Source organism: Tauraco erythrolophus, chromosome 9, assembly GCF_009769465.1.
Source record: "Tauraco erythrolophus isolate bTauEry1 chromosome 9, bTauEry1.pri, whole genome shotgun sequence".
Classification (NCBI taxonomy): domain Eukaryota; kingdom Metazoa; phylum Chordata; class Aves; order Musophagiformes; family Musophagidae; genus Tauraco; species Tauraco erythrolophus.
In genome coordinates this window covers 25,415,898-26,288,865 of record NC_141473.1, presented here as the reverse complement: position 1 = coordinate 26,288,865, position 872,968 = coordinate 25,415,898, and the positions used below count along the sequence as shown (strand labels likewise).

Below are 872,968 nucleotides of genomic sequence, written 5' to 3'. Positions count from 1 at the left end.
GATGGCCTGTATGTTACACATTAGGGAAACAACATAAATTGGAATGCCAGATTTATATACAATTAGTTCATTTTCCCAGTTCCCTGAATACAAGCAGAATGGCCTGACATATAGTATTTTAAATCAAGACTAAAGAACAAAAAGGCATCTTGAGGTGAGAAGAGAATGTGTGTATACATACTTCAGAAGCCAAAATTCAGCTTTCTGAGCATTTTGTAAGGTTACAGATTTATTATCTTTTATTTGGTGGTGGGATGCTTGTTGAGCAGCAAAAGCTGACGGTGGGCTGTAGCATTGATATGCACTACTTGTTAGACGAATACATATGTGTTGGATGGGTTGGTAGTACAAATGTGAACTCCCTGCTTGTAATCAACATTGACTTGTGCAGCCTAGCTACAGCTATGTGCTTCAGAACGTCTTTGAAAAATTCATATATCAATTTAATCCTGCAATCTTGAGCTCTTAAGTACAGAGAACATCACTAAAGTATATTTAAATACAAAGAATATAACAATAATAATGTGAAAACTATTACTGGGCATTATAATGAGTGACAGATAGCCCACCACCTGCACTATCGGCTGCAGACTACCTCCTAGAGTCACCTAGAGCTAACATGGTCCCTCTTAATCATAACATTAAGCCTTGTTGTGAGGACACTTTTGTTTACTCTTCTTCTGTAATACATTAGAGGGCTCACTGCACTGATGTTTTTGTAGTAAAAGTTTTTGGTAGAGGCCATTGGAACTTTTACTCTGCTTTTTTGTAAACATCACTAAAGGGCATTTTGGTCCTTTAGTCATTCTGGACTAAAGGGCAGTACCTTTTCTTTTTACACACACATGTATATATGTCTATCTATACGTACATAAATACATGTATCTTGCAAATAAATGGCTGTTTACCACATCTGTAACTTGACTAAAGAATTTTTCCCCTTTAGAAAAGTAGCTGAGGCAGGGGAAGGAGGCAGTGAGGAAGCCTTGGTTTAACAGCATGGCTCTTTCAGCTAGACAACTGCGAGGAGCTTAGCAGCAATGTGCACTTTGGCATGCAGCTGTCCTGTAATGCAGAGCCAGGCTAGTAAGTTCTATGCTTAGAAGAGAAGGCAGAAACAGGGCAACAGATGAGTGTGAAGGACTCGGATATCTTGGGACTAGACTGCCTGCCAATGCCACAGTATTTGGCTGCAAGGAGCTCCTATTCCAAACAGAAATACGAATCCACTCCATGATCTGAACAAGTTAAAAAAAAAAAAAAAAAAGAGATGAGGAGAAAGATGAAAGTATCCGAAAGTATTGGCTCCTGCCACCTTATTCTTTTGTAGATGTATGTAAGAGCTGTGCTATAACTTGCAATGAAGTATCTGAATAGCCTCAGAAAGCTTGACACGTTATTGCCTCAAAAGCTGCGTGCCAGGCAGACAAAAGACATGAGCTAATCCTGTGACTCGTGTTCAATGGGACCTCTGTTGCCCTGCAGTGCAAGAGATAAGTTACTCCTGGACAGAACGAAAAATGCACGCTGCCCCAGAATTGCCTTAAGCAAGCTGGGATGTGAGGCACTTATCCATGTGCATCTTGCTCAGGGCAGCAGGTGGGTGGAAGGAGGGAGGCTTTGGGCCCAAATCAACAGTGTGGTTTCTCATCCAGAGCCCTTTTCTTGCTACCTGGCTCACTGTTTGCTGGCTCTGTCATGTCTCACCACACCTGGAGAGTCTAGGGAAAGGCTGCCTGGCTGGGACCTGCACCTTCTTAGCCTGGACTTGCTACCAGAGAGAATTTATCATGTAGTTGCATCCTAAGGAGCTAGATAAATTACAAATGTGAGTGAAATCAAGTGAGACAATATTTACAGTTTATTGAAAGAAAAGGAGTCGTGCATTCATGGTGAGTATTTGATAAAACTATGTGAGTTTTGATCCTGGCGCCTCCCTTCCTCTTCATCCTCTTCAAGAATAGTGACTGACAGGGGATTGAAACATGTTACTATCCCCATCAAGTGACCAAAAGGAGAAAATATAGAAAGTGATAGCTTCATGGCTATTCTGTGTCACTTAACTGTCGTCTCATAACTTCCTTCTAAAGAGGAACTCCATTTCTGAAGGAGTGCTTATTCTTAAAATGCAACTGTGCTGTCATACACTGGCCTTTATTAAGTCAATTGATCTGAATTAATATTCAGACTTTGTTTTCTGTAATGGTTCTATTTGTTCTTTACTTTTTTATACAGTAAGTGAGTGCACTATGCCTGGCTGCTTCATAAGCTAGTACAAAGACCTAATAGGCATTATGTATCTAATTAACTCTAGCTGTGAAAGAAAACAAGGAAAGAAGAGCAGGGGCAAATAACTAAACAATATGCAAACATAAAAAAATGGGAAATAACACAGGCAGATTTAAAGCAAAGATTTTGTGCGGTCTTGGTTAAGTTAGAAAAAAATTTTCATTATCTATCCAAGAGGACTTCAAGTATGTAATGTTTCTGCAGCTAAGCTAGGTCCTAAGCATGATTTCTGACTATACATACTCTACTGACCTCTTTAAAAAGCACTCTCCCTCTCCCAAGGCTCAGGCCTGAAAATACATATATATTTTTATAACTTCTTTTCAGGACATCCATTATGCAAAGATTTTCCTCTACCTCTGGGTGCAGTTTGCTTGTTTTACTTTCTCATTTATTTCCAGCAACTAGACACTAGTGTCCAGTAACCAGACACTTTCAGTCTCTGACAAAAAGATCTTACAGTCGTTGGACAGCAAGTTCAAAGCGTCCCAGTGGATGTGTTAGAGAGAGATGAACTCCAGAGCACTTTTTTTTAATGACTTATTCAGTTTTCACTTTCTTTTCCTGCTTGGAAGAAGAAACTCTGATTTCCAACATTTCTGTCTTATTAGGCCCTGCAGAGAGGTTTGCAATCAAACCACAGTGAAGACCGGCAAAATAATAAACTGTATTTGAAACTTCTGATTCTTGAGAAACTGTAAATGTATCCATTTATTTTAGTGCAATCACTGAAGTTATCCAGCAAACTCTTCTATTTAGACATCTGATAAAATACAATATATATTTGAAATACATTATCTCAAGGGACAGTGCAAAACAAATCAATAAACGTTGGTTTTATCATGGATCAAAGACTTTACATGTAGGCTGCATAATCTATGTGTACAGGCTGAATTAGAGCCCTCCACCCCAGCCCTACAGTTTGAATGCAAAGCTTTTTTTAAAAGCCAATACCATAGTGGTTTAATATTCAGAATTGATGGAAACAGGACTGAGTTCTTTACTTCAAAGATAACTTTGGTGATATCAGTTAAAGCCAAGGAAGGCCATGATTTGCACATATATAATATTTTCTCACTGAGAAAGAGATCACTTCAAAGATAACTTTTCTTTATGATAAACTTTCTGAAGTGTGCTGTAAAATTCATTTCCTATCCCCCCACTGCACATGATCAGCCACCTCTGTTCTGTCTTTTCATGATGTGCAAACTTCATTGCTTCTTCTGCAATATTCTTGCGTCAGATAACACAAGCTCCCATGCTTTTATCATCCTGTAGGTGGACATAGCAAAAATGGAGAAATAATAAAAATGTACAAGACAGTGGAATTTAGGGAAACCCAGAAAGTCACCAGGTTAGGCTACCATATAGTCTCCCACACTAATGAATTACTTCTTGAGAAACAGCATTTTACAGAATCAAATCTAAGCAGATTATTAAAATTATCAGATTGTTTAAAAAATTATGGACTGACTGGGAAACCTGGAAGGAGAAGAAGAAGAGATGTTTAAGTGTGTAGACAATTATATTTGATTGATAGTGGAGCTGGGGAGGTTTAATAAGAGGGGAGTTGCAGCTGGGTAGAGATTTGGGGAGCTGGGTAGTCGTTTGCATGGATGGCAAGTATGACAAAGAAACCCTTTTAAATTCACTGATTGCTTCAGCATTCATCTTCCCCTGCAGTGTTGGATCAGTTTCTGCAAGGATACATTACTTCATCACTTTAGGTTCTGCAGATGCTTTCTTGTACTTGGACTCTGTCCAAAGAATTTGCAGGGAAGATCATAACATCAAGCAATGAAACTCCTTACAGCCATTTGATTCAATTTGTTGTAGCTGGACTTTCAAGAAATGGTTCTGCTAATGTGTGCTTGAATGCCTGCAGGGTGTTTTGTGGGGAAATCAGCAGGCCGGGCTTTGTAACGCTTCTTTGACACCTCAAATCTCACTGAAAAGCATTGCTCTGCCCAGAATTAAACCAACTGCTTGCTGGGTGCAGGAGAAGCTCAAAGTAAAGGATTATTGTCCTTTCTAGTTTACATTCTTTATTCAAGTCAATTGTCAGCCTCACGCCCTTTGCTTGCAGCTAACAAATCAGAACTGTCTCTATAAACAATGTGAAAATCTATACTTGTTATAAACTATGCTTTTCATCGACCTTTGTTAGAAATACCCAAGATATGCCTGGAGATCCCTTTCAGAATGAAAAGGGTCAGGGTACGACATGCCTAACTACAGCATGCTTCTCTAATGCAAATAGTACCAAGTACTAACAGCAGAACATGCTTAGTTTTATCCCCTATAACATAGCTCAGTTGTATGTGGTATAAAATTACTAGTACTAAGTAGTAATTATTACTAATTAGTAGTAATTATTACTAAGTAGTAATACAAGTACTAAAATGTACTTGTATTACTACTTCCTACCACTAGGATACACCTGAAGAATACTGATCAGAGAAGCCCCCTACCAAAACAGGACCCTACAAACAGGACCTTTTCCACCTCCGCGGCACAGGATATTAGTCCAAAGAAATGGATGTAAACTTTATTCCTATTGCCCTTTTCAAACATTGTGGTGTGCTGCACAGTGATCACTGGAGAGTTTATACGTGGCCTGGGCTTTGATATAACCACCCTGGCCCCCTCCAACACAAACAACGAAAGTGCTTGCAGTCATGATAAAAGCTGTATCTGCAGTACGATTTGCATAGTTATTGGCTGAAAGTTTTTTTTCTATAGAGTCTCTTGTAATCAATTCAGTGCTGTTGGAGGCTGCAGGATCAGCTAGCTCATCAGCCAGCAGTTCTCTCTTTAATACCCCTCTGACCTGGAGGCCTATTCCTGGTAGGACTGAGACTCTCCAGCCAGTTAAATCACTTGTCCCTTGGCTATAAATGCTGTGAAGACATAATTATAAGGATTAGACTGAGATCATTAATTTAGAGCAAAAATAATACTGTCTGTAAGACTTTGAGGATTTAAATCCTCCAGAATTAGTACAACCTGGTAAAGCTTACGTTTTTGGACAGTGACTTACTGCTCTGTTCAAGTCTCACAGAGCATGCCCCAAAGCTGTGGTTGCTTTCCATGTACTCTACCATTGTCTCATTTCGTAACACCTTTAGTACCTTAGTAATCATGTGAACCATGCTCATCCCAGCAAACTGCAGTTATTTAACATAAACTGCCTTTTGAAGATGATTATCAGTTCTGATTGTCTATGACGGGAACCTAATATAACTGGATATCTGAGACTCTTGAGTTTAGGTAAAATGAATCTATGCCACGTAATCTGTGAGCCCTTTATGGAAGACCAGTTCTGAAGTTCTGTGATGAAAGACCTTTTTGTAAGGTGGTTGGCTTGAGGCTACCTTCTTTTACAGCTCACATATTCAGGAAAATATAATAATTGAAGCACCGAACATGACCTTGTGTTCTAACAAAGTTGTTCTTCAGTTTAGAAATAGGAAGAACCTCTAAAACCTATGATGCCTTTATAATTTCCATGCCTCTGTCCCTCAAAACTTACACTTTAGAGAGATTGGCCCAGAATCCTTTAATGTGACACGGAACTCCTTTCTACTGTACATATGAGACTGTCATGGTTTATCCCACCCGGTAACTAAACACCACACAGCCACTTGCTTACCCTTCCCCACCCCTGGGGAATAAAGAACAGAATTAAAGGAGAAAAGGGATGGAGACTCATGGATTGAGATAAGAACAATTTCGTAATAGAATAATATAAAATTCAAAGTAATAATGATATATAATAATAATAAATGAATATATAAAAAAATAATTATAATAATATATCAAACAAGTGATGCACAGTGTAATTGCTCACCACCCAGTGACCAATGTGCGTCCCATCCCAGCAAGCATTCCCAAAACAGATAAGTCTCAGCACCGCAATCCTGGATGAGTGAGAAGCCTGAAAAGACAGCAAAAGAGAGAGGGAACTGAGAAACTGAGAGTCTAAAAGAGCCCTCCAAAGAGAAATAGCCCTAGGAAGAGCAAGAGAGCTTCCTCCGGGTCAGCCCTCATCTATATACTGTGCATGACATTGCATGATATGATAATCATTGGCCAATTTAAACCCTCAATCCTAAGTCTAGTTCAAATCATAAGAGGAGTTGTGGGCTGTTTGCCCCAGCCATGCTCCCCCCCAGCCCATTGTGCTCCTGCACACTGGCAAAACACGGGGAATCTGAAAGGTCCTTGATGTCTCAGTACCACCATAAACATCAGTGCACTATCAACATTCTTTTCATAACAAATCCCATACTAAGTCCAAACCACAAATTTCTAGCTGCTAAAAAGAATAACTCTGTCCCACTCAAAACAAGGACACCAGATTAAACATCTGATGATAAATTATATTTTAATTGCACCTTATTACCTACACACTTGAAAGTTTTCTTGATCACAGTTTATTTAAAAGGTTTCTGCCTGCATGCTCCTGTTCCCTTTTATCCATCACAGACATATCGTCATCGAAGGAATCAATGTATATAAATTCCCATGGGAATTTGGCAGTAGCTCTACATGCTTCCCCTTATTTGAAGTCTTTATTTAGGTGGAGCCCTACAATATGAATCCATTTAAGAACTTAGCCCACGGGGCATACCTGAAGGAACAATCTGTATTCTGTGTTTAACTTAAAACTAACTTGAAATTTATTACCTAGACTCTTGCTGCTGTTATTTAGAGAAGGTAGATTTCACATGCTCTGCAAATTAAAAAACAAAAAAAAAGTTGTAAAAAACTCGCTTAACAAGACCAACAAAGAAATAAACATTGTTCAAGACATTTAAGGAAGGGGCGAGAGCAAAGGGAGGCATACAAAGAACATCATTAGGAAGAGGTGTGTTGGGGAAAGTGGTATGGAGAAGAGAGAGCAAATAGCCAAGCATTAAAAACAGAAAGTAAAAGTGCTATCTCAGAAAAGGAAACCACTGAAAACACAAGGAAGGAGGCAAACAAGCAAAAGAGTTCAAGATTGGTGCAGAATGATCAGGCCAAAACTAATAAGCTTTTTGTCAGGCTCTAAAATCGACAGATCTAGCATGTGCTTCAGCGAACTGTGGTTCTTTCCATAGCAAGGCGGATGACTTTTTATCAGATGTGTCACTTGGTGAAATAATTGCCAGCAATAACAGTGCAATAGCAGCATACTCAGAGCACAATTTATCCATGTCTATTCTATCTTTCAACTTCAAAGCTTCTACTGCCTCACAGATCACATCAAAATGACACCTCTGTCATTAATGACAGTGGTCTAATGCAATACAGAGAAGTCAAATCACTCCTCCAGATAGGCAGAATGCTCTCATACAGAAACTAGGCATGTGCACGGGTCCTGATGTTCATATTCAGATTTGTATTTGTGGGAAAGAGTGTGGGTTTGACACACAGATTATTTATATTTGAAATAGCTTGATTTCATAAAGCACAAAATTCACTAGAATTAGAAAGAAAAGGAGACAAATGTAGCATGCAGGAATGCTACTAAAGCAAAATGAATGCCTGGATGTAGGAAATTTCCGTTTCCACAGCCTACAGCATGGGTTAGCCAGTGTCAGAGGTCAGAGATGTGAATTGTCTTTAAAGAAACAAACAAGCAAGGAAATAAACAAGTCAAATAAAAATAAACATACCTTAAAATGCACACACTGTCCTTGTAGGCAACCCCACATATTTTCTGGATCTAGTAACAAACCAAGCTGCTATGAAGCCCCTTGTGGTGGTCATTAGTCACATAAAGAAGAAAGCAGGCAAACTGCAGTTCTTAAAAAGAAAGAATTGTCTGTTTATATTCCAGTGCTGTTTGGAAATTACCATAGAACGATAAATCTCTAAGTATGAAAAATATTTATTTTGCTTTCATAGTATACATAAACACACATGCAACCAACACAGTGGCAGGGACACCATTTTTTTAGGTTTCATTAAGATGTGTAGTTAAAAGCCTTACTAAAAGGGTCCATTTCTCACTTCAGTGAATAAATTTATTGCCTGAGGGTTAAGTAATGCTTCAGACGAAAAATGAGGTTTAGGAATATTGTCATATTTTACCAACTTTTCCAAAGGAAACATTCTCTGAAACAGCTGCTTGGGTGGAGGGTTGAGACGTCACCATAGTGCACATTTTCATAGTGCTTTATATAAAAAATAGACAATCAAACAAAATATCCAGCTCTCATACACTCATCCTCCTCCTAAAAAAAAAAAAAAAAGGTGGTTTTTTTTGAAAAAGAAAGGCTCATTATTTTAAACATTTTTTTTTTCCAATTATTGCTATTGCACAAACATGGTAAGGAAGACTTAGTTAAAAAATTAAATAAGAAAAAGATATTGAAAAGAAAAAAAATTTCAACCCCTCCTTTTTCAGTTTAAGTGTTTGGATGGAGAAAAGGAAACATTCTTCCACAGCTATTAGATGTGTACTGCCATTTGCATAGCATATAAAATGTAAATTACTGACTGTGTGTTAGTGCGCTTTGTTTAGTGTGCTGGTGGCCTTGTCATTTATTAATTGTAGGCATATTTGACCAGCCTGACTTGAAAATCAGTACTGTGAATCAGATTTTGTTCCTAGACCATGGTTATGGGCCCAGGGACCATAACGCTTCCATGAAAGTCGCTCATAGAATCACAGAACGGTTTGGGTTGGAAGGGACCTCAAAGATCATCTAGTTCCAACCCCCCTGCCATGGGCAGGGAAACCCTCCACTACACCAGGTTGCCCACAGCCTCATCCAACCTGTCCTTGAACACTTCCAGGGATAGGACACCTACAATCTCTCTGGGTAAACTGTTCCAGTACCTCACTACCTTCAATGTAAAAAATTTCTTCCTTATAAATCGAAATCTACCCTCTCTGTTTAAAGCCATTGCTCCTTGTCTTATACCCTTGTAAAAAGTCCCTCTCCAGCTTTCTTGTAGGCCCCCTTCAGGTACTGGAAGACTGCTATAAAATCACGTCGGAGCCTTCTCTTCTCCAGAGAAGGGTGGAGAATTTTACAAACGTACGAAGAAGCTGTGTACATTTAAATAAAGTGCACTGCAGACTGCACTGTCTAGTGTTTACTGCTTTGTTGTTTTTTTAATCATCTTAAAATGGTCATAGGTAGGAGACAGCAGAAAGATTGACACCCCTCCAGGTCCTGTTACTTTCTTCAGCAACACAAATCAATTTCAAGCAGTGCTCAGTACTTGTTTCCTGATTACTAGATAAACCAGAACAAGGTGACCATATATACGTCCACTGGGACATATCCATATATTTAAGAGAGTGTGTGTGTATATAGTATGTACATATGTAAATAAAATTAGTATGTCATTTCACACAGGGTATCAAATAGCAAGGAAATTCGGTCTCTTGATATAGAAGAGATAAAACAGAAACTAGCAATACAGAGTAAAAAAGTTAGTTGTAGGCCCCTACAGCAGGGACTGGGATCCTATTGGAGTCTGGGACTGTTAGAGCCACTTTTGAAAGAAGTTACCTAAGTTAGGGTAAGGTCATCTTTAAAACGTAGCTATATGAAAAGAAAACTGGAGATAAACTGTGGATGGATGATGCAGCAGTCAGTCTGGTAATAATCATTCGTATGTGTTTGTCAGATATGTCTTTGAGCTATATGAAGACCTGTTTCATTCTCAGTCTTTGTAAACAATTTATTTCTTCAAATAAATAGATGCTTCCATGTATCTTCTTCAGCACTAGTGGCACAATTTAGTTCTTTGTTAACTTAACACTTTCTTCACTTTCTATACCAATTGTCAGCTATAGTACTAGACTAGAGGAAGCACAAGGACATTTTGAGGATTTTTTGTTGTTGTTTAATACTCTTACTTTCAAGCCAACTTATTTACGCAATAATTTTATGAAGTCTTAATTTTGCATTCTGCTTGTGCTTAATTTACGTGCATGAGCACAGACCCTTTCCTCCCCCTCCCTGAAGTCCAGTTCCACTCATGTTACTTGTACAAAAGTTGGAATCAGCTCTTTTCTCTTTCTATGCATAGACTCCTCTCTGTCAGAAATAGCTCCCAGTTATGATCTGAAAGGTGATAGGGAAGTTTTTTCCGAAGTTGTAATGACCATTAATTTGCTGTCAGTCAGCAAGAATTTTTGGGGGTAAATATTTCTTAAACTGACCTACAATTGTAATGTAAAGATACTGTCTTGGCTTTCCTTTTGTTTTTTATTTTCTTTTTTTTTTTTTTTTTAAATTCTTTCATTTTTGCCTGAGTTGTCTTGCCTTCTATCTTAACTTTTTCATACGTGTTTCATCAGGAATAAGTACCAAAGCAGGCTACCAAAGCAGGCAGTTGGAAGTACCAATAAAGGCCTTTTCTGGGCATTTCCAGAAACCATAGGGTGGTAAAGTCTTTTTCTGACCCAGAATGCAGCATTATCATACAAGTCCTTCTTCTTTCCAGTATCTGTCATCATATTGCCGAGAACTAATTAGAAGATTTCCATATAGAACTGCTGGGAAACACCCTTGAACAAGGAAGCACAAAATTCCTTGGAATTCCCTATGAAGACCTGCCCTCCTGTGCCTCTTGTCCCAGGCTAATTGTCACGAGGCACATCGAGCCTGAAATAAGATGTAACACATAAAAGCATTAAGTAAAGATCTTAAATAATTTTATTTTTGGTTTAATTTGTTTAGAGAGCTCTGATAACCTAAAATGTCTGTTTTCTCACAAGGTCAGAAATAGAACATAAGGATCTACTGGAAGTTTCTCCCACTTACCCTGCCAACATGGTTCTTCTCTTACCCACAGTGAATACGACCTTAAGTCCAAAGCAGTAATTTGCCTGTTAGGTGTTTGCAATCAGAGTTTCTAATTTAAATCCTCACACAGACATGATATTACTATAACATTCATTCAGTTCCAACTGGACTGTGCTGGCCAGAACATTTCGATATCAGCTATCATACAATTTGCGAAACTTGTGGTTTTCAATCCATTGTTAGCATCCTGTGTAACGTGTAAATTTAAAGGGAAAAATCTCTCTCTTCCCACACCTATGCCTTGTATTTATCATAAAATTATTTTCCTGTTCGTTTATATATATAAATAATATATATATATTTGCATTTTTTAATACAGAAAAGATTTTACTTATCTAGAAAATGCCAAAAATTCAATTGCAGGTTTTCTGTAAATTTTCAGCATGAAGTTCTCTGGATAATGATTATTTTAAAATGCCCTACAGTTTTAATGCACACAAATTGCTTTCCAAAGAAGAAAAATCATCAACAGGACTGCCATTTTTTCCTCATTAAAATTCATAACATTCTGGCTAAACCTGTATAACAAATGCAAAATCTCTTGTCTTGAGAGATGTTGTAACAATGTGCAAAAGCTTTTTGAATTTTATACATAAAAAATTGTATTTGGTACTCTCAAACTCTCTGTTCAAGTACCTTCAAGTACAGAAACTGAGGAATAAGGCCCCGATCTGAAACTTTGGGAAGGTCAGAGAACATCTGTCTGCCCATTAGTGCAGAATTCAGACCATTGCTGGATTCCTTACACAGTCTCTGGGGTTTTTTTGGTATCACCCATTTGACTGAACTTCAGCAGCTTCTGTACTATCTTCTTTTTTTTTTTTTTTTTTTTATATATTTATGCATACAAAGACTCACTCTTGTAGAATAAAATGGAGATTTTATGAGACATCATTTTTTCCACTGTGAGTTAGGTTTCCCTGTAGGCCAGGAAATTCTGTACAAACTGCACATCAGAATTGGCTTACACGAAGAAGGTCTTTGCTCTGGAGTCAGTGGGACTGTTGACAAGGCTTTAAACTAGACTTGAAGGGGAAGAGGGATGATATCAGGCTTGCCCATGGCAAGCTGAGAGCACCTGAAGGGCAGCAGAAATTCCAGCCACTCCAGCTAGTAAGTCAGCTTCATTGAGGGCCCGACTTAAATGCCTCTATGCAAATACACGTAGCATGGGGAATAAACAAGAGGAGTTAGAGATGTGCGAACACTTGCAGGGCTTTGATCTTATTGGCATCATGGAGACATGATAGGATGAGTTCTATGACTGGAGTGTTAGAATGGAAGGATGCAGGTCTCTAGGAAGGATAGGCAGGGGAGTTGAGGAGAAGATGTCACCCTCTATGCCAGTGACCAGCTGGAGTGCATCGAGCTCTGCCTGGGGATGGAGGAGGAGCCGACTGAGAGCTTATGGGTCAGGATTAAAGGAATGGTAGGTACAGCTGACGTTATAGGAGGGGTCTGCTACAGGCCACCTGACCAGGAAGACGGAGTGGATGAAGCCCTCTATAGACAGTTATTAGTAGCCTCACATTCGCAAGCCATGGTCCTCATGGGGGATTTCAACCACCCCAACATCTGTTAGAAGGACAACACAGCAGGGCATAAGCAATGCAGGAGGTTCCTGGAATGCATTGATGATAACTTCCTTCTCCAAGTTGGTTGCAGGTTTTCTGTAAATTTTCAGCATGAAGTTCTCTGGATAATTATTATTTTTAAATGCTCTACATTTTTAATGCACAAATGCTTGATGATAACTTCCTTCTCCAACTGATAGAGCAACCTGCGAGGAGAGTTGACATGCTGAACTTTATTCTCACCAACAAGGGCTGGTGGTGAATGTGAAGCTCAAGGGCAGCCTCGGCTGCAGTGACCATGAAATGGTGGAATTCAAGATCCTTAGCAGGGGGAGGAGGGTGCACAGCAACGTGCACAAGTCCATGAGACCTGATGAGATGCATCCACAGGTCCTGAGAGAAGTGACAGATGAGGTTGATTGATAAGCTACTATCCACCATATCTGAGCAGCTGTGCGAGTCCAGTGAAGTTCCCACTGACTGGAGAATGAGAAACATAGCCTCCATTTCTAAAAAGGAAAAGAGGAAGAGCCAGGGGAACTACAGGCCTGTCAGTCTCACCTCTGTGCCCAGCAAGATCATGGAGCAGATCCTCCTGGAAATTATGATAAGGCACATGGTAAAAAACAAGGTGATTGGTGACAGCCAACATGGCTTCACTAAGGGCAAATCATGCCTTACAAAATTTGATGGCGTGCTATGATGGGGTTATAGTGTTGGTGGATACGGGAAGAGCAACTGACATCATCTGCCTGGACTTGCGCAAAGCATTTGATGCTGCTCTGCTTGACATCCCTGTCTCTAAACTGGAGAGACATGGATATGATGGATGGATCACTTGGTAGATAAGGAATTGGCTGGATGGTCACACTCAAAGAGTTGCAGTCAACATCTCGATGTCCAAGAGGAGACCAGTGACAAGCGACATTCAAGGGTCAGTATTGGGTCCAGTGCTGTTTATGTCTTTGTTGGTGACATGGACAGTGGGATTGAGTGCATCCTCAGCAAGTCTGCTGAAAACACAACCTGTTTGGTGCTGTTGACACAATGGAGGGAGGGGATGCCCATCCAGAGGGACCTTGACAGGCTGGAAAGGGGTGGGCCTGTGTGAACCTCATGAAGTTCAACAAGGCCAAGTGCAAGGTCCTGCACGTGGGTCGGGGCAATCCCAAGCACAAGGACAGGCTGGGCAGAGAATAGATTGAGAGCAGCCTGGAGGAGAAGGACTTGGGGTGCTGGTTGAGGAGAAGCTCAACATGAGCTGGCAATGTGCACTTGCAGCCCAGAAAGCCAACCATATCCTGGGCTGCAATCCAAAGAAGCATGGCCAGCAGGTTGAGGTTGGTGATTCTGCCCTCTACTCTGCTTTCTACTGCAGGTGAGACCCCACCTGGAATACTGCATTCTGATCGGGGGTCCCCAGCATAAGAAGTGCATGGTCCTGTTTGAGTGGGTTCATAAGAGGGCCACAAAGATGATCAGATGGCTGGAGCACCTCTGCTATGAAGACAGCCTGAGAGAGTTGGGGCTATCCAGTCTGGAGAAGAGAAGGCTCTGGGAAGACCTTCTAGCAGCCTTCCAGTACCTAAAGGGGGACTATAAGAAAGCTAGAGAGGGACTTTTTACAAGGGCATGTAGTGATAGGACAAGGGGCAATGACTTAAAAATGAAAGATTGCATATTTAGATTAGAAATAAGGATGAAATTCTTCACAATGAGGCTGGCAAGGCATTGGAACAGGTTACACAGAGAAGTTGTGGATGTTCCATCCCTGGAAGTGTTCAAGGTCAGGTTGAATGAGGCTTAAAGCAACCTGATCTAGTGGAAGGTGTCTCTCCCATGGCAAGTGGGTTGGAACTAGATGATGTTTAAGGGCCTTTTCAACTCAAACCATTCTATGATTCTATGAAACTGTCTCTCTGTGTATTCACTCTTATTTGGGCTCACTGCCTTTCTACTGTTTCTTCAAGCATTAAATGTTGAGTTTGTTCAAAGGAGTTACCATCACTAGCTTCTGAAACAAGTATATTTTTATCTATTTCAGGCTCTGGATTACATTTATATTAAAAAGTCACTGTACAATATACCCACTAGCTCTAAGTTCTTCACAGTAGTAAGCATAGAAATGTTTTTCTCCTCATGATGACTTTGTAAGAAGAAATACTTCTAAAACCTCTGCCCCATAATCATCCAAGGACTCCATCTAAAAATGCTTTTAGAAAGCCCAAAGATATAATAGTCCCAAGATGAATCTGACCTACAGTTCCATTTTCTGCCATACAAACGTTTGGGAGCTTATCATTGAAGCCACATTAGTCTTGATTTAAGGTCTTTTGACACATTATTACAGTACACTGCCATCACTTCACACCTGCCATTCTGTCAGTCAGAAGAGAGGGAGGGGAAACAATTTTGATGTCAATCAACAAATCCTTTGGGAGGTGTAACCTGTTAAGACATATTACCCTTTGCCCATTGCGATTTACAGACTTTTAATTTAAAGGACATATGCCAGAAATAATTAAAGACTAATCTTTATTGTACTTGCTTATGAATGAAGGCATTTAGCACCACCAGCACATTTACATTGTCTGGAAGAAGAAAGAGGAGATGTGTGATACTACTACTTTTTTCCATTTCTCTCAATCAATTGTTCTGGCTGGATGTTAAAATCCTCTGCCTTCACAGAGACAATATTTATCATAGTAACTGTAACTATTACACTTGTATTAATGTCCTGACAAGTACAGATGATTCCAGCATGCTACAAGGTCTGTAACATTGTTTATAAATCAAGACATTATTTTATACATAGAAACAATGATATGAAATTATTGAAAAATACAATCTAGCAAAATAGAAAAAAAATAATTCTGTCCCACACATTTTAGTGGCTACAAACACCAGTCGCAACCTAGAGAATTACAACTTACATGGGCATGACTTTGGATCACTTTGCAGCTATTCTGTTGTAATTTACTCAGAGGCATCAAAGGAATGATGTAAACCTCCAAATCTGAATTTAGAACCTAAATCCTGAGCTGAAGGAGACATTGTTTTTTCCCGAGCTAGGCTTTCAGAATGACACAGAAGAAAGAAGCATTTACACAGCCTACTTGTTACTGTTCACAACTCATCTCTAGAAGGAACATCTTGTCCTTAGACTGACCTTAGAGCTACAAGCTAAAGGAAATAGCTACAAAACGACAATAGCTATGGAGTAAATAAAACAACAGACAGGGACTATACAGCCCAAAGAGAACCAGAATAAAAAAAAGTAATTATATTGTAAATTTTTTTACAGTATTGCACAGTATTACTACACATACAGCTTATTTGGTCTAGAAGTGAGATGGAACTGTGGAAGCTCTGACTTGCGGTTGCCACCGCATATTACCAAATCACTACTGGGGAGAATAGTTTTGGAAGTTAACCTGAAAAAACTTTAGGCACATTGTTCAATAGGCAAACCCTACGTCATTAACTCATCATCACTGAACTAAAACAAGAGATATTCCTTTCCTCTAAGGAAACATTATTTTCTACATCTTCCTTCTGCCTTACCTCCCTCATAATACACACATACGCACTGAAAGAGATAAGGCGGAGTTTGGGAGAAGAAAGCAATTGCTCTCATCAGTGTCGCAGGCCTTTAGGGACTAATATATCACCCTCCTAGAGAAGCAGATACAACATGGCCTTCTCTACTGATAGATAGTGTGGGTATCGAGATCACATAGGTGATTAGGAGACACATGGTACCCTCGGTTTGTATTCATAAATAATTTTCATCAGGAGGGTAGAGATTCACTTGCAGACAAAAGCATTATGCACACATTTTTTTATTAATTTGATCTGAGGGAATGGAAGGACTAAATTATTTTTAGCTGGTGATAGTGACAAAGGTGTGCACTGGTAGCTGTTCATTTTCTGTTTCCCAAAATATGGGAATCATCTTTTATATGAAAGGCTATGCCTTCTCAGCTCTCGTAATTTAAAGAGGTCCTCTGAGGAGGGTGGGAAGTTGAAAGACAGGGAAGTCAAAATGAGAGGTGGATTTTGGTTTACCGTTTTACCCAGAGGAAGGAGAAAAACAAGTCCTTCTTCAGCATCTGTCTCCTCTCCCTTTTAAATAAGCCATCTGTCTAACTAGATACTTTTGCCTCTTTTCACACTTTCATGGTACCTCAGCACCTCTAGCTATTACATTTTCCCTCATCTACACTGCTTTCCTCTCTCTCTGGAGGTGGCTCACACATGACCATGCCAGCCAGTCCTTTTGCCTCAGATTCAACTTGCTGTGGCATTCATTAACTTAACATACAACATCAGCAACTTGTAAGCTATAGTGGAAGTGGAAAATAGTACACGAGTTTTTACACAAGAAGCCAAGATTTTCTAGGACAGACCAGAATTGCTGATTTCAGGAGACATCAGCACTCATAGCCATGCATAAACCTGAAGCCGAATAACTATATCTAATACAAGAGCAAAACACTATAAGCAGTGTCTTGTCTCACATTTTGTGGTAATAATAACATAAAGAAGCTGTGTGTTTCCTGCTGGCAGCCGATGGCCAATTCTGCTTTTACTTTCATAGGTGTAAAGCAACACTGGCAATGGAGTAAAGCTGGTAGAAAACGTGATTTGAATCAGTCTCCTAGTTTGAAGCTGGTGAGGATAGAACCCTGTCAGCCTGGAAGATTGTCGAATATGCTGTGACATTTAATCAACTGTTTGACTACAGGCTCACCTCTAGTATCTGTGGTGAAGTGAACATGATTCCCCTCACCTTGCCTCACATCACACATCACTTTTCAGTGTGCTGCCATGGAGAGCTGGGTTATAGCTTTTTTTTTTTTTTCCCCTTAAGAGGAACACAGTAACCGAGGTCAGCTACAGTCATGAATTTTATGAAAGGTTTGCTGGGAAACCACATTAAATGGCAACATCCGTCCATACATCAGCCCTGCAGTGCTCTTATTCCAAGACTCTGCAGAATGATTTGCAATGTACTTGCATTTCATGGCTATCATTTTCAAGCAATGTCATTTGCCTTGGTATCAGACACTTCAGCTGCACCAGAATCCACCCAGCTATTCATGATAAATTTCCTTCAAGAAAAAAACTTCACCAGAAAACACACTTCCAGGATCACCAAATTCCAATCTTAGAAAGACTTGGATATAAAATCAGGTACAGATGCTTCAAAATACAATAGAGACTGGAGAGGAAAAGCTGAGAACAAAATTAGTATCCTAGGATTCAGGAATGTAACAACTTCGGATTCAGAAATGAAACAGGACAATTTCCTTGTATTTACTGTTTGGACTAACCTATGCTTCATTTAGAGCAGCCAAACAAAACCATGCAAACCAAATATTTGTACTTCTGAACAGTGACCATCCCAAAAATCTCTATCACTGTCCCAACCCAGAGACTCATATATTTTAGGCAAACAAGCAAACACTGTCTATCTAGCATTATTCCAGTGTATATATCTCCAGATCAGAGCATGGTCTTGACCTTGCCATATATGATACAGAGGCATTCAAAAACATGACTGAGGTCAACAGGATGCTACTAAAGCATAAGATGAGGTCTATATCCTCAATGTGGCAAATACAATGCTTTGTTTGTAAGTTTTCAAAGGAAAATCAACGCTAGTGATTTTTTTTTTTTACCAGAGGAAATTTTTTCCAGGAATAATATTGCCTCTATTACCATCATGATATCATGTATTTTCTTCTGTGTTGAATCGTATTATTGGTACTGGATGCCAGTAAAATTTTTAGTATTGTAAAACATTCAGTTACAGAAGTAACATCATGTCAATCACATCACAGATCCACTAAATCTGTCAATATGCAAAAGCGATAAAACAATAGGCCTCTTAGTCCCTTCTGAGAAAGGGGTTACTCAAAAAGTAACGATAAACGACTAAAAATTGTAAGAAGTTCTGGCAACATTTCCACATCATAGTCTCTATCACTATGAGTAAACTTAAGTATAACAAAAGTAATACTCCTACTGGAATGTCTCAAACTGTTAGACATTAGGCTGTAATGTTTATGATGGTCTTTCTCACATCTTGGAAACTTTCTTTACTAGTATATTCAAGAAGGTTCTCCATGAAATTTGCCATGTCCATTACCGACAAACTCATTATTGTAACTGCAGACCATAGAACCATAGAATGGTTTGGGTTGGAAGGGACCTTAAAGATCATCTAGTTCCAATCCTCCTGTCACAGGCAGGGACACCCTCCACTACACCAGGTTGCTCAAAGCCCGATCCAAGCTGCCTTGATCACCTCCAGGGATGGGACATTCGTAACTTCTCTGGGCAATCTGCACCAGTATCTCACCACTCTCATCGTAAAAAATGTCTTCCTTATCTCTAATTGAAATCTACCCTCTTTCAGTTTAAAGCCATTGTCCCTTTACCTATCACTCCATGCCCTTGTAAAAAGTCCCTCTACAGCTTTCTTGTAGGCCCCCTTTAGGTACTGGAAGGCTGCTAGAAGAAGTCCCAGAGCCTTCTGCTCTCCAGGCTGAACAACCCAACTCTCTCAAGTTGTCTTCATAGGAGAGGTGCTCCAGCTGTCTGATCATGTTTGTGGCCCTCCTCTGGACTTGCTCCAACAGTTCCATGTCCTTCTTAGGCTGGGGACTCCACAGCTGAACACAGTACTGCAGGTGAGGTCTCATGAGAGCAGAGTAGAGGGGCAGAATTATCTCCCTCGACCTGCTGACCACGCTTCTTTGAATGCAGCCCAGGATACCATTGGCTTTCTGGGCTGCAGGCGCACATGTCCAGCTCATGTCGAGCTTCTCATCAACTAATACCCCAAGTTCTTATCCTCCATGCTGCTCTCAATCCATTCTCCACCCAGCCTGTACTTATGCTTGGGATTGCCCCAACCCATGTGCAGGATCTATGAGATCCATTAGATACCATGACGTATCTAACGGCCATGTTCATTTTAGACCTTTTTGTTCCTCATGCTGCAATGCAACAGGGATCAAAATCTCTTTCACCTGTTCAGAAAGCCATTTTTCACCTCAAATCTCATGTTCATTTTAGTTTGTACAGACTAAAATGTGTCTGTCTCTCCAGGACATGGGACAGTCCAGAACTTCAGCTGAAATCTTGGTTGGTAAAAATATATTTTTAGAAGCCAAAAAGAGAAACTTACTACAAGCCTACATTACAGAAGAGTCTCATGTATGAAGCACCAGCACTCAGAAGGAGATGTATTATGGAAAGCACATAGAAGACAGACAGATTGACCCTGGAGGTACTCAAAACTAGAGGGAGGAGAATGCAAATCAAAACTCTCAAGAAGGGAAGGAGTAAATTATTCTCACAACTCAGGAAGCCTGCTCCCCAAGTGGCTTCATAAACTTGAGTTTTAAATATCAGATGTCTTGCAACAACAGCAACAATTATATACGGATACACAGCCCTCTTAATTCACTTACAGATCCTTAGGCCTGAGGTCTGTGTCTGCAACTCAGAGGAAACAGAGCACAATGTTGCAGGTGTGATAACAGCACATTATCTGGCCCAGTATTTAGGAAAGAGTTGAAATTGTTTCCTTTTTCAAGGGAGAAAGAGGAGAAAGGCACTCGATAGCTATGGACCCTTTACAGCTGGGAGAAACAGCTGTAAGGCTTTTCTTGGTCTTCCTGCTCCCTGCTTCCACATGTATCATTTCTATTCCAGATTTTCCAGTAATCACTGTAAATGCCTACAACGTCACGTATCTACTATTCTGAATCAAAGCTGCTTTACAAGAAGGACCTATGTTGTCCATTATCTCCACCTGGTTAGGCAGGCACTCTATATCCATGACAGGGAGAAATTGCACCACTGAACTTCACTTTTGTTGACAGTGTAATGGTTATGAAACCCTGCTCTAGTAGACCCATTGCAGCCATGGTTTATTGACTCACCTTGCTTTTGTTCCTAAGTCTTCACTTTACCTCACTGACTTGGCAGTCGGTCTACAGAGTGCCTTCTCACCAGGACCGAGGAGACTGTGAGTGACTGAGCACAGTTCATTGGCTCAGTATCTAGAAAGTAAAATTGTACACAGAATTAGTCGTAGATAACACAGCAAAAACGGAGAGCTACAGCCTTACAATAGACGCATCTTTAACCCAGCATCTCATCTTCTTTTTCTAAGTGAAATATCCCTGCTCCAGGAGTAGGAGTTCAAAAATGCCAACCAAGTATGCTAAGGCAGTTGAATGAAGGAGTCAGTAAGACAGGATCAAAAATGACAGTAAGCATCCTCTCCATTTATACCTTAAGAAACTTTGTATAAAGAGTAACTGATTGCCTCAAATTTTATCTATATCCTAGTCATGGATCAAGAAAGAATTGGCTGACCTCTTGACACTTCTGATAAAGATTAGGAGCAAGTGTTTACATGAGAAAGTTGAATCTGACTGTGTTATTTGAGCCAAAACCAAAGGAAGTTGTACAGGAAATTTGAGTGCATTATAATACTTCTCAGATGTTAAACTGTAAGACTGAATCCCTTCCAGGTCATATGAAAACCAAGTAGTCGTCTGATGATGCCTGACTGGCACCCAAAAAAGGAGTTCTTACTGTCAGTTCAAAGCTTAAGGTAGAAGACTCCTCATTCGAAAATGACCACCAGAGTAAATGCTACCTGTGGTCCTTGTTAGTTGTTACTAAACAACAAGGAAAAGCCCCCAAAAACAGGCTTGGGAAAAAAGCCTGAGTTCTTTTTCACTCATTCTCACCTCTCTACTTGACAAAGAGAACTGATAGGGCATCTACAGAAAAAAAAACATCAAACAACTGCCTTGCTTCTCTTTACATTATAGTTTTCTACAGACCTAGAGAAATGCAGTCTCCAGCACTGCTGTTCTGATGTTCTTTGCAAAAGAAAAAGTAAATGTGCACATCCGTAAATTTCATCAGTAGAAAAAGTTTAAGAGTGCTGTCACTTTCTTCATTGTATATATAGCTTGGTAAATAAGGAAGAGAGAGTGCGCTCTTGGCAAAACCATTGGGCATTCTGAGCTCAGCCTTCCCTCCTGGAATAAAATACAGCTTTAAGTTTTTCACATTGGTTATTTGATGTATGGCTCTGTTCTACCTCATCATTCTAGTACGATTCAACAAACATTAGAGAGAAATTCTTCTGTTTAAATCCTTTACTGCAACAGAAGTAAATATCTTACTTTTAGAAAACACATTTCTTAAAGATAAAATACAATTCTACAATACTCTTTCAGATAGATTTGCCATAAGTCAGATACCCTTGTTCAAATAATGGACTATGAACCTAATTCATCTTGTGCCTTCAAGAAGTACAGAACTTGCTCTTATTAAGGTGCTCCATTATGAGAGCCTGTGACTGATACAATGAATTGTTTTTCAGCTGCACTGTGGTTGCCGTTATAAGTCTTCTGGTTGAATGAAAAGGTAATTAAGGAGGAAAGTATTTAACAAGAGACCAAAACAAAATGATACAGTTTTAAGGACAGATCATGATTACAATGACATTTAAACTGTCATTCAGCTAAAATAAAATAACAATATAGAGCTGCATAGGACTCTGGCAAGGGCGATGGGAACAAGCCTATTAACTTAGCAGAAAAAAAAAACACTTCATGCTGTAATAATACCTTTGAATCAAGAATATTGTTTTTCACTTCCCTTTCACTCCTTCCTAATTTACAAGTGCAAATCGGAGCAAATATAAGCTCCTTATTCAGATGACCTGATCAAATCTATAGATGGACCACTCATATATCAAGACGTAATTTTCTAATCTTCGTTTAACAAAGACAAGCCACCTTCTAAATGCCAGAGTTTTAAATATATCATTCAAATTTAGAGGAAACTATTTCAGTGCGTAATAAATCCAGAAAAACTAGCTGAGTTCTTCTATTGCTTAGAGAATATAACTCAGTCATGTGAGGAAAAAGTCCTTGTATTATGCACAAATATAATATATATATGACAATACTGATCAGTATGCTATATTGTAAAATAGGTAAGGGGAAGGAAATAAAAACAAAGCTGTGAAAGGCACTAAGAATAGATGTTCCTGCTAGAGCTGGACTGTACATTACACAATGCAGGTCTCCTGAGGTGTAGATATCTGACATCTTATTTAGTTTTTCCCCAAAGCATCAAGATATTATGCCTAATTGTTGCTCTTCAACATATTGTTCCAGCAAGGTACTTACAAGAATTGATGTATCTGATACTACCTGTAGCATTAACATGCCAATTCCAGGTCTTACTCTGTTTGCTTGTTGACTCTTATCTGACATTTCAAAGTTGTTTGCTCATTTAATTTTATGTTAGTGCCAGAAATTGGACCAAACCAGGTCTGAGCAGGTAAAAAATTTTGATTATTCAAAAGTTATGTCCAGGCGCAACTTGGTTCATCTCTGGATTAGTTCATGCCACTTTTAATGACACTGTTTAATATCTTTCCCAGGACGTTATAGGAGGGCTTTTTGAAAGACTGATCAAAACTGAAGCTCCTACTTTTTGCTTCTAATTCTGCTCAAGGCAATAAATACCAAATCAACAGAGTCGTGTCTGAAACTTTTCTTCCTTCCCTTAGCATCAGTAATGCTATGAAAACCAGCTACAGTTCACTTATTAAACTCACTCTTTCTTCCAAAACAATGACAGAAATGATAATTATTCAACAAATCTCACTAGCTGCCCTTACAGGGCTTATCTTTCCTGAAGATTTTTTCTGGATTTTAATGCAAATCTGAAATCCTTTCTCATACTAGGTCAACTTCACTCTCTTCTTTTCCCTTCCATCCTCTCATACCCCAAAGTTCCACTTAAGTTGTGAACTTCATCTGTTGTTCACATTGAGTAGGGTCACGTAGCACAGTTCTTAATGATTAACAGGCTTTTCTGTTTTATCAAAACATGTATGTTAGTTTTAAAAGATATCTTACAAAAAATCTAACAACATTATTGACAAAAATTTCACTCCATAGATCCTTAACCTGAATTGCTACAGAGCAAGCAAAGGGGAAATTAATTGTGATTGCAAAATCACCATGGGACCAATTCACATCTGACATGAATCAACTTCCACAGCAAGCATGAGAGTATCTCTATGAACACTGAGTACTGTATTTCAGAGGGAGTAGAAAAACCTTTAAAAATTATTTTCCTACAAAAGATAAATCATTTAAAAGTCAGGGGATTAGTACAAAAAGGAACCACATAACTTTAGTCAGAAAAGCATTTTTTTTTTTTAAGAACTATAGAGTAAAGAGATGAGGGACAAGCTGAAATTTTATTTACCCTTATTAACAAAAGGATACATTTAAAATGAGTTTTCTAATTATGTAGGGACATAACACACTGATGTAGTGGTTGTTAATCTCACAAATTAAAAGGGAAAAGCTGAACTGCAACCTAGAGTTTTTTAGAGCAGTCTCAGAGCTTGGAGAATTCATAACCAAGTAAACCTTCTGACATAACTATAAAATGTGGTATAAACCCTAGGAAAAAATAGCTATCTTGAAAGGGTAACAGCACTTTTATGAGAATTTCAACTGCACCATGGCAACATCAACCCGTCAAAGCAAATGAAGGGCAGTAAAAATAAAATTAAAAATGATGAAGGAGACACCAGCTTGCTAACAGCTTTCCAAGCTGTAAAGCTTTCAAATGTTATCTCTTCATTGGTTTGTTCAATCACACATGCCGGTTACCAAGCTTTGTCATGTTATGTATCTTTCCCATCACTGCAGGCTGCCAGGTTTTGATGGACCTATGCAAAAAAAAAAAAAGAAGAAAAAAAATCTTTTCCCTCTTGATGCACACTCCTCCTTCTTTCGCCTTATTGGCTCTTCTATACTGGCATCAGTGATGACATCCCTTGGTATTAACTAAAGCTACAAAAATGATGAGATTTAGTTCAAAGGATTCCTCTCTTGCTTCACTCACATGCCCCAGCATCTGTTCCCATGGATCTCAAACCCCAAACTATGGGTAGCTGCTCTCACAGGTGTGCCATGTATCACAGCACCTACTGTTTAGGTATCCTCTTTAAATGTGCTATCAACTGTACAAGCAAATGGCAATTTACTAATTTGCAACTCATTAATTGCATTGTAGTCAATTTGTTTAATTATATTCAATTCCTTGAAGCATTTTGAGACAGTTTTTAACGTAAGAATCAAATGCAAATCCAGATTCGCATGTATTGTATGCATCTAGTCTGAATCTCATTCCTCCTGTATAGCTCTTGATAAAGAATTAAAATATTAGTCCCTGTGATTCATTTAATAGCATCACACAATAAATATTTCTGCATTAAAAGAGGCACAGCTTTCTGACTAGGCCTTTGCTCCTGTGATTCCTCTCATTTTTTATTAGCTGCAACATTTTTCATGTTTTAATAACTTTTTCTTTAAAAATTGCATTAAATCAGATCATAAACATTGCATATATGTTTCATTGCCATTAAAAAGATCTTATACTGTAAAAGGAGGTGTGTTAAAAGAAAACATTAATAAAGTTATAAGTAGAAGTGTGTTTTTTAATTAAAATCACTCATTAAAGGACCTCTACCTTTCAAAATGAAGAATTATTAAAATGTAGATTCTCAAACTCTACATGGGACAGCTCCCTCTTTTGGGGCAGAAAGTCCTTGGAGTCTTTCATATTTAAGCTGTCATTAATGGAAAGGACTTGTGATTAAGCCATTGCATGTACTGTGTAACACATGCTCTATTTCAAGCCCAAAACAAAAAGTTCTCTGACAACGTCATCACTAAACATGAACAATATTAGATCTATTAATTTTTTTGTTTCTGGAGGGAGAGAAAAATTTTGATACTTTCTCCAACAGATCAGATCAGTATGACTACCATGGCAGGATATGAATGACCGCAAAAAGATGTTTGCACAACTCTGTCAAGCCCAATGGGGCAAAACCAGTCTTTTTTTCTTGATGGTCCTACAAGGTGATAACTTGGCAGCCACAAGAAGGTATATTATTAATTGTTGACATGTAAGAAAAGAATGAAAAGTAGGACTGAAAGTTTATAGTGGAGGTTCTGCCCCAGGCTGTACTTTGTCAAACTGAATTTTAGTATGTAAGATTTTCCTCAGTGAAACACTGCTTTTTTACAGTGCAAATTAGAAAAAAACCCCACAAATTATCATTTCTAAAATAGTTGATATCTTATGCATATGCAGGCTGGCTCTTGCTTGTCAGTATTTTGGATCCACCATTGCTAAGCCAAAGAAGACATCCAGGTGGACCAGGATCTGCTCCTTCATGATCATTCTACCTCAGCAAGAACCTGAGAGCACCCTTTATTACACTTGCTACTGCTCTGAGTATACCCTATCAAGTTAGCCTAAACAAACCTCCGTGAAACTTTTGCAGAGACACAGAACTACAGAATGGTCCCAGAAATCTGAAATGCAATTTCCTTTAACAGGTCACTGAAGTAATAGAAGTTTGTTCATATCATAGAATGGTTTGGGGTGGAAAGGACTAGTCTAGTTCCAACCCTCCTGCCATGGGCAGACACACCTTCTCCTAGATCAGGTTGCTCAAAGCCCCATCCACTCTGGTCTTGGACACCTCTAGAGATGGGGCATCCACAGCTGCTCTGGGCAACCTGCACCAGTACCTCACCACTCTCATTGTAAAAAAAAATTCTTCCTCATATCTAATCTAAATCTACCCTCTTTCAGTTTAAAGCCATTGTCCCTTGCCTTATCACCACACACCCTTGTAAAAAGTCCCTCTCCAGCTTTCCTGTAAGGCCCCCTTTAGGTACTGGAAGGCTGCTAGAAGGTCTACCTGCTCTCCAGGCTGAACAACGCAACTTCTCAGACTGTTTTCAGAGAAGAGGTTCTCCAGCCCTCAGATCATCATTGTAGCTCTCCTCTAGACCCGCTCCATGTCCTTCTTATATTGGGGGCTCCAGAGCTGAACACAGTAAGCCAGGTTTATCAGTGTATTTGCACCAGAAAAGTAAGCAAAATCTATTGTAATCTTTATAATCTATCTAGAGGTAAAATTTCCATCTATCAGTACACACAGTCAACATAGTATTTCTTCATGGTGACTAATATCCCAGCAAGAGTATTTAATGAATGTTAATGAATGTTTAATTAATTTAATGAATGTTTGCAATTGCTAGAAAATACATTCAGGAATCTGTTTCTTTCTGGTTTTCCATTGACTTCAAATTAGATCTGAAGCCACAAACATTAGTATTTTTCCAATATGTTTTGAGTAAGAAAATAAGGTTTTTAAAAAATTAATAGCTTAGAGTTTAAACTGTCTTGATGAGGGAAAAAAAACCAAACATGTTTATTCATTATCTCCAGTAAAATAGATTTGCTATTTTGCATGTGCCTCTGATATCTACAGAAGGAAAACACAGTTTCAAATTTGGAGAAGTCAAACCTACTGATAAGCCTTTCGGTATGAATGTTTGCTTTATATTGCTGAACAAAAGAATGCACTTCTTGAAAAGCTCACCACCTTCTTTTTCTAGACTGCCACCTGGCATAAGCACTGCTTGCCTGGATTGTCATCTGTCTGGTGAACAGTTTCTAGGATTGAACTGTGCGGCTCAGACAAAATTCACACAACAGAGTTAATGCAGTTTGGACTAATCTGTTTGATGAAACTCATCAATGGTCATGACTTGACAGATATCTTTGTTCACTCAGCATCTATGCAGCCTCTGGGTTCATACAAATAAAGACAACTGAAGGTAACAGATTGTTCAAGCAAACATAGAAGAAATGTCAATGAGTGCTGAACCTGAGGAAAAAGATATTGATGGAGAGCTCTATGGAGCTTATTGCTTATTCATTGTACCTGATAGTTGACAAAAACATTTCACTGAGCATGGAAAAGAGGGTTGCTTTTTTGGTTTTTTGTTAGAGAATCAAAGACTCCCACAGCTGCTTTGTCAATCAGTTCAGGATTGAGACAGCCAGCTGAACCATTTGAAAGGTTCATGGCCATAGGTTGTCAACCCATGCTACATCTGAAGGATAGACACAGAGGAAGTTTGTAGCAGTTGGTTAGCATACAAGCTTCTCCAGCTGCACCAGTATCACAGATGAGGTGTAAAGCCACATCTGTTGACCTTCAGCCTCAGGAAGTGTTTGATTCAGTTTTGGTTTCCCTGATTTTGTGTAACTAGGACCCATAAAATCTAGCTCAAAGTCTGTGGCAGTCTCCAGACTCAGGGTCTGGCCAATTTTGTCTGGCATATTCTTTGTGTTTCATGGTGCTGAAGTTAATGACACACAGGCTTTGAGCCAAGAAAGCTTTGATTTCTATTTTAGCTGTTGCTACCTGTCAGGGAAACATGCTCTCGGTTGCCTGAAGGGAAGACGGAGGCTCTTTGGGGTCATTGCCAAGGAGCTTCATATACTTCTCTTGTAAAATTTAAAAACTTGAATGAATTCAGCTGTCAGTGTCTGTATTCTCACTGGTCTCAATCTGCTATTGCAGGAAGCCCTATAACTGTTCCTACTGCCATTCTGGAGATACCATTACTCAGAGCTTTATTCTAGCTCTTTTCCTTACAGTGTGTCTATTCTAGAGTTCTCGACCATGGACAGACGATATAGTTGGAGCTCCCACTGCATCAGCTCTTGGTGAGACAGCGTCCGCGCTGTCTAAATGCATGAATGAGACAGACTTAGATGTCCAGAAATTGTATTTGCTTTCTGTCTAAATACAGAATTGCTTCTACTAGACACTAGCAGCAATAAAATAAATTACACTCAGAAGAAGTATCAGTTATTGGTTCTGACACACTTTTCAGGACCTTATGGCTCAAGTGTTTCCTTATCAATGGAACCAGAAAAAACTGTGCAAAGAATTACATATTAGAAATGTGGAAAAAAATCACAATCATATTCTGTATTCAGTAAAGACCCATTGTTCATGACTTCATATTCCAAATAATAAAATAACTACAATGAACTCCATTCAGGGCTCTTTCTCAGAACAGATGTTGGTGTACACTTTCTAGCAATTACAGTAAGGAGCCCATAGGAGTCCTCCAATAGCAATAATATCTCTCAATGTTCCTGCCCATGGCAGGGGGGTTGGAACTATATGATCTTTAAGGTCCTTTCTAACCCAAACTGTTCTATGATCCTATGTAACACTGCTGGTAGTAGATTGCTATCCATTAGCTTACTTGCATAAGCTTTCAACTTTAAAATCACAACTAACTGAAAATTAAGAATTAAAAAATTCCAGTAGTTATCATTATTATGTCACAATCCTTATTATTATTATCCCACTGCATTTATGAGAGGTCATTCATAAATGTAAATATAAACAGCTAGCACATGACTTCAGAAATCAAGATTTTGTCAGAAAAAACCTGCTTGATTAAAAGAATCCTTAAAGATTTTTAAGAAACAACAAAAAAGCCTAAACCGAAACACCTCTTCCCCCCCCCCCCAAAAAAAAAAAAAAAAATCCACCAAATCCCCCCGAACATCCAACCAAAGAAACCCAAGCGAAAAAACTTGCCGGTAACAGCTTTTACATTCCAAAATTCATAACTGCCTAGTGTTCTAGCAAGAAAGAATCTAGATTCTAGAAAGAATCTTTCAACTCTTCTGGGCAGAAAGAACTACTCAAATTAAAATCATCACTGACAGAATTTTATTCCACAGCTTGGCCCACAATATTACAGTAAATAATTTTTGAAGATATGTCCCTCTCTCGAATGACAGGAATTGATATTTGAAAGGGAAAACTACATTTCACATAAAGTTTTTCAAATGTTAAATATTCCTACTTAGAGCTTGGCTGAAGACATCTACCAGTCTTGTAACTATATATTATTTCCCTTGCTATTCAGAAAGTATCTGCAAAAAACTTTGTGTATATTTTTGCTTTACATTTTTTAATGAAATTTGCTTATGAAATTGAAACATAAAGAGTCAACAAAACCCTGCTTTCCATATATTAATATTTTCTTTACCTTTGAAAGCCACATTGAACTAATTTGTGCTTCAGTTTAAATTATAAGAAATTTACAAGAATGACTAATAGAACTTTTTCTCTCCCAACTCATGCTGGTGGGCAGTGGAATAGATCATTAGTGATGACATTTTCTATATCTAAGTCTCTCCACCTAGCAGATCTGCCAAGCGGAAAACTGACACAGTCTCTGGGGTGTCTACTCTTGCATATGAAGAATGGAGAAAAAGGTTTGTACTTGGGTTTACAGACATAATTGCATCACACAGCTGGATGCAGGACAGGAATCCAGTATCAACAGAAAGGAACTTGGGGCTGAGAGAGCAGGAAAAGGGACAGAACTGTTTTGTGACTTGATACAGTCGTATAGTAGAACCATCTGCATGAACCTGAAGCAAAGACCGAATGTAGTACATCAAAAGAGAGAGAAAACAGATAAATTATCTGAGCTAAACTCTTGTACTCTTCATCAAATTTAAGGCATTATTTCTACAATCATGAATAACCTTTTGGACTAGAAGGTGATAATCATGTTCTCTAAATCAGTTTCAATCCAAGGTTTCAGGCACCCTATTCTGTACCATGCCAGAACAAATCTAGAATCACTAAGAAAAGAAACTGTCTCCAGGATATTAGTACTAGGCCTCTGAAGCAATTCCTAAATTTTATGCTAGACCTCAAGAGATTAAGGTTTTTTTTTTCATTAAGCTTTTAGGAATAAGGATCAATGATTTCCCTTCAGTCAAGCCCACAGCTCTGTTTGATTTCATTTTCCTACGTTTTTATTGTGTGATGCCTTGAGATGTTTGCTTGATAAACTGCCCCATAAATGAGGATTTTTATTGTTATTGTCATTGCACTTCTTAGGTCCCAAACTATACATTGTTGTCATACTAGCATTTTAGACTGTCTGATTTTTCATTGCTGAGGAGGATTGATCAGTCTTGTTTCTCTTGCTAGTGAGACCAATATATTTTGTAATTAATAGAGCAGTCTTTTGTGGAGTACTATGTTGGACTGGATGCCTAAGCAGAGAGTTATTCTTCTTTACATCCAGCTCTGCGTTTAGTCCGATAATAATATCACATCAGTAAATAACAGAAATTCAAAGCTTCCCAAGAGCAGTTCTGTTTCTTTGCTTTTAAATTCAGTGAGCAGTCCATCTCATCCAAAAAACTACTGGCTGAGACCTGAGAAAAAACAAAATCTTCTCAAATAAGCAAATCAAAGTGCTTCAATGAAGGTCTCCATCAGACATAAATATTACATTTGAATTTCTAATACAAGCACAGGATATGACAGAAAATCTTCTAAAGACACCATTTGGCACCTTTTTAAAATTAAACAGATTTCACAGTCATCTTATCTTATTCCCTATCCTATCACCTTTATTCTATCTTCTTTAATTCTCACTGCCCTTCAACCTTCAGTCCAAATTCTGTTAAACCACACAATGCTGTTAAGAGTACAATGTAAAAAGGAGGTTGAGGTGGCCCACTTTAAGTCAAATTTGGTAAAACACAGCCCGGAATAAATGGCTACGTATGCTAGACATTAGTCTGGGTCAAAATGTGCCAGGACGTGAATAGCATTGATAAGAAGTTCATCAAGTGTTGGTTGATCAAAAAGACATTATAAATGGTCAAGTAGTGTAATTTAGATCATCATTCACGTCAATGCAGAGTTTTACTTCACAGACTTAAATGTTATCACAGTTAGACTGGTATAAGTCTGCAGAAATTCGGTTTAAATCAATGGAAAAATAGAAGACTTAAGTAAATTCTGTTTTGTTACTTTGGTTTATCTCTTCTTGCACATGTATCCTAAATTAGATATGCTCACTTGACTGATACAAATACATTTTAGCACTTTTTATTATTGTAGCTCAGCTGGCTCTGAAATACCATAGTGACTGGAGCACAATCCTTTTTAGTTCACACATAATCCATATTATTTTGAAATATGTTCTCTATTTAGACTTTGGACCTGAGAATTGCTTCAACTGAGCTATGGAAATTTCTGCCAATTCTCAACTTTTATTGCCAGGGTCAAAATACTGTTCCAAAAAGAAACTGTTATTCCCTGTTCCCAAGTCAAATTTGCAGAATTGGCATCTAAAGTAAATATAGTTTATTTTGCTTGCAAACTGAGCACAATTGATGATGCCAGATAATAAATACGAAGCCCCAAAAGGCATATAATGGAGCCACTTTCAATGCTATACTACATATGCAGTTAGAGTGTGGGTGAGCTACAACAGAAAACGTTCTAGCCACTGATGGGTAAGTATAGATTAAAATTATAGCAGTTTTTCACCATTTTACTTATAAAAAGTAAAGCGACTTTACTGTTACTTATATAGAAAAAAACTAAGCAAGCCAACTGTCTCGGTTTGAAAAGACAGGGGTCTGCTAAGGAAGGCAGGAGCCTTCCTTGAAATGGAAACGTAACCCCCCCCCCCCCCTCCCTCCGAATTACTAGAATTTTGAAATTAAGGGGCTCTCAGGCAAAGATATGGGAGTAGGAATAACAGTTCTTTACTAGGAAGATTAAAGAGAAGGAAAAAAAAAAAAAACCACACACAAATGCAATAGTACACCAAAAAAAACCCCACTGACAGAGTCAGAATACGAGCAGACACCCTGCTGGTGAGGGTGCTGGCAGCAGTCCGATCAAAACGGTGGCTGCGGTCCTGCTGCAACGGCAGCCGTGGCTCCGCAGAAGCCGCGATCCTGCCGAAGGGCGCGGGCCTCCTCCGAAGGGCCGGCGGTGCTGCGGGTGGGCCCGCGCTTCTTCCGGGAACCCGGCGGAGAAGAAAAAACTGCTCCTCTCCATTGTCAACGCCGACCGACCCAGGCCTCCCAGGTCTGAGAGGAAGGCACACAGCCGGCCTCGAGTGGCTGCTCTGTTCCAGCCGGTCAACCAGCAGCGAGAAGTGCCCGTCTGCCCCGGTGACTGCAAGAGCCCGACCGACCGCCGCTGCTGCCGCTCCTGGCTGGAGCATCTCCCAATGGGGTTGATATTGTTCTGTGAGTCTGGCGGTAGATCCTTGATTGCCCATTAAACAGAGATAGCTCCTGGAGGGAGTTATCCATGAGTCACGCGGCAAGGCATTGATGGGCCCATTAACGGAAGATAGTCTGGAAGGAGGAGGCAAGGCAAAAACACTGCCCCACCTGGTCTCAACAGCTCATGAAGATGGTGAGTTATACATACTTTTGGGCACATCTTACATTGTAACCTAGGACACCAACCAAGGGAACATACATCTTGTGTACTAAATACAAGAAGAAAGGTGTGATTTTTCTACTTTGATTCCTTTCGGCAAGAACAGATGGAGCTGTTCTCATTTTTCAGCCCTTTGGTCCCTTGTGTGCAAGCTATCGCCATGCTAATAACTTTCACTGTACCTGCAATGCAACTCCTTGCACTTTGAGCTTTTTTATTTTGGTTAAATCAGCTCTTCCAGACTCTGGCAGCTGTTGGAATGGTAGATGTACCCAGGGCTTTGCTTTATATTAGGGAAGTCAACACCTCATGCCAAGGAACTCTGACATCTCAAGAGAGATCTGCAGAGTCTCACAGACTGCCAGGGTGCACATCCTGTAGTGTGATTTTGCATACCAGGGTCCCAAAAAAATATGCAACTTGTTATGCTCAATAAAACCACATTACCCCTCACACACATTATTCTGTCTTTTTGCTAGTGACCTCCTTACTTGTTTCCTGATCAAAAGCATGAAAAAAAATCCATAATGCATCAACTATTTGATGTGGAAGGGAAGATAGATAGCTCTGCATATTACACTGTGTTCAGTTGTCCCATTTCATCCTGAAATGCACAGAAATACAGACAGTAAGACAGCCTCTAGGGTCAGACTAGAGCCTCCAGAGGGACTTTGCAAATCAGATTTTCAGAACTAACTACTATGAGCTAGATGCTTACAGATATCAACCATCTCCCTCAATAAGCTGATGACAATTCCTTCTACTAAAATATTTTTTCACCACATAATAGTTGTAATTTTCATCATGTTTTTGGCTGTTACATTTGCAATTCAGTATCAGTTTAATATGGGCAGTACAACTGTAGTTTATAACTCAGTGTCCTGTTATAATGAAATGAAGTAATCTGAAAGTAATCATGTTTGCGCTTTTCCTCATCTTTATCTTCTAGTTTAAACACTCTAGAAATTGCTGTCATTAACAAAAAAAGGATCTTTGTACCAAGGTACTTGCTGAGCATTCAGTCCAATAATATCACTGCATAACATTCATACTAAGTAGTAGAGACACGGTAGTAAAAAATACACTAACAAAGTAGTGCAAAGCACTTAACACCAACAAATAAACAACACATAGGAAAGAAGTCCTAATTAGCTAGAAATAACTCAGGAAGGACATACTGAAATGCATTGTTCATTTAAGCATTTGCCTTATTTTAAAGAGCACAAAGAGAAACAAGATCCTTATAAGCACCCAGCAGTCACTGCATAACTCACGCAACATGCCAAAGATAATTTGCAGAGCTACCAATAACAGCCCATTAGTACATTTTCATCTCATAAGATGACCAGGGGGATGCCACAGCTAGAAAAGCTATCCTGTGTCCATGTTTCATTGATGTATCAGTATTTCTGCGAGCTTATGCTATCGCCTTATTAAGCCCATGCTTATGTACAAAGCTTAGCTTTCTTTAACCTGTACTGTACTTTCAGAATCTGAATTGGACTGCTTTAAATTGCTTTGCATGGGATTCCACTGTACTGAGTTTAAGCTGCATAACTGTCCCGGACAACCTTTTTTCCTATTTCCTTTACACTCGGATCACTACCAGCAGACAAGTCCTTGCTTTGTAACATCTCCTCCTTCCCTACATCTCCAAGAGACAGCTTTTATGATGATCTTTGAGTGTCTATGTTGAGGCATTCCATATGTAGGATCAAGTGAGTACATACTCTAAAATCATCAGGATTGTTGTATTAAATTGGCATTAATAAACCAAATTGGTAAGTAAAGTTATATTCTCCTGCACTGACAGGACACAGAACTCAGTGTCAGATAGTAGGCAACTGTATCAGAAAGCACAGAATTTGGGAAGATTATTGGCAGTATTATTTTTGTGAGCTGAAAAACCAAAATTAGTCATAGGTAGCAATGTGTTATTATTTCTGTTATTGTAGATCCTGGGACCCCTAGTCGCAGACCAAGTATCTGTAGCATGATTTCATCTCAGGAGTCAGAATATCAGTGCCTCTATAGTTAGGTTATGATTTTTGCTACCCAGTAGAACTATTTGTTTAAACTCTTAGAATGTTCTTCTGAAGACATTTTCACAAAGGATAAGAGTAACATAATCAAGTATTTAAAGAAATGTCATCCTTCTGGTCATTAGACGTTTCTATTTGCAAGTTGTTTTTTTTTTTTTAACTTAAAATCATTATTGTAGATGTATGATTTAGCTTCTTTTCTGTAAGTATATTTGCTTCACTGGATAACACAGATTATCTTCTGGGCAACACTGATGGAATATCCAGATTTTCATGATTCTGAGGTGAAGAAATCCACTACTATGGGCATGGAAACATATACTGGCTGTATCCATAGTTGCTGGCTCATGGGGAATTTACTTCAAAAAGTGCTTTTTACAAGTTTCAGGAGCTGCAGGAGGACTAGGTAGAAGTAAAGATTCACACCCTGATGGTAGTCCATGGAACAGAGGTAAGGATACACAGCATAATTCTGTGAAGGGAGTGGGCAGACAATAAATGCTATACATACAGAAATCAATTATTATCCTAACTCGTAAAAGTCTTTTTTCCCTTATTTTTACATCTCTGGATTGAAATCATTCCACTTCCAGGAAACCATAACCATTCTTGCACAGTTTCTATCTGGTTCTAATGCTTCACTCAAAACCTGTCATTGTAAATATCACAATGACAAATGAGCTCAGGGATTTGGTTGATGATCAGATAGTATAAAATGAATTAAATAGAAATCATAGCCATCACCAACAAAAATATTACTTGTGTGAAAATGTAGCTGACTGATTATACCAAACAGTAGTTATCTTGCTTGTGTAGCACAAGCCTGTCATACTAGAGGAAGTCATTTAAACAGAGCACCTTCAAAGACTCAGCAAACACCTGGACCAGCTCTATCTGAAAACAGCACTGGAAGTCAGCTGAGGAGCAGGAGTCTCATTTAAAAGAAGCCGGTTCAGAAAGACAGATGAAATTCCTTTGAAGAAAGGTGAGAAAGCCCTAACACCACAAAATTCACATGGGAACTTTGTGTACAGGAAAGAGAATCTCACACACATACTGTCCTCTGTCAGCCCAGAAAACAGCTCACTTACCTGCCAAAGTAGTTTCTCTTGTGTGATGGCTTGGATTAGAAATCAATGAGCTTTGGCACAGCTTCCCAATTTAAGTAATATCAATCCTGCCACAGTTTCAGAGCATCTTGAGTCCAACACCTAAAGACATGATTACTGCATGTTTGGTTTTTTTTTTGTTTTGCCCTCTGAGGGTGATAACGCTGGGGGAAGGCAGCTGCACAGCTTTTCACTCGTCTCCCTAACAGACTGCTGAAGGAAATTTCTGCAATAGAGGAAGAAGAGACTTCTTGAACTCCATGAGACCAACGGGCAAGGAAAGGCAGGGTTTGTGCGCAGGAAGGGAGCATTGTTACATTCTGCAGCTTAAATATAGAGGCATAGCCTGTCCCCTCAGTGACAGCTGATTGACATGTAAATAGGTGTTAGCAAAGTACATGTAAAAGACATGTCACCCAAATTCCTAGCACTCCACTTTTTAATAGTAACATGATCTATTTAGGGAGAATATCCATATAGTCAAAAGGTAAAGTGGATTAACAGCTGATGTTGTCTTGTTCATATTTATAACTTTTTTAGAAATAAGTAAAGCTGGTTAGAGAGACTAACTGCAGAAATCACATGTGTGGGCCAGAACACAGCAAGATGTACAGCCAGATTAAAAGTATGAAACCCCCTCACATTCAAACCCTGCAAGAGGAAGAAGCTGAAGCTCTGAACTTGCTGTGAATACTCTACACAATTTGATAAGAAATATCTCACCAAAGTATCCTACAATAAACGAGAGCACAAATGAAAGGATTTCAGCTGAGGTTAATCAAAGACAGATCAGACCCAGCATCATCTGAGTGTAAAATTAGTTTCCACACAATCACATGAGGTTTCACTTAACTTTTATTTTGACTATTTCCAAGAGTGGGACACTTGTTTAATATGCAAGTCTCTGAGAGGCTTTGTATCAAAACTAGTAACTAAGCAATTACCTTGTAATCAGACATAGTGTTGACAATGCAATCATGTGGCAATGTGTAATTACACAGTATAACATCATACACAGAATTTTGCACTACACCTTGCAAACTAAGTGCTGCCATAATTTTTCCTGAAGCCGAATAAGACTCCAGAGATTCTAAACAATGCACTCAACCTGAAAACATGATTCTCACAGCTTTTTTGTTGACATAAGTGAAATACCCAGACAGGCCAATAAAAAAAAAAAAAAAGTAGAATATACCTTCTTCACTCTCTTTTCACTCTCTTTTATTTAGGGTAGCATGAAGCGTCTTAAAGGAAGAGTTTGGAGACCAAGCCATATATCTGTATCTTCCCCCTGGGGCAGCTTCTCCAACCACTGCCAGCTGGAAGACCCACTCTCTGCACAGGCAAAATTTAGCAATTCATCATGTCAAAGAATAAGGAGAACTCCTCTGACTCTGGGGATCGATCTTAACACCCAAGGGCAGGATATAAAGTCTCTGAGTTACTGTTAATGTTGCCTTCTAGTAATAAAGGCCATCCATTCCATCCATTGTTGTTAAAATTCTCAACCTATTGTTTTTTCCTAAGAGAAAGCACCCACACTTTTGGGATGTCTGAAAAGTGACCCGATGCATATAAATAATATTTTTTAAAAAAGTAGTAAAATCACCACCAGCACCAAATACTTACAGACTGCAGTTTTGTGTGTTTTTTTTTTTTTAAAAAAAAACAAACAAAAACACAAAACAACTTCTCCATAATTTTAGAATAAATGTTTGTTGCACTTCTAATTTCTAGAGTGCTCCAAACAGACAGTTTAAATTGATGGCTTGTTAGTGAGGACTGGCCCCTTTGTGAGATGTTTTCAGAATGATTGATTTACAATAAAGTGGCTCCTGGTGGGTGCATGCAGGTGGAACTGATTCAGATCGATTCCACAGAAGCTGACTAATCAGCTGTTTAAACTGGCAGAGTGCTCAATGACAGAAACAGTGCAGCTATCATTTTCTATCTAAGATTACAAATTAACTTGTTCTGTTTATCCTGTATGCCATCAATATGGAGAGAAGCAGCTGAGAGGGAAGCGGGGTTCCGGACTGATGGTATAAAGCCTTCCCTGCAGATGTGCTTTCAAACATTGACAATAAAGGCACGAGGGGAAATTTCATTATATATTAATGAAACCAGTGGACAGCACCATCAAATGAGGAGGACTCCTCTAATTAATTAACTGGAGTGGGAAGTCAACAATATTTTTTAAATGTGACCACAAAAGAATAAATCAATGCCAAAATAGCCAAGAGTAAACATGTATTGTTTCTTCTTTCTCTGTCCCGTGCACTCCCACACACCCTATCAGTCTGTCCCTCTCCATGCATACTATATGCACACCAGAGGACTAGCATCTTTAGAGACTGGCATTTCCAGAAATGATTAATGCAAGATAATCAACATTTCAGCTTCTACAGTCATATCCCCAAAAGTGTCGTTTTTACAACAAGATGAAAAACTCCATGGGGAACACGATGTATGTGGATAAGTGAAAGGTGTCAGAGAGAATGTGGGTAAGTGAAAGAAGAATAGATATTCCCTGCCTCAGAGCTGATAACAAGAGCAGGGGCACAAGGGTGGTGGGGGCTTAGCAAAATAATTCTAACCATCTCTCATACATAATGCTTCCTTCATACAACATCCCTCTAGCATTTGAAAAATCTGTGATTTTTTTTTTTTCTCCTTTCTCCCCCATACCACATATCCCATATGTTAATTACATTTAAAGCTGCAGGAAAATACTGAGTATGTCCCAGTGTAAACAGCAGTTCTTGTCGTGTTCACAACAGGAGGGTGGAAACAATGGTGTTAGCAAATGAGTTTCAGCTAACTTACCAAACAAGTCCCCCTTCACCACCCTTTTCAGACTTACCTGGAAAAAGGAGGGAGACAGAAAAAAGTTAAGCTTCTCTGAACCTGTTCTGTCCTTAGTCTTTATGCAGAGCTTCACTAACAACAATAATTGTTAGCAATTTTGAGGGTCCTTTTTATGTGCCTATTTATGGTCTGAGAGAAACTCATGGCACCTGGGGTTAAAACCAACCAAACAAAATCCACCTGACAACTGTTAATACCTACCAAACTGATTCAAATTAAAAGCAGCTGTTGAAAAGTGCTGCTTTGACACCACTATTTGCTGCACTGACACCAGCATTTACCTTATAGAAATACAGCACTTAGATACATCGGTCCTGCAAGCATTCAGATCACTGTCAATCTGACTTATTATTCACACACATTTAAGGAGAGACCCCAAGATGTGTCACAAATTAAATTATTTTATTGTAACTTGTGAAATGCATAATGTAGTCTTACTGGCATCTACTTTCCTCTAGTATTGATAACATAGAAATTAAAATACTAAGCAGATACTGACATCAAATTTGGTGGTCTAGGAGGTAAATATTTTGATAGATGCACTGCTAAAGCTACTTTTTATTGCTACAGAAAGGAAAGTAAATCTTGATTGTCAGTAATAAAGGAAAACGATATATTACCTGTATTGCTACGTGCATGCTAAGTGTCAAAAATAGTCGAGCATAACTTTATCATCAAATAGGTTTGTGAAGGGCAATACATTTGTGTATAAAAAGGAAAATCAAACCAAAACTCTTTTGAGATGATCAACCACATCTCTGGATACTCACAGAACAAATGCTACTATTTACCAAGAAAGGTAAATAATTTAAGAGAATGCAATTTTTAAGTAGGATGATCAGGAAGCCACATGCAACCTTTGGATGTGTCACATTAGTTTCTATGATCATCTGTTCTTGAGAAGATTAGCCTCTTGACTTTCACTGTTTTAGCCTTGAAAAGTGTTGAATGCCCAGCATACTCAAGTAAAATTTAGCTGCCTCATTGCTGGCTTCCTTTTGAGTCCTCAACCCTGACCTGAAGGGATCTTTTCTGACTCTCCGTCTCCAGAGAGAAGAAATAATTCAGTGCTCCTGCAAATGTAGGCCTAGCTCTCTCTTGAGCAAACTGCCAAAGCCAGCTGAATTATGTGTGCTGGTATTGTGATGTGGTCTGCTCACAGCAAATTGATCTGATAGCACTGAAGTCATTTCACTTCAGACCTCAGGTTGATGTGCAGTCTCAGAGGTGAGATAAGCTACCTAGTTCCGAACTGAACAAGACGTGTTTCTTCAAGATAAGATTGGCAATTCAAAACCAGCAGCTGCTTGGACAACCAAGCAGAGGCATTGAGTATGATCTATCACACAGAGTTTGGTTCACATGTATGTAGCACGGAAATAAAGACACACTTCAAACTTTTGCTGCCTGAGTATCTGAGACAATTAATGTATGGATGTATTGCACACAAAAAAATCTAGTGGGAAACTCAAGAAACAGCTTATATCTGTTATCAACTGCTATCTGATCAACTGATAACAACTGTTATCAACTGAAGTCTTGAGAAAGGAAGAAGAATCCCAAGGCACAACCAGTTTCATTCTGAGTTTAGATGAGAGCAATACCAATTCCAAACTAAGCCAGTGCATATTGCCAGTTTCAGTGTCCTTACACCTTTACATCTTCTGGATACTGATTATGTCACTTGATTCCCACACTGAGTGCAAACCCTCCTCTGAGACTTCCTTAAACTATTTTTTGACTGAACTAGGACATTTGGGGAAAGATTTTAATTTTTCACTATGAAAAATCCATTGCGGTCTGAGAAATATTATTAAATTTAAAAAAAAAAAAAAGTCAAAATTCATGTTCAGTGATTCTCACTATACTTGTGCAGTTAGTCTGCATAAGTTAATCTGTTCTGACCAGAGCTGAAGTTCTGAGGAGCTCAGCAACATTGCATCTCCTACCAAACTTATTTCCTATGGGTATACTCGCAAATGATATCAAACAGTCCTTTAGCCATGTTCCTGTAAACTAAATGGATTCTTTTACAATAAAGCATATTTTCTAATCCTTTCATTGTTTGTCTAGCATTTCTTTTCACCTTCCCCAGTTTTTCTATTTTCTTAACTGACATGAATTTCAGACATATGTTCCAGAAGTAGCTGCATTAGTATCCAGAGAAGATTTTGCCTGCCCTCTCATTGAATATTCCTCTTATAGATATCACTCCTTTTGATCTCAGTACTACAGTCTGTTAATTTAATCAAGTCCTACGTCAACCAAAACCTTATTTTGCCCAGGATCAGTGTAGGGGCTGACAGTACCTTTTGTCCTCTTCACCCTTTCTAATGATGAGCATTCTTCTAGCTCTCTGGAACTTCTGCAGTTTCAAAACCTATTGAAAATCAATCTTTACTGTGCAGAGGTCTCAGCTAGCTCTTGTTAAACATTCGGGCAGTAGATAGAAATTTTCCAGATCTTTTATGACACGTACATTATACACATACAGATACTGGTCGTAAACTAACTTATTGCCATAAAAAAAGGATAGTTAACACTGATTTTAGACCAGAATAACATATATTCCCCATCATCTTTCTGATTAATATTTGCATAGCATCTGTTTAATAAATTACTAGTATGTTGTGATATACCAGCACCAATGCAATTGCATTACCTTTGCCATGTGTACTATGGATCAATAGAAGAAACAGGGACAGAGTGCGATTTCTTCAGAGGTACTTTTCCATCACAAACAAAAATGTGGTTCATGACTCTCTCCAGACTCATGCTCCTATTTTGGTCACCTCTCCCAGTATTACCGCATTCTCCCACAACCACTCTGATGTCCTTGGAAATAAAGAATCAAGGTATCTTTCATTTCCACTCAAAAGAAAAAAAATTATTTAAAGTATGAATATGTAAAAATAAGCCACATCTCATTTGTTAGCAGCAGTTGTATGCTTTGAAACATGAATTGCAAATATAGTTGAGGTCTCAAATTCTTTAATGCAAAAACTCTGTTGTAATTTTCCAGTCATACATCTAGGGAATATCTTTCAAAGTGAGGAAGAAGTCAGCTGAAATACAGCTCTAATGAACATCTTCCTCACCACATCTGCTACTGTGGGCATGATTATCAAGTCAGTTCTGAGCTACCACAGCCATATGACTTGATGCAATAAGTCTAGCTCTATTCTACTAAGCCTTGCTATCAACCAGTTTCATATCTATGAAAAGTCTGTTTCAGCTGGTAAAATCATTTTCAAAATGGTTTAGAATTGCACAACAACAAGGCAGTACTAGTGCTGCCCGTGTGCTGTGGCTTGGAGTTCCTTTTCTCTTGTTCATAGCCCTTTACTGTATTTTGAAGTCAAATTTCCTTATCAAAACAGCTGGAAGCACATCATCACTTTCATATTTCACAGCTTACACATATTTTACAGCTTTCACATTTCTTATGCTCTTTCTTGAGTACTGTTTGAATATAGCCTATTGTCATTTGAATACTCAAAGGATAACGCCGAGCATGTTAAACATGCTACAAACAGAAGCATGCGGAGCTCTGGGCAATCACCATTGCACAGTGTGTAAGTGAGGCTAAGGCTCTTCTGCTCAAGAAAGAGTGGAGTCTCAAAAATGCTTTTCATTCTATGCAAACTCACTCAAACTATGGTGAAATTTCCACTTTTTATATCATTTAGCCACCCCAGCAGTGTTTGTTTGAACTGTATCAAGCTGTCTTTTATTTTAATGAACTTCAGACACATGCAAGGATACTCACAGAAAACCACTTAATAGAAAACCATGGGTTTTTGTTATTAGTCTAATATATTACATTTTAAGTACGTAAGTATAGGTTAAGTACACAGGAATTTCTATCTGTTCCCTGTAGGTTACTAGCAATCATTTCCCTTGTTCAAAAATGTAATTGCTAGGAATTCCAGAGGAAGATTAAGTATTCTGTAGTTATTTGCTATTTGCTAAGGAAAAAAAATAGTAAATGAGGTCAGAGGAGTTAACAAAACTACATAATCACTGTAAGCAATGATCTATTTATGTACTATGACACTGGGCCATTTTGAATCTACTAGAATCTTCCTTGCCAAAACAGCCCCTGTGTTAACTAGCCTATGAACCTGTGACCCTCTGTAAATGATAGTTTTACAAAAGCAAAAATATCAATAAAACACATTCCAGTAAAACTACATGTTTAAAGAACTAGATTATTCCTCATATCTTTTGGCTGCAATCAAAAGACCCACATTGTCCTCCATTTTGCTTTCATAACATCAGTCAAACCACAAATCAAATTCTACAGTGAGAGGTGTGGTGACATTTCACCAGCCTTTTATAAAATTTCCCCAGATCCAATGTACAAAGGGGAACTAACAAATTACACTAGAATGTTTTCATATACTAAATGCAAGCCAGTGGGGAAAAATATTAAATAATATACATTTCCTGTCTGTCAATTCAGAAGAAACTTAGCATTTGAGAAGATGTCAGCATGAATATTTCTTTTCTGTTCGTGGCAATAACCTTAAAATCATGTAAATAAGCTGTTAAATATGGGCAAAGGGACAGATATATAACCAGTCCAAACCTTTAGGCTAAAGCCCCATTCTTACAGACCTGTCACTGAACTGTTTTTTTTCAATGGATCCTTCCTTTCAATAGGATCACTTGGTTCCTATTTTGCTACATATACCTCTTTCAATGTCCCAGACTAGCTAGGATTAAAGGAATTGTCCTTATGATAAATCAAACATTCAAATTTTCACTGACAGGAGTGTAAGTCCTCCAATAACTGAACATTTATCTAAAATAATTTCTCAATAAAGAAGAGTTTCTTGGACTTTTAGGGATGAGAAGTTCTCAAGCTAGGAAGAGAAGGAGATAAGTTAATTTTTGAAACAACTGAAAGAAAACTGCATGTCAAAGATCTTTCTTTAGATGTGTATAAACTGATGAGCAGTCAATCATGAGTGGGTTTTCAGTACTGCTTTTAATCTTGAAATTGCATATGTACAGCTTAATTGCCTACGGGCAAGAACTGAGGGAGCTGGTTTTTTTTTTTTATTTAAAGGAAGACCAGCTGTCTTCTGTATTCAAAAACTGTTGGTCAAACCAAACCTTTCATTTAATATTTCTCACTGCTGTGTGTACAAAAGACAGAAGAAAAGAGAGAGTAAGTATGGAATTTTTATCAAAGACTTGCACTTCAGGGAACCAGCTTTAGATCTAAATCTACTCAAGAATGCAATAGGGGTTTCCTCCCAGGTGGGGAAGAGGATAATTAACATAATTCAGGGAAGGAAATTAATTATGATAGATTCGAATATTTTATATCAAATGCAAATTTCCCATTGATTTTTGTACTTGAATTCTAATAGCTATAACATATTGAAGATAGGGAAGTGTAATAATAATGACATTAATAGCACTCTAGTGAAAAGAATTGTTAAGACTTAAATGTGATACTTTTCAATAATGGGAGATGAACTGAATTTGAGGTATATTCAAGGAAAGCTTCAAGCATTGATTTAATTTAGTTTTACACCTAGAAAATTAGACTAATGTCATGCAACCATGCTTATGCTTGAAAAATACGAAAATAGAAGATTTTTGCTTTCTTTTTTCCCCATAGCCCTTATAGTTAAATTGTTTCTGGGCAGTAATTTATATTTGGTACTACCTTTACTATAAACAACATCATAAGAGAGCAGTTAAGATATATTGCTTTGGCACCAGGAAGAGAAATATGCCTGTCTTCTCAGAACTGCTCAGGATGTAATATGAACTGAGACTTTAAATGGGGAATCTGCACAGAGCTGGCCACATCCCATTCTCGTGTGCCGGAGCTACAAAAAGACGTTTGTCTATTTCTGTTAACCAAATGAGCTGGCCTGATTGGGAAGGCCCTCTTGTGTTTTGTCACTGAGCATTGGAAAAGTTAACCTTACCAAGGTCTTAAGAGGCTCTATGTATGTCATAGTATGTTACAGTTCTTTACCGGAAAATACTTATCATATAAGGAGATAAAAATAATAGAATCTGTGGCATTATGAGAAAAATTTGTAATATTTTAATCCCCCTTGAACATTTTTTTCACATTTCTGCGTGATACTTTAAAGAGGAGGAGTCTCTTCCTGCTACGAGAAACAGAGGGAGGATGGGTTTAGAAACAGAGCCTAAGTGGACCATCAAGCCCTGAAAAAGACAAATGAACAGGGATGTTTCTTGCTTTGTCAGCAAGAACAAGAAAGATCAGCTACCAGTCACTATTTTTATAGCATTTGAGTTATAACATATGAGCTTCATGAGAAAAAAGTAAACACAAACAGATCTTAAGACTGGTGCAAAAGCCTGTGTTTTTTGACATGGGTCAGTAAGAGCAGTACGTCACTCCAGATGCTACAAGGCATGAAAATAAGTTGCCATAGATTTGCTGCCTTGTTTTATCTCAGAGAATAAAATTCGTTTACTTTGGTATGGAAGTAAAGTTATGTTAGTGTTAAGTTTTCATGCCCAGCATCAGCAATAAAAGGATGGAAAAGTTTGCCTCTCCACAGATATTATCCCAACACCACGGTAGTGTCTACGTAAACCCCTGAGATCTGCAGTAAATCACATGGGGGAAAACATGCATGACATATTACGTATTTTGTATTCTTAACGGGAGGCAGAGGGAGTGAGTTTTATTTGGTTTTATTTTTACAATTATAAAATAAATTGTTCTGTGTGGCAGATACTGCATTATTATCTCATGTTTAACTAAGGCCAGCACAATTCCCTTATATCTACTTCAAGCAATTTACTATTACAATTTGTGGGGGTTATTTCTCTAGTAAAAGAGTAACTTTTTTTTTTTTTAATGTGGTTCTTGAGATACTACTATTAATGAGGTTTCAACTATGGATAAACTTGTGTTTTGCACAAAATAATGGGGTTTTGGGGTCCCATTAAGCTCCTGACAAAAGAAATGAGATGTCTGCAGTTTCTCTTATAACTGACAAGCTGTAACAGCCAAGGGCTCCAAAAACGGGGCCTTAAGTGTGCTGCTGGAAGAAGTCACAAGAATAGAATGGAACAAGCCCTTATGCTCAGTGGTTAAAGAATGCTGACCCGTGGGTACCGAAATGGGCTGAACCATACCACGCATTTTGGGATTCTGTAAGGAGGAAGCTTGCCTCTGTCAGCCATATTCCTGCTTCTGAAAGGAACTGCCCAATACTCTCTGAATGTGTTAGCCTTCCTGGAGTAATGAAGTCACACGTATATTCTTTTCCCTGTGCTAAATGTGATTTTGAGCTGACAGGCATGTTAAGTATTCAGCTCAGGCAGAGTCAACTGAATACAGACTTCAAAATAGACAAGTTGGAGTTGAATAGAGCTGAGCAGGAAACCTAAGTTCTTAAAAGGCAGTAAATATTTGATATCGAGGACAACTCTGGATCTAGGTTATTGAGACTCTTCGAGTTGGGACTGCTATTACCTGGGGAGATTTTTTCCCCAGGAGGGAGTTTACCAGAGTCTCTGCATTTGCCAGGAGACAGTTGTGGCTGGGGCTTAGTCGCTCAGCAGACCTGCCACCAGGAGAAAGCTTTCAGTTTTGGATAGACTCTTCATGGTCCCATGCTGTGAGATCACATCAGGCTTTACAAGAGCTGACACGAGGTGGAACAGAGGTCAGAAAACCAGTCAGGCACAGCTCTCTGGGTCAGTTCTTCAATTTCAGCTGTGAAGTTACAATCTCTGCAACACTGCAATTTCCAGTATTACTTCCCACTTTAAATAACAGGTTCAGATGCCAAGGGAGGACTATATACTAGTTAGTATATTCTAACTTAAAAGCTGAATAGAGATCTGAGATTCTGCAAATATATTTAGAAATCAGCCCTATCTTGTACTGTGGTTAATATCTTCCTGCAAAAGTACTGACCAGCATTTGAAATTTGTGATTTAACAAACTATTTTTTAAAATCAGCTATACTGTATAAAAAATGTATAATTAATATACACTGTTTTGAAATAGAAAGCTTGCAGTCTTACTAGGTGTAAAAAAGAAGGCCTATCCATTTTTTTCACAGCATTAGCATGTGGCTATATGACATCTCTATGTAAATAGCATCCCTTTGAAATATTATAACACTTATTAATCAATGCTCACATAAAATATTGCCTTACAACTCCAATCTGAAAAACTGCATTGCTAAATATGTAAAAAAATTAATCATATAATTAAGAGGTGTATTGATTCAGAGCAGTTGGTCAGAGAAGTAAGGTGAGTAGTTTTTAAAGCGATTGTTCAACCTATGGTATCAACATGAAATTACTTTACAAAAAAAACCAACCACCTGTTATTAACTTAAATTGCTTCCAACCTTATACTGCATGTGCAAACAATATAGGTGAAAATTCATCTCACCTAATATAAGACATTTAAAATTAGCCAGTAACTGTAAGCTAGTTGTCAAGTCTTCCTCCTGAACTGAGATATAAAGAGCGCTACGGAGCACAATTAATTCTCCCTACGTCTTAAACACCTCTTTAAGAAACAGGTAAATTAACTTTTGAAAACTCTCCCTTCCTACAGGTGAAACCTGAACTCAGTTGACAAAAACACCTCACGTGTATAACAAATGGCACATGAGTGGCATGCACTTATTTCATAATACCAAACAGGCATCATTAAAATATAATTTTAAACTCCTGTGATGTCAGAATTTTTTATTTCTTACCATATGCTTGCAGCTCTTCCTCAGACAAAATATATGATTCATAAAGTATGAAAATAAACATCAACTTTATTCTGCATAGATAGAAATTATTTTTAAAATTCATTTTACTCTAATTTGATATTATTAATTTAACATCCTGTGGCATGCTTTCCTTAAAAAGCAAGACCGAGCTAATTCTTGGGAGAACTACCTAAGTTACCTTCATATACCTCTTTAAAAACTATTTCAACTCATTTGATATGGACTTGTGTGTATAAGTTGTGGTATGGTTCAGTTTTATATAAGAATATTATAGGGTTAGTAGAACTGACTGGGGTATTTTCTGCCATTTTTTTTAAAATAAGCAAAAAAGTTTTCACTGAAATGATTCCCTTGAAATGTAATTTTCCATTGAAACATGACCTTTTTAATCAAAAGCCCTGCAAGTATTTATGACCCAAGATGAAAAACAACAACAACAAAACTTTGAAATTTACAATAGAATCATTAGATTTGGCTCAAAGGGATCTAAATTGAAGTATTGCAGCTCATGGAACTGAGCCAAAATATTTAGTCTGGGGTCAGTGCAAGTGTAAATCTATTTCCATTTCTGTTGCCATGAAGCTTTATGGAAGTTTGGAGAGTCTAGGTGAGGCACAAAACATCCTGATTCCATCTTGTAGGAGATGTCACCGACATTCAGGAGAATTTTTATTTTATCACAGTTTTATATAGCCTTTTTTTTTTTTTCAGTTGTTACACTCAAAAATCTTGTTATGGGAAAAAAGGTAATTCATTTTGTATATAAAGCCAGGAATTAATAGAATCATAGAATGGTTAGGGTTGGAAGGGACCTCAAAGATCATCTAGCTCCAACCCCCCTGCCACAGACAGGGAAACCCTCCACTACACCAGGTTGCCCAAAGCCTCATCTAACCTGGTCTTGAACACTTCCAGGGACGGGGCACCTACAACTTCTCTGGGCAACCTGTTCCAGTGCTTCACCACCCTTCAAGTGAAAAATTTCTTCCTTATATCTAATCTGAATCTCCCCTCTTTCAGTTGAAAGCTGTTGCCCCTTGTCCTGTCACTACATGCCCTTGTAAAAAGTCCCTCTCCAGCTTTCCTGTAGGCCCCCTTTAAGTACTGGAAGGCTGCAATAAAATCACGCCAGAGCCTTCTCTTCTCCAGGCTGAACAACCCCAACTCTCTCAGCCTGCCTTCACAACAGAGGTGCTCCAGCCCTTGGATCATCTTCGTGGCCCTCCTCTGGACCCTCTCCAGCAGCTCCATGTCCTTATTGTGGTGTGGACTCCAGAGCTGAATGCAGTATTCCAGGTGGAGTCTCACGAGAGCAGAGTAGAGGGGCAGAATCACTTCCCTTGACCTGCTGGCCACGCTTCTTTGGATGCAGCCCAGGATACGGTTGGCTTTCTGGCTGCGAGCGCACATTGCTGGCTCATGTTGAGCTTATCATCCACCAGCACTCCCAAGTCCTTTTCCTCAGACCTGCTCTCAATTCTTTCTCCGCCCAGCCTGTACTTGTGCTTGGGATTGCCCCGACCCACATACAGGACCTTGCACTTGGCCTTGTTGAACTTCATGAGGTTCTCACAGGCCCACCTCTCAAGCCTGTCAAGGTCCCTCTGGATGGCATCCCTTCCCTTCAGCGTGTCCACAACTCCACACAACTTGGTGTCATCTACAAACTTGCTGAGGGTGCACTCGATCCCATTGTCCATGTCTCCAACAAAGATGTTAAATAGCACTGGTCCCAGTACTGACTCTTGAGGAACACCACTCATCACTGGCCTCCACTTGGACATTGAACCTTTGACTATAACTCTTTGAGAGTGACCATCCAGCCAATTCCTTATCCACTGAGTGGTCCATCCATCAAATCCATGTCTCTCCAGTTTAGAGACAAGGATGTCGTGTGGGACAGTATCAAATGCTTTGGATAAGTCCAGGTAGACGATGTCACTTGCTCTTCCCCTATCCATCAATGCTGTAACCTCATCCTAGAAGGCCACCCAACTAGTCAGACATGATTTGCCCTTAGTGAAGCCATGTTGGCTGTCACTAATCACCTCCTTATTTTCTATGTGCCTTAGCATAGTCGCCAGGAGGATCTGCTCCGTGATCTTGCTGGGCACAGTGGTGAGACTGACTGGCCTGTAGTTCCCTGGGTCTTCTTTTTTCTCTTTTTAAAAATGGGGGCTATGTTTCCCCTTTTCCAGTCATTGGGAACTTCACCAGATTGCCACGACTTCTGAAATATGATGGATAGTGGCTTAGCATCTTCATCTGCCAGTCCCCTCAGGACCCGTGGATGCACCTCATCAGGTCCCATGGACTTATCCACCTTCAGGTTCTTTAGATGGTCTCAAACCTGATCTTCTCCTACAGTGGGCAGTTCTTCATTCTCCCAGTCCCTGCCTTTGCTTTCCGTGACTTGGGCTGTGCCACTGGAGCTCTTGCCAGTGAAGACTGAGGCAAAGTCATTGAGAACCTCAGCCTTCTCCATATCCTGGGTAGCCAGGTCCACCATTTCCTTCCGGAGAGGGCCTACATTTTCCGTAGATTTCTTTTTATCACTGACATATCTATAGAAGTGTTTCTTGTTGCCCTCGATGTCCCTGGCCAGATTTAACTCTATCAGGGCTTTAGCTTTCCTAACCTGATCTCTGGTTGCTCAGACAATTGCTCTGTGTTTTTCCCAGGCTACCTGTCCTTGCTTCCACCTTCTATAGGCCTTCTTTTTGTGCCCGAGTTGGTCCAGGAGCTCCTTGTTCATCCATGCAGGCCTCCTGGTGTTCCTACCTGACTTTCTCTTTGTTGGGATGCACCGCTCCTGAGCTTGGAGGAGGTGATCCTTGAATATTAACCAGCTTTCTTGGGCCCCTCTTCCCTCCAGGGCTTCATCCCATTGTACTCTACCGAGGAGATCCCTGAAGAGGCCGAAGTCTGCTCTCCTGATATCCAGGGTAATGAGCTTGCTGCGAACCCTTCTTTCTTCCCTAAGAATCTTGAATTCCACCATTTCATGATCACTGCAGCCAAGGCTGTCCTTGAGCGTCACGTTCCCCACCAGCCCTTCTTTGTTGGTGAGAACAAGGTCCAGCAAAGCACCTCTCCTCATTGGTTCCTCTACCACTTGGAGAAGAAAGTGAGTATTTCTTGAAGAGAAATATTTTCCTAAAATATTTTCACAGCTTCCTCTTTCTTCATTAGTTAGAATAAAGAATTTATCACATTACATCTGAATTTAATATGTACATAGAAAGTCTTGATTATGTAGTTCTTTGCTCTCTTTATTAGCTCTAAGATTGGTTGCATCATTTGAAAGGCACATTCCTTTGATGACAACTAGCTAGTGAGTTACTTGCAGCCCTGGCACGATTCCAGGCCAATACCTGTGCTCTCCTGTTTTGCTCAGTCTCCTGGTAAAGATGCACCTTCTGAGTGAAGATTCTTCCATGCTGCATTTTATTCTAGGATCATAGATGTTTCATCCTACATAGAGCAATTACTTGCTATTGCTGTCTACCAGTTACAAAAATAAATAGAATAATCAGAATTAAAGTACACCTTTGTTGTGCTAAGCCAAATTTAAAACAAATCAGAAAAAATAATAACCCAATTGTTAAATAAGCTGTTATAAGCTAGAAGATTTCTCCAGGCAGGCCAAAATAAGTCCAGAGAGGTCCTGACAAGTCTTGATGTCTCCGTTGTGAGCTTAACACAAAGGTGGTGGGCTGTAACAAGTAATGCCAACACAATATTTACTAAGCTACAGTTTTTAACTTCTAACAAAAAAAACCCAACATCCAACCAAACAAAAAACAAACCCCAGCAAACAAATAATCAAATTTGAAGATATTTGAATACAGCAGAAGAAAAAAATCCACTGAAAATATCAGCAACTGTCTAGACCTTTGCTAGACATCTTAGAGTACATAGTGCCTACTCCCACTCAGAAATGCTCCCTCTCCCTGAAGTAAAAGATAGAGTGCACTGACATCTGTAATTTGTTCCAGTATGAAACACTGGCCTTCAACGACCACCTTTCTTTAAAGGATATATAACCTGAACCAATCACCATCAGCTTCAACTGACTAGATTCCTCCTTCCTATTCTTTTTTGCATAAAGCCTGAAAAAAAATTTCATTCTTATTTATATTTGGGAAGGATTGCATGCTCTCAAGATTGCTGAAGGTCTTCTAATAAGCAAAACCAACAGAACAGCTATCAATGTGTTTCAGCTAAAGAGAGGCAAAACATTCACATTAACTCAACTTAAAAACTTGACGTGGATCCAAAATAGGGGCTGCACTTGGTACCGGATATTCATCATCATGAACCTCTCAATCTTCCATCTGCTAACTATGGCTGAACTTCATTATGAAACACACTACTATTCTTCATGACAATTACTTAACCTTGTAAAACTTCATTAAAAATTGTTAATACACAATAATGAGGTTTTAATTTAAGACTCTCAGTCTGAGAGTCAGATTCGTACCCCAGCTTTTGTGCTGAACATCTGGGAGTAGAATGATTAGGATATCCAAGGAAGAGATTGTATTTTTAATTACAAAACTTTATGGATTTGCAGTACCTTGCTAATAATAGTCACTATTAAGTCAAATAATCATTAATATCACAAACTGTAATGAATTTTCAACATACAGGAAACAAAGAGTATTATTCATTTGGAATTTAAAAGTTTAGCAAATGTATCAAATTAGCAGTGCCACTAAATAGCAGACTCATGGGTAAATTCTCATAAAAAATAATTCACAATGGACAAATGAGATAACTTCATCAGTATTAATAGAACATACTCCTTAATAAGTAGGATGCCTGAACGATGTGTTGGTGAGATGATCCAGCTTTAGCTGTGGAATTTCAGAAATACTTCCATTATACATAATCTTTTCAAAGGCACATTTTTCAAGTATAGAAAATATTTTTTCACGTGACTTCATCTCATAGGGTTTTTTACATATCTGACTCTTAAAGGTTAAAAGAAATCTCCTGCAGATTTTTATCTCGTTTCATACATTTGCTACATGACTGTCAAAATGATTCAGGACTGCATTTAATGTGTACTTCAGAGTCTCTTTGACAAACACTTTAGTTTTATACATCTCCTGTATATGCATAAAATAGCATGAACTAAAATTCCTAACAAACTTATTAATGAAAATTTAAATATGCAGGTGTTAATTATGTGGTTTTCAGTTAATTATATAGCAATATTTTCTCATATACTACGTAATTAAATTAATTATTGATTCGTGCACTTTCCACTGATATTTCATTAACACACAATAACTGTCTCATTATATCTGGATGAAGTTGTAATTAATTAAATTGTGGCTGAAAGGGCAAAGTTAAGGAAACAAATTCAACAGCAGAATTGTTTAAATTCAAGTAACTGAGTAAGAGTAAACATGTTAATTACATCAAAAAGGAAGAATGAGATGAAACTACTTCAGAAGTTTAAAGTAATTGATTTAGTAAAGATAATGACAATTTCTAAAGGAATTGGTTTTGTTTTGTTTTGTTTTTATGTTTTTTAACAATAGTAAGAGCAAATTTGTCTATGTGGCAAAGTAGGAGAATTCTTGAAATATTATTGTTATACTCATAGGATTATGTCCTTGGTTTATTCCAGGCAAAATCTCTTACATTTAAAGCAGCATCGCAGATTTCTAAATAAGTCATTATGACTGTTTATTTTCACACTGATCAGCCATGAGCTATTTCAATAGGTTGATGCTGCAATTCTCACAAGATCTGGCAAATAATTCACAGTACTTTTATGTTGTCATTAACTGTCACATTTCTCGAGTTAAATACGAGCCCTGTCACTTGAAAGTCAGAAAGCTGCTTCTAAATTTCTCAATTTCATTAGCAATTGATTCAAATCACTTCCATAAAAGAGCCTGGATTGACATATGAATTGCAATGGTTCTACAGTTTAGTGATTAATTAATCAGGCTATTGGGCTCATGTTCAGCTATTTATTAATCTTAAAATTCTTGCTTCATTATACAAGGCTTTCTAATTATTATATGTAATTACTGTATTTATCTTTTTTGAGTTTTGAAAAGAGTTAATTGGTGAGAAAAAACTAACCAACTGTTTCTGATCAGTATAGCTATAACATCAATAACAATAATCTATAGGCAGACCTGAAGCAGTGTTAGAACTCGTTGACAAAATGGATTGTGAAAGCAACTGTCAACATAAAATGAAAGTACACATTTCTTAAAAAAAATGGAAAGTAATATCAGCATGTGATGTTCAAGGCATATACAGTGCAACGGTACAGTTTATATACTAAAGCATGTGCTTTGTGCTTGGCTGTATATCCTTCATTATATAATATATAATTTGAATGTAAACAAACAAACATAAACACCCTTCTGTTGTCCTTGCCAGTAAAAAAATCGGAGGAAAAAGTGACTTATGCTCAACCACAAAAAAGCCATAAACAGAAGATAATATACAACAGAGCAGCTTGATGTTTTGATAGCAACTCATTGACTTGAAAATAAAGTTAACTTCTAAGTCCTTGAATAATATAGTCTTTGTGTTTTTTGAAGAAGGATCAATAAATGTAATCTTTCTGCACCTGAATTCTTTTAACTTCCCTTTTCTTAAAAGGATGACACTGACTCAGTGACTCATCTAGATACTGAGACTAGTTTGTTTTGTCTCCTTCATTTAAGAAAGTATCTACAAAAAGAGAGATTCCAGAATTCCCCTTTGCTAATGCTCAGTTCCAGCAGGCTTCTCCTAATAACGTTATTGATGTTACTGACTCATTTTATATATTACTTTTAAATTTTCCAGATGTAATCCAAATTGATCTTGTAGGTGCCAACCTCAAGGTAACGCTTAATCAACATTTTCAATTAACAAGGAGGCTCAAATATTTAATCTTCTCTTCATGCTAGTGTTTACAGAACTGCATTTAATTTAAGGCTAGGTGCTTGTGAAGAAATAAAATAAGCTAGAGTTCTGAGCCACTTGAAAAAACTTTGCATATGCAGCTCTTTTGCTTTTAAGTGCAAAATGCAGCTATGCCCAAACACCAGGTGTAGCAGAGCTTCAGGCGATTTCTGGATGCTTAGGATCTGTATGAAGTAATAACATTTTGTTGCTATTCTGAGAAGAAGTAAAATCTACTCCTTAACTTAATGTGCTGAAATTAAGCACAAATATTTTCCCTGTTTCTTGAAAGATCTGGACAAGGGAAACTGAACATGAAACATATGTAGGTCATAGCTGAATTGAGCAGTTACCCATGACAGACTTCTGTTAGGAAAGTATATGAATCAACAAAGTCTGTTTTTCTTTTTTGTTTTTTTATCCCTCCATTTTTTAGTTTCTCAGCCAATATTTGTTTTATATTCAGTTAATTATTCCACAAAAGAGTTATCGGTTAATGTTCTAAAACAGGCAACCTCTAGTTCCTGCTTAGTTCTTCTAAGATTGACATGATGAGTATATTACATCACGCATGTTCATCATCTGCTGACTGCTGAAACTGCTATGCAGCGATAGAAACAATTCCACAAAGTATTTACTTGTTAATTTGAACAACACACCTGCAAATCTAAGACCCATGTTGTCATGGTTTGATGTGGAGGGGGGGGTGGTTCTGGTGGCAGGAGAGGGATTTTGCTCCCTGCGACCTCCCCGGTTTTGGATCCGGGTTAGGCTTAGTTCTGGCCACCGGATCAGACTGCCATCCCCCTCGGGGTTGAGCCAATAGGGCGCCTCTGCGAATTGCCCTATTTAAGTCGGGACAAAGGGACCGGAAAAGGTGCTTCGCCCAGGATCGACCAGAGAAGGGAGGAGGGCACTGCCCCCGCTCCCTGGCTCCCGGTCGGGTGGCTGCCTGCGTCGGGCCGGCGCTGCCCACGGAGGATGGCGGCGGCGGAGCCAGCTGGGGAACTCGGGGGCACCCCACTCCCAGGGTGCCCACTGGGCTGAGTTCACCTGGAGAGGACTGAGATCTGAGAGAAACAGCTGCATCGACAGCAGGTCAGTGAGGATGGAGCGGGAGGAGGTGTGCTGGAGCCGAGGTTCCCCTGCGGCTGATGGTGAGATAGCAGGCTGCCCCCCTGCAACCAGGACGGCCTCGGTGGAGCAGCGACCCACTCGCAGCCCGTGGGGAGAAGATGCCTGAGCCCGAGGATGGTCGTGTTGGGGGCACGGCAAGGCAGAAAGGCATCTGGAGTCTTCGTGACGACCCACGCCGGAGCGAGTGGCTGCAGCTCCCTAAGTACCCGAGACTGTGGTATAGCCCACACCGGAGCAATCTGTGGGGAAGGATTGTTTCCAGTGGGCTGGACTCACGTTGGAGAAGTTTGTGGATTTTTCCTCGTGGGTAGGGGATCCATTGGAGCAGGGGAAAAGGGTGTAAGGACTCCTTCTCCTTTAAGAAAGAAGCAGCAGTAACAGCACGGAATGAACTGACCTGCACTCCCCCAGTCCCTGCCCCCTGTGCTGCTGGGGGGAGGAGGTAGAGCCGGGAGGAAAAGGAAGGTGGTGGGGGGGAAGGTGTCGGTTTTAAGATCTGGTTTTGTTTCTTTCTGTCCTCTCAAGTAATCGGTTTTTATTTCCCTTTGTCCTTCTAAGTAATCATTAATAAACTGTTTTGCTTTGAGAAAAGCGCTGCCTGTTTTGCCCAGGACCATGGTTGGTGGGTGCTCCCTCTGTTCTTGCCTCAACCCTCAGTCCTTTTGGTTTTTTTTTTCCCTCTCCTCTCTACTTTATTGGAGAAGGAGAGACTGTGTGAGTTTTAGTTGCTGGATCAGCCTAAAACCACGACAGTCCTTTTGGCGCCCAACGTGGGGCTCGAGGAATTTGAGATAAGAATAGTGACTGGGAGAGGTAACGGGCAAAACATGGACTTCACAGTGCTGAAAAACAGAAGGACCTTGGGAAACTTTGATTGTTGTGACTGGTGAAGGGACAAGGGGTGGATTGTTTGTAAAATGTGTGTTGTTCTTCTTCTTCGATGTAGTTGTTGATACTGTGTTCTTTTTCTGTAACTCTGTGTTCTCTTTCTGTAACTAAGGTTGTGCCTAAATATGGAATTCGCAGAGGCGAGGGGTGGAATGTCATGGTTTGATGTGGAGGGGGGGGTGGTTCTGGTGGCAGGAGAGGGATTTTGCTCCCTGCGACCTCCCCGGTTTTGGATCCGGGTTAGGCTTAGTTCTGGCCACCGGATCAGACTGCCATCCCCCTCGGGGTTGAGCCAATAGGGCGCCTCTGCGAATTGCCCTATTTAAGTCGGGACAAAGGGACCGGAAAAGGTGCTTCGCCCAGGATCGACCAGAGAAGGGAGGAGGGCACTGCCCCCGCTCCCTGGCTCCCGGCCGGGCGGCTGCCTGCGTCGGGCCGGCGCTGCCCACGGAGGATGGCGGCGGCGGAGCCAGCTGGGGAACTCGGGGGCACCCCACTCCCAGGGTGCCCACTGGGCTGAGTTCACCTGGAGAGGACTGAGATCTGAGAGAAACAGCTGCATCGACAGCAGGTCAGTGAGGATGGAGCGGGAGGAGGTGTGCTGGAGCCGAGGTTCCCCTGCGGCTGATGGTGAGATAGCAGGCTGCCCCCCTGCAACCAGGACGGCCTCGGTGGAGCAGCGACCCACTCGCAGCCCGTGGGGAGAAGATGCCTGAGCCCGAGGATGGTCGTGTTGGGGGCACGGCAAGGCAGAAAGGCATCTGGAGTCTTCGTGACGACCCACGCCGGAGCGAGTGGCTGCAGCTCCCTAAGTACCCGAGACTGTGGTATAGCCCACACCGGAGCAATCTGTGGGGAAGGATTGTTTCCAGTGGGCTGGACTCACGTTGGAGAAGTTTGTGGATTTTTCCTCGTGGGTAGGGGATCCATTGGAGCAGGGGAAAAGGGTGTAAGGACTCCTTCTCCTTTAAGAAAGAAGCAGCAGTAACAGCACGGAATGAACTGACCTGCACTCCCCCAGTCCCTGCCCCCTGTGCTGCTGGGGGAGGAGGTAGAGCCGGGAGGAAAAGGAAGGTGGTGGGGGGGAAGGTGTCGGTTTTAAGATCTGGTTTTGTTTCTTTCTGTCCTCTCAAGTAATCGGTTTTTATTTCCCTTTGTCCTTCTAAGTAATCATTAATAAACTGTTTTGCTTTGAGAAAAGCGCTGCCTGTTTTGCCCAGGACCATGGTTGGTGGGTGCTCCCTCTGTTCTTGCCTCAACCCTCAGTCCTTTTGGTTTTTTTTTTCCCTCTCCTCTCTACTTTATTGGAGAAGGAGAGACTGTGTGAGTTTTAGTTGCTGGATCAGCCTAAAACCACGACACATGTTCAGCTTCTCAGATTATTGCATAAATTCGATAGGAATAGTGGCTGTTGTACTAGATACTGTGCAAACTTGGCAGAGGGAGAGAGCCCTTCCACTGAAGGCTTTGGGGTTTAAAAAGCACGGGTGAAGACCAAGGAGCGTAGATGAAGAAAACATGCTAATAAGTGTCTTAAGATATCTTTACTTAAGAGTAAGTGCATTCTCAGAGCAGCACAGGAAGCCGGTGGAGTTTTTTTGTGACATGACCACTTAGGCTGCAATCATCAATTTTCACACGGGCCAACACAGAACTGTCAGATGATAATAAGGTTCTGTCAATAATCTCACAGAAAAATTCAAGGTAGTGAGCTAGAGGTGAAATACTCTATATGCCATTATGTTTTACTATTGCATTAGTGCTCAAGTGATATGTATTCCTCTGTACGACTATGAACCCACATATCATTAGTATGGTAATGGAACTCAAAAGCATGAAAAAATGTTAGGGTAAAAAAAAAATAATTGTTATCTGCAATTAAAATGATTCCATAAAAGAAAATGTCTTCACATTCACAGAGCAATCAAAGCATCTTGATCTCATGAAGAAAGACAATATTGTTGTTTGAATTGTAGCTTCATTCAGATGCCATAATCAAAATCCAGGTCCATGCTACACCCATCATAAACCTATTCTAAGATATAGTCTTCACTTTATGAAACTGAGCAATCCAAAGCTGATCTTGTCAAAAGAAAGACCCAGGGAGATATAGGCATTCCGTTGCATGATATAATTCCAGAGGTCATTAAAAACGTTTGCCTAAATAGGCCAATATAGGATGAGTCACAGAGAGAGCTGAAACAGCAGGTCCACAACAGCAGGTCACAGCTGAATCAACAGAACTTAAGTCTCAGTAACGGTCCAGAGTACTATCTGCTGAAATTGGATTTTTTTAATCAAGTGCCAGAGGCATGTAAGAGTGTAAATCTCATAGACTTTTAGTATCTGTTATGCTCCTAAACGCCTTAAGCACTTTTGAAAATCCCACCCTGGACTATTTTGTCCGTTGGCTGTTCTAAAAAGCACCATATGGGGTTTAATAACTATAAGCAATCTGAATTTCAGCCTTTCATCTCAAGATGTCTTCTTGAGAGAACAAATTGATTTTGTGGATTATCGCTTTTAAGCTCATGAAGAGCACAGCTATAGGTTCCTAGCAGCTTGGAGATCTGAACAGTTAAGTAAAGCTATGCTGAACAGGCTTACTTGCTTAGGACTGGAAGTCTCAGGGCAGCAGGGATTTCTTTCTGTACCATTTTTGGTGCAGAGCTAGCAAGGTTGCAGTGAACTGGATGGCTCAGCACTTGTGATCACTTTACTCCTCCAGTTATATGGCTGATGCAGCTTTACACATCTTTAGCATTTCACAACCAGTGATGGAGTTATGTTCTTAGAGGAATAGATATCCCCATTTGCTATGGTTGTAGCAACTTCTGTACAACTTTTAAGAGCCTATTGTTTTCAAGACATTATTTTTATTGAAATGTAGGTATCAAATCAATGTCTTTTCACAGTCAGAAACTTTCAGTCGGACTCTTTTATTTCTACCTCCTAATTGAAGTCAACATTAGTCAGGCTCGCTACATTTCATTGAAATTTGTCAGTGTAAGTTACTTGACAGCCTCAGAGAATGCAAAGAAATAAATTCAGGCACTCATAATCTAGAACTACAATAATTATATTAGCTTGGAAACAAAAGGTATGAATTCATAGGATTCAAAACATTACATGTAACTACATGTGGTTAGCTTCAGGTGCCAAAACGTAGTGTCATTGCCTACAAGATTGTTGTTGCCACCAGACACATCCTATGAGAACTAATATAGCATTTTCATTTAATTGGTCTATATACCAGACAAAGGCAGGGACTGGGAGAATGAAGAACTGCCCACAGTAGGAGAAGATCAGGTTTGAGACCATCTAAAGAACCTGAAGGTGGATAAGTCCATGGGACCTGATGAGGTGCATTCACGTGTCCTGAGGGGACTGGCAGATGAAGTTGCTAAGCCACTATCCATCATATTTCAGAAGTCGTGGCAATCTGGTGAAGTTCTCAATGACTGGAAAAGGGGAAACATAGCCCCTGTTTTTAAAAAGAGAAAAAAGAAGACCCAGGGAACTACAGGCCTGTCAGTCTCACCACTGTGCCCGGCAAGATCACGGAGCAGATCCTCCTGGCGACTATGCTAAGGCACATAGAAAATAAGGAGGTGATTAGTGACAGCCAACATGGCTTCACTAAGGGCAAATCATGTCTGACTAATTGGGTGGCCTTCTAGGATGAGGTTACAGCATTGATGGATAGGGGAAGAGCAAGTGACATCGTCTACCTGGACTTATCCAAAGCATTTGATACTGTCCCACACGACATCCTTGTCTCTAAACTGGAGAGACATGGATTTGATGGATGGACCACTCAGTGGATAAGGAATTGGCTGGATGGTCGCACTCAAAGTGTTGTGGTCAACGGTTCAATGTCCAAGTGGAGGCCAGTGATGAGTGGTGTTCCTCAAGAGTCAGTACTGGGACCAGTGCTATTTAACATCTTTGTAGGTGACATGGACAATGGGATCGAGTGCACCCTCAGCAAGTTTGTAGATGACACCAAGTTGTGTGGAGTTGTGGACACGCTGAAGGGAAGGGATGCCATCCAGAGGGACCTTGACAGGCTTGAGAGGTGGGCCTGTGAGAACCTCATGAAGTTCAACAAGGCCAAGTGCAAGGTCCTGTATGTGGGTCGGGGCAATCCCAAGCACAAGTACAGGCTGGGCGGAGAATGAATTGAGAGCAGGTCTGAGGAAAAGGACTTGGGAGTGCTGGTGGATGAGAAGCTCAACATGAGCCAGCAATGTGCGCTCGCAGCCAGAAAGCCAACCGTATCCTGGGCTGCATCCAAAGAAGCATGGCCAGCAGGTCAAGAGAAGTGATTCTGCCCCTCTACTCTGCTCTCGTGAGACACCACCTGGAATACTGCATTCAGTTCTGGGGTCCCCAACACAAGAAGGACATGGAGCTGTTGAAGCGAGTCCAGAGGAGGGCCATGAAGATGATCCAAGGGCTGGAGCACCTCTGTTGTGAAGACAGGCTGAGAGAGTTGGGGTTGTTCAGCCTGGAGAAGAGAAGGCTCCGGTGTGATCTTATTGCAGCCTTCCAGTACCTGAAGGGGGCCTACAGGAAAGCTGGAGAGGGACTTTTTACAAGGGCATGTAGTGACAGGACAAGGGGCAATGGCTTTAAACTGAAAGAGGACAGATTTAGATTGGGTATAAGAAAGAAATGTCCATGGACAGAGACACCCTCCACGACACCAGGTTGCTCAAAGCCTCATCCAACTTGGCCTTGAACACCTCCAGAGATGGAATATCCACAATTTCTCTGGGCAACCTGTTCCAGTGCCTCACCACCCTCAATGTAGAAAATTTCTTCCTTTATACAGGAGTTGTAATAAAGAAAGAACTGGCAAATCTTTTTGGGAAGAATGATAAAGAATAGATTCATTACTTACAGCAGAAACAAACTTCTGAAAGTAATGAAAGTGCAATATCAAGCTCCAGTACAGTCTAGGACCTTCAAGGACTCACATTTCTTAGGTGCTTGTACTCCAAAAGAAATAATCAGTTAGACATGAGCATGATGATCCCATCAGCGCACCTTCTTGTTTACTGTGTCATTTTTGACCACAAAGAGCTCAGAGATGTTGGTAGGGCATCATAACACCGGGGCTCCACTGAATGGCAGGTGAAGAGACTTCCAACCTCTATAAGAAACATGCAGTTTCCCAGTCTCTTTAGTTTTCTACAATAATGCAAAGGTATCAGAAAAGGGACCAGGAAATGTCCTGTAAATCATGCTAACTCTGCTTGACTGTTTTTAAACAAATCAATATATTAGCATGGCGGACAGCCAGAAATAGAAATTATGGTAGTATAAAATCCATCTAGTCTTGGAGATGCATTTGTAAATTGATTGAAAGTAAAGATGAAACAAGATTGACACTAGAGACCACTTGTTAGTCCTTATGTATCAAAAAACTTCCAAGAATTCTGTTTGACTAAATATTTGTTTGAATAAAAGCCAATGGGTTCTCCATAACATTGAGAAATCATATTCAGTAACTGTTGCTCCAACTACTGCAAATCAAATGCTTTTTTTCCTCTTTATTAAAATACAATATTTCTCAGTTCTTTACACAAACTTTCCATGAATACTTTAGTGTATGATTTTACATCTATCACGGACACGTGATCTACCTAGGAAAATGCAGGATTAATGCACACCTGTATGCCTTATTTAAAGATGTTTTAAATGAGTCTGCAACTTGCACACAATGATCAAACACAAGAAAGAGCTGGAACACGCTCTGGTTGTCATAAAGTCAACTGATTGTCATCTAAATGAGAGCTGGATTTATAAGAAGGCATTAATAATGAAACACTTTCTGCATCCCAATATAAACATATATTTAGATCACAGATGGTAATCATCTTAACTGTTACAGTCAATTGAGTGAATAATGCAATCTGTAACAGGGTTCACAGATGAAATGGAATTTGTAGTTGTTAATTTTTACTAAGAAGTCGAAGATGACTTACATGTCGAAAAAATATGCAATAAAAATGACTTCTCGTGTTTCCTCTCTATATTAATTCATGTTCATATAATGAAATAGAAAAAGATGTGTTTGGTTTAAATGGGGAAAGGGGATAAGGAGAAGTGATTTGAAGTCAGAGTGCACATCAGGAGTTACGAGATACACATTCTCATCAGTGATGTAAAACAGATTTAGCTCTATTTACTGCCACTGTCAGCACAATCAATAAATAACATTTGCTGCGACACAATGTGATGAACTGCAAGTCACAGTATCAGCAAAGGCTCTTTTCCTTTCCTTGCTGACAGGTGTACCACTTTTTGCTCTGTGGTAGAACACACAGTAAAATTCTAAAGGTTGCTACATCCCAGCAAAAAATGTCAAAGGTCCATCTCAAAATGATAAGAAAATGTCTGTTCTCTAGATTGTGTGGTTCATAAACATAGCCAAGAAAAGTCACCAAACATATACTCCCACCACAGAAAAATTCAAAGTGCTGCCAAAATGTGTTAGTAAAACCACAAGTACTTAATCTAAGCAAGTTTGCTCTCAAGAAATTTAGAATATTAAAAGGTATTGAAAATATTCTCAAAAAGAGACTTCGAAACAGAGAGCAGAAAACATCATAATCTGCTCAAAGTGCTACTAACTGATAAAGATCAGGCAATTCAGCAGCAAACAGCAACAAACAAAATGGAAAAGTTGCAAAGGAAACAGATCAAAGTAGTAACAAGACACTTAAAGTAATGAACCAAATAATAGTATTTAGACATATTACTAAAGGAAAAAAATCCACCCACAATCCTCATCATATATAGAATATGATTTACTAACCTTAGAAGGAATCTTGCAAATGCATGGAATAAAAAAACATCAAAAATTTTTTCAATTTCTCAAAAGCATGCAAGCAAAGGTAGTAACACAAATATGGATTGAAACAATCCAAACTTCATCTTGAGTTTGATGTGCCTATTAGTTGCTCACACTGACACAAGAGAGGAAAGACAAGCCAGGAACGCTGCCACAAGAATTATACCAACTCTTGGCTTCAAAATGAGTTACAGCAGACCCTTGGCAACCTGAAAGGTTATTCTACCAAGAATACTTTCAGGCCTCCTGCTTGAAGACAGAAAGGTAGCATATATAAAAGAGTTACATTAAGGTGAGGAAGCACATATGTTTCCCTACTCTTTAGCCAGAGCCACAGCTGTGGACATTCTGCAAACCCCAAATACATTGTCACCTGTCCCCATCACTCAGGGCCTTGAGCTATGTCACACCTACCATGTATGCTAGCAACTACCACAGTGCAACTGCAATTTCATGAGTGCAGTGCACTTGTGTTCACTTTCTGAACACCTGTTGGCATGGTTATGGCTTAGGTTTAAATAACCAAATGCAGGAAAAGGCTAAAGAGTGCACTATGCATTCTGCTGAAAGAAAAACAACAGTGTATTCATCATAATGACTAATGACGTATGAAAAGTACCTTAAGGAGCAGTGTCATAAAGGTATGAGTTGAACTTCAGTCCAGATTCTGGATGCAAAGTTCTACATAAGCTTTTGCAATTAAATACAGCTTATGTTGTCTCTTTACTTAGGCAAAAATGCAACTGAGAGAAAACATCAAGTGTGCTAAAGGAATCAAAAAACTTGGGGAACAGAAAAGAGCATCATATTGAACAAAGGCAAAAATAAAGCTCTGTAGAGTAACAATTTTTTATTGCTGTGTATTGCTATGCAATGAGACTATATGCTGCCAAAAGACACAGGGAGACTTAAGTCTGTTCCCTATGGTTGCCTAAAATAATTTCCCACTGCAATGTTGATTATGGCAGGTCTGGTAGAGCCACAAACAATCATTCACTTATATCCTCTCCTTAAAATACCAATCAACAAAATCCAACTCCCTCTCCAGCTCCCCTTAGCTAAATAAATGCTTTAAGCGTGCCAGAAAAGTTACGATTTCAACGAAATATTCAGAGGAATAATTGCCTGTATTCTTACTCTCTAGGAGCTCCAACCTAACTGTTAGCAGATTTATACTTTCCCAATTGCTTTCAACATAAATATCTTTGGGAAATTCTTATTTTCTGTGACTACTAAATGAAGTGCAATTAATATAGAATAATAATAATTTAAAAAAGCCTAAACAAATTATTTGGAAAAGCCGAGGCTTCATTGTGCTGCACAATAGGATACACTCATATGAAGTATTGTATGTTTTTGCCTCATCATAAGTACAATACAGTGGAATTGAAAAGATTCACAAAAGGGAAATAGAGCTTTTGAGAATCATGATGGAACATACATCTATAGAAAACTGGTTAAATTCATACTCATTCATCTTGGAAAAGTTGGCTAGCTACAGGATATTTGGTTGCAAACAGCAAAATGATAACTGATCAGATTTCAATTTGAGAATATTTAGTACCCCGCTATGAGAAACAAGAGCAAACATCATAAAAGAAAATCCAGAAGCAATTAAATTAGATACTTTGTGTGCAATACACAGCTGGAATGACCTTCATATCTCATATATTGTGAAATACTGCTAAAAATTTAAATCTTGGTATAAGGAATCTTTAATGCTACCAGACTGGTGATTGGAGCTTCTGATTGAAAATGTGGAGGTAGTAGTTTCAGCAAGCAAATATATTGTCTTCAGGAGAAACCAGAAATCTAGTGACTATTGAAGCCTCACCTGAAAAAATTGTTACAGTGGTTGGCCAGCAACAAACAGTTATTCAAATTGGGACTAGTCATTGCAGTTAATGCAAATTCTATCATACCGCAAGAGGAATTTATTTTGAAAAACCTCTGTTGTCTTCTGTGGCTTCATGTTGAGTATTCTGGTCCTGTGAAAGTACATGTTACAGACAAAAATAATAATCTCAAACTGTCACTGAAATTGCGATAAGTAGCCCACTGCCATGCCAGTAAAAACTTATTCACCATTCTACATTTATGAAGTTTATCTCCAGTCTGGTTTTAATTGTAAAAACCCAGCCTTTAACAGTCTGACTGCAGAAATGGTCTAATATATCTCATCAGACATGATAATACAGAAATGTCTTAGTATCTAGTGGCCTATTTACCATTCTCACCAGTTTTACAGTGGAACAAAAACTGGCACGTCTTATGGCTGATCATGCTTTAAAAGGGTACCAGGGGAGATGGAACAGTCCCATGACTACATGGCATAGCAACAGTGTTCTAAGGTTATTCTGAGGTAGAGCAGACCTTTAAAACAGCTGAGACACGGCAAATGAAACACATAATCAATACAAGAGCTGACTCATGCCTCAGAAAAAAAAAAACACAACTTTTTTTTTAACACACAGACTCTTTTTGTACATTTGAGGGGGGGGGGGAGGAGGAAGAAAAAGATTTGCAATTCACAGCCAAGACAAGTTCATAGCTTGATTGTAGGAAGAATCATCTTCTCATCTTTGACTCATTCAGGTGCAAGGCAGCAGCTGTCTGCTTGCAGTTTGTCTTGCTTTGCGTGTAGTGTCAAGATATCTGTTTGTCAGTCTAGCCTTAAAGTTCACACTTTGTACCTAATAGCATCAAATGCTTCACCAGTGCTTTTTTAATGTCATTTTAAACTGTAGTAACAGCAAGATTGCATGAAGGGCAGAAATACCATGATAGAATAAAGAATCTTAATGGACAATTTTGTCTTGCTTGTTTTCCCAGACCTTGCCTCTCCTCAGCAGATCCATCCTGAAGTTTCAGTTGTTAGCTTTTGGAGACAATTTATGGAGTTCTGAAAGATTAGATCTTAGCTGTCACGACCTAGTCTTTCCACACAATACTAGTCATACAACTACTGGCTTTAAAGTTGCAGCAGCAATCTGGTGGTTCCAAATTCAGGTATTCTAATCAAACATAGGAACTGACTCTCCAAGAAGGGACTCAATGAGTAAAGCAAGACAACCTATTCATTAGTTTGTTAATCAGGGTTTAAATTATGACAAAGTCCTTTAATATGCTAGAGCAGAACAATGCCACTTCTAAGTAGTCCCAGGGCCAACCTTGTTACACAATTCTACTGGCTGGTTTAAATGGGAAAGTTACCCCCTTTCCTTGCCCTTCAGAATATCAAACTGTAACAAGGATCACCATTTAAGCCTACTAGAAAAAGGTTGAGGCAGGCTTTAAAGATGTAGAATGCAGTTTTATTGATTTTCAGATCTGGATCTTAAAATTCATCTCTAAATACAACCGTTTTGCGTAAGTCACCAACATCTGAGTGTATTACTCATAGAAGAAAGCAAAGAGAATAAAGAGGCATCCTTGAAAAGGACTGAGTTCTTAAAAGGACAAAAGGTCAACATTCTGCACAAAAAGTCACACAGAGGGTTTACATATCAAAAGTGAAAACCTAAGAACTTGGTTTGATTAGGGAGGAGTCTTTTAAGATGATATTGAATGCTTAGCACTAGAATAGCAATTCTGAAAGGACTGCATCAAAACGATTGATAAATGTTTGTTAAACATCAAGTTAGTTTTAGGGGCAGGCTGCTTTATCTTGACAGATAAAAAAGGCCTCAAAAATGCCTTTACTTTTGAAGTCTCACAAAATCAGGATTCAGAAAAATCTTCTGCATGCAAAAAACATCCATTTCAGCTCTTGAACAAGACCAAGGCAAATTTTAGTAGATAGGGAAGCAAAAAAATTTAAGTCTAAGTATTCTATTTTAGCCTAAAGGGTCTCATTCAAGAGTATGTCTTGGAAAAAAAAGGCTGGTTACACTGCTAATTTCAATGTCATTAAATGTTATTTTTGCTGCATGCAGTATCCCTCTTGGCTAAATTAACATTCTGATGCCATATAGGTATTCTTCAACTATGCTGGGCAATCACTTTGAAATATGTTTCAATTTAAAGTGGTACAATAATCCCATATTCATTCAGTCTTAATTTGAATTGCAGGTAATGCAATAGGGATACAATAGACAACATACTGTCTACTACTAGTTTTACAGTGAATCTTCACTAGAGTCTATAATTTTAATATTTAACTGAACTCCACATAATCTACTTCAAAATAGTACATTTTCTTGTTTTCTCCTGTCTAACTTCACTGTATATAAACATATTTTATTTAGTACATGAAATATGTATACATCTCATACGTTTATATGTATATATTTCTAAATGCATAAAATTAAAATATTTAATATTTAAAAATATATTAAAATATTAAAATATTTAAAATACTGAATACTACTAATTATATTTATTTAACCCCTAAAGAATTTAAAATATTAAAAACTACAAATTATATTTGTTTATGCCTCATTATTCAATGTGGACAACCTAAGGCTGTACTTTTACTAAGTAAGCAAGCATGTGTGGTGTAAGAGAATGGCAGGTTTCTTTAGATCATGGAAGGAAGAATTCCTGATAGAAAGGGAAATGTAATCATAACCATCTTTGACCTTAGTACAGCATTTGAAATAGTTCATCAATGGGAAAAGCCTTAGATGTTTGTATTTTTGGTTCAAAATTATGTTACTGGAAAATCTTCCTAGCTTGTGTTCTGAGAAATAAATCTTTCAAAACCAATGATTTTTGTACATCTTTCTCAAAGGAGAATGCCACAAAGAGCATTCAGCACACTGTGCCATGCAATGAAGTGCTAAGAAACTGTGACAATATCTTACCAAGAAAACTTCGATTCAAGCAGAAGTTTTAATGACTGTGATCAGACGAAAACTGATTGCATGGTGCAGGAAATATTGCTCAGTACTTTCTGAAATATTGTGAAAGGCATTTCATTATTCATTAGGTTAAACAAGGAAGTCAATAAGACACATCTGTCAATAACCCGAACTATTAGCTGAGGACTGGATGATTGTGTGTTGGATTGAATGGAGAGAAATATAAGTGTTATTGCAGGTAGGCACTCATTTCAACGTCTCAGTCAGATATCTTAAGATATAACAGGTCCTAAGCCTGGGTAGCCTTGAGACATATACGATGAAGAGTGAAGAATAAAACTGAAATAATTCTCAATTTTCAAATAAAACCTCCTTTTCCTAAAGTGCTGCTTCTATAGCATCATTCTTTCACTTGCAGCTCATGGCCATTAGCTAAGAGCTCATCTTCTATTGACAGGTTTTCAAACAATATTTCCCAATTACTAAACCATGTATGAAAGATGATTCTTCACGTAAAAAACTTTGGGGATTTTCTTTTCTTCTCAACAAAAATCAATGTTCAGGAAATTGCTTAGATTTGTCAGAACAACCACTTCTGTTGCAGCTTAATCATTAGATCTAGCCTGCAAGAGAGCCTGCTATGCTACCTTTTCCAAGAAATCAGCCATCATGTCTTACCAACTAACCTGCTAGAATTATTTGTTTCATATCAGTGGCTTTTTTGCCTAAATCACTGGTGGAACCATGCTTGTTTCAGTCTGTTCTCAAATGTGGAGTGTACTAAGAAACTAACTTCTTGAGATAGTAAAGACCACGCACTCATATACCAAATGCAAGAAGGAAATGACTGAGAAAAACATGCTTGCACTGAACAAGGGAGAATTGAGTCATAAAGGTGTGAGATATGTCTTCCACATGCTATTATCTTAAAGCTACAAGGAAATAGGGGGAAAAAATATTAGTTACAGGCTGCTACACTTTCAACATGATCCAGAAAAAGTTCTATACATCATCTAACCCTTGCCTCCCCAAAATACTGTTTTTCCTTGGTGGATATATATGTCTCAAGTATGAGTGGTTTTTTATTCCTATCTTGATTTTTCTTGTTTCTTTCTTCAACCAGAAGCATTCTAAATGACTGGCAAGCTACCTAAGTCAAAGAGCAAAAATTAGAAAGGAAAATAAACAAACAAAATAAACAGTGGCATTTTCTTTCTTCAAAGTAAAGCCGCTACCTGGGCTTCATAAAATACCCAAACAAGGCAGGAAGCTGCCCTAAGCATCCACAACCCTTTATTTCCTGTCGGCAAAACTACGCAGAACTAGCTGCAAATTTTGTAAGTCTAATGAATAGTCAGCGATTAGTGTTACTGAAGTGGGATGTACTTCATGAAAATATTCAGTGTCTCCTATCAGTGTCACACACCACAGCATTAATGGGATCAAGATGCAACAATAATAGTTTCCATGACAATGCAGCACATGTGCTCAGCAGCACCTCCCTGGGTAAACAATAATCCTTCAGAAAAACAAGAAGGTCATTACAGCAACTTGTCAAATCAATGCAGAGAGTGTCTGAGACGATTAAGGCGTCTTCTCTCAGCTCTGACACGGTGTCAATAGTACTGGGCTACTAGTGCTCAGTCAGATGACTGAAGTGAAATGCCCATCAGTCAGGGAGCTGAGGTGGACTAATGATTCCCTGTGCTGCCTATTAGAACTACATGACAACTCAATCCTGTTTGCTTAAAAAAAAAAAAAAAGAAAAAAAAGTGACCTTGTTGCTTTGTTTGAAGCTGAATTAAATTGACAACAGCAGCTAATCTTTACCTAGGGCGATTAACAGAATTAAAGTACAACAACAAAGGCACACAAGGTTTTATCGTTTATATTCTTAGTCTGATAATGCTTGCAATCTATTAGGGTCTTTACAATCAAGTACAACATAAATATATATTCTAAGCCAACCTATGTCTGAATGGATCTGAATTAATCTGTTCATAAGAGAATACTATTTTAAGTGAGTAAATGTGCAGAGACAAAGTATGATCTAACTACAGTAATAATCAGCCAGTTTTTTTTTTGTGGTTTATTTTCTTTGTTTTTTTAAAAAAAAGTGAAGGAAATATTCAAAGGAAAAACTATTCTATACTTGCCAGCCTACATATGTGAGTGCTACTCCAGGTAAGGAAAGGATATATTCAGTACGAACATTACTTTAAAGATGGTGTAGGGCTGTAGCCTTTAGTGTGAATATGTAGTGTCACAGTATGTCCCCAAAAATACAGTGCCCAGTATGTACCGTATTATTTTATAGCTATCATGAAAATGTTTAACAGATAGTGATTGTAAAGCAAACATGTATAATCATGTAGGTATACATGCCTTTTACCTGAGGCCATTCTAATCTGATGAGCTTGATGAAAGTCTTCATGTCCACATCATGTTTCTCACCAGTTTATCAGTTTACATTACTGACCTACTCAATCAAGAGGAACACAGAAGTTACATGGAGGAGAGAAGAATCCTGAGCAGAATGTTTCATCTAGGTTAAAGAGAAAATCTGAGCTGTTAGTAAAACTGAGAGATTATCCCCTTTATTCCAGTCATGCAGATATTGCTTTAAACATCTACTTTTACCCACAACATTGGCAACAGAGTTGAATTGACCAGTTAGATTTCCAAGAAATATGCACCACACCATTGAGCTTGAGCTGTGGATTGCACTCAGGAAAAGGACCAAGAAATATGCAACTGCCAAAATTCTTTTCACTGAAGCCTCAAACCCCACAGAAAGCCAGAGTTAATTGATGTTGGCAGACATTGAAACAAATCCTTATTCTAAGAGCACTATTTTTTTTTCAGATGATGTGAATGAGACTAGAATAGGGTTCAAATCTACAGAAAAGCTACCATAAAGATACGATACAAAGCCTGTACAAAACCTGCTGCAGAGTAACAAGCATAATGAGGACAAAGGGAATTCATGTTTACCAAGAAATAAGTCATTGGAAGGACTAAATAGCTCAAGGGACTGGTACTGAGTTTGAAAGCTTTTCACCTCTTAGTATCAAACTCAAATCTAGCCCCAAGCTGTAGGTATTGAAGGTCATTATCATCCAGTGGCTGTTCAATATCGTGAAAATAGCCCACTCCTCACTGGGCAGGGAGTCACATTTCAAAGGCAGCAGCATTTGTGAGGTTCATTAGAACCCATAATTTTGGTTTCAGCATAGAGCACTTTATCAGCTGCTGAGCAACATGCCCTCCAGAGATTGACAGATCAGGCAGGGAAGTTTGCAGTGCTGCTACAGTGTTGGCCATGCTGCAAGTGACAGAGGACTTTTATTGCTATATCTGAAATCTAACAGGTTTGAACTGTAATTGCACAAGTTGGACAATACATTTAAATATTTCAGCACTTGATGCTGGTTTTATTCAACAGGCAGTGAAAATTTTAAACAGTTGCTCACTCACAGAACCTCAAATAGGAAAAGACAACATTGTAAGAGTGAATTCCCAGTAACATTTGCAGTGAGGGCAAGCTTTACACAGGAAATATACAGAATCTTAGACTTCCACCTGAAGTTCTTATTCTGTGCTCTAAACAATTTATTAGTGCCATATCACATGTAGTCATATGTGTCATATAAGTGCAGTGCTTACTTTAATTCTTTCAACATTAGGTTTTATGATATATGTTTCTGTACACCAGTTGACAATTGCACTCTTACCTTGATTAGTTTATGTTGCACAAAAAGTTCACATCAGTGCTCATTATTTTACATAGCTTGGTAAAGCATATAACACATCAGTAAGCCTGTGTAGTTTGCTTTCAGACATAGTAAAAATCTGTTATGTGAGCACAAATTTACCATTGTAGCATGAAATTCCCACTGATATAGATGATCATATATTATTATTTTGATATATTCTACATAAATGCTTTGCATAAAAGATTCTCTGGGTAGAATGATAGACATTTAGAGATATACTGTCCATAGTGTTCCAGCATGCTCCTCTGGAGTTTGGCAAAGTACCCCAACACTGTTCCCTGTGTCCCTGGTGGCAATCTGTGTAATAGGTACTAGATCTATACAACCCAATAGCAAGAATTAAAAAGTATTAAGGTCTTTCACTGGGGAATGTTTTAATTGTTGCTTGTTAATCAACCTGACCATGTTTCACTAATCTTGAATTACTTTCTAATCTGACAGTACATGCACGCATGAGAAAGAACATTGGGGAAAGACGGGATTTTATATATTTATTCTGAAATGTGACTAAGAGCTCTCTCATTTTATATGATGATTGAAACTCCACTTCAAGTTAGCCAAAAAATAATGAGGTAAAACGATCTATTCCTACACGCAAATTAAAGCTGACACGATGGCAGACCATTCTAAACGGGGAGAGGGAAAAAAAAAAAAGGCAAACAAATTAAAATTTCAACAACTGAAAAAATAAAGCAGAATTTCTTAAAATTAAGTGATATTTTCCAATTAATCATTAGCTCCTAGTAGGCAGAAACTGGTATTTATGTTACCACATGGATCTTAAAAGACAAGAAATAAGAGGTATTTCTTTCAGGTTTCTAACAAGCACAGATAACATCACAACTGAGTTACTTCCCGATTGTTAGGCAGGAACCCTTCTGAGTAGTTTGTAATCATCAGTGATGACAATTACTGTCTCTATCAGGATACAATGTTTTAATTTTAATTCAAATGGTGCCCTCACCAACTACAAGGATTAGTGAGAATACATGCCTTTCCTGACATTTGTGTATAAATAAAGGCTGCAATTACTAAACTATCCCATCCTACATCAAACAGAAACTAAACAACAAATGAAGCTTTAAAGAATGCCTATTGGAAAGGATCTTGTGAACGTGTCTCTTGGCATGATGCTTTACATATGCTTATTTAAAGTTCTTGTTCATGCAGTGCTGCTATTTAAAAAATAATCTTAAAAAAAAAAATAAAATCTGTAATATGTAATTCCTCCAAAGGCATAACTGATACTTTAAGAGTGACATCCTATCTTGCCAAAACCAAAGGTCATGCAGACTAAAATCTCGGACCTTTGTTGCCTAAATTGAGAATTAGTTGTTCAGTGTAAAACAAAAGCGCTTAATTTTGAAGACAGAATTTGAGTATTTTAGGATATGCTTTCTTTAAAAGCCTGACCTGACTTTGGGCATTTAAATACACTTAGCAAAAATCATTTTGAGTATATTATTGCTTCAGAAACTCCAAATCTAGACTTCTATTTCAAACATGTCGGTTTTTACTTTCAAGTCACAGAACAAGTTCTGTAAACAGTGATTTTCTTTATACGCATATATATAAATGTGTATGTGTGTATAAACATTTAATAATCCCTTTTAGCAGGGTGTTCTATAATGCAAGCAAATATTTAGCAATGAGTAGCATATATTTTTTAATTTAACTTATATTTTTTTTTAATAGTAAAATATCCTTTTAGGAGGCCTGTAAAGAAGAGCAAACTAACAAGACAAAGAAGTAGTTTAAAGTTAAATAATTAATAATCATGCACATCAAGCTAAAACTAGGACCAAGCATCTTCTACCTGCAGCAAAGCCACACTAATCCTGAAGCACTGTCACAGTTCAAAAGCCTTCAGGAATTGAGAAGTGTGGTACTGTCTCATGGATTAATTTGGACTCTGTTTTCATGACCACCATTGCTGCTTACTGGCTGTCTATGCGACAATAAGGAAAAACATATCTCAATACGTAACTGTTATTAAAATGTTGTGAGCTGTGTGGTCTGACATTCAAAGTGGGACTCATTCAGCATTAGAATAATGTTGAAATTCCACATAGTGCTGTGTTTCTTCCTGAACATATGGCTAATGCTCCTGAGAATTGTCAACACTATCAAGCACTGGAGAGATGGGAGGAAGTGTACAGGAACAACTATGATGTTAATTCTGCTTCACAGAAAAATGGAAGTTCCAGTGAATTTGGTAAAACACTAGAAAAAATTTCCCAGAGAAGTTGTGGATGTCCCAGCCCTGTAAGTGTTCTAGGCCAAGTTGGATGAGGCCTTGAGGAACCTGATCTAGGAGAAGGTGTCCCAGCCCATGGCAAAGGAGTTGGAACTAGGTGATCTTTAACATCCCTTCCAACTCAAGCCGTTCTATGATGGTAATTTTACAAAACCTGAAGTCCTCCAAAGGAAGAGGAAATTTACCTGAGAATCTGTTTCCATAAGTTGTTTGGAACACAAATTCAAATACAAGGGTAACATCTTCTGTGGCAAAAGAATATAAGCTCCATTATATGTGGACAGTGACTGAAAATATTGCTGGAAGTGAAAACTAACCTATAAGCTTATGAAAAGTGGTGGCAAGAAGACAGTCATAAATGGTTTTCAGACTGTTATAGATATTGAAGAAAGAGGAACTTTCTAGATGGAGACACATTTCCGTGAATCTTCAAGAGTTCTGTTAAAAACAGTGGAGAAATTACAGACAGCTATTGATAGAAATGTATCTATTGTGTATGTGTATTAGGGATATAACTCTTATATTAAAAAGAACTAAAAATAAAGTCATTAAGTTCCTAAGAACTTTCTAAATTTGTCAGCTTAAGATGCTATGGTACAAATTTTACTCTCCGTAATAAATCCTCATATGTTCCCATAGGACATGATATAACAGACAATAGTGTTCATGTCCACAAAATCATGTAACCTAATGGGAATCATAACAGAGACCTTGTTAAGCATTGGCAAGGTTTTGAATGACTGTAATTAAGTAACCTACTTCTCCCCTTGTGTTCCACCACAACAGCTGAGGTCAGCTGCAACACTTGAGTCCCTAAACGTAAATGTCAGAGGAAGTTGACAGGAAATTCTCAGCAAAAGCCCGTCACCTCTGGAATTCACTTCTCTTATTATGGCTTTGACAGAGCCCAGGTCAGTTGACAGTCACGATATAGAGCAAGGCCTTTTTCATAATACTTCCCAACAGAGTCATAAAGATGCCTTTTAATATGCTATTAAGCATACTAGACAAATAACAAAACATATTCTAAAAAAATATTTCACTGTATTTTTAAACTTAACATGGCTAGAAATATGGCTTTTTTTTTTTAATGCATAAAAAAATCACTGAAAGAAGCTGTATATTAGAGAGTTGAACGGAAGGATGACTGAAAACACAACAGACAGATGTTTACATCTGTAATGAGAAAAGCAAAGAAAATGTACAGTAATGAGGGGTAATTTAGAGAATAATCAAAGTAATATTGTAATGACTACAACCAGCATATCATGCCTGAAGGGAAATATCCTGAAGGGATATCTTGCCTAAAGGGATATGGTCTATACCACAAAGGCTTGGAGCCATAAAAACCCCTAGAGAAAGATGATAATGGCCGTACATAAAGTTTAATTTATTTACAGTTTGAGGAAGGCTTCCATCAAGTCCCTAATGACAGGCTTACTAGTTACGTTAAAAGCTGTGTTGATTCTGATAAAGGCATGAAGTCAATAAAGTAAGCAAAAGGGATCTGCAATACAAGGAGAAAATGGATGGTGCTTACTAGGCAAGAAGAAATAGAAATCTGGGTAGCAACACAGACTTTTAACAAATCTGTATTAAAAGAGCTCTCAATACAAGATCTCATGGCAGAAGACAGACTGTACTGACTGCGCATAAGGACGTATGATCTGACGTGGATCTAACAGCTCCATTATCTTGCAAATAGTGAGAGATCATTGTAGAGATCCATCTGTGTATCTTTGGTAACACTTTATTCTTACTCATTCTTTGCTTGTCCTTTTAACTGTTTGTGGGAAAGGGAAACTGAAGGGTCTTTTAGGAATAGAAATCTAGCTATTTTCCCACTGCCTCTGAACAAATGAGACATCTATCGATAAATACATGTGTAAAGAGAAAAGGAGAATTTTTAAAATTACTGAAAAAGACAACATACCACATGAAATAAACAACAAATAACGGGAAGGTGAAAAATATTGTGTGAAATTTACTTTGTGCAAGAAATTAGTCTTCTGTCTTTCAGCAATGTAATTCAGGAGATACTCCACTGAAAACAACCTAGTCGTACTGGTGTAAAACTAGTGAATAAGGGGAAAAAAAAAAAAAAAAAAAGCAACACCATCAAATCCAGACTTGTATAAGGTTATGTCATGGCTTAGCCCAGCTGGCAATTAAATGCCACACAGCCACTTGCTCACCCTCCCTGACCCCTGGGGAATGGGGAAGAGAACTAAAGAGGAAAAAGGGTAATAATATATGAATATATATGCAATGATAACAATACATATAAACAAGTGATGCATAGTGTAATTGCTCACCACCTGGTGACCTACACCTGTCCTGTCCTGGTATGAGATCTCAAAACTGATAAATCCCAACACCGCAATCCCGGACAAGCAAGAGGCCTGAAAAGAGAATCAGAGAGAGATGGAACTCTGAGAGACTGAGAGTCCGAGAGAGCCCTTGGAAGAGAATTTTATAGAAGAGCAAGAGTCCAACTTCCCAGTCAACCCTTGTCTATATACTGGGTATGATGTTGCATGATATGGAATTCATTGGTCAGTTTGGCCCTCAGTCCTAGATCTAAGTTCAAATCATAAGGGTAGATGTGGGTCTTTTGTCCCAGACATGCTCCCCTCCAAGCCCGTTGTGCTCCTCCATTCTGACAAAACACGAGAAGCTGAAAGGTCCTTGATGTCTCAGTACCAACTATAAACATCAGTGTGCTATCAACATTCTTCTCATAACAAATCCCATACTAAATCCAAAACACAGAGCTCTTCTAGCTGCTAAAAAGACAAACTAACTCTGTCCCAGTTGAAACTAGGGCAGGTTGCTACAATACCAAAAGAGAAAGACCACCACCTGCTTGACCGAAATTGGTAGTTCATATTAACTTGAGCTTATTTTCTGTCACATTACTCCAGCACTTCAGATCTGCAAATTCAAGCAATCTTTCCTGTCCTGCAATCAGTTCTCTGTGGTGCTTGAAGCCCTGAACAAGCACTGAGATTTTTAAAACCATGCCCTACTCTCAACTGTGACCCTAATTCTAGATCATTACGTATTTTTTGATCCTTGTTTAAATGTCTACCATGAGATGTTAACAGAGGCTATTGAAAAATAATACAAAAAAAAAAAACAGGACAAAGATTCACATATGGTATAAGGATATTGTTTTAAATAATTTTCAGTGTATACTATATAATTGCACACAGAGTAATTGCAAGCTATCATCAGTGCAGCTACAGACAACTCATTCGAACCCATGAAATATTTAAGATGCAAAATCGGATAGCTGGATTGCTCTGTAGATCACACCTGCAAAGGGGATCTCCTTGAAGGAAAAAGTGGATTTTTACAGTCATAGATTGAATCACAACTTCTCTTGGTTTGTGAACTTCTGAATTTCTTATATCCTTGTGTTCCCACACAGGGGGGTAGCTGCTGTAGGTGTCAAAATGAGATTCCTAACATTTGCCATGTATTCAATACAGAATTTGAAGATCTCACTTAAGGCTTTCAGCACCAGTCTAGGAAGGAGGCATCTAAGGATTTATAAAGAACTGTAGCACACAGTTTATACCTATCTATGATTTTAACCTAGTCCCTCAAAAATATATGCAGGACCTGAAAACTAAGCCTAAGGTATTCAAATTTCTACATCTGACAGTTTTTTTCCTTGAGCAGTCAGTAAATTCTAGGTAGAGAAATGTCAAAGGAATAGGATGGGCTAAAGAATAGAAAATTGTGGGTGTCTTGAAAGAATTGTAGCAATTGGTCTCTATGAGGGAAGTATCATGGAGATATGTTACTTTTTCCAAGAAGGTTTTAGTCATGAAACAAGAGCAGAAGCATCAATTGCAACTTATAAGCAGGACTGAAACTTTAAAAAGAAAAACCAGCAAGATAAGACAAAGGAATTTGGTCATAGGTAGATAAGCAAACTGGAAAACTCACCCTGATTCTAAAATTCCAAAAATGGAGAGCATGAAAGAGATTGAAGGAATCTGAGATTCAGAGGAAAGAGATGTAAATGAAATATTGACTTCTCATGATAGTAGAAAAAGACATAACACAAATAGATAGTCTAGCAAATCTGTGAGCATTCATAAGGACTTCTTCACTCATGTGAATGTACTCTTTGGGAGCAGTAAGACAGGAGGAAACAAGGGAGACATTTATTTGAAACTGTAAAAATTGAGAATCAGAAATACTGTATCTTGAACATCCATCAGAGCATAATTGTTGTTTCCCATTTAGTGGCAAAGTATGACTTTCCAAGGGCTGCTGGAAGGATCACCATTTCACAAGGACAGCTCTGATGATGAGCGATGGTCCTTGTGTCCTAGTAAGAAGCTTTAATATCTTTTTTTCTCCCCTTGCCTTCTTCCCTTGCTATGCCATGCTGCCAGTTATAAAAGCTTGGTGTAATCCCCATAGTTTATAGAGAAAGTGCATTAGACTTAAGGAGGGCAAGGCAGACATTGGATCTGGCAGTTTGTGTGAACTGATGAAGAGCAGCAGCAAACTCCCTTGATGGACCAAGAGAAACGTATTCCCCTTTGAATCACTATTCAGATAGTACCAGAACAACCAATCTGAGTTACAAGTTCACCATGTGTGTATGCAAAGGTATAAATTCACATATGTAGTAATATAGACTTCTACTAGAAAATAAATATTTTCACTTTTTTCTTGGTTTGAATTAATTCTGTACATATCCCTACAAACTTCCCTCAAAGTCAATTAGAGTTTAAAAACCTGAGTCTAATAAAAAGAAAATGGAATATTCTTTTTATAGTTATATGATGAAACAGTACACAAAGTGACAGGCAATGAAATTAAGCATTTGGGATTCTGAGATTCTGACTTTGATACACTTCTGGAAGTGAAATCTCATCAGGAAAGGAGCATGCAATTACAACAGCTTTCTTTTGCATTGGTTCATCCACATTAAGTGTGGTGAGTTACACACAGCAAAAAAAATTCAGCCTAGATTAGAAATATTATATTTCAACAATGTGCAAGGAGAGGAAAGGGCAGACAATTAAAACATAGCTTAAGTAAGCACAATCAGTTAGTTCTGAAAAAAACCCCTAGTTTTAGGCAGTAAAATAATGCTGCAAGACAACACAAATAAATATTCACTTTAAAATTTCTCATCCTTTTTATAACATAGCCTCCTCTTACAGCATTGTTATGAAATCTTCTATTCTTGTGAACATAAGCCATCATGTATCTAAAATCTAATAAGATCTACAATGGAGCTTTTGCTAGATTTATTACTGTTTGATGTCAAGTGATGAAATCCATGTAATTATTTTCTGCTAATATCTTTGTGTGCATTCTCTTTGCCATGCTACACTGTATACCACAGCTAGTGAATCCATGGTACATTCAATGGTCCTCAGCAAGTCATTCTATAAATACTAGAAATAAAGCTCCTTAGAAGCAAAATGAAATAATAAAAATCAAGACCATTTTTTAAAATCCTTCTGACTAAAAGGAGTTTGAGTCAACAGAAATTAGCCCACCCTTTGCTGATATTAATGAACTAGTATACTGACAATGATGTTTAGTTGCAAAATAAGAGCTTCACTGAACTATGAAAACAGGCTGGCAACCCATAATTTAAAACAAAAAAAGATATTTATGAATTAGTCCTTCACCATTCCATTTGCATCAAGGAAATTTCTTGAATTTGATCCTCAGTAGCTTTATTGTCATGCCATGAAGATATAATTGTTTTGGTTTTTTTTCTTCTAGATCCTTAGTCACAACTTTACAGAGTTTCCTTAGCAAAGATTCTGTACCTGTGCAAATGTAGGATTCTTTCACTTGCAAAATAACAGTGCTGGGAGACACTAATCACGGGCCACGCAAACATAAACAGTAGTGCCTAGCCTGAAGTCCTTGCATAACTTTAAAGTAAGTCTCAAAAATGTACAGTCATGTATTTGCTTCATCAGTGCCACTTGGATGCAAGTGTGGAGACCCATTAGCTAAATAAATCTGTAGGAAAGACAAGAATTCTTAGAGTGAAACTGTTGCTTGTTAATGTGTTTGAATGGTTTCAAATGCCAACAGAATTGTCTGCCTCTGACCTTAAGACAGTCTTAAATCAATTATAGTCTGATAGTATTCAGTTCTACCTGAAGAGTGACCCAGAGACTGATTTTAGAAACTTCGGTTGGAAGAAAACTCAGGAGGTTACCCGGACCAGCCTCACATTCAATGGTAGCTCTAATGCTTTTCTTCTGGTGAGAATCTCAACAGAAAATGCAGCAGTACGTTTAACACCTGTAGAGTGTGTGTTGTGTGCATGCACTTCCACAAATGCAACAGACACTTACAATGTAAAAGTTTTAAGAGATCAGTATTGTACCAACCAAGATAGTATCAATTATTCTTTAACAACATGAGAAAATTTATTTGATATATGCTTGAATACAGGGGAAAAAAAAAGTCCATTACCTTTTAACTTTTTCCTGCATGTCTCTCTTCACACTTAGTCCTTGCTGCCAAATGCATACTTCTGCAAAAACCCCCAGAGACCTATTATGCAAGCACACAACTTCATGAGAAGTCTGCAACTCAGAGTAACTCTGCAGTGATTAATCATTTTGTAACTCATTACATGTTATGACAAGTTTGTAGCTCCCTCCACTTACAACAGACCTCAACCTCTATAGTGCTAACCTGCCAATGTACAACTAGTGATTCAGAACAGGAACAAGATTTTAAGGATGTTTCTAATATTTTTATTTTGAAGAATCCCACTGATTCCAAGATAATCAGTACTTTGTCTGTACTACTTTGCAAAGCAGATTATTGCAAGAGTAGATTAGGTCAGCTATAGCTTTGTCTAGGCATTTGCTAAAAGTCTTCAAGCAGATTCTCCAGACTCTGTTGGTCACTTACTCCAGTGCTGCACTACTTGCCTAGCAAACATGTTTTTCCTACTGACAAAGAAACCTGCAAAGCCACAAGACATGACAATCTGGGGCTTTTTATTTACTGAACCCTAGCTGGTTGCATTCTGCATTGCTACAGTTTTACTGTGGCTCATACTGAGGGGCCAGATAAAACGTAATTGCAACTGAAACTAGAGAACAAATGCAGTATGGGGTAGAATTGCATTGCCTTGCCCTATTTAAATTATATCTAATAAGAGCTTAAAAATCTGCTGTCATCTGTCCCTGTGTTTACAATTGTGTTATAACCAATGATCCGTGGGGCTAAACAGATGTTGATTACCTTGAAAAGTAAAGCAGCCGCAGACAAGAGTTTTGAAGCAAGCTGGACTCTTTCCTTTTAGTGCACCATACCTGGTGGTGGGAAGTAACATGCCAAATGAGTTTTTCATTTATATTTTTACAGTTTCATGACATCTAATCACGACTTTTCTGTATTCTTGCTGCTTGATTAACTAGAGAGGTATAAAACCAACACAATGGTATAAGGAGTATGAATGCATATTTGTCTTTAAAGCATGTGATACTGGCTTTCCGTATGAGAAAGCAGAAATCTTTTCATGTATTTATTAATACAAAAGTCATACTTAAACAGTCTATATCACCTAACAGACATTGACTGACACAGAGTAAACATGTTTTAAGCTACAGAGAGCATTTAACAGGGCAAGAATGGAAGGGACAGGCAAGACTGTGGGAACTACAGCCCTCCTCACTAGAACTACTGTGTGACACACAACAGGACACAATTCTCTAATGTTCCCTAATTCAGTCTCCCTGTGCCCCAGTTTGCAGGATGCCGTACCACACTAGACTAAGGTGTGGATATGATCTCTCACTTAAGTGAGCATTCCCCAATCACAGGTCTTGTATAACTGGAAATCAAATATGTTCAAAAGAGATTTACATAAAAAGATAGTAACAGAGACTTATGTGAAAAATGCAGTATTTCATGGATTAAACACAAAAATCTTTCTGAATCTGACAACAAAGCTAAGTACTGCATCACTTCCTTAATAAAGCTGTTAAAACCATTGCCACCACTACACTTCTGAGTGTTTCTTCCTCTTACAGCTCCCAGAAGTTTAATAGGCACCATTATCGTCACCTCGTTTGCCTCAATTTTATATGTCTTAAAAGAACTCAAATAGCAATGTTATCCATAGTTCCCTGATGCAGCACAACTCTTACTACACAAATTTTTCTGTTTTTATCAAAGAAATAGCTACCGAATCTCAGAAAGGGCATCCTGGCAAAGGAAGAATACCCAAGATTTCTGAATATCCTATGAAGCTAAATGATAGCTCTTCTAGATACCAAAGGTAAAGTTCACTCTCCTTGCACTCCGCTCAAACATATATCCTGCAAAATTATTTTAAATTAGTTTTAAACCACTACACTGTAATAGCTGATATTTGATATTTGCAGACTATATTATTTTAATTGAATATCAAACTCAAAAATACAAAGGCAAAACAGAGGAAGAGAGAGGTGCGCAAACAATGATCTCACAAAGTATATACACAATTGGGAGAAACATGATTTAAAAATATAGCTAACGTTTAGATAGTGCAATGAGAGACAACATTTGACATGGATGCCTTGCACGGTCTCAGAGAACTGAGGAGCACACAGATATAACAGAGACTATAAGGAGGCTCTTGAGCAATTGGAGTGGTGAAGTTGCCTCTGAAGAGATAGTTACCATTTGATTTATCTAAGATATAGAGATGTGTACACAGATAAAAAAGCTGCAGCAGCTGTGAAAGCACTTAAATACAATACTTAAATGCACTGTGATGTACCATGTTGTACAAAAGTAGGCAACTAGTATTTACAGCAGAGAGTTGATCAAAAATAAAAAGGCTGGAGACATGAATGAGTACTATTTACGAGAAGTGTATGATCATATGCACCTCAGGAACCAAATGGTTGGTGTCAGCCTGTGACATTCATCTTGAGATGGCTATAATAAGTGATAATGATGAATGTAATCCACGCAGCCAACAGCTTTACTAGCAAGGTAAATCACATTTGGTATTCTCCACTTTTGAAGGATGTGCCCTAAATATTAATTTATAACTTTCCATTGCTTTTATCTTATATGCCAATATTATTAATGAACTAATTTTAAGCCTTTATATTATCATATTATTCTTCTGGATACTTTTAAGTAGCATTGAGACTGCTCAAGCTTTCTAGATGTTAGCAGGCATTTCCTGTGCAATGACTTCATACATGCACTAAACTAAACTAGGGCCTCACACAACAAATATTTCCCGAAGAGCAACTTAGCTATATCTTTTAGTTCAACTAGTTATCTCCTAAAAAGGGAAAACAAGACAAAATAAGAGCACTTCATTACAAATATTCTTTCATAGGATTTGAACCTCCTCTTGTAGATGTCAGAGGGAGAGAGAACGGGACTCATAATCTAATAACTTCTGTCTACTACGAGTTCTCACAAAATAATGCAAAGCACAGAAACATCTTTCCATCACATTAATCCACCTTCCAACAAATCCTGAGCTAAAGGCATCATCTTTTGACTTTTCTTTCATGCTATTGGGTAGTTTTTAAAAGCCATATGCAGTTTAGGCAGTCACAACGGCCTATGGAAAAGAATCATAGAATCATAGAATCATAGAATGGTTAGGGCTGGAAGGGACCTTCAAAGGTCATCTAGTCCAACCCCCCTGCAAGGAACAGGGATATCTCCAACTAGATCAGGTTGCTCAGGGCCTTGTCCAACCTGGCCTTGAACGTCTCCAGGGATGGAGCATCCACCACCTCTCTGGGCAACCTGTTCCAGTGTTCTACCACTCTCATAGTAAAAAATTTTTTCCTAATATCCAACCTGAACCTACCTCCCTCTATTTTAAAACCATTACCCCTTGTCCTATCATAACTGGCCCTCCTGAACAGCCTCTCCCCATCTTTCCTGTAGGCCCCCTTGAGGTACTGGAAGACCGCTATAAGGTCACCCCGGAGCCTCCTCTTCTCCAGGCTGAACAGCCCCAACTCTTTCAGCCTGTCCTCATAGGAAAGGTGCTCCAGCCCTCTTATCATCTTCGTGGCCCTCCTCTGGACCCTCTCCAACTGGTCCATGTCCTTCTTATGTTGGGGACTCCAGAACTGGACGCAGTACTCCAAGTGAGGTCTCACAAGGGCAGAGTAGAGGGGGAGAATCACCTCCCTCGACCTGCTGGCCACACTCCTCTTGATGCAGCCCAGGACGCGGTTGGCCTTCTGGGCCGCAAGAGCACATTGCCGGCTCATATTGAGCTTCTCGTCCACCAGTACTCCCAAGTCCTTCTCCTCAGGGCTGCTCTCGATCCAATCACCACCCAGTCTGTATTTATGCCTGGGATTGCCACGACCCAGATGTAGGACCTTGCATTTGGCCTGGTTAAACTTCATGAGGTTGGTACGGGCCCACCTCTCCAGCCTGTCAAGGTCCCTCTGGATGGCATCCCTCCCTTCCAGCGTGTCAACGGCACCACACAGCTTGGTGTCATCGGCGAACTTGCTGAGGGTGCACTCCATGCCACTGTCCACGTCACCGACAAAGATGTTGAAGAGGGTCGGGCCCAACACGGACCCCTGAGGGACGCCACTCGTGACCGGTCTCCACTTGGACATTGAGCCGTTGACCACTACTCTCTGAGTGCGGCCATTGAGCCAATTCCTTATCCACCGAGTGGTCCATCCATCAAACCCATGACTCTCTAATTTAGAGAGAAGAATGTCGTGCGGGACAGTGTCAAAAGCTTTGCACAAGTCCAGGTAGATGACATCCATTGGTCGACCCTTGTCCACCGATGCTGTCACCCCATCGTAAAAGGCCACCAAGTTGGTCAGGCACGATCTGCCTTTGGTGAAGCCATGTTGGCTGTCACCCACCACCTCCTTGCTCTCCATGTGCCTTAGCATGGAGAAAGAAATTCCACAGCTTGGTTACTTTGTGAATAGAAACAATTTCTGTTTATACCTACTATTTTCACTTGATGTAACTTTAGTTCCATATTGGAAGGAAGAGTGAATAATTACTCACCTTTCTATGTCTGCAGTAATTTGACAAGTTTTTTTCATAGTCTCATCTGAACTACCCTTTTCATTTAACTACCATAAACCTCAAGCCTTGATTCTGAATATTATCTCAAAATTTATACAATTCATGTTTTTCCTTAAGAAATGCTTTTAAAAAATGATCAAGCTATTAGCTTCTAAATTTAACAAAAAAACCCCACCTAAATTATCAGTTTCCTTGATATTTAATTTGAACATATTTTGAAAACAGTAATCACTTTTGTTTCATTGTTTGGGACTTTTGCTTTGCCTGCATAGCCATTCCCATACATAAACCAGATAACTAAGAATTTTCACGACATTTTTTTAAAATAATCTTATTCAATGCAAATTCATGATCCAACTTTTTTTGCTGTCTTCTCAGAAACTGAACATGAATGACACTATTTGAAGGTGTAGCATTAGATCTGATGAGTGCCTCCGTTTGTCAACCATTTATGTGGTTTAGTCCTAAACAAAACACTTGCCATTTAAAAATAAAGAAAAAACTGTTCAAAAGGAATATCTTGTCTTATTTCTTCCCTCTTGTGTTCCCTTCATGCGTTTATTACTGTTGTTGTGGACTGTCTTTTTTTATTGGCATTTAAATGGACATCCCTTATGAAGAGGAAGCTACACTTCCTTATTTTGCACACTCTTTGGAATTTTATTCAAAACTTGATAAGACATCTTTCTCAATTCCTTTCTCTTCTTCAGAACCAAGGGCTTACCCTATCTCTTCTTACCATTTTGACAAGACTATCATGCCTAATTTCCCTGGGAAAAGCATTCCAGCAATTCTTTCCAACAAATTCTTCCTCCTGAGATATCACAGGATTGGCATTCATTTCACTTAGGCCACTCAATTTTACAGAAACAGCAGCTCTTTTGATCACACTATATCTAGAGAGCGTCTGAAGTCTTAAATATGTTTCATCACCAGGTCTTCTGACAGTTCGGTTCAAAGGCATAGAAGGCATAGATGAAAATTTGGAACATGCATCTCTGACTCCATGCTGCATTCTGAATGGCTACACAGAAGGAAATATTATAAAGTGAACAGTTGCAAGACTCAGTACTTATCCAGTTACTGCAAGTACACATACCATATACAGAAGAATTACAACAGAACATAACTGATGATTAAATGAATTCTTAATGCAATGACTATACATCAGTGTCATAGCAAAAAGAATTGTATATCTATGGAAGAAGACAAAATAACATAGTTCCTTAAACTTATGTCCAATAACAGTATGATTCAGTGTAAGATTATGTATCAAATAGTGTGTCCTACTCTTTTGGGACATTAATCCTGACAGAAAAATCTTTAGCTTGGTATGGATTAGTCAATGCAAATTCATTAACTACTTGTCATGCTTCTAATACAATCTGCCCTGACCCTAAAGACTTGACAGTGCAGTGTTAATCAAATCTACACGAGATCCCATACAGACAAAACTATCTGTTTCAGGTTAGACAGATATTTTTTTTCCCCTAAAAAAGAAAAAGAAAAAAAGGTTGGAATAAAGTATGCGAGAAGAATATTGAAAAGTATGATGCCAGTTTATATTTTTAAATTCTTTTAGTTTTAATAAAATTATTCAGAGTTTTCTATACTGTAAGAAAAAAAAAAAAACAAGGGCAATTTTAGTTTGGTTATTTTTAGAGATGCGTCTAGAAAACTACCACTTCTTTGAAGTAGTAAATCAGAGTTCTCCCTTACAAAGAAAAAAATGAAAACATATTTTAATCTCAGTTAACGTTTTCTTGGGGGAAAAAATATATTTGTGGCAAATATTTGGAAACTTATATAGTTTCATGCTACGCAGCCGTTTCAGTACTGTTTTGATCAAATTTAAAAAAATATTGATCACTGAACCCAAAGGTACATGAAGGAATGGTGTAGCAAGAGTGTGTAACATCTGTCTGCCTTGAACTCCTAAGCCTAAAAGATCAGATATCTAACTGGGTTAACTAACATCTTTTAGCTCAAGTCTGACTCTCAGACTTGCAATCCAAAGTGGAACATATTATTTTTTTTACTTCTATATCTCATAATAACAAAAAGCAGTGTTAGTAGTCTGCCATAAATGTAACTTAGTCATATATTGTAGATCAATCCCTATGTTTAGTTTTGACTTGAACCATTTACAAATCTTTAAACAATCATCAACAGCATTTTTCCAATCAGTTTTCTCAGACATGTCTAAAAAGAAAAGTAAATAATGGCCTAATTATCAAAATAATTCCACTTAATACAAAAACGTATTTTTCTACACTTTGGTGTGCAAAAAACTTCAATCAGAATAATCATATACAATGGCTTTTCTTTCAGAATTTCGTGTCTAGCTGCTGGTTCCAGGACTTTTGTTTTACCTATTTGACCATGACTTGATATACAAAAGCTTTCTACCTCTCTTACTCTTTCTGAAGTGACATATTTTAGAAGCTGAATACTTTCAGATTTACTAACAACAACTGTATGTACAGCTTCATAAAAAACTTTTATTCCATATGGAGCTAATTAATAAAGAAATATGTCATCAGTTACACCACTCAAAGTTAAGCGTTCTTTATTCCATTGTAGTTATAACAGTTTAGACAAATCAAATATGAAAAAGTATAATTCTGAGCCTGCTTCAATGTGTAGCAAACAGAAATCTACATGTAACATATATAAACAATATTATTCCTATAAACTTCCTTTGTAACAAAGTAAATAATACTTCTCTTATTGCTCCTTGAAATTAAAGGAATATGAGAAAATTATAGTCCAGAATGATTTTTATAATCTTTATTATTTTTACAGGCACGTATCATGTAAGTTACACTTTTCAGCTATACCAGATGTGAAATCAAGCACTCAAAAGTTATAATGTAAATATCTTAATTTTGATGAAGAGCATTCTGCAGTCAGTAATGGTATCAACAATGGTAGTTCTGTATTACTAGTAAGAAGAACATCCAGTACTAAGCTCTCATAATATTGTACCCTCAGATATTATTTGGCTTGGATTTGGCTGATATGATATTTCTTTTGTCAACTATTAAATGAAGCAATATATAGTGAAATAAACAGATTATTGGTTCCTAAGCTATGTATAAAGTATAGTAGATAACAGTAAAATGAAGAATTCAAAATATTACTAGCTATTGTAACTGCAGATGGTTACATACATTCCATAATCTAGTCCAACAATATACCAGAGAAACCTATTAGCAGAAACAAGCATTATTTAGAAAGGTATCAATAACACAAATTTAGATAGGTCTTATTGCTCATTTTAACTATAATCCTTGCCTGTGACAATACTGAAATGCCACTTTGTCCATCTCTTTGAACTTGGAGATCAAGACCAACACATCAATGCTATATTTTCCAATACATAATGGGGAAGAATCTCTACAGAATAACATTCTATAGGCACTCAGTCTCTAGCATCAATGCTGTGATGAGATTAGTTTGCTTGGAAACACCATAGTTTAGTACCAACCATGGCATTTTAGGATTGTGTGGGGAGACTCATTACCAGAAGAAAGATATAGAAATAGTGACAGGTAAGTTTGAAAGAAGCAGTAGGTACTGCAAGTTGGTCCTGAAACTTCAGGTAGGCTGACCTAGCAACAAGAAATGCTTATCTGAACAATGAATAACTATTCTATTGCCTTGAACAACGAATAACTCTATTGCCCTTGAAAAAAGTTTCCTAGTATTTTTTTTCATGACTTGTGAAGATGTAGTACAGCCTTCTTGTCCAAGTGCTAAATTTTTTCCATGGAGTCAGATAACTTGACAATATCAAAAATGTATCGCAAAAATTTGAAATGATGTTAGTTTAAGAAAAATAGAGTTCACTAGCAAATCAAAACATTTATTTAAAACAATCGTGTGGTGAAAGATTAAAGTTGTTTGCAGACAACTTGCAAATAACAGAAGAATGAATGTAACGAAGTATTGGCTTTGTACCTACTAAACTAGTTTTCATTTTAACAACTTGGTTTTAGTTTGCCCTTTGATGCATTTGGCCACAAATGGAATTCACGTTCCTCTTCAGATTTTCATCTGTTTATTCACTTTCTCTGTTTTTATTTCCCTTTACAAAAATATTTAAGTAGCTCCTTTTTGCCCATAGAGCTGTTTATGAATTTATCTTCATAACTGAAGGCTGTATTTCTAAAGTAATTTCATTAGCTTCTGACTTGTTTAGGTGTTCACCCCCCCCCCCTTAATAATTTTTTTTCTTCTTTCTATTCTGCTAGTTATACTGGCTATCTTAAGACAGTTTTCTTCTGACTGTAATTCATCTAGAGCTTTGCCTGAAGGGATTATATGTTTAAATCTCAACCTTGTTACCATCTAATTTCATGGTTTGTTCTACCTTCAAAAAGAAGTGTGCTTAAGCCCATGAAAGTAATTTCTTGCATAGTCAAAAGATCTGCACTTAATCACATGCATGGTTTTAGAGCTTCTGTAACAGTTTTTCTTCACTGCCGAGAGATCTCTTTGACATAGTTAACATGAAGGTATATGGGGATTTCTCTCCTGAACATTTAAAAGATCTATGTAACAAATACCCAGATGATATGAATGGGACTGCTGCTGAATGTTGAAGGTATATACCATGCTTCCCATTTAGACTAGCCAGTTTTTAAGGAATGAAAGGCCAGCACCTGATAAGACTGTCAAATTGCTATCTATAACAACATTTAGCATTTTAATACGCTGCAAAATGGTGTTTTAGAGGTAATAAGAGTCACATAGGATTTTTTTGAAGTATTTAAGTTATCCAGGAGTACTTTATGCTCAATCGCTTTGGCCATTTCGACAAACTTTCCCTGCATAATTTAGGAAAAGGCTTTAATAATCAAAAGCAAATAAAGTACAATATAATCATCTTGTTTAACTAAACTAAAGCAAGCAGACACTGTTGTCCCAATTCTTTACATAGTTTTGATTCCTTTCTGTGTTGAGAACTGCTAACGATTCCCTCTCTCATTTACCCAGACACTCTGAACTTTCATACAGAAAACACAAAGGGCAAGGAAATTGCTATCTGCTTTTTCCCCTTTGCTATACAAGTTACTGCCACGCACTCATTCTCAATTGAAGACCAGAGATTCAGCCTTGCATATTGAGAAAAGTTTTTTGGTCTCTATATAGAAGCTCAGCAAATTGATACTAATAAAACAACACCTCTAACTTGGAGTGGACTTTCCTTTTAACAAATTAGCTCCCCTAGAAAATGATTTTTTTATACCTTGTGTTTCCTTTTCTTTTTTTGTTAACTCAGATATGTTATGTCCGAGACTTTTTTTGTTTATTTTTCCTGCTGTAATATTACTGACTGAAACAAGGTATTCCTTATTATACTAAATACTATGAAGAAGGATGCAATTTGTTCCACATCATGATTTAGATAATAATGTAAACACGAAACAAAGAATGAAAATGCTGCTTTGCAAAACCAATCACTGAGAAGTCTAAAAGCTTATTATACTTATATTCATCTAAAGGATGAAACTTTAAGAACATATTCTACTCTGAACATCCATCATGACACACACATCATGGTCCTACTCTACGTCGCCAAAGAAAGAAGAAAGTTGTGGTTAAAATCAGATTTTTAAAAATTTTACAATAGTTGCTTTTGATATAAAAATGGCTATAAACACTATGGAGACATTTCTGTTTTCAATTTTGTGGAGGAAAAGAAAATGCATTTCTGTTTCACTCACTCTAATGTATATATATGCACTTTTATTTTTTTTTATATTTTTATATATATAAATACATGTATGAATAGATCAAATTGCTAGCCACAAATAGAAATTATTATGTTTTTCTATAAAAAATTGCAGCAGATATAAAAGTATTGATAAAAAATTTAAATAATAAATTTCAAGAAATTGTGTTTAATGTATAACATGCTTCTATTTATTCTCTGCTGCGTTCTGTATACTCATAACAGTCACCAGCTCTGAAAGCAAGTGTCTTAGTAGTTTTCTTCTTATTTTAGGAAATGATGTTTACCCCATTTGAAGGATATTCTTTTGGTCAAAAAAATACAAAAAACCCCAAACAACTTCAATATAAATGTCAGTGTTTTAAAAACTCGATGACTCTGCATTGTCACTATTAAGAAATCAGTTTCTTAACTTTTCTTTTCAAACGCCCACCTTTCCAAAAGATAATTCAAAACGCATCCGTTCTGTCAGGTAGACAGATTATGCAACCCAAATGTGGTATTGGAAGAGATCAGACATATTCAGCTTGCTTTCTTCTCAGCTACACCTCTACTTACTCCATAGGGTAACTTAGGGTTTTCAAATTCTTGATTAAAAGGTCTTAAATAAAATGTTAAATAATAGATTTCAAAATATCATATTAATGTCTGGAAATGTTTAAGCTATATTCGCAGTAACAGTCTGAATCTGTGTGTGGAGTCAGATGAAAAACATTCAAACTTCATAGCACCTATTCCTTCACAGAAAATGTAATTGTAACATTCCTTTCCACAAGAAATTAGAAGGAAACATGATGAAAGTGTTTGTGGAGTAGAAAATACAGCCATTAAAAAAAAAAGCGAAGTATTTTATATTGCACCAATTCAACTGGTTACATCACAAGATTAGGTACCTTACAGGTAACCAGCATTTATCTTCTCTCCATAGGCACTTGTACTACTTCTTGCTATGGCCTGTATCTTACACAACATAAAAAATACAGTTTCATAGCTCCTTTCTTACAGAAGACTGTTTTGTTAAAGAAATATTTTAATAGAGAAACTCTAACCAGTTCTAGTTACATCTATTTATGTGAGATCCATAGTGTGCAGACGAAGAAATCGTCACCATTACATCTCAAAGCAGAACTGAGTCTCCAGCCTTCACCATTTCAATGATGAAATTTGTTAAATTAGGAGAAAAAGGGATTTAGTTACTCATGAGAGTTACCCTACTCTGCTATGTTGAAAAAAATCTCGACAGAAGAGTTGTCGTTAAACTCCTTTGCTCCGGAGATTTCACAGTGCTCCTCCTACTCATCTGTCTTGCCACACTTTCTTAAGCAAATTATCTGTGGCTGAAAACAAATCCTCCTTTGGGACTTAATAGCCACACGTCTAAAGTCTCCTTTGCAACTATACCAAAGCTGGGGGAAAACTTCAGTCTGAGACATCCTGAAAAATAGATACAAGAGATGTCAGAAATCTCTGGGTCCATGTTTTGTCCAAAAAGATTATCACACATTCCTGAGTAGTCCTTTCATTTTGACAGTGGGATAGTCATTACTAAAGGAGATGTAATTTAGTCCACCTCAGATGCTGGTCTGTTACATTTAACAAAGTTTTCAAATGTATTGTTAATTTACTGCTACATGGCAATGAGATGAGCCCAGACATAGGTAAACTGAGGTTTGGAACAGATATGCCAGTGATGGGGATATTTAATGGTTAATAAGGGATATCTAGTTAAAAAGTAACAGAGAAAAGAGTTTATAAAATTATTAACTGAAGACTAGATAATGATTGTAAAGTAGAATCATAGAATGGTTTGGGTTGGAAGGGATCTCAAAGATCATCTAGTTCCAACCCCCCTGCCATGGGCAGGGAAACCCTCCACTACACCAGGTTGCTCAAAGCCTCATCCAACCTGGCCTTGAGCACTTCCAGGGATGGGGCACCTACAACTTCTCTGGGCAACCTGTTCCACTGCCTCACCACCTTCTGAGTAAAAAATTTCTTCCTTATATCCAATCTAAATCCACCCTCTTTTAATTTAAAGCCACTGCCCCTCGTCCTGTCACTACATGCCCTTGTAAAAAATCCGCCCCCAGCTTTCCTGTAGGCCCCCTTTAAGTACTGGAAAGCTGCAATAAGATCACCCCGAAGCTAGTGAGTAACTACCAAGGGAATTAACTAGTAATTAACTAATAAAATAAATTAATTTGTGTAGGTAACCTTATAAATAGTTAATGCGTGAATCTAGTTATGAGTGGTTAATATGCAATGAATTAACAATTAAACAGTGATCAATGAATAAAAAAATTAATGACTTATGGGAGAATACTAGTTAACCCAGGTTGCTAATTAATGAGTCATTAACTAGTGAAACTAGTTAGCTTGGTGAAGAATTGCAGTGATTGAACTGAACAAGATTTTTGTTTGTTTTTTTGTTTTTTTTTTTAAATGTTGTCATAGCTTGTATGACTCTTGGATTTATATTATTTCTGCCAATTTTAAGCAAACATTTTAAATTTTGGAGTGCTGAGATACTTAAAGACTTTATTTATTTATACACTTCACAGCTTATTGTTCGCTCTTGGGAATGTGTATTTGATAAATGAAAACAAAATTATTTTGAAATACATATTGTTATTTTCCCCAATCAAATTAGAAACTTCCTTCCCTTATGTTCAGCACACACGCTAGGATGTTCATATTTAAAGATTTCTTCTTGCATATGTGCAATTTGTCAGTTAGTTTATGAATATTTACATATTAATGGGCCTGACATCTGTCATAATTGCATATTAATTATTTTGGTTTTAATCAGATAATTGATTTATTATACTGCTGTCTGCAATTCTAAAGGAACATTTCTGAGGGAAAAGGCATGCGTACAGAGAAATTTGATCTTCTCCCTACAGCACTCCCCTACTGATGTAAAAGTTTTGCTGTTGTTTTTAGTAGACAGAGTTGCATTTTAGAATTTGATCCAGTGCTTGTTAAGAGTCAGGTGAAAGACTTCCATTGACTTCAGCAGGCTTCAGCTCAGGCTTTTAGTCAATGTGACAAACCATTTCTAAAACAGTGGAATGACAAAAATCAATGGGCTTTTTGATTTTGAATCAATGGAGAATTACAATTCCACTATATAAATTATACAGGAAGAGGAGATTAGGTTACAGAAGTGAGAGAGTAGCAGACACTGCATCTGAACGACGTACTGATTCTGAATAGAGATAGTACATTGCAAATGAACAAAAATAATGTTTGAATTCTTAATTCACTTAAAGTCAACACTTAAAAAGAATTCAGTAAACCGTATGTACTCTCTCTGAGGAGACAAACACATCATGCAGTGTCAGAAAACCAGGTCAGACAAATATAGACTGTAGTGTAGCAATAGGCTATAGGAAATAAACCCAGGAAAACTCTTAGAGTAGGCAAGAAATTACTACAGCCTACTTAAGCCAATTCATCTCAGAAAAATTTGAGACCATTGCTTCTTGTTATAGCAGACCTCTTAACAGTGCAGCCTTGCAAGTATTTAGGTGCAGAAAGGTTGAAAGCAGTGAGACATGCTGACCGCTTGACAGAAGTACAAACGTTTTTAAAACACAGCGTGTATGTGTCCTCAAATCTGACTACTTTCTACATGCATAAAGCCAAATAGAAAAGCCTGAATGTTTAGCACTTCCACACCCTCCAAGCAGTGGGAGGAAACAAGCGTTGGGATTCTTGACACAGGAAAACCAGCCTCCTACTCACATAAAAAGCCTGAACGTGATGTTCACATGACATAAGGCAGATTGGGGTACCCATTTCAAATAGAGTATCCTTTTTCTGCTGGCAGGGCAAGCAGGAGAGGAAGGATGTCAAGCTACAGCTGCAAGTAAGCTGGAGCAGAGGAGGCTGGAGAAGGAAAGCAAATTGCTTCAGAAGGTTTTTTTTTACAGTTTCAAAGCAATGAGCATCTGACAGTTTGCCAGATATGGCACGTCTGATGCCTAAGCCTCCACGCTTCTTCCCCCAAAAAGATTCATTTTATGCAACATTGCCTTTATAAACAAAAAGCTAACTGAAGTTTGAACCATTTGAAACCCAGATGCACCAGTAACTGCTTATCTGCATCTCCACAATCATATTAAAGGCAGGAATGAGAAAAGCCTCAGATGATGTTCTGTCATTATCACATGGCAATAAGACTACTATATATTTCACTTTACATTTCATTGATACAGTCACTTCCAGTAAGTTGCATTACATCTTTGAACTGGCCTGTCCTAACAGAGTCTAACATGGATTTGGACTGACACCAGTATCTCTTCAATCCCTGCCAGGTCCCTTAGCCATATCATTTGTAACTTTCACATCATTTCTCATTCACAGTTTAGACCTTGAGCAGAAAAGGAACTGCATGGCAGCCTGCCAAAAGGAGTGTTTATTGTTTATAAATTATGAACAATGTGTGTATTTCTGCAATTGACAGTTTCTATCTTAAAGAAAGCAAGCTTTATTTATAAAAAATTAGAACATCTTGTTTTGCCCTGTCTTATGGCAGATTGTCTTAGATGATACAAAACACATATGTATGAGCCATATTAAAAACTGAGGCTTAGTTTGTCCACCAAAAGATATGTTCTAGTTCTTATATTATTAAGTCATTGCTACTAATTAGGATAGAGTTTTCAGTTGTTTCTGCTGCATTTTATGGAACAACATTGCATTTATTTTGTCTAACAGTAACATCAGAAATCTGCAGACACAAAATAAGTTCATTAATGTCCTGATTATTTTTTAAAAAAAATCTTTTCTATTATTCTGTTTCTTACAAAGAGACTGGACAGAATCAGAACAGAGAACTGTTCTGAAAATACCTGCAGTAGTGATAGAAATATTGAGTAGCTCTGAAACATTCATTTCCAAATAAAAGCTTGAAACAGTGATTTCAGTCCCTGAGAGCAGAGTCTAGCAATATTTGAAAGTAATGAGAAACAATGACTTACTGTATTGATAAATATCTTCAGAATATTACCACAAAGTATTGTGGCTTTTTAAGAACTCATACAATATGGTACACTTTAAAAGCTAACTCATGTCTAAAGCGTATCTTGACCACATAATTCAAGTTTAAAACAATCACCTATACAAAGAAAGCGCTGGAGCAGAATCGAGAAACAAATGAGATGGAAGGAAAGGAAGAGGAGAATAAAAGGAAAAAAGACAAGGAGAAAGAGGACAAAAGAGTATCTTAAGCCACTCTTGCCCTGTCTTTTTTCAAGTTGTAGAAGACAGATGATCAGGAAAAAAATAGAAGAAAGAAGGGCTGGTTTAGAAGCTTGTGTTACACAGTGTGAACCAGCCAAGACAGGAGTCCTCAAAAAGTTTTGTAAGAAGACTGTTGAGACAGGCAAGACTGTTGCCTTTCATGCTGTCGGGAGGCACGGCCGCACAATGCTGTGCGCCTTGATGGCGTGCTTGTCCTGCCTCACTGCGTTACCACTCTTAACAGCTGCCTGGATAGACAAAAGCAGTGATAGCCACTCTTTCTTTTTGGCGTGGCATCAAGACTATGAGGATGATGGTGAGTGTGGGAATCACTTGTATGATGAGAGAGGGGAATACATGATTACAAAGGAAATTTCTCCCACAGTTTTAGAGTTGAAAGTTACCCAGCCTGGGAGCTGAACATGTTGCCAGTCCAGCCAAAGTACGGTTCTGAGGGAAGGAGAGCAGCACCACACTGAGCACAGATCCTCCCACGAAGGGTGCTGTTACCAATGGGCCCTGCATGCTCCCTCACGTCTCAGAGGAAGGCCCACCCAGGCTCTGCTCAGGGTTGGAAACAAGGCACAGGGAACGGTGGGGCATGAAGCCCAAGTAGAACTAGCTGTAAAGCAGCTGAAAAAAGTCAAGGAGGTTGAATAAAAGTGAAGGAGGGAATCAGAAGTTAACAAAATGAGGGAGAAGATGGGAAAACAAGGTCTGCAGGGATGTAAACACAACGCCACAACCCTTTTTGTACCTGTATTATATTTTCTTCTCATTTAGAAAAGTACGTCACAGCCTGTCCCTCGTATTAAATAAATCAATCCAGGTACAATATCTTCTCTCTGTTTTCTACAACCCTGACAGCTTTCATTTTAACACTGGTTTCACCTCTGCCTGTCTGGAAGGTGAACTCAGAAAGTAGCTGCTCCAGCACCTTCTTCCAGAGATCATTGTGGGAACTCCGTAACACTACTAGGATTAGGAAAAAAGGAACTGCCCTCTCTAAAGTCAAACAACCTCAGTGGTGACAAAGCCAATAACACGATTCCTAATTAAATAAAAAGAATAAGGATAGCATGCAATCTAGTATAAAAAACAAACAAACTCTGACGAGATATATATGTACACATAAAAAAAATTTAGTGTGATTTACATGAAATGTTTTAGATGTATCTTTTAGAAAGATATCGGCATAACACAGTCCGACTTTGCAGGAAGATTTCCAGCCATACACACACACAGAATTTTCTCCTTCTAGTCTCTGACAAATACAATTTTAAGCAACTTCACTCAAAGCTTTAATGCTTTTTAATTTCTATGTATACCAGCTGTTCACACCTAACTTGGAAATTTTGTCTATTCCTCAGTGCACATGGAGCTCCTGAGAGAGTACACAGCACTGAGGCAGTGACATATCCTGCATGTTATTCTGACATGACATGACTAAAATAAGCACATAATTTTAAAAAAAAACAACCTGTGGCATAGCCTTCCTAAATGCCTCAGAATATTCTAATATTCCTGTTAGAGGTTTCTAAATGGCAGCTATTTTGATTCAGACAGCATATTTATAGCCCTTATATCTCTGTCTTCTGATATGTCACATTCTCCAACAGAGAGGTAGCTTCTGAACATATGTAGACTTTGGTCCTATTTTGGCCTTGTATGATTCATTTGATCTCTCAGTAGCCAGTAATTATAGCTATATGTATAACCTTTAGCTTTCCAGTGATATGTATAGTTACACCTTCCCTCTTTTCTGTAAAATCCTTTAGCTGAGTGTTCTGAATTCATTCCTCTTTCGGGGATAATGCATGTCTCAGTGTTTCTGCAAGGGTACAGATCAGGGGCTATGGTGCTAATTTAACATCAGCATCACTACCAGGGAAACAGTTATACTCTGTATTGACTAATTTTTCTCCTGTGACTGTATTGAACCTGCTTCTCAACCTTTTCTTCACAGAATGCCATCACCATCTAAGTAATACATCATCAGTGCAGTTCACTCTGATGATGTATTATACTAACATATCATTAGTGCAACAGCAGAGCAAGGCGCTTTGATGATGTATTAATGCAATACATCATCGGAATGAGTCACTCCGATGATGTATAACTCAAAAGATGGTACTATCCAGGGAAACATGGACATTCAATAAATCAGGAACAACATTAAAGAACAAAATCTAGGATATCTTCTAAGGAAAAACAAAGCTTCAGAAAGCTTTGAATGAATATAGCATGAGGTTTTCCTGAAAAGAAAAAAAAAAGATTGAATGCAAATTGTAATTTTATCAGGAACATAGATTTCTGTTGAGTACAATTACCGTGATACTCAAATTTGAATTCTCTTCTACAGTGACACTAGATATATGCAGGGTATTTTAAGATAGTGTAAGATGTTGTGAAACAATTGGTAATATAATCACTTGAGACTTATCTTATCCTGCCTGGAAGCAGAGAAAAAATGAAGAAAATATAAAAAAACCCAAGCACCTCTCCTGCAAAAAAAAGGTTGAAACTTTTTTTCAAACTACTGATAGGACCAGTTAAAATTTAGTGTTAAGATTTACTAAACATTTTACATAAATCTATCAAATCAGTCTATTGACATTAGTGCAAGGAGAAATGGCAAACTTTAAATAAGAATAGTACTGAGGATTAAAAGGACTTAGACATAAATATTGATATTAATACGCTATTTCTGGTATATATACTTAATAAAAAACAATAATAAAAAGTACATACCCATTGATTTACATCACTGATTTCAACCTACCAAAGCTCAAATCCTAAATACACTAACTGTTCATAAGAAAGCTATTAAATGCAATTCTTAGTTACCTGCAAATTTTTACAGGAAATTTAATTAGCAAATTGAAAACAATAAATCTAAATTTCAACAGCCTGAACAATTCTAATAGAAAACAAGAGAGCTTTCTCTGGTCAGAGAAACTATGTATTTTGAAAAAAAAAAGGACAGATCTTCTTTTTCCCCCATCATTCAGGTTTTATGGCAGGACCAGAAAATAACCGCTGTAAGAAATATCAGATGGCACTCCGATTAAACAGTGAAAAACTCCTCTGCTGTTGCATGTTTATTTCTGGGTTTCTTAGTCAAACAAACACCCAGCTTGTACTCACACACACGCTTGCACATGTAGACATCCTACTGACCACATATCTTAACAGGCTTAAAAGGGGGCAACTTCTGAGAATGCCTTTTATACCAGTAGAGCTATTGCTCAGAGAACAGCTCCGCAAATCCCTGTTTCCCCCTGCCATGAGAACAGGCAGATTTTTTGCTGTTGATGTTGTTGTTGTTGTTGTTGTTTTGTTTTAAATTGGCCTCAGCTGCATTTAATTGCTCCAAGCTTGTGGAGATTCTCCAGCTGAGGCCCTGCAATCCCCGTTAGGGTTTAACTCCTCAGTCTCTCTTTCCCCAGCTCCCTAAATCCCAGCTCTGCTGATGTGAATAATGAATGTGCTCATACGTGTGCGTGGGACAGATAGAGAGGAAGTCTCGGTGTTGAAGTTGTGTCCCTGAGCGCTCGCATTCGGAGCGCAGCCTGAGGATCCCTGCACGCGGTGACCCGCAGGGTTTATCAGGCTCTTAACGTGGCACGAGCACCATCCTCACTCACAGCAAAACCCTATTTCAAGACATCCCAGTCACTTTATGAAAAGAAATCACCTCTCTTGAACCATTCCTACTAATTGCAGTCTGTAGAAGGAAAATACACCTCAAACACCCCTGAAGATGGAGCAGAGGCTTGTAAAAATTGAGGAGAGAGAGGAAGCAGCGTTTCTTTGCAGAGGCTCGCTCCCGAACATCAGCACACTTGGCTTACCTCAGCCTGCAACTGCCACTTTGGAGTCATAGACCCCGGCACACCAGCCCTACGCACACGAAATCAAAGCTGTGGGTGCTCTTCGACTGGAGAACATCCCGGAGACGCCCGGGTCAGCCACCATCCATCGCAGAGGCAGTGTCTGCCCTGAGGGGGCACAGTGCCCCCCGCCCCACAGCCAAAAGAAAGAACAGTTTCTCCCTCCTGTAACCCTCTATGGCTGGTGATAATAATGTGAGTAAATGTCACAGTCTGCAGCAGGCTGCAGTGTTGCTGTTTGTGTTTAAACTCAGCACGCTGGTTCAGAGCTCCAGGCCAGCCAGTTTTAGCCTCAGCCCAGCGTATGCCGGGGTTCAGGAAGAGTCCGCTACATCAACAAAACAAAGTCACCTCGAGGGGTATAAACAGTACACAAGGCTCTTGACTGCCTCAGCAGTAGTTAGAAGAAAAAGAAGATTTTCTCATTCTTCACTAAAGAACCTTTAGACTGAATCAAACATACATCCTGCCAGTAGTCCTAGGGAGCTACAGCACAGCTCCTTATCAGTATTTAAAAGCCTCCCTAAAGTCCACCAGTTTTCTAAGTGCTTTTGCTGGCTAACAACCACAGTTTTACCTTTCCTTTGATGTCCTTGTACTTTCATGCCACCATATGAACAAAAAAAATATGTATTTTTTGTGCAAAAGATTTAACAAACATGGAAGAAAACAGCTAATGTCACTGTGTTTTAACCAATGGTGCCAGGCCATAACTTACCATGTAACAAAGCATCTTAAGGCTGTTGTGTGAAAAGACAAAAAAATGTATAGAAATGGCTCCCTGTCTCACATACCTTATACTAATATCTAGCCCCTTTTCTATATATGGAAGCCAAACACACAGAAAAAAGCAAAGACTGACCTAAAAAGACAATCTCAACTATGAAATAATACCAAGGAATAAGCCTCCGCAACTCACATTTATTTTGCGGAAGTTGATATTTTTTTTCTTTTTTTTTTTTTTTGAGGAAGGTGCTGTAGAAAAGGAAAGTGAAAAAGAGGCCTCTCTAATTGTCTTAATTCTTAATTTGAACCATCCTATGCGACAATACAGACAGTAGTCAAGAAACATAGATGAACAGCTTAATTACAAAATCCTTATCAAATTCAAGTGCAAATAAATTAGGAGTTTTAATTATATCATGCATGAGCCAAGACCTAGTGATTTCAGCTAGAGGTAAGAGGACTCTATTAACAAGACTGTGGTCTTATATTTATACAACAGAAACATCTCTATCGCCTCTCTCTGCAGGACAAGAGCACTCAAAATTATCATATTTTAAGCAATTGCTCACTCTTCATCCCTTAGTCTTCATTACACAGGGCTGAAAGTTGCCCAGTCCTTTCTTTCTTACTTGTAAGAAAAGGATAACATTTTAACTTCTATCTCCTATTTTTTATACAATCAACGATTCTGAAATCATGTGAAAGGATAACCTCAAATAAAGAGTGAGAAAATAGTCCATAAGCTCAATCCTAATCATGTGACTTCTACACCACACTAACTAGTTTCCTGAACACTGTACTCTTGGGTTTGCTGTTCTTTGAGAGGTCTTTTATATTTTTTTTTTTCTTGCAATTAAAACTAATATAACTTGATATTAGGAAGTTGCCATTTTATTGAGACTTTGAAATAAGGAAAAGAACATCTAGAGAGTAAAATGTAACAGTCTTCCTCTTATTCAGCAACGTTGTACTTCCAACGGAGCAAACTATGTAACTGTAGACTCTGTAGGTGGAGCAAATTTACTTGACTTCAAGGAAGAGAATCCTGAATATATATTTAATTTCAAATCATTCTGCAGATAAAACCCCTCTGAAAATTTTTTATTTAGACATCCAAGCTGAGGCGGTAAGTGCTAAGTCATTCAGGGAATTTACTTCAGAATCATCTTTGGCAGTATGACAGTGCCTTTATGTCAACAAGAAACAGTCACTTCAAGTCAAATCTTCTCTCTGGATATTTGTACCTAGAAGTTCAAAAGACATTTTTATTATTTGTTTTTTATTTTTTACATCTGAACAGAAAATACTGGGGACTTTATCCAAAGCTGGCCTTAATCCTCAGAGAGTTATCCCTGCTATGGTAAGTGTTTACACTTCTCGTGAAATTATGTTACTGTCACAGAACATTTTATTATTCTTTTTCATATGTATCACGGCATCTCCTGTGATGCTCAAACAGGAATTACTCCCCACTGCACAGACACCTACACTGGATCATAACACTGCTCTGCTCTGAAAACTGTGCTTTTAAAAAACAGGAAACAGCACCAGGTCCAATAAAATAGTGGGAACTCAAAGGTAAGAAGAATAGAAAGGATCTTCTAAATCCACTAACCATGAATTTCATTAAAAGACAAATCTCTCTTTGGAGAACTAACATAACAAATTATCTAAGTGAATGAGGATATACCTGATTCAGTTCTGATAACACATTAAATACACTGAAGTGGCTCTGTGGGAAAGTCAACTTGTTCAAGAAGTTTCCTACTCTTGTAGCAATAGGCAGACAGTAAGTTTTTGAGAATGGATATTCATAAGTAAGCTACCAGGCAACAGCAATATGCACATCTAACCCTGTTAAACTTTTCTAATGTCTTCTTAAATTCAGCTGCAATAAATAAAAACCTCCCTATGTTATTTTTTTTCCCAGCAGTTTTACAAGATGGAAGTGCAAGTACTAATAAAATATATGGTTTAATTAACTAAACTTATGCTGTAGTGTACATTAGAAGTGGATGATTTAGAGAGTGTTATCCACTTCAGGACAGAATAATGCAAACAGCATAATTAAAAGTTGATGAGAAGTGTATTTATTGAGCACACAGGAAGAATAGACACTTAGATTTATGATAGGCAAAGTGTACCTTTCATTTGCAATATTAACATTTTAAAGTCCAAAGCGTCAGCATAATGCATCCAAACTGTTCTATGCAGCATCTGTATAATTTAGCCCTGTTAATCCTCACACCACTGACAGTAAATTATGTGACCTGAACATACACTAGTGTAACATGATATATTGTGATATCATGATTACGTTCATTGAGATGTCTGTGGTTGCCATATATCACATTTGCCTGTCTGTTAGGACATGTGAAATAGTTGAAGGGCCAATCATTTATTTGTGACACGAATTTCAGGGCTATTAGTCATAGGCCCATCAACGCAAAAGAAGAAGCCACTGTTTAATTTTAATGAAAGTATTTTTAGAAAATTCCAGCTAACATTCATGTGAATCAGGGCCTGTTGAGGCTTGAGTACTTGACAGGAGAGTTCAGAGAGTGCAAAGGTGTTCTAGAAGATGTATATTTTTACCCTGGCAATTTTCAAACATTTAAGCTAGATACACACTATGTCACAAGAAACTTATTTTCCCTTCTGTCCTAATATTAAACCTAGTCTGTGACTCTAGTACTTGGAAAAAACATTTTTTTGGGGTGGAGAGACAGATACTATGCACAACAATTATCATGCAAACATCAACATTACTGAATTCTTTAAAGAGAGATATGCACATCTATCATGGGCAAAATAATGCTTTTTGTCAATATCTAAATCACGAGGTAAATGTACTCCCAATCAGTTGTAACGTGTCTCAGTTATGAAACAAATTATTGTCTTCTTTGTATTTGTTTTGTACTTTCTTGTAAGTGTATTGCATTTTGAACAGTTTGATGCATGAAACAACTTATAATGGGGGCTTGAAGGTCCATGTTAAAAAAATAAAAGTGGTTATAGTTATAAAACCAAATTTGGAGAGAAGGGACAATTTGAGGGCAAAAAATAAACAAAACCAAACTCTTTTATGTAGAACCATCTTCACGTACGCAATCTTTTCAGAAAATAATTTTTTGAAAAGGTGAAACTAGAGGAAAGAAAAATTTGCTGGTCCTTTATAATAAGGAATTTAATTATTTCTGAAAACTTCTGCCTTTTTTTTTTTTTTTTCACTCCTCTCACAAGCAAAAATGTACTTCCAGCAAAACCTTTAAGCTCATTCTATGAACTTAGCAGAACTGGCAAACAGATCTGCTCATAGAGATAAAAATGGTTAGTTATTAGGAAGCTTTCCGTATATCATGTGATTTTCATGAGAAGACAAAACACACTGTGCCCTACTCTAATTAGAACTTTCATTTTCATTACACACATATGCACACACTATAGCAGATTTACTGGGAAAACGGATGGCTAGATTTAAAGGACCAGTTTTTGTCTCTCTCATTAACAATGCTCAATAAAACTTAGGTACTCAATTATGTGATGAGGAGCCTGCAACTGTGGATAGGTCCACTACCAAATCACAAGTACCTTTATGGATGTCATATTTATGCATGCTAGCTTACCCATATATGCTCCAGCCTCTCACTCTAGCCCTGCTATGTGCATGCTTACAATTTAAATGATACTTTAAAGCTCTGTATTAAGATTTTGATAAAGATAGGTAAGTAATCATCATGTGCCCCAAAAACTCTGTTCAGCACACCGTCCTTCCTTTCAATAGAAATCCTAATGGCTAAAGATGCACACCAGATCTTAACTAAAGACTGTCAGTTTTAAATTGATAGAGTCCCATCGTAAAGTAGTTACTAAATACTAATTACAAAGGATTTTTTTCCCCTTCTCTGCCTACAGCTGACGAAAGGCAATTTCCTCAAAAGTTTAAAAAGAAAGTCAGAATGCTCATTCAAGCATGATTATTTCAACCTGGATTCATGTTTTGGTTTGGATTTTTTTTTTTTTTTTTTCCACTGGGGGATGTGTGAGTAAATGCATAGGACCAACAACAACTGCGTCATAAAGAAAAACGTACCACAGATATCAGGCTAAGTACTTCCCAGCTAAGCAAACTGGGATTCCCCTTTTACAATATCTTCATTTCTTCATTATAGTTTGCAGCTAATAGAATGAATAATTTATGGCTCTGGTATGGATTTGATGCATAACCTTGGGCAAACTACTTGAACTCTTTGTATTTTAGCTTCTTAATTTGTAAAAAGCAGATGATTTCTATTAATTTTTTTTACAACACTTGAAATTAACAAAAAGGCAAAAAATCTCTGTGGATTTTAGGTATTACTATTAAGACATATAAATCTACTTACTGTTGATGGTATATTAATTGAATTATTATTTTTGAAATAAAATTTTTAAAAATCTCCAAAGTAGTAAACAACCTCAGGAAAGAGGCATAAGAAAGCTAAATTAAGTACAACAAAAATAATATAAACTCTTATTCACTACCTGTTTTACTACGCTCTTTCAGAGCTTATTCAGTCTTGGTTAAATCATTTCTATTCTGTTCAGAAAAAAATATGAGGATAGAGATGCTAAACTTTACATTACCAATCCCGTTAGAGAATGTTGAGACTTGACAAATTAATTTGTCAGTCTTTTTCTGGGAATGGTCAACATCAGACACCTAACATACACAAGCTAAGCTTACTTTTTCTTAATGGGCAGTGTCCTCTCAAGGGCAAGTCAGGATGTAGTAAAGGACAATAAATTATTTTAAGTGATGATCCCTTTGGGATAAGGCTAATTTTTCCTACAGAGATCTATGAAATGCATATATATTAATGCAGCAGCTAACTCTACGTAAGTTCTCAGGATAACAAGTTTTGTCTTGGAAGTAGTGTCCACACTTCCATTTTAGTAGAATAATCTGCTGATGTCTTTTTCTGAGGTTGTGACATTTTTCATAAAACAGACCTTCAATAAAACAAAGACTTTAGCCAAAGTTTAGAAATTGACTATTACTCATTCTACTTGCTTAGAGTTTGGCATTAGGAGGCTGGTTTATAGCATTCTTTTTCACTTAATTTTCTTATATTAAGGCCCCTTTACAAATTAGTTTTAAGCACCTGGTGTTTGGCAATGGCAGAAACACTGGGCTTTCCATACTGTCTCTTGTATTCCATAGCACATGAGTCACAAGAATCAAGTAAGGGTTTAGGTATGCTGATGAAGATAAACTGACTAACCTACTACTTTATAAATAGCCAAAATCATCGCTACAGCACCTGCTTCAAAACCAATTTCACTTCAATTATACAAGGGTTATTTTAAAGTTTTATCTTTTCACAATGTGGCATGCTCAGGACCTGGCTCAGCTTACTTTCCCTCTGTGTAGCTGGAGCTGTATACTATATGTTCTTATCTAAAAAGTGTTTTTCATCATGCCAGGAGTCATATTCTTGTCACTGCTGCTGATGTCCATCCTCATTGGTGAATACACTGTCATTTAGCATGTGACTGCTTTCCTCTGCTGCAACCTTTCCTGGCTTACATCCATAACCTGAGGTGGTAGTGGTGTCTTATACTATGTCTTAATGCTACAATACAAAGTTTCCAGACATGCAGAAACTGATCTACAAAAAAATAAGTGGCCTATAATATTTTGTGATAGCGAAATAGTTAGCAACAAAAGCAAACAAAGCAAACTGACATAACCACATTAATTGTTTTCTCCATGCATTACCACCTATGCAGGTGAAAGAAAATTAAAATAAGACCTCTGAAAATACTTCTAGCAAGCAAATCTGGAGATGACGGATTTTTTTTACTCTTATGTGAAATTAGGCTACATTATTATTTCATCTGTGTAGATAAACAGAGTTTCTCTCAGGAGCAAACAGATGATGCAACAAATACTGTAAATAGCAACTTTTGCCATTCACTCAGCAGTAGCTCAGTTGTTATGAAACACAAGCGGTAGAGATAAAACATTTTAAATGCTGATAGCAAGACTTGCCTCTGGCAACTGATATCTATATGATTAGCAATATTTGTCAGGAAAGTAGGTTTCCAGAAAGAGATAGTAAATAGAGCTACTTAATACATTTTTACTAAGGCAGATTTAGCCACATCATGGTGTATATGTGGTTTTGGACTTCAGTCTGAAAAGTAATAGGCTATTATGAAGGCTACTATCATAGGAGGCATGAACAAGAAAGTATAGGCAAAGTTACAAGGAAATATATTTGGAGACTGGGAAAGACAGTGATGGGAACAGATACTTACTGCCAATGGAGATCAAGGGGAAGCCAATCTGAAATGAAAGCCGGTGTGCAGAAACGAGGTAGACACATCTGTGTTATCTGGGAACAGAATAAAATGGTTCACCAATTATCCAATTAGGCTTAGGTCATTTTGTATTTCCTTTGATACAGATATAGTGTTTAGCAAATAATGTACATATATTAGGACCTTGATATTGCAGTTCATCACTTAACATGAAGAAGATTTTACAGCATTATTGGCAACAGGGCAAACACAGAATTGCACCATACCTAAACCATAGATGAGAAGTTCCATTGACTCAGTTAATGATCATTTTTGATCATCTGACAAGGTAAAAATGCTGGATTACCCCTGGTGGTCTTATATCCCAAGACTATCATTCAGTCTTTCTAATTACATCATTAAAATATCTTGTATGTTCTATAGATTTTGCCTTTGATTATATTTAGTCCTAGATATTGGTAAAGCAGTTCACTTTTCCTTCTTTTGTTCATTTGTTAACAATTACCATACATAAAGTCAATAGTTCACATATTTCATTAAACATCAGATCTCAAATGAGAATTGGCTGGGAAATAAAGAGAGAGAAGAGATATCAAAGTACAAAGAACTCAATCTAATACTCTCTACTTGCCAAGAATCACTTAGAAGTGTGTGCATTTGTATGTACCTTTAGCTTACTCAGAAAGTATTGAATCAAGAAGTATAGTTAAGTTGGAAGAATACAATAGGTGCAACAGAAGTTAATTTAGACTTCCTGCATCAGGATTGCCACAAGCATTATTAATTTATTATTAATTTTTTTAGTAGAGAGCCTTCTGGAGGTCGGATGCAGGCATGAGATTCATACAATTACATGTGAAGGGAAAAGAACCCAAATTAATAGGAGCTGCATCCAAGGTAGAATTTTATGTATACATACAAAATACTTTTAGAGCAGTGTAGACTTGCTCATTTTTTTGTTTATAATGTCAGATGGTGACGTGTTCTAAGTGTTGTTATCATGTTACTGTAATCCAATTACGAATATCATTTAAACACAATCATTGGAAGTAACATGAGTCCAGCTAGTGAACAATACCTTCATTTTAATTTTGGTTAAAAGAGAGAAATGGTCAAAAAGAATGCTAGATTCAAGCACCTGGGATTTTTCTGACAGAGGCTGGCCGGGAGCCTGAACGTCATGGCTGGCGTTTACCTGCATTTCAGACTGAAGTCTTGTGAAGGAAAAGAATGCCTTTACTCTTTAAAAAGTTCAAACTCTGCTCTACACCCATTTCTGACAAAAAATGAATTACAAATATGAGCTCAAGCCCCTAACTCTGCTTATCCTCTCCTGTCAGGAGTTAGACTTCATTTTTCCTCATGTATCTGGGTTAGATTTGGTTGATTTGTTTTTTTTTTTTTTTGTGATTCTGCAACAGACTAAATCATAGTAACAAACTGTGCTTAGCCACAACTGTTTGTTACATTCTTCCTATGAACCCATAACAGTCCCCGAGTATACCTCCTGCTGTGATCCCACAGAAAGCAATATCAGTCTATGCTTCTGCTCCCTATATTTGTTCTCATCCCAGGTCCACAGAACATCTTTTTGTGAAATGACAAGACTGCTCAATGAGAGTCCAGTGTGGCAGCTGCAACCTGATGTGGTGCATGCTGTGTTCCTGTCTTATAGCAGGGGCACAGAGTGGGCTCAGGGTCTCCAACCTGACAATCCATTACAAATGCATTCCCAGCTAGAGAGGTCAACTCAACACAACATGTAGTGTGAACCACTGAGTCATCAGCACTTCTTATTTTTTTATTAAAAATATTTGAGGAAGAAAAATTTTAGAAAATTTGTGAAGTGCAAATCATTTAAATAATATGGTTAGGAAAAGCCCTCCTTGTAACAAACTCTCTGATAAATTAATGTTCAGACTTGTATTGTCTAGAAGTAGACTGACTAAAAAATCCAAAGGAAATGAGAAACAGAGTGCTTCTGAATGAAGCTGAAACATTTGAAATTATCACCAGGTAGGATATGTCAGCTAAATGTGTTTCAGTTCTTCCTACTTTATGGCCTTAATTTTTTTAAAGCCATTGTGTGGCTATGGTGACCCTAACCCACAGTGAAACAATTGAAAGGAAAAACAGAAGAAAAAGAAGTGAAAGAATACTGGGGAAGAAAAACAAGCAGCTCCTCAAGCCTGGTAAATTGCTGGATGTCTGTTATCTTCCTTTTACCACCAGACAGCTGCTGATAGTCAGACAGTGGAAGAGGAGGACAAGAAAAGAGCTCATTCATTTCAAGGCTTGCCAAACAATCCTACCACCTTGTTTCACTGAGCACTTCTTACTCTGACTCCCTGCAGTTTGTGTATGTTCAGCTTTTCACTTTCAGGTGTTTCCTTCACCAGTCTCTGCAAAGCCCCCTCCAACCTGCCCCCAACTTTCAGGCCCGGGGAACTGCTGTGGGAGGGAGAGAGCACGTTTCCCTTTGTTGTGGCTTTCTCCCTACAGGCTCATTCACCTCAGCAGATGGTAGTACACCAGACTTTTTTCTTTTTTCTTTCTTTTTCCCTTTTTTTTTTTTTCCCCTCTGATGCTGAGCATGATTTACAGGTCTGAGTTATTATTTATCATTATTCATTTTCTGTCACCAGTGCATTGAAGGTTAATAGAAATGCCAGCATGCTCACTGATTTACTTAGTAAAATATTTGTTCCAAGGTTTAGGTCAGATGATTGGTGTCTGAGCGAGCTTCAGGTTTATGCATTATGAAAAGCAAGCTGACTTGACCTTGAGCCACTAGCACTAGCACTATATATTACTTTAGTGGAGTGACCTTCAGAGACCCAAGACACACTAGATGTATTCAACACATGTTTTCTTCTCCCATACTGCTGACATTGTATACATTCCAGCTGAACTTATGTAATGTAAGATGATACTCACTTTTCATCTAATGAATTCAAGCAGGATGACACGTTCAACTAAGCCCCCCCACCTCAGAGGCAACAAACTACCTTTGAATCCCAGACGGACTGAGGCTCAGCAAGTACTTCAAGATAATTGACACACTTGGTCACGCAGAGCATCCAGTTCACCAACCCACGAAGATGACAGAGGGCCTAATTCTGACGTTCACCACCCTGGCACAAGTCAGGAGTAACTCCAATGATGTCCACTGAATTAAGTGAGAGAAACATAAAGACTATGGGTGAGAACTCACAAACTGGCAGGATTTATACCCGGATTATGATACTACTTAATACTTGAATTAAAGTGGCATAATCTATGCCTCTTTCTTCCCTGTCTAAATGGACCCTTAAGTGTGGTATGGTGTTGCCAGACAAGAATACACATATGCAAACAATGGTTACGGAAATTATTTTCTTACCCTTGATTTTCTCATTGGCCCAGTCTTCTTCCTAGTCTTACTTGTGCAGCAGTATATAAGTATCTTCAGATGATTTCTTTTTGTTCCATTTGTTCAAACAAACAATGGCCACTCTAAGCAAAATGAAAAATCTTAACAATGCTGAGATTTAACCATTATTTAATTTGAAAGGTTCTCAGTTTGCCGTCAGCTACACTGGGACAAAGCCAGACTAATTCCAGAGTCTTTAATGGATCTACTCCAAATTTACATCAGCAAAAATCAGACTAGAATTTAGCACAATGTATTTTTTCCAGCTCCACTTTAATTCTTCCCAGGTATCAACTGGAGAAATTGCATCCCTAAGAAGAATTAAAATCAGAACATTTTGCCTCCACACTCTATTAGGACAGAAACACCTTCTTAATTTTTCACTTCCCCCACACATGACATTTTGAGATAGCTGAGATTTATATAGGCAGATTTGGCAGCCTTTTCATATTTACTTACACTCAGAGATAAATCAAATCCAGGGCACTCTCTCCAAGAATAAGTTATTTGTTATCTGACTAAGTATGTGTTAGTGGATCAGACATAGGAAAGGTATTTCTATTATAACTGTGTTGTTTGGCTATGATTTACTGTGGTAGATGATATTATTTTTCATTCTTGATTATACAGTGCATTCTCTTATTGTCTTATGTATTTCAACACAGTAAGTTGCTGGAGAGGGTGAGGGGAGAGGGAGGTGGATTAGTGTTCAACATATTAACCAAAGGAATGAAACTGAACCCCATCAGCAGGAGGAGAGAAATGCTAATATTGAATCAGGAGCAATTAACCTCACCTGAGTCTGCCAAGAAAAAAAGGCACCTCAAGGGAAAACATGGGTGAAACTCAAATTTATTACTGGATACCTGCATTAATCCTGCAAAAGTTCCTGAAAGGAAAAAGTTAAATACTCTGGGTAGTAACTAACACCCTTCTACACTCCACTCTGAAGAGGAACTGGATAAGATAACATCATTATGTTCTCAGGATGCCTTAATATTTTTAGTGATCTTACTGTTCTTCCATTTAGAAGAACAGTAAGCAAGCATTACATCTCCTGAGAGAAAGGTAGCTAGGACTATATTATCAACAGATTCTACTTTTAATGAGAAAAGACAGTCTCAGCATTGCTCTCTTGCACTTCTTTGTATACATTTTGACTGTGCTAACTGTCTTTTTTTTTCAGTTCTGAAAGGTATGAGCTCTCTGAGTCACAGTGTAGCTTCACACTGGAGTCTTACCTCAGAGTAGCAGATTCCTCTGCCACAAGCAAATTTAAGACCACATCTTTTTCATCTTTCATCCAAGCCGACATTGTTTCTCATGCAGAGAAATGTAGGACTGCTGATTCCAAGAATTCAAGTTGTGGTGAGTTACTCCTCTTCAAAAATCAAAACATTAAAAATGTATTAACTTCTGTAACAGCTTTAGAAGGGATCTTGTGGATTAGTTAATTTTTAAGCTTCCCTTTACCAACAAAGTCAAAGCTGTTACAAACCTAAAATTAACTCCAAGACCAGAGTTTTGGTGAGGATATGTAATCTCCTAATAAGACTAACTTAGACGTCCATCCTCTTTACTCAAGAATTGTGGAAAATAAAACAAATTGCAGTGTTTAATAGTATGATTCCTTCAGCTCTCCACAGAGCCTATGCCATCAGCATCAACAGAAGTCCTAGTATCATCCCCCATATCTTAGCTGGTAGAGTCTGGTGCTTTAGTAGACTAACAGCCCCTATGTGCTGCAGTAGACAGCACTCCACACACCTGCCTCAATTTCCTTTTTTTTTTTTTTATTCAGAAAAACTTATTTTCCTCCTCTTTTTAGCCAAAGATATGTTCATCAACCTGCTCACGTTATGGTACATACTAGGTTTTGCTATTATGAGTAAGTAGTGAGCTCTCAATTAACCTGTTCTGTGTTTCCTGTTTTCCTTGACCAGTTTCCTGCAATTTCAAAACTGATCTAGAAAGATTCAGAAAAGTAAAGAAAATATATAGCAAGAACCAAAACATTTTTAGGCACGCCTATCTACCAAAGCCATAAAGTATGATAGATGCTTTAAAACTAAATCTATGTTAGTCTGGCTGCTGGAGACACCGTAGAAGTTAAAACACCCCTCTCAATACAAAAGTGCTAGGGAGAAACTCATATCCTGTGCACTCATGCTGTATTATTTACTGTTCCTATTAAAGTCATTCAGAAAAATCCCTTCAGAAACAGTGCTGTACAAACTCACGTGAAAAGTCACTGCCCTCTGAGCTCATGCTCCAGAGACCAATATTAGTTCCTCAGTTTCAACTTAAGCACTGAATGAAGACCACGTTTTCAAACACCTTGAATCAATGTCTATGATATGTGCAACCAGATTTCAAAGATCTAGATATGCTGAACTAGTAAGACTTTTTTTCATCTGTCCTGTCCCCACCCCCCTTCCCTTCTATCCTCTGCCCACCGTCATCTTGGTTTCTTAATTAGCTGCATGATAGAGAACTGAGCTTCAGAAAAATCTGTCATTGTTTGGACATGCTGGGCCCTTCTGACAAACTAGATCTAAGAAATGCACACAGTGATGCAGCAAAAGAGGGTCTGAGGTAAAAGGCAGAGGAAATCCAACTCCGATGTGAATGGCAGCTAATTAGACCTAAAGGAAAGAGAAGTGTGTTTAAAAATTTACGTGATTATGTAAATCAGTCAGCCATTAAAAAAAAAAGTAACTGAAAATCACATCAATTATATTGATGTCTCAAAGCCTTTTTCATTACCTACCTACTGAAGCTGACTTCTTGTCCCTTTCCCACCTCCGTGTTTTTCTGTGTTGTTACCGCACTAACACCACTGCTCCTGCATTCGTGTTTCAGCCATAGTGCACTGTGTTTTTGAATACGCCAAGGTTAATCCAAAAGGATGCTTTTGCTTGTTCATGATGAAAACCCAGTCATTATTGTATTGTGAGCCCAAATTCACTTAGTTATAATGAGTATGTATAATTTCATTGCTCTCAGTAGTAAATAGCCATAAGAGCTTGAAATTTTAGCGTGCAACTTCAAGCAACTGATAAAAACACGTAACACCCTGATACACACAGAATAAAACTAGATAATACCTCTCATCTTAAGCTAAACCAAGGTACTAAAGTCATTGCATTCCGTTACTTCACCTCTACAAAGAGCTATTTTCAGGCATTTATAGGATAAAGTGTGTTGGGCTTTATGGTGGGGTTTTGGCAGCAGGGGAGGGGCTACAGGGTGAGAGGCTGCTAGAAGCTTCCCCAGCTCCAGATGGAACCCGCCTCTAGCCAAGGCCGAGCCAGCCAGTACCTCTGTGAATAACATATTTAAGAAGAGGTAAAAAAAACCAACCCTGTGCCATGCATGACCTGCAGCAGAGAGAGGAGGAAGCCGCGGGCAGCTGTCTTCACAGGGCCGCCACCCCTCGCCTGGCAGGGAGTAGGGGGCACAGCAGCACGGCTTGGAGCGCCCTGAAGGTCCCCGTTCCTGGGGCACCCGCTGGGCAGAAATTGTCCCATCAGGGCTTCCACAGATCCTTGGGCTGGTGAGGCCCGGCACGGCTGCAGCAGAGAGAGGAGAGGAATGTAAGAGAAAACTCTGCAGACACCAAGGTCAGTGAAGTTTGAGCAGGAGGAAGTGTGCCAGAGCTGAGACTCCCCCACAGCCCATGGGGACACAGCAGGCGGCCCTCCTGCCACGCATGGAGATTAATGGTGGAGCAGAGATCCACCTGCAGTCCGTGGAGAACCCCACACCAGAGCAGGTGGCTGCGCCCAAAGAAGGCCATGACTCTGTGGGAAGCCCATGCTGGAACAGTCTTTTCCTGAAGGACTGCACCCTGTGGAGGGACCCACACTGGAGCAGTTTGTGAAGAGCTACAGCCCGGAAGAAATGGACTCGCCTTGGAGAAGTTTGTGGAGAACTGTCTCCTGTGGCAGGGACCCCATGCTGGAGTAGGAGAAGAGTGTGATGAGTCCTGACCCTGAGGAGGAAGGAGCAGCAGAGACAACATATGATGAACTGACCACAACCCCCATTCCCTGTCCCCCTGGGCAGCTAAAGAGGGAGGAGGCAGAGAAATTGGAAGCACAGTTGAGCCTGGGAAGAAGGGAAGGGATGGGAGGAAGGTATTTTTGAGATCTGGCTTTGTTTCTTATTATCCTTCTCTGATTTGACTGGTAACAAATTAAATTGATTGTTTCCCCAAGTTGAGTTTGCTTTGCCTATGACCATAATTAGTGAGGGATCTCTCCCTGTCCTTTTCTCGACCCATGAGCCTTTTGTTATACTTTCTTCTTCCCATCACACCGTGGGGAGAAGTGAGCGAGAAGCCACGTGGTGCTTAGTGGCCGCCTGGGCTAAACCACGGCAAATAAGAGCAGCAATATTCAAGTGAGTAACACCATAAAGTACAGTTTACCCTGTACTTGCCTTTCAGGACTATGAAATATCTCATAGGATTTTTCACTTCTTTCTTTAGGAATCATTAAAATGTACCTCAAAAAAAGATTATTTAAAACTGTTGAAGAATAAAATAAAAAATCCTCCTGTATTTTTGTAGAAGTATACGTGATGTTACTAGAAGTCTTAGGTAGCATTAACTGCTCTTTGACAACTCACCTTCTTGACGAACGGAGAATTTCTTACTTGTTTCAAGCATATTAGTTGCTCACTTAGCCATAAGTCTCCTGCAGTAGCATCAATGATATTGGCAGTTAGAATAGAAAAGCTGAATTATTGGGGTAGCATCACAGATGATGGTGGGTAAATTAAGCTCATTTAATTTACCATTTCATGCTAAATCATTTGGCTTGTTTATAAAGTCCACTTCACCATGGAACTGATTTTCCCCAGAATGGAGGTCAATAGGAGTTCTGCAGACAAAATAGTAATACTACTGCTAGACCACTCTTTCCAGACTAGATAAAACTGATTATATCTTTATGCTTGAAATCATTCTTATGAATACAAGGAAAGCATTGAAACCTCCTTTCTAATGAAAAGAAAGAGCGCACTGAATGATCTGAGGCATGAGGACTCATTTTGCTAGAAATGCAGAAGCATAGCAAAGAAAATGATGACAACAAGACTGCTGAAGGACTACAAAGCTGACCTGCAAAGAATCTGCCAAAATCTTACCGCTAGCTTTTGCAACAACTCCTGTGAGCTGTAAAAGGTCCGTGAGTTGGACCAAAACTGAGTTTAATTTATATATACTGTAGCTTAACTGAGGTAGTATTGTTTAAAAACAGCTCCTTGTTTTCAGGCTTTGCCGGGCTGCAGAGTAGAAACAGGATATAGTTCCTAATGAGATGTGAAACAGATGGTCTTTCACCTCAATAATACTGAATTTCCAGTGCCCTTTCCTACAGACGATCTCCAAGTGCTTAAAAAGACCTTAAATGCATCAACATGCACACCGCCTTTGCGAGGTGAGCATTCCCTGTCCCTTTGGCGAGGGGAAGCTGTGATGACAGACACGCCAATTTCCTGGCAGTCACTCAGCAGCATCCCTGTAGCAGGGCTTGGAAGGGAACCCAGCTCTCCCAGCCCTGCACTGCTGCACGCCTGGGCTTTGCACACCACAGATCGCTTTCACTCTTTTTCCTATTCTTTCTGCTAAAACAGTGAGCTGTGTGTCCAGAATCTGAAAGCCTTTGCTCCTTGAAAACTCGATTAAACTAATTATGGCTCTATTATCATGGTCTGAAAAAATGTACAGACACAGCAGACACATTTCTGGTTTTAAGTATGGTAAATGTCAGTGTTTATGTTTTTGTTAGCTGGCCTAATTATCATGTGTCCTCTCAAACTCTCTGTTGTAATTACCACTCACCATACTGACACCTACCACTAAGGAGAGAGCTGATCAGCTGCAGGATTTCTTTGCTCCTGGACCCAGCCAGCAAACTGTATGTGACACCAACAGATGTTTCTGGTTTTAAAACAGTGGGAACTTCATGAACTGTTTTCCCCAACCTCCCAGGAGTTAATGCCACCATAGTTGAAAAGTTGGAAACGTTTGTCAGGCTCTGAACAAAACTGTGAACGAATGCTACAGTAATTTACTACTTCTACAGTCCATTTTTTTAAAACACAGCGGATGAGACTACAGAAAAGACTATTAGCAAAAGCAGTACTGGGGAGGTTTTGCCAGTGCAGGCTTTGTGTTATCTACATATGTATTACAGCACATGGAGAAATAGCTAAGGAGAACATTACTCTAGAGAGTTTTTTGTAACTTGGTGTCTTTTGTAAGCCCTTAACTTGCAGGGCAGTTCTGAATTGTGTTTGCAGCATAAGGGAATAGCTGGGCTCAGATTCCATAGCTGTAACTGTACAGGGAGAGGGGAGGTAAAAATCAATAAGTTCAGTGTAAGCAAGTCAGAGCAACCTTTAAAGTAATAAGACAAATCAATTTATTTCACAAATGTCTTTATCTCCAAATGCCATTGTTTGGTGCTTTCTGCTGTCACTGCCTATGACATTTGAGAAAACTTGGCTCTTAGTCGTTTTGGTGCAGCAGAAATTATCATGTAACAGCCATGTGAAAAGATTATATATTCACCTCAGTGAAGATCTGCTCTAATAGCCTTGTCCTATGGGGTAAAGAGTGTTTAGGAGGTGGGGGAAGGCAAGAAAGACAAGTTTTAAATATGGACAGAAAAGCCCTACTTTATTGCTATATACAATGAAAAGTAATTACAGAGAAAAATGAAAGCTGCTTCTTGCTGTTAGCAGGAAGAATAAGGGAATTCTGTTCCTTTTTAAAGCTTGGAGTCCATTTTTATATAATTGGTTCCAGAATTATTTATGACATTAATTGCTGCATTATCGACTGCCTGTCAGCTCTTCTGGCAGTTAGTCCATCTTTCTTACCACAGAAAGCCAGCTCAGCCCAAACTAGACTGACAAGCTAATTATACCCATCTTCCCCTTCAATGACAAATGCTGCTCATCGGAAACCTTTCTAGAAATAAGCTTTCGTTCTTTCCCCTTTTTCCTGAGCCAGACACAACCGATATCTCAAGGTACAGATCGCAGCTGAAACTCTGCTCACAGGGCTATTAGCTCTGAACATCTCACTTGAGCCAAAAAACCTAAGCATCTTATGTTATCAAACTGTATGTCATTCCCTGATGCTAGTTTTCAGTGGATGTGCACTGGGCCATAGCTGTCACTCAAAGCTGTGGCAGACGGTGCAAACCTGACTGCATTAGCTCGGCCCTTCTTAACAGCTGAGGCAGGACTCTGACAGCCATCCCAAGGCTCACAAGAAAGACTTTGTATTTCCCTCATGTAAACTTCCAGAATCAATATTTTACAGCTTTTATTTCCCTTTATTCCACAAAAGGAGGGTGACATTGCTCAGGAAATAATGTTCCTTTGGAGAAAGGAAATCAGGAGTACTACTATGAGGGGGGAGACATCCTAGAAGTATGGGGCAATGCCAGAGGCAAAGAAAGGACATGGTCAACACGACACTCTCACCTCTATTGGAGCTCAGGATCGCATTAAGCAGCCTGGTGTCCTGGACACATACCTGTTCGGAGCCCCTGCATTGTTGTGCCATAACGTGGGCTGGTGTAAACTCTTATACATCACCTAACCTAAAGCCAATTGCTCTTTTTCATTTTTGATATTTTATAGATAAGTAGAAAAACGTATATATTTGCAACCATAAGGGTTACAGGCATCTATGAGGTTTGGGTGTTTTTATTTTTGTTTGTTTTGATTTTTTTTTCTCTCTTTTTTAAAGATTAGGCCCTGGAACACCTACACTGTCACAGAGCCTGACAATTCTTAACAGATTTGGGTCCCATTGACATAGAAGCCAGAGTAATAAAAATTATGATGATCACAGCACCAACCTAGGTATGCAGTCCTCAGTATCTATTAATTTGCCCTCCAGTTCAATTCTTGTCTGTCAAGGAATTTGGCACGTACATGGTGGCTGGTAACAGGACAAGGAGCCAATGTCTCTTCTGAATGGAAACAACCATATGCATACCCTATATCAACTATATACAGCTGAATTGAGTGAATTTCAGTGCAGTTTTTACAGAACAGGGTTCAGCATTACGATTGGCGCCAGCGGTTACCCTCTCACACGTAGTCTCCAAAGAAAAACCAAATACTGAATTATTCCCTGCCTAGACGACTCTCTTTCAGATCAGAGACAAGGGATGCTGGTGGTAGCATAATGCAAGATAGCTAATCTTACCACTTCCTAAATCCATGATCCAATGCACTCAATCTGACAGCTATCAGCAGCACTAAATTTACTGAAATTGTACTGTGAATTTCATCTAAATAAAACTGAGGTCAATATTGCAGCAGGCCTATAGTCAAAAATGGCCATGGATGTTGCAGTTGCTGTGGTAACTTCTCATTTTATTCAACAGCACAGCGAGAATTTGCGTGGACCTGCATAAATGGTAAGAATGTCAATTAAAATGACCACAGGGCTGCCTTGATTTACATCCTGTCCTTTTGTGTCCTTATTTCAGAAAACACTTGCAGTTCCTTGCTTGGACTGAACAGGCTCCTGTTGTTTTATTTTGTGACACCAAGTTGCCAAGCAGAGTGGGAGTTGTAGTTGAGTAGAAGTCTTGTGTATTTTACACTTTTTCTAGGTAAAGTCCATGGGAAAAACAGCACATAAATTGAGTCTGAAGCTTTACAAATTGGCTACTTAAAACCACTCTACACCTGTAAATTGTGCAGTGCTGTAGGCCCTCTTTCTTTAGACACTGTCATGACAACAAGACCTAGAGGAGACAATAGAGAACTTGATAAACAGATAAACTGTATGCTAAAATATTGTGGAGAAAGCAAGAAGAAAGGGAGTCATGTAAACCATCTGCTCATTAGATGGTGCAGCAAAGTTTGTGTCAGTGCATTATGGTTTTCTATTACACATTACATGCTATTGAGAGCAGAAAGCTGCTGCATTTACAGGATTCCTAAGATTTGAAAAGATATGAAATGTGTCCCTGGTATTTTTACACAATTATCAGAGTCAGACCAGTTCTGACAACAAGGATCTCTTCTAAAGTTATGAAATGCAAACACTTCAATTTCACTTTGATTCACAACAGCATGTGCAATATATTATATTTCTGTGTACTTTGTAAGGTAATTTTAGTCCTAGATCATGCTCATATTAAACACAAATAAAACTACAGTAAAAACAAATGACTACTCATGTGCTTGAAGTAAACTCTGTGAGATGTAAATTGTTTATAAATGCAGCAAGATTCCTTTTTGTCCCCTAGTGTTTGGCATTCCGAGAGCATGTAAACCTCCAGGAAGTGTTTATTAATATGATATAATATAACTCTACAGGCTTTGCTATTGCTGACTAACTCTAGACTTTTTTTTCTCCTATCATCTATCATTATAATTTTTTTCTATCATCTTATTGATCATAATTCAGAGTAGTTGATAGAAAATGTCTACTTTTTTATGTTTCATCATTTCAGTGGTCTTTATAAAGCTTATTCACATTAAGCACTAAACACCTTTGCAGAACACTAAATACTCCAAAAGAGAAAAATATATTTCCTGTAAAACCATCAGTAAATATATAAAGTCATACTCAGATAGCGTGTCAGCATTTCTGCCCAATAGCATAATGATGCAATAAGGTACTTCAAGAGCACTAAGAATAATAGCCTACTGGATTTTCATTTGTTGAGGTTAAATGAATAGCCTTATGCTTTAAAAGAGTACCTTCCACCACCAATATCAGTGTATGCTTTAAGGACTCATTGACAGCAGAAATAAAGTCACTAGGGCTTGTATACTGCTGACCTTGATAGCTTTTAAGTTTAAGACATTTTAAAGGTACATGTACAACAACACTGGCGAGGGAGGCAAAAAAAAAAAAAAAAGCAAATGCCAGGAGATGTAATAGAAGCAAGATGCATTTGTTTTTGACTTCTAATTAATCAAGATAACATCTCTTTCAGCCATTAGACAGTAAAATCAATAACCTGGGCATTCCAACTGCCAGTTAGACTTATACACCAACACCCATTATTGGCAAAACTGTGATGTATTTAACCATTTCATCCTTTATTATATTAAAAAAGGTAACCAACCTCTGAGAGAGTGCAGCACCACAGCAAGTTGCTTACCCATTCATCAGCAAATTTCCCACTGATGCTCCTCCAGACGCTCCCCACTGAAACCTTTTTGTAACTGCTACTTTTCCTTACTGGAGTGACTGTTAGAGAAATAAATCAAAACGAAGCACCCCAAACCTCAGCTGCCTCACCACCAGATCTCAAGGGAAACAGAAATTTGATGCTTCTGGGAATCAGTGGTATTCTGAGTTAAGCAGAAAATACTACAAATAATGCCACTATAACAGTGCCGCAGAAAAAGAGATGGCACCTGACCAGAACAAGAGGCAGATCTCAGAAATCACTACACTGGTTTCAGTTCAGAGGCAAGTTAAATAGATTCTTTTAGACCTGCTGGTCAATAATCCCATTAAGTCCATGACATTCCTACAGAAGTACCAAATCCTGAAATATTTTCTCATTAATTAGCTCCTTTCCTAAACAATCTCATTGAATTTAGACTCTTTAATCAACACAGACAAAAATGCTTAAATCCCAAAAGAAGAAAAGATCCAGGCCATTTTATCTAGTTTTAAGAAGTCTTTCAACCTTTGGCCCACCTTAATTTGTGAGGCTTAAAAGGAAAAGGTTTTTCTAAGACCGACACTTCGAACACCACAAAAATTTTGGAACTCTACTTCTTTTCACTAGCCAGACAGCCAATGCTGGTATCAAGGGTCCTCGACAGACCAGTAAAACTAGTAACTCCACTTTGGACCTGCAGTTAAGGCTGCTTCGTTAAACTACAGAATCTGGTCAACAATGTTGTGACTTATTGCTGCATAGCAGAAGACTATTTTCCTTCCTCTTCCCTAGCAAAGACTGTTTTCCAACTGAATCTCTGTTGAACTCAATTTATCATTGGAAGTCTTGACTCTACAGATTAAACACATAAAGTCATTAAAAAAAATCTTGCTAGAAAGTACAAGTCTAGGAAACGGCAAACATTATGGAGTGGCCCCAAAAAAACTTTAAGGGTTGTTTGTTTTCATTCCTTCCCCCAGGTTGCCATTAAAAAAAGGTCTTGAGTCAAAAACATTCCTAGAAAATCTGAGTCTTTGTAATCAGCATAGAATAAGCAAAGCACAACATAGCTCAACACATTAAATCAAATTATTCAGCATATGCATATTTAACAAGGACAATACAAATGGACCAGTAATTACGATATTAAAGTGTTTTCATGCTATATTTGTCTTTTTCTATTATTCACAGTGATCAGATGTACAGTTAATTACACTTAATAATGATAATTATGGCTTTATTTTACAAAGCAGCAAATTAACTCAATCAGGCATTTCATAATGCACAGGATGCTATGGAAGTTATTATAGCAGAAGAGAAATATTTAAAAACAACATTGCTCTCTAGGGGTCTTTTGACTTATCTTCCTTTACTGTGCCACCAATCTATTGTACAGTGTGGGGTAACTCCCATTAAGGCAAATGGGAAATCCCTAGCTTCCATAAATACTCTGGAATTATCTAGCAGAAAAGGAAACTGAGTTTCTGTTACAGAGAGAAATAGTGAACTTCTATTGCTGTCAAGTATGCAAACATGTTCTGCAATGACACAAAAATGAGTGGATGGAATCCAACACAATAACTTGAATGAAGAGTCTCTCTCCTACACTTCAGTTTCTTTGAGATGATAGCTTATTTACAATAGAGGGGAAGAATACCTGTGCTTCAACAGGAAGATGATGCACAATGAAGAAACAAATTTAGGAATAAGCTTGCTGCCACAGTCTTAACTCTGCTCCATGGAACACAGTTACCACCAAAGATCATGAAACACTCATACAGGATTTATGAAGACTGACAACTATAGCCACCAGTATTATAAAAACTTCTAAAAACATTTTTTCCACCTACTATGTCCTTTTATACTGTTCGTCATTTTCACTACTGTAAAAGAATGATGCATTGCCCATGCCTTTTCCGCTCTACGTCTTTCTTCTTACTAGTTTAATTTTCTGTTGTTACTTTCTGATTTACCTGTGTGTAGGAATATAATACATACAAAAGCTTTTGTTGGAGGAGATAGATGCACAGCCACACATTTCTGCAATCTGAGCAGCTTAACAGGAGGACTTTACAGTGTCTTCAAAAAGAGCAAAGAATCTACTATCTCAGCTTACACCATACTCTCCTATTCCAAGTCTTTCGTGCATCAATCTCCATGACACAGAAATGGTCCACAGCCTTGCAAAGTAATTTCAAATGTCATTCTCTGCCAGCAATGGAACCACCTTGAGCCACTGTAAACGGGGACAAAGGGATGTGGTTTGCCTCTCAAGATACAACTTGACTTGTCACAGAACAGTACTGATTTACATGTATGCTCTTTAGTAAGACCCAGCTGAAACATGACCAAAGCTTATTTCTTCTGTGAGGTACCACTGAGAAAAATGTATTACCTGGGTTTTGCTCTGGTATCCCTGCAGGCCTCGACTATAGATCTTCCAGGAGGAGAATTTCGGAGGTGAGCCCAATGTTCCATGGGAGCTCCAATTTACCTGTCACATGCAGAAAGAACAGATCTTAAAGTCAATCTGTTTTCCCCTTCACTGGTAGTGTGGGGCACTCTTCACCCTACACAAAGTCTCTGTGGGCAAGCCAGCAGCTACCTGCTCTGCTCCATCCCTCAGCAAGACTGGTGCCTGCTGCAACCACCCCACTGAACTGTGAGCCTCACCATTCTCTAATTTAGACATAGGAAGAGGTTTACCAGGAAAATACCTCATGAACATACCTCCCAAGGCATAAGAAATCACGTGAAACGGAGAAGTCCAATTCTGAGCATCCTTTTCTTCCAGAGGGCAACCGAGTCAACTAAGTTTGAATGTCAGTGTAGCTAGTATTAAGGTTATCAAGGGGAGAACCTCAAAACTTCAGAGTTTGGGTCTAAGTTAGCTTAGACTTCAAAAGCTATGTTTTACAAGATAGAAAAAAAAAAAAAGAAAAAAAAAAGAGGATGTTGTGGGATACATTGTTTTCATATTTCTGACCTAAGATAGAAATATATCAACATTTTGTTTTTTACAATGTTTTCAAGCTTTTGGTTTTGCTGTTGGATGTAAAGCTAGAAAAGGTTGCTTAAAAAATATTTTTAAACTTCAGACAGCAAAACAATATGACATTCTTTCCCAACAATGTGATGGATAAATGGTGGTAACAAATATATTTGTTCAATCCTCTAATAAAACTATACAAAAAATGTGTATATGAAACACATTCCTTCATTGAACCTTCCCTTCACCAGCATAACATCTAAAATGGTGTGGATGTCTTACCAGTCTGTTTTAACATATAGGAGCGAGTACTGTTAAACTCATGCTTGATTTATCACTATGCTTAGGTAGCCAAAAGATCTAAGTAGAAACCAGTCCAATAGCCTGTAGGTACCACTGACTTTTTAATACAAAGGGTTTTTTTTTTCTTCAGCTTCAACTTGCCAGAGGATTCACTTATCAGAGGCTGATTGTATTTGGAAAATGCTAAAATTGAATCCTCTGTATTCACCTCCCAGGTTGCTAAATGGAAAAGTATCCCCTATGCTAAACGAGAAGTTAAATGAGGAGCAGGCTTTCATCCCTGGCAATCAATGACAAGCTATTGGGCTGCTCACTATGAATTCTCTGGAAATCTAGATGCAAAGCTCTTGATTCAAGGGATCTGTGCTGGAGTCCTTAAGCCATTGCAGACAATCAGTTTTATTTATACAAACTTTTTGGGCCAGCATTAAAAGGTGCACTACTTGAAAGAAGATGCCAACATGATAACCCAAAAAGAATGTTATTTTATGCTGCCTGCACCTCAGCTTTGCAAGGATATAATCAGAAATTAAGGTTGTAAAATATTCAGAGGTAGTACAATCAATAAATTGTCAACTCTTTGGTACGGTACTCACCATTGTTGTCTGGATCCTAATCTGGTGTAAATAAATAACATGGGCCACGCACGACAAGTTGTTTCATCAGTGTTTGAAGCCTTTTGTCTTTATATGTTTTGATTATTAAGGAGTATCTTTGGCAAGTCAGTGCTGTTCTGAGTAAACAGCTCATGTATTTGGTTCACCCTTAGAGAAAGCTTGAAAGACTTATCTTTCTGACTTGGGGGAAAATTGCAGAAAAAAAGGGTGGTGACCTCCTGTCTGTCTACTTGGTGGCTGGTAAATGTTAGCACAGCTTGATAATATCAATTAGACTGAGAAGCTTTATTTTAAGTTTTTTGAACTATCACTACTGCCTGTGTCCATTTGCCTTTTTTATTCTCTAGATGTGCCATGACAAGGATTAAATGCGACACACACCAAACTTTGAATGTCCCGCAGCCAGTTCCAATGGCTTGGATGCTGTCATTTCGAGCTACATCAGGAACAGTAGCTCAATGGCTGCATCTGTGACACATGTCAGAAACTTTTAAATGTCTGCTCTTTTTTTCATCAGGATGCTTCTGTATCCTAGCTAGGGAAGAGATGACATTTTGTGTTTGGGTGGAACTTGTTGTGGTTCCTTCTTCCTGCCTCCTCTAACTGTCAGCCTGAGTTTCCCCTAAACATATCAAAATACAGACAAATAAACCTTGTCATTTAGAAATATATTCAGTAATAACCATGCTTGAAAACAATGTTTTAGGAGGAACTTGGGCACATTTTCTCATAGAATGATGCGCTACACAAAACACAGCGCTAGGCTATTTCTGACCTTTGTTATGTGCCGCCTTAGAAGATTGATGTGCACAACTCGGATACACATGAATTCCTTAACATTTCTGTTCTTTTTCCATTAAAGTGGAATAATTTGGCATATAAAATACACAGTGTATCAGGGTGTTTTTTTCAAGGCTTGGAAGAATTAACATTTTGATAAGAATACATAGTTTAAGGGTAGAAAATGGATCTGCTAATGGACACTAAGGGGTCTCAGGGCGGGACTCCAGGAGTTGAAAACACAATTCAGAAGAAGAAGAGAGCAGTCTTGTATCATTATCATTCATTTAAAATAAATACATATAATTTTTAAGATCGAATTGGGATTTATCTTTCAAAATAAAAAAAAAAAAAAAAAGCCTAAAACTCTGCACTCGTTGATTATGACATTTTCCCTTTGGCTTTAATTGATATAATAAATAGCAATTTTTCTTCCTTTTCCCTGGGCAGCCTGAGTTCTTCAGATTCTCCTAGAGTTATTTGTGGCTGTGTATGGGCAGCCAGACATATTTCACACGGTTAAATACTGTGTAATTTTACTCTGGGGCTCTCTTTGCCCGTTTCAACTGGCCATGCGTCAGCTGGATTTGGCTAGCAGTTGGACGTAAAAAAAATTACCTTCTTAAAATAATCATTTGGGCTCCTGGTTAAACTTCTTTTTAAAAATATAAGAAGAAAAATGCAGTGATCGTACATGAGCTTGCACGTAAGTGCAAACATGCAGTTTAATTTGTTTTTTTGAAAATAAATCATATATGACCATTTCCCTGCTAGTCCTAGAGGGATTCTAGAGGAATTGGCTGCATTTTCAGGAAGCATTCTGCCTATTTACATCTGACAGTGGAGAAAGCTGGGCTCCGATGGAAGATTCTCATTTAGCAGAGGGTAACCTGGGACATTGCAGAGGGCTTTGCCAAATCTTCAACTAAAATGCAGCCGCTCTCCCTCTGGATGGATGAGTGTTCCAGTTCTCAGTGCTGCACCCAGCCTTTGCTGGGTACCCAACACACCATGCATTCAATCCTGACATTCGGGGCCCCCAGATTTTTTTGGTTTGGTTTTCCTCTGAGGCACTGCTTCACCATTTATTTCATTCTTAGATGAAAGACGATAATTCCAAACATAAAAATTAATTAACTTGTATTAAGCTCTAGATCTATTAAACTCCAGGTAAGTTACTTTAAGAGTGAATGCTTCTACAGTCATCTTTTTCTTTGCCGCACTGAAGGCTAAATGAAAAAGTTAATACTGAAAAAATCATTGAATCATATAACCAGAACTATCACTGCACGAAGTCAAGAATTTACTTTAGCATTCCGTATAATTAGAGAATCAGTGAGTGAGTAGCAGAGAAAAAGGTGGGAAGGGTCAGATATGTTTATTATCCCCAACTACACAGCTATGGTTAGTTAAGGATACACAGGATTCCCAAACCTTTCATGACGCTCCCTTTCTTCTCTGTGGGGATGAGGAGAGGGAACCTACCAGCAGGAGATGACTTCTCGTAAAAGGCAGCACTCTGCATTCTAGCCAAGAACTACCACAATTTATGCAAGCGTGACACAGTCATGATAATACACGAAAACATAGCCCTAACTTTGTCACACTTACAGATATGTTTTCAAACACATGAGCAGGAGAGATGCATGAAAATAACTTTCAGAAAATATAGCATACTGTAGCCTCAAATTGAAATTGCTCCAAAAACTGTTATCATTGCTATTTATGTTGGAATATCCTCAAGGATGAATTTTAACAGTGGCATTAACAGTGACATTTATTTAGGATTCAGGTTTACTAAGAATAGAGAAAAAAAGAGGTTTTAAATATAGCATTTTGTACAAAATAAAAACAGAGTGAGAACACAATTCTCTTGGTATGTCACTGCAACAGAGCTGGGAATATTTTAGTTAACTAAGTCTCAGCATCCTCTCAGGTAAGGTTATATTAGCTATATTATTCCAATAGAGAAATTAGGACATATTTTTATTTCAGTAACTTTTTAAAGCAAGCCACTGAAATAGGCACAAACTGAAACCACCTATCCCCTCTTATAGTCCTGAAATCTACACTTTCACCTTCCAGTAAAACATATATTAGCACAATATGCAAGTCTAGAACATTTATTCAGATTTCAAAAGTGTCAGTGAAGCTGGCCTTCCAGTTAGGTAAAATGTGAACTGCTAAGCCCAAAAACCCAAATGACAAATGTAGCAGAATGCCTTACAGACTAAATCCTTCATGTTTTGATTTGAGAAAAAAAACACAAACCAAACGCATCAAACCTTAATAAATTATTAACTATAATTACTTTTGAAATGATTTAAATTTTGTAAAATAATAATTATTTCCATTTTGATAGATAACAATGTTTCCACTGTGTAAAGCTCCAGAAATTTATCAGTCAGCAGCTGCTTCAGAACTAATGAATCTGGGCTTTTTTCTTAGCACAGTGATAGACAATCATTTTTTACATCACAGACTTTGATTCCTTATGTCAAAGACCCTGTTCCTGATGTGTATTTTGAGGCCCCATGAGAAAATGCAAACCATTCCAGCATGAAGCTGAAACTTATACTCGCTTCTATATTGCCACATTCAAAAGTGGATGTGCAAATGGAGCAAAACATTCAAATGTAAAGCATCCTATTTCCTACAGCATGTCTGTGCTAGTTTAAGGCAGACCTCTGTTTTGTCCTTTTAAACTGGGTGTGCATTCCTATGTTTTGTGATATTTGCTTCTACTGCCATTGATGTTGAAAGCTTTGCCACTGACATGAATGGAAAGCGGATAAGACTCAGAATGTGCTTATGATATAAACTTGTGATTAACATTAACAGCTGATAGGTTTTTTTTTACTCTTAAGCCTCATAAATACAGCTGAAAAAGCGTTTATCTGAAAGTGGAAAATAAGAGCTTAGCTAGAGCTGTGCAAACCTTTCATAATGAAAACCAGAACTAGCCTCATGCAAGTGAGTTGCTAGAGGTTTGACATTCAGGCCAGGTTTCCTAACCCCTCAGTGAACGTAGCTGATTTACAGTTTCAGACGAAAACCACATACAGCTCAGTAGTGGTTTTGGCTGAATGATGCTTTCAGCTTTTGCTCAAACTTGAAACTTATTGAGTGTGAACCCACAATAACCAAAACTTATTAAAAAAAAAAAAAAGAGATTAGCATGAACACCACATGGACAGAAACCACCCAAGACTCTCAGAAACCCAAGTACAGTAAGCAGTAGCTGGGGAGAAGGTATGCTAGGCATTACAGATGTTGAGATCTTGCAGCTCCACCATCATCTGAAGTAATGGTGTGGCCAAAGAGGCGTGTAATCAGTGGAGCTCAAGCTAACCATATCAGGCACCAGTTGATAACTGCAGTTTATCCATAGCATTTCCCAGTGCACTGACATTTCCATTGCCTTTTATAATATGTGCATTGTATAGTAGGTGGTGATTTGGTGGTTTGGCAGATAGCCAAGCAAGGAGACTCAAAGTATAGTGAACTTTCTTGCAAAATTGATGTTGAAATTTGGCTACCTGAAACACATTACAAGTCATGGTTAAATCAGTAGGGTATTAAAAAGGAAATGACTCTTGAGCAGAGAAGTTTTGCTTTTCCCCTCTCTTGCATTGTGATCCTCTGACCAGCCCTAAATCGACTACTAAGCTAAAGGAAATTAAAGAAAAGATGAATAAAAAAATCTCAAGCTGGGTCAAATTCATCCCCAGTGTAGCTTAGCTCAAGTAGAGTTAAGTCAATGGAGTTCCACCAGGGATGAATTTGGCTTATTGTCAAAAGGAAATGAAGCAACTGTGCCCTCATTTACAGCTATCAACTTAAACAGAAATTTCATTATATGGGAATTTCTGAAAACAATTCCTAGGTAAAAGAAAATTGCTAAGGTTGAACAGCACGTGTGTTTGAAAATTCCCTGACGTCCACAACTGTCTGCTTACTCGGTAGATACTCTGAATGCTAGATAATTGAGTGCATACATTGTTTCAAAGGTCTTATAAAATCAGAGAAGCCTATAAAATGAATAAGCAGACTGTCTTCAGGAATCTCCTTTCTTTGTTTCCCTATATTGAATCTCAAATACTCGATTTCAAAAATAGTCTTAATTTAAAAGTAGGAAGGCAATTATAGATAAAAACTACATCAGTAGTATTAATTTCAGTTACCTGGATATTCTTTATTTGAATTTTCCCATTCAAATGTAGAATTTCTTAAGCTGCACTCTTCTGCCACTGATTTTCTCCAGAGTATGATCCAAAGAGATCCTGTGAAGCTCCTTTTTACTTCTAAATAAGATAGTGAATTACAACTTATATTTAATACTGACGTTTCCAAACAGATTCCTTTCTATATACTTTATTATGAAACTATAATACCAAAAGGATGTATTTCTGTTCTAAGATGATCTATGGAATTGTGGACAAGAAGCGAGATGATATGTTTAAAAACTCCTGGATAAAGATGAAACTAGGTTTTAAATCTCCTTGACTTTAAAGCTTTGTTTTTGACTTGTCAGCAAAACTTTCAATCAGAATGCAAAATACTTGAAAGAAATTTTAAACTTGTGCTGGGAGGATGTTTTGAGCACATTTAGGAACTTGCTGTCACAGCCCAAACATTGCATGCAATGTGATAACATAGAATATACTTTACATTAAAACCTATGAACACAACTAAACTGGAACTAAACATATTTTCCAAGATTCTGTTTCTTTAAAATGCTGAGATGACGATGATATTTTGTGAATGTGCCATGACCACGACTTAGCTTATCCTTAAAAATATCTGCTCCTTGAAGGCTTGTGAAAATCCTGATCTGAAACCTTAATCTAATTGTCAGCAACTCTTAAGAAAGGGTCAGCTCCAGGTTGACAACACCACCAGAGGCAAGTCCATCAGAGTCACCTAACCTAAAAGGTAACTTTTAGAAAGATTCAGCTGCTTTAGTACCACATACAGAATATACATTAATTCAACCAGCTTTGATGAAGTAGGAGTGCTGGATATATCCTGCACATTCTCACATAACAAACAGCAAAGAAAATACTCTTTAAGACTTCTTGAGCACAATTTATAAACGATTGGAAGAAGCCATTTTTCTTGGGCCTAACACTCATTTAATCCAAGACCTTGGTAGGTTATTCAGATAATATTAGCAGTAAAATGAGCATTAACTGTAGGTAAGACAACATTCTCTAACCACCTGATATTGCTGGAGTGGCATAAGGAAATCAAAGGCTGTATGAGTTCTTCATACAAACAGACGAAATCCAAGAATGTTCCAATCCAGCAGGTGTAGAACATCTTGGTCCTTCAAGCCATTTAGACGTGTTTGTGCATAAGAATGCTCACCTGTCCCATAGAGCTTTTAGCATAAACATGGTCTTACAGTAGCATCTCTAAGTGGTTATTTTCTCGCACTCATGTCTCATTTGTTTTATTTTATTCCCACTACTAGGAGTAGAAAGGAATGCAGAAAACAGATTTTAACTAAATAGTGGAAGAAGACTAGCCAGTGAGATGTAACGGTTACCAGGTATACATATAATAACATTGAAAAAGTAAACTGTGCATTTCAATCGTTGTACTACAAGCAGTGAAGCAGAAATTTCACTTTAAAAACGAAAGGCGAGCACTTATTTCGTGCCATCACTTGCTTGCAGAGCAATGACATGGCAATTGAAGCAGACAAGGACACTGCTAGAGATCTTTAGGAACAGAGGACAACAGCTAGCAAGCCATGCAAGACCCCTGACTTCATATGACCTGATTCACTGTCAGATTCCCCAGACTGAACCTGCAAATGGATACTTAGAAATCTAAGTGCCAAACACGCAGCCTCAATCTTGGCTATATGGTTACACCTCTGGAAAACTGAATTTTATCTCTTTCTTTCACATAAGCCAACCATTTAACAAAGCAGAAAGACAGACAATTGTACACAGAGTAAAGAGAATCAACTTTTTTAAACCGGGCAAGCAGATACTCATGGGCCAACTATCACACCACATAAAAAAGAAATATGTGGTAAGACACAGTGTGAGTCAGGACAAAATGGGCTGATTCAGAACCTTACCACAAAGGCTGCATCTAGCAAAGTTCTGTTGGGGGTAAACATTTCCCAACATACTCATATTGTTGGCAGGAATAAAATATATTAATACATCCACTGGCAGCAAGTGAAGCCTGTAATTTACAGAAAGAATTTTCAAAAGCACAGACAGGTTTGTTTCTTTCTTCTGACTTAAATAGGAGCGACATTAGACCAACATACAGTGCTTTTTCATCTGCAAAGAGGATGTGAGAATTGAACATTCAGCAATCATGTAAGGCTCTACTCAAAGAATCAAATATATTAAAAAGGGAGCTGCCTACCAGCCTTCCAATACTAGCAACCCTAACTCTCACGGATAATAACATGGACTTCAAAGGGACTCACGGTTTGAGTAAAGCAAATACTAGAATAAGTATTGCGAGACTCAGCCCTAACAAAGGAGAACAAAGTGGTTTCAGTAGTAACATACTTTCAGCGATCCCATAAATCATTTATGCACGCAACACATGCAATTACAGCCAGTTTGCTCTAAAGTTAGGTCTGTGTATCCAAAACAGTAGGATTTTCACTGAAGGTCATTTATCTTTAAGATTTCACTTCAATATTAGAGTTTGGATTTTTTTTCTTATTTTTAATTAAAAGTTGAGGAATTAATATTTGCAAGACAAAGTCAGGAATGCACTAAGCACAGCTACTACAGGCAGCTCCTAGTAAAACCATTCACCTCCTAGACTTCATTTGTGAAGACGTGAAGTCTGCCAAAAGCCAAAGTACTGATCATCACAAGATTGAACGTAGAACTGAAGCCTGGATGTTTTTATTTTTTTTTTAAATATAGTATTTGTAGATTACTTATTCAAGCACACCTCGGATCTCAAACCATCAAGAAACACAGCTGGCTAAAATTTTTCGTGTAACAACACAAAGAACTAAAAATGCAGTGGTTCCTTGGAAAGATACACATTTTAAAATCTTTATGGCTTTGTAGGTAAATCTTTTCTTTTTAATAGCCTAGTTAATCTTGAGAGGGGAAAACGTGCCATGTATGAGAAGGAGGAGCAAAGGAGAGCAAGTGGAATCTCTTCTGACATTACTGCAACATTCATCCTAAAAGACATTCTGTTCAGTCAAGATATTCAATGGGGAAAGAACCAAGTGTAGAGAGCAGCCCGAAGTTTGAAAAGTTTGCTTTCTCTTAAAATAGAACTTCAGCAGAAGGCATCTGAAAATAAAATGCTACACATATTAAAAAAGAACATATTAAAAAAGAGTTATGTTAGTATAAACAGTAATAAACATCCATGCTTCTTTTTAAATAATATTCTAACACATGTTAGTAATATAAAATAATTATTCCTAGATTATCCTTTTGATTTTCCAGAATCAGTGACATTTAGCGTGAATTCTCTTTGAGCAAACTTTAATTAGGGCTTTGCCATATTTAACTATAGGTATATAATCCCTCAAGTGAAAACAAAACCCAAAATTGAAGAGACTTTGATCACATCTCATTCCAAAAATATTTTTGCCTCCAAAGCTTTGCTGGGAAGAAAACACTCCTGAAAATGATACAAATGGTTTTGACATTAGGAAAAATAAACAAGCAAAATAAAGATGGAAAAATCATGCGGTCAGTTTGCAAGTGCTGTTTATTGTTTGAGGCAGGGTTAAAGCCTTTTATAAAGACAAGAACATATATTCAACCAGACTGAAAGTGACATTAGGTTATTCTAAACACCCCTATTCAGAACCCTGCTGCCTGTAATATGCCATGCCCAAAATACGTGGAGGCTTCAAAACAGACAATGTGATAGGAACAAACCAGGATTGTTGTTATTTTGGTAACCGAGAGACGACAAGTGCCCTAAATATTTCTAATGATATTTTTGATACAAAAAGAGCCATATAGTTTTACTTTATTTAACATCTCCTCGGTCTTCCAATGTCAATTGGCATTTCATTTGTAGCCATCTACGACATTAGAAGAGGCATTACAAGTGCTCAAAATGCGCTTTCTAGACACCAATTTGCATGGCAAAGAGCTCAGAGCTCAATTTGAAGCACAGGTGGTGTGAACTGGATCATTCTATGCTCATCACTGATTTTACATATCTGTTAAAGATTTATTATAGACTTTCAGAGAGAGTAAGGACTTCCATTTACTGAGTAAGGCCTAAATAGTTCAGCAGCAGGAAGCTTTCCTTTGTCACTCTGCCGGCATCTTGTTCTTTTTCATCAGTCAAACCTGATTTCACAATTGGCTTCAAGATCCAGTTCACTTCCACCTGCAACTCTAGCTGATAATAGCCCCCCACAGTAGAAAACTTCTAAAACCTGACATTTTCTTTAACCTGGAAAGTGAATAAAGACCAAATAATTTCAGACAAGCCAAGAACAGATGGACAGTGACGACTCTCAACTGCGACCAGTATGCATGGGTTTGGAGCAGCCCAGAGGTCAGAATTTTGGCATATTCCTTAGCCAATCCCATTGTATCTAGTAGCACTCAAAACAATACATGTATGAATCATTGGGATTTTTTTTTTCCACAGTAACAAGTTCATGATTCTAAATATGTCCAAACTGTTTATTCAAAAAACTGGAAATACGCCGTGCATTTTTATTTTTTCCACTGAAAATTTGACAATAGCCTTTCTTACACAGACATCAAAAGGGATTAATCAGAACTCTTCTATAGAACATATTAGTAAAGCCGTTAATTATGTTAATTCCATCAGTTACTTTTATTAACTTTTCTCCCCCCCCTCTGAATAATCATATCCATCTGGTGGCAATTTTATTTTATATCACTCTTTTTAAGCACTTTTTTCTTTCCAAATTTAAGCATTTAATTCTAAATGTAAGCTCTATGCAGTTTAAAATATCTTGTGCAACAAACCAGGAGGAATACACACTGTCAATGTCACAATAGAGGGCTTCTTCCAAGTATACACAGGCAGGCTGTGCCACTAATATACAGCATTAAAAAAGGATCTCTTTTCTGAAGGTCAGAGTTAGTGAATGTGGAGATGTAATTTAAGAATTAGCAATTTTTTTTTTGTCTGCAAAATTGGTTAAATCCTTTTCCTTTTCATATAAACAAATATGCAAATTGACAGTACTTTGCATGGCTGAAATATTTTCAAGATATATTTTTTTTCCCTGTTGAAAGAAAAAATAATCCATCTAGGTTTATTTGGGAGGGGAGGGAGGACACCAAACAGGAAAAAAAAAAACACCGTGAAAGGATTTGTGTAAGCATGTATGAGATGATAGAAACACAAGCACTTAATTCACAGGGAAAAAAACAAGTACAGATAAGGGCTTTTTCATCTGAAATTATAGCCTCTCTCTTTTATAAACACTTTGATATCACCAGGCTCTTTTGCTCAACAGGCAAGCTGGAGATAAAAGTGCTGCTTTTGCTCAGGCGCCGATGGATGGAGCATGCTCAATGGAGCCCCAGGTGTGACCCCTGCTCTTCTGTGAGCAGCACTTGGACCAGGCAATCCATCACGGTGCTCCTCCTGTCAGGCCGGGTGCTCGGCTGCAGCTGTCTGTCACGCTGGTGGATGGGACCTGCTTAAAGGCAATCATGTCAATCTCTATGTGACTACTCAGACTAAGATAGAAGGATGATCTTGACAGGCTTGGCAAAGTCAGCAGAAGGCACTAGAGGACTTTAGTTACATGCTTAAAATTTAGATGCAATCTGTGCTTCTTATGTGGAGAGATAGAAGAGGCAAGAAACATGCTGTGTTTTATAGCTGGTCATCTCGGATGAATCTGTTGCCCTCAGAATGTTTTCCATAGTACACATAGCGGCATTTTCCCAAAACGCCTACAAAAAAAAGGAAATAATTACTATTAGGACAGCAGTGGCATAATACACAAACAAAGCACATAACTAGGAAAATTCAAAGGAGGGAAGGGAAGAGTTTTCTCTTGTCCTGAAAAAGAAAGTTTGCGCATTTGAAATATTCACTATTGCCATTTCAACTGGCAGTTTTTAATCCACTGGGAAAACACAAACACTTGCACAACCTATCCTGTTAGGTGATAGTGTCTTCAAAAATGTAACGACCTAACACTGAAACATCATACACTATTTTAAATCACAGTACTTCTCTCAATTGAAGTTACATTTTGTACTCTGTAATCTCTCTGCTCCGTGTTTACAGGGTTTTCCTGATGATTAAAACTAAAAAGAGAAAAGCAGCAAATAGTTACAGTTTAACATGGATCCAGGAAAAACAACTTTCAAATCTTCACAAGGGCATCCTGGAAGCACCTAAAGCCATCCCTGCTTTGCAGTGGCAGAGAACTGAAGTGACTGGCTGAAATCCACATGGGAAATCATTGACAGACATAGGCTAGAACCTGGGACTCCCTAATGGTGTGACCGCCAGACTCCAGCGTTTTTCCCAGACAAATAAACATTTAGTAAAACATTTCCAAAGTAGCTCTCCAAACAACATCCCATGAACAAGACCCAATTATAAATTATGCTACATATTGGTATGTAGAGGATACTTTCAAAAATTAGCCAGAACACTGCTTTTGGGAGACAAGGCACATTATTCTCAGCAGGTACAGGTAGCAAGAAGCCTGAGGAAGCCTTAACTGCTGTGGGTGAGACACACACACCTGCAATCTCTCTACCTTATTCAAAAGCATCCCCTCTGGTGGTACTAAGTGGTATGTGAAAGCGTAAGTTCACAGCCACATCCCACATATGAAAATCCTCAAAGATGCTAAATTTTACTAGCAGAGTTGTTCTTTATGTCTCCAGGCACCTATAGTCAAATTAAAGTCATCTCCCATGTACAGCAGAAAGGTGAAAGAGTGTCCTCTACCTTGGGAGCGTCTTAGCACAGCAGTCACTGAAGTACCTAACTCACTCTTGTAAGGGCAAATGTAACCTAGCCCGAAGGAGACAAACACTGCCTTACACAGAGGGTAAAGATGGGAAAGGAGCAGATCTTCAACTGATTGCTGTTTTAAGCTTTTCAGGACTCACATAGCAAATACTGTGCTCACCTGCAGTATGAATTAATTATGTAAGCTTTTATATTCTGCATCTATTTTTCCAGTATAAAGTGCATCAGATAAGCAACTAAAGCCTTGGAAGGTATAGGCTGTGCAAGATTAATGTTAACCCACGCTCTTCTTTCCTTCTAAGACATTAGGACAGTAACACTCTCCTATAAAAAAAATTAAAAATAAGCTGTCATGTGTTGTGGAAAACACATTCCTCTCCAGGATAACACAAATGGGGACTATATGGTGCAGTGCTTGATACCTTTCCCCTCCTCCATGGAGCTTTCTTCACTAATTTCACTAGTGGAGCCATTTCCACATTCAAGGGATGATATTATCGTTCCTAAAAAAGCATTTAATAAAAAGCAAGTTTATTTCCCCCTACACAGATGATATTCCAAGTCAAACTGCAGCAGGCATTAGGCTAGTAACAAGGCCATTTAGAACTCCAAATGTAAAGGAGACGAACAGTTTATTAATGGCATTCTTCAGACTCCTTTTTCACTGGCATTGATAAAAGTCTTGTTTGAGGTCTGCCGCGTTTCTTAAGGACTGGAATCAAGTCTGTTTATAGAGATGCTGGTGAGAGAGTGCTGTTTGATGAATGCTGGAGACTGTAGCTAGGTGTCAGCGCTTAGAAAATGAGGCAAGGACATGAGGTATTAATATTGTCAATGATCTCTTGACAGGAAAACAGATACTGCATTCACCGTCAGATTTAAATAGACATCAAGTGCATTAATGACAAAAGGGCAGACTTCAAACAAAGGGGCTGTATGGCGCTGCGCTGAGCCGGTCTGCGAGTTGGCAATAACCTGATCTGAAAAGACACTGTCAGGACTACAGACAGGACCGGGATTGTGTGCGGTGACAGAAAACAGAGATGCTGACAGAGATACCGGTGCCACATTATGCCAAGTATATTCTAACACTGTCTCCAGCCCTAACTAAATCTGACATCATTTCCTATCGCTTATAGTATCCTCCACTGCTCCGGCAGAATATTTCTCCCCAGACATCATTACAAACTCCGCCGCAGTTTTAAAGTTACTGGCAGGGCTGTGCTGCCGCGGAGGCTGGGTCTAGAGGCCTAAGGATAACCTCAGTCAATCTAAATTTGGAGTTTGCTGGAGAAGTGCTCTCATTTTCACTGATATCTCAGCTACTTGAGGTGATCTGAACGCTAAAGTGTGAGGAGCTGTCACCTTGAATAAAATCCTTAAAGTAAAGACGCTCAGTTCCCGGGATGTTCAGCAAAGATGTCGGACAGTCTGGCAGTAGGAAATGAAATCCAGCTGCTGCGGCTCGCCTGGGGATAAAGGTGCTTGGGCTAGTGACAGTTAAAGTCAGCTGAAATTTTTGAACTCCTGCAGCCTACAATTGTTTAAATTAAGGAAGTGTTGTCTCCGCAGAGATTCCCTACCCAGGCACACAGCTGTGATTCAATTGCCAGGCATATTACACACGCCGCCCAGAGAGCCTTGATAAAAGCACGGTTGAAAACGTTGCCATGAGACTTTCTTTATCATGAAGGTTATTTGTAAAACAATAATCTTGCTCATAAATTAAATCCTGTGACTGGTTGGTTTTCTGTTTTGTTTTGTTTTTCCTCACCATTCCCCATGTCCCTTTGGCAACTGCAGAAAACTCAGAGAACTACAAAAGGCTTGTGTGCTGCAATAAGAATTTTGATGCTAAGATATGTCACACATGAATTTAGGAAACCTACTGCTTCTCTTCTGCCTATCTGCTATGGTAGTCATTACTTGCAGTGCAGGAGCAGGAGTACGTTTGTGCTTTTGCACACAGACAAGTGGGGAAACAATACATCTGTGGCTGTTGTGGTGTTTTTTAATTAAAATATCCAGCATTGGCCATAATAAGCTAAGTATACCCCCTATACATCAAAACAACACACAGCATCCTGAATGAGGTTTCTGCTCATGGTTCTTAAGAAATGACAACACAAGGTCTCTTGAGGGATCATCTTCCCTGAATGAGGCTTCTAATTTTTCTTAAGTAGCTGCTTCTACCATCACCACAAGCTGTTAAAACTATAATTATGAAAAAAATGCATTGGGAAGAATAATTTTTAAATTCACTCTTTATCTTTTAAATGTTTTCCCCCCTCAGAATGGATGTTCTAATTACGCTGGGTAAGTAATGACCTTGCAGTTGCTTGCATGTGTTGCAGTATCAGTCTTTCCTCACAAACACATTGTAATGTCAGCAACGTCAGCTTTTCCTTAGCTGAGGGAAAACCCAATTATCCAAATAAATAAATAAATACATACATGCATACTAAAGCACATGAAAAATGGTTCAAGTCATGTTTGCTTCTTTTAAATTGTGGACGTGTTGCAGAGAGCTATGGTTTAGCTGGACCTCCATACACTTTACTAGAGCTAAAAAAGCTTGCAGATCTTCATTTTTTATCTGGAAAATGGTAAAAAGAATTTGCAATGGGATATACTAGACCTATAGATCATACAGTCTCAATCATGGGTCAAAATTCAGCTCAAGCCAACAGTGACCTAAGAGAAACATTGTCTGGTAGCGTCTTGTTGCCTTTCTTAGTTTGCTCTTTTTCCTACCAAATAAATGCTCTACATCTATAAAAAAAAAAACACTTCTCAGTCATCATAGCTGGGGCAGCTGTTGGCAATACAGCCTTCTCTGGTAGCATTCAGTTTCCTTTAAGAAGTAATTACTAAAACTAAGTAGTCAAGACAACGCTTTCGCCACCTCTATCAAAACCTATTGACACATCTGCCCAAGATGCCCCTCAGGCACCCATTTTAACATCAAATGTTTTTAATAAACCTCTCTGCAAGTGCAAACAGCAAAGTACTCACAACTAAGTTTGTTGGTCAAGCACATTGGTCTACAGTATACATCAGGGATTACATTTCAGCGTACAGTCCTTTGCCCATCTTCCACATGGGCTAACCACAGGTCCTCCTACTAGAAGCTGTGGTCAGATCACTTCATATGCAGACTCAATATTCTAGCGGAATTCCACTTCGTCTAACTTTAATTTGAGTACAGTACCTACATCCTCCACCGCCAATTTGTATTTGATCCATATTCACCTCTTTTTCCACAACCTGCTGTTGTATAGTTTTGCTACAGGCTATAAAACAGCTGTCATGTTCCACCAAGAAGCTGGGTGCACTTCAGTGTGGTTATACTACCAATCTGTAAATTGTTTTGAGACCCTTCAGGATGAAATATCGATACCATTATCATTTTTTTTTCATAGGCACTTGAGGCATATTCTACAATTAATGAACAGAAGTTACAAAATTCCCTTAAATATTAATATAAACTTCCTTGTAAAGGAAAATAATTCCCTACCTACAACATTTAGAGGAGAATAAACACCTATCTACAAACAGTTTAAAGTCTATAGTGCCAGTGATTTAGGCAAAACACCTCCATCAGTTGAATTAATTTAAAGCCTTTAAAAAATCTTTTCATCTAAGGGATAAGTAAAGCTGGTTTGAAACATAAAATCCTTTTATACAGGAGTTTAGAAAATTTTCATTTTGTATTTATCTTCATGGAAATGCTAACTACTTTATCTAGTTGTCTAGTTTACAACTTCTTGTTTTCAATTCCACTTTCTCTTGTGATGAGAAATGAAGTAAGAGATTTTCAAGAATTTAGGAGCCTAATCCTCTCACCTTCAGAAGCACAGTTGTTTGTTGTTTTTTTTTTTTTTCCTGCTGAATCAGGAGAATTAAATTATATATACTCTCAGTCATTTCAGTTTTTTAAAAAAAATCATTCTAATTGTACCTTAGCTATCTATTTAATATTCATCATTAAAAACAAACAACTGAAAGCTGTAAAAAGTATCACAATATTTCCAGTCGCGCTCCTTCAAAACATTTGCTTTGTAATCCTCTATGAATTGTTAAAAAAACCCAAAAAACCTAAACCACAGAAACATTAGCCTGACATTCAGCCAAATCAGCTCAAAATTTGGGGAGCACAGATCCATGCAAAGCTTCACAGCAGGCAAGCACAGGGGCTGGGGAGAGGGAGAGGAGACCTAAATAACAGTGATAGGAAAATAAAATAAACTGAAAGTTTACCTGGACCCAGGCAGTGCACTTTTAGTTCTACTGAGCCTTGTGGCTGTAACATCACGGACATACTTTAAAAAAGCAAAATAAAAGGATTTTTTTTTTCCAAAAGTGTTGAGTGTTTTTCCAAGTTACTCAGTCTTTTGAGGTTCATTCATCAACTTTAACTTGCAGACATTTATAGTTGGGCCTTCATAACTGTTCACATATAAATACATTTTTATAAACAAGAACAATAGTTTGAGCCATTAGAAATCCTTTTCTTTTGGAGATCTGTCAGGGCCGAAAGCAGAAAAGAATGCTTGTAATGTTGTTGATCCATGTTCTGTAAAATGGACCAAATTTAATAAAAAATTTAAAACTATAAACTTATAGGACAAGAAGGAAGGGAATTATACACAGACTTTTTATATTTCATGTTCACTTTTGGTGTAACAGAAAAATTGTTTCTATTGAATGTGATCCAGACGATGAACTCTGACGCAGGAATCTGAGAAGATCACTTGGAAGATAAGAAAAGGTGTAAAGGATCACCTGGGTCACTAGGTCCTCCCAAAAGCAGCCAGACATGAAACTTTGAGAGGTCCACTCAGACTTTCATTCTGCCCCAGCAAAGAAACCACTGTCAGTACGGGGAAGCGCAAGCTTGAAAACTGCAATGTGACACAGGAAAAGAACAGAGGAGTTGCAGCTGTCCTTGCTAACATGATTGGATCTCTGAGTACTACAATTAAATCTGTTTGTTGCAACTGCAACTTTCAGAATGCTCCAGGTTGAAGTTGAGACGCAGGATCTAGACTCCTTAAATCAGAGCAGAGGGAGCAACGGAAAGAGGAGCACGGAACAAATAAGGAAGTGAATGCCTTTGGCTGCGCTGCAGTTGACTGCTGTAGAAGGGTTATCTCATAAAGACCTGAAATACCATAGCAATAAACCAAGACCAAACAAAAATTCCCTAAAATAGTACCATAAAACAGTTGCAAACGCTCAAATAACAAATGCATAAATACTAACTTTCCTTATGTTATAAACTAATTAATTTAGTTTTAACATGATAAACCCACTAAATGTAAGCAAAAATAACGCATCATTCCTCCCAAACTATCTGTGCATAAAGGGATCAGATTGTGCTGGGAAGGCTGAAGACGCAGCTCACTGTGGCTAAAGCAGAATTCCCACACCTCAGCCACAATACTGAGAGTGGTCCCCAAATACTCCCAAAGAGGTCCCCATGGATTAAGGAACACAGTTCATTGCAGGTTTCCTGAAGGAGGAGGACATTCTTTCACTAGCAAGCTGCTGATCCCAATTCTCCCCTCCCTCTGTGTGTAACAACACTGTAGGAAGGTAACCTTCACATTCAGGAGAGATGAATTACCTCTTTGCTCTGCTCCCTGCACAGGGATGCCAAACAGAGATAACATTTTCCTCTGGACATCCTATAGCATGGGGCACAAAGTGGTCTCTCACACTAAAAGAACTTACCGAAAGGCACAAAATCAAATCTGTATCCAGTCTACAGCAACAGTGTTGGAATTATACACCTAAGCTGGTGCTGAGAGGAATAAGAGCAGGCAAACTAAGACACTGAATTATTGCAAGGATCCTGCACAGACAAGTACTGTGACATGTCAAGTCTCACTGGCCTGTTTGTAGGAAAGGGGGAAAAAGGAGGAGGGTGTGGGGAAGTGAGAGTAGGGGAGGGGAAGGAAAGCAGTCAACAGGGAGAGGATGTTGGAAAAATTTGCAATGAAGGTGATAGGAATACAAAGATGTGAAGTTTGCATGCCGGGCCAAGGGAGCTGCATAAATGTTCAGTGTAAACTAGCAGTCAAGCTGATGTGTGACAAAGTGCAGCCTGCTGTAAATACACTTCAGGGCTCCCAATGCAGCTGGGGATGAAACTTGTAATTTGGAAGGAGAGGAAAAAAAAAAAACAACAAAACACACCAAACAAAACATAAAAGTAAAAAGAGGAAAGAAAAAAATGCACTGTAAGCATTTTCTCACATAATCTGTTACTGGAAAATTGAGAAGCTTGTCCAAGTCCGTGGGAATAAGCTGATGAGCTGATACTTAATAATAAACCATATTGTGTCATGGTGTGGAGTCATCTAGATCCATTCAGGCCACAAACTATATTACTTTATACAGCCCTGGCTGACATACATTTAAAGCCCTCTACGCATTAAGGAGCCATTAGGCTGACAGATTAAAAGTTATCTTGGAGCTAATGTTTCCATTATGTGTATCCTGGCAGTGGAACAATCAACACACTGTTCCTCAGATGTCATACTTTGTTTAAAAAAGGGTAGGGGGGAGAGAAGGGGGAAAGGAGGGTATCTCTCCCTCCTTGAATGACATTGACATGATCAGCTTTGATCTGGGCATGTGCTGTCTACAGATTCTCTACCGTTGGCTAAAATAGGAGCATTATGGGCATAATACTTTTAATTCATTAACCAGTTCCGTACTCCACTGGGTATGCTTGTTACAATTTAAGGTCCTACACTTGGGATTTCTTTGGAATCTTTCCATGCTTATTGTAACCATCATCAGAGAAATATGTTGGAGGGGGGGAATGTCTCTCTCTAGTGAAAATGAAGCAAAAAGCACCAAACAAAAAAAACAAATGCTTTTGTCTCTTCAGTGCATCTTTACCATTTTTGCACTCTCAAACAACGTCATGGATGGAATTAACACCATCTTTATGATGAAACGTTTCTTGTTGTGTATGTTGAAATTTTAAAGCAGATTTTTTTAATTACTCAGACACAGAAATTGTATAGTCATCTAGACACTGCAATCAAAGAAACCTAAGTGCACAGAAAGCATCAGCATGCCAGATATTATGGGTGAACTGATACTTAAATTTGGTTTATATTGAATACCCTTGAAGGAGATAGAGGAAAGGAAGTACGGGTTCACAGATCTTTTAGTCTTTTAAAACACTTCTTCATGTATCTCATTCTATCATATATGGTCTAGATGAAAGTAGTAGAGTAAAAGCAGAACAAATTACTGCAAATATCCAATGCAAGTCTGGTTACATCTGTTAAATACCCTTCATCTCTAAACCAATTTCACTAGAGCTTAATTGCTTTCTGTTAATGACCAAATATCCCAAACCGAACTAGTTGTTTCAGTAACCAGGCAAAAAGCCGCTCCCTGCCAAAACAGACCCGTCTCCCCGGCTTTGCTCCTGCCAGGCAGCTTCAGGCCGAGAGCATCAGCACTAGAGGGCAGCAGGCATTTGTCTAAAAAACGGACCACACCGGCAAACTAAATATTCCGATATGACAATTAAAGCAATACTGTTTGTTAGTTTTGCAGCCAATTTCTTGTTCTGTCATGATCAAAGCCTATATTCATTCAACCTCTGCCTTCAGCCTTTCGCCCAGGAGCCAGACTTCTGGTGGGCTAATCTCAGTGAGCATCAGTTTGCGTATACAGATGGCTACAAAAGGACGTCACCGGGTAGTGGTCTGAACAAAAGGCTTGAAATGTTGTATGGGGGGGGAGGTGACCGTCCGTCTGCACCGCTGGCTTCCACTGCAGCTGGAGTGGCACTTGTTATTCCCTCACAGTCACAATATAAATTCTAGCCCTCTTTTGAACGATCTTTCTATTACTTTTGATAATGTGACAGTATGATCACAGAAGTGATGTAAGAGACACTTCTAAGATATTCAGAGTGGTGGAAGGAAAAGAGGTTGTAAAATCCCATCCCTATCATATATTAATGTTCAGCTGTTCAGTGTATACTCACCATATTAACTTAGGAGATTTTCAGTTAATTTGGCTAACATACGCAAAAATGGCATTTCTGTAGGATGCTCTGTACTTTGGGCTACATTCTACTAATAATACTTATGTTAATCAGCAACAGAATTAAGCCATAAAGAATGACAGGGTCATTAAGAAAACAGAAAGTGTGTATAATTATATTGTACTTCACAAACTTTAACCATGCACAGATTGCATTAGCAGTAAAATACAAGGGGAAAAAAAAGAGGGAAGTAAGCTCTTTTAGTAACTGTGATAGAATTAAACAAATTTACCATGATTTATGGGGCAGAAAGCAAACTTTTAGAATAATTGTTTGGAAAGTCCTCAAGCATTCCAATAAAATTACAAATTCTTATGTGAGGAAAAAAAAAAAGAGCAGCAGGGCCCTTCTGGAGAGTTTAGACATTAATTTGGCTCATCTCATGAGTAAAACTTGCTTTTGGATCTCAAATGTGTTCCTGCTGGAGGAGTTCACATTAGGAAAAAAAAGCCATACAAAATTCAGTCTGGCTCAACTGGTTTGAAATTTCTCCAGAGAGTCATCTGAAATAAAGACAAGTTGCTTTTTATTTTTAAAGCTGGGAAAGAAATCTCTCAAATAAAATTAAAGAGCATAATGAAATAGTGCTGCTGTCACATTGTGAGACAGTTAAGGGAACCTTCTTTGAATGCCATTACTTGCTCTTTTCCATAAGCCCTTCCTCAGAAACAAAGGAAACATTTAACTAATTGCTAATGATAGGATTGCTATGATTTTTCCTAACACAAAACAAACATTTTTTAAGAAGCTGATACTACAAGGCCCTGGATTTCCTTGATTTCCAGTGGAAGCTGAAGGCATTTGGCACTTTGTAAGACACATCTGGGCCCCACGCAACTGGTGAGCTGCTTTCTCTCTTCTATAGCTGTTGCTATAGAGCACCAAATGAAATCAGAAGTGCATCTGGATCCAAACATCTGAAGTGCTCGGCAAATATCTAGTTATCTGGACTAAGTCTGGGCTTGTTTCTTAGCAGAATTTTGTTCTATGCTATATCGCATATAACACCATCTGCTATTGCTAAATTCTTACTGACCCTAGTCTAGTTCCTGAACACCGACTGCCTCCAGTACTGCATGCCAAAACATTGTCATTGTTTCCTGTCCTCAACTCTTTTCCTCCTTCCTCAACCTCCTCTTAAAAACATGCTAATGAGACAGAGGCTGAAGGTTAAATCACAGTAGACAGCAGAACACAGTTTATAAGTGCACTTTTAGCCTCTATGGAAGCTTTTGCTAGAGATAAAAGATAGGGGGCTAAGAAGTAACTCAAGAGAGGCACATTAAAACCCCTCCATTAGGGTCAGAGTCATTAAAGTTTAGTCAAAGCACCAAAGACTTTCTAACAAGTATTATGCTTAGTAAACATTTTCCACTGGAGCACAGATATTGGTGAGAGCTTTTGGAGTGTGACAGTTAATCAGTATTCACCCGCTTTGACAGCTTGAAATATTACTCACTTATTTGGCTGGTTCAGATTTGTCAGACTCGGCTATGTCGTAAGTTAACATGTACCCATATTAAAAAGGAGCCAACTGGCAAATGTGCACATTGGATCTAATAAAACACATCTGGCCAAACAATCTAGCAACACTGATCACTGTATCACTCACAAGCACAAATTAACAGTGATTGTCTTTGAGACTACCAAGCTAAACAGGAAGAAATAACCTGTTACCTACTACTTCCCCAAATATCCTTTAAATGGTTAACTGAAGGATAAAACCTCCACCACATTCTGTTTCCGAGACGTTCAATTGCTTGGTTAAAGCTGCATAAATATTTTAGATGTCTTGGGTCATTCTCTGACACAGTGAAGAAACTCTTAAGATAGAAGTTGTCCCTCAATCCAGAGAATGTTTTTTTTTGGCCAGGGAAGCCCCATCTACCACAGGAAGGTCATTTCGACAACGGTAACACTCTTCACCTTAGTCCTCAGAGTGGGCACCATTAAAACAGAAAGTGCTCTGAAGGTAGCAGGTAGTCCAGGATTAGCCCATCGCACAAATTTGCAGTGGGAAAGCTAGTCACATGCAGTCGCTGTTTGGTTAAACACATCCAACAGTCGGGTACATGAGGGCTGCTGTTAAGCCTGGGGCAGCACTGAACAGTCTCTTTCCTGAAGGACTAAGTACTGGGCACACTGACTTCCACAGCATCTCTTGTGCTCTCTGACAGAAGCAACGCACAGTACAACTGCCCTACTGAAGACCTCAAAAGCAATAACAAAAAAATTATACAAGAAAGATATTTTCAGGGATAAGGAAAGCTTAACCACTTACGTGTGTGCAGCGAACCCTCTGGTCCTTTCAGAGAGGCTCCTGGGAAGCAGTTACATGCTACTGATTTCAGTCTTTGGGCAAAACAAGCTTGACATTCCTGTTGGCATCTCTGCTGAGAACAGACACTGGCCTTGCTCAGAAAACATCAAATGTGACTTTCTGCTAGCTGTGGCTGCGGCTAAGCTGAATACTGAAGGCACGGGGAGGAGAGGTCACAGAGGAAGCAGTAGTTAACGGGGTAAAGTGAGTGTTATAATCCCCAAATTGCAGTTGGACTGAATGTTTTCAGACAATTTGCCTGTCTAAACCAAGACAGTATCATTTTTCTTTCTTCTAGGAGAGGGTTAAGAATAATCTGAAGCTTGGAAAATGGCTGCTGTTGATACTAGTGAGGCCTTCTCTTTAACTAGATCCTTCAGGAAAAAACAAATTAATCAACAGCCAGCTGAAGTGGGTTTAATGATTGCATTCTGCATACAATCAGCTTTTCCCTTTTCAAGGGCCATCAATATGTCAAGGGAAGACATATCTGAAGGATATAGCTCTTAACATCAAGGTTATCTATTCTCCACAAGGCTCCCACTCCTTACTGGGCTGATACTTTACACTGCCTGTGTCTAACATTTTCATCAACTCTGCAATCAATCAAGGTAATAATGTTGTGCAAAAAATCAATTAACAACGCAATTAAACTTTCCTTATTATCTCAAAGGGCTGAAATAATACCTAAAGGGAAGATAGACTCACTGAACGCAGACATCCATAACCCAATGTGAAAGTGAATTATGAGGTTAGACAGATGCAGGCATGTACTGGCGCTGTTATTTTCAAAGGGATATATCTCATCCAGGCAGTGTATCAGTCACCACCAATCCCATACCCTAAAATTCCAAATTACTTTTAAGAAATATACGATGTGCAATATCCATTTCATATTCTCTTTTAGAGATAAACCCCCCAAAATCTGAACAGGAGTATTATTCAAAGACAAAATGATCTTTCAGAGAGAACATAAAATATAAAAGCTATAATAACATTTACATCTGTATACCACCCATGTCTGTAAATGCAGGTCATCAATTATACATAATCTGTAGTGAATAAGGAGCAGAAGAAGCAGCACAACATTTAAAGCCCAAAGGCTCAAATTTGCAAATACCTTGCATCAAGTACACTGAAGGAAGAGCCCCAATATAAACACATACAGCAACAATAGCACGGACTTAAGTATCACTCACTGAAAATAAGACAGAGTGCCTATATTATTTTGTAATTACAATCAACCCTCATGGAAACATCATTCCCAAGAGCTGAGAGTTTTAAAGTGCATTGAAAGCAGACAATTAACCCCTTGCTGTTGGGAGGATTTGGGTTTTAGCATAAAGACATTAAGGATCAGGGGCATTCGGCACACCAACACAATAGAGTTAATACAGTTAGAAATCCAGGTGCAATAGTCTTGTGTCAGAGATGCATGGATGAGGGTTTGGGGGAGGGAGAAGAAAAGAGATGAGGAGAGGAAGAGTACATCTAAAATTAACTACCATATGAGAGGTCTTACTAGTCTCCGGGGACAAACAAAAAAATGTTGTTATACAAAGAATACGATCACGACCAAGCTAGGTGTTCTGTGGGTTTTTTTTGACACCTATCATTTTCTATCACACAACCTGAGCATTCCCCCTCAGCCCCCCTTACTCATTTCCCAACACACACAGCCTTCAGCCTCTGTTGTTTTGATTTAACGTAGGCAAAAAGATAATGAAAAAACATTTAAGAGAAACCTATGTCAGAGTGACAAGCTAGGATCGCATCCTGTAATAAGCTCGGGAAAATTTGGAAGCTGAAAAGGTTTCCCTTAAATGGGGCACTTTGAATTCCTCTATTAAAGGGTGCTCTGCGTTTCTGTGTTAGCAGAGGTGTTCTACAAAGCAGTTCTCCCAGCAGGGTTTGCTTAAGCACATAACAGCTGCAGTTTAGAAATGGTCTATTCTTACAATTAGCTCATGTAGTGCAAGTGGCTTGTTTGGACCAAGAACATCTTTTTTTGTTGATAATTCTCCCTGGTTTTGTCTTTGTCTTGCACTTCCTGCCCTTTCCCCTGCTACCTCCCATGCTGTGGAGTCAGTCATGGGTGAGACACAAATAAGTGAATTCAAAACTAAATTTTTCCAAAATTTTTGAAACATTACACGGTTTTCCTGTATGGATTTGGGGCATTAATATTATTCCAGGATTAGAGAATTCAGCCATTACTATCTTAACCTTTAGGAACATAATTAATATGTTTTCATTTTCAATGACTTCATTGTGTGTCTATCAACTGGAACCATTCCTGCTGTGTATTTGATTCCACTGACGATGGGGTGTGTTGGATTTTAAATGATGTGCTAGCACTTCTGTTCCCTATATACTCTAGTTTATGTGTTATTCATGACTCGCATTTGGAGACATGGATGATACGCAGATGTAAATGTTATTAAAGCTTTTGTGTTTTAGATTCATTGTGAAAGACTTCTTTGTTTTCAGATGATTCTTTTAACCATCTCAAATAACCAGCAATCGATGACATTGTCTTGAGACTTTTTTCTTTCCTTTTAAAATTTTTGACGAAGAGATTCATTTTTTTCTCCTTAATGTTCTCTCTTCATCAAAACAAAATACAGGATAAACTGACAGACAGCAGAGTTACATCTGCAGGATAATGTAGAAGTAAACCCCTTTTTTGTCACACACTCATTATACAAAATCAGAACCAAAAGTTACTTTATTTTTCACTAGCTGTTGGGGCTGTGGGTCCCAGTTCAAGAAGGCTGTGACTGGCATAATTCTCAAACTGCTTTCACCCTTTAACATCACATTGTATTCCTGAGGAATTCAAATGAGCATGTCAAATCATGGTTCCCTATCTTCTTTTTCACTTACTTTAAAATTATTTTAGATTAATAGTTTTGTATCACTATTTAAAGATTTTGACTATATGACAGACATACCGTGTATCTTTGTTGCAGTGGTATTTTGTAGGAAAAAAACGAAACATAAATGTGTACTTAAATGCACTGTACATATCAGCCTTGCAAAATATTATCCAGCCAGTAGTCAGAGGCAATTTTTTTGATGGACAGATAAAACACCATTAAATTCTTTCATCGTCACTTATTAAGGCAAAGGGTGAGCAGGTACATTTGTGTGTCTGGGCTGGTAAATCTTTAAGACAGTTGTGTGAGGCTGCTGTACTTGAGTACATAAATACACCCACGTAACTTCGAACTGAAAGAAACATGCTCTCAAAACCCCATGTTTAATCACTAATAATTCTGTCTTTCGACAGTATTTTTTTCCATACATCCTTAGATACTTCTCTCAATGAAGTTGAACCTCACTTCAAATGTGAAGTCTTAGAGTTCTCACATTTTCTGCTTTATGCTTTAAAAGAAATCTTTTAAAGCAGCTTTTTTTTTCTTTTTATTTCTGTATTTATCCATTAAGCCTATAATACGTAGCAGCAGACTCTCTACAGAACTTAAATATTCAGAAACCATGCTAAAAGGGATTTCTTTGTCTGAAATTCAAGCTGTTTCTTGTAAAAACATCTAACTTGGAGTAATTTAGTCAAATGGTATAATGGATTGACCAAGAAAATAACCTATTATATGTTGTCTTCTGTGGGAGTAGCATGCTGGATAGTGGCAGCTTGCACTCCCCAACATACCATTTTACAGAGAACTTCATATTTTGTTGTGAATAGTTACTGAAAAGAGAGTTTTCCATCTGACAGAGAGAATCAATCTAATGTCATCTACTCTTTACCTCCAATTTTCTACTAGCACCACCTCTGTCTGGTGCAATCTTGTTAATGTTTTGCTGTAGATACCTGCTGTTTTACTTCACATGCCACTAAAGCTTACTGGTTTAGAGCACTTTTGGAAAACTGCTTTTGAGCTTTATGAAACAGAAGACAATTTGTGAAACCGAACCAAACTGTAACTTAATTCAGCAGGACACTGCAACCCTGCTCTAAGTCTTTGATGCTTAATTATGACCATAATAAAGCTCTAAACTTCCCCTTCACCAGACACATCGAAGTCAGCTCAGAACTACTCAATAGACCATTTCTAATGGTCATAAAATAGTACATCATGGCTCTGTTGCCTTGCACTGTGTTCCAGGTAAATCCTAGACATAGTGTAGTGTGGTCATACAATGGGAGGAGCAACCCACTCCCTACTGCAGGAAGTAAGATCAGGAGAAAGTAGCATGACTGGAAGCATCATCAGATTAGGCTCTGCTGGGTCCCTGAGATGAGCGCGCTACTCTATTTGGGACAAATGACACAGGGTCAGCAGGAGAGTGGGAAAAAAGGCCATTTTTGTGTGATTTCAATCATGTGCTGCACTATGAGTTCTTCAGCCTTCACAGTCTGTCTGGCCAATGTACTCATTTCATTGTTTTAATTTTCATAATGTAAACACATAATTATTTATGGGCTTGCTCACAAATTCAAATAGTTCAGCATCTAGGGAGTAGACAAGAGTAACATTTTCAGATGCTGCTTCAACAATTATTTTGTTATCAGGAAGCAGCATGTGATATCTTATAAACCTGACATTATCAATTTACAACATTATTTAGTCAAATCTGGCTTTATTCACAGTATTAGTAGCCACCTTATCTGTAGCAGGACCTGACGCCACACAACAAGGAGATGTTGAGATCAATATTGCCATTAAAATAAAATTGCCTGCCTGCAAAACAGAAGTTAGATAGTGTCATGTGTCTCTGCAGTTACATGAGATTTCTGCCACTCTTCCAATGTACTTGTCTGTCTTAAGCAGCCTTTGGTAAAGCCAACACAATATGCTTGGAGATCATGAAGTAGGAGGTCAGGCATGAAACCTCTACCAGATGATTCACTGCACTGTTATTAAGAGCAATTATTTAACTGAATAGAATATTTTACAGAGATGATGAAGTCAAGAGAGAACCAGTTCAACCAATCACCAAAGAAGCAAATAGTGACCCATAGGCTTGAGACCCTCCTCCCATTTCTGAAGTGGTTCCACAGTATACATTATGAGAAGCTTCATGAGACCACTCTAGACCACCAAGGGTCCATTCAGGTAAGATCAGCCAACAAATGGGGTCTAAAACAGATGATAAAACATAATCTTCCCTTTTTCTTCTATTTATGAAAGTTGTTTAACATGGAAGAAGAACAAGTGATATGACACTAATATTTTTGTTTATTTAAAGAAAATAAATTCATGTGGTCTTTCACACAGCCAAGAAGCTGTGAAGGCCTGGTGAATCTGGCAGTCTTGCATGGTCTCCTTCTCCATTTATAGCAATGATAGGTAAATCTGGACACACATGGCTCTAAGATTTATTGACTTTGAGTGCAATTAATATCCAAGCCTCTGGGAAGCTTATATAAAGCTATTACTCTGTTCAAAGGGAAAAAAAGGGCCATCAAATGGTTATTCTGAAAGTTATTTTTCTGTTTTTCTTTGTCTCAAAAAGGAAAAGAGGGGGGAGGGGACACGACCGCTCTGTAATTATAAATCTTCCAAAATTGTAACTCAGGAAAAGATTTTTCAAATAAAATGTTTCCCAGAAAAGAATATTTGGCAGCAGTTGGCTCTTGTTTTCCCTAATAACCATTAAAAGTCTGCCCTAGTAAACCATTTTACTGCAACGTTTGAAATGGTAAGAGTTTACATTTTATTTAATGAATAGTTGCAGAGCATTAAAGCAACATCTCGTCGGCAAAACAGCTCCTTATCCTCGCTTTGTCTCAATTGGTTTTTTTACATTTCATTTTCAATGACATGTCAGCCGTCTCTCACCAACCTCAAAGGAAAGTTGAATGCGGGGCTTACAAAGTTAAGCTGACATTTGCTCTCTTCCAATAAAAAATATTTAGTCCATTAAACATAAATACCTGTCATTATGATACATGGACTGGGTACAAGCCTCCCGTTTCCCTCTGATGTTTATTACATCCAAACAACTGCAGTGCCTGCATGTTTTCAACTTTAGTGTATTGATTAAACTTTTAAATGGCTGCCATATAACCCAGGGACATCAGGAAGATTAATTTGCGTCAATGTTCATCTGTAATTCATTAGCCATTTATTCTTTACAACCACATGGGCTATCAAGAAAATGCAGGCCATTTTTCACTCTGCACAGGCTTGGGAACAGATCCTGAAATTTGTGCTGCATACAAATAAGCTCCCCAGGCCCGGCCACTTAAACCGCTTGGCTTTTCAAAAGTTAAAGTTGGGAATAACAGCAGAAAAAAGGGAACATAAAAACCCAGAAATGGACAAAATATACGTCCTCAGGGTACTAGGGATTTAACTGAGTTTGTCCACTGTCTTTTCATCCATGGATTATGGTTTCTTATTTCAGTCAGATTAAAATAACTGAAACTTGTTTCTGTGCAAAGGCCATAAATAAAATGAGTTGCACCCCCCTCTAATATCTTCTAAGATGCAGTTACTTGGAGAAAGCTAGAAAGCGGCAGTGAAGTATAAAAAGCTCATGCCTCAAGGAGGTTGTAGCTGTGAATCTAAGAAAAGGATGCCGTTTTAACTAACTCTCACATTTATTGTGGATTCCAGTCCTGCCTTTATTTGGTAAAATGCCCAGCTAAATATTGGTATGTTTCCTTAGGGTAGAGGTAAGCCATCTGGCTCCTTGATTTGTCCTACTGACCCCTTGGCACAGTATGAAGTGCATATTAAATAAGGAAAGGGAAAGAGTACTTCTATAAAGCAAACAAAAATGCACATGAATTTTACATTCACGACACAGAAAGATCAATGAAACGCATCCTGATTTCTTTCCTCTTCGCTACCTATAAATAACATAGTGTCACTGTGCTAGATAAACGCATAGGGGAAGGGCATTAGACTCATTGAGCCTAATAGCAGTAACCTAGATTCCAAAATGAAGATCTCATAAGACAAAACCAACAGGTTCCCTGTTGCAGAAAGGAACGTAAGTATAATAGCACCCTGTAACCAACACAGAAACCTCCACAAAGGCCTAATACATCATTTAGGATGTAATGATTTCTACCTACAACAACAGTCACTGTGCTGTGATTTTAAAATGTGGATATATGCATACATTCAAAAACAAGGGAAAATGAGACAATTTGCTTCTAATATCAGTGATCAACTTACTGTTAAATATCAACCCAGATGAAGAGAACCCTGCAGAGAGCACCCAAATCCAGTATAATTCCAGCCATAGCATGGGTGCGAAAGAACAAATACAGTAAGCTACACAAGAACGTCACTCAAGAAAGTTTGTGGGGCTGAAGACGATAACTAAAAACATGGCCCTGGAACCCTGTGAGATGATTTGCTGACTTGGACAAATACGGATTTTCTACAATGATTTTGAAAAGGCAAACATTATATGTGTGAATGATGAAGCATCTGTTTTGAATGCATTGTTCTGTTTATTGTAACCCTCTCAACTGCAAGGCTGCTGCCACGCTCACCTGCACAGTCTAGCCTGGCCTCTTTACACCCATAGCGAGCCCATGGCGAGACGTTCTCTGCAAAGGCACAGCAGGGAGCAGCAAGCTCTAACCAAGTCCAAGGAACGCGTGGGAGGTGATGGTATATCTGAACCACCTGATCTGTGAAGGAGCAAGGGATTTTGGCCTATATCCCCAGCAAAGAAATAAACACTGCTCTGCCATTATCTTATCAGTCAAAAAATCTGTCATTTGATGCATGCCTCTGCAATTTGTATACCCGTACATATACAGGCAATCTGCATATGGGCTTGCTAAGCAGCATATCTCTGTCAGTTGTCTGGCTTTAAGTGCGCCAAAATAAGTGACCTAAAAATAAATTACCAGATACGCAGGGATATACTCAAAGTGAATTTTGGATATGCTTTTGTGTTTTATTACATGCTTGAAATCTAAACTGAGTTCATTGAAAGATTCATTACGGTTCATCAATCTCAAAGGCAAACCCGAGCTGATTTGTGGTTTCATTTTGCACAAATACTTACTTCTAATAGGCAGGAGAAAATTAAATGAGTTTTGGTCAGATATCTGGACTCCTTTGAATCTGAAAGTTGAGTCAAAAAGAATGTTGGGAAACAAGCCAGTTATAAAGCCACATGTACAAGGAAAAAAGTCAATTTATCCAAATCTGGATAGTTTTATGCTGTACACATAACCTGAGTCACTCTGGTCTGCATCTTGCCCCACTGTACAAGGAAAAGATGAAATCTCAGCTTGAATTTTTATTTTGTTTTAGTTTTATCAGCTTTAGTTAGATCTTCAAAATAATTTAAATATAATTTTTTTTTATAGTGAATTAATTTTCTACTGACAAGAGACATACCAGGAACTTCAGCAATGAAAATATCCGGATAACAAGTGAGTTGGCAACATTGCGAAATTTACCTAGCCTAAGCAGAACAAAATGCAGTGCTAAAACTGTAACTTAATTTAAGAAAGGCAAAGCAAATTGTGGCACAATCATGGAGTTTCCATTACATTGGAAAAAAAAAATCTTAGGTAGCATGCAAAACAATCACAGCTGTCCTCAAATGGAGTCGTCATAAATTCAGTGGAAGATTTTTCAACCTTATTTCTGCAAATATCAAAAGCTATCTCATGATGCTCACTAAAGAGAGTGTTTTCTTAGAAACTTTCACCTTTATTTTTCTGTTTGCTAGCATCAACTTACAGTACAACAAAGTTAAGATGCAGCAAGAACTTGAGGTTCAGTTATTTAATGTGCCCAGTATAACATATATGCAACACCCTTGATAGAGTAAAGGAGTTGAAATCCCAAAAAGGGAGGTTCACCAATCCCAGAATCTAATTAAATCTTGACAACCTAGGTACAGTAAACCAAGGGATCATTCGCCATTGTGCCCAGTCTGTAAAAATTCTTTCCTGGGAACATCCCTTACAGGCTGTGTGCCATGGATCTGCAGCATGGGAGCTGGCTATTACAGCTCACCATCACAGGCGGAATCTCATAGTGCAGGAATCTCCAAACGGGAAGACGAGGTGGCTTTGAACTCGTGCTTACACCAGGGGGGCCTAAAGCAGCAAGCTCAGGATTCAGCCATTTGTTTTCATTTTCATATAATGATGTGTCTAGCTCTCATGGTTGCACAGAAAACTGTATCAACTCGAACCATATGTTAACTGAGGCAGCAATATGTTCTTAAATTGGCAGACAGCTCAAAATGACAGTTCAGCAAGATGTGAACTATTTTCAATCATCTCAATAGGGTGTTAACTCTGAAACCTAAACATTGCCTGTATATATATTTTGTTAACTATTTCAATACTAAATACGTTGAGCAAGATAGCTAATGTGTTCTTCCACACTTCTCCAAGACAAAATATTCCAACTTCTAATTTAAAAGCATCTCTCCATATAAATTAGCCTAGTTACATGCTTGGCTCAATCACTTTGAACATCTCACAATCAATGTGTTTATCCTTACACAACCATGAGGCAGTGAAGTGCTGTCATCTCCTTTTTACAGATGGAGAAAAAAATGCAGGAACATTATAAAAAGGAAACAGAACACAGATCAGCTGAGCTTAAGCCTGTTGTCTGAACCAGTAGATTAGCCTTTCCTTTCACAGGGAAGTTATGCGGAGACAGTGAAAAATCCACTGAATTAAAGTAACAGAGGCTGAATATTTAAGAGTAGTATTACCCATATACGTAGCAGATTTAATTTTTAAAAGGTTGTATGCAGTTCAGTTTAAATTAATTCAGTTCTTTCACTGGATGCCATAGAATTTCCAAGGATTTGTTCAAATTTAAGGCCAGCTTACCACAGAGCACAGAATCTTGTACTCTTTCCTCTAGCTGGTCCATTTTATTAATACAGTGTCTTAGCTTTAAGTCATAGCACACTATAAAATAAATATAAGACAAACGCAAATTTTAAAACCAACAGAATTTGGTCAAATAAACACAGGATCCGGATCAGTAACACTTCTTAAAATCATACCTAAAATACTGCACAAAAAGAAAGTAACGAGACTTAAAAATACATTTGTTTAGGCCTCAAGATCCTTTCTTACACTTTATTTTCTTAGTTTTGTGGCCAGTCAGGAAAACGGAGTGGCAGACAGTACAATTGAAACTGTTTTCCTACGTAGCAAGTACTTCGGTTTTTGACTCATGGCAGTAAATGCATCTCAGACAGCAAAGGAAGTTAGCTATTTATTACCCAGGTGACAATATAGGTTACAAGGAAGTAGATCACATGATAAAGCTTTATCCTGGACAGACTACGTGGACAAAGACAGGTATGTGTCCTGATATCAGCATAAGTCCCTTTCAAACTGACTGCAACAAGTCTATCTAGTTTGTGAAGTATTTTGTGATGAAAGGCACTCTACACATGTAAAATATTATTACTACATTTGCAAAATGAAATTTCTAAGAGAAAAAGCACAGAACACGCCAACAACAATAAAGCAATCAATTGCAATAGGATGCAATAACTCGCAATAAATTGCTTTGTAGACAAGGATTAAATTGTTTCAGCACCAGCCACCCAATCCAACTTAACTAACAAAGAGAAAAAATAAATGAGAAACATTTGCTTAAAAAGCTCATAACTGTCAATGTGTTCAGAACACCAGCATGTCCTGCTACACCTAATACCTTTGTCAAGGTGGCCTATCTGGAACTACTCTTTCCCATTCCCTGCAGACTTCGGTTGCAGAGTCTCCCCACAGACTCTCGCTCTATTTGCCAGCACTGGATCTCTGCTTGGGGTCTGAGTTTGAGACAATCCAGATCCCCACACACAGCCCCCCTTACTCTGCCCGCCTCAGCATCACTCATGGCAGCTTAAGCTTGTCTGGTTTGCACTGGCTGTGACCTGGATGTTGCACATGCTGCAATACAATAAGAGAACAGTACTGGCAATAAGACTGCTCGTGTGATGTTGGTTTTTCATAAAGATGTGCTTAACCTTCTTCCAACAACATTATTGTTATAATATTTTTTCTGCACACTGATTCTACAAATCAGCATTACATTATACTGAAAAAGAAGTCTATTTGTTCTTAAATCCTTGTATTAAGTATTTCCTTTGAACAAAGGCTTTAAGAGCTTTGGTTTGCAATTCCACAAGATCTTTTAATAAATCAGCATCTAAATTCCTAATACTTTCTTCTATTAACACATAAGGTTGTAACTTCCTCTTCTCTACACAGTTACATGCTATTTTAAGTAACATCAAAATTGAGCCTCAAAACAACAGAGTTAGAAATTCAAAAGAAGGCTGATTGTCCATTTGTGCCATGGCCTTTGCTTTGCAGCACATGTTCTACGTAAGACTGGAAAATAAATACAAATAACATTTGGTAGCATACTGGAGAGTTACTGTTCATCATCATTTCCATGGGACAGGTCAGTTAAATCCTTGACTATATAAAGCATTCAAAAATACTTTCACTTGTTAAGTAACAACATGGCACTGTGATGCAAAGTGGTGACTGACCCACCCTTTGGGGGGGCAGTTATAGGAAGGCTCTACACTGAAGCAGGATTGTAGGTGTTTTAATGGTTGATTACTCTTCTGCAACATTATTTACTAAAGCAGCTGCATCTTATACCATGAGTGTCAAAGAAAATCTTATGAATGTTCATATGATTATATTTTCAAATGAATTTAAAGTATTTTATGATTACATTTACAACAGTCCCTAAATCCTGTTTTTAACTAATTTAGGTGCTTGAGGGAAAAAATAAAATAAAATAAATCACACATAGGCCTAAACCCACTGGCAACAAAGAGAACCATTATGCCTTTTTGAGTTAACAGCTAGCACCTAAGATCCCTATAAGGTGATTGTAAAGAAAAATAGCTATCCAGAGACTAAATCTGTGTTCTCCAATGTACTGCAATTCTGGTCCCCACACACATCTCTCTACTGGGAAGAAACAAGCCTCTGCTCCATTTCCCTGACCATCAGGCAAGAAGCGGCTACACAGCCTCTGGTGGGACACACTCAAGCACTGTGGTACTCCACAGGGAACACATTCCCCCAGTTGGGGTGTGGCCTGGGTGCACTTGCTGAAATCAGGACAACTGGGCACATCACTGAGCGTTGTGACCCACAGCGGAAGGGAGAAATAACAGAGAAGATTCTCAGCAGAGGTCATAGTGTAGGAGAGGAAGTTGAAAATAAATTGTCAGATAACACTGAAGAGACAGAAGGAAATCCTGTTTCTCTCCTGGACATTCAGAATACACTCCAACCCTGTGACTAGCGTGTCATTGCCCTTCTGCCTGGTGCTTTTGTGTGAATGTGTCTGTGACTGCCATGACCTCCACTGAATTGCATGCTGCCCACTCACAGACACGCACTGTTACTCTCAAGAGACTTAGAATTTGCAAACCACAAGAGGCCAAGGAAAGACTCAGCAACCAAAGCCTCAGCACAGCCAAAATGGCAGCCTCTGCTGACATGTGCAGCAGCAGAGCATTACATGCTTAGGTAACTTCACTAACAAAAACATAGACAGCTAGAGACCTCCAGTCACTTATGCACATGATCATCATTGTATGCATTGTTCTCTCGCTCTTAAAAGCTTGAACCACATTGATCTTGCCCTTAAAGCCTAGAGCTTAGCCACTTGAAAAACACCTGCCCCTAGAGTTTAGATGTATGTCTGTAGAAGTGAACCCTAAATACTTAGCTGCTTCTACTGCCTTCACAGGGGGTTGGTGCTAGCATTGGAAAATGAGCCCACTTCATTAGCTGGTTAAGTTGGGATTTACAGCTGGAGTTTTCAAAAGAACTTAGCACTACAGCTGTGGACGGATATTCAGAAGAGCTTAACTCCCATTAGGCAATGAAAAGAAGAAGCCAGCATCTCAAAACCCTCTGTGTCCAGCAGCTTATGCTGCTCTTCGTTGACTAAAGAAATCAGAGAACCGACTTCAATAAAATTGCCGAATTTACCTTAATTGCTACGTATCCTTAATGCTCCGTTACTCAAATTCAAAACCATTTGAAGTTTATTGCCTATTCATGGCACTCTGAAGAGGAATTTCATTTGCTGATCATTTGGCAGCTTACAGTGCTCTCAGTGAGAGCTACTATATTAGTTTACTTTTGAAAATACAACTGTGCAAAATTCATTTTAGGCTCACATTTCAATAAACCTAACCTTCGAGTATAATGCAGGTCACAAATGCAGCACACTGAGGGAATGCTTTACTTCAATAGAATGGATTATATCTTCAAGCACAGTTAGCCTCTCCTCCACTCCTTTCCCATGCAGTAGAGGGGACAAAGTGACAGCCTGGGGTGCACAAAAGACACATTCTTAGACAGCGTTTTGCACACTTCAAGAACATCCATAAAATGACAGCACTGCAGTACACATTCACAAATTACAGAGCTGTTAAGACATACTGTGCCCTCTGAAAGTAGATTTAGAACAGCACAACTTGTATGTTACAGATTTTTGATATAAAAGTCCTTTTCAAATGGCTGCATAACTCGAATATCATTTTTTTCAACTTGAACATCTCATTCTACTTTTTGCAAAGAAGCCTAATCTCTATTGTAACACAGCATCTTTAAACATGTAATTTCAAAACAGAGCACAACCCAAAACAAATCCCACCCAGAAAACAAACAATTATTATTTCCTGTAGTCCTTCAGAATGAAGATGCTAGTATGAAATAAAATGGAATTTGCTAAATAAATTTCCTCTTTTCTACCAAAATTTTAATTTCAATGCAGTCTTTGAAATAGGGGAAACATTTATTCCCAAACAACTGTGCATAAGAAGGACCAGTTTAACAATACAGAAATAGTTGGGAATCAGAGCCACCACCTTTCATCACTGAATTCAATTGCTTAAATAAAGCCTGTCTAGTAATGTAAAAATAACTACATTAAAACCTAATGGCAATCTAGCAGCTTCCAAATAGGATTTTTCAATGTTGATATGGTTTCTATGAGAAATGGATTCAGTTTTGCAGACAGATCAACAACGATTGGTATCAACTCTCATTATTGGGCAGAAATCACTGGACATGGACCTTTGCCCCCAGAGGCTGCCCTTGACATCAGCAATTAGAGCTGTCTATACTGTAACTAATTTTGTTGTAACTATTCAGGGTTAAAACTCATTTCAAAACAGTTCTATCATGCTTTTTATATTAACACAAGAGTCTCACAAAAAAAAATGGTGGGGCAGCAACCGGAACTTAATGAAGACTTGCACAGTCAGATTAACAAACAGTTAACGGTCCTTTGGTCACACAAATCAAATGATAAAAAGGCATCAAAAAGTTTTTTAACATCTCTCTAGTACTACATAGAATGCTTAGTGACATGCTTTTTATTCTAAAGAGTCCTGTCTATGATATATGTGGGCAATGATTGCTAGTTGTGTTCATGGATTACATTTTTCACACAGGATGTTTCATCTACGTTGCAGACTACATATTTGAATCTAAGGCTCAGACCACAAAAGCCCACATTACTTGTCAATTTCCTTGTAGTCAAAGTCTATTTTGCTGATAGGTTAACTCTGTAAAAATTCTTAAATCAGGTCGTCACAAAATAAGGCTGCCTCTGTAACACTACTTTGGGAACCACAGATATGTTTAAGGCTCAAAAACAGTGTTCATTTTTCTCTTGACTTTCTTTTTTCCATCGAAGCTACAAAAAGCAGTCTCGACTTAGGCTGAGTATCGAACTATAAATTCTAAGAGTCTGATAAACCATATACCTCAACTGAGAAATAAAAGGCCAATAGGATTCTGCTTCCATGAAACTTATTTTTCATTTTTAAACGTTATATAAGGGGGAAGACAGACTTCTATTTTTCTATTCCTTTACTTACTTATAAATGTCAGCTGAGATTCAGCACTTTTCTAAACTTTAGCAAAGACATATAACTGAAGTCTTGTAGAATCAACAAGATTATTTTTTTTTTTTTTTGGCCACATGCTAAAACATCCTTATTCATACGAATTGGGCTTCTAAACGTCATCCAATATGTGTGTATTTATTTGAAGAAACAAATTCTTTAGATAACTTTACCAAAAAACATTTTTCTTGGTTTTGCCTGAATTTCAAGGTTCAGAGTCAACAGCAAGTAGAAGAGGAAATACCAGAATTCTGGCAAGAAAGTCTATTCCAGCTCAGCTTTGAGAAAAGCTGCAGAAAGGGTATCTAGTTTGGCTGTGGTCTAAAGCATCTATACCTAAAGATTCGTATTCTGACCTACCTAGTATTTCCAAAACTCAAGATTAAAGATCCATATATCACTGGCTGAAAACCTTTCAATGGTGTGAAGAAGCAAGATAAAGAAAAGCAATACAGGACACGCCATAGCAGAAAGAAGGTAGATGCAGCATTGAGGATTTAAAGCATCAAAAATGCATTTTAAAAACTGAGTGCTCCTTTGGTATCTGTGACATGCTGATGTTTAAAAAGTAGTGGGAGAAGAGACTGGTGAGCCAAGAGGAAAACCCGGTCTTCGAATCTACGTTCCTAACAAATTTGTTTCGAATTCTGCCACAGTCTTACATGTGAGAAATGACATTAAGGGCAAAGGGTGACGGTGCAAAGATAAAGCAACAAGAAGGTATTTAAAATGCTTGCCAAGAAAAAAAGCACTCATCTGATAAAAATTTAGACAGGAAGGATGCCAAAAACCAGTAAAGACACAACGGAGAGATTTGATGAGGTGATTGCTCCTGCAGTTGTCAGGCTTGTCAGTAGAAAGGGAATGCCAGATTTTAACTCAACAATAGTGTCAGCTTAAAAGTTGCCTCTTTTTTCACCACGTGTTTCTAATTAAGATGACATTAGGAACTTACTTCTGGCAACTATAAATAAAACCGTTTAGGATTTAGTATAAAAGATTAGATAGAAGATTTTTTCAATATCTTAAAATAGAGAAAGAAACAGAAACCTGTTCTGAAGACCAAACTCCTAACAACTTGTGCAACTGCCACAATGCAACAACAATCTCAAGACGGTTTTGAATTTGAATAATGACGCATTAAAAAAAAAGACATTAGTTAAGTAGAATTTGACGTTAGCGAAGCCATTTTTCTGTTTTACCTTGAGCAACTTCTATGAAATGCTCTTCAGATTAACTGCAATACTTTAGAAAACCACGAAAATGAAGCTTCTCTTACCACTCAAAAAAATGAGACAGACTGAAATCTAATCTCACTTGGCATTCACAGTTTTTGCAATCCAGCCTTCAGCACTTCTGCATATTATTTTTAAACATCCTACTTCTAATTCCTCCTTTGAAGAAAGAGAGGAAACGAAGACATTTACTGCGTTATGTCTCATACATACATCTGCCCTAAGTCTTAGGCACATTGAGAGACTACTGCATTAACTGGGAGAAGTCACACAAAACAAGTTACTGTAATGCCCTTTTATGTTAGTATGAAGATGTTTCTAACACTAAGACCAGCCCTTGGGATTGGTAGAGGCAACTGGAAAAGATAGGCTTTCAATTTACAGCATGGATCTTCAGTTGGGGTTAGTCACAAGACTTGGCTGATTTACACAAGGCAAGGATCTAGAGCCATGTTTTCACTCTAATCAGGTCATAATTAAAAAAAAAAAAAAAATTAAATTTAACAAGCATTTCCAGGCTAACAAGAATGAAGTCCCTGGGGACTAATGAAGTCAATGAGGTTAATAAACCACAGGTTTCTAATACATGCATAGTAAATGTCTTCTATGTAAGAATTGAAAAGACACTGTCATATAATCTAAGCCTCTTCAAATTCAGCAGCCAGCTAGTATTGTGTTTAGTTACTGTATCCAGTGAAGCTATAGACATTCCATACCAACGCAAGCCTGTTAAAATTCTGTTTAAAATTCTATTTAAAATTCTGTAAGCCAAATAAAAACTTTCAGCACTGCAAGAAAGAGATGTCTATTGTCACATGGCATCTCATTTTTCACACAGTAGACATCAACATCTTCACTGAGCATAATTGAGCTGGCTCTGGCAGAACTAGAGGTGGACTAAAACCATACTGGAAATGGCTAAAGGCTGGGGAACTATACACGTGAAGTACCGGGCCTTACAAAGAGTAAGTGCACAATTCTACTTCTCTGATTCCTCTTTGGATGATTTAACAGCAGTAGAAACTATTTTATTAGTACATGCAGGGAATGGCTGGGGCACAGTGGAGCTTTTCCTTTATTGCATGCTAGGGTGTGGATGCAACATGTTCTGCCTTTCAGGTTAGCAGATTACTTCACTGCTGGAAATAGTAAGCAGATAATGAAGCAAAGATCTGCCAATAGCTGACTCACCTACATTCAAAAGAAGAAAGGAACCATAACATACCATGTTTCCTTCAGCCTGTTTGGAAATGAGATACGTGGAGGCAGTTTGAGAGAGTGAGGAATCACCTGCAATCACAAAGCCCCAGGATAACCCTGAATGTTCTCAGGGTCAGAAGGAAATATATTATGACTAATGGCACAAACGCAGACTTAAAAAATGTGACTGTATCTCTTTTCACATTTCCTTCTCCTGAAGAAGCCATAAGCACCATAGAAAAGGAAACAGCAATAGACAAGATGCCCACTGGAATAAGGGAAAGCATAGCTACATCTTGCAACAGACTATAAGGGAGTTCCAGGTCATTATGCTATTACAGAAACATCAGCAGTTTTGACATGCACCTAAACTAGTCAGTCTGTCAGTGAAGAAAAGCTTTTAACTTTGGTGCTGTTCCATTTAAACACAGCTAAACTGCTTTCAGAACTTGAGTAGATTTCAGCATACTTAGAATAGCACCATGTATAGGCAATGGGCTTGGAATATGAAGATTCGAGCTAGCTGTTGCTGGTGAATGTTGGTGAGTGGCTCTACTGAGACAGCCCCTACAAGCCCTTTCCTCAAATATTTCAGATTTTGCCTACTGTTCAAGACAAATGCTCATAACTATCCCTGTACATATGGCACAGAGAAGAATCAACATAGAAACAGGACATTTGATGATGTTTCACATCCAGGACCATACTGAATTTTATAATGTAGTTTTGTCACTGAATCTATCAATCCTGCAAGCCATGATGAATGGCCACTAAAGAAAAGCCTGTGCCTATTTAGGATGCTAATCCCCATTTTCAGTTCCTAACTGCTTTTGACATCCTTTGCTGAGGGTCACTACCATTACATCTGAGCTAGTGGAACAGCCTGTGCAAGACCCATCATCTGCTCAACTACAAAGTCAGCTGACTGAATTTGCAAAATCTTCAACGGTGAGCTAAGCTAACCTCTTCCAGTTTAGCTGTGACCCGGTTTAACCTTCCGACTTCTCCCATAATTTGTAACATTGCAATCCAGTGCAGATGTTTCTGTGGTGACCATTGCACTACAAATTTAGCTTATATTGTTCAAGGTGATGCTGTGCCTAGATTTAGAAAAATCCTGTCTGTTGTCATAGGCTGTCTCTTCGCTACAGAGATATATCCATGTTTGCATAGCCATATCACTGTAAAAGATAATGCAGGAAAGGTTCCCATTACAGCCCTGCCAAGAAAAGGTCAAGAACTCAAATAGAACATAACTCAGTGTCATATGAAATAACTCCCACCTGAAAGTAAGAAGGCATCTCAACACAATGTAACACTACTTTATCTGTGAGGGGCATGAAAAATATCAAACTTGCAGTAAGGAGTCAGTTGTTTCTATTTGCTAAACACGTATATTACATAACATTATGCAATGCAACATTCGCTCTTGAGCACTTGGTTTTGGTCCTGTTTGCTTAGTTCCACCACATATTTTATTTCCTTTTTACAGTACAATTAACTTCCCTTCTTTCCCACCCCATGTTTGTTGCATATATGCATATAGCAAACCAAAGAAAAATGTACTTATATAATTATATCGGCATATACTTTACATACGTTATTCCGTGAAAAGCCTGGTTTTCTATAGGCAAGAAAGTAACATTCCAATTTTTCAGCATTCGCCACACCTTCCTCAATCTCCAGATATTCCCTGACACCTAGCTCTAAATATTTAACAGCCCTTGTGCCATCATACTACAAACCAGCATTCATCCCTATGTCCTGTGAAACCCCCATAGCAATCTTTAAAGACGCTAATGATGAAAAATTAGAGGCCTTACAGAGTGAGAAAGAGAGCTGACCTTTGCCAGTGTGCACTGCCCATGCTTGAATGGAGTTCTGTGCACATTCAGCAAAACTTTTCAAGCCTGTACAGCTTTGGTAGATGGCCAGTTTTATCCTAGCATTGCTTTTCAGAATAAAATTGACAATCTTTAATCCTAATTTGAGTTCATTGCACAGTGCAGACATTTGGGATTGTGCCATTGTGCAGTAAATTGTACTCCTGCTAAGTGAAAAGATGAGAGAAAGAAATACTTGCACTTGGATTTTTAAGGCCAAAACAGGACAATCTTTTTTCTTTATAATCTAGCCTATATAAGGATGAACAGAAAAACAACTCAAAGGAAAAACTAAAAAGGAACAAAGGATAGATGACTAATGTAATAAGGATTACTTACGGTCACTGTAAGAGCTATTCTTAGAAATGATGCCACATAACTCAATCCAGAACATCTCCTAGGTTAGAAATATGCACTTAAATCTCACAAAAGTGATTTTTAACGGGATGTGACTATAACTAAACCCAGTTACAATTAGAATTTGGAAGAAAACATTTAGCATTGCCCAAGTTAGTATGATTATTTACAACCATGAGAGCACAGTAAACACTTTTTAACAACTCAAAATGTATCATTAAGCTAAACCAGATACATATTTTGGAAAATTACTCTTTTGAGTATATTTTAGAACACATAAGAAACATATTTTTATTTATCGTGAACTGTTTGCAAAACTTTGCTATACCTTGGCTCTCAGGTGTAAATTCAAGTCAGAACTTCAATGTGATATTCCATTCCCAGACTTTATTTTTCTATCCTTTCTAGGTTCTCACTTCAATGCACACTCCTGTGGGTTCATAAGTGGTATAAAGACTTCAGTTTTTCCAAAGTTATACTGTCTTCTTTCATTTCTATTAAGCAGAAACAAAGTAAACAACTCTTAAATTAAAACAAACAAAAAACCCCAAACAAACTCCAAGAAAACACTAAAGCAATACTCTTAAGACAAAAAAAAAAAAAAAAGCAAAACCAAACACAAAAACCACCAAACCAAAAAGGGCATTCACAAAGGGAGAAACCGCTTTGCATTTTCAGAATTTGATGGCGGTAGTTGTGGCATTTTTGCTTTTATATAAAAGCAGGGGAAGAAGGACTGGAAAGCAAGTAGTGACTGACTAACAAAAGAGCCCTCTTTTCTACCACGTGCCGTACCAGCAATTGTAGAGATTGATTCAGATTAATTACTTATTCTGGAGAACATACTCCAGGACCACAGCCCTCTTTACCTAAATACAGTCTGGAATAGAACAAGTAACAAACAAATAAAAGATGGAAGAAATTCAATATTTTTTTCTAAATCATTATATAAAAATTGTTCAAGGACACACATATTAAATTTGCCAGAAACCTAGACATGCACATGTTCAGTTTTGCTTAATGATTAACATGCAAAAATCTTGCCATCCTAGATTTAGGCTTAGAATTACTGAAGGCCTACAGAATTGCCAATGATTTTAAAAAAGTTTACGAGATATTAAGTTCCAAATTTCTTTTCCAGTTCAAGAGCTGGGGCTTATCAAGAGTAAGCAGCAGGAAACAGGTTCAAAACAAACAGAAAGATACGGCTCTTTACACAACAAGTAGTAGATCTGTGAAATTCCTTGCCAGAGGCTGCTGGGCCTAGAAGCTTACATGAACTCCAAGTGAGACTGGAGATTCGTTACAGGTGAGTAAACAAACTTAGCTGAAAAAAATCAAATGCTGGAAGAGTGCTAAGGGAAAGTATCATATATACTTGCTCACTTCCTTTCCAGACATCTGCTTCTGGCCATACTTAGAGAATACTGGGCCAGTTGGGCAGCTGATCTGAACCAGGGAGAGCATTCTGCATGTTCTCATGTTATGCTTTGGGAAGCACACGATTCTCAAGGTCTTTTATTCTTCGCCAGCTTATTTCTTTTTTCTTGGTGCAGTTCCCCATTATGCACAGGATTGGTTACCACTTATAGTCCCTAAAATGCTTTCTCGAAATCATTGAAATTATCAATCATTTGGTTTCCTACTTTAACTCAAGAAGTTAGAATTAATTCTATTCTTTGGGAGACTATCCTCCTACAAAACAATTTAAAGTTCAACTCAATTCTACCAACCTGACTGGTATGCTTTCTTTTTTAAAAATGGCAAGGTAGTAACAGTAGACATATTTATACATAGGTTCTAGTAATTTTCCAATGCTCTTCTCTGAGGTTGTATTTCAGCCATTTTATAGGAAAATATCATGATACAGATACAGTGCCATGATACAGATAAATATCAACATCTCAAATAAAAGTGGTGATGACAGCTCTGCTAAACACAAAAGCAATATTTACTTACATACAGATCCTTTCCACAGTCAGAAGAATGACAGACAGTTCTGAATTTCCACCCACTGCAATAATCTAGTAGTGGCTTCCTAGTCCTATACAAGTCTGTAGGATGCCACAAAGAAATGCCTGATTACAACTGCTACAGCTGTTCAAAGTTGATAGAACATTTAATAGATTATTAATGCATATGCTCTGTTTCATTTTCTGCCCTGCTGGCACTAATATTTAATCAGATTTTGGATATATTTTTTTTCTACTAATTGAGTTTACAAAACCTTGATAATCATGTGCAGCTGACAGAGGAAATTAATTCTTTTTTTTTTTTTCCTAGTCATCCTTGTTCTTTATGCTATAGATTCTTAAATGGGAATATGTTTCCAAAAGGCATTTAATAGTTTTTACTATTCCAGCTAATATTGTCCCTCTAGATTCCAATATTTTCAAATAGATTTTATTTATGAACACTAAAAATCTTTCTCCCACTCCCATTTGCCTTATGTTCTTTACTTAACATCAGCTGAGTGATAATTTCAGACAGAGCCTGTCACTTAAGGTTTATCTTTTGAATCCTCCCCTTTTCAATTGCTCCATCCTTTCAGTATCTTTTCTTTAAAAGAACTAGTACATTATAACTTTATAAAAGTTTTTGGCTGAGTTCAACAAAACCAAAAGAACAAGAAATGTAACAGAAAGCTAACAGCTGCATTTTTAAATTATTTAAAAATACATATTTCATTGGAAATAGTTTTAAGGATGCCAGCAATTTAGATAGAAATTGCTGTCACTGTATTGTACAACAATGCCAAGTCTCAATGTCGCCTTTTCAAGGCAGCATTTCTTCCAGCTATACTATTCCTTACATTAAGTATATTTTCCTTCACTTGTATGTGTCCATAATGTGATTAAAAACTAACAAATGCAACTAAACTAAACCATCTAATTACAACATTCCCTTGGATCATCCATCACATGGGAAATCTTGTAATCACATGATTAAGTGCTACCTTTCCTTACAAGCAGGATTTACTCCCTTTTACCTTTTAGTGCCTTCAATATAGCCAAGATGAACTAGGCAGAACCAGTTTGATTCTAAGTATACAGTGACTTAAAAAACTCAATCCTGCAAGGGTCTGCAATTATTAATGAAGGGTAAATTTCAAAATTAGCCACAGAATGATTTAAAAGGCATTTGTTCCTGAATGTTCTTCCTCCTCTTTCTCAAATAAAATAGATTAAGAAGGAAATTAAATTCTTCAAGAAATAAATTTTGACTGAAGTGAGAAATCACACTAAGAAGCTAATTTAAGAAAGATGAAATTAATTTTGGTGACATTTATTCTATTTAGCAAAAATGGCGACAAAACATATAGTAGCTCTGTTACTAAGAGATAAGAGGTTAGTAATTTAAGGCTGGGCATAGCTACAGTCTACACGATTTAATCCTTCTAGTACAACATCCCTTGTGACCTATCATTAAAGGTTTAGAGTAAAACTGACAATTATTATTAGCTGGTAATTGGATTTTGGAGATTCAGGACAAAGTTAGGATAATTAAAACGACTGTTGACATTAGAAAGATTATGTAAACGGTCTGAATCAGCTGTATTTATCAATTTATTTGGTCGAATATAAAACTAAGCTTATCACTATTGTCTGCAGAATGCAAAATGTGCAAGATTACTGTAGTATTCTTTTTTCAAATTAATATATAAAAGCAAAGAAACAGTAAGAAACTCTCCCTTAGAAGAAACGTAGACCATATTAGCATCTATCAAATTTTTTAACTGCTAACTTCAATTACAGTAGGTGAAAAGCAAATTTTTGTAAACACATTATTCTTAAAACAGAAATTACCAAATATGTGTCAAAAATACATGGTATGCTTAGAGAAAAATGAAAAGAGTATATGTATTACTTTATTATATGGATATTTAATTACCTATCCTAAGATATAGAAATTAATAATAGAATTGAGAACACAGCAATCTTTACAACAAACTTATAGGGCATTAAAACCATTTTTCCTTATGGCTCCAACATTCTGGTTTCTGTAACAGTAACATATATGTGCATATACCAGTCCTGCTTATAACTCTGTACATTGGAAAAATCAAGGTTTTTTTTCAGGGTGAATCGCAATTTCTATGCTTGGTTCAAAAACATGGTAACATCTAAGATTTGCTTTCATGCATCAGCACACAGTATTCTCAGCCAAAAGCATGAAGCAACGTTGATGTTTGATTTTCCATCATTCTTTAATAACCAATTTCTTAAATAGGCACTTTGGCATCATCTTGAAAACACACTTGCTAATGTCTGCTACTGAAATAAAAAACTCCAGTCTCAGAACTTGAAAACTTATTTTTTCCTGATATTTCCCTCCCCAGTACTTTTTTTCCTTCTATTACTATTAGCAGTGCCCTTTACTTCCTACATGAATGTTAAAATAGACCAAAATCTCTGGGTGCCATAAATCATATCTGTCCTCCAAGCAGCAAGTACATCATCTAAGAAATACACTCTGAATAAAACTTTTAAGACTTCAGGATCCAAGGTCCATTTGAGAACATCGTAGAACACAAGTCAAATGCATGAATTCACTGTGCAAAAAGCAGAATTCGTTTAATGGTTAAAAAGGAACCAGTATTGGAGTTATAATGTTTTTCATTAAATAGGGCTGATGGAATAGATTACAGTGATCTCCATTAAAAAGCCAACATTCACACTGAGTTACCACATAAAGGTGTATAACACATCACAAAATCATTTCCTATTCCAACTGCAGCAGAAACCTCTTAGGAAGAAATTCTTCCGTACGAGGGTGGTGAGACTTTGGAATAGATTACCCAGAGAGGTTGTGGATGCCCCCTCCCTGGAGGTGTTCAAGGCCAGGTTGGACGGAGCCTTGAGTAGCCTGATCTAGTTGAGAGGCGTCCCTGCCCATGACAGGGAGGTTGGATTAGATGATCTCTAAGGTCCCTTCCAGCCTATGCTATTCTAGGATTCTATGATTATGAATTCAAAGCACGAATATTCACACTGATATTAAATGCCTATAATGCATAAAACCAAAAACATAGTAAGAGTAAAAAATAACGTGGATGAGAATTTAAATTTGAGATGACTCAAAAACACAGAAAAGTGAGCATTTAGGTAGTGATGCTCAGTGAAGATGCAGATTTTGAGAAAAAGTTAGAAAAAAACTTAAAGAAGATCAAATTACTAAATTTTCTATTTACAGAAAAGCAGATCATTCGAAGAGCAACACACTGGAGGATTCATCAAATTGTCTGGAGAGGGTAGGGGGTGTATTGAATTTTCCTGGCTTAAAGGGCTCTCTATTATGGCTAAGGGTATACGCAGCATTGGATTCCTGGATCTCTTTTGCATTCTGTTAGATAGTCAACAAGTTTTTCTGCCTTCATCTTTGCTTGGCTAACAGACAGCATCCTCAGACACTACCTGTTATTCCTATGTTTGTAACTTCAGCAATGCATACCTCAGCATGCTCCTCTCGGGAGCTACTCAAGAGGACCCACTAGAAACTTCAGACGGTGTAGAAGCAGGCTACCTGCATTATTACTGATTCCATTAATAATTTCACAATGAATCATCTGCACTTTGCAAAGTGCAGTGTGTACATGCACGTGTTTCCTGGTCCAAGCAAAGACGCTGCCTTTATCTTCACAGTTCAACGTAATTTCGGTAAGTGACTGTCCTACAGGACCTCATTGTATTTGTGATCTACAAAGACAAGTGACTACATCTGCACAAAATACCAGTGAATCTTAAAGGCACCTTCACTGCTTAGGATGTGGGACCCACCTGCCTTTTTTGTTTGTTTGTTTCTGCTTGCCCGGTTTAATACTACCAACAACATCTATCGACCAATAGGCCTTTATTCCATACCGTATAATTTAGGAGCTAGTAATGACCGTAAAACCATCTTTGTAGCTATTTGAACATCTGACACTTCAAACATAAGATGATTTATTATTTTTTTTCTTAAGCACGTGATGTGCAGTTTCAGGCATAAAAATACCTTGATATCACTACTACTCAATGGCTTATAGCCTTTACTTATTTAATAAATTCCAGTTAGCAAACATTAAATCACTGTGGTTTTCAGTTACTGTCAAGAGCAACCAGAGACTTAGTGAAAACTTTTAATTACCCCAGATCAGTCATTCAGTGACTTCCCACAAAGTACCTAGTCCCTTCTACAATTATGTAGAGAGTCAACAGTGTTTTCTGAACTTAATAACAGAAAGGACACACTCCAGATTGAGGGAGGGAGGGAGGTTTGCACTTCTCTTCCAACTAGTGCTATTATCAGTCATGGGCAAAACTTCTGACTTTTGAAATCAGAAGTATCCTTTGCCAACTTATCCTTACAAATCTGCTTTAAAATTTGGAATGCGGTCAGTAATAGCAAAGTAAATCTCTATACCTGTAACGTGCACAGATATGTGGACCTTGAGATGAAATGACTATGAATAAAGATCTGTCACCACACCTGTTACTGCTATGTCCTCATGTGCTTGGTGGCACATCTGAAGAGTCAGTAGTTTGGCACTCAGTGGGGAAGATTTCAAAGAAACAAGTATCTAAAATTTAGAGACAGAAAAATATCCATACAGCTTACCAGTCCTGCCTTTTTATTTATCTTGTGGTTTTTTCTGCTTTTTCAGTATATTCCACTTCCATTGGAATCTGAATTCACTAATGCAGGATTTCCCTCCAACTTTCTACAGATTCTTCATAGTCCTAAAAGGTTAACAATGTCATCCCTCCTTCTTCTTCTTTCCTTCCTTCTATATAGAAAAGTTTACATGCCTCCAAGAAACTCTGAAACTCGGCACTAATTTTCTCCTCTTCTGATATGAACCTATAACATTCAGATATCTTATCAATGGTACTTTCCTTAGCGTAAAATGAGGACACTGATATCATGACCAACATCAAGCAATATAGATTTTTTGCCTTCTCCTTAGGAAAGAGTAGGTGATCTGTGATGTCTTTTAAAACCTCAGTTGGCTTGAGAACATCAGGAGTAGAATTTAAGTCTTCATAAATCATCAGCAGTCTTAAATCTCATTTTGTCCTATCTGAAGTGCTCTAAATATAATTGCAGAAACTAAGACAGACACACTGGGACACTGGTAAATCAATCTTAAGAGACCCTTTAAGATATCTTGAACTAATGTCTCTTATGTTTATATACTGTTGCTCTGTTTGCAACCTCCATCAGGCATAAGATATTAGACATTTTTAGGGTTGTTAAGCATAACATTTTCACAGCAGATCAGCATGAAGTTATTTGGCTGGGGCACAGGTGTTTCTTTAATTATAAAACATTTGGAAAATTCACTGTACTCAGTGACCTTCAGATCACACTCCTACTTATGTGGTTTTGTAGGCTCATGCAAAGTAACATAAGGACACAGATTGTCTCTGGATTTGATTAAATGTTTTCTTATGTTGCCCTTTACTGTGTTTTCAGTGTTTCTGGGAGCAGCTAGCTGATTCAGTATTCCTGAAACAACATACGTTTGAAGAGCTGTTGACTCCAAGGTGGGAAGTAGTGCTAGCTGTGAACAAAGACTGTTGCAAAATTTAGACCTATTTTATGCTGATGACTTGAACAAGGTGGAAAAAAAATGCTGCCTGAACAAATTTATATACTACATCAACAGCTGAGAGCATAATGATGGAACAGTTCCCACAGCATTTTGATCTTGAAGTGCTATGGTACAGCTTTAGATGCTTTCCAGGTAAGTATTGAGCTGGCATGTACCTGTTCTCAAAATAATCTAAGTAGAAGTTATGCTGTGATAGTTATGTTCATGTATCACTAAATCCTGATCAAACATCTATAGTGGGCTAGGGGAAACCAAAGCTCTAGAGTCAGTTCACAGCTCTATCACTTATGATTTTTACATCAATTCACATTGCCATGAAGCTAGGTATAAGATGATTAATTAAATATACTTTGCAAAGTCTTAGAAACGTTTTGCAAAACATGTTAAAGTCATGTATAACATCTCATATAAATCTCCTAATAAAAACCCCAAAACAGATCACTTAAACACATCTGAAGAAACTGAAGTAAAGCCAAAGAGAAATTCACAAAATAAAAAAAAAAATAATAAAAAAGTCACCTGGACATCCTGCCAACAGGCAGGCAACAGAATAGATAGATGCAATGAGATATTCCTTAATGAGTTGCTTAGATAGTTTCATAGGCGCATGTACAACAAGGCAAGATTCGGTAGAATTCAAGAAGTCTTTCTACCCTTCCCTAAGGTGGTATTTTTCTCCTTTTGAACTTCAGCATATATAATCTAGAAGGTCTGCACTTCAGACACTTTAGGCCAGACAAGGCCAGCTAAGGGATGAAATCAGAAACAAAACGTCACCATTAGGGCTGTGTAAACCTGACAGTAATGGTGACCCTTGGGAAGAAATCTCACATTTTAATGAGAACTCACAAGAATGAAAAGGTTCAGGCTGCAGATGTCACAAAGTAAACTCTTCCTTCTCAGATACTAGTTAAAGATCAGGACCAAAAAAGAATTACTGAACCTTAAGTTACAACAGCCTGATACATTCTGATGCTAAGAGCTGTCCCCCCCAATTTGAAATGACTAGCAAAGATGTTCATTAAGAGTCTATTTCAATACCATTATGCAATAACACCAAAACAAATAGAGCATAACAATGAAAGGAAAGATTTGATGAGCAAAAAAGTTACTGAGCCTTCCTGAGGCAGATACAATGTAAAACTGCACCTTAATTGTGAAAGAGGCAACAGAAACATGCACTATGAACGTTCACTCTAATGTTTTGCAATAGGCAAAACCACGTGATGCCTTTATTAAACAGCATGAATTCTATTTAACGCTTCTTTGGACGCACTAATTAGGTTTTGTATTGTGGGACAGAGCGATACAGTACTAAGGGCAAAATGCTCCACTTAACTAAGTTCCATGCTACTCCTGCTCACACAACACAATATAAGAGAAGTCGGTACATTCTGCAAGAGACAGTAACGAGCTTTTTACTGCTATTTTGGTCCCAATATTAAAACATATACTCTTTTTTAATATGAGGAACACAATATTGGCTTGCAGGAACTTAACAGTCAGTGGAACCTCAATTCTCCAGTGTGTTACCTTTAAAGGACAAACACTACTTCAGCACACAATTTAGCCCTTGAACTCATTGCATTCTGCAAGTGCAGATGGGTTAACCCATGTACCTGAGTTAAAAAACTTTCATGAAGATTTGAAGCTTGCAGCTCTACTGTCTGTTCGTGAAGTTTTGAGATAGCAACAAAACGAAATTCAAAATGTGTTTAAATGTTTTTATTACTTTATCTGCTAAGTAAATACAAAAAGGGAAGTTCAGAAATGTTGAATTTAACATATGTTAGATAAACAAATAAATCATCCTAAGACACTGTAACAAACAACAGGCTATTTCTGTGCTGATTTAGGTAACAAACCAGTTGTGTTCTTTATTCAATACACTAAAGAATACAAGCAGAATGAATGCGTTTTAAAAGGGAGTCTTCAAGTAAAGATGAAACATGGCTAGGAAGTTGCAATTTCACGTATTTCATGAAGTTAAGGCAGCAGCCTTGAAGTAGGGGAACATACACTACAAGCTGCTGCAAGCTGTTACAGAAAGGGAGGTGGCAGAACCTGCCCAAAATCCCACAGACGTTAACAGAGTTCTGCACAGGCAGGTGAGCCTTCCTATACACACACAAGAAAACCCCAACAATCCCACAAACTAAGATCAGTCTCCTTTAAGCATTCAGTTCCATTCAGAGTAACGATCCTTCAAAATATGAACAATTAAATTGTAAACCCACCAGTTCAGCCTATGGAAAAGTTAGTCACACATGTTCCTGGCAACTCTTTGCAGGAATGCAGCTAGCAGAAATTGTGGCTTCATATTCAGAACTGACTACATTAGTTTATATTATACATGTTCCTATCATCCCTAGGTACACGTTTCTGCACACAGCTATACTACATGGAAAAAGAACACGAAGTTTCCTCAGGTTTTGGATGGTTTGGTTTGTTTTCTAGTTTGGGGATTTCTTTGCTGAAAACAAATCAATGGAGCTATTAGCAAATGAATATTATGAAATCTGAGAAAAGTATCAATAAATCACTCATGTATAGAAAAATCAATAAGCTCCTTATTGTTCATCTAAACGTTTACATGTAAGTAAAAAACACAGTGGAGTCCCAAGACTGATAGTACTGGAAATGCAAACAGTACTGAATATTATTAGATAAAATGGCTTTGACCCCTAAGATTTATTTTAGCAGTCCAAATCTTAACCTAGAACTCAATAAAAATCCATATTATCTTCTTATAATCCCTTTCAGCATTCAGGTTTCAAATATGTCCTAAACATGGTCCGGGTGTTGGACAACAGTGCTTCCTGGAAGCAATACAATAAGCTAAAAAAAGGGGTAGGAGGGTTGATCATGCAAAATTCTCCCAGTCTGATATGTATTTTTATCAGAAGTGTCTATTTTCCCCTTCTTTGGCAAGGTACTTCCAAGGCCTATATGAAGCTCGCTCACTTTGTTTCAACTGTATCGCACTAGCTTGCCTGCAGAAAAGTCTGAACTCAATGTTGCTTCCTAAAATCAGCTAAAACCTAGCTGAGAAACATGTAACTGTCCATAACAAGATGAGAACACTGGGTTAAGAATAAGATATGTAAGTCTGGCTTAGAAAGTAAGTGAAATTGTAGTGAAGACAGCTCACAAGACTTATTCTGGCACCACTGGCAGTACAAGTAACAAGCTGGAGCAATGACAGCTTCTGGTTCTTGGCCAGGCATTTACTGGATGTGATAGGCTTCTGCTTTCATTTCCCAGCATCTTACTGTGTACCACTCAAAACAGGATCCCAACCCACCAGTCCTTTGCTGATGAATCCTAAACCCTCTCTAGCTCTTTCATTGCCACCAAAATCATGCCCACTCCTACAGTCCTGCATTTCTCAATTTCCAGGCACATCCCCTATGAAAACTGTATCACATAACTTCACTTAGCTCGTCTGCACGTCTTTCCTACAATGCATCCCCACACGGGGACACTGACATCCTCTGTCACCTACAGCATGTAGCTCTCAGCACCTCCTTGCCCCCCTGTGCTCTGCCCTGAGCTGGAAGCAGGGATCCTGGCATTCTCTGAACTTCTATTCCAGATGCTCCGGGGCACAGCACAACAGGCTAGAGAGGTGAAAGCCACACCTGGGCCCTGTATCCTCTCTGAGGTAAAAGCCCTCATTGGTGCCTCCCTCATGGTGTGGATCAGTGCCACCACAGCTGATGTTACCAACTCAACCATAACCATCTCTGTCTAGACTTAGGCACCTCCACACTTGCAAGTCTATGATTAATATGATGTTAAATAACTTTATGAATCAGGGCTGCAATTAAGTCATCACAGACATAATCATGAGCTGTCAGACTCTGTCCAACATGTGAATAAACACTTTCAAGCATTCACAACCTCAGTCTGGAGACTTTCTGACTGGACTGTTCTACTCCAGCACATTTGCCAGAGACTCCTGCAAGGAAGAATTAGAACGAGAAATTAGACCAAGCAGCACTGTAGTAACACACAACTCCTTGTGATCACTCCATTCCCTCTCTACATGCATGCTAGGTTATGCCTACACAAGACGGAACAGTGAACTGGTCCCATCATAAAACTACCATAGAAACGGTAAGAATGAAGATAGACTCTGAAACGAGTAAAAACTACACCTCCCACAATGTCAAAATTACACCATCCCACAAGGGCACTAGTCAAACATCTTCAGCTGAACATCTCAGCTACAGCAGCAGATCCAAGAGGAGAGAAAAATGTCATCAATCACAACAACAAAAGAAAATACAAACCATCGTCACTGACAAGAACTAGTACAGGAACTAGCACAGGAACCAAAAGGAGTAGCTTAGCTGTGTGTTTCTTTTACTCAATCTGAAATGGTGCCTCACCACACATTTGCATCTGTAACATGAACCTCATTGAAAAGTCTTTCCATTAATAAAAGGCCTTTCTTAACCAAGGTTATTTTCCTTTTACGTATTATAAAAGTATATTAAAACATAGTATATTAAAACATATATTATAAAACATAATATAATATAACATTATAAATATTTTATATTTGTTACATGAAAAGTATAGATGGCTAAACCACAAACATTGATCACTACTTCAACAATTTTTATTATTAAACTGTTACTGGAATTTTCTTTATTCTTATCAATTCATTCAAATTGACCTGAATGAGAGTGGATCTGTTTTCTCATCATGTTAACACTGATTTAGAATTGCTTTAGCAGTTATACTGTAAGAGCTTAAGGCATCACCTCTGCTACTTTAAAGCATCATGAGTCAAAAGCTTCATCTGTTGACTGAAAGCTTTGATATTCATGAAATAACTTTTCCAAGAGTAGTTGTATGTGTTGGGAAGTTTGGGGTTCCAGGACTTGATATTTTGCCTAAATTAAAGTACTGGAAAAGTAATTACCCTAAAGATCTTCTTTTTCCTTAAAGATAAAAAAAAAAAAGTACTTGGAATACCAATGTAAAAACATGGTAGAGAAAAGAGACGTCACCTTTGTAGCAAAGTGGAATTTGCTGATGATTAGTCCATCCCATTCATTATTCAACCATGGGCAATAGTCTTTCCTCTCTGCTGTAACACAGTCTCTGTACTTCATCCCATCAAAGCTCCTTTGGGAAGGAAGCAGTTCTGATATTGTCAATTCCTGTTCAGTTTAGTGCTCCTCATTAAATCTCAACTTCTTGAGTCATGTGGTAACAAGGAATTATTTACTTTCACTAGAAATGCTTTGAGACTAAACTTTTTTGGACTGTGAACCCAAAAGTTCAAGACCCAGTAACCAAATAAAAGAAACTCCAAGTGCACTAGTTAACTCTCAGGAATTTAAAGCCACAATTTTCAATTAAAATGTTTTGGAGATCACTGTTAGTGAACTCCTTTGTCAACCCCAATATAACCTACCCACCATCCCCCTGCCATAGTCTTAGCTGGAAAGCAACAGTATTGTCAAAATGGCAAGTACAGTGCAGTAATAAAATCATACTAAAAACTTTAAAATATCCAGCTAAATTAAGTGGTGCACATAAGTAAAGGAAAAAAATATGGAATGTTTTCTTAGATTACTTTATTTGCTCCTATCTTTATTCCTAAACAACAAATATACAGGAACATTTCAAAAAAAACATAGTTTAAATCACAGATATTTGATACCTTTATAAAGACTCACACTTTATAGTAATTATTGTGCATTATCTAAACTGATATAATTTAAGCACTTGTTTATAGCTAAACAGCAGCTTTTAAGAAGGAATCTAAAAACAGCTGTCTCGATCCTCTGAGCAGCTGAGCTGAGTTGCTGCACAGGAAAGATGAAGCATGGAGAGCTTTTATTCTGCTCCTGCAGAAGCTGTCGGAACATAAGCATTTTCTATATTGTTTCTTTAGCACATGTTCCTCTAGGAATTTTAAATCAATTGTGAAGTGATAGAGCACAGTAAAATTCTACCTTAACCCCCTTCCTCCTGCTATTAGAAACCCATGGCAGAAGAGGGAAAGAATCTGCTGCCCTGAACATCGACCCCAGCCACTTCACATCAACAAGTGTTCCTATAAAAGGAACTCTCTCACTCTTTACCGAAAGGATTCAGCTTCTTTTAAAAGCTGGAGTCATCGGGGAAGGAAGGTCTTCTTTGTTTTAACCAATTAAAAAATGTAACAGGGAGCATGATATGGAGTTATCCAGTATCTGTCCCTATGAATTTTCCATTCAAAATCTCTTTTTTCATCTCCTACATGTGCATATAAATTATTTCACTTGGCTTTTTAACTTTTGCCTATCTGGAACAGACTACAAAAGAGCAATGTATTCTCATGTCACAGGAAGACAAGATAAAGAAACCTGCATTCAACTTACAATGTTAGAGAAATACTGCATTAGATTTTGCCCAGTCTGTTTTGAAGGTGAATTGACGGAGGAGATGAACTATGAGAAGTGGGAGGAAAAAAGCCCCAATGCCAGAACCATAACAAGACAGACGCCCAAAGTACCCCAAAACAAGGGGAAAGATGAAAGATTCAACTTGCCAGAAAAAATGACTCCTGCTGGATACAGAAATTCAATTAACTAATACATAATATAGACACACTTGCCTAATTGAAATATGTGTTCCATCTCCAGTTCTAGCCAAGCAGCTAAAGAGATAAATCCGTGGCTAAGATTAAGGATATGCGTACATGGTTAGAAGATTTCACTCAATCCAAAATGCATTCCGGCATTCATGCTAAAACACAAAATTTGTGCTAATATTTGACATCCACACAAAGTCACACAAAACACATCCAAGGAGAGACAGTAATTAACCACTGAGAGTCAGCACTTGCCTTAAATCACCTTGCAGCTGGATGGGTGAAGCTAACAGTTAAGCATTGAACTTGATGCCCACATTTCACAAAGCCAGTGGTTAGTATTAGGTCTACCGTCCTGATCTATTTTCTCCACCAGAATCCTTCATGCACGCTGGACTTCAGCCTACATATGCATCCAAAGATTTAGATATTCATTGGGTTGCCTTTGTAAAGGTATCCTGAAAGCACTAAACCCAGCAGTGCTCGCTCCAAGGAACATCAGAAGTGATAGAGCAACGACAATACCAAAGCATCCATATGACGTTGGTAGGCTACTAAGTATAAAAATCAGCCCATAAACTGTCTTGTAGAACACATTTTTTCACACTGCAGAACCAATAGATCATGTTAGTTTGACAGCTATGACAAGGTGCAGTCTGAACTCTTTAAACATGTTAGTACAGATACTGTTGGACAAGTAGGCACAACTCAAACACTCTCACAACTACTGGCCTGTTCAAACTTGAGCATCTTCCTATCGGTTTGAACACAAAAATGTTTGTACATCCACCAACTTCCTTGAATACGAACTACTTTGGAACCTATACAAAGGATTTATGACAGTAAGTACCACAACCAGGCATGACTGTTTGCAAGATGTGTCTTCCGGGCTATACATGCAAGCTTAACTCTATCCACAAGTACATTATGTCACAATCTAATTACATGACAGCACACTCTTTCTCAAATTATAAAATACATGATAGCATTTTTTCCCAAATCATGGTATTTTTTGGTTGGTTGGTTTTAAATTTGACCCTGTGTTCTCATACATACTAACAGCAGCGGGCATGGCTTGGCTTAAAAGAATTTCTGGTATCTATGAGCTTAAATATTGGCTTAGAAATGCAACAGGCTGCTTTCTTTATTTAAAACATAAATTTTTTGAATGTCTATAGGAAAAATCACAAATACATAAATTTATGTTTTAAACCAAGTATAAAACATACTGTGGTGGTTACCAGTGCTATCCATCCTCCATGATTTATTCATAAACAGTGTAAAACCAGATAATCCATAACACTGCAAACAAATGTGGTCTGGTTTCATTCACATCTTCCATGCAAACAGATGCTTATCATATTTTTCTCAAAATAAAACAGATGTTCCACTGTTGAAATCCTGGAGATACAGGTTTAAAAAATTGCAATTTACAGTAGGTAATAGTTTGAATATTTACTAGCATTATGAGAAACAGTGTTTTTAATCCAAAACAAGACTGTAAAATTAACCATTGTGATCGCTGATCACTTATGTTTTATTCTTGGCTAGCATCTCTGCTAGTGTAATCATTGTTTTAATGACAGTTGTGGACAGCTGTGAAAGTACTAGGAAATATCAAAAAGTACCATCAAAAATAAAGACTTAAGATTTATGATTAACTGTTTAACACAGAGGTTTTAGAGCAATGACCCAAAGAAGTCATGAAAAGCTTAGGTTTTGTGGTTTTATAAAGGTGGTCAAATCATTAAACAAACAATTAGTGCTTGCAGCTCTTTTAAGCTCTCTCAGGGACATGAACTTGAACACAGTCCAGAAGAAGTGACTGAAAATCATTCCTCACTTTTAGAGCAGCCTTTGCAAACCCCATCTAATAAAATCACATCATTCTAGTTTTGTTCTGAGCAAGCACTTTGTACTAATTTACCAGTCTGAGTTGGATAAAGGCCTTGAAATAAAGAGAAAAGAAGTAATTGTCCTTTGAGACAGCAAAGGCTTTCTAATGTGACCACAGTAGATGAAGATGACCTGACAGAGAAAGGGGAAAAAGCACTTCCTTGATACAGCAGCCCATAACTCTAACAGCAAGAAAGAAGGGGAAAAAAAGTAAGTGCTACTTTAGCAGTAACACTGTGGGCAAGCTTTAAGGACCAGGTATGAAAGACTAGTATCTAACTTACGAAATTATTCTCTTTCCTCCTGCACATCATATATAAAGCTAATTATACAGAAGTATTTCTGGTTTTTGTAACACAGCTATAAAGCACATGGGATACTACACTTTCCAAATTTTAGGGACTTATGTGTTTTTCAATATTGAGAGAAATGGTAAATACTGAAGCGCCAGGTTTGTTTGGATTCCTCACAGGAAAGGAGGAGCCTTGAGCTGAAACACAGATGGATACAAACAGAACACAGTCATGGAAAGTTACCTATGAGACCTTTATAATAAAACACCTCCCCACCCAAAATCGGCTCTGCTCTCTTCATGACCCCAAGTCCAAAAACTATTGTGGCAATTGTTCAGGATACCAATGACTATAGTGTATCTGATGCTGAGGTGACAACATATGGGCTAGATCTTATTCCTACAGCACAAAAGCCACCTCCGTCAGCCAGAATGGTGCTAGCTAACTGAAAGAATGAGAAAGCTACAACACCATATTAGCAATAAGGTATGGATAGTGCAGTAGGAGTATGTAGCAGTCAAATTATCAGGGTCCATATCAGCCTTCAGCTGCATGAATACAGCTTTTAGTTACTAGTGAGCACATTAAAATTAATCTTATCAGTCCTTGCATTTATGCTTCACTAGAAGTATATGAATTGTGTAGTATTATTCAAACAATTACTGTCGACTGTTTCAGTTGCTTTAGTTTCAAGATCCAATCCTACACACACTCCTTAAACACCAAATCAACACTGTACAATAGAGACGGTTAAAATGTAAGTAAAAATATCAAAATAGTAACATTCATTTAGATTTTAAAAAAATCACATTCTTGGTTCCATGAATCTAAACAGTTTCAGATACCCAGAAGAGAACAATAAGCAAAACCTGTAGAGCTGAAGGGGAAGGTGAAGCTACCAACTCAGATAAATAAGAAGATGCAAAGGAACAAGCAGAATTAATAACAGTTTTGACTCAGTTCTGCAATGAACTGGCAAAAGAGAGAATTGATATTAAAGATGACGTATGGTGTTCAGTATTCTTAGCTTTTTTGAATAGCTGAGACAGCAATATCCCGAAGGCAATGGCCCTAGCTGATCCTAGAAACCAGAGCCTTAAAATCACCAGTTTGGGAAGTAATCAAAGTATTCAAAACTGTATATAATGAGTACTATACAAAGTTACATCACAATCATGGCAACATTATGTAAATTATAAGGGCTGGAGAACCTCTCCTCTGAAGACAGGCTGAGAGAGTTGGGGCTGTTCAGCCTGGAGAAGAGAAGGCTCCGGGAAGACATTTTAGCAGCCTCTCAGTATTTAAAGGGGGCCTACAAGAAAACTGGAAAGGGACTTTTTACAAGGGTATATAGTGATAAGGCAAGGGGCAACGGCCTTAAAGTGAAAGAGGGCAGATTTAGATTAGATATGAGGAAGAAATTTTTTACATTGAGGGTGGTGAGGCACTGGAACAGGTTGCCCAGAGAAGTTGTAAATGTCCCATCCCTCGAAGTGTTCAAGGCCAGGGTGGATGAGGCTTTGAGCAACCTGGTGTAGTGGAAAGTTTCCCTGCCCATGGCAGGAAGGTTGGAACTAGATGATCTTTGAGGTTCCTTCCAACCCTAACCATTCTATGATTCTATGATAATGAGGAGAAATCTCATTATTTAAAACAAAACAAGAAGCTTTTATAAAAAATAAAATGAGGGAGATGGGTTGAAAGAAGCTAAATGAATCTAGCTGTGATGAGAAAGACAGTTTATAATGGAAATGGAACAAACAGAATCCTGATAGTGTAGATAAGTGAAAAACTTGCTTAAATACATAAAAAATGCTGATTTGATCCAAGATTTTAAGCCCCATCTATTATTTATATGGGAAAACGAGTATAAAGCTTGAGATAACAGTATGTATATTTAGTATCAGCATTAGTAAATTCTGCAATATACACCAGAAACTTGATAGTTGTTAGAACTTTTAGACACTTAAAATTACTTTCAGATATAAAAACTTTGAGATGCTTAAATTAGGTCAATCCATCAAGATCTGTGTCTGTTACCTTCATATTAACAGTGATTTAACCCAAGTGGTAGATTTATAACTAACAATTGCGCACCTTTAAGTCCTAAAAATATCAGGAAGCTCTATAGAATTGTGAGCTACGAGCAGATATTGTAATTTTCTCTGTTTCTGCCTAAAAAGTACAAAGCTGTTGAGATGCAAAGAAAATTGAAGTCAGTTCCAAATGAGGACTTCCGGAGATCTACACTTCACTCAAGGTGTGGATAGTTCACATAAATAATGAATACACTGAAAATATTGAAAGTGGAAAAGAACAAATTAAAGGTATGTCTCCAAATTAATGCTCCCTGCCTGAAATTTTAATACTGATCTATGTGCTCAGGCCAATTGATTTCATACATCCTGGTCAAATGATACCACACCATTTCTCTAATAATACTGTACATCATCTGAATACTGAGTTACTTTCCAGCTACTTCACATAAACTTTTTTTTTATTCTATCAACATCATAAATAGTGTTTAATATTAGTATTTAAATAAATATTTAATTATTTAAATAATATTTGACCATAATAATATATTAAGTAAACATTTCCTACTTGCATTTGCTACTATTTAATTGGGTTTTTTTCTTACTGACAGTAACAATGATCTCTCTACACACTATGTAAAGAAGAAAGTGAGTAACTGTTAAGTTTTGTTATTAATGTCCCATGTAGATCAAGATCTGAAGAACAAGCTAAGAATTAATTCATTTAAAGTAACAAAACCAGATATGATAAAATCTCATTACTACTCCGTCTAAACAAAAAGTGGTAGTCTGTTTTGTTTAGAACTTCTGAAAAAAGTCATACAAATAGTCAGCACGTTAGAAAAGAATCTCTGTGCAGGAGATCACATCAATTTGCCCTTCAAGTTGAGAAGACTTAGACATAGGAGTAATTTTAAGTGAAAGGACTTTGCTTTCTGCAATGCTTTCCAAATTATTTAGCAAATAACTTTACCTTGAATATAACTATTGTAGAATATCCTAAGATCTTTCATGTCTAAATGAAAAATTACAGGGAAGAAGTTTCGTTTGAAAAACTGAGTACATACAAAAGCAGAAAATTAAGAATAAATATTATTTTTAACATAGTTTTCCTACTTGCGCAATTAAACAATAGAGCCTTTTTTAGATGAAAAGTGAAACATTAACATCATCTGAAATATTTTTGATAGAGAACTCCATATTCTTCTTATTAAAAAAAAAAAAAACAACCACAAAACAAAACATAAATTGCACTCTCGAAGACTTTGAAACTCTTCTGGTTCATAACAAAATCTTACTTTGCAACACCTCGCTTTTCAAATATTTGGCTAAAAGTCAAAGCAATGCCTGGCCCAACACATTAGTTTAAATAGAATAAAGATATTTACTGTGTGGCAAAGGAGAGAGGATTGTAGGAAGAAGTCTCTTGCCTCAATTTATATTGTCTCTTGGATGATTTTTACCAGGTAGTTAAATATGCATAAGAAGATAAATCCTTATTGAAAGAGTTAAACACTTAAAGGATTTCTGAAAAATGCAACTGAAACATCCATAAATGAGTGCAACAAAACCTGTTCCTTGTCAGAATTAATGAGAATTGAGTGGTTACTGTCTGTTTGCACAGATGACTATTGAGTTTGGGAACCCAAAGGGAAGTTTTCACACAAAGGAAACCTTAAAATAATAATAATTCTAGTGTTGTTCTGAATACCGTTTTAACTGCAAGTTCATTTATAGAAATGTAAACAGTCCTAAAGATTAATCCATATCCACTCTTTTTATTGAACCCAAGAGCAGGCTTGTGTGTGAAATTCCATACAATTTAAGGCAATCATGTTCCATTCTGACCCCCATGAAGATAAGGTTCAAATTCAATCTAATTGCTTTTACCAGAATTCCTCTCCTTAGAGAGCCAGCTACCATACTCCACATGCAGAGAGGGGTGCAAACTGATGTACAGTAGATGATTGAGCACAAATTTCTAGCAAGCTCATGAAAGAGAATAGGCATGTAAACTCAAGTCCTCCATGATAGAAGATTTCATACAGATGCTTTTTGAAATCCAGCATAAAGATCTCAGACTTGGATGATAATTTTCCGTGTATAGTATATCAAATCCAACCCGACTTTGGAACTTCCAAAGAAGTTATGTTCTTTCCTTAAGAAAAAGCATTTTCATTCTTTACCCTGCATTCCTTCTCTTTTTATACCTCAAATTCTTTACCTCCCCATGTCACTGAACTTTTTCTAAAATGTTTGTTTTTAAAAAATGCTCATCTTTAGAGAAATGTAACTAAAAAAAAATCACCCAAGCTTGTAAATATTTTAGGTATGAGTAACTGAAAATCCTCATATAAAGAAATCTGAACAATATTTACTGTCACCACCTTGTGCTATGCAAGTATCAAAACAAGTTTTTACAGATTCAACTACATATTGGTACAACATTCTAATCACAGTGGCACATGAAATTTAAGTAATAATAACAATAATGTTAATTTTGTCAGGATTTTTTTTTTTAAATTTAATATATAAAGTAACATCTGAATTTTAGAACAGGCACATTTCACATTTCAAAGTATTGCAAAGATTGAACTGGTCAATTATGTTTCCTACAGTTAGAAACTTGTAAATAATATATACCTGTCTGCTGATGAAGATTTAATATTTGACATACCTTCCTACTAAAACAGGCACTGAAGGGCACGCATAGTTTAGAAACAAAGTTAGCATGCTTAAATTGGAATAGCAATAGCAATATTTTAGTAGATCTTAAAAGTGTCTTATGTTAATTACCCTGCTATGAGCAATTATTTCTCAAACTATTTCTTGTAGCAACTTTCAAAACTCAAATGCAACAAATTACCTTTAAGCTATAACACAAACCAGGAAGTTCAGACACATTTCCAAGCTACAGCTGCCAAATATTAATCTAGATTTCCCAGTAACAGTGTACCAGCAATAATTGATCACTTACTACATAGCTTATTACACTACAAGAGATACTGCAAAACCAAAGCCAGAAAGATACATAAGGACTAAATTATAATCACTGTTGCAGGACTATATTGAAGAGGTTGAGGGAAGAAAGTTGATTACAAGAAGATCCTTCTCTTCCAAGTGAGATACAGGGAATTTTTGACTGAAAGGCAGAGCAAGGAAAAGAAAGGATAGGAGAGAGGTTCTAACCTGCTCTAGATTGGTCATCCACACTTCACTTCACCTACACACCAGAAGCCTCATCTTTGTCAAAGTATAATGTTGGCTATTCCTCAAAACAATTTTCTTCGCAGCGGTTTAAATTGTATATGAGAAATTTCTCTTTGTCAAGTGACACTGAAAAGATACACAAATAATCATTTAATTACCTTGCTGGCACCTTTTGTCTCCATTTCAGCAAGTTTCTGGTGTTTTTTAAGAGATGCTGTAGAGTAATAGATTTCCTTTATCTGTTCTTAGTTTTCATACTTACTGGAGAAGTCCCAACACTTCTCCAACATTTTCACCTGCTGGAATCTGATGAAATATCACTGAAATTATAAAGGGTCTTTGCCTTCCCTCCGGCTTCTCTAACATAACTTAAATTGAGTTTGATATAAATTCCAATGATAATTTTAAGAATGACACAAGCTCTCTCTTTTTATAGTTTCAGATATACATTAAAATTTCTGAGGAAGAATCAAAGCCATGACGTCAGTATCTGAAGATATACTTTCCAAATTCAGGAGCAGACATGATCATATGCAGCTCAACATAAAGACCAGGAGTATTTGGAAAAAAAAACTGTTCTCCATTTTGAGTAATTCCAAATATTGGAAAAAATGAAGTTTGAGTCAATCTTCACTTTAAATATTTGAAATGCTTTTTGTCACTTTAATTCACATGCAGAGAATTATCTAGGTTCTTTACAATATTAGCATCCATGGAGACATACCATGAGAATGCTGGAGAAAGAATCTGGCCTGTTTTGTTGTATATTCCAATTACAGAGTACTTTCCAAGGAGGGTAACCAGCTCAATTTAAATGCATGGGTCTTTTAACATGCAACATAGCACAGAAATAACTTCAAGTAACTTATTTGCTTAATTCAGCATATTCCTTTATACTGCCAATTTAAAATTACTATTTTCTAATTCCTGATTTTTCTATTTTTTCAACATATATTGCTCACCAGCTGTTAATACTAAAAGGGATAAACCGTTACTGAATGTATAAATGCGGTGATGAAAGATTCTTTGGCATCACACGCACATAATACACTTAGATTTTGTTATAAAATTGGTCTCAAAACAAACATTTTATCCAAATTCCTATTGGGGTACAACCTTTCCAAAAAACGGTCAAAGCACATGTCCCTACTATATTTCTGATATGATTTCATCCTAACATTTATTCCCAGTTTAAGATTCGTGTAATAGTCTGAGGAATCGCTTTTTTAACTCTTCAGTAATAAAGAACCCAGAAACAGATATTTTTTTCAATTTCTTTCCATTACATTTTATGTCCACATTTAGATGTATCTGGCAAAATCTGAAAACTGACACCAATGTGAGAGTCCCCAGGGATTCACAAATATAATTTCCATGCCACTCTGAAAACCCAGAAAAAATGGAAAATGTGCACTGTTATAAATTTGAGCTAATCTGCTCCTGCCATAACCTAAAATGATCGTCAGCAGCCAGGTAATCTTATGGTATTCGACAGCATAAGAAGAGCTTGTCTGTCTCAGCCTCAGTAGCTGACCAGTATCTCCTAAAATACTTGCACAAGTAAATTTCTTTGCAACATTTTAATTCTGCAGATGCTTGCTTACCTAGGAGAAGGGGGGCGGAGGGGGGTTGAGCAAAGAAAGCAGTTGTCCTGTAGAATTCCTGATCTCGGCAAGCTTATATTCAGGGTTAAAAATAAAGCGGCTCCAATGTTATACTGAAGGTCAGGGACACACGACCAGTAATCATCTCCAATAAGTTTGCTTTACTTTTCTATTTATGTATCTTAAAATATCATTGATTATATGTGCATAAATTAAATCAAATCTCATCCAATCCCCAGGAGGGTATGGAAAAAAAATAAAACTATCAAAGCATTTTTTCATTGGTCCCATTTTCCAATGCACTGTACATCCTAAGTCTTATTGGAAGTTGATGAGATTTCAATTTTCTGTGAAAATAAGGTGCTTAAGAAATTTTAGCTAAGGATAAAAGGCAAAGATGATTATTTCAAGATATGTTAAACATGAAATTATTCGCTGCAATTCCACTATTTTTAACACTGAATTTCGGAATTCCAGCTATATTGCTATGGTTTCAAAATCTTGATTTTATTTATATGCACTAATTTAAGCTCAGATTACTATTACTATTACTTAGGGAAAAACAAAAACAACCACTTCCTTATTTACACAAACTAGGCACGCATGTTTGATTTGGGTTTTTTTAACCCGCATTCTATAAAATGCGTCAATGAACGCATGCATTAATGTATCTAAATCAGTAATATAGCTGTGTATCTTAAACAGTAGCATTGTAAATCCTACTTCTTTCCAAGTCTGTGTTTGTCTTCAACCTCCAGCTGCTGGAAACATAATATCATTTCTCTAAAGCATCTCTGTAAGCTTTTAGCCTTCTGCTTCTTAACAAAAATTTGAAAAGTGACCTGAATTTATCTTAGAATTTCAAAAAGAAATCTAAAGGAAAGAATCCTATATAAAAAGTTTTTTGGGTGTGTGGGAGAGGGTACTATTTTGTTTTAAAAGTCTCACGGTTAATTTCAGGATCTCAGGGTTCAAGATCTCTTCACCAGTTTTGAAATCACGTCAAGATCAGATTTCAGGTAATTATTCTATTTTGCCAACCCTTATTATTCTGCTGTTTATATTCAGTTTGATATGACCTTTCATTTCCTGTAGCATTCTTAATTCACACATCCTTTAGTAGATATGATAATACCAATGTGACAAACTAATTCACGAGTCTTTGTTTTACAAAGAGCATTACAGTAGCATGTGGAATATTACAGCACCAGCAGCAATAACCTACTGCTAAAGGTAAAAGACAAAATAAAATCATTTAGGCCAGACTAAAGTGACAGCAATGTTATGGTGAAAGGAGATGAAGTTTGCCATGGGTTGTACTGTAAAAATTTTTTAAAAACACTTGTGCTTCACACAATGCACACAGCAATTTAGCTTCAAGAATTCTCATAGAATTTTAGAAAACTTTTCTCATTACTACAGGTGGGTGATATACGCATTGTTATTTTCTCTCTGATAAGGAATTCAGGTGTTGGGTTTTTTTTTAAACAAATAACTGAACTAATAGTGCTTTTACTGATTTGACATCATCATTTTGCTCATTTCTGAAGCCAAATGACCACTGGTCATCAAAGATTAAATATAGTTTTGAGTGGCACCACAAGCAATGCTTCAGAAGAGAGAAATAAATTAAAAAAGAAAAAAGAAGTGTTGAAGTAACGGCAGGCAGAATGATCCTCAGACTAAAGTGACATCAAGACAGAATAATAAGAAGAAAGGAGTTGAGAAAGGCAACAACAACACAAGAACTAGAAAGATTCATGTCAGCAAAGAAAAATATCTGTAATTGACAGCCATCTTATTCTTCCTATATGAAGGCCAGTACTATTAATCTTCTTGTCTGAAACTTCTCAGAAAGCACATACAAGACGACTGTCACTGAATCAATATTTTTTTAAGCAAAGAAACATTGAAAACCAGTGAAAGTAACCATAGCTAATCAAACACAGAGAAGTCCTGCATCAGGCAAATCGCTCCCCAAGTTGCTGAATTAATCAGCGCTCTGAAACACAGATGAAAATGATAGCATTAACTCTTGACTCCACTATTATAAAAAGCATTTTATAGAGGACTGTCTTCTTTGGCTAAGGATGCTACACTTCTAATCAGCCAACATAAAAAATAAACGCTGAATAATAAATTAGACATTCAAATGTTCAAATTTTTATTGGATGTTAGGATTTTATTTTGGTAAAAATTAATAAAAGTTGATGTTAACACACATTTTCAGTCAATATTTTCGATTAACCTGAATTATAAATCTCTAAATAGCTTTCACCTTTCACAGTGAAACTATTGTTTGCTTCACAGGTCCAGCAACAGCAATAAAATGACCAATAATTTTCCAACACCACCTCTCAGGTATTTCATAAAATCATGGAATGGTTTGATTTGAAAGAGACCTTCAAGATGATTTAGTTCCAGTCCTCCTGCCATGGACAGGGACACCCTCCACTACACCAGGTTGCTCAAAGCCTCCTCCAGCCTGACCTTAAACACTTCCAGGGATGGGGCATCTACAACTTTCTCTTGGCAACCTCTTCCAGTGCCTCATCACTCTCACAGTGAAGAATTGCTTCCTTAGATCTAATTTAAATATACTCTCTTTCAGTTTAAAGCCATTGTCCCTTGTCCTGTCACTATATGCCCTTGTAAAAAGTCCCTCTCCAGCTTTCCTGTAGGCCCCCTTTAGGTGCTGAGAGGCTGCTAGAAGGTCTCCCCAGAGCCTTCTCTTCTCCAGGCTGAACAACCTCAACTCTCTGCCTGTCTTCACAGGAGAGGTGCTCCAGCCCTCAGATCATCTTTGTGGCCCTCCTCTGGACTCGCTCCAACAGGTCTACGTCCTTTTTAAGTTTCAGGCCCCAGAGCTGACCACAGTACTCCAGGTAGGGTCTCACGAGAGCAGAGCAGAGGGGCAGAATCACCTCCCTCGACCTGCTGGCCACGCTTCTTTGGATGCAGCCCAGGATACAGTTGGCTTTCTGGCTCCAAGTGCACATTGCCAGCTCATGTTGAGCTTCTCATCCACCAGCACCCCCAAGTCCTTCTCCTCAGGGATGTTCTCAATCCATTCTCCACCCAGCCTGTACTTGTGCTTGGGATTGTCTCGACCCATGTGCAGGACCTTGCACTTGGTCTTGCTGAACTTCAGGAGGTTTTCATGGACCCATCCCTCAAGCCTGTCAAGGTCCCTCTGGATGGCATCCCTTCCCTCCAGCTTGGTTTCATGAGCAAACTTGCTGAAGGTGCACTCAATCTCACTGTCCATGTCTCCAACAAAGATATTAAAAAATGCTGGTCCCAATACCAACCCCTGAGGAGCACCACTCACAAAAGGTCTCAACTTGGACACTGAGCCGTTGATCACAACTCTTTTAGTGTGACCATCCAGCAAATTCCTTATCCACTGAGTGGTCTATCCATCAAATCCATATCTCACAATTTATAGAGAAGAGTGTCATGCGAGACAGTATGATATGCTTTACACAAGTCCAGATAGATGTACTTATCCATCCAAGGATCTTCCCTTATTCACCAACACTATAATCCTCATCGTAGAAGGCCACTAAAGTAGTCAGGCAGGATTTGCCCTTAGTGAAGCCATGTTGACTGTCACCAATCACCTCCTTTTTTTTTTTTCATATGCCTTAGCATAGTTGCTAGGAGGATCTTCTCCATGATCTTGCTGGGCACAGAGGTGAGACTGACTGGCCTGTAGTTCCCTGGGTCTTCCTTTTTTCCCTTTTTAAAAATGGGGGCTATGTTTCCCCTTTTCCGGTTGCTGGAAACTTCACCAGACTGCTATGACTTCTCAAATGTGATGGAGTGTAGCCTATCAACTTTATCTATCAATTCCCTCAGAACCTGCAGATGCATCTCATCAGGTCCAATGAACTTGTGCACCTTCAGGATCCACAGATGGTCTCAAACTTGATCTTCTCCTACAGCAGGAGGTACTTCATTCTCCTAGTCCCTATCTTTGCCTTCTGTTGATATATGTTTACTAAACAAATGTCCATTTCAGGTGTCCCATATGAAGCTTTTAACTTCACTTAAAAGAGCAAACAAAAGCTCAGAGAGATTAAGTCGCACGTCTTGATGACAAAACTAGGACTAATACTCATTAAAAGTTATTTAGTGTAAATCACAGATCACATTTCTTGCACTCTCAAAACCAGTTTCTAACACACGAGAGAGAGTAGCACACAGGAATGAACTTTATAATTCTTTTAATACATTTTATTCTTCTCTAGTACTATCCTGGTTTTACAAGCCTTCTATCACAGCATCATTTTTTTTTTTTTTAAAAAGTGCTGCTTCTTGCTAGCATTGCCCTGTCTGTAACAGAGTCCTATCACTAGTTATCGAGACAACAGCCTTCAAGTTGTCACCAAGATCGTGTAGCCTTTTCTTTCCAGTAAAAAAATCTTGTTGAAAAATTTAGCTTCCTAGCCTTAGGCTGCTGAAAATAGATCCACAAAAAAAAAAAAACTGTGCTCCATTGCTACCGAAACAAACCATCAAAAAAAAGTAGTGTCCTTTAAAATCCTGAATGACAGCAGTCTACACAGATGTTCATCCAAACGCAGAACGACTTAGTTGAAACACAAGAATAGAAACAGTCCAAGAGGCATTAGACCCATTAGCTACCTAAGCCTAACGAATACTTGTCATTGCTGACTGGTTCTGTGAAAAGCCCTGTCTGTACCACAGGCAGGTGGAGCACAGGAGAGTGTGTGGCACCGAGGCTGGAGCATCAACCCTCGAGTGATACGGCTTCCTTTTGAGAGGTATGTCAGTTCATTTTAGGCCTCTCTTTCCTTTTCTGTATTCTGGATGATAATCCTGGCTCATATCCTCCCTTCCTACTGGTCCTTTCAGTGCTGTCTCAGATCAAATTTCCTAGTTGAAGACATTTATTAATATAATTCTTTGTCAAGGTAGCAACCTGTCAGTAGTGAGAGAACAGGAAGCAATAGCAGGTTTCTTTCTATTTTAAGGAAAACCCTTTGCTTCTTAGGTTTTAATATTTCTTTACATAGTAGAGATTAATAATAATGCAACACTATTTCAATTTATGACAGCTAGAAAGGGCTATAAAGTTAAGTCTTCTTGTCCAAGACATTTTTTATGAAGAAGTGAAAACAACGAAGGAAGCAGTCACCTTTCCAGTGGATTATTTTGTTAGGATAATATGTTTTTACCTCTTCTGCTCAAATATTAATACACTTTTATATTTATATTATAAGTAAATATAAGATTTCACCAAAATATTTAATTTCAAAATTTAAATTTCCAAATATAGCTTCCCAGACACTCAACTTGCTCAGAATTATAATTGTCTACAAATTTCTAATATCAAATAAAGACACAGCATCAAAACCACTGCATTATCTCTGAGGTGGATTACAAGACCTGATATGAGTTGCCACATTATGTTCTCCGTCTGTTTAAAACAACACCAAATACAGACAGACCCTTCTCATCTTTACAAGAAAGCTTAATCTGCTTATCCTATAGCAAAGAGGATTAACTGCAATATACCTAGCCATACAGTATATCACAATCAATATTATAGGATTGAATGCTGTCTGAGAAAACTGTTTGCCCCATCTCCCCCTGACTAGGAATCATTCTCACTGAATTTTCAAATGAGATATTATAGGAAGGAAAAAAATGAGGCAAAGAGGTAGAAAAAAGGACCACAAAATGTTACATTTTTGAACATCCAAAATACACCTAAAACAAAAAACATTCACACCCTTTCTAACTAGCTAGGCTCTTGCAACCTAATTTAAAGAGAGAAATCATCAAAAATGTTATCCTCGCATCCAACTCACATCAGTGAGTTTAAAGGAATAAGCATTCATTAGTTTGAATTTAGCACCAGAGGTAAACTGTTATCTGCTGCACTGTTTCCATGCATTTATCAACATGACTGAAACTATATTTGAATTTCTTGGTCAAATTCTGTTCTGGAAACTGACCCCTTTCCAACTGTGACAGGAAGCTTTCTCTCAATTTCCACTTACAAACTAACATCTTCAGATTTCCTGAGCAGAGTTTATTTATTTACACTTTCTTCGAAGCCTATCTGTTTCTCAAATCCCTTTTAAACAATTAATTAAATATTACACATTTTTAAAATATTCTTTTTAAGTTTTCAGTCACATTCAGAAATTCAGTTACCTTCAGGAACTGGTAGCACTGCATTTTTTACTCTACTGTAAACCAGCACTGAATTTTATCATGTCTCCCCCTCCACTATTCCAACCCTGCTACTGCTGCTTTGGCCACCAGAATACTTTACCACCCACGTTTGATTTAATTTAGAAGCTACATGCTCTCAGATGTCAAAATGTCTTTGTACTTGTGCTTTGTTCTGCTGTGCTGGAGGTTGGGTCAGAAAGCTTAAGACTTCTAGCTGGAGCAAGCTTTTTAATCTTCAGATGCCAGAGTACAGAATCACTCTCCTTTTTGGGGCAGTTGCTGCTAGACAGAAAATAATTCAGATAGAGTGGTTTAGAAGGTCCACAGTGATTCTAATGGGGCACATGCTGATGAAACAACAATTGGAAGAGTTTCAGTTCAAGTTTTGACGCTTGAGAACAGAACTTCCACAAGTCACTTTTGCAAATATTCTTCCTGATAGTCACAGTTAGAACAGAACTTCACTGAAAAGACCTAACAGCTATACCCCATAATCTACAGGGATTTTCTACTTCTGTGCATACATAGTATGGTACTTACTATGACGATATACCAGTTGCTTCTATTATGTAAAAAAAAACCAAAACAAACAAACAACCAAAAAAACCACACACCAAAAAAACCCCAAACAAACATTATTCATATAACCTAACTTTCTGCAAAAGCTCCATGGTACAGAACTCTCGCTACAGTTCTTAGTTTGCACTGACACAGAGCTGACATGCTATCTGCTTTAAAATAAAATTAACCAGAAGCGATGTCAGTCAACGTCAAATCCAGAGGAATTCTTTCTAGACTGTAAAGTATTTTGAGAACTCTAAAAAGAGCCTTACAAGTGAAAAGTATTATTTGTCAATGCTAGGGTCCTAACATGGGCTCTTGAAAACATCGAAAGAAGTTGTTCTATTCTATATGTTAAAACTGTGTAAGCAGTCATCCAGATTTTTCAGATGTGTTCCTAAGAAAACGTCATGTTAAAAGATTCCTATATTACCGATAAATATTTTCTGATTATTTATTTGTAAACATCAGCAGGACTGATCCACCTCACTGACTGGGCAAAACACACAATAAACAACCACATATTTCTACTGTAATATGTATTCTCATGAGCTTCTCCAACTCACCTCGAAGAGCAAAAACTCTTAAAGTCTGGAATTGCTACGAACAGATATATCGCTCTCAGTATGATACAGATAGACAGAATATCTTTTCTTACATTTGTCTTCAGAGGACACCCTCCCTATCACCTCTTCCCAGGACAGCATGCAAAGAGAAAAAACTTAGAGCATGTTTTTGCACCGAGTTCCAGGCTCAGTTCATTTCAGGTTTTGAAATACTTATTAATTAGCTCAAGGTCTGGTTTCAGCTGGCTACCACTTAAAGCAGTTTTTTGGGCTCTTCATATCTTTTTGAGTGAAGGAACACTCTTATCAAAGAATTTGACAAATAACGCAAACACATGAGCAAGATCTGGACAATGTTATGGTTGGCAGGCCACAGGGTCTTAGAGTTATAACATGTGTTTTCATTAAATCGGATATTCACACAATCCCTTCTCTGATGAGTAACTACTCTGGCAGGTATCAAAGACTATCTGTGAAAAATTGGTTAAAAACTAAGATTTTAAAAGGAAGTAATAGAGTAGGAACATTTGTGGTTTCTTTCTTTCTAAACCATAGAAGTACTTGGGAAGTGAGGAACAAAGAACACTTGGAAGGACACAAAACAGTAATAAAACTTCTTAAAGAAACAGAATTTTATCTCCACTGTTAACATTTTTAAAATGTTATCTAGTTTTTCACACAGTTAAGTACTTCAAAAACAATACTTATGTTGATAAAGAAAATAGTACTGAATTCCAGTCAACAACTGTTACTAGACAAGGATACCTTGATTGACAAAATACGTCAGAGCCACCAAAAAATGGTCCTGGTAAACGGCTGACTTCTAATGCTGAGTCATGAGAAAAGATTGACTAGCCCTATGTGAATGACTCATTTAAAGAAATCTACAAGTTTTCTTCTATAAAATTGACAGTTCTCCTGCAGATACTTCTAGCTGGTCAGTCTAGCATGACCTTTTTAGCAGCTGTTTTCTACCTCTATTAAGAATTGGTCAGAAGAATATATTTAAGTGAAAGATATAGTCAAAAATAAAAATCCAGAGACGCACACTTGGTGGCCAATATCCTCTTGGCAAAGAACAAATTCTTTGGTGTCTTGTCCTCTTCTGTCTTGTGGATGTCATTCTGTAGTTCAGAGAGCTTAGCTATCAGATAATTAGTGAAATGTCACTACTTCAAATGTTTTTGGAAATCATTCTTTTGGTAACCTTCATGATAGTCATAAAGAGATTTTAAAATACAAATGATGATATAATTAGCAAAACTTAGGGGAAAAAATAAATACGGAAACATAAATAACTTCCCCAGCTAGTCTTTTTTGCCATTCAAGATCATCATCATGTAGAAGTCATTCACTCTTGCAAGGTCTCCATGCTCTTCCAGCAGGGACACAAGAAATCTCAAGGTGGAACATTTTTGGACCATATAGATAATTTCTCTTTAATATCAAACAACTGTAAAGCAGACTTCCTCTCACCATCTTGAAAACTACAGCTATTTCTGTATGTAATTACAGCTCCCGAAATGTGAAAGGCAGTGGCATTGAGATTGGAATTATCAAAGCAACGTTATTTGTATCTCAAAAGACAAACAAGAAAGTTAAGGCATTTTGTTCCTAGACTTGTCTGTGACTAGGCCAAGAGTATTTGATTAATTTTTATGCAGGTTTTTTTTTCAAAATGCAAATTAAAAGTGACCTTTGAGTTATGTTGGATTTAATGAAAGAGTGCATTCTTTCCCCAGTACTAAAAGGCAGAAAAGAAAACAGATGGGTGCGAAGAAAACATCAGTAAGCCACCAATCACTTTTATTTCTGTTACAAACTAATTACATTAAAGACTAAACCCAAGGCAGGCTGCAAGTGCAAGGTAAAAGAAGCAGAAAGGATTGGAAGAAAGAGCTGTTTCATTAGGAAAAACAGGTAACTATATTCATAATTTAAGTAACGAAGGTACAGTATATACTTATATGGAAAGATACATGTTGCTAGAGACAAAGTGAGGCAGATTCTCATTACACACTTCAGCAAAATGAAGAGGAGGCAGGAATTAAAAGCAGCTTCAAGGGCGTTCTCACTTTCTGCCTCAATACAACTCACCTAGTCCCCTGGCACCGTCTTTGGGTGCTTCTGGGAAGTAGGTGAATGAGCACTATGATTGCATTGCGCCATCTCACCTTTTCCTAATTCTGCCTGGGCAGAGAATACCTCGCAGGTTTTGGTGGTGTTGGAAGAACCTGATAGAGACTGGTTTACAAAGATATCCTTATCCAAGCCAGTAGTAATGGATAGCTTCAGTTTCAATGAAAAAGCAAAAAGGAGATAAAAATTCGCTTTGTAACAAATAACTAATAGTGAATCAGTACCATGCATTAGCAATAAAAGTTAAACATATTAGAAATTGGTTGAAATGCCAGTCATCATTGTATCATCAACATCATCTAAGGGTGTTTGTCAGGCATTAGAGGAAGGCCTGCCCATACCCATGAAATGCGAGACTGTGTAACCCAAAGCAGAGCCTGTGAGAATAATTTAGGGAACATGGTGGGCAAGCAATTCAAAAGGAAGTCCTAACAAGATGTTAAAGCAAGATTGGTTAAAGTAATTGCTTTTACTTTGAGGGTTAAAGATATATAGAGAGGAAATGAATAAAGGAACAGAAAAGGCATGGAAAATTATTCAACTTCTGTTCATTCATGAAACTCGATTAGTACATACAGTTCTGCTGGATGTATTTTTTAAAACGTGTTGAAAAATTTGAAAAGGTGATGAAAAGAGCCACAATCCATACTTAAGGATTGGAGAAAATGCCTCAGAGTGAAGGCTTTCAACAGTACAATGCTTTTAGTTTATAAAAAAAAATGACTGGGAGGCTATTTCATTACACTGCATAACTATGCTACACAAGGACAAAATGCTAAATATTAAAGGGCTAATATTCAGTATTAATATTACTAAAGTAGCTCCCAAGGCTGAAAGTGGAAGCCAGACAAAATTATACATATTTTTTACCATTTGGTGATTAACAATTTGAACAGACCATCAGGTAAATTGGTGAAGTCTACGTTTTTGAATTGAGCCAGTGCTTTTGTTGAAGATCAGCATTAGCAAAAACAACTTACTGAGTGCAGTTAAAGGATAATTGTGTGAAATGCAAGGCCTGTAAGGTACAGAACATCAAGCCAATCTGAATAGCTTTTGACTGCATGAATTTATAAACGTGAAAAACAATAGGATTATCTGATCAAATATTAGAAAAAGAAAAAAATACCAGAAAAACCTTCTTCTTGGGACACAAATAAAGGAGTAAATTATCTCATATAGCTAAAAATGTCATATAATTATAAGCAAATGGAAACACTTAGGCCACAATCAATCATCGCTGTTGCTACTGCTGTAAATAGAATGACTGTTGTACAAGCATGTATATAGATATACATCAAGACACACAAAAATGGCTAAAGCTGGAATATTATTCAAACTCATCATCCTTGTCAAACTTTTTGACTCCAAATGGAGCAAGTATCCAAAGTTCCAACTAAAAGCTTACAAAAATCAGAAAGCAAATTTGTAATCAACCCTCCAAACAGGCATACAAAGAAAGCACCATTAATTGATCTGAAATCTGAGTCCCAACTAAATGCTGAAACAGCGTGAGAAAAGAGCACACATTATGCATGTATGTTGAACACATATGCACAGATGTAGACAGTTTGGGATCATAAGGAAATAAGCCTAGTAAAAGCAGCAAGGGAAGAAAATACAGATTCATTCGCTTCAAAGGGAATACAGAAAGGTGAGCTTGCAAGACGCACATAGAAATCTAAAAAGCACAGTACGTGGGGTTTTTTTTTGTTTTGTTTTGTTTTTTTAAGGCTGGCCTTCATACCAGGGTAACCAGATAACCACTGACTATTCCGTTTTCTCAAATAAATATCTTGATGTGTACAAAGTGACAGACATCACCACTGATCTTCTCAGCATGCCCGTAACTGGACCCTGAGACAAGCCAGTCTACACCTGTTTGTCCACAGGATGCACCTCTGGTTCTTCTCTCCAGAATTCACTAACAACACTTATTAGCTGCCTCTTCCCCTGAGAAGTGGGTTTGTGCTGCCTTCTGGTTCTCATTATTATATTAATTTCAATGTGGTTCCTGAAGTCTGATACCTCAGTACTTGAGAGGTCCTGCACGTGCCACTGAACAATGATTCAACATGACATTATGACAGAAAACAGGGAGAAGAGATAGAAATAAAAGAACAAGGGATCAAAACAACTGCATTTGGCTCTCTTTGTGGGGTGTGCCTATCAACACCAATAACTGTTAACAGCAAGTCAGATGTCACATCGATAGAGGAGTCAGATCACTCATGTCAGTCTTCCATTTGACTGGAAGGTATCAGTCTTCCTCCTTTATCTAAAAGGACATATAAAAATATAATGGGCTATTAGCTCTTCTTTTTGCATTGCTATTTAAGTTAATTTCAGTAAGTTTTCATTCCCCTCCAGCTCCTTAGCGATCCCTGTGCATTTTGAACACTTCAGGACTTTCAGTGCTTTATAGACTTTGTTCTACAGCCATATCAGTGAAAGCAACTGACATGCTTGTTAATGCTAGGATTGCCCTAACAGTATAGTGATTTGACTCAAGAAAACTGTCAAGAGACCCTGACTTTAAGTATGAAGTACGAATTTTGCTTGGTTTACCAACAGTTGTGTTCCTAATGCTACATTTATTACCAGGAAGAAGAGGAGAAGCAGTGGTCAATTTATCTAACAGAGAACTCTGGAGACTGAGGTTTGTGCTTCTGATCGCCACTAACCAACAACATGGTAATGCAGATATTAAATACTTCTAGTTTTTTAGGATTCTATTTTCTTACTCAAACATCCATTTTATCTTAGAACAGAGAATATCACTTTTCATACAGTGCATGGAACAACAGGGCCTATATCCCATGGAGCATTACTGTTCAAAAAATCGTTAATAATAGTGAAGATGAATTTGCAAACAAACTTGATTCTGCATTTTTACTATTACATGTTAGGTTATAAATGTGTCCAGGAGGAACTGTAAAAGAATTTGATTTTTTTTTCCTTTTTCATACAAAGATTTCATTCTCTTTTTCTGTTGTTTGTGCTTATAAAATTGTCTTTATGGAAGTCAATCCTGAAAAGATGCAGTGGCTAATTTTAGTTAATAAATTATAGGTTTACCATGTATGGCCAAAAATCATTTGATAAGCTTTTTCTCTGTCAGAGCTGCTATATCTCAGTCAATTTCTTAACTGTGAAGGAAGATTTAAAGACTTCTGAAACTAGTTCTTCAGAAAAGATGTGCTTCCATCAGGATTTTCCACTCACAAAAGGCACTATCAAGCTTCTTTGCTCATCAGCCTTCCAGAACCTACATCCATATTTCATTATATAGCACTCACCAATGAATATTATTTTGGGCCAGCTTTGGTCTTTTTTTATGTATACAACAAAGGTCTGCTACGTATATAAATCATTAGGAATTATTAACTAAATGATTGCATAAATAATATGTTTTAAAATGTATTGCAGATACTTCCAAGATAACGTGCAACAAAATGAGAAAAGTCTCACAGAAAGAAATATACTGTTTCAAACATAATTTCTGAGCTGTTTAAATATGAAACAAAACCTTGTCAAGCTACAAGTTTCCAGCTGTTATGATATCATAAGATAAATTTACAGCTACAAAACAGCATGGTGAGAAAAAGAATATTTGCTTTTACAGAGTATAGAAATATAAATGTTTCAAGCACTACAACTGTCTAAACAAATTAGTACAAGCGAAAATAGTTGAATTCAGTATGGTTTGGGTTTGTACCAGCTTCATAGCACTTGTTATAATTACTTAAAGCTGTAGACAAAATGTGATTTAAAGCTTACCATGATGCATTTAAATTTAATTTAAAACAATGCAATAAAAGTATACAGGTGGTCTCAGTATCTAGCATTTTGTTGTATTTTATTAACTGAAATAGTAATTTATTTGCCTAATTAGGCAATAATGAAGCTGGTTAACTGAGCCCTGAAAGCCTGTTATGTGTTCATGTTTAAATTCTTAACCAGAGCTAAAATGAAAAAGGAGTTTCTTTCCTCCGTGACTTTGAAAAGAATAGAGTGGTGATTAACAGCAATATTTTTTTTAATGAAACACAACCTTTCATCCCTGTCATCTTCTGACCATCCTCGCTTGTACGCAGCTCTCTGACAAGTAGAATAATAACGGTCATACATCACTGCCCTGAAAGTCCAATCATCTAAATCTTCACTCGCTGCAGCCTCTGAGACTCAATTACTTTATTGACATGCAATCTTCATAAGGGGAGAAATATTGTGCATGTAAGGTCACTTGGTTATGAAGACATATTATCATATTATCTGCATGAGGGTTGCAGGGCTAAGACCTGACAGAGCTAATTATAATGGTACATGATAGAGAGCTCAGTATACATTATTTGCTTGACTGAAACTAAAGGTGAGGTAAGACCATGACATCATGGTTTCAAAAGAAAATAATTCCCTTTCCCTCAGAGGATATTACTTTTATTGTTTAATGTTTTATATATATTATATTCATACAATCCTCATAAGCAAGCAAGCAGTGAGAACTTCTGAACTCAACTCTGTTTCCATTTGGAGGTAATTAACTCTTGAAGAAACCAAAGGCTAATCCCTAACAGTACTTTTTACTTGCAAGACTTAAATCACATCTTCCCTGTCCTTGCATGACCCCTCAAAAGTGTATCTATACATAAGCACACACAACAAACCGAAAGGTAGTCCAAAATTTGAACACAGCTAATACATACTGCCACAGTATTTTCGACATAACCAAAACCTGCAGTGACATGCTAAGCAAAGTACATCAGAACAGTGTTACAAGATTCTCATTTTGCAAAAGAAATTAATTTTCATCTTGATTTTGTCTGTAGTAACTCCCTTTCCCCAATGTACCCCCCTACTCTATGCTATGACACTGTCCATTTCTGCTCTGACTGGTCCAAATGCAACTCCTAATCCTTTACTGCCCATTCCCTTACATTATTTATTCGCTCTTCTCTCTTTTAATATATCTGTTGTGACTTTAGATAAACAATCAATACAAAGTACCAAACTACTACACTGAACAAGTAACGGTTTTCTTGGGGTTTTTGTTGTTCTTTTGAGCCTTTGTTGGTATTTTTTAAAAAACAGCTTCACAAACTTCTCTCTTACAATAGTTCCAGAATTGCAATATATGATGCTAGTGACCAAGAATAAATTACATTGTGTATACTTGTGATGGGGAGCATCGCTTACTTTATAAAAACACTAATCAGTATGACATAATGATTCTATGGCAAATCATACTATACAAGGATCTGCATTTTCACTATTTGAAAATAGGGTACAGAAGCCATCCCAAATAATGGATCTCAACTCCAAACAACATCTTTGCTCTCAGCAAGTCTTTGTACCATTGTTTGACTACAGTGAGATTCAACATGGGCATAGACATCTAACTTCAGTGATATCGCCAGATGAGACCTCACATCTAAGCGGTTTCAGTTATCTTATTTACTGAAATTTTTCTCCTGTCAAAAAAAAAATTATTCGTAACAACACATTTACAATCTACCTTTTTGAAAAAAAAAACTGCACTGTGCTAGTATGTGCACTCTTAAAAATATCTCTTTTTTTCCGAATATAGTAAATTTTACAAACTATGATATGTCAGATATTATGCCAACCTTTTAACAGTAGCTTAGTCTCCCCATCTTTTTTATAAGTTTACTCCTTTTATCTGTCTACTGTGTTTTTCCTTTGAAAGAGTCCCATCTGAAGTTGGGTAGCATGTACAAAGCTTATATGATTTTGTATTTGAGTTTAAGACCTCCCACAGTGTGATATTTCAAAAGAATTTCATTCAAGTCTTCACCTCCGTATCAGTAAAGAGGTACAAAAAATTCTTGGAAGATGACTGCAGATGCAAATAGGAAGTTGTTAGGCCCTGCCTCTCTCCAGGATTAACATTCATGGTTAAAAGCATCTTTTGCTAAGGTTAGACTCCAGCAGCACAAAGATAACAGTGAAGCAACCAAGACTCAGAGGAGGAAAAAAAAAAAAAAAAAAATTACACCTTAGAATAGCATCACAATAACTGGAAGACTGGCAGCTATTCAGTTGATGAGAAAGCAGTCAGGTAGTGAGCCATTAAACTAGGAAAGAGAAGCAAAATGTCTTGTGTAACAGCTGTAAAATTCTTCCTCTTAAAGTGAGCTGTTAATTTAAAACTTCCCCCTGTCCTGTAAGCTTCTGGTAACTGAACTATGACTCACATGAAGAGATCCTAACATGCATGCAGGCAAAACTGGTCCACCAAAACTCAGCCAAAGTACAGAGACCAAAACGCAGATTGTGAACAGGCAGCTACACAAGTAATTCCTTAAGCAACTAAGTGAATTCTCAATTTATGGAAATACTAAGGATAAGGTCACCCCCTTGGGCATCAAAGACTTTTTATCAAGGAAATGGAACAAGAACTAAGGGAAAACAAATGTTAATGTCATGCCCAAAACCACAAAACACTTTTATTGCCAAAATTTCTTTGAAACTAACAGGGCCAGGCACATGGTATCAGCTCAATATATTTAAGAGCTATGGATTGCAAGGCACCTAATTCAAGTAACAAAATGTGAGGTACACATGGCTAGGTGTTTTCCACCTAGTAGTAATTAATATGGACAACATGACATTGATAATATCAACCATAGAAAAGATGGAACTGGGACATACTCCAGAAAACACAATAAAAAAAAAACCCGAATGATAATTAAGTGTAGTAGCCAAAAGGGGAACTGAGATCCCAATATTGTGCATCTAATCCTCAAGACAAAGAACCAGTGATAAGGAAATGATCTGAAAGACGAGAAATGAACAGGCAACTGTTATAATAAAATAAAGAAAAAGGTAAAAAAAGATAAAATTGCATCTGTAGATTTTTAGCACCTACATTAGTTAATATAAAATACTTTTAGTGAATGAAATATTCAGTAACGAATACTGAATGAAACATGTAACAAAGACTCTTCATCATGTTTTTCTGGTAACACAAATAACCTTTAGAAGTTTTGGAAGTTGGCAACAACATGTCAAAAAGAATCAAACTCAGAATACCGTTTAGGTACAGAACGGAATAGCCTATCCCAGTCTAAAAAAATCAGTTTAATCTACAATGGAAAAAAAAAAAAGAAGTAAATAAATAATCTCTTGTCTAGCTGAGCATACAGAGATTCTGTGCAAAATAGAAAAGTGTTTTCAAAATATAATAGAAAATATCGGATACTCTCTAAACTCCTCCTTAAGGAGAAGATAAAGGGTGGAAAAATAAATCCTTCTGCTTTGAGCACTAAAGAAATTCTCAGCTACTTTTATGCAGGATGTAAAATTTGGTGATAGCAAAATTCAGCATTTAACAGAAAACTTTTCTGTAACATTGGCTACCAAGTGACGGTCAACACATCAAATTACTGAACAAACAATTTACTGGTACTGTAGAAAATAAAAAAAGAAAAAGTTGGCCTTTGCTTGCCTTTTCAAGATTGAAAGCAAACTAAGGGATGAGTTTATTTTTTCAATACATTTCTTAATATTTCTTTCCTATGAATTAATTATTGTGTCACTAGGATAGAGCGCTCAATGCCAAGCAAAACTTTTGATGCAAAACTTCTTCGGCAACAAAAAGGACACTCAGTAACACCAAAGTGTTTTGTATCAATTTGATTTAAATTTGGTAAAAAGACGGAGACAGATTAAAACAAATCTTGGGAAAAAAAATGTTTGTTATCACTACTTTTTAACTATTTTCTATATTAAAGTGTTTTTTAAATTTCCCAGGTTGTTCACTATTTTTAATTGCCAATGATTTGAAAAGCTACTATGTTACTTTATTGACACCTTTCTGACTTGCAAAGGAGAGAAATGTGTCTATAAAATAGATTTCTAGTCCAGCTGAGACTCATAGACCATCAAAGAGAACGAGGACATGAGGGAACAAAATTATAATTTCCACGTGGCACTGTTCCAATATACCTTAATGTATATCTTGGTCTATCCCATTCTCCTTCTCCACCTCATCTCTCACACACACACAGATATTAAATCCATCATGTGGAAAACACACGGTTTCCAATAAGAATTATTTATTGAAAATAGTTTTCAACCAAATCTTACCTAAAACTTGCCTGCCAGCTGGACATATCTCTGGAAATACAGACTTCCAAAGAGAAAAAGAAAAATTACTAACATGGATTGGGAGGAAGGGTGAACTAAAGGTATTTGACACCTTGTTGCTGTTGAAGGCCTGACAATGGCACAAAGTTGTCTGAATTACAGCTTGAATCTAAATTATTTTACTAGAAAGAAGAAAAAGTAGGATGTTAATCAGTAATGCCAATTGTAGCTTATCAAGAAAGCATTGCAAATTATTGAAACTGAAGATTTTATTAACTTTGGTTGTACCATAAATAGTAACAAATGTATTTTTGCCAATCTTACCCTGTAGAAACACAGACCAATTGACTAATCAATAGGGTCAATAGCAAAACTATTCATTGACTTCAAAGACAACATATTCCAGCTCAAAAGCACTTTAGAGTGAAAATCCAAGCTTCGAGCTATGATGATTACTTCAAATAGTTTCAACAGTTTGTATTTTTGGAACCCTTCTGGCAATAGCTTCTCCCTTTAAACCATTTCCCAAGTCATAGCTTGTTAGAGAGAATGTTAAACGAGGATATAATGTTTTGGGAAAAGGGTAGAGAAACCAAAAGCCATAAGAAATAAATAACAAGTAGAAACATTGTTTTAGTGACCTACAGTCCATTAAATTTTTTTTCAGCAAATATTGTCAGTCTTTTAGGATTTGGACTATAATGATCCCTTTTGTCATGGCTTCAGGGGCCCATGTGCCTTTTTAATGAGTTTGCCTTACACAAACTAGTAGAGAACTGTAATAAAATTCAAATAAAGATAGGGCAGAAAAAGAAAGCGATCTTAAAAAAAAAATTACCTAACAGTATAAAAGAAAATATTGGGAATTAAATTGATAATACTCCTTGTTGCCAAAACCTGGAGATGTAGATTTCTTCTGGATTGTTCCTCAGATTGCTGTAAAATACGTCTATTTACCCTGTTACAGACTGACCACAACAGATCCAAAGTCAAATCTAAACAGGAGTAGAGAAGCATGTATCATACTGTTCCACATCCATGTAAAACAACTTTTCTATACAAATTAAAAGCGTGAATGATCAGGTACCACACAAAAGTATGCATAAGTCACACATGCAAGCCCGAAGACAGACACACAGAATTATTCTGGCAGTTTAAAGGAATTCTGCCGGGAAACAAGCTGCTCCTTCCCTAGCTATACAGCCTCCAGTTGCTAAAACATAATGATACTTTCTCCTTTTCAATATATCAGATTAATAGAAACAAATCTATGGTTATGCATCTTCCACTTTTCTGAACCATCCACCAATATTTCCTTTGCCCACAGAGTCAGGAGTTTTCCAGTGGAATTCAATTTTTAAATAAATAACACATGGGACTGTAAACCAAATGCATCAACTCGATTTTTTATTTTGTAGTTTATTGAGTTCCAATCTTTAATCAGATGGGTTTTCATAAGGATGAAAAAAGGAAAATCTGAGACTTTTGGCATATCTGATCACCTTCTTAATTTACCAGCTTTGCAATGACAGAAAAAAACCTTAAGTGCTAAGGTTAACCACGTAATTACATACTGGTTTGTTTTTTTTTTTTTTTAATTTAATCCTCTGGTTCAAATCAATTCCATTACTAGGCAAAGTTACAGTATTTTAGAGTCAGCTGTTGGATCTGACCTCTGAAATTCATTCATCTGAATCTTCTTGAAGTGACACTGCTTGTCAAAACTCATCAGCCAATCAAACTCTTAAACTGAAGTGAGTTGTCCTCTCAAATTAAAATGATACTTTACTCAAATTTTTCTACACAAAAGTTGCATTGTGCTTTTCTGTCAGGACCAACTTTGTTTTCAGGAACTTTAAGGGATAAATACTTGGATTGTGATAATGTTCCAGAGAGGTAGGGGGCATATAATCAAAAATCTCTTTATCATTCTTTCAAATTGTGTCAATTTGTAAAAGTAGGTGAGTCTATTTCTATTGTATTCTAAGATATCTTCATTTTAAACCAGATGGGAAACAAAGAGGAACTTGTGCAAATTTCTGAAACCTCAGGAGTCACTTCTTCCTGCATCTCCTCCTTTCTTCCTTTGTTCCCAGTCATACTCACATATTAAACTTCAGGGCAAGAAATTCTGTCTTTTTAAGGAAAAGTGCTACAAAACTCTTTGATGGAGATTTTACTGTAAGCAGAATGACAGACCCACATGCTGGTCCCTTCCCAACAATGTTTCTTCAGTGCAGTCAGCCCAGCCCAAATAAAACTTATCTGAAAAGTGAGATCCCAACCCTCCATCCAGTCTGCCAGAAAAACGTCTCACTTCAGTAGGATGAAAGCATATGCTCATGTATCACTTCCGAAGAGATATTTTCCTGTATAGAGAGCTTATGTTTATGAATCTTATTTTGGGCAAAGCTAGAGGAGGGCCCAATTCATTAGGGGCAACAGCTGAGTCTTCAAAAGGAGCAGTTTAGTAATGTCTGTCCATTTAATTTGTTTTTCCACCGCTTCACTTGGTGGTGACCAGAATGTTATGAGTCTAAGGCTCTTAAGACCAATTGTATTTCTAAACAACAACCCTACACTACATATTCTGCATAAATGTGATGACAGAGAAAATGTTGAAAAGGCACATGAGGAATATTTTGTCGAAACACGAACAAACCCATCTTTGTGCCATGGGACTGGAGGATAGAAAGGTAAGGGAGCTTAGAAAAACCATCCACAGTTGAAGAGCAATTCCACTGCAAACATTAGAGACCTGGCTAAGAAATGTGGGTATGGGCTTCCTAGGCTTTCACCTTGCTGTACTAAGAGCCACATAGCCCAGCAGGTAGGAAAGGGGCACTTAAAGAGGTGCATGGAAAGGTGAAGGTAAAAGACCATCTTGAAGATAGGATAAAATTTGCTTGCCTAAATTACACATACCAATCTGTTAGAGAATCCTGAAATACTCAAAGCTATAAAGATAACACCAAACATTAAAGCCAAATAGCAAGATGAAGCATCAGTAAATAAGTGTCAAAGAAACTAGATTATAAAATTAAACAGGTGTATATATATTTTAATGTCTGCTAAATGTTTCTTTCAGGAAACATTAGGCACTAATAAAAAAGAGTGCCTTAAGGCTTCTGTAGCACTGGATATATCAAAGGCGGTTTTTACTAACAATCTGGGGAGTTTATGCCTCTGGGTGCTACTGCTGTGATTTCAAAATAGAATTATCCAATGCTATGTGATTTCTTGAATCATTAGTTTTCCATCTCTTCTAACTTATTTTCCATCTTTCTTTTATTTATACACACATACTGATACAAACTGCCACAAAGGAATAATGAAGACATCCTTGGAAATACTTTCTTAAAATGTATTAAATATATATACATGTGACATGACTATCTAATGTGATGTTCCTGATTACTATTTGCATGCCAAATTCACCTCTAATATATATTGCAGGAGGCATTGCTGCATCCCCGCTCTGCTACACTATCATCACTAGACAAAGTTGTGCATAATACATTCCTATCTGACTTCTAAATACTCTAACAGGAATATCTATATAAGTTATTGAAATCAGCAAACATCACTAGTTTTAAAAAACTACATAGAGAGCTTTGACATTGCACAAAACAGGGCCTTATATCACTAAAATTAGGATTAAGATTCTGACATTCTTTTCTAAATGAAATACTTTTCCATAAAAAACTTGGTACAACTCCTCCTGTTAAAGAACTAATGTCAGAAAGGAAATACAAGGATTAAATGAGTAAAGAGGGTAGATGGAGTGTACACTTTCAAGACTTTTCAGGACTGTGCTCCATAATACTCCATCTTGACTCAAAAATGCAGAAAGTTTTCCACTGATTCTTTAAAGGAAACAGACATAAAAAACTGAAAAATTTCTGCCTGTGTGTTGTGTTGGGTTTTTTTGGGTTTTTTTGTTTGTTTGTTAACATGGAATTAAGACTGTAGTCTTAAGCATAAAATGGTCTGAACATCATCTAAAGGAAATATCTGCTACTGAACCGGGATTGATAGTCAAGAGGTAGCCCATGATAATTAACACACAAGAACAACATGGAAATGTCAATAAAATAACTTTTTTACTTCTGACTTATCAACAAGTACGGGCCTTATCAAGAAAACATTCCTCTCTGGTTTTGCAGTCTGACAGAAATCTAAAACTTTAAAAACCCCTTGCATTCGGAATTTATCAACACATTTCTTATTTTCTTTGAATAAGAAATTTTTGGTATTAAGCAGAAATAATTTTATTTTCCATTCTTCAACTCCCAAAACACATTTAACTATATACCACTGATCTAAACAGAAGAAGAATGACTGCCTTTTGGAAGAAGAAAAAAAAAAAAAAAAGTAAAAAAATTGTCAAATCCTGCTGCTTCTTCTGAGTAAAAAAATATTTGATCCTTGAATATTAAGGTTGGAAGGAAGCATTGACTTACTTAAAGATACATAGTCAGCCTATAGGAATGTATTATCATTTCTTCCGTATTTGTTACAAAATAAAGAATATACATTTTTCTGAATAATCAATCTAATGCTGGTTCTGATCCAGCAACAGATTTTACACACATACTTTACCCCCTCCCTGAGACCACAGAATTTATAAGAAGGCCTAAGCAGGAGGAGAGCTATGAAGTAATTTTGATTAAGAACAGATTTAATTTCAGTCAACTGTGTACAATACAGACTAAAACTGTGTGGAATTTTGCAATCTCATAGACTTGTTGAGACAGTTCATGTGACAAACTTCTTGTGAAATTAGGAAAAAAAGTAGTGGGACTTGGGGAAACAAATGATTTTGAAGACTGGCTGCAATAGGACAAATTATCAAAAATAGATGGTGAAATTAAAAGGAACATTTAATTACTTGAAACTTAACATTCTAATGAGAGGTGAAAACAAGAATTTTCCTATTTACTTAAACTACTCCTTTTCAGAGACGAAGAGTGATATGCCTAGAACAAACAAACTCTGACTTGAAAAATCTTCCAACTGAGAAAGAACTGAAAAATGCTTAAGTGAGCAGGACAAATCCCATGGACTTCAGCTACTTCGCAAACAGAGCATGAGACAGTAAGTGGGAAATGCTACTGCTCAGGTGGATTAGACCTAAAATATATCAGTGACTTTATATATCATCAGTGGTACCCAAGACTGTAAATGTTGAGTAAAGAGTAACAACTGAAGAATGTATCAATCTGCTGTTGCTTTTATTTTCCAAGCAGGGGTGGTGGCAGGTAAAAGAGGAGTTTGGTACTCCCATTTCATACTGCCAGGTGACCTTTTATAATAGATTCATTAATGAAATAGGTCTACCATGCCCCTTTTTAAAAATCTTTCATAGAGATAATATTGTTCTTAATTTAATTTAATTAAACAGTCTCAACTCTAAAGATAAATAATGCAAAAAATAAAAATTCAATATAACACATAAAGACACTAAAAATTTGTCTGCTGGCAGATTAATTTCGCTGTCTGATGCCATTTATCAAGATTCTGTAAATCCAATTGCTGGATATAAAAAAATAAAGAACACCACCCTTAAGGCCACGTATAGCTCATCTTTGACATCAGTTGGGACTTCATACTTACTTTCCTTAATTTCTAGTCTGGGATCATGCTATACAAAAAGCCACTCAAATCAACAGTCCCATTTCCACTGTGATGTGTGTCTGAGAGATATTGCAAGGCTGCTAAGTTTTAGTATACATCAGAGCATTGAGAACACCAGAATTAGAATAGGAAATTAGGGAACAACGAATCAGGTAAAATTAAGGGTAGGAGGAGAAGCAGGGAAAATCAAGCAGATTTGGTCTTTCACTTAAAAGTCACCATTGCCTGTTGTAACGGTAGCGTGGTTGCGGATGTGACTGTAAGGATTCAGGCGAGATATCACTTGTAGCAGGAGGTAACACCCTTTATGAGAGCACCTAATGTAGAGAAAAGAGATAAACAAGCTTTTGGGCACATATGCCTATCTTCAGGCTTGCTCTTGCTCCCAGACCTAGTTTCTTTTATTCATTTTTGTCAGTTGATCAAACAGACAAGTTTTGTGGCCTGACAACAGACCTGAAGAAGGGCGTATGTGTCCAAAAAGTTTAAACATTTCTCTCTTTTACATCAGTTGCTCTAACGAAAGGTATTCCCTGTCATTGTAAATCTTGCCTCAGTTCCTTTTCATATCCTGCACAAGCTCTGCAAATTCCCTCAAGTAATTCAGATGCAAGGGAAGAAATACCTGCTTCTCCTCTTGTCTCTGCATTGTTTAGTCATGCAAAGACCAGAATCCAGAGTACTAAAACGCTATAGGAAAAGATACTGTCATGATACTTCCACTTTGACACGCACCAGGAAGTACCAGAAACCTCACAGGAAATAGTCTTCTCTTGACATTTTCAAACTGATTTACAACTCAGGGTCAAATAAACATTCTCATCTTTGTTAGCAGTAAGTACCAAAACACACAAACAGCTCAAGGTTCCTCTAGCTTTAGTAAGAAAATAGACAGGAGTCTAGTCTTTCATTTGTCTCCTCAGTGCCTTACAATGGCTAGCCTATATCATAATCAATAATGACTTAAAATCTGAATATAGTTTGAATGAAAGCATTTCAAAGCTCACAGGGCTCTGTTCCCAATAAATCTGGTCTCTGTACATATAATGAAATGCATTCTTTCTGGCCTAATACTACAGACTTGGCAAAATAAATACCTTTGGTATGAGCAAAAATTCCAAACTTGAGTCTTGCAATTGCTCCTCTGAAGGGTCATTTACTGCGCATGTTGTTTATCAGCATCTCTCTGAAATGAATGCTGCTTCAATGCAAAGCAACAGGAGGTCATATTATAATTAGAATGCAATCAGCAGAATTGGTTATGACTCGGTTTCCTTTCTAAAACGACAATCTATGCCACATCTGCTATTGTATTAATGTTATCTGCACTACTAAAAAGGAGAGGGGAAAAAAAAAAGCCTTTCCCGTGAGCAGCTGATATAGTTGTCTTTAACTATAAGATCACATGAGCTAATCAAGACCCAAACAGTTCACCTTTAAAACACCAAACCATCTGGCTGGTTGTCCCATGATAAATCTCAATGATAAATGTCTTCGTGTTGATGTTACAAAGGAACAACAGACCTGCTCAGTTTTGGCACAGCTGAAAACACACTGGCAACAGTAGAATAGAACTCATATGTCCAAAATACAAAAGTAAATCATTCTGACCTGCAGGGCACAGTATATTTAGAGAAAAATATGACTGCAGCAGAAAAAAAAACCCAACAATAGCCTCTCCCTATGCCCCCTCCCCCCTCAAAAAAAGAGGTTTTGACCCATCAGAATTTCTCTCCAGAGAAAGATACATTAAAAAAAATAGTAATAATTTTCTTTAACGCATTTTACCAGATATATGGCTTCAGATTAGTTTGTTGAAGTGCAACTAGAGGTCTTGAGTTTTCCAAAGAAGCCTTTGGAGCATGTTTGTTTGTTCTTTGGGTTTTTTTTTTTTTTTCGGGGGGGGGGGGGGGGGGGGAAGTGTCCTTGGTTTGTTTGTTTTTCTCTCTTCATTTCCATCTTCATCCAGACAAAGCAGAAATGGGCATGATAGAAATTATAACATCCTGTGATAATTCATATTTTGTCAGTGTGTCATGATTATTAAGGATAGATTATATTAGACTGGAAAATCTGAGGGGTTATGGCAAAGAAAATAATACAACCAGTTCTAATTTTATGCAGATAAAAAGTCACATAAATTTCACCATATCTGAGCATAAAACTTCTACACTTTGCCAAAGGTATAAAAACAAGTTCTGGTAAAAAATCTGTATTAAAATTTGCATTACTTGTACTTAAAAATTTCAAATGTACCTCAACCAAGCAGAGACTACTTTTAATTACGTCATTTAAAAATAAAATAAATAAAATAAAAGTCTTCTGGGGATATAATCCAAATTTCATAAACTGCAGCAAAGCTGAATAAAATCTTTTAATCTTTCAACATTTTCACCAACATTTATTGCATTCCTATGGATTGCAAAGGGTATTCCTGTTCCTTTTTATTGTTTAGTCAAACAAGATAGGAACTATAATTTCTCAAAACTTCTCTCTGTAATGTCTCAGGCATTTAAGAGATCAGCTCTGAATTCCCTCTCCCTTAGATATTGACCTTTGTTGGCTGAAGTCCATTTCAATGTAAAGGTTCCATAGCTGAATTTAGAAGGGTTTTCTCCAGGTATTAACATTGCAGCTCTTCCCAGTGCTCAGCTTTTGCTCTTACTCCACTAAATTTCTTTCCATTTTCTCATTGTACATACCACAGACAATCATCCCAGTGATAATTCTGTCTCCTTTCACTACACAGTTACAGACTCTTTTTGGCCAACAATACACATTACTTTCACCATTCTTCAAGAGTTCTCTCTGGTAGGCCCTGCATTATTTTCCTTTTTACTTATTGCTCATCTGTTTCTGGATATGATTTTTTTTTCATTCCATTCTACTGTTCAGCTATTCATCAGTACTGAAAAATGGGGATTATTCTTCTATGTCCTTGCTTATATATACAGTACTTAATTACTCACAAATGCATTCCTTCCTATCCAACCAATGCTCCTCCTGTTGCTTAGCAAAGATACATTGTCTCTTGTATTTCTTTTTTTTTTTTTTGGTGCAAAGGCAATTTTTCTATACACCTGACCATTTTCATTGCCACATATTGACCTCTTAATAGTCTACAGGTATCTGTCAAATAAGTTACTACAACATTAGGATCTCTCAAAGACAAGGAAAGTGACCCTGGGGTTTCACATGTCCAGTACCCAACTCAGCTGCCTTTATCTTCCAGTCCTATCATATCATAAACTTCTAATTTTCCTATTAACTCTCACATATATCAGTGGGTGTTGTGACACATATGTATACTTTCTAGGTTTGTCTCTGGGAACCTATTTAAACCATTCACTTTCTCCTAAAATTTTAGCTTGCATTGTTTTCAAGAGTAATTCTATTCTTAGCCTGTTTAATTCCCCTACACCCTCACAAATAATTTTCCCTATCAACAAAAAAAAATCCTCCCCAAAAAACAAACCAAACCAAAACAATAATAAAAAAAAAAAAATCACAAAAGGCTTCCAGCATCACTCAAACCTTGCACTAAGGATTAGGATGTTAAGGGATAAAAAAGATGGAAGTGGTACAGGATCTGGCAAAGACAAACAGAGAAGGAGCTACAGGACTGGACTAAGCAAATGCCATCAAGACAAAAGGTTGTGGGGGCAAATCCAAAGGGCCCATATCTAAAAAAGGGTGGTCTACATTACTACGGCGGACAGAAATACTGAAATAGGCATATGGGAAAGGACAAGTGTGCAGAAAACTTAGGCAGCATCTGAGATTTCACAAGATGATCCATTCATGTTCCCATCATTTATTTCTACATTTTCTTTGGATCCAAGTGCAGAAGTCACCATGCAATTCACGCTCAATTCATGTCCATCAGAGTGATATTCAAGCATTCCAGCAGGAAGTACGTAACTTCACTCAAACTGTGATATTAGCTTACGTTTTTCTTTGCATGTACTGTCATTCTGGGAATTGTGTCCAGAAGAAGGTAGTAGAGAATTGAATCACATCTCTTTCATTGCTCAATTTGAATTTCATGGTGTATGCCATGTGGGTAAATACCTAACATCTCTCAGAAAACTACAATGGGTTAACTCCTTAGGGAGATTAAGTCATTACCCTGTTCCAGTGATTACAGCATGTCTGTGAAAGCTGTAATCCAAATGGGAAGACATTTTTTCCTCAGCAATTACTAGACTATAAAGAGACAGGTGATCAATGTTTGTATTGATGCTCTTTTATAAAATTTACATTTTTATCTTATTGTAAAGACCTGTGCTTTTTCATTTGCTTCAGAATCCAATCTAACTTTTAGTATCCAAACTATGTTATACTATATAGATAGACTTCTGAATATCTTATGAAATGTTCAATGCATTGCATCTTTCATAAGTGGGAAAAATTATTAGTGGAATATAGAACTCTATTTTTTCCTACTTACAGCTAACAAGTTCCACTTACTGAAATATCCACTGCAAGACTTAAAGTAATATTTGATCACTTCATTTTCAATCAATCCCTCTAGCAGTTCTCTAAAAATCCAGAGGAATGGATGACAATTAGCTACACAACAGAACTATGGTAACAGTTTAGACCACAAAAAAACAAGATTAAATAAATCCCTAGGAAAAAAAAAACCAAAACAACAACATCCAACATCAGCAACAAAAAAAAGCCAAAGAGATCAGCATTTAGAGCTGAAGGTTGATTTTCACTTTTTGTTTCACTAAGACCTAAAAGTTCTTTACCAAAGTCTTTGCTGGAGTAGAAGCAAGCACAGTGGATGGAGCAGCTATACAAGTTAAAAGTTCATTGCTTATTTGTTTGAGTACAAAACACGCCATCAATAGTGCTAATTTCTTCAGTGTTCTAAATTTAAGCTTTTTATGTTTATTATCTATTATAAGATCCAATATGAATATAATTTCCTTTCATACTGTACTGACTACTATAAAAGATGGACAGCCAACTAGTTGTTATACTACTATAAGAACAACATATTTGAAATTGCCCTTAGCTTAACACTCTTAATCTTAAGGAGGTAAAAGCCAAAGCAAATTGTAAACATTGGTACTGTAACTCATAAATAACTAAGATTGCCCTTACACCAAAAACAAAGCCAAATGAATCCCCACCTGTTGAGCTAATTTTTATTTATTTATTTACTGTGATAGCAATGTAAAAGTACCAGAAAAATGTTAAGAACTTTTCTGTTGATTCAAATAATGTCTGGGTATGATAACGTTCTTACATACCCAGGGTATTTACAAGATTGAGAAAGATCCCTTCAAAAGTTTGGATGATAACTTTGGAATTTTTGAAGAAAACATTATCAAGCCAAGAGCTTAAAAAGTTCCATATTAATTTTAAAATGTTTTATTCCAAATTCAATTTTTACCATATACTAATTTCATTGTTTTAAACCTTCATTATTTACATTTTTAATGCTATTGAGCTTGATTTTAACTGTATTTAAGAATTTATTATAATTAAATCTTAGTTTTTTAAATTTCAAACATGACCTCAGAATTTTCATTTTAAGATAGAAAATGAGGACAATAAATGTATTCCTAGAAAGATCAGCTTGCATTCACTCCCTAAACCAGGAGTACTCATCCAGCTTTTCTGTGGCAGCTGTTAGCCCTAGCTTGATCAAGTTCTCTGTCGAGCGACCAGACCTACAGCACATACACAGTATGGTAAATTGATCTGTACATGAGCAGTAGGTCCAGACTTTAAGTGTTAACTTTATAGCACATTTACACAGTTAAGTCTTTGCCCATTCCTGAAAGGCTCATGGGAAGACAACTAGCCAGGAGTGGGCTGTCACTGCCAGAACAATTCATCAGGGCTACAACGTACTCCGTGCCAGCATTGGAGGGGCTTCGGAGAAAGGGAGCAGTGAGAAACAGAACAGGGGAAGGACAAATTGGTCTAGTGGGCCACATATGGCTGGAGGCACCATTTGGGTACTCCTGCTGGAAACCATAAAATTCTATAAGCATCATGGAATAAGTACTACTACATTCACAGGGGAACGCATCACATTATCTTTACCCTAGATGTTGTGATCTATTTCAGATCAAGCAGGGAAAGGTATACAATTTCTTTGATGAGTTATATACAGATCAAGAACATAAACAACTGGTAGTAAACATCCTTAATCACACTGTTTTTCCACTTGTTTCTTGCAAGTATGAATGCTGGAAAGAGCACAACCCATCCTTGAAGGTATCTCTGTTCTGCCTGCAGATGTTTGCAGAAAGTTCCTCCTCATTTTCTAGTTGTGGTGGCTTCAGTATGATTTGAAACTAAAATTGCCTCATTTGTCCACGCTTTCTTTGAAAAGTGCTAGACATAGCTCCTACTTAGCTAAGTGATAAAAGGTGATAATCCTTTCTGGAATGTCACACTTGATATCTAGTTTGAGTGTGATAATCACTAAATTCCAAGAGCATTAGCACTGTAGAATCCACTAAACTTTGCTACAGCAAGAGGGAAGCCCAAGTATAAAATTAATGACAATATACGGGAATATTTTGTAAAAATCATCAATTTGTACTCCAATACATGTATCCTATCAGCAAGGTTCTAATAAGCTTTCACACAGGTGAAAAGGAAATTTCTACTAAATGATGCAGTGTTTTCTGAAAATCTGTAATTTGCAGTAATGTGGAATAGAGTGAAAATATTACTTAGTCTCTTGTAAGAAGTCAGCAGTCATAGAATCCATAGCTACCAAGCTGCTGTATAAGAATTTGCAGGCTAAAAGGACTGTAATAAACCTATTGATTTCACATTCTTAAAACAGTCAATACATTGGCTATATGCTTCTTATTGATGCATTGATAGTAAACTAATCTTGAGAAAACATTTATAGTTCTTCAGAATCTAGTTCAGATGAGTCAGCTCAGGCAAAATGTTCAGGGAAACTAAAAGCCAGGAAATGTAAGTCTCAGGGATTGCCTAATGGATATGATTCCACTGGGACAGTTTCTGACCACTGTCAGATCACATTGCATGTCACAGTGGTGCTGTTTCCAAATCTTCCTAGATGAAAAACATTGTCATTTGAAACAGATAGGGAAAATCCAGCATACAGTGCCAGAGCCTGAAGAGATGAGACACAAACATTAAGCTTTGGCTTAGCAAAGACAGAAGTAAAAATCCCAGATCTATTGTAATACACTAATTCACCTGATTAAGTGGAACAACGGGTCGAAAACTTCATTCTGTTTCATAGATTTCAAGGAGAAGAAATGTGAAACCATAAATGAAATTTACCCTTTCAAGCATGTTTATTGAAGGTGAACATATTCATCTCTTATAGTCCAAGGGCTACATTTTTAAGGTTTATATTAGTAAGGCAGCAGCATCTTCATGCAGCTAGATACCTTAACCAAGATAATTCCATGCTATGGAAACAATAAGAACATACAAGACTACAGATGGCATAACATGAATTATCTGAATATGAATATTCCAGAATGGATATAGAACATGGGAATAGTTGTTAATATGACAATTCAGACTAATATTGTGGAAATTTTATGAGTAAGGTGAACATATGACATTCCCATCAAATAACAGGTGAAACTAAAAACATTATAGAGTAAATTTCAAAATCATAATTCATGGACTTTTGAAATCAAATCTAATGCATTATTCAGCCTAAAACCATATTGTGTTCATTTAAAAACAAACACCAAATACCAGCCATATGAGATACTTTAAATTTTAGCAGCCCATGTAGGAAAACCTACATGGGAAGCCACAAGGAAGCAAACTATCTGCCAAGGACAGTGAACACTGCGAGACTGTATATGTCCATTAACTCTTCTAATTGATTTATATTTGGATTCTGCTTCTCAATACACTGTTTAAAATGTTGAACTTTCTATTGCAGAATTCCTTGCACCATAGACACACTTAATTGTGGTATCACAGAAGCAAGAAGGAAGACTGATAATACAGTGTACATACATCATGATACTGTTAGTTTTACAAGTAAATACTTATTAGACAATTATGCAAAGGCTTCCAGTCAGGAATGGAGAGATGTAGAAGACTGAATTAGAGGTGGAAAGAAAAAGACTCTCTTATGAAAGATTAGTGACATTTTGCCACTAATTAGTAATATCAAAACATTCTGCTGAAGTCCAGAATAACAGTACAGAACTTCCCCCCCCGCCTTTTTTTTTAAAAAAAAAAAAATACACTGGTTTAAAATTTCATGGCTAAAAGAAAAGCTCTTCCTGAACAGAAATCAGATCTCTGAATTTTAGTTTCTTCCTTGCAGATTAATAACCCAGTTTAGTACATCCTGCACTTATTGATGGAAACTCATGTTAGAAATATTGGCCAGCATAAAGCCAAGATTTCCTATAATGTCCTAAATTAGTTGGCTACCATAGGTTTATGGATTATTAATGCATCTCCTGTTGGCATTCTGCCTTATACCATTTTTCCATTGAAATATTAAACCAAATTCAATCTTTTCTAGATTTTTAGTAACATAAAGCTTGCAAACAGCATTAACCCCTGTTCCAATAAAGTCTCTCATTCAATAAGTCTTTTAGGCATATGATTAAAACCATCCAAATTCAGCAAAAGACAAAATTCCACATAGTGGAACTTAAGTGACAGTTGAGATGTTTTGCAGGATTACGGTAAGTAATGTAACTGATCCTATTAAATAAGAAAAACCTTTCACAATAAGGAGGATCAGCTTTTAGATAATTATGTTTACATTAGTAAACCGAACCCAGATTTATTTATTGGAATAGATAATCTAAATAATTAAGCATAAACGTTCACAACTGATTTTTTGCAATGAGGAATTAAGACACTTCTTGTCATTCAGACACAGTCATAGAATTGAGTAGTAGGTAGGAACTTTTCCTAACAAATTCACTGTTAAAAAATTCTTAAATTTACAGTGAATTTTTTTTTTTTTTTTCTCTGAAGTGTTACTAAACTTTCTAAATCATTAAAAAGGACAATTATATTCAACAGTAGTAAGTATCTGTTTTGTTTAACCGGAGTCTCGAATGAGGTTCAAAAACACAATAAGGTTAACACACATATATATTAAATAAATATACCCACAGAACTTAACCTCTTACTCCTCATGAAAGGCCCACTAAAGTAGTAATATAGTTACTGAAGTCTTTAATTTAATGATAACACTTAATAAATCTTTCCTGCTGTTTTTTATGCTCTTATTGTTATTCTTATACAATAATAGTTATTTTATGGTTTGTAATTAGAAACTGCAATATAAATATATTTTATAAATAATAGCATTTTTCCTCTTTCATTTTTAAAAATTTGAAGATACTAACACAAAGTTTAGAGAGGTGAAATCGCTATCCTAACAATCTTTCCCTGTTGAAACAAAAAGGCAGCAACATTCCTTCCAGATGTGCAATGAGAAGAGAGAGTCATTCTGTTCCCAGAGGATGCAAGAACTCTTAGAATTTCAAAGGTTCATGCCAAGAAGCTGTGCCAGATACATTTCACAAAAAATGTTAGATGAATTACTATGGTGAGTCTCAGCTTTTCAGATAAATGACTGAAAATAAACTAGTTTATATCTCAATGGAGAGGATAAATTTCCTTTTTGCTTTGGGAACTTGCAGCATGGAGAAAGCTATTGACCATTCCGCCTCTCACTGAACTAACATTTTACTAAAAATGCGTTGCTTTGCAAATTTCCTTTCACTGTGGCTCAATAAATTTAGTTGGAGAGAAAGACATCCATAAAAAAATCTTACACAATAGCATGACAACCGAGTGATTTGTAAACTGCTTGAACCTGTATAGAAGATGGAAATCACTGATCTGCACTGTTAAACACATAACTAACTTACAAATTCTATGAAAGTTCAAGAACAAAAAGAAAGGAAGGTGCAAAATGTGGTTCTGATTAAAACATGGGCTGCGAAAAAATATTTACATGGATGAATGTTATTTAAAAATCAACAGTGTGGCAATTTTTATCAGAGAAATTCTTCTGTGATAAAGCAGAAGCAATAAGTAAGGCCACACATTGGACAGAAGCTTCTAATTCCTCAACTATGAAAGCTGATCTTATGCTTTCTCCTACACTTGCGAGTCTAAGAAAAGCTAACCTTCAGTCTATAACCTACGCGCAATAACGCGTCTACGGAAAGAAAGACGCAAAATATTTTTCTTTTTGACTGGCGAGGACCAGCTGGGAGATACCTTTGAAGACTTGTAAAAGAACTAGCCAGCAATCACAAAGATTCATTTTGCATGTCTACAGTGATCAAAAAACGATTTCTTATTGAATAGAACTGAAACAATTACAACTGCTCAGAATGGATTTCAGAATAGCATTACCACCTATGAAAGAGTCAGAAGCAATATTAAAAAAATATGATCAAGGACAATCTGAATGTAAAGTACTTCCTCTAAGTAGTGCAGACTTTTTATGACTTCTGCCTTCATCTTCCTCCCCTCCTCCCCTTCACGGTCCCAAATATTTCTGAGACTATTCAAAAGACTTAAAACAAATAAAATTTGTGTGCAAGAATCTCTTTTGGCTAAAAACATGAGGGCTTATTACCATATTTCTTTGCTGGCACAAAATCTGAGAAAAGCCTCAAGGTGCAAATGATCTGCAGTCTATTTAACATCATGGTTATTTATTTTTATGGGCACTCATTATTACTCTTTACCCTAAATTATAGGTACATTCCTGGCTCCATTTCCCACTGTTCTGTAATCTTTATAATAATATGGTTTTTCAGATTTTCAAATCGTCCTCAATACTTCATCAATCAAAAATGCATATAACATCCACTAGTTGTTATACTGGGCAGAGACAGCAAACCATGGAACCATAGCTTGGACTCCAGATAAAGACCTTGCTCATATTCCAGGACTGGGATATATGCCATAGTTTGGGTAGCATTTACCAAGAAAACCTGTTTTGCAATATCTTAAACAGAGTCTTTGCACACAAACCAACATGCACTGTATTAGTGTTTAAATACCACAGTTCCTATTTTATTATGGATTATGTGCTGAACTAGTTCTGTCAAGTTTAGAACAGTATGCCATAATTTTGACTAAATCTAAGCACATGCATTTTTTTCCATGGAAACAGTATTACAAGTATGCCCATTTCTCCTGTCACAGAAAATTTTCATGAATATTTTGATAAACAGCTGTTATGCTATAGTAGTTTATAGCCATAATAGCATCAGCTTCAGCAAAGAAATGACACAGCATCACAAGCGATCACATAACACTTAATTATTTTTGTGAAAAAACTCAGAAAAGTATAGTGTGGATCATTTCGATTTGGGGGTTTACTGGACAGGAAAAAACTTGTGCTTTGATGAAAAAGCCCTTGGCTTGCTCATCATCTACCCATTAAAGCTGAACTGGGCTGCTGTCACTCTCTTCACAATATCTTTAGAGAAGAGTGGGTTGGAACAGACTAGATGATATGGTATTGCTCCTTTCCTGAAACTGTGTTTTGTAATTGCTGAAAAGAAAGGCTATTACAAAAAGAGGGATCCTTTAGTAAAATAAAAAAGTCTTTTTAGCAGTACTATATCACATATGCAAATGAAAACCATTTATTAAAATGCAAGTTGTACATGACCAAAAAACCCCAACAACCCACTACAGATGAGATTCTCCTAGAAAGATCTATATGATTTAGAAGATAATAACCTTAATAGGCTACTTTGAAAATTGTAGCATACCTGCACTGAAGGCTCCTTGACGTGTTCAGGAGGATAATGATGTCAGATGCCCAGCATTGTTAATCTCACCTGCCTTGCTACATCTCCATTCACCTGTTCCTTTTATTTATTTTATACATCATAAGACTTATTCATCAGGATTAACAACAATATATTGAAGTACAAAGGCTGCAATGATTACACACTGCTTCTGACCATGCTTAATATGCTCACTTTATCCTGTAGGAAGTTTAAAAGATGTACAAATACATTGCTAGATCACAAAAATAGAAGATTAGTGACATGAGAAAGTCAGAATGATTCAGACAGGAAAACTAACTCTTGATACCACGAAAACAAGTACTTTGTAGACAGCAGTGATAAAGGACATATCATTAAAATTATCTATGAGGCATGTATGCCTTTGAGGTAAACCTTTGTATTGGATGGGGCATTCTAGTTATTAAATCCATAGACCAGGAATTAGGACACTTAAGTCCATACAGTGCCACAGATATTTTGGCTTAACCAGTGTACACAGTGCTTTCTGCCTCACCTTCTCAAATATAAAAGTAAGGAAAACAGTATTTTTTTTCTTTTATCCACTGCCTATCTTGTCCATTAACTAAATAAATGCACTGGGCCATAGATAACTTCTTCCTACTGATGTTTGAAAATGATTTCATGATACTCAAACAAGGTGACAATATAGCTGTAAGAGAAAATTGCTCTTGCTTATAGATTCAAAATGAGAAAGCATAACATCTTTAAAAACAGTAAAGGAAACATAGTAGTGCCCAAATTCCTCAACTTTTCTCCAAAGCAGCATTTATGTCATTAAAATTCTTTCTATGTTTCAGTAAGAAACAATAGTGGCCAGTATTGACTTTTCAGTAGACATGCCATTCATGTCAGTAGCAGATAAAAATAAATAAATAAAATGAAACTTGGTAAATTCCACAATAATCCTGCTGTGAAAAGCAGCATAAATTGACATCGCCTACCTGGACTTATCCAAAGCATTTGATACTGTCCCACACAACATCCTTGTCTCTAAACTGGAAAGATGTGGTTTTGATGGATGGACCACTCGGTGGATAAGGAATTGGCTGGATGGTCACACTCAAAGAGTTGTGGTCAACGGTTCAATGTCCAAGTGGAGGCCAGTGACGAGTGGTGTTCCTCAGGGGTCAGTACTGGGGCCAGTGCTATTTAACATCTTTGTTGGTGACATGGACAGTGGGATCGAGTGCACCCTCAGGAAGTTTGCAGATGACACTAAGTTGTGTGGTGGTGTGGACACGCTGGAGGGAAGGGATGCCATCCAGAGGTATCTCAACAGGCTTGAGAGGTGGGCCTGTGAGAACCTCATGAAGTTCAACAAGGCCAAGAGCAAGGTCCTGCACGTGGGTCGGGGCAATCCCAAGCACAAGTACAGGCTGGGCAGAGAATGGATTGAGAGCAGCTCTGAGGAAAAGGACTTGGGAGTGCTGGTGGATCAGAAGCTCAATAGGAACTGGCAATGTGCGCTGGCAGCCCAGAAAGCCAACCATATCCTGGGCTGCATCCAAAGAAGCGTGGCCAGGAAGTTGAGGGAGGTGATTCTGCCCCTCTACTCAGCTCTCATGAGACCCCACCTGGAATACTGTGTTCAGCTCTGGAGTCCCCAACACAAGAAGGACATGGAGCTACTGGAGAGGGTCCAGAGGAGGGCCACAAAGATGATCTGAGGGCTGGAGCACCTCTCCTGTGGAGACAGGCTGAGACAGTTGGGGCTGTTCAGTCTGGAGAGGAGAAGGCTCTGCGGTGATCTTATAGCAGCCTTCCAGCACCTAAAGGGGGCCTACAGGAAAGCTGGAGAGGGACTTTTTACAAAGGTATGTAGTGATAGGACAAGGGGCAATGGCTTTAAACTGAAAGAGGGAAGATTTAGATTAGATATAAGGAAGAAATTTTTCACTCAGAGGGTGGTGAGGCAGTGGAACAGGTTGCCCAGAGAAGTTGAAGATGCCCCATCCCTGGAAGTGTTCAAGGCCAGGTTGGATGAGGCTTTGGGCAACTTGGTGTAGTGGAGGGTTTCCCTGCCCCTGGCAGGGGGGTTGGAACTAGACGATCTTTGAGGTCCTTTCCAACCCTAACCATTCTATCATCCTATGAAATTCCTTTGTTTGTTTTCTCTTAGATCTATATTTCTGATTTTAAAAAGAGGGGGGAAAAAAAGGTAGGAAAAAGACAAAACAACAAGGCAATTGTCTTGTGAGCTTCAGTGAGTAACCCTTTCCTACCACTCTCACCTGAGTTTAGGATGCATATGACATGTTATTACCACACAGGTATTCAGATAGATTCTGAGCCACAGCGGGCTGAAGCCAAGAAAAGAAAACACATTCCATGAGCAGAATTACTAAATCTTTCTCTAAACAAATACAAAGACTGGAGACGGCAGGTGCCAGACCCTTTGTTAATTGTGCCCCAAGGCTCCAAAGCTCCCTGCCTTATGACATTAGATCAAGCTCCCTCCTTTCCCTGCTTTCCAAATTCCCATTCTTTCAAGCTTTTTGACTTGCTTATCCAAGCTCCACAGATTATTACATCGTAAGTGCCCAGAGACACTCTACATAAAAGATACTTCATAAATGCAGATTACTTTGTTAATCAGAATCTCTTCACTCTCTCTGGCTTGTTAGCCAAAAGAAACTCTTCAAGCCTTTCCCAGTGCTGTTAGTTTTTATCTTGCTTTTCCTCCCTTTTCTTTATTAAGCATCAAGGCAACAACATATGAAGAAAAAAAGAAAAGTAAAAAACTTAATTCAGCTATGCAACAAGCATAGGAAAATGTAGGAGGAGGCTTTAAATCATAGAATGGTTTGGGTTGGAAGGGATCTTCAAGATCATCTAGTTCCAATGCTCCTGCCATGGGCAGGGACACCTTCCACTAGATCAGGTTGCTCAAAGCCTCATCCAACCTGGCCTTAAGCACCTCTAGGGATGGGCCATCCACAGCTTCTTTGGGCAACATCTTCCAGTGCCTCATCACTCTCAGCAAGTGAAGAATTGCTTCTTTATCTTTAATCAAAATCTACCCTCTTTCAGTTTAAAGCCATTACACCTTGTTCTCTCAACTAAGTGTCCTTGTAAAAAGTCTCTCTCCAGCTTTCTTGTAGGCTCCCTTTAAGTACTGGAAGGCTGCTAGAAGGTCTCCCCAGAGCCTTCTCTTCTCCAGGCTGAATAACCCCAACTCTCTCAGCCTGTCTTCAGAGGAGAGGTGCTCCTGCCCTCATATCATCTTCATGTCCCTCCTTTGGAATCGCTCCAACAGCTCCATGTCCTTTTTCTGTTGGAAGTCCCAGAGCTGAAAGCAGTACTGCCGGTGAGGTCTCACAAGAGCAGAGAAAAAGGGGCAGAATCAGCTCCCTCGACCTGCTGGCCACGCTTCTTTGGATGCAGCCCAGGATACAGTTGGCTTTCTGGGCTGCAAGCACACATTTCCAGCTCCTATTGAGCTTCTCATCAGCAAACACTCTCAAGTCCTTGTCTTCAGGGCTGCTCTCAATCGGTTAGAAAAGGTTTTGTAATTGTTCAAAAGCACATCTAAACTTATCAAGTGCAGCTCTATTATTTCCTGGGTCATACAAGCAATCTGTGGGATCGTCCTTAAAGGTCCTCTGGCTTAAAGTACTCATATGTAATTTCTTTTATTTTTTTACAAGATTACACTCAATGCTGCTTGTGTAGGCTTCTCGCAAGATGTTAGAGTTACATGAGGGAAAAGGTAAAAAGAATGAGTTGACTAAAGAAATCCGTGAAAGAGCACTTTTTTGTCTAAATATTGGAGCAATTGTCAAGGAGACAGAAGCTCTGACCGCATTTCATCTTCAAATTATGATTGTCATTGTTCATAGACTAAAAGAAATCTGACAGCCATCCTGAGATTTAAGATTCATAAGTATCTTTTCAATGACATATTTCAGTGCATTTGATTACTGAAATTACAATATGATCTATTTCATACTGCCCCCCTCCCCCTTCTAATTTAAACATGTTATCCATCAAGCTCTCATTAGAGAGTTTAAATCTCATCAAGCTGTTCTTAGGCATTTCCAAGTCTGTTTCCAAATCAAGAATCACCAAAATATTTGTGCTGCTGATGATCAATCAAAACATTTAAACTACTTTAAAAGAGGAGTAGAATGTTTGCATACATAGAATTCACCCATAAGCTTCCATTTATTCTTTTGCCATATAGAGCTTGGCAAAGATCAAAACACCCAAGATCAATAGTTGGATGAAGGCTTCCTAGTATCTATCTAGGCATTACAGGAAATGTTCAAACTTATGAAGAAGTAGTTCTGAGTTACTCTCCTAACATACTGTCAACAAACTTTGAAGCTCCTTGAGGTTACACTTAGAATGTGATACAAAACTGATATATTGCCCAGCTGTGATGCACAAAAATCTGTAGCCAGCTCAGATGACTACATTTTACCCATAGGGAAAGGAACATTTAGATGCTTCCACACAGACCTAAATTTGCTCCCAAGATGCCTGAGCTTAGTAGTAAGGAATATAGCTTACTGAGTAGGCAGGGAAGCTCTATAGAGATGAAGGTGCTTTCCTCACAAGCTCATTAGATAATGGCTGACTAATACAGAGATCATGTTACATATATGCATACATAGCACCTCTCATTCGCAAAGATTTTAAATTAATAGTACACAAATATTGCTCAGCAATTGATTTGGAATGAATTTATGAGAAGTAGAAACACAGCAATGTCACTACATATGACATCATAACCTCTACATGTATATGTATCTTTTTTCCCCTCTTCCTCAACATTTCATTACCCTGCAAGTAAAGACTTGGCTGAAAATCTGAAAAGCCTCATCAGGCATCATATCCAGCCATATGCGTATGACTAAAACACCTGCAGGTAGTTGTTTTAAAGCACAGAAATGCCCAGCACATGTATGAATTTCCTCCCCATAATCTGTGCAGGTTGAACTACAGACAGAGGGAGAAACCGTCTAGAGATTCCCCACTTGTACTAACATATTTGCTTCCAACACAGTACTTCTAATTTACAGATCAGAAAAACCATTCCCTGATGGATTGAAAAATCTTTTGTATTAAGCTTATGAAATTTGGGAATTGACAAGAAACAAAAAATCAGATGTCTTTTTTATTAGGAAATAATAAAATAGTATTTGAAAAAAAAAACTTATCTCAAAATCCATAAATTAGGGTAGTTAAAAATACCTGCAAACTGGTATTAAATAGTTTGCTTTGGAACTTTTTTTAAAAAAAATAAATCTTCTAAACCCCTGAAGAAAAAAAACAGTAACAAAACAAGTAAACACTTAAGATAAGGAAAGCACTAGTTCTTTTACTTTAGAAGTATAAATGTTAGCTCAACTATTCATATTTTGGTTTCTGCTTTGCATTTCACTCTTTGCTCCATCACCACAGTCAAAAAATACTTACAATGACAGGTGAGTTTCACCTTCACAGATCGAAAGGATTATAATTTTTTGTGGCACCTTTATTTAAAAGTACTTTCTGAAGAAAGAACCAGCTAAAATTCAGTGTTATCAGAATAATTCCGTTTGAATTTTTAATAAGTCCTATAACATCAACCAAAATAATTATACAGATTTTAAAACTGAGTTCCTTACTGTTAAGACCTCATTTTATGAATCGGATGTTGTTTGCCTTCCCAAACTGTCCACAGGGGATTGAAGAAGCACACAACATTTTAAGCTAACTTAGAAACCGGCACCTTCTAAACTTGCTGTAGAAAAGTTCTACATTTGGTCTCTTACATACACAAGAACAAATCCTGAATGACCTCCAGAACTTCACAGTAGCAGTATTAATTCTTCACCTTTTCTGCCTATGGTAGCGGAAAAAAAGAATGACAGGGTAAGATTTGACTCCCTGGTGAAACGCTGCAGTTTCTTTAGGGAGTACGTTGACAAGGAATGATTCTAGATCCTAAATCTTAATCTGTCAGGGAAATACTCTTTCTTTTACATGGAACTCCCACTCAGTGCATTTCTAGCCGCTGTAACAGCCACAGCAAGCTGGCATTTATTCTCACTGACCAAGTCACCACTAGAAGTTTTTCAAGTTTTTATTTCAAGTTTTCCTTGTACTCTGCAGAACATACCTGTACTTTGCATTTTTTTCTTTATTCATTTACCAAACTGTAGTTCATACTGTAACTTCTCATGGGAACTTTTTCTACCTGAATGACATTTCCTGTATTTCCCAAACATATGCCATTCTTGCAACTGATTTTAACTAGTTCACTTCTGAACAGCTCTCTTCCCTAAACATGCAGATCACAGAAAATAAGCATATAAGGGCAGGGAGAACAAGAGAATTTACAGACATTAACGATATTTCAAGCACATTCTGCTTTGTGGCATCTCTTAATGCTCATTTGTAGGACCACTGAATAAAACCATTATACTCCTTTATTGCAAAAAGATTTTCAAAAAATAAAATTGAGAGGACAGTTTCTCTTCTGCTTTATTATTAAACTCACATTGGTAAAGGAATTACTTTTTATATGGAAAGAGTAGAACAAAAGTGAAAAGAAAGCAGCACAATGATTAACAGTTAGGAGAGGGACTCCTTCAGCTCTCCTCCACGTTTCTACTGTCATCGTTATCCAGCATCAGGTTATAGGGCAGAGGCAAACTTTACATCCACAATTAGCAGCTGACTGGAGGTCTACACATCTCCTTTCTACCTTACTGTAATTTCACCTGGTATTTCTTCTTCTTGACACATCATCATGTACTTTACATCAGTAATGTTTGGCATTAGACAGCACCAAATTGCTTTTGAATGATCTAATAGCTTATATCTTATCTATTTATTATAAAGTTGCTCTCTTTTTTCCCCTCATGGAATTTATCATTCACTGCCTTTAAGAAGAAGGAGACGATCTGCCAACTTAATTAATTGAGTGGATTTGGAAGGGGTGGTGGGGTGTGTTTGGTTGATTGAGGGGGGCAGGATTGTTTGCAAACCTTTTTGCTTTAAGATAGATTCCAGCTCTTCCATCAGGGCTCAAGGGATTATTTCCGTTGAGCCTGCTTCTTTTATTTCGCAGAAATAAAAACGACTGTTCAGACAGGCTGCTCCCACTCACAGTTCAGCAAAAATACCATCTGCGAGTTGTCTCTCTCCTATGAGAAAGAGGTAGATTTGGGAGAGGTGCAGCTTTTCTAAGCGTACATCTAAATGCAGCACTAAAGCTGCCACAGCTGCCACTGTTGCAGCAGCTGGTGGCAAGGAAGCTAAGCCAGTATAGGGAAATCCAGTACACTGGCATGGTAGCCCTCAAATTTGGGTGTGGCCATATTCTAACTCCACTCAGAACAGATATGAACACTAATTTAGTTCTTTATCAATTGTGAGAAGCCATGCCTACTACTAAAAATGGTTTTGAAAGAGCTAACTCGGGCCACATACTCTTTCCACCTCCCTGTATGTGACACGACACTGAGCAAAAGAAAACAAACTCAGAGATTGCAGTCTTGCTTGGTCCTTAAGTAGACATCACAAGGGTTGCTTGCATCCCCCTCTGTATAGCATTCCTGTGAAAGGACTCTTATTCACTAGCCTTACATTTTTTCAGCCTACTGCACTAAATATCATCATTATGTTGGTAGGCATTCTAACAGAACTGCAATACAAATCTGTTTCACTTGAGAAGCAAAGCCTACGGTTCCTTAGGTTTTATAACATAGTGCTTAGTAGAAATTTGCTGAATTTTTCCAGTGCTTCACTATGTGATTTTAGGAGTCTATTTTCCCCAGTGGCACGCAAGTACTAAAATTGCACTGCATTGCATTTTGCTCTCAGTAGGTGGGAAAGTGCATACTCAATGGGTTATTTTCCATTCTTTATTTCAGTTTTATGCAGCCACAGGTGGGGGGTCTTTCAGGTGGTTTCCTAGGTTTACTAGGCACTTTAGAGTCATAGTCAAGCTTCCTTAAAAGGGTCTTACGAAACACACCAATGTTGTCAATCATGTAGTAAAACAATTCCATCCTGTGTAAACAGAAATAACTTTTTAAATCTCTCAAACTGTAAACGGCAACAGAATAAATATCATTAAAAAAAAGGATCAACCATCCTCTGTTTGGTAAGGTGCACAAAATAATTTCATTTGTTTATACTTATTGTTTACCTCTCTGTCTCCTCCCCAGGTGTGATCTCTCTGCTTAAGGGCATACAAAACTAATGAAGGATGTCATGGTACTTCCTATCGTTTACTTTTCTAGCACTGAGGCTACTAACAAACCACAAAAATATCTCAAAACAGGAGAAAAAAAGAGAAGTTGTCAACCTACTTAACATTTGTTTTCAGAGCTCTGAAAGGAACTTTGATCAGCAAACATATCATTAGATCATGAATACAGATATTCATATCCTACAAAAAGTTGACAGCTTTCTCTTCTTGCATAAGAACACGCAATGAAATCATACAAAGATACCCCTTTCTTTCCTGAAGACAAAATTAAAGAAAGGAACCTTCACCCACTCCTAGCACAGCACATACACTGCACAAAGGAGTGCAAAATGCATTGCATCTTTTTGGCTGTTCATAGTTTGAAAGAAACGTACATGTTATAGCAAGATGTGTTCACCATAAAGCACCAACACACAAGGGGATAAAATAGTTTCAGTGCTATTATGCAGATGGCTGCTCTTCTGACTCTGCAGAAAACTTCCTCCCTTCCCCCAGTTTTAAAGTAGGCTTCTATATGTATTCACCATATGGGAATTACTACTTTGTTTCTGATAAGACCCACGTCCCCTTCATTCAGCTCAGTAACACTAACCATAGGACAGTGGCCAAGGTCACATAAGCATCCTATCCTGCTAAGTAGTCTACTTCCTCAGAGAAATGCAGCTCAAAATGGAACATCCAAACACATTTAATTATAAGCAATATGAAGAATTGTGAACAATATTCAGATGTAGATGTACTTTCTGTACGCATATAATTTTATTTTTCTCAATAGAGAGTTCAGCTATTTAGAAACTGAGATGTACAAGCTCAAAAATAAGATTCTATGCCACGTATGTTCAAAGGCTTATATTTGTGCATCCGAAATGGTAGTAATCCATTAGACAAATCACTTTTCATAAATATTAATCCTGGTCTGCAGAATATTTTGTGACCATACAGTAACATCTCAGATTACACCAAGCAGTTTTGTCTGCAAAAGCATCATGAACATCCTGAAATCTTCCATTAAAAAATGCCTTAAATTAAACAATGAAAAACTACATTTTCATTACAGGCTGCAATTATAATAAGAAAACATCACCTTTCACATTTCCAACATTTGATACACAAATTCTTACCATGGGGCAGGTATTTACTGCCTCTAGAATTAAAACATGCTCATATGACAGAACATTCCAAAGGAACATGTGCCGTAAAAATTTATTTTTTTTGTTAAAACTAACGACATAGAGCTTATCCAGTCTGTGTACTACAGAACAGTGTAGGTGGTATGGAATACAGCAACATGTGTCTATATGTTATTAAAACCAGTAAATTCCCATTTAAACAAGGGTTACAATCTGTGCACTAAACACTCATTAATGGTTATGAATCAAAATAAAGAGGGGGGGAGCTTGTAGCAGGTGTGTGCATCTATGAATTTCAATACATTGTAAAACTGTCTGTAGCCAACGGCTTCATCATTTGGCCTTTCTGAGCTCGGAGACAGGCAATTTTTCATGATTTTACTATTGCTGGCCAAACAAAAAGTTTTTAATTAAATATACCACATGATTCCAGATGTTTGTTTATTTGTTCCAATGAGGCTGTAAAAATGCCTGAATGATAAAAATGGAGCACTCCTGCAAAAAAAGGCTCGGCTGGAGTGCTAACTAAACATGGAGATCTCTCAGGAGACAGTATGTGCACAGCAGTGAGTGTGCTTTGAACCCGATTTCTCTGCAAGGGCTGTAATAGCATGGCCCACGAATAGACTTCCTTATTATAAAAGATTATAAAGCCAAGTGGCACATTTACTGGACTCTTCTTTTTAAATTGCCAGTTGCAGACCCATTGCATCATTAGTTCACCTACATATCTAAAGAAGGCTTTAGATAGGTTTATAGTTTTGGATCCAAAGTTTCCACTTACAGAAGCCAATGTTTTCTATGTTTTTCTGCCTCTTTATAGTCACGCTGCTCAGAGCATGAGCATTCTCATGGTTTCTTATTGCCAGCATGACAAAATGAGCTATGTTGTGAAACATCAGACATTTTCTAGTCTACCCAAAAATATGAAGTTACAGTTTCTTCCTCATTAATAATATTCCCTCTGATGTGACACTTATATGGATGATTAGGGCCCAGGCTGCTAGGTTAGTTTCGGCAAACATAGGAAAAGTTGCAATGAAAACCTCAGAAATTATGGGAATAGTGACAAAATTATGGAAAGCGATCAGGGCTTCAACAGTCAGATTAAGGAATGTGCCCTTGTGGAAAAATGAAAGTGCCTATAATATTTGGAAAAAAAAAAAACGCTGACAAATTTGAAAGACTGCTTGAGTCTTAGACTCCTAAGTCCCATTAGATGCAGAATGGGAATTTTGTGCCCAACTCCTTAGATATTTAATAAAATTCAAATCTAAATTTGATTAAACACTTGATTACTCTTTTTGTCTTTTAAAGTCTTGCTTCAGAGAAACACCTGTATTTTATTCCCACAGAGACAGAGCACCCCAGGAGTGATCCTCCTAGAACTTACTTCTGGTTAGCTTGGTCACCAGCTTTGGGTTCACTTTCAAACCACAGAACACAGAGAAGGCTCACAAATTAAAATATGCTGTCATTTAAAAGCAAATTTCAATTTTTCTGACCTTCAAGAAAGACTTTGTACAAAACAGCAAGTCACTTATATATCATCCCCAACTCATTCACCCCACCCTAGTTTCATACAACTAGTTTCTCTCTTCATTGCAATATACAAGATAATAATACATTTTTATGCTGAAGTTTTAATAATCAACAGTATCCTGATTCAAATCCAACATTTCTTGTATATACAGACAAGAAATCATTGACCCTGTAAGTGACAAGAACATGAATCCAATGACCCAGAAAATTTATTTCTTGAACCATATTAGTCAAGGTCACACTCAAATCCAACCACAATTTATTCCACATTTGGAAAAGTCTTTGTGCATTACAGAGGAACATGCAGGTGCTGGCAGAGACTATCACAAGTGAGGTAAATTGGTCCACAAAAGACCATAGCTTTTGGTAGTGGTTCTATTCCAGTAAGCAATTAGATTATGGCAAAGGAGAGGTACTACATGAGACCCTCCTTAATCTTCTCTTTCATTACTGCCCAGCAATAAACCATTCCACTGCTGAGAGTTGAATGGATCATGTGTTTATGTACCAGACCTCTCAATTCCTTTGAAAGGCAACGTCTGTGACTGTGTCAATTCACACAACTGAGATAGATGTCTAATGCATCTGTAGACTTGGGGCAAATACCAATATATATGGGCTTCTGTTATCAGATGGAAGCATTTCACAGTAGTAAGCTTCTCTAAGGACATGTGCCTTATAGCATTTCTTCCCACCTACATTGTTTCGCTTGTCCCTTCTACCTATTCTTCTCCCTGCAAAGCAATCACATCAGAAAAACTAAGGAGGCAATAAACTAGAGCACAGCTTGGAAGGGAAAAATCACAGTTAGAGATATGAAATTAGCTGCACCACTGGAGAAATAGACATGGGTCAGTACCATTCATCTTATCTCCAACTGTAAGGTTTGGCAGGTCTATGGGCACGAGCAGGGCCATTCAGCAGCGACTGTGAGAAAGACCTGACTTGCCTTTCTCTCAACTGTACCAGAAACCTTGAAAAGAGAAGACTACGGCGGGACCTAATAGCTGCCTTCCAATACCTGAAGGGAACTTACAGGAAGGCTGGGGAGGGACTTTTTACAAGAGTGTCCACTGATAGGACAAGGGGAAATGGGTTTAAGTTGAAGGAGAACAGATTTAGATTAGATCTTAGGAAGAAATTCTTCAGTACGAGGGTGGTAAGACTTTGGAATAAATTGCCCAGAGAAGTTGTGGATGCCCCCTTCCTGGAGGCGTTCAAGGCCAAGTTGGACAGAGCCTTGAGTAGCCTGATCTAGTTGAGAGGCATCCCCGTCCATGACAGGGAGGTTGGATTAGATGATCTCTAAGGTCCCTTCCAGCCTATGCCATTCTATGATTCTAGAAACAGGTCAAAACAGAGTTCTTGAAGTATCTGAAAAGACCTTTTTACATCTTCAGACTGCAAGGACTCCAGTTCACCTCTAATAGATTTTCTCTTTCCAATTCCTTTAACTAAGGGAAACTAAGACAGGAAAATAAAAATCTTCTCTTAACCAAGCCTTCCCTTCCATTGGCACTCATCTTTGCCATCACCTTGCTTTCCATGCCCCTCCCATGTCTGCTGTGCTTCTATTAATGTCCGTTTTCCAAACTAAAACCTAAACAAGGCACTAGAATTGAATCTCCCATTTCATATAGGCAAGCAAAATGAGATTTTTTTAATAGAGTCCTTAGTCTTCTCCCACAGTGCCAAAAGTAGAGGACTTCCACCCACTCCTCTTGGGGCTAAGGAATGAGTACAACTCACTCTTAGGACATATTTCCTGGCATTAATAGGAAATGTCACAGCTTATTTTTGAGTGTTTCTGCCTCTGGAAAATATGACCTTGTCTGTTCCATGCTACTGTGCACTTTTTTTGTTTGTTTGTTTTAAGGTTATTCATCTCATGGTCAGAAGATCCTAGCCTAAGAGATAGGCAGTCTATCATTCATCATAATATCATGCAGCTTAAAAACTGCAGTATTTTCAACGGACGCCTCATGCAAACCAATAAAGAAAATTTCTCACTGTTAACAGCATCTCTGCCTGATACAGAACTTCCATATATTGCATCTGTTTGCAGTTCTCTTATTCATCCTATTAGTTATTAGACAAGTTCAAGCAAATACTTGTATACCTATATAGACATCTTTTGTTAAGAAATTATTTAAGATTCCTTAGATTAACTGAATGATAAAGTACTACCCACCATTTTTTTAATATTATTGCTCTCTTTTTGGACAGCACACAATGAACTGCTTTATGCAGATATACAGAAAAATCAATTGATAAGCATAAAATGCAGTTCACATCAAGAAAACTAACTAATTATGATAAGTTGCTACATAAAATGCTTTATGACTTTCCCAGCAATCAATTTCATACACTAAATAAGCCTCTGGCTTGAAAACACAATGAGTACCGAACAACTGTGTCAATAACAACAACAGAGAAGACTGCAATGATAATATAAACAGGATAATTATCTTTCTCAAAGTAAGTTTTTACACAAATCTATTTCCTTTTCTTTTTACGTCTGTGATTTAAAGACAGCGTAGCTTTTCAGAGTGCATGTACATTGAGTTGAAAGCCTTCAAAAATTAGATCTTTCTGTATTAACTTTTATTATTAAGAAACGTGACAATTTTATAATTTTACTTCAGAAAGTTTAAAGTATTATCTCAAAACTCTATACCCAATTGTTGAAGGATCAATAGACATTATTAGTTCCAGATAAACCTGATAATAAATATGACCAGACTGAGAAAATTGAACAGGTAAATTCCCGGAGGATAGTTTGGGACTTTCATGCAGAACATCAATTCTATAACTCCTTCTGACTCTCCAAAAATTTCACCTCTTTCCTTCAACACCAAATTTTGAAAGTAGTAGGTCTCCTTTGACATCTACTGGATTGTAAATTCCAGCATAACTGGATGGCTCAATGCTTGTTGTGCATTCTAAAGTGCACTTCTGTCTCAACCTAGCGCATATCTCCATTCCTACAAATCTAGTACCTGGTTTTTATGTATGTTATGTCCTAAAAATCAACCAGAATGCTTTCTGTATAGTGAGTCATACCAGTCATTACTGAAAATTTAATATGCCAAACACTCTGAGAACAATAGCACTGTATAATGATTACAAAAGGAAAACAGATAGATCAAGTTCAGGTGTCTTTCTAACGGATTATATGCCTACATGCGTTTACTTGCTTAGGAATGCAAAAGTTTGGAAAGATCTTCATTCCAAAACAAATCTGTACTCCCGTTGGACAAAAAGAGAAACTGAGAGCAGAAGGAACCTCTCTTTTCCTTTGTTCAATAATGCTTTGTAAAATTACCTTTAGAGGGTTAATAGGAAGCTTAAAAATATTCTGTCCCTGGATTTCTAGGCATTGCTTCCAAATGCAGTTTATGACTTTCAATCTCAGATTAGACTGTTTCAGAAAATAAGGAAATGTGTCTGTCAATTGACTCAAACATATTGGTAGAATAAATAAAAATTTTTCATTTCAGCACTCACCATTCAAATATAAAATGAGAAAATGTAATGTCTGTGCATACCAGAACACTTGGATAATTAACTGAATAGACATCAAAACAGGACAGTGAATTTGTGCAGGAAGTTCTTACAAGCCAGAATAGATTGGAACTATTAAACCTTGGCATAAATTCAAGCTAAGGCTCTAAAAACTACTTACATAAATATAGGCTTAGTTTTTAATGGAAACTGCTGCTTCTTCCTTTTACCAGTAAGCTATGGGACAGGCTTATCACTGGTGGTTCCCAGAAACAAGAGCACAAGAATAGGAGTAATTTGTAAAACATTACTGGAAACCAAACGGCTTTGGCAAATAAATAGGTTTTCAAGTAAATCAGGTAATAGACAATGTTACAAAATATATGTTTATACAAAGAGCATCCAGCACTTTTTTTTTTATATGGGAAAACCAGATTTTTACGATAGTCATGATTTAGAAATACTGCTTCTCACAAAATATAATGATAAATTACAATTCGCCCACCAACTAGAAAGCACCGATCTTTTTAGAAGGCAATTTGAATTTGAATGCTTACACATAACAAAGGAACTTCCTTACCAAAGAAGCCATAATGAAAAAGGAATGTACACCTGAATGGGGTGGAGAGTGGGGAGCCTTTTTCCATACATCAAGCAAGTTATGCTTAAAATTACATTATTACAAATTCAAAATTTATTTTTCCATCAATTTCAGCTATGTTAAGAATTGAAAGCTCTATTTTAATATTTCATATGTACCCAGTAAATAAATTGTCTGTAAGGAACACAAGGATACCTAGGCCATACATACAAACCACTTAAAAAAAAAAAAAAGACATAAACAAAACTTTTGGAGCAAGTTTCTACTAAAATGCACTACATTTCATTACTTCTGTGTATTGGGAGCATGGCTATTTCTATTTCTAAACAACAACAATTAACTGTTGTTTTTTTTTCTTAAAGGTAGATCTGGACAAGCAGAAAGAAAGGTGGGGGCATTTTATTTTGTTTCATCTGAGAATTTGAAAACTAGAACAATACAAGAAGTAGAATTTAAAAATAAATGAAACTCGTATGACAGGAAGACTTTTCTTTAAATTGACTCATTTTATCTGAGTATGAGAATTATACAAGTTCCACACAAGTAAATCACTGGTGTCTAAAATCATATAAAATGAAATATAAAATGCTAGTTTAACAAAGGCCAAGGAAAGACCCTAAGAAGTTTAAGATTACTGTTTTGGAATCAAAACAAAAATGAAGCTAGCTATAAAATTACTGCTTTGGAAGGCTTGCCTAATGGGACAGCAATTAGATCTCATAAAGAATCAAGTCATATTGCTGTCAGGTGCCCAAAACAGACAAAGAAGGCCAATACATTTCCTGCTTGAACAGTGGGACCAAGTAAACATTCAACTTAGAAAAGTGGTTCTAAGCAACAAAGTGATTTAAGGGAAAACAACTTTTCCAAGATGGGGAGAAACTTTCTGAAGCTTAAAAAAATGAATCCAATATTTATCACTCTCTTCTTGTACTTATATACTGAAGCATCATAACACTTAATATTTACAGTGATTATTTCATATCATTCCACGCTGATGCCTCCTTGTCATATGCTGTTTCTGTAGGCTCTGAAAGTGAGCCATGTTTACAATTGCTGAATATTGTCTGTACAAAATATGGATTCAATCCAAAAAGACCAGATCCTGTATGGAAATAATATACCGTCTACATGAACACAAAACATGTATGATGCAACACATGGAGAATCAGATGCTTCTGCTCTCCCTGCAAAATTCATAGCTAAATAGAGTGAGAAACGTCCAAGTAAAACTGTACCAATTCAAATACATTGTTTGCTCCTGCTCCCCCCTCCCAATCCCCCAAAAAATCAAATTTATAGCTGTACCAAACCATTTGCCAAACTTTCAGATACTGGTAAACAAGTTTCTCCAGGGACAAATAAAAGCACTCACAAACTTAGAGCATTCTTCTTTCCAGTTTGCACTGAAAATTGCCTATATTTACATACGCAACAGCTGATTCAATAATTTTTTACAACACTGAAAGCATTCAGTGAAGAAAAAACTTGAAGATATTCAGAACCTAAAATAGCATGTTTAAGTATTTCATTCTTTTCTTGGAGATTTTTCTATTGACTCCCATTAATCTTTTATGGGCTTATGAACTCAGAGATTTTTCTTTGTATAAAAGAAGTTGATAGAGTTAATGGGCCCTGACAGCAGCTTGTTCAAAGCATTATTTACAACACCTGGAATTTTGGAAAGTTTTCTTAATTATTTTCATAAGAATATATTTTATACATACATATATATAAACTTACAGGATCATGCTAATAGCGTCTCTTTTAGGGCCAATTTTACCCTCTTTTTTTGGGTGACACTCTCTTCTCCATTCACTTTATTTATAACTGTGTTCCTTGATTTCATCAAAGGAATTTTCAGCACAGGTTTACCATGGAAAGCAAAATATTTATGGGCTGAGTAAAGACAAAAGTAATAAAGAATAATATGAACAGCTAACAGTAAAAAGTTGATAACTTGGGGAATACAGAATCATAGAATGGTTTGGGTTTGAAGGGACGTCAAAGATCATCTAGTTCCAACCCCCCTGCCATGTACAGGGACACCTTCCACTGCACCAGGTTGCTCAAAGCCTCATCCAACTCAGCCTTGAACACTTCCAGGGATGGGGCATCCACAGCTTCTCTGAGCAACTCTGGGCAACCTGTTCCAGTGTCTCACCACCCCCAATGTAAAAAATTTCTTCCTTATATCTAATCTAAATCTACCCTCTTTCAGTTTAAAGCCATTACCCCTTGTCCTATCACTACATACCTTTGTAAAAAGTCCCTCTCCAGCTTTCCTGTAGGCACCCTTTAGGTACTGGAAGGCTGCAAGAAGATCACCGCGGAGCCTTCTCCTCTCCAGGCTGAACAGCCCCAACTGTCTTAGCCTGTCTCCACAGGAGAGGTGCTCCAGCCCTCGGATCATCTTTGTGGCCCTCCTCTGGACTTGCTCCAACAGCTCCATGTCCTTATTCTGTTGGAGGCCCCAGAGCTTAATGCAGTATTGCAGGTGGGGTATTTGCCTACTCTCTTACTATGAAAGAAGAATTCTCAAACTCTAGTGAGGACAGTGGTACTTAGAACCTGGTAAGCTCCAGCTCTGAATAGACACCCATACGAACATGTCAGCAATGCCTAATAGAGCCACACAATTGCAAGAGAAGTCAATCAATAATGCAGGCACATGATTTTTTTGCTTAAAGCTACTGGTATTTCTTTCGCAAAGTCAGATTCCAAAATCAGCCATGAAGCCACACTTGTAATTCACTATCAATTAAAAATAAACATATTTGAGGTTATCTGGCTTTTAATGGTACTTTTTTTGTATTTTATAGAACTTTGGCATTTACAACATTCTTTCATTCTACTTATTGTCTTACTAGACCCTAGCCATTTAATCCAACACCAGAAATTCAACCTCCAAGCAAATATGCTTACCTGAAAAACAAAGCCACAACACACATATTGGGAATTGGCGGTGGGGTGGGCAGGGGGATTGCAGTTATTTTCCTGTGTCTTTTTTTAATCTCTGAAGAGCAGATCTGTGCTCAAATCCAGGATTTTGGTTTGGTCCTTTCTCTTTAAAAAATACCAGTTACTACATGAGCTCAGTCTCAGAACACACCATCACTACGGCACTTTAAGGACATCTGATTTCCAGTACACCATATCAATTTACACTAAGATCATTATGTAGCTTCACAGCCATCTTTAGCCCTGGCACAACAACAGTGATATAGGCTGCAACAAATTAAAATCTAATCAGTTGCTTTCCTCATCCTTCCCATCTGAATCACAGATCCTTGTTCAGTTGCATTGCCTGCCTGATTGTCTCAGAAGGATTCAAGTAATAAGGCATTCTACTAATGCTGCCTCAATCTTTTGCAGTGCAGCAGAATTTGAACACACATTAAAACTAGGTTACCATCGGTTCATAAATGTAAGACCAACTTCGATTCTGGTATCCTATATAAAAACCGTCTCTACACAAATGGTTTATGTGATCAACATGGAATCAGTGTGTAATGTGTGAAATACATAAGAGTATTGTTACTCTGATTTTAAGCTGAAAAATACTGCAAGCTTTACAAATTTCTCCTTTTTGGAACAAAAATGAAAAAGCTTGGAATGCACCCTTTCTGACTGCTCCAATTTTTCACCTGCTCCCTGAACTTTTTGCTCCACAGGTATGCAGAAGGAATTGGAGATTTTGCCCTAGGTGCTTTTTAAGTTCTAAGGAGTGGTGAAAAAGGAAGTTGAACACTGATCTACCTTTAATGTTGAAAAACAGAGACGAATCCTTTTTTATTGCAATGAAAATGTGTTAAAATTTCAAAATTATAGACCTAAACTGTTAAACTGCCAGAAAGCTATCTCTTTACAAATACTAGAAAGTTTACAAATTCTCTCAAAATTACCAATGTTGTATGTAATCATATACTTAGCAATATTTAAGTACTCTAATCTCTTTGCATTTTTCTCTCATACACAAAAAATATCACTGATTGTTATTACCCATAGGTTTATTTGTTTTCCCAGTAGACTACCTTTAAATCCTATTTAACATGAGTAAAAATCTGCAGTCTTGACAGGCATGGTTTTCTCATCAAGTGCTTGAAAGGCACAGTGTTCTCTGTAAAGCACCAATGTAGCAGTAACTAACACAGGAAGGCCTTACAGCAAAGCTTACCATCTTGCAGCAAGTTCATACCAATAAAAATGTAGTTCATACCTCTGTGATTGGTGAGGTCTCTGGATCCTGAAGGCAGAGGTGTATAGTGCATCTCTGGAGAGTTGGAGGCAGCATCACTGGAGACCTGGGTGATAAAACAAATATTATCAGTACTCTGAGTGAAAGCCAGTGATTACGCAAAGAGGATGCACCTGCAAGATGAGTGCTGTGATGTGGTTACAGGTGCAAAGAGTCACCAGCCATGGAGTATTAATTTGTTTTTGTTAAGGCTGCCTGCAATCCTTCAAGGTAGCTGTACTTACAAGAGTTTACACAAGGATACTAGGTATTATTACTAGAAGAATGTTTTCATGCAGCTCACAGCTTCAGAAAATTACTATCTTTATCAGGAAATCTTGGCAATGTTAAAAATGTTCCTCTTGGTGAAACAGATTCATATTTACCTGAAGGAAGTTATGAGTGAGTCCACATGTAAGAAAGGAAACAGAAAATAGAAAGCTGGGATAAGATACCATACTTTTCAAAACTAAGCAAAAATCTGATTCTGCCATTCCACTGTCCTGTGAGATAAATGAAGGGCTCTCTTAAAAATGCATAGAAGTTGACAAGTATATAGAATTGTTAATAATAAACACTTAAACCTCACAACAGAAGTCTAATACATTTAAAGCAGTAAGTACTAAGACGACTTGCTCAGAATACTTAAAAGCAAAATGTTAAGGGAGAAGAGAGGAAACCCAAATCTTTCCCCATAACAAAAATTTCAAAACCTATTATTTCAATTTAAAAAGATTAGATTGTGGAGCTACAGTTTGCCACACACTAATCTTCATCCAGTTGGATGTTTCATCTGAAGGAAAGAGCCATATAAAGCTGAGACAAACCACATTTACCATCTTTTTAGTTATAGAGCAGCCATGTTGCATTGTTAAGAGGAGATATGAAAATTAAGGATCATGTTGGTGAATATGAATCAACATCATAGTTTTTAAAGTTCAGTTTAAGTTAGATGGATTTATATTCCGGTAGTGATATGCCCAGTTTCAGGTACAGAGTCTGCTCTGGAGTGTTTACAATCTACCCATTGCAATGTACATAAAAATATGATGGGTTTTAATAGAAAACACAATGGACAGTATTCACTAAAAGTTGCATGACAATTCCTAATAGAAAAGATAAGGCAAATAAAAAGAAGACATACAAAAACTAAACTATTTCTTGAATCTCTTGATAATTAACTAAAGGGAGTCTTGAGAAAATAATTGCTATCTTCTATGCAGGTTGTTCCCTAATGATATATTGGCTTATAAGCTGTAGAAGTCAAACAAATGAATCCACCTCAGTCTTACTTCTTATTTTGTAATTGATCATATGCTCAAAATTTGTAGGTTTTTTAATTGAAATTAATTCAAAGCCAGATTTATGGTGTCTGGTTAAGATAAAAGTATGAAATAGGGCTATAATGTTTGGGAGAAGAAAAAGCTTAAATACTAATTCAAATCTTAATTGCCAGACTAAACCTGAGAACAACAATCAGAAATTCACAATAACAAAAATTAAACAAGGTAATAATTTATTTAAGGGCTGTAACTTAGAAATCGTATTTTTCACAGCTGTTGGACTCCTAGATGATAGCATACCAAAATGTTAAGAGGTAAGTGACTGAGTAGATTTGTATACTAAACTTTTGCTTTTGGAGACCAGCTGTCAATTTCTATGTCAGATCATGGTTATAGTCCCATTTTTGTTCCTAGCAAAAATCAGGCTATAACATGAAGACACATCATGCATCAAATTCTATGATTCTAAACCAAATATTTAATAAAGATAGATTTGCCTAAACAGCAACAATGCTACTTATCAGATATGAATAAAAATCTAGAAAATCCTGCCTCCACTGACTCACCATGGATAATATGCCGTTTTCAGGGTACCTCCTTTTCAGAGAGTAATGCTATAGACACAACTCTCGCCTTTAGCTAGAGTGAATACTTTGATTTTAGTGAACTGTAAACATGCAGCTCAATCTACCCTGGACTATGAAGTATTGGAAGTCTTCCCTCTGATGACAAATATGAGCTGAGGGCACATAACATCTCAGAAGATAAGACAGATGCCCCTAATACCCAGCAATGTGACATCTGAAATGAATTCCAAGAACAGCCATCTCTTCAAAACATTCTGTTTTCTTTGGGCTGAGTTGTTCTGGGTAAGAGAAGTAGTAAAATGTCACTAACTATTTAACATAAGACTTCATCCCTGTAAATCACTCCCAAAGCTGGAGGAATAAGTGGTCTCATACTGTACACTCTAGATGTTATCTGCCTATTCAAGTGTACTTATTTGGGACTCTGATAATGGTGAAGGTTTCTCTTTGGTACTTTTAATCTCAATTTAGACTGTTGACAGCTTGATGATAGCTTTTCCTAAAATTACTGGAAGAGACTTTGCCTTTTCAGCAATATACCACTGAGTGAGCAAAATTCAAGAGCTTCTAAAAAGGATATTGGAGTGAAGGGGCAATTTAGCTTTATTTCCAATTTTAGGAAAAGCAAGAACAGGAGGGTTTGTTTATTGGTGTTTTGCTGTTACTTTATGTACAATGTATAATTCCCTGTCAAATATAGAACAGTTTTCATTACCTTTGATCTAAGCATTCAGTTAGAGCAACTTTAATTCTATGGAATATCATCCAGGGTCAGGACTGTTTCGCACAAACACTGGTTGGAGTTCTGAATCACGTTTCTGAGTAAACCTCTGCACCAGAAGAAAGACAACTATTCGTTTTCCTTGCCACATACAGGTGTTTGGTCCTGAGCTATGTTCTGAAGAGATCTGTATAGATTGTATTACTCTTAATATTCACAGGAATATTTTGACAGTGATAGCATTGACATGTGACAGTTATGTCTTCAAGTACTGGTGACATATGCATCAGAAGTTCTTGTTGCAGTGGAAAGCAACTACAAATAAAAATAGCTCTGAGGAAAGCTGGTAAAAACTGGTGTTAGCTTCAGTTTTATAGGAACAGGTCACCAAATAGATCAGTAAAGAAATTCTAAAAGTATTACTACAGGAGAAGCTTGTATTCTTGCAAGTGTTAGTCATCCAAATTTTGCAGTATATCATAGTACAAGGCCAATAAAGTTAGACTACGCATAGCCTGTTAAGCACATAACCAAACATTTGTTAAATTGAGGTATTTCTGTCTTCATATTAGCCTGTAAGTTTTGTCCGAGCTAAGAATTGTTGTACTTGATACTAAATAGACAGATTGTCAAAGAGTATCAGATTTTCTAACAATGTTCATCAAAATTACAGGTACTTTAGAAGCTGCAGTAGGAAAAAACAAACAAATGAACAAAAACCCCAAAACCTAACTTTGACTAGTTTGATTAAAGCAATGGTTATCATTTAGAAAATTTTACTTTCTGTTGATGAGTAAGATGTGGCTTGATATTGGGCTATATTTGCTATAATGAAATAGCATTACTACCCATTAATAGCTAATATTCTTCTATTTGTGTCATATAGCTTGAATTGGTATCCTAGTATTTCTCTACATATATTTACCCTTATTTCTAAGGCATGCCACAAGTTCTCAGCACACCTATACACAGCAATAAGCATAGTAGCCATTAATGTATCATACCTGACAAATTTTGCAATACAGGAAGAATAGCTGCATGTTGGCATGTTCTTGACAAGGATTCAATAGATATACAATGCACTTATGGAAAGATGTGGTAAGTAAAATTGTTTCAATATCCACATACATACAAAGGAAGATTTCCTTAGCTAAATACGTTTAATTCCAAAATATTTTCAGAGTTCGTCACAGAGAGAAATCTTATTTTGATCAAGATATCATCCAAAAGAGAGACAGTACAGTGCAGAATGAGATGTGGTAGTAAAAAGCAAAATAATTAAGAAAATATTATTGACTATTGAGCTCAAGACATAGATTAAGGATTCGCTTATATCTGTTACCTTAGCGAGATTTCAAGGGTTTGGGATTTCTCCTCTGCAACACGTTTCTCATCTAGTATGGGAATATCTCAAATCTCCAGCATTTCAGAGTGCGACTTGTTTTGTTCAGGGAACTGATGAAGAAGCACATTTCTTGGAGACAGCATGATACTCATTCTCTAAGTCTGACCCACAATTATCAAGAATTCTTGTGTTCTGTGATACTGTTGTTTATTTCTATTCAGCACAGTTTTAACACTTGTCAAAGTCATCTAGTAAGGTCACAGAGAAATGACCTTAGTAATTTGAAAGCTCACTGCTTCTCATTTGGTGATTCACATTCAAATAAAAATGGAAAACAATATTGTGACATTGCGGTGATCTGCCCAATGGTACATACCACATTATCAGTTAAAATACTTGGATTTAGTAAGAAAGTATGATTTATTTCAAAAGGTTTTTAATATATCCACAGGGAAACTACAATTAAGAATGAAGGAAATCATTGCATTATCCATTTTTTAAACTGACAAAAACATTTCTCCAGAAAGGTATATGATTAATGGGACAATCTGTGGCATAGTTTCAACTTAAAGGATCAACTCATACTTTCTTTTGAAAAACTTTTCCTTTATGTAAATAGTAATATTTTCCTGATAAGGTTATTCTGTCTTGAATGAACTCAATGCTTAAAATTAATTATACTTTAACAGATACATGGCTTATTATAATTTTGAGCAATGTCTGCATAAACATCTACTTAGGCTAAGGACCAATTCTGGATCTCTTGGACAAACAAATCTTCCCCAGGAGACACAATGGTAACAGCCTTCAAAAATTCATATGTTTTGAAAACCTGCCTAAATATCTGTGTACCAATATATCAGCAATGTGTCGATTCAATCCCTTTGTACACTCATGGCAGTAACTCACATGTCTTATCCCATGAGTATATTGAATCATCATGGTTTGTTCACATTTGTGACAAAATGTACAGAAAGTTTCTATGGAACTCTTCCTCAATATTTTTTTCCCCCCAAATTTTAGACATAACTAACTAGAAATTAGTTGTTTACAGAATAAATATATACATAAATCATGTATAATAGTGTGATGAGGAACATAATCTGCCTAGTAATAGAAAAAAATATGAATGTTTTCATTTTGAGTAGAATTGATGACATGTTCACAGAGAGTATGAAAAACACTGCTTTAGAGGGACTTTTTCTTCCCATGAGTTTGCACAGCACCAAGCACAACAGGGCTTTGATTTCATTATGAGGTCTTTGACAGCCTCATGATAGCAGAAAATATTACAGGAAGCAACACTACCCTAAGTCTTTAACCATTTCATCCTAGGGAATGGTTAGGGAAGAACGACTTTATATACAATGTATTTGCATTTCTACAAACTCAGGAACCATACAGAGGGTAGCCAGTGACAGAAAGGGATAAAGTGTGAAAGAAAGGATAAAGAAAGAGACTAGAAAACATGTAAAAGCAGAACCTGACAGGACCACTACATATGGCAGGCTACAAAAGGTCTTGCTTTCTTCTGCCTAACTGTGAACAAGGCTAGAGGTCTCAAATGGGCCAGCTTGTGTTTGCGACCGATCCCAATACACCATTATGTTATGGAAAACCAACACGTGGCACGGCATGCTTACATGGAGAGACAGCTTTTGCTGATGAAATGGGATTTCCCAGTTCCCCTGTTCCACAGCCAAGCATAGTTAACTATGAGTTAGCAATCACCTTTACTAAACTTCCAGGATAAATTAGTCACTAAAATCAAGGGGGAGAAGGGCAAACAAATGTGAGGTGTTATCACAACTTTACTGATCTCTACAGGCTTACTGAGATGATCTCCTAACCTGGTATAGAAATAGTGATTTATTTTAAAATCTGGGTTTATACGTTTGACCACGGTACTGAAAAATAGAAGAACATAGCAGATGAGTATTAGATGAAAGACAGAAAGGTAGGAAAAGAGTATTGCCCACTTTAGTCTCAATCTTATACCTTAAACTGTCCTTCTCATATTTTACTGAATGCCACAAAGATCTGAATTACTTCCTTTCATCAGCAGCCATTTTTAAGAAAATTAACCAATCCTAATAAACAAGGCAAACATAATCTCAACTAATATGCCATTTTAATTTATTTTTATAAAAGTACCTCATTAGAAAGAATTTCCTAGGGAAATACAGGGAGTCTTTTTCCCAAGGTTTGTTGTTTGTTTTTTTTTCTTATTAATAATAAAAAGAATTCACGAGAGAAGAAAGGAAATTAAGTGCAGGTATTGGTAGAATAAGGGATTTTTTTTGGCTTTATGCTTCTTTTGCCTACTAATCTAATACTCACAATAATAATTTTTTAAAAAATCATCAAAAGACTGACCTTGTAAGTCTGTGATGCAGAACTTTTAGTATAATGTGGAAGTGAAAAATGTTTTTCTAGTAAGCAAACACAAAGTAAAGCATGAAGGAAAAAAAAAAGAATAACACTTTGTAACATTTAGAAGAAAATTAAGTCAGCCACGCACTGGCAACTGGCTCTCAAGTTTCTGGGAATCTCATTAGACTAAAGAAAAGTTTCATTTATTTAATCCCTGAATTCCACTTTTCAAGGAATAAAACCCTCAATATTTGGATGGTACTAGTAAGGGAACATCCTGTGTAGTATCAGGATATACTGTACATCTGCTGCCTCAAAACAAACTTGTAGGAGCCAATGGTGCAAAAATACAAACAGTCTGCTATTTTTGGCAACCACACACATTCTTTCAAATACTTCCAAGCTGCTGAAGGAAGTAAAAGGGGGACTGTAATTCAGATAAGCCAATCCTTTTTGAATCATGGTTTGAGAAATAGTAAAATTTAAATGACTCTTCTTTCCAAATTAAATCTCCCTACTGGACATTTCCTTTTTATATTTCTAAACACAACAAAAATTTATCTAATATTTTTATCTAAGTCAGCAAAAAATGCTGCAACCTATTTCTGATATTTTTAAATTGAATAAATAACACAAGTGTTTCTGCTATAATCAAGACTGTGACTTTGAACTTAGCAAATATTCATTCTGGACATTTTAGCAGCCTATTTTCAGACGTGATGCTATTACTACAATAGGCCAAATTATTGTAGTACTAGGACGACTTCTAAGTGATCTTATATTTTGGTTGGCCTTCCTATTCCAATGACCTTTAACAAGAAAAGGCAACAGAATTTTGCTTATTTAACAGAAGAAATGGAGCTTCAGAAGATTCAAAGCATTTCAGAACATATTTCTCTTATTCTCATATAAGAGAGATTATCACTTCTCACTTGAATTTACTTTACCTTTTGGTTTTCACTTAATGTTAAATTGCAAGGTTGAAAGCAGGGTGCAACTGGATCAAAAATGTAAATGAACATCAGATAATTCTTATGCATTTAGGCTTAATTGAGTGTAATCGATATGTCTGGTGTGCAGCCAAATTCTACTATTGTGAAAAGCACCTAATGTATGGACATTATTTTTGGACTACTGAATGCCAGAAAATAATGAGCTGGCATTCAGCTTTGGTGAATCAGACCTTGAATTTTCATCTAAGAGCAGTTTTGAATTATTACTGAAGATAAGGTGTAAATGTGCAAGGGAATTTTATCCATGTTTCTCCCATGAATCATAAATGAGGAAAAAAATTACAGTCTAAATTGCACTTAAAAGGAATAAAGTCTTTTCATGTCATACATGATTTATCAAAATGATCTCATTTTAAGAGTACTGTGGTGTATCTTGATTAATAACATTAGTAAGCATGATGAATGGCCTCTTTAATAGTAACACAGAATTTATTGGCAAAATCCCTACTTCTACCAAAAAGGGTGAGAAGTAAAACACACAGCAGCTAGTAACTTGCAGAAACAGCTTAAGTAAACCCTCACCTATGTGTTTCGCATTTAGACATCTTTGAAAATTCTTAATTTGAGTTTATTCTCAGATTCATGCAGCAGCTTTAACCACTACTGAAGTTCCCTGCAAAATAAGCTGAACTCTGCATATACTGTAAGAGGATGTAGTGTATTAAGGTCTTTCAAGAACATCAGTCCCATCCCCTTATGACCTTTTTCAATATCCTCTTCATTTTGCTTTAATATCCTAAATGCTTCCCTTCTCTCATTACTCCATCTTCCCCCTTCCCCTCCCCCTTTTTTTTAAGCCTGCTCCAGCCTGCCCTAACTAATTTCCTTTTGGGCTGACAGATCAGAGGCCTTCCCACCACTGTTCCTTTTAGACCTGTGAAGCCCTCCTCGTAATCCTGCTGCTTGTCCACAATTAATCTTTCCAGTTGCCACATTATTAACACTACCACCCACAGACAGAGGATGCCTGAGCACGGCTGGACACTCGCTCCCCACTAGAGCATCAAAGTTGTCAATCACGCACTAGTCAGAAAGTTGCCTGCTGTCAACATCAGAGGTTTTCATCCTCTCCTACCCGCTGATCAAACATTTTTCTTCAGAAGATTAATTCCAAGTCCCCACCCATTTCCTCCCATATCCTCTTTCCCTTTTAGATTTACTCAATGATCCATCTTCTGTATGGAAAAGGAAGCAGTGTATAATAGAAATCCTTTCAAAACAAAGTTCAGCAAAACTAAATTTAAATCCCAGCTGTTATCAACCTCTCTTCCCCCCCGTGCAAGTTAAACACCTTAAAGAGCTTGGATTAATACTAGTCACAAATGCCTTTCTTTGATCAAAGGCTTCAAGACTTTACACAAATATAATCACAAGGCAATGACTGCATCTAAGAAGCCTGAATTGATTTGTTCTACTGTAACATATAGCATACAAAAACACCCCTTAGGTTTTTTGACTTCCAAGACCATTCTTTTTCAACTTGTATTTCACAAAACCAAGAATTTTAGCATCTTCTTAACGCCATTTTTTCAAGATCGGTAGGAAAAAAAGTGACTTCTTATCTCATGGCATTTGCCTTGTATCTTTTTTTAAATTGTACCTTAGCTACCTACATGTAAAAGGATGCAGGAGATTCTGCTGCTCACTCAGTTCAGTTTAATGAGTTGAAGTAAAGTAACTTCTCTGTTACCACCTCTCCCTAATCATATACCACATCCTAATATTTTAATTTGTGATGAGGTAAATCTTTCTGCTCAAGTGGCTCAGTATCTTTCATCATGGTAAATAACAGGATCTGTCCCTAAAGGAGCACTTAAACATTCCAGCAATACAATAGTGAATGAAAGGTACACCCATTAATATAATCCAACAAGCCATCTATCCCCTCTAAAACTTAATGCTAGGTTTTAAATTAAGAATAAATACATTTAAAATTACACTACAAAATAAATTCAAAGTTGCTAAATTATACTCATCCCTAAAATGGATTTTTGCATGCTTTTTCTTTTCTTAGACTGGTATTAACGAAAATCAGGAAATTGACAAAAGACCCCCAAAAGTATAGAACTATAAAGGAAAATCTGCTAGCCTTAACTCGTGGTCTGACTTTGGGAAAGTAAGTCCAAGCAAGAAGTACATTTCATCTTGCATTTCTTTACCTTCATCTTCTGGGAACACACATTACCTTTTTCTAATTTACAATATGCAAGATTCAATAGGCTTACATGCTAGCCCTATAAAGTGCAAGGATAAAAAAAAAAAAGCATAAATAAGCCTGTCATACCCCAAACCAGAAAACTCTTAAACTGTTGCTATAGAATTTAGAGTTGCCGTAGAAAACTATTCTTTGAAGTGTCTTGTAAAGCAAACCACAAATGAACTTCTAGATGCTAGCAGATGGTAACCTTTTTTCTAAGTTCCCACCTCACCGATGCCCAAACATGCCATTTACTGTATTTCCCTCATTGCCCAACAGCTCTGCAGGAGCGAAAGAACAATTCTGTGGTTTTTGATATTACAACTTCAACAAAGGTGCAAAAGCGTAAGTAAGCCACTTATGTGAAGTACACTCATAATGTATTAGATTCCAAGTTTCCTTCAGTCATTTCCTGTAATATTTTTCAACCAATTATAGCACAACTACAAAACTTAGCACTATGGGAGTAATTACTGAGATTTATGCTATGCTATGGCATAGTGACAGTATACAAGCTACATATAAACACAGATGCAGAACTCAAACACACATTACATACAATACAGTAACATTATTTTTCATAGACCTGTATTTTGAAACATAGACAAATCAGAACTTCTACACTTGTTTTTGCCAATCTGATGCCTATAAATTCTTCAAAAGTGAAGAGAGAAAGAGCAAAGTAAATTGCTTTTTTTAGATAGGAATCTCTGAGATTGTTCCATCAATTAAATCAGTAACAAAACATCATCACTTGCAAACACATTCAATGACAATCGGAGGAATGCAGAATGGTGTATGTGTTTCACTGACCAAGTTTGCAACGTTAAAGGGTTTACTTTGGTTTGCTATTCATTCTGCTGTCCCCTGCTTGTTTCATTTTTTTCAGAAGTACGGACACTGCCAAAAAATGAAAGCTAGATCCTAAAAATTATACGAAAACAATAGATTAATGACAATTGTTGAGTTGCACTGATCCCCTTGCCTAATAGGCACAGGAGTTAAGAAATGGGAAGGTTAAAAGTGCTTTCAAGGCATCTTCATTCTGTCATGTTGGAATAAAACTGAATTGCTGCGAAAACCTCTTGTCACACTACTTAGCCAGCAGAAGAGGGTGCTGTAGTGTAACCTATTTAAAATGCAAATAGAGTAACTTCTGTAACAGCAGATTAAAACTAGCATTTTACTCACTTGGCATACCCACAGCATACTGAATGTTTGAATCAGACTTGTCACTGCACACGGCAGGTTATTAATAGAGCTCAGAATGGCATTGCTAAATGTGCAAGTTAAAAGCAAATAAACAAAAATGGATTTATCTGTGGTATTTGTTCTCTGGGAGACTTCGGCAAGGCCTTACATTGCACATTTGTTTATCCAAGATCACTGAGGCTCGATTTTTATTTTTTTTTCTTTTTTAAGTATTTGACTGACAATCACTTACCACAGCCAGAAGTTCTGGGATATGTGATCTATAACATTAACATTCTAGAGAAAACACAGTCATTTTCAACCTGGACAAATAAATCTATTAAATAAGACACACAGGAAAGAATCTACGGTTCAGAACCACTACTTTCTAGTAGGCCTTTCTGGATTCTTGTGAACTACCAGCACATGAGAAAAAAAACAAAGTCAAAGGCTTCAGCAGGATCAAATCAACACAACTGAGCTATGGTTTTACACTTCATTTTCTTACAATGTCAGGTGTTAGGGCAGGCAAGTGGGTTTCCCCTCTATATTCAAGCCAATTCCTCTGTTCTTCATCTCCATCTCTCAGAGATTCATCAAAAATGCGATTTAATTACATCTCCTCCTGCCCTCCTCCCCCCCAAAGAGTGTAAACATGACTCCTTTTTATCTCCTGATACATCTGGACAAGTAGACAATGTGCTAAAACAAAATAAATCTGCCCTGACAGTCACATCAAAGGGTTCAGCTAGGGGCTTGCAGCTACTTAAGGCACAGGAATGTTGTTGCTAAGCATCGCTCTACAACCTATCAGTCCCTTAAAGAAGAGCTTTTTTCTTTCAGAGGGAGATGAGGAAAGCTGGAGAGTGGGAACCAGACTGCAAAGGGAGATTGGGGATTTCAGAGGATTCTGAAGCTTAAAGTAAATTGTGTGAAGAAAAGGGGGTTTGTTTTGTTTTATTTTGCCTCTTGACATACAGTCTACATTTGGGGGGGAAGTAGGGGAGGAAGGAGGGGTTAAAACTTGTTGATGAAACATCTTCTGAATTTTCCCCTTGGATAAAACCAAGCAAAGTCTTTGATATCCTTTTTCAAATCCCTGTACTTACTGTAGATTCAAAACAGAAAGATTGTGACCAAAAGCAATAGGGCTGGGATATTGAGACTGTTAAAAGTATATTGTGAAATGCACCCCATGCCCTGCTTTTCTGTCAAGCATTTGATAAATATGTTGTTCCTAATCACATGAAATCAGCAACAATGTCCATCTCTAATAAACATGCTATACAGAGAAAGGAAACATTCGATACATATGCACATAACACAATTTAATGCTCAATTTACCAGTAAAAACTATTCCCTTTAGAGAGAAGCCTTCACTGAAATCATCAGTCTTCCACACCATGCCCTGTAGGACTTGTTTTAAACATGTTTAGTGCTTAAAACTCCATATGAAGCCAAAGGAAGGTAAAACCATCCTAAAATCAGACCTTAGAACTACACTGAATATAAACGCAGCCATGATGAAACGGACAGCCAAAAAATATGAATTATGCCCTCCTCTTACATATGTAGAAACACGTCCATCGCAGATACAAAATCCAGCCTGAAAAGCATGAAACAATTAGTTTCAAAGCTTAACTATCCTGAAGGTAAGCTAAGAAAATCAGTAGTTTGGTTACAGCACCACTGGGAAGTGAATGAACTTCGATCACACATCTTTGGCTTTTAAAATAGTTTAAAAGTTTTAAAAAATCTTCTTCCCTTTTTAGGAATTAAACAAAGAAAATATGAAATGGACTCATTCTACATGGAGGGTAACTATCAAGAACATGAACAATTACTGAGCCCTTGATATTGCACAAATAAATAACACTTAGCATTATCTTCAGCACTATCATATTTATTAAACAGTGACTGAGGGCAGCAGTAACCATTTTTATTGTCCCATATAGCTCTTATTTTCTAATTAAACAGAAGGTTATTTCCACTGCCAATGCAGCTATTTATCTTATTTGAGTGTTACATAATATTTTTTGCCAGCCAAGCCTGACTATAAAGTGGTCTGTGTGGTGAACTGTGGCCCAACTTGCTTTCCTGTTTGGTAATCATAGAAATGGGCCATTTTGTGCTGTGTTAATAAATAAACTTTTTGCAATTTCTCCTAAAACATGATAAAGCTCATACTCTGTCCTACCCTCTAGCTTCAATACAAGGGCAATGAGCTGTATTATTAAAGATATAGGTCAAGCAAACCTGATGATTTCAATCCTGTGGGGTGCTTTAGAAACTGTTGTCATATTATTGAGATCATTCTGCTGTTCCTAATTATTCCTCTTGGTTGCTTCACATTTCAAGTGATTTCTCTCACACTTATGTCAAAATTTATAAGCTGCTCTGTGTAACAACACTACATTATTTCCTCACTTGTTATGGTAATATAGGACAGAAACTAGGAGAACGCTTTAATCTAGCTGACAAGGATAATGTAGTCTAGAAATGTAATAAACTTTGTATTCTACTACAGAGTTGGCGGGTTTTTTTCCTACCATGAAACATTTCATATAGATAGACATCTTAGAAAAACTAATTGCTACAATAACTTGAATATCCTCTTATCTGAGTTGCTTTTATCAGAAAAAATGTATCAGCATTAAAGCATTCACTCCAATAGCTTGTGCAGTCTCCTTATTCCCGTAATCGCTATTCTGCAACATTCTGTTGACTGTACTGTAAAACTACATACTGATGAAGGAAACCTATTTCCAAGAAATCTGTGCATCACACAAACAGTGCAAAACATTTGCAATTAACAGGCTGGGCTTTAACAGTGCTGTAACACATCTTGGGCTGACTGGCACAAAATTTTATTTGCACTAAGTAGCATGAGGCTGGGAAAACATAAAATCAACTTTATGTGATAGCTTCATGTTCTACAGTGTCTTTTGAAGAATTTCAGAGTGTAAGGAAAGCTGCCAGGGGAAAAGGTAGTCTAATGAAAGGTTTGACTTTTAAAGCTAGTGTGAGTACTGCTTACTGTGGCAGCTACCCTACGGAAGCATCACTTCCTTCAGAACATACTAGAAGGTACAAAATGATGTTAAAAACACGCACACAAAAAAACCCCACAAAAATAAAACAAAACAAAAACCAAGCAACAAACAAAATGTTAGGAAGTATTTCTTCTCTGAAAGGGTTGTCAGCCACTGGAATAGGCTGCCCAGGGAGGTGGTTGAGTCCCCATCCCTGGATGTGTTTAAGAATAGGGTGGATGATCTACTTGAGGATATGGTTTAATGGGGATTAGGGATGGTTGGACTCGATGATCTCTAAGGTCTTTTCCAACCTAGAAATCTATGAATCTATGAAAAGACAACACAACTCCAGTTAGAAAATGTCAGATGAGTAACTGAAACATGACAACCATCCTAGTATACTTGTAGGGATAATTTTGCTGAAATAGCTTGTATGTGCAATTTGCTATATTTGTCAAATGTCCAATGGCTTTTTAAGGTACTTTTAGTCATAAGAAAACTGAAAAAACCCACTAACAGATCTGTGAAAAAAGACCTACTGCCTCATAGTGTTGTGGTGTATCATCATCATCATAATAAGAGATTGAGACCACTGTATCAAAGCCATCATCAGGCAATAAACTAGGAATTGGTCTACACTGGTAAATTTTAAAGGGGCTTTTTCCAGATACATGAAAAATAGTATTTAACTGAGCATGCTGATAGAAAACAGAGAGGAGGCAAAAATGAAGCTATGGTTGTTCCAGTTAGAAATACTCACAAACAGCACTGTCATGGGGGGAAAAAGAAAAAAAAAAAAAAAAAAAGAATACAGAACAGATTTTTGTTTTTGTCTCTGTTCCTACGTCTGTCTTCCTTTATAGAGTTGATGACCTGACTCAAGATAAACTTTGCAATGTTTGGGGGTGGCAGGATGGGGAGTGAGCAAGAAGCAGAAAAAAAAATATCTTCTGAAGGGTTTCACATCTGGATTCCAATTAGAAGAACCGGAGTCCCGGTCATGTCCTGACAGTTGGCAGGGTGAACTGTTCAGGTGTTGATAAAGAGAGATTTCCTTCTTCAATGACTTTTTCTTTCCCAGACAGAAGACCCAGCATGTATGCAAGACACATTTTACCTCTTCCTTTCGGCTTTTCAGCTACCACCTGTCAATATGCAAAACCTTCTTGAAAGCTGATGATTTTAAAAATGTGTCTGTGTTGAGGTTTGTTTCCACAGTGGATAGCCAAAAGAAGGCAATGTCAGAGAGAATTTTAAAGCTGAGCTGTGACAGAAAGAGTGTTTAGGCCTTATGACTTAAATGACAGAATACAATACAAATACAGGAATTTGCGGGCTATAAATCACATGGTTAACCAATATATTATTAAGTCATAAAGTGCCTGCTTAGAAAGTAAACTCTGATGGGAATGATTAACCACAGGAACAGGAAGTAATTTTAGGATCTTCACAAATTAAGGCATGAAAGATGAAGAATTCAGATACAAAAGCATTAAACTGCAGTGCCGTATGATGGTAACACATCAGTATATCTACCTAGGCTTTAGTGAATCAAAATAAACTAAAAACAATGAGACACAGTAGACACTATAAGAGGGGGAGGCAATCAAAAATAGCTATGGAAAATACAATTATATAAATTTGCTAAAAACAAAAAACACACAGGCAAGACTGAAGTACACAAAAACCACTATTGCAGCGCTCATGCTTTGGGATTTCTTAACTCTACCTAAAATAAAGAAATGACCTGCATAAAGTAGTTCAGAGCTGTCTGAGACTTCTTGACCATATGAATATATCAGAAATGCATAACAAGAGGGAGGTGAACTCCATAACATGACTAACATAATTAATTTTACAATTACTTTTCTTGAACTTATTCATAAAGTGATGTCAATTTTTTATTTGGAAGATACCTTCACCCTGCATGAGAGGAGAGAAAAAACAACAGAAGAGTTGTTTTATCTGAAAAGTCCTTTTCCACGCTCTGTATGTGGATTTTTGGCATTCAGTTCGGCCATGAAATACCAGTAGAAGAGAACTTTTTGTTTCTATAAGTACTGGATTACTGTCCTAAAATGCATTGAGTTCTGCCTCTTTGAGAGGCTTTCTATTGTCCCACTGAAGAAATGCTCTAACTATTGGTGCCTATCTATAAAATGTAGAAAGCACTTGACAAAGTCCATCCCTCAGCTCCAGAAACTATTCTGCCAAATTTGCATAACTTGAGAACATGCTACAATTCAGGGATGAGGGGAGGGTTATCTGTAAGACAGAGTAACTGCTCATTTAGAGGAATGCTGAACTTTTCTTAGTTTTATCTGTTACTATGGTTTCTTACATGGCTGGTATGTACTGAACACTTCCAGTCTTGGCTAAAAAACTGCCATCTATGTACAGTTTGTCACAATTCTAGGAAATCTGCTCCAACAAATTAGCATCGCCATTAAAATTCTTGTTTTTTCTACCCTGAGTGCATGAGGTCCAGCTACAAGAGCTGGTTCTTCTCATATCCACTGCCCATTAGATGGAAGCTCTGAATCTTATTGCTCATGTTGCTGTTCACTTGTGGTGATGCTATTGACATACTGTGATCAATTCTCCTCTTCATGCCTCCTTGATTACCTAAGATAGACAAAATTTCCTGGAATTTTTCACCATAGCCTGTTATCCAGTCTTCTAAGAAATCACTTGCCTTGTTCCCCTCAGTTCTCTCTTCAGTCTCCCAGCAACTCTCTAGAACTCCAGGCTTCTCCAAATTTAATCATGGTGTTCTAGTAGCGGTTATACCACTAATAAGTACAATGATAATAGTAACATTTCCCCTCATACCTGATATCTTAAAGGAGTATCAGGAGCATGTACTAAAATCTAATGGTTTAATGTTTTATCTCACCAATAAAAAGGTTACACAGCACTGAGCAAAGAACTGGTCTCCATGAAAGATCATAGCTTTATCAACATAAAACCTGTTCACTGGTACTCAATTCACTGAACACGTCATGTTGAATTTGTGCTATTCTAGCTTCTTAATCAAAATAATGTATGCCATATTTGCCTAATTATATTACAAAATTAAATGAAAGTCATTGTTGTTATCAATACTGAAGCCCACAGCTTGCACTGACCAAAGAGAAGATGGACTAAAGGAACAAGACATCCTTCTTCCATTTCTGTTCTCACTTGTCACTCTTGCTTTTCACCAGCAGTTGAATCTACCACTTCTCAGTAAGATGACACTTTCAGAAAAAGCATACGCATTTTACAGAACGTAACAAATGCATTGTGAATCGTAACACTGTTCAAGGAATTTGGAGATAATTTCATTTTAGAATAGTAGAAAGATCAAAGGAACCCTGAAAACTATGGATATAAGCATGGATCATTAAATTGAGTAAGTAGACAGAGTGGAAAGAATATTTCCCTTTCCCCTATCCTGAATATAGAAAGCTGGGTAGAAACAACACTGATATCACAAGCAGACAACTCAGAATTACTCCAGACAAAGTAAAACTACTATGGAACTGAAATTAAACAGGAAGAGAAAATAAGTCTGGGTTATACAGAGGATAATTTCAAGAGTTTCTTGTGTTCATGTTTGAAGTACAACTAAGTGCACAAAACAACAGCGTAAAATGAAAATGATCTAAAATTATTCCACAGTACTTATGTAAATGGAGTTACCTTTTTCCTAAACTACTATTTCTGCATGATCAATAGAGACACTGTGAGTTTAAAATTCACCTAACCAACCAAATATAAAGATTTATCATTGTCTGCAATTCTGCAGTGACAGTGGTTTCCTAAGGCATAGCAGCTTTTCTGAGATATAGTCCTGCCCATTGTTTGAACATGACTCACATATTCCTCAGAAGTCACATTTCCTACACTGCGTTAGCTTTACAAAGGGCAGTTCCATTTGCATCAACATTTGCATTTTTTTTCCTGTTTGCAGAGGGTCAGAATTTAACAGGAAGGATCAGGACCAGAAGGAAGAGGGTACTCTAGACACTCTCAGTTTCTCATCAGTAAGCGCATCTGTAAACTTCTCACAGTAGACTTTAACACAATCCTGATGCAAAATGTTTTCCGGCTCTGTACTGCCCACAAGACCAGCATATCATATTCTGATCACTTTCTTCCATTCTGACAAGTGCCTCAAGATCATAGCCCAAATATAAGTCTCTTACACAGCAACAGAAAATATACCATTGCTATGACATCTGTGGACAGTTACAGTTTGGAGGAGGAGAAGAAAAAAATTTTCAAGTTGTGTCTCTACGAATTTACATAAGTTATACTCCAAAATGCTTATCTGAATGTTGTTTATTTGTTCCTTTTTTTTTCTCTTTCTCTTTTCTAATCTATTAATACAGAAGGTGAAGATGGGGGTTGTTGAAGAAAATCTAACATTCAGGTCTACTTTCTAGAAAACTGAGTTAATTGTTCTATAACCACAAATTCTCAGACAACGTCATGAAACAAAATGAACAGAGCCAGCTTTCATATCTCCTCTGCTCCAGTTACCAGCTTCATGCATGAAATAACAGAAATAAATAACACGGCAAATATCTTCAGACATTCAGATTTAAATGAAAGATTTGTTTTCAGTTATGCTTACTCTCAAACGTTTGGAAGAAATGCTAAAAGAAGATTGGTCGTAACATTCTGTTGTTTCACCACTGGATGTTGGTCTCAGCACCTACATCCTGGCATGACTTTTTTTGTTAATATTGTATCTATAGGCTGCATAAAGTATCAAAGTTAAAAAGAAGATGACGTATTTTGACTATTCATCAGATCTCATTTTCTGTTCTTATACCTTTAGATTAAACTATTAGAAACAGACTGAGGAACTAAATGTTTTACACTTTACAAAACAATTGCTCCAATAGCATTATTTAAAAAACTGAAACTGCTCAGTTCCTTAAAGTACAACTATTCCATCTGGACACCACTCGTTTTCTCTCATTGAAGCACCTTTGTGCTAAACGATATTTTTCCTTTCCTTTTTTTTTTTCTTTTTTTTTTGCCATTGAATCTGGCACTTTAGATACAATATGATTTTATTACTCAGAAATGCTTTACTACTGCAATAAACCCACACTTTCCACTGGAAAATATATTATTAAATTGTGCCTTCAATAACTGTCTCACCTAATAGTGAATGTTAAATCAAAAAACTGAAATCAAAGCTCCTGTTGATTCCATAGGCAGAAGATTAAGTGTTAATAGGGCAGGGCAATATAATGCAGCAGGAAAAGAAAAACGTCCCCTGTAGTTTACATAGTTATATATTCTGAATTTTTGGTTTTAATGTTTTGGGTTTGTTGGGTTTTTTTTCAGTGCCATCATCACAAAGAGTACCTGAGAAACATCCAGTTACGAAGCAACTAAAATGCCCAACATCTGCCATGTTGTATTGCTCCTCAAGAGGAGCACCCAACAGATGGTGACTTTTCAGCAGTCTCACTTCTATGTGATATGGCTAAAGAAAATCAGAAGACATACACCTTTCACTCACAGGTAAACATCTGTAGGCTAGCGTCACTTCATTAATTTCCTATTGAAACATCAAAGGAATTAAGCCTATTCCCATAAACATGATCCTTAAACTGTTGCATCACTTAGCAAATTATTCCCATGTTAATACACAGAGATTTAGGCATTTGTATTTAGCCGAACTGCAAGTACATCAGTATAAGAGAAAAATGGCATGTCTTAGGTTGGTTAAGATGTTAACTTGATTAAGGCTCTTTCATTTGCTATCTCATTTTGCTGTCTAAAGTGTTATTATATATGTAAAATTCTTCTGTATCTTATTATCTTCAAGGTCCTATTTTTCAAACTACTCTGTGGGTATTAAAATTATTCTCTTTTTCCCTATAAAGCATGTCTCTGAAACAGAACTGCTAAGTGCTCTTCTGTACTAGTGAAAGAAGCTAATACAGATGCTTTCTCAATTCATTTTTTAGTTTGAAAGAAGAGAAACAACCAACTAAGTAATGATTGTTGTAAACACAGTACTTAATATATGAACCATTTAAGCTGAATTTTCATCTGAGGAGGAAAAAACCCTCTTACACATTTGAACATATTTTCAAAGTTATATTTTATTGTAACCACGCTTGCCCTCTTTGAAATGAACAGTCACAAATACAGGAACATCGGAAATCTACCTGGAGACAGAAAATAATCTTTTCCAGCTCAGCTATTTAAAATAAAAAGGCAATCATCACACACCACCATTACTACTTGCACAGAACCTCTTTCATCAGGCTTAGATTAATAGAGAAAAAGAAGCGTGAAGCTAAATTAAGCAGAAGACACTTCAGTGAAACAAATACTCCTCTACTGGTTTCTCATCTTGCAGAATGTACTTGACTTTTTCTTTCTGCTTTTAATACTGTAGCATTACCTATCCACTCCCTTTCTCTCCATTTCCATCTACAGAGGAAAGAAGTTGCTTGTTTGTTGTAAAAACTTTTACAGTTTTTTAGTGAATGAATGTTAAGGGAAGACTTCTTCAACTTTACAGAACAAGGAGCACTAAGTATGTTTCTGAATGTTAGATACTCATCTAAGAGGAATTAAACAGCAAAGTCGATCTATCACTAGTTAACACAACTCCAAAATACATTTCCTCGAATAACTAAAATCATTAGAAGACTGATGAAAAAGAGTTATTTTTTCATGCACAGCAGCTGCTTTCTGAAATAACCACACTTAAAGAAAAATCAACCAAGCTAATAAAGACAAGGAAAAATGCTGATTCTAGATGTTGGATGAAATGCATTGCAAAAATTAAAAAACAAACAAACAAACAAACCCAAACAAACAAACACAACAAACCAACTCAAAACAAAATCAAAAACCAAACAACACAAAAACTTTACATGATAATTGAATTTTGTAAAGTACTTTGTAAAGTAAAACACAGAAACCACTTGATCAGGGCTAGAGACCTCAACATAGCTTTATTTATTTTCAGGCCAGCTTTTAACCATATTCTTAGATGATATTCTGAACCGAGGTGAGTTTGTTTTTCTGAAGTAGACCTGATGCAACAGTCATAGTAACTACTCTCATTTTATAGAGTGCGCGTCCCCCACGTTTTAGCTTCTGCAGACACAATTTTAGTCCAAAAGACCATTTTTGCCATGCATTATAGCTTTTAACTAATATCCTGTGCTTTGCAATGGATTTTATACTTTCAAAACTAATTTCGGATTTGAAAACTCTGTTGTTATACCAAGCAAAGCTGCTAATAGCGTTGGACTGGCAACTTAGAGAAAATTATATTATTGTGACGTTCTACTCAGCAGGAACAGTGTTGAACGAATTTTTGCTGATTTACTGGTTCTACTTGACTGAGCTTGCACCCTGTAAATGGATCATATGATCACTTATCACAAGTTAAACTGCTTTTGTTTCTTGCATGGCATGAACCAAGGGCCTGTTGTACAGTACCAGAGGTTCGTGTGCAGCTCTGTGTAAGACAAGGGAAGGTTACATGCAACAGGCAGTTAATGGCTCATACCAGCAAGCCCTCAACTGAATGGAGCTCATGAGGTTGAATTTTAAAAAGGTAGCTGACCTTGCAGCTGGGACCTTTAACTGTGTTTTTACTCATTCATACCTGGATAAGTAAACAGGTACTGAATGCTGAAAAGGCCTGAAAGCACTATTTTAGCCAAAGGCTAATCCCCATTCTCTGTGGATGAAAGGACTCAAAACGAAAACAAAATAAAACAAATATTCTCTGCTTCAGGTAACACAAAGGTAAAACTGCAATAAAAAATTCCATTAATTTTAAACTTAATGTGGCCTTAGCCTGCATTGCTAATGAGTGCTTCAGCCATTAAAAAAATACTTAATTCTTCTAAAAATGATAGAAATATTACAGTCACAACAAAAAGGACAAAGATTATATAAACCAAAATAGCTCAGAAATGTTCATTTTGTATAGATGAAATTAAAATAAGTGATCAGTGAACTGCTAGTTATATAGTTTGAACTTAAAAAAAAAATTCATCATTCATGTTGCAGAAAACACAGGTGATGTTCAAATGTAAGAGACATTATAAGGCAGGGATCCTCAGCCCAACACCTTCATCTCAATATTTTTCTCAGTACTGCTGTGAAATTAATGAAGAATTAATGGACTTCTCTGTCGAGTGTGGCTATTTCATAGCATAAAGACGTGGCACTACTTGGGTAAGGAAGGATGTTACCATCCAGGCCCGATCCCTAAACATAATCCAACATCCAACAGTAAGCTAAATTCTCTCTTTCAGCTCTTGTAGATGCAGTTCATGTTGTCTTAAGCTGAAAAATTCTTCTAGATAGAAACTATTTGGTTTGGGTTTTGTTTTGGTTTGTTTTTTTAAGGTCAAAAAGAACTTCTGGGCTAAAGACTTCTTACTCATTTTACAGATCATTCTACATGAAATGTAGCACACTATCCAAGGTTTGTTTTTTTTTTTTTTAAGGATCCTTAGTCTATTCTGTTTTTTTCCCTTGCAACCTGTATTTCATCTATTTTTTAGACAACAGAATAACAATGACAACACTTTCATAGCTTACATAGCTGTCCAGTATTCTTCCATATGCACACATAGATATATTTTAAGACACATGGTAAATACATGTTGGAGGAGGAGAAGGAAGGCCAAGGGAGATGTCGCCCTCAGCCACTATGCAGCATGCGTTATCTCAATTGAGTGACATGGTAGCTAAAATGCACTTCACTTCACAGCTCAGTTTATTTTCTAGCTGATAGACCAGGATCTGACATTTGATGGCTTGCTAATATCCATGTGTTGTGAAGTCAGACCTTCTCTTCACTCTAAGTACAGGCACTAACCCTTAGAATTATAAGTTTTTCTCTATTTATTTCCCAGTCTGTGAATTCATCCTAGCAGCAACAAGATGTCTATCTCCCATCATAAACCAGTCAGTATTTGTGCTGACTTCTTCACCTCAACAGAGCATCAAACTTCCACTCATTATTTTCAAAATTTAGTAGATAACAGCATCCTGTTTAAATGAAAGAACACAAACCTGTATTTCATGTGTTTGAATTTTGATCATGTAGCAAAGCAGAACATTCCCTTTCTCTTTTCAACATTTCATGTCTGTTTGCAATGCAACCCACAAATTGAACAACTCATTCTTGGAAAATATATTATCTGCATCTAACAAAATCAGGCACCTAAAACCCATAATGCAAAGAATGTTATTTTTGATACTACATGAATAAAAGACAAGAGAGGAGATCCTTGTGTCAGATTATATAAAATCTAAATGTAAAATGCATTTCCTAAAATATTTTAAGTTCTAGTAAAATATAATTGCTGATTTAACAGTTTGTCTTTAATAGTCCAAAACCACTTTACTACATTGTAGATTTTAGACAGGTAAAAATGAAGAATTCTTAACTGCTTTTCAACTTGAAGGGAACCTCAGTATTTAGTTCAAAACTTTTTCACATGTTAGTCTCACCAAAGTTAGACAGCAAAGGTGTTACAAAACATAGAAACTCTAATGCTTTGTTCATCCCCTCAAAAAGAAATATTCTGCTAAAATACTACTATAAAAAAGGCCTGTTTGGATATTGCTTCTTTCTAACATTTACTCATGTGTTTTATGGTCATTGCAAAACAGAAAGATCACCAAATACAGGGGGAAGAGGAAATGTCTTGCAGAAGCATGCCTAAGCAAAGCAACTTGCTGCCACACCTATCATCCCTGAGCATTAGAAACTGTCTGTCTAGACATCAAGAACCTGACAAGATTGTATCCTTCACTGATATTTTGCACCAGGTTTAACAAGAGTATGCTGGCAGGCCTGGAAGACTGTCCAGGTTGTGTCACAAGCAAGGCCACAGCAAAGCTATGAACAAAGAGCTCATGGTCACAAAGCATCCAAAATAAAACAGTTGTACTAAGAGATGCTTATTTGCATCCCTGCTTAAGGCTTAAACTTCTAAAGACACTTCGAAACATGAGTCATCATGGCTGCAGAGGTATTAGATATGAAGTAGAAAAAATTATTAGGATAAAAGAGAAAGATGAGGAGAATTTGGAAAGTATAGCAATCGGACCTAACTCTAGGGACAAGGCAGAAAATGGCACACAGAAGATGAGTGTGTATCCGAACCTCCGAGCAAACGCTCTGACTGGGTTCACCTGGGAACTTCTTGGTAACAGCGGGAAGAGTGTTCAGAAGCGAAGGACAGACTATGACGCAGGAGAAAGGGAAGACTGTACTAGCATTGTCTGTAAACTTCGTTTCCAACATGCTACTTAAATGCTCAGCCTTAAGTCTTGCTTAGTACAGATCTTAGTTTTACCTGTATGACAGTTTGATGTTGGGGAATAAGTAAATCAGACTGTAACTGTCAAACTCATAATACCTTCAGGGAAGGAGGAAACTCAAAGAGAAACTCAATGAAAGCAGTATTGCAGGCAAGCCTGGAGCACCTGCACTTCAAGATTTCTGTAGGGGAACCTGCGAACCAGGTAATGCTCCTGCAAAGACTCTCTGCAAGGAGCTGTTTTGATGAGACCCAAGAGCTGGAAAGAATTTTCCCCATGAGTGTCAGAAAACTCCTTGCACAAGACATAAACAACAGAAACAGTACCAGACAGAAGGCCAAAATCTGAAAACTGATAGCAATATTTCACATCAGGAGAATCTGCTGGAATTTGAGCACAGACTTAATTGTTTTCTGAGCCATCCTACTATTTAGTTTCTAATTAGTCATAAATTATTTGAATACACTTTGAATACAAAAGATATGATGTAAAAATCCCTAAAATTATCAAATGTGTACTAAAAACATTCCAAAAAGAAAATTAAATTCACATTTAATAATCATAAATTAATAACATTTTAAATCATTGATTTATTTGCATGGAGTTGCATAAATAATTCAATAAGCAAAAGCAATACTTACTAGTTGTTGTATGATGTCATCCACAGTTTTTTGATACTTAAATTATTAATGGCAAAAAAAGTCTTCATATTTAAGTTGTGTTTATCACTCTAATATAGCTAGAAAATACCATGATATAGAAAAAAAGTATCTTGGTTCTAATATTATATTTTAATAACGTTTATTAAATTTACATTGATCCATATGCAAAAATAATTTGTTTACAATTTGAACTGAGACTCAGAAACAAAGCCTGACTCAGTCATAAAGAAGACTGGAAAAACAACATCTGTATAGTTATTTGCTCAATAAACTATTAAAAGTATTAAATGTTGCATCTTTAGTTTGATTTGCAAAAGGATAGAATTATTCCCTTATATGTGTTTGGGGGCTGATTCTGAAAATAAACATGCAATTGTGAGAGACTGAGGTCATACAGGCAGTGTTTGTGGGCATAAGTTTTCTGTGTAAAATGCAACATAACTGTTTTAGCATCTCCTTAGAAAGAGAATGTCTGTTGATTAGCAGAAGCCTTAATATAAGGGAAGGTCTGGTTTCTGTCTAGCTTGCTACTAAATCACTGGCTCCTTCTTTTCTTTCTGTAAATTGAGGAATCTAAGGCTTCCCTGGCTGTGGTGTTTCTGGATTCCTAATCAGTCTTGGAAAGCGCTTTGAAATCCATTAAGAAAAAGGCTGTGCAGATACATAATACATTGGCCTTCCAGACTCATGTGAAGTGTGCTATTTCTCTTGTCATTCAACCAAAGATGAAAATTCACTGCCTATTTGCAGTGATCAGAAGTAGTGTTTCCAAAGAAATATAATTAAAAGAAGAAATGTTATTTTCATTACTTTACAGAAAAGATTAAAAGCCTGACTTTCTTTGCTAATCATTATAAATCAGTACATTAGAAGCACATCTGTTTTATTTATAACACATCTTGAACCTTAATTTTAAGTGGTGTACATATAAAAACACTTAAGGTGACAGACAACAACAGGAGACATCACAGAAGGAATTAGAATTGTCAACCTTTCTTGACATCCCAGGACTTCTAACTGTCATAAAGTAGCCACAGATTAATAGATTCTAGAAAATCTAACCCACACAGCAAGAATGAAGGAAAGTAATCATGTGGCCACACTATGCCTTCCATTGCACTTAGCAACTTAACTCCTGGCAACAGATGAGCCAAAATCCAGCATCCCAGTACCTTACACTGAAGGCAGCCAGTAATGTAGGACAGCCTCACTTCCTAGGTGCTCATGGACACTTAGATAAACATTATCTAAAAAAGACTTTTGTCAAAATTGCTTTTGAAACATACATCATTTGTCTCTTTTCTCTATCTGACCAACTACGCATATGAGAGTTTCTACACATCAAAGGTCCACTTCATTTCTGGTCCAAGCTGGAGACCATCTCTTCCACAGCAGGGAAGAGAAGAAACAGGGAAATAGTTTCACAGAAGTATGAACATGGCCAGGGTATGTGGAATTCAAGTAAGAAATAAAGCTTATGTTACACTTGTAAAAGACGATAAAATTTCTTCATTCTTGCACAGACAATTGCTCTGTTTAGATTCTTTTCCCTTAAAAGTAACTGTAATGACAGGGTCATTCTGCAGAGGAAGTGTTTTAATACTGAGGATCAAAAATTTACCATGAAACTTCTCCATAGAGCATGAAGGAAAATATTGTAAAAAACATCTAATTGTGACCATTAAATCACATTTCTAAATACACAAGGCACTTAAATTTGTAGAGTCCAAGTCTATCACAGACCAAATAGCTTGATACAAAGCTAGATGCCGACTTCTCAAATATTTCACCTGAACAACGAAATGTGACAAGGAAGGTGCCAACTGTTCTAGAAACTAGCTATTCCTTGTTATCCATTCATTTGTGTAACAGAAGGTCCAAAAGATAACAAATTTCCTCCCAAAATATACATAAGCAAAACAATCCACCCACATTTCAAAGCTATTTTCTTCCTTGATGCACCTGGCAAATAATGTGATTGTATTTTAGAGCATTCTCTGGAAAAATAACAGTATAATTTTTCCTTTTTCTTGTTTCTCAAAGTATACCTTTATTCCCAATATTTAATAACTCTTCTGTTATTAACACTAGAGTTCTCCTCCCTATCTTTCTGTTTACCACAGTGGCTATAGTCTTCTCAGAAGAATGCCACTACTTGTCATTCTGTAGTTTACAGGACTAACTGCAATATCAACATGCTTGAGAAGGCTAACTACTCAGCTGGAAAATTATAAATGATATGCATTTTTTTAAAAAAAGTTCTTATTAGAAATTTATCCGATGACAGCTATCACTAATCAAAAGGCTGCCGAGATCCTCAGTATTACCTCATAAAAACAACAGTTAAATCCACCCAGAAAGCACACTAAAGCAAGCAAATAAAGTTAGCACAACATGAGTGTATATGCATGTGCACTTATGAAGACAAAAGTCATAGACTTATTCACTTAAAACAAGAAGTTAAGATTATTGCAGTTTAATAATTCTTACACTTTGTACTCTTCAAACTTGAAAAAGGCAGCAGAGTAGGAAATCTAAAAATGCATAAATGGCAAACACGTAACATTTATAAGGAAAAAGAGTAAGGAATAAAAAGTAACAAATATATCGTTTTCATGCAATAATAGAAAGTGGAGTGCCACTGGAGTGATATTTTTTAATTTCAGAATGCAATATTAGACATTCTGTTAGGAGCAGTGTCTCACTGAATTTGCATTGTTGCATTGTTGGCACCTAGGTGTCTAATATACTTAGCAGCTAAGAAGCTCTTTTGGTGTTACAGATGATTTGAGAAGAAAACAGAGACAATGGCACTAAGAGAGAAAAGTCTATAAAAAGATTCAAGATTTCTCCAGAGGCAGAAGTAAAAACATCAGCTCCTTTTGTAATTTCACAAAGTGAAACTAGAAAGGGCATTAAAAAGAAGGGGAAAAAAAACCTTAAGAGTCTTAATCAAACTCTTACATTTAATAGCATTAATGCTAAGTATGCAAACGTTCATCCCACTGATCATTATGGTATCAAGAACTAATTTTCCTCCTTTTAAGAGCTTATATGTCACATCACACCCCTTGGGCCTTCCAGAGATGTATTTAAATGTCTAACAGGGGGAAAAGAAAAGCATTCGAGACAGCCAGGTGTTACTGATTCACCCATTAAAACTTCAGTTATAAAATATCCCACACAATGGTAAAACATTTCAGTCATTAGCCGATCATAAATAGATTAAGATGACATTTTAAATTATTATGACTATATGTGTATAAAATTTACATTGCTCATCACATTATTCCAGGTGTCAGTAACTGATTATCTGAAGTTAAAGATGAAGTGCATGTATTATTTATTCTAAGAACTTAAGGAAAAGAGAGACGAAGCCAGATGTTGCAAATGTAATATCAATCCTGAGACAGGAGAGAACTTCAAATTTATTTGTAATGATGCTCATTCATTTACTATTATATCACTGAAAATGAGGTCTTGTTTCCTTTCATTGCAAGCTCTAAGTCAGTCTTACTATTTCACATAATGAATGTGAAATTGTAAAAGAAATTAAAGATTTTAATCTTTCTATTTCCTAATCTCCTGTTTTCCAAATAGGGAAAAGATCACACATCAAACACTGTATATTTTGATAACAACTTTAATAACAAAAGACACAGAAGGACTTTTCAAATTATATTATTCTCTTTCTAATGGTACGCTGTCTATTCACACAAATTTAGTTGCCTAGGTACATGAAGATGATTTCTGTGCTTATTTATTTTTTCTTGAACTGCACTGTCAAACAAGGTCTGAATTTTATCATTAAAATGTATTTCAGTTCACTTACTTCCCCCCTTTGGCTTTGGCACATAATCAAATTTCTGAGTTAATAAATTAGGGAGCATCACTAGTATTCCCATAACTGTCAGTGGGCAAGCTCTTAACTCACAGTTAGTGTGAAAATATTTGAGTCAACTTAATGTAGATTAGAAAAATTACCTTTCATTTACTACGAGCTAAAACTTTGTCTTGGACATTCACTGTCATGCTAGAGATGCACAATAATACTCTGTGCTAAAAAAAAATGCAACTTCACAATTTGATTAAGCCAGTTAAGATTCATTGCCACCAAGAAAAAAGGCTTTCCTGCCCTCCCAGTCATGCCTGAAAGGCATTTCCATTCCCTCCCACGAGCTGGCACTTGCACACAGCATGTTGGATGAACTCTCTGAACCATCTGAAAGTTTCCAAAGAAAAACAGTACATAAATGAGGTCAATTTTCCATCAGGTCAACAAATTAAACTGACCCACTGTACAGTCATCTGTCCAAAACACAGGTAGAGAAGAGGACCATTCCTTTCAGTGGCAGCATAGTCTTAGAGCACCCAACAAGGTAAGCCAGTATGTGTTTGAAGGAGCGACAAGAAAGGCACGACACAGCAGCGTGTCGTCTAGCAGTTGGCCCACTGGTGAGTGGATGTGGAACCACGAGTCTTACGCTGCACTCCTGGCATTCCCACTAACCACCCGCTCACCGTTTCAGTGCTCTCTGCATATCTGTTTCCCATTCCAGCTTTCGTCAGTCTTGTCTTTTGAATTCTCAGTTCTGCTTTACAGGATTGTTTGTCTCTGTATGTATATACACTATCTACACGCATAGCATGCAAACATACTTTCTGATAAGGCCACAGTCTCCAGATGTACCAAAAGCAAGCAACGTATCTCTCTGATTCACCCTATTTCCACAGGCACAGCTTTTTCTCAACTTTTTGCTTTTTCTTCTTTTTGTTTAATTTTAGGAATGAAATGCTGCAAGTTTGCCACTGACTTGAATAAAAACAGATATCATTCTTCAGTGGTTTTAATGCTCAAGATTAACTAAATACAAACAATGTCAAGTGCTGTCACCAAGGTTCATAACTCACAAACAACTCTATGGTAAAAACAAATCACTCAAGACCAAAGCATCAGCATGCTGCAAACATTACTGTCCTATGTTTCAGAAAATATATTATTAAACAATGAGTTCAAAAACATGAAATCTAGTCAGATCACATCCTTTTTAGCATAAATGCATCCCAGTTTTCTAGCTATACAAGACAAGATTATATTTATTTACATCAGAGACAATCAAGCACCCGAAAGAATGGAATTACTTTCTCTTGTGCTTGAGGATGACAACTGATCCATTCTAGCATGTCTGGTCAAACATATTAGCTTGCTCTCAAGGAATGTTAGGATGAGATTGACTTCAAAAGACCGGAAATCTACACAGCTTTTGCCAAACACCCACTTTTACCATCTGGGCTTCAGGTGTTTCTGCCTTCCCATTTCTTACAAGGCTCTATCATGTTCTAATAACATTTTCTTTGCTGTGATACGCTAGGCTGAGGCTGCTATTCACTTCAGAGAAGAAAACTTTGACTCTGTTTGCAGGCTAAAGCTCACCTGAACACATTGTTTTGTTTATAATCCATTCAAAAGAAAAATAATGTGAATCAAATCTAACAATGAATTTGTAATTAGAAGAAGATCAGAGAAGAATGAAGAAAGGAAGAAAAAAAGAAAGAAAAGGAAAGAAGAAAGAATGAAGAAAAAAGAATAAAGACTAAAAGAAAATTAAAAATAATAAAAGTTTTTTAACATATGGAGAAGCTCAAAAATCTAGAAAGAATTTTTCACAAATAAGATTTTCTTAAGTCTTTCTTACAGTCAAAGAAATCGAGGCACAGGGAAGTGATAAGATTTGCCAAATGGAATAGATTTTGAAACACAAAATTATATTGGAATCATATTATTACAGCCCATTCTGCAAATTGTTTTTATACTGATGCTCACAAATAAGATCTTTGAAGAATTTCTTTTTTTCAGCTGTGACACTGCACTTGCTTGTAGCATTTCACCTGCAACATTCTGTCTTAATCCTTATGACTGAGACTAACACTGTAGATGAGGCTTTATAAACTATACAAGTAAATAATTCAGAGATTCAAATTAGTACAATCACCAATCACCAGAAAAAGGTCCAAACAAACCATCATGTACTCTTGGCCACACTTCTTGGCCAATATATTAATAATAAAAACAGATTCAGAAGCAAAAAAGACCCGCAAACATCCCCTCACAAACAATTTTCTCCAAAAAGCATAGTTGTGTGATACCACAATCTGTCAACTAATCCCTATATCCAAAACATTAAAATTCTGCTGTCCTAAACCACAAAATTTTGGCAAAATTTAACTTCTACAGGACTAAATGCATGTTGGCTGTACTTTTTTGTTATGTCAGGTCCTTCGAAAAGGCTAACTGGAAGTGGATTAGCCTAAACTTAAGAGGATAAAAATAGATTAATTTTTTTTCCAGTAGCTAAGAAATACATGCAGCATTGAGCAGCCTTTTCATGGCATGTTTTCTGTAAGCATAAAATGAAATAGAAGAGTCAGACCTGGCAATAAAGAGATCATCAATTGCAGGCGTGTTGTATAGCCTGAAGGAACCCAAGCATCTGCCTAACCTCAGCAGAAGCCAAGCATTCCTTTTCCTTTCTGTAACTCCACCTTGCATAGCATCATTACATCAGCTCTTCAAACCCTTATGGCACATTCTGGCACACTGGCTTCCTCTAGGAAAAGTGAACCTGGGAGGGAACTTGGCAGGGATGACTAGCAAGAGGGCTGGTAACTCACTTTGGTTGCGAGAAGCATTTTGCAAGAGGCATTCTGTCTAAGGAGCTAATCTTGATTATCCTTCAGCGATTGTCCATCACATGGGGAAATACCAAGCATCTGACAAGGTACTTCAATACATGGCCTCACCTATTAAAAGCAAGGGAAGTATCTTTTCTTATCTTTCTCCCATTGATTAAACTGAGAAGGTAGAATCTGGTGCTTAGTAACTGATAAAAAATAGCAGAGGTGGCAAGTTGCCCATCTTTTTATCTATGAAACAGTTTTTTTCTATAGCTCAAATGCACAGTTTATTATAAATCCTATTTTGCTGACTATCCTCTCTTATTTAAGAAGAAATTTATCATCATCTGGAGCAAAATGGATTAGTAATCTCAGTCACTGCATATGCAAAACAGCTATTGGACTAAGTGATGTCATGAGGTTTTACTTTCTCAAATTTTTATATTGTGGTTTAAAACTTTGGATAAGACTCATCATAGGGCTTATCCAAAATCCATAATAGGTAATATGAGCTTTTTATTTCAAATATTTTTTGATAAAACCCCACATAATTTCAAAACCTTATCACTGCAATGTGAAAAAGTGAGCATTCCCTGAATATGGTCTTCCATTCTAAAATTAATATGTTTCGGGGCGGGGGGTGTGTGTGTGTCATAATTTATCACTTGACTAAAATTTTGAACTTGGAAATTTAGTTGAAAATTTGGGGAGAAAAAATGCAAAGTAATGAAAAATTCCTTGTAAGTTACTTTCTTTTTTAAGCTACAGTCCCTTACGAATGCTTCTTACATGCTACGGCAAAGACATCTCAATTTCTATCATTCTAACAGCTAACTCCAAGCGGATTGCGATAAGAAACAGGTGTGAAAAAGAGACCGTAAAAACAATATGCCTATTTGAGTTATACTTCTCATTGTTAGGATTTCTAACATCTAAACATCTGTAAAAGCATGCGTTTACCTCTCAAATGCCTTATGAGTTTTTAGCACTGATTTATTATAAAGCAATTTAAAGAACAACACTCTCCTGAAATTCCGTCTTCTCCTTCTATATGATCTATTTGATTATTGTTTTATTCAAGGCACAGAAATTTATTCCTAGGAATGTGATGCATAAACAAAAGATTTCAGAATGCAGAAACTGCATTATGAAAAACTTCTCTTCACCACCTCTCTCAATACAAAACTAACCTTGGCCTGCTGACTAGAGATGATGAGAGCCTTTGGGGAGAACAGATGGGAGCCGAGGAGCTGCTCACAGCCCCACAGGAGACGTCTGGCATATTGAGAAACTAGGTCTTCTATTATAACAGCAAATGGAGAAAGAGTCTGAAAGATAACTCACCCCATGGCTTGTTCTACTTTTCTCCTTTTAATGCGTTCACCAACATGAAAGTCTTTTTGTAGCAACAGCTGAAGCCATTCATTTTTATTGGGAATTTCACACTGGACTCTACCCTGATCTTGAGTCAAAAGAGTAATAAACATATCCATGTAAGCCAAATGTATCACAAGCATTTGATTTTCTTTTTGAAGCACTCAGTCCCACAAATCATGATTTAATATTGATGCAAACAGCTTTGCTGCAATGTTCAGCAGGAGTTGCTTATGAAGCATAGAGAAAATGTCATTGATAACACCAATATTTATTCAAACCCAAAGTAGGTTGATATTACTAGAAATAGTCTTGTTTTCTACTGTGTGTAAGAAAAAAGGAATCTAAAAATTATTAGATATAAAATATGAAGAGCAAGATACTAGAAATGGTTTCTTTTACTTATCTATATTTTAACCATTGTATTTAAATATCTGTGTGATTAGAAATTGCCCAAAAGTGTGCTTGATTTCAAACATGATAGCAAATCAAGAACTGCAGCTGAACCCAGTAACCCAGTTCAGCCAAGATGAACCAGTACAAGCTACTAAGAAATGACTCTAATATTTTTTTCTTCTTCTTCTTTTTTTAATAAGAGTGCACACAAGACAGGAAGAGCATCAGTGACTTCAGTTTCTGGCCTTCTAACCAAGAAAGGACTTGTGAAGGTGAATGGTTTGCAGACGAAGAGGATATAAAAGAGACAAAACCAGGATAAAAATTAAATAAAAAGTAGCTGTCTTAAACTGTAATTGCACTTCTCTGCTGAGCATGCTTTCAGATATATAAATGTGATTTACCATCAGCTTGCAACTACAAATCAGGTCTTAAGAAACACTTGTGCTATGAAATTGTTTAATCTCATCAAGCTCTGCTTTCACAGCAAGCCATAAATCACAAAGTCTTTGTTATCATAGACCTCCATGAGCGCCTCTCAGGCAGGCAATGGATCGTGGGTATATATAATCCTGACTGCACAAACAGTGGGGTCGTCGCAGCCTGAAATACTTTCATAATAGCCACTGTGCAGCTGGTGGAACACAAGCCTGTGATGGATATCTCATTTCCTACAGTCGGCATCTATTTCGAGCAAATTATTACCACATAAATTTCTTGTCAACAGAAACGGCCAATTAATTAAGTTAAAAATTTACTCGTGATCACATCTACAAACCAAATAGAACTGCAAGGCAATTTTACAGTTACTGAATATACTGCAGGTCAGTTTAATGAATAATTTTTAACTTTGTCATAAACTCAAAGACAGGCTAATATCTTGAGGAACCTGACTGGAGAGCAGCTGCCAACAGATTTACACAAAATATATTTATGCAGATTTTGATTGCTGACATCTGGGGAAGAAATAAACTTCACACAATTACAGAAGCTTCACAGGAATATGAAATTTCCTCCTTAAAAATACGCAAGTTTTCCTCTAAAACACTGTATTTAAATGTGAACAGTGCTTAAAAGGATATAGAATTGTTCTTGGGGAAAAAATGGCTCATTATCAAAGCTGAGAACTATAGTAAGTAAAATACTGTCGATTAGGCTTGTTTTTAAAATTACTTTGTTTTCAAGCTTCTAAAAGTGCATTCTACATGCATATTTATCACACAAACACAAAACCATATAAAGTAGTCATAATTAGTGGGTGGAGATAATTGGATGTTTTCTTATCCCCAACAATGAACAAAAGTTATTCTTTCCAAGGTGTCTTCACACTGGTTAAAACACTGTCAGCAGTGCGATGCAAAAGAAAATTTAGAATTATGCCCTCCATGCAAATCAAAGTGAGCAGATTGACAGAGGCATGAATACAGCTACTTACTTTGGGTTATTATAGACATAAAACTGGTCTGCATGAGAACATGTACATTTGTAAGTACTTCATAATTTTTATTTTAACCTTCTTTCACCCTCTTCCCCTATGCACACATTCTTCCTGAAGTGAAAGCAAATATATCCCAGTCACAGCTAACTAACTAAATAGCTTTTTTGAACAGATAAAAATTGGAGTATTAATTAAAATATGGAGTGGCTTTTGCCTCTTTGTAGATGGTTCACTTTTATTAGAGGTAGGCAATGACCCTAAGTAACAACATGGATAAAATGATTTGACAGTGGTGGTTATGTGACTTTTTTATTTTTTTAATTTGTATGTTATTTTGTGAGTCTGTCTTCATTAAAATTAAGATATAAATATTATATCTTTTATTAATATACAATGAATCAACTGTAGAAATCTTTGAAAGGTTAGTAATTAATGGCATAATCAACACAAAAAAGCAGAAATTCCTCATCATACAATTCCAAGTGGAGAAAAAATGTCTAAGAAAGAAGAGGCAAATAAACCAATCTGCAAATACCACCTCCCCAGTATTCTCCTCATTGCAAAGAGTTTGAGAACATAGGTGGACCTTACAGAAAAATGTAAAGTACAATTATGGTGGAGCAGTTCAGGAAGCAAGCATCACTGGTCAGAACTAGAATAAAAAAAAAGCACTCTTAATCATACCAAGGGAACTCCAGCTTTAAAATCTACACTAATTGTACCTGTGGCAGAATGGGAAATCATGGTAGAAAACATCTGGAAAAGGTTGATCACTCAAGGGTGACATCAAAATTATTTGGGGAGCTTGGAAATAGAAAAACAATTTATATTGTATTTAGAAAATACAGAGGTGTTACAGGGCAACAGTGAATTTGGAGGGGAGATGACCAGTACTGTTATGGGTAATTGAGCTCATTCAAGAAGGCATAGCTGGGATAAATTTCTGGAATGCAGGTTAGAGCTGAAGGAGGGGGCGAAATTCAGCCATCAGGGAATCTGACACAGGATAAGATTGGCAGATCACTGAGACTAGCCAGGCCTTAAGGACAACAAAAAGCAAGTTCCTAATCAACCCTCAAGGTGTCCATGGAGGTCTGTAAGGATTTGCTAGAACCCAAAAAACCTACAAGTTGTGACAAGAAACAAGTCTGAAGGAGGATCTGCTCCTAAGAATACAGTGGGCATAAGGAGAAATATGTTGACAAACTGCATCTAATTTTGTTTGGTTTGCTTCATGAGTTTCTTTATTGTGTGTTTATTGATCTGACTTATGATCTAACAAAACTATGTGATTCTCAAACTGATAAATGTTTTTTTGGGGGGAACTGTATGAAAGGAAGGAAGGAAAATTTCCCTCAAATTTCTGGTGGAGTTTAGATCCCATCACAGCCAAGGAACAAGATGTCAAGGTGCAAACTGTTGCAAAGATGAAGAGCCTTTTATGGCAGAATTGAGCAAAATTAGTTTCCACATAGCTCAGAGAGCACAATCACAAAGAAATAGTGCTGTCCATAAGCACCTACACAGGTTCACAGGACAAAGCCATACTGTACAGTTTTTTTCTTCCAGTTTGAACTAAAAGCTAAAGTAAAACTATTACTTTCTGCAGATTGTTGGACGCTTCTTTTTGGCTTTGTATTTTTTTTTTAATGTTACAAAGCCACACTCTTAACTGGAGGTCTAATGGTTCTGATCAAAGACAATGTGCGGAGGGCGGGAAGCCTGAAGGACAGTTGTTTTCATTTTAAGGGCTGTTGTTTTCATTTTCTTTTGAAGAAGAGTCAGCTTGGTTTATTTTAGACCTTTTCCTGAGAGTTACGCTAGTCTGACATGAGTTGTGAACTTTGCTAATGACTGATTCAAGACTTTTTTTTTTTCTTAAGTGAGAGAGAGAGAGAGAGAGAGAGAGAGAGAAAAGAAAACAAAAAGAAATGCAAAGTCTAGGAGATAGATGGCTCACAGTGTTTGGAACAATCTTCAAATAGTACACAAGAAAAACATTTCAAAATATTTTCCATTTAGCAAAGAATAACATAAGAATAATAAACCACTTAAATATCCCTCACTGTCTATCCTTATTTCTAAAGTAGATAGATGGTTGTCTGAAGAAAGTAAGACTTTGGAACACGCTTAAAAATAAGCAGATTTTTTAATATCTTTCTGAACTTGCATTTCTGAAATTACTTATGAAAGCTGTTCAAGAATATTATGTGAATATTCTCAATTTTCTAGAAACAGCTGCAAAAAAAAATACAAGGTAAGTTTTACTTTAGCTACTATCAAATAATGAGGTACTTCTGTGACAAGGACTTTCTTACACTTCTGTCATTTATGAAGAAAATTGAACTTTCCAGTAAAATATAGGAAATGGCCAAAGAAGGAAAAAAGGGGCAAAAAAAGTAGATGCAAAATATACAATCAAAAAAACTCCAGAATTTTGTGAAGACAGTACCTATAAAAAAATCCTCTCAAAATTTGAGAACAAAATTTCCATGAAAAAATGCTTCGATTAATTCAGAGTGATTATATTGAAAAATATCTTAGACTTGCTTAAGAATGAGTATGCATAATTAAGAAATCTTCTATCAAAACAATTGCAAAATAGATAACAAGGTACCATACTTCAGCATCAAGGGAAAAAAAAGCCACAGACTTCTCAGGCTAAACCTTATAAACTGGGGGTTGGGTGGGGTGAGGGGGGCGGGGGTGGTATTCTCCATCCAAACTGCATTATAATGGCAAAAGTACTTCTTGTGCACTTTTGGTGCAATTGGTAAACTTTTTTATTGTTTTTATTTCACATATCATCAACAACTTGATACAATAGTACTCCATAGGCTTTGGGTATCCAAAGAGACACTGAGCATCTACTGAATGTTTTAAGCATTCAAGATTTCTGAAAGAATTTATGAAATCCTTAAAGGAAATATGGAAAAACATATTGGGGAAAAGATGCAAAATTCTGTGCATTTGATAATTACTACAAATACATTGAGCTACTTAAATACTTTAGAGAAAAAATTAATTTGAAGATGACTTCACAGTACATGGAAAAGTATTCTTTAGTATGATCTCTCCTTGGGAAGTAGGTAAAACGCAAATTTTCATATTCGGCATCATATTTACATGTGGGATCACTTCTACTTGACAGAACGAGTATATAATTTGGCCTAACAGTATGTTTCTAAAATAAAAATTTGGCTGAAATTTTATTAAACTGTATAGTGTCTTGGTGTCTTCCTCTCACACTAGTCAGGAGAGCCATCACAAATAATTGTATTTACTAAACCACAATACAAATTTTTAATTTTATTAAATAATCTCCTACCAATGACACTATTTTCCCATAGCAAAGTGAAAACTTCGAGAAGCATATGAACACAAAATCATCTAATCCCTTCCTACTGCTCTTTAAGGTAGAGAAGAAAGAAATGGAATGACCAAATAATTGAGTCACTTCTAATGATGCCATATGTAAATTCACTCAAAATTCAAAACACTAAAAACATTAAATTCTACATTCTGGTATTTAATTCATATCTATACAATAGCAAAAGCATCCTAACTTTGACTTGTAGTCCTCATTCCTAAAGTCCAAGATGACTACAGAGGATTGACGCTACTGAAGTTCTCAAAGACTGAGGTAAACTTCCAAGGCTATGTCCCTAAGGTATCAACCAAAATCAAATGACATCTATACTCGCAGTTTTAAGTATTATATTTTCCTTGTTACCATCTCTGTGAAACATTGTCCTTCTCTGCTCTTTACTTTTCTCATTTGTCCACATTTGGGTATTTTACTCTGACACGGGCATTAATTCTGCCAGGAAATTTTTGTTTAAACAGCATGTAACAAAAGTTCAATTCCCATACCACAAACCCTGTTTTATAAGACATTAAGTAGGCCCAAAATAAGCAATATACACCCAGATACTTAGGTATCTTCCTAGCTGAATAAGCATAACTGATTTTGTCCATTAGGAGACAATAGAAAGAGAAATGAGAAACAAGAAATATGACCTTATTCATATACAGGGTTTTGGAAAGCACTCATTCCTTTTGAATTGAAAACATATCTGTTCTAGATATCACATGAAACATCATTAATTTATTTTCAGGTTTCAGCAATGTTATTAAAGTGTATCTAAAACTATGGTAATATTACTGAATAAAATGGATAAAATAATCAGCGCCACATCTTTTTCTATTCTAAGCATGGTTATTATATTTAACGAGGCACTTATATGATGAGATCATATGATTATCATCACTGTGTACATAGATTGTGAGATCATCTACAAGTACCCGTAAAATTTCTCTGCTTTCACTAGTTAACCATTATACACAGACAGAAGGGAAGACAGTGTCTGCTCCAGATACGTAGAAGCTAAATCTCCTTTCCTATTACAGAAGTCCCTCCCCGCAGGAGTATACAATAATACACTACATAACAGCCATTTAGTGATGATATTGAAAATAGGAGTACGGAGCTTAAAGTCCTTGCAGAAAGCAAGAAAAGCATGGAATGAGAAACTATTGATGTGATCTGTTACTGGATCAATTTACTGAAGGTCTCTTAAGATTCATTAGTGTCCTAATGCCTCAAGTAAAACATGCTAGAGATTAATCGGAAGTAACATAGGTAATGCCTATCTTCATAAAGAATTAAAACAATTAGTTGATAGAAATGGTCACATGATTTTTTCTAGACAGTAACTGAAGAACATTCTTTTGAGGTAAGGTAACGTAATATAAAACACCATTTCTGGAGATATTGCTGTGAGCAGAGCAATCTTGTTTTGATTAATTATTCAGTTTGGTAAAATTACAGCTTGTTTAAAGGAGTATAAGCAATCTTTCAGAATGCTTCACTTGCTTCTTTATACATAAGAATCATTCATTCCAGGTGTAAATTTACTTAATTAAGAAGCAGTACCCCATCTTTCTTCATTTGAGTGGATAAATTTAAACCCACAAAACAAATTACACAAATTAAAAATTGGCATTAAAGTCCTGAGCTCTGACACAGACTGTGCAAGCTAAAAAAAAAAGGGAGGGGAGGCAGGGGGGATATACCACACAGAAATTCCTTTCACTGCCTGAACTAATAGAAAAGCAATACTTTAGCCAGTTTATGTAATTTGTGCTTATTATTAATCATCAGTATTCCTTTGCTTTCCACAGTGTTCATATTTGTTGTATTTTATGTTCTTCTAGCACTGTCACAGGCCCCTTCTCTTTTTTTTTCTGAATCACTGAGAAGATCACAGCTGGGTTCTTGAGGACTACAACATGACGGCATCCTTACAGGTAGCACAATGGGACTCTGCCATCACAGCAGGAGTGTTTCCAAAAAAAAACCCAGTCAAGATCCAGATACTTAGGCTGGAATAGGCTGTGGAAAGATAGGTAGACTCTGACTTTTACAACTTCTCTAAAAACATTTTTTGATATATTCCTCACTGAGGTGCTGTGAAATTTCTCAGAAAACATGAGAAGGAGACAAACTGTGGAAGGAGAATCATTAATTATAGCCTTGTCCTATTCACTAGCATTTGAGTGTACATAAACTCCATCTTTACCTCAGAAAGTTAAGTCCAACTTAACTGATCATATCACTACTGATATGTATGAATGACAGCAAAAACTATTTGCTGATTAACACTAAAAGACTACTGCCTAAATGATACATTTTTGCATCTGACAATTTGTTAAAATGCAATTCTAAACATTTAGCCATGTGTAATATTATTTTAAAATTTATAGCTAGCATTGACAAAGTACTTACAACTATTAGAACACAGGCAAGCAACCAGGAAAATCACAATTTCCTCAGGTTCTACCTGAAAAATCACCATGATGGTAAATCAAAATCAACTAGAAACTCAATGCTGCTGTGTAAATACCACATCTATTTTCAAGCTTGTAGATTAATCAAGCCCAAACAAGACATTTTCAGAAACTGTAATTTTTTAAATTACTGCACATATATTTTTCCTTTTTCATCATGATACATACTGAGGAAGCAACAGCTCACAAATTATTTCAATAACCATTCTAGGAAAAAAGTTACAATTTAATTTCTTCCCAGGAACAAGGTACTGGCAGAAAAGAAAAAAAAAAAAAAAAGGCAAAAGAGAAAAAAGATATCAGTTTAAGGAGGGGGAGATGGAACAAAAACATGCTTCCAAATAACTTCAGCAATGTTGGAGTTTACTTTTTTGTTTCATTTCAGCGACTTCAGCCATGAGGAACTTTGTACAGTTAGAGACAGACGCAAAAAAGTAACCCATATAAACTCAGAAAAGGCAGTGTAGTGTTTTCTTATTGTCTATGAGTTTAAGATATAGCCTATTAATCATTTCAGATAGTACTGTTTGAATATTTAATTAATTGTATTCATGATATTATTTAATATATTTCATTTTTAATGTTACCAGATTAAAAAAGTTGTTTATCAATATAACATTTGCTAGTACATTTATAATTAAAACAAAATTAGCTGTAAACAATTTAAAAAGTTTAAATATTAGGCTTCCATTAATATGCTTTATCTACTATATTCTCCTAATATTATATCTAAGTCATTAACAAATATGCACCTAGAAGGATTTGCAAAAGGATTATGTAAATTAACATGGCCTACTTAACACTTGATTTACTTTGTCACTGTTATGCATCCTGTATGACAACTCTATCCACTTGAACAAAGACAATTGACAAATATGAGGAAACAGGTATAAGACTGTTAAAAGAAGAAACTCCAAAAGAGTCAAGACTGACTCACAGTTCTCTTGTAAGAATACATTGCAGCTACTTTAAACTGATTTAAGATAAACTAACATTCCACAACTACAGCTCAGAATACACTAGCTTCAGGTCATTTCTTTCTCTCTCCATGTAGTAAAACACACTCCCAAAGTAGTACTTAGAGCACAGTATTTAAGGATAAATTGACATTTTCATTCATGAAACCAGGACTTAGATATGTTGCTGTCATGGGTTAGGCCGCTCCAGCAACCGAATCCCACACACAGCCGGTCACTCACCCTCCCCCACCCCCAGGAATGAGAGAGAGAATTAAAGGATAAACAGGAAACCCGTGGGTTGAGATAAGAACAATTTAATACAGATAAGTAATACACAGTGTAGATGCTCACCGTCCCCTCTTATCCGCAGCCCATCTCGTCCCGAAGCTGCAATCCCGGACGAACGCGAGGCCCCGAAATAGAGAGGGGCAGAGATAGATAGTACTCCAAGAGTAGGAGTACTGGAAGAAAGAGGAAAAAAAAAGGCAATAGAGCAAACGCGCAGCAAGCGCAAAAGAGCAAAAGCGGCGAAAGAGCCAAAGCGCAAAAGCCCTTCTGTCCGGCTGCCCCTCACTTTTATACTGGGCATGACGCTGCATGATATGGAATACTAATTGGCCAGTTTGGCCCTCAATCTTAAATTCCACCACAAATCACAAGGGGAATCGTGTCCCCCTTGTCCCAGCTATGCTCCCCCCTTATCCCGCCGTGCTTCTGCACTCCGGCACACTGAAAAGTCCTTGGAGTCTCAAACATCAACTTGCTACCAGCATTCTTCTCAGAGCGAGCCTCTGAGTAAAACCAAAACACGGAGCTCTTCTAGCTGCTAAAAAGAAGAGCTAACACTGTCCCAGCTAAAACCAGGACAGTTGCTGATAATGAAAAATGTAAGATATATTTGATAAAATTCAAACATATACTCTTTGATCACAGAATGAATTGGTTATTAATGTATATGTAAACTGTTGTTTAATTTATAAATGAAATAGAGGTGATCTTTAAAAGAATTATCTGTCATTCTACTGCTCTGGCCTCCGTATCTTGTTTCTAAATTGTATTAATATGAAGATTTTCTGAACACATTTCATAACCAGATTTTCTGAAATAGTTTTGGGTGGGTTTTTTATTCTACTGAAGAACAAAAAAAAATGCCAGTGTAAAATCTAATTTAATATTACATTATATTTGAAGATTAAATTAACTGAACATCAAAAATTGACAATAATGTATATATCGCAGGAATGCCAATGTATCCCTAAACAAAGGAATCATTCATAAACAAATTCAGAGATTAAACATAAACTTAGCAGAAACCGAAACATTGTAAAGCACGAAAATGTAAACTTTAATTCTGATCTATTTTGATTCACTGAAGTTGCTATGTGAGCTCTGTTATTGATGAACAAAAAAAATTCTCAATCATACTTTGTCAGAGAGGAAAAGAAAAACACAGAAAAAAAATTTCAAAACTCAATAAAGCAATTGCTATCAAGTATGCTGTGTTGAAGTCACTCACTTAACTACTTTAAGCCACAATAAACTACCTCTGAACAATGTCCTTTTTCCCAGCTCCTCAGGATTCAGTAGTAACAGGAATAAATTGTTGCTTGGCAATGGAAATACTATCCAGGATTTTTGGCCCTGCCACGTACTCCTACTCAGCTTCTGGTTATTTTAAAGATTATATTGGAATACAGCCTCTCATACTGGAGCAGTACTCAACTCCTAGAAGGTTCTTACAAAAGATTAGGGCTGTCAGGGGAAAAATTTCAACATGGTATCATCTTAAGAGATCAATTAGCAATAGCTGGACATAAAAAAAACAATTTTCAAGGACAGTGAACAGCAAACAACAAGAAATACACTGGGTTTATGTAAATTTTCATAAGATACAGAGTTAATTCAGAGATGAACAAGACGAATATCAGCAGGCCGGATTCAAATAGTGCAAATATAAGCAATAGATCTGATGTGTTGCACTACTACTCAGCATCAGTATTAAGTGGCAATCTCCAGGGATGATTGCTTTCAATACAGGAGCTTTGACCTCAAAAAGCAGAGATAAAACATGACAAGAAAGGCAGGAATGGCAATTATAAAAATCTGTACAATTAGCATCTAGTAATACTCTAAAATAAACCCTCAGTTCATAGAGCATTAATGTAATTCTGTGACCTTTCAGAGCCTAGAAGTCACTAGAAGTTCTATTTAATATTTTCAGACAAAATCTAAAGAGGAGTAAGTAATAAAACCTATAATTACTAGCCATAAATAAAGTAAAAATAAGCATGATGTAGCGTCCAAACAAAATAATAATCAGATGTGTGCATTGTGATGAGAGGAAATAGGGCAGTAAAATGAATAACCAGGCTTCAAGCCATGAAGTCAGAGATTTCCCTCATTCAGCAAAGGTTTAAGGACACTTTGTTGATTTACTCTGTGACAAGCTGACATTCTTGTAAGCATAATGCTCAAAAGCTCATTTCAGCAGTTTTAAGCAGCATGGCACTTTTTCCTGATTTATTACTGGTTTATGGTAGTTAGAAATGGACGTAGTCATTGTGGCCATAGTTTGAAATGAAGTTAAGTGATGTCCTTGATGCAGACCCAGTGTCAAAAATGAAAACTACGAAAAAAATAAAAATGATTAAATACACCTTGATAATTTAGCCCAGTGGGAAAAAGGGCAAAGGGAAAAGATGATTCGTAGTGCAAGCAAAGATTACACTCTTTGTAGAAGTAAATTCAAGACTGGTAATACATAATGGCTACATTTTCAGAAGTCAGCAGTCAAAGTCACTGTAAGATTGGCTCACAAAAATTATTACAGCAGATGCATTACATTGAAGTTATGCATATGTCTTCTGTTTGTGTGTTGTTTTTTTTTTTCTTTAACCACACTAAATTTTCATTTACTCCCTCAACTGCTCCAGAAAAGAACAGCTAGATCAGGACACAAACAATACACTCCTCAGATCAGACTTCCAAATCTACAGGAGACGACTTTTTTAAATTTCTCTATATAAATTAACAGCTTTTGAATAAGAGTTTATGAAAGGGACATAGAAGAGATCAAGTAAGCCAGAAAAATTTTTTGTTGTTGTTTAGTTCATTTACTTGTTTTTCCTAAGAATTTACTAAAAAACATCCAATAAACTCACACTGGAACTAAGAGATGGTGGGTCTGTCTTTCAAAGTTACTGAGTATCAACCATCAAATTCATTTAAACCAGGGGGATCAGAATATCATAAGAGTCACAGTTAAAGTGCCATTAAAAGGAACTACTAGTTGTTTAATCCATTACCTGTGAACTTATTAAGTATTTTTTTCGGATTCAAAACATTCCCAGTATGAATACCAGTATGAGAAATGGGGGAAATATTTCAGTCAGAAAGAAATCATGATTTCCACATAAAAGCTGAGGAAGTTGAGAAGTGTGCAACTGCCTGAAATGACTTAAGGGATAACTGTCACCGGAATTAATACAGCTTGAATGTTTAAAAATTACAAAAGATTCCTTTACGTTTCGAAGGCTGTCTGATTCCTGCTGTGAAAGCTTAATGTCTTTGCATTTGATGGAGAGTTGTGGCTGGTTTAGTATACAGTTGACTAATGCGTGTTTAATGGATTGGAATGGTCAACAAGTGTCAGAGATATAAGCACAAAAGTTTAAGTTAGGGGTAGGGTATTTATTCCCTTTTATGTTGATATGCTGTCAGTTGTTCCTCAGAAACAATGGTGAAAGAGCAATGATATGAGAACTTTTAAATACACAATCTACAGAAAGTAATAATAAGGTAAAATATAATATAAAAAAGAAAACTCTTAGGATATCCTAGCAGAAAAAGACAGAGTTGCAAGTGGAGTTCACAGCTCAAAATTGCTTGCTGTTTTATTTGTATAACAGCCCACCTGGGCTCATAAGGAAAAAAAAATTAGTGTTAGGCAGTGAAAGAAAATCTAAGCTGGTAAAAATTACTGCATACAGGACATTCTTCAAGCTTCCTTATGCACCTACTGCTAGGCTTCAAAGATACACAAGAAAACACCAGCTGAAGGTACCTATCTTGACTAACATCCTACACTGACTTTCAAATAAGCCTCTCCAGTGCAACCTCAAAATTAAGCACAGTTAGAAACCAGCTATTTAATTATGTGAAATACTAAATATAGGAGGTCTCTATGCAATACCAAATAACAAAAGCACACAGATGGCTTTCTCATTCCCACGTTTTTTTTCCTAGAATCTGTTTACCTTCAACACTCACACTTCTAAATGATATACTCACTACAACTTTCAAATACAATGTTCCTGGAAAGACAGGGCAGAATGTAACAACATCGTACTTCTCTTTAAATTGGTATTTATTTATTTGTTTATGAGTATATTTCTTGGAAAACATATTAAAGAATTCTGGCTGAATTGATAGACCCACTTGTGTTCTCTCATAAGGTGAAATTTGAACTGTGTACAGAGGAAAGAAATGCTCCGCAAATTCTAACAAACAGCCATTCAATATGGCACACTCTCTATCCAGACACTGCTCTGTGTGTGCATTACAGAGATACAGAATATAAAACAAAGGCCTACCTACGCCTCTCAGTTGCTTCAGCACTCAGTTGAGTCTTCAGCACCAATTACTTTGCCCTGCATATCCTGTTACATCCGAGTACTTGCCAACAGGCATGCCAACTTCATTACTGGAAGAGAAGTTCAGGTATTCTACTGTGATACACACTTTGATGTCCTTTGAAGATAAAAGTTTCATAAATGTTGCTTTCCTTTTAATGCTTTATGACCAAACAGCTACAAAAACTCAAATTCCTTCTTCACAGACACCAATATGAAACAAACAAAACCATGTTTCTATTGTCCCTCTTTCTTTAACTGAGGACTTCCTATGTCAAGTATTACTTCACTAGAAAACTATCAAGTCATCATCAGCTGTGGTTAAACCAGAATGAACACCTCATTTAGAATAAAGATTACAATAAAATGAACTTAATAGGGCAAACTTTTGAAGCCAGTCTTGGCAGGAATACAGTTTTCATTTACAGTCTGAGATTAATAGCTAAGAAATAAAACTACAAAGATAGGAGCTTGTTGGCCTTCCAACTTTTAAGACTTTTAATGGGTGAATTTAAAAAAAAAAAAAAAGAAGAGAAGAAAGAAAAGAAAATCTAAATGTTAAAATCTGTCTTGGCAAAGCTTGAAGTACAGAGTCTTTTTTTTTAAAAGCTTGTGATATAATCAAAACAAAGAATAACAATGAGACCAATGAATCTCTGTACTCAATAACATAGCCAAAACATGGATCATATATTCACAATATGGAGCAAGTAAAATCTAAACCTCAGGTCTGATTTTTATTGCTTGAATTAGAAGAAAAATGCTCCAGGCATATGAATTTAAAGGCTCCACATATGAATTTAAAGCCAAGTTTTGACAAACATGAGAAGAGTGGAGTAGGGAGGATGGCTGCTCAGATGCAAACAAGATAGCTGAGAGCTGTTTTTTTTTTTTTTAATTTCAATTTCTGTACATCATCACCACACAAAATATTGGGATTTTCATGTCTGACTTCAAATCAAGTTTATAGCTAATCTGGTAATGATTTATATCGAACAGCTAAATTGTTTATCTATTCAAACCACAGAAAAACCCAGGATACAGGAATCACTGTTACCCAGACAACATACAGAAAGAAAGAGAGAAAGAGAGCAAATGAGCAAGAGGCACAAAAAAGTGCAAGAAAGACAGGAGGTGTGAAAGGGGGGGAGGGGCGGGGCAGGAGAGAGAGGTAGAGCAAAAGTGAAAGACTGAAAGCATGCAGGCAGTGAAAGAGCATGTTGAGAATGAGAAAGAGCATGCAAAGAGGGTGAAAAGGAGGGAGCAGAGAAGAGGAAAGGGGACAAGGGAGGAAACGAAGCAGAGAGAGAAAGGGGAAGAGAAGGAGGGATAAAAAGCACTTGAGAGAGAATAAGTTATTTTGATAAAATCAAACTAAAAGTTTCTCTGGTAGAGCCAGATATGAATCGTACATCTTCTTTATCCAAAACCCAGTACGTTACTTAATGATCTTCCCTGCTTGTGGCATGCAGCCAAAATGACAAAATGAGTCATGTGACTCTGATGGACTAGTATCCAGAGTTTTACCAAGCTTTATACACTGCATATTTTCTTTATTTCGACTCAGCGTGGTTTAGATTCAGCCTTCTTAGTTTAGTAATTTCAACATAGTTCAATCTATTATATTTTTATTTGATTCAATCTATAATATTGTTATATTTTATTCAGTTCAGTACACTTTCTAATCAATTCTTTTATCTGCTTTATTCGATTCATTACAATGTATATATTATGCTATCTTTTATTAATTTCTGTATGAGGTATATAAATTTTGCTGTATGTTACATTAAGCCTTCAGTATGTTGTATCCATTTCTTCGTCTGTTGCACCCATTTTGTCATGTGTTCCAAAACACAGCGTACCTGCTTTGATATTATTTTACATCCTGCTTCTAATTTATTTTTAAAGCATTTGTGTGGGATTGGTGTGATTTGGTTTTCATCTGCTCCTGCACTAACTTTCTGTAAGCTATCTCATCTTTAAAGATCAGAGAGGTAAAATATAACATGGTTACTGTTAATAGGTATGAACACATTAAATTTAGTCTTTAACTTCATAATGAATGTTTCCTAGAAGACACCATGATGCGCTGTTGAATTCATTTGAATTGTGTTTGAATTTCTAAATGTCATATTCAGTAGGAGTTAAGACTATAATGTTTTTTTTGAAAACTACAGGGGACTAGAATAGTCTCCTATATATTATATTTCACTTTCATATTTTCTATGTTCTTCCTTTTCATTAATTTAAGGAATAAGAAACAGAATTCCATTTCATAAGGAAATAAAACAGCAAACTCCAAGCATTTAAAAAAACATAATCCCTGCAAATCAGGATGTATGATTTTGAAACAGTTCTATATTTATAGCCTTTAGATTTTAAATATTAGTGAAATGTAGATTCTTTCTCTTTTTCTATATTTGTTTGGTTTTAGGGGGAAATTTGGCCATATTTGAGGGATTTTTTGCACACACGAGAAGTAGAAATTTTAAATCTCTGCATCTTTTTATTAAAAAGCACTTGAGATTCTAACAATAATTTGACTCAGAAGACGAGTATATGAAATTATTAAGTATCAACATGATTATTAAAAACTATGATGTTAATATTGAAAATCAGCATAAAATCAAAATTAATTTGCCATATAAGGAGCAGATGAACTTTGGCTTTATCTGCAGCTATACCCCCAAAATTGGGAATGAAGAGATGGACCACAAGACCATCACACTCTTAAAGCAAAGGCTGTTTTTTTCCTACGTCTTCGCATAAATACGAAACACTTGCATACATCATCTCTAACAAATAGTAAAGTACTTCCTGTTATATATCCATATGACTTGCCATTAATTATCCTGGGCAATGCCACAAAGAGAACTCCATATTGCTCTTATCTCAATTCATGGTTTTCCATGTTTAGTACATGTTGGTTCCCTCGTTCTGGGAACTGGCTGGCCTGCTCATCAAAATGGAGCAATTTAAGTTATCAATTTTGGCGCACGCTGTTCTATTCTCTCTTTTTAATTTTGGATATCACCTGAAAAGTTTCCTTTAATCACTCACTACAGAGAGTTTGGTGAAACATATGATGTATGTTGCCTGAGGACAGAGATCATTAAGTGTGCTAGAAACTGCTGCAGGAAGGCCTTGTGCTCCATCCATACCTCCACAGAGGCTCCTATTCCCTGGCTGCTCAACATTCAAAGAGCCACTTTACTGTAGAGACCCACACACATCTGTGTGCCACTGTGTCAAGAAGCACGTTCACCTTCAGAGCTGCTGACCTGGATCATCCAGAGAATTTTCAGCTTCTCAACAGGGAAGCGATAACTTGAGTCTCTTCCTTTTCCTCACCATGCATTATATCTTTCCTCTCCTATTTCAGTAAGCTACTGTATGATCTAGCTGTCAAGAGAAATGGAGAAAGGCCAAGTCCTTAAAGAATATATATGGAGTTTCAATTTCAATTCTAAAATCAATCTGTTTGTAAGTTTGTAAGACAATGTCAGTGTACTAAAAGCAGACAAAATTCCAGCAATTCAGTCTTTTCAGATTTGTAGGATGATGCTTCTGATTTCAAAGCAAATAATTTCATAGCCCTTAAACCATGGGAGAATTTTTATACCTGTGGAAAATCTCAACATGAGGATCACATAGTATAAAAAATTGGTTCGGGATTTTGCTTGAGAGTTTAAACAAGGCTCAGGTCTCGTGCTGGTATGATGTTCACAGAAATTAACATTTTCTATTTAACACAAGTAACATAACACTTTCTAAGTTTTTGTATTTCTGAAAGGTGGAGAGGTGAAGGAACAGAACTACGTTCTTTATACAAAAGACACATAAAAGCACCCCAAATAGTACCTGATCCCCCAGCTCTTTGTTCTAATAATACGAAAAACATTGGTTTGGCTCCATCAACGTATTTTTCAGCTACAGATTTATATGTGTAACATGTCTTAAGTGTGTGTATAAGAGTATCATACAGAATGCAGTTTACATTACACCATTCTGAAATTCTGGCATTCAGTTAGACTACATCACATCTAGAGATACTCCACTGAACTTACTGCAGTTTTGCACTGAAAAACGAATAACCAAAAGCTGGTGCTGTGCATGTTATTTACCTGCCTCTAATATTAGAATATAATATGCATTGACGAAACACATTTGGGACTGTATAACATGACACTCATGTTCTGGGATAACATTAATGAATCTAATTTTAAATATTCTTTTTTCTTTTTTAACAAAAATATGTGCATGTGCTTGCATAAACATATAATCTGTATACTCTGATTCTGCGCATCAGTTTTCAAACCAGGTCAAAAGTTCTTACAGCTGACATCCAAACCACTGAAGCATAATTTATACTGGAAATGCTGACACCAAGCTAACTGTGTTGGTATGAACAATGCTCACATAAAACAAAAAGCAAAGGTTCCTCAAAATAAACTACATGAAGTTCAAAACTCAGATTAAAAGCATACAAACCTGAAGTAATTTTATTGGTGACTGTATTCTGTGAACTCAAACAATCCAGAAAGCAAGATTTTGAGAGTCGTGACTTTTTAAAGTTTTCTTTGGAAAATTCAAATTCTGTAGGGTGTCTAGCTTAACAGCTCTTATTTGTATCTGCAAAACCTATATGCCTTTTTTATAGTATGCATGGTGGCTATTGGTATGCATGGACATATTCTAATATTGTCCCCCACAACAAAAGCCATCATTCTGGCAAAAGGAGACAGGAAAATCTAACACTCTTCTACCATGACCAAGATGGTAAGAGCTGCTGCAGTTGCCAAATACGATACACAAAACATTTAATTTATAATAGTTAGAACTTGGCCCTTGACCAAGCCCAAAGAACTATGTGTTATTTCACTTGCTCTTGAATATGTCTCTTTCAGAGATAAATGACTGTGCTGTTTGCCAGTTCTCTCCTCTGTTTGGCGTTTTGTTTAGCTCCGCTTGTGACAAGCCAAGAGTTGATGCATCTGCTTGAATGTGTAATATACATCTTTGGTCAACTTAGCTTTTTTCCTTGACAATATTATGTCAAACAATCACATCACAACTGGCTCTGATCTCTTTGTTGTTAGCTAATAAATTAAAGAGTATTTATTATCTGCAATCCTTTTTTCCCTTTTAATGGTGACACATTTGTGGTGAATTACAGGGCAGCTTTATAAACTAGGCTGTGGGCCAGTATCAGCCCCTGCGTTCATGTGAATGTTCCCTCTCCCACTTGGCCTCCCAGCCTGGTGGTAAATCAAGGCAGCTGTCACAGCACACTAAGTTAGTGTGCGTCATTGGGGAGAGCAGGAAGCGTTGGGGGTATAATTCTGTCCATCAAACTAATATGTTATATCAGTAGCTTTGTAATCTTCTGCTATAAGTTATGGGAAGTGACACCTAAGAATTCACTTTGAAAGCAATGTGTTCCTCAGACTTTAAGCTAAAACAGACCCAATCTGCAGCAAGAGTTCCTCTGTTTATACGAGTGGATTTGTAGCAGCTAGCCGCCCCATCACTATCAATGCAGCAGTATTTTACACATTCCACTGCAAGCCTCTCTCTGTTTACAGTCTTTGCAGCAGAATTTGTAAACTTTTGAAACATGATTTCTTCCCTTCTCCTTTTTTTTACCCTTGCTTTAACCTCCAGTAGCAGAATAGATAAATATACTCCTTGAATGTTATCATGACAAAGTGAACTCCTGACAGATAGGAATGAATGGGAGACCTATTTCCCTTGTCCATACCCCTTCAACCTTTGCCTTGACAAATGTGGGAAATAGCCGTGTAGGACAGGAGAAGAATACACACAGCACTATGATAGGAATGTCAGCTTTTTTGTTAAATGTTCACATGATACTGAAAGAAATGAGTGCAGATAACCCTAAATAGGAAGCGTGTTTTCTAAACAGCTTCACAGAGATCCAATTCACGCTGTATCTCCCCTAAAAGGATGGCTTATTTTCAGTGACTGTTTTTAATGCTTTTGAAGACCAACAAAAGAGGAACTTGGACTCAATTAAGTGTTTTTGTGAGGTGCGATTTGATCTGAAAGAAGCCTGTGGGGCATCTTCAAAGACTCTAAACCAGGCAAGCATGTCCCACAACTCTAACACGCTGAAATCAAAGATGTATGCTAAAGACACTAAATATTCGTACACTCTTTGCCAAACTATTTTAAAGAAAATTTAGTATTAAACCCCACAGAAGTTTGCTTTGATAATCTTTGTAACCGATAGTAAATGTAAGAAAACCACTAGAAAACAGTACTCTTTTCATCCTTATATCTCATTCCAGAAGCTACTGAAATATAGAAAACACTTACTGGGAAACATCTAACTTCACTTAGTTGTAACGCACACAGTACTATCATCGTCTCATCGAACATTGATCTAGCTTTCTGTTGAAAATGCAGTTTACATTAGATTTTAAAACATGTTCAGGACAGTTAGAGATACAACTGATTCTATTAATCTGTGCAATATACAAATGTTGTTTTAACTTTCATTTCAAAGTCAACTTCGAAATCACAAATGATATTTCAAAGGATCACATGGCATACCATATTGCTTAAAATCTTAAGAAATCTTGTGTTTAATAGTAACAGGTCTTGTTCATATGCCTTAAAAATTTGAAAATGTATATGTCAGACTTGGTTAAACATTAATAAAACGAAACATTTTGTCTTGAAAGTAATCTACTTAGAAACCACTTTTCTTTTATTTGTTTATCCTAGATAATTAAAGCTGCAATGATTTGAGGTATTTCCTCTTTAATAACATTTAAAAAATATATTTCAAAATTTTCTTCTGGTTGTAACCACCAAGATCTGAACAAAACTGTCTATGTTTTTTTTTAAAAAATTTAATTAAATCCACAGTTGATGGGATTTAAAATAAAAAAAGATTCATCATCACAGGAGAAGCGGCAAATTTTAATTGACATGTTTGCACCAATCATCAGACCATACATCTGTGCAGTTGATGGCAAGACAGTAGGGTTTTCCAGTGCTATGCCTTTCATGTGAGATTTACTCACTTGGCCCCTGTCTTATACTCAGCAGTGCCTGCTGCACTTCCATCTCACTTTTTTTTTCTTTTAAAAGGTAAAAGGTCCCTCTCTATCTGCACAACTTCACACCTCAGAGTACCAAAACAAAATTTCTAATTCACTATTTACCTGTGACTGGAGGGGGAAAACCAGAGCTTTGTAGAGATTCCAGGGCTAAACTGCAACAAAATCTCTGTTATTTAGAGGACATCTGAATGGATGGTTATTTTGCTAGAAGTCATGTCCATGATGCCTTCCACCACATCTCCCCTTTACATGGTCCATTCAACACACAGGTGTATGCCAGCATTAAGATACCATTTATTAAGTCTTGTTCCATGCTACAGAGCTCTCAAATATTCACCATCACATGGTTATTTTAATTTGGAAAATGGACTTGTAGCTGTAATACATTGGCCATAACCAACCATTCCCTTAATAAAGTATCTAGTGATTTAATAGAGCCTGAAGAAACAAGGTCTTGTACTTCATGGTTTTTCTGCAGAAGCAGCTAAAAATTCAGTAGCTTTAGCCCCTTTCCCAGGAATAAAACTCTCATAAAGACATTCTGCAAATATCTCTGCTTACGACAGAGCATGAAAGCGCAGATCCTGCAAACACCAGGCATTAAGAATGAAGGGAAAATATCTCTGATCTCCTGATTGATCAAGAAAAACTCCCTATGAAGAGAAAGCCAATGGTCAGAGTTTGGAAAACATGCTCAAAGATTCAATAGATTCTTTCTTTCTTTCCTCTACACCAGTTCAGCCTTCTCTGAACAAATCTTATCGCAGCTGCTGAGCACTAAGCCTCAGGTACAGTTATTTGATGAAGTACTGTAAAAATTGGAATCAAGCATTTGTGATATTTTTCACAGACAAAAGTATTTTTTCCCACCTGTGACTGCTGACTAAGGTGTTTGTTCTGAATACCTCAAGTGCAGCACTGCCAGTCTGGCCATTAACACATTCATTGTTCCCCACTGTTGGATAATAACTGTATTTCTCAAGTCACCTACAAAAATTATAGCAGTTGCACCAGGTTGGCCACCTGAGATTTGGCAATGAAATAGCTTGCTCCTGTTTTCATGAGTACTCATGTAAAGCCATATAAAAATCCATCCAGAGTTCAAAGTACATCAGAGAGATAGACTGTCAGTACACAAAGCTAACATTTGGACTGAACCATCCATCACTAGCTAAGCACTCAGAAACCAAGTAAAGTACATTTTATATAGACAGGGCAGAATCCTGTGACTTCTCCGCTACATGACCTTCTAAACCCAAATGTCACTGTATTCAACAGAAACTTGTTGGCTTTTTTCTTCCTCTATACATACGCTTTGATTAGAATTTCTAAAGAGCATAGGGGAGCGGAACAGTCAAATTTCACTGAAAATGAGCACAAAGTGGACAGCTTATCCACTCAATCTCTTCTGGAATTCCTTGCTTTCACTTCTATTTAGCATTTGGGACATTCAGAAAAGAACATCAAACAAAAGAGCTTATTTTCAAATTAATTAAATACATTAAGTAAGTGTAAGACTATGTCTGACACCAAGACGCACAAATCTGATCCAGCAATTTAGAAATAAAACATTACTATAGTTCCAGCTAATGCAGACTCTGAAATTATATTATTGCTCAAACAAGCCCTTTGACCACGTAGACTTGGCCACACAGGCTATACTTGAAAGGATTTGTCCAGCTTTCTGTATTATGCAAGTGTTAAAATTCTGCAGTCTAAGGTGACAACATGCTAAACCTTATCCTAGGAAATATTACAAATTTCAGTTACGTGTAAGGCACTTGGCTTTCCTCATTTAGTGCTCACTGCATTTTCTTGTCCTTTGTTAAGAAAGAGGAGAAACAAAAGAAAAAGAAATAATGGGATAACTACTTTTTGGCAGTCATACAGGACTACTATCTGGTTTCGAGATAGATGCAAGAAGGCATCTCATATGTGTCTTCCTAGACAAACAAATTTTTGCTTTTTTTTTCCCCCCAATATAAGCAAAAAATTATCACCTGAGTCAAAGTTTTCTTACATTTCGGATAGTTAGGTAACAATGGCAGTTCCTCCAGCTATTAGATATATTTAATAAATCTGAAGTCAATAATACTCAATTATGCAAGACATTGTAAAACAAGCATTTGGTGAAAAATATCATCTCAAGTATTTTTTTTTAAACTCGTATAAATAAATATGGGTTAATTTTAAGGCCTTCTTTAATAGCTCTTTTGCAATGATACTAATTTAAAGAAGAATTTATCATTGAAAATTTCCTCAGCAGTTCTAATGTTTGAATTAGATATGAAAATTTATACTACAAATTTATGGTAAGAGAAGACAATGTTCAGCACTACCAGTGAATAATTTTCAGGACACATTTCACTATAATTTTCTAAATCTAAGTGTTTTTTTCCTACTATTCACCAGGCTGAATAAATAGTTTATTTATTCTATGTTGATTAAGATTTGCTACATGCATAGGCATTTAGTGATTTTCTTTTCCAAATCAATTAGAAGTTCTGCTGGGTCCAGTTTCTGTTTCTTCTCTATTTTAAGTTAGAAAAAAAAAAAAAATCTGGAGTTATTTCTCTGTTGTAAATGATTGTCTTTTTCTCATTTAAACCCATCTTGTTTCAATCTTACACACTCTTTGAGACCGTAATACCAATGACAACCTCCTTTCCTTAATATAAACAGAAAGTATTAGAAAGAACAAACATCAGCTAAGCTAATCCTTCGTTGCGCAGTTCTTTTATAGACTGAGTGATCATAAGCTAGCTTTTCCAATTTGTAAAAAAAGCATAGCAGGCTCAACAGGGCTAACAGTACATACTGGATCACAACTCCACAGTGAGTTTTGGGATTTTGATCACTTCTGCTCCACCCTTCTGTGCAAATTTCAGTCCTAGAAAAGCAAAACACCCCTGGTTCCACCCCAGTCAGACAACAGGCTTGTTAGAAAAAGCACTCCCCAGTAAGTGTGGAATGAAGACTGTTCAAATACCATTCAATTTTGGAGATGAGGGCCATTTTCTTCCACATATCTCCAATCTCATCACTGTAAGAAATGGCATATAAATATAAGCAGAGGTACAGGTTGCACTTGTAAACAGACTGTTTCTCTGGAAGTGTTTAATGAAGACACTGCCATTTTTTAGTTTTCTGAATCTTTACTGCTGTTTTAAACGGGACATAAGCAGTCATGACCTTTTGTGTCTAATGTCAGGGAAATGAAAAGGCCCAGCAATAACTGGAGTTTACATTGGCTTCATTTTCTAGTCCAGAACTAAATACACACTATATCCAGTGCACCATACATTCTTGAAGGCTTAAGATGCGATTCAAGCCCTGCTTGTGTGAAGAAAACAGATAACAGCTGGGAAACTGTGGAGTAGTTCCAACAGGGACTTCTGCTTCCTCGTAGAACCCTGCTCAATGAATTACAATTATAATATCTCTATGGTTGTCAAACAACTACTTACTTTAAAAACACCAGCTGTACTAGGCTGCCTTTTCTTCTTTTCTTCTTGCAAGACTTATCAAACAACTAAAATATTGTATACTTTCCAGTGAAAGGCTGAGCTGGAAACTTTAAAGAAGATTAGAAGAAAACAAAATGGGACAACTTGTAGTTGCTCTATATACGCTAGCTAAAATTATCTAATTCTTCTGCGCTTGGTGTTCGGCAACTGAATAAAACAGTCTGTATCCCAGAGGATTTAAGTACCCATTTGATGTCTTTTGGGATTGCATGGATTTATCTATGCAAGTATATCATTGTCAAATCTATCAAAGATTTGATTATCATGACAGTTTATCACATGCCAGCTATGTGCCCGTTTTCATAAATTTCTATAAAGAATGCTTACTTTTTTTTCCACCTTTTTTAATGTCTCCAGAGTATGTAATCTAACAATAAAGAATCTAAAGCCAAAGGAATACCAGAAAGTTGAATAAAGCAATAACAATAATGACTTATTTTTTACAGGTTCAATTCTTTATTATTAACAGCAGAAAAAAACAGGAGTTTTCATTTATATCTTCCACAGAATTCCTAAGAGTAAAAATAATGTAATACGCAAATTACTGGTATGTTGCTATTGGGATCCTGATTACAAGCACCACTATTACGTGGTGCTTGAAAGAATACATAAATTCTAGGATGAAAATTAAAATCTCTATGGAAGGTGCTCCATCAACACTATTACATTTTTTAAAAATTAAAATCTTCATCAGTTCATAAGGAAGAGTAGTTAATACAACCATTCCTGGGTTTGGCCAATTCCAGCTGGTTCTTAGAAACAATCTTGAGCTGTTTCCATACAAATTTGTTCTCAAATAAAATTTTTACCCCATTAGCTCTGGGTTTCTGTGAAGTGTCTATTTTGTTTCCTTGAGACCCATTCAAAACTCACTCTGTCCCTTGGGCTTCAGACTGCACATTTTTCACAGGGAAAACAAAGCATGGTTTACTCTCCTAAAGAAACAGTCCTAAATTACGACACAGTCTCTACCAGCCTGCATTTGTTTCTTTAAATGTATTTCTAACGTGTGTTTTTCAAACTCAGCTTTAGACGGTATTTTTCTACATTTCTCTATTTTGCCTTCAACTCCATTCTTGGATGTTCCCTGTTCATTTCTCATCCCACCTTTTTTTTTTTTAACACCTCCCTTTGCACTATTTCAGAAGGCAAGCAGGTGACAAGATTTGTTTGAGAATGACAACTTACTTTTCAGCATAGTCAAACTGACAGCCCTGGGACAGAGTGCTGGTGAAAACCGATAGTGATAAAACTTGCCAACAGATTTATACAAAGCATTAAAAAATTCTTTTTTCTCCAGCGAGTTTAAAAAAATTGACTTTCTTTAGGAAAGACAAATCATATTTTGGGAGTGATTTATTAATCACTTGTGATTAAAGTCTGTTTCATCTCATGTCCCATCAAGTCAGTCAAGATCAAAAGGCCCTCTTGCCTTGCTGTGCAAGGCTCAAGCTAGCAGACTCTTTCTGTGGAAACTCTCCATGAACATGTCCAGAGTCTCTCTGAGACTATTTTCAGTCATTATTAATCTTTCCCGAGTCATTTCTATGAAGAGCATTTAAACTTTTCACATTCCCACCCACTTATCTGACAGTGACAGTATTTTGAGTGAGGAACCTGTAGCTCAAGCACTTGTTGAGTTTGTTATTTTTGAATATCATGATTTCAACATTCCTAAAAAGATATTTAGAAGAGACCAAATAGTTTATATAAATTAATCTATTCCAAGTCTCTTCTTCCAAAAAAGAAACTCCACAAAGCACAATGAAAATAACCCACAGAATTTTTTTTTAGTACTAAAATAGTTGAGTAACTATTGGATGCGGGTAGCAACACGACTGTAGACTCATCAGCTTTGCTAACTGGGAAGAGTATCATGTATCTGAGCACAAAGCACACAGCTAGCAGAGCAGCACAACAGTAATTGCATGGCCCAGTGGGAGTCCTTCCTAACAACAGAGTAAGAACTTTTCATTTCCCATTATAAATATTATAAAGGTTTCAAGTCTCAGTTGCATACAGAAATGCTTTGTGGTCATTTGGAAACAGATACTGATGGGTCCTTAGCAAGCACTAATCTCAAGATACTTTATTTGAGACTTAGCACCTACCAGGATGAGAGCATTTCTGCATAGCCTGAGGGTTTGCAATGTGGCAGTCTGTAGCTGAAGAAACTTGAGAAGACTTCAAGCACTCAGGCCATAGAAGGTGAGAACTGGGTTTCTCTACCCATAAAGAATCTGACAGTAAAGAGCAGAAACTTTGCCTTCAGTTTTCACAAAACCATGGACTAGTCAGTGTGTAACCTATCAAGGTTTTAAAAAAAAACAAATCTCGTTTTATAGTCCCTGTAATATTATTTCACTATTTGCTATGATGCCATTGCGTTTTCAAACAATTTGAGATGCCATTGCATTTTCAAACAATTTGAAATGCTCGCTGCTAGAATGCTACATGCTACAAATTCTGTCTATATCTCTTCTCATTCTACATTAAAATACTATTAAAATATTCACCTATTCTTGTCCACACAAGGTTCACGTTACATCTGTACCCGCAACTACAAATAGGCCAAAGAAGAGCCTCTCCATGCTAAACTTATGCTGAAACATAACAGTTAATTTTTTATAGGTCTCTAGCCAATATGGTCTAGCTTCATGAAATAATGTGCACTGTTACAAAAAGGGGAGAGGGAGAAGAAAGAAAGAAAGGAGGAGGAGGGGGAAGAAGGTAGATCTACATTTTGAAATGCTTCATCCCATCCCACTTCAGCTTCTGCTGCTGCCTTCCATTCTTCTGCAAAAATTAAAAAATCAAATGCTCCATAAGATTGTCATTAGATTCCCACAAAAGTCTTACTCTGACTTCCATTAAATAGAATTACGCAAAAGAGTTATGAGGCTCAGCAAATGAAGAAGTCTAATAGCATCTTCTTGAATTAACTTTGGTTAACCTATTATCAAAATTAAAGTTGGAAATCATCTCATGTTAAAATTGAAAGTAAATATCATATTTTTCTTTTGTTACAATAACATTTTTTTTAGGTTTTAATAGAAATAATACTCAAGCATCGAGCATAATATTGCAATTTAACCAATGAGTATAGAGCCATTTTAATCTCTGAAGGAGACAGTAAACACTGTAGGCAGGGGTCCTACTTAACCCACACACTCTGCTAATACATTTTAGATAACAGGCCAGTGTATTTAAATAAAGTCCAGATTCAATTTAATAGTATTTGTTACAAAGCTTTATCTAATTATATTAGTCAATCTTTATTACTAGCTTCACAAGTGCAGAGAACCCCATTATAATCCTTCTTTCTAATGATCTCTTCACTATCATAGTAATAACACTCAGCTATAAATTAATCATCCGTTTGCAATCATGGGTAAACATCAACTCAATTAACAATTGATAAATAAACAGTCGAGTCTGGAGGCTATTTCTGCTATAAATGAAAGTACTGAAGGATTCAGCGCAGCTTTGCTTTTTAACTCAAAAGAGCATTTCTGTGTATCCAGAGAGCTCTGTTCTGCACAGTTTAAATGAAACGTGTTACATGAGCTGAGCAGGTTTCCCATCATAATGGTGCCACCCATCTTTTGTGCTGCTAAGTGTGGGGGAGGATATTGTCTGTCTTTTCCAGGGATTGCTTTGTTCCTCTCAGGCTAAACATAAGGTGAAGTTAAGATATAAAACTCTTTATTTCTATTGTTAATACTGCTTAGTAAGCTTTCTCCTTTCTAAGCATTCGGCTCATTTCTGAGCTCAATGCTAGATCACAATTTTCCCTCTTTAATTTGTTTTTCCTCATTTCAGGTGTTGGGGTTTTTTTCCTCTTGGTTCAGGTGAACAGACATTACTAGAGTGACTGTGAAAAGTGGGGAAAACATTTCCTTTGCTTACATACTCTGACCCGAAAACAGAAGCTCGATTACCGCCCTCCACTTTGCTTGAGTTTTCAGATTTTTGTCTTTTAGAGTGCAATTACAACTGAATCATCCCACAAGCTCAGGGACATCAAACTGTCTCAATGACCAAAGATTCTGGCCTGGGCTAGAACTAGAGGACTTCTACCCCACTGCCTCTTGTCTATCCCACTGTTCCACAACTCCATTTCTCCCATAATATTCCTGCTAAATTTCTACATCAAATTTTCTCATTTCTTCTAGCTGCCATTTATAAACTTGAAACTCTGACAGCTCTCCAGAAGATGACATAAATTCTTGGTTCTGACTCTGTTGGTCAATGCATAGCTAAAAGGCCCTAACTTCCATTCATTTGCTATAAAACACGCTAACCTCCATCAAAGAGTGGGATTACCCCCATTTTTGCAGCTGTACTGCGTATTTCTGTCTCAGCGCTGCAGCTTGCCTTAGGTTTCTGGAAGCTGAAATAAACTGCAATTCTGCAAAAGACTCAGAAATGATCAAGTCAAGGAAAAATACCTCTGTCTGAAAACTGGTATAGCGAAGACGGATCCTCATCATCTGATCAGCCAAGGGCTGATCTGGCACAAAGGTGCTTCTTGGACACCTGTCTGCTACAGCTTGGCCTGCCATTTGCCCAGGAATATGTTCCTATTTTGACAAAGAAGATCATTTTCTCCTGTTGTTAACTCTCTGTATTTCTTATGGACAGACAGCTAGCCCACAAGAAAGCCCAAAAACTTGCAAAAAGAAACAATCATTCTTACTGGAAAAACGTAGGAGTACTTGTAGAATCTGGCAGGAGGAACAGATTACAAGAGCAGAATTTGGAGGAAGCACAAGAAAACTTGTCTGCTCATGGCTGGGATATGTGATACATAATCTATATACCATTAAGAATAAGCTTAATTTTTTAGAAATGAGTACTCTTTTCAGATTAGTACCCTTCCCTAACACATAAAATATTCCAGTCTTGGTGACTATCTATTTTCAGCTCTAGAGGCAGTGCCCAAACATTTTTCATATTTGCCCTACCCTGGAAACAGTCTCCTGAATGAAAGACGAGTTTCTTCAGGAGCTCTCTAGCTCGACTAATGACAACTGAGTTACCAGAGAGACTTGTATTGAATAAACACATGCTTTGACCATAATACATAAAGAATTCTTAATGTTGCTTTGAGGGAAAGAGATAGTGATTATTCCTATTTTCACATGCAGGTCTGTAATGAGTCTACCATCTGTGGTGCCTTTGACTTCACGACTGCATGTTCTCATAAACTGTGGCATACTCTGTAAGGCTATACCTGGTCAGTCCTTCAGCAATTGTTTCCCCAGCCAGCAACACTTCAGTCACTCCAAATATTGGTCCTAGCTCCTGGTTTCAACTTCAGACTTGTTGAAGCAATTTTAAAGCTGTTTTTTTGGAATCCTTTCCATCTCCTGTACCAAAATCATAGAATCATAGAATGGTTAGGGCTGGAAGGGACCCTCAAAGGTCATCTAGTCCAACCCCCCTGCAAGGAACAGGGATATCTCCAACTAGATCAGGTTGCTCTAGTTAAAAAATACCAGCATTTTTTAAAATACCAAGCAGTAGAAGCCTGGAGAGATTCACATAAGAAAAAAACTAAGATAATGACTGTTCATAAAATTTTGAGGAAGGAAACTAGGTGTGAAAATTGCAGAGTATCGTAAAAATAATTTAATCCGTAACAAGACTTGGTTGCAGTTTTTCTATGGTTGTGACTATTTTATAATCCACAATGTACAGAAGGAAGAAAGTCTTTTTAATCAAAGAAAAAAAAAAAAAGGGTCATCATGTCTATTAACTATTCTGTTAAAGTTGAACTGCTACATGAATATACACATCTCAAAATAAAAATGGTGAGGTTAATAAGAAACTAATCAACATTACAAAGTAAGAGTAAAAGTTATAAGGTATAGGATTTTTTGTTGTTTCTTTGGGTGGCCTTTTTTTTCTCCGCTTTAATGAAGTTGGTACTTGCTTCTGCTGCCAGATAACAAATCCCTGTGTCAGTACTACATAAAATGTTCATTAGTAACCCTGAATGACCTTATATTTCAGACATTCTAACTTCTTGCAAAATAAATTGATAGCCTTTAGTAATACATGGTAGCTAGCAAGCCATTCAGAGAAAATATTTTTTTAAAACATACTTCCAAGATGACACTCTGCAAAGCTCAGAAAAGTAAAGCAAAACTTGGACAGAAAACCAAAGGCTTGTTGATTCAGGATCTATCACTGCAAGTCCTCCAAGATCACAGTTCCCAGTAAATGAGTTCAGTCCCACTGAAGAATTCCTTCCACAGGATGTTCTAATGCATGGGGACCTAAAAGTGCTCAGCCCTAAAATGGGAATTATCAGTAAGGATAACTCATAAGGTCAGATCCTGCAAAAGAAGCTTATCTGATGTATTCCAGAAATGCAGTTGACTTGAAGTCAGTCATATGAGCAAAAGTCTGATCCAGCGTTGTGAGACAGCCAGAAACTTAAGCACATATCTAAAATTCAGAAGATAATTTCCCCTGAATGTAATGACTCAATACTGCACTTAAAATCACAGTCCCTCCTCCCCTTTTTATTTATTCCACTGCAGCTTTCTGAAGATAAAGTTGTTCTAATGTGAGGGTTTAGCTGTACTGATTTCTGTAGTTACCCAGTGAAACAGGAGTCATTATGGATGATGACCTTCCATTGTCCCTGGTATGGGAGATATATGGCATATGACTTGATCCACATAAACTGAGATGTTCAATGATGCAGGAATTTCATAACCTCTAAGGAATTCATATTCTTTCTGCAACACTGAATGAACTGGAATTATACTAATCTTCCACTGTCTTACCCTACATCTTTAACAACTGCTAAAGATGGCAGTGGCCATTTTATTCATTCATTAGGTTTTTGCCCTACAATAACTTGGAAGAATTATTGCTAAGTGCACAGTTACAAAGTCTATATATTAATACAAGAGTTTCAGAATTCACAGAAATGACATGACAATAATAAGCAAGTGTTAAAGAACAAGCACAAATGGCAGTCAACCATAGCACTGAATAGGTGCGCCTTCCATCAGTTATTAGGAAGAGAAAAAACGGAGCAAAACAAATTCAGTCCCAGTGAAGTGACAGTGTCTTCAGCAGCAGAATTCCTCATTAGAAAAGTTAAGAGTAAACTGATGCTCTATTTGAAAAAACACCAAGCCTGAGACATTTGGGAGTATGTTCCACTAAAGACACTAACAAAACCACAGAAAATTTGATCAGGAAAGCATAACAGAGGAATAAATCAAACCCTTCTATGAAAGTGCAACTGAGAAACAACTAAGGCCTTACATGAGAAACAATGTCTGAAAAGGATCCTTTGACTCCAGGTTAAAAGTAATGAGCATTCAAGACTGGGAGAAATCCAAAGCCAGAAGTTACAGGCAGACAGTATTACTTGACTAGAACTTTATCACTTAGACAAAAGGAGATTGCTCTTGGAATGCGTTCAAAATATGCGTGTGTCTGTGTCAATTACCATATACACATAATCCTAATGAGAGTATCTGTAAACTTTTTGGTTTTTTCCTTCCCCTCAGAAGTCTAGCCCTGTGACAGACTCAAGCTACTGACTAGCCTTCTGGTATACTCAGGCTACTGGCAAGTTCCTAGTCATCAATATAGTTCTTGAGAGCCTAAAGCACTTGGCTTCCAAGAACTCCTTTTCCTATAGAGTAATATGCCGATCATGTACATTTCCAGTTGGGGTTATATCGGAAACAGTCTCTTGAAAATGAAAAAATAGAAATCTACAAAGCCCTGGTCCAAGACCTCTGCAGATGCCTTAAAGATCTTGCTGATACAGCTTTCACTGCATTGCTAAATACTTTTAATGCAGTTAAAAACTTTAAATTACTTTTTTTTTTCCCCAGAATCAAGGAATAGTTTTTAGAAATAATCTCACTCTATGCAAAGAGGTTATATCAACTCTTTAAGCAGAAGTTTCCTAAAATGCTTTTATGCTCTCTGGTGTGCCTTTTTAGACAGTAGTATCCTATAATCTTCCCCACTTAAAAAGTAAACATTGAAAACAGGTACATAGCTACAGATAAATCTACCACAACCTATCTAAGTATATCTTAACAACAAAAAACAACAAAAAAACCCTCAAACTCTCTACCTTCTGAAAAAACACTGGAAATTCTTACACAATCTACTGCAAAACACCCACAAGATTTTTTGGTTTTGCTCAGACTTTTTCTAAATATTTCAGGCAAGAAATAGCTATTCCATTAAACATTTGGAGGTGGGAGGGGGTAGTAATGAAGCTTACGCAAATGAAGCTATGGGATTCTTCCATTCAGGCTGGCTATAATGATATAAAGATCTCAAAGCCTAAAATCTTTTTATATTAACAATATCACACACAGATGAATTTCCACAATCTATATACGCATACATAAATATAAATAAATATGGGCCACACTGCATTCCTAATGCTCATCAAGCTATGCTATCTTAGCTACGACACCACACATAGACGGAACGCACTGAAGCCCTTGACTTGAAGTCAGGTCAAAAATCTCAGACCATCTTTAAAACTTTTTTGTTTCCATTGCTTCCAAAAAGTCACGTTCCTCAGTATGTCTTATTTGAACAAAGGTTATAATCACCCTGTTACACAAGTTGTCAGATGGTCTTGTCTCTTCACTTTCCCCAGGAACTTTTTCTGTCCACAGTCTCTTCCACCTTTTACTTTAATCATCACTGTTTCTCCTGTGGATAACGTCAGCTGAATGAGCAAATTTTAAACAGCTTTGAAAGGAGTAAGATTTGTGGTCATTCTATCTTCCTCCAGAACTGGGCTCCACAGCCTTGAGCCAGCTGCTGAGAAAGCTCTGTCTGTTACTCTCACAAGCATCATCCTCAAGGTTGACAGTTTCATAGTTCCTGTGAAACGTAGCTGTCAAGGGAACCTGTCACTACAGTCAGAGAAAAGCAATTTCTTAGATAGTTTGAGCCAGTTCCATGGAGGGCTTTGAAAATTGTGGGGAAAAAATGTGAATTTAACCCAATATTCCAGCAGCAATAAGGGTGGAGACTAGCAATGGAGTGTAGACCCAGAGACAGTGTCACCAGTCCTTACTGCTTATAATTACAAGAGAATGGTTTCTCTCGTGACATACAGGCTCCTACTTTAAACCCAAATTAGGAAATGTGCAGGTCTACTGGCAGAAAGCCCGAATTATTTCTGTATATTTGAGTCTCTCAGAAAGGCTCCAAGGGAATTTGGGATAGTTCATTTTAATCCCTATTTTGGTTCAGTTAAGGAAAGAGAAAACACACACATTTACTACTCGCATCTTGTCTGATATCAAAAAGACTGCAGACGTTTCCAATATACCGGTACAATGAAAAATGATACAATTCCTCTTGCATGCATGAAGTTACATATTGAGTTAAATTCTTCCACAGCAGAGAGGAAATAAGCTACATTGACATGTCATATTGAGTTAACTCCTTCCATATCAGAGAGGAAATAAGCTATATTGATATAAATGTTTTTCAAACTGATCAACTGTATTCACCAGTGCAGTTTATTCCCACATCAGCAGATCCCTTTTGTTACAGTGGCATTTCTGATAACAGAAATTACAGCCACATAGACACTTTTTGTTCACCACTAAAAGTGTGATATCTCTGAGAGCAGATGATGCTTTATCACAAAAACTTTTGTAGTTTGGAAAGAGAAGTAGTAAAAGTTAGTTCAAGACTTTTATGATTTCTTTTGTTCAGAGGAAACTAAGAGAGGAAAAACACTGGTGATGTTTGAAAAGATTGCTTGTTTATAATCAGTACACAGATCCTTGCCTTTTTCATGAAAGGAAAGGAAACCAGCAGGAGAATTACAACACGGAGCACCTCCCAGGATCTCTTTCACCATTCTCCCCATTTGTGTATTAAGCAACAAGGCAGCTGTTGAACAAGTACTATCAACAAAGCAATCTTCTAGCCCTTTGATTTAGGCTATTCATATCTTCTGCCCTGAAATAAAATGACTTTCACAATTAAAACACCAAAATCAATGCTGTATCTATTGTCATGTCTGCAGGAGAAAAGCTTTAATTACAACCCTAGTTAGATAACACAATCATTACACCTCCTTAATCTCAAATATAAAACCAGTACCCTTTGAGTGCTATGCCACCCTTTCTTTGATTTTTTTTTATGTGAACAGCTTTTTATCTGAGCACTTTAATTTGCATGCCTTTGCTGCGAGGCAGCTCCCCGTGATATGTTAATTGCAGAGTGCTTTAAGTACTAAAAGATTAACATAAAACCCTTTGCAAACAAGCTAATAGTTTATGATAATTTTTGCATGGCCTTTGTCTGTCTATCACTGGATTGCCTCTAGCTGTAATTTTATAAAGAAGCTGTAAAATATCATTTAAACAAGTTCATTTACACATAATTATTACCAGAATCACATTATTCAATTTAGATACTCCAGCCTATTAACAATCCATGAACTAAAATGTAATTAAACTATTTTCCTTTTATGAACCTATTCATTACAATGTGTGGGAGATGGATCTCTCAGTTTCACTGAGAATTTCAGCAATTTGTTGTTGGAATTGACAAGTCTGGCACTCATTCTGTGCTTTTAATTATATTAAAAGTATTTCAAGACAGCTAAGATAAAGAATATATTTAGAAAAGAATGTGTAGAAATGCCAAAATGGTGTCTTTCAGAAACATATATTTATTTCACCACACACAGTTTGCACCTTCTTATCAGAGAAAATTAAACCAGGATATATCATTTCAATTAAAAGCTCTCAATATTATAAGTTTTTGAAGAAATATCTGGAAAAAAATGTTTATTGCTAACGAGATTGTTTAAGTACTACAATTACAGTTTTACTCAAACCTTACAGTACAGGGACTTGCACTGTGCAACAAAGGCTAAAATCCATGTAAGCTGGTCGTTTGCTTACCTCAAACTATAAGAGTCGCCTTAATAGGCCCAGAAACTAACTGGCAGTCACTCATTCAGATTGTCAAGACACCTTCATAACAATCAAAAGATGGTATAACAGCCTTTCACAAGGCATAGGTATCATAATCGTATGTTAACTTACTGCATTTTTATCCCAGTTATCTCAATTTATCAAAGGAAGAATCTGATCTGGGTAAGAAAAGCTTCAGTCTTTGATCCATGATACAAACTGCAGACTCTCCTACATAAACTACACCTTAGACTTACTGCTGGAATAAACCCAATGGAAACCTAACACAGAGGTAATTTGCTTTGATGATGAAAAATATTTTTGTCAGAAACATACAGCATACAGCCTGACACTAAGCATTTCCTTATATCTTTGAGGATAATAGCCAACACATATAAATCTCACTCCTGTAGAGGACCAAAAAGAAGGTGGATGGACCCCATAATGACCACAAATACAAACTACCCAAGTTTCAGTTTTCTCTCACCTGTGCTAGAATAGGGAACCTATTCAAAATTTAAGCTGATAATTAAAAGATGCCATTTCTAAGACAGACAGGTCAGAGGTATGCTGCAGATGAGGAATGAAGCAAAAATCAGGTAATTCCTGTAAACAGGCATGAAGCTCAAGTATCTCTCTTACTTGTGGTGATCCCATCCAAAATCCATCCTCTACAAATTCACTGTACCTAATGTCTGATGCCTGCTTTTTCAGTCGAACTAAAGAGCTGCAACTTAATTGCATTACGGATACTTCTCTCCAGCACAGGTAAAAATACTGGCTTCAATAAATCTGTTAATATTCTGATGATTGAAGTTTCTTATCCAAAAGATGAAGAGGAGCTTCTACTCAAAGCACAGAATAACCACATTATAACAGTAATAAGAAAAATGTCAACAGAAATTACTACAAGAGCAAGATGCTCTACAGAGAAATTCTGTTGCAAAACAGGATAGATAAGAAAATCCTAACAGATATTTTAGTCTAAACGGCCTGGGATCTGTGAATCATCGAGGCTCATATACTTAATTATTTGTAGCACTCTTTGAGAGCAAATATTTAATCAAATGTCAATCTGACTATTACTGTTTAGATCAGTTCCTAGAGAAGTTAATGACTATAAACTCCATGGGCAACTCTGACAAAAGAATGACAATGAAACCTAAGACCTTCTAATTTTCTCTAAACTCCTAGTCTGAATAGAAATACTGTTTCTCTACATTGCTACCTCACAATTGTTTGTAGTGGACTATGCAGAAGTTGTTGGTTAATACAGTTAGTAAAAAAAAAAAAAAAAAAAATTCTGGTCTGGTGTATATTTTTTCCTTCTTTTTTATTTCAGTCAGCAAGGGTACAACATCAATAGAGAAATAGCAGATTCTAAACAAATTCAAGTTTGACTATCATTCCAGAGCATAGTCTAGCTCTATCAGAACTTCTTCTAGCCCTCTAACACATTTATGGAAGCAAAGTGAATTGCAGTCCCCAGTGTTCTTGATATTACACATTTCAGAGTCTGGTTTTTTTTTTTTTTTTTTTTTTTTTTAAGAAGCATCAAGGGCATGTAAATTATTTTCGCTCTTTGGACTGCCAGCATCTGCAATTTATCTTTATTGACAGACTTGTAAGTACTTTAAAATACAACTGACACTATTCCTTTTATATACATACTCAGAAATTAACAATTCATTTGTGGAGTAAGATTTAAACAGTTTCACTGACAAGAAAAGATGTTAGAAAGGGTAGGTCAGGGATAGCTTCACCTTGTCCTAGATGATTGCACATGCACAGAAGATCCTGTACTCGATTCCTAAAGTATCCATATAGTTGAGATAGAATTGGCAACGCTCGCAGTGTTATTTAAAACCAAAACCAGAAAAACCTCTAAGAAAACACTTTAGCATTCCTGTTGCATTAGTAGCTTCACACTGGTTTAGATAACGGTCTAGGAATAAAATCACTGAATTTCCTTTTCACAACAGCAGGCTTCATCCTCAAAACAAGTTCTAAATAGTTGTTCAAATGTGTGAGGTTTTTTAGTTTCATGCTGTTTTAAATCAAACTGTTCCTTATGTAGCAATAAGTTTATGAAGGAACCACAACGTATGAAGAGAAGCATTTTTTCATTTTAGTATCTCCCTGTTCATTCCAAACTTCCATTATTTGGACTGTCACCCTGACACTGCCTGAGGTGTATTCCAGCTCTCTGCAAGAGAATCTGCTTTCCCACTAATGGGGCTGCTCTTGCAATGGCAAATGTAATTTTCCACTCCATTACGAATAGTGTGCAAAAGGACCTATTTCTCACTGCGCACAGATCAGCTCCCAGTGAAATCCTATTCACCAAATATTACAATAGCAGAAATCACTTCAAATACAGGTGCTTTTTCAGGGCTGGACAAACAGCTCTGATCCAACCTTAGACACACCTGAACATTCACTGCTTCAATATTCATCAATATCAGAGAAAAATATCCAACAGGTTCAGTGAAGGAACAAGTTAAGAAGAAACTGAGAAAACAAATACTGTCATGATATTTCTCAATATACTATTTTCCTACTGGTTTTCTTTAACAGCCAGTCATAATGCAGATTTATTATAGTGACTCTGTGGCGTAATTCCTCCAGATTCACAAATCCATTAAAACACCCAAGAATGACCTAACTACATTTTGAATTTCTTAAAGTTCAAATTAGATGTCTTTGCAGCAAAATAAAACTCAAGTAAAAGAAACTCAACATTCTTTAATAAAAAATAGTTATGTCCAGCTACATTTTATATTTATTAGCCTATATTTATCACCCTGTATCAGTACATCATCAAGACAATCTTACAAAACCAAATGAAAATCATCACAGAAGAACTTATATACATTCTACGTCTCATAATTCAGTATAAATTTTTCTCATGCAATATTCTTCAGAAAGAGTAACTCTGTGCCCATTGATTAAAAGAAATAAAGACTAAGACTGTGAAAAACACTGCATAAAGAATGGCCTTTTGGAATTCTATGCCTAGAGTTCTAAACTGGGCATTAAGTTTATAAATAAAAAGACAGCAGTTTTCAATCAAAACTGAACAGCCTCAAAATGTAAGTTTCCCAGAGTTTTTCAGTTTCTACCATGTTACAAAAATAACAACACTAAAGTAATTTAAATTAATTTTAGGAATCTATCATGAAAGGAATGGAAAAGATACCTCCTATAGAGTCTACAGTATGTATGGTAGCACTATTCACTAGGCATAAAAATTTACAAATCACTCAAATGTATTCACCCATAAATACTTCCAGGACAGTCTACTGAAAGCTAAGAAAATATATTCCAAAATCAAACAAAAAAAAAGTGTTCGCATTAATCAGAGTTCCATAAAAGATGTATAAATATAATGCTGCTCTATTCAGGACCGTATTCACACTTTCTAGTTCATATGGTTGTGCTAGTTCAAGATTTCCAATGGGAACATATAGCAATCTTCTCAGATATGCATCAGCATTTCCTAAAGACAAACACAACTAAGCTAAACAAACAATAGTTTTCCTTTTCAGGAAAGCTAATTTTAAATGTAGCAGGCTTTCCTTTTTTTCTTTTTCTTTTCAATGTGATAATTTTCGCATTTTTTCAGTTTCAAAATAAATTTATAGAGTACTTGAATTAAAATCCAGGAAAATGAGATCTAGAGTCTTGGGGTACAAATAAGCAAAGAACACTATTTTTATTTCTTGCCGTTACTACTGAATAACTCCTAGACAAATAAGTAGTACACATGCCTTTGACTTCTTCCATCCCAAACCTGCAACCTTGGATACCATGTTTTAATCTAACAGTTTTACCATGAAAAATATTTTCATTATAACTCTGAAGGTATGCAGAATCACCGTTGTGACAATACAGCGACATCTGTGTAGATATCTATCGCTGCTGACAGCTTTTTAACTAGGTATTCAAAAGTTCAGAACTGTTAAAGAATATAAAAATATCACATCTCGGGAATCTTCAAAGAATAAGCATCAAATCACTGATCTGAATTATATAGATGACAGGTGACTATAGTAAAAGAAAGAATGGTAATAAAGTGACTACAATGGACACTTCCATAATTTATCATGGCAAGAATAAGAAAAGCACCTTTCTGTAGCTCATGTAGCTCATGCAGTGTATACCATAGTGCTATTCAGCTTCTTTAGATGGTAAGTAGAACAATGGTCAAACACTTCAGGCAGGCACTTCATTGATTTAGTTATCGATGTCTCACAGGCAGACACACTGACACACTCAGTGAAGTAGCATGGAAACGACAAAGCACCGAAATCCTTGACAAACTGCAAATGCAACTGACTCCATAAGTTTGAATGACTACTCAAGCAAGCCCAAATATGAGTGCTTTAAATACCTTTGCGTTTTGTTGTATCTCTAAATTTTAAAATGTTACAGTTAGCAGGACCTATCAAACTGTCCCTGCCAGTTCCAGCCAAGAGGTATAGTAACATTTCCTCTGTGAATAACACTCGGTTCTAAATTTTAATAAGGGAAAACCTTATTCTGGAGATAATAGAAATAATTTCAAACATTTTACATCTTGTAATTTACAAAAGTTTACAGGAATATTCTTATAAGAATGTGTATTTACAGTCATAGAATAATTCGCTGTAAAACAATCACTTCAAAGGGATATCAGCTTTTTTTCCAAAGATAATGCCTCAAAGAAAGAACCTTTTAAAGGCATTTTAAAGTTAGAAACTTGACTTAATAAGCAAATTCTAATTTGATTAGAAAACATGTTTAACCACATATCTCAGCTATAACTTGGTCATTAAGGACGGGCCATTCCTTTGATTTTAAGCTGTTCACAACTCAGAAACAAATACTTTTCCCACTTAAACTAGAGAAACTCCAATTTTATTTCAAGGATTCAAATAAGTTCTTTAGTTAAATGACAAAGAAAGCAAACACCTTTACAATTCAGCACTGTCAGAAATGTACCTTAATATAGGTGAAATAGAGAAGTTATATTTATCAATCTCTCTTAATCCTGATTATTATAGGCTATATGATTATGCTTAGCCTGCTTCCATAAGAAGGTACAATGTAGATGTACCTAACTACCATAAAAGAGTGCTTATAATTCCTAACTCTCATAAAGTTTACTGTCAAATTGCTATTTTATATAGTCTTGCTTGGTCCAACAGGTTAGAATGGACATAACTTCTCTAAACAACTGCTCGTGTATTTATACTGTTAAAGAGGAGCATTACCTAGACAATAGGCTTGAGGCCAGTAAACCTGACCCACTTATGGATCTACCACGCTATCTTTAGACGTAAATTGATACATAAAGGCTTCAGTACTTCAATGTAAGACAGTTACAATGCATCACAGAATAGAACAGAAAAAGGAAAATTATTTCAGTGCTACAGTTGGTTGCTTAAGATAGGGTCAAAAAAACCCTCTAAATAACAGCAGTAACAAATCCAAAGGAGGAAAATGTAGTGGAAATACAGTTATTCAGATATCTGATCAGCCTGAGAATAGTCTTCTATTTACAATGTTTCTGGCACATTTGGATTGACCTCCAAAATGATGTATGATGGAGTTTGCTAAAGAAAAGAATTATGGGGTGGAACAAAAGGAATTATAAACTGTGGAGCATATATTTACAAATTACTGCTACTTTGCATTTTGCTAATAGTCTTAATTCTAACAGAATTGCTATGAAGCTCATTACTTAGGGGAGTCTATCATTTTTCCCCCTCTTGTACTAGGAATAATTACATTAATTACACCATGGTTTAAAGTAAGTTATTAATAAAGATTGAAGGGGTTGGACACTGCGTAAAATACTTAATTTTGTATATCTTTAGCTGACTGACTGTTAGGTTTTGTATTTCAACTGTCAGCCAAATTATGTGTAATTAAGCCAAAGCAGAAATCTGTCTCTCTTTTAACCAGTGATGATGTCAGACATTCACAGTTCTGGGTGGCGGGTGGTAAATCTGCCCACTCTCTTCTATCTGTTGTATTTTCCTATTATGCTTTATTCATATACTGCATGTACCATGTATTCATACTTCGAATTTTTCTATTAATCTGTAATGCAGAATAGATGGTTATGCTGCAGAAATAAAATGCTCTGAATTTATCTAATAACAAAATGGATGAACTCTTGTCCTTATGCAATTTATTCTGTTGCTGCAGGTAATCAGAGCACCAGTGTGAAACTGCTTGCTGTCTCACTGTTCTATTTCCTCACTCAACATCTGTACAAAACTATTTCTAGAAAAAGAAAATTACTTGTGTTTTACTCTTGTTCAGGGCACATACTACATTGAAGCATATAGAACTTGGAAGAGATTGGCATTATTTGTTCTACACACAATCCTGGAGTTGGAAATTGATGCCAAATCTACCTGAGAAATCTGGATCGAGTTTTGGCTGGGGCATAACAGCTAAGGCAATCTGTTGGCATACTGAAGACATTTCTTGAACTCCCCAGCAGTTCTAATGCCCTCCTGTGAAGGCTTCCCGTTATGTTAATGCTTGGAAGCTGCTACAGAAACGTGGACACGTTGTTAGCAGCACTGGCCCACATCACTATTTCATCTGGAACATGTGCTGTATTTTGTTAAACTATTAGTTGTAACTGATTTCAGCAGACTTGAAGCTGTTCTTACATTTGTTTTAAAAATGCTGCAATTTCAGGTTTCAAGGGGAATAAGATATTTGGCTGTATCTTCTTATATCATATCTCATGGATTTTAATCTTTTTTTTTTAAAAAAAAACCTCAGCATCCTTCCAAAACCACCTGAAGAAAAACAAACAACAGAAATATATGGATCAAGTTGATAATAGTTAACAGGTCTTAAAATCATTTAAGGTCTATCTTCTGCAAACAAGCCTTGAAGGCACATGACATTAGGCCATACCCTGGTTTCTAGACAGTCAGGGTCATAAAGCTCTATACAATTATCAGCTGCATCAAGATGTCATAGGGCAGACAGGGCATATAGACATTTCAAAGAAGTGCAAAAGCAAGGGGCTCATATTATGAATGAAACAATTGAAGATAAATTGAAGATTTATATTTGTGATCTTTCTGTTGAGCCCTGATTTATAACTATGTTCTTATAAGTCATTTACTCAAGTAAACAGGCCTTCATCTAGTCAAAAGACAAAGAAGCTCCTAAATATGATATCACTGTCTTGGGCATCTTGCAAAAAGTAACTAAGATAAAGAGATTTACTATTCCTGTTCTTCTACCTATAGCACTTTTTTTTTTCCCTTTTACCGCTATAACATTAAAAGCCATTTTCCAATTCACAAATATAAACTTTCTACACAGTTGCAAAATGCTGTCAAGAACAGTCATTAACATCCCAACACTTTTCTGCTAAATGATATTGAAAGTAAAATTGAGACTAAAGAGAAAGCTAACTTAGCCACTCATAATGGACTTGTAATAAGCCAATGGTTTCAAATACAGCAATAACTGTCAGTGACTGCACAGTTCCCCAAACTGCTAAAACTTCTTCACAGGCTTTTTCTTTAAAAACACGAGGAGCACTTTCAACCTAAATTTACTGTGACAAACACAAGATATAAACACATGACTAAAAGTCTTAGCCAATCACCATTTGTATTTCAACTCCTTGATAGATTTTTTGCTTCTTTTTCATTTCAAGTCATTAAACACTGGGACATTTCAATTCAAAGTGACTGTAGCATAAATATCACATGGAGCTCATGAAGAAGTTTTTTAAATAAAGAAATGTGTATCGAATTTTAAGAATATCCTTTTTATTCAGTGAGAAACACGGTGGACCTTTACCTTGTTTACACTCTTGTAGTCATAAAAGGTTTATGAAACACAGTGTAAAAAGCTGACTTCACTTCTGAGGCTCATCAATAAGAGCACTTTAAGCTATGAAAACCAAACTTTCTGCTCACCCCCACTATTGCCATTAAAGGCTCATGAGGCGCTCTGGTCAATAAAAGCAGTTGGAGATGTCCTTGATCTTTCTATGGCTTTTACAGAAGCCAGATGGCTTGGCTCTGGAACATCTCATAATTTAGTGACATGAAGAATTAAAGGAAGAGTTCAGAATTAGCAAAAGTAAACTGCATGATAAAGAGTTACCAAAAAACAAAACCACTATTTTTTTTTTTCTGCTAGAATGTTACATATACTACAGGCTCTCAAATAAGCTCAGGGAAAAATAATAATGGGATGAAACGGTATATTTCAATAATTCTGAGCAATAGATTTCAAAGCCAGAAAAAAAAATAAACCTTCAAACTTTTTTGCAGTTAGGCATATTTTGCCCAATATGCCTACCAAGCACATTAGTATACATTTTGTACTAGTTTGGTTCAGTCATTATTCAGTCATTCATCCCTTACTCTCATGACTGAAGCACTCCTGATATCACAGCAGAGTCATCAGTATTATGATAAAAAGACAGTTAGTTGGATTATACTATGTGCTAACAGAAGTGAAATACTATTGCTTCATATTTGTTCAGCACCACATTAACAATCACACACCTTTCTCATGCTATTGAAAATTATTTAATAATTATTCCCAAGACAGAGAACTTGTTTTGATTCTTTTATTTACTTTGCAGTTCTGTTACATGTCATACATTGGTGTCATGTTTGAATTTCGTTCCTGCCCTCCAGCAATATCCCATGTGATTTTCTCTAAGATCTTGCGATGGTTATTGAAGACTTTGTTTTCAGAGAAAACATTAGCCCTCAGTTTTGAAGAATTGCTTGAGGTGGAAAAAGAATTTGAATTATACCCTGCTAAAACTGTCATCAAAGTGAATTATTACTGTTTACAGTTGTGTTCATTAATTTTACCTGTATCCGTCCATCTAGATAACATACATAAAGATAGAATACACATAAAGAGACATTCAATAAGAGGCTGCAAAATAAAACAAAAATAATAAAAAAAAACCCTCAGCAATTAGAAATGCCAGGATTGATGTTGCTTGTGCAAGTGTAATTGAATCCTCCTTTGTACAACTTCTCTTCACATTGCAGCAATACTACCAAATCTAATAGCAAAACAGAGTATAAACTTTTTGTATAAACAATAGATGTATAAACATATATTGGTGTTAATTTTCCATTGTGCAAAAATCAAGAGTGCAGAAGAGTGAGTGCTGTCTGCAAAAACTAGGAGAAGGGCAAGACGTGTGTTGCACTACATTTAAAACATGAGATGGACTGATAAATCACATTTAAAAGCTTTTCTTTGACATTCATAATCCACAAATCTCAATGCGATTCCCTATGTAAATCCAGCATTATGTATATAAAGATCCTCTGCTTCAAATGAAAAACGCAGTCACCTATGTCCCAACATGACACATACATCTCTTCAGTTGGTAATACTTACACTTCTAAATGATAACGACTTGGAAAGGAGAAGAAATTTCATCTTCAGTCATCAAAAAGTTATAACAATGTTTGCAATTAGTTTTGGGAAAACATGACAAGATATTCTTGGCATAATTATCTAATGAAGTGAATTATTTTCCCTTAAATATTCAAGGTTATAGCTGTTGTCTGTTACTGTTATTCAAAGACTCCACATGCATCTGAAGAACTTACGGTATTCTTTTTCATCTGTTAGTAAATAGTCAACTGATACGCTGCTCATTTTCCAGATTTCACATCACTAACAGTTGTCTCATATAAGCCTAAGCCCTCAACATAGACTTCAGGTAAGAATTAAAAAGTCATCAAGTGGACTTAGCTATAGTTTTTGAGTGATTTTTGACCCACAAGCTGGCTTGCTTCTTTTTTTTTTTTTTTTTTTTTAAATAAAAAGCCGTCTTTTAAAAAAACTATAGTTGTCATTTCATTGTTTCCTCACATGTCCAAGAGCATTTTAAACAGGAAAACTGGTAAAAAGGAAACAAAACCACACTACTAAGAGGAATGCTATGGAAAAAGAACCCCAACAATAAAATTAAAGAATTTAAATTACTTGCTCTGGGATTGTGCTTTTCATAAAAGATGTTTGGTTCTATCCTGTAAGGTTTTTTGCCTTCCTTGTGATCTCATAACAATACATTAGCAGTGAAACAAAGTTCATAATAACACTGTGAAATACCACAAATAAGGACTATGATGATGGAGTTACAAGAAATGCAGATGCATACTACTGTAATGAGCAAATTAAATAAAAAGTCCTCAAAATCCTCCATGTAAATTAGGTGGGTGTACTCCTGTTTCTAACAGACATATTTGGATATCTGAAAAAATGCTTCTAACTTTCAACAAGACTTAGGCTTGGTAGTTGTTTTTTAACATGTGATTTGAATCTTGTCTATGCCGGAAAGTAACACAAGAACTTAGGCCAGCTATTTGCTTTGAGACTTCTATGCTCCTGGAATGTGCACGCTGCTGACTTCTTGGCTCTCACCATCTGTTCTCACAGAATGCACCATCAGCCTTGGCCTCACAGCTCCTAATACTGTCCCTGCTTCTGGACCTTATCCTTCTCGATGTTTTTGAGCACTACATATTGGATGACAGGCTAGGATGTTCACAGATGACTACTCTGTCACATGTCAAGACTTTAATTTTAAAAGTAAAGTTACAGAACGCTCCTGCATGAATCCTCATTTTTAATCATTTTAATCAAGCTGACTTAAAAGAATATTTAAAGGATAGGAAAGGAGAAAAGTACATTGAAGAGGAAATAATTGTAAGTGATGAGAGAAAATAAGGATTCTATTTCTCAGCTTCAGACCTTCATTTCCTACAAATACAAAATCAGCTAAAAATAGTCTACATATTTACAAGGTGGATGTTTACACTATAGTCCAATGCCTGTGGGAACTATGAAAAACAAAGCAATAAAAAAGAGATTGAATTATTTGCTGTAGAAATACGATTTTCATAAAATATACTTGCTTCTGTTTTGTAAGTTTTTTCCCATCTCTGAAATTTTATATGGAATTTAGCATATTTACATTCACAGCAAAAGATTAACATGATAAAATTTAACAGCACTGAAGCAGGCACTATAGTCTTGGAGGTTAATAATTCATTAAATATACAGCATAATATCAAGACAAGTTTTTGGCTTTGTTTTTTTCTTTATAAAAACAAACATAAGTATTTTTTCCAAGCTTTTGTCTGTCTTATTTTGAAAAATATCCAAGCTCAGCTGCCAATACTTTTACAGAAAAGTTCCCTCCCAAGTGTCAGGGAGAGGAAGCTTTACTTGAAAAAAATATTAAAAACAAAAAGAAACAAACAAAAACATGAACAAAAAAACACAACCCCCAAAGAGCACCAAAAAGAACAAGAAAAAAGGTTAACATAAAATCCGCAAACCTTGACAAGGAACTGAAATAGAAACATTGCAACTCGTCATTACAAAAACCAGAGGCAATAGCCTCCATAACATCCTTGTTGTGGACTTTCCCTTTCCATAAGGTCCAGATTCATAAAGGGTTTTTAATTATGTTTTTGTACTTCTAATAGATAACCCATTACATTTTTTACTGAAAATTCTGTTTTGAATTGGTGATTAACAAACAATATAAAGATAGACATGAGAATAGAGCTATTTGATTTCACTAACTCAACTCGTTAAACAATTTTGATACACAATGGTACAAAGTGGCCTGATTCATTATCTCATCCATGAAATTCATAACAGGAAAGTAGAAGAGGGGATTTAATACTTACTACATTCAACACAGGATGATTCTATGGTCAAAGATTATAAAATCAACACCTAGAATAAGGATGTGTCACATTGAAAAACAAACTAGTGAAAATTACACTCCATTACTTGTGATTAGTGTTTTCCTTTACTTTTCATTACGGAAACATTTCGCAGTTACAGTTCCCACACAAAAACAGTGGTTTGTTTGGTTTGTTTTTTTTTTAATTTGCAAGTACAAAGTTATAATTAAATAAAATTGCCTGTCAACTGTGTGACATTGTGGGCTGAGCGTCATTACATCAGTCCATTAGGAGCTGTGTTTCTCTGGCTGCACTAATGCATAAATGACCATCCATGTTAATACTCCATGACTTTAAGGTTATTGTGACTGTAATCTAACTAAAAGGTGCATTACTTTTCTTTAAAAAATAACATCTATTGTTATTGTGATATAAGGAAAATTGCTTTCTTAAAGCAATTTTGAACAGTGAAGACAATAAAACCTCAAGGCTGGAACTGGATGATAGAAGGACCAAATCATAGAATCATAGAATGGCATAGGCTGGAAGGGACCTTAGAGATCATCTAATCCAACCTCCCTGTCACGGGCAGGAACGCCTCTCAACTACATCAGGCTACTCAAGGCTCCGTCCAGCCTGGCCTTGAACACCTGCAGGGAGGGGGCATCCACAACTTCTCTGGGCAATTTATTCCAAAGTCTTACCACCCTCATACTGAAGAATTTCTTCCTAAAATCTAATCTAAATCTGTTCTCCTTCAACTTAAACCCATTTCCCCTTGTCCTATCAGTGGACACTCTTGTAAAAAGTCCCTCCCCAGCCTTCCTGTAGGTTCTCTTCAGGTACTGGAAGGCAGCTATTAGGATCCCCCGAAGTCTTCTCTTTTCAAGGCTGAACAATTCCAGCTCCCGCAACCTGTCCTCGTAGCAGAGGTGCTCCAGCCCCTAGATCATCTTTGTGGCCCTCCTCTGAACATGCTCCAACAGATCCATGTCTCTCTTATGGTGGGGACACCATATGTGACTAAAAACAATTCAACTAATTATTTTAAAAACTTATTAATTACTGAATATCCTGACCTTCAGGCATGATCAGAAGCAGGAATATCACGTCCTTACTGAACTTCAAGGCCAGCATCCATCTTTAAGAGATCCAAAACATTTTTCATATTGAAATTCACAGCAGACCTCTATCTACAAGTTTGAGCTACCAGTTTGCCTCCACCACAGGGAAGGGGCAGGTGGCTTTAGAAGTTTTTTCCAGTCTTTTTTCTTTAATATAAGCACAAGACAACACTGTAAAATATCTAAATTCTTTAGGTATTTTAGTTATGCATAACGAACCTCACAAGCAACAGAGGTAGAGACCCTGTCAGTATACTGCTGATAGAATGCTGGAAAAACGGAATGTAAAACTCAGTTCTCTGTGATAGCAATGAACAAATGATTCAGCAAAACACAGTGGTCCTGGAAGACAAGTTATCTGCAGGAGATATAAAAGCTATGTGACAATCATGGTGACAACAAGATAACCTTTCACTTTTCACAACAGTTGTTTCCTATTAGACTACTTTGACAGGGATCAAAAGTTAAATTTCATCAACCAAGTCAAGCTTTCAAACAGAAATATTCCGTAGTCTTCATGGGAACATGGCTAGGAGAGTAACCTCAGGAAACTAACCACCACCCTAGTGATCACAGCTCCCCAGATCCAAATGAAGCACAGCTTACATCCTTTCCTATTCAATCACATCTATCTAATTGATATCTCATTGCAGTAAATTCAGGGTTTATAAGCCTCGCCTGTCCCAGATCTTCATAAAGTCTCCTTATTGAACCACTGAGACTGTTTGTCATGCATCTACAACTGAGGCCATTATAAATATTTTGGTCAGATTAGTTTTTATTTCTTCTATCTTATTGTAGAACATTCCCCTTTGCAGGAAAATATCATTGCCTTCACACAGAAAGCCGACAAAAGGAAATCTGTGTTTCTTTGATAATGATGGTATGACTCATGAGTATCACAGTCCTAAACTGAGATCTCAGATGTGTTTTCTCTTCAGATTTAATTGATGTCTTTAGAGAAGAAGCCACAGAATACTTAAAATCTTCTTTTCGTAAGTTTTTCAAGTTGTCTTTTTTTTTTTTTTTTTTTGTTTCGGTTTGTGTGATTTTGGGGGTTTTTCCTAAAAAAAACCCCAAAACCTCAAAACATCCCCAAGTCCTCAGATGACAAAAATTAGATTGTTAAATTTTGAAAAAAAAAAAATTTAAGCACTATTATCAGGATATGGTCTTGAATTTATACTTCTCATGCTCTTCTCAATGTAAAGAAATGTCTTTTGAAATGTGACAAGTGACAAAAGCAAGATACTAAAAATTACAGAAGGGAGTTGCAAACCATGTGGAAATAACTTCTTTTGTAGAAATTATTTATGTAGACTTTTTTTTTTGGTAACTCAATAATGGTATTTTTACCAGTTCATGTTAACCCTTTTAGTTACACCTGAATAAAAAAAGAAAAAAAAACCCAAAACTCTTCTAGTAGCAAACCTTTCTCAAGTTGAGCAATGTATCTAGCTTAACTGTATGGTTATTTCAGTAACCAGAAAAAATATTCAGTTCAAAGTGTACTTCCAATGATTTTTTCATGCAAGTAATTAATCTAAAATTAGATGGTGGAGGGAGACGGGGAGAGAGGGAGGGAGAAGGGCAGTGTGGAAAGGATGGGAAGGAGGAGGAGAGAGAGAGGGGCAGAGAGAGAAGACCATGTCTCTGGAACAGAAGACATAACAAAACAGTACAGAGAGAGAGATTCCGAAATTGTTGAATTAATTCTTCACTTCAACGCTGTAAAGCTAGTTAGCCTGTCAGTTGAAAGACCCATTCTCCCGTTCCTTTAAGTCCCTGGGATGGGTAAACCAAAAGCTGGATAATTGGTACTGACAGAGACATGGTCATGGGATTAGACCCTGCTAGTACCACAGAGGAAAAGCGCTATTTCCACACTGCTCAAGTGTCTCTTGAGAAACAGATGTTGAGTATGTTTAATTCAGTGTTCTCATTTCCCCAGTAAAGGTACAGCCTTCACCAAGGCATAAAAGTAATGGGCAGAGAACTCATATCACTTTCCTTAAGTTTATTTTTCAATCATTATCTACTCATTTTGTCTCAAGTCAAGCAGGGTTAAAAGTTATTAGTTACTGAGACAGTCACATGAGGAAAACAGCAACATCAGAAAATCCTCAGATTGAAAGAGAAGAAAAGCTTATTTGTCAACTGGTAGAGAATAAAGGTAGAGTTCCTAAAGGAAGGCAGATATGAATAATTTTCTGCAGAAGGATGACCATCAATTAGTAATGCTAAGTGAAATGAGCAAAAGATTGAGATTCCTGACAGTCAACACTGGTCTTGTTATCATCTCTGAAGGAAAACTTCTTCCTACTCAGAACCAGGAAGCTGAACGTAGGGGAAAACGCAGCTGTCAAAACACACCTACTGCTGACTTACACAATAAAAAGAAACGTGCACAACTAGAGATGCCCAACATAAAAATCTAGAATCCAAACATATAAAGAAGAATATTTCCCTCCTTAAGTCTCAGAGTATCTTGTTTATTAAGAAACATGTTATTGAATAATCATCTGTAAACCAATATTATAATATATGCACACGTTATACTCCATAATCTCTACCATACATCCATATGGTGGCCACTTGTAACAATTTCACTTTTAAAGACAATTACACGAGATACCACAGTAGTTTCATATGGTTGAAACAGGAAACACTGGTAGAGTTTACAGCACCCTTGTGTAGTAATTGATAACATAAAGCAGTGAGCTATCTACCCCCATTTGCCTATATGTTAAAAGATAGGTGTAACACTTGTCAAAGTAACTGTTCATTGAACCACAGACATTTTCTGTTAACTCTCTAAATGCACCTGTCTTGTCATTCCCAGTATGAGTGTGGAGCTGATACCGAGTTGAATGTTTGGGCAGAACATCAAGCCTGCAACGTCATATGCCAGTGATGAAAGTTCTGTTGGCTCAGTGAGTTTAGTCCCTTAGGTCTCCCCTTGACACACTCAGCACCAGTGGCTTAGAGTAGTGACCACAGTTCACTCAGTTGTTATGGTTGTGTTACAGAAGCAAATACTGTATTATTACAGCAAATAATGTCTCAGTTTCTATGTGCATCTAAAGCTGTGGTACTCACAGCAGCTACCTAAACAAGAATGCTGCAGAAAAGAGGGAGAAGCGTGCTTATCCCTTGCAGAGAAAAGCCTAGAGGGGAGAAGAGAAATATTCTGTGCACATTGTAAAACTCGCAGATTATCAATTTGCCACTCCTTGCCCAAAGTCAGATTTCCCACCCTAGACATTCTTCTAGCCAGGACTCAAAAGATGATCATGTTTGGAGAAAATGGTTCAATAAGATTTATTTTCATCCAACATAACTTCCCTTTAACAGCCTACAACTATTTCCAAATTGGGATAACCACTGTTTTTGTAGAGTTAATTATCTAAATCCATTGCCATGTTTCTCCTGCTGGCTGCTCAATAGCCTTGTATAATTCAACATACAAATACCGCAAGCCTGTCAATGAGTCATCATTCTATAACTATGTTAAAAAGAATACATGGAACTCAAAAGTATCATCTTCATTCAGTGTTAAAGAAGTTCCCCCACCTCCAGCCCAATGGATCTTGACTCCTTTATCCTTGACCCACATTGTCTCTATAGAGTGAAATACCCTTTCTTATTCTTAAGACCAGCAGCATCAATGATTATCTAGGCCAAACAATTTCCTCTCAGAAGCAGCTTCCTTTTTTCTATTACTTACAAAGGCTGGCTTTTTGTTCCTTGTTCCTCCCAACGGCCTCCTATGCCTTTATTCCAGCTGCAAACTCCCTGTTTGCTGGTTATTTTGCTCCTTGCCTGCTTCAGCTTATGCTTAGGTGAGTTTTCTGATGACCAAGCTCAGTTGCTTTCAGGCAAGAACCACATTCTCACTACCTCTAGAGGGTCCTACTTAAACAACAGTGAGAGCAACATTATGGAGTATAAACAAAGATCTTTCCTCTCTCTCTGTTCAGCCACATAGGTGGGTTTTTTTGTTTGTTTTTGTTTGGTTGGTTGGTTTTGGTTGGTTGGGTTGGGTTTGGGTTTTTTTTGTTGGTTTTTTTTTTTTGGTTGGTTGCTTTTTAAAATAGAATATATAGTCCACAGATCAAATTCAAAACAACCCAATGAAACAGTTCAGCCGTGCACAAGATGAGTCTCATTTTCAGAAAAGAATACATACTTTAGTTCACCAACTTCAGATATGCTGGTATTATTCTCCTTCTTATGGTAAATGCCCAGTGTCCTTAGAATATGCAACTCCTGTTCTCCCAGAAATCTCTCTCACAGAGCTTTTAAAACTTCACAAATCCTACTTTTTGGTATTTTATGACTTTTTAGTCATAAATCACATGGCAGTATAAACCTTCTATCATCTCTTAGCTAACACTCATGTGAAACATTTTATTTTGCCTTTTTTACTAATGCCCAAAAGATACCAAGATCCTGGTATGAAATGCTTATATACAAACTGGCCAAATAGCACAGGCAAAAATATGGTGCTTTAACTTTGTGGACTGAAGATTATGAAAAAAAAAGAAAAAAAAATGTTAAAAAAGAAAAGCAATAGGAATGAATGTGGGTGTATACCCACCAAACAATGCAGCAAAATTATATATTTATGATAAAAAAAAACCAAACAACAACAACAAAAAAAGGTTTTTGGAAGCAAATAGACACAGATCCAAATCCAGATGTATGGAGGTCTGTATCAGCATTACTTCTATGTACTTTATCATCCATTGGATTAACCTTATGGCTCTTTATAAGTGAGCATCTAAAACTTTGCTGTAATTTTCAATTCAAACTAAAGGTGAATAGTAAGAAAAGCTCTTGAGGCATTATGAAAAGATACTGTGGTTCTGCTTCCGTCTTTTGAGGGGGTAGGAGGAGAGGATGGGAAGAAGGACAAATCACTAACAAAGACAGAGCACAGATCTTTGCAACTGGTAACTGTAGTTTGCTGCATCAGCTGTACTCGCTCCGAAGGCGCACTTTGTTAACACTCTAAACCACATCTAGCACTTGAGTAACTCTTGTAATTTACATCTCAAGGCACAGATCACAGAATTTCCTCAGCAAAACACTCATTGATGTCACATTAATATGTTTAGTATCTTCTCATCAACATGCTGTATGGCATTTTTCTGTAGTGAATCACTGACGGTGATATTAAACCAAATTTTCTATCCCAGTTTATTTAGTGATATCTTTGAAAAAGTTGTATTAAACTGTACAGGAAACAAGTCAAGCATATCTGCCAAGTAGGCATTAGAAGAGGGGGCTGATTCACAAAACAGTCCTTTAACATGCATGCTTGTTCTTCAGATTCTGTATCATTTTGGTTCTGCATTTTGAATAACTGAATTTCTTAAATGAATCAACGAACATTAAACAAGTTTCTCTTGTATCAAAGTTTTTTCTGTTTTATAACAGCACCTCAGTCTTATTTCAGAGAAGAATGACAGACTTACAGCTCCAGATTGAGAATTTATGACAAACTCATAGCAAAAATTGCAGGTAACAGAAGTGAGAAAACAGATTAAAATTAAGAGGCAAGAATAGGAATTGGAAGGGTCTTATAATAAATATACATAAAGGCCTAAGTTCTAATTTGAGATGCCCAACACAACAATTCAAAAAAAGTAATATTCCTAGAATTTGTTTAAAAGGCATAAGATCACGCTGAAGTTTGTGAGGTGAGCTGGTTGTTCAATTATGACAAACCCCAGATCTTCAACTGAGTAAATTTTAAGATCAAGAAATATATTTAATTCACATCTGCAGTGACTTATCCCAGACAGTTCATGCATATCTACATGAAAGAAAAAAACTGCAACAAAATCTATTTAATTCCCCAGAAGATGATACAATTGGTTTGTGAAGCTTGCTAAGTATCCTTAACAACAGACAGATGCCTGAGAATGACAAAAAATTCTGTAAACCTGTAATTTGTTTCTCTAAATAAGCATATTAGTTTTAGCAGGGACTCTAACATTAGTTCCTTTCTATCAAATTACTGTTAAACTATGGTCTCTCTTACACATTCAAATGCTGAGTACATCATTCATTTCCAGCTATCCCACCAGACGTGAATACATGCACAGTTAGATCAGGCTCCAAGGGAACATAAGCTTTTATGCATCAGTCAACAACTAACTGATGAGGTTAAGTAGAAACTTTACCCAGGGGCAGGAGATTTCAATAACTGTCCTCTGTAGCGTTTCTTTGAGTCTCCGGTCTGGAACTGGCTGGGATCTGATAACATAAAAGCACTGTGCAAGGTAAACATCATCTTGGTTAAATCAGCACTAACCATATATCCACCTCCACTGACCAATACATCTGCAAATTCTCCAACACCAATTTTCTGAAGATTTATTCAAATCAGACCAGTTTTAGAAAAGATACTAGTTATAACAGAATCTATAAGAATAAAAAAAAACTAGTAAAAATAATGCAGCGCAAATAAAATAGTGTGCATGAAACAGCTGTTGGAACTGCAAATGAGGCCAAGACCAAGGTCTTTTTTCAAAAACACAATTAATGTATTTAAAAATTAAAACGTTCTTTCTGTGTTTAAACTTTCAAAAGCATCTCTTACTGTTTCCAGTTTATATTTAAAAATAAAGCAAACCTAAAATATTGCTAATGTAACCCAGACACATGTTGGATTTCAAGAAACAGTCTTATCTACAGCTAAATATTTATGCAATGTATCTAAGACTGACAATGAGCAGCCTACAAGGCTTTTTATAAGACATGCTGAGCAGCAATAAATGTTAAAGAATAAATCTCAGTTTTAAATATTTTTCACAGCATTTGATTTGCTTTTAAATATAAGTTCCAATATTGAGAGTGACAAATAATAGGGCATTTATACTCAGTTTTCATGCTTGTTTTTCAAAATAAGCAGCCCTTTTTCATTAACACACACACTCAAAACTTAGTTGTGCACAAATTACATATCAACTTCAATTTAGGTCAAACCTATACTGGACCAAATTATTGTTCCATTTATGATTCTGTCCATGAACGTAATTTGCAGAGACAAATTTTGGAGGTTTCCTGACTATAATTAACTACCACATAACTATTTAATACTGTTAAAATACATAAGACTACAGTAGATTTATACAATAAAGATTGTTTTTTTTCAATAGTGCCAAATTGAATCAACTTTTTTCTTTTTTCTAATTTTTAAACAAAAACATAAACTTAATGAATATATAACAAAGAAAGGATTACGGTAATATGGCCAAAACGTACATAATAATTAAGGAAAGAGGTATACAATAAATTATTAATCTCACACTAAAAGCATTTATTACATTTTAGAGTGCAGTACTTTGTGCAGACCTGATTCAAGATCTCATGGAATTAATCTGTTCAATGCATTAGATCTTGTCCTTCTAAATGCCATTTAAACTGTTACTTCATAAACATCAAAAAGATGGAATAAGGATGAATTGAACAGACAAAACATGAAAAAAAAATTACATGATACAAAGGCCTCTATGTCTTCAAGAATCAAGATATGAATCAACTCTTTTTACTTACTGCTGGAGTATGAACTGAAGAAAATTCTGGCATCTTCTATACACAAGTATGAGAAAGATTACTACTGTGTTCAGTGAACCCTTGCCCACAAATATATTGAGACTCTCAAGGGGAAAGTGGGTCACACTCTAATCATAAAAACACACTGACTTGTACAAGAAAACATTTTATTACCCTTTAAACTTTTGTTTTTGTAGCTGCAAAACAGCTTTATTAAGAGAGATAACACGTGATCATCTGCCATTATGGTAGCGCCTGTGCAGTATTACACTGTTAACACAGCTTCTTTTCAATGACATTTAACTGAAATGGAAATACACTTCTAGGGACCTCCTATTTGTCAAAAGAGAACAGTCGGTAATCAGTAAAACAGGTACATCTGATGAACTCACTGATTCACTAACAGTTTTAATGCTTTCAGAGGTATATACAGCATATTAAAGAGGTAAATACAGCATATTAAAAGATTTTATTAGGCTTAGTTAGTTGCAAGCTAGAAAAAAATGGACGAAATGGGAAGATTTAATAAAGTTATTGTCATGGTTTGATGGGGGGGGGGGGGGTGGTTCTGGTGGCAGGAGAGAGGCTTTGCTCCCTGTGACCTCCCTGGTTTTGGAACCAGGTCAAACCTGGTTCTGGCCACCAGATCGGACTGCCATCCCCCTCGGGGTTGAGCCAATCAGCGCCTCTGCGAATTGCCCTATTTAAGTCGGGACAAAGGAACCAGAAAAGGTGCTTTGCCCAGGAGCGAGGAGAGAAGGGAGGAGGGCACTGCCCCCGCTCCCTGGCTCCCGGCCGGGCGGGTGCCTGTGTCGTGCCGGCGCCGCCCACGGAGAATGGTGGTGGTGGAGCCAGCTGGGGAACTTGGGGGCACCTCACTCCCAGGGTGCCCACTGGGCTGAGTTCATCCGGAGAGGACTGAGATCTGAGAGAAACAGCCCCATCGACAGCAGGTCAGTGAGGATGGAGCGGGAGGAGGTGTGCCGGAGCTGAGTTTCCCCTGCAGCTGGTGATGAGACAGCAGGCGGCACCCCTGCAACCAGGACGGCCTCGGTGGAGTAGAGACCCACTCGCAGCCCGTAGAGAGGAGATGCCTGAGCCTGAGGATGGTCGTGTTGGGACGCACGACAAGGCAGAGAGGCATCTGGAGTCTGTGTGACGACCCACGCCGGAGCGAGTGGCTACAGCTCCCTAAGTATCCGAGACTGTGGTAAAACCCACACTGGGGCAATCTGTGGGGAAAGATTGCTTCCTGTGGGCTGGACTCACGCTGGAGAAGTTTGTGGATTTTTCCTCGTGGGTAGGGGATCCACTGGAGCAGGGGAAAAGGGTGTAAGGACTCCTCCTTCTTTAAGAAAGAAGCAGCAGTAAAGCACAGAATGAACTGACCTGCACCCCCCCAGTCCCTGCCCCCTGCGCCACTGCAGGAGGAGGTAGAGTCGGGAGGAAAAGGAAAGGCGGGGGGAGGAAGATGTCGGTTTTAAGATCTGGCTTTGTTTCTTTTTATCCTCTCAAGTAACTGGTTTTGTTTCCCTTTGTCCTTTTAAGTAACAGTCAATAAATTGTTTTGCTTTTAAGAAAGCCAAGTCTGTTTTGCCCAGGACCATGGTTGGTGGGTGCTCCCTCTGTTCTTGTCTCAACCCTCAGTCCCTTTATTATATTTTTTCTCCTCTCCACTTTACTGGAGAAGGAGAGACTGTGTGAGTTTTAGTTGCTGGATCAGCCTAAAACCACGACAGTTATCTATAAACCAATCACAGAATCCAAACTCATAAAGATAGGCATGGCTCTTGGTATCATTCTTTCTGAAGAGAACAGGACCGCTTGTTTAAAAAGAACCTTCACAGAAAGTAAGATATACAGCAGCACACTTTAAATGTGTCCTTTACATTATTTTCCCAAAAACAGAATTATTTTAGAAGAGAACAAACATATTTACATTGACCAGAATGTTCCAAAAGGCCTAAAGGCCTTAGGTGAACAATTTCATCCTGCCTTTAAATCATTGCCTTGCATTCCACAGTGAAATCAAAATAAATTCTTATCCAAAGCCCCAGATATCTCCGACATGATTCAAGAGTAAAAATTAATAGCAGGTAGCCCCTCTGCACTTTTCATGCAACCTCAGAACTGTACGCCTGCAAGACACAGAACATTCTTTTCTGCCATACAGTACTAACTCCCATCGCCTTTAACAGCCAACAAAAATACATTCACCTTGCCACACATTTACAAGAGGTCAATTGATCAGGCATATTTTAGACAAGGATAAGGAGCTTAAAGGTCTTTCCTTGTCTTTCTCCCCTCTACCCTTTTTAAACGAAGGTCAATGTAACAAATATAACTCATACAAGGTTTCTACTATTCCAATATCACTTCCAGTATTAAATCAATTCTTAATCTTGTGTGATTTGTCTGCACTTTGTTCACTTAATCCATAACTTTAACTGAAATTAGTCGGTGACTTAGAACAAAAGGCCTTATCTGAGAAAAAAGAAAAAAAAAAACAAAAAACAGAGAAAGAGAATCTGAGTTCAGATGTTTAGGATATGTCAGAGAACACATTTGACTGCTAAGTACTTTTCCATTGTAAGCAGGATGAATTTTCTCTTCAAAGCTAGGGATCCTCGAAGAAAAAAACATTCAGACTATGATGGGAAAAATATAAGCATTCAAAACACCATAAAGGATATATGTATTCTGCTTGATTTATTTAAATTGAAAAAGACATAAGTGCATTTATAAGAATTGCTTTAGCTTTTGTATTTATCAGCATCCTCAATCTTACCTCCATTACAGTCCTGACAGAATAATTAATTTCAGTCAATCAATCATTTAACAAAAACTCACAGGTCACCTCAAAATAACACATAATCCACCAAGAACCAGTCACAACAACAATCTTTAAATTCCCTTGGAATGGAAAATTAAGTCAGCTATGTGTGGCTTGGGGCAACCTAAGCTGTAAATCTCTCTTTTCTGATCTGTTCATATAGATGAAAGAGTAGTGCAGCTCTGGATTACATAGAACAATTATATGTTCTAAAAACTCAGGGAATTGGGTTTCAAACAGCTTTAATCACTACCAATTAACTGCATCTTTTGCCACCCTGTAATCGTTCCACCTATGAACACTCAAGAATCACTTTAAGAAGCCAATCCTTTAAATTTAGGTTTACAGATACTAAAAGGCCTGCTCATATTTGTCAACAAATCCAAATAGAGGTCACTTGACTGATTGAAAAAATATCCACCTTCTCCCTCTACTGCATACTTTAAAAAAAGTGGAGCAGACTTTTAACACTTGAGTAGGCTGCTACTAATGTGAACACACAAAAGGAACGGTGGATGTGGATTTCATGGTTTCCTCTGGCAACCACTTGGAGAACATGGAAATTTAAATTACCATTTTCTTTTTTAAGAATATAAACTTATTGTACTGTCCTTAAAACTAGGAGTCATTCTCTTTAGCAGTAGTGCCTTTGCTATTCTGAAGATTAACACTATGTTTTTTCTAGCTCGCTCACAACAGCTTTTCCTTTGAAATTTCCCACCGGTGCACCACTCCCAACAGGAACAACTGTGGATACTCAAAAAAAGACAAGATATCATCAGCTGCCAGAATATTACAACTATAGGGTCAGTCGGAGAAACAGTAGATGACACAGTGGTAAAAATGCTGATGCTTTTTCTACACTACAACTCTTATCATTGCTACCCATAGCAGTGCTTCACCAAGGAGAAATTTTATGAAAACCTTGGTGTAGATAGCCACTCAGGGTTGCAACAAGATATATATAAAGTCATAACAGTCCAGAAAATGTGAAGCTCCTGAAATACAAAAGGCTCAGCAGTATAAATCCAGGAAGATAAACTGGCCATAGTTTGTAATTCAATCAAGCAATGCAGTTGTTAGCTAGACAAAAAAGCTTAGCGAAATTTACTTTTGTTTTTAATTACTCAAACAAAGTACCTTGTGCCCAAGGGCATCAGACTTTGATTTAGGAACACTAAATTCCTGTCCTCATATTCCCGAGCTGGCAAAAACTACTGGGTAGCAAAGCTTTCACAGCAAACCTAAAAACAAGGAAACTGTTCTCAAATAGACAGCAGCAGAGGAAATCAATCCAACAAAAAAGATGAACCCCACCTCTTCAAGGCTGCTATTATATCAAGAGGCAACTAACTGAGTTGTTGTAAACTCAAGGATACACAATAGGCAAAAACACACTGTAAGCAGAGCAAAGAACGGCAGAGGTAATAACTTATTAGACCAAGGGATATAGTTAAGAAAACTGAACAAGCCTTTTGACATGCATATCATTCTTCACATCTGAAGCAGAATCAGCAACATTTGATCTAAATACTAGTCAAGTATAGCTTCTAGGAATTTAGCCAGATTATGCTAATCAGTGAGATAATCTGAGAGAAAAAATAGTAATATCTGTGGCACAGAAAAGAGTGTTAACAAGGACAGGGTGCCTGGCTCACACACACCTAAAGCCATGATTTTACCTTCCTTGTTTGTCTGCTGCTCTAGGCAAGTAACTACTTTTCCTACAGCTCAAACCAGCCTGGTGAGACAGCTGAACTAAAAACTGAGAACAGATTCTCAATACCTTCCTTATAAACATAATGGACCTTCAGTAGAATGAGCACATTTTGAATTGGCAGCAAGTATTTCAGAATTCAATTTTGTACTGCCCGAGAGACTGTCATGGCAAATAAATACTATTGCTTCAACTGTACAACTTCTTGACTTTAAACTGGCTTCTACATGTCACTGAGTTCATACAAACACTAAGTCTCACAAAAGGTAACCGCTTGAAACCATTTGTTCTGAACAAAAGGGTTGATTACAGCAGCTCCAAGGAGAGTTTGTGAGTGTATATGGGGTGTAGAACAGCAGCATATGCATATGCTACCTCTAAAGCAAAGGTTGTCTTTTTCAAAATCACCCTAGAATCAGCTTCTCCCAGCAGAAGCACATCTGTGTGGAAGACTGTTATATACCTGAAGAAATCTCCAAGGAGTTCTATCTTGGAGCACTAAGAAGCATAATGTGGAGCTCCATTATCACCAGCACAGTTTTCAACCACCAATGTAAAATTATCAACACACACACACACAAATTATTAAACATCCTCTCCAGTTAATAGGCCACACAATCATGTTTCAGAAACCACATGTGGAGGCTACCCAGAAAGTTACTTTTGAATCACCAAGTCTTTCTTATTTCCTGGACAATGAAGAATCAACCAATTGAGTGCTAGACGGAAGAGCTCAGTGATCTTCACCTCCTCCTCTGGTGGAAAAGGAAAAGACAAAGAGACAGACATAGTTTGATCAGTCTGAACACAAGACAGCCTTGAATGCAAGGCAACTGTCATTTCTTAGGAGAAAAAAAAAATTTGAAAAGTACATATGCTAACACTGATCCACATCACACACACACTTATCCCATGCAGATTTGCTGCAGAACTAATTTGCTCACAGTTCTGAGTCCTTTGTTCCACGGCCAGAGTTCCTACCATCACATATGATGCTCTTTATCTAGTTCAGTCACTCAGAAGCTGTGAAAAGCAGCAGTTCAAATCTTAACAGAGCTATACCAGCAACCCAGCCCTATACTCTATGCGACCTTTAAGATTTTTATTGGCTTTCCTAGTTCTGTTTTTGCTCCTTCTTTTTTGATCTGAAAGAGATCAGTATGGCCCTTTTCCAGGACACTCTTCAAATGTGCTTTAGCTTTTTATCATAGCAAATCAACCTAGAAAGGCATGACGTAGGCAAGGGCATGTAAAAGTTGAGAATCATATCCTGTCGGTGCAGAAAAGTAACTTTCATACTCACCAAGACTTCTGTATTTAAGTAAAATAAAATGCCTGGTGGTTACTTGACAGAAACAGGTGATTCTATCTAAACTAGACAGGTTGCAATAAAGCATTTGAGCTACCACTTGCTGACTGCTTACTTCTACGTTCCAACCACAAAATGTTGGTACCTGGATGGTCATTAACCACTTCTAATGCCTCAATGAATCAGCCATGCTGCGACAAAAAGTGAAAACTACCACTTTGTTTCCCCATAAATGTAGATTGCAATACCCAAGACAGAAATAAACTAAGCAGTGCTGCTGGGCTGCACTTCTGAAAATTAAGTACATCTGAGATGACTGAAAATTCCCGCAACCTGTATTTTAGCTAGGCTACTGCTCTTCTCTTTCCACGTTGCAAAAGCCTTTTGGGTTTTCACAGTTTTGATATTTGTCAGTGGGGTTTTCCTATATAGCTAGATCTTTTCCAAAGAAAACGTCTTGTTTTCAATTAGTCTGAGAAGTGATTAACCTTCACTCTTCTGAAGTGATTTTTCAACCAAAAAATATGAAATATATATACACTGAAGGCCCTGCTAACAGTAGCAAAAGGGATAGTACGTTCTCAAGACAAAATGAAAAGCCTAAAAGCAATAGGAGGACTGAGCTGTCTGGGCACTTAAAGAAGCGTCCCTAACCCAGATGTGGACTGAGTTACATGTGAGTGAAGATGTAGTAATACCTTTTCAGTGGCTAAAGAAGACTGCTGCCAGAAGCCTGTCCTGCCCATCTAACTCACAATAAAAACAGCCTCAGTGTAGCAGACAATATTCCACACCTCAAGCCACAGATTATTTTTGATTTATAAAATTTCTCCTGGATATGGTAAATGAGACAATACTAGTACCTCATAGTAATATAAAAGACATCTCTTTAAGAACTATCACATTTTCTGCAGGTATTTTTAAGAAGATGCTCATTGTGTTTGTAAAAGCTATACAGACCATAAGATTAAACAATGTATTTTATTAAGTTGACAGTAAATTCCATTTTAATCAGTTATACTACATGGGAGCCATTGGTATTATTGAATTGTAAGTATTTTAGTATTCCTGGAGGTGAGGAAACAATAAACCTTTTTTTTTCCCTCTTCTTTTTTTTTTTTTCTTTAAGGGTGAAGGAGACTAAGCACATTAAATGTTTAGAACTTTAATTAGAAACAAAATTGACTTTTATAAGACTTGAGAATGCAGATACTGTTCACAGAAGTAGGTATACATGAGATCTGTAAAAGAAGCAACTTGGTGTGTGTATAGGTCTCTTTCTCTGTGCCCAAACTTTCATTAATGTGACTATAAATTTATTATTCTAAATGCAAAAATTCAGAAGATATTAAAATTAAGGATATGACACCTTGCCTACAGTGCATCATTAAGATCTGACTTGCCCTCAAGTTAGATTTACTCCTGAGCAGCAAATTTTACTTTTATACTTTAATGCATGGAAGTTGTTAGGCATAGGCCATGTAGCATACAAACATACATTGACATAGTATACCATGGTCCTATTGAACACTAATATACATCCAGATAAGTCTGGCCTTATCATGATTGATTATTCTTTAAAAATAAAAACAAATTCTTCTTCTAAGTATAACTAATTGTGATTACACTGCAAAGGCAAGAGGTGACATTCTCCAAAGTTAAATAAATAGTTTTGTAGGCTGCAACCATAAAAACATAATATCTCTATGAAAACATATATTAGCACTAGGAACTGTACTAAGACCTCTACACAGTGCTCGTTTAATAAAAATGAACAGCAAAATCTTTGCATATTTGAATAACTGTTCAATCACTTATTTATAGATTCCCTTGAATTTAACATTTTGTCTACTCTTTTCTAGATATTAACAGTCTTCTGATATATTTAATACATTGCCTACATTTTTGAGAATTAACCCAGAGAAGAGAGAGGGCTGACATTAACAAGTGCACAGGTTTAGAGCATTTCAGTTCTTAGTCTAATGGGAAATAAGATATTACTGGATTTTTAAAGGTACTGAGTATCCATAATTCCATGTAGTTCATGAAAGATGCAGATGCACAAAGAAAGAAAAATAACCCTGCATATCTCAGATAGGTAGCCAAAAAATAACTCACAAAAATTAGCAGACACTTTAAAATGTAGGCCTCAGTGATTTGACTCTAATTAAATGGAAGTTGAAGTCAGAGCCAGGATTAGAAGCCACAGGGATCCTTTGATCTCAGTTTCTCAGACTAGGTTGCTTTTGCACTACCGCACTTTCCCTTCACTTCAGCAACTCCTATGCTGCTTCTTTAGCAGAAGAGCCAAATCACCTACAGGCATGTGGTTGGGAAGGAATTTTTGCCATCACTGTAAACATCCACAAATGGCCTTATCTTCAACAAATGAAGACTGATATTCGCAAAGTCACAAGTCCTCCTAAAGCTTTGGTCCACTGGCCCCTCACAGCCTCACAGGCACAAAAAAAATACAGTTTTTCCTGAGTATTTTAAACAGGTCAAGCACACTTTAAATTGTTTACAATTACACAGTGGTACATCCAAAATATATACAATATGGCATTGCAGAAGACAATATATAAAATCTTAAAAAGCTTACAATATACAGCTACTACAAAACTAACTTTCTATATAAATATACTTGAAGGGCATTTCATACTCTGCCTTTATAAATAACCATTTTTCCTTCTGCCACAAAGTCCTTTTCCCAAAATTAGTACACACATTAGGTTCCTGAGAAATAGCACGAGGAATGTTTGGCTTGTGAACTTCAGATATGCATTTCAATAATTTTGAAGGGATGAGTGTAAGAGTAGTCTTTAATGACCTCACAACAAAAAAGGATTCATTTTGTCTTCATATGCCAAAAAATAAACATGCAAAAATAGAAAATTTTAACTAAAAATAATTTGTCAGAAATATGAATATGAATTTACAAGATTTTTCTGCTATTTATTGTGCTGATTCTACACATACAATTATGAAAAACATCAGTAGATTTTCCTCTTGAGAAGTACATTAAACAGTCAACATTCTTTTTTCATAACTTAAAAAAGATATCTTTTAAAGACATAGGAAAGACTAAACACTGTGAGTGCCAATTTTTGCTAGCATTGCAACTTCTGCTGTGCTAAGCAGTAGAAGCAGTATCTTAAATTCAAAAAAATCTAGATTAGCTTTTTTTGTGAACAGTATTAATTGTCCATCTTCCTAAAACGTTGTTGTACCTACAGGTGACAAAAGCATAATTTCAGATCAACAACATTTGGCGATGTCAGGAATGTTTTATGCAGTTTAAACAGAGAGGAACACACATCCCCATCAGAACATTCATGCGTACTTTTGTAGACATGCTTTACACTGTTTGCTTACTGTACACAATACTTAGAAATCTGTTTTCACTTCACCCTGAAAACTCAGTAATACCTGCAGTTGCAGATTTAGGTTATACAAATATATAAAAAAAGTGCTATTTACATGCAAAATAAGTTGACTTCTGCCTTTAAAAATTTAAAGATGTCTTCTCTCTTAGAAGGCTATATCAAAGCTCAGCTAGCTAATCTTGAGAAAGTTAATTCTTTTAAATCTGTACTAGCTCCACTTTCTGGCAATCTATACTGTAAATCTCATTAACCAAATGATACTCAGTTTGAAATATTAATATCATGGTCACAAAAAGCGAAACAAAAACTAAGATAATGCTAGAGTGCTGTGTCCTCTCAGGAGCATAAGCTGTTGCTATGGTTTTGGTGATTTTAAATAAAAATCTTTAAAAGTGACCATTGTATCAAATGAAATGCCTTAAAGCTCTTCCCAACCAACCCAGTCTATTTGCTAATTATGTGTATTTTCCTTGTTTGAAACTAAGAACATGAGTCTAGCTGTGTCAAAAACATACAATAATAAAATCCAAAATGCCTGATGCAACAGACACAGACATTCTCCATAACCAATGGTACACGGGCTTAAGATATAAGATGGCTATAGTCATCATCAGCCAGGGAAAGTTATTCAATCGACCAACATCGAGAGAGGGAGTCACATTACAATCATTCTGTTTGGAATAACTTAAAAGCAAAAAGGAGAATTTATCAGTGTCTCCTGGCCTGTTTTGCAATGGGCTTGGTTTTGCCATCACTTTTAAAGACACTCTTACTATCAAGGGTCACCTCTCTGAAAACTGACCTCTCTAGAGAGAGGTTTTCTTGACTCAGACAGCAATACAAATAAAGGAACGCTGCCTGGGAAAGAAAGAGAGAAACCACAATAAACAGAGTTCAAGTCTGGTATTCTAACAGTTGTATTTAACAGTGAGAAATCAACCAGGGAAAAAAAGAAAATGCTCTGATATGGCCAGCATTCATTAGAACACACCAGTAGATGTCTAATGAAACAGAAATTTTGTAGAGCATTTTAGCACTTTACACAGCACATTTCTAATTACATTTTGGATGTTCATTCTGGGATGCACCATAGCCCTTACTTACTTTTGAATGACATAAGTTCGGAGAAAAAGCAGTAGTTTTGTCTATTATGCAAGACAGTATTTTTAAAATACTAACTGGTGGGCAAAATATAGCGCTATAAGTAGTAGTAAGCCTTATGTTCATAGAGATAGAATAGAATTTTGAGAAGAGAAGCCAGACCTTGGAAAGATATTAGGACTGGTAAGCTGTTTTTCTGGATTTAGTTAAAATTTCATCGGCACTGTGGGTAACATTTCTAGTTTTGTAGCTGTTCTCAAACAATGAAATGTTCTTGTTTCACACAAGTCAAGGCGTTAAATCACTTAAAAAACTCTTAGCAAAAAAAAAAAAAGTGGTTTGAGTCAATGTTGCTCCAGGTAACACTCTCCGCTTTGCTTTGGGACTAAAAATAAAATCGCTCATTCAGAATATAAGTGGGAAAAAAGCAAGCTCTGCAGAGTTTTCAAAAATGCTTCTTTCTTCTTGGTTTGAAGCTAAGCTCACTATTTATGAGAAAACTCAGCAGAACATAAAAATTTGAAACAACATAGTTGCAAAGAGTATCAATTCTTTACCTTGTGTAAAATGACAGGTCTTTCACTATAAGGACGTTGGCAAGTTATTAAAGAATATATGTACATTAAAAAAAATCATTCTGCTTAGTACTCAATCACACAGCTTTTTGAGTTAAGTGAAAGGTGCTTAGCATAAAGTTCCGTAAATTTGATAGGAAACAAAATTGCTTGGCATTTAACTGAAACTGACCAACAAATGGTTTCAATACTCAACTTGGGAATTTGGCAAAGACACAGTGAAGTCAATGAAAATTCATTTGAACAGGCTTTAAATCAGAACTGAAGCCAAAAGGATAGATGGCTAACTTGATTAATTTCTTCAATTCTATGCAATGAAGAAATAACCAGTCTCCTCGCTAATATTTAAACTTAAATGAGTGACTTATTCTGTGTGTGATCCCCAGGATATTAATCAAGAAAACAATAGAAGAATTGAAAACAGTTATCTAGCCTAAAATCTTATCAGAAGTTATAAACTTACAAAACTTTCACATTATGTCCCTACTGCTGTAAAGAAGGATTTACAGAAGGATCCGACTATACTCTCTCAAGTTAGAATGGTGGATTCACATCACTTTAGTGTCTTAATACACCATATGATATACAAGCAAGCAGCTATGCAGTTTCCCCCATTTATTCGTATGAATTAGTGTCTGTGATTTTATCTACAACTTCTCCTTTGTGAATGCAAGTGTGTGTGTTGTCATGCCCCAAGCGGTTCTGTGGAGTTCTCAGGGTTGAAGCAGCTCTTTTATTGTAATCAGTTTTCATTACAGTCCTTTGATCTCTCTCCATTCTTTGTATACAACACTTCATCACCTTTATTTTCTGTCATAATTGCATGTGAAAGATTTCTCCTTTGATAGACCCTGAATGCCAAATCAGTATCGAAAAGAGTGTTGAAAAGTGTCATGTGCTCTATCTGCTTTAGAAGGCATCCCATACACCTGTGGAAGACAAACAATTTTTTAGTGATATGACATATCTATCATCTGTCCACAGGATATGAGCTGTTCTGTCTGCTTAATAGCAAGGGGCTATGCATAGCAAACTAGTAACTGCTGAAAGAAATGCGTAGCACATTGCAAACTGTCTGGCAGCCCTCCCTAAGCCTCATCTCATTCTGGCCTGCTGATAATTCACAGACTGTGTTCCCGTGTGCTCATCACTCCAGCAGTACGAGTGGCTAGATGGGGCCCCCTGTCTCTGCTCCCTGTCATGCTGTCATTCAGGTGTGTCTGTCTGCCATCACCTGCTGACAGAGCCACATGCGTCTCAATTACAGAATCGGCCTCCATTCGCACTGCTGATGAAGACGTTCAATCTGTACTGGCTAATGGCATTCTCCCTTAAAGATGTGTCTTTTGGGGCTTGTGAAAACAGACACCAGGTGAAGCCTGTTGGCTGCTGCAGATTAGTATTTCTCACCATAGTTTTGGTAACAAATTATCAGTGGCCAGTCCTTTTCTCTACAATTGCTAGCTTCTGTCATCCCCTGCAATGGTAAAATACAGTGAAGGGGTACAAAGTTGTTTTTTTTCCCCTCTCTACTTCAGTGTGAGAACAAGCGATTAAGCAGCAAAACTGAAAAGCTTGATATAATACAATGTCAAAGTAATTTATTCCTCCTTTATATTACAAACTCCATTCATTTTTATAACCAAGGACGTTTTTAACACTGCCAACACAGTAGTGATGACATCCATATTCAGCTTATTGGGGGGAGAAAAAAAAGGTGCAAGGAGGGAAAATTCTTGGAACGTAATGTTAGATATATTATTGTTATGTATGTACCCCATATAACCAGGGAGGGTAACACTCAATGGTGTTTGATCAGCAATGATGCATGAATTATTATTGTCTATATGACAGATTTTACTTTTAGTGTTTTGGATACCTCAAGGATCCAAGTTTTAATACCTATATGTGCATCAGGAAGCATCATATTACAAGGATTTATATTTATTTAGAAGTGATTCTGCATTAGGACTATGCAGAATGTGAAAAAATAAATACACAACCACACTGCAGAACCAAGGTTTAGAAGAACAGTATAATACTCGTGTTACTACAGTTACCATTACTAATAGCAATAAGGTGTTACACAGTTTATAAGTGCCCAGGATAAAATGTGAGGCTTCATTCTCATACAAGGTAGGTTATTAGGTAAGATCTTTCATGCATCTATGAAATAGTGTAGCATGTAAGCACAAATTATTTGTATGCAGTCTTGGCTAAAAATCCAGGAACGAGAAATGAGCACTATGGAAAGAAAAGAATTTACAAGCAGCAATTACTATTGTTAGGAAAGTTAAGTCTAGATCTGTTGGAAAATAAAACAAAACAAAAACTACCACAATTTTATATTTTGATGATAATATCAGGTTGCTGAAAATCTCTGTGCATAGATACAATTCACTCTGTGCAGTTCTTCAAATTTTAAAAAAGGCTTAACTTAAAAAAAAAAAAAAAATTACATAGGTAAGAGAAGGAAACCCTCAAGTAAGGTCAATGTTTAGGGCCTTCCTACCTCATATAGTAGGATTAGACTCAGTAAGAACCAGCAAAGGAAGAAACTTTTCAAAGGAAAGGAAACTTGTAATTCCTTGGTCATTGTTTACTCATTTAAATGAAAATGAATGAGACTTGGATAGAATCTTTCTCTCTCTTATATTTGTCCAATTAATCTTCTAATGCATACTCTCTTTTTAGAGCCAAACATTTGATAAGTGTCTCGAATTTCCTTGTTTTTTCCCCATATCTCACACGTGTGTCTGTCCTAATCTTAACAGGTTCTCAAGACTGAAAGATGAACCTCCATTTTCTTCATAGTCAAGTGTCTTTAAGGCACAAAAACTTCAACTATACCTTTTAGCAACATTAAAGCACAAAAAAAGATCTAACAGTTTCTAGTTTTGGTCTCTGTAAATATTTTTATATCAAAAGGTATTACAGAAAAAGCAACCATTCACAATATTTATAACAGCAATTGAGAAGATTTAGTATTTTACACAAAATTATTGTTTAGTCATATTAATGACTAAATTCTTTTGCAAAATACAGAAGTGTAATAGAAAATAGTTTTAGACTTTTAGAAGTTAAGAGTTGAGCAGACAAGACAAAAAAGGAGACTGAAACAGAGGTAGACAGTGATGAAATCATTTGCTGAAGGCTACAAAACAGGTCTAAGGCAGAAATGTGAACTAGAAACAATTCCTCTCCCTTTACAGCACAGTTCCTGAACATCAGACTACCATGAGTTTTAAGTCTGACATAAAAATTGTCTCCAGTGAAAAATTAGTATTAACCTAATTGGCAAAAATCTACAGAACTCCTAATCCTGGCGCTTTGCAATTATTTTAAATATTCTGCATGCACATGTGTGTGCCTGTATCTGTAATCTAGTACCTCTTGACTAATCATGAGTGTTGCCTCACACTTCTATAGGATGAGAGAACTGTAAAGCAAAGCTGATCAAAACTGTCACCCTCGGGTCACACGAGTCAACACTCTTGATTATGCCAGAGGATGTCCAGGGTGCATCTGCTGACATAGTGAAAATCATTGTTATTTATTTTTAAAAAACACTTCATAAATAATTTTAACATGAAAAATGTTCTCTATGAGAGAAACACTTCAGCAAAAAGGTGACATATTAGAATGATTGCATTTTTTAAAAAAATTATTCACTACAGCAGCTAGCATTCAGTGTGATGTAACCTGAGTTATGGACTCATCTCTCTCTTAATACAGTTTTTTCAGTGTACAGAAATGTCAATATTGTGTAGTGGTGTTGATGCAATAAACACTACTAAGAAAATGCAGCCTAGAAGAAATTAAGGGATCCATAACTACATAGCACATTTAAATGAATAAGCATAATAAATCTGTGAATACAGACCTCATTGACCTTGACTCAAAAGCAAACCCAGCAGAGACATCAGTAGAACAGAACAATGTGTAAAAAACTCAGTATCACATACTGCTCCTTCACCTCAATGTTTATGGTCACTTTCATCTTATGGTATCATTACAGCTTTTCTCTACCTCATAAAATCTAATCTACATTTGACCATCTCCACATTTCCTTACAATCAAATCCCAGCATCTTCTGATGCCAGAAGTTCAGCAGCATTTCATAAGACCCTTCTAGCTGTTAAAATACCATATACTTCCACAAGATTGTTATGAACAAACATCTGGTAACTAACATCCAGAAATAAATAATTGTAAAATTATTTCAAAATGTTACCTCGCTAAAACTAACAGCTCTTTGTTAATGAACTAAGTTATCACAAAGTTGGTATGATCTTATCTAAGAGATTGCCTGGGCATGCCATAGGCTCAGGTATTGCATATTTATATATTCAGGTTAGATGAATTAATTGTACTTACCTCTCTTTCTGAAGAGATTTTATCTCTTAGTATATTAAAATATCAAAGACTTTAACCTCATTTCTGTTATTTGGCTGCTGACAGTCTACCTGAAAGACAGGTCCAGTCTTGTACAAACTACTCACTCAAAACGTTAATGAAAAGTCAATAAACCTTGCTTTGTTGCAGCAGAAGACTTACCTACCTGAAGACTAATTTGATTCATCACACTAGGAAAACTTCCTTAAATAATTATTCTTATTTTCAGGACCTTGCTACTGAAAATAGATATGAAATATATCAGCATTCAGGTTGGCAAAATAACAAGACTGAGTGCTGGAAGTTTACTCTGGAAAAGTAAATGTTCTTCCATAATACCATAGCAAAACTCATTTTGTTTAGCTCATTCAAGCTGACTTATAAAGCAAAGGAAAAGAGAGTTGTACCTAGTGAATGTGAAAACAAGAAAATAGCATGAGGTACAGAAGCAACCTTTGTTCTCTAAAAAAATAAAAAAAAAGGGAAAAAAGAAAAAAACACAAACAAACAAAAAACAAACGAACAAGAAAAAAAAAACAAAAACAACCAACACCAAAAAACCCCCACAACATTCTGAAGTGGTTTATTTTTAAGTGTTAAAACCTATTGAGTTACACAGCACAGAAAACACAGATATTTATGCAACACAGTCTACTGTATCACCATACTATTTTTATAAACTGAAAATTTTCCCACCATTCCCAATTTCATCCTAAGTAAGGATTCTCTGTATTCAACATACCGATTTACTAACTGAACCTTGCAGAAAGCAATCTGTAACTATTGATCTACTGTTTTAGCTGGCGCTGTGATCTGCCTAAATTAACCAGAAGCAAACTGCCTTGTCATACCCTCATAACATTATCACTTGTTTGAAATTTTTTGAAAGACATTCAATTTGGCAATAACAAAAGAATTCAGTAATAGGTTTATTCATTTGTGTACAAGCTTGAATAAGAGAGCATAACCTCTTCCTAGTTCTGTTATCAAAGACCTGTCTCAGTGGATATTATGTTTTGTATCCACTCAGTAGGATCTTTGCTCACGCTGAGAGCCAGAAAAACATCAGCTATGACACAAGTCAGGAATGCTCAAACTCTGTTCAGTGGATCACTACTGGACCATACTGTTCCACCCATTGAAAACTTTAGCTGTAACTTAAACTTCAGGCCTCATCTATGGGTTATATTCATGATATGAATCACGAACACATGGCTCCAGTCACAACATCACTCAATGGAAAAGTCACTTATACTTCCAAGTTAATCAAGCTGATTGCAACATTACTTAAATCCTGCAATAATCTCTCTGAACCCATCTCACAGAGCAGCACTTTACTTTCAAGGTACAGAAAAAACAAAAAATCTTGTTTCAAACCTGTAGCAAGTGACGGAATTTGGTGCACATTATAGTTCAAACCAAACACAAATAAAAACGGTTACTGCACCAAGGATATTGTGACATCTTGAGTTCTCTGAAACAGCTAGAACATACACCTTTTCTAAATATTACCTTTTCAAAAAAGTCTTTCCAGAATAGGTGTCATGCTGATATCATGAAATCATGAGTGAGGAGGAAGATCAGAAAGTCTTTGGATAAGCAAGAAAGGTGTGATCAGTGCCAGTGTTTGGGGAGAAAAAAAAAAAAAAAGAAAAAAAAAAACATCAACCAAAAAAATGAAGATCAAACTTCTAATTTCAGGACAACCTCCCAAATAGAAGGGAGTTAGAAAGAAAATGCTAAAAACTCTCACATCATAAGAAATCAAAACAAAAACACATTCCAAGACTTGTGTATACAGAATACTAATAAACATAGGAATGGGACCTTTAAAGAGAAGAGGAAATCCCTCCAACTAAATATCAGCAATTTAAATCCTTGCTTTGCCTGATAAGTTACAAGCTATCCAGCTAAGCTGTCCACAGATGAAACTAAAAAACCTGAGACTGGCAGACTCTCCGGGTTTAACAGAGCTTCTTCATTAATTATCTAGACACTGGCACTGCAACTGTGAACTCCCAACTATACAGAGCAGGAAAAATTCATTTGGCCACGAGCACTTGAAGGTTAAAAAAAAAAAAAAAAGAAAAAAGCTGCATTTCACTGTATGCAGCATTTGTATGCTTATCTACAGGTTTTTAATGTCACTTTACAGTTAATAATTAGCCCTCCTCTGGCCTGCACAATGAGTGCCACTGAGACAAAGGAAAACGTTAAGTGTGTTAGCTATACTTGCCACTGGTATAAATAGTCAAAGGGATGATTAATGAATGAGAGGGAGAATTAAACAGAGCAGTGAACAAAGACAAAGCCCGTTTGCTTGGCTGCCCACAAACCAAGACAAGCTGCATCCATAAAGAAACTACAGAAAGTGACAAACAAAAAATCAGCTTAATAGACAGCTCATGAAGACTTTATTTAACCCCACATTATGACAGCCTCAGCGCTTTATTAACACTCTGACATGTTAAGATGCCAGGGTCATTTGAGGCTAAAACACACATTTGTTGGGGGGAAAGGCAGAGAAAAAAATGCACATTTTTGTGCCACAGAAAGAAAAACAGAGAAGGCCCAAATAACTTGAACAACACCCTTCAGTTCTCCTTTGTGGAACATGCCAAAATCGACATTTTTAAAGAGTTGTTTAGAGATGTCAGACAAAGCAGATGAAGCACTAACACAAGCGACCCAGGAGAAGTAGCTTGACAGGCCTTATCCTTCTTTTCAAATGGCTGCGTTTTAGACAGACACCTTTCAGATTACAAAAATTGTCATGGCTTTTAAATTTAAAGCAAGTTATACTCGCTTTTTTCCCCTTTAAATGAGCTAATGAACATTCCCATCTACTCTCCGCAGATTAATACAGACACCCAATATCCTATATAAGCATCTATAATTTCTGAATGAAAAACCCTGCAATAAAGGTGATAAGCACAATATAGTCCAGTACCTTTACTGCTTAGGTGATTTTCAAAATTTGACTTTAACATAGACAAATTAAATACATACTTTGAGTTATCTTTTTTTTTGTTAGGTAGAGATTTATTTTTATTTATTTATTTTTAAAATAAAAGTAGTAACTTTCACACATAGTCTGTTTCTCTTCATCATCTGCCCAATGCACTGGACGAATCTAATAAAGTTCTAATAAAATGGGATATACAGCAAAGTACAAAAAACGTTAAAAAGAAAATCACAATGAATACCCCACAACACATGAACAATTGCCATAATAAGATAACAAGACAGAGAAAAGAAATTTTTCTTCACCTTATAATGCCATAAGTGCATAATCACATAAGTAATGCCCTAAGTAGCCATATCTTCTAACAAGACAACACGGTATGTAAATATTTTGTTGTTACTGGTAAATGAGAATAAAAACAACTTCTTGTTGCTATGGATTCAATATTGTATATCCCTGCAAAGTCAAAAAAATTCTTTACTCTTCCCATACTGTTACACAACTTCTTTAGTAGAAAAATACAACTGATCTACAGAGCTTTTTTTTACTGAACTTTACATGTTTTTGTAGAGATATTCTTATTCTCTCAAATTTTCATTAATATTCCTTTAAGCTTCCTGTCCCTGCTTTTTTCACCATACAATAGAATCCTCTCATCCATCCTCCTACTGCATAGCTTCTTTTCATATGCTTCACTGCTTGATTTTCTCACTGCAATGTCAGTGAGAATAGGCTGGAACAGAAAGACATTCATTCTACATTACTTAAATTATTCTCTCTATCATTATGCAACACACCCAAAACTGATACCTTTATGACGGGCAAAGTCAGTCCCTTCTAATAAACAGCTTGACGATCTGAAAACTCAACATGCTCAAAACTTAAGGTACATTTATGCACAAAAAGCATTCCATGTTTTCTGCTTAAGACCCTTGTCTTCCTCTTCAAGAACAAACTTGTTCAGCCTTCTACAATAACTTCCATCAAACATATGCCATCTTTACTACATTTAAATTTTCTCTGCCAACTGCATAGTTACTCCTAAGTCACAAAGCAAAACTTCCCTTCAAACTCCATTCACAGAGAACTGTAATTCTGTTTTCAGAAGTGTCAATATCAGATGTATTTTTAACAATTAAGGTAATCCAAAGTTATCAAGGCAACATGTAGAGAAAACAATGGAAAATTTCAATTTCGAAGGACATTTTTATTCCCAAACATTAGTAAAGTTAGAACAAGTAACATGAGAACTATTACAATACCATTTGAACTTTTTCACTATGCATTCAAGATAGTGCTTTTTGAATACTCATAAGGAGGCCTAGAGAAAGATATTTAGTACATGAAGTAAGCAGAGAAGCATATAACACTGTCCTCTTCCCTCTCATTTCTAAGGCATGGCAAAACTCCTTGTACTAAAGCTGCTGTCACTTTGTGAGGAATCTTCAGAAATTCGTTTATTGCAAAAAACTTCAGCTAGAAACTGAATCTGCATTGGTGAGCCCAGATCATACATAGACGTTTTCTGAACCAGCTTATATACTGCAAGAACTTTTTTAATTTACTGAGGGCATTGAAAGGAGAATAAATAGAACTCTTCCTTACCATGCCCAAATTCTCCTGAGTTTCAACATTGTTTTTTTTTTTATGTAATTTCCTATATAAAAAAAATAAATAAAAAAATGCAATCATATTTTGGACAGTCAGAATAATTATTTTCTTTAATATGTTATATTTTCAGAAATAGTTCTAATTCCAAGTCACATCTCCAAATAAACTTGAGTAACTAACTGCTCAGGATTTCTTCGAAAGCTCTAGATGGATTATATATACTTTGAGTTAAAACCTCTCTTGGCATATATCTCAAAATACAGAATGTGCTATACAACAGAAGCACCGTAGAATTTGCATGAACTTTCCAAGTTTCAAGTTCTTAGCCCAGTTCTGATTGAAAATCAAAGGTATTATACATATTTTAATGCATAATATCTCTCAGAAATAGTTTCTTCTCTTGTCCATTACAATTTCTTTGAAAAGCTTTGATATGAAATTTGAAATGCAAGGAAAAAAAGAAAAAAAAAAAAAAAGTAAGCATTCTTCTCCGGATGTCCTAAGAGGTGAGAGACAACTTAAGGAAGTGTTCTGTAACAGTTCTCACACATGCCAACATACTGTTTTAACTTTAGGAATGCAATGAAAACTGATTATCTGAGTAACTAAGAGGTATCAACTTCAATAGTGAAAGCCATATTTTCCTGGGGGACCGGCAGGAGGGAAATAAGTAATCTCCTAATGTTTAAGTGTGATCTCTACAGGTAACTGCCACATGCAATCGTATATCCACATCTAGGGTGTGCAGGCATTTTTAGTGCCTTGTCTTTCTGCAGCTGCCAATAAACTCACTGTTGATCTCCTGTACTACCTCATCATTCATAGAATCACAGAAGGTAGAGGCAGAGGAGACATATTAGGTCATCTAGTCCATATCTCTGCCAGTGGGTGAGATGTACCTAAATAGTGACTGTAACATCATTCTCACACCAATATCATTCTCTCACAGCTGAAGCTTTAAAAATGATAACCAGGTGTGACACACACACTAAAAGCAAGTAAAATACGGTGAAACCCAAGACATTTGTGCCACATCTACACTGTCAAGCACTCAAACCTCTGGAGCAATCAAAACCTTTTCTTAGCCATATACATTCATTCTTGTTAACTCAGGCATGCATCTCACAAATAGTGAGTCATGAGGGTAAAAGATCTTGTGAGAAGAGTCACTGTCCTGTGAAGGGAATTGTCTTATTTTTAAGAAAAGTACCCAAAGGCGCTGTTGCTGGTAATTTATGATAATGCTGTCAGATATATGTGTGTGTATACACAACTATAAACCAAATAATGCTCTTCTTAAAACAACTAGGCAATACTAGTATCAAAGAATGAATACAAGCATTGATCCTCAGTACTTAAAATAGTTTTATATTATACGATAATGTAGTTGAACATAACAAGAAAAGTGAACAGAAATTTGTTCATTTAGTAATCCCTTAACACTCTCTACTGATCTATAATCTCCATTTTCACTTTGCTCATCTCAGAATAAGCAATTTGGGCTAATTTGAGCCACCCTAAAGAAGGAAAAAAAAAAGAGTAAAACAAAGTAATAAAGTAATACAAGGCAAGTTCCATAAACAAAAATAAAAACATTGAAATTTCCTTTTTTTTTTTTTTCCTGATGCACCACCTGCAAAGTAAGCATTTCTTTAGAAAAGATTTAATTTGAACTAACACCACATGCTTGGGAAAAGTGCATGTGCAAGGAAGAATTTATAGATTTAACATTGTTTTCTTAGTAGAGTCATCATACCTCCTCACAGTTTTTAAATCAAATTAATTAGATTAATTAAGGTAGAATTAAACTTTGCACACTCCCAGTCTGCTTGTCTGGCAAAGAGAAAGCCTTGGTGCCGTGCAAGCACTGTTCAGCAACAGCCAAAATATTGGTGTGCTATCAACACTGCTTCAGTCACGAATCCAAAAAAGAACTTAACTCCATCCCAGCCAGACCAAGTACAAGTTTATATACTTAAAGAAATTAGTCAGTCATTTTATGTAGCACAGCTGGCTCTTGAAAAGAAGGTATAGAAAACTGGGAGATGGGAGGGAGAAATCAGTCACTTGAAACTCAGCAAATAGTGACAGTACAGACTCTTACAGTGCCCAGATTAAATTTAAATCTGTCAAAGTCCAGTTAAAATTTAAGATATAAACAAGAAGCTGTATTCATAGCATCTTATTTATTAGAAAAGACAGTAAGAATAAAGCAGTTCCCCAAGTCCTTCAGCAAGGCTAAGCACTCATCTTTGAATTTATTTTAAATTCAGTTATGTACGCTGAGCAATTTAAACATGCAAAGGAAAACATATTTTACATCATTATTTATCATTCCATAAAATAGAACAGTAGCATATAAAATGATCTACTTCTCTATGCATCATTTTCATCCCACTTCAAACGTGCAATCCAATTTTTTTATACTTTAGATTGGAAGGTTAAAACTGCTCTCCTTGCATGCAGGATCTATATCACAATAGACAATGGATTCAGGATGCTGGGTTCTGCAGCTCTCTAAAGTAGAAACTAGAGAGACTGAAAATGAAAATCAAATGAAAGAACTACTCTACTGACAGAAATAACAGAGTTACTTCCATGAAAGTGATCATGCTAAATAAGGGCACCTGTGTTCAATCCAAATTTTCTTGAAAGAAGAGAGAAAAATGTCTCTCTTGACCAGCTAGCAGAAAACAGTATTCTGGATATGTTTTTACTCATCTTTTCAAAAACTGAAGCAGAAAATGCTGTTTATATGCTCATTTTTCTCATGCGTCATTCATTCAGACTTCCTTTTTTAAAAAAAAACTGTTATTGATTTGCATGCAAAAATGATAAGCCATTTGCCTCTAAGGATATATGGTGAAGGAAGATTATTTTTTTTTTTAATATTTTACATTACACACATATATATATTTTAAAAAAATAATCTCTTTATTAGTGACCAAGCACAACAGCACATTTTATTAGGAATTAGTGCATTTTGCTCCTGTGATTTTTTTTGTTACTGGCTACTTCCAGAAATATATTCTAACCTGGCAACTTCAATTTTTTTAGGAATATTCTATGGCCACAGGGCACTAATTGAGGTTCTTGGCCTGGAACTCAAACTACATTTCAAATTGTTACATATTGGAAAATAAATGGGAGCTCAGGTTCTGAATTGCTGTGTCCACCATTTGTTCTAGGATTAAAAGGGAAAAAAGGAAGATGATTCCTCCCTTTCTCTACATAACAAGTTCAGCCTAGATGATGTGCTGTTTTTCTCAGCCTACAGTTATTTCTTATTAGAAAAAAAAAAGAATGAACTTATTTTTACAAATGCAAAGCCAATCAGCAAAATTTATGTAAGACTGGATATAACACTTATCATGCAACCACAGAATCCCAAGGAGACTGAGTTATGCATGAAAACTTCCTTGTAACAGGTTAACACTTAAAAAACTAAATCAGGTTAACTAAATAGGAATCTATTGACTCACACCCATGCATGCATCTGACATCACCAATCCCACCTTTCATTACGAGATCTATTATGATTTTATTGTGTCTGCATTCTGTGTTTTGATGCCCTTGAGAGAAAATATGCACAAAACAAGTAGAGTGAAGAAGCATTACACATCTGTTTCCTCTTCACATCAGCTTTACTGACTGGTAAAGACATTGGGCCAAAAGTGGGGGGTTTCATCTTTTCTTCCCTCCAAAGTGCATTGTAAAGAAGATATTACCTGCAGGTTACTTCAGACAAAAGGAAATAACTTCTTATTCTCAAGATTAAGGAAGATGTGGAAGCTAGTAAGGCCACGGAAAGCTTAGTGTTTAAAGACAAAGATTTAGGGGAAAAACTGGTGGAACATGGTGAAAAGGATGTCTTATGAGAAAAATTTAATAAAGGAAAAGACAAAAATAAAATGCAAAAAGGCCCTGTGAAACTCACACACTCATTTCATGTCCCCTCTCCTCCCTCCAGACTTTTTAGTAGGTAGCCATGTAAGTAGTTTGCATTTGATTTCCTCTGGTGTCCACAAGACAGCTGTTGTCCCTTTAACAGCAAGTCATTTTTAATTGATAAAGATCATAACAAAACTGTTGCAGTAGCAAGTAGCACTCATGAGATGCTTCATAAAGTGAAAAAGAATTGTCAAATCATAGATCTATGTATCTATAAACCCTAAAGCACAAGGTAGTAGAATCACTAAGGTACAGTTAAGTATCATTTTGATTTCTTTATGAAACAAGTAAGTTCAACTTACTTGTTGAACTTACTTGTTCAACAAGTAAGCAACCAAGCAGAAAGTCCACTCATGCTTTCTGCCATCTGAAGTCATTTGTTTTCAGCCTCTAAGAAATTCAACATGAGCAAGTATCAAAAGTGTTTTTTTTAATTTTTCTTTTTTAGTATATTCCAGTGGCTGTAAGATAGGAGTAAGACTAACATTAAACCTATACCTCACTTTCTTCCAAATTTTAACTATAAAATATACCATAGACTTCAAGGCAGAAGGCTAACTTAACAGCAAGACTAAAATGATGCTAACTTCACTTCAGCAAACTTTAATGGTGCTACATGACAACTAGATTCATAAAGTAAAATAGCCTTTTTTTTTCCCCCCAAGAAATGCATTTCTGAAATTTAACAATTAATTCTGTGCTGCTCTCACAGAGAAGGTAAGAACAGTAGGAAATTGCACACTGCTCAATCACCAATTTTGTTTATGAGTCTAGTTCAACACAGCTACAATTTTGGCTTTTTTAGCCTCCTTAATTTGTTCTCATGGTTTTTGTCTTCATTTGAACAGTACTGTTATTTTTACGCTGAGATATTTACTTCTCTAATTTCTTTATGTCAATCTGCAGAAAGCTACCAACATGTAAAAGAATGTAACTACCTCCTCTAGGTGGCAACTCAAGAGTGGTTTAATAATCTTGTGTCTGTTAATAATGATGAGCATGGGTTCAGAACTTACCACTTACATTACCTCCAGTATTTTTGGACATGAGTTGAATACTCAACAAGAATGCTACATTTCTATTGCACTGTCAGCTTTATCAGTACTACATTTCATCCAATAGCTCATCTAAAATAAATTAAGAGCAGTAACAACTCCATTTGACGCCATTTTAATATATATGGCTATTGGGACTGGGAAAGTGTGAGAAATGCTGGGGAAACTCACCACCTTTTATAACAACTATCTAATCAGCAGTTTTTTCACCTCTCAACACAGTGAACTTCAAATATATTTTCTGAGTAATTGGCAATCTTATATCCTCTGAAACCAGAAGATAAAAAAAAAATAATTCAAGACTCTAGTTCATCCAGTATGATCACTAAAGCATTTAAGATATTGCTACAAATGAAATGTGTTGCTCCGTTTTGATGCTTATTGAATATATTAAGTTCTGGGTCAACAATATGTAAATAACTTTCTCCCCCTTTGAGATCCTATTTAGGCGCAATATTAAAATGACAGAAAAATAAAGACGTATTCTCTTAGGAACCTCTGATCTAGTTTGTCATAATTATAGTTTGGGGAATTATTTTCATTTCAAAACAGCTTTGTTCTTGCTGAGGAGGGGAGAGCAGTTTAAAAGCATTTCTACTCCTTTACAAATGCTGGAATGACTTTAATTGCACATATTTCTAGTATATTTTTTCTTAGATACATTTAAAGTTTGAAGACATTGAAATTTTATATAATTTTGTGACGAAGGGATATTACATCTTTATCTCTTCTTGATGTTTGTAGGTTGAGATGAACACACCAAGCTAAAGGGCATTGTGAAGATAAGTTTCCATGACGTTTACAATAATTCTTTTATATTACCATCTGGCTATTTTATATGTAGCATTCAGAGGGAAATATAAAAAAAAATGATGTAAAGCTGAAATTATTTCCTTGATAACACTTGTTTTAAACACCATGCCACTAAATAGCTAAAAAGTCTCAAAAGTGAATGCATAAAGCATATAAAAGCTACAAGCCTTCTTACATAAATTCTTAAGATTAAAGTAATAACTTCTAAAAAAAGGTGGGAGAAAACATACTACAATAAATCTATTTGTAATGGTATTTGGGTTCCAGCAACTGCTTTCATTGTTCTCAAGTGGCTTACATATAAAACAATACATTTGATGTATGATTTCAATTCCTTATGGAAAACTGTTCTATCTACGAGCAGCTTGTCAAACAAAACAACAAAAACAAAAGAGCAGCTCAGCACTAGGAAGAAATAAAATACTTTAAAAAAAAGTAAGGATACCTTTTTTTTTAATTTTTTTTTTTTTTAAAGTCCATTTCAGGTGTCTACGAGGACTGTTTACCACAGAGAACAGAACGTGGGCTTGGGGAGGGGGGAGAAAGGGCAAGAGTACAGGAAAGTAGAGAGGTAACTATGGGAAGGTGTACCACACATCTCTAAAAAACCATTCACAAAAGCTGGATAAGAACACATGCTTTTATAAAAAGCCATAAACATGGCATTACCTGGCAAGGTATATTAGCTTCCTTAGAAGCTAGACTACTCCCAAAATGAAGGACTTCTGCACAGAAGGACGAAAGAGCACAGTAATGAAACAAAGGTGTTATTTTCATAGCTTAGCAGCTATAACCCTAGTAATTAGACAAGATTTTCACAAAGCAGGTTGATGGTTTTTGGATTGCTACTGATCTGTCAATATATAACAGTAACAATGCAGTTCCTATTACCCAAAGACATCGTTATTGTTATTCGTTCATATCAGAGCAACACCTACACACTTTATCCAAGGTCAGATATTGCCAGTGTTGGACTCCTCACAATCACAGAACAGCATGCAGGCCCTGCCTTGAACAGCATACAATCTAACTTGACAAGAAAGACAAAAAATAGCATTAAGCACAGATATAAGTATCTTGCTCAAGGTCATATAGCAGGCTGATGGCAAGGAAGAAACAAGCCTTTCTCCCACACCGAAATCTCTTGCCCTCACTGACTGGCAATTGCTATCTCTTTAACCTGCCTTTGTAATATATATTCTTGTATCTCAAAGCAATATTACATGAAATTCTTTTTCATATTGATCAGTGCATGTTAGTTTCATGATTTTCAGCAGTTTCTCTCTCTAAGTAAGACTCTAATGTGCTTATACACCACATTACAGACAGAAAGGAACTTACCCTGTACACATCAAATCAAAAAATGTCATATACCTGTATTACTCTTCTATTGTAGCTACTCGTAATATTAGTAGCAATATTACAATGCTACTCGTAATCATCAAAATGACCTGCCTGATCAAAACTTTTAATTTGGTTTCTTCAGTCTCAGTTTCTCATATTCTGTAGCTAAACCTGGTTGGCTGTCACTTTATGCTAGGTCACAGCACCGGTCTTGGAATGCAGCCTCTTTCCTGTTTGCTTCTGCATTTACCAATTCTGAATTTTAGGTCTATTTTGGTAACAAGGAAGCAAAACCACGTATATACTGTTATCAGGAAAGCAAAGTCTTCTATTTAGTTAGGATACAAATAGTCATGTTTTTCTAGCAGTTCTATTGAGACAACTGAATAGCATTTTGAACAATATATGAACAGTCCTGTGGGGATTAAACAACCAGCAGTTATTGCGCATACTTAATTGTTACTGAAGTCCATGCGTGACTGCAGGTTTGGGCTTGTGGTAAGTAATTTAATTCTTTGCAATTTGGTAATCTGATCAACTGTTGGATGTGTAACATGATAGAAGGAAGAAAACCGTATTGGAGCATTTTAACGTTAAGAACACGGACAAACAGAACTGTTTGGTTGAAAGCTTTGTAAAGTAAAACTATGACCAGAGAAAATGATGTCTATATCCAGAAGCATTCTTTGTTACACCACTTAATTCTTCAAATACTGAGCTACAGACCAACAGCTTCAATAGTAAACTGGTCTGAAGGTGCCTTATAACCTCATTCAATCCAGACACACTAAAACGTAGTGTCAGAAAAAAAACATAAACATTAATTGAATATTTCTTAGAAATCTGGAAAACATACTGACAAGTCTGGGCAATTGCCTCTAAAAATAGTAAGATAACAAGAGAGGACAAGAGAAGCACCTGAAAATACAACTACACGAACTAAACTTAGCAGTATACTAGCACTGGACTTGCTATACCACAGAGCTATGCAGTGTATGACATTTACTAAAACTTCCAATATTCTGAAACATTGTATCATGAAATTTTCAACTCAGATTGCTTTTGTATTAACCTTTTTTTAATCCTTCGCAATTATCATGTGGGTTCAGAACAGTACAGATGCTTACAATCATACTCTAGGATGAACATGACTTGTAGACAATTTCAGTACAACTTTCCAAGCAAACACAGAGCAATTCCCCTAAAAGACTTATTTTGTTCCCAATGTAGTAGGCACTGAAGAGACAGTATACTATATTATCCAGGTGGAGAAATCATCACATTAAATTTCATCCATATATTAAACTGGAAAACAAAATTTTTGGAAGCCATAAGAGATTTTTGCTTTTCAATTTGAGACACTTAAATGACACTAAATATCAGGTGTTTTGGAAATTAGCCTTGTTCACATTGTCTCAGACTGGCACTGAAACAAGTCCCTTCCTCCCCCTAAATTAATAGCTACTCCTGAAAATTTAGACTAGAATATGAGACTTATCTGCAAGTTCTTAGCAAGTGCTGAATAAAGACTGTGATCAAAAGTGATTCAAGAGCCTCACAGAAATACAAATAATGTTATCCTCCTCAAAATATTAAAAAAATATTATTTTGGGTTCAATTACAGTCTAAGGTCAAAGTTTAAATTTGGTTTCTATGTTACTGTAAGACTTACCTAACTAAAGTACACTCTAAAATTATGTCTGAATGCAAAAGTAAAAGGATCTGATTTCTGTAATGGTTCTAAATGAAAGTTTCTTAAGAAGACCCCACTGTATAAATTATCAATCTCTGTCAGTGGTGGTTAACAGCATGCTTTGAGAGTGCTGATTAAAAGAAAAGGTCAGAGCAAACATCAGTGCTCCAGAGACTCTTTTAGATAGTAGTGTAATTAAAATGTAACTTTAGACTGCTCCATGCTTTCTGTCAGCATCTTTCCAGTAGGGAATGGCCAGATAGCCTAGCAAACCCGGCAGCCACAGCAGAAAGTGGCATATGTCTGATAAGGCACCAAATAGATAGCCATCAATGTTATCAACTCATGCTACATACTGGAACCCAAACTGCCTTCTTTTCTTTCTTTCCTTCTCTCTCTTTTTTTTTTTTTATTTATTTTTTTTTCCTCTCCCTCCCCTTTCAGTGTGCATGCTGTCCTGTCTTTTGTTCTGGCAGAGATAAGATGTATAAATTATGAGTGGTTGACAAAGTATACTCCAGTGCCTAAGGCAGCTCATCAATCATTTTCCACATGTCGACAGGTAATTGATGCAAGCCCTGCAGGCGCATCTCCATCAGGTAAAAGGAGGAAGGAATTAAATCTGCTGTCATGGTTTGAGCAGATGATCTGTATTTAACATTCTTTTTAATTTAGAAGTTGTTTATTTTAAACTGTATTTGGCTGTTCTAGCTCCCTCCCATTCTCTCCTCGTCTTCCTCTCTCTCCCCAAGACCCCGTAGAGAAAGTGGTGAGTAACTGTCTGTACTCAGTGTGTCACATAAAAAAAAAAAAAATCCCTTCAGCAGAGTAAGAGGGTGCTCCAGCATCGGACAGCAAGAGACCACCCAAAGACTGTTGGGGAGCTGCTGAGGAACTTACTTTCTAATTCACTGAAGCTTAACATCAAAGACACTGCTTGTCAGGCAATTATCTGGCAAGCTAGTTAGGTTCTGACCAATCTAGGATACTATATATACAGACTTTTTCCTTTGGTTATTATCTTTATTCCATTTAACTACACCTCTCAACCGGTTTATATTTCTTGGCTTTGAACAGAGCATTTTAAAATTAAAAACTCAGAGCAGAGACAGAGAAAGGAGAAGTAGGAAATTGCACTGGGTCTGGCTGGGATGGAGTTCATTTTCTTCACAGAAGCTTACATAGTGCTGTGGTTTAGATTTGTGACCAAAACAGTGCTGACAACACATGAATGTTTTAGCTATTGCTGAAGCGTTTGCTCGCGTCAAGCTATTCCCTGTTTCTCACTCTGCCCCTGCAGTGAATAGACTGAGTGTGCACAACGGGATGGGAAGAGACACAACCAAGCAGATGACCCAAACTAACCAAAAAGATATTCCATGCTATATGTCGTCATGCTCAGCAATTAAACAGTGAGGAGGTGGGTTTAGGCATGTTAGCCATCTGTTGCTCAGGAACTAGCTGGGCATTGGCCTACCATGTGAGGTGATAAGTGACTCCATCACTTGTTTCTTTTTCCTGTTGCAGTCAAGAACACTACATCAGTTCTTTGTAATTTATGCTAGCTACTACATGCTCTGGAAATCCACTAGAAGATATAAACATGTTAAATCCTGGATGATACAGAGTCTCACAATGTTAGACGCTACCCTTAATGCAATTAAGCATTCTACATAGGCTGGAGCTGAGCCCTTCCACCACAACTGAGACAGTGTTTCTCTGACAAGATGCTGAACACCAGAATTGAGACACAGCGCTGTTGAAGGATAGCATAGCACCCATTGTTCCACTGTGGGTGGAGGTGAAAATTAAGCATTTAAGGAAGTTTTGTGACGTAGTTTGTGTTCTATACCTTCATGATCTTCTATATCTTCCCAGTTTGGGCTGGAAATAATCAGTGCAAATCCAAGCAAACATTGCTCGACAGGTTAATCGACGATTACACAAAAGAGCTTCCTCCATGAATTACTCAATATTGCCAGCTCAAAGGCCCTCTAAATCCATGGCTTACTAGCACAATGTTCCCAAACACAACACAGATGGACTGCAGGGGTAGAAAAGCTTACACTTCATTTGTCACTAAAAACCAGAAAGACAAAAGGTCTAGTCCAAAGTCTAATGGTCCCCATTAGTTTCAAAATCAATCTTAGCAAGGCCCAGAGACAATTGATTATATATTATCTATCAAAAAACAATTGTCATAGTGATTTTCAGAATGGACCAGATTTTAAAATACCTCTAGCATAATTTGAGACTAATCTGAGCAGCAAGGAGAAAGTCAAAGACAGAGAACTGTGAGTTACTGGGGCTTCCATTCTGAAATAGAAGCAGCTCAGGACATGGAGAAGAAAAAAGTGAAAAACATGAAAAATCAAACTATGAAAGTATGATGCCAACCATGAAAAAAAAAAAAACACAACCCAACAACAACAACAAAAAAACCAGATCAAAGTTAAGAAATTCTACACAAGAAAAGGACAGAGTAAAGATCCTGAAAAGACCAGCTGTGTCTCTGAGGGAATAAAACAGGAAAAACAATTCATTAAAAGAAGAGACTACACCTACTAATTTCTAAAGGAATTATTTCAAGCAAAACAATTAAAAAAATAAAGAGGAGGGGTTTGGAAGTGTACTGGGGACAAAGAAATGCATACAAATCATTCAACACTTTAAAGGAAAAGAAATCGCAAATCTTTAAAATAATTCCACTAAGAATTGGAATTTTTCAGGTGTCTTGGTCTACAGAAGTATAAAAAATAAATACTCAAAGAACACAAGAAATATAATTAAAGCTACTGTTGTTAGTTGTCTATGTAAAAGGCCTTTGATAGATCAAAGAAATTTATGTCTTTAGGTTTTATTCTTAATTTTATGCTGCTTTTCCTGACAAAGGAATTAAAATCTGCAGACTAAACATGTCAGAATTTTAAAGCAGAAACATTCTTATAAGAGTATTATTTACATTTTTAAATGGTAAGGCCTTTCCAGATCTTTCTCCTTATTTGAGGAATTTACACACTTTCCATAAGAGGACTAAGATGACAAAAATAATTGTCAAATAGACCTTCAAAAGTGGACTCATTTTCATTCATGCTTATGACACACTTATTTTTGATAAATAAGACAAATTCATTAAATAGTTTCTCTAGAACATAAAGTTACTTCACATAATGTAGGTATTTATCATTCTGGGTTCAATGAAACATTTGCAAAACTTTAATTAGTGTTTCATCTCTGCAGCTTTGTAATAATATAGATTTGCTATGGTGAAACATCTCATTGATTCATTGAACATATATCCCTTTATTCTCCAAAGAAAAGGTGTTCTTCCTATATTAAAGAAGAAAGTACTGAATATTAAATTTTAATCTCATCATCATGTATACATAACATACACTGAGAAAAAAAAAAGAAAAAAATCTGGAAAATAAACCAAGTAATTACTAGGAAAATAAGGATCTTTCCTTACAATCTAAGAAAAAATTAATGAACAATTTCACTCAAGGTCAAAATAATCAGACTTTGATCAAAGTACAAAAATATTGTTTCTGAAACATTTCTGATCAAGTTCTAATGCATTTCGTAAATAATAAACTCCATTTTATAGTATACTATTGGTTAGCATATATTTCTAATTAATTTTTCAAGTCACAAGAGCATGCTTTTGAATCAAATTATCTTTTTAAAAACTCTTTTGACACTGAAATTAATAGATTATAATAACACTCCTGATCTATCTACAAAACTTGCCAAGATCAGTTCACTTCATAAGGGTAATAAACTTTGGTAAAAATTATACACAGTGATTTTGCTGGGAGGGAAAGATAAAAAATAAAGGAATTTATTACTTGAAGGCTCTTTTATATAAAACACAGCACCCACACAGTACAAAGAAACAGAAGTTTAACAATCATGTTTCTGAGCCACTGCTGCAATATATCACCCACATTATCCATTGCTCCCAACAAGACTGAACTTTTTGCTCAGATAACAATATAGAGCTTGATTGCATGGCACACATACATGAACTCTTGTCAAAGCTAATATCAATATTTGCTGTTACAACAGAAGCCAATCAGTGAGTTATCAAGGATGAAGACTAAGAACTTTTGTTTAGCCTGAAGAGAACTCTAATTAAAGTTCTCTAGCCCTAAGTGCTTTATGTTGTTTGCCAGACTCAGACTGGCTGCTGACAACTTGAATCTCCTCTATAGCCCTGAAAAGAGCTTTTTTTTACATTCATTTTGATGTGGAGGCTTTAATCTAGCTGCCACTTCCAACACATTTTATCAGCCCTGAAAAAGCCTTTTTGTTTATTCCACCTGGCAACTCTTTTTCTGATACTGAGGCTTCAAGTTGGCAAATGTCAAAGGTTTCACATACAAATCCACTTTTCTTCATTTCTAACTTGCCTGGTATTAGACTGATAAGTCAAACCCGTATCACAGACAAGTTTTTACTAGCGATTTGACTGTTTTCTTCCATCTGTTGATTCCCAGATCAACTATTCCTGACAATTAAGGGTACCCTTGATCTCTAGCTAAAGCCATCATAAATATACATCGCCTCAAGAATAAACATATACACACTCATATACTGAGAAATATGATTATGATGGATAAAGAAAACTGTTAAAATTATGTTCACCATCTTAAATACATAGGTAATGGATGATATAAGCATTTGACAATGAACATCAAGCATCTTATAAATATATATGATAATAGATATACACATAGCACTCTGCTATAGAGCACTCTCAGGATCCATCTACTGAATCAAATAAAACCACTGAACCCATAGATTTCTACCCTTTCACCAAGATTCTTGCTCTTCCAAACCCTGAACAAAACTCTTCTGGCCAATAAGGCTGGCCAATAGGAATAGATCATACTTGCACAATCTACTTCAATATTTTAATTTTATTGCACTGTATTTAATTATTCATTTCTGAGAGACTGTCCTTCATATCCTGGTACTCCAAATTCTGTGAGACTGACCCCCTGCTGCCTTGAAGTTCAATTCAGTAAATTTGATTACTCTTGGAAAATTATTCTTGGTCCTTAGTGATGTAAATTACTTAACAGTTCTAGGCAGCACAAGAATCTTCTCACTAACTACTGTACTCAAGATTGTGTAGGCAGTAGTTTTTTTCCTAATGGTATGAACCAGTTTTTGCTGGCACTTCAAACAGATAAAGGGTAGAGCATCTCACCTAGAGGCAGTAGCACCTAGAATCTGGTTCCTAAGCTAGTCAGATCCTCTACCTTATTACAAGGTAGCACTGTATTTATTGAACTAGAGAATCAGACTTTCCTCTGATATTAATCATCATAGTTCATAAAGTAGGATTCCGCACCATTAATTAATTTCCAATTTTATTGAGCATTTGACTACTTAGCATGCTTTCTAGACAACTGTTTTGGGCATCATCACCCTTGTTGGCAATTCTCAAACTGCATAAGCTTACTAATTAAATTAAGCTTTGCTGTGTGTAAAGAAATAAGGGAATGTTTTATTCTAACTTTATTTTGGTGAAACAAGGCAGTCACTTGCTCAACCAAGCTGATGAACACGTATTGCCTGTGACTTACAGCCTGTGCTCTGAGCATGTGAACATTACACAGAATAAATTTATCACCATATAATGTAACTGATCAAATCATATAAAATCGTCTAAAAACAATGAAATATCTCAAATGCAGTATCCAAGAGAAGCACTCTCTTCATCATCATACAACTATTGCAAATAAAAAATTATCATCTAATGATTACCACTGACTTAGTCATGCAAATCACTTAAAATTCGTATCATGCTGGTGAAAATGTGCAAGTTGGCATCACCAGCAATTATGCTTTCCAGCATTTTTATGAACCAGTACAGTTTATGGGGAACAAGACTTAAGCTGACCCCAATTACTTTAACAATGTGCCTCAAATCTGATTTGCAGATGGGGGGGTGGGAAAGTAAGTAAAAGAACAACTCAGATTCTATTATTATTCAAGCTTCTATTTTTATGCTGAAATGTAACACACTGCTATTTAAATGGATGCTTATTAGAAACTGTATTAGAGTTATTAGCATTCATACAAGAATATTTAAGATAAAAAGCAATGGGAGCTGACCGGAAGATGAACACAGCTGCAAATGTTTTCCTTTTGGTGTGAAGCAGGGAAAAGCACCATAACTTTATAGAAAAAGACACCAGAAGTACAAGAAAACTTTTAAAAATCTAAACATTTTAATATAGAGAAGTATGTGATTTGTAACTTCTCATTTAAATCAGTTTCTCTTTTGATTTATTAAAAAAATAAAATTAATCTAAAGAAAAATTCAGCATGAATCTGGGGAAGACCAGTTGTGTTTCTTACCCCTGCAAGCATAACAAATTTCCACCAAGATTATAATTTTTCCATGTAAACTTGACTTGGGTCTACTGAATAGCAAAGAGCAAGAAAACTCAATGGAGAAAATGCATTTTTCATACCAATGCTTTTCACTACATATCTTGAACTTCAGAGCTAGTTCACAAAATATTTCTTTCTGAATGAGCACCAGAAAGTTTACCACATTGTCTAGCATTGTAGAGCATTAAAGAGCTATCCTATGTAAAGTACAGAAATCCATATTTCTCCATAGATGTTCTGTTCAGAAGACATAGATTGCCACTGCCTCAACAATCCTTAAAGGACATTTGTAGCACAGACATTTAATGTAGTCATCCTAAAGAGGAAACCAACATGAATCCAATTTTATTTCATAGTATGAACAAAATATTTTATGAATAATTGCCTCCATTGCTATTGTGCTGCTCTTGGGTCTACTCAGGTTTTAAGTTTAGAGGAAAATGTTTCATAAATACAACGAAAGGTACTGCCTTAAATTATTCTGCAGATGGACAGAGACGGGAGAATATATCTGTCTTCTAAATGATTATTTGTCCATGGGAAAAAAAAAAAACCCAAACAAAAACAAACAAAAAAACCCCACAAACAACAGATTAGGAATAGATCAGTAATAAAAAAGATTCTAAGAAAATCTCTATCTGCTTTCAAAGATGTTCTTCCTTGATTACACTGGTATATTTTAAAAAGTACATAATATGCAACCTATAATGTGACTTTTTCTAAGTAAGCTACTACAGCAGCATGACCTTAGATCAAAGCTCACAAGCTATTTGAGTTTAATGAATATAAGTGAAAATTACATTCTTTAGGTGTGGACACACATATACTCACTTGAACTATTTTCAATAAAATTTGTAAACTGCTCTCCAGTCAACAAGTTTGGAAAGTTTAGCTTAACACTTTTCAAGTGTCTTCTTCCAAACCAAAGAGAAAAAAAAAACATAGAAGTTAAGGTCAACTGTAAAACATTTATTAAGCAGTTTGAGGGGAAGCAAAAAGAAAAAAAAAGAAAAAAAGGAAAAAGTAGCACAGTAGCTTGAATTGTGCATTTCAATCTATTACCTGATTTCTAGAAATCTAAAAAAATCAACACAAATTCATATACTTTTCATGAAAGATGGTTTCCACCTGGCAACTGCTAAGAGCAAATGTCTGTTCTATTTTCTTTGCTCCTACTCAATGAACAGGCAATAAAAGCCTAGGATGTGTCTATATAGTAACATGGAGATAACAATCCAACAGAATACTCAGAAATTCAACGCCACAGCTGACTAAAGCAATTTTTCCTTTCTGCCACACAGAAGTTGTTGCTGCATAGGATTAGAGGCATTTCTACGGCAAGAGTTAAACTAAGAAAAAAAACCACCACCAAAAAAATGACTAGTCTTCAAGGGGAAAAAAATAAAAACCAAACAAATCATAATACACTACTGAACCTGTATTACTTATCAAATAGACAATCTCTCAGATTTACTGTGCTTACTTGTATAAATGCATATTTCCGTAGCCTGAAAAAGGATTAGTGCATCTAATTCCCTGGAGGGAAGAGGGGCCCAAGAAAGCTGGTTAATATTCAAGGATCACCTCCTCCAAGCTCAGGAGCGGTGCATCTCAACAAAGAGAAAGTCAGGTAGGAACACCAGGAGGCCTGCATGGATGAACAAGGAGCTCCTGGACCAACTCGGACACAAAAAGAAGGCCTATAGGGGGTAGAAGCAAGGACAGGTAGCCTGGGAAGAATACAGAGCGATTGTCTGAGCAACCACAGATCAGGTTAGGAAAGCTAAAGCCCTGATAGAGTTAAATCTGGCCAGGGACATTGAGGGCAACAAGAAAAACTTCTATAGACGTGTCAGTGATAAAAAGAGATCTAGGGAAAATGTAGACTCTCTCCGGAAGGAAACAGGGGACCTGGCTACCCAGGATATGGAGAAGGCTGAGGTTCTCAATGACTTCTTTGCCTCAGTCTTCACTGGCAAGAGCTCCAGCGGCACAGCCCAAGTCACAGAAGGCAAAGGCAGGGACTGGGGGAATGAAGAACCGCCCACTGTAGGAGAAGATCAGGTTCGAGACCATCTTAAGAACCTGAAGGTGGACAAGTCCATGGGACCAGACGAGGTGCATCCGCAGGTCCTGAGGGAAATGGCGGATGAAGTTGCTAGCCACTATCCATCATATTTCAGAAGTTGTGGCAATCTGGTGAAGTTCCCAATGACTGGAAAAGGGGAAACATAGCCCCCATCTTTAAAAAGGGGAAAAAAGGAGACCCAGGGAACTACAGGCCAGTCAGTCTCACCTCTGTGCCCAGCAAGATCATGGAGCAGATCCTCCTGGCGACTATGCTAAGGCATAGAAAATAAGGAGGTGGTTGGTGACAGCCAACATGGCTTCACTAAGGGCAAATCCTGCCTGACTAATTTGGTGGCCTTCTAGGATGAGGTTACAGCATTGATGGATAGGGGAAGAGCAACTGACATCATCTACCTGGACTTATCCAAAGCATTTGATACTGTCCCACACAACATCCTTATCTCTAAACTGGAAAGACATAGTTTTGATGGATGGACCACTCGGTGGATAAGGAATTGGCTGGATGGTCACAATCAAAGAGTTGTGGTCAACGGTTCAATGTCCAAGTGGAGGCCAGTGACGAGTGGTGTTCCTCAGGGGTCAGTACTGGGGCCAGTGCTATTTAACATCTTTTTTGGAGACATAGACAATGGGATCGAGTGCACCCTCAGCAAGTTTGCAGATGACACCAAGTTGTGTGGTGGTGTGGACACGCTGGAGGGAAGGGATGCCATCCAGAGGGACCTTGACAGGCTTGAGAGGTGGGCCTGTATGAACCTCATGAAGTTCAACAAGGCCAAGAGCAAGGTCCTGCATGTGGGTCGGGGCAATCCCAAGCACAAGTACAGGCTGGGCGGAGAATGGATTGAGAGCAGCCCTGAGGAAAAGGACTTGGGAGTGCTGGTGGATGAGAAGCTCAACATGAGCCGGCAATGTGCACTGGCAGCCCAGAAAGCCAACCGTATCCTGGGCTGTATCAAAAGGAGCGTGGCCAGCAGGTCGAGGGAAGTGATTCTGCCCCTCTACTCAGCTCTCATGAGACCCCACCTAGAATACTGTGTTCAGCTCTGGAGTCCCCAACACAAGAAGGACATGGAGCTACTGGAGCAGGTCCAGAGGAGGGCCACGAAGATGATCCAAGGGCTGGAGCACATCTGCTATGAAGACAGACTGAGACAGTTGGGGCTGTTCAGCCTGGAGAAGAGAAGGCTCCGGGGTGATCTTATAGCAGCTTTCCAGTACCTAAAGGGGGCCTACAGGAAAGCTGGAGAGGGACTTTTTACAAGGGCGTGTAGTGATAGGACAAGGGGCAATGGATTCAAACTGAAAGAGGGCAGATTTCGATTAGATATAAGGAAGACATTTTTTACATTGAGGGTGATGAGGCACTGGAAGAGGTTGCCCAGAGAAGTTGCGGACACCCCATCACTGAAAGTGTTCAAGGCCAGGTTGGATGAGGCTTTGAGCAACTTGGTGTAGTGGAGGATTTCTCTGCCCATGGCAGGGAGGTTGGAACTAGATGATCTTTGAGGTCCCTTCCAACCCTAACCATTCTATGATTCTATGATTCTAAAAGCTCTCCTATTTTTTTCTGTGTCAGCTGAGCTAACAAAAGGTACTATTTTTCCTGATAAATTTGGCCTGTATACATCCTTAGATATCATGCTACAACATCACCACTGTTTAAGCATTACCTTCTAAACCATGAGCCAAGTGCCTAACAGGACAAAGAAGAATGCAGATCCATAATTTTAAAGTATTGAGTCTCAACAAGTATTATGAAAAACGGGAAAAAAAAAAAAAACTAAAAACCAGAAAACAAACCACACAACCCAACACATATCCAAGTAAGGGGAAAGCAAATCTGCCTCAAAAATGCCCAATTTTGTCTAATGTTCAAAATTGACCACAACCTTCCTCATGCTCCATCACATCAAATTCCACCAAACCACTCCCCACTCCATAATAGAGAATGTAATAACTTCAAACTCTTTCCAAACCCTTGTGATTTTCTATTCTGAGATTAATGGGATTCTGGATCTCTTAAACTACTTTGGAGGACTTCGCCTCTTTGAGTATCTCACTAGGACTGGAGATCAAGCTTAACATACCAAACTCTCCCTACTGCTTAAAACTAGACAGTTTTAAAAATCATTTCTTATTCCCATAATAACCAGGACAGCAGTACACTGTGAAAAAGGACTAAAAAAATCCCACTGAACACTTCATCAACTTTGAAGGATCAGGAAGCAATCTTCTTGGAATGTCAGTTCAAATTGTACCTCTGTTACAGGACAGAGAGGGCTGAGCACTGCACTTGGCCAAATCACAACTGCCTGCCTTTAACTCTTCTGATAGAGCTGGGTGAGTTGCAAGAGATGAAGAAAATGTCATTGTTGCCTCATTGTCTCGTGCAGAAATTCAATCAAAAAGCCAAAGGGAGCAGGGGGAGGGGAGGAATAAGCAAACAGAAAAAGTACTTAGGAACAAGCAATCTTACGTGCTGGGACATCTCTAAGGATACAGGATTTAAGGTAGCTGCAATTACATAAGCTAGATTCAAAATGAAGTATTACTATAGTGATGGATGTTGGACACTGCCCTCACTGTTCCCGGTATTAATATAGTATAATAAGAGCAAATTTAATGTACAGTTTATGATTCATAAGGCAGCAGCTACCAGAGGTGCTTTTTACACTGGCTTAGAAACTACTTTCTGCACAAGGTCTTTGCATTCTCTTGTTGTTAGCAATACATTCACATAATTATTATTGGTATAGAAAAAGTCTATCAAGTTCTTTGAGCTGGTCTATAGGTGAAAGCATGACTTGGCTTGCAAAAAACATTTGGAAACAGATGTTTATTGTTGAAGATGAAACACCTCTGAGTAGCATGCTTTTCCTGCATTTATTTTCATTGCTACAGGAGATCAGAGCAAACACAGACAGGTATTCAAGACCAGATGATTTTCTGACCAATAACACCATTCTGCAGTTATACATGTTGAGTATAATTAAATGTCATGATGAAGACATCAAGAAACAGGTCTTCCCCATGCATAATGCTACACTAATTCCCTGTTGCATTTTGGGGATTTGGGGTCATTCTGTGAACACAAGACAGTGCTAGAGGCAGGTAACCAGGACTAAGGAACCAGATAGCTAACTTGTTGGTGTGAATTCAATAAACTCTAAAGAATATTTGCTTCTTCTGACAGAACTCATCCTGGCTTGTCTAAGATATCTATATGTACGCTTACATAATACAATCCTTCACAGATTCATAAATATGAAACATAGATTCCATGTTCCATGTGCTCATATAACCCATAAAATGCTAGTCCTCCTTCTCTTTTTTTCTGTGCTGCTTAATTAAATTGATATTCTGATTAATAATAATTACAAATGCAAGAACAGGAACTATAACTGTTTTCTGGTTTCTAAGCCCTTCCATTGAAAGGCCAAGTCCTGAAATGTTCTTTATGGATTACTTCTGAAGCCCTAGAAAAGCTGTCTGAGACTTTAGAAACAGAAAGCACAAATAGCACCGCTCTAGTATCAAAAATGTTTAGACAGAAACTCAAAATGTTTACATGACCAAGTCAGGTTTTTGCATTTCCTGTCAATGAAGAAGATTCATCTGAGTTTACAAGATTTATCCACTGTGAAACTGGCACTTAGACAATAGTCTCATTCAGCCATGTTTAGTCCTGTGAGTCACTGAGTCCAAAAAGGGGCCTGAGGATACCATGTAGCTTTAATTCACATGCTATTTAAAAAAAAAAAAAAAAAAATAAAAGCCAGGTGTAAAGCCTCTAAAGTTTGGAAGAAAACGGTAAGTAGACAAACACAGGTTAAGGGTTGACATTAGAACAGCAGTTGTGAGGATAGAGAAGCATAAACCCTAACTATTCGGTAGTACTCAGGATTGCCTGTCCTTCACTTTCAGGAGTACTCAATTTCTTTCGTTTGGTTAAATTTTTGTTTTTATTGTGGCTGCTACCAGTAATGGCTATGTGTTTAAAAACTCTAAGCAAAATTAATGTTTGCTTATACATTCATAACGTATAACGAACACAGCAGCCATTCAGCCATTAGTTATGAGCGTTTTCCTGAGCCACAGATATATTTAATGAATAGGACATTTAAGGAGCATTTCAATGGATTTTACAAAGATCTATGAAATTTCGTATCTTTGGTCTTCTGAAAAAGCATCTCCAACTCACATGTGTTAGATTATTTAATCTCTTCCAGTCTCAATCTATTTTGCCAGTAACCATGTAAACCAGGTAACTAATCCAAGATCTGAATTAAATGGTATTTCCTTTATCGACTAACTAAATACAGCAATTGTCATATTTACAACACAGTACTACTTTCTGTGTCATGCTTTCATCGTTACAAATGATACAGATATTCAGTATAACACTCACACAGTATGTCAGAATTTAGTTTTTGAGAGACTTTTTTGGTTAAATAAGCACTCTTAAAGGGAAAATTTATTTATCATCACTTGGTGGAGTATCACAGTGCATTATGCACTTTAAAACTTACCAAAAAATGCTACACCTCTCAATCAATATTTACCTTTTGAGACAACTAACTCTTGACAACAACCTCAGAAAACTGTCATGGGTCTGTCTTCTTTCATTACTACAATAATTAGTACAAAATACAGAGACAGCTGTCTCCAGTGCCAGCAACAGCAGCAGAAGCAGCAAAAACTAACTCGCGAAAGTTCAAATGAAAATATCCAATATGCAGTAGACACATATTTGAAGACCATTAGATAGATAGGGAAAAAAATCTGGTAACTGTAGACAAATGTGTTTTGATGACAGGAATATATAATATGGACACAGACTTTCAGAATTATATTCAGCATATCAATTGCACAACTCTTAGCTACAAGTAAAATTAATAAGAGATAAGTGGGTATGTTTCTGTTCTGTTGATTAACAGAAGTGGAACGAAGAAGGATGTTTCTGATCTTTATCTGATGTGGAAGTTTCAGATTTGTGCCATATTCAGTTTTAAAGCATTGGCCTCTTTCAAAAAGAGTGCAAAATTGCTACATTTAAGAAAGAAATGCAGCTTGGGACAAAAACAAGAGGTATGAGTCTTTAAATACACATCTGAGCAACAAGCTGTCGCAACAGCTTTGCTGCAGCATGCTTCTGCTGTTTCCACACAATGAAGCAAATACATATTGTACACCTCAAAGTAAAACTTGCAAAACTTCCAGTGTGAGAACCAAGCCTTTTACTGGTTAAGTAGAGGGACTAAGCCTTGAGAAACACTTCCAGGTTCAATTCTAGGAGTTGAGAATATGTTAGAACTTGTCTATATTGCACATAGACTTTTAAAAGTTTTAAATCCACTTTAGCAACTTACCAAATTTCTTTGAAGACTCCACAGACTGGTTTACATATAAACAGTTCCAATATATACAACATAGATCAAAGTCTTAGTTTTAATTCTTTCAAAGGACTCTGCTAACAAGAAAGCTAATCTTTACTTGAAAAGAATAGTTACAGTTATGAGACAATGGTCTGAAACAAATGAGACAATTCTCAGTAACTGGAAAAAGCTAGTAATGTAATAGACCAAAACCTTCCAGAATGTGACACACAGGCTGTATCTGTATCAGCAATTCATTCAGCAATACAAGCAGATTGGTTACTTGAAGCAGTTACTGCTTGAGGCTTTTCACACTGTCTCCCAATTTCTTCATCTGGATTAAAAAGCCTTAGAAACAGCCAATATACTTTTCAAGTGGCTTCAACTGAGAGGACCTGCCACTTGGATTACTTGCAAGTAGATCATAATCGATAAACAAATACCATGCAAAGATTTGTGCCATATAAACCCCCTCTTAACACAAACTGCATGTTGTTTCTTTATCCAAATAAAGACAAGTTGTGAAAAATTTACCTAGCTACTTTTGGGGAATAACAAAGCTTTCTAAAAATACATATTTCACAAATCAAAACTCAAAGGGGCAAAGATTATTCCTTGTTTTGAGGAATTACACTTGTTTGTTTTGTATACATACACGGTGATAGGTTTTAATATATAGAAAAGAAGTTTCACAATAGCAAAAAAGTTAAGCAAATTAAAAATATATGACAAAAATAATAATAGGTACAATGAGTGCTGGAAAGAAACAGCAACCAAAAATTAGAAGCAATAAAACTGGAACAAAATCCAACATAAATAGCCTGCTAAATACATGCATTATAAAAAATTGAAACAGATGTAACACTAGCAGCCTTCCGAACATGACTTCATTATTTGTTCAATAGCTATGACATTTGAAGGGCAGTATTCACAGTCTGTAGAGATTCAGCTTGAGAACAACGTTTTCGTTTCAGCTATGATGTACTTGCACACTGCAGTGTAAACCACTGAAGAAACACTATTGCTGAAAATGTCAAAATATGAGCGGCGCATCAAGTTTCCTCTTCGCATTGCCTCTAGAAATGTTATGGATAAGACAGCAAGCAAGAAACACAAGTTCGTTCTTCCTATGCCTTCTCCACATTCCTACGCAGTTCTTTATATGGTAGAGGATATTTACTAACAAGAAATTGCTTATTTATTTATTTATTTTTAACTAATAAAAAGGGTTATAGGATGAAGTAAAACAATGGAATTAAGAACAAAAATATATTGTTAAATAACATTATTAACAACTGTCTCAACAGCTTACAGGGAGAAACTACACAAACTCACACACGGATTTTTGATACCAAATCTGTTCATCATAAAGGTATCAAACCTTGATCAATCCTTTTTTCTTTGTCTAGACAGGGCCACAGCTGTTCAGGCTCATTTATACTTAATCCAGTGTAACAGTTTCCAACCGTAACCACTGTCCTGTGTAGCAAATATTGCAACATCAAATTGTTTCTCTACGTAGTTTGACCTGAGCTTCTGGCAACTTCAGCTCAGTTTCAATTCTGAGGCTTGGCCAAACTTTTGTCCAAGCCCAAAACGAAATGCAAATTTGAGGTGATGGAAAACTCTGCAAATGGCACATCCCAGAAAACGGTTACACAATCCTCTACATAATTCAAAACATCATTTTTCATGGAACTCTATTTAGATCTCTAGTTTGTTGCTCCATTTTTCCTTATTGAGAAAGAGTATTCATCAGCTTTTTGTCCATTATTGACAACATATGTTCCAATGAATGCCAGTTCCAGCGCTGAACTGTTTTATATGTTCACTGGATGCCCCTGCCATGGAGAATAAGAAAACGACAGGACATAACTAATACCAGTTCATACTAGAATGAACTAAGTCACCTTGAGATGCAGTGGTCCATATTCGATCCCTAAACCTCACTCCTCTCCTAAACTACTAAACAGTAAATTAAGCATAAAAGCATCTGTACTATCAGAACAAAAGAGGTCTATTCAGCCACTCTCTGACCGTGGCCTGACCAATTCTGGATGCCTTGAAAAGGCAGAACAGCATAAGCATACTGTGATAACTTTCCATTATATTCTCCAAGGCTTCCTGAGTGTGTGGCTCAAGGATTTCCTTAATTATTAAAGCCCTTTTTTGTGTGTTTGTTTATGTGCATCTGAATTTGAGAATTAACTATCACCAGTTTCGATTAACTATCACCAGTCATATTTTAGCATCCTCTAAATCTTGCAGTATCCGTCACACCCTGTGGCAATGGGATCCACAGAAAGCATATCTGAAAACTATCTCCTGGTGTTCATTTTGCACCTGTCACATAATCCCTTCATTCAAGATATATGCAAGCCCTTGGATTTGCCTCTGAAGACTTCAGCAAACCAGCATTGGCAGGGCTCCACCCATAAGGTCATGTCAAGCTGATTGTTGCTGAAGTGTTGTACAGTCCTTTTAGAATATCACAAGAAGCTGCAGCAAAACACATCATTGTGCAAACACAGCTCAAAAATTATGCACTATAAAATTTTCTGGGACGTTTTTGAGACTGACTGAATAAGTACAAAAATAAGCATGTTAAGAGTCTCATTATCAAAAACCCTACTTATTAGAATAAGAAATTAATGATATGAAAGTGTAATGTGAGACATCAGATTTAACACACATAAGAAACAAAGGTATAAACCACACTTTCTATTGTTTTACATCAGTATACTTTAAAGAAGGCTTTAGGAATACACTATAGTTAATGAGCTTTCCCATCATGCAACACTTTGTGGTACCTCAGAAGTATTGTACAATGACAGGATCACATTGAGAGCTCAGGGCTCATTTACTGTATCAAAACTTATAACTTGATTGGTAAAAGGTTTCCTAGTGCCTCATGAAACTATAAGACAGCAGTAGGTTACCAGCCATTACAGCAAATAGCATCTCATCAAGAGTATATCCACGTGCAGATTAACCAGCATCTACACAGTTAATTTCAACACAACACATATCTTTAAGATATGTGAGGAGCCACTGCCATGTCAAACTCACTTTAAAGCAGAACAAGCTCTCTAAAAGAGATCCATAGGTATAGAATCATAGAACAGTCTGGATTTGAAGGGAGGTCAACTATTCCAACCTCTCTGCAGTGAGTAGGGACATCTTTAACTAGATCAGGTTGCTCAGAGCCTTATACAACCTGACCTTGAATGTTTCCAGGGATGGGAATTTACCACCTCTCTGGGCAACCTGTTCCAGTGTTTCACCATGCTCACTGTAAAAAATTTCTTCCTTATATCTAGTTTGAATCTATCCTCTTTCATTTTAAAGCCATTACTCTTTGTTCTATCGCAACAGGCCCTGCTAAAAAGTTTGTCCCCACCCTTCTTGTAGGCCCTCTTTAAGTACTGAAAGGATTCTAGAAGGTCTCCCCAGAGCCTTCTCCTCTCCAGCCTGCACAGCCTCAACTCTCTCAGCCTGTCTTCACAGGAGAGGTGCTCCAGCCCTTGGATTGTCTTTGTGGCCTTCCTCTGGACTTGCTCCAAGAGGTTCATGCCTTTCTTCTGTTGGGGTCCCCAGAGCTGAATGCAGTACTGCAGGTATGGTGTCACCAGAGCAGAGTAGAGGGGCAGAATCACCACCCTTGACCTGCTGGCCACACTTCTTTTGATGCAGTCCAGGATACGGTTGGCTTTCTGGGCTGCAAGCACATATTGCCAGCTCATGTCCAGCTTTTCATTCACCAGTACCCCTAAGTCCTTCTCCACAGGGCTGCTCTCAATCCCTTCATCCCCCAGCCTGTATTGATACCAGGGGTTGCCCCAACCCAGGTGCAGGACCTTGCACTTGGCCCTGTTGAACCTCATGAGGTTTACATGGGTCCACTTCTCGAGCTTGTCCAGGTCCCTCTGGATGGCACCCCGTCCCTCAGGCATGTCAACCGCACCACTGAGCTTGGTGTCATCTGAAAACTTGCTGAGGGTGCACTCAATCCCACTCTCTATGATTCTATGATGAAGGTATTAAACAGTACCAGTCCCAGTATAGACCCCGATGGATGAGTGGAAGCACAAGGTATAAGGCAGTGTGTGAATGAAAGACAAGGGGTCTAATCCAGGCTACAAGGAAAATTTTTGCTTATAAAACCCAGTAAAATACAGCAACAAGCCCATAACAAAGTAAAGTAAAGTAGGAAGCAGTAGCAGTATATAAACCCACAAATGAAAATCCGTATCTTATTGATAATGGCTGGGTTTTTTTTCTGTGTTGAGATGAAGAAGTAGCTCCAAAAGATAGAGCAGAGCTCTACACTTGGACTGTAAAACTCTGCTCTAAGGAAAGAGATCTATCCAGCCTCTCTCTGACTGTAGTTCTAAGTGAAGCTTAGACTTATAAGCAAAATAAGGCTCTGCAATCATTCTTAATCATGATTATTTTTCAGCCAACTTTCTTAAAATGCAATATTGCATCATTTCACATACAGTATGCCTATGCACTGCTTATAAAACCTATATGTACACACATCCCTCAAGTACATCCATAAGCATCTAAATTCTACTGGCTAGAATCAAGAACTAGCAATGTGTTTTTTCTCTATACTTTCTATTAGCTTCCTAGGTTCTTTAGCATAAATGAAATTTAGTTCTCTATTTTCCACAGATATTGAGCCTGCATATAGGGAAATTTGAAGACACAAATTTTATGTCTTATTTGTATAAAAATCAGTCTGTTTTCAGGTTTTTAGAACATCTTCTGAGATGCTATAAATGTATTTTGAACATTGGAACAACTTTGAAAAGCAGATTCCTTGAGGGCCATTTAAGAACTATGGAATCGTCTGTAACACAGGGATTTGAAGATTCCTTAGTGTAAAACAGATCATATTTATAGTGAAAGACAGCCTACTATGTGACTATTAAACTGAAGACTTTGTTCACTTTCAGGATTAATTTGCCACATGGACTTCAAGCATCATCATTGTGGCTGTCAAATTTTTTTATGACTGTGCAGTTAGCACCACTTTTAAGATACAGACATGAACAACACAATTCCCCTATTAAAATCATGTGGCTTCATAATATGTCACAATATGATAGATATGAATGAATTGCTAACAGCTAAATCAGCCATCCACAAACAAAGACCATTTATCCAAAAACTGTCCTTGAGGTCAGTAAGCTGAACACCAGCAAGTCTTAGTCACAGCTGTCTTTGAAGCGTGATAGATGGCTTAACATCTGACAGATATAGAATAGGACACCATTTCTGCCAAGATCCCCAAACTTGCACCGTCCTGAACCAAAAGCGTGCATGAAAATCTTTGCATGTAAAGCTTTACACACCTTTCCTGGAAGCTATGCCAAATGCCAAGCCCACTTGTATGACTTTCTCCTTTAACAAGTCTATTTTGTTTACCAGGTAGCTCTTTGAACATCTACCTGCTGACATAAACAGTTCTGTGACTTCAAATCTGAATCTTTTGAAAGTTTGCCAGCCTTGAACCTTTTGCTCCCATGTCACTTCATGTATCTAATGTATGCCATGTAATGTCACCAAACTGCAAGTGTAATTTGCAAATTTCTCCTCTCCTTCAAAGAAGTGCACAAAGAAGCTTAATTAATTCATGTTTGAAAAGTCCTGTGATCCTTATATAAAAGTTATTCTGTGGCTGCCCCATAACGAATTCTTAAAGTTGAGACGAGAAGGCAAAGGAGAAAATCTCTGTTCCTTCTCTCTTCCTTTTTCCAGTTTTAACATCATGATAATATTATTTAAAAGTCTTTGTAAATGCTTCCTTCAAAAATTCTGCATTTGGCACCTACACTGGTTAGGCAAAATCTCTTTGCTTTCTCTGATCTTTCCTAAGCTGTATTTTATCCCGAACGAGCCCTAGGATAAGGACCTACACACCGTATAGACACAGGATCCTTAAACGACTAGCTCTGCCAACTAACTGCATTATTAAAATCATAGCAACTTATTAGTCTTTTGCTTCTTGAGAGCTTAATTATCTTTCACTTTCATGCTTTGTTTGTTAGACTTTGAATTTCCAGCTTTTCTTTCTATTCTACCCCAATAAATAACCAGCTTACTTTAAAATGCCAAATTTTCCACTGTGCCTTCTCCAGAAGATAATATAAACGTCCACTGTGGAAGAAATACACTTTCCATATTTTGGACTCTGACATTTTCAAAAAAAACCTCCCACAACAATATTTTAATATGCGCTTACAATGCATCTGGCACATCTTCATTTAGATTCACATTTCTGTTTTACCTTTCCTGTCACACAAAGCATTCGGTGTTTTCTTTTAACAACACCACATAAGCAAACAATGTAATGAAGAAATCTTTCAGCAATGCCTTATTCTGACGCATTAAACAGTCACAATGACTAAATACCTAAATTAAGGATCTCTCTTCCATATGCATACAATTTTCTTTAAGTGTTGCCACTCAAGGAAATATAAAGTACTACATTGATAAAAAGAAACTGTTATAGCCAGTCAGAGATTTTCATGGTACTATTCTTTTCCCAGGATCTCACTGCATTTTTAACTAATTCCATATGCTTTAGTGCCAACAGATCTAGCACCTCCCTAGCAAAAGCAATCTATGCTGCCCTGCCACTTAAGCATGAGGAGCACCAGTGCTATCAAGGCTTGTCATCTTGCCTATTAGCTTGATGTCTTTATTCACAGGCCATCTGCACCACTGAGAGATACCGAGGCAGCTAATGTCAATATGAACAAATGCCTCTTCTATTACAAGAAATGTCAAACATAGGACAGTGCAAGAATGACCCCAGAAATACCAACAGATGTTAGCTACAAGGCTTTAAAAGAAAAAAAAAAAAAAAATCAATCTCTCCTACTGGGACTAATTAAGATGAAATGAAGAGCAAAAGTAAGAAAAAAAAATATGTCACATTATCAAGAACTTCATACATACTTTCTAAGCTCATTATTGGCATATTGCCCTGTGCTCTTGGAAAAACTGCTAAAAGGTGGTATGGTAGCTGGCACAGTATTAGAAAGATTCTCCTTCGCACAGTCCTGATCTGAATTTCAGACTGGATTTTGCCAAGAAATATTATATATAGTTATTAACACAGTACTATTTCAGGTCGAAACGAAGAACAGCAGCATTCACACTATAAACGTATATGTCAAAAAGAACTTCTACCATAAAGAAAATCCAGACATGCTACAGTACTTGAACATCCAGGAATGCCCAAAGTCACATTTGGATTTTCCTGTAACAAAAAGAAGCTGATGATAAAGATCCCCTCTCCCTACTACATAGATTAATCAACAAAGTACAAAATTAAAAAAGGTCATTTTTGTGTCCATGTCCACAGGCTGACAATTAGCATTAGTCCTAATTTGGCCAAGAATACAGGGACAAACTCATCTTCATTACAAGAGAAACTGTCCTCATGGTTATTATATATCGTAAATATGACAGGTGAAAGGAGATGCATTAGAAGTATCTACTTAGCATTAAACTGCATGAAACTTGAAGTTATCTTCCACAGAGCAGCTCAGCTAGAACTCAGATCTGTGGTTAGAGGGAACCCAAGCATTTCAGCCCCGCTGATGGAGCACTATGCTGTCCCTGCAAGCTGCAATATAATGAAAACGCCAACTCATTTTAAGTTCATATTCTCTCTTGGGAAAGGAGGATATGGCTGTGAGGAATAGCTGAGATCTCCTGTGGGAATGCAGCAATGGCAAGACAGACCTAGGTGTATCTTTGAGGCTGCTGACCATTCACACAGACTTTGTCAAAAACTGTGTCTCTGTGTGTACTAGAAAGAATTTACGAGATATAGCTATACCAGAACAGCTCTACACTCTACACACCAGTCCTCTCTGCAGCTATGTCAGCTCAAAGAATTATCCTGCTTGCACAGTTTCAGTTAGTCCTCAATGAAACAGGGTGGTTTTTTTGAACGAGCAGGGGTGCACATTAAGTTCATTTTGAGCTTAGCTACACTAGTGAGGAGCGTGATTCTTCTCTCTCCTCCCACTCTTGGTATTGTCAGTAAACATCTCAAATGAAAACCAGAAATATCTCAGCATTCATTAGGTAATGCAGCAGCAGTTCTCTACAAGGCTCGATACAGGTCAGGAGATAAATATCACTGTATGAGTTGTATGCACAACATGGACAGTCTCTTATGCTCTGTACTATATTCACTAGATTTAAAAATTTTAATGCACCCTTTTGTAGACACATAGGTTAGTGTTTTAACTCTATCACAGCAGCTTCTTGCATTTTCTCTGAATGGTGATGTGCATTCTATTACAGGTGACTTTCCTGAGGAATATTTAATCAGTCTTGGAATCATATGTCTTAATTACAACTATTTTACAAGATCTTTTCACACTATAAGCACACATTCTACATGTTAAGGAAACAGACATCCTTGCAACTCTCTATGGAAATCAACATTAAGCTTTCATTAGTGTTACTGACAATAACAGAAACACACCTGAATGTGTTATGAAATATAACAGATGCATACCTGCACCTCCCTACTCCTAATAATCATTGGGTAATTCTAAATTCAGCTAGAGTGCTACAGATACCAAACTGTCTGAGACAAATTACGCAAATTGTTAATTCAATCACATTCAAAACCACAAGAGTTTTCAAAGCTCTTTGAAGAACTTGGGTCACTTTGGAATATTCCACCATGATACTGATTTTCTGCATCTGATTAGCAGATTACCCCTAGAATTAACATGCCCTTCTTTAACCTCTTTGGATAGTAAAATCCTATGCATTTTGCTTTCTGATAAAGCTTTCTTTTCCCCCCAGGGTTGCACAGAGGGTTAAAAAGTCAGTCTTGTCTCCTCTTGCATCTGACAAGCAATTCATATCCAGGCTGATTTACTGATCAACCTACACGAAAGGATATACAGTGACAAGAGTTTGAAAAACTGATAGCAAAGTTTGAAACAAACAATAGCTAGGCAAACTATTTACAAGATAAGTTGTCACAATTTATCAAAGTCTATCATTTTTGTGGGAACAGTCAGAGATAGTACTTGAAATTGTTATTAAAATCTTTACGCTACCAGAGATTTGTGCATTTGTGGATTTTTTAACAAAAATAGAAAATAAAAATCGAATAGACTTGGACTTCAAAGTCTGGAGTGTTCAAGTGAGGGATTTTGGTTCACTCTCTTTTTAGCTTTTAGGGCTTATTCTTACCTATATTCTCTCTATTTGCCACTCTGTGACTATGCACATAGAGGAGCCTTGCCACCTCCAGTCACTGGTCCACTGAAGCGTGTCAGTTTCCTCTATTGATTCTATATTGGGAAAACTACTCTGAAAAATGACCTTTTGCCTATCCAATAAAGATTCAGAAAGTGTAAATTATAGCATATGGCAGCCGATTTGCTCAAGAGAGCATGGCATTTACCATACCCAAAGCTGGCTCTGACAGCTTAGTGGCAAAGAACAAAAAGTAAGTCTTAGAACCATAGAAATAAGAGCCATTATTCAGAACGGCTCCGCTTAATGTGGTGAAAATACAGACTAAAGAAGTTTAATTAAATATAAAAGCCTAGTGTTGGAGCACAGTAACTTGTGCAGGCTTAACTGTACTATGTCAAATTTCTATACTCCACATTTTCATCTGTAAAATGGAAGGAAACCATTCTTCTTAAAGGTATGTAAAGCTGAGGAAAAAAAAATCATTACATAAAAGAAAATTGACGTATTACAGTTAAACTGAGGAAGATACTCCATATATGCTAAAATAGAAACTGAAGAAAGCAAGGTTATAAATGGCTAAAAATAGTACCAAACACTAATAACAACAGTATAACAGCAACAAAATTTGCACAGAAGAAACTTCTTCATTTGGGGAGAGGGGGGATCCTATTCTCTGGTTTCACTTTTGGTTTTGTTTTGAATATTGACCATGTGCAGAGGTCATTCCAAAAGGACCGCAGTGCTAACATTCCGTCCTCTGCCTCTATGTACTGCAAAGATATTTTTATACCAATCCTATGACAAAATGAAAAGGTCTATTTATCTGAAAGATGATATTTTAGCAATCTCCTTGCTAATTCTGCTTTGAGTGATATTGCAAGGTAGAACATCTCAGGATATTTAAGCCAGGGATTTGAACCTATGACCTAAGAGGTGAAAGTAATCTGAAAGATATAAAATACCTTACTAGATCACCACCAACTAATAAAAAGGAACGAGGATTTTTATAAACTATTTTAACTTCCAAGATTGTCTTGCCCTAAATGGAGCAGTATTGATGAGAAAGAGATAGATTATATATACTAGCGCAGGAAAACGCTAGACTAAAGCATCAACTCTATCAAGTCTTATCTGTACTGAAGCAAAGAATCTTCCCCTCTCATCACAAAACACAGTGTGTGGTATTTTATCTAGTCTATACACACACACGCTAGATCTACAGTCTCCTGTAGCATATCAGAAAGCGTAAACCAGTGGTGATAATACGATGTGTTGTGCATTTTACCAACCCAACTTGGCAATGCTATAATTCTTCAATAACTATGGAACATCTGCAGTTTTTTGATACTTACTATGTTTCATTCCCATGATGCTCTCGGTGTCTGTTCAGAGTACAGAAAGGTCAACCAGCCCATCTGGAATCCTCCCCATTCATCCATTCTTGCGTGCTGCCTCTCCTGCAAACGGAGTTTCTGTAGAATTTGTCACTTCCACCTGTTCTGACAGGTTCTCCCTGCCTGACCTGGAGATAGCCCTTGGGGACATTAATCATATAACAGTCTGAGCTGTGAAAGAAACAAGGCTTGGCTGGATACTGTTACAGGCTCTGTCACCTACTAATCATGTTCTGTGACACAGAGGGGCTTAATCAGATGGTCAGGTTTCTCATTAATCATTGTGGCCTCACAATGAAACTCTTCTCAGGGAGATTAAAGTTTAGACAATCTTCTCCACCCCTGTTCCTGTCCAACTGCCTAAATTTAGCTCAACTCCCAAGTACTATAATTTAAGCTCCAACTCCTATTTCCTAAAATCCAAAGGTTGATTTTAAGTTTCTTATTGTGACTGAGCACACGAACCATTCCAATGAGAAAAAAATGCACATATTCTTATAGGAACAGATAGACAGATAAAGAAACAAATTTACTGATCAAGTATATTACAAAATTTCTCAGGATGCGTATATGAATGAAGATATATGAAGATAACTGAGCCACTATAATAACATTAAGGCAGCATTTAGTTGTACTTAACACGAAATTAAAGGAGCCAATGGTAAAAAAATAAATACATTCTAACAGGCATTTGCTACAAGAAACTTTGATCCTTCTATTATAGTCGATGTTATATCTTCCACTAGTCAAAGGAAATAACTTCAGGAGGTAAATAATAATTAAAGGTAATAATCAAGTGATTCTAGAACAAGAAACAGCTATATCAAAACCAAAACACCAAATTAATTTGGTTATGCACTTTAATCCGGATCTCATTTCTAATTTCCTAAGTTTCAAAAGGCAAACAAGCTCCAGCACAGATTCTGCTGTGTCTTGGCAAGTTGGCTTTGCACTTCCTCCTTGTGTTTACTTTCCCTGCACCATACAATTACAGGAAGCACGTATAATTTCGCCTTCTAAATCATGAAATACATACACTTCATCAACATCGAAATCATCTCTCATCTTGGCTGGACTGGAGGGGGGAGAGGGGGCAGTGTCAGTGGGAGAAGATAGACAGGATGGAAGAATGAAGCTATAGCCACCATATGATTAACACGGTCTCCTACCTGCCTGAACTTGACCTGACAGCTTATTGCAACAAAGTCAGCAAAGAAACACTTAGTTCAAGACTTACTTAAAGACATGTGCTTACCAAGTTCCCCAACAATACACCCCATCTGAAAGCTACCACAAAAGACCTACAACGCTGTCTGACTTAACTTCACAATGCCAAGCTGAGGTCTGGGTTTTTTTGTTGTGTTTGTTTCTATTCAGTGATCCTCCATTGCTAGCCTAGAAATGACAGTAGGTGGAAACGCTATCTTTCATTACACAAAGTATAAATAGTGTAATCTATCAGCACTGTCAATCAAGATGATTGATTACAGGCTGTCATAGAGAAGAGTGACATATTAGAAAAGTTTTGTTAACAATGCCTATTGCTAGTCAGCCTGCCACAGAAGCTGGTGATTAATGTGTTGTCAGCCTGTAATCCCACACCCCTGGCTAATGAGGCAGGAATTTATCATCTTTACAGAGTGACAGATGTCAGAAGGAAAGGAATCCAAGTGCTGGAAACAATATACTTTTTCTTACCACGCCTGACAAGTCTGACAGGCCTAAAAAACCACAAAGAAGCTTTGTGTAAGCACAAACTTAAAACGAGGAACTTTCATTTGGCATCTTTGCTTTAAATAGTGCTGCAAATCAGCCTCTATCCCTCAAAAGGGGGACAATAAAAAGCTCTATGAACTCTGAACCCATCCTTGACAACTAGGAAATCTCAGGAAAGGATTCCATGGCAGGCAAACAGACAGCTTGCTTTGAGAAAGAAGCAGCAAGTAACTTTTAACTTTACCTGTGAACTTGTGAACTACTGCAGGACAAAGATTCTTCTGATCAGACTGCAGAATGTACCCTACTTCATGCTTTATCAATGAAGGTCTTAGGAAATAGCTCTCCAGAAAGTCTGTACCAGTTTTCCATTACAGATTCATGTTGGGACAGAGGATTGTGAAAATTCTGCAAGCTATTCCCGAAGAAAAATAAAACATGACACAAGCATCTGCACTGAGAGGCAGCTCTGGTAATTTGTACTCAAAATAGTTTTACATCTGACTGAGATATGCTCGGATTTGATAACTCTTCCTTCAGAGTTTTTGAAAAATATTTGAAATATTCTCTTTGAGTACTTGAAAGCCACGCAGACATGCTATGCCTTTGATATACCTATGTTACAGTAAATTCTCAATAGAGCATTGGTGATCTGCTAAAGTTTGCTTCTCCAAAATTACGGTGTTCAAAATTCAGGTTTAAAGCAGTGATTTCTCTTTTGCCTTCAAGGAAGGCTCATTTTTCGTCTTCACTGCAGTAAAGACTATATATTATCCTAAATAAGGGAAATATAGGGGACAATTATCTGTTTAGTTAAAAAAAAAAAAAATCAATGTCAGCAAATCTCAGGCAGCTTACACCACGATTGGCTGGCACTGTCAGAAATCAACAGCTTTTCAATTAGATGTATTAAGAGGTTAAATCTTCTGGTTCTGAAATTTCTGATATGCTGCAAAAGGTCTGTATTTTGCAAAAGATTATGTGAGGCTTAGGCTCCTGTCAGTCAGTAAGGAAAGAAGGCAAATCATCTGTCTTAAGTTTTGACTAACGTAATCCTTTTTCAAACACAGATACCTCCACTAATGCAGAAAAATGCAACACAAAAAATAAAATTAGAGAAACAGCAATCGGGGAATAAAAACACTGCTTTCTGTCAACAGCACCCTTGGGCTAGAAACACAGCAAAACATTGAGAAATTTAATCTCCAAAAGGCAGTATTCTGGAGTTAAGAATTTAAGGTTTATGAGAGACTGGAACTTCCCACACTAGTCAGTGAAAGAGAGGTTTACTGGCCTATAATCTGTGCACCCAGGAGGAGACCAAATCAAAACAAATAGCAATGTCATGAAAACCAGACCCTTCCTTGCCAACAATGGGATTCAGTGACAACTTATGACCTCCATGGAAGGCAAAACGTCCCTGACAGCTACCCCAGTGTCAACAAGAGAGAAGCGTTTTCTCTTCCTTTTAAACCAAAGCTCTCTCCAGAGAATTACACACAAGTGGTAGTTGGAAATGCAAAACAAGTTGCATGTGATTTGACTTATAAACGAGGACACAAAAACTGACTTTGAGCCCATACAGTTTTGCATGCTTCAATACATACTAGTTAGCCATTTCGACTGCTGATAAACTGGAACAGCCATATACATTTTCTCCCCGTTTAAAGGGAAAGTAAAAGGCAGACCCCATGTCACAGTTAAGCACAAGTTTGCAGATGAATGACTCATTAACTAATAATGGATCTGTGATGGTGAGTTTTAACTTTGCTTTGGGGGAGGGTAAGGTCAATGTGAATTTATGTTCCCTATTCTGCTTTGAAAAATGCTAACAGATTCAGCACAGACGTTTCAGACCAGATTGGTATAAAACAATACAGATGCTTCAGACATCTCCTGACTGATGGAGCTTTCCTTTCCTCCTCAAACCAGCAACAACAAGCTTCATGTGATTTTCACTTTGCAGCCTCTTCCCAACCTCCCTAGTTAAAGAGAAAATATATCTCCTGAATCTGCATAATTCAAAATGTAATTAAATGTTCCAGTTCTAGCTGGAATGCCTATTTCTTCCAGGGATTAGATTAGACTCATTACTTTGGTATGTACTAACCTTTAATCCCCTTGGCAGCCTCTTCAAAAACTATGACACTGCACAGACTTTTTTTGAAAGAACCCACTGTTCATTGTCCCATGTTTTTGGACTCTACTCTTTTGAACGAAGTTGCTATGAAGAATTCTTCCTCAATTCTACAACAATCATAAAATTTCACTAGTTCACCTCAGTTTCTATCTTGAAAAGCCTTCATACAAACAACTAGGAGTTTAGGATAAGGTTAACTTCTGAAGACATCAACAGAACTATTTACAATATGCCATGGTAATGTCCTGGATCAGGGCTGTAATACTCCATGCTTCATGGGATTTGGCCAAAAGCCTGTAATTGTAAGCAATCTTGTTCACAAATTTATACATGTTTAAAAAAAATACAAATTGTATTAGTTCTAGGCCTACATGCAAACTTCAGATTCTCCCATGGTTAACATACTAAATGTTAAATTCACTGAGAAAGGAATTGTCACTTATGTTCCATGTTTATACAGCTCCGAGCACACATAGAAATCTGGAGAGCGACTATAATATTGATTCATCCAAAAATAATATTTATTGTTGCTACAACTGTAGGTGTCTCTTCACATCAAAGATATGCCTTTTTAAAAGTAAAATTACATACACTGCTTTTTGCTGCATCTGGAAGACATAGCTATTATTAAATTTCTTTCCACTCTTTCAGCCAACATCTGCACAAATTAATTCTTTCTTCAAGCAGTTCATTCTACTAGCACCTATTATAACCCTGATGTCCAAGCAATTTCAACCAATGAAAAAGAACGTTCCTGTGTCTTAATACAGTCTCTAGAACGTAGACCAATAAAAGAAATTAAAACATATTTATGAGCTTGCTTTATGGAGTTTGGATCTAATAAATCATAGCTCTCCATAGAATTACAGTTGAGCTCTTTCTTGCATTGACTTATACAAACTTTTTGAAAGTGGGAGCATAATGCCTTTTTCTGAAACTATGTTATTATTTTGGTCAAAGATTGTTTGTATTAAACAAATCCAATTTACCAAACTTTGACATGTTTGCACAACTGCATATAATTTATATTAGAAACATGACTTTTAAATGAACTTTCTGTAGTCTAAGCTCTCTGGTTTCTAGCCTGCAGTTCTAGATTCTTATACTGCACCAAAAAGCTTGTCACTGGAGTAAATCATATTCTCTAAGAGGTTTCAAATAAGGTAAATAATGACTGTAATTTCAAATTGTTCGTTAATACCTTCAAACAGGCTACATCTATCAAATACTGATTTGACTTTCTTGCCATGTGCAGCATTTCGTCAAGAAAATAGCAATCTCCAAATTAAGGTTAGGGAAAGCAATTCCTTAATGCTGCTATTTCCCTGTTAAGTTTATTTTAGCAAGTTTGATAAATGGAATTTAAATTAGGATTTCATCATCCTAAAGCATCAGAGATTGATTGTAAAATAACCCTTAATAAATCCATACTGTATCCTATAAGTTGATATACTTATTATGGCACACTGAAATTGTATCTGTACTGTCAAATATACTGGGTTGGTTGTGTTTTTATTTTTTTCATTTTAGAAGACCACATCTGTCTAGTAAATATGAAGTCAATCTATGCCATACTATTATGGGGTTTCAACACATTATCTGCCAAGCATTCCCAGGTTTCACTGATGTCACTGGGAACCAACAATGCCTAAGGCTTGGACAACTTTAGGCACAAGATATCAAGCAAAATATAACATTACTCCTAAAATCTTGGGTTCTCAAAGGACTGCACAGTCCACACTTTTGGGGATAAAGGTAGAAAGAAGTGAACCTTTGGAGGATCTGGAAGAACATTTTTTTATTTAAGAACTGTCTATCAATTCTTTAACCACTGCCATGAAGCCATTCCTAAAATTAGTCCTTTTCCACCTTCACGTAGCTTTTGTCAAACCATTTGCCCCACTTGCAACCTTGGTAGAAGACAATATTAATTACAACTACTCCTCCACTGGTAGGAGAATGTTCTGGTTTACTAAGATCTACATCTGTACAGATATTGAAACATATGCCAGACAAGATTTCTAGTAACTCCTCAGGCAGATAGAAACACAACTCCCACTGATTTGGAATAGGTATTGAGAAACCAGGGCTGGATTTCTAAGCCTATCAAGATACATTTTAAAATCTACCTCAACACTTCTATAAATCCAGGCCTAACCATTGTAAGGAAAGGCAATCCCTGCCGCATTAGAGGAAAGACCAGTATTTCATAGTTGCTCAGCTTTGCACTTCTCTCCAGTACACAGTGTGAGTTGAGAGAAAGAACATTCCAGACTGATTTAAAAGTCTAAAGTCACCCACGCTCCCAACCATATATCAACTGCTCTGTAGTGATAGGACAAGGGGCAATGGCTTTAAACTGAAAGAGGGGAGATTTAGACTAGATATAAGGAAGAAATCCTCCACTGTGAGAGTCGTGAGGCACTGGAACAGGTTGCCCGGATAAGCTGTGGATGTCCCATCCCTGGAAGTGTTCAAGGCCAGGATGGATGGGGCTTTGAGTAACCTGGTGTAGTGGAGGGTGTCCCACTAAAATCATCTAGTTCCACCCCTGGCAGTGGGAGTGGAACTAGATGATATTTAAGGTCTTTCTCAACCCAACCCATTCTGTGATTCTATGAAAACTGGACATGAATCTTAAAGTCAAATGTGGTTTTGAAACTTACCTGGCTTTTGAGGCAGAACAGAAGGAATTAGGAATTTTGTGGGGAACTTCAGTCATTTCCCTCCTTTTTTTTTAATTCCTTCAGATTTCTCCAAAAGCTTATTCAACTGTGGCTTTGTTACAATTTGTACTCTTACTGCTTCAATGTTTCTATGTAATAAAAACATATTTCCCTTATTTGTACCTCCTTTTATACTTGTATTCCACATCACTGTCCTTCAGTATTAGTGAAAAGTAAATTCAGGTGTAGCTGATTCACATTTACAGACAGAACATCAAATTGCAGAAAAGTAGCTACTATTTTTATTTTAGTAAAATTTATAGTAAAACCACAAAGCCCTAGGATAAGAAAGAGCAGTTACTCATAAAGTGAATACTTAATATTAGCCCTTTAAAACAGTGTGTAGAAAAAGTAATTTTATTCCAATAAACAGTCACATCTTCTCTCTTCTGAAACTATGAATGCTGTTTGAGGGTGCTTAAGCCCAGTTTACAAGCAATGGAAAAAATAAACGCAACCTAAGATTCCTAAAATGTTAATCCCAAATTTAGGCTAAGTGAACACTGTATCAGCATACTATTCTTGGAGTTACACCAACATTAGAAGCTCTGTAACTCAGCTCGCACCTCTTCTCAGAAATTAATTTTTGTATGGCTATAGCTTCTTTGGTTCTTACTACCATTTGAGTTGTTCCACCATAAAGGAAGCCTTGAAGTCCTCTGGATGAGGTGCCCATTCAAAATTCCAACAGCTTTGTAAAGCATGTGAACGTACAACAAAAAATTACAATTTCCTGAAAATTATATGGTTATAAAATAACTGTTTGAAAGTATACATTAAAACCAGTTTAATTTCAGAAGTTGTCACTCGTACAAGTATCTGATAATGCATAATGATTTCAGCAATACATAAACGTTTCATATGGACATGTATATTTTTGTGGCAAATTTGCTTTCCAGAAAGCTTTACTCCACTCCCCGTTTTGCACCAAACTTTCTAAGAACTTTTAATTTTTTATCAAAATAGTTCCAAATTCCACATTATTAGTTCAGAAACAAGTGAACATGCATTCAAGGGAGGCAAGTCAAACACTCAACTTTTCATCCCAGTTTGTAAAGTCTAACAGGCCTGGACATAAAGAACCCTTGGAAAGGAGCCTCCAAGTGAAGGGCAAGAGGGAATCCTTGAAATACTGCAGTCAAAGAGCATAATAAACATAGCATTTATTCTATATGGCTGAAGTCCAACAGAGGAAACATGCAAAATAAATACAGATTATACTAAACACACTTTCCTAAAAAACGAATGGAACGCACTAGAAATGTGGCAAAAAGCTCATGTAAAAAATACCAAAGATTAATTCATTAAGGCAAGTAATCTAATTGCTTTTCGGATAACACCCAAATCTGTGCAAAGAGTCTGGAATGAGGAAGCGAAAAGGATGTAAAAAGAACCATTTTTGCTGCTGCGATTTTATAATTTTGGTTTCTTTATTATATTCACTTCACAGGTCCTAAATATTTTTCTGTAAAGATACAAACAAGTCAGATGTAACTGTCTACCTATTCTTACTCTGACTTAATTTCGATTGTATCTCTGAGGTCTTCATTTTACAGACAGTTCCTTTACAGTGCTATGCCTTTCTAAGAATTGTCTTAGACAACTTTATCTAGAAAGTGGCTATATTCTTTCAGTCTCAGTGAGTTGATTTATGTTAAAATAAGCAGGACAAATAATTTCCTAGTTTTTTTTTTTCCTGGGGGAACATGCAAGCTATTTTTCTATATTCAATATTTGCCCTTACTCTGAGGACAGATTGTGTCACAGTTTGCACGCTTCTATATTGTTAAACTCCAGGATGTATTCTTCCACCCAAGCCCCTTTCAGCTTTGCAAATCTGAGGGCTATGGTGCTATGCTGAATACTGAGTTTTGATATGCAAAATGGCAAGTCATAGATGTAGAGGTTTAGAAAGCTCTAGCTGCTGCTTCTCACATCAGGTCAGAGCTTGAATGCACACATACTCATTCTTTGCTACATCTATGGGAAGCTGGAACAAAAAGGACCAACTTGGAATCAAGATCAACATGCGCCTCTTTCCAGGAAGAAGTTCACTGTGCTTATGCAAATGGGCTCTGAACTCTGGTAGGAAATTGTGCTGCTATTCGGGCTTCCCAAATCAAGTCAGTGGAATGACCATTCTGTTCTACCAGTATCTTTAAACCAGCTCAGTTTAGAACAAAGCATAGTAGAGGGGACACAGGAGCAGGAAGAAACCATTTTCTACTGGGTAACAACAATGACTGCTTCTCGGCTATGACTAGCACACACATCTTCATCCTCTGCTCCAATGGTATTCAAACATAAGACACTCAATGCTACCATCAGTCTCAGATGAGTCTCCTGCCATCCTACGAAAACTCATGTCTGCAATCAGATAAGCTTAGCCAGAACAGTAGGGAGCAACAGAGGCATGTAAACAGGCCCTGCTGAGAGGCAGTGTTTATAGCAGAATCCCAGTCAGCAGGACTCACCTCCCAGGAACAACTTACAGGCTAAACCCACATGGTCAAAGCTTAAAAATCAAAACCCAAATTAAGCCCAAATCAAAATTACAATGTAGGCACAGCCAATATTGTTCAGATAGAACAGCTAGAGGTTACAGATAGAGCAGCTAGAGGTATCGTGATTTTACCTTACAAAGTGAAAGCTGACTCGAGAGTAATATCTTGAGCACCATAAAGGTGACATATGTCTTCAGAAGATAACAGATCTGAATAGCTATGTACATTTCAGGTGTCTTGTCATCTATTCACAAATGCAGAAATTCTCAGTAACCATTCCACATTTCCCAGCAACGTTGATGCATAAGAGTTGAATAGTAGCAACATAAAATGAATTCTTAACAGTTCCTGCATCTATGCATAATATAAACATTATTAAGCTTTCGAGAAGTAACAATATAGTCCCAAACACACAGAAAAATTGAGATTTCCCATAGAAGTTGAGGCTTCCACTTGAAAATCAGTTGCTCAATACTACTCTTGCCTTGCCCTTCTACCAAGAGGAGGTTATTCTTTGAACTGGGAATATACATGCAGAGAGACAGAAAGTGTATTTTTTTCACCTTGAATTTTTAAATCACTAACCAGCTTCAGACATTTAAGAAATAAAGTAATGACTATAAAAATTGTATTTGTTAAGGTACATGGTCAAAGGGAGAATTTGCTGTTAAGAATTTCTTTCCTTCCCATGCTGCTCACTTCATAAATCGTAGGACTTGTCAGCCATGTCCTGAGAAAATTTTAGGTTGTTCTGACTTGGGAATCTCTAAAGAAGACTGCAGGCCTTTCAACAATAACACAACACTCTGACTCACTGAAATGGGAGAAAGAAGCTGAAAAGAATACTGTGTTTTGTCACAGGAATGTGGCTGCTGTTTCGAGACAGAAACATTACTGTTTGTACTCCACATTTCAACGTGTAAGGCATTAACACTCCAAGGTATTTGTACTTTGTCAAGTACAGACCCAACAAAACAGACTTTCATTTATAAGTCAAAACTACTGTTACTTGGAAAACTATACGATTCAGTGGCATTGATAGCTTCAGGTTTGTTGAACTCATTAGAACAAGATCATTAAATGGTACATTAGATATAGACCTTGCTACTATACAGCAAGTTAGAATCTACTTTGTCTCAATAAATATCTAAATAGCACACAAAGAGACATCCACAAAAACAATTCCTTGGAAGCTGATCTACCAAGAAACTAAACTGGGAATGCAATTCAGTTTCCTCTGAGTACTATGTGGACAGAGATACTCAAGATAAAAGAAGAAAAAAAAAAAAGTAATGAGAGTTGAATTATTCTTAAATTACTGTCTTTTCTGTGCCATATATCAAACTGGGCTATGTTGCTGAAATTATGAAGTTCTGGTTTGTTTACTGCATTCAAAAGATGGACACGTCCCCTCTTTGCCTGACAAAGGGAGAAAACATCCTCATCAGCCTGTAGATGTTATCCCCTGCTACATGCTGCAATTCTGCTTTGCATAAAGTTAATATAAAACATACATTAGCATTCTATTTGTGGTTAAAAAGATGCACTTAACAATTTGACTTCTCATATTCAAAGACTTATAATTTATCCTGTTTCATACTCCTTTTCCTCTGTCCTTAACTGTTAGGCAGCCACCTCATTCAGCTGATGAAAGTCTGGGGAGGCATGCAGTGGTTATTTCTTACCTATGGAATGAATATTTTTTTACTGTAATGAGGTGGGAAGTTCATACAAATCTTCTGATATTAAAAAAAAAATAATGGGACTTCTGTATCTTGGTAAAAATTCTCTTTTACTTTGTACTTTCCTATAAACTTTGAGAAATAATATAATGCTAATGGTTTTCTGTCTCAACACAAGCGTCTTTTATTACACTCCGTAGTTTCCATTTTTAAGTAATATGTATCTATAAATGCACTGTTTATTTATATCAGATTTTACATTATTTTTGAGCAACTTTCTTTACCACATGTACGTGATTTTGTGGTAATTCTAACTGCTAATTCTTTCAGCAATCCTAAAATCACAGGAGTTTTCTCTACATTTGTCTCTGTACAAATAAATCATTCAGGTTTTGCGTTTATTTTTCTGTAATGTCTTGGACAGAGATTCAGGGTGGGGAAGGGAGGGAAGGTGTTTCAGCTCAAAATTATCTCTTATTGGTACATGTAAAGCTTTTGAACTAGAAACATAACTGAAATCCTAACAAGCCTAACTACGAGTTTATTAAATTAGGTATGAAACTTTCCATTCTGTACTAGGTGGGGGCAGCATGTCGCTCCAAAAATAATGATTTCCAACTATCTGCCAAAACCTGGCCACTGAGAGTAATTTCTGGCTTGAATAATAGTAGGCTTTTTCTGAAGACAATTGCTACTCTGCAATCTGATCTTAATTGGGAAAGTAAATTTAACTCTTTCTCTCCTGAGATAGAATCAGGCAAGACATATCCAGGAACATGAAAGCAGAATATTAACTCTGGAAGTTGACTCCCACTGAACCTCCCCATGTTGCCAGTGACCCATCACAGCTTACTAAGACCATCACCAGATAAGGCAGACTGGCTATAATAAGCGCAGTGGGTTTTACTTGAGTGATTTACAGCAAGGTTTATAGGAAATGATTTTTCTACAGTAATGATCCTAGCGTGAGTCTTCTCATGAACAATAGCTCTTCAACTCTAGGATATTATCTCCAGATATCTTACCTACTTCACAAAGAGACTATGAGGTTTGCACAGGAAACAAAGCATAGAAGTACTTAAACTATTATTCAACAGTCTGTGACACAGTTTTCATATTTTTAATATTGTTAAATGAAGTTAATGTTTAAGATATTTCTCATTAAATGTAAATAAACTGAAGAATTTTATGCCTAAAATGTCAATATAAATAAAACTGTGTCTTGTATAATGTCAAAATGCTGGTTTCTTTTGACATTTAGCAAACTCCATCCATAATCACTATCAACTCTGAAAAGATTCAGTTATACAATTGTTTGAACAACTGGTGCAGCTATTCTAGTACAATTTTACTGAGAGAAAAATCACTAAGAAATATACTCTTACAACAAAGTCATCTGATAATTAGATGATTTCTTGAAATCTTCAATATGTACTGCAAACATGCTTTTGGGGATATCTTGATACACTATATAAAAACCTGCTATTTTCAGTAGAATTTTTTTCGTTCCCTTCCCCTGTCCAAACACAACTATCTTACAGACCATCATAAAGTCATTCTTATCCAGTGAAATTCTTATGCAACCACTCTAAAAGCAAGTTCATTTACCTAAAGGACATAGAATCCAAAATCTAACAACAATTCTTTAAAAAGTTAATGTGATTAATTATTTTTTTGCCTATTTCATCGATGGAGATGATCCAAGAGCTGGAGCACCTCTGCTATGAAGACAGGCTGAGAGAGTTGAGGCTGTTCAGCCTGGAGAAGAGAAGGCTCCGGGGTGATCTTATTGCAGCCTTCCAGTACTTAAAGGGCGTCTACAGGAAAGCTGGAGAGGGACTTTTTACAAGGGCATGTAGTGATAAGACAATTGGTAATGGCTTTATACTGAAAGAGGGTAGATTTAGATTAGATATAAGGAAGAAATTTTTCACTCTGAGGGTGGTGAGGCACTGGAATAGATTGCCCAGAGAAGTTGTAGATGCCCCATCCCTGGTAGTGTTCAAGGCCAGGTTGGACGAGGCTTTGGGCAACCCAGTGTAGTGGAGGGTTTCCCTGTCCATAGCAGGGGGGTTGGAACTAGATGATCTTTGAGGTCCCTTCCAACTCTAACCATTCTATGATTCTATGAAACATTATTGTAATAATGTAATTCCAAGTGAAAAATCATGTGTTAGCAATGTAAGTGTACAATTGTGGCATTTCTTTGCTTTTAATGAAGGGTAGGAGGGGTTTTATTCTCAAAACCTAAAAATTTTAAAGAAACTTTCAATCTGAAGAAGAGATTCCGTGAAGTTTTGCAAAATCTTCAGCAGAAATAGAGGCATGCAATTATGAGACAATGTTTGAACTGGAAGCGTTTGATAACATTCCTTCCCATCACTTCATATCTTTTGGAGAAGTTTTCAATAAAAGCCAATCATTATTGCTCACTTCAGTTATTCTGAGAACTTCAATTCTTGCTTGTATTTACACAGGCATAATGTGAATATTTTTAAATAACATATTTTAAAAAAATTAAAAAGCTCATTATATTCAAGAATCCACACAGGATGATGGGATATTCATCCTTTTACCACTTGATGTATCATTTGGAATCTATCACTACATCTGCAGTAGGCAAGATCCCATTACAACACTCTTCAGAGACCAACATCCATGTTATTGACAGTATTCATGTCTGTTCATTACTTGAACATTATGCTTTTAACATTTCCAACAGAGATGCTGAGAACTGAACAGACATGGCTCTTACAACTCTGGAGGTTTTTGTCACTGTAGGACGCAGTGCCCTAGCAGAGCCCACGCGTAGAGAGCTGGGATAAAGTGACATTGGCTATCCGTGTATGAACTGAATATCTAACTTCTCTTTGCAATGCTACCTGTCCAGTACATCTCAAAAGATGTGAATTCATTTAACTGTCTTGAAATTCCACTAATTTTGACATTTAGAACCAGCAAGCAATGCTTTAACTCCAAAAGAGAATCAAACCTATATTGGGTAATATAATCAAAACTAACTGATCTCTTTTTACGTGCATTAAAAGGCTGTGTTAATATTACACTTGGGGCCATTATAAATGTCTTACATTGCACACATTTAGGATACATCAAAGTTTTATCACAGTCATTACAAAAATGTCGCTTCAAACTATTTTTACACTAATAAGATGGTTTTCAGTTGAATAAATTGCAGTTATAGAGTGATTACCACTGTTACGACTTACATTTAGTTCACAGGTTAGTACAGTGATGGATAACATGCAGGGAAAAAAATTAATGCATGATTCAACTTTACAGTTTGTCACTAACCAGGCTGATTTAAGTCATAAGTAAAAGTTGAAATGTCAAATCTACTTGGAAGATATAAGGTAATAGACGTTCCACTTGCTTCCAAAGTGCACAACCAATAGCATACTATTATTTATGCAGATAGGATAACACGTTCTCTTAGCCCACGTTGCAACATATTTTGTCTCAAATTAGCCAGTAAATCACTAGTGCTGAAGCTATTAACAATCATAAAGCCTTTTGAGTTTTACAAGGTGTTCATAACGGGCAATTCCATATGATTTATAAGAAAAAAAACATGACTCAGCTCTTCAATCGCAACTAATCTGCAGATGTCAGGCTGGCTATGTGACCTCTTGTTATCTTTGAGATGATATGTAAAACTTAGAGGGTTTTGGCAATCTTTCTTAATATTAGTGAGAAAAAAAGCAGTGATAAAACACAACGCTGATGGAGTTTCTATTAAAAACGCTTTTATGAATGAGGAGGGCTTACAGAGAAACACTATATTTTAAATGGAACTTAAAGAGGTTTCAATACTAGATGGGATTAAATTAACTCAGAAATACTTTAAAACAGGTATAAGCGGTTATGTTCACCAGCTACCTGGGTCTAGGGACATAGTTCTTCAAGAGATAGAATTCGTTAACTAAACTATTATCTATTGAATTACAATTAACAAAAGTCCCTGACTGTCATAAATGTGCATTATCTTGATGTATTTCAACTGTTGAAGTGGGCAGGAAACATAACGTGGCTTTAACTGAATTATGCTAAGAAGGTTTCAGAGAGGGCTTTCCTTCTGTGCAAGTTCTCTGTAATGGAAACATTTGCATTATCCAAAATTTTCTTACCTTCACTCAAGATGATGTGCTTTTCTGATCCCACGAGATAAATAAATATTAACTGCTTTACACTTCCAGCTTCCTCCCATCCAGTTAACACTTGGTCTTGTTATTTGTGTTTTTCTTGGGTTTGCACAATTTTTTTCTATCACTGCTTCTCAAAGCAACTTTTAAGCTTGTTATTTTAAATAAAAAGAGATAGCAGGCTTACTGTTCAGATTTTCCCAAACACCTCCTCTCCACAGCTACAGCCTGCTTTCACTTCTCATGAGCAGCTGCTGCAGTTCTAGTCTAGTCTACTCATTACCTGCTAAAGTGCAGATCTGAGATGACAAAAAACAGCAGATCTCCTCTTTTCTCCTCTCCAGAGAGAGAATTAGAGAAAAAAAAATAATTTTCTTCATCTGGAAGAACCTGGAGGTATGATTGTACCAAGCCACCTTTAGAAGTGTTCAGAAAAAGAAATTAAGGTAAATAAACTAAAAGTTAAAATCCTACACTTGCTACTTTGAGCCTTACTTCCTGTAATGACCTTAGTTAGAGAATCACTCAGAAATGAAAAAGAGAAAAAAAGCCCAGTTAACAGAAGAAAACTCAAAAGGAACTAAGAGAGGAGTCAGTTATAAAACTTGCAGTTAGCGGTTCCAGAATTGTCTGCAGGAGATTCGTTTTAAAAAAAAAGTCAAATATATGAAATTGGATCAGTCTACAGCATTTATATTCTTAAGGCTGAAACAAGCACATTAAACGGGGAAAAAGCTATTCTTGAAAATAGAAGCTTTTCTAATACAGTCTACATTTCTTCTTGAAAGAGTGGCAAAGGGGAGGCACAGGAGAAGGCAAACTAGTCCAAACTGTTGTGACTGCAAAGAAAAGGTATGTTTCAGCATTATTGCATTTTCTTGCTCTATAAAAGTAGTTAGATCTTGCTCTTCTGACAACATCTTTAAGATTATTCCAAATCCTACCACTTACATGAGAGTCAATCTGCCCTACTTTGAGAAGCAACGACAGATAGAGAAAAATAGAAAGGGAGATCTGACTATCTTTGTTCCAAAGAAAAGAAAAAAACAATATGTGTGGTAGGAGTGGCTCTAAACTGAGGAACTGCAATCATCAATTCTTACTTCAGAGACAGTAATCAGAAGGAATGAAGATTCACGTTGCAACAATTGTCTCTCAAAGCCTCTTTCTCTGAGTGACATAGAAGGCATTTGGGACCAATATGTTCTAGATACAGAGGGAGGGGGGGATGGGGGCGGGGAGAGAACAAAGGAATAGCAAGAACTGTTTTCTGGATTGTATAATCCTCAACTCCAGGGTAAACTTAAAATATGACAATATGATGGTTTCAGGAGCTACAACTCTCTCATTTATATTACTGCCAAGAGAATACTGTAAGATTCTGAAAACATACCAGAGATTCAGGGATAATAAATATATATAACATTAAAGGAAATGGTTGTTTCAGAGGTCTGTGGTTGGTTGATTACTACAAATAGACATCCACACATGCAATGGCTTGTGTCCCTTATGTAGCATATGTGACTGAACCCAAAGTATAATTACCCTTTATATAGTTCTGTAAGAATAACTATGAAGTTACACTTCTGCCTGGGAGATTTGTCCCAAATGCTGCCAGAGGTCTGTATTATGCAAAAAATATACTTTTTTTTTTCTTTATCCTAAAAGCTAACAGTGATACAAGGAATCTCCAGCCTGCTAGCAGAGTTAGATCAGTAGCAGAACAAAGGTTGCCACTATCACTACTTTGATGCTGGTTCACTCCACTTCTACTGTGTGCAAGTTGTCTGTGGCAAATATTCATTGATTTATAGGTATCTGCATGAGTTAACTACAAATCACTAGATACTTCTGCATGAACACCATAAAATCAGGAATAGTATGTATTTGAGAAGGAAAAAGAAAAAAATTAGCACTAGCTGCCATACAATCTCAAACCAGCATTGCTCCATTAGGTATGGGAGTCAAGAAAGCAGGATTGGCTGTTGATGATCTCATCAAGGGTCTGCACACATGGGAAGCAGCTTCGACATTAACAAGCATGATAATCTGCCACTAATCAAACAGGCAATTACTCTGCTACTTCCATGAACTCTGAGGCAAGTATAATTTGATAGTTAGACATTAATAAACCTGTTTCATGAATCTTAACCACTATCTGATAAAGAATCTTTCTTTTACTATCTATTTAATGTTATTAAATAAAGTAAACTCATATCTGGCTGAATAGGCTTCACAAGTGCTAATCTTTGCCTAAAGTATTCTAATGGATTGACTTTTCCTCAGTAGGGCTATATAAATATTTATAAAGACTTTACATGAAGAGCAGATCTGCACAGGGCTTTAAAAGACTTCTCAACATATACATAACCTGGAGAAAGAAGAGATTTTGTAGAGACAATGAAGTTCTTAGCCCTCAAAAAACCCTCTTAAATCCTGGAGGGCTGGTAACAGCACACAAACATATGTCTGCATCTGCACGCAAGATTCACATCAGAGCCATGCTACCAGCCTTCCGATAGCGATATCTTATGCTCGCAGTCTGACACCTTATTAGTATAAGATTTTCTTCTTACCTGGCCCATCTGCTTTTCTTGATAGACAGCTTTTACCATGCCCCTTAGAAAGGAAAAAGTGATTATGCTATTTTTCTGACTTGTTTCTGAGTGGAGAAGAACCAGCACTGAAAGACTACACGAAAGCCAAACATACAGTCCTTTCTCCTTTTTTAAAAAAAATAAGTCTTCTCCAATACAAATTACATCAGAAAAGTGAGCATTTCTTTGAATAGTGCAGAAGAGAAAGGAACTCTCCCGAACTGCAGGCAGAATTTTACTGCAAATACAAAGGGGTTGCCCTTCAGTCTAGGCCCAGAAGTTCAGCCACAGGATAAGTAAATTATTTGGTTTATTCCCGTTACAGCAAGTTTCCACCAATTAAAACTATTTCACCATGGCAATATTATAGATGAGAAAAACAATACACCAGCAATTTAAGCTCTTCTCCATCTTGACATCAAGTAGCTACCATTTTCAATTTACATGGCGTATTATTATTTGATTAATCTATTTCTTTCAGACAGTATGTGAAAGAATATTTTCTGCCACACAGAACTGATATATCATGTACCCAGCTAAACACTAGCCCTGATAATGCTATGTTTTCATCATTGTTCTCAATGCAGGGATTAGAAGAGACTACTCTCATCTTCAGGTAACTACAGCATAGGCAAAATCTTCAGCTGAACCTTTTCTACACATATAAATCAAAAAAAGACATCTGATTTTTCAAATTTGCAGTAGCTGGTCTATCTACATACAAAATTTCAACATCCTCTGACTGAAAATAAACTTGAAATTGACTTCCGTTAACCTTCTTTGGGATCATCGGACAGTCTAGATTGCAATATAATTGCTTCCCAGCTGTAAAACTGCAAAAAATATCAGGCATGTGCCTTGTTCTCCCAGACCATACCATCCCCCATGTTAACTTCACTGCACTGGTATTACATAAGATTTACAGGGCTTGAATTGGTACATTTTAGGTTTAATTAGAGCTCTATAAATTTTCAGTAGTGCTACTATGACAGTGCCTCAGCTAGTGATCATTGGTTTCCCCTGCATTCTGGGCAGAAAATAGAAGACCAGGCTGCAAAGGACAAGACAACCATTTGCTCTGTATACAGCAGTTTTTAAAAGCCAAACCATATTCCACTAGGGGTTTATCAAATCAAAAAACAGACTTTACACTTGCCAAAATATGACCTCAAGAGAACAAACCAAATAAGTTCTCTACCAACAACATATCTATTCATTTCTACTTGGGGGGAGGTGAAGGAAAGGGCAGGAAAAAAAGAGTACTTCACATAAACCACAGTTGTTCCGAAGTTCTCTCCAGAGAAACTGTTAAATAAATGGGGGAGAAATAGACCCAAAAGCTATGGTACTGTTGCCTTGAAATCAGAAAGATGCTACGAAAAATAACAGGCCAGCAGGTCAAGAGAGATGATTCTGCCCCTCTACTCTGCTCTCATGAGATCCCATCTGCAATACTGCATTCAGCTCTGGGGAAGGACATGGAGCTGCTGGAGCGAGTCCAGAGGAGGGCCACGAAGATGATCAGAGGGCTGGAACACCTCTGCTATGCAGACAGGCTGAGAGTTGGGGTTGTTCAGCCTGGAGAAGAGAAGGCTCCAGGGAGATGTTCTAGCAGTGCTTCCAGTACCTAAAGGGGGCCTACAAGAAAGCCAGAAAGGGACTTTTTACAAGAGTGTGTAGCAATAGGACAAGGGGCAATGGCTTTAAACTGAAAGAGGGTAGATTTAGATTAGATATAAGGAAGAAATTCTTCACTCTGAGGGTGGTGAAACACTGGAAGAGGTTGCCCAGAGAAGTTGTAGATGTCTTATCCCTGGAAGTGTTAAGGGTCAAGCTGGATTGGGCTTTGAGCAACCTGACCTAGGGGAAGGTGTCCCGGCCTATGGCAGGGGGATTGGTCCCTTCCAATACAAACCATCCTATGATCTCTAGTTTCACATTCGAAAATAAATCAAGAATACAAAAGCCATTCTATTCTTTTTCTTTCCTTACTTTATAACTGTCAATGACCTTGCTGCAATGCTTCCCAGAAAGTTAGGTGTGTCCTTTACTGAGAAACCATGCACCTGGTACCGGAACTCAATTTAAAGATATTTTTCTATTCACAATATGAATTATTTTCTCACCTTGTAAGAATTCTCTACTGTCAGTCATAAAGAATTAGAAGTACTCCTATCAGCAAATTACCCATACAGTTGCTGCTGAAAATCTTGCCAATGCAATATTTCTTCATATTTAGAGAATGATTGTTTGGTTGTTTTGAAACTAGAATCACATGTCCAAACATTTTAATGAGTTATGCTTTGGAAAGACCATTTGGCATGGCACAGATCTACAGTTCTTTCTCTTCCTCACATTGACACAGCAGACTACTCCTTCAGAGTCTACTCAACAGGAGTAAAAGTGGATTCAAAGGTTTTATTCATATGAAAGAAGAATTTTGTGCCACACATATAGTGCTTTTGCCTAGTCCTGTTATAGCATTCCATCTTTCAAAATTGCTCACATCATCTTTGACTCATTATTTAGAAGTAAATAGCACTGTAGAGTCTTGTTCAGACCATAAGATATGAAAAATCATCACACAAGAGGAAAGAAAAAAGCTGAGGGACATTATACAAAAGCAACATAGTTATAAATCTGAGCAGACCTCGGGCAATGGATTAATATTGTGGCCTGTTAGACATCTCTGGAACAATATGCAATATGAAACAAAGCACAAAACTCATGCCAAAATGCATGCAAAGTGAGCAAGTTCTCCAAGAATAGCTCTAAGACCAAGTAGCACCAATATTTTATGCTTGATGTTCAACAATCCAACGGACTTGGCCTGTACCTAACTGCAAAACATGCAAGAAACATCCTGTTTCAAACTCAGGAATGCTATTTTTCCACAGAACTATATACAGTTTATTCCAGTTCGTGCTTGATGGGCTTGACAAGAACAGGTAGAACAGGAACATTCATGGCCTCTACCACTCCGTTCTTTTTCCTCAAGAGACTACTTGTCTGCTGTTAGTACCTCCATTTTTCACAAACATTTAGTTTGTATTTTCAGTTGGCAATTAATAATGACAATAGGTTGACTGCTTACTCATATCTAAACGTTTTACATAAATTTCCAATCATTGGTGACTAGGTAGCACCCATACACCATAAGAACACATCCTTAGTGGAAAATAACAAAAGCAATACAAAAAGCAAAAGTATTGTTTTCAAATAGATGCAAAACTTTACAGGGAGAAACACAAGCTGCTATCTGGTGGTAAAATAATAGCAGGGAAAAAAATAGCAGAATGCAATAAGAAAAGACGACCACAATATGTACACTTATGCTAGAGAGGATCCACTTCCATGCTTACAATTACCAGTTAAATTCAGGCACATTCACATAATACCATTGGACCAGGATCCTGACTCCACAGTGTGATTGAAGATAGTTGTGTATTATTTCAACAAAATATTTTTCTTCCTCATTCACATACTTTCTGTATGTGCTCACACTAATAGTCCTTTTGACAAAACTCTCCAGAAAATAATTAACTTCAATAACTCTTTTGCAGCTACAGCTACACAACTGGGTGGCAAATATGAGCTTTCTACTGCAAAACTTGTCTTCAAAAGCATTAAAAGAAAAAAAAATTACAGGTTCAGCACAGCTTCTGGGGTAAAATGTATATTTGTGATAAACATATCAAATTCCCTAAAAACTACGCCCATCGAAACTTCATATTTAGACTGATTAGGTTTCCAAATCATATAGGCAGCACAGTTGTGTATACTTTTTTAACAAGTACAACCACAGAGAAATGCTGAGAGATTTAAGAGAAATAAAAGCATGATCAGCTAGCTTGTAATCTTCTTTTCTCTTATTCTCCTCCCTATAGCTGCATTAAATTGCCTGTTGAGAACAATAACATATTTGTGCTTTTATAGGTAGAATGATTTGTATTATGTAAAGATTTGGCTAACAGAGTAAAGAAGCATTCACACTGAGCTGGATTACATGCTGTTAATAATTTTCTGGATGCTCTAGGGGATGCATAATTCTGGAGGACTACAGATTAGCATTTGAATATATGCTTTGTAACACATCTCAAAGCAGACTTTTTCAATTTACTTTTTGCCATTTTTCTAGAACCACACTAACCAGAAATCAAGTAATTGAATGCATTTTGGAGGAAAATGTATACCACAATCAAGTTTTTATCCCCCACCTCCACACACTCTTAAAAGTACACAGAAAATTTGTTTTTTCCCAACTCCCACACTTTTTCAATAGCTTCCATTAGAACGTCAGACTACCTAGAATATGTGATCAGGCTTGCAGCACTGTTCTATGCATGTTGAATAAATGGGTAACTCAGCAAACAAACCAGAACCTGTTGTTCTGAATAAAAGCTCAAGGTATCCAGAAAGCTGTTTTTGCTGTGGGTATGCTTCTGTTTCAGAAAGTAAGGTTAAAGTACATTATTTTAACAAAATTAATAAAACACGTCACATTGCAAAGAAATTTGCCTCAAAATATGCTAATATTTTGTTGTTATTGAGTATAAACTTCAGCATAGACCAGACTCTTGTATTTCTGTTTTCATGAAACACTGAACTCTTTTGGCCACCAATTGCTAAACATTGAAATCCTTTGTAAACTATGTATGTCTTTTCATAATTTTTGAAATACTTAGTACTTTAGAACATTCTTAAAGTATATGACTCTCTAATAAACGTATTCTCAGATAAATTCAACTGGGAACCATACTATAGGGTTTCTTCTTTAATAAACTACTTTTCTTAGCATTATAAGGTTCACCTAGCAAGTACATGTTCACTGGACAAAATAAACTTTTAATGACCTTTGGTCCTCAGTTATAATTAGTTGTCTGGTCCCAGTTGCTTACAGTGTAAACAAAGACTGATAAACCCACATTGGCTGCACGTATTTATTGCATTACAAACCAGCTGCCAACTGTCTAACTGTTCTAATAAAAAACTATTTTCTAAGGTTTATGTTTTATTGCATGTATGACTCCCTTATTGGTTAGCATTTTGGAGTTGTGGAAAAGGTTATGAATTTAGAAACTGACTGCATTCATATCATATTTAAAACTTAATGCTATTTTATTAAAGACATATGGGCCTCCAAAGTACACATATTAAATGTCATGTAAGAAAAGTAGCAGTTTAAATCATGGTCAAATTCATTTTTGACGTGACTCCTGAGGCTTCCCAAGATCTGAACTATTTCTTTGTAAATCTGGCAGTTTAACCACACTCATAAATCACTTTCAAAGCATATTATTTCTTAATTTTACTGCATTAGAGAGCATTTGGCCTACACAGTGAACTGTTTGTAACTGTTATGTGAACAAAGTTGTATATTTTGTCTTACAATGTGGGAAGAAAAAAAAGTCTTACTTTCTCAATCTGAATTTACTTCTTATTTTAACCCAAATGATGTTTCCTAATGAAACTCGCCAGAGTAAGATATGTAGGATAGTTGCTGCATTGACATATCAGAAAACTTCATCTCCTTCTGCTTCAAGCTCATAAATTAGAAACACAACTGTAATTTAATCATTAAGTAAATATGCCACAGGTTCTTTTACAAGAAAGAATGCTTAAGTTTTTCAGGCCCTACCAAGGTTGAAAGAGAAATGAATCATCTTTGAGACAATGCACATATGTTTACTGGGCGCCTTGATATAATAACATTGGATATATCAGGTCTGAAGCATACCTTAAATACACTTGAAAATTCAATGATCATAACTTAAGTCACCAAATCTTAAATGTTCTGTGTCAGCTTCATTGTCTGTAAGACGGGCAAAATGCTCTTCAGTCAAGGTTTTTAAGAAAGCTAAAACATTGGTCTGTCAAGTGGACAGCAAAAATTTTAAAAAGAAAAAAAAAAGAAAAAAATGAAAATTCAAAGTTCAAGGAAATCACAATGTGATTTTTGTGGAAGATTTTTCGAGAGTTTTAAAAAGCGTGCTTAGATCAAGACAAGTTTGTGTATGCATTTCACCTCGATCAATAAAGATTCCATGTGTGGAAACTGACTGTATAAAGACTATTCTACTGTCTCTAAAGTCAATTGAAAATCTGTCGCTTTGTTCAAAACTGAGTAAGATTTTCAATGGTCAGCCTGATTAGGACAAGTTATAATTAGCAGTGTTCTGCTACAAGGCACAGAATTCAATAAAATTATTCTCCCTGTACTTCAACACAATGAGGTCAGCATCAGCTTCAACTAAGGTTCAGGAACTGGAACCAGAATCTGTAAATTCAATATGATTTCAAGGGAGCAGATGAAACTGTGCTGCATCCTTTTTCTTTGACAAAGGGAGCAGTTTTAGAAACTCATTAGGCAAAAAAGTTCAAGATTTCTTACAAAATATCCCTTTGGCCTACATATTTCTGGTAAGAGTGGAGACAAGGGGAGAAATATTAGTCCTTCTCTGAAAACAAATTATTAATTCTTTTTCCTGAAATAAGTCATAAACCAGCTACAAATTGGTCATGTTCTTAGTCATTAATAAGGACTGAATGACTGATATGCTTGAGCTTTTAGGAGATGACCTCATCACTACCAGCCCTGTGTGCCTCTGGGACCACACTCTGGCTGACATTAGTGTGAGGGAGGATTATTATTATAATGCTCTGGTGTACTTGACCTGTAAATATTTTGCAGCACACGGTCTTCTCTTCTAGCACAACAGGAAAGGCGAGATTCATCTGCTTAAACACAAGCTTCTACCACTGTTTTAGCCATCCTACAGTATCTGGGCCTGGCCTCACATGGTAGCTCCAGAAAACCTTGCATCTCCCATGGATACTTATCTGTCATCCCTACAGGGACTTGCTGTATACTTTAGGGTATCTGAAATGTCACTAGACTGCTATTTTTAGGCACTTGCATTGTTTCCAAAATTATTAAAAATATTAGCCAACACCAGGTTCTTTCATTTTACCTCCCCTTTTTCACTTGTCCTCTCATTCCATCCATCTGATTATGGCAACACTAAAAACAATCTAGCATCCATTTCACAACAAGATGCTATATGATGTGCTTGCGTCACATTTATATGATGAAGACATGGTCCTCTATGCCCCGATATAATTTAGGTCTTCACACCTGAACTTGTAACCTGCAGATCACTGTAGACTGTTCTTTTTGACCACAATACCACTGATGTCAAAAGGAAACACATGGAAGAGAAAATCTGTTTCTGTAGAATCAGGGAATCCAGCATTATAACAGATATCATTAAAAGTGTGATTATGCAACCAAAACCATCTTGCTAATAGCAAGCAAACCCTAAGAATACTAGCGGAATAACTACTTGCAGAGAATCACATGTTGAAAGCACTCTATTTCTTATTTATTTATTTATTTGGTTTGGATATAGAAACTTCGCTACCACAAAGTTGTTAACTACATCATAAGAGAAGGTTTCTTGAAAGATTTACATTAATGAAGGAAAGTAGTACAAGGCAGAAAAGAAGCAAAAGAATACAGTCATTTCAATCACAAAGAGCTAGTAAAATGTCCCAAATAAATACTTTCTCTTCTCCCTAAGAATCAAGGAGAGGGGAAGAAGGCAAGAGGAATTAAGGAGGAAATTTATAACAAATAGAAAAGTACTATGAAATACAGAAAAATTACCCTGTAAACACTGGGGGAAGCTTTCAGTAATTTAGATCCTAGGATTTACCAACAAAAGAAGAGGCTACTGAAAAACAGAAGAGTACAAAGATGTAATGACAACAATTACAATAATCTATATAACGTAACTTGCAATTATTCATTTCATGGATGTTAAATTGAATATGGATGTTCAATTAAACAAATCTTATTATCGAAAACCCTATCAACCTTTAAGTTGTTTTTTTCTTCCTTCTTCAAAATATCGGCAACCTAAAACTATGTGGCAACATAAGTTGGTGTGATAGAACAAGTCATAATTGTGAGAGCACGATATAAAAAATTATTTACAATTTCCCACAACGTTACTTTGTACAAAAGAATCACCTTTCTCAAAACCCTGCAGTATAAGCTCTTCCAAGGAGGATGCCAATGGAGTTGGTTAAGTTAACGTAAAATACCACCCTGTTTATGTTGTGATCTTCCTCATAGCCTGTTGTCCCTTACTGCAAGATATGCTTCTAAGAAATCACAACAACAAATAATTTGTCTTCATTTGCAGTGGCCCTTGTGACCACATTTATCTCTAACACCTAGTGACCTTTTGATGGGTCAGCAAAAGAGTGAAGCCAGGTCTTAACACAGCAAACATACACACTGCAGAGCTTGCTGTGAAAACTATATAACATCCAATCATAGTCAAAACAAGCAATAAACTCAGCCATGACAATTCTTTCCAACTTTTGAACCAGGTGCTTCACATTTACAAAATTACAAGTAGACCCTTTGTTAGTGGTATTTTTTCACTCATTTTCTCTCTCAGAAATCTTGCTGTGATAAGCAGCTTTCAGGAAAAAAAAGTATTTTATAATTGGATGGACCTTTGTTTCATGGGTAGGAATCAACATATATTCTAACCATCACATTTTAGACTACTATTAATTCAATCAGAATGACTTATAAACATGATTTACAGTAAATGAGCCATATAGTGCCTCAAAGTCCAGGGGAAAAAAAAAGAATCACCTATAAGGATAAAAGAATAGACTTGGCCCAAAGTTTTGCCAATGCCACGTTATATATATATTTTTTTTGACAAAATGCAATATATGAACAACTTCTATTCCTAACAGTGGTCTCATCTGATGATGAGATCAATTGCATTAGTTGTTCTGTAAAGAGGAACTGCAGAAGAGTGCAGCGAGCTTTGCTTGTACAGCAGCAATGTTTCCATTTCCAAAAGAAAAACAAAACTTACAGGATAAAATTCTAGCCATATCAATCCATTGGGAATTTAAACCAATCATGATTCTTTCCCTACTTTCTGATATCACAGTATTACATTCTGCTGAACGGCATTTTGTTAAGTAGACTGAACAGGCTGATCAGAAGACAAAAGCCAGACCATATGCTTTCAGAATTTAATAATTGAAGTTTTCATAGTTCTGAATCCACAAATCGGAAAAAAAAAAAAAAAAATAAGAGCAGTAATAAACAAGTTGTCATGCTAGTTTCTTCAATTAAATGGATGTGTTAATGATATACAGTGCCTATTGCCATTCATCAGAGCATCTCCAGGTGCTTTACAAATATTAAATAAGTCTTACAAAGGGATCAATTTGCTCACCACTGCTGAAAGACAGACATCTTTCAGGTGCAAAGTAGCAGCTGGTTAACTAGCACACTGCAATACTACATAACAGTTTAGGGCAGAAGGTGGAGAAGAATGCCTTAGTAAATTGAGACTGCAGAGAAATCCATGGAGGCAGAATGTAATTACCTGAATTGGAATCAGGCCAGGGCTCCAGAAGTAACACCCCTTCCTATGCAAAAAGTGCATTGGGATCATTAATGGTTAAAAGGACACCAGCTTCGTGACAATCACATACTTTTTTTTAAGAGGAATAATTTTAGGAAAGAGACATCACCTTTTGCATCCTGTATCTTCAAGAGCAATTAGAAACTGAAATGTAGTCCACATAATACCTTCCCAAATATCTAAACACGTATTAGTTTTTCAAGAATTATAAGCACAAGAACAATGAAGAATAGGCTTTCCCCCTACCCTAACACACGTATCACCCACACGTCTAATCTTCCTCCTTGACAGCTAGAATTACAGCAGGCTAAGCAAAGAGAATACATTCCTTTGCTAGTTCAGCAGCTGTATGTTTGCAGCTTAGCCTCCACTGTTTAAACTAATTGTTTTTCTCTCATTTACTGACTGAGGGTCTTTCTCCCTAATCATGTGACCTCTCACACATGAAGATACAAAGTACAGCATAAAACCCATCAACTCTCTTTAAATGTCTTAGCTTGCAGATTCAAGCATCACATGCAAGCCTCTAACTTTCCAAGCTGTCTGCAGCTCAGATTCCCATCTTCAATTTTACTATCATAACTGTCTTCACTTCCGCTTTGGATACTGACCCTTCTATTCCCGCTGTTGGCTGCTTTTCCCCAAGCCTGCCTTTCAGTTTGCTTTAACACAGCTGCTCTTGCAGGTACTTTGAAGGCAATTCTTTACCAGCTGGCCTTAGCAAACTGCTCTAGATCCTGTTACTAATTCCACCTTTTCCAGGAGCAAGAGTTTCCTCACATGATGCACAAATTCACAGCCAGATCAAATTTACTGTTGTAAAGTGTGTGAAGTGTGATTTCTTCACCATATAGCAAGTGCAACACTGGTCTGCTATTGATCATATGCAAAGACATTAGGATCCACTGCACAATAACTTGAAACTAACAATGGAGTCTATGGATCTCCTTCATATGCACATTGAATTTGATAAATGATCAAAGGAAATGTAACAGAAGCTATTACATATTGCTAATTCCCGAAATATTTCATCCAAAGACTATATATCAGGCAAGATCCAAACTACGGTAGCACTGCTTGTTGACCTGTATTCTTACATGCTGTAACTATATGCTCACAGGTCCACATATCATTCTCTACAGTGTCTCACAGATGTCTTCTATAGAACTTCATTAGCTGTTTGATGAACTACCAGCTTTCTGCTTATTAGTCTAGTATATAACTTTTCAGTCACACCCTTAAGCCCTTTATCACTTGCACGGCTACAATAATTAGATTTCCCAGTTCTTAAAATCTTGTGTCACTAATTTACCCCACAAGCACTGTGAGATGTGACAGCAGATTTTCTTTCTCATCACTGAATCAAGACATACTCATATTTTTGGAACTGATTTTTTGTTGCTACAAAAATTGAGGACAGCTTTAGTGATCTTTTTACCGTCTTCTGAACAAAGTATTTTTGAATTTATGAATATCACAGGATATACGGATCCATTTCTGGATTCAGTGTGCTTCGTGGTGAACTCATGCACACACACACAATACCAAACAGACGGCTATTATTGCAATGTGTCTATCAAGGGGACTTGCAGATATTCTCAGAGACAGAGAGGTAGAAAATATTATTTGATGTTTCAAATACTGGATCATATCCAAGTGTTTCTTCTGGTCTGCTTTTCAACTAATTGGATAATACAAACATACATGCATCTAAACTTCCAAATGAAATAATAATAATAAAAAACCCTAACAAACAAAAAAAGAAAATGTGGATCAGTATACTACAAGGAATCAGAAAATAGAAGTAAAAACCTAAGGTCATTTTTCTCAGTCCTCCAACACTTTGATCACTTCTTAATGTTGGAATTTCACTATGCTTTACTCATTCCATCACATTAATGATCAAACCTACTGCCCTGCAGGACAAAGAAAGGCTTAGTAAAACATGTCATGCCCCAGTTTTAGAAAATAAGTAAAATCGACTCATTTAGAAAAAATATGTGCAAATATTATTCACACACTATTTCATAAAATTCATATATATATATAAATCTATATATAAACAAATGCTTACTTACATTTGTTTTGGATCATGGGATTCGTTTGAAATAATGGGATTTTAAAAATGAAAATTTTTAAATGACTTGACTTGGCTCTGTCAGCTTAGTTCTAGCAAGCACCATTCTTGAATCCGGTAGATCTTACTCAGCAATTTTCTCTTCTAAACCATTAAAGTGTTCATACATAGAAATAGAAATTCTGGCATTTTTTTTCAATTATTCTTTATTTCTGATTTTGATGAGTCACTAGAGGATTAGGAGCCAATCATGTTATGGAAACTTGCTTAAAATACTTCAACTTTCCAAAGACCAAAATGGATACTTCAGCATGTCAAATAGTAGCATGACTGCTACGTCTTTGAAGTCAACATTATTCACTGCATCATCATAGTCTAGATTAGAGTCTGAAATTCTTGACGTTGTTCTGTTTTAGTACGTGAAATCTTGACATCTGGATGATAAGAAACCCTGTTATGCAGAAGCTCTCTCAAAGAAGTATCGTACTAGCTAGTGGTTCATTGAAACAATGATTCTTTACACTTTAAAACCCCTTTGCTCTGTATCTACTTCAAATGCTGTAAGTTCACAAGGCAAGATCTCTACACAATGGTGCTGGTAAAAGGAAAAAAGTTGTGAGCAATGCAGATGTTCTCCAGACTTGTCTCTGTCACCTTTTATTTACTTTTTAAGTCAGCCCATTTTCCTAATTTAGAGAGGCAGGAACAAGGTACATGAGATGCATTAGCAAAAATGTCTTGCACAAATTCTTGAAAGTGGATAGGATATATCTATTTATTAGAGATATTTTATGTATTCTTATTAAATAGTTAAGGACAAAAATTATTCAAATTCCTCCTTATGTTTCACCTGATTTTAAAAGAATTTGAAAAAGCATATATCGGCATCAGTCACTTCGATAATTTCCTATGAGTATAAACACAAGAATACTGACAATGATCCGAAAGCAATACTATAGATTTTTTGCTGACCTTATTGCTTAAGCTGTACTGCCTAAATATTTACTCTTCCTATCAAAACAAAATAATCTCCCTCTATCTTCCAAGTAACAGTGTGAGCAAGAATCACACACACTCAATTACATGAAATACAGATATTGGACTTGCCTCTCTGCTTAAATGTCTCCATCTTAGTTCCTTAGAGAACAAATGCTATGTCAGGTTTTATAATTATAACTTGTGACGAAAACTATGCATCTGAGGGGGGAAAAAAATCTCAAAACACCTATACTGCCATCTTTTGTTGTACAGAGTTTCCTTTATACCCAGAGGACAAGATGCTCTTGGTAAAGTTGCAAGAAAATAGAATAACTCTACATAATATTAAGGCAGCTACTTGGAAGTATACCTATGTACATCTGCTGATGATTTGGTCCTACAAGCTTCAAGACTGTTACATATGACAAAATACACACTGCTTGCTTTTTCCACTATAAAAAAATCTTATAAAAATGTTAACCTTAAAAATGCAGTAAGCTAAAAATAGCTGTTAGGTAGAGGAGTTGCAAAATACTGGGAAATACATGTATTTTATAAAAGCAAGTGCATTGACCCAGTATTAAGCAATTAAATTTATATTTAGAGAGACCTACGACATTGTGTATCTAGTCACACACTTTAGATATAATGGATATATCCACATTTTATCATTTAGATTAAATGATCTTGAATACAGACCTTTCCTTTAACATATGAAACTATGATGTGCTTTGATACATCTTCATTTTGTTTATTGATATCATATGCAACTTAAAAATGAGGAGTCTTAAAATGTAGTCTCAAATCACATTCTGTTTTGCATATCTAAGTTTTAAAGATGAAACAGTTGGAAACACAACTCATACCTATAAACCAAAGAAGGGTACAGTTTTAAATAATTATGTCAAGAAATGACAACTGTACTCTTTGTAGAAGCAGGGTTGAATAATTACAAAGTTGGGACATAATTAAGCAGTTTTGACTGTCGTATTCTTGAGCTGTCATTCTGATGTGAAGTGCTGTCATAGCCAGAAATGCACTTCACACTGGACAGGCATCTTCCACTTTGATCTACACTTATGCCAGTGAAATGAGGTCATGGTCTGGTCATTAAACAAGGCTTCCTCATCTGGCTCAATGCCTCTTATCCAGCCAGGCTTACCCAATCTTTATTAAAATCAGGCATGATACAACATTCAATATTATGACAAAAGAAAATATAAACATCACAGAATAATGAAGTTCAGCTCACTTACATGGAGCGATGGAACACTGCATTGTAACATTAAACTGTTTTCTAATAAATGACTGCATCTTTCCATAAGACAGTCATATCACAAACAGATGCATTTTAAACAAAGGATGAAATGAAGCAAAGCACAAGAAAGTGCAGCGGTCTGTTAAAAAAAAATGAAAAATAGGGAAAAATGAAAGTAAAAAAATTTATACAAAATAAAATATTTATGACTTAGTGATGACTGGTGATTGCTAGATACTTTTGCGTTTGAGTAAACACAAGCTAGTCAGATGGAAATTTCTTGCTTTTATTCTTATTTTGTGTATTTTTTCTTGGTGGAGTATTTTGCTCTCCCAAGTATTTCATGTCAAGGCTAAAATGAAAACAACTCCCCACATCACAGCCTCTTTAGATCATCAGCCTGCTTCTTATGCTGAATAAGCCATACCATCTCCTGCTTATCACAACAGGGGATAAAAAACCACACCCAACCTAGGATTTTTTGGGGTTTTCTTCTGAAAAAGCAAGTCTGACAGGTTCACTGTTGTTACTACATCTGGCAGAACAATATTTCCATGTGGCACCCACCAACATAAATACTAATCACTCCAACTTCATTTCTGGCAAGCACAGGCTGACACAGTGGCTAGTACCTTAGGGGGAAGGAAAATACCATTCTCAGGAAGTTCACTGTCAGCAGGGTTTTATATCACTAGGTCAGCTTCGTAAGGAGTTTTTCTGATGACCAATACTGGATGTGCTGCAGTCTTCCTCTTAGTTTAGATCAAGGTGTATTCTCTTCTAACTAGTTTCAGAAAGCTCCAAATATATTACCACTAGCTATCTGTTAAATTTGGCTGAATCTGGTCAAAAATCTCAACAACTATATGGGAGGGCCACTGATGAACAGACAGAGAGCACAAGATTCAGGAAGCATGAAGGCTGAAGAATAAAAAAATATTAGGTATTCAATATATAACATATGATACAATTTGAAAGTACAGTTATTGTGCACATCATCTTTGTGGTATATAGAGGAATGCTTGTTATAGTATAGCAATAAATATTTATATACATACACATCTGCATCTGAAAACATATGCACAGAGGACTCAATAAGTGTTTTCAGACATAAAAAGAGTTTGCATGCATGCATACTGTAAGCCTGAATATCCTAGGAAACAAGTAAAAATTCAAAACAATTTTAAGAGTTTATAATATCTGTTCTGCATTCAATTTAATATTTATTTTAAATTAGCCACTTCTGTAATATGTATATAATATCATATGATGAGGGTAATTTTGTAGCATCTTAAGAAGCATTAATTCATGCCATGAAAAGCATTTATAATGATTTTCCTATCAGCAATTTGTACCAAACCATTTATAAAGATGAAAAAAACCCTTTACTATGGTAATAACAACAGTAAATTTGAGCCTTCTGCAAATTTGCTGAAATAAACGTACGTTTTATCATCAGACTTAGTGGGTAAATAATTCAAAAGTATACAAAAGGTTCAATTACGGATATAAAAGATGAAGATGTTATCCCTACATTTGTGAAGTATTTCACCCTTAGCGATTGACTTAAATAGAGGTTTCATCCAGAAAAGGAACTTCAAATTAAGAAACAGACACTTTTTTTCTTCTCTTGCACTATTAAGTGGGTTAAAATTCAAAGAGCAGACTCTTAAATGAAAAATCTAATTGCTAATAAAATTTAAGAATCACTTTACCAGATCCAAAATCTGTTTACATAAGAAGAATCATAAAAGAAGACAACATACATGCACTATATCTAACGCATTTCAGCTATTGCATTTGGTCAGATTTAGCAAAGTTGGTTTGCTATGAATAAGATATCCACAACAGCTTAGAAATACATTATTTATTACACATATGAAGCTGAAATAACGACAGGCAGTGGTAAACAATATATCAAAGTTATGCTTGTATCAGAACTGTTAACATTATAGTAGTTATAAATGAATCAGTCTGAATTAATCTGTTATGCACTGCAATTGTACTTGTGATAATGCACTTACCTAGCAACACTGTTATGCTACCAAACAGTGCATTTCCATAACTGCTACATTATTTTTCAGCATTATTGGAAATCTGCAATCAATTATTGATGGTGTATTTCAGAGAATAAAATAGCAAACAGAAAGCAAGTACACTGAAAAGTTGAGTGAAGTCTTAAGAAAGATCTGCAACACTAAACCACTCTGAAACTCAGATTGCTGTTATCGTGTATTGATCAACCATGTAAAAAGAAGGTAAAGCAGAGAATGGTAAAGTGGAGAACTCACATTTGCGATCTGTTTGCGTCAGTAATATGCAGTACGCCTGGAGTTGATGCAAGCAGTTTCAAAAGCTCACATTACTGAAACTGTCTCTCTGATGTTGTCAATGCTCATTAGCAGGACACCACATTAAGTAACATCATACAAAATTAGAATCAGCTGGTCAACTAGAAGCTAATAAACACCATAGGTGTGAGCTCTGCGATAGACATTTGCATTTAACATACAAGACGGGACAACTTGTCAGAAAAATTGCATTCTTTCACAAAAGCATATCACACAGCTGTTACATATCTTTAGACAGGGTAAAAATATTCTTTTAAGCTCAGTGACACATATTAGTTGCTTTGTTATACGAAACAGAGGTTGGAAACCATAAATTTGATAACATAACCACAGTCCATTAACTAGACATAACAGAAAAGTTTGATATTAAACCACAGAAAAATTACTAATGCTTTTGTGCTTCACCTGATCACATTTACCAGTCCTTTCATTCGAAAGGTTTTGTCTGTTACTATAGTGAAAGACGCAGCCAAGCTTTTGGAATTATTTTAAAACAGTGTTAATGAATCTCATTGTTGTTACTTCTTCCATTTAATCTCCTACCTTAGCATCCTTGGGCTTAACCACTTTCATGAAGGCACCTCTCACCAAGGCTTCCTCTCTCTCCCTCCTCGTTACTTTCCGAGTATCAAGAAATTTCAGGTTTGTCAACTTGTGTAGGACAAAATATCTGACAGAGAGCAAAATGCACACAGTTAAAATACAGTAATAAACAAAGACATACTCACAAACCAGATGATTAAAAAAATAACAGCAATAAACAGCAAAACCTTTGTTTCCTCTCTCTGTTCATCTTTCTCATTCAATGCAGCTTATGTAAAAAGTTATAATACTTTACTCTCTGAAATGAAGCTTGTTGTAAGCTGCCCATAACAATTTATTACTGGATGGATCAAACAGATAAGAAAATCATCACCATGGGCATGTATATTCTCTATAGGTATTAGTGAGGTATAAGATATACCTAAAAATAAAATAAATTGGAAATTGGTTTGAATTGTCAGTTTGGAAAAAGGACTTCTGAGTGATTCCAAAGATTCATTCCCATATTGCAGGGGAAAATCAATCCATAACACAAGAAACTGCCAGCTATCTTTTCTAAAAGAATTCGTAGAAAACATTGATCTGCCAACACTTCTTCAGATGATTATTATATTTTCCTAAAAACACAATGATCAGAGAAGAGAGACATGAACAGCAAATCAGGGAGGGGTGTAATTTGCCTTCTACCATACTTGCTAAAACACCATCCTTTGTCTTGAAACGAGTGTATGTCAGTGTTCAAAACTCTTAACATTTAAAAAAAAAAAAATTTCAAGAGAAAGCATGGAGAGTTATTCCTGGTCTTTGCTCTTCAGGACTACATTTTGACACAGGCATCGTTTGCAAGAATTCCAATTTGGTCCTGTCTGAAACACAAGGTGTCCTTATGGCATACGGATCCCAGCTCAGGATTAAATGCAGAAGCACACAGGGAGAGTCTTTTTTTATTAAAAATATTTTAGGAATTCAAAGTTCTTGTTAGGATCCATTAGTACTATATTCTATTTATCTTTTAGAAGATCCATTTAAAGTACAGCAGCTTTTTATCTTCAAAAAAATACCATTGGCTCCTTTCTTGCAAAGGGAAAGAACAGGGCAGATGGGAAAAAAGCCACACAATCGTGGCAAATCAAAACATCTAACCACCTCAAGTACATGCTATTTACATTTAGTCAACCAAACATGAAGCAGATATTGCAAAGTGAGGGAAGTTCCAGACTTTTCCTGGCAGAGTGTAGAAAGGTGATTGAGAATGTTCCCCATGCCTAGCTGCTTTGAATGAAACTCCAGTCAGTCAGAGAGCCTCCTAATCATACCAATCCCCTTTGGCACTGGGAGGAAGAAATCAAAGTAGTAGAAAACTCAGCATAACATAACATTTTCAAAAAGCACCACACAAAAAAATGTGTTTTAACAGGCAAGAGTTATCTTATAATACTGTTCTCAAGACCAGATAAACATGTGGGAAAGACTGTAAGACTCCCCTTCTACACCCAAGCAAAACTTAATGCTGCAAATAAGCCTTTCTCTCAAGTACACCTTTCCTCTTAGGCAACAGCTTCATAAATTGTTAACAAGCAAACTGAAAATGTTCAGAAAACACAAATGTGAATCCTAAATCTATGACTTTCAATGGTATTAGAAGAAGAAGAGTTTTTACAAAACACAACATGTCGCAAGGTCGTTTATTAAACAACAGCTATAGATCTATGAGACTGACACATTCCCAAACTCCTCCCAGCTTTCCTGGCTGCCGTTCCAGTCCTCCCTGGCATTTTGCTGGCCCTTATCTTTCAGTGGAGGAGAAGCTATCTATCTTGCATTACTGGCAGAAAAGCTCTGATGACAACAGATTCTTTCAAATGAAGACATGTACAGAAGGAAACAATATGTCAAGAGCAAAGAAGAGTGAACATAAAAATGAGTAAAGACACCCACTAAGTGTAGGGTGAGAAAAGATGAATATTCAGGTGAAGAAAACATCGGTATTAGAAAAATCAGCAAATGTTTAATGATGGAATGAAATATGCCATTGAAAAGCAGGCTGCAACAGAAATGACAACAGACTAAGACAGCACTGTCATCTATGCTGACTTTGGATCACAGCCCTAATGTCAGTCTCTCAAACATTTCAAAAGAGCTTAAAATTATAATAGCATTCCTTGATACACATGTATTTTTGTATTTTTAAGCCATCCTGACTGCACCTCAAAAAGCAGAATTAGCACCAGTACTTGCCAATTCCAAAAACAAAACCAAAAAACCTTACCCACATAAGCTAAACAGCAGACTACACAAGTCACAGGTTTGAGTTTTCTTTTTTTTTTTTTTTAAACTTGCACTTCTTAAGGAGAGCAAATATTAAAAAGTCAGGAATATAAAAGTTATCCAGTAGAACAGTAGGTATAACTGTGGTTAATTGTTTTAAAAGCTGGTTCAAAATACAGTCCTATTTATTCATATTCCTTTTACTGAATTTGAGATAAAAAGAAACTATATTATATGAAAATAATATGATAAACGGCTGAAGAAAAGGATATATTTGAGCTAGAAATATGAAGAGGCAGCTTCAATCTAAATGTAACACAAGTTTGCTGTAAAAAATACAGGAAAGGATTACCAAAGCCCTGGAATGAACACTTTACAATATAAATTCAACCCTTGTAAATTTAATCCAGGGTTATTTGTTGCACAATATCTCTTTACTGTGATGTATGACATAGTTACTAAGGTTATCACAGCAGTATCCTAAAGTTGCATAGTACATAAAACATTTCAGTTAACAATGCAGGGAGGTTAACTCCCACAGATAACCTACTATCAGAGGGTTAGACCAGATGACATGCCTCTGTCAGCTTTCAGGAGCTATTGATGGTTCAATCAGTTTGTTTTGAAGGTAAAGTACAACAAAAGGGCACTAAACTTATTCAAACTGTCAACAGGGACTATCTGGAATGTTGCTTGCAGGTAAGTAATTTTGGGTGTTTTAAGACTATTATCAAACACCAATGGCTGCAGAAAAAGACAGCTACTAATAACACAGAATGCAGCCATCATAAAATACTTTATGGCATGTACTAGGATCCATAAATTGCATGACACATTGCACCTGTTTTCGACTTGTAAAATCACTAGTTAAGAGAACACCCTTTAATGAAGAAAGATCCATTTAAATTTTACATTATAAGTTTAGAAAGGTTTATTTTAGGTTAGAGGTTGGGGGGGCAGGGCCTCCCTGCCCAAAACTCCTGGTTGTTTGTGGTTTTTTTTGTTATTTTGAAACTTAGCACTGCTCCATGTGCTCTGAGACTGCTGTAACTGGGTTTTAACATCTTTGCAGTGGTGTGAAAAAAGGTTATTATCTTCAGTGATGAGGGTAAAGGTGAGCTCCAGAGAGAGAATAAAACCAGAGACACCAGGAAGGTGCTTAGATATCCATTTATCACTATCTGTAAACTGAGCTTCTAATTCATGATAGATTAAGGAAATGAACTATTTAAGTAAAGTTGTATCTTTTTTTGTTCAGTATTCTCTCTGCTTTGACTCCCAGTACCAAGATTCCCATGAAAATAAGCTAATAACAGATATCCATCACACACAAACAGGAACACTCAGAGATGAAAAAAGACCGGAGAATATCACATTTCATGTTATTTCAGTCTTAGTTAAGTGAAAATGACAATAAAGATCAACAATTCATTTACCAATTTGGTAAGTGTTGGATGTGATTAGTATTATTTTAACAGTTTTTACACAGACCTGTCAAGATATTGGAAAAGGGGGACAGGCTTGAGGGGGCATTTGCAAAGGAATACAGTGAGTTTGGGATTCAGCTGCTATTGGCATTGGCAAAAGCTCAATGGGGCAAAGCCTTTGTTTGCAGAAACATGTTGGATTTCAGAAAGAGACAGAACAAAGACAGCTTTGAGATCAGCTATTGGTATTTATTAAACAATACACAATTATAGCTTTTATATAAAGAAATACTGTCTGATACTGACTCACTCTACGGCCTTCAATGAATCATGTACTTGTTGTCTTAACTCTGCCTTACAAACAGGGAAACTAAGACCTGTCAGTTACCTTGCAGGTATATTCTGTGTATATTTCTAGTTCTCTACTGTGTAGCAGTCATTACTTAAAATGTAGTCCTTGATTAATCCCTTAAGCCCAAAAAATCAGTGATGGTTCACGCAATCTTAGGAGAGAGTTTCACAGGTAAAGCAAAAGGGTTCAAAGAGAATGTGTAAGTGTTCCTTAAAGAATCACATGGAAGAAAGGAACAAACCTATTTTAAACATGTGAAAGAAATCTGTCAGTCTTAATGCAAACATACAGGTGTGAATAACTTTTATGTCGACTTATTTTTGTTAAATAGATACTGTGTAATTTTATTCTGATCTATTTTTTCAGTAGTCATTTAGATTCAGGTATAAAAATTCCTTCAGTTTTAATGAGTTTCGGTACACTACACTCCTTACTATTATCAAACACTTCTAGGAATTTTTTATTCTAGAGCGTGAACACCATAACCAGAAAAAAAAAAAAAAAAAGAAAATAATCACATAATATCATAGCGTCTAAGGGCCTCAATTCATTTATTACCTCCCTTGGAAAAGCAGACAAGTTGTAGAACATGGTTGGCCTTCTGATACTGAAAGATAATGGCATCACCCGTGAGCCACACTATAAGAAAATCTTAAAAGTGGCAATAAATTACTTGGGGAAGGAATGTTTTGGGTTGTTTTCTTCTCCTTCTACTACAAGAAAAGTACAGTAAATTTGTATATGTTAGAGCTACAGAGAAAATAAATTCTTCCACTGAACCTTTAGTGAAAGGCTATGGTAAGAACTAGATTCTGTATCATACTTTATTGTGTACATTTATTAACAAATACTGGAATATAAAACTGTACTATATGAGTCAATATTTAAGTTTAAAACACAAAATTAATCTAGAAATGAAAAACTGAGAAATATTTGCTCAAAGAATGCAGAAACGTCTAGCTCTACTCGTATCATAACTACAACAAATTCTTTGTTTCAGAAAGTGTTTACTTTCATTTTTCTATTTTCTGTGCTATTGTATTTCCTTTCTTTGACAATCACGGAACATAAAAATAGTATACCTATTTCAAACTTTGAAGGACTGTTTATGGTCTCAGTTACATTATTGTAAACAAGAAATCATAAATAACCTGAAGCTGGCAAAGTTACATCGGCATTCAAATGGAAGACATGAAAACAAAAAAACAGAAGGACTGAGCAAACATGTTTATGACACTGAACTAGATTATCTCCTGTAATACTTTCTTCTGCATCACCAAAAAGTTAACCCCCTAACCCCACCCCTTCCCAACCAAACAACATATTACTGGCTGCAGAATTTTGATCTGCAACGAAACTTCCTCAATACAGTTAAAGAAGCCAGGTCACAAACTTAAACCAGTATCTTCCTGAAGAGAGGGTGTGATGTTAGCATAAGGTATGTTAGAGGATCACATATGCTCTCTGCAAACTTGGCGCTGCTTGGTGATGACCATTTAATTCTGAGGGGCTCTCAAGTCACCCAGAAATCCATCCAGATCGCTTCCTAATACTTTAACATCCTCTGCTCCACTTCAATATAGCGAATAGCTTTATGAATTAGAAAAATCTCTGTCTATACATGTAACAATAATTATAGTTATCTCTTGACTTAATGTTTTAATATGAACAAATTGGGGTATTATGGACTTTATTTATTTGGCTGAACAAAAACGTTATAATAGCCCTTGCTCATAAACCCTTACAGTGGCTAATCTTGGATGGAAGTTTTGTGGCTATTTGATGACTATTGAAGACAGCTTTTTTGCTTCAAGGAACTGTAGGAATGACAAGGCCTCATGCAAATAGTGAAGTAGCACAGATTCATAGATTATACAGGTATAATCATCTCATGAAGTAAATAAAAAACATATACCGAGTACCGAGTGAGGACGTCTAGTGTCGTATTGCTTCTTGAATATGTATTTAAGTATTTATATTACCATTCAAATTCAATAACAAGACTATTTAAAATAGATGAGCAGACCATATAATAATAAACCAAAACAAAACCACAATAAAAAAAAACCAGCAAGGATACTGAAAATGCTTCAAGAAGACCCAGCATTTCAAAGAATCAAACCTGTGGGATGGGAATGGCTGATTAAGCTTGAAAAGTTAATCCATACAAAACGCATGCACTTCCTTTCTTGCTGTTATATCTTAAGAGGATTTCATAAGGTTATCACCATTTGCTCCCCCTGCCAAAGATAGCATATCTAGTATACGTACTTCTAAGCTAATTTAAAATAAACTCAGGCATTTGTTTCCACTTGCCCTTGTTTCCATGTCAACAGCGCTTACTGAATGCATCATTCCAGGAAATGTCAATAAGGAGCAAAGAAGAATGAACAAGCACTGAAAACTTCACACATGGCATACATCCTTCACAATAATATCGCTTTAATGAAAATAGGTGAGGTCACCTGCGGCATTAGCAAGCGCTTTGTAATACATTCTGACCCAGATGATTTTTCACAGTTCAGTAACACCACGTTTGAAGTTTTCCCTGCAAACAATACACCCACAGGACTGACCAAGTGTGGGTACAAGAGAAGCAACCAGCAATTACTGTGTTGACTTCTGTTACTTTGATCTCCAGGTCATGACCTTTGCTTTCACGCAATCTTCAAAGTAGAAATTATAGAATAGGTTATTTTAGAACACACACAGTTTTGCAAGCTATTTTTCTGTGTTTGTTGCTTCCTGTTTGAGCCAAAAGCTTTTAAAACTTTCCTATCATCATTATATTTTGGATATTCTGCTTTCCCTTGCCCTCACCCCCAGGATAGCCCTTTACAAAATATCACCTCCCAAATGCAGAAAGCTTAAAAAATACGATAAAAAGTAAGAATTTATACTACAATTTTTTTATTTTTTTTTTTACAGAAAGAAACTAAAGCCATTTTACAAGGATGGAAAAAAACATGAGTTTTTAAAATGAACCACACAACTTTGCTTAGAAAAATATCGCAGAAGAGAACTTGACATTTTCTTTTCTCCAAGCAAAAATTCCAATAACAGAAATGTTTTATCAATTTGTTCTCCTACACACTTGAAAGGTAAGGAGGACTAACAGGGATGGAAAAAAAAATAGGTCTTTCTTTTTCTAAAATAACATCCCACTCAAATGTTACTATGTTTCTTGGAAAAAAAAAAATAACTACCTTTTCTCAAAGTTACAACAATGTTTTTATATAAAACCTATTTTTAGTGAAAAACTAGAAAAAAGCTTTTGTATTGAAACTGATAGAAATGGTATACCAACGGATTACCTGAGGAACCAGATTTTAAGTTCGACATATTTATATATTTTTTCAAGTATTTATGAAAAAACTAATTATTTTTTAAAGATATAATATTAATTCTTATCTCTTTTGCTAATAACACAGTAAATCACTGGACCTTGAGTTTTTAAAAATTTGATTTTCCACTTTTAAGGTTGAGATTTTGAAGGGTTTACAGAGCTTTTCAGTTTGTTGGAATGAGAAGATTAAGTAAAGCTTTGATTTCCAGCACCTTTCTCTTTCTGGTTGAGGAATTAAATAGCCTGAACTCTAATTGAACTCAGTACAAATGAAATTAAAGCTCAATGAAAAATAAAGCTGTGGTTCCAACAGTCACTGCAAAAATTTTCAGAAAAGTTCCTATTCAGAACAAAACAAAACCACTTAATGTTTATAGTAAACCAAAATGTTTACATAATTCAGGTTCACTGAAATGAAATCTTTTGATGTTTTCTATGTGACGAATTTTCTCAGAAAAAGAAAAATCTTATGAAAAAAAAGTTACGTCAAATCATAACAAAAAAGCTGACACTGGCCATTTCAAATGTTTGCTTTTGAGATTTGAAGCAATATTTTTGATACAATTTTCTTCCTCGGGAAAGCTTGCTGCTGTTAAATCTGTGAAATAAGGAGGAAAAGGGGAAGGAGGAAAATAGTTGTGTCCAAGGTGCTTCAGTATGTGTACTCAAAACTGAATTAGCTACTCAGAGTAAGATTAGCAGAGTACTTTTAATCAGTTTCACCATGTAGGTGAATATATTCCCCTGAAGATAGATTAGGTAGGTAGATGCTTTTGTTTTTTGAGTCTAACAATGTCTGGCAAACACATTTCATCTAATGTAACAAATAATTATGGAACGGGATCAGGAAGCTTTCATTATACCAGTAGAATCATAAATCGTTCTACTAATTAGAAGTCAATTCTTCTTTCTTAAAAGAGCTTTAATTAACCTAGTTTAATGAGGAAAAAAAAATACCTAGGTTTTGGAAAAATTGAGGGGAAAGAAAACGGAAGCAACGTTGCAGTTTCCAGTAGATGCAAGAATACAATCACTTCACACTTTGCCACGGTGGTTTGCCACGATGTGACCTAAAACTACCTTGACCTCCCTGAAATCAACATTTTGCTATGAAATGAAACAACAGACATGCTTGTTTTGATGTATGGCTGTGTGACATATTATAAATATTACATCACATAACCACAGAGGATGTCAATCAATAAAGAATTTTTTCAGATAGCACTAAATGAACCATGGGTTCTTGTCTCTGAATGGCTCCTTTAATGTACTACTTTTGCCTAAATGATTAATAGGAGACATATTGTCAGAAAACATACTTAAAGTGAAAAACAGTAAACTGTAGAAATATCATTCATTTTTTAAGCAGTTCTCTAGTGCAAATGCCACATAAATTTACATAGAGACAGCACTATTAGACTCTCATAAACTGGATAGTAGGCATACCTTCCACTTAAGTGTAAAAGAAACAGGAAAATATTTTATTACATCTAGGCTGCTCTACTTGGTGAAAACCAAAATGCTACGGCTAAGCTGGATTCAAAAGTTGAATCATTACAAGGTAAAAGTCTTCAGGCTGATAATAACCTAGAAATCCTTCTCAAAAATTTGGAACAAAAAAAACTATATGCATACCTGGAAGAGCTGTGCTGCTGTTTCAACCTACAGCATTTATGAGCAATAAACTGGTGCATTGAATTCATGCTACTTTCCAATAAACCTGCTTTTAGTCTCTGCCACTTTGTATTGTTTTATACAAACTCCTATAGCAGATTGTGGCTTACATGAAGATAAAATCAGAGTTTTATTGTATAACTCTGAATGCTGCGGGTAATCTGCTAATAAGAAGTAAGCTCAGGCTCTGCAAGGTCAGCAGCATGGTGACCAGTGCTGCTTGGCTCTGACCTGCCGCAGACAGCCATTTTCAGCAGATGTGAAAAATGCCAGCACACAAAGACTGAAATCTTGTATCAGATGTGACCAAGGAAAAAGAAATCCAATGATTGTTTTATTTTTTTTTAATAATCAAAGCTTCCCTTGCCTAAAAGTTATCACTATGAAAATGACGTCACTTCAGCAGACATTACGTAAGTTTTGGATCTGTATTCACAGTCATCATCAGTCATAAGTACTTTTATTTTTAAAAAATACCTTTGCAATTTTTAGCAACATTTCAATTGGACACACAGTATTTTATCAGGCTTCCATATTAATTTCCAGATTATCTCTTCTGCAACCTAGCTCATTAGAATTATGTTACAGAGAGAGCTTGGGGTTTTTTATTTGAATCTAAACATGAACTGCTCTGAGTTAAGCAGCACGATACAGGAGGAGTGAGTTGTTCTGTATTCTTTAATAGTGCCTTGATAACTACAGTAGAAGAAACTAATCACCATAATCAAACGCTAGCAGAAGACAATGCAGCTGGCTATCTGAATGTAGTGTTGTGGAGGTTTTTTTGACTGCCACACTTAGTGTATGTAAATGTTGCCTTACCTTAAAGAAGGAAAGGCCATAAGTAGGCACGTATGAGCACCCACATTCAGGAAATCCTGTGGCCACCTTCTCAACTCAAACATGTGCTGTACACCACTAAAATACTTCTTGAAATAGGGTTCCCTGAGAGTAATCTCATTGAAATGGGGATACTCAAATTCCCAGGTGTTTCATGGCAGAATATGTCACAATGCTTTCAGAATAAAGTAGATGTTTGTTTGAGACTCTGAATTGGTTTTAGTTCAATGCTTTTCAGGTAATAAAACAAAACTAACATGTCTTAATCATATCAACAAGTGAAATCACTAACCTGTACCTCTGGTAGTCATCTTCATCCTTTTCTTTGCAGACCAGTTCATTTGGGCAGGCCATGTTTCCAAGCAAACTGAGATACTGTAGTGAGGGCACAACGTCAGCCAAATGATCCAAAAGGCTTTCTAATTCTGTTATGTGTCAGAGGTTGTGGGTTAAGGATTCAATGACATTAATGAAAAAAGCATTTAGAGTTGCATCACTGCTGATTTAAACATACATTTCAATAACTGACAATCAAATTTAGTATGGCATTCGGGAAAATGTCACATTAATTGTTCCAAGGGCAAACAGGGATAAACTTTGGTCACTTTTTTGGCACGGAATGAAAGAATTTGGCTGTTTTGTCATTCTTTTCTCCTTTCTCTCCTAGGTGGTTCACTACAAAACATTAAAACTTTGACAACATGATGGATGCTGTGTGGTAAAATGGCTAGCAACTGCTGGAGCCATGAAACTTTTCCAGCATGGAAACAAACAGTTTCACAGTACATTCATCACTAATATATTCAGTCCACTGGAAAATGAGTTTAAAAAAAAAAAAAAAAAAGAAAGAAAAAAAAAAAGCCAAACCACAACAACCCGCTTTTACTCCCAGCATATAAATGCTTTGAATGCCGCAGCAACACATTTGTAATTACTCAATTAGTATTTGTGAATTAGTGCTTCACTAAGTGCAACTTAAAAACTTCAGTGTTACCAGTATTTTACACATGAAGTTTTAACGTCTTGTAAAGCATAAAAATCTTTCCTTGAAATAGCCTCATATTTTGGTGTCCATAAAGCTTTTTAACTTAACCATATTCCACAGAACATAAATAATGATGATATAGCTTCGATATTGTAAACTATGTTAAAACAAAGAAGCAAACAAAAGTTAAACTGTGTTTTAATCACTGCAATATTTAAAACCACAGCTTAGGTTTAAGCATAACAATATTCAAACATTTGCACCCAGTTGATTGATCAAATAAAGCAAATTGTTTTGTTAAAGTGTAGTATGACAGTCCCTAAGACTCGAAATATGGGCCTGTGAGAACCTCATGAAGTTCAACAAGGCCAAGTGCAAGGTCCTGCAAGTGGGTCGGGGCAATCCCAAGCACAAGTACAGGCTGGGCGGAGAATGGATTGAGAGCAGCCCTGAGGAAAAGGACTTGGGAGTGCTGGTCAATGAGAAGCTCAACATGAGCCGGCAATGTGCACCAGTAGCCCAGAAAGCCAACCGTATCCTGGGCTGTATCAAAAGGAGCGTGGCCAGCAGGTCGAGGGAAGTGATTCTGCCCCTCTACTCAGCTCTTGTGAGACCCCACCTAGAATACTGTGTTCAGCTCTGGAGTCCCCAACATAAGAAGGACATGGAGCTACTGAAGCAAGTCCAGAGGAGGGCCACGAAGATGATCCAAGGGCTGGAGCACATCTGCTATGAAGACAGGCTGAGAGAGTTGGGGCTGTTCAGCCTGGAGAAGAGAAGGCTCCGGAGTGATCTTATAGCAGCTTTCCAGTACCTAAAGGGGGCCTACAGGAAAGCTGGAGAGGGACTTTTTACAAGGGCGTGTAGTGATAGGACAAGGGGCAATGGATTCAAACTGAAAGAGGGCAGATTTCGATTAGATATAAGGAAGAAATTTTTACATTGAGGGTGGTGAGGCAGTGGAACAGGTTGCCCAGAGAAGTTGTGGATGCCCCATCCCTGGAAGTGTTCAAGGCCAGGTTAGATGAGGCTTTGAGCAACCTGGTGTAGTGGAGGATTTCTCTGCCCATGGCAGGGGGCTTGAAACTAGATGATCTTTAAGGTCCCTTCCAACCCTAACCATTCTATGATTCTTATTTACCTCAATTTATATGCAAAGAAAAAGGCACGATTGTCAAAAAAGACACTATGCATATGCATGTAAAAAGTTTTCAATGTTTAAAAATTGACTGGCTTAGACAATACTAATAATTATTCAAAACTATTAAAGGGTATTTCATTGCTCTGTTTTTATCCACTCCTGCTGTTAGAGACCACAACTACTGTTTCAAATCCTCAGTTCACTTGTGTGGCTATTATTTATACTTGATTTATGTGTTTCTGTTATCTTTGTTATTTTTAGCTGATGGAATTTACTTTATTTCTTCACCTCAATATCTTAAGGGCAACAGAAGCAATACAGAGTGGAAAGAGCAGCTTCATTGTTAAAAACATGTTCTTCCTTTTGTAAGTCTGAAATTGTACTTTTTTTCCAAACATACACGAAGATCATGCTGACAATTACTAATTTTAATGTATTAAAATCAATGCATATACACTCATAATTAATGTTCTGTCCCATAAGGTCTGAGGGACCTTAAAAAAATATTTTGCATGAGTGAGAAAAATAAGGGTTTGAAATTAGTTAGAAATTAATTAAAAAGGTAAAAATGCTAATTTTGAATTTTGCTAAGTCACTTTATGGAATGCTATATATCAGTAAGCAATCAAGCAGACTCTAAGAAAAATTGTCTTTTTGTAGCACCATATGATATACATCATCTTCATTAGCCAGGATGAATTCCCAATCAAAATTTGGTGGTAATTCTTGTCTTGTCACATCTGGAGCTCAAGCTCATACATAATTTTTTTCAGGAAGTATGTGACTGTGATGTCACAAACTGTTTTTACACACATGTTCAAGTGAGAGGCTTTTAAAAAATTTCCCATGACTGTTAGAGAAGTGCGTGAATCTGGCACCCTCCCTCAGCCAGGAGAAACACTTAATTTCTTGTAGGATTGCTTAAGTTGCAAAAAGGTTCCCTGAGAGAAATATTTTATTTTTACAAAAGACAGTTATTTCCATAACAGTAATCACACACAGGAGGTTAGCTATTGCAAGGTTTAGCATGTATCTGACCAATTCCTAGCAAAAGGAAAACACACACACACAAAAAAAAAAATCAACAGAACTTTTTTATTCTTGAATGGAGTAAACATGCAGAATTTTTGCTTGGCAATTCAGTGGAGCTTTTTCTGGGGTAGAAGCTTTTCTCCCCAGTAATTTTCTGAATGTGGAGTATGACATGTGTTCTAACTCCCATCTGACCATGTAGATACAGAGGCAAATATCAAAATGTATTTAGATATGTAATGATGAAGAGCAGTGTCCACTCTAGTTTTGCAAAAAAGTGTAAGGCTACGTATCAAAGTCTTATGGAAAGCAAAACACAGAAACACAAAATTCACAAAGAGTTTTGGGTAAGTAACAGTAGTTGATAATCTGCATCTCAAAAATCTAAATCTCTCTAGATTCAAATATCTCCCCTCTAAACCCTGAGCATCGATTTTACATGTAGAAACATACCCCTAAAAATTATCGTGGGTAAGGATGTCCGGGAATCACACACAGACCTCTTACTGTGCAGTTCTGTGTGAGACTCCTCAGGTATTTTCTTTGTTATCATTTACTCATTTCCTTCTACTGAAATGAATATTTAGCATTCTAGCATCACTTCAATTTCAGCTGCAACAGAAACAGAAACGCGAGCACAGGACAAATCCCAAGAATCAGACATAATCGCCTCAAAAGTAAAAGGTCAATAATTCAACGAAAAGTTGGAAGTTTTGCTTGCTTGGACAGCCCAAAAATAACACAACAGCAACACTTGAGAACAAACCAACCAGTGGCTTATGATAGTCAGCTTTTTGTACCAGAATCAGCAGTTATAGCATAAATAAAATAATTAAGATCTCTGTTCTTTAGGACTTCAACTATCTTTTCTCATCCATCTTAAAAACAAAACAAAATGCAAGGTACAGATTATTTTTCCAGGAAGCCACATCCACCTGCCACCACAGTTATTCTTGAAAAAGCATGTAGGAAAAAATAAATGATATCCTGTTCAAATTCTCATGATTAAGTGTTTCTCAGATGAGTCATGAGTCATGGTGCACTTCCTGTGCACTGTTTAGTTAATTAGCGTGTCATATACTTATTTTAATCACAATATTGGAACTATACGATGCCATCAAAAGTGTAAAGTTTTCCTAAAACAATGCTAGGAAAATGCAGAGGGAGAAAATCAAAAGCAAGTCTGAAATTTTATTGCCAGATTCCTTTTTATGGTTTATTGTTGCAGCCTAAGGAGTGCAATATCGGTGCAATTAGAGCCAAAGAGCTGCAAAATCCTGCTGTGCCATTTCTAAGATCAATTTCGGCTCCATTCTCTCCAATAAGGAAAGCCACAAATAAATCCATGGACAGTGCTTGTGAAAATTTATTTAAAGCACTGTGACAACAGGCCTAAACTGATCTGAAGTCAGTATCACTGGTCACCAGGTAAATACGTAACAGTAATGCAATTACTTACACTATCGTCTATTGTTTGAAAACTGTTTTAAAGTGTCACTATTATGACAATTAAAGTGCCATCATTACCAATCTATTCATGCCTCTCTTTCTAACAGACATTGACTATAATAAAAATTTATAACAGTAAAAATTTTAAACTCTTCAGCTCTTTAGCTCACAAGCTAAAACATTAATTCTCAGCATTTATACAACAGTGGTCCCCTCCAAAAACACAACCTGGCCTCCACAAATAATTAACAAAAGCACACCAGTCTGACTTCAGAATTTCCTCCTCACCAAAAGACTATACCAACTACTTGCACTATTTTTAACTAGGGAGACATTTACAAGAACTTGGTATCTCTCATACTCAAATTAACTTTTTTAAGGCTTTTAATTATCTCACATTTATGTACACCACACATAGCATATTTGTAGTAGACTGTTCACAGCATGGATATGCACAAGGATATGACCATGTCACCATATTTCCTGTTCAGAAAAACAAATGCTACCAGTAACACTGAGACGTTAGCAATAAAATTACTTGAAAAATATAGTACTATGGTGTGTCCAGTTAACCTGCAGAGCAATATAATCTTTTGCAAGTTTTACATAACCAAAAATATCCCACAAATAAGTATGTTCTGACTTACCTATTTTCATTTACTGTATAGTACCCAATACCATAATTTCTGAGGTTCTCCAGAAGGAAAAAGAACCACAAAAGCCCAAAGCAAAGGATGCATCTCTCTTCTCTGGCTAAGAATTAATTGTCTATGTAAAGCTCATTACATTTTTGTTTCTTTCTTTTTTTTTTTTTTTTTTTTAGAAAATCCTGCAGCCCGGAATTAAATTCTAGTGCTAGTCAGAAATACGGCCCCTTACAAACCCTTCAAAGATTAGTTCCATTGTATTCAAGACTACTACACCAAGGAAGGATTGGTGTGAGTCTGTTAAATTGTCCCCAGGGAATATTATAGTTGAACACTGTCAAAGTTGTAAACTCTGAGTGGATGGTATGAGGCCACTTTGCTTAACCAATTTCAGAACCCCATAAGCAGGGACAGCCATTTTGATGCTAAGCTGTGTCTTGTGACAGTCAGCATAGTAAAAAGACCATTCTGTTATACTTCTGAGAGGTTGTGTGGAATTACACAGAGACTACTAGATAATGTCTCACAGGTTCCTCTATACCAGACCTCTGTATTCTCAAGAATCTCTTTAGCTGTGTCCTTTCACTAGTCCTTCCAGCATATTTCAGGGCACAGACACTACATGAATCATTTATAGAGCTTAATATAAGGGCCCAGCTGCTTTAAGTACTAAGGACTGATGCTGGTCATCCTCAAACTCCATACTGTTTCTTCTCTTACCAGTATTCTTGGTAAAACCGTATTCATGATTGCTCTTCAGGGACAACTGCTGGTCAAACCTATGCAGATATACAATCTTTGCTACCAGTTTCTAAATGAAATTATTCTATATAACTGCATAAAAATGCTATGCTAATATATAACTGTCCAAACAAACCTATACGTATTTCCTATCTCACCACTCAATTATTTTTTGCGTATAGTTTGAAGTACGCAAGAGAATCTGGGATTTCTTTCTGTAAACTTTTTCTCTGCCAGTAGTTCTTTTTATTTGAGTTTTTTTACACACACTCAAATACATTGACTTTATAGGACCACTCTTGTTCTCTCTCTCTCAGTGCTTTTCAAGTTGCTCCACCGTTTTCTTTCAAAAAGTTTATACTTAGTCTTTTCAAATTTTTAGCCATCCCACTTCTCCAAGAGAGTCGCAGGAGAGCTTTTCATGTTAACAGCCTTCTACAATTACTTCTTTTAGAAGCTCTTGGAAGCAAAGAGATAAAGTAAAGAGCAATTAGCTTTACATTCAAAATATTTTTGAAATACGTATGTAGAGAATATCAGAAGTATCACACAGAATTCCAGACCGCCATGTAGAAAGACCCAAAACTGTCATTCAAAAGTCTTCTGCCAACTAACCATCTGTCATGCAGGTGCTGCAATAAACCTAACATTAAAACAGCTGGATAGCATTTCTACCAGAGTCATAAATGAACAAGGTGCCTATATTTAGATCCATTTGAAACATTTGCTCCAATTAAATTTATCACAAACACGATGTAGCAACCACAAGCAATTCTACAGGCAAATAGCCTTGAAACAGAAGTTACCAATTCTCCTCTGAATGCAGTGTGAAAAGATCTTTGCCACCTGAACGCTTTTCCATTAGAATGTGCTAGGTCTTAAAGGTTGGATAACCACAGAAATGGCTTGTGATATGCAAGTATGCATCTTCCCCTTCTCTATGTGCAATAGGATGTAACGCGCAGTCATTCGTATGCCACATTCTGGCCTGAACCCTATCCAGTACAGAGATAAGGCCTTGAGATAAGGCCTTGTTCACTGACTTCAAAACCATTTTGCTCAAGAAAGAAAAGGTGCAGTCCAGGTGGTAATTAACTAAGTCTATATATCTCATGGAGAGCTTCCTGCATACTGAACACTTGGGAAAAACATCCCATTCTGCCTACTGGAGTAGCATTAGTTTTCTCTGTCTAGGTGGAGTTGCCAGTGCTTTTAAGAGTATTTCAGAAAGCCCATGGTTCCAAAGCTGCAGATTTGAAGAGCTGGTTTCAATATTTTTAGATATACAAACATGAGAAAAAGGACAAATGGTTCTATGGCTGCAACCACATTACATTTCTGGTTCTCTAGAAACCACAGATCTGGTTCATTATCAGACATGTCTACTTTGAAGTGAGGCAGTGAACACCATCTAATTTTCAGCATACAGGTATACATAATTGACAAACTATCACTGCTGCTTTTTTGAGTAGTCTTAACAGATACTAAAAAGATTGAAATGTAAAGGAAATTGAAATGTCTATACTACATAGTTCCACTGTAACACCAGTCATGTTTAGCACAGAGAAAAGCCATGAAATCTCACACTGCTATAACACATGCAGAGGAATAAATCTATTTGGAAGTTTCCTGACTGATTTTTAGTACCTAGTGAACACACTTAAAAGGAGAAATGAGTCTTCCCGTTACAAGCATAGGTGATTGCAGTCACGAGTTGTCCTCCAAAACCAACTTCCTACCTACTATCCATCCATCTTAGTCTGGATTGCTTTCTGCCATCCATTGTGTCTGATAGAGAAACTAAGATGATATGTCTCCCAAAGTAAATCAGACTTTCATAACACGAAAAAAGCATGTTAGAGATATGTAATCCAATACTGCATAATATTGATAACTACCCTTTATGTATTTCAGCTATATAGGCTGCATTTTAAAATATTTTTCACAGATTACACATTACAGAAAAGTTGAAGCATCACACGAGGACACTGTTTTTAAAATAGTAATTTTTAAATTTGCTTCTTCCGCTTTTAGTAGAAAAACTAATAGTGGCCTAACTGTAACTATTTGAAGAAAAAAATACTTGATGATTCTTCTAAGTATTTTCCTGATTTAGAGATAAGCTTTCACATTTATATAGTGTATCCAGACGTTACATTAGGAGGGGCCAAATGTTATTTACACATAAAACACCACACAATAAGTGAACCATGCAAAAGGAGTAGAAAGCCCTTATCAGAACTATCAAAACAGGATCTAAATCAAAATGAAGCCAAAATAAAAGGAGAGAAATAGCAGAGTACAGTAATACAGTAAAGAGATACTCAGGAAAGCTCTCATATGAGTTTTAAAGTTTACACATTATTCCAGTTTTCACAGGGGTCAGTTTGACTTTTTATTTGTTTTCTTATCTCTCTCCATATGTATATATTTATGTATACCTGGTAATACTCCATAAATTGATGTTGTACATTTTTATTTACTGTAACTAAATGTAATTTAATTTGTAATGTACATTTTAAGTAATGTACATTTTTATTTAAACATTTTTTGAAGAATTCTATAGATAAATCATTCATTAAAAGAAGTGGTTCAAGTTCAAAATAGACCTTTTTCAAATATGCTATCCACATTGAAGAGAGGAATCTGGAAGTTCTCTGTGTTTCTGGAAACTGCTGTAGCTTCCCTGCAAGAGAGCACTAGTCCCTAGGGTGCAAAACGTTAATGACAGACAGCAAGTATTTTTTCTTCTCTGGGCACTTTGTATACATTAGGTGTTTACTAGTATTTCTGCAGCTCTTCTGTTAAATGATTGACAGTACACTACAAAATGTATACATTATTTCTATAACTTGAGTAGCTCAATACTCTCAAAGCTCTAACTTCATAGTTTTAAAACTGAATTTAAAAAATCCCAGGACAGATCAAATCCTTTTTATCATGTTATCATTGACTTCGAGAGCTTACTCACTTGACAATAGTATCCTAAGTACGTCTGTGAGACCAGCAGAAATTCTTTAAAGAATACCAGTAACAGGATAATTTTTTTTGCTCTGATTTTGTTCACTGAATTCTTAGTCAGTACACCTGCCCTCCTTTTGGTAAGTGCAAAGCTTCTTGACACACTCTCAAAGGACAAATATACTCACTTGCTTTTGTGTCTTATGGCCAAATTTACATTTCATGCTCTATAGAAGGATATATGCTGCACCAGACATACCACCACCCACAGCATCAGCAAAAATGTTCTTGTACATTCTTCATCAAAGCACGCCCAGTTCAGATTTTACTGTGGCAGCAAACGATAAAACCAGTTACTCAAATCCAGCCCGCAGAATCCTGGCATTAACCAGAAATCTAGACAAATACCTAGTACAGTAATGATCACCTCCTCTCAAGAGACACTCTTGGCAAATTTCCAGAGCCCCAAGCCCCAAGAATAAAAGTTACTCTGCTGATTTTTATTTATTTATAGAGTCAAAAATAAGTGCAGAGATTGTAGAATCTGCAGTTATTTTTATTCTCCTCAGTAGGAGGATTTTGCTTTAGTAGGAGGTAAATTGCTCTCTGTTTACATTATCTGTAATATTTTGTAATAAAAGCTTGCAGTTGAGCAGCCTCGTCCTCACACTGCAATTACAAGGAGAAGGCTTTCATGGTCTGTGCTCTAAGACTCTGCAGGCCTCAGTTGGCCTTTTGGCCACGATTTGATCACCCTTCATTTTTGTAAAACCATGTATTATGCATCTTCAAATCTCCATCAGGGTCAAAGCATGGGAAAATTATTTAATAATCAAGTCCATGCCCAGTCCTTGCAGATAATTAGTTTTTACAGACCATTATCTATGAGTCTAGAGACCAGGGGCTCTGATTCCGCAGCGTACTTAGGCAAATGCTGAAATATTTATTCTGAATAAACTTAAGCAGGCACTAACTTCAGGCATATGGAGAGGTGCCTGATTGGTTACGAATGAACTTAACCATCCATCTAAATACTTTAATGTATTAAGACCTTGATTTCAACAGTATTATATATGAATTCATACACAGTTGGAATGCCAAGAACACAGTGACTTGCTTTTACGGCTGAGGTTGCACAGCAGCTACCAAATTGTGCATATCACCAACTTGATTAAAATAGAGAAAGGCATTCCATTTCTTGTTGTTTGTTTGGTTTTTTTATTTTATTTTATTTTACTTTATTGTTTTAAGAGCTATTTGAAGTGTAAAAACTTGATAGCGTTTCACTGTGCTCTCTATTCCACTAGAGGTCAGCCTGCAACAGAACCCCAAGCAAACACAGGAACTGCTGCACACTGGTAGCACTGACATTATTTTCTTTCTCTATTTTATCTATTAGAAAGATTTCTTCAGAGCCATAACTTAGATCTCTCACTAAAATGGAGCAACAGGAAGATATAATGGTGCATTTCATTTATGAATGACCTATAATAAATTACTATGAAGTATTCCAGGTGCCAAACGAGAGAATGCTTTGTCTGCACATGAACTATATTTCACATACTTTAATTTGGCTGACACATAAAACTCATTTGACATTTTGCAGGTATTTCTTTGAAAGGATATTTGGTTCTTGTTGAGCGTTAAGGTATGGAGGTGGGGTAACCTCGGTAACAGAAGGTCATTTCCGAGTAGGTTGTTGTCCAAGATCAGCTCTTCCAAGTAACTGAATGTTTTCAGTCCTTCTAGTGACCTGCAAACGACAAAGGCAACAGGAAAAATGATACTCCACTAAATCAGGGAGGCCATTATGAGCTGAAATAAATATTTTAACCTTCCCTTTCAGGAGTGGGAATAGTTTTGGTTTGGGCCTGTCAGAAGAGTGAATGACAAGCATTAGTGGCAAGGGGAGTGCTGGCACTGCAACACATCCTTCACATACTGGCAGGATGAAGGATGGGGGTCACTTAGTGAGTAGCCAGCATCCAAAACAAAAGGCTTCAGATATGGGGCCTGCAGGATGAATTTGTCAATGTCTTGTGCCTTCAGGCACCCAGCCTTGCCTGACCCTAACCTCCATTCCCAAGATAAATAACTCTGTCACAGTTCACCTTCATTCCCTGGACACAAATTTAAGTTGTCATCCATCATTTCTGCCAAGAAATATCATACCCTGCTAACAATAATAAATACAACTTCAAGTATCATTTCTTAGCAGTTACCTTACATGCAATAATAGGAAATGGAGAAAGGATTTTTTTTTTCTATTTTTATTTACCACTTAATTTGCTTCTCGAGTCCCTGCAAATGAAATAAAACGTTCTCTACAAAATAAAATGCAGAATTACTCCAGACAGAAAAGGCATTTGCTTTATTTTCAGAACTTACTGTCCCACTGTCAAGCCACAGGTCAGACTGCAAAGAGCAGCTTTAAAAAGGAGCATTTCACAACACCTAAGTGCAGATGGCTTGTAAATAAACAAGATTCTGGAGGTATTCATTCCTCTAATAGTAAAGTACAGGGAAAAAAAACCTAAAAAAACCACTTTGGTACCTTGTTAAGGCATCTATTCCAAACTTTATTCTTAATGCTTGCACATTCCAACAGGAAAAAAAAACCCACACATTAATCAACTAAGACGCATGGTATACAGAGCATACACACAGACATGCATTCACAGCTCATTCACCTACCAGACACCTAAAGATATGCTGAGATTGCATGACTTGACAGCTGATCTACTATGCCTACCAGTGGGAAGATCATCACTGTATCTCCTGGCTGTTTTATAAAATGTGATGAATAAGGGAGATGCAGTCTATACTATTTATTCAGTTTCCAATGACATTTATACTGAAGGGATTTCCTCACCCTCCTCCCATTTTTTTGGCAAAGATCAAAATACAGCCAAGGTGCCTGTTAGAGAGTTCCGCAGATGCTACTACTGGAGGAAAATAAAAATACCATAAGAAAGTATATGAGTTTCAAATTAGACAATTTAACATTCATCTGTCCAACAAAACCAAGAGACTGCTTCTGTAGATACAACTTACTGACTACTTATAAATCACAGTAGAGGGTTCAAACAAGCCAAAAAAAAAAAAAAGCCAAACAAACAAAAAACCTAATCAAGTCTGTGACCTTTACACTGGGTAGTGTACGTTAAATCTATGAATATTCAAGTAACATTTGCACAACAGTGAAACAGTGTATTTCAGTCCAAGGACTCCAAAGCGTTCACAGCTTGTTGACTTGGCATTCTGAAAGGGGGCTACAACTATTGCTAATGCCATTTTGAGGCTGGGCAGCCAGACCTGAAGAAAATTTGTCATGCCTACACCCTATGGCACATCTATATCATTCCGATGCATTAAGACTACAACTTCTGAAGCTGAAAGAACAAAAGTCTCTATTATAAACATGATACTGAAACAATCGTCACAGTAACAGTCGCACTTTTTGCACTGGCCTTTAACAAGCTGTTTCAGAAAAACTCAGTTCAGCCTACATAAACTGTCCTCCATTAAAGAGCTGTGATAGCACGCTGTATGAAGCAAGCTATTTCAGCAGAGGGTCACAACAGATTTGGTGTTGCCAAAGTCAAGATCAGAAGAGAGATCAGCAAACATTTCAGGCAGTGCTTTCCCCCAGGTAGCTTTAAAAGGCTAAATAAACCAGAGGAAGTAACAGTGAGTTTATCAAGCTGTTATAAGTTTTCATTTCAGTCTATTTGACAAACCTAGTTTAGCAAATTCCCCTTAAATTCTCTTTATTATATAAAGAGTGGATTATTTCCAAACCTCACATTTCAATGTAAGACACTTTGACTTGCCAAAGGAGTTCAGAGAGGGCCACCTCCTTGTCAACACCACAGAGCCTTATGGGATGTTAATAGGTCCTTTGTGAAAAAACAGTGCTTGGGCTCTGGTCAGTGTCAGCATCAAAATACACATTGTTACTGAGTTATGTTATGCAAATATAATACTGTTATCATGAGAATCAGAAAATGGTTGGCAACTGGCAAGGAGAAGAAAGCACACATCCAAAACTGCTGCAGGGGAGGCATAAAACAAAATGACAAACCATGAAGTGGGACAAAAGGCCTTGAAACACTAGAGGGAGTTGCCATTGAAACCGCCTTTCTTTCACAAGCCGAGGCTGAACACAAGGGTACTAGTTTCATAGATAGGCAGAGAAAATTGTGCACAAATCTCCTTACACCTGTCTGATTTTGATAATTTTTGCCATGTAATGTTATTAGCTGCTCAGTTAAAAAGGAACTGTGTTACACAGAGGGTTGCTTATTAATTGTTGTTTTCATGTCATCAGAGCAGTGTGCACTTCGCGATTTAATCACCTAAATTCAAAGCCCAGGGAGATGGGAGGGGTTGCCACAGTACAGAGAGTGTGTATCCATTAACATAAATTTACATCCATATGCTATTTTGCTACTCACGGAATTCTTATGTTTTCATCTTAAATAGAAGAAAAAACTAGCCCCAAAACAAAATTGGCAAGACAGTTGATAAAAAAGGAAAAAAAAATGTGCCTGCTATCATTCAGTGATACTAGCTATAAAATTCAAGGCAACAATCTCTACCATCGTAGTACATAAGGAAATATCGCTCAGCAGTTGTACTCCACAATTTAGAAGTTTTAAGTACAATCCACACAATAGGTTTCATGGTAGAAACTTCAGCAAGTCCCGTAACTTCTACGTGCCTCAGTTTCCTACCTGCAGATAGGAGATAACATCACTTACTCAAGAAAGGATTGCAATCGTGAATTAGTATATAGAAAGCATTTTTGAGAAGCTGAGGTAGAAATGAGTACCAAAAACTGGAATTTTATTTTTAATGAGAGTAAGATAGTTATACTAATGTACTCCAAGTATTTCCATAGGAGCCCGTTATAAAATACAAAAGGAGTGTGTACATATACACAGTAGAGCAAGAAGCAAACAAACACCCTAAGAGAGAGGAGTCTAAAAAGAGGGAAATCCCCCGAGAAAGAGAATCAGTTTAAAATTAAATCTGTGCTGTTTTCTCATAGTTCACAGCAGAAAAATTGTCTCCCTGTACTGGTATATTAAAACAGACACACAATCTTACCACCACAATACAACCAGCACTGAAGGGGCAGTGGCAAGCAGTTGTATTCCCTAGTTTCAAAGGGCTAATAAACATCACTGAGGTGTATTGCAGGTTGCTTTTCCCTGCTCTAATGACATGAAAGCTGCCCATTATCTCACCCACAGGTACCATCTCAGTTACCTCATTGCAGGGCTCACACTGTGCTCCCAGAGGAGAGCAAGTGCTGCCAAGAGATTTCCATTGCAATTTCCAAAGTCACATCAAACCGACAAAACATCACAACGTATTCAGCGCCGCCTCATTCAAACAGAAAAAACTTTACGTTTCCACTGTAATTAACCCTATCCTCGTTAAGATAATTATGATCAAGCTCCCTGTCACAGCTAATATCACAGCATCATTGCCTATGGCTCACGCTCTGCCCTCATTAGCTTACAAAAACACTGCGCTAAACAGGAAACTGACTCCCTCTGCAAAACGACTTAAGATGTTCTGTAAGCAGACAGTAAATAATCCTTTAGAATACAGAGGCCTCAGAAATGTCATTTTATCCATGTCCTTCGGCTAATCGGTATGATTTCTTCCAGCTTTCTTTTCCATAATTCATTCATCGTTTGTAACAAAGTTTTAATCATAAAGGAATGTCATGGCAGAGATTTTTTTCTCTATGTGTACACATGGCAATTGTCAACTACACTATTTCATACAGTCACTCTGGTCTGTCGGGGATTTGGTTACAATGAAATTAAAGAGCAGCTCTTCGCATTTTGGTAATATTTGACAATGAAAATATGAGATTTTATAAATGAAAAAAAGCAGAAGCCTCTCAAGTAATGGACAAACCTTGGTACTTCGCAGTTGTCCTTGTTCGGAAGAACAAGCTGTTCAGAAGTATATGCTGAAAAAGAAGCGTTCCTCACATTTTACCCCACCCCTCCATTAGTAAGACAGCTGCCTCATATCTAATGACTTTTTCCTCCTGTTTAACAGGAAAAGAGAGAGCAGTTAACAATATGTAAATGAGAGAGTTTGGCTTTTGCCTTGAAATTGATTTGCACTCTGTTGACAAGAGATAGCCATTACCAGAAGTTAAAGACAGAGCTGTTACAAAACAAGAGCTTTTTAAAATACCTTTTTTCTTGCCTTTTATGGTTTAACAGATTACAGAAGAGCAGAATCAACTCGAGAACCCTAGTACTAGATAATTTCAGTATTTAAAGAACGGAAATGTAATTTCTATTTCTCCAGCACCTGCCAGCCAAGGAGCACAAAGCATTTTTTAAAAAACATTAATGAATTACTCTTCAAAAACCTGCTGAGCTTAAAATTCCATTTTGTAGTAAAGCAGAGAGAGGTTAAGTGACTAACGAAAGGTGACCTCCAGCAATTTTCTAAGAGACAAGAAATAAAACCCAGAGCTCCTGACTTCTCGTCCTTTGACTTAACCTCACCAAAACAAAACAAAGAGCAATAAATAAATGCTATACATAAAAAACATAAGACAGGCACGTCTGTGAGTTAGTTTTTGCATAACTCCCTGGGAATGCAAAACCGTTTCAGGTTTACTCGCTTTGATTCCTGTTCAATTTTAAATTACATTTAATCAGAAATATCACATACAAATAACAGGAAAAACCCAAGCCATTTCCAGTTCTGTTCTGATGGTGGAAGAGGTTCAGTGAATCTTCTGTGCAAACTCTCTCAGGCTAAGGCCTCTGTCAGAATTCTACTCTCAAACCTGCTTTGGAGGGTTCTGTTCTAAACACTCCTCTCACCTGTGAGTACAGAAAGATAACCCATTTTTTAAAAAATAAAGTGGCTATAATTCAGTTCAAATTCCAGGAAAAAAAAACCAAAAAAACAACCAAACACAAAACAAACAACACTCTTACGATTATAATCACAAAAATACTGTGAAAGTGAAAGGCTTATGTATTTCCTGCACACAGAGATAGCAATGGCAGATAAACTACAAGTAAATATCAAAAAAAATGACCTCCACACTATTGAAGCATAGTAGCTTTTCTTTTCTGCAGTCCTACTCAGTGTTTATACCCATTTTTCTGCATGACAATACATCTAAAAAGAATAAAAAGAAAACAGAATGGAGGATGTAACGGACAGTTCTGACACCACTTCCAGACCAAAGCAGAACCAAAAAAAAAAAAAAAGGGTCCTAGGGAAAGTAAAGATCCTCTAAAATTTCTAGTGTGGGCTAGGCCACAAATTAGACCAGACAAGTCATAAAACAAGAATCACAAAATTCTGTTCAATGAACAACAAGCTTACTAATATTTCCAAAACATGAAATGCTTTATTTTGCCTAATATCAGAGGGAATGTTAGTATTCTGCAGGCTATCTAGAGGTAGCGTTTTCTATCACTTCTGGTCAATCTGTTTCCAGCTTTCTGTTGCTAGATAAAAAATATCTGGAAGCAGCTCTTTGAGTAAAAGTTAAGGCAAGCCTGTGAATATGACCAGTAAAAGCGAAAATAGAAAGAAATAAATGAGCAGAATCATTAAGTACCTGGGAAGAAAAGATTTCCATAAGAAAATATTAAACCTGTGTTATGAACTCGATCTACAATTACTTTCTGAGTCTTTTCATATAAAGATCATACCTAACTTTCACACGTACAATAAAATGAACATCCATCCCTCGTTCTTCCCCTTTCCTTGCATACCAAAAGCATATAAGACTACGTGGGACACTATTACCAAAAAAGATTGGGATGAAAAGATCTTGCACAACAATCACAAGCTAGAGCTATGCAAGCACGTTTGAATAGTGAGGATTCATGAAAACCCAGAATCTAATCTTTTATAGTCTTGTTCTGAGTCTTAGGCAGCAAATTCCATCGCTTAAAAAGAAAAAAAAAGCCCAAACTACTCAACTTCTCCAAGCCACTACCCATCCCCAAACCTCAAAGAAAACACAAACAAAAGCAGGATCAATAAATGATAGACAAAATAGGCCTTCTGAATTCTAAATGTTAAGTTCACAACATTTCAAACCCTTTCCTAGCAATTATAAAACAGAAATGCAGAATTTCTTGAGACAGATTTTGCTATTAAGCAGCAGCTCCTCAGATGATGGTATTACCTGTCAAGAAACAATGCAGATTTATCTCATCTATCTGTAGAAGCTCAGTTACTCATAACTCCTTACAGCCAGTGACAAAAGATGGGCACTTCCAGAAGGTGAATCAGAACTTCAGGTGAGGCTCAGTGAAGTATGTATGTTTAGGAGGGATGAATATAACCTATTTGTCCAAAGTCTTGCAATGAAATTCAAAGAAATTGCCACATTAAGGTAAAAGAAACTGTTACAGCTATGTGCCATATGGGTGGATTATTTACCTGGTGAAATAAAATTAAAATCTCAATTACAGTTTTCACTAACTCACAAAAACTTATTAGAGTCAACCATTCAGTCAGTTTACCACCATTCTCTCCACCAACACTCTAGTCAAAAAAAAAAAGAAAAAAGAAAAGACCATAATTTATTTTCCTGGCCTAACTCTACCATGAAGCCACCAGACCGACTGGGGCGCAGTTCAACTTCCCTTCTAATGAACCTCTTAAAGTCTCAGATTTCACTAAGTGTATTTAATACAGCTCTACTTGAGAGGATATCCCCTTAATACAGCTCAAGCTTTAACCTTTATGTTACGCTTCTTTTTGCTGAAGTTTTTATATTACATCTTTAGGATTAAACATGGCAAGATTTTATATGATATTACTGCTACAATTTTGTGTAAATTTAAATAAAGTGACAATCAGTGTAATACTGTAGCCTCTGGCAAGGCAGTTTTCACATAAGCCACATAAAATATTTTTAAATACAAAATGGATCAGAAAATGAGCTTTTAGTCATCTAATGATCGAACAAGCACTATATAACAAAATAGAGTTTGTAAAACACAGCTAAAAAATCACCAAGCAGAGAGCAACTGACTGTATGCATTGATACTTTATCAAAGGGCATTCTGGAAAAGACACCGCTAGGAAGTCCCTGCAGTTGAATGGTTGCATCACTTCAGTAATATTTCTAAGTACAGACTTAAGCACCCCTCTGGTAAAATTTCTTGAAAGTATTCAGTGAAGAATAACAAGGTTAGAGGAGTTAAGAGAAACACTTTGATGTGAGTGTCTCCTGATTCGTTTGTCTTTTTCCCTAATCTTAATACGGAATTCAGTCTCAATTAAAAAAAAAAAAAAAAAGGATTTTAAAAAAAGATGCAAACACTGCCATTTCTGGAACTGGAAAGAATTTGAGGAAGTGTTAGTGATTAGAAATAGCAAAAGAACAACCCGGGGGGCTTACAAAATATAAACCTACCTGTTTGGGACCAAAAAAAAAAAAAAAAAAAAAAAAGGAAAGAAAAAGGAAAAAGAAAAAACCTTAAACACCTACAATGTATTTATTCTTAAAAGCTCCTCTTAGCTACATGTGCCAAGTTGAGAACCTATTTATAAACCCTCTAAAAAACAGCATTATAATGGAAATATAAGCAAATTCAAGTGCAAAGGCTGTGCCATAATGAAAGCTTTACTGTATCTTAGATCAATCTGTCACTCTGCAATTCAGATAGTAACCTGACCCCTCCCCTTTTTGCACAGAGAAAGGGGGAGTAACAAGCTTGTAGAGTGAGTAGTGTAAAGCCCATTTTGACTACTAGAGTTCAGTGAGAAGGGGGAAAAGAAAAGTAATTTTTCTCCCATCTTCCACAACAACCAAGGCTGAGGATTGACAAGCAAATTGACGCACTGCTCAGAGGGCAAAAGATAAATGTTTGATGAATTGGCCATTGCTGGAGGAGTGATGGGCTTCATATGTGCATAATGGACTAGCTGCCGTTCAATTCAGATTGCCTGCCAAGATAAGAAACCATAATGAATGGACCAAGCACAGCTTGTGCCATAAGAAAGTATAATCTGGCTAGTTTTAATAAACTTAATAAAAAAGATGAAGCAGAGAGAGGCAAGGGGACTGGCCTTTGTGACCAGCTATAAGAGGTGAGAACGACTAATAGACTGCTCAAGCATGATAGCAGAGAATTGTTAATGGACTTCTAACAATGAATCCCTCAATGTTAAAAAATAGCTTTAGAACAACTTAAAATCACAGGGATCTACATATGCACATAGCACAGACACGGTAGTACTTGTTACACAACACATAAATGCCATTTATTTATTATTTCCTTCTGCTACCTACCCTGCTTGTCTGCCTAACCTCCTTTACCTCCTCTGCATGGTATCTTAGTCTGTATTCAGATCCACACAACACACCAATAGTTTTACTAACAACTCCCCAGAATCAAAATAACCCTTTTATTGTAACCCAACAGAATTCAGGCTCAATTTCCAACAAAAAGGTTTTGGCTATGCAACTATAACTACGACTATCACTCCCAGCGAAGAAATACCTTTTACCACCAGAAGTGGTCACACTTCGTGTAATTTCATTTGCTTTTGCAAGCTATATCTCCACCAAATATGACAAATTTGCCAGTATAATTATAACAAAAAAAAAACCAAAACCTTTCTAGCACAGACAAGACTAGGTTGCCAGCAATAGTATTTTTGGTCTGGGATTTGCTATGTTTGATACTGTTCCCCGTCTGTACTCAAAACCTCTCAAGTTTTGACCTTTTGCAGCACCAATCAGCACTATGAAAAGACACAAAAACCAAAACTCCTACAGTTTTTTTCTGTATACAGGTATATAGCAGTGTAAAGTCAGGTAATCACCACCATTTTCACGGTGAGTAGCATATCCACACAGGGCCATTTTTGCTTTTCCTGTCTCGGTATTTAGCCACATGAATAACAGTGGGTCACTTTCTGAAGCTTATCAAACATTGAGACTCAAATCTGTGACAGAAAACGCTAAAGGAGTCAACAAGAGAAAAACCAGACCTGGATTTCAAAGCAGCAGGATTAGACCAACAATCTATTTCTTTGTTAAGAATCAAAGGGCAAAAACATACTCTTGTGCATGCATATAACACACAGGACTTGGCTAGGCAAAACTATTTTTCCCTTTAGGTAGGGGGAAAAAAAAAAAAAGCAGAAGGGTATTGCAGAAACGTCCTCTTGACTGAGGGCAGCTAGAAAACACATTATACAGAATAACATCATTGCTATGCATATGTTTGTTTTCTTGTTTTTACTGTTTTCCTTAGATGATGAAAAATAAATAAGGAAACATAAAATAGTCTACTTGGGTAAGTATTCAGATTACCATCCCCTTGTTGTCAGTTATGTAGCCTGTGTCATATTTTAAACAGAAATGATTATATGCAAGACGGATGTCTAGTTTTCAATATAAATTTTATCCAACTGCAAAAGGAAGGTAACTCATTATCAAGCAGCTCAGCAAGGCTCCCACTACTGAAGAAAATAAAGTTTTACGACAGGAGGGTCTCTCCCCTCTCTCTCCCCCTGTGAGTGAGAAAGTGAGTGCAAGAATAAGACAGAAAGGGAAGGCTCAGGAGTGCTGGGTGAATTATAGACTGCCTCTCAAGATTCACAGCTCTTCGTGGTAGGAGGTTAATATTCTCACATGTCATTAGGTCTGCTGGCTCTACTGATGGCTCATTGAATCAGGCAGCAAATTATTTCCTCATGCTGCAGAGGACACCACACTTCAAAGAGAAGGAGCCAGGGTCAAGACGGCTCTCCAGTTCGATTAATGAGTTGGGATCAGCAGAGGTTGCCTGTAGGTAAGAATGTGACTGAAGCTTTTGACAAAGCTGACTTTTTGAACAGGACTTGACCCAGGCCCCTTACTCCCCTCCCCACCAAATTTTATTTCCAACATTTGCCTCTGACTGACCTGCTCAGGCCTGTTGGGATAGTTTTGACCTCCTCAGTCTTTGTTACTGGACATAGGAGCTGTCTGCCTATATTTGATGTGTCTCTCCCTAAACGCCACATCAGCTTATCCAGGCTCATCAGAATACTTTAGAACTGCACAGTGAAATAAGATAGAGTGGTTTCATTTCAAATTTTTAATTTTCTCATGAAATTTGTTGAGAAGGGAGAAGAAGATGACAATTAAGAGGTGTTTCAGCTTTCAATAACATTAAGAAAGATTTCTAAATGCTGTTAAATGCAGATAAGAAGAACCACAAAGACTATTAGAAGCATACAACTCACATATTAAAGTGATGGAAAAGCAGAAAATATATGTCCTCGCTTACATGAATTTTCTGACTAAGAATATTCCTAGCAAACAATGCATTATATAGAATATTCTTGATTTTATTTTTATTGCCATGGCAGCAAAAGATTAGAGACAACTAAAACTTCACGGCCACTGCATTCATGTCTTTCTAAACGTTCAATGGTATCCTCAGTTTGGAGTCTCTGAAATATTTTAATGCATATTTAAATAGATTTAATAAAGTACTGAAGTGAGATTCATTGTATTACTGTTTTTTGATGAGATCTACTTAAACTGCACACTTTCTTAAACAAATATGAGTAACTGAATCAACATGTAAGCCACTTTTTGGTAAGCTTCCAAAAATCACATAGCTTCAGACTATTGAAACGAGTTTTGTTAATTACACCAACAAAATTGTTCACACAAGCTTCCAAATTTGTTATATTTTTAAAAAATTTGTTCAAGAATATTTTACACCCTTATGTTTCCAGAGCAAGGTTCTAGGTTGCCCATCAACATTGATTTTAATATCCTCCTCCTAAACATTTTCCTCATCAGCATCCTTAATGCTCAAGCACTTGTTACATACTAAGTCCACAGTATACCTAAAAAAAAAAAAATGTTTAAGGTAAAATATCAGTCCAGAGATGTCTAAGGATGGCAAAAAAGGTGACTGTTCAAGCTTTGCAGGTTTAAGCTTTATATTAACACGGGTGCCTGAATCAGGAAGCTACACATCTAGTTTTGAAATTAGAACATTTTTATTTTAAAGTATATGGAGCAAACAACAGTTCTTATAGACCTTAAAACAAAAACCTGGGATGTTAGTGCTTTAAGAAGATCAGATCACATTACTTAAGTACCTTAATAACAATTTAGAAAATTTAACTTTTGATCTGTATTTAAAAATCTTTTAACAACCTCCAAGTAAGGCAAATTTTCATCTGTACTCTTCAATGTTTCTTTTTGCACTCAAACCATTATTTGTAACATATTTCCTTACTGTAACTAGCATTTAAGCCCCAAAAGCTGGTAAAGAGATTATTAGATCCATAAAACTTAGGATAAAAGCATACAAGACATATGCCCGACTGAGTCAAGTAAGAGTAACAAGAATCCTTTCAAGGAGACTACCTAACTGCTAAACAGCACATCTTCCACATGAATGTGCTTTAAACGCAAGTATACACAAGCAAGAGACAACTTTTACTCACGTCTGCACAATCTCCAGTGAATTGTACATTATGCAAGTGGAAGCTTGAAAAGCTGGAAGAGGGGAAACACTTTTTCATGGGCTTGTTTAAACAAAGTAACTGTGTTACTAGGTCTGTCATCAGTGTTAACATTATATCCTGTTTCATCTCTTTCTGGAAAGCTAGTGGCATACCAGGGATCACTTGTGAAATGCATTTATGTGTCTTGTATAATACTTAGCAGGACGGTATGAATCTCATGCAGAAGAACAAGTCCAGCTGGAGTGGGAGGTAACTGGCCAGTTTGACACTCGCAAGAAGAAAGAGGAAATTATTGTGTTCAGGGCAAGGAGGAGCCCCTTAGTCAATACAGGAGAATTACCAACAGTTTCCAAACATCATCACCAAAGATTCTGGTTTCTGACAGCACTAAACCAGAACTGATGGCAGGACTGAGAAGATGCACTGTTGAGACACCTAGACCTTAAGTGGTACCTGCTGGAATCCATTCCGGGAATCCTAGAGAAGATGGATTCAGCTAGTGGAAAGGTGACCTGCTAAGTACAGCAAAGACAAAGTTTTGCGTTTGTCCTTGTTTCCATTCCTAAAACTAAAAGCTTTCAGCTAAGTCTTACTAAACAGAATTTTGTTTTGCTTTCAGGTGTATCTGGTGTTTGCAGGGAAGGTAGTACCAATTATCATGGTACAGTGTTTCTAGAGAGAAGAAACCTCTCAAATTTAAAAAAAAAAAAATCTAAATAAAGACAAAAAGATCAAGAAGTCCTGTACCTAACTGAAAATGAACTAGAAAGGCCCAGCTGCAAAGAGTACTGTTTTATACCAACCCGGATATAGTCCATCTGGGGAACTGTTGGGCCAACTTTGGAGTTTGGGAAAGAACTTGTAAACTCATAAATCACCCTTGCAAAAAGTAGAAAGTAAGATAACACCCCATGACTTTTGGGAATCGTTACCACGCACTGCACTCAGACAAACGCTCTTGCATGATAACTGCTCCGGACTAAACTTTTGTAGAACTTTTTTGTGTTACTAGGCCTTATGGTAATCCTGCAAAGATTTATGTATGTGAGTTTAAATGCAGAGATAAGCATGTGCTTATATCTTTCTGCTTTTTGATAACGCGTTAATATAATAATCTGTTCATTAAATCTGTTTAGTCAAATTGGACAGGTTTGCATTTTAATGAAACTCTTGCAACATGCGTTAAAATTGTTATTTGGTTATCTTCTCCATTGCTCACATTATGCAAAATCATGAATGATATTAACACCTTACCTCAACGATGGAAGCGTACAGTGTGTAATAGTAAAAAACATTTCGTCAAAACAAGACTAGAATTCAGCCTCTGAAATTACAAAGATTATCACTTTTTTATCACAAAACAAAGGGTGGATGAACTACTTAGGAATATGGTTTAATGGGGGATTAGGGACAGTTGGACTGGATGATCTCTAAGGTCTTTAGAAAGAAATCTATGAAATCTATGAAACCACACTCTGAAATGTGAGCAAGTAAAATTTCCTAGAAACATACATGGTAGACAACAAATACACCTTCCAATTCACACATGACTTTTTTAAAAAAGAAAAGAAACATGCACATCACAAAAAACACTGGATAGGGTCCTCCTGTCAGGGTCCTCCTGTCAGTGTCAGTGTCCTCCATTTCTACACAGCACGTATATTTAAAATTGAACCATACAAAATACTGGCAGGGAAAGATAGCAGGTAACAATCTTATAGTCCAAGAGGATGGACTAGAGAATCTATGGCAGGATTTTTTTGTTGTTTTTTTTCCCCCCCTTCAATCTCTAAAATTAGTAAGATTGTCTAAAATTTTTTTACAGTCCAGTACAAATCCCACCTTCCAAAGATATGCAACTGTGAATTTGATAGGCTAAGGATAAGGAAGGTGATGATGAACAACTACTAAAACACAGATTGTATCAATACATTCTTAGTTGGTCACTATGCCCGTACATATTCAAACGCTCTTCACACCAGACAGCAACACAGAAACTCCTAGCATCACGTTAGAGTAAAGGGACCACCCTGACATCTCCTGGAGCAACAGATAACCCTGTAGCACCTTGGGCCCTTCAAAGCAGCTTCACAGGGACACTCACCCACCATGACCCATGATGGAATGCTCTGACAGGAAAAAGTCACCTTGAAAAAACAAGCTAGTGTTACTCTCCTACACTGCCCTGGAAAGAGGCTCAGGTCTCAGTTCAGTTGTTTTTCCATGTCCAGAAAAGTGAATATACTATTTTTCAGTTGGAAGAGACCTACAACAATTATGTAGTCCAACTGTCTGACCAATTCAAGGCTGACCAAAAGTTAAAACATGTTATTAGGGCATTATTCAAATGGCTTTTAAACACTGACAAGCTTGGGGCATTGACTGCCTCTCTAGGAAACCTATTGCAGTGTTTGACCATCCCCTCAGTAAAAACATGCTTCCTAATTTCCAGTCTAAATCTCCTGTGGCAGAGTTTTGAACCATTCTTAAAGACGACAGGTATTCCCAGATTAGGAAAAGGCAAGCAAAAGGAAAAGAACACTGAAATTTGATATCTGGGATTTTTTTCAAGTTTTACTGTCATGCCAATACATACAGAGCCTACTGAAAGACCACAAGACTTCATTCAAAACAGTATTATTTAAAAGTCAACACTGTTTTCTACCACATCAGAATAAAATCGAACACCATAAGAACCTGAGGTTGAAGGCTGAAGTATAAGCAGAATAGGCTAGTAGCTGAAGACGTGCAATTATATGCACCGTCAAAAAATTACCTAAGTCATATACACATTTAACATTTTAAATATAAAAATTGAATATAAAACTCAATAAAGTACATAGTTCAAAGTTTATTTCAAGCTTCAATTGCTGAATAAATGTCAAATAAGAAATTTAAAGGTAAAAGACAGAATAGAGGCCTGATTATTTGTTGCCACTGCCTCTAGATTTTTAGTTCAATTACTTATAAATATACGTACATGGTGGCTGCAACTTGCTATGCTTGAATCCTCAGAGCATTAATAACAACCGTTTGTACAAGTCAAATTACTAAAAAACTCAAACCCTACCACTTCACTGAGTATAGATAACACTGGGCTGCACGAGTTCACTTGTAAACCCAATGCTACTCCAAGCCGCATCTACATTTCCCCTCTTCACAACGGCTGCACCTGGCTGTGGAAGTGCAGGAGATTCCCACACATAAATTTATCCATTTGAAGTCTACATTGCGGCCACCAGCCTATCTTCGGCCGAAGCCATATGCTCACTCTTTTGTCCGTAGAGGAATTTGATGACAATCAGGCTTCTGAGGGGCACATAATCTGCTTCAAGTCACAAAAAATAAAGATGCAATTTATTTCACACATGATCATGTGAACCTGTCCAGAGCGTTTTGAAAAAAAAAACAGAAAAGTGAAGTATCACAGCAAGCATGCCTATAAATTATTCCTTTCTGACGCAATTAGGCAGTTTGTTTAAAACAAACCCCAAAACTAAACAAAAAAAACCACAAAACACACTCAAAACAAAACAAACAAATAAATAAATACGAGGAAGAAGGCTCAGTCATGGCATTACCAGATTTCCAAGTGCCGCCACAGTGGCCACCAGTCTCCTGCCGCCAGCCCCTCCCTGTTTCCAGAGACCACATGAAAGCACCTTTGCTGCCTCATGGCCTTTTACAAAGCAATGTCAGCCACTTCAGAAAAAAACAGCTAAATAAAGGCTTGGACTTAAAACATTAAAAGGAATAAATTGACAGGACTTTGTCTGGAAACCTTGTCTCATCCTTACTGAAGGCTAAAATAAACTTAATTTTTGTTAAAATTAAAGCAAAAATTAAATCATCTTATTATGTAATTGGAACTAGGCCTCGGGCGCTGGCAGTAAAGAAGGGATTAAGGCCTCCACCACCACCTGGGTTGTCATTCTCATGGGCCCCATTACCACCCCCTTACTCGTTTTTATAGCCAACAGATTAAAATGCGAGCGCGGCAATCTTTGATCTTTCACTTGCTGACACAAATCCTTTCAAGCCTCCAACATTTTCTGCTGAGGTAATTAGTACTAATTAAAAGGTTTCCAACAGCCTTTGCTCTACTTTTTCCCTCCAAAGAAATTGCTTTTACAAGTGCCTTCCATCTTTGAAATGTATGCATCGTTCACTTTCTTCTTTATCTGACTCCTAGAGATCAAGTAGATTAGTGACTCCATTATTCTCCAGGACAAAGCCAAACAACAGGTTTTTAGTATCTCCCTGACCTGTTGAGGTGCAGGGTTTATATTCAGAAACAAGTGCCTCTGCTTGTATTAAAAGACAGTCCAATTATGCACCAACAGACACAATGTGGGGTTTCTACATTTAAGAATGGACATCATTTAAAGATGTAGTGTTTTCTCAGAAGAAACAGAGGCAACCATTCACTAATCAAACTGACAAGTTGTAGGTCTTGCTTTGTTTTCTTTTCTTTTTGTGTGTTTGTGTATCAGGCAAGATACAAACAATTTCTTTCTCTTCCCCACTTCTCGTATCCTTTCCTGATTCACATTTACTACTTAAAGAAAAAAAAAAAAGAAAGTTTAGGAAGTACCATTTTGAAAAATTTTGAAAGCATAGAAAGTACTGTCTGAAGAAGTTTTTGTTGCTATAATCAAATAAGGTGTCCTGCTGCAGGCAAACTGATGGCTGGAAAAATAATTACTGAGATGAAAACATTGTTTTATAGTATGTCTGAAGTACTAATGAAAGTCCAAGTTTAAAAAAACTAAAAGCTGCAGCAAAAAAAGAACTACACTTTGCATTGAGAAAGGACTGTGTTGTGAATTTACAGGTTTTCAAATGATCATTCAATCGACATGGGCACTATAAGGATCATTTTTCTTTATGAAAACCTGGGAAGCTTTATGCCTGCTGTGATAAAAATAAATTACACTTCATGCAGCAAAAGTGCTATTCAAAAAAGAGGACAGTTCTCAAGCTCTTAAAGTTCTCACTTCCTATTGAAAATGACAGCAGCTCTCTCTCGTGCTGTAGTATCTCTGGCACAATAGATCAGAAATCATACACAGAGCCGCAAGAGGCTATCTAACTCATCATTACACGCACAGGGGTCTATTCTCCTCTTGCGATGCAAGCACAGGGCTCCTGCTGGCACTAATGGGAGCTGCACGTGCATATCGAGGACAGAAACAAACCGACAATGCATCAACTTTTCTAACCTGAACTAAGTTAGGAAAGTTTTTAAAAGGAAAGTCAATAACTTATCTCCTAATCGTGCCAGCTCTTCTGCTTTACTTTCACAACTATCCTCCTACAGTAGTAATTTCTTTTTGTCTAACTTTCCTCAAGAGAATCTAAAAGCACTATAATCTCATCAATGCAGCTATATCATGCCCCTGTGAAGTAAGGTTTACCTGACATCTTGCCCGAGGTCATATGGAAATTATATGGCAGGGCCAGGAATTGCACATTTCCTTATCCTAGTAGTTCCCTGTTTTAACCAGCAGGCCATACTCCTCCTCTATGCATGCACAATAACCAACAGTCCTAGAAGCAGGAGATCACATTAGCCTTTTAGCCATGGAAATGCTGAAAAAAGTTTTTTCATAAACACGAAACATTTCAAATAATTTGTTGTAGATTCAAAATGCTAAATGAAGAAAGCAAAATCAAAACAACAGTCTGTGAATCACCTAATGTAACGGTACTAGTCTCCTTGCCTTCTTAGTGCATGGTCACCATTGCCTTAAAACGTCAGGCAAACCATACAAAACCAACATGAGTTAACAGAACACCATACACCAGCTCTTAGCACACACAAGCAAAACAGATCACATGGATCTCTCGGTCAAACCTGGGCAGCAGCGTAAGCCATGCAAAAACTTATCTACACAGTCTCTTCCATCACAGTAGCCTTTAGAAAAAGCCCAGCTATTTCTGTGCTCAATAGAACACATCTTGGGTAAAGGCTTTCATATTTACCGAATGTTAAATTCTTCTAATTAAATTCAGAATTACAAATTCTGAAATTTATAAGAAATTGCAATTTGGACCATAGCATGGAGGAAAATAGTATCTGATGAAAAAGAGGTGAATATATACGTATATATGCATCTTTCCATAACCCAGATCAACATTTTATATCAAAGAGAATGTGATACTAAACGTAATCTAATAGAAGCAACATACTATATTCTCACCTATTACTAAAATAGTCTGCGACTTAAGGCAAAATCGACATTAAGACCATACTCTCTAGAAAGTATTTGGGTATTTCACCTTACGAAATCAGAACTCTATGAGGAAAGAGATTTTATTAGAAATCAAACACGAAACAAACAAAAAAGCTACTTCAGAGACAAGGCAAATGCAGAGAAGAGGGGTATATGGAAAGGGGGTGCCTGAGAAAATATTTTTCTCTTTAACAGAGCCACTCTCATCGACAAATCTGAATTATAACCTCAATGTCCAAAATAATTAGACCAGCTTCATAATTATAAGTTCCCAAATTATTGTGTCACTTCCTCCATTCAAGCTTTTGTTTATTCTATTTTGCACATACAAACTGCTTTCATGTTCATCACAGATAGTTTCTTTCCAATTAACAGCCAAAACTGTCTCATGAACAAAAAATTAGAGATGAAACTTTAAGAAAAAGAAAATCCATAATTATGAAGCTCACAATAAAATGACACGCTGGCAGTACAGTAGGCAAAGTTAACATACATTCTAGCAAAAGAAGGAAAATTAGTGTCGCATTTAATGCTTCAGTGTCTGTGCAAATGATGCTATCTCAAGATTTACTAACGAGATCAAAAATAAAATGAAAATATCTGATAGGCTTCTTGATGAACAAAACTTCCTTGGTTACCTTACAAGCTTTTTAGATACCTTGGGATCTAAACAAATTCCAATGTATCAGAACAGCAGAGAAAAGGGACAAAGAAAGTCCCTATCTTCCCTAGGTATTCAGTTGTGGCTCTTTCCAGACTGCAAAGAGTTGCTGTGGCCTTAGGGTTTCATTATTCATCTACTATGGGTTGCAAGGACCACAGCAGCTGGCCTTTTCATATATAGGAGGAAAGTAGGAAAAGCCCTCCCACGAAAGGGATATCAGACCAGTTTTTGGTACTCAGATAAAATCTTTAGTATTTATTGAGGTGGGAATGCATTACATACACTATGCCATAAGTCTTTTCCCTTCTTCTCCCCCAACCCCAATGGGTAAAAAATACATTAATAACTTTCAAATCTGCCCTGCCATCTCAGTACAGTGTGCATGTGATGAAAAACCAGTAAAGAAACATTTCAATTTGAAGTTTCCAAGAGGTAATTATAAACAAGAGGAAGAGAAATATTTTTGAAATTATGAAAAATACCTTGACAGTGACTCCCTTAGACTCACATTTAGCCCTTGAAAAATATTCTGCCAAAGGGTGCATTTTGACAGGGAAAAGATGAAGAGTGGAGAGAAGAGGCAGCAGTCTGTCATAATTGATGACACCGCAATGCAAGCTGAAGTCAAGACTGAATATTTACAAAACTCATTCAGGATGAGATTTTTAAAAGGGGGGGGAAAAGCCAACAAGCAGACACAGACAGACTCAACTTTTTGAAAACATAGTGAGACTACACCAGTCAAGATTAATGCAATACAGTCAATATAACCATGTCACACATACAAAATAATTCAAAGGTCTTTTTCATAATTCAGTATGGTATGAGTTTCAATATAAAATAAAAAGGCTGGAAGAAATAATTTTTTCTGTGGGAATCTGTAAGGCTTTGTTTGGACGTATTTTATTTTAACTCATTTTAGAGTGACAGAGTTGAGCTGGGTGCCTTTGGCCATAATATGACTTCAGTGCCAGACATTTTCACTCCAAACTATTAGTTTAAAACAAGCTCAGATCACTAATTTGCAATGTTGCAGTGTCGTAATAATTAAGCTAATCTTAATCTAGACTACCACATTCTTATTTCCTATTCTTTGCTTTTACTGTTTGACCTTACCTTCTCCTCCCTTCAGCTACACACTGACTCTTGTGCAATCCCATGGTTAAGCAGCTCAGGGATATGATCCAGTTAAAATTGAGCTGGAAGGGAAGGCAAGGAAGCAGGAGAACTGCAACAAGCTAAACCGCCCTAAATTGTTACTGAAGACTATTTGATGGACAAAGTGAATATATTTTTTGTAGTGTTGTTCCACCTGCCAGTGAGGAGCTTCATTTCAAGCAAATTCATCTGGCAGTTTGCCATCAGATTTAAAGCAGAAGACAAGTTCGAAATCAGCTTGGAGACTAAACTTGCCCAATTATTAGAAGTGATGCATCCAAGGTCAGGGCAGAGGTACACCAGTAAAGCAAAGCAATTCTCTTCCCTGTCCCACAGAAATCCAGGAGTTCAGCTTCAAGAGTTGTCAGTCCACCACTTTTCACCAATGCTGGATTCACACTTCATTTAAACAAATAGGACTAATCTTACTCCCAAAGAAAGTGTGATATATCTGTCTTGCTACTAGCAATACAAGTTGGACACTGTTGTATGTGAGGTAACAAGCCATCTCAATGTGAATTGATCTAGTGCTTATAAAATGGATAGGAATTACAAAGACTACAAGAACAGACAAGGTTTGGACTAATATTACACAGGCATCTAAATTATCTCATAAAGTATATTTATTACACAGACAATCTTGAAAATTCACAATTTAGGAATGTAGCTAGTCTCCATGTTTACCATGTGTTCTGACTACAGGGCAAATTTGTAGTCTCATTTATTTATATACAATGGACAAAACCCATTTAAATAAATAATTTGTTTAATCTATTCCTCACAAACCTTCCTCCAAATTCTAACTTCCACGTTACAAAACTATAGAATCTTTCTTTTCCACAAATGTTAGGTCTAAACTGCTTGGGAAAAAAAACACTCTCATACTCATTATTTGCAAAAAGAAAAGGCAAGTACAAATATATAACAATAAAGCATAGAAGTGAACATGAAATATGTTCTCTTCAGTTCTGGGAGGTGTAGAATTTTTTTGTCAAGGCAGCTCACAAGAAAGCCCAGTCACCTGATTTTAACACACTTTGTATTTCTAATTCCCTCATTAATCCACCCAGCTCCAAAACACCTAAAAGTTTTAAACAAATAGAGCTCTGGCAAAACATCCATCCAAGTCATCAGATTGCTTAAATCCACTATAGTGCAACTCCAAAAGTGTACAAGAAGCAGTTGTCCCCGCATTATAGCTGCCGTTTCACTAAAAACAATCCTAAATAAATTCAAATATCGCTGCTTCGCCTGACAGGAAAGGCATACTATTCTACAAAGAGATACTATATTTTTAGGCTTTCCAATTGCTTCTAAATGAAGAAAGGAGAGGAAATTAGCCTTATGCTCCAAGGTAATATTCCAAGTTTGGCAGGAAGAACAACGTGAATAAATTAAAAAATTTTGACTCTTAAAAGGGATTAGAACAGCCTGGATTAAAGTACCTAGGAAGCTAAAGGAAGAGTAATTTCTGCTAAGCATCTCTAAAACTTTTGTTTGCAGATATCTAAGATATGATAGGATTTATTCACCCCCATATCAAAATGGAACATATGTAAGTATAAATTAGGTACGTGTTGCTATTTTTTCAATGCTATAGATTCTTTGCACTAATATTTTAATGGTCAGACTGTCTAATAAACTGGATGGAGCTGTGTGAAATGTTTCATTATTTTCCTACTGATGTCTATATCTCAGATTTATTGTTGTTCAAAATACAATTTTACATATATTCAAGAGTGCATGTGTATTATTTAAAAGGAATAAAAATGAAGTGAAATTTCAATTATTGATGCATACTGGTGGTCTTAAAAATGACAGATGACATTGGAGTTTTTTTTTTAGGAGATTTCAGTTAATAACAGGCATTTTTAATTTAAAGAATGAGCACAAACAAAAGCTAAGAAGAATATGCAGAAATGCCAAATCCATAAAATAAATGCCACAGTTAGTACTAAGATATGTACAAATTCTATAATAAGAATCTTTGCATACTCTTTTCACGAAAACTCGTTATGACAGACATATAACAAGAAGATCTTGCAAAGCAAGATCTTCACAAAAAAAACGTTGCAGTAACTATATTTGAGCATGAAAAGGCAGCTAGTAAGATTTTCAGTCCATGAATAGAATTACACTCAGGATGAAACCGGCATAATTGCATGAGAGGTTTGCTTTTAGGTGCATGCACTGCCATAAACCTGCTCTAGATCCTAAGTAATGGGCATTCTATAACACTTCAGTTATTTGAATTTTAATGTCAATTACTTTCAATTCTAAAAGGATTTTCTTCAATCCGTTATTCTTGATCAAGATAATGATTTTTCAGAATTCTAACATCTTAGCATTGCCCTATATCGGCTGTCCGAGGTAAGAAAGTGACGGGTGTTTTTCCAGATACAGTTTATTTGTATTCCATAACTAAATCAAAGAAGTATTCACAGTGCCACATAGATCTTAGATTCTGCTTACTAGTTGCAGATAGAGTCTCCTTAGTGAATCACCAAGAGAAGTCCGCACCATGTACTACATCACAGAAGAAATACTCACGGATTATACTTTCATATAATCCTTGAAAAGGTTAGAAGAAGAGTAGTAAAGCATATTTATTCAGTGTTTTAAGACAGCTTCAAATGATCTGATGCAATAGACGTTTCCATTCAAAAAAATAAAAAAAGGATGAGATAATGTGTTTCAAGGTCAACTGAAGCAAGGGTGCATCAGGGGAAAAAAAAAGTTTAAACCACAGCAGATTTAACAGCTTAACCAATAAAGCTACTCTAGCCTTCAGTCAATGGGAATCAAAACAATGATTTCAAACTATTTTATTCAATCTACAGGCAGGATTACTGGGTGATAAAGCTTTTTCCTTCTCTTCTTTACTGAAGAAGCAAGTGTTTCTCCTATTTTTAAGGATTTATTTCAGTAAATTATGCACCCTTTTCAGAACTACAGCCACAAGGACATAGAAGTTCTTTAAAGTTTGTAGGTTAATGTCCTTGTATTTATTACCACAGGGATCAAATATTTATATGTATGCTCACTGGAAATCTAAAAATTGAAGAATTTTTTATATTATTACATTTATTAAAACTTATTTTTAAACCTTCATTAAGCCTCTCCAAATATCTGAACAGTGGGGGTTTTTTCCTTCCTCAGATGATGCCATTTGCTAACATAAGCAGAACAAAGGTTGATGACGCAAAATAAAATAAATTACTACATTCAGATTCTTTATGAGCATTGAGGGTTTTCCTTACTAATCTAAAAAGTACCTATGTGAAATTTAAACCATCATATTCATTAAAAGTTTCTCTTTCTTTGCTACCCCCGCCTTCTCACCCTCTTCAGATATATACTTACTTGCTGAAGTCTAAGAATTCTTTAAAATAACATTTCAGGTTTTAATAACAATTAACATACTAAATATCAGTGTACAAGGGGACTGTATAAAGCGATTCTATAGTAAATTAGTCTGAAAATTGTCTTAATTGTTATGCCAGAAGATGTCCTCTACCTTTTGTCTTCGGAGAAAAAGATCTTTCTGTCTAAATGCCATTATGTATCATCCTAACTGAGCCTCCTGCCTAGCGGGGACATTGAAGTTGTACAGCAGGAGCCGCTTCTCAGGCTTCAAGAACTACAGTAAATCTTCAAACTATTTATCCAAACAAAGGCCAGTGTGTGGAGAGAAAAATACACGGGAAGCAGATGAATAAGCAACATCAATTATGGGAGGGTTGACCTTTCTGCCCCACACCATGGCACAGATTTCACACCAAATCGCAGCAGATTGAAGTTGACATGCCTGGAGTGAAAACACTGGTCCACACAATGTTGCCACTCTACATTCACAGAGCTGTAGTAAGGAGAGAAGGGAGAAAATTAAGAGAAGGGGAGGGGTGTGTGAATGAAAAAATCATGCATAATAGGCCTGGGTTTATTTTACAGAGAACAAAATGGCTCAATTTGAGCACTTAGACTGTCGAAATTGGCTAGTGTGAGATACAAGAGGTTCATCTAAGGGGACACTTGAATCAGGTGTCTTCAGTGATATGACCTAGGAGAGAGAATGAGGAGAATAAAGGCAGTTCTTAAAAACTTGTTAACGTTGTTAAAGATCATGACATTTCACACTTTTTTTTTTTTAATATCTGTATATATAGGGACAGAATTTTTTGTACATAATCATAGCAGCTGAGATTTCAATCAAAACAAAAATGACAAGGCTAAAAGTATTTTTCCAGTAGCAAAAAATACTCTCTCATGCAGCACTATTTTGCCACACCAAAAATCCAAACTTGCCTACAGTTATCATATCTGCATTTTGAAAGATTCGCACCCTGCCCCAGGAAAACATTACCTTTACATTCAAGGAAAAGCCAGACTAACTAATATGTACTGCGAACCACCTCAATTAAAATTCAGGTTTTGGCCTTTAGAACAGTCTATTTAAAGATTTCTTTTTCTAGATTGGCCATAGACAGATGATTATTAAATATTTATAAGTCTTTCAAAAGGATTGAGTGCTTTTGCTTTGTTTATTGTATGGAGCTTCCCCTCCCCCTTCTTTCTCCCACTCCTTTCTTGAGGGATCTACAAGTGATCATTTTATTTGAATACTTCATCAGTTGGTTAGTGCAAAGACAGATCAGTCAACCCTATGCAGGCTGCTTCACATCAATGGAATCTGTTAACAACTGCTGCAATAATAGCTTAAGGTTTAATATGCAATCAGATCAACAGCTTTTGTCTCATACCAGAGGACATTAATATACAAAATGCCACTATTTTGTATTGATGGTAACTAAACACCACCAGTTCTGGTTCAGACTGAAAAGATTAAAAATAAATAAGCTTACTAAAACATTTACATTGATCTTAACCTCAGTTACTAGTGTTAAAAAAATTATCAACCAAATATCAATCTACCAGCAAATTTTGCTGCTGAACTGTGAAGTCTAGGTTTAAGGATTAACATTTGTGATGTCAGGCCTCAGAAATGTAAACATTCACTTATTAATGCCCATAACATGCTGAATTAGATTTTTCAGCTCATGCACAAGTTTCACCACTGTCAAGAAAGCAAGCTACCACCTCTCTCCCAGGTATCACATCTGTAACACTCTCAAACTACTCAGACCTTAGACTTCATCCCATTTGGATGAAAAAGAGCTGTGAAGGAAAAGTCACAGCATATGTAAAATATGACACGGAGCTTTCCCAAAAGTCTATGAATAATTTCAGAATCAGTCAATGAAATCTCATAATATGACAACAGGTTTTCGATTCTGTGCTGCTACTAGGAAAAGCCATCTTTTCCTTTTAAAAGTAAAATATCTGCAAACATTTTTCCTTAAAATATCCTACTATTTTAAATATATCACATAGTACAACAAAAGGACTAATTGAGAGATATTAGCACACCTGATAAGAACAATGCTACTAGAGCGTTAAGAGACATTTTCATAAACTTTAACAAACTATCGAGCTGGCAATACACATTTCATGATTTCTACATACAGATAGATTGTAAATTATTTTATTAGACTCCAAGATAGCCATCACCTAGAATATCTCAAGAACTGTTGTTCAACGATGCAAGCATAGGAAGAAAGAATATCTTTCCACTGAGAATGACCAAAGGGGCTCTCCATAATAGGTGTCAGAGATGATCTAGAAAGCATTGTAACTAGACTTTATAATGGTGGCAGCTACACAGTAGACAAGTTTCAAACTCTGAGCGCACAAAAACGTTCATTCCTGTGTTCTGATCGCAAACTCCCTGGTTTCCTTAGACCAACACAGCCCTTGCATCTCTTTTAGGTCTGTGTTTTTTGGTTTTGTTCATGGGGTTTTTTGGAGAGTAAGAATTGAGTGAAGGGTTTTCATCTTGTTTATGTCTGTTGCTAAAACTATATTCTCTCTTCGTCTTTGAACATAGGTAAGAGTCTGACTACTCGTTATGAATCTGAGAAAGGAGGACTCTCAGTAATTCTGTTATTCTCTCTCTTAATTCACAAGAACTATGCATCACTTTTGCTCCTTCCCTATCAATTCCAAACATTGTGCCAGCAGGTCTGCTAGCTGGCTGATATATTTAAATCACTTGAGTTCTCTGAAGTCTACCATGGTGACAAGCATCTCAAAACACATTGTAGCTCTCCAGCCCTTGCAAGTATTGTGAACTAAGGAGCTTCAGCCTCAAATTGTAACTTATAGGCTACAGTCACCAGGTCAGCCTTTCACAATTATAACATAAACGGGACAAGACTAATCATCAGGACTTGTGCAAGATCAATCCTTGTTAGTCAGTCATCCAGCCAGAGGCACATTTGACAGGAGCTCTGAGGAATCCTCAGCTCTGGAAAAACCGCTGAGGAGTGCTCACTGGCAAAAATGAAACTCTGGAAAAACAATGAAGAAAGGAAGACCTGAGTAACCAAATGCTCAGAAATAGTTAATTCTCTTGTGGAGCCTATTGTCTAAGCTACCTCTCATAAAATCATAATATTTTAAGTTTAAAACTATTAGAATTGCTACATCTGTCATGCCCCTAAAACATAGTAAGTAAAACCATCAATGTTCAGCAGACAGAACTCAGACCCTGCTCACAAGGTTCAAGTAAAAACTTTCAAAGCAGGAAAGCAGCTTCCATAATCATATAACACTGTTTGAATCCTTGGCCTCTGATATTGTTCTGTGTTACCTGATCAGATTAAAACTGGAGAGTTAGTGAGTTAAGAAGAGACTACTTTTGTTTCATGCATAGCTTATGCCCTTTATTTTCCACATCACAGAATCACTGAATGTTAGGGATTGGAAGGGACCTCAAAGAATCATCTAGTCCAATCCCCCTGCCTGAGCAGGACCACCTAGATCAGATCACACAAGAAAGCGTCCAGGCGGGTTTTGAACATCTCCAGCACCTTAGAAAGGGCTGTGCTAAGAAAAATGAAAGGGTTCTCCATAGCCTGTCCAAAGTAATCTGCTCTACATCAGTTCCTTGAATAAAATAGTCCCAAGAAGACTATTTTAGATAGACAGTATAACAGTATATTCACATAGGTATTCAATACATACACAGACAACATGCATACACAAGTACACGTTCATGTGTGCATGCATATATTAGTATTTGCCTTACACAGAGAAAAGGCATAGGACTGGCAAACGAGACTCTTTAAGCTACATATATAGTCCATTATTTTAAAAGTTACTAGTTATTTGACAGAACTAATACTTATGCAAGGCATAGTAGTAGAAACTGTCTTCATTTCTAAGATTTCACACATTCCCTAATTAATTCAAGGGGACTTACAGTTTTAGATAACATTCTTCCTTTTATCACTTGCCATCTAGCAGTTGGTATAATGTCAACACTTACATCTTTTTTCCAACTGAAATCGTTTTTAAAACATTTTTATCCTAAAATGTTCGCCTCAATTTTTCAAAAATTATCTTAAAGATAAGAGATTTCTTTCCATTCCAGTCCCACAACAACGAGAATGTCAGCACAGCTTTTTTGACAGACAAATTATTGAATCAAAGAAAGAATATGCCATTAAGCCCACAGGTTAGGAAGTGTCAGGAATGGTTTAAAGAGATATCCCATTTATCTTCAAAACATGCACGGAATGTCACTAATGTGTGTTTATCATGTATAATCAGACAAAGAAAATACCGAAATAAAGTACTCCTGCATACAATAGAAGTCTCCTTCCATCTCTCAAGATATCAGTGCTATTCAAATAGAATAATAATGATGAAACCTCCTTTCTTGAAAATGGAAATCAAGTGAAATGTAGATAGAAATGATTTTTTTGTAGTTGATGTACATTTCTAAAGTGCATTAACAGGAAATCCAGAACTTTTTAGGTCAATTATATTGTCAGTATTGTCAATGCCACTGAAATGAATACCTAAGCAGCGCATATTCTTGCTGGAGCAGGGTTAGAGAAGAAATCCTGTATTCAATTACTTGGAGAAGAGGAACCGCAGGCACACACTTAAAGGCTTGCTTTGTTCCAATCTTATTTTTATTTTTAATCAGTCAAAAGGCATCCAAGAAACATATGATTATATCACTAATGTTTTCCTTTTTAATTTTTGTTTTCCTTAGGGCATCTATTTCTTAAAGCCTACTTTTGGTAGCGAAGTGCATCCCAAAACACTAAGTCACAGCTTTCATAATCAATTTTCCAAGACATGATGTGACAAGTTCACAGAGTTAACTAATACATAGGTTTAGTATAAGAATAGTAGGTAAAGGTTTTTAAACATCTGATAGGTATTGGAAATCAAAATGGTGATGACATATTGATGGCATAGGATGTTTTGCCAAGTGAGCTGAATAAATGCATCATTTGTACCCTTTGGAATGTGCTATAATTCTTCTGCACAAAAATTTTAAACAAAAGTATTCCTGTAGATTTGCAAGCTATAATCCCAGAAGTAGACAAAACATGCACCTGCTCTTTCACTCATTCTCAACACCATATATGTGAAAAAAATTATTTTATTCTAAGCAAAATTTTAAAGAGGTCATACAGGAGGCAAAGTGCTTTATGAGAGTCAAAAATAGGAAGAGGAGGTTACATAAAACAAAGCAAACTAAAAAAAAAAATCACTTGGCATCTTCCAGGTACAGGAAAAAGAAACATTGTAAGAAACCCAAAAAAGCAAGAGGCCTCTAAAAAGACTCATGATACCTCTTGTGCCACCCTCCCACCTGTACCTTATGGATTTCAATGAACAGCTCTGGCCCCTCTCTTAGTCCATTTATCTCACAAGTCAGACACAGGTCAGTGGCTTCACTGGTTGACCAGCTGTATCTACCACAACAGGGCTCGCTCTCAGGTCAGGATCTATGCACTTTCTACCACAGCCTTGTGATCAACAAAGCCCTCATAAGGAGCACACTCTTTAGCTGCAAGGCAATATTTCTACTCCTCCTTGACAAATGCCCCAATATCCAGCTTACCATCTGTCACACAGCTACAGGTACACGGATGTCGCAGTCACTTTCATAACCTTGAGGTTCAACTTCTTCTCCATCATGCACAAATACTACTCAAAGAACAGAAAACCCTGAAGCAGAAATTATGTTCCCCAGAAGATAAAGAGGAGATGTAGAGGGAGAGAAAGCCTGTCCAAAAGAGTAACAATATAAAGAGCAACAAAAACTTCCGAGAATGACAGTAAAAGAACTCAGTAAGTGAGAGACAGCAAGAGATAAAGACAAAGCAAAAGTGGACAAGGAAAGGGAACACAACAAAGCTCTGTTAAACCATGTTTCATACTGTCTGCTGGGGTTTGTGCCTTGAAGAAGGCACTAGCTACAGACGTATTTTTGTGCCTTGAGAAGTTATACCACCGCATTTCAGCAAGAATTTGGTGAGAAAGCTCCAGATGCCTTACCTTAAAACAATCATTATGTGTTTAGCTAGGTATTCAGGTACATTTTGGAATAGTATTCCTTTTCCATTATTTGTATGACTGGTTAAAGATTTTTTTTTTTTTTTTAACTTAACCACTTCAATCTTTTAAGTGTATGCCCTCTCTTTTTCAGCTCAGCCCAAGAAGTGAAAGGAAAAAATAGCACAAGAGAAGAAAGGAGTGATCAAGTAAAAGTTTAAGTGTGTTCAGGAGGAACTTGGCAGTAATATAGAGGCTGTTTTGTTTCTCAACAGTGAATTTTAAACAGTTCTTAATTTCACCCCAGTTTATTCAGATATGCTGCTGACAATTCTTTTGGTCAAAACAGGTCAAATTGTTCTTTTAAAGAGCTCAAAAACTACCCTGTTTTCCCAAGACTTAAAAAACTGAATTATATTCCTCTCTGAACCATATGAAAAGTAATCACAGTAAAGAAAAAAAACTCTGCTTAATGTATTCTTTTGCATTTCTATGACATATTTATACTCTGCACATGCACACACACACTAGTAACACATGGGGGGTTTGATTCTTTAAAAGCTGTAATCAATTCTTGATGGCCAGAGAATATTTAGAGGTGAATGCATGGAAAGTTGAGGGTTTTTTCAATAACAAAAAATATTTTTCCTGTCTTCTAAATCATGGTATATTTGTATTTTATCTCATTCACTTGCAATACACAAAATGTAAATATTTTTAATATAGTAATCATTGGGACCATAAACATACGTTGTGTGGCTTGCAATCCTAAATTCAAAATAGCCAGAAAAATTAGTGTCAACAGCACTGCTGTTTCTGAGGTTCTGACATGTTTAGGTCAAATTTCAGTATGCTGAGTAACAAAAATAACACAATGCTTGGCCTATGCCTGAACGTCTTCACTGAACCATAAATCTGTACATATAGGTAGGGGCTCTGTCTTAAGGAGACAATTCTAACAATTTGCCCCAGATGGATCATTCCAAAAAGGATGGAATTTCAGCATCTATCTTTCTGTGTTTTCTTTATCAAGACACGGTAGAAGGTGTTTGGATATGCATACAAAGATGCATCAATGCAGGCCAGAACACTTATCTGAGGAATAACTTGCAGCAAAGTCTGCAATATTATCATATCTAATGCAGTCCTCTCATTATTCACTAATCCCCATTTTCTCAACTGAAAGTTCCTGTTACAAGAAAAATTGTTTCTTTTGTCACTGAGGAGTCTGCGCTATTAAAACTTCAAGTGAGTCAGTGTATCTGAGACCTTATAAGACTGGAAGATTTGCCTAACATTAAGCGTTTGATTTACAAGTCAGTTCCAACAAGATTAAACTACATTAAGTTCACAAACAAGACTTCGCTCATTGTGAATTTCAAAATTTCCATTTGCCTCAAAATCTCAAAATTTAAGTTTGGAATTGAAGGCAACTCTTCTCAAAGGCCACTGATTCACTCCACATTTTCCTGTGAAGAAATTGCTCTATAACAAAGCAAGTCCATGGTCCTCTGCAATGCTCTAAGAAAGGTGATGCCTCCAACATCGTATGATAAACTCCTAGTATAGGAAGTTCTGCTGTAAATACTCATTCCCTCCAATATTCTAAAAAACAAAGATGTAGAAAACCATCCTACCTCCTGGAAAGTTGCAGGTTAAAAATACAGTGTGTGTGTACATATATATATATACATACACATACACACGTGGTCAAAAAAAATGAATACAGAAGTAAATAAAAAAATAAATCAAAAGAGCTATATAAGACAGCATTCAACTCTTTGCCTCTTGAAAATTTAAATGAATACTCCTTGAGAGCAAACTACAAAATGCTAACCTTGAAGTGTTGAGTGGCAGAAAGAATTATGGGTTATTGTACTGTCAAAATGCCAGACAGCTGTATGTTGAGTTACTGTGTTATTTAGACAATCAGAAACTTGGAAGCTAATGTGACATATTTTTTTTCAGTGTGAAAGCTCCTGACATGCGTCATGATAATTTCTAAAGGGACAAAATGTTATATAAAAAACATAGAGCCTTTATGAAACTGCCTAACAGGTACAACACCGTTGCAAGTAGAATCCATGTTAAATACTCTAGATAAGTAGGATTGATTCAGGACATGACTAAAATTGTTATTACATCATTTGTCTGTTCATTTGTTCTATAAATTTTACTGTTGTCATATTTGGAGGCACTTTCATGTATGGGGCCAAGAATTACCTAGCCACTTATGGCTAGGTAATAGCCTATAGTAATATTAAATAGCCTAAATCAGAAACTTAAACATGTTTCTAATTTTAACCTCAAAGAAAGTCCCTATAAACCCTTCTTTGAATATTTCCTGAGGAGAAAACGTTGCCAGTGTTACCTACTTTGAGACTGGCAAAACCCACTTCCTTTGTAGGAACTGACAACTGACATGGCTCAGAAGGCTCCAAAAGCTTTCATGATTCATTTCTCCCATTCCACAAGACCCAGTATTTTCTGCACCTAAAATTAGCTCAGTCTTAAACATACAAATATTAAATGCTGATATTCTATTACAAGATTGGCCTAATATTAATTGGTTAAAACTGCACTAGGATTGTCACTCTCAGTTCATAGAGTTCCCCACAGCCTTCAGCAACATTAAGGAAAGCCTTCAGAACAGACTAGAAGAGGTTAAGATTTCATGTTAATGTGAGTTTGGTTCAGACTCTGAAACAAGTTTCTTCACCATTTCCAAACACCCTTGTGTCAATAGCTGTTTTTTGTATAATTCATGTAATCTTATCACCACTCTGAGGTGAGGTTTGTTTTTTTTTTCCTATTTCTTGATACCAATGAAAGTCCATACCAACCTGCATAATCTAGTAACCCTTCAAATGAAAACATTTACTAATTGCAAATATGCCTGTTTAACTTAACTCCTTTTTTCATGCTGTTATAAAAACAGAGCTCTGTATCTATCTTTTCTAGACAAATGAACAGTTTTCATCTTATTTTCTTATTTGTGCCCATTCTAACATAAAGCTATCATCATCTCTTCTTGCTCCATTCATGAGTTTTTCCATATATCATGCCATTTATCATCACTGTTGTGTGAAGTCTTTCCTGTTCCATAATATCCCTTTTGAAAAGCAAATGCTTCATTTTATAATATTGTCAAATGTAAATTCTTTCTTGTAGAAGCACAGGACATGATTGACAACACTGCTGTGTGGAGATCTTCCAAATCTCTGAGAAGACCTGAGGGCCATGATGGGTAATCAGCTGTTCCTGAGTTAAACAAAACAACACTGAAGGGATAAGATAAATATACACCCAGTCATCATAAGAATATTGAGGAGTAAGGAATATCTGGCACAAGGGAAAATAAAATGTGAATATTATTTTCACCCAGAGCATCCCCAATTAGAGAAGGTTGATAAACTGAAAGGATTTAGAGAAGAATCACAAGAAAAGTTTAGAATGGTATGTAGCATCTCATATCAAAAACCCAGGGAGATCAGCCTGTTTCAACACTAGTACAATAAAATTAAGGAGTGACTTGAAAACAGTTAGCAAGAGCGTACAAAGAGTTTGAAGTTTCAGTAATGGGTTCTTTAATGCAACAGGCAGGGTAACAAGATTGAATACTTAATGCTTAGAGAATGAAGCTACTCAACTCCAGACTGGGAATAAGCAGCATGCTTTTGACATGGAGCTCTCTTAAATATTGGAGTTTTTTGGGGGGGTTGGTTTGGGGTTTGTTTGTTTTTTTAAATCAAGACAAAAAGACATAATGTCTTTTTCATGAGAATTAACTTTGGAATTAGTTTTATAATTTGTTATACTCAAAGTCAAACTGTTTTTACAACGATCATGTATATTTATAAATCTAGGTAAGGTGACCAGAGTCAATACAGCTTTATAGGTAAGACTACTCCACTGTAAAGTTTTAGTATTCTTTCTTTATTTCATTCCTTCTGCATATTCATATTTTTCACATAGAGCAAGACTCAGGTCAATCCCTATAATTGGACAGTTATTTTTGAATTGTCAAATGTGTGAACAGTACCATTTCTTTCAAACTAAAGTGCATTAATTTCATCAACAATTAATTTCTTGTGCTGTCACATTGCATGCACACCTATCCTAATTATACCTGGAAAAGGATCATAACTAACCTAAAAAACGTCATCAGCAACAAATGCCATTATCTTGCCGCTTACCCCCACTGGTACAGAGCTACAGAACAGTGAATTATCCTATCTCCAATCTTTCAGAACAGTAAAAATAAGCCATTTATTTCAACATTTTGCTTTATAGGATTTTGCCAATTTTTGATCGTGTCAAATTATGCCTATTACACAGCTAATACTTGCAAGAGGGGAGTTATCAACCTCTTAGTAAAGATCTCTGCCAATATAAAACATTCACACAGGAAATGTAAACAAGACAACAGCCAAGTTTGAGAGCAGTCAAAAAGTGAACAAAATAATTATTTGAAGTAGAGGGCTGAAACAGGTTCTTTTAAGATTGCTTATTCAGCTGTTAAGTGAATTTTACCAAAATATGCAGTACATTGCAGCCCATTGTTCTATTTCTATATATACACATTAAGAGAATATTTATGACAGTAATGCATTAGACATTTTCACTAGAAATGTTTTTGGTCTTTTGTCATCACACTTGAAAAGAACAAAATCTTAAGCGTTTATAGTGCAAGGTTAAATAACTTATTTAGCAGTGATATACACGTTTTATAGAACTTTCTGAACTACCAGCATACTGCTTCACTTGATCATTTCTCAGTGCAATGTGATATATTGCTCGTATCCGACCTGCGTCCCACGATCATCAGACAAAATATTTTTAGGTGCTCATTCTTTGCTTGATATCAGAACAGAAATATTTGCTTAATGTTCAAGCTCAGAGTACATTAAGAAAAATGTTTTTGCTTACTTTTTTTATTTTAAATTAGAGATGGAAAGAGACCATTTTCATTTCAGTAGATTCTTAATCATTTGCTTACTGGACAGAGACCTAAGTTTCTCTCATTCTTCAGAACAAAACAGAGAACATACAGTAGCAGCAGTGAAAGAAATATGATATATTTACAACACCAATATGTTCCTTTTAGTTACAAGAGGAAAATTGCTTCTATTATATCTTTAAATGTATTTGCAATAAAAGCTGTGTAAGACAGACAGATCTTGCAGAAATGAGATCAAAACTAGCTTTGATCTTACTCCACATAGATTCTTTTATTTTATAACTTAAACCTGAGTATCATAATTTCATTACAAGCAAGGCACACTCAGCAAATTTAAAATAAATAAATATAAACAATAGGAGAAAAATGTTACATATTGACATTGTCATACAAACGTATTGGAATTATATACAAAATAATTACGATGACAAAACCAAACAATTTAGAAAAATGCAGTCTCAACAGTGATGAACAGGCTGTCCCCACAAGGCTTGAAAAATATGAAATACATATGGTTTTAGTATTTCAAATGGAACATGAGACATGGAATTTGCACAATTTCTTTCCTTAAATGTGCTTGATTTTAGGAAAAGACATTAAAGATATCCCACATCATATTCAACTAAAGCCAAGTAAATAAGAACATAACAATAATATTCTATTGCTCTGATACTTTCAGAGAGTAAATACCTTATCTGGGGTACCTAGAGAACAGAAAAGGAGGAAAAAAGAAAGCAAGCTATACTTCATCTAGTCCTAGACACATATTTAACGAGACAACAATCTATCACAGTTGTGTTAATAGTTATTAAACTGTAAACCAAACCCAGTGTTCAGGTGTTCAGCTCTTCTGCACGTTTTTGTTTTTTTTTTTTTTAAAACGTTGCAGCCAGATTCCCTTACTCCACAATGTCTCTGAGGGACTGAAACAAATATAGCAGAAGAAGCTTGAAAACTGGTGACTGCCTGGAATTTTAAACCTCACTAACCTCTCAGAGCAAAAAGGCAGAGATCTCAAGGTTGAAAGCTCGCCTGGATCTTCTTTAATTCCAAACATATGCTTCTTGTCAATGAGACACAAGGAAGAAGGCTGGACTTTATCAGTATTTATACCTGGTAGTTTTGTACCCCAGGAATTATTGGGCTACCATAAAAACGGTATTGAGAGCTGAGTCTTATCTGAATTAAGCCTAACATTTCTGCTAAAAGACATTTCAATTATGCCAAATCAGTTAAGGATTTTAAATGAGGAATGTCTCCTCTACTTTCTTTTTTTCCAGCTTATTAATTTTTATTTTTATTTGACAGTTAAGCTAATGCTAAGATAATACTGTGTAACTTTAATGCTTAAAATTGATATATAGCCATAGGGCATGCTTTGTGATGGATGGGCTCAGCTTTTATATGAAGAGCCATGGAATTTGATTACTATTGTTCATACTTAGCATTGACGATGAATATTTTCCAGATTAACATTTAATTGAATAAAACACTACTAAAAAGAAAGTTATAAAAACCAGAAATGCCATTGCCTTTAAAGCATTTCTTTCACATGTTCCACATAGCGTGAAAAGTTCAGCCAAATGAACAAAAGCTGTAGTGCTATTTACATTACACAGAATTGCTCCCTTTTTTGCAACATCTCCTGATTTATAAACTCTACAACATTCATCCACTCTGCTTCACACAGCTATCTCTGTCCTCTCCCACTTTAACATCTATTATATAACCACAATTTCTCACTGCTTGATTTTTTTTACAGTGCTCATATAAATAGAATGTATTTCAAATGCACTAATGCCTCTCTCACCCAGTCTTTGCAAATCACTGGAAACATATAGAAAGTATCATAATAGGTTTCCCTGATTTTGTACTCTTCTCTTCCACTACTGACCACTGTCAGAGACAGGGTATTGGCCTCTATGGACCTTTGGTTTGAATCCATTGTTGTAATTATGTTCTATACATTAATTTAAAAAGAAAAAGACGCTATCAAAAGCAAAAAGATGGGTTTTACATAGTGCAAGAGAGTATGAATTCGTCCTGCACTACACTAAGGTAAGCGAGAACAAAATCGAGCCCTTAAGATCAAAACCAAATCGCATGAGAGTTGCGTTTCTCTGGATTAGTTTCAGCTTTTGGACATTCAGATCTGGCACAGGTGGTGCACTTGCTACCTGCTCTGGCATATCACGCAAGCCTAATCCTGCATAGGAACTTGCTGCTGAACACAGAGCAGTATCAGCTTTCTACAGAAAACCAGAGTCCAATGCAATGTACCCCATATACAGCTCATTGAATCAGGTTATTTATTCTTTATTATCTACATAAATATTCTTAATCATTTCTCTTCATAAATAAAGTGCTTATTTCTTATTTATGGTTATAAATAAAAAGCTAGTAAGACTATATTTTATAGACAATTGTTCCTATAGCAAAAGACACTTAACTTTAAGAATCAGCCTTCCTGTTTCTATGCTCATTTCATTACGAAGGAGTTTACCATAAATATTGGAATTTGAATTCCACCCAAGTAATGCATTAATAGATACTAAACCATTAATAATTCCTGTACTTTTTCATAAATGGGCAAAGTCCAATAAATAAACGGGAGCTCTTACATGTCAGAGCAGGGTTAACAAGCACCAAGGAGATTTCAAAGACGAACTGCGGGCAGGGGCTGCCAGAAGGTAAGATTCATAATGATGCCACGAATTCTGGGGACCCATTTTTTACTGTCCACTATGGCAAGTATCTAAAATTAAATGCTAAGCAGAAATTTGTCCTGAGCTCTGACACATAGTAGTTTAGGTAAACAATCTCTAAAATTAAAAGCAGATTCTTGATAATAAATTCCAACATGTATATCTTGATAACAGACAACCTTCCCTTATAAATCAAAAGCTGTTCTTTCCTCAGAGAAACCTTTCCAAATTAGATCAGATTACTCACCTGAAATATTTCACCCATCTCCTATCTTCCATGAATACCAGCAAATAAAGACCAATCAGTAAGGTGACAAAGGGGAAATTTAAATACTAAATGAGAACTGAAAACAAGTACGGTACTAAGAAAAGGAGGGCTCACCCAAGGGAGGCTGTCCTGGATTTTCTATGACCTTAATGAAAACTTACCAGATCAGTTAATGATTTTTTAAATTAATCTCATTTGGTGCTACTATTTGATATGAAAATGTGCCCAGAAAGCACTTCCTCACCAGTCACTTGAATCCTCTTCCTTCAGAAAACAGCATATTCTTTTTCTTTCTTTTTTTAAAACAGTTACCAGCTGGCCACATTTATTGCCTTTTGCTTTGGTCAACTGATGCAATACTGATGCAATGCACCTGCAAAGTCTTCCAAATAAGCTACACTCACCACCAAGTTGAAGTAGATAGCCAGGGCTTTTTTTAACTTGTGTACTTGTTACTAATACCTGATACGTTATATGAGACAGATAAAAGCTCTGTCCTTCTGTCCTAAAGAGATACAGCCCCATTACTATCCCAAAGAATCAGAGGGAGTTTTACTGAAGGGAAGAAGATGTGGTCTCTTCACTATTAACACAACATGCTCACTCTCTGGAACAGCAGCACAGTCCCTTCATTGCGTTCTCTGCTTTTTCCCGATTCAATAGGTTGGGTCTGGCCACGGTGCAGAGTTATAAAATTAAGGTCAATCCAAAGATGCTCTTACCTTGATTCAATCAGAACAGAAAAATTGTCAGAATTTAACTTTGCTAGGCCTAAGGATTTATCCAGATATTAGGTAATACAAACGCTGTTCAGGAAATTGTTTATTTACCCTGAAATCTATGATGTACTACTTCTGCCTTTTTCATCAGAAGTCAAAGTTGTGTTGTGCACCTCATCACCAGAGTCATACGATGTTACTGCTGATCCTTGTTTGAGGAAAACCTTCTGAGAGAGAAGTGAAGAAATAACTTCTATTACTAAATCTGTAATTTTTTTAATATTTCTTTTTCTTCTGTGTACTTGCATTTCTGCAAATGCTGAGTGGCCATCTCAAGTGGTAGAGAAATAAAATTATATGAATCACAGTAACTACTTTGGTGTCTCAGTAGCAAGAAGATCTGCATGTCAGGAGGTGCAAGGAGGGAACAAGACTGAAAGCCTTAGTGGTCTAGTGACAATACTCATTGGCTACATACTTGTTTAGATAAAACACAAAATCTAAAGGAATGGTGCTCTGAACCACCTCGTAGCTACAGCACAGCGTATTTTTGTAACACCAGTTAGTGGATCTCTGAGTAACACTTCGGTATCTGAAATATATATAGCCTTACCAGATGCACTGTCTTTGGAAAGGCTATGACATGCAAACTTAAAAAAGAGGACTCAAAAGGGAAAAATTAAATAATGAACAGTATTCAGCATTCTTACAATAATGAACAGTATTCTTACATTCTTACAGCTTACAAATAAAGCTGGCCAAAAATGCACTATTTCGAGTCAGTGTGACAAAATAAAATAATAGCTGAAAGAACTTAGACCATTCAACCTCAGAGGGGAGAGGGGGGAGTAGTTGGAGAGCTGGAACTATATTTTATCTGAAAATTATATTCACAAGTAATGACAAATACAACTGAACATGAAGAACAATCTTTTCTCCTGCTTCTTAACAGATAATGACTTCAAGGTCATTCCATTAGTGATCACTGCAGCTTTTAAATGAAACACATATAACCCTAATCCAATTAATGAAAGTATCCTACATTTCTTATACATGTTAATATTGAATGAATGTTTAAACCTTGGTCATTCACCAGTGCATGCACTATAAGTCAAAATCAGAGAAGCACAGTAATATTACTGACAAGGTATGGAGGTTGGTGGGAAGCAGGGAAGAAAGAAGGTGCCTTAGCATCTTTAACTTCATTTATATTTACTTGTGTTTATCTTTATAATATGCAATTATGCATACAGTTAGAGGGGTGTTCTTAGTAATTTTTTTCCCCCATGGTTAGTTACCTGAACTATATTAGCTTCAGAGAAACCAGTGGTTTAATCTCACATTTCTAGTTGCCTTACTCTTTCTTTCTTTTCTCTATTTTCTTCTTTCATTTCTGTCTGTCTTTTATTACTTATTTTTTTCCTGTTCTCAGCCTTTTCCAGTCTATGACTACCACTTCTATATAAATCAAGAAAGTGTCAAAACAAAATAAAAGTTTTGCAAACAAATCTATGTGAGGAGCTTTAAAAATCACAGTTTCTGGACAAGAGGCATGGAATGACACAATCTCAGCAGGGACAAGGCTGTACAGATATAGCTCCATTATTTGACACGTAATTTGTGTATTATATTAAACTAGTCCTGTTGAAAGGGCTCCAGTCTATTAATTCCCCTGGAACATGTACAACTTAATAGGGGAGGGACAAATTTATAGCAACTTAAAAAGTTACCTCTCATCAGCTGAGCCATAATAATTGAACTTGTGCCTTCTCTTTGCAGTTGGAATGGGCTAAGACAGATAACTTAGCTTAAAATTCAGTTAAAAAAAAAAAAAAAAAAAGAGAAACTGAAATTTTAGCTTGGTTTTGTAGCTTTGCAGCTAGAATAGATGCCAGGAGTGTTTAAGGTCACCATAATTTTTTCAAGCATTGCAATCTGGTGGAATCTAAGATCACATGTAGTCAACCAGTTAGGCATTAGAACTTACCTATCTAAATCTCTTTTGAAATGAAATATTTTAAGGAACTCAAGATGTTTGTGAAGACTGCATCTATAACCTTACCAAATGTATTTTGTTGTCTTACTGACAGACGGTGTCAAGGAAGGTCTTAATGTCCCTTTCTCGTCACTTTAACATATTTTATTTTAAAACCTAACTTTAAATTCAGCATCTCACACGAAGCTCTACCAGTGAACAGAATCAAATCAAGTCCAGGCATCTTGATCCCATTTAAGCTATTTTAACTCAGATTTCACTCCTGTCAGTGTCCCTGAAGCCTAACCCCTTGTGTCACAGAACATACTTAATTCCCCCTAAATGCTTTAAGTTACATTTTCTTTACTCAAAACTTTTTTTTCACTTTTTTTTAATAAAATAAAAATGCATGGATAGATGAGAACACACCATTACAGTAGTGAATATCATGACATAGTAACCACTGTAAGCAGCTGCAACAACCCACACACAAGAGAGAGAAAGGAGCCTTCCTCCCGTAGTAGCAATCTCCACAGTTGGCTCCGTTCTACTTTCACACTGGAGAAAAATGAGTATTAACTACAAAGAATATTTTCTGAAGCTTCAGCAACGTTACTGTTTAATGGTATAAATACATATTACGGTGAAAGCAGAGGTTAATAAAAGATGCTTCATAAAAACCATCCGAAGCTCATTTTTCAGATCTCTCATTTAAACGATGCCTGCTGAATAACAGGAATAGTTTTGTTCAGAGGCAAACCCAAGATTTATGCTTCCCAATGTGCAAAAAGCAACAATGCTCTTCCTGCATGAAAGATGCTAATGCCTTCTTTCTCTTTGTGTCCCTCATGCAGAAATGTGTATGTTAAGACAGTGACAAATGACAGTACTTGTTAAAGCAGCAGGACCATCAGGTTCTCACCACCTCACTGTAAGTGGGATAGGCCTTACGAAGTACGTACTGACAGGATTCACATCTCTCTTTTTTCTTTCACTCCATGAGTGAAGACTCCATTGCCAAGGCAATGGGTAGCATGGCTCTCTTGCTCTTCTAGCTGTTTCACAACCTCTTGGTTTGGATCCAGAAGTTATCAGAATATTTCAATGTTTGTCTACATAATTGGATATAATGGTTTCAGAATAACATACGTGATGTGTGCAACTTTACAACAAGCAGGAAAAGTTGCTAATCAACCATCAACAGCCTTTAAAAAATAATAGTAATACAGGAATGGTGAGTGCGCATGCACTCATCGCCTGACGCAGCATGTGCTTGCAGAAGACTGAGCTCTTGACAGCAGTTCACAACTAATCAGTGTAGGAAACATCAAGATAAAACCATTTTCTCTACCTTATTTAAGCATTTCTCTTTCACTATTGACCCTTCAGTATTATATATGGAATCTCCAAACTATCACTTCTAATTCAAAGCACTAAAGAGACCACATTACACAAGTGAGAGCAAACACATAAGATTTAAAATAGAAACAGAAGACACATCATAAACAAAATAAAACAAGATATTAATAAAGCTGGCACATTTCTCAATAGCATTGCTGATTAATGTTAGACTTTAAGCAAATTATTTAAAGTCTAAACTACTGACAAAAATAGGGAATTAGGAGTTATGAAGAACTCTATACACCTAATCTGGTTGTATAGACACATGAACAATACTGCATTGCTATATGATTCAAGAATTTGCTGAAATTCATCATGATAATCATAGATTCATAGATTCATAGATTTCTAGGTTGGAAAAGACCTTCGAGATCATCGAGTCCAACCATCCCTAATCCCCATTAAACCATATCCTCAAGTAGATCATCCACCCTATTCTTAAACACATCCAGGGATGGGGACTCAACCACCTCCCTGGGCAGCCTATTCCAGTGGCTGACAACCCTTTCAGAGAAGAAATACTTCCTAACATCCAGCCTGAATCTCCCCTGACTAAGCTTATGCCCATTTCCTCTTGTTCTATCACCCATCACTAATGTAAAGAGTCCTTCCCCTACCTCCCCACCATCTTTTCTCAAGTATTTATAGGCCGTAATCAGGTCTCCCCTCAGCCTCCTCTTCTCCAGGCTAAACAGCCCCAACTCCCTCAGCCTCTCTTCATAAGTTTTATTTTCCAGCCCCTTGACCAGTTTAGTCGCCCTTCTTTGGACTCGTTCCAGGAGCTCAATATCTCTCTTAAAGCGAGGGGCCCAAAACTGGACACAATATTCCAGGTGCGGCCTCACCAGTGCCGAGTACAGGGGCAGGATCACTTCCCTGCTCCTGCTGGTCACACTATTCTTGATACACGCCAGTATCCCATTGGCCTTTTTGGCCACCTGGGCACACTGCTGGCTCATATCAAGCCGGTAGTCAACCAACACCCCCAGGTCCTTCTCCGCCAGGCAGCTCTCCAGCCACTCTTCCCCAAGCCTATAGCGATGCTTGGGGTTTTTACACCCCAAGTGAAGGACTCTGCACTTGGCCTTATTAAAGCTCATGCCATTGGCCTCAGCCCAACGATCCAGTCTGTTCAAATCCCTCTGAAGGGCCTCCCTACCCTCGAGCAGATCGACACAGCCTCCCAGCTTGGTGTCGTCCGCAAATTTACTGAGGGTACATTCAATTCCCTCATCCAGGTCATTGATAAAGATGTTAAACAGAACTGGACCCAGCACAGAGCCCTGGGGAACCCCACTGGTGACCGGCCTCCAGCCGGATTTAGCCCCATTTACCACCACTCTTTGGGCCCGGCCGTCCAGCCAGTTTTTAACCCAAAGGAGGGTGTGCCTATCCAGGCCAGCAGTTATCAGTTTCTCAACCAGAACACTATGAGAAACTGTATCAAAGGCTTTACTGAGGTCTAGGAAAACTACATCCACAGCCCTTCCCTCGTCAACTAGGCGGGTCACCCTGTCATAGAAGGTGATCAGGTTTGATTGGCAAGACCTGCCTTTCATAAACCCATGTTGACTGGGCCTGATCACCCGGTTAACCTGTATGTGCTCATTAATAGCACTCAAGATAACCTGTTCCATGACTTTGCCTGTCACCGAGGTCAGACTGACAGGCCTGTACTTCCCCGGATCCTCCTTCCGCCCTTTTTTGTAAATGGGGGTAACATCCGCCAGCCTCCAGTCCAGCGGAACTTCCCCAGTGAGCCAAGACTGCCCAAAGATAATGGACAGGGGTTTGGCAATGACATCCGCCAGCTCTCTCAGGACTCTCGGGTGGATACCATCAGGCCCCATAGACTTGTGGGCATCCAGCCGGAGGAGCAGTTCCTTGACCCGTTCCTCTGGGATCACAGGAGCTTCGATTTGCTCTCCCTCCCTGCTCTCAGACACCGAAGGCCAGCTCACCTGGGAACTACTAACCTTATTATTAAAGACTGAGGCAAAGAAGGCATTAAGGACCTCAGCCTTGTCCTCATCCCTAGTGACTAACGTACCCCCTGAGTCCAGTAGGGGCTGGAGGTGATCTTTAGCCCTCCTTTTGTTATTAATATATTTATAGAAAGACTTTTTGTTGTCCCTTACAGAGCTGGCTAGTCTAAGTTCCAATTGGGCTTTTGCCCCCCTGATTATCTCCCTACATGTCCTAACTTCCTCCCTGTATTGATTCCTGGATGCCTGCCCATTCTTCCAAGACTTATAGACATCCCTTTTTCTTTTTAGATGTTCCCAAATCTCCTTTGTCATCCAAGCTGGTTTTCTACCCCGGCGGCTCGACTTCCGGCACACAGGGACAGCTCGCTCCTGTGCCTCCAGAATTTCCTTTTTGAATAGTAACCAACCCTCCTGCGCCCCCTTACCCTTGAGAGCTGTCTCCCATTGGACTTTGTTAACCAGACTTCTAAACAGCCCAAAGTCAGCTCTCCCAAAGTCCAGCTTGGCCGTTTTAGTGTTCCCCCTTCTAACTTCCCCTAGAATTGAGAATTCTATTATCTCGTGGTCACTATGCCCCAGGCGTCCTCCAACCTTCACATCTCCCACAAGACCTTCTCTGTTCACAAACAGCAGGTGTAGGGGAGCACCTTCTCTAGTCGGTTCACTGACCAGTTGCGATAGGAAGTTGTCCTCCACACTCTGCAGAAACCGCCTAGACTGTTTCCTGACTGCCATGTTATACTTCCAACAAACATCAGGTAGGTTAAAGTCACCCATAAGGACAAGGGCTAGTGAGCGCGAGACTTCCCCCAGTTGTTTAAAGAATAGCTCATCAGTTTCACTGTCCTGACAGGGTGGCCTGTAGCAGATTCCCACTACAATATCCGCCTTCATAGGCCCCCCTTTGATTTTCACCCACAGACATTCTACTAGGTCATCCCCAACATTTAACTCTAAACAGTTTAGACCTTCCCTTACATACAGGGCAACCCCACCACCCCTTCTACCTCTCCTATCCCTCCTGAAGAGTTTGTAGCCATCCATGGTAGCACTCCAGTTATACGAGTCATCCCACCATGTTTCAGTGATGGCAACTATATCATAGTTTCCCCGGATAACAAGAGCTTCCAGTTCCTCTTGTTTATTGCCGATACTGCGTGCGTTCGTATAGAAGCACGTAAGTTGGGCTTTCGACCCCACTGCACCCCTAGGGGGGGAAGTTTTATTACCTGAGCTGTTATTTTTGGGATTCTCTTTTACCTCTGGGCAACTTGTGTGTTGCTCCTGACTACACATATCACCCCCTACTATCACTGAGGCAGCAGGCCGAAGGCACCTGCCTACACTCCCTTCATCAGACAATGGAGGGCCGTCCTCGGTTGTTAATCCTCTAAGTCTGACAATACCCCCCACCCCCTTCACATCTAGTTTAAAGCCCTGTTGATGATCCCAGCTATCATAATCAATCATATCAATTTTAGTGTTCCCAGACTGCGATGTAAGTGCGTAAGATATCAGCTAGCTCTGTAATGATACACTTAAAGAGGAGCATTTTCCCAAAATTCTGTTTTCCAAACAAATTCTTACTAAAAAGACTGGTCAATCTAACTCTTCCCACCTATAGGTACATTCCTAGTTTTGAAAATAATAATAATTGAAGGTTTTCTTTTTGTGGCAAGGAGATTTTTTTCCCCTTTAAAATTCATTACAGATATTTTGCAAATGATACCAAAGGGAAATGTATTACACTACAGCTCACAAGGTTATTTGGGAGGGTAGAAGGAAAACTTTTTATTTTTGAACTAAACTATGGTTTCAGTACAGATAACTCACACATATCTCTAAAGTATTTTCAAATTTAAGGTGTATCAGGAAATATTAACCTTACTTTCATTAAAACCTGGAGGAAAATAATGAACTTTTCAGTTCAAAAGTAAGACCCTGATAGTCTTCTAAGGAGGCAGCATACATGTTCAGACAGCTTAAGTCCTTGAGGGTTGCATTTTCTTTTGGCAAGTTTCCTCTGAACAACCAGAGACAGCCAAATAGAAACACTGTGAATGAGCTCCTAGGTAGAATTCAGGCTTCCCATGAATCTTCCTTTAGCAAAATCATTAAAGAATTCAAGTCAACAAAGCCATGATAAAGCCATGTGTGTTCTAAACTTCTTATTAGAGTAATTCTCAATGGCTTCAAAGAGATTAGTCAACTATATCCAGTTAAATATGTGCATGACTGCAGGATAGAAGCAGAAGAGAATTCTAAATTGCATCTAAATGCTATTTTAGAAAAGTGTTGATGGTTGTAAATAGATTTTCATGCAGCCTGAGCCAAACACCTTAAGTGTTATATACCAAAAATAGTTTTAGAAATATGTTTTATGCAATAAAATTCAACTTATTTCTCAGATATACATATGTAGATAAATTAATTTTGGGTTAAGAAGTGGTTTTCCACCTTCTGATCATCTTAGAAATAATACAGACTACACTAGTTTTTGCATTAAACAGCTGGCAAATACAAGCAAATTTTTATCTCCCTATTAGATTCCTGTTACAACAATGACATGCTGTGTCTGTGGAAATCAAAGGAAAATCCTGCCTCCCATCTTCAATTTTTTATTCATGTATTTATTGCTTTGGAAATGCAGTAGATACCGAACTGCACATTGCTACAGTTCTATGCAGCACATGAACAATGCTGCTTCATTTTATCTTTTCAATAGAAAAAAGTGATTTAATAACACAAAAGCAAATGAACCCACATTAGTATAAACTGCAGCACAATGTAAAAGACATTCCCCTTTGAATATTAATGATGCAAGTCTAAAGAAACACATACTAAAGAAATCGATTCAGTGGTCATTCCTTTGTAACAAATACAGTTTCAGTTACACTTCTAAAGTGTCATATCAATCAAAATCCACACAGTCTGCTTTTCAAGAAAATACTATTGAAAAATCTTAAATATTCTCATTTTCTTGTTGTAAAATGATTGGAATATGATTGCACATATCATTTTAGTAAACACTGTATTCCAGAAACAACTTCCAGTCAGATTTGAAGCTTGCAGACCAAGATGCTTTTTCCAATTATTTTCCCGCTTACGCTTTTGGGCAATCAGTAACGCCTGAGATCAATAACCCATGCACATCCATGGGGCAGACAGCCCCAAACAGTATGATGCTGCCTGAATGAAGAAGCGTGGGTTGGGCAGCTGGGTCACTGAGAGCCAGAGGCCAGGCTTCTATTGCTGTAGTTAAATGATTAATAAATGATCTTTGGCAAGGTATTTTACTGCTCACCCACTCTCCTCACCTTACGGAACACAAAATGTTTGGTGTCTAGGTAAACAGCCTTATTCTTGACTGAGTCTTCTAGCCACTAACATAATATTATTAAATAAATGCATACTGTGGGGGACACATTTTTCAGTTGCTTGCTTTAAGCAGATCACAGTAGTTACCTATGATTTCAAGTCCCTCTACTTCTCTTAAGATTGGATATAATGACTGTTATAATGAAAACGCTTTACTGAAATCAGGCATGGCACGTTTCCTCCCTCTTCAGCAGCAGCATTAAACCACAACAGTGGAGATTACTGTTCTTAGATGATTTCTGAAGTAGGGTAACAAGTAGTAATGCACTATACCTTCTACTGTCTTCCATCTAAGAATCATAAAGCACATTAAAAAATTTAGAAAAAAAAAATCACTTCTATTTCAGTAGTAAGTAGTGGTACTAACTCAGTCACGTATTGTCAGTCTCCAAACTCGCAGTCTTGGGCTCTAACACAATTCTTCAAAAAACCCCAAACACCACCACTCCCCCCCTAAACCCCCAAACTACCATACTGTAGGTCCATGGCGCTCTGCACGGGCATCCTCTTAATTACTAGAGAAGAAAAAGTTTCCTTCTCAATGTACAGGTGTCAAACTCAAGAAAAACCAAGGTCCCAATTTTGTCCCGATTATCAAAAAGGATTTATATTACCACTTTTCCTCAATTTTCATGACAAAAAATTGGAACAATTTTATATTTTCTACCATAAACTCACCATGGTTGAAAAGGTTTAATATTTATACCTGTATTGACCGTTTTCAACTGGTTGCTAAGCAACACTCCTCCCTCCCCAGTATCACGTAAGGGAAAAGACAAGAGGGAAGCAGAAAATGAGGGATGTTGGTGAAAATAGATTCATCCAGTCTAAGTGAAATTCAATGGGTCATAGGTGCTATTTGTTAGAAAAGTAAAAGGGCACATAATTCCTACAGGACACACCAAGACATCAGTTTATGACATCACGCTAGTAACGCGCCATGTTTCTAGTACAAAAGACATAACAAATCATCTGATATTCATCTTCTCTGGATCCTAACCATGGCACCACTTGAGCCTCACTTGAAATTTCCTTGAGAAACTAAAAGTTTTCTAACTCTAAACTTGTAAAATGACAACTTTTTTTTTTGGCTAGACACTACTTTACCCTATAGCTTGAACAGATATTTAGAAGAGTGTGTACAAGCAATCGTCTGCTCTCCAGAATATTTCACTTCTCCTAGTCCATTACAGTCTTAAGGTACTGAGTGTAAGATTTCTGCACAATTAGGAACTTTATGGAAAGGGTAATACAATTAAACGAATCTGAGGAATATAGCAGTGGATCAGGCATGAAGAATCACTGGTTGATCTGTTATCTTCATTTTATTTAATTTCAGCCCAAAGCTAGCCAGACATCCTCAGAGCAGTTGTGGAGCAAAAAAATAACACCAATCAAAATGCAAACATACTCAGATATCCAAAAAAAGAGCCTTTGGTAACCTGGATAAATACTAAAAGGATTCAGAATTTTCTACCTCTTAAGTCTCATCCCCTTTCAATGGATGTTGGACAATGCTTCATTTATGATCATCTGTTCAAAACAGTTATCCAAAACGCATTCACAGACCCACAGATACAAGTAGGGAATGTCAAGTCAGGTAATTCAAACTCAACTCATTCCTTCAGCCTGTCCTTTTGCCCCACTGACACTGACAGCATTTAATCATGGGATCGCCTGCAATTATTTCCAAGTGCACGTCATGCAAGATGATGATGATGTTTGACATATCTTTTTTATTCATGATTGTCCTCATTTCATTATGTTCTTATGCAAGCATGCTTACAAGCCATCCTTATATATGTCTTTTGAACCATAGCTTTGGGACAAATTCATCAATTTCAACCAAGTTTGAAATCATGTTACATTCCTAGAAATACCACGATGATGAGAGGTTGAACAAGAGAGAGTAAAACACTACTGAATCTCTCACTAACATGAAGAAACATAAATTTAGTCACCAGGCATTACACTGGCAGTAGCTGAATGATCAACAAGCAGGTAGCTCCAGAGTGGAAGAGAATATGACATGACTTGCTCAAGAGAGAGCCCCAAAAAGTATTTAAGAATCCTGGAAGAAAGCCAAAAGCGCCACAGGGGACACAGATGGGAGCTGAGCTCTACTGCATTGCTAACTCTAGGGCATAAATCAGCAGGAAACCAGACTTTCTTACCTCCATTGCCCATGAAACAGCCTGGCATCCCACCTGCAAAATATCCCTGCTGTGGACTGGATTACTGTGTTGAAGAAAAAACTCTCCTTGTGGTCTTTCCAAAATTAGGCGGAACACTAGGGGTGAACCTCATTGTATTTGAGTGCATCCGAGACAAAAAAAATCTTCACTAATCTAAAGAAAGAAATGCTTATTATCATCATCATCAGTTCACAAATAAATTTCTGAAAACAACCCATTTTAAAAATAAATGTTAAAAAAATAAAATCTAGAATTATTATAACGCAGAAAGAAACCTCTTTTCCTGCGTTTAGTCCAGCAAATAACTGGATTTGCATCTTATTTTTTACTTCACATTACTTTTAATCTTCACAAATTCTTTTGGATAAATTCAGCTAAAAATCATTCAGTGGCTAATACAGAGTTAACTAATATTTCCCAGAGTTGGCAAACGTTCAGTCAAAAACCTGGCCAACTGCCTGTTGTTTACTGAAGCTAGGGAAGAAGCATCTGCAACATTACGAAAAGCATATTGTAAAAGGCAACACATGCAAATTAAACCTCTTGAGCTATGAGTAAATTGCTAGGAAAATTTATAACTCATTTAATAAAACTTGAAATAAATACATTGCCTTGGCTCTCAGGGAAAACTAAATATTTCCCATGATTCCATGTTCAAAAAATGATCATCAAACCAGATTTCCACAACTGGAATATAAAATCAAATAGCAATATAAAACAAATCTCCTTTCCCCCCTAACCCTTCTGTTCACGTCTTTAAACAACTTTGTAATTTTTGTGCCAAAGAACTTTCAGTGATTCATGTGTCTAAGATTCACCTTTTGTATTCGCTCACTTAATATTCATTTTTTTAACTGTGTATGTGTCATTAGTAATGTTAGCATTTCTTGAATTTGACTACTTTATTATGAAGTAAAATGTCACCTTGCAGTTTCCCAAGAAACAAGGAAGTTGTTTATAAAAATGACAAGGTCCTTTGAAGAGGGCATTTTTTTTGCATTTCAGCAAACAGTCCCAAGCAAACAAGCTAAGAAACTGAAAACAGTAAGATTTTCCTGAAGCCACAGATCTTTCAGCCTGGAGTACACAAAATTCAGTCCCCAGTGTTGTAGCCCAGTCCAACCCAGATGGGATCGTCTTAAAGATAAACGTCTTATCTAACCTCAACATGAGTTTCACAAACTCCTCAATTTTCAACCAGAATAGGGACTGAAACGGAGAAAGCTCCAAGAAAGATCACGCCACAAAGAGACAAAGTACCTGCTACAACCCATTCCCATTACAGAAGACGCAGGGAATCTATTCCCCATGTTGAAGCTGCACACAATGTCCATTTCAAACAAACAGCAAAGACAAGTTTTTCAAGTTATTTCTGGGTAACACTATAGCATGTTTTAAATTTGTGGCCAGGGACACTTTTAAGACCTATTCGAATGGAAAAGATGAATCTCTACTCCTCTGCTTAGCAGCATTCTTCAAAAAATTTACTGGAATCTGCTCGCCTCTCCCCACTATCTTCACTTCTCATCCCTAAAAGAGTAGGTAAATATCTCTGAGCTCTCTGAAAATCCTAGACTATAACCGTTATAGTCTAGAAAGTGCATCCCTCCACAGCACCAGCCTCCACAGGACCCACATTTAATAATTACTGCACGCTGATGAGTTACATGACAGCTCTCCTGATACACGACCCAGATATAAAAAGGGTTTGCCAGAATATCACTCCTAGATTCAACTTCCTTCTGGACATGCAACTCGTATCAGTAAGAGATCTTTTGCAGGGACAATTTTTATCAGTTCCCTGCTCAGAATAAGTTGTATGTCAAGCAAGACTTCTTTTTTATTTTATGACTGCATTCACATTAAACAATTTGCCTACATAGTAATGTCACTTGCAAGCATTAAAAAAAGGAAACAACTGAATTGTCATGCAACTAGTCATCGTACACAGCAAAAACAGCCCTTTTACCTCATATGGCAGTCAAAAAATATAGTAGATAGATACTGTATATAGATGCCTGTAAACAAAGAAGACTATAGCCATCGTAGAGACAATGTAGTAGTATTAAAGTACGAGTGATATTTATTCAGCCTCAAATATCTCTGTTTAACCAGCACGCACACCAGCTACTGGAATATGTCAATTTTCAAAATTCAATAGGTGATCACTTTGTATAAATGGAAAAATTCAATAGTCATCCTACAGCACTCAAACTCATAAACTTCGGTTTCTTTTTTCCTAAAAATAATTTGTAATAAATTTCATGCACAGGACCAATTGGAAAAAAAGGCTTTCTTTGGTGTTTTTTATCTCATTCTGTATAGAACTTTTGCTGACATGAAAAACTAATAGCCATTTCTCCTTCCTCAAATATGTGTTTTATTTACTTACAATATAGTTGATGTGTTTTACTTTCTAAGAACATATAAAGCTCTTTCAAGGAAAATATGACTCAGATTCTTTTTGCTACTGCTCTCGGCTCCTTGCTTGTCATTTAAGCCCTGGAGTTTGATGGGAAATTAGTCATTTAAAAGGAAATTTGAAAAACAGTAAAACATTGGCAAAATATCATAAATACTGAACTGAGACTAAACATGCAGACGACTTTCAGTACTTAGGTTTATGATCAAAAAAATATTTATAGATATATCTATAGGCATATATCTACACCATTCTGTATAAAGAAAAAAATAAACACAAGACCTACAGGTAAACAGGTGCATTTTCAACTTCTTATTGTACTTACAAAAATAAAAGCATAAAATGATTGTTTTAGACATAATGTTCAATGCCCGTTTTACAATTCTCATATATTTTGTCATCAATCATGATCATCAAGATACTGTGACTGCTGTCTGCTGACTGACAACAGAAAAAGAAATTTAGAGGTATGAGTGAAATGACAGAGCTGTCATGGCTGCCTCAAAAATTACTCTTCTGAAAGGAGAGATAAAACTTTTGAAGAAAAAAAAATGCAGACAGCACTGATGTCCCTGTCAGTATGTGAGGCAAGGGTTACTAAAAGCTCGAGAGGAAAGAAAAAGTTGTCCAAAACTTTGCCTTCTACTCTTAACAAAACCTCATAATATTTTTATAAGGTTGGGTTTTTTAATTAAAAAAAAAAAAAAAACAAAAAAAAACAAAGAAAAAAACCATGCACACACACAAAAAAAAACACACCACAAACAAAGAACCTTTAACTGTGACATACTCTTGTCCTACAACATCAAAGTCATGGTTAAATCCTGAATAAGACATACATATTACTATTTTCTCTATAGAAATAATAGTTAAGAGTCATTGTCTTCCAAAATTTCCCTTTCTATATAACCATAATTTTTAAAACATCAAACCAAATAACACCAAGGATCCTTAAATCAAAAAAAGGTGCAACATACATGTGTTTCGTGAAACCTCTCTTCTCTACCACTCTTCCAAAACTTTAACCAAGTCAATTCAAGAATATTTGCAAAATGGCTTTATTAACATTGCTCTTGGTCTACCAATAAGGCAGATTAAATTTGCTGTGATGTCTTAGCTAAACTCTAGTTTCTTGCTGAAATGCAGCTGCCACTTCTCAGTGCCCACTTCTCCCTTTAAGTAGGAAGGGATTATCAGACTTTGAATTTGGCTAAGAATCAAAATTGACATGACTGCATTCTCACAGTACTGGCATCAGAATTGACGCTTACTACTACTTTCTCACTAAGTACTACAGGAGACATATATCTAGTCAGAACTTCAGTATAATATGGCACCAATATGATGGCAATGCTCTCTACCTGCATGCTAGTGTGTTGTCCCAATAGCAAACAGAAGATCAGCATCTATTACATGCCAGTACCACTTCCTGAAGTGCCCCACTTTTTCCATAGTTCTATTATCCAAATAATAACTGGGAAGTTCACAAAAATGTCTCAAGGTTACAGTTTTCTTCTTTTTGTGAAGAAATGACTACCATATGTAATTGATTTTTTCTCTTTTTTTTTTTTTTTTAACAAAAAAGGTAGATAACATTGTCTAACGTTACTCCAAAAACAGGAGACTGGATTGTAATCATAGCCTATTATATTAAGACAATTCACCTCTTAGTACCTCATTTTTGAATGGGTATAGACTTCTTTGCCAAGTGCACTGAGATTTGCTGACAACACAAACGTGCTGTACAACAAGCATGTATTCCTTTTTGCTGGGGTTGGCAATTACACTCATTGCTGATTTGTTTACTCTGGCATTTTAATATCACACAAAGAATATGGACTTTGGATACTGCCCACTTGTCAAACACATCCTGCATATAATCTCTCTAATTGAGGGAAACGCATTGAGAACCAGCTGTGAAAACGTGTCTGATATCAAGTTATAAAAGTTGAGCATAGTAAATTGAATGCAAGTTCCAGTTTAAGTAGTTTCCATAAGGTCTGGGATAGACATAAATGCCAGACTAGGAAACTACTTCACAGCATGTGAAATGCTCTTTTTGTTAGAACCACAAACTTCTACTACATCGCTGATTGATGTAACGCTTGGATTAGAAATACACAGCATGAAATTCCATTTCCAGCGAGGAACGGGAAGTTCTTGATGAGACTGGTGAAAGAGTGATAAAAGCCTCACTCAAAGCCTCCACTTTAGTATCAGATTGTGGGAAACTTCCATTTAAACAGTCTAGCAAAGCCCATTAGCCATCAATCTACAAGCACTAAATAAACCCATAATATCTCCAAGAAACTACAACATAATCATCTAACCGATGCTGTTAGAATCACCCCAAAGATGCTGATGAATATCAGAGGAAATTTGTAGATAGGACAAATTTCTTCTCAAGCAGCTCAAAGCAACTGTACAATGAAATCACATCCTGTCCCCCTTCCACCTTTACCTTCAACACATAGCTGCCAATGGTACACACAGGAAGAAAAAAAATCCTATCTCACTAAAGAGAAAAGGTGGCCAAAATAGAGGGAGGGAAAGTAAATGTTTTTGTCTGGCTTTCAATGGCTAGGAAAAACCTTCTCTAGTATCCATGTGTCACTGTCAGGTTTTCACAACTAGAACTTCTTTCTAGATTCTTAAAAGTGACTGATATATAGTAGCAGAACACAGAGTACAATTCAAATTAAGCACTCCTTCCATCATGAAGGTAATTGTTTCCTACTCCCTGATGTGGGCAAACAACGTGTTTGAATAAAAATGAATCCTAGTATTACTAAGAGAAGAAATAAATTTCAAATCTAAATCAAGATTTTCTATCAGAAGTTTTCAGTGGTTGGTTTTGAGAGAGAGAAGAAAAGAAGAATGGTTTGGGTTTTTTTAGGTGGGGAGATATAGAGGACTAAATTTATTTTTTTTAAAAGATAGGTGATTTTCAGTCTTCACTGTCCAAGATGTTCCCAGTTCATGCTGAACAATGTTTATGTTGGACATGGTAAAAACTGATATCTGCAAAACTGCAAGTACCTTGACAAAAGCGCAGGATAAAGTAATTAATTTTGAAGTAGTAATTCTAACACACATAAACACAGAACCAACTTTAGGGTCTTGACAGTCACCTCAGTTGCAGTTCAGTTGTCTGCTCCTTTCTTTTGTCAAAGCTTTTCCCTCTGGCTGGGATGGATAACAAAGCTTATCTCAGCTTCCCCCATTCACTGTTTAACATCTTAGAAGAAACACACTTGTTACGGAGTTAATACTGATGTTCTGGAGTGTGTGCTTCAGTTGTTAAGACAGATCCCAAATATCCTATCCAGTTAGACCTTCTACGGTGTTTTGAAACAGAATCAAACTCATTGATTTTTGTGAAACTATCAAAGCCATCCTAAGTGACGTTATCATCTCAACTTCGTCAAGGGAGATTCATTTGGAAGAAGAATCGTCCCCCCAAAAAAAGACAGAGATATACAGGTGACAACTGGATTTCCAGCTTTAATGCAGATGTCATACAGGCCAAAATATCAGATTAGATATTTTTGCTAGGTTATGTTCAAAACTAGTCAAGAGTTCATGCACATCTTCATTCTAAAAGATAACTAAAGAACTACTTTTTATTGCAATGTACTCTCAGACAAGATGCTAAAAATGGAGGTCTAATTTATGTAGACTTTAAAGAAATTGATCTCACTTAAACCAAGCATCTATTGTCTGGTTTCAGACTGTGTTAATTGCAAAAGTGTTAACGGCTGTTCACCAAGAAACAGACTAACATGGCCTACTCGATCCATAGCCAACTAGAAACACCTTTAATAAGCTGGGCTCAGCAGCACCAGTTGTGAAAAAACACCCACGCACTTTCCTCCCATCCCTTCTTTTAGGAATATAAACCAAGGTCTTATCTATCATATGGTACATCAGTAGCATCTTCTATCCTAACTATGAACAAAACTTAAATTTACTTTCCTAACACAGCATTATTCAGGGTTTTACTACTTCTTCGTTCTATGTTGTTCTCTCTCCTTGGGGAAGCCTTTAGAGCAGATTCTCTCTGATACACACTTTGTATGCTAATACACAATTAAAAACAATGCCAGTTTTCTTTTGTATTTGCAGATGTCTTTTGCTGTTAGATATATAGGCAAGTTGATGCAGAGGAACAGGCTGAAAATCAGGCTGCTTTCACTTAATTATTATTATGAATATTTAATAAATGAACCAGATCCCATATTCTATGCATTTTTATCCATCAAATCCATCTTTATTAGTACCTTTCACATTTTTGGAGAACTAATTTTCAAAGTTCAGAGGTTAACTTGTCTTGTTTTGGTACTGAACATGAAGCGACTTCTTATTGCTTTTGGCAAAGTGGAGTCTTCGTCTACTGAAAGTAAATGGAATCTATCAGTAATCAAATGTCATAATTCAGAGAAGGAGTTTGAACATCAAAATGTCCATATTGTGCTGTGCAACACAGCTTAGATACCAGCTCTGATAAATTGTAATAGGTTAGAGTAAGCACTGCAGTCTGAGAAAGTCTTTCCGAACATCACAGTTGTCACACCGAAAAATGAAACATGGAAAAAGCATAAGCAATCACAGATTTGCTTGTTTGTTTTCATTCAGCAACCACTTCTGATTATTATGCTTATTTTAGTCATATATGTAATATATAAATACATATGTACATATGTTACATTGTACGGTACCCTTACAAGCTTATGGTGTTAAAGTCTAGCCTTTCCACAGGTAATTCTCATAATAATAATTTTTTTAAAAAAGACAGTTTTCCATTTTTCCTCAAATACAGCGGTTAGTGTCATTACAACCACCTGACCTGCACTAACAAGCCAGAGACGGCAGACAGCCAAACACATTTCATGGTACCCTTTGGTGTGTTCATGTTGTCTTTTTAAAGAGGAAAAAAACCCAAATCTTTCCCCTTACCAGTATGTGCAGCACCACCAATAGCACTGACTGCATTACTTAACACAGGGATCCATTCAGCCACTGCTGTTTTTAACTACAGTAGTCCTCAGTTTTCAGACACTCACAACTTGTGATTCCTAGGGTCTACATAGGAGTTCCAAGTAGTTGGTACTTTTAAGTGTCAGTTCTTACAATCTTCCAGATGAGCTCTGAAAAGGTCAAAATAAACCCATAAAACACAAGCATTGTTTATACTGTACCTTGAATCTCTGCTAGCATAGTCTCCATAGTCACATCATAGCTTCAGCAATTGCTGTGTGATGGCAGTAGAATTAATAAACAGGTGTAAAATATACAAGAAAAATTGCAGCAGTAGATAGAAGAAAAAAGCAGTAGTGACTTTCATCCAAACAACGCAGCACTAGAAAGATGGTTATTTGGTGCCAATTTCTGTGGTGAATTCTGACAATCTGTTTCGAAAACATATGGGCATATGGACCTCTTCGTAATTCATTACATTAAGATGCTCTCGCATCAAACTACCAGAAGAAATATTGCATGTTCCTCTATTAGCTTTACTCCTCTTCATCAGGTGACTGCTCTATGTCAATAAAGTTTTATCATAACTGATCTTTGACGGTTTGTTCCAATCACAACAATTATTTTCTACATTATTTTTGTCTTTAAAAATGTGAGGGAAACTGCCTTATGGAAACAACTGAACAGCAAACTGATTTGCAGTTATCATTAAGAATATCAGATAATTGGAAGGAAACCCTTAAGCTATTTCCACATGAAACCATTACATTCATAAAATAAATAGTTTACTAACTATAGCAAGGAATGCAGTTAGGACTGTTAAGGATTTGATATGGCTAATTCAAAGAGTCTACATCACCATCAAATCTGCTACGCATCTGGAATATTGTGTCCAGTTCCGGGCCCCTCAGTTCAAGAAGGACAAGGAACTGCTTGAGAGAGTCCAGCGCAGGGCCACGAAGATGATTAAGGGAGTGGAGCATCTCCCTTATGAGGAAAGGCTGAGGGAGCTGGGTCTCTTTAGCTTGGAGGAGACTGAGGGGGGACCTCATTAATGTTTATAAATATGTAAAGAGTGACTGTCATGAGGATGAAGCCAGGCTCTTCTCACTGGCATCCAATGATAGGACAAGGGAAAATGGATATAAGTTGGAAGACAGGAGGTTCCGCTTAAACATGAGGAAGAACTTCTTCCCAGTAAGGGTAACAGAACACTGGAACAGGCTGCCCGGAGAGGTTGTGCAGTCGCCTTCTCTGGAGATGTTCAAAACCCACCCGGACGCATTCTTGTGTGATCTGATCTAGGTGGTCCTGTTCAGGCAGGGGGATTGGACTAGATGATCCTTTGAGGTCCCTTCCAATCCCTAACATTCTGTGATTCTGTTTTGGTTGGGTTTTTTTTCCCTTTTTTAAAGCAAACCAAAACTAAGATCCCACAACCATTTTATAATCTATCTGCTCTGAATAAAATAAATGTATGTGTAGCACATATCTATTCTCATCATCTAACTAGAGAGACATCAAGCAATATGAACCTTCTATGGGAGATGTCACTAGGATGCCCTTAACACATACTTTGCTTTTCATAAAAGCTGTATCTCACTCATAGGATTGGCAGAAGGATTACTCACAATTGCTGTTTGTTTTCATGTGTCTGTGTATTTACAGAAAAACACCATTGATTCTTAAATGAAAAAGGAAAGGTACATAACTACTACTTTGTTCTTTCTAGACAATTGATAGACACACCCCTTTTTCAAAGTTTACACTCCAAAAGTTGGCAAGATTTACGACCATAAAATTTTCTTTCCAAGTTTTCTTCTCATATGTAAGAGCTTATCAGCATTTTTAAATTAGCTGGGAAAAAAAAAAAAAAGAAAGAAAAAAAAAGAAAAAAAAACACAAACCACCACACATAAAAGTAGAACAAGGTCTTGAAGATGCATTCCATTTGATGGACTTGTAGGAAATTGCTAATTGTCCTCTGCCCTGAATTACAGGAATAGGGAGGGAGGGAACAGGCCATGTTTAACCCTCAGGGTATTCTGACCATCCCTCTTCAAGTAATATGAGAAAGCTGCTCTCCAGCTGTTCTGCTCCATCATACTAATAGTATAGGTTACTGACTTGCATTCTGCTGTGTTCACAAAAAAAAAGGATTAGAGTGGATGAACAGTGAAAGACACCTTTATGCATTATTGTGTGCAAGTCACATGTGTAAGTCACAGCCATTTTCTTCATAAGCACAATACTGAAGGTGCCAGCACACTCGATTTTCTACTGGACAGTTTATTTTTAACAAAATATATGTTCCTCTCAATTAAAGCAATCTCCATACTGTGCAGGGTATTTATAGCACTTCACTGGACTACGTTAATATGCTTTCTCTGGTCTTTAAACCATTATGGAAAAGGGTTAATTTCCCCGTGTCCCTGCTAAACAATCCTCTTTTCCTTCTTGTCTCTCTCATTCCTCCTCCCCTCCTTTCTGCAGCTCTGTGTCCTGACCTTGCTGGTTCTATGCCCCATCCATCTTGGGCTGCTTAGCCATTTCGCTGGCTTCATACTGTGCAGATTAACACAATTCATCACCACAATCATCCTCGATTCATCACCCTTTCCAATGAATGTTTTGACATCCAGTTAATTTTCTGCTGATGATTTATCAAATTATAATTACCATGCTCTGAAGGACTCATTTATTATGTTGATACATGATAATGATGCCAAAGTGGATTGAATTTTAAGTAAGTTCTTTGCGATTATAACATATGCGTTATTGTGAGTAATGTTATACAATTTAGTTTTTTACAGCCTGGAAACTCCTGGGACTCTCTTAATGCTATAATAATCAATGCAAAAAAAGTCAGATTGTTAATTCAATTTTTTTTGTACAAATTGTTTGGCTAGGGAGCAAGGAGCATGAAAAAGTTCAATTAAATTCAAAGGTACAGTTTAAGATGCTCTGTAATTAAAGAATACAGTAATTTAATTGGGGGTTCAACAATGGAACAAGTGAATTAGACATACCTGCAAAAGACTGTAGCTGAAACTCATAGATTGAGATTTAAGAAGAGTGTGAGGGAAAGAATATGAAGCAACTAGAACATTTACTCAGCTCTCCTAAGCCTGTGCAGTTATCTGTGCCAATTATACCAACCAAGACATATAATTAACCTCTTCTTAAGGTTCCTTTTGGGCAACATTACTGGTTTTCATAGTTTTGAAATTAAAACTTGAGAAAAAGAGTTCTTACATAAATAGCAAACAAAAATTTAAAATGTTCATTAAAACTATACCATGTCGAAAGTTAGTGAAAAGAAGTTGTACAGAAACCTATTCCTATGCTTCTAATTTATGTGACCACTAAGTTAAAATAATAACCTCCAGCTCCAAGCACATGACCTATTCTCTATAAAACAAATAGAAATACATTTCCTAAGAAAGAAAAGTTCTATAAAATGAGTATGTGAACGATGGCACAGTCAGAAAGAAATTAGTTTGCATACCAAATTGAGTTAATTAGTTTGATGAAAAGCAGCTTGATTTTTATTAAATATATCAAGTTAATAGTATGACCAAAGAAATACAATTCCATATAAAGGAACTATTCAGATCTTTATTTACTACACTGAGTCTCCGTAGTAAGACAAACATATCTTTGAGTAGTTTGGCAAGTATAAAATGAAGCATTTTACTGTAGCTACTGAGAGTGTAGGAATTGGTTTTTCAATTCATATTAGGTAGATAAACAGGAATCTAGATGCTATTAATTTTTGTCCCTATTAAATAAGCAAACTTAGGTTAGAGCTGAAGTTATTACTTAATCGGTATTTTTCCACCATTTATTTCTGTTCTTCCAAGTCCCAGCCACATTACCTATCAGAGAGAGAGACATTAGTATTCAATTCAACAATGCAGAATTGCAGAAAAATAAAAATGCAACGTTAATTATCTTCAGCACTGTCGTAAAACTAACATTAATAAAATGGGGTAAATATCAGTGCTAATCATTACGCAGACCTACATTACTGGGAAATTGCATGCAATATACCAAAGACTTAAATGATGAAAGCAAACCAGTAGCTATTAAATTCATTAGCATATTTGCTGTGCAAACAAATTTAATTAAAAAGGATATAGTCACAACAGTTGGATTTAATTTGAATTTAGTTGCTGAATGTTCAAAGTGTGTGTCTGTTCACACAGAATTAGAGCCCTGCTCATGCAAAATATTTTGGAGATAATACAGCCACAAAAATTACTAGGCTGCCTCTCTAAATCTTCTGAAAGACTGGTGAACAAGAACTGCTCCATGGTGGAGGAAAGAAACAAGATGTGCATCAGAGGTCTACTCACAGAAACAGTAAGCTCCACTTATTAAGATCTTAACTTCTCTCTAAGCTTAGATGTGAGCTTGTGTCTGCTCAAATCAGCAGCTGCTATGGCAAGAATGCAGCCAGATGCCTATCAAGAAACTCCTATATCCTCCACAATGACAGTGAGATTATGAAACAAATCCACCTTTGCATACCCTTCCAGCTGGTCAAGAGAAGCACAGGGGAAACTGTCATTCTGGACATTATCTTCTGCATGTCCCTGCCCTTCCAAAACACTCATGCACGGCAGCGCTTGTGTGTGCAGAGCCTAAGCAACTGGTACTAAAAAGATGCTATGAGCTCTTTCCCTCACAGGATCAGATGCAGAACATTGCAGTAATTTTCCTGTACGCTTAAAGGTAACAGACTTTGCTATGGATGCAGTAGGGAGAATCAAGGGACCTAAGCTGGGCTTCTGCTCTGAACTCAAGGAGCCTGTTGGTGCCCTCTGAAGGGAACCCAGAAAAACTATCTAACTTACAGAGATACCAAGGGTGAACTGAACACTCACCTCTCTAAAGTCTCAACTAACTGTAATTATGGTAAGAGAAGATCTATGCACACACCCACACCACATCACCTCCACAGGGCGATGATATTCTTAGATCTCAACAGCTAATTAAGTAATACCACTGTTTTTTACTACTATGATATGCAATGTTAGTATTGCTACTTAATTAATCTTACTTAAGTAATTACCACTATTCCTTCAAAGAACAGACACTAGGCAGGAAAGACATCTCAAAAAGCAGAAAGACACATAATAGACTGGGAGAAAATTAAGACAGAAGATAAATTTGAGTATGGTAATTGTAGGTGATTAGATAAAAAACTGATTATTGCTCAAGCAGGCAAAATCAAATTGGTTCATTCTTACCATCTTTAAAGAAAAAGGAAACTACCTGTAGAGAAGAAAGCTGCCAAATAAACATTGGATGTGGGCAATTCAGGAAGAAACAGATTTTGACTTCTGTCTCTCATCCAATGAGACCCAGCCTACTGTCATGAAGTACAATTGGGACTCCAAGAGTATTGTTTATAATCACCACTAAGCATTTTAATGCTGTTACATATACACAATATACACACTCATGCAACAAAGTGCACTTTTTTAAGGGTAACAGTTTCTATCATGTAATTTGAAAATTAATTTTATCAATTAGTTTGCTATTAAGTAGCCCATTTAAACATTAAAATGAAACTAAAATAAAAATGTAACACCTTGCCTTGAATATACAGTCTTTCAAAAGGTTTTATAACATATCGAATGATAGTAGAGATCCATCACGAAGCACACAGACACGTTGGTACTTTACATCCCTTCACGGCAGGCATCATAATGGCTTCATGGGAACCATTACAACATGTGCTACCAAATTCCTATACGAATTAGGTGACATGTAATTGTTTACATTTTATATGCAAAAAAATGAGCTCAGAAATATCTTCAGCCATAAGTTTCATAAAGAGCCATGTGTTAAAAAGAGGTTATGTCAGCTACACACGCAAGCAAAAGCTAAGTCATTTATAGTCCTTTTATATCATTACTCCAGGACTTTGGGATCCATTCTGTATGAAACAGAGAAGAAATAATCCTGGTCTTGGCAGGAGCAGGGGAGACATTTCAATGGAAAGGCAGGGGAAATTAGTTTTAATGTTGGCAGTGCAAGACCTTGACTGACACTCATAGGATTTGTTCAAGCTCTTCACCCAATGTTTCTATTGACATACCATTTCTAGCTTAATCAACAGAAAAATAGGAATTCAGATTACTTTTGAAGGCTTTGACAACACTAAACCATCTAGCATCCCATTTTGGTTTCCAAGTATACTTCTTGAAGCTACAATGGACTACTTTTTTCCAGAATTAAGTTCTCCACAACAAGCAAAAGAAATCTTTGGCTCATCCCTGTCTATCTGTTGTGATAAAACTTTCCAAAGGCAGACATGTTCTATGCATAAACAAGAACTCTTGCTGCCCTCCAGCTAAATACTTACATTAAGGAACACAATTCTTTTGTCAAGTTTTTCCTGAGTAAGACACAAAAAATAATCTGGAAAAAATAGAAGTCAAGGCAAAAAATACATTAATCTACAAATCCAGAACAAGAACAATCAGACTTTGCAAGATTTTTATGCCAGAAACTGTTTCAAAAGATGCCTCCTATCCTAAAATGACATTGCACAGAAAGTAATGGAGCGATTTCCCTCTTTTTCACTTTCTACAACTTTGACACCATTTTTCCTTGCCCTGTGTGCAAACCTATAAGCCTCCCAAGTTCTGTATGTTAGTCACTCTTTCTTCCTTCCCTGTTGCCCCTTCCTCCTAACTGCAATGGACAGTTCCCTTCTGGATATCCAAAAAGACAAACATGTGCCTGGTAAGTGGGAGAGGTCAAACATGAGCACAGCTATTTATTACATATACTGCAACCAGATGGAAGTAACTCATCCATCAAGAAACTCATCATCCTCATCACATTATCTTCTTATAAAAAGCCTCCTCCTCCTTCTCTGATCCACATAGTTCAGCTTCCTCTCTTCTGTGCACTTTTAGAAAATGAACCCTCTCTAACCCCATCGCTGCTTTCTCCTTAAATCATTGCTACCTATCACTCCATGGTTATTTTTAAACTTTACTTTTATCAATACTCATCCTGTAGCTCTGGGAGATATTAAAAGTGCACCAGGGCAAGGAAGGGCGTTTCTGACACTTGCTCCCTCATTCATCAGCCCCTCATAGGCCCGTTGGTGACAATGAAAAGATTTCACAATACCGTGCAGCAGAAACTCATTCTCCCACTCATCCATCATGCTCAACCTAGCAGCAGTTCTACTGACCTAATCTGTAATGCCTCGATGCCCACTGGAGATTTCTTAAAGGCACCCTTCATTGTTGTTCGTTACAAAGAATAAGCCTGCGCTATAAGATAAGGAGACTAAACGGTGCAAGAATTAATGCAATACTGTTTCGTCACCAAGTCCTGGGTTCAAAGACTGTAGAGTTAGAGTCAGTGTGGGGAATGTCCTTTTATCTGAATTTTGTTGAAGATCATACCAAAAGGAGATGAAACAAGATTTAAACTCACTTCTGCACGTAGACAGGCATTAAAGGACCGAGTGTGAGCCACTATCGCCAATTCATCACTTTTTGAGTTACAGGCTATTAGGTGCCATGTATTCCACAATAAACCCAAAATCATATTAGATTCAGTTCTTCAGAAAATTACAGTCACAAGTAAGGAAGCCATAGTTGAATACTTGAACACATTTTTTTTCTAAAGTGAATAACCAAGACCTGTGTAAGCAGTTAATATAAAAATACAGGACAGAATGAAAAATGAAGTACAGATTGTGTAAGAAGGGATGCAAGAGAGACAGCTAGATGTATGATTTTATCACATTGACATAACCATAAAAGAATGGCAACACAAATAGTAACTGATTAACATAAAAATAAGTGAATAGTAATCAATGATGAGTGAAACAGTGATTCAGTAAGAGTTCAAAATTTATCGTGTCATTTCACTTAACTGAGTTAACTAGTATTTTTAATGGCGCAATGGATCATTCATTCACAAATAAGCAAACCTAACACTGGAAGGTCTTTTGCATATTAGAATGCTATTCGTCTAAGACATTGTTAGTATGTGGTTTACAAATAACTATACAAAACTTTTAATTTATTATTTAACCACAGATATAAAAACATAGACAAATATTAATTTGTTACTCTGCCAGCTCTTTACCTGCTGTGAAGACTGTCTACATGCCTCAAAGACAAAAACTTCTTTATAGACATCAGCTTGTGGTTTGTATTACAGTCCAAGACCAAGGCCACCATCATTTTAAGAGGCTAAACATAGATCATAAGAACAAGCCCCTGACCTACATAAACATCAGCACAATATACAAAATTGTCACAAATAGAAGTTTTACCTGTGTTTTATGCACAGGAAACTGAGGCAACAGAAATTAAAAGATTTGTCAAAGACAATTATGAAAGCCTGACACAGTAGTAGAAATTGACCCCAGGATAAATTTTAGGCCAGTTTTTTTATACAAGAGTCCATCTTTCTATCTTCATCTTTACCTACTAAGTAGAAGATATCAGGCCTGACTAAAGGATTGATTAGTCACAATCCTCCAATGCAAAGTGTGAAATAAACACATCATACTTTATGCTTGTAAAATGTTTACAATGTGTTTTATGCAGTATATAGAGGACAAACACATGTTGCTTTTCTCTGGTTGTTGTCTAAACGCTAGTGAGAACACAGAAGAGCAGAATTTATACTAGATTTATTTTTTTTTAAGTAGAATACGCTGTTCTGAGCAAAGTAAACTTCTCTAATTACCAGAAGAACAAGGAATCACGCTGAGACCTGCATTTTCAGTAGCCTGAAAGGCTATGCTGCTTAGGTTAGCATACAATATTTACCTGCCCTGTTTAAAATTGGTGAATACTCAATAGTGAGAGGCAATCCAACTCAAGACTCTAAAGTCATGGCAAAAAACCCCAACCTAATAAAGAAGGAAAAAAAGTAAACTACAAAAGCCAAATGAATATACTTCCATCTCCAACATTTCTAGAGTTCAAGCACTATTGAGATCACTTTTGCTCCACATTCCTTAAACAAAAGCAGGTCTTGCAAAGCACTGAGCACCTGCAACATGCAAGATCACTTATCAGAAAATATTCTACATTTTACAGGTCTAAAATGCTCAACAGGGCATACTGCATCCAGCAAAAATCAGGAAGGGAAATCCTCAAAAGAATATTGTAATTATAGTACTAAACACATGATGCACTACACAACTAGCTTTTGGAAGCTTATTGGAAATTCCAAGACTAGAAGAAAACATCCATATCTTTCGCAAGATTTCTGATAGCATTCACAGCCATGACACTTGCAATGCTGTTCACATTTCCTTTTAGCCAATGATCTCTATTTTACTGTGCAGGCATTTCCTCATGTTATCTACTACCAGCAAGCCACCACAACTTTTCTGGATGTATGTACATTTTGGTACTTACTGAAACTCTCTCATCCTATTATGTCAATGTTTTATGCTATTTTTCTTTGAAGCACTGCAAATTAAGAATCCATCTAGCCTGAAACATTTACAGAAATAAGGACTGCTACATACTTTTTTGGCAACAGTAAAGAAATTACACCTTTAGAAAGACAGAGAGCTTCTTTCACAAATAACGGATTTATAGTGTGTTTTATTGAAAGAACTTCCCAGGAGAATGTTAGTCAGCATACTCTGATATGTAATATCTTTAGCTGTATGAGCTTTTCCATAAGTGATTTAGTATGCCCACCCACCTGGTGGGGGTGGGGGGGGGTGGGAATAAAAGAAAGAAAAAAAAAAGAAAAGAAAGAAAAAGAAAAAAGGAAATGGCAAGCTTTTGTACCAACATCTGTCCAACAGTTAAAAAAAAAAATAAACAAAGCAGTGACTTAAGAAGGATTTGAGGTAACTAAGCTCCACACAGAATATGACCCTGAAAAAATATTACTTGTAGATGGTGTATGTTAATCACTGATCCCTGGAAATCTCATCTGAAACATGTCTAATCAGTAATAACCGAACTGTCATACTTTGAGATGACTACATTTCCCAGAATAGCTAAGACCGTTCCAAGGATCAAGATTCATTGTCCCTGTCCTGAACAATTAAGGTCAGGATTCTCCAACATTCAGGTTAGAGCTGCTTCTTTCTCATATGTCAGGACTCTGGCACAAAGCTTCTCTGCATCCTGCAAGCAGAATGAGCAATTCTGAAGACATTCAGACCCCCTCTTAATACTTGGAACTCAGTAGGAGACCAATCCATGGACAATTTTCCTGTCCTGACTTGATGAGCTTAAAATTTTATTAGAAGAAAGTAATATTACAGCTCAAATGAACTGATAGATGAGAGAAAGCCACTACAACAAAGGTATATACACCGACCTATAATTTGGACATCACAAATCATAATTAAAAGGTAAAATCTCCAATATAATGAACATATGGCTAATTTAACATGCTTATAAAACTTACAAGATTTTTCTTAAATGATCTTTGATAAACTAAGGTATATGGAAAATTGTATCTATAAGACTAAGTTTTTTTAAATATATATACTGGGGGCAGGAGGGGCATGGACTGTCACAGTGAGGATGGTATGGTTTTCTACACTGGGGGAAGGCAAAAAGAGACTTTTTATAACCTCAAAAGGCAAAACCATATTTCAGAAAACGTTATTTAACACACTGATGTGATAAGGTTGAAATTCTCTGACCTAAGACAAGCTATTATTGCTAACTATTCCCTTAACCCCATTGCTGTGCTTTGGGCTTGTTTATTTATTTATTTATCAGTCTTTCACTTCTCTAAATCCAGCTGCAGACCACCTGATCTCTGCTTTCCTCTTAATGGCTCTTCATGTTGAAGAATGATTGCTTAGAAAAACAGGTTTCAGTTTTGAACAGTCTATTTTATTAAAAATGAGTTACAGCTGTAAATATTACAGGTACTTTTTAAATATTAGTATTTTGACAAACTAGCTTACAGATCTCATACAAAAAGGGAAAGGTTTTTATTCAAAGAAAATAAGCTGCAATAATTAATTGTGGGTATTCATATATTTATATAGTGCATTACATCTCAAAGTACTTACAAAAAGTACAAATCTGCATAGTATCGCAGATATGCAAAACTCCACACACTAGGACAACTTGATTTTTTGCCAGGTAAGTAAAATCCCTTAAGCTAAAAAATGAAAGGGCACAGGCTTGGCAGAGAAAAAAAAAAAAAAAAGGAAGTATATTTTGTGCCTAGATTGGTAACACAAGCCTGAAACATATTTAAGACTTTTAATGTCTTATTCTGGTCAGCAGAGAAAAGCAAGAAATATCCACACGCTTTTCATTTAAGAATACATGATAATATGAAGCACAAACTCATTTACAACTGTCCACAACTAAGACAACGTCACTTAATATCTTTAGAAAGGCTTGATAATATCACTGTCTAACACTATATGAATTTTGATCTTAAAATGTTGTTCCTCATATTTCCTAATTATAATCTGCAGATTTCTTAAAACCTTTTTCTGTAAAGTCAGGACTCTTAAATGCTGTGGACCAAATGCCAAGGTATAAGAGAAAGTTATATATCTTTTTAGCTACCTTTTAAAAAATGAAATCTTTTTCTCTAATACCTTTACAACAAAATCCATCATTTTTTGAACCTGCAGGACTAAAAGCTGAGAACCTTCATTTACCAGAATTCTAGTAAATATCACAGATTATAATGGTGGTGAATTAAGGAACTCACTTTCCAATTCCCCGAGTTGGCTTGGCAAAATCAATGGAAAACGAGAACATTCAGCATCTTCTGGAAAACTGCCAGCTCCAAGAAAAAAAAAGCTACAGGAAGAATTACAGAAACGGTCTGGGTCAGTGGGAACACTTCCCACTAAGTTGCATTATAAATTGGTTGGATTTGTGAGGCCAACTGGAATTGTGCAACTAACTGCCTGAGGCAGCCTAGAAAATCTCACCTACAGTTCAAATTACCATTACATTAACAAGTAAAAACAAGACACTGAAGAGAAGTTGGTACCATTTTATTTGAACTGTAGTGCACTTAAGCCATCCCAGTATCCAAGATACAGATTGAAGGAAGTGTACGGATTGAAGGAGATTTTTGCATATTTTCAGGTTCACAAAATGCAACATATATGCTAAGACAGAGATAAGGTTCATAAAACACTAATAGCATTGTCTTTTATAGTAAAGCCTACATATAAGACCCGAAATCAAAGTACTCAGACATTAAAACAAGCAAATCGCTGAAATAAACACACTTGCTGCAGAATTAACACCAAACTTCAACCCAGATTGTTACAAATACAAAGCATGCAAGGGTGCTGTACAAAAATAAGTAAGTAATATCATGTCCTGGTACTCTGCTGAATGTGTTTGACACAGGTATCCGCTGGGTATTCTTTTTTTAATCTGACCTTAAAAAAAAATCTGGATAAAGCCATTTCAGAATTTTTCTTCAACACTTATCTCAAAAATGGCCCATTTGATTCGTGAACATCTCTAATGTATATCATCAGTGACTGAAGGAGTTTTTTTATATGATTTTTGACAATTTAACAAGTCCTCCTGACAAATTAAATGGTTGTGTTGACAACTTAACTGTACTGCCAATCAATATTTTCAATTACTTTCATTGTCATTCAGAAAAAATACAACACGAGGTCATACAGTGGTAAAACCAAGTAAAGAAAATAAAATGATGCAGAGTTGTGAGGGAGGGGGCAGTGGGAGGGGACTGAAACTTTGAGGCACAACATGCAGTTTAAATATTCTTTGTTTTTTAGGGGAAAGGTTAGGTGTTTCAGGATAACTTCTCTAATTTTAGATCTTAGTGACATCTCACTGAGAATACAACCGTTTCCTTTCTTCCCATAAGCTATTTAAAAAGTCATTAAACTTGAGCTGCTGCCACATGGCACTTTCAGTGAAATCCTCTTTATTCCATCACTTCCCTTCATAACCTACATGTTCTTAAATACTAAACCAGCTCTACACAAGGTAGATAAAAGCAATTCAAGAGAGCTACGGGTCAATTATAGTCCTGACTGACACAGCTCTGTGCTGAAGAAAGAGGTGTATTTTCAAACATTTGTACCACATTGAAGAAACACTTCCTGCATGTTGGACTACAGTGACAAACTCCTTATTGAAGCTCTGTTGGGAAATTAGCACATAGTGGCAATCAGTTTACAGAAAAAATGGAGTAATTCAGGGCTGGTATAAAAATAAAAATGCACATTAATTAAATGACCAAGAAGTTCAAATTACTTCATGAATTCCCATTGTATTAAACAAAAAGGAAAAGTAAACTATATGGTTACTATTTCTCAAAAAAAAAAAAAAAATTCTCAAAAAAAAAAAGGGGGGGGGAGGCAGTGCCTCTGTGCTTTTTTTCCCTCCAGATGCTCTTATTTTCACAAGTAATCCTGGCAGGTGGAATCACATGGCCTGACTTCCAAAACTTTCTACACCAGAGGCTGGCAGAGTAGAAAGCAGTGCTTCCTTTGAGGGCAGATGAAACTTGCTAATAAGGACCCATGCTAGGACCCACACTTCAGTAATGACCTGGGCCTTCACTAAAGCTGTGGCTGGTTACTCTGAATAATCAGGCAGTTTAATCCTGAATCTCTTTCCTCACAAGATATAAATATAGGATATAGGCATGAAAGCTAAGTGCCAGCAGTTTCCATAATCTTAACATTTTCTGGTTCATCAGTTTAAGGTACATAGAAGGAAATTTGCTCACACATGTAAGGGGAACCCGAGCTGCGCACCCACGGCTGCTGCAGGCTAGAACAGAGAAAAGGAGACAGCCAGAGGAAAGGACATGGACAGGCAAACAGCCCAAAACGAGTAGAGAAGAGTGAGGATTTAAAAGTATGTGCAGGGAAAGAAACTTTTGGAGGCAAAATAAATAAAAAAACACGTGCGTGAGGATGCGTGTTGGAAACCGAAAAGAAGCGATGAAAGTAGCAAGTAGATAAACGTTTGGAGGCTAGGTTATAAAGAAAAGTGAATGGGAAGAAAGATAGGAAGGTGAGTCTAGTTTTCAGTTAATCCGAGCATAAACCTTTTAAAGGGGAACACCTCAAAATCAATAGTCATTTTAGAAGCAAAGTACTGCATATATTACCTACACAGTAATCCTCTCTCATGAGCCTAATATTGTCGTATTTTTGTCAGAATTCCTCTGTTGGAAAAAGAGCTCCAATAGAGATACTTACTAATATCAGTCTAACTCCTCCTTGTTTAAACCATTCTAGAGGTCCAGGACTATTAAAAAACATTATCAATAAGACAAGTAAGGCAATATTACTGGTTACTCCGTTTATAGATTTTATTCTCCTGCTATTAAAAACCAACTTATTTTTCACTGTCATATAGGGGAGGAAGAGCGGGAGAAGCTTTTCAGGCAATTCTGTATCTCTCAGTCCAAATCTGCGAAATAAGTGTGGGGAAACAGAAAGGATGCTTTTACACCAACAAGAAATGTGGAAAAAGGCATATTGATATAGTGATTAAGTATCACAAATAATTATAGTATTCTTGGCAAAAATCCAGTGAAGACTTTGTCCACAAAAAGTTGAAAATTAAGAAAGAGATCACAAAATATTGCCGCTGACCATAATTGATGGTAATTCCTGTAAGTTCAGTTCTAGCATTTTAAGTGAATTTTAAAAGCTCTTCTGTATTAACTCAATATTTACCGATTTATCTTGTTTTTTTCTATTCTGTTCTAATTCTGAGACCTGTTTTAGTATTTTACTAGTTATATTTAACAAGTTATATGCATAGGACATGCTTTCAGTTAGCAAAGGTAAATAATCCCTGACCCCTCCCCCTTCTTTTGACAACTGTAAAAAAAAAAAAAATCATAAAAAAGATCATAAGTGCTGGAATTAAAATATGATGCTACATCATCAGGTCTTTGTCATTTTAAGACACACCGTTTCTATTCAGGTTGATAAGCTTCCAAAGCTCTAATACACAGATATACTTGGGTGCAACAAAAAATAAAATTTGTCCTATGAAGAAGCAGCCTATAGAAGCTTATGTGAAAAGACTGACTTCTTGAGGCAGATTCCATTGCTTGTGTTGCTGCAAAACCAATGGATTCTGCACAGTTCTGTTAACCATCAGCAATTATCTTCCTGTCAAAGCTAAAGGTAACAAATTTCCCCATATCCAGCAAGGCTATATCATCAACCGGACACCAGCATCATTTGACGGAAACTAAATCACGACACAAGCCAAGAGCTCTGACAGACAAATGTGCTGCCTCCGAAAATCTAGGTCTATCACTCAGAGGAGGAAAAAGGTTCTCTCAGCTGGTCTTTCTGAAAAGAGATTAAATGTTGTAGATTCTGTAAGTACAGTACCAAGCAAATCCTAAATATGAGAATTATTAATGGACTTTACTACTGGTCTTTTTTATCTTTTGCCAACATACGCCCATCTATTTTACCTTGGTCTGTCTTGTTTCCTGATGGACATAAAAGGCAGGAACAGTGTATTATCCCAGTCTTAATCAGAGACAGCAGCACAAGAACAATGTACCTCTACCTATCATATGGATAAGATTTTAGCACTAGCTGTTCTTTTATAATGAAGACTATGTAATAAAAGATACCCCTAATACATCCTGTCCTTATGCTTAACAATAACATTCATTTCATGATATGCTACATAATGGGGATATCAGTTCTTAACCTGCTCAGTAACAAAGTACTGCATTATCACAATGCACTTGCAGTTTGGCTGGAATTTCTTGATAATCTGTGGCTGGAACTCGCATTTTTTTTCCCCAAAGGGACATACAGTACAGTAGATCAGCCTGTAACTGCAGAACTACAATTTGAGTATGGCTATCTTTAACCCATGTAATACCCAAGGTATAAAAAATGTGATGTTTTGTAAAGTGGTGCTATATATTGTTAAATACATATCAAAGAACTTTCATTGACAAGTCAGTGAGATACTTCTCTTACAAGATCTGGTGTCACATTAAATGAAATCACAGACACAATTTATCTGGTGGAAGTTCCAGTGAAAAGCCTATGAGGAGGACTTGATGCCTGAGGGGATTGATAGTGCCAGAAAATGCCTTTCACCCCTAGGTCACTGGTTCAAATGTGGGCCAAGCTAGTTGTGACCTAAAGCTGTTACCATTTGACAGCTGTTCGATGACCTACGTGAAATAAGCAGATTCAGACCAGTAGCTATCAGGGAGATGTCCACTCCACATGCAACATACAGCTGTAGCAGTCATCAATTATCATCCTTGTTGGAAGCATCTGAGGAGCTTCTAGCAGCTTGAGGAACTGTATGGACATGATTCCCAGAGGCGCTGACTCCAAGGAGGGGCTGCCATACCATACACGCACAGTCTGTTTTGGGAAAGACCCACTCACAGATCCCACATTTCATAAGTTTGGAAGTTTTAGACCTTTGAGACTGCTTTCCAGTAAAGCAAATGTTTCCCTAAGATAACTTAAAATACAAATAAAACTCCCACAGTACACACTGTAAAATCCATTAATTAGATTTTAAACTCCAGATCGTATTTACCACAAGTGTTTATAATTCACACGTAGAAGAGAGTACCTTAAAACAGAAAGTTCAGTTTAAAAGAGTACTTTAATAATTTTTCAAGTATTCTGCCAAATTGGCAGATTTTATATAAAACAGAAGAACGGGGGGCACAAGGCCAAGACCTGGAGTTAAGTGCGAAACAGTGCAACAGAGGGAGATGGAAAAGAGCATTTCAGCTGTTTCATGCTGATACCTTCTATTCTAAATATAAACCAACAAAGTCAGGGATTTTTCCCCTCTCTGAAAGATGGCGGGTTCAATGGGAGTTCTACAGACAGGTTAAACATAATTCAAATGTTTCCATATTGAAACGAAAGTCCTGGACAGCATAGCCAGAGGAAAGACATCCACTATTCTTTTCCTTTCCTTTTTGATCTCTCTCACATAAAAAGGAAAAAGTACTCTTTAAAATGAAGAGTACAGCAAATATGGATATAGCAACACGAAAGCTTCCAAAACTCCAAGAGCCTGCTTTTCTCTAAGCTTAGCACTCATGGGATAAAGAACGCACCAAGCACCTTCTAAAGCCCAAGATCCACAAAAAAAGAATCCTCTTAATTAAGCTTCATACGGACTTCAGATTAATTAGACATGAAGCAAATGTACTAAGCATTTATTGAAAGTTCTTAATGATTTAAACTGTTTAGTATAAGCAAGCTCTGATACTTGTATGAACTCATACAGCAACAATTTTAGAAACAGAAAAGCTGGAAGCTATTCAACTGGAGAAATTAGGTATTTAACAGCTAGCTAATTCATCACTAAAGTATTCAAATCAAAGAAAAAGCTAACCTGGATAAGTGATGAAAATTCCTAGCTTGACTCTACTTTTAACCTCTGCGATACCTAAATTACCTAAACAAACAGGCTACTCTTACTCATTCTGCGTCAAAATGACGCTTGTGAAACACTACCATTTAATTAGTATGCTTTATAATATGGAACAAAAAGTATTTAAATGAAACACATAATTAAAGCACATGTCATGCTGAATCATCTTCATTTATATCACAATACAACAGTGCCATGACACTGCTGCTACAGCGCTACTGAGGGAGGACATATTTACCTACCAGCAGGAAATCTCATCCGAGAACGCTTCAAATCCTAGCTGTCCGCATTTGTCTAAAACTAATCCTATTAACTTACTTGCCACTGTGCTTGCTCTGAAAGGACCCAGGCACATAGTCTAAGAGTACAGCCCGCGTTTCCCTTCTTCTACGTACTGATTAGCACATGTATGGGGGGATGGTGGCAAGAGGAGAAAGGAAATAAAACAAAACTACCAAATTTTTCAGCCTGTCACAGCATAGTAACTGAAATATGCTTTTTTCTTTTACAAATTAATACTTCTGTTACAAACCATTGAAGGAAGTTTATAATGCCAATAACACCTGAGAAATCAGTCACTACTGTAGTTAATGACTGGTTTGGTAGATTGTTAACTGCCCTTAACTTCCCATGAGTGGTTAACTAACAAACCAGTCATTACCTACTTCATGGGGATTAGAGGTTAAACATAAACTTGATTACAAGCTATAAATGTGAGTAATTTGAAATGTTATTGGTTATTACAAAAATATATGGTAATAATTTCCTCTTTAATGAAAGGGAGCATGTTTTTAGTGGTCCCTAGTTTCTTGTTGAGGCTTAGGAAAAGAGATCAGTGTATGATTAACAGCTACACTCATGATGGGCATCTGGGGCTAGGTGGCAAAAATGAATACTCACCACTTATCTGTGTCATAAAAATATAAAAATATCATTCTATCTGTACAATAAACACTGGGTTTGTAGTCTGCATTCTTAATTTGCAGTTCAAAATGCTTGTGGCTGACAGATACAGATTTTACATGTGTGCATATGCTTTGATGACATTGTGGAAAAATCACAAACCTGGAGGATTCAAATATATACAACTATTAGTCCAGAAGAATCTTCCCAGTGCAGTGGTATAATTACTTGCAGAAAATAGAAACAAAATTCTCCTTTCAAGAGAAATCTCATGTGGTAAAATGTATTATTAAAACATTGAAAAATAATAAACATCTTCAATACAGATGTGTCTATTTCAAATAATGACATGATCAGCTTAAAAATCTTTAGAAATGCGAATTTTCCAACACTTTTTTGCATCTTCAGAACAGTTATTGTACAGCAATGTTATTCATAATATATTACTGTGCTGCATCTTGTATTCTCATCCCCCTACCTCGCAACTCTTTCTCTCAAAATCGGAAGATGTTCCCTACACAAACAATATTTGTTTTGTTTAAAACAAATGTATGCAAAAAAATATATTGCTGTGTTACTGGATAACATGAAAATTGTTTTCAAGAGCACAATAAAAAAATTCATGGGGTACATTAACTATTTCACACAATTTTGCTAAATAGTCTTGTCCATATCAGACTCTACAGTCATCTCTGGAAACACAACCACGTCTTAAAGTCAATGGATCTCTAGCCTTGTCCTGAAATAGGTAGCAGAGTCCAAGGACAAAAATGAAAAGGGCAGCTAAGCACATTTATGAGTCTGCCAGAGAAGGACCTACAGCTTTTATTCCAGCAGGGCAACTAGCTAGATGATGGGAAGCACGCAATACTGTTGCTTCTCTCTGCCTTCCCTTAGAAAGTCTGGTCTTGCAAGCAACAGGATGGAAAACTTAAGTCATGGCTTACCTGCATCAAGGGAAAAAGCATTTGTTTTCCAATGCTGCATAGGATATAGAGAGGAATATTGGATTATGCACAAGGAGAACTTGGGTGGCCGGTTTATGTTTCCTTCACTACTTGGACTTCTAGAAAGAGCGAGGTTATTCAGTAGCTGGAGTAAGGACAGGGTAGATGCTTAAAGCTTCCCAGAGGACTGTAAGGCACCAAGGAAACTACTTATGAATTAATTAGTGCTTATATAGATATAATTAAATGGCAAGAAAAGAATACGGTAAAATGAGCAGAGTCAGTCACCAAGATTGATCAAAATACCCACCCATTTCTGTCCCAGAACTGATGCCTGTCTAAATGATTAACAAGTTAATTCAAATAGACAAATCTTAACTTTAAAGCCTATTGAGTTTGGGACTTAGATCACAGAACCAGGTCCAGAAACAGCAGAAAAGCGCAAGAAGAAACCAAGTCTAGGTGTCTAAACACTAAGAATATGCCAGCTACTCACTGTATCCCATGGTGGCAGTGCAAACTGAAGAAACAACATTATACGATGTTGTGCTGAGAGTCATCTGAATTTTCAGAGATTATCAGAAAGCCTTAAATCATTTGCAAGTACTAAAAAGAACTAAATCGAAGGTGAGGCAGGAATATAATATTCTGCACTTACCCTCATAAGCTCAACATGGGAAATAACCAGCTATGTTCTATGCTAATTAAAGAGTTTGAACAGCCTCTTGGCTTTTCATAATAGTTGAACAATGGAGCGGAGTGGGACAATGGCCAGGGTAAGTAAACCTGGAAAATTCTAAATAAACGGAAAAGCTAACAAACTTAGCTTAATGTGATATGATAAAACACATATCCCATCATGAAAATCTAAAAGCAAATTGAGAAAAAAGTTACAAAATACTGAACGACTGTTTGCCATCACAATTAGTTGTGTCCTCCTTTAGAATTAAATACAAAATGGAAGTTACTGAGGGAATTGCTGCCGGTATGTTGGGCTCAGAGGATCACAGATTTTGCATGTCTAAACATAAGCAATTAAAAGTATGTTATAGCTGGGGGGAAAATCAAAGCTATACAGTTTGTTCAAAGACTAGCACTCATGAAGAAAAAGCATTGTTTCTTAAATAGAAAAGGTCGACTCCTGAAAAAAAAAAAAGCAACTTCCCTTAGCCTGCAGCTTCGATGTTATAGCCCACTGTCAGTCAGCTTCTAACCTGAGGGTCAGTCACCTGTAGTTCAATTTGACATATAGCAACTCTCAAACTATTAAAAAAAAAAAAAAAAAAAAAAAAAAGGCACAGGAAAACTACATTACTCAAGAATGGTAGACAAATGGAGTTGAACAGTAAAAGAAACAAAACAACCCAATTATACTCCAAGTTTTGTTGATACACTTACTTTCATGGTTTCTTTCCTCATTAAGAGTCTCTTGTAACATTGGGAAATTATCTCATACTGAAAATTAACCATTACTATAGCCACCTTCTTTTCTCAAGGTCCTAGTTTGTTTAATATTGTATAAAAATATATTTAATGATATTATAAGCAGTGCAGAATTCCTTCCAACAGATGTCTGAGCCCCAGGGAAAAACATGGCTTCAATAATGTTCTGTGTAGTCCTACTGAAAACAGACTGGTGCTTTCTGCACTCACAATTAAAATGTTTTCAACACAGAGAGGGTTTAGCTCTATGTGTACCATACTGATATACACTAAATAGTATGAAGCATCACATATACAGGCCACCAGCTTCACAGCTCTGTTTCAGCAATAATGCTCAGCATTTTTATGTTATGATTATTAAACAATAAAGACATGAATTTCTCATTATGCTATTGGTGCAGATATGATAGCATTTATACAGATTCTTAAACCTATCAACCAACTACTTTAAATCACTGAAACTGCTGCTGGCTTGTGATCAGTTGAAAAATAATTGTGCAGCGAAACTGTGGGTGCTGCTTCTCATCTTCTACAGGAAAATGCTTCAAAACACAAAGCCTTCAACGACATCATCTTCTAAACCTGCATGGAAACTTCAAGCAGGCTCACGTGCAAAAATTTACAGAATCTTTCAAAACCAGATACCAGGTGCTAGGAATCCTCACATCCAGCCTACTCAGTACAAGTAAGGTCCCCTCAATACTCACACAGTCCTGTAGCAAAGATACACACACCCCAGTCTATCTAGCTCTCCCTCTTTCGTAGTTGCCAACCTCAAACAGTGACAGCACACTACCTACAAAGAAAGAGAGGAGAAAAGAAAGAAAAAATCCAAATTGTGAGCCCTTCCCTGATGTCCCTTCACGTCCCTTCGGCCAGCATAGCACAGGGGACAAGGAATAAGGGATTGCCCTGCTGCTCTCTGAACTGATTGAGTCGAGGATCTGTCAGCCTGGCAAAACAGCAAACACAATATGATGAGAAATCAAAAGCAAGCGTAAAAGAAATAGAAGAGGCAACATGGGAGAGGATATAGGCAAAATTAGTAGGAATGGAGAAAAAGTCCTCTCCTCTGGATAAAAGGCACAGGCCCTTACTGAAGAGAGCTCCTACCAGAAGGTCTGTCACACTGCAGGATATTTCCCAAAAGATAGGTTGAAGTAGCAGCTAACCTCAATGTCAATGCCTACCATCAAGCAACAAAGCGGCAGCAATTATATATGTTAATGCGCTACCGTTCTACCTTACTAGGCATCCCTTTTCACACAGCAGAGCAGAGATTCTCAATAAATTTTCTATAAATCTCCTACTGGCCTTAAAGTCATCAATAACCACAGATACTACAGAAGACACAAGGATGCTCCGTTGGATAGAGCACGGGACTAGAAGATGGCAAAAGGATCTCTTCCTGTGTCTGCCACTGACCTCTGATTCCCCCTTTCTCTGCCCCCGGCATGCACACGCCTGCAGCTCAGCAGGACAGGGTGTTGTCACATCGTTACAGCACTGGTTTGAATCCCCAGTCTACCATCAGCACCCTTGCCTTCACACCCTACCAGAAATCTTTCCTTCGTACAGCTTTTTGCCAGACTCACTCTATATGGACAGATAACGTCAAATGAGATAAAACCGAAAGCAAGTGTAGAAGGAGAGGCATTTAACTACATATGAATTTAGAGTCAAACATCAATTTTTTAGCACACTGTAATTTTGTAAATTACTTAATAATGATTGAGGGTTTTCTCTAGAAGAAATCTGAATTTAGAGTCAAAAGTACACCGAAGTTTCAGGTGCAGAATATGAGTTTTTATTAAAATAAGCCTTCAAAGCTGTCTCACTGGATGTATTTTCTAGTAACTAAAGTAAATTAGAAACAAGAAAATACAAGTTAAACAAATCTTCAATAAATATTGCCAAGAATATTTTCAAGTTTTGAGAGATTTGTCTTTTTTTGGGGGTTTGTTGTTGTTGTTGGTTTTGGGGTGGGTTGTTTTTTTTTTTTTTGAGGGGGCAGTGTGGTGTGGTGGAGAAGGGGATATATGGAAGGGAAAGGATTACATGCATACAATTTACTTCAAACATATCCAGAGCATTTTAAAAGCTGAAAATGAAGGCTTTTGAGAGATACATTTTGGGAACTGAAAGGAGAATTGACACAGAAAGCTAACCTGGCGTGATTTTAGGGAATATATCTAAAAAGCCTAATCATTGATAATTCACAATTTGTGAGCCTGGTGGGATTTCATGCAGAGCACTAGCCTCACTAAGGTAATTGGTGCTATTGAAACAACACTGGCTCAGCAGCATGCTGCTTTCTTCCTCGCCTCTGGGCACAGGAAGGATCAATATTTGTTAGGATTGCTTCTTGTTCCAACAATGTAAGATTTACAATACTTGCTAGGATTCTCACTTTGTCTTCACACAACTCATCAGTGGAACCCAATTACTAACCTCAGACAAACAACATTAACATGAGCCTCTATGCTTCTTTATTGCCCTTCATCCAAGTCTCATTTCAGGGTCTTCAGGCAGTGCCACTATAACAGATACTACACTTTAAAGTGTGCTCCAAGGAATAAATTTTCAGTCTTTCATTACTCGTACCTTGATTTACTTCATATCATCTTGCCGCTATAGACAAAGATAACACACTGTAAATTACAGCCATCCTGTCTTGTAGTTTCAGAAGTAGGGGGAAGGCAGGGAGTGATGCTTTTGCGCTACAATTAGCACTGGGCACCAGAGCTTCATTGCTATCATCGCTAGTGACTGAAACTTGTTTTAGTAAAGACGTAAAGCCATTATTTCATATAAAATCATTTTCTAAATTGCTTTATATTTATTTCGCACTCTGATAAATTAGAAACTCTACAGTAAGAGAAAAATACATATTTTTATATTGTTTATTGAATTAACTTAGGATAGGTAATCTCATTTAACTTTACTCATGGGGCTATTTTCGCAAATTTTTCAGTCCTGATGTCTTAATAACACAGTAGCCTCTGATAGTTTGCTGTTCATTATGTTCTCCTTCAATCTCAATACACAGAAGCAAAACCCCAATCCGGGTAATTCTGTTTGAAATGTTTTAACTATTAGTGCATAGTTGGCAACAGAAGGCTTAGAAAACAGTCATTGGAAAAATTCCTTCAAGTTAGCTGTTGCAGTACCCCCTTATTTGTCCTACAATTTCCTCCATCCTCCATCCTATTCCAGTGGCTGATAACTAAGAACATTAGTTTTATGCGACTTGTCAAGCTCAAATGAAAAGAGAGCTAACTTTAATGACACTGCAATTAATCGCCCCAATAGACAGACAGCTAAAAGACAAGATATTGACTTCATTAAGGATAATGTATTATGTCATTAAGTTGGTAGGGTCACCTTGTGTATCATATATGCTTGCTAATATATTGGCATTTTCCTCAAATAAGATAAATTCAGATATGAGTGATAAAGCTGATTAGAAAATGTTTAATCTAAAGAGGCTAGTTTCCTTATATTCCACTTTGCAGCCCCAGGTATAAGTGGACTAGTAAAAACCCATTATAGATCCAGGTTTACATCAAATAACAGGTCCTAGCAATTTATAACCTTTCAGGGATTTTGTTTGTTTGTTTTGGTGTGTCTTTTTTCTCCTCCTCAAGCTCAGGTAGTATTTGCCCAGATTGTATTTCAGATTTTTTTTTAAAGGTATAATCTTCTTCAGTACATGTAAGGTTAAAATGACCACTGCATGCTAAATTAGTACTTGTGTGTGAGGCATTAACCCTTTACAAGTCAGGAACTTGAAACGAGTTAAATTTGAAAGAGGTACTACAATAATGAGCTATTATAAAGCTGATGATTCTTTCTAATCATGAAATTTCTCTTTTTAGTCCCATCTAAAGGCAGTTTTGTTGGGTGGAGATTTTGGTTTTTTAAATCAATATCATGGAACATTTGTCAAGTAAGATACATCTGAAAGCAATTCATGTCACTTAATACCACACAAATAAAAAAGGTTCCGATATTCACTGCCTTCCTACTCATTTCCATAAGATATGCTGGGTAGGCATATGTCTCACCAATGCTATTTTTTTAGGTTTCCAAGTAAACAGAGACGTGCTCATTTCATTACACCAGTGACTATTTGCATGTTGCAATTTTGTAAATTACTTAATAACATAACGTAAACCTAATTCACTAGACGAAAAATGTTTTATACACACGGTCTTGCCCATTCCACTAACAGCTTCAATAAGCTGAAAAACAAAAATAAACAGAGCAGTGTTTATTTTAAAACATCTTCACTACGAGATTATGCTACTGTGTTTAGATTTACATTTCTTAAAGAGTTCTCAGATAACAGACTTCTTTATTCAGATCTGACCTAACAGTCCATCTAAGTCTCTTATAATCTTATTAAGCATCATACTTAATTTTTTTTTTAATAAATTACATAGTATGTGTGAGACTAGGGTAAAAAAAATAATAAATTTACAGATCTCCTTTATTCAAGGAGTAACAAAGTGATATTTTAAAATGAACATGATTGTTTGCCTGTTGCTATTAATTTATTTCAGCAGTTCCTCAAGAAAAAAAAAAATACTCTAGAGGATAACAGTCTGTTAATGGTCAGTTTGCCTCAACACTACTGTAGGCAACATGCGTGACCTCCTTGAAAAGAACAAACTCTAATTAGCATCGCCTACAATTCCTCTTTCCAAACCATACCTTTTAACCTGTATCCCATCTTTTCCAATATTTCCATTAGGGTTGTCAAAAGCAGAAGTTTAGGAACCTTTCCTTGTGACCTTGGCATTTCTTCTCAGGCTTAACATATTGGCATTTTTTCCTCTGACTGCATCGCTTCTCATTTGTCATGATTATTGTTGAATTTTTCAACTGTCATTCCCGAACGTAAATCAATGGTTGTCGACTTCCCCTTTGTCATATCTGCACTGCCAACAGCCTTTCCCTTCTAAATGAGGCTTCCTCCCTTTCCATCCATTAAAAAAGGCCTGTCTTTTGGAGAAGTCAATCCTTTGTTAGGTCACTCCATTTATCATTCTTCCAATCAGTACCTGACACACTTATTCAGCCAGGTCTTCAACCACACAATCATTGTTCATTTTAGGAGGGGGGAGAAGGAGAGAGAGAAGGGGGTACTTAATTTATGCATGGTGTTTTTGCCATCCATCTTGACCAGTTTTATATTTTTCAATGCCCTTGTATCAAGGGTCCTTACTTGCTTGAAGGAAACACCAAATTCAGAAGAAGAAAACACTCCATATATCCACAGGGGAAAAGGGAGAAAGAATGCCAAGAAAACATTTTGCTCCATTAAGAACTAAGAGAAACTAGATGCGAGAGAAGAATCTAACAAATCTAATAACAAATCCAGTTCTGTTACAAAGAGACTAAAAAAAAAAAAACCTTTCTATTTAAAAAAAAACACAAAAACTTAATTGGAACAGAAGTAGAAATGGATTGCATGACCTTTTTGACAAGGTTTAAGTCATATAAAGTTATATTACAATAAAACCAGTTTCTAAGCAGAATATTGGTTCATAGTGACTTACGGAAGCCTTCAGGACATGACGCGTTCAATAAAGAAAAGGAAGTTAATATCTGTTATTTATGCAGCTACAGTCACGTTTGGTTGAACAAATTCACAGAGCTTCGATCCCCTCTACTAATATTTCAAACAGGCCCACAAACGATGTTATTAAGGTGCTTTTGTCATTGCTGGATATTAGGTAAAAATGCCTGAAGTTTATTAGAGATAACCACAAAAAGCAACTAGTAATAACAAGCTTTTCCACAATAATAGCTTCTTATTATTGTTTCATGTCTCAGGTTAGAGATGAGTCAATATCTAACACCTAGCCATCACACATGCCCACTCCCAGATTTTTAGGGGCATTACAAGAGAGGAAATCTCTACAACAAATTTCTAAGAGACACCCTTCACTACAGTAAACTAGGCCAGAAGTCCTGATCCCAAACTGCTTCAACTACAAAAGCACTGTCCAGTATCATGTGCAGGTCCAGCCCTTTCCTATTAATAACACAAACAGTAAAAGAGTGCTTCACACATTACGCAAGGATGATTTCTCCCAGGAGGTAAACCAGAAAGATGCAAGCTCCTACTACCGTTACTTCTCAATATGACAGAATGCTTTATACTAGCTCACATACCTAAGTTTGGCTAAAACCCTAAGCAGGAATAATTAGCAAGAGGAGCACTTCTAGCCTGGAGAAACCTAAACTGCAAACACAACTGCTACAGGTTCAAACATTGTGCAGACCTCCTTTCATTAACATTCAATACATCTGTTAATCTTATCCTTTATTCCAGCTAGAAATACACAGTTCAGTTCTACCTTCTCCCATCCTTTATTTCTAATATGTGAAAACTTAAATTCAGGCAAACTAAGCAGCAACCATTCTTTTCTAAGATCTTACTAAGCAGAGGTCTGCTGGAAAACCTTCAAAATCCTGCTGCCTTCCAGATCACCATTAGCGGGGCTTTTCTTTATAGTGCCTGGCTCCCTAAGAAAGCCATGAAAGACATACAAATCAAGTTACAGGCAAATCAGCATCTTTTGCTGCAATATCACATGCTACTGTTTTCTGCATGTTTTTTCTACAAAGACTGATACATTTGACCAAACTCCACAATACTGGGACACACACACATATATATGGACACATACCTGGAAATTATATGTTTGGTACAGCAAAAGAAAGTAAAAGATAACCAAACTCTGGAAGTGAAAGAAGAGAGGTGTGGTCTTTGAGATATGCAATTAAAATTTCTTGCTGTGTCACAGACTTAAATTTGACGTGGAGTCATTCAAACAAGAAGCTTGATCTTCTACTTCCTATTTGTAAGTAATTACATACCCCATAGTGTATTATAGAAATGAATTTTCCAAAACTATTTAGATGAAAGTCACACGAGGATCCTGGGTGGGCAGATCAGCAGTAAAGCATAATTAAATGGAAGGTCAGGACGTTTTCAACATCAGAAAATTGATTCCTTGCATGCTAGGAGTTACCTCTTACAAGGTACAAGTTTTACTCTGTCAATTAAATTTATACAGAAGAAATAATTTTGCCTAGAAATAAGCAATATTCTCACACAGGATAACAACAAATACACAACATTTCTATCAAAATTACATACATCATGGTTTCTCAGAGTCCAGTTTAACCACCAATTTCTGCATTCAACTCTTTTAGGTGAACCCCTACAAGCAGCTGAATACCTTAGGATATGCTGGCAAATAATAGGCAAACTCCATATACGAGTAGTGTTATGAGACAAACCCAATCCCTTTTGGGATTGGGGTACAGCATTACAGAAGATAATCCAGTATTTGCTCCCCTTTCTTTAAGGCCCAACACATTTTTATGTGTAACCTTTCTGCAGAAAGGCAAAAGTGATTTCAACAGTTCCTGCTGTCCTTTAAAATTTGCAATATTGCATCTTCCTACAATTTTGGAAGCCAATACCCAAAACACAGCCATCTAAATACCAGCACTTGTATTTCTCATTAAAACCATTTTACTAAACAGGTAACTACTAGCACAATATATACGGTGCTCAAAGCTTGAGATGTCAACTAATTTGATTTATTCTTCTCAGTAGATAACGAATTGGCTGGATGGTCTCACTCAGAGAGCTGCTGTCAACAGCTCAATGTCCAAATGGAGACCAGTGATGAGCGGTGTCCCTCGGGGTCAGTATTAGAACCAGTGCTGTTTAATATCTTTGTCAGGGACACAGACAGTGGGATGGAGTGCACCCTCAGCAAGTTTCCTGACGACACCAAGTTGTGTGGTGCCGTTGACATAACAGACGGAGAGGGACCTTGACAGGCTGGAGAGGTGGGCCCATGCGAACCTCGTGAAGTTCAACAAAGCCAAGTGCAAGGTCTTGCACATGGGTCAGGGCAATCCCAAGTACAAATATAGACTGGGCGGAGAATGGATTGAGAGCAGCACTGAGGAGAAGGACTTGGGAGTGTTAGTTGATGAGAAACTCAATAGGAGATGGCCATGTGCACCTGCAGCCCAGAAAGCCAACCATACGCTGGGTTGCATCAAAAGAAGCGTGGCCAGCAGGTCAAGGAAGGTGATTCTGCCCCTCTACTCTGCTTTCGTGAGATCCCACTTGCAGTACTGCGTCCAGCTCTGGGGACTCCAAGAGAAGGAGGACATGGAGCTGTTGGAGCAAGTCCAGAAGAGGGCCAACAAAGATGATATGAGGGCTGGAGGACCTCTCCTCTGAAAACAGGCTGAGACAGTTGGTGTTCAGCCTGGAGAAGAGAAGGCTCTGGAGAGACCTTCTAGCAGCCTTCCAAGTACTTAAACAGAGCCTACAGGAAAGCTGGAGAGGGACTTTTTACAAGGGCATGTAGTGATAGAAGGGGTAATGGATTTAAACTGAAAGAGGGTAGATTTAGATTAGAAATAAGGAAGAAATTCTTCACTCTGAGGGTGGTGAGGCACTGGAAGAGGTTACCCAGAGAAGTTGTGAAGATCTCATCCCTGGAAGTGTTCAAGGCCAGGCTGGATGAGGCTTTGAGCAACCTGTTCTAGGAGCAGGCATCCCTGCCTATGACAGGGGGTTGGAACTAGATGATCTTGAAGGTCTCTTCCAACCCAAACCGTTCTATGATTCATTGCTCTTACATCTTGCTTAATAAGACATTTTATTCAGATACTCCTGAGGTAACAAAGGAAAAAGCTTTGCTGCTATAAGCCATGGAACCTTTATTTATTTAAGTTGTATGAGGTAAGAGGTCATTTCCTTATGAAAAGAATAAAATACAGCTGTTACTGTTTTAAATCATATCATGTAATCTCATTCTTGTCCAAGCAATAGATTTACAGATAAGAGCAGCAATCTTCCTGAAGTGTAAAAAACCAGTGACCCTCTGGAACCACAAAGCGACACAAAGACATGTTATTTGCAAACCAAAAGAGCTATTAATACACAAAACACTATATTGCAAGCAACAGTATAGACTTTTTGAATGTATAAGGAGTGAGGAAAAACAAGCAGAGGTTGCAGTTCTAGCTCTAACATCGCCATTTTGTGTCTAGAAAATACAGCACATTTTATTGCATTCGTTCATTTCTAGTTAGGACTTCTGCTGACTGCAGAAGGGGAGAACGAAAGTATCTTCTTTGGCAGGCAAATGCTGCTATTGAAATTCTGAAGGAATGTTCTTTTTTTTCATTTTGTCCAAGCAGAGAGCTTGATCATTTCACTTACTTAGACTATATATATTGTAATGTATTCATATGCATCAGCAACAGATAATATAGGAAAATTGCCTGGATAAAGAAATACAATCAGTAAGATCATCTCCCATTTAGAAGCTCGCAAAATATCTAGATATAAAAGGCACAGATTACTTTAATTTCCTTATTTAGTTAGTTTTGCAACTTTACATTAGGTGCTAATGCGAGAAGGGAGAAATGAAGACTCCTATTTGATTTTTTCATTATATAATTTGAAATTGCACCCATAAAAAAACAAAATGCCCTTTTGGTCCAGCACTGGAATCCTGAAGAGCTGGGGCCATCATACAACCGCAAAGCATACACGTTCAGTGTTTAACATGTTTCTGAAAGATAGTAATGAACATGTTGATTTTCAAATGCAAACAATGCTGTCTTTCAATATACTTTTTTCAAAAAATATGTTTAAAATGCCTAGCAACACTAGATTTTTTTTCCTTCATGCTAATATAGTCTCGATTTTCTGCTGCTGTTTTAACAAAGGACTAGTAACATAATGCTTACATTTTAGCTGGAGGCCTTCTACTTCAGGATGCAATACTTTTTTTGGATATATAATATTCAGACCAATAGAAAGAGTAAGTATGCTATGACAGCAACCAATTATATGGATTTTTAGTCTCTGTATTATAATTGTTTTCTATTAATTAGATAATATGTATTTGTAGATGGAAAATGAATTCTCAACACATCGCAACAGAAATTAAATATGAAAGCATGTATGGACTGAAGCATTAACTCCTTATTTGAATTAGCTTGTCATTGTAACTGAGACATAAGCCAAAATCTGGAACCGCTTATGATCAAAAACTGTGACCTTTATTTCCTTTTCTATTGCATGTGAGAACTGGTAACTTGCATTTTACTTCAAACACAGTAATATTCAGAACAATTTCTGTGAAGCAACACCCAGAAATTTAAATGCATTTAATAACTTCTATCACAATTATAAACTGAGTCAAATCCTAAAGTGTTGAAATCTACCTAGCAATATTTCCTTGCAGCTTTCATTTCGCTCATTATTTTTCAAGATCTGGTTGTATTACAGAACTTCTTTAACATGCAGCGTGCATTTTCTGAACGTCTATGTGCAAGCTGTATCTTGCTTTTTGTTTGCATTTTTCTACTGGACACTATTTTTTCAGGAAAGTTAAGGCAGCACACTGAAAAAGTATAGTACGGTCTGTGTTTCTAACGCCTTTCTCATATAGCAGCTACGTAGCACAGAACCTTTTAATGTGTTATCCAATACCAGATATATATATCAGGCATATAAAGGTTTTTAAATTTTTATATTTTACTTTTTTTTTCTCATTTCTCCTTAAAATATATTTGTAACAGATGATTACAGGGAACTGTATTTGAAAAATACTGATTTTATTTTAAAAATCTATATTGATAGTTACTCGGGTTTTTTCCTACAATCTTTAAGATATAAAGAATTCCTGCATTTGTGGAAAACCTTTAAAACCAATAGGTACTGCTATTTGTGTGGCACTGCACTAGTACTAGGTATAAATTGTAATGATGTATAGCCAAATTAATCTCGAAATTTAAAAAATTTTAAGAAAAAACTGGTTAGGTTGATAATCAGATTTTTAAGCCATTCACAAGGTATTAGCTTAGAAGAGACTTCCGAGACAACTAATTTTGGTTCAAACATCAAATTCTCCCAATGCTTACAGGGACAAAGCTGTTTCCATAACAAAACCATTTCTGCCTCTCATAGCAGTGATGGGCCAGCACAGCTACACAAGATGGAAGTGCAGGGAAGGTCACAGGGCTATGCGGCACATTTAAAAATGCCAGAAATAGATGCTGATCATCTTGTATTTCTTTTTCAACACAGCCTTTAATCAGTTCTAAATTTCTTAAGACAGTTTGCTTTCTTGCTGCGCCTCAAAATGTGTCATTTGTCTATTTAAAAACATAACAGCTCACCACCCCTCCTCACCGGCTTTCATTGGTCTCTCTTTTTTCCCCCGTTTAATGTCTCTAACTTTATGCCATGTTCTTTTCCTCTTTCAGCACGGCTGAGCAAGGCTGACAGGCGGATTCCTTTGCTTTTCAGGGTATTAAAGCCACTTTCCCGCTCTGACAGCCTGTTCTACTCTGCCACCTTATAGCTCTGGCTTCACACTTCTCTGGGCAGCCACTGCTTCTTGACAGACCACTGTCACTTCCCATCATCCTCTCTGTATATCCTGTTCTCTCCCCCTCAGCACGCATCCCGACTTTCCAACCAATGCAATTATTTTTTTTGACAAGCCATCCATCAGCTTTAACTTTAAAAGCACTTTCCGCTGATATCCATTGTTAAATCCCTTGCTTTTTATGGAGCTTGCATGAGAGAATATGATATCAGACATTCAAACTACCAAACCATGTAAATTTACTTTGTTCTCAGCTATGTTTCCAATTTCACGTCCAATTTTTCGGTACATTATGCGTAGTTGTTGTGCTTAATATGATGTTGTCAAATCCCATTAAAGTTCACTGCATTGCACGGCTTTAAAAACAGGTTACAATTTGCATTCTATAAAGAAAGGAAGGAGTGCAGTCTGAAGTCAAGCTGAATCTTATTAAAATTATCTGTTCAATTGTTACATTTGTAGATGGAGTAATTTTGAGGCATTAGCTGAGACACATATGAAAATGTCAGTGTGCCAACTAATGACAATGAAAGCAAAAGGAATATATCTGTGAAACTCAATAAAGCTCCTTTGCTGGTGACATAAATTTGATGATAATCCGAGGAAATGAATAAGGGACCATCCAGTTTGAATAGGAATTACCTTTTCTATTAAATCACTTTGCTGTATTTCCACTTGGCCTACATCTTGGTCCTATGCCACAATGCGTGTCTCTCAGTGGACTGAAAAAAAAAATCCCTACAGGAGTAACATTTCTTGAGGACCATCTTTCATGTAAGTCTCATAACCGATTTCAGACAGACATACTTAAAAATCAAGGAAAGAATTAGTCTCCCCACCCCCCCACCCCCCTCACTTTCTGTATATAAGAGCAGATGAAATAATTTTCTAATGTACAGTCAGGAGACATGTCCAGTGATAAACACCGCTGTGCTCTCCATGCAGGGTTTTATGTACAAAGGCTTGCATTCTTACATACAGAAAGATAAATCTATATAAATAGACACAGGTATAAAGGAAAAGTTCACCAAGCTGCCAAAATGCTTAGAAAATAAGGATTCATGTGAAAGGCAAATTTCTTTAATGGCCTATTTATTATAGTAGCTCACAGTCTTTAGATCGTACCCTTGGCAATTGGTAACATGGCTTGTCCTTGTATCAAGAGGGCAGGTAACAGTCAGTGACAAGTAACACTTCTGCAAGTGTCATTCAGTTACCACTGTATATTTTTTACAATTCAATACAATTAAAACCTGCTATAAGTATGCAAACATAGCATGTAGCTCAAGTTGCATCAGTGAAGTTATTCTTCTGACTATAACAAGAGAGAAATAAGTCTGTTTGGCATATCTAAGCTCTCACCTTCAGGTAAAATCTTCTCAGACTTACCCTGCCATTTCTTAAAAAACATGTTAAGAGGTAAAGTTCAGATTTCTAGAACTTATTTAAAGCAAAGAGGCAAGGACAATGCTAAATGAAGTCAGCAACAACTGTTCAGTCAATAGCCTCAACACAAACACATTACAAGGAAACAGTATTTGACAATCCCAAAAAAAGTAGTGAATGAAAAAGACTTGCTCATCTAGAACTGCTAATCTGATTAAGGATTATCATGATTTATCTTTTTCAGAGCTATTTAAGATGAGTTTATTCTGAATGATTTTCTCATACTACCATGACTTTGCATGAAAGCAGGTAAAAGTTACTCTTTACATTCATTCTCCTAATCATGTTTCTCTAAATAGTAATTCTTCCTATTTTGAACCATACACATCAAATTTCCAAGTTCTCTATCATGATTATCAGAGGCCTCCAAAACCTCTGAACCTCTTTCCCTTATGTTAACCAATTGCAACCAAATATTACATTACGTGCAAGTGGACTGTGTCATCTCGGTCCCACCCACTATGTATTAATGTGTCACCGATTTTGGTTCTGTTTTTCAGGGAAAACATGACCACTGGAAAGCATATAAGATATGAGTTATAAACCTGGTTCAATCCCACGTCACTGAGCTACTCTGCTCAAATCCCTCTGCCCTTCTTTTCCTTCCAATGAAAACATTAAGTGAATTTTCTGAAATTTTTTAAGGACTTTGAGATAAACAGATGTATTACTTAATTTTACACTAAGTTTTGTTTAAAAAGAACATGCAGTCACCCAATAAGAAAAAGAGGAAATGTGTGAATGTAAATTAATAAAAAATAAGCAAAAGTATAGGCGATTCTGAAATATATCAATAGTTACATTCATTCTATGTTACTAAAACATTCTTATTTTCTTGTCATATTGAAGAAACTGAAGAATGTACTTCTGATCCAAGCAACCCATTAAAGATACTGTGCCTTCTGTAAAACTCTTTAGTGAGCTACTGTTGTTACCATTTCCAATTTGCAACTCAGCATAAACAAGTTTTTCTACTTGCTTTCTCTAGTAGTGTCCATTAGGACTCTGGCCTTTACCACCTTTCTTCACAAAGTGCACTAAACCCATCTACCACAGCTTTCCACTGCAACTACTTCTTTCGTTATTCTTTTATTTCTTTAATTTCTTTAATCTTTTCCCTTGTTCCACAACTGTTCACTGTACATCTCTATATTCTTAAATTTTCACAACTTTGCTTTTACTCCAGTATATTCCCACTCTGCTCAAGTCTTTTTTCATCTCTATATAAAGGATCCTAAAGAAATTCTTGTAATGCATTGTGGAAGGTCATCATCCATCTTAGAGACTATCCTACCTGTGGAGCAATTTTAAGTGACAAACATAAACCAAGATGAAGTGGACATTAATGATGACATGTACTTAAATATTTTTTTTTAACTGAAAAGCAATAGTAACACCCATTTCATAGTGTCTGGTCATGGTCACCAGAAGAATCATCACTATTCACCATCTACAAATTGGTTCCACATAGATAGACCTAGGGAGGCTTAAAGGGGGGATGGGTTGGTTTGATAATCAAAATACTTATTCTGAGGAAAAGAAAAATAAGCCAATAAGAGAGAGGCTCAACTGACAGTGAAACATGAAATAACTCCACAAGGAAGTGAAAAATAAGAGAACAACTTAAGCTTGGGTTATAATTGGTGTTCAGGAATATTCTGAATTTTAACTTCTATTTGAAGCTATTAACTAAGAAAAATATCAACAAAAAGTGGTTTTAAAGACCACCAACATTTAGGCATTCAGCTTCAGTGAAAGCAAAGCAAGCTTAATGCTTGTGCCCTCCTTTTCTCATTTTAAGTTAGTTTGATTCAATTATGTACAATCGTTTCTTTCAAACTTTCACTGTGACGATACTTCAGTCAGATCTTATGTAAGACAATGTGTCTACCACTTACAAAACCACACAGAAATCTTCCCTTTCAGGCTGTGAGGTAAGATACAGGTACCGGTACTAAAACCTCTGTGCATCAGTTCCACTGGGAAGGTTATTAAAGTTGGGTCCAGAGAATCTCGCTATTTCTTTCTGAACCTTCTGGTCCAAACTTCCCATAGGAAACCACACTGCCCAGAAGACTGAGTATGAAAATCTGTAAATCGAAATTATTCACGTGAATCTGTGAAGTCAATTTTCATGATAAAGGAAGAAGAGAGTGAGAGTTTCCATGTGGCCTCTGTAGTTAAGTACAGCTTTAAACATACCTTCTCTGTTTTGCTGTTATGCTTTTTGTGCATTACATCAGTTTTCTACAAAAAAATGAGCAATGATCTCAAATAGTACAATTTACTAGTAAAGGAGAATGAAGAAGGTCACCTATCTCCCCCTTTTATCCATCTTGCTACTCTACTTTCTAGCAAACTTGTCTCAAAGACACCATCATAAAAAAGAAATAATCAATCTGCTTTTACTCTTTACATGTCATATTACTTTACATGAATACACTGATAAACAGACTAAAAATATATAGATAGACTAGTTACCACAGGGTCATTAGTTAGCAGCTCTGTAACAGCACAGATCTCAGTGGTACCTCCTTGAAATCCATCTCACACTCCCAAGATAAAAAAAGCCTGTTTAGTTATTAAACACGTTTGTTGGCAACATTTAGAACATTTTGCTATTTCTTCTGATAACTACATAAAAACATTATAGTCCTTCAACAATGAAAAGACAACTAATATTGCTGTCACCCACTTCACCTGAAGAGTAGGGGATTTTTCGTTGGCTTTGTAAGCTTTTCTTGTTTGGAGGGGTGGGTGCTTTAGTTTACAGTTTATCAAGCTATGCTCATTGGTCCAAATGGAACGTAAACTTTTCAATACATCATATAAATCATCCCAGATGATATTAAATGTAAACTAAAGCAAACAACCAAAGAAGCACCTGCAGGTTCTTCTATCCTAATCTAAAAAAAAAAAAAAACCTCCAACTCACACATTCTACATACCACTTTCTTTTTAATTTTAAATTAATCTTAATTTCTACCTTATGATACAAATACCATCATTAATATGATGGAAAAATTACCATGTTGACTTAGAGGAAGTTGTCTCGGTTCTTTCATGAAAATGCTTTAAATCTCTGAGAGCTTGATAAACATTCAGCTGTAGAAGTCATCCCCTCCCATCTTTACCCTACTCACCATCCCAATATTTGTAATTAAAGCCCTGAGACAGAAATATATTCCCAAAACCAGACAAAACCTGTCCACTTCTATCATGAAGGTGAGATATACTTTATGAATACACTATGGCTGCAGTAATTTAATTTTTAATAGTAGTTTAGATTCCTGGGTATCTTAAAAAGAGGAAGCAGATTTCTGTAAAGTGAAGCAGATCAAGAATGCACATGGAAATGTTAGCAAAAAAAGATACGAGCTCCTATCATCAAATAAGCATCCATTTACACTTCACAAACATTGATTTTAACCCATTTTCAGATTAAATGCAATAGCAGCCAATCCTGAGAGTGCTAGAAAGAGTTGTGTTCATAAGATTGCAACCTTCTCATCAGTGGTGATGCTCTAAAGACGAAGTAAACAAGTTGGAATTACAAAGACCAATGTCCTTTTAGTTCCCGACACTTATTTGAGAGATTAAATTCGCACATGTACCAGAAAGATGGTGACAGAAAAAAAAATTTACATTCAACATGCTGATGAAAAATTATGATACCTTCTCACTAGCAGAAATTTCCCAAATTTCATGACAGCCTATAACTATGGGTTACAGCAATGCTTTAAACAATAAATACTTCCTCCTTCCATTAAAAAAAAATAAATCTATTTTTCTGCTTATGCAAAAGCCATGCTCTACTTCAAACATATTATGCTTTCAAGACCACAGAACTAACAATCAAATGCAATCAGGAGCTCCAGTTACCCAAAGTTCTCTTTGAAACTTGTCACAGTTTTCTAAATGTGTCACTACAAAAAATAAAATCAGCTACAGTGAATGACAACATGTTTGTTTCCTCAGTTGACTTGTTACCTTTTCTAGTTTCCAGGTAAAACACCTGCTGTGGAAAGAACCCAGTTGATTGGGAACGGTTTTAAATGGCAAGTAAACAGGAGTAGCACTATCTGTCATGAACCAGACACTTAATATAAAATGCTAGTTTGCTTTTGCACTATTTCTTTTAATCTCATTTAACTTTTTTTAAATATTTTATTTATTTTTATAAAAAGGTGCAGCTTCAGCTTATTACGTATGTTGATTTCTACTGTCAACAAGACCGCAGATTAAGCCTTAGATTTAAGGCTCTTTTCAACAACCTTACTTACTATAGAAACTATACATTCATTAGATCTTATTTTTTCAAACCTATCACACACTGACACAAACACATAAATAGGATTCATCCAGGATTAAATAAGAGTTTACGATTTAGTTTCTCATCATCAAAAGGGTTAAAATGTCTTTTTTCCCCACCTCCAAACAGCAACTGCATTTTCCCTTCCTCATTTATCCTATTTTCTATCTGTTAAAAAGAAATACAGAGACTTCTTCAGAGCCAGCAGTTTTGCTTAACTCACTTAAGCATAAAGATTCAAGGCTCTGAGCCTCTGCCCTCAATACCATCAATTCTAGTCCCACCTGAAATTTAAAATACTAAAGTGATTGTGGTGAATTTCTGGGAGTCAATCTTTCTGGCTGAATGGTTGTCGTCTTGATGGAGAAGGGCAGTTGTCCCTGAGGAGAAGGGTAATAGCAGGATTTTGTCTTACCCTCTAAGTCAGACTAACCACATACTGCTGAGTCAGCCATACATACAAGCAGACAGCAATCATAACCTTGTTGCTTAAGTCTACCTTTCCCAGGAGCACCACCAGATGCAAAATAACAGCTAATGTCACTAAAGTGATGTTCTAGGTTGAAAATATTAGGAGATGAACCCAAGGCTTTTACAAATAGCAGAATGTTACAGTTTAAGATGAAAGAGCTAGAAAAGCTATCATACTACAAGAAAACAAAAAAACAACACCAAAAAACTAATGCAAGTATACTTAAAAGGTACTGCAATATTCTACCTCAAGCTACAGAGAAGTTGTGAATGTTAATAAATTATTTTACTGGAAGGCTGCTATTTTTTCTTAGCAATCGGTTGAGAAAGTACGATCCTATGTGGAGTTAACGGATTTCTCACATTTTATACATATCACCACGTTACATACATGAAAAATATAATAGTTTATGCTTTTTTTAAATGCACAGTTCACTTGACTGATCATTATTTCTATATTATACCAGATGCAAGCTTTGCAGTAAGCAAATATATCCATTTAGAGGCCAAACTTCTGAAATATATTGCACCAGAGCATGCTGGCTGTTACTAGGTTTATACAACTTCCGTAGTAACTGTAGCCGTGATATGAAGAGCTTCTCAAAGAGGTAACTTCACATAAGGTCGACAAGTCTCTTGACAAAAATTTTATATAGTGCTCAATCTCGGACATACAGCCAAACTTTTGTTCTCTTCATAACCCTTAGGCAAAAAAACCTAATGAGAATCACAGACAATATATTAAATGATGGTATTTTCAGTACAGCTAGGATTTCATTCTATAAATAATTTTAAAACCATTACCCAACAATGTATTGTGATAAAAAGCTGACAAGGTCTTGCTCAACAAGCAGTTACTGGCATGTTTTTGCTGCTAGGGATGAAAAATTTTCCTAAATGTCTACCTACAGTGATTTTTCAGGTGTTTCTATAAACATGTTGCTGTCACTTATAATCAGTGGGATATGTCCTTCTGTTGAATGTTAAAATTAATAAAATCTTGAGTATCAAAATAGCAAAAAATGCCATAATCAGTCTTCTACGCTTTATAACAGTATTATTCTACAGTAGAAGTGGGCTTATTTCCCTTAAACACAATACACACAAAAAAATTGGTTTTGCTATTCACTGATAAAAGCAAGCAAGAAAAAAAATATCTAATTGTTAACTGCTTCATTTTGTTTGTTTGTTTTTATTTTGTTTGTTTTGTTTGTCCTCATATTGGCCCAACTCAAAACAAAACTTACTAAAATACCAGGAAAAAATCCACCAAAATCCAGAGATTTACTCTTTTTTTTCTACAAAGCAAACATAGTCCATATGCTTAGAGATCCTTTTGATTTAAAGTAAAAGAAGTATTCAAAACTTTTTCCAGAACACTTCCTAAAACCTTGTGCACTACTTGATCAGGAAATTCTATCTTATCTAATCAAAATGCTATCAAAGATAAATTCAAGTGTAATTCTATTCAAAATAACTAGGTAAAAAATGGCAGGTTCAGTCAATAGGTATGCTATCCATGCTTGCTTGGAATTCTATCTTCTTGGTTCTTCATGGGCTTTTTTTATGTGAGAAATACTAAATTGAAAGAGGGACACACAAGGCGTAAAACAAATATAACCACTCTACTCCTTTCTCATCAAGAATATGAGATCTAGACGATCTATATGCAACACTTCATAATAGAGTTCTAGAAGCTTTTTTCACAGTGGAATAATGAAGCAAAAATATTTATCGTTTTTATCACATTCTTATTATTATATAAAATTGTATTTAAAATATTCACTTCTATAGTCGAACAGGAGGAAACACACTAAGTGCATACCTAGAAACCAAGAACCCTCAAACTGTTGCACGCATCTGAATTTGTCCTAGCAGTCTGAGCCCTAGACACATATTCCACAGGTACTTTTATCCAATTGAAGCCTTGAAATAATATTCAATACAATCAAAAGAACTTGGGACAATTACAGAAAACAAATTACTTTTATTTTCAAAGCAGATGTTTGATTTCTAAAAAGTAAAACAAAATAAGTGAAGCCAGGCACTTTGCAGGGTCAGGGAAAGAACCTTAAGAAGTTTCTACCATCTCTGCAAAATTTTTATCCCCTTTAAAGGTTTTCAAAGTATTTTAATATCCTGATTTGCAAATCTGTTCTATCACATCTGCTTCTCCTATTAAGCTCTGCTTCCCAGCCTAGAGGAACTACTAGCATACTGCCTACAGAAACACAACAACTGGCTGTATAACCTAAGAGGCTATACCTCCAAGAGAATCAACAATGATGAACTGCCTTGTCAAAAAGCCTTTACTAGCACCACACCACTATGCAAGAGAGCTAACAAACAGATGCAAGAGTAACTTTTATGATAACCAAGCTGAGCTGTTGTAAGACAAATAACCTCAGATGAGTGAAAGTCTTCCGGCTGATAAATAGTGATTTACCAAACCATCAACGCAACACAAAGCCACTGCATATTAATGTCTTGGTCCAAGCTAAGGCAATCAACAGGTAAACTTCCACTTGATTTAATACTGTAAGCTCTCTTTTAAGAGGAGTTTTAGAGAGAAATCATAGTTAGCACTTCCCAAAAAAAGTTTGGTGGATGTAGGTGAGTGGGAGCAGAATCTATTGATTTTGTCTGTTGGCCCTTCCCTGAAAGTAATACTGATTTACCGTTACTGGAAAGCATGATAACATGCAGAAAAAAAGGAGAGCACACCACAAGAGCAGGTTCTCAAAGGGACAGAAAAAAAGAGAGTTCTTCCCAGTACATCACTCTGATCCTGAGCCTCAACATTCACTCTCTTGGGTGACAAAGTCTAACACATACACTAGTCCAGCACCTCTTCTCTTCCTGAAGTCCATGAGTTTACCCCACTTCAGCAGATTAAACTGACTTACGAACTCCAGAAGGAGTCATCTCTTCCTCAGATCAGAGAAACAGAATCCAAACAGGTCTGCGACACTGCTGACTGCTAATGAAAAGGACAGAGGCTACACAGCACGCCAAGATAAAGATACACATATACTCCTGCAGCAAACACTAAGCGAAACGATAACTCCTTTTGAGCACCATAGCCCTCAGTACATTTGTTGCATTTTCTTTTCAGTAGAAACAAAAGGATTACATTTCATGCCATCAATCCTTCAAAGCTATACTTGTCTTTTCATTAAACAGTAAATGCATTTACCTCAAATATTTTCAGATAAAAATCTCTAGTGATCCTGAAACGTTAAACTGCTCAATCCCCCACAGCCTTGACAATTCTGTGAAATTACTTAATGCAAAGGCTAGAGGCCTCCAGAGCAGGGCCAGTTCCTCCCAAAGGATGGCTCCCCTCCCCAGCTGGGAAGCAGTTCTCTCTGGGAACTATTTTGTGACACCTATCTCTGAAATTATTCAGGTCAGTTCCACTTAGAAGAGAGTGTTAAGAACACCTGAACAGCACAGAGCTAACACCCCAGAAGGCTACACACGTTGCTTTTTATACATTAACGTCTCACAACTTTTACAGTGTTGAGTAACTTGCCTTCCACATTCCAGAGATGTGAAAGCTCCTCAGCACTTCATACGTTGGTTACATTACTTCCATCTGAAACAGCTTCTTTTCTCCCCCCTTATAAAACTGTTATTTGTTTTGGTTGTGTGGGAGAGGCCAGTCCTAGCTGTAGTTATACTCTAATGTTACTGTGAAGCAATATCATGCTGCCATGCAATAGCTCTTTAATGTCAACCATAACCTTCATAAATGGGTTTCTAACGAGAAACCCTTGTTTGTCATATAGTAGGTATGATTGATGCTATACGAGTGAAGTGAAGCCACAGTGACCATCTCAATAACATGAACAGCTGCCAAATACTCATTTAGCAGAATGAGTTTAAAAAACTTTGAGCAGATTGCTTTCACAAGGCTGCTTTCAACAAAGGGAAACATAATTAACGAGCTAATATCAGCATGTGTCTGGCTAAGCTAATGAATATCAAATTACACAGAAACCTGTATAAATCATCATTATCCTGAATTTTAATTGAACTTGCAATTAAACATGACAAATTTTATATACACTAAACCTTTAATTTATACTTTCAAATAAGAAATAATTTATCATTTTTAGTATTTCATAGTTAATTTCCCAATATGTACACTTCTAATTAACAAGGACAGACAGGCATTTTTTTAATAAAAAAAAAGAAAAACAACCTGATGAATAGCTTCATTGGTAACAACAACTTTCAATAGATTAAAATCAAGGGCCAAAAACTTACAGCGGTGCAGCAATCCACTGCTTCTGCAAAACAAATTTAACTTCAAACTCAACCTTTGAATACTACGTGCAGCTAGAAGAGAACTGGGCTACAGCAATGTCTACATGGTAATTTGAAATCGGGACTAGGTTTCTCCAAAAGAAGCAGTAGCTTTTGAACAAATTCATAGTTTTTTAAATTTGCAATGCTCCATCTGATCAAACTTAGACAGTTTGTTAATCTTACTGTCATTGTGGACTAGAGCTGTCATTACACAAAATACTGCTTGATGAAAGGATAATTTATTTCATTATCTAGTTTAATCTTAATTATATATTCCCTCATTTACACTCATGCCCTTTTGCTTATCTCCAGTACATACTGATAACCTCAATAAAGGGATTCCCTCCCCACCTCCCAATACTCATATGCCCATGTTTTTTTTCTGTTCGTTTCACCGTAATATTAATTTAGTTTCTATCCATTTCTAAACAGAAAAATTTGAGTCACTGAAAAAATTGAGTCTTACAGCTGTGAATCTGAAGTTTAGAGACAGAAGCAGCTGCCTTACTGCAAGCAGTCACAAAGTTTTGCTAGCACAGCTAACTCAGTGGGAAGAGTGTGAGGAAAACAATACCATGACAGCTGTGCCGGCAAAACCTGTGATATAGACGTGGTCAGGATGGCATGACAGTGCGTTCATTCAAGGAGGTTCAACAAAGCTAGATGAAAACATCCCTCCTTCTGATATACCTTGCCCTTCCCTAGTAAACTCTGCCAGTGGAATTATGCCAGCACAACTGTCAAGACACTGACCTAGCACAGGCAAGCCCCCAGCTAGGAAAGGCTACCTGCAACTAGATGGCACGTGTGCTGAAAATGTGGTTGAACTCCAACTGCAATTTATGTCTATCTGGCCACAGTGAAGACTTGAACACTTTCAGACAAAAGTCTCATTGAAAGCTCAAGGCAGGTAATATAACAGATTAGAGAAAGTATTCTGTACTCAAGGTTTTAAAAACTTGCTTTGATTCGGTTTGCTATTTATCCTTCAAAAGCAGATGGATCTTTCAAAAGCCTTATTAAAAAGAACAGTCTTCGCGGTGTGATTTGCTGAACCTTCAAGAAAATGTACGTTGTCGAGTCCCAGTGTCTTTTTCCATTAGCTTGCTGACCATAGCAATGAAACAACTGGGGAGAAAAAGAGGAAACTAAAAGAAACTGAAATCTGGCAAATGAGATCAACAGCTATCATATTTACAGCACTCGGCACTTAAGAGTGACATCTCTGATTTAATGAGCAGCAGAATCAGGGATACAACAGACCGCTGTTAATTACGGTAAACATGTCTGGGTGCTTCTTGCAGTCCTTGCCTTTCCTCAAGCTACCTATAAACCCCTATTCTTTTATATTTCTCTACTGTTCTACCTGCTCTCCTAGGCATTGTAGTACCTGGATATGCTCACGATTTTTTGAACACACTTAAGAATAAACATATCTGCCATGGCCTTGCTGATTAAATGAAACCTGGAGATCCTAGAAGTAGCTCAAGTGTTTCCAGACCGCTTGAAAGAAAACCTCTCTCATGCAGCTCAGCAGGATTTTATTCCTGTACATCCATTTCCTCAAAATACTTTGAGAAACGCAAAGCAAATCACAGCAGAAACAGCAGGGAATCAGAGATTGCCCAGAATTAGTTCTCTATCTCGTTGGTACACCTCCACAAGTTACTTAATCCCTAACAGAAATCAGAGACAAAAGCCAATTAATCAGTAGGGTAGTATCCATCTCTGGTTAGAGCTTCCTAAATACTGAGATAGTGTTGCGACTCTGCCACTGTCTAACTGTATGATCTTCAATAACTACTCTGCCTCTCTCTCTCCGCATTTATTCTCTTGGAAAGAAGAATACTGATGTTTAACTCACACAACAATCTTTTTTCTTCTCCTCTAATAAGTCCTTCTCCAGACCATTTGCACATTTTTGCTCCCATACTTCCCCATTCAATCCACATGCAGAGCCCTCACCTTTCTGACATCGCTCCTCCTTGCAAACACGGATTCTAGTCAGCAAAAATAACATTGCCTACCCATCACCAAGAACAAATAAATGAAATAAACTCAGACATAATTCTCCTCTGGGTTTTCCTAGTGCATTTTGCATTGTCTGTCTACTTAGATTACAAGACCCTCAGAGCAAGGACACATTGTCTTGTTTGACTTGTACAGCTCTGAGCACACTGCACATAAATAATATTAACAGCAATGATAATACTGGTTTGGCCAGTCTCAATACACATGAAAATGAGGCAGTAAGTGCTTCTATTTTTTTCCTTTTTCCTGTTTACATAAGGAAATGTCGTATTTCTTTTCATTTTTCAGAGACTTACAAACCTGATGGAACTGCATACACCAAGGCTCTGAATGTTTAATGCTTTTGCTGAAAAGCACTATGTGTTCATGCAGGAGAAACAGCAGGACAAATATTTTCACACATTATCAGATAGCTGAGTGAAACAGGCTCCACCAGAATTTACAACTGAAGGCTACCAGAATTTACAACTTGTGAAATTGTGGCTGTCTGTATTTTCTCATTACAGTGTGCTTGCTAGAGATAGAGAAGGTGCTGCTTTTTTTTTTTTTTTTGCCATCTACTGTCTCACTACTTCCTAGTTAAACCTTGTCTCAAGTTATCAACACTCTCTGGAGAGATAAGCTTCTTCTCACTTACAACCTGTCACTAATAATCGAACTTTCAAGACTCCATCTCGAAAAGAGACTACTGGAGGCACACAGGTCACAGGAATTAACTGCCACCAGTCCTTGCAGAAAACTAAGCTCATCAATCTATAGCGTCTCGTCATAATTAGAATAACGGCTTTGAAAATTTGGGCTGATGTTGACTCAGTCTTATGCCACAAAGACTGCTGATTAAAATCTTGGTGTGAAAGTTAATGATAAGTGCTGGTGGCATTGTCGTGGCGACAGGGACAAACAATTCCCTTGCCGTGACATTTTCAATGTCCTGCAGAAGAAAAACTGTCCTCTTTAGTGTGGCACTGTATGAAGCTTATTTATTGCTACAGGGCTTGCTGGATTGATGACTGTCGTAACACACTGTCAAATCCTTTACTGACACATTCATTTTTTGAGCCCCTGGTGTGGCAGAAATAAAACACAACAAAAATGTGAAAGTATTATTTATCAGTTTCTGTTTGAGTAAATAGTGGATGAAATAAATTTGGTATATTCTTGTACCCAGAAGTGCACGTCTCCCTACAGTTATTAAATACATTAGAAACAGAAAATATGTAATGTATTTGAAGATTCCCTTACAGTTTTTGACTGCAGCTTTGCAATGGATTTTTAATGGACTAAACCCCAAAACAACTAGTGCAGTCAACAAAACTTCAAGAATACAGGTTTGCTTACACTGTTCACATAGCAAAATATAGTGTATTTCACACTTGGCATTAAAATTTAAGAGCTCACATCAGACCTGGTCTCATGTTTGCTTTGATACTGAATTTCAGAAAGATAGGCTGAGGTTTCAATAACCCTACTGACAGTAGCATGCACCATTATTGAAGACATTAATGTCTTCAGTTATTACTTGTATTACTTTTTGAAATGAGAAGGTGCTACTTCTGTCTCCTCTTCCAGATAATCTTTGTTCCCCTCACTTTATATACTGCGAACATTACTTGTTAACTTTAAAGTTCTCATGAACTTCCTGCAGCTTTTACCATCTGCACTGATCAACCATTAGAAGAATAGTACTCTGGACTGCAACAAGTGAATTTATGGTCAGGTCATCACCACAGAGAGATCCAAATGTATGTCTTAAACCTCTGCATTACACAGACTCAAAAGTTTCTGTATAGAGATTTTCCATACTGATCACTTTTTCAGGAATCATGCTTACTTTAGCTTCCAGGTTCAAAGTTATTAAAATAGGATTTCTCTGCTTCTACACTCAAAAGCATCCCTGCCTGTTGAGGGGTGTGGGGAGAAGTTCAAGATAATTTACACACTCCCAACATAACAAAAAAAAAATAAATGAAATCATTGTCCTTTTCTCCTCCTTTTGCCAATGGACTCCTGCCTCTATTTTAAAAAGATTACTGCATCTCTTCTAATTAAAAAATCCTCGAGGAGAGAGGTATCAAAACAGCACACTGTCCTTTAATCATACCTAAAATATGAAGGGAGTGAGGAAAGAGTTGTTTTCTGTATTCAATTATTGCAACTCCATCAATGTTACCCAGAGGTATAGCACAAGAGGCAGAGAAATTTCTACATGTTAAAAGGAAATCCCCACAATCTGCTTTTTGCAATGGGCTGTCCAAACTCCAGTATCTCACACAAACCCAGGTAAAAAAAGCGTAAGTAGGATGCCCAAGACACCAATTGCATAGCACTGACTATACTCTAAATACACTCAGAGTTCATTGTCTTGGCAGACAGATGAGTTAACAGAGGCGTATATTCATAAGTGAAGATGGAGATTGCTCATCATTCAAGGGCCTTTTCTCGGCATTCTCTGCAGCCCCAGGCATATACAGACAGGTTGCTTCCAAGAATAAAAGAAATTTAAACCCTAATGGCCAACAATTTCAAAATTTGGCAACTGAGCATGAGTGAGTGTATGTGTAATTTGAAAGGAATGTGAGAGTTACATGGAAGCTCTTCAGTCCTCAGAAGCTGCCTTGCTTATCTTGCCTACCATCCATGTACTTCCTGTCACTCATCTCCAATTCCACATTGTTCCCATCACAAAACATGACCAACCAACATATACACTTTCCAAGCTCATTTCCACCTGTGAAAATTCCTTAATGTCATCAGGAACACTCTATTCTTTAATTGACTTTAATATTAATATACAACATGGTTCAGAATTATTTTAATTTCTCTGTTGCAGCATTCAAACCTTCAAATCAATATACAGCAAAATAGATACGCCCCTCAAAAATTTCAAGTTTCAAACACTGACATCATCCATATTTGATTTATTCAGATAATCACCATGCTAATTACAATTTGCTGTCTTACCATATAGCAAAGCAGTAAAAAACTTGCCCTTGTGTCGTGGGTTATGTTGAACCGCCCCACACACAGCCGGTCACTCCCCCTCCCCCACCCCCAGGAATGAGGGAGAGAATTAAAGGATAAACGTGAAACCCGTGGGTTGAGATAAGAGTGATTTAATACACATGATTTAATACAATGTAGGTGCTCACCACCCCTCGTATGCGAAGTCCGTCTCGTCCCGAAAACTGCAAATCCCGGACGAACGCGAGGCCCCAAAATAGAGAGGGGCAGAGAGGGAGAGAAAAAGAGAGAGAGAGAGAAAGAAAAAAAAAACAGCAGAGCAACAGCGCAGCAAGCGCAAAAGAGCAAAAGTGCAAAAAGAGCAAAAGCGCAAAAGCCCTTCTTCCCGGCTGACCCTCGCTTTTATACTGGGCATGACGCTGCATGATATGGAATACTAATTGGCCAGTTTGGCCCTCAGTCTTAAGTTCCACACAAATGACAAGGGGAATCGTGTCCCCCTTGTCCCAGCTATGCTCCCCCCTTATCCTGCCGTGTTTCTGTACTCCGCACACTGAAAAGTCCTTGGAGTTTCACTTCCAACCACAAACATCAGCTTGCTATCAACATTCTTCTCAGAGTGAGCCTCTGAGTGAAACCAAAACAGGGAGCTCTTCTGGCTGTTTAAAAAAAAACTCTGTCCCAGCTAAAACTGGGACACCTTGCTAAACTACTCCAGTGATCTTTTGTACATAGTTTTGCCTATAAGTAAACCAAATGCTTTATTCTCTTCATTTGCAGCATCATTTATATATTGATATTTGGACATTATTTTGTTCCTTCTATAAAATACAAGCTAGGTAAAGTACCTAAAGAAATTAACTGTCCTACTAGTGAGAGCCTAGATCTTGGACAAAGGATGCATCAGTCCATGATCTTTTCACAGGTCAAGTTCCATCAGCTAAGCTCCTATCTGTTACAGAATTTTTGAGCATAACTACTGTAGGTACTATTTACTCCATTTTTAAAATATGTCTCGATAATCGCATTTTTTCATTGTTATTTGTTAACAGCAGTAAAGAGTTTACAGAAATAGTTTCAAAAAGTGAAATTTCAATTCTGTTTTAGCTTCTTATTGAAAAGGAGTTGTATATAACAGGAAAACACTAGTCAAGATGTAGACATTTTCTCAACTGTTTCAAAGACAAAATTTTACAATATGAGTTGAAAATGTAAAATGTTGGATGCAAGTCCCAGTGATGTCAAAAATAGGTGTGTCTCTGTGGGGGTTTTTTGACAGCTTTAAGTAGCGTGAGACCACAACAACAGTGAGATTTTGAAATGTCTGCCCAATGACTTAAAATAGCACAACACTCCCTAGCACTGAGTCAACTAGAAATAGGAATTTCCATAGGTCCCAAATTATTTTTCATGGACAATATCCAAAGGTCTAATGTCCCAGCAATTGATTCATGTTAGCAAGAAATTAAAACAATTAAAACTCAAATATGTTAAACATCTATTCTTTAATCGTCTTCAAAACGTGCAGTTTTTGATATGCTCCATTTTGTATTATAAAAAAGTTGTAAACTCAGCATTAATTGGTTCAGATTTGGATTTCATTGTGCTTAGTGAGTGGGCTTCCAATCATATCCCTGCAAGCTACCAGCAATGGCTCCCTGCAGTTATAAACTGTGTAATTACGAAGTAAAATTAATATAACAGCAGTTGTGATCAATTATTCCTTTGTCAACTCTGTAAACAATACAGAGATTCCAGGTTAATGTATCCAGTTAATACTGCAGTGTTTCATGTAAAGATTTGGTGCAAAATGTCAGCCTTTAATTTTCTTTGCTTTGTTGATTTGCAACTCAAACTTATTATGTGAATGTTTTTTAAGGAGGGGGATGTGTAGTGTACTAAAATGGCTATAAAATATTGTTTATACCCTTCTTATGCCTGATGAAAAAGCTGAGCATACCACATGGAAACTCTGGGTGACTAAACAGATTGTCAAATATAGAAAAGAAAAAAAAAAAAAAGAAACTCTAGCAGTCAGTTTTAATTTTTTCATGGCCATCAGCTTTTCTTGTCCTATTAGTTACCATAATATCAACACAGTGTTGAGCAAAATACCAGAAGCTTTCATTAGAACCATTAACATAATTTGATAACTGATGGTATTTGATTTCTGACTTTTGAACTTTGACTTAAAGCTTGGTGTAAGATGTAATCTCACTGATTGGATGTTTTTTAAAATACGAACACTTCACATTACATTGCTTTGTTAACTGTAATTAATGTTCACGTTTGTCACAAATTATATTATTTAAGAAAGAAGCAATAATGATGAAAGATGTGACAATGTTAAACCCATGCCATCTTCCCCCAAATGATTGAGTCCTAATTTTAGGCTTGCTCAAAATAAACTGAAATCATGCATGCAGTAATGGATATATACAAATAAGAACTTTTCAATAAAGTATTACTGCTTTCCCTTAACTTAAAAAAAAAAAAAGACTGGAACTATATCCATCTATGTCGGACACTTCAGAGCTATGTTCAGGACGCTTTACTTGCAATATAGAATTCAGTTACACAGTCTTTTCCTGATATTTAAATACAGAGGCAAAAGTATGAAGAGCTTTTTCAGTTGTCTATATTGGCATGACTAGGGATTTTCAGAGACTGATAGATGCTCACAGTTCTTATAATAATAAACTTGTTCTGCTCCCTCAGCATTTGGCCACATCAGTGTTAAAGCTTGAGCTAATAAGCCTTGCCTCCTGGGAGGGCTCCTCGGTCTGGTACCCGCACTGTGCTGCCTGCGCAGGTAAGATGCTTCCAGTAAATCTTCAAGTCTAGGCAGTGTTCTCTCATAACCAGGCTCAAGAAGCTTGTGTATATCTGCAAATCACTATATGGATGGGTCCAGGTCAATTATTGGAAGCCATTTGCCTCTTCAGTATGGCAAGCAAAGGAATGCAATGTAAATAAAAACAGGATGGCTCAGCTTTTGAAAACTATTTATGGTATTAACAAATGAGTAAGTTGTTGTTTTTTTTTTTGAGAGGGGAAGACTTTCTAGTTAAGTTGGTCAGGTTAAAGACTTGAAAAACGTCCTATGTGCATACAGTGCAATTGGCCTGCAACGATAATGATCTATAATGTATAATCTATGTCATATCACTGACCATCTCTCTAGGCACTGTGTACAATCACACAGATGCTTTGAATGTACATTTAGGGGATCTTTATTACTAATATAAATCCTACCTCTCTACAGTTGCATTAAAACAAATGCAAAGGAATACACACTACCTTCTTACAAAGATTCTAGTTTGTTTCACTGAGGACTGTAAAAACAAAGGCTCAAAATCAGACTGCTTGGCAAAATTTTATATGTCAGAAACATTCCAAATTTACAAAACTTTATGGCAATAGCAATCTAAAATGCTATGGAGGAAGGGAAAAGGTGAAAAAGGAGCAGGAAGATGTGGCTTTTTTTTTTGTCAGAGATCACATTTTCAGCTAGCCTTGAAAAATATATGAAAAAAACGTTGTGATATTGACGTATCATTAGGATGCATTAATCCTTCAAAAGTGAGGAGGGCTTGTAAAATTTTTTAAAGTAATTTTAGACGTAATATACTTCTAAGCAATGTCGCAGTTTAGAATTGTGGTTCTCAGCATAGCAATGAAGAGAGCAAGCTCATCTCTCAGTGACAGTTTACTAGTTTAAGACTCATAGATTGTCTATACCATAAAATACACAATTTAAGCGTGATTATCTTAGCTTTCAGCTTTGTCTCATAACCAAAACAGCTAGGGCACTGGTATATCTGCTCACTCATCAATTGACTGTTTTCTTGAGTCATCAGTGTATGTTTGAGCCAAGGGAACGATTTCTAGTACAAGGATTAAGATAGGAATAATATCTGTTATTGGATTACTGAGTTACCAGATCTCCATCAAAAAGCTATTAGGAAAGTTACACCTCAAGGAAGCATGGGATGCTCTTCATTATAGGAAATAAGAATCCTGAAAGAAAGTTGCACTACTAAAATGACACGTGGTATTGCAAACAAAATACACCTGAATTTGTCACAAAAAATTGAATGGTACTTCTTTCCTACACATCCGTGCGCTCAAAGATACACAGTGTGCCTCCTGAGTATGAACATAATCAGAAAAGTATCCTAGACAGACATGATTTTTTGAGTACTGAAATACTAGTGTTGCATAGAAGTGACTTTTGGTTATTCAGTAAGTCACTAACATCCCCACACAGGCAATGTACACAACATTATCCAAAGAGACACAAGAACACAGAATATCTCATCATCTAGAACACATGGAAGCAAAAAACCCACTGAGTTAAAAAGCTTACAGTTTGTTCTAATATATCAGTTGTGAAGACACACAGAAAAAAAAAACAACAAACATTGCTCTAATGCCTGAATGCTAAGCTGTGAATGAACCAGAGGATGTATTCTGTCCCTAAGTGATAGAAGACACTATCACTATTCTATCATACCAAAGAAAAAGACTATTAAACGTAACGCATAAAATAACATTTAGCAAGGAAATCAGGATAATTACTTCACAAAAAAGACATTCAGTCATGTTCTAAATCATTGCTCTAAATTGAGAATTACTTATGTCTAAGTTAAATCAAGTAAAACTTCCTAAGCACTCCCTTAAAGAACACCTGAAAATAGCAGGAGGAACTACCTAATTCATCATGCTTTGTTCTGTTAAAAACAGTAAATTTCAGGAAGTATTAACATTACTTTTCTTGTCTGCAAATTCAGTCTACTTATTGCCGGAATATTGATAAATATAGTTTGGTTCTATACAAACTCTGAAACAAACATTCAGATTAGCCTGTCTAAATCAGATTATAAACCAGAACAACCAAAGGTCAGGAACAGACTTTGCTATGCACTGTACAAACACAACAGAAAAAAAAGGGCCACTAAAGATTTCTGAGTCAAAGTTTCCAGTAAGGAAAACCTAGCAATGAGACATGTTCAACTGTCATACAGTAAAGTAGAGGAATTACTGTCATTTAACAGACTAAAAAAGGCTAAGACAAAAAAAAAAAAAAAAAAAAGAAAGTTCACAGCACTGCTAAAGAAGAAATACAGAAAACGTGCTGTCCTATTTCTTTGCTACATTATAAAAGTTGGAAGGCATATCTTTAAATGCTGCTCATTAGAAGCATGCTGAATCATTCTCCATCACTTCACAGATCCAACATCAATAACGTACTACTTCATCTTGAGTAGCATAAATTATTTTGCAAAACTTAGAAGCGAGTCTGACAGCTGTTCCTTTTGTGGTCCTCTAAGTAGCAGCACAACATAATATGAAGCTTCTAGATAGTTTTCTACAAGCTATGATTATAAGTGTCCCATTCAGACAAGATGATGATATCCACATTGGCCAGGTGGCATAAGAGAAATAAAAGTAAGTTGTAATAAAAGATTGTCACAGGATCAATGCCTCATAACTTAAAATTGAGCATTTTGGCTCTGCTTCATCATTCATGAGCCAGAACCTATTATCCTATGACAATCTTCCATTTCACTGATATCTGTTCATTATAAAATATATATATTTACAATATTTGGAAGGTGATTTTTAATACTGTGAATGCCCTTTAAAAGGAGACTATTTTAACATTATAGATTCCAAATGACTAGTCAAGATATTCAATTCCTTGTTTAAATCTTTAAATATACTTAGGAATTCCTTATTTCAATAGGCTTTCTAATGCCTGTTCCTTTACTGTTTAAATATATATTACAATGTAAAATGAGAAAGGTCTTCATTAACTCATTGCACTTGGGGAACTCACCTTTTTATGATATTAGTTTCAGTCATTTATCACAATGCATTGCCAGTAACCAAATGACAATAACATTTATGTATGTCACTATATTTGAACATTTCAGGTTTTGAAGAAGTCTAAGGGAGTTGGGTATCCCAACATATTACATTTGAAAACCCTAACTCTGACACTGGAATAACAAACACATTGTATTCTACCCACATCCACCGCATATTCCGAGTCTCAATCTCAGTTAGTTACCTCTATAGAAAAATTATTATTGACAGAAGTCTTGTATCGTTGGGAGATCTTTTTTTATCCTGAAGAACTCAATAGGAAAAATATAGCTTTTTTCTTTTCCTTTTAAGAAAAAAAAAATCTTTATTTAGGCAGTGTATTTAAGGAAAATTTTAAGAAGTGATAAAAGCAGTGAAGTTTAAAAACTGTACAGAGAAAATATCTAGTAGCATCTGAGACTGAGCACAATATTATCAGTGTCGGCATACTGATGACCCAGATGGTATTTGTATGTTTGAAGTATGACATCTTTACTCCTCTGTCATCCAACAGAAGTAATTAACAATAATCAAGTGGGTGTTAATTGGATATAATGGAACAATCTCCAGTCAGCCTGAGCCTACTATTTGCCTCTTACTAGTAATTATGAACACTAAGTACTCACGCTAATCTCCTCCTTCTCACTGAAGCCAAACAGAGGTGCAGTATTTACTCAGCTGATAGCTTGTTTTGTCTGCAATTTAGTCTGTTTTAAGCCAAGAAACTCATAATTGGCAGAGCCGTCACCAGCTGCCAGGATCACACAAAAGAATGCAAGGCCCTAGATGACAGCAATTCAGTACATATCATCCAGGGGAAAAAAAAGGACAATTATTAATTAAAACTGACCTCTAACAACCACAGTAGCCACAACACCTGGACACATAACCACTGAAAATTATCCATTTGTATAACATCTGATAAGTTCACATTTCAGATCCATATTTCTCATCCAGAAAATATGCTGTTTCAACAGAAAACTTCCACAGCTGCAATTCTTTTTCTATGAAAGACTGTAACAACCCTTCTGCTGACAGGAAAGGGGTGAACAATCTCAGCTACATCACTGTAGAATGTGCTTGGCTGTTTGATTACTATTACTGTAGCAAATTGAAAGTATCTTATCAAGAGTGACCATTAGAAACGTATTACCAGCCATTAAGCAGATGGTTAGATGTTTTAAAATAGCTTTTACATAGTAACAGAATCCAGAGTAGTCAGCTTTATTTATGGTTCTATTAAGGGCAAAATGGAAAAAAAAAAATAAAAACAAGGAATTTTTTTGTGGTGAAAGAGGGCATTATTCAGTGGTTTTACAAGACCATTACATAACTAATGTATGAGTCAGAGAATTCATTACAACACTTAAAGCAGACTTAAATGCTATTAAGTTTACTCCTCTTGTAAAAAATAATCTTTCCATCATTGTAAGAATTGGATTAATTCAACATATCAAAACATGTAACAAGGTAGCACACTAGATTAGGCAAACCAGTTTCAGGGACAGCTTTTAGGAATTATTCCAGGAAACTGTTTGCATCATTTAATTCATCCCAAACTTTGCTTCATTTAAGACAGATTGCATTGGTTTGTACTGAGAGAGATTTTTTTTTCCTTATGTTACATGTAGATGTCATCACTATGTCAATAACTAAGATGTGCATTGATTTACAGAAATGATACACTATTTGAAATACGATTACTGATTGATGCAGAAGGCCAGAAATACAGACCATTAAGTACTATTATATTATTGATTCCACGTTTAAATTTGGGAAAATCACTCTATGCATGATGAGAATCTTGCAATTTTCCTGTATCAATTCACATCTGCAGCTGGGGCTTCAACTTACACAGTTTAGATAGGAAACAGAATTATATGGAGCTTTTAAATGAAATAACACAAAGCTAGTTGGCAAAGCAAATCACGATAAACATACAGTACTTTAACACAAATAACAGTCAAACGTTCTAGTGGCACCTTGTAATTCTTTACTGAAAAGAAAAAAAGTAGCCTACCCACGAAATACAGCCAAGTTTAGCTATATCAACCACAATTTTCACAAATAAAATCAATACTTTGCAGTCATCATACCTATCCTTTCCCTGTGGAGTGTTATGAGTGTTATATGTTTAAATCACAATTTCCCTGATGTTTTCTTTTAAAGTAATTTCTTTCAAAATTTACCCAAAAAACAACTTTAGATAATTCTTTTCACACTTCTCCCAAACAACATGTGCATTTTTGAATCCAAAATTTTCTTTTAAATCCTCTCCAAATTTATTTTAGGATTAAACTTCCATAGATTTCTAGTCAACCTTCTGTCATGAAATACAGAGAAAGATCTAGTAGAGTTCATCCAGTGAATTCATACTGTTTAAAGATACTTCTGTGAAATGGACATGCTACTTAGAGGAATAGTTTTTCACCCCTGTTAAGCAGAAGCAAAATCTGCTGCCAGAACAAAGGATTAACTCATAAGGGCCAGACTACTATTCCAGCCACTCTTTAACACACAATCTTTAGAAAAAAAGAATTAGAGTTGCCATGGTTGCACCAATATTACTAGGCTGGAATTGATCAGCATGATTCAAAACTGCACAACTTATCTTTCTGGACAGTGCACTAGCTGGGATGACATCTCCTAAGACATGGCGCACTTTCCACTTCTCCTTTTCTAATACTGTCACTGTTCTGAGGGGCAAGGACAGGTGGTGGGAATTAAATACTGAATTTACTGCACCACAAGAACAACAGAAGAAAGGGAACAAGAAAAAGGAAAGAGCATTCACCTAAGGGACAGGATGTGCTAGTATAAATACTACTTGAAGTAGTATTTATATAATTTATTACAGTCTTTTACATGACAAGAGCATTCCTGATAATTTCATTAGTTTCTAAAGAAAGGACACAGGTGTAGAGATTTCAGTTAAATGATAGTTTCATTTAGGATATACCCATCCATAACACCTTATTTTGATTAGTTCTAATGTGAGCTAGCTTTACAATCATGCACTTCTCAGTTTGCCAGCTGTTTTGGATCCCACTCTGAAGTGCCTCATTCATCTTATACTTGGTAGAGGGTATTCCCATTTGACACCTACATTAGCATTTGGTACTGCACAGGAGGCACTTAGAAAGTAGTCAGCTCAGTCACAGTACTGTGTCATTACTGAATGGCCACTCGCAAAAAGCCTAATTTTTAGGGGTTAGAGTTTAAGAAGAACTGGAAGATTTCAAGAGATACTTAAAAATGGTTTCAGGACAACAGATAACCTGATAAAGATTAATTCCTGCTTTGGTTTCACTGGATTTGATAATAATAGCACATTCATTATTTTGCAATAACTTCAGAGTAAATATGAAACAAGGGACAATCAAAAATATAGGTTGAAAATACAGGTTGATTTTTTTTTTACTACACCTTTTCAGGAAAATGAAATTTAAGCACATTATTTTCTTAATATTTCATTCCTTTTCAAACAAAATGACATCATCCAATCTTGAAACAAATCACCTTTTGGTTCAAAATATAAAACACTTGAGATTATTGAGAAGACCTGGGTATCTCTTAATGTACACTATCATGCCATTTAGATACAAGTTTAAATGAACAGAGATTAAATACGGAAATGATCTACCTACATGAACGACTATCCTTCCACCTTGAGAAAACCAAAATCCTGATGTTATTGCTCTCCTACTTTAAAGAAACCTGTCAGGACTCTCACTGGCACTGTGAAAAGCAACATGAATGGCAGAAATTTTGATTGATGTCACTGCCTGCCTGTCAAGTGAAACAAGCAGGGCCAACCTAATCATGTTAGATTAGCGGATACAGACATGATATAATATTTTTGTGTTATAGATATGCACGTAGAGTGTGCATGCACAGAATCACAGGCATATACACGTATCTTTCAAATAATACTACATATCAGACAAAGTGTGTCATTATCAAACTCTTAAACAATGCCTGTGGGTTTGGGATGGTTTTTTTCCCCTTTTACTCCTGTAATCATATGCAAGTAAACTTGGATTTTCAAGGTTTTGCACAAGACATTCCACATATTTTCTGGAGGCTTGATTCATTAGTTTTCTTTTTGCATTGGTATACTGAACTAGGTAATTTATACTATGAATCTAGAAAGAAATTGATGCAAACACCTTTTCTAGATAACAAACTAAGATGCAGATTTAAATATACAGTCAGACTGTCTTCTGATAACAAGCTGAATAAAAAGTAAGAATATCTGAAGAAACAGATCTTCTGTAAGAAGATCACAGAAAAGAAGAAATCTTATCAGGCAAAGTGTGCAAACCAAGAAAATTTCTATTGCAGGCATGAAATGAGAATCTGACTACTACTGTCTGATCATTCATCACTCAAACACTTCCTCAGTTGATATCTTGTTGACTGATTAGTATAAGAATCAATCAGAAGCATCTCCACACTACCAAAAATTATGCAGGTAGTCCAGGCCTCAGATTATCTGACAAAAAGGTACCCTATGAATAGTTGACAATCAAGATACTGAAATATCGCATGAGAAAACTATAATAAAAGGAAAAAAAAGCCACCACAAAACAAATCCCCTCTCCCCCAACCCACAGAAAATTGAATTAACCTGGACATAAAGAAAAAAAACAAAAACAACTTGTCAAAAGCAGCCAGTGCTAAATTTCAGCTGGAAAGAAGTCAGTCTCTGAGATCCCATGCCTAAGGCTCTAGCTGACAGAATGCTGTTTGTATGTTTTAGACCTTGCATTCAAAATCAAACAAATACAGTGCCCTTTGTTACTGAAGAGCTAAAAAGTTCACAAAAACAAATGTACTGAAACCATTTCAATTGTACGGAAAAAAATATTTTACTCTATATATTTCAAGTTATAAACTGTGATTTTACTTTTTTTAACCTGAGCCCTAATCAATACTAAATCTGAGTGCCCATTTAGAATTTACTGTACAAAACGTGTTCCATAGGTCTGAGAGAAAAATATCATCTTTGGGATTTAGATAATGTTAAATACGAGAAATTGCATTTCATGTTTTCATCAAAAATACTTCCCTTTCTTTGTCTTTGAACACAAAATAGAAATAGGCATAATGCTGGATTTCCTTAATTTTGAGCCCAGTACTGAAAGATACTCAAGTATTTTTCTCTTCTGCTGAGGCAGTCAGATACACCAATTATCTCTAACAGGACTAAGTCTCATTTTTCTCATGTTCTACCCGAACTTCAAACTTAGAACGAGGGAAGAACACAAGTTGGAAGCGAGAGTTTAGTTCTTTGACATAGGTTCCATCTCCAACTAGATTTTAATCTTGAGCCTTGAAACATGACAAAGAGATAGTATCAAAGCACATCCTGAACAATTTGCCACAACGTGTATTATACAATGATCACCCACTCATTGGACAGTAAATTTAAAATAATTTACTCTCACATTTAAATGCAATCTAAATAAATATATCCATACACAATCCCTATCTAGCCATATAGAAGCAGTTACTTGCACGTAATCCAAGTGAGCCTTGGAAAGGCCTGCAAGACAACGCAGCAGGCATCTATTGAAACAAACTTGCATACATATACATAAGCAATACTCACATATTACACTTACAAATACAGCCCAGACAACACTAACCTGGCTCAACAATTGGCCTTCTCAAGTCTGATCTGCTCAATGACTTCACATAGAGCAGCCAGCTCCCAATTTGCTCATTTCATGACAGAACCGTGCAGGTTCTGCATGACCCCTGTTTTTCCAATCTTGGATGTGAATTTTGCTAGCTTTGAAAATGTTTTAGGGCTTACACAGAAATTTGTAAAATGTCAGCTTGAAAATTTTAATTGACTTATTAGCAATATCTCTTCTTTGAATGACCTTTTAGTCCTCCTTATAACATATCACCTACTTTTACTACCTGCTGGCTGACAGCTTTTAATATATTCCTTCCTAGTGGATGATATCATCTGTCCTTGGATGGAATTAACTAAAGCACTACACATTTAAAAGCTGACATTAATCCATATCCACAGATTTTTAACAGCTGCTGGGATAAATATTGTGTTTCCATGCATTAGGTTTTATATAACAATGACTAGTAGAAATAAATTGAGATTAAATATACACTGGCAACATCAAAGCCAAGGAGAAAAAACACTCAGCTGATAAATGTAGTGTTTTAGTAGCTGCATATATCAATGACTAAAAATACTTACTATAATTAGCAAGAATAATTCAGTTATAGAGTAAACATAAGGTATATTCTGTTACTATGGCATTGTTATATCTCTTGATAATCACGTTTATAAAAAACTTCAGCGAAGAGAGCACCGGTTTAAGACTCAGGTAATACTTTATACCTGTTTCGAGAAATATAGCAACTATTACACATCACATTTGTTTTGCAAATTATGTATTTAGGCTTGCACCCATAAACAGATGGGTAATCAAGGGCCCTAGACAGAGCAGGGATGAACACTGCAAGTGGTACACAGGGAGTTAGCACTACATCTTATTGCAAGTGCTAACTGAAGAGTACTCCCTGTGAACCACTGTGAAAATTCACCATTTGTCCAAGTGAAAAACAGGCAATTCAACAGAAGATCTCCCTCCCCCTTTTTCCCTTTGTCTATCAAAAGAAAATAAATTAATGAGAAACATTTGCTAGGAACTTAGACATGCCTGTAAGAGAATTCTTGAGAGCGAACAATTACTTTCACCAGAACCTGTTTAGTAGCCTCTAGAACTGTTAATTACTAGTCTGGAGTCAATAAGTTAGGGTCTGTTAGCCCTGTGCAAATATTTCTGAATATAACAATATCAATCTTCCTCAATACACATAAAAAGAACTTTATAGAAGTTGTTTGGGTCACTGCAGGGGCTGAGTTTTGGTTCTAAATTAGATGTTTCAATCTGATTTTTTTTTTTTTCATAACATAGCTCTATCCGAGATTAACTATGGTTGGGAGTCAGAGAATCAAAACCTTTACTAACATAGCAGGGAGTGCTTAGCTAAGGTTAAGGGTGTACTACCCTGTCAGACAGAGCTATTCCTGTTAACAAAGACACCGGTGCAGAAAACATCTGAAAGAGAGTAATGTGATTTTGTGTTTGACAAGCAGATTAAATAAATATATAAGTTCCTGAGCTTGATGTAAAGTTGTGGTAAGGCATAAATATTTGTTTATTTTTCTCTGTTGTTATCATTTTACAGTTAATACATAGTTTTGCATGTGCTAACATCTTTGAAACCCAGGTTGGGAACTTAAGGCTAGACTTAATATACCAGAGTATGATGCATACCAGCAGTTATTGTGAGCTATATTCTGCTTTAACTTAACTGAATAGGCACTTTTAAAGAACTCAGAGTTCAGATTACAAAGGTGCAATAGAAGGATTAAAATCTGACCCTATAGCTGTAAACTAACACTTCTCTTTGCTAACATAGAAGGCAGAATTCAATTATCACCCCTCTCAAAGCTGCAGTACTAATAGAAAATAAAAAGAATAGAAGGATACTTCTTTTTTGACTAAAGGTCAGCAGATGATACTTTGAATACACCAGAAAACAAGTGTTTATAAAGCCATCTTATGATTTTACAGACATTTCACAAGTCAAAATTTAACTTTTAAACAAAGAGTGCATCTAGACTACTTGTTGCGGATAGGAAAGACTTTAAAGAATTTAAGTAATCCGTAATATCTATAAGAGAACAAAAGTTTGGTACTATTCATCCTTGCAGTGTGCAATAGTTATACAGTTATCTTATGCGTAAGGTTTGGGGGTTTTCTTTGGTGTTCTTTTCCATTCCGATTTTATTCCATGCATACATGAGTTTCTTAGATATTCTTTTTTAAAAAGTCGTGCGGGTTTGTTTTTTGGTTTTGTTTTTTATCTGAAGAGCGTCGAAACCTTAATCCTCCACCCTTCAGCAAGAGTACCTCATTGCTCTTTGTAGGGCTTGCTTTCAGACATAAGATTCTTTTATTCTGTCAGTTTCACATTAATTATCAGAATCTTATAACTTTTAAAATTTGAGAAAGAATATAAATTTCTTAAAACTTAACTCACACAGTTTTCAGTAAAACTGCTGAAAGGTTCTTGCTATGCTTTTCATCCACAATTGGTTACTATAAGATCACAAAGTAACAAGCAGTAACATAAAATTGAAAGAAATGGATTGATACCCCAAATAGTTTAGAGCTCTTAATTTACAGTTCAGTGAACTTGACTGGAAATACTGTAAATTTTGTAGCAACTGAGTGAACTTCTTTTGCTATGAAAAATATTTTGAAAGCAATTTTACACATCTGAAGTATTTAATGTACTTAGGATATACTAGGTCTACATTTAGCAGATAAAAAAAAATGCAAACCACCAACTGCCACAGTTCTATTCATTTAATTCAGTTTATATCTATTTCATGAAACATTGGAGCATCCAAGAGTCAAAGTTCCTAAGTCACAGTTCTTGGACAGTCAGCCATAATGCCATTTTGTATGGATGCAAATATTGAAGAGGTACACAATTACACCATTTAGAGTCTGATTCAAAAATAAATCAAGCCTGACTTGAGTGCTGACTATGAGATCCACTCATCTTCAATATCTATATCCATTCAAAATATTATATGGGAATGAGACTAACTCATACCCACATCATCTTAAAAGAGTATTTTGTATACTCTAGCATGCTATGGAGACACTAACTCACGCAATTGGACTGACACCTACCAATTCTACATCAAATCTCTTAAGCCTCACACAAAAGGCTGCAATCAGCCTGCAGCTCTCCTACTTAAGAGAGGCAGAAGGAAGAAAGGAAATCACTGTCTGTGGTGGCTTCTCATCAAGAAACAGGGACCCAAAAGACGCTACTTACACTCTCTAGAAACGTAGTAGAAGAGTAATGCTTTCTAGGTTCTCTTCCAACTAAACAGATAACCAAGGCTACTTTACCATATATTTGTGATTCAAAGTAGCAGAATTACCAAAGTCGGTTTTTTGAAAGATTGAAAACACTTTGCTTCATAACTGAAAACTTTCTAGACAATTTCCACCAAAGAGCCTATTAGCAAAGTTTTCCCAGAAGTCCTGAATCTAAACAATTCCTCATATTTAGATGAAAATTTTGTGCAGAACATGCAGAGGCAATACATAATAAGAAATTCCTAAGGACACAGACGCCTTTCATTAACACACCACCTTTGCAAATGCAATCTGCACATTCTAAACACTTAAAGAAACCTTTATCATATATTTGTATTTTAACTTGAGATACACTTATATATTACATTGGGAAATAAAAGCTTAAATCTCAGAGACATTCCTGCCATAGCATGCTATTCTGCACAGGTTTTATCAGCTCTGTAGAAAGATTCCAGGACTTGATTGTCAACTGGAAACACCAGCTCTCAATTGATTCAAGTTTTTTAGTATCAAGCAACTTATGTTTCAGGCTGGACGTTTCAGAGGCTTCTTTTTGGAGATTAAGTGTCTTTAACAAGCCAATATCATACACTGTAAGTATTTCCACATATTGTGAAACCGATGTAAAGCAGGAAATCCCAAGAAGGGCTCTGAAAATGATATTCAGAAGGATAGCTTGCCTTAGTCCTGCTCATAGCAGCACATCTGTACAATATAGCCAAATGAACCTTCAGAGACCCTGATGCAAGTGCTTTAAGTCTGCCAGAAAAAAGCTGCTCCCACACTGAAAAAGTCCTGTAGGTATAGTTACATCTTCTGCTCTTTTAAATGGCTGACCATGCCCTTACGGGAGAATGAATAGGTGCTGCCTATTGTATTGATACAAATAGGCCATCAAGCAGTTGAAAAATGTTACAAAGCACTTAATTCTACCTCTTGCGGTGGTACTATTGGTAAAACTTGAGGACTTGGACCACAATCAGTCCTCAACTGGAGGTCAGGGTGAGGGGCTGGGGAGTGGATGGAGGAGGGAGAAGGGAAGGGAGAGCAAGAAAGACCATATTAGCAACTCGGTGCCAGCTAACAATCAGACTTTTTAGTTACATTTAACACATTTTAGTTTTAATAAAAAAAAAAAAAAAAAAAAAAGAGAAGAATGGGCAAGAATCTTTTTATTCACAGACGTTAAACTCACATAAATTAGAGACGAAATAAACCATAGATGAATAAATTATTCCCACAGAATTATTTGCTTTTCTCTTCAGGGAAAGAACAGGCTACAGATAAGAGAATTTAAGATCTTTCCCAATTGACTGGGATCTGTTCATTTTGTTACATAACTTTTCACTCAAAATCTCCACTTGTAGTAGAAACCCCAGTCTAGATATCCTGGGTTTATTATGCATACATACATTTGTATGTATGGAGTATTTCTTCCTTTCTTTTTAGCTGAGAGCTGGGGAAGTTGCATGTTTAGGTAGAACAGAACAGCAAAGGGGTTTATCCAATACCAGGTTGTGAACATCCTGAATTAATAGAGCAGAAAATCACAATGTATGTATGATATTGTTCTTAAATTACATTCCCCTTTTAAAGTGGAAATATATTTATTAATATTTAATATAGAAAGGGAAATGTATTTATCTGGTCTTAAGACAAAGCTTTGGTCTAAATTTAACGATAGATATTTTTGGTTACAGTGGGAGACTTTAAATGTTATACTATTGCCAAACCTTGGATTTTGTTCTCTGGAAGGGATAACTGCTTTCTTACGACAAAGACCTGAAAGATATATCCTTTTAATTTTTTTTTTCCTACTTCACATTCACATGTGTTGAAACTCATTGCTTCTGGAAATGAAGATGCTCTGGTGTCAGCTGTAAAATCTGTATCTCACTTCCTCAGACAAGTGGATATTTATTGACAGGGTGTAAGAGAAAGAGAGGAGAGACTGCCTGTCCTGAAGCCAGTAACCTTGGTAAAGATGCAATGTCACAAACACCAAGCCATCATTCTCATAGATGTACAGCATATTATTTAAAGGGAAACAAATATCGGCCACTGAATGTCACTGCAAGGACACATCTTCTGCCTCTTAACTAAACTTATCAGTGCTGTGGTTTAATATGGTACCTTTTTCATCCTCCCCTCAAATTCATCTTACAGAGTAGCTCTTGACACTACCAGAGAGCAGTCAAGACTAAGATTTAGTGACGTTTGCTTCAAACAGATCTAGATTTATTGACATTTGTTGCCTGCTTCTTCTCTCAGTAACTGCACACAGGATTAATTTTAACCATTTGTTAAACTCTGAAAAACTGCATACTTAACATAAAAAAAGTTCAGACACCCAAATTAGTGTTACTTGTGTATCTCCACTTTTAATTAGAGGACCAGAACTTTAATCACAAGACCTTGAACAAGTAGGAAAGGTTTTGCTGGAAGTTGGATGAAAAAAGCACACAAAAATCCCTTTTCAAAATGAACTATTTTCCAGTAGGGAGGGAAGGATTTATACCTCTTATATCTCAATAGTATACACAAACATGTGATTAACAACTGTATATAAAAATACTGCAGGAAAAAAAAAGCTTCATCTTTTAATAACTACTTCAGTAGCGAAATATTGCTCAACTAATTCAGTCTTTATTTATTACTATGATCTGTACCTTATGTTAACTTCTACCCCCCCCAAATTAATACACTCTTTATGCTTCTGCTTTTCTACAAAAAATGTATCTTAGTGGCTAACAGAAATCTGTTTCTACAAGGCTATCTAATTATCTTGCTCTTAATCCTTATAAATTCTATTAACTGATCGCATTCATGTTTTTCAAATCTAGAAGTGACAGTCAGAACTCAACTGCATAATAATATAAATGCTTTAGTTCGTATACAGTATAGAGACACATAAAAAACACCTATATCTATAATTTAAAAGGATAGATAGGTGAATATATTCTCTTGACTCTCCTAATGTTAGGTAAAAGTATGAATTTGCAGTGTTCTGTAAAAGATTAACTACTAAATGAAAAAGAACTGCTGGATGTAAATTTAGAAGTCCAAAAACACCCAAGAGGCATAACCATAATTATTGCTGAGGGAAGCTGTTTAAGACTAAAAATACATTTCCATTAACAATCAAAATTAGTTTTCATTGCCTTTTTCTCAAGTTTTCAGTGAATAACCTTTGATGATAGCACATGATAATGATTCATTAGAAAAAAACCTAATTTGTATTTCAGAAGTATGCATATTAAAAAAAGTCAAATCATACCAATGAAAATCAAATGCCAGAAGATGCAGAGGACAGTTTGGGGATGAATAATATTCCACAATAAAAGACTTACCATCAGAGTACATCCTGTACTTGCACATACAGTTCTACAGAAGAATGATATTAAGTTGTATTAATCAAAATAATTTATGCTTAGCTTTACAAGATATAAATCCCTCCAATTTGTGCTATCTACTCAGTGTTATCCAAAGAGTATTTGATGAGAGAAGCACCACTGAGTACAGAAGAGCTGTAAAACATGTCTGTAGAGTACACAAAAGATACACATTAGCTCAAAGGTTGGGTGACAAAGCGCAGGTTTTTGCAGAATTTCTACATGCCAAGAAAACACACTTTAGTTTATGGCAAAAGGCTACTGTGTATCCTTATAACAATATAAATCTCCAGAACCCTTGTGATGATATCTAATTTACGTGGCTGTCACTGGAAAATGTGGTATAGTGAATTATACACAATACTAAGCTTAATTATGAACAGTGAACCTAGAAATCTTGATTAGAAATCATTTGCTCACTACACTCAGAGTCTGTAAAAACAATGATGAATTTATATAGCACATTGCAATTCCAAATAAATTATTCCTAGAAAATCAAAAGGAAGGTATAGATTATATAAGAAATTATTTCTTAGGATCACTGCCAGATTTTAACTACACTATCAAATACAGAGTAGAAGTACTACAGTAGCAAGTCTGCTTTACATAAAAACAGCTACCTAACATTCACATAAATTACTTCCATCTTTAAAAGCAGGCATTTATAAACTATGGGCCAGATCCCAACACACTACACAGAACTGCATGTATTTCATTAGTGAACCTATGACAGAAGTTCTCAGATATGTTAGTGTTGACACCGCCATTACCCTACGATTTCACCCAACTCAAGCTACTTGAATTTAGGTTTTCAGAAGGATGTTACCACTGTGGTGGGATTCCTTTCCCAGCATGCTTCAGAAACTCTCAGAAATGCAGGTAAACTTTCAGTACACTTCTAGCTTGGGTTTATTTAAAGCTTTTCATGAAGCAGTTGCAGTTATGTTTGTCAAATCTCCGGGCTTCCATTTCCATTGCTGTAAACAGGACACACAGGACTACTACGTTGTGTCATAAAACTAAATAAAGGAAGGTTTGAAGTGGTCACACGATCATTAAATGAAGGAAATCTGTGACAAATAATCACTTCTAAAGTTGGCATTGTCTCATCTTGAGTGTATAGCAAATGTAAATATAAAATTATAAAGATCACTTGCATCTTTTTATATAAAGGAAAATTTCAACATTACTATTGTGAAGCATTCACCATTTTGCCCTAGAGAAGTCCAGTCACTACTAACTTCCTAAGCAAAACCTCTTTCAGATGAAGAGACCTTTGGAAACACACTATTTCAGAGAAAGACCTTATACTTATATGTAGAAAGAGATTAAATAAATCATGATTACAACAGTAAACATGTAAATTCTGATCAATAAGTACTTGTCTCCCCCTCCCCCCAATACTAACAGCTGCAATAAAGCTTTAAACGTAAAGCTGAGCACAACCAGCCATAAAAGTATGTAAAATAAATGAGGATAACATAATGAGGGAATCCAACATTCATCTCATAAATATAACATAACGACCACAACTAAAATGTCAGAGATTCTAATAAATCAATATGGTAGGACAGAGCTATCTTTACGCTTAGCATACATAAAAATATATTTACATGCAGGCTTTTTTTATTTTTTAGTTTTTTAAAACCAAGGATCAAACCAGAAAAATTATAAGAAACTTAACTCCTTATTCACTTCATCATTCAAAGTTTCATGATATTTTTATTTTGGTTGTCTACCCAACCATAAGGAGCATACAACAGTTTTTCCCCATAAAATAACAAATCAAACACATTATTTTTAGTATATAAATTAAAATGAAAGTATGCATTCAGCCATTTGAATTGACAATTCGGAGATACTGTTTGAAAGAATATCTCCAAAAACAGGTGGGGAATCTTGTATAAATTCAAAATTTTTAGAAAAAAAAAAAAAAAACAAACAGGTGTTTTGAAAAGCAAATCATGACAATGCTTATTTTCTTAGTAACATCTAAGAATTGATATCCAGTATTTAACTACAGGTCATAAAGGTAGATTTCCCGTGCTGTAATACTAAATCTATTTTAGCTGCTATTTTGAAAACATCAAGTGGTATGTATGTACAACAGCTACAATAACAAACAGAACATAGTGCAGACTCAACAAATGCCCGTTTTCAAGCTCTGTCATTGATTCAATTTGTAACAAGTTTTGAGATCCTTAAAGTTTGTTAGCAGTTTAAGGGCTAATAAAGCACATTAATCACAAACAGACCACAATAGTACAAGAAAGTTGTACAGCACACACTAATAAAAACCTGATCTAAGTCTCAGAACCGGATTTTTGCTCAGTCTTTTGCATTTCCTTACCATGATGTTCCATTAACTAGCATCCATGGCGCCCCAGTGGAAACAAGTCTTAGTAATTCCGTCAATAAGCACAAGATGGCATTAGAACAGCTGATACAAGAAAAAAGCAGGTCAACATTTTTCTCTTGGTTTGCTTACACCACTTAGGGTTATCAGCACAGAAGCAAAAGCCTTTCCACCACTTGGCTTAGGGACCAGTCTTAAAATGATCACTTCTGTTGATCATCAAGATTATGTATTATTTGTAGACATACAACATTGTTTTTACTAGAATAGATGTGCAATCAAATACACACTATGATGTCTAATCGACAAGCATTCCAACACATCTCTCTGAAATAAACTATATCCTATGCAACAAACAAAAGTTTCATCTACATTTCTTAAAACCAGACATCTCAAAAAGCTTAGTGAAGACCATGCTTCCAAATTACAGACACTTTTAAAAGTCAGTAAGTAGATATTTACTTCAGAGATTAAATATTGCAGCCAGTATTAAAAATTACATCAAACCACTGACTGTCCTTTGCATTACACCTGCAGGGCTCTACTGCTATAGCATGAGTTCTTTTTCAAGTGCCCTGCAGGTCAATGTCATTTACTATTGCAACACAAAGAGGATTAGCACTGTTAGCTGTTTGTGTCTCAGACTAGTTAGTAATACCGTAATCTGATACCTCCACAATGTTGAAACTTGGATATTATATTTTCAGTACAAATATTCAAAACTTTCCAGTAGATTCCGCCTTACTTACTTGTCAGTGCCTTGTTGGGAAGCCTTACAGTGAAACCTTACTCCCGTAGTCAGGAAATTACTTAACTGCATACTTAAGCTTACTCCTATATTTGGGGAAAAAAATTATTTTCCCCTCTCTGCCAACATTTACTGTTGTTGACCTGAAGAACTGCAGTAGGTCTTGCTATCTTCTAGACTTCTCTTTACATAGCCTTTCTCTTGCAGAGACCACAACAGATCTACTTAAAACATTTATCAAATTTGCCTTACAATGGAAACCACTACACAGATTAAGTAACTGTTCTTGACATTAGTAAGAGAATCAAATTCATCATCTTGTATCAAAGCATAAGACAGCAGTTTACTTCTGAGGATCATCTCTTTCCTAATGAGAAATGACAGAAGTGAGTCAGAGACTTTTCAGTAGCACCCTCTATCAAATAACATATAGGACATATAGGACTTGTTAAGCAGATCAATGCAATTAAAATAAGGTACCTTCTAAAGCAGCATGGGGACTAATGCTTTTTCAGTAGGCACAATGTTGCCTCTTTTGATTGTTAACTTATAAACAAGTCTGTAAAATATGAACATAAGTTCATCTAAACTAAAGGGAAATCTCTTTTATAGCAGGCCACTGCACTCAAAAATAATGATACTAACAATCAAAAATAAGAAACGCTGACACCAGACCACTTCAGGGAAGATGTGAAAGAGGTATCTACAACGATGCCTTGGGACTGACATTTTCAACCAGTTACTGGACTGCTCCCTATGCTCACCCATTGCTAATTAGTACTGACATACAAATCAAATATCTTCATCCAAGCAATCTAATGCAACTTAAGTTTATTTTTATAAGTAACTAAATTACCACAGTAATTGCTCATGTACAGTTGCTTGTGTTTTCTCGACAAAAAACGTCTTTATTCTCTAACAGCCTGGTCATCACCAGATTATAAATAATCATTGTAGAAACATATTGGATGATAAAACTGGAAGTTCAAAGATGGCCTTGCCCACTAGCAGAATTTGCAGACCAACTCATAAATGACATGAATTTTGACTGATCCAGATTTGAAAAGCATTCTTTCATGTAGCAATGTGTAACGTACTTAAACACTGTGTACAAGAACTACTTAAAAATATTACTTTATGTCAGTAGATAAACGAGTTTTTACTATACCTACTATTAAATTCATTCCTCCATACTTCAACCAATTTATTTCATTCTGGGTGAGAACAGCGAAAACTGTTTCTAATTTTCATGAGAGGAGACAGAAGTCCTTTGAAAAAACTGGTTGCTTCATGCAGATTGTTCTCCTTCACTTTTTAACTCAAAGAGAATGACTTATTCCTTTTTGAGCCTTCGCAGCTCCCATGGCTCAAAACTTTTGGGAAGAGAATATTACTTTCTTTGTACCAGTAGTTTAATGGCACTGCTGTTTCCAACTGTACCTGCATGCATTAATCTCTTGCAGTTTTGGGGGGTGGAGATGCTGTAAAACTGCATATATTAGAATGGAGTGGAAATGCAGAGCTCTACAGTTGATCCACAGAATTGAATGTATGTCTCAACAAGCATACGAGTGACAAATCATCAGAAATTAAAACATTACCATATGACAAACAAACCTTTAAATGTATTCAGATCTTAAATTCAATAAACATTTGCAAATTTGTAAGACAGTCCTGTCTATTAGTCAACCCCATCTGGTCTACAAGAACTCTAGTCTCGTTGGACAAAGTTTCAGAATTCTCCAAATTCCTGGAACAAGGAATATTTTAGCATTTGAAGTTGTATTGATTAACCAGAAGTGTTTATTAATAATGCCTATGAAATAACATGAAAACGTCTAATTTTCAGGAGTAAGGAGATAGGCATTTTCAGAAGTGCAACCTTCAGTTTTGTTGCCTTGCATTTTGGTGCTCTTTCAATGCACACAAGTAGCTAAAAACTATACAAGAACATTTCTAGTTACCAGATCTATTTACAAGTGGAAGACCATGTCAAACTGCAAACGAAAATTACCATTGAAACTGACATCATATTTTAAAAAGAAAAAAAAACAATATATACCATATAAGCATGTATAAATAAATAAAGTCAGATGAGAGGAGTTTAGAATACTGCAGTTTAAATGATTTTCATATTCCGGGAGCGCCAAAGCATTTGTGGCAAACTGAGAAAATGTTCAACTCCATTTCCCATCCAGTTTTTCCACAGATAATACGTGTAAGTAAGCAAAGAGTTGTATAGGCATAAGTAATCATAGTAGATGTTTTATGATGCCTTAGTAGAAAATAACATGAAGTCACATCTTTTGTGCAAAGAGGTTGAATTCCCACAGATTACAAATTTACATATCTTGCTCTCTCCATAACTGGTTCTCTAGTACACAGATCATGTATTGACATAAAATCAGATAAGCGTACATGAAGTAAGAGCCTGGTACCAAGTCCAACCTTTTACTACGCTATATTTTTATATATATCATTTATGTATATTTTCTTAAATACATATATGCTCTTCTCCCTGTTTTTCTCTGTTGTAGATAGCTTTATTCTTTTTCTTTTTTAGGCTGAAAGGAAAAGGTTTTCTCACCGATCTATTATAATGTGTTTTCCATATTATCTCAACATCTATAATCAGTTTAGATCAAAGAAGACATGAAAAGCTGAAATTATAAACTGAAACTATAAACTAACATCCTAGACAGTAATGCCATTGTTCTACATTTTCCAAGGAAAGTTCTGTGACTGTTCACCTTCTCTGATTCCAACGGCTGGTGTTATGAATGAGGACACATTTTGGGTGTAATCAGATGACACACATGAGGAAGTTCCAGCAAAACAAAGAAATATTACGAGATAGTGCAAAGAGTGCTCAATTACTTCAGAGAAAGAACGGTCTTTTTTTAAAAAAAATAAATATATATATGTCTTCATATATAAATATGTACACACATAAATGTATAAACTACTACAGAAATATATATACATTTTCCGTATTTAGCTATCATTCCAAGTTCAGAAGGCACAGCTATCATTCCAACCAAATAATTTTCTTACAACAATATCTGCTGCTTTCATTAATCTACACTTTGGGGTGCACTTTCTGCTTTTCAGAAGTCATACTGCAAAAGGTGGGTTACTTAAGGAACAATTAGGTGTGTATACAAAACAATTTGCAGGCAGTCCTACTCTTTCAGCTCCCTAAGTGAAGTGCCTTTCAAGGCTGATTTATAACACTGTCGTCTTCAGAAGGCAAAATAATTAATAGGAGCATGGACTTCTAATTTCAGTGACTTCCAGAGAAAGTGGATTTCATTTGATTTATGATGGCCGGTGACTTTGCATTTTATCAGTTCATTCACTCATTATTTATGCTGATGACCAATTTCAATGGGTCGCTATCATCTAACTCGCTACTAATCAAAGAGAATTAGGGTTCACTGCATTATTTAGAAGCCACTAATTTATCTTCAGAACAAGTATCAAGAATAGTTTGGGGCCTTCTAGACTAAAAAGAAGCACAGCTGGCAAAGTCACAGCATTTGCTCGGTATTACGAATGAAGATCGTTGAGGCTACTTGCAAGAACTAGTACTTTTTACAAAAGTTTTAAAATGCAGCAGACTGTACAGATAGAAAATAAATAGGAAACACTGAAACAATAAAATGAAACAGTTTCTGTCTGACCTCCTATGTCAAAATATTTAAAATACGTGTCTTACATTCCTTCTGCAAGCAATTCAAAGATGTTTGATTTAAAAAAATTTCTTTATCTCTGCTAACTAAATGGAAATCTTCGCACCAAAACTCTCCTAGTTGGCATATTCCACATTTTAAAACCATTTGAATGTATTCTAGACACAAGAAAATAGATCAGATTGAAACTTAAATATACAAAAATGGAGTTTTATCAGCAAGTAATAATACCAAATCATATTCAATCATTTGAGGTGGAAAAAAAAAAACCCTTCCATAAGGGGGTGAGGGAGAAAATTAGTTGCCTATTTTGCTCTTGGTGAACAGAGCACAAACACCTCATTTCAATACTTTTTACATCCTTCCACTTTGATAGGTGTTTATCCTCCAGTTTCCTGGGGACCTTCTATACAGCCCACCTTGTGCAAACTGCTTCACACTGGATTTTGATCTATCAGCGTAGGTGCATGACCTTTCTAAAACTCAGGTGAAATACACAGCCAGAACAGCACTGCCACATACCAAGTAAAAGTTTTGGACCTTCTCCCAACAGGACAATAGTCTCTCCACTGTTTTATCCAAGTTTTAAATTCTAAGGATAGGTGGGAGAAAAGAAATAAAACATTAAATCTAGAGAGATACAGAAAACAACAAATTTCTTGCGACCTCCGCGTACACTCGCGGCATTCTTCCTGAAAACATCATTCATTCCTCCTTAAACAAATCTTAAGTTCAAACGTGAAAAAGCAAAGATATCCAAGGCTTCTTCAAATCCCTAATATCCCCAGGGTGAGAAGAAACCTTTCAAGTCGGAGGAGGAGTGGGTCAGCGACAGTGATTTTCTCTTCTATTACTCCCTCCTCACATGCAGGTGTGGTGTCAAAAGATGACAACAGGATGAGCCTTCAGACAAATTAATACTTTTTTCCCCTCTGTGTATTAAGGGACATGAAACAGCCCTGAGCGGCTGCTGTCCCTGTGTGCCCGCTGCACCCCACCCCACACTTGAAGGAGACCTGCTGCCGCTTTCCCACCTGCAGCCCCACTGTTTTAACAGTCATTTCTCTGACCTTTTAAATTATTTATTCATATGTAAATAAAGTGTTCATTTCTGGAGCGCACCCTCGCTAACCAAATCGGGGGGTTTATTTGAAGCATGTACGTACAGCCTACTGCTTCCAAAGGGTGATGCCCATATAAGTTTGCCCACAGTCTGAGGTCAAACCACTGGAACGTTAAAATGAGAAAAATAAAAGCTGAATAATCATACTGCCACATGACACCAAAGCAAAAATCTAGAAGGAAAAAATTAGGAAAATAATTATATATGGCTACCGGTTTCATTGGATGAAACTGGTATTTTTGTTGCCAAACAATAATTATAAACTGATTGAAATTACTAAGTAGCCATTCAGATTAGTGTTCATCAGAGTTTTGTTCACATAAACACAACATGCTCATCATACTAATGACCTGAAATAAAACTCATGACTTGGCATAGTTTTCTGCACCATAACACAATTTACATTTCATTGCTAGTAAAATCAAGCTGAAACGCTGCAAACCAGTTCGTCTTTACACTGCTTGCATTTTTTTTTTTTTACTGTTAATAAGCATTTAAAGGATTTTTCTCAAATAAGCATTTATAACTAACTTACCAAAATTCAGTCTCTTCTACTTCTGTTACTAAAAATTATCTGTACATTAAAACCTCCTAGGACTATTCAAATTTCTGCATTTATATCAGTAAGGATATTGACTTTTTTTTTTCTATTAACGAATGCATTTTTACAAAAAAAGATGGACATCAATGAAATCTGCAAATAGCCTTCTTTTAATGGAAGTTAAAAAACTGAAGTCTTCAGTCTGATTATAGCACATCAAATCCTTAAAACATAATATTATGAAAAGCATTCTTATGTATACAGTTCTCCCTGCAGGAAACAAATAAGATTTTTTCATTCAGTTGTTTGTTTTCAAATTTTCAACTTGCGGACAAAATTCACAAAAGTTCTAGGATACATAAAACTGCTCATACACTTCAGAAACCCATTTCCATAAGCCAGCACTAGGCCAACATTCAGACTGGATGAAAAAAACCTTAAGCCATAGTAATCAGTTAACACACAGTGGATACTAGTATTAATGTGAAAACGGCAGGACAGTACAAGTTCAGTATCTTAGTAGCATTTGTATCACGTGCTTATGACATAAAATAAGTTTAATTAATCTGTCAAAAATATTGTGCAAGTGAAGTCTCTTGAATCTCTCATTTGTACAGACAATATAAAAAGGTAATTTATAATTTATAATTTATGAAAATTCTGAAGGAAACTCTCAAGCAGACCTATTTAAAAAGTCACCTGAACCTAAAAAAACCCACCCACACTAGTTTACCATGAAACTAAACTCCTCAATGCACAAAGAACAGCACAAGACAAAGCTGTGAAAAATGACCTAGGTACTGGGTAAAACAAAGAGATAATATTTTCTGTGCTGAACAAAATCTTATGATACCTACATGAATATGTCCACTAAGTCCAAGAACTTAACTACTTATCATTAAAAACACAGAGATATATAAAGAAAACGTGCCAAAGACTAGTTTACTTCAACTGTGGCAGCAAAATCACTGAGCATTTGCAAAGCCCTTAGTCCAGGGAAAAAGATCTTTATTGCCTTGGAATTGCCATGCATACTTTCCCTGTGTCTCCAAGACAATGTTTAGTGAAGTAAAAGATCTATGACGAACCACAACCGGATTCATCTCAGCAAAAGCAACAAATTTTATACCAGCCAACAAATTTTATAGGTATTCTGTAAAGGTATATGCTTCAAGACTGAAATCCATCTCTTACCTTTGCACACTAGTATCATCTCCAAACTCTGTAGAGGTCTTCCTTACATATACATATCTGAAGTTATTGTTGCAATCAATCATAAACACCCCCCCCCCTTTTTTTTTTTTTAAGAAAAACAAAAGCAGTTAGAACAGTCTTAAAAGAAGAGGGTACAGTGGGGAGGAGTGTGTCCACAAGAGAGACAAAAAAGGTGCTTCAAAAGCAAAGTTTCTCTTCCCCACCCCGCAGTCTGGCACATTCTCAGAATAAACAAACTGCTGTCTAATTTAGGGGTTTTTTTTAACAGTTTTTAGTAATTATACATTTATCAATGCTATGAATTAACATTGAAACTTTTCATTTTATATTTTTCTCTCTAAACAGCTAGAGACATTTTGCATTTCCAACAATTGAACAAATAGATTTTTAGGCTCTGGTACGACCTCTTCAAGCAAGCAGCTGTAAAACTTCCATTGTTCATAAAATCCTGCATATGTACATCCCCAAGTCCCCCCTTCCATTCAATATATATGAAAATGCAATTTACTGTATGTCAAATGAAAAATGCAGTTTTCAAATGCGTGACAACAGGTGCTAGTTAAATGATCAGACGCTATTTGTTACCTAGTCTCTTACTCTCATTTGCAGCATGATAAATTGCATTTTAGCAGAGTACTGCGATCTAAGGTGTCTTGACATGCTTTTATTGATTTGCATAGGTTATATGCATGTATTCCTGTTTGTAGGCAAATAGTGCCATGAGTAAATTCAAGTCACCGTGCCTCTGTTTCAAGAAAATTGCAGTCATCACAGGGGAGCCAAGATGGAGTGAGGTTGGGTAAAAGAGACACATGCAGCCCATTGGAATCTTAGAACCTCTATTAAGATTTATAGGCTGCAGGATTCTTTTGGGCTTCAACATTATTCTTAGTAAACCCTTTCTGTCTTCAGTTGTTTATAAAAACTGGCAGCTTTAGCAAAGACAGAAGCTTATGTTGTAGGTAGCGCAATTTAACATAATAGTGATACCCTGTCCTCCAAATATCCTGATACTGATTTTGAAAGAGAAACAGTGCATATCCTCCCATTCTCTTTACCATAATTTGAAAGGTTTTCTTACGACTAAACAGTAATCTTCTCACCCGCATTTACACAACACATTGTGGCCTCCGTTAGTTAATCTATGTGTCCTCTTTTACCCCTTCTCAAGTCAGCCAATATCATTATCTCACTCTTAAAAAGAAAAGAATCCTGCATAGAAAGTTTAGATAGCTTCCCTGCAAGGTAATAATGACAGCTCTAGAATTAGGAATTGAAACGTCCATGCTAGCATTTCTTCAGGCTGGGAAAGATGTGATTCACCATCACCACAATCTGCATATAATTCCCCTAGTTTAGTATCAGCACATGCACACATGCCAGCACTCACCCCATTATATAAAGAGAAAGCTGCTGGAACACACACAATACCCCCATGCAGGAAGATTATCTCTGCGCATGCACACACATCATTTTGTATCACAAATGTTGGAGCTGGCATGCAATGTTCAGACTGGTGTCAACCTATACAGGCTACTGATCCGATCATTTCCTTGTAAATTTGCACATTACTGATAAAGGTTCAGGTTACTCGGGGAACCATTAATCTATCAGTAAAAGGATTTAGACTTGACAGGCATGCTTACATCTCAGAGTATACTAGGAGCTCTTATTTGTATGTTATTTTGACACTTAAAATTTATTGAAGAACTGTTTCAGTTTGGCATTAACTTTCATGGAATTCAAGAATTGTGTTCTTCTCTCTGTCTGTATCACAAATCCTAAAGTCAATTAAAATTAATCTAACTGTAAAATTTAAGCTCCAAAGAAGAAACATACAATAAATGTCAGGAAAAACATTATGGGATAAAATTAGGGCAATACAGAATGTAGTATCTCAGGAAACATCCTAATTTGACATAGATACTTCCATTCACATATTACTAATAAATTCTAACTAAAACTACTGCACGTGGGCCACAACATCTAAAATAATTGCCCACATTATCAATTTTACTTCCCTACAGGTTTCTCAGTTTATGAAGACTCTATTGTATGTTTCTCAACAAAGAATGAACTACAGACTGTCTTTACAGACACTATAAAGTTGTGTGGATCAGCACATTGAGATGCATCTGAAAACATTTTTGCCTACTGTTCACCCAGCACATGTTTCCATATAGTTTAGCAGATGAAGATGAGGTACTGACTGAGACTGAGAGGCACAATGTGGTAAGAGTGATATCTGATTCACACTGAACCTGGGAACTCATTATTGAATACAAAGTATGTTTTTTCTAAGATTAAGTCTACTTGGAAAAGCCATCATGAACAACGCAGCATTGCTAAATATTCTTTTAAATTGTACACAGAAAGCTATCCCCCTTTGGAACATCTGTAACAGACAAATGACTATTCCACAAATTTACAACTTCAATACTACATAATTTTGCAGAAGTAGTATTTAGATGGCTCTGCCTAGGAGGTTCATAGTGTAGTTTTAGGAAGACTTTCAGGCCCACTGCCTTCACCTTCAGCTGCTCTTTCATGCCTCCACACTAACCCTCCAATTGAAACAATTGCTTGTGGAGTTGCATGGTAAGCAGCAACAGGGAAATGAGTCAACTAAGAATCCTTTTTTTCTTAGATCATTTTTGACATGGGTCAGTTCTGATCTGGTCCACCATTCAGCTCCAACTATAAGAATAAAACAACTGAAGTGTCCTATGGTCAATAAAAGCGTTGAAACAAATGGTAAGGACTATGCAAGGTGGAACCGCTCATCAGATTACTGCTTATTAATTTACAGTCTCAGTCAGAAGACACAGAAAAATATCTCATGTGGAATAAAAAGCTTAAAAGTGCAGCTGTGAAACAGGAGAAAAACAATGAGCAAAGAAAGATAGGAGAGCAAAAGTAAATTACACGACACCCACAATGGCAGGCCACTGTCAAATCTTGTATGCGCTATGTGTCAGAAGAATTTCAAAAGGAAATTTGAAGATTTAAAAATAAAGTGTCTTGCTAGATGCTTTTGCAAAAGCACAAGAGGCAGCACAGCAAAAAGAATATGTTCCCTCTTTAACACATTTTGTACAAAAATATACGTTTGTACACTTAGTATTGAATTTATACGGACTTATGTTTTCAGAGGAGGAGACCTTGTGAAAATACAAGTCCAGCCATTTTTACCTATCTACAAGAAACATATTCGACTTTAAACTTCATTTAGAGTATTACCATATAAAGGCAGGAAAATCACTGGAACGTCTAAGTAGAGCTGGCTCCCACGATCGGACACTTACATGTGAATGACAGGATAAATGATTTGCAAAATATCAGAACATAACTTCTGTCAATTTGCCCAATAATATTCAAAACCTACTTAAAGCAAATTTATAAACCTGAGCCACTGCTATTCAGTTCCTTCATTTAGTTTGAGAGTGCAAGAATATCTACAGTGTCCTGAATGAATTCTTGTCTCCTGACTTTAAACCTCGAAATCCTTCTTCGCTCTAAGTCTCTTAAAATCATAAACAGAATGAAAAATAATCTTGCATATTGCCACTCTGTCAGTGAAAAAAAAAAAAAAAAAGTACTACTTTCAATATATCAGTATTGCTTCTACTTAGCCTGTTGGGCTCTTTCTGTAGCCCCAAGTTCACATTCATGCACAGCTTATAACAACAGGTCTATGTTCTCAACTTGCCAAAGGTTTTGTGTGTTAAAGCAAACCTAGAAATAGGTCATAATTCAAAAGTTGTGACATTTTACTCAGGTCATTGACATAGGCTGATATTCAAGAACATCCACCAGCCCCCAAGCTTACAAGCATTCCTTCTCTCCAGATATAAAAGATCGGTTTGTATGTCCTTGCCAGCCAGGAGACTAAAAACATGCTAGCAGAAGTGGCCACAAGCACAGCGCATTACCACAGTGTAAGTCTCTTTTTAGGAAGGCAAATAAGCACAACAACTGGCATAGCCCAGCAATCTGACTAGGCAATAATAGTTGCTTGAAATCAAAGCACAAAAAGGTATAATATTAACAAGAACATCAGCTGATCTCTCTTTAATGATAAAACTCTTCAGGCTAAGAAGAATATATGATTTTTTTTTCATTGCTTAGTTATGAAGAAAATCATTTAAACCCTATGTACCTTGCAAAAGACAAATAAAGTTTGCAAAATAAAAACATAGAAAAAAAATAATCAAAGTGTGTTTAGGCTTATATTGTGAAATTCAAAAGTCTGCAGAACCAAAAAGGGCTCTTGGGATTTCTTGTTAAAGACCTTGCCTTTGGTATAAATCACCTATTTGTATTAACCTCAGAAAAGATATGAAAGATCGTTCAGTTTCTCCCTAATGAGAGGAATTTAACACGGCTGGCATAACATTCCATAATAATATTTCTATGCAACATCTTCACTAACACTTCAAAAGCCATCAAAAAATTAACAAAGAAAATGGTAATTAATATTACAAAACATGGCAATGAACAAATTAGTGTAAGTGGCACTATCGAGTTATTGGGGTTTTCCCCCCTTTCCTTCTACTCTGTGATGAGAGAATTAGGATTGCTTGACTTACTATTAATTTGCTGGTGCAAAATACATTAAAAGAGGATCATTTGCATTCTGGGACTTTTCTATAGAGGGAAAGTATGCCTATATATGCCTATATACAGAGAAATATATGACTGATCAGTGTATCACCTCTCATGGTTATGGTACTTCAAAATCATGCTTTTCCCATATTTTTGCTCTATCCTTACCTTGTTTCAAGGTCATCTTTCTACAGCTTTCATGTAAGCTGTAGTCCTGTAAATAATTTTCTGTACTTGCATAAATTCACACATGTGAATAGTTTAAACACACTTGTTGTGCAAGGCTAAGCATATATAAGAAAATTCCCAGGAACCTAGCAGGAACTTCAGAAGTGGAGAGGATGCCTAGCTTGTGCAAATACATGGGAAAACCTTTAAGCACTATTTTGTTTATAAGAGCACATCTATTGCTGTGAAAAAGCCTGCACTCGTTTTTACATAAATGACTAATGATTAACACGAAGCAATATATGTAAAACTTTGATAACTTAAGAATAAGCATTTTAGAGATACAGATGACCATCACAAAAGCAGCTCTCCATTATGAAAAGAAGATTGTTAGGTACTTGTAAAAGTAGACTTGAAAGATACATTAATGTAACAGTTCATCATTGCAGGAGAAAGTATATAAAAGGTAAGAACAACTTTAAAAGATTATGGTAAAGATAAAATGCACTCCTCCAAACCTTTTGGACATGAGGATTTAAAATCTAATGCAGAGACATGCATTTTCATTAACATGCAATACTGAAAATATAAGAAATTCCTGGAAAGATGACAATATATAAAGGAATTTTCTCGCATGAACAGAGAAGCAACAAATCAGCGTTAGCACTTAAACCATCAAAAAGGTTAATTCCACAGATCAAATGGATTTTCGGGGCATCCTTTGCACATTTGGACCTTTATATTGGGAAGTATGTCAAATAAAGGCACTCAGAAGGGAAAGAAAGTAACCACATCAAACCATACGTGCAAGCTCATGAAGCACGCGTAAACAGTAAATCTATTGGCATTTTAGCAGTCCTCTATCTAAACCCTACTCTCTCTGCAAAAAGTGTGTTCAGCAGTATTACAGCACACACACTTTGTTTGTGCTTATTAAATAAAAAGAAAGGATCACCTTCAACCATATTAATGATGGACTGGTGGATGAAGGATGTCTGTGAAAATTCACAACATCTGTTTGCTCCACTCTCTTCTCAGCGTGCTGCACCTATTCCTCATGCTTAATGATGCTCATCCACTCTGCAAGTTTTACGAACAAATGTGTGTTTAGCCACATTCATCATTCTGAATGAGCGTTCTTGATGAAGCATCCACTGGCCTGTTTCGCTCTTTCTGCTACACTTTAACAAATGACAACTGCTCTACGTATTTTTCATTTGTTAAAAATAAAAAGCTAAGTGAAGAATAGGCCCAGCAAATTTTTCTTTTACTCCTCTGGTAACTTTACTAGAAAATGGAATACTACGTGCATTTAAACTGTATACAAGTTCACATGCACAAATCTAAATGGTGCGTATGGATGTATAGTATTTTCAAAACACTACACAGCAGAACTGTGTTTCAACAGCATATCAGAAAAACATTCTATCCTATACCAACAGGAGTAGTTTAATCTTCTCATGAAAGTGATGTATTATGTCTCACTATCATCAACTAGGGGACTGATTCTGTGATGTATACAATGCCTTGACATGAGACAGTCAGCATCTTTTGGTACCAGGTCAGCAATATATCACAAAGGATATCTGCCTTCCATTTTCCAGCTTTCCTCCTTTAAAGCACACCAATATTTAAAGGAAAAAATGTCTTTCCCAGAAAACATGCTTGCTGTAAATGCCATCCTAGAAATGAATTCAGCTGAGTAACAGTGCATGTCAAATCCATGATATTTTTGTCAATTAGAAAAATGGACTATAGAGAATATCAGTGAGTAATCAGAGCTAAAGAATCAAATCTAACATTGAGAAAACTTTAAATGTAGAACATCTTCAGAAGTTATCTTTCAGAATTTAGAGCAACTCACAGTTTTCATTTGAGTTAGCGCACAGAAAAATCAAAATGTTCATCTCAATATTAATTTTCCTAAACATGTCTGTATGAGATTACTGATGCAGTATACAGTGGAAAGTTCTCAAGCTCATCATCTGGTAGTATTTTCTATGTTTCCAAAAACTATATAGATTAATCAAGGTTTTTGTGAAGGCATTCTACCACCGGTTAACGGCATTTCTGTGCTTTAATGGTTGAGCTTTCGCGAGCCCCTTCTGGTTCTCTGGGTTCATCTGTATTACTTATATCCAGGAGGCCAGCGGGTGCATTGGCTGAAGCATGTTACATTCTAAAATATGAACGACCTTTGTTATGAAAAATGTTTATTGCAAGATGGGCATCTAAGATATAGCCAAGTATTGTGGTTCTTGTTTTCATGTTACGCTTTTAATAAATAGGTTGGGGGAAAAAGTGGATCCTGTAAAAAGATCTTACAAAGTTTGCCATAGGTTGCCTTCCTTCTGAGCAGCTCTACAATGATTTTCCTTGAATAACATACTTTATGACAGTCTACAATGAAATAATTACAGACCAAAAGAAGCAATGGAGGAAGTTTTGACTTCTATCCCATTAAGTCAGAAATACTGACTGGCAAATTTACTGCAAAGCAGCATTTGTTGGTAGGTTACGTTCCCATAACAAAAAAGCATGAAATTATGGAATATAGATGAAACTGTACTCAAATTAAATAAAGTTATCATAAATCAGCATGCAACAGTGTACCCTTTCACAAATTAGTACAATGTAAAATGAAGATCATGAATTTCAAGAATCAATTTTTTACCAAAGTTTAGTAAGAACTTCTTGTGATGTCTCAATACGAATAAAACGAAGGGCAGAGAAGAGAACTATATAGTAAATCAAACGAAATACATAAAAACGCAATCACTAAAATTTAATAGAAATTGCAACAAATGTCTATTCAGGTTCCTCTGACGTACAAGTATTCAAGGAATCCATTATTATGCTTAACAGAAAATTGTCCATGACAAATTTATAAGCTATATAGAAAACAGTCCTCTCCAAATATCTACAATGAACACTGTTAAAGAACTGATAACAGCTGGGTATTTTTGTTATAAAAAGGTATTTGCAATCATAATAAAATATAAAAATTACTAGTTTCTCAAAAAGAGTGCCTCTGATCATTTTTCAGAAATTAGGTCCCACAGATGATTTTCTTAATATAAGAAAAAAAAATTACATTTTTTGCTACAAATGCTTTTTTCTTGCTACTGTAAAACAGATCTGTATCTGAAAACAGAAAAGATTTATGCAAAAATAACCTCAAGGGGATCATTACAGAAACACAAAAAGTAATTTTCTACTACAATTGTAAAATGTATTTGCAATAGATGTTTAAAAACATGGACCCAAAATACATAAAACATACAAATGAATGAGATTTAACACAACCATGATAATTTAAATGGTATCCTTATTTAAGTGACAGACTGATTAAGCCACAAAGTAAAGTTTCCAAGGGGGTGGGGGGAGGTGAGGGGGAGACAACGGAGAGACCTTTTGCTAATTTAAAATTGGAGTGATATTGAAATTGATATACGTATTTTGTACCACGTAGATACATCGCCATCACTTTCATTCTCATGACTTATGTATACATTGAGTATAGATAGTTTATTAGACTTCCCAAAATAAACCTATAGACATAATTAATCACTTTACAGAAAGAGAAAAAAAGAATATCAAAAGCAGCAAGTACAATCCCATACTTCTATAAACAAAGAAACTGAAAGCTAAGATGATAGTGCTCTTACCCATGCAGAATAGCAGCGAGTGCTGTGAGCACTCATTCCCACCAGCATTAAAGAGCAGCAGTCTACTTTGCAAGTGGTCCCAACAAGTCCACAAATGTCAGTTCATCCTTCTATGACTGGCAAGGGAGGCTCAGAACTCGAAAGGCAGGTACAGTCTAAGACATACATTAACTCAAACCATACAAGAGGTCTCGAGAAACACATCACAGTACTTTTGAGAAAATCAGAGCACAAATAACCCATAGATTACTGCAAATTACTCTGACAAAAATAAGTCCAAGCATATCTGACAGTAAAATTACACTCTCCTCAACAACGGTATCCCTTAGGTAATCCCCTTTCTCTCCCCATCCCGAGTGCTAAATTGTCTCTTAGTTTTATAACAAGCCAAGGCTAAAAGCTGCATACTGGCAGTAAAGCACTTCCTTTCATTTTACACAAATTTTATTTCTTCTCAGTAGCATCGTGTGATATATTTTATGAAAATTATGAAAAGTACCACAAAAAAACAAAATGTAAATGATACTACAATTCAAAGCATCTGAAGGGTGCCGTTTCTGCTGTCTGCAAGAACACTGTGCAATTTCTTCCTCCATTGCAAGTTGAGTTTATGCTTTTCCATGGAACAACAATGCTTGTGAGCTATGAAGGTTGTATTTTTTCCTTGAGGAAGCAAAAGGGTTAATATATTTTAGACTCTTACAAATAAGATTATCTCAGCTGAAAACAATGCTAAGTCACTCATAAAACATTAAAGATCAGCATCTAGGACAAGATTTAAGTTCTTCAACAAAGGTCCTGTCTTAAGCCTTGCCTTAATTTTCCTCTGGACTGAATCAGAGGTACTATAAAAGTATTATCTCTATTTTTCGGCCTTTTTTCTCTCCAACTAACAATCTCACAAAGCAATGAAGGCAGCTCTTTTTTTTTTTTTTTATCTACAGAGTCAGATTCCTAGTAATCTTACACACAGAAATCACAGAAATGTGAATGGGGACAGGATATGGCAAGGCACTCGGGATGGGGAGAGAAAGGGGATTACCTAAGGGATACCGTTGTTGAGGAGAGTGTAATTTTACTGTCAGATATGCTTGGACTTATTTTTGTCAGAGTAATTTGCAGTAATCTATGGGTTATTTGTGCTCTGATTTTCTCAAAGGTAGAAGAAAGAAGGTAGAAGAACCGCTGACAGGATAGTTGTGACTTCTTCAACATATACTTCAAAAAGCAGTTTATATATCCAAATAACTTAATTCTGATGTTTTCCAATGGGGACAATTCCATATCCTAAATGAGATTTTTTTTAAACTTTTCTTCTGCTTACAGCCAACTAAAGTTTTAATCCAAATGCCCCCCTCCATATTTTCGCTTTAACCTTTTAAAAAGTTCCTCCCTTCTGTTTGTATCTGCACTTCTCCTCTTTCTCCATGTACCTTCAAACACTCTTGAGCATGCTTTCCAGAAATACATCATGAACCAACCAATACAGTGGGTATGTATGGCTTGGTGCCACAGATAAAAAACATTAACTACAATTTGCCTGTATATGGTTCCCAAAATTTCAGTGTTCATGCCATGTTTCATCTAATTGAATGTCCCTTATCAATCATTAGGTATAATTCTCCCCATAACTGCTTTCCAGCTTGTTATCTCTACAGAGAGACTGACTGTGCTGGGGAGACTGTTTAGGAGCCCTCTCTATATGCAATACCTGAAATTTCACCAAGTGAAAATCAGTTTTTTCCCAGGTTCATTTTATTCTCTACCAATCTCTGTATGTCATTTCCCTATCTCCACAAGTGACAGGATTCCTCCAGTTTTGTATCTTATAAACAGTTAATGTGCTGCTTCCTTCCACACAAAGGTGTACAGGTAGCTTTGTCAAAGGGCCCCAGACATACTGAACAATCTGGACCAATTCCATTTATTTACAACCATGAAAAAGTACTAAATAAAACAAAATAAAATAAAATAAAGAAAACTTTGGTACTGGAATTTGGTAGTGGGATAGTAGAACACTCGTAACAGGAGGATACATAGCAAATTCATTTGGCTGGTTCGCTAAGTGCAAAAGTGAACCTATAAAACACTTCAGAAACTCAGACTGGTTTGTCCTAATGCCAACAGGTAAACCTGGCTTTATAAGAAGGGTTTTCCATTCAGTGTTCAGCATTTTCCTCCTCAAGCTCACGAGATCCCCACTGATCTGAAGAAATATTTAAAATACAAATGCACGCTGTTAAGAAATAAACTTGTTATTTAGGAAGTGCCAAATTAAGACCATCCTGTGCAACTTTAATGCAGTCATCTAGCTTATATTCAATATACTGCAGTAACACAATCATGTTTGCTTCTGACATTACTCAATTCTCTAAATAACAGTCTGCCAACTAAGAAGATAGGATGAGAGGATAGCCATGTAGATGAAAAATGGGGGAGAATGGGGATGAGTTGAGCAAAGAAGACACGACAACCAGGCAGGGGTAAAGATCCTGGGACCTGGCAGGCCCCAACACAAGTTAAAGAAAATCTGAATACGTAAGGCAAAAAATGAAAGAGATCTCACATCTGACAACCAAAATGTCTGGGCAAAGATGAAAGCCAGAGAAGTCTGGGAATATGACAGAGAAGATTTGGATGCCTACTCTTCCCAAAGGATTTGATTCTGACTTCTCCATAAAATTTAGGAGGATACGCCGGGAACATGACCATATTTTCAGATAGGCTGCCTGTCAGATTCCCTAATCACATTTGAAAAAAACCCCACAAAAACAAAACCATAAAGAAAACCAACAGAGGTCTGAGTGGTGTGTGATAACAGATGTGCCCCACCCAGGAAATAAAATAAACTTAAAAGGGAGGCCAAAACTGATGAGCAGTATGATGTTACCTTGCTCAGTACTGTTGCCCACAAACCACCTGATGCCCAGCGTCAACAGTGAAAAATTGCACACCACAAGGCATCTACCTACTCAATCTAGTTTAACAACTAAATAAAAGATAGATAACAGCAAGTTTTTACGGGCAAGGTAAAACCACGGGTACTAGGTCTTTTTTGGGTTAGTTGAAGATAACAGCATTTTTAATCCTCGTTTTCTCGTTAACACATAACGATTAATAAAAATAATCCCACTATCGAGATCTAAACTTATTTTTCCGTAACTCCAGACTTGCCTTGTCCAAGCGCAACATTTGTCAGAATTGCCTTAACCACCTCTGGCGCTTGACAAGAGAAGATGAAAAAGATGCAGAATAATGTCAGCTTGAAACACTATCTGTTCATATAAATATATTTCCAACAATATATATTAAAATGGCATAAATATTTTCATTGATTGCCATGCCACATTCTTGAATAAAAACTTAGAAACTTCTTTTCTTATGCTCTTTGGAAACAAACAAACAAAATTTCCAATGTGTTTAACAAAATTTCCAATGTGATTAACTCAAATTAATCTTAAAAAGGTCTATTTAGATCTAAATCTTACAATGCTTTCAAGTTATGTACCACTTTACAAGTAATTTGAGAATGCCCAGCGCTACACCCTTCTCACAAAAATTATACTACTCTTTCCTTCAGCAGAGATTCAAAAGAAATAGGACAATCTAAATATGCAAAATGCTTATTACGCTGTGATGTCTTAAAAAAAAAAATCTTCAATAACATTGTGCTTGCTAGTACTTTCCAGATAAAATTTTTTTTCATCTAGTTTTATTGTATAGTCCTATTTTAAAAAGTCACCACATGAATCTAGACTGACATACATAAGTATTTCACACTGACTAATAAAGGGTTGACATATAAAGAATAAATATTGTGTGTGCTAGAACCAGCCTCTACTTTAAACACACCTGAGTTCACATCTTTTAAATAGGACATGTCAGCACTGTGCATCCTTACAAAAATCAAACAGACCACACACCTGTCATTGACTTAACTGGGCAAGAGATATGACTGGTGCTCAGAACTTCAGCCAGAAATGCAACTATCTGGCAGTAAGAAAATTACACTCAAAGAATGAAGTTTGGCAGAGACATTTTGCCATTGTTGGTCCGTCTCTCATAAAGACGCTATTTTATTTGTTTGAAGGGATAAAGTAAGTTTAAATATATTTAAGAAAAAAAAAAAACAACTTGAATACCAAAACCTTTTTTCCTCTGGAATAATTTTATTATTTCTTTTTTTTTCATTTTATTAATTCAGCACAGATAGCAAATGATTTTCATTACTGCAATAAACAAAGGATGGCATCACAAATAAGCAAGAATTTACAATTTTTAGTACTACTGCTACACTATATGAATATTGCACAGTTTTACACTAGGATCATTTCTAGGGTATGACACCTAAACCTTGCCAATGCTACGTCCATCTTCTGAGTATATATGGCACAAGTACAACATGTTCTCTTGAGAAGGATTTAGCACAAAAGGTTATTTGATATAATTTTCTTCATAATAAAAACCCCTCCAATCACTTTCTCATACTTTGTCTTCCAGGTATCCATATACTTTAGACAGTAGGTTTACTTCCCCCCGCCACTCACCCCACCTCCCCCTTCACAAATTGCAATTAATCAGTTACATATAGCAAGCAGAGAATTATATGTCCAGTTGCCCTGCACGTGTCCTCCTTTTCCATCAGCAAATTTTGCTGGGATAGAATTTGAGGACTTTGGGCTTTTAGAGAGCACTTGGGACAGAACCATGGGCAGGTTTCAGCAAGTCTGTAAATTCCAGAGGTGCCTCCACAGAAGTACACAATTGGTGCTCTGCACATGCAGTCTGTTAACTGCTTTCCAGAAGCATTATTTCACTTTCTAGTGCACTACCTAGAACGGGTATACATTTATTTCTCTCTGAGAAATTCCAGACAAAAAGCAGAAACCTTTAACATACGTAAGGCTTGGTCTACTTTTGGCTGCCCAGATGTGACGCAAGTCTGATCCGTACCTATAATTGTTCAAAAATGTTATTTTGTAATAACAAGGTTGCTTCCTGGTGAATTTAACTTAATAAACTTTGAAAAAATAGATTAAACTAAACTGGAAAAGACATTCATTATGGAGTAAGAACACTCATAGCAAAACTAATCAAGAACATACCTACAGGAAAACAACTATCCAAAAATTGCATTTTACCGTTTCCTAGATAAGTTTTGCATAGCAGAGCACTAGAGTAAACAAATGTTTGAAGTGTGAAGGGATTCCTGTCTTAGTCTCTAACAGACTCAAATTCTGATTAAATGTCTCTTAGTAATTCATTTCAAATCAGCCCAACTCTTTATTCTAGTCAAACTTCTCAGAGGAGAAGGATTAACTCCTCTCATTTGCTCCCAGCATTGCATGTAGCCTTCAACTCACAAGTCATAATGAGTCAAGGAAATTAAATTACAATAACCAGAAGTCAGGAGGACACGTTATCACCTGCCCCAAAGAAGTGTTATACAGCTGTTTTAATATTTGTAAAGCACTGGATTCCCAGACAAAAGCAGCTTTACACACAGGAAATATTACTGCTATTTAATGTTAGGAACACACAGCTCTTTCTCGAGGCCCTGCCCTGGCTGTAACAACACTTGCTTGCTCTTGGCTGTCATTCAGTCAGCCCCAACACCTCAGAAACTCTTTGAGGCTCCTTGAACTAAAGTAAGATACGAAAGGACATAGAAACAAAACAGAACATGGGGGCAGGGTGGCAATCAACAGAGAAGATTGGGGAAGGGGTTGAAATTGTTCTTGGAACTTCTGGCAAGAGAAAAATAAGGGAAAGTACTGGCATGAGAAGAACAACATGAGGAACAAACAACTCAACTCTTGGTACAAGGGGAAACAAAGGTCCAGAGAACAACCAGAGTGCTAAGGGAGAAAAAGGAAGAAAAAAGATTAAAGGCAGAAAGATCTCCTGACATGAAGAAAGATGGTTCAACAGGTTTGAAAAATGAGCACACTGTCAGGTGTGGACAGAAATATGCATATAGCTGCCTGTATAATAAGCCTGGCCTACTGCAAAACCACCACAGCCCTAAGCATATACACACACAATAGACAACTCATCCCTAGAGTAATGTCTGTGTTTTGGGTTTTAGTTTGTTGTTTTTTGGTTTTGTTTTGGGGTTTTTTTTAAACCTGACAAAAATTACATTACATATCCTTTTGCAGTATTTTCTTTTGCAACATAAACACAAAAAACTAGTCAGCAAACTGTTCCAGTAGTGAGACAGAGAAGAGATACGAGCAAGAGATCTGCTAGTTTTGAGTTCTAAATTGCAAACTATCATTACAGCAGGAAAAACCTCCCAACATTCTTCTAGCTTCTTCCTATGTGAGAAAAAAACAACAATGGTCAGACAGATGACATGCACTTCAGGGCCCAGAAGATTTCCAGTCATCTTTCTTTAATTTGGAAGAGTCCATTAGTATTTCTTTATATTTGCCTTTTAACTTCTGGGTATGATTCGTGCAAAATTAGAACATCAAGCCTCCAGAGCCAACATTAGGATCCCAAAATGCAAGGAGCAAAGCACACAAACAGTGGGAGAAAAAAAGAGCAAATTTCTAATGCTAAGATCTGGAACCCCAACTGGTAGCCCTGATTCTACAAGGACACCCATGGGTTCGGACTCCTTCCTTCTTTCACAGGGAAAAAACAGCAGGATCAAAGTCTAAGACTACTAAAGACAGAAGCTCTTTCTTTGTATTCAGATTCAAAACAGAACAGCCAAACATCAAAGATAAAAAGAAAACATCCCAAATAAACAAGGCAGGGCTGGGTTACTCCCTCAAACTCCTGTGGGTTTAGGCATGTAACTTGCCAAAGAACGTTTCGAAAACACAAACAGATGTGTTTCACTTAATTCTCAAGTAGTAGTCAAAACAAACTAAGTTCAAATATTCACAGCATCAATAAGAGTTAGAATGGAATTCCCTCAACCTCAGCCTGCTAAGGTACCTATACAAGGGAGAACACTGTGCCACACAAATACAAGACTAGTTTGTTTTGAATGACTAAACCACAAATTCTGTGACAATTCCACTCTGCTTTGATTTTATCTCATGATCTCCAGCTTGATAGACTGTGTCTCATTTACATTACAAACTTTCTTAGCAAGTCACTACTTCTCAGAATGAATCTTGACAGAACAGGCATACAGAAGTCTGTGCTCACACACTGCTAAGCTGCCTTTTCTAGAGCAAAGATTACTCATCACAGCTGCTCCTTAGTGGAGTCTGTTCAGTTGCAGCTGGACATCCTAACAGAACTTGCAGGAGAGCTCCCCATGTTTCAACACAAACCATGCAGCCTAATCCACTATATTACAAACAGAAGACGCATTGAATTGAAAGGGCATATAACTGCTGTATTCCCCAGCCCAACCAAAATCAGCTCTCAAAAACACATGAAAAGGACAGTATGAAGCCAATGATCTCTTAAGAGACACTCTTCCATTATGTATTTCTGCTACTAAAGAAACCAAACAGAAAAACAAGGTACCATTAAGGGAACGGTATTTTTTAACTTGACAGTGCCATATGGGTTTATGTCAGACTTGTAGTCCAAGTTGTGTTTATACTACTCATTTGTTTTTGCTAAATATCTTATATTGGAAAAGTATGTTTAAGATGAAAAGGTATTCTTTACTTCTCCCAGTGTAGAATATAATTTGTAAGATGCATTCATAAATTTAGAATGCTTTTTTAAGATTTAATCTGGAAGTAAAAGCTAGCCTTGTGTACATTAACCATCTAATACTATCTTCTCAAAGGTGACTAGATGGAGACCAGCAAACAAAACTAAAGGTAAAAAACTGCTTCCTTCAGGATGCATCCTGTTGTTAAAATGTCATTGTTTGCACAATAAAGTACTTCGTGTCTTTATCATTTGGTGTAAATATTGTAAATGATATTTCTTTTTCTGATAATTAAACTTAGTGGGCAAAGAGTGACAACTAGTTATAAAATCTCATTTACGCCTACCATCCATACTGCTTTTAGAATGAATGATAATGCTTTTGACTAGCTTCAGCTGAGAAATACCATTTATAATAGAAAACAGTTTTATAGCCAGACACTTTAATGAATCATTGAAATCACTATTTGGAAGACTACTCACAGAAATAACCCCACTGAAATCCAGGAGATCTGCTCTAACACGTACACAGCAATGTGAGTATGAGTTGCATAATTAGGTCCTCTCTGATCACTCCTAATATAACCTAGAGGCTAAAGCACAGCATATGCCCAGCAGGATCTCCTTAGTTACTTCTTTGGGCATTAAACAAGTTAGGAGCAGATCTATTTGCAGGAGCTGTCTATGGTAAGCTTGTTCATGACCTGTAGCCAGTCAGCTTACAATCAGCTACAGATTTGTCATTATAAAACTCTAGTTTTTTTCTCTGGCCCATCCTTAACTTTTTGCCTTTGTCTATCTGCCGCCACTTTGGTAGGGCTCTGGCTCCGACTCTATACCCCAGACATTTGCCTAGCTGGTGCAATTACCATTTAGAAGAGTAAGTACTGAATACTTATTTTCTGGCTACTATTCCATAACGTTTGTATTCCAAATGAGTTTTGCCACATACATGTCATACAGCATACAATATGCCCGTTCTATGATCTGCAATATTCTTTACATGCAACTCGTAGATAATTATGAAAGGTTTGCTCTAAATAGAATGGGAAAACAAGAATCACTGCCTCAAGACAAGCACATGAAACTCAGTGCCATACAATGACTTTTCTCAGAACTCTGTTAGAAAGAGTCATGACAATTTCATTTTGTAACGTCCCATTTTTAAGCATCATCTCATACAAGTCTTAAAATGTGCTAATTGGAAATCCTCACTATGTACAGAACACTGCTTACAAAATGACAACTGTTCCTCTTTTATCAGAGTACTCAATAGCAGGAGAAAAATAATTTCCAAAATTCAAAGCATTTTGATCTGGTTCTGTCAAAACGCCATGTGTTCTTGGTTGCTAATCTCTCTTGAGTCAAAATATGACTAGTTTTGTTCAGGGCAGTAGCTTTCTGAAAACGATTATCTCCAAAAGTTGGGGAAATAAAATATTAAAAAAATTACTATTGCTACTTTGCCATACAACCCTGCCAGGTACCTTAGGGTGAACCTGTGCAAACATTTCAATTTAAATTTAGAACATTTAAAAAAAAAAAATCTCATCCCAAAGAGACAGAGTATGGTATTTCATTAAATACGTATCCATTAAGCACCGAGATTTTTTAGGAAGAAGAAAGGGGTATCAATAACTAGCAATTAGCTATTAAAACGTGTGGGTAAATAAAAGGCTGCTGTTTACCGGCTTATGTCTCCTAAAAAATACTAGTACCTGCCAGACTTTTTCTAAAATAGATAGCTACGTCACATAAAGAGTATTCTGGATACATTTCCCTATCACAAGTCACAGAACAATCAAGGTTGTTGTCCCAGTTTTAGCTGGGACCGGGTTAGCTCTTCTTTTTAGCAGCTAGAAGAGCTCCGTGTTTTGGTTTTACTCAGAGGCTCGCTCTGAGAAGAATGCTGGTAGCAAGTTGATGTTTGAGACTCCAAGGACTTTTCAGTGTGCCAGAGTGCAGAAGCACGGCGGGATAAGGGGGGAGCATAATTGGGACAAGGGGGACACGATTCCCCTTGTGATTTGTGGTGGAACTTAAGATTGAGGGCCAAACTGGCCAATTAGCATTCCATATCACGCAGCGTCATGCCCAGTATAAAAGTGAGGGGCAGCCGGACAGAAGGGCTTTTGCGCTTTGGCTCTTTCGCCGCTTTTGCTCTTTTGCGCTTGCTGCGCTGTTGCTCTATTGTTTTTCTTTCTTTTTCCTCTCTCTCCCAGCACTCCCACTCTTGGAGTACTCTCTCTCTCTCTGCCCCTCTCTATTTCGGGGCCTCACGTTCATCCGGGATTGCAGCTTCGGGACGAGACGGGCTTCGCATGCGAGGGGGCGGTGAGCATCTACACTGCGTATTAAATCATCTGTATTAAATTGTTCTTATCTCAACCCACGGGTTTCCCGTTTCTCCTTTAATTCTCTCCCTCATTCCTGGGGGTGGGGGAGGGGGAGTGACCGGTTGTGTGTGGGATTCGACCTAACCCACGACGGTTGTAAAGGACCTCTGCAGGTCACCTAGTACAAATCCCACACAAAGTGAGACCAAAACCAATGTTAAATCAGGTTTCTCACACCTCCTACCAGTATTTACAATATTACTTAAAAAGATAAATTAATTTGTGGAATTACTCAGCTATTATTAAGTGTTCTGTTGGTGGCTTCAACATCCATTTCTGCTTGGTACACCATCAGTGCCTAACACTAAAGGCAAGCAGGCTGGCAGCTCCTCCTCATTTCCAACTGTTTTTACAGACATCTAGACTCCTTTTTCCAGTGAAAGCACTAGACATCTGTAGAAGCAGTAGGAAGCAAAGTGATAGAGCCAGAGTTGTGCAAGTTGCCAGATGCATATGGACAACAAGTTGTCTACAGCCTGAAGTATGAGAATCAGCAGTATAAGAATCAAGCTCACTTTAATCAAGGAAAATATTAGAAGAAAGACTTAAAGCTAAAGTAGCTAACAGTTTTGCTTATAACAAAACAGCAGATTGCTGACACAACGGGGTCTTTTAAGTATTCTGAATTGTCTCAAATGGAGCAGAAGACTGGCTAGTGGGTTGCTATATTCAAGACTCCACATAAAAGGTGGGTACTCTGTACATCTAAATATGCCAGGATGTTTTGTCCTGATGACAAGCCAGACCCACCGCTGAGTTACTGCTGCTAGGCTAGACCAGACATTATACAAAGAAAGTTTATAAAACCCTGGCCAACCTACTGGTCTTCCTGAATCTCAGTAGCATACAGTCAGTAGTAAAGTTGCAGTCAGACAACATATAGTGGTAGATATCCTAGCTGTAACCACAATAAGTTATCAGGCATGAATCCATAGAACCATACAAAAGCCGTGACTCTGACTTCACTGACCTTAGGTACCACTGAGGAAATCAAACATTTACAGTCATTTCAAGGTGCTGCCAATTACCACCACCAGCGTCAAATTCATTTCTCTCACTTTTGTCAGAGCAGTAACTCTCTGCAATACTAAGATTAAAGTTTGGGTTTGTGTCTGCTTAAGCTCTTCTTTTCCTACCTGTAACCATGCATCCCAAGGTAGGTGCCAAAAGGGGCAAGAATTATTCATCCTCTCCAGATGTGCACAAATGGGACCTACCATTACAAAGTTACATAAAAAGGTACACATTTTCACTGCTGGAAGTAATAGAAAGCTCTCAGATGGCCCAAGTAAATCGATTAAGAAAATCATCCAGTCTTAAATATAAACTCTTGCAACACAGTGTAGTTTCAGAGGTCTTTCACAAAGGATACCTTGGACATCATAGTTTAAAAGAACAGCTCTCCAAGAGTCCTCAGCATCTACAGGACAAGTGCCAGCAATCCCTTGCTACTACTATGCAAGGAATAATTAAACTGAATGACCAATATGCCATTATATAACTTAAAAAACGTGGAAAAATTATGAAAGGAGGGACTCAGGTCCATATGATATAGTTTCTCGCTTTCCTGCTCTCCAGTTGCTAAGTATCTTGCCACAGATTAGTCTTCTCTGTTGCAACAATTCAAGTTTTCTTGTGAAATCATAATCTAAAACTGGATCAGTAAAACAATCTGGGTTAAAAAAAAGACAAATATGTCTATAATGAGAGAGAGAGATGATTTTTAGAGTACAGATCATAAACAAGATAGCTGCAATAAGGACAGGAGATGGGATCATAAACCTTAATCTGGCTTTATCATCAGTAAATTATGACTTTGGTATAGAAGCACTAAGTTAAACAAGAAGTGAACATCACAAGTGAAACTACTACTCCTTCTTTTTAATGAGTTGGACTAAGCCAACCTCATCTATGCTACCAAAACCACAAACGGCCTTCCTCACAAAAAGGCGTTAGCACTGTAAAATTTTGGCTATTTATGCTGGACAGTAGACCTACTGGAAAGCAGCTCTGCAGAGAAGGACCTAGGGGTCCTGGTGAACATTAAGCTGAACATGAGCCAGCAATATGCCCTTTCAACAGAGGCCCATAGAATCCTGGTCTGCATTAAGAGTGCTGCAAGCAGGTCAAGTGAGGTGATCCTTCCTCTCCACTCAGCACTGGTGAGGCCACACCTGGACTGCTGGGTCTAGTTCTGAGACACGCATGGACATACTGGAGTTAGTCCAGTGAAGAGCCACAAAGATGATTAAGGAATGGAAAACATATTTCATATGAGAAGAGACAGAGCTAGGACTGTTCAACATGGAGAAGGGAAGGCTCAGGCAGTATCTTATCAATGTGTATAAACACACAGACACAGAGGCAGGGGACGGGGACCACAAAAACAACAAAAACCCACCACACAAACAAACTATGTCGGGAAATTTAAATAGTTTTTGTGCTTGGAAGCTAGTTAGAAACCCACAAGTCTCTGTTCTTCATTTTACTGATGGCTACTTTCTCACAAAGACAGTGAGAGATATACAACAGACATAAGGAAAACACGAGACCGAAATAAAAGCTTCTGTGGAGTTGCAGTCATTCTGATATAAATTCTTCTGTTAGGACTTACCCTCTGTCTCAAGAATGGAAAAATCAGTCATATCACAAATAATATTAGACTTAAAAGTGTGCATGCACCTGTGGGAATATGATCTTATTGGCATCATGGAGACATGGTGGGATGAATCCTATGACTGGAGTGTCAGAATGGAAGGATACAGGCTCTTTAGGAAGGACAAGCAGGGGAGATGAGGAGGAGGTGTTGCTCTCGATCTCAAAGAACAGCTGGAGTGCATGGAGCTCCACGTAGGGATGGATGAGGAACCAACCGAGAGTTTATGGATCAGGATTAAAGGGAGGGCAGGGAGAGGTGACTTTACAGTAGGGGTCTGCTACAGGCCACCTGACCAGGAAGACCGAGTGGATGAGGCCCTCTACAGACAGATAGGAGCAGCCTCACACTCACGAGACCTCATCCTCATGGGGGACTTCAACCATTCCAAGATCTGTTGTAGGGACAACACAGCAGGGCATAAGCAATCTAGAAGGTTCCTGGAATGCATTGATGATAACTTCCTTCTCCAAGTGAGAGAGCAACCAATAAGGAGAGGTTCTTTGCTGGACCTTGTTCTCACCAACAAGGCTGAGAGAGTAAGGGTTGTTCAGTCTGGAGAAGAGAAGGCTCCAAGGTGATCTTATAGCAATATTCCAGTACCTCAAGGGGTCCTACAAGAAAGCTGGAGAGGGACTTTTTACAAGGGTATGTAGTGATAAGACAAGGGGCAATGACTTTAAACTGAAAGAGGGGAGATTTAGATTGGAGATAAGGAAGAAATTTTTCACTCTGAGGGTGGTGAGGCACTGAAACAGTGAAACACACAACAGACCCAGAGAAGTTGTGGATGCCCCATCCCTGGAAGTGTTCAAGGCCAGGTTGGATGAGGCTTTGAGCAACGTGATCTAGGGGAAGGTGTCCCTGCCCATGGCAGGGGAGTTGGAATGAGATGATCTTTGAGGTCCCTTCCAACTCAAACCATTCTATGAGTATTTGTATCACTATCCGATAGAATACACTTCATCATTGATATGACGTGATGGAAGAAATACTAATTAAGATAACTATGAATTCATGAACTATATGCTTTCTTTCAAACGCTTTCAGAGTTCATTTACTCCACAGGGCATCAAGTGAGGCCACACTGTCACTGCTGCTCTACTCAGTTGGACTTTCCAAGTGGCAAATATGCTACTAAATGTAGCTGAAAGTATCAAGTATGGAGATCACACTACAGTCTGTTGTGCAACACAAGAACAGATTTTGCTTGAGATAATAACACATAATATTTATCTCCTTTACTGTTTCCTATTTTAATAGTGAACTTCAAATATTATAAAATTAGTTAAAACGCATACAGTTACTAACTCTGTAGTAAAAAAACTACCACAAAACATTTTCTTTCCATTAATAAAGTTTTCTTTTAACTTTAGAGTAAGTGAAAAGTGTTGTGAGGTGATGTCCTATACCACATTTATTTTATCAGTCTAGGTATCTTTAATAACATTAACAACATCCGATATCAATTTTTTTTTTAACACCTTATGGCAAAGACTTTTTGCTAGTTAATTAGGGACTAAAACAATAACAGTCCTCAAAGAAAAAAAAAGGTAGAGGTGTCAGGGTCTTAAGCCATGACTAACTGAATTGTGACTGTAATGTGAATAACCTCAGCCAATGATATCTCATCCTCCATTTAATATCCACTGATTTCAGGTGAAACCACTTGTGAAATTAGGTGCCAGCAAATATGAAGGTATTATGATCCAACACTAATAAGGCATTTTGGAAAATTTCAATAGGGAAATACGTCTCTGGAAAAACTCAGATTAACTGATTCTCAAAAATGAATTAACAAAATTCTATTAATTCATTGGCACACTTGGACAACTGAATGCCTATATTTAATACATTGGAGATTTTTATCTTTTATCTTCCAATATGATTCTCTTGTGCCAAAAATACAACCTTGAAATTTCTATAGTTTTAAAAATGTGATTGTTTGTTAAATACAGAAAAAGTAGGCTTTCCCTCTCCATAAAAGAGCATGCCTTCATCAAATGAATAATTTAAACCCCTCAAGTCATCATATATTCCATTAATCTTTCTGTTCAATACACATATTAGCAATGAGACGTTGTTGTGAAATCTTCAGCAGAGGCACAATTCAAACAAACAAACATGTTTTTATATTTATTTTTAAGAAATGTTGCCTAGATGAAATAGATCAGCCTTTAGAATTAAACGGCAGGTTGCAAAAACTGCATTTACCATATTATGAGCCTGTTTGGAATCATCATAAATACAGGTACATTAGATTTTTCATGTATAGCAGATCAAAGTGCATTACATTAGTTCAAAGACACTGCATTATTCCTCTTCCCATCTACAGTATACTATATGAATTCTTGTCATTATATCAATTTAATCCACTGCCATTTTTTAGGCTACTGTTTGTCTAACCAAATGAAGAGCAGAATAGTTGGCATTTAACGTGACTGCATCGCTTTTTCCAACCCGCCTACTTTAAAGAAAAAGTTTGTTGAGTGCACACAATTCACTTTACAGATCATTTGAAATGCATAAACAATTCCAAATGCAGAAATAACAAAAACAATAATTTGTCATTTTGAAATGCTGAAACGCTTGGAGGAAGATTTGAATATAGTACACTCTTTTGTTTGTAAGCATGGTGATTTGCCAAGCTACACCTCACACTGCACTAACCCTAGGGCATTCCAGTCACAAACACACTTTGATCTGCTGTGCTTTTGGATTCTCTCTCGGAGGGCTCTACCTTTCTTGACAATCCCAGAGGGAAAACGCAGCCTTGCATTCTTTCCCATCTACCACTCTAAAACGAACACTCCATATGCTTGCTGCTAGTTCAGCCTTGCACTGTTTTTCCACAAGCTTGTTTGTATAATAACGACAGCTGCAGGATTCTTCAGCTAAAGTTGTGAATTCAATTTGAAAAAAAAAGAAACCTACAGAGCTTACATGACAAATGATAACTATAGAAACTATTACTTCTGAGTAGTCTTAATATACACAGTGAGAAGTAAAACACAGCTAAAATTTTGTATTGGTGTACCTGGGCAACATATTTTAAAGGGGACTAAATATAGCTAATAATTACTTTGTGACACTAACAGTCAAGAGTCAAACGCCTATGAGTAGGAAAGCTAAAAGTCAGTGGATAACTGTAGAATCAAATCTTTGTTTCAACTCATCAATACTCAGATCTGCTGAGAAAGAATGAATGTTGCAAAGGAATCAACAGTGATACGAATCTATCACAAAATATCTCTATATGTGTTAAAAAAAACGATGGTTGTAGCAGTGTAAGGCATTTTTAGTGTAAATACCTATTTTAATCTGGTTAAAAATATATTGGCAACATATGGAATCAAGCAGTAGCTTGATCTGGCACTATATAATTTAGCATGAATTTGCACACTTGAGGGGGAAAAAAAAAGGGAAAAAAATAAAGCAGTGCTTGGGCCTTTTGTCCATATTGCTCTTAAGAGCATCTGATTATAAGCTCTGATCTTTATGTTCTTAACAACTTTACACAGAGCATTTCCAGAGCATTCCATCAGCACAGTTCAATCAAGTCTTCTACAACGATAACGAAAGCAAAATTTGAGGGGACCGAACAGCATACATTAAACCAACGCGATTTTAAGCTTTCCCCCCCGGCCACCGTTTACTCGCCTATTCCTTGGTGATAGCGAGTAATTGTACTACTGCAAAGGGAGGGAAGGCCAGCATTGGAGTTCATCTCTGGCTAGTGCAATTTCTTCATCTAGTCACATATCAGCCTTCAAATTCCTTCTTCCACCGTGAGTACTAGCGGAACGAAACATGCAACAATGACAATGGAAGAAATATCAAGTATGCTATTTTTCATATTCACTGGGAAAGCCTTGAATGAGATGCTTCATGGTCCCATAAGTACACAAGAAATTGCTTAGAAAAGAATAAAAAAGTACAATCAACACTTTTTCATGGAGTGGGCAATTTGGTTGTTGGCACATAAGGACTCTTCCTACTTCAAGCCATTTCCACTAACCATCAATACATAACATATCATACAAATGAAGATTTGTTATAGATGCTTCACAAAATTCTTCCATTAGTCAAAATACTTTAAAAATTCGACAAACTTACCAAACAACCAAATGAAAAAAAACCACACAACTAGATAAACTTAAATTCTATTTTTTTCTTAAAAAAACCTCTATTCTTAAGATTTCAATCTATTGATTCACTGAACACATAATTGAATACAAACATATCTAGATTATATGCAAACCTCTACATATGCAAAATGAGCACTTTTCCATATATGGTTGCTTCATATTCTCTCTCTAAAGATATAACACTGCAGAGCAAATCAAAACATTGTAACACATTAAATAAATATACCATTTATCAACATTAACGACCACCAACTAGATGCAGATAAAATGCTAAGTTTCACTTTCCAACATCCAAGAGCTGCCAGTTTGCTTCCTTGTCTCAGTGTGCAAGCCACAGTTAGATTCTTTATTTAAAAGTGATCATGTAAACATACCAATACTCCCATCTATAATAGCATTAGCAGCATGACTTTACTAACATAGACATAAATAAATATGCTTCAGATTTAATACTATCTAATGAAAGAAACGCAAAGCAGGAAAAAAATTCTCCAACATACCAGGAAGAAAAATCGAACACTTGAAAATTGAAAAAATGCAAGATGCCAAAAGAGATTCTTCAATGTCTCAGTCATTTACTGTAGAGATCTTTTCTCATTTGCTGATGATTTTGGCAGACCTGGTTTTGTCACCAGTCACTCTATACTTTGTTTAATTATGCAGTACACCAACAGAAATTTTCTTTCTGATTGCATAAATCACAGTGCTTTGACACTAACCTCAATAGGGACTGCTAGAACAATACAGTGAGAGCTATTGACTCCATCGCTCAAGTCCTCAAGGTGTATCATTTAGCCAAGAGTGATAATTAGACACAGAATATACTGAAAACTGTCAATAGGCATGTCAATAGGAGGACTCTTAGCATCTAGCATCCAGTGAATCAATGGTGTTTTTCAGCTATAAAATCAAGAAAATGATAGCTTTCAAATGAATGGTGGAAAGGAAACATGAGGCTCCTTAGGGAGGAATAAAATAGCTCAATTTTCCCTCACTGAGTGGCTCTCCAACTGCCTCACTCAATGGAAAAGGTCACAGAACATTACAGCAAAATACCTCGAAACAAGATGTACAACAACGCTGGGACATGACATGAAGTACAAGCACACTACAAAGGCCCGTATATCTCTGACCTGACAGAATTAAAGCATGGGTCAGCAGATGCCAGGCAAGACAGGAATTGAAAGACAATGATTGATCTGTGTAAAAGAAAATATGACTGCCTCTCCATATCAAATATGTATGTATGCATGAACATGATTATATGTACAGTATGCCCTCTCCCCACGCAACAATTTTAAAAGCCATAGTCTTGCTTTCTTCTCTCTTGTTTTTCAAAATGAATGTAATTTCCAGCTGAAGTTCAAGGAAGACATAAAGCTGGGGTTTTTTATACATAACTTTTTGTTGACATATTCCTACCAAAAATTGTACTAGAATTAAACTGATCCTGGAATATCACTTGCATGTATCTTTTTAAGCAAAAAGAGACAATGTAAAGTCAGTCACAGTTAAGTACAGCTCTGAATACTGGAGTAGTGGTGATAGGAAGCCATTTCCATTTACTCTGAACTCTTTCAACTGAATGTTTTAATTGGCATACAGAGACAAAGGATTCCAATGATAAATAACACAAAGCCTGCTCTGAGAACTGGCACATATCTTACAGAGCCTGGTTTACAACTGCAGCTGTGAAGTAATCGTAGCCTCTGTACCATGGTTAGTTGAAATGGTTAGAAATGAAACTGTAAACAAGAAAGAAGTACAGTGTTGACAGGACAGGGGAGGGAAATCAGAAGAAAAAAAAAGAACTGGTGAAGAGTTTCAAAGTTGCCACAAATTGTTGTATTTTCCTTTGGACCTTAAAAGGAAATTGTCTTTTAAAAGGCAGCAGCTTAGTAGTTGTAAAGCCAAGACTTTATGAAACCTATCTTTGGACATCCAACACATTGTTTACTCCAGGAAATCTTGCTATGAAAGCACAAACGTCCTCAGACAACAACTGCTAAGAGCCCTCATGGCATTCCATGCTTCTCAACTCTTCAGTAATTACTAGATCAGCTTCTTTGATAATTGACAGCCATGCAAAGTGATCCCTGAATCCAAAAGTCAAGCTCAATTCTTTTCTATTCCCATGTCACCTGAAGTATAAAACCACTCGTAATTTAGCTTAGACTCTGGCTTATGCTCTTGTCCGTTTCTGAGTTCCATATAACTAAAAGGAGTTGGAAGTCACCACATTCATCTTCCTATTGAAGCCATAAGAGGGGCACATTCATGAGGCAAAGAGGGAATGGATCTGTTGAATAAGAAGCTGCCACCTTTACCCTCACTTTTCCATAAGTGGTCTTTAACTATCAGTGTGTCTCTTTCAGTATCTTAACCAGAAGTATACAAAACATGAAGCCACAAGTAATATAAATCTTAACTCTCGTTGACAGAACTAACAGAGTAGGTCATCTTCTGCCTTTCTTCATTTGGAAGTTTCAGCACTGAATAAAGATTAGCCTGTTTCCACCCCGCCCCACCCCCCCACCCCACCCCCGCAACAAACTGCTATGTGAGACATTTGAGTTCAATGCCAGATGAAGCATTTCATCCCAGAAGTGCTAGCAGGGGACAGAATGCTACCAATGGTAGCAATAGCACTTCACAGCCAAAAAAAAAAAAAAAGTTAGAATTGCTCTTTTATTACACGATACAGCATTGAAGAGATCCTGTCATAGGCAAAATGTGACCACGACTCATCTGGTGAAAATACAATTTTAAGTATAAACCCTTTGAACGGTTTGTATTACTTCATTCTAGTAAGCTAACAAGTCTTCCTTGTAACATTAGAGTAGTCAACACAACTACCCTAAGAATCCAAAAAGGACAACTGAGCATTCGCACTTCAAATAGAATGTAATCTCAGGGAAGTATCTACTGTTAAGTATAAAAGGACAAGATTTCTCCTCGATGTGGATAATTTATAAACTTTCTCCTCATATACTTTCACAAACCCTGACCGAGACTCAAAAGTCAGTTTCCTAATGCAAATAGCTACACATCTTACAGAAACACAGCTTCTTTTTTTTATGTTTTCACAGTGCCCTTTAAAAACACTAACAAATTAGAAGGATAAATGAGCTGGCAATCCTAGATATTCGAACAGCATGAGTAATCTTGTTTAAAACCTTGGGTGAAAAGTGTTCCAAGAAGGGAGGGAAATTTCAAACCCAAAACAAGCAAATAAAAAAAGAATCACAACTGCATCACGTAGGAAGAACCATCTGTGTGTTCTAAACACTCTCCCAGAACAGTGCATGTCATGTAATGGATTTCAAAACCATATTTTTTTTCTCTCTCTAAATGGTTACATCTACAAGTCTCTGCTTTGTATTTTTACAATTATCAACACAGACATTGTTTTTAACAAAACACATTTAATTGCCAAGGTTGTGGAAAAGCAGTAACCAATGCTTAACACACTAGAAAAAAAGCAAGGGTGTAGATCAAAGGATTTGAAAGAGCACTTGCTGCAGAGGCTAGATCATCAGCAAGGCCCTAAAAGCAACCAGAATTTAGGGAACGGTTAAAGAGATTTAATATTTTTGTTGGTAAACCTGCTTATGAATTTCTTCCTCCTTATCCCCAACCTTTTATTCCCAGTCTCACACCTTACTTTACCTTCTCCTATATTTTTTTGCAGAACTGTGTTATAAACTCAATTACTGCAGAGATCAGGATTTCACCAAGTCTATTGTTGTTAAGCAGTAGCATTACTTTAATTGGAGAACATTCAGTATTTTGCAGAAGTAGGCCTGTGACTTGGAAGATAATACAGCCTCTTCCTCCCTGCCCTCCAAAAATAAAATTGAATCAAAACCTCAACTTTTAGCTTAGGATCTATTATCTAGAGATAACATCTTTTCCTCAAAATAGCCCTCAGAGAGAAAATTCCCCGATTGTCGAGATTAACAACAGTCCAGCACCACGTCTTAGTAAAACAAGCCTGTTAAACTGTAATGTCCTTTATTACTATTCCTGTTATTTTTTGTTTCTCATACCTTTTTATGTCAGTAGAAGCCAAAATTAAAGACATGTCATAAACAAGCAGGTAACAGGATTTTAACCATCCTCAACTCAAACAAAATAAATGTTCCTTAGTTTTACTTAGTTTCTCAGATGCTCATAATTTTGTTTAAAAACTTATGTCATGTCTACACAAAATGGGGAAAACTGACTGTTCCTCTGGTCTCCTCTTCTTCTCTGCGAGAGATCTGCTGAAAGACACTTTATCAATGCAAAGGCATGTTTCATGACAGTTACCAAATAAAGCAACAGCAGTTCCAAAAATCAAAGAATGTTCCGTTGGGACAACATTATTTGCATGTTCATAATGAATACTTAACTACACATCTGTGCAACTCTTTAGGTTTTTTGGTAGGAAGCGATCTTTTAAGCGGACTTTGCCAAATTCCAGCAAACACTCACTCGACCTTTGTTGGGCTGAATAAAAGCTTATCGGTTAGCTTTCAACCTCATTTTAAACAGTTTATAAAAAGCCATGCGATGAATTACTGATTGAAGTGACCAGACTGTTAGGCCAGGATCTTAAAATCAGAGTCACAGTTGAACAGGAATTTTGATGAGGTGCTACAGTTTATTGTTATAATTCATCTGCTAAAAAAATGAAGTATTCAAACTTTAGTATTGCACGTACTGTTAAACTTAAATAATGATCAAGTTGATTTATTCTGAAAACTGTTCTCTATTTTTTTCAATAATTATATTATTTTCAGTTAATAAAAGAACAATGATGATGAGAACATAGACACATATACACCCAGCAATATCTCCTAATATGGCACCTACAATCACTATGTTAAAAAAAGATTCAGAGAAGGTATGGTGTAAGCATATTCCCAAATATTTACTCTGCCACAACTCAGAAATCAATTAATTTAATTCAAACATAAAAAAATGCTTCAAAGTGTGCAATGATACCATATACGCCCCATGCAATATATGTCATGCCCAAATTTTGCCTTATCCTACAGATGCCTACACACACGTGCACATTCATGTTCTGAACAAGGAACAAAGGGGGGGGAGAAAGGGGGGGGAGAAAGGGGGGGGGCAAGGGGGGGCCGGGGGGGGGCAAGGGGGGGGGCAAGGGGGGGGGGCAAGGGGGGGGAAAGGGGGGGGGGAAAGGGGGGGGGAAAGGGGGGGGGAAAGGGGGGGGGAAAGGGGGGGGGCAAGGGGGGGGGGCAAGGGGGGGGGGCAAGGGGGGGGGCAAGGGGGGGGACAAGGGGGGGGGCAAGGGGGGGGGCAAGGGGGGGGCCAGGGGGGGGGCCAGGGGGGCAAGGGGGGGGGCAAAGGGGGGGGGGCAAGGGGGGGGACAGGGGGGGGGAAAGGGGGGGGAAAGGGGGGGGAAAGGGGGGGGAAAGGGGGGGGGAAAGGGGGGGGGAAAGGGGGGGGGAAAGGGGGGGGGAAAGGGGGGGGGCAAGGGGGGGGAAAGGGGGGGGAAAGGGGGGGGGAAAGGGGGGGGCAAGGGGGGGGGCAAGGGGGGGCAAGGGGGGGGCAAGGGGGGGGGCAAGGGGGGGGGCAAGGGGGGGGGAAAGGGGGGGGGAAAGGGGGGGGGAAAGGGGGGGGAAGGGGGGGGAAAGGGGGGGGAAAGGGGGGGGAAAGGGGGGGGAAAGGGGGAAAAAAAATCACTCCCCACCATTTCCATTCATTTTGAAAGTTTTTTTTTTCCTTAAAGTTCATTGCCTCTAAGAGACAGATTATTCAGCAGCTTCATGCTTTAAATGGTTGATGAAATCTAATAGCTAATGGCAATATAACCCAAAGAATAACAGCAAACTCCCTATAGAGGCAGGGCACACTGCATAAATTTCACCAGCAAAACTGAACAGAAAGGTTCAAGAGAGTAACAGAATCAAGGAAGGAAATCTACTACTGTCTTTCACTCTTTTTCAAGCTAGGCAGAGACAGGCTTCCACAACTGGAAGAAAGTAGCTGTGGAAAATCTTGGATTAATCAACAAAAAAACTTAAGTTTTAGATTTCGTCATGGAGCTCTCTTCGTTGATTCTAGATAAAGACATAAAATCAAAGGTTCAACAAATAGCTGATAGGAGAGAGATGATAGCACTAAAGCTTAAGCAAAACTTAGCAGGATACTGGCAAGAACAGCTATTAAAGGGACAAACAATAACTGACCCAGAGTAAACAAAGGCTATGAAATTTAGGTACTTTGGCAATCTAGTAACCATTCGGTAAACTATTGCATTGTTTGCTGAAGATGAAATAAATCTTATCTAAAGTTTGGTACATCAAAAGTCCATCACGGGCATGTAAACAAGCTAAACCACAGAATAATAAGATTGCTGCTGTCATTTGGATAGCAGTTTAGTCAACATCCCAGCCAAATGGGATGCTTCTGACTTGTTGCACCAAACACAGTAAGAGGACAAAAGGTTAAGCACTTGGAAAGGATCAACAAGATCAAGCTTTTGCCACATGTTCCAAGAGGTCCAAAGAAATATAGTTAAAGTAAGAACATGGAAAATAAGCTTCAACAGTCATTTTGCAACGACATATTCAGTTACTTACTATTCAGCGACAACTACTCCAACTGCATTTTAAATACATCAGTCTTAAAACAAAACACATACAAACAAAAAAAAACCACGACAAAAACACATATAATAAAGCAAAAAAAAACCACGGACAAAAACACATATAAATAAAGCAACATCACAAACAGAATGGATTCTCTCCAGCCAAGTTCTTACCAGCACATCTCACTCACTCATACTTATCCACAGCAAGTCTGAAAATCAAGAGTACAAAGCCTCTATGATTAACCAAAGTCTGTATCTGATACAAAGTGTAGATCTCAAACGAATGCAGAACTGAAAAAATTCCAGGTGCACAAGAATGATTTTGGCAAGTCTCAAAGAATACGCTTAATATAAATTTACAACTTCAAGTGATGCCTATGCATGTACTTTATGATGCATGCACACTTGGTTTCATTACTACTGCTCACTGTTTGGACTATTCAGGTACTTGAGAACACATTGCCAGGAATGAGGCAATTGTAAATATCTACACTCTATTCCTACCTAGCCAGATGTATATCTAGTTATCCAAAAACATAGCTGGGAATTACCTTTGAGAAATGTAAAAGGGTCAACAATGTCCTTTTAAACAATTTATTTGATATATCAGGTAGACAGGCAGTGCATAAAGACATATAAAGTACATTTTCAAACACTTTGATACCTAATCAATAAAATTAGGTTTTCAAATGGGGAGCGGGGGGAAGATGGGAAGGAGAGAACCTTTTTTTAGTGTTGGTTGTATTTCTCAGGCCTCCTGGATCAGGTCCTGTACTGTAGTGTAGTGTTGGGGGGGGGGGGGGGGGGCGGCGCAGGGATGGCAGCAGCAATTTGCATAATCTAAATAAAGCGTTTTACAAATAACAATTAAAGAGCTGAAAACTGACTGATGAGCCTCACTGATACAAATTTCTCTGAAACAGGCCTTTTGCAGTCTATTTGTGTATGTGCGTATATATATACACACACATATTTCATTCAATAGGTCCTCACACACAGGAGTGTTATCCAGCTGATCATATGGGCCTTTGGGAACAGGGTGGAGATGGGGAGGTATGCATGTGGGTGTTACTTCACAGGTTTTTCAACATCTGCTCCAAATATAAAACCAAATCTGTGATGTTTTGAACTGTACCCAGAGAATGCAAAATTTCCTAGTCTCCAAATCAACAATTTCTCTTAGTGACCCAAACTAGTATTTATTAAGAGATTTTTAAAGCACAAAAAGTAGCGAGGTGTGAATTGCATCTTTGAAAATCTCCCTTGCTCCATAGCTTTAATTCAAACTAATAGCAGGAATAAGCACTGAACTTCTACTATCAATAGGAGCAGCACATGCTGGGTAACATCACAAAAGTCTAGTAATATATGCCCCAGACACTCCTGAAAACAAAAGAAAACCAAAAAAATCACTACATAAAAAGTAGTGAAATTAAAGCAGACAAACTAACAGAGAATGCACTTTACTGTGACAATAAAACCTTCAGTGTATGAGATTTTTCCAATACTTGGGGAAATTACGTCTATTGTTATTTTTGAAGCAGATAACACAATTATAATCTTGAGGTTATACTTTTAAACCACACTTCTGATTTTTGTCTTTCAAATCAAAAGCTTCTGCAAATCTAACTAAATGATACAGCTTCCTCCTAATTCCTTTACTAACAGTATTTCTCTTGCAGCTCATAAAATCCGTTACATGTTCAACTTTTGAATTTAATTTGCATGGTAATTGCAATAACAATAATACTTCACCATTAGGATAATATAGGTTAAGATCCTATGTAATTTTCACTTTTTAATGGAAACTCTGAGACCAAGGACCCAGCTAAAATACTGTATATTAATTTCAATATAGCTAATACCCCCCAAAATCCACCAATTTACTTTTCACTGACAATGTTAAAAGCACATGATTTATGCAGATCAATCACCTAGCTCATCAAGTCATTCACTGACAGCCAGCCTTCATCATTGCTATTTAAGAGGCACTGCTGACAGAAAGACCGACTCTTTGATTAAGGGCTCTGTCTGGCTAACCTTTTATTTGAAGAATGATTGCTGCTGAGTGACAAATACTTTCCCATTCATTTCAAGGAAAAGATATTGACATTCAAATTCTTGATGTCTACACTGAGCAGATGCCACTGTTGGCAAGTGGCTTGATAGCAACAGCAGGTACACTACTACTCTGGGGGGTGAAAAACAGCACCACTGGCTCAAGTTAAAGGCTCTCAACAAGTGAAAGCCACAGATCTCTCAGCCAAATCCTCTCTCTTCAACAGTTATCATCAAAGAACATCTGTTTGTTGTTTCTCCCTAGTCCTCTTCTTGAAAGTGTCCTAGCCTCACCTTGACCCCCACTTTCAATTGTATTGGATGTTATTACTAAAAATAAAGAGAACTCAGCAGTGAAGTGACCCCTTGCTTGAGAAGGGCGTCCTCCCTTGCACAACATCCCCAAACATCAGTGGGGAAATCCCAAAGCAAGGGCTGCTGCTTCCGTACTTATGTGATTTCTGTTGACAGTAATGTAAATGGAAGTTGCATTTGCAGTATCACATACAAAATCAAAGCCAATATGTTTGTTACTTTAAGCTGATCCTGCTGTCACTTTCTACTTTATTACTTATAACAAATAAAAAAGGAGGGAGAGGGAAAAAGAAGATGAAAGCTGGCCAAAAGAAGCCGTCAGATAATGTGCAAAAAGTGAACGCTCAGTTCCTGTTTTGATGAGAATCCACATCTATAAACGTCATGAAAACACAATTGTTTATTTTTCCAAATAAAAATAAGAAATCAAGATACGTACACCATTCTCACAGCTCTCAATACTAATTGTTTTCAGAAATAAGTCTATCACACACTGAAACAATTATTTCTTTACCTGCGCATTTCACAGATCTCAGTCAGATTCAGCGCACAGATGTATATCACTTAACAAATGGTTTTGGATGCTATTGATGAGAGTTTCCCAACTTATCTATTACAAACAGTAATGAATATAGTGATGTTACAATCAAACATAGCTAGTAAAGTAATACAAACAATTGTCCCTACCAGTGCAGCACTCCTTCACAATTTTTTTTTGCCCAGAGTTGCGCACTGGGGATTAATACTCTGCTGTATAATATATCTTAACGTTTTCCTGATACTAAGACTCAACATAATCTCCCGGTATATCACAAAACTCCTGTTTATCATTGTATTAGGCAGCCATATTAAGCCATCCAAAAAAAAAAAAAAAAAAGATTGTTCATAACAAAGGCGTCTCTCTCAGTTTTCTAATCAGGTAGGTAATCTCAATCACATAACTTCACAAAAATACATTTTTCAGTTAGCAAGGCAGGAGCAGGATAGAAAGTCAACATTATTGCTGGAGAAAAGAAGGGCTTGGAGTAGGAATCTTTGCTTTTCCTACTGTACAAATAGGATTTTCTCCCCAGCTTCTTCCTGTTTCTGAAACCGATAGCACAAGATCAGTAACAACAGAAATAGAAGCCATGCCTACCAGGAGGGAAAACAAGGAAGCCTTGCAGATCCAGAGGGCAAATAGCACTACAGAGGTAAAAGGACAGTCTCATTTTGCCTCTCCATATATAAAAAGAAAGAGACTACGGACCAAGGACAGAGGCACCTTCCTTTTCTGAAGATGTCTGGCAAGGTGGGGGTGGGTATTTATTTACAGTGTATCTGTAATAACACCAAAGTTATAATTGTCATCTAACATTTCATTTTTAGATGCCTACTGATTGAGCAAACTTCATGGTTGTGGAAAAGGTTCCATGGCTGTAGGAAAGAACAAAACCAGCACACTTACTAATTTCTAAATGGACTGTTAGAACAAAATATTTAAAAATCACAAAACAACTAACTATTAAGAACAACCTAGCAGTAAGAACTGCTAACAATCTATAGAGGTAAAAAATCTAGCATGAACATGTATGAGTTTTTGTCTGAAGATATGATCCACTCAGTCTTTCTATCTCATACAAGAAGAAACTAGAATGTAAAGAACAGCTTTACAGACTCAGAGCAAAAGTCTCTGTAGTCCAGCAACTTTTGTCCAAAAGTAGCCAAAAGGGTATATCCAGGAATGAATACAGGAATAAGGCAATCAAATACGATGCTCCCCACCATGATGTTCTACCAGCTTCCTATCGCTTTCAGCTTAGGACCTTCCTAAACCCAGGATGGTTTGCATGTTTAATAACTCTCAACTGATTTGATGATAAAGCAAGCCTTATACTGTAGTTTCTTCAAACTCACATGCAATCATTTCTGAAAAATTATGGTTTTGTTCATGTATCTAATAAAGTGCAGGCCTGTAAATCTGTGTTTGTTTACCATTATTTAATAAACTACTTGATCACACTCTTTCTCTGGCATTTTTCCATTTTAAATAAAGATTAATCTGTGATATAACTCTGTCACTGCAATCAAACGAAAAAAAGTGCTTTCAGATTTTCATTGGCTTCCCTGCATGCTCTAGTAGTATCTTTTTTTTTTCCTTAAGCATATTTGAATGAAATGTTTGAATATGTTTACTCTTTCATCTCTACAGCTTTGAAAACTTCACACTTTGTACCTGATCTACAACAAAGCAATAAGGACTGCAGAGGTTGACAGCATGGACGTAATTAAAGACTACCATCAATAAACTGCCATGTTGAACAATACTGACTTACAATGCACTCAAAGATCAACCATTTACATTTAAAACTATTTCACTGAGAGGTCTAAAAAGGAGAAGCTTGGATTGTTTTCATAAGAGATTTACAGAAAGGGAAATGAACTTCTATATAAATCAGTAAGTAATCTTAAAAAATTCCTGCTCTTTACCACAAGATTTAAGTTTACATACTGGATACATATGTAAAAATGTAAGCAATATTTTGTAGATGTCATTTCCAAATAAAGACCAAGAGAAGAAAGCCTGATCTACATTTATTGTATTTACACAATCACTAAAAGTGTCTTTAGATGGTTTGACATCTAATTCATATATTGTATATGTGACACGTACTAACATACTGTACATCATGCGACTAATCTAGACAATCTAGTTTATAACTGATGATTCAGGCTCTTACTTGGGCAATGTTATTATCAAAACTTTAATTGAGGAAAACTCAAGATCATTCCAATACTCTCACAGCATTAAATAATCTTTCTGACTCTCATAATTTACAACAGTGTCTTCCCAAAAAGGCAATCAATACAGAGCGATATACTAACACATCATATCTTCTGTAACAGAAGAAAACAACCCTGAAAAGACAGAGGAGATATAAAAGTTAAAGTAAATCTTAAGTTTACATTCTGCTAAGCATATAGAATCACAGAATCATAGAATGGTTAGGGTTGGAAGGGACCTTAAAAGATCATCTAGTTCCAACCCCCCTGCCATGGGCAGAGAAATCCTCCACTACACCAGGTTGCTCAAAGCCTCATCCAACCTGGCCTTGAACACTTCCAGGGATGGGGCATCCAAAACTTCTCTGGGCAACCTGTTCCACTGCCTCACCACCCTCAGTGTAAAAAATTTCTTCCTTCTATCTAATCGAAATCTCCCCTCTTTCAGTTTGAATCCATTGCCCCTTGTCCTATCACTACATGCCCTTGTAAAAAGTCCCTCTCCAGCTTTCCTGTAGGCCCCCTTTAGGTACTGGAATGTGTTTGTATAGTGATATAAGTAACCAATATGCACACAGACATACTGTTCAAAACCACCAAAAAAAAAGTATTCAAACATAAATACTTAAAACAAGCCAGTGTGTTTCTCTTGTACCTTTCAGAATAAAGTAGATTAAAATGGAGATTCTATGTCCTGAAGGGTATTACAGACTTAAGTAAACTTTGGAAGTCCAAACTTAAGTCATTCAAAATTACTGCACGCAAACAATTGGAGATGAACGTTCATACTCAAGTGAAGGCCACAATAACATGTCCTTAATACTACTTCTAAACAGATAAGTTATGATTGCTTTATTCTTTCCTGACTACACATAGTTAACTTCTGCTTTTTGGGAACAAACAGCAGAGAAGTGGCTTCACTTTGGAAATCAATTACACCAGCTGATACAAGCCACTACCTCACAAACATCAGTTCTGCAAGCAGATACAAAATATTTTCAGTGACCATGTTTTCTTTATTTTTACGCCACTGATTAATTAGGTGAGATACTGTTTTGTGTCCTAAATCTACTCATCTTTTGTTTTGATGTCAGACATTAAAAAGCTGCGGTTAATTTCAGGATGACATCAAATCATAAATATAGGTGGTGCTGCATCTGAACACGCTTCTGTTTGTTCTTAAAATGGGACTTTGTAGCCTTTGTAGTTCAGACATCTCTAAAGTGTCTCAACTCGCCTGAAATCCAACTGTATCATTAAATATTATTTGTTTATAGTATTTATTTGTAAGCAGCATTGTAAGTTACGTTTCTGGTCAAAAATCTCCAACTATCTGAGCAAGTAAAACACTGCTATTGAAAATAGAGGAACTTCTCAGTTTCACAAGGATTCTCAGTCTTTTTCAAGAGGTATCATACTGAGCAAAACAGTGATATTGACTGAAAGACAGAAAATGAACTAGCAACAAGCAGCAACTCATAAAAGAGATCTCAGTATCACTATAAAACTAATCTTAAACTCTGGAGAAATTTTTTTTGTCACAGAAAGCTTGTAACGTGTTAAAAAAACCCAAAAAAAACATTAACCTCTCTCATACTTGTAATAATGCTAGGCCAAAATTGGAATGTATATACGCATATGTAAGTATAGAGAAGACAGATTTTTAACAAAACAGTATTACAGCTATCGCAGCAGTTTGCAGAAAAATTATTAGGTTTATTACTTCTAAAGTAGTTTGAATAGAAGTGTTCCAGCTGTTACATCTGATCACCAGCATACCGCCAATTTTCTCTGTCAGATAGTCCTTTTATGCACAGGGTAACTTGTTGCAATTAAGGGATTTTCTCACTTTATAATTCTGTGATTTACAACATTGTCTTTAAAATTCAATTGCATGAACCATATGCAGTTCCTTTTATTCAAAATTTGCTGCATACAGGACCAAAGGAAACCACAAAATCCATTTCCAGCAAGAAACCCAGGTTAACATCTTTCTAATTGTGCTTGCTGCATTACTATGTTGCTGCTGGTATGTCTGACACAAATAGCTACATTAAAACTTACAGCGTATTTGTGGGAAGTCTTTTAAATGGGATGCTTTATGCCACAGTAATCCCTCGCTACTTTCAGAAACATTTAAAATTGCAGGCTATTTTACCAAAAATAATATGTTAGGTTTTTTTCTTCAAAACTGTTTGATTTTTAAAAAAAAAAATATCTAAAGACAGAAAACAGTAGATGTCGACCAGCTGAAAAGCACTAATCCTCTAGTATTTTAAAACTCCTCATCAGTAACATAAACCTACTTAATTGCAGAACTCTATCACCATCACATTTACTCAAGTCCTTCCACTCTATAGTATCACAAAATATATTACTTATTTCAAAAGGAATAAAAAAGTTTCATCTACTGCTCGAAGGTGCAACACTAAGGCTGGTAGAGTATATGTTATAGTAGCACACACAGGGGATGAAATGGTTGACTAAAGAAATTAAAATGACTATACAGAATGTGCTTAAGTAGATATGATTTATGTATTTGCTCAGGGTATTTAATCAAAATACATATGGGTTTTTTGATAGCTTCTTGAAGAGTGACATATACTCAAACGATTACTCAGAATATCTGTTAAAGACAGCACAAGGAAAACAGCAGTCTTCTAATGCCCACTGGAACAAACTTCTAAGAGAAGAGCTCACATCCCTAATCACTAGGGCAACTTCCTTTGGAAACACTGGCTTTCCCTAAGGGTTTCCCTTCACAAGGCTAATCAAGCCTAATCTTGCGTAGCTTGTAATATCTGACAAGATACCACTATACCACACAAGGTGGTCTAGCAGGTAAATTTAGAGCCCAATCTACAGTAAATCTGAGGACATTCTCAGGTAGAATATCAGAGAACATTCCTCAAACAAGAAGTGATTTGGCACACAGAGCCAGAAATGCCATTTTGTAGAACTACCCTACTGACTATAACACACAACTTACACAAAAGAGTGCACATTCCTCATCATTTTATAGTTCTGGACATCTAGATTTTTCTTGAGTGATCACAGAATTTTGAAAATACCTCATACAGTTACCCACAGATGTACTGGGGCGCTGAATCGATTCAGGGCCAGAACTAGCTTCTGTTCATATTCACCCATCTCCTGATTCCCTGACACAAAAATGGCATCTCCACTGGAGCTCTTTTGCATCTCTTACCTCAACAAGGCAAGAGGGATCAACTGGTTGCCAACCAGCTGTCTCCCAGTATGCAGAGAGCCACTGCTATGCTACACTATACAGCTCATATATAAGGCAATCCAAGTCAGACAGGAATCTCCCTCTTTCAGTTTATCATCAGACTAAAAAAGATTTTTTAATTTGTTTTAGCCACTAGTGAGTTAAGATGGAGTAATCAAAAATTATCCTACTAAAACATGATCCTTTATCAACTTTCATTCACTAAACAAAACTCAGCTTACACCAACTAAATAATTATTTTCTGATCTCTTCCACTGTACTGCACCTTCAAGGAGAAAACATACACCTGTCTTGCCTTCCAGCAAACAAGCCTTTCCACGTATAAAAGCTGTGCTGAGATCCAAAGGCTCTGCTCAGAAGCCTCAACTTTAAAAACAAAAATCTAAATTTGAAGTATTATTGAACTTTGACTGATCCACAAAAGTAAGGAATTAAAGCAGGTGGTATTTCAAGTAAGTCCACACTCTCGAATGGGCACAGAACAGAGAAGTAGATGATAAAACTAATCAGGGAATAACTCCACAGTCCCTGACCCTTGGTTTCTCACCACCAAGATGCCCTCAGAAAAATTAGCATGAGACGTTCTCAAAAGCAACAGTTTGGCCATTATGATATACCAGATTGTTACTAAAACTCAGAACAGTGAAAACACATCACTAAAACAATAGGTACACCATTAAGGGTCAGCAACTTCTTAAATCTTTGGTCTCTGAAGAGACTTGCTCTCACTAAAGAAAATAAAAAGTTAACCATAATTGGTAGCAGTAGGCAAATCAGAGCCTGCAGAAAGCAAGCAACGCTGAATAATCTGCTAAAGTTTTTAAACATTGTTTAAAAAAACATTGTTTAATAAAGCATCTTTCAAAAACCATAAGGAAGACTTGATAGTCTCTTAACTTTCAGTAAATATCATTGCAAATTTAGAACCTGAAGACTGTGTACTACTCGCATGCAAGTTTCTGAAGTTATCATACTATTAAGAATCAGAGCTCCCCGTTCCATAGATTTCAGAGCACACACAGCTGAAGTGCTTTGCAGAAGGGCTACAGAAACATTAGTCATTCGGAGAGCAACAAGGAGCATCTCAAATACATGATTACCAGTCAAGTACTGTTAACTACGAAAGTGCGTTGGCCATCATTCGCTCTATTTCTGTACTGCAAGTTTGCTCACATGAAATCCTTGGTCTGAGCAACAGCAACAATAGTTAACTTTTCACTGTTTTACACATATCTGATACAGACTCTCCAACATACCAAGAGTTGTGATAGATATTAAATTTTTGACTTTTGGTACAACATGAAGAGGGAGGAAAGAGGAACAAAAATGCATTCCAGTGTGGTGGAGTTTTTTTCCTTTAAAAGAAACCAGAAATACATGCATTTATTTAATTATAGAAGGAAAGACAGGCCATGTCTCATATGCATGCATCCTAAATTGTACCTTGAGTGAATAGTTAATCTATGATGTTTATTCCTTCCCTGTTGAGATAACTATAATGAACAATTAGAAGATCCTGTAAATCACCACTCTGGCATTGCAAAACGTTTTGCTGCGTCACCTGCTGCCAAACTGTGTTCTAGGAGTCCATCAGGAAATTTTAAGAAATTTCTTTTCGATTGGCACTAACATGCAAAAATCAAGTAAACAAAAAATTTTAACAGTGAGAACATACATTAAAATTTTAAAAATTGTCTTTAAAACATACTTTAGAACTCATTACATAATAGAACTCATTACATAATTTGGGGGGTATCACCACACAACTGCAGACTGCTCTTAACACTCTCTAAAGCTGTCTTCTTTCTTCATGCACACTGTTTTCATCTTTATACACACTACATAATTTCTGTAATTCCTAGAATGAGACTACAGCTTGCTAAAGATAATATCACATTAATAGCAAGCAAAAATAAAAGCACAAGTAATTCAACACCAACCCCACAGTAAACAGTACTAGTGTCACATGAGATGCAAGTACCACATTCTGTATACCAAGTCTGAAAAAGGCATATTCTTCATCTGCAGGCTGGCCATGTATTTTACTTGTCTTTATAGCGTGGACAGGTTTCTCTCCAATTTGAAATTTATTTTGTATTCATAAGTTATATTTAGAGTAGCTTATATCAAAGTACGTCTGAAGCAACAGAGTCCCTTTCAAACACTGCTAAATGAGTTTGCAAAAGTTGATTCATCAATCACATTGCTACCACTTCCTTAGTTAGACTGTAATCAATTCATAGAATCATAGAATCATAGAATGGTTAGGGCTGGAAGGGACCTTCAAAGGTCATCTAGTCCAACCCCCCTGCAAGGAACAGGGATATCTCCAACTAGATCAGGTTGCTCAGGGCCTCGTCCAACCTGGCCTTGAACATCTCCAGGAATGGAGCATCCACCACCTCTCTGGGCAACCTGTTCCAGTGTTCTACCACTCTCATAGTAAAAAATTTTTTCCTAATTTCCAACCTGAACCTACCTCCCTCTATTTTAAAACCATTACCCCTTGTCCTATCATAACTGGCCCTCCTGAACAGCCTCTCCCCATCTTTCCTGTAGGCCCCCTTGAGGTACTGGAAGACCGCTATAAGGTCACCCCGGAGCCTCCTCTTCTCCAGGCTGAACAGCCCCAACTCTTTCAGCCTGTCCTCATAGGAAAGGTGCTCCAGCCCTCTTATCATCTTCGTGGCCCTCCTCTGGACCCTCTCCAACTGGTCCATGTCCTTCTTATGTTGGGGGCTCCAGAACTGGACGCAGTACTCCAAGTGAGGTCTCACAAGGGCAGAGTAGAGGGGGAGAATCACCTCCCTCGACCTGCTGGCCACACTCCTCTTGATGCAGCCCAGGACGCGGTTGGCCTTCTGGGCCGCAAGAGCACATTGCCGGCTCATATTGAGCTTCTCGTCCACCAGTACTCCCAAGTCCTTCTCCTCAGGGCTGCTCTCGATCCAATCACCACCCAGTCTGTATTTATGCCTGGGATTGCCACGACCCAGATGTAGGACCTTGCATTTGGCCTGGTTAAACTTCATGAGGTTGGTACGGGCCCACCTCTCCAGCCTGTCAAGGTCCCTCTGGATGGCATCCCTCCCTTCCAGCGTGTCAACGGCACCACACAGCTTGGTGTCATCGGCGAACTTGCTGAGGGTGCACTCCATGCCACTGTCCACGTCACCGACAAAGATGTTGAAGAGGGTCGGGCCCAACACGGACCCCTGAGGGACGCCACTCGTGACCGGTCTCCACTTGGACATTGAGCCGTTGACCACTACTCTCTGAGTGCGGCCATTGAGCCAATTCCTTATCCACCGAGTGGTCCATCCATCAAACCCATGACTCTCTAATTTAGAGAGAAGAATGTCGTGCGGGACAGTGTCAAAAGCTTTGCACAAGTCCAGGTAGATGACATCCATTGGTCGACCCTTGTCCACCGATGCTGTCACCCCATCGTAAAAGGCCACCAAGTTGGTCAGGCACGATCTGCCTTTGGTGAAGCCATGTTGGCTGTCACCCACCACCTCCTTGCTCTCCAGGTGCCTTAGCATGGTTCCCAGGAGAATCTGCTCCATGACCTTGCCAGGCACAGAGGTGAGGCTGACCGGTCTGTAGTTGCCCGGGTCCTCCTTGTTCCCCTTTTTAAAAATGGGGGTTATGTTCCCTCTCTTCCAGTCATCGGGGACCTCGCCAGACCGCCACGACTTCTCGAATACAATAGCCAGTGGCTTGGCAACTTCATCCGCCAGTTCCTTCAGGACCCGCGGATGGATCTCATCAGGTCCCATGGACTTGTGCACCTTCAAGTTCCTCAGATGTTCTCGAACCTGGTCTTCAAGTACAGTGGGCGGTGGTTCATCCTCACAGTCCCTGCTAGTTCTTTCCACAGCTTGGGTGGTAAGACAAGAGGCTTTACCATTGAAGACTGAGGCAAAAAATTCATTGAGTACCTCAGCCTTCTCTATGTCGCGGGTAACCAGAGCACCAGTATCCTTCCGGAGGGGGCCTACATTCTCTTTGGACTTCCTTTTGTCCCCTACATACCTATAGAAGCATTTCTTGTTGCTTTTTATATCCCTTGCCAAATTCAATTCCTTCAGGGCTTTAGCCTTCCTCACTTGATCCCTGGTCACTCTTACAGCTTCTCTGTATTCCTCCCAGGCTATCTGTCTCCGCTTCCACCCTCTGTAGGCTAACCTCTTCATTTTCAGTTGGTCCAGGAGCTCCTTGCTCATCCACGCCGGCCTCCTGGTCTTTTTGCCCGACTTGTTCTTCGTCGGGATGCACCTCTGCTGAGCTTGGAGAAGGTGCTCCTTGAATGTGGACCAACTTTCCTGGGCCCCTTGTCCCTCCAGGGCCACCTCCCACGGCACTTTGCCCATCAGGTGCTTCAAGAGGCCGAAGTCCGCCTTCTTGAAGTCTAGGGTACAGAGCTTGCTGAATGGTTTCCTTGCTGCCCCATGGATCTTGAACTCCACTGTGTCGTGGTCACTGCAGCCAAGGCTGTCCTTAAGTTTCACCTCACCCACCAGTCCCTCCCTGTTGGTGAGCACAAGGTCGAGCATGGCACCCCTCCTTGTCGGCTCCTCTATCATCTGCAGGAGGAAGTTGTCATCCACGCATTCCAGGAACCTCCTGGACTGCCTGTGCCCTGCTGTATTGTCTCTCCAACAGATGTCAGGGTGGTTGAAGTCCCCCATGAGGACCAGGGCTTGTGACCGCGAGGCTGCTCCTATCTGGCTATAAAGCGCCTCATCTGCTCTGTCCTCCTGGCCAGGTGGCCTGTAACAGACCCCTACCGTAACATCCCCTATCCGTCTCCGTCCTCTAATCTTGACCCATAAGCTCTCTGTCAGCTCCTCCTCCGACCCCAGGCGAAGCTCCACGCATTCCAGCCGGTTGCTGACATAGAGAGCGACACCCCCTCCTCGTCTCCCCTTCCTGTCCTTTCTAAAAAGCTTATACCCCTCCATGTTGACACTCCAGTCATAGGAGTCGTCCCACCACGTCTCCGTGATGCCAATAAGGTCGTAGCCCTGCTCATGTGCACGCATCTCCAGCTCATCCTGTTTATTTCCCATGCTGCGTGCGTTGGTGTACATACACTTCAGCTGGGCCTCCGACAAAGCCGACTCGCTGGCTGGAGCGACAGGGGTTCTCTTGGACGGCAGTGTAAGTTCGTTTGAACATACCTGCGATCCTTCCCCAGCCTCTGGACCCTCAGTGCTGGCACTGGTGCCATGCTGACAGCGGTATGAATCTGACTTCTTGGCTGGAGCGGCTGGAATTCCCTTCTTCTGTTCTACGGGTACTTCCAGCATATCTTTATCATTCTTGATATTCCCCCCCTCCCCCTTCAAATCTAGTTTAAAGCCCTGCCAATGAGCCCTGCTAGCTTTTGAGCTAAGACCCTGGTTCCCCTCTGAGAAAGGCATGTTCCATCTGGTACCATCAGACCTGGTTCAGGGAAAGCCTCCCCATGATCAAAGAAACCAAATTTCCGTCGGTGGCACCAGCCTCTGAGCCATCTGTTAATCAAATCTGATTTTCTGTTCCTCTCTATGTTCTTTCCTGCCACTAAAGGGATTGAAGAAAACACTACCTGGGCTCCTGACCCTTCAACCAATTGTCCCAATGCCCTAAAGTCCCTTTTGATGGCCTTTGGACTTCTCTCTGTTAGCTCATCACTACCAACTTGCATTACCAGTAATGGATAATAATCAGAGGGCCGTAGCAGACTAGGGAGTTTCCTAGTGACGTCCCTGACGCGGGCCCCAGGGAGGCAGCAGACTTCCCTGTGGGTTGGGTCTGGTCGACATATTGGCCCCTCTGTTCCCCTCAGAAGGGAATCACCTATGACAATTACCCTCCTTTTTCTTTTAACAGGGGCGGTCAGAAGTCGTGAGGCAGACTGACTCCCCTTAGGCAACCCTCTGCGTGGGCCCTCGTCTATGTTTTCTTCTTTTGATGAGGTTTTAGTACCGATGGCAGTCTGATCCGGCTTTGGAGACACCTCCAAGCAGGGACAGCCATCACCCTCCCTGTCATCTAGTTCCCCTTGCAGAGCACTGTACCTGTTGCATAAGGACACCTGGGGGGGCAAGGGAATTGCTATTCCATTGCGCTTGCCACGCCGAGCAGGGACCTTGTGCCATTGCTCCTTGTCCCCTAATTCCTCGCATTCCCTGATCCCCTTTACCCTGTCCACTTCTTTCTGCTCTACCACAACCAGATTATGGCAGCTGTCAATTTCCCTCTCGCTTTCCCTAATTATTCTTAACCTGCTCACCTCCTCCCTGAGCTCCAGCACTTCATCCTGGAGCTGCGCCACCCGGCTTAGCAGGTCATCGACCTGCTCGCACCTCATGGCAAAGTAATGCATTGCACAAGGAGTACAAGATCACCGAGAAAGAAGTTATCACTGCATAAACAAAAGATAAGCAAATATCTCATTAGGAAGATCTACTTCATATCTTATTGCCACATAACAAGGAAAAAGTTTTATGGAATGAACAGCACTCTACAAAGACCTGCTAGCAACTTAATCTTTGTACATCATTTTAGAGCACTTTCAGATCTTTCCACTCCTGCGTATTTTAAGCATCTGCCTGAAAGAAAACGGCATATAATTTCCATTTAAGAAACAGATCCTCCCCTTTGATGCAAGATTCTAATTGAAAGAAATGAACAGCAATGAAAAAAAAAAAACAACTCTGAAGAAATTATAAAATTACAGTGTGTTCTGGCCATTAAGAAACTTATGTAAAACTCGTGAAGTTGTTATGAAAATATATTTCCTGAATCATAGAATCATTTAGGTTGGAAAAGACCTTTAAGATCATCAAGTTCAACTGTTAACCTAACACTGCCAACTCCACCGCTAAACTATGTGCCTTAGCGCCACATCTACACATCTTTTAAATATCTCCAGAGATGATGACCCAACCACTTCCCTTGGCAGCCTCTTCCAATCCTTGACAACCATTTCAGTGACAAAATTTTTCCTAATATCCGATCCAAAGCTCTCCTGGAACAACTTGAGGCCATTTCCTCTTGTCCTGTTATTTGTTACTTGGGAGAAGAGACTGACACCTACCTCGCTACAAACTCCTTTCAGGTAGTTGTAGAGAGCAATAAGGTCTCTCCTCAGCCTCCTTTTCTCCAGGCTAAACAACCCCACAGTTCCCTCAGCTGCTCCTCATAAGACTTGTCTTCTAGACCCTTCACCCGCTTCATTGCCCTTCTTTGCACATGCTCCAGGATCTCAATGTCTTTCTTGTGGTGAGAGGCCCAAAAGATATGGAGAAATACTATTTGCTGCCAAAACCATTAATATATACACAGTAGACTGTGACTGTTACCTTCCCAGGTTGTACTGTGGCAAAGCAAAAGGAATGACAAGAAAGCTGGATAGAGCTGGATAAAGTCTAGATCCACTCCTCCTTTCCCACAAAAATACGAAAAAGCACAGTGGAAATACCCCCCCACTTCATCTCCCCAAAGAAAGTGACATAATTTAAAAAAGAAAGGACAAAATTTAAGAGTGGGTTTTTTTCATTTTGAAAAAGAGAAAAAACTGACGGAAGAGCTTTTGGTCGAGAATCGACTATCATGTGAAACTATGGGACCAGATCGGAACAAAAAGCAAAATCATAACAGAATTCCAGTTTGCCAGAAGTCACTGTTCTGAGTCCAGAGAGTGTTTAAAGAGATTGAAGCATCTAAGTCTGTGTTGACTATATAATTTTGTCTAGAAAACACACCACCAACATCACTAATTAGGGAGCAATCATGTTTTACAGTACTGTGCAAAGTTTGTCTGCTTGTTTCTATTAACATCTGCCTCTGAGGAGCTAAACTACTGACCCAGAGCACTAACAACAGCTGCAGTTTTGGGAAGGCTATGTTTAAACTGTGGGAGAACACAAAGGGTTGGCACTGGTCCCAGAGGTCTGTTGCTAGACCAGAGAAGGTGCTGCAAAAGGTCGTCCATCCCGATGGTGTTAGAAGGCTCCAAAATCTGCTCAGCTTCCACCAACTGAGCACAGGCGGAGAGACATCAAAGCCTAGGGGCACCTCAAGGAGCATCCACAGTGCAGCAGGGGGGAAGGCAGAGGGGTGAGCTCTGCCAGAGAGAACAGCCTCTGCAGGCGTTCACAGCACCCCTTGAACTATTTAAGTGGATAAATATCTGAAATGACGTGAAGCACTTGAAACTGAAACGTGAGCTACATGAATATGAAAAGAATACTAATAGTTACTCAGAAATGACAAATTCATCAATCACAAATGGAAAAAACAACACAGGAACATAGAAAAAGTCATTAGGCAAAAGTGAAATATTCTGAAAATACTGCTTAATTGAAAGTTGAATGCAAATGAATACCTGCACTTTAAAATCTGCATATACAAGGTGTTAGCCTGTCAGTTTAATCCCACTCCCCCTTCACTCCTCTGCAAAAATAGTCCAGTTGATTGACTGGGGCCTGTGTAGTGTATAGGACTGGTGCTCAGGAAGAAGGTTGCTATCAGTTTTAACAAGATCATCATTTTAGCTATCAAGTCCTGAAAACAAAGTCATATGGTTCTGATGGCCAAGTATTAAATACCACATTGGCATCCTTTGTTTTAAGATAATAAAAATAAAATCATTTTTTCCAGCCATGCTGTTTTTCTCATTTTCTTTTAGAATATATTAATTAATAACACATCAATAGCCAGTCCTATATGAAGGCATGAGATCACTTTCTATCTTCTTGGTATCAAAAATATTTTCCTCCTATTAGATAGAACTACTTTTGGACACACTTTTGTACATTGGGAAAGCCCCATAAAGTATTTCTAGTAAGACTCAGTTAAATAAGTTTCCTGAAAGTCTGAAGCTAAAACAAAGCATCAGCCTATTGCAGATGTTTGGTTTATTATTGTTTTTGTTGACGTTAGTAAGGCTAACAACTAAAAACATTTAAACACGCTACATGTGTTCTTTAACTTACACATTACTTGCTTCAGAAAAGAAAAAATACAACTACTACGGCATAAAGAAAAAGCTGACTATGCAATCAAAAGCCCAAAGGACCCAATTTCTTCATAAAGTACCTGATGGACATCGTGACAGTCTGATTACCTTCTACCACCAATTTTTGGAACATGTGAAAAATACTGTATGCTTCTTGCTGGTATGTGGTCCAAGATGACTCATAAATCTTCCTTTATCTCCTTCGTGGTGTTAGCAGAAAAGGATGAGTTGCTTTTTTCCATCTCATTCACATGTCTTTCTGTCTGTTACCCGTGCCCTTGAGCAAAGATTACTGATGCCCTGCCTTTGATATATGACACATCACATACAGCAGCTTTTCATCAAGTGAATTAACCTGAAAAAATGCAAACCTACCTGCCAGTTGCTTCCCAACTTTCCACTATTCCTTTGTGTACCTCCTTCCTAGCACGCCACACACAAGGCATACAAGAACAAGGTTACCAGACACAGAAAAATAAAAGTGTTATTCAGTGGACACTGATGTAATTTATTGAAATATACTACTAAATATTTATCTTCATAACCGATTCCAATTGTCAAATATCCTGCTAGTCATACTCATAGCCTGAAAAATGTATCTATTTAAAAATTAGAGGATGAACTATCTGCTCAGATCACCCCAAATTACTCCTCTAGGTCATGTATAACTGTGATTCATGCAATGCATTGCTGATACAGCTCCACACAAAATTCTGCGATGTTAATCAATACAGAATGATCACTCAGTATGCTGCATATTCTGTTTTTTTTCTTACAATTTAAAATATATTTTTATGTTCCAAAAGCACTAATATATTAAAATGTTAACTCTCTTCACAATGGTTGAACTGTTCACAAAAGTGATTTTTAATATACAAAAAAACTCCATTGCACTCTTGTTTTCCTTAGTTCAGTTCTTTTAAGAAAAGCAGGCAATAAACGCATCTGTGAGGTGCTCTCTTTTCTACATATAACTTCAATCTTACATTTTAAAAATGCCAATTAGATAACTACTATACCACTAATTAGCAAGATTCACATACTAACCTCTCCGAGACTTTTTCTGCTTGGGAATTTTTTCTACTGTATATTACTAATTGGTTTACATTTGTAACTGATTACTGACAGGATCTCAAAGAAATTTAAGTACAGGAGTTCCTAGATACTCTAACATTTTTCAAGACAAGAAAGTGAAGTCCCAATATAACTGTTCCAGAAAGCAATGCTCTTCAAAACACACATGCTGTACCTTTCATAATGAAAAACAAGAGATTTCTTTTCTTTATCTAAATTGTATTATATCTTCTAATGAAGGCAGTGACTGCAAAATATAAACATTGATATATATTTCCCAATGAATTGGCTTAAGAGTAACGTGTAAAAATAGGATTAATGGTACAAAGCATGTACTATATAAAAATAGCCTGTAGAAAAAAGCATTAAGCAATTACAACTCTAGCACTGAAGGCTCCAGTATTATAGGGTAATATTTCCTTAATGTTAGACTTCATTAACCCTAAGATAATCTCTCATAAATTTTGCTGATTTTTAAGGAGAAAAAAATAAATTATGTTTATTAAACTACTGAATATGTTTATGAAAACAAGACATAATCTAGTGCTATAAACTTCTTGTCTATATCTGAATAATCAGGAAGCTCATAAATAAAATATCATATAACAAAGTGAGTGTTAAAATTCATTACTGTAATAGCTATGCTCATGATCTATTTCATTAACACTCCTCCTTTCTTTGAATAAATGGGTTCTTTGGTCTACCAGAGCAAGGCCATTTACAAGACAAAATACTAAGCTGCTTTTTCTCATTTTCCCTTATCTGTTCTATTCCCAACTTTCTAAATTAATTCTTCCTTTAAATCTTATTGTTCCTTCCAGTGTAACTCACAGCACATTAGAGAAACTTGAAAGAAATATAAGCAAAGAAATGGGTCTGTGGAGTATAAGTTAATTAGGAATCTAAGTGACTGGTGATGAGACTTGATGGCATATGGCTTTAGAATGAATTTAAGAAGCTTAAGTTCATTTAAAAATAAAACATAAATATATCAGAAGTTCAAAAGAAGTCATACCTCAAATTAAATCATGCTAATGGTTCAGCCCAATACCAGCTAAAGATAACAATATATGACGGCATAGTGATTTTATTTCAAAAGTTTGTTCTCACCAACATGAATCAAAAAACCCAGTAGCTGTTAGCAAGGCGATAACACAAACACTTACAATTAAACATTGGAAATGGCAAAAGTCACCATCAGCAATCAAGTCCATAGCTACGGTATTCAGCTTAACACATTACTCATTAATAAACCCGTGCAGAATCTACATTTCAGTCCTCACAGCAACAGACCATTTTAATATTCATGATCCCCAACTTAACTTTTTTTATCCATTTCTGCTCATTTCACCTATAACAAATACGACATGATTTGGATAAACCTTCCACCATAATACTGAGGTTGCAAGAACAGATCCTTGGGAAAGACGCAACAGAATAGTTATGAACTATGGTGCTGGGAGACTTCCAGATGCTGTAGCTGCATGATCATTTGGGGACTGGAACTGACATCAGGAGCGGAGCTAAAGGTTTGATATTGCCACATGGTTCCCTCTCCATAAGAGCAGGGCAGCAGGTCTTTTAAAAGTTCATCCTCAGGGTAATGTTTTTTGCTCCAAGGCTTTACAAAGATGCAAAATGCATAACTCCACTGACTCAAGAGACCCTGTCTAGGGCAGAGAAACGCAAGAAAAGAGGATCAGACTACGTAAGGAGAACTTGAAGTATTTCATATACAGAAAATTTAAAAAAAAAAAAAAAGTATTTTTAGACTAAGCAGCTACCTAAGAAGGTAGGTATGCACAGTAAATTGGATATTGCTTTAAACAGCTTGCTTTAAAAAATGTTTGGTTTCCACACATAGAAAAATCACTGCAACTGTTTCTAATGCAACTATAACAAACTGGGAAGGGGAACAGTCTCACATCTTTCATAAGAACACAGTATTGGTACTCAGAGCCCCTATCCACAGGGAAAAGTAGCAGCATCTGTGAGAAAAAGCATCAGATAAGAAGCACCAATAACCTAGTCAGTGCTTAACTTAAATTTCTCACTTCCTTCACAGAACTTTGAAGAGTACGTAAGGGATAATACAGTACATTATACATTCATTCTAGGCCTGTATATTCATTTATATAGCTTTTTCCCTATGCTTTCAACAGGCAAATTTACAACCAGAGCACATCGGTTTATCAAAGCAAATGATATACAATTGAATGCAAAGTGTAACAGTACCTTTTATCAGGCCAACTGAAAAAACTGCAGAAAATAAAAACAGACAAGCTTTTCAGGCTCTTCTAAATCATTGTTTTTCAACTTGATCAACTAGATAAACAATACGCTGCAATTTTTAAAATAATTTTCATGTGAATATTTAACCTCTGAATCAAGCTGCAATTGATTATCCTTATAAAAATCTTAATACAGAGCAGCAGGTTGCTTTAACATACAACACACAGGCCCCTCTGCAGAATTTCTTGATCATATTGTTTTTGGTACCACCATCATCGGTCTCGTCTAAGCAATCTCGCAACGCGTACGCTTTCCCCTGAATCCCATAATGACATCTACCTGCATTCGCACCCAATATGCATAGCAAGGGTTTAATCAAGGGAGAACACAAATACTAGAGTAGAGATTAGAAATATGTAAACACAGTTTAAGTATCAGCAATGGTTTCAATGATTAGATAGAGACATATTTTGAGAATGTCCCATTTTACAAAGAGTCAAAAACCAAAATACTCTTGAAAGCTCTGACAGTCGTATTTCAATTAGTGTAACCGCATTCAATTCTGGGAACTCCTGAAACCCAGGAATACAGGGCAAGATTCAAAATCATCAATACTATTCATTTTATTCATGTACAGAGATAAAATATTTGGTATAGCAGATAAAACATTAATAAATTATTAGAAGCTGTTAAAAAGTATTATAGATAAGCAGTACGTGCATTATTGAGCATGTAATCTGCTGGACTGTATAACCAGTTTGTATAATGGATTGTTATCCATTCAATTACTAATGCTATGAACTATGCACATCCCCTAATATGGATGGTAACTCATTTTCTTTGTTTTCAATACCAACATAAAACAGCTGAAAAGCAACAACAAAGTTTTCAGGAAACATCAATATTTTTCTTATTGAGGTATTTGAGTTTGGTTTTTTTCTGCTGGTTTGGTATCCAATGATAGGACAAGGGGAAATGGATATAAGCTGGAACACAGGAGGTTCCACTTAAACATGAGGAAGAACTTCATCCCAGTAAGGGTAACAGAACACTGGAACAGGCTGCCCAGAGAGGTTGTGGAGTCTCCTTCTCTGGAAATGTTCAAAACCCGCCTGGACGCATTCATGTGTGATCTGATCTAGGTGGTCCTGCTCTGGCAGGGGAATTGGAGTAGATGATCCTTTGAGGTCCCTTCCAATCCCTAACATTCTGTGATTCTGCTTGGGTTTTTGGAGGGATTTTTTGCCAACCACCTCTCCAGGAAGCAACATTCTGCCTGTGAAACAGCTGAGAGCAAAGTACCTCAGACATCACCTGCCTGCAAACCCAGTATGGACACTGCTGGTCTGCATGCTCTGAAACGGAGATGACTAATGACAGTGCCTGAGGACTGAGGACTATGACATTCAGTCTTTGCGGAGCACCATCCAGAAATACTTGGCACCACAGTTGCAGAAGTTGCCATACAAAGACCGACTGTAATAATGCATCTTTGCATGTAACTTATATTCCATGCAGTGTAGTTCAAGTTGGACAAAACAGTTCTGGAGGAAAAGAAAATTTAAAGAGAGCTGAGATGTCAGTATCAAATCGCAGCTGATAAATGAGCTAATCTACAAGACTTTGCTAAATGGCAGGACTATCTCAATGGACACAAAAAGCAGAAAGGAAGGAAAAAATATCAAAAGGAAAGCTTGCATTAAAAATGTTACTTTAAAAAGATTTTGGATGGCCCATGACATGTAATAAGTCATCTGTCTCTCTTAATAAAGAGAAGTCATTATTTACTAGTGAACTAATACCTGTAACTGTGACAAGCAAAACCAACAAAGCCTGAAAAAACATAAAAAAACTGTTCTATGCAGTTAGGCTGAGAGAGAACGCATTCATTGTTTCAGATGAAAAAGCGTTTAGGCTTACAATCTGTCCTAATGCAACCTCCATTACATGTTGGGAAATGAAACAAATATCAAGAACTAAGCTTTATGCTCAACTTCTGCAGGAAAATCAGAAAACTTGCTCTTTTTCAAAGCATGAATTTAAGTCATAGGAACCTGTTTAATGCTTTGTATTGATACCTATGGATGTTATAATTAAGCCTTTTAAACAAATGTCCTTATATTCGTAAGTACATCATCTTTGAATACTGTAGCTTAAAGAATAATCTCATCTCTTCTAAATATAAAGGACATTTGGAAATTCAGGTTGTCTTTAGTCCATTATCCATGTGTGATTTTCTTTCAAGTATTTCAATCTTCCTGCAGGTGATGCACTCAGGTGTCATGAAACTCAGAACGAGGATACCATTAAACTTTACTGTTTTTCCATGTCAATAATGCATAAGTTTTATCACTACTAGGACAATCTTTACAAAATTACTGTCAAACACACACCATATTCTCTAGGTAATACTACTACAACTACACTTGAAATGTCTAAAAGAACACAAGAATTATTTACCTCAAAAATAAAAATTTACAATATTTTTTTACAATATTATTTTTACAATAAAAAAGCATCAATTTAGTGTAATTAAGGTAGATAAAGTTTCATGTGTAAGTTTTTAATGTTTTCTTGGCTTTTGAAAAATTAACTATCTTAGATAGTAGTTATTACCATGTCCTGTAATTTCTCAACCATAGTAGGATATAGAATCATTTTCCAAATGATGAAATGTATCTAATATGAATAAACACTGGGATCAAAGGGTTTTTGCTTGAAAAAACAAGTATGAAAAATAACAAAATAGTTATATAAAAATGTTGTTGCAACTTTTAAATCAATGACTAACAGGAGAATCTACAAATGCTTATATTAACTTGCAGTTAAAGTAGGAAAAAAGTAATAACCACTAACCAACAATAACTTGGTTTTACTTCATTTTCCTTGACGTGTTTGAACCTGTTCCTATTCATTTGTTTTCCATATAAGGTTTTTAATCAAATTTTAATATGCATTTTCTGATAATATTCCCACTTTATATATTTAGAAATATTACAATACTATGATTTTCAGAATCAGAAATGTCAGATTTCCTCCTCTAAGCTCAAAAGTGAAGCTTATCTGATAAAGGTATAAACTGATATACAAAGCAGATATTTAATCAAACCACTGAATAATTGCTCTAAATTTATATATCAAATCTTCAAAATTATTAACTCTGAAACAATAATCAAACAGATATACTTTTAAAAATTCTCCTGAACAGCTATAGAATGTATTAGTTGATTTCTCACTTGGAAATTTTTTTCTAAAGTCACTACCTATTTGAAGGAGCGATTCCAAAAAAAGCTGCCAAACAACAAATATATCTCTGCTAGCAATTCTGACGGCTGTAAGGCTTTGGGAAAAAGGGGGCTTTCTTTAATTATTCAAAATTTACTCAAGTAATACCATAACTAAATCTATTTTACAAAACCAGGAAACTCACTTTAATTAACTATAATTTTAAACTTAATAGTGATTTTAGCCTCTTAATCAAATTATTTTTTTCCAAAGTCATTTTACTGCTAATAAATGAAAGACATGAAAAACTAAATTGCATAATAAAGCATGAAGGGCATACAGTTATGAGATATCATGCTCCTGAGAGAAGCAAGCAGTCTTTTATGTTCAATGAAAATCTTAAAAGCAACATGCAAAAAAATTAGAGTATTCTTCAAGCAATTAACAAGCACATTTCAAAAGTGAATTTTTGAAATACTACTATTTCTGAAGATATCAGAAAAGCTGTAAATCAGTAGCACAAGGAAGCACAACCATCTTTTCCTTAATGATTTCTAAAATAGTTAAAATAATCATTGGAAATATATCTTCCCTGTCATTTAGGCCCTTCAACAATTGACAATTATGAAGCTAGAAATCCACTTGATTTTGGCAGCTGGTAATGCCCCCAGAGATTTTACTGTCAACATAGTTTAGCAGCTCACTAAATAATATCAAAAGTATTTTTTTACCTTTTATTAAGAACGAACTTGTTATAAATTTCATGGAAAAAATATAAACCAACCATTTTTCACTTCAATCAACTGCAAATGAAACAACATCCTTATAAACCTAAATTCCATCTCCTGGCATGAATATATACTTATTTTAGGCAAGTATATTCAATTAAGTGCAGTGATTTTAAGCCGGTAACAGTAAAATTTTTGGCACCTGCATTAGATCTGTCTTGAAGTCCAAAGCTGAAACAAATGACAACACAGTGAAGATGTTCATCCCTCACGCGTGCAAGGCACGCCTGGGGTTTCCTTTTAGGCAACACTTGGGGCACGCGAATCCCATGCAATAGGACAAGGCAGGCAAGGAACAAGCAGCACAAGGCTCACAGCACTAACACAGGGCACTAATTTGTCTCATCTCAAAACGCTAGAAAAAATAAAATTAGAAAAAAAAATAATTTGAAAGCAACTGAAGAAATATGATTATTCTTTACAGTCTATATACACAGATAAACTCAGCCTGGCATTTTAAAACAACTGCATTTTACAAAGGGGTTCTCCAGGTTTTCCTTAGAATGGGTTACATCCCATTTCTGTCTCTATCCTCTCCCATAAGATGTTTTAACGGCTACTAAATATGAACTGCTTTAAGAGCATCATTATTTCTATATAGCTTAAGTTTATAAGTAAAATGGGAAGCTGCACCAGAGCAAGTGTGAAAGAGAGCAAATGAAGGGAAGAGAAATATAGACTTGTCAGCACTATGCAAATACCCCCACAGTTCTCCATGCATTAGACAACCCTTTTTTGGGTTACCCAAATAAGCCAAAGGCAGAACACTTGTTCACCAAATCCCACAATACTGGAGCTTTGGAATATTCAGTGAAACCAGTACAGATCAGTTTACAATTAATAAAGTATTCTTTAAAAATCGACTAGTGAACTTCTGGAGCTTTCTGCTGCAGGAGGTTGTGAATGCAGACAGTACCAGCAAATACAAACTGGAATTCTACAAATTCATGGATAACAGATCAATAAACACATACGCAGAGGAGGATGTACGTTCTTACATCCTTAATACAGGGAATGCTGGAGAGCTAGACAAGAGTACAAACCTGCCTGTTCCTGCTAACCAGCAATTTGTTGCCACTGTTAGAGACAGAACGATAAACCCAGATGGACTTGGCCTCAGCCACAGAGTGATGTTTCTTAGGAACTAATACTACATACACATAAAGACCTAAAACATTTTCTTTTCAGTTCAGTATGGATTTACACTCAGGCGTAAATAAAGCAACATTCAAATGTTACATCTGAAAACTTCCCCAAATTATTTGTACTTAGACAAGATATGTCACGTTCACAGCTGTTACTAAAATTGGTTCACTACCCTACAGTAAAATATAATATAATTTAACTATAGTGATAAACTAATGCCAAATTAGGATCAAGACTAAGGTAAGTTTGACTCATTTAGAACCAAATGGTTATAACGGAAAGGGTAAAAGACAGACACCAGTCAAACTCATTTATTTTTATCACACAACCATTGGTATGATACATCCTCTTTAAAAACCATGCCAAAAATTTAAAGTTTATCCTTCCTCTTCAATGAATAAAGAGAAAAACAATGCCCATACTGCCCCATTCTGCTGAAGGAATATGCAGCAACATAAATCCTCCAACTATCACACCAAGGCAGCTTTGTTACTTGAGCAAACTCTGGCTTCTGTGCAGTACTTAATACTGTGCAGTATGGCTATGCCCAGATAAAACAGATAAAGGCTTATCAAAACCAGATAAAGCAACTGGCAATCATTTTGGCTTAAGAACAAGCACGAAACAATTACCTGTTTGCCAGACCAACAGGTAAATTCTGCAAGAAAAAGAGTTATGTGAAATAACAGAATAAAATTAAATTGTTCTTGGGATCTTGATCAGCAACACCAGAACCAGTACTTCTGTGCTTGCTTGTAGACCTGATATTGCACCAGAGTATTTTGAGTAGAATAAAAAAAGCCAAGGAAGGTTATTCAGGTGCCAGGATGCTTTCCTGAAGTGCTAACCAGTTCCAACAGAAGTGTATGCTCCACTTATTTATATTTACCTAGAGGTTGACATGGGCATAGTAATTTCCACTTTTCAGCCCAAACACTACTGTAGTCTCCTATATACTGTTTAGCAGATCACAGATTTTACCCACAGTGTTTCTGTGATAAGTTGGGTTTTGTTCCTAGCTCCTTCTCTGTATGGACATACGGGATACGTGCATGCGCAGATGACAATTTAAAGAGTGCAGGAACCTTTCCTGAAGGGACGAATAGATTTAACAGCAGCAAAAACATTACTGCAAGTAAGATTCTTCATTTTTATACACTACTGTGTATTTTTTATGATTCGTGCCTAAGATCCTGTTAAATATTTAAAAAACAATACAATATCAGTAAGTAAACTCTTTAAATCAAGCATCCTCTATACTGTATAGTGGGAACAGATGTGCTCTTATTAAGGCTATATTGTAACTCAACAATAATTTGTCATATTTGACATATAGTTAAATTATGTGCACCTGCCAGAACTGTAGCAGCAATTACAAACCATACATACAGCCCACTTTTACTTTAAATACCTAAACAACTTATATAGATGTGAATACGATGTATGGAAAAATTGTAATTTCCTAAATGTCATCACCAAACAACACCTAATGTCTCACAATTTCTTTTTATGTATATTTTATTATAGCGCCCAACTGTTTCAACACTCTAGTGGCTGGACTTTAATGTGGTTCAAGCAGCCCCAAGTAACATCACCAAATGTTTAACATCTGTGAAAGTTGGACGAACAAATGCTCATATTTTCAGGAGGTCATGCTGGCCAGTTTTCATTAACAATTACTTTAAACTTCAGTTTTCTTTATAGCTTTTAATTCAGGAAGGACATGTAAAGTTCACCTTAGTTAAATTGTTAAGTTTATTCCAAACTCATGTAATATTAACCTTTAGAATATTTAAAAACTTTTAAAAGTTTCTTTTCCTTCCCTCAATACTTGATCTTGTTTAAATCACCCATTACTTTAACATAGGGAAACAACAGTTCTAATAAGGTCTTAAGAGTTCAGCATATTTCCAGAACAGGGTTGGAATCTCTCAGCTGTTATTTCCTTTTACTCTATTTTCCTACTTCCCACCCCCTGAACTACAGTATTCATATCAGATTTATGATTAATTTGCAAAACTCCTGAATGCCATGGATATTTCTTATTGCTGATGATTCTATAATCATGAACCATTGTATCTTGAAAGATCTGTTCAGAGTTTTGAATTTTTCTACCATGTTCATATCCATAGCATATGGCAAGGCTTGAATTTTGCTGTAGACTTCTAAAACAAAGAGCTCCACTATGAGGCTGGAAACCTATAGGCCAGAACCCCATTGGACTCAGGGATGCTGGAATTCCAGGGAGTGGATTTTAGTGCAGGTTCAGTGCTGTAGGGTGTACAACTACCTAATTCTTAAATGTGCCTAACAAATTCTTAAAAGTGTATAGCTGATGGAGAAAATGAAAGAAAGGATCTTCTAATAAAAGCATAAATATAGGAGACAGTGATGGAACGAACAAGATAGACAATCTATTTCGAAGATCAAAAAACCCCGATAACTTGAAAAGAGAACAGATGAGAGAAGACACCACTGACAATCTCAATATTGCACACATGCTAATTATCCCTACGAAAATCCAAATCTCTCTCCCCCTTCCCTCGCCATGTCAGCTTCACATGACTTGCAGCTTTACATTTCTTGCTCTCATCTCTCAGTTTTGGAAGGAGAGATAGGAAATAACCTGTAGGGGACATGCTTTTTATGATTATTTACAGGTTTTAGCAATGTTGCCATCTCTTACACCTTTCTCTATCAGAAATACTCTATTTTCACTGTCTTATAAGTCTAGATATTCCACTATGTGCCATTTCAATAGTATATAGCTATACACTTCTATTTCAGAGCACCAGAGAAGAAGCTTTGATGGAGATAGGTGGGAACTAATCTCCCTTTTCCACGCCTACAAGTTATACAGAGATGCCACTCTATAGACTTCCCAGTGCTGCAACCGTGCTCTCCGATCAAGTAATAGCTTTAATCTGCTGCGCTTTGAGGAGAGTATGGAGCAGGCTGCTCCCAACCCACCAAGTGATGCCAGGGAGACTCAGCTTTTCTCTCCAACAGCTAAAAACTACGACATACAGACTGTTAGACACTCAGCTTCACTCTAGGACCTTGGACCCTGCGCATCCAGATGGGGACCAACGTTTAACACGCAGCTTGTTAGTGGCTGCTATAGTATTTCTCCCTTTTATTATTTATAAAGAGCACTGGTGCAGATACATTGGAAAGGAGGGTGAATATAAAGCTGATTCTAAAGAGCAGAAAGGTATTTCATTTTATTTTGGAAATGTTTGCATTATGTATGGGTTTACATGGAGGGCTTTATAGACTCTCTTAAATGATTTACTGTTAAGGTACATATTGATTATAATCTCCAGTTATTTAAAAGGGGACCTGTTTACCCCACAGCACTTAATACATTGCAACATGTTTCAACTTAACAGTGACACTGGTAAACAAAAGTTACTGATCTACCTAGTGAGTTATAAAACTTGTAACACGCTATAAACAGCTCTGTCACTTTATTTAGCATAATGCATTGCGCGAGTTGCTTTATTTACCTAGCGGTATATCTTTATGTATCAAAAATGCTACAGAAGGCACAACAAATAAATTACAAACAGACACTAACATCTGACTAGTTAATCAAACAAATAGGACATGTAACAAAGAGAAAAGCTATAAATATTGACAACAAGCTGCTTCAGTCACAAAAACATTCAATACTTCAGTTCTCAAGTGTGAGTTTTATATCAGTCCCCTGGAAACAGTTTGTATCCTCCAATAAATTTTTACAGTTGATTCACCTGCCTGATACCCTTCAGCCATTTCCTTCAGAAGCTGTCAAACCCGCCAACAATAATATATGGCCCGACCAACAAGAACAGCTGTAGCCATTCTCTCTGCTGGTTCCCGCACCCTGTTCTGCATAAAATAATACATCAAAATTAATTGATTTCCCGTCAGTCTCACAGAACAGAAAATTAATTTTCATGTAGCTATTTTCCCCAGCATATGAATTTCGAACATGGCAAGTAATTTAAGTTTTTAATTATTCATAAGCAGAAGAAAAAAAGGAAGAAGGAAAAAAAAAAAAAATCACAACACATGATAAAGCGAGCCCCCGAAAGCCCCAAGGCCACGGCCTGGACCTTGATTTGTGCTGAGACAACAATAGCATTCACTAATGCCTATATAAATAATATATGTATTAACATACATCTTAGTACAACACCAATTTCTCTCACCCTGACCCAAGACTACCAGGTCATACAGCAGCAGTTTGTCACAGTCCGCACAGTGGGCTATGTGTGACGTACTACAAGAAAAACATATAACATGTCAGCCATGCTGGATTGACCCCGATTGCCTCCAGAGCATGAACACACCTGTAATATAATGGGAAAGTAATGGTCAGTGTTTGAGGAAAAGAATAAAACTCACTAATCAGCAGGGCGTCATATGTCAGCAAACCTTCTCTTTGCAGGTGACATTGACTTGTGCAAGGAAAATTGCTAATGGAAAATTAAACAGAATAATCTGTCTTGCTCGAGTTAAATCTTTTCCAGATGATTGCTGAAGCCTTAAAGAAAAACACAGGCCACTCAAAAGACAGTAACATGTCATAAAGAAGGCATATTTAAGAAAATCTCATTTGCTAAGGTTCGAATTTCCATAAACAGACATTCTCGTAAGTGGCAGAACAGAATTTATGACCTTGAACTGGGGCCAAAATTGTACAGGTAAATAACCATAACTCAAAGCATTCATTATAATAATTTGTGTTGAAGTACAAACCACTCATCATTTATTTAGTGCAACACATGATCAATAACGTTAGGACTGGATTTTTCATTTTTTTAAAAAACACAACTAACTCGCACTATACAACGCTCATACATGGCTTGGGGGCGAGGGGAAATTACGAGGTGAAGTGTACCCATAAATTGAAAAGGAGCATGTAGATGCTGAAGGCACATCACGGAAAATATTAAGCAACTGGTTTTCTTTTGAGAGCTCTTTCTATTCTTAAAAAGTTTTGAAAAGCTTCACTTCATTAGTTAAACCCCACACTGTTTGACAAGGTGTGCCTGTCCTCTTTTCATCTGGGAAAGAGTTAGTTTTCTTTTTAGCAGCTAGAATAGCATGTTGTGGATTTAGTATAGAATTTGTTACGAGAAGAACGTTGATAACACGCTGATGTTTATGGGTGGTGTTGAAACATCAAGCACCTTCCAGCTTCCCATGTTTTTGCCATTGTGCAGGAGCACAACAGGCTGGGGGGAGCATGGCCGGGTCAGAGACCCCACAATTTCTAGTTTATGATTTGACTTTAAACTTATGATTGAGGCCTAAATTGGCCAATGGAACATTCCATATCATGCAACATCATGTCCAGTATATAGATGAATGTTGGCTGAGAAGTTAGATCTCCTTCAGAGTTCTATTTTTCTCTCGCTCTCTTTTTTGGCCTTCTGCTCTTCCAGGATTGTGGAGTCAGGACTTCGCTGTTTCAGGATCTCTTGCTGGGATGGGACAGGCTTTGGTCACTGGCTTGTGAAAAATTACATTGTGCATCACTTGTTTGTATATATTATTATCATTTTGTATGTTATCACTATTACTTTTAATTTTACTTTAATTATTAAATTGTTCTTCTCTCAACCCACAAGTCTCCTTCTCTTTTCCCCTTTAATTCTCTTCCCCACCCCCTGGGAATGGGGGAGGGTGAGCAAATGGCTGCACAGCATTTAGTTGCCAGCCAGGCTAAACCATGACAGGGCCATAAAGTTACTCCACAGGGAAGTTTCTTGCCACTATCAGTGGCTCTAGATAAATTTATAAAGATGAAAGTCAAGGGAAGATCAGTAAGATGATGAAAGCAGGAAGCACTGTGACCATTTCTGGTTATATATTATGATGAAATGTTAACCAAGGAACAGAAGGAAGTATAACAACTGCCACAAATGTGGTAAAAATGCTCAGTGTAACTAGAGTTTCTGTACTGGATAGCATACTGCTTATAGTATGGATGGGATCTGGTGCACGCTAGTAGCATTGTACCTAAGATTTTTCCAGTATTTCCATGATAAAACTGTTCCCACTATTTTTCCAAATGCTCCTGATTTTCCTATTCAGAGAAGGCTGAAAAAAAGACAGTTTTAAAACCAAAATTTAGCATATTTATATCAAGCCTTTAAAAGCAAGTTTTGAATGAGAATCTTAGGTTCTGTTTTCATTAATACAAAAGAGATTTTCAAAACAGGAACCCAAGCTCAGTATCTTCTCAAGATATGCGCCATAAAACTTTGGTTTGGATGGAAAAAAAGACTTGATTTTTTTTTTTTTTAAAGCCATGATGCTGGTTAAAGGCCTTTATCTCCTGTATATTTAGCTTTGTGAATATATGGGCATCTAATAACAACAAAATTATCAGCAAACAAGATCTAAAAGTGTATGCCATGCATTTTCCCTGTCAATTGCATTTATCAACATCTTGATATACTGATTCTGACAAAATTCCCACTGAAAATAAAATAAAAATTACCTTTACCTCCAAAATGAAAAGAAAGATTATATTGCAAAGTACTAAATTATTCAGAACTCTAGCTCATCTTTATTGTCATGTTTGAAAATAACTACATAGAGGTTTAAAATCTAAATCAGAAAAAAAAAAGGTGTCTAAGTGGAGGAGAGGCTGGGAAGAAATAACTTTTGATGGATTCAGATTTTGTTATTTCCTTTTCATATTACAAGATAGTTAAAAGAAATAGTGTATTAGTAATACCAGCCATTCAACAACTATCTGCTTTAAGAGTTTTTCATGTCAAATTTATCTGCAGTTGTCTTTCCAATATTTACTCGTTATTTCTACCCTTTCATTAAGAAAATAACTTTATTGAGAACATAATGAGCTCATTATGTTCACTGTAAAAATACATGTTTGCAATTCTGTAAATTAAATGTATAAACCAGAGGGGGGGGAAGAAGAAAAAAAACACACCACACAAACAAAAACCACACACACAAACAAAAAAACCCCACAACTTTACAGAGTTGACACTTGCTACAGATACCGTTCCTGGCATAGCTTAAAGGTCTTTGTTTCTGTAAATTCAATTGAGTGGTTCTATTTCTAAGTCTAGCAAGAGGTTCTAATTATTGTTAGAAGCCTAATTAGCATTTAGTATTACATTACAACAACTGCAGCAAAATTGTACCCGTTCTCCAATAAACAGTATTCACAGTGTGCAATCAAGCTGCTGTACGATGCAATGAGAATTAATAGCACTGCACGACAATGGTAAATCCTACAACTCCCGCTGTGTGTGTTTAATAATTTTTCACTCCTTCCAGATTGTTCCCATCAAGCACAATTCCCAAGATCCTAATCAGCTTTCCTCCCCATCAATACTACACAGAGATCTGAGCACTGAAAATTATCTGCAATTTCAAAAAGTGCTTTGTTGCATTATTAGGCCACTGACCTAAGAGGTAATGGGTAAATAGTTTCTGAAAAATGTCCAAAGCACAACATAAATTAAAGCTTATAGTCTTGCCTGCTGTTCTTAACCAGAGCTATAACTGCAAACTCTAACAGTTTTTACACAAAATCTTTAACTACAGTATTATTTTTTTACGAAAAAATTAGTACAAAGATGACAACGTTTATATTTAAATAACTTCTTTCACTATTTTACACAAACAATACAAGTTGGAGAGCCATCAGCACCTTTAAAACGTTTTGCACATATACACACAGAGAGCAGTCAGAGAAGAATCACCATAGTTTTGTCTGTGTTCGTGCATGCAGAATACGTAACTCACTTCTGGAAAGATATGCGCACATATAACCATGCATGCAGGAATGGAACCAGCGTTTTAGTTTTCTTTTTTAATCAAAGCAAGAAACACAAATCCTAACCAGAATGATATCTTGCAATGGTCAGATAAATTGAAAGTTCACTGTGTTTCCTTAGAGCTTATGTATTTCATGCGTTTCTCTGACAATTAAGATTCACCTATTAGAGAAACAGTGGTATTAGAAGGGCAACTTCTTTCTGTAGGAAAATGCCTGATGCATCACTGATATGTTAGCGAGGTACATCCTCCATACGCCCAGATAAATGGACTCACTTCCTATATAAAACTGTAGCTGTGTCAGTGGCGGGGCGCAAAGGAGCCACAAACCTGACTCGTAGGTCCATATGCTGGTTACTGCGCACCAACAGACGTTTGAATATTATGCAAGGAGTTGTAAGTTTGGCAAAGCACTCCCTCTGGCTTTGTCACAGTAATTTGTTTCAGTTAATGGAGTTTCAGCCTTTCCCCATAATCACTATCCCTTATTATGGAAATCTTATCTGTATAATAAACTCATCTTCTCACAGGGGACTTCTCCCTTCCTTTCACAGTTTGTCAGTGCCAGTACCACTTAAGTTTTACCTGGTAGTCTGAAAGTAATCTTATTTTACCTGGTTATCAGGAGACATAAAACACTGTGATATTAATTACCAATTACCACTACCTCTGACAAAACGTGGCATTATTATTTACCTTCAAACAAAAAGAAGATTTGTTCATTAATTCCTGTAACAAAAAAAAAGTGTGCAAAATTCTTCTGCGATAATTTGCATCTGTCCTTGATGAGATGGTTAAGCACTTGAAGATCACACTTGAAAAAAAACACACATTATTACATATCTGGACACAGTGACAAGCACATGGCAAGGAGGGTAAGGAAGAATTGAGACTGAGACAGAAAGTCAGAAACTGAGCATGAGGAAAAAGGGGAGAACAAATTACACGATACCTCTGCTGTGATCTGAGATATTAGTAGCCTTTTAAGAAAAAAGCAGTATTTCTCACATAAAGTCCAAGTTATGCTGGTTGAATAGGAGATGCATCAAATAGTAACAAGGAATTCTGTATTTTTTGGTTAGGCAGAGCCAAGTATGAAACGTAAAGAAGGGCTAGCACCAAGCCCTTTTTCCCCAGTAGGCAGTGTTAATGAGCAGAATCAGTGCACTGTGAAGGCAGCTACTCCTTCTTAATAGACCTACTTCAGATACGTGGATTTTCAGTCTGGTCTGTAGAGGACAGTTTTCCTGAGTACCTCTGAAACAGCTTACTTCACTAAGATTAATTACTTATATCCACAGAATAGAACATCTTGTTTCCATACCATAAGTTGAAGGCACAAAAGCAGCTTGATCGAACAAGAGGTGGGGAAAAAAGAAGGTTCCAAATATGAATTCCTCACGTGACATGCAGCACTTGGTGGCCTTGACTTTGGCTATCACAGAAGATGTCAAACTGTTAGTGCAACTACTGCAATTAAAATGGCACAACGGGTTTATCCAATATAACACAACTGTTGCCTTTGCTACACAACTAATGATCGTTTGCTCTCCAAGATTTCTCTGTTTTTCCCTCATCAGGAAGTGCATAAATCAAACAAATTTACACCTCACAAAACCAAAACCCACATAACTAGTTTTATTACTAGCTGCGGATATGAAAGTTGCAACAGCCAGATGAGAACATTGGTGCAATTCTTATTCTGTGCTGACACTTGTCTCCATGGAAGCCACAATACGCTGTTGGTGACTTTGAACTCGCTTCTCGCCGTCACTTTGTTTGACTGTTGATGAGCTCTCCAGGCAGCTTTGTCCATTACTTCTTATGGGTTTCTTTTCCCTGAACATTCAAACCTGCCTGTCATTCAGCATTAACTCTTTGCTGTATATTCTCTTCTTTCTTTTTTGGCCTCTAAGTTGGTGCATCATCCCCAGTTTTGAAGTTTTGATATACAAGCAGGGATGCCTGATTCATTTCATTTAAAAATATGAACCCAATAGGCTTAATACAGAATCTCTGGCTCTGAACTGGGTTACCATATGTTGTATTTGATTTGTATTTTTATCAGTATCAACCCAAGCATCCTTACACACACCAGCTATGAACATGATTTATAGCAAGTCATTCAAGGCAAAGCCTATACCTTCCCTTCAAAATTTGACGTTATCAGATTACTTCAGAAGCTGGCAGCAGCTACCATAAGTAACAAGCTGTCACTGTAAATAAATCACTCCCTAAGAAATAACAGTTAAAAAATAAAGATTAGCATGAACAGAGGTCAGTATTTTAGGCTTGGTTTTTGTTTCCTCTCTCAGTCAAGTCACAAATCAACCTTTTATCTGACCAAAAGGAAAATCAAAAATAAGCATAAAACTTTTTATTGACATCCAAGACAGAAATTAAACACAAAACAAAAAAAGGTAGGCACCATGCCTTTGGGTAACCCAGCTTACCAGTTTAACCACACAAGGATATAGTCTTTATTTAGAAACACCTATAATAAAAAAGCAGTAGCCAACAACTTGTTCAAGTTAAGTGTGGTCATTAGGGCTTGCCTTACCAGTTTCCAAGTATTCTAAATAAAATCACTACATGATTTCTTTTGGGAATGAGTGGCCTCACACTTCTATTTTCTATACAGATATCCCTGCTCAGATAGCATTTTTATTCCCAGGGCTACTGCGTTCTGCTAATGTAAATCTAGAAAGAGGTACTTGAAAAGGCCATCAACAGAAACACCAATGTGCTATGCTGCAAGAATGTTGAAGTCCCATCAGAATACATTCAAAACTAGCCCATAAACATAACCTACCCCCCTCCGCTAAAAAAAAAAAAAGTCATCCTACATCTACCTGCTTATTCTTTCTTAAGAAACAATGTTTAAAAGTCAAGGAAATTCAAACTTCTGCCTTGATATTAGAAGGCCTTGATTTACTGCAATCTCACAATAAATCAAATTTTAACAAATCTAAAATTTAAACAACTCATTAACTACTCAATCCCCTGAGTCAAACAAGTAGAGGAAGCCACCAGTTTAGCACCTGAAAGCAGAACTTGTTAGTCTATCAAAAGCTGTTTTGGCTTTCTATTATGCAATGACAGAAACACTTTATTCTATTTGACATGACTTAAGAAGTTACATTGAGTACTTTCTGATCAATGAGCAGCTCAAACTTCAGAATGAATCAATGGTAACAGGAAGAGCAGACTAATTTCTCTCTTTCATTTCACCAACAAATGAAATCTGAAATGGAGAGACTCACTACTTCTACAATTTGAAGGTACAGCAACCAAAAACAATTGAATGCAGTTCACCACTATGGGTAACATTAGTTTTCTGAGGCTGCTTTTTCACAAAAAGCATGCTGACATAATTTGGTAAGTTTACCTTGATTTGTTACATATCCAGCATTTTAAGGTAGATTTAACAAATGAACGCACAAATCAAAAAGTAGCTTTCATAGACTTCCAATTCAAATCCAATCAAACTAGTTTTAACTATAACAAGTAAGAAGCTCAAGTAGAAAATAAGAAATGAGCCATTTTGCATGTCTTCACATTTGAAAAAAAAAAAAAGAAAAAAGTAAAAAAAAAAGGCTGAAGCTATCTAGTTTCTTGAATAAACACGAATATAAACACATATCCTCCTGGCTAACACCAAAAAAAAAAAATAGCAACAGTACTATAAAGACAGTGCTTAGCTCTTAATTAGGATGTCTTTATCACTGCTTATGAGAATCTAGTTCTTTTCAGGGGGGAGGGGGATTCATTAAAATTCTAATGGAGAATAATATTAATTTCAGGACTGTAATTCAAAGCATTTACTGATTAAATTATCCTAAAACATTTGGAGTCTTACAAGGAGTTGCACTTAGTGATCTTACCAAAATTTTATTCAATAAAGGTATTGTTTAAACTTATAGTTGTGGTCATCTTCTGCTATTAGCAATCACACAACTGTCAAGATATCCTGTTATCTTTCATGTCAATCATTTTACATCTGACCAACCCATTTATTCTGCTTTTTGCAGTTTGACACTTGAAAAGTTATACGCTCACACATTTCATTATTAGAAGACCCTATGCATTCATTTCCAGAGAGAAAACAAGAATCTGAAATTCTATAAAACAAATTCATTCATTGTAATATTCACAGTGTTTTTGATAATATGACCCTATCAGCTAGAAAATGTTAGGACTTTGAAAAAACAAACTCATTTACTTATACTGCTTTACACCACCCATCCAAGTACCTTTTTTCAAAGTCAATACAGTACAAACACGAAAGAAACTAACTGAAAAGTATATCTCCTACACTTTACCACTCTTTGATATGTAAATATATCACTGCAATCCTTTTTAATATTTTTCCTCTACTGTTATGCTGAAAAAGCATTTTTTGCCATAAAAGAATATACTACATTTATTAGCACACACATGTACAGATGTACTGTGCATGAATACAGCTGAAGAGAGGAAAAGATGAAATACATACATCATGCCTTCAAATGTAATTGAAACAAAACCTTTGAAATAAATTTAAGTTTACTTTGTGGGTGTGCTCTGTTTATCTGTGGGTAACACATGAGCATACACGCAAATCTCTGAAAAGTGGAGAACAGTCCAGGAGAAAAAAGCTATAATTAATGACCAATAATAAATAAAGGTTTCTAGATATTAGCATCTGAGAGAGATGAATCCCAGTATGCAGGACTACATGTGGACAGATGCATTTGGATGTTCTAGAGTTCAGCTGGGGCTCTGTTCCTAAATAAACAAAGTACCTACGTTTTTTCCAGCTCTCATAAGAGGAACATCAGAATCGAGATAGCTATGTGAATACTAGCAATGATGACTGCACTACAACCCAAGGGCCCAAACCAAATTAAGCAAATTGATTCATTACGCATTCTAGTCTATGACTTCTACTGTGAACTTTAAAAGGTAAAAGTTGTCAATTAGCACACAAGGGAGTACATGTACCTCTGCGGAGACAAGTAATAGGAAAAAAAACAGGAGTAAAGCGGAAAAAACGGTTAGTCTTCAAATATTTTGCTACAAAATACAAAAAAAAAAAAAAATCCAGACTTATTCTATGTTTCACGATCAAGGAAAAAAATATTTGTGTCAGTATAGGCAAGAACAGATGTCTCACAGGGGTCTAGTGAATAGCTCTGTAAAGCACACAACAGCCAGAACATGAATGCTCCATTCTTCTAATACACAGTTGGTAGATTTGCTTAGTGAGTCAACAGCTTCGCTGCAAATGCTATGGTATGTTTGGCAAAGGATGATTAAATTATTTGACTTTGCACTTGTAATCTACTTCTGAAATCTTGTAGCCACCCCCCCGCCCTTTTTGAAAGCTGTTATCCCCACCACACGCCACCTCCCCTCTCAGCAAGGGCCTTAGTCGTGAGAAATTACTGTTACCTTGTGCCCGTAAGAAATTGCAGGGCCTGGTGTTAGAGCTATCCAGGCATAACAAGTTATTTCCCAGCATGCTCACTGATTAGCTACCTTCCATAACCATAAAGTCAACAATAATCTACCTACATGCCCTTTCTGCAGGTGGTTGACCTATAAATGTTAAGTAAGTCAGTGGCAGTTCAGCCTAAATTACTTGGAAAGCATTATGCGTAAACATTAATGCTGCAGCATGTCCTTAACTATACAACTGGGACTGTATGCTCTGCAAAATAATGTTACTTGATATGATTTTTTTTTTCCTCTGTAAAAGCCTTTTCCCATTATAAAATTATCCTATGTCCCTCTTACCTGATGTTCTATTCTTTCCTTCAAGTCTTTCCCATAAAAACTAAAAGCAACTTCCTCTAGTTTGGGGCCAATTCCTCCTCTTTTAGCAGAGTCCCTCTTCTAAACATCTAAGGACCTAACATACTGACACAACTGGATATCCAACACGCAAGTACTCTGCACACTGAAACTGAAAAGGAGTATGTACCACAAAGTGGCAGGTAATTACTTTTTTCTAGATAAAAAGTTCTTTTACTTCATTCACATTATTTTGTTTTAACCAGGGATCCTTACAGAAAATCTACTGGAAGATAGATACCAAGACACTTTCTGTTTGTTGGTTAACTCTGTACTGCATCACAGACAAAAAATTATTCACCCTGTTACAAAGACCTTGGGCAAATAAGAGATCCTGTCCTGAATGGAAGGGCAGGAAAGTTTTCACTGGAGGTGCACAAGTTCTGGGTTCCTTGGTGTTCTCCAGTACAGCCTCAGCTCATGCCTCTATGCATTTTTCTAGTGAGCAGGAGAAGAAACTCAGTGGAGGATTAGGCTAGTGATGCAGACAACTTCATTTTAAACACAATCATGGACTTCTTTAAGCAAGGAAAAATTGCCAATACCACCTGCTCTGGCAGGTGAGTTTTCAGCGTTTTTCTTCTTAAGAACAAAATTTACTCACATGCCTCCATTAGCAAGTTTTGCCCAACATAGTATTTAATCAAGATTTTTTTCCTTCTTTCTTTACAACTGTTGGATTGCAGTCGTGATGTTCTAATATCAAAAAGACTGAGGTTGTCTAAAATGCATATTTAATTTTTAAAATATTTCAATCAGTCTTTAGGAAAATGACCATATCTTTAAATGGGCTGGTCTTCCTACCAAGCCCCACTTTTCTGTGAAAAATTTTCTAACAGAATGTATTTTGTACATTCCCCTGACTTCTTCCGCTGCCTGAACAGAAGATTTAGAGCTTAGTACTTAAAAAAAACCCAAAACCTCACACACCAAGGGAACCACCACTATCAAATAAAATGTTATAATATGTACCATAAAAGCAGAGTAGGAGTAACAGTGGCTGCTATGTTCAAGTGGCAGTACTGAAGAGCACAGAGCCTGTGATTTCGTGCAGTGCCCTGTGACTGGAATGATAACAATCCACATTCCCTGTGCAGTCACTCAAACCCTTCCCTTTGGGTATTGCAGCACTGAATGCTCTTTGCTATTAACTACAAGCACGAGGAAAAGAGTGTGTCACCTCCTTGGAAACTCCAAAACGCAGAATTGTCTGACACTGTTCCAAAATGAAAATCCCAGATTCATCAATTCTTTCAGTAGCTTTCCAGGACTAATTCCTTCACAGAAAATGCTAAGGAGAGATAAGCATCCAGCAGATTTAGTAAGCAATATCAGACATATGATTTTGTCAGCACTGAGTTCAATGGCTAAACTCTTCCAGTAGCTTAATTATGAGCAGCCCTAAAATGCAGTCTGCAATTATGAATACTGTTGAATTAGTTTCCAGAATTATCTCCAGGTGGTAGAGGTAGATATATTATTGTAATTTACTTTGAGGATAAGAAAGGGCAAAATCAGTTTGTGGACTTTGGTAAATATTTCTCCAGAGCAGCTTGCACAGACAGTTGGTATTTTACAATCAGGTTAACTTCAGTGATACAAAGTACCAACACAACCCTCCTATGTCTTCTCAGTTTAAACATCAGTTAAGTACTCTTCTGCAGTAATAACTTTTTTTTTTTTCCTTCCTCATTTTGCCACAAAAAAAAAAAAAATCCCAGCTACTTTCACCTATAAAACGAGTAAAATATTTGGAATGCCTCATGGACGTTACAATAGCCAGGCTTAAGAGGGCAAATAGGAGATACCAAGAGAGCAACTCGGCATAGAGTTTAACCAAAAGTAGACTAGTAGATTCAGCCTCTTTACATAGTTCTGCCAAGTCAATTCATTAAATTATATTTTAGGGAGATGGACAAAAATTAATGTATTGTATTGATACTGGTCTTGAAATTACAGAGTGACCATTTTGCTCACCAGTAAAGCAGCCAAATCAGAGTCAGTGTTCCACCACCTCAGACTGCAGGCTCATCAGGTACATCATCACCTGCACAGCCCATGTTTGGCAGATCCTTCCTACCACAAGACAAGGGTGACAAACTCTAAGCATTCTAAAATACTATCTAATACAAATTTTGATGCATAGGCATTTTCCAGTGCCTCTACCTTGAAAGGAACAGTCCACTTTTGCAATGGTATAAAATTCATGTACTGATGAGGATCACAAGATACTGGACCTTAAACTATCTTCAGCCTGACTTAACTATGTGTTGCACTGCCACAAAAGTATTGATTTCACTCTTTGGTAGTACAGTAGTGCTCAAATTGAAACCAGTTTCAATGAGAAGTTAGGAAATATTGTGACCCAAAAGGAAATAAAAATTCCATTCTCAAACAAACAAAACATGCCCTTCCACAGCTGCTCAGAAGTTCAGGATGGTAAAGACCGATGACATGCACATAAGGCAGACAAGGCCATGCCATTTTCTAACCACCACAACTCCCACTTGATCAAGACAGAAAAATAACACACACGCTCAAAGTCTCTTTAAGATATAACACAGTAGTATTTCCAAGTTTTTCACTACTGCCTACTTTTTCTGGGAAAAATATGCCATGCTTTTTTACTTTCATTTGGCTTTCATGTTATTCTTTCAACAGAAGTTAGGACATTGCTGTTCAAGTGTAAAAGAAATACAAATATTTCTGAAAAAACACCCTTCAAAAAATTAGTCTGTCCTGTTATGTCCCTTTTAAATTTAAAAGCCAACACCAAATAGTAAAGCATGTATTATTATTACCCAGTACACATTTATTCTATGCCAGAGCTCAAAAACAGTTAAGAAAATGGAAAAGTTACTCTTTTTCCTACCCACAAATTTGTTAATGGGTAACATAATGGTAAGCCATGTTTGCTGGCATTCTGTGAAACATCTACAAATTGCCTCTGCAAAGCATTAGAGGTTGTCAGACTAATGTAGTTGAAGATAATTTGGCCTTTCAGTGAATTGAACCTCACAGCACGATTATACTCCAGCACCAAGTAGAGTGTCACAATTATTCTTTCATGCTGAATTACCATATAATGTCATAAGCCTACCTGTCATAAGTCCTGCAGCCGAGCTTGAATTTTTTCTAAATCTATGGTTCATGGCAAAAAATGAATTTTTTGCTTCTAATGGAAATCTGATTGTTTTTATCAACAATAAATTTCATAGCAAATCAAAGGATATGCTTGGACAAACAATCCGATACTCAAGGTTAAAAAACACACAAATAATAAATTGCTGGTGTGTCATGTTCAATTTTTACTACTGCATTACACTGCAATAACCATAACAGGATCTAAATTGTTGTCAGAACATTAAACAAACCCTCATACTTCACAAAGGCATCCTGCCTGAGTAATTCTCACAACGGAAACAACTATCACATTTTCCACTGTCCCACCACTGCACCATACATCAGCGCAGTTTATGCATTTGGACAATTTTTTGAATAAATTACTTCCATCCTGGCTGCTGTTGCCACTTCTGTTAAAAGTCATATCAGTTTTAATTGTCTTTTTGTCTATACCGAGCCACTGTTTTTCTGGCTCCTTCCTGCCCTTACATCCTGAGCACAAAATAAACTATGACCATATCAAATTGCTTAATGCTAGGCAAGTCAGTGGTCTAAAAAAAAAATAAATAAATCCATGAGCTCACTTGACATTTCCACTGTTATTAGCCTTCTTCCCTGCATTCTCCTAAACAAAGTTGGAGGAAGGAGGAGGGGATGTTTTTAAGGTAACAAACTAGTTCTGACCTAGCCTAAACAACACATTATGTATATTCCATACATAGGGTTGGTTGGATCAACATTACTGTGCAAAATGCCAACTTTAAAACCTTTACCTCAGATGAAATACCATTCCTGTCAAACTGAGAATCAAAATAAAAAAATTATAAAAATCGTCCAAACAAAAATAATCACAAGACCTTAATAAGGTTGACAAGTTAGGCTCCTTTCAATACTCAAAATAAATGCACCTTTCTTAGTCATTCTTATCCTGACACGAAGATATTGTGGTAACTGCATACCGACACATGCAACTAACTTTGTACCGTGTGAAATGAGATGTTGGATCTGAATAGATCAAAATTAGAAAAAGATACATTTTGCTTATTAAGTTTACTTATAAATACCCGTTTTACTTGCAAATGAAAATGGTTCATCGCCTGATGGATAGTCATTAATGTTATACTACATAAACTCGGCATACTTGTGCTAATTAATGTTTTTGTAGTTAAACAACTGTATGTTAAGGTCCACTTTCATTAAAAATGAGCAAATGCAACAGTATTAATGTTTGGAACAGAAGGGGCATCTATAATTCTTTGTCTCAACACAGAGAGAGAGAAGAAGCAGAGAGAAAGGCGTACGTTCATTCCTCCCTCTGCACAGAAACGTTCACACTTGGACTGTCATTTATTCACCGGTTCCCATCCCACCAAACCACAGCCTGGTGCACAACGAGAGAGAGTAATCGGCACAAATAAGCTGTGTCTATACAATATAGAGTTAATGACTTACCATCACATTTTACATTGCCTTTAATAGCAAACTAAATTGACACAAACTAACCTAAGTCAGATCAGTTTGATCCAAGTCTGTTTTCTAAATAAGACCCACTTGTGATTGCCTGCAGCTCAGCACAGCCGTTTGTGCCAGTGGCTATGTGCTGGTCTCCTCCGGACGCAGAGCCAGACCACTGATGTATTGCTGGGCAGAGCAGAAAAGATCTTCCTCCTATTGGATGACAATCCAAAGGTACAAGCATTTCTCAGCTCCTATTCTCCCATCTTAAAAATAGAAATAACAAAGCTAACCCCCCTCTCCCTTCACCTTCTGAAGTGAAAATACAATGTAATGTATGCCCAAAACGTCAATACCAGACTTACTTTTCCTTGGTAACTAAACCTTTACCAGTTGGTACTATTTATTTATATACCTTCAAAGCAATAATAAACACAGAACTATGATTTACTTCAAGTCTTTCTATTATTAAAACAGTTTGTCTTATTGTTTTATTGATTTACAATCTGTCCTACTTACTTTTTTAGCATCTGAAAACAATCAAGGCACAAAGCTGCAAAATGTTTAGACATTAATTGTTAAGAGACAGCATTTTATTCCAGGCTAGGGGTTTGAGTCCTCGACTGCTAAGCATTCTGGTACGGAAATGATTTATGACCTTGTAGCAATAACGATGCGGCAGAGCCATTAACATATTGGCAGACCCTAGGATGGATTATCGACATTGATTATTTCATGGACCACTGATACCCATTTGTTAAGAGAAGCTCGAAGATGGCCTGTCCCTGACTGAAATCTTTTACGAGCAGACAGCATTTTAAGTATTAGGAACCTGGGATTTGGGCCATTTTTTTTCTTCCTTCCTGCCCCTCCAACCCTCTCCCCAATCTACTTCTGTCTCCTCTTTGACTCTAACAAAAAGTGTCAAAAATTAAAGTTCATTCTTTGCTATGGTCTTAATTTCTCAACTCATCATAACCATGTCTTCTTTAAAAATTAATGATTGCCAGCATTTAGCCACTGGTTGTTGCTATGAAGATCTATGCAAAAAGCAAGGATCCCTATAGAGTGCGTGATATATGGAATTCTCTTTATTACTACAATAAAACTTACTGACATTTCAATACTTCTGCAAATAGCATTATAGTATCAATCTTCTGAATTAGGTTGAAAATTAAGTTGTAAATTAAAAGAAAGTGTACTTTGGAATACAACATGATATGTCACCTAGAAAAAGACCTTTGTGCATAACAGAGCTGAGCAGAAAAACTGAAAGATAAGCCCAGGTGCCTCTAAAGTGCCTATTTCATCATAAAGGATCTAGGTTATATTTTACAAGAAGAATACAGTCTGAAAGCCCTGATATTTCACCTCAGGAGAACAGATTCTGAATCTCTTTAAAAAAAGACGAATTTGACAGCATCAGCTCATTAGCAGAGATGCCAAAAAGCCTTTGCAAGGGACAGGTGGGATTTTAAGTGGGAGGAGGGCCGGGAGGATGGGGAGAAAGAGGGAAAGATGAGAAGGGAAGGAAAAGGGCTTTAGTTTAGTATAGGGCCTTAGTGAGAACACCCTTCCTTCTTCAAATACACCTCTACCTACTTGAGTCACCAGAAAATAACAAATTATGTCCACTATTACACTTGAGTGGTGCTAGAAGAATAAAAAATGTTACATTTCAATCAAAGTATAATTTATAAATACCTTCGCTTATGAATCTATTTGAGACTGTTAATAATGCAGGTTAATGGTTAAAAAATGAATTTCTGTGTCCCCCAAGACAGGTCTTTCAATATTTTCTAAAACAGGAGCTGCTAATGAGGTGATACATCAGGCTGAAATTCAAGCCAATATAAAAAATGTATTCATGCTCACTGTGCATAAACACAACCTAAAAAAAGTTGTTTTTCAATAGGAAAAAGCACATACATTAATACCTGAACAAAGAAGATTATACAGAAGTTATACAGAAGAACAGCTACAAGCATAAAAAACAAACTCGGGCTTCCAGATCAATCCTATACATTCAGCGATCTTAATGGTAAACAGTTCCATTACCAATTCCTCAATTTTCAGGAGATTAGAGAGACCATGGTGTTTCCTGGATATAACCACATGTCCCTTAGAGCAATCAAGCTAATGAGATTGCAGGATTTCTTTTTTAAAAGCATACGATAGTGGTATAAGGATATTAGACGCTAAAATATTTCTATTCACTGAATGGGTTCAATAGTTAGTCACTAAGTGTTATAAAATCAAGTCAGTTATCATTTACAGTTTATAATGCCCTTCATAAAACAGCCATCTCCATTATGGATTGTCACAGCCCTTTCGTACAGAGGGCGCGACACCCAAGAGTGAAAACAGACTTGGCTTTAGTATGGATCATCATCTTCCAAAAACTACCCAAAATATGTGGGAAGAAAGGTGCTCTTGGCCTTACCACACTTGAAAGGGTTGGAAGCACACCTTATATTACGAGAAGTACTTTGATGGTTCAATGTGTAACCAGTTCCCTAAAAGGGATAACACGCACCTGAATGACACTACCACCTTCACCGGTGTGATTTTGTCAGTCAGGGTGAGGAGAAAACACTCGTGTACCCCGGTAAATGTGCCAGTGTTTGTAAACGACACAGAAACCAGGACAGAGAGAGGGTCAGAGGATGCATTTTTCCTAAATTGGAGTTACTTTCTAAGTGGGAGATAATTCCTAAGTTTCAGAAATAAAATGCATGTAGACTATGAACTGCCTGGAAAGAAAAAAAAAAAAAAAATCCCACAAACACACAAATCATGTTCAGAGAAATAAGCACTTTTGTTGTCAAATGCTTGTGAGTAAAGGCCTTGCCTGCCTCCTGCTATCACATCTCCAGAAGGAAGAAACTGAGAAACCTGAGATCCCTCAAGAATCTCAAACCGAAGCTGGCAGAAGAAAGCACTTTCAAGCAAGAAGGTCTCCAATACCTGCTCCAGGATTGACCAAGAAAAGCCACAGTGGTCCCCCACCTGGAACAGTCATAAGCATGGTGTACAGGTGTGTGCTCAAGAGATACTCATTAGGGCAGAGCTACAGCTAATGGTCCTCAGGAACTGCACCAGCATCAGTTAGGTAGTCAATCTGATCTTTTCATGTTGGTACAGGAAGGTACAAAAGTACTTCAAGTCCGGTGCCAAAAATCTGCAAAAAAGGTGTTAATTTTCTAAGCTTCATACAAAAGCAAAATAAAATGAGAATTCATCCACATATAGAAAAACACATCACATGGCTTTACACAAGAAACAATCCCCAAGTATCTCACAATATTGTTTAGTTATAGTACCAGTTTGAAACTGCTGCAATATTCAGTGCAATAACAGAGCCTATACATCATCCATCAATGTAGGCAAAATATTTAGCTGTCTTTGAAGGTTTACAATTTCCTTACGGATAAGATGACTCCCAAATTTAAAGTCGTCCCTGTTCTAGTTTGGAAAGCTAATCACTACCACTCACGCAGCTGGATTTTAAAACATTCCACCCAGGAGAAGAAACACAAAATAGAACAAGATAATAAAATAAAACGTGTCTCTAATAAGTCAAAGACTTGCACAGCCTATATGCATACTTCAAATGAGATTTGTTTTATTGTAATAGAAGTCTGTTTTTACAGTATTTGACATGGCAAAATAAGATCTCAACGATGAGTCACTGAATCTACAGTTATAATTGCAGATTTGTAGAACCACGTTGAAGTCAGTGTCATGTTCATGTCTCTAAATGTGATGCAATGACTACTACTACTGTTTAGCAATAGATCTATACAAATTTAAATGGACCGTGATTTTCTATAGTGAACCCTCAGATGCGCTGCACTTACTGTTGTTCTCATCATCTAAACCCATTAAACCACAACTAGTGTTAAAACAAAGCCTCTGTTCTGTTAGTTAACTTCTAAATGACTAATATACATGGAGAAGAAACACCTTTGAGAGAGTAACAGGAGAGAAAGAAGAAAAGTGACTCAGAGTCATGTTTGTGAGATTTTCACAGCTAATCACACACAAGACTGATTCACTGCTCACCTTGCTCTGTTCACTCATTTTTCATATCATACTTTTCACTGCCCCATCAGCCTGCTCCACCAAGGTCAAATGAAGGAAATGATAGCACACATACCACACTAAGATTTATTATAAACAGATTTGCTTTCTTCTTACACAGAGGAAATATGTTACTGACATTATTGTTTATAAAAATTAAGGTAAGCAGTAGAGGCTATCAGATTGGGTAAATTATAAATCTAAAAATTTCAATAAAAAGGGAATAATTCGTCTCTACTTATTTGCAGTGCCCAAATATTTTTTTTTCAAATCAACAGGATGATAAATTTTTCCAACATGTAATATAAAAATATCACTGCTACAGAAGTTGAGTACTAGTATGCCTTCTCCCTCCCTCTGCCCCCTTATACTTTAATTTAAATATCAAATCTGGGGGTAAATTCCACTTCAACAAGATTGACAAAGTCTCCGTGAATTAACATATGTAACGACTATGAATGAATGCATACCCAGAAAGTCGAGACAGAAGGTAACCCATTAACAAGGGAAGATTTGCAGCATGTTAACTAACAAAGCTAAGTGATTTGGCCATCCCTTAAGTTCTTCCTTAGAAAGCAGAGTGGTATTTCACTGTTTTAAATCAGGAACTAACATGGCAAAGAATTAATGAGTTACCTACGAAACAGCTAGGGATTTGTCAAAAAGGCAAACATCTTACATGCTGCATCGAGGAGCCTGTTTTGAAGATGCCCAAAACTCCTGTGTACTTTAGTGACTTCCTACATTCTACAAGACTGTAGGGAAGAGAACAAATAAAATTCTCTTTTCACATTGCCTATGAATGACCATGGTCCATCATAGTTAAAAATATATATAAAAAAATAAAGAAACCACACATCTAAACAGCCAGGGCACATGACATGGAATTACCAGATCTTAATTTTCCCTTTCTTTCCCAATTCAAAAATTTAAGGAAAATGGAAGATTACAAGTGCAGAATTTGCAGATCAGTGTTTTGGCTTTGTGTTCCATAGAACTCCACTTCATATCAGAACAAGATTAAATCCCCTTTCCCAAGGTAACTTTCCACAGTGTTGCTTCTTTGCTAGAACAGAGGACGCAGCAAATCATTCCCTGATGTTAGCCAAAGTACTTTTAAAAACAAAGTAAATACAAAACATATAACCTAAATCAAATCCTCTTATACCCTAAGAAACCACTTACTACTTGCACTAGGAACAGCACCCATATTTGTCAGCTTAGATAATCACACCTTCCCTGACTGAAGAGCTCTAAAAGACAAAGTTGCTTCCTCTCTTTCCAGAAAGGAATTTGTAGGTACTCGCTGCATACGGGATACACAACTACTTCTTCTTCCATCAGTGTAGCCAGAATTACTCTACCTGATTTAAAGAGTCTTCAAAGAGAGAGTACAGGATAAAGTAGCGGATGATAGAAATAGCTCACACCAGCAATTCCTATGCCTTCCAAAGACACCCGCAATGCATTCAGCATCCGCATCATGAAACCACTGTACGTGACCACAGGCTTCAAAAACAGATTGGCAAATATATCATACAACGTGAACAATACTAGTTTTTCCCACATAACTTCCATGCATCTTTCCAAGTCTAAAATAATTCCCCAGAGATGTTTTCAGACTCTATATTAATAAAGACAAATTCTCCAGTTTAAAGATGGTTATGTGTTTCATGGACATTCTGGAAAACTCATCAGTAAAAACAATATACTATAATTATCTTAATAGTGATTTATACATTGGCATGAGTAAGACTAAACTGCCTTTGTTAAAATTCAATTAAAGGCATTATATTACTATGTAAATAGATGTTTCCAACATACTACTGAAGCCAATGATTGAGGAACAGTTTCTCTTTACTCTGATCAATTGCATTTTTCCCCAGCTGAAAGCACATCAGGGCACTACATGGAAACGTCTTGTTAGCACAGCGCATTCTGTTCCTTCATAATCTGCTGAGAGGAAGGAGGAGGTAATAGTCTGGGCCAAACCACGCTGTCCAAAGTGTCTGTGTGAATCTAAAGGAATCCTACTGGAGCCAACACAACCACTCAAAGTTGCTAGCGGAGAATATTTTGCCTACCATGTTGTATCTAAGCCTTCATTTTTATTTGCATTCTTTGCTGAAATAGTATTTTTCTAAAACTAAAACAGTTCATAAAATTAAAACCTATTGATTTGCTCCAGTATGGTAATTCAGATTTTTCTTCATCTATATAAGCAGTGAAATAACAAAAACCACCTTTTGGTCCTCATGTAAATAAAATCCGGTAGTAGTCTAAAGCTACAGGTCTGTTTCTCTTAAAAAAGAGACAATAATATTGTGGTACTGAGAAGCTACACGAGTGGGAAAGCAACTGATTTTTCTTCTTTAAACAGAAAATGCACATAACGAGTTTATTATTACCATGCATCTGAATGCAGTATTCAAAGGTGTGCCTCCTAGCAGGAGTACAGTTTGTAAGGGAAATAAATATTTTTATTTACAATAGCAAAAGCAACAATAACTGATTAAAGTAAATTTAGTGAAAACATTAAAATAACGGCTGTAGAAAGAAAATTTATTCTGCTCTAGCATACTGTGTGAACTTATTGAAAATAATCAAGTGCTCAGTTTGAATTAACTGAGTGTGAGTGAATCTCAAGGAGAGAGAAATGGCAATAAAAAGCAGTAACAAGAATTTGTTAGCTCCTTCTGCTGCTTGGTTTCTTCATATATTTTAAGAAAATCTGCAAAGATGCAAAGAATCCTCCTGTGTTCGGTTAGCAGTAAGTAAATTGCTGTGGGCTCCGAGTGCTGGAATACTTTAGCAGGCAATTTCTCTCTGTCTTTCATTCTGTTTGTCTGTGTTAAATTCCCCCTCTGCCCTCATCCATTCTCACATCCAGTTCCCAGCTTTGTCCATCCATCAATCCACACACTTTGTCAGTGCTGACTTCATCCTGGCTCTCACAATCACATCCAAGCAAGGCTGCTGCCACAAGGGAGCTTTTCGCCTCCCATCTGTGTCTCCCTGATCTGCTGACTGAGGCCCTGACGCTTGTCGTTTTCTATTGCACAGGCAAGCAAAACCACTAATACTGAACCTGATTTCTATCGTGCAGCTTTTCACCTTTCCTATCGGGAGGAATAGAGAAAGAGAGAGACAGACAGAGGAGGCGGCGGGGGGGCAGAGAGAGAGAGATGTTTGCTGAATTTTCTAAAACAATTCGTACTCTAGTCAGGTTGAGGCTCAATTCATCTTCAGCTCTACAAAACATCAATAGAAATCACAAGGAGAAAATGTATCACTAATTAAGGGTTGATAAGCTCTATGTCAAGAGCAGTTTAGGAAAAAAAAAAAACACACACCTCACACCAGCTTATACAGATTCTCTGTCGGCTGAAATCCATACAGCAGTTTCACGGCAACTTTAAGTTAAAATCTCATATAATTTTCTTGCATAAAGCATGCTGTCTTAAAAGCAACATTCTGGGAAAACAACACACCAAAACCAGATGTGGCTTTATTCAAAAGGTAATTTACAAAAATTTAAATTTCAACTGGAAAAACATAAAAGATGACTAAGGAAACAAATTGTTACCTAGCAATGAAATGATATTAAATCATTCTTCAGTGTTTTGCCCTCTTCCTTTTCTCAGTTCAGAAGTGTGATATTCTAAGCACGCAATAACTCCTATTAGTATTTTTCTTTTAATTACTATCTAGATACTTGCTAAAACATGGTGCTGCTTCTCAAAAAAAAAAAAATCACTTCAGCAGTAGTTACAAACAACAAAGTTCTTCAAACATTCTTTTTGTGCACTGCAAAGTAGAAGCAGGGTGGAAGAGTATATGTTATCACTAAATCAGCAGTTAAGCGAGTAAAGCATTTTATGAAATGGAAATTAACTCATTTTCGTCATTACTGTATACTTGACTCTACCTGTAAAAACAAACTGGAACAAGAATGTTTCTGACAGGTCATTTTAGGAACAGAAATATAAAGCTGGCATGAAATCATTCACTAAGGAACTAAAAGCTTCTTGCAAACAACTTCTATGTCCTCATGTAAATCTTTTTGCCTAATTGTGTTTCGGTGTACAAACAGCTCGCTCACAACAACTTTGTGAACGTGCTATTTAGTTCAATGCTAATGAAATATTTTGATAAGTTTGAATGAAAGGTCCTATTAGCATAAACATACAGTCACTATACAAGCTGTACAACACACTCCAAACATTCTGGGAGGCGTTGGGCTGGAAGAGGTTCTGTTTTCAGTCCCAGTTATGCTAGTAACTATCCCCTTACTGCTAAGTTCAGAGAATGCAGTTGAGTCCCCACTTCCCAAAGACATAGAATGAAGGGGGGAAAAAAAAAGAAAATCTAACAATCAGGCCTAGGCTTTTTTATCTCATCAAACCCCTTCCCTCAGGCATCAAACTGTTCTTTAAGACATACTGACACACCTAAGAATCACATTCTGTCTGCATACACAACACATTTAATTATTATCACATATATAATTTACTCTTACTTTATTATTTTTAGGTAAAACTTGAACATTAAGCCTACAAAAATAAAAAGACCAAAAAAAAAGAAGAAAAAGAGAGACTTGTGGGCCATCTTAGCTAATGAAAATAACGACCTTCTCTCAATACGCTTGTGCTTGTGACCAGGATCTTCCTGTCATAAAACTTGTATTTCATTTCACTTACTAGGAGAGATAGAACCCCAGAGGAACACCCCACTTTTATTTCCTGAACCATTGGTCTCAGATATGTTTCAGGTATGAAGCAGTAGTACTGAAAAGCAGCAGAAGAGTCTTCTTTGCTGTGCTACTATACACATCAGACATCTCTAATTAGACAGCAACAAAATTTTATTAATAGGCTGGACATTATGGAATGAGCTTGTTATAAATGGGCCCTGTCAAAGCCTTATTCAGCTACCAAATGAGTATTCTCAGTTCACTGCTCGCATCTGAAGCATCACCGCTGGTGCCGGATAACAAATGATTGCTATTAACCGTATTGTTAGTAATGATGGCTGAAAACAAACAAAAACCCATAAATAACAGTCTACAGAAAAATTAACCCATAAACTTGATAGATATCCAGCTGAGAAATAATAAATGACACTTTGGATCCTGCTGGGAGAAGCTAGTGGTTTTTGTTTTCTTCTCTGTCATTAACACATTTTCTGTGCTAAAAATTAGATTCTGATATATAATTATCAACGCTTCCAGATATTAATTCTGCTATCGCTCCCTCTGTTTCTCTGCTGGTTGGATGTAATGTTATTCACAGATTACTCTGAGAAAACACATCAAACACTTAACAGAGCAGGTCAAAGTGACAAGCAGCTTTTGCTGACAACACCAACCTGCACAGCCTTTTTTACCAGGGACACAAAACAAATTTCTCATATTAATTAACTGTGGTTTCTTAGCAGCTAGAACAAATCTTTGCTATGTAATGTGAGCTAAGCATATTCACAGCTGTCCTAATGTAGGCTGTATTGAGGGGGAAGAACTGACAATTATTATCCTGCATTTACACAGTATAATCCACATTTGTTAACATCCTAGAGAAATATGCCTATTTTCACAGGCAATTAAAAGAAGTTGCTTTTTACCAGATATAGTATCAGTGGCACAGTCGTGCTTTCTCTCTCCTTTTAGAGGAAAAAAAAATAAACCAACTATAAAAAAAGCACTAGGATGTTTTCACTGAAGACAAAAAAGCAGCCCTACTTTATTCAACAGAAAAAAAAAATTAAGAGCAATTATTCACCTGCCTCTTGAACACAAAAACTTTGCAAGCTTTGCACACAAACACAGCAATGAACAGGTCATTATTAGATATTAATACATCTTGATGAGAAAACATAGGCTAATATCACAAAATAGTTATGCATTACTACCTTGTAAATGTTTGCATACATGAGTAACTTGAAGGAATATTACTGATCATGGTAAATCATTTGTAGCATCTCAAGCCCCAGTCAAACACATCCCTATTCTGTTGCATACTGTACAGAGCAGGTTAGACGACACCTTCCTTCCACCTCCCCCACACCCTCCCCAATGTCTTTACAGTCTAATTTTGCACCCATGGACTAAAAAGCTGCTCGCACACCAAAGTTATGTATGCACGTTACACTGGCAGGAGCACTTTATGTTTTTTGGTTCGTGCTCAGTTTGCAATAATTTTTTTAATACCTCTCATAAGCCTTTTTTATAACACATTTTTAACTATTTTGACATATATTCATATTTGACTTGCTGTATTTATAGTGACATTTAAGCTCACTCATTTGAGCAATGACTTTCAGTTCCTCAGAGTTCGATGAATAATACGCTTCAGAGTATTAAAGAAAAAAATCCCTTAGGTAAACAAAATTAGAGGACATAAACAGATGTAGATCACAGCTGTAAAGCATGAAGAACACATAGTATGAAGCAGACAATTTCCTGGACAGTATTTCTTCCCTTTCCCCCACCTACAATAAAGCATAGGAAAAGAATTGGAGCAACGACTCTGCCAATAAGTTAGAAATTCCCTTAATCGCAATTATTCAAGGGAAATGGCTTGCTCTCTATTCACATGTTCTTTTCCAATTAAGCAGGTCTCCATTATGTTCGTAACAGCATCTAAGGAAAAATGTTTTGAAGAAGTATTTAAATAAAATAAAAATGAAGGTTGGAGGGAATATTTCCTGCTCTGCATGCCTAGCTTTTAATTTCCACATTGCGTCCCCATGGCCATGTTTTGCTGATGACAGAGTCTGACTGCAAATCCCATACCTGCTATACACTACATTTTCTCAGTATCTGGCACTGTGATATTAAATAACTATAAAACTAGAAAGCCAAAATAACTAAATCACCTGGCAGCCAATTTCTGAGAGTTAAACCACAAACCCGGAAAATGGTGGAGTGTGTTGAAATAATGTAAAGGAAACCCATAAATTCAAACTTTATGTTCTGTAAAGAACAAATATGAAAAAGGCATCAAAATAATGAAAGATTGTTTATGTATTCTGGCATGAAATGGGAATGTGTTATGAGAGAGAGCGCAATGGCAGAGACAGATCGACAGAGCTGACAGTGTGGTATTCATCCTGCATGGTACAGCAGACGTCCTGCTAGTGGCAGTCGACAGCGCAATAAATCAAGGGCTCTCGATGCTGTACCTACAGCTTATTACATCCAAGATGACAAATAAATAATAATCCCTGTCACAGCGGCCCTTTGCTCAAGGATTGAGCCTGAAACCTTTTGCTCATCACTCCTGGTCTTAAGTGAAAATACTAGAACAAGGGAATTGAAGGCCACGGTTTACTGAGCTCATGAAACACAAAGCAAGCTGGCCACAGGAACTAGAACCAAGCAGGAAAGGTCAAGTAGCGAGAAACGATAAATATTTAAATAATCCCAGCAAAAAGATGGCAATGTTTCACAGCCATGAAACTGCAAGAGACCTGTAAAATCCCCAAGCCTCCAAAGCCTCAAGTTAAAGACCCAAACAGTTGAGACTGGTAGCATTAACTTCCAGAGTTCCCCTTCTCCAATTACACATTCGGGCACTTACCCGCATGTTTGTTTGCTTCCTCCATTATCACTGGAGCGGGACAGCTGTACCCTCCAAGTGGAATGTTGGGCAGGGAAATCACTGCCCCTTCCCCCCACCCAGCAAGCCAAACACCAAACCTTGAAAAAAGAAACCTGCATCTCTATGTTGCCCTTTTTAATATGAGTTATTTCCTGTATCTACCTTCTTAAAATGTTTTTAAGATTTAGGACATCTTTGAGTTCTTCATTCAAAAGATACTACAAAAAGTAAAAATAGTACCAGAACTAATACTGCAGAGAGGTCTCATTTATCTCCACTGGCCCACCAATCACAAAACCACAATCTTACAAGGTATCCTGAGTCCATCACCAAACGTGACACAGGTTTTTCTTCTTCAAATTAAACATGGATTTTTCTTTAGAGTATGGTAGACTGTTAAAGTTAGAATAAACATATTTCTTTTAGTCATAGTAACAGACTATGCTGTGTGTACATCCACTTCATTGCTTTTTTCTTCATCATTTAAATACGCAATTTTTTAGCAATACAGATAGTGTTGAACTAATCCAATTCCAGTTCCCAGGCTTGTTGTCTCCACCTGTACACACACACTTTTGTCTCTTAAATCACTTGCTCACTTCTTATTCCATTTTAAAAGAAATAATATACATTTCATTAAATCCCTCAACAAAAGCTGGTCAATATAGCAAGTAGTATATACTACACAGTATATTAGAGCAGGACCAGTTGGACAGTATGTCATCAAAAATGATGAACTTACACTGAATATCACATGCTGAGTGAGGCATCCTCCTTGAAATTACATGAGCTACTTGATACCTTTTCTCCAATCACCACCAACTTTTTCATACTTTTTCAGATACATTCCTATTTAATGGGGTAGCCAAGAATAATGGACAGTAAATGTACTTTGTTCATGTGTAATTCGTGCAGCAGTGTCCATCCATTGCTTATTGTCTTCCTTGGAACACAAATCTTTGGCATTTTTTTACCCTTTTCTCTTTGTAACTTTACCAATTATTTTTGTTTACTGGCTCTTTCTAAACACTGCATATGCTAAATCGAGTCTTATGCATCTGAAATGTATTTTTTAAAAAAGCTATGCCAAGACAACCCTTGTTGCATCTATATTATTCATAGGAATAGGCAGAACAACAGGCTTACATGCAGAATTCAGGCCCTATACTGTAGTTATATCAACTACATATCAAGAGAAGGGATCTTTTAACCCAAGCAAGAGAATATTACACAAATATTTTTAATGATAAATAGGAAAAAACCAGATAGATTAATACATAAATGCCATCACAACATTTATATCTGTGGACTCATGCATGCATCAGTTCTACACAACTAGCCAAGCTTGCAGCCATCACCTGGTGAGCTCCCACCATTGCTTGGCAAAGGTGGCAACTATGACCTTTCAGCTATTTTCTGGCTTGACAAGCACTCATCTTCATGGCTTAGTGAGGGACACAGCACCCCAATTTTACTGTAAAATTTACCAATTTATCTTTCTTTCCTTCCCAAGCGCTGTTTTCCCAGTGGTATATCATGAACTCCAGTGTGATAAAGTAACAATTTTTCGTATCAAGGGTACATCTCCATTTTGCATCAAACTAACTGAAAATCATACTTTCTCATGCTTCCCCACCCCCCCCCCCGCCATTCTCACTACTTCATGCTCTCAAATTTTCACCGTTTATATAATCTCATTCATCTCTTAGATACACTGTCTTTAATACAGACCTTCGGGGACAAAATCAGTCATTTTCATTAGTCTTCACAATTCCAAAATCAATGAAATATCTATTCGGCTTAGTCTCTGTTACCTAAACACACTGAGGTTAAGAAAGTATGGTCATGATCAAGATACATAAACCAGGTCTGAACATCACTGTATTTCAGAATTACATCTATAATTTTACGCAACTTCAACAGGCTTCTGAAGTAAAGGGACCAAACAAAAAGCTGTTAATTAAAAAAGAGCAGCACAGCTTGTAACTTGAAAAGCACATAAAATCCCAAACATTCATAGTTTGCATAACTTTTCTAGAGTTTGAATACATACTTGGGAGATAAGGTTTCTTATTAGAGGTAATGTCTGTTACCAGACCAATAGATAATGACTAAGAAAAAAAGACTTAAGTTTTGGGGTTCACAAGCCCTTCTTCTTTGGTCAAATACTTTTTCCAAGCAACACGTTTCAGTGAGAAAAGGTCTGGATCTAAAACTGTGCTCAACGTTGTCCTGTTAAGCCTTTCAAGATCTGTGATGTTTTTAAGAGGGTTTTTCCCTTTCATTTTTTAAAAATAAACCACAATGCACAAAATCACTATCTATACGGCGATAAAGCAGATAACTTCAGCTAGGACATAGCTCCTTCTCACAGACCAGAAGACAAAACCTTCATCTCCCAAATGCATTAAACCTCATTAACACCTGCAAAATGGGAAGTTACCTTCATTGTTACCAATCCGCAGCTGTTGTATAAAATTACAAATCATAGAATCATAGAATGGTTAGGGTTGGAAGGAACCTTAAAGATCATCTAAAATAACCCCAAAAGCACAGTTCCAGTCACCTGGGTCAGTATTTTACAACACAGCAGCAGGCAACTGAACTAAAACCACACTGTGCTTAACGCTGCAAGCTCAGACAGCATTACTGCAATGTTTTAAATACCGTTCAGGACTAGGTCAGAAGTTCCCAACATCCTCGAGAGGAGGAAGCCCTGGCCTTCAGGACAGAGGAAGCCCCTTTTAAATCAGCTTGCTGATTTTAAAATCGTTATGTTAGCAGTAGGAAAATGTTTAAGCCATACTCTGACTTAAAATATTCTAGATATCAAGAATGAAATATTATGACAAGATTTTGATAAATCCCAATTTATAACCTATACACAAACAGCACACGTATGTACGAACAAGAATACTTGGTTAGAAGGATTTGCATTTCCACTGCAGTTCACTGAGGCAGGGAGAATACTTCTTCCTGGTGCTAAAGAGTAATGATTGTCATCACAAAAGCCACAAGACAATTACTGTGGAAGTTGGAGAGCCCCAGAATTGTTTTAAGAAAATAATAAAACACTATGCACATTTCATGCACACAGGTACACATAAATGACAAATTATTTTAGGATATACTTTATACTTAATTACGTCTATGAGTACATTGGGATGTTTTGTCATAAACTCACTGAGTCTGCTGTGTTCGTACTGAAACAGTATTCTGAAAAGTGAACCCCACTGCTAATGTTTTTATTTGAATAAATTATTATCCAACACAGCAACCATCAACATTTTACAGAACAAGAACATGGATTTCTGTAATTTCTCTCGCCCTAATGCCAGTCACTATTGGGAGCATTTAGTTATAAATTGTCTTTCAATAAAAGTAAAAGCTCCCAAAACAACAAAATGAAAAGACACAGCAGCTTAAATCAAGGAAGTCAATTTCCACATGCCGATCCTAAATATTTCATAGCCCTATTTTATTCTGACATTTGTAGATGACTAAAGTGTTACAAAGGAAATAAAATGCTGATTAAAGAGTTCACTGTCATAAAGGTTACTGAATTGTAAATGGCCCTTTCCATCTTCCTGTTAATAGGTACCCAGCTGTAAACATCATGAAGGATGTGACGGGAGGCCTGTGCTGCTCCTTTAGGAGTCGTATATACATTAATCACTGAATCACCAAGCCATGCTTAATTGCAAGTTGTATATCACACAAATCCATGGTAAGTAGAAGGAAACTCATTATTGCTGCTTCATAACTACTGGGTACTTCTCATTTTAACCTTCTCACACCTGGGACACTGTTGTTTTACAATGTGAACGCAGAAAAGGCATTAAGGCACTAATTATAGTAACACTGTATGTTATCCTGCTGTTTCAACATTTTTCAAAATAAAACTAAGTACTAACAATAACAGATTTTTTTTTTTCAGACTACTTAAGTGAATTTTAGAGTATTTTTTCATAGATTACAACACACAGAAATCCATTATTCCTTGATAGTTTAAAGAACTGGTTAAATGATAAAGAAAAAAACCCCCACAACATTATATTCTGTTTTGACAAAATTATTGATTTAAATCCCATCCAATAGCATAATACTATTTAAAGGTCACCTAAAGAAAAATGAGTTTACACTTCAACAGAGCAAGCTTATCTATCATGAAAGTGTAATGATGTGTTTATACTCTCACTACTGTATATATATTTTCCAGAAATATAAGAGATTTTGTACAGGTGAAGTCTGACAAGACAGAAAAGTGAAAAAATTCGAGGTAGGTACAGTAATTGCTAAAGTACTAATATTCATTTCACAGTTTCAATAGCCACCTCCTCCTGCCCATGTGTCTTTATAAACTGTTGAGCATCACAGCACTGGAAATTGTTCTACGCCATTCATCAGATGCTTTATTAAAACGCTTCAAATATTTGCAGTGTACTACACAGCTTATGTGAGACACTAACAAGTGAGATGTCTTAATAGATATAAAACATGTTTCAATTTGTACGTCTTTATATTACAAGCGCGTTAACACAAACAGTTTTGCAATTTTGTTTCACGGTGAAATACCATTACGTGTCCTGGTATATTGCTCAGCTAAAAATATATTTATTAATGGAAAACATTTAAAATAGCTCCTTTATAAATACAAACTCGACACAATCCATACCTATTTTTAATGTCATGTGACTATTTCTTGTTCTCACTGTTTTCAATTCCAATAGCAAATGGAGTCAATGTTTTCTTACACCTGAGATGCATTAAGATGGTCTTTAAATCAGCTTTGCCCTAATATATCCATTATCTGCTATCCCAACCCTCTTGACACTCTTCTCCACTCTGCAAGAGAACTAATAGACTTTTCCATTGCATCCTCAATGTACTAGCATGATATCTTTTCAAATATATTTGAAGGACCTAACAAATTATGCCCTTTCTCTTTCCTTAAAAAAGAATGGGTACAAAGAACCACAATTACTTCTTTTGAATTCACCCTGATCACCCGTACTAGTTGGTATTGATAGGCTACATGCTTCTTGCAGTTTTAGGTGTCAAGATTACATTGCACTGAACTTATATGAACTCCACAAGCCCCACCTTTAAAATACCTCACCACCATTTTGCTTCATCACCCAAAATAAAAGCAACCCTTGATCCACACTAGTTACTTACCAGTTCTATATTCGCCAGTAGAGATTTCTCAGTTCTCTTATGGTCTTCAGTTGTTGAGACGTACAAAATGAAAAGGGAAGTCATGCCAGAAAAGCAGAAAGGCCAAACGGCTTTGATTAAACATGCAATAAATGCTTTTACATGTGCCAATAGAAATTGTATTTTGGGAGGTCACATTTATTCTCATATTATGGGTGCCTATATTAGCACAGTCCTTTGCAAAAACTTGGCTAATTACAAGTGTTCTGGAAAAAATATGCTTTTCTACACTGTTTCAGACAGTAGGAAATCCAAAGGAGTCATTAGTTTCAGAAATCATACACCTCAACAATCCCCAATCCTCAGTCATGACAGCCACAGCCTTGCATGTTGCTGTATCCAGTCCATGGATCTTTTAGCAAGGAGGATGATTTCATCAGAAAAAAAAAAAAGTGGGGAGGAGGGGGAAATAATGAAAAGAGGTTGTAAAATGTGTTCTCTTCCACTTGCAAAAATCAGCAGAAAAGCATCTTGATTGGAATCAAGAGTCAGAATTCAAAGCAGTTGTTATTTCTGTTTTGGAGATCAACAGTAACTTCATTAGAAAAAAGGGGGAACAATGAAAGGATGGTATATCGACTTCATTGCAGGTATCTAAAAGAATATTATACTGGCAAACTATGTTCCTAGTTTGCATGCTGTCCAGAGTGAATAAAAGAGGTTCCTTTTATTCATTTTAAATCAGAGATATTCTTTGATTATTTAAAAGGATAATTTCTCTCTGCAATTCTCAATACAGAACACACAGGAATGATTGAAATAAAAGTTGCTCTGCTCCCCAGATTTCCACTTTTAAAATTTTTTTTTTCCATAATCTCTTTTCATACAATGCATGTGTTTAATACATAAGCAGAGACACACATATGAACGAGAGAACACATTTATACATCTAGAATTCACCACTCTGGAACTGTGCAGAAAAGTTCACATATAAAACCAGAAGCCATAACAATAAATGATACTCTGCTGACTGATACCTAACCCAAAGTCAGCACCTCTGAACTATACCACTGCTCTTTTATTTCTAGTCTCAGCTTTTCAGTATCTCAGTTTTCTCAGGATACAGAAAAAAACAATGCAGTAATAATTTCTGCTAACTGATATGTTCAATTTAAGAACTTAATCCACCATTCTAAAAAAAATCACTTGGAAAATTTCAGATAAAAAGTGCTTCATTAAATCTGAAAAGCAATTTTTCTATGCATGTCTCACATTTTGTCCCATCTTTCTGCATTCCATAACTTTCATCCAAAATTACATGAATTTTAGGTATACGATCCCCTGTACTGAGCCTACCACTGGGACACTGCCAGTTCAGAGAGAAAAAGGTTTAGGCAACATATTGCAGTTTAAAAAAAATTTTAAAACAAAATTAAAAAGCTGATATAATAAGAACCAAAAGCGACATGTAAAAATAATTTCAAAAAAGTTTTTGGTGCAGGGTTTTTTTGTTTGGTTGGTTTGTGGTCTTGGGGTGGGTTTTTTTGGTTTGAGTTGTTCAGGGGTTTCTCTTTCAATAATTTTACAATAGGAAATTATTCTAATGAAACACACTATGTTCTGCACACTATGTAGTTGAACACTTATGTACCAGATGACATACAAAGCACATGATGGTGACTTCCTCTCAGAACACGTGCGGGGATATCTTTTGCTTAAAGATAAAGGCCAAGGCCAGTCTCTCTTGTTTAATTAGCTGTACATGTGTGAAAATACCAAGTACACAAAACCTGGGATTCTAATTGCTGTTATTCTGAGATTTCCAAAAACTCTTCATCTCTTGTATTTGCTGTCACATTATCTAGAAACTTGCAATAGGTTTTTAATTAAAAAACAACAACAACAAAAAATTGAATGTGATACAATAGATGTAGCATCTGCTTATTTTATGGAAGTGATATATTTAGAGAGAAAAAAAGATTGTTTATACCGTAGAGCAACTGGATAGAAAATGACTGAAATTTTACATTCAATGCTACATTTAATTTTCTACTTCATCCTACAAGTTACTACAAACTTGGTTAAAAGAAGGTGAGTTTTATAACTCGGTAAAATTTCTTGAAGGCTATGACAACCTTGAAAAATGAACGAAAATAATTAACAAACATAACAAGACGTTATTCAACACTGAAAATATCTGAAAGTCTGTACAAAACTAAATTTGAAGAATCCTAAAGTTTAGATTAAGTATTTTTTAAATTATTATGTACAAAATATTAGATTTTCCCACATTTCTATTTTTCAAGGTTTGCGCCCCGTTAATCCAAGGACAAAAGGGAGGGGGAGCAAGCAGCAGAGAAAGACTAGGACCCCACAGATGACAGTCCAAAGCATAGCTACTGTTTCTCAGGGGTCTTCTTCCATGGTATATTTGTATTACTGCATTGCAAGCCTTTTTCCTGCAGCTGTGCCAAGGTCTGCACTGTTCACTCACCGACAAACATGGGTGTCACACAGCCTTATCCTGGGAAAGCAGCATAATTGTATAGTTTCTTGTTAAGAATGTTATGTAGTTTTACAAAAAAATGGAATTACTGAACAGGTTCAAACATACTGAAGAATGGAGCCTGCTATTCCCAAGCACAATGGCTTGATGTAGATAAAAACCAAAATAATCCTTCGTTTGGGGTTATTATAGATCAGAGAAAAGCCGACAGTTGAAGTACAGAAAGCAAGCGTGAAGTACATGCTTCTACGAGTACCAATCAAATATAAGGCTTTGTTACGCTCAATATTGTTTATCTCCTATTCAAAGATCTGGTTCATTAAGGAAAGCTTCAACAGGTAGGCAAATCAATGGATCAGCATAAATCAGACATACACAGCAAGATATGATTTAACATTTTGGTTAACATTCATTAACACCGAAATAAGTAGCAATTCCAATGAGCATTTGAGGAAGTGGACACCAAACAAATTTTAATTTTAACCCAAAACTATTTGAAAGTTAGAAACCCACTGCATAAAAATACTATTGTTTTTAGATCATCTAATCAGAATGATTAAATATATATACAGATATATATATCTCAGAGGATAAAAGATGAAGGGGAATTGTCCATTTACTACAAAGCCTCCCTTACTAGAGCACCAGTGCTGCACTCCTAGAGATGGTTTATAGGGTAACAAGCAATAGATAACTTAGATTTAATAGATTTTCTACTGAGTTGTAGAAAATATCACGGACCCAACACTCATTTTGATTGTCATGGCAACGCTGGGTGATATTGTCATCTGATAGCAAGCACAAGTTGCATCGATAAATAGTGGTTACTGTCAGACAACCTATATGCTGACACTTGCTGTTCATCATAGTTTTATTTTCACATGCAAAGAGCAACAAAGTTATGGTCTGTATTTGGTGGTGGTTTGATAATACTGATGGAAAAACGTGCAATTCAATTAGCAGCTAGACAAGTATCTGTCATAGATAATAACTTCTTATGTCAGGGAATCTACATACTGATCAATGTGAAGCCATGTGCAATTGCTTATACCAATCATAAATCACTTGGTATTGATTGGCATTCCAAATCCTTGACGTAATTAGAAGCTACAGAAAGGGTTACAAGATACTGCTGTGCATGAACACAAGTCCTTTATTTTCAGGGCCATTCTGTATTCCATTGCGTTCACGTTTGGGGTGGGTGGGGAGACTATTTTTTTTTTTTTTTAATTAGAAAATTAAGCATGCAACTGCCATCTGAAAAATCCTGAAGTTAGAGGTTAAAATGGGAATTTCCCATGCCTAGATTTGATTCCTATGTGCAAATGCGGACTTGCCTACATGCTGCTCATAATCTGATTTATGCACCAATTTATTTTATACATTAGGCACACTGTATGCAGTCTGACTGATGCATAAAAATTTCATGCAAAAAAGGACTTACTTGCACACAACTGCTTTTCAGTTATTATTACCTCTTCTGGTTAGCATCATAGTGTAGGTAGGACAAATGACTTGATACAGTGCACACATTTTGCCCACTACACAAACATTTTGATCGGTACCTATTTCACTTCACTTTCAGCTGACTCTTGAATAGCTTAACAGCTTTATCTTTAAAGAGATCAGATCTCACATTTTTGTAAAGCCCTCTGTGGTGACAATCCCCTGCAACTCCCACACACAAATTTTCATATGTACACATAAAAGACATGGGGTTTATTCCACAGTATACCTCAAATAAATTAACAAAACATAGTAAGGGAGGATACTGTTGGTAATTTTTTTTATTATCTTCATACATGTATGTTTCCTGTATTATTACCAATCAAACTGAAGATATGTATTTGCACAGCTTTTATTTAGGAAAAAATCAGCAAGAAATACATCTTTCTATATTTTCCATTTATTAGAAGTCTCCTTTCATCCAAGAAATATGAGACCTGAAATAAATTGTACCATCCTGCTTTTTTTTTTATTCAAATCCTTGCCAGTGCTAGGCAGTATGCTAATGAAAACAGGTTGATAAATGACTCCCTGATATTTTCCAGACATTTTTCTCTCAGAAGTGCTCTAAACTGATGTAGCTCAAAGAGAATAAGGCGCATTAAGTCATTATATCAATTTTTGTTACCCAGATACTTCAGTCCCAGTTAAGAGCTGACAGCCAATATAAAACAAGGCAAGGGCATCATACGACTCCATCGATCAAACCTTGTCGTAGATAGATTGCCTATTACACAAATAGAACCAGCAGATTCAGTTTGTAGTTTTATGCTCTCCAATTAAAGGATAACAGGGTACTTTCCCATAAATCTGCTAATTGCAACTGAATTAATTTAACAAATTTTGCCAAGCACAGAAAAAAGTGATCGGTTAAGCTAATACAAACTAGCACAGGTTGTCACAAGCCGAGTTCCATAACAGGCTTTTCCTATACCTTGACTGGGCAAGGTGTCACAAGTATTTAACTCCATTGGGGATCTTTGGCAACAGACAGCTGACAACCATAAAACACTGCACAAATAGGAGATAATTTATTTGCTGTACTTCCCCCCCGCCCCCGAAGCATGGAATAACGCCTTCTTTGCACCTAATTAATGCTTCTCTCTAAGCAGGCTGTTTTTCTGAATCAGTATTATACAAGCAAAAACCCTAGATCACAAAAAGTGCTCCCACATGGGCACTCAGCAAACAATGGCAGTGATCTGCAAAAAATAGAAAACCAGCCTATGGCTTTGCTGTGAGAAGCAGCCGAGGCACTTATTAAACAGCACAATAATGCAGCCATACCATGCTTTGGGTATTATTCTAACGAGTTTATATATTCATATGGAAACAGCTAGACCAACAGAACAGTAGACAATTCAGCTCTATGAAGGAAAAGCAATCGCAAGAGATCTCTAACTGTAACTTATGGAAGGAAATTATGATTGCAATCACCCTTGCAATGATACATTATTGTGATAAAAGCCTGCCTTTATATTAAAAAAATAAAATAGCTATTTGCTAATTAATTTAAAGAAATTTATATCCAGCCCAACAGATATTTTAAGAGCTACACGTCTTACTGGCACAGAAAAATTATTTTTGTGGATGGCAAGTTTTGCACTAAAGTGACACATGGTTGCGTATGCCTATATAAAGTACAAGACTACAGTCATGATTAATATGGAGACACAATAGAGATAATCCCCTTGACATATTGGAATTTAAGATGGAGGGTACTATTAACATTAGGAAGAGTTAAGCATATGAAATGCAAGTTGGATGCAACAACAGTAAGCTTTCTAAATAGTTGGCAGCTGCAATCTAAGCGCACAGTCTAAAAGGAGTACTTAATTCAGCTTGGTTTAGTTGGACCTTTTTTCCCCTCCCTCCTTTTTTTCTGCACAAGTCCACATCGTAGGGCACTCAGATATTCACGGTTTCAACAAAATTACACAAACAGCAAAAAAAAACACAAACACAAAAAAAAAAAAAAAATCTCCCTGAAGTCAGAATTCTACATGTTGCATTTACCTTACAAATCCCCAGACAGTTTTCTATCATTATTAAAAACAGCATTTGAAGACAAAAGGCACTTGCAGTGATGCAGCAGCACCTTCCCTTAGAACAGTTTGGAAAACCTAATTTGCTTCCACCCTGGTGCACTTGCTAGAAAAATTCTCAATTTTACCTATTGTCACATGTTGTTGTTGTTGTTGTTGAACATATGGATGGTTTTAACCTGGAAAGAAAATATAGAAACGCCCTTCCGACTTCAAATAGAGGAAGAATTATAGCTCCACCAAAAAGTAAGGTGTCTCGGCATCAGCATTGAAAAAAAAATTCTTCCGTCATGCAGGGGCCAGCAAACCAACCAACCAAGACAAAGCAAGAACAGAAATGGATTTCTAAAAGTTCACAGTAAATTTCATGCTCTTTACTCTCCTCTGAAAGTAGAATAAAGGCCCTTAGGAAACAAAATACCCCAAAAACATAATTCACTCACTTGTTCCAAATTATCATAATCAGCAAATGCTTTGTGTAATCATTTTCAGCATGGGAAATTTCTGAAAATGAATTGTTCTATCCCACTGTTGTGTGAGGAATGATGACAGTTATGTTACTTATTTATATTTCACATGAAATCAAATATTTCTTTTGTCTTATATCTTTAGAGGCCTTCAGTATGAGGCCATATGTCTTCCTCTTGAACATAATACAGAATACAGTAATGTAATGTAAATGTAATATAGTTATCCAAACAGATATTTTGTTTACTTTCCAGGACTATTTTGCAATGTCTCATTTTTCTAACTATGAGGAAGAAGATGCCATTCTCTTAGTTTAGATATTTTGCCCAAAATTATTTTTATCATAATTAAGGTATAGAATGTGAAGCATTCCTATGACTGTTCCTGTTTTTGTAGCACACTCCAAATATTTCAAGCCATCAACCACACAGTCTGTGCTTAGAAGATATGATGTTCTGGATCGAACTTTGGACCAATGACCAAACAAGTAGGAGCCTAGATCAAATACAACTGTAGTCAGCTAATACAAAATGTGCTGTGATTAAGCTAACAAATATTTCTAGTTAAATTATATCAAGCTGGAAGAACTAAGAAAACTCAGATAACACAGTCCATGCAGAGAAACCACAGAATATGCCACTTTCATTAGACAGATAGGTTCTTAACCTCTAAGTCAGTAAGCATTCATGAGTAAAATGCCACAGTAAGCTTAAGTTACCAAAAGATCATTAACTTGCTTTCCAAAGCTGTTTTCCAGAGGTCTAAAAAAGCCCCACATAAAAGTTTCTATCATATACCCCAACCTAGTTCTCAAAACCTATTTATAGCATATTTAAATTTTACATCAGGGGCAAACCTTCAAGACCAGAATATCCCCTAATCACACAAAGACTCGTGGCCTAAAGACTATCTGTAAAGTTAGAATGCCATCGTACATGTCAAAAAAAAAAAAAAAAAAAAAAATCAGATTAAAGACGTGGCTACTTCTGTAAAGAAGAAAGAAATTGCTAGAACATGTGAGCAAGAAGGAAGCAGATTGTCCAAGCGGACAATATTATTCCTTTAGAACGGCATAGGTTTTGCCTGCGACTGTGCACTATGGAAGTTGGAGGTACAAGAAGGTGCAAAGGCACCTAACTTGCCAAGCTCTGAAAATTTATTTTTGCAACTATTTTGTTAGTATTAAACAATATTAATTTAGTATTGAACGATATTAAGTTAGACAGAAAGCTGAATATTAAGATATTTCATTCCAATGTCCTTGTTTCATTGTTTTCCACTTTGATCTTCTGCCTCTGCACCAGAGTGTATGGTGTTATCCAGAACGCATCTCTGACCTGATGTCCCACAGTGCATATCCAGGACATCGGCAGAACAGACACTGCATTCAATCCTCGTTTTGTGATCTGCCTTCCCCATTTTAGAAATGCTTTGTCATAATTTGTGAATACTGCTACTAGACTCTTCAGAGTTCGTCACTGTTTGACTGCAAAGGGGTAGTTTAATTGCAGGCTGTTGAGAATAAAATACCAGCAAAAGAGAGAAGAGCTGAAGATAAGCTGCCACTTGACAAGAATTCTTAAGACAACGCAAGAACAAAAAGGTCTGAGACAGGGTATCAAAAGAACTCTGACAAGTGTACAAGTGCAAAAGAAGGGAAGAGCAGTTGTTCTACAGAAAGAGTTGACATGTCCAAAATTCTTTAGCCTAGTTTGACAGTGAGCTACTACGCCACACTGGTTGTTGCACACAAATATTCCTGCAGAGCAAAGCAAATCTAGGAGGTTTTCACCTCTAGCTTTATATTTGAGGAAGGAGGGGTAAAGCTGTGAAGCCACACCACCAACGGTCCAACTACCTGTATAACTAGCATAAAGTTAAGTTAAATTTAACCAAGTTAAATAGAAGCAATAAACTTCATGCAGAGACCTTACAGCTATTTCAGATACTGTAAAACACCAAGGAAGTTATTTGAAGAAAAAAAAAAAAATAACAAACACAAACAACAGACATAAAATTGAATAACAAAAAGCCAGTTGAGAAAACTCCCACCTACAACAGTTGTCAAGACCTCCTACAAATAACTCTGGAACACACCAAGACACCAAAATCTCAACCCAAGATTAGTGGGAGATACATGCATCCCATGTCTTGAGAAAGGATAAGTTATCTACCCATTAGAACATTGAATACAAGCAACAGAGTAGGTCCACAATAGGGAGAATCCATTAAGAACATCTTCCCTTCTTTTGACTTCTGCTAAAAACAGTAACAACTCATATAGTCACAGCCCTGTTTCTGCTAGCTGCCTATATTTTTTTCCTATTTTTCCACTCGTGTAAAAATTTTTCATAAATATTCCTATTTAAACAGACATTGCAAAACCATATCTTCAGGAGAATCTCATTCAGAGAATTCCAGTCCCAGCTCCTGACCTCATCCAATTACATTCATATCCTCAATACCAAAATTAGCTTTGCCAGCATGCCAAAAAGAGACTGAGTGCCTGAAATGTAAACCCAGGATTTGCCTTAACATCCTTAGATATCAGGACAAAAGATGTCGCATGCACCACAGAGGACTAAGGGACTCTCCCTTTTTACAAACCAACTAGCCAACATGAAGTGTTTTACATCTTTTAACAAGAAAAATATAGGCTCTAGAAATGCTTTCATGAAGATGCGTCTTCAGCCTCTAGCAAAAACGTCTAAGAATTTCTTTATATTTATTGGTGTCATTATATGTACAGGAATTATCCCAGAAGTAGGGCAGGGCTGAACTAGTTTTAGGTCTGGGTAGAAGATAAGTATGCATTATTTTGAACTCTAGGAGACTATAAAGAATGAATTTTAAGTGGCTAGTCTAAATAGCAGGGGAAAAAAAAAAAAAAAAACACAAAACACTAGCACAAAATCTAAGGCATAAGAAATTTTATATTTTATAAAACAATGAAATACTAAATGTGACCAGAAGGGAGATATGAAGAAGTGTAAAAATCTCATTAATTATGTTTTAGATTTACTTTGGAACTAAGGTACCAATGCAAGTCACCCCATATGAATGTCAGTGAGGTTTCAGACCATCATTTACTGGTTACAGAACAAAATCTCATTAACTAAAATTTAAAAAAGCACATACATATATATATATATGCATTTCGTCTCTGAGCACACAGTGTTTCAGCATAAAAAGACATCTTTTAGTATCTTCACTCCTTAAGCAACTGTAGCTTTAAAAACAAAACAGGTAAACGGGACTATTCTAAGCAGTTTCTTGATTTCATTGTCATTGTGTGACACTCACAACATGGAAACCTGGCAGAAGGAGCAATACAGTTTATTTTAATTCTTTTTCCTTTTCGAAGTATTTTGATTCCTTAAAATACATGTTTTCAAACTGTAGAGCCAAGCAAAATGAATGTTGCCCTTATATATATATACACACACAAAAAAAAAAATATAATCTCTTCCTGTCAGTGAAATTCAGATTCATTTTGAATTGATAAAAACAGTGAGGAAAACTAACTTTTTTTAAGTTTCTTTTACAGTTCTTAAGAAAACAGCATTATTCTTTGACTGCTGAGAGGCAATTTGGCAACACAAGTCAGGGACCAGGCAGCATTTCAAAGTACTGGGAAAACCCATGACTGAATTTCTTCATGCACAGTCACAATAGTGTTACTTTCCCAGATTTTAACTGTCATTCAGATTATGCATCACTGTGGGAAATGTACATTTTTAGCATACACAGTGCCCCTCTCAAACTTTATCTTGAGCTTGATTGGGATCTGCAAGTATAGTCCTAATAAGAACAACAATCTGAGAAAGAAATCTTTTACCTGTAAAGATAGTAGGAATTAAATGAATTTTTCCCCCGTTTCCTCATCAACACACTTTATAACCTTGCCTCAGAGCTAACACTTCAAATAACAAGAGGCCAACTCAGTCATTTGGCATTTATTGTAAACATTTCTCTGAGGCACCATCTCTTTTTAATTGATGCACTCTTCAAAGTTAAAACAAATATTTCATAATGTCAAATAAAAATCCAGAGCTGTCTCTAGCAATCATATTTCAAGCATTTACTAGCCTGATCTGCATTTTGATCAAGGAGTAAATGCAGAAAGCTGAAACTTTCACTGCAACCTTTACTTTTCTTCCTTCTAATATAAATCTTTGAGAAGACACCTTTTTTCTCAGAGTTTCAGATTCCCATTTCAAAAAGGAAACCCTAGCAAATCTCTTCAAGCACCCTACATGAGGTTCTCCTATTTTGAGGCCTATTTTATTTCTTTGTTCCTGTCACACAGTCCCATCTTGGGATTCTAGAACACAAAACCTCCTCTTAGAGACAGCAATAACTAATAAATACAATTTTTGAGAATCATTACATTGTTCAAATAATTTTTCCACTCCACAATTAATCTACTTTTCAAAATCAAATATATTTTCTTACGGAAATGAGTGAATTGAATAACCGTATACATTAATCTTCGGGACACTAAGTTTTTCAAAGTGGTTGGTTCATTTTGCCTCACTTTGAATTTCCAAAAAGACAAATTTTGTCCTTACCTCAGCCAGCCTTCCAGAGGGAAGCTTTCAAAGGCCAGAGAGAAGCCTTTGGCCCTATGTGGCTATGAAGAAGAGATTTTGTGTTGATACAAGTATGCTGCACAAGCTATCCACATCTGTTTGTCTATGGAGAGAGATAAATATGCTGTTCACTGTGCTTATGGTTGTTACCTTCTGCTCTCTTAAAAAAAAAAAAGGTCTAAGATGAAGTTTTTTTAGTGATACAGGCATAACAGCAGCGGCATTTTTAAAGTCTTTCACTGCCCCTAAAGTACAACCGTTCGATTGGTCCAAGTAAATTCTTTTGCTACAACTTTTCTATTCAGAGAAAAGGAAGCGGTTTAAATTTCAGAATTCATTCTGCTGCAGCCTGAGTGAGTCTCATTCATTTTTGTTTTATTTTCCAGGGGAGAAAATGTAAAGTAACTGTTTCTGATGCCCCGGTAGTTCAAATTGGATGTGACAGAAGACCTATAAGCTTATACAGAGAAAGGAGAGCCATCTCTTCCCAATCCATCACCAAAACCCTCAAAAGAAGGTGATAAGGTTCCTAAGAATGGATGCTGGTAACCCTTGGAATGAAAGAAGGTGGGGACTGACAGTATCCACCCAACCGATAAATGGTGACAGAAATCTCCAGTAAAGCAGTGTAGAAGTGCAAAGGAAGCACAATCTGCACAAGGAAAGCTACTGATTGACAGATCCCAGATGTGCTTTATGGTAAAAGCTGTAGCCCTGTAAGCTATGTCACTGGGGTCTTGCCTACTCTTTCTGTCACATCTGGAATAAAAAGTCTATACTGAATCAATTGCCGACTGGCTAAGAATGACACTTATTCTAGCCTTCCATTTTAATGTAATTTTGATTAACAGATATATTCTGGAGGGAGGTACTCTTGCACTCTTACATACACATGCCTCTGCTCTCAAGGTGCTCACCCAAGAACTGAAACATGCAAAATTGCCCATCCTTATAAATAAGGTGTTAAGAACCTTAATAAAGTCTTATGCAGCCAGAATAATCCATTATATCTTTTTATCTCATGATCTTTCTGGTGACCTGCTCAAGACAAGACAGCATGCACAAAGACTGACAAGAGGCTGCATGAGTACTATTTCTGACAGAAAGCAGAGTTCGACATTCATTCATCGTTAATTTGACTGTGCAGTATTACCAAGATTACTGTAGCACACAATGTTCTTGTAAGGTTATGAACTGGTTTGCATCCTTCCACTGCTAGAATTTAATACTGTACTAAGTGTGATATATCTCATCCATTATTAATCCTGTCCAGTTCTGCAGCAAGTTTCTATAAAACCAGTGTTGAAATACTACACTCTTAAGGCTCCTGCCAAATCTGAAAGATGTAATATTAACATCGTTATGTTCCAGATAGGTGCATTTAACCCACACCAAACAATCTGCATGTTCTGCTTGCATGTTCCTGAAGAATATTTATCCTATCACTAAAGTCTAGGAAACAGTGCTTTAGCATAGTTTATTACAGCATTACAAATACTGCTCAACACAAAGTAAAGTTACGGATGAAGTCTCAATAGGTCTATTATTGTTTTAAGAGAGAATCGAATAAGCTATGTAATTTTTCTCGACTACAGAATGCTCTCATTCAAGAACAAGAAAGAAAACATTGATCAAATCCTAGTATTTACTGATAGTTAGGATCACCGGCTGTAGCTATGGGCATTCAGGATTGTGTGAAATACCTGCCTGCAAATAAAGCTTTACAGCATACATCCATCCCTTGAAAATTCTTATGAATTCTACTTTTTATAAAGCAAACATTCTTTTCAGGTGGACTGTGAAAGTTCTATTCTAGCTTCTGTAATTTTCTGCATTGCTTCCACTTTAGAGACTTTCTTAATAAATTCTCTAACAAATATTACTCCCTGGCATCTATCTGCTATGTCTGTAGTACTGAAAGAAAATAAAAAAAATCTTTAAACAGAACATAAGGCAATGTTCTACTTAAGATATGATTCTCTGTAACACTGCTGTAAACCACCTTCTCTTTTCTGAGAGGTCAGTAGGTGTTTCAGCATTAGCTTCAGTTAGAACAGATGTAACTCTGTCTGATTCAGGCCAGTATCCAAAGTAATCTCAAAAAATAATTTTTCCACTCAACACTCTCGGTTTTGCTCTCCTCAGCATGCAAAGTGGTGTGTACATTCATGCACACACACACACACAGAGCCCCTGCTTTGGTGGTCCTGTAGAAGAAACTGTGTTGTTTAACTTAAACTTCAGTCCACCTAAGCATAAATTATTTTCAGAGAAGGCTACATCTATAAAAAAACAAAAACAAAACAAAACAACACAACCAAAAAAAACCCACCAAGCTAAAAAACAACACGACTTAAAAGAAAGCTGAAAAAGATCAAGATTCAAATACTACTTTCCAGGTTTCCAAAATTTTCTGAAGTTAGTAAGAAGTGATTTTAAAGTATATTACACGGTTATATCAATTATTCTTTTACAATTCTGGTGATTCATTTCACTTCCTCTACTTTGATTTGAGCAATACCAAGCTGACCTTATGGTGGCTTGTTCAAAATACTAAATGCCCAAATGCTAGTGGGTTTCCCAAGAGTAAGACAGCAGTAACAGATTGGAGCACATTAAGACATTGCACGTGTAACTCATCTTCAATACTTTTACAGTAATTTGAAAGTCTGGCTATCATTAGCAATACATTGAACATACTAAAATGTGAAAACATAATACTACAGAATTTTCCATTTCTGACAGCAATTTAAACAGACAATTGTAAGAAACACTCCATTATGTAATTAAGCTATCTGGATAAAAGGCAACAAGTTCTTTCTCTTTTTCCTTTTTATTTCCTCTCTCCTTCGTCTCCCCCTCCTGCCAAGTACCTTTTTGCAGACACTCTTAGTGTAATACTCTAAAGAGCCACTGCAATTTTTTTAATTATGCTTTGTATTTATGCGTAGCACAAAAAAGTACAGTGACATTACTGAGTAAATTACTTGAGAGCAAAAGGATTTTTTTTCTATTCAGTGGTTCCATTTGTTCTCTTCTCATCCTTAATTTGACCCAAACTTTTGAAAAAGTAGTATGTATACATTGCAAAATACATCTATATTGCAGTCAGTCAATGGATGAACTGTACTTAACTAAATATACAGTAGGTAGGTGCAGTGCTACTGTATTGAAGCTGCTCCACACAGTACCTTCTACTGTGACCTATAAACACCTACACTGTCTGCTGGCTGCCTTAAATACTCAGCTGGGAAGTGGATACCTATTAGAGGAGGATTAATGTATAGATCTTCAACCTCACATCTAACTGAAATAAGTGAAAATGAAGGAAAAACTAGACTATCCAACATGATAGAAGTAATAAAAGGGGAACATATTTCTCATCTGTTAACCTTGAATATCTGCTAGCTCAAGATTTTCACATTCTTCATGTATCTCTTCACTGTTCATTCCTTAATAACCACTCAAAAATCAGCTGCACATTAAAGAAATGCAATATAAATTTGACTGGACTCACTACATCTGAGATATCCTCCAATACAGCATAAAGCTAATTTAGCTGTCACTTACTGTAAGTAAAATGACAAATATCTGTAATATATGTCAAGATATGAAAGCTTTAAAGAGAGTTATGCAGCTGTCAACATTTTGATGACTTTAACAAGAGAAAAATAAACGAAGAAGAGAAAATAGACAGCATATTTGTTGTGTATCCAGTTGCCAAAATCTTCTATTACTTTTATTAATAAAAATAAAATTACTTCATAAAAATAAGATAAACAACAAAGACTTCTGGAATAAACTGATAGAGGTAAACATATTTGTACTGGTAAAACACAGCTGTAGAAAGCACTGCTAAAAAATGGAATGTAGGTTTCTTCAGTAACTCAATAATTATCGTGCTGTACTGTCTACCATTTATTTAATTTAGAATTACTAACACCACAGGAAGCCTTAGAAAGCACAACCAAAGTATGACTGGTCAAATATTTGGCTTCCTATTTCTAAACAAGATTTATTCTTTACATATTTTAGTGATTCAGCAATAACTTTAATCATTTCAGCTCCTGAAGGAGGAGCTTGTTCAGTTTCTAATGTTGCATACTTTTTGCAAAAAGGCACCTTAAAGACTGCCTGTAAAGACATTTCAACTGAGGTAATTTTTACCCCCTTTCTTGCACATGTATTGTCCGTCTTTTATTATTTAGCTGTCAGTTTACAGGTGCTGACAAAAGCATATGCCTTCCTCCTCTCCCCCCTCAAGAAAAACAGAACATTTGTTTAGAGTTTTAGCTTGACTTATCCTATTTAATACCTGGCTTTAGGAGACTGGTATAAAACATATTGCTCTAAAGGAAAATCTGAAATACAGATATCCTATCCAGGATCTTGACCTGGGATACAGGACCTTAAGTTCTATGACTATACCAACAATGAAAATATAAATACGCCTGCTACTAAATATCTTACCATAGCAAAAAGCAAAACAGCAGTAAAATTCTTTCTCTTTGAACAGAAAATAATAATAGAAGTTTTGAAAAATCTGAGAATAGCAAATACGAACACGAGAAGAAAAGTTTTTTTCACTTTCATATACTGAACCCCAGCTATACAACTAAGAGTTAAATCTATTTTGAGGAATAGGAATGCAAATCCAATCTTTCACTAATAATTTTAATACTGACAGAATCTGACATAAGCAGTCAACAAGGAATATCTTAAAGCTTGTAAAATCTGAAATCTTTATGTTTGAAAACAGTATTTTGATTTTGTCCCCTATTTCAGCCCTATATTACCAAGCAGACTTTTATAAAGCAAGAATTTATGAGTGATGGAAAAGCAGCAGCTAGCCCTCTTCTCATTGAATCCCAGGGTGAACAACCAGAATAAACCATAGTTTTTCCAACGTATTAAATTGAAAAATGAGCTCCTGCAAGAAACAATGAAGGAGATTATAAATTGTTAAAAATAATATAAAATTGTTGTATCTTACAATTAATACCACCATATTTTTAAAACAGACTTCCTGCAATTACAGCACTTACTAGTTAATGTTTGTTGATAGAATGCACAAACTTTACTAAATAGTACTTTCAATGGCTGAAGAATAAAAACTGAATTTATACAAAAGCCTCACTATTACACCAGCAAAAACATATGCTTTTGAAATATTCTAGATACATGGATGCAAACATCTATACTTATACTCTTATTTCATTTGACTGCATCGCAAATTGATTTAGCTTAAGATTATTTTCTAATCAACTCATAATAGACGAAAACAAAATTCCCCTCCACCAAAATTATCTATTTGTGGTTTTGCAACAGCTATTTAAGGAGCTTTCTAAATACCAAAATAAAACCTGTAAAGCACTTACATTCTTTTCCTCATGAAAAGAGTGCTATAATTAACATTTAGTGTGTATATAAAAATTGTCAGTGCCATCTTAGATACATGATGTTTTGGTTAACACCTTTTAAAGACTCTCAGTATTTGCAGGAAAGAAATACAAGCATCTAATATTTTGAATTTTTAAGCATGCATCTGCTTTACTTGATTCTTTCTCAGCTTTCAATTTGAGATTTCCCAGATTTCCTTAGAACATCGTCTGATTGTGGAAAATTTATTAGCCATCTAGAAAGAGGAGACAAATTTCCAGGCGTGATCCAACCACATCTCACACTAAGCATGACCAGGTTTGCTTGAGACTTCAGCAAGGGACTTAAGTAATAAATAAATAAAGGAACCAAGACGCCATGTAGGTTGCTCTATACTGTCATTAATACCAAAAAAATGAAGCAATATCTCAACATGTCTTGAAAAAGATCACTGGAGTGGCTCTAATAATCAGCAGTCATCTGTGATCCTTAAAGATTTTATGAAACTTGCAGTTAAAAAAAAAATATTGACATGACAACAGAAGTATTTGTGCGCCATGAGGATGAGGTATACATGACTATTCAGATAAGATTCTACTCTACTATTAATAAGGCGACTGCATTTTGTCCATAACATGTTACAACCAGCACATATAAGAGGGTTTTTAGCTGAAAAGACTTAAACTGTCACTAGTTTATGTAGTTTTGGCCAGAGAGATTCCCGTGAGACACAGTTTTGTGACTACTCTGCTTGACTATGTTTATCCATTCTGAAGACTAACGATCATTATCACATCACTTGGCTCAAAAAAAAAAGAAACAAAGCAAAACTGAAATGAACTGTAGAAATAAGAGAGTAAAACTCTAACTTAGCTACTTAAAATAGTAGCTTAATGATTTACAAACAGATTTGCACATCTATTATTCCTCAACAATGATGTTTCCTCTTTCACTTGTGTAGATGTGTCAATACAAATAGTGAACAGACTACATACTTTTAAACTAAGAATAAAACAACTGAAAAAAAAAGACAACTTGGGCTTGGATTTTTGGTAGTGTCCCTCTTGTGAAAAATGGAAGTTACTTGCATTCTATTATCAGTAATTGATATTATATATCTATTTTTTAGTTCTATAAATTTGGTAGATATTTTAAATCATATAAATAGCTGAATTATTGTATACAACTTAATACTATTCAGAGTATAGACTAATTCGATTTTCTTAACCCAGCATATATGTGATGAGAAACTGCAATTGACTTAGCAGATGACATTGGTTACAGGTTCTGATACTGTTCTGAAAAAAAAAAAGAAAAACCAAACTACGGCAAAACCTCAGCATTAGATGTAAATTTATCTTTCTTATTTATACCTGTCCAAGCACAGCAAAAAGAAACATGTCTCAGATATCAGAAAATGAAGCCTTCAAACATTGCTACTCCACATTATCACACTCATCTGATTTTTAAAAACAGGAACAGCTGCATTTGCTGATAAGAAAACAGGAAGATGTTGTATGTTTTTGCACAGATGTTTGTAAAATCCTTCTTTGTTAAGCATATGTCTAAGAAATAAGCCACCTTTAATCTTCTCTAATAGTTAAGTCAAACGAAATAAATGAAATGGCATAGTATCTTTAAAACATATACAAATAAAAAAAAGAAATCAGCATTCATGTTTTCATACAAAAAGGAAGTCATTTCAACTTTGTAACTTCAGTTATCACAATTACTAAGAACTGATTAGACATCAATGAGACCAAATGTCAAGCAAATATTTATTAATACTATTTTAAAAAGTATACTCACAGCCTGTACTTCAAAGGAGAATTACGGGAGAGTCTTTGTAAATGAAAGATATTCCAAACAACTGAATTATGGATAAACAAAATATTAATATCAACCTTCCCATTACAGTAAAGGCACGTATGATCATTTCAAGGTTTCATTACTCTTCATTATATAATTCAGTTAGGCAGTCATGAGGTTTGGGAACTCTATTTTAAGAGAATAAAGCAAAGAACAGAACTCTAAAATAAACTCCATTTTTATATTTTACTCCACATATGTTCTTTATACATGCATGTTCCATGTAAAGTGACATACATAAATCCTCACTACACTTATCTATGGGAAGAGCCCAGAGATAACATATACAACTGAGGCTTAGAAAATTTGCAGTCTATTCCTTCTTAGGACCTGAATCAGCATATCATAAATGAAGATCTGGGTAGATTTCTATAAAGGCAAGTACTATTATAGGCACTGCTAAAGTATCTCTGAATAATCCCAGACTACCAGACTCAATAACATAATCAGAATTTACATCTTTCACACCACAAAAAACCTTAACAGATTGACTGGTTTTACCTAAATTTTTAAGCAGTCTTGGAGAAGCTGGATACCCACCCAGGGTGAAAATAACTTGCATTCACATAACTAGTTCACTGAGGATAGGTCAATCTTCTTGAACTTGAAAGTTACATATTGCAGCATTTTTAAATGAGCAAAACCCACAAGAAAAGTAACACCTGTCTCCCAAAGATGAGAGGTAGAAGAATTCAGGAGATGCAGGACCCCAGGGGTCCCACCATGGAGTAAAGCTGAGAAGGAAGCAGGGCTGTCACCTCAGCAGCATCAGAGCGTTATAAAGATGTAGAGTCAGGTTATTCCTTACTCTACTTACAGCCTGGGAAGTGGACCACTTACGCTAAAATAAGACCTGAAACACAAACAGAAACCATCATGTGGCATTTAGTATGGTTTTTTTATTAAGCAGCATATCAAAGTAGAAAACTGCTTCCTAAGGAACAAAGAACTAGGCTGTCACAGACAAATAGGAAGCATTACAAAATCACAAACAAGTACCCCAATTAAGCAGAATTACCACACCCATTAAATAACAACCAGTACTTAAATTCCCTGAAGTCATCTCAGTTACAAGGATCTTGTAGTTAACAATGTCTTGAATAATATATTGTATAGAAGGGAAAAGCAGAAAGCATATGGAAAGGTATGCTACATATTAACAACACAAGAATAATTTCAGATTTCTTTCCTATAAGTTTATGTAACTTCATATTTCCATTCAGGAAAATGATCATTTTTAACAATGCCTTATTTCAAGAACCTTGAGATGTTCAAAGTTATTTTTCAGAACAGATCAATTCTTGCTACAGAGCTGATGCTTCAAAATTCTGCATGTTAAAATGCAAACTCATCATTTTACAAGCAACTCATTAAAAATGAAATTGTTTTATCATTATATGAACTCATAAAATTGACAAGGATTTTATTTCTCACTAAGTACTACTCTAGTTTGTTGCTGTTCTACTTCTTTCCTTGAATAAGAGGAGATGGCTCCTTCAAGTAAGAGATGAACATACAGCATTACTTAAATGCAGGAGGATTGTTCCTACTGACATGGCAGAAAGATCCCAGTTGGAGGAATAATAAATGAAATCACTCAGCAACATAAAAAACATTGCTTTCTGTTCTCAGGACAGGCCTATCAGTAGCGGGACAGCCCAGTGTAATACTGTATATGTCTGTCACATACTTCTGAAGTGTCAACTACACAAAAGAGAACGTGAACTGGTACTTCTGCTTAGACTCAAAGTGTGGTCAGCCTACAGTAATTGGCTTAAGATCAAGAAAACTTTCCAACTCTTCATTAAACAATTAGGTTAACGCTCAACCCATGCAACTGAAATCATAAAACAAAAAGAGCCTTTAATTACTACAATTCCATGGATATATGTATTAAAGGAGATAGCCTAGAGGTGAAAAGGCTCTGTGCCCTTAATAGTCTATGGCTGCCATAGTCTTCCAGTGGCAAAACGAAATCCACAGCTACTACGTCTTTTAGAACATTAAGTCAACATTTAGTACTGTCAATGTCTATTTTAAAATAACCTAAACATTTTACACCTTTAAGAAAATAAAAATCCCATTATCACAATGGCAAACGAAAGACATTTTCTGCAAGAAAACCAAAGGATTAGTGGGGTTTTTTTTAGGTTTCTGTTCTTTAATGATTCTTATTCCCAAAGGCAAACTTATAGAAGTACAGCTAAATACTCAGCATAACAAAGAGAAGTCAAACCATAGAAGTACTGCTGTAAAGAAATAGAAAAACCTCCAATTAAATAATCAGCTAGAATTTGCACCACAGTTCTGCCTAGTCTCATTTTCTATGTGCTTTCTTCCCACTCTGTGTAACAGACCATAGTATGGTCTTGGTTTACAGTGCGGGCAAGAAGAAGTAAGAATAGATATTCTCAAATAGAAGAGGTCAAAATAGCACTACTGTCTCCTAAGATATCCGAGTATACCTTTAACTGAAAAGTTTAGAGACATAATTTAGAGCCAGAACAAGCAAGGACATCTCAAACGAAGGATTTCCAGAAAGACTATATGGAGTAAAGAGGCACATCAAAGCACACAGCTATCTTCTGGTGCTTCAATTTTGTGTCAGTGGCTTGTATTCAGCAAAGAATCTAGCCAAAAAGAATTTCACTTGTACCAGGCATTTCATGGTTTAACTAAAGTAATTCATGCTGTCTGCATGCTAAAACTGCTCACAGATTTTGCAGAGTCAACAATGCACCGATAGTGAATGATTATATTAATTACCTTCTAGATTAATGTGTGGCCTTTTTAGCTGTGGTGTTAGATGGAACAGAACCAAGAACTGATGCCATGGTATAGTGCATCTCTGTTAGGCTTTCCCGTGAGGCTTATTTGACATGTTACTATGCTATGGCAAATGGGAAGAGCTAAATGCCAGTCACCTATCCCAAGACGAGCAATGGTCTTTTGCAGGCCATACTGGAACAACCTTGCTAATCTCATGCACTGAGATCTCGCAATTTAGCAGGATTTAAACAAGAATTGTTTTCTATGAGACTTCTAATCTGAAATAATACAGCTCAATTTTAACATGCTAAATAATCTTGTTCCTTCCTGCCCCTCCCTCCCCGTTCCTATTCTTCTATTTAATGCAAATACCCTCGGGAGTAAGAAACAGTCAATCCTATTTATTTTGCTTAAGATAAGAAAGAGATCAAAAAATATGCTAGAATTTCTTCCAAAGCTTTGAAAAGTTTTACTGTAGCTCTTGCACAGTCATTCAGCATGACGATGTTGTTCAGTACAACTGGGAACAGAAACGTAAGAGTTCATTTGGTGTTAGTCATGAGACTAAATGCATATTTTATCATTGAAACATATTTAAACAAATCAACAACATATTTCAGAAAACACGTCAAACTATACCATCACAGTACTCTACATGGAGGCACGATAAGGAGACTGGAGGAAGGGAGGTTTCCCCACTGCAGTGACTCAACTTCGCTATATGTACCACAGCAAATATAGTATCATTAACCTCCAGTAAAAGGGGTGGTTGTACAGTAGCTATTTGAGAACGTTTCTTCCCTAAAAAGTTTATTGCAAATAAATTGGAAAAAAAAAAAAAAATTAAGAAAGATGAAAGAACAGAACTCTAATGTTAATACAAATTAAAACAAAGTAATAACTCCAAGATACAAAGTGATCTTCATCTCATAGCCTGAAAAACATAGGCTGCAGTTCTGGTATAAAAAACACTTCAGGCTTTTAAAAACAAACACTAAAGCCAGGTTATACAGCATAATTAATCAACCTTTTTCCTTCTCCTGAAACATTACCATCATTTTTCCACTGCAAGATATCAGAAAGTTATACAATAGCACTATTTTATGAAGAAGATAATATTTTCCTAATTCTAGAAGCAGGTAATCTTAGTTAATGAAATGATATTTGATGTTAAGTGATTCTAAGTGCAAAAAAGTAAGTATATTTTACTTTTAAAATGTTGTGCTGCTTAATACTGCTATCGAGTGAGTCCTAACAAGAGTTGCTGTCTTCAATACTTAAATTAGCTACTAGAATATAAAGGACAGAGAAATCAAAAACTGCACTGAGATGATTGCTAACCATTGCAATACTTTACTACTATAGTCTCTACTTTCAAGCTCTCTTTAAAAAAACATTATCACTATTTAAATTGATTTTTGAATGAAAAAAAAAAATTATTCTGTTATCCTTCAGTAATCTTTGAAGGTTAAAGCCAAGTTTTAAAGACATCTGTGTACTGTTATATTGGACTGTCTTCAGACTGCAATTTGACTGAGGAAGGCTTCCAAATGACAAAACTGACATTGTGCTAATGCTATCATCTCCAAGGGTTTAGCTCAGGCACCAAAGTGATGTCAAGGACAGATCAACATTTGAGATAACCCACAAAAAGATTCAGAGTATATAAACAGATGTAACTGGCTGATTTACAATTCAGTCCAACATTGTGTAAAGGATGGCATTATTTGACCACTTCTATTAATTCTATTTTGCAATGGTAGTAATTCATTCAAATATATACTGAAAAATTTCTTCCAATGGTATTATCCCATAAAGGAAGGAACCAGTATGATGCCTAGAAACATCACTGCAATGCAACTGAGACAAAAAGAAACTCAGGTGATTCTAATCTACATCACAGCATATTACGAGGGACTATCAAAAAGAAAAAACATTGCTAAATATTGATAATCCTTAATTCAGAACTCAGGTAAGATTTGGGGTTTTGGGGGCTGGTTTCATTTGTTTGCTTATTTCCGAGGGGAATAATTCTCGTATTCAGAGAAATATATACACCTGCTAGACAAAAATATAACGTATTTTATGAACAAGTTAATATCCGTACCAGTGAAAAGAGGAAGAAAAAGAGAAATAAGAGGAGCTCATCAGACTACCTGTTACAATATCCTTTTCATCATACTCACAATTGCTTAAAAGATTTGTGCATATTTAGTCAGCTGTAATGGGCTTCTTTCCACCCTCAATCTATTTACTGAGCTTATTGGTGAAAAGCAACACAGGAATGCAAAACAACAGTAGAAAAGATGCTTTTTATGAACAGAGCATTTTAATTATACAGAACTAGGAATCCATTTCAGGATTAATCTCTATTTCAATATACAATATGAAATGCTAGCTATAACGCAACTGTTTTACACTCATGAAAATATTTTCATCTATTTTGTTTCTATTACTAAGAACTTCTCATGCTAGAATTCAAGCCTTTAAACACTAGAGAGTAAAGACGTTTTCTAAACATATCATAACAAGACCATACAAAACTATTTATTGTATTCCATTTTAATACACTATCTCCTCATCCATCAGATGTGTTACATAGATGGATACACAGATGAAACTTACATTGAGGGGGTCTGAGTGACATGGAAAAAACAAAAACAGGACTCAGCTATCTAAAGGCTAGTTCTACTATGAAGCCCAAAAACTCTGGTGAGAAAAATAGCCAAAATAAGCAACATATCTCTGTATTTCTACCCACCAACAGACCAAGAAATCCTCCAGAATTGAGGCTACAGCTTGCAGGCATGCTGTCTTCAGTGATGACACCAGTTTAAGATATTTCTGTCTTTCCACCTCCCTCCCAACGTTTTTTTCAGGCCTGCTTGCACAGCACATTGCCTGTCAGATATGCTAGGACAGCTGAGAAGATGACACAGAAGTGGAAATAAGTAGTCAGTGATGATAGCGGAAATATTTTCAATGAATACTGCTGCCAAGAAAATGATATATAAAACATCACCTCCCAAGTTTGTATCTGTGAGTTTTATAGAATCCAGGCTTGAGCATCTCTGTGAGGCAACAGGACATGCAGTCAATCCAGCTTCCACAGATGAAGCTCCATCTTTATATCAAACTTAAATAAGCTAGCTGTTTCTGTGTTAAATTTTAACTGCTAAATCTAAAGGAAATATTTAAGCATTAATAGGAAAATTATTCTGTTTATCCTTCCTCCACCAAACAACAGAGACTGTTTCACAATTGTAAAATTCATCCTTTTCATAAAACTGAGGGCCACTTTTTCCATAGTATGTGTAGGTAAATAACTGCATTCAGAAGAAGGGGGGGGGGGGGGCGGGGAGGGAACACAACACAATCTACTGCTTTTCAAGTAAGGATGTCCTTGTGTCCACTTACAGAAGCTGAAAACTACTTGTTGGCAAATCACTGCAGTTATATAGTCACCACAGACACAGTTCCAAGAACACTAAATTGAGCACAGAGGCCATTTTCCAGCATCCTGTATTCCAACAAATAGTATATTTCTGGATTTTTATTTTATTTTTACCAAAGTGTTCCATGACTAATTCATATTATATAACACTGGTTTCACATAGGCATTCTCCCCTTTTAGATCTGCCGTATACTCACAACGTAAAAATCAATGAATAGGCCAATGAAGAGCTTCACGGAAGACAACTAAAATTCATTTGAGATAGTCATATATTTGTTTCAGCTTTAAGAAAGCAGAATATGCAATAAGAATATTTTCCATTAGAATTTGACACTAGAATTAAGAAGGAACCACATGAATGGAAACTCAAATATATAATCATGAACATGAAGTAAAAGCAATGATTAAAACATGTTGAAGAGGAAAGAGGGCAATAAAGCACTACTGTCTTCAATGATATGATGACTAGGAACAAAACGTTTCCATTAGAAGCATGTGTGATGAAAACTGGCATTTTATTCAGCAAACAACCTCACTCCTCATTATGGAGATAAATTCAAACCATTAGGCTATAAAATAATCTGGAGAAGGAGAAACAATAAAGTACACAAAGACCTAATAACAAAGTTATCAGCTATACAGCAGAAGAACGAGGTAGAATGAAGATGTAAAATGAAAGGTACAGTAGGTCACCATATTTTAACAAGCATTGATGGGAACAACTGTTTCTACATTCTCTTCGTTTATACAGATCAGAGTAATTTCTTCTGTATAACATCATCATCATCTTCTCAGCTTACATGAAATTAAAAGCTGTCAGCAGACAGATGAACCAAGTGAAACTTCATAAAGGTAGCTTCTATCATAAAAATACTCAGGTAATAAAAGCTGTTTCTGATCAAAGGTAACTTTACTGCCCCAACCTTAGTCCTCGTCTGCCTTTTTACTCTGCCTGTTCATTACACAGGCTAAGAACTTTTACAATTTATCTCCTCAACATAACGCCTTCGCACGCACTGCAGTACAAGAAACATTTCAAGGTGCACGCCTCCAGCGCAAAATCTCCTCTGACTTACAATTTAAATGTCCCAAGTAAACAAAGAGACATGAAATAAGCACAAAGTAGCAGTCAGTTGAACTTGGCCACACAGGAAGGCAACAGTAGTGATCCACTTTGGAAAGCCAAGCACTTTGCGTGTTACACCAGGAGGTGCTGGTTAATCATGATCCCGTTAAGAAAGGCGCTCAGATTCTGTAAACTATCTCTCAATATGCTATTTATGGGAGCTAACACTATAAAGAAAAATAGGATCATACAGATAATCTTAACAACCCTTGGATGCCAGGAACCTCAAAGCTGTGCAGCATGGCACGGGCCTCCAACCAGGGAACAGCCTGCCATGCAGATCCCTTCCCTAGAAAGGTTACCCCATTTTGTTCATTTCAGCATTTACAGGATTTTTTCTGTAATTAAAACAATTCTACTTATCGTTTCTACTGTCAAATAAAAAGGGTGTTCACATGAAAGTTTGTTGCTACAGCTTTAGATAAAGGCAAGGCCACGCAGGTGGCATAACAGCCGGTGCCAAGTGGGAGCTGCCTGCAGGCTTCTCTCTCGCAGTGAGATGGCCACATGTGCAGGACAGCACAGGCCTGGCCCTACTCAGGTTAACTGTTACGTGGATCACTAACTTCTCAATCTACAACAGTCTTCTGGTTCGGATAACTATATTTGGTCGTTGGGCTACATTGCTGGCAAGTCACCTCTCATCTTCAGGCTATCTGCTGGCAAGTAAAAGTCACCAGCATGGTCTCCTTGTGAATGTGCTACCATCTGCACTTAAAGTACCACAAGGTTCAGAAGCACCAGAAGACTGCAATCTTGTCATCATGTAATTTAACACAATGCCCTCTCTTTTTCTCCAATGTTGAATAAAATTGACAAAAAAAAAAAAAAATCCAGTGATGCCTGTTCACTCTGGTCCTATCTGACACACGAGTAAAAAGTCTCCTGTTCACCCTGCTGTTTGGGCATGTTTCATCGATACTGAGTCTCATCAGCAAAATTGTTCTGTTTTATAGGAGCCTACAATCTATCCTTCCAAAAAGTCTTTAGCTACCCATAAGGGTGGGGAGACTCACCTATAGCTTAAGGACAGCAAGAGTTCCCCTACTCAAAATCTAAGTGTTTCAGTTCTCAAAATAATTTTTTCAGAAAAAACTTTTTGCTTGTTTGTTTGTGCTTAAACTGTTTTACAACGTGCAAGAAACCTTCTAAGAAACATCAAAAGTGAAAGCATATCAAGACACCCAAACTATGCAAAAAGACTAAATAAAATTTTAAGCTCAAATAAAAGAAAAACCCTGAAGGAAATGGTCAAATTATACACTAGACTGGCTGAAACAGTTCACCTCACATACCATATACCCAGTTCATGAACAAGTAGTTTTTAACATAAGAAGAGACAGCTGTGCATTCTTCTACATTTGGAATGGCAAAGCTTTTACCTGAATTAAACATTAATAATTTTCATTATGTAAATTTTCTGATACAGGTATTTCACCTTTTTCTATTCCTGTTGTGCTTTGTTGGAAAATATTTTCTTTTTCGACAGTGGCACTAAAAATAAACAAACTATTTATTATGATAGCGTAATCATAAGGCTTTTAAGAGAGCCTTAACTGTGGTTAAAGCTTCTATAAGTGAAATTGCATCTCCAGTAAACACAACTGAGATTAGACAGCATAAATTCTAAACACAGTATTTACGGAAAAAAAAAAAATAACACCCAACAGAAATCCAACAGCAGTAGAGAGAAAACGCAAGTCATACTTGCAAGTCTTACACACACACACACACCCCCTGTATATAAACATGTAAACTGACTAAATGAGTAGGTTGGATAGTTGTCTCTTTTTAGAGTACTGATGAAATTTTCATCACACTGAAGAGTTTCAGGACAGGCAAAATTACTTTTGCATACTATGATTTGTCTAGTACACTAGAAACAAGAAAGCCTTTTGTAAAATTCCACTCTTTCAGTCTTCTCACACATATGCTTTTTTCAAACAATTTTTTTCTCTCCCTCTTTTTTTTTTTTGCTTTTGAATAAGGCATGAAGAAGAGCAATCCATTTGTTACATCAGTTATTTCTGAAAAATTCACTGTTTTCCAAAAAAGTTATTTATCCTAGAAGAATCCAGAGCCTAGAAAATTTTCTGGCCATCCTATATCCTATTTTAATTATTTTAATTATTACAGAAGCAACCACAGAACATAGACAAGAGAGCCAGATCGTCTTCAGTCACATGATGTCTCTGAAGGTCTTTTATATACCAATACTTATCAAAATTATCTCCAGTATCATAATGTAGAGATGCAACTGTTATCTCAATAGGCAGAAGCAAAAAGGAGGAACAGAACTGGGTAACAGGCATGTAAGCACACACACAAAGCAGTCATTAATTAAGATATGCCTGAGCGATAGCGATGCAGTCACTCTTGTCTACACGGTTTCTGAGGACTAGCATGTGCTTTTGGAATCTGGGTAGCCTTCTCCATGGCTCTGCCCCGTTGGCGTTGATTATGTATGATTAATGGTTTAAAGGAATAAAAAGAGAAAGGTCAACTTCTGAGTTCAAAACAGAGCAACTACACGGGGAGTAATTAAGATACTTGTGTAAGCATGATTAATAAGCACAAACTGGCACACTGTGCTGTAAACAAGATGCAACCAGATGGTTAGGATGAAAAGGATTTTTCCTAAAAAGCAATTTTTCAATGCCTTGAAAGTTGGCTTATTTTCCCCTCTCTAAGCCTTACACAACTCATTATCTACACATCCTGAAAGGAAGAAAGAAATAGTAACCCCTTCAAGGTTCCCCCATTCCTGGCTTTTTTCATACAGATAACTACAGTTTGCATGTAAATGGATTCAACTCATCTTTGTTTAACGTTGCCTTTTATGTGGAGTTTCATGAATTGCTAAGCCTGACAAGGTTCACTGGGAGTCTTTTAACTCCCACCCACAAGTTCTCCCCGGCTGTCATGTGACTGGCAGTATAGAGGGATCAGCGATGGCATTTATGGGGAAAGCGGGAAGACAGGTGTCAGAACGGTCCAGCAGGCAAACCGAACGAACACTAATCAGCTCTGGTGTTCTTTTACAATCCATATCTAATTCACAAGTTTCATTCTTTCTGAAAAACAATTACTAGGTTTTGAAGTTCATTGTGCATTTACTCAACTGTCTCTTCACATTAACGTAAGTGGGAACAAGAGAAAAAGAGTCAGCAGGGAAGGGACATCAAAAGATCTTAGAGGGAATGAAGGCTTTATTTTAAAGTAATATAATTACAGATGAGCATAATGTTTTACAATAAATTTAAATGTAGAGTTACATCCTTATGTGCTAGGAAAATATTGGCTGGTTGTCTCTTGAGCTGAAACTCTGGTACATACAAATGACTTTGCCAAGAGAAGAAAAATAAACAAAAAAAATCTCATTGCAACATCAAAGGAATGGATATTAAGGCAACAGTGGGAACAACGGAATCAGTACTGCATGTGAAGTATCTACAATCATAGAGCTAGTATATGAGAAATAATCATTAAAAATTGCAAAAGGAATACTTTACACATTTAAAATTTCTCTCAGTTCAACGTATTTATTCTCCAAAGGTAAATTTCACCTCATCTACATTTAAAAAAAAACAAAACAAACAAAAAAAAAAATCACACACACCACACCAAACCCACAACTCTACATTCCCTATTGACAAATCCTCTTAAAGTTTGAGTATATAATCTGGTAAAGCCTCAGCTAATCTTCATTGGTTGTAGCGTTACTGACTCCAATATTGGGAAATTGGCTTTTGTGTTACATAATGTCAGGAGACATATTAAACTCCAACATATTTTCTGATAAAGTATAGATTTCTGAGGCACTTCATTTTTCACCCTCACAAGAAGCTATAGGCACACAGCATCTGTTTTGCAAATAATCTTTTTCCTGCATGCAAATGAACTTCCATACAGAGAATAAATATTTGGGAAACGAAGGCCTCATCTCAGGACCTCACTGTACAACCATTACATTGTTGAGCAGCAGTGCTGGATGTTTCTGCAACTTAAATCTGGAAATCTTTTTCCTATGAGAAAGTCACCTATTTCGATACATGTTTCCATTAGAAACTCTATATAATACTCAAGTGTTAAGTGATTTAGAAGTTTTCATAATATCTGAATCGTGATTCTAGCAGAAGAATGGGCATCCATCTAGAGATACAAGAGTATCTGAACTTCCTATCAATTAACCACAGACAGATGAAAAGCATTGTTTAGGTCCATACGAGTAAATTTTGGCACCTGAGAAAGCAGCATGGTATGTAAACTGCTTTACCTTTTTCACCGAGAACAATCTTTCAATTTCTACTAAAGCAAGGCTGTATAAGTTAATTTTTACCACCACCCATGAAATGACTCTTCCTTGAGTTATCACGAAATTCTGTAGCAAAGTCAACATATAGATTGCTACTTCGGCATTGAAGTTGTTAAAAGGAGGATTTTAGTAAGTTAGGAATGACCACTGATAGGCTAGCACTGCTAAAGACACCTCTCTAGTTCTAGATATCCATAGCTTAGACATGGGATTAATTTAGAACCATCTAGTTGTGCTACTAAGAGTTTGGCAGTGGAACAATTAAAGCAGCGCATCTCCAGATATCCTGATCTCAGTTATACAGTTTTCAAATTCACTTTGCAAAAGCAATAAAAATTATTATTGATTGTGTCTGGAACTATTGTTAGGATAAGTCTCAGCAGTCCTAACAACTCAGTTGAAAAAAACAAGCTTATGTGAATGTGCTTCCATTAATATTTGCATTATTAGTTTATATGGGATGAGTCAGCCTATGGCTCCATCTCACAATCAATCATTCTCATATTATGTTTCTGTTTTTTCCTGTCGATAGTAACAACAAAAAACTAAGTAAACAGACTAATCAGCCTAGATTGTACTCACCCATGCCAAAGGAAAGCTGGAGAAATAATTTTGTGCTAGATATAGTCGACATTTTGTGAGATTCAGCTGCTAGCTATTTTCTTCTCCACAGACTCTCTTTGATTACAGATCTCTTAGAACAAGTATATGTATTCAACACTGATTGGTAATTTTCCCTGAATTTCTCTTTCTGGTTTTTTTTTTTCTTTTTTAAAACCACATAGCATGCTGAACAATTTATATACTACACAGAAGGCTTGGAGTTACAAAAACTGAAAGCCAAAATGAAAAAGATAGCCAGACTCTACAGTTTAATGACCTTTCAGCTAAAAGGTTCCAACATTTCTGAAATACAAAACTGTATCTAAATTGACAAATTATTTAAAAATGCAAAGAAACATGAATATATTTTCATTAACACTTAGAAAAGTTCACACAAACACTTATCTGAATACAAGTAAATCAACACTAAATTTAAACTTCAGCCTAGGAAAGTTTAGAAGGTTCATCTTGCAAGGGAAATTTGAGGAAGCTTTCAACTTGTCCCGGATTAACTAATCCAAGCACACACAGTGAGCAAGAGAGTACTACATGCACATGAGTTAAGAAATTGCCTCTGTGATAGACTGAGCAGCCAGACTCCAGCGCACTCAGAGCACACTGCAAGTTTCCTCTGTAGTACCCTGGATTCAAGTCAGACAACTCTTATGCTTATTTTATGTTTGTTTGTTTCCCTAGCACAAAAAGCAGAGTATTCACACTACATTAATGGATTGAGCTTCATATTAACAATGCTATTAAAAAGTCAGACTTGCACCACTATTTTTGAAGTATCTTCTTCTGCAAGACCTCACTTGAGTGTGCTCTTGCATTAGCTGTGAAACTCTACAAGAGAGGGACAACTGTATATTTCTATTTACTTTTGGTGTCTGGCAAGACGTTCCCAACAACATCTGTGATTTCTCAACAGCTTAAAAGCAGCAAATTATCCAGTTACACATAGAAACAACTACAAACCAAAAGCCAGTATGACTGCACTGGGGAAACTGGCACCACACAGCGTTTTCACGAAGATCCTATTTCAGACTACAATGCACGCTATGGACAAACACACCGTAATTTTCCCAGCCTGAAAAACAAATATCAGGTCGCTGTAGTCTGTTTTATCTTTCGAAACCAGTCCTACCCTGGCAGCATCTCTAGTTCGAGTTAATCGTGAGTGACTTTAGACATCAGGACAACGCTGTTCCACACATCAACAAAACTGAGAACTGACAGGTAGGCTACAAACAATGACAATCACCAAGCAGCAACTAGGTTAGTATTTTTATTTATTTATTTTTTGGAGGCCCTCGAGGCATAGAAACTAGTGCACAGGCTACAATAAGATATGCAGATGGAGTCCATTCAAACTACCCTCTTCCAGTATGCAAAGATGTCACCTTGTGATATCAATAACACTGATAACCAACAACATTTTTGCCAGTAACAACCTTTAATCAGTTGTGTCTCAATGTTTTGAAGTGATATATTTCAAAAATGTCAAAACTCTTGTGAAACGTGGTACTAAAATGAATAGTCTGTTTGCTTTCCCTATTGATATACCAGGTTTCAGACTGTCAAAGTGCTTTTAGTTGTAAAAGAAAAAGTACAAAGTTGTTTTGACAACTACAAAAAAGATTATCAGTTACATGTACCTGCTGAAGTACCTAGATTCTCAAAGTGAAAATGTGTGTACGTAAGGTTCTTAATATTTTATATTAATATATTAATGTTGCAAGCAAGATAAACTTTTAAGTATGATATCATATAGTACATTTCCATGAGCTACGGTGTGTTGCTTAACAATACTACATTAATTTTCTATGTCTGTTTCGCTTTTAGTTGGTATAGAACTTCTATTTTATTTTATTGTGCTTGCAAAACTTTAGTTCATACGTGTTGTAAAGTGGATTTATTCCTCTCTAAAATCATTTGTGTGTAATACACCTACTATGTATAAGCATACAGCATAATGCACATACACACAGAGAATAATTCACATTTGCATTCTCTCTCCTGTAACTCATTTGAGTTAACACTAGGCAGAACAAGCACAGCAAAAACAAACTCCTGAAAGGATTAGATTTTGACTTCACACCACGGGATTATCATTATTATTATTAGGAAAAAAAGGGCTCTATTGCGTTTCATCTAAATCCTCTGCAAGCCGGAAGAGAGGGATATTCACATATGTTAAATTGTTGAGATGTCAAATAAAAAAGCAACAAAACCCTTTCACCTACTACTGTTCAAATTTACTATTGAAATAAATACCTTGAATAAATAATGCGTGCAGTTTTCTACTCTTTCTTAAGCCTAAATTAAAGAATATTAGTCTGTCTTATTAAGATATTCCTAAAAAGTTCTAAATGCCTGCAAGCTGTTTTATGTTTGCTTTAAGAAGCTCTGATAGAAATACACTTCTATACAAGTAATCAGCATTCATAGTAAAAACAGAAGAGGTAGACAGTAGTAAACAAATTAAACTTACAATTTACACCTCACATTCCTAAAACACACCATCAAACTGATGACATTGCTTTACGAAAGATGGATACAGTTTAACAATTATAAATTCTATCAGCTAAATATTTGTGACTGTATTAGAATCCATTTCACAAGTTAGACTGGATGTAATTATTATAAAATATTCTGTTAAATATTTTAATATTTAAGCATACTAACTTACTTGATTATTGCATTAAAATATTAATGAGCATTTGATGGGAGTTCCTTGACCATAGATAAGAATTATCAAGCACTGTTCCATATGAATTCTGCAACATATCTTTCCTTTTCAGAAGTAACATCCCTAGAAAATACCAAACATTTTTAGCCCAATTCCCACCACCCACCCCCTGTATTTGCTACAAAGAGAATTAAACTTTCCTCAAAGTTTTACTCACCACAACAAATCAATATGACTGACAATTAGTACTTCCTGCGTTATACTATACAGTGAGGACAGCTAATAAGGCACAGAAACACTACTGCAGGTTTTCTCCCTTCACTATCCCATGTAAAGCTTGAAAGAAAGTCTGTAATCTAATGAGTTTTGAACTCATATCAGCTCAATAGGAAGCTCATTCTTGTATATCCACCTGGATTAGTAACTAAAATGGAACTGTTTTCCAATACCTAAAATAAGACACTGTATATGTCTTGTATCAGCCTTAAGGTAACACCACTAATTCTAGAAGCAATTAATAATACCATCCCTAATCCAGCCATACGAAGAATTCTGCTGTCATTTTGTCCAAATTTATTGTACATAATGAAACAGAGAGTTTAGTATGGATTGATCATGAACAGATCTCAGTGCTATACGAAACTTAAATTATTCAATTACACATAATACATTATTATGCCTTTAAATATCAGCAAAGGTTAGGACTGATTATATTTAGATAATAACAATAAAGAATCATTTTTCTTAGATGATGTCTTGACACCTCAAAGAAGTTTACTGCTCACAACTAAGAAAAGTTTTATTCAAAACTTACACAGACCTTTTTTCCCTACCCTCAACCTCAGAAGACAATTCTTCTCGAATATGCCCCATATAAGAATTTAAGGTGACCTCTCCAGAACACAGAGGCATTACATTAAAAAGGTAGAGAAATCTATACTATTATTGCTTATGCTTTGAATTGCCAGTGACTCCCATCTAGCTTCTCTGATAAAGGCTGAACAAACTTTAAGAAAACCTCATACACTCAAGCCCATTCCATTCCCCAGAAAAAATCCAGGAGAGAAAACACAAACCTTGAACTTCTAATTCTCAGAATAGACAATTCCTAGCAAATAAGGTTGATGCAAAACATCAGTTTTTCAGGTACAGTAAAATAGCAATGCTATATCAAACCAAAACAAAACATGGTTGAGTAGCACTAACATTCAATAACTAACATTACCTTCTTTGGCAGCAGTACCCAGTCGCAAGCTTCTGCTTAAAAACCTCTTTCTTTTTATGGACTAAAGAAGCACCAATTCTTTCCAACAACAGAGCATGCCTGCGCGTTTCAGTTCCAAAACATCTTTAGTGAATTCTTTAAGTTCACTAGCCTCGTTCGGAAGTACCAAACCACAGCACAAGTGAACTCTCTTCTTCTCATCAAGCCCTCTCAACTGGATGTAGATGGATTCCATGCACAAACTTGTGAATAAAGCTCCAGGTGCAAGCTATGTAAGTCTTAGAAACTGAAACACCTGGAACAGAAAAATGTTTCACCTTTTTTGAGTTATTTCAGCTGTGTCAGAGGGTGGGGTGAGGTCCTTGTCTGCTGCTGTAAACAAGGCTTAATGATAACCGATTTCAGTAATTTGCTTTCTCTCAAGATTGCAGTATGTACTGAAAGCCAGAAGACAATCAGCTCAAAGAGATGTCAGTTCTCTCTCACATCCAAAGTTGCTTTTCTCCTGTACTGTAGAGTAGCTTTTTAAAATGCTGACTATAAAGTGCAAGTCTGAAACAACAGAAGAGTCACATGAGACTAACACCATCCTCACCAAAACAAAAAAGGTATAGGGAAACTCTGCCAAAAGGGCTTATATTTCACTGCCTTTTCCAACAGAGGCAATCACATCAAAACCACTGTCATTACAGACAGCAGAAAAAAAGAGCAAGTGTACTTTCCCATTATTTGAATGGAAAAACATAATCGAGACCTTTCAATTTTAAGAATAGGGTCCTGAGCAGCAGTTCAACAGTTGTTCCCCAGAAAAGTCTTTCCAGCCAGTACATGGGCTGCTGGTAGAGCGTGGCAGAATAGTGGCATGTACTTTGGATACAATTAAACTTGTCCTTCCCCTAGCAGCCCTCAGCCATAGCATCTTCGAGAAAGTGCACAGGCTGCTACTCAAATGAATACAACAAATACGACTCAAACAAAGACTCAGTGCTGACATTCTCCCAAAGTAAACAACCAGCTTCGCTGCCGACAGCACAATTCCTGGGACAGAGTCAGTAATTAACAGGAACACTGACCCAAAGCTTTTCTTGTACTGTAGTTTTACTGAAGAGCAGCATGCTTTGAAACACCTGTTACACAAGTACTTCCTTCTCACCACTCCACTCCAGTTTGTTGGGGCTTTTTTAATACATATTATGGGTTTCACTCATTTTTTGCTTTGTCACCAGTTTATTACCGATCCATACTTAGTACTACGTTCATTCAAAGAAACAGCCTTTTCTCAAAGAATGTAGACTAACCTGTTTTTATTTTGGTTCTAGAATTTCTCTGTTTTACTATTGATAAATATGAGGTACAAGGAGGACAAAAGCATCCCATAATGCCTATGATAAACCACCTGTGTCTGTTAAAAATTCCATTGTTGCCTTGATGCTTGCACTAATCCACAGGTATGCATAGCCACCTATAGTTGAACTGAGGGAAGGCATAGATGTGACTCATCAAGTAACATCAAAATTGCTTAGCAGACTTTGGAACAAGTTATCCAAATTACTAATAGCACCCCCCAACTCTCTCCCCCCCCAAAAAAGGAAAATATTGTTCAGGTTTTTAGCGTGAAATCCAAAACATGGGCAAGGATTTCAGTGGATAAAGGAAGTGTACACCACTGTACCATATAAAGTAAAACTCACCTGTCCACACTAGATAGCAGGCAACATAGACTACTGGCATGAAAGAGCACCTACGGTGAAGGAAAATTCTTGCCCAGCTGTGACTCCTCTCACAACACACTGTTATTGAAGCATCTCCTCAAAACTTCTCTCTCAGTTTATATATATAAAAGCAAGACCACCACACCTGAATAACCAAAGGATGACTGACTGGACACCTGTCTGTCATTTTTCAAGGCACAGCTGACTTTTGTTTTTTCCATTTAAAAATAAGTTAATTGTAGGTCATTTTCATTATTTTAATAATTATTTCATTATAGCACAGAGGTGGTAAATGCAGCTAACCTTCTGGCTTAGCACAGTATAAAAGTGAATCAGAGGAGCAGTTAGAAGAAATGAGTGATCATTTTCCAACCAGCACATTCTTTTTAAAATACCAGATGGAAACAGCTAGGATTGTCTCAAGGGAAAGGGGGTGGGTCAGGTGTGTGTCTGAGGTGACCATGTGGGTAGAATTTAGGCTGGTAAACTGCAAGAGCCATCCGACCTCTCAGTTGCAGCCTTTCCTCCAGCCTGATGAAGGCTTGTTTGTCAGTTTATCTAATAGTTACCACTTGCTACTCTTAAAGCAGATATTCAGGGATCAAGAATACAGAATACAGGAGAGCTGGAAGTTTGACCATCTCTCTATACACGTGAGGAAAGTGAAATGTTTTTTTTGCAGCAGTTCCCTTTGAGGCCATCTCTCCCGACAGGTCCACGCCAATCCCATGACTCTACAAACACCTGAACCAATCATAGAATCATAGAATGGTTAGGGCTGGAAGGGACCTTCAAAGGTCATCTAGTCCAACCCCCCTGCAAGGAACAGGGATATCTCCAACTAGATCAGGTTGCTCAGGGCCTCGTCCAACCTGGCCTTGAACGTCTCCAGGGATGGAGCATCCACCACCTCTCTGGGCAACCTGTTCCAGTGTTCTACAACTCTCATGGTAAAAAATTTTTTCCTAATATCCAACCTGAACCTACCTCCCTCTATTTTAAAACCATTACCCCTTGTCCTATCACAACTGGCCCTCCTGAACAGCCTCTCCCCATCTTTCTTGTAGGCCCCCTTGAGGTACTGGAAGACCGCTATAAGGTCACCCCGGAGCCTCCTCTTCTCCAGGCTGAACAGCCCCAACTCTTTCAGCCTGTCCTCATAGGAAAGGTGCTCCAGCCCTCTTATCATCTTCGTGGCCTTCCTCTGGACCCTCTCCAACTGGTCCATGTCCTTCTTATGTTGGGGACTCCAGAACTGGACACAATACTCCAAGTGAGGTCTCACAAGGGCAGAGTAGAGGGGGAGAATCACCTCCCTCAACCTGCTGGCCACACTCCTCTTGATGCAGCCCAGGACACGGTTGGCCTTCTGGGCCGCAAGAGCACATTGCCGGCTCATATTGAGCTTCTCGTCCACCAGTACTCCCAAGTCCTTCTCCTCAGGGCTGCTCTCGATCCATTCTCCGCCCAGTCTGTATTTGTGCCTGGGATTGCCACGACCAATCACTTCTGTTTTCCTACACAGTCACACCTGCTGCCTGCCTAGTGTCTACAGAAGAGCAGGTCTTCCTTTGCAGCTCAAGCTCCCTCTCTCCTACACCACCAGACGTCAAGCTGCCTGTTCTTCAAGCCAATTCTCTCTTCAATACGGCATGGAGTCACACTGCAGCCCCTCTACAGCCAAGAGGCTGGCAGGACCCTTCCCTCTGGCTGAAGCTGGATACCTCAGGGAAGGATCTGCTTGGTCACCTCCAACAGCTACGTCTGCTCCCCTGAGTGAGAACTGAACCACCAGTACCACAGTTAGTTGGGGAGATCACACAACACATACACCGACACTCAGTCTCCACAGGTAATGACCTAAAAATACACACTTTATTTCCTCATAAGGAAAAAAGAAGTCTCAGAGAAGTACACCATAATTACCCTAAAAGAATTAGTACAATAGGTGTCTATATTCATGAAGCAAAGCTATTGTCAGAAGCAGAAATCTGTGCATAGCAGTAACATGCTGTTCTTTGAGGATGCATGACTCCTGCTAATATTGAGGTAAATTATTTACACATATTGTTTGGACACAGCCTGGATTCACCTTGTAAATGCCACCTAATGTTGCCTTCTACAACTCATAAAAACTTCCCATTCATTATCTAAATCATTCTTATACCATAAAAACCAAACAAAAAAAAAAAAGTTTCTCTAAACCTATACAGTTCAGAATAAAGACAAAATCAATGCCTCTCTCTTCAGAACTTTTAGATCAGCTGTAGATTCTTTTCTTTCAACATGTCTGCTTAGGTAAATAGCTGTTATTAATGCTGTCTCAATCAAAGACAAGTCAAGTCAGATTTACCAAAAGACAACCACACAGATTTCTCAAAAGCGATTGTGTCCTGGTTTCAGCTGCTACAAAAAAAAAAAACTAACTCTAGTTTTTCTTTTTAGTAGCTAGATGAGCTCTATGTTTTGGATTTAGTATGGGATTTGTTATGAGAAGAATGTTGATAGCACACTGATGTTTATAGTCGGTACTGAGACATCAAGGACTTTTCAACTTCCCGTGGTTTTGCCAGTGTGCAGAAACACAACAGGGTGGGGGGGAGCATGTCCGGGACAAAAGGTACACAACTCCTTTTATATTTGAACTTAGACTTAGGATTGAGGTGGACCATTGGCCAATGGAATATTCCTTATCATGCAATGTCACGCCCAGGTGAGGGCTGACCGGGAAGTTGGAGATGTCTCTTTTGGAGGACTCACTTGGTCTCTTCTTGGACTCTCAGTGTTCTATCTAGCTTTCTTGCTCTCTTTTCAGCCTCTTACTCGTCCAGAATTGTGGTGTCAGGACTTACCAGTTTGGGGACTGTTTGCTGGGACAGGACAGGTGTTGGTTACCAGATGGTGAGCAATTACACTGTGCATCACTTGTATATTTTATTATCATATTTTATATATTCGTATATATTTTTATTATTATTATTTTATCATTATTGCTTTTGATTTTATATTATTCTTATTATTAAATTGTTCTTATTTCAACCCACAAGTCTCCTTCCCTTTTCCCCTTTAACTCTCTTCCCCATTCCCTGGGGGTAGGGGAGGGTAAGCAAATGGCTGCATGGCATTTAGTTGCCTGTCAGGTTAAACCACAACAGATTGAAAGATACAAAATTAAAATCTTTCTAGCCTACAAAAAAACCCAGATGATATCTCCTTCTAAAATGTAGGCATTATTATACCCGTGAGAGTCTGAAAAAGCAGCAGTCACCTCTTCTGAATCTTTGATTTAATTACTATTTAATATTGCTGTGATCTCATAGAGAAGACCATGAGAATGGCATACAACATCAGAACAGAATTTAAGGTTAGTGTAATCTGGAAAACTCAGATTTTACTTTAAAATAAGAATACATAGAAAACTTGTCCCCTTAGAGGTTTAAAAAAAAAACCTAAAAAACTTCTTTACCGTGTAAGCATTAAAATTTTAAATAGCTGTTCAGATTAAATTAGCAACTTATTATTTCACAGCTGTACAGACTTGTAGATTAAGACCTTCTGATCTCATGTTTTAGCAAACTTAGCTTATAAAATACATTCCACATTCTACCTTTCAGGAGCCAATTCCCTACAATTATACTTAAGTTTGCTACATAATATTAATACATAGAAGTTTAAGCGTTCTACCTAAAGAAAGCAATATCATTCCTGTCTTATCATAGGGGAAATGTTGTGTTGCTACAGCAGTGCCATGACTTCATCATGGTCTTATGAGAGGTCAGTTGCGAAGAGTGGAACAAAATCTAGACCCAAACAGTAAATTATACCATTTCTCAGTATTCTTCACTCACCCACTCTCACTCAAGTTTTCAGTCTCATAGAAGAAACATTTCTGCACAGACATCCAGTCAACTGGCTTTGCTGTTAACACAAAGACATGAGGTGGCTTTATTTTTGTGGCAGTATTTTTGCCATGTGAACACTGGTCCAAGCAAAAAGGTTAAATCAGAGGTCCTCCAAATTCAGTTTCCTTGCCTAAGAGCCAAGACACTGCAAGAGTAATTTTGTTAGGATAGAAAATATACAAAATCAATTACTTTTCCATACTGAAAATGCAAACAACATGTATTTGGAGAGGAAAAGGAAAAAAAAACACAACATCTTTTTTACAGAAGTATCTTTCAGACAAAATCTTTCCTATTCAAGAGGCTTGATCACATTTTTTACAGAAGACATGAGGGTCAAGCACAAAATACAAAGACAGGAAGGATAAGTTCCTTCAAGGATAAGTTTTGTTCAAGACAAACATAATTTAAATTACTAATATTATTTCTGGGATTAAAATCAAAAAGAATCTAATCTAAGAGATTAACAGAGAAGGCAATATTAAAAATTCAATAATAAAAAGCAAATATTTTTTAGCTACTATGAACAAAAAAAGGATTTTTAACATACAAGTAGATGGTGAAATTCAAGAAGCATGATGGAAAACAGTACAAAGACAGAAGTAAAGTTTATAATCAAGACATGGCCTCAAGCCACCTTGGCCCACCCCCAGTCCCAAAATAAGAGTAGTGAGTAGAGAGCACCAGACAGAAATGAGCAGTGCAGCTAGGCAGAAAGGAAGAGAAAAAATAGGACTAAGGACAAACACAAGGAACAGTAATGTCATATCAAGATTCACTTTAGAGTATTATCAAGACTGGGTCTATCTATATGAGCAGATAGTAAGGTCCAAATGGAGCAGACTTGCAGAGTAAAACATCTGATGCCAAGGACTCCAATGTCCAACACTAGATGCATTTTGCAGGATTTTAATGTGTATTTGATGTAACTTGTTTCCATAGACTGAATGCTCAGCAGCAGCTAGAGCACCTCAGATGCACCTCTGAAGAACATCTTCCAGTTCAACTTTATTAGAAAAGAATCCAGACTCTGCTGAGCAATACGCAATGCAATAAATGTGCTTCAAAAGCATAAGCCTTATCCAGACCAAAATGGCAATGCAAGCACGTCCTAAATGAGAGACCAAAAGCAATACTATCCCGCTCTGGACTAGACAAGACTAAGGGCCTAAATCAACGGTGTGGCAATGGAAGCAAAAGTATAAACAGAGTTTGTTGAGTGTCAGGCAAAACGGTGAATGCTAAAATGAAGATTTTTGTAAGGCTGCTTCTCCTTCTTATAATCTGATTTGAAAGACAAGGCTTAGCTAATAGTTTAATACATAAAGCCATTCGAGAAGTAATATGATGGCAAAAGAAGACTTCGTCATCTAGAGAGGTGCAGTATACTTTGAAATTTAATGCCTGTTTTTCTCTGTTACAAAGAACTTTGGAAATTGGTATATTTTTGTTTAAAAAAAGACATTTTTGTCACTGATTTGATGTTCTGAATGGAACAATGAAGTTCAGTATGATAGAATCTATACACAATAAATTGCATTAAGCTACTAATTAGCAGTTTCTTAGGCTATACCTGACACACATTGAATCTATGACACTATTAGGAAAATTATAAGTTCTGTGGAACTCAAAATTTCTTTCTTTCTTCCTTTCACTAACAGCGAAAATCAAGGACTTGTGGGATTTCCCTCATAACAAAGTGTTAGAAGAAAAGCTTAGACTTAATTAACAAGAGGATGATTATCCTTGCCAATTTTTGTCAGATGATTGTATCTGGCGAATCGTTGTTCGCAAGTCTAGAACTATACAAACTAGTACTTATGACTACTTCCAGAAAGCTGGAAAGCTAGGGCAGTGAAGGTAACATGGCAAGATTAGTGAACAGATCATATTCTTGAGGGCTGTCACGAGGAATTGGTAACATGGTTACTGGAGCCCAGGCAAGACCAAGACCAAGCTGAATCCGGTAAAACACCTAGCAAAATAGCTAAGTAGGCATTTTACAGGCTCCATTCAGTGCTGATATGGCTGTAGCCTGTCATATAAAATCTAAACTCTTCTCCATCTTCTATTCATTGGTGTGTCCCAAGCAGCTGGAATTTGACAGTGATGACAGTGCTTTCTCTTAGCCAACTTTTTCACTTCCTTCGTATTTATGAAGAATATGGTAATTTGCTCACAGTTCCACGAAGGCAAGGTAATATTTAAATGCAAGGCAGTATAAACAAGCAAGTAAAAGAAGGGGAACAGCGCTGACCACTCAGTTCCACGCCTGCCCAAACGTATTCCCACAATCCTCTGCATTAGAACAGAGACTGAAGTGATCCACAATGTGTTACCTAGTATTCTTATTAATGCCAACCTTCACAAGCAGTTAGAGTCTCACTGTCCATACTGAATTCTTCTGATGCCTGTTTTACAAAGTAAATAGGCCATTTAAAAAAAAAAAAAGTATCTCCTTATACTGATTAGGATAATATTCCACATTTATCCCCTGCTCTTTCACTGAGTCAGCTACACAGACAATCTGACAGCTGAATTATGTATGGCACTGCTGTCAGTCTCAGAGATACAAATGTCTTTCTCTAACAGCCAACATCCTCAAGCCATTTAGAACCGAACTTACGCAACAATAGGCAGTAGCAGTGCCATATCTCTGCCTCTCAAACACCCCTAATAGCAACGACCATCCTAGCTTTCAGATGGACAGCTATGCCTAAATTTTACCTTAAAAAAAGAGGGAGGTCAGCCTAAAAATCAGCACACTTGCATCCTCTATCTTGCTTTCATACCACTACGCATAAAGCTTATGGCTTATTATAATTAACCTTCATCTTAAGACAAAACTCTTCATATTACAAAGCACCTCATTCTAAAAAGCTATATATATATTTCCAGGAACGCTATATTTATGTAGACACTGCCACCCTAGGCAGCTGGACTTGGCAGTTCATGCATAGGTGGATTAAAAAGAAAGGGCAGGGAATGGGTCAGATGCAGAGGAAGGAGCTGGTCACTTCATTTATTTACCTAATCTGCTTGGCTATTGTTGGCCAAGTTTGCTCTTGGAACAATGAGAAAGGCCAATTAATTTATCAATCTGTACTCCTCTCTGCCATAACATATTTTCCCCTTGCCAACAAAAAACGTGTCCATTATCAGCCAGGTCCCTGTCCTCCCAGGCAGCTCGTGCAGCTGTATAATTACACTTCTTCCCTTGACAACTTGCATGATTGTTTTCCTAACAGTATATTACTTCGTTAGTACTTTCCAATATACGTTATTTTTAAACTGTCACTTTTGCCCAACTCATCCCAATTCGCACTCGTCTGTTTATCATAACAATCATTAATAACTGTCACTCCACGCCATCAATTTAACGAACTCACTCCCTCATTAGCATGTTCTAGCATTTGTTCCGTAGAAAGGCTGATTATTTTCTACAACAGGCCAAGCCAATTACTTTAGTGAAATGGAATCACATTAATCAAAACTTAACAAGGTGGCAAATTTAAAGATATCAGATTGCAAAAGACAGCATAACTAATATGTCAATGTCAGAGGTACTACGTAGGTATGCAGCAGCTGTACTAAATATATCTCTTCACGAAGGCCACATGAATTTTGACATTTCATATGATCTGACAACTACCAAAGTGATATTAGAAGGCTGGAGGCTGGGCTGAGCTGCTCCTGATGACATCTGTAGGTTCTGGCAAGGGCAGCAAAGAAAGGCGAAGAGGAAAGAGAAACATGAAATGGTGACCACACATGTCCACAGTGCCTGGTAGATGGCACTTTATCATGTCCCTCTATGCCAAGACATTTTCTTTTACACTATAAATGATGATATTCATCAATTACACCCTGACAGCTGCATCAGAACCAGCTGTAAACAAGCAATGTCCAGCAGTGTGAAAATATGCTGACACAACAAATACTTATTAGTTTTTACCTTTGGTCTACATTGCAAAGAGGATGGAACATTCTTCCCACAGCATCTTTTTCCTTTCAAAGAGAAAGCTCAAACTTTCATTTTCTCTGTTACTTCTTAAGAAGCTTTTAGGTTGAGTCAAAGAGCCTGTATTCCATATCTTCACACAATCCATCAGTTCAACCATTTCTAAATATACTGGGGTTTATGCAGCATCAGAAGGTAAGCACTCACTATTAGTCCTTACCAGTTGGGACAGGAAATTACAGCTGTATTAAATATATCTGAACGCTCTTTGGTTTTCCATACAGATAGTAGCAAATGCTCATGGCTCATTTCAAAAAAAATATATTTATTTTAAAAGCGGGGCAAAATATCCCAAGGCTTACAACTTCTGTTGTATAATACTATTAGGCTTGGTTATATCATAGAGTTCAGGAAATTGCACAGTGATTCACTTTTTACAACTTAAATAGCTATTTGCTTCAGTTGCCAGGTTGAACATGATAAATGTATATGATAAAAAAGAACAAAGAGAAGGGCCAGTTCTTATAAACCTACAACATTAGTCAATGTATTAACCCATTCCTTTCTAATAGTTGGCATTTTAGTGCTCATCATGAACAAGCTTGCTCACTGCAATCTGTGTTCCATTAAACATTTGGATTTGGACAAATATATGAGCATACAAAGAATCATTCATTTTCGTTAACCTGTAAACTGCCAGAACTTTTAAAAGGCAATGTTAAGCCACCGCCAAATATAAAATCAGAGAAAAGCAAGACTAAAAATGGACCTCAAAAGATCAAATATCACCTCATCCATCCCACACTTGTAAATATAATCAAGCTTACACAGTTTGCAGTAAAAATTAGAAAAAAAGAAAAGAAAAAAACCCTCCCGAGAAGTTGCAGTCAATTGCCCATTCCCATGCTTAACTATTTTTTGTGAGAAAATTTCTCCTTATAATCAGCCTTTATTCCTCCTACTACAATGTGAGCATTATTTCTTATTCTTCCTCTGGTGAATCTGCAGAACAGTTAGTTATTAAGAAAAGGCAGCGGTCATTTTTCACATACATGCAGATTTATATACTTTCTCCTCCCAATACATAAACCTATCCAAACTTCAATTTTTTCCATTTCATTTATAACAGTCAAAATTTTGATTTCTAAGATAATACTGTAACGCAGATACCAAAGTAATTAGGATTTTTGCCCCAAAATGTTAAATTAACTTGCTAACACATTTAGCCTGCTTAGAAATACTTGTCCCATATGATATCAACTGGTATTTATTGGTTCACTGTTTTTTATTAAATTCAAATGACGTGTATATATATATATTACAACTTTACCTGAGAGGCATCATAATCTACAATTTAACTCTAGAATGAATTTGTCAAGAAATGCCAATTGTTAAGATTAATACAAGTATTTACAAAACAACAAAACAAACAAACAACAAAAAAAAAAACCCCACAGGAACAAGATTTATTCAATTTCAGAACACAAGCTTGACAGACATGAAGTGCAGATGGCTTCGAGGGGCACTTTGCTGATACAACTAAAAGTCTCTGCAAACGATGAAACATTCTTCTCTTTTAATTGGTATTTTTATGATTATAGGAAAGTGAATAAGCTCAATAAACAACAGAAACTTAAACACTATCTCGTTACACACTTGAGAAGACATCAACAGATTTACTACAGCTCTCATTCTGGATTTTCTTAATCCAAGACAACCTATACTTATAGCATTATTCATCTCAAAGGACTTCAGCAGGTGCCAACTAAAATACTTCATTCACCATTAAAGTATCACACTTAACATTTAAGACACCAGTACCTAACAGATTAAGAAAGAAACGGCCATAATATATGTTACAGCTAGCCAAACACCAAAGCAAATTTGGATTTGATAAAATGCAGTTGCTCTATCCGAAGCATCCATGACTCTAGAACAGAAGGACCTGACACGTTGAGTAGTGAAAGGATTTTCAGAAGCCTGCATGAAAGCATGTTTTTTATCAGTACTCTAACAGTGCTAACAATTCCCAGCCTCTGAACAAAGTGTGATGCAGCAGTAATTGCAACATATGAAATACCAACCTGCAAGAACACTGAATCCTCTAGGCCAGACTTTTTAAGCATTCGGGTGCCTAATTCCCCTGGACATTGACTGAGAATCCATTTCATTACAAGTTAGGGCAGATAATCTGTCCCAAGTATTAAATATTCAGGCTCCAAGACCAGAAGGCTTTCCTATAGCTTTACTATGCCCAGGTAGAATAGAAACCTCTATCCCTGGAACAATAAGTCTAAGCACCTATATTTTTGTGAAGGGATTTAATTAAAGGACTTTATTAAGAAGAACTAAGCCTTTATACCACCCAAGTAACTAACTTCTATTTCAGTTGTTTCTATAGACAACCTATAGCACACAGACATTAAACAGACAACATGAGGTTGCCAAACACCAGCTGAAGCAGAAGCAGACCGGAGGCCAAGGTCAGCAAGCGCTGCTCCTACCCGTCGCTGACATTCCACTCCTCTGCACACCAAGGCCGTAACAGGGAGGTTTTCTGTTTCCACCCCCACTCAACCACCAACCTGCTTAAAGAAATTATTCATTTTCCTTACAGCAATCACTATCACCAGGACAATAACAAAAAGTGCGTTGCCCTCTTTTCTCCACCATTCAATACATAACTTTTTAAAATATTTCTTTGAAATGCATGTTAAAATGACATTCTACATTAAAATAATGGATAAATGTCTCACATTATTATCACTAACTACTGCCATTGAACTGTATTTTATTAATTTGGTTATCACTTAGAAGACACCAAGCAATATATTTGTATATTTTTTCCTCTTGGCTATCTTATTCTTTCATATCAATTAATCTCCAAAGATGACAACTTGAGCTAGTCTTTGTAATGCCTCTCACTTTGCATGAATAAATTATGCATAACAATATAGCTGCCTCTCTTCACAACCATTCAAGACAGACTATATTCTCATCTGATGTATAATAATTTGCAATTGACCTGCTAAGCGTAAAAGTAAATAACAAAGTTCTCTACCACAGATTATGCTAAAAGCTCCATTGTCATCCATTCCTGTGCGAGAGTTGGTTAGAAGTGCAGCATTAACAGACACTTGTCTTTTTTAAACCTTACACCATGAACATCAGCATCTTTGAACCGCTTCCAGGAAAGATGTGGTGTACATATTAAATGAGCATCATGAGCATCAACATTACAGCGATTGAAATAAAATGAAATTTTTGGATTCTGAATGATCAAAATCTTTTCAGATACATGTAAAAATTTAGCTTTTCACTGCGTGCTGCATACTGTGTCTAAGATTAATCCCACAGGAGGTTTTTTTATTTCCTATTCTGCCTATCTTTCATCTTCACCCCAGACTAAGCAGATGGATGTGAATTCAAAGTTTTCTGATCTTTAGCACAAGTTATGGAGGGTTATCTTTGGCTGTATATCTTTCTGCTGGCAGCACTCCCTTGGTGATGAAGGATTAACCACCACAGCTGTCTCTTCCCAGAATGATGCAGTGCAGCGCTCCTCAACACGACAGCATCACTTAATCTTAATGTCCGCTCTTCCAGCGCAGCCGCGCAGGACAAAGCCAATCAACATCAGATGCCACCAAGATGGACCTACTGCTTGGCCCTGGAGTCTTTCACCCTCGCACATCTATTAATCAACATCACCCAGCCCAATCCCAGCGTTCAGTTCTTTCAAACCACAGTTAAACTAAGCCAGGTTTTATATGAACGGACTGAGAGATATAGAAATCTAGCCAGAGATAAAGTATGCACACGCAGAGCTATGGAGCAAATTCAAATCAAGTTTAGACCTCCTTACTTAAAAAAACCAAATGTGTTTATTGTGTGAATTTCTACTTTTACATATTGAAACTTACTAATAAGAAAAGCTGCCTCTTATCTTTCATGCCTCCAAAGTCTTAAGAGAGTATAGACACAACATCTTGAGCTTGATGTTTTTATTAGGAATTGTGCTATCCCACAAATACAGAATGCAAGTAGCTAAAACTTCCTTCGTCTCAAACAAATACTTCTGCAGATGCATATTATCTTGCCAAGATTTATTTTCTCTACTTTAACCTATTGTATACAGACTGTTTAGTATTTTCTGCTCTTCTATCTACTCCCCCCAGTTCCACAGCAATTATAACATAGCTGCTTTCTCTATCCTCCCACATACTTTTTAAAGCTAGCAAGTTCTCAACAGAAAATGCAATAAAACAGTAAATTATAGCTAGAGTTTACTAAACAAATGCAACCTAGTTAAATTTAGAAAAATCTTCACTTTTGCTTACATTTGCAATTTTACTGCTGAACTACTGGTATTTCTTACTTATGCAACATTAAAATGTATAAGAAATCCTCTTGTGTGCTATATGCAGCAACTACTCTTGATTTATAATACCCAATTTAGAAAAAAACCCACAACTAAACCTGATTTAAATCACAGATTACTCTGTAAAACACAAGCAAGGAACTATTCCAAATCCTAAATGTAATTTAAACATATTTATATTTTACAGTGATATATTTTCCCCTATTCCTTGTCTTACTACTGTAAACTTTCTGTAATTATATAAGCAATTTCCCTGAGGTCACAACATTGATCACAGTTATATATTGCTCAAGTATTACAAAACATAACTTGCAGTAAAATATTGCTGGACATCGCTACATAATTTCACACAAAGAACTGCAAAACTGAAGTTCAAGAGTGCTGAATTTGGCAACGGGGTGTTTTCAATAGATTATTCATTTCCTCTTTACTTCTTCACCATTAACTGATTATTGTTGAAATATCACCAAATACATTAAGTTCCCACATCGAGAAATGTATAAGAGAACAGAGTGAGGGGGGAGAGGATATGAAACAGTTTAAATGGGAAGCCAAAGCATGCGATCCCTTTAGATTATTCCTTTCCTTCATCACAACATTATTATACCAGTCACCCCAGAAAGTGTCACAGTGGTATAATACACTGGAAGGGTTCACAGTAGAAAAAACCCACAGGAGTGCAGCTCAATTTTTAGTGTTTCTGGTTGAGCGAGAGTTCTCACACACTTAATGAGAGGAGAGTTCACAGCTCTCAATGCACTATGCAAATAGATGTTATTTAGGAGCAGTTAGTGTTGGCATGTTGCACAGCTGAGCTGACACACCAGCCACTGAACACTAGTTAACAAATGCAAGGCTCCCCTTCGGGAAGTTGCTTATAAAAAAGGGAAATGAAGAACTGAATACACGGAGAAGGATATTTTAGTTCACTGTGCAAAAGCAGTGGTAACAAAAGGCTGAAGAGCAGCCACTCAGTACATATATTATACAAACACAGCAAACTGCAACTGTGAGCATTTGCTTTGATACTGATCTCTCGTCAGGTTGAGCAGATTTGGTTCGTTACCCATACAGGGAGTTGTCAGCATTCAGAGTCATCCAAAGAGATTTGCAGCAAGCACTTTCTCAAATAACTTTGCAATTTCAAAATTATAAAACATGATCACCTCACAGACCTGCCAACAGTAACTATCACCTTACTGCAACCAGAGCAACTTAACTTGTAGATAGATGCACAAAACTAAGGCTTGGTCTATGCAACGAGCCGCTATGGAGACTGACTACATCTCCCAGTGGGCAGGGTGGCCTTGCAGGCCCTGCTTAAGCTCAGGATGAGTTTTTATCACCTTCTGGAGATCATGCCACTCAACTGAAAAAAGTAACTTTCCAACTGCACTGCGCATGCAATGCAGGCTTGTGCAATGTTATGTCTCTCAGTTCTGGGAAGCAAATGAGTTAGAGAGATTCCTCTTTCCCTAAAGGATCACAAAACTGTACTCCGAAAAAGGAACAAAGATGACAAACACACACAAGTTGTAAGCTGAGCAGCTTGGAACTCCCTTCTGTTAACTAACACAAATGTACGAACACCAAATTGCAAAAAGTGCTGGTAGCAAGAGTCAGATGAATTACGAAGGAGAAATCCTTGCAAATCTCCAGAGTATTTAAGAACACTTACTGTTCTGAGAAGTTATCTATTCCAAAAAAAGTGGAATGCTAATACAGTATATTACAGCACACAACTTCTATTTTACATGAAGATACAAAAGACACTCTAAGTCAGGATGGGTCAGTGCCAGACCTGTGAGCTTCATTAGCTAGCAAGGCTCTCCACGCTTCAGAAGAGCTCAGGCAGGGTAAGTATCGGCTCATTTCTTCAAGCACTGCAGTCACTGATTTCAGGTACTACGTTGACCTTGTCTGATATCATCTAGTACCTAAATAGGCAGCACACCTTCTTTAGAATAAAACGGTAATATTCCATTGACTGGCATGCCATGAGCCAGTACTGATCAAAAAACATTAATATCTGTCTTTCAAATCACAGGTGACCTTCTGCTAGAGTTTCTGAAGGAAACAGGAGAATCTGCCAGTGAAACACTGCAAATTTAATCAGCATTGAGAATTCTCAAGTGCAGCTTTCTTTTCAAGAATTTAAGAATACAAGATTTTTTTCTTCAGACTCTTCCTGAAAGATGCTGTTGACTTAACACAAAGCTACTGCACAGAAAAACAACAGAGCTCTCCTACAACCACGTCTCAAAACCAACCATCCCAAACTAAGTGTTAGCAGACTTTAGCTCTCTAAATATGCAAGTCCCAGTTTCATAAACCTTCTGAACTTTTCTTCCTCTCATTGTAAATCACATCCCCAATGTTTTACATATCTATTATTGCTAGCAAAGATGACAATATAGGAATAGCAGCAACAATGCAGCAGCTTTTTTTTATTGTCTCTCAACACAAAAGCAAACACATTTTAAATACTGAATAGCAGTGCCTGCAGACATCCAGCTTTGCAGGTCCAGATCTCTTTTTAGGTCAAGTATATTATATTTTTCAAGCCAGTCAACTATCATGAGCATAGTATAATGTTTTTCAGATGTAATTCCATCATAAATTTAGTATCTTCATTTCAAGTTTTTAAGTCAAACTGTATACCACATACTTAAAGACAAAGAGGCCTTTCGAAAATAGAAAGAGAAGGACTTTAGCAAGCAGACTAAAGTATCGTAAAATAATCATTAAAAAAAAAAACAAACACACCACAACTACCAGATAAGCCAAAACAATACAAAGGTTTTGACAAAATTATCCTGGGGAAAAGGAACAAGCTTTTTTCTTTTTAGATAAATATTTGAAATTTTTCAACTTGCATCATTTGTCTGTTAACTTTATCCACAAACAGCAACTGGTTAGAAGTACATAGTTAAACCAGGTCCTCAGCTCTTAAAAATGCCCAGAAAAATCTTATTTTCAGGAGGCCACACCAGAATCAAGATTGCACTTTCTGTCATGGTTTTCATGCTAAAGAGACCTAAACTGCCACTTGTGAAACCTTGTGCTTCCCTAGCACAATAGTCTCTTTTGCAGATGGTTGCAAGCATTGATTGTCTGAAGGACTGAAATTCAGGGAATATCTAAGACAGTTTATTAATCCACTTGCTCCAATAATTTGAGTTCAAGTTTCAAACTTCCCAAATAACTTTGAAAACAGAGTTCGAAATCTTAAGTCTCCGAGTCTCAGATACTCTGGATATTTTACTGACTATTTTCTTTTTAAGAATGCTACGGTAAAAAAAAAAAAAAAAAAAGTTGTTACTATCAGACAGCAAACTTCCCACAATAAAAGCTCAGCGTCATTATGTGACAAAAGGGGTTAACTTATCAAATCCCATTAAACTATAATCAAGGGCCTTTGTATTCAGCTTATGCCCTTGCTTGCATTTGTCAAGGGATGATAACAGACGGCTTACAAACTCTCTTCTCATTACTAATTCATTTTTTCACACACCTGTTAATTATTAGCAGCACATAATTATTAACAAAATCCATGCATCAAAGAGGTTATTTGGATATATTGTCACCTACATCTAATTTATGCCAGTGGAGAAAACCATAAATATATTTCAATGTGCACATAAAATCAGGGGGGGACGGACAACGACTTGTTGAGGGGGAGGTGGGTGGGTGAGTGTATTTTATGCAGCTTTTCTTTTTTTTTAAAGTGCAAGTTAAAATCATTTACCAGGCAAAGCATTGTCTAGCTGTGCCTCCTCACCAAGTCTGGATCAACATTGTAAGAGTGCGGTTGTTAAAATTTAGGCGGGGGGCGAAGGGCGGGGAACACCACATAGTACAATAAATCAAGATTCTTGATGCTTGTAGCTATAGTGTCTAATACTGACACACAAAAAAAAAAAAACAAAAACAAAAACAAAAAAAAAACAACAAACAAAACAAAACAACAACAACAAAAAAGAACACCAAAGAAAACCACAAAAAAAAACAGAAGAGATTCTCACGCCAAAGTTCTGGATAAACTCCAGCATGGATACTTAAACCCCCTCTATTACCTTTATGAAGTTTCAGTTGTCCATAATGCTTTCTGTGTTTCATTATACCAGGCTGCTGCAGTGGTCTCTGCTTAACATTGCCTCAAACAAATATAGCAAGGATGAATTCTGCAAAATTAGTTACATTATCTATAAAGAGCATATGGAGACCCAGTTATACTGCTTAAGATCACTGACATTTATAAAAGCACTACAGAAAGAGAAAAGGCATTTTTAAATGTAACTGATGGCTATTCATCTCAAAATACATCATCTTGTCAGGAACTTAGGAAAACATATAAAAGACGAACCCACTGACAAAGGAAACATAACACAACATTTTGCCTCTATTCTTAGACTTCCACACTATCTCTTTCCCCAGCTTCAAAGGCTAACAAACTTCTGAGCAAGGCTTTCAGAAAAGGAATTAAATTAAAATTATCTATCCCATGAAAACCAGGTGGCCAAAGCATTTAGTGGAAGTGAACCAAATTCCCATTCTTTGGAGAACAAGAAACTTTGAATCAACAGTGGATCAGGGGTGAATGAATGTGATCTGACAAAGATGGACATATGATATTGCCTTCCTGGAGCAACAAAGAACAGATCAGAGCTTCTTAAGAGGGAAAGCAAGACATCTAAGCGAGACGTACTCACCGTCAACACTGACATGGGGATAAATATCAATCTCAATGTTTGAAACACAGTGTAGGAGACTGGTGGATCTTTTCTAAAATCTGCATTTATTAGACAGGTTTTAGTACAACTAAACACATATATAAAAATTTAAGAGCCCAAGGATTCAGCTGCAAGGAAAGCAATCAACATTGAGAGAGAGGATACGTTTTTTTTTTAAGTTGATTCAAGACATACATTAAGGGTTCATGCAAACCAAATCCAACACCTCCAAAGTCAGCTTCCTACATATTTCCTCATCTAAAAAAGAATGTACAGAATATTATCTGCTGCCAAAAGCTGAGTGCTTTCCTTTCTAGTCACTTGTAATGCAGTTCCGTAAGGTAGCGTGGTGCTGAATATTAGGACAGTTAATGTTCCTTGTTGAAAAGGGAACCAAAATCCACCCTTCATAGCATAAATAAAGAACTCTTGCCAGTTTCCAAAGGGAAGAAGGAAAGTAAGACCTTAAGCTAATTCTGTTTTAACACTAAACAGTGATAGCAAAAACTGAACAGGGAATAATCTAATTTCATTCTGAAATAAGGAAAAGGAATCAAAGTGTAACATATCACAAAAAAGTTAGAAAAACATATAGCAAAACAACAACCATAAAAAGAAAACCTCTACTGACCAAGCATCTCTCTTCCACAAAATACCCCTAGGTATATTTACAGTTTTTTACAGATATCTGTGTTGAAGTGTTAAGGAAAACTAAAATGTACATAGTTCTTTAAATTATCTCTTTTACATGAAGGGAGTGTGTTCACTCATTAAAATCTAACTCGCAAGGACAAAAAAAGTTTAAGAAATTAAAACCTCTTCTTTGTTCAAAAGCCTTGCCCATTTCTGTTCTTAGTGATTTATTTAAATAAAATGTTAAGTAGTAGGTGTTAATAAAATTACACATGTGATAAAATGACTATTCTTTTAAAATCTGATCTGTAATAAATTTTATAAATTCTGATTGCTAGTTATTCAAGCCGTCAAAGCTTTGCCAACAATAGCCAGCAGAGGTCTATTACTGAAGTAGTATTAACATAGACATCATCACCAATTCAAAGCAGATAATAAAGGACTGACACATTTATTATCATTATTAATTAACAGTTTTCTGAGATGGAATTAAATCAATATGCTCCTCTGATATCATTTTAACTAGTTATGCAAATCAAACATTTAGAGCCCATGAAAGGATATAAATGCCATTCAAAATTCACTTCACACTTATTACTGTAATATCAGAACTTTCAGGCTTTGCTAGTAAAAAAAGGACTTAATGCTCATTTAATTACAGTCAGACATAAAGCTTATGGAATGAAAGTTGAAATAGCTGATTAGTTAGGAAGTCACAGTAAGGCTATAACACTAGGGATAGACAATGAGATAATAATGTGAAAATGCAGAGCTTTTGCTCAGAGTTGTTCTGGCAGATCTTATTAAAAAGAACAATGACATGTGTAGGAGAAAATGTTTTAAAATTACAAAGTTGAAGAATCTTTCCTAAAGCTAGGAGAGAAAAGAAACCATTAGTTGTCACTTATATAAATAGAAAAATGCTATGTTAAATCATGTAACATTTTTTCTAATTATGTGATTACAATATTTAATCTTTTAGATGTGCAATTTTAACTATTTGTCTGCATAAACAACATTAAAGAATCTTCTTTGTTAGAATAAGATTTTTATACACTTGCGAGCAGGGAATTAGCAACAACCAGCCTGGCAAAGGGATCGTGACTGATGCCATTGGAGATGACAGCGTGACAGATTAAAAAGCCTACAGTAAGGTCAGTGTTCAGACCAAGCTGGCTAGCAACAGCAAGCCCTTGGCTAACCACACTGGCCAAGTGAGATCAGGTTCTAGTCAACCCCTTCAGCATCACGGAGAAAAAGCATCTCTGAGAAGTCCTCATCACAAGATGAACCGAAGGTGGCTGATAAAGAAGAAAGGAAAAAACCCAGCAGTCTTATCTTGTGCATCTTTGATCTTTGGTCTTGTGCATCAAGCACAAGAGCAATGTGCATGGATGTCGTTGAGCCAGTGTGAAGTATCGTCCTTCACTTTATCCACAGGACACTTTAACAAGGTTCCCAGTAGCTCAGGATCTCACAAGTTCTATGCAGTCTGCAGCGTAGAAGACACCAAGAAAGCTCAGGTTTTGCCTATTCACTGTGAATATCCATCAAACCATGACATTTTTCAAAATGATTACAGGATCTTTACCTAGATTTTTCCTATAGATGTTAAGCCTCTCAGCTTTACTAACTGCACACCTGCCTGACTTTCATACCACTACACTGGGCTTGAGGCTTAATATGGAACTTAGTAAGACTGCAGGAGAGAAAGGGAAGTGACCAACTTCTCACTTAAAGCAGTGTCTAATTTTACCATGTTTACAAAACGTAAGCTTGGGCAAGCCAAGGAGATTTTTCCATTTAGTATGCTCCACACTCCAGGGAAAATGCTCAGCCTAAGTCTTAAAATGAGCAGTCACAGAATAGATTTATTTGCTGGAAAAAAAGGATCTTTTGCTCACTGAAGCAAAGTAGGACTTGGAGGATGAGGTAATGTTTTTAGGAGGCTAAAAGGCTGGATCAGAAAGTCAACAGACTATTTCTACAGAGTAAGGTAACTCAGATCTCATTGTTTAAAATTATCATGAATAAAAAAACAATCAATACAAGCAAAACGTTGGAATTTTATGAAAATAGCAAAAAAGCAACTTGTAAGTTTCCTACCCTTACATTAATTAACTCAATACCTAGGTAACTGAAAATACTACGCTTGCTAAATCGTCTGATATCAATCAATAAAGTGAGGGCAACCATGTTCTGTCAAAAGTAAGGGTACAATTGAAGTCTCAGCTCCACGTTCCTTCCTCACTCATTTGATGATTAGCGAGAAGCCTTGCTGGTAGCTAGAAGAAAATTTAGACATATGGACTGAAGACAAGTGAGTTAGCACTCTTCACAGAGGAATCCATTCTGGTTGACAAGTCACCGAATTTTGTAATTGGCCAGATCACTAACCTTCAAATCTACTTGGAAAAAAAGGTTTCTTTTTTTTGCATTGTCTGTATTACAAAAACAGAATATGCCATCCCATGATGAATCACTTTTGCACCCTGCCTCAAAACATGTACTTTAGGCACTAAATAAATATCCAAATTGCATGTCCAGAGTGCGCTCAGAAGCCTAAATAACTGTTCACCAACCCTTTTTACCTGTTCAATGGTACTGCAGCAGGAGGAATCTGTCAAACACCAGTCAAACTGTCTGATATCTTGGATCAGTTATCAGATGAAGAGTGCACTACAGACAGAAAGAAGAGGAAGCAACCTAGCAGGACCCCTTTGAGCACACATAGCAGTCAAGACAACAGTCATTTTTTTCTAGTAGGTAATTGGAGTATTTCACTTGCTGATGATCTAGGTTTTAAAAATGATTTGGTTTAGATGAGACCTTCTTACCAAGGCATTTCCTAAAGGCACTCTTACATCTGCCAGACCCCCCAGAAAGACTGGTATAAATATTTGCTGGCTTTCTCTCTGGTATGGAATGGGGGAAACAACTTTTTCAACATTCAAACCTCATCACCACTTTGAAAGTAGAGCTATAATTATCTCAAAAGGTAAAATTATTAACAACTGCTCAATTTGGAGGTAGTGAAAGGGGAAAGCTTTGCACCATACAAAGACTTGGAACAGCTGGGTAAAGTCTTACCTACCTTTAAAAACACTATCAATCCTATAACAGAGACAGTCAAGTGATAGCACCTTTGTGACAAATACTTTATGTCTATTGCCCTCAGCTTTCTAGTGCCATGTAGCAGCTCAAGAGGAGGGAACAGTTCGTCACAAGAAAGGTTGATGCTATGCACTACTAGTGATAGGTTGAGACCTAAGGATCTAAAAGATTTTTGTTCAGTAACTGGGGTCGGGCGATGTTGTTAAACAGAAGAGCTATCAACTACAGCCTTTCTCTGAAAGCGGGGAACAAAGCAAATTGACTATTTTGACTGCAAACACACTCATCAAGTAAATTCCAAATTACTCTCATAAGTCATAAAGAAGCATTGATACAACCATAGCAAGAGACCAGGAAATAAGGATGAAAAAGGGGGAGAAAAAATTATTTCTAAAAGAGTACAATGAAATTTGAAGACTGGCCTGCAATAAGAGTAAAGTTGTGCTGCTCCAGCCTCTTTGTGGAACCTAACACAGTCCATCAAGATGTAGAGCAGCAGAAAGAAGGAAGGGGTTTAACTCAAGCATCTACATGAAACTCTGGGTTGGCAGAAGGAAAGAAAATCTTGCCAAGAATGGGGAATATCTTCCTCAAAACTTTGTGTTCCATTTCAAAGCGATATTTCCTTTAACAGTCCAAGAGACAGAGGAGTGAAGGAAATCACAGCAGGAATGGGCATTTGTAGTTAAGTAGATCACCAATACCCAATGTAGGAATCTCACTGCAACTGTTTACTTCTCCCACCTTCATGTCAGAAAAAAGGGGAAATGTTTTCCTCTGGGCGCACTTCCCTCCAAGACAATTTTCCCATAGAAAACTGGCACAGGAAATGTGGTCTTCTCTACACAAGCTAAACACTTAAGTTGTTAGTTCTAAAGGCTTTCATCTTGCAAGTTCCTATTGTTAAAATAAAACCAGTAGTTAATAGTTTAGTGGGAAAAACAGGAGTTGAATGTTGCATGGAAAGATGGTGGAGGGAAAACACACAGTGGAGCAATCATACATAGAAAAAAACACTACAGGGTTTTTTTTATTCACAATGTCCCACAGTTTACAATCAAATAGAATACTAGCTGCTTAAATACAAGCAAATACAGGCATCATTGGCACTGAAGAAGTAATAATCTTTCATTAAAAAAAAACAAACACCTGTCCCCCCTCAAAAAAAAAAAAGAAAAAAAAGACCGGCAAACAAAAAAACCTCAAAGGACCGCATAGCTGTGCCTCTCGGCTCCTAAGAATCCCATTCAACTAGCTATCACTTCTGCACAAAACAGTAGATCCAACACAAGTGAAAGAATGTCATAGTACAAAAGTTTCTCTAACCTAGAAGGTCGAGCTGAAACGCAACTTAGGTCAAAAGGGACAATGAAATGCCAGATCTCTTCCTATCACTCAGGCTTCACTATAAGACTGCCACTTCTTGAGTAATCATTCATCTTAGCTGGTAATTCTCGGCAAAAAAAAAGGCTCCAAAGTGGAACAAATCAGAGTACGCTTTGGCCAACACTAAAGTAGCGCCAGAGCTGAATGCCAAACATGGCAATTGCTTCTCAACATCTCTGGTCTAGATTGCTTGCAAGCTAAGTCATTTTCTTACATGAGCACTATATTCACTGAGCAGGAACAGAAAATAATCCTCCCCCTCCACCTCCAAATGAAGCCCACAAGCCTTCTCCTCTCTCTCTTCCCTCCAAGCAGAACTGAAAGATACAGAAAAAAGACAGATGCAAAGTCAAAAATTCAGCAAGCTACTAACCAAAACTAACCTAGGAATAACATGGAAAAGATTTTTTTCAGATCACTTTTCTCTCACAGTAGTCATAAAATACTTTAACCCTCTAAGAAAGCAACACAAAGTTTTCATTCATCTTCCAATTTAAAAATTTTGATACTTGCAAGCTACTCAGAATGACATTAAAAAGTAACCACCTTAGTTGTATTAGCTAAAACTGAAATAACACACTTTCAAATATTCAGGTGCCCAATTACCAGATGCTGTGATGATCAATCTGTAAAACAGAGAACAGAATTCCTGAAAGGACAACAGAGCAGAGAGAGAGATCATCTGTCAGCCAGTCGATCTGTCAAAGAGTTTGAGCCATTACTTTTTAACTCCTGAAATTTGCCCAAGTAATTTTGAATAAGGACATTGAATTTCATCAGTATTTACGGGTATTTTTTAAAACTTCACAAAATATCAGTTGCTTAGCATGTTTGCTATCCTTTAAGTTAAAGTCTCATCAAATCAAAGCCTTCAGAAGAAATGAGAGAAGATTCACACATCCTCTCTTGATATCTGAAAAATGTTCACAACTAACTCCAAACTCAGTCTTCTACGACAACAAAGCTGTGCTCCCCCTGCTCAGACAAAGCAGCCACATTTCAGGAAGCTTCAGTAAGGAACCAGTAAGGAGAACAGGATTAATTGAGTAAAGAAACCAAGAAATTATTCATTTGTAAGCCAATGAAGAGAAGGCCAGGAGTCAATAGAAACTAACCTGACACAGAGATGGGAACTAGGATGACTGCAATGCGAGCCTAGAAGTGGAATGGTGAGGAACGGTTAAATGTAGGAAGGTAGAGAGAAGGGTTCCCTAGTTTTTGTCTGCTGTTAACAAATACCTGTGAATTGACAGGTAGTACATGTCCCCTTTTGATCTTTTTCCTGCACCTACCCAACATGAAGGATGACAAGTCATGCATGCCATTGTTACAGTTCCTCCAGTGATATATCCATTACACAGACTCCAACCATGATAAAGAAGCATGCAGTGATGCAACTTCTTTTATTTCCAGTTTTCTTTTAAAAAAAAAAAAAAAAGAGGAGGAAAGCACGCACTTACCAATATATGTGTTTGTAACTGTGGCTGCAAAGTCAAGATGACAGAGTTCTGGCTAAGCCACAGGGAAGATCTCCAATAAGGTAGAAAACTTGAAAAAGATTTTTTAAAATTTACTATAGGTTGCATTTGCAGGGATGCAAATTTAATATTTTAAATTGGCTTGGCTTACCAACCTTACAGTTGTCTGCAATTTCAGAATGGGGATTATTTCCAAGCATGATCATCTGTCCCAGCAGTCGTGTCCAGGCTGCTTTCTGAGAGATGTCGCAACATCATTCAATGCTACATAGTAGTACCTCATTGCACCTCAGGGTGCAAGCCTGGAAACTACAGTATAGCTGAAAGCTACCTTAATGATAACAATTATTATCATTAAGCATTGGTTACTCTGCACAGCAGCTCTGCACTAGCTACCATTTGGAAAATCCCTTCTCCAGGCATTAATGCATTGCTCCATTCTTCCCCAAATAAAACACAACCCAAAACAACAGTCTTATTTAGCTTACGTTTCATTTTGAGTAACTATTTAGATACAACAATGTTACCTAAATAATTCTCTTTATAGTACTGCAATCCAGAAAAATAATGTTAGCAAATGTACTCATCGATAACCATGAAACAGTAAATTTACCTGGATTCCCGTTTCCTACGTTATCAAGCAACATATACGTTAATGTAGTAAAGCTTCAAGGTCAATGTCAATGCCAGTACTGTCATCCTTGTTTCACAGATAGGGCACTGAAGCATAGGCAGGTTAAGTAACATGCCCAAGGTCAAAAAAAAAAAAAAAGATTTACATGAAGACACAGCATCAGCCTCCCATTTTTTTGTGCTGTTATCACAAGAGGCCATTTTTACACAGAGGTATCACATTTTTAATGTAATTCTAGGCAATAGTTAGTCTTCTGATTCCTTACATAAATTTTAATGATACAGGCACTTTCTGGAGTCTGTGACTCCAGCTAGATTATTATTAGTACTGCTTTAGTAAGGAAGCAGCAATATGATTCTTCCCTGACAAGAAATACCAGCATAATTTATTGCATTATTACTCCTCTGAACTGAAAGCAATTAATTACCTCCAGCAGGATGCACAAGTGAAAATTCATCAGAGAAATGTGATGAAAAATGTACCCACTGCTTTAAAATAATAGGTGCTTAATGGTTTTTTGTTTGCTAGCTAATCTAGAGCATCTTATAAAAGACTAAGGATTGGTTATCAGTTGCTAAACCAGTTTTTCCTCCTTTATGTTATCCTATCATCCACAATCTCAGAGGAGAGGAAGAAAACACTGCCACATTCATAACAAAAACAAAATCATAATTTTTCCCCATTATAATATTGGTGATATGTTTGTATGTAGCATATATGATAAAGTATGCATGCACGTATTTTTGTTATGTATCATCAAACCGAAACTAACAATTTTGCCGGAAAAGTTGGCAAAGTTATTCTGCACCTGCACAACACAGAATATTTCTACGTGTTCTACAGGAAGGAAATGCAAAGCGTAGTCGAAAGACAAGAGAAAAGATAATCTCACAAACATGAATCTGACTGATTTTCAGCAGGATATGATACTTAAGTATCTATATAGGCACTGCACACCTGCCTTCAGGTTCAAAGTAACAAGAAAATAACAAACAAAAGCGTGTTTTATGTTAACACATTGGGCGTGTACGTTAAAGACAGACACAGAGCTAAATTCATTACATTTATTTCAGCTTTTCAGAATTATTCACATCTGTATGATTCAGTAATTGTTTTTTCTATAAAGTTATTGGAGTAATTTTGCTCTGTATATTCCCGATCAATTCCTCCTCTCAAGGGCACAGTTGAAAAGTGATATTTGAAAACGGTCCCTGATAGATTGCATGGTTAGTCAGCAGCAGAGACAAACAACCTAATCCAGCGCAAATTAGTTCGGCTGCCAGCAATAGTTTTATACAAAGATGTAAATTATGTTGTCAAAATCGGTCGCTTTCTAGCTTGCTGCTCAGCTAACAAGAAACCACTTTGGCTGATAAAGATGAACACTAAGCTTTTCTCGCTTACAAATTTGCAAATCTGCCACTTCAGCATTCTGTTAGCCACAAACAAAACAGGCCCATATAATTGCTTCCTTTTTGTCTGCACCAGTATGTCTCTTGGTTCTGTTTCTCTGCACAAAAATACAAATAAAAATCAAATAGAATTTGAAAAGTGTAATGGTCTTGAAAATTATCTTTTAAAAATGGCAACCAGGACAGCCACAATCACCTACTTTTAACATTTCCAGCAAAATCTAAGACATGATACTCCAATAGTCATACCAATAGTTTAGGAGATTTACTGTATAAACGTGGCATTCGCAGAACTTCTGAACTAAGCATAAGTGTCTTGATAAAGGGAAAATACACACATCTATTTTAATGTAAGCTAAAGTGTCTTTGGAACTGCTCTGGCTGACAATGGTCCATCTGTATCTATTACTTTGCATGTTGTTGTTAAGAGTAGAAAATATATATGCTATTATTATCACCAATCTGCCCACTTTAAATGTAAACTAGATAGATCTACCATTTGTATGAAAATAATAATGCATTATAACTGTAATTATATCCAGTATAAGTCAAATAAATAAATTATAAATTACAATTACCCTTTAAAGTTGCTAGTCACACTATTTGCTTTAAAATTAATTGCAGGTGCTCCTGAATGTTTTATTACAGCCCCAAAGTTGTATATTTCAAAGAACAGTACAGATGATTCCTGTTTATTTGTTAAATTAAAGCTTTGTTGGTAAAATTACAGCTTAATTAATATTATGGGTACTGTATAACGAAAGAGTTTACCTTGTGCATAATTTATTTCCACATGCATATCTCAGTACAGACCCATTACAGCTCTAAGGCAGCTAAAATAAAATATTCCTCCTTTGCTGGCATTTTTCTAAATAGCAGTTCACTAAATCAATATTATTCACTTGGTATTTTTAAAAGCAGTGTATCTTAATAATTACACAGCATTAGAGTAGGCAATAATTTCACTTGCTAAGCATATTAAATTTAGCAAACCATCAGTCAAATAGTTTGTTCTTCTTCAGAATTTGTAAGCAGAGAGTGAGAGAGTTTGGAACCATGTTACTTTGGTATAAATGTCACATATAGTTTAAGACTCTGTATGTGACTCCCTAAGCAAGCACAGTGCCATATATCTTTATTAGTTTCATTGGTCAGTGCAGTGACCAGTTGTTTATACTCATTACGCAAGACAAGGTGAACCATTTGGCACAGACCACAATCACGGCTAAAAACATATGACTTTGCAGAAAATAAAAATTGTAGAAAAGGCTGCACACGGTGGTGTGTATACATACTACCAGAATAACATTATTTATTTATTTTACTGCTGTTTCAGGCTTCCAGTTTCTCAGATATATGAAGGTAAATATTTTTTTTGCTTGATTTTTCCTTAAATTTAATTTAAGAATCATCATAATAATCTCATTACCTTTCATCACTAAAGATTTCTGAAAAAAAACAGAAATGTATTAGTTAGGGTAACGGAATAATAATCCACAACCTACATGGACGTTATGTTTTAAAAAAGTACCACACATAAACCACTATCATTGCATTTTTGCCCTTACCAAACATGCCCCCTTACTCAGTGATTGGAATGTAATCAAATTGGTGGTAGCAAATTCATTAAAGCAAATTACAGATTCAGCTATATTTTTCTTTCATTATTTTGATTACTATATCCTGTACCATCATGCATATGCATTTCTCTCATCACACAGATGTAAAATAATCTGTCTTTAAAGGGAGAAAAGATTTGGTTCTTTTTCCCACACACATTTTTATTGTTATCTCAAGATAACCCAAAATATATTCTAAATTGTTCCTCCTGAAATAAGACAGCATACCTGTGTCCAGGTGTTAAGAAGGTGGAGGACTGAGATCAGAATAAGGAACTAAGGATGCATAAACACAGTTTTCTCTCTGAAAATCCCCGATAAACCAGCCCTGATATTTAAAAGAATATATCTTCCATGCTCGCTGACTGACGTTCACTGATAGTCACAAGGATAGAAGTAAATCCAGCAATAGTCGTGTTTCGGGGATTTTTTCCTTCCTGATGTTGAAAACGAGAAGATTAACTGCAGGAAAGACGAAGAGTATAGAATACATACTCTTGTGTCTGAGGTAATCTCCTTATGATATGAGACACAAGAGACAAGAGTCTGAAGAAGACAATAGGAGGAAAAAACAGGGAGAAAACACACCAGGTTTGGAAGGAAAAAGTAACAGCATAACATGGAGATGAAGATTTTAAAGTTCATGAGAGCGCTCAGGAGTGAAGTCTGGGGGCAAAAAGTATGCAATTCAGGGGATACAGCAACTCTAGAGACACTTGCAATGCAGTCAGTGGATTTATGTTTAAGAGGTGTGTAAGTAAAGGGTTTCTCCAAGAATAACACTTACCATCCTACAGACCTGGCAATAGTTATCGACAGAAGAAATGAAGTCTCACCTTGCCATGCTATACTAGCTCAGCTTTCTACAAAAGTGAAGCAAAATCTGAAAGAACTAAAGAAAAACACCCAGCATGCTGAAAAGTTGCAACTGCTTGCTCATTCTACACCATGTTTCCAGGAAAGAAACACAAACTCTTATGCTGAGAGTGCAAATATTGATATATCAGGTCAAATCACTCACCAAACCCTCTTTCAGGTACTGACAGCTGAAATATACACCTTAGTATTAAGGCCCAAATACAGTTCCAAATCCTTTTGTCAAAATCCGATATTGATACTGACTACACTCTTAAACAAAACATTTATCTGTTTACTAGGCAAATAAAATTAAAATTAAAACAGAAAAAAGACCAGAAACCAGAGACTCTATCTAACCATGAAGAATGTCTCTGTATGCCCGTTTGTTGGCTCCATCAAGCCAGACACAGTGATCACATCCACAGCCTAGTACTTTCAGTGCAAACTTCAACTGAGAAAAATTTCCACTAATAACATCTAAAGTAAAACAGTCAATCTTGTAGTTTCTCTCAAAAAGTAATTAGCTTTATTTCTTATTAATTCAAGGGCTCAGTAACCATTGGCCCAAACGATTAGCGATAAGATGTCTTAAAGCTTAGTGGAAAATATATTTTTTTTTTTTCCCTGTTGAGGAATTTTAATCATCCCATGTTAGCATAACTAAGGCAAGCACAGAAATCAAGTTTTTAAAACCAACCTCCCTAGAGGCTGTGTTCATAGTGTACGGTACTAACAGCTTTACAAGTCTCAACCTACACAAAAAAAACGCTCAAGATCCCACCTTCCTTTTCTGTGTGCATAGGCAAATTGAGCAAACTAAGTTATTAGGGCTTCCTACAGAAATATATTTCCACAGAGACATTAGCAAAATAGGAAGCGGGGGTGTGAGAGGGAGAGCAGGAGGGACCAAAATCCAAGACACTTATGTAGGGCTGAAGTTTCATGATAAGCTATAGCCCAGTATGCTATGGAGCAGGCCTGTCAGAAGCATACTTGCTATAAAAATCTGAGGCTCTTGATGACAATAAAGACAATTCTGCAAAGAGAAAAAAGATTCTGCACTGAAGATGGATTCTGATAGCAGGAACTGTTTTTCATAGAGCGCTACTGGTTTGCTATCTTATAGCAGGAGCTTCATCTTCACCTGTTGGTTAGAAGTGCTTGGTTTAAAGTTTCACACGCTGAAGTTCTCTAAAACAGTGACTGAAAAAACAATTTTTCTTACCTGTTTCCTGAAATTGTCTCAACTCCACTAGCACTGAAGCACTTGGACTTTTATAATCATGAGAATCAACATGCTATTTGATTCAAAGTGACAGATAATTATAATATTGAATATTCTAAGCAATTAGTACCTTCTTCACCAGCTACCACTGACTGTAATATCCTTAAATTTCAAGCTATTACTGCTTTATTATATAGGAGAAAATATAAATAGGAAGACCACTTGCTTTAGGATTGAAAGCTTTCACATTTTTTTCCCTTTTAATCTGCATAAGTATGATTAAATCATACACCTATGTTATATTGTAATGTTCTAAATGACAGTTTGATAGTTTCCAAATATGCCATTTTTCTCTGTAATAAAATTTAATCAAAATGTATACCTTTGAAAAGAAAGTTTTCCTTTGCTATTACAAGTAACACGCCTGAGTTTTCAAAGTATAAACCTTTGCTGAACCTGAGCAGCTGACCCATGAATTTTAAATGCTATTGTCAGTAGTGCTGCTTGTAGATTTTACACAGCATATATTTGTGAAGCTTTTTTAGAACAACAAACTCAATTATAATGTTTTGAAAGCAAACTTTTGACAGCTGTTTGCCTGACTACATTTTAATCTCTCTAGCCAGAAGGAAAGTTTTGAGTTTTTTCTCCACTTGCTTTTGTTTTCATTAGGAGGCCACTTTTAAGGGAAGATTTTCATTTCAAGCTATGCCTACCCAAGAAGCAGTCAAGGACACAGCAGCTGCAGAACCATACCAACTTTAGACAAAAACTGGCTTTTTAACTGGGGGAGAAAGAACACCAAGATTTTAAAATGCCTCTTTTAAAATGTATCGTAGATTGATCTTCACATCTTGCTGATGCCCCCTGATTATAAGGTGTCCAAGTCCAGTCATCTACAGCATTATTCAAAAAATCACCTTAAGAAAGGCAGAGCGCATACCGAAGCTACTAGTCAATGAATATGTATTACAATTGTCTGACCTGTGTTTATGTCACCAGATAAGTGCTTACATGCAGGTACAAACAGCCAACTGAGATCTTTTTCCCTTCAAGGAAGAGGGAGGAAAAAAAAAAGGGGGGAGTAGGGGGGAAGATTCAGGCAGACAGGAGAAAGAAGCACTATAGAAGGTCCTGTCCATACCCCCAAACCCCCCACTGCTTTCCCTAGGCTGTGGTATGAAAAAACAATGGCTTTTCTGAGGCACTGTGCAGAGAAGGCAGCTCTGAAAAAACTAATAGCCATGATTAATGACAATGGGCTAGAGGAGAGTTGGGACACAGCCGCCACATATATCATCCTTTCCCATCAGTCTCTGCTCCTCCCTGCCCCTCTTCCTCCTACCAGCAAGGCATTATAAAAATGTCTCATCTGCTTTTGACTTTTTTCTGAAATCACAGTACTGCTGAAAAAGAAGGGGGGCGGGGGGGCGGTGTGGAGAGAGAGACAGACAAAGAGGCAATAGGGTGAACAAGAAAATGGCATGTAAAATAACTATAAGATATTCTAGGGGAAAATGCACGAGCTGTAATCATTCAAGATTTCAGCAACTTGACTCTTCACATGCTGAAGCCACATTTTCAAGGTCTTATCTGCCATATGGTTCCCTGTTTGGATGATTTATTAGGTGTAGAAAGCACACTGATAAATTTTACTGCATTTCCCTGAATAGGCAACCTATGGTGTCAATAACAAAGCTCAGGCCGCTTTAATGAAAACTGTAAGCACCAAAGGGTAACCATTTATTTATGAGTCACTACAGTATTACTAGGACAAAATTTATCTTCCCTTCTCACGCACTCTGCAGAAACCAAATCTGGTCAAAGAAACAGCGATCACATCCATATGTCAGTGACTTACTAACATGTCTCCTGCACACTCAGGGCTTGTATCCAAATAAACAGTTTCCATTTAATGACTATTTTCTCTAATGCAAAAGATGGCCTTAAGTTTTAAAACTTCTTAAAAAATACATTGGTGACAACTTGCATATCTACAAACCATTACACAGTGTTAATTTTCTATGTCCAAGACAAAAAAATAAAACCTATCCAACATACAAATAATGATTTTAGTGATTTAAGCTGCAGCTGTATAGGAGTGGATCATCAAAATCGCTTCAGATAATCTTGGAAAAAAGGAAGCTGAAAACAAATGACAGCTTACAGATGCAAAAAGCGGTGTTTACTGTTCCATCAAAGATTTCAGAGGATTAATGAACTGATATTTTAGCCTTAACTGAAAATACGTAACTCTTGAAATTTCTTATGTGTATCTCTTGTTTGTTTGCTTTTTAAAGATTTTCGTTTAAAAGAACATATTGCAATTGTTTTTCTATTATTTCATGCATTGAATGTTACTTGTCTTGTGCCCACAATCCCAAGGCACTTAAGATACCAAAATGAAAATAAAAAAATGCGGTAGATACCTGGAGCTTCTTACTCCTCATTACCACTATTTGAAAGGCAAACTCAAATTCTTTGTTATTGATCCTCTATGAAAATTATCAAAGATTCAGAAATAATCAAGACCAACAGAACGGTTCGTTTGTCTCCCTCACACATCATATAGGCCCAATCTTCTCCCCCTGTAAAAACCAATCAGCAAATGAAATCATGCACCCCCGTGCATCATTTGGTATGAATATCAAGACCAGCCTGAACACAGGTGATGAGGTTTTGGCTCCAATCACTGTACCCCATTTTTTTCTGAAGATATGCAAAAGCCTATATTCAATTAAATTTAGATTTCATTACTGCATCACTCAAACTACTATTTAAGTCTGAACCAAAAAGTGCCACACTTTCAAAAAGCCAACAGCTGCCACTGCGTGCTTGGAAAAAACCTTATGTCCAACTAGATACTTGACTGGTAGCTTCCAGATTGCAAACTACTGAAAACCTTGCCCTCAACATTCCCCTTTAACTCAGATACATAACATGTTATTGGTACACACGTCTTTTTTTATTATAACTATAAACCTATAGTGTCAATGAATAGTTCTTAGCACAAGTCCAACCGCAAACACAAGATTTTAGTCCTTGGGGGCACAGAGCTGGGCAGTTAAAAGACTGGCTTTCTACACCAGTTTTTAACCTTTGACTAGCATTGCTCAAATACAGCTTTCCAAGTAAGTAAATGAATGCCGTGGTCCCAGTGCAGAGGGGAGAGCTGCTCCAGCCTTTTACAAAGCCTGACCCTGAAGTGACAGGATACTGTGTCATAACCAATGTGCAAAACACCAAGAATGACAGATTCTTTAGTTAGTAATTAGTAAACATTTTCTGACATAACAAGCACCTTCTCTCTTGCTAGTGAAAAATGTCCTAAGAAAAGAATGACCAAATTACTACATATGCTTTTTTTTTCTCAATTTAAAACCTAAGCAGAAGCCAAACTGTGCACTCTAAAATCCTTCATGGAAACCATAACCTACATCAGCTTACTGCAGATAGGGCATTCTTGTTCCTCCCTCCCTTCTCCTTCACAGAAGAGTGTTATGAAACAAATTATTTTAGACTTCATTTTTAAGTAGGGGAGGGGATAAAGAAGGAAGGACTTGACATATCTCAGTATTAAAATACTCCATCCTACATAGTCTTGCCACAGGTTCTTCTGTATTTTTTGCCCCAAAACACAGGGTTCAGCTCTACCGTTCTATCTAGTAGAAAACTTCCTGTAAAGCTACACCAATGTAAAGTTTCGGAGGCTCAGAGCGAAGACTGATGCGTCTTTTCTAGCTACGGCACAGCTTTGAATTTGAGAGCTTTCATACACTCAATAAACCCGTCAGTCACCTTCATCCATATGTTGCCCATTTGAAAGAGTCTAACTGGAGTCTCCACATGCCTGTCTTCTCAGGGCAGTTCCCTAAAGCTGACCCTGTCCCTTATCCCACCCAGCAACACAGCTCCCACCATGCACAGACACTGACCTAGGGAGAAGATATATCTGTGAATGAAATAACCTTCTGTCATAGCCTTTTCGTAAGTCAGTTTTATGGAGTGAGAAATGGACTCCAACTTTTTTAGCCAACAATCATTTTTATTTGGCTGTCCTCTGCTGATATTCTAGATTTTTCCTGAAAGTAGTAAGAGGGAAAATGCATGCCAGACTATTAGATGTAAATCAGTGCCAGGATTGTAACTCGTCAGCTGCAATTGTCCATGCATATAATCTATTAGTCTTCTGTTTCTATACACATCCCACAGTTTGTTCTCTTTACTCCCTCCAAAAATAAACTCTACATTGAGCTGCGCAGTCATGACCTCCAGGACAATGATAGTTTTACAGTTAAGGGTGAAAAATGTCTCTAATCCTGTGTTTACACTGAACATTCTTCGGAAGCAGCAACGGTATTTTTACTGTGTGTCTACACACCAGAAGGACGACTCCAAACCTAGTCAGAAATTCCTCAATACCACCAAATTACTAATGGTACATTTCTATTTCTTCACAGCACCTATAGACAAGAGCGGAAGGGAGAAAGGGCAGCCTCTCTGAAATGGAAGCCACTCCCTTAGGTACTTGCACTTTAGTTTATTTTTCCCTACAATACCTGTCCGGTTTAGAAATATGCTCGGTTTCCATAAATTCCCATGAATAAACCAGTAGCTGAACAGCACCTTTACACGGAACACATGTAGTTATGAACATTTTCAAAACACTCTGCCAAGAGATACACCAGCATACACATCTTCAGAGCAAAGCTCATTGTGACAACTGTATAACCCATCATGTATGCTGTTAAGTCCCATAAGCTTATCTACGAGCCTATTTTGTAAAATTAGGTGGAAGAGCACACAATGCCAAGGCTGCAAGCAGTCCCTTCACCCACTGTTACAGCTCACTTCAGCTCCGCTTTGAATCAGAATTATGCTGAAACTGAATTATAGCTTTCTCCCCACACACACATTTATGCTATTCCCCATAGACTGTTTGGGTGTCAAATCTGCATAATCACTGTATATTATTTTTCAATAACCATAAAGCAAGAAAATCGCCACGCTGCCTGACATCCATTAGCCAATAAGTGCACAAAGTTTTTCACATTTTTCATTCAGTGGTTATTCCCCCACAGCTGAACTATAAATACAAAATATACTTTTCCTAACTGTTTATAGTTACTTAGAGCATGTAATACTCTTTCTCCCCTTCATTCTCAACTTAGCATAACACACTTGATTATAGATACACACAAAAATATTACAGTCATGAAAAGAAGTCTACACAGTCTACATAAAGATTATTATTTTGGCTCTGGTATTTGGTGCAAGTCTACTGTCCAACATACACAATCTATAATGGAGATACTCCCTAGCACAGAGATCAAGATTTTAAAGAAGAGATGGGCTGGAATGGATGAACTAATTTATATTACACAGAAGTAACTGGTATTCCATAACCAGTACACGGTATTTATTGCATAACTTAATATGAGGAAAACAACAAAAGGGGCTCGAAGACTGAGGAAAGAAAGTGGAAAGAGACTGTCTTCATTTAAATTTTCAGCTTTTGACAGTTCCAGTGTTTTTCCTGTTCACTTTAAGTATTGCTCTTTTCATCACTAGCCATTTCAATTTAATTTCACTCATTTTCATATTTGGGATCTGAAATGATCAAGTGTTAAGTCTAAATGCATTTCTGATACAAACATCTGGCCTCAGTTTACATAGATCAAAACAATTATTATCGTACTGTATTCAAGCTATCTTACAATCACATTTAAAATCAATAGCAACCTACACCAAAACACACTTTTAGCACTTTTTAATGGTTACAGAAATTTTAATTAAGATTAGGAAAATAATATTTGTTTTCAAAACATCTTTTTGAATCATTTTTAAGCATTCTAAAGTTGAACACGTCAGGAACTGTATAAACTTTGATTACATAAACTTGCTATTAAGCCCTATGGCATACAGCACTCTTGTACAAAGCTAGACTACTACATAGTTGAAATCTTAACTACCGATCATAAACATCTTCAGCGTGTTTGAAATAACTGACCGGACAACATTGTTCACATGCTGACATCCTGAGCTGATTTATGAAAGATCAAAGGCTGTAGTGGATAAGTATTAAGAGGTAAATATTTTACAGAATGAATAACTTTCCTTATTTTCAACATTTCTTATGTTTTTTACAACAAATTGCCTGACTCTCAAGAACAGTCTCGTAAAAAGAATGAAAAACACTTCTATCCCAAGCCTTCTAAAGGCTTTTAAAAAAAACAGTTGGAAACACTTCTGTAACTATAAATTGAAACACTTCTAGAATTTTAGGAGTAGTACTAGTCTGAATTTATCTCATACATCCACTCGTGCTAAATGGTTGCTGGCAGCATAGAAACAAACAGAAGATAATTATTTGACAGAGACTTTTTCCTTTGATTTTCAGCCTTTAGATAAACAGAGGATTCTCCAGTAAATATATTTTCCAGATGGAGTTCGTTCTGTGGAAGACTAAAACCTCGGATGTTATACAGGCTAAACTATAATGAACTCTAGGAACTGAAATATAGTTGCTTTTGTCATTATCAATTACCTTCTAAGTCTAACGGAATTTCAATTACAAAAAGAAAAGGCAGCTAGCCAGAACAAAGGTTGTCCATACTTAATCTTAAAAACTACTGGCAACTTTCATCACAACCATCATTCCATCATCACAGTGGTCCACAGGCCTTCAGAGAGCCTTCTGCTGTTGACCTGGAGCAACATACCTCCTAGCACAGCTAAGACCCCTGACAAGATTACATTTTGGGACTGGCAGCATGGGAGAAGAAGGAAAAGAAAGAGGAACACAGTTCTTTCTCCTTCTATTCCACAGCCAGCTGTGATCCTTACAAGATTTTTTTTGCCCTATATGCAGTAAAAAGACAGCTTCTCTGAGCCTCCATGGATACATCACTGTACCATGGAAGATAGTGCAGAGCCACTGCCAGTTCTGCGCTACTTGGAAAGAGCTCTGTTTCTTGAAAAACAGAGTGCGAGGCAGAAGAGTCACAGGTCTGTTTTGGCTAGGTTGCCTTAAATAGGAGCCAGGAAAAAACACAGGCAGATAAACTAGTAATGTAGACAGTGAAGTCACAAAAAGTCTTCTTCCCCTCAAATGAGATAGAATATATACCACGTTGTGCTGCATCAGATCCCATAAAAACATTGTCTAACATTCACTTAATGGAAGCAGAAACTAGGCAAAACATAAAATATCCCAAACCTGAAGTGTATTAAGCAGCCATTTAAGAGCAACAAATGGAAAAGATGCTACTGATGGGAGCGGAGCCTACACGGTGACAGTATTTCAGAATTAAAGTTTCATGGGCTAGAATAATAAAGAAGTGAGAGAGAAGAACCCCATACAGAGAACTGGCTGTAATGCCTCAGAAATAAGCTTGTACATCAAATATTCTTAAAAACTTTATGTTTCAAACTGAGACTATACCTGAAGAATGACCTGATTGCAAAAGATATGGATTTCAAAAATGAACTTCTGAATTCCAGGCATCAGAAAACACAACTGTTAAAAGTCTGAACAGGTAAATCTTGTTACTCACAGGATTCCAAATTTTCCTTTGATGTATTTTCTAATTGATTGTCAGACTTCTTGCAAACACGGGTATTGTCTTTGGTTACTAGTTCTTCAGCTTTCCAGCTACTTACTTAGGAAGTACGCCTTCTGCACTCCTGTCCCTCATGTGAGTTTGTTGGTTTTGATCTCTCTCTCTCCACTTTTACTTCACTTCTCACAAAGAAGGATGAGACAGGAGCAGAAACAGCCTCTTGCAATTGTTCCACAGGGACAGGGGGAACAACTAAAACTTCAAAATCCAAAGACATCATTCTAGATTTCCACATTGTCCTGGAGGCAGCACCCTAACATACTGTTCTGTCACAGAAGTAGAGCAACACACATCTTCAGATCCCTAAAGCACTGGGCAAGACAGAACATCTATCAACTAGTAAGACAGAAGTTCAGACATCTTGAAAGTAACAGGTACGTTGTAACGCAGGAACCAACAATGTCATCTTATTTTTATTGTAATTCTTTACATAAATACATGATAGAGAAATGGATTTCTATACAAGTCATACTATCCTCTCAGTTCAAGAAAGTGACATTTTCTTGGATTGGGAAGGTGAAGCATATATGCCAATAGAAAGACTTATTTATGGCAGCTGCAGTAAAACTGAATAGCACAGGTACATATGTTACCACATCTCTCCATTAAAGGCAAGTTAGCAAGTTTGAAAAAAGGCTTTGCTATAAGCTTCTCTATGAGTGGTCTTTATGTTTCAGTTTTCCTGTTTGCCGAGTTATTTGCTGACCATTTCCTGCTCTTCACAGTCAAAATTACCCAGCATAACATAAGCACTAAATGTCACGGCTATACAAGAGACTTAATTGTATGTCATTGACACCACACCTCACTTTGTATACTGGTAATTCAGAGCAATACTGTGCCTAATGTCAACAGAAAAAAAAAAAAAAAATTAGAGCAATTCCTCCAACAGGGAAAGACAGTGAGAGCTGTGAAGAGAAAAGCAAACATTTTTCATAGAAAAGAAGCCACTTCTATTCTACCTCTTGTGAAGTTCTAAGAAAAGATAAAGTTAGACCCTAAATTACTAGACAACTGAACCTCAAAAGAAAACTCATCAGCTACCACCTACAAATATTTTCCTTCAGTGTTATAACAAAATGCTACTCATACCTCCAAAAATATAAACAAATCCATGTTTCAGTTAAAGGATGAACATTCTCCAAAAAGATTCTACTCTTTTTTTCTTTCTGGTGTTTCACTTTGTTTTGCAGTCTTTGTTATTTACATAAATTTATAAAAGTCTCATTTTTGGACAGTGGTAGGTTAAGAAACTCTACTATCAGGTCAATACATCAGTGGACTGTCATTTGATAAGAGACATGTTTGAAAAAAACCAACCAATAGGATCATTAAAACTCCACACATTCTGAAATAAACTTCTGAAAATGAAATATTTGCAGGCTTCTTTCAGATTTATAATTTCCTTTTTATAGAGTCTATTCAGTCACCTCATGTCTAGCCACTTCCTTCATTAAAAAATATTGAGAAGTAGCAGTTTTATTAAAAATTTTCATTTTTGTATTGTAACAATCAGTATCGCATTAATCTGAATTAATTGTAATAATACAGATTTTTTTCATGTGTTATAAAGCGATTTCCATGCACTGCTCAACTACTTTCCTTTTATCTACACTCACAGTAGAAATAATTTAGAAGTTCCTCTTACGCTAGTTAATTTCTCTTAAAAAAAGAGATTACTTTTCCACACCTTAGATAAACACGGTAATGGAGGGGAGAAAAAAAAAAACCAGCTCTCTGTATAGAGTCTGATCTCAGAATGCCCTAGCCAGTATTATCAAATTTCTCAAAGTATGAAAAAGCATCCCAAGTTACCTGAAAACAGCTGTAAGGATTCAAAACTGTAGTAGTATCTTCATTACATTTACCCCCATTTGACAAGGTTTGAAATTGAAGCACATTGAAACAGATAATACTTCATTATCAGTTATTGCTAAAATGCTCTAAACTGGGGATTTTCTCAAAAATACTTTTTTATTGAAAAGGTGAACTATATTTCCCTTTAATAACATCATTTATAGTGATATAGTCTCAGAACGAGTGAACAAATTTTCATAACGATCACTATCATATACTGTACTAATACAAAACCTCAAAGTCTTACTCAGAAATTGTACACATTAATTCTTTTAAATAGTCATTACTATAAAAAAAGAACAATCAAGGACTGCAGAAATATGAATCTGCATTTTCAAGGATGTCTGCAAACATCAGTTATAATTAGCAAAACAAGTATTGTCCCCATGACAGCCTTTCTTCACAAACCTTTGAATGTTTGACAAGAAAAGGTCATGTTTTGTAAAATCCTGGAAAGGTCATTCAATAACAAATCACATGAATGAAATCACAAGAGTTCAAGGAGGTTAACAGAAACACCACAGGCATTAAAGCATGTTTTCAAGGTAAACAAGGTAAAAGAAAAACAGTCTGCCTCAGCTCTGGAAAAAGCAAAAAGCAAGTAGCCTCTAATTTGCCACACACTGTAATTTTAAGACATTTTCTCTGCACTTGGTGGTTTAACACTACGTATTATTTCTCATGTTCAATGCATTTAGGGGAGGATTAACAGATAACAGAGCCAAAACATTTAAACATCTCTTCAAATAGTCTACGTTGACCTTAGTAGATTTTTCCCCCTTAATCTTGTGACCAGACACTTAAAAAAAAAAACCCAAAACTTAACCTCCATCTCAACTAAATCTCAATCTTAGATCTCAAAACTTCACTGCTTGAAACTCTGCCAGCTTTTCAGCTAAACACTTTGACCTGCTTCTGACCTCCTATTTCCAGGTCTATTTTCTTCTTTACCAAAAGAACACAACATTTTTCACAGGCAGGAATAACAAAGAGTTGTTTATATAGGGTAATTTAGCTACAGGATCAGTGCAGGGAGCAGTGTGATGTATTTGATCCACAGACCAAGAAAAAAAGCATTGCTCACCAGTGTTAGAGAAAAGCCTATTCAATAGTTTTCCTGGGGCAAGCCAGCAAATTGGGGATCTTTTCATGTACAGGCATAAAAAAAACGAATTCAAGAATGATCCTGGGTCTCTGTCTCCACAGGGTGTTAAAGCCCTGCCCTGCTGCAATTCTGAAGTTTTAAAGTTCCATTATCCTGAGGGAGAAAGCCAGTACTTATTTACATAAATTCAACATTATTCAATAGAATTTGCTACACAGGGGGAAATCTCTTCCAATATAAAGAATTCAGAATGACCAACTATGCTTAGTTTATCATCATTACACTTGTGTTTTCATTTATGACAGGCTATTTGCAAACTGTAATTTATTATGAACCTCTTCATGAGATTAATTTAACAAGATCAGAACTGTGGGCCACCTAAAGTTTACACGTTCACTGGCAGCAGCAAGTCTCACATGAAAGGAAAAAATGGACTGTGGCAGGGCAACAGAGTGAACTGTCTCTCAGGAAGATACTATTCTAACCTCTAATACAGATTCGGAATTTAAACTTAGCTTTATCAGTTCAAGAAAGCCTGAAAGCATTAAAATGTCATACCAATATCACTAGATATTCCTCTGCGATGTGTGTCTCCCCCTTTCAGGTCTACCTAATACCAACAAGTATTCCACCAACAACACAGACAAAGAAATGAGCTTAAATAATCATAGAATGGTTTGAGTTGGAAGGAATCTTCAAGATCATCTAGTTCCAAACCTCCCTGCCATGGGAGGTTGCTCATGTTGAGCTTCTCATCAACCAGCACTCCCAAGTTGTTCTCCTCAGGGCTGCTCTCAATCCATCCTCCACCCAGCCTGTATTTGTGCTTGGGATTCAAATCATTCAAAGATGACTAAGGGAGTGGAGCATCTCCTTATGAGGTAAGGCTGAGGGAGCTGGGTCTCTTTAGCTTGGAGAAGAGAAGACTGAGGAGGGACCTCATTAATGTTTATAAATATGTAAAGGGTGACTGTCATGAAGATGGAGCCAGGATCTTCTCACTGGCATCCAATGATAGGACAAGAGGAAATGAATATAAGCTGGAACATAGGAGGTTCCGCTTAAACATGAGGAAGAACTTCTTCCCAGTAAGGGTAACAGAACACTGGAACAGGCTGCCCAGAGAGCTTGTGGAGTCGCCTTCTCTGGAGATGTTCAAAACCCGCCTGGACGCGTTCTTGTGTGATCTAATCTAGGTGGTCCTGCTCGGGCAGGGGGATTGGACTAGATGATCCTTTGAGGTCCCTTCCAATCCCTAACATTCTGTGATTGCCCCGACTCGTGCACTTGGCCTTGTTGAACTTCATGAGGTTCACAAAAATAATCTTTTTTTCTACCAAATAAGCTTGATAGTAGAGCTGGCAAATCCAGGCAGCTTGGCTCTCCCATCATCCAAGCTGAATAACCATGCTGAATACTGTATTTCATACTAGGAGAAGGCCACAGTTACATTGGGTTTATCCTTCCTTGCAATAAAAAACAGATAGCATTTGCTACTCTCAGCGTACAGTAAAAAAGCTTGACTTTTTAGCGGCCTGCGGACAAAGGAGAGCTGGCTGACCTCCATGCACCACCCAAGCAAGGCATCAACTTGACAGAAAGACTGTAGCTAATAACAGAAATGCTTACTTGTTGAAGTTTCTGGTCAGCCAATGGCATGCTGAACTGGTTTAGAGAAAGTGATCCATCAGAAAACCAAAGCTACTAATAAACAAATAAGTAAATAGGATCAGTTATTGGTTACAGCATTCCCCTCAACTGACTTATCATGCCATAGCACTAACACTTTGGCAAGAGGGAAAACAGAAGAAGAGCAAAATCAATGCAGCCTGTGTGTATTTCAGACCATGGTGATTTGGTCCTGTTCTTCTAAACAGGTATGCTCCTCTACAGGTGTAGGCTCCTCTCTAACACCCTGTTCCAAACCTTTTCCAGGAAAGGGGGCAGAATGGATGTTACAGGAAGCACAGAAACCTCATCATCTGTTTGATGGACAAGCAGTTGGTATCATATTTGGACATCCGCATGACCCTAATAGCAAGAATAGCCATCGGTAGACATAGCATTACCAATACAGAAACAAAACCTCAAAACTTACTTTCAGGTGAAGTCAATGCAGTCAAGGCTGTATTTCTTCTTTTAGAAAAGGCATGCATGCCTTCATAGGAATTAGGAAGTAAAATACTAAGTATTAAAAATAATCATGAGTATTTCAAAGACCCTGCTAATTAGCATAAATTTTGTGCTGCATAAGTCTTGGCATCCACAAGTACACGGGCAAAGTGTGCAAACAAATACGTTTTATCAGGAAGAAATATAACATTCTTTCCCCCAGAGGACCATCCAAATTACATCTAGCTTATACCTGGCTCTCATTCTATGTTCACACAATGTAGTTTTTCATCTTATTTCAGCACTATTCACATGCTGTCAGGATGTCTTTCATTCTTTGCTACAAGACAACTCAAGATGTTTGATTCATGCATTACCAAATTTTCCTGTTTTCATATGTGACTGTTTCACACTATGGGCCTTATGCCATTCTTTAGAAGCCTTTTAGGAGCTGCGTAGGAAGTATTCTCTGACATAGAGTCCAGAGCTAAGATGTTACAGTGTTGTCATTATTTTGGCTTTCAGGGTTCATGCATTGCCTTTTCCTACAGGCTGCAGCTTTGCCTTTTTATTTTGAAGAGCTCAGAAAGAACTAATCTAGAAATGTTACTTGTCCATTAGTGCTATTGTTTCTTTAAAAAAGCTACACCAGTTTGTACTATGACTGATCAAAACGACTATCAGAAACAAGACACCTCATTTTGTCTTTCTTGCCAACTATTTTAGCTTATTTGCCATGAGCACAGGGTATAATTAATATCACACAGGAGCCAGCATTGTCATTTTTCAAATCATTTCCCTGGAAATGTTCTACACCTCTTAATGGCCCTGCTAATGCTGTAGCTGTCATGTTTTGGACAGCTGCGCTTTTACAAGACAAACTCAGCTGCGCCATGCGCCTCTCTGTAGACTTTTTAGCTCAACGGCTCAGAGGCCATGAATGCCAGCTGGTAACAGCTATATGGAAATCTTTGATTAATTTTTTTACCTCTAGATGCTGACTGTTGCTCAAATGTCACCTTCCCAGTTTCCATTCCTAGCCAGTATTTTTTCCCCCTCCCAGTACTGCTTGATGCATGAAGAATCAACTGAATGGGCCAAAAATCTTATGACTAATTAAAGCCAATACAGCCTGTCCAGATGTGGACAGAACAAAAAGTCTGGAGAAGGGCCAGGTCACGCACATGAAATGCTCAACTCTTCAAGAGATGGAGCTCTTAATGATATTTACCAGGCTAGAATTAACATATACTGATATTGCCACCCTGAAGAGTCAGGTAACATGACAGGAGTTATGCTATGTAAGACTTTACCATCACAGCAAGTGTGCAATATTGATCAAATGAAAACACCTCACATGTAGCAGCCGCACAGATATCATGAAGTCATTGAGAAACTCACTCAGGTTTTACATTACTTGACTCTAGAAACGATCGGAAGCCGACAGTATGAACAAATTAATACTGCTCAGCAGTCATCTGGTGGGGTAGGGTGCTTTGAATTTAACGATTGATCACGCCTATGAAGCAATATTAAGAGTCTTCTTACTGAGTCCAAGAACCAGAGAATGTAATCAATAATCCAAACTAACATACTGTGATTTCTAATACATGCAAGTACGTCAAACGTCCATTTCTGCTGCTTAAACACCCCTGCCACTCTCCCATTTTAACATCATGATGATTAATGATCTTCAGTCCTGAGAAAGACAACTGCAAAACTTCTTTTCGTGTCATGTCTGTAAAATACTACAGCAAGTTGTGTTCATCAGTTCAGCAGCAGCAGTTCTCCCAGTTGAAACCAGCCAGGCCAGGAAAGTGACACGAACAGGATGCTGCTAAACATGCACAACTCAAAAACACACACTATATTCTCTTCTGCATGATTTGCTGCCATTTAAAAGACAATAAACAGCAACTTTAGATTGCTAACAACATGTCATTTAAGGTTTGCTGTTGCTCAACATCAAGAAAAATCAATGCCAGCTCTACAGGGGCAGAAAACCCAGAGAAGTGAGCTCCATTTCAGGTCTGTTTGAACTCATTTCCTTTCTCCATGGTTGCCCCCTTGTACACCCCCTCAGGCATCCCCTCACAGCAGGCATGACAGCTTGACACATTGACAGCTTGCACTGAATGACAACTGATTTGTACAAATTTCAAGCCTTATAAATCTACCTGTCACAACAACAACATAAAAGAGCTTGGACCCAGCAGGTAACTCAGAAAAAGCTTCCCCTGACAGCATTTTCTGAAAAGCAATGGCTTGCCTCCTGCCAAAAATTCCAACTATCATCCTTGTATAACTTTGAATAAAAATTCAGGGCCCATTTTCTTGCCAACAGGCTACCAATCGTCTTATTTAAAGATTAAAAAGAGTGAACAAGGAAAAAAAAGCCGTCCACAGAATTTCATTTTATACCGATATGAAAGTAGTACCACCTGCTATGGCAGGATTACCACACCATTTTTCTCTACAGTGCTCAGACAGAGTAAATGAGCAAGGCTTTTTCCGGTATTTAAACAATATCCCAGATTGCAATGCTGTTATGCATCCATTACGCTGGAGCTGTTAGTCAATGCCACTCTTGCTGATAGAAGTTTAAGAGTTTTTTTGTTTTACTTTGGGAGGCCGTTTTGTTTTATTTTTTTCTCGCTGAGTTGTTAAAAAAGCAAAATTGCTATTTCAGAAACCAGTAAGGCTTTTCAAGCTACATTTTGCAGTCCAGCTCTGGTAAAAATCCACATAGACATTAGCTAAAATACTAAGTGTTCTGTGTTTCCATAAGCAGTTTTATGCAACAGAAAAGCACAGCATTTAATGCTAACAAAGGAATATAAATGTAATACAGTAATTCCGAAAAGATCTTTCTGAAAGGAGTTTGAAAAGGTTTGAAACCTTGCAAGAAAACTCCACGAAGATGGTGAAACTGATACTATGCTTTAAATTATGCAGTTTAAAAATATTCTGAGAACTCCCCACAAGACCAGCTTCCAAGCACCACAGGAGATGCTACAGAAGATATCAAATCTGCTGTCTTTAAAGCTGAAAAAAAATCTTATTAATTAAATTATTCCTGTGATTAGTTACTTGTGGTGTTTTACTTGAAAGCATTTAGCAGCTTGAAATCATAGTTTAGAAAGACTCAAAATTAAGCGCTTTCAAATAAGCTGCTAGATAATAAAGCAATTAATAATACATGCATAATTTGTATAAACTATAAATTCAGTTAATGACACCTCAAAGAAATGGCTTGCTTTCCTTTTAACTCAGGTATTACTGGAAATTTTAATTGTCCAAATCACTTTGCACACATAGATTCATAGATTCATAGATTTCTAGGTTGGAAAAGACCTTAGAGATCATATAGCAAGCTGATGATCAGTGCCAATTATAATAGCACAAGTTGAGTGCTATTTCACATTCGTAAGTATTGTGTTCTCTCTGCATTTGCTACATAACCTAAGATACTGAAAATTCGAGCTTTTCCATACTTCTCTGACAAGTCCCTGGTTTCCTTTTTGTGATGATTTAGTGCAGAAAGTGGGAACTCTCTCTGCAAAATGTTCTAAAAAAACCCAACCAAACAAACAAAAAAAACCTCAACAACACAGCATGACATCCCTACACACTCTCACCTCTTCCATGGAGATTTAAGAGTTGCCTTATGTTTATTTAAGGGGGGGCGGGTAGGAAACCGAATATCATTTTACAGATAAAAATAAATACACAACACGTTAGAAATTCTTAGCACTTAAAAAGTGTTTGAATTAAAAATTAATACTCAACAAAAACTGTTTTCTAACAGGTAACTTTTCAAGAAAATTAACAACCTAGCTTCACTGATGTTTCCAGTGAAGTCACAACTCATGTTTCCGTTCCTGCAAACTGTCCTGATAGTGCATAACGATAAGAAAGTTTGAACAGGCTGTTGAAGGCTTCCCTATGAGGCATAGGAATAAATACCTACATAAAATTATCAGAGATCATGGGATCTTCAAAGAGGTAACAAAAGTTAATCACATTGCTTCTTGAAAACATCAGCCAAGACAAACCACTTAGGGCACAGAGTGTAATTCTCAAAACTACTTGCACTGGCCTGCTCCCCAAAATACCCAGGAAGAAAACACAGGTTACTTCCATAGCTCCCATAGTGACCGTTACCCCTGTGCAAAAAGACTAAGGTAGTCACCTGAACATAACCAACAGTTAACTAGATGTTATGGGCAGTAAGTTAGCATTCTGGTTTGACCATCGTGGCTAGATGTCTTGGAAACAAAGGATGTGCATTCTCCTTTTACAGTCATAGGAATTTTTTTTTTTTTTTTTTGTATTTGTTTCTTCAAATCTTCCTTTACTCCCAACATTGTTAAACACAGAACAACATCACTTTTATGGTAGAATATGAAATAATACAAGTAGTAAGTGGGTTTAAAAAACTTCTCATAAAACGACAGCCACTGGAAGCGGGGCTCTAAGGCAGCTGAAGCACTGCACCAACACGTGAGCTGTCACTGAGGAGGGACAAAACAGAGAACTTACTCGTGGGAGACAGAAAGCCAATTTCTTATGTTGGAAGAGCAAAGGCTTGAATTTTAGCATTGCTAGAGTTGCCTGCTTCCCTAGATTTGGTAACTACTCCATTGGTTGTTGTTTCTCCCATGCCAATTCCACGGCATATACAGGCCTTGCTTAACATATGTGTCTGCAATAGGGCATCCAGGTGAATATGTGTTATTTCATAGAACCACAGAATGGTTTGGGTTGGAAGGGACTTTCAAGATCACCTAGTTCCAACCCCCCTGCCATGGACAGAGACACCCTCCACTACACCAGGTGGCTCAAAGCCTCATCTAACCTGGCCTTGAACACTTCCAGGGATGTGGCATCCACAACTTCTCTGGGCAACCTGTTCCAGTGCCTCACCACCCCCAGAGTAAAGAATTTCTTCCTTATTTCTAGTCAAAAATCTATCCTCTTTCAGTTTAAATCCATTACCTCTTGTCCTATCACTCCATGCCCTTGTAAAACGTCCCTCTCCAGCTTTCTCATAGGCCCCCTTTAGGTACTGGAAGGGCTGCTAGAAGGTCTCCCTGGAGCCTTCTCCTCTCCAGGCTGAACAGTCCCAACTCTCTCAGCCTGTCTTCATAGGAGAGGTGCTCCAGCCCTCGGATCATCTTTATGGCCCTCCTCTGGACCCACTCCAACAGGTCCATGTTCTTGTCTTGGGGGGCCCAGAGCTGAATGCAGTACTGCAGGTGGGGTCTCACGAGAACAGAATAGAGGGGGATAATCAGCTCCCTCGACCTGCTGGCCACGCTTCTTTGGATGCAGCCCAGGATACGGTTGGTTTTCTGGGCTGCAAGCGCGCATTGCTGTCTCGTGTTGAGCTTCTCATCAACCAACACTGCCAAGTCCTTCACCTCAGGGCTGCTCTCAATTTCTCAGGGTAGAGAGGAGGAGAGAGACATACTGCCCTCAACTTTTCAATCCTTTCTATGTAGAAATACAACAAAACATAAGTCTTGTCTTAGTTGCGTATAGGAACAGAACTAGTTACTGATGGAAAAGGGCTGCTAAATAGTATAAATACAACCTGTGAGGGGCAAGTTCTGGCATTTCTAGGATTTTGCCCCTTGGACCTGTGGAAGTCAGTACATTTTTGCCACTTAGAACGCCCTATGTTATTTGTAACTGTCAGTGAAAGGGAAATCTGTAATTGTTATGAGGGAAAGAGCCTGTGCAAATTCTTCCCAGTGCAAAGTGAACAGTCAATCACTTTTATAAGGACAGGAACAACTGAAACTATCCATTCGTATACTTTCCTTTAGTCAACAATATTACCTTTAGTAATCTGGGGAATGTGCATCCATAAATTACAGAAAGTGTTATTGCATTGCTGAATAAACAGCAACATTTCCATCAGCAGCAGTGGCAGCCCCACAAAGGTATAACAAACAGACTCAATCATTTTCTTGTCAAGCTTTGCAATGACTGCAGAGTTTACTGCTGGAGATAATGTTGCTTTCCTCAGCATTGTGTGCCAAACTGCAAACTGCTTATTAAAACAAAACCTCTTTTTCTGAGCAGCATGAGTTGGATAATCACTTATTGCACTCAAGAAAAAGCAGGTTTGATGCCCAGAGGTGGTTAGCAATCAAGCATATGCATTAACATTTGGTTTGTAAAAACTGGTTAAAAAAATAAGTCATCTAAAAAGGAATTATGAGAACCAGTGCCCCAGGTTGATCGTTTTCCCTGTTAATATATTGTTACTGATAAAATATTTCAAACTATTCTAATATGCTTCTAAGAGAGAAATTAGCAAAGACAGACAGGAGTGAAATATAAATCAACTATTCCAAATCAGATATCTTCTCTTTAAAAAAATGCTTTTTAAGAGGAACAACTGGATTGCATCTTTGCATTTCAGGTACAGGTGGCAACTTGTTTTTCGGAGAAGGAAAAAAAAAAGTAAACTTAAAAACTAGTCAACTGTATCAGGGATGCTGCTGAAGCACAAATCTATTATTACCATCCAAAGAAACAGCTTGGCATAACTAAGCCAACCAATACTCCTGAAAACTCAGTTCAATTTTCTTCGCTTAAAACAGATTGACAACCATTTTACTTGGTTGAATAACAGGAAAGTCTGAGACACAAATGAGCAAGCTCTGCCATGTCAAGAAAACACTGCTGTAAAGCAAGCCATTATTCTTGACTTCAGAATGGCTCCCTTTTTTCCTCTTTTCATTTTCTTAATGATTAGAGACATATTAATATAAAGGTAAGCAGACAGCCTTCTCTCTGCTATGCTGGCGCTGCTGATTTCCTTCTAACACTGAGCTATCAGCTGCTCAAGAAAACAGCAACATCCAAATAATGGAGTTTTCAAGATTATAAGTTTGAGCAGGATACTGTGAGATTCCTAAAGCCACACAAACAAAATAAAGGAACTTAAGAGGATGACAGTGGCATTTGCCACTGATCCTTAGCAAACACATGAACACAATTAAAGCCCATGTTGTATCCAAAAAAGAAGAAAGTGATGATAGGCAAGTCTTGGGACCCAGTACACAGAACACTTCTGATATCCTCAGGGTGGGAAGTTCCAAACTTACAAAATCTTTGATTTCACAAAAGTTTGAGTAGTTTTTTCAAGAGTACTTATGTGACCTGGGAACCTAAACCGCGATGCAAAGTCAGATTTGTTTTCTGTGGAATAAAGCCATCCTGACTGTAATTAGACATAAGTAGTAAGCATTTGTATCAGTTATATCTTAAAATTATTTTGATCTAAAGAAGGGTTAAATCATGACAATCTGCACATCTGTGCTTCTGTTCACATTCGTACAACCTGAGTAATTGCATCAATGTAAGCCCCTAGGAAAAGGTCTCCAAGCCAATTTAGAGTACGATGATAAATATTAAGATGTTTTAACTTGGTCAAATGCAAAATCATGGCAACATTCTTATCAGATTTCCTTGTCAAATGGGATTAATGTCAATTAAACAATCAATTAAATGCATTCATAAAATACCTTTGTAGCTATTAATATTTGAAAACTATTGAAAATAACAATTCATTTCCTTCTCCCACCTACTCAAAACAACCATAAAGAAAATTAAACTCCTATGCAGTAATATCTGCCAGAACAACAGTCAAATAAGAAAAATGTTATACTGTCTCCAAGACAAACAGCCTAACTCTTTTATCATGTTCGTGTTTACTCCTTTCCTTTCTTACTCTTAATTTTTTGTCCTCCTTATGTCTTGCTCTTCTCTCTCCTACTCTTCCACCAGAATCATGCCTACAGAGCGGTTTACTTTAACAGGTGTATTTCTCTTCCAGGTTCTGTGTATAAACTAATGCATTATCTCCCAGACCCAAAATAAACTCTTTAATATGATTTTGTCCATTCCCTTTCACATTTCCTTACTCTTACTATCTTGTACTTCTTGCCACTCTCTAGTCCTCTCAGGTATTCACAAACTAAAATTATCTACAGCTTTCTCCATTTTCCTCATTCCCATAACCCTCAGACACCTCCTTCCATTCATACTCATTTCCCACTCTCTTACCTCAAAAGTAATTGGTTTTGCACACCAATACCAAGACAAGCATCACAAGAAGGAAAAGATGCTAACTGAGAAGGAATAACTAAAAAACATCAATTCTAGTATAAAGCTCCATGAACAAAAGAAATTTTCACATTGGTACAACTACCAATTGTGGTAGCAAGTGCTCCATGTATAAAATGAACTGTTGCATTGCAATATGCCTGAATCAGTAACATACATAAAAACATGCAAGATTACATCCACTCTTATTATCTTTAACCAACACCATCGTATTCAGTGATTGCATATGCAAAAGGACACAATTCAGTTAATCTGCAAGTTACCCTTCAGAGCATTAGGTGTATGGTCCGCTACCCAAAGGTTCCAGAGTGTCCCTTAATTTCCATCATTATCTACTGACATGCCCAAATGATTCTTTGGCTACTTGTTAATAAAAGAATCAGAAGGTGCTAATCTCATTATCGCCTTGTCAGCAGTTCCTGTCAGAGCGTTGTTGCCCATTAATCGCCTGCTGCTGCAGTCAATCAGGATCCTGCCACGCACTCCCCCAACATGTTTATTCTTTTACCTGTTAAGATAGTAGCTACCCAAAGCATCACAGCGCCCTACGTTGACTAGCACCACGTTATAGAAACAATTATTTACCTTCCTTTATGGCATCACAGATATGATTGCACAGTTCAAAACAGTTTAGCTAGGCTGAGGCTCCACATCTTCAGCTCCATCTTCCAAATTTATTACTTGGTTTACTTCACAGTCATGCTAACGCAGTCAGGGAAATAATTGCCACTATATGAAAAACCCCAAGGGAATTCCTATGCCCAAGCACAAAACTGCCACTCACTGTTCAAATTGAAGAGTGCATATTTATTCCTACTACTTCAAACAGCATAATTTATTTGACGATACACATTGCAAATCTAACTCAGAGTTTATGTATCCCAAAACACTTTTCCCACTATGCGCTGACAGAAATTTCAGACAGATATCCATGGTCATCCAAAACTTTTCTTAGATTAGTGTATTAAAAAAATTCTAATTATTTATCAAACCTTAGGAGTAGGCCAATATATGAAATTCATATTAATGAGACTAGAATATCCAATTAATGAAAAAGAAGATAAACAAAGATTATACTAAATAGTATAATGCAACAAAAATTAAAAATGCGGACAAAATAAGTGGGAGGAAGAATCAAAACAGCATGCAAGAGGATAGAACAACAACCTGCCAAACATATCCCTGTCTCACTAAGATTACTTATATACTACAGTGTTCAAAAACAGGTGTCTAAAATTTAAGTATATAATGCCTGTTTAACAGATCAAGCATGGGTCAGCACACCATGTTACAATCAGGACAGAAAATGAGTTTCCTCTTCTGCAGCCAACCAGCGGCGGCTTTTCACTAGGACTATGAAGTATAATTCTGTAAAATCCAAGAGACTTTTTCCAAAGAGAATTGTCCAAAGACCTTGTGGCTCCATCCGCTGTCTTGGAAAGAGAAAAATTAATCCTCTGAGACTGAAATTCCCTCTTACACTAGAAAAATTAACTGGAGGGAAAAAAAGGCAAAAAAGTAGTCCAAACCAAAGATTCAAAGAAAACAAGTCAGTCAGTATTTTGTTCTAGTCACAACAGATAGCAACTCTTTCTTCTTTCCAAAAACTATATACTACTCTTCACATAAATACGTAGCTACAAAAAGCCATAAAACAGACTTGAGATGGGGTTTGAGCAAAAGAAGGTGAGGTATCATATTTCCCAACTGGTTGAGATACAAAGCTGGCTTTAGAAGCTACACTCAATGTACTAACAAAAATTAATCTCTGCCTACTGACAGCGTAACTGCACCTCTGTGATCTGAATTTTTCCATGCACTATGCAACAGACACTACAAAACAGTAGTTGAGTCCCATCATCTTTACAATTTTTGAAAGATCTCTAACACTCTTTACAGCTGCCGCTCTAGGAACCATGAAATCACCCCAGCTCTAATAGAAGCGTAAGACACAGGGAACCTGCGAAGAGGAGGATACAGATTCAGATGCCATTCATGGTATTGGCTCTGAAGTTATCTAAAAAATCAATACCATTGTAAAGCATTCTCTGCAATATGATTCATGGGAAAGGCTCTCAAGTAAATGGGTATCCTAAATAGTTTAGAAGTATCTTCACAACTTACTCCCAATCTGAACAGCATACAAAGAGTATGGCCACCTACAGGTAGAACTAAATCCTCTTTGGAGCATAAAATGCCAATTGCCCTTTAATCAATAAAACAGTATCAGAATCTCAGACAGAGGTTCCCTCTCCTATTAGTTTAGACAATTTTGATCAGAAAATCAGCATCATCTCTGTTTGGCTGCCAAAAAGCTAATCATTTAGTTAGGTTTTAGGGTTGTTTAGGTGCGGTTGTTCTCCCCAAAAAAGTCCTTCAGTCCATTATTTAGGGTAGCTAAATAATGTGAAAGCTCATCAGTCTATGCTTTTTCTGTTGAACACCAATGGAATATTTTGGCACAGTCCTAAGGCACCCACCAAATCTAAATGCAAAACATGGAACCAAGTGAAAAATTGGCTAAGTGGAAACAGAGGAAGAAATGTTATTTAGAAAGAGGAATCACATTTGCATCTCAATCCAGGCATCCCATGTTTGCCATAATACTAGTACATAGTTGAGTAGCACAAGATTGTGAAAGTGAAATTGTTTTGGCTGAGCTGACACTAATAAGGTTGATATGAATCATAGAACCATTTAGCATGAACTACATTATAATATTCAGTTTAATCATGTTAAGTGTAGGGGGAGGGAGAAGTAGAGTAAAAGGAATATACAAGCAATTTACTTGCAGGCACTTTTAACAACTTTATTTAAGCTTGTTTTATCTGCACAAAGAATATCCCAATATGCTTGTTAAGTGAAATGAAAATGGAAAGAGTGTTTCAAGTACCATAAAGACATTAAAGAATGCCTTAAACTGTATGAAAATTTTACATCAGCTCTTATTACAGTTGATTGCTGAACTGACAAGAGGGAAAAATCTATCTCAGGTTTCCCTCCACTTGTACATTAATAAGCACTTTTTAAGCACCGTTCTGCAAAGAAACTGAAACACTTCAGTTCTGAAAGAACAGCTCTGACTTTATATCTACTAATAATGAATAATATCAAGATACACTTTTATTTCAGAGAAAGAAAAGACCTCTCCTGATCTTTTGTTATTCCAATTTATTTTGCAAAAGTAGATGAATGTAAACTTACTGATTTTATGCTAGGCAGTCAAGGATACTGATTGTTACTTTAAGTCTTGTGTAATTAAATGAAGCTTCTTCAAAGTGCAAAAACTAGGCTTTATTGGTGGCAATTAGTTAGAGTCCAGATCAGCTTTAAAAGTAACCTAGACCTCTTCTGATTTGGACAGTAGTTTCCTATTTCAGTCACTTGCAGTGAAACAAGTTTTTTGCTTAGAAACTTAGCCATCCACATGTGACCACAATTTTCATGTGAAAGACTTTCGTTTTCCTTGGGTTTTGACCTTATGAAACTAGAAACTCAGATGTATTGTTCAATACTAAATGACCAAAGAGATTGAAAACATCCAGACCCCTACCAAAACCAACTCCTGGTAGCAAAGCAGATGTACTGCATGTATAGTATCTGAAATGTACTCTTTGACCACTGTGCTCAAAGAGGACGCAAACCTTTATGACTATATAGTTTATATACATACTTAAATTTTCAGAGTACACAAAAAAAAAACCATATCAAAAAACGTATAGACTCAAAAGGAATTCTTCAGCCTACAACACATCTCCCAGCTCCTCTTTTGGCCTGTTTGATTAGGATTTAGCCTATGCTGACAGATTATCTTTGGAAAGGCCCCTGGCTGTGCCAAAAAGAACAAGTTAAGCAAAGGATTAACCAATACACTCTCACTAATGCAGTCAAACTGTCACCAGGATCAAAGACTTCCACAAGAGACAGAAAGCAATTTAGGCAAGTGTCCCTCCATGAATTAATGCAAAATATAACAATCACATTGTGTCTGAATGAAAGAATATACTGCTTTGCTTTCACTTCTCAGGAGAAAAAAGAAAAAGAAAAAAAAAAAAACTTTGTATTTAAATCAAACTGTTTATTCTCTAAGCAAATACTTCCATCTTCTCAGCACTTCTACTGAGACAAAAGACATTGTAAGAAAATCCAAATACAGTATTCTTACAATGGGAAAGCATTAAAACAAGAAACTTCAACTCAAACAATGAAACTGAACAGGTCTTCAGAGCTCATTGTTAATTTTACTGAGTCACTTGATACTGAAAAATACAGTGTAGGATGAAGTAGTTGTAGTCCCAGTTACCTCAATGACAATCATGATTCAGGAGACAATTACTTCCAGTAACCGCATCTAAATTTTTCTCAAAGCATGTCATTTTTATTAGGTGCTGTATGAGGGATATTGTGTAAGAATGAAACTGAAAAATTATTTATACAAAAAATTGCAGAAGCATCACTAATACAAGGAAAAGGAAACTGATAATTATACTTTAAAACAGCATGTTGGAGTCAATACTGTTCAAAAACATCTTGGGAAACAAATAATTATACAGACATAAGGCAATTAACATTACTAGTGTTCCTCTCTAAAAAGTTTGTTGATTAATGTATCAGCATACTGAAATTTAGATCAACATATTGATTTCAAATATATCTCCTAACAAGTAAGCCATATTAAAAACAGTGATGCTCTGTGTGTACCACCAAGAGAAGCGTAAATACTGAGATTTAGTATCAAATTCTAAAAGTTATAGAATTCAAACTGAAGAAAGATTAAGTGTATTTTGGAAGCCACCTTGCAGTTACACTGCTACTTTCTTCAGATGAAAATATCCTCTCTCCCAAAGATGTAGAGAAAAGAGCTCAATTGTTTCTAGCACGGGAAGTGCAGTAGATAAAGCTATGACTGGCACTTTTTAGAACTGGTTATAAGTTTATAACCAGGTTTGTCTAATTGCTTGTGTCTCATATGCCCATAGTAAATTCTATTTATTACAATTTCTCCTTCATTCTTGGTAGTACCTGCAATATAACTTGGGCTTGTATGCCTAATATAGACATATGTTGTATATGCAATGATATCATATGAAATAAATGATAAAACAGCACACCCTCTGCAAAATGTGTAATTAGTCCAACCCAATAAAAGTGCACTACTATATAAATAACTTGCTTAAAAATTAACAAAACTGTGAAATTTTAACCCACAAATAAACAAGAAAGGATGTTAAGCCACTTTGAAGAAATACTACAGATTTTATAGGGAAAAAAACCAAAATATATATAATGCCTCCAAGCACTGCCAATATTCCATATAGCAAGGGACGTATTACATCTATAAAGCTTATGTTTTTAACATAGTGAAAATAAAGTAGAAGTCAATGCATTACTTAACATAGCCTCTCTGCTTGGATGACACTATAGTAAAAACGTGGCAAGAAGTTGCACCAACAGCTGTCCTAGCTACTTCACTCCAACCTTTCATTGTCAGGGTTATTCTGTGCCAGCATTGAGCTAAAGTTATACTGAATGTGCTCCCATATATACTAAGATAAGGTATTTAGCTTACAGTATAAGAATTCAAACCTCCACAACTCCCAACAATCATTTTAATGCTTGCCTAATATAAAAAAAGCCACTACATTTTTCCAGTACATTGTTTTAGAAAAAACAAACTGAACAACCAAGACTAAACGAGGCACAAGATACAACACTGGTGTAAAGCCCACCTCACCTGTTGGCGCTATGAAGTGAGGACATTACAACAGTGTTTGATGGACTCAACTTGCACTGAGTCTTCAACATTTATACAATATGCCAACATCTAAACAAATATTTCAGTATCATATCCTGCTTATCCAAACTTTCCAGCTTACACAAAACAAAAGGGAACAATACCTCTTATTCTAAGGTCTTCAACAGCAGATTCAATTTCTTCCTTTTGTGGCAAAAAGTTATTATTAACAGACTATTTAATTTTGGATTAAAGCAATGAAAAAAGATGCGTAACAACACAGTAAGTAGATCAGTGCTACATTTATATGAGGACAAAAATATTAGAGAAAGTGTGGAAAGAGGATATTGTCAGTACTATCATTTAATGACATTAGGAAGAACTACTTATTAGACATCCATTCCCTTGTCTTCCAAGTAATACCTCATTCTGTTCTCTGAAAGAAAGTGCATATATATAAAACCTCTACTTTCCCTCATCACTTACAGAGAATAATTCTCACATTTGTCTTCCAAACTTCCCATGTAGAAAATATCTAAATGAAAAGATAATCAAATTATAAAAGACAACTTTTTGCAAATACAAGTACTGAAAATATCATCAGTATTTGTCAGTGCTAAATTATTAGTGGTTTGGGTTTTTTTAATATCTTCAAACAGGAGGCAACATTAATTAGATTTGTAAACAGCAACTGCAAGAATAATGGAAACATAAATAATGCCAAGGAATTTAACTCAGGATTCAGTGTCAGCATCACATGGTTAATGCAATGTATGAACAACCTACTGGTGCAATACTTCTCCGAATTCCCAAAACCATAAGTCCTGATTCTTACAATAAGCTCTGTATGAATCAATACCTCTGCTTATAACAACTCCACTAATGGTTTGAGATTACAAGAAATCTGCTATTAGAATTGATGTCCTATGCAGTAAGTGTACGATCTTAAAGGATTAATAGGCATATAACTTCAAAGGGTGGGTTATTCCTACCTAAGGAGCAGAAGTACTTTCTTCAAATATCTCAGGAAATCACAGACCTTAGAAATGAAAAAAAAAACCCTATATACATGAATTCATCTTAATTTAGCATTCCCATCTCGTTTGAGCATCTGAGTTCTGCTATTTGGTAACAGACACAAAAAGATACAGTTTAAGTTATCATCTTCAGGTTTTCCCCAAACTAGATTTATTTAATCTTTAGCTGTTCAGATTGAACAGGACAGCAGCTATCTTTAGCTTGTACAGTTCTGAGGATACAGTTTACATTAACAAAAAGTAGGGTTATATCCAAAACAAAGAAAACTAGGATAACTAAGTCAAACACCATTTCATAAGTACATTGTCATCTTAAGCTTCTTTTAAGCAATGAAAGGACTGCAAGTTTTGCATTTCTATTTTTGTTAAATCGTTATTCTTTCCTCATTCTTTTTTGTCCTCTAAACCTATCACTAGCTGGTCTGCAAAATTATGAAACTCAAACCTGATCCAAGAAAAATTTTGAAAAGTTCATAATATGGCAACACACGCATGAAAAAACTCAACAAATAACTTCATTAATTAATGGTAAGAGCTCCTGACAGCCTCTCTCTAGAGAAGCGTTTGTCCTCAGAATGCTTTAAGGAAAACATACAGTATTTCATCACTGTGTTTAGACTTCTTGTAAGATACAATGTGATTAATGGAGAAAAAATAAATATTAAAAGTCTTACCATGTGCCAAATTAAGAAGAGCACTTGATAAACTAGGCACTTCTTCTTGTGAGTAATTTGAAAGAATAACTGTTTTTCATTACAACCTCAGCTCCCAGCAGGTCATACATAAACCAAGCCAGCTGCAGTTCAAACAAAGGTCTGTCCAAAGGATGGGCTCAAGGTGCGGATAAATTATTATTGCAAAACCAGTGCCAAGCTTTACTCTCCCCTCTGCTTTTCTCATTTTAATGAACTGGGCTTGGCCCCAAAACTTAGTTTTAATACCCTAGCTTCATTTTCGTTCTATATTTTTCCACCTTATTACAAATAAAGATTTATTTATTACAATCAAAGTGTGTCAAAGCTCTAGGAATATCCTCTAAAAGTGTTCACATGATCCCTAAAGTTTATAGAAGCTTATGAGTAAGCTACATGACCCATCAGGTATACGATGAACAATTCATCTTACTTCAGAGCTACATACTTGAAGAAGTTATTTCTTGTGCATCTACAGCAGTATGTTCACAGATTGAAGTTTTCCCTTAATCATTTTTCAGTTATTCTCTACAGTTACAAAAAATGTGAGGCTAATTCAACTAGACGGAGACAAAGGAGTTCAAAAAGAAAAAAACAGAACAGGTATATGGCCCACCATTCCTTATGGAAAAAAAGAAATAAAGTTACCTCTTTACATCCCGACACAAGACCACAGGATTGGATCCCTGATGTCATCACGACTCTGTGCAAAAACCTCTTCACTGGTTCCAATGGCATTTACAGGCAGAACACCTGATTTTGTCTCCAGTCTCTCACAGATTTTGGAGTTAACAAGCAACAGCCACATGACTTTACCTTTCAGTTTTCTTACCTTTATTAAAGAATGTGAGTCTACCTTTAGAGTTCTTTATTCCAAAGTACCGTGGAGTAACTAACCGGATGCCATACAGTCACCATAATTATTCTACCATGTACATACAATTTATTTTCATAGCTAAGCACCTTGCACTCTTACCACTTTTTATTTGCAGTTGAAAGTTATAAAATCATCTATCCATAATGCTTATGAAAACGTACCTTAATCTTCTTAGAGGTTTGCATGCATTAATGAAAGTGCCAGTCATTATAGTAGTAGATGTTCAGTTTTTATAAACTTAATATTGTGGTTACAATTTCCCGTAGCCTTAGCTTACTGTAGTTCTTTTGATGTTAGTGCCTGGTGAGAAACCTTGTTTAGACAGCTATAGGGTGGAGCCACCAGGCTTTTAACTATCCCAGAGAACAGGGACCACCATAGAGTAGCACACAGGGGTCCTTATATCAGAATTAGTAAAATCCTTTCACTAAAAGGAGTGTAAATCCAGAACTGCTATATCTCATCCGGGACATTACAGCTTCTAATCATCATTTACAGACAAAATAACATCGGGGGGGGGTGGTTAGGGACACGACACGACACAAAAACACAGAGAAAGAGAGAGAGAGAGAATAAAAAGGGGAGGAAAAAAAACAACCAACGCATAAAAGTTTCAAAACATAACAGACACCAAACACAGTAGGAGAGTTTAAAAAAACTCGAACAAAATAGGTCTCACTTCAACCTATGCAGAATAAATAATAGTTTTAAGTCTCTCTCTGGGGACTTGGATTCATCCAAGATACAAATCTGTGTACAAGTCAGCAACCAGTTTATAAAAATCAGAGAGAGATGAGAGAGATGAAAGCAATTAAACACAAAATGTGGCATTTGGGGTCTCTTAAGAGCAAGGAAGAAGGAAAAAAAAAGCCCCACACATTATTTTCAAAACATTTGAAATCCTATAGAAATAGTGAAACACTACATTGTGGTATTATAAAGTAATATCTCTTGTTTATAACCATATAAATTTAGTCCCCTGGCACTACTGGGCTTATATAATAGAAGGGAGTTATTTTAACAGTGCCCTGTTAAAAAAAGAAGCAACTCATTTTCAACTCATTTTCTCCAGTGGGAGGGATGTGTGGCCTCATGTGAGAAAGGGAACATGCCTAAGTTATTACTGTAGGAAAGCAATCTGTCAAAGCCTGGTCGTTTTGGCATGGTGAATACCACTGGTGAGATCAGAGAATCAGATCCTGCTTGCAATTACTGCTAAAGGACCTTGGATCCAGGCAGCCTGCTATCAATTATTCCCCTGGCCTCAGACACTTGGACTTGTCAAGTTCCCAGTGTCTTCTGTTTTGTAACAGTAAGAAAAAGGGCTTCCCATGATCCGTTCTTGGAAGTTTCTCACATGTTGTGTCACTCCAAAGTGTCATTAACAATTCAATTAAAATTTCACAGCACATGTTAGCATATTCAGGTTTTTGTCTGCTAAAATAAGGTCCAAGATAGATAAAGCAGATTCTGTCTCAAAACCTTGACTTTAAAAGTTGTGCTTTCAAATGTATATTATCAAACATGACACTGCCTGCCACCTCAGAGAAATAGTGTGTTTGATGTCCCTGCTCTACTAATAGTAGAAGGAAAAAAACGTTTAACCAGAAAACAGAATAGCAACATCACTTGCAAGATGTAAATTCCATCATTTGTTTAGTTTGGTATATTAGCAATTTTATGGGTTTTTTTTATAAAGTCTCACCAGTCAATTTCTGAAGTTGATTTTACTTTTAGAAATCTTTAAGTATTAAATCACTTTTTGTTTCATTAGTTTACTTTCCAGTGTTGGATTTTCTTGAAAGATTAGCTCAGATGTAAAATGTAAATGGAAATTAAATTTATCTAAAAGGTATATTACACATGAGTTGTACTAAATATGGCTGCAAAAAGAAGACATATTGTTCATTCACATAGTTTATTCATAGTTCATGGGTGTCTCTGTAATTTTTCTCCAATTATACAATGTAAAAAAATTTAACATTCTAAGGTTTTCAGTAAAATTGGAAAGAAAGTTCAGTCTTAAGCCTTCTAAGGCAGCGTTTTCTCTAAACCATCAATAGGTTTAGTCATGCAAGGAGAAGATTCTTTAAACTTACCAAAGACTTTGTTTAAAGCCCAGGAAAATGTGGACTGTCAGCATCCTTTGTGTTGTTTTGCAGCTTAAAACCATTCGCCAGTACACTGGTGACCCTCTATCCCAATTCCCTAGTTTCTCTCTGACATCAAACTCAGGATTATTGTTAGATTTTCTTCTAGGCAAAAAGGAGATTAGAAGCCCAGCTGCAACAGTTGACTGACAGGAAAGGGGGTAGAAAAAATACATAAATAGATATAAAAAGTTTAACCACCATATTACCAGAATAATTTTCTTCCACACGCCAACTACCAGCATTGACCATCATCCCCATGGCCTGAGAAGCAAAGACTGCAAGAAACGGGGGCACCTCCCCTTACGGTGTCAAAACAGGAGTTGACAGTTCAAGGCAAAAATGATTTGCATGTAAATCCTGATCAAAAGCAAGCTTGCACCCTGAAGTTGTCAAGTTTTGCTCCAGTCTGACACTTAAATGGGCTATAGCAAAACTTGATTTAAACTGAGAAGAAAAAAAACATGGCAACTCAATTACCCCCTTGCAGATCAGATCTGGCAGTTCAGGTCAAACTTTTCACCCTGCCATTTCTCAATACCTGATGCCTTAAACAAACAATATGTATTCCTCCTACAACCCTAGATGAAAATACATTTCCCATGGCTCCCTACTGTGCATTTAAAAGTGAATGGGGAAAAAAAAAGAAGTTTAGAAATAGTGTGCAAAGTCTTTTTTTTATTATTATCTCCTGAGCAAAACAGTTTAAATTATCCAGGAGGAAACTCTTTAATGCAAATTTATTTGCTTTAGAGAGATGTCTAGCGTATACTGTCTTCTAGAATAATTCATTTGCTTTTGAAAAAATACTTTCCAGTAAACACATGAAGCCATACTTCATTGAAATAATGTTTGTCTGTAGCATCACAGAACACAGAACTACACTGATTGGCGCAAAGGATGTTAAAAAAAAAAGCTAAATGTGAAGTTTTGTGAAAACTGCAAAAAAATTTATATGGTTCAATCAGTTTGTATAGTGACAAGAAACGCTCCATAATGTTATAGAAATTAAAGACAAAGATTTTCTAGGATCTAATTCTTAGAGCGGTTCCACAGTTCATGCAACTCCTTCTTAACAGGTTTTTGTAGCAGCACTCAACAGTTTTAACACCTGCTACTGATTTGTTTTGTGTCCCCAGACTGGTTCCCCTTGGAGTAGCAAACCAGACCATCCACCTCAACTACTTTTAAAATAACTTTGCTCTGTTCATTGCCATTAAAATGGGATATCTGAGATACACTTCAGACACTGCTTTACAGACTAAAACAATCAACAAGAGAGACAGCAGTGGCTTGCCTAGAGATTACTTAGATTCTTTAAGCACTAGAATCAGAGAAGTCCTTAATGAGATTCCATCTTTCACAAAAATTCATTTATTTTACTAGCACAAATTAGGTGAATTGCAAAAATATGTTCACCACACTACCATACACCATCCAGAATTAAGGACTGTAAGCACAAACCCTCTCAGCCTCTCCATCTCAGCTGTGTAATTGATTTAAGCCTCAACGGGAGGAGAATATAAAATATCGAAATGCCTTCTTTACGCTGATTTGAAAACACTACCAGTATTCATGATCACGTCACAACTGATTCTCCTTCCTCAAATACACCACAATCACATATTATGCCTTGCCTGAGCGAAGTGACAAAATCTGACCTTCTACTTTAAGCAATAGGAACACTCTGGGCCAAGTTTTCATAATACTGTACTTTCAATTTGTGCAATTACTACACCCGCACAAACACTGAAGTTTCATCCTAACCATTTCATGAGCTAATCAAATGAAACTTGCACCACAATGAAATGGAAACCTGGAGAATGTTTTAGAGAAGATGACTGCACACAATGAGAACAAGTGCATTAATTACTACAGGTCACTAAGTTCATTACCACTACATTTCTAAATAAACCATACTCAAATAGCTGTTGGCACAACTGACTCATGCTAACACTTATATCCCTATAGATCAAGTTCAACACAAAAAAAAGGTGAGAAAAAATAATAGTAGTAAGTAAGGAGATTCATTTTGGGACAGCTATCTTTATTATTTTCATGACAGGTCAGTATAAGTATTAGACACAATATAGTTTTCTGCTTTTAACTTCAGAGATAAAAAATATTCAGAGCTACTGTTATGAAAAAAAACTATATTTTTATATGTTACTACAAATGTCTCTGAGCTTAACGTAATATTTATGAAGGATTTTAAAGATTAATTTGATTAGGAAGCTGGCAACTATTTACACGATTATTGCTTAGATTGTAAACTCTTTGCAACAAAGATTTTTTTGTTCTGAGTTGTACAAGAGACTGTCAAAATAATGTCCTGGTGCAACAGTGACAATTTTACACACTCCCAGAGTAAGTGCAGAACTTATTCAAAAGAATTTGAAATTGTGCCATTTTTCTTTCTGCAAGTCTAGTTCAGACTACACCTGAAATTAAAATCAGTTCTTTAGTGAATCAAGCTGAAGTATTAAAAATAAAATGTTGCCTCAATATTTGTCTCAGATTCTAACCTCAGTTAAAATAATTCCATCTTCACTTGCCCTCATCTTTCTTTCTGTAGTTGTAATAAAACCTTAAAAACCTCATGTATGTACTCTAAACCAAACCTAAATTATAGAAGTCTAACTAAGCTACTACCTCATTCTGGCTGAAAATAAAAACCAAAACAAAATAACAACAACAACAAAAAAAAACACACCCAACTTTATTCAAAAAAATGCTGGGGAACCTTAGGTGTAACATTAAGCCATTTGGATTCCAGACAGTGCAAGTAACTAATTCAGCATAAAATCTACCTACACTCTGACTTCCACACCTGAAAAGCTGGGAAATTTGATTTTTTAAATCATTTCCATTTAAATATTGTCTTGCTAGAGAAGACGGCAGGACAATTCTCCCTTCCTCCTTTTGTTTTTTTTTTTGAGGTTTAAAACTCTTCTTATACTTTTCTCTGCTAACATACTCACTCATTCAGCAATTTAATCAACAGTGTGGGGATATACACCTTTTTATTTCATTAAAATTCAGAGTAGTTCCTTCTTGGACAACTTGTAAAGCAAGCAACAGCAGTTTGGTTGTCTCTCCACTGAAGTGGATGCTGCACACTCAGCCAGAAGGAAAAGGCCATGCTGGCACAAGGAACCGGCTCCCTTAAGGCAGTTCTGGGCTGAGTTAACACCCCTGCAATTTGCAGGGAGTAACAACAGAACAACTTTTGCTAACCCCCTGGAAGCTTACAACAGGGTGATGTCCCTGACTCGCCACCAGCTTTACAAACTCAGATGTGAGGTCTCGAACTAGCAGGTGATGCAGGCTGGAAGTAGAGAAATAGGAAAGGAGCTCAGTAGTATTCTATCCTTTCAAGGAAGAAGACTGATTTTTCACTGTGGTTCACTTCTAGCCCAACACAGAAGCAGTTATCACACAGGTCTCCTCATCACCAAGCAAAGGCACAGTTTCTGACTTACCAGTGGATGGAAATAACGTACTTCACTGCAATCTAGTCCTGCAGAGTAATGATAGGCATATAGATACCTGAGCCACATGTAAGGTAACATGCTATAAGTGGGTTCTCAGAAGTTTAGCATCGTCTGAATTCAGCATAAATCAACAGTAACTCACCTCCATAAAGATTAAAGCCTTGTTAGCACTGAATGCACACAACAGATACCACAGTATTTGCAGATGCCCTCATACTAACCCAACAAAAATAGCGACATTCGACCCCAGGGAGCTCAGATTTTAAAACAGTGTTACAGATTTTATTTTAAATTCTTTAATGTGAAAGCTATTTTACTATGCTTAATTTGAAGCACGCGGAGTAAGAAAGAAGGCAAGACACACACTACTGCCCAGTTCCCATGGAGCACAAGACACTAGCAGAGTAACATTAACAGGAAAAACTTTTTCTAGCTTCAACCACCTGTTCTGTTTCCACAAACAGACGCTCCTATCGTAAGACAACAGTCCATCTCCAATAAGGTCATGACTATTAGAGTTTCCATTTAGATTTTACAAATGTACTGCCGTAGATGTTTAAAATCTGCACAGTATCATTCCATAATAAATCAGTTTGACAGCTTTATGAATTTTCAAAAGAAAAGAAAAAAATCACTTCTATAAAGTTCAAAATGTCAGAAAAGGAAAAGCTCTAAAAACAGTGTCAACATATTTTTTTAAAAAAGCAGAGGCACTTGGCTCATGGAGTTGTCTGCTACCATCCATCAATAAACACAGAGCCTTGCTTCTACTTCTATTCACCAGAGAGAGTTCCAGTGGGCATGCCACACTTGTGCACCCACATAGCCCTTGCCTGAAGAAAGTGAGCCTTCCTCATCCTGCTTCTCACCAATTTTTATTTTTTATGCATGAAGATTACTTAAGATCTCACTGATCATAAGTACATTTTGTTTCTTGAAGGCTCAGAGAGTCTAGGTTAGGTTTTCTTAGTGTCACCCTTATAAATTCAAAGGTCCCCCTCTATTTCTGCTCAGAGCTAAATCAGATTTACAACAACTGTCAAAGTACAGGATGACAGATAAATTAATCTTCCCTTCATGAGTTTACATCTGAGGCATCTGGGCTGCTGATCTGGCCCTAACAAGCACAGGGTCTCTACAAGCTGTCGTTTAAAGCTGATGCTTTCATGCCTGGAGATGAATTATTCTGTCATGAGAATCTATTTATTCAGGAGTTAGAAGGTGGGGTTTTGGCTGCAGGATAGGATGATTTCATGGGTTAAGGTCCCCTTGAAGTGTCTGTTTAAATCTTGTCCTGGCACTGACTATACTACACTTGGAATTTTTAGCACATTGACAGAATTGGGAAAATCCTTTTTCTTCTACAAAGTTGTCATCTTTTTCTCAAGCCTGCTGTCAGTAGAGGATCATTCTCTCCATACAGCAGCTGAATATGATTCCCTTCTTTATTCAGACATTAATAAATTTATATTTTTTTAAAAGGCTTGATGATTCATTTCACAACATTGCCTGCCATTCAACAGTCTGCTATGAAACAACCGCCTGCTACAATCTGCCAGGACGTTTCCTTATGGAGAAAGGTAGAGATCGGTGAAGGAGCTGGGAAACCTTTGCTCTACCTGTGGGAAAAACATGCATTTCAGGCCCTGCTGCTGGACACTGACGCCGCAGAAACAATGCCAGTCCTTGAGCAAAGCAGCCAGGGAGAAATGTCCATGTATTCCAGCTCAGGTCAGCAACCTGCAGGGAAAATGAGGCCATCCAGAAGTCAACTGAGGATCTATAAACTAAACAAGAGGATAAGCTAGTGAATACTGCAAGACATTGACTGACAAGCTTCAGTCCAATGTAAAAGACAAATTCCACAATGAATTTTCTGTGTATTTAATCAGTTCACTGAACAGTTAAAAAGATTCCTATGCAATGGTATCTAATCATTACCTGACTGGTTTTCACCATGCAAAAGTGGAATGCCACATTGGGATTACGGAGAAGTGTTGGACTTAGCTTGTTAAACAACTAAATAGCCAGAGTTCAATGACATGGCCCTCAGTTCAGCTAAGGGCATGGATCCAAGTCAAGCTATCAACAGGTTGGTAAAAGAAGCCATTAAGTGGTGATAGAAAAGAATCAATATATGAAGTAGATTCATATTTCTCTAGGTTTCAAAATAATTTTGGACAATATAATGTTGTAAGACCAAGAAAAATTAATACATTTAAAGAAAAGATATAGGAGAGCTTATGCATCAAAGCAGCAATAAGAAATATTCTGGATAGGAAGAATGATAAACCAAAATAACTTTCCTTTTCAAGGAATCATTTTCAAGAGCTTAGAAGTAATAAAGAAAAACTGAACTCTTTTCTCAGAAGATAGCCCAGTTGCAAGCAAGAAAAAGCTGATTTTCAGTAAGTACTAAGAAGTAGTATTAGAATGCTAACATGGAGGAAATCTAGAAGAAACTCAGTTTTGTGGATGATACTTGATTTGTCACTTGTCCATGCTCCTTTCTAAAGCATAAGCCTTCTTTACACAAGCTTTTATTTTTAGGGTGACAATACCCTTTTGGCTATGTTCTTTTTTTACACATACATTCATCATTAAAATGTCACCATTGCTCTTTTATTATTCAGAAAATATAATATTTTTTAAAAGGCTTGAAAAACACACCCAGAAGCTGATCTATGTTAAATGATCACTTTTCCAAAAAGACATCTAGACTTCCTTTTCAAGTTGTCATTATAAGCCCTGAAACCTGCAGAGGAGTCTATGTTCACGTTGTGTCTTCCCTTGAAATTTCCTTAATACTTGCACCCTCCACTGTGTAAGGTTTTCTCAAACCTCCTTTCTGTCTTTTAAGGGATGGTAGGGGTGTGCGAGAGTGAATTCCACAGAATTTGAAAGTAATAAACATAAATATCACAGATACTAGATCTCCTACTTAGGCTACAACTATTTTAACCACAATACAATTTTAAAACATCTAAAATACAAAATGCAAATGTATGTTTACAACAGAATTCATTTTCTACTAAGCATTGCTTACAATTCCCACTGACCTAAAACATCCCATCTCACTGTCCAAATCTCCCACATGCATTTTCAGTTCTAGGAATTCAGTCAGCCCATATGTCTGGTTTTCTGTTACCACTTCAAAACAGATTTCGGCAATACTATGCACAGTAGCAGGACAAAACATTTTGAAAACCTCTCTTCTGTTTATAGACAATGTAACTGCTTTTGGAAGTGTTAATTAAAAATTTAGCACTTGGGTGCTGTAAAGTTGATCAACTTGCCTTTGCAAATGGAATCTCACGCCACTCAAACCAGATGTCTAAATTTAGTTTGCCTCCAAAGGCATCAAACAAAGCATTTTGCTCTTCTGAAGGTTTAAATATAAGCCAATATAAAAATCAAAAGGACCATTCCTTTAAGATTAACATCAATACAAGTTAAAACTTAAAACTCTACAAAGTGCAGTAAGCAGATCTTAGCAAAAACCATGCATCTACCTAATTATTTTTAATATAACTTCTACTAAGCACAGCAAACTAATGCAAGATCCATAAGATGTTAAGGAAAGAGAGATCAGTCTGTGGTATTATGACTTTAGTCATTCTTTCTCAAAACAACAGATGAAATAAAATGTATGACATTCCCAAAGAGGGAGTTTCTACTGTAATTCATCTTAAAATGCAATGTTCTGTCATCTCCAGTAACACTTACTGAAAGCAACCATCAATACTTTTTGTCAAAAACCTGCACTCTGTGTAAAATGTTCCATCAATCTCTATTTACATAAAACAAAAACTTTCAGTGTGGTTCTAAAGCAGAACCATTCAGATTCTCTGTCTTCCATTTTCATGCTCTGTTGAAAAATTATTTTGACTGACACAAAAAAAACCCATGCCTAACAATTTATGGTAAGGGTTTTTTTTTCAAATGTAAAGCAAAATCACATAGACTTGTTCTTTTCTATTGATCAGCTAAGCAAAAGAAAGCATTTTTTGTTTACTTTGAACCACATCCAGTTTTCCTTCCATGTATAAACAGTCTAAATATTCTAACTTAATAATTTTGGTGAACAATTTTGCAAAGTAAGCAATTTAATATAGTTCACTTAATCATGTTTGTGTATCCCATATGCTTTTCCAGACATATAAAAAGCACTCAGAGCCACCATTCTGTAATTTTACTCACATGATCGGTACCATAAATTTCAATCAGAACTAAATCACAGGGAGAATATATACATATTCAAGGCTTTTGGGTTTAGGGGCATAGTTTTCTAATCCTCATATTGCATTCACAGTGTTTCTAAGCTATTAGGCACTAGCGGATCAATACTCAAAGTTGTTAAAGAGCATGAAGGAAAACTATAGCAGAAATATACAGCCACAAAGCAGTCATTCATTTTCCAAGTACCAAGTTCACAGTCCTGTTACTGGCCACATCCAGAAATGAACTAGTTGACTTGAAAAGGGGAGTGGGAAGCATTTTCCAAATTCTTTCCTCTAGAGTTTCGCCTAGAAGAGAAGTGTTCTTTTGCTTTATCACCTTCTCAAAAGAAACTGTGCACTACCCTGCGTATTTTAATCATATCTTTAGGCCTGGAAGAAACAAAACTGGGACAGCCAATGGCTGAGAGATGAGACGAGCTACCATGGACAGATCACCCAAACCCAAGGATAGCTGGCCTCGGGAAGAACAGGACTGCACGGGACAGTGCAGGACCTGGGTCTTCCTAGGGCCCAGGACTGGACCCCATCAAACAACTATCATACAATATTTCCCTCTCACTAAATGAATTTGATCAATGATTTATCATGGTTTAAGTAATCTTTCTACAACTATTTGTATATATTCTCATCGACAGTCATTAGTTTGTAATTTTTGTTTTAAAAAGTAAGATGAAATAAACATGTTTTTCCTCTTTTTGACAGAGCACTTATTCAGCTAATCACTAAGGAGACTTTCAGCTGGGAATATGATTTCAAGACTTGCCATCCCACTCAACCCTCATTCTTTAGTCTATTGGGAGATCCTTTGCCATTCAAAAACAATTTGTATAACTTCCTGATATTTTGCGGCTCTTCAACAGCTTTATAATATGCAAATACTCTGAAAATAAGTAATTTTCGTGACTACTCCACACCATTCATAAAATATTGCAGAAACACAATGTAGACAGCTTCTCAGTGTTTCTGAACTGTAGACAACACAGAGTTCACAAAGTAAAAAAGTCCTAAAGCAAAGACCTAAAGGAAAATACCTAACAATAAACAGTACCTAGAGAAAAAAAAAAAGAAAAAAACACCAACAGAATTTAAGAAAAAAAAAAAACCCTACATTTGAGATCTATCACTTTAAAACAATCAGAAAATAACAAATAGCCTACACAGCATTAACATCTAACGGAAGATCAGATACAGATTTAGAACGGTCTTGTAAAAATTTCTACTTTTCATATTCACTACTCCGGATAGTCAGTAAGACCTTAATGAACTGCCTTCATGACTCAATTTCATCCCCAGTCCAGAGAAGGGGGGAGGGGGGTGGGAATTGAAAATTCTTCACAAATCTTGCCTGATACAATAGACAAAAAAATTATTTTGGATAATGCTGTCTGTTTTTTTTACTGTGAACAGTGTAAATTTCTGTTTAACAGCTGTGAAAAATAAATAAATAAAATAAGTTGTAAAAACCCACAACTGGTTTTCTGCAAGATGTCATACCCACACAGGTATATGGAGCCACACTTGAGCTACACGTCACATAAAGCACACATTCAATTTGCTGGCTGAGTAGTATCGCTTGGAGACGCAACCAAAAGCTCAGAAAAGAAGATGAAGATATTTCTTACTCCTTTTTCCTGTAGATCGGAGACCCAAGCCAGAACTTTTCTTCTACACAAGTTACAGGAATTTAACTGACTCCTAGTTCTAAACAAACAGTTCATAAATCACTAACTAAAACTAATTCAACTTCACATCATGGTACTGTAGTAGCGCCTTTGTTGTGAAAAACCTACATTTGACTTCTCCTATTTTTATGTGTATTTTATTTATAAATTACTAATGTTTTTCCTGGGCAAAATGGCTAAAATAATATCTACACCAAACCATATCCCTGTCATCTGAAGGAAAAAACCCACAGTACAAATTGACTCAATGAGGGGGAGCTATTAGCAATGAATACACAAGCAATGCTCAATTCTGCACAATCATCATTACCTACACAGCTGAACACTTAACATGCTACCTCCTAGAAGAGTTACAAAGTGGCTGCCTACATTATTTTATAGACAGGTCAAGGGAAATGAGAGTATGATGTATGGCTAGAAATAAAAGAAAATGTACTTTTTCCCTTTCATAAAGTGTCCAGTTACACAACAACCTGAGCTGAAGATCTCAAGGCATGCCTTGCTATTTTCAAATCACATAAACCACAAAAATCAGCCGCAGTACAAATATATCCCAGTAAGTGACTCTAGTAATCATTTGATTACAGCAGGTATATTTGGCCAAAGAAATACAGATTTTAAAGCTATTAAATAATCAAAAACGTAATGCCTCCCAATCATTACAACATACATAAGAAGGAAACAACAGATCAACAACAGCAAACAATGCTACTACAGACATTTTTCTTTCTTATCAATCAATACATAACATGCCACGAAAGTAGAAAGTCAGCTTTAAAACAGACAAAAGTTTTATAGGCACCAGGAAGCTGCATACATCATCACAGACATTATAGGACATGGGAGGTGGGGGAAACCAATTAACTAGTTGCATCCTTCTCTGCATGTGTAAGATCACATTATGAATTCGTGTTGTGCTTCTATCACTCCACTGTACTGCTTCCCCCCACCACTCTTATTGGGGAAAGATAACCTTGGGGGGAAACAAAACAAAAAATAATTAAATAAAGAAAAAGTCAAGCTACTCCAGGAACATGCGAGGAAAAGAGAAATCTATTCAAATGCAACCAAATGTGTTCTGGAAAGCAAAGTTTTCAATTGCCTCAGCAGACAAGTCATTATTAAACTTTTTTTTTTTTTAATAATCGTTGCTACAAAAAAATTTAAGAGACCTCAAGAAATCATGCAAGCAAAAGCAAAGAAATTGACTCTGAAACAATTATTTTTTTTTGGAGAGCACTGTGCTTAAATTGATTGTAAGGATCTTAAAAAAGCTGATCAAATAAAATTGTAATAGCAGAGTGTAACAGTATTTAGTTCACTGTTGTCCAGTTGTTTCTGCAAAACACAAGCTCTAATTTTTCAAAAGTAAATTAAGCTTTAGCCTTTAATGCTTTTGGATGAGAACCAATGCAATGTCACATTGGGAAGTCTTTATGTTGAGAAGAAGAAAAAGGCCAGTTTAGCTTCACTTTTTTCACGTGGGTTACACACCTAGACTTTGACACAGCAGTTCTGAGAAACATAATTTCAAGGAGTACACAATCAAACTTAATCTGGCCATCATATCTGTCAACACCCATTCTCCATCTGCCTGAATTTTAATAGAGCCTTCTGTTTATTCTGGTCAAGGACTGAGCCTGGCAGTTCCCCTCAAGATGAAGGGCTTCAGTACCAGCAAACACTACTGATACATACCATTTCTTCCTTGAACTGGTAAAAAGCAAGTGCTTTTACTCAAATACTCAAAGTACTTAAGTATAAAGCAAGAAGCACAGAAGCAGAACTAGACACCTTAGAGAGAAAGATCCCTAACACCCAGACAGAATGCTCCTGAATACCAGGCAAAGCCCAGCTGAAAGATTCACCATACATCAAGTCTGTTCTTAAGTTTGGATTAAATCCTGCAGTTTCCTTCCTCTAACTCACAAAAGAATGCAATAAACCCCCAAGTGCCCTACCAATCCATTCTCTGGAATACCTCCCAAAGTCATTTCTGGTCTATCCTCTTTATTCAACAGAGTGCTTTCGTTCAATTTTACAAACACAGCAACGCACTAGATCATCCTGGCAACATGAAGAAGCACAAGTTGAACTGGGTAACTGTCAGTGGAAAAAAGATGGGTCAACTGTAGGAAGAGGAGAGAAAGTGAAGGAACAAAGACAAAGCAGAAAGCAAAAGACTCCTTTTGGAGAGTGGCTCTCAAATGCCATAGGAGTTATCCTACAGGTAGAAACAGGACAGATTCTCTCCTCAGCTCTGACTGCTGTAAGAGATGCATCTACACTGCGGAATTAACAAAGGTCTCGAGCTACCATCTCTAATCTAGTTCTTATTGACACAAAAAGCCTTTTACCAGTCTAGTTAACCCACTGGCTTTTCAGATGGAACAAGGGCTTTCCATAGTCTCCCACCAAATGCCTAGAGAGACAGTTTGCCACCAGTTCCACTGGAATGGAAGTGTAGCAGGGCTTTACCTCCAGGAGCCAAGAACTAAGACACACATCTTCCAGCCCATGTGGGGAGTGGTGGGTGCGTCACCAGTGAGTGCACAGCAATTTATACATGCCTTTTCAGTTTGGTTGTTCCCAACAAAACCAAGTTAATCTCAATCATTCAGGCTGACACTGCAGTGAAAACCTACTGAATAAAGGTTATTTTTCCACTGCATCAGAACGTTACATTCACCCATATAACAAAATTAACAACTAATTTCCAATAAGGAAATGTTTATAGCAAAACAGGGTGGGGAAGCAGCATTTACTTGCCCAAAGTCTAAATATCATTCAAGTGAGATTGTACTAGAACCCCAGAATCTGGGGTCTGGCTGTAATGGCCAGACAGTAAACTGAGCTGAGGTGGGAAAAATTGTACAGAGTTATTACTGTACTTGTTATTTACTTGTACTTATTGTACAAGTAAAAATATCAAGTGGCTTTGCCCTCACTTCACAAGGGATCTCTGAAAGTACACAGAATTTATCAATTGATGTACATTAATGAGGATTACTTGTGTAAAATTTCTTCAGCCAGTGCAGGAGTGCTAACTTCTGGTTTAAAGAAAAATAAATACATACAACCAGGAAATTGAAGTACGGGCAAACTTAAACAAAAAAAGAGACACAGACAGAGCAGTTCCAAAACACACATATCCATCATTCTTTTGTCCTGGTTCTGTCACTGTCCAGGGGCCAGCACAAAAGAACAAGATGAAAAAACATTAATTTTAGGCATCATGCAAAAATAATCCAAATCAATTGCCTCCCAGCTCCCCAAAATAAAAAGTGAGCAAGTCTGATCAATGACTTTCAATTAAGATGATGAAAAACGGCTGCTGAATTTGCTTAAGGGAACCCAGAAGCCATGCACACGCTGCATGGCGCTCTGTTATCTCTAGTTGAAAGACAGTACAGATATAGGAGTCGGCCACATGAAATTTTGAGATTCATCCCAGATGGCCATAAATATAACAGAATTTCAAAAATTTAGAGACCAAGCCTATTCCAATGGTAGAATTCTCACTTAGCATTTCCCAAATTAAAAGTCCTTCTAATATAACAGAAATCTAAAAGCCTGCATTAGCAAGGGCTAGCTCCCTCCAACCGTTTGTTCAGAGACTCTCCAACAAGCATACAGCACACTGTAAGAATTCAATTTGGAAACCATCATCTAAAGCACAGAGGAGAACAGGAAAGTCATATTGCTATAATGCTTAGATTATCAATCATCTTGACAGTTTATTGGCTTTATCACCACACATACCATTAAAATGATGTCTGGCCTAGAATGTCAGGAGGCAAACATTAAACAGACCAGGATTAAAAAGCAGATCCCAAACAGCACTCCAGTAAAGTTTCCCTTCCACTCTGAAATTAGTTAGAGCTGACTAAGTAACTGGCACTAGACTTTGAAGAAATATACAGCCTAAAAGGCACAGAGTCAACACAGACTTGACGAGCTGATAGGTAATGTCATGTTATGGGCAACTCTAAAGCTCCTGCGGTTGATTTATCACGTACTGTGTGCAACAGAATGATTGCTAATGGAGGGTGGGGGTGGGGGGGAGGCACAAAACAACAACAGCTTAATTTGCTGCTTCTTGGAGCCAAGGGCTTGCATCAAAAGGGCCAAACAAACTCCTTGAAGTCCAGCAGCAATGCTTGCTTTATCAATTTGTAATTATGAAACTCATACATTAATAACATGTTTTACACTAAAGTAATTTTACAGATTAGGAAAATCTAACAGTGACAGAATATATTCATAACTCAATAGTACCAGATAAGGAAAGAAACACAAATCCTGAATTTTAAAGCATAGCTCTGTGCGTCCAGTCTGGCAACTAAATCCTGACACAATTAAAATTGTGCATCAACAGAGTGCAGTTGAGAAATGTGTCGTTTGTTCAGGACAGTACTTCCCTGTGCCCAGGAACATGCGGGCAGGCAGCTACAGCTTATTAAATGCAACTTCCCTTTTCCGCAACCCCTCACCTCTGAGAAATCTAACATTTCTAAATATTATTTAGTTCCTGTTTCCTTCTCTTTCTTTTGTCTTCCTTTCTTTCCCAAAATGTATTGACATTTGCATTATCCTCCTAATTTATTTGGTAAAAATATGTCAATTTTAAATTAAAAATAAGCTAATGGCACATCCAACCATGAGAACCAGTCAAATTGAGCCACAGTATATTTGCTGAAAATAAATAGTTCATATGCTTTCTTATGTCAGTCAAATCAACATGCACACACCCATCTCAATTTTAAGCAGATTAATCCAATAGCAACTACAGCTACTATACTGATTTATATCTCATGACAGACATTGCTTGAAGGAGTGCTTCTATCTCTGAGAAAGGTGTTGGGAGGTTCAGTATTTGCCAAACACTGATAGATCTTTGCTGCATGAGCATTAAAGCTTTAATATTTTGATCCTGTTGCAAGTCAGAGTCAACTCTGTAATTATTATTTCACAGTCCTCACTTACTCATATTTTGAGGGACCTGAAGCAGTGTTTTTCAGTACATGTTGTCATTTTGAAATTTAAAGGCGGCTAAATGAAATTCTAACCTAAGCAAAAGCGCTGTCTTAATACTTGATAAACCATGGCAGCAATTTGTAGTAAAAATCACTGTTTTATCCTTAACAGTGACATTTACTATAGATCTGTTGACACAAGAATTTCAGCAAGGTCAGAGCCACAGAAGAAGTCTCTCAGCTGAATTCTAAAACACAAGTAAAGACATCTTGAACTGTCATCTGGCAAAACTACACAAAACACTTACAATCTCACAAACAAGACTGAAGATGAAAAAAATCAAATATTTAGCTATGTCCAAAGACCTGAACACTTCTTAAACACCTGACATCACCTCTCACCAACCTCTGAATGACCCAAGTGGAAGTCCTAATTGACCAAAAAGGATATTCTAAATTAGGAACCTAATGAGGACTCTCTTTGTTGCCTCCGACTATCACACTGAGGCTGAGGAGTAAGGCTTGGAACTGATCTAACACAGAAACATGTCCAACAAAGGGAAGTTTAGATGCTCACTGTACTATCAGAAGCGTCAGGAATACAGGAAGGGGGCCTTAGAAAAGTGGCAGGTTACCCGAAAATACAAGCAGACATGAACAATCTCCCCTCAAGAAGTTTGTTTCATCAGCTGTTCTTCATATTGTGCTAGTTCTATGCATTTATTTGGAGGAGAGTTGAGGGGAGTGGAACACAAAAGAAAAAGGTGTGGGAAGAAAACACACATACCCCACCTGTAACCGTTACTGCGTTGTCTTCAGAGTTAGTGAGGAGAATAAGAACAATCTTATCCAGCAGCAGACGAATCTCCGCCAAAAAGTAGTATCAGATTAGCAATCTAAACAGAGGAGAGAATACTCACGCTTGCTTCAGGAGTCTCCACTTCACCACACTTGCCCATTCAGAGCATCTAAAAACACACACTGCGCTTGTGGCAACAAAGTGTTACAGCAAAAAAAAAACAAGATATTTTGAGGACAGATTAATTTCTTTTTACACCACTACAGGGTTCACTATATTCAGATCACTTGCTCTATGAGCTTCACTTGTCATACCACAACTACTATACCCAGCGAGTCCCCAAGGACCCAGGCCTCACTAGCAGTTAATGATCCATTAGACAGCCACCTTGATGCAAACCAGAAGGTGGCTAATGCTCTAACAAAGTGGTCCTAAACTACAATAACAGACAACATTCAAGGATTACAGCCACTATAAACCAGTAGTCATAGTTAATAACTGTAATATTTCATTAAAATGGCTAGAAATAATGCATACCAGACACTCAAACAATTACAGAAGACCACAACGATATTAGAAAAGTTGTAATATAACATTGAAAGAAAACAAGCTAGCCACTTGCCATAGCGCAATGAATGTATCTTCTCAGCATAAAGTCTCCTAGTTGTTTCACCATCATACACACAGAAAAAATTCAATAAAGAATAGAAACACAAGACAAATAGCTGGCGGTATTATTACCAGTCACAATAAACAAGCAGCATCTCTAAGACTAGCAAGACGACTTCTGCTCTGTTTCCATGCAGTTCCGCCAATAAAACTATCTTCATAGCTTCCATTTGCTTACAATTTTCCTGAAGACTAGCACACCAGTAGCTGTGTCAGAAGACAAACCATTAGCTGGCAGAGTATAATCAGCTTTCACAAGAGAACAATTTGCACCATCTAAACGTAGATTATAAAATACACATCAAATTTTGCATAGTTTAATTCTATACCACAGTCACTTCATTGTCCATTCATGCCCCTTGCAAATTAATTTACAGACCTAGAACCAGAATGTTAAAAAAAAAAATATATATATATAGTCTTAGCTTAAATATCAAAACCAATGATAATAGTGTAGAATACTGGAGCATGATTTGAGTAGTGCTTTTAGACGAGTATTGACACATGGTAAAGAAGTAAAACCCTTTAAACTACAAAGCTACCTCTAACATACCACTATTGCAGGAAGTGTATTTGGAAGCAAGAAAAAAAAAAAAAGGCAAAAATTAATCCATATCTATTTAATTTATGTTAAAAATTAATTGGATATAAAATTAATTCAGTATTAATAACACAAAACGGAATTCTTCAGAAAGCTTTGTATCTTGATAAATGAAAGGTGTACCATCAGTGCTATCACTCGTTTATCAGGATGAGGGTATTAGATTGTATTTTTGTTGTATTGGGTAGATAGTATCAACCAGCTACACTGAAAGCATAAAAAAATGGGCCAAATAAAGAAAAACTATTTGGAATAAAAGAGCGGAAGTGCTATTTCTACAAAAGTTCTGTAAAGCACTATTTTACTGCCAATATAGTTAGCCTTTGGCGATGTGCCATACACCCAGAGAAACACAGGGCCTATAAAAGCCTGTGACATGGTGCAAAAGGAGGGTTTTAACACACCCTAAAACAGACAGATGGCAATGACAAAGATATCTACATTTTCAACGAATGCTCTTGAAGCTTTGTAAAATTGCAATCAATTTCATCATGAAGGAAAAGATTAGAAGATGAAGTTAACTTAATTTGGTTTCTTTTCTAGCTGGTTGTTTAGAATTTTAAATTGGTTTGTTGCTTTTCAGAGTGGATAAATGACTACAGATGAAGGGACTGCTAGTTAAAAAAAGCCTCAAGATCCTCTGGCATAGGAGGCACTACTAACCATTGCAAACAGAATGTAATTTACTATTAACGACTTACTTGCCCTAAGGAACAAAAAGCTGGAAAAAGATCCATACAAATGCTCTCCTTGCAACTTGCACTGTATATATCACTAATTTTCTTGCATGCTTTTTTGTGATGGCATTCATCACTGTAACTAAGTGTGCACCACAAGCCAAAACCACTTACACGCATATACATGTATACGTGTAGCAATTATTAACCAACAAGCTGGGATGCACTGCCCAGCACTGTAACAAAGCAACTCTGGTCTAAATTTCAACTTAGCTATCAGAAACCGAAATCCTCACATTTTCAATAGTCTGTCAAGATACTTCTTTCATATGCATCTCCCACTAAATCCTCTCTCCAAAAAGCATGGTAAGAGTAAGAAGCCCACTACCCACATGGTTTGAAGGTGTTCAAAGCCCTCATCATTATGCCTTCGCTAGAGGTTAAAGCTCATTCTGTGCAAACCCAGAAATAGCTTACAGCTTAGTCTAGTTTTCTTTCAAAAAAGAGTCTAGCCTGCATGTGCCCAAGTCAGTTTGTGGAACAAATCAATGATCAGTAAGTGGAGATTTCTGGAAGATTTACTTTTAAAATTGCACTGCTGCTCCAAACAAAAAACACTAACGTAGATGTGGTCTCAGTTATGCCTGATATACCCAAGGGAAAATGAACAGCAGCAGTTCCAGCAGACCACAGGAAGGCAGCAGAATAGCCTGTAGAAACAACATGTGGTGAAAGTTTACCACCTACACCCTACAAATAGTGTTTACAGATTCAAACCAGACCCCACAACTCCCAGTCCTGCAGAATCCCAAGCCCTTCCTTCCAGGCGATGCCCTTTCACATACACCATTACTCTGGCTTACGAGCAATTACAACACCCAACCTCCAGGATCCAGAGTGCTCAGGGAGCAACAGGCTACTGGATCGTCTCCTCCAACCATTCCCAGGGACACTTCTTGGAACAGGTTTTAAAAACAAAACAAAAAAACAGGCCAGTAAGAACTGTACAGACTCTAAACTTCTCAGGTTGCCCAGAGAAGTTGTAGATGCCCCATCCCTGGAAGCGTTCAAGGACAGGTTGGATGAGGCTTTGGGCAACCTGGTGTAGTGGAGGATTTCTCTGCCCATGGCAGGGGGGTTGGAACTAGATGATATTTGAGGTCCCTTCCAACCCTAACCATTCTATGATTCTACACTTGATAAAGGGGTACTTGCTTGGGGCTCAGCAGGTAGCAGAGACTGCAGGTGACATTACTTGACAGGTTCACACAGCAAAACTTGAGTGCAAAAAAGTCCTCTGCATCCACACCTCTATGCCTATCGTTGTTAGGACACTGCTCTAACAATTTGACAATTCAGACCCATTCTAGTCTGAGTGGGGAAAACAACTCCAAGAACACTTTAAACACCCTACCAGTAACTGCATCCTACTTGAGAGTGTGAAAAGACACATGATTTTTCCAACATCATATATTCCTGGAAGAATATTCTTCTTGGATTTAGGAAATGAATTAATAATTAACCTCATAAGTCTATGGTTTCGATGGTATTTGTAGGACTGATAATTCTCCTACCCATCAATGCAAATCACTGTGAACTTCAGAGACATTATGAAAAATACAGTGGTATTAATTTCTGGGGGAGATTTTAACCATCTCGAGCAGTTTTAAGCCACTGTTGTATATTTTGCACTGAAGTCTTGCACAAAAGTAGAAATGCTTATCATTTAAGCAGCATGTATAAACTACTATTGTAACAATCACTTTCATAAATGGCCACCCAAACTGCTTTAATACTTTTATACTGAAAGCCCATATATCATTTAAAATCTTAGAATGTAAAACATACCTTTACAGTAAAGTATATTTACTGGGCTTTCTATTTACAGTACTAGATATAAAGAAAAATGCCTCCAAAACAGCAACATTTAATACCTCTGTACCAACCATAAAATTGAGTAAGTGTTTTGAGATCAATGAGTGTATAGGATCAAAATGAAGATTCAGCAACACAAGCATCTATGCATTTTTTTCAGTGACTGCCAGGACATTACAAGCATGTTTTCTGTCTAATTCTGATCTGCAAAGGTGTCCAAATTCCAAGTTTCCTAAGGCGGCTTTTCTGAAGGAACAATTCCTCAGTCACTACAATGCAATATTTGAGCCAGGCAGCTCTCTTAACTGATGCTGATTTTTCCTAAACAGCAAAAAGAATGGAGCAGAATTTGCAATCAAATTCAGAAGCGTTCCAGGACTATCTCTATTTTCTAAAGCTTCATTTGTAAATTGAGATTCAATTGTAATCTCACTTGGTCCTAAATACTGAATGATTAAGAATATTTAGTCACATAGCTAAAAAAAAAAAAAAAAACACCAAACAAACAAAAAAACAAACTAGCTTTGTTATACCTTTCAACTCAGTTTTCTTTTTACCATCTTCAACCAGTAGCTGGCTGCTGCTATGACCCATCTGAATCTCAAGATTGTGAGGCTGGATAATATACGCTGCAACCATACAGGGTGCTCAAGACATTAATAGCAGCTGTCAAGAAGTTCTAGTATTAGTTGCCCAAATTTGATGAATTTGTTTTCAGACCTCAGAATCACACCAAAAAATACAGAAAAGCTCCTTACAAACTAAGGATGTTGCAACTCCGAAGAATTACTAAGGGGGAAACTGTTTTATTTATCTCAGGCCCTAAACCAGTTCAACTTGGGATGAGGAGGGAAGAACAGGAGAGCAGAGAGGAAAGAGAAGTTAGTTGCTGAATTTTTGAAAGATAATGCATCCATTATATTTCAGAAATGTAAATACTTCAGTGCACAATGTCTCAAATTATTTAGAAAAAAAAAAAAGGCAAACAAAAAAGAAAACCCAAAACCAGAGTCAGAACCAGACACTGTCAGTGACATCTTGCTACGAACTTCTGAGACTCCAGGCAGCTGGCTTTCTTGATCTCACAACCAATACAGCTCCCCCTCCACACACACCACCTATATACACACATATCCCACCCCTCTACAGATAGTGTACTCTCACTGAATTTCTTCCTGCCAAAGATAGCTACATCCTACTTCCATTAAAGTTTAACAAAACAAAACCGCCTTTTACTGGTTACACTGAGGAAATGCCAAGTTCTAAAGTTACAGAGACCTCCAGAATATGACAGGTCTGATGGGAAAAACATATTCTTTAAAGGTAGTTGCTTACTGATAGCAGAGGCAGGATTTAATCAGAAGGAGCAGCTCTTTGCAACACCTTGGTTGCATATACAATGACGTTATGGAAAGCTGGGGCTCTGGAACAAGAGCTTCTGAGGACATTTCATTCAGACTAGCATACCCTAGTAGGTTTTGATTCAAAGTACTGTAAAGAGATGATGTATATATCCTCATTTTCAATGCCAGAAATATAATATGAAATAAAAAAAAATAAGCTTTATTCACACAGGCCACAAAAAGCAGTGTCCTTTTTTAAAAGTACAAAGCCTCCAGACATCCATAATATTCTTTCAATGAGCATTGCTCAATAAATGTTGCAACCCTGAAGCTTTTAATTGTATTAAAATGATGATATAATTACTTTAAAGGCACTTCAACGGAACATTACAAGAGAAACAATTTTCTGTTTTCAAACTCAAAATAACAATAACCAAGTTGATTAGTTGTCTACTAAAAGTATTTGCAGTATCTGCGTTTACAGGCTTCCCTAGGTAAGAGTAGCAAATAGACAAATTCTGAAATAACAAAAAAGCCACCATGAACTAATACCGCACATAAACGTTTCGCTGAAGTTTCAAGAGATACATGCTATGAAGGCACAATTTTTAAGTTATAGTGAATAAGTAGAAATACTAAATAACAAATACTTGGAAGACAAAATATTTCCATCTATTGTACTTAAAAGCTCAAAAATGTATTCAATTCCATGCATAGAGCTGCTCTGAAAGCCACCTTGAATATATTGCCTTTGTTTGTTTAGGTTATGCACAAATAAATATTGGGATGACAGTTAAAGACACATCCTTGAAGTAGTCTACCCAATAAATTTGGAACGAGAATGACGAGGAGGAGGAATAAAAAAGTCTAGTCTGTATAAGACTCTCTTTGTGCCTGCTTGTTAAGGAATCCTTCTGGCACAACTGAGGGGATTATGAATTCACATGTGAATTTATCCCCTATTAAACTTTTAGTAAAAGGGTCAGGTAGCAGGAATGATAAAGCTCAGGCACACCAGTCACATGCTGGCAGAGCATCTGTGACTAGCTCTACTCAGGCATATCACTGGTTTATAGCTTTAACATCAAGAGGAAGCTATGGGGGAGGGTGGAAAACAGTCACTTCTGAAAAGATTTGAATACTGCAAAAGTACAGTATGGTTTCACATGAGACAAGGCAGGATGCACTTCAGGTCACGCCTTTTAAAAAAAAAAAAGGGGGGGGGCAGGGAGCACTAAAAGACAGCGCAGGCTAAAATCTCCCATCTCATGGGCACAGGTATTTACTACTCCCTTAAGACTTCTGTAGTACTTACTTGGCTACTCAGATCTTCCTCTTTTCCACCACAAGAACTGCTGTTGGGCTACCTTATCTTCCAAGCCATGCTCCTGGACTTACAGGTATATCACTGCTATATAGGTGGCAGTTAAACTATGCAGTAACCTTACCGATGCTGAAGCCAGATAAAATTTACATTTACACATCACTTCAATATCGGTTTTTTTTTTTTTTCAATTTACGCTTTTATGTAATCATGCAACGTAATGCAGAGGGCAGTCCTGTTTCTACCTTCCTACTGTTGTTACTTCTACAAGAGATTTGGCTCAAGCTTCTGGGGTGAACAGAAAAAACACAGGGGCCAGCAACAATACAGCAGCTTCAGCCAAGATGCAGAACTCACCTTCCTTATGACAAGAGGTTCTACGGAGCCAGCCTGTGCATTCTGGCAGGCGAAACATGCACTGTTCAATGCCCTGACACACCACTTGTCTTCTGAGGCTCTTCTTCAAAACTGTTGGGGATTGCGCATTCTCTAAAGAGTCATTCATCTGACCTTTCCCTAGTACTCCCCAGCTGCAACTCTCATACACAGCATTTGCAGCACATGCCCTGGCCTTTAACCTGACAGATCTGCAGGCTCCTGCAGGCAGGGATGTGCCTGCTAGTGCAGCCCTGTGCTCAACAGGACCATGCTAGGAGACACTCGCTCCCTTCCCCATCAGTGACTCAAAGAACGCAGGAGCACACTCTCACATCTCCTAACGGGCGCAATGTTGTACACTTTCAGAAGTCTAATTATTTTAGAAGTCAGTAGAACAAGACACTCATAACTTGGTGATCCATTTTAAATGTGACCATTAGTGAATTCTTGCACATTAAGTGACATTAAAAAAAAAGATAAATATAAAAAAAGCCTGACTTTCAGAAAACTCTTACCAGACTTTGAAGGAAGGGCATTATAAATAGCCTTCTAGACATACTGTTCAGAAAAGAGAAGATTTCCAGAAATTCTGAAATAATACTTCATTTGCCCATCAAAGACAATATAACAACATTTTTCAAAGTTATCCACAAAAGCTAAATAGCGAAAACTGTTGAAATTGCTTTGAGGTAGAAGAGGATAACTAGTTGGGATTATACCTGCTTTCTGCTCACTTATACTCTGAGTAATCCAATATTCTACAGTTACACATTTTCTTTTTCTGCCAATTGTAGTTGGATCAGGAGTATTCCTGGAGAAGGTTGTTTTATGCTACTGGCTCCATTTTAGTCTGCAGCACAATTTGCATAGCATCTTTTTCTATTTCCTGCATGGATGAATATCCCAGCACATTTGTCAAACATTTGTCTACATAAGTTTTGACTTCACTTTTCACCATTTTTACCATCATATAATTTGTTTCCACTGTTAATGGAAGGAAAAAATGAACTTAATTACATCCAAACTAGGTATTTTATTTTTTTTACAATTTGAATTTCCATATTAAATAGTAGGGCTTTTTCTTGTGTTTGAAAGAACAAGCTTACTACTTAAAGTCATATTTTTCTCAACTCTTGTTTTAATCTCTTCCACATGCTTGATTTGACTGTGCTATTGATTCATCTACAATTCCATACATGCGATTACATTGCACAGCTTAACATATGAAAACAAACAAAGACCAGAACATTTAACACCTGCAAAATAATCTTCAATTAGTGTCTTTAGTCAGATTATAAACTAAGCAAACAAGAAAGACAGACAAGTGCCATGCTAATATATTTGCACAACAGGACTTAAAAATGTGAAAACAATTTTTAAAAACAAGCAGTGATTTAGAATAGTTTTATGCTCTATAAGATGGGGCTATAACAATTTATATTGGTTTAAAGAAGGAGGATCTGCAATCTGTAACACAATGCAATTTGCATTAACCAATAAACAGATGACAATATTTTTGTAACATAATGAGGAATACAACTCACAAGTGCCTTCACCTTTCCCAGGCACTCCTCAACTGCTTTTTTGCCCACACAGAAAGAAAGTGAATAGCCATTGAAATCATTTAAATTTCTTCTTTTAAATAAATAAATAAATAAAGCAAGTTTTCTATTATACAGTTTGAAGAATTTTTGTTTTTGTTGTCAGAATTTGCCTTTTTTTCCCTCTATTATATTTAGAAAGAAGAGTACAATGAAGAAAAGCAAGTGTGTTTGCCATCAAAAGCATTCATTGCTCTGACACACAAACACCTGTCAGTGGGAAAAGTCTTCAACTTCTTCACTTCTCTTTACTATGAAGCAAATGCGCATGAAGCTTTCAGACTATTTTCTTCCAGTGTTTTGAAGTACCTTTCAGTTCACATGAAGGCTAACAATTGCAAAGAAGCAGAAGAGAAGGAAAAACTGGCACAACGGAAAGACTGAGGAGCAGTGAAAGCCTCCCTGCTTATAGTTATTCTTTTATTGAACACTCTTATGGCACACCCATTTAAAGCAGAGCCAAAACTATATATAAAAATCAGGAAAAATATTTCAAAAGTTTAATTCCTAATTTAAATTTCTTCCCCTGTATTTTTTTTCTTCCCAATGAGATTTACACAGTAACAACATAAGAGCACAACACATTTGACAATGAACTACAGTATTGGAATACTGTTTATATAAAATTACAGTATACACAAGAACGTCTTGCATTTAAATAGCTATCCCTAATTGTCTTAATCAGCCAGTAACTGATAAAACAACTATAGTAGATTAAAGAGGTTTCATAGCCAACACAATGACTACTGAAACAAGAACCAAGATTTTTAGAAAGTTTATGAAAAATATAACAGATTATTTTGAAATTACTGTTGCTGATAGCCACATAATTGGAATTAAGCTTGCTAATTTTATAAGAAAAAACGCCAAAATACCAGTATGTTTCACTGACACAAAGCTAAATCTTTACAAATTTCACACTAAAAAAAAAAAAAAAAAAAAAAAGACAAGAAAACTCACAGAAATATCAAGCAAGCAATCTCGTGACAACAAAGCCTATCCTTCTTGTGGATTAGTAAACCCTCACTTCCATTTGATGAAGTAGTTCTTCCTCTGATTCTCAGTGCTTACCCTCCTCTATCAATCCAGGGATACCTTTTCTCTGAAACAATTACACTTGAGGAGTTTTGAACTCCTGGTTCAGACTAATCCATCTAACAACAGAAGCACCTTTCAAGCTTCCATTTGACACAAGTCCATCGTTCATCATTTGCTGGTGCATATGCTTTTTGCTGACAGAGCTCCATTACTAGAAAAAGCTCAGTAAGTAAAGCTGATTTGAAACAACTATATATTATAGGTAGCCTGCATGAGACACGCTGATTCTGAGTCTAGAAAATCACCACACAGAAAAAGGAAGGGGGGGTGGGGCTGATAAGTATTTAATTATTAAAATACTTTCACTTCTTATCAACTGCTGCAATGTGACTTATAAGTGTTAATTTCAATTTACATGGGGAACAAGGGAAGATAAATTTAACTCTATATAGCAAGTACATGACACGCTTTGTAATTCTTGGACCAGAAATGGTTTTGTCTTTGATTAATAATAAAATGCTGCAGCAATGCTATCACAACAAAGACCCCTACCAACTTTAGCATGTTGTAAGATCAGCACAGCTGGAAAACAATACACTGAGCCATATATTCAGCAGCACAAGCATGAATACGTTTGGTTCTATTTTTTGACTAAACAATGACATAATTCAGATAACATTAACAAGGTATTTCTGTAGTATCTTTGGCAATTGTGATTTACCAACATGCTTCAGCGCTCTGCGTGGTTTAGTATTCCAGTCTCTATTTTACAAATGCAAGCGTAGAGCAAAGAGAGGTTAAGTAATGTATTCAACATCCACATTTTCTTATTCATCACTTCAACTAATCAACCTTATGATTATAGGGGTGGTGGGGATGAGAAGGTTTGGCCAGTTTGGCTGTGCATAACTCAACCATGAGAATTTTCTTCCAGAGAGTCAAATAGTAAAAAAAAAAAAATAAATAAATGGGAACATTGAGAATAACAGATGGTAGCAAAATAAAGAGTCTATCAATGAAGTACAATTAGCCTTCAAGAAGGTCTTTTTAGGCTATAGGAAAAAAATGAAACACTTAAATGAAGCCAAGGAGGTACAGACTCAGCCTAAATGTCAAGTAACAGTTATATCACCGCCGTTTGAAATGCTTTGCTGTGAAAAGGATGGAGAACCACTTCCCATAACATTCAGAAATACTACACTCAGGCCCATCTCATTGGGGAAGAAGGAGGCAGAGAAGAAAGAGAGAAAGGCAGCAGCTGAAATAGTGACACCGCAACCAGATTTCAGGATCTATGTTTAAGGTATAGCCAAATAACGTCCCTTCCAGCATCCAATATTCTTTTGTTTCACTGACTGGAATAAAAAAAAAGAAGTTAAAAATAGGAACAGAGATGCAGAGTTTGTTGTTTTCTTGAAGAGGAATTATGTTCTGTACTTCGATTTGAAAGAATGGGGCTTACAAGTTCTACTTAGATTACAAATTTTGTATATTAGAGACGCAGTTTTCTTTTCAGTCTGTCAGCATAGTACAAACAACAATACATGGCAATAACAGCCAAAAAACATCATTGGGATAAAAATAAGTATCTTGATACTCTGTTTGACTTCTTCATTTCAACAGATTTGTTTGACACACCAGTTTTTTTTAATCGATAGGAAGTATTCAAGCCACTTATGATGAGTTCCTTATGTAGACATTGTGAATACTTCTCCCAGACGACTGCAAAGGAAGCCAAGATTGAAGGCAGCCTGTTGTGCTCTTTGCCCTCTTCAGCCTAGATGTTCAAGAAGCTACATCAGACCGCTCCACGTGTCACAGAAGCAGCACAAATACGCCCCAAGGCATCTCAGTTTGCCAAAAAACAGGGTTGATTTCTCCAATCTTACAGTATGCTTGATAAACCACAATAGAAAAGCTGGAACGTGATCAAATATGTTAAGGAAATTCACATTTACGCATACAAAAACAATTTCCAAATTCAGGAGAAGAAATTTGTCTCATTACCTTCTAACTTCCCATACTGGGAGTCCTGGTAACCACGCTGAATTTTAGAGTATCAAGTACAAAATAAAATGAGAGTCCTGTTCCACACATTCTTTTCCATCATCATCTACGGAAACGAAGAGGCAGGCAAAGCACTCTGTGTACTTTTAAATAGCTAATGTGATGACCTAACTTAACTAAAACAACCTAAATATCTTCAATCATGAAGAAATATACTTCTCCTTCTCCTCTACAGACAAAGTTTTATTCCCCCTACCAAACCACAAACACATTATTTTTGTTTAAAGAGAAAGCCTGGTACACTAACATGGAAATGGTGTCTATTGATTTACAGACATCTCACTTAGAATTATTCAATTTTTAAAGTATGCTTTAATGAGAGATAGAAAGCATATAAGCTGCAGATGGGGAAAAAAAAAATCAACAGGAGTGGACAGCAATAAAAATGTAAATAGTGCTCTGATGATCAGACTAAAATAGAAAGCATGCAGCTCCCTGGGATTCTATTTCGTAACTAACAGTTTCATAAACAACAAAACAAAACAAAAAACCACAACCCAAACCACAGCAATCCCCACACCTTACTACATGGTACAGATGCCTTAAAAAGACTGAAGTCAAGTGAGCCACCAGAGACAAGGAGGGGAGAAAAATCACTGTATATGCGTTTATTAGAAAAATGTCAAACGCATATTCTGTTACATGTAGTTCAGCTTTTTGTTCTACATAGATGAGCAAGTGCCAGGCACAGGCAATAATACTTCTGAGGCAATTAAAAGGGAAAACAGTCCCTTTTAACAAGGACAAAACAGTACTTTCTTGAGCCAAAGTGACTGCCCAATTATCCCTCCCTCCTCCTCTGTTTGAGCATCATTTTCAGAATAGTACAGATAAACTAGGTTATGATCTGAGGAAGCTTAAGAACAATTTTTAAATGCTCAGTTTTATAAATCTTTATTTTAATGAACATTATATGAACTGTAAGCAAGATAACAGCTTCTACTAAAGTTCATTCCATTTCCAAAGGTACAGTAAATGCTTAAGAGTTTAAAACTTGTTTTGATCCTCGCTAGCATTTTTTTTTTCCCCAACATCGATCTAGAACACATGCACTTACAACCTGACCTTCAGTGTTATTCTAAATACATACCTCCTAGATAGGATGGGTATCAACAGGTACTTTTGAAGAATTATATTAGTTTCAAAAGAGTCTATCTTACTTTAAATAATTTATAAAATATCAAGTTTCTATCCAGGACGTGTCTTAGTACTTAGTGGGAAAAATCTTGAAGAAAAACAATATAGAAAGTCAATCTAGACAAGTTTTGATCATCAGTGGAAGAAAAGGGTGTTTCCTCACTACTGCTTCCGCACTCTTAGAGCTTTTGATAAGCTATACATCTTATAGCAGCTGTTCAACTCATATTCACAATCACTTTAAAAAGAAGCTTTTCAGCAAGCTAATGACTATGTACACAACTATTTACCTTCAGAAGAATTAGTGTTTATCTGTAAAATCTATAAAAACTATACACAATTTCAGAAAATACACCTGTTTTCACAGAATAAAAATAATCATTTTAAAATTCTTTGTGTGGACATCTTATGTTATATTTTGCTAACAAAACAAATCCTCCCACTGAAGAGTCACTCAGGCTACACAAGAAATGTGGTAGAATATGCTGCTCCACACATCATTGCCAAAATTGCCTCTGAAGTTCTAAAATGAAAAATAACGATCCTGTGTTAAAGCGTGATGCAAGATCTTTATTAAACAAACAATCTTCAGAACTCCAGGAGACAATCTAGAGATGATCAGTCCTGCATTTCACCTATTCTACCTACTAAAATGGGAGACTGAAGTACAACGCCCTCGCATCTGACAAGGACTGGACCTAACGTATAGCATGTTGATTTTAAACAGCCATCAAAAACCTTGTTTAAACATAAGTTCTATCCAACACACTTCTGAAGAAAGGGGAAAATGTTGTGATTAAATTCCCTCTCCACTGTTCCTTACACAATTTCTTTCTCCACCATAGTTAGTACGAGCCACTTTCAGCAATACATGGTTAGACAAAGTGGACTGTTCTGATTCTCCCACAAATTAATCGTCACATTTCCTTTAATTCATAAAAAAAAAATCAGATGAAGTTTAAACAAAAAAGTAACATGTTTTAGGTTAGTTTAAAATATGAAGTTATTCCAGGCCCCATTTTACTACAAACTGAAGACATATGCGCTCTTTAACAGATTACTCACAAGCATGGTCAGGAGTGATGCATGTAAAATGGCTAATGGCAGACTGTTACTCATTTTTTATTTACTACACAAATAGAGCACACTAAAAATGAACACAAGGTCCTGCAGGGCAAGCTATGTGTTCTGTAGATATAAAATTGTTGTTCATTAAGAAAAAAAAAATTCAGATGCAGTAGCTACAATAGAGAACAGTTAAGTGTGTAAAGAATGGAAACATACATCAAAATATGAGTTCATATTTTCTAGGGAAGATCAACAGTGATATTGATGCCATGAGTCTCCTATTTTTCATTTAGTAGGTCTCAAAACTAAATTATTAACAATGGACCACTCCACATCAGTCAAAAAGACTGAACTGGAGACCTTTTGCCTGAGGTTAAACTCTTAGACACTCCAATCAGCACATTTAAACTCTTACATATGATGTTGCCTTTAGTATTTTTTTCTCTCTAGCTTCAAGAGCAATTTATGAGCTTATGAGAGACAAATGCCTCGAGTGAAAAAATTGACCTGTCTTTTTCACAGGACATGCAAACTTCAAGAACTTTGAACCTTTCTAATCCATCAACAAAATACTTCTCTTCAGTTGCCAGATGGATATTTGTAAAATAAAAATAAAAGCCACACACACAATATTGAGACTTAAAGCTCAACAATGAGACAGAATTCCAGCAGAATATGTATATGTGCACATTCATGTAAGCAAGAAAGAGAGCAAAGATGAAACAGAAACAGCATCAACATAACAATGAAATCTCTCTGCCAGATAGTTTACCCAATTTGCTACAATAGTAAAGAAGCACAGGTGGGATAAACAATTAAAAAAAAAAAAAGAAATAACATTGCTTCAGAGACTACAATTCAAGAGACTTCTGTCAAAGTCAATAACTTTTTGTAACTGTTGCTTACTTGCTAACTTGAAAGTATTCCTTGTGAATTATATGTTCATTAATGACATATATAGTCTCTAGTCCAACTCTGTCAGAAGAGCTAGAAGTATGCGATGTAGATTATGTTAAAACTTTACTTTCCAAATAGTATCAATGCTAAAAATACATTTCAATATTTCAAAAGAACACAGGCTACTTTTACCACAAACTGTGTATATTGCTATATCCCAGCTCCAGTCAGAGGTCAGCAAAGCATGTTTATTTGACTGGCTTCTATATACTTAATCTTTCTCCTTGTGTACTCAAGAACTGAATACTGGAGTGTACACATCTACAAAGTAAAAGTGATCCATCAGGCTTCAACATGATCTAACCAAGGAGAAAGCAAACCCTGAAGTAGAGATGCAATATGTACCCTAAGCATCTGAGCTCTCTATCTGTTGAAAAGGATGTCAGGATTGAAGCTACAGCACTGGTTGACGTGGGTAAAGCAACGAATGTCGTTTTCCTGGACTTGTGCAAGGCGTTTGACACTGCCCCACATGACATCCTTGTCTCTAAAATGGTGAGACATGGATTTGACAGATGGATCACTTGGTGGATAAAGAACTGGCTGGATGGTGGCACTCAAAGAGTTGTGGTCAATGGTGCGATGTCTACATGGAGACCAGTGTCAAGCGGTGTCCCTCAGGGGTCTGTTCTGGGTCCAGTGCTGTTCAACATCTTTGTCAGCGACATGGATGACAGCATTGAGTGCACCCTCAGTAAGTTTGCTGATGACACCAAGTTGTGTGGTGCCGTGGACTCACTCGAGGGAAGAGATGCCATACAGAGGGACCTTGATAGGCTTGAGAATTGGGCCAGTGCAAACTGCATGAGCTTCAACAAGTCAAAATGCAAGGTCCTTCACCTGGCTCGGGCCAATCCTAGGCACAAATACAAACTGGGCACAGAGTGGGTTGAGAGTAGCCCTGAAGAGAAGGATTTGGGGGTGTTTATAGATGAGAAGCTCAACATGAGCCAGCAGTGCGCTCATGTGGCCCAGAAGGCCAACCGCATCCTGGGATGTATCAAGAGAACCGTGGTTCAGCAGGTCAAGAGAGGTGATTCTCCCCCTCTACTCTGCTCTTGTGAGACCCCACCTCGAATACTGTGTCCAGTTCTGGTGTCCCCACCATAAGAGAGACATAGATTTGTTGGAGCGTGTTCAGAGGAGGGCCACAAAGATGATCCAGGGGCTGGAGCACCTCTGCTACGAGGACAGGTTGCGGGAGCTGGGATTGTTCAGCCTTGAAAAGAGAAGACTTCGGGGGGACCTAATAGCTGCCTTCCAATACCTGAAGGGAACTTACAGGAAGGCTGGGGAGGGACTTTTTACAAGAGTGTCCACTGATAGGACAAGGGGAAATGGGTTTAAGTTGAAGGAGAACAGATTTAGATTAGATCTTAGGAAGAAATTCTTCAGTACGAGGGTGGTAAGACTTTGGAATAAATTGCCCAGAGAAGCTGTGGATGCCCCCTCCCTGCAGGTGTTCAAGGCCAGGTTGGACGGAGCCTTGAGTAGCCTGGTCTAGTTGAGAGGCGTTCCTGCCCATGACAGGGAGGTTGGATTAGATGATCTCTGAGGTCCCTCCCAGCCTATGCCATTCTATGATTCCATGATATATACTTAAATTACCACAATTGCAATAGAGTTATCACTGGTTTTAATCCTTAACACTAGACAGTTCACAAAATACTAAATGGTTTTACAGGTAGTTGCTCTCTTTCCCTCTCAAGTACTTTCCTTTATAGCAGGTAATCTAAGAACATGCCAATCCCAAACATCCACTTCATGCTGGTAAATTATTAGGAGGAATACACCTTGGCTGCTTGTAGTTATAACACTAAGTTAAGAAACAAAATAATTGGTGAAAACGGAATCACACTGAGTTATACATTTGTAGTATAACCAGCAATGTCTGAAGTCGCAAATACTCACAGATGTGTAGCATCATAAATACATGCTAGACCGCCACAGTTTAGCACGTGAATGTCATTATGCATTTTCTAGTTTAACATAAATTACATCCACATTCAAAGACAATTTAAAAACTTAAAACATAAGCTTTGCAGGACTGGCAGGCTGAGATGGTTCAGATAAGCATTGTTTGTCAATTGTTGCTAAATCAGGTTTCAATCTTGTTTGCAAATCCTTTGCTCTAATACAAAGAGATGTAAAATGTTTCTTTAAACTGAAGTGAGCTCCCCTCTGAACCAGCAGCAATTGGGCAAGTCAGATGAGCTGGCACTCAGAGCACACATGAAGACCAATAACTTGTCTGTAAAAAATTGCGAAGGCCTAATAACCTTTGTCATTTGTCAGAGTCCATTAAAGGACAGCTTGTGGGAGTATAATTGCTTTGTGACTCTATCGCTATTAACATAAAGAAAGAACATTGGCAGAGAGTTAACACCATGAAACATGAGTACAGGAATCCACCAAGATCTTGACTCAACAAAGCATATAAGGACATTAATTCCATTTCTGCATTACAAAACAATTAAGAACATAGTTAAGCACATGCTATACACCTATCATTTAATTGGAGGAAAAAGTAGTCATCTTTTCTGGTGCCATGACAGTCTACGTTATAGTATAGACAGAATATACTACTGCTATGCTGGTACATGTTTTCTATGGATGATGAAAGGATTCTTACCAACTTTGCTGCAGTCTTTACATAGATTCTGCTGAATAAGTTACAGAATAATTGAAAGTTTGCAAGGAGTCAGTCTTCACATCTCTGTCCACAACATGCAAGGTATCCCCAAGAAAAACCTGAGCTTTTTCTGCAAGCATCAGTTTCTCTATGTTTCTCAAAAATACTTACCAAAGCAGAGGTATAAATCAATTTATATTACAAGAGTTTAATTGCTTCAAAACAGGAGAAGAAGGAACACCAGAGAGAAATCTGACAAGGTTAAAAGGAGACTGGGGAAAGGTTTAGGCCTAACATATATTAAATAAAAATCAATCAAGCTGACTTTTCAAGAATTACAAGTAAGATATATCACACCACGGCTCAAAGTGAGGGGAAATGAGGGATAGGACTCGTAGCCGCACAGCAGCACTTGCTTTGTACATTAACTCTTAGCTCCCTGCAAAGCACTGACTTCTGGCAAAGTTAAGGCAAGAGAGTCAATGCTTTGAACTGAACAAGCTAGGAACTCACTGTGAGCCTGAAGCCCTCGCCTTGCTCATGGACAGCACTTCAACTTACTCATGAGGCTCCAGATTTTGCTTTTGTGGAGTCAGCTGCACCTTCCTCTTCCTGTGTTTCTGCAGCAGCAGAACACTTCCGACAAACTGATCAGAAACATCTTGCCTGATACAACACAGAACTCCCAAGTTTCAAACTGTTTTCTGAAAAGGCTATGTCCCACTGCAAACCCTGCCACTTCTTCTCAAAACAGCATTAATTGGAAAGACAAATGCATGCATGACGTATTCAAAAGGGTATATAACAGGAAAAAAAAGTTTAGATAGTTACTTTATATGAAAGGTCCGATCTACATAACAGGGAAAAAAATAATTCACAAAACAAGGGATTGCTCAGTATGAAAACAGGCATCACAGTCAGCTTGCATTTGCTTGTACACAAGATGTGCTAGTTAAATCTAGCTACTTAAATCTACGCTACTTTTCTTTTAGTAAAAATGATGCATGAGGCCCTTAGACATTAGGTAGAGTGCAACTGACTAACTAGTATCAACTGTGGAAGGATCAAGCAATATTTATTAAGGCCAAATTTGGACATCTCCATAATTGTTTCTGTATATTTGTATTTCCTTGGAGTTAAGAACTACGACAAACTAAAAGAACTTCATGAAACAGTCATAAAAGTCCATTTCTGACCTAACTTTAAAGGAAAAGGCTTTTACAAGGTTTGTGTGACACCACCTTCTCTGGAATCATTTGTAACCCCAACAGTCAACAGACATTTAGCCTTCCACCTCCCCCAATGTCTCAGCCCAGACATCAGTACTTGATCCGAGAATTTTGCTTGTCACACTCAGATTTACACCAAGTCATCACCTCTTTCCTGCCACTCACATAACTAACCTCAACTCCTTTTAGCCTGATTGCCTAGCATTATCTATAAAACTAATGTAATTTACCTAACATTACCAGTTAGCTTTCTTTTTAACTCATGCAATGTTGGAATATTGTCCGTATTTTATTCACCTGCTTTCTCCTCTGTTGCTAATGACAACATCTTCTGAACAAATATTGTGACTGGTCTTATTCATAGCATTTGATAGACAAAGGCCAGTTTAACTATGTCATATATCTATAAATGGAATACTGTTTGAGAACAACCAAATTCCATTAGTAGATGAGGCTGCTACAGTTCTTCAGCAAAGGAAACTTACTACCTCCAGATAAAGTTTGCAATGAAATGTTGTTGAAGCCAGTAAATCAGTACCAACGCTGTTCAGTAGCAGCTGGATACGGCCTTCAGCCACATGGCAGAGATTATTCTTGCATAACATCAACCCACATGAAGCACCTACGTTTAAGGATCAAAGATAATTTAACAACCTTCTGTAGCTAGCATCAATATTAAGATCCCCAAACACAAAGAAAGTAGAAAAGGAAAAGTGGGGATGGAGTTGTGGTGACAGAAGGGAGAACAATCTGAACCAATACTCCTTCAAGAATGATTCACTGTTTCTTTATTTCAACACACCATAAAAAACAACCTTCCTCAAAATAGATTTGCTTGGGTAATACATGATGTCATCATAAATCATATTTTCCTCTTCTGTCAGTATCAGCAGTTTTCTTGGACTTCTTTGAAGGAGGGGGAAAAGAAAAAAAAAAGAAAAAAATAGAAGAGCCAGAACCATCTTCCAGCTTTGGCAGAAAAGGGCCTTTTTGTTCTCAAGACATTTATCTTCACATAACCCACCACCACCTTCCTGTAGGAGTCATGCAATGAGAAAGCATCACAAAGCATTATCAAAATGCAAAGCCAATATCAATATAAAACTCCTTTCCACTCTTTCCAGACATTAACTTCTTTAGTTTTCATCTGATCTCCTCTCCAGTGGAGTAAATGTATATTTGTTCACATTTAAAACAAGGATTAACCTAAGCTATACCAGAAGAACATTCACACTATTCAATAGAAGGACAGCACTGTGACAAAATTCATGAACTGAAAGTAAACCATATATTAATAACAAAGATAAGCATTCACCCTTCTCTACTTTATCCCTTCTTTTTTCATAAAGTTGTGTAATACTTTTTGTTTCTTCTTAGTTAACTAATTATTATTTGTCCACAAAGTATAAGCTGGGTTTTATTCTTATTACAGTTCTCCACAACAACCTCTAATTACTACACAGAAATCACTTTACAGGACTGTGATGGTTGATGGAGCATTCATGAGAAGTAACAAGAAAACAGGACAAAGCCCTTAACATAAGGCTTAAATTTAATACACTTTAAGACTTTCATTACTGATAGGCCTTACAATTTATAGAAAATACCACAGTATTTACCTTCCTCCTCTACAGATAGATAAAATTTACTTTAGTTGTCTGCTTATGCAATATAAAAATTCCTGAGCCTCTTAAAGTTCATGACTGTAACATGTACTTTTTGTTAGACCTATCAACTTTAACAAGGAAAGAACAGCAATACGCTAAATATTTTTCCCTCTCTAGTCTTCAAGCATGTATACACTCTTCTGACATAGCAAGTGGACAACAGATGCACCACCTACAACAGACTTGCAATAAACAGAATAACACTTATTTGTGAAGAAGTTCCACCTCAATGTATTGAAAGCAGAAATCATCCTATTGATTAAAAGAAAAGGCAAAACTACAATTAGTTGCTGTGGTTGGCAGGCACCACACTATCAAGTGAGAGAGGATACCTGGGAGTAGAGGAAACATTTTTGCTGTCGCACAGATTAGAAGAATTTGTGGGAATAAAGCAGAAGCCAGCAAACTGTCCAAAACTGAGTCATCCAAGGCGGCAGTCAGGCAGCACAGGAGTGATTTGAGAAGATCTGAGTACAGAGCAATCAGAAAGGTTAGCAAAATGGAGCAGCAGAAGAGTTCCCTATATTTGCAAACCAATATACTATTATTAGAACATATTGCAATAGACAAGTGAAATAGTCACCCTGCACCCTTCCAAAATCTCAGCATTCTGGCAGGGACAACAAAGCCTGTCAGAATTGATGGCATAGAACAGACTCCACTCATCAGGAGGTCCTAAACTACTAAAGAAATATATAACAAAGCAAAGTAAGTTCTGTAAGCTATTTAAAACTTAGTCTGTTCTTAGCTTATGATTGAAGTTTATATTTTGAAGACTTCTCAGGCCTTAGGTTTCATTTCTCAAACACCCAAGGAAAAATAAAAACAATGCAGGGCTCATGTTATAGGGATCCTCCATTGAGGAAAATGCATCTCTATGAAAGGAAGATAAATATAGCCTATATATAGCCTGGATATAATAAAGTCACTGTTGGGGTTTAGCCCAGCCGGCAACTAAACACCACGCAGCCGCTCACTCATCCTCTCCCACCCAGGGAATGGGGAAGAGAATTAAAGGGAAAATAGTTCATGCAGTAGCTAAGAATGACTTTACATGAGGCTCTGAGCAATGGCAAGCCTTTGAACAAGCATTTTCTGTGACTTGTGATCAATGATGAGTTTTAGGCTTGTACTAGACAAGCTTAAATCAGAGCAGGAAACATTGCTCCTTTTCTATGGCAACTTCGATTACACCATGGAGCCACTCTGTAGATCCCTTGCAAGTATTGGATGTCATCTACATCCATGCTTAGCTTGGAGAATTTCTAAGGTATCATAGACAATTTCCACACCAAAACCAAATAAAATCCCCAGAAAATAAGCATCAAAGGAAATTACTCCTTAAACTTACCATCCAAGACACTTTTAGATGTTCTGAAAATGACAAGTCATCAGTAAGACTGTACATCCATTTCACTAGAAGACCCACATCCAACTTTACTGAAATTTAATCTTCGAGATCTGTTTCCTCTCTCAGAAGGCATGTTTCCAATCCCTTTTGAAAAGCTTCAGCTATTCTGTCTTGTATTTCAGAAATAGATAACATGCTCAGAGTTTTTTTATAACAATTTCAGTTCAAAATAATTTTGAGATTTTTAAGGATAAGTCAGCTAAAGGATGTCTGGAAGCATTAGGCAAAAAGAAAAAGAATCTGTTAACCATCACTGAGAATACTACTGAAAATATATTCCAAGACGTGACAAGCCACAATAAAGCAAAATTAGTACAAGTAAGCTGGGATCTTGCTTTAAAGGAGGAGGTTATTTATTCTTCCAAAATTCCCCAAGCTTGTCTATGCAGCTATCAAGATGTAGACAATGAACTTATTCAAAGTAGTCAACACATATTTGGAGACCATTTTGTTTCTTACATTAGTTGCATGCAGATGTGGGTGTAACTTTAAAAGCCCACAACATTTTCACAAAAACAGCAAAAGACAAACTAAAAGCTGTGATGATTAGTACTGTTGAGTACTACCACAGAAATGCCTTCAACAGTTACTATTCCAATAGTTAGAACGTAATCTCAGAGTTGAAAACATCAGCATATAAATTCAATGAATATGTATGATAATGATAAGTAGGGGAAGAAGATTCAAAGACAGAAAACAATTTGCAGCACTCCAAAGTACTCCAATACTTGGAAAAGGAAATTTTTCTAATAAAAGATCCCACTTAATAACCCTAAAATAATAGCACATAAAATATTCACAGAGTAAAGCAGAACTCAAAATAATTTGAATTTAAACATTAATCTCTGCTAATTTAAGAATAGAAACTGTGCAAAATGACAGATTCCACCTTAAGTCTCACCCAATCATTCTACAAAAAAAACAGTGACTACAGATAATTTATTAAAATAGTGTAAGAGCATCCAAGTGACACAGGCGTCTCAATCCCAAGGATTTTTCAATGAAAAAGTAAAGCTAAACAACAGGAATAAAGCTTAAAATGCTGTTTACACACTGATTGCAAAGGGGGAAAACATGGTGAATTACAGATCACAGAGTAGTGTTTCATTAAGCCAATTTTTGTATTGTAGTCTTAAGACTTCCTTCTCCTCAGCTGAAATATTATCTGAAGAAAAAAAAACCTCTCAAACTAGCACAACTGAAGTTTTTATAGGTCACATGAGATGTCTGCTGCCATGCACCAGATGTGTATAAGAAAAAGAAAATGGTCAATATATACTAAAAACAGTGCAGTTTGAAATATTTTAAACATGATGTCAAGTGCATTCAACAGGTCTACAAATGCGTTGCATTAGCCTAAATTTAGTAGGTGATAATTGAAATCAGAGATCCAGTCGTTACCACTGACATGTTTCTAAATACTACCCAATAAATTTTTGTCTGTTTCAGATTCTGTATGACAGCTGGCTGTTGGGAGGGGGGAATCACCAAGAGGGTATGCGCACACACATGTACAATGTGTCTGAATCTAAATTCCAGTATTTTCCCTTTCTAGAGTTAATGTAACAGTGACAATACTGTCATACAAACACACGCTCTCGTAGTCGAATTCTAGAAGTTGAATTTTTTCTGTAGGCTCTACCTGGCATCTTGCAGGAAGCACTGAGTATGGAACAGGATGGTCTCCTAACAAGCTCCAATTGTATTTCTCACATATGAATTTTCACAACGAAGTTCATTCACTTCTTTTAGAAAGATGAGATCTGTTTTTCCTACTTATCCTTACTGATAATCTCTTAATTTTTAGCTAGGAAAGGAAGAAAATAAACCAACAATAGAAGATACAGTCTCAGTCCGCATCTTTTTTGTTGTTATTGTTGTTATTTTTGTAACTATATCCCATTCAACCACAAGGGAACAAATATGAGAAAATCCTCATCCACTTGAAGGCAAAAAAATTTCTTCCATGTCTACAATGCATTTGATCTTTTACTTTCTTTTTAGTCTCAGCTGTATCATCATCTTGCCAATATATCTGCTATCAGATAATATAAAGTGCAGATAAGCAGCACATGAGAATAAACTACCTCTAGGAGACTACAGATTTGGCAGGTGGACAGGTGTCAACTATCACTCCTCACAACATGCAGAGCAGTTTGTGCAAGTTGGTATGAAGGGCTGAAAATCATACTTGGCATCTATAGTTTATCAACAAGGCCTCCTCAATCTCAGTTTTGCCATCTGTAAAATGGAGACAGCGTTGTCTTTCCACGTCTCAAAGGAGACTGAATTTGAGAACACACTACTAAAAACTGTGCCTGAAAAGATATGCCTGGCATTTTGCATTGCACCACCAACAGTATGGCTTTAGACTGGAAATTTAGACATCTAGTTAGAACCAGTGAAGGCTGGGAATGGAAGAACAAGGCTTCCACTAATAAAATTACAGTTGTTCAATTTAAGCACATAAACCTTTGTATACAAGCAGCAAACACTTCTTAAGTTTCATGTATTATAATCTTTCAAATGGATGTTCAGCTAAATGAATTCCAAAGAACTTGGAAAAGACTAGCTTTTTTTTCTTTAAAAAAAAAAAAGTAGGCTTTAAAGAGACAAACTACTTTCTCTCTTAATATTCTTTTTTAAAGGAAGATCTATTTACAAAGCCACAATATTTCTATCTGAAGAGTTAAAATATAAGGAAGCTGTATGCTACTCTTTATTTGCTTTTTAGACCCTAAGACACAAATGACCCCTAAAATTACTAGCATCTATTAGAAGTATTTAACTCTGTTACTGGTCTCAAGAATTAAAATTAAAACTGCAACCAACATCAACCATGGACTGCAGTAAAACAGTCAGGAAGCACCTTGGAGATACACATAGTTATCGAAGGCAAAGAAAATTTGAGAGCCCCACATGAGATGGTGAGAGGGGAGGGAAAAAGATCAGTTTGACATTTTTTCTGCCGCTCAACCAGTTGCTGGAAGCAAGTTTTTTAAAAAAAATATTTTTAAAACACTCAAACAAACCAAAAAAAACCACACAGAAACAAATCCTACAAAGTCATGAATGACAATTCTACCTATATTAAGTAGTATCAAAATTGACAACTTCTAAAATCTACTATATCGACAGCTCTATTTAAAATGCAAAACCAAGTAATTTTAAAATTAAGGCTTTTAATAAATTGTTGCTTAGAACCATTCATCTTGAAAGTTCAAAGCAGCTAGTCTCCCTACAGATCAAGAGTTAGTCCTTCATCAGATTCTGTCAACATCGTCCTCAAAAACCCCAAAGTTCAGACAAGGTCATTTAATACCCAAGTCACAGGTTATTCTGGAAGAAGAAAGGCACATGGGAGTGTCCTGTAGAACCTATAGTGTATAGTTTTTAAAGTTGCTGAAGATTAATGTGCTGATCTATCTTTCTCATGACTTTTGATACAAAGTAAAAAGCAGAATGGCAGCATTTTATGACATTTTTATTCTATTTCCCTTTTCCACCTCCTCCATTAAAACACTTTCCTCCTCTCTTTTTCACTATCTGATATTAAAAAGTTATTTATTGCAATAAAGGGATTTAGCGATTTGGGAGTAACTTTTGTATACTGTACACCCTCTAGACACTCCAGAACCATGTTAATAATTTTCTTCCTATTAATTGTCTCATCAGCTCACAGCTGGCTATGCTTTTTATTTCATTATGTTATTCATCAATCTAAAATAGAACTATAACAGAAAAAGAAATTGGAAAGGAGCAATTTCAATATTTCAAAACAGATGCAAATCAACGCCAGAGATGCTACACAGCATATTTTTATTGAGACAATTCTATACATGTCTGAAAAATGAACTTGTAATAAATAAACTCGTATCTTGTAGAGGTATGTTTTCCTATCCATCTTATGAGCTAATTATGCCAACACAACATAACTGTTTCAGCTAAATGCCTTATAAACTGACCCTAGTTACTCAGAAAGTATTATTTTTAAATTGATGTGATAGATGCAACTGGAACGTTCGGATTTCAATTCTGGCACCAATTCCCAGATCCCCTTCCCAAGTAATTTAAGGACTTCCTCCCGATAGTTTCATATTCTTTTAACTGACCTTTTATCTTTATACAGTATCTCAGCAGAATGAACATGCACTAAACAATGACAGCCCTTCTTTGGCTGTCAATCTCTCATTCGGCAAAGACAGATGTCTTACACTGGCTTATGCCAATAATAAGCCGGACAAAAAACAACAGAGACTACCGGCCTCTGATGTAAAGGCACCAAATTCACATTTGTGACACTCATTTGTCAATTAACAGATTTTCTTCCATTGTTGACACATGGGACTTAAAAGATGTGGGCTAGAATGTGAGAATTAAAAAAGACAGATGAGTAAGCTATGAGCTGCAAAGTAATACTATAATGTGCTTAGATAGGAATATCAACTGACAACCCCCTGACAGGCCATACAAGGTTTTATTTCAATTTTGCTCTGTATCTAGGCTTCATACTTGGTCTTCTTTGTTCTCTTTTCATCAGCTCCTAACATCTCATTCTGACAGCCAGAGACATTTAAGGCACTTTCGTTTCAAATGCAAGTTAGCGTACTTGATTTGTCATTAAATGCAAAACGAGTGCCATTGCAGGTAAATGTAGGTATGCTTAAAAGGTTGTATCTGCAAAGTAAAAGCTGAAAATGGTTTCTGGCTGCTTTGCTTAACTCTTTCAACCAGCCGCAGAGTTTTTTCTAAGGCGAGTGTTACCCTGCTCTAATAGAGTGGAGCAGCACCTGCAGTTTTATACAGGGTACATTTTAGTATATTTAAATACCAGAAAACACTGAGTTACCATGTAAAGCACAGGAGGTACTGTCAAGTTTACATATGGAGCCTTAGGTGTGATTTACAGAGAATCTGAAACGCGTCTATCATGCAAAGCTCTCCGGGGTCAAAGCTCTACTCTCATGCACTCTGCTAGCTAGACATCAATAAGAAAAAAAAGGGTGGCGGGCTGTGTTTGCTTGGTTTTAATTCACTGGTTGTGGGTTTAGCTGGAATCACCGGTGAGGGAATTTTAACAGCAGTTTACTTTCTCTGTTCAATAATCACTTAAAGAGACATGAAAGCCTTAAAATAAATAAATAAATAAAATGCCTGTAGCAAAAGGACAAGGAACAGATGAAGAAACATTGCAGAAAAATAGACCTGCACAGGATGGAAATGAGTAACACCTAGCTTTCTACATACATGCACAGATGTGAATGCACTCTGCAATATGAATAAGGTTATTTCTATTCAACTGGATAGATTAAAATATCAAGGACCTCACTTATGTTCAGCATACAACATCTAGTGAAAGGAAATATCTACTAATTTCTGCAAGTGGTAAGACGTTTGAAAAGCAGTAGATATTTTAAGTAAGCAAATTTTCTTCACACAGAAGTAAGTTTAGATATTATTTGATTTTAGGAACTTACAGATGAACCTTTAATATAAGTCTGCACCTATAGATCTTTTTTGTACACTTTCTTGTGATTTTTTACTAGGCAGAAAGGGTATGAACAGAGTTTCACTCCACTCACTAGGATGCAGAAGCCTTTCTCCCTAAGAATGAGAGCTGTACGGAAATTTGCAGTCAAGGACTCATTCAGGAAATCTGATGTAGATTATGACCTCATAGTACATGAAACAAAGGTACAGAACCCGAAACATTTGATGCTTCTGCGTAAACAATGAAGCTTACTGACCAATTCTGACACTACTCTGCCTACTGCTAAGGTGTATCTACTACAATACAGGAATTATTTATTCATTCCAGGTTATATGATAGTAATAGGCTATGCTGTAAATAACAAGTATCAACTTTTTAACCATCAGTTATCTTGAAGGGTTTCTAGTGCTTCTTTTTCCAACCACATTAGTCTTAATTGCTTCCAGTGCACCTCTGCCCTTAAACCGAAAGAAATGAAATAAAAACTATGCAAGACTACCTTAAAGCTGACTTCACCCTTTACTTTAGTTTAAAATATTAGGGCTACAGCAACTAAGATTCTCATCTGCTGTACTAAAACACACAAAGAAACACGTGCTCATTCACTTTAGCTCAATACAGACATATGTCCTCTCTTCCTCCATTTACCAATTAGTATAAAGTGCGAAGAATGATGGTCAAAACAAAATCTACAGTAATGCATTAGTCTCCCTTAACTTTAGAAACTTCTTTTCTGTTGCTCAGATCATTTAAATGCAGGTGAAGCTATTGTTTCAAACACCTGTGGTTGCAGTGACCAGAGTCTGTAATTCAGAGTCAAAGTAGTGGCCTGCATTAATAGGTTGAGATAGATTGTCATTAGAGATATGTCCACATTTCAAAAGCCCTATTATTAGTGGTTAGTAACCAGCACCATTTGTGCTGATATGACTTATTTTAAAGGAAGCCAAAGAATTAACCGTCAAAGAAATTGAACTACCCTCTGACATTCCCTACTTAGGCCGGAAGACAATTTACTATTCTGCACCTGGTAGAACTGGAACCAATACTGTACAGGAGCAGCTGAGCGTAGCTAATGTCTGGCTCCTGATTACAAGCAACACAGTGAACAAAAGAGAGCATTTGCAAGAAAGCAGGAACCTCGTGTTGCACCTGCACCCAATCTTTCAAGCAGCACCTTCAGCAGCCTTATGCTGATTTAAGGAGCTGGAGGCATTGGGGAGGAAGAAAAGGAGGCACAAAGTAAATCGGACACATACACAGCCTCTCACTTAGTTGGCTAGTTTCCATTTCATAGAAAACATAGTATTTGAACAATTTTTTTCCCAAAGCCATTCCAACATAATCACCTTCACACATGACTGTTTCTGTGCTATTCCAAAGTACTTCACTGTCCAAGATAGAGAGTGTAATAAATGCAAGATAATAGGTAGAAAAAGAAGGTGTTCAGATCCTTAGCAGCTGTAATTTTAACATCCACACACTGGACTGTTAAATTATCTTAATGTAACTGTGTTGGAGCAGAGTTTTCCTGAATATTCAATATACTGCTAATTCTTGCACGTCTAGAACACCTTTCCCTGAATCTTTAACTGCTTTAAAATAATCAGTACACTTTAATCACTTACAGATACTAGGTCAGTTTTCATCTCTTCTCTCCAGCTAAAAGGTCTTGAAAGTCCTAGAGCCTAAAACACAGCATTCTTAGCCAAGTGCTTTTGTGGCCAGGTGGCCTTGCAGAGTCATGATACTGCAGCATGTCTCAGACCCTTCGCATCTAAAATGGTTCGAGGGACACTTCTGCGGCATTTCCTTGTGCTTTAAGAGATTTTATGCTCCAGAGATGAAATGCATTTTTAGCATTTGGTAAAAAGAGAATGAGACGAAAAATAAATGAACAAAAACCTCAAATCACTGTCACCGAAATAAAACTTCGCTAAGCCATATCCTGGTCATAAAAGCTGCTCTGTTGCTCTAATTAGCAACATTAGTTACATAATTAGTAACTGGATGCTCCCAAATATCTAAGGATTTAAAATTAAATATACCAATCTTAAAATCATGAAAAATAAAATGTATTAAAAAATTAAAAATAAAATAAAAAATAAAAATTTAAAATTAAAATAAAAAATAAAAATTTAAAATTAAAATAAAAAATAAAAATTTAAAATTAAAATAAAAAATAAAAATTTAAAATTAAAATAAAAATAAAATTTAAATTAAATAAATAAAGCAAAATAAAGCAAAATAAAGCAAAAATAAAGCAAAAATAAAGCAAAATAAAGCAAAAATAAAGCAAAAATAAAGCAAAAATAAAGCAAAAATAAAGCAAAAATAAAGCAAAAATAAAGCAAAATAAAGCAAAAATAAAGCAAAAATAAAGCAAAAATAAAGCAAAAATAAAGCAAAAATAAAGCAAAAATAAAGCAAAAATAAAGCAAAAATAAAGCAAAAATAAAAAATAAAACAAAATAACTCATGATGAATAATATCTAGACTAATTACTAAATAAGTCATTTAAGTCCTCACAAGTATATGCTTCTCTTACAAAGAATACATACTCTAACTTTGATCTTCAAACTACTGATTGGAAATAATGATTTTAAAAAACTATTAAATGTAGGTAATCAGTAGCTTCCCTATTAAATTCGTTAACTGAGTTCCCTGTTGGCCTGTCTGATCATAGATTAACATTCTAAGGGAAAGGCAGCTCACATTTCTGAATGTAATTTAAAAACACTGAGCACTATGATGTCTTTCCATTGGGTGTATTCACAAGAAACAAACTGCACCAGTCAGCCCACCTGCCAAATGGGAAACGTAGAGTTGGCTTATAAAACACAAGCCACATTTTCAATATCGTTAAGTATATTTTAGCTATATATATTCCCCATCTTTTAACATTCAGCAAAGCAAGCATTGAAAAATGGTGCTTAATGAAAATTCAAAACTTAAGAACTGCGCATTTGTATTCAAAATGGTTGCATCAGTCCAATACATTAGATAAAAATGAACCAGCTGACAGAACTGAGCACATAAGCTCACTTCATACTAAAAAAAAAAAGTCCAGAAAAAAAAGTGCCGCCACAACATCTTACACTCCTTTGTTAGTTTTATAAAAATAAAAAATTCAGTCTGAAGTTGACAAGTAATAAGCCAAACACTGTCAGTCTAGACTTCAGTGCAACAATATCGACAGAGCAAGAGCCTGACTTTCACCAAGCCCAAACATAGTGAGTTGATATCTATGCCAAACAGCTCATAATCCAAAATATGCATCAGTCACCATTGGGCTAACACCACCATGCTGATGTAACTTTCCTCCTATCAGCTGATGCCAAGACCAATACTGAGTGCCTCTGAGAGCTTATGGAGGAAGGAGTGAAGAAGGCAGTAGAGAGTTTAAAAATAACAAAAACCTGTAATAATGTACGTAGGTTTGCACAAAACAATCAAAAGGGAGATGGAAACTTGTAGCTTCTTGTTACCTAAGTACTTCTTCACCACAAGACTGCTCCCATTTTGGTCCAATTCCCTCAAGGTTAGTTATCTCTCCCAATCACTCATCTCTGATGTGTTGTATCTCTTTTTGTTAGTAACCTGTAAGTAATATGTTCTTTCTTTCTTTCTAGGTTGGGTATAAGAAGATCATCGCTGACAAAGCCCTATCACAAGTACTGAATCAAAGTAAACCTACTGTGTGTGATACTACAGTATCACACACACGAAAAAAATGTATTAAAATATAATTTATACATTATACATATTATATAAAGGCATTATACTTAAATTTTAGAGATGTTATATACAAGGTGTTGTTTTGTGTGTGCGTCTCTGTGCGCATGTATGTATTAAATGCCAGTAAACTACCGACAACAGCACTCCACACATGCTATGCTTTCTATGAATAAATGAACTGGAGATGTGCACACACTCAAGTACTACTATCTACCCATACAGTTCATATACCAACTGCACAGGGAAAACAATAGACTTAAGCACTTGAAAAGAAGCTATTTGAGTTTGGTCCAATTTGCAAGAGCTTATCAATTTCTCTGAGTTTTGGATGGATTACAAACTGTCCCCTAACATTAGATATTTTGTATCTCTTATTTGTGTTCTTTTAAAAGTGATTTCTGTAGTCTTTCACCATAGCAAGGGTTCCTACAAACATGATCAATGAGATGGTTTTAAAAATGAGCAAACTCTTATGGCTGTATTATACAGAACTCATTCACTGCTACCATTTCTGGACTCAGTGGGCAAATTAAGTTAAAAATGGAGAAAAAATTATAAAGAAAGGAAATTATCTTCCAATTCTACCAGTGAGCAATTCACTCAAGCAAGCACAGTCAGAAAGACCAGGAGAAGCAAAATAAAAACAGAAATAAAAAATAATAAAACTTCACATGATTGCCAGCATCAGTTCATGGGTAAAGCCTGCAACTGAGCTGTAACACTGCATTAACTATGACCTTAAAGACAGAATAATTATTGTATAGCATGTCTGGTTTGACATGCTGGCTCCTGAGCCAGAGGAAAATGCATGGCCCTTTTGCACTTCTATGATACTCATTCTTCACACTTGCATGAGCTAAGGGTTTGGGGACTGTCTTTTTAAACTGGAAAATCATCTCCAAGATGATTTATGTAAAATGCAAGATCTCAAAAATGACACAAACCACACAAAAAACATATGACAAACAAGCAATGCATAAACAGAAGCTTTGTAAGGATTTTATCTGCTAAATGCCAACTAGCTATTTGTATCATGACCACTCAGCAGGTTTGTTGAATAGTGGAGGACAGAGATCCTTCTTACTCAGTGATTGGTAACTAGAACTAATCAAGTTCTTTACATCTGCAACTAGATGCTGGCAGTCTTGTGTACTGTATTAGGGAGAGAAGATACCTTTCAACAAAACAGAGAGGAAAAGACAGAGACAATAGCTCCAGGGTTAATGCAGGTTCTTCCCTTCAGTCAAGTTCCTTGTCCTCAGACAAAAGTTATTTCTGCAGTCCTTTGCTCTTGTTTCACAACAGCAGTGATGAGGTAATACTGTTTTAGAGTAAGAGAGATTAAGGAAGTCAGAAAATAAGAATGGTCCATCTGATTACTATACTTACAACATGCTCTTTGTCATGCCCTTTTCTTTAGCTCCCAATGCTCTTTAAAAAACATAGTATTCAGTCTTAAAATCCAGATAACCATAGACTACTCAGGAGAAGTCGCCAAGACGTTATTTGCAAATTATTGACATTCTTTGAAAGCTAAACCACTTTCTCCTCCAAATGCCAATACTTTCCATAGATTGCAGTAGTCTTCCATTTATTAACTAACTGGTTTTCTCTCAATCTGACACAGATTCCTGCCATTCAGAATAGAATTCAAAACAAAAACAAATTTTTGTGTAAGACTGATTACAGTTCTCACAGAGGAGCTGGATTGACTGTGCCAGTGAATTAAGCCCTCTGGGTAGCCAGAGAACAAGTGTAGATCGTGCGGATTTAGCCTGCAACTCCACTCCAAAAACTAACTTCAGTCTCACACAGGAAACCAGATCAAGAGAAAGCTGTTCACTCTCTGCCCAGTAAAACACAAAGAAAATGATGTGATGCAAACATCAGTTCACTGGGGAATGCTCTGTCTCAGTCAAAAGGTCTTATCAATAGCCTTGAGTCAATGCGTGCTTAATATGACATCTGATCTCTGTTCAAGTCCAAGGAGTTTGTTACTCACCTTTGTTCAGGAGTACTGATTTCACCTTTACTCATGATTGCAACAGCCTCTTAGAGATGGATGTCACCAAAAAATCAACTTTCATCATCCATCACAGCAATATTCACTAGCTATATTTAAGGATGTAACAGTTCAAGCTCACAACCTTATTTTACTTAATGTCAAATTGTGCAATATGTTTATCATTTTTACCAGATTTAACAGCTCTAGTAATCCTCCAAGAATTCTCCACTACACAATATGAACACACACAGACTCCCCCACCAAAGATTCAGGTAACAAGCTTTTGCTCAATTCTGCCACGCTATACACTCTCAAGACAACTCCTTCCACAACGTTAAGCCTTCTTGAGAAAGGCAGAACAGAAAACAATCTTATGTTCTGATCTGTCAGATACAGTAAATCAATGGATAATGGCCAGCACTGGGGGTCAGAGGTATATATACTACAGTGTTTTCACAGTCTGTTAGTGACTATGTGGCCATAAAAAGTCAAGCAAGGATCAATGGACAAAAAGAGAGGCTGTTGGGACTAAAGAAGATAACAGTCACCAGTACAAAACTGAAATACAAAAATTTATACTCTAAGTTTGTCCTTACATATTACTGAGTTTGGAAAAATAACTTATCAAATCAAACACAGCAGGAAAACATACAAATCACAAAAATACACGCAGATAATACTTTGTAAAAGCAAATATTCTATAGTCACATTTAAAGTTGACAACAGAAGACAGGCATGGCTGTTGTATGCGAGACAAGGTATATCTTAATAGTATTTTTTAATATTATTCAAAGTTTTCAAAGGGGAAATAAAAAGTCTTCCTTATACATTACCCAGATCACATTTGGTTCCTGTTGAAATGCCACTTTTGAAAAGGGGAGGCATGGTGAGAGGGAAAAGGAGGGGAAGAAGAGAGCAAGGAGTAGATTTAGTTTTGATTGTCTATCAACTATCAAAAGTAGAATTAATATTTGAAGTCTAAAATCCTTTTTGTTACTGGCAATACTCTCCTTCCATTTTTACAATAGACATGCACCTATAAAACTTTATCTCATACAACTCCCTGGGCATTACCCATGTAGAAAGCAAACCCATCATCACACTTGTCTTCAGTACATCTAGCAGGACAAGACCACTTCATAATTATTGGAATAAAAGATATATATGCATAACATAGTCCATAGTGATTAATAAACATGCAAGACTTCATCTGAAAGACATTACGTCTGTAAATTTTAAATAATTTAAATGATTCCTTGTATATAAATATTTCATTTAGCAAATTGATTTCCAACTGAATTGCTTCTAAAGAATGACTACCCTTAGCAGTGTTAGTGTATATTTATTTTCAGGCATTCACTACATTTCAACATTACTTAAAAAACAGCATCTTGTGCTTACAGTAGGACATCCCTTGCAAGTAAACTCTGAGTACTCACCTCAGACTACAAACCAAACCTACTCATTTGAACTTGATACATCACTGCAACAGTAGGAGAAAAATTATCAAGAATTTATACATTTCAGGTTGCTTAGCTGTGAAAAACACTCTTTGCTGAAGTCTCTAAATACAATTCCATTTGCCTTGAAACAGTGAATTATTTCAAGTATAAAATCTACGAACATTTGTAAACCACTGGTTTAGAGTAAGAAAGAAATCTGAGCTACTACTAAACATCTTCTTTTGAAAAAAAATACAAAATCTTCAATACTTAAACATATTAATTCTCTTTTCACATAGTAAACTGTAGTCATGCTTGAAAGAAAACAAAAAAACGAGAGCGAAACAGATTAACTGCATAGCTCCAATACACTTATTTCAGACAACATACTATAAATCATCTTGAAACAAAACAGGCAATTATAATGTGCACAAATGTTATGATACTATGCATCTCCACTGGTCCAATAGTTCTAAATTATTGAAACTGATGGCTGAACAAGGGCATATTGTTTCAACACACTTGGATTACTTAACAATTTGAATTCTTTCTTTAGCTAACCAGTGCTGTGCAGATCTTTCTAAGGTCAATAAACAGATAGATAGATGTCTCTGAGATAATTCAGGCCAAATCTAAGCGAATTAAAATATATGACCAAAATTTCTCTAGCAATGTGTTTTGCTTGTGAAGAACTAGGACTTGTTTTTTCCCTTCAATACTGTAAGCATCTAAAATTAAAGCAAGTACATACATTTTCCTTCAAAGCGTTCAGTGAGGACAGAACAGCAGCTCCTTTCTCCTTTTAATCACTACTCCATATTTCAGTCCTCTTCACCTCAGTGTAAAAGAAACAGGAGCGAGAGCCATAAGACAGAATCATTTCAAAACACAATCAGCTATTTGTAAACAACACTCTTCCTCCTGCAGAAAATCTGCAACTGCTAGTTGCAAGAAAAAGCAGCAAGTAAGGTAAATCAATTAGCTTTCTAATTTCTCACTCTCATTTATTTAGCTCTGCACTGTATTTGTCGTAATTGACTATAATTATGTTAATTACTAACTCCAGCATAATTACTATATTTATTGTCATTGAGCACACTATGTACCCAAAGCAAAGCTGGCATTTGTCGGGCATCAAAAAAAAAAAAAATAAAACCACACAACTGTCGGGAGGGGTTTCTCTGAAAACCGGCTGATACACCTTCAGCAAATGAAAGGGCAAAAGAGATTTCATGCAATGCTAGTTTGAAAGCATCGGTTCATTAAGGATATTAATTTTCTGATAACTACACATTTAAGCATGACACACTGGAGCAGTATCTACAGGATTTAGCAATTATTAATGCGTGACAGTTTCAAATGCTAAGTGAATCAATTAAACAGCAGCATTCACAATTTGAGAAGAGATAACTGCTTCATAACTGCCTAAGACTACAATTTTCACATGACAAAAAAGGGCCATTCAGGCTCCTTCAAAACCTGACAGGTCAAGAAAGAAGTTTGAAACAAAAGCACCTTATAACCATCATCTCTCCTCTTTACTTGTCAGATCAACTTTGCTAGTGTCTCCGCTGAAATGGCATCACCATGCCAGCTGCCACAAGGTGATTTTTCATGTCTTGTCAAAGAAATCTTTTATTCTATTTGCTCTGCATTAACATGTTACATTTATTGATCAAGCCCTTTCTGCAGCCACAGCAGGGCACTGTGCTCTTATGCCTAAGGGGGCTTTGATGTCCTGGTGACATTCTAGACCGAATAATGCACATACTAAATGGATTTAATGCAGAAATGTGTTTGTGCATGACAGCTACATTAATAACAGCCCCTCACACTGATAAATATGCAATTGCTACGATTAAGAGTTACCCAATTATGGTGAAAATATTTTTCTGCCTTATAAATACAACCATCAAAAAGTTTTAACAATAGTGCATTTTCTTCAACATTTTAAAATGCTATAAAGATCAGTCTAAAGGCTTCTAAAAATATGTCACACTTTGTTTTGAATTCTGGCTTTTATTTCCATCTCTCCATCTTTTTTGTTGTTCATCTTCCTGTTCTGCATGTCTCACTGCTGCAAAGACTGGGAAGGTGGCAAACAAAAAAAAACAACAAAAAAAACCCCTCTATTTCACATACTCAACTCACAAAGAGGAACATGCCCTGTAAAACTGAAGCCCAGTTTCAAGCTGCCACTTGCATATTCCCCCAGGCAAGAAAACAGCAGGCAGAAGAGAGAAACAACAATCTCTAGTCCACAGAGAGGATATTACAAAGCCTCAGCCTCACAAAAGTCATGGAGGAACATTCCAGACTAAGATTAAAGTTCAAGGGGATGTTTTCATACATACACCCTCTTAATCGGACAGTGGAAAATATGCACAAGCACACACTGTGCAAATTATTCATGCTTCTAGCAGAAATAATCTGCACCCTAGAGAGAGGGAAGAGATATCTGTATCTCCATGAGCACAATTATTGGATTAATCCTCCCTCATTGGCCAAGATTAAAGATTCACTCTCCCTTTCGCCTCATAGCTTAGACCCAGAAGAAATCTCTGTAAGAGAAAGGAAAACAACTCACATGTTTGAAAGTATTGAGGACAAAATTAGAAGACGGACTTTCTGTGAATTGAACTGTCGATGTTATTTATAAAAACATGCCACCTGTTTGTACAAAAACACTGACATCTGTTATTCAAGAACTGGCGTGCGTTTAGCCTTTAATGCAAAAGGAGAAATTTTGCACATATAATGATATATATAAGAAAATATCTAAGACAAACAAAAGAACCTTTGAATAGGTGGGGTTTTCTCTCCACAAAACAGCAAGATGCATCTAAAAAAAACAACTCCGTATTTCATCCAAATCTCTACTCCCTACCTACATTAATTACATCTTTCTTATTTATTTATTCCTTTTTTTCCTTCACCAGTGATTATTATTTACCTTTTTTTTTTCCCAAATGAAATCTTTAACTTTCAATGATCAACAATAGTTTTTCATTCCCTCTTGAAATCCTTTTCAGCAAAGCCTCCCAGTAACACTAACACTGGCACATCAGTGACTTTCATTCCCATAGTCTATGCTTTCATTAAATGGGAACCGGGGAATGCTTTCCACATATTATGAAAAAAAATAGTGGCCTTTACAGTACTTTATTATCAGGGAAGGCTATCAAATATAGTTGCCATGACAGACTCAAGAGCAGATTTCCAAAGCAAAACATCTCTGCTGCTGAAACGTGCCTTATTGAAAACACACAGTATAAATAGCCAAAAATCACTACCAATATCAAATCAAAAGAGCTATTAAACTCAGGCCATTTTATGATGACCACACCAATAAAGATGCAGAATCACAGCATAATTTAGGTCAGAAGGGGTATCTAGAGGTCATCTAGTCCAATCCCCTGCTCACAACAGGGCGACTTCAAAGTTTGATCAGGTTGCTTGGAGCTTTGTCCAGTTACACTCTGAATATCACCCAGGATGGAGGTTCCATAGCCTCTCTGGGCACCTCTTCCATTCAACCTTTCTCATTGTGAAGCCCTTCCTTACAAACAGTTGGAAATTCCCTTGCTGCAACCTGTGACGACTGCCTCTTGTCCTTTTGCTGTGCATCTGACAAGAGTTTGGATGCATCTTCTTCACAGCCCCTCGTTAGTCCCAAAAAGAAACAAAAGACATCAGAAACAATTTAAACAAAATCTGTAAGGAAAACAGTGTGAGAAATAATTCGTAAGTGGACTACAGCGGTCTGAGGTTCAAGAATTTGAGTCCACCCGAGATGTAAATAGAAGGCAATCCAGTGGCATCATATCTTGCTGATTACAACTAGCAGGCTTTTAAGTATATACCAGTTTCTCCCTTTGCCTCATACACAACAAATTGCTGTTACTCCTCTTTTTCCCCCCCCCAACATCCCCATAAAAAGTTCCCTTTTTGCTATTCACCACTCTCTTTCCTTTCCCTCCCAGGGAAAAGGGGAAATGTGTAACCATTTCGACTGGTAACGGCCACTTTGCTGTGGCTGCCAGAAGAAAGAGTGTTGGATCCATGAATTGCTCAGGGTAATCAAGGAGAGACGCTAGTTCTTGGTAAAAGGCAAACAAGAAAGACAATTCTTTCAAAAGTAACTTTTTGTGTTTAGTCAAGTGTTGTTATTAGATTTACCACATCTGACACCGAGACAATTACGCATCTACACAGGCCCTAATTTTTATTTAGTAAAGAGGAAAAGCTCTAGTCTGGGAAGCACTCTGAAGTCAGAAAAAAATGGTGAAGAAAAATATACATTTTCCTCTATATTGAATCACCAATACAAAAGAACTAATGACAATCCTCCCCTCCTCCAGTTTAGTTCTCCGGTCCTATGTACATTCATGTGTTTATATCATGTCTAAAAAGAAAAAATCTGAGAAATCTGAGCAACAAAACCACCACACACAAGAACATTTAATCCACATAATTACTTTTCTTTGCAGGAAAAAAAAGGAAGATAGACAGAAGTGCCATAACAACTAATAATTAATTAGAAGATATCTCTACATTTTTTAAAATTATTATCCAAACTTGTATCAATACAACAAGTTGGGTTTTTTTTTTTAAAAAAAAAAAGAGCGGGGTGCAGGGGAGAAATTCTTTGGTTTGTACAAAACAACAAGCTATATTTCCCAGAAAAACACAACAGCATCTCTTGAAATATGTTATTAAGGGATAAGCTTGGCAAAAGTTGTTTGCATGTAAGTCACAAAATATAGCATGTTTGACTAATTCTTTCCCACTTTACTAACAGCATCAGCCAGTCTTCCCACCCTTTTTCCACTATACTTGGACAAGCCTCTGAAAACACACAGTTACAGTGAAAAGCCTTAAATGGCAAAATAACTTACCTGGCTCTATCCTGACTTGTGCAACAAGTTATCTACATTATAGTGGTACCAAAACCAGTACAATTCACTAAAGCAATTGTTCAATCAAGTATTACATTATATCAGTTGCATAAGAAAGCTTTGTGACGTCTGTATCATGCAGTACAAATACATCTTTCCGATAGGAGTCTCTTACATGGAGGAGCATGTGTGTGCGCACAGCAAAGACTGCAAGTCTACAACTGGACACAACTTCTGGTTCAGAAAGGACAGCACCGTCTTGCAAGAAGAGTTTGCTGCCAACCGACCGCAAAGCCGAACGTGTTACTAGGACCAAGAGAGATCTGTCTGTCTCTCCATGCAACTACATCCATGGCAGTAACATCAAATAACATGACTGCAAATCCTGCTGCCCACACATAAAAAAAACTTCCCTCTCTGCTCAATTTCTTAAATTCTTAATGTAATTGTTATTTTGCCAGAAATTCTATTGACACTTTTACGTAACAGAATTTACTGCCTGCTACAGGAAGATGACTCCTTCTCAAAATACACTCAGCAGTAGCCATACCTACAGAGAACAGGACACAGAAACCCAAAGAACATTTTAAAAAGGTTGGTAAGTACTTATTTGCTGCCTAACACTGAGAACAGGTAACTGTTGAACGTTTCAGCATTTCTCTGGTTTAAATATAGGCTAAAAAAACTAGTGACCACTGAAATATTTTTTTCCTTCAACAAGCACACACATGCTCTCATCTAATAATGAATCATATTATAATGAAAACTAGCATCTTTACTGCTAGTAACTGTCGTGCCAGCAAAGCACAATATTCTCTTTATCTTCTTCTAGATTTTAATCACCCTTACTTGTCTTCAGTCAACTTATGTCTTTATCAGACAGCAAGTTTTTCTACAAAATCAAACTCCTTTGTAAAGAGATACTAAGTTTAGAGTTTCTTCCCCACTGAAACAACAAACTAAACTCATCACTATACTTACTACAGCATTGTCAGATTTTTGAAGCAATAATATTTGTTTAAAGATGACAACGATCTTGCTGTTTACACTTGCTTCAACAGCTGCCCAAGACATCTCTTCTGTATCAACATTCATTTAAGGCTATGACATTTATTCTACGTCTTATCTGACTCTCTCTATAATATGCAGGCACAATGTTCATATATTAGTGGAGATCAGTCTGAACAGCAACTGTATAATAAATATTTCACTCTGACTTTCTATATGCTTAGTATAGCTACCACCTCAAATAAGAAAATATTAATGCTCTCCTCACATTTAGTATGGGTTCCATAAGGTAAAAAACAAACAAACAAAAAAAACCCACACAACCCACACCTCTCCCCTTTCCCCAGATCTGATTTCTGGCCTTACAATATTTTTACAGCTTTATAACAGCAAGCTATCCTACATCAAAAGTCAATTGCAGCTACCCTAAGAACTAGCACTTTCTCTCACATTTCCTCAGAAAATATTTTAACTCACTTTTTTTTCCCCAAACCCTAATAAAATCAAATATCACTTCTGAAAAATAGGCTAAGTGATACTGTTTTGGGTAGGGAAGGAAAGAAGGGATGAAAACATAGATTTGAGAAATACACCATCAATTTAGCTCTCCATGAAAACATGAACCCGTGACTTAAAGTTCTAAAGTGGTATTTTACAACTAGATTTAATGTTAATACTTTATGAAATAAAACAAACTCAGAGGAACTGTTCTTCAAATCATGCATTAAATGAAAGAAACAAACTTTTTTTTTTCCAGAGGTAGTACCTCCAGAGGTGTAAAGGAGTAGTCTTGCTGATGATGTGTTAAAGCTGAATACACATGCAAAAATTACCTTTATGAAAAAACGCCCATCCAATTCCCTCCCCCAGGAAAATTCTCTCTTCTGATTGCAATTTCCATAGGTACAGAGTCACTAGCCAGAAGTATAAGACAGTAACAATCCAGAGACTGTTTAGTGCCTCCTCTACTCTGCTGCCTCTTACATGTAGGAATCAGTCTTTCAGAGTTGACAATGGCTCAGTATAACATTTATCAGTGATGTGTAAGGCAAAACCAATGGTGGTGTTCCCCCAGAAGAACAAGACACCAGCAGACTACTTTTATGTGTCTTACTCCTCACAAGCAGACTCTAAGCTTACCCTCAATAAAATAAAAGGAAAATTCAAGAGTCCAACCTTATAATTGAAAAACTACACTTTTTCTTAAACAGAAAACCACACTCCATTCCTTTTTCCCAACTTACCTACAGAGTTGCCAACCTGAACAATACACTGCTGAACCTCACCAGGCTCTCTCACAAGGATTAAATCAAAAAGGATACTGTAATAACTAATGGGAATACTATAGAATTCTAAATCAATCCACATATTATAATAATTAAAATTTATTATAAATTCTAACTGCATTTAGTTTTAGCACTTAACTGCACAGCTGCCCAAAAATAAAATCATAAACCAAAACATATCATCTGGCAAAAGAATATTACAAAGCATTTATGGTAATCACCAGAGATCTACAAATAAAATGAACAGAGAGAAGCACACACTTACTTGTATTTTGGTTAAGAACAACTCACTTTTGATCCCATTCTTCACTTCTTTAGGCAACGATGCTTATTTTCCATTTTGAGCGGAGAATAAACCATAGGCTCCTCATTTATAAGGTATCATTTATTTTAACACTAGGAATTTCCAGACTCACCTGGTTATGTGTGTTCCAAGTGTGCAAGAAAGGAAACAAACATTGCCCATAAACGGTGTTGTCCACTTGATAACAACTAAATGTACCTGAAATACATGTATGTTTCTATTTTGGGGAAAAAAAAAAAAAAAAAATCTATTTTTGGAGTTGGTGTCCCACATGGCACTTGAAAAATCTACATATTGCCACATACCTTAACAAGTTGAAGCTAAGATCTAGCCTTTTTGCCATATGTCCATATTTTCTTCCTAGGAATTCTGGAATTTCTTCACAGTCTTGACTAATGTAGGATATCTGAGAATTGGAAGCAAAAAGGAAACATTTCATTAGTGGATTATTTAGTTTCCTGTCCAGATTTCGTCTCATTGATCCAACAACAACATACAATATTGTAAATATTCATTACAGCTCTAAGCTACATCAGTTTTACTGCTGTACAATCTATCATAATCTCATTTTCCTATTGATACAACCAGCTTAATATTTATTACACCTATAGTCTTACTACGATGTGTTGTCTCCTTTCAGGTAAAAATAATTTGACCAAATACATCACATTTCTTACATTCTATTGTTAACACTTTGATCTAACACTACTTTGTAGTATCATTCTGATACACTCCAGAAGAAATTTTTTTGAAAGATCAGAAGTCATTCAAAGGACTTTTAGTGTGTTGTGTACCAAGAGGCAAACTAGAAAGATCACTTTGGAAACTTTGGTCCAGAAATACTCAAGCAGTGTACTGTCCATCCATTCTCATAACCATTCCTTCAGGAGATGATTATTCCCAGCGATACTCTAGGGACAGAGCAAGGGGGCTGCCCAAGATCTGAAAAACCAAGCATGCAGCTTTTTTCAGACAGTCATGTATGCCTTAAAGATTTCAGTCTTCAACATCTATGTTCAGATCACACTTCTCCTTATAACCAAAATACTTTTGAATGTCTTTCCTCTTCTTATACCACTCCATCTAACCCACCTTTAACAAACATAGGAAGAATTAGTGATAGCAAAAATAGTCTACTCAGATTTTTTTTTTCAGTCAAGATGAAGTGAGTAATAATATTTCCAGAAAAAAAAACACAAACAATAAAACAGCTAAACTTTTTCTATTCTCTCTGCTGTACTGTCTTATAAGTCTTTGGTTTGATTTCTTCAAAGAATCCCCACAAAGCCTGCCAAACCTATTGTCATGAATTATAGCCATCTATATCGGCTAATCCTTCCAGTGTTCAAAATATCAGCATAAACACTGACATTTCAGATTTTATAGTAAAGAAATCTTAGTTGCCTTTAAACGGCAACACACTAGTTAACTAGACTTCAACACTGTGTTAGACCACTATCTATAAGATATTGCTATTATCTAAATATTTAATATAAAGTCAATTTCAAGACCAGATCCCACTGGTCTAAAAGATGTTAGATGAAAAATATGCAAAAAAAAGTCAGGCAAACTTTGTTTTGCTAATCTTTCACTTTCTGTTAAAATAGACAACTCCGCAGAGCAGACTGACAGTGCGTACTTTTGTAAGTCATCCCAGTCTCTCACACTCTAAAAATTATTGCAATCTGATAATACTATATTGCATCCCATTTAATCCATTTTGTTCAATAACTTCAACAGATAAAGCTGACAACAGTGAAATAATTTTTACGAGCAGAAAACAGGTAGGTTGAAGCTCAGTTTAACAACTTCTTCCCCTTGTTAAACCATACCTGCTCTTGCAATAAATTCTGCTACCTGACATGCAGATGACTTTAGCAAATATAAGGACAAAGGGAAAGGAGCCCATTTGGGTAGCTGGCATCCTAATGGTTTGGACATAACAGAAACCGTTTTGCAGAATTTATTGAATTAAATATGCAGCTTTTTTCCCCTCCAGTTTTCATCCAAGACAACTACAACACACTTTACAACATACATGCAGGTATGCATACAAGATGTGCTTCATTCTTCACTGAATGGTAGATTTCTTTAAACTAATGTTTGCAAACCCTTGGAAAGACAACAAATTAACAGCAGAATAAGATTTTTGATTAAGTATTTAGTTCAATTAACAGCAGAATAAGATTTTTGATTAAGCATTTATTTCAACGTAAGGTGTTGAAATATAAATTATTAAAATATGATGCCTATTAACATCAGGAGCACAAGACCATCTTGAGCAACTACAAACACAGCAAGAACACAGACCACCACTTCGCTTTTCATGCAGGGAAGAGTGGTAAAGACTGAGCAAGAGACTCTGATCTGCATTCCCACTGCTTCAGAAACTTACCTGGCTATAAACGTTCTACAAATGTGTTTTGGAGCACAGAGGAGGCAAAATACACAAAACATTGCAAAGCTTCAGCCTTTGTACTGTTGTAATATACAAATATATTTGCACAACTGGTACAAACAGATTATACACAGGCATATTTGCAGATGAATATGGTTGTCAGGACCTTTTGATGCTGAGGCCTTCTAACAGGAATTTTACTTCCACAAAGTCCACTTCAGCACAATCACAGTACAAGCACCTTTTTCAATTTAAAACAAATAGATTTATTTTTCCACAAAACACACAAAGTGCATTCAACTTCAGATCTCTATACCCCCATATACATGAACTTGCTTTGGATATCCAATAACTCTCTTCACTGCAAGAACTTCAGCGACTGCCAGTAATACAATATACAATAAGCCTTTTTGAACAAGCTTTCAAGACTTATTTCCCTACTCTTCTGTTCTTTAATACTTGAACAATGCTGATATAAAACAAGACTTCAATAGCCTGGACAACAGAAGAATAACATTTCTTCATTTTCATTCTTTCAGTTCAAACTCTTTTGCAAAGAAAACAATAAAATGTACATCATCCGGTATCCTTCCTTTTGCATCCATCTCAAATACCCTCAAAAGGAGTGTGAGCTTTCAAGCACATATCCAAAGACGTCATCACCGAGAGATGAGAGCAAGCACACTTTTCCCAAGACTTCTCAGCTCTTCAGGTGCAAGGCACATCACCAATAGGAGATTTCTTAAGATTTTTCTGTACCAGTCACAGAACACCACATGGGATTAAAAACTGGATGCAGCTGTTTCCATTGCCTAATTCTCCAACTCAGATCTAACACAGGTTGGTCACAGTCAATCATTCTTATTACTGGTGCCCTGCTTAATGTTCAGAAAGTTTCCCACAAAGCCCAGCATCAGATAGGCTATGGACGTCTCAGATATTCTTGCAGAGTCTTCAACACACTGTATGTAATTCAGGAAAAAACATGTTTTAAATACTTTGTAAAAAACATAAGTTAACCAGTCAACAGCAATTGCACCTCTCTTCTGCTTTAGTTTCAGAGTTTGGTTTTCAGAGTTTAGTTTCAGTTATTATTGTTCAATTTCTGCAACCACTCTACGATGATATTGTAATCTTAGTAATTCATAAAGTAACATCTTTATTAAAGAACGTCACCAAATATGTCATGTATGAACTCTAGATATTACATATTCCCTTCCATTGAAAGGAATTACATCTGGAGAACATTTCCAGTCAGTTGAGCACTATATTTTACTCTATGCTGTTAGGAGATTGTACGTTAGGCATATAGCCAAATTAAGAGTATGGTTTACTTGAAGGGGCTCAAGGGAAGAAGGCAGCTTGTTACTCTGCCATAGTGCACCACAGAGACCACAGAAACCGTTTCCTGCAGCAGCTGCAAAATTAGCCAATTGCCCCCATACCACACACACGTTTCCATGAATTCCACACAGAAACAGCGACCAGATTAAAGAAGCCACTAAATGGGCACCACCCTGGTTTAAAGGCAAACAATTTTCAAAAAGACGACAAGCTTTTTTTTTTTCTTTTTTTTGCGGGGGGTGGGGGGGGAATAAATAAATGTGTCAGCTTTAGTCACAGGTTCAGCAGTAATGACATCCATTTTTAGCCAGAACATTTTTCAGTAGCTAAATAAGGCACTGGGTAAAGCCAGTAGGATTTGGTTTACTTCCCAACTTCCTTCTTTAACCAAGACGAAACATGCATAGTGTTTACTTTCAGCAGGAACAACACAGCATATTTCAGTCCTTCTCCTCCACTTTCTTCCCGCAGCCTGCTCAACCCAGAAAGCGGCGGGGCCCAGGAGCAACCGGAGCTCGACGCCTCCGGAGCGCGGATCGGGCTCCGCCGCCCGCGGCACAGCTCGCACGGGAGCGAGCTGCTAGGGCCGCCCGGCTCCCGCAGGAACGCCTCGGGAACACGCCTGTTGCGTCTGGGCAGGCTGCAGCAGCAGAAGCGGCAGGGTCACAATGCCCTGCCACCCATTTCCCCGACGCTCCGTTAGGGAAGAGCACGGCCGGCGCACACACGCTCACCTCCAACCCGCGCCGCTCCGCGCACGCCCCCGGGGGCCGCCCCGCCTTCTCCCCCCCCCCGCCGCCCGGTGCTTTCGCGGGCAGGGACGGCTCCTCGGCTCCTTCCTTGCGGCGGGCTCGGAGCAGCGCGTTAGCCAGGCAGGCAATACCTGAGCAGCGTCCCGCAGCGCGGTGCCTACACGCGGCTGGAAACTAAAACGCCTCGGCCCCGTGCGAGCCCGCCGCCCCCCACCCCCGCGGGAGCCTCCTCCGGCCAGGACCGGCCCCGGCCCCGGCTCTGGCTCAGCGAGGCCCGCGGCCGAGCGGCGGGAAGCCGGAGCAAAGTTCGGGCAGCCACTACCAGCGCCGGGGGCGGGGACGCGCCGGCCGGGGCGGGCTGCCTCCCTCCGGCAGGTGGGGCCGCCGTCGCCCGGGCCCTGCGAGCCGCGGACACTTACTTGGGCTCCGCTCACCACGACCCCTGCCATGGCTGCGGGGGCGGCCGCGCTGAGGCTTCCGCGGGCTCGGGGCCGGGCCGGGCTGAGGCCGCCGCCGCTTCCTCGCCGCAGTCAGCTGACGCGGGCGGAAGCGCGGCCGGGCCGCGGGCGGGGGCGGCGGCAGCGCGGGGCTCCCGCCGGCACCTGTGTGGGGCTGAGCGCGCCCGCAGCGGCCCCGGGCAGCTCCGCAGGGGCCGGCTGCCGCCTCGGCCCCCCGGGCTGGTGTCCCTGCGGCGGGCTTCCCGGCAGGACCGTCCCAGTGAGGCAGGACGGGTGCGCTCCATCGCGGGACGCCGACGGAGTCATGGGGCTGGCGTGGGGCGAGGGTCTGCGTCCCCGGGCCCCAGGCGTCCCTGTCCGGCGGCTGCTGCCTTGCCTGGAGCGCAGGTCCGACAGCCACGCATCCTGCTGCCCCAGTTCAACACTGGGCTTGGACCGTATGCCACCAACAGCGGTGGGGTAGGACCTGGGAAGAAGCGACGGAAATAGCTGAAAGGTGTGACAGAGGAAGTGGGGCTTGGATTTCATTCCCCCTATGGAGTTAGATGGCCTGGAGGGTCACCTGGACTGGCTTTCCACCTACTGAGCAGCCCATTATTTCGTGGCATAAAGCACAACTTGCCTTTGAAAGTAAGTTATGTCACCAGTAGCAAGTACGTCACTGGTAAAGCAACACTTGCAGAGATAATCCCAAATGCTATCTACAGGAGAGGCCTACCTCTCCAGAGCAATATTTTTTATCTATAGAATATAGGGTAATTTGTGTGGAAAACAAATACCTTTGGAATTATCAGAAATACCTGTCAAACCAGTCCTTCCAGGGCATGAGAATTTGCTAATTAAAATAATGGCATGATGGTAGGTTACAACTGGTTAGGGTAGGGTAGGGAAATTGAAGGCTTTCTGTAAGAATTTTATGTAAGACTTTTAAAGATACTTAGGTTTCTCAGGCTTGGATCCTAAATCCTATTAGTCATCTACCTACCTCTTCAGCTGCCTAAGCACCTTTAAAAATCTGGCTTTTCTTTCCCTTTTATTGCTAATATAGCATAAGTCACTTGCTGAAAGCAGAGGCACATGCTGTGAGAGGAAGTAAGTTTTAGGAGGATACGTATTCTACACTGTAGAAGTTTATTCAGCAACAGTTTATTCCACAGTTTATTCAGCAACACAGCAGAAACTGATACTGTACTTGCTGCTCTGCCTCTTAATATCAACAGAATAAATTCTTGGTATAGCTGTGGCATTGCACCTTCTCTAGAGCCATTCCTCCTTTTACACTGACTGCTGGACAGGAAACACAGAGCAAATAGCTGAGGAAAAAAAAAAAAAAAACACCACCATTTTTCACTGCTTTTTCCTCCCTGTTATTTTAATGTATTGTGTTAAAAGTAGAAATGGGCCAGCATGTAGAAAAATCAAAACACAATCAACGAACAAATCACTCCATTGCTTTGCATGGATCTAATTTTCCTTGCATCGTGCAAGACAGAGAAGAATCAAGCCCTTCATCTACAGCAAATAATCTGATTCTACACTGATGAACAAAAGTTCTGTTTCTCTAAGTAAGAGTTCTCCATCAAGGCATACTTGCTAGTTCAGGTCATCACTCAGCATGCTTCAAACAATCAGTGCTTTTATTTATTTATTAGATTATACAGCAAATAATGTATGCCAAGGAAAACAAGTACTGTGTGAACAGTAAATTTAAACAAAGAGATACATTCTTCTCTTCCTGCATCTACCTCTTTTTATCTCTCCTTCAGCATGCTGTTCCCATCAGAACGAACACACACAGCTCAAGGCACAAAGTGGCCCACTGTTACAGTTAGCTGTGTTAGTCTTAATGGAGTAAATTCAGTTCAGTACTACACTCCTGTAAAACTGGAATAACTATATTGAAAACAGTTTAGCACATCATTATCTATGTTATTAGTATTAATTTTAGTAGAGTGTTAGCTGTCACTTTAAAGAGGTCTAGGAAGAAAAAATTCCTGCCTGAATAGTTTACAAAATAGCACACACAAATAACAAGTCTGTTTTTTCCAGCTTCTCACATTGCCAATTGCATTAACCTGCCATTGATCCTCCTACTTACTAGGCAAGACCTTGTCTAGAGGGAAAAGTTGCAGGTGCAGCTCGCTAAACTGGGTGACTTAAATTGACTTTATCATCTGTTCCATCAGTTGAGCTGAATTTTGTAAATTACAAAAACAACTTGAGGAGGTGGCAAACTGTTTAAGTGCATCTGGCTTATAATCATTCTTTTCAAACCAGTTCAACGTTTCTTGTACAGACCTGGCCTAGATTGTTATCTGCCATGGATAAAATAATACATCCAAATCCCGTGGTGTGTAACAAACAGGGAGTGCTACCGACTGCGGTGACAAAGGTGGGCCCATTATACTGTACAGGAAGTGAAAAACAAAACTCTCTCAAAGAGAGGAATGGGAAAGGGAGATGACTGTCTTGTTATGATGCTTCCCTAGACTTTGAAAACTTACATCTTGAAAGTCCTAATTCTGCTGCCAGTTTCATACAGGATGATTGGCAAATTTCTCAGGCTTTGTGGTTTTGGAGTCTCTGTTTTACTCCTTAATTTCTGAGCACCCATCACCTGTGCATAATTTTCAAAAGGAATGTAAACTCCCAGCTGTAACTGTCTACCACTGGAGGAGTATTTTGTAACATCTAATCTGTAATTGTAACAAAGTTATAACATTGTCTCGGATTTCAAACCTATGAGTCAATGTTCTCATTAGTTTGTGCCTCATGTTATTATGGATCTAAAACACATTACAGTGCTATATAAATACAGGAGGGCTTTTTGAGCTTTTGAGCCTGCTGATCATCAGTGTCACTTTATAGCACAGATTCTAGATGACTGTGAGGTTGCCACTGGTTTTAGAATGTTTTTCACCTTACCATATATATTTATTCTTCTGAGCATCCCAAACTCTACCTTCTTGAGTTCTGGCCCTACACAACCTGAATGATCTGAATGTTTTCTTTAGCTTTGATAGAGCTGCCTATATGAGGAAACCTTCAAAGGACTAAGTTTGTACTTACAGAATATGTTTTCGTTAGTGGTTCCCTAGAAGCTGAAAGTTTCGTGAGGATTCTTTGTAGAGGTCAAAATAATTTATATGACGGTGCAGGTTAGCTGACCTTTGAAATGTCTTTTTTACAGGGTATGTATACAGAAAATATAAAAATAATTTGTTTATTGAAATTATCAGTTTCACTGCACAGTTAGATGCAGAAGGTGGCACTTCTGTATAGGCCATTCAAATATGATTTCATTAGATTTTTAACAAAGTATTGCCAAAACTGCTTGATACATGAGTTACATACAGACAAAACCAACACAGACTTTAAAAAAAAATAAATCAAGTTTTCTTGTGTATAGCTACAATAAATGAGTTACACTAATATGCTCAGTATATTTTTAATATATACACATGCATATATATTACAAATTGAGCAGACCCATTCCTTGAATAAAGAGCCTAGAAGTTCACAATAAGACAATACCTGCAAACCATCCTCCAAATAACTGGGAAGCAAGGTATTGGAACCATGGTAGATACCCATCAGATCTGTCACTTATTTCTCAGTTCTTCACTTAATAACAGAGCATAAAGTCATTTTAGCAGTCATTAGCCTAAAATGTATACACAGTTAAAATTACGAAATTTCATCGACCAACTGATTAAAATAATTAGCTAATTAAAATAATTTGCTTGGCAAAGCACCAAGCACCAAATAAATGATATAATTTTATATAAAACCTATGTATACAAGTGTTTTTCTACCTTAAAAGAACATTGACGGTTTGTAAGAGGAAAAAGTAGCAATCCTGAATGTCTTAATAACTGAAAGTTATAAAATATTTCAGAGTTAATCAAAACTATCTGTTTTCCAGCTTACAGCACACTGTGCATGTATGTCTGCATGTGTATGAATACAATTATCTTACATTTCAGAGTAAGACAAACAACGAACTATTGTCTTCTTAAAAAAATAATAATAATAATTTAATTTATCCTGGCAAAATAGTGTGCTTGAACAAACCAAGTTTTCTGAAGCAAAACATTTCTGAAAAAAAAATCCCAGCCAAGTCACAGAATTCTTCCAACTTGACCCTCAGAAAATTTGGCCAAGAGTTTACCCATACAACTCATTTTGTTGATGCTCACATTGAAAACATTGTCTCAAAATCTTTGTTGATAAGCATCCACAGCAACAGAACGTTTAATACAAACTGAATCAATTTCACTGAAGGAGATTGACTGTAGTACAGACGTTTTTGTCCATATTGCCAGAGGAACATCTTATTCATACGTAGCTTCACTTACCCCTGGTTTTAATCGCAAACAGTTAAAGATGGTGTTTAACGTCCAAATTAATAACTTCAGATGTCTCCCAGGAAATAGTATCACTAGCACTTTGCTGTGAAACACACAGGAAAAAAATAAACATGACGGAAAGAAGATAAAATACAATAAAGTGTGTAGTCTAATCTTATTGACAAAGACAGAAATACATGCAGTAATGATGATGTCATTTGCCATTCCGAAGCTGAACTGCTGGAAATTAGGTTTTTCTTTCCTATCTCCAACTTATTTCTTATATTCCCACTTTCAAAGACATTTAACAGCCAATGATAACGAGTTAAAGGGATCCAAAAAGCAAGTTACGCATGTACACTCAATACACTAATACATCTTTCTTGAACTGTATTAGTACGACAGTGTGATACAGTGCTATAAAATTTGAAGATAAGAAAATCCAAATGACAGTAAAGTGATTTTTTTTCCAGAAGTGTATGCCCACACTTGTGTTTGAAACTTTGGATGCATTTGTCCAGAAAAGCAGCCAATGAAAATTGGATATCCCATACTAATACGGCCCATATAATACCTCTGAGTTCACTTTGATTTTCCTATCATTAACTAATGGCATTGATTTATATTTTTCCATTTTTATGGCGACTCCCACAACAAAAAAACAGGGTTAATATTTCTACTTTCATCTAGATTTTTGGCTTTTTTATCCTTTCCTGGAAGACAGAAACAGTGTCCAATCTATTTCCTAAGAAAACCTCTTGCATTTTGGCTCTGATTCCTCCCCTGTCCCACGCAAAGCAGAATTACGTCTAAAACCACCTCTGGGATATATTTAATTATTATTTTCCTATTATATGGCAGCAGTGTGGTATAGGCACAGTGAGGCTACATGGCAATTGTGAATGAATGCAGCTCTGACATTAGCTCGCTCACTGTTTTATTGCAAAGGCACCTTGAAGTTCAGCATTTTCTGAAGTCTTTGGAAAGCTTCATTTTGTAACTTTGTTAGCATTCTTTTAAGGTAAGTTTTCATATAGGCTTTATAATGCAATATTCTGTAAGCTAAGAGTTTCCAAAAACCAGAAAAACCTAAATGCTTTGATGACAGAAGGTAAAAAAAAAAGAACTTTCTTGAAATTTTTATCTAGTAATCTCATCTGGCTTCCACTGAAGTTAATGCCAGTTTTGTCAACCATGGTAGGACCCAAATACAATTAAAAATCCCTTATGTTACATTATATAGCACACTATAGCTGTTAGGCTAGAATTACATTTAATAAGTGACGCGCTCAACAACGAAGACACAGCAACAATTAATTGTGCAATTTAATTTTGCCTTGTAATAGATGTTATGCTACAAGGCGGATTTTCTTGGGTTTTTTTTTAATATATGGGAGTCTGTTTCCTTTAGACTATACAATGAAAAGAGCTAGGTAAATTTAACTCAACCAAGTAAAACATCACTAAGTTCTTCAATCCACTGTACTATCAGAGCACCTAGCATTTTTAAATGCCTTCATTCTCACTCTATGCCATGAAAATAGAAAAATCATCTTCTTCGTATTCTACAGAAAAGGAGCAGAGGTACAGAAAGGCTAATTTATTTGTATAAAGTTTTACCTTCCTTATCTGTAGTCAGCTAGGGAATTGAACCTCCCAAGACCTAGGCTGATACCCTAACTGTAGACAATACTCTGTCTTTGTTTGTCCTATTCAGTGCAAATGCACAGTAGGTATTACATAATAAAAATTATTATTTCCAGTCAGGAAAAGAAGAAAGTACAGAACCATCATTTCTTTGCTCCCAGTGGACAATACTTGCAGGCAAAAGGATATTCCAAGCTGAAGGGTGATTATGATTCTCTATGTGTCCCATCTAGAGCATATAGCACGCAGAAGAAAGATGCTGACATGGGGCATCCACAAGCTCTGCAGATTATTGCAGGATTTTAACATGTTGCCAAAACTAAATGTATAGCACAAAACAAACACAAGAAATCGTATTTTTCAATACCTTATAATTCATGCAATCTAAGCATTTTTTCATAGAATGAACAAAAAGGATACCAGGATTATCCTCCTGTCAAGTTTCAAAGGCCTGTTGCTAACCATGAAGGCACAGAACACTTACTAAAAGATCATAAGAATTTTTTTAATTTAAAAGAATTCAGTAATCTTTGTATGGAAGCTGTTGCTACTGCTTCTCCTATAATTATACGTTGCACACATACACAGAGATTATTTTTTTTCGAAGCCTAAGAGGGCTGACTCACAACAAACCTGAATTGCTATACTTCCCTGCAATCCATTACATATGGGTGAATTTCAGGTTGGCTGGCTGCATTATCGTGGGAAAGTAAAATGCAATACTGAAGCAACCTTACATCTTCGTGCATCAGTGCTTGCTTGCTTGCTCATAAGAACATAACAATCAGAGCTGGGGAAAAAAAAAAAGGATTAAAGCTAGGATAAAGTCTAATTTGAGGCCATCCAACATTGCAGTTCTATTCTAAATGACATTTTTGAGGTTTTAGAAGTTCGGTGAGGTATTTTCTTGTTCCAGGTCTCTGTCACGATGTCTGGGGCAGCAACTGTCTGTCACACAAAGACAAAACAAAATTATTGCAGGAAATCCTTGAATACAAAGATCAAACAACAAAGGAAGAGGCTGCAGAGGCCAGAGGAGCTTGTAGCTGAGCTGATCTCTCGTTCTAGCTGTCTTGGCAGGTCACTGTAGTACTGAAATACCAGACTAGCCAGAGGTGGGTTTGTTTGTTTAGGTTTTTTTGTAGAAGGAACTATATTCACCTGAGTAATCCAAGGAGACACAATCCGCATTTTATTTTGCCAATAGCACTGCATAATAACAGAGACTCATCTATAAATAGGCATATACTATTGAAAAATACATATTGGAAGGGGTCCTATGCCCCTGAGACCCTTTGCCCCTAAAGACAGATGTCTTTACCCCAACAAAAGATTTTATGATCAGGAAGGAGTTCAAGCCAAAGTGTGGGAATACCCGACATTAGCAAACAAGTTCCTTCCCTGCTTCTCATCGTCCCATTTTTTAGTCCTAGATCATTAAGCTGATTATGCCGGCAAAGGGCAAAACCGCAGCCTTCCACACAGATAACAGATCTATGAAACTGCTGCTGGAAAGAGAGCCGTAAGCAGGTACACAGTCCAATCAGAAGTCAACATTGCACATTTCAATATGGAACAACTTCTGTATTTTAAGGAGTAAAAGTTTTAGTTGCCTATTTTTCGGTTCTAAAGCTAGTTGCTATTCTTCGTTATACCTTTTAAGTATCAAAGATTCCCACAGAAATGTATGGAAGTTGCTAACAATTTGGATGGCTATGAAAGAACAGAGCTCAAACAAAAGGCACCATCCTCTGCAGTTTGTTAAACAGCAACTTTTCCCATTACTCACTACTTTCATCCACCCATCCTGCTGGGCGAGGAGGGATAAATATAGCTCAGCTAGCATTAATTCTGCATCATCTGGAGACATCACTAGGAAAAGAACATGCACACACATGATGCAGGAGGGAAGAGCTGAAAGGTGAAAGTTACAGAGGTACAGTCTCCACAAGCAATATATTGTCAACTGATACAGAGAGATATACGTAAACTTGGCAACTACAAGAAACAGGTTTTACACTTCTTGAAAATGAGAGAAAATGCATGGGAAACCAAGGTGGTTTAGTTAAATTTGACTCTTCCTGAATCTTCTTGCTGGTAACTTTAGTCTCTTACTCTTCTCTTCCACTCACCTTGCATGCAGATATACTAACTTAGAAATCCTTCAAATCCAATAACATGCATAACTTCCCTTTCCTAGGAAAGTTGAAGCAGAAAGAGTGCCTAATTGTAGACCGTAGATTCTATAGTACCTGCAGGTACTCCAAAACATTTTTGACCTAAGTTCTCTGGTCCTGCCTCTGAAAAATTCCATCACATAATGTTCAGTTCTTCAAGAACTAGAAAATCATGTATAAGCTAGTGGAAGAACAAAGGAGCCCAGTGCAGCTGGTAAGGTATTTTCTCCAGGAAAAGTTCTTTAACAAGAAAATGACATTACTGTGAACAGGAAATACAGAGAAAAAATTCCAACTTGTGGGTCCAGTGGTCCTGTGATACTAGAATTACATTTGTTACAACTTTCCAAAAACTATCCCACTCCTTCTTTCCAAAAACCTGTTCTTCTAGACTCTTCTTGCTATCGAAGTGGGAAGGTGAAAAGAAAGAAAGAGGTTAAGGCAATGTAATGCTTCATTCACTGAGAACAGAGTGCTACTCCATAAGCTGTATGTTATGTTGTAGTCTCCAAGCCATCTGTCCAAATAACAAAAAAAAAAAAAAGAAAAAAAAAAAAAAGATAAGCCTTCTTTTGGTGAGAAAGACAAAATAAATAGCAGATTAAAACTAAAGAGATTTCCTGTTTATACTGCAGAGATTGTTAGAGACAGACCAATGCTAAACTTAAATAAATTCTTGTCTTAATTTTGGAATCCAACTTTTGACTCCATACATATAAAAGTATTCAAAAATGCGCTCATATTTAGCCATCATACTGGGAACATTTTCCACAATCACAAGAGAACAGTTTACAGCTTCGGATTAATAATTGTTGCTTTCAGTAAAAATAAAGATGGACTGTTAACAATGTAATATAAAGCTTTCCATGTTTAGGTTTCTTGCTGGAATCCCAGTCAGAAGAGTAAAGCTACTGTCAGCTGATGGTGTTGGATAACACATATGACTATTTAAGAACAAACTATTTCAGTTCCAACAGAGAGATATCCACATTACAAAATCAGCATAGAAACAGATACCAGTGTTGGCATATTTGCAAAAGAAAAAAGGCTATGATTGAATGGACATATAGAATAAAACCACTTCAGACTCTCCCAGGCTTTGTCTCCAGATGAGAACTGAGATAGCATGAGTCACACCGCAGTGGTGTAATGTCTTCAGTTTCAAAGTTGACAGTGTAGCACATTTCAATACCATTAACTTGCCAAAACCAGAAAACACCACAGGGTTCTGGTTTGGGATTTCTTTCTAGTAATGGTTATATCGGTGTATCTGAATGACATAATAGTTCACATGATTATGTAGTGAGTTAGACTACCATGCTACATTTGGGTCACTTACTGAAGATTCTGTACCTTGTTAAAACAAGGCTGGGTGAATTCTGTAATAAAAAGCGAAGGCTAAAAGAAAGCTAGTCACAGAAGACGCTGTGTTTTTAAAGTTCAGTCTCAGCAATATTACAAAAGACTTTATATCAAGCCAAAAAAAAAAAAAGTTCAGGAAATTTAAAATATTATTATTCATAAAACTTTTGCAAATCGATTGTTTTCTTCTCTCTCTGAGAATAAAAAAAAAATGTTTATTTCTGGTGGAGTAACTCAATTTATGTGACAGAACCCAGCAAAAAGGAAGCTGTCAGAGCAAATACATCATGGATCAGGATTACAGGACAGAGGAATAAAACACAGCTTTGCAAATGGAGCTCTTAGAGAACTGGCAGTAACCAACAAAAACTACCTTATTCTCAGCTCAAAACTCTTGAGAAATATGCACAGTTAATTCTTACGATGAAGAGACAGAAATATGCTGGTTAGCCAGACAAGTTTCTAGCATTTTTTCCCAGTATGTCAGCTGTCTCAGACTTCCCTACTAAAACAAGGAGAAAAAGAAAGAAACAACCATTAGGCTGTACTTTATAAGTAGGTTCTGTTTGTAAATAGTTTTCAAAGCACTACTAACCAGTAAGAGAATCTGCAAAATTTTACAGCCTGAGAACTGTGTGCTGAAGACAAGATCGGGCAGTAGCAGTCATGGATAGCTATAAGCAGTGTTTGTTGGCTTGTTTAACCCTATGTCAATTCATTAACATCCTATTAAAATATTTATTGATAATTTACTAAGCTGTTTAGGAATTAAAGCTTCATTTTCTTCTCTGGAGAACATGCACTCTGGTTCACATGCTACTGGTGACAGGAAAGGTTTCACCTATCCTTCTGGCTCTCTGGCACCTCAGACATGCCACTGAAGCCATGTAATCTCAAAATGCAGTTTCACATGCACTTCGGATACAGCAGCCTGGATACAGCAAGTGGAGCCTCTATAGAAAATCCTCACTACTTTGGACCTAGGCTGACTTGGATACTTTTCTCCTCTTTCTTCAATCTTACATTTAGTACGAGTCTGACTTTAAAAAAAAATGGGTTGAAAAAACATTAGACTCTTCGTGAAATGAAGGAAAAACCTCTGGTGAAATAATCTCAAAGATGCAGCAGCATGGAGAGTATTTCTGCTTAATTTCATGGGTTAAATCATGTAAAGGGATGGCAAGACATTAAATTCAGTTCTTCCCTACTGTTAATTTTTCATAATGAAAAAATGCATATATTAATGAAGCCACAGAACTCTCCACACTGTCACAAACAGAAAGTTCTAATTGTAAGATAACCACATGTCTGAAAATCTTTTGTTACCTGAAAAGTTTGAGGGTGTCTGGTTTATAGTACTAATTAAAAATTGTTCTGTTTAAGCAGAAAAGCAAAGACCAAAACATTCATCAACAACTAAACAGGTAAGTGAGCAAAAAGAATACTTGACAAGTCCACTGAAAGATTTTAGAGATTCTATTTTAACCTTAATGACTGCTTACATTAATATATATATTTTCATCATACAGGCCCATAAACCGACATATTGAATATAATATTTTCAAAGTTTTATCTACAAGGAAATTTTATTAGCATTCATCTTCTCCTTATAGTGAATGGAAATGCATGTTAATTCCCTTCTACTTTTACTGTTTCAAATTGTATTCACTGTATAGTATTACAATTTGGTTTTCAGTGGAAAGATTATAAATAAATGTGTTTATAAAAATTGTTCATAACGATCAGTTCTTAGTGCTATTTATACTGGTTATTTTAAAATAGAAAGAAAGTCATACCTAACATTTCTAAAGTGTTATTCGCCTGCAAATTTCATGACATTTTACATATATTAACCAATTAAGCCCTACTATACCCATCTCAATTAGGTATTAATATCCCAATTTTACAGTTAGTTACACTGAGGATAGCTTGAAAGGTTAGCTGTCTTGCTAATACCACTCAGGAATGGGGATAAAACCCAAGAATGACAATCGCTTCTCTGTGTGTAATGAAAAATTAAGCCTTTTCCCTCTTGTAGAATGGAAAATATAAAAATAAAAGGCAAAATTAATAAACAAAAGTTTGGGCTCTTATAGAACTTTTACCTTATCTTGTCAAACAAACTATTGCTATACAAACTTCTTGGAGAGAGGTGAATACATACGATCAAGAGATTTCTACAAGAAGTTCCACAAGCTGTGGTCCTGTATACCAAAAAAAGTTTAGTCCATACTAACCTTGCCTTTCCCCACCTCCCAAGCCAAACTAAACATCTTGAACTGACCAGAAATCCAGCTTTGTACCACTTTGAGAGGTTTTCTTCAGCTAGCTCCCTTATAGCAGGTCTAGGCCACCTTATGCTTGTTTGAACAGTAAAAATGAAGGTATTAAATTAACATAACCCTAAAGTATCACATCACATTTATTCTATCAAAATTGCCAGTCTAACACCACTAGAAAATAGTTTTATTTCAATTTCCTATTCTGATTTTAATATGCAGAATAGGGGAAGGTCATGCTATTTATCCTGTTTCTGAGGTACTATGGTCTGTCACTGATTATAAAATGATAAACCAATGTGTTCCCAGGTGCACATACTAAATATAACCTGTATTAGTAACCATAACTGCATAATTTTTCTGTATGCTTTCAGTACTGATATCTAGATTTCAAAATTTGTTGGTTGTAGAAGTGCATTCTTATTATTACCTTAAATTATAATCCTTTATTGCTTGTAGTCCTCTAACATGATACAGAAACCCACTACAGGTTTCTTCATTCTATATCAGACTTCTGTATGTTCTGTGCCGGTGAAGAAAAAATAGGCTACTTTGCTATATTGTGCTATCTTGGTTTTATACTACCACTCCTCTCAGAGGGGTCAGTGACAATTATGGCCTCTTGGCGTTCACTCTGTTGCAGATTTGCACAAATGGGCAGGGATCACACAGAGGTGATACCGTTGACCTTCATGTTCTATCGTCATCAAGACTGCCATCATGTCCATGAACTAAACAGACAGAACCAACATTGTAGAGGAAACCTCCATTCTGACACTTCATTTTTCTCCATACCTGACCTAGAAAGCTTAATGTTCTTTTAATTTAGAGTCACTATGATTGTCATTGTGGTTCTGAGCCAGATACTTACAGTACACTTATAATGCCCCTGTATGGGGGAGAAAACCCTAGCTACAAGTCCTAAAGTCCTAAGTCCAAGTCCTAAACTGACTCCACAACTGACTGTTACCAGCTCCAGCCACAGGCTGTTCTAGTACTCTGCATACATTGTAATCATTTAATCAATGCTTCATGTCTAACATGACCTCTCAGGTATGCTCTGTAAAAGCCATCTGACCCAATGTATCAGTTAATTATTTAGTGACAGCTCCCAGTGTTGCAGAAACTTCTTAGAAGATATCTAGAGAATGGACATAATGCTGTGGTGTCTGGCAGTCCCAGCTTCTTCAAAAGGGAAAATCAGTATGTCGTAGATGAAGTCTGTAACATCAGATTTCTACCCCTGCATAGTCTGTATCAGCTAGAGGTTCCTAAGGTCATGCAGACTGTCATCCACTCAATACCGTGCTTCCACCTGGCTTTTCTAGTTGTGTGAATGAGAAGAGACACCATCCTACGGTCTTGCTGGCCTGCACTGAGTACTATAAAAGTGAAGAACACGTCCAGTTATATTCAGAAGCTTTATCTTGGGATAGATGAGCACCCTCTTTTCCCGAATGAATTCCAACCAAGAAATTTCAATACTACTTTATCCAAAAGGCTAGAAATGAGGCTGTGTTATGTCCAGAAACACCACACCAGGAAAAAACAATTGGTGATCTTCCCACCTCAATGAATGGACTATCCATGTTACTGAAGGGGCTGCAGAAATGTGCTGAGGCTTATGTTTTCCAAGTTAGGGTGGCAGCATGAGAGGAGAAACGTGACCTCATGCTTTAGTGAGGCATCGATATGACTGATACACAAGGCTGAGGGAAAAGCATGAGAGGGGTGCTAGAGAGAAGGAAGAATTCTGTGAGATCTCAAGTAAGCTTATTAACTTGAATTCTTGCCACCTGTGGTTGTTATGTCCAGGAATACGTAAGAGGAACAGATAGGATTTATCCTCCCAGCCTGTGTGGCACCACTTTGAAAATGGTGCTATGAAATTTGATACAGGTGGGGAAGGTGCTAGTGGAAACAGATGTGAGCAGCCGCATGCACATAGCTGTCAGAGTGAGTTTAGGTTGTGAGCGTACCGTGCGCTAGTTAGTGATGACATGTGCACAATACTGCTTGCTGAGATTGTGTGCCCTGCCCTTGGCTGCTAGTGAGCTAAGGTGTTTCACTCTTGGTGTACAGGCTTATGCAGTAGCTAATACTACACAAGCAATGAGCAAAATCTGCAAAACTGTTGGTTAAAGATTTAAACTCTTGAACTGTTTAAACTTTCAACTCTTAAACTGTGGGTTTTTTTCTCCTGACTCTGGGTGGTATGGAATGAAGGGATTCTGGAAGCCATTTCTGGCCTTTGAGAACAAAGTTTCTGCAATGGGCACCTCTTGCTTGAGTGTCCACTGCCACGTAGCATATATTCCTTCCCTAAAAGCTACCTATGTTCTCCTTCCTTCCACAACTTCAAACAGCTATAATAAAATCAGGGCACTTACTCAAACTGGTCTCTTGTCTGGTCCTGGAATTTCTGTCCCACTGCTACCCTGGAGACATGAGACAGGCAGAAAATGGCACCTTCTCCTTTTCTCCCTAAAGGACTGTGGAGGTTCAGCTTCTACACTCACCCAGCCTAGCACAGAGATTGGGCCCTAAACTGAAAAGTTAAGGAATCCAGATGGCTCTGCGGCGGTCTCTGGGTCAGAAATCCAGTGCAGCTCAGCATAATGTAGATACCTATGCAGAGCTACCCAAGTGTTTTACTTACAACCTTGTCTTTTACATAGGTGGCTTTTAGGGTTTATCCTTCAAGTTGCTGGTCTCTGTAGTCAGAACTAGCCATGTCAAGGTGCCACCAAGTCACCTCTTCTGTGTGCTACTGAGAAACTTTTCCTCAGCATAGGCCTGGGCTACCTCCAACAGACCTAATCTCCTCAGCCTCATCTCTTACCTGTGTGCCCTTACACTATAATAGTTTTGTTTATTCTTTGATTGAAATTAAGTCAGAAGGCTAAAAAATTAAAGGCTGCATTGCAGTCAGACAGATTTCTATAATCTGGTATGAGACAAAATTTGTGATGCATGTCTGGTGATGCTAAGGGGAGATATGAATCTCCAAGGCCGCCTGGATATAATTGGTATACCTCACATGGGTAGAGGAAATTAAACCCAGCATGGGCCTGTGTTGTCCCAATGCAGCAGCTGATGAAATGAACTGCCTGTTAGATTGGCCCCAAACTTTCTTTTAGCAGGAAGGAAATTATTTGTTCTAGGCGGAAACCTAAAAGCGAACGGTGTACACAACGGGGGCACCAAAGCCCGAGAGCATCTTAAACCGACAGGGCAGGTACAGCCTTTGATAGGCTTGGCACAACTCAAAGTCATGGCAGAAGCTGAAGGAAAGCTTTTTACCAACCCTCAGCATGGCAGTTCACCCTCAACCAGAGCAGTCACACCAAGTTCAGCACCACTGCAGCCCACAATGTGACAGAGCTGTGTTCCCTCCTTCACTTGATGTGTTTCCTTTCTCCGTAATTCTGTGCTGTTTAAGGATTTCCCATTGTTAGGGGAAACACAGTTATCATTACGGTTCCTCTTCAACTCCTCAGCACCTCACAAGTCACACACGGGTGAAGGAAGGGCTCCTTTACTTTGTAACCAAGAAAAATTGTGATCTGTTTTGCCATTTGACTTGAAGCAAGCAGAAGAGCTAAACAGTTTTTATACTTGCTCCTATGACACAAGACAATTTCAGTGTTTCAGGTAGAAGAAAAGCACTCAAGTTAATTCACTGATTTGCATAAATGAAGTCATTTAAGTTATGCTAACAAGGTATTATGACCAAAATGTTATTATTAGAAACCAACACCCTGAAAACACTTCACTACTGAAAAATAGTTTTGTCCACTTTTTATAAAGCATCCAAATGTTGTTCCTCGTCCATTACTGACAATAACATCTGAGTGACATGCACTATGCATTAAATATTTTTATAATCTTTCAGAATTATTTTTATTGAACAGTGATAGCAGATATTCACTTAAGATTTAGAAATAGTAAGTTGATAGTATACAGTACGTATCGGAATATCATAGATTAGATTATAGTGGGTATTTTCAGGCAATTTTATTTTATATGGAATAGAAGGGTGGAAGACTAAGCATTTCTAATCCAAAAAACTCTGCTCATGATTTGATCTAAACTGATAAAAGCCAAGAAGTTCATATCTGAACTTGTCACTTAAAGGTGAACTAAAAATTTTTAGCAGCAAAGGGCAAAGATTCAAAATCAGCCACATAGTATACGAGCAGAGGTAAAAAATTCAAATAACGTTATGTTTAGAAAATGAAACACGGAGCCAGTAGCCACTGGCTACTGTATCAAAATCTGTATCAAAGACATTACCACACTGTAGCTGTTAGGTAATCTGTGAGATGAATTAGTGGGCATCTCTATCTCAGAAGTCCAGTCACGCAACTGGTATTTTTGCAGAATCAACAGAGAAGATATGAATGAACAGTTCTCTAATTATTCTGGCAAGGCAGAGGAGGACATTCTGCACTTCATTCTCTGGTGTCATCAATTTGACGTCTTTATAACTGTTAAATTAATTTTTCTGTACTTCGGGAGTCTGTTTCAGTTCTTAATCATATAAGGATGAAATTCACCCCACCTTACAAGGCCTTAGAAAGTCCCCAGTGCAACAGATCCATTGATACTCTAGTGGTCACATTGAGGACTGGTAACTGGAGAAATCTGTGGGTGCTGCAGATCTTTTTTTTTTCCTGTGACACTTCATAACACTACACAAGAAAGCATACCTAGGCCTTCTGGGAAGACATAAGGGCACTGCTGGTAAACATTTGATCTATCCAGAGACATGCAGCCAAGATTGTGTAAAAGATATCAAACCATCTTTAGCCCAACACTTCTCCAAGAAGTAAACCTTTTTCTGTGTGCCTATATACTACAAACAGAAATATACCCTACCCTGGGTTGGGTATTTTGGCATCCCATAATTATTTACTGTTCACTGTAAAAATGTTATTGTTTTCATTACTCGAGAATAAATATATAAATAGAACTACAGTCCTGCCACAGGGAAGAACCGTATTTCCTTTCAACGTCTCGGTTACACCAGGTTGCTCACTCAGAACCTGACTGAACTTAATCTTCTCCTTCACTACAGCACATAACAGGGATTTTCACACATGCAAGCCACAGAAATTCCAAATGTCAGCCCAAAAAATCAAAGTCACCTTATCTCCACATCCAGAACTGAGCCCCATGGAAACTTCTTCTCATTGTCTTTGTTACACAAATGATTTTAAGAGGCATATTGAAAGAAGCAGGCCATTCTGACCAGGAATAGCTTCTACCTTCACTGTAAAGAGCCCATTACAGAGCCAAGGTTGTTTATATGAGTGCTGCAATTAGAAATATACCCTTTAAAAATTCTATCTACTATATGTAGGTTTCATGATGAATAATTAAAAATGGCATCAGGTTCTTCTTTTTTCTCCTTTGGTTTATTAATATTATTAACAATAACAAATGTAAATATGCTTCACTTCACAGGGAAAGTGAAGCATCTTTTTAAATTGCATTGTAATGTTTACTGTTTTTCTTAGATGTTACAATTTGGGTCCAACCATTCCTCTTTCTTATCAACATACTTTGATATTAAATACCCATAATACATATGAAGGCATCCTGCTTTTTTTTTCCCCCATTGCGATCATGATAAAAATGTGGGAATGAGACAACAGGTGATTACTGAACCAAAACAGCTGCTTACCACAGTCCAATTCATTCATGTAAAAGTAAATGAGAAAATTTTGCCTTTCAGTCCACAGATAGAAGTTGCAAGCCCTAACTGAAGTAGCCACAACACTATTATATTATCTCTGTCTTAGAGCTATTCAACCGAAGAATACTCTTATACAGTGTTAATAAATTACATTTCAAAAATGGTGTTTTGCTAATTGATTTTATCCTTGTATATTAATAACATTCAAACAAGACTACCAAAGCTATGTAAGAATACCATTTGTACCCTTGTTGTATTAGCATGGAGATTAGTCATGATTTCAAGGTCACAGGTAGAAACACCATATTGTACAAATCTAAAGAAAACAACAACACTAACTTCAAAAATTATAGTAACATGTGGCAACTACTGATTCAAAGGACCCAACATATGTCACCATTACACGCATATGTTGTATTACATTATTTCAAGAATTTGAAAATTGGTGGAGGAACGAGAAACCTTGAAGCATGTTTGGTTCTGGTCACTGAGTAATGCAAAACATAGAACTTGCAGCAGCACTGGCATATTGGATTCTGACAAGAGAGCATGGCACCCTAAATGGGAATGAGATGATCCTCTTGATTTGACTATGCTGTTATACAGCAAGGTGCAATGCATAACGTTGGAGCTTTTCCATAGGGAATGTGAGATTAAGTTCTTGCATTTTTGTGCCATGGTAATGCATTAAAGCATTCACTATCTTACCCTCATTAAAACTCTTTGTAACTGATAACTAAACACCAGGACCCCGTTTTACAAATACAGAGCCACACAATAAAGTCGCACACTGTTACTGGCAAACCTGGAAAGGGAACGTAAGAGTTGCAACTCTGTCTAGTCTCTGTTCTTCTGTGGCCACAATTTAATAAGTTTACTTGAACAGACTGCTTATTTACTGTAAGGACTTGTGACCTTGGCCAAGCTCCTGTTGCCTTTAATCTCTACTCCTGACACTAAAGGTAGTACATTTATCAGAGTTGGGAGTACCTGAATGAAGCTGATCAGGAAGAAAACTCTTCACACTCGCATGCTTCTGCCTGCTTTGCCATTTAGGAGATTAACTTTCTGTGAATGAAATAGAAAAAGAAGAAATAAATACGTATTTTTTGGGAAAGACATGACATAAAGGGTAGCTCTGCTCAGTTAATTAAAAATAAAAATTACAATTAGATTAAGTAGGGTGCGTGCTTAGTTGTTTCTTGTTCTTAGTCTGCTTCAAATCCTTTAACATTTCAGGGAACGGGCAGTCTTCACAAGAAGATTGAGTTTAGTTCCCTTAACAAAGTATCTTCATTGACATTGATAATTCTCACAGGGAAACTTTCACAATGCAAAATTTACTTTCTTTTTTGTTGATTTCCATACAACTCATATTCTAAAAATTTGCTGGAGAAAACAGCAAATGTGCAAAAATCACATGAGAAAGTACATTAAATTTTGAAGAACAAGTTTTCACTGTTCAGCCCTTCTTCAGGTACTGAGAGTAATGACCAAGAAGAAACATTGCTAGACACTTGTTTGACTAATGCCTTTCGACTTAAAAAAAAAAAAACAACACAAGAAAATTTGTAAGCAGAGTTTGTATCATCACTTCATAAGTAACCCTCTTCCTTTTGACATCTTGTAGGATTTTAAACTTACCATGTGACTTTCTTTTCTTCCTCCCAGTTTACGGTGGCTCACTCATTTCGTCTCACTAGACCACAGAGTTTACGTGTAGGCTTCTGAGCTAAGCTTGTATGTCTTAACATTTGGTACGTTTTCTTCTTCTCATTTTCTTTCTTTACCTCCAGGTAAGCCACATAGCACGACAGTGAGCAAAGAGGTGAGATTCCGGTTGAAATGATGTAATGCTGAAAATTAAATTTACACACAAGTGTTCAGAGTCTGGGTCATAGCTGGGTCACCCCTCGGAGTAGGAGGCAATCCAGTAAGGAGCAGTGGATAATGATTTCTCTATGCTGAGGCCCCTTTCGTGAAATATAGCACAAAGCTCTACCTTGATATCTGAGTCTAATCTGATTCAATGTGTATAACTATTGGGATTGGTTGTGTGGTAGTAAGGGGTTATATTACTTTATTACGTGTTGTACTATGTCACCTTTTCCTTTCAACCTACTAGCACCCAGAAACAAGCTTTCCAGTAACTGAATGCTTACCTAGAGATAGTAGTTTAGATAAGGTCTGCTTGGCTGAGGCTTTTTACAGAATACAGCACATTGTTTAGGGAGGGGGGATTCTTTTTCTTTCTTGTTTCTTGAACAAAGAAGGGAGTTTGTCTTGGTTGTTTCTGCACGGTCACCTATGGCTAAGGCTATTCTTTCTTAGCTGTATCTATCCACTGTGCTCATTTGCAACCAGGTATAACTATCACACACACCTTTATAACCTTGAGATAAGCTTTCTCTAATGGCTTCCAAGTGGGTTTCACCTTGAGGTGTCAGGAAGTGCCTGCAGAACACCTCTGCCCACATTTGAGTAACTGGGCCTTCACAGGAGGCACAGGCTCATCTAAGCAATTCAAGCTGGAAGGACAGGCTTTGCAAAACACCTGTGAGTCTTTAAAACACAATCACACCAAAAGGTAAAACAACCTGTACCGTTTCCTTCTGCTGTGCCAGTCCTTGGTCTCTCACATATTCCAACACCAGTGATTTTGCACTCTACCTGCAAGGTTTCCCGCTGCCACATGACAATTCTGCAGTCAGCCACAGGCTGACAACCACGGCACCAAGAGAGCGGCTGTCAGGGCCATTCCGCATGAAGCACACGCAGCTCCTACCCAGCGAAGCCCTAATGTGTTGATTTACAGAGTCCTCTTGGCTGACATGGGAAAATGAGTCTGGTCATGGTTGATTTAACATTTTATGGGCAAGGAGTCAGCCTGCTATAGTAAGTTTGGACTACTGCAAACATTTTGCACATTTATACACAAGTCCACGGGAAAAAATATTCACGATACTAAGTGGGTTTGATGCTCACATCGCTTGAGCTCTGTTGAAAATAACGTAAGTTTCAATTAAATAAATACAAAGCTGTACGTTACAGGCCAGGCCCTCAGGCTGTTAGCGGCTCCTGGGCTCCAGTCTGCGGACACACACGCCCAAGTCAGGAGGAGCTCAGTCAAAGCGCGGGGCAGGCTGCCGTGGGGCTGCGGTGACCGGGGCTCACCGCACGCCGCGAAAAGGCACGGGACCACGCCGGCGAGTCCCGCCCGCCAGGTGCCGGCCCCACTGCGGGCACCGGCCCGCTCCAGTGCTTTCCCCCGGTACTTACTAGGGGTCGGGAACGTTTCCCCTTCCCTCACGGCTACTGCGGCTCCCCCCGGCCCGGCAGCGGGGGGCGGGCGCAGCCGGCGGGCGGAGCGGAGACGGGCGGCTCCGCCCGCCCCGGCGGAAGTGTCGGCGGCCGCGGGGCTGCCCGGCGGCATCGGCACCGCCCGGCGGCATCGGCACCGCGGGCCGCGCCGTGTCCTTTTGCAGGCGTTGCTCCTTGGGCCTCCCGGCCGAGAGGGTGGGATGGTTTTCCCGGTAACTAACTAAAACGAATCAGCAGCGGAGCGGCCGCCTAATCCGCGCTGCTGCTGGTCGGTGTGACTGAACCGAGCCCGCCGCCTAAGTCGGCAGGTAACGTCGCGCCGTGCCCGGCAGGGAGGGCAGCTCCGCCGCCGGGACGGCGACCGCCGCCGCTGCCGCCTGCCCGCGCTGCCGGAGGGCGCCGGGCAGCTGACGGCTGGCGGGGGCGCGGTCCCGGCGGGGAGAGGCGGTGGGTTTCACTGCCCGCGGCGGCTTCCCGGGAGCAGCTGGAGGCGAACGCCGCGAGAGACGGGCTCGTCTCCGGCCGTTGCGAAGGGCGAGAGGGGCAGGGAGCCGCGGCGGCACCGCGCCGGGAGCGCGCAGCGCCGGCGGGCGCCTGGCCCCTCTGCCCGGCCTCGGGGCGGCGGAACCTCTCATCAGCCCCCTCTCCTGCTTCGAGTCCGGCGGTCCCTCCGAGACGAGCGCTGCTGGACGGTAGATAAATTAAAAAACAAACAAACAAACAAAAAAACCCCACCTAACGGCTGTCAAATTTACCCCTAGCTGGTTCATGGCCCGAAAAGAGAGGGGCGACACAGCGCGTATGCCTGCGCGGGCGTGCCAGGAGAAAGATGAGTGTTTCTTTCATTAACCTAATGGTAATTGCAAAAAGACTCCCTTTTTGTCAGCTTCACCTAATCAAAACCGAATATCTGTATGTGGCACTGACAAAATCAGTAAAACTTCACCTTCGACTTTATTGATCTGAACAGACAGGCAGAGTTTTCTATGGTGTTCAATTTAGGGAATTAAAAAAAATCACTCCGCTAACAGCATTTGGTACATTTCTAACCCATATGTCACCTCAGTGCTTTAAATAATTATATTTGCATGCAGGGAGTGATTCATAAATATGTCAGGATTGTGAAATATAGGCAGGCATTTCAAACTTTCTATTTAAAAAACATGAATTATGGCCACGAAAAATGTGTTCCCATTTAAGGGTGATACGAAGTATTTGGTGTCTAGTACGGAGGCCCATCCATCATATAGACAATAAAGAGAGTTTTTGCCTGACGTTGGAAATTTATGGTTGCCCTTCTCTGCCCTAATAACTCAAGCATTGTGTCAGCCTGTGACAGCCTTTGCAGAAAAACAGCAACCCTGTTATCAATCAAAAAGCCCTTTTACATTTTTAGCAAAACTCTGATCATCCAGACACCCTTTTAATGTATATATTACATCATTATAGATCATTCTGCACTTTTACTGCAACTCAACAAAATGATCCATCACTTCAGGACAGTCCTGATGAACGCTGATGTAAATTATTTGCACGTCGCTAGTACAGTACAAAATGAAAAATGTACTTTAGGTGGAATTAATTTTAGGGTGTAAAAAGCTAAAGATGAAAGCAGTGGGGATTAGAGAAGACCTAAATGCATCATTAGGGATGACTGGAAACAAGCTAATAGTTATTAAAATTAAGATTATTTTAACCTTTTCGGATCGTGGACCTAGACCGTTTCAAGAAGATAGCTAAGATATATTGCGTGCTTCTTCCTGCCCCTACCTCCCGCCCAAACGCAGCTGTCTTGTAATTGCGTCAAGGATTATTGTTTATTTGTCATTTCCGTGTTCAGATAAGGTTAATTGTTGGGGTTCCGATGCCTTTTTCCAGCCGTATTCTTAAAACTTCTCCTCGTATCTCACAAGACGTTACTCCCTACACTGTTGAAGACGCATCTGGTCGATCCGCACAGTTTCCATAACAAAGTTGTCAATAAACACTCTCTACATTTGGGATCCAAGCGACGAAGCTGAAGATCGCCTCCATTTGTGTGCTACAGTTAATTTCTGAAGGATTACGGTAGCCAAATATGTTTTCAGTTGGTATAATTCTCTCCCGTAGCCTGCAGGCTTTCGCAGAAGATAAACACAGAGGTGCCTTTATGATCGCTGAGATTCAGTGATCAGACCAAGGTGTTACAGAAGCTAAAAGACTCTGTTTTCACTCTTAAAATCTAGGCAGCAAATACCAGTTCGAGTACATAGGTACGAATTAGGAAACGTGTCACTTGCTTTGGGCTCGATCATTTTGATCGTGGTACGTTTAATAACGTGAAATGGCACTAAATATCTCCATGCACTTAACAGGAAACATACTCAGCCTTTCCAATCACACTCGTTTGACTTGCTCTCTCCCTCGCCCTCTAGAAAGTTACCTTAAGGCTTATGTAAAATAAAAGCTGTTTGCATAAGAAACACCTTGAACATAAAAAAGGGTAGATTTGGAAAATAGCTGTTGGTAAAAGGCTTTCAACACGGGAGTAAAAATTTTCACACTCATACATGAAACAACGTCAATAGGGGAATCTATCAAAGGGCTTAAAAGAGAAAGGGTGTGGGGGTTTTTTTATTAGGTGCATTAATCTCTTGCTTATCTCAGCGTAACAAAAGGAAGAGAATTAGACAAACTCATTCGAAAACGTTTTAGGAGAAGGTATATTTCCGAAAGCAGTAGGCAAACAAACAAAAAAGTGATTTTCTGCTTCTTTAGTAAAATTATCACTGATAGCTAAAACTCACGTTCACTTAAACGTGACTATTATTTTGAAGATGACTCTAAAATTATCACCGCTTATAAAACGATTACCTACATCTCATACAGAGTAAAATGTATGTTACTTATATATATTAGGAAAATAATTACAGTCATAAGGGTAAATATTTTCAAGTACTGTGCAAACAGGGGAGAGCCTTGGAAATTTTACTTTCTATTGGCAAACATTCCAGCTATTTGCGTGAATAAGATTCTGAAAGAAATACCCCACAACTCTGCCGGTCACCTGGGCAGATGCATCAGCTATTAACTGAGCACATGCAGTCTCGTACTAGGGGAAAAAAAAAAAAAAAAAAAAAGGAGAGACAGGAAAAAAAAAATAGTGTCTCTCCCCGAGCGTACGATTTCGTGGTGTGGTACTTCTGATAACCCATCCCATTTCTTATCCAAAATATTATCATTCTTAGGAGAGGAAGAAAAAAAAAGAGAGAGAGATGCACCATTTACAAAAATATTAATAAAAGCCTTGGGGTAGATAATGAAACGCAAGCACCACCAAAGCAAATAAATTCAACGCACAGGACGGACAGACAGGTAGCTGAACTGTGTTATGCACGGAAATGTAGCCCAGATACAACTCAGCAACTAGTTTCTGTTAATTAAAAGCTTAACCTTGTTCTAAACGATAGAAAAGAGAGGAGGCGGAAAGAAAAAAAAATCCAAAGGGCCTGTAGGGTTGTTGCTGTTCAGTTTAAAAGACTAAACGCCCTTTTCCAACATGATCTACAGAAGCTGACACTTAAATGGCAAGAGAGCAAGCTGGCGGAGCAGTCACACTGGTGCCGAGGCTTCTGTAGTTCCCTCTCCCGAGGGAAAAATAGTCAGTCCGGGTTTTTTGGGTGATCCTGACCAGGGTTTGCAGCTCGCCAGCCTGACCTGTCAAGGGGATTATTTTAGAGGGAGATTAATAGGGGAGGCGGGCTGCAATAATAATCGTTTTGTTTGATGTGACAACTTTGATAGGCGTTGATTTACTTACAAACTGATAGGCTTTTAATTGAGCGCCTCCATCCAGCTTGAGATGAAAGGAAAACCGCATTGAAAAGCTGCCCGAGTGCCCTCGAGCCTCAATACTGATTAGCCATCTCGACAGTGAATAGTTCAAGGCATTTTCAAACTTTTTTTCTTCTCTCGCTCTCGCTCTCCTCTCCTCCTCAAATATCTGCCAGCCCACTCCTTTTTAAGAGAAAATAAATCATTTCCATTGTGTGCAAATAAAATCGACTTGACATGCTTGCCAATAGCTGGTAGGTAAAGGAAAGTGTGGACTGGCACTTGTTAATTAATTCCTCCTTTGCTCTCCTTTTTTTTTTTTTTTTTTTTAAGTTACAATTTTCCTTTGTAAGAGGAGGAAGATGGGTTCCAACGCTTTGGTTCGGTTATTTTTTTTTTAAGGAGAATAAAAGCAACAGCCACCAAAACTTCGGCAAGACTGCACAAGTAAATGCCAAACAGCAAACCGTCTGCACGGACTCATTAAACAAGGATCCCTCGCGAAGGTAACGAGCAGGACGGAATCCATCTTCTTCAGCTCAAGAGAGGAAAGGAGCCCGCAGCAGCCAAAACAAAAACTACGCGCCGCTTTCAAGCTGCAGCCCCGCCGCCCGCCCGATCCTACGCGTGTGCATCCCAACTCCGAGACCCGGGCTGGGAGTCGTTCTCTGCGTGTGTCAAGCGCAGGGAATAAGCTCTCATAGCTCAGAAATGCTTTGGAGGGGGCAAAGGGGAGGGGATGTCTCGGGGCTGATTTTTTTACAAGCTTCGACATAAAAAGTTTACAGTACTAAGTGTGATTTAAATTTCATTTCAAAGGCTGAGCGAAAAGGAAAAAAAAAAATACAAACCAAAAAAACCCCACCACAAAACCCAACACAAGAAAAAGCTGCCCTCTGAAGTTACTAATTAAATTATCCTCTGACGCTTCTGCCTCAGCCAGAAAGATCGGGGTTCGTGCTGTTCCCCCTCTCCTTCTCCCCGCTTTTCTCGCCGGTGCACTGCCTGTTTTACATACGTAGCGGGTATCCCCTTTGCTTTCCTGGCTTACAAGTAAAACATCCCCTTTCCCAAATCACCCTCACCTCCACAAGAAAAGAGAGAGGGAAGGGAAAATGGGGAGGGGGGAGCCTTCCCACAGCTGACTCTACCTTAAGACAATTAATCTTTAGTCTTTCACCCTGGGAGGCAGGATAAATACAACGAGAAAACAGATAGGAGTCTCCCCGGTCCTGTAAGGAAAACAGCTGTTCCAAGCACTTTAATGCAAATGAACACAAATGAAGGTTTCAGCTTTTTTTTTTTTTTTTTTTTCCAGAGTTTTACTGCACTCCATTTATCAATTGGACTTGACAACAAAAGAAAGAACTGGGGGAAAACCTGGGGCAGATTCAAGTCACTTCCACTCTATATAAAGGAAGAGGGGGAGTTCCTTGACGGCAAATTGTGGGTCTTGTCAGTCCTATTGCAATATCGTTTTTTATGCAAGATTTTTTTCTCTACCCCCCCCTTTTAATTTTCACAGTCTTGTAAGATGACCGCGGTGATTACAAAATGAAAGCACGTTTATGACTTTCCACTGAGAAGTTGTGGCAATAAGCCATATGCTTTCAGAGAAAATACAAAAATTAAAAAGTTTGTTAAAATTAATTATATCTTTATAGAAGCTAGAGGAGTTCCACATATTTACCATACTCTATACGTTATATTGAAAGAGTAGAGTGGTTTTAATAAAAGACAGCAGATATACTTACTTGGCTGCAGGATTTAAAGAGTACCGCTTTACGGGGAGAGGGGGGAGATATCTAGGAAAACCTGCCTTATGCCTACCTCGTAAGAAGAGAAGATCATTAAAAGCTATCTGACACATCTGTTTAGGGACTGGGAGAGATCGGTGTTTCAAGGGAAGAAAAAAGACTTGGTTCAGCAGATATAAACGCGAGAAAGTGAAAGTCCTTCTTCTTGCCCACCCCTTCCAGGATCAGCGCCTGTTCTGGTCGGAGTCCAGGTCAGGAATTGGACGCGACCCCTAAAGCACTTGCCTTGTTCTTCACTTGTCAAACGTGTTTTATCTCTAAGTGACCTTTTTGTTAATGTTGTAGATTGTGTGGGCCACCATGTCAGATCCGGAAACAAAAGTAAAAGATTGATTAACACATTTTGCCTGTGAAAAAATGTTATGGGATGAGGAGGTGTGGGGGGGTAGTGGGATGCAAAGTACAAAGAGAAAAGAAAAAAGCAATCCAGGAAGCGACAGAAGGGCTGCGGGCTCCGCTCGGGGCATCCGCCGGCACGGTAAAACCGGGGTTGAGGGCAGAGGACTTCGTACGCTTCGGGAGCGCACAGACACAAAGCAGGATGTATATATATAACGCCCGCGTGGATACCGTGTGCATACCCACGGGGTTCTCAACACAGCCTAGCTGAAAGCAAACACACAAATCGAGAACCGGCACTCTCGCCAAGGCGAGGGGCCGCCTCCCCAGGCTCCCGGTGCCCGCGACCGGGCCCGCGCGGCGAAGGCAGGGACGAAGGGCTCTTGTTCGAAAAGGACGAGAAGGGAAGAGGAAGAAGAGCCCGACAGCCCTTCCCGCCCCGCATCGCGCTGCTCTGTACAGGGCAGCGCGATGCGGGGCCGGGAACGGCTGCCGGGTGCTGGCGCACAAATCGAGTTTACTCGAAGGATTTATTCCGTAAATTGAATAGCTTTTTCTCTCGAGGAGCCCGTTTCTCCCTCTGTTTTCCTTCCTCCCTCTCTCTCTCTTTCCCCTTCAAGTCACACCAGGCTTGTAATCAGCAACAAAAGCTGACATAAATCAAGGGCGGATTGACAGGGGCTGACAAATAACTGATTGATTGCGGTTGGGGAGCACTGACAATTGACGGCGGGGCGGAGAGACCCGAAAGGCGGCGGCAGGCGGTGCGTGACAGCCCCGCGTGTGACGACCGGCCTCCCCCAATCCCGCCGCGCTCCCCGCGCCGCCGCAAGCCGCGCCGCAGCGCCCCGGCTCCCGCCCGCCGCGGGCGGCGACGTGCAGGCCGGCGTTCTGCAGGTTCTCGTCCGAGCCTACCCCCGCGTTACGAGGCGGGAGGCGGGGGAAAAGCGCCCCGCGTCCTTCTTCGGGCCCCGGACAAGACGCGGCGGCGGCCACGGAGCTGTCCCAGCGGGCCGGCCCCGGGGAGGGGGGGCGCGGGCTGGGCCTGTAAGTGCCGAAAGTGGCGGACGGACGACGGCAGGCCGTGCTCGGGGCGGTGTGCGTGCGGCGGGGCCGCGCTCGGCGGGGGGGTGGTGGGGCCGGCGGAGCCCCGCGACCGCTTCCCCCTCGGCAGGCGCGGCGCCCCGAGCCCCCCGGCCGCCGCCGGGGTATGCGCGGCGGCTGCGGAGGAAGAAAAACGTTCGCAGCGCGTGATGTGAAACACAAAATTAACGCCCAGCCCGTCCTAGGAGCGAAAACAAGGAAGGAGGGGAGGGGAGAGGGAAGGCGGAGAAGAAAGGGAAGGGAAAAAAAAAAAGAGCGAGAGACCATTAAAAACAGAGAAAAAAAGCCCCAGAAAAGGGAACGTCACATCCCCTTGACCCTCCAATCACCTCGGGGTCCCATTTGATTGGAAGGCGGCAAAGGCTTTAATCTCAGACTAATTCAGCTGCTTTTGAAGTGAGTTTCTTTGCCAGATCCCGGGCTGGATGGGCAGCGGCTCGCATCACAGCTGAGCGGCGGAGGCGAGCGCTCCGCGCCGCGACAGCCGGGGGAGCCCAGAGCGGCCGAGGGGGACAGCGGCACACGCTCGCAGCCCCCACCCCCGCCCCCAGCACAGCCCAAGGATTACTCGGCTTTTTTTCCTCCTCTTTCTCTCCGGCCGGCTCCCCCTTTCCCTCTCCCTCCCCCTCCCCACCCACGCCCTCCCCGCCAGAGAGAGGCCACGGGACATTTTATGTTTGTTTTTCTGCTCGGGGGGCGTGTGGCTTTTTTCCCTCCTCGCCCGCAGAAAGCGAGCGAGCGTTTCCGAGTGCGAGCGGCGCCACTTGCCCCAGTTTTCATGCGAGGTTTTGGGTCATGATCACATCGCCCTCGCTTTCTGCTATAAGAAGTAGTAAGCGCAGCAGCAGCCTCAGCGAGCCCGGAGGCAGCCCCCGCCGCAGCCGCAGCGCCGCCGACCTCGCCGGGCCGAACGGGCACGCTGGGAATAACGGCAGCAGCGCCGCCGCCAAGCCCTGCTTCCACGCCGTCCCCCCCTCGGACCCGCTACGCCAAGCCAACCGCCTTCCTATCAAAGTCTTGAAAATGCTCACGGCGCGGACTGGACACATTTTACACCCCGAATACCTGCAGCCTTTACCCTCCACGCCCGTCAGCCCCATCGAGGTAAGGACCTCAGAGCCGGCCCCGGCCCCCCGGCTCTTTCTCCCCTCCCTGCCCGGGCGCTCGCTGTGCATGGCGGCTCCGCCAGCCTCCCTCGGCACTTTTCCTGCGCTGTGAAATGCACTTACACCAGGAAACGGGCTTCTTTTGATCTAGAGTTAGTGCGAGGAACCGCTCCTGGTTATTATTTCCATGTTTACCGGGATAATTTCTAAATCTTAGGTAAATTAACTTTTTATTTTTGCTCTTTTTAGCTGCCTTTTTTTTTTTTTGAGAGAGAGAGAGAGAGAAGAGGGGTGAGTAGAAGGAAGGGACCCGCTTTGGGGGTCACGATCCGGCCACACAACTGAGCAGCGCTCGGAGTGCCAAACAACCTTCCTTTTGCAGGGAGCGTTTTGGGGGGGAGGGGGCGCGCGGAGAGGGACAGGGGCGCGGCAGGATAACTATTTCAGCTCGCCGACCGTTCCCTTTCAAGTGCCGACACGCGTTTGTACTGCGGGGGCCCTCTTCGTCCCCCTTTCTCCTCTGCCAAGGTTGTCGGTGCCCCTCTGCGTAGCTAGCTCTTCGAGGGACCGAAACTCGAAACGGAGCGGTGGTGGGAAGGGTGTGTCCGTGGGAATGAATGATTTCATTAAGGTCTCTGCGGAGCGAGAACACCCCTCTCCTCTTCCCCGGAGCCCGGCTCGCCGGCTAAGTCGGGCTCTGTTTATAAATAGTGTCAGCAGTCAGGGCGCAGGAATGCTGCAGTCGCTATAGTTCACGGGCGGGTTTGTGCGCCTGCACGGCCGGAGCGACGGGGAGGCGAACGCCGAGGCGCCGAGCTCGGCGCTGCCCGGGAAGCAGTGGGCGCTGAAGGCGGCCGCGGTGGGCTCGCAGGGACACGAGAATCCCCCGCCCTCTTTAAAGGCTTTGTGGAAAATGGTGCATGCAGGGGAGGGGATGTCAGGGTGATGAACGCGCACAAAATTGTTCATTACTTCCAGGCTGTTCTCTGCAAAAACGTACGGGACGAGCGTCCTAAGTATGCCCCCGGGGTTTTTCTTAGACTCCGATTAAACTTCTGTCTTTGTGTCCTTCTGATTTCCGCAGCTGGATGCGAAGAAGAGTCCCCTGGCCCTTTTGGCACAAACTTGCTCGCAGATAGGGAAGCCGGACCCGTCCCCTTCCTCCAAACTCTCCTCGGTCACCTCCAATGGCTCCGGAGGCGACAAGGACTCCAAGTCGGGCCCCTTGAAGCTCAGCGACATCGGCGTGGAGGACAAGTCGAGCTTCAAGCCGTACTCCAAGCCGGGCGCGGAGAAGAAGGAGCCGGGGGCGGCAGGCTGCGCGGGCGCCCCCGCGGCGGGGGTCGCGGCCGGGGAGAAGTCGGGATTCCGGGTGCCGAGCGCCACCTGCCAGCCGTTCACCCCAAGGACAGGCAGCCCCAACTCCAGCGCCTCCGCCTGCTCGCCGGGGCTGCTGCCGGCCGACGGCAAGGGCGGGGAGGACAAGAAGGACTCGGAGGGCTGCGGAAAGAGCGGCAGCTCTGGCTCGGAGGGAGGCCCGGGCACTACCAGCATCAGCCACAGCCGGATTAGCGTGAGCTGTGCCGGGATTAACGTGGAGGTCAACCAGCACCAGGAGAGCACGCCGGGCTCCAAGCCCATCGCCTCGGACTCCGCCTCCTCCTGCAGCAGCACCACCGCCACCTCCTCCACCTCCGTCCTGGGCTCCGGCCTCGTGGCTCCCGTCTCCCCTTACAAACCGGGCCAGACCGTCTTCCCCCTGCCCCCGGCGGGCATGAGCTACCCGGGGACGCTGGCTGGAGCCTACGCCGGCTACCCGCCGCAGTTCCTGCCGCACGGAGTGGCGCTGGACCCCACCAAATCCTCCAGCCTGGTGGGGGCCCAGCTGGCCGCCGCCAGCAGCCTCGGCTGCAGCAAGCCGGCGGGGTCGAGCCCGCTGGCGGGCGCGTCGCCGCCGTCGGTGATGACGGCGAGCCTGTGCCGAGACCCGTACTGCCTGAGCTACCACTGCGCCAGCCACCTGGCCGGCGCCGCCGGCGCTTCCTGCGCCCACGACCAGGCCCTCAAGTCCGGATACCCCCTCGTCTACCCCACCCACCCTTTGCACAGCGTCCACTCCTCGCTGACCGGCGCCACGCCGCCCTCGCTGGCCGGCCACCCTTTGTACCCCTACGGCTTCATGCTCCCCAACGACCCCCAGCCGCACATCTGCAACTGGGTGTCAGCCAACGGACCCTGCGACAAGCGCTTCGCCACCTCGGAGGAGCTGCTTAGCCACTTGCGGACCCATACTGCCTTCCCGGGCACCGATAAACTCCTCTCCAGCTACCCCAGCTCCTCGTCGCTGGCCAGCGCGGCGGCCGCGGCCATGGCATGCCACATGCACATCCCCACGACGGGCGCCCCGGGCAGCCCGGGCACGCTGGCCCTGCGCAGCCCGCACCACGCTCTGGGACTCGGCAGCCGCTACCACCCCTACTCCAAGAGCCCCCTGCCCACCCCCGGGGCCCCCGTGCCCGTGCCCGCCGCCACCGGACCCTACTATTCCCCTTACGCACTCTACGGGCAGAGACTCACCACAGCCTCGGCCCTGGGGTACCAGTGAGCACAGGCACTGGGGCTTTGACACACAACACAGAGTCTAGCGGTGAGGGAAGGAAGCCCTGCGAAACTTTATAAAAGTTGGAAAGAAAAAAAAAAATCTGACTTTTTATAAAATAGTGTTCATTTGAGGACTGGATCCATGAGCACTGTATTTATTTATGTTAGCTTCAAGCGGGACAACGAATCATAAAGTGCATTACTTAACTGAGCTCAATAGGTAAAAGTGGAACACCCATTGTAGAATATAAATAAAAAGATAGAGGTCTTCTCTTTAATGTTACTTTAAAATTGCTATGATTGTATTGTACGTTCTTATTTAATGTCTCATTGAAACAAAAAAATTTACATGCATGTTTGTTACTAAAAAACAACTCGCAATTTGTCAGTTATAATTTCAAATTGCAATTATTTTTAAGGTGTATACCCTTGAAAGAGAATTGGTATTTTTTTGTATGTATTCTGGAAGAAAAACAAAAACAATTCTATTCCAAAAACCTCATTTGCCTTATTTTGTTCTTTAAAAGGAACACTTAACTATTTTTAATTTTTAAGTCCACCCTGTAAAAAGGGTTAAGTAAGGTTTACGTCATGTACTAAAATAGACAATGTATCGCTTTAAAGATTAAAATTCCGTATATTTGATGTATTAAAAGGTTTTACTTTTTTTTTTTTAAATACGCTTTGATTCTGTTATAAAACCCGAGTAGGTCTTGGATGGAGGCGATTGCTAATTTCTCCTTAAGCGTTTATTCAATTTTAATTAAAAATAAAAAGAAAAAGCAGAAGTTTTTTTATTGCAACCCCAGGGCTCTCTTTAAAAAAAAAAAAAAAAAATCAGACGGGAGAATTTTTTTTTCCTCCTTCAGTAGGATTTGTAGGCACGAAATAGAAACAACTGAGAATAAGTTAAATCTCTTTCACTTTCCTAAGGAATATTAACTTTTTTTAAAAAAAATGTTTTTACTGTGAAAACCTGTTTTTTGTAAAACTGGGTTTCGGTTAAAAACCTTCGTTCTTTCTTTAGAAACGGGGAAGGCAGGACTTCCTTATAAAAGAGTAAGAAGATAATCTGAAAGCTTTTTTTTTTTTTAACAGTGTAATGCATAACTATTCGTCTCTTTTTCTAAATGAGAAGTTCGGAAGCAATTAGGGAAGCACTATTTGATCTCATCCAGTTATTTTTAATTTCTTTCTTCAGTTCGTACCGCAGCACAAACGATCATCACGTTAAAAAAAAAAAAAATCGGACAGCTCTGAAAACTCTTTTTCTTTTAAAAAGGAAGGGAAGGGGGAAAAATAAGAAGTCCATCCGTTATTTGGCCTGAGTTTGCTCTTTACTGAAGTGCAGTGCCAAACTCGACGGGACGCCGAGAGGGGCTGCCCCTGCCTGCGCCGCGTCTCTGCCTCCCCAGCCCGGGCTTCCCAGCGCCCACGGCCACCGCCCGGCTCCGGCTCGTCGTCCTGCACTCAGGTAGGAGCGGGGGCTGCGACGGAAAAGCCGGAGCAGCTACCGAAACTGCGGGACAAACCCTTGCCGCCGAGAGAGATAGTCGGAAAAGCGATGCCCAAACGCGTGCCGGCAATGCCAGTGAAGGGCTTTGCTCCCGCGGCCTGCCAGGCGCTTGCAGGGAGCGGCGCGGGCGGAGGCGAGGACCTGCTGCCCCTCGCCCAGCCCCTCTCCCCCCGCTGCGGGCTGCCGTCGCCCCGGCCCTCGCGCGACCCGCGCCACGGCGGGGGGAAAAGTTGCAAACGGCGACTTTGCTTGACAAATCGCCGGGTTTTCTCCCTCGCTCTATACCCCCCACGATATAATTACTGTTCAAAGTTTCCCGTGGTGTGCCCAGATGCTAATTATTCTAATACATGTACTCCAGATAATTAGTGGAAGTTCGCGTTAATGCGCAAAGGAGAGAAAAGCAGCTAGCTAATGAAGCTCCAGCGCTCAGTCGGCCGGCCGGCACCCGGCGCGGGGCAGGGACCGGGACTGGGACCAGAGCTGGGGCCGCGGCCGGGCTGCACATGGGGACGCCGGGATCAGCGGGTGCAGGGCCGCGCTGCGAGTCTTTTGGGAGGCTGATCCGAAAGCGGCACGGAAAACGCTTCGTGCTTTAACCAAATACGTGGGTTCCCCCCCCCCCCCCCCCCCCCCTTAAATGGGAAAGGGAGCATGGCGTATCTCTCCTTTAGGGAACGTAAAATAAGCTCTCGTTATGAACTGATGAGTTAGAGAAAGGGAGAGGAGGGCACCAAGTAAACTTCAACAATAAAATAGGAAACGGATACAAGCGCAGCCAGTAATGGAAAGAAGGGCTTCGCGGGTCGGGGCTGGGGGTGACGGTGGCGGAGGATCTATCCAGCGAGCCCGAGAACGGCAGAAGCAGCCCGCAGCCCTCTCCCCGCGCCGCCCGCCGCCCCCTCCTGCAGCCCGGCTGCCGAGCGCCGGCCGGGCAGCCCGGCCAGCCCGCCCTCCCCGCCTCGCTGTTTTAACCACCCTTAATTTGAGGAAAATTACATTTCAGGCTCCACCTGGGTGTGCAAGCAACTATTACAGATTTGCCGCGATTAAAACACACCACCGCCACACACGCTCCTCTTCTGATCCCGTATTTCACAATTGCGGATTTATAACAGCTGCAGCTCGGACTTCGCTAAACCCCATCAGCAATCAGGTGTTGCAGGGGCTGTTTTAAAAAGAACCAGAGAGGGATTTCTATGTCCTGGAGCACCAACTGCAGTTTTGCGGATTTCAGCTCTGAAAAGTTGTATACGTAAAGATTTCTGATGCAAGTGATGAGAAGAACACTGAACGTTATTGTTACTGCTTTGCTCAGATAGCGTCCCCGAGATTAATGAAAAATTAAAATAGCTTATTTTATATGTAGATTGGTGGCAAGGAGGTCTCTCTTCCAGGCTTGTTAAGTATATGACCTGGCAAGTGTCACCTAAGATTTTGATACTAATCTAGGAAATTTGCTTTTTTTCGTTAATACAGATTGACTTATGGACATAAATGTTTTTAGGTAAAAGGACTGCATTTGTTATTTTTTTTTCTCCCTCTCTTTCTTACTAACTGGATGGGTTGTAGAGTTGACAGCAGCCGCTGGTCCATGCCACCGAACTAAAATAATTTCACAGTGAAAAACCAGCTCGAGAGGACAAGCAACAGAAGGGCAAAACCCATCAAAACCCGAAACTCTGATCAATCTGACCAGAGTCAGGCATACATTAGTTTAAATTAAACAGTTTCGTCTTTCTCACAAATCTTTTTTGAACATTAAAGATAAACTCATGTAATATTTAAATCAACTCCTGTCAGATGCTAAGTGCAACTGAAGAACCAAAATAAAAATTAATGCATTTCCATCCCCTCTCAAAGGCTTGCTCTGGATGCCACTTCGACAAAATACTTCTGATAAGCAACGCTTAGAAAAGAAGGGTTCTGTTTATCTTATCTATGGGGAAATGCAATTAAGCTAGTTTTATGAAACAATAAAACACCAGACTCCACAGACAGCAAAGGAGTTTCTGTAATATATCTCAGCCTATATGGGCATACGTATCTTGGCTTATGCCTACACGTCCACACCAAACACATACATTTACGTTCTCTTGCCTGATCTTAGAGTGCAAAACGTATGCTAGAACTAAAATACAGGGATGCCTTTATGACAGGAAGATTTTCCTCGGTGATAAGAGGCTCCATTTTCTAAGACCGGAAAGTGCCCCGCTGCCCATCCACTGCCTTTGAAAGTACCCCCAGTGTCACCGAAAATCTGGACAGAGAGGTATGCGCAGTGCGGTGGCTGAGGCTCACCCTCTTCTCTGATCCGAGGTTTATAATCAACTGCCCACATCTACAATCGAATCACCCGGGCAAGTGGAGTCCTGAAAGGCCCAAGCTTTCTGAAACAAAAGTAAGTGTGCATTCCTAGTCTGTAAAAACATCGATCAAACTTCATTCTTTCATATTTAGAAAAGACGGAGAGAACTACTGCCTCGCTTTAATGCTGTTGGCTCTCACTGTGGGCTTTCAGTAGAGCACTGTTAAGTTTTTTTTGGTTTATTTCTCGATTTGTGTGCTGTTTGTTCTGTTGTTTGGTGCTGTTTTGGTTGCGGTGTGTTTTTTTGTTTTGTTTTTTAAAGGAACGAATCTGAAGTTGGAAAATTGCTGTAGTTACCAGCATCAAATCTCCTTTCCATCCAGATTTTGGGTATAATTTCGGACACTTCTAACCCCGAGATGAGACCCCCCACACCCCACGATTCTCCCTGCACTGCGAGGTGCAGCCTGCACTGCTTCACGAACAGACGTGCTGCAGGCAAGCTATCAGTCCTGGTCGGAGGTGTCTAATCCCTCTAAATCTGTCTCTCAGCTCAGTCCTAGGAAATTCGGGGCAGACTGGTTTTGGTTTTGGTGTTGTGTTTTATTTTTTTAAAGGTAAAAACGTTGTTGCAAGGAATCACAAAGATGTCAAAAGAAAAAAGACGGACCCTGAGTCCGCATGCTCCCACCCCTTTGGAGGTGGAATGCTTTGGCAGCGGAGACGGGGTTGAAATTTGAGCAGATTATACACTTGAGTTTATGCATAAATGTGAAAAGACTGTCCTAGTGCTGGGTATTTCTCCATCAAGATGAACCAGGTGCTGCTGTTTCAAAAATCCCACCTCCGGCCGCTTGTTCTGTGCATGTGTGTGCGCACACAGCGATACACAGACTTTGTTCTCTCTTCATGTCTGAAATTCATCAACCGCTTCCCCCTCCCAGCCACCCTGTCCCCTATGTGAAAAGAGTGAATCCGTTCAGGCTTTGAATATTGTAAGAAGCCTTGTGTGTATTTTTTTTTTTTTAAATCTTCAAATGAATTAAAGACAACCTGACAATGCTGTCATCTGTCTTCAACGTCACATCAAGGCAAGAAATAACGATAACAGAGCAGCAGAAAGACGCCCACTGAAACCTGGAGGATATATATACACATATATACACACATATATGCCTTGAAACAGTTTGAAAGAGAACAAAATTAGATTACCGTTCTCAGGCTATCACGGTAAGAACGTGTGGGATTTTTTTTTTTTTTTTTGTAACTACTTCATCTTTCCTGCTTTATTTTGTGAAGCGCGTGCTCCGTGCTCCTTCATCCAAACCACTTCTGTGGAATGGAGTGAGACGACGAGCAGGCACATTCCTCGCTCCTAAACTACTAGGACCAATGGAAAGGCAAAAATCTCTCCCCTCCCCCTCCATCGTTTCAGGCTCTCGTTCCCGTTAATCATGCACGTTAGTGCCCCCCTGAAGCGCCGGCCAGAGCCTGGCACATTTCACGTGGAGACCCACGCGGGGACTTTGTGGCGAGCAGCTCAGCCCCCCGGGCGGACAGAGCGGGGCTTCTTCCCTTTGTCTCCGGGGCCCTGCCAGGTTCTGTTCGGGCTCCCGCCCGCCAGGCGGCGCTGCCGGGCCCCCGGCGAGGCGGAGGCGGAGGGAGGGCGGCGGGAGCGGCCGGTCTCCGCGGAGGGCGCCGCGCTCGGCCCCGCCGCCCCCGGCATCCGGCGTGCCAGCCCCGGACCCGAGAGAAATCGCTTGTTTGGGGCAGAGGGAATCTCTGATCTGATCCAAAGGGAAGTGTTGCAGTATAAATAGATTTAGCAAGATAAAAACAGATAGGCCGGACTAAAGAAAACCGTGGTGCTCGTGGTTGTTTTTTTTTTTTGTTGTTGGTTTAGTTTGTTGGTTGTTTTTCTTTTTTTTTTTTTCTAATCACTCTTGTAATCTCATTCGCTCTGAAGGGTAAATAAATTGCAGTTGTATGAAAAACAATTGGTGCTACATGTGTTCATAACAGATGGGATCTTATCACAGTTTAACTGTAATAAATTCTGACTTCTGGAAATTGTAATCTTTACTCCATGCTAGATGTCTCGTCTCTACTGTAATAATAGGGCTACAAACTTCTGAGAGCAAGCAGAAAAGTTTTCGATGCCAGCGTTGCCCAAGAGCCAGGGCACGCTCCTGCAGCCTCTTTACCACTGCGGCTCTTGCAGAGTTCCCGCGAAAACGCGTCTGAAAAATCAAAGAGGGAGAGAAAACCCTGGGGCATAGGAAGGCAACCAGCTGATCCTTCCCCCGTTGGGTAACATTTTTTACTAAGGCCAGTGATAATAGCCCTTAAAATACGTACGGAAAAACTAAGAATGAGCTCTCTGTGTGGAGAACCCTGGCAAATGACAGATCTCGCTTTGCTTCGCAAAGAGAGAAAATGTCAGGAGAAGAAATCCAGCCCCCGAGGAAGCCGAGACCAAACTTTAGATTAATCCCCCTGCGCTTCAGATCACAAAATTAAAAAATAAATTTGAATAACCACTGAAAGGATAAAATTATAACAATAAATTGTCCATATTCACTGAGGCCGCGGGACTAATTATTTTCACCATCTCGGCTTCCCACTGCTGTTTATCAAGTCGCAGGATAAATGCTTGTAAATCCATTACATTTCCATAAATCCTTTCGCCGCTTTCCTTTTGGCCAATGCTTTTGCAACATTAATTGATTTTATTGCACTTTCTGAAGTCACTGTATATTAAACTCAAGCAAGTTTGCTCTGAAAGCGTTTTTTTTTTCCACCGTCATATGAAACCCGTGAACGGGAATTACTGAAGCTACTGCAGACTCTAGTCTCTTTTTCCCCTGCTGTGATCTTTGATGGCAAACGTGAACTGCAAATTACAAGTTTCTAATAACCCACGTTGTTACACAAAACAGCCCTTCTATCGCCGGTGAAAAATTAGCTTAAGTCCAAACACATTTTCCCGTTGTTTTTAAACGGGGAGCGGCATGAAATGCTGCTGGGCGATCGAGATCAAACAGAGTCTTAAGAAACACTTGGCGAGTCATTTACGTTACTGGATGGACAGCAGTTATTTTTAGGAAAGGATTTTCGATGTATAACCAGAATTTCAATGCAATTTAGCAGTGAGTACACGGGCTCCAGGTTTCTCAAACCCTTTTCCCTTTTTCCTCAAATAGCTTAAGAAAACTGGACCCAACCAGCCTTAAACTGATCAGTGATTTCTCACTTAATGACAGCTAACTTCCAGGTCCTTTACTTGTCACGCTAGCCCCACGATCATTACTTAAAAGCTGAAGCTTATGTTGGGAGCTGTCTCCCTCCGCCCCACGCCGCACCCAGGCACCCCGGCTGCGCAGCCCAAGCCCCCGGCAGCAAGCCCCCATCCCTCCCCTCCCCTCCCCGGCGGGGCCGGGCGCTCCCCGGGCGGCGGGCGCGCCTCGCACAGCCATTTGCAAGCCGCTACCACCAGACCTCACTAGTCAGCCTCCTCTCTGCCGGAGGTTTCCTACGGATTCACTTCAAGGTACTTCAGTGACGCAAGAGTCTTGTAAAATGAATAGGGATAATTACTGTAGATCACAGAAGACGTGACGTGCAGAACTGACTGTTTTAGGTAGGACAGCAGAACGCCGGTAATTATGAACCTATCCTTCACATTACAGGTTGAGCGTTTGTGCCCTGTCCTTGGCTGCCCAGCCTTCTTACTCGCGTTCTTTGCTATTCACTAGGGCGTTTTGCAAAGGTAAACGCATCAATCGCTAGTACCGCCGTCATTATCTGCACCAGGAGGAGGGGAAGGACAGGGGAAGAAAGCCCGAGAGCTGCGCCCAGCCTGCGGCTAAGCCCTACGGGGCGGCGGGCAGCAGCCCGGGCGCGGTGCGGGGTTCAGGGCTCGGGGCGCGCCGGGGCCAGCCCCCAGGACCCTGCCGCGGCGCCTCTACACGGCCCTTTGCCTCTTGGCTGAAACGGGGTCCGAGAGAAAGGTCGGGGCATCTCCCTGCCTGCCTTCCCGGTGGGGCGCGGTGGGGCCCGAGCAGCAGTCGCCTCGGGGCCCCCGGCACGGCCAGGCGGGCGAAGGCCTCGCCGTTTTGGCAAGGCCAGGGCAGTTTCCAGCCACTCAGCATTTTCGAGGCAAAGCACTCTGTCTGGGGAAGGCCACCACTGCAGTTCATCCGCTGCCATGGCTTTAGAGGAGTCGGCGCAGCTGGGACTGGGGCAGACAGCTCAGGAGTGAGGACACACGCTCCGTGCAAGGGAAGCGGTTCCACTCCAAACACCCTTTCAGCCATCGTAAGGGCTAAGATTGCAGCTGCAATGCACCGTTCTAGTTTCACTGAAGTTAGTAAGAGTCAGCCCAGGTTCTCGAACACAGACAATCTACCTTACAGTTGCAGGGAAACATCTCCTCCCTTGTACAATTCAGAGCCTTTCATCCTCTCTGTGGAGATACATTTTTTCCTACCAGGAAAGATCAACTGCTACAACCACCTACTTCACTTTTTCCTCCATGCTTCAATTACTTGTCTTGAGGCAGAGGGATATGTACCAATTCCCAGATCTGAACGAGTTCAAACTCACAATTCTCACTTATTAGGGTTCCTAATCACTGGGCTATTCTAATGTGGGAAAAATCTCCACCTCTGCTTTGAAGGTATTCACTTTGCATAAAAATGCACCAGGCCAGAGGGAAAGAGAAGGAAGGAACAAGACTATTTAGTCTACTAGTTATGGTGCTTGCCAAAGCCTGGAGCTCAGGTCTCCCAGTCAGTGCTCAGATTTAATCGCCTTCCTACCTACTCTCTCTTGGCCCAAGAAAAAACTTTAAACATTCTACACACAGAAAGAGTAACACTTTCAACATCCCCTTTCCACTCCAGATGGTAATTAGAGATGAGTCTGCTCAAGTGGAATAGGTATAAGTCTGCTCAGATAGAGTAGGGAAAAAAATATAGATCTGTAGCCACTCAGTTATTAGATAAACAGCTATCTGAATAGGGATCTTCAAGTCACAATTTTTTAAAAGAAAGTGGGAACCACTACAGCATGTTAAGTGACAGCAAGCTTCACCTGACAAGGTCTTAGTAAAAAGCCAAAGTTTCCCACTGCATGCATTGTAGTAGAGTTCCTGGCTGTGCAAGTAAAAGTGTTTCTGCACTTTGGTCTGTATTTTTGTTATTTTATATGGAGTCACTGGTGACCAAACCCTCTAACCACACACATATGCACACCCAACTGCTGCTCACCCTGCCTGCGAGCAGAAATTCACTGATAGAAACCAAAAAGCCAGTCAAAATCTTACTTGTCCCTACATACGTTTTTACAAGAGTTCAAGTTCATTTTGTTGACTTTTCAAAAGAAAAATAATAACTGTATAGTCAGTATCCATCATGAAATACTCTATCTCATGAGTCTGAGAACATTCACAAGATTTTTGTTTTGTCTTACATGCCCCCCCCCTCCAATTCCCCTCCCTTCACAAGACTACAATTTCCTTAAAAGTATATTGCAACAGCAGGCCCAGAAAACATGTTCCAGATGAAGCAGATGAGTAGAAATAAGTTATTTTTTAGAAGGATCAGCTGCTAAATACATTTCAGTAGAGGTGTCAAACATTTTATGAAGAGAGCTAATCACATTTATAATTATGGTCTTCAGGCTGACTTTAGAGAGTTAGGGTAAAATGTTATGCTTGATCAAAAGCAGATATTCTACATACATCAATAGGTTTGTAAAAAGATTGAGAAAGGAATTTAGACCAGATGGAGCAACTAATTTTTCTAGTTTAACTGTATCATCTGTTTGAGAAACAAATGTTTTTGCATGTACCTACAAATCAGGTACCAATAAATTCTCTCAGAAAACTAACTACTCAAAGTGCCACGATCTTGTTCTAGAGTTAAATAGTTTGGGAAAGTGTTATAGCAGGTCTTACCTCCTCAACAGACAGTCAACACTTTTTATACTATTTTAACTTCCCTATTTCTGAAGTAAACGAGTTAGAATGGTACAATTACGAGTTACAAATACTGGTAAATTTTACTGCTACTGATAGATGATACCAGTATAGTTTATTCTATTAGAGAAGGTATTTGTAAATCATCATAGCTGCATATATACCAGGTCATAGATTATGAAAAAAGCTAGCTCTGTAAGGGAGAAAATATTTATTCTAACTAAACCACTTAAACTTGTATAAACATAATGTTCCACGTTGTTAATTGTGTTTGCTGGTTAATGGGATTGTGTCAATTTACATTTATTCTTTTAAGCTATTAAAACTCGCGCATACCTTAAGCTCGCAAGCTAGTGTGAAATTCTAGTCAGACTGAAATCAGCAGAAGTTTCCTAGCAATCCTAAGGAAGGCAGGATTTCTCGTGGGACAAGAAAAGGCCCTGAAGCTCACAAATTCTAATTCCATATAAATAAAAATTAAATATGTGCAACACAGCTGTTCAATTCATGACAATTTGGAAAAAGGCTTGGGAGTACCTTGGAGTAAACTATGGGAATTTTGTTTTTCTATCTGTGATGAGAAGGTTCAGATGACAAAATCTGAAGAGATCATGCAAGGTAGATCAGTAAATAGATGAAAAAGAAAACACTGAACATGCACTTTTAGATGTTACACAAAATGGAACAGAGCAGGTTTTGGCCATTGTATCACAGTCAATTTTGATCTGATGCCTCTCAAGGTAATAAAAGCATGGGGAGTTTAATCAGCACATCTTTCTGACCAGTCGTGTCTTGTGTTTTTTTTTTCCCCTCAAGAAATTACTGCATTCCAGTCATGGGCAAGATGCGTGCATTTTCACCTTGCCTATATTAGTTACACATAAAAGACTTGTCCAGATCTTTTCCCAAGAAAATAATGGAATAGTAATTATAAAATAATTTTAAAAAAGACTAAAAATATTTTAAATTAATAAAAAAATAAAGAAAAATTAAAGGTTCTACATGTAAAAGAATAACTTTTTCACGCAGATCACCTCCGAAAATATTGACGTGCTCTGATAGCTAATCATCTTGGATGAAGCAAACAATAATTTAGTTCTACTGCTTAGAATCATAGAATAGCATAGGCTGGAAGGGACCTTAGAAATTTAGCTCAGTTTTTGTACTTATAGATACATACACTAGTTTACACACTAACTTGAGTACTAGCAGAAGGAGGTAGTGAGTTTTGCATCTCCATTTTGAAAATGATTTTTGCATAACCATGTTATTTCATCATCTATCAAATGTTAACTCATTTGTGCAACATTAACCCAGTCTTCTTGTTGCAAAAATTAAAATGAGGACAGACATTTCTGTGAAGTCTCTTTTGATGTATTTTGTAATAGTTTAATTCTGGGAAGAAAAGTGTTGTGAGCTTTAGAACAGATAAAAGGAAACTATGCTTTCCACACCCCCATCACAAGCTGTCCTTAGGAATGTGAGTACATAGAATTCTGGAAGTGCAATAATCATCATCTTGCTCATTACCTGGGACCTGTGGGGCTAAATCACAAACCTTTACACCTCGAGTTAAATACCCTAGCAAGCAGCTGTAGCATGCTCATATCCGCTGTTGGCCAGATGCAGACACGGAGTGGGAAGCATAGCACAGCAAACAGTGGGCTACATATGCATACCTACTCAAAAGTAGGTTAAAGATTGGCTCGAGACTAATCCATTTTATAGGCTAAGAAATTGATTTTCAGAGGAGGTGAACTACAGGTGCTCAAGTCTCTTAAAAAAAAAATCAGCTTAACTCTGGTGGTACTATTAGCAGGGTTCACTACAGTATAGGAAAGCATGGGAAACATTATCTTAGATTCTGGCATTCCCCAAGTCAGGGTCCATTGTGTGCAGCGTGACACAGTTTTTTTTTTTTTTCCCCTGGAGCAGTCGCTAAGGGCATTTGTTTATAACTACAAAACTAGGGACAGAATAGACTGCGGATGTTATCCATAGCAGTAACATCCAGTTATTTTTGGATGCAATGTACAATGCACTTAATCAAATCCTCATTGGAGCAATAAGAGGTGATAAGATACTCTATATTCTGTTACTGATAAGTAATGAGAATATTAGAAATAAGCCAGTTGTAGAAGTCAGCTCAGGATCAAGTCAAACAAAAACTGATTTAAGTTAAACAGGAGAATAAATGAAGTAGGTCTCTAAAGGTTTCAATTTCAGAAGGGCAAACTCTGGTGTAGTCACGTCAGCTGGTCTGAGCAACTAATAGATTGAGTAGAGAGCAAAGTCTTACAAATATTTCACACCAAGAATCTTAAAATGATCAAGAATCTACATTCCAAACACAGGAAAAGGAAAAGATAAACCCAGAAGAAGGTACTTCAGGCCTAACTGGGTGTACTATCACCTCAAGAAATGTGTTACAAGTGGGAAAAAAGAAACACAAGTAACACATGGGAAAAAAAACGTTTGTTTCCTATCAGTCCTTGTCTAAGAAGCATAGGGGTGAAGTAAGAAGTGCCAAAAGAAGAACTATGCTCAGCTTCGCAAAGGATATTAAAATGGATGAAGATATACTTTCAGTTACATAAATAACATGAAAGGAAGAAATGCAGTAGAGATTAAAGATAATGCAGGCTTGTTCCCAACCTCAAATTTATATGTTGCATTAATTTAAATAAGGGAGGCAATACTCAGCATAGGGTAGAAGGGAAAAAGCTAATAGGAGTGATGTTAGAGAATGAAAATCAGGTGAAGTAGAAATAAAATCAAATTGATATAGCTCCAAACTCTAGGAGTCCAGTTAATCTCCACTCCAACTCACAACTCTAGAATATGAGACCACAACAGCAGCAAGGACTTTCTACCAAACGTAACCAAAACAAAACTGACATAAAACCAATAAAGACTATTTTAAGAAGGGAAATACCATGTCTGAAGTTGATATGTTTACCATTCTGATTCCAATAACAGCCCAAACTTTGCAATGACAAGCTGGAAGTAACAAGGCACAGAAAATAATAATAAAAAATATTTAGACAATATAATATGGGATTATTCAAAGTAGATCACAACACATTAAATAACTTTCTCTGATTAAAAAAAAACCAAAACAAAACAAGTCCTAGCATTCTGGGCTAAAAAAAGCATCATTGGTGTGATTTCTCAACATTAGTAAGAAGATTCTGCTAAATTAAAATCATGATGGATCACCAAGGTAAAGGCAGCTGGTGTAACTTCCAACAGGGACAAGGAAAAGTAATAGTATTGTGTAAACCACTGGGAAGAGCTCACCTGAAATGCTGCATACAGTCTAGTCACCTGCATTTGAGAGATTAACTAGAACTAGAGCAGGTAGAGGAGGACTACTAGGAAGACCAGGGCAATGGAAAGCCTATTTCATGAAATGAGATTAAACAAGCTTGATTTGTTTAGTCTACTATAACAAAAGCTGAAAGAAGATAGGATTGGTGTCTGTGTTAGTTAAAAAACTGAGAGAGGAAAAAAGACTATTTAATTTCAAAGAGAATTTTGGCACAAGACCAAATGAACTTTAGCTGGCCATGAATAAACTAAGTTTGAAATTAAAGATGGTTCTTAACCAACAGAGCACTGGTGATGAACCTTTCTGATAGCCAATGCAAGGTTTTTTGTTGTCTTTTTTGTGTGCGCGTTTTGGGTTTTTTAAGTGTATGGTGGTAATTTATTGGTTTTGACTCTAACCCAAGCCAGTGCCAATGGCAAATGGTGCACCAACAATGCTGTAAAGCAATTGCATTCTGTAACAGCCATCCTCTGGGAACAGTGGGAATAAACTACACAACTGTTGTTAAGATAGAGTACAACACACTTAAAAAAAGAATTACCTGACGTGACAGCAACAATAGGGAGGGGAGGACTCAGTAGCTGAGCGAGTGCCTTCCTATTCTAAAGCCTTGCAATGGAGGAGTTGGTAGATAGCATTAAATCTACTACAACCAAACAACTAAATAACATTTTTGTGACAGATGACACTGTGTGATACTAATGGTTAAGTAAACAATAGTCTAAAACCTGCATGTTTATGCTTCTAACGCTTAAGAACCAGTGTTAAACTGTTAAAAACTGTTTTTTTAACAACAGAAGTAAATCACAAAACAACCAGTTAGAGCCAACCACATTACACATAAAAAAATGTTACAGAACTCCCTCCTGAAGAAGGAAGCCATCCTGACAAACCTCCTTTTTCCTGTGGAAAATGAGTTATTGGCAAAATCCATAAAATCGTAAGTTGAACAGATCAACTTTTATATTGTTTGAAGAAAATAATTCTGCAAAAATAATTCCCCCTCAACATGAAACACCATACTGCAAGATACACAAGTAGTAAACAACCTAAAGGCTACTTTGATATCAAACTTAAAATCCTCTGTTTTAAAGGAAAATAGTCCTTTATAAAGAAAGCTTACTTTCACAGTAAAGAGAACAACATTTGAACCAAAGAAAACTTAAGCAGATGATTTGTGAAAGGATTTTTCTTGACCAGCACTCAAAAAAGGTATGAAAGAAATAACACAACAACAAAAATTCCTCAGAGAAAAAAAAGTAATCGCATTTTTGCTTAGTCACTGACCTGCTTGCAGCTCTCATGGGCGCTCCTGCTTCTACTTTCCTGGGCAGCTAAACGCCAGGCTACCTGCACCAAAGCCTCCTGACAGCCCTTCTTTCCATTTTGAAGAGGAGCCCAGAGTGAGGAGGGCTGATTTTTCCCAGGTGAGCAAGTCAAATCACACAGCTTTTCTCAATTTGCCCAATTAGCATTACTCAGTCCCCCATGCTGGGGATGGACACCAGTGGCCCGGCAGATTTCTGTGAAGCGGCTGTAAAATCTGGGAGATGCCTTTCACACCTCAGGCTGACTTTCCTTCCACAAGTAATGGGGGAGAGGGACAGGCAAATCCCTCTCCTCTCCAGCAGCCATGGCTGACTCCACAAGTGCCTTTGGGCCCTCACCACTGAGGAGCTGCAGCAGTGCTGCGGCTCTTCCTGAGGGAGGGGAGGTGCTGGGGAACCTTCTAGAACCCCCTGGGGGCAGGGGTTCTGTGAAAAAACAAAAATGTATTTGAAATGGAGGAATTATCTTGTTCACTGATCCTATTTCAGAAGTCTAGAATGACCTCCCAGCAGGAAAACCAACTGGTCTTGGGCTCGTGCGCTTCTGAAGAATGTTACCACCAAATGTTTGTGTAATGCATGATATCTATAGTCCACCGTGGCATTAAACAGGGATGCGGACTCCTACCCACAGCATGTAAACTGTAAAGGTGATAATAGTACTGACCTCTTCATTCCAGTCTGCTGGGGAAAGCACCAGGACTGGAGATATAGTTGTAGTAGGAAAAAAAAGCAAATCAATCTTCATGAGCTCTTCAGGAGCTGCTCTCTGCTGAGAATACAGCTGAGGCAAGTTCATGTTAAACATACCTGAACAGCCAGCACCACGTAGTTTCTTATGGACTAGAAAGCAGTCATTTGGTGGTGGCAACTTATAGGCACAATTGACTCAAAAGACATGCTTTTTTATTCAGAGAAAGATGACAATAAAGCCACTTAGGCTGTACTTGAATTGTTAAACCCTGTATTACGAGAAGAATATTAAAACGGACGTATAAAAACCACACAAAGTAGAAAATGAACAATTTTAACTACATATTAAGAGTTCATACTGATATTTTAAATCATGAGCAGCAGGTCTCCATTGGATATATTCATTAATCTCGTGTCTTCCTTGAAATGCATAGCTTGCTATTTTACTTCTCTAAAAAGTAACCACAGCTAAAATCAGTAACACAGAAAAATGATAGAAATGTAACAGTGGAAGTTCTGGGGCTTGGACATTCATGTTTTATTAAGACTTTGAGATAGTCCTCATGACAGAACTAAGCAAACACAGGTGATACAAATACTTACATCATGTGAAGAAAGCCTTTATGGTTAAAAGGTCTAATGTGGTGGTGTGATTTTTACTGAAACAAAGTGTTTTGTTGTGGGGTGTGCGTCCGTGTCCCCCTTCCCCCACCCCCCACCCCAAAGAAAAGCAACTTTGTTTTCTTCTTCTGGACTTTTATATAAAATTGATGGAGCGTTGTCACACTCAAAACCTCTCCCTTTTGGCTATTCAGCAAACAAGGGAAGAAAAAGGTTTTCCTTTTCTCCATGGTACTTAATGACATTGAACACAAAATATGAAGGATATGTAGTTCATAAAACCTCCAAAAGATGTAAGAAATAGTAGGTTAATAAGGGTGGGGGCTTGTAAGATCTATGCTTATTCTGCAAACAAATGTGACATTTTCAGATGTCAGCTGCGTTTAGTAAGAGAGATACAGATTTCCTGTAAATGTAAGCAGGAATAGACTGACGATTTATCTACATACAGAGTTGTGCTGATTTGACTAAAGGCTTGACTGCACAAGGAATTATTCAAGAATTAAAGCAGCATTCTTATGAATAACTTCTTGTGCAGACATGCTTGTTCTAGAATACCAACTAGAATAAAGTAGTCATGTTATGTGATAAGCTTCTGTATGTAGAATATTTTTGTAGGGCTGTTATTAATTTCACTCCTTGCCTCAGTCTGAAATAATTTTCAAGTACAGTAATATCTTAAACTTGAATTTTTAAAAACCTCATCATTCAAAATTCTGGGAATCCTTTCAAGGTTGTTTTTTTTTGGTTTGTTTGTTTTTCCTTTTGAAACTAATTTGTCTTAGTTTGATTGAGAACAGAGTTTAAATACGTGAAATCACTGTGGATTTCCTGTACTTTCCCGACAAATTTCATTTAATTCAGAGTCTTACCTGAGCTCAAGCCTCTGAAATCTGGATTCATGTGTGGCTTGAACCCATGTCCTCTCTTTCCAGGGACATACTGACTTGACAGTCTTCCAGTGTCAGTTCCACAGTTCCCTGGGGTGAGGATTTCTAGCCCTTCTGTTTACTTATTCCCACATTCCTTCTCTATGCCTGATGTCTCTATGAACTGCTGGGGAAATGGAGAATCACACACAAGTTCTGATTGCCCTCTGTTGTGAATAGAGCAGAAGGTGTTGTTTCGGGAGGGACATCTGCATTTGTGCTCTGTATGAAAGTCTGTGCAAGAAACAGCAAAAGAAGTGATAGAATAAATGATTAGTCTTTGGCTCGAGAGAACAAAAAATTTCAGCATCAAATTCTGCATAATAAGGAGACCAAAGCAGTAATAAAAAATTATTTATTTCCTTCCTCTGTTGAAAGGACTAAGAATGTCCTACCTTCTCCTTCCTCATCCCTTAACCAGCACACATATTGCAGTTTCACAAGCAAAGTCTTTAACAGCATAGTGTGAGTTTTAAGACATAAAAGGAATGGTCCGAGGCAGAACTAGGGAATAATAGGTTGCAGAAATAAGAACAAGAGGAAGTCATAGGACTCAGAATATTGAGCAAATGGGAAGGTCTGGGACCCAATATCAAGGGTCTGCAGAGGTAGAGAAGAAGCCACAAAGAGCTTTAGTTGGTGAGAAGTTGCCATCTTTACAATTGTTCTAGACAATTGCTCTATACATTGGAGGATTTTCCAGATTGTGACTGACAGAGTCATTGTTTGCGGTGTGTCACCCTACAAAATGCCTTAACTTCCTGAGGGGAGAAGGCATGCTACTTCCTTGGTACCACTCTTCTTCCATCATAAACTCTAGCTCATCAAGTTAAAGTGGGCCCAGATGGCTTCAAAGCCAGGTAAATGTTTTTAAAATAAACTTACTATTTCTAGCTATACTTGAATTGATAACTAAAAAAAAGGGAAAAAATCAAAGCTGGAGTTATAGGAGACTGGTACGTACTTCTTCATGCACTTTCACTGTATGACTTGGTCTTACTGCTATACTGTTAAATGTAGTTTTACTAGTGCTAGCTTTATGGCATAGTCTATGTTGTGTCACAGTGGATTAAATTGAAGATTAAATTAAGAAGTTCCTTAGTC

General features: G+C 37.3%; 2 protein-coding genes across 4 annotated transcripts; one reads left to right on the top strand and one right to left on the bottom strand.

Moving 5' to 3' along the window:
- Nucleotides 1–135,404: 135,404 nt before the first annotated feature.
- On the bottom strand, nucleotides 135,405–823,533 carry LRMDA (leucine rich melanocyte differentiation associated). 3 transcript variants are annotated; one of them, XM_086616874.1, is made up of 9 exons: nucleotides 823,504–823,533; nucleotides 818,896–818,996; nucleotides 777,918–777,936; nucleotides 453,865–453,926; nucleotides 439,918–440,044; nucleotides 429,628–429,767; nucleotides 419,429–419,555; nucleotides 243,926–244,010; nucleotides 135,405–135,484 (listed from the first exon to the last, which is right to left on the bottom strand). In XM_086616874.1, the coding sequence occupies exons 1-9, from the start codon at nucleotides 823,531–823,533 to the stop codon at nucleotides 135,405–135,407; spliced, it is 771 nt and encodes a 256-aa protein (XP_086473000.1). The 3 variants fall into 3 exon arrangements, with proteins under 3 accessions (XP_086473000.1, XP_086473001.1, XP_086473002.1); XM_086616875.1 differs by lacking the exons at nucleotides 453,865–453,926; nucleotides 777,918–777,936; XM_086616876.1 differs by lacking the exons at nucleotides 453,865–453,926; nucleotides 777,918–777,936 and having other exon boundaries at nucleotides 419,435–419,555.
- Nucleotides 823,534–852,246: 28,713 nt separating this feature from the next.
- On the top strand, nucleotides 852,247–855,162 carry ZNF503 (zinc finger protein 503). The gene is made up of 2 exons (XM_086616805.1): nucleotides 852,247–852,555; nucleotides 853,642–855,162. The coding sequence occupies exons 1-2, from the start codon at nucleotides 852,247–852,249 to the stop codon at nucleotides 855,160–855,162; spliced, it is 1,830 nt and encodes a 609-aa protein (XP_086472931.1).
- Nucleotides 855,163–872,968: the final 17,806 nt, after the last annotated feature.

Excerpts from the sequence above, each read along its gene's own strand:
- LRMDA (XM_086616874.1), bottom strand. The coding sequence starts at position 823,533 with ATGGCAGGGGTCGTGGTGAGCGGAGCCCAA. Across the intron at positions 818,997-823,503 it reads TCGTGGTGAGCGGAGCCCAA|ATATCCTACATTAGTCAAGA; the intron begins GTAAGTGTCCGC and ends TCCAATTCTCAG. Across the intron at positions 244,011-419,428 it reads TTAAGCCCAAGGATGCTAAG|GTCTCCAGTGATGCTGCCTC; the intron begins GTAGGAGATTAA and ends TTTATCACCCAG.
- ZNF503 (XM_086616805.1), top strand. The coding sequence starts at position 852,247 with ATGATCACATCGCCCTCGCTTTCTGCTATAAGAAGTAGTAAGCGCAGC. Across the intron at positions 852,556-853,641 it reads CGCCCGTCAGCCCCATCGAG|CTGGATGCGAAGAAGAGTCC; the intron begins GTAAGGACCTCA and ends TGATTTCCGCAG.